The following is a 1,114,541-nucleotide window of genomic DNA, read 5'->3' as shown; positions in this document are numbered from 1 at the left end:
GGTGTGGAGATGTGGTTTGGGGGAGAAGTGGATTGAAGAGGCTGCAGAGGGGAGGGAGCCCTGTTCATGGAGAGAGGTGGGAGAGAGAGAGAGAGAGAGAGAGAGAGAGAGAGAGAGGGAGAGAGGGGAGCGCACAGGAGATTGCACAAGGAAAACACTTCCCCAAAGCCATTGACTGGGAAAATGAGAGGGGCTGATTTTTGTGAGATTCTACAACCAGCAGGGCTCAAAGACTAGAGTTTTAGAGGTCTGTGGTGTGGCCGGCATGGAGCCTGGAGGGCACTGCAGTGCTCCTGTGGAGAAGGAGGGCAGATAGCCTCATAGTGGACAGCCCGATCTGAGGGTTCCCTGGGATGCACTGGGAGAGATGGTCCCCTCTTCTGAGAGTGCATCTGGGAGAGGAAGCATCGGCTCTCCGGGAACAAAAGAGCCAGTGGGCACCATTTCGCTCCCCCACCCCTCAGGATAGGTGCAGAGACACCTGCTGAGGACAGCTAACCTGGACACTGGCTCTTTGCTGCACTTTACTACAAACTCCATGCCCCTGTGCTTTGGTGGAAACTGCCCTTCTGGGATAAGCCTGCACCAGCCTCAGAGTGGTGAGATCCTCCCGCAGAGGACCAGCATAGGTCCGCACCACATCGGGTCCCTAAAACTTGGAGTTTTAAAACTCAGCCAGCCTGCCTGGGATAGAACACAGGTGCACTGCATTACTGTGTGGGCAGAGGGCCCAGACACAGACAGGGTGGAAACAGGGATGTGAGGGACACCTGAGACACACAAATGGAGGTTGTTCCCTCTTCTGGAAGGGCCTCCCAGGCAGTGATGGTCACAAACTCCCCTTTCTGGGGAGTGGAAGGGGGCTGGTGCCATTTCTCTCCCCCACCCTTCAGCATAAACTAACTTCAGTAAGCAGCACAATTGCCAATACTGGCGGCCTAAACTGCTTACATCAAACCCTGTCCCCTTGCATTCTTGCAGGTGCTGCTTTTCTCTGGTAAGTGTGCCTGAGAACCAGTGCAACAGGCCCCTGCCTCAGAAGACCAGCACAAACACCTCCACATGCACCACATCTACTGACCATAGAGTTCTGCAAAGCTTCAGCTTTAGTGGAAACAGCATCAGGTTTCTTTTAACAAGCAGACCAGAGCACACCTAGTTGAAACTTGCCACACTCTGGCCAAGGTCCTAAAACACTCCCCACTTCAGGCAAGGAGAAGCTCTGCGGAGGACTGACCTGAGGGAAAGAGCAGCCAAAACACAGCAGCAGAGTGCACACAGCATACACCAGAGACACTTCCTGGAGTGCCAGGCCCCGGGGAATATATGACCTCTTCTTTATAAATCCATTACTCTCAGGAACAGGAAACATAAACAGGCTTTCCTAACACAAAGAAGAAGACAGAGACCTAGACAAAATGCCAAGATGGAGAAATTCATCCCAGACAAGAAAAGGCCACATCCAGGGATCTAATTGAAACAGATATAAGTATATGCCTGATCCAGAATTAAAAGCAGTAATCATAAGGATACTAGCTGGGCTTGAGAAAAGCAAAGAAGACATTAGGGAGTCCCTTACTGCAGACTTCTGAGATGTAAAAACTAGGCAGGCCAAGATGAAAAACGCAACAACCAAGATTTGAAACTGACTGGTGTAATGACCACAAGGATGGAAATAACAGAGGAATGAATAAGTGATGTAAAAGATAAAATTATGGAAAATAATGAAGCTGAAAAGAACAGGGAAAGAAAAATATTAGATCATGAATGTAGACCCAGGGTACTCAGTAACTCCATACATTCATACCATAGGAGCCCCAGAAGAGGAAGAGATGGAAAAGGGGGCAGAAGGTTTACTTGAGGAAATTATAGCTGAAAACTTCTCTAATCTGGGAAAGGAAACAGACATGCAAATCCCGTAGGCACAGAGAACTCCCATCAAAATCAACGAAAGTGGGCCAACACTAAGACATATTGTAGTTAAATTTGCAAAATATAAAAATAAAGAAAAATCCTAAAGAACCAAGACAAAAGTAGTCCTTAACTTACAAGGGAAGACAAATACGGTTAGTAGCAGATATCTCCACAGAAACTTGGCAGGCAAGAAGGGAGTGGCATGATATGTTTAATGTGCTGAATCAGAAAAATATACAGCCAAGCATACACTATCCAGTAAATCTATTCTTCAGAAAGAGAGATAAAGGGTTTCCCAGACAAACAAAAACTAAAGGAGTCCATGACCACTAAACCAGCCCTGCAAGAAATATTAAAGGGGACTCTTTGAGTGGGAAAGGAAGACCAAAAGTTACAAAGACTAGAAAGGAATAGAGAATATCTGCAGAAACAATGACAAACCAAGTAATAAAATGGCACCAAATACATATCTATCAATAATTACTCTGAATGTAAATGGACTAAATACTCCAATCAAAAGCCATAGGGTGCCAGAATGGATTAAAAAAAAAAATCTATATGCTGCCTATAGGACACTCAGTTTAGACCTAAAGACACCTGCAGATTGAAAGTGAGGGGATGGAGAACAATCTTTCATGCAAATGGATGTCAAAAGAAAACCAGAGTAGCCATACTTATATCACACAAACTAGATTTTAAACCAAAGACTATACGAAGAGATGAAGAAAGGAACTATATCATAATAAAAGGGTCTATCCAACAAAAAGATCTAACAACTGTAAATATTTATGCCCTCACCGTGGAAGCCCCCAAATATATAAAACAATTAAGAACAAACATAAAGGAACTCATTGATAATACAACAATAGTAGAGGACTTTAACACCCACTTACATCAGTGGACAGATCATCTAAGCAGAAAATCAACAAGGAAACAATGGCTTTGAATGGCATACTGGAACAGATGTACTTAACAGATATATTCAGAACATTTCGTCCTCAAGCAGCAGAGTACACATTCTTTTTGAACGCACATGGGACATTCTCCAGAACAGATCACATACCAGGTCACAACTCAGGCCTCAACAAGTACAAAAAGACTGAGATCCTGCCATGCATATTTTCTGATGACAACACTATGAAATATGAAGTCAACCACAAGAAAAAATTTGGAAAGACCAGAAATACATGGAGGTTAAAGAACATCCTACTAAAGAACGAATGGGTCAATGAGGAAATTAAAGAAGAAATTAAAAAAACACAGGGAAACAAAAGGAAATGAAAACACAACAGTCCAAAACCTTTGTGATGCAGCAAAAGCAATCATAATAGGGAAGTATGTAGCAATACAGGCCTACATCAAGAAGCAATAAAAGTCTTGGGGGTGCCTGAGTGACTCAGTCAGTTAAGTGTTCAACTCACGATTTTGACTCAGGTCATGATCTCACCGTTCATGAGTTCGAGCCCCAAATTGAGCTCTACACTGACAGTGTAGAGTCTGATTCAGATTCTCTCTCTTCCTCTCTCTCTCTGCCCCTCTCCTGCTCTCTCTCTCTCTCTGAAAAAATAAATCAAAAAAAAAGAAAAATCTTAAATATACACCCTAACCTTTCACCTAATGAAGCTAGAAAAAGAACAACAAACGAATCCTAAAGCCAGCAGAAGAAGGGAAATAATAAAGATTAGAGCAGAAATAAATGATATGGAAACAACAACAGCAAGAAAAAAACAGCAGAACAGATCAATGAAATAAGGAGCTGGTTCTTGGAAAGAATAAATTGATAAACCCTTAGCCAGACTTATCAAAAGAAAAGAGAAAAAAACGCAAATAAATAAAATCATGAATGAGAAAGGAGAGATCACAGTCACCACTGCAGAAATACAAACACTTATAAGGAGACTATTATGAAAAATTATATGCCAACAATTGGGCAATCTAGAAGACATGGATAAATTCCTAGAAATATATAAGCTACCAGAACTGGAACAGGAAGAAATAGAACACTTGAATAGACAGATAACAAGCAAAGAAATTGAATCAGTAATCAAAAATATCCCAACAAACAAAAGTCCAGGGCCAGATGGCTTCACAGAGGAATTCTACCAAACATTTAAAGAAGAGTTAATACCTATTCTTCTCCAACTGTTCCAAAATATATATATAGAAGGGAAACTTTCAAATTCATCCTACAAGGCCAGCATTACCTTGATTGCAAAACGAAAGACCCAACCAAAAATGAGAATTACAGGTTAATATCCCTGATGAACATGGGTGCAAAAATTTTCAACAAAATACTAGCAAATTGAATCCAACACTACATTAAAAGAATTACTCACCACAATAAAGTGGGATTCATTCCTGGGATTTAAAGTGGTTCAATATTTGCAAATCAATCAACGTGTATATGATATTAATAAAAGAAAGGATAAGAACCATACAATCCTCTCAACAGATGCAGATAAAGCATTTGACAAAGTACAGCATCCATTCATAATAAAAATCCTCAACAAATTAAGGATAGAGGGAACACACCTCAACTTCATAAAGGCCATATATGAAAGACCCACAGCTAATATCATCTTCAATGAGAAAAAACTGAGAGCTTTTCCTCTATGGTCAGGAACAAGACAGGGATGTCTACTCTCACCACTGTTTTTTAACATAGTAGTGGAAGTCCTAGCCTCAGCAATCAGACAACAAAAAGAAATAAAAGGCATCCATAGTGGCAAGGAAGAAGTTAAACTTTCACTATTTGCAGACTACTATGTAGAAAACCCAAAAGACTCCACCAAAAAAATTGCTGTAACTGATACACGAATTCAGTAAAGTCACAGGATACAAAATCAACATACAGAAATGGTTGCATTTCCAAACATCAATAATCAAGCAGCAGAAAGAGAAATCAAGGAATAGATCCCATTTACAATTGCACCCCCCCCCCAAGAAAAAGATAGGTAGGAATAAACCTACCAAAGAGGTAAAAGATATGAACTCTGAAAACTATAGAACACTTCTGAAAGAAATAGAAGAGGACAAAAAGAAATGGAAAAGCATTCCAGGCTCATGGATTGAAAGAACAAATATGATTAAAATGTCTATAATACCCAAGGCAATCTGCACATTTAATGCAATCCCTGTCAAAGTACCACCAGAATTTTTCACAGATCCAGAATAAGCTATCCTAAAATTTGTATGGAACCACAAAGACCCTGGATAGCCAAAACAAACTTGAAAAAGAAAAGCAAAGCTGGAGGCTTCCCAATTCTAGACTTCAAGTTATATTACAAAGTCATAGTTATCAAGACACTATGGTACTGTCACAAAAGGATACACAGAGCAATGGAACAGGATAGAAAACCCAGAAATGGTCAACTAATATTCGACAAAGCAGGAAAGGATATACAATGGAAAAATGACAGTCTCTTCAATAAGTGGTGTTGGAAAAAATGGACAGCAACATGGAAAAGAATGAAACTGGACTACTTTCCTATACCACACACAAAATAAACTCAAAATGGATGAAAGATCTAAATGTGAGACAGGAAACCATCAAAATCCTAGAGAGTACAGGCAGCAACCTCTCTGACTTTGGTTGTACCAATTTTGTACTAGGCACGTCTCCAGAGGCAAGGGAAACAAAAGCAAATATGAATTAGTGGGACTTCATCAAGATAAAAAGCTTTTGCACAGCAAAAGAAACAATCAGCAAAACTAAAAGACAACCTTTGGAATGGGAGAAAATATTTACAAATGACATTTCGGATAAAGGGTTAGTATCCAAAGCTAATCAAACACAACACCCAAAAAATAAATAATCCAGTTAAGAAATGGGCAAAAGACACAGACAGACATTTTTCCAGAGAAGACAGACATACAGACGTCTAACAGACACAGAAAAAGATGCCCAACATCACTCATTATCAGGGAAATACAAATCAAAACTACAATGAGATATCACCTCACACCTGTGAGAATTGCTAAAATTAACAACACAGAAAACAGCAGGTGTTGGCAAGGATATGGAAAAAGGGGAGCCCTCTTGCACTGTTGGTGAAAATACAAACTGATGCAGCCACTCTGGAAAATAGCATGGAGGTGCCTCAGAAAGTTAAAAATAGAACTACCCTTTGATCCAGCAATTGCACTACTAGGTATTTACCCAAAGGATACAAAGATACTGATTCAAAGGGATACATGCACCATGATGTTTATAGCATCATTATGAACAATAGCCAAATTATGGAAATATCCCAAATGTCCATCCACTGATGAATGGATAAAGAAGATGTGGTATGTGTATATACAATGGAATATTACTCAGCCATAAAAAAAATGAAATGTTGACAGTTGCAGTGTGTGGATGGAGCTAGAGAATATTATGCTAAGCAAAATAAGTCAGGACAGAGAAAGACAAATACCATATGGTTTCACTCATTTGTGGAATTTAAGAACAGATAAACATAGGGGGAAAGAGAGAGGCAAACCATAAAACACACTCTTAATTACAGTGCACAAACGGAGCGTTGCTGAAGAGGAAGCGGATGGGAGATGATCTAATGGGTGATGCTCATTAAGGAGGGCACTTGTTATGAATACTGGGTGTTAAGTGCAAGTTATGAATCACTAAATTCTATTTCCGAAACTAATACTACAATATATGTTAGCTAACTGGAATTTAAATAAAAACTTGAAACAAAAAATATGTGTAAACAATATAAAACCTTAGTGGTCATTGTAAGGCTTTGGCTTTAGTTATGAGACAGATGGGAAGCCTCTGGAAGGTTTGGAGAAGGTGTTTACATTTCAACAGGGTCTAGTTGGTTGCTGAATTGTTCAAGTAGCAAAGAGGTGGAAGTAAAGGTGGAAACAAGAGACCATTTAGTAGACTCTTTCTGTAATCCAGACAGAGTTGATAGGCGTGGGGGGTGGGGGTTCCGACCAGTCTGGCAGAAGTATGAGCAGTGGTTGGATTTTGTATATGTTTGCAAATAGAGTCAACAGCATTGGCCGATTGTTTGGTGTGAGAAAATGAATAATCAGACTTGACTCCACGTTCATTGACCTGTGCCACTGTTGAAATGGAGCGGCTGGGACACGGGGAACGGTCCAGCGTGGAGGGAGTCATTGGGTGAGGCAGGGACTGAAAGTCACTCACCACCCACCACCAGCTTGTTAGCGAGCAACCCCCGCCCCAGTCACCCGGAAGCGGCTGGAAAACTCCCGCTCCCGGCGTGCCCTACGCGCCCGCCCGCGCGCCCGGGGGGCGGGGTCTGCGCGCGCGCGCGCCGATGCGAAACGGGCTGGCGGGTGCGGCGAGGCGGTCGCTACGAGCGTGGTAGTTTGTTCCGTGAAGGGAGTGCGGACGGCTAGGCGGTCTCGGCCACCTTCCCGGGCCCGGTAAGTGCGGCGGCGGCGGTTGGCGTCGCTGGGTGGGGGACGGCCTCCAGAGGAAGGTGCTGGCGCGCCTGGCGGCCCCGTCTGAAACATTAGGGCTCGCGGCCGGCGCCCCTCGACGGCTGCTGGTCGCCTCCGTGAGGCGTTGGGTGTAAGTGCGGTGCCCGCGGGCCCGACCGCCGGGGTTTCGCCCTCCTGGCCGCTGGGGAGGCCGCAGTGAGGGGACGGCTCGGGCGGGGAGAGCCGAAGCGGCCGGAGCTGTGAGGGGGTCGCGCCGGGCCCCGGGGGCGGGGGGCGGCCACCGCGCACACCGCGCACGCGCGCCAGTTGAGTGCACGAGAGGGTTCTCACAGGTGCCTTGGAACCCTAAATTCTTGGCGGGGAGGTGGGGGGTCGCTCCGAATTTCTGCCCTGGTCCCGCGTGCTGTCTGGTGTGCACCCACCCGGCCAGGTCATCGGCCTCCGGAAGACTTGAACTCTTCACGTGTTTGCTCGCCCGTGACCTCCAGCGCACCGCTGTGGACACACTGGACGATGCCCGCGCAGTTTTTCGGTTGGAAGTTGGGGTGGTCGTGGCGTGTCGGTCCTTGAGCACGAGACGTGATCGCCTCTTGCGCCCCCGGTATTCGTGGTCGTCGTACAAGTCCCTTCGGAATGCTCGCGAAGTACGGAGACTGCAGATTCGTCCTCAGGGTATCCCTGTGGCTCTCCTTTTACAGTTGAAGACCTTGGGGCAGAGCCAGACTGCTGCCCTGCCCTGCCCTGCCCTGTCCGAATGCGAAACCAGAGGTCGTAACCCAGACTGCGGAGACCGGGTTGCACCATATCCCGAAACAGTTTCGTTGGTAACCGAAGTAGCCGGTGGAGAAAAAGGGCACCAGCTGTGAGGAGTGGACTGTTCATCCGGAAACCTGGCAGGCCGTAGAGTTTCTCCGAAAGAACCCAAACATCCAGGTGGTTTCGGGAGAGTAGAGCATTCTAGGCCAAGAAAGTGGATTGAATACTGGCTCCTGGAATCTCACTAAAATTACGGTAAAGGGTTTTTTTTTTTTAGAAGACTTAAATTCAAATGATGGAGAGAATGGGAAAGGAAACGATAGCAGTAAAGTAGTGGGGTCCGGAGGGCAAAGGTTCTTAGCAAACAGCGTAATTTTAAACCTGCAGCAAGGAACAGTGTGGAACAATTGAATACAAAACACACAAACTGGCAGCTTCCAGCGAAGGAAGTGGTGTTGGGGGTGCACCTAGGTGAAATCTGTTGCAGAGGTAATTAGATGTGCGCATCTCCTTCCCGGTTTCACAGTGTTGGGTGACTGCCTTCTCCCACTAGAAGGCGGGAGGCTCTTGGGAGAACAGAGGACGGAGCTTTGAACCAGGGGACCTCAGGCACAGTCAACTAGGGGGCTGTGTTTTTGAAGGCAGGGACGCTGAAGCGTGAAGTCCTTTATTCTCCTCCTCCCCCCACCGAAACCCCAGGATTTTTGTAGCCAGACCGAGTCCCCTCAGGCTCAAGTCAGAAAACTTTTCTGCACACATAACACACACGTGTGGAAAGATAGTTAAGCGGGTCACAGTGGGGGCGCCTGGGAGGCTCAGTCAGTTAAGCACCTGACTCTTGATTTCCCCGCAGGTCCTGACCTCATGGGGTCAGGGGGTGATCGAGCCCTCCCATCAGGCTGTATGCTGAGCATGGAGCCTGCTTGCGATTCTCTCCTCCTCTCTCTGCCCCCTTCCCCCCACCCCTGCAAACAAAACTTAAAAAAAAATAAGTTGGTCACAGTGGTTACTTCTGGGAAAGGAAACTCCATGGTTGGAGGAAAAGAATCTGAGGAGGGTTAACTATTTACATGTTTGTCCTTTAAAAATTTTGTAACATATGCAAATATTACCTATTCAGAAATCGAATGTATTCCTTAAAAAATATAATTGCAAGTGAATATACCCTTTGATACAGCAGTTCCTCTCCCACAAAGTTATTACAATTGGTCTACACACGTGAGAAAATAAGGTGCATACCATTCATTGCAGTATTTTAGCAAAAGGTTAGAATCAGTGTCAGTGATGGTTGGTGAAATATATCATGCACAACCTTCCCTTGGGATATTCTGCAGCCATAAAACACAATGAAAGAAGCTCATTGTATAGAGAAAAGAGTAAATAAAAGATGTATGTTAGGTGGTGGGGGATTCAGAAAAATATGAGTTTATTAAAAAAAGGGGTGTGTGTGTGTATATATGTATAAAATATCTGGAAAGATACAGAAGAAGCAGGCAATATTGGTTGACTTTGGAGAAGGGATCTGGGTAGCAAGGCAAAAATGGAATGAGGGACACTTCACTGTATATTTTTGGTACCTTTTGAACTTTGAACTCTGTTATTATCTCTATTCCATGAATGAATGAATGAATGAATAAATGTTAACAGGAAAAAATAGATGGATAATGGAGATCTTGGTGTTGGTTATACCTTGAATAATAAGAGATCTCTTCCATAGGAAGGAATGCTGTGTAACAGTCCCCAGATCTCAGTGGCCTAACATTTCATGCTCTTGGGTTCTTCAGGCCAGCATTTTTGGTTCTTCAGTGGCTTAGATCTTGGCTGGATGAGGCTGGACTCCAGACTTTACTTTCGGGTTCATATCTGCTGCAGCGTGTTATCTTTGTTCTGGGACCCAGGCTGAAAAAGCAAAAATACCTGGAACATGCTTTTCTCATGACTGGGGATGGGAGTTCAAGGGGGCTTCTGGGAATTGGCTATGTGCCAGCTCAGAAGTGGCACATTACAACTTTCGCATATATTTCATTAGTTAATGTAGTGTCTCATAGTCAAGGCCCAAATCAGTAGGGTGGAGATGTATGTACAGTACATATTGGGACGCTCTGCAAAGTCACCTGACAAAAGGTGTGGATACATACTTCTCTTGCAGGGTAGGAAGAAGAACTGAATGATGATAAGGAAATAAGTTAATGGAAAGATACTGTGAAATTAAGTTAAAGATAGTTGGTTGAAAATAAAGATGCTTAGGGAAAAAATATGCATATATGCCAAGATACAACATTCTACTTTGGTATGAATTTTGTTAAGATTTCCATGTCAAGGTATCATACTGGCTTTTCTTATATAACATCTGCCATTCCCACACCTGGCCCTGTAACCAATTCTGGGTGCCCATGGTTTTAGGAACCTTGGAAGTAATTGAGTAATGCATATGTAAAGGCACCAGTTCTTAGAGAAGTAGTTCTAAATGTGTTTATTTCAGCTGCTGAATGTGTTCATTCATACTACTTATGTCATGTCCACGTCTGCCAACCCACCGTTCACAACAGAATCTTCTTTTCAGGGAGATGTCCTTTGCTTCTCAGATGTAATGCACTTTAAGTTTGTTACTCAACAGTGAAAATGAATCATACAGAGGTAATACATATTTTCATATGTTCTGCATCTTCAGGGTTCCTTTTTTTTTTTTTTTTTTTTTTTTAAGTCATGTGGCTCCAGAGTAATTTTCTTATTTTCAATTTGTACTGTGGTAGACAGTAACATTAGTGGTTAAGAGTAAGGACTTTTGGAGCAAACTACCTGAGTTTGAATCCTAGCTAGTAGCTACGTAACCTGGGCAAATTACTTAACCTGCTGTGCCTCCGTTTTCTCATCTATAAAATGGAGGTGATAATAGTACCTTATAGAATTATTAGGAAGGTTAAATAAGTTAATACATATAAAGCACTTACAGTACTTGACAATAAGTACTTAAATATTAGCTATTGTTAATAGTGCTTTTTATTTAGAGGCCATGTGAATCATGGGTCTCACAAAACAAACATATAGTTGTTCAGTTGTCTGAATAGGCAAGGAAGTAATTTTTGATCCCTTTATTCTCTTGAATTCCAGGTTAAATTAAAAATACCTTTTGGAAATAAATTACTAGATGCTGTTTGTTTGGTACCTAACAAGAGCTTAACATATGGAATAATTCTTACACATGGAGCGTCAGGAGATATGAATCTTCCTCATTTGATGTCACTGGCATCCCATCTTGCATCTCATGGGTTTTTTTGCCTGAGATTTACCTGTAAAGGCCTTAATATTGTACATAGAATTAAGGCATATAAATCAGTTTTGGTAAGAAAATTTCTTTATATTTACTTGTAACAATTCTGTTGTAAAATTCTTAATACATTTAAGACAAATTCTATTTATTTTAAAAAACTTTTAATGAATATTCTTAGAAACTCAACAGTACCTGAAAGCTGTATAATGGATTTCTCTTTTTTGCTGTCAGTTTCCATGGAGATGAATGCTCACATCATAAATATCCTATGGTACTGCCAAGGGAAGCTATTTGTGATATAATAATTTTCTTACTGGAATGACATAACTTCAGATATATAGTTCTGAATATTTGCCTACCATACTATGAATGTACAAATAAATATAGCACAGTTTGAAACTAAAATCCCTGGATAAAACAAAGTTGAAATTTTTTTAATCCAGATTATTTCAAACTTGATAGATTTTTCAGGGCTTTAAATTAGACGTTAGTGTTATTAAATTCTGTATCAGTTGGAAGCTTTTACTGGCTTCTTTTTTTAATGTAATTCTTAAAAATATTTAAGTACCTGAATCTTGAATTTTTTAGACTGGTGAAGAGATTTTTTTTTTTTCCCTCACTTACTTGCCTGTATTACCCAGGATATGATTTGATAGTGACAGCATGATTGGAAATGCAAAGAACTGGTTACCTCTTTCAAGAAGACTCCCTTAAGATTTTATGGTTGTCTTTACAAAGATTTTCATACATTTCAGTAATGATGGGAAATATATGTTGGTTTTCCAGTCGAATATTTTATAGGAGAAGAATTGATAATTTTTTGGTTGGTTTTTCTAGAATTACCTAAAGACCTTAGGAGAATACAAATTGACAGGTGTTTTCCTTGGCGGTAAGTTATAATACTTGCTTTTAAATTTACTAATATTAATATAGGAACAGGTAATCAAGAGTTAAAATTAATTGATGACAGGAAGCTAATTTAAGGATTTTTTGTTTTGTTTTGGGAAGTCACTTTCTTGTATAATATCAAGGTACTTTATATGTTTAAAGTAGATTTAAACCTCATAGATATGTATTGTAACCCAAAGATCTCTCCTTTTATTTATATCTCTGAGTCACCCTCTGTAAAATGATTCCTTCACAAGGATCTTTAAGTATTCTTCAGAAAAATAATTCCTTTTTTTTTTTTTTTTTGACTTAGGATCATTTTTAGCTCTATGTAAGGAAGCTATAGATGTCCATTATGGGTATCGCAGCTTGTTAATTGCCACCTTTTGGAGTTAAGTGATGCAGTTATGATGGATGAACAGTAAATGAAATCTGATTTGCCATATTATCACCACTTCTTTATATGAATGTTTATATATCAAACTGAACTTAATTTTAATTGATTTTAGGTCGTTCAATGGGCTCAAGAGCAGCTGCTTCTGTAATGTGCCATATTGAGCCAGATGATGCTGATGCTTTTGTTCGAGGTCTCATTTGTATTTCTTACCCACTGCACCATCCAAAGCAGCAACATAAACTTAGAGATGAAGATCTCTATCGTATAAAAGATCCTGTATTGTTTGTGTCAGGTTCAGCAGATGAAATGTGTGAAAAGGTGATTTACAACTTGATGTTTGTGTAAATGAGAGAGGGAATGAAAGACAATTATCTTGGGAACAAGATCTTACCTGCAGCTTTCAGTCTCTTTAAAAGGTGCTGATTGGACTAATGCTAGTTTTGTGACTTAGTTACCTGTTGCTTTGGAGAACCGAGAAATATAAGCATACTGACAGAATTCATCTGCCTGGAAAGAGTTGCTAAATGGTTTGACTCTTATTTGGGAATGAAAGATTAATATCTGAATCTTGTGTTTTGGGGATTACTAGACTATACATTTGTTTTTATCATTTCAACATTCAAGCAGCCTCTTCAATTATAAAATTGACTCTTGAGAAAAAGTTAATAACTTGTACATGTTACTATATATTGCCAATAATGAGTACTTGATCTGTTTGTGGTATTGCTGTAACTGAGACGTAGACTGCCACTTCTGTGGACATTTCTTTGCATATTCCATTGCCTCGAAAGTTGTCTGTAGAGTAAGTATTTAATAAATATTTAGTGAACGGATGCCAGTATAGGCGGTGCAGGAAAGAGAGAGAGAATCCTTATTAAACACTAAAAGAGCATTATTAGTCTAGTATCTTCTTCTTTTTTTCCTTTAGAACTTGTTGGAGAAAGTGGCACAGAAAATGCAAGCTCCCAATAAAATCCACTGGATTGAGAAGGCAAACCATTCCATGGCAGTGAAAGGACGTTCAACAAATGATGTTTTCAAAGAAATAAATACACAGATTTTGTTTTGGATCCAGGAAATCACTGAAATGGACAAGAAATAATTGTATTTAGCTAAAAGCCATGTTATTTTGGATACAAATAGAGTTCATTTGATAAAGAACAGCATACCTCTTGCATTATGAGATATTTCAGATGAATTTAATGTTCCCCCATTTTTAAAACATGTTTTAATTGTGAAATTAATGTTCTCTACAAAATATCTTTTGAAAGCACTGTTATAGTTGTATAAAGATGATGTACAAATACTGAAGGTGGTCTACATATAATTTATTTTCATTAATATAGTTAAGTTTTGAAAAAAATTAAACATTTGAATTTTGTTACACTAGAACTTTTGTCTTATTTTCTGTGCAACTGAGAAAGTAGTCTAATTTTGCAGAGCAGTGTCTTTAAAAAAGGAAAATAAGCATTACATTACTGTGCTGAGTGTGGTAAGTTTTATAGAATGTATACACTCATTCACCTAATCTTTTAAATCTCAGTTAAGGGATAGGAGGGAAGATACATTTTCAAATATGGGGACCCTGAACATTGTTTTTGGAAAGAAGTAACAACTTTCATTCAAGAAAGGTTTACCGGGAGCACCTGGGTGGTTTAGTCGGTTAAGAGTCTGATTTCAGCTCGGGTCATGATCTTGTAGTTTGTGAGTTTGAGCCCTGCATCGGGCTCTGTGCTGGCAGCTCAGAGCCAGGAGCCTGCTTCAGAGTCTGTGTCTCCCTCTCTACCCCTCCTCCACCCACGCTCTCTCTCCCCCTCAAAAATAAACAAACATTAAAAAAGTAAATGTTTACTGAAGGCCTGTTACAGGCAAAGCTTGATTGGGTTTGCAAAGATGAGTAAATACTTAGAGCTTAACTATAACAGAGGAACTTGATGTCTCGACGTTTCCGAATAAGAGGAGAATGAAATAAGGACTAACGTCTGTACTGAAATCTAGGCAGACTTAGGGCACTTCATTTTGTCTTAGGAAGTTCAGTCAATACCTGGACTGGACTTGGAATGGTGTTGAGTTATATATTAAAAACACAGTGTCCGTGTTTCCTACGACGGGCACAAAATGTGATGGGGCTGATGATGTGTAAGTTTGTAGTGAAGGGTGTTTTTCTATAGTAAGATACTCTTTTTTTCCTGGCCTCTCTACTGCTCTAATGTTAGGCCCTTCAGACAGCCTCAAGGTGGATTGGACAGCTTGCTGACTTCTGAGGTCCCTCATTCTCTGGTGGGGTCCATGGATTTTAATTATTTGTTAATTTTTCTCAATAGTGCATAAAGAACAGAAACCTGGGTAACAGTGTCCAAATCGTTTATATTACAGAGTGAAATTACGTACCACTATGAAATCAAAATGTCAGTGTCACTCAGGATATAATAGTTACTTTTTGACTAAATTTCTTAAACGAGACTTAAAAAAAATTTTTTTTTAACATTTATTATTGAAAGAGAGCGAGAGAGCATGAGGATGGGAGGAGGGGCAGAGAGAGGAGGAGACACAGAATCCAAAGCAGGCTCCAGGCTCTGAGCTGTCAGCACAGAGCCCGACGCGGGGCTTGAACTCACAAACTGCAAGATCATGACCTGAGCCAAAGTCAAACACTCAACCAACCAACTGAACCACCTAAGCACCCCTGACAAGGCTTAAATTTTAAAAAATAGTACATAGTACATAATCATTGCTTAACATTTGAAACTTTAAAACACTACTGATATCAAGGTATTATAAACACATAAAACACATCCAGAGCTGACAAATATAATTATGGTCTACAAACAAATACAAATCAATTGGGAAATATTAATATTAAAAGTCAGAAATAAAACTAATGGGAAAATAAAAAGGAAAACTTACTATAGAGCAGACCATAACATAAAAAGGACAGTGAAGAAGGTTAAAAGGTTACTAACCAGGCTATGTAGTCACATTTGTTGGCAAATTAAACTATAGGGATAATATAGGTGACCAAAGATACTACATCAAATATAGAGATAACGTAGATGGTCTTTTAAAGTTGATTTTTCCGAGAGTTACTTGTAAGAAACTTCCTGATTGGTGAAATAGCTTGTCATTTGAGAGCTGTGTACCAGGGCAGGGCTGGGGAGTGTACAGCTCCCAGAGAGATGAATGGTATGTCTAGGGCTGGAATGAACATTTGTGAAAAGGGCCCAGCTGCTCCTCACAGATTTGCCATGTCTTGCAGGGAAAAGTTTGAGATTATGGTTAAAGAGCTGTCCTGGCACCGCCTCTGGTGGGCACCCTCAATAGCACGACCACTACCTAGACCAGTAGTTCTCCACCAGGAGTGATCTGGCCCCCTAAGGGACGTTGGCAACGTCAGGGAACTTTTGGTGGTTATGGCTGGGGTGGCAGTACTACTGGCATCCGATAGGCGGAGGAAAGGGATGCGGCCAGCAGTCTAATGTGCATGGCAGCCAGCCGTAACAAAGCAGGATCTGATCCACAATGTCCGTGGTTTCCAGGTGGAGAACCTGGGGGTTATCTTGAAATCCTTTCTCCCTCACCATTAGCTTTTCTACCCCCTTCCAAATCCATTTGTTCCTTATAAATACGTTGCCAGATCATGAGTTTTCAGTGTCTGATTCTGTCATCTCTCTTGTTTATGCTGCCATTACTCTTAATCCAGGCCTTCAGCAGTTCTCATCCGTATAACAGCAGTCACCTGATTTTCCTATTTTGTGGTCTCCTTGCTTCAACAAACCAATTGACACCCTCAAGTCAAAAACTATGTTGATGGACCTCCAAAAGTGACTACTAAGGTTGAAGTCCTTGGTTCAAAGCTCTTCACAATAGGCCCTATCAACATTGTAGCCTGATTTCCCCCATACTATGAACCTGGACAACACTGCACAGCCCTGCACAGCGCTCCGGTTAATCTGGACAACACAAAGTTTTGGAACAAGGCTTTCTGCCTCGTCTTCCTGAAACTTTCTTGTTGGTCCTCACCTGTTATCAAATCCTCCTCATCCTTTAACATGCTTATATTCTCTTTCCCCCTTCACAGCTTTTTTTTGAATTACTCCAACCAAGTAGCCCTCCTTGGAACTCAAGTAGTATCTTCCTCTCTGTTCACATGCTGCCTTTTCAGTAAATTATTGGCATATTTGCACATCACAAATACCCCATGTCAGGGAATGATTTTCACTGATCTTTGTATCCATAGAGCCCTTTTTAGTTGTTCAGTGCCTTACATATTCATGATTGAATATTTGTTGTAATTGAACTAAGATATCTATAAAGGGAGAATTTCTAACCTCTATGAGCAGTCCCTGGTTTTATATTGCTGTTTTATACACCTGTTATTGGGATTTTTTCCTGATACATAAAAAAGGAAAAGCCTAGGGGCACCTGGGTGGCTCAGTCGATTAAGTGTCCACTTCGGCTCAGGTCATGATCTCACGGTTTGTGGGTTCAAGCCCCGCGTCAGGCTCTGTGCTGGCAGCTTGGAGCCTGGAGCCTGCTTCAGATTCTGTGTCTCCCTCTCTCTCTCTGCTCCTCCCCTGCTCATGCTCTGTCTCTCTCTCTCTCGAAAATAGATAATGTAAAAAAAATTTTTTTTTAAAAAGGAAAAGCTTAGTTTCACAATGCCCAAATAGTGTGAAGAATGTGACCTTGGTACATATAATAGATATTTTAAAACTTAAACAGAATTTTTTGGAGTGTTCTCTTGTGTCTATATTTCTATTAGTGATGGAATTTCTCTGGTGTTCATTATTTTATTTTTTTATTGTCTTCATAATTTTAAGAAATAAATCCAGTTTAGCACTTTACTTTTTATGCAGTTTACTTGAGATTAACACAGGAAGAGGTTTCTGGTGTAAAGGACATCAGTGTCTACACTCAGAATTAGGTGACTTTTTTTTTTTTTTAAGTTTATTTTTGAGAGCAAGTGTGTGAGTAGGGGAAGGGGCAGAGAGAGAGGGAGAGAGAGAATCCCAAGCAGGTTCTGTGCCATCAGTGCAGAGCCCGACACAGGGCTCGAATTCACGAACCCTGAGATCATGACCTGAGCTGAAACCAAGAGTCGGACGCTTAACTGACTGAACCACCCAGGCGCCCCTAGTAGGCAAGCCCATAGGAACAAACATGACAGAGCTCTAAAGGAGGATATTCTTTACCTCTTGCACATTCCCCATCAGCATGAGCGGTTCCTTGTCAGTTCTTACAGAGCTAGTCTGAGGCATACTAATCAGGGATTCAGTGCCATAAAGCTCTGCAAGGTCTCAGAAACTATAAAGTGTTAAGACATGGAGTACTGTTTACAGTAGTTCACATTAAATGAGTTAGAGAATGCCTGCTGTCAGGCAAGAGAAATTGAGTCTGCCTTCTAGACTTTGAGAGAAAGTGAGCAGTACTTAAACCTGGCTCTTAAATACATGCGAATTCTGACATCAGGAAGCCTCACAAGGAGCCGTTCTTTGGAATCACTAGAGATAGGGCAAAAAGGGAATTCACCACCAGACGATTCCAGAATGTACCTTTGGTTTTCAGCATGTAACAGTAGATTGTTGAGGAACATTGCTAACAGGCCCCTCTGGCAAAAAGAAGTATAAAATGAGATGTTCTATCTTAAGAAAACAAAATCAGGCAGGCCCATAAGAGACAGACAATAATATCTCACCCAGTGACAGTGAGACATACTAAAAAATGATTTGGTATCTGTCTGAAACTCAAACTGCAGCATTTCCTTTAGTTTTTTTGTTCTGTTTTTTACTAACTCAACAGTACATTCATATTTTCCTAACCACAAGCACAAAATGCAGTATTCCTGGTGGTACTAGAAAATGGCTATGTCTAATTCAAGTTTGTTCTGCATTTTTTGAATTACAGGGTAGTAATCAAATGTACGAAGGGATTGTTTATAGAATTATATTTTCTTTTTGTGAAATTAATAAAGGATTATTTACAATTTTTAAATTTAAAAAACTACTAAAGCACCAAACATGTCTCACTAGTGAGCTTTCATTATTGCTAAGGTAAGTTGATATGAGCTCAGTTGAATACCCACTATGACACGTGCTGTGCGTAGGCCCAGACCCATCACTGCTGCTGCACTTGATCAAGACACTGAGCAGCACTGGACATTTTTTTCTGGCAGAGCATTGCATGGGGTTATGAGATGGGCATACCACCTTTTTGTGTTTTGGAGCATCCAAAATCGAAGACTTCAGAATGAGACCTCAACCTATTTCACATTTTACATAAAAATGTCAACGGAATTTTATTTCTTTAAAAGAGCAGAGCGGAATAGACTGGAAGATTATACATTTTTGCCATTGTGGGAACTTGTAGAGTCCTGGACTCAAAATGACTGGATGGCAATCTTTTTTATAATTTTCCTAGGAATTATTTTTGAGATAATACTCATAAAGATTTATACATCCTTTCATAAGAAACCTGTACTTCCAGAAAAAGGTAGTTTAGGGGCCCAGGAGGTAAGAACAAATGGTTGATTTCTTTCTCCCCTGTTCTTCAAAATCACACATGAGAATAAATTATAAATTTAACTTTGATATTTGGGTTACTCCTTTAACATTTATCTTATTGTCTCCCTTGAAATAGAAGGAAGACTGTTGCCTGAAAAGCATGAAATTTGGTAAATATTATATCATTTCATATTTTAATATAAAACTTGTTCAACCGGAGTTGCTTCTATTGGTGTCCTGACTTTTTTTTTTTTACTTCCCACTTATCTCTAGATAACTGGTCAATTCGTTCATCTTCACCTTCGGAAGAAAGGTAAGTGATACATTGTGAAATTAAATGAAACAGGTTGGGTTTGTTCTATTCAAAATTGCATTTACATCTGAATTACAGAAAAGCGTTTTCCCATACGTAAAAAAGACCACAGCTCTTCGAAGTCATAGTTCAGTCAAACATTGATTTTAATGGTTGCTCTGTTCCAAGCTGTGTTAATGACTTTTCATGTGCTATTAAAATTAACCTTCCAAGGAGGTGTATTATTACTGCTTATACAAATGAGGAAAAAGAACGTTTACAGAGGTTTAGTAACTTGCTTCCCTATCCAATCTCTTTCCCCCCACACACAAAGAAGCAGTAACACCAGTTCTGATCATTCAATTGAAAAAAATATCATTTAGCACCTACCGCAAGCCAAGAAACCCTAAGCTGGGTTCTGCAAAAGTGACACTCTGTTTATACAATCCCAAAGCATCCCAAAGGATGCTAGGGATTAAATATGACAGCACTAGTCTTAATTGCTATTAATATTTGAATTGCTCTTATCAAAACCCATTCAACAATTATTAGATATATCGTCTACAATGAACATTGTGTTTGATACTGGGTTACAAACAATGAGACAGTGTCTGTTCTCCACAAGCTCACTTTTTTTCCTTTTAATGTTTTTTAATGTTTATTTTTGAGGGAGAGAGACAGAGCATGAGTGGGGGAAGGGCAGAGAGAGGGAGGCAGAGAATCTGAAGCAGGATCCAGGCTCTGAGCTGTCAGCACAGAGCCCAACACGGGGCTCAAACTCATGAACCTCAAGATCATGACCTAAGCCTAAGTCGGACGCTTAACTGACTGAGCCACCCATGCACCCCAAGAAGCTTACTTTCTTGTGGAGGAGACATATACATAAAGGATAATTGCATTGCAGTATGGTAGCATGATGATAGATACATTAAGAGAATACTGAGGAGATACTTAAGCCAGCAGGTGTGTTGGGGATGGCTTCATGAAGAAGGTTATGCTGGAGCTGAATTTTATTTATTTATTTTTGTAAAGTTTATTTATTTATGTTGAGAGAGAGAGAGAGAGAGAGAGAGAGAGAGAGAGAGGCAGGGGCAGAGAGAGGGAGAGAGAATCCCAAGCAGGCTCTGCATTGTTAGTGCAGAGCCTGATGCGGGGCTTGAAGTCACAAACCACAAGATCATGACCTGAGCTGAAGCTGGTACTTTAGCCAACTCAGCCATCGAGGCACCCCTGGAGCTGAATTTTAAAGAATAAATAAAAATCAATCAAAAAAAGGCAGCAGGGTGTGCCTGGGTGATTTCTGCTCAGGTTATGATCTCACAGTTCATGGGATCAAGCCCTGTGTTGGGCTCTGTGCTGACAGCATGGAGCCTGTTTGGGATTCTCTCTCTCTCTCTCTCTCTCTCTCTTTCTCTCTCTCTCTCTCTGCATCTCTCTCTCTCCTTTGGAATAAATAAATTAATTTAAAAAAAGACAGCCATTTAGGAGGGTAAGGAGGGTATTCCAGGACATGAGTAGACGGAAGGTAATAAGAAACAGCAGGGCTTGTGCAATCAATTATGATTATGACAGGGAAAAGATATGGCTCCTATGGTGGTATGCAGCATATTGTAGTGAAAAAACACACATTTTGAATTTTAAAAAGTCTGGGTTTAGATCATAGTTCCTCCTCTTAATGATACTATGATCTTGGTTTAAACTCACTGATACTCCATTTCCTTACTTTTCAAATAGCAGTTAGAAGAATTGCCTCTTAGAATGATATGTGTAACAAAGCAAAAATACTTTGCCCTGGTACCAGAATTATTTTGGGGGGACAGAGCTATGTTTAGGAGAGCATCTTTAATTATTCTGAAGGGAAACTGCTTGAATATTGGTAGAAGCCCATGCATAACACTGGTCAAAGTGCATCGCATCAGAGACTGAGTGAATTCTGTCTTGCTTATGAGATGGGAGAGAAGAGAAGGGTGGAGGGGTGAGCATAGAGGAAGGAGGAGCAGGGGGAAAGAGGTGAGGCTCAGGACTGAATGGCATAATGGACATTGAAGGACGAGACCAGCACTCAGTATCTGAGATCAGGGAGAGCCCTGCTGGCCCAGCATAGTCTCGCTTATCTTACATTGATCAGGTTTTGGGGGATGGTTTGTTTCGAGATTGACCACAGCCTCAGAAGTGTGTTCCTGGGAGAGTTTGCCACCATTATATGACTTTCAAAGCTAGGAGCTGTCACCGACAGGTTATTTTAGAAGTGTATCTCCTAAAGGGAATTATGATTGATAAAAGGATTTAAAAACAGATTTCGTATTTATTTGTTACTATGACTAGAGGACTGTCCTAGGACTACAGTCCATTGAATGACTTAATGGATTTACAACTATGGATATTTACTTGTTATCATGGCTATAGACCTGTTAGTCTTTTCCTAGGAGTGTGGGGATTTCTTTTTAAAACTTTGAAGGCCAATTGAGATTGCTGGGGAGAGGCCAAAGGGCATTTCAAAAGTGGAGAGACATTTCTAATGTTTAAGTGGGTGCTATTTGTGTTGCTGTAACCAACTTCCCTCCATTTCTGCCTTCAATTTATGGGTGGTTTGTGTATGTGGATTTCCGTCCCCCACCCCCACTTACTAAACTAAAAGAAAGGGTTCGATTGTATGTCTGGGTCAGCTTGTTGTGGATGAGGGTTAATAATCAGAAACCTACAGGCTGTGAGTGGTCACTTAGCAAATGTTTACCGAGTTCCAACTATGTGCCAGACATTGCTGTTGGCCCCTGAGATCTATTACTGAATACAAAAGCAATGATTCTTGCCTTACATTTTATTTTTTAGAGTTTATTTTATTTTATTTTTTAAAGTTTACTTATTTTTGAGAGAGAGAGTGAGCACACACAGGAGGGGCAGAGAGAGAGAGGGAGAGAGAAGGAGAGAGAGAGAATCCCAAGTAGGCTCCACATGCAGGTCTTCAACTAAGGAACCGTGAGATCAGGACCTGAGCAGAAATCATAAATCGGATGCTTAACTGACTTAGCCACCCAGGCGCCCCTGTTCTGTCTTACATGTTAAAAAAAAAAATTTTTTTTTTTAAAGTTTATTCACTTATCTTGAGGGAGACAGAGACAGCATGAATAGGGGAGGGGCAGAGAGAGAGAGAGAGAGAGAGAGAGAGAGAGAGAATCCCAACCAGCATCTGCACCACCAGCACAGAGCCCAATGTGGGGCTCAAACTCAGGATACAATGAGGTCATCACTTGAGCCGAAACTGAGCGTCGGACGCCCAACTGGCTGAGCCACCCAGGCACCTCTGTCTATCTTTTATTTTTAAAGGATTATTCTGCCAGTTGAGAGTAGACTATATTTAGTCAAGGGTCTAAGCAGATGGGCGGGCTATTGAAAATAATCCAAGTGAGAGATAAAGGTGACTGATACCAGGGTGGCAGCAGTGGGACGTGGTGCAAAGTGGTTGGTTTCAGGATGTGCTTAGAAAAGTAGAGTCAACAGGGTGTGGGTGTGAGAGAGAGAGGGGACAAAAATGAGTCCTGATAGTTTTGGCCTGAGCATGTAGAAAGATGCAGTGGTCAAAAACCCAGATGAAGAAAACTGAGGGGAGCAGGTTTTGATGGGGAGATCAGGAATTTTGTTTTGCATTTGTTGAATTAGAGATATTGAGTTGATATCCAATGGAGATAGTGGATAAGTGTTTTGGAAAAGATGTTTGGTAGAGATACTAAGTCTGGTGGTTGTTGTCATATGGGCAATATTAAAAGTTACAAGAGAGGATGAGATTTCAGAGGGACTGTGTGAAGAGAAAAGGAACAAGGACTGAGCCCTGAGACACTTCAAGGTGATCGGGAAGAAGAGGAGGAGCCATCAAAGGACACTGAGAAGGAGACACCAGGGAGTTAATAGGAAACCAGGAGAATACGATGGCCTGGGAGGTCATCAAATGGACAGTACGTAGAGCTGGTGTGCAAGATAGGTATCAGACCCATATCCCTTATAAATATAGAAGCAAAATCCTCAAAAACATACTAGCGACCCAAATCCAGCGGCATATTAAAGGGATTATACACTGTGACCAAGTGAGATTGTTTCTAGGAATGCATGGTTGGCTCAACATATGAGAATTATCTACTATTGTCTTATTATGTTTAAAAACACAGTATTTTTGCTGAAATACATGTCTTGCATTTAAGCTTTCCTCTTTTTCCTGAAACATGCAGACATCAATTTTCTGTATTTCTTATATTCTCACTATTTGTTCAACCTTAAGTGAATAATCACATTCTTGTCCTGATGAAATTTTATCCTAATTATGTCTCGACACTGGTGTAACTTATTGGAGTCACTTAATTCCCCAGAATGCTTATGTATCCTTCCTGTATCTGTTAGGATATTTTCATTCCCAGGGAACAGAAAACCATGATGCACACTGTCATACTAAGAGAATTTATGATATTATATAATGGGAATCCTGAGGCAGAATAGGCTGCAGAATGGATTGATGCAGTAGACCAATAAGTTCATTAAGGTCCTGTATCTCTCCCTTTGCCTTTCTCAGTGTTAGTTTTATCTTGGGGCGGGGGGGGGGGGGGCGGGGAGGGAGAAAGGTGGCTATCAGAGTTTCAAAATCAGAGCAGCAATGTCCAGACGAAGTAAAAGGCCATTTTTCTCTGTGTATTTCTTAGGAACAAGGCAGCTTTCTCCATAAGTCCTTACAAATCTTTGTCTTATTCTAGGATCAGTTCATGTCCGCACCTAACCTAATCACGTGGAAGTGGAAACGAGATTACTATGTTAGACTTAGTCTAATCATTTGATGTAGAATAGATGTTAGAGAGTCCACTTCCATGATCATTATTCCAATCCAAAATTGTGCTGAGAAGCACTGACCTAACATGTAGGCTTTTCTCTCAATCAGAAATAAACAGCTGTTAAAATAATCTGGGTTTATGTATAGAAAGCTACAGTTAGTTTATGGTATTGGACATTCTTCTGTTGCATCTAATAAATTTCCACAAGAATATTTAAAAAAATTTTTTTAATATGTATTTATTTTTGAGAGGGGGGGGTAGGGGCAGAGGGGGACGGAGACACAGAATCCAAAGCAGGCTCCAGGCTCTGAGCTGTCAGCACAGAGCCTGACGTGGGGCTTGAACTCACAAACTGTGAGATCATGACCTGAGCCGAAGTCAGATGCTTAACTGACTGAGCCACCCAGGCGCCCATCCATAAGAATATTTTTAAACTTTGGGTGCCTGGGTGGCTCAGTTGGTTAAATCCAACTCTTGATTTCAGCTCAGGTCATGATCTCACAGTTCGAGAGATCGAGCCCCACATCAGGCACCTCACTGACAGTGTGGAGCCTGCTTGGGATTCTCTCTCTCCCTCACTCTCTGCCCTTCCCCTGCTGTCATGCACACATACTTTCTGTCTGTTACTCTCTCTCAACATAAATAAATAAACTTAAAAAAAAGAATATTTTTATTCTTGTCAAATTTGCATGCAGAGAACAGAAACAAACTGATATTTCTTGTAAAAGGATATGCAATAAAACCTTGGATTGTGAATAACTTGGTCTGCAAGTGTTCTACAAGATAAGCAAACATTTGATACGTTTTAACTTGATAAATGAGTGATGTTTTGCATTGTGGGTAGTACATGACACCGAATGTCACATGATCACAATGGTTCTTCTCCCTCTCTCTCTCTCTCTCTTTTTCTCTGTGAGATTGTGGGTGATCATCTCCCATGCTCGGATGCTTGGTCTCAGGCTACAGTGTTTGGCAGAAAGCAGTGATTTTTCAGAACTTTGGAAGGTGCCCACAACTGGCACTAGTGTATTTTTTGTCACTTCAAAGTATCTATGGACAGTCCTTTGTTTTTCCACACAACAGTAAGCTTAGGAATACTTTGCTTCATTCTAGGTCAGGCTGCCTGCAGATACAGACCCTTTCCTCTGCTGTCTTATTTCTAGTTACATTAAATACAGTGTATGGCAAGAGTTTATTAATACTGTACTGTAGTCAACATCCATGCGAGTATATAAAATGGTCCCCATGCAGAAAAAGAGTCCATTGAGCCAATAGATAGCAGTGAGACAGTCAGTGATAGTGAAAGTTGTTCTACACAATAACCCTTCTCTTGTCTCCCTCATACCAGCCACAAGGGTTTTCAAAGGTAAGTGCAGGTTAATTTATTTTTTTTTATATTTTGTATTTCCTTTATTATTTTCTATTATATTACAGTATTGTAATCATTTTATATGAATATTTTTGGGTTGAAGAATGAATCACTTGAGTTTCCATTATTTCTTAGGGGAAAATTTGCTTTGATATACAAGTGCTTTGGATTACAAGCATGTTTCCAGAACAAATTATGCTCACAAACCAAAGTTTTACTGTAACTTTAACTTGCAACTTTGACTCTTGGCTGTCAAAAGTTGACTTTGAGGGGCACCTGGGTGGCTCAGTTCGTCCAGCTTCCAACTCTTTGTTTCAGCTCAGGTCATGATCTCACAGTTGATGGGATCGAGCCCCGAGTTGGGCTCTGTGTTGACAGTGGAAAGCCCACTTGGGATTCTCTGTCTCTCTCTCTCTCTGCCCCTCCCTCACTTGTTCTCTCTCTCTCTCTCAAAATAAGTAAATAAATTTTTAAAATAGACTTTGGGATAGGTTTTTGAGGTAAAAATCCCTCATTCTCTGAGAAATGAGAATAATTTACTTCACTTTGTCAGTGGATTGATTTATTCAATGAGTGGAACTAGGTTATGAGTTATTCTGTAATGTGAATAATGACTTTTCAATTCATCTTTATATTGAGCTGTGTTCTTATACTCTATTGAGTTACCTTAAATCTAGAAGAGAGTTCTTGTTTGAAATATGTCTTAAATGACAACTCATTTACAAACTGTTTTCTTATATTCAGAGTTGATGAGTTTTCAGTAAGAACAATTACTTCATCACTTAAAACTGAAGACAAGGAAGGTAACTTTGAAGATAGAGTTTCACCAACAGATGAAGTAATATGGTCAGGTACTAGTGAAAGTAAATATCAAGTAAGTTACTCTAGTGAAAGTCGTATGCCATCTTCACATGGGACTAGCTCATCTTTGTCACTGTTTCATTCAGAAGTAAAGGAATTTTTTCTTAGCCATAGAGGATATGAAAATGAACATGAAACAGCACAATTTTCATCAAGGAAATTATTTGCAATATTGAAAGCCAACAAAAATAAAAATCCAGCATTTTCTTCTGACTTTAACTTTTCAAGACGCTCTAGCATCTCTAGAGAAAGTGAAGGTCTAGATATGGCACCATGTCCTCCTGCCCACTTATTTCTTTCCAGAGACCAAGTCAGACTTCTGGAAGAAACTGTGAGAAATCAAATTCCTTTAAAACCCAAAACTATATTAGAGAGTAAAACTACTTATCCATACTCAAGACCTCAAGAGTCCTTGATTCAAAATCAACATTCTTTTGGAATGCATATTCCTACCCAAGCACAAGATTCTTTTCCAGTACAAAATGCTATTCAGAATCAAGGTTTTCATGAAGCCAGATTTACTAGTCAAGCCCAACAATTTGTTAACAACCAAGAATCAGTCAACAGCCAGCCTGATATCATGGCCAGGTATTTTGCTCTGCCCCAAGATTTGATTAGGAAGCCGTTTTCCAGCAGCACACAAGACTCCTTCCAGACCCAAGTTATGGGCAGAAGCCAACATTTGGTTAATGTCCCACATTCTGTTGAGACTCAACATTCAATCAAGGGCTTAGAGTCTGATAATAAACACTTACATGAGACCCAATATTCTCCTGTTTGGTTTGAAGATTCAAACCAGATTAAACATTTAACGCAGGGGCAAAATGCTATTTTTAAGAATGCCAGATTTCTAGTTTTAACTGTAAGTCCAAATTCATTTGCAGAAGGGATGCTCCAAATAAGGAGTGTAAAGCCAGAGGGCCAGAAACAAATTGCTTCTTCAGAATTAAACCAGTATTCTGTATATAGCTCAGTGCCTCTTTCACTTACCTTTAAAAGGCAGAAAAACTGGAGAAAAGCATTACACGGTAAAAGTAAACTTAGTCGCAAAGTTTCATCTCAAAAGTCAAAGAAACCGCCAACTCCATGGGTATTTCAAATGACAGTATGCCACACTTCAAAACCTGGCAAGTTAGGATGCAAGTATAATGCTAAGAAGAAAGAATTACATCCAAGGAAAGGTGTATCAGATATAGCTTTGCATCTTCTTTACTTTTCCAAGCTTGTTCCTCCTTATATCAAGAGGTATTCCAGAAAAAAACTAGTAGAAGTCATGCCAGGTGTAACAGGACGTAGACATTCTCTGCTGAAGCAAAACAAGTCACTAGATGCGGAGAATGTCAGTTGTGTGGGGTCTGTTGAGAAAAGAGGAACCTCAGGCAATGCTAAAAATGTAAAGCAGCATGGCAGAGAAAATGAAGGACAAAAAAACATCTCAGCAAAACTTCCATCCTGGCTAGAAGAGTCTTTCATGGTCAATACTTTTCCATTAAAAGCACCTTGTTCTTTATTAATAGAAAAAAACTGGAAGAATAAACAGTCTCTTAAAGACCCAATTACACAAGAAAAAGAAATTGGTATTGCAGAGTTCCATGCCCCCAATAGTAAAAAAACATCTGACCTGCATATTCCAAAGCATGAGGCACCTTTAGAAGAAGCTATATCAGAACCTTGGCAAAAATTTGCTTCCTCTCCTGAAATGGAATCAAACAGAAGAATGAAAACACAGGAAGACCCAAAAAGTACAGAGAATTCCCATCTTCCACTTTCAAATGGAGAGGAGTTACCAACTAATTCGCCAGAATCACAAAGGTGCTTTCCAAACAGAAATATACAAAAGGAAAGAGATTTTCTGGAAATTGTTCTGGAGACTTCAGAGGTCAATTTGCTCATTTCACTAGGAACTAAAGAGCATGAAAGCAGTGAGCAAGTAGCAAGTGTAAAAACTCAAGAGAGTACAGAAGATACAGTTATGAAGGAAAAGAAACCATTAATCCTTCATGTGACAGAATGTGATGACCCAAGTGAAAGTGAGAGACTGCAATGTAACACGAGAAGCAACATAAATATGCAAGATAAAAGAATATTTGCAACGTTTCACAATGCCACTGACACTACCATTTCTGGGCCGCCTGTTATGGAAATGCAGAGCAGATTAAAAGCCAAGACAGATACATCAACAACAGGGTTTAGTTATTCAGTGGTAGAGCAAGAGAAATTACCAGATGAAAAGAAAGCATCGGATGCAAAATACATTGAGGAGAGATGTATTAAAAAGCCACAAGAACATGACAGAGAGGAAGAGGAACCAACTTTACAAGAAGCAGTTCCACAGCTGAAACAAGATTTCAGGGTCAGCCTGCAACTAAAGCAGAAGCCTAAATATGTCAGATTTGAAATTAAACAGAGCAGTTCAGGTAGTAGAAAAAACCCAAATAAAGAGCAAGAGGTACAACCACAAACTCTTTCTACAGAAACAATTGTGGGGACTGGTTCATGCCCCACAGTGGATCCATTTCAAGTTCAGGTAAAGCAAATCACAGACAGACCTACAGGCAGAGAGACTGCAGATGCGAGGAATCCTCTTACAGTGCTAGAGAACTCACCAGTGGGTGGTGTTTTAACTGATACAACAGAACGTGATGTCCCATTTGGTGGAAGCCCCGGGAAGATACCAGATGATCATATTGCGGAGGAAAAGGAAGACTTAAAACGAGTTTTCCCTGCAGCTGCCCTGGGGTTGTTCATCATCCGCACACTTCCTTTATCATCTTTCAAAAGGCAGAAAATCAGAAGAAAATGGTCAGGAGCAAAAACGGTACTCGGTCCCAAACTTGTCATTATGAAAGTAAAGAAGCCAGCAAATTTACTGATGCCTAATATCAGTAGGAATGGTATACCAAGTCTTAGGAGAAGATTGAGAGGCAATTTTAAGATCATAACTAAACAGCTACCGCAAGATAAAATTGTGTCTGATGTGCTTGTGAATGTTACTTACCCCCACATGTCTACTGTGCCTCGTATTAGAATGCACAGCAGACTCAGTGCAGAGAATCCCGGCCATACCAAGCCAAACCAAGAGGAATCAGAGGATGAAAGGGAAGAAAAGCATTCCAATTTTATTAATAAAGGAAATGACTCTGGAAACACACTAGAAGAAGCTAAATTGCAAGATGAAGTGAGAGGGGACGAAGCAGCTCGACCAGAAGCAGTCCTTCATGGTCCCTGGCACCTCAGATTGAATGCAAATCCCGAGAAGGAGTTCAAAACAGAGGAAGAAATGCCTCAACCAGTTACATCCGGAGAAAGTCTTGTGGAGTCTGTTGACACCCCAATAATGGATCTATTTCATGTTGAGAATATGAAGAAAAGCCTAGCAACACAAGCAGACTTAAAACGCACTGCAGATGCGGAGATACCTCTTCCGACATCAGGAAAATCAGTGATTGGAGACCCTATAAACCAAACAAGAGAAAGTGATGTTTTAGATTATGGAAATGATACAAGGGAAATGGGTTACTTTTTTGCAGACACAAAGGCAGAACTACCAAAAGATTTACCAGCAATGTATTCAGAGACTTTTAATTGCCACATGCCTGTTTTAACTCACTCAAAAGTGAATAAAAACAGAGTACGATTCTCACACACAGAATGTCCAGTGAAGCCCAAGTCTGTACCAACGAATACAGTGAAGCAGTCAGTTTCACAAGTATTTAATAGCACAGATCATAGAAAGAAATTGGACTCCAAGGCAAAGGCCAAGTTGGAGAAGATCAACCAAGCTAATGGATTGGTATATGACTTTATAAGTAGCCTTTTTTCTCCTATGCATAGCAGATTACAAGGAGAGACAAACAGCTTCTGTCACGCTCAGTTAAAGCAAGGGCAATTAGCAGAGGAAGTGAGACCACGGTATGTTGATTTCTTTGATAAGTGTAGTGCATTCCATGACCAAGAAGAAAAAGTGAAAGATGGAGAGGAAGTGGAGCAGAAAACATTGCTAGAGGCAGCTTCGCAGCATACCCAGCATCTCTGGCCCGATGCATGTCAAGGGAAGGAGACCCACCTTGACGAACAGTACACAGCACTGAGCAGTTTAACACAGGAGCAAGATGCTCAGCACCAAACATGGTTTGCACAAACTGCCTTGCAGACTAGCCTCCAGATGGCTCCTAGAGAAGGCGAGGAACTCGAGAAACCCAGCCAAACAGAACATGCCATAACAGCCCCTATGGGTGCCGAGAGTCCACCTCCCAAAGCAGAGAACTCATCATTTGATAACATTTTCAACACCATGACAGAGTGTGACTTACCATCTGGTGGAAACCCGAAAAGGGTAGTAGATTCTCACTTTGTGGAAAACAATTCAGAGTTACCAAAAGATTTGCAAGTGACATGCCTGCATTCTTCTGGTTCTGTTGAGCCCTTTGTTTCTAAATCTGAAAGAAAGGAAAACACATTAGAATTAGCAAGGAAGCAAATAACAGCAAATCACAGATATAGAACTATTAGGGGAAAAAAGCCATCAGCTTCACATATGCTTAATGGCACGCAGAGCAAGGGACTGCAGTGCAATTTTAAAACAAAAATGAAAAAGCCACAACAAAATAAAAACGCAGCAGATGCATTTCTCAATATCATTCAGTCCCGGGTGCCTATTTTGCCCAACACCAAAATGAGTAGCGGATTAAATGTAGAGACAGATATGCAGAGGGTAACAGGACTTGATTATATGCAGCTAATGCAAGAGAAATTGCTAAATGGAGGAAAAGTATGTTGCCCGGATCATATCGTGAGTACCTTATCTAACAGTATGAAAGATGGGAAAGACGAGGAAGGAAAACATGAAGTGTCACCAGCTCCAGAGAATAGCCAAAGCTTCATATTCAATGCGTGTCAGAAGGAGAATTTTGACCTTGTCCAATCAGATGAGGAGCTGAAACAACCACGAAGTCGAAATCTTCAGGTACAACCACAAATGCATGGTACACAAACTGTTTTAAGTTATGCTTCATGCCCCATACTGGATCAGCTTCAATTTGGAGAGCTAGAGAGTTACGCTGGGTTTTCACCTCCTAAGTCAGAGGAAGTGAAGAATGATGAGATCATTTTTTCTGCAAGAGAACATGGTGTCCCATCTGACGCAAATCACCAAAAGGAACAGGCTGGTGGTGTTGAAAAGAAAGACACAGTGACTTTTGATTCCTGCCTACCTGCTTTATCTACACCCCAGAGAAACTTCAAATATTCAGACAAGAAAACCTCAGTGAATACCAAATATGGACTTTTAAAGGCAAAGAAACTGTCAGTTTCAAACATATTCAATATCAAGAGTGCTGTTAGCCCAAACCATAGAAAAGAATTGGGATGTAACCCTACAACCAAAATGAAAGAGGTGCATCACGGAGAAAAAATGGCGGCTAAAATGTATTCTTTCATGACTATTACACCTGACATTAATACGTATAACAAGATAGAAAGAGAAAAAGATATGTTAGGAGAAAGAAGTCTCAGGGCTAAACAAGTAAAGCAAGCAACATCACCACTGGAAGGGAATATTACTTCAGATGACACCAAAGAAAACAGTGTTCAAGATGAGGAGGAAGAAACCGGTGACCAGGAGATATTAAAAGTAATTTCACAGCACAGCACACATTTCAAATTCTGTTCAGGCCAGAGGGAGGAGCTTGACCTTCATCAATCAGAAAACCAAGGAAGTGGGAAAATTCTCTTTGTTATAGAACAAGACATCCCACAACAAATGCAGCCTACAGATTCCATGCTGGGAGAGAAGCCAAAGAAAAGCCACCATCCACAAAATGGTGCAATATATATAGCAAGTTCAAAGTTTCCTCCTCTAAAGTCAAAGGACTCACTAATTGGTCAAGTTTTAGTGGATACAGTGAAGGGTGGTGTCCCAAGTGTTGGGAGCCATATGGGGGAACTGTACCATCATGGTAAAGAGGAAAATGCAGAGTTTAAAAAAAATCTAGAAGCAACTGTCCTGGAGTATTCGGAGGTCTCCACGCCTGATCTGTCTGAATCGAAAAGGCAGAGAAAGACATTTACATGTAGAGCCTTAAAAAATCAAATGAGTCCCAAATGTGTAATTATGAAGGCAAGGAAAATGCCAATTTCAACAATATTTAGTATCTCAGGGAATGGTTGTCTAAAAAACTTACCTCCAAAGACCCTGAAATCACAGAACATTGACTTTTTAATTCATACAAAGTGCTCTGGGGTACCGGAAGATCTTATTGCAGAGAAAAAAGAAGGATTAGCACAAGAATTTCCAGCAACGATTCTGGAGTCTTTGGATTTATCCACACTTGCTTTACCTGCATTGAAAAGAAGGAGAAACCATTTAAAATATATAGAGAAGAGAAAGAAAATGAGTCTCAAATGGGTAACTTTGAAGACAAAAAAGCCACCAATTTCCCAGACACTTCACATCACAAAACGTGGTATTCCAAGCCATAGAAGGCAATTCAAATGCAACTTCAGTATCATGATGAAACAAGGTAAACCCGTGGCAGACAAAACCCTAAATGCCGTCTCCTCTCCCATGCCTGTTTCACTTGACGTGAAAATGCATAACAGAATAAAAGCAGAGTCAGATGTGTTGTGGACAATGAAATTTAGTCACGAACGGCAACAGCAAGAGCTGTCACCAGATGGAGAGAGAGCCAGCGGGGCCTTTTCCAGTGACAAGAGGGGCCGTGCCTCCAGGGGCATGAGGGAGGTCAAAGGCCAACGTGAAGAAGCAGCCCCACGGAGTTCTCAGCACTTCAGTTCCATCACTGGTAAAATGGAGGAGCCTCGCTGTGTGAGATCAGAACTAGAACTGGAGAATTCAGCAAGGAAAAAAATCCCAGAACCACTTAACACAGCTCAGGAGCAGCAGCAACAAACACTTTTCACACAAAGCGTGTTGCATTGTGTTTCCTGCACTATCTTGAATTCACTTCCAGTTGAGAAGCTACCAAAAAGAACGAAAGCACAGAAAGGCTTGCAATATGCAAAGAGCCCAAAGCTTTTATCTCCGGAGCTAGGGAAATCTGTTCGTGAATCTTTAATTATTACAACACAGGATGACATCCCATCTGAAAGAGGCCCTAGAAAGGAACTTGCTAGATCTACTCCAGAAGGGAAGAGAAGATTGCAAAAGGATTTACAAGGGAGAACCTTGAAGTTTTTGGATTTCTCCACTCCAGCTTCATCTGATTTTAGAGGGTGGAGAAAGACACCACAAATCCCCAAATCTAGAACGGGGAGAGCACAGATGGCATCAATTTTAAAGACGATCCACATCGCTAGGTCTACAGCTCTTAGCCATGGAAAGGAACAGGACTGCGTCTTGGAAAACATGGCCCCAGAAATATCTCAAGGTATGTCAGATATATTTACGAATACCTACCTTTCACATACACCCGTTTCACCTGCCATCAAAACGCATCAAAAAATAAAAGCAAAGAAAGACCCATTAAGGAATAAAAGCAGTATTTCACAGCTAGAACAACATGAAGGGGAAAAACTGTGTCCATATTCCTCTAATAATGGGAGCAACTCAAGCAGCACATCAGAATCAAGATGGCAAAGTGGGAAAGAAAGAGAGGGTGTTGGAGTTTTATTCGAGACAGGTCTACATTTCCTGTGTAGTGCAGGAAGGAGAAAAGATCAAAATATGTTTATTAGAGAGCAGGAAGTACAGCGACAGACAGTGGTTTCAGAAAATAAATTGGAGTCTACTTGTCCTCCTCTGATTCCGCTTCACATTCAAGAGCTGAGGAAGAACATCCCACCACAAAAAGACATACCACATAGACTCGGTCAAAAGATTCCATGTCCAAAATCAGGGACAGCACTGTTGGACTACTTTTCAACTGATGGAGCAGAGTGTAGTGCCAAATCTGATGCGAGCTCTGCAAGGAAGCTGGATGTTCACATGGCAGTTTCCCTACGACCTGAAGACAAGGGGGAAGGCATAAAAACTCACAAAGTAGTGAAGCACAGAGTTGATCAAAATATTCCGCCTACCAAATCGGGAAACTCAGTGCTTGGAGATCCTGGTGATGGAAGCTCTAGGAGGAAAATGAGTGGTTGCATTGCCAGAAAACATAGAGAGTTGCAAAGAGATTTACTAACAACATCCACAACATCCGTTTTCTCTGACTCTATAAGGCAGGAAAAGGTATTAAAGTCTCCAGGAAGGAAAAATCTCACGGGTCCCAAATGTGTAACCATGAAGGCAAAGAAGCCGCTTTGTTCACAGATGCTTCATATCACTGAGCATGATAATCTCTACTGTAGAAAGGAACAGGACGGCAACTTAAAATCTTCAATAAAAGACAAGCAACAAAATAAAAGTATAGCTAATGCATTTTTGTCTCCCGCACCTGTTTCAGCTGATAACAAAATAGATATTGAAATGAAGAGCACATCAAAAGCAGAGACAGATCAACTAAGAGTAAATCTGCACAGCCATATCCCTGCAAAGCGAAGGAAATCACCATGTGATAGGGAAGCATGGAACCAGGCCAGCTCAACTGATATGCAAAACAGATCAAGCAAGACAATGAAAATGAATGTGCAACATGAAAAGGAAGAGGAAAATATCCAAAGAATGTTATTGGATTCAGTTCCACACTGTGGGCAACACCACCGCTTCAGCGCCGATCAAATGAAAAATCCTGGTTCTTCCCAATCAACATCTGAACTGAATAATTCAGAAGTCAGAAGGACTTGGAATTTGCCTTGGACAGAACAAAAGATGAGACAAGAAGAATGCTTTAGAGAAACCGTTTCGGAGCCTGTTTCTGGACACATGATGACTTTTCTTCAAGTTGAAACAGAGAAAAAAGGTCTTTCTACTCAAGAAGGAATAAAATGTATGGAACGTGTAAAGACTCCATTGCCAAAAGCAAGGAAATCAGAGACCGCTTCAATACAATGTGGCACTCTATGGGATGGAAATCCTAGGAGACATTGGGATAGTCCTATCTCAGGGAAGAAGGCATGGAATCAAAATGACTTAGTGAGAACAGTCTTAAAACCTTCAGATTTTTCCAGCCTTGATTCATCTGTACCCAAAAGCCAGAGCTATGCATTGGAGTTTGTAAGCAAGAGAAGTATAGTAAGTTCCAAGCATGTAACTTTGAAGGCAAAGAAACGACCAAGTTCACAATTGCTTAATACCACAAGGTGTATTACAGGAAGCCATAGAAAGAAAAAGGGGAGCACATTTCAGTACAAGATGAAAGGGAGACAGTGGATTGAAAGTGTTGTACAGGCGTCACTCCCTGCTGCTGAGGGAACTGAGATTCCACCATCCAAGATAGTGACTGATAAACACTCATCCAATACAATAGCAAGGAGCACCATATATAACAGAACACTTCACAAAAATCTGCATGGTCATACTACAGAAGAAAAGGCAGAGTTAGGGGAAAACCCTGCCACAACTTTCTTGGGGCCATTAGATTTCTTCACACCTATTTTATCTGACCCTGAAAGCCAGAAAAACACAGTACAGTTATTAGAAGAGAAAATCACCTTGAATATCAACTGTTCAATTATGAAGAAAAAGGAGCCGGCAATTTCACAAATACTTAAGATCAGAAGGCAGTTTACCACAAAATACAGGAATAAACCTGGATCCAATTTAAAAACGAAAATGAAACAGATGAGGCAGGATAAAAATGTGGCTAATACATTTCCAAATACCATTGACTTCACACCGGATACCCCTGACCTTAGAAGGCAGAGCAGATTGAAAACAGGGATTGACAGAGGATCACAGTTCCGTCACACACAGCCAACACATAGAGAGCTGCCAACCGAAGGGCTAGTGATTTCACAACCGCTTCATGCTACCAGTCGTGCTGCTTTAAGCAATAATGAGCGACAGGAAAAGAAGATAGGCACGAAGAGAGAGAAAACTGTATTACGTGTGGACCTCAAATCCGTATATGATTCCATGCCTATTTTTTCACACATAAAAATGGAGCCATCACCTAGTACCTGGGGTATCTCTGAAGAGTCTTCTGAAAAGGGAAATGCCCTAAACAAAGCAAATGCTAGCTCTGCTTATGCCTGCACACCTGTGTATCTTCAAATCGTAAAACATAAAGCTATGGCAAAAACAGCAGATGTGAAGAACAGTATGCATACCAAATGGGTAAAATTGAAAGCAAAGAAGCTCCCTGTTTCCCAGCTGTGTCATACTATAGGATGTAGGACCAGAAGAAACAAAAAGGAACAGACATGTAACATGAAGAAGCAGAAGAGGGAGTTCTGGCAAGATAAAACTGTAACAGATTTACTTCTGAGCACTATTTGTGATTCTGGATCTGGTCCATCTCAAATTAAACAGTTTACAGAAGTAAAAAGGGAGAAAGACAGGCCAAGAAAGCCCCTTTACACTCCTCCCCAGCGAAAGCTAGAGAAATCACTAAGCCAAAGAAAAATGTCATCTTCAGAGTCCACTGATATTAAGAATACTATATCAAGAAATATCAAAACACTGAAACAATGCATTAGAGCACAAAAAGAAAATCACCAAACTCTTTTACTAGACATTCTCCCTCAATGTAGAGATCAGTTAGTGATTGGCCAACAAGTGAAGAAGGAGCTTGACCCCATGAAAATAGGAGTAACGTTGGAAAGAGAAGTATACCCTGGTCTATCTTCCCAGAAGAGGGATATCGATTACCCTAGGTTCGATGCCCCAAGAGTTAAAAAACTTACAGGATGTGAATTCCTTGTTGCACAAAGAGTGAAGGAAGAAGACATAGACATGGTTGAACGTTCGGTTTCAATTCCATCGGGGAGACAAGTATCAGAGAAAACCGATGCTTCATTAAGTTCAAAAGGACAGAATATATTTCTTACAGAGTTGAATGCTTCTCAACAGAAGACTTGCAAGGAGCAAGAATTGCCAAAACAAGGAAGTGTTTCAATGACAAATCTGGGGTCTGTTGCCTACCCCATTATGGAACCTTCTCGTTTGGAAAACACAGGAAAGGTAGCTGAGGAAGAGATGTACACCAGCAAAAAAAATATTTCACATCTATTGGGAAGAGAAGATATAGAAGAAACTGATATCTTCCAAGGCTCAAAAGGACAGAAGTTTCTTTACACCAATCTGGTGGCCCAGCAAAATATATCTGCAGTGCAGAAAGGAGAGATGGAGCCAGATGACATTCCTGAAAGTACTGTGGATTCTGTATCTTGCCCAAATAGGGATAATCATTTCCAGATAACACAGGTGGTAAATACAAGGAAGGAAGATGTAAGCATTCCTATAAATTTATATGTAAATCCATGGAGAAAAGAGCAATCACAGGTAACTGATAGTCCATTGAGATTAAATGAAAAGAAAATGATTTTTTCTGAAAAACTGAAGGCGAAGCAACTACATAGGTCTAACCAGAATAAAGAAAATATTCTGGAATCCATTTCTTCATGCATAGTGCATCGACTCCATAATAATAAGCTAAAGAAAAATGTCTCAGTGAAAGGAAGGAGTTCAAAAGTTTTGAGTTCAGTGGTAGATGAAGCATCAAATAAAGCAGATACTCCAGTAGACCAACCTCCATGCTCAGAAGGAGTTGACTTGCACAACAGGAGAAGAAAAGAACCTCAAAAAGAAAGTACATGCAAGGCTCTTCCAACATCTGTTTCTTATTCCTTGACAGATGTCCTTCAGATGAAATTGCCATGTGTAAAGGAAGCATTAAAGGCTCCAATGTACCACACTTCAAATACAGAAGGAACTGGCTTGCCCATTGAGGGAAAAGAAGAAAAGCAACCAGAATGTATACACCAGATTTATCCAAAACCTGCTTCTCACTCTTTGAGGGACATATTTCAGAGCAAGATGCCATGTAAAGAGAAGGCATCAAAAGAAGTAGTTAGCACCATGGATTACATTCCAAGTACAGAACAAATTGGCTCGTTCATTACAAGACAAGACAGCAAGGTGCGGATGGGTAAAGGTAAACCATGTATGAAACTGACAAGCTTGTGTGCTTCCTTACCATCTCTACCACATACTGATGTGAATTCAAGAATAAAAGTAGGGCAAGGGAAGTCTGGAATACTAAAGAGCTGCCTTCTACCGTTAAAGTCCCAGGTATCATCAAGTGTCAGGAAAACACTATTTGCAAAGTCAATTAATAGAGATAGTTTAAGCCGTGTAATAGAATCAAAACATTTGCCACAGGGTAAAAAGGAAGATGGAGAAAATATAGTATATGTGAAAGACATCATGGGCCTCAAATGTGTCACTTTTAAAGGAAAGAAAACACCATTTAAATATATACTGCATGGAAAAGAGCCACAGTGGAATAACAAAGAACAAGAGGAAACGATGCAGAAAGATAAAAGTGATCTAGACATGGTTCAGAATAAACACCATGCTTCCTTTCCTTCTTCACCGCACCTGGAACAGATGCCTGGAATAAAGGAGGTCCTCATGCGAGGAATCGCAGGATTTTGTCTTCCATCACTGACACTCAAGGAATTATCTGATGCAATGGGAGTACGTGAGGAGCCAACTGATGATATTTTAAGCAGTATAAAAAAAGCAAAATATATGCCACGGAGAGATAGAGTAGAAATGGCTTTGGAAGAAATAATGCAACCCAAAAGAATAGCTTTGAAAGTGAAACAGTCTCCAATCACACAGGAATTACAGTTGAACATCAAAGAAAATGAGAAAAACATGCAGGAACATAAAGATAATCAAGTTGGGATTCGGAACACATCTTGTATTTCCGTCTCTTTTCCATCTTACTCAGAAGTGGACATAAGAATAACAGGGGAAGAAACCAGGCTAATAAAAAGAAGGTCCTCTTTTCTACAACCAGAACTCCAGGAGTCATCAGATATAGAAAAAATAGCATACAAAGAGTCTGTTTATGGTGATATCTCAAGCAGCATAAATAAAGCCAAAGAACATATAATGCAGGAAGAAGAGGAGAGAGTAAAAAAGGAAGAAGTCATACCTTTCAGGGAAAAGAAATCACCAATTTCACAGGAAACCCAGCTGGATATTGAAGAGCAAGAGACAAAGGTACAAAAAATTAAAGATGAGCCAAATGTCCTTGTGAGCAATACCAGCCCTTGCATAATTGCTCCTTCTCATTTAAAGTTGGGTACAAGAATTAAAACAGCAGACTCTCTAACTGAAGTTGCAAGATACTGTATTCCAGAACTATCACACCAGAAATCATCAGATGCAGTGAAAAAAGCAAATAAAGAGTCCATTGATGACCATGCCGCAAGTGATGTACAAGAAGCAAAAGACTATGTGCCACAGAAAGAAGAGGGTGATGTAGAGATATCAGCTGAGAGAGATGTGATGCATCCAAAAGATAAAGATTTAAAAAGAAAGCAAGCACTTTCACAGGACATACCACCGGATCTTAAAGAGCAGGTGAACGTGGATCTGGAAAGTGAAGAGCAGGGGAGAATGGAGGGAGGAGGTAAAGGTGAACGGGAAGTGGTTCTGCCCACACACGGGGCTTCTGAATCTTCTCTAAGTCACCATGAATTGGACACAAGAATAGAAGGAGAGGAAGACAGCCAAGGAATAACAAGACCTGCTGTTTCACAACTACAGTTACAGAAATCATTTGAGGCAGGGAAAACAGCATATACAAAGTCAACTGGGGATGATATCTCAAAGGATCTAAGAGTAGTGCAAGAGTATGAGCCAGAGAAAGGAGAAAATGGAAGAAAAATAGTAAATATGAAATATCTAATGTATCCCAAAGGCACAACTTCCAAGGAAAAGGTATTACCACTCCCACATGTACTCTATACCCCTGGGAGCTGTGGCTCCCAAATTGTAGAAGTACAGACAAACATGAAGGAAAAATTAGGAAACCTACAGGAAAGAAGCAAACTAGATAAGCTTCTGACAAGAACTTCTCTACTTCCATTTAAGTTAAACAAAGGTATAGGAGGCAAGGAAGAGAAAGAAGGATTAACAAGACCCTCTCTTCCACCCTCATGGCACAAGGAATCATCACATGCCGAGGAATTAAAATATACAGTACCACCTTTGAATGGCATCGCAAGCAGTTCAAAAAGAACAGAATACATGACACAGACAGAAGAGGAGAAAGCAAATACTTTTGAGGAAGACATAATGCACCCCAGGTACATAGCTTTGAGGGCAAAGAAATCACCCCTTTTCCTTATACTCAAAACAAAGAAACTGCAAGTCAACATCAAAGAACAAGGGGAAGTGGGGCAAGAAGATAACGAGGACACTGTTGTGCTTCTGAGCAGAATTCATCCTTTCATCACTTCTTCAACTCATCTTAAGTGGGACACAATAAAAGATGAGGAGGGTGAGCCAGGAATAATAAGAAATGATGTGCCACATCTTGAGCTCCAAGAATCATTGCCTTCAGGGCGAATGGCACCTACAGAGTCATCTGATAGCCATGTGATAAAAGAAGAACAACACCCACGACAGGAAGAAAGGAACAGAGGACAAACAGAAGCCACAGATGGCTCAATGCGGCCCAGTGGCACAGAGTGTAAGGCAAAGATATCACCACCTCCTCCTGTGTTCAGGGTTACTGAGCACAGTGCTTTGAACAACAGAAAGGAACCACAGTGGAGCATGATGGAGAAAGTAGAACAAGAGCAGCAAAGAACAGGTGACCCTGATGTGGCTTGGACAAAAACTCCTCCTTCCACACCTTCCCCACCTCACCACAATTTGGACACAAGAACCAAAGAAAACAAGGACTCGCTTGCAATGATAGGATGCTCTCCTTCACAATTGCTGTGCCCTGAGTCATCAGATGCAGGAAAAACCAGACATGCAGATTCCAATGAGGGCATTGGCTCATTCGATGTAACAATAAAAATTAATCAGCCTATGCCATATACAAAGGCAAAGAACAGAGTAAAAATAAAAGATGGGGAAGGTAGAAGATTCCCCAAAATAATCACTTTGAGAGCAGAGATATCCTCACCTCTACATCTATCCAGTAGAAAGAGACTACCTTTGTATATTAAAGAGCAAGGGAAAGAAGTGCAAGAAGGCAAAAGTGAACCAGAAATGGTTCTGAAGGAAGCCTGTGCCTCCTTGCCTTCTCCATCTTGCCTGAAATGGGACGGGCAAATGAATGAAAAGGAAGACACATTAGAAAAAACACACTTCACTTTTCCACCATCAAAGATTCAGGATCCATCCAATTCAGGCAAAGAAGCATATACTAAGTCATTTTATGGTGAGTTAAAAGAGAAGGATAGACTCAAAATAGATATTGAAGACAAAATGGTCCCAAGATGTATGGCTCTGACGGCAAAGGAAGTACCCCTTTCACATATACTAGATACCAAAAAATTGCAGTGGAAAATGAAAGAGCAAGAGAGAAAGATGCAGAAAAAGAAAAATGACCTCGTTGAAAATCTGGGAAACATCTGTACTTCTTTACTGACTCTACCATATCTTAACTTTGGCAAAACAGGAGAGGGGTACATGATAAGAATTACAAATGTGCCTCTCCCACAACTACAGTCCAAGGAATCACTAGATGCAGTGAAAACAGCATATGCAGAAACAACTGATGGAGAACTTTCAAATGATGTAAAAGAATTAAAAGAACACACGTTACAGAAAGAAGTGAGAGATGGAGAGAAAAACGTGGAGATGAATAGTACAGTGGCTCCCAGTGATAGGCATTTAAAAGAAAAGAGATCACCTATTTTACTTAGATACAATCTAAGTGACCATCCGTGGAAAACTAAAGACCAAGAGGGAATGTCTCAGGAAGGTCAGCGTGAGCCAGGTGGTACAATACCAACTAAGACTTGTACTTGTACTTGTAGATCTTCCCTACTTCACCTTTACAAGAATCCCAGATGTGAGAAAAAGAGAATGGCCATATTAACAAGATCCTCTCTTTCCCCAGTCAACTTCCAGGAATCATCAGATTCTGAAGATGTGGAAAGTGTAGAGCCAACTGCTAGAGATATTTTAATCAGTCCACAAAAAGGAAAAGATCAGATGCCCCAGAACAAGGAGGGGGGTGAAGTAGAAACAGTAAACCTTGTGTTCCCCAAACATCAAGAAAAGAAGATACAAGGAAGTAAAGATGAACCAGGTGTGGTTCTGGCCAACACTTCCTCTCCATCTTCGTCTCTCCCTCTCCTCCAATTGGATAAAGAAATACAGGTAGATGATGAAATGTTAGTAGCTACAAGGTCTGTTGTGCAGAGAGTATCAAATGCCAGAGAAATAATACATACAGAAGCAATCGGTGGTGATGTCTTGCAAGATAGTCAAAATGCGAAACAATGTATGCCTCAGGAAGAGGAGCAGGACAGAGAAAAAACAAATATGAAAAGTATGGCGCATATCACAGATATAATCTTGAAGTCAAAGAAATCACCTCCTTCACATATGCTCCATAGAACAGAATTGCATCTAATCATTGGAGGGCAAGAACCAAAGAAACATGACGGTCAAGGTAAACCACCCTGTACAGTGCTCAGAAAAATTTATGTTTCCAAACATTCAGCTAACCCTACATTAGATAAAGGTACACAAGTAAATGAAAAAATGCTTGGAATTAGAAGGCCCTCTCTACTTCCATGCATGCTTTCAGCATTATCAGGTGCAGGGGCAATTCGTGATGTAAGAGAAAGAAAACAACATATGTCACAGAAAGAAAAAAAGTATGAAGTGAAAACAGTTGATATGAGGATTAGGATGCATCGCAAAGAGGCCAGGATTTCATCAATTTCCCATATCTTTAACACAAAGGAATTTGTGTTGAATATTAAAGAACAAAAGGAAAATATGTGCAAAGGTGAAGATGAGCTACCTATAGTTCTGACAAGGACTTTTCTTTCCATCCCATCAGCACCTGCCCTTTATCTAGACTCAGGGAACAAAATAGACAAAGATGTACCAGGAGCTACAGGATCCTCTCCTCTCCAGCAAAATCTCCAGGAATCATCAGATACCCAGAAAACAGCAATTACAGAGCTAGTTGCTGGTGATAGTGAAATCGTTGTGAAGAAAGTCAAACACTCTGTGCCACAAGAAGAGACAGTGCAACAGTGGACATCCAACTTCATGGTCAGTGTACAGCGAAGGAATGAACCTCCACAAGTCAAATCTGAAGGAGACTTGAGTCTGTTAGTTTTAAATTCACAGCATGAGGACATTTATTTAACAGGATTTGGTACCATAAGTGGGAAAAGGCTGGAATATTTCTTTACAGGGCAAGAGGCTCGACCAGAAAAATACAAAACAGAAACTTTTACTACGTTTCTTTCCTACCCCACAATGGATCCAGCTAAGATGGCCAACCTGAAGAAAGAAACTGAAATAATGGATGATTTAAACCATAAAAGGAGTCCTAAGAGTTTAGTTTCACCACCAAGGAAAATATCCAAGGAAATATATGTCACATTTGGTACCCCTGTACGTGCAAAAGGATTTTCTGTTTCAGAGCAAGATGCCCCCCAACAAAAAACGTTATCCAAGGCATCTCCAGGATCTGGAAATTCATACACATCTGATAAGCCAGAGAAAGAGGTACAAAATCATGATAAAATGAGCAAAATGCCCTCTTCCAAAGCATTAGCCCTACAGACAAAGGGATCGCTTGAGAAAATGAATATCACAGAGTCAGATACTCTCCCAATTATAGAAGAACAAGAGATTGTTGTGAAAAAGCAAGTGGTGTTACAGTCTGAAAGGGGACATGAGACCTGCCTGGATTCCAGCCTTTCTCTTAAACTCCTATTTAAAGATGGAAGGCAGAAGACGCAATTGGAAACAGATGTATGCAAGCAAACTGTGGTGTACCCCAGAATACAAATACTACCAGGAACACATGTGGATATTACAGTGTTTGATACCCTCGGAGGGAAAAAAGAGCAGGCATTGCTGGTGCCAGAACAAAAGGAACGCATTCTAGAATCATGTCAGAAGCCTCTTCCCTCCCACTGGACTTTTCCAGCTCAATCTGAAGATCTGGAAGGAAAAAATAAAATGGACACCAGTACTATCATAAATCTGGAGCAAAAAACATTAGAACTGGAAGAAGGGGAACTAAAAATAGACACAAACATAGCTATCTGTCTGGAAAAGGACAAAACAGAAATGCACAAACACATCATTGTCAGTCTAGAGGAGAACTTAAAAAGGGACACAAATAATGTTGTAAATGGGAACACTCCATCTCCAAAGGCAGAGGAGTCTCAAATTAACACTCAGGTGATCACTCGTATAGGAAACAGCTGCCCAATCAAGCAAAAACATAAAAAGGACCTAGAAGTCCCTGGTGCAAAACAAAATATTCAGCCACGAAAAATGTTTCAAGAACATATTCTGGATTCATTTTATGCCTACATTCCTCTTTCTCTCAAGTTTGAAGGCCAGAAAGGCAGATTAACAATAGCAGATTTGAAGAGAGAACTGAGCCCCAAATATTTAACTATGAAAATCCAAAATCACCCAATTTCACAGATTCTTAATAACACAGGACGTGGTATTCCAAGCAATAGAAAGAAATTAGAGTATGACTTCAGCGGACCAAAGAAAACAGTTTTGTGGCGTGAAGATACTTCAGGAATATGTATCAGAAGTCTTTCTATTTCCACGGTGAATTCATCTCAGACTGAAGAAACAGCAGAATCTGAGACAAACCTAGAAAGAGAAAAGATACTCTGTCTTTCTGAATTCCAACAGAAATCACCAAGCACTAGTGACATTAAGAGGAATAGCTCAAGCATTGTAAAAGAAGGGTGTCCTCCCTTCCCCCCACTGTCAAAATCAGAAACAAACCTCAGCCGTGAAGCAAAGGAAAACATTTTGATTCCACAAACAAAAGAAGAAAACGTTGTTCCAGGGCCTGATAGCTCAAGGATCATAAAGGAACCCTACTTGCTTATGACTGAGGAAGAAGAAAAGGCACCAAAACCCATTCTGACGCCCACAGAGTGTCCACTCATGTCTGATGATCCAACGGACAGTGTAGAAACCCACATGGAAAGTACCCTAAGCATGAATATTTCCCCCCCAGGAGTAGAAGAAACACAACATGGGGCTGAGCTACTCGATATCATGGGGTGTGCCTCGCCACCAAAACAGGGGGATCAGAGTGAACCTATCCAGGACACGACGACACCAAAGGTCCAGCAACAAAAAACTTTTCCAGGAAGTGGGCCTGTACCATCCCAAGTTAAAAGTAATGAAATAAAAGTAGTGGCAGAAAGGACAAGTGCTGAAAGTTTACTTCCTCTTTATGAAGCAGTTAAAAATATCTTGGAATCCCAGATAAAAAACATGATTCAGGACAAAATTTGTGAGGATATACTGGAAAAAATAAAAGCTCATAAGCCTGATGCTTGGAAGTCACCATCTTTTGCAGGAAGTTCAGATACAACATCCACAACAAAACCTCCCAAATTGCAGCCAAAACTCATTTTGGAACGTCTTCTTCCCAAAGAAAACAATAAGCTCACTAATCATTTAGAGTCAAAAGCGTTTGAAATAAAACTGAATCTGATACCAGAGATAGCAAAAAAATCTTTCCACAACTTCAACTTTTATCTAAAACAGTCTATTTCAGAACATAACAGTTGGAGGCTATATCCAAGACATAAAAAAATGTGCTTTTTGTCTCTAGAAGGGATTGATGCTACAGAACCTAATTTAAATCAGAAATACCCCAAGGATTCACCTCCTGTCCGCTGTATGAAGACATTGATTGTCAATGTTTCAAGTGACGGCAAAGAGATCATTGCAAACCGAAAGAGTATTAGAAAGCTAGAAAGTGGAGCATCTTCAGCGACTTCTGCTAATGAGATGCCATTGACTCCTATTCTTCCAAACTACTCAGCAGAAGAAAAAGACAAACTTTTCGTACACTTTTCTATAAAAACATTAGAGATTCAAATGACAGCCTTTCCCAGAATTGTAAGAGAATCCTACACAATGGCCAATGCTCAGAATACAAAGAAACCTTTATCTAAATTTGTTAATTCTGGTACCAAAGTACCAAAACGAAAAAACAAAATTTTGTTACTTTTTGAGGAAAAATCTCTTCATCAAATAGATCTTGATTTGCAATACAAATACCTTCATTTTCTCCTGGGGCTTCCAGTCAAAAGTATGTTCCCTAAACCAAATGCACTTCCCAAACATATCCTGAAGTTAAACACAGTTGCAATTTGTAAAAATAGAGATTACAGGGGAGAAAGCGGTGGTGGTCTTTGCATTGACACAGAACCGTTAGTACAGCACATCTCTTCCAAAAAGCAAAGTCCCCATGAAAACTCATCATTGATGAAAAAATTCCTCAAGCCAACCCATGTGTGCGCTTCTAACGCTGATCAACAGGCCACAGCTCAGAAAGATAGTACAGTTCTTTCAGAGTTAAAGTCTCATGTGACTCCAGAAAAAGATAAACAATGTCATGGGTGGTTTCAAGAAACAAATATGTATAAATATTTTGATCCAAAGACTCAGGAAAGTGCTCCCCATTTAGTTGATTCCCCTTCAATTCCGATTTCTGAAGATTCTGCTGAGAGTCAGACAAATATTGAGAGTCTAGCCAACTTGGAGGCATGCTCAGCTCTTGAAGTATATGGGAGCAAAGAATGTATGTTCTTAGAAGCAAACCCATATTTAAGTCAGGAATCCCAAAACATTCTGTTTGAATTACAGAAAGGCATTCCTTTGGAAAATCTCTACAAGATGAGAAAAAGCAAAACTAATTTGAAACCATTTTACAGGGAATATTCAGGTTCCCATCATGGTGTCAGAGGCTGTAGAAAACATTCCTCAATTGTGACACCTTCTTATGAATCCCACAAAAGCAGGAAATACGGGTCATCTGACACAACGCCATTTCCTGACTGGTTGTGCTATGGTTCATTAAATACTGTAGACGTTCCATCTAGCTCATCTTCTGTTCCATTCAGTGAAGGGAAGTCTTCATGGTCTGCAGGGCACAGAACCACCTACTCTTTAGCTCCCTTAACGGAATCAAATATCAAATTACATCTTGCAAAAAGCCAAGGCAAACCTTACAGTCATCTTGAAAGCAAAGAAAGAAAGAAGGCAAAGTTGGATTTATTTCGAAAGAACAACCTTCATTGGGACTGTGATTACAGTTATACACAGAATAAAGAGAAATGCACAAGAAAGAAAAAAGTTTGTAATTATGAGTCAGAAAGATTGAATCATTACGCAAGCAAACCTAAGTTACCATCAAAGCCTCATCAAGAGGATGTCTACTTCCATTCTGAAAGCAAACAAAACCAGCCGTTTTTTTATGCCTGTATACCAGCAGATTCGCTGGAGATTATGCCTCAAACCATTCGCTGGACTATTCCAAGAACTTTAAAGAAGACAAACTTCAGAGTTCCTCTGGTGGCAAAGATTTCAAGTTCGTGCAATATATGGACTTCATCCAAAAAGCTCTTGGGGTCTCTCTTGGAGTCCTTCAGTCCGGTTCATCCAAATGGATATAACCATATCTAGATTCATCTGAAGTGGAAAGCTGGTTGTTATTGTGGTGTTCTGTGAAAAATAAAATCAGATAAAGTCAAACGGTCTTTTCATGAAGTGTCTTCTAAACCGATAATGTTTTATTTCTTTGGTAGATTTGCACAACTGTTCTGGACGGATGGGGTGGAAAAGCAGATGACTTTGGGCTTGATCCCACCATGCAGTGGGGTCTCCTTTTAGTTTATGCTGCCTTCCTCATAATCGCACAGGAGAGGACGCTCTCTTCCTATCCCACACCAGTGACTGGGGATGAGTTGAAGGACATGGAGCCTATAAATGAGATTGGGAGAGAATGACCAGAAAGTTGGGACTGCACAGAGGGAGAGAGTTTTTTAAATAGCAGTGAGGGTTCAGTAATGTCAGATGTCCTGAAATACGGGAGTAAATGCTGATTTTGCGAAGCCAGATTCCTGTGATGACTTTGTCCTCCTTCTGGACCTCAGCAGCAGCTCATTGACCTACATGTGATCACCATCTGCCATCACGAGGGGGGCGGGCATCAAATCATACTGGGCGCTCGCTCCGGAGCATTGCCACTGTGCAGGAACATCCTCCGGGAGGGGCAGGAAGCGATTCTGCAGCACTACCAGGGGAAGGGAGACTACCTCCCAGTGTACCTGTACTACCCGCCTTCCTACCACTGCCTGCACACACACTTCACCGCCCTGGGCTTCAGGTCCCCTGGCTCAGGGGCACAGCAGGCTCACCTGATGGTGGAGGTGACTGAGAACCTGGACTGTAATGCCAACAGCAGACCTTACCTTTGCCCTTGGGGCTGATGACCCCTGCTTGAACTCTTGCAGGAGGTCCAGAAAACCCAGGTCAACCCAGGGGCTGGGGGGAGAACACTACAGATCGGTGGCATTGGGGTGGGGGTGGGGCAGCAAGAATTTTAGCAACAAGTGAATATTTTAAAAATGTATTTTGTACTGGCTTATTCCTAGTATGTGAATAAAGTACGGGTCTCATTCAGAAAATAAATTTGGGGGGGGGGGCTCATAAATATTCCGTAATGCCAATCATTTTATTATTAAATGACAAGACAGATGACAGTTTTTCATATCACCATTACATTAATGCCAGGAATAGCAATGCCTCCTTTATTATAAATGCTACTTGATCTTTTTAAAACATATATTTACTATACTTGGAATATTTGGGCATGATTAATAGAATAAACAATTAGAAAGCATTCCATTTTTTTTTACTAAGCAAAGTACATAGTTTTATACAATTTACACACAAGTTTTAATGTTAGCAATAGAAATAATGAAATTATTTCACTTGTTGATATTTAACAATAAAAAGGACTTTAACTCTGAAGACAGGCCCTACAACCATACAGTAGATTTTGTCATCAATATGAGAGTATTGGTATCTGATATGAGTTATGTCCGTGGGGTTTGACAATCAGATGGAATATATCAGTACTTATTATAGAAAATTTTGAGCACGCACACACACACACACAAGAAAACAAAATAGTATGATGTACTTCTAGGTACCCTTCACCTAGCCCTCAAACTTTAACCTGGAGCCAAACCTGCCTTATCTACTTCTCGTCCACTTCTCCATGAGTATTTTGACACAAATCACAGACATATAATTTTATCTATGAATATTTTCTATATCTCTACAAGGTAACTATTTTGTAACAGAACCATCTCATATCTTAAAAGCTAACACTGATGTCTTCATATCAAATATTCAGTTAGAAGATTTTCAATTATTTCATGATGTCATTTCCTAAGTTGGTTTGAATTGGGATATAAAGAAAGTCACACTTTGTGCTTGGTCTTTTAAGTCTTTTTTTTTTTCTTTAAAGCTTATTTATTTATTTTGAGAGAGAGGGAGAGAGAGAGAGAGAGAGCACACAAGCAGGGGAGGGGAAGAGAGACAGGAAGAGACAGAATCCCAAGCAGGCTCTGTGCAACGCAGGGCTTGATCTCATGAATCGTGAGATCATGACCTGGGGTCGAAATCAAGGGTCAGACGCTTAACCAACTGAGCCTACCCAGGTGATTCTCTTTTGTTTTTATTTATTTTTTAATTTAATTTTTAAATTTCTTAAAATTTATGTCCAAATTAGTTAGCATATATGCAACAATGATTTCAGGAGTAGATTCCTTAGTGCCTTAGGTTTTTGCTTGCTTTCTCCTCTAGGATTTTGATGGCTTCCTGTCTTACATTGAGGTCTTTCATCCATTTTGAGTTTATTTTTGTGTATGGTGTAAGAAAGTGGTCCAGGTTCATTCTTCTGCATGTCACTGTCCAGTTTTCCCAACACCACTTGCTGAAGAGACTGTATTCCATTGGATATTCTTTCCTGCTTTGTCCAAGATTAGTTGGCCATACGTTTGTGGGCCCATTTCTGGGTTCTCTATTCTGTTCCATTGATCTGAGTGTCTGTTCTTGTGCCAGTACCATATTGTCTTGATGATTATAGCTTTGTAATCTGGGAATTGAAGTCTGGGATTGTGATACCTCCTGCTTTGGTTTTCTTTTTCAACATTGCTTTGGCTATTCAGGGTCTTTTCTGGTTCCATACAAATTTAGCATTATTTGTTCTAGCTCTGTGAAGAATACTGGTGTAACTTTGATAGGAATTCCATTGAATATATAGATTGCTTTGGGTAGTATCAACATTTTAACAATATTTGTTCTTCTATCCAGGAGCATGGAATCTTTTTCCATTTTTTTGTGTCTTCTTCAATTTCTTTCCTAAGCTTTCTATAGTTTTCAGTGTATAAATTTTTCACCTCTTTGGTTAGATTTATTCCTAGGTATTTTATGGTTTTTGGTGCAACTGTAAATGGGATCGATTCCTTGATTTCTCTGTCACTTCATTGTTGGTGTATAGGAATGCAACCGATTTCTGTGCATTGATTTTATATCCTGCAACTTTGCTGAATTCATGAATCAGTTCTAGCAGTTTTTTGGTGGAATCTTTAGGGTTTTCCATATAAAGTATCATGTCATCTGCGAAAAGTGAAAGTTTGACCTCCTCCTGGCTGATCTGGATGTCTTTTATTTCCTTGTATTGTCTGATTGCAGAGGTTAAGACTTCCAATACTGTGTTAAATAACAGTGGTGAGAGTAGACATCCCCGTCTTGTTCCTGACCTTAGGGGGAAAGCTCTCAGTTTTTCCCCATTGAGGAGGATATTAGCGTGGGTTGTTATATACGGCTTTTATGATCTCAAGGTATGCTCCTTCTATCCTTACTTTCTTGAGGGTTTTTATCAAGAAAAGATGCTGTATTTTGTCAAATGCTTTCTCTGCATCTATTGAGAGGATCATACGGTTCTTGTCCTTTCTTTTATTGATGTGATGAATCACGTTGTTTTGTGGATACTGAACCAGCCCTGCATCCCAGGTATAAATGCCACTTGGTCATGGTGAATAATTTTTTTAATGTATTGTTGGATCCAGTTGGCTAATATCTTTTTGAGGATCTTTGCATCCATGTTCATCTGGGAAATTGGTCTATAGTTCTCCTTTCTAGTGGGGTCTCTGTCTGGTTTTGAAATCAAGGTAATGCTGGCTTCATAGAAAGAGTTTGGAAGTTTTCCTTCCTTTTCTATTTTTTGGAACAGTTTCAAGAGAATAGGTGTTAACTCTTCCTTAAATGTTTGGTAGAATTCCCCTGGAAAGCCATCTGGCCCTGCACTCTTGTTTTTTGGGAGGTTTTTGATTACTAATTCAATTTCCTTACTGGTTATGGGTCTGTTCAAATTTTTTATTTCTTCCTGTTTCAGTTTTGATAGTGTATATGTTTCTAGGAATTTGTCCATTTCTTCCAGATTACCCATTTTATTGGCATATAATTGCTCATAATATTCTCTTATTATTATTTTTATATCTGTTGTATTGGTTGTGATCTCTCCTCTTTCATTCTTGATTTTATTTATTTGGGTCCTTTCCTTTTTCTTTTTGATCAAATTGGCTAGTGGTTTATCAATTTTGTTAATTCTTTCAAAGAACCAGCTTCTGGTTTCATTGATCTGTTCTACTGTTTTTTTGGTTTCAATAGCATTAATTTCTGCTCTAATCTTTTTAATTTCCTGTATTCTTCTGGTTTTGGGTTTTATTTGCTGTTGTTTTTCCAGCTCCTTAATGCATAAGGTTAGGTTGTATATCTGAGATCTTTCTCCCTTCTTTAGGAAGGCCTGGATTGCTATATACTTTCCTCTTATGACTGCCTTTGCTGTGTCCCAGAGGTTTTGGGTTGTGGTGTTATCATGTTCATTGACTTCCATATACTTTTTAATTTCCTCTTTAACTGCTTGGTTAGCCCATTCATTCTTAAATAGGATGTTCTTCAGTCTCCAAGTATTTGTTACTTTTCCAAATTTTTTCTTGTGGTTGATTTCAAGTTTCATAGTGTTGTGGTCTGAAAATATGCACGGTATGATCTCGATCGTTTTGTACTTACTTAGGGCTGATTTGTGTCCTAGTATGTGGTATATTCTGGAGAACGTTCCATGTGCACTGGAGAAGAATGTATATTCTGCTGCTTTAGGATGAAATGTTCTGAATATATCTGTTAAGTCCATTTGATCCAGTGTGTCATTCAAAGCCATTGTTTCCTTGTTGATTTTTTGATTAGATGATCTGTCCATTGTTGTGAGTGGGGTGTTAAAGTCTCCTACTATTATGGTATTACTATCGATGAGTTTCTTTATGTTTGTGATTAATTGATTTATATATTTGGGTGTCCCACATTTGGTGCATAAATGTTTACAGTTATTAGGTTTTCTTGGTGGGTAGACCCCTTGATTATGATATAATGCCCTTCTGCATCTCTTGATACAGTCTTTATTTTAAAGTCTAGATTGTCTGATATAAGTATAGCTATTCCGGCTTTCTTTTGTTGACCATTAGCATGATAGATGGTTCTCCATCCCCTTATTTTCAATCTGAAGATGTCTTTAGGTCTAAAGTGGGTCTCTTGTAAACAGCATATAGATGGATCTTGTTTTCTTATCCATTCTGTTACCCTCTGTCTTTTGATTGGAGCATTGAGTCCATTGACATTTAGAGTGAGTACTGAAAAATATGAATTTATTGCCATTATGATGCTTGTAGAGTTGGAGTTTCTGTTGGTGGTCTCTGGTACTTTCTAATCCTTGTTACTTTTGATATATATATATATATATATATATATATATATATATATATATTACATATAATATATATATCCTTGTATTTTGAATGACAGCCTTGCTGGATAAAGAATTCTTGGCTGCATATTTTTCTGATTCAGCACATTGAATATATCATGTCACTCCTTTCTGGCCTGCCAAGTTTCTATGGATAGGTCTGTTGCAAAGCTGATCTGTCTTCTCTTGTAGGTTAGGGACTTTTTTTCCCTTGCTGCTTTCATGATTCTCTCCTTGTCTGAGTATTTTGTGAATTTGACTATGATATGCCTTGCTGATGGTCGGTTTTTGTTGAATCTAATGGGGGTCCTCTGTGCTTCCTGGATTTTGATGTCTGTGTCTTTCCTCAGGTTAGGAAAGTTTTCCACTATGATTTGCTCACATAACCCTCTACCCCTATTTCTCTCTCTTCCTTTTCTGGGACCCCTATGATTCTGATGTTGTTCCTTTTTAATGAGTCACTGATTTCTCTAATTCTTAAATCATGCTTTTGTGCCTCAATCTCCCTCTTTTTTTCTGCTTCATTATTCTCTATAAGTTTGTCCTCTTTGTTGCTGGTTCTCTGTTCTGCCTCATCCATCCTTGCCGCCGCTGCATCCATCCGTGATTGCAGCTCAGTTATATTTTTAATTTCATTCTGGCTATTTTTTACTTCTTTTATCTCTGAAGAAAGGGATTCTAATCTGTTTTCAACTCCAGCTAGTATTATTATTATCGTGATTCTAAATTCTGGTTGAGACATCTCGCTTGTATCTCTGTTGGTTAACTCCCTGGCTGTCGTTTGCTCGTGCTCTTTCTTTTTGGGTGAATTCCTTTGTTTTGTCATTTTGAAGGGAGAAAAGGAATTAGTGAGGTAGAAAAATTGAAATTAAAAAAATAAAATTAAAAATTAAACACACACACAAATCAAATAGATGATGCTAGATCCTAGGTGTGTTTGGTCTGGGTGTTGAAAGTGGTTTGACAGATTAGAGAAAAAAAAGGGGGGCAGAAAAAATAAAAGGGAATCGTTTGAGAATTTGAAAAAATGAATACACCTAAGTAGACTAAAATGAGATGATGGGGGTAAAATAGAATTTGAAAAAAATACAGAAAAGTAAAGAATATAGTAGAAAAAATGAAAGAAAAATATTTTTAATAAAAATTAAAAATAAATATGAATATTTTCTTTTTCTGTATTCAAGAAAAAACAAAAGCAATGAAAAAGAGAAAAAAATATTAAAAAAAGAAAGAAAAAAGAAAAAAAGGAAATCATTTGAAAATTTGAAAAAGTGAATACACTGTAGTAGACTAAAATAAAATGATGGAAGTAAAATAGAATTTGAAAAAAATTACACAAAAGTAAAAAATATAGTAATAAAAATTAAAGAAAATATTTTTAATAAAAATTGAAAATAAAAATGAATTTTTTTCTCTTTCTGTATTCAAGAAAAAGAAAAGTGTAAAAGAGAAAAAAAAGAAAGAAAATTGAATAGATGAACCTGCTAACAGATTGAAGTAGGACTGAAGTCACTTCGTTTTCCCCTAGAAGTCAGTCTATGTAGCGCTTTATAGTCCATAAACTGAGCCAGTAGTGAGACTTGTTCTTGAAGATCGAAGTTGGCCCAGTTGGGCGGGGCTCAGTGTAACGGTTCCGCTCTCCACTAGATGGCGCTGCTAGCCTCCTGGGGTGGATTATTGCGGTGCTCATAGGTGCGTATGCGCATGGGCGGGAGTGGTGAAAAATGGTGCCACCCAGACACGCAACTGTTCTCCCAGGTCAGCAATCTCACGCCCGTCCTCTGTCTTCAGCTCTCATCCACTCCCCGTTTTTTCACTCTCTGTGACCAAGCCCCAGGCAGTACCTCTCTCCTGAATTGTCTCAGATGCAGCTGTTTTCCCCGGCCCCTTACTTCTGAAGGACTGCGGCTTTGGCCCGTTCTGCCCCTCTGCGGGAGGGTCTCACCGAGCAATGGCCGAATGAGCAATGGCTGAGTGTCGGCTGCACCCAGGAACACCCGCTGGACCCTGCTGTTGCCATTGCCCTGAGACTGCGGCCAGGTGCCAGCCAGCCCCAGAAAAAGTTCACGAGATAGTGTAGCAGCAGCATTTTGGGGATTATGGAAAATCGCAACACACATCTGGCACCAGGCTTCCCCCTCAACGACCTTGCCCCAGCACCAGCAAATGTGGCCGCCTTCCGGGGTCTGCTGGGACCAGGTGGCTTCAACAGTCTCTACCAAACGTCCTTCCAGCAGTGGAACCGCTTTTCTCCACGTGGCCCGAGAACCTCCCGGATCCCACTCTCCTCCTGGGGATTCGCCCATCCCAGCAGAACACTGCCAGGTATCGAGCTGTGGAGTTGCAGTCTTTGTGCTCCCCTTGTTTACAGTCTTAATGGAATTTAAACCCTCTCCTTTCTCCCTTTTTAGTTTAGTCCCTGAGGCTGTTTCCAATTTTCCACTTTCCCTCCAGCTGCTTTTGGGGAGGGATGCTTTCCCGTATGCTCCCCCCTCCCCAGTCTTGGTCCTCTCTCCGCCCACAAAAGCGGTTCCCTACCTTCTGTGGCTTCTTGCTCCCCAAATTCACCTCTCTGCGCCGTGTACCTGCTGAATTCTGTAGTTCAGGTTGTGCAGATTGTTGTGTTAATCCTCTAATCAGTTTTCTAGATGTGTACGATGGTTTAGTGTTAGTCTGGCTGTATTTCATGGATGCGAGACACACAAAAAACTTCCATGGTATTCCACCATCTTGTCTCCTCCCCCAGGTGTTTCTCTTTTAAATCTTTATTAATCCATAGGCTTTTCCTTCCATTGTTTTTTTTCCTTACAGTTTCTCAGATTGAAGAAACCAGGTTGTTTTTTAGTTTCCCATGATCTGTGTTTTGCAGATAGTGTCCCCATTGGCAGATTGAAATGATTAGCTGGATTCCTAATTGTTCCTTAAAAAGGTCTTCAAATAAGACATCCAGATGGCCAACAGACACATGAAAACATGCTGAACGTCATTTCTCATCAGGGAAATACAAATCAAAACCACACTGAGATACCACCTCACGCCAGTCAGAGTGGCTAAAATGAACAAATCAGGAGACTATAGACTCTGGAGAGGATGTGGAGAAACAGGAACCCTCTTGCACTGTTGGTGGGAATGCAAACTGGTGCAGCCACTCTGGAAAACAGTGTGGAGGTTCCTCAAAAAATGAAAAATAGACCTACCTTATGACCCAGCAGTAGCACTGCTAGGAATTTACCCAAGGGATACAGGAGTACTGATGCATAGGGGCATTTGTACCCCAATGTTTATAGCAGCACTCTCAACAATAGCCAAATTATGGAAAGAGCCTAAATGTCCATCAACTGATGAATGGGTAAAGAAGATGTGGTTTATATATACAATGGAATACTACTTGGCAATGAGAAAGAATGAAATCTGGCCATTTGTAGCAATGTGGATGAAACTGGAGAGTGTTACGCTGAGTGAAATAAATCAGGCAGAGAAAGACAGATACCATGTTTTCACTCATATGTGGATCCTGAGAAACTTAACAGAAGACCAGGGGGGAGGGGAAGGGAAAAAAAAAGTTACAGAGAGGGAATGAGGCAAACCATAAGAGACTCTTAAATATTGAGAACAAACTCAGGATTGATAGGGGCTGGAGGAGAGGGGAAAGTGGGTGATGAGCATTGAGGAGGGCACCTGTTGGGAGGAGCATTGGGTGTTGTATGGAAACCAATTTGACAATAAATTATATATATATATATATATATATATATATATATATATATATATGTAAAATAATAGAATTATAAATTTTAAAAAAAGGTCTTCAAATAGATTACACAGTGTGCAACATTTTATTTTTTAATTATTTTTTTGATGTTTATTCATTTTTTGAAAGAGAGCACAAGCAGGAAAGGGGCAGAGAGAGAGGGGGACACAGAATCTGAAGCAGGGTCCAGGCTCTGAGCTGTCAGCACAGAGCCCAACGTGGGGCTTGAACTCATGAACTGAGAGATCAGGACCTGAGCCGAAGTTGGACGCTTAACCAACTGAGCCACCCAGGCGCCCCCATGTGCAGCATTTTTAAATAAAGCATATCATTTCAGAAGACTGGCTGTCACTTGTGGCAATTCAAATTTGAAGCTGTTAGAGCTAGCTACAGAGCTCTCTATAGTTAAATGTTACATAGACCCGTTATATAGTTAGAGCTATTAGAGCTGAAATGGTGAAATTTCCTACCATAAATGATAGGGACAGATTGAGTGGCTAGTTCTTACATCGTGAAAACATTTTGCATCCTGAGACATCAAATGTCTAATTGTTAATAGAGAAATATTGTAAGTTTCTGAATGTAAAGGTAGGTAGAAAAGGGCGTATTTAGAGTAGGAGAAAAATCAGCACAAAGTTCAAATTTTGGAAAGCTGATCAAACCTAAACCATCATGAATCCCAAAAAGTGACCTTTTTGTTAACTGCCTAATATTTTCTTCCAATATTTTTTTTGGCTGCACACTGTTTGATCACGTCTTCAAAAAAACCCCAATTTTGTAATAATTTTTCATATAGAGATCAAAAGTAAACCAATCTTCTAGTGGTTGATGAAGATTTATTATTTATTACTGACAATTAAAAAATGCCAGCACTTTTGCTGACTGAATGGCCATTTTGCATACCATTTCACCTGGAACCACAAGACTTCATTAGAACATGATACATCAAATCAGTAAGATGCAGGCCAACAAGCTAAGATGCACAAAATCTGTTACTTTACACACACATGACCTTGCTGTCTGCTGGACTGGTATAGGTTTGTAACACAGCAACAAGCGGGTAAGCTCTGTCATGTGATCGCCATCAAAAAAGTAAGTATACTAAATATATCCTGTGTGATCTGCTTTTTGAGTATATTCTTGCCAGAAAAGACTATCCTTTCTGATGAGGTGTTGTAGAGAAGGATTTATCAGCTTAGACTTGACACAGCTGATGGATGGAAAACTTTCTCCAGACCAGTTTTCTATACCTCCCTCCCAGGTCCTGTTTGTCCTCTGTCATGGACGTTCCTCCTGCCTTGGGTGCTGTAGGAAGTTTTCACATGATCTAGCCCTGGACCTTACCCCTGACCTCATGTCCCAACCTGGGATGTGTCCTCCACAGTGGGCAGAAGGATCCCTGGAACCAGTGGCAGGGTGCCTGGGTGGCTCCCGTTGGTTAAGCATTCGACTCCTGGTTTCTGTTCAGGTCGTGATCTCACGGTTTGTGAGTTCAAGCCCCGAATCAGGCTCTGTATTAGTGGCCTGAAGCCTGTTTGGGATTCTCTCTCTCCCTCTCTGCCCCTCTTCCCCAAATAAATAAATTAATTAAAAAAAAAAGTGAATGCCAATCACAAACATTTAGCCCACTGAACCCAAACTACAGGTAACCTAACTCCACTTCCCCTGAGATAGATCCCAAAAAATGTTTGCAGCCTCTTTGATCTCACCAAATATGAAGTCAAATATGACAGATGGTAAGTCAAACTAGAAAGATAATATTTCTAACTAATTACAATTAAAATATCTCATTTATGAATCCTTGGGGGCCCTCCAGCTTAAACTTCTTTAGCTTTTATGGTACCTCTGCTTATGCAAATCAGACAACATTAATTTATTAATTTCCATATTCTAGCATCAAACATTTATTCAGTGTCTGCCGTGAGCCAGGCCCTGTCCTGGGTACTGAAACCTGGACTTTGGAAGGTCCCCGTTACAGATCGAGAAGAGACGTCTTTGCAGAGCCCTGTAACAGGCTCCCACATGCACACATACAGCTTAGTGGTGTCTCATTTTTCCAAGACACATGCATATGTTCCTGTATCTTTGCTGGAGAAAACCAAAGCAGTTCTGATGTCACAGTTATTTGGCCTGAGCCATCTATCAAGAATTACCCATTTGGAGTGGATGTTGGCAAAACGATGAACACCCAATCCAAGTCTTCTGGTGACCCACATGGCCTGGTTTCTTTTAGATACACAAGACTCTGGGGGAGCTGAGACTCGTGTATTTCCTTTTGGCTTTAAATACCCGAGTTATAACAGATGCTGATGGTGCATTGACATGCCACTACAACTGGGGGGAAAAACTTAAGCTCAAGTTTTAAAGGGAATGAGGGATCTTGAGAGGACAGGGTGGAAGAAGGGTTTTTCATAAGCTATCCTGTGCAAGATTTAGACTTAGTTCTGAGAAGTTCCTAGTCCTACTGCACACCTACATCCCTCAAGGGCCTTGGCCCATTACTCGGAAGAACTAGAGGAAACAACAGGAATTCATCCTTAAGTCAGAGGTTCCCAGACTTTCTCAGTGCCCTCAGTGTCTCTGATTGTAAACCTAGACCAAAACAAATAGCCAATAATTCTTCATATTAAGTAGCTTAGGTTCAAACAACTTAATTATTATTCATATCTTAAAAACTTAGCAGTTGTTTGAAAAAACAATATAAGTTTACATTTTTTTAATATTTATTTTTTGAGAGAGAGAGAGAGAGTGCACACAAGTGGGGGAGAGAGAGAGAGAGGGAGAGAGAGAGAGAGAGAGAGAACACCAAGCAGGTTCTGTGATGTTGGTGCAGAGCCTGATGCAGGGGCTCAAACCCGCTAACCGTGAGATCCCAACTTGAGCCAAAATCAAGAGTCGGACACTTAACCAACTCAGGCAGCCATGTGCCCCAAAACAATATAAGTTTAAAAATGTTTTATTTTAGAGGTGCCTGGGTGGCTCAGGCTTCAGTTAAGTGTCCGGCTTCAGTTCAGGTCATGATCTCATGGTTCCTGGGTTGCAGCCCCACATCAGACTCTGTGCTGACAGTACAGAGCCTGCTTGGGATTCCCTCTCTTCCTCTCTCTGCTCCTCTCCTACTCACGTTTGCTTGCTCTCTCTCTCTCTCTCTCTCTCTCTCCAAATAAATAAATAAACTTTAAAAAATGTTTTATTTTATTTTTAAATAACCACAATTACTTGCCAAGGGGATGTGTGCCTATTGGGCGCTGAACAACTTTTCAATCTTTAGAATCAGATTGGAAATGCCACACTGATTTTTGTGCAGTGTTTTCTTTTAATTCAGCAAGAGCTAGAAAATCAGCTTCACAATACATCGAGGAACGGAGAGGAATGTAGCACCATCTGATAATGTAACTGTGCACCACCTTGAGCTAGTAGTTCACACAGTGTCCAACAGGTGTCGCCATGTTTCCCTCACAACAAAAATATTTCATGCAGCCACAGGGCACATGGTTGGAACTGCCACCTCAAGTTTGTTGCAAGGCTCTATTTTTCTAGTTTGTTCAAAAGCAGGTCTCCAAGAATAATAGGACAATGAGGGCAGTGTGAGTGGGGCGAAGGAACAGAGTCATGAGACACTAAAGCTGGATGGATTCATTTCTTTCTCCAAGCAGATAACTGTACATGCACATAGTGGCTCCAATTTGTGTCATCTTACTTTTTCGGCAAGAAAACTCTGGTGGGCCTTAGAACATTCCATAATCCATTCACTCCCACCTCTCCTAGCTATTTCATACCTTTACTTCTCTCCTCAAACCTCTAATACCTCCTACTCCATCCTCACAAGCAGATGACCTTGCTTCATACTTCACTGAGAAGAGAGGAGAGACCTTTCACTGACTCTCTTCCCATCTGTACCTGCCATGGATGGACGGTCCTCGCTGCCATTTCAAGCCAGTGCCTCTGCACATTAGATCCCAGTCCTCATCTACTCAAGGAATCATTTTAACATTCTCCCCTCTCTGTACTACATCATCACTTTTTCTCTCTCTACTGGATCATTCCCAATAGCATATATGCTATTATTTCTTCATCTAAAAACAAAATACTAACAGATAAAAGTCCCCAAGTTATCCTTTAACCTCTCTTCTGCTGCCAGCTACTTCCCCATCTAGTTTTTTCTCCTTGTAAGAAAAATCCTCAAAGAATTCTTCACTCGCTTTCCCATTCCTCTTTTCCATTGTCTTATAAATCCACACCAATCCTTTTCCCCACCACCCCCAACACCTAAACTTTTCTTACAAAAGCCACGAGTAACCTCTACACAGTGAAATGTAATATTTTAAATCTGAATCAAAAAAACATCTTCAATTAGCAATATCTGACCCAGGTGAGCTCTCCCTGTTTCTTCAAGCAGTTTTCTTCTCTTGGCTTCCATGATACCACAGACTTTTGGTTTTCTCCTTGCCTCACTGGCTTCTACTTCTCAGTTGCATCTGCTGGTTCTTCCTCATTTCCCTGATCTCTTAATGTACTTGGTTTCCTTCCCACTCCCACCATGTCTTGGAAGAACATCTACATGTTTGATTACTCCAAACTTACATCACCAACTCAAATATCTCTCCTAAACTCTAGGCGTAGATCTCCAGTTGCCCTCTTAGTTTCTCCACTTGTTTGAGTAGTAGATGTTTCAAACTCAATATAACCAAAACCGAAGTACTGATCTTCATGCACAAACTTGTTCTGTCCATAGCCTTCCCCATCTCAGTTGATGTCACTCTATTCTTCTAGTTGTTCAGATAAAAACCTAGGGTTCATGTCTCTGGTTCCAGATAAGATGCTATAACACCTGCCACGCCGTTTCTTCCTTTGGCTGTAGATAAAAACTCTGGGCAAAACATATAAAATAAATATGAGAAGGCTCTGAAAGGTAGACAAAATAATGCAAATTAGCCAAGGACTTCAGGACACAAAAAAGGGGGGGAGGTGAGTTCCCTGTTTTATATTTCTGCTTATATATCCTCTTCTGGGGACTAGAGAATGTCAGAACCCAGAAACAAGGAGCAGACAAATAGAGACCTTAAGAAGAGACTTCTTCCTGTAACCAAAGGACCAGGAGAGGGGAAGCTGAGCAGGACAGAACCCTTTGGATAGTACCCATCCTACTCCTCACAAATACCACAAAAACCCTATACCCACTCCACTCTCTGTTGAGTACGATGGTCAGCACTGGTGCTGTGAGCCCCGACTTCCTTCCTGTCCTCTGGTAATGGGGTGTCACACCTTCCCCTTCCTATCAGTTAGGGGTAAGTTTTCCATGGAGACTGGGTGGCATCTTGGCTTTCATTGCCACCTTGCAATAATGAGGTGGTGCTTCTCTCAAGCAGAAAGTGGGGAAATGATTACTTAGAGAAAGGAGCAAGAGAAAAGAATTCCTTACCTTTGCATATGAAGTACTGGGGAGACTCTCAAGCAACCTAGGCATGAAACAGACCAGAATCAAACAGCAAAGGTTTTAGAAGTGAACTACAGTGTGAAATGCTAACTAGGATGCAGATTGGCCTCTAAATAGCACAAAAATGGGGCAGACCAGTATAATGCAGCAAAAGCTTTGAAGACTAAGTTGACATTTCCACAAAAATGTAAGGGGGTGGGGGGAAGCAAAAATGGGCCAGGATATATGTTCTAAAGCCAAATAGGGTAACTACCTGCCAACATAGAAGAGTTAAAGAACTGGGTTCTCACAATATCCAAAAAGTCCAGAGCGCAATCAAATACTATTCACCACATCAAGAACCAGAAACATCTCATCTCAGTGAAAAAAGAATCTGCCCAAGACTTTAAAGTATTCATCCCCAAAATGCTTCAATAAGCAATTAGAAACAAATGGAAAAAATGAAGTCTCAGAAAAGAAATAGAAGATATAAAGAGCCAATTGAAATTTTCTAAGATGGAAAATTAAATGAAATTAGCAAATGCATTGAATGCCCTCAATAGCAGAATGGAAATGATATACAGAACAATCAGTGAACTTGAAGGTAGGTCAGAAATCTGAGAATTCCCAAAGGAATTCATGCCAAGATACATCACCATAAAAATTTTGAAAACGAAAGACAAAAACATTGAAAGCATTCAATTCAGAGAGAGATGAAACATTTCCTTTGGGGAAGAACAATTAGAATAGCAGTGTATTTCTCATCAGAAACCGTGGAGCCTGAAGGTAATGGCACCACATTGCCTAAGAAGTGAAGAAAAAAAGAGCTTTTAATAGAGAAGTCTATATTTAACAATGTTTTTTTTTTTAGAAGTGAAGGTGAAATACATTCTCAGGTAAAGGAAAATGAAAATAATTTGTCACCAGTAAACCTTCCCTAAAATAATTGCCAAAGGAAATTCTCCAAACAGAAAGGAAATGATAACAGAAGAGAACTTGGAACATTGGAATGAACAAAGAACAACAGAAGAGATGAGTGTATGAGAAATCTAAGAGACTAGCCTTTGATGGTTGAAAGCAAGATGTGATTCTTACAAGTGGATTTTAAAAGGGGGATTTGTAAAGGGACCTAAATGGCAAGCATTCTATATTCCACTGTTAACTACTATTTAAATATGTTTGTGAAGTTCCAGGAAGACTCCGGAATGACCAATGCATGAAACCAACCAGCATGAACACCAAAAATGTTTTAGAAGTGAACTGTGATGTTGCAAACACCCAGAATCAGATCCTGAAGTCTGTGTGTGTGTGTGTTTAAAAATTATATATACAATAGTATATTTTTAAATTATATATGTGTCTATGCATACACAAACACACACATATATGATATATTCAAAGTCATCTTCAGAGAAATCAAAATTGATTACCAAATACCTTGCAGGCAATTCCCCAGGGGAATGCAGGAAACGGGAAACCGGAACAAAACACAGAGGGAATAAACATTTAAAAAATATAATAAGATGGTAGACTTCCATCCTAACATATTATTTCAGCCATAAAAAAGAATGAAATCTTATCATTTGTTACAACACAAATGGATCTTGAGGGCATCATGCTAAGGAAATTAAGTCCAACAGAAAAGGACATTGAATGGTCTTACTTATATGTGGAATCTTTTTTTTAAGTGTTTTCATTTATTTTGAGAAAGACAGAGACAGAGCGAGTGGGTGGGCGGTGGGGAGAAGAGAGAGAGAGAGGCGGGGGAGGGGGGAGAGAGAGACCCCCAAGCAGGCTCTGAGCCTCATGCGGGGCTTGAACTCATGAGATCATGACCTGACCTGAAACCAAGGGTCAGATGCTTAACCGACTGAGCCACCCAGGTGCCCCTATATGTAGAATCTAAAAACAAACCCCCATCCCCCACAAAAGGAGCTCACATTGGTGGTCGTCTGAGGCATGAGGCGGACATGGGCAACATGGGAGGAGGGAGTCAAATGAAATCCCACGGGGGGAGGGAGATGCCAGGACACGAACTGTGTCCTGCAACACCCAGTAATACCTCTATGCGATTTGCCATGCCATTTCTTCTAGAATTCACTACCACCAAAGGTACATCCCTATATTTTCCCTAATTTCATTTTAAGATGTGTATAAATTTCATAGTTAAGATATTTGCTGGTTTTCTTAAAACACTATCAAATATCTATTCCCAATCCCTCCTGCACAACATATAAACAATTCCATGGCTTTTCTAGCAACTCAGATACGCTCCCAAAACACCCAGAAAAGCATAACACCACATCTCAGCCGGTTCATTAGTAGATTTAGAACAAGCACATCATCATAGGATTACAAGGATTATTACAAAATAAGCCATATCACCTCTCCCTGCTGACAAAAATAGACTGGAACTCTGGAAAGGAAAGCTTGCCCTTCGTCCAAGAGTCTCAACTGATTGTGAACTACCGCATGGTGCATTTACCGGGCCTCAGCATTCCTCTGTGTTCATTCTAAGGTAACATGTCATGAATTCTTCAAAACTCAGCTGTTGCTGGCATATCGCTTTCCAAAGGGAGTAAATAAGTTGCAACATAGATTCTAAACACCAAATAATACTGCCCTGATGGACAAAGCAAAGCCATGGACCATATCGTGAGTGGCCATTTCATTAGGGAAGTTGTGTTCACACACAAGCCAGGGAGAGCTCAGCAGCCAACACTTACGAAGCACCAGGGACACTTGATACACATCGGATCATGTACTTTTCACACAGACCTCGTAGTACGACTCTTCCCATTGTACAGATGTGGAAACTGAGGCCCAAAGTATCAATAACGTGCCCAAAGTTACCAAGGAAGGGACGGAGAATATACAATTCACAACATTTTTAAAGATCAGGTATGAGATTTCAAAGGTGGCTACTTCAGGCTGGGGAGGCATTCATTTGCCTCTGGTTAGAAAAGTTCGGGGAGCTCTGGCCTTCTCTCTGCCTCTCCCTGAACCCCATCCTCCGACCTCTACACTCGTGTTTTTCCAAAGCTGCTGTTCCTCCCAGGCCAGCTGGAGCGAACAGGAAAGTGGAGAAGCATGGAGTTGACAGCCAGGAGACGTGGGGTTGGGCCCAGTTCTGTTACTATCTGCAGAACCCCCATGGGCTTTCCTTTATAAAATAAGCCAGATATGTGATCTTCCCTGTCTCTGTCCAAGAGCCCTCTCCAACCCAAAAAAAAGATACTTGACTTTTTAGTTAGCATAATGTCAGCTGTCTCCTTTCGGTCTAATATTCCATGATTTGCCGTGAATTCTCACGAAGCTTTGCTTGGCAGCTCATACCATCCCAAGTGATTTCTCTCTTCTCTGAATGCAGGGGTCATCATTTGCCAGATAGAGTGCTGTCCTGACATTATTCTTGCCCCAGGACCTGAGAAGAATTCAAAAGGAGACCCAAATACCATTTGTCTAAATATATAAAAGTTATAAATCAAACTAACAAGCTGTTATAAAAAATATGTTCTATCCTTCTGCTGTGACAAATAAATCTTCATAATACCCTGGAAGCCCCGGCTCAAATTTAGAATTCTCAGACTTCTTGGAGATCTGCTCTGGAAAGTGACAGTGCAGGGAGGGTGACGCTTGGTCTAGGACGCTGGCCCCCAGCCCACCCCCCTTCCTTCTCAACCTGGCTCCATGCCCACAAAGAGCATCATGCTTGTGGGTGTGGACACATCAACACACATATACAAGCTTCATCAACCATTCCCAACACACACACACACACACACACACACACACACACACACACACACACCTGTCCCTTGCCCCACCACTGAGTCCTGCCTTCTGTGATCATTCCCTATGGAACAGACTTGGAAAAAAACATGTTCAGACCCCAGGAGTTGGCTCAGGTCTGTTTGGACGAGATATTGTACAGTCCCAGGAACCCAGGGCACAGTCCAGAAGGAAGTGGGTGGGCATGACCCTTACTCCCCACCCTCCTCCTCCTCCCAGTACACACACTGGGCACTCCTTGCCTGGAAGGTGGGCTCTGCATGGAACAAAGTTGGGGGCTCTAAGACCTGGATGCAGAGCACGGGACCCTCCCATGGGCATCTAAGGGTGGTACTAACTTTGTGACATTGCTTTTATCTGTTCTTTTATCTCCCTTATTGTCTTCTTGTTAGATAAGATTTTCAGACAGCTTTGCTTCCTGTGGGTCCCAGACTTTTCCTATCATTTAGGTAAGGTAATTGGATCTCTTACTTCCAGCCTATTGACAGGGTTTTCTTTGCACAATACTTTTTCTGTTCCGAGATTCTTTATTGGGCATTTATGCAGAATTCTAGAAATCTAAACAATCAACCATTTGGAGTTAACCACATATCTCTAGAGTCCTAGCTCAAAAGCATTTCTTCTGCACTTCATGTTTCTCCATCTTAAAGTCAGGTTTTTTTTTTTTTATGTTTATTTATTTTTGAGAGAGAGAGACAGACAGACAGAGCATGAGCAGGGAAGGGGCAGAGAGAGAGGGAGACACAGAATCAGAAGCAGCCTCCAGGCTCCAAGCTGTCAGCACAGAGCCCGACGTGAGGCTCAAACTCATGGACTGTGAGACCATGACTGAGCCGAAGTCAGACGCTCAACGGCAGAGCCACCCAGGTGCCCCATAAAGTCAATTTTCTAATTTATTTGTCATTTATGGTAACTAGCTTTCTCTAGTATATTCATCACATGGACTATGACTGTCATGGCCTCGAAACCATGCGTGTCCCCATATGTGTTTCTGTTGCCACCTGGTTAAATGCTACTTTGGCTGGATATGGATTCTTGGGTTGCAACCTTTTTTTAGCCGCAATTCATAAGCACTATCTGTTTCCTAGCCTGAAGTGATGACAGAGGAGACATTCAGTACTATTCTAAGTCTTTTTCTTCAGTAGGTTTATTTTTTAGTTTGGAAGCTTTTCAGTTTTGTCGTTAGCCTTGGAGTTCAGAGATTTTCCAGGATATGGCTGTGTCTAGATCCTCAGTCTTCTCTGGAGTAGCACGGCCCTCTCGATTCACAATCTGGGTCTGTCTCTCATTTAAGGGTATCAATGTATAGTCTATTGTTTTTTTTTTTTAATTTTGTAATGTTAATTTATTTTTGAGACAGACAGAGACAGAGTATGAGTGGTGGTGGGGGGGTGGGTGTGGCAGAGAGAGAGGGAGACACAGAATCCAAAGCAGGATCCAGGCCCTGAGCTGTCAGCACAGAGCCCCAGGTGGGGCTCAAACTCACGGACCATGAGATCATGACCTGAGCAAAAGTCAGACACTCAACCAACTGAGTCACCCAGGAGCCCCAATGTATAGTCTATTATTGCCCTGCTATTTGTTTTTTGTCTCTTCTGGGGCACCTGTTATCTGCACAGAAGGGTTTTGAGATGTGTTCTTCCACATTTCTCATCCTTACCTTCATGCTTTATATTTGTTTTTGAGATTATCTTCCACTTGATCTCCTGGGCCACAAATTTGTGTCTTAGCAATGAATAACCTCTCCTTCAATGCATCCATTGATATATATATTTTTTTGTAAAGGAATGGTTATTTTTATTTGGACTTTATAACATTTTAATTAAAGGATCACACATAAACATGCACAGATTATAAGTGTCCGACTGAAACATTTTTGCAAGAACACTTTCATTTAACCATCATCCAAATCAAGATAAAGGAAGCTGCCAGCACCTCATCGAGATATAGAAAGGGGTCTTCATGACCCCTTCCAGAAATTACCACCCCTACATAGAATCAGTCTTCTGACTTTCATCACTATAGATTTGTTTTGGCTTCTTTTGAACTTTATACAAATGGAGTCATAGAATATGTACTTTTTTAAAAAAAGCAATCTCTACACACAATGTGGGACTTGAACTCACTACTCCAAGAGCAAGAGCTGCGTGGTCTACCTACTGAGCCAGCCAGGACCCCCATAGAATATGTACTTTTTGTGGGAGCCTTCTCTTGTTCAACATGTTGTTGTGACCTTCATCCATTTAGAACTGGGTGGTTTACTCTCATTGTTGTATAATATTCCATTGTCTGAAGGCACTCTGATTTATTTATCCATTCTACTACTGATAGACAAACAGGTTGTTTGCATTTGTTGGCTATTTCACTCCTGTGAAATATGCTGTTATATGCATTTGTGGAGGGGTACATATTTGTGCACGTCTGTAGCGCATACTCAGGAATGGAGCTGTGGGCGCAAAGGGTACACGTAGGCTCAGCTTCCCTAGATACTGCTAAGCGATTGTTCAAAGTAGTTGTACCAGTTCATCCTCCCACAACAGTTATGAGAAATCCAGTTGCTTCACAGCACTGCTAGCCTTTATATGATCATGTTTGTCCCATTTTACCCTCCCGATGGTTTATGCGAGATATTATGACTTTAACTTGCATTTCCACAATTGTTGTTTGCTTAATAAACTGGTCTATCCAGTAAACTTACTAAATTCAGTTATTAATTCTAATACTCTGCCTGTAAATTCTTTTGTTCCCCGCCCCCCACATACACAACCATATCTGAAAATAATGGTAGTTTTATTTCCTCCTTTCAACGCTATATATTTTTTATTTATTCTTGCTAGAACTCCTAGTGCAATGATGATAGGAGTGGTGATAGCTGGTCTCATTGCCTCATTTTCAATAGCAGAAGGAAAGCCTTCAGTATTTTACTGGGAAGTATGATGGGTGCTGGAGGCTTTTTGTAGACTCTTTCATTGGGATGAAGAAGCGTCATTCTATTCCTAGTTTCCAATAGTGTGTTTAAATCACGAACAGGTGTTACGTGTTATCAAATGTGCTTTTCTGCATCTATGAGATGATCATACAACTTTTCTCCTCCCCACCCCCGCTCTGTTACTGTAATTTTGAGTATTAAACCACCCTTACATTCCTGGAATAAAACCCATTCGACATAATGTACGCTCTTGTCATGCATACCTTGATATGTTATCATTTCGTTTCCTTCAATACACTACTGATTTTTTTAAATTTGAAAACAGCATTTTTTTGGTTTTGTTTCTTAGTTCTGCCATGAATCTGTATGCTATATTCGAATCTCTCTGAATGTTCTTTTTATGCACTTATGTCAGCATTACCATCTGTGCCCTTTTAGAAATAGCTCTCCGTCACTAGGCGCTGCGGACTCAGTGTATTCTGCTGGTTCTTCCCATCTTCGGCTGCTGCACCCATAGCATTTTCTTTTGCTCCCCTGTGGCTCTGGTCATCCCTGGGGACTTCAATCCAGCGCCCGATGTGCCCTGAGCAACAGTTCTGTACATAGTGGGAAGTGGAGTAGCTTCGTCCCCGGTGGCAACTTGGCCATTCCCTGCTGAGATGGAGAAGTCTATTGTCTCCTACTCTTCTCAGCTACAAGACTAAGGCTCTCCAGCCTGGGAATTTGGGAGGGTTCAGCCCAGCTCTGCTCTTCCTCTGCAGGTCCCCAGCGGCAGAAGCATGAGCAGGTAATCCTACGAAAAGTCATCTTCCCCTCTCAGATCTGTAGATCTGCACCAGCCACGCTTTTTCCATGAGCCCATTTATCTAGACCATCTCGCACTCTCCCTGCTAGTCCTCAGGCTCTCTTGTAGACCAGTGAGGGGGGAAGCTAGCAAGGTCCCTCCCCCTCTGCACCCTGGCAGGTCCCAAGTCCTCTTCAGCATATCAAGGCAAACCATGGAGTCTGGATGCCCAGCAGCTACTTTGCTCAAAAGACGTAGTTGGTGGGGCACCTGGGTGGCTGAGTAAGTTAGGCGTCAGACTCTCGGTTTTGGCTCAGGTCGTGATCTCACAGTTCGTGAGTTCAAGTCCCTCATCAGGCTCCATGCTGTCAGTGCAGAGTCTGCTTGGGATTCTCTCTCTCTTCCTCTCTTGCTGGTCCTCCCCCACTTCTCTCTCTCTCTCTCTTTCTCTGTCAAAATAAATGGACTTAAAAAAAAGAAGTGGTTGGAAGAGGAAGGTGGCAGGGCTGCATGTAGGTCACCACCTTCCCAGAAAGCCTCCTACCAGCACTTTTTTAACGAACCTACTAAATCTTGAAGTGATTTGCATGAATCACTCCCCCAAATACCGTTCTCTATTCATGTACCATAAACAATATATGGTAGTGTTTTCTTTCACACCCTCGCAATTATCACATACCCATCAAATCTCTTAAAATTTTTCCATATTTAAAAAAAAATTTTTAAACATTAAAAAAATGTTTATTTATTTTTGAGAGAGAATGAGGGGGGTAGGGCGGTGCAGAGAGAGAGGGAGACAGTTTCCGAAGCAGGCTCTGAGCTGCCAGCAGAGAACCCATGTGGGGCTTGAACACACAAACTGTGAGATCATGACCTGAGCTGAAGTCGGACACTCAACCGACTGAGCCACTCAGGCACCCCTTAAATTTTTTCTATCTAATGAATGTTAAATGGTATCTCATTGTTGTTCCTTAAATAGCTTTACTGAGGTATCGTTGAAGACACTAAACTACATAAAGTGTAACATTTTCTAAGTTTGACCTATTTATGCACCACAGGCCATCCTCACAAGCAAGGTAATGAATATATGCGTCACTACCTAAGTTCCCTTGTGCTCCCGTCTAGAACCCCACCGTGCCCTCCTCAGCCACCCGCCCCCATTCTGCAGGGAACCAGTGATCTGCTCCCTGGCACTATAGATTAGTCTGGGTTTTGTAGAATTTTATGTAAATGGCATAATTATTCATCCATGATGTGGCAGGTATCAATCACTCACTCCTGCTTATTGCTAAGCTGTACTCTGTTGTATGGCTATACCATAATTTGTTTATCCATACCTATTTCTAGATACGAAGTTATGTTCATTTTTTGGTTACCATGAATAAAATTGAGCATTCATGTACAAATCTTTGTATTGACACATTTTTTTTAATTTCACTTATAGAAACACCTGAGAGAATGGCTGGGTCTTATGTCAGCCCTATTTTAACTTTTTAAGAAACTACCAAATTATTCTCTAAAGTCATTGTACCCTTTACATTCACACCAGCAATGTATGAGAATTCCAGTTCTCCCACAGCCTCAGCAACACGTGATAGTATCAATCTTTTCCATTTCAGCCATTATAATACATGCTTAGTGGTATTCCTTGGTTTGAGTTTATAGTTAATTAGTGACCAATGATTTTGAGCAAATTCTCATGTGCTTATTTGCTATGGGTATATCTTCTTTGGTAAACTGTATTCAAATCTTTTGTGCATTTTTTACTTTGTTTTCTTATTATTGAGTTTTGAGAGTTGCATTTTTTAGAATATTTTATAGAAGTGGATATAAGTCTTTTATCAGATGTTTGCTTTGCTCGTATATTCTTTCATCCAAGGCTTGTATTTAATTATTTTACAGTGTCTTACAAAGAAGTGAATACCACTAGTCCCACCACTTAGAATTGTAACTTAACGTTTTATCATAATTGTTCCCAGGTTTTATTCAAGATAGAAATACAGCTAAAGGTTTTTTTCTTTAAAAAAAAGAGTTTATTTATGTATTTTAGAGACAGAGAGAGAGAATCCCAAGCAGCCTCCTCTGCACTGTCAACACAGAGCCCAATGAGGGGCTCGAACCCGCAAACTGTGAGATCATGACCTGAGCCAAAATCAAGGGTCTAGCGCTTAACCGACTGAGCCACCCAAGAGCCCCAGTTAAGGTCTCTTTGCACAGATATAGTATGGCAGTCTCGGGCTTTCTGCCTCTGAGCTCCAAATCAATCCTTTCTTGAGTGCTGTGAAAATATATGTGGGTCCTTTATAAATCTTTCCTTCTGTAGCTGGAACGGTACTGAGCTTTGTCAGTAGAGAAGGCAGGAGGAAAGAGTTGTGCCTCTGAGTTCGGACATGCCCAGCAGCTGTGTGGACCTCCCTGGGGCCCAGCCTGCCGCTTCCCCAGGGCTCTGCATACAGTGCACACACTGGAGCTCACAGCGAACACTCGGGTGGTTTCGTAGCTCGGCCCTTCCCTGCAAACAGCTTTCTGTGGCACCACCCGGGGCAGATGTCCAACAATATGCCCAGCACAACAACACCGGGGCCACTTTCCTGCCATCTAGCCACAGCCACCTGTGTCTTCTCATGAAAAGCTCGACCTCAGTGCCATCGGTGCGTGTGGGCGAGCAGCTTGGGAGGGAGTTTTATCTCAGCCCTCGGTGTCTGGGCAGCTCCTTCCCTTTGCCATTTCTACGTTGTTCAGAGTTGTCTTCTTCCTAGCCAATGCCTATTGTCCCACTCCCCTGTTACAGTTCTTAATTCCACACGTTTAGCTTCCCTGTTAAAGTGTTGTGTGGTTTTTTTCTCTTTATTGCACCCAAGCCCAACTAGGTACCAGCAAATGTCCTTTTCAACAAGAATCTTAAATTTTTCTTTTTCTTTTCTGTTTTTAATATTTATTTATTTTTGACAGAGAGAGAGCATGAGCAGGGGAGGGGCAGAGAGAGAGAGAGAGAGAGAGGGAGACACAGAACTCGAACCGGGTTCCAGACTCTACACTGTCAGCACAAAGCCCAACACGGGGCTCAAACTCACAAACTGTGAGAACACGACCTGAGCTGAAGTCGGACGCTCAACCGACTGAGCCACTCAGAAGCCCCTGTATTTTTCTAATAAGGTATCAAGTTAATTAATATTGCTGGTGTAGCTGCTTTTACATCTGGATATCTGGTAGGAATTTATATGTTCTATGCTTGTATTTCCCATTCCGTCGGTGCCAAGGGGGATGATTCTGACCAGGAAGAGCTGACATGGAGAAGTGACGGTACTCTTGGGGACTCGGCCTCCCAACTCCTCTGAGTTGTGTGTCACTGTGGCCAATGGTGATGCCCAGTGGGCAAAGGGACACAGTCCCACTTCAATGCCCAACCTAGTGGTGTTGGACTTGTGGTTTCCCTGGTGTGACCACCAAGCACACCCCCTTTGAAAACCACTGATGACGTGCTCTGGGGCTCTGACTGAAGCTGCTCACCCGACTCATGGAGACCTTATGGCTCTCCAGCTTGAAATTCCCATCAGGGCGTGTGTAAACTCAGACTCTGTGACTAACAGGGTGGGAAAGACCCAACAAGCCTTACTCGAGCAGCGGCATCCAGCCACCCTGGCTCCAGCAGCATCTTAACCTTGTCTTGATGGCTGCCAGCCCTCCGAGGGAAATGTTATCCCCCACTTCTGGAAGCAGGCCTCTGGCTCCATGGGGCTCTCAACTCACAAAGGGGCACAATTGTGGAACAGGCAACATATTCCTTCAATTCATTTAATGAATGAATATATGGGGGAGAGAGAGAGAGACCCAGCTCATTGGATATCTCTGGAAGTGCCAGGGTACCAGTTTCTTCCTCTGGAAATTGGCAGTTAAAAGGAAAGAATTGGGGCACCTGGGTAGCTCAGCTGGTTAAGCGCCTAACTCTTGATCTTAGCTCAGGTCTTGATCTCATAGTTCCTGGGATCAAGCCCCACATCAGGCTGTGTGCTGACAGTGCAGAGCCTGCTTGGGGTTCCCCCCCACTCCCCCTCTCTCTGCCTCTCTCCCCTCCACAAGATAAATAAATAAACTTTAAAAAAAAAAAGGAAAAGAATTAAGCACCCACTTTGCCTTTTAGGATAATCCCTAGTTGAAGAGAGAAAGTTCTTATTTACAGAGGAGTTCCAGCTAATAATTATGTAAGGAATGACAGAAGGAGAAAAACATCACTCTGTCACCCCTAACGAACTAATTGAGTCATGCAACAATCATCAAAGGATAATAACACTTGACCAATAGTTGGTGGAAAGATATAATGGAGGGATCAGGCTGTCACCACCCAAACTCTTTGATCAATCTTAGCATCACTAAAAATAGAAACCAGGTGCCTCCTGATGTAATTCAATATGAAGAACACAGCACCAACTGTAACATATTCTTGCTGGGAAAAAAAAATGGTTAAACCTGAATCTAGTCAAGTCTCTAGGGTGAGCTAGAAGAAATACAGGGGATAGATAATAAAGTTAAGTAAAATCACAAGGAAGCAGAGAAACAAATCAGAATGTGGGACATTCTATGGGACGACTGATAGAGCTTATTGAACAAGCCAGTGGCAGGACAAAGCGTGGAGAGGAGCTCTGTTTGATTAAAAGAGACTTAAGAAAGCACAACAACCAAGCATAATGAGTGGACCTTGATTCAATCCTAGTTTGAATACACCACCTGTACAAATATTTTTGAGACAACCGGGAGAACCTGACCATGGTCTGATTAGATGATGATTCTGAAGAATTATTGCTAATTCTGTCAAATGTGGTAATGACATTATGGTTAAGGAAAGTAAGGTTCTTATATTTATGTGTTTGTTTGTTTGTTTATTTAATCCAAGTTAGCATATAGTGCAACAATGACTTCAAGAGTAGATTCCTTAATGCTCCTTACCTATTTAGCCCACCCCTCTCCCCACACCCCCTCCAGCAACTCTTTTGTTTTCTATATTTAAGAGTCTCTTATATTTTGTCTCCCCCTCCCTGTTTTTATATTATTTTTGCTTCCCTGCCTTTATGTTCATCTGTTTTGTATCTTAAATTTCTCATATGAATGAAGTCATATGATTTTTGTCTTTCTCTGACTAATTTCACTTAGCATAATACCCTCCAGTTCCATCCATATAGTTGCAAGTGGCAAGATTTCATTCTTTTTGATGGCCAAGTAACACTCCATTGTATGTATGTATGTATATATATATATATATATATATATATATATATATATATATATACACACACACCACATCTTCTTTATCCATTCATCCATTGATGGACATTTGGGCTCTTTCCATACTTTGGCTATTGTTGATAGTGCTGCTATAAACATGGGGTGCATGTGTCCCTTTGAAACAGCACACCTGTATCCTGTGGATAAATGCCTAGTAGTGCAATTGCTGGGTCATAGGGTAGTTTTCTTTTTAATTTTTTGAGGAACCTTCATACTGTTTTCCAGAGTGGCTGCACCAGTTTGCATTCCCGTCATCAGTGCAAAAGAGATCCTCTTTCTCCGCATCCTTGCCAACATCTGTTGTTGCCTGAGTTGTTAGTGTTAGCCATTCTGACAGGTGTGAGGTGGTATCTCAGTGTAGTTTTAATTTGTATTTCCCTGATGATGAGTGATGTGGAGCACTTTTTCATGTGTCCATTGGCCATCTGGATGTCTTCTTTGGAGAAGTGTCTATTCATGTCTTTTGCCCATTTCTTCACTGGATTATTTGTTTTTCGGGTGTTGAGTTTGATAAGTTCTCTATAGATTTTGGATCCTAACCCTTTGTCTGATATGTCATTTGCAAGTATCTTCTCCCATTCCATTGGTTGCCTTTTAGTTTTGCTGATTGTTTCCTTCGCTGTGCAGAAGATTTTATCTTGATGAGGTCCCATTAGTTCATTTTTGCTTTTGTTTCCCTTGCTTCCAGAGCTGTGTTGAGTATGAAGTTGCTGCGATTGAGGTCAAAGAGGTTTTTGCCTGCTTTCTCCTGGAGGATTTTTTTTTTAATAATTTTTTTTCAACTTTTTTTATTTATTTTTGGGACAGAGAGAGACAGAGCATGAACGGGGGAGGGGCAGAGAGAGAGGGAGACACAGAATCGGAAACAGGCTCCAGGCTCTGAGCCATCAGCCCAGAGCCTGACGCGGGGCTCGAACTCACGGACCGCGAGATCGTGACCTGGCTGAAGTCGGACGCTTAACCGACTGCGCCACCCAGGCGCCCCTCTCCTGGAGGATTTTGATGGCTTCCTGTCTTATGCTTAGGTCTTTCATCCACTTTGAGTTTATTTTTGTGTATGGTATAAGAAAGTGGTCCAGGTTCATTCTTCATGTTGCTGTCAGTTTTCCCAGCACCATTTGTTGAAGAGACTGTCTCTATTCCATTGGATATCCTTTCCTGCTTTGTCAAAGATTATTTGGCCATACGTTTGTGGGTCCATTTCTGGGTTCTCCATTCTGTCCCATTGATCTGTGTGTCTGTTTTTGTACCAGTACCATACTGTCTTGATGATTATAGCTTTGTAATACATCTGGAGGTCTGGGATTCTGTTGCCTCCACCTTTGGTTTTCTTTTTCAGGATTACTTTGGCTATTCGCGTCTTTTCTGCCTCCATACAAATTTTAGGATTGTTTGTTCCAGCTCTGTGAAGAATGCTGGTGTTATTTTGATAGGGATTGCAAGGAAGGTAAGGTTCATATATGTTCTGATATATCTGGGAGGGAAATGACACAATCTCTAGGATTTTCTTGAAAATAACAAAGAAAAATAAAATAGAAATGAAACGGTGAAACAAATGTGGGAAAATCTTGATAACTTGAATCTGGAGGAACAGTATATAGGGATTCATTGCACTAGTCTCTGCAATTTTGTGCATATTTTATAATACAATGATTCAAAGCCTTTTAGGCAATCGATTAAGCAATATAACAGAATAGAAATTAGAAACTTTGAAAATAAATAACAAGGGAACCAAATATCAAAATTGGGGGGGAGGTGTGGAAAAAATCTTCACAGGAAAACTTGTAGCCTTAAATGTTTATATCAGGAAAAAAATAAAGAGTGAGAAAAGTACATAAGCATTTCAATTAAAAACTTAGGAAAAGGCATTCTTCTGCATCTCGCCCAGATGGAGTAATGGGAGCTGGACTTACCCTTCTGCCTGAAACAACAGACACTGGACAGCATACAGGACAGAGCGACTCCCCAAATACTGAGCATCAGGCCACAAGAGAAGTAATCCCGGATAGACAGCAAACAAGGAGGTGCTCAGTATGCTTAGCCCAGCTCACTTCCCGCATCAAACTGCCAGGCCTTAGGGAAGAGAGGGGAAACCAGGTGGAACACTACCTGCGCCCCCCACCGGTCTCCATGAGGTGAAGAGATGGGAGTCACCAGAGGAGACAAGGCAGCTAAAGCTCAAAGAACAGAGTCACAGAGAGAAGAGAGAGCTGCATGGAGCTGGCAGGGGACAAATAGACAAAGGGCCCACATCCATCCTCACAGAGCAAGTAAAGAGGGGTGAATTTGGAGCCGAGGGTCAGAAAGTCCATGATCTGCACAAGGTATCTGTTGAAAGGGACCTTTATTTGCATCTCTCTCTTGAACAGTGACTAGAAACAAATAGGATAAAAGGTAAAGTTAAAACTCTAAGTGGTGGGACTTTGGGTATGTGTTATTTCAGCTTTGTAACTTTCTGTATATTTCAAGTGAAGCAAAGAAGTCTTTGAAAAAGGGATTGATCTATTAAGCTTGAGAAAAGCTGAGCTGGTAGTTCAATCCCCCTACATCTAAAGAAACTGATCTCCATCAACTTTTTACATTTGTATGACCTGATATCTGTTGGAGAAGTAAGATGTTGTTCCCATGGTTCATTCACCAATCATTTATTCATTAAACATTTAATGAACATCTCCATTCCTGTAACCGTACCAGGTACAGGCTCTCTACCCTCAAGTTCCTCACAGCCCAGTCTTTGTGCAAGATGCAAACCTCAGACAGTTAAACTGGACCATAAGGGAAGAGAATGTAAGTGCGGTATTTGCTGGGAAGGCGTTCTGGAAGTCTTCCCAGCACAGGGACGTCTGAACTGTGCTGAAAGAGATAATATGAATTATCCAGGTAAAGAGAGGCTGGAATGATTTTTCAGAGGCAGCAGTTGTTTGAAAAAAATAGAAAGTCTAGCTCAATTTTCACCTATAAAATAATTAAACCAAGAGAGTGGAAAAAAATTGATCCTACATAAGAAATGTCTGGAAGAAAGAGCTAAATAAAATAATTTTGATGGAGTTAAGGCATTTATTAACGATCTCTGGTCCTACAGCTCTCATAATGCCAAGAGAACTTTACAAAAGGTTGTATTTGGGGCACAGTCCATTTCTGGCTATCTGCGATGTTAACGGTTTGAAGTGGTTCAGGTAACTCAGCATGCATTTCAGACTAGAAGCAAAGTATTCTGGGACAGGGGACACGGATCTCTTTCATGAAATATGCACTTTATCACATTCATCTCCTCAGTGAAAGTAATATGGCATTTGGCTGTTCTCCCCTGTTTATCCTGGGTTTTTCCAAGAGATACTGCAAGGGAAGATTGCTGTTTTCCATGGATGTGTAATTGAATATTTCTGATCTTATTGTCTATTTGTTAAGTCATGCTGCAAACCTTTCCCTTGGGAGAAGGCACTGTGTTGTTGTTCCAATACCTGAAGTGATTCATATGTCTGGAACGAAAAGATGATCCCATACTGGTGCCACTGATAATGCCATCGTTATTGCTGTGCTGGGCAGAGAACCAAGGCTGTAACTAAATCAGCTGATCTTTGACACATGTGTAAAGCACTTAAGCTACCGTGCAATTCAGGGTTTCAGCTTGCACTGACTTGACGATTGAATTCTGATTTCCACTCAGGGTTTTCTATTAACATTGTGAGACGGGATTGGAAAAGATTGACTTGTGACATGCTTTCCACAAAACAGAGATGAACCCCACCCTAGTTGTGGCAGTTACAGTCCCTTAACTAATGTTAAATCTTGAGGACTTTTGTTGCCATTTACTTTTTTAAATTAGTAATTGAATTTTTTAGGGTAGTTTTAGGTTCATAGCAGAATTAAGGGGCAAGGACATGGATTCTCACATACCCCCTGTCTCCATACATGCGCTGACTCCCCTACATCAACATCCCCATGGAGTGGTACATTTGTTACAACTAATGAACCCACATCAACACATCACTGTCACCCAAAGTCCATAGTTTACGTTAGGGTTCACTCTTGGTGTTGTACATCCTGTGGGTCTCGACCAATGTAGCCATCATTAGAGTATCATACAGAATAGTCTCACTGTCCTAAAAATCCTCTGTACTCAGCCTTTTCATCTCTACCTCTCCTGCAAACCCTCAAAACCATTGATTTTTATTTTTACTGTCTCCATAGGTTTGCCTTTTCGATAATGTCATATAGTTGGAATCATACAGTAGATAGTCTTTTCCGATGGGCTTCTTTTACTTAGTAATATACATTCAAGCTTCCTCCGTGCTTTTTCATGGCTTGAGTATATAGTTCATTTCTTTTTGTTGCCGAACAATATTTCATTGCCTGGATGTGCCGCAGTTTATTTGTCCGTTCACTTACTTAGGGGCATTTTGGTTGCTTCCAAGTTTCAGCAATTATGAGTTTATGTGTAAAGCCGCACTATGCGTGTGCAGGTTTTGTGTGACATGTTTTCAGCTCCTTTGGGTAAATACCAGGGTGTACAACTGATGGATCCCATGGTAAGAAGATGTTTTGTAAGAGATGCCAAACTGTCTTCCAAAGTGGCTGGACCATCTTGTGTCCCGAGTTCCTGCTGCTCTACGGTCTCCCCAGTGTGTGGTGTTACCACCGTCCTAGATCTGGGCCATTCTCATAGACGTGTAGTAATGTCTCATGTGTAGCGATACCCATAGTTGTTCTACTCATCATTTCCCTGTTGACAGATAGTGTGGAGCATCTTTTCATATGCTTGCTTGCTATCTATAGATCTTTGGTGAGGTGGCTGTTTAAGGTCTGTGGCTCATTCTTAATCAGGTTGTATTTTGGTTGTTAAGAGTTTTTTTAAAAACATTTTGAATACCAGTCCTTTATCGATATGTCTTTTGCAAATATTTACTTCTAATCTATGGCCTGTTTTATTTTTTGACCTATATTTGTCTTTTGCAGAGCAGATGTGTTTAATTTTAGGGAAGTCCAGTTACCAATTATTTCCTTCATGTTTGAAATTTGTTTTTTTGATTCATTGTTTTCCATTTCACTCTGCTAAAGATTGCTGTCCCCTAAGCATCCTGCTGCCTGGAAGAGGCGACTAATTGGAACTTCCCTCCTGTTCTTTCCCCTGACATCGATGCCAATGCCTTTTCTATAGATCCCACCGAATTGCTATTAGCATTAAACAAGGTAATGTTTTTGAACAGATTTTGGAAACTGAAAGCAGCTGTACACGTCAGGTGGCATTACCGGTCTCTTGATAGCACACGCACAGTCTCTTGCACATGCAAACACTTGCATGTTAAAAAGAGACTAATTTCTCATTACAGGTGATGCTAGTTAATTTCAGCATACTAGTTAAAAAGAGACAAATTTCTCATTACAATGGACAGTATTCTTTGGAATCTAAGAGATAAGAAGCAGCAAACATCATTTTTAATTCCAGAGGTTGTCAACCTTCACTATCTTAGGGAGAGTGTGGGTCTATTTCAGTGCCTTTGTCTCTGCAAGCACCAAGAATTATTTTGTGATTTTGCACGATTTCCCCAATTTATGTTGATCTCGTGCTCCAGGTTTTTCTCTCCATTTACTTTGATATAACTAAATAACACTGCAGTGTACTTGGAATAATTGAAAGCAACAAAAGAAAACAGAGAGAAATGGAGTGGGGGGGGAGAGGAAGAGGGGGGAAGGGGAGAGAAGAAGGAGGGGGAGAGAGGGAAAGGGGAGGAAGAGGGGAGGAGGGAGGGAGGGGAGGAGAGGGAGAGAGGAGGAGGGACTTTTCTTGCTGCAGATGTAGTCAACAACTATAGAAAGGAAGGTATCATTATTGGCAACTGTCATAACCAGGTGGTTTGTGATATGTCACCTCTATCCCGTCATCATGGGAGTTTTGTTGAAGGTCAGAGCCAGTATTTCGGGGAAGTTGGGACAGTTTGAATCTTGTTTAAGTGACTATGAGTGTTTGGGAACTGTGGCCCCCCGTGTGTTTTTCCTTTAACAACATCTCCATTTCCAATATTTATACTCCTCATATACACGAGTATGTGTGCGTGTTCCCTGTGTCCATTCTCCCTTTGTCACACATGTCCCCTTAAGTGCATTAATGCTTTCTCTGCTTTCCAGAGTCCAAATCCACAAATACCTGGGGTTCAAGTCCTTAGACATAATGCTCCTACCAGTCAACAAAAAGGAATAGACAAAGTGAACACATTGGGGGAAAAGATTAAACTTCTTTCTGTTTCATACGAAATACTGACGCTGAAGAAGGACAAAAGTAAAACTTACAGCACACTACAGAGACAAGGGCATTAATGACATCCAGCAGGTGATGGTCATCCATTCGAACAATATTTATGGCTCGTCTCAATAAGAAAAATTTAATGCCCTGTGACCTTACAACTCATAAGTGAAAAAAGCAACTTTTACAACAGTGCTGAAAACTCACATGGCATTGCCAGATATGGGTTGTAAACATAAAAGAAACTTTATCGAAGTATCACTAATTAAAATACACTTAAATAAACCATGACAGGAGAAAAAAAAATTCTTTAATGGCTTATCTTTCCCATAGAAATAGGATGATATGGGGCGCCTGGGTGGCGCAGTCAGTTAAGCGTCCGACTTTAGCCAGGTCACGATCTCGCGGTCCGGGAGTTCGAGCCCCGCATCAGGCTCTGGGCTGATGGCTCAGAGCCTGGAGCCTGTTTCCGATTCTGTGTCTCCCTCTCTCTCTGCCCCTCCCCCGTTCATGTTCTGTCTCTCTCTGTCCCAAAAATAAATAAACGTTGGAAAAAAAAATTAATAAAAAAAGAAATAGGATGATATAGGGTCGCCTGGGTGGCTCAGTCGGTCAAGCATTTGTCTCTTGACTTTGGCTCAGGTCATGATCCCACGGTGGTGAGGTCGAGCCCTGCGTAGGGCTCCAAACTGAGCATGGCTCCTGCGTAAGATTCTGTCCCTCTCTCTGCCTTTTCCCCACAAGCACGTGTGCACTCTCTCTGTCTTCTCAAAAAAAAAAAAAAAAAAAAAGGATTATAAATTATTATCAAATAAAGTAATCAAAAGTAGGGAGTCAGAATTTTAGGAAATAATATTTTTAAAGTGTTGCAGAAAGTTAATTGATATAATGTTTAAAATACTATTAAGTAATAATTATATTGTCATAATAATTATGTTATATAGTTATACTGTTTATTTGGTAATATATTGTTAATATATTATTTTAAAACTACTTTGTTATTTTTCAGCTTTTAAAATTTTATTTTTGATGGCTTCTCATTTTAAATAAATATTAACTTTTGTATCAAATTCTGTGTTTGCAATTTTAATTTTTTTTCTTAAAGAGGACACTCCCTATAGGTTTGAATAAACTTCAGGTTCCCAAAACCAGGATTTACTCCGCACCCATATCTCATGTCCCATCAGCCCAAGGACATATCTTTTGTCCGTCGTATGCATCAAAACCCCAAAGCCTTTGGATTCTGGGGCTTACACCCAAATCTGATATACCCCAGGCTTGTGGTGGCATGAATTCATTCACTTACTAATGTGGCTTTAATTCCCTCTGTGATGGTATCTAGGGCCTTCCTTCCCATCAAGGTTGGGCATGCATTTTTAACGCATATTTGAAAACAGCCTTTCTTCTTGGGGCACCTGGGTGGCTTGGTCGGTTGAGTGTCCGACTTCGGCTCAGGTCATGATCTTGTGGTCCGTGAGTTCGAGCCCTGCGTCGGGCTCTGTGCCGACAGCTTAGAGCCTGGAACCTGCTTCGGATTCTGTGTCTCCCTCTCTGCCTGCTCTTCCCTCACTTGTGCTCTGTCTCTCTCAAAAACAAAAATAAACATAAAAAATATTTTAAAAAAATAAAGCATATTTGAAAACACTTGATCCAGTGTCTTATGTGTTCAGAACAGGAAGGAATGTCTTGTATCAGCTTTGTCAGCTGCGTGGCTGGAAGTGAACACTTATTTTCTTCTGTAACTTAATTGATGCTCACATATCATAGGGTCCAAATTCCTCTTGAATAAACTAATGACAACGCCTACACGGGTCCTGTAATTTCCAATATGCTTTGTCTCACTTGACCTGTACAAGAACCTGGGGCATGTTAGAGGTGCCATCGTCCCAAACAGACGAAGGAAGCAGAGCCTGGAGATGTGGCTTTTCTGAGATGACGCAGCTGGAGCCTGGGAGGGCGAGGTTCCCAGGCAGCTGCCCATTCCTCTCTGGCCGCTTTCCACCTGGATCGCTACTGAAATAACTTGGTCTAATTCCCCCAATCCATGACCGCGCAGCCGCAGACCAAAACACGTGTTTCTCAAGCTGAGTCTGCCCTGGAATGGGGGGAAGGAATGAAAGGAATTCCCCCAGCATGGCACATCCCAGAATAGTCCCACCAGGTAAACATTCTTTCCTAATAGAAATCCGCTGGGGTGAAAAATTAGTACCTTCCCCAACGCGAGTCAACTGCTGTTGCTAAAATCAGAGCATGATGCGTTACCACTAAGCCCCTCTAAAAAGTGCCATTTCCAAGCAGCTGATGGCTTGTGGAAAGGACAGATGGCACCGGAGGCATCCGCCTCTGGGGGAGGGCTCGAGGGCTGGTCGCGGTCACGGCCGCTTCATGGGTCTGGCCGGAGCCTTGGAACCCAGGGATCATCTCTCACCCTGAGTCTGGAAGCTGAGTAACTGAAGGGAGGTTTTTCTATACTGACAGTTTCGCTTGGTTCCATAAGCCATCATTTATTACATTTTGAATTAGGAGGAATGTCAGAATCTCTTATCAAACCTGTTTCCCAAGCACAACGTGTCTCCCTGTAATTAATATCACAGGCTTCTTGCTCGGCTCCGCGGCCTTCTCGGCTGTGTTGCTGACATGAAGCCTGGCAATTACAGTTGTGATTTATACGCGGCTGCAGTTGAAGAGGCTTCTAAAATAAATACAATTTCTTTGAGGGGAAATCTGTTTTAGGAACTGGCTTTGGGGGGCGCCTGGGTGGCTCAGTCGATTAAGCATTCGACCCCTGATTTCGGCTCAGGTCATGATCTCACAGTTTTGTGGGTTCAAGCCTGGTGCTGGGCTCTGTGCACTGACCTCGAGGAGCCTGCTTGGAATTCTCTCTCTCTGCCCCTCCCTCACACTGTCTGTCTCTCTCTCAAAAAAAAAAAAAAAAAAAAAAGGAACTGGCTTGGGGAAAACAGAGGGGTGCCTGGGAGAGGTTCAGCTGGTTAAGTATTCGACTTCCACTCAGGTCATGATCTCATGGCTTGTGGGTTCGAGCCCCGCATCCGGCTCTGGGCTGACAGCTCAGAGCTTGGAACCTGCTTCAGATTCTGTGTCTCCCTCTCTCTCTGCCCCTCCCCCCACTCAAGCTCTCTCTTTCTCGCTCAAAAATAAACATTAAAAAGTATATTAAAAATAATTAAACATTTAAAAAATTAAAAGAAAATACAAAGAAATAAAAAATAGAAACAAACAACTATGTACCTCTCTTCTCCGAAATGCACGTAAGGCCATCGAGGCCACTCATGGGTTTGCAGTCAGAGTGACTCCACAAGGCAGATACTTTAGCAGAGCTGTGCCTTCAAATGTGGTTGAGAACAGCCTCAGGTGCTGGGGAGCAGGTATGCACTTTTTTAAGATGAAATGACTATCGCATCACTTGCCGTTTCCAAATGTATTGGATTCTTTCACTCATCCTCTTTCCCCTTCACTGGTAATGTTTGTCATTACTTAAAAGGCATTTAAAATGAAACAGAAGTAAATTCTTCCACATCCACAAGCCCGGCAAAACAAGTGTTGCTGGAATGGATTTTGAACACCTGCTTCAAAATTTCTGACGGTGGTCTCGCTTTGGCACAAGGAAGCCACTGTCTTCGTGTCCCAGCCAAACCACAAGAAGAGTCCTGTTAATGTCCTGCCACACAGGCTTTCTGCGTCTGATGCTTCCGCACTGCTGCGTGGTCTAAATCCTTCCATCCCCCGGCAGCCTCGGTGGACCTTTTCCCCTGGCCTCTCAGGGCAGCTCTGAATCACTCCACAGAGAGGGTTATGGACTCAGAGCCACTGTGCTACCAGACAAAACGAGGGGGCAGAAATTATAGAATTACATTTCCCTTTGACCAGACATTTTCTGCGTTGCACACTGAACATCCCACACATTCTTGGGTGTTGGTTAGCAGTGTGTTCAGGGAACATCTAGTTCTGCAATGAAACCCCATCTCTCTGGAAGGGAGTCTCGCCGCCATCTCCCCTGTAAGTATGGTGGGCATATCTTATATTTGTCTGGTCAGCAACCCTTCCTCTGCAGAATGTTGGCGAAGGGCATGTGCAAAGCAGCTGTGCCTGGTGCCTAGAAGGTCATCAATAAATAAATGTCTTGTATTAAATTGTATGCCATTGCAGCAGCCCACGGCAGGCAGTGATGAAATCGCCGATCAGGGTATTTTCTGGGAGCGCATGCCCGCTGAAGGAGAGGCATGGGACTAGTGAAGAAATGCACGTCATCTGGAGGTTTCCAGTTGGAGGGGAATGACTCTGTTCCCTCTGGACGCAATAGCCAGTGAGACTTAGGCCGTCCTCTGTTGTAGAGAAAAGGTGTCCAATTTGAAACTGTATTTCTGGAAATAAGAAAGTATGTACATGCAGGGTGGCCAGGAAGGGGAAGAGGGCCATCCATAACTCTTGTTTGTTACAGGGCCAGCATCCATGATTTTGTGAGACGCTTCTCACATCATCCATCCCTAACTATAGGGAGAGCTTATGAGCAGGTTAGATCAATCAGAACTTTCCCCCAGATCCCGAAGCTCAGCCACAGCAAAGGCTGGGATGTGACTGCCGTTGGAAGCCCCCAACAGCACTATTTGTGGAGAAGGCCCCCGAATCCCTGCTGCTGAAATCTCTGGGGCCAAAGCAGCCCTGGGTCCTTATTTCTCAAGCCCCAAACTCAGTATTTGCATTTGATTCAGTGAGTGAATCCTTCCAAGGAACCCTGCTCATTCAACCCTCTGCTGCAATGGCATGTAATTAACACAAGACATTTATTTATTGATGACCTTCTAGGCACCAGGCCCTGCGCCAGGTTCTTCACATAGAAAATCCATCACCTTCTGCAGTTGTGGGAGGCGTCTCTCAGACACACCTGCAGCTGCTGGTTCCTGCATCCGGGCTGAGGTGCTGGTGTGGGAAGAGCCCAGAAGCCCTCTGAACCGGGAATGGAATCATTCTGAGCTGTGTGTTCTACATCATCTCCCAGCCTTTCCCCTCGGGCCAAAGCTTTGATTGCCCACCGCAGCAGCCGGTTTCATGGAACACCTTTTGCTGGCTGCCACCCTTTCCCTGAGTTATTCTTCCTCCCCCGCCAACCCCCGCACCCCCCCCCCCCCCCCGTCCCAAATCCTTTCTCTCAAATCCTTGTCTTTAGGTCTGCTCCTGGGAGAAACCCGAGGAAGCCAGAGGGTGTGATGTTAGATCTATTAGACAGTCTGCAAATGCTAATTGACCCCATTTTATAGGCGAGGACACTGGGGCTGAGGAGGCAGGGATCACTGGCCTGGTAGATGGGTGTGTGGAGGATGGAAATTAGAATCTGCCCTGTGGCTCCTGGCTGGCTCAGTCAAGAGTGTGACTCTTGATCTCGGGGTCATGAGTTCGAGCCCCACATTGGGGGTAGAGTTTCCTTAGAACAAAAAAACGTGCCTTGAGAATTTACCCTGCAACTCCAGCCCCCCACCGAGGCAAGGGGTTCTCAGCCTTGGCACTGGTGACATTTTGGGCAGGATTGCTCCTTGCTGTGAAGGGCTGTCCTGCGTGACACACAATGTTTGGCACCACCCGTGGCCTCTACGCACGCCAGGAGCACCTGCCCTAGTTGTGACAAGCAAAAAGTCTCCAAATTGCCACACATCCCTGGGGGAGGGGGGGTTCCTCCGTGGTGAGGACCACTTGGCTGAGAGAGTCAGCTTCAGCTGGAGAAACGCTGTGAGAGATCTGGGGTCTACACCGTTGGAGAAAAGCGAGTGACAGCACACTCATGGCCTGTTTATTGACCCTGCGTAAACCTTTGGTCCAATCGCGCGCATTCTGACTCCAGATCTGGCCCACTTTCCATCATGCTGGCTCCCTGAGATCAATTGTTCCACTGCTCTGCTTGTTAGAAAGTTCTTTCCTATTGAGACCAAATGCATTTGCCCGGCTCTTACTTCATCTGTGTGTCCTGCAGAGCCACGCCCAAAGCCTAATCCTCCGTCACGGGCTGACATCTCAGCTCTGTGAAAATCACTCATGTGTCCTCTGCCCTATAGATCGGCACTGACCGTGTGCCAGGGGACAGCTGTGGACTCGGGCTTCAAACCTCTAGGCTCTTTCTCAACCTTAGAGCAGGAATTTCCAGGGGCCTAGAGTCTCTGTGTTTCAAAGCTTCCAGGTAATTCTGATGTAGACAGTATTTAGGGATAGTCCAGTATTTACAAACCTTGGACCTAACTCATTCCAGCTCTGGGCAATAGAATTCTGATTTGTTTCTTTAAAAAATTTTTTTTTCATGTTTACCTATTATTATTTTTTTGAGAGAGAGAGAGAGAGACAGAGAAAGAGAGCATGAACAGGAAGGGAGAGAGAGAGAGAGAGAGCAGAGAGAGAGAGAGAAGGAATCCTAAACAGGCTCCACACTGTCAGCATGGAGCCTGACACAGGGCTCGATCCCATGAACTGTGAGATCATGACCTGAGCCTAGATCAAGAGTCAGAAACCCAAGAGTCAGAAACTCAACCAACTAAACTGCTCAGGTGCCCCCTGATTTGTTTCTTTTTAAATTTTTTGTTAATGTTTATTTTATTTTTGAGAGAGAGAGACAGAGTGTGAGTGGGGGAGGGGCAGAGAGAGAGAGAGAGAGAGAGAGAGAATGTGAAGCAGGCTTCAGGCTCTGAGCTGTCAGCACGAAGCCTGATGGGGAGCTTGAATCCATGAACCGTGAGATCATGACCTGAGCTGAAGTTGGATGCTTAACTGACTGAGCTAGGCAGGCATCCCCTCTCCTGTGATTTTTTTTAATGTTTTTATTTATTTTTGAGAGAGAGAGACAGCATGAGTGGGGGAAAGGCAGAGAGAGAGGGAGACACAGAATCCAAAGCAGGCTCCAGGCTCTGAGCTGTCAGCACAGAGCCTGATGTGGGCCTCGAACTCACAAACCATGAGATCATGACCAGAGCTGAAGTCAGATGCTCAACCGACTGAGCCACCCAGGTGCCCCTGCAATTTGTTTTTTAAAGCAGTGATGCAGTCGATGGTTTTTGAAAAAAGTATGAAAAGAAACTCTTAAAATAATAGGTTATTCCATACAAGGTCAAAGACGTACCTGTTTCTGTCCAGTTTCATTGTCAGTAAAATAGCTTTTATAAAGTTTATACAAAAAGAGCCTAGAAGTTGATATAAAAATTGTTATATCAGGCTTACTTCTCCAAATAGTGGGATTAAAAGAGATTTCAAAATATTTCTTCTTTGCCCTTTTCGTCATGTTAAAGCTTATCAAACGAGTATCTGTGTGCATACATATATATACATACACGTACATGTATTCATATGTATTCCAATCAGTTTTTAAATGTTACTCACATAATTGTAAAGATGACCACCGTTTTGCTATTTGTCATACACAGGGGTGCTGACTCTTGGTGGAAACAAGTTACAGAAGGACCGGGCACAGAGACCTGGACCACTCCAGGAATACGAAAGCATTGGAATGACCGATCTGGGCTAGACTCCAGGTCACCTCCCTCGTTTCAGGGAGTGGGGAAGCACACCTAGCGGTCATGGGACCACAGCACATCCAGATGAAGACCTGAGTTAAAGAAAAAGTGATAGCAGGGAAGAGAGTACCAAGCCTGGGTGAAAAAATAAACATAGGCTATTGTGTCCACTCAAGCCAAACCACCGTTCGTTCAGCTCGCCGGCTAAACGTAACCCCTCATAAATTGCGAGTGCTTGTTTGATTCCCATTTGCCCAAGGGTTTGATTTACATGCCCTATATTCTATTTTAAGGGTTTGAGGCTTCCCAAATGAGCACACGATTTTCCTCTTTCCTTTGTAACTGCCCCCTTCTTTTTCAACGCAATAAATTGCAATGGTTTGCATTCTTCTTGGAAGAGTTTTTCCTGGTTTCCCCTGGGGCCCCAACTAAATACCCCAAATGCAATGTTAAGGCATTTAACTCACCTCCCTTCTAGTTAGATGTTCTGTCTTCTCTTGGTAGAGTCCTGTGTTGTTTCCGGCTGCTGGAAGCAGGGTCCGGGACAGTTCACTCCTCAGCCACAGACAGGACTTTGGCTAATGAGCACAAAGAAAGTTTGCAAGTCTGTACAAAACCCCACCTACCCAATCCTCACTTCTTTTTAAAGTGAAATACGTCTACATTTCAAACTACATCACAGCAACTGGATACCATAGAGGACAGCCTTTGTTCTGCTGGAAGCATTTTCTGGATCTTTTGAGGGTGATTCCATTTCATGTTGCAAGGAGTGTGCGTGCGTGCGTGCGTGTGTGTGTGTGTGTGTAGCACAGAGGGGGAGAGAGAGAGAGAGATTCAGAGATAGAGATGTGTCTGCGTGCTGGTGGGTCATGCTACCCTAAATAACTTGGGCTTCCACTGGCTGGCTTTTGTTCATAAAATGCTAATCCTTTCAGGTGCACATCTATATAAAACATTGGGGATTAAAGGGTGCACAGAAATCTCAAATCTCTTCTGCTACATAAGGTAATGTTTAAACTAACAGTTTGAAATGATTCTGAGGGTACTAAAAAGAAGTCATTTTAAAAACTTCCCAAATCTTTATTAGATAACTAACACACGATATATACCACATGCTACGTCTGATTGATAACACTAGGTAGATTCCTGTAGTTATTTTCTAGAATAACTACAATGCACGGTGCGTTACTTTCAGTGCAGAGATGTCTGGGAAAAAATTAAATTCGCATGCGAACTACAATGATGGGGAGGGAGCCATTTCCTTCCAAAAGGAAAAGTACAGCTGTCATTTGGAAATAATTCTCCCTCGCTTGCATGCAAAATGGGGAGATGTCTTAAATTTAATGCACAGAGTCCCATGGTGCTGGGTGAGGGTGGTTTGCGTGGAGTGTTGGATTTATCGCACGACCACGCTCTGGCTTCGGACAAAACGGCTGCTGTTGTACGTGAGACGCTCTGCATGGCTTACCTCTGTTAATTACCACAGCCTCCAGAAGAGGTAGGTACCCCCATCATGCACAGGGCAGAGCCAAGATTCAGATGCGGGCACCTCCCCACGGTGCCAGGCTTCCTCCCTGAAGACGCTGTGTGTACTGATAAACAACCGGGCAGTATCTTTTAGGGGTAGGTTGAAAGGAATGAACAAGTAAGCACCCACAAGAGAAAGAACTTCTGCTTTGACGCACAGCCCGGTAGAGCACTGTGGCTGGCGTGGGGAGTTGGGAGAATTGGGGCAAATATTTGGTTATTCGATTGCAGAGCCAAGGAGCATGTTAAATTACTTTCGCAGGAATCTCATTTGTCTGAAGCCCTGTGGCACACTGATGCGAGGCACACACAGCCCGTCCCGGGTGTGCGATGCAATGCCATTTGCTTCGGGGGCTGTGCTTTCTTGCATTTTGTCTGCTCACTGGAGTAAGCCGGTGCCCCCAGCTGGGACGACAGGACAGGGTAGCTCGGGTGTGCAGAGAGGAACTCAGGATGGTCAACGCAGATGAGGCAGACCGTTCACGTTTTGTGCAAAGGACTCCAAAGTGTCACTGTGACAGCTGAGCGTTATGAGTGATTTCAGGGCAGAGGGGGCAGGGAAACCCGAGCCGAGCCCGCCTGGTGGGGAAGCCGGTAGAGATAGATTCTGCTGCACGACGGCCTGGGTTTGACTCTCGGATCTGCCCCTGCTCTCGGGCTGCCTCTCAATCCGGCTGTGCCTGGCCTGCTCGCATCTGAGAAGAGGCATAATAATAGCATCTACTTCACAGAGACTATTGCCAGGACTGGAAGAATCAATGCACTGCACCAGAGCGGGGCTTGGAACCAGTACACGTCCTGCAGTTACTATTTTGATGCCCATCAGTGATCGCAACAGCCCGCTCTCCTTTTCTAAACCTGGTAGTTTTCCTCTCCGGGCTCATCACTTTCACCCTCCTGCTTCTCACCTCGGCCCTAGGAAGCAGGCAGATACTATCATTGCTGATGAGGAACCGGCAGGCAGGGGGGTAGGTGGGCTGCCAAGCGCCCCAGCGGGGAGCCAGGTCAGGCGCCTGGCTCGGGCCCCCAGCGCTTTCTAGATCTGGCGATAAAGCCTCCGCTAAGGGAGCAGCCCTGGGTTTGGTTCAAATCCTGCCTTCTCATCCGTGATGTCATTGAGCCCTCAACCCACACGGTACCCGTGACGGTACGATGCGCTGCTAGATCAGATTTTCTTCATGAAGATTCGGTTCCAAAAGCTATTAGAGATGTGGTTTAGAACCCAGCCACGTCGTGCCTGTCCGGCTACGCTCGCTCTGTTTGCGTTTCTTGATGCACGGAACAGGTGCGGGGTGATGTTTGAACGGTCCCCCTCTCCTTTGCTCTGCGAAACCAGGATGGCAGCGCCTTGGAGCAGCCGCTTTGCCGACGGGGGGAGCTAAAGCTGAAAAGCAGGGGTTCTTTGCGGCTCAGCAGATGCTAAGGCGATAAGCTGCACCTTTTAGAGCCTCTGGGAGGCTCAGCCAGCCTGGGCTGAGCGCGCGGGGGGCCTGTCCGCTTCTCTGGTCTCCAGCAGCTGCGGTCATGGACGCGTGTCTGAGCTCCGAGCAGCGGTCCCAGCACCTGCAGGAAGGACCATGCACCCCGGATGGCTGCTCCGCGCCGGAGGGGGCTCCCCGGGAGGAAGACACCGGTGGCCCTCCAGGAGGTAACCTCCTTCCAGACCGCAGCACCTTCTCAGCTGTCTCCCTGGCCACGGCATTTTCCAGCTAACTTCCGTGACAAGAGTTCCCGTTTCCTATTAACTCTAGATGGTTCCTATAGTGAAGCGTGGTAGAAAAGTGCCTTAACGCGAGCAGAGGCATAGCATTAAAAGCAATCCTTGTTTTTGTTTATTACGCACTTATCAAAGTCCACAAATTTGTTTTGGCGTTTCTGTAAATCTCAAATGGTTATATTTTTTGGTAATAAGAACTTTTATTTATTTATTAATAGTTTTAAATGTTTATTTATTTTTGAGACAGAGAGAGACTGAGCATGAGTGAGGGAGGGGCAGAGAGAGAGGGAGACACAGAACCCGAAGCAGGCTCCAGGCTCTGAGCTGTCAGCCCAGAGCCCGACGCAGGGGCTCGAACCCATCAACTGTGAGATCATGACCTGAGCCAAAGTCGGACGCTCCACCGACTGAGCCACCCAGGAGCCCCTAGAACTTTTAAAAAGAAACAAAATCTTGATTCGCTTCGGCTTTTCGCCAGAATGTTCTCCCCGGCAACTGTATCATACGTGGGTTGCATTTCTGCACAGAGGGACTCAGTAGTAATAAATGGTAGACGTAATGATGAATGTCAGAAAAGCCAAGATACAGCATTTCAAACCTTTATAACCATTTAACATGGTAAAATTATGTTCCAGCTCAACTAAATCAAGACTGTTTATTTTTGCTAAACTAGTTTACAGAGAAAGGCATTTGTATCTCTAAATCCTGATCTAACACTCTCAGACTAGCATCGATACAATAAGTGAAAATGTTTAATGTGCAACAAACACAAAGTATCTTTGTAGGACGTGGAAGGGTCTTATGGGACAATATTTGTATGCTCACGTTACTGTCCAAGGTTGATTGGGAAAACAGGACTTATCAGCTCATTAGCCTATGAACTGGTGAGCCGTTCCCAATCAGCCCATTGACTTTTCCTGCGGTCAGTGAAAAGTAAGTCCCCAGCTGGTGAGACGCAGGAGGAAGGGAAGGAGCCATCTGAGCCACAGTGACGGAGGGAAGCCTGCAGGAGCTGGCATGAGTCCCTGCTGGTCTGGCTGCTCCGAGTCACCTACTCCAGTGACGAAACCTCAGAGGAAAAAGGAGTTGCCCTGGACTGACTCCTTGTACCGACTGGCCTGTACCAGCTCCTGAATTTCAGGGATTTTTTTGAGGGTGGTTGTTAAACATGGCCATTACTGAAATGTAAGTTATGAAAACTTACCACTCAATAGATCAGATAAAAGCCAAGGGTATATTTAAAGGCTAAGGTAATAAATACAACTCATCATGACCTATTTTGTTACATTATAAGATGATGGTTAAGATTATCTATGCGCTTGAGGTTATTGGTGTCCATCGCTCTGCGTGGTGGAAATACCCCGCCATGGTCAGCAGGTGCACAGTTTTCCCCAGGGCGTCTGCTGAAGGCTGGAAATGGCCATGGTGGGAGCATCGACACCATGGTAATCATCAGACCCTAAAGTCGGTGCTTCCTCCCCTCACCCCACACCGACTGTTAAGCATTTACCGGCAAACCACGGTCTAGTCCTCTGCCTCTTCATCTTCTCTGCAAAGCCCAGTCAGCCTCCGGTTCCCTGGGAGAAGCTAGGGCCTCTTTGGTCATTCACAGATAATGGGTTGGTGGTGTTAGATGTCAGGAGCTTCCCATAACAAGAGGCGGGTGAAGGCCATAAGTCTCCTTCCCCCACTACCAGGGTGCGGGACAGGAAAGGATGACGTCTCACAACTGACTTGGCCAGTATGTATTAGCAGGTTCTTGCTCGGTGAAGCCCCAGGTCTCTGGAAAGCTCACCTTTAGGTCAGGGCGCAGAATTCTCCCCCGGGGGCTGGAGCCCACGCTCCATCAGAACCGGGGGCCAAGAGCAGTGCTCCCGGAAGGGCTGTGGTCGCCCGTCATGCTAGTCTACAAACCAGTCCCTGTGCTCCGCTGGGCTCTGAGACCATTTCTCAGTCCGCTGCATGCTGACCCTTTTTGGTAAAATACCACAAAAATTAATTGCTAGAAAACCAAAATGAAAACACATGCGAAGACAAAACTCCAGCCCTGTTTTGGGGGGTTTTGTCAGTTTGCTTACAATTGGATTCAACAGGCGTGGTCACACGGTTGTAAACATTTGGAAGAGCTGACTCCAAATGTCTGTGGTCTTCTGTGAGCCTGTTCCAGTGAGCAGACCAGCAGCACAGATCTGGCCCGGTGCACGCGCTAATCAGGGACACCCCAAATCGCTTCCGTCCCCACCTGCCTCGGAGGGTGCGCTCCTCACTGGGTTTCTCCAAAGACCCTTGACCCTTCACCTTGTATTCGCGCCCTGCCCCCACCTCCTCCTGTTTTGCGAGTGCAGATTTCTGATGAGAGCAGCTCAAATGTGAACCGACTGCCCCTGTCAGCTCCTTTCCAAAGCCCATCTTCCACCTGTGGTGACAAATGTCCCAGGCGAGCCTCAGGGAGCAAAGGCAGGTTTCGTGGGGGTCTCCCCCCCGGCTCCTTGCTGCTAACTCCTGCCCACCACTGGCACCAGCAGCTTCCGTTCTGCTGTGCGTGTGCTTGGCATCCCCACTCCTGACATTTTCGCGCGCTGCTCTTTTTATTCTGGAACTCTGCAAAATCTGCACGACCTGTGCTTCCATGACATCAGCCCCGATCAGGTGCTCTTTTCCGCTCATTTTATGTGATATTCGAGAGCTGCTCATGAGTTTAATGGGTATTTAAAGCAATAGTAACTTAATAGCCAGGGTTCATCTGACAACCACCCCAGGACCGTGAAGCTGGCTCGTCTTCGGGTGACCCGTACCTTTTGCAGAGGAGTCGTAGGAAGGATTTAAGGAACACACTCCAGCCAACACGCGGGAATGTTACTTCACTTCGAGACCTAAAAATAGTCGGGTCCGTGTTTGCCTAGGTCCTCATGCAGACAGCTCGTCCGTGCCATCCTGCTGGTTGGCTACAGAGGGCCTCAGAACAGAGGGGTGGAGGGGAGCCACGCCTCTCTGTCTTCCGCTCCATGGAGGAGAGGAACCAGGGCATCCTCTGGCATCTCGTCGTGTCACAAACATGTCACGTCCGAACTCGGTGTCCCTATCACCCCAGATCATTCGGGTTTGTGCCAGTTTAAAGCCATGGTCATTGCCAGCATCAACCCCCCTGTCTGTGGGAAAACTGCCCAATCTGTTCCTGACTTACCAGCTCTGCTTAGTGTGTACTTGTGCTCGATCCACAAATCACGGAACCTATTTTATTTTCTGCCCCACAGGCTCTAACAGGATAGAACCATCCCTTCACAGCCTCCAGCAGTTCATTCCTACAGACTATGAGAGCTACACTCAGGAGCACTATCTGTTTGCAGGCACGAAGATTGTCATCCAGGAGTCGATAGAGAGCTACGGCGCGGTGGTGTGGCCGGGGGTGAGACAGCTGTCACCTTCGGGATGGCGGGGTTTCTGGGGGCGACAATGACAATCCCATACGTCAGGGTTGCCTGGGACAATGTGCTAAGTGCTTTTGCATTCTGTGCTTCCCCAGTGGAGGGTCGCTTTGGGCCCCCAGGGGCGCGGGGGTGCACCGGGACTCCGCAAAGGCACAGCATCTCCTGCAGGAGTCATCACTTCCCTCCAAGCCGTGTTTCTTGAAACAGTATTTTCTACATGAAGATAGGCTTGAACATGTCAGGAAGATGAAAAATTCATATGAACGTTGAGGGAAAAAACCCAAAACAATCAGAGCCCAGTGCTGGCTTCCCTTCCAGGCCGTGGGTGTTCCAGGGGAAGCGTGTGGAGGCCGGGCTCCCTGTCCTTTCTGCAGCAGCCTGCGAGGGCGGCATGGAAATGGGGCAGATGCTGTGCATTTCGAGTCAGGAGCCCCGCTAGTTCCTGCTGTGTGGTTGTGGATGCCCACTTCCTTCCCTGATCTTCCTTCTGCACTGGGCACGCTGGGAGGAGTAAGGGGCACACTGGGCGGTGTACTGGGCATGCTGGGAGGTGCACTGGGCATGCTGGGCGGAGTATGGGGCACACTGGGCGGAGTAAGGGGCACACTGGGCGGTGTACTGGGCATGCTGGGAGGTGCACTGGGCATGCTGGGCGGAGTATGGGGCACACTGGGCAGTGCATTGGGCATGCTGGGAGGTGCACTGGGCACAATGGGTGGTGCACGGTCACTCTGGGAGGGTCCTGAGTACTCACTGAAGTAATTGCTAAGGCGACATTGTTTTACCTGACAGCCGGGGAGCTGAGGGCTCAGAAATGTTGACCCGCTGGGGGAAGCTGTGCCACCGGGGCTTGGGACAGCGGCCCTCCAATGCCAGCTGGTTGTGCTCCGAGAGGCTCCGGATCCAAGCTGCTCTGTAGTTACTGGGGGATGGCACGGGGGTCTGGGTTCAAAGGCAGACCCGCATGCTGAGCTTTGTGGGTGGAGGCGCCATGGGGCTCCCTGGGGAGGGCGTCCTGGGTCCTGGGGGGGCAGGTGAGGGGGGCCCAGGAGGGTGGTCCTGGAGCTGCTCTCCCCCCAGATAAGGAAGCTCGGTGTTCGTCCCCTGTGCATGGGAGCCCGATGTGCTTCCCGGGAAGCTTTGGCTTCATAACACGTTTGAAAACCGCCAACTCCCCGCAGCTTCCTGGTGTAATGGATGCGGCGAATGGACAGCTTGGAGAGGGGGGGGGGGGACAGGGGGGCAGGGGGTTCGGGAGATCGGGGCTGGAGGAACATCGGCCCCCGGGGACTGTTTCATTCTCAGTAAGGCCCCTACCTTTCACACACGAGCCTGGCCTCTCTTGGCACCTGGGTTTCCTGAAAGCTGGGAAAGCAGGCTTTATGGGAGGTGGGAGACGTCTTGTGTGACGCCTAGTGCAGCTCTCTGCCCAAGAGTCCACATTTCGGAGTTTGCTAGCAGGGCTGGGAAGGGGGTGTTCACCACACAGGGGTTCATCAAGCTGGGTCTCCGGATGGCACCCACAAGGGTCAGCTCCCAGGGCAGGGCACAGAGGGAAGCCTGCAGCTGCCTCTTCAGAGAACCCCTCCACAGCACGCCCTTGTGATGGCTCTGGGTGACACGTCCTCACATCCTCCCTGCACCACAAATCATTATCTGTCTTCAGCCGGAGAGCTCCCTTCCCGAGTCCAGAACTCTGTGCCGTGTACCTGCGATGGTGCTGGTACATCACCTGCTGCTCCTCGCTGGATGCCCCCCCGCCCCGTCCGTGCTCCCTCATCCTTCAGCACTGAGGTCACCGCTCACTGGACCCCTGGGTCCCTGGAGGGGGCCTCCTTTACACCCCTCACCTGTCTTAGGATCCATTTACATGCCCCTCCCCCAGCCCCGCCGAGTCCTTAGAGAGGAGACACGGAGAGTCACATCTGTCTGTGCGTGTGACTATTCACTATGAACAGATGGCGGATGAGAGGGAGCAGCCTGTGGGGTAGGTTTCTGGGGCCCCTGCCCTGGCCACGGTGAGGGGCGCGTCTCACACGGTCCGGCTGCCCCCACTCCAGCCGGGCCCCAAGCAAAAGTAGCGTCATAATGAGCCCAGAGCAGCCACAGGAAGAAGAGAGCTAACACTGCACAAACTGGAGTTCAACTTGCTTCTTCATCCCAGGATTCACGTTTCTAACTCGGAGTCCGTGGTGTTGCTAACTGAGACCCCTCAGAGTAAACACCTCACCCGTCCATGCAGACCCAATACCCTTTATCTCTTCGTAGAAAGGTGGGGAGAAGGTGGAGGCAGAAGAGAATGAAGGAAGAGGGAAAGGACGTCTGAGCTGCCGTGTAAAAAGTCACATGCTTTCTAGCGTCTCATTGCTGCGACTCGAGGTGTGGCCGTGGACCCGTGGACCCGCAGGGCCGCCAGGGCCCCGAGGCTCGCAGACATGCAGTCTGGACGTGGGCACCCTGGCCGGGCCCCAGGTGGCTGTGGCGCACACCGCAGCCGGACAAGCCCTGTTCTGGTGTCTGTCTCTTAGACGCCCGCTTATGGAATGAACACCTGCCCCGCCGTCCAGAGCAGCGGACGAAGCCCCGAGCAGCCTGAACTCGCTGAGCCTGAGGCCGCTCACTATACAGCAGTTGTTCCTGAGTGGACGGCCCGGCCGGACCCGAGCGGTTCTGGAGGCTTCGTCTCCTGGACTTGAGAGCTGAGCTGATCTGCCCATTGCTGGACACGGACTGATCCAGGGTCTTCTGAGAGAGGCAATCGAGAAAGTCTGTTTCCAGTTCCTGTGACGCCTGTTGTACCTTTCAGGTTCCGGAGGTCCAGATACGGCATCGAATGTAGATTTCAATCCTTACGAACCCCTTCATAAACTAAAACTATTAATAACATCTCTTTGGGTATTTCGCAGGGGTAGGGAGGGGAGGGGGGTTGCTACTGGTTTTCAACGCTCTGATGTTCAGGTGACAACTGTATTCTTTTAGGCTACGGCTTTGTGTCAGTACTTGGAAGAACATTCAGAGGAACTGAATCTCCAAGACGCTAAAATTCTTGAAATTGGTGCTGGACCAGGCCTTGTTTCCATTGTGGCCAGTATTTTAGGTTTGTCTGTTTATTGCTCACTTTGTTGCAGAAAGACCCTCACTTTGGCAGCAGAGATAGTGAGGGCCCCTGTCCGGTCAGCTGCGATTCAGATGCCGGGTCACGATTTCACTCACTGAGTCCCCCAAAATGTCACGAGCGAGGAGTGACAGCTGTTAGCCCAGAGAAAAGATAACTGCATCCGAGAGAGGTTCATTACCTCGCCCAGTCCACCGATTACCAGGTGATGAAGTTCAGATCCTGGAGGTATGACTCTCCAGCCCCTGTTGGGGACATGTCTCCTGTTTCTCGCCGGAAATGTTGTAACTAACCCTTTGAAGAGACACAAGCGAGTTAATCCAAGGCGAAGACAGACTTATACCCCAAATGCGGGTTGTGAGTTCCCGAGCACTGAGCAGGGGGTGGGCACAAGTGCGGCATAATTCTGCCGACGCCTTTACAGTTCTCCTGTTCAAGCCAACCTGGGAAACGTGGTGGTCCGTTGTGGGGACTCCCGTCACTAGCTTGAAGATGCCTAACAGTTAACAAGTTTAGGTTGGGGAGAGTCATACAAAACAGAAAGAAAACTGGGTGCTGAATACTTCATATAAAAGAAAACACAAATCTTCAGATAAAGAGAATTGTAGAAGGAAAAGCACTATGAATTCTTCTGTTAAGCAGCTCATTATCCTGAAATCTCCCAACACCGCACCGCTGTTTCTTAAAACATGCTAACATTGTTCTATTTCAGTGGTGATTTTGCCCCACAAACGTCTAGGGATGTTTCTGATCGCCACGAGTCGGGCTTAGAGACCCGGGTGCTGCCAAAGGTCGCACGGTGCTCAGCGCAGACCCCCCCACAGGCAAGAGTTACCTGCGGGACTGGGTCAACTACGTCCAGCCCGCATGTCAATGGGGACAAAGCTGAGAAGCCCGGTTACATTTCTTGTGTTCTCCCTGAGTGTACGTGTCGGCTGTGGCTGCCTGAACGTTTCTAGGTGATTCCTACAATTTTTTTCTTTGTCTCTTAGGAGCGCAAGTCACAGCAACGGATCTGCCCGACGTCCTAGGAAACCTTCAGTACAATCTCTTGAAGAACACGTTAAAACGTACAGCGCATCTGCCCGAAGTGAGAGAACTGGTTTGGGGGGAAAGTCTGGAGCAACGCTTCCCCAGGTCATCGTTTCATTACGACTACGTCCTGGCCTCGGACGTGGTTTATCACCACTACTTCCTGGACAAGCTGCTCGCCACCATGGCGCACCTCTGCCAGCCGGGGACGGTGCTGCTTTGGGCGAACAAATTCAGGTTCAGCACCGACTACGAATTTTTAGATAAATTCAAGCAAGTTTTTGATACAACGCTCTTGGCTGAATTTCCAGAGGCATCGGTCAAAATTTTCCAAGGAATACTAAAATGGGATTAGACAGAATGCCTTTCAAAACGTTAGTGTGTCTGTTGAGTGGTGTTAGAAATTGGACTGTCAGTAAAAGAGCTTTTATAAGACTGAGAAGCTAGTGCATAAAAACGACCTGTATGCTTAGAATAATGGTGTAGCAGCTTTCTAAAAGAACCTATTTAAGATGAACTGGTTAATCTAAATATCTACAAAGGATAATATGAAAACGTAAAAGTACCTTTGTTGGCTTCCAAAAGGGCTCAATTGTTTAATACACTTCATACGAATACATTAGTTAAGGAGTGGATTTCCCCCTTGTTATTTCTCCTGTGAATCTGTCAATGCACTTTGGTCATGTGCCTTTTGAAACTGAGCTTGACAGGGTCCTTCTAACAATTTTGAAGAATCTACCTATACAATTTCAGCTGCAGTGAAGGGAGAGGATCTTGAGTGACAGTGAACTTAGGCTTACCATTAATTAAAAGTGAAAAATACTGGATTGTGGAAAGGGATATTATCTTAGGAACTTCATAAGATAATTTACTTTACAAATATCCTGCTCCTGTGCCAATTAATTGCCTGCAACCATTTCAAGTTAGATTTCTGGATTGTCTGCTTTTTTCCCCCCTCAACTTTGATTTATGATTAAAATTCCTAGAAGGGGCGCCTGGGTGGCTCAGCCGGTTAAGCGTCCGACTTCTGCTCAGGTCATGATCTCACCATCCATGAGCTCGAGCCCCACGTTGGGCCCTGTGCTGACAGCTCGGGGCCTGGAGCCTGCTTCGGATTCTGTGTCTCCCTCTCTCTCTGCCCTTCCCCCGCTCCTGCTCTGTCTCTGTCTCTCAGTCTCAAAAATGAATGTTAAAAAAAAATTAAAAAAATAAAATTCCTAGCAAAGTAGGAAAGAATGGGATTTTTGTTTGTTCTGATAAAGGAAGGCTATGAAAAATCTAAAACAAACATCACTACTATAAAATGTTAAAAGCTTCTTCTCTGAGATGGGGGAAAATGAAAAATTCAGCTACCACCATTTCTCAGCATTATCCTGGAGGTTTTAGCCAATGTAATAAAGGAGAGGAATAAAACACACACATTTAGAATGGAAGAAAGAAAAGGGACCCTATTCGTGGGTGATATGATTGTTGATAGAGGCCAGGGGCAGCAAACATTTCTCTGTAAAGGCCAGCTAATAAATATCTTCAAGCTACATACCATGTCTACGGAATATACACATATATATTTTACAACCATTTATAAAAATTCAAGACTCACTCCTGGCTTGTGGAACCTGTGAAAAACAGGCTATGGATTAAACTTGTGTAGGACATGGTTTGCTGGCCCTGGAACGACAGATAATCTACAGTGGAACAATTGGAATTCATAAGAGTTTAGGAGGGGCACCTGGGTGGCTCAGTCGGTTAAACATCTGACTTTGGCTCAGGTCATGATCTCACAGTTCCTGAGTTCCAGCCCCACGGACAGCTCAGAGCCTGGAGCCTGATTTGGATTCTGTATCTCCCACTCTCTCTGCCCCTTCCCCTGCTTGTGCTGTCTCTCTCTCTCTCTCTCAAATTAAAAAAAAAAAAAAAAAAGTTCAGCAAGGTTGCCAAATGCTAACATATAAAAGCCCTATGGTATTATAGCGATGGGACCTGACCCCTGTGTCTCTTCTTAGACTTATAAGTGGATTTCTTTCACATTTCCAGGACAAAGGGATATGATGATCATATCCCTTATTTTATTATTTTCTAAATGCTCATTTTATTAAAATATGCTTATTATTATTAAAATATGCTTATTTTATTATTTTCTAAATGGATACAAGTCTGCCTTTTCAGAAAAGCCAGATTGATTACAATTATAAAGACTCTTTGTCTTCAAACTCTCCTAGGAAAATTTAAATATACTGAAGGTAGACGAACCATACACTTTAATCACGTGCAGCTCATTGTACAACGACTACAGCTCAGTAATGTTCTTCACTCAGTAGATGAAAGAATCATGGGGGCACCTGGGTGGCTCAGTCGGTAAGCGTCCGACTTCAGCTCAGGTCATGATGTCACGGTTTGTGAGTTGCATCACAGGCTCTGTGCTCTGAGCTGCATCAGGCTCTGTGCTGACAGCTCAGAGCCTGGGGCCTGCTTTAGATTCTGTGTCTCCCTCTCTCTCTGCTCCTCCCCCACTCACACTCTGTCTCTCTCTCAAAAGTAAATAAACATTAAAAAAAAATTAAAAAAAAAAAAAAGAAAGAATCATGAACCTGCATCCCCATGTGGATTTCAACTCCTGGCAAACCTTGTTCATCTTCACTTCTGTGTTAATTTGAAGCAAATAGCAGATCTCCTTTCTTCTATATATTTGGTTCATACATATATATATATATATATATATATATATATACACACACACACACACACGTATATATACATATGCATGTACTTCTATATATACATGAATATATATACACGTATATACGACACACAACCACAGGACTTTATCACATCCAAAAATATATTCGATGTAATATAAAATTTTATACTAAATAATTTAGTACTGTATATTCACATGTTGAAAAATCCAGTGTTCCAATTTCCAGTTGTTTGCTAAATGCCATGACCTCTACTTTTAGAGTTTGTTTGAAGCGGGACCCAGCCAAGGTCCACAAATTTGATTCACTGACTGGCATGTACCTGAAGTCTCTTTCAACCTGTGGCTTGAACCTCTTGCTTTTTCCTCGTGCCACGTATCTGCTGAGGAATCTGAGCTGTGTGTCCCGTAGCATCTCTACCCACCCCCCCCCCCCCCCCCCCGCATGATGCTGACAGCACCACCAAGGTATCCCTTCCATATGTCCCTCTATCTGGTTCTTCGTGTAAATTGTGCATTTAAATGGCTCCGGTGTGGAACCATCTGGGCCAAGCGCGGCTTGGATCGAACTCCAGCCGAGTCCTACTCATGAGTGAAAAGAGAGGATCGCTGCCTGGATGCTACTGAGTTTTGAGGTAGCTCAGTACACGGAATCATTGAGATACAGGCGAGGGACTTTAAAAATTACATGTAAAAGGAGAACTGTGGAAGACAGGTCCAGTCACTTGATATTCTAGTCACATCTTGGATAGGGCTTGGCATGGTCAAGATTCTAGAATCACTTCCCTTTCAGGACTGGAAATGCAGGTGGTCCTAACTGCATAGTGGAAACTGACATCTGTCCTTCCTTGCTTCTGGAACTGAAATTCTTCACGTGTGACCCTCGAGCGGACACAGCTTGTGTAAATTATACATTTGCTGGTTAATTCTTTGGAATCCTCTCAGAAAAGCAGGGGTTCTAAAGGAAACTAAAACGATACCTTTGCAGGAGCGTGCAGGGGGTTCGTGCCGCATGGCGCAGGGGACCGTGTCTGCTCCTGCCTGCTGTCTGTGGGCTCTCGGGAAGGCTGCTCCTGCCTGTGACACCCTCCACCCCCCGGCCCTTTACCTTGGAGCTGTACGCCCACCGCCCTCTTCGTTCCTGGCTCCCTCGTTCACTTATCACTAATGTGGTTTTCTCCTCCGGTTAATTATGTTCAGACCAATGAAGGCCAGCGCTTATTCTTTACTTTCTTATTCCTTAAGACATTCTCTCTGTTCAAGAGGATTTTTGAAGATTGGGGAAATGAAAAGGATTTCATTTCCTTCCTCTCCATCTCTCTATGCATGCTTCTCTTAGATCCTGCGGAGAAAGACAAAAACGCATCTTTTAATCCTGGACCATTGAGAGTATGAAACGCTACAGAGGAAGAATCGAGTTAATTCAGATTCAATGGATTTTGAGTTGAAACAGACACACTGAATACACCATCTGAATTTTCTAGATGAGACCCATGGGGGTCAAGTGATGTGGCTTGTCAGTGCCTGAGCCAGGACAAGAGAGCAGAGACCCAGGCTGGGATTCCAGCCATTACGTTTGGATGTCTCACTGTCACAGGGGAGAAGGAGAGGGACCAGGAGGGAGGGAGAGCACCGGGCCATGCTCTTCCAGGGCAAAGAGAAGTTATCTGTGGAAGCCGCTACTACAGGAGGGGTGAGAAACCCCATGATGGCAAAGCTCCTGCCAGTGACAACTGGGAACAGTCCCTTAGCATTGGGAAGGGGCCACAGACCTAGTACTGAGCACGTGCTCTGTATTTTTGAGACAGCGCGAGTGGGGGAGGTGCAGCAAGGGGGACAGAGGATCTGAAGTGGGCTCTGTGCTAACAGCAGAGAACCCAGTGTGGGGCTTGAACTCACAACCATGAGATCATGATCTGAGCTGAAGTCGGAGGCTCAATTGACTGAGTAAACCACCCCCCCTCCCAGGCGCCTCCTTCTCTGTTTCTTTAGAAAGTACCTTTCAGTTGCCTTCGGTGGCTGTGGAGCAAAAATTGGCCACCATTATCAGAAAGGGGAAACAGAAATAGTGTACCTGGCTTTGTTTTTTTTATTTACTTTGATAGAGAAAGAAAGAGAGATTGCGGAGGGGCAGAGAGAGAGAGGGAGAGCGAGAATCCCAATCTTCACTGTCAGCGCAGAGCCCGACCCCATAAACCGTGAGGTCATCAAGAGTCAGATGCTCAACCCACTGAGCCACCCAGGCGCCCCCTATCCCTGGCTTTTTTAAGTACTATTTTCCTCCTGTATTAACCAAATCACAAAGAAACAAGAATGACTTTACTGAGGACACTTTCTTCTAGAGCTTATGTGGGTGCAGCTGTCACCATGGAGACAGTGTGATTGGGACAGAAAGCAGAGGCTGACAGGACAGCTTTGTAGGGCTGCCCCCCCCCCCCCCCCATCATGGTCATGGCCTCTCACCCAGGTTTCACCCTCAGAGCTGGTCTATGAATCACACAGTTCAAAGCAGATCCTGCCAGTCTGTGGATGTCTAACTTCCACAGCAAACTAACCAATCTTCGTTGCAAAATTCTATCATCTGTGGAAGACGTTAGCTCCAACAGAAGACATACGTTGTAATTAGATATAGAAGTTTTTGTTCCAACTGAGAACTAGTAGGGCTTATTGAGCCTTATAAAAAAAAAAACCCCAAAAACAAAACTTCCCCGAAAATATTCATGCTTTACTGCCTACTATTAAAAAACTCTTGTTATTTTGCTACCTCCCCCTGAAAACACATAACTCGTTTGCTTTTCAGTTCCAAAGGGAGGCCAGCAACTCACAGCCTCACACGTGCACACACACACAGCCAGTAACCAGCCTGTTGGGAGGGCCCGGCCGCCTCCTGTACCTGGAGCTCCACATTGTGTTTGAAGATTAGGATAGCGAAAATCCACCGTGGGCTGAATTCTTCTTCCACATTAAAAAATATAGCAAAAAGACCCAAACCTGAGGGATCAAGTGAGAAATCCAAAAGCTCTGGAACGATGGCATTTTATGTAAAAATAAGTCACATTTGAAGGATCCTAGAATTGTATCTTCACATAACTCAGCAGGTAGTACTTCAACATACCACCCGGGGTGTCTGGGTGGCTCAGTCGGTTAAGCAGTTAAGCATTCAACTTCTGCTCAGGTCAGGATCTCGCGATTGGTGGGTTCGAGCCCTTGCGTCGGGCTCGGTGCTGACAGCTCTGAGCCTGGAGCCTGCTTCAGATTCTGTCTCCCTCGCTCTCTCTCAAAAAGAAATGAACATTAAATTAAAAAAATCAAAACGTACCACCAGAAAGTTTCTCACCTTAAATTTATGTTAAAATTGGATTCTAAAAAAAAGTGTGAGGTCCTTGAAAATGGGGGACCATTTTGTCAGTGAAAAAGCACTTGAAGATTTTCTAATGTTACTAATGAGAAAACTGGCAAAAATTGAGGCAACTTTTTTCAGAACTGTGGAATTGACCACATGCATGTCGCGACCTGAGGCGTGTTTGCTCAGAGGTGGCCGGACGTCAGTCAGAACAGCATACCCTGTGACGTGTCCAACTGCCCCGTTCCCATCGCGTCTCCAGCTGCATGGTCGCCTTGAACACCAGCAGCCTGGCAGTCACCTGAGGGGGCCGAATAGGGTTGGGAGCTCCTTCAAAGCTTGTAACGCTTATTCCCCAGAGAACCCCGTGTGCAAGCCTATCTGAATGTAACGGGGCTCCGATCTCAGGCCCAGAAGCCTTTTCCCAAGAAGGGGCCGTCTGGATAATTACAGGCAACTGTGTGATTTTTGTGGCTGCCTGAGATGGCGAACAGCTGGGGCTAATCAAAAGGCTTAGGAGGAAAACCTGGGAAAGGAGATGTCACACGGGCCTTGAGACCTGGGTATGTAGAGGACCCCGCGCATTCTAGGGCTGTGCACATCCTCACGAAAGACCTGAGAAAGACCCAAGCTTCCACCTGTGTCTGCCCCGCCCCCCCGGCTCTGCGCATGCAGGCAGCACTTACTAGGAACGGCAAAACCTGGGTTTGAAAACGGATTCTCTAATAACCAGTCAGTCAGTCAGTCACCCTACCCTTTCCGAGCCTCTCCGTTTCCTCACGGACTGTATGGACACATGGGAACCCGCAGGAGTGAGCATGAAAGCACGTGTGTTGGCGAGAATATGCATGTGGCTGTTCACTGATGGGACTTTGAATTCTAGATGGCGCAGAAATCGTGTGGAAAATGTTTGTAAGCATAATTGTACTTTTCCTAAAGTCTCTGTTTTTATCAGATAAAGGGGTCAACTGCCCCAAACCAGTTATGAGTGACCAGACAGGATGAACTCGGAGGCCTTTTGTAGTAGTAAATTCTAAAGGAACAAGATTTAAACCATAACCACAAACACAAACACGTTTGCTTAAGTGAGTAGAGGCTTTTCAATATCATCTACGTGTGTCTTTTTATTTTATGGAGAGAGGATGGATGAGAGAAGCAAGTATGGTAGCCAGAAAGATAAAAAGCCAAAAATCATACACAAAAATTAGTCACATAATAAGAACTGGCAATATATTCAAATAATTGCAAGCCTATAGGAAATATAAATTACCTCACGCTGAATTTTTCTGTCTATTGATCTAATATATTGTTTTAACCCCAAATTTTATTTATGAAAAATTAAGACCAACTTTAAGAAGCTTCAATATTCACCTTTATTATTTATAAAAAAAAAATCAAGGTATCAGAATGCATATGGTATATACTGTGATCTTGGTTTTGCACATGTATTCACGTGTTTACATTATTTCAACTTTAACAAACATACCATATGTGTATCTTTACAATACCTGATAAAGATTTAGCAGTCTGGCACTTATACATGTATTATTAGTTCATTCTGATGCTCTCTGCACGTCAAAAGGATGTTAAAAATGACTGACCCGAAATAACTCCAAGATGAAGACTGATTTAGTGAGAAGCAGTTATGCTCCAGCAATTGCCACACACTCATTTGTGCCGGTTTTTTCCCCCTTAATCAAATGTAAACCTTTACCAAAAGAAAAAAAAAAAAAAAAGAAAAAAAAAAAATCTGGAAATGAAGTTCTGCTATTTTTTTAGTCCAATAAATAATTTTAGCTACGCTTAATGTAGCTTTTTAAGGCCTTCATACAATTGAAAAAAATTAAAGTTGAGCATGTTAAAACCCTGTTCGTTTATAAAATAAAAAATAGAATTTTACAGGTTTGCAGTTAAAAGTCACTGTTCAAAACCTATCATGCAAGTGATATCTGCAACCCAACCGAAAGTCCTTGGTGCTGGCAGTCAGGGCACAGCCCGGTGCCAGCCATGTGAGGCATTAAAAAAACACCATGATGTCAGAGGTCTAGATTTACATGTATTAAGCCACACGCCAGCAAATTCTCTGATAAATACACATCATTTTAATAATCAGTATTTGATAGCGGATGAAAACATGCATTAGACTAAAAATGCCACAAATTTGTTTTTATATCCATTCACTAAAAAACTTTCTTTTTTAAAATTTAAAGTCTTGGTTCCTATTTTAGAATACACAATAATCAGGAGGATACATGATGGGAAGCCAGTTTTCGGTAAAAGATGCACAATGGGTCCATCCAAGTAACTTCATCAGCTAGAACAGAACACAAAAATTTATTATTAAAGAACAGATTTTTCAAGCTCAATATACAGGGTAAATTCTGCATTAAATATTTAATGATAATAAAGTAGCACATAGAACTTTCCTTCCATCCCAACCCAACCACCCACCACCCTTCCTACCAATTGTTCTTCCTTACCATCAACTAACCTACTCATTTTACTACCAACCAACTTAAACGGGTGATTATGACCATCCCGCCCAACCTTCCTTCTTTCCTGTCTTTCTTTCTTCAATTCTGACATACTTGTTCCCTTCCTTCCTACCAACCTAGCTGCCTTTCATTCTCTGTCTGACTGGAAGTCAAACACTGTTCTAGACCTCGGGAAAACAGCACTGAACAAACTCACTTCTCACTTTCAGGAAAGTTCTGTTCTGTTCAGGAAAACCAAAGAGTGCCAAAGCAAATCCATGAGCAGATGAATAACCGAGTCCATAATTAAGAGGTACATGTCAGGTATACAATGGTGACATAACAGAGGGGCTGGGAAGTGAGATGGTCACGAGTGGGATCTCCGGGGAGATGACATTTAAGAGGAAACCTGACGAAGAGACCTACTCTGCCAGTCGGGGAAAGAGCTCTCCACACAGCTGGACGAGCTGGGTCCCACGGTGGGAAGGGCCGAGGCTGCTTCGGCCAGGCAGAGGCGGCTCTCGAGATGGGAGCAGAGCCATTCCAGGGAAGTGTGATGAGATGTGGCTGGGGAGGAAGGCAGGAGCCACATCACATGGGCCTTATGGGCCACGGGGAGGAGTCTGGATTTTATCCTACATGCGCCGGGGCTTCACCAGGAGGTGTCAAAAGCCATCTTTCCCAGCAGCAGTGTGGAGGGCGGGCAGTACAGGAACAGAGTGGAGGGGACACAAGTTATGAAACACCCCCTGGTGTCAATGTCTGGGTGAGTCACGGGCTTTACGGATGTGAGAGCTCACAAATTATAGCTGATGTGATAAGAATCACACTACACACCTTATGGTGAGTTGCAGAAAGACTTCTCTTAACCTATTCAAACATCTGAAGAACTGAGTTAAAATGTCTTACAATTTGGACTGGTGAAGGTATGCCAGAAAAAGGTCTAAGAGTAAAGATAACCTATAGTTTCCTCTAATTATAAAAAATTTCCCTAGGAACCTACTGATTAGTTTTACATTCAAAGAATACCTCGGGTACGGAGACCAGAGCCTTGGCCACATTTGCATGACCAAGTTGCCCAACCCCATATATCCTTCAGGAACAAACCAGGCCCAGAGACAGGATGAGGCTACAGTAATTTCTCTGGAATTCGGTAAACTTTATACTGGACAATTAACTTGTACAGAAAGAACAGCATTTCTTACCTCCTGTTTCTAATATCAACCACATAATTTCTCTGCATATAATACAGAATGTGGTAAAATCATAAAATGGCCTATCACTTCAAATGAAGAATATTCAAATATAAACTCTAAAAATTCAACCATTTTAGAACTGAGCCAACATCTATTGAAAAGCAATTCTGTTTGTTTTCTTCATAAAGAAAACTGTCTTCTGACTATACATCTAAAATTCATAATGCGCTTTGCCTATGTTGTAAACATCTGAGGCTAAGTACAGCCCTTCTGTCCTTTCTGGACAGGAGTTTTAAAAATTTAATAATAATGGGGCCCCTGGGTGGCTCAGTCAGGTAAGCATTCAACTTCAGCTCAGGTCATGATCTCGAGGTCTGGGAGTTCGAGCCCCCCATCAGGCTCTGTGCTGACAACTCAGAGCCTGGAGCCTGCTTCAGATTCTATGTCTCCCTCTCTCTCTGCCCGTCCCCTGCTCACGTTCTGTCTCTCAAAAATGAATAAACATTTAAAAAAAATTAAAATTTAATAAGAAAAGTTTAAAAAACTTAAATAGCTTATTGGCGGTCTCTCATGCTTTCATTTTATAGTTCGCATTACATTAATTGGACTAGCAATCTGTCATGATAAAGTCAGTATCGCTAAATCACTACCATAAGGCTCTATCTTGTCACTATGCAATATGGAGGGGACACTTAACAGTGACGATTTTATATCACTTACTTGAATACAATTTTTCCAGTTTTCTTTTGTTGGTTTTTCTTCCACAAGTTTAGTTGCAAATTTAAGGCCTCTCCCATACATTTTATTTACTAATGCATGCTTGTATGCAAATGTTAAAACCTATAAGGTAAAACAAGATAAAGCTTATCTATGAAATATTTACACTCTATGGCTTATAGCTTCAATAAGGAAAAGATGAGGGCCTTAACAGAAGTGTAACTTTTAAAATGAACATTTTCCATCAAGCAAATTTCAAAAATGTTTCGAAAGAATAAAAGTTAAATATGCCACAAAACAGGTAACTTGTGTTGGGGAAAAAAATGAAGCTCTGATGAATCACTAGTTCTTGGCATCCATACCAAAACACCTCTTTATGCAAAGGGGAGCTGACAGAAGTGATCACAAAAACGCGAGTAAGGAGGGAAGTACAGAACTATGAAATCTCGTTATAAATTACCAAAACTGCAAAAGGGGATAAAAGTAAAAAAAAAAAAAAAAAAAAAAAAAGTGTTCTATTATACAAACACATTCTTACGCTGTCAATTCCTTGTGTATACGTTGGTGCCTTTAATTACTGCATCTGTCAAATATACCTGTAACCATTTATTTACGTTTTTGGTGTCCACCTTCAGAATATGGAGAATGACCTCAAAGAAAGCAATCCTATCACATTTATTTGTGTTCTAGAGCCAAGCAAGGTGTTCAACCTTTACAAAGGTGCTAAACCGACAGGTAATACAGTGCCTGGCCCCTGATACAGCAGTACCGCGGCAGATACGGAGATACGAGATTATTCGTAATGGTTTTATTACGAGGCTCGTCAAGTTTTTATCCACCAGGCTCTTATCTTTTTCCAGCACCAAGCACAGCACTGGGTGGGGAGCAGACGTGCAACAGGTGTGTGTTCGGAATAAGAGCAAGTATCACAGAGGCCCTTCCGTGTACTGAGTACTCATTCAGCAGGTTTCAGAAACTTGCCGAGGGTCACACAGATAAAAATGGAAGAAGTGGGATTTGCACTCCAGGGCCTGATTTCAGATCCAAATTCTCAAGCTCTGCTGTGACACTGGCTCCTGCAGTTTCCTGCCTAGGACTCCGTTTCCGTGGCAGGAGCACGACTGTGCTGTGGTGAAAACTTTTCTCCTATCTCAGAGGTCTGTACTACACATGATCACAGTGCATCTAGAAAACAAGCATCTGTCTAGTAAAACACAAACAAGGGCTTGTGCTGGGTCAGGAGATTTCCACTGATTTCATTTAGTTTATTTTTATCTCCAGAAGAAAGGAAGACTGACAGCAACTTGGGAGTTACATAATCCCTACTGTGAGAACTCTAGTAGAGGGCTAAAAGAGATTTAAAATGTTTTTATAACCCACATCCAAAAAGTTCATCAATGTGACTTTTTCTGAACTGGATTTTAAAGTTGATGAGCTATAAATCCAGGTGATAATTATTTAAAAGTCAAAGAGGTTTTGAGAAAAATGACATGTAAAGTAACCAGCAACCCCCCTCCACCCCCGACAAATCAGCACATAGACAGATGCAGGAAGGCACAAACACGACCTCGAGATGCTCTTAATTCTAGCTTCGTAAGTAACTGCCTCCACCAAAAGGCTGCTATGCAGACAGAGAAGAGATTGGTAGAATGGTTTAAAACAGGCAAGACAAATGAGGTCTCACTAAACACAGAGTCTTCTTCAGAGCCCAGCTTAGCCACATTCCATGTACTGTCTTCCTCTTCTGGCCAGGCAGCTGGGGAACAGCAAAGAGGAGGCAATGGGGCCCAAGAAAGGTTTGTGAAGCAACCCCCAAGAACTGCGCCCAAACAAGAGGCAGACAGGTTACCTTATTGTCAAAAAGATCAGTCCATTTTGTAGTTTCCCAAAAAGTTTCCGTCAAAGAATCCAGAGTGCTCTCTCCTTCCTCCTCTCTTCCTTCCGTATCACCTGAAACGGCCCCATCTTGATCTTGTGCGTGAAGCAGGTGGTCAGCTAGGGCACATCCTTTTCTACAAAGGGCATCCACGAGGGTAGATTTTTGTTTGTCCATATCACTGTGTTCCAAACCAAAAAATAACTCACATATCAGTAAATCATTTTTTAAAAGTACAGACTTATCTGAAACTGAATTCATGCGTTCTCTGCCTCAGATTTACAACGCGGAGATATTGTACAGCCGTGTATTTACATCTGCATTATCCATCAAATAAAAGTCCTTATTTCTAACAAACATCAAATGAGCCACTGCATTACACATACAGATTGAGTCACGACAGCTGTATCTGGCTGAAACAGAGGCCATAAACCAATAGAAATGAAGGACAGTTCAGTTCTAAGTTCTGTCAGCTAAGGAACTCTTCTATAGATTTCTTATAAATAGCAATCATTACAGATTTCTGTACAGACACACACAAGTTCTTTCAGAAGTAGACTTTCATTTATAAACAGAGCAAACACTATATGACGCTTACCCTGGACGTGCACTTTTATATACAGAACTCATCTGCAGTCAGAATAATTCTATGAGTAAGATACTAGTTAGTAATCATCCCCATTTTGCCAAGGAGGAAGCTGAGGCACAGAGATCTGTTCAAGGTCCTGCAGTTAGGCAGTAACAGACGCAGAACCTGAAGCTACTTCTGGACAGCCTGCTCTTAGTCGCGATGGTAACATGGTCCTGCTGCAGGGCAGGAGCCGTGTCCTTCTGATGTATTTCAAGTGCCCAGACAATGCTTGGCAGAGACCAGAAACTCAATAAATCATCGCTGAATGAAATACAGTAACAACCTACACTCCAGGGGACAGTGTGAGTCTTTAGGATACTTGCTGATCTGGGCATTTTGTCCAACTCATGTCCCGCACGTGTGAGGGCAATGAGGATTACAAGCGCTGGGCGCGTGTCCCCGAGGCACTCAGACACCGGTGAACAAACTGTGTAAGAGTGAGAATGATTCTGAAGGACCCGGAGTGGAATGTGAAACATATGAAATCTGCAGGCACTCTAAAATCAACAGGAATTATAGCGTGAAAGACAATTAAGATAAGAAGCCAAAACAACCTGTTAACAACCCAACAAAATCACCCTCCTTAATACATCTGCAAAGTAGATAAAACTTTGCCAAAAAAGGTGCCTAAGACTTTCAGCCAAGAGTTGCAAAGCTTAAAAGAACCAACTTTCACTCTCTCTGTGGAAACGCGCCTGGGAACTGCTTGGTTACTCCGGACTCAGGAACAAAAAGATCTAGGAGCTGTAGGGCACGGACGCAGCTTCTCCTCTACCGGGTGCCCGGCCAGCCGCCGTCTGAAATGTCTTGCCGCCAGCACCGCATTTATGCTTTTACAGCAGCTGAGGAGTGGGACACAATCACCGTCCCCGTCTTGTGCCGGAGAAAGGGGGCCTTGGAACAGAAGTGGATCGGCAAGGCAGGTTTGACCATTCACGGCAGACCTGGCTGGACCCAGCTGCCCCGGGAAGGGCTGGAAGGAGGCAGAATTTCAGGGGTGGCACAGGTGTGCTGTACTTGCCAGGCCTGGATTAAGTTACCCACAAGACCCCTATTTCAGTGTTCTCTGATCCAGTAACCTGAATCCCACATACCTAGAATATTCATTCCCCACCCTCATCTAATTTAGAACTGACTACGTACTTTCAACCACGAGGCTTTCTCCACTCAAAAGGAAGTCAGCCCTGCTTCCCATGGGCTTTCACACTTTAAAGTATTCATTGTAACTGTCAATCTTACCCCACCTAGCAACTGCATCTTCTGTATCAGAGCGCACGCTTTCTAAGAGCGTCCTGTTCATTTTTTCACGTTCCTCTCAGTGGTGCTTTACTGCAGTGTCTGCTCCACAAACATCTTTGAATCAAATCTAGTTAGGTACCGATCAAAGTGGCGATAGCCATATTTTAGGAAGAGCTTCAATCAGATACTTTAATGGCCTAAATAAATTAAGTTTAACTGAAACTTGATACCAGATCACCTGCGAAAAGCTCGTATCATTTTTAAGATCACAAAATGGCTATCGCAATTTCTGACACATGAGTGACCACAGTAAAAACAGTTTTGCGTGGAAATGAGAAATGAATGCTGGGCTGCTGCTCCTGCTCGCCGGCTGCTGCTCCAAGAAATGGAAGAAATGCGGCCCGCTCCTGAGGCCCTCGCCCCAGAACAAGGAGCCCCAGGCCTGGACGAGGCCCTCTGCTCAGCGTGGCGTGTCTGAGCCCATCGTGGTTTGGCCAAAGCAAGGGCCACGGCAAATACCTTAATTATAAGCGTGGACAAACCGATCTAAGGTTGCCAAAGACTAACCAGCTTCTCTTAATTTTCACGTCTGACGCCTCCTTTCTAGTTTTATCCCAGCAGGTATGAAAGTCACTACAGCTACAATCTTTAAAGCCAGGATCCTATCAGACTGTTACTTTTTGACAGTTACTGGAGTCAGCACCAGAGATAAAAACTGTGAGAAAAAAGGGACTAACAAGATTGAAAACACAACTACTCTGGGTCTTGTGAGCTCACTTTAACCGCGAATTAAGAGCTTCCTCCATGGACAGTAAGATTTAGGAAAGACAGGCCAAAGTATGAGCAGGGATAAACAGACCTTTAATATTTACTGAAATTTCAAAATGAGCCCACGCATGTTATTTCCTACACACACAAATCTGAAGAGATACTATTTTCCCAAACTAAGAAACAACAGATGCTAGGAAGGATGGGGGCAGCTGATAACAGATACTGCAGTGAGGTCAAGGCGGCCTCAAAGGGGCCACTGTCTCTGGCAATGAGCTTCTCACAGGTGATCAAGCCCAGACGACTCCTGAAAGAGGGTTAACATGGAGTGGAATTCAGGTAGTAGGGTGCAGTGTAGACTACTCCAGCGAGAAGCCAGGGGCCCCATGGGGGACAGAAGACATTGGGATATGGCTGTGGGCTGAGATGTGGATGCCTGAGGACCAGGACAAGGGGCTTGTCAGCAGACGGCAGTTATGAAGGAGATGGAGGGGAGGGGTCGGGCCGAGAGACAAAGGTCAGTGGCGTGGGAATCTTCTCACGACGAGTGGGAATGCAAGGGGCTGCTTATCAAGACATGAAGGGGCCCAGGCCAGGGCAGAGCAGGTGTGATCGGCTCTCCCACTTCCGGCTCCGGCACCCGAGGCTGGCCACGCATCTGCTCTTCTACAGATGAGGGGTAAAAACACTCCTACTTGGTATGTCTTTTAGAAGATTAAGTTTAAATAAGGTCACGTATTTAACATACCCCAAAGATTTCCCTGTACATACCCGGCACTTCAGAAATGGACAAAACAGCACCCTTTGAGACTGTTCCCTTAGAAGGTGGGAAAGGGTGCGCACAATGCCAACAACCTAACCTGAATAAATCTTATTCTGCTTAAAAACTGTAACATTCGTAAGAGCTACAGCATTAGTACTGCCAACAGTTCTAGCAATTTAGAACGTAGCGTAATGCCAAGAGTTCCGGCAGTTCAGAATCAGGAACTTCATGTAGAAAGAAGGATTCTGCCCAGCAGACGGAATCCTGAAGAAGAATCGCAGCACTTCCTGGGCGGACTCAACACTTGTGGTTCATTCGTTACAACAGCTGTAAGAGGAGGCGGTGTTTCTCCCCTTGCAGGTAATGACCCTCGGGTGAACATGAACCAAAGTGACAGAGAGGAAAGTGGTACAAGAGAGTTCAGGGAAGGCAGAGGTGAGGCTGAGGGAACCTCACACAACACATGGGGGCCACATGCTCACCCACCACAGAGCGGTGCCTCGCACTGGGTTTTATTAAAGCTAAACCTCCCTTTCCCTTTACCGCACAGAATACTCTAAAGCCGGTTCCTAACTCAAGTGGCTATGATGGTTTCAATCTAACTTTATTTCTATTTGGGTTACCAGGCATTACATGCTAAACCTGGGCTTTTCACACTATTGGTCAATAAGCAGTTTAGAAACTGATTTTGCAGGGTGTTAGGTGTTTGCCTCTGCACATGTCACATTCACACCGATTCCCAAATGGGAGGACCGCTAGGTCACAGCTACTCAAATCTCTCCAGACCAGCAGCACCAAACGGTACAGAAGGCAAAGTCCTTTTCTTTTGCTTAAATCTCCAACAACTGGAAAGAATTCTTACAAACTATCTACGGGTGGATATTCAAATACTGATAATTCTAGGGACACAACAATTCTCAGAAAAGAATATTCTCCATAATTTTAAAAAGTAACTAAGAAATGAGATGCAAGAAAGATTATTTACTGGTTAGGTACTTTTTTATAGTAGCTGCATCGGGCCTGGGGTCAGTCTTCATCGCAATATAAACTGCGAGGGCCGTCTGGTCTATGTGAGAAATGACAGCATTTGCAGCCTCAACAATTTCATTAAGTCTTTTCATTCGTTCCTAGGGAGGAAGAAAAAGAAGAAATCAGAAAAGAAATGGTGTCAGTGAGTCCATCCAAGTCCCTTCACTTCCGTCTCAAATGCAAGGGTGGCGGCTCCAGAGTCAGGGGCCGAGCCCTCTGCTGGCAGCAGGGGGTGTGTGCTGCCTCATAGTGTGGGGGCTGCAGTGTCAGCATCTCTAGAAAAGACCTTATTCACATTCCTCACTGATGTTAAATGGTGCAAATAAGGGAGGTAAAAGGTGGTCATAGAAATGTAAACAGCTTTCTACCCAGGCAACTCCTTTTCTGGGCCTCTTAGAAACATGACCTGCTATGTTACTCTAGCCGCACACCACAGGGAAAGAGAAGTAAAACAAAACAAAACAAAACAAACCCAAAAAGACCCCCCAAAAAACAAACGGGCTGATGTACAAATTCTTCCTAACTTATTACTAAAATCATGAAGGTGAGAATAAACGAGAATGTACCCAACAGTCTAACTATACGGTCGCCATGGTGCTCCAGGTGCTCTCAGGGGTCTTCTCTTTTGCTAGTCTCAGAGGTCTCCCTTCAACACCTTCAAGTTCACTCTGCACCCTTGACAATTTCTGATTGGCCACGAGCACCTTCCTACCGGCCATCATTACCAGTGAGAGCTGGTCCGTGTTAAGATAGCTTGGAACTATGGCCAATTTTAAAAATGAGCAAAGTTCATGAAAAGCAGGAATTCTTTTGCTGACAGTGTTTAGATCTGCAGCAGGCTAGGACCACTGCTCCTGAGGTGAATGTCAGAAAAGTGATCCTTAGGATATCTTTATCTATTCCTCCTCCCGCTGATGAAAACTGTGAGCGGGAGTCTTAGGCTGACCTCACAGGAATGAGTACGTTCTGTAATTACCTTCAAGAAAATAGTCAATACAACATTCAATTTGAGGAAACATGTTTTCATTTGGCAGAAGCACAAAACAAATAGAAAACTGCATTTTCACTAAACATACAAACTGTATCTCATGTTACAAATAAAATAAAATACTCCTATTAAGATTGAACTTGTCCAACCTTTTCAGCATCCAACTGATGAAGTCTTGCAACGTACAGAGGAAGATAATTAGGATATGTTTCTTTCAATTCATTATAAATGTCACTAGAATCCAGCCTATGTATATAAGAGAGAGAGAAACATTTCTTTTAAAAAGAAAACAATTTGTCTTCTCTATTATTTAACATTATTTTGAAGTCCCAATCCATAACATAAGGAAGGCATCAATCTGAAATGTAATCACTGACAAGGATTATCATTATTTGCCGGGAGTATAAATAAAAAACAAAAATAAATAAAAAACAAATATAAAAAACCCCAGAGAAGCAAATCAAATTGAAAATTATTTCAATTAAGAGTTCAATAAGAGGGGCGCCTGGGTGGCTCAGTTAATTAAGCGTCCGATTCTTGATTCTGGCTCAGGTCATGATCTTGCAGTTTGTGAGTCAGAGCTCCACATCACAATTGCGCTGACAGAGGAGACACTTTGGGGAATATGGCTCTGCACCTATGACCTATGACCTTTAAGAATGATCCAGGGTCACCTGGGTGGCTCAGTGGGTTAAGCGTCTGACTCTTGATTTCGGGGAAGGGCAGAGAGGGAGAGAGAGACGGTGAGAGAGTAATCCTAAGCAGGCTCCATGCTGTCAGCGCATAGCCCAACCTGGGGCTCAATCCCATGAACTATGAGATCATGACCTGAGCTGAAGTTGGACGCTTAACTGACTGAGACACCCAGATGCTCTTAATGGATTATTTTAAAACACTGTATGTATAAAAATGTCCGGCACAGCATTATGGAGAAAAACTATAAATGTATATGCCAAAGTATATGCCAAATAGAGTACTTAAGTAGGTTACATTTCATCAACAGGACCACCTCCTACGTGGTCATCAAAAATGGTATTTTAAAGGACTATCAAATGACCCAAGAAATGCTCATCATCAAACAGTCACTGGAAAACTAGGACACAACATCATTCATACTGCTACATGTGTAAATACAGAGAAAATAATGATAGGACAACCACCATCCCTGGAGAGTAGGCAAAAAAGTGGTTTTTATTTTCTTCACACATCCTAATAAAATTCTCTTCTGAGAGCAAATCAAAATTAAGTGATTAAAATAAAAGCACGTTTAACCCTTCCACCCACTGTTAACATTCCTGAATATGGCCTATGAACCTGTACGTGACACTGTCGTAACCGGAAAAATAAGTAAACAGAGGATCAAAATCCATTAAAAACTTACTTTGTCATCCACTGAATTTTAAGATCTCGTAATGCTTCAGTAAACTCTTCTTTCAAGTCTTTCTCTTTTTCTGACTCTTTTTCTTTATCTTTGCCGCCATTCTTAGTCTTTGTTGGCGGAGATATTAGGTAGTAATGAACAGGGATCACATCCTATGAATGTGGAAAGAGTCTCAGATTAACATGCTTCATTTTACATAATTACAATCATCTTCAGTACCTGAATATCACATAACACAGGCTGCACTGAGTTGTACTACATTATATTCCAGACCCTAAGGGCCACAATACATAAACATTTCCAATCTGTGGGGCTCCTGGGTGGCTCAGTTGGTTAAGCATCATGACTCTTGGTTTCGGCTTAGGTCATGATCTCACGGTTCGTGGGACTGCACCCCATGTTGGGCTCTGTGCTCAGTGTGGAGCCTGCTTGGGATTCTCTCCCTCCCTCAAAAAAACTCAAAAACAAAATCCAATCTGTGACCAAAGGAATTTTCTCTCAAACTTTAAAGTACTGTTGCTTCTAAATCTCCTCTAAAATAAAGGAGGTAAAGGACACTTGGCTGGTTCAGTCTGTGGAGCGTGCAACTGTTGATCTTGGGGTTGTGAGTTCGAGTCCCATGCTGGGTGCATAGATTACTTAAAAATCTTTAAGAAAATAAAGGAGGTAAGAACAAACTTTCCTCCATTTGAGTGTTTTTGTATTCTTAGTTTTACCTAACAGACTAATTACAAAAAGTACTAATTATGAAAGTCTACTGACCTTTCACATCTTATACCTGAGAAGGGAAGGAAATAACTTAGAATTTTAAAAAAGACCCTCTTTTCTAAGAAAATTTAAAGAAAAATTTTCTTTTTTCATTCAATCGACAGGACTTATTGAGGCCCTGTGAGGCTCTACAAGGTGAAGAAAAAGCAGACAAGGCCCTTCCTTGCCCTTGGGGAACACATCCCAGAGGGGCAAGACAGACAACATACAAGTAATGAATAGTTTCGGCTAATCCCACATGATAGGAAGAAAATGGAACAGAATGCAGGGACAGAGAGCAGCTGCTCAGTACCGTGGGGGAACAGCACAGACACAGTTGTGCTGGAACAGGGACTACCCCGTCTAAGTCAACCCACATGACCTAAATGGAAGAGCCTCAATGAACCTAACCGACCCAAACGAGGAGAAGGAGAAGAGTCTGAAGACAGAAGAGGAGGATGTATAAAAACCCGAGCTTGTGGACACAGCAAGAGCAAATGGGCAGCAACCATAGTAAGTGGGGCTGATGGAATATGGCACAAAAATACAGATTTTATTCTAAATGCAAGAGGAAGCCTACAGGACAGCTGTAGGCAAGGCAGTGGCATGATTAAAGACTTCTTTCTGCTCTTTGTTTAATGACTTTGGATCCGACACAGATGAAAAATGTTGGTTTGTTTTTAATAGCTCTTCATACTATTTGGAGAATGGATGATAGATGGCCGAAGTCAAGAAGGAGGGAGACAAGTTAGGGAGCAAAGCTAGAATTCCCAGCACCGCCCTGATGTGAAGAAGAGGCTGTAGAAGAGGAAGAAGCGGATGGATTAGAAATCCATGATGCAGAATTGACAGTGGTGTTGATGGGGTTGCAAGTTGGGGACAAATAAGACTGAGCAGGGCTGAGGGAGGGGAAGAGGAAGCCCAGGCCTTGATCCAAAGCATTCTACGGTTTCAAAGATGCTTGGGAGTGAGGGAGACGGGCCCCAGAGGGGCTGTGAGGACAAGCGGGCAGAGAGGAGTGGTCAACCAGGGCCTGTAGCTGGGGCGGGGCCTGCCACAGAACCCCGAAGCACCAAACGGCAGCAGTGGCTGCTACCACGGCAAGAGATGACAAGAGAGTAGCTGTTTCCATGGACAGCGGGGGATAAGGGCTGCCTGGGAGAGATGCAGACAGAGTGGGAAGTAAACAGGCACAGATGGTTCGAGAAGCTTCGCTTGGAAGAGAGCAATGTAATTCTAATTACAGCTATTTCCCTCTATTCTATGAAAGCACAGAAGTCTTTACTGATGGAAACTAATGCATTATCTGGGAAATCAAACCCCATATTACACCGGCTGATCTGTTTCTGGCACAATAACCAGGTGCCCTTAATTAAGTCATTATTTATTAGGTCAACTTCTCCAACTCTATCTTCAGGTTTATATTAAAAACGCTGCTAAATTCAAACCTTTTATTTGTTTTAATTAACAAAGTTTCTAAAACTGAAAAAATTATGTTATCAAGAAGACTTTTACTCCCCTAATCACAGTAATCTCAGAAAAAAACTTTACACGGGTTAAGTCAAAGAAAATAGTATTGCAAGCCCCCACGGTCCCCCAAATAGGATTTTCAGGTGTAAATACAACACGGATATCCCCACGTTAGCAATTCTCACAATTAAATTTTATAAGCAACTACTGCTGCAGTTCTGACAGCATTCCGACGTCAAACGGGAGCCACACTTCGACAGGACCTGTCTGAAGCCCGCTAGGACCACTGGGAGGACGGAACCACACACATCCACCTGCAGCCATCTCAGGGCCCCGCTCGGAGGCTGGGAGCCAGCACTGGCGAGCCAAGGTCGCGTGTGCAGAGTGAGACGGGGGAAAAGAAGCAGGGGTTCTGCTTGGGCCAGCTCCTCAGGACCCTGCTACCCATCCTTCCCCCCTCCTCCTGAGGTCGCCTTCCTAAGTGGGCACTGCCCGGGCAAAGCCGAGTTCAAGCATCTGCAAAATCTGAGTTGCTAATTAACCATCAGGTTCTTCTGGGAAAGGATCACTCACTCAGTGTCATCCGCGCAGCACAGACAATCCACTGAAGAGTTAAGGGGCAGAGACAGCCTCAAATGCTGACCCTCTGACTACAGTCCTATCCTCTTTGGAACCCACTGCACTAGAATGTGGACACTTGCCTGCAGGAGGCAACCTTGTTGGCCGTGTTGACTCTACTCTAATGTGAGCCTCCCTTAGATCCCCTCCTCCTTGCCTGATTAGGGACAGGGGCAACTGTCAGGATGGAAAGGAGTCTCTGCTGTGAGGCAATTCCTCCTCTGAAGCTCAAAGGTAAGGCATTTGCTATTACATTTTAGTACAGAAGAGAGAAAACAGAATTGAATTTAAAATGAGCAACCCATTAACTTAATGTACAATTAAACAACAAACTCTAACAAAGATCTATAAATAGGAAGAAATGGGGTACCATGGCAACCATAAACTATCAGTAAAAGCACGAGACGGAGAATTTATGATGAATGACCTTGAAGTGGGGGGAAATCAAGCTTTTGTGATCAGCATTTTAATTATTAAATATTAAATATGTCAAATTAGATATTTTAAGTGTTAGTAAAATCCTATAAAATACTTTGGGGCAGTAATTTTTTATTACTAAAAATTATGAACATGGTAGTTTTAATTCCTAATCAACAGAAAAATTGAGTTATTTTTTGTTTTATCATGTTCACTTGTTCTTTTTGTCAATATTTTTTTAACTCACTTCTCAAGGACTTAGTACAGGGTCAGTTTAATAGAAATCATTTTGTGCCATTAAATCTTGAGAAATCTTGATTATGATTTAAAAAGGTAGGCAAGATGAATCTTCAGAGCAGAAATGCTAAAGTTCTCTATAGTTGATACTTAACAATTTTTTAAAAAAAAAACATCCATTTCAGCTATTCACCAAGTACTCTGACAGTGTCTGAAATGAACCATTTCCTTTAGAAAGTCCAATCGACCTGCAAAACCGATAATTATTCTTTGGGCAACATAACTGCCATTTAAATTTTGGTTCAAAAATTATAATTTTCTTCTTAGATTATTAATGGCTAAACTCAAAACTTTAATGCCTTCACACAAACTAGCTATTTTAAAATTAGTATCATATTTGAATGTTATTTATCATCTGTTGAAAGTAACCATATTCTTTCATACGACAATGAACTTAAAAAAGGTAACCTAGATTTTCAAATCAAAAGTCACTGAAATACAGAGGAACTATACACTGAGGGCTATGCATCAAAAGCTAGCTGGTATTTTGTTCAGGCAATAAATTAACATATACATCTTTTTGGTAATGGGACTATAAAACTATAATAATGATTATTTTTAAAATAAGAGCTTCACACGTATTTGCCCTGAAGACAGGGAGAAATGGGAAGAGGCAACTCTAGCTACCACATCCTTTATATAAAGCTTTCCTAACCAAGTAATAATAACCTTCTTACTCATTTAATGGTTTCCTTACACAACCGAATCCAAACAAAATCCACCAAAACTCCCAGAAGAGCAACCAAAATATACAATAGAAAAAAATCCCAGCTATGCCTCTGTGATAAGCACCTTCTATTTTTAATGGGCTTCTAGAAGACCTTTTTCTCATTTTTTGAAGTAGTGGCTCTCAAGCCATTTTCAGGACGACCCAAAGATAAACAATCTATAGATAAAAAGAAACTCATTTTAGGAGTCTAATGAACGGCACTTCTTACTTTATTCTGTTTTCATTTTGAAGCTGGCTACGTCATTAAATGAATGTACATGGCCCACACATGGGTCAAGATCTCAGCTAGAAATACTGGTCTACAGTGAAGTAGACAGTCCTCTATCCGGAAAGATGATTCCCAGTGGGGCGTTTCGTTTGGACAAAGTGTTTACCATTGCATAATAACATATACATTTCATAAGTCTTTTTAAATGAAAGAATTGTACCTGTTCTAAAATGGTGATTCCGTTTCACATCACTATGAATTAAGAAACAGTGTTATCTTTTGTTTATATCTTAAAATACAAATTCTCCGTGCAATGCTTCCTGCCTGAACATGAGAAATCATGAAAATGCTGACTGAGGCCAGTAGGTCTTCATCAGAGAGCTCACTGAATACCTACATCCCTTTCTCTAAGTATACCCCAAGTTGAATTCTGCCTTTTTTGAGTTCAATTTGGCTCCAGCAGTCAATCAGACATTGTCTAATAAGTTGCAGGGAAGTCGATCAGTCACACACAAGTTATGGTCTTAAACCTGCTCGTGCTCTTAGCATAAGTTTTAATTTTGGGTTGATGGTCCGTATTTCCATTCCTCCTGCCCACTGCTCTGTGTCTGTTCTTCCAGAACTAAGACGACACCAGAGCAGGGAATACACTTTTTTTTTTTTTTCAAATACCTTAATATTTTAATGATCAAATCTAATTTAAGAATGTTTTTAGACTTTAAAAATAATTGTTTTGGCTTATATAACTACAAAAAACAATTACATTCATTTCTCTGTAGGATTTTAGATATGCAAATTTCAAATATGACCATTTGGTATCATATCTGTAGTTAAGAAATGAATAGCACTAATTTTTTTTCTACACACATATAAAACAGGGGTCTTCCAGCAACTGGTGGCAGGAAAGAAAACTTCAGGAAAGTAGTATGTCAACACTGATAAGCTAAAAGCACTACGTCGCAGAACTTAAAGAAAGGAAACTAAGGGACAGATTTGTTTTAAAAAAGATTACAGTAGTGACAGAAAAAAAGTTTAATTAATACGCAAATAAGGCTTTAAGACATCTTTTTTAAGAACTGACAATCAGTACCTTTTTAAATTTTCCTTGTCGTTTTGCTGCAGACTGCCCCTGGGAGTTAGAACGACATTCTGTAAGAAAACATGCACAGTCTACACAGGATGGAGACACCACCTCGGTCTAATTGTCTTCCGGTTTACGTCTCACCTGCATGTGTCACAGTGCTTAGAAGGGTCAGGTCTACGATCACAAAGGCAGGCTTTTCAAGAAAGCAGCACTGCCACTCTCATTTTAATAAAAACGCACTCCAATACGTTACTCCTAAGGGCAAATGTTTTTCAACTCTGTATTCAAAAAATTGAGGACAGCAAAATCCATTAGTTATCAAAACACTCTTGAAAAACATTAAATTTAGTGGAAGGTCCAGAGTCTGATTTCAAGGACATCACAATCACACACGCCCAGGCATCCTCATTCAAGGTGACCATGAAAGGCAGAAGTGTAACAGCAGTCACCTTCCCAACTACCACACCGGCGAGCAACGCGACTAGGGAGGTAAGAGTATAAATAATGTGCTACGAGTATATGAACTCTGCACCTTTAGGTTTTTGCTCTCTTTCAGAACCATCGACCCCTCAAGTAATTACCTCGTAAGTAGTAAATACAGTTAATCCCACACTTTTATCATTTAATTTCACAACTGCCTCTGAAAGGATGTAGCCAGGAAGTACTATATCTCTCTGAACTGCTAAAAGTGCATTTTTAATAACAATGGTTTTCCAAGGAAGCAGATGTCTGAGAAGAGTTATCTGGGTGAGCATCCCAGTCTCCCCATCTGGGGAGCCCCACAGTGGAAACAGCCCTGCTGTCCAGGAAGCGAGGCCCACAAGAAAAGACTGCGCTAGGACTTCTTAAATCTGCATCTATGAATTCCAATGTCAGTGACTACTGATTCTCTTCAAATGACACTCAAGTGTATACATAAAAAAGTACAGTTGACCCTTGAACGACAGGGGGCTGGGGGCACCAACCCCCCACCAGTCAAAAACCCTTGTATAACTTCTGACTCCCCCCAGAACTTAACTACGAACAGCCTCCTGTTGACTGGAAGCCTTAATGATAACAGAAACAAGTAACATATCATTTTGTGTATATTCTTACATTAACGTAAGCTAGAGAAAAGAAAATGTTACTGGGAAAATCATAAGGAAGAGAAAATACAGGATTGAACTGTATTTAGTAACGTAACAAAACAAAACACCCACAGAGAATTTGACCCGTGCAGTTCAAACCTGTGTTGTTCATGGGTCAACTGCAGTATCCACTGAAATGAGACTCAAGAAATATCAGGGCAAATGAGTTTTTCAAAGCACAAAATTCCTGAATTATGCTTCTGTGACAGTGATAAGTGACCTTTGGTTCAACAGTGGCAAGAAGTTTAAGTATACTTGTTAAGATGCATGAGATCTATTCATTTTGGTAACGGCATTTATAGACTCCAGTGTCAGGTGGTAGGGGCTACTATTAAAGAACTAATGCTAGGGAGAAAAGCAAAACTGTAAGAATGACAACTTTCACTGGCACTGAGCTAACATAATGACAGAAGGTGACAGACCCATATAGATAATAAATTTGTAATGAAAACAGATGGAAAAGTTAAAACAGGTACCTATCAAATTGTAACATTTATCTCTAAAATGTAACAACCAGAAGTATGTCTTTAATAACATAATTTTGAAACTATAAAGGCAATGCCAAAAGAAGTATCTTGTAATTATCTACACAATTATGCAAAATTCCAAGAAAGAAAGGTGTGTACTAGTGAAAAAAAAATACTGTTCATTAGAAATAATCATTCTGTTTTCTCAAAGTAACCCTAGAAGATCTGACTTATTTCTAGATCCACAATATTATGTCAGTTAAGATCATATAAAATGTTCTAATTTTAAACGTCCCATTCACTTAAGCCAAGTTTAACCTACATGAGTCACAGGAAATTCAAGTGTATTAGCCATGCAACGTAGGGTCAGTTCTGAACCCGAGCACTTAGGCTTAGGAAAAAGAATACTAAGTATTTTAAAATATAATCAAGTATTAATTGACTTTTCCAGTAATTTGGGAAAAAAACTACCAATTCCCCTCCCCCCCCCAAGGAGATCTTCTCTTTTTTCTCTTTTACCCATTCTAAAGTGTGGGATTAATTCCCATCTTTCAAAGAAATGGAAATTTTGGAATGGGTAATTTCAGTATTAAAAAAAATGGATACTTACAGCTTTCTTTCCAAGTTCAGTCTTTGATAATGTTAAGGATCCTGCAAGGTAGCATCCAGGTCCTGCCCCTTTAGGTATTCTAATACAAAAGTTTAAAAGAGAAAAAAAAGGAACTAAAGAAAAAGTCTCACAAAGGTAATCGGAGTAAACCATCAAAACAACTGTAATCTGAAATAATTCCCATAGCTCAGATTTCAAAAATCAAAGGGAGAAATCATCTTAGTCTAAAACAGTATGTGACAATATACTGTAAATTTAGCCCAATGTAATGAACTCACATAAAAACAGTACAGTATTTAGGACAGACATTAACTGTAAGCAACGCTGCCACTTACTTGTCATCGGGTAAGGAAGTAACAAAGAATGGTTGATTATATTTGGGTGGTAATGTCAAATTACTTGATTTCTTCTTTCCTAGAAGTGCAAGGCTATGATTTTCATGAATATCTAAGCTCAAGGTATTAGACAACCTATGAGAAACAATAAATGGAAGATCTTTAAGACGTTCCAAATCACTGATCTGCTCATGACGGATCTGTAGTCGAATTGTATAATCTCCTTTTTCCAGTTTCAAAGAATACTAAAAAAAGACAAAGAACATTGGGAAAAGTATGGGTTAGCCAAGTAAATGGAACTCAGAGTAAGAGAATAAGCAGGAACAATCAGCACACACAGAGCATGCACACACTTGGCCTGCACACCAGGGCTGAGAGCACCATGTGACCCGTCCACGGCCACGTGCAGACTAAAGGGTAAGGGAGCTGCGGGCGGGAATGCCTCCCAAGCCCTCACTTTGCCATGACAACAGGCTATGCCCATTCTCTCAGCTACACCAGTGTCTGCTCAAGACTGACGAGAGCCATGATTTTCTAGTTTGTGAGTCTTTAGAACATGGATAAAACGCCACCAAACCTAGCAAAACTGAGGTGCTGTATAATATCTAAGACCAATAACGTGCACGTGTGTGCGTACACAGCGGGTCGTCTTTATCTTGCAGCCAGAACACCGCACCTCTTTATCCCAAGCAGGGAGAACAGGGAGCCAGCAGAGATCGAGGAGTACAAATCCACTACGTTTCACCCAGTCAGCCTGTTCAGGAGCGTGGAACGCCATATCCTGCATTGGCACTTTCTCTCGAGGAGATTGTAAACAATAAAGTAATGGCACCGTGTAACCCAGTCTGTACTGAGGAGGTGGGGGGGGGCGGCGCTGGGATTGCTTTGAGAAAAAGGAAATCATTTCCTGACTAGTGAATTGAAAAAAACCTGCGCAAATTATTTTCATTATCTGGCATAAGATTATAGATGTTACAGGAAATACCTCATTTCTTGGTAACGATATTTTAATCGGATGAAATTTCTACAAACTGTTTGAATAAAAGATTTTTTCCCCTTGAGACAATCGTACCAAGCACAGTGCTTGGCATACAGTAAGTGCTGAGTAAATAGCCATGTCAGGAAGAAATGAATGTCAAAGTTCTAGTAAACTGAAGACACTGCTGTAGTGCTTTTCACCAAGTTCAGACCTGGGATCATTTCAAGATGCTCATATGACCTTAGATGATCCACTTTCAGCCTTCAGATGGGTGGAAGCAGTGGGAAGGAAGGAGAAATACTTAAAATAAAAAGCTATGCCGGCCAGCGTCTGCAGGCATCACCCGTGCCCTCCTCTACCCCAAAACTTGAATCAGCTGACTTTACATGGCTGAGAGGTTGTCACAGTCTATTTTATACAAGACAACTAACTGAGCTTCGACTGGTATGTCAAAGAAGTAAATACAAAACTATATGATTAAAAAAACAAAACAGAAAAACAAAAATTACCATAAACAAGAAATCAGAAATTCATTATCTCAGGAAACAGCCTCTGTTAATTCTAAAAATCACTACTGATTTCATACCTGATGTGGATAGGCATCTCCCGAACCCATTTGTCTTTTGTTCTGGTCAAATACAATCCACAGTTGGCTGTCAAATTCTGATTCATACAATAGTTCACAAAGTAGTGGGCAGCTTGGAGTTACTTCCCCACTCTTGGGCTACAAAAAAAATACGAATGATTACTTGACATGATTTACGTGATTTCTGATGTAGATCGGCAAAACTGTTATTGATGAGATTTTTACATTAAAAGTATTAAAAACAGGGCGCCTGGGTGGCTCAGTCGGTTAAGCGTCCGACTTCGGCTCAGGTCATGATCTCAGTTTGTGAGCTCGAGCCCCGCGTTGGGCTCTGTGCTGACAGCTCGGAGCCTGGAGCCTGGAGCCTGCTTCGGATTCTGTGTCTCCCTCTCTCTCTGCCCCTCTTCTGTGCTCTCTCTCTCAAAAATAAATAGACAATAAAAAAAAAAAAGTAAAAAAAAAAAGTATTAAAAACATTTCCTTTTGGTAACCGATTTTTAAAATGCAGAACATCCAATATTTTGGCAGTAATAAAAAATATTTCTCCTTTACGAGCTTTTAAAAATACAAACCCAGCTATTTGTATGCATTAATGGAATATACTATGTATCCTTCAGGACCTCTAATTACTTGATAAAACTGAAATTTGACAATTCACCGAAATCAATCATCTCCTAAACACTAAAACCAAATTCATATTATGTTCCAATAAGCATTCTGCTGAAATCTTACTGGTACTACATAAATTCTCAGATCCCACATTTACACTAGTCTCAACTACCTTTTACTACTCATTCAACCCAAGAATTATTCCGACTTCTCATGGTTTTAATGTATGCTTCAGAGAAAGCAGTCAGGCCATCTGCCATAATCAGAAGGCATCTGGCATTGATGAGACGTCTAACCACTGAACAGTTATCAGTGATTACAAACACTAAGGTTCAAAGGCAAAGTTACCACTAAATTAGAGTTTATGACTTCAGACCCAAATGGGACTTAGATCGTTACAAATCATTACTTTCCAAAGAATAATTCCAAATTAACCACAGTTAATTACTTGACTCTTTGATACACACACGCACACACACACAATCCCTTGTCCTTCCATTTTTGACTTTATGATTCATGAACAAAACCCAGAAGTTCATTTTAAGGTTATACTTCATTATATAAACACTTACTTGATGAAAGTTATAGGTCAGGATCATCTCATAAAGCTGACGATTATTTGGCAAAACATCTCTTGATCCTAAAGGTTTTGTTTTTGCACTCAGTGGTCTGTAATTAGACAAATGTGTAACTGATTTAAGAGTTCATTCACTGAGACCAATGAAACTATAATCAACAAAATCTATGACGTGTCACAATAAGTGACAATGAACATTCCTAAACTCTGTATATCTTATTATATTTTCAGTATATTTTATAGTATTTTAATATAGTATTCACGTAGAGAATTCTCTACTGACTGAACCACAGCAATACATACTTTAAATCTTGTGAGGTTACAAAAACATTTTCAAATGTCAACACATAGTCAACACGTAACCAGATCCCAATATTGGGGCAACTGCTAACACTGTCGAAGTAGAGACAGGTTTTGACTCGCACCCTCCTGTCCAAACTGCAGATGGCAACGCACACATCACAGGCTGGGTCCTGTAGGGGCCACACCCAGAGCTTTACTTCCATGTTATTTAAGGCTGGAAGCTACTGCTGGGGCTGCCTCCTTGAGGGCTGCCAGGATTCCTAGGCTGGAAAGTCAGAAAGTGCATTTGTATTTCCAGCACTCAGATGATTTAAGAAGATGACTCCTTTCAAAGAGTGTAAGAGATGTCCCCACTCCCCACCACACCGATGCTCAACATCTGTAGCCCTAAAACATTTAAAGATACCGCAGTGTCTGGACCCAGCTCTTCAAGGTTATGCAGGGAGCCAGATCTTCATACTTCAAGGAGGACTGAACATCAAAACGATTGATTCCTTCCGACGCATGCTACAAAGGATATTTATCAAGTTAGATTCTCAAACTTTGTTGATAATAAACCATATTTTTAAACATTTGGACCTAAAATAGACATGTCTAACGCAGTTCGTAAACACCTATGAATAAAGACTACCGTTATTTCCAGAACCATAGGTAATCTGCACGTTAACATTTAAACCCAACCAGTGAGATTATTTTTCCCTAACGCAAATAAGTGACGTTAAAAATGATGGAAACATGGAACTTACAATGTTTAACTGAGGAGCAGTACACACTATTCCATGGAAAGAAACGGTGTAATCGATATTGACATCACTGAGACTTGCCCACCAACGAGCAATGCAAAACTCAATTGCTTTCCCACCCTGTGAAGAAAGATGAAAATCAGAGATGTATAATTCCCTTCTCTCACTTTCCTTCAAAGTACACAATATAAATAGTAGGTGTTTTAAAGCAATTCTAGCTTTCAAACTTTTCCTATTTGTACAGCTATGTGTGGAGTTAGACGATTATGGTTGCAGAGATAGAGTATAGGTATTTAAATACACATTTATTTACTCAGAATCCTACAGTGCTTGTCATAAAAGATCTGAGGCAGCTTTTCAGAGTACATGAAATAAAACAATGATGAAAACAAACTGGAATAAAAACTTAGGGCCAAAGGAAAAGTTATAAGAACAATGATAAGAGGGGTATTTCAGCTTTGCAAGGCCTATTCAATATCCACAGTTGAGTTGCAGGCTCAGAGCCGCCTGGCAATCAAAGCAAAATGAAACTACGGTCATTTACATCTTTCTCTTAGAAAAATTAAAAGCAAAAACTATTTGAAGCACTGAGTTTTAAATTAGGTTTTCTAGTACTCGGTGCGTTAGAAAGTTTAAAGATGGGTCACAGGACACTAACACATACAAGAAAAAGTAATCAGAAACATAAGATCCAGGAAAGATGATACAACTAACTGAAAACACTACGGAAACAGGTCTGAGAAAGACCACCGGCTCCTGCAGAGGACAAACGACACCACGCAGGAGGGGCTCTGCCACGCGGCAGCCCTGCGGGTGGGAAGCGGCAACAGCTTCACCTCTACAGCAAAACAGCCTCATGGATTCTTAACTACGGGGCATTAATAATGCAACAAGTAGAAAACATGAAGAAAAACGTAAATGAGGAAATGATCTGTGTGACGAGGAAAACAATCCACTTCGGGGTCCATGTTGCAAGGCATCAGAACCTAGCAGACCAGCACTTTTCTTCACTAAGTTATTAAAGAGTTCAAACAATATTTACCTCCTGCTTGGTCTCCACTAACCCACCAAGACTACCCACCTTCCTACTTTACTTATTCAGCATCAATAAAATATGCAGTCCCAATATGCTCTATACAAACTATAAAATCAAATTCAAATACTTAGGTTTGGCCCACAACAAAAATAAAAAAAGACATCATTTTAGGATTTCAAACTATTAATTGAAACTTACTAAGACAGGAAAAGCTTCAGTCAATGTCCCTTTTTCCGGAAGGGAACAGAACTTATAGAATTCATGACTTCGATATGCCCTCTGCTTCACCAGCTGCACTGCGTGGAGAACAAACTTGGCCGACACCTCAGAAGAGCACGAACACACAGTCACCTCTAGAGTCAGATGGGGGGGAAGCAAAGCTTTAAACTGATAGGATTTAAAAAAAGACATACGAGTATTTTAATAATGCCAACTTTTTAGAAAACGACATATTGCCAATAAAATAATATACTCAAAGGAAATGCGCGGATTTTCTCAAAAACAAAGAATCAACAGAATGAATAAAGATAAAAGGGTAGAAAACTCGACTACGGAAAAGAAACAGAACAGCATTAAAATGACCAGCCGCCATGCTGCAAACTCCAAACACCATGGAACAGCAAGCTGTCCACAGATGGACACGATTACACAAAACCCTGCTCCCCTCTGTTGCTATGAGGAAACTTGCTTTAGCTGAGGACCAATCAATTCCTGATAAAGGATTTTAATTTTGGAAACCTCTACTTGTTACCATACCTAAAGTCCATTAGTATCTATTTCTTCAACTTCACTGACAACTTTTCCTAGTCTCTCCCTCCCGTCTGCTTCTAGAAAGTATGACTGTCAGAACTGCATGTGCTTAGCTTTATTCTGAGGCTGAGCTGGAGGCAAAGCCACAATCCCTGTGAGGCAGAATCAGCATCTTATCTAATGAACACCCACTCTAATACAGGAAACTTAGAGCAAGGCTTAGTCTCTGGTTCCCAAGGTCAAGTGGGCACAGAGCTCTGTGAACCTAATCAATTGCTAAGAATACAAAACCTAGTGTTAGGACAATATTTCTAATTATTTAAAATAGGAATCATCTGTTGTACATTTCTGGGTTTTGTTGTTTTTTGCCCCCCCCCCCCCACCACATTTTACCGAGATACAGTGTATTTGTTATTGACAAATGACATTGTGTGTAAGTTTAGGGTGTACACTGTGGGGATTTGATACACACACATATATTGTAAAATGGCTATCACAATAAGGCTAGTTAACACACCCATCACTTCACACACTTACCAATTTGTTTTGTGGTTGTGAAAATATTTCAAACCTGACTTTTAGCAAATTTCAAATACATAATAAAGAACAGTTCACCACAGTTACTGTGTTAGACATTAGATTCCTTGAACTTATTCACCTTGTAAGTGCAAGTCTGTACCCTTGACCGCCATCTTCCCGTTTCCTTGCCCTCCCCCAGCAAACTGCTGATCTAAGACTGCTATATGCTCTAAGCTACTTCCATTCTGGATCATCCAATAAATTCCTATAAAAATAACCCTGTTTTCAATAGCAACCTGAACAAATCATAATTAGAGCATTATAATTACTGGCATTAACCATTAAAAAGATATCAGATTCGATACTAATCAACCATAGATTTTCCTTTAGTATTATTAGTGTACATTTTATCAGAGCTCAAGACAATTCCATGGGCCCTATAAGGGCGGTAGCCCAGAGTTCTCAACCATACAGCTCTGACTCTAATCATTAATAGACAAAGTATTATTCTAAACTAAGTTAAAAAGGGGCCCCTGGGTGGCTCAGTCAGTTGAGTGTCTGACTTCAGCTCAGGTCATGATCCCACAGTTCGCGGGTTCAAGCCCCGCGTTGGGCTCTGTGCTGACAGCTCAGAGCCTGGAGACTCCTTCCGATTGTGTCTCTCTCTCTCTCTGCCCCTCCCCTGCTCGTGCTCTGTCCCTGTCTCTTCAAAGAATAAAAAATGTTCAACTAAGCTAAAAATTTGAATATTAAAACATCTTAAAATAGCCTAGATGATTTGATGTATGAATCAATGCAAAATAGTACAAGATCTTATTAATGTTTTAAATCTAACAGCAAATCTAGAGTGTCAGAGGTAGTACTGTCAGGAGAAAGGCCCATATTAGAGAGATACACAAACTTTCTGTGGTCCAATCCCAGAAAGGATGGAACGTACATAAAGGTAAATGGTCAGGACGGACTCAAATGTTACTTACCAGCCCATGTTGCACCCTCAGGAACCTCAATAAAATGCCTTCGAATTTGGCCAGGTTTAAAATGTATATCTGTCAAGGCTAGATCATAATGTGATGATTCGTTTACTCTGGAAATAAAAATAAACAGCTAAATGTGACACTGTCACAAAAATGTCTTTATATTATAAGCCCACCGGTACTCTAGATTTTAACATTAGAAATAAGCACAGTTCATTGGAAATAAACACAGGGATTTAAAAGCTGGTTACAAAACAGTTCGCACAGTATTCTCATTTTTGCAACATGTTAGTAGTGATAAGCTCTGGATAGCCCAGGACAGTGATTTTTCTATTTACTTGTCTGCTACAATCTGTCTGGAAGACACACATACATGGATCCTTCATTCACAGGATTTCCCAATTACTAGAATCTAAACTATCGTGAGTCCTAAATATTAAAATCAAACGTAATGTTTTGTGTCACTGATATGATCTTTTTTTTTTTTTAAGTTTATTTATTTATTTTTGAAAGAGTGTGTGAGCGGGGGAGGGGCAGAGAGGGAAAAAGAATCCCAAGCAGGTTCTAGGCTGTCAGCGCAGAGCCTGATGAAGGGTTAGATCTCACAAACCATGATATCATGACCTGAGTGGAAATCAAGAGTCGGATGCTTAACTGACTAAGCCACTCAGGTGCCTCATCACCGATACTGTCTTATAGCTCTGAGACTGGTATTAAACCTCTTTATATAGCTTCAAAATACGCCATGCTATAATGACACAGTAAAGAAGAAAAGTACTTTCATAGCATTTTTGTAAGAAATCAATGACACATAAAAGTCAAATATGTAATTACCCACTATGGAAACCTAAAGAGTATGCTAAGGATAAATTGTAGTCAGTGTGACAAACATTTAATGAGTGCCTACTATACCTATGGGGTCCTGTTGTTAGGAGCTTCAAATACAACACTGAATAAAATATTTTCCTTTGCCCTAGTCAGTCTGGAGGAGACAGAAAAACTACCAAAAACGTTTAACATAATATACTTGGGATAGATAGGAAGTGTTAGCAGTAAAGAAAGAAAAGGTACTTGGTTCGTGGAAAAGCTTCCTGAAGGAGATGATGTCTCAGCAAATTCCTGAATCTTCTATATTATTTTGTCTAACTTCCTACTGGACTTCCAGGGAAAATCTGAGAATTTAAGCGTTCTGTAATTTCTCCATGTGTATGTCACTTTTTATCTCCAGAATCTCATCCTAGGTTTCTTACAGGCCGAGACCTAGGGCATATTTAATATTTACCAGTGTAACTAACTCAGTAGAAACCATTAAGTGAGAACTTCCCGTTGTTTCCAGAATTCCCATCTCGATCTCGTACTTCATCTACTAAACAATTTGTTTTGTTCCGAATATACTATGTAATGGGCTCCACACAGGAACTCGTAGGATACAGTCCCTGTGTCTTCAGCGGGCTCACAGTCCAATGGGGTAAACTAACATTGACCATAATGGCTAAAGCCTGTACTGCAGGCAAGTAAAAAGTGCCATGAGGCAGCCAGAAGGGACTGCCTTCGCCTGGGGATGACCAGGAACATGCCAGTCTGAGGAAACCTGGGCGACGGCACCAGTGAGTGGAAACGTGCAGCTGGGTGGATGGGGTGATAGGAAATGCTGGTTTTGAAGGATCAGTGTTTGCTGTTTTAAAGAGCATTGATCCTTGGGAATGCCACCAATGTATCTTAAACAGGAAGCGGTACGATCAGATCAGAGTTCCTCGGTTCTGGGGTGAAAGACAAGATGGGAAGGGAAGAGTCTGGAAACAGCAGGTGAAGGGACGAAACAATACCACCAACTGCAGATGGATCAGACCGGGCACAGTGCTGGGGCAGGGCACGTGAGACGTCCCCAGGTATTCTCACAGTCAACAAGCGATACAAAGACTATGTGCCACCCTGAACTTCGAGCAAGAAGCAGAACTAAAGCCCAGTTACCTGATTCTGGTCTATCAATCCTTTAAAAGTTCACACTATTTCCATAAATAGCCACAAAAAAGTTCCATGTAACAACAGCTGCAGTAACTCGTTACTTACTTGGCCGCTACCACTGCAGTGATTGGAACTCGGAACAGAGGACCTGCGTTAGGGGAGGCTATGTCATAGCCACACACCTAGAAAAAAAGAGGAAGTTTCAGTATCCATAAACCTTTACAAGAGAAAAAAAGGTAAAATCTATTCACAGAGTAAAGTAATCTAATATTAAAATTTAAAAGCCTTAAGCACGAGCGGACACCACTTTTCTGATGTCGGGTCACATAATTAATGGCAAAATAACAAATGCATGCATACCCACCCTTAACTAATTCAGACCAATGGGAACAGACTGCCACATAAGGTACTTTTACACATTTTAAAGAGTATTTAGAAAGTAAAATGGAGATGCACCAATACCTCTGTATAATGCAATCCTTCTCTTAAGCCCCTGGGATCCACACGTATGTTTATGTGTCTACACTGATTCATGAGTTCCAAATGGCTGGGACACTGAACCCAAGATGAATTTGAAGTTAAAGCTAAATGAAGCTGAAGGGATATTTTTTCAGAGTTTTCTAGCATTAAAAAGACCAAAAATTAAAGATTAGTACTTTTTTCCTTTTCTTCCATTTTCAAAAGTTCTACCTTCTCTTAAAACCTAACAAATGAGTTTAGTCAATTGTAAAAATGCACTAGGACATGGGCTTCTAAAACACAGCTTAAATAACAGCCACCGGACCTTCCTAGGCTGTAGTGCACCTGTGATCCGTTCATGTTTTACCCGCGTGGCCACAGTCTCACGACAGGGTGTTTTCATGACTATGTGCCATCTGACCCAAAGGAAGATGCCAAGGATACAGTGGTGACCATTCTGTTCCTACCTCCAAGAGCTGTGGTTCTGGCTAGCTGCTTCTGCCACCCACTCTCTGACCGAACCTCTCTGTCTTACACCCAAGCAGTCAAAGTGGCAAAGAAAAGGAACCTGATGCTTTATTGCCCACAATTTAATAAAACTCTGGGTCACTGAAGGCCTAGGCTACTGTTTTCCTCTGTAGTCACCAGACTCACTGAATTGCCATGATATCAGGACCCTACCTGCAATCGCATCCCCCTAAACTATGTAAGATTTAAGATAATAATATTGGCAATTCATGTTTTCTCTTTAGAACGTTAACCCAAATGGCCTTTCTCTTGTACGATACTATTCATTCAAACCACAAATGTGAGCACCTCAGCTTACTGTCCATTTATTACTTACCGGTATTTTCTGGAAATACAGGTTCAATGCCAACGCCATGATCTGAAGGTGCGGCCACCTGAACGGGATCTCGGAGGTAGATGCCTCGGTTATTTCCAACAGTAACAGTGAAACCTAATTTATTAGCAAATGACGTATTCTGAATGAGGTAGTCATAGGCTTTATCAACCTAATTAAAAAAAAAAAAAGTAAAATATCAATGGTTGGGTCAAGAAAATATTAACAAATCACCAACTTGATTTCGGTTGTAGCAAAGTACAGGCAAAAGTTAGTCTGTACATTCGCCTAAGAGGACAAGTCTACCTTTTCAGACACAACACCAGTTTAACCACCCCCGCAACCCCACTCCACTCTCTGGACTCACATCACTATTCCCAAGTGACCAAAGTTAGGGACTCCTCCATACGCCGTTATAGTGACAGCTTCTGCCCTCGACCTCTCCGCTTTGAATTTCTACCCTGTGTGTCCTACATCTACTGTATTTCTCTTACTGCAACAAATCTGTCTTAGCTACAAAATCTGCTTCATACCCTGTTTGCTTACCAGTTCGGAAACTATTATGATCACGTAATGTAGAATTAGATCAACTCAATCACTGTTATTATATGAAATATTATCCAGTAATAGCTAAGACTGCATCTTGATTAGCAATCCATTTTTCACACACACAACACTACCTGAATAATACCATGTCCTTGGGCAAATACTTCTATATTGTCAGCCTTCACGGCAGTGTTTTCTAGAGCCCTTCTGACTGAATGAACCGTGTAGTTAACATTATTAGCTTTCAGACCTGAAATGACAAAGCAAAAGCAAGAAAAGGAGTATTAGAGAGTCTGCTACTTGAAATCTCTTTCCCTCACCAGCAGCAATAACACACACATTTCTCGGCTTTAACGTGCCCATTTCTTAATCTTTTTTAAAAACCTGAACTACAACAGTCTGACTCAAGCTGCTGGCATCACGCACAGATGTCATTCAACAAAGATCACTTGATGCCCATTATGCTGTGGCATTAGTGCCGTCTCTGCAGAGGAGATGCCAAAGGCATTCAGGTGACACTTTCATTAAAACACTGCTGGTCCAATGCTCGCCAGCAGTACCAACACTCACCAGCCTCCCTGTGTGTTACAAACACCAAGGGAGCTTAAAACAAACAAGTGAGAAAAGATGCTGAGGCCTCACTACAGCTCAATTACTTCAGCATCTTTGAGACTGGATCCCAGGCACTGATACTAACAGCCTCCCGGGTGATACCAGGAGTAGCCAGCTGGGAAGGACTGTTCTGTGAGAAGGACACGGAGGTCACCAATTTGTCAGCCTTGTGTTGAAGATTGTTGTTAGAGATAAAAGGTGAGTAATATAGCATTCCTTTTTTTTTTTCCCCTAATGTTTATTTATTTTGCAGAGAGAGAGAGAGAGAGAGAGAGAGAGAGAGAGAGAGAGAGAGAGAGAGAGATACAGACAGAGCATGAGCAGCGGAGAGGCAGAGACAGAAAGATAGCAGAATCTGAAGCAGGCTCCAGGCTCTGAGCTGTCAGCACAGAGCCGGACACAGGACTCACACTCACAAACCACAAGAGCATGACCTGAGCCGGAGTTGGACGCTTAACCAAGCCACCTAGGAACCCCAAGTAATACAGCAATCCTGCCAACCGCAGAGCTCATCAAGCATGTATGCGCTTATCATACTGTAGGAGATGAGAACGTGGAAAGATGCTGCTGCCAGAGCAAATCAAGAAAGTGGCCAATTTTGTCAGTGAGAATCCAAGAGAAGGTGAAGGTCTATCAGGCGAAGGAAGATGTGAGTCGAATCTTACCAGAACGCACATAAGTCTGTAAGGCCAAAACATGCACAAAGGAGTTCTGGGCAGAGAGAATAATACGTGCAAGGACCGGAAGCATGGAGCAAACTTAAATACCTGATGTGGTTGAAAGGGGCTAGAAATGAGGGCAGAGGGTCCTTGGACTTCATGAGAGGAGCACTCCTGAAGTGGAATCTTTGCAACAACCCGATGACCACAACTGAGTCCCAGTCAATGCCAATGCCACCCAATTAATCCTGTGAGCCTCTGAACACCACCCCAGGGACTCCTACCACCCTTCCCACTTTACTTATCTCCACGGCAATATTCATTACCTTTTAACACATAAGATAAACTACTGGTAATTCTGTTTATAGTCTGTCTCCCACAGCTGTAATATAAACTCCACAGGGGCAAGTACTTTTGAGCCATAATAATGCTCAATGGTCATTAACAGCCAATAAATATATTTGTTGAATGAACAAACGCACATTTAAATAATTATAATCACATAATTTTTCTCCACCTTAAACTTTACTTTGGGCCAGAACATTACCAATTCTACACAATTTCTCACCACGAGAACTTCAGAAAACACAAACATCTGTCTGCAAAAAGGTAAATTTGTTCAATTATTTTTTATGGCTAATACCTGACTTCATATTATGCTATAGACTTAAGATCACCATCACTTTACTGGAATTTAGAAACAGTACCAAGTCAGACCGAGCAGAGCACTAAGCAACGTCCTTACCAGAAAGTATCAGGGCGATGCCTCCACACGCATTAGGAGAAGACATGGATGTCCCATTCATTAGCTGAGTTCCTCTCAATGTCCAGTTAGGGACAGAAGCAATGGCTCCTCCTGGTGCACTGATACTCACTCCTAGGGCCCCATCGGCACTGAATGAAAAGCCATTAAAGTTTGCTTATGATGGTTGAGGACTCGATAAACATGGGCATTCATAAAAATGCCAGTGGTCAAATAAATCTAGAGTACAATACCACGGATAATTTGTAGTATCAGAATCAATCGGAAAAAAATAACCAGCACAGCTGTTTCTCCATTATATAGCAATTATTTTCCCTATAAATGAACAAAATCTGTGTGTGTGTCCGTGTGTATCTGGGGTTATGTGTAAAAGATATCAGGTATATTTACAGAGGGAAAATAAATGTCATTGCTCAGATTCCTTAATGAATGTATTTTATTGTATGCAATAAGTGGAAGCTTTGCCTTTGTCTAAAATTTAATACATCATTGTCCAAAAGAAATATGTGGGACACATGGGGCATTTAAAACTTTCCAAAAGCCCCACTTAAAAAAAGCTAATGTGGGGCACCTGGGAGGCTTAGTTGGTTGAGTGTCTGACTTCAGCTCAGGTCACGATCTCATGGTTCAGAAGTTCGAACCCTGTGTCGGGCTCTGTGCTGACAGCTCAGAGCCTGCTTTGGATTCTGTGTCTCCCTCTCTCTTTGCTCTTCCCCCACTCACATCCGTCTCTCAAAAATAAACAAACATTAAAAAAAATTTTTTTAAAAGCTAACAAGAAAACTGGTAAAATTCCTTTTAATAATGTATTTTATTTAAACCAATGTATCCAAAATATAATTTCAGTATGTAATTGGTAGAAAAAAATGACTTAATTTATATTCTTTTTTGAACTAAGTCTTGAATATCTGACACACACCCTTCCAGCACAACTCAATTCAGACTAACCTCGTGGGACTCGTGGCTGTCACCCTGGACAGCTCAAGTCAACACGGCCACCTTGTTTAGGGCTTTGACTGCACAAGATCTAATGAGATAAAGTCCACAGAGCTCATCGCACAGTCGGCAAACACAAGCTTTGCCCTGTGCCCCAAGCAAAGGAATAACATGACACACTCCTGTGGCCTCCCTGGAAGAGTGGCCATAAATTCCCCATAAATTGTTGGCCTCTCCCTCCTACCACCCTTCCTCCCACTGACTGAACTATTTTTATTCCTGGCTAGGAATACTGGTGCAATTTGGTTTCAAATTTATACAGAGCTGAAAGCAATGCAAATAAGAGCCTCCTCCTGAAATAGGCCAGTGCTCCCCGCCCCCCCACCCCCCCCTTTAGTGAATACCTTAAAACAAATACCGCCAGGTAAATAAATATCTGTTGACCTGGAAAGATTTTCGTATGGTATTACTGAGTAACAAAGGTTATGGAGGTGCCTGAATCATGTGATCTCGCATTTATGTACAGGAGGAGAGTAACTAAAAGAATGTCCTTGAAAATGTCCCCATGTGATCTGCACCATCTATATTGTCTATCGATACTCACAACGAGCATGTAGCATTTCACAACTGGAAAAAAGAACTAGGAAAAGTCATGAATTCTAACTACTTCCTGCTTCTCTGTAGTCATTTCCCACTACTCTGTTAAAGTGGCTAATCATAAAACATTTAGTAAGTATTCCAAAAAGGGTTCCATGATATGTAAATACAGTTTTCATTAAAAAAAAATAAAATTTTGGGGCTCCTGGCTGACTTACTGGGTATAGAGCGTGCAACTCAATCTCAGGGCTGTGAGTTCAAGCCTCGTGTTGGGTATGGAGTCTACTTTAAAAACAAACATTCTTTTTTTTTTTAATTAAAAACAATTTTTCAACATTTGTTAATTTTTGAGAGATGAAGAGAGACAGAGCATGAGTGGGGGAGGGGCAAGAGAGAGGAGAAGCAGAATCCAAAGCAGGCTCCAGGCTCTGTGCTGTTAGCACAGAGCCTGATGCAGGGCTTGAACCCACGGACCGCAAGATCATGACCCAAGCCAAAGTCGGGCACTTAACTGACTGAGCCACCTAGGCGCCCATATAAATATTCTTTATATAAACCTTACATATTCCTTACCAAAAAAAAAACTTTACATAAACATTATGTAAGTATCCTTAAATAGTGATGATGTTCTTCTAAAATACAATAGGCAATACAAATTCAAAACATGCTTATGTAGACTTTGTTTGGTAATGTGTCTTTTAATAAATATGCCATATTTGGGGCACTGGGGTGGCTCAGTCAGTTAAGCGTCTAAATCTTGATCTCAGTTCAGGTCATGATCTCACAGTTCATGGGATAGAGCTCTGCGGCAGGGCTCTGTGCTGACAGCATGGAGTCTGCTTGGGATTCTTGGTACCTGCCCCGCCCCCCCCAAACTTGCACACATGCTCTAAAAATAAACTTAAAAAAATTTGTTAAGAAAAACCAAATGTGCCATACTTGCAAATACCAGGAAGTCAAGTAAATTCTGTATGTCTAACAACCTTTCCTGACAAAGAAGATTTTTCAAATAGTACACAGAATGTGCTTCATTCAGTGATGATGAGTCAATGTTTTAGACTTCATATCCTAATAATTAAATCTAATAGTTAAACCATGTATTTGAAGTACGATTCCATGTTTACAGCACAGTAAAAACATGAAACAAATTATTTAAATTCCTAGAATAACTGGGTTTGTGAACCAGTATCTCCCTAATCCAAGTTTCCCCCATAATTGACTAACTCATTTTCTTAAAATAATTCTTTAATTATTCTATAGTTCTATGGGCAAATAAGACTAACAACAAAGTCTGTTTAAACATTTTCTAATACTTTGTGTGTTATACTGACTATAAAACATTTCAAAATCACCTTTAGAAGAGAGTTAGTAAATTTAATAACACTTTTGTTAACTGAATGTAAAACACATAAACCTTTGCCAACTGTATCCCCAGTTGCTCTTGTGCAGTGATGCAGCGTTTAGGCCAGTTAGGTGGGCTGATGTGGGCAGTCTACAGTGATGGCACAGGCAAAGCTTGCTGATCCCCATGGAGATCTACAGCCCGACTGCTTTCAATGACCGTTACAGTCAACCACTGAAATAAGCTTATTTTTTAAGAAGAAATTATTGAGAAAAGACTACAAAGATTCCTGAACTCAGAGGATTTGAATCTAGCATTACGGCATTTGACCAGGTTCCAACCAATTTTTCTAATCTTACACTCAGAACAGGTATGTCATACAGCTAACAATGAAATAATTTGTTCCTTGAATGATGTTTCCCTGAAATGAGACTGTTAATCAAAATGATAATCTTGAAAAAGTAAAAACCCAGAGAACTGGTAAAGTTATCAAAACTCTGTTCCTCCCCACCATGTAGTTCAACAAAATATATGTAACAGACCATGTACCACTCTCAACCCACCTGGGGCCTCTAGAAGACCACGTGTACTGATTGGCCGGTAATTTCTCTCTCAGGGAATACTCAGCAACCATCATGTCGGGAGAAACATAAGCACCAACACCTACGGGATGAATTTCATCGTTAACAAAAGGACACAAAATTAGATCTTCATTCCAAATCCACTGTTCACTCACTTATGTGTCACTTATGTGTTCACTCGCTTCATTCCAAATCACTGTTACTCACTTGGGTAAATCCCTTAGTCACCCTGTACCTAGTGTTTGCTCATAAATGGAAAGAAAGAAAATCTGATAAGCAAGGAAAGTTTACTATGTACCAGGTGTTAAACGAGGTGCTTTGGTTTTGACTATAAAAATATCTACCAGGGTTATTATGTGAATCAAATATAATAATGTACCTAAAACTGTGTGTATGTATAAGATAGAAAAATAAATGTGTTATAAACTATAACTTTAGAAAAGTAAGGGAATTAGTTGGTCTTCATTTTTAAATGACCACTGCATCCAATATTCTTACCCATAAAGTTCGCAGTACCCCCTCCCCCGAAACGGCTGTAAAAACAAGCAAACAGCAGAGACATTAACATGCTTCGGTGTTTCAGATAAATGTGTAAAGGCAGACTAGTCACAAAGACTCTAAATTCATAGACCTATAGGGATCAAACTCAGTTTCCTCATTCTAGAAATCTGGAAACAGGGCCTCGAGAGGGCTGAAAAAAATTTACTAAGCTCACAGGGACTGGTGGAGAAAGACTTACAATCCAGGTCCACCAGCTCCTAATTCTTCTTTATAGCAAACACAGACACAGAGTAGAAGACTGGATAAAATAGGTGAGTTAACAGGATTTAGGTTAACAATGCAGACACACAACACTGTAATCACTTTGTAAAATTTAGTTTACAAATTTCTAGTGAATCTGGGGATAGATAAGAACATGACAAAATACTGAGTATTGTGGGAGAATAGTGTATTTTGATCTGTAGGTACCTTTCAGACCTATTTGGTTTCATTTTATTTAAAATATCTCGAGAACTAAAATACAAAGGACAGATCACTGGTAGGTACTGTTGTCTCAACACAGGATTTAACAGAATTACTGAACCAAGAAGTTTTAAATCATACAAAATAAGCTATACCTTGCTTGAGATTTAAAAAAAAAAAATTTTAAAGGACTAGTTTCTAAACTTTGATACCCAGATGTTACTATGTATCGATAACATCTACAGTAACTGTATGCCTTTAGTAACAACTATAATATGTATCTATTCAAGCAGTTATTGATGTATATACCAGAAAAATTATTTGGGACCAAACAGTTTCTACTGTCATGCATCCAATTACAAATGCTAAGAGGTATAAGCCTTATAGTGCTCTCAATGTGAAAGTAAAGAAAATAATTCCAGATATCACTTACTACCTATTTGTTCTCTCGTTTCATCCTCCTCATTCATGCCTCACATTAAAAAAAACAAAACAAAACAGGGGGAGGGTGTTATGTTCTGTGGGTGTTTTCACACAGGTTGGCAGCTACAGCTAATTTTACCACTTTAATATTATGAGCACAACTCATTTTGATTTCCCTTAATTCTTCTTGTTGACAGGCATTTTTTCCCCTCCAAGGACAGCGAAACAAACAACTGAGTGCATCACATCCGACAGACCAAGTAGCGGGAAGGAAGTCACATTCATGGAATAAATGTGTTTCAACTGCTCTTATTAATAAAGCTCCCTTTCTCAACATCTGACTATTCCTGTATGTCCCACAAGAAATGAAAAGGAGGAAACTACACTAAAATTAGCCGCCACACACCGTAAATAAGAAGTGAAGCAAGCATCTGTGTTTACGTTGTTCACTCAGTCTGGAAAACCCTTCCCTTGCTCATTTCTGCTCACTGAAATCCTCGCTGCCACACTTCAGAAAGCCTCACCTAAATTCTCAAATCAGAAGCAACTGCACTTCTGTGAGCCCCGGCTGTGCCTGTACTTTCCATAAGCCACTCACTGCAGTCGCCTTCGAACCAGCGGGTCTGGCTACACCTGTGCTTCCTGAGGGCACACGCGGGAGGTTCCTGGTGTCTTGCATGCAGTAGAGATGCAATTAACATCACATTCACTGAGGGGTTTGCTGGCTTGTTCTTAAGCCCAGCTCTGAAACGGGAAACTAACCTATTACACTCGATGTAGTTCCACCGGGACAACCGACGGTAGAAAGGCACGGACCGTTATTTCCAGCACTGGAAACATAAATTATGTTATGCTTCCACACTGCTTCACTGATGACTTCACAAATTCTCCTGAGAGAGAGAGAGAGAGAGAGAGAGAGAGAGAATTCCTTTGGACATAGAAAACTGTCCCACTTTTCAAAAAAATGTCTTAGTATACTGTGAAGATGTTTTCAAATATGGCGTACATAGAAACCAAACTAGAATATGGGTTCCAAGTAGTAGAACTCAAACAGTGGCTACAAGAAGGCGTGCATGAAAATCACTCGGGGGACGTTCTCAAACTATACGTGCTTAGCCTTATTCCACACTGTTCGAATGCAGGGCAAGTAACCCGTGGCACACCCAGCCCCACAACGCCGGAACATGACATGGCCAGTCCAAGCGGCACACCCCAGCTGGGTCTCAGCGTAAGGAAGGAGTCGTGAGACCGCGGTAAACGGGGAAGAGTGCTAGACACGACGGTGAATAGATGGAGGGACAATGAACCCAAAGGACCAAAAGCAAACACTGAAATACAGGCAGGGATTGGATCAGACAGTGGGGCAACAGGCAGCTGGACTCCCACCTCCCCTTAAAATGATCTGGTCAGAAGTGACTCCTCAGGGGATTCCTATGCAGATCTATGAGCAGTGGCAAAGATGAAAGGGAACCGGGCAAGAGGAAGAACTTAAGAGTAAGATTTAAAATAAAGAATCTGGCGAGAACTTGACAGCAAACAAGAAGCAAACTGGTATTAAATAAAAGAAACGAAGTTAGACAGTTGGGGAAATGCAGGAAATGGAAAAAAGGCGTAGGGCCAAGACGCAATAATCACGGGGTACGAGGGGAAGAGTATCAGGGAAAGGTGGCTTTAATAGGATGAAGGTCAAACAAAGGAAGAGAGAAAGAAACACACTTAGGTGAAAACGGTACTGAAGCAAGACAAGAAGGCAAGATTACATTCAGGAAAGAAATGAGCACGACAGGGTGACTGTTACGGCGGTGGGGTGGGGAGGGACGTGTCGCAAGAAATCTAATACTGGTTATCTGAGAAAATTACGTTGCTTGAGGACAGTAAACCAGGCTCGGTAAAATTTTCCTTTTGGTAGGGCTTTATGAAAGAGCTTCAGACACTGGGTGACATGCAGATATGGATGGGCTGGTGATGGGAATGGGGGAGAGGTGATGACTAGGTAAGTAAACACTTTAAATAATTTCAAAGTTATTACCCTGGGGGGAAAAAAAGGTGAGGTAACAGACCAAGGCTGAGCCACTGGATTTGGCAGCAGGAAGACACCAATGCACAGAAAGGCAGGAAGACCCGGGACACGTGTCAAAATGTGCTGAGGAGCCTCAGAACTGGTGAATACACACCATTAACCAAGTTTTGCTGGAGGAGTGAGGGAAAGCAGTGTGAAATGAAGAGATCCGTCTGTTTCAAAGGCAGCAGATTCTAGAGCGTGCCTGTGGAGTGGTATTAATCCAGGAAAGGAGAGGGATGTTACGGGAGTTTTTAAGGAGAGGGGAAATGGGAACCACACAGCAAGTGCTTGAGGGACTTCTGACCCCGGGCACTTCATTTACTACAAGAAGGGAAGGCAGAGGGGCTGGGGTCAGGGTAGGCTGCAGGAAGGACAGGAGTCCCCTCTCAGGGCTTTTATCGTCTCTGGGAAAGGAAGAGGTGAGAACATCAGCTGAGGGAAGAAAGGAAGGGTCGCTGAAGGTCTCTGAAGAGAATAGACGGTGTCAACGGCCATGCAGGCCATGTAAGAGTACATGCAGATGATCAAAGGTGACGCCGAGCGACTGAGATGCACGGTCTACGTTCCGTCAGGTAAGCACACTGTTTGGGAACGCGGAACTGCAGCAGTGGACGGGTGGGCCGGCGGGTCTCGGCAGCTGGGAGGGAATGACCACATCACACACAGGACCACGGGAACGGGGGCCGGGAGCCCACGAGACCCGCCCTTATTACCGAGCCAGGGGACTGCCCGGTTTCATCTGTGGCGTGCCACCCAGGCACAGAAACATCTAATGCTCTTTGTCGGCTCGAGCCTGTGGCTCATGAGCGCCTGAGAACACTCACCCAGAATTTGGCCAGTGAGTAGCTTCTCCATAGCTGTAGTTGACAAGATCACACTTATGATTGATGACTTCTATCATCTATTAAAAAGATGAAGAGTCTAGTTGAGGCAGCAATTTATAGAAAGACTGACCAGTAAAATAGAGGCATGGACTCCCAGTTTCTTAACCAATCATATTCTACTTCCACTTCCGTTCTACTTTGAAGCTGAAAAACTTAAAGGGTAGGTGGAGACACGTATAGTAAGTAGTCAATAAAAACACAACTAGCAGGTGCAGAATGGAATGGTTCTGACCGAATTCTAAAATCACTGAAGTTCAAGTAAAATCTAATCCATACGTTAAAATGAAACGCAGACTATGAGTTCAATTCTTCCTAGACCAATGGAGCAAGCTGGTGAAAAGGTCTGTTTGGGGTTTTTAAAGTATCTCAAAATAGTGTGTCAGGGGGCTTAATGGAAATGAAAAGTAAAACATAAATAATATTTCGTATTTTCCAAAAAATTTTATCGAGTAATTTTTAATAAAAATAATTTAAAACTGAAAATAAGCATTTTTGCTTCTTAAAACCAAGTCCTAAATACCAAATACAGTCTAAGGTATTCCTAGTGAATTGAAGAACACTTCATAAGACTAAAAATATCCAAGACTATCCATCGTTAATCTTCTAAATCAACACCTCACAAACACTCACAGCTCTTATGAGGCCCGTGCCTGTTTCCATTGTGCTTAGTCTTGTATCGCCAATCTTGATTGAAAGAATTTGAGCACCGGGAGCTACACCACTCCGTTCAGGTTCTTCAGGAAAATGCCCAGCAGCTATACTAGCTACGTGTGTCCCATGAGCTCCTACAGGCAGCAAGAGGGGAAGATGACAAAATATTTTCATGGGTTCCAAGTTTTAAGCATTCAATTTATGTATTAAGCATAAAATAAAATAATCTAATAAAAATACTCTCACTTTAACATCTAATTGTATACTATCATCTTAAGTCTCTTCTCAATAATTTATAAAAAAGTGAAACCTTGAATTACTCTGCTACCCTGGATTCTATCCTGTCCATTGAGAACAAGATCCAAGTCTCAAAGGTGAGAAAGTATCTGCAATACATACAGCTGACAAGGAGCTTAAATCCATATTATCTTTCAGATCCGAGAGAAAAATGGGTAAAACACTTGAAAAGCATTTCACAAAAAAGATGATAACCAAATGTCAAATAAATATACGAAAAGATGTTCAACTTCATGAGTCATCTGGAAAGTGCAGTTCAAAGCCACAATGAGAGGGCACGTGGGTGGCTCAGTCAGTTGAGGGTCCAACTTCGGCTCAGGTCATGATCTCGTGGTTCGTGAGGTAGAGCCCCACATCAGGCTTGCTGCTGTTAGCAAAGAGCCCACTTTGGATCCTCTGCTCCTCTCCCTTCTCTTTCAACTCTTCCCCCACTCACACCCTTTTTCTCAAAAATTAAAAAAAATAAACCTTTAAAAAAAAAAAAAGCCACAATGAGATATACCTCGGCATACCTTTCAGAATGGCTAAAACTTTATGGCTGACAACAGCCACACACTACTGGCAGGATACAGACCACCATTACAGAAAGCTGAACACAGGAATACCCTACAATCCAGGAATTCTACTTCCAGCTATACACCCAACACAAATGCGTGCACATGTACACTAAAAGATACGTGCAAAAACATTCACGGTGGCATTGCTTGCAAAATTCAAAACCTGAAATAACCCCAAGATCCATCAATGGTAAATGGACACAGTATATTAATGAATTGAATATCACACAGCAATAAATATTAAACTATTTTTAAAGTTTATTTATTAATTTTGAGAGAGACAGTGCAAGCAGGGGGGTGGGGAAGAGAAAGGGGGACAATCTCAAGCAGTTCTGCACTGCCAGTGCAGAGTTTGACGTGGCTCAAATCCATGGAACTGTCAGATCATGACCTGAACCAAAATCAAGAGTCAGATGCTCAACCGACTGAGCTACCAGGTGCCCCATTATCAACTACTTCTAAACACTATGAGATGAAGCACACAAAAATAAGGTTGCTCTAAAGAAACCACATACGAAAGGATATATACTGAATAATCTCATTTATATAAATGGAAACACATTATGTTAGACTGAACTACGTGAAAGTGCCACTATTTAATCATTTCTGACCTATAAAAACAGCAATAATGGATGGTTCAATCTAATGCGGTGATTAAAAAAAAAAAAATCAGGACCATGGTTAACTCTAAGAGGATGCGTGTTTAGGAACAGACATGATGGGCTTCGACAATGTTTTATTTCTTGATGTGTTTACGCAGAAGTGTCCCCTTTGTGGACCCAATATTACCCATTCTTCCTTTCTCATTTTTCCCAATTAAAAATAGGGAAGCTTGGGGCATCTGGGTGGCTCAGTCGGTTAAGCATCCTATATTTGATTTTGGCTCATGATCTCACAGTTGTGAGACTCAATCCTGCGTTGGGCTCTGTGCTGGGATGGAGCCTGCTTGAGATTTTCTCTCTCTCCCTCTCTCTCTCCCTCCATTCCCCTCCCCCACTCTCACATGTACTCTCTCGCTCAAAAAAAGGGGAAGCTAGATTTTAATGTAATCCCCCCCGCCCCTGCTCCCCCCAAAAACACCTGACATCACCACTTACAAGTCAGAGCATCTAAATGTCACAGGAGGCTGACTACACCACATGTGCACAAGAATGTGGAGCTGTTGAGCCCTCGCACCCCGCTGGTGGAGTATAAAAGGGCACAGCTACTGTTTCTTAAAAGGTTAAACATATTTACCATACCCAACTGGTTTGTCTAGATACCAGTTCAAATTAAACAAAAACATATTTGCACAGAGACCTACACACCAGTGTTGGAAAAATCTGAGTGTCCACCAGCAGGTGAGTGGGTAAGTAAGTCCTGGTGTATCCACACAATGAGCCACTACTCAGTGATAAGGAATTAGCTATTTATAACCATAATATGGGTGGATTTCATACCGGAACTATTCTACTTCTATAAAATTCCAGAAAACACAAAGTATCTGCACTGACAGAAAGCAGTCCAGTGGCTATATGGGGCGGGTGCATGAGGGTGGATTATGAAGGAAGACAAGTAGACTGGGAGGGGTGATAGATATGTCCATTACCTTGACAGTGGCGATGGCTTCCTAGGTGTACATGTCTATCAAAACTTATCAAATTGTGTATGTATGTGCAGTTTATTGTACTTCAACTATAATTCGATAATACTGTGAGAGGGGGGTAAGAAAGGGTTAAAGCTATCCTGGCTCCCTTCCTAGAAGTAACCACTATGTAGAAGCTGGTGTAGATTCTTCCCATCTGTATTTTTATCATACAAACACATACACCCATGAACACTGTGTGGTATTATTTGGCATGTTTTACAATTTCACACAAATGTTTTATCAATATATTTTTATTTAAAATTTATGTATTTGAGATTTATGAATACTGGTATATGTAGATTTATTCATTTTGCTATATAATAGTCCCCAACAATACAGTTTTAAACAAACTTTTTTGTCCATGGGTATATGGATAGTTTCCCACTTCTTTGAAATTACACAGAGTGCCACATGAGGATCTTTTTGCCTGACTCTGTACTTGGTGAACTGCTCAAGAGTCAGCAACACAGAAGTAAAATTCCTTCCAAAAGAATTTTCATAAGATGAATTATGTTGGGTGTTTTTTTTTGTGGCTGGACTACACCTGTATTCTTGGAATAGATCCTACATGGTTACAACTTTAAAAAAAACAACACCTTGCCAGGGAATCAAATCCCATTTATTATCATACACCTAGTTCTTTAGGTGGAATCTCTAAGTTAAATTCTCTATAAGGCTTCTAGGCTTCTTCTTGGCTACAGAAATTTATCACCTTACCACGTTACAAGTTTATCTCTAGTTACCAAATCGGAAACAAAATACCTCCACTGGTCACAATGGACAGCAGGTTTCCATCGTCATATATGTTAACAGAGTAATTTAACATCTCAGCTGTGCCAAAAGAACCATATTCTTGGGCTTCTTTGTAGTTTCTCAACACGGTAGATTTACTCAAGTCCCCATCTTCATTCGAATCAATGCAGGCTCTGTAAATTGAGAATAGTGAAACTCATCTATTTTCTCGGCTTTCCAAAAATAATGTGGTATGGTCTATTAGGTACCTTCTTACTGCCCTGTTTTATGACAACAAACACAGTAAGTGCCAGGTTTAGAGTCCTCTGTCTCAGAGTCATCAGTAACGATTAAGTAAGAAGCTTAAAGGAACCAGCCCTTAAATGAAGCCATGGATAAAAGGCTTTAGGAACACTGTCCATCACAAAAGTCCAGGGAGAAAACCATTTAACTACTTAAGAAACTTCACCAAAGCTTGGCCTAGAGTTTCAGACTAATTCAGGATGATCACGACTTACAGCCTCGGCCTTACTCCCTTCTTTTAGAATTGGCTTAACGAATCCAATGGCGTATGCAGGTTTCTTGACACTAGATGAACGACAAACTGCCTCATCCCCTCCCCACAGTTGTAACAGCTTCAGGCAAACATTTACTTTTTACAAACAGCATTTTCTACATAGTTTTATGGTTGTCCTGTCTGCTCTTTCCCCATTTTATTACCTCTGTAGTTTTTACAATATGTATTCCAAATACTACAAAATAGTCTGATTAAAACTAAATAAATCTAAAATAAAAGTCATAAGTGGAATGCACATCATTTAAGGTCAATATTATGTTTTTAGCTATTAGGCCTTTGTGTGCATTTTCTAGATAAGAAGAATTGTGTTTTAACAAGCTAGAGTCAATCACAATTGCTACAATGAATTAATGGAAGCCCACTAGTACAGACAGGACATTTATTATAAATATTAAGGCATATATTTCATTAACAAACTTTGACAATTTAGACAGAAGGATCTCTGAAACTGTTTGTTTTTATGTATACCCAATCAGTGTGCGGCTAAAATGATTTATGGCATTTCAAAAAAAGACATACAGTAGAGCAAGACAGAGGAGACTGAACACTAATGGAAATGAGCAAGCAGGAAACAAGTAGCATGTCAAATGGAATCTGGACTGAGGTCTACAGGTAAAACGTATGCCACCAAATCCTATTTGCCAAAACAGTAACACCTGGGGTTCTTAAAAGTTACAGATGTAACTGGCCAGTTCTCCATCCCGGCAATCATCTCGGAAGTCCTGCCCCATTTTCATCCGGCCCATGAAACATTCTACATCCCTGGAAGTCTCTCCATCTCCTCTGGACCTTTTCCTGGACCTTTAACCCCTGCCCCTTCCCTGTCTGCTAACTTGAGCTGATCCTTCAATAAAATCTTTCTTGATGCTTCCTGGACGGGCTCAGATGTTCTCACACTGGCTTTCACAGAGTCTAGAGTCCACGGAATAGCTTCTTTAGAGTCTACCTGGCACGAAGAAAAGTACTCATATATTTGCCCAATGATGAAAGAATGAATGAATCAACATCTTTGACAACATTCTCATAGCAAATACAGTGACACATTCCAAAAATCAGTTTCTTGTAACCACCGTCAACATGCAGTGACTCAACACTTCAAGCACCATATCAAAATATCAACATAAAACTGAGTGACTCCCCTAAGTAATTCCACAGAGGCCAAGTATGCATATTGGTGCAGGGTATAACTTTCTGAAGGTGGTTGGCTCAGTTCAAGGAACAGGTGTTAGCATACCAGAAAGGGAACATGGAGATGAGGTTCACGGATAGGATTAGAGTACTTGTGGAAGGTGGGGGGCAGGAAAGGGGGCATGGGTTATAAATTCCTGGACATTTTTAATACATTTCTTCATCCTATCCTCTATGAAAAAAGTCCACAGCTTTCTTCCCACTCAAAGGAAACCTGAGAAAACAAGGTCAAAAACCACTGAAAAGAAACCAACTAACAGTTCTTTCCTTCAAGTAATCTTCTGTAAACAGTTTTCTCAACAGAGAGTGACTGAGTTTGACCCTGTACATCCTGACGAATACTTAAGAGTATGGTTCTATTGGGTTCCTTGCTACGGGTAGTGATATGGGTTCAACAGTGGAAGCGTGGCAGGAGGAGGGCAGATTTGACAGTCTGTAGAAACAAAAACCAAGGCACTTAAGGTCATTTTACCTCCCCTCAGAAGCGGCTGGCATTTTTGAAATGACAGTGCCAAGATTCGCCTTAGGTAATTTGGGGTCTCTAAGATTCTCCTCAAAAAATTCTGTGTCTAACCCTGAGATGGGGCAGGGAATCGAAGCCCTACACGGTATACAGTACGAGGCAATCAGAAAAATTATTTCCAGTAGCACCTGAAACCACAATTCTGCTGCATTTTTCATTAATTATAACATTTTCTAAAGTGTTACTCCAGTGACTTCAGATTTTATTTCCTCTAAGTTTCATTTCCAACGCAAAAATTCTAAAAGCTGTCTTAGAATAATGTCGACAAACCGTTGCATGGATCCCTTCCTTTATCAACTGCCTTAAGGACCTTGGAAACATATTTTCCTCAGGACAAAGTTGGCAGTGTTTTCAGTACATGCAGGAAACACTGGAACTGAACCACCTATTGTCCCACTACCCCATCCCTGCTAATATTAGAATATTTCCTTAAGTCCCTGTCCAATATTTCCCACATACGCTCAGTTCTGTATCTAGTATTCTCTTGCAGTTACTTTCCAAACTGCCTAGCTCTGGTCAGGAACATTTCTATGTCTACCAATGATTAACCTGCTATTATGTGGTTAAGTTACTGTCTGGTTAATGAAACAAGCTTCTTTAAAACACACAAGGGACAGGTTTAGCACCTAAAATACCAAGAAGTTCAAAGAGCTTATCCAAAACTACCCGAAATTCGGCTCTCCAACAGTTTTGCTTAGGGATATTAATGTCATTTAAACCAATTTCTCTGGACGGTTCTGAGAATTTAATGTTCTTCAGAGTAGATAAAAACAGCTTTAAGTGAAGATCTATATAATACATGACGTTTACCTCCAGGCTTCACCATCATGCCACACCAAGCAGTCATACACAGGGCCAGGATCACTGTATTTTTTCTCAAAAGAATTTAGCAATTCCACTTGACTTTGAAGTTCCTCCTTGATTAGTTTATTTGCCTAATCAATAAGAACATATATTAATATTAGTACATTTTGTGCTCTTGAAACACACAACATATTAACATGTAACCAAAGACACCGTGTGACCAACAGGAAAGCCATTTTACTCTGGAAAAATGTAAGAAATTTTTTTTATATCTATGCAACTTGTAGTTCAATTTAATGATGCAGATATTAATTAATATACTGAATACTTTAAAAATAATACTTCTTTTAGTCAATCTCTCATTTATTTATTCTATCCGCTTTGGGAAAGACACAGTGTTCCATGTTGATGGTATCATTTGACCAAGACCTATGTTAGTCACGTATCTATAATCTGCACAACTAATTTCCAAAATTAACTCTAAAATTGCTATAAAATAGGTTATCTATTGACCTTTAGATTTTTTTTTTTTAATCAGGATTGTTTCCATTGAAATCTGTTTAAGAATCCAAATAAATAAGAGAAACCACAAATTACCTTCTGTCTTTTAGAACATGCTAAACACATACTATATTCCTGACCTTGTACAGATAAGCTATTTAACCATTCTGATCCATCACCATGAGAACTGTCACACGCCAACTATTTTTGTTTAAACTACGTACTACATTAGACTGCTCTACATTCACCTGAACAGTCCTACTGAATTAAAATGTAATTTCCATATGTTCCAAAAATCTGGTTACGCTTCATTTTTAGTTATTCAACATATTCAACATTTACTCCTCCTTAAAGGAAAAAAAACAATTATACAGACATTGTTGGTAAACAAAATCAAATGGATAATTAAATCTAGATCCCTCCTTTTATAAAGTTGACTTGATATGTGTACTGCCTGAAGTACAACACTTAATGTGACTAGTAAGAGGCTGAAGGACAAACAGTGACCTAACAGAAAATAATGCAGCTAAAGAGGGTGAATTACCCAATTAAAGGGGATGCTGTACACAGATTAAGTAAATGCAAGTTAAATGTGTACGTAGATCTATTGAGGCCAGTAGTCCTCGCCCCTAACTGCACATTAATTAAAGCTCCAGGGAGCTTTAAAAAATGCCAGCCTTCCTCCAAGGCTTTGATTTAATTCCTCTCTAGGGCACAAAGCTCTTCATGTGATTCTAATCTGCAGCCAGGGCTGACAACCACCAATACCATTCCACTTTTGATTAAGAAAAGGTACATGTATGCATTAAAAGAAAGATTCAGAAGGATAAACATCAGGTTGTTGGTACCACCCCTGAGGAGTGGCACTTTGGAAGCTCTTGCTTATTACTTTACACACCCGTGTTATCCAAAAATTTCTGCAACTAGCACGTGTTGTTTTCCTTATAAACCAAGACATTATGTTCATTTTATTAACTGATTAAAAGAAATGTAACAGCTATTTAACGATGTGAAATAATGGGAGCTCTCATATCCTTCTTGCGGGAATATGAACTGGAACTACCCCTTTACGACCCACCAAAGACATGCATGCGGCTACTACCCCTCTATGACCCACCAAAGACATGCACGCGAGAATGTTCAAAACAGCATCTTCCACAAGAGCCAAGAACTGAAAACAAAGTATTGATCTGCAGAATGCACGCATGAATTGTGGTGCATCCATCATAAGCAAGAGAAGTGAACAAACTCCTTCCACACTCACACATGGATGAATGTCGCAAACATAACACTGACTGAAAGTAGTGACGTGTAAAAGGACACACTGTATGATTCCATTCTGCAAATTTAAAACAGGCAATGGTGGTTGCTTTTGGAGGAGGAAGGGAGCAATGATTAGGAAGAGGTATGGAAGGGAGTGTTCAATTTGTGGTAATTCATGAGAAGTTGTGAAAAATAAATGTGTAAATTGATTTCAGAATAAAAGAAAAATTACTAAAATTAAACAATTTAAAACTTGTGGAAAAAAGTCTGCCGATTCTCTGAGAACTGAAATATGGTTCTGTGGTAACATGTAAATAAAAGCCACTGGCACCAACTTGAGAAGGGCAATTGTTGGCAACATCAAATTCTTCTTGTTTTCTACAGGCTTCTGCAAGGGCCACCCTGTGAACAGGATCCCAGATTTTTTCCTTCCGTTCTTTCTGCAAGACAGAAAAGTTACCTTACAACGAGGTTGACAAATATCCAGGTAAACCTAGCCAGTCATTTATATATGGACCTAATTGTTATCAGTTGTGATGGTACACAATTTTCACACAGAGGCTAAAAAAATCATTTAGCATCAAGTTGATAAAGCAATGGGTCAATTACTAAAACTATTCACTACACGTGGGTTTTAAGAGAACACATTTACCACGGCACAACCAAATGTATTTTGATAACATCGTATGTCCCAATTTCAGCCCATCCAAGGATTAATAACAGCATGTCAGGTAAAAAAACTGAATTCCCAGGCATTTACAATAAAAGCAAATACTACACGCTGGCCCTTAGGGAACTGAGGACTGCTTTAAGCCGTGCAGGCGGAGCACAAGAGTAAGACTGGCCGCAAGAGGGACATGCAGGCTTCCTAGACTTCCTCCCTTCCTGGCTTGTTTTTTTCCTGTCTTGGATTTGACAGGGTTCTTTGTTACTGAAATTGGTCTCACCTTCATCTCTGCTGTCTTTAACCCATAGTGCCACCCAGTGGAGGTCTGCTAGTTAAAAAAAAAATCCTTCCCAGTAAAACAATCAACTCCACTGAGCTAAGGAGGGGGTTGATATTAACTTACTCTATATTTGCATGTTAATTTGCATCTTATTGATACAACTGATTAAATTTAAGATAGTGCATAATACCGTTATGTGTATTTCAGCCTGAAATTTTAAAATCAATTAGTATCCAGTAAGTTATTTGCATTTTTTGTAACTTTATTTTTTGCAGAACGATGAGAATCAAATAAGTAAAGGTTATATATGCAACATGCTGAGTAGTTCTTATGGTTCACAGACCCCCTGGAGAAGCAAATAACAAGGCTATGAGGAGATGAAACGTTCCATAGGTCTTACCCATCAGGCTCGTTTTCAAGGATCACATCTTCTTTTGCAGTTGCAACTCTGAACCTGTATCAGCTACCAGTATTATAGCAATCTAATGAAGTGGTACTGGCAAATATGGGAGCCATGTGTTGCTACTTAGATTTAAATTTTAAAATATTACATAAAATTAAATTTTCCTACTAGTCACATTTCAAGTTCTCAACAGCCACTTGTGGCCAGTGGCTGCCATGATGGACAGATACTGAACACTTCCATCATCACAGATTTACTCAGCAGCTCCGTTTTAAAGCAGACTCCTCCTTCTTCAATTTGCAATTCTTATTTCTCTAATGACAGACTTGTGTTTTCCACGCTTTAGCTGCTTTGGTCTGAGCAACCCTTTTCTTAGTACTGAATGATGACTAACTGGGATCAAGAAGCCTAGTTAAACGGTTAAGAAAAATGGGACAAATTATCATAGAAGCTACAGGACCAGGGATAAATAAGTCGGCCAGGGCTTTAAATCAACTTTAAACAGTCTTTAGCCTTTTGGAGATTAAAAAAAAAAAAAAAAAAAAAAGTCCTTCAAAACTCCAATGAAAGCTATATTCGAACTCCCAGAAAAACACAAATATACAAAAACTTGAATTTCAATGTATTCACAACATTCTCTAAACTTAGCCATGTATCCAAGATTAAGAATGGTGACTTTAAATGGGTAACATTCCACTGACCAGAACCTTTAAGCAGTCATTGTCTGAAAGGCTCCCGGTCTCCACAATAATTAAGAGTTAACAGGATCTTATGAAAAATGTTTTTCTTCAGTAGGAAAAAAATTTGAGGAAGAAGTCATTGATTCTAGACTGGACATTACCTGTATCCTTTCCTTGAGCGCCTTTGGATAGAAGTCATAGCCATTTTTAATGCCAATATGATATTTGCCTGAGGGATTTATCCAGCTCACAGGAATCTATAGAAAAAGAGCAAATTGTTGACTCACTAAATGCTTCCCAATTCCAATGATTTACTACTGGAGAGAAAGGTTATTTCACTTCTATCCTAATGGCTCAACTTGGATAAGCAAGGTTGTGTATTAGAGCAATATTTCTCATATTCTAAGATGCCACTTAATATCTCTCTGGAGTTTTTCTCATTCATAAGTAATATGTTTCACTCAGGATATCTTTCTTTTTCTTTCTAGAGAGAAAGCAGGGGCAAGGAAGAGGGGCAGAGGAAGAGAGAGAGAATCCTAAGCAGGCTCCATGCTCAGCCCAGAGCTCCACACAGGGTTCAATCCCACCACTGTGAGATCATGACCTGACCTGAAATCAAGAGTTGGGCACCTAACCCACTGAGCCACCCAGGCGCCCCAAGATACCTCTGAATTACAATGTTTCATGGTCTATAAAGTGCTTTCAACATAAGCTACCTCATTAAACTGCTACAATCTTTAGTTCTCAAGCATCAAGGAAACCTCACCTCTCCCTCCCTTCTCAGACCTACTTACTGCCCAACTAGGGGCAAAGAGAAGCAGTTAACAGACCCTCTCCATGCTTAGATTTCCTGTTAAGAACTGCATTCTCTACAATCAACAGGGATAATGCCTAGATACTTAAAACGAGCTCTTTAAGAAAAAAGTTACATAAGATTACATTAATTATATATAACATCTTATAATAGTCTTTCCAAATATCTCAAAGTATTTAAAAATAACACTTAAAGCCTCTAATTAACAGAATGATGTAAACAGCATGCCCGGTGTACAAATGGAAAAAGCAAAGAAACAAAAAGAAATCACACTGCTTGCCCAAACCACAGGAAGGCTGAAAAGAAAGCTAGAATCTAGCTCTATCATGGAGACCAAAACATCCAGTGTAAAGATAAACCTGGCTGTGAATCCAAACTCTACCACTAACCAGAGTGGACCCACAGGTTCCTACTTCCTGGTGTGTAAAAGGAAAAAAATAATCTCCACCTTATGATTTGCACAAATACACTGAGCATCAACCAACTTCAAATGTCAATCAAGAACATGTGGAATGTTCACTCTCTTTGTAATCACAGGACCCCCGGTCATCAAAAACAGCTTTCAAATGTGTGTAAAACACGAGGTTGAACTATCAACCACCCAGAGTTGGCTGACTCATGAGTTCTCACTCGGGTAGTTATCTGTAACTGGCTCACCCCTGGTCCCTCATCAAGTTAGTCCCCAGGAAAGAAACTTTTGGATGAAATTTTCTCACGACTGAATAGAGGAAAAAACCCACCATTCACAGCACTTCAAAGATCGACTTTTTAAAAGCCCGCATATGTCAGTAAACATTTCTGAATCGAATGGATGTCTGGAGTATATGATGGCATATAAACTGGTGCTTTTCATTCACAATTTACCAATCTCTTTTAGAGAACAGGAATTCTTAACTCTTAATGTTCCTGCAGCAGCAGGACATCACAACAATACAGTGTTGCAACAACAAAAAAAGTAATCCCTGGCTGGCAAATTCAAACACTATTTCATCACAGGTGTCCCACTACACAGGTCTTGTAACCCTAGGCTAGTGGCAACTTCTCACACAAGGAGATTATAAAAGGCCGTGAAATGCCGAAGGATTAAACGGAGTGACTGACTGAAATAACAGCAAGATCAACAGGTGCGAACACGTATTTAACCACAATTACTTACAATATATGTAACGCAATAAAAATAATAGACATAATTTATATTTAATCATAAATGAGACCAAAATCTGCAGTGTCCACACAACCAGATACTTTTCGAATCACTACTATGTATTTTCCTCACAGTAAAGGCAGACTGGTTATCTATTAAAAATTCAACTACAAAAATCATAAATGTTATAATCACAGTTCTGCTATCTAGAGTTAACCAAATTTGAGTAAAGCTAACTTTATCCTATGAAGCAATTATGGAGTATGTCATTTTGCCTATTTGAGTATTTTATACACATGAACTTATTTTCGGTCTCTTTTAAGAATCCAAGCTTTATATTTTGACCACTTAAGTGGTTTCTTTAAAATGGCTTTATTACATGGTAACTACTGTAGAACTAGAGACCTGCTCGCATGGAGTCAGGCGGCCAGCAGGGGGTGCTCTCATGCACTACCACTCATGGAGGGGGACCTCACGGGTGCACAGACTTTCCCATCCAGGCAGGAGGCAGTTTACTGGAAGGGGCGCTTCGTGTCCACCAGGCCTCCTGCCTTCGCCTCTTTCCTCTATATGAAATAGCAGTCCTCTCCTTTGTTCTGGGGACTTGTCTACGATTTTGCCAAAGGCTGCTCATTCCGGATTGCAGTTCTCTGCTATTCTGGAATAAACCCACTTTTGCTGGTAAATAACTGGCAGTTTTATTTTTAAGGTTAACACTGCAATGGAATAAGATCATTTTCATAAGAGAAACAGAATCTCTTTGATTACTAATTACACTTTTCCCTGACTCTTTTAAGGGGATGCCTAATGAATTGAACATTTCCTTAACAAGCCAAATGTCATCATAAGTGTTAATGTCCCATTTTTATTTTATTTTATTTTTTTAACTTCAAACTCTATGTCAGCCTTGTCAGCCTCATGGTCCTGCCAGCTATCACTGCATCTAAATATGGTGCCACATTTGGCCAAGTGATTCACTAGGCCTGGACTTTTTTACACACACACACATATATATATATATATATGTATATATGTATATATATATGTATATATAAGAATAAATATTGGTGATTTAAAGACTGACTTCAAGTTAAATGTGGTAAATTTTAAAAAGCACTGTGCTCCCTTCCAAATGGCTACTAAAGTTAGAATAAGGAAAATGAGGAAAAAAACATCCAAAGGACACAGAGAATTGGAAATGAGACTTTGAAGCTATATCACCCCACTGTGAAGGTTGCAAAGTAAAAGGCAACACTGAAAATTTGTGGGGAGATTATGGCAACTGGTCTTCAGATGGAAAAACAGATACAGCCTAAAATCAATACCAGCTGAATTCTAGAATAGGAAAAGAAACATGGCAAAAGTTTTTAGAAAATAATAGAGGAGAATACCTTCTTGATCTTGGGGCCAGGAAGGACATGCAAAGGTCATTAAGACATGAAAAACCCTAATCAAAAAGGCAAAGACTAATATCCAAATACATTAAATTTAACGACTTCTAGCTCTCAAAGGACACCGCCCAGAAAGTGAACACAGACATACAGAATGGGAGAAGACACCTGACCCACAGTCCATCACAGGACAGGTTCTCAGAATACATACGAAATTCTGCAAATTAGTAAGAAATACGACAACTCACTGGGGGAGAGAGGGCAAATGGACTCGAACACGTACTTTCCAAGAGAGGAAATCCTCATGTCTAATCAATATATAAAAAGGAGTTCAATCTTATTAGTAATTAGAGAATATGAATTAAAACCACAACATGATACACCTAGATTCCCCACATACTTGCAAAGATTTTAGCCTAAAAATACCAACTGTTACCAGTGTAGCTATCAAATTTCTTGCACACTGCTAGTAGAAATGCAGGTTAGTGCAAATACTTGGAAAATCTGTTTGACATCACCTAGTTAAGTTGTATCTCTAAGACTCAGCAATTCTAGGTATGCATCCTGGAGGTTATCTACACACATGTGCAAAAGATACATACACATGAATGTTCTCTGAAGAGCTGTTAGTGACTCCCAAACTGGAAACAACAGCTCATCCTCAGTGGAGTGGACAGAACTGGTATATACAAACCTCGGTATCTCGAACAGCAATGAAGTTAAACAACTCGTTACTACATGCAACATCCTGGCTTGAGTGGCAAGAATCTTGCAAACAACTGATATAAAATGATACACAAATGAGGTCATTCATATAAAGTCCACAAACAGGCAAAACCAACAATATATTTCACGTATCCACACAGAGGTGGTAAAACTATAAAGCACAGAAATGATCATCACAAAAGTCCAAGTAGGTTGTGATCTGGGAGAATGCAGGAAGCTTCTGAGGTATGGTCATATTCTTTGTCCCATCTGGGTAGCAGATAAAGTGGCATCCACTTCAGTATTCATCAAGCTGTACGTATGTGTTTTATGCACTTTCCTTTATGCCTGTACATTTCATCATAAAAGATTTTAAGCTTCTGTTCACTTTTTTGCTTCTACTTGCTGATAGGAGTGTCACTTTCCAAAGTAACTGACCACTAGTTTCTCAAGAAGGCCTAGGAATGGCCTCCTCAGAGAAAGAGATTATTGGAATGTTCAAAGCACTTAACCAGTAGTTCATCTCAAACAGGGAAAGCAAGACATTAACTGTCAACAGTTTATGGGTGATTTCGAAGAAGCTGAAATACAGCTATTTAATTCATCTTAAGGCATGGTCAAGTCAAAGAAACCTGAACACTTCGCTATGTTGCTAAGAACTGTGTGCTAAAGAGCTCTGAGAGATCCGAGCTAGCCAGAATACCAGCGACTGGTAACACTATTCTTTCTGATGCCCACTGCAAAGTATCTGAACGCCTGCACTTCCTTGAAAGAAAACAAGCTGAACATGTATGTGGGTATGTTCTGTGTTCAGATAAAGAGCTAACACCAAGAAGACTGGTGGAAAGCCTGTATGAGGAACAATCAGACACCTGCTGCACATCCCATGTGCTGCCCAAACCTGACCAGCCAGTCAACTGGACGTTGAACCAGAGAGACATGGAAATGTCAGCTTTCTTGAGGGATTCATACAGCAGAGCGGAGAGGTGAGACATACTTAAGAGTCTGCAAGAGATCTCTCCAGGCACCTTTCCAGGCATGAGCCCCTGAGAGGCTTCTCTCCCTCTCCCCCAAACCCCAGGCCGAACTGGCCAAGTCCTCTTGGAGGTAAATGAGTATACCTCAATGGGAAAAAGTATGCCATATACTGCCACTTTGGAGTCTGTCACAATAACATCACTGAGACCCACACCCCAAGGCCCTGTAAAGGCAGAGAGCACCTTTGTCCCCTTTAGGTGCCTTGTTAACCAAGAGACAGCCAGGGTAGCTAGACAGCTGGGGGAAGGCTCTCAGGTAGAAAGTAGAGCACAAGGAAGGGGGAGAGGTAGAGGGAGCAGGAGAAGAGGAGGAAGAGAAAGGGAAGAGGGAGGAGGGAACAGGAGGGGTGAAGAAAAAGGAAGAGAAAGGGGAAAGGAGAATGGGAGGAAGAGGAAGGTGAGTAAAGAGAGGATGAAGAAACTAGAAAAAAAATTTAGACAATATTCCCACATAAAATGTTGTATACCTGACATGAAGATATACTCTGAGTGAACATGAACAGACTTGCATTTAAAAATAATAGGCAAAAATTAACAATATTCAATGTGAGAGTTAGCAAAGAATACTAAGAAATCTCAGAAATCTCTCAGGAAGGAAAAAAACAAACACAAGCAATGAGGGTGGAAAAACATAAGAAAACTGGAAGATCAACTCAAGAGGTCCAATGTCCAATTAACAGGATTCCAGATAAAAGAACAGCAAAAACAGTGGAAGGAAGAACCCCAGAGACAATACCAGGAAACTTCTCAGACACGAACGACCTGGAAAGTGAACTCTCTTCTTCCACACTGCTAATTCCACAGATAAAAATTCAAGAATTAAGAAGGGTATGTTACTTAAAACCCTGAAGAAAATGTAACATCAAAGACTTCCCTCTCGGAGAGTGGGAATCAGTGGTGAAAGGGGAGACGCAGGGCACCGCACTCGGCTTCTCCTGTTAGAAGCTGTGGACAAGCATTTGTCCTTTTAAATTCTGAAGACACATTGAATACAAAAAAAATTAAGTTAAAACCTCCTGCTATATTGATGGGCAGAGAATACTTAACAGTAGAGCTAAAGAAGTAGGTCATCAGGTTGGGAAAAGATTTAAGTAGTAATCTGTCGATTTTCTGATCTTATTTCCTACCATATACATGGTACATCCACTTCTGCCTTTGAGCACGAGTGGTATTATCAGTCCATGTGGTTTAAAGCATGGGCTATTACAGTTATTTAAAATAAACAACTGAGTGGGTGCCTGGGTGGCTCAGTCGGTCAAGCGTCCAACTCTTGAATTCAGCTCAGGTCATGATCTCACAGTTCATGGGTTTGAGCCCCATGTCGGGCTCCACAATGTGCGGAGCCTGCTTGGGATTCTCTCTCTCTCTGCCCCTCCCCGGCTCGCTCGCTCTCTCTCTCTCGCTCTCTCTCTCATAAAATAAACTTATAAAACAACAACAACAACAATTGAGGACAAAACTTTACAGGATTCTAAATCTTTGGAACCTACTAGAAGCATTCCCTAATTTCCCAAAGAATGTAACTCACAGGAATCCCAATGTGTCTTCTCTGAAATATAGTCTAAATAACAACACAGACTTGGGGAAGGCAGGCAAAACCTCAGTATAATGCAGATGTGCAGAAATTCCTTTCCCTCTAGTTTACAATCTTCCTTCCTTCCTTCCCTCCCTCCCTCCCTCCCTCCTTTCTTTCTTTCTTTTGGCAGATGGTGTCTTACCTCAGGCACCATAAGAAAATACCATAGAATACTGGGTAGCTCAAACACCAGAAATTTATTTTCTTAGTTCTGAAGGCTGGGAGCATGGGATTAGAGTGCCAGCATGGTCAGGTTCTGGGGAGACTCTTCCTTACTTGCAGGCACAGCCTTCTCACTGTATTCTCACACGGTAGAGAGAGAGAGAGAGAACAGACTAATCCTGTCATGAGGGGCTCGCTCCCATGAGCTCATCTACCCCTAACACCATCTCCAAATACTACCAAATTGGGTGTCAGGGCTTCAACATATGACTTTTGGGGTCATACAAACAATTCAGTCCTGGATGTTAATGCCTGCTGTGTGCCTATGGTAGCAGATTCTCAAGAAGACCCATGCCCTTGTATAGTCCTCTCCCCTTGGTAAAAGCAGGGCCTGTGACTAGCACTCCTGTGACTGTATTATGGTAAGTAATATAGCAAAGGTGAAGGCATTGTGCAGATACAATTAAGGTCTGTAATCAGGTGACTGATTTAATAAAAAAGGAGACTGCCCTGGTGAGCCTACCTAATCAGGTAGGCTCCTTAAAACAGAGACAGGGGCCATCCCAATGGTCAGAGAGATTCTCCTGCTGGCCTGGAAGAAGCAAACTGTGGTGAGCTCAACAGCTGCAAGAAAAATATATTCTTCCAACAAGAAGAATGAAGTTGGAAGAGGATCCTGAGCCTCAGATGAAACCACAGTTCCAACCAATACCTGAGTATAGTCTTGTGAGACACTGACCAGAGAACCACAGAAAGCAGTGCTGACCCGTGGAAACAGTAAAATAATAAATGCAGGAATGTATGTAGCTTTAAGCAGCTGAATTTGTGTTAACTCACTACATAGCACAACAACCTTATCCAGAAGAGGATGCCTAAACATAATTCAGAGAGACGGTAAAAGATGGCCAGAGTTAAATACAGCTCTTTAAACATATAAATAAGCACAAATTCATTTTCCAAACTAATTCTGCTTATTGGTTTAAAATACCAAACCACAATCAAATTCTTGACATCTATAAGCTCATTAGCTAACATCTCATGAATTGCTTTATGTTAGCAATCTAATCATTTTTCATGTTAGCTCACCTTTCTACCAAGCACATAGAGTTAACACAAAGCCAGTCACTTAAGTCCACAATGATTAAATCCTAAATATTTCCTGTTCAAGTTCTCAGAAGGAACAGGAAACAAGGCAAACTATAACCTGGTCACTTTTCCTATCTTTCTATCCAAAACTTAAAAATTTTTAGAATTTGGCAACCACAGTGAAAAATATATCCTAATTCTAAGCCCACTGTCACACAACAAAACAAATGACTTCTTCTAAGATGACCCCTGGTCCTCATGCTCTCGTAAAATTCCCTTCCCCTTTAAGTGTGTGCTGGGTTTCATGGCTCATTTCCAATGAAAACAAAATGGCAGAAGCAATGGAATGTGAATCCCAAGATTAATATGTAAAAAGACCATGGCCTCCATCTTGGGTACTCTCCTGGACTACTCACCCAGGGGGAAGACAGCTACATGGCATATAGCAGCCCCGTGGAGAGGACCCTAAGCCTGCCAATAACCACTTGAGTGAGCTTGCAACAGACTCCCCTTCCCCACTCAGGCTGAGCCTTCAGATGAAACTGCAGCCCTGGCCAAGCTCAGGAGAGATCTTAAACAAGAGGCACCCAGCTAAGTCAAACCCAGATTACTGACAAGCAGAAATTGTGAGATGATAAATGTTTGTTGTTTTAAAGCATGAAGTTTTGGGGGTAATCTGTTAAACAGCAACAGGTAACTAGTAACCTACCAGTAAACATAAGCTAAAAACACTAAATGCTTTGAGGCAACAGTACAAAAAAAGGAAAGAAAAATTCAATTAAAAGATTAAAGCTCTAACCTTGAGCACTCTTCCTGAAAGACCAATAATCTCACCATCTTTGGGCTCTACTACTGTAGCAGTATTCACATCACCACTTCCTGTTGTATCAATGATATCGATGATTTTTGGTTTTCCATCAGTTGTGACCTGAAAATGAAGGGATAATTGAAATATGAATTATAGATTTCTTAATCATTATAAAAAGCAATGCCAACCCCCATATATGTGTGCACACATGTACACACACATAAAATACCCTATAAAATCTGCATTCATTTAAAAAATCTGCATTCATTTCTTTCTTTAAAAAAGAAAATTGAGTTGTTTTAAGCCAAAAGCTGGAGAGATACTTACAAAAAAATTACTCATGAAAAACAAAGAATCCTTCAAGTGATTTTACACAGTTAATAAATACTTACTAAGCATTTACCACAGGCCACTCGTTTAGGTGTTGGGGACACACACACAGTAATGATCAATACCTAGAAGTCCCTGGTCTCACAGATCTTCTGTTCTACTCAATTAACATGTCAGATACCTAACGCCAGATGGTGATAATTATTATGGAGAAAAATTAAGGAGAAGGAGGAGGTAGCGTGGGGTTTTCAGTAACTAGGTTGGTTAAGAAAGATCTCACTGAGAAGGTAACATCTGAGAAAAGATCTGAAGAAGGTAAGCTCTGGGCCCGACAAGCACAAACCTTCAGGGGAAAACATGTAATGACATTTCATTACAGGATGCCCACCGGCACTCAAACTTCGTTAAGTCCAAAGTTCAAAGTTCAAACTTAACATTCGAACTTCCTTCCCTCCAGGCTCTGCCATCTCAGGAATCGGCACATACCCAGTTGCTCAAACCAGAGAGTTCAACGTCCTTCTCGGATTCCTTTCTCTGGTTTGCTGCCCACATCAAATCTGTCAGGAAGTCATCTTCATTCCACCTCTAAAATACAGTTCGAGTCCATCTTCTCTGGATTTTCGCCACGGCTATCCCAACCCTCTTCCCACCACCACCTCTTGCCTTCGTGACAGTGATGCTCTGTGCAGGTCTCCAGGGTGCGTTCGTGGCCCACACCAGAAGCAAGAGGACAAGCTGTGCAATGGCAGCCGCCAGCTCCCATGCGGCCCCCTGCCATGGAGCTCCCGCACTCAGCACAAAAGCCTCTGAGCGACCCGTTCCACCGCGGCCCTGGACCACTGTAACCGCACTGGCCTTCTCTCAGTTCCTGCCACGTGCCAACCTTTCCCTGCCCCACAACTCTGTGCACACAGTCCTTCCGCTTGGGATCCTCCATCTGTCCCTTCAGCTGTTCCATAGAAATCCCCATCTCATCTTTCGGCCTTCTACTAAAATGTCACCTCTTCAGAAGGCCTCCGTGATGACCTCTTCTGTGGGCAGTCACCACCCTAAACCTGAGCCTTACTCCTCTCCTCACTGGGCCTTGTTTCCCTCACAGAATTTGTAATTCTACAGTTAGCTGATTCCTCATCTATTTCCACTATTAGAAAGTAAGTTCCCTAAGGGCAAGGACTAGGTCTATTTTATTCACCAAATTCTCCCAAACCTAGCAGTGCCTGGTTGGTGCTCAATACAGATTTAATTACTGAATGATCTGACACAAACTGCTCAGCATTAAGACTGATTTTTCTAAGGCCTGGTTTCTTGGCCAGTTCACAAATTTTCTTTGGGGCCATGCAGACTACTACAGGTGACAGCAGTCCTGTATTTCTACACTGCTTTTGTTGGAAAAATCACTTCTTGGCTTGCTTTGCAAAGGGAATCTGCAGCATTCAAGACAGAGGTACTGAGTTACCAGCAGGGAATCGTCAGGCATGGAGACACAAAAATGACCGAAAAAAGACAATCCCCCGGGGCGCCTGGGTGGCTCAGTCGGTTAAGCGGCCAACTTCGGCTCAGGTCATGATCTCGCCGTCCGTGAGTTCGAGCCCCGCATCGGGCTCTGGGCTGACAGCTCAGAGCCTGGAGCCTGTTTTGGATTCTGTGTCTCCCTCTCTCTCTGACCCTCCCCTGCTCATGCTCTGTCTCTCTCTGTCTCAAAAATAAATAAATGTTAAAAAAAAAAAAAAAAAAAGACAACCCCCTGCCTATCCTCAAGGAGGAGGGCGGAGAAAAAAGGGAACGCAAAAAAAATGCCAAGAGCATCAGAGAAGCACAAGGTCTTCCAACTCCTTTCCACCCAGAGAATTCACATTCACACTCTTTAAGATCAAGCTAAGTGTCCCTCTGTGTGTCTTTCCAGGCACTTCTCCCACTGTAGTGTCCTCAAAGCCCTGTAGGTAAGGGTTACCAAGGGAGGAGAGGGAAAGTTACCACGTAGAGGAAACAAAGGCACAAGTTTTTCTTTATGAGGCAGAAGCAAAGAGGTTCTTGGCGGGCCCCACATCTTCTTCCAACTACACTGCTATAGAACCACCTGGGGCCATAAAGGCCTCCCAGGTACAGCTGCCTTTTTAAAATTTTTTAACGGAAACTTTAAGCTGGATACTTATTTCTTGGAAATTGTCTATACTAGTAACAAAATAATATACTCAGGAGGCTCAAAATCAGTTTAAAAAAATGACTTTGGAAGTCAAACCAAATTCTGATAAGATCATGATAAAATTAACTGATTAAATCCGCTACTGGCTTTGAAGGGATTGGCTAAGCATCTTTGGAAATAAAATAAATGAAGGAAAATATAAGAAAATCAACCAAAATACAAAATGGAAATACTCCCTTATAAAATTAAAACTAGCTAAATCACGTAAGAAAATAATCAATTTCAAAATGTATTCCAAATAAGTCTGTAACTTGAAAGCTAAGCCATAGCACTAGGAACACAATCACCTATCTTTATCTTCTCAACGAGCAAACAACTTCAGTGACTTGAGATCAAGAATCACAAGAGATCGCTAACAAGCCAGACAACAGATACCTCTCATTAGAAACCTCATTATCAGTGTGTGAGCAAAGGAAGAAAACCTAATGGGATTTGGTGACTTATTTACCATCTACTATTGCCACCAGCTTTACTTATTAGTCTGTCTCTTTCATTACAACTTCTTACATATGCACTTTTCTATCCCTGTACTTCTTTCTCCATTAGGTAAAGGAAACCACACCACTGGAGACAATAAGACACAAGAGGGAATTTGGGGTTAGGGAGGAGAGGTGTTAAAAAAGGCAAACCGGCTGAGGATTTTGCAATGGAGCTTTGGGAGAAGTAGGACAGTGAACTGCTACCATCAGAATGAATTCCCTCATCTTTGCAGGGGGAGGAGGAGGATGTTATGAGCAGACCTAGGGTAGTACGCCGTGTGCACTGGGGTGGGGGACTGAGAAAGGCCTAGGGGGCTATGCTGGACAAACAAAACAGAAATTGCCCAAAGGTTTCCCCCACGTCAAGACTCTAAAGTCACTTTGTGTCTCCACTGAATTGATTATGGTGAGGAAGCTGGTGAGGGCTGGGAGCTCCCGTCATTAAACACGAGGATCAGAAGAAAGCGGGAAAGGGGAGTTGCAAATCATCCTGAACAAAACAAGGTGAATATAGAAGCATTTACTTGAAAATATTCTTTTAAGCAAGGGAAGATATTTCATAAGTACTATTAAATGACTTATTCTGAGGACGTAATGATGAATGAATCAGACAGGCTCCGCTTTCAGAAAGCTTACAATCCAATTGGAAAACAGATTAGTAAAGAGATAACTGCAACACAGGACAATAAATAAAAAAGGTAAGGACAGTGTGTACGAAAGCATGTAAGAATATAAAACCCAGCTTGGGGGAATTAGGGAAGACTAACCGCGAGAAAGGTAATAAAAATTAAAACCAACTGCATAGCATCCAACATTTGTAACCAATTATGTATCTATGATTTACTTTATTACTTCAGGAAATGTAAAAACAAAGATTTTTATAGGACCACTTGTAACCTTCCCCAAGCCATTTTTTTCTCCATGAGGAAATTATGCACGCTGTGCACACATTTTTTTTTTTTCTCATTCAACAAAAATAATGTGATAGGCACGTCTCCTACAAAATGCATTTGGACATATGCTGTCAAAGAATTTTAACTTATGCAGGAAAAAAGGTTACGTAAACAGAAATACTAAAATGAAACATTTTAAGCGCTACAGGGGGGCGGGGAGGGGGGATATGAACACATTGCTAGGAAAGCAAAAAGAAAAAAAGCACCCAAATAACTGTTGGTAAGGATGGGCCTTATTCATCCTGAAGCCTCGGGTCAAACACAATGCTGGGCACACACGTGTAGATATATGCTGGGGTCTTAATTCAGCCAGTAGAGGTCCCAAAAGCTAATAGGGTCAAGACCCAGGCGGGTCTTAAAGGATTAAGCAAGTTACAGGTGAGGGTGGAAGGCTTGCGGGCAGATTAACTCATGTGTTGAGGAAAGGCCTGAAACACGGGGGTGAGTGGAAAGGGTGGAATGTTCTGGATGGAAGCATAGGGCAAACAGTGAGAAGCAAAGCACCACAAGGAGGTCAAGCTGCACGGAGAAGCACCACACAAAATTCAAATTCCGGAATTTTTAGGCAAAGGCAACTAGAATGCCAAAATTAAGTGCTTTGTTTTGTACTACACAAGGGTGTTACAGTAGCAGTTTCTTATTTTTTCTAAGGAAAATAATCTGGCATTGTAAAGGGTGGAGCCAAGAGAAGACTGGTGGCAGGAGACCAACTGGCCACTGTGTATTCTTTCCAGGTCAGTGCAAGTCCCATCTCGGCCTCAAAGCCAGCTCTCACTGGCCCCTGATCAATCCTGGTGACGCCTGCAGGAGGACGGCTTTTAACTCACCCTTGGGGACCTGCCAGGTGCCTGGATATTCGATGAGGAAAGATGTAATCATTTATGCACTTATTACTCCTTTCATGCTGTCTGCCCTCTACTTTTTTTTTTTGAAGTTTATTTATTTTCAGAGAGAGAGAGAGAATGTGCAGGGGAGGGGCAGAGAGGGAGAGAGAATCCCAAGCAGGCTCTGCACTGTCAGCGCAGAGTCCCATGGGGGGCTCGATCCCACGAACTGTGACATCGTGACCTGAGCTGAAACCAAGAGTCAGACGCTTAACCAACTGAAGCATCCAGGTGTCCCCCACCCTCTGCTTTTCACAAGCCCAGACAGCTGTCACAAAAGACCACTGGGCCCAAATCAGTCACTGAAGAATGACACCCCATTGCCATCTCCAAAGGGTTTATTTGTATCTCTGGTCCTCCATGCAGACCCCACCTGGCATTCTAAATGTCCACTCCTTTTTTTCTTTCCTTCCTATTTCTATCCATTTATCTTAATGATGTATACACAGATCTACAAAATAAATTGGCAAAAGCAGGGGAAAAAAACCTTGAAAATTCACTCATGTGCAAGCCACTGTACTGAATTTCTTTAACTGGTCATATTTATGTCAGTATCTCAGAGTTAAAGTTGTTGGAAGACAAGAGTCACGTTTTCATTTTATTTCAATATTTTACTGCTTGAACATTTGTTATTACACGCCAATATCTAGTGTGTATTTATACTTCACACAGTGGGTGATTTAAATCCCAACCTAAACTCCTAAATAAACTTGCTTAAAAAAAAAAAATCAGTGTTTACTTAATACTCTGCTTGAGCATTTGAAAAAGTCACATGTAATTAATCTTCTCAATCAATGTCCACAGCAACACTGTGTTGAGAACTGCTGTTACTTTACAGAGAGTAACGGAACAAAGCGATAAGCAGACTGGGAAATTCTACAAAAGCATTTTTACTGAGACAGTACTCCTCCAAACTCTCCTGATCCTTTTATTATCCTGACAAAAGAACCAGTGAACCACTTACCCCAGCTGTCCTCCTCCCACTTATCCCTGTAAAAAGTAAACATACACTAGGACAGAATGGAAACCATGACCACTCTGCAATCAAGCCTCAATGAGGTGATAGCTGTCACTGTTGCAAGGCTTCAGAGTTATTAATGCAAAAACTGTATCACTAGAGCTACCAGGAGGGAACAGTATGACTCCCTATTCTGATTCACCAAAGCTTCCTGGTCCCAAAAGCCCAAGGTGTGTTGTACTCCAGAGTGCTGAAGACTTAACAGGAGAAAGCAAGATTCCTAAAGGGATCCTGTACAGTCAGACTGGTTCCCCTTCCCGCCCCCTCCCCAGCACGACATCTTAACCTCCAAAATGCTTCCTCGATTATTGGAAAGTACAATAAAGGATCCAGAGGCCAGAGGGGACTTGGGGGAGGGAGAGAATTACTAAACTTCAGAGTATAGTGAAGAAAGGAGAGTAAGATACACAGATGAAGGGGTGACCAGAGGGAGAGGATTACATCCAGATTAGATTTTTAAAAGATGGATCTTCAACAGTGATATTTTGTTTGACTGTATTTCATTAAATGCTAAGGCGAAATCTACAGAAGCCAAACTTCAAAGACTTTAGACGGAATACTTTTAATCAAGAGACACATTTTTTTAAAAAAATTACCTTTTGGTACAGTACTTTAAAGATTTCAAAGGTGCTTCTGGCAAAATTAAGCAATTTTTTAAAATCGTAATTAAAGTATGTTGTCTTATATTTGGAGATAAAAAAAATTAAAGAAGCCTAATTTAATAGAGCCTGAAGAGTTGGCCAAAAACAAACTAAATTGGGTTCTTATGTAAAACAAAGACGAAGCCATGCGCTTCAATGACCCTAAACAAGTACAGTGCAGAAGATGGTTTAAAAATAGAACACATAAAACTACCAGAGGAAACTACCAGAGGAAGTTGACCGAGTTATCTTCTCAAAACCCGGCTTTGGTGCTAAAGACCAACAATTCTCCCCAGAACCAAATCCCCCGAACGACAGCAATAAAAAGGTTCTGATAGGTCGTTCGCCACTGTTCTGTTTCCTCCCCGCCCCCACCCCCGACAACTAATAAAAATTGTAAAATCCCCGTTAAAAAACAGTAGGCACGAGCCGGTGCCCGAGACACTAGGGACCTGCGGAGGAAGGCAGCGCGGCGGGAAGCGGCCCCGGGGCCCGGGCCTGGCAGCACCTGGGCAGGAAAGGGCTTCCTGGGCGAAAGGCGGACCCAGGCACCCCGGCCGGCCGCGCCTGGCACGCCGCTTTTGTCTGGGCCGGGCTGACGGCCCAGCCCGAGCCCCCAAGCCTCCTCCCGGTGCCGGCTCCCGCTCGGCCGCAGAGCGGGCTTCGGCCTGCCGCGCTGCGAGGCTGCGTCCCCTCCACGTCCCCCGCCAGCCCGCCGGCCAGCCGGCCGCCCGCGCCCCCGCGCCCTCCGCGGCTGCCGCACCTGCATGCCAGGAGCCCCGGGGTCCACCCCCGTGTCCAGGACGGCGATGAGCACCCCCCGCCCGTCATACTCTGGGTAGCGACAGAGGAAGGAGGCGGCCCCGGTCTCTTTCTTGGGCAGGAGGCCGTGGAAGGGGAAGGGCTCCTCGGCCGCTGCGGTGGCCATGGACGCAGGTTGCAGGACGAGGAAGAGGCAAACTGCCAGGCTGCGCGTGGACGAGCGGCGCGAGGACACCGGGCGGCCGCGGGCCTGGGCGGGGGCGAGGGGCGGGGCCGGGCGCCGGCCAATCCCGGCCCGCCAGGGGGAGGCGGCCAATCACGTGCCGCTACGTAACCCAACGGCGCCGCTCTCAGGACCCGGGCCGGAGTGTTGCCCGGGCCGCAGAGAAGGAGGCGGAGTCTGGCTCCGGTGCTGGAGATTTCGGCTCTTAGACTTGGGGTCTTAAAGAGACCTGCACTTGGGATTTTTTTTTTTTTTTTTTTTTTTTTTTTTTTTTTTTAGGAGAGGGCTGCGCTCCGAGGGAAGGGTCTGTGAGTCCCGGGAGAAACCCTCTCCGAGGGACAGGGAAGGAAATGAGCCGCCGGCCTGGAGTAGCGGAAACCCTAACTTCAAGTTGTGGACGAAAGTTTTCGGTCCGCTGCTGCAGGAGTCCCAGCTGCCCCGAGGAAAGGGAGCCGACTCTCGAACGCTAAACCCCCTGGAGTCGTAGGATATCGGCGATTTGCCCCGATATACATTTTTGAAGGACAGTTTTTTGATTCTGTGGTGTAGGGTTTGTGTACCCCTTTGATCGCGGCCCAGACTGGGAGGAACAGGGTGGATTAGACCCGAGTTCTCTGTCAACAGGAAGTGGGTTTTTGGCCATTGAGTCGGCCTCTTAGGCAGTGACAACGTAGGAGGCCGAAGCGGGCCGCTCCTATCATCATTGCTAACCTTTGGCTTCCGAGATTTCTAAACAACATTCTTTTTGGCCCTTTAAATTGAAGTTCCTGGTTGTTCTTTAAGGTTCACTCAATTATCGAAACAATTTGCATTTTTTCAAGTTCACAGTGGCTGTCAATTGCTTCTTGCAGCCCGCACTACGGGTTCTTTAATGATCTATGTCTATTTACGCCTGAGTAATCTTAGACTTTTAGTTTGTGCCAAAGACTCTTTTGGCAATCTGGTGAAGTTTAGGGACTTTTCAGCAACGTTTTCAAACGCATAAAATGAAATATATAGGATTACAAAGAAAATTACGTTGAAATATAGTTATCAAAAGTATTAAAACCGGGGCGCCTGGGTGTCTCAGTGGGTTAAGCGACCGTCCCACTCTTGATTTAGGCTCAGGTCATCATCTCATCGTTGGTGACATGGAGCCTCACTGGGGCTCTGCACTGACCGTGTGGAACTTGCTTGGGATTCTCTCCTTCCCTCTCTCTGCCCTTCCCCTGCTCATGCTCTTGCTCTTTCAAAATAAATAAACATTAAATAACAGAGCTAGCACGGTATACTTGTGTTGGTGACAAAGTAACAAACAGTAACTGCTAATAACTACTCTGCGTACTGCTTACATGTGTAACCGAAGAAAACAGATTTAAGAGGCTCATGAAAATAAAGATGTATTTTTTTCCCTTTTTCTTATGCAAGTTTTTGAACCCCTTGGATTCCATCATGGACCCAAGGCTGAGAATGCCTGGTGGGAAGGGAAGCCAGCCCTGTGTATGTCGTTTTCCAATCCACAGGGTTTAGAAAATCTTCCATGCACTCCCAGAAATGACTACAATGGCTGTGTGACTGTTTTAATGATTATTTGACCATTTATTCATTTCATAAGTCTTAGAGAACTGTATTCTCTTTAGTGGTGAGGAAGAAGAGAATAGTTAACGCTTGCCTGCCTGTTCTCAACTGTGTATGCTACCTCTAGAAAAGAACTTCAAATTAACAGGAAAGAAAAGTGAAAGACAAACTCTAAGAATATAACCAATGTAGAGCATTTGGTGACAGAATGAAATAGCTCCCAGTTTAAAATGAACCATAGTCTAGTTCTGTCATTTTACAGATGAGCAAACAAAGCTGGACTGCAAAGGTTGACTGCAGTAAGTAACAAAAAGAGTGAGAAAGCTGGATTTCTGTTCTCACAGTCCTCGGTATTTTCTCTCCTATCACATTGTTCTCTACTGTACCACCCAACGACTGGATGGGGAATGAACTGTTCATTATGAGATAGCATACTTATTAGCCTCCTGTACCAGTGTTCTTTAATTTTTTTTTCTTATGAGTCCTATAAAAATGTTTTAGAAAAATTATGTATCTTGTACAGTTTTAAGATAACATTTGAAATTTGTCATAAGCTTAAGGAATTATAAAGAATGTAATATCTAGGGTGCCTGGGTGACTCAGTTAGTTGAGTGTCTGACTTTGGCTCAGCTCATGATTTCACAGTTCGTGGGTTCGAGGCCCACGTCGGGCTCTGTGCTGACAGCTCAGAGCTGGGAGCTGCCCTGTGCTGACAGCTCAGAGTCTGTGTCTCCTTCTCTCTCTACCCCTCCCTGCTCTCACTCTGTCTTTGTCTCTCTCAAAGATAAATTAACATTAAAAAAGTTAAAAAAAAAAAGAATGTAATATCTGACATGTTAACATTTTGGCATTCTTTCACGAAACTTTTTACATCACCCATTTAAATATATCCAGTTGAATGCTACTCTTTGATACTTACCAGTGTCTGTTTATAAACTATCTGGGCATATTCAAAGACATATTCAAATATACATATATATATTTTCTTAATTTTAAAAAATATTTATTTTTGAGAGAGAGAGACAAACAGAGCATGAACAGGGGAGGGGAAGAGAGAGAAGGACATACAGAATCTGATGCAGGCTTTAGGCTCCCAGCTGTCAGCACGGAGCCTGAGGTGGGGCTTGAACTCATGAACCGCGAGATCATGACCTGGGCCGAAGTTGGAAGCTTAACCCGCGAGATCATGACCTGGGCCGAAGTTGGAAGCTTAACCGACTGAGCCACCCAGGTGCCCCTCAAATGTATTTTTTTACATAAGCTCTTCACCCAAAATGGAGCTTGAACTCATGAACCTGAGATCAAGAGTTAGTTGCCACCTTTACTGACTGAGCCAGCCAGGCACCCCAAAACATATGTAAAATCAGTCATTTTACATCACTCTTTCTTGAAACTTTATTTCCATTCTGTACTGAGTTTTCTAATGAAATCTATATTTATAATGCAAAATCCTATTGATCATTTATGATCTATAACAAAAATGTGTGTTAATATTTAAATTCTTTTCCTGGACAAGAGTGTTAAAATTTTTCTTTTGGATTAAGTTACCTTTTAATTACTAGGAAGTTGATCAAAATGATATGGATACATCTTAAGCTTTGATTACAAATTACAGAACAAAAAGAAAAATGTTATTTAAAATGTAGCTTTTAAAAAGGTGCATGACATACATGTTATTGGGCTTTGGTTAAAGACGCTTTCACAGACAATATTTCAAACTGTCCCCTTATTTGATGCCCCACTATCTATTTTACCTGTGGGCGCTGCCCAATAGTAAGATGCCTTTACTACTAACAAGTGAGAGACCCAGATGTGACACAGGTGCAAAGGAGAGTAGGTAATACCTTCTACCACAGGCAGATAAGTTTTAAGCAGAGAAGTTTAGAAAAGAGTAGACATGACTTTTAAGTGTCTAGATATTGATTGTGTTGAAATTATCTGTGACTTTGCACCACGGTTGAAAACGACTATCTCATATAACCCCTGAAATCACTTTAACTCCAAACACAGTCATTTATTCTCTGTCATCACATCCTTAGTATTTGCACTCTGTGTTTACGCTCTTCTTCCTTTGATTCAATGACATTCTCAGTCAAGAGGAATCTTTCAATGCTGAGTCAGTTTGCATCACTTGACAAACAGCTTGATTCTTTGGATGTGGGAAGGAAACAAGTAGAGGACACTAGGAGGGAACAATGAAGATACAGATAAATCAAATAAGGGTTTAGGAATGGGAGGAGGAGGAGGAAGGGGTGGACAGGACACAACAGGATCAGACCAAGGCATCAATTACCCCATCTGGGGTAAAGCAACAGGCTGCACACACGAAACCCTCCCACACAACATTGTTGGGAGTAGGAAGTGCTAAGCCAGGTGTTCCTGCCGTCTACCTCCTTGCTTTCCCATCACCCGGACCATCCAGGCTGCAAGCCAATCCAAAGGGGCCGTGAGAGGCAGTAGTTTCCCATGACTCACCTTCTTTGCAACTATTGTGGCACCACACCATTTAGAGAATATTTTTTAATCAAGTTTCCAAAACTGTGTTGAGATTTTGAAAGCATCCACCTTGTCCCAGCTGCTGGGTTTTGAAATCCTGGGCAGCATTTGCAATGACACTGCTCCTCCCAGGGGCTCAGACTTGGGGTGCCAGAAAAACATGTTAGCCTTAGCATTCCAACAAAAGGCGAATCCTAGCGATGATCCTGAATATCCTGACTTGAGCAAGAAAGGCAGAAAATAGGCTGGGAAAAGCACTTAGAAGTTAAGGGAGTGTCTCTTCGAGGACTAGTTCTGCCACTAATTAGCTTCATGACATTTAACAAGACCCCAGGGTCCTCAACTACAAATCTGAGGGTTCTATCAGAACTAAATGGGAAAATGAACCCCCCACAGTGCCAATAAGTAACTGCTGTTAGTATAGTGTAGCTGGTATGCACTAGGCCTGGCTGTCTCGTTTGGCATCCTACTACCTAACGTTGGGAGTTAGAGAGTTCGATAAAGTAGACAAAGCAATTTTTCCTCCAAAGGATATGTAGTTTGCAAGAACTGTTTTTGAAAATCAAGGTAGCATATAGTAGAACCTTAAAGCCTGTTTCCTTGAGATAAGGAGGTCAGTTTGTGAATTTGTGAAACACAATACAGACACAGAGAAAGAACATGAGCAGGGGAGGGTCAGAGAGGGAGGGAGAGGGAGAGAATCCCAAGCAGGCTCCACACTGTCAGTGTAAAGCCTGACTCAGGGATTGAACTCACGAACCGTGGGATCATGACCTGAGCCATGATCAAGAGTTGGCCGCTTAACCGAGCCACCCAGGTGCCTCTGTCTCTCTCTTTTTTAATGTTTATTTATGATTTTGAAAGAGAGAGGAGCGCATGTGACCAGGGGAATTTTCTTTAACATAATATTTTTCCAATCTTATTGATCTATTCTTTTTCCTCTAATAAGAAAACACAAATGGAGAACAGTTTATAATAATCCGTGTTTGGCTGTGTGTGTGTGTGTGTGTGTGTGTGTGTGTGTGTGTGCGCGCACACGCGCATGCACCCACATATACTGGTGGTAGCATTTTGGGGTGTCAAACTGAGAATTCTTTGAAGTCTTCTGAAACTGACTAAAATCTGGGGGAAAAAAGATTCCCAATAAATCACAAAGCAATTTTAGCTTTTCTGGCTAGCTTTAGGGAATATAAAAGGCATCGAGAAGAAAATAAGGTGGAAGAAGAGACTTTAAGAAAATTAGTCTTTTGAGGCACCTGGGTGGCTCAGCTCGTTGGATGTCTGACTTTGGCTCAGGTCATGATTTCATGATTCATGCATTCGAGACCCACATGTGGCTCTGTGCTGACAGTTCAGAGCCTGGAGCCTGCTTCGGATTCTGTGTCTCCCTCTCTCTCTGTGCCTACTCATGCTCTCTCTGTGTCTCTCTCAAAAATAAATAAAAAACATTAGAAAAATTTAAAAAATTAAAGTCTTTATTGAGTTCCTAAAACTTTTAAATACATATTTGTTAGGTTGAGATAAAGATTTTAACGAAAGCACATCATATGCATAATACTTAAACACACACCACATACACATTCAAAGCCAGGAAGCAGTTATCACATGAAGACCGAAGGAAAAATTTCTTCAACCGAGGTCTCTAAACTGGTCCAATGATCCGAATCATCCAGCGCTCCTGTTAAAAATGCAGATGACCTGGTGTCTACCTCAAACTCATTGAATCAGAATGCTTGGGGGGGGGGCATTTGGGGAGGTACCCATGAGCATGTGTATTTTTAACAAAGACCCAGGCGATTCTTCTCATCACTAAAGTTTGGGAAACTCTACTTCTAGGAGATTTGCCCTATTCTGTTCTAAGATAGCTCAGCAGCACAGAGAATTAAAACTGAAAAGTTTCTTTAAGATGGTTTGTTCCACTGGGTAGGGGGCCAACTATCAATGTATTGCCTCTCAGATTCAGACCCACCCTGCTCTGCCCTGCTTTGCGATAAGGGAGCTGGGCCCCAGAAGTGTGCCTCCCCTGCCGGTTGCCACCGTTCCAAGCTTTGCTGGTTGTGTATGTTTGTGGTTTCCAAGTGAAGTCCTCCCAGCTTCTTAAGAACCCACTAGGATTAGGATATTTCCCCCACTTTAGAAAATGTACTTCAAGGACCTCCACATGGCTAACAGAAAGTAGCTTCCTTTTTCCTTGACCATCAACAACACTATTCAACACAGCCAAATGCTGTGTCCCCCTTGACAGACTTTGGTTTTCAAAACACAACCTTTGGTTTTATCTTCCTGGCCTTCCTGTTTCACTATGTCTCCTTTGCTGGTTCCTCCTTTTCTCTTGACCTCTGGATTAGAGATGCCAGCCCACTTGGTCCTCAGACTTCTCTTTTCTATTTACACCGAAGTCCCTTGATGAGGAAATCTTGTGGCATGGCTCTCTATCGTCTACTCACTGAAGATTCCCAAGTCTGAGTTGCCAGCTTGGCTCTGTCTCCTAAATTCCATCTGCCTGTTCGATACCTCCTTGGTTATCTAACAAAACATCAACACTTTACAAGCTCCAACACTCAGCTGCTGATCTTCCTCGGACCTGTTCTTCTCCCAGTGATCTTTGCAGTTATTGGAAACATCATGCTTCTAGTCGCTTAGGTAAGAAATCGTGAAATCTTCCTTGTCTCCTCACTCTTCTTCATGCATCCAAGTCGGCAGTGAAACCTGTTGGCTTTATCTTCTAGATCCACCTAGAGTCTGATCTCTTGTCATCGCCTTCACTGCCAACTCCTTCATTCGAGCCAACAGGATGTCTGTCTGGGTTACACAGTAGCCTCCTCTATCATGATAGGCTAGATTCTGCTATTGTCAAGATGACCTTCTGTCTTCGTCTGTGCAGGATGCTATGACAAGATAACAGAAAACCACAGACAGCACAGCAAAGGGATGGCTTCTGTACTGGCAATGGTTTCAAAGCTGGGGCAGAGGCATCACATGTATTGGATGCTCAGAGCTCACAGAGAGGAGAATGTGTCCCTACTGCCAGTGGGACTCTCCTCTAACCTGGCAGTCTGGCCTGTCCACAGAAAACGCTTTACCCTGAGTCAGAGGCTTCACATAAAGGAAGACAGCTGTGACTGGTACCTAGTAAGTAAGTGCTTGGCAAATAGTAGTTATTATTGATGACAAAGTTAGAACTGAAACCCAGACGCTGCTTTCTGCTATCACTCCATCTGGGGCATCCTCAGCATCTCATTTAGAACTGGTCCGAGGGCAGACCTGTCAACAGATATTTACAGAACGTCTACCATATGCAAATGTTGCATTAGGCACCGCGGGGAACACGACAGTCCCTGTCCTCAAGAAACTGCAGTTTCGTGTCGACCACCACACGATGTGAGGCATTGGGGCTGTGAATTAAATAAACTGTTCAGCGAGGCAGAGCCCTTTTCCTTCCTTTTGTCTCAGCCATTAGAAGGTTCTTTGTGAAACAGCTCTAGGAACAAACTGAAACTGCTCTAGACAAGCTCCAGAGACCGGCTCAACCATCTTCACAAGTTGTTAAGTGCGCACTACCTCGTGTTGACCAGAAGCACTATGTTGGACAGCACATCCCTGGAAAGTACTCATCTTGTGTAACTGTAACTTTATATCCATTGAATAACAGCTCTGCACATCCTCCTACCTCATCAGACAACCACCATTCTGTTGCTTACCTCCGTATCTTTGTTTTAGGTGCCTCATATAAAAGGACTCATGCACTCATGCAGTATTTGTCCTTCCGTGATTGACTTCTTTCCGTTGGCATAACATCTTCCAGGTCCATCCATGCAAATGGCAGAATTTCCTTCGTTTTTTAAGGCTGAACTGCATTCCGTTGTATGTTTATACTACATTTTCTTCATCTACTCATCTGTCAATGGACATTTTGGTTATTTCCATATCTCAGCTATTGTAAATAATGCTGCAGTGAACATGGGGTGTAGGTATCTCTTTAAGAACCTGGTGTTAGTTCTTTTGGATATATACCCAGAAGTGGGATTGCTGGTTCATATGGTAGTTCTATTTTTAATTTTTTGAGGATCTCCATACTATTCTCCTTAGTGGCTGCACCATTTATCATTCCCATCGAGAATGCACACAGGTCTCACCCCCGCACACTGTTGGTGAGAATACAAAGAGGTGCAGCCACTGTGGAAAACGGTATGGAGGTTCCTCAACAAATTAAAAATAGAATTTCCATGTGATCCAGTAATTTCACCACTGGGTACTTCCCAAAGAATACAAAAACGCTAATTTGACAAGAGGTAATGCACTCCTGTCTTTACTGCAGCGCTGTTTACAATAGCTCAAATATGGAAGCATCCAAGTGCCTATCAGCACATGAATGGTTAAAGAAGAAGTGGTGTATATATACAATGCACAGCCGTGAAAAGAATGAAATAACCTTGCCACAACATGGATAGATTCAGAGGGTATAGTGCTAAGTGAAATATGCCAGTCAGAGAAAGACAAGTACCATATGATTTCACGCATATGTGGAGTTCAAGAAAAAAAACAAAGAAAAAGAAGGGACAACCCCCCCCCCCCCCGACCTAACTATAGAGAACAAACTGATGGTTACCAGAGGGGAGGAGGGGGGATGGGTGAAATAGGTGAGAGAGGACTGAGTACACTTACCGTGAGGAACACTGAGTGATGCACAGAATTGGTGAATGCACTTGAAACTGACATACCACTGTTCGTTAATTATACTGAAATTAAAATAATAGGGGTGCCCAGGTGGCTCAGTCAGTTAAGTGTCCTGCTCTTGATTTTGGCTCAGGTCATGATCTCATGGTCCGTGGGATCAAGTTCTGGGCTCTGCACTGATAGCATGGAACCTGCTTGGGATTCTCTGTCCCCCTCTCTTGGCCCCTCCCCTGCCTCTCTCTCTCCCCCTCTCTACTCCCTCTCTACCCCCTCCCCCAGGTCACACACACGTGCTCTCTCTCTTTTCCTCAAAATAAATAAACATTAAAAAAAGAATAACAAAAATCTGAGAAACAGAAGAGTATCCACGGCTTCCAAAGTCTCAGCATCCTTGCCAACACTTACCTTTTTTTGTTTGTTTGTTTAATATCCCAACAGGTGTGAGGTGACACCTCATTGTGATTTTGATTTTAATGAAAAGCATCCTAAATCCACTCCCCTTAAATAGAGATCAATGACCAAAATTAGATTTCTTCTTAGACCAAAATTAGACTGTCTTTAGAATTTCATATACAAACTTTTCATTTAACATTATATTATTCACATTTGCAGTTTTAAAGACTTATTTATAAACATGATTTACTTATAGTTCAATAAATATGTTGAAAGTTTTAAAACCATTCCCTATTTTTGAATATTTACATTGTTTCTAAGGTTTTGCCTTTATAAGCAATGCTATAACAAACATCTTTACAAAACCGAAATCTTGATTGTATCCGTGATTATTTCCTTAGAAAAAGTACCAGAATTTTGGAATTTCTCACAGTACATACATTTTCACATTTCCTACTCAAAATTCATGAAAAGATTTTTCAGATTTGAATTCTGAAAACCTGACCTTGTGGGAAAAAAGCGTTCAAGAATCAACAAGAAATGAGTATGGAAGCATATTAGTTCTAATTAGGTGACTCTTCTCAAACAACTGTGGTGGCCAGCTTTTTGAAAGAATTTCAAGCCAAATGGACCAAGGTCATTTTCAGAAACTAGAATACAGCTCGGCAGGTAGAGTGGAGAACGTGGTAGAAAATAGCCACAGTGTGTCCTCACTGGATGCCTCCAAAAAAAAGAGTGTCCTCAGCAGTGGCCCATTAAGATTAATTGACTTTGTGTAAGGTGCTTAGAACTCTTCCCGGCACATGGTGAGAGATTTCTAGAAAAGTGTTTCCTGCTTTGCTTAAATGGTGGTCGTATTTACAACTAAAAATTGGCTACAGTGGAAAGTAGACTGCAAATCTACATATTATAGGAAAGCATGCTTTTGGGGTTGGAAACTATGTGTTCAGTTTTACAATTATAATTCCTTTATAATTAGCCTTAATGGGAGTAAAAATTCCTGTTTTCTTATCCATGTAAACTTTGATTCAGTATCTATTTGTGTGAAGTTTGTGAGTAGCTCCTAGAAAATATTATGTTTCAAAAGTAATTTGTTGGGGGGGGGGGGTGGTGTGGGAGGGTTTTCTACTCAGCATCGGTTTTGCAATAGTGCCATCTTCTGGTAAGAGTTTGCCTTTACAAGCAGGCGTCTTGTTCACGCTCGTTCCATCCTGCCTGGTAAATTGTGATTTTGTTCCAGGGGATACTTGAGTGAGCCATGGTAAATCAATCTCCGGAGACTACCCACTAAAGATGCTGCTCTGATAGGTGCTAAATTATGAAAAAAACATTCAGAATGCAGGAAACTAAGCGTATAAATAAACCAAGAATGTGTCTAAACTTGGAATGGTTCTTTGCTTCTGATTTGCCAATTCTCTTTTAGAAAGATATAATAGGGGGCGCCTGGGTGGCTCAGTCGGTTAAGTGCCCAACTTGAGCTCAGGTCATGATCTCACAGTTGGTGAGTTTGAGCCCCGTGTTGGGCTCTGTGCTGACAGTTCAGAGGCTGGTGCCTGCTTTGGATTCTGTGTCTCCCTCTCTCTCTGCCCCTCCCTCGCTCACACTCTGTCTCTGTCTCTTTCTCAAAAATAAATAAACATTAAAAAGTTTTTTAGAAGGATACAATAGAACTGAATAAGTCACAGAAATGGCCAGATGAAATGATTATATCCAAAAAACTCTGTCTTAAAACCTTGCACATGTGGAGGTCAGGAACGACCAAGATAGTTCTTTTGGGCCACTACGGTATCTACCGAGCTTTCATAAGAGCATTTGAAGATAGCCATTTGAGTCCATCTACAGTGACAGTGTTTAAACCTACCCCCTCACCTTTCCCCTTTTGAAGTATGAAGTTAAAATTTGCCGTAAGCTTACTCAGATTTTCACAAAAGCTTCTCCCACTTTTGGTAAAAATAATGCATTACAGTAATTTGTACCCAACATAACTATTCAGATTCAATAGTAAAGGTTACTTACTGCTAAATTCAGGTACAAGATATGTTTAGTCCCCCAGATTTCTCACTTTCCTTCACTTTCTCAGAGACACTTGTAGAATGAACGGGAGTCTCTTTGTTATAGGAAAACCCTTGAATTCCCTCTAATGTGAAAAGCTCAAGGACATTTTCACCGCATTTTGTTCTTGGATCCAGTCTCTGGGTAAACATAAGAAACTCCTTTCCTATCAAGCAGCCCCTGGTTACATAAAATTGGCAATTTGTTAGCGGTGACAATTTATTTGTGACAAACCTCACAAATAATCAGGACAACGCACACCGAGACTCTCAGGCTGAGAATCTCCTATCTTGATGCCTCAAATTCAATGACTATAGCTACACTATTTACTCCCATTTATTCAACCTTTCACAATGTACTGAAAGCAAATTTTCCCCATAGCTAAGGCCACCAACAGCTTACCAAACTAGTATCTAGGTGTGTGAAATCCTCTGTCGTATTGTGATACTTTTAAGCAAAAGACACATACCAATTCTCAATTACAGAAAATAATTCAGAGGTCTTTTCTGAGGTAAAAATGACACCTAAAAGACTTAACTGACCTTTCCGTTGTTGTTATTTTCTGAACTTGTCAAACAAACTTCTCAACAGAAAATAAAGCTGACTTAAAGGGCCAGCTGATCTCAGTTGAGGCACAGAAACCAAAATTGAGTCCTGAATTGATAAATGAATATTAAAAAATTGATAATTATTGTTTCCTTTTATTCCTCCTCTAAATCTAATGGCAAGCAAATCTCTTAAATCTGTCTCTCTCTGTCTTTGTCTCTCTCCCTCTCTGTCTCTCTGTCTCTGTCTCTCTCTCTCTCTCTCTCTCTCTCTCACACACACACACACACACACACACACATACTTGTGAAAATTGTTCATGTTATCTGAATCTCAGTTAGTCACCTCAGCTAAAAGTGGATTTGACAAACCAGATCTGGGAGCATGTAAATATAGGTTTCTCTCAGAGAAGTAGGACCTGAGCCATACTCCAAACACAGAAGAACCTACAGGCATCTCCGGTTCACCTGCTATATTTGGATTTGTGAGATCATTAGTCAGAGGTCTTACTTATCTCCTACACAAAAGTATTTCAAGGTCTGTGGGAGTTTTTTCCAGTGAAGGTTGATCAATCTTTATTACTTTCAATTTATAGCTTCCCAGATGCTCAAGTTGGCGAAGATTTTTTTTTTTACTTTAGAAAAGCGAGTTCCTTGATTATAGTTAATAATACTGTACTCTATACTTGAAAGTTGCTGAGAGAGTAGATCTTAAATGTTCTCACCACAAAAAAGAAATGGTAACCCTGTGATGTGATGCAGGTGTAGCTAACGCTAGGGGCGCAATCATTTTGCAATAGCGTATCAAATCAACACCTTAAAACCACACAATGTTGTATGTCAACTGAAAAAAGAAAAGGAAAGCGAGTTCCTTATCTGCCCTCCTTTAACCATTCTCAATGACTTTAACCATTCAATGATTTCATGTGGCTATTAAAATTAATAACAGAGAGACTTAAAGAGATTTTCTTTGAAAGTCTCTGAGAACATCTACTATAGCATGATAAAATAAGAGTGACAGGTGCCTGGGAAGCTCAGTTGGTGAGGTGTCTGACTCTTGATTTCTGCTAAGGTCTCGATCTCATGGTTCGTGAGCTCAAGCCCTGCATTGGGTTCTACACTGTCAGTGCGGAGCCTGCTTGGGATTCTCTCTCTTTCCCCGCCTCTTTGCCCTTCCCCTGTTTGCTCTCTCTCTCTCTCCTCTCTCTCTCTCTCTCTCTCTCTCTCTCAAAATAAATAAATAAACTTAAAATAATAAGAGTGAGAAGGCACAGGGGGAAAATACTGTATGGGGTGCCTGACTGGCTTAGTTGGTTAAGTGTTCGACTTTGGCTCAGGTCATGATCTCGAGGTCTGTGAGTTCAAGTCCCACGTGGGGCTCTGTGATGAAAGCTCAGAGCCTGGAGTCTGCTTCGGGTGATAAACATTAAAAAAATAAAATAAAGGGGCGCCTGGATGGCTCAGTTGGTTGAGCACCAACTTTGGCTCAGGTCATGATCTCAGGGCTCGTGAGTCCAAGCCCTGCATCGGGCTCTGTGCTGACAGCTCGGAGCCTGGAGCCTGCTTTGGATTCTGTGTCTCTCTCTCTCTCTCTGCCCCTCCCCTGCTCGTATTCTTTGTCTCGCTCTCTCTCTCAAAAATAAAAAAATAAAAAACAAACAAATACCGTATGTGTAGAATGTTCTTTTGCATAACTGCCAAGAAAGAAAGAATGGGTGATATTTCCGGAGAAACTAGCTCCGCCCTTCAATGGAGATTGGAGGAGAAACTTTCTTCAAATACAGTAAACAGGCTGGAAAGGTGTTATTTGTAGGGACTTTTTCTTTCCTTTTAAAAATAAGACATTCAGATGCTTGTAAAGCAGGTCCATAGGTGCCGGTTAAGGGCTAAAGCTGAGGAGAAGTAAGGAAAGTGTTTAACAAGTATGGGTGCCTGAGGGTGACTGCCTGGGTGAGGCCAGCACTGGAATGCTGTGCTGTGGTATCTGGTATCTAGCTCCCAGGGCAGAGGGCGGGGCTCAGTGTCAGAACTGGGACCAGCAGTCCTTGAACCAGAAAGGGTCCCTGTGAGATTTCCATGTACTTTCTGCACGCGGTCCTTTGTAGACTGTCATCCACAGTTCCTATGTCTTTTCTGTTGTTTACAGCCCTTCACTGCTGGATGGTTGCCTTCCTCCCTCCCAGATTTGACCATTTCACTGAATTTCCAGGGTTGTACAGGCTCCCATACTAGGTTGGGAAGTGCCTTCCATGGCAGATGGCATGCACAGTGAAGACTCTTCTTTGCTGTTAGGCAACACCACGCTCTGTAGCAAGAGGGGCTGTGTGTTGTAAGAAGTCTTTGATGTAAGGTTTTCTGAGCCAAGGGATTTGAGCACAATAGATACTTCATAAATATTTGTGATTGCTGGTTTCTAGGACTTACATTATCAATGCAAGCCCACCATTCTGGCTGGAGAAATGGAAGTTCTGACAAAACTGGCCAACTCTGTATTTCTAAGTCTGAAAATACCCAAGGAAACAATCTAATATCATAAATTTCCTACCAGACTGCAATTTCCCAATTGTTTATGCTGAATTCTGTTGAGCATACATATGTGATGATGTGACATCGTCTGACTGCTCAGACGATTCCCTGTGACACCCCCTCAAATGGGAAGGCATCTGTTTGGTCTCCGTTGGGAAAGCATGCTAAAAATGTCTCCACTTTGGCATTAAATCAGCTTATTGGAACAGGGTATACTCTAAAGTAGACATTTCTTCCTCTTCCTTTTTAGTAAGGTATTTCACATCTATAATTTATCTCTGGAGGATCCCAGGACTTAATACATGGCATGTTTTATTTTATTTTTATTAAATGTTTTTTTTTTTGAGAGAGAGAGAGAGAGAGAGAGAGAGAGAGAATCCGAAGCAAGATCCAGGCTCTGAGCTTTCAGCACAGAGCCCGATGCAGGGCTCAAACTCACAAACTGTGAGATCGTGACCTGAGTCGAAGTCGGACACTTAACTGACTGAGCCACCCAGGCGCCCTATACGTTGCATTTTTTAAATGTGAAGGTAAGGACATATTTTTGTTAGCTTAAGATAGAAATTGTGTTAATTATCAGAGATAAGAGTGTAACTAAATATTTTAAAAAATGTATTCCCGAGATCATGAAGACACATGGATGTATTAGTTTAGCAGAAAAATCAACTCCCACCCTAAGCCAAAAATATACCACTTAACAAAGTTTACCCCAAAGGAGGATTTTCATAATTTGTTTTGTAATAAACTGAAATTTTACTTCTAAGCAATAGAGAATGATTCAAGCTCTTCATGTCTTCATAAAGTAATAAATTCACTTAGAATATATGACACTCTTTGATAAGGGAGCATTAGCAGGTCACTTTCCAATGCTTTAGTGACACAAGAGAATTTACTCCAAATTGCTATCTGCAATAGTAATGTTGGAGCTTAGTGCCAGATGAGTTATTCTGTGACAAGGAGAATGTTCATAAACTAGTCACTAGTGACATCACAGGTGTACATGGTGGCTAAAATAATAGTGTTGGAGTAATGACATCTTCTTCGTGGAAGGTCTCTCTTCAAGATGGCCCTGGGAGTCTATTTTTGCTTGCTATCATGAGAAAATACTCAATGACATAGAACCGTGGCTTACATTTTATAATTTGTTGGGTGATTTCACACACTTGTGGTGTTCCTACCAGCTTTGGAGCAGTTATGATTTCTCCCATTGGGCAGATACTGCTCTTTCAATACTGGGATGAGTGTCCTATTTGCTAGAGTTGGGAGGTAGGGACCATGTGCAGCAGTAAAGGGCAGGTGCAGGGCAGGAAGCAGAATGTTATTGTAGGGGTGGGGGGTGTGTTAAGATGAGGGAAGCAATGGCTGGAGTCTGTGGGAAGAAACTTGCAGAGGGAGGCCAACTTGTCTGGTCTAGTTGTACTAGGGCACAAGCAACCCTTGTAATTTGCGGTGCCTTCAACCATTCTTGATTTCCCCAGCCACCCTGGGTGTCACAACTATGGAGAGACACCCCCGGACATGCCTCTGTTTACTGAGGTGTGCACAAGAGAACTCTGAGTTACTTAGGACGTCATTAGATTAACGAGAAAATGGCTTTCAAGTTAGTTGAGGGATGCAGGACCCAAAGGAATCTAAGGAAGTGTCAACCATATAAACCTCGGAAAAGGAAGAGATGCGGTGGGCCTGAGGACTGACCAGAACCAGGGACACAAATGCCACCAGGGCCATTTTTGCCAGCTCTGGACTCTGTTTTACTCAGTATGTTGGCTTCATTCTCCTCTCTTATTTCATATACTTCCTGCATTTGATGGGCACATGGCCATTGAGCTAAATGTCTCATGGTTCCACTGAGGAAAGATTATCCTTTAGTCTGTCCAGTATTAAGTTGAATGTCTTTGGATAATAATGCTGGGGGAATGGGAAGGTGGCAGTTAATTTGTATTTCTGAGTCAGACGGTCAAAATTCCCAAGGAAATCCCACTGGACAGCTCAACACACAAACGCATCCTTGCATGCATCAGCTGTGGTCTGATGGGAGGCGTTCCTGAGAACATGGAACCGCCACCCTGGCCAGCTCCCTGGGAAGAGGGACATGGGCTTGCCGGACACATCACGGATTTTGAGCACAGAAGTATCAAGTCATGAGGCAGGAAGTCAATTCCTTTCATTATTGTATCTGAATGCCCTCAATTTTATTTTCACTGAATTCTAAGTTTTAATTTTTTGTTTCTTTTGTCCTTACCAAAAGCCATAGTGTATAATAGATACTTAAAAAGATTTTTGCTAAGTTGACTGGGATTTGTTTTCGTGTCAATTATGACAAGCAGCTTCATTTACAATTTTCATATACATAGTTGAGAACTCCAGAAATTTGTATTCCAAATTTCCTTTCCATATCTGTCACAAAAATTTTGTTTTGTAAGGAGCCATAGTCACTACCCCTGGCTTTTGCTTTATGTACACCAGCGAAGTGCAGAGATTAAGGAGAGTATATACCTACCTTTTTTTGAAATCCACAGTAGGTGGTTGTACCAAGTGCAAAGTGGTTAACAGGGTGGTGCCCCACACTGGATGTCACTGTCATACAACAGGACTCATAATGAATTACATGATGGCTCTTCATATGGAACAGACTTTAGTAAAGGAAACAAGGCAGTGTCATCATGAAGAGAAGGCATGAGTCTCCCATTCATCTTTCTCCAATTATCCCAAGAGAGATGGACCACAGTCCACTGGACACACACCGTGGGTTTGAGGTTCAGTGCAGAGAGCATCCTAGTAGGGGTTTTATGAGGCCAGAGGAAAAGCAACCATGTCAATGAGGAACACAGCATCTGTTTGGAAGCCAAGCAGTCTGGATTTGGTTGCCAACCGGTTATAGGAGTTTTCTAGGGAAACTGGTTGCTGGTAACTCTGGGGGGCATGGAGGAACAAAGCCACCAGAATTATGGGAAGATGTGCTCAGAAACAGCTCTTCCTGCTGGAAGAAGGGGGCACTCTTGCTGCTTGTTGAAGCTGGTTCATTAACCTTAGAGTCATTTGGGGGGGGGGGGTAGGGACTTTAGGGCTCCAGAGAAGAAAGATTGCTTTTACACTGAAGGGTCAGTGTGCACTGGATATTTTCCATTTACTCTTCCAAGGCTGCTTTCTATTCTTCTTTGTCCTTCTCTGTGCTCCAGGAGACAGACCTTGTCACCCATGGGCCCCTTTCCTCTATCTTTTGGCTTCTCTCCCTGGCAGGGATGGGATGGAGAGAGGAGAGGAAGGCCAGGGTACGAACTTCCACAGCTTCTGTCTTTCTGTGAGTTGGCCTTGTCCCTCTACTGAAGGAAGAATAGAATACTCTTCTATTGTACTTATTCTCTCTGGTTTCCAGTACATGATCTCTGACCTTGCCCCTTCGACTGTGGTGATGACTACTCCTAAAATGTGACAGCATTGCTCTTGGCTAGGCCGCAGTTTCTTCACTGAAATGGGACCTTGGTGGTGCATTTGTGTGTTCACCACAACGCTTATGGCTTCCACAGCTGCATCCAATGTCCCTCCCCCGCCCTGCCCCGCCCAGTCTTCCAATGAAACGTTAATTGGTTCTGATTTTAACTTTTTATTCATACTTAATAACCTGAACTTCTACCCTAAACCTAAACAAATTTAATGTTTATTGAAGGCCAGCTATGAGTCTGATACTATATTAGACATTTTCATAAATAAACGTCTTTTACTTTTTTCACAATAACCATGCAAGGTATATTCTGAATCTCATTTTGAGGTTCCAAAAGACGGACCTTAAGACATCATGTCTATTTGGCATGGATGCCTACACCATAAGCACTATGCCACACTTCCTAAATCCTTCATGCAACAAGGCAAGAAAAACTGACTGATTAAAGTAGAAATACGAAGGTGCTCCTGGGTGGCTCAGTCAGTTGAGTGCTGACTTTGGCTCAGGTGATGATCTCATGTTCGTGAGTTCAAGCCCCATGTCGGGCTCTGTGCTGACAGCTCAGAGCCTGGAGCCTGCTTTGGATCCTGTGTCTCCCTCTCTCTCTGACTCTCCCCTGCTCTCACTCTGTCTCTGTCTGTCTCTCTCAAAAATAAACCTTAAAAATTTTTTTGAAGTAGAAGTAAGAACATAACCCACTCTATTCTTTGTCTGTTCTGTCCATGTGATAAAGATGAAGTTAGGGCCAAACAACCGTGTTAGAATCAGTCAGTTGTGAGCTACTGGTTTAAAAATGCAAATTATTTTCTTAAACTCATTTTGGGTTTTTTCCCTAGACAGTCCTCAGCTGTTGCTTCTGACTTTCTTGGCTCTATCCTTACCATCTATTCATCTGTCTTAAAATCAATTCACCATGGCTTCTGGATTTCTTGGATCCTTTTCTTCTTTCTTCATCATAACCCCCATCTGTTTGCTGTTAATTCCAACCCCTCTCCCTTCCTTGGCTTTGCTCTGCTTTTGCAGTCCTGGGTTTTCAGGTCTCACATCAGCCAGTTTGACTAGCCCCCCTTCAAGCTTTGGAGGGAAAGAAGGCACCTCACGGGGGAGATGTGTTCCCCTTGGCACTGGGCTTGGTTAGTGGATGTTGTCTTTGTGCAAATAAGGTACAGCCTTGAGCTTGAATGGCACGTAGTGTGCCTGGAGGACAGGAGCTGAACAGAGTATTGGGATATTTGGGGAAAAAGCAAAGGACTTAATGTAACCAGAGCCTACAATGTGGGATTGTGGGATTGGGGTGTCAGGGCAGGCAGAAAAAGCCATAAGTAAACCATAATTAGGGTAAAATCATTTGTAACAAAGTGCTCAAGTTGGCAAGGATATGGATCAGTAAGCGTGAATCCTAAATACATTTTGATTGTGTTGGTGAAAGTTATCTTCAGCAGCCACTGCCTGTGTTGTGGCCCCTTCCACCCACCTGTGTTTACACATGCTTTTCCCACTGCATGGAAGTTCTAGTTAATACTAGGATTTTCTGATTCCTACACAGATAACAGGTTGCTATTTTTTGAGACTTCTGCAAAATAAACTACTCAATGTGTTAAGAGGGTATATGTAAATAAGAGCAATATGCCAAGGTTCACCAGAAATGACTTGTAGTCGGTTGAATGGTGACCCCCTACAAGGTGTGTCCAAGTAGTAACCCCTGGGACCTGTGATCTTGACCTTATTTAGAAAAAGGTCTTTGCAAATGTAACTTAGTAAAGGATTTGGGGATGAGGTCATCCTACATACGAGGGGCCCTAAATCCAATGGCCCATAAAGAGAGGGAGATCTGACATGGGGACACAGGGGGAACACTATGTGTAGACAAAGAAAGGGACTGGAGTTATGTAGCTACAAGCCAGGGAACATGAAGGAATTCCAGAACCACCAGAAACTGGAAGATGCAAGGAGAGAATTTCCTCCAGTCTTCAAAGGGAGTGTTGCTTTCTGACCCTTGATTTTAGACTTCGGGTCTTCAGAAGTGAGGGAGAATGCAGTTCTGATATTTTCAGCCATCGAGTTTGTAGTAATTTGTTATAGCAGCTCCAGGGAAGCAATATATAGCTTTTAATTGAATAGAGAAAGAGTCTTACCCATAATCATATGTCTCTTTAAAATAGAGTACCATTTTCAGAAGTATACGGACTTGTCATCATCATGGCCATATTCAGAAGGTATAATCTCATGACGAAAGTCATTTTCTTGATATGGCCAACAAGTCTTTTTGTAATAGTTTAATGTTTAGCCAAGCCTGGAAGCGCATTAGACACTTTGTGTCTTTGATCTCTGCAAAGATTTCAAGGTGGTAATGACACTTTTTTTCAAACGAACTACATAGTTTTGCTCAGGTTTCATCTCAGTAATTCATACAGTCTACTCAAATTTCTAGCCAACATTGATCTCCCCTTCCTAATGGCCTGTAGCCTTGCAGTTTTCGTAGAAAATATTTTGGGGTATCAATTAAATTTGATCCCACATTATGTAGCCTGGTACAGGTGAATCCTGATTGTGTAATAATAGCTACCACTTCCTGAGAATACATTTTTTGTGTGTGCATCATATATATCATCTCTAACCCCTTCAGAAATGCTGCAAGGTAAGTATTAACCATATTTTATAAATGAGGAAGCTGCAATTCAGGGAAGGTAACTGACAACGAATACAGGGCAGAATCATAACTGGGATTTGCTCTCTTTGACTCCAAAACCTGAAGACTTTCTACTGGGTTATTCCGCTTTTTCAGAAATTTCTAAAAGTCAGTAATTTGAAATTTAAACAATTTTTTTTCATTTTTTAAAATTGAATGAACTTAGGTCCTCCTACAACCATTCACTTTCCCTACTGTATTTCTTTTTTTTAAATATAATTTATTGTCAAGTTGGCTAACATACAGTGTATACAGCGTGCTCTTGGCCTTCAGAGAAACAATATCTGCTACACAACTATTGAACCTACAGTGTATCTGTACATCAATCTACACAGCCATAAATGAATGTTCACGTATGAATTCCAATTTGATGAAGTTTGAATAGAACCTTTCCAGTTGTAAGAGCAGAGTTTAGGAAAACTTGAACTCTGAATTACTGGAAGCCATCTGAGAACTTGGTAGGATTGGCTTGGTAGGATTTCTGATGAGGCAGGGGCTTAAAAATGAGGTGAAAGAGATCCGAGGCTTTGGGGAGCAAAACGCATATTCTTTTGCTGGATTGGACACCTAGTGGACACCTAGGGGCCCAGACTTTCTTCCTTCTGCTTCCCATTTTAAGAAGAGCTTTGTGGTTCAGGCTTCTGTCTGCAGGCTTTCCTTTCCAGTGCATTCAACAGTTGATTTTGCTGGGGGTTTCCCTGCTTTGGCCTACTGCTGAGTAGAGCAAAGCTCACAGCTTTTCCCAAAAACATTGAAGCAAGCACAGAGCCCTCTAGCTATGTTTAGTGGTTGCTAGCCACTAGCATCTGTGGAGAAATATGAAGTAGAAGCAATAAAAAAGTAAAAATTTTCAAGTTAATAACCCCCACCCCCCCCCCATTGCCCCTGGTGTTCATTGGATACAATGAGCAAAAACTTTTGCTTATTTTTCCTTTGCTGTAAACACTTCTTCACTCTTAGGGGCGCCAAACTTCCCTTCCTTTTTTTTTTCTTCCAGAATAGTGAATTTGGGTCTCACTCCTGTATAAAACAAGTCTCATGCTCTGTCATTCCTTCTAAATTGCTTGGCTTTTGATGATTAAATGTCATCCTTTTAATTTTGGAGTTTTTTGATTGACCTCTAGGGGGCAGCAACTCCTTAGTACTTAATGTCATTTTCCCAGATGGGATGATGTAAGCTTCCAGTGAATCCATGCTGGCTGGTTTGCTCTGTCTTCTCTATTCAAATGTGATGTGATGTCACTGTTTTAATTCTATGCTTCCTTCCATTAACTAAAATAGTAAACATATGAATCAAAGTCAGATGTCTTTGTAAATTAAAAGAGGACAAATTTGCATGTTCAATGAAAGAAGCAGTTGATAAACTGGCTTACAGTTTAATTTAGCTCACTTCCACTTTTCTGAAAATTATGGTGAAAAATTCATTTTTTTCCACTAAATCACCCAAAAAATGGAGTGTTCTTTTTTTTTAAATAAAGTTTTTATTTAAATTCCAGTTACTTAACATACAGTGTAATATTAGTTTCAGGTGTACAATATAGTGATTCCACAATTCTGTAAATCACCCAGTGATTCATCACCCAGTGTTCATCACCCAGTGTGAATCACCCAGTGTGAATCACGTGTGCAGTCTTTAATCTCCACCCTCTATTTCACCCATCCCCCACCCCCGTAAGAGTCTGTTTCTTGGTTTGCCTCCCCTTTCCCCCCCTTTGCTCTTTTGTTTTGTTTCTTAAATTCCACATAGGAGTGAACTCATATGGTATTTATTTTTCTCTGACTTATTTCACTTAGTATAATACTCTCTAGTCCCATCCACATTGTTGCAAATGGCAAGATTTTCATTCTTTTTGATGGCAGAGTAATATTCCATTGTGCGTGCGTGTGTGTATGCATATACATATATATATATGTATATGCATACCACATCTTCTTTATCCATTAATCAGTCAATGGACATTTGGGTTGTTTCCATAATTTGGCTATTGTAGGTAATGCTACCATGAACATTGGGGTATATGTATTCCTTTGAATTAGTACTTTTGTATTCTTTGGGTATATAAAAATTGTATTGTTCTTTAACTGTTTTATGTGTTTGTTTCCACACCTGTACTGTAACCTTCATGAGGTCAAAGGCTACAGGTTACACTTTTCATGTATTATTTTTAATTTTGCCCCATGCTTATGAATGTATTTATATAGGTACTTAATAGTATGAAAGCTGTTGGCTTAAATTCAACGAAATTATTTTAAGTATAATTTAATATACTTAATAATATAAAGTATAAAAAATATATAAAATATAAAAATAAATAATAAATATAATTTAAATCTAATATTTAAGTATCTGTTTTAGAGAAGGCTTAATTCCAGATAATTAGGACACAAAGATAAATGAGACATAGTCTTTTTATTTTCAAGGACCTCACATGTCTTTTTAAAAATCTTTATATCCAAATCTTTATGTATTGTTTTAAATAGGTACTAGAGACATGTGGTTCCAAGTTAAAGCAATGTATTGAGATTTACATTGAGAAGTGTAGCTCCTACCTATGTCTCTGCTCATCCCGGCTCCAAGTCCCATTAATCCCAAGTTGGTAATCATTTTTATTAATTTAACATGTCCTTTTAATGTTGCATTATATAGATGCAAGCAAATACACATGTACACATATTTTCTTATTTTCTTTTTCATAAAAAGTTAGCACATGGGGTGCCTGGGTGGCTCAGTTGGTTAAGGATCTGACTTCAGCTCAGGTCATGATATCATGGTTCGTGAGTTTGAGCCCCATGTCAGGCTCTGTGCTAATAGCACAGAGCCTGGAGCCTGCTTCGAGTTCTGTGTCTGCCCCTCTCTCTGCCCCTCCCTCACTCATGCTCTGTCTCTCTCAAAAAAATAAATCACCTTGGTTGAGAACCTCTGGGTTAAAGTCTTCTAGTGAGGACCACTTGGGTCACTTCCAATCTTTTATTATCACAAACCATGCAGGAATGAGCCATCTTATATGTGTTATTTTGTATGTTTGCAGGATATAAATTACTAGCCATGGGATTACCGGCTGAAGTGAAAAGTACCTTTGTAAATTTGGAAATATTGCAAAATTTCCCACCATAGGGCCATGCTGTTTTAGAGATCCAGCAACAGTGGGTGAGATGATGACTATCTTTCTGTGTAACAAGCAACAACATAAAGAGACATGAAGAATCGTGACGGGGCACTCAGATTCAGGTGTGGGGGCACATAGTGCACAGACTGGGAATGGTCTTCTCTGAGAAAGAAGGTAGGATTTTATGGACTAGAACATGGAGCTCACTCCAGCTGGTTATTAGGAGAGTGGGGACAGGACAGAGTTCGGTCTGTGTTAAGACAAAGCTGGGGGCACACGGGAGACTCACTGGAGCTGCGAGGGATTTGTGTCTGGACCTTGAAACCCACCGTGTGCAGTCATCCAGAGAGAGCTGGTGGGGAATGGGTTGGCATAGGGGATGGACAAGGGCAGAGCTCACGTTGTCGGGGAGGTTCCCCTAACTCTCCATGCTCTGCCCTTGCTCCCCCTCCATCTGAGGTTGCCTCCCTTCTCTGCCTACCCACCCCCCTGCTCCCCGAGCATTCTGAGCAGACACCTAATTGCTTAGAATGGCCCACAAGGCCCTCTGTGACCTGCTAGGCTGTGACTCTGGGGAGAACTGAGGTGTTTCAGGAAATAGGGATGCACACAGGCTCGGTTTCTCATCCTCCCCTGGCTTCTCTCCTCTTCTATCCTTCATACACCAGGCCTGGCAAGCTGTGGGGCACTGGTTTCTGGGCCAGTCAGGGCAGAGGCGCACAAGGCTTGTCAGCAGGGGTGGTGTGTGGCAATTTGATGCATGTCTATAGTTCCGACCCTAACCTTTAATGTAGGTGGCATTGATGAATGTAGCAACTGGAAGCAAGCAAATTAATTCTGCTTCTGTAATTGTTGAGTTTCTTGGCATGTTATTCCAGCTAACAAAATACATTATATTTTCTTCTGCCTTTGACTGCTACTAAGTCACCAATATATATATATATATATATATATATATATATATATATATGTTTATTTGTAGAAAGCTTCTTACCCAGGTTCCTCTTATATTTGTCTTCTTTCATTGTCTATGGTTTGTGATCTCTTTTATCTTTATTGTCCTTTTGTGATACACTGAACAATGGCCTACCAAAGATGTCCACCTTATACCTGAAACATGTGAGTGTTACTTTATCATGGCAAAAGGGACTTTGTAGATGTGATTAAGGATGTTGAGATGGGGATTGTCCCGGATTATTCTCATGGGTCCCGTGGAATCACAGGGCTCCTAAGAGTTGGATGAAAGAGTCAGAGAGAAGTCAGAGTCAGAGAGAAGATGATGTGACCACGGCACCAGAGGTCTGCGTGATGCACTTTGGAGAGGAAGGGGCCACAAGCCAAGGAATACAGGCAGCTTCCAGAAGCTGGAAAAGTCAAGGAAAGGGATCCCCTGCTTAGATCTCCAGAAAAAAATCAGTCCTGCTGACACCCTGACGTTAGCCCGGTGAAACTGACTTCAGATTTCTGGCCTCCAGAATGTAAGATAACACATGTGCTGCTTTCAGTGAACATTGGTTGTAATTTGTTACAATAGCAACAGGAAACTAGTAACTACTAAAAACACCTTTCATTATCATCAATCCCAGGACCTATACTTTGGTGATCAAGAGCATAGGCTTTTGTGTTCAGAGTGAGGTTTCGTCTATTGAACAGTCGGTTCTATTGAACAAACAGTTCTATGGTTTTCAGGAACTCAAATAACCTGCAGCTGTGATATGTTTCAACCTGTTATTTCATAGTTTCTTCTTTTCTTCTTCCTTAGTCATGAAAATGGAGGTCACCTGGGTGGCTTAGTCTGTTAAGCATCTGGCTCTTCATTTCAGCTCAGGCCATGATCTCTTGGTTCATGGGTTTGGGCCTGCGTAGGGCTCTGTGCTGATAACTTGGGATTCTCTCTGCCTCTCCCCACTCGCGTGCACGTACGCATGCATGTGCACTTTCTCTCTCTCTCAAAATAAATAAACTTTAAAAAAATCTGTAAAATTTTCTCTGTGCAACTGATCAGTGACATGATAGCAAGATATGTGTGTATATATATATATATATGTATATACAATCTATACATACACACAGACATATACATTATATATGTTATATATACATACACACACACGTATATACCAGGGCACCTGGGTGGCTCAGTTGGTTAAGCATCCAACTTTGGCTCAGGTCGTGATCTCTTGGTTCAAGGGTTAAAGGGTTCGAGCCCCACAATAGCTCAGAGCCTGGAGCCTGCTTCAGATTCTGTGTCTCCCTCTGTCTCTGCCCCTCCACTGCTCACACTCTGTCTCTCAAAAATAAATATTAAAAAAATTATATATCTATACACACATATGATGTATGTATATAACATATATAATGTATATGTCTGTATGTATAGATTGTAATATGTAAATAAATGTGTGTATATGTATATAGTATATATAGTTATCTATTCATGTATATATATTTCTGTAGAGAGAGTACATATGTATTTCTGTATGTATGTTTACATCACTGTAATTCCATCAGAACATCAGTAGGACTCTATGTTCCCATGTTGATAAAATAATATTTATTCTCTCAGAAAGCTCTCGTAAAACTGGCAAGTTTAATTTTCTACTTAGTGATTTTTTTTCTGGAATTATTCCTCTCATTACTTCCGGTCTTATTTGCCTCTATCCCAATGCTTGCTCCCTTTGGACTATATCCTAAGGCTATTATGGTTTTTTAAAGAGACATAGAAAGTGGCTATAACACTCAGGAAAAATAATGTTAAAATGCCAGGAAATATTAATGGGAATTGAAAATATGTTAAAAAAACATGTTTCAGGATATTGTTTTGCTTAACTTTGCTAGCAGCCCCCAATTATTCTTCATTTTTCTATAGAGGGATTATTTAATCACAATAATTGAGATTTTCATTTCCAGGGCAATTTAAAGTGTTTTGTGAAGGTTTCACATCGACTCATTATTATTAACCTCAGGGAGCAGAGACATGAAGAGAAACCATGTGTGAAGGGAGAGAGCTTTTTAATGGCAGAGAGACTTAAATACAGGAGAATATTAGCTATTCCAAAACTAAAGTGTTTAATATAAACAGCCTTGGGAGATCCATAAACACAGAAACTTGATACATAATAAGGCTCACTTGGGCTTTAAATATTAAAAGGGTAAAATTAACATGTTTAAACACCCCTCAGGTTCAAGGATGTCTTTAAATCACCTTACATGTACTTTCCCTTCTTAAAACGAATTAGCCATGTCAATACATACATGACACCCCCTTATAGTCACTACTGTGAAAGCCTCAAGGCTAATTACAGTTTCTATATCCTGCCCTTGATCTTCAAGTTCTTTTCCCCGTTCTCTACTCAAACCTCCTTTTCCTCAACCGCCCTCCTGCGTAGAACACGTTATAGAGACCTCCAAATCTACTCCTAAAGCTCTCTGGGAATTTTTATGTATACTTGTAGTCAGCATCTTCAATGATTGGTTTTATCTTATCTACTAGAGCACTAACTGTTTGAAGGCAAAGGCTGGACCGTACTTTTGTGTCCATCATCATGGGCATCGTTTGTGACATGTTGTTTTCAATACATGTATTAACAACACAAAATAAAGGAAGTCACGATGTACTTTTCCTAGCTCAATTTTTCTTTAAACATTTCCATGGTTATCTTTGAAATATTTACAAGTTAAATAGTACCAGGATTTCCATGTCACATTAGTAAGGACTAACGATGTAGCTGGCTATTTTTTGTGGAATTTCTGTGTTGGAAGGAGACTGATGGAATGTGATGCCTTTCCCAGGTGGTCCATGGTCCCAGTAGGAAGTAGACAAGGAAGGGAATTGTGTAGATGGTGTAAGACAGAAACAATCTCCCTCAAATAATCAGACAATGGAGCCTGTGAACATTCAAGCTGTTGTGGGGAGATGTTGATTAAGCATTATTTGTTTAATTTAGGTTAAATAGGCAGCACAAATGGCTAATTCAAGATAAAATCCACCTTGGGTATTGTAACGCCCAAATTTTTTACTTTATTTTGTTATCACAAAAATCACCTAGTCTGGTTTCTTTTCCATTAGGTAATACAACTGAAGCATTTGTTTGTTTGAGTCAAACAGGTAATTGTCTTCAGATTCCCTTTCCCATTCAGTTAAGTTTCAGGGAATTACATTCACTTTCCATGGCTGATGGATAACAAGCCAAATGGTCAGTTGGTAAGGGGGTAAGGGGAGAACCCTACAGCAGACATTTTAGGAGAAAAATAAGTGGTTGAACTATTTGTGTGGAAATACTGGTGTGAGACTGGTCTTTGCACTATTATTGGGAGCCTCATAATTACAGGGTTTTAGGAGTCCCTCTGGCTCTCCAAAGTGGTCTGAGGCTCAGGTCTGTACAGATAATGGCCCAGGGAAAAAGCCAAGGAGAGCCAGGGCTGAAGTACTTCCTTTAGTGCAGACCATTGAAGACTGCCTTGAAAATGCACTTACCTTAGAGAGCTACTAACATCAGAACATATTAGTGTATCAGACCTCTCTGGTGGGTCGGCTAGCAGTAGGGTTGATGTAGTCACTTGGCATCCCTAGGCACCTGGAGATGAGCACTTGAAGGAGAAGGGAAATTGTGAAATAAGTATTGGAAATAAGTTTTGCCTGAAAAAAAAAACCCTGTTTTTTTTAAAATTTTTTTATCGTTTATTTATTTTTGAGACAGAGAGAGACAGAGCATGAACAGGGGAGGGGCAGAGAGAGAGGGAGACACAAAATCTGAAACGGGCTCCAGGCTCTGAGCTGTCAGCACAGAGCCCGACGCGGGGCTCGAACTCACGGACCGTGAGATCATGACCTGAGCCGAAGTCGGACGCTTAACCGACTGAGCCACCCAGGCGCCCCCAAAAAACCCTGTTTTTAAATCTTCAGAGCAACCTTCTTATACCCAGAATGGCACAGATAGCTCTTCTGCACAAATAAGCCATAAAAATATTTGCTTGAATTATCCATTTCCCATTTACATCCTTCTTACACTTATACAGCTAAATGGAATATGCAGTGAATTTATTTAAAACAAAAAAAATCGCAAGTTTTCCTTATTTTAGCCTTGAGTCATTTTGCTATTTTTTCATATAAAACATTCAATTAATTATAAAACATTTGTCCTGTGCCATTACCCTTTCAATCATGTAAACATACACAGACTCTAATTACATAATTACTGGTTGTTAAAATGTGATGCTTGGATTTTGAAATGTTAAATGAGATCCGAAAAGTAAGATATGCAACAGAAATGGATTTGCTGTATTTCAGTTAGCACCATCAAAGCAAAATAATTTTTAATCGCATTGCACAAACATCCCTGTTTTTTCTCTCTGAAGGTAGAACAAATAAAGCAACTGCTCCTTCTCATGATGACCTCAAGATATTTTACAGCAGTGTTACTGACCTACTGAATATCACTTTGAAAATATAGAGGAAGGAAAAAAACCCAGTGAAATAATATTTTAACAAGAAAATAAAAATTAAATGGCCAGCTTGCCTATATGAATGAATCCAGTTAACTAGCTGTTCAGACGAAATTGAACCAGAAAGTCATCTAGACTCAAATTCTGAAACAAATTTTGTCCAAAATTAAGATTGGATCTTAAGAATTCTCTTAGCTATGATATTGTCTACTTTGAATCTTAGATATAGCCTTTATATATTTTTTATTGAAAGAGTAAATATGAAAAGAAAAAGCATTTATTTACAGGCCACCCCTCAATAGCAATCATTTTGTTCCTAAAAATTCAGAGAAGTTTAATATACACAATGTGTCTTCAATGAAATGGTTTAAATCGAAGCTGAACATCTATGAGCTTCTTTGAATGGATCTGGTTTGGTTTGTAGAAGGAATTGATTTTGGCCTTTTCTGTTCTCTAAATTTCTTTCTATTTAATCACTCTATTTTGGAGAATTGTCAGCTTCATCTAGGCGATGCTTCTCAGGTTTTAATGCATGTGACTCCCTGGGAATCTTGTGAAAGTGCAGATTCTGATTTAATAGGTCTGGGTTGGGCCTGAGACTCTGAATTTCTAACAAGCTCCCAGGTGATGCTAATGCTTTGGGACTACACTTTAAGCATCAAAGACTTAGCGAAATGTTTTAACCTTTAGTTGTCTCAGTAGTCCTTGAAAACTGGCTTGCAGGGCAGAATTGAGGTCAGTCTGTAGGGACTGGCTATGAAATGCACATCATCGGGGATAATTCCCCTTGGCTGATCTTCCTATTGCTTTATTTTTATTTTTATGTTTATTTATTTAATTTAAATTTTAGTTAACATACAGTGCAATATTGGTTTCAGGAGTAGAATTCAGTGATTGATCACTTACATACCACACTCAGTGCTCATCACAAGTGCCCTCCTTAGTACTCATCACCCATCTAGCCCACCCTCCACCCACCTGTCCTTCAGCAACCCTCAGTTCTCTATTGTTAAGAGTCTCTTGTTGTTTTTTCCTTCTCTTCTCTCCCCCGTCCCCTGGTCCCATATTTTCGTCTGTTTTGTTTCTTAAATTCTACAGATAAGTGAAATCATAATGATATCTGTCTTTCTCTGATTGACTTATTTCATTAGCATAATACTTCTAGTTCCATCCTTGTCATTAGAAACGGCAAGATTTCATTCTTTTTGATGGCTGAGTAATGTTCCATGGTATGTATATACCACATCTTATTCATCCATGTATTAGTGGGTGGACATTTGGGCTTTCTATATGGTTTGACTATTGTTGATAATGCTGCTATAAACATTGGGGGTGCACATGTCCCTTCAAATTAGTATTTTTGTATCCTTTGGGTAAATACCTAGTAGTACAATTATTGGATCGTAGGGTAGTTCTATTTTTAGTTTCATGAAGAACCTCCATACTCTTTCCAGAGGGACTGCACAAATTTGCATTTCCATCAACAGTGCAAGAGGATTCCTCTTTCTCCGCATCCTCGCCAACACCCCTGTTGTTTCTTGTCTTGTTAATTTTTAGCCATTCTTTTTAAATTTTTAAAGAATTTTTATTTTCTAGAGAGTGAGAGACAGAATGCGAGTGGAGGAAGAACAGAGAGAGAGGGAGACAGAATCTGAAGCAGGCTCCAGACTCTGAGCTGTCAGCACAGATACCGATGCAGAGCTCACTCAAACTCATGAACCACGAGTTCATGACCTGAGCCGAAGTCAGACATTTAACCGACTGAGCCACACAGGTGCCCTGATTTTAGCCATTCTTACAGGTGTGAAGTGGTATCTCATCATGGTTTTGATTTGTATTTCCCTGATGATGAGTGATGTTGAGCAGTTTTTCATGTGTCTGTTGGAAAAGTGTCTATTCATATCTTCTGCCCATTTCTTAACTGGTTTATTTGGGGTTTCTTGGGTGTTGAGTTTGATAAATTCTTTACAGATTTTGGATACTAACCTTTCATCAGATATGTTGTTTGCAAATATCTTCTCCCATTCTGTAGGCTGCCTTTCAGTTTTGTTAATTGTTTCCTTTGTTGTGCAGAAGCTTTTTATCTTGATGACATCCCAATAGTTCATGTTTGCTTTTGCTTCCCTTGCCTTTAGTGATGTGTCTAGTATGAAGTTGCTGTGGCCAAAGTCAAAGAGGTTTCTGCCTGTGTTCTCCTCTAGGATTTTGATGGTTTCCTGTTTCACATGTAAGTCTTTCATCCATTTTGAATTTATTTTTGTGTATGGTGTAAGAAAGTGGTTTGGTCTCATTGTTCTGCATGTCGCTGTCCAGTTTTCCCAACACCATGTGTTGAAGAGATTCTTTTTTCCATTGGGTATTCTTTCCTGCTTTGTCAAATATTACTTGACTATATAGTTGTGGGTCCATTTCTGGGTTTTCTATCCCATTCTATTGATTTATGTGTCTGTTTTTGTGCCAGTACCACACTGTCTTGATGACTACAGCTTTGAAATACAGCTTGAAATCTGGAATTATGATGCCCCCAGTTTTTTTTTTTTTCTTTTTCAGGATTGCTTTGGCTATTCAGGGTCTTTTGTGGTTCCATACAAATTTTAGGATTGTTTTTTCTAGCTCTGTGAAAAATGCTGGTGGTATTTTGATAGGGGTTGCATTAAATGTGTAGATTGCTTTGGGTAGTATAGACATTTTAACAATATTTTCTCTTCAAATCCATGAGCATGGAATTCTTCTCCATTTCTTTGTAGCCTTTTCAATTTCTTTCAGATGTGTTCTATAGTTTTCAGAGTATAGATCTTTCACCTCTTTATTTAGGCCTATTCTTAGGTGTATTATTGTTTTTGGTGCAATTGCAAACGGGATCAATTCCATGATTTCTTTTTCTGCTGCTTCATCATTGGCATATAGAAATGCAATAGATTTCCACACGTTGATTTTATATCCTGTGACTTTGCGGGATTCACGTATTAGTTCTAGCAATTTTTTGGTGGAGTCTTTCAGATTTTCTACATAGAGTAACATGCCATCTGCAAATAGTGAAAGTTTGACTTCTTCCTAGCTTATTTGGTTGACTTTTGTTTCTTTTTGTTGTCTGATTGCTGAGGCTAAGACTTCCAGTACTATGTTAAATAGTAACGGTGAGAGTGGACATCCTTGTCTTGTTCCTGATCATAGAGGAAAGACCCTCAGTTTTTCCCCTTAAGGATGGTATTAGCTGTGGGTCTTTTGTATATGGTCTTTATGATGTTGAGGTATGTTCCACTGAACCCTACTTTGTTGAGGATTTTTATCAAGAATGGATGCTGTATTTTGTCAAAACGACTGCTTTAAAAGTGTTTACTATGGACATTTTTCTTAGCATTATAAACTTGAAAATCTTTGAATAAAAGCAAGTCATTCTTTTAATGAAAAAAGTCTTCCTTAAAAAATCTTACTTTAAAAATCAAATTTCTTTCTTTTTAAAAAAATTTTATTTTTTATTTTTTAAAATTTACATCCAAATTAGTTAGCATAGAGTGCAACAATGATTCCAGGAGTAGATTTCTTAGTGTCCCTTACCCATTTAGCCCATCCCCCCTCCCACAACCCCTCCAGTAACCCTCAGTTTGTTCTCCATATTTATGAGTCTCTTCTGTTTTGTCCTCCTCCGTGTTTTTATTATTTTTGTTTCCCTTCCCTTATGTTCATCTGTTTTGTCTCTTAACGTCCTCATATGAGTGAAGTCATATGATTTTTGTCTTTCTCTGACTAATTTCACTTAGCATAATACCCTCCATCCAGTTCCATCCACGTAGTTGCAAATGGCAAGATTTCATTCTTTTTGATTGCTGAGTAATGCTCCATTGTATATATATACCACATCTTCTTTATCTATTCATCCATCGATGGACATTTGGGCTCTTTCCATACTTTGGCTATTCTTTGCATTTTTTTTTAACGTTTTATTTATTTTTGAGACAGAGAGAGGCAGAGCATGAACAGGGGAGGGGCAGAGAGAGAGGGAGACACAGAATCCGAAACAGGTTCCAGGCTACGAGGTGTCAGCACAGAGCCCAACATGGGGCTCAAACTCACGGACCGTGAGATCATGACCTGAGCCGAAGTCGGACGCTCAACCGACTGAGCCACCCAGGCGCCCCAACTTTGGCTCTTCTTGGTAGTGCTGTTATAAACATGGGGATGCATGTGTCCCTTTGAAACAGCACACCTATATCCCGTGGATAAATGCCTAGTAGTGCAAATGCTGGGTTGTAGGGTAGTTCTATTTTTAGTTTTTTGAGGAACCTCCATACTGTTTTGTAGATTGGCTGCACCAGCTTGCATTCCCACCAACAGTGCAAAAGAGATCCTCTTTGCATCCTCGCCAACATCTGTCGTTGCCTGAGTTGTTAATATTAGCCATTCTGACAGGTGTAAGGTGGTATCTCATTGTGGTTTTGATTTGTATTTCCCTGATGATGAGTGATGTGGAGCATTTTTTCATGTGTCAGTTGGCCATCTGGATGTCTTCTTTGGAGAAGTGTCTATTCATGTCTTTTTCCCATTTCCTCACTGGATTATTTGTTTTTTGGGTGTTGAGTTTGGTAAGTTCTTTATAGATTTTGGATACTAACCCTTTATCTGATATGTTGTTTGCAAATATCTTCTCCTATTCTGTCGGTTGCCTTTTAGTTTTGCTGATTGTTTCCTTCGCTGTGCAGAAGCTTTTTATTTTGATGAGATCCCAGTAGCTCATTTTTGCTTTTGTTTCCCTTGCCTTGGGAGACGTGTTGAGTAAGAAGTTGCCGCAGCCAAGATCAAAGAGGTTTTTGCCTGCTTTCTCCTGGAGGATTTTGATGGCTTCCTGTCTTATGCTTAGGTCTTTCATCCACTTTGAGTTTATTTTTGTGTATGGTGTAAGAAAGTGGTCCAGGTTCATTCTTCTGCATGTCGCTGTCCAGTTTTCCCAACACCACTTGCTGAAGAGACTGTCTTTATTCCATTGGATATTCTTTCCTGCTTTGTCAAAGATTAGTTGGCCACACATTTGTGGGTCTATTTCTGGGTTCTCTATTCTGTTCCATTGATCTGAGTGTCTGTTCTTGTGTCATAAAATCAAATTTCTAAAAATGAATCTCAGAATTATAAAACAAAAATACTTTAAAATATTTAAAAATCTATTTCAAAAGAGATTAAGAAGGTACTATTTGTACATCTTGAATGAAACACATTAATAGTTCCTTAAAATCCAGGAAGTAACAAGATAGAATCTTTTGTCCATAGAAACGGACTTGTGTTAGCTTCTGAATATGAACAGCTATCAAAAAGTTCTATATTTCTGTCTCTCTCAGAGAGCGTTTTCAAATTCATTAAAATATATGATCCTTTCTGTAGTTGTGCGAGGGAGAGTATCGTTCATTTGAACTCTTGATCTGGTCTTCCCACTCTGGTAACTGTGGTAAGCAGAAGGAGTGAGAATGGCACCTTTCCTGTATCACCAGAGAGATTTGAAGGTCAAATAAATTTTAAAATTTCATAAAGAGATGTGGGAAGTAAAAGTATGAGGGATTTCCCCTCAGCAGCATAAGAGAGCTTTTTGTTTAAATAATATCCAAGGGCCATGTATTAATAATGGAAACTCATTTGAGCTTCCGTTTCAGCTTGGGTGTGTGGGAAGAAGGTATACGTACAGAACCACCGTGCCCTGGATTTGCTTGTTTTTATTATTCATTTATTTTGGGGACGAAATGTTTTCAATAGCAAATACACTTTTTCGGGGATATACTTTCTGATTTCACAAATGGTTTAGACAGGTGCTTCTCAAAGTGGGGTCTCCAAACCAGCAGTATTAGCATTGCCTGGGAACTTGTTTGGTTGTTTTTCCTGAATTTTTATTTAAATTATAGTTAGTTAACATATCGTGTAGTCTTGGTTTCAGGAGTGGAACTTAGTGATTCATCACTTACATATAACATCCAGTGCTCATCCCAACCAGTGCCCTCACCTGGGAGCTTGTTAAAGATGCAAATTCTCAGATGGCACCAGATCTATCAAATCAGAAACTCTGAGGGTGGGGCCCAGCCATCTGAAGTTTAAGGAGGTCTGCAGATGATGCTGTTGGAGATTTAAACTACATCAGTTCTCAACAGGGGTGGATTTGCCCTCCACTGCCTCCTGGAGACTTTTGACAATGTCTAGAGACATTGTTGGTTGTAACAACTGAGAGAAGGAAGCTACTGCCATCTAGTGGGTAGAGGGCAGGGATGCTGCTGAGCATCTTAACCGTGCGGGGGGGGGGGGGGAACCCTTTCCCTGCCCCCCCACCCCCACCCCCACCCCCACCCCCAACAAAAAAGAGCCCAGCAGTTCAAAATGTGGAGGCTGAGAAACTCTGGACTAAATCCTTAAGGAAATCAATAAAGAAAGTAGCTAAATTTAGTCAATAGAAAGGCAGAATGGATTAGAGAATGAGCAAAGGTGTAGAATTTAGGTTCTGGTTCTGCTAATTAATAGTTGTGTGATTTCATGTAAATCTCTTAATCTCTCCAATTCTGCTGTCTCATTTATAAAATGGGAATAATCCCTGCCTATTGCATGGATTACTATGAGGATAAAATGAGATAATGTGTATGAACACACCTAGTAAACTGTAATGCTAATCAAATTTAATGGAAGGATTTTTCCAGTGGGGGGTGGGGAAGGGTGGAGGGAAAGCGTGGACTAGAGGTGGGAGGAGGGTGCTGTAAAGGGTTAGAGCATCTGATTCAGCTGTCTGAAAATAACCAGATTCCGTGTACATCAGAGTTGTGCCGATTTTTTCCTTAGTGCTTCTTACATCGTTTCCTGTAACTACTTGAGTGTAGTCGTTCTTTCAGTCACTGCAAGATACAGAAATAGCATGTTCTTTCTATGCTAGAGGTTCTCAGACTTAAGCCTGTGTCAGTCACCTGGAGATTTCCATTCCATTCCATTCCATTCCATTCCATTCCACAGAACACTTAACCCTCTTCATAAATTTTCAAGAGTTTTCAATAGTATTGTTGGCTATAGGTACAATTGTCACAGCTTCTTTCTTTTGCTGAACTGAAACTTTAAGCTCATTGATTAATACTCTCAATTTCCTGGTCCCTGGCAACCTCTATGCTGTTCTCTGCTTCTATGACTTTGACCTCTTCAGAAACTTCATGTAAGTAGAATCACACAGTATTCACCTGCCTGTGACTGGCTTATATCACTCAGCACAGTGTCGTCCAGGTTCATCTTTTGTTGTCATATACTGTAACATCTCCTTCTTCCTACAGATTACATGGTATCCTGATGTGCATGTATAACACATTTGTTGTATCCATTCGTCTGATCACGGACATTTAGGTTGTTTCCACATCTTGGCTATTGTGAATACTGCAATGAATATGGGAGTTGTGGATTATCTTTTCGAGATCCCAATTTCAATATTTTTTGGACAAATACCCAGAAGTGGGATTGCTGGATCATATGGTACTCGTACTTTTCATTTTTCGAATGACCTTCCCACTGTGTTCCAGAGTGGCTGTACTGTTTTACATTCCCATCATCAGTGAACAAGGGTTCCATTTTCTCCACATCCCTACCAATGACGCACGCCCTCTACCAGGAGTTTCTTGTTAAAGCTTGTTGAAGCATAGATTGATGGGTTCCTGATCCCCAAGGTTTTTCACTCAGGAGGTCTGGTGGGGGGTGGTTGAGAAGTTACATTTCGAGGGTGTCCTGGGTGATGCTGCTGTTGGTCTGACGACCACATTTTTAAGAGCTGCTGTAGATCCCATCGCTAACCAGAGGACAGGAGAAAGTGATTAGAGCTAATTTATAATTGTCACTGACAAGCTTTGACTTCAATGGCTTTTTTTGGCCAAGACTCTTCTGACATAAGGAATAGCTCTTATTTTCTTGGCAAGTGAAACCATCTCCCTTATTAAGTCCTTGCCTGAAAAGGCCCCTTTATTTCTCTTTCCTATTTTCGATGATGTTAACAATTTTAGCAATTTAGTATTGATAATGGCTTGTTCTCAGTTAATTGAGGCCACTTTAATTTAACAATCATATTTAATGGTAGAGGATACATACTTGGCTTAAAGACAGGATGTTCTAATGTATATAAAAAATAGTTTTGTTATTCAGTGTTTATCTTGAATTCAGGAAATACTGTGATATCAAAAAAGCAAAAGCATGAACACGGTGGGACAGGTCTGAATAGAAGCCTTTGTATTTGAAATATTTTTTACCGTATGGCACAGACTATTTGTCCGAGAGTCATTTGGGATATTTGGCTAAAGTACAGTTTCCAGGGCCCCACTCCAGAAGTGAGGGTGCTTAAATATTAGTTGCTGTAGAGGGACTCTGAGGAGGGACCCTGCAGGGTTCTGCACAGAATGATGTCAGCAAAATGGCCGAATAGTTTTCTACCATCTTCCCCCCACAAAGAACACTGTGAATCTCCAATGACACATCATTATCCTCCAAAGTCTATGGTGTACATTAGAGTTCACTGTTGGTGTTGTACCTTTACGGGTCTGGACAAATGTATAATGACCTGTGTCCATCACTATAGTATCATATAGAGCATTTTCACTGCCTTCAAAACCCTCTGTGTTGGTTTCATTCCTAGGTCCCCACTGTGCTGTGTAGAGTGTGACATAATACATATTTGTTGAATAAGTATCTGCTGTGCGTTAAGGTACATTTTTCATACTCATGTCTCTGAAAATCATTGAGTTTTTAACACTGAAAAGATTATTTACCTTCCCTTGGTTTTGTTACAGTTGGGGACGCTGGAGTACAAAAGGTCGGTTGCTTGTTCAAGGTCCTATATCTAATTAGTGACAGAGATAGAACTAGACTGCAAACATTTTACCTCCTGTAATATTTCTTTGTCACTTCACAGACTGAACACAGGGCGGAACAAGGAGCAGTGTTATTGGTGCCTAGTTACACACTTCTGTTTTAAGTTAGACTTTTCTTTTTGTCGTGAGAAACATGAACAATTGTTGTACTAATCCATCACCTCTCCTCCTTGTTTCTAGCCTCACTGGATGCCTCACTTCCAATCCCCGAATCAAACAAATATTTTCAACCCTTCTGTACCTTTGCTTACACTGTTCCTGCTTTCTAGAATGCCTTCCTTTCTCCTCCTCAGTCTTCAAATCGCAGCTCAGCCAAGACTTCCTGACCTCACTCAATGTATTATTTACTTTTTCCTCGGAGGTCCTGTAGCATTCCAAATATAACTGGCAAACTGCAATGAGAGACACTGTCTCCCCTCAGAGCCTCCTAACTGATAATGATTGCTAAGGCTAAGTTGGGGTCTTGGAGGAGATATAGAAACGATACAGGAGTCTGACTTCTTTACTTGGAATCATTCTTATGCAGAACGAGGATCACCAAATGTACCCAGGGAACATAGATTCCCTCTTTGTATTGATATGTAGCATATTCAGCCCATGGGAGTCTTCTAGTCCTCTGGGTACAGTATTGCCTACTGAACTCTGCCCAACTAACACCTCTGGTTCAGTTCTGATTTCTAAGCTCAAAAGACCCCTTTCTCATGTTGGTGACAAACAGAATGACTTCCTGTTTCCTATGAAATTCTGCCTTTTTTGTGTTGGTGGTCTCTCTGACCACATTATAGTTCCTAAAACATAACAAAATCTCGGCAGGGCGCCTGGGTGGCTCAGTCAGTTAAGCGTCCGACTTCAGCTTAGGTCATGATCACACGGTTCATGGGTTCAAACCCCACATTGGGCTCTGTGCTGACAGCTCGGAGCCTGGAGCCCGCTTCGGATTCTGTGTCTCCCTCTCTCTCTGCCCCTCCCCACTCACACTCTGTCTCTCTGTCTCTCAAAAATAAACAAGATCTTGCCAATTCAGTACTCTCAGCACACAGCAAGAACCACACACATAGGGGGTGGTTATGAGCTTTCCTCACACCAGCTAGTAAGCACTCAGTAAACGCTGGTTCAATAAACACATCAGAAAATGAAGGAAAGTAACCTATAATTTTACATGGCAGTGAAATGCAAACAGACTTTACTCTAGGCAGCAAGGCCCACACAATATTGTTTTAATACCTTAGCTGAGGTAAAAAGTTTGCCCTTCGCAAATGAAGTATATAAAACTCACAATATTTATTTGTAATAGCAATTAGCTTTTCAATGTCTTCCCGATGAATCAGCCATGGCCTACCTCAACCCAGGTTGCCTGTGTTTCCTTAGTCTTACGTTTCCTTAAATATATACTTAACATGCTGTATGTTCCTTATTCCTGCACTTAAATGAAAGTAGACACAGGCATACGGTATATTTTTGTATCAGGAGTCAGGTTCTTATCAATTAGAGGGGATAGTGAGCCAGGGTCCAGGACTCACTGTACCTTTAGTGGGTGAGCATCTTGCGGTCCCTTAAGAACTTCTGAAGTATATGAAGTGTTCATTGATACATTTCCCACTAGGCCTTCGATCAATAGTAATTGATAGTTATACAGAGTAGGTCTTTGTATTGTTAGAAGATATGTAGCTATCAGGAACAGCGTGAGCCTTTCAATCTTGCTAGAGTGACATGTATCGCTCATAAAATCTTTTTTCTGCTGTGATATTAATATGTATAGAAAACTCTCAAGTAAACATTACTGATATTAATTAATTAACTATGGCAGGCAATTATTTAAAAAAATCCATTTACAAGGCTGAGACAACTCTCTTTTCAACCACTGCCTCGTTCTTCCAGTCAAATATTTATTGAACTCTCAAAACTTACAAAGATCTGAGCTTGATGAAGAGAATATAACCACCACAATAGCAACTGATTGAGGCCTTGCTACGGACCTACATGCACTACACTGTTTCTCTGCCCTTCTATTATAGACTTCTATATATACGTTTTAATATTTATTTGTTTTTAAGAGAGTGAGAGAGACAGAAATGGGGAGGGGGAGAGAGAGAGGGGGACAGATGATCTGAAGAGGGCTCTGCACTGATAGCAAAGAGCCCAATGAGGGGCTCAATCTCATGAACCATGAGATCGTGACCTAAGCCAAAGTTGGACACTCAACCAACTGAGCCACCAGGCACCCCAAGACTTGTATATTTTTAATTCTGCACAGCCTACTTGAGGAACTAAACAGCCCATGATCGACATGCTGTTTGTGAACTCCTTTAAAAGCAAATCACATATTTGACTTCCATTTCAACAAAAGCATCAACCTGTTCCTGAGGACCTAGTATCATGGGTTATGAAAGAAGCGTTGTGTATAATTTATGACCACAGGGTGTTATATAATCTGGTTAATTAAGCCATAAAGGTAAAAACACACAAATGTTATGAGGCACCCTCATAGCGCTGTATGTATAATTTTTGGAAGAATTCAAGGGAAGGAACTATGCATACAGGATCACGTAATGCAACTGGCTATCTTCACTGGTGTTGACTGACTCCACAGTGTGGTGCTAAGATCATAAAGCTATACCCTGGTTAAGGCTTTCTTCCAGTCAGATGAGTAAAACATGAACAAACCTCACTTTTGTTTCTAATCTGGGCTTTCGAGTGTACTTTTCATCCATGGGCCTCCCAGGCTTGTTTTAGCATTCAAACAGAAGCCGAAGACCAGAAAGAGTCCAGGTGGCAAGTGCTTGCTTCTAACTTGCAGGGGAAAAAAAAGCAACAAGAAAAGAATTTAATTTCCCTGCGAAAAACATGGAGCAGCTGTTCTTTGCAGTAAGAGTATTGGCTTCTACAGACCATTATACACAGTGTGCATTATGTGCAAGGCTGAAGTTCTGGAACCTTATAATTTGAGGTGTGTGTGTGTGTGTGTGTGTGTGTGTTTCTCCAATCAGCCTCCTTGCTGCATGACTCACCGTGGCATTGTGATGGGAGAAAGATGGAAAGATGAATCAGATGAATTAGCTCCTTTAAGAGCCAGTATTTCCACCCACTGCTCTGCCAGTTATGGCGGTCCTCCTTTCTCCAAGCTTTCCCTTCCTGGAAGGAATTCTGGCTAATTCACACCAGCAGCACATGGCACTATGGTCAAGGTAGAGTTCTGAGGAGAGCTTCTGAGCTGAGACAATCCATGTTTCCATGGAAGATAAGGGGATTTAAAAAAATCATTAAAGTTTATTTTTTAAGGGGGGCAGGGGGCAGAGAGAGAGGGAGAGGATCTGGAGTGGGCTCCACACTAATAGCAGAGAGCCCAGTGTGAGGCTCGAATTCAGAAACCACAAGATCATGACCTGAGCTGAAGTGGGACGCTTAACCAACTGAACCACCCAGGTACCCCTAGGGGATGTTTTTGACAGAATGAAAGGATAGAATGAAAAAATGGTTCCTTGCCCCTGTGATGAAACAGGTTCAAATGTCACGGTTAAGCAAAGGGTCGAAGACTAGCTAGCATCCTAAAATCATTGTTTGCTAAAATAAGCAAACTGGATTTTTCTTTTGTTTATATATTCTCTTGCTTCATAGATATTTGGTGTATTATGCTAAATGAAAGTAAGTTTTCTCAAATCCTAATATATTCTAAATTTGCTCATTACTAAAATGTTATTCTCTGTTTAGTGTTTTCTGTTATGTTATTACATTATCCACCAGAGATCAGTGAAACCCTACTAGTTAGATCATAAAGTTTAAATAGCTTCTATTTCCTGTAATCTTACTTTATAATAAGTGATAACATTGCAGTATGATTTCTTCTATAAACTAGTCTCAAACTCAAGTTGTTGCAGAGGAGATATATATATATATATAATATTATATGGTATATAATATTTAAGAAATGTACATATATTTAAAGATACGAGTAGCTCCTAGACACTCATAGAATTGTTAATCTGAAGTCTGAATCACTTGCAGTTTTGGGCACAATTTTGTGTGAATATGCATTTTTCTGAGAATTGGATCCAGAACTTTCATCATTTCCCTCAAAGGATCTGTGATTCAAAAAAGATTATGAATTACTATATGAAATAAATAATGTAACTTTTATAGTTTAGGTATTGACAAATAGCATTTAAATATCTTGAGACTTACCAGATAACACTAACAGGAATTATCACAATTGAGAAAAATATGTTTTCCTGTTAATAAAATAAAAGTATTTCTCCAAAGTCTGTGTTGCAGTAAACACTTAAATGAAAAGTATTGTGGGATATTTTCACCCTTTTACTTCTGGCAGTGAAGATACCACCATGTATTCGTGATGTGTGCTGACATTTTATAAATCAGAACTTGTCATTTTACGGCTCAATAGTTAACCTAAAATAGAGTAGGTTTGCATCCCTACATTTCAGATCTTTGAATCCACAACTACCTACTGGATTCCTTGTTGTTTAACTACATTAATGATGGACCTCTAAAAATTTAACAGGGTGTATATGCAGTTTATCTGGTTCTGTCATTAACATGGCCAAGAACAAAAGTCTCAATTTTTTTCTTCAAAGTAAATTTTATCAATACATGAACTACATGCTGCTTTTTTTAAAAAAAACTATTTTTTCCCAAGTTAGTTTCTTAGCACAGGCATTTGTAGAGTAGACTGACCAATTGTGACATTTTAAAGTGTCATAAGGAAGTAAAATTTCTCCATTTCAAAATATTGAAAGGCTCAGACATGTCGTTTTTTTTTCAAAATGTGGGTTCCTAGTGTATTGCTGGGCACTGTATTAAGCACAGTGTATCTGGCCTAGTGAAAATTAAAGGTGTCAGAGTCCAAATAACTCACTGTAGACATAAATAAACAGAGACTTTTCTGGATGGCTCTTCAGCAGGCCAAAGGAATCAGAGACCACCTGTTTGGTTCTCTTTAACCCATTCCCGTTCTCTGATAGATTTGAAGACTCACTCTCAGGCACTTCTAGAACCAGGAAACAAGACCCCAGTGCTCTGTGTCATGGATGACCATGAATTATCGGTACCACCTAGGCAATCCTATATTTTCCAATCCTTTTTTCACAAAGTAGGGCACTCATTTTCCAGCCATTCTTAAGAGTCCTAGCCATGTGGCCATGCTGGGCCTAGACCAACACCTCCCTCCACCTTCTCTCACTGGGGCTGAAGTAAAACCATAATGGAATACTTCAAAGGCTTACAACTCTGTTGTCTGTGAGTTGAGAGTATTGGTTATTAGAGTTGCTACATTCAAGCTCAATGAAGGAATGTCCAAATGTTACATGTATGCACACGTAACTAGGGATTTAAGAAGCTTGATTTGGAAAACATGTAGGCTTATTAAATTTGTGCCTCATCTCTTTCCAAACTGTGACTAAAATCACCATCTCAGGGACACGTGGGTGGCTCAATCGGTTAAGCGGCCGACTTTGGCTCAGGTCATAATCTTGCAGTTTGTGAGTTCGAGCCCCGCATCAGGCTCTGTGCTGACAGCTCAGAGCCTGGAGCCTGCTTCGGATTCTGTGTCTCCCTGCCTCCCCCCCCACCCCCCCCAGCTCGCACTCTCTCTGTCTCTCTAAAAAAATAAATAAACGTTAAAAAAAATTAAAATCACCATCTCATAAGATAAAATACAAAGTTCTCACTGTGAGAAGGACAGAAACATCTCAGACAAAACACTGCAACAAATTTGGAGTCATTCAGAAGTGGGTTGAATCTACTCGGGGATTGTTTTGTCCTTGGTCAAATTACTTAATCTACCTGAACTTCAGTTTCTTCATCTGTTAAACTAGAAACTGGGGGGGACGGATAGCATGGACATCAAATGGCTTTGTAAGTATCAAATTCTTACATGATCTATAGAAGAAATATAGCTCATGGCAGGCACTCAATGGGTAGTCATCACAGCTTACTTCGCACACCCATCTGGCCACAGATTTTCCCAGGATAAAGAAAAAACTCTTTGAAAACATTTATTTATAGGTCATAAATTATAATCAAAAGTGGAAAGGCAGAGCAAAGCACTAGACTAGTACTTTCAAAATACTTTAAAATATCTTTAAAAGTAACACGTAGACTGAACATAATTAAAAATACATCTTCCCAAAATCAACTTCGATTTTGTCTTGCTTGGAAAAGAAAAGTGATAATAACAGTAGAAAAAATCCACCTTTTTTGAGGTAACTAATATAAGTAATCTACAACTTCAGGAATGTAGTTACCTATAAACAAGTGAGTCTCTATAACCATAGCTCAACCAGTAAAGAAAAACATTTGCAGCAAATATCATTGTAAGACTTTAAAGGAAGTCCTATACATACTATGGAATTGAAATTTCATAAATATATGCCTAGAAACAAAGATAGTAGCTCCTGGTACCCCCAAAACCTAGCAAAATGCTTTTAGCATTAACTAAATTGAGTTATTTGTGGTATAATAGGAAAAGTCATAGCAAGTTAAAGTGGTTATGTAACTAATGATATAAACGTTGACATTATTCCATCTGAATTTTGTCTAGTCATGCCTCATTGACATATATTCTGATTTCTTTGATCTGTAAGAAGAAATCAGTAGGAATTGTTGGGGTTTACTGAAAATATAAGCTCTGTTTTTGTTATTATTCAAACTTACTCCTCTTCTCTCTCCTTCTCCCTCTTCCTCTTCTTCTTCCTCTTCCTTCTCATCATTAATATACTAATAATCTAATACTATTCAATAAAACTTGTCTCATGCAATTAAAAATATGTACCAAAACTCTGTCTTTCTAAAATTGACAGCAATTTTAGTTGATTTTAACATAATACCCAGTATGTACTGAGTAAATGCTAGTAAACACTAGAAGTGGAACCACAGTTGTGATAATATGTCTATTTTCCCTTTCAATTGATTTACCTCAATTGCCTCAGCTGAGCTAACAGGAATATGTCTTAGGGTCAGATTCACAGGTAAGTGACCAGTGCAGTTGCATGGGACCCCACACTCAGAGGAGCCCTGTGTTTGGGATATAATGCTCTGAAATTGATATCTTGAGATTCTTAATCATTTTATCTTTGCATTTGTGGGCACATGGGAGCATGTACCCGGGGCTGAGAGCCTGCCTCACGTGTAGTTCTGCCTCCCTTCATCCTCTGCTCCTTCCTGGGGTGGGTTCTTAGCTAACTGGTGCTTGGGCCATCCCACCCTGCACCACTGCCACTCAGTCTAGGCAGCAACTGAGTGGGTTGCATGGTTGGGAGGAACGTCCTCTTTTACCATTGCCCTCTTCCTGGGTGGGGGCCAGATGTGGACACCTGGGTGGGCTGTGTCGGGCACATGCTGGGAGTCTCAGGGTTGGACCAGCCACGCCTGGTCTCTGGTCCATCCCCTTTCAGGTACTGAGTGTATTCTGGAAGGAGGTTGTAATCCCTGAAAGTAGGTGGTCTGCTGTGGGTTCCAGCAGAAGGCCTGGTGGAAAGGGGAGACTGACTGTGGATCTAGTGGAGACTGTTTTCATTGTACATTGAACCTGGCAAATTATGTGGCTGGCCCTGGTTTTATTGTCATTATTTCACACTTACTGAGTATTCCAGTTACGCAGAGACATATCCATATTAAACCATTAAGAAACTAAGAGTATTAAAAGTATGCTTTCCAAATTTAGCTAAGCATTACATAATAGATGCTGCCTGGTTAGATATTGATTCCTAATAGTAAGAGACTAACCTGAAAAAGTTAATTTTTTTTTTTTAAGTTTGATGACTTACATTTCATCTCAGTTTCAAGTACTATCTAACTTTGACTAGCAAAGTATCTGAATATCTTTGCAAAGCATCATTGAACTGGAAAATACATGGGACCAGTGACCATACTCAGAGAAGAGAGGACGAACGAAAAAAAGACAAGGAAAAAAGAAAGAGGAGAGGGAAGTGCAAAGCTCTCGGAAACTGAGGAACGAAGGAATGACATCAGCAAGATGGCAGACTAGGAGTTTCCAGCCCTCAAGTCTGCATGGAAACAGGTAACCTGCTGGATGGTAGGGACCGTCGGAGGAGAAGCAGGTTGGAAGGTGGAGAGTGACCGGAGGTGATGGCACTAATAACAGCCAGATCTACTGAGGGTTTGCTATGTGTCTGGCACCATCTAGATGTATAACATCTGTGAACCTATTTAATGCTTACCAGACTTTGTGAGAGAGATGCCATTATTACTCTAATTTTATTGTAGAGAAAACTGGGGCTCACAGAGGTTAAATGATGTGTTCTAGGCTATACAGCGCAGAGCTGGCAGAACAAGAATCTCAGTCTAGGCAGTTGGTCTAGAGGTCATGCTCCTAATTGCTATTGCATGGATGAGTTGCATTTGGAGTCTGAATTTAGAGTTGGAGATTAAATTTGAGCTGCTGATGTGTAAATGGTGCCATTACAGAGAGCAGCTTGAGTAATAATAGCAACATTTTCATTTTTATTCCACTTATTGACAGAAAAATAACCGAAGGGGCCAGGGAAAGAGCATAGGGTGGAAATATCAGGGAACTTTTGGTCTAATAGTATCTTACATTGGTACATAACATTTTGTACTTTTCAAAGCATTTTCACCAGTACTATCTCATTTATTTTGCAAAATGACTTGGCAAGACAGGTATCATTGTCCCCAGTTTGCACAGATAAGAAAATTGAAGCTTGGAGAGATGAAGCGATCTCCGTGTCCAAATAGCTTATTAAATGAAGATTCTAGTCTTCCTGTCTTCTTCCTGACTTCTTTCCACTGAGGATTATTAGGAAGAAAATTGTGAAGAATGAAATATTTTCTAATCACAGCCGAAATCATTAATTATAGATAGTTTTCGTCTCACTGAAATCACTTCCAAATTCCGCTGTGCCTGTCTACTTTATTAATTGAAATTACAATCAGTTGAAATAATTGAAAACTGAAATATATAAGAAGGGCACTCACAGATTTTAGACATGATTGAATCCAGTGTATTAATCATAATAGCCATCTGGACATTGGTACTCATTATGTTGTTTCTTCTTGAGGCAGATATTGCTAAACCGACTTTAAACAATTGTCTCTCAGTATATTGTATTCTTGAGTCAACATTTAAGAAACACTATTTGAGAGTGGGCTTTGGCTTTGAATTACAAAGAGGGAATAAGGGGGAGGCAGAACGGCTGACTCATCTTCCAGAATTATACATGTTGAAGAGGGCAGCACGTTCAGTACTGCTTCTGACATTTATAACGGAGGCTGAAGGGAAGGATTTGTGGGCGCTTACTGGCCGTGAGGGTCTCTCTCTTTTTTTCACTGGCTAGATATTGGCTTTTTTGTTTGTTTCCGTGTTTCTGCCAAAGCTACACTTTTGTGGCCCGCAACCTCTCAATTAGCCTGGGTAACACAATATTAAGAGACTGAAATGTGGTATTTGTTTTGCTGAGAGCTCTAGGAACAACAGGATGAGGATGTTGCAAAATTGGGGATAACAGGGTGGTGGAGTTAATAATACCATGGGTTTTTTTCTTCTCTGTCAGCATGAAGTTAACACCCTAGAATCATAGATTTGAAGACTGCTTATGTGCTGTGGCTCTTAGAGAGCTGATGAAGGTAATCAATTAGCTAATTATTTAACTAATTAATGTGCCATGCCCTGTGCAGAGCTAAGGCTGCTGTGGAAAGCAAGGAGAGACACAGGTGTTTTCCACATGAAGCTTACAACTCAATAGGAGAGAAATAAGGAAGCATCTGGTTAATGTGATCAACCACTGGTTTTCCAACCTTCTCATTATCCTGTCCAGTGAGTGGACAATGCTCAACACATAAGATTGTAGTGTAAGGTCTGATATTGAGGCCGATATTATATGTGCCTTGACATTTGGGTTAAAGTAGGAGGGCACTGAATGGCCGACCTGCAAGTTTCCCCACCCACTCTGCTCCTGAGGATTGGATTCCCTGGCCCAACAAGTTCCTTACCATGGGGACCATAGGCAGCTGTGGTTCCCTGCCAGCCCACAGAATTATTCAACCAAGCCAATCACATCCTTCTCTAAGAGCCAGTGGTCACCCTCCCTCTGTTATTACGAAGTCTGCCTCTTGCAGCCTCTGGTTGTTTGCTGTGTCCCAGAATACAATTCCCATGAGACCCTGCAGGGCATAGTGTCTTCTCTTGGGCTGTGAGTGTATGTGACTCGTAAGCTGTTGTCAGTTCCATCTGTCCAGCGCTGGGTTTTGTCCTTCCCAGGGAAGGAATCTCCACTCTCACTAGTGGAGTAAAGAGAAGGTGATCAGAACTAAGGTGCTTTCGACATTGAGTTAAGATTCAGTTTCTTATTATGTCTGCTTGTTGCTGGGAGTTGAGAAGTGAATGGCATTTTGGTAACAGCTAATATAAAAGCAGACTACTCTTTGAAGTAGTTGAACACCGAACACAGAGCAATGGAAACTTCATGTACCGTCCACCTTCCCTCGAAACCTTATTTTCATGTACTCAGATATGGCTCAACAATAACAAAATTTTTTTGTCGATTAGTTTTATTAATAGGAGCTACAAACTGGAGACTTTAAAGAAGCAGAGATGGAAATTTCATATCATTTGATTCAAATGTTTGGCTTCTTTGAGAGGTTCAATTTTTCATCTGTCAGTTTTCACTCCTAACCTTGATTTAACAAGTCTTGCGGAAAATTATTCATCTTTGTGTGAGAAATCTACTGAGAATGGTTGACACGCACTTCTAATGCATGTCAGGATAAAAATGAGGAGGCTCACGCATGTAGCAATACTCTGCTTGTTTTCCTGAAGCAATCGCTCCCTAAGGACAGACACCTCACTTATCATCTTATCTTAATTAACTTATATTTTCATTTCAGTCAAAAGCAAACAAATTACAGTCTGGCACCCCTAAAGATGGGTGCTCCTCAAATCAGATGCTTGCAGTTTGTTGGGCCACGTGCCATGGCTTCTGTGATAATGGTGATCTGAAATGAACCAGGGCGATTTTTACTTAGCCAGACAAAAAGGAATTGGAATGAAAACAGGTAATTGTATCAAAAAGTAATCAAAGCGGCCATATTGTGTCACTGAATAGAGTTGGAAAGAGCGAATCATAAACTGTAACTCTACCATTTCCCTAGGACAGTAAGTGTTGGCTGAGCTTATCCTTGAGAGATACAAGGAGAACCCCTTGATCCTCAGCACGCCTCGCTCTGTGTCCATGTGGTATGAACTTCTGCTTGGAGGCAGTAATTCTCTACCCTTTCCTGGCACCTTTAATTTTAGGGGGATTCGATTGCTATTTTGTTAAGGGACTGGATGGGGAGATAAGAAAGAAAAAGAGACTCTGAGAGGAGAAAAACAGGATGATAGTGAAGGCAAGGAGGCTCTCATGTCAGATTTCCCTCATTCGAACAGTCTAGAGACACCCCAGGTCAGAGAATGGAAAGAAAGAGCTGACAAGAAGGCGTGAAATTTGACAGGACATAACGGTTATAGCCTCTGCTGACTGAAAGTCTGCTGAGGGACAGGAAGTGTACTAGATATTTATATGTATACTAGAGCAATAGAGTTCTTTAAAAAAATTTTTTTTAACGTTTATTTATTTTTGAGAGAGAGACAGAGAGTAAGTGGGAGAGGGGTAGAGAGAGAGGAGACACAGAATCCGAAGCAGCCTTCATCCAGGCTCAGAGCTGTTGGCAGAGAGCCTGATGTGGGGCTTGCACTCAGGAACTGCGAGATCATGACCGGAGCCAAAGTTGGATACTTAACCGACTGAGCCATCCAGGTGCCCTTAGAGCACTAGGATTCTTAAACTTGGCTGCATGTTGAAATCACCTGGGGAGCTTAAAAAATGCTGTTACCTATGTCTTCTCCCAGAGGTTCCCATTTAAAAGGTCCAGAGTGAGGCTTGAGCATCCATAACTTTTCAAGGCTCCCCAGGTGATGCTAATGTGCAGTAGAATTTGAAAAACACTGGATTTAATCTCTCCACAACCTGAGAAGGTAGATCACAATCCACTTTAAGAGTGGCACAAGGAAGCTTCAGGAGTTAAAGACATGATCCAAAATCATGCAGCCAGTAAGTGTCAAAGCAAGGACTGGAATGGTGGTCTGCCCAACCCCAGCGGGGTGGCGGGGGGGGGGGGGTGCTTTTCCATGAGAGGATCTGTTGCTCTGATGGGGAATACTGGAGGGCAGGGCAGGGAGGAAAGGAGACCTGCCCTGGGTAAATGATGGAAAATTGTTACTCATTATTCATCTTTTACATGCGGAAACTGCTAACATTTTACAGCCCTTTATTCCTACATTAAACTGATTTTCTCTATTTAGGGACATACAAGCTGAGGTTGGTTCTCAGAACTCCTTGACTGAGAGAAAAGCAAGGTTATATTGGAATTATGCTTCAAAGATTGAAATCAGTCCTCTTCTGTTTTATGAATGGATTGCAGTGAGTATATTTGGCATTTTATAATTTTTCTTACCACTGCCATTATCTTTTTTCTAGCTCACTTTTCAAGTGACACAGTGATTTATTGACTGTCTTTTAAAAGTTCCATTTCGCTGAACAAATGGTGAACATAAAAATCTGCCACTTGACCTAACACTGACTCAGATATTCAAAAGCTTCGTTTGATTAAAAAGAATTCACAGAAGTGGAGACCAATAAATGTCAGGTTATAAGAAAACTGAGAAAATTCCAAGATTTGTTCTTTTAAAAATCAGCAGGAGGTAATCCAAATGACATTTTCTTTCAGGGTGGCCAGAGGCTCGGTCTGATTTCTATTTGTAAATCACGCATGGCTGTCTGCCATTGACTTCAATTATCTTCACCTAATGAACCAAACTCATAGCACATTTCAAGAAACAGCCTCAATAAACATATCTTCTTACTCTTCTTGCCAAAATCCGGAGCTGGTTACGCATAGGGGGACTTGAGTGTGTAAAACAAGCATGCATTGGAAGGGGAAGCCCTAAACCCAAATTAAACTTCTATATGCTTCTGGGAATTACTTAGTCATGAAAGTCTGATGATTGCTTATAAAAGGAAAAGACTGGAAAGAACCCAAATGATCCTTCATAGAGAACTGATTGAAAAAAAAATAAAAAAACAATGAGGGGCACCTGCGTGGCTCAGTCAGTTAAGAGGCCAGCTCTTGGTTTCCGCTCAGGTCATGGTCTCATGGTTTCATGAGTCGGAGCCCTGTGCCCAGCTCTGTGCTGATGTGAGAATTATGCCTGAGCTTCTGTCTTCCTCTCTCTTTCTGCCCCTCCCCCACTCGCGCTGTCTCTGTCTCTCTCAAAAATAAATAAACTTAAGAAAAAGCAAAATCACAGTGAAAGATTACCATGCGGCCTGCATTGTGCTATTTTTTTTTTTTAGGTAGGATAATATTGTGTTATGTGAGATAATGTCCATACTATTGTAATGAATACTGAAATATGTAATGATAACATGGTATCATATCTGTGATTTCATTTAAAATTCTCTAGCTAAAACAAAAGCAACATCCCATTGCAAACAAACAACAAAACAAGACGAACAAGAAAACAGACCTCTAAAGGGGTAAACTAAGTATGGCAAAAATGTCGATAAATCTTTAATTCTGCATGGTGGGTATATGGGAGTTTATTATGCTGTTCTCTTTGTTTTTATGTATGTTGGAAAGTATTCAAAATAGAAATATTTTAATGCTGGTAGAATCTAAGAATTAACAACCTGCCTCTTGCCACTTGCTGAGGGATATATAATCAAGCACTTACATTCTTTGCTGTGCTCGGTACCCTTATGTAACAAGATAGATTGTTACAGATGTAGAACAAGGCCACCTAATATAGTCCTCAGGTTTAGCCAACTAAATGTGCATGGAAATATCCCTAGGTCAGGATAAGTAGCATGACCTCATGCAAAACTGGGCTACAGCCCCCATAAATGGAGAATGTACTAGTTCTCCTTGGTCTCCGGGAATATTACTTATAGCCTTCATTGTTTAAAACTGACAAGCGGCTGTTTAACTAACACGATGCAGTTTAGACTGGTTAGGATTCTAGCAAAACTAGGTCTTTGTATTTAAATACTGTTAATAAGATTGGAACGTTCCTTTCAAAGATCTGATAGCTGTCAGATAGGGCTTTTATCCAGGTGTGGCCCCAGGTAAATGTGAAAGAAGGTACTAGTTTACCTCTGGAACCTTCAATCCCACGCTAAGTCCTACAGAACCCTCTGCACACTTAATCCTCATACTTATTTTCTATTCTGCCTCTTTTTGTGCAGGGTTCAATGCACATCTGGGGGACCCCATCTGGGTCTGCCTCTTTTTCTTTTTTAATGTTTATTTATTTTTGAGAGAGAGACAGAATGTGAGCAGGGGAGGGGCAGAGAGGGAAAGAGACACAGAATCCGAAGCAGGCTCCAGGTTCCGAGCTGTCAGCACACAGCCTGATGCAGGGCTCAGACTCATGAACCATGAGATCATGACCTGAGCCGAAGTTGGACACTTAACCAACTGAGCCACCCAGGTGCCCCGGCGTCTACCTCTTTTTCAGGACCATGCCATAGACCCAAGGTACTCAGGACTTTGCTCCCCTCTCCTGCTTCCTTGGTCCTATAAACAGCTACTTTGAATTGGGAGCTATGTACCATCAGTGATGTAAAATAATTGGAATTTGGGGGAATTGAGTTTGAGTCCTAAATGAAACTGGGGATACTGGAAAGGAGCTTAAAGGGTTTCAGGCAGCAGTACCCCTGACTCCCGGCAGAAACAAACAAATCCTTCCTGAAGGTAATAATCCTGTTAGGGCTTTTAGCTTCCCCACAGATTAGGATCAACTGAACATGAGCTCATAAGAAAACATCATCAAACACCCATGAAAATAAATCACCATGAGTGAAGTTTAGCAGAAACAACAAAAAATTGAGCCAGGGCTCCAATATTTCAGACATTGGCATCATGAGGTACAGAATATAAAGTATCAGATAATAAAATGAAGGGCAAAATTTAAAAAAATCATTAAGAAGTTATCCAAAAGGACCAGTTATATGAAAATATGATGATACCATAGGATCCAGTTGGGGTGATCTCACAAATGCAATGTAAAATGGTACAAACCTACTATAGAAAATAGTTTGCTATTTCTTATGAAACTAAACATGCATTTAACAGTACAACCCAACAATGGTGCTCTTGGGCATCTACTCCAGAGAAATGCAAACTTCTAGGGCACCTGGGAGGCTCAGTCGGTTAAGCGTCCAACTTTAGCTTAGGTCATGATCTCGAGGTTCGTGCGTTCCAGCCCCGAGTCAGGCTTTGTGCTGACAGCTCGGAGCCTGGAGCCTGCTTCCGATTCTGTGTCTCCCTCTCTATCTGCCCCTCCCCGACTTGTGCTCTGACTCTCTCTCTCAAAAATAAATAAACATTAAAAAAAAATAAAAAAAAAAAGAAATGCACACTTCTGTTTGCACATAAATGCGTACGTGAATGCTTATTGTGACTTTATCCATAATAGCACAAGACTGGAAACAACTCAAGTGTCCTTCAGCGGGTGAATGGCCATACATAAATGTATCCACATCATGGACTACTCAGCAATAGAAAGGAAGAAATTCTTTACGCCTGCAACCGTAAGATGAAGCCCAAATAAATTATGCTAAGTCAAAAACCAATTCCTAAAGTTTATATACTGTCTGATTCTATTCAGATAACATTCTTGACATGACATCATTTTATAGAGAAAGAACACGTTAGTGGTTGCCAGGGGCTAGAGAGAGATTGAGCAGGGAGGAGAGGGGAGGTTGACGTGGCTATAAACGTAGAGCATGAGGGATTCTTGTGGTGACAGAATTTTTGTCTGTGTTCAATTTGATGGTGGCTATGTGGGTGAATCTACAGGTGATACAACTGCACAGAAATAAACACACATTCACATGCATATGAAACTGGTGAAATCTGAATAAGATGCATGAATTTCATCAAGATCAATTTCCTAGTTGTGATGTTGTACAATAGTTACGAAGATGTTACCACTAGGGGAAACAAGGTGAGGCATATACAGTGTTTCTCTGTGTTATTTCTTATAGTTGCGTGTGAATCTACAATTATCCAAAAATGAAAAGGGCAATTAAAAAACAAAGCCAAAAACTATATACTATTTTTAAAGCAACAAAAATGGAAGGTACATTGGCATAACTCTAAAAAAAATATGTGCATGATCTATATTGACAAAATTATTAAACTGTAGGGGAATCTAGGTGGCTCAGTTGGTTTAGCACCTGACTCTAGATTTCGGCTCAGGTCAAGATCCCAGGGTTGTGGGAATCAGCCCTGAGTTGGGCTCTGCGCTGAGCGTGGAGTCCTCTTGGGATTCTCTCACTCTCTTGCCCTCTCCCCTGCTCGCACTCTCTCTCTCTCTCAAAAAAAAATTATTAAACTGTATTAGCAGACAACTAGAAAAGATCTAAATAAATGCAGAGATAATACACATTTGTGGATTGAAAGACTTAATATCATAAAGATAATATTGAAGGTAGAAATCCATTAAATTCCAATAAAAATTCCAATAGAATTTGTTAAGGAAGTTGACAAGCTGATTCTAAAGTTTAGAGGCCGAGGGGCGCCTGGGTGGCTCAGTCAGTTGAGTATCTGACTTCAGCTCACGCCATGATCTCATGGGTTTGTGAGTTTGAGCCCTGCATCCAGGTCCGTGCTGAAGGTTCACAGCCTGGAGTCTGCTTCGGATTCTCTGTCTCCCTCTCTCTCTCTCTGCCCCTCCCCTGCTTGTGCTCTGTCTCTCTATGGAAAATAAATAAACATTTAAAAAATTAAAAATAAAAGAAAATAAAATTTAGAGACCCAAGAATACTTAAAATACCTCCAAGAGAAATGAGATGGAGGTACTTATGCTATCAACATTGAGTACTTCCTATAAAGCCATGGAAATCAATACTGTATGCTTATGGCCAGACAGAGACAAATTACCTAATGGAAAAAAGTCCGGTACACATGCAAATTTCTTTATAATAGTGCAAGCATTGTGGATTGTCCTAGAAGAAACTATTAATAAATTGTGTTGGACACTCTATTATCTAAGTAAAATCTGAAATTAAATTACTGTTTTATACATTTCGCGAAACTAAATACTTAAATATGAAAACTGTTAGGAGAAAATATAGGAAAATACTTTATGACATAGGTGTAAGAAAAAAATTTCTTAGACATGATGCAAAAGTTACCAACATAGCAGAAAAGATTGATAAATTCGGCAAAATTAAAATCAAGAACTTAGGAAAATACTTTATGACATAGGTGTAAGAAAAAAATTTCTTAGACATGATGCAAAAGTTACCAACATAGCAGAAAAGATTGATAAATTCGGCAAAATTAAAATCAAGAACTTTGGTTCACTAAGACCCTGTAAAGAAAATGAAAATAAGATCTCAAACTGGAAGAAAATATTTACAATGTATAAAATCAATAAAACATTAGTAATCAGAATACATAATAACTATAAACCAAACAGAATGTCAAATCAGCAGAAAAACTAGCAACATACAATAATAGGTATTATACAGAAAAGGAAATACGAATGTCCAATGAACTTATGGCAAAGTTGCTCGATCTTAGAGTAATCGGAAAATGTTAAGTAAAACAACACTGAGAACCATTTTACATCACTAGACTGAAGAAAACAAAGAAGCCTGTTAACATTTATTAGTGAGGATGTGGAGTAATGGATGATTTTTACACACTGATGGTATAAAAAAATATAAATTGCTACAATCATTTTGGCTGCGTGACAACAATTCCATTCTTAGAACATTCTTAGAGTAACTTTTGCCCCTCTGTCAGGGAGTGTGTATACAGATTCCCTTTATGACATTGTTTTCAGTATCAAAAAATGAAGTTGACATAAATGGTTAGCGATTAAAAAAAGATGAACCATTGTATATTTTATGCAGTGAAATAGTACATAGCAGAAACAATGAATGAAGTATAGCTACATTGAAAAATTTCAGCAAATCTTAAAAAAATACATTGAGTGAAAAAAGCAAGCTGTGGTAGACATGTTTAATATGTCACCATTTTTATAAACCTTAATGCAAACAAAATTAAAGATTGTGTTCATTATACATGATTACATTATTTTTAAAGCAGAAATAATTGCACAGTTCAGGGTGATGGCTGCCTTTGAGTGGGGTGTAGCACAGGTGGATGCAGGGAAATAACATGAGGAAAGACGATATACTGAAGACACAAGCTTCTTGGCAATATTCTGGATGTTAAGTTATGAGTTTAGAGTGATTCATTTTAATGTTTTGCTTCATAACTTACGTACGTTATAAATTTTTCATGTTTCGGATATTAAATAACACATTGTAAATAGGAGAAAAATGGTCTATTATAGAAAACTACAAAACAAAACTTCAAAGAGACAAGTTCAAATGTCAATGAAAATTCATGTCCCTCAAGGGAATGAAAAGGCAAGCCACAGACTGGGGGAAATATTTGCAAAAGATTTTTCTGATAAATGACTATTACCTAAAATATGCAAAGGACTCTTAAAGCTCAACAATAATAAAATAAACAACCCAGCTAATAAATCGGCCAAAGACCTTAACAGACAACTCACCAAGATGGTTTACAGAGATGGCGAATAAGCATACAAAAAGATCTTTACTTAGGGAGACACCAGTTAAAATGAGATAGCACCACACATCTGTTGGAATGGCCAAAATCCAGAATACTGACAACACCAGATGCTGGAGAGGATGTGGAACAGGAACTCTCCTACATTGCTGGTGAGAATGCAAAATGGTGCAGCCACTTTGGAAGAGAGTTTGGCAGTTTCTTATAAAGCTGTACACACTCTTACCAACGATTGCACTCTTTAGAGTTGAAAGCCCTAAAGAGTTGAAAACTTATATTTACACAAAACCCCGTACATAGATGTTTACTGTAGTTTTATTCATAATTATCCAAACTTGGAAGCAACAAAGACCCTTTAGTAGGTGAATGGATAAGTAAACTGTGGAACATCCAGACAGTGGAATATTATTCAATGTTGAAAATAAACGAGCTATCAAGCCAAGAAAAGACATGGAAGAAACTTAGATACATATCACTAAGCAAAAGAAGTTAATCCGAGAAGGTTACATATCATATAATTCCAACTATATGACAGTTTTAGAAAAGACAAAACTATGGAAACAGTAAAAAGATCAGTGGTTTCCATGGGTTGGGGGGAGGGTTGAATAGGCAGAGCACAAAGGATTTTGAGGGCAGTGAAACTATTCTGTACTATAATAGTAACTATATATCATGGTACGTTTGTCAAAGCCTATAGAATGTACAACACCAAGAGTGAATCCTAATGTAAATGATGGGCTTAGGGTGACAATGATGTGTCAGTGTAGGTTTGCAGATTGTAAGAAATGTGTTACTCTGGTGTGGGATGTTGATAGTAGGGGATGCTGTGTATCTGTGTGAGAATGGGGGTATGTTGGAACTCTAAACTTTGTACTCGAATTTGCTGTGAATCTAAAACTGCCCTAAAAAAATGAAGCAGGAATGTATCAATGTTAATTTCCTGCTTGAATTGTGGATATGTAAGAGAATGTCCTCATATATAGGAAATTCAACTTAAAGGATATAGCAGTGATAAGGCATCATGTCAGCAACCCACACTCCAATACTTGCAATACTCCAATTGCAAGTGCAATTTTTCTTTAATTCTGAGATTGTCTCAAAATTAAAAAATAATTTTTTTTTTAATGAAGCCAATCGTTATCAGTGTTCTCATGGGAAGTTTCAGTGTTGGTTTTTATTTTATTTTATTTTTTTCAGTTTTTGCCTGCTTCTCTTGTTTCCCCAAGTTAGAGGCCTGTAGACTCCTAGTCACTTTGCAAATCTGTGAGGCCCCAGGGGAGCAATTATTCTCAATCTGGTGTTCACTTCAGATGGCTACGTTTTCTTCCGGGCTGACTCAGGTTGCTGACCCACTGAGTAAGAGTCTCCCCCAGGAGACAAGTTATAAATGGCCATCTGCCCAGGTGTATTTTTTTTTAAGGTTTCCATTTCTGAGTTCTAAAATATAGGGATGTCAGATATAGGCACAAGGGCATTTCGGGCCATTCCCAGTCAGGCAACATAATGGAGAATTTCAACCTCTCCATCATGTACCTTCTCTCCCCACCACCTCCACCTTAAACAATGCAGTTTTGCTATTTCCCTACTACCCTCTCTTCCAGTAAGACTTTCCTGCCTGTGCTGCCTTCCTCCCTGCACGGGCCCCTATGCTTGACACTGATTGTCTATTTTTTGGAACTTTCTGGATTTCTTTTCTTAATCAAGATTTACCTCTGAGTATAAATTGAGTTGAAGATAAACCGAGTGAACATAAGCTGGATTTAAATCTACAAATGTGTCTAGTGTCAGACTGAGTGGCTTTCTCCCTGGTGGAAGAGCCTGCAGCATAAAGGTAGAGAAACGTTGAGTTGGGTTTGGAGCCCAGGCTGTTCCAGGTGAAGCTATTGTTTGTGGGAGTGTTGGTTCCCCTGTCTTCTCGCAAGCCTTCAGGAAAGATTGGTTTCATCTCATGCTGAAGGCTTGGATTTTGATTAGCTAAGGGGTGGAACAGTGGTCAAGAAGAACTTCTCAACCAAGGCTGATGGCAAAGTTAGGGAAAGATGGTCACGAGAAGTAAGCCGACTCTTACCTTTGTCATGCTTTTTAAATTTTCTGCAAAGGGTATGTACAAGGCTTTTATAATCAAGAAAGTAGTAATAAAAATCTGTGAGGACTATAAAGGTACATGCTCCAATAGCGGGTAGCATGGTATGTGTTTCAGGTCACAGGGAGTCCCTTGGGAAGCTATTTTGGAAGGGCATCTGCTATTCTTCTCCTTTTACAAATTTTCCATCTATTCTAAGAACACTAGATCTATAAGCATTTTTGCTCTTGAAAAATAAAATTAAACTTGCCCTTTGCATTAATGGTGCCCAGTGATGTCAGTTTTGAAAGTGTGATTGACAGTGAAAAAGTAAATTCAGTATAAATTCAGTGGTAACTTTAATTAAGAAACTATGGTATTTACTACAGATACTAGTTGTGTACCAATAATGTGGTGAAAAGCTGTCAAACTTTCCTCAAAAGCTATGCTGTGTTTGTTCCCAAGTACAGAAGAGACGCCATTTTGAATTAATTTTGCAGCATGTTGACTTCATTGTCTTTCTTTTCTTTTTTAAATTTGGTCAAAACTTAATTGTGTCATTCAATTGGAACATTAATATTGTAGGAGAAGGCAAGGCATTCTGCAAACCTGAAGATAGTTTAAATGTAACTCTTGAGTTGGTAGGAGACTTAGTATTAATTATTTAGAGGCTTTTTGAGATTTTGTATTGAGATGTTAGTCATTGTTTAAAATGTATCATTCATAGTAATTCTTCCATTACTCACTCATTATTTATTTATCAAACTTATTTTGGGTTTCTACTATGTGCAGTATACGCCTTGGTAAATAAGAATTGGTGTTTGTTTTCAGAAAGCTTACAGTTTAGAAGAGGAGATAAGACGCATACGAGAAATTACATATTAGAAAGTGAGAAGTCAACAAGAGTTAAGATAGGCTAGGTAGTGGTAGTGTAGTGAGTGTTGAGGGGAAAGAGTGAGGCTCTTCTTAGGGGAAGGAAGACCATGGCAAAGGAGAAAAGGCAAGAACCTGAGGTCTGATGTAAGAACAGTAAGGAGAGGCTAGAGCTTATATAGAAGAACTGCTATGTCTCTAACCACCGTGGTTTCTGTAAAGTGAACGATGGGTTTGTGGGCTTCAGGTTCATGCTCCCTAATAACCTCAAACCTATTACAGGGGACAGGCAGGTTTCTGTGTGGCATGGTAGACATATACTCACAAGGCAGGCCTTTCACTTCATTGGGGAGTGGGCGTTGTCTGTTCCGTTCATGAAGCTGTTTCACTCTCTTTCAGTCATGGTGGAAGTAGGGTCCTTTTTTTTTTTCTTACGATCTTCACACCTGTGATGGTCAGTTTTACCTGTCAACTTGGCTAGGCTACCTTCCCAGTTACTCAGTCAAACACATGAACTATGGTGTTGCTGTGAAGGTATAGATGTAAAGTCCATGATCAGTTGATTTTAGGTAAGGAAGATTGTCCTAGATAATCTGGGTGGGCTTGATTCAATTCATTGCAATGTCCTAAGAGCAGAATCGAGACTTCTCTGAGAGAGAAGAAATCCTGCTTGTAGTCTGAAACTTCAGCCAGGGCCCTTCCTGACACCCTGTCCTGTGGATTTCAGACTTGCCTAGCCAGCTCCCATTGGTATGGAAGCCAATTCATTTCAATAAATCTCTTAATATTTATCTCCTACTGGTTCTGCTTTGCTGGTTAAACTCTGATACAATACCCAACACAAAGATTCTTTTTTTTTTATTTTAAAAAATCTTTATTTATTTTTGAGAGAGAGAGAGAGAGAGAGAGAGAGAGAGAGAGAGAGAGAGAGCATGAGCAGGGAGGCAGAGAGAGAGGGAGACACAGAATCTGAAGCAGGCTCCAGGCTGTCAACACAGAGCCTGACACAGGGCTCGAACTCATGGACCATGAGATCATGACCTGAGCCAAAGTCGGATGCCCAACTGACTGAGCCACCCAAGTGCCCCCCATTTTTTTTAATTTTTAAAAATCTTTATTTATTTTTGAGAGAGAGAGAGAGAGAGAGAGAGAGAGAGAGAGAGAGAGAGACAAAGCATGGGCAGGAGAGTGGCAAAGAGAGAGGGAGACACAGAATCCGAAGCAGGCTCCAGGCTGTCAACACAGAGCCTGATGACCAACACAAGATTCTTTTTTGTTTGTTTGTTTGTTTCTGAACATGATGCTTTTGTTTCCAAGTTTTTTTAAAAATGAAATTTATTGTCAAATTGGTTTCCATAAAACACCCAGTGCTCATCCCAACAGGTGCCTTCCTCAATGCCCATCACCCACTTTCCCCTCTCCCCCACCCCCCCAATAACCCTCAGTTTATTCTCAGTATTTAAGAGTCTCTTATGGTTTGCCTGATTCACTCTCTGTAACTTTTTTCCCCTCCCTTCCCTTCCCCCTGGTCTTCTGTTGAGATTCTCAGGATCCACATATAAGTGAAAACATATGGTATCTGTCTTTCTCTGCCTGACTTATTTCACTTAGCATAACAGTCTCCAGTTCCATCCACGTTGCTACAAATGGCCAGATTTTATTCTTTTCCACTGCCAAGTAGTATTCCATTGTATATATAAACCACATCTTCTTTATCCATTCATCAGTTGATGGACATTTAGGCTCTTTCCATAATTTGGCTATTGTTGAAAGTGCTGCTATAAACATTGGGGTACAAGTGGCCCTATGCATCAACATTCCTGTATCCCTTGGGTAAATTCCTAGCAGTGCTATTGCTAGGTCATAGGATAGATCTATTTTTAATTTTCTGAGGAACCTCCACACTGTTTTCCAGAGCGGCTGCACCAGTTTGCATTCCCACCAACAGTGTAAGAGGGTTTCCATTTCTCCACATCCTCTCCAGCATCTATAGTCTCCTGATTTGTTCATTTTAGCCACTCTGACTGGCGTGAGGTGGTATCTCAGTGTGGTTTTGATTTGTATTTCCCTGATGAGGAGTGATGTTGAACATCTTTTCATGTGCCTGTTGGCATCTGGGTGTGTCTACTCATGTTTTCTGCCCATTTCTTCACTGGATTATTTGTTTTTCGGGTGTGGAGTTTGGTGAGTTCTTAATAGATTTTGGATACTAGCCCTTTATCTGATATGTCATTTGCAAATATCTTTTCCCATTCCATTTTTTTGCTTTTAATTCCCTTGCCTTTGGAGATGTGTCGAGTAAGAAATTCCTGAGGCTGAGGTCAGAGAGGTTTTTTCCTGCTTTCTCCTCTAGGGTTTTGATGGTTTCTTGTCTCACATTCAGGTCCTTCATCCATTTTGAGTTTATTTTTGTGAATGGTGTAAGAAAGTGGTCTAGTTTCATTCTTCTGCATGTTGCTGTCCACTTCTCCCAGCACCATTTGTTAAAGAGACTGTCTTTTTTCCATTGGATATTCTTTCCTGCTTTGTCAAAGATTAGTTGGCCATACATTTGTGGGTCCAATTCTGGAGCCTCTATTCTATTCCATTGGTCTATGTTTCTGTTTTTGTACCAATACCATGCTGTCTTGATGATTAAAGCTTTGTAGTAGAGGCTAAAGTCTGGGATTGTGATGCCTCCCACTTTGGTTTTCTTCTCCAATATTACTTTGCCTATTCGGGGTCTTGTGGTTCCATACAAATCTTAGGATTGCTTGTTCTAGCTTCCAGAAGAAAATGCTGGTGCAATTTTGATTGGGATTGTGTTGAATGCAACACAAAGATTCTTATGCTCCCTTTTCTAATTATGCTCTTTAGTTTCCTTTACTGAAAATTACTCTTTCCTACTGGTCTAAGAGATGTCAAATTCTCCAACTTTTCTTTTCCCAGGATTTATTTCTTTTTTTATACTGTGAACTCATAAACTCATGATTTGATTTTTAACAAGTTCATTTTACTCTATTTATTCTTTGCTTTCTAGTGATCATTGTTTCTAGTATGTTCTTTCTCTCTCTCTTTCATATCCATCAGTTTCTGTTTTACTCTTAGAAATTAAGTTCTTCAAGGACAGTGGTCTTTGACTGGTTCATTAATGTTTGCCAAGCACCAAGAAGGGTGCCTGGGACATAGGAGATACTAATTATGTTTCCTGAATGAATAAATTATATTTCTTTGTAAATATTCATCTTTACATTTACATGCTGCTCATACGATGATAACACCATTACATAAAACATTTATTTCTGTCTTCACTGTGGGGTATGTTGGTGAGAAGCAGCTTTTTTGGGTAAGCAAATCTGCTTTGCATACCCAACCTCTCCATTGGGTTTGTAATCTGAAGATCTAGACATGGAGTCAAATATAAGGTAGCTAATTACTGGCTGTAGGTCTGAGCAATTCCCTCTAACTCAACCTAAACACAGGTAGTTTAACCTCTATTCATCGAATGCCTGCATTTATCTCTCAATCAGTTCCAAACTCAGAGACAGTTCAAGAGGTATATTAATTATATCACCCAAACCCTTCAACATGTATTTATGGAACAAATCTATTTTTGGTCTTTTCTGGGAATAACATGTTTTTTGAGGGGAGAACCTATTGTTCTTCCTGTTTGAAAATTTTTGTTCTAGCGGGAACTGCCAATCATAGAGTATTCAGTCCTTCTGTCCTCAAAGATGAGTGTATGACCCAAGCCAAGTTCCTCCCAAGGATTTTTTTTAATTGGAACTAAGGAAAGTAAGCCTGTTCTTCTCTTGTATCAGTCTGATACATTTTATATTTTCCCTCTTTTTCATACAAGTTTAAGATAGTGATAGGCCATCTTTCTGCAAAATTAGTTACGAATTTTGGAAAGGCATATGGAGGCAATTAAAGAGCAATTTGGCTAAGCATGCCATTGGTCCTATGGTAACACCAATTGAAATGAGAAACGCTTGGTTCCAAAAGACCCCAGTGCAGATTCTTATAGAATTTTCTTTAGTAATGCCAAAAATATAAGAGTAGGGAAGGGAATTGTAGGGTGAGCTAGGATGAGGGTCCCTAGCTGGATTAACTTTCTTTTATTTCTTTATTTTTTTATGTTTATTTATTTTTGAGAGAGACAGAGACAGAGTGCAAGTGGGTTAGGGGCAGACAGAGAGGAAGACACAGAATCAGAAGCAGGCTCCAGGCTTTGAGCTGTAAGCACAGAGCCCGACACAGGGCTCGAACTCATAAACCATGAGATCATGACCTGAGCTGAAGTCAGATGGACACTTAACCGACTGAGCCACCCAGGCGACCCGGCTAGATTAACTTTCTGAGTGGTTCAGATAGTAGGTAGTAAGATGTCATTCAGTCTGGATTGTTGAAAAATGATTCAAATTAAATTATATCAGCTACTGCTTTTTGTGTTCTAGACACACCAACTCTCTCAGGTGAATAATCCTTGGTTACGATCCTTAGAAGCCTCTCTAGAATTTCCCAGTCTGGTGCTACATGGTAGTCTCTCCTCTTGGTCCTCAACTGAATCTGATACCCACTCCATGTTTCCTTAGTATCAACTTCTGCAAGCCACAAACCCTGCCGGGTACAATAATATCCAAGTTCTTGTACCAGACATAATATTACTTAGTCTCTTTAGTAGTTTAAATCTTTCAAATTGTTCTCTAGTAATAAAATAGGAACGTATTTTCATTTGGGAAAACATAAAGATTTATAGTCTTTTGAAATATTGGGCTTGTCTTACTTTCATTCAATACAATATTTATCACTTTTGGTCATTAGAACAAAATGTTCATCTCAAAGAAAGTCAATGCTTTTATATGCCTGTGAACATGAGGTGCTGTCAGATGTTAAAACTGATTCAAGTAGACAATAGAGTGACTAAGCAATGGGATTTTGCCCCTTATTTGAAAATCTCCCACGTGTAGAAATTTGTGATTTATGAGCCAAGCTGAAAAGGTTTATTAATCTCTCTGGTAATCAGATAATTGTAGCAAGTGTACCTTAGAACCTGGCAGAGGGATGTTTGAAATCAAGTGTAGACAAAATCAGTGGAAAGAAAACATTAAAACCTTTCAGACATATGTAATCAAATCCGGTTTGTTCAGAACACGAAGCATAAAAGTGTCCCTCTTATGCCCTGAGGGAGACGGGCATGTACAAAGTTTGTAAGACAGACAACATAGGTGTTTCCTCTTCCACCTTGGGTAAAGGGCCAGCCATGGTGTCTCATACTGTCGAGGAATCGGGGCCCGTCGAGGCTCATGGAAGTGGACCAGGAGAAAGGCTAAGGCTGAGTGAAAATGGCTGCAATGGGAGACAAAGCAGATCTCAGTAGGGGAGGTAAAATCAGAAGCTAAGATCTGGCAAATGCTGGACTATGATAGACATGAGCAACATGTCAGGAAGGAGACATGAATCTACACATAGGACCATAGTTAGGATTTAGGTACAGAGATTTCTTTTTTTAGTCACTGAAATTGTTTTGTTACTTTTAAATTGAAATATACATAGAGAAGAGTAAACAAATCACAAAATAAACTTCAGTGAGGTACCACACCCATGTAACCTTGGCCAAAGTCAGACAACAGAACATTACCAGCACCTCTGAAGCACCCGTCCACCATCACCCTGTACCCCCACGTCAGTCATTACTAATTTCCTCCCACCCACCATTCCCATGTTTGCCTGGTTTTGAGATGCATGTAAGTGGAAGCATTGCAGTATGTATCCTTTCATATCTGGCTCGTTTTGCTCAGCATTGTGATTTTAACATCTATCCTATTGTTGCATTTAGCAGGATTTCATTCTTTTTCGCTGATGCAAAATTTTCCATCATATGAATTTACAAAGATTTATCTATACTTTCTATTGATAGATATGTGGATTGTTTCCCATTTGGGGTATAATACAAATGTTACTACAGTAAATATTTTGCACATTTATTTACTATACCTGCATGGTTCCTGTGGGCTGAGTCATGAGGGTATGCATAGGACAACTTTAGTAGATTTTGTCAGAGTTTCCAAATAGCTTGTATCAATTATTCTCTCTCCACTAGTTGTGATTGTCTGCTCCTATTGTGCCACAACCTTGTCAACACTTGGGATTGTCAGACCTTGTATTTTTAGCCCACTGTGCGTACTATGCTATGTCCTTAAGGTTTTAATTTGTTCTTCCATAACTATGAATGAGGCTGAACATCTTTCCATACACTTATTGACAAAGGATATCCTCTTTGGTGAAATGCCTATTCAAATTTCTTCATGATTTTTCTATTGGATCGAGTTTTTTTTTCTTGTTATTTTGAAAGCATTTGCTATAGATTCTACATGTAAAACCTTTATTAGTCTTGCGTTCCACATATCTTGTTCCCTCATGTTCTTGAAGCTGCACTGTCTTGATGTCTTTTGATAAACATTTTTCTTTATTTTAACAGTGTCCAGTTTATCAGTCTTTTCTGTCTTGGTTAATATTTTCTGTGTCCCACCTAAGGAAAGTTTTTCCATCTCAAGATATTGGAGTTTTATTGCTTGCTTTTCACATTTAGACCTAAATTCATCTAGAATTTACATTTATATGTAGTTTAAGGTTGGGGACAAGTTTAATTTTTTTCCCATATAGATACCCAATTGACCCAGAATCATTATTGACAAGATTGTCTTTTCCAAAAGGGAAAAAAAAAGGTTGTCTCTTCCTACTCTTCTGCCATGTCACATGTGTTAAAAATCAAGAGTCCACATTGTCTGGATATGTTGCTGGACTCTATTCTGCCCTATAGACATATTAATCTATCCTGATGTCAATGCCACACTGTCTTAATTACTGAACTTTTATTGTATGTACTCATAGCTAGGTAAATTCTCCCACTTTATTCATACTCTTTAAGATTGCCTTAACTATTCTTGGTCCTTTGTGTTTCAATGAAAATATTAGAATTTGATGACAAATTTATGCAAGAAAACCCCCAAACCACCAAAGCTGTCAATGTTTGTATTAGGATTGCTTTGAATCTGTATATCAGCTAGGTAGAATTAACATCTTTAGTATTGTCTTTCAGTATATAACATGACATATCCTCTCATTTGTTTGGGTCCTATTTAATTTCTCTCAAAAGTGTTTTATAATTTCCTAGTTTGAAGTTTTGAACATATTTGGTCAGATTTACTCCCAAATATTTTTTCTTGAACTTTTTATTCTTATATGTATTTCTTGAACTCATACAGAAAAATACATACATTGTAAGTGTGTGCAGCTTTGTGAATTTTCACAAATCAAATACAACTGGGTAGCCAGCACTCGGATCAAGGAATGGAATATTTCTAGTACCTTAGATGCCTACATTGTGCCCCCTTTCCATGACCAAGCCCCCAGAGGGAAATACTACCCTCATTTTTAACACCATACATTAATTTTACCCTTTTAAAAAACTTGATATGAATAGAATCCTACAGGACAAATTCTTTTGCTCAATATTATGTTCATGAGTCATCAGTATTATTGCAAGTAGTTGGAATATGTTTATTCACATTGCTGAACAGTATTCCACAGTATGAATATAAAAATGTTTTCTATTCGTTCTGCTACTGGTTAGCATTTGGATAGCTTTTCAATTTTTGGCTATCATGAATAGTGCTATCATTTCTTGTACATGTCATCTTTAATTTTTCTTTAAGTTTTTAAATGTTTGTTTATATTTTGAGACAGAGAGAGAGAGAGCGAGCATGAGGAGCAGGGGAGGTGCAGAGAGAGACAGAGACTGAATCTGAAGCAGGCTCCAGGCTCTGAGCTGTCAGCAAAAAGCCTAACGTGGGGCTTGAACTCATCATCTGAGAGATCATGACCTGAGCCAAAGTCAGATGCCTAACTGGCTGAGCCACCCAGGCATGCCTTTAAATTTTTTTTAATGTTTATTTAGTTTTGAGAAAGAGAGAGACAGAGGGAGACAGAGCTTGAGCAGGGGAGGAGCACAGAGAGAGGGAGACACAGACTCTGAAGCAGGCTCCAGGCTCTGAGCTGTCAGCACAGAGCCTGACGCAGGACTGGAACTCACGAACTGCGAGATCATGACCTGAGCCGAAGTCGGACGCTTAACTGACTGAGCCACCCAGGTGCCTCTTAATTTTGATTTCTAATTCTATTTCCCTGATGTCTAATAAAGTGGGGCATTTGGGGTCACTTTCATATCTCTTATGTGAAGTACCAGTCAAGTCTTTTGCTTCCTGGACTCCTTGTTAAAAATTGGGTTTGTCTGTGTTTTTATTTATTAATTTGCATGTATTTTAAAATGTATATTTTGCATATCAGTCCTTTGCTGGATATATGCATTGCAAATTTTTTCTTCTGCTATGTGAATTGCCTTTCACTCTGTTAATTGTGTCTTGATGAACAGAAGTTCTTTACTGTCATATGGTCAAAAATTTTTAAATTTTTCCTTCTAGCTTAGTGCTTTTTGTGCCCTATTTAAGAAAACATTGCCTACACTGAGGCCATGAAGATATTCTCTGGTGTTTTTGTTTAAAACTTTATTGTTTTACCTTTCACATTTAGAGCTGTAATCCATGTAGAGGTAGATGTCAGGTTGCTCTTTTTTCTTATCTGTGTCCAATTGACCCAGCAGCATTTATTGAAACACTTATCTTTTCCCGTCTGTACTGCAGAGTTACCTATGGCATCAAGCAGGTGGTTGCATACGTGTGGTTCCTTTTCTGGATTCGGTGCAGTTCCATGCTTGTGCCAATTTGATACTTTTTACTTCCATATCTTCAAAACAGGTCTTTAACATGTGGTATGTCTAGCCTTCTCTAGCCTTGTTGTTCTTTAAAATTATCTATACTTGGGGGCACCTGGGTGGCTCAGTTGGTTAAGTGTCCAACTTTGGCTCAGGTCATGATCTCACGGTTCATGAGTTCAAGCCCCACGTCGGGCTCTGTGCTGACAGCTTGGAGCCTGGAGCCTGCTTCAGATTCTGTGTTTCCTTCTCTCTCTGCCCCACCCACTCACATTCTGTCTCTCTCTGTCTCTTAAAAATAAATAAACGTTAAAAAAATTTAAAAAAAAGGTCTGTACTTGGCACATTGCATTCCCATATAAATTTTAGAATAAAATAATAAGTTTCAGTGAAATCCTACTGGGTTTTGATTAACTCTATTGCATTAGTTATCTATTTGCTGCCTAGCAAAATATAAATTATCCCAAACTTAGTGGTTTAAAACAATAACATTTATTATCTCAGAGTTTCTGTGGATCAGAAATTTGGGCATGGCTTAGCTGGATTCTTTGGTTCAGGGTCTCTCACAGGCTGGGGCTGTAGTCATTTCAAAGCTCAACTTGGGGAGAATCTACTTTTAACCTTGCTCGTGATGGTTGGTTATGTGGGCCTCTCTGAGATGGCGGATTGTTTCATCAAAACGTGCAGCTGAGAAGGCAATAGAGAGAAAATACCAGCGAGATCGAAGTCACTGTCTTTTTTAAACGTTATGGAAGTGACATCCCATCAGTTTTCAATAGAATATTTTTATTTTACTATGGTAAAAAACATATAACATAAAATTTACCATCTTAACCATTTTTAAGTGTATGGTTCAGTAGTGTTCAGCATAGTCACATTGTTTTATAACATATTTCTGGAACTTTTTCATCCTACAACATTGAAATGCTATACCTCTTTAATAAAATTTTTTTAATGTTTATTTATTTTTGAGATTAGCTGACTGAGCCACCCAGGTACCTTGAAACTCTTAAACACTAATTCTGCAACTCTTGGTAACCACTCTTCTACTTTCTTTTTCTATAAAATTGATTGTTTTAAACATTTCATATGAATAAAATCATACAATATTCGTCCTTTTGTGACCAGTTTACATCAGTTTTGCTATATTACATTCATCAGACACAAGTCACTAGGCTAAGGTCTCCATCAGGGGGAGGTGGAAATAGTAGAAAGTAGAAATAGTAGGAGATGTGAATTATTGGGATCACTGTTGTTAAGTTTAAGCATTTTTTATATATTCTGAATTCTAGACCTTAATCAGATGTACAATTTGCAAATATTTTATCCCATTATGTGCAATGTCTTTTCACTTTCTTTTTACTATTCTTTTATGTACAAAAGTTTTTAGTTTTGATGAATTCCAATTTATCTATTTTTTCTTTTGTTGCTTGTGCTTTTGATATCACATCTAAGAGTCCATTACAAATCCAGGGTCGTGAAAATTTACCCTTATGTTTTTTTAAAAAAGTTTTCTGATTTGAGCTCTTATATTTAGGTCATTGATCCAGGTCGATTTAATTTTTTTACATGGTATGAGTAGGGGTCCGTCTTCATCCCTTTGCATGTGGCTATCCTGTTGGCCCAGCACCAACTGATGAAGAGGCTCTTCTTATCCCATTGATTAGTGTTGGTATCTGTGTTGAATATCAATTAGCCATAAATGTATGAAGTTATTTCTGAACTCATATTGCTTTATGTGCCTACCCTCATGCCAGTATCACACTGTCTTGATTATTATAGCTTTGTACGAAGTTTTGAAATTGGAAGATGTAGACCTTCCAACTTTGATCTTCTTTCATAAGATTGTTTCATTTGCTGTTAAGTACATTGTACTACCATTTCAATATGAAGGTCATATTTTCCATTTGTGCAAAAAAAAAAAAGGCCATTGGAATTTTGATAGGCATTGCATTAAATCTGTAGATTGCTTTGGGTAGTGTTGACTTTTTAACAATATTAAATCTTCCAATTCATGAACATGGGATATCTTTCCATTTATTTAGGTCTTCTCTAATTTCTTTCAATAATGTTTTGTAATTTTCTGAGTATAAGTCTTCCACCTTCTTGACTAAATTTATACCTAGGTGTTTTATTCCTTTGGGCACCACTGTAAATGAATTATTTTCTTTTGAATTGTTCATTGCTGGTGAAACTTTTGGCTTTTGAGTCTCTTGAGATTTCTGCTCAATTCTGAGACTCTCATCTACAACCTCCAGAGTTGTCAGATGCCTCTAAAGGAGCGTGGTACAAATGCTGGTCTTATCACTTTGAATTTTCCTCATCTCCTGGCTTTTGGCTTCACAATTATACACTTATATGATAGAAAAAATATGTTGTTAAGTAGAACATAGGCCTCATAGTGTTTGGTCGAGTCAACTAGAGTTCACAGTACAAGGCCAGAGAGAGATAATACATGTTTTAAAGGTGAGAAAGAGCAGATAAAACTGCAATGTCCTTGGGGCACCTGGGTGGCTCAGTGGGTTGAGGGCCTGACTTTGGCTCAGGTCATGATCTCACTGCTTGTGAGTTCAAACCCCACGTTGGGCTCTGTGTTGATAGCTGGGAGCCTGGAGCCTGGTTTGGATTCTGTGTCTCCCTCTTTCTCTGCCCCTCCCCTATTTGCATTCTCTCTCTCTCTCTCTCTCTCTCAAAAATAAATAAACATTAAAAAAAAAAGAACAGCAACCAGTCCCGACTTTGCCCCTCTCTGTGTCTCACTGACAAATTGTCAATTGTGTCAGTTTTGCTACCTGAGTGGAAATTATTAAGGCTACCCATAGTGTGCTTTTGTAGATTAATGGAGATAAACTGAGTACAGCTCTTTGTACATGGCAACTGTCATTCCTAATTGTGATACTAGAGAAAGGAATTACTGAGGATGAGGTGGTAAAACTCTCAGTAGGGTTATTAGATCTAACTTGGTATCTAGTCTTATTATTTCATAAGTATGCCTATATATCTTAAAGAATTTAGCATTTACCAGATTAACCTAACAAGATTAAAAAAAATTTTTAATCTTTATTTATTTTTGAGAGAGAGACAGAGTGTGAGCAGGGGAGGAGCAGAGACAGAGGGAGACACAGAATCTGAAGCAGGCTCCAGGCCCTGAGCTGTCAGCACAGAGCCCGACGCGGGGCTCGAACCCATGAACCGTGAGATCATGACCTGAGCTGAAGTCGGAGACTCAACCAACTGAGCCACCCAGGCACCCCTACCAAGATTTTTAAATTAAAAACGGTAATGCTTAATTAAAAATATTAAACTTTCTAGCATTCTAAAATTTTCCTATTGAACACAGATAAATATAACAAATCTTAACCGCACACTGGAATTCGTGTCAAATTAGGGACATCCATCAAAAATGCTCTATAAATAGCAACAAATATTAAAAAGAGGAAATGGGAAAAAATAAGGGGAAACATTAGCAATTGAACATATAAATGTGGGTCATGTCTTAATTATATGTGATTTTTAAATTTCTTGCAGATATGTCGCACACTGATGCATGAGAAATTAAGAAATAAAATAGGCAAACTGGAACCCTACTTTTAACCATTAGATATAGGCATATCTTTAAAAACTTTCATTTATTAAACTACATTGATGAAGACTAAAATTCAAAAAGTGATGGTTTTATTTATATCCTACTTCTGTGAGTTTTTCCTATCCCTAACTTTTGCCAGCTGTTATAGAAAAGTCTGTCACTTATCATATGAGGAAAGAGAGGGCAGATGGATTTTCTAATATACATCACTACTGGTGAAAACAACTTTCATCCGATGCTAATAGTGAGTTATTATCCCTATTTTCTTTTATGAGGGATAGCACTTCACTTTTTTCATTGCTTTAACTACCAACCTTTTGAATAACCATTGATATGATTAAATGACTTACTGACAATTTGGGCCAACAAAATAATGAAAGTGTGTGTCAGCCGCTGAATATTTTTGCTCAATAATCTGATATTAATTATTGAAAAATTGAGGAAAATTGACGTGTTTAAAATTTTTTGTGTGAATTTATTATTGAAGTTTTTAAAATATTTTAAAAGGTTAAGGCAACAATTCTCAAGTTTATTTGAGATTTTGTTATTATTACCAGGAAATAAGAAGGTGTTTCGGTGGCCAAATGAGTTTCAGAAACGTTGGGAATTCAACCAAGGTTATCTGATTTCTTTACTTCAGGACAGTGAAAAATCTTTAATGTGATCATGCCCATTGTGAATCTCCAGGAAAGTGAGTTTGGTCTAGGATTTATCAAGTATCTGTTCCCAGAACCACAGAGTTTATTTCTCACCTCGTTTCTTTGGAACACTCACGGGGCGAGAAATTTAGATTAGTAGTCATTTGCAAATGGATCCACTTCAAAACTTTTATCCTTCATGCTCCGAGAAAATGTTATTTAGAAATTGAAATGTGATTTACTTTTATCTGTAAGATACAGTTGTTTCTTGAAAACTCACCCCTCAGAATCAGTAAGAGATTTGACGTCAATCAGTAATGACATGTCTTAGCCCCTTTGGGCTGCTATAACAAAATACCATAGATGGGGTAGCTTAAACAACAGGGATTTATTCCCCAGACTTCTAGGCTGGGACGCCCAAGATCAAGGTGCTGGCAGATTCCTTTCCTGATGAGAGCTCTCTTCCTGGCTTACAGATGACTGCCTTCTTGCTGTGTCTTCACAAGGTGGGGAGCTCTCTCTGTCCCTCTGTCTCTGTCCTGATGTCTCTTTTTCTGAGGGCACTAATCCCATCACAAGGGCTTCACTGTCATGACCTGATTGCATCTTAACGGCCCTGCCCTCCAAGTGCGATCACATTGAGGTTAGGGTTTCAACATATGAACTTTAGGACACAATTCAGTCCCTAACAAAGGACCTCCTAAAAAAGTATTTTTGGTGGGTGTTAGTTATGGCTCTTTGGAGAGCAACTAACAAACAACAACTTGAGATACATTAAAGTAAAAGGGAGGGATTTATATAATAATAACACAGTTATTGTCTAGAACCCAAGGGTGAAAATGCAGCTGGTTGTCAGGAATGTCTAGAACACTGGCTGCTAATAGGAAAACATTGTGAGCTGTGAGTGTAGGGCACATAATAATTTTAATCTTTCCAGTAGCCAGATTAGCAAAGTAGAGAGAAACAGATGAATTTAATTTTAATAATATATTTTATTTAGCCGAACATATAAAAAATGTTGCTACAATGTGTAATCAGCATAATCATGCTAATGAGATATTTTATTTTACTTTTTTGGACTATGTCTTTGAAATCTAGTGTGTGTTATACACTTAACAGTACTTCTTCATTTGAACTAGTCACATGTCAAGTCTCATGAAGCCCCATGTGGCTAGAAACTGCCATATTGGACAGTGAAGATTTAGAACAAAGAGTGAGAAGGATTTAGGGAATCCTTGTAGTTCTCTCTCAGGAGATTAAAATTTCAGAGCAATTTATTTTGGTGAAGCCATTTTACGTTTATTGAAACCCTGTTGAAGAGGCAAAGAGTGTCACGCAAAATTTAAAACTAAATTTACTTAGGGGAGCATGGGTGGCTCAGTCAGTTAAGCATCTGACTCTTGATTTCAGCTCAGGTCATGATCTCACCATTGTGAGACTGAACCCCATGTCAGTGAGCACTGCACTGAGCATGGAGCCTACTTAAGATTCTCTCTCTCTTCCCCTCTGCCCCTCCCCTGCTCATGTGTGCATGCACGTGCTCTCTCCAAAAATAAAATAAAATAAAATAAATTTACTTATATGTTATTTTCAGAAATTACACTTCAAATACAAGGACAAAGTTTGAAAAATAAAAAGAGAAAAAGATGTATTAGGCCAATACTAATTAAAAACAAATAAAATGAAACAGGCGTTAAAGGGTTAAAGAGGTGCCCCATACAATGATAACATCTTCAATTCACCAAGCAAATAGAGCAGTCCCAAACTATGTCCATAATACAGCTTAAAAACATATAAGGTGGAGATTAGTGGAACCAAGAAATGCACAAAATACGTGTTTTCATGGGATATTTTTAGATCCTTTCCATGGAGATTGATAAACGAAGCAAAAAAGCTACTAGGGCTATAGAATATTTAAATAATGCAATCAATGAACAGTCTTAATTAAATGGACATATATAGAGGTTTGTGCTCAATAATTAGAGAATGCACATTTTTTCAAACACAGCACATTTTAAAAAGGAGCTACATACTATGCTGCAGACTAAGTCTCAATATAACTTAAGAAGTGTTATACAGAATATGTTTTCTTACTCCAATGCAATTCAGGAAAAAATAAGTAATAAAAAGAACTAAAAGGAAGTATGCATTTGAAAATATAAATTAGTTCCAAAACTCTTTCCGTATGCACCCAGAAGTGAGGTTGCTAGATCAAGTAATAGTTCTATTATTAGTTTCTGAGGAACAACCATATTGTTTTCCATAGTGTTAGCACCATTTTACATTCCCACCCTTGTCAACTCTTATTATTTTCTGTGTTTTCGGTAGTAGCCATCCTAATGGGTGTGAGGTGGTTAGGTAGATTTTTAAATCCATGAAATTCAATAGACCTCAGCCAATATTAAGCTTTCATTGACTTCTAAATTAAATGTCTTCTCAAAGCATCACATCATGAGAACACCTAGTCTAAGTGGCCAGTAGTCTACCAAGTCTGTGAGAGCAGGGATCACACCCTAGCATAAGCCTAGTGCAGTGCCCAGCAGAGGTCCAGCATGTGGTAGAGCCTAAGGCATATCTGTTGAGTGAAGGGTGTGTTTCTATTGACAATGAGATTGGGAATGAATGATGTGGTGCAGTTTAACATCCATGGATGCCAGTGTCAAATGTGCGATTACTGTGAGCCTAGGGCTCAAGGAATCCTCTGTCTCTCTTTAGCAGCAGGTTTTAAGTGAATGGTTGCCTTGCCTTGTTGGCTAGCATCAGTTGGTCTTAGACCTCAATGAACAGGCCCTGGGGGGCTAAGTTGGTTAAGCCTTGGACTCTTGGTTTCAGCTCAAGTCATGATCTCATGGTTCATGAGATAGAGCCCCATGTTGGGGTTCATGAGATAGAGCCCCATGTTGGGCTTCGTGCTGACTGTGCTGAGCCTGCTTGGGATTCTCTCTCTGCCCCTGCCTCTCTCATGCCCTTTTTTTCTCTCAAAATATTTTTTTATATTAAATATAATTTATTGTCAGATTGGTTCCTATACAACACCCAGTGCTCATCCCAACAGGTACCCTCCTCAATGCCCATCTAAATAAATAAATAAATAAATAATAAAATAAAACAAACAAACAAACAAAATGATCCAATCTCTCCAATGCCTTCATGTGTAAAATGAAATCATAATACTTATTCGAGGAGATTGTCAAGAATTTAAATGAGGTAATGTATGTAAAGTGCAGTGTATGTGTGTGGAGACATTATTATAAATACGTTTTAATTAATTACACTTTTTCCTTTGATGCGTGGCTTTTTTTTTCATTAGTAGGAAGGTCCCTGCATTAAAATCCATTAATAAAGTATAAAAAACTAAGATTTCTCTGAAGACTGGTTAACATTTTTCTCTTGATTACTTCATTGGAATTACTTTGAGCAGAGGAGGAAAATCTAGCACTGATGTGCTACTTTGTAATCTACATTACACCAACTAAAGAATGGGTGAGATTGCCACATTTTATCTGTGCTCAGATAAAGAGGTGAACTAAGGAGTCATTGTCTGATCTCTTTCATTATGTAAGTCCTTGATCACTGTGATGGAGTTTACAGGCACTGCCCTCAACTGTAATAAGCATATTTATGTCTGCTAACAAAGTCATTAGTGGGCATTCCTCTGAAAGGTTCTGAAGCAGTGAAGAAATCAGATTTTGCTGGTGAACATTCCAAAATTCAAAGATATTTCATGTCTCAGGGAAGCCTTTATTCTCATGGCTTATTTGATTTTTTCATGTTTATTTATTTATTTTGAGAGAGAGAGAGAGAGAGAGGGAGAGAGAGCACAGGCACATGCTGGGGGAGGGGAGCTCCACACTCAGCATGGAGCCTGGCAGGGGTCTTGATCCCATGACCCCAGGATCATGGCCTGAGTTGAAATCAAAAGTCAGATGCTCAACTGATTGAGCCACCCAGGTGCCCCTTTAACCTCATGGTTTAAATTTGGATTTCCTTGATGGTGGTTTCTTCAATACCTTTGGCACCAGATTAAATGCAGGTTAGTATGTGTTACTAAACTGTGGAATAGGTTACTGAACATGTGGAATATGTTTTTTTTTTTCACCTACAATAACACCATCCATTAGAAATTTCTGTATTGGTGGAAATGTTCTGTAATTTTATACTATCTGATAGAGTGGCCACTAGCTGCATGTAGCTATTGAACACTTGAAATGTGACTAGTGTGCCTGAGAAAGTGAATTTTTAATTTTATTTAATTACTTAGCATTTAAACTAAAATGGCCACATGTGGCTAGTGACTGTCCTCTTGGACAGCTGGACACCATAACCCAGTACAACTTTAGGAAAATGAGATGCTGTACAACCATGTGAGATATATTAGCAAATGGCTTAAGTTGGATAAACTTATTTGTACCCCTCATTCTGCCTTTTGTTTGTTTGTTTGTTTCAGTTTTAGTTTCAATATAATGAGGGAAAAATGTTATTCTACATTTTTCTTAAAGTTTATTTTTGAGAGAGAGAGAGGGAGGGAGAGGGAGGGAGAGAGAGAGAGAGAGAAATGGAGCACGAGCAGGGGAGGGGCAGAGAAAGAGGCAGACACAGAATCCAAAGCAGGCTCCAGGCTCTGAGCTGTCAGCACAGAGCCCCACGCTGGGCTTGAACTCACTAGCAGTGAGATCATGACCTGAGTGAAGCCAGAGGCTTAACTGACTGAACCACCCAGCTGTCGGGGGGAAAAAGTTATTCTAAACCAAAACTGACCAATTATAACTGCTGTTAGAGATAGGGGCGAGGAGGGATGATTCATTTCAGAGGGAAAACTCATTTCTCTGCTGTTTTTTGCCTTTTGTAGAGACAGGCAGGAAAGAGGTAGAAATAAAAGACTAAAATTTCAAAGCCCTGACCAATTCCTCTACATTGCTAGTTGGGAAAGTCCAGTTCAGAAAACCCTTTCTATAAGCAAGACCATTAATAGCATGGTGGATGTGCAAAAGTAGGCCCAGAGTTTCGTGTTGGGTGAAGAATGACTCCATTTGAATTTCCAAGTAAGAGGAGCAGATAGTACAGAAATTAGGAGAACGGGAGCAGAAAAGGAAGATTGGGGAAGCATGGGGTGAGAAGTAGAGAGAAGGGTGGGCCGCCACAGCATGATAGGAGGCTGTGCCCACTGAGAAAGGAGCTGTTGAATAACCCCCAGGCAAAGGAAGGCAACTCTGGTGACAGAGATGTTTAATTTCCAATGTGAAGTCAATTGCATTCCTGCACTGTAAGTACTTGCTTTACACTCTGATCTTTAGTCAACTCTACTCCATCTGCAAAGCATCCCGTGGATCGTTTGGGAGAAAGGAAAGAGGGGCTCAGTGTCATATGTGCATCAGCACGGGGATAAGAGAACGGCCCCAAAGGGCAAGTTCAGGTAAGATGGGAACTCCAGTAAAAGCAGCCGCAAAAATGATTATGAGAATATGACCCCCGATTCCTCTGGAGGAATGATGTGGTCAAAATCTCAAAGAGCCAAGTCACCTCCACAGACATCTGAACTGCATGGGGCACCTGGGTGGCTTAGTCAGTTAAACATCCAACTTTGGTGCAGGTCATGATTTCATGGTTTGTGAGTTTGAGCCTTGCATTGGGCTTTCCACTGTCAGTGCACAGCCCATTTCAGATCCTCTGTCACCCTGCCCTCTGCCCCTCCAGTGCCCCCCCCCTCAGAAATGAACATTTAAAAATTAATAAATAAACTGCATAAGGAATAAGATAGTGGATATGTTGTGTTAGCTGAATGCTTTCCCCCTCTTGCTGAGCAACAGAATTCTGTGCCTGGTGAAGTTTATGTCAAACAACATGTGCCATTTCATCTAAGGTTTTTAAAAGCCTCACACTATCGTTTATACCGTCAACAATTCTGATTTACATTGACAACCATCTCCTGAGTGTACTTCAGAGGCTGAGTTTATACTTTGGAAAACAAAGAAAAAAACCTTTTAATGTAGAAATGTATGCAACCAGCTGTATAGAGAAAGGTAAAACCTCCGAGCCCCCAGGTGACTTAGACATTGACAGGCATGATGGCACATTTAAGAAGAAACCAGAAAGTCTTCTCTGGAAAATTCCAGGCATAAATTACAGCAACCACCATAGTCTTTCCCGGAAGTAAGATAATATGATTAGAAATATAGGGTTTCGGGGCGTCTGGGTGGTTCAGTCCGTTAAGTGTCTGACTCTTGACTTTGGCTCAGATCATGATCTCACTGTTCATGGGTTTGAGCCCCGCATCCGGCTCTGTGCTGACAGCTCAGAGCCTAGAGCCTGCTTCGGATTCTATGTCTCCCTCTCTCTCTCTGCTCCTCCCTTGCTCTCACTCTGTCTCCCTCTCAAAAATAAATAAACATTACAAAAAAAAAAAAAGAAATGTAGGTTTCTTCTCCGGGCCCAGCCCTGAAATTCTTGGGTTTCCACAAGTCAAGCACCTTCTTTATTTGAAGCTGGCCACCCCAGTTCCCTTCTGCTTGTCTCCCTTTCTACTAAGAGACTGATCCTTACAAAGTGTTTCACTACTTTTCCTTAACTCCCTTTCATTTTAGCAAGTAACTTTCAAAGCCCAGGTTGCCACATATAAAGTTGTCAGTGAGCACACAACATTTTATTTGCCAGACCTCCACAAGTGTACTTCAAACACACGTTCAAGGGCTTTTGTGTGAGGCCATCTGTTAATTTCGAAGACTGGATTCCAATATGCTGGTGACGGGACTCACGCACATTCTGTCCTGTCTTCTACATCTCCTCCTACAGCAGAGAATCTTCCCCGGGGAAAGAAGTCCAAGTCTTTTATGTTTTATTATTTTTAAGCTGGTTCTGCGCTGGCTGAGGCTTTTTTGTTTCAGACGCTACTCTCTCCTGGGCTATCCTTGGCCATGCTGCGGCCTTTTGTGTCCTGTACCTCAGGATCTTTCTAGAGAATGAAGGGGATGAGTTCATGATGCACTTGGCTAGGAGGCAAAGGAATGCATTTTTGTCCTCGATGGGTTGCTCTTCCCTTTGAGGTTCCTTTGAACTTTTTCTTTGAGCTTCCTTTTCTCTGAAATACATGCAGAGTGACTTGTTTGGGAAAAAGCCCTCGTTTTACTCTGACACAGGGCCCTAAATCCCCGTGTATGGTTCATCTGGGGTTGCCTGGACAATGTGACAATCCTTTTGTTTAGGCAGGTCAGAGGCCTGTGGCTTATAACTACATTTCTTGTTTTTTCCCTTTTCCCGATAAAATGGCACTTGCCTCAGTTAAGGAGTAATGCTTAGGCTTGTGGATTCTGAAGCCAAGTTTGGGTTTGGATCCTGACACTTAAAAGAGCGGTGGGTATTACAATTGTTGTTGAGTGTGGGAACTTCTCATAGGAGTTTTTAAGTCACAGGAAGTCAGCAAGGGTCAGAAAACAAAACAAAACAAAACAGCATCAACTACGCCAGGAAAACAGATGCTGTTTCCTGGACAGTCTTGTGTGTACTTTGTTGGTAAAGCTCCAGTTCTAGAGACCATAGCCAATCAGTGTCTCTATTCGCCACTCCTGTGGGGTAAATCTGGGCTCATTCCTGGTGAAGACTGATGTATGGCTTGAATGGATGAACAGTGAGAAAATAAAAGTATGTGGTTTCGGCTCAAGACCTCAGTATTGACGTATAGAATGATTTGCTGAGAATGAATCAGGTTCCTTATACACATACTGATAATTCTTCTTTGTTACAGAAATGTCAGTGGCAAAGGCTTCCTCTTTGTTCCTCCATCACCATATTATGGCCGGGATTGAACTGTCATTTGATTAACTTCAGTGGAATAGGTTGGGAACTCAATAATGGATGGTGACAAGGCTTTGAGGAAAGGCAAATGTGATACTGAATTAATAAAACTACCTTCTTGTCATGGTATAAACATTTGTTTTTTGACTTCTAATGCAAGATTTCAGCATCCCCAAATAATGATTTCCACCTGGAGATTAAGAAAGGGATGGAGTGATGCCAGGCTAAAGTGACATCATTAGATGAAAAACTCAGTTATATCAGATACACTTTTTACCTTCTCTGAATGAATAGCTTTCAAACTTAAAAAAATTTTTTTTAATTCTTATTTATTTACTTTGGGAGAGAGAGAAAGAGAGAGAAAGAGACAGCAGGGAGGTGCAGAGAGAAGGAGAGAGAATCCCAAGTAGTCTCCACGATGTCATTGCAGACCGTGATGCAGGGCTCTAACCCATGAGCCACGAGATCATGACCTGAGCTGAAAGCAAGAGTCAGGCGCTTAACCAACTGAACCACCCAGGTGCCCCTCAAACGATTTTCCATAGCAGCAGAACTCTTTTGCTGATATTCAGTGAAATCTTATAAACCACATGCATTGCATGAATATATAAAGCAGATAAAAGCACAGCTTTCTTGGGGGGCACTGGCCTGGCATAGATATGGCCCACATTCTCAATGTCAAGACTCTAGAATTCTTGAGGCAGCTACAAGTACTCTGTGTGCAAGGCCGCACACAGTACAGAGGGATACCCCTTAATTAACTGAATGGTTCCCAGTATTTTTACCACCCAGGATCCCTTATTATTATTTTCCCCCCAGGTTCTAAAATGTGCTACTATGTCATCATAAATGAATTACCTATAGTTATTTCTTTTAATCTTTTCAAAAACCTTAATTAGGTAGGTACAAATGCACCCATTTAACAAGCGAAGACAAAAGTTATATAACTTGCCCAAAGTCACACAGAATTGTGGAACTGGGTTCTGAAACCAGAGCTTTCTCAGTCTAAAGCCTTGGGGCCACTCCGTTACCATATATCCTCATAATAATTTCAACTCAAAGTAAAGGAACAATTTGTCTTGCTCAGACGGAAAGTCTTAATCATGAGCATATATATGATTGACATTAGGAGTTTTTAAATACTGATAAGAGTTGATAACACCAGTTGGAATTGTTAGAGATCCCAATTTCACAATGACTTTTTCTAGAGTAGCTGTTGGTGGTCTAAACTAGTAAGGCTACTTAGCTTTCAAAGGCAGTGAGTAATACAAGAATGCTTCCAAATAAATGGTTATGAATTCATTGTTAATTCTCATTCCACTTATGAACTTAATCCTCCATTTCTGATGAATGTAGTTGGGTATACTCTTCCCTTCCTGTCCCTCCGAATGTCTTATTGTGAGGTCATCCCCACGGAAAAAGAATGTGAAGTTCAGGAGTTTGGGTACTTCTTATGCAGACTGATAGTCCTGTGCAAAGCTCTACAGAGTCCCTCATATCTCAGTGTTGACATATTGTTCTGCAACTTTCAGACACCCAGAAGCTATGATATGACCATTTACTGCTCCATTTACTTCATTCTCTTCCCCTACAAAGAGGTATTCATTAATGCCTTAGCTGTAGAAAAGCCTAGACTGCCAAGGGAGTATGAAATGTTAAGTTCAATATATTAAATAATTCTTAAGACATTTTGTTCAGTGTTGAAGTGTGTGAGTCTAACATGCCACAAACTGTACGCTTCTTGCTTATCATATTTGTAAGGCTAGTGTCACTACTTGGTGAATTCTCAAGCCATCTCTCTGTGCCTCCCAAGCATTGTTTTTGTTGTATTGTTATTGTTGTTTGTTTGCTAGTTTGCTTTTATACTTCTGTTACCTGTCTCTCTGAATTGCCAGGCCATTTACAGGGCTCTGTCCTGAGATATTGTCTTTGACTACATAGTTCTGAAATGAATCGGAATGGTGAAGCTTCAGGGGAATGTCTAGGCCAATAATACAAAATATAATCATCACTTTCACATATATATCACTCATGCTGTGCAAGGCATTGCTCAAAGTGCTACAGTCATTAAACTCGTTTAATTCTTATGATAAGCCTAGAAGTTAGCTACTATTTTTGTGGACTTAGGCACAGAGTGTTAAGTGACTTATCCCAGATCAGCCAGCTAATAACTAGTGAAACTTGGATTTGACTCCAGTAAGGGGTATCGGACTCAGAAATGTCAACCTATCCAGAAGAAAAAAAATCCAGCTGTTTACTTGTAAAATATCTATCATTTTCCTTAGTATGGTATTCATCAAGAGAGTTGAAGTTGTGCTACCCTCAAATAATTGCAAAATATCAGCAGCTTAAAAAAGATAAGGTTTATTTTTCACCTATATGTCCACCACGGGTTGGTTGGGAGCTCTGTCCTGCATAATGTCTATGCCAGGTCTTGGGCACTATATGCAACATCGTAGGTCACTGTGCCAGAGGGCAAAGAGTTGTGTCAATTATTTAAAGGTTCTGACTACAACTCATGCCCATAATTGTCTAAAGCAAGTCACATAATCAGGTGCTCAGAAAATGGGAAGAACTGGAAATGCTTTGTGAGTGGCACTGCTGACTCTCACAGGTGTCTTGATCAAATTTTCAAGTGTAAACTATTGGTGGGGTACAAGGGAAGAATGTAAATTTCCAGGCATGCATGCTTCTGGTGTAATTTGTGAAAATGTAAGCAGGATTATTCCAGGGGATCTTGAGGATGCCCTTAGTGAGATAAGGCTGAATGCATCGAGTCAGAACCAGCTTGCAAAATGAAATGCGTTTCTGGATCTCATCTCTTGGCCATTTCCATCCATTTCTCTGCAAATAGTAACCGTGTTTGTGGGTGGCAACATGGTGCTTTCCTTGGAGTCCTCCTCCTCTACATTATCCCACCTTCTCTCCCAAGTGATAGCTAAGAAAATATTAAATGAATGACTCATTCATTCATTCATTCATTCATTTATTCACTCACTCATCAGTTTGCTATGGAAACATTTTTGAGTACATGCATTGGCATTGACATCATGCTAAACTCTGGAGATAAAAAGATGTATAAAGTATGGATTATACTCTCAAAGATTTCACAGACTACAAAGGCAGACAAAGCATAACTAATTTATCCTGCATGCACAGCTTTTATGACAATAGTGTGTGTGTGTGTGTGTGTGTGTGTGTGTGTGTGTGTGTGTGTGTGTGATGGGGGTGGGTTGGTAAATCCTGTGGTGACAAAAACTATAATTTATTACTTCTTAGTGGTTATGGTCAACACTAACTCTAAATTGCTCTAGAATCTACCCTTCCTCCAGCACTTGCTGTTCCAAGTCTCAAGTCTTAGCCAGTTTCGTCCATACAGAAGATTTCTCAACAGACTATTTATCATGTGGCTTTTGTGTTATTGTGCTCCGTACACTGTATACTGAGAGGGAGGGGCAATAAAGATTTTTAGACAGTTGTTAAGATTGTGAAGACAGGATAGATTCCAAAGAAGAGGGGAACTGCCGATGCAGGAACCCTCAGGAAGCTACTGCATCCAGCCAAGTTTGGAGAGGGTGGTGGGAGCCAGGACGTTGGCTCCCTCCCACACCACTCCTCTGGGTCCCTGCCATCTTGGGGTGCAGTCCAGACATGAAAGTGGGCATCTTGAGGCCATTGCCAAAGATGTGAAAGCAACCTGAGCAAATGCTGATCTAAGTCCTCAAACGGTTGCTGGCTCTGGCCCGTGGCAGCTGGGCTGAGGCGGGATCAATGAATTCCTGGTTCCTTCTGGAAGGTCTTGTATAAAACCAGGTCTAGAGCTTGGGCAGATATAATATGGCAGGCAGGCACTGTCCACTGAGAAACAGAGGCAGAAGTTCCCCCATTTGTTGTGATGCCGTGATGCTTGGGCCGCACCAGCTGCCTCCTTCGTGTGGCCTGCCTGCTCTGCCCACAGAGGCCTGCGCCTTCCTATTTCTGATGATGTTGAAAATGTTTCCTCTGGTATTCTTCTAGGCAGCTCTATCCAGCAAGTATAAAGCAAGCCACTAAAGTGCTTATCTAGCAGCCACATTAACAAAACTAAAAAGAAATAGGTGATTTAATAATATAACTTATTTAACCTCATATATCCAAAGATATTTTCAACCTATAATTAAAAAAAGTTAAATAATATTCAATTTGTTACCTAATAAAAAATAAAATCAATAATCAGTATGATTATTGAGGGATGCCTGGGTGGCTCAGTCAGTTAAGTGTCCCACTCGTGATTTCAGCTCAGGTCATGATCTCACTTTTTGTGAGCTCGAGCCCCATGTTGCTAACAGCATGGAGTCTGCTTGGGATTCTCTCTCTCTCCCTGTCTCTCTGCCCCTCCCCCACTCGCTCTCACTCTCTCTCTCTCTCTAAATAAATAAACTTAAAAAATATGATTATTGAGATATTTTATATTCCCTCTTTGTACTATGTCCTTGAAGCCTAGTGGGTATTTCATACTTACAGACCATCCCACTTTGAATTAGCCACATTTCAAGCATACAGTAGCCACATGTGACTGGCTACTGAATTGTGTGACATAGGTCAGGGGTCTTTATTCAGATGCCTTGAAATCATTACGTTTTACATAATATTTCATGGAATGATAGTAAGACAGGTAATATGACTCAAAACTTTGTTTTTTACCATAAAAGGATAAACGCCAACACTTTTTTTTTCAGTGTTCTAACCCATTTATTTTTTTTTAAGCTTTTGTTTAAATCCCAGTTAGTTTACATACAGTGTAATGTTAGTTTCAAGTGTTCAATATAGTGACACAGTCTTCCATACATCATCCAGTGCTCATCCCAAGAAGTGCCCTCCTTAATCCCCATCACATATTTAACCCACCTCCCCTCACCTCCTATCTAGAAACTATCAGTTTGTTCTCTATGGTTAATGGTCTGTTTCTTGGTTTGCCTCTCTCTCTCTTCTTTTTTCCCCTTTGCTCATTTTAAACAGTAATGCTTCTAATCACTCCTGATGCTTACACTGGCCCATATTTATTCTTGAGTTTACGCATAGGAATGTCTGTATCTATGATTTTTATATTTTTCCACAAAAATATTTTAGAATATAGCTTCCTCAAGATATTATGAAATGACAGGATGCTTTTAATGCCAACTGATTTTCTTTTTACTGTTTTCAATAACATGATACTGATTCATTTAATTTTATATAAACCTCTCTGTTGTCAGTCTTTAATGTTTTGCCTAGCTTTGGAGGCATCATACTAAATGTAATTGTACTTCAATAAATTAAGAAATCAATACATACGATCTCCAGAATACTACTGTCAGGTTTAGTTGATGAATTATTGTGCCTGGAATTTATCAAGTTTCCTTCTGGGTTTTACAGGAAGTCATTATAAAAAGTTAAAATTTACACGTCATTATTTCTTTAAATTAGAAATGACAAAAATCCGCCTCTGAATCTCACTGAGGGACTTCATTTTGTATGAGACCATCCATTTGCAAGCTCTGAAGTGTGTTGAAATTTTCCTTTTTCCCTTAATCTAATCCCACATATCTAGGATCTGAAGTTCTGCCTCTGCAAATTGCAATAGGGTGTCTTAAAGTGCATTCCCAAACAGGGAATTACATTTTTTTTAATGTTTATTTATTTTTGAGACAGAGAGAGACAGCATGAACAGGGGAGGGTCAGAGAGAGGGAGATACAGAATCTGAAACAGGCTCCAGGCTCTGAGCTGTCAGCACAGAGCCGGACGCGGGGCTTGAACTCACGCACCGCGAGATCGTGACCTAAGCTGAAGTCGGCCGCTTAACTGACTGAGCCACCCAGGGGCCCCAGGGAATTACATTTTGTATAATTACTTATATATTATATATTTTAATATATTTCTGTTATGCCCCTTATATCCAGATAAAAGTTAAAAATGTCTTGTAAGTATTTTCGTGATGCCTGCAAGGGCCCACGTGAGTGTCAGTTACCATCCTCAGGGGACTTTTAGGGGACTCCCTCCTCTAAGATGAGTCACTGCACGTAGCTGTCCTGCACTGAGGACTCCTTCACTGACACGGGATGAAATTACTTCCCTTTTTGCTGTGAGCCATTACCCTGCCTTTACCCAAACAAAAGACTCATGACTGTAAAAGTAATAGGGTCCTGTTTTTAAAATTGCAATACTTTTCCTATTCCAAGAGTGGGGGCAGAGTTAATGTTCAGTAGAAGCTCACATTCTGGAGAGTTTGGGAATGTGGCCAGTGATTTCGTAAAATTTTTGTTATGCAGAGGAATGTCCAGAACCTGGTACAGAATGTGGAATTTGGAATCAAGAAGGGTCCAATGGTTTTGCATGACAATAGAAAGGGTTGTCTTGCTCGTGGTCAAGGTGGCATTTTGGTGAGATGACTATTGCAGATCAACTGGTTTATCTTCTGTTGGCCAGAAGCCAATAAAAGACTGAGGGAAGGCTTGCTGGAGACTGGACTTGGCAAGAGAAGACACGGAGAGGTTCTAACAGTGTGATGACAAGCAGGGAGGGGAGAATGATGATGACACCAGGGGAGATTCAAACCAGGTACTGCAAAATTAGGATCCTCATCAGGAATTTTGTGAGAAACCAGGAAAAAGGAAACAAGTAGCCAAGAAGGGAAACACTCCAGTATATAGCATTTTGTTGCTTCTGACTCCTTTTAAAAGATTTGGTGGATAAAACCTTTTACATAGGACCCCAAAGCACAAGTGACAGAAGCAAAAATGATGAAATTTTAAACTTTCTGCTGCAAAGGACACTTCCCAGAAGGTGAAAACAGAATCCATGCAGTGGAAGAAAGTATTTGCAAATCAGCTGTCTGGCAAGATGCTAGGATCCACTTCCAAACCTAGAGTGGGTATCCACTAGAGTGTGGCCTAGACCAAGTGGAAATACATTTGGAAGATGTATGAAACGTCTCCCATACATTAATCTAGAGTCGGGGCATACAAAAGAGAAGATGAAGCCCTTGTCTCTTAGGATGGTGGCTGACATTACACTGAGAAAGCTATCAAGCAGTGCTACTATTTAATTTCATTTAAAATATATTGTTAAAGTTTATTTATTTTGAGAGAGAGAGAAAGAGAGAGAGAGAGAGAGAGAGAGAGAGAGAGAGAGAGACAGAGTGAGCAGGGGAGGGGCAGAGAGAGAGGGAGGGAGAGAATCCCAGGCAGGCTCTGTGCTGTCAGCGCAGAGCCCAACACAGGGCTTGATCCCGCAAACCGTGAGATCGTGACCTGAGCTGAAATCAAGAGTCGGACGCTTTATCTACGGAGCTGCCCAGGCACCTCGAAGTTCATTTGTTTGTTTGTTTGTTTGTTTGTTTTCCTAAGTTCATTTTTAAAGTGTTTTACTTAATGAAGATAAAATCAGAATATGCCCCCCACCAAAACCACTTTAAAAACTACGAGAGATGCATTATTATGATTTTTCTGTCTCTGTTAAGCCTCTGTGAATTCTGTACTGATGCATCTATGCATATGTGAGTACTATATATGAAATGTGATCTTGGTTACATTACATATGAGGCTTTATGTACTTCCTTTCCCACTTCATATTGGTCTGTCAGCAATCTCTAATGTCATTGGAATTCACCAAAGGCTTCATTTTAATAACTGCTTAATATTTCCTAATATGAATTCGCCATACTGATTTAATCATTTCCCTCTCATACAGTTTAATATAAATTTGTCACCATTATAAACAAGTCAGAGATGTAGCCAATTCCAATCTTGGCTCGTTATTCTCATGCTGACGGCAAAAGCATCATTGCAACGTGTCCTGAGAAGCAGAGAGAGGATGTGAGATTTCACAGTGTGGAAACACCATGGCTCTAATGATCACATTGATCCTGTACCTCATCTCCATTGGTGGGCGTGGGAATCAAAGCTCAGATGGTTTGAGGAATATGTCCAAGGTCACACTGCTGATCACTGCAAGAACTGTGATTTTCACCCCCTTGGCCTCATGCCAAATCCACACTGTTTCAAAACTGTACGGGGTTCCTACTTGTTCTGACTTGTATGATTTTACTGTGTAACTCCAGACAGGTCCTGAGTATCATGAGTATTGCAAAGTAAGACCTGTCTTAGGGCTGTAGTCACTTGTTTTTCCAGTGGTACTAGGCAGTTCTGTTTCTTTCTTCAAAGTGAGTCTGGTCCTCCTCTCCCAACCTTTGAAGATCTTCCTTCCTTGCCTGAGCATTTTCCCCCTACTAACGCCCACATCCAGAGCACACAGGAGTGGTGAGTAGGTGCAGGAATCTGAGGGGCTTTGTCATCGGAGTGTCAATAGTCTTAGTCAATAGTCAGTTGTGTCAGAGAGAAAAACAGAAGTCTAATGGTCTTCTGCTGTCCCTGTAGCCGTTGCTGCCACATGGTGTCACTGTTGAAACACAGGCCGACCAGCTGCCAGGGCGCTGTCTCCTTTGTCCTGGAACTGGGTGTGGACCTCCCAACCTCAACATTCCCTCCATAACTGACCTGGTGACCTGGAAGTTTCATACAGTCAGCATCTTTGCTCAACCTCAGCATCTTTGACGCTCAGGAATAAAAGAAACTTTTTCCTCTCTCAGATCAGCTTCACCTTCAGTCTCCTGGGTGGGAGGTGTTTACTTCAGAAGAAATATACACCTGGTTATGTACGTTAATCAAGTTATATCAAGGTTGCACTATATGTGTTTGCTGTGTGCAGGTGATGGTGTTAGGGGAACATAACTGTTCCTGTGGAATAGCACACCCACCCCTGAGCTTCTACTCAATGTTTCCTTCTAATCAATGGTAGAATATTAATAATCTTGCCCTAGAAATCACTTGGATATTGTCACTGATCTGTGCTCAAGAGGGCGTGCCAGGAACTTTCCTATGCCGTCAGCTCTCAGACTTCTCCCATTCTACTCTTCCTTCCTAAACTAGTGTGAATATTTCTTTTCCCTTTCTCCTGGGCATTTTGGGGAGTTACTCTTTAATCCTCATGGAGCCATGCCTGCAGAAGTTCTTTGTAGACCAGCTGAGAAAGCTTCACTGGTCCCTTCCCCATTTGTGTTTCACTCTCTTATTTTGTAATACAACCCTGGGCTGGTCTCAGTCCTGTGTGTTAGAGACTTGCTCAGTCCATATTCCCTTTAGCTTGAACTCTGCCTCCTTTGGAGCTTAGACTTGGATATGGGATCTGTCTGGATTTACCTTGGACTTGGTATCTTATTTTCATATCTTTTAGGAAAATACCACGACTTCCCTCATTTGATTTTGTTCAACCTTCTGATCTTTTGATTTTGATCCACCTGCCTCTGTTCTCAGGGTGTAGATAGTAACTGCTTTAGCGGACCTACTGTAACCAGTGACATCCCTAGTTGATAATGCCTGAACGTGTGTGATGATGTTCTATAGGAAACATCATAGTACCATGTTTGGACTCAAAACAGTTAAGGACTCCTCCCATGACAGGACTTTTAGGATTTTAACATCCTCACAACACAGAGAATGTTTCTGCTGGACCATAAGAGGGCAGAGAAGAAATCCTTATTTTTTGACTTGAGAATTCAGATACACAGAAGACACGCAGTCTTGCGTGGCTCTACTCACAGATAAGAACCACTGGTAACATTCATAGTGGCCAAAAAGAAAGAAGCAGACATCCCAGGGCAGGTCAAACTGGAAACAAGAAATAAACTGAGAAGAATACAGACCTGTCCATCCCAGAACTTATTACCTTAATGTGTCATCATGAATTCATTGTGAGTAATTAGTGTGCAGAGTAAATTACATGCCATTCTCAACAGATCCTGTGACATCTTAGCAAAGTATTTCCTTCCCGTCAGAATGAAAGACAATCCCATCACCAACACTCGGGATCCAGTTGCCTCTGGGACTTCTCATGACTGATTGCCCTCTCTTCTCTTTCTTCGACCTCTTGCTTTCCCATCAGCTCTTAACACATCCCAGTCTCTTCCATTTTAAAAAGCTTTCTATCACTTGCAGAATAACATTTGCATCCTGAGAGTAGTGCCCTTTATCTGTAGTTAGACCACTGAACAAAGCCTATAAGAGTGACCTTGCCCTGGTGCTTGCCAAAAAAACCTGTCTATGACCTGAATGCCCAATTGCAATATAAATAATTGAAATGTTTGGGGACATAATGCAACACTAGATCCTAAAGTCCATTTGCCTCTAATCCTATTTGCTTTGATTCCCTGTTTGCTTTGATCATCCTCAGAGGTCTAACCTCTGCAGACATTCATTACCACCTGAAATTTCTTTTATGTTCTTTGTATGCCCCTAATCTGTCCCAGTCTGCAACCATCCCTTCCATTCCTGTCACTGCCCTGTGATTGGCCATCTCCCCCTCTATCTTATTCAGCTCAGGTGATATAACAAATTACCATAGACTGAGTACTTAAACAATAGGCATTTATATCTCACAGTTCTGGAGGCTGGGAAGTCCAAGATCAAGGTGCTGGTAGATTCTGTTCCTGGTAGGAACTTTCTTCCCGGCTTGTGGACAGATGCCTTGTCACTGTGTCCTCACATAGAAGAGAGAATGAGGTCCCGTCACTGAAAGGTACCAATTCCATTGTGGGGGTCCCACTCTCATAACCTCACCTAAACCTAATCACACCCCAAAGTTCACACCTCCAAATCAGGACTTCAACATGAATTTTGGAGGGAGGCAAACATTCAGCCATACCATTCTGTTCCTTGTCCTCTGTCCCCAATTCACTCCTTCTCCTATGAAAAATACATTAATTCCGTCCCACCAGCACCTGCCTTCCGATCTTAACTTATTCCAGCATCAACTATAAAGTATAAAGTCCAAATATTATCTAAATATTGTCTAAATATTATGTTATTATCTAAATATTATCTAAATCGGAACGGGTTAGACCCAAGGTATAATTCATCCTGAGGCAAATTTCTCTCCAGCTGTGAAACTGTGAAACCAGGTTAAATCATGTACTTCCAAAATACAATGGTGGGACAGGCATGGGATAGACATTCCATTTCAAAAGGAGAAACAGGTCCTAAGCACATAAATGTCGTTAGATCTTAAGGCTCAAGATACTCTTTGTTTCAGTGCTCTGCCTTCTGGACCCCCTGGGTGGAAGTCCTGCCTCTGCTGCTCTACTAGGCAAGGGTCACTGCCTCAAGGTTCCAGGTGGCTGCCACCTTGCCTGTTGAAACTGAGACAATGGCCCTCTTCTCTGAAACTGAGGAAGCAGCTCTGATGGTGTCTGAATTGCCTTCTGGGTCCTTATTCCCTTGTCTTGAAGAATAGTGTATAATGTACATTCATAGCTTAATGGTCATATATCTATAGGAGATAAGAAATCTGGCAGCCTTCCTTCATTTTGTCCCATGTTCCTCTCCACTGTCAAACATTGTCAAATCTTTTTTTTTTTTTTTTTTTTTTTGCCATTCTTTCAACTTGTGGCCTCTACCAGATGTCTGGCAGGTCACTGAGGAAATTTCTTCCCCTAGAGCCCTCCTATCTGAGGCACTGTTTTTCTCTCAGGCACTATATACTTCTGAGTCATGTGGTGGGGCAGGTGTCCTCTTAATTCTCATTACCACTTCTGGGTCATTAGGCCTTTTCTCCTTCCTTCCTTCCTTCCTTCCTTCCTTCCTTCCTTCCTTCCTCCTTCCTTTTGCTCTTTCTCTCTTTCTTCCTCTCTTCTTCTCCTTCCCTCTCTCTCCCCCTCTCTCCCTTTCTTTCTTCCCTCCCTCCCTGCCTCCTTCCTTCCTTCTCTTCTTTCTTTCTTTCTTTCTTTCTTTCTTTCTTTCTTTCTTTCTTTCTTCAAAACCCTATGCTCACACTGTTGGATTCTATCATGCTATTAGTCAGAGTCCCAGCAAAGAGACAAATGGCACACTCAAAGAAGGAAAATTCAAGAAGGGCTTTAGAAAGGAAGGGACCATTCAGAAAAATACAAATAGGGTGTACAGAAACCACACAGAATAGTGCAGGAAATTGAAGTTAAAAACAGAGGTCATCTAAAAGGAGGAAGGAGGGAGTTATTATCAAAACCCAGAATGGGAGACTCTTGGGTGACCTGAAGCCAAGGGACAGTAGGCCTGGTACAACCTGGAGAGTAGGTATTCAGGCCTCCCTGCCTCCAAGCTCCTGAGAGGCTCTCCAGTGACTGAATCAGAAACCAGAGGGTAAGGGATCCCTTTGAAGGATTGCATATGGGGGTCTCTGGGGCACAGAGCAAGTGCAGAGATGATCTGATGGGCACAAGGCCTTTAACCGGTATAATCATCCTCTTCTCTCCCTCTTTGCTATCAACCTCCTAGCCTCTCTTCTTCATTCACTGAGAGCTTCCTCATTAGAGCTTTCCCCATCTTCCCCTCTCATACCATCCCTCAGTGACTCTGACATTCTGGGATATATCCCATGTGGCATGCTGGCCCCTCAGTTCCTTGTCTAATATTTCTCCAATTACCCTTTCTTTCCCTCCCCCTCAGCCTTCCCTTCCCACAGTCCAACCTGGAACTTGTCATTGATAGAAACTGTACTGCCTTTGAAATCCTCAATTTATCCCAATTCTGCAACCACCTCCCTTCCTAACAGTGCATGGGCTCAAATAATCACAGGGTAAAAATTCTGATCAACTAATTCTCTCCAATTAATCTACCCCAATACTTTCTTACTATCTAACATCCCCCTCCTGTCTTCATGTTCTTCCTTGCACAACTCAGAGCCCACGGCTCATCATTATTATTGCTCTCTTCAATCTCCATAACCTTCTTTTTGCTCCTTCTGTCATTTCTGCCTGGTAAAACCCCACTCTGATGACTCAACCATCCAACCATGAGTTCTGTGCTTACATACAGACAGATGCACGTTGCAGGAGGAAGGAGATGCAGTTGGGCCAACTGGTTTCCCTTTAAAGAAATCATACAAAACTGCACAAGGGGACACTTCACTCTGACTGACATCTCAACTGGATTTGTCTTGTAAATTGCTTTCTCACTTCTCGAGTTAGTGTTTTGTTCCTTTTCTTTTCTCCACAAATTTCTCATTCCTCCTTCCTATAGTTTCATCCCCACCTTTAACTTTGACTCATATTTCACTTAAATATTGAAATCGCTAGGAATTTCTCCATCTTTTCACTTCTAAGTCCAGAAACACTCTGATCCTTCATTTGGGCTCTGCACCCCATCTCTTTTAGCTCTCTCATACTCTTGGATTCTTTGATTCTCATACTCAACTTCTAGCTTTGCTTGCTTCTTTCTCTTTCAGCTGGACCACCCCACAGGAATATTAGCCAACTTTGGTAGCTCCCATCTGAGGGTACACTCTTCTGACTTTCCCCTTCCTCCTACTCTCACTTATTTCCTTACCTCCCCCCCCCCCTTTTATTTTTGTCTTGGCTCCTGACATGCCACTCTATGATTCCCTTCTACCTAATTGGTAGCTTTTCCTCAAGCTCCTTTCCTGGTGTTTCCTGCAAGGAAGTGAGGCTATAAAAGCCAGGAGAGTGGTTACTTTTTGAGGAAGAGAACTGTGGTTGGTATCAGACACAATGGGGGCTTCTGGGCACTGTTAGGGTTCTTTTTCTTTCTTTTTTTTCTTTTTATTTTTTCTGATTATACGTATTTTATTTTTTTAATTTTAATTTTAATTTTTTAAAATTTACATCCAAATTAGTTAGCATATAGTGCAACAATGATTTCAGGAGTAGATTCCTTAATGCCCCTTACCCGTTTAGCCCATCCCCCCTTCCACAACCCCTCCAGTAAGCCTCAGCTTGTTCTCCATATTTATGAGTCTCTTCTGTTTTGTCCCCCTCCCTGTTTTCATGTTATTTTTGCTTCCCTTCCCTTATGTCCATCTGTTTTGTCTCCTAAAGTCCTCATATGAGTGAAGTCATATGATTTTTGTCTTTCTCTGACTAATTTCACTTAGCATAATACCCTCCAGTTCCATCCACGTAGTTGCAAATGGCAAGATTTCATTCTTTTTGATTGCCAAGTAATACTCCATTGTATATATACCACATCTTCTTTATCCATTCATCCATTGATGGACATTTGGGATCTTTCCATACTTTGGCTATTGTTGATAGTGCTGCTATAAACATGGGGATGCAGGGTTCTTTTTCTTGTTCTGTAAAGTTAGTGCAAGAATGTGTGCCTTGTAATCATTCACAAAGCTATGCCAATTAAGTAAGTAACATTAAAAACTTATTCATACACATTTGCTCATTATTTTCTCTTTGTTTCCTTTTGATGTCTGCAAAATTTGTGGTGATAGCCCCTTCTTCATTTCTAACAGTGTATGGGTGCAGGTGTGTGTGTGTGTGTGTGTGTGTGTGTGTGTGTGTGTGTGTGATTCTCCATTTATTTTGGGGGGGCATAATTTATCAGTCTTAACAGTTTTTCAGAATTTTGTTGATCTTACTTTATTTTATGTTTTTAGTTTCTTTTTATATTCCATCTTAATGATTTCATTTCTTTTTTTCCCCCCTCTCAAGTTATCTGGGCAATTTGTTATCCTTTTACTCAATTTTTGTGATTGACTCTTAGCTCATTAAAATATCAGCCTTTCTTCTTTTCCAATATAAACACTTTAGATTATAAATTTGCTTTTGTTTTTCATTATAGTTAGTTAAATATTTTAAATTTCCTTTGCAATATCTTCTTTCACATGGGTCACTTAAATGTGTATATCTGAATTCTAATATATGGGGATTATATCCACTTTTTGGTGATTTGTTTCTCAATTGATTACATTGTGATTAGAAAACATCTTGTTTCATATTTTTGATATTTGTTAAGACATTATTTGTGCCTCCACATATGACCAGATTTTATAAAAGGTTTCAAATTTGCTTGAAAAGAAGATATAGTTATTATTGTTGGGTGCAGGATTATATATTTATAGATCTGTCTGCATTAGTTAATATTAATTATGCTGTTTAAATTTTATGTATGCATATTGATATTTTGTCTGCTTGTTTTGTTGAAAGTATTAAAATCTCCCATATGATTGTGTATTTCTTGCTTTTCCTTGTATATGTGTATATTTAAAAATTTTTATGAAGCCACATTAAAATATACACACAAATGTAAAATTTGTTTTGTGTTTCTGATAAACTGTATTTTTTATCATTATGAAGGAAAACTTTTTCTTTCTTGATGTCTACATTGTACATCTTTTTTATTGTCACTACTTTTTCTATCTGATTTCTTACATTGCATGTCTCTTATAAGTAACTTATAGTTGTTATCATTGTTTTCTATCCATTCAGAATGTCTCTGTCTTTATCTGAATCTTTTCATCCATTTACACTTAATATAATTAGCAAAATATTTGGGTTAAAATCCTCCCTTATTATGTATATTCTATTTGTTGAATCTATTTTATGTCTTCTGTTGTTTCCTTTTTACCTCTTTTGTATTGATAATTTTCATGATCATATTTTCCCATTATATGAAGTGACACTATTTTTGTTACTTAATTATTACTCTGGAAGTTGTAACCTGCATACTTAACTTATTGAGGTCTAATGGCAATTGATATTTTTCCTCTCCTCTCAGGAAACATAAGGATCTGAGAAGACATTTTCTCTATGTATCCCCTACCTGCCCAAAACTATGGCCATCATGTATTTTTATTTTTCTTTGCATAGTAAATAAACCCCATAAGACATTATTGTTACTTGTTTCAGAGTATTTGCTTAGATTAAATATTTTACTTATCACTTTATTTGTTCTTCATTTCTTCCAGTATCTCTGTCTTTCCATTATGTGAGTATTTTCTTTCTTCCTGGAGGATGATATTTGTTGCTTTCTTTAACAATGGTTGTGAATGGAGAATTTACTACACTCTCAATGATTCTTAGCCACATCTTTGTCTGTGTATGTAACATGCTATATAGTTATTTTTTCCTGTTCAAAGTCTTAAGCCTGGCTTGATCTGCTCTTAAACCTGTACCTCTAGTTCTTAATTTCACTTGCATGTTTAAATTCTAGAATCCTGCATATCTACTTTTATTTCTACTTCTCATATATCATTTCATATTTTTCAGTTCCCTACTAAAATTTTCAAGTTTGGCTTTTATCTCTTTTAATAATAATATTTCTTTTCCTTGATAGATTTTAATGATAGATTCTAACACTTTCCACCAATATCTAGCTCTGCTTCCTGACATAGGATTATACTTACCTATCATGTGTGACCATGGGAACAGAAGTGATGTGTGTCACTTTTAGGTAGAAGATTTTAGAATCAGTACATGCTTCATCATTCTCTTCTTTCCTTTTGGTTTGGGTATTGGTAATGTTTCAGAGAGTGACTCTTCTTATCAGCCTGCAACCCAGAGTGAGGACAATAATGATGGGGATCAGTGCTATCATCCTACTTTTGATGGACATGTAAATGTGGCACAGAAAGAAACATTTGTTGTTTTAAGCCACTGGGATTCTAGGGTTATTTATTACTTTAGTGTAATCAGATCAATATAATTGAAAAAGAAATTGGAATCAACATTGGAATTCTATTTTAACAAACAGCTTTAAATATGTGGTTTTGGTTCATGGGCTAGGCATTCGTTTGCAAGGAAACGAATAACAGAGGTTAAAAGCATGGTAATCCATGTTATGTAGTGGCCAATTACTTAGTGAAATGGTTGCCTGTGTTAACTTAGAAGGCAAATTATATACCTAATAAATTTGTAGCTTTATGGGAAAACACACTTTTAGCAGCATGTGTTGGCTGCTGTTGACTGCGTTAGAAAGTTTATTATAGGAAAGAGACAAAATCAGAACAATATTGGCTGATTTGCAAGCAAGAATGGAAAAGAATGGAGAGAGTCAGTATAATCAGGGACTTATAGTTAAAAAGATAAATACTTCCCAAATGAAAACATCAAAAGATAAAATTGAGAAAATTCATTGAATGTCAAAGACTAATTAAGACTCCATCTTAAGGTAAGGATCAAATAAAGACTATGTTTGTCACACTGGTTGTTAAAATTTCTGGATAGATTAACATTCTCCCAGTAAATACTTTTAGTTGGACAAATGGCTCAAGAAAAAGAAACTGTGTGTGGCTCTCCCACTGATGCCTTATGAACACAAGGTAGCTGCACTTACACTGGTGAGTTGGTGTGGGACAAGAAAACTGATTGGAAGAAAATAGACAATAAGCTGCTTAAGTTTTGAAGGAATTATGCTACACAAAGAGCCACCAGCTTGGACTTAAAGAGACTACCATTGGTACTTAATAAACTACTTAGACTCTTGCCATTTATTCATATTTTGAAACCTAATCCCCAATGTGATGGTATCTAGAGGTGGGCTTTTGGAAAGTGATTATGCCATGAGAACAGAGATCTCATGAATGAGATCGATGCCCTTATGAGAGAGACCCCTGAGAGATCCCTTCCTCCTTCTGCCATGTGAAGACACGATGAGAAGACAGCTGTCTATGAATAAGGAAGAAGGCCCTCCCCAGACACTGAAACTGCCAGCACCTTGACCTTGGATTTGTAGCCTCCACAACTGTGAGAAATAAATTTATGTTAATAGGCCATCCAGTCTATGGTGTTCTGTCATAGCAGCCTGAGCAGACTGGAACAGCACCTGTATTTCCACCAGAAGGAAGCACGCTAAGAAGCTCAGTTCTCATGGAAAGTGTATTCTTCAGTGCTCTGTCAAGTAATAGTCAAGGGTGGTAATAGGAAAATAAAGAGGGGGGAGCTTCTGGGGTTCCTGGGCAGCCCAGTTAATTGAGCATTTGACTCTTGATATTGGCTCAGGTCATGATCCCACGGTCATGGGTTCGAGCCCTGCATTGGGCTCTGTGCTGACAGTGTGGAGACTGCTTGGGATTCTCTCTCTCCCTCTCTCTGTGCCCCTTCCCCACTCATTCTCTCTTTCTTTCTCTCTCTCTCTCAAAATGAATAAACACAAAAAGAAGAAAGAAAAAGGAAAAAAAGGGGACTTGTGTTGAGTTGAGCCAAGGGGCATGGAGAGTGGTGGGCTGGGAGGTACTCCCAGAGAGCAGAGCATAACCCACCCCCAGAATATGAGGCCCTCGTGGCCTCTCCTCAGCAGGATCTTGAATTTGCTATTTACTGGTGACTTTCTGTGTGTGTGTGTGTGTGTGTGTGTGTGTGTGTGTGAACGTCTCTCTCTCTTTTCCCTCTTTCAGTGTAAGAGAGTGTACCAGCATTATCCTTTCCCACTATCTTTTGCGAGTGTGAGAAACAAACCTGTGTCTCTCTAGTTCCTGAGTCTCCAGATCAAGAAAAGCCACATCTAGATCTGATGTAGAAACTATTGTATATCACTCAGACATCCTGGCTTTGAGCAGTGATTGGACAAAGGTTTTGAATATCTCCCTTGGAGAGGGATTGAAGGTACTCTGCCATGAGAAAGAAGAGGAAAACAGATATTTGGTGTCCAGTGGACAAACCTGATATGTTTGTTGTATTACTAGTGGTCAATCTCTGGTTTTCCATCTTGTGAGAGGGTTGTACTATACCACATTGTCAGACCCAGGTGTGGTCATAAGAATCACAACAGGCAATGTGAGCAGAAATGGTGTGTGTCACTTCTAAGAAGAAGATTTTTATTTCTTTTTTAAGTTCATTTATTTATTTTGAGAGAGAGAAAGAGAGAGAAAGCAAGTGGAGGAGAGGCAAAGAGAAGGAGAGAGAGAATCCCAATCAGGCTCTGCATTGTCAGTGCAGAGCCCGATGTGGGGCTTGAACCAATGAACTAGGAGATCATGACCTGAGCTGAAGTCAGATGCTTAACTGACTGAGCCACCCAGGCACCCTTAAGATGAAGCTTTTAAAGCCAGGGTGCTTTTCCAAGCTCTTTCTCTTCGTGCCACAGTTACTGGAAATATTCCAGATAGCAACTACGCTGCCATACTAGGTAAGTTTCCATGGTCAAGTAGTGCATTGGGGATTTAATGTACAGTATCCTATGTATCACTGCAGCTTGTGAGGACCAGCAATGCCATTGGTTCTGGTTTGGACAGCGGTCCTGGCAAGTGCTGCAAGGAAGTAGCCATTAGGCAGAATGAGGGAAAACAGAGAGGAGAAACAAAAATCTAAATAAAAATCGTCCCGCCCACCTTCTGAAAGCCTGAATTCCAACACACATTTGAATCATATGCTGAGAAAGACCACTAACAAAATCACCAATCAGAATGTGAATATAATCCATACAACATTTATTTCATAGGGTAATCTGACAGAGATTTCAATGTGAGTATGTTTAAGATGCTTAAATAGAGAAATAAAACCATAATTCACATTAAACACTTGCAAGAAATCGTGAACCAAGCACATAAAGTAAGAAGGGATCAATATTTTCCATGTTAGAATTTCCAGGAAAAACAGAAAGGAGAGAATGCAAAGAATAAATATCTGAAGAAGTAAATATGAAGAATTTGGGAATTGAAGAAGATCATGCACTATATAAAGAAGGCTCAATAAAAATAAATCTACCCATAAACACGTCACAGAGAAACTGCAGATCATAAGAGAAAGAGAAAATCTTAAGAGTTATCAGAGAGTAAAAAATGAACCATGTACCAGGCCATATGGAAGTTTCAACACACCATAGTCTAGAACATTACTTTTAAATGTGGATAATAATCATAAAAAGAAAATAATACAGAAACCAAGGACATAAAGATAATAAAAACAATAGGAATTTTAATAGATGGATGATTAAAATACAGAGCTTAAAAATTGTTGGGATAATTGAACAGCAAATAAATGAATAGCTTAAGATAACAATATAATTTATGATGTTTTTCCATAAGAACCTAATTTTCAACATACAAATATAACATTGTTGAGTGCAAATGGTTAACGAAGCATTGAACTCATGACTTGCTGGTTAACTTGCTCATTTTCCATAATTCCAATGTGGGTGGAGGTAGTGGAGAGGAGTATGAGAAATGTTGTGTTGGCCTTGGAAAAACTATTTAAAAACCCAACTTGATAGGATTTTACTCAGCCCCATTTTGTGGAAATGGTCCAGACCACACCACATCCTTACTTTCTTGAAGCCAGTATTTCCAAAAAACCATAAAATCCCTTTCTGCAGGCAGCACTGTGTCCCTTAGTTACTTTTTAGACATGACAAAAATGGTCATAAGGAAAAATTAAGCTCCAATAGTTTTGTGTATGTGTGTGTTCATATGCAAGTTACATGTTAGAGAGAGAGAGAGAGAGAGAGAGAGAGAATTGAGATAGTTGGAAGTTTTAAACTTTCATTGGTTAGTTTCACGTAGACACAGCCGAAATTTTCTAGGGATGCAGATTTTCTAACACACATAGAGACTGGCCTAATTTCTAATGAATTAGATGGTTACATGCTGGAGGTAAAATCAAGGCATGCATGATACAGATTTGCAAATATTTTGAAAATAAATAGAACTATTAATCCTCAAATACATTAGATACAGACCAGCGGTCTACTTTGCTTTTGGTTGACTGCCATTCAATGCTGACTTTGCATGTTTGCATGTGCAGAAATCAACATATAACAGGTTGGAGAGATGTGGTGCTTGAGAATGGACTCTGGTACAAAGATTTTAATATATCCAGTGATTAGCACTCAGGTTTTAAGAAAAGGCAAATAATTTATTTAGAATATCATCAGGCACATTATCCTCTGGGCTAACCAATTAGAACAGGGTGGAAAATGACCCATAATCTAAATTTCAAACTCCATACTGTATTCAAAACTTAACCATTCCTTCTGAATCTGATCTTCAATCAATTGTATGTGTCTCAACATTCTCTTCTCTAGAGAAGAGTCTCCTTGCTCTCGTGGGAACTTCTCATGGGTCTCCTTCGTCTTACATGTACTAGTCAGGAAGGCCAAGAGTCCAGTGCTCTGTGCAAATCAGAAAAAAAAAATCTCCTGTAGATGGACCACTTAGCAAAAAGGCACCCCCTTTAGGCTGACCAGTCAGAAAAAGCATACCCTCTGGGCTGACCAATTAGAAAAATGAACTGCCTTTGGAGGACCAATGATGAAAAGTCAGCCCCAGAATGAACCAATTAGAAGAGATGTAGGCTGATGCCTAGGACACTGGCTTGGTACATAGAATATAGCTTGCATTTTAGTAGTCTCATGCTCCCTTGTTTAGCTGCCATTTTAGTTTCAGTGTTCAAGGAACAAATGATCACATTTTCTGTAACTAGTGGTGTTTTTTCCCCATTGTGTAGGAAATAAAACTAAAATATTGTTGATGGATTTTGTTTTGAATTTTATTTTTTCTCCTAAATTCAACTTGAGATTTTGGTGCCTGCTACTGCCAATGTTCATACTGTAACCTAATAAAGATTGTATCAGTATTATGTTTAGTGACCTAAGTTTGCTATAACAGTTTATCATGTGTCTCTGTACTATGCATCAAGACTTCCCCCTTTCCACTATCTGAACATATTTTAAAATCTTATGTTAAAATATTGCTTTAATGGAATAAGATATCATACTCAATTTACTAATGGAGCTTCAAAACAAACACATCCCCAAACTTGGAAATGGTTACCTAAAGTATGTGCTTATTTAAAAAGCTAAAAAAAAAATAACCTAATGTGTATCAGAGCTTGAACAATATCCTGATCGAAGGAAAGTGGTTGATATTGAGGTTAAAATATGATTTTTGTATATTTTTATTCCAATTTTATCCAGGTTATACATTCCTTCAATATAACCTAAAATATTGGCCTGGGTATGCTTGATTAAGTACTTATGTATTGTTTATTGCTATGGTTATCTTAAAAAAAAAACACAGTTAATGCTAAGTAATAGTTATCTTGAGCCATTATACATATGTGTATATATTCTATTATTTATGTCACTCAGACAAGTAATAAAGTATAAGTGCATTATTTTCCAGATGCCAATAGTACATTAAACCAAATTAATGTTCAAACACAGTATTTTAAACATTTTTCACACCTGCATGGACAGCAATTCAATTATGTGCACTTAAATCTACAAAATTGTAAATGTTCATGAGAATGTCTATTGACGTGGACAAAGAAATGGTATATTTTTCTCATAGTGTAATCTTCAGAATCTAAATTTTTGTGGAAATCACATATTCAGGACATAAATAATTAAACATGTATACATCGAGATTATTAGGGTGCTGTATTAAGCAAGTTAAGTAGCTTCGATTTTTGACCTCTAGAAATTTATAGCCCAACAAACTTGTGTTATTTATTTGTTGGAGTGTAAATTCTCTGAGTTGGCACTTTTCTTCATTTACTTTGTTATCTAAATGTTTGTATATATGACACATTTTTTTGAATTGCAATTTTTACATTAATTTTGATAAATTGCTTTACAAAAGACACATTGGAAGTTAATGACAGGAAATTTTGGTTTACAAGTAAAATAATCCCATGAATTTTCTTATATAAGAATTGAATTTGATTTTATGAACATCTTTTTTGAGGAAATATAAGAAATAAGCCCAACTAAGTGGTTTTTATCAATTCAAAGTGCCTGTCGGAAGTCCGTTTTGGGTAGGTTGCTCAGCGAATACTTATAGGAAGAAATAATCTCTGTTCATATAGTTTATATTTTTATTTATTTTAAAAAATATTTATTTTGAGAGAGAGAGAGTGTGTGAGCAGGGGAGGGACAAAGAGAGAGAGATAGAGAGAGAGAGAGAGAGAGAGAATCCCAAGCAGGCTCTGTGCTGTCAGTGCAGAGCCCAACACGGGCCTGGATCCCATGAACCAAGAGACTGTGACCTGAGCCAAAATCAAGAGTCAGAGTCTCAATCAACTGAGACACCCAGGTGCCCCGAGTTTATATTCCACAGTGTGTAATAAAACATGTGGATCCTGGATTGAAGGTCTCATTGTCATACTAGATATTTAGATATCAAATAAACCATCACAAACTCAATGAAAATTCTTTATCAACAGATACCAATTACCTGTAAAGGCTTAGATCCTAGGCAGAGAAAATAAATCAGGAAAACTGAAGCCATTCGATGCATTCTGATTTCAAAGTGATTTAAAGGTTTATTTATTTTTGAGAGAATGAGCAGGGGAGGGACAGACAGAGGGGGAGACAGGATCTGAAGTGGGCTCCCTGATGATAGCAGTGAGTGAATCCTGAGATCATAACCTGAATTGAAGTTGGACACTCAACTGACTGAGACACCCAGGTGCCCCAGATTTCAAAGTGTTTTAGGGCTCAGTAGGTTGAACACTTGACTCTTGGTTTTCGTTTAGGTCATGATCTCACGGTTTGTGAATTCGAGCTCCTGCCTCTGATGCTCTGTCTCCCTCTCTCTCTGCCCCTCTGTCACACTCTCTCTATCAAAAATAAATAAATAAATAATAATAATAATAATAATAATAATAATAATAATAAAAAGCCTGAAAAACAAAAACCAAGTGTCTTAAAATGGGAATTGGGGATTTAGGGCTGTTGGAAAAGCTGGAACTCAAAGTCAGGTAAACTCTTACCCATTATCTTAGCCTGAAGCACTGAAGTGGGCACTCTCAAGAGTTGACTAGGATTCTTAGTAGAGGCATGGTTCTCACAGAGGCACCAAGAAACCACCGTGAATCTTGCACTGGCCAGCAATTGCCTTCAGAGAATTGGCCTTTCCTCTTCTGCTTCCAAATTCATTTGAGGGCCTCTCATTAGAGAGAACTAACCTGAAGCCACACAGAGAAGGTGTTTTGGGAAGTGGGTTCCTGGCTTCTCCAGGTAAGTTTGGAATGGGGCATTGGCGGTTGCTGAACTGACCATACACAACTCATTGTGCAGAGGGATGCACCTCTTCTCACTAGGCATGTATTTGATCATGTTAATTCTTATTCCCCATTTATACAAATTTTAGAAAGTGAACTGTTGTCTGGGATAAATAATATTCTGAATTTTTGACTATAGAAGTCTCTTCCTAAGTTGAGAAAGTTCAGTGACAAATTTCTCCTGGTAAATTAAAAAATGGTATATCCAGTGTTGTCATATTTAAGAGTTCTAGGGATTAAGGAACAGGATCCTATTTACAGAAAAGACAGTTTCCCTTGAGAACACTTCAAACCATAGACAGCAATGGTTTTCAACTGGGGTACACTTCCTCAGGGTAAAGCATAAGAGAATTTTGGGTTAATGGGGAGAAAGCGGAGTGTAGTTTGAAGTAGTCTAAAAAAGGTGCCATTGCTTTGATTTGGTTTTAGTCAATATATTTAACTCATATTAATGTAAATCATGCTAAAGAAGGTTTGGTATGTTCTTAAATAGGGGGGATGGTTGTAAGGGTCTAGAGACATTGATATGATAGACCATCTGTAGAGCCCTTCCAATTATTCAAGGCCAATCCTGCTTGTTTAAGGTCAACTTCCACCTGCCTCGGAGGATGCAGAGAAGGGTCTCCTGTTTCCTTACTGAGGTTGTGGAGGAAATTGGGGTTTTACTGCAAGGCATATTTAATCCATATGGGCTGAGATAAAGTTCCTTTAGGTGAGAAATGAAGCTTTGTGGCATTTTGCCAAGAGAAGCTCATATTTCTGAGAACTTAGGGGAATTCATCTGCTTTTCCTGTATCTCTTGGCAGGTTCTTCACTGTTTTATGATTATACTCTCTGAACATGATAGGAACAAAGATGGGGATTTTTCTCATATATTATTTTCTAGTATTTGGGGGTCCTACAAGGTAGGAATTAATCCTGCCTCTTTTCTCCACTTCTGAGTTCAGATTCAATCAGGGAATATGGTCACACAAACTAGAAAGATAGAAAGAAATATTAGTTTCATTACTGATGAGGTTGTTTTGGGGAGCAAAACATAACCTGTGGACAATAATTGGTCTCACTGAATATTACCTTCACATCTGGAAACTTCAATGAGCGCTCAAGAAAGAGTTTGATTCTGTAAGTGAGGCACATGTATCCAGAACCCCTGTTTTCTCTCTTCAACCTGTATAGAGTTGAGTTTTTACAGAGGTTGTAGTAGAAGTAGTTTATTGGGGAAAGAATATAGCAGATGAATGAGGAATGGATACAGGGAAGGGGAGAGGGCCAATAGTATGTTGATAAGCCAACAATCTCAGTGGGAGACTGTCTTAATCCCACAGGGAAGCTCTGGGAAAGGATGGAAAACACATGCCTCATCATTAACCCTCCTAAGAGGTAAGAGAGCTGGGGTGTTTCATCATGGAGAACACAGAGAAATTCTCCTAGGGAGCGTTAATGCCCAAGCTTTTCTATGAGTACCTGGACAGAGGGGACTTCCATGTGGACAAAAATTCCTCAGGGTCAGAGATGGAGATACCGGATGCTGGAAATCAAACAGAACACACTGATATGGCAGGATGAAAGGGATCTATATGGGGCACTGATGATGTCTGCTCCAAGCCCCCTAAGGAGTACAGAGAGAGTCCGAGCTCCAGACCTGCTTCTAGAAGACAATGCTTTCCACAGAGAGGAGCTGAAGGACAGGAGTCTGAAAAAATTTTTAAAAAAATGTTTAATCATTTTAGAGAGAGAGAGAGAGCAAAAGAGAGAGAGAGAGAGAAAGTGGGTGCGCATGGGGGAGGGGCAGAGAGAGGAGGAAAGAGGATCTGAAGTGGGTTCTGCACTGACAGCAGCCAGCCTGATGTAGAGCTCCAACTCAGGAACTGCAAGGTCATGACCTGAGCTGAAGTTGGAAGCTCAACCGACTGAGCCACCCAGGGGCCCCAGGAGTCTGCAAACCTTTTGCAGGCAGGCAGATCCAAATAAAAAGAGAGAAGGGGCTGGGCCACTTAGGTCATTCTTTTCTTCATTAAGAAATTGGGAGGGGGCAGAGAGAAGGACTGGGGTTACCTTTCCAGACTGTTCCCTCCAGGGGAGGGGAGCAGAGGTTTTCTGTGCCACCAGCCAGTGTGGGAACATGGGGAGAGGAAGAAAATGGTACTAATGTGTAGTACCATCGTGTGAAATTTAGAATTATTCCTTAAAAAGTGATAATAATTGTTAACAGGAAAATAGAGGAGGAGTAAGTGTGCAAACGACAAAAGGCACCATCTTTCTGAAAAAAGTTTACAAGGTAAATATAGACACGGAGGTCCCGGTGTACACATTGGTCTTCTTTTCCTCTTTCTGACCTACTCTTTCTTCCCAACACTTTGCACTCTGTCTTTCTTCTCCTTTCAGTGATCAAAGCTTTATTGTCATGGTCCTAAGCTCTAAACTGTCATGGGTTACATCTGATGGGCAGGGAGCAGGACAGAGAAGGAGACAAAGGGAGTAAGATCTGACAATGAGATAAGCAAGAGAGTTTATAAAAAGCAGCTAAGAGATCAGTAGCCGCTTCAGTGAATGGAAAGGAGAATCAAATCACAGGCTGTGAATAAAGTGATAGGTTATAAGTGATGTACTTGTGCTCTTTATCCTTTTAACGTAAGTACCTCAAATATAAATGTGTTGTTATTAATTGTAGACCAGTCCATAAGCTAGTAGAGAGACTAAGCTGTGAGGAATTCACAGTAAGTACAGTGGCTCAAACAAAGGTTTCTTTCTCTGTCATCCAAAGTGCAGCAGTCAAGGACAGGTTGGCTGTTCTGACCAAGTTACTTCTATCTCGGTACTTTATTCCTGGGGTGTGTTCCTGTCTGTGCCGCCAAAGCTGCTCACACCATTACTTTCAGCTCACAGGGAAGACAAGACGGAGAAGTGAAGATAGGCAACTTCCTCTGAAGAGTGTGACCAGGAAGTTGAACCCGTCACTTCTGCTCACATCTCGTTGGTCAGAATCCAGTCACATGACCATAACTTCTCTGGAACTGAGGCTGGGAATTCCCTTCTCCACCTGGGTATCAGTGTGCCCTTCTCAAACTGTGGTGGCGAGTGGGGTTTTATTACTGAAAGAAAGAATGATTAGAAAAGTAACTAGTGGGAACAATTAGAAAAAGCATGCTAAGACCGTTACAAAGACATTTGATGACTAATTTCATGAACGTTCACATGTTCTGTATTATAATAAAACGTGTACTTTATTGTGTTCTGAAATTCTAGTCATTAGACTTACCTTTAGGTTAGTTAACTATGATATGCTGAAGGTAAGTTTAATCTTTAAATGTACTTGGTTATGAGTAATGGGTTTATTTGACCTCAGTCTAATGAAAAACGCAGTCTTTTCTGCCTAAATACACTACGGCTTTTGCTGTTAATTCTTATAGTTATGATGAGGCTTTTCTCATTTTATCTTTACTCACATGTGTTCCAAAGCTTGCATTCATTTTCTAACACTTTTAGTTTTTGTCAACTAATATTGATTTGTAGCATGGCAAAGGGTAACTAACAATTTTGATGTCTTCCAAAATGGAACTTAAATAAGAGTCTGAACTCAAGCCAGTGTAAGGATCTTCGGATCATCCCTAAACTGAAGGCCCCCAGAAACCTCTGTTGCCTCTTGGTCTTCTTTATTGTGTAACTGGAGAGCTGGTTTAATTTTATGAGTTAGCATGCAACATGGACTCCTGTACAGTTACTTTCATAGGGTCAATGCTCAATAAATATTGGTTGAGTAATTGAATTGGATGACTTCGAGGTCATCAGAAATTGCAAGTCCTTTGGACCGAAAGTAACCTGAATCAGGTAGGCCATCTTTTCCAGATAAAAATATTTGGCATTTTTCATTTGTTTGTTTGCTTAGTCATGTTAATAAAAGCCTATGCAATGTAAGTAAATAATGTATCAATAAATATAGAAAACATTGTACTAAAAGATTTGCACATACATTGTGCTAAAAGATTTCTCTTTCCTTTAAGTAGCATAAAAGATGAAAAGCGACTAACACGGTGCCTGGCATAATAGATTCTCAATAAATAGTAGTCACAGTTAATTACCTTTTATGTTGTTCCTTAGGTTATAGGACAAAGATGCAATAAGTTTTCCACCAGCATCTAGCAAAACACACCATAGCTTTCTCGCAGTAATTCTTTATTTTAGGAGGGATCAAATTCACTGTCGTAATGTAAAGAAGAGCGTCCCATTTGGAAATGCACGGAGAACCAGTATGAGAAATGTTCTCTTTACACAAACTGAGCATGTGAAAAGTTCCAATAATTACAGAACATCTCCCCAGACTTTACTCTGCTTGTGAAAGACCTCGGGGAACTCGGCAAGCTTTTACAGAACCTTAGAGCTATGTGAGTTCAGAAGAACTCTTTGGAGAATATTTTTTATTCAACTGTTTCTCTGGGGCCTGTCCAGGGTTAGTATATTGGGATGTTCTGGAACCCATGACAGGACACCAGAATGTGATAGTAGCAGCATGAGGTGTTTGTCTCTGATAATATCAAAAATGCTTTCCTAATTACTTGGCTGTGCTATCTCATTTTTCCTCTTTCAAAAAAGAATTCTGCTCTTCATTGCTTTTTTCAGCCTGCTTCTCCTAAGTCATTTGGCACTAAATTCATGGACTCTTGGTATTCCCTCTTTCTTTACTTCCCAAACTTTATTTAGACTGCAGTTTAATCTTGGTAATTTCTTTGAGCTTTATGACATGATGCTTTTGGCACATTGAGGGCATCGCTATTTAACTTTCCAGTTTCTTAGCTTTAATAGAATTTACTTGTTTTACATTCTTTTTCTATCTTAACTAAAATGGACTAATGTTTCCCCAAAAGGTTCTGGATATTGGATGCAAATTTTGACATCTGAAAATGCCTCCTAGATATTAGAAAACTGTAGCAGTGGGAAAGTTATTCTATTTTTTAATTTTTTGATAACTAATAATCAAGGAGTTAATTTTCTTTAAAGTCAGTTCATCTCTCATTCCCCAACAACATAAATCTATAGCTCTTTGTTTATAAGATAGTTTGATATCCCACACAGTAAAGGCAGTTTTAATTTTTTGGAATTGAAATGGCGCTTCTAAAATATATTTTTAAATTAGTTAAACTTTTTATGTCAATTTTCCATAAGCTGGAAATAAGTGGCCATAATTTCTTAACAAGAGTGAGAGTGGTCAATTTTACTTTTTAATGCTCACATCACAAGTATGTTGAAATGCTAACATTTATTAATTTGAGTAGTGAGCACATTGGAGCTTGTGATACTATTCTTTGTAATAGTTTGTATTATTTTATGCATTGTATTTTTTCCCCAAATAAGACAAAATCTTTAGTTGCACCCTAAGTCTTGATTTTCTGAGAAAGTAGGAAGCGGGTTATATGGTGGTGAAATAGAAAATCTGTCCGTTTTTTTTAGGTTAGATGGTGATGGCGGGTGACAAGGTTGTATATTAGTGTGGATGAGAATGGAATGAGGGTGAATTTAATGTTTGCTCAATTAATGGGTGCAGAAACAAGCAATGAATTAGTGTGTAATGTAAGCAGAGTGCTTTCTGTTCAAAAACATTATTTGAAGATAATGGATTGTCTATCTAGAAAAGGCATAACTTTTCTCATGTACATATGACCCTCTCCACCAAAATATATTCTGCCACCTAGATTTTAGTGGTTGTTCCTTTAACAGGCTATTTCTGCAAGTACATATTTGGCATACACCTAGACTATATTTTTTCAAACGGCAGTCTAAGTAGAATTCAAATAATAAGAGCTGAAGGAGCCTGAGTTTTCCTTAATGTTTTAGATGCTTCAGGTGCTGTTTTTGCGAATGTTAAGTAAGGTGGAGCTCATTCTGGCTGTGAGGAGTGGTACCAAACTACGGTTTGTCTTTAAACCCCTTCCCTCTGTTGTATTTTCTGAGGTTTGCTAATTATAATTGTTAATTTTCCTTTTCAGAATTCACTTTTAACCGAAGGCTCTGTTAGATGGCTCCTGGAGCGAGCTGCCAGCCGACTCATGCTGGGCAGAGGAGGGAAAGGGTCCAGGGCTGGGGCTGGGGCTGGGTGCCGGCGGTGGGGGACTTCGAAGGGGGAAAGTAGCGGAGGACTGCAGTGACACTGCCCTCCCCGGGCGGGTTGAAGCATCTCACTGGTGACGGGTCTGAAAGCACGTGGCTACGTCATGGAAAGCCAGTCTTTTCAATGCAAACTTCAACTCCTCCTCCTCCTCCCTCTAATGCCTGTAACTCACATCCGAGGCTGGGCGAGGAATCCGGAGGGGAGATTTTCCTCATGCTCACCGTTGTTGGAAACTGGGAGAGTGACAGGAAGGAGGAAGGGGATCCGTGGCGCTCTCTACCTACTACAAGCCTGACAAGGGGAGGGGGCACCTGGATTTGCATCTTTTCTTCGTGGTGATTGAGAACGGCAGGTTCAATCCGATCCCACTGAGCACTGGCGATTGATTATTAAAAAAAAAACAAAAAACAAAAAAAACCAAAACAAAAAAAACCAAAAAAAAAAAAAAAAAACCCGACACCGGGAGAAGGGAGGCTCTGTCTTCGGCTGTCAGACTCGATCTCGGAGGTGGTATTTGGTGTGTGTGCGTGTGCTGGTTTTTTTTTTTTTTCTTTTTTTTTTCTTCTTTCTTTCTTTCTTTCCTTTTTTTTTTTTTTTTTTTCCTTCTCTCCTAGGGGCTACACAATGGCAGTCTTCTCTCAGTGAGATGAATCCTGCTTTGCCTTCTGCAGACCCACCCATCCTCATAGCGATCAAGTAAAAGGCTATGGTTTTCTCTTTGGGGATCTTTTGTGCATTACTGTTCTCTCTGATTAGTTCTGGTCTCTGTTGGGATTTCTTTGCTTTTTTGTTTGGCTTCATGCTGAAAAAGGATTTTTTTTCCAACCCTTCGGTAATAATCCAGTGGTGATCGAGGGGGATAAATCATTCACCCTGGCCGAAAAAAAACAATCACTGAGAAGTCTCAAAGAAATATACCACGTGAGGGGAAAAAACTGGGAGAAGATCCGGAATATTATCGTTTTTCCTATGGTAAAACCGGTGCCCCTCTTCAGGAGAACTGATTTCAAATTATTATTATGCAACCACAAGGATCTCTTCTTTCTCAGGGTGTCTAAGCTGCTGGATTGCTTTTCGCCCAAATCAATGTGGTTTCTTTGGAACATTTTCAGCAAAGGAACGCATATGCTGCAGTGTCTTTGTGGCAAGAGTCTTAAGAAAAACAAGAACCCAACTGGTAAGCAAAACATGCATCATGTTATGTTTTTCCTCATAATAACCTGTCTGTTGCTCATTGAGCTAGATATGCAGTCCTGCTATGCAGGAAGGCAGGGGAACAGAGAAGGAACCAGGACAGTGTTGCATATAGAGGTGTTGCATGAATAAACAAGTAACAGCTGGATCGGCGTCTCTGAGCCCGAAAACCACGGTCAGCATCTCTTGGCTGTGACACATCCATCACTAGGAGGGAGGAGGAAACTTTTTTTTTTTTTTTAATGTATTTGGTTGCCTATGTTTGGTGGAATATTTGAAGGGCTGTGGTTTAAGGTTTTGCCCGAGGCGGCTGAAGCTTCGGTAGTTGCCAGGAGAAGGAACCGCGAGCTCTTCGTACTTGGGCTGCAGGTTCAGGGACGTAGCTCGGTGCCGAGAGCCTGCTCTAGACTTTCTGATTAGCTTGCACAATGTTCGCCACCCCATCACCTTTACCGAAGTAAAAGAGGCCCTCTCCCTCGCGGCCCCGCTCCTCCGTCAGCCCCCGCCTCCCTCCCCCGTCTAGCTCTCCGTGCACGAGTATTAACTCATTCCCCCGTCTGCCTCTGACACCTCCTGCTGCTGGGGATGCTTGAGCTGGGCTTATGCCTGGGGGAACCCCAGACCGAAGAGACAAACTCAGCCCCTCTAATATATGTAATTTAACGCTCCCCCCCCCTCCCCAAACAGTATCAAAACCCTGCGCCTGAGTCCCACGAGTGCGGATGAACCGGACCGTGGGTCCCAGCTTCAGGCTCTGGTGATCATGCGCCCCTATTCCAAAGGCTCCAAGCGGGCAACTTGCAGTGCATTACATAAGAAATGCAAATGCAGGTGATTCGGGGAGTCGAGTCCCCGGGGTTCACTTCCCGGTATCCCCATCTGAGGCGTTTGGGGGCGGCCGGGAAGCTGTGGGCGAGTCCGCCAGGGAGGCCGGGCCGGAGGGCTGCGTGGTGGCGGCGGCGCGCCGACGAGGAGGTTGGGCGCAGCCAGTCTGGGAGCCGCGCGCGTAGGCAGCGGGGGTGTGTGGCGTCCCCGGGTTCAGTTCAGGTTGGGGAGGGCCCGGGGGCCCTGTGTTTGTGTCTGGGGCTGCGCTGGGGGGCGGGGACGGGGCACCGGCCGTCCTGCAGTGGTAGCCGGGGCGCTGGAGGCTCCTGACGCTGGCACTGCGGTGTAGTCGATCATGGCTCCCCGCGGCCGCCCTGACACCCCAAGCTCCGCCGGGGTCGGGCAGCAAGTGGCTGCTGCCTCCCTGCCTCCGAACCTTGCAAATGCAGCGTAGCTGGGGCGGCTCGCTCCGAGGGGGCTGCCGTCTGCGGGTGCCTGGAGTGAGAGCAGGAGGAGGAGGAGGAGGGGGAGGAGGAGGAGCGGGAGGAGGGCGAACAGGAGGAGGAGGAGGGGAAGGAGGGAGTGGAGGGGGAGGTGGGGGTGGGCGGGGATGGAGGCGGTGGGTGTGGAGGCTGAGCACCCTGTGAGGCCCCCACCGCTGCAGGAGAAGGGACACCGCGAGTTGTTAGACCGTCCGGAAGGGCAGATGCCCTCCTGCGGGCGGAGGACACCTGGGCAGTTGCCCCAGCTGGGACGTTTGGGTGGCTGTGGAGGCTCTGGGGGAAGTCTCTGGCTGCCCGCGGGCGCCGTGCTGCAGTGGGCTCTGTGCCTCTGCCCTGGAATTCTCATCCCTGTGCTGTGGCTCTGCCCCTTACTCACCGGCCCCTTCTGTGGCGTCCTCCCCCTCCTTCCCCCTCCTCCCGCTCCCTCAGTCCCCTGTCCTTTTACCCTTCCTCCCCCAACTCCTCAGCGTTTAGCAACTCTGAGCTGATACCACCATCCTGAGCATTGCCCAAGGAGAAAGCCGTGTTGTCACCTTACCACCCGCATTTCTAATTCAGCTGTGAGGTGTACCCCAAGCCCGCGTCCGGCCCAACACTCGCTGATGTTTCGGTGATGCCTAGATCCGCACCACTACTGTATCACAAGTTAATGTGAAGACCTTTTTTGCGAGACTTACCCAAGTGGGACAAGTCAAGGGCTGCCGTTGGGAGAGAGGGATTGTTCCTTCACGCAGTGAAAATAGTTGGTTTTGAAGCCTTTTCCTGTCCTGTGAAAAGATTTAGCCCCCTTTTGAGAAAGGAATACTGTAAAAGCATTTTTTTTTTTTTTTTTTGGATTCGGCCATTAGTCTAGGGACCATAAAGTCACTCCCTCCATAGTACTGGAGGGTGGACTGGGGACACTAAGTTTCCTTACTGGCCTTTATAATTTTTTTTTTGTAAACAATTTTACTGGAAACACTAATTCCCCTCCCCCCATACACGATTCAAGATATTTTTATTACACCTCCCCCACCCCACCCACTTTCCTCTCTCTGAATAAAGAAGATTTTTTTTTTCTTTCCAAGACATTTTGGAAGGTGTCAAATGACACATTATTTTTAGAGTAATTTATTTTGCAGCTTATGAATGCTAAAGTACTTGGGTGTGAATTGATAGGTTAATTCAAAGAGTGTCTAACGACATCACCAACTATTCTGATAGGATAGTGTAGTCTTACATTGCTAGAAGTTAGAGTTCCAACCTGGGAACTGGAGCATTTTGTAAGCTGTTTTAAAAATGTGACATTAATGTGTCACACTATCTCATCTTCTAAAAGTTTTGCTTTTTGAACTTGACTCAAATCCATGCTTAACCATTCCCTTTCAGGATTGTAACTGGTAGATTCCATTCTCCTTCTGCTATTAACATGAAGCCTAAAATCGTTTGCAGGTTTTCGATCCCAAGATAGCAGTATAACCAAGAAGTTAATTGGGTAATTAAAATAAAACAAAGACTAACATCCTCTTAACTGTTAAAACCAAAGAGAACAGATTGACTACTACCTATTATGTTATCTTAAAACTAAAATAAGGACAATTAACAGGTTTCAAACTAAGAAGTTTGGCAGAATCCCTCCAAGTACCAGTACTAGGATCAGGAATTCAGTGTGAAGACTGTGTAGATTAATATTTCTTCCCAACTTTTGCAAATTATAGAACAAATTACTGATTATTCCCAATTTTTAAATTGTCAAGAAGTATAGGTAGTTTGGTCAAGGCTCGTTGGAGGACTTTTAAAACTCTGCTATATACTCATGTTGATGTGAAAATAGAGTCATGCACTTAAGGACAAAGTTATTTATCTATCCCAAAGTTATTAGCTTTTAAATAAGAGGTGTTAATTTAAAAGGCTTTTTGTAGTTGCTTTTATGTAAGTTAAATTTAACTGGAAAAGAACATGAAGATTATACTTACACAATATATGCTTGTTAAAATAAATTGTAATAGCTTGGAAATCCTGCATATAATGTAAATCTACCGTCTTCATAGAAACGTCCAGTGTCTCACAATACAACTATTAACAGAGAGCACACACACATGCACACTCACACTTAAATGTCCTACTGTCCCCTATTCTCCAAGTTGAGCAATGGCTGTATGTTTAGAATAAATGTTACCTGCTTCAACTTTCACTGTGAGTCATGCAAGGTGATTGTGTTTTAGGCAAATCATTAAATAGGGAATACTAAGTCCAAGGCACTTAGTTAGCCTGGAGGAGGGCTTGATATGTTTCGTTAAACCAGCAATGATAGATTGGACTGACCAATGTGTATCACAGGCCAGTTGGGTACTAATCTAGGTCGCTAGACTTTGAGTGACAGCTGCTAAGGATAGTGGTTGGAAAAAAAAAATCCACAACAAAGGTAAATACTAAGGTCATGTCATGGATATCTCTTCAAGACACATAATGTACAACAAGCAGAGGAAGCCCAGATCCTTAAATAGATACACTTATTGAACCACACTCATGAGATGCCCAAACTTCCATGGCTTGATAGGGTTTTTGGAAAGCATAGAATTTAAGATAAGTTGTAATCAAAGATAATTTTATTAAGTACCAGTGACAGTGGCAAGGAGGGTATGAAGCAGATGTCCTGGACCTAGTTCCGCAGAGCACATTTAGATCTCACAGACTTATGACCCCGAGCATCTCCTTTCCTGAACGCAGTCTTTCTCTCTGCCAGGTAACTTGGAGATCATACAAGCAAGGCTTGGTAGAACGCATTGTCACTTGCTATTTCCTACTTGTTCTGGTGTCTTTCAGCTCTGCTTTTGCCTTTCGCTAAAGCTGTTTTAGGTGCCAAAAACATCTGGTACGCCTCTGTTACTCATTTAAATATATGTTATTCTTTTAAAACGACTTGCTTTACATGTAGGGCTGTCATGGCATTTAGAAGTGGGAAAATAGGGAGAGATGGGAGAAAAAAGAAAGTAAGCATTTTTTTACTCCTTCCCCTTCTCAGCCTGCCGACTCATCCTGGGTGCCTGTAGAGCTGGGTAAGCCACAAATTGGCCATAACCTCTGCATTTCTAAACACTGAGCATGTACCAAATGGAGACATCAAATTCAGACTGCATGGCTGCAACACCAAACAGGTGTGAGGCCCTTCTCTTTCTGACATGCTTGCCTTTAGAGTGGGATTCCGTGTAATCGGAGTTGGCCTTGGACTCCATCCAAGAAGCTTTAGTTACTGAAGTAGCAAAATGAGTTTGCAGAGCAGGGGCACTTCAGGAACCAAAGGACAGTATTTTAGACTGGCTTCCAAGTATTGACTTTCTGGGAGAGTGGATTTTTCTTTTTTGACATGAAATCCAAGTTAACAAGTGTGAAATCCGATGCATGATAATCTAAACTCGATTTTAACCACAAGGATGACGGGGTGTACTCCTATCCAGCCTAGTCTCATCTTCCACAGCGTCTAAAACTGAGAATATTTTTTCAAACGATGCATCGCTTTCAGAAGGTGCCAAAGGTAATTCTAGACTGTATTTAACATTTCCCACGTGAAACCATTTCTTTAACGTTCAAACCCAGTCTTCCATGTTTTAGCAACACAAACACTGGGGACTTCTCTGGTTTTTTAAAATACATATGGCAACAAGGACAACAATCAAAATTTTCGCTTCTTTGTACATTTTGGCATCATAACTCAGTCAATTGACTCATAATCTTCCTATAAATACCATGTAGATGTCTCAAAATGGAAGTATTTATTCAAAATAGTTTTTTATGCCTTAAGGCGAGACAGTTGGGATTTAACAGTATATTTGAAGCTCCTCTATTTTTTCCCCCTCTATTAAATTTTAAACCAGACATTACATCGTGGTGTCTATATTTGTAATAAAACCTTTGAGTGTAGCCTTAGGATCATCTCCAGGAGGGACTGTGGGTCAGGGAAATACAACGGACACTTCTTCCTGCCCAGTGCCATAGTCTGTGTTGTTTAGGGTTTCATTTTGTGTACCACACTCCATATTTCCTTATAAGACTTGAACCTGAGCACTGAAGGGTAGAGAATTTTCTGAGGGAGACTTCTGAGTTCCTCCATATTCCTCTAGAGATGCACTAATGTCTTTGCTCTTCTGCTCTTTAAGGACCAAGTATTTCCTGATGTTTTCCCCTGTGTATTTCTCTAGTTGCTACAAACTGACTTTCTGCTTTGTTCAGAATGAAAAAGGCAGGGTGACAAAAGGAAGGGAGGTTCAGAGAAGGAATAAACATGAAGGCAAAGGGAGGCATGATGCAGACATGTTTTGCAGGGAAACTGAGGTTTTTGTTTATTTAACCTACTAACACTATCTAAGAAAATCACCCAACAATTGTTGGGCACTGTTGCCTTAATTATTGTTCCCTGACATAAACTCTACTTATGATACGGAGCAGGTTTTCAATGCATTTTTAGTCAATGAATTAATAGTGAAAACAGGATTCTCTGAGAAAGTTAACTGTGGGAATGTAACAGCGGGTATCATAAATTAGCTTGGTTAAGGTCACTTAATGCTTACTCCTTCTCAACAGTGCCAACCAAGAATTTGGTTTCTTAATGATAAAACAGAGAAGAAAAGTCCTTAGTAGACTTCTCAGCGCTTCATCCCGCCATGATAAAGCATCCTGAAACACCACTTGCAAACATTCCCTAGGCCCACATTTTATAATACCCTCTTCCTAAATCTCAAAACTTGAGGCCTTACTCAAGGATACAAGCTCACGGAACCAATCACAGTCTCCCCATCTGGCACTCTCAGCCTTTAAATAGCGAATGGTAGGGTGCCATCAGGTGCCCTCTGCAAGAGCCCCGTTCATTTTCTTTTCTAATCTTCAATTTGCCTCTCTTTAAAAAGGAAGACGTTCCGCAAAAACAGCTCAATGAATTGTTCCTGTTTTCTTTATCGAACTTCTTTATCTGAAGGTGGTAACTGGGACCCTCCCTGGTGGCATATTTTTGCTCTTGAGGGGCAGCACCTAAACAGCCTCTAGTTCAGTTGCTTGGAAAGGAGGTGCCCCCCTCCCTTAATATTTTGTTCTTTCCAGTTTTAAAGCAGTCATCTTCAAACTCGCTAGCTCCCTGCACATCCCACAACCACGCTGATCCAGGTAGCTTCTCCTTTCTGGAGCTACTGTCAAGGCGGAGGGCGCTGGGCCACTGGCCGCGGGCTGGCAGGCGCTAAGTGTGTCAGGGACGAGGTCTGGCCGGCCGCACGGGCGGGGGCAGAGTCCCTGCTTTCCGGAGCGGCGTGTCACTGTTCCCTGCAAGCCGGGGCCGGCCACTCTGCGGCTCCGATCCGCTTCCAGGAGTCGGGCCCCTGGGTGACCTGGCCGAAGTCGGGTTGTGAGTCTGCCTAATTGAGTCCGAAGAGACGGGGCACTCGGGCCAGACACGGTCCTCCTCCGGGTGTGATCCGCCGCCCGAGGCTCCGGGACCCGCCACCGCGCGCTCCCTTCCTAGGAGCGCCCGGCGCGCCGCAGCGCAATGCGGCGGAAGCGGCCCGCCCGAGCCGCCGTAGCGCGGAAAGCTTCCGTTGTCACAGAGATGACCTCTGACCCTGGGGGCGCCTCTGGGGAACTCGTGCATCTGTTGCTATGGAAACCAGGGCGGCCTGTGGCTGGTGCTCACGCGACCCGGAATGGGGGCAGGGCCAGGCCCCTGAGGCGGCAGGTTTGTGGGCCAGTCTGCCGGCGTCCGCGCAGCGGCGCCCCGGAGCGCCGGCCCAAGGGCCGCGAAGGAGTGAGTTCTGCGCCCACAGGTGGCCGCCTGCACCCGCGGTCCCCTCAACGCGCTGCCGGGCCCAGAGGCAAAGGGACTGGGCTCGCACCCTGGCTCAGGACGAGGAGCAGATGAGGGGAGCCGGGCTCTCAGCTTCCACACTAGCTACTGGAAGGACCCGGGCTGGCTCCTGAAGTTCCCTCAGCTGTAATGTGAGAATGATCTCAGGTCAGCTCTCCGGTTCTAGGATTCCGTAATCCTCCACCCGACCCGGGCTCCAAGTGAACTCTCCCCTCTCCCCTGTGTCTCTCCGGGACTCTGTGGAGTGTATTTAAATTGCATTCTAAAATCGGAGACTGTCAGAGAGGGAAGGGCCCCGTCTGGATCCTCAGTGACCCGCCCCTCTTAGAGGTGTGGCGACTCCTTCCCAGTGCAGGAAGAGACTGTGTGCCCAGAGCCGGGTTTGAATTGTAGAGGCACCGCCGCTCTGAGCCTTGGAAGGAGAAACACGTCGTATTTGACCGGTGACACCACCAAGAGCTCTTCATGCATTGCACAGATTTGTGTGGTTGGTGCTGGAACAGATAGATGGCCTTCCATTATAACCATTATATTCTCCAGATGCCTTTCCTGCAGTCTCTAAACGTTTTGGGGGAGGGAGGAGGCTCTCTCTATTGGCTTCTATTATTTTTGGGCTATTGGGGGAGAATCACAGGTGACAGGCATTTTGGATTAAAAAAAAAAAAGAAAAAACTTCACTGTAAATTTAGAAATCGAAAAAGATGATTTCCAGGGTACAGTAATGCAAAACTTGCTAGATTATAAAAGAACGGCTGGATCCAAATTGATGGAATAAGTTAAGGTTACTTGTTCAGACGGCTTGACACGTTTTAAAGATTTTTCATTGGCCTAGTTTCCAGATAGCCTCCCGTCCCTTTCTATCTTTTCTTCCTTCTTTCTGATAAGAATTACCTCCCTGAAGTTAGCTTTTCAAAGAGGTGGCCTTCAGGTCCCAGAGAAGAGTGGGTAGAACATTTACATTGCAAAGGCACAAGGAAAGAATGCCAGCTCCTCCAACAAGGACATGTTTCCTAAATCCAAAAAAATTTTTTTAATGTTTATTTATTTTTGAGAGAGACAGAGACAGAGCGTGAGTGGGGGAGGGGAAGAGAGGGAGACACAATCTGAAACAGGGTCCAGGCTCCACGCTGTCAGCACAGAGCCTGACATGGGGCTCGAAATCACGGACTGTGAGATCATGACCTGAGCTGAAGTTGGTCACCTAACCGACTGAACCACCCAAGTGCCCCCTAAATCAAAATTTCACAATACCTACAAACTTTAATAGATTAGCCAGGGCAGGGGGGTGGGGGAGAGTTGGGGATTGATTAAAAATGATAGATGGGTCCTGAATTGCTTCTAGAGCTGCAACTCTGTTCTTGTAAAGACTGAATTTACAAGATAAGGACAGTTTTTTGTAATTCCTCAAACAATTGGTATTGCAACCTGTATGATCTCAAAGGGCTGACCACCCATCCAACTATATATCTTCTCTTTGCTTCTTCAGGTCAGGGAGAAGCTCTCCAACTAAGGTGGAAATCAAAAGATTCCTGTGTTCTAGATTTAGAGCTATTTGTCTTTGGAATGTTTTTATTTCCTTTTGGGTACATAGTTTCATTTGACTTAGGACAGAAGGCCTAAAAAATTTCCTATGAGGTTCTGAATATCAGCCTCCAATATCGGCAAAGCTCTAACCATAGAACTAGTTAAAAAAAAAAAAAATCATCCTTTTAAATATCTTGTTAGGTTTAGGCCAGGACAAGCAGTAAATATTCCTGGCAGTATTGAACAATCTATTGAACGCAAGAGGCATTCCCAAAGAAGGTGCAAAAGATACCTCTCTCCCAAGATCCAGAGCCACTCCCAAAGATAGCTGAAACAAAGACCCACTTCCCTTGAAAGCTGGCAATAATCTGTAGGGCACTAGCCACAAATGTAATGCAACTTCTGTTTCTGTCTGGCTATCTTTTGAGGGCCCCCAACCTGATGGTTGCCAAGCCCAGTTCTCAGAACACAAAATGAGATAAGTAAGAAGGCAATAGTTGTCCTTGGGAGAGAAAGGATCAATAACCAATGCATCTTGAAAAGGAAGAGATAACATGAAATTTTACCTTCCTCTCTTGACCAGGCACTACAGACAGAGATCCAGGAGAGCTGATTCTGGTAAGAATTTCCACCCTTTGCTGGCTTCTCTCAGGTTTCCCTGATCAGTTTTCTCCAAGTCTCCAGAGTGAGTGGGGTTTAAAGTAGAGAGTGAAGTTGGGCATCTACCAGAATTTGGCAAAGTTTTTAAAATTAATTTTATTTTACTCTCCCCTTGGTTGTTTAAGGGAATACTGGTGGAGATTTACTGGAGAATCCCTTGGAGTCCCATCAACCCCGAGAGGGGCCCATGTGGCGACCTTCCTTTGGGGATAGATATAAGGGCCTCTGGACATAGGCCATTAATTTGGAAGGTTTTTGTTTACGGTCTTGCAGTGTGTTTAGAGTGGAAAGGCAGTGCAGACAGAGGATTAGTAGACTGAGTACTGAGGTAAAGGAGGGTAGAAGGGAGTAGTAGGAGGCATTTCTTTCTTCTTTTTTTAATGTTTATTTATTTTTGAGAGAAGAGAGACAGAGAGAATCCAAAGCAGGCTCCAGGCTCTGAGCTGTCAGCACAGAGCCTGCTGTGGGGCTTGAACCACGAACTGTGAGATCATGACCGGAGCTGAAATTGGATGCTTAACCACTGAGCCACCCAGGCACCCCTAGATCTGTTATTTCTTTGTAGTGGTGGATAGTCTAATGGCTTTTAATGGTACAACTTGTGCCTACTTAGATTTTGATGTGCCATTCATCAGAAAAGTCTGAATTTCTTGTGTTAATTTATTTCCCCAACCTGCCTAGCACTTTGTGCTGTGGACTTGCCTTGAGTTTTGTGAGTCCTGCACCCCCAATGGCTGCCAACTTGCTTTCCTTAGATTGAAGGGTAACCATTATTTTCCCTTGAAATAAGCCATCATAATTCAGCCAGACTTACTGTTTCTGACTGCCTGTGTGCACTGTTCCTGAGACTTGAAAGCCCCCACCCCCCACAACGTGCTTAATCATAGATGAGTTTGGCTACAAACCTAAATATGTGGCCTACTAAGTCTCACCATGAAAATCTGGAGTCTCTCACACCCCAGTTTTCCACCTTGTGAAGAAAAACCCCTGGAGTCTCACACCCCAGTTTTCCACCTGGAAGGATTAAGATGAACAAACTTGAGGAGTTCAGAATGCAAAATAAGCAGAGCTTGATCAGAGAGAAGCTTACCAGAGCAGCTGGAGAGGCAGCAAATAAAATGGCTCTGTGGGTACAATCACCTGCTTCTAGAAGCCATCCCCAGAATCTTTAGCAGCTGTCTTCAGGGCCCATCTCATTGCCAAGCTGTCAATTTACAAAACTGAAACAATTTAGTAATCAGTTTGATGTCCTTTCTTCAAGGGAGAACAATCCTCGACTGGGGGAGTACAGTGCCTCACAAGTAGTTGGATCATTCTTCCCAAGGGATTTTGGGCAAGTGTGAGTTTTAAGAGGTGTTGGAAGAGGCAACAAGGAAACAAGCATGATTGACTGGGAGGCTAGGGATTCCCTTACAAGGCTAGGAGGTCCCATTTTCTAAGGTAAAGTAAGCTAGCTAAAGCCCAGCTGCAGGATTGTGATTAGTGAATGTTAGATTTCCTTGACAGGTGTTTCCCATTACGTGCAGGATGCCTTAAGTTTTGGATTTGTGATATGGACCAGGTGGCTGGGCCTGCCTCCATTTTGTGGGTCCTGATATACAAATAAACTTTATCAGTAGTCAGGAACAGATCATGTGTTATGTGACATGGTCAGATTTATTCTTTAGGCAATTGCTATGGTGACAGCGTGGAAAATAGCTTTGAGTGGGGCAAGACTGAAGGTTGAAAGGCCACAAAGGAAGCAACTGAAGTGGAAGTGGTAAGGTCCAAAATAACACAGTGACAGGGGCTGGAGAGAAAGGGCAGTCTGTCAACTTCAGTGGCCAATGTGAACTGGGGAAGGCAGGAGAGGGAGGGGTCTAGAATGTTTTGACCACAGGTTTTTGATTTGGACAACGCCTGTGGATCCGGATCCACTGATCATTGACCAGATAGAATGCTTCCATCTCCTTGAAACATGGGGTAAAAACTTGGCTCTCTCCAGACTGTCCACGTTAGGAGGGCTGTGGTAGCGGTGATTAGCAGGTAGAAAACTGACAAGTTTCTCTTTTTAGATCAAAACGTAAATAGGCAGTTGTAGGAGGGTCACTCTATGATAAAAAGTTCATTTTCTTCACTTCAAAGCTGGAAGTCCTCAGGGATGGAAAAAAGCTCTTTACAATGAAGAAAAGCCAAGAAGTTTTTTTTTTTTTATGATTATGTACAATTCTTTGTCGAGAGTAGATGTTTTTGTACACAATACTTTGTTCGGTTTGAGGAGTCAAGGAGTGCAATTAAATGCCACTTTTTCAGATGAACTCTTCAGGTCTGGCAAGAAAAGGAAGTGTGAACTTTATGGACTTCACATACGTTAAGTGTGTGCACCTGCTTTTTAGATAGAAATGAATGTAGTCATAATTAAAATGCCTTTCCCCCTGTAACATTTTGCTGTCTGCATGATCACAGTGGATCACTGAAGTATGTGGTAACCTCTTCTGTAATGCTGCCTCTTAGAAAAATCGTGGTTGGGGAGGGATTGTAATTTCTATTCTTTCCACTTCCTGGGTGAAGCTCATGGCACGCTACTGTTGTACTTTAAAAAAAGAAGAAACATGTAATAAGGCTTAAAGATGAAAATAATCGTAGGTTTTTATTTTTTTTTAGTAGCTACCTATTTCAAAGTCTGAAACTCATCTTCAGTTGTGTTACTGCTGTACCCCAGGTATTGTAATTCTTAAGCAGAGAAATGATTCTGTTTGCCAGGAGGCCTGAGTCAGTTCCATAATTAAATACTCAGTAATCACCATTCTGCCTCAACATTTTCCTGGCGGGGCAGGTTGAAAACACTAACCCAATATGCTCATTCCTCCTTTATTATCCAAAGATTTGACTTGTTTCCTAGGAGTTTGCATTTTTCATTAACTTCATTATATTTTCTTTCACACTGCAATTTTCTACTCATATGCCAATTCAGTGACATAAAATTCCTCACATGTCATACATATAATAATGGATATGAAATATTGGAAAGACTTTTAATGGAGTAGATACTAAATGTTAGAACTATTTTAATGATGCAGTAACAAGCAATGTAAAAAATGAATTTTAAAAGGATAGAAATTTTACATCAGTATTGCTTATTGTTTACTTTCTCTTTTCTAATTATACGTCCTTTTAAAAGCTTGGGAATAATCTTAAAGAGCACAAGTGCTGAGGTGATTCTGTGACACACGTGCCTTTTGATGGGGACATTAACCAGTGGCATATATACTAAAGATAGAATGTGGCCTGATCTGCAGAGCCATGAAGTTTGATCCCTATTTGCTTTGTCCTTTACCAAAGTGCTTTCCCATCGCTGCGAATTCACCCCTTTGTCCCACTCTCCCTGTCTTTGTACGATGATACCCAGGATTTGATCCTTTCATATATTTCCTTTAGGCCTGTTTTTCACAAGTTTTGTCCTCAATTTACTCTTTAGGCAAGGTTTGGATTAGGATTCAACTGGATCTTCTACTTTTACATGTATTGCGTTAGGGGAAAAAAGGCTAACAATACAGCTGTCAGAAAGCAAATGAGACACCTCTATCTGGACTTGAGATATTTGCTAGAAGTGAAATTTATTTGGCTTAATTTCTTCTTTCTGTGCTTTCAGTAGCATGTAAAAAAATGATTTGGATCTATTGCTTTATTAGATTATATAATAAAAATGACTTTTGGATGGTGTTATTAGTAAATATTCTACCTCATACTCCCACCAGTGAATGTACATTAAACTTACCAGATTTTTAAAAGCATATTGCTCCTCTGCTTTAACATAAATATCCTGAATTCCTTTTCTGAATTACTTTGAAACTTGTGTTATCATGATCTTTAAATAAATAATAATTACAACCAATTTTTTAGTAAATGCTTTCTACATACAAGGCAATTTATCTATATTACCTAGTTAGTTCTCATAACCACAGGTAGGAACTTTTTTTTATACAGCTGACCCTTGAACAACATGGGCTTGAACTGTGTGGGTCTACTCTTACGTGGACTTTTTTCAATAAATCTATTGGAAATTTTTTTGAGGTTTGTGACAATTGGAAAAAAAAACCTGGCAGACAAACTGTGTAGCTTAGAAATACTGAAAAATTTTAAGAAAAAGTTAGGTATTATTATAAGAATACAGTATAACATACAAAATATGTGTTAATCAACTGTTTACCTTCTTGGTAAGACTTCCAGTCAACAGCAGGCTATTGGTAGGTAGGTTTTTGGGGAGTCGAAAGTTGAACGTGGAGTTCTGGCTGTGCAGGGGGTCTGTGCCTGCAAGCCAGGTGTTGTGCCAAGGTCAAACTGTATTTAACAGGAGAGAACTCAGGCATGAGGAGGCTAAGGAAGATGCCTGACAGTACTTGGCTAACAAAAAACCTAAGCAGTATGACTCCAGAGTGCAGACTGTTAAATCCCTGTGTTGTAACTGCCTCTCTAAAGACAATGTTCAAAGAATGTGACCAGTATTGTCTTAGTGGGTCTGTGAATCATTATATCCTGAAACTAAAACAGACTTCAATGTATTCAGTGTTTGGATATTTAGAACTTGTAATGCTTTTTTATTGAGCATGATTTCCATGCATTAAAGCACACAGTTCTTAACTGTAGTGTTTGATGTCTTTTGACTATTGTATCCTTGTAACCACCACCCCAGTCAAAACATAGAACATTCCCATCACCCTAGAAAACTCCTTCCCTGTTCTATCCACAAGTGACTCCCCTAAGAAGCAACACATTCTGATGTCTCCCGCTTTACGTTAGCCTGCTGTAGACCCTCATATCATTACATCATGGTGTCTTCACACTTTTGAGTTTGCTTCTTTCGCTCAGCATGTTGTTTTGGAGATTCACCCATGTCATTGTGTGTTAGATGTGTAGACTGATGTGGTAGCTTCTGTTTTCTTTTGTAAACTAGAAACTCCTAATTGAACAGACTTGCTTTTGGCTAACAGCCAGAAGTTGTCAAAAACTACAAAGGGTTTGAGAGTTGACCCAGTTTGCAGGCTACCAAGTTAGTCTGCCCCAGTTATATAGATGCTGGCTGAAGACAGGAGACTCCTGGGTCAGAGATAAAGGACTTTATTACTTAGGGCACAGCAGGCAGCATGAGCTTCATGTTCTAATCGATTCCCCTTGGCCCCAGATTCTCCAGGGGCAATGCTGAGTGACCCAGGTGGATGCTTGCACACAGGGTTTGTGTCACAGCTTAGGAGCTGCAAGGTTAGGCAATCCCCTGTCTTTTAAGAAGTGCTTTGCAAAGCTGCCCAACCTTTGCCCCGTGGGGAGGCATTATCTTCATTTTCCTGGTCAGGAAATAAATCTGTCTTGTAACCTGGAAGGAGGCGCTATCCCTGGATTCCAAGGCTGTAACATCCTTGCAAAGAGTCTGAAACAAAAGCTGTTATGAGACGTGCAGAAATCTCATGGATAAGTTGTCATTTAAATCTGTGTCTGAAAAGCAACACTTTCTTTCCCTCTCTTTCTCTCAGGACTGCTATTTTTTTTGTTCCAAAGATGCAGTTAGTCTATAGAAGGATATCTGTTATTTGGAAATTCAAAAGTGATCCTGAGGTTTTGAGAAGATAGACAATGTATCATCCTATACAATGAACTTACCCGTATTTACTAAATAGCGTGTGGTAAGTTCTATGTTAGTTACTGGGAGAGATTTAAAGCATCTTGTAAGGATTTGGTCTTTGGCCGATGAGTACTTAAGCTAAATGTAGGGAGAATACCAGAAATGAGAGAGTCCTAAACAACCAAAGGCTACCTGGGATGCTATAGGAGACCCATATGGGATGTAAGGCGAGGAAAGGGAAATCTTTTAGAGAAGTGTGACCTGAGCTGACTCTTGAATGCACGTTTCAGTTGGCAGGAGAGAGAAAGAAGTGTATTCCTGGCAGGGGGAGTAATGTGAGTGAAAGTCAAAGGCTGGGGGAAAGGTACATGTCTGGGAATTTATGGGAATGTTAATAAAACCATATTTTCAAGGATTAGAGGATTCATAGTTTGGAGTCCAAAAGCCTGGCAGAGGAGTTTAGATTGGATGTGGTAAAAATGCGTGAACTAGAGAATGTCTCTGCAGGGGGAGTGACGTGCTTGAGAATTGTTCCAGTACAGCTGGAAAGTGTGACTGGTGGAGCTGGCTGTGGGAGGGTAGCACTAGGAAGAGGGAGGCCTTTCATAGTAAAAAGCAGTCAAGTGAAATGTCCTTTCTTACTTGGATATGGGAAACAAAGCTCGGATTAAGGTGTGGTTCTGAGTATGACTGCATGTGGGCTGCTGAAATAGGTCTCTGCTTGTATATGTGCTGCCGCAGTGAGCACTAGGTCTCAGTGCTTGGGAAGGGATAAACCAAAGGCACATCTAGACACTCTGGAACAGGAAGGCCACCGCGTTCTCTGAGCTTTGAAGCATGGCTGAAAGGGGCAGCTCAGTCGGTTAAGTGCCCGATTCTCAATTTTGGCTCAAGTCATGATCTCACAGTTTGTGGGATCGAGCCCCGTGTTGGGCTCTGTGATGACAGCAAGCACAGCGCCTGCTTGGGATTCTCTCTCTGTCCCTCTTGCTCCACCCCAACCCTCTTTCTCTCTCTTTCTCTCCAAGTAAATAAACATAAACAAATTAAAAAAAAATGAGGGATGGCTGAAATAAAAGGCGTGAATGGGCCAAAGAGATGTCATTGGGGAGGCTCTAGGCGGCTTCAATGTACTCCCTGAAGTCGATGATTTGCTGAGAATGTGAGACAGGAAATGTAGCTAATATACCTTTGAAGGTTGCATGTTGCTGACATATAGACAAACACATGTCTTACGTAATTTAAGGCCAACTCCCAGTTTAAATTCTCTAGCTCTGGTAGCTTTATTGCCTCTCCAAATAAGGTGAGAATGACCTTCAGTTCTTTCAAGGTGAGTGCCGAACAACTTGGTAGTACTTAAGTATTCATCACAGCAGTTTATTTCTCTGCATGATGATGTTTTCCAGTGAAACACCATGCTGGGAAGGACTACAGATGTCATGGGCTATTTGGATATAAGGCTATTTGGATGTTTCAACAACTAGGACCACGTTTTTTTCTATAAGAGTCCTGATACAGTGTGCTGTTCAAGCTCTGGTAGTGGACATGTGTCTTGGCAATCCTTAGTGACCATTAGTGGATCAAGGGTTATTGGGGACGTGCATTAAGGAATAGTTTTTAAAAGCACAACTGCTAGAAATAAATTTTATTTTTCCACTTTATGTTGTGAAATTTGAATTGTGTTTTCGGGGTCAATATCTCTTTCTTGCATGTCTTTATAAACTGATGTTTTAAGGAAGATAACTTTTGTTAAAATAAGAGTATTAATTAAATTATTAATGGCTATTCAAACTTTATAAAAACATACCTAATAATGCCTTAAAAGCAGCAGGTTCAGCTTCTTTGATTTAGAGCTGGGATCCTTATTAAAGGTCACGGTTTGTAAGCGTGGTGCTTACAGGATCACAAGCATAATTCATACAAGAATGGGAATGGTTTCATTTTAGGTGGTGATAGTAGTAGTAAATGCCCTGCACTGGGAGCAAATTGGAAGCATAAACCTGAATTCTGTCATTTCTCTGGATTCGCACATAATTGAATTAATCAAACCTTTAGCAAATTAGGGTAAACGTAATGGTTGTACCACGCGAAAGGTCAGAATACTGCAGAGTTAAGTAAAGGGCCTGAATGTTGTATTAGCATAGCTCTGAATAAAAAATTAAAATGTACACCCTTTGCATATAAAGATGCTACTCCAGAATCTACACTGCGTCCTATGGATTAGCACAGATATGTGCACACTTTCTTATCCAGTCTTCCTGGTGCCCAATAACATGTGTTTGTGAGAGCCTTGAGAAAGGTCATTAGAGCCACTGAACGCACTCTGTGAATCATAACCTTCCTCTCTTATTTGTATTATCCCAAACAGAAGGAGGTGTTATCTCTGTGACAGTTGGTAATGGTTTTTGCCTGTCCATGCTTTTCCTTTTGCAGTAACAGTTTAAATGTAAGGCAGATCCTTGACCCTTTCTTTCTTGTATTCTTTTAAATTTATAATTGCTAGAAATACTTTTTAATATCATATATTTCATTATGAGCTCTTCTTTTTTTTTTATGAGAGAGACAGAGAGAGTAAGCAAGGGAGAGGGGCGGGGGGGTGAGAGAGAGAGAGTGAGAGTGAGAGTGAGAGTGAGAGTGAGAGAGAGAGAGAGAGAGAGAGAGAGTCTTAAGCAGGCTCCACACTCAGTATGGAGCCTGATGTGGGGCTCGATTCCACAACCCTGGGATCACGATCTGAGCCAAAACCAAGAGTCGGATGCTCAACTGACTGAGCCACCTAGGTGGCCCTCGTTAGGAGTTCTTATCTACACTTCAGAATTATAAGAAAATTAAGGAAAATGATAGAAGTTGGTACTGCTAATAAATATGGCAATACTGGTACAAGGAATTTCAAAAAATTGCATGAAAGTAATTTTCGGGTAATACACATTATATTTATTTCCTAATTGCTATCTTACATTATGGCAAAATATCCATATTTTGAGCTGCTGAATAGTGATACACTATTTTAACTAAATTGTGGTTTGACTTTTTTAAGTTTGAAGGGTAAACACTAAGTGTGTTGAATGTATTTATGGAAGGTACGCTAGGTATTTTAGTTTATCACTAAATCCTGGATGTTTTTACACTTACCCAATCTGTAGGCTGATACAGTCTTTCACCCAAGAGAGCCATTAGAGAAGGGTTCATTTTAAAAGCAATTTGAAAGCAGGAAAAAAAATAGCTAGGAGGTAGGATACAAAATGCGAATACGAAACTCAAATATAAAAATAATAGATTATATATTTTGTGTTTTTAAACTTGTGATTTTGAAATTAAAAAACAAAATGTTTCATATTTTCACCAGTTCATTTCATGGCTTTCAAGTAGCTGTTGTTGAGATGATTTGCAATTAAAATTAGATACCAAGATCTGCAGCATAGGATGTAATGATTGAACAAGACATTTTAAAGCATATCTGCTTCCTAAATCAGGCTGGCTAGTCAGTCATCTTGGTATTGGGTAGTTAAGGATTGATACACTTTAAACTGCTTTCCGATAAGTAGACCATGTAGGTAGAGTTGCTACCTCCAAATATATGGTATATTAAATTACCACTGTAGGTTTTTTATAGGTTTCAGTGTTGTTTTCTATCATGATTTCCCTGTGTATGGACAGGTATTAGATGAAAAGCAGAAAATAAGACATGAAAGAAAAAAGTATATATAATGAATAGGACTTTAGGCTATTTAAAAACTTACTAATAGGAAATGAAAAACACTCTGACTTCTGTGGCTGTTGTCTTCATATGGCTAATGCAGGAGTTTTAAGATATCCATCATCGCTGATTCACATTGTCCATGGTGAGCCGGTCAGTAGTCCCTGAGTATCCCTGGTTTTACTTCCCAAGGTTTCAGCTGTGGACCGGAAGCAGATGATCCTCCTTCTGACCAATTGTAAGAAGGTCAGTAGTAGCCTAACACTGTGTTACAGCACCTGTGTTTTTCACCTCACTTAATCTCCTCACGTAGGCATTTTTTCTTCTCACATCATCACAAGAAGGGTGAGTACAGTACAGGTAGATGCTTTGAGAGAGAGAGAGACCACATTTCTACAACTTTGATTATAGTACATTATTATAATTGCTCTATTTTATTATTGTTAATTTCTCACTGTACCTAGTTTATAATTACGTCTGTGTGTATAAGAAGAATCACCTGTAGAGGGTTTGGTAGGGTCCACTCTGTCAGGCATCCACTGGAGGTGTAGCAACAACTTATACCCTACATGTAAGCTGGGGGGGGGGGCTACTGTGTTTGCCAGTAGTTGCCAATACTTTTTTACTTTATAATCTCCTAAAGGCTGCTATAACTCTTCCATATCGCCTTATTAAACATCCATCTAAAGAAATAAAATGGGGAAACTGGTTATTTTAGATGCTCTCACACATTATTTTTTTGTTTATTGTGTTTGTTTGTTGTTTTGTTTTCCTTTGACTACTTCATTTGATAAGGAAGGAGGAGATAATAGCCCTGATTCTAAGACTTCCTTTAAATTAATTACCTGTGTTCACTTTGGGACTGACCCCCATTTGGATTCAAAGTTATAGTTTAATAAAACAAATAAAATATGTAGGCTTCTAGTATGTATCTATAGGGTATAACATCTAAGTAATTTATTTTGATTAATATTGTAGGGTGTAGTCATATGACAGTGTGATCTTTCATTTCTCTGGCTCTGATGCTATGGGGCTAATAAGAGGGCACGGAGGGCTTTCTGGAAAGAATCAAACTCTGTCTGAGTCACCATAGATAATATCCTCATGTCTAATACACTTCTCTGAATAATTATCTCTGCCCACTAGTTGTCATTTACTCCTTTCTCTATTTAAGAAATGATATTAGAATTAATATAACAGGGACATTATTAGAACAATAACTTTGAATATATTTTAATTATATAAAAATGTCAGGGCACCTGGCTGGCTCAGTCAGAGGAGCCTGTGACACAATCTGGGGGTCATGAGTTTGACCCCTGCGTAGGGTGTAAAGATTACTTAATAAAACATAAAAAAAGTCAGTCATTGACAAATATTGTTACTTTATTGTTAGTAACAAATTACTTGAACAACACTGTACAGCTGATCATGGTATATGAGTGATTCAGACACCATGATTGAGAACTGATATTTTAGATTTTAATGTCTGAGGATTGGTTTCCTTTTTCAAAAGAAGCTATCGCAATTTTTGGTAACATTTTCAAAGCATGAAGTCCCATTTCAGGCAGCCAATTCAACATCTAAGACGTACTGAATTCCTTCTATATGAAGAATGGTGTGCTTGGCCCAGAGGATGATTCATGAAGATGGGGTCTTAGTGTTTCTAGGGGGATAGAGGGGATTGAAAGGTTGGGTAAAGAGAAAGGATGCTGGGTATGGTCAGTCCTGGAGCTAAAGGAGCAATATTGCTAGAGGTGGAGGAATGAACTGATCATCCTCCTTCCCCTCTTCTCCTGTTTCCTTTTCCCTTTGCCACTGCCAGTTGTGTCATGAGATTCTGTATATTGGACCAAATGAGGGATAGATTTGGGCTACAGTATTCCAGACAGAATGCAGAGTCCATGGCTGTTCTTACATAGCATTTCGTGTTAGGCAGGGTACATTTTTAAGTTGAAAAATACAATGAAAAATTGTAACAACTGTAAAATATGTTATGACTGGAAATTGTTTTCTGCCCACAAGGCCCGCCAGAAATGCCGTTGGGGGTCTTTGTGCATTTTTCCTCTTCTTAATATGTTTACTTGGCTATCAGTAGGCATACTTGTCTAATGACTAATAAGAAAACTGAAGAACATTTTCTGTAGTTTGTGATACAACTATAATATAGTTGTGAATGTATTTCTCCTATCTCATTTTTATGAGAGCTTTATTGAGATATAGTTCATACACTTTAAAATTTACTCTTTTAAAGTGTACATTTCAATAACTGTTAGGTATATTCAGGTATCGTGCAACTGCAACCATTGCCACTATCTAACTTAAGAACATTTTCATTGACTTACAGAGAAGCTCCATACAGCAGTCACTCCCTGTTTCTGCCTCCCCTCATACGCTGTTTCTGTGGGGTTTGCTCGTTCTGGATATTTCATATGAACGTAATCATACAATATATGAGTTCATTTGATTAACATAATGTTTTCGAGGTTCATCTATGTTGTGGAACATATCAGTTCTTCATTCTGTTTTATTATCCAGTAGCGTTCCATTGTGTAGTAGATATGCCACATTTTGTTTATTCATTCTTCACATGATGCACATTTGGGTTGTTTCCATTTTTTTTTTTGTTACTAGATACAGTGTTGCTATAGCATTTGTGTATAAGTTTTACCCAAAAATTTCAGTTCTCTTGGGTATATACCAAGCAGAATTGCTGGTCAGATGATAATTGTATGTTAATACTTTTAGAGGCCACCAAATTGTTTCTTAAAGCAGCTGCACAATTTTACATTTCCTCCTGCAACAGCTGAGGGTTTCAGCTTCTCCACATTCTTGCCAACTTTTGTTATTGTCAGTTGTTTTGATTACAGTTATCCCAGTGAGTGTGAAGTAGTATGTCATTGCGGTTTTGATTTGCATTTCTCTAATGACTAATGACATTGAACTTCTTTTCATGTGCTTATTGGCTATTTATATATCTTCCTTGGAGAAATGTGTTTTCAAGCTTTTTTCCCCATTTTTAACTGGATTATTCGTTTTTTAATTTTTGATTTGTAAGAGTTCTTTATATATTCTGGATATGTTTCTTATTAAGTATATGATTTACAAATTACAAATGATTTTCTTTTACGAACTGTTTCTTCACTTTCTTGATGGTGTCCTCTGATGTACAAAATTTTAAATTTTGATGAAGTTCAATTTATCTATTTTTTTTTTTTTTTTGTCATTTGTGTATTTGGTGTCATCTCTAAGAAACCATTTCCTAACTAAATATTTATTCCTAAGTTTTCTTCTGAGAGTTTTAACCCTTTTACATTTGAGTCTTTGGTCCATTTTGAGTTAATTTTCATATTTTGTGTAAGGTAGGGGCCCAGCTTCATTCCTTTGCTTGTGGACATTCAACTGTCCAAGTAGTATTTGTTGAAAATCTCATGAGACTTATAAATCTTATTTTAAATTAATATATAACCAAAAGAACTTTTTACTCTGCTTAATTTGTTTTACTAAAAAACAAACTAAAATGTCTTGATATTTCAAAGAATTGAATTTTGTTGTATATTACATGAAACTATAATAGGGGTACTGTGAAAATTTTTAGTAGCAATACATGCCTACTTTTACTGTAGTTTAGCTTATAAACACTTAAAAAATTAATATCCTGTGAAACATAAACTTTTTTTAATGTTTATTATTTGAGAGAGAGAGAGAGACAGACAGACAGAGTACGTGACAGGGAGGGGCAGAGAGAGAGGGAGACACAGAACTCTAAGCAGGCTTCAGGCTCTGAGCTGTCAGCACAGAGCCCAACATGGGACTTGAACTCACGAACTGCGAGATTATGTCCTGAGCTGAAGTTGGATGCTTAACTGACTGAGCCACCCAGGCGTCCCTATAAACACTTTTAAGATATTCATGTCCTTGTGAAAATAGAACACAGACTAGCTATAGATATATAGAGTGAACAACTTTTATATATTTATCTTTGATTGAAATATTTCTCTGACTATTCTCATCTGTTTATTTTCAAAGCATGGGCATTTCATTAATATATTGACAATATGATACTATATTTACATTTAATTTGTCTATTTAGCTTACTTAATGCAATGAAGGTGAGAAGTCACTGTGAGATATAAATTATACTTCTTTTATTTAAACATATTCTGGTTCACTTCTTAAATATCTCATGCAAAACCTAAACATTCCTTGATATGAATGTCATCTAGAGTTGTAACAGAACAATCCTGCTGCTACAGCTTACTGTGGCTTTGCATTAAAAAAAATCACCCTATTTTCTAGTAAAGTAAAGCAAAGCCCTGTCATCATGTGTGAGTAGAGCTTCTCCCATAGCAGGTGGATGTTCTCAGGTCCAATGATCTGAGGAAAGGTTCTGGCATGAACCTGAGCCTTGAGAGTGGGAGTAAACTACATAGGAAAAGAAACTTCATAGTCTCCCTAATGCTTCTCTTGGGTTTGGTTATTAGGTTACTAGTAATGAGGCATTTGGGGCAGGTTGGAAGCTTAGTAGGGAGGTGTTCGTGTATTGAACTCTAAACTGAAAACAGGTAAACTATATGCTAGATTATCTGGTTCCATGACATTCTAGGTTGATTCTCTTTGTGTTATGTCCAAGTATTTAATAAACTTATATTTAAGTATTATGGCCTTGCCTTGACTGTGTGCTAGGAAATTAGGAGAAGGGCCGTTTACTTTTGCTTCAACCAGAGTATGAAACTCAGAGAAATTTCAGTATTCTCTCCCTTGAGGCCATCATTAGTGAGGTACCCGAAGGGGAGATGAATCTCAGGAGGCACGACTGAGGCTATAAAAGGCCTGGCTGGCTTTCCAGTGAAAGCTTTGGAAGTTCCTGGTGTTATTTTCTAAGGAACATAATAGTTTTTCTCTCCAAAGCTAATTTTTTTGTTTGATGATATCAAAAAAATATTTTATTTTCAAGTGCATTGCCAGAGAAGAGTGCAGTTACGTGAGATGATTTTGTTTCACCTTTCTAGCTAGAGTACGGTCCCCAGACTTGAGAACAGGGTAGGATTGTTAACGTCAGTATATGAGCATGCTGATGTTCTTTTGCCTAATCTATATGCATATTTAACATCTAGAAACATATAATAAATGGTGTGTGTGTGTGTGTGTGTGTGTGTGTGTGTGTGTATGCACATTACCTATGTGTACGGGTGATATACAAATGAATATCACAGTGATATCGCTGCTATTTCTTCATCTCCAGTGTCAGACATACTGCTTCACCTAGTAGGTTTGCTGTATGGATGCAGGTTAGAATAAGTTTGATTTCCTTGAAAGTAATGGTGATATTTTTCTTAAGGTTCTTAATTAAGATATCTCTAACCTAAATTTGGGAGTGAAGCTCTAGGTACAAATAACCGCTTTAGTAGTGGTTTTTGATGGTGTTATTATAATATTTAAAAAAGGAAATACTTGGGGCGCCTGGGTGGCTCAGTTGGTTAAACATCTGACTTTGCTCAGGTCATGATCTCGTGGTTCCTGAGTTTGAGCCCTGCGTGGGCTCAGTGCTGACAGTTCAGAGCCTGGAGCCTGCTTTGGATTCTGTGACTCCCTCGCTCTCTGCCCCTCCCTGGCTCATGCTCCATCACTCTCTGTCTCTCAAAAATTAAAGTAAATGTTAAAAAAAATTAAAGAAAATAAAAATAAAAAAGGAAATACTTAAAAATCTGGATTTTTATTTGCCTGGGCATTTTACTTAAAGGAAGCATAGAAAACTTCAGTCCTTTATGCCTTCCTCCATGTTAGAGAAGGATCTTCTGACACAAGCAAGTCCAAACCAGCTGATTTTCTCTTCTTCTGGCTCGTGCTAGCCAGGATGTCCCCAGTCCTATCAGTCTGGTGGGCTGGTTTTGGGTTACTCTGTCTAAAGGCCACTCAGTTCTTCTGTGTGGTTATTGTTTTCCTTTGACAATGACCGCTAGATAGTTGTATATTCAAAAAAAATTTTTTTGTTGCCTTTTTTTTTCCTGATAAAGACCGCAGTAAAAGTGTGTGAACTTTGGATTTAGATAAAGATTGATATCCTAGCTGTGATTTCTCTGGACCTCAGAGCTGTTTTTATTTGTTAGGTTTGTTTTGTGTTTGGTCGTGGAGGGAGAATATCTCCTTTACATATTGGTGCTGACTACAAGAGAATAAATAAGTAAAGTACCTGACCCAATACCCAGCACACACACACTTACCTATTTGTTCCTTGCCCCTCATGTCTCAGTCAGAAAGTTTCTTTCCTAGATTTTCCAGTGGGTGACCTATGCTAAAATAACTATTATTTTTTAATTAATATAATGTTATCAAGCTTTTACCCGTAGCTAATGCTATAGGGTTCATAAATAAATTTTTTATAAGTGTCCAAATAAAGGTTGAAGGAAGACAGACTTAGAGGCTCTAGTAGAAGGTGTTTACTCACTAAGCCTCCTTTGTACAAAGGGCCCAACCAGATCTTTGCTCCTAAGCCTCCAGGGCCTAAAGGAGCCTAGAACATTTTGTATTTTGCCCAGAGTGGGACTGACTGCAAACAGTTCCGAATGAAGTCCTTATATTGTTCTTGAGGTAAAGAATGTTGTCCAATATCTGTGCTAGAATTTTACAGTACCTGCTTTTTCCTGTCTGTATTGTAGAGATGAGCCTTCATCATCTCTATAGAGTGAAATGAATATTTTAAAATATTTTTAAACTTCTGTATATTTTACTTCATTCTTCTTATTATCTTCCTTAACTGCTTATATCTAACAATAATTAGCTCAAAAACTTTGAAGTGAATTTTATGGGTTGTTCTCATTCTCTAATGCTTTTTACCCTGGTTCTGAATGAATAAAGCACATTTTAAAATGAACTTTGTGTGCCTTTGTTTTGCTATCTAAGAGATTTGCCTCCCGACTATTCTTTACTTTTACTTCTTCCATTGTAAAAGTCTCATTTGTAGCTTTGAACTTCTCATTTTTGCTACTGGGCTTTTGTTATTTTTTTTTCAACACTTCCCCTTCTATTGTGTATTTAATTCTTTGTTTTGCTGTTGGTGATGCTGCTCACACCCAAACACTATAAATAGCTGTGTTGTCAATTTTGTATTATTCATGAAAATCATAGCCCTTTCCTTTGTTCCTACCTAACGACTTTGGGCTCTGTCGTTCCATTTTTTTCCTTAGGAAAAAAAAATAACCTAGAGATTTAAAGTCTAGTTTGATTTTGCCTCTTTCAAGGGCTTTTAGGAAATGCCCTGCCTCATGAGAATCCTGTGTTGGGTGGGAGAAGAGTTTGGACCCAGCGAACACACCTGCCACTGCAGAAATCAGTGACTGAGGCTGTTTCTAAGTCCTTGCACCACTGGGCTTGTGATGGCTACTTATCATTCCGGAGCTGCAAGGAATACCAGACTTTTCTTTTTGTTGAGAATGCCATGGGAAAACACACTTCAATGTGCTGAGAAAGTATACTTGGGAACCTAGCAAGTGAAGGTGAATGGCCTGATTCAAAATGTCAGTCAACTAACTACAGTAAGTGATTTTCTGTTGAATATTTTACATAACACCAAGATGATGAAGTTTCTTTTAAAGTTATTTTGTACTTCCTTTGCTATTTATTTAGAACTTGATAGTAGTGGGAGTTCTTTCTAAGGCTGTGGGTGAGGAAAAACATGTTTTGAGAGCATTACAGACTAAGCAATTGTATCTGCTAGTCAGAACAGAGGCCTGGGCTACATAAAGACATGGTGACATCACCCGTGTGTGGCCAATAACAGAAAGCTTAGGAATGAAGAGGGCATAGAGGAGAGACAGTGAGAAGACATCTTAGAACAGAGCCCCTTACAGACTCCAGTGTTTAAGCCATAGAAATGAGTCAGGTATTTTTTATTGACAAGAGAAGTCACTGACTTATTCATTTTTAAAAACATTTTCAATGTTTATTTACTTTTGAGAGAGAGAGAGCGTGCGAGAGAGTGCACAAGTTGGGGGAAGGGGCAGAGAGAATCTGAAGCAGCCTCCAGGCTCTGAGCTGTAGGCACCGAGCCCCACACGGGGCTCAGACTCACAAACTGCAAGATCATGAACTGAGCCAAAGTTGGATGCTTAAACAACTGAGCTGCCCAAGGCGTCCCTGACTTATTCCTTAAAATCTGAATATCAACGTGAGAAATGGACTCTAGATACTACAGCTTCAGAATTAACAGACTTTTTAAATTTCAGTTAGGTTTGAACTCAATAAAGAGAGAAGATACATTTTAAAAAAGGAGGTACATTAGGCTACCCTATTCTTTTGGTTATGATTTGTGCCTTTATGCATGTAGTTTTTAATCTATTGTTGATCATTTTTTTTAATGTTTATTTATTTTTGAGAGACAGAGCATGAACAGGGGAGGGGTAGAGGGGCAAGGAGACACAGAATCCAAAGCAGGCTCCAGGCTCTGAGCTGTCAGCACAGAGCCCGATGTGGGGTTGAACCCACAAACCATGAGATCATAACCTGAGCCCAAGTCAGACGTCCAACCAACTAAGCCACCCAGGTGCCCCTGTTGTTGATCTTTTTAAGGAGCAGATTTGAAAAATAAAAAAGAAGGCAGTGTATTTTTTATTGACATTTTATTTGAGGTTGGGTTTTCTTAAGACTAAGGATTGGTTATCTTGTGTGGAAAGAAACTCATGTGAATGTTTTTCATTAATGGAATTTGGAGGACACAGCTCTAAATTACAGACTCAATTTTATACTTCAGAATGTTGCTTCTCATATACACAGTCTTATCTTCTGAATGTCAGGTCTTTAATTTACTTCACTTAGAAGGTAGATTTATATGATAGATTTAATTTGATTTTTTAAGTGAAAAAACCTTTCTCAGTCTTCTGCATCATTATCATTATAGAATTATAATTTGTGTCAAAGACTTGACTTACTGGTCATTAGTACACTCCAACATCTTATACCTTCAGCCAAAACATTTTATTTGAATCACACTCTCTGCTGGCTGTGGTTTGATCACTGCTGTGATTTGCACACCTTGCTGCTATTAGAGCAGGAGGAATACAACGTACTTCTGGTTCCCGCTGAGCACCTGCCCCTTGATTGATCCTAACTAGTAATGAGGATTAAGATTATGTATGGATGTGGATTTTGTGTGTGGGGTGTAATTATGGCTGCAGAGGTATTACTTTTTATCTGAGTGGATGACTTTTCCTATCACTCTCCAAATTTCCAGTTCTATTGGGGTAGAGTAGGCTGAAATGCCTGGCCAGATGTTATAGGCTATTTTGTCCAAGTCTTCCTTAAACTCTAGATCTGATGTATTGCTTTGCCTTCCTAAACTCTGGTTTGTGTAAGGTTAGTTGTCTGAAATGGAGGTTTGCAAACATCTGTTTATTAACTGACATTTTTTCATTTCTCAAGTGTTCTTTCTACTGTGGTATCAGCATAATTCACCAACAAGCTTGTATTTTTACGAAATTGCTTCAAGGTATTGGGAATTTGGTTAGATTGCACAGATTGCCAATATATCTTGGGTCACTTTAGAAAAGTTCACTTTAGCCTTTGATTGAAAGAATCTCAAGAAGGGATTGGTTTGATTTGGGGTGACAAAATTCCTGTCAGCAAATGTTTGGTGCCGTTAGAGAGGAGCCTGACCCCTCTGTTTATGGATATTCATGAAATCTGATCTACAACTTTAGATGTTACTTTACTATTTATTTTCCTTCAATCAAATGTATAAGGTATGGACTTTTATACTCTTAAAAACATAATCCTCCCTGCATTCCCCCTTCTTCACAGCTGGATGTAATCTCTTAAATTGAACCATCCTGGGCTTAGATGTCAAACACATTTACCTTACCTTTGTATTACAGCCATATGTGCCTATTAAATTGTAAGTTCCAACCCAATCTGAGCTAGCTCTGGCTAGCTCATTATGGAATGTCTGATACCTAGAAGAGTGTTTTGTAGGTAGTAGATGTTCAATAGATATTTAAAAATTTAATTCATTGAATAACTTTGTTTTAATATTTCTTCAATGTGCAATTCTTCAGAACCTGGAGAAGATAGGATACCTTTGAGAAGGAGGTGTAAATAATGTAGCATCCTATTTGTACTTTGAAAGTACCTGTGGCAAAAAAATATTACTGCAACAATTTATTCCTGCTTTACACAAACTTCAGGTCTAGTCTAGTGCAATATTATAGCATAGGTCATAACAATCAGGCTTACTTCAGGGTTGGAAGGGTCCTGAAATGTGCATCCCAACTTGCCACCCAATGCTTGGGTTCCTGCTGAACCATTGGCTGTCAGCCTTGGCCATGTACTAGAATGATTTGAGAAGCTTTAAAAATCCCAGTGCTTGGGCCCACTTCAGTCCAATTGTATAAGAATCTCCACAGGTGACTCCACAGGTGACCAAGGCATCAGTGTTTTTTAAATCTCCTTTGGTGATTCTAATGTGCACTCAAGGTTAAAAGCCATTGTTTTTATAAAATCCCTCCCAAATAGTTTTCGAGTCTGATTTTGTGTTTATTACATTTATTCAAATATTGACTTAATTATAAGAATGTTTGAATTATATACTGGTTGAATTACATAACAAATCAAGCTCACCAATTTAATGCTTAACTGTTGGTAAACAACACCAAGGAGAGAGTGGCATTTAAATTTGAATTATCTACTTTGAAGTAGTTTTGCAACACTATTGAATGACTTCCAAAAGGCTGATCGTAAAAATCACTTCAATCATTTTCAAATTTTACTTTAGCAGTAATCAGGTTACTTGGTGTGACTCAGATGAACATTCTGCTCTTAGAGTATTATGTTCATTTCATTTTCTGGTACCTGAGCAGATTGTTTTTGTATTTATCTGCCTGTGCTTTACTGTTGTACAACGTTTCTAGTGAAAAGTTGGGTAGGCCCTTTTGGAAGTGTGCTCGCTTCTTAGGACAGTAATGTGCCATTCAGGAAACTTCAAACATAATGAAAGAACTTAGGGGAATAGTGATAGTCGGCTTTGTAAAACACCTTTAGAGAAGAATTTTTAGAGAAAGCTGTATTTGACCACACACACACACACACACACACGTATATTCTTGCTTAGAAGCTTGCCTATATGGAGACCATTTACCTCTGTGTCAACTTATTTAAACACTTTTGCATTTCTTTTAGTTTTTAGTAGAATCGGGGCACTAAAGGTCAGTATATGATATCATTATCAAATATTCAAGTGGTTGTAGAGCCAGACAAACCTGGATTTCAGTCTCATTTCCATCCCTCCTCACTATCTGGCCTATAGCAGATTATTACTTCACCTCAGCCTCGGTCTCTCTATAAAGTAGAGATACTGGCACATGTCTTATAGGGATGTTGTGAGGATTAATAGTAATAATGCATAGAAAAAGCCTCAAAGTAGTGAGTCTCCCCTTGGTTATAGGAAGTGCTTGTTAACTTCAATTATTTTTGTACGACTTTATTGAGGTGTGATTGAAATGTAAAAGGCTGTAAATATTATACACAACTGGATGAATCTGGGGATAAATAACACGATTGTTATCACCATCACTGAGGCCAGAGACATATCTATCACCTCCTAAAGTTTCCTTTGCCCCCATTATTATTATTAGTAGTAGCAGTAAGAATACTTAACCTAAAACCTGTCCTCTTAGAAAAATTTAAGTATACAATTGAGCATTGTTAGCTATAGGCACTGTGCTATGCAGTTGATCCCCAGAAATTACTTATTTTGCATAAGTGAAACTTTGTACCCTTTGACCATCACCTCTCCATTTCCCCCTCTCCCCAGCCCCTGAAAATCACCATTCTATTCTCTGCTTCTATGGTTATGACTTTTTAAGATTCCGTATATAAATGAGATTGTACAGCGTTTGCCTTTCTGTGTCTGGTTTACTTTATTTAGCTAATGCCCTCCAGGTCTATCCATATTGTCACAAATGGCAGAATTTCCTTCTTTTCTAAGGCTGGATGATACTCCATTGTGTATGTACAGACCACATTTTCTTTATCCATTCATCCACTAATGGATATTTAGGTTGTTTTCATACCTTGGTTATTGTGAATAATAATACTGCCATATCCTGTGGGAACTTAGATTTCTCTTTGAAATCTTGATTTCAGTTCCTTTGGACAAATACCCAGAAATGAGATTGCTGGATCATATGGCAGTTCTATTTTTAATTTTCTGAGGAACCTCCACACTGTTTTCCATAATGTTCACATTAATTTATATTCCCACCAACATTATTTCCAGGGTTCCCCTTTCTTCATATCCTCATCAACAGTTGTTAGCTTTTGTTTTTTATTAATAGCCATCCTAACAGGTGTGAGGTGATATTTCATTGTGGTTTCCTTTCTTTTCTTTTTAATGTTTATTTATTTTTGAGAGAGAGCAGAGGAGGGGCAGAGAGAGACGAGGACAGAAGAACTGAAGCGGGCCCTCACGCTGACAGCAGCGAGACTGACCCTGAGATCACGACCTAAGCCAAAGTCAGATGCTCAACTAACTGAGCCACCCAGACACCCCTCGTTGTGGTTTCATTTGCATTTCCTTGGTTAGTGATGCTGGGTACCTTTTCATATACCTGTTGGCTTTTTGTATGTAATCACTATTACTGGGTAGATTACAATGGTTGTAAAATATGATCTTTTAAGACAATAATAGAAAAAATCCTGAGACTAGTTCTGTTGAGAACATCACCTTTGCACTTCTTTATAAAAAAAAAAACTACCCTCAGACATGATCTTGGATTACGCCTCCACCAAACTGAATTTTTTATTGAGAGCCCTCATGAGAGCCCCATGAGAGGCTCATGGTAGGGATGGGTTTCTTTAAGGTCACAGAGCATAGGTGATGGTTGAGGTCCTTAGGTTTTCCTAGGGATACCAGGAAAGCTAGCCTTACAGGTAGCACTCTTTGGTCAACTAAGACCCTCCCAGCATCTATTTATTGCTAGTCTTCTTGTATGTTACATGTAGAGTTGTCAGATAAAATAAAGGGCATCCACTTAAATTTTACTTGCAGATAAATAACTAATTTTATTTTTAGTATAAGTATGTCTTAAATTTTTCATGGGATATATTTGTGGTAAAAGGAGTATTCATTATTTATCTGAAATTCAAACTTAACTGGGCATTCTGTAGTTTTCTTATTTTTGTTTTCCTTTTTAAATCTGGCAATGCTACCTACATGCTATAAGAATACTTTGGGTTAGATGTTTGGTAGCTTTTTAAAGTAAAATGGGAGTATTTCTGAATGAAATAGAAATACTGTTTACATAAGTGAAAAGGGTAAAGTATAGCATTAAAATGGCTTAATTTGTTGAAATACTATAAATATAATTATTACAGTTTAATAATAATAAATAAAATTAGACAATGATGGTGCAGGTAGAACATCTTCTTACTTCTCTAATCTCAAGGATTTAAGTGAATCCAAAACCTAACACTCTTTTGACCATATACTTCTAGCACATTACAGAGCATGTATCGTAGCAGAAGTATAACCTATTTTGAGAAAGTCTGAAGTTAAAAAGTGTTAAAGTATGATTATTCATGCTCTGAATAATTTATTAGTGTATTTAAAACATGCTATGGACATTTTATTTACATCTATTTTAATGTAGCAATTCCTGAACACTGCAGAACATACTGAATTCTCACTTCTGTAAGCATTTATTTATTTTTAATGTTTAAACTTTTTAAACTTTTATTTTTTTACCTTTCTGTAAACCTTTGAAGTCCTTACTTTGATATTCATTTATTTATTCATTCATTTAACATGACTAAGCATCTTCCCTATGCCAAGAACTGTGCTTAGTGCTGGGGATATAAAAATAAGTAAGACAGAATTATTGTCTACATGGAACTCATAGTATAGCTCTAGAAAGAGAGAGGTGAAGTTGACATTATAATAACATGTGGCAACTGTTATAACAAATGGCATGAATTGCTTCCAGATCCACAAAAAGTAGCTTGATGGAGGCTTCACTAAATATGTGATGTCTAAACTTGGTTTTCAAGGATGAATAAAAGTTTGATGGACAAGAAGATAATTAAAGCCATTTGGGGGGAGTGGGGAGGGGAGAAAGAGAGAGAGAGAGAGATAGAGTTAAAAAAATAACCCAACAACCCAGGCTATGAAAGAACCTGGTGTAACTGGTTAATAGTCAGAAGATGGGGAGGAGGAGGGAGCATTCTAGAAACAGCATAGAATGTGGAGTTAATAGTAGGTTTAAAGACAGGTAAGATGAGCCCACAGAGACATTTTATATCAGGTTCTAAGTTTTGATGATTTTATTGTGTAGTCAATGGGGAATTACGCTGTTTTAAGTCAGCAAGACCTAATTGCTTATGTTTCAGGAACATACCTGGAATATAGAAAGACAGGTGGCCAGTTGTTGCAATAGTTTACAGGCAATGATATGAAGACATAGGAATAGAGCAGTTGTAGTAAGAGTTGAGGGATTTTGGGTAGGAAACATTTCTAAGAATTATTAGGATTTGAACAATTTTTTGGTTATTTTTTTTGGGGGGGCATAGGGATAGAAGTTTTGAGGACAAAAGGTAGAGATAAGTTGTGTGTGTGTGTGTGTGTGTGTGTGTGTGTGTGTGTCTGTGTGTGTGTGCATTATTTCTCCAAGCCCTTAACATCATTAGAGATAGGAACCCTTTCCTAACACTTTGTTTCCCCACAACACATTAAACAATGCCCAGTAAATTCTTGTTAAATTTAAACAAGAAACACAAAATGCCTAAGATAGGGCATATTTGTATATCAGTACTTTATTATTATTTTGATAAATCTATTGAGTATTACAGGAATAACCTAGGATGCATGATGGGAAATTCATTCTTCACCCCATTTGATGTTAAATAGAATAATCCAGGTGTCTGATAATATAATGATTTCATTAAAATTAATCTTTGTGTTTAATAATGTTTCATGCTTTGTAATTATTACCATTTACCTTAAAATGTGATTGTCTACAGTCCTTTTAATTATTTGATGGGCCAATACAATTGTTCTTTCCATTTTGCAATGAAAAGAATTCAGTGCTAGGGAAGTTTGAGACAGACCAAATTGTGGACTTTGAGTTCATGGTTCAATGCTTAAATCGTAAAACCTGAGACAAAGAAGCAACAAACAGTGATGCTAATAGAAAGCCTTTCATGTTCCAAGAAGTGTATTACTTTATACACAGACAATGCACTATTTAAATACCATTACACATGCATTCTTATACTCAATTTTTCTGTACAAGTTTTTTCACTGAGATGCCTCCTAATGCTTTTTGATTGTAAGTTTCATTTGACATTGGTGATTAAGGTAAGCACACCAGTGGAGAAGGTGTTGAATAGGGCCTCAAACACCCAGGCCCTCAGGCGGGAATGCTTAACCTTGAACAGGTAAAGAGCCACATGGCCACGGAGTAGGGCGAGAGCACGACCTTGTAACATCCCATTTGATGATGTCTGCAGTAAGATGCTGTCACCATGACTCAGCACCACTTGCACACTGAATTCACAGCACAAGGAACACACAGAAAAGAGCAATGCTGGTCTGTCAGATCACCGAGAGTTTGAGATGCTGCACCTGCATTCTCAACAGTCACCTCTCATTTCCCTTGATCTTGGGCTACCACAGGGGAAAGCAGAAGGGACTGGGCAATTTATCTTTTCACTTGAGCTGAGGAGAGTCTGTCTCTGTGCTGCAGTGGGCATGTTGGCTATGGCCTGCAGCTTTCCGTGAAGCACCGTGACAAAAGAACACCGAAGCGTCCTGAGCCTCCATGTGGCTGAGAAGCCACACCCCACTGACACCAATGCTCCATTGGTAGGCTGTGTGGTCTGGGCACATGACAGATGGGCTCACCATCCCATGGCTTATATCGCAAAGATACGTGTGACTGGTGTTTCAGTGAGGAAGCAGATGAGTTGTACTAGTGTGTTGCCTGAGAGCTCACAATACATTCTCGGTGAAATTTCTCCGCAACAAATCCTGTGAAATGGTGTAATGACTGTTGGCATACAAATGGCTGGATTCTCTTAAAGAAAACAACTCTCATTATTGTCTTATATTCATTTAGGTCCCGAGGATCCAATTACACTTCACCTTTTTATGTTATTGAGTTTAGAAGTGCCATAGGTCAAGTCACTTTCTACGTAGTTCTCCTGGGACAAAAGCCCTGAAGGGTGGCACTTACCAACATTAGAAAGAGAGTGAATGACGTTTTCTTTATATGGAAGGAAATAATGACTAATTTAGAGCCATTCTGAAATGAAGCCTTTGCATTATTGTCAACATTGGTAAAATCTTTGAAACTATGATCATTTCTCTCATGCGTTTTTTGTTCTAATAGAAAACATGATATTTTGCTGCAACTATCAAATAAGCGTGGTATGTTAGCTTTCCAGGAACTCTGAAGCTTTGAATGTAGAGCAAAAAGACCTTGTGAATCCCCTCTGATCACAAGTGAGAAGAAAGAAGGAAAAAAAACCTCCCTAAAGTTTATTACCTCATTTGTGGTAAACATTTTCAGGTATTTTTATTATATTATAAGCTTATTATATTATTACTATATAGTGTAGTATAAGTTATTATATTTTAAACTATTATTACATTACCTCATTTGTGGTAAAATTTTTCAGGTATTTTTCAGTTATTTTATTTCTTTTAATCTTGTGAGGTAAATATTACTTCTTTTTTTTTTTTGGAATTGACATGGTAAAATGCCTATCATGTGTTAGATACTGTGTTAGGAGTTTATGTATTTTCTCATTTAATTCTCAAAATTAATGTCATTATTTTAGGTATACGAATTAGGTATGTATGGTATCAAACAGATCCAAAATCTCAGTGGCCAGATAATATAAAGGTTTGTTTTTCACTCAGACCAAATTTACTATGGTGCCAGGTTGGCTTTCCAAGATGGTCTCTCCTTGTGGTTGTTACCAGTCAGGGTCAAGGGAAAACACCACCATGTTGCAGTTCTGCTGTCTGCAGTTAGCGGTTGTTGAGGTGGGGAAAAGTCACAGGAGACTCAGGCATGGGTTATAAGGCCTCAGCCTGGAAGTGACACATATCACTCTACGTCAAAACCCATTGGCAGGAGCTAGTCACATGGTTCCACCTCGTAGTCAGGAGGATGGGAATGTAAGAAAGCACATAGGCAGTGGTGAACGGTACTGGGTCTGCTACAATCTTATGACCTCATTGTAAAACAGAGAAGACTGATGTTCAAAGGAGTTAGATCATGTTCCCCAATTGCTCACTTAGTAATTGGCGTAACTCACTTATTTCCTGAAATGAGGTCTCTTCCAGCCCAAAGAACATTTCTATACCCTCTATCTCCACCCTCCCACACGTACTGCATATTTTGGTGGTTTGGAGGTACGTGTGGATCTGTGGTAGCCAACCTCCAAGCTGAGGTGTGCCGAGCTGGTATTCATACCCTTACACATTTTCCTTCCTCAGTCAACAGAGCTAACCTGTGTAACAAATAACAGTCTTGCGGAAATGACAAAGTATGACTTTGGAGACTAGGTCATAAAAGACCTAGTGATTCCTTCTTGTTCTCTTGGATCACCTGCTCTGGGGAAAGCCAGCTGCCATAATGTAAGGACATTAAAGCAGCTCTACGGAGTTTCCATAGAGTCAGGAGCTGAAGCCTCCTGCCTACACCTAGAACTTGCCATCCATGAGTGTGAGCCATCTTTAAAGAAGAGTCAGTCCACCAGCCTTGGGATGACTGAGGCCAGCCAGACCAACAGCTTGGCAGCAACCCTGTGAGAGACCGTGATCTAGAACCACTGGGCTAAAGATACTCCGACATAATTCTTGACCCACAGAAACTGTGTAAGACCATCAATGTTTACTGCTAGTGTAAGCTGCCGAGCTTTGGGGTGGTCTGTCATGCAGAAACAGACACTACAGGCCTTTTTGGATTGCTTCCTTTCATTATATTTTTCTTTCAACTCTGGGATTCTTCCTATTTCTGACAGTGAGTTTTAAAATTGGCCGAATTATAAAGGAGTACATTTCACAGTGATGGTCACATAATAGTATCTTAAGGAAATGTAATTGAATAAGCCTCATTATTCAGTCTAGTAGGTTTCAAGGAGCTTCAATGTAAAGGTCTGTACTAAAAAATGATAACCCCATGCTAAGTTCAGAAGAGACAAGTTCTGTAATTTACTTTCCAACGCATGTATTTTTCTGCTTTAAGGTATTACCTGCTTGAGATTATGTTTTAAGTCACATGTTGAAGTTCTGAGGAGGAACAAGCCAGGATGTTTTTATTAACAGTTTATTGTAGGATAGAGAGAGAGGTGCTGGCTTCTTGGCGAGGACAAGTTTTCAGTACTTTCAGTGTTTCAGTCAGTGCGGCATTGCTGGGCAGAAGAAAGGCGGGGTTTGTAAAAAGGGTAATGTTGCAGGGGATGGCAGGCAGCCACGTGTCAGCTCTATTATTCCGGCGCCACTGATGCAACAAAATATTCGCCAAATCTATGCGTGGGTCACAGATTAAATTATGTCCTAGATGCCATGCCTTGGCATTTTTATGTGATTGTATATTGTTGTTTGTTGATGGTTAGATTATTAATCAACGAAGATGGCATATTTATAAGTGTATTTCAGAAATATCGCAATTCAGAATTCTGAACGCTGGTATGGGATGTATAATATTATTTTGCCTTTAAGTCTTTTAACTGCTCATATTTTACTCTTGAATGTTTCACAGTCTTTTAGAAGTGGGCTTGAAGCTGGGGATCCCCGTGTTTCCCAAGGTACTGCGAAGAAGACAGTTGGGTTGTGGGTCAGCTCTTGCCAGAGTCAGTAGTCTGTGAACCCTTGTTAAAGGCAACAGGGTACTATTCTGTTTAACGTTTCCTTAATATCTTTGTTTTAAAATCTTAGTTCTGTTGGATGAGAGGAGATTTTCCTAACAAAAGCCTCTTCATTGTTTATTCATGCCCATTTCCCCCCTCCACCTATTAGCATATGTTCTCTTTATATACATGCTCTGAATTTTCTCTCTTGGCTTACTTTGTGCCATTTGGGCAAATGATAAGAGAGAGAACATCGTTTAGATCAAACAATGCATTATTGTTGGAAACAAGGTTATCTACCAGAAACATAGCCAAGTCAGGGGGATATATGAATATAAGTTCACATATACTTATTCACATATGTTTACATACAGAGGCATAGAGACTTTGTATGTGTGCATTTATGTTTATTTTTTCATATATAACATTGCATAGCTGGGAAGCAGAGAATGAGGTTCAGAGATAAGGACTGGAGCAAGATGGGTAAGTCAAAGTTAGATGCGTTGAAGGAGCATAAACAGATTTGGGGACATAAATGAAAATGACTCAAAGATAACTCCAAGGTTTCTAAATAAAAGACATACTTTATGCTACGTAGGTATACATAATTATAAAATTTTGATGTATGTAACAATTTTTGTTGTTAGAACCCAGGGAGGTGGTGATAGCAAGAATTTTGTAAATGAGAAAACCGCAAAGGTTTTTAACTGATTGCTTAGAGCCTTATAGTTTGTAAGGGACAAAACTGGACTTTGAGTCTGGGGGTTCTGTCTCCAGATAAACTTACGGATCTTTCCATTTCCAAGGCCTCAGCTCGGGGTCCTTGGATGGCCTTCTGGGTATCCCTGGAGTACTAAGATGGCAAGGAGTCATGACTGAACAGAGCTTAAGAAATCTGTTTTTTCCGAGTGAATGTCTAGCCGGTGTGAGTAGAGGATGACGTAGTACGAGGGCCAGTCCTGCTTAATAATTAGATCATGGAAACATGGGTTCCCAGAGTGGAGGCACCGGCGGTGTGAAGGAAGGAAGAAAACAGAGCAAGAGTGTGGGAATTGAGTGAATTTTTAACATAGAACTTTTCCTTGGGGCTGGACTAGCTCACACCCCAGTTGGGAAAACAGGTCAGACCTAAAAACTTAGGCCACGTGGATTTTGTGACTAAACATAAGGCTTGCAGCTTGCTCATAGCATGGGGTTTCTGGTCCCTTCTGGCTGTTCTCCCATAGACACTGGGGTCTGCATCTGCTGTGTGCTGCTGACCAACGGTGGGGGAGCTGAACAGGGGCGTTCTGGAGACTGGTTTCCGGGCCACTGTCAGTGTGGGGCTAGGGATGGTTTCAGTGAGGGCTGGGTGCCTCTTATTGAAAGCAAGCTTAGAGTTTGTTATCAAGGGCCCAATTGTGCCATTTATAATCCAAAATCCAAAGATTCATTTTCACAAAAGTGAAATATTATTAGGTTTAAGTGGCAAATACAGAAATGCCTATTAAGTCCTTCATTTGCCACAATTCCTTTTTTCTCAGCAGTAGTAAATAGTAGACATACTGAAGCATGAAACATTGAAGAACTAAAGAGGGGCTACGATCTGAAACTGCTGAACCGATGGAGCCTACAGAAGAATCCTTCAGTCGGAGTTACTGTGAATGTGCTAGCAACTTTCTAAGGTTAAATGGAGTCTGCTGTGAGGTTTTGGCCTGCTAGAAAATTTTTGAAACCATAAGAACAAATCAGTATGAAAGTAGTGTCAGGGCAAAGCCTCTCTGATTGCCCTTAACCTCAAGCATGGTCCCCTGAAATGTATTTTGCAACAACAATTGTTCTTGACCATTTGAGTGTTTCCTAAGGAAATCAGTGCTATCACATCAATATGGATGGGCACATTCGTGCTTTCGGCAACTAGTTTCAAAAGCTGAGAACAAAATCCAGGGGCGCTTAAGCAACTGCTCTGTAATAAAAAAGTAACAATGACATTCTTTCCCTCAGATTCACTACCAGGAACCAGGGTCTCCAAAGGATCTAAAATCACTTGTTTGGTGCTACCTCCATCTCAGCTGAGAGTGTATTTTGGGGCTAAGACATTCAGATGCAGTTAAATCACAGTAAGACCTTCCTTCAAAGCAAATACACTGAGAGACTCTTGTCAGAATGCTGCAGGGCACTGAGTTCCATTCCCCTGAAAAATGGAATTATCTCCTTGTTTAATGTTAAATATGAGGATAAGGAATCTTGGCTATCAGCTTGTGGGGGTGGATGGAAAGGAAATCAATCAAACCATTCAAAATGGCAATAGGACAAATAAAGAGCTTCCAGCAGCTGTCACAAGTGGATGATAGAAACATCACATTAAAAAAAAAATCACGTATTTTCTTCAGTTCAAGGGAATGCCTTTTGCTTTTCCTTTTGGGGTAACTATACACAGTCATCTTAATGGCAGTATCATGCTATGGGAAAAGGAGTCTCTTGTAATAATTTAGTTGAAGTATATTTGAACACATGGTATTCTAATCGAGCTTGTACAGAACCCACATTTTTATAGATCTTTATAGTTTACAAAGCTCTTTGAACATTTATTGTCTCGTGGAATAAGCTGGAGTCCTATTTCTGATTTCCCAGTTGACCTACCATACGAAATGCAGAAAACTGCTGAACCTCTCCCAGAGTCACTTTCTTTTTCTTACAAAATGAGGAAATTAATGCCAACCTAACTGAGTGTTTTTTTTCCCAAATAAATGAATAAGAGTATGTTTCCTCTAGAAATAAATTAGCAACAACAATAATGGAAGTCCACAATCTACTCATCTAAATGCTAAGTCAGTTAACTATTTATTTGAGTGTTGGATTACATTAGTTTTGCATATGATTAGAAGAGCTTGAATTACATCTCAATCTCTCTGATTTTTATTATTATTTTTTATTTATGTAAAAAAATTTTTAACGTTTATTTATTATTGAGACAGAGAGAGAGCATGAGCTTGGGAGGGGCACAGAGAGGAGGAGACACGGAATCTGAAGCAGGCTCCAGGCTCTGAATTGTTAGTACAGAGCCCTCCGCAGGGCTCGAACTCACAAACCTTGAGATCATGATGTGAGCCGAACTCGGACGCTTACCTGACTGAGCCACCCAGGCAGCCCATAAATATCTCTGATTTTTAAATGTTTTTCTTTAACATGTATATATTTCTTCAAGCAACCAATTTGTATTGTGTTTCATGTGATGATAAAGTCAAATCAATCTATAGTAGCTTGAAAAGCATTGTGTGTAAAGGTTTAGTTTTCCTAACATGTTCATTATTTTTAACTATTTTTCCTATGGAAGGTAAATTCTTTTTCTCTTTCAATACCTCAGAAAAGAAATCTTTTCCACTTGTATTTAATTAACTGGTAATTTTTTTTTTCCCTTCATGATGTGACTAAAGATAACTCAGTATTATTTTAATCTGGTTTTAAAATTTTTACATTACAGTATGGTTAAAGTTTGAAACTTTTCCCTGTAATTGTACAGAGTTTATAAGTGAGTGTCAAAATGAAATCCATTTTATTTATTTTGGCAACTAATACAATAATGGTGTGGGTAGCATTGTTTCTGTTTTCAACAAAGTCGTAATTCGGCAGGGAAGAGAGATCCAAACATGTTTATTGAACATACAAGTACTAAGTGAACAAAGTGCTATTGTACATAGAACAGTTGATTTTGCCTGTGGGCAAGATTAAGTGCGCCCACATTATTCCATTCATATTGCAGCTATCCTGTTGATAATGTTTTATTATGATGAGTAAAGTTTCCATCTCATCTGCTAAATATTTAACCTCTAGGGCGGAAGCACTGTTTTTTATCTCAGGATCTCTCAGCCTTACATTACTTTATGCTCATTAAATATTTATTGAATTCAGTTTTGGTGGGCGGAAGTCAGAAGTGCTCATAGAGGAGATAACATTTAGCAAATGAGATAACATTCAGCATGTGCCTTGAAGAACGAGGGAGCAGAAGAAGGACAGAATAGAGGTGAAGAGGGAAGTTCCCATTTAGCAAAATGAGGAAGGAGCAAAAGTTTGTGAAGTGTTTGGAAAATGGTGATACTTCCAGTGGGAGAGAATGGCTGGAAATGGAGAAGAAATGGTGAACTCAGGCCATCATTTTGAAGGGCTTTCACTCTCCTGGTAATGAATTTAGACTCTTCTGGAAATAATCAGATTAGACCAGTTTCTGGAAGTAGTAAGGAAGCTGCCATGAAGCAATGATCCCAGAAAAAAAGGCCATGACAATAGTCCAAATAAGAGAAGATGAAGTCCTGAACTAAGACAGTAGTCATGGGAATAGAGGAGAGAACATGAATTCAAAGGACAAAGAAGCCCAAGGGGCCTGGGTTCCTGACACTATGAAATTGCCATGTCAACCCTGGATGGCTTACGCTTGGACTGTTACTTGAGAGAAAAAAAATCCATCATGTTTAAGCTTATGCTCCTCCTGGGTCACAGATAATTGCAGGACAAGAATGCTGAGTATTTGACATGCTGTTGACAAATTTATTTTTCTTTGGGAATTGCTCTGACCTGTCTATCATGAAATAGGATGTTCTGAAAAGAGCGAATGAACTACTGCTGTAGTATGTTAGAAGTTATCCCTTAATTTATTAAGACACTGAGATATGATTTTTCTGCAATTTTGAATGGAGGTCTTCACCCACTCTCCTTTTATTTCCATTATAAATTCTATAAATTAGACTAATGATACAATTTGACTAGGAGACATTTTAGAATCACCTTCAAATGTAGAAGAAATCCAATATCTCCTTTGCTTTGCAGTTTATGACCCAGGTGTGGAGACCATAGCTTACGTCTTGGTGTTCATGGTCTATTTCATCACTTATACGACAGATGGGCTTTGTGCACATCAGAAGGAACATGTCTGCAGCTGGTGCAGTTGTGTATGTGTGTGTAGACTGTGCAACATTTAGGATGGAGTATGGGGGGAACTGGGTTGGCTAAGCATGAGAACAGAATCATATTTCAAGGGAGAACACTGTCCGTCTCTGGAGGTCTTCTCATACAGATATGAATGGTTAGCCAAGGCGAGTGACCATTTTCCTCCTTGACATTGACTTCCAGAGATGTTTGCACTTTTATCATTTACAATTGAGTATTTATATTTTCATCTGGGGGTTCTACCTCCTGGGGCAGTAAGTTCACTAAGTAACTGGCACTTCATGGAATACCAGTTTATCTTAAAATTATCTCCCTACTCTTTAAAGGCTGTAGACAAGCTCTATTATTCCTTTTTAACCCACTCCACCTCTTCCACGACATTAAAAATTTTGAATCAAGATATTTACATCTAGGCCAAAATGCTTGGGTTTATTTGCCTTCAAGTAGTACAAGCAGTGCCCATTTGGGGGTCAATACTTTAATTATTTTATAGATTAGTTTTTAAATCTGTAGAATGTTCCTAAGAAAGTCTTCTTGTAATTGTATCTACATGTAGTCTATAATTTCATATAAAGAACATGATATGTCGTGGCTTTAATTCCCCTTCACACCAGGTTTTTAAACACAACACTTCCCTTTTTCACGTATGCTAAGTTATTGCGTTATGTAGTAGTAATTATTGCTGCATAGAAGCGGAGTTCGGATGGCTGAAGTTGAAAGTGGCTTATAAATCCGTTCTTTTGTGTGTTACAGCTGTTTCTAGGATTCATAGCTTTTTAGCTTTGTTTTAGAAAACATCATTGTGTTTTGGGTTGAAATGACATTTTTATTCAAAATCCAGTTTGTGTATTCTGAAGACTAGCAAGGTATATAGGAACACAGGTTTCTATGGTATTTTGAGTAAATCATCAAATGTGGAAAGAACTTTATGTCTTAAAAATGATAAGACTGGGGCACCTGGGTGGCTCCGTTGGTTAGGCAACCGACTTCGGCTCAGGTCATGATCTTGCAGTTTGTGAGTTCGAGCCCTGTGTCGGGCTCTGTGCTGACAGCTCAGAGCCTGGAGCCTGCTTCAGATTCTGTGTCTCCTCCTCTCTCTACCCCTCCCCTGCTCGCACTCTGTGTCTCTCTGTCTCTCAATAATAAATAAGTGTTAAAAAAAATGATAAGACTATGGGGCACCTGGTGGCTCAGTTGGTTGAGTGTCCCACTTCGGCTCAGGTCATGATCTCGTTTGTGAGTTCAAGCTCCAAGTCGGGCTCTGTGCTGACAGCTCAGAGCCTGGAGCCTGCTTCGGGTTCTGTTCTCTCTCTCTCTCTCTCTCTGCCCCTCTTCTTTTCATGATCTGTCTATCTCTCTCTCAAAAATAAATAAACATTAAAAATTTTTGAAAAAAAATGATAAGACTATGGAGAGGAATATTAAGGTGTAACTGTAGTTTATATGCTTTTCTGCAGTGCGTACAAGTATATTTTTTGCATTATGCCTGGCACATATTAGGTGGTTATAAATCTTATCTGAATCTGATTAACAGATGTTTTTCTAGGGTTTAACTAGTTTTCAGTGTTGTGTACAGATAAGCATTTATAGAATTTGAATAAGGAAACTTTGTCATCTGAGTCCTTATTTTCAATGCCTTCATTATAGAGCTCTAATTTGGGTTAAGGAATCTATTTTGGGGGCACCTGGGTGGCTCAGTCGGTTAAGCATCTGACTTCAGCTTAGGCCATGATTTCACTGTTTGTGGGTTTGAACTCCGTGTTGGGCTCTGTGCCTGCAGCTCAGAGCTCGGAGGCTATTTCGGATTCTCTGTCACCCTCTCTCTCTTCCCCTCCCTGGTGAGGCTCATGCTCTGTCTCTCCCTGCCTTTAAAAAAGTAAACATTAACAAAAAAAATTTTTTTTTCAAGAAAGGAATCTATTTTTGTGTTGTGGCCCATGTGGAGAATGCCATGTCATGGAAGTAGAAGCAAATGTGTACCAAAACACACCTACTGTGTTTTCACGTGGACAGGTAAGAACACACACGTGTGCACACATACCTGCACATGTACACACACACACACATAGACACACACTGTATGTTAACCTTCATGAAGGTGCTCGAATCATAGGCTGAACTGAGCCCTGACAGCTTGTGCACTCTCTCCACTGCACCCCTTGAATCTTTGTTAACATTAGCTTATAATCAAGCCTCCTAGCAAGACAGTATATGGTAAAGAGCCTATACGTAAGGAAATCCACTAAGTTCGCCAGAGAATAATATATTTTAGAAAATTCTTATAATTTTGGCCTACTAAGTATCAAAAACTAACTTTTTTAAGTTTTTAAATTTTTCATTCTGAGAGACAGAGGACATGAGCACATGGGGAGAGGCAGGGAGAGAGGGAGAGAGAGAATCCCAAGCAGGCTCTGCACTGTGAGCACAGAGCCTGATGTGGGGCTTCATCTCTCCACCTGTGAGATCATGACCCGAGCTGAAATCAATAGTTGGGTGCTCAACTGGCTGTGCCACCCAGGCACCCCACTATCAAAAACTTATTTAAATTGAGCCTTAGTGAAGTTCATAGACAGTCATGATGGAGGAATTCTTTGTTTCGTATAATTGATGTATTACTGAAAATATATTCACAGGTCAGATTTTTGTTAATGATTCGTATGTCAACTGTTTTATGGGCAATCACTATGTAGAAGAAACCAAAGGTATTTACAGTTAATTTAAATGATCATTTTCAAAAGCAAATGCCACTCTCTAATTTTCTTTGTACCAAGTTCAGCCTTTGCCCATTAGAAATAAGATTTTCCTGATGTGAGATATTCCTATCAAAATAGAAATGATCAGGGTGCTGTTGATGAAAAGCCTTTCCATTCCGACATCTCTGATCATACAATTCTTTGGCATGTCATTGCTGATATATTTAATATATGCCTACAGATATACACATCTAGCTCTAGAGAATGATAAGCCAGATCTTGTGGGCTCATGTGAATGTTTCTTTCTGAAGTTGGCTAGTCTGAGACATTTATAAAGTAGCTGCACTCGGGGAGCCCCATTTTAAACCCCTTCCCCCCATCTATTGACATAGAGACAAGAACACTATCAAAAAATGATGTTTATTGAACACTTAATATGTTCTGGGACCTGTTCTAAGCACTTTCTCTGCACTAACTCACTTCCGCCTCACAATGTCCTCGTTAATGTCCTCAGCTTACAGGCTGTGAAAGAAGGCACAGGGAAGCAGTTTGCTCAGCCCCCAGGTTCAGGATTCAAACAGGCTGTTTTAACTGCTACACTGACTTGCTTTCTTTACAGCAAGAATAAGAATTCCAGAAGTAAACAGTGTATTCTTTTATGTCTGGACCTTTGGCTGTTCTATTGGTGGGTTTTCTCTGTATCATGGGATCAGTGACCTCGTACAGCATAATGGCCCTCTCAGTAGACCTCTGTGTCCCCACTCCAGAAATCTCTGGAGTGTGTGTGCAGGTGCCTCTCCTGTCTTCCTGGAAGGGATCTTACATGGTACACTGTGAATGACATGGACATAAATACAATGCACGTGGTGAGCTGTGCTCTGGAGGAACGCAACCTGCTGGCTTTGATGGTGTGTGAGGAATTTACCTTGCTCAGGAGTTAGGACACTTTTATTAGAAAAACACTATAATAAAAGTAGTCCAAGTTTGTTAAAATGGAATAGTTGAGATTTACAATGTAGAACATACATTGGTCCCTGTTCCTCTGCAACTGGTAGAGACAGTTTGAAATGCAATTTTGCAGATATTTATAAGTATCTACACAAATGAATCTCCCTCTCTTTCTATATACTTTATAATGAATATACAAACATATATATTAGTATTTTATAGAATCAAATCATACTTTATAAATTATGAAATTTTCTTTTTTCAATTAGTAAGTTATAATTGTATTTCAATTTCAGAAATCCATATCAGTATATTGAGAATTGGATCATTTTTTAAAATAGCTGCCAATTTTCCACTGTAGGAATCTACTTAGAAGAGATGAAATAAATATAAAAATAAATAGTATTTAAAGTAATAGGATAATTTATTTAACCAGTCCCCTACTAATGGAAATGGAGTTGCGTTTCAGTTGTGTGATTCAGTGAGACAGTGGACAGTGGGATATGTGACATTTAGGGTAAAGGGGCATAATCTTACTTTCAAGTGTTGAGGCTGGTATATTTTTGTCCTTTGGACTGCTAGATCTTTATCCACATGGAAAAATTTTTAAGGTTTCTCGTTATTAATGATAGATTCTATGTAACACACAACTTAGGGGAGTCTCCATGTTAGACTCATTAATTCTCACTTTTCTTTTGTCAGGTGAGAGGTGGATAGGAGCTTTTTGAATACTGTGTTTGGTAAAGATCAGACAAATAAAAGGATTTCAAACCTGAAGTCCCAAGTTTATGTCTAATTGCTTCAGTTATTCTTGGAAGGAACTTGGCAATCTTGTTGAACATTGCATCATTGTTGCAAGTAGCATCACCTGTTGCAAGTAGCAGAAAGTTGTGTTAAGGAAGAGGTGATGCTTTCTGGGTCTGCCTTTACCTTCAGCTGAGATGGCTGTGACATTTCAATTGCTTCCCAGCAAGGATTCATAAAAGTCTCCATCCTTTGTTGAAATATTCATCACTTTCTTTTTTTTCCAATTATCTACTTAAAAGTCTGCTTTGACCTCACTTCAGGTAGTAACACCATTTTGTGAAAAGCTCTATAAATTATATCCTGAGCAAGTGACTTCTAAGGGGCAATAAAATGGATGTCCAGGAGGGATGGGGACGTGGCCCTGTTACGTGCTCTCTCTGCAAAGTGGCATGAGATGGAACGAAAATCTTAGGACTGAATTAGTCGTAAGGTAATTTATTATTGCATTTTGTCAAATTGCTATGAGCTTTTCCTGTGATTTTTTTAAAAAATTAATTTTAAGGAAGAATTCTTACAAATAATTCTATAAATACATTGTATTCAAAGTGTATTACATTCTGAAGACAAGTCACACACTGGGGAATATACTGTAAATAAATAATAATTTTGTAACACTAGAGAGTAGAACTCCTTAAAATTCTACTCCTTCTGTAGAATATTCATGTTTGTCTAAATTGGGGAGGATGTGCAGACTGCGTTAATTCACGTAGCAGTTCCACACATCCTGTCTCATACGAGAGGGGGCTTTTAAATTGGCCGTAAGCAAACATTCCCACTGTATCAGCACTCTCAACTTCCAGCCAATGGTGTATACTTTGCAGGACTCACCATCTGGTGGAGGCAATAGCAGCACAGCAACATCCTGTTACACAGCAAACCCTATTATTACATTTGCACTCACCCCACTGACTTATCCTTTGGAACATGTCACCAGAACCCAAGCAAACTTGTACAGAAGACTTCAGTGTTGTAATACCTGTGAAATATAGTTGTCATGCAAATTTCATTGCAAATTATGCTAATGGGACTTTAAAAGCCAAATACGTTTGTTCCTTTCCCACCATCTATTTAAGTCCATGTTTTGTCAGCATCTCTGTTAGAGAACATGCTAGTCTGTTGCTCTGTTCTTATTGGTTTTGCTACTTCCTTCCTTCAACCCCAGATTTACTGGGGATCTTGTAAGTAATAGGTTTTGATACTGGGATACTGCTGAAAAAGACATGCTTCTTTTCTTCAAGGCTGGCAAAGTGGCAAAAAAGTTACATTACAGTGAGAAAAAGGTGAGAATATGTTTAGGGGTATGGGTCAATGATGAAATGGAGAAGGGCATGGTCAGTTGTGCTGGGTTGTGAGGAGAGGTCAAGGACGTTTTTACAAAGAAGGTAACTCTTCAGTCTCAAAGGGGGAGCAGATTGTACCAAATGAATGAGAGGGAAAAGGCTTCATCTCCAAAGGGGGAATGCACACAGAGGTGTGTATTTAATTCTTTGAACAATATTGATTTGAGTGTGTCTACCAATTGTGACACCCGTGGAGAGGTAAGGGCAGGAAGCTGCTGGAAGGGAACATAGAGGAGAAATTAGAATGAGGCCAAACCAAGCCTTGTACAACTAGGAAAACGAATTTGGACTCTGTCTGATGGTTGAAGTGTGTCTTAGTCAGTTTGGGCTGCTATGACAAAATACCATAGACTGAATGGCTTAGCCAATGAACATTTATTTCTCACAGTTTTGGAGGCTGGGATGTTCAAGAATCAAGGTCCTGGCAGGTCTGATGTCTGGTCAGAGCCTGCTTCCAGACTTGTAGGCAGCTGCTTTTTGCTGTATCCTCACATGGCTGAGGGTGGGGGGGGGCACGGAGGGAGAGAGACACGGAGATCTTTTCCCTTTTGTCTCTTCTTATAAGGGCGTTAATGCCACTCGAGGGCTCTACCCTCATGACCCAATTAGCTCCCAAAGTCTCACCTCCAAATACCATCACTTTGGAGAGTAGGTCTTAAACATATGAATTTTTTTGAGGGGGATGCAAGCAGTCAGTCTATAGCAATGTGGAAGCCACAGAGGATTTTAAGTAGACAACTAGTAAAATTAGGAAAAGCACTCTAGCTGCAATGTGAAGAATGGATTTGAGGAGTCAAGACTGTAAGAAGGGACCGTTAGTTAAAAGGCTACTGTAATATGCAGTCCAAGTGGAGGGTGATGGGGGTCCTGAAGATGGGAGTAGATTGAAAAGATCCATCTGATCTATCTACTTGGACAGAAAGTAGAGTGAGGAAGTATTGGTGATTGATTGAATAGGGGGAGCGTGGAGGTGTGAGAGGGAAGCTTGAATCAAGGGTAATTGTACCAGTTGGTACCTGAGGAAGAGTTTTTGTGGAGAAGATAACATTCAGGTTAGGATATTTTGAGTTTGAAGGACCTCTGGGGCTTCTAAGTGAAGCTTTTCAATAGGCAGTTGGATATCTGTGTCAGAAGCTTAGAGGAGGGACTGAAGCTGGGGTTCAGCATTGGGAATGGTCACATTTAGCTGAGATTGAAGCCATGGGAGTTGACAAGATACCAAGGAAAGCATTTTAAATAAGAAGAGAAGGGACCATACACAGAACCCTAAGTAACACCAACAGTGAAGACCTGGATGGTGAAAAAAAGCCCCCAAAAGAGATTGAGAGAGAATATATGGAAAGACAGAAAAAATTTATTAGCACCCTAAATGTTCATGCTTTCATGGGCTTTGTATGATATTTTTTAATAAGTAAAATATACCTTCTTACCAGGTATATTGCTTTTATTTTTAGATAGAATAGTTTTTGATTCATTGTGAGCAGGACACTGGACTCCAATTGTTTTAGGCAAGACATTTTAGAATTCAGACCAGACTTTCATGTGGTATTTTTAGAGGAGGAAAGTAAATCCAAGCTCTTCTGTTTCAAGGCACCTTCTTTCCCTCCAGGACAGAAAAGATAGAAAAAGAGAATGGGAAGGAAGTGGGCATTAGAACAATATATTGTAAGAGAGGATATGTTGAGAGGAAAACTTTAATCTCCAAGAGTCACATTATTTTATTCACTTGTATCTTAAAAGAAGCCCCTGATTATGTGATTATGTGATCACTGATGGCTAATGATGGACTTGTCCTAGAGTAAATGTAGACAAGGTTTATGAACTATTAAAACAACTTGTCTCCTTGGTACTTAAAATTTCCCCTTATTTTTACCCACAAGTCATCTGATCGTTATTTTCTCTAGAACCCAACTGGTGTTCTATAGTTATTTTAATTTTCAAATTAACTTGTTGAATTAAAGTGTTAGATATAAATATTGATTATTTTGTAATGTGAAAGCTATAAACTTGTAGCTTTCAAGGTTAAAAGTCTCAATACCACATTGTAATATTTGGCAACTTCCTAGCCATATTTGCCATTATGGGGTGTATCCCCCTTGCGGAAAAGTTGAGTTTTAAACATATACTTGTAGGTAGAGTACAGTATATGTTTTTCCCCTGGGAAAATAATATCAGAAGTGGGACTTGGATTCAAGCCTTGCCCACTGAGGTGGTTTGAAATACATCCAGAGATTCTTTGACACTTCTTTTGAATGGTGGAGCCTAATTCCTCTCCCTTCAGTGCTGGCTGGATTTGGTGACTTCTAAGGAATGGGAAAAAAAGCAGAAGTGACTGAATGTGACTTCAGAGACTAGGTTATAAAAGGCAACCTGACTCCCTTTTCTCCTTTGGTCCTGGTTTCCTCATACTGAGGGAAGCCTGCTGCCTGTGGACACTTAGGTGGCCTGTGGAGGGGCCCACATGATGGAGAAGGGAGGCCTCTTGCAAATAGCTTCTGAGTGCGCCATCTTGGAAGTGGACTATTCCGTTCCCATCAAGTCATATGCTGGTTGATATCCTGACTGCAACCTCACGAGAGACTGAGCCAGAACCACCTGGATAAGCTGCTCCTGAACTCCTGCCCAACAGAACATGTCACATAATAAAGGTTTGTTATTTTAAGCCACTAAATTTTGTAGTAATTTTATTAAGTTTTTAATTTTAATTCCAGTGTGGTGAACATACAGTGTTATATTAGTTTCAATGTATTACTACTACTCATCATGATAAGTGTATTCCTTAATCGCCATCACCTATTTTACCCATCCCCCACTTCTGGTAACCATCAGTTTGTTCTCTATAGTGAAAGAATCTGTTTCTTGTGAAACCACTAAATTTTGTAGTAATTTATTACCCATAACTAATATACCCCCCCAAAACCCTGTTTAATCAGCTGGAATACTCTCTGAAAATTTCTCATGAAACACTATTTAAAAATATGATTTTAAGCAAAGTAGACATTGTAGAATTGTGTAAAGAATGATTTGAACATATTTTTAAGGAGAAAAAAGCACATCTAACTAGAGAAAGACTAGGAAGAAGATGGGACTTTTATTTTGCTTTGTTTTGTTTTAATATTCCAAAGGGGAATTTGGGGGATTTTCAGTGACTTTTTCCAATTTTTAAAATTGTGTATACTTGTACTTACGACTGTATTTTTACAACATTTTACCAAAATCCTGGTCTTTATCTTTGACTCACATAATGAAGAATCATAGCAAGATATTGAGAAGTGGGAGAGGAAGAACACTTTTCCTGAGGCGATGGTTGGAAGAGGGGTAGGAAGGAAGAAGGGGCTGAAGAGAAGTATAAGGAAGGAGTGGAAGCCATATGGCTGCAGGAGGACAAACAGAAGAAAGAACAGCGTGAATGCAAGTCCATTTGAAAAAGGACAAAGGTGATGTTGATGCTGAAACTATGGGAAGAATCATTGCTCCCTGAGGCAAGTTAGGTTGGAATGACCTTGAGTTTAAGTTGGTGAGAGAGAGGCAGTGGTCATGACCATACATGTGTAGAAAACTAACTTATGAAATATGGCTGAATGTTATACCACTCTTTACTTTGTTATTCCCACCTAGCTTCCTTTAAATTCTCATGTCATTGTTGTATACCTAAATACATGGAGTGTTAGAAAATGGTTGTCAACGGACTGATTTGCCCCTTTGTGTGTTCTGTATAAAGCCCAGCTTGACTTTTCTAGTATATGTGCTGCCGAAGCGAGCACTTGGCTTTTCTAAATACAAAGAGGAACTTCTTGTCCTAGTAAGTTCTACCATTTGCCAGGGAAGATGTAGAAGTTATACTATATGATATAGGAATGCAGAGTTGGTTAAAAATGAGAGGCATCAGAAATTTCTACCCAGGCTGGCATGTAGAGAGATGAATCTGTCTTGCTCCAAATGGGCTCAAGGGATAATTTCTGTAATGCTCTGATAGCTTCTTTCTTTAAGCCCTTTGAAGAGGTAAATTTTTGCAGATGGTTCTGGTAGCATTTGGGGGCAGCCTCTATGCTCAGATGAAAATGATTACTGACAAGTTAAATTTCCTGCTGCGTGCTATCACAAGGGGCTTTGGTAAATATGGTATTAATTCACTGCTAATGAATATTTTCACAAGCATGTGGTTTTAATAGGTCACCCATAGTCTATATTCACTCTTGCCTCCATTCCCTTCTCAGGCTTCTATCTGAAAATAGCAGGTCATAATTTAGATATATATATCTAATTTAGATGTATATATATATATATATATATATCTATATATATATCTATATCTAGTTTAGATATATACATATATAATTTAGACATATATACATAATTTATATATATATTTATATATATATATAAATATATATATATATATCTCCTTAGTATCACTTAGTATTCACTCTGAAGGAGAAAAATAGGGTTTATTATTTCTATGGGACTGCTGATTAGTGGAAGTACTATTTTTAAGATACTTCACAGGTTTGTTGCACCCAAATTCCCATAGAGTACTCAGAGTGTATCCCACTTTAACCCAAATCTGTGGGTTCATATTATGTTATGTTTAGGTAAAACCAAGGAACCAGATGTGTTCAGGGTTTTTAACCTTATTCCTGGAAAAGTTCAACTCTCAGCTTTCTGGCTTTGAAATTTCTGTTGATGAAAAGGAAAAAAAAATTCTGTGGAAGTATACATTTTGTATTATCTCTGTGGAGTGGAAATTTGCAGAGTTTTACAACTCCCTACCAAGTGGCATTATTATGGAAACTATCTTTCTATGTTGATAGAACATGTTCAAGTCAGAAAAGATGAAGTGCTAATAACATGACATCAATTCTCTTTCGGGATCTTTAAATGACAGAATGAATGTTGACATGGAAGGTTGTATCACCTGAGAAAAGCCATATATAATTAAGGTGAATAGATGGAGGGCAGATATGGAGAAGTCTGAGTATAAAAGTGGGGTTTGACTATATCAATGGAACCAGGAGCTCACAAATTGTAGTGAAACCAATTTATGTTGGAGGAATGGAGGAGAAAATAGATGAGTTTTGGTGTGAATTTGGTTCCCAGGGCAATTGATCTACATCAGAGTTTCTCAGTTGCAGAACTACTGACATTTTGGGCTGAATAGCTCCTTATTGTGGGGGGCTTTCCTGTGTATTGTAGAATGTTTAGCAGCATCCTTGGTCTTTACCCAGTACATGCCAGTAGCACCGCTCCATTCCCCAGTTTTGACAACTAAAAATATCTCTCATTATGTGATACATTTCCTGAGAGGCAAAATGGCCCAAGTTCAGAACCACTGGTCTAGACATAGCCTGTGGGAAACATTGTGTTAGGATAGAAACTTGTATTTAAGGTTGCAGTAAGAAGAGATTGATGAGGAAGAAGTATCTTTTTGCTAAAGTAATATCAAAGGCCCTTTGACTGATGAGGATGCCTATAAACCCAACTTCCTTGGTTATTACCCGGACCTGGGAGGTGGGGGTGCTCTTCTTAAGTTTCATGGTGTCTTCATAGCTGTTGGTTTCTAGAGTAGTGGTTCCCAAATTTGAGTGTGCATCAGAATCATCCAGAGGGCTTACTAAATCACAGGTTATTGGGCTGCAGAGTTTCTGATTCAGTAGATCTCATGCAATATATGTGAGGCTTTGAGAGAGGTTTTGCATTTCTAAAAGTTCCTAGATGATGTTGTTACATCACAAAGAGACCATATTTTGAGAACCAATTTTCTAGAATAAACTATCTTTGGCATTATCTGGTGGTAGATCTTTCTTGATTACCTCTGTAATTTTTTTCATGCTCAGGCTTGCTTCCTTTAGATATTCTTTTTTTGTTTGTTTGCATTTGCTCTTTCTATTTAATTTTTGCATTGTTTACTTCTCATGGTCCTACCTTGTCTTCCTTAACTCACATTCTGCACTGATAGATGAAGGGAAAATACCTCCTCTTTCTTTTACTTCTCTTCCTGGGCATTTTTTTCTTTGTTTCAAACCACGTGAGACTTGGTTTCCCTCATGCTTCATCTCATGCCATCTCTCAAGGTTCCCTTCTTTCAGGACATCTGTGCCTTAAGCATAGGTTACTTACATATGCCACAGCTGTCAAAAATCCAGGGTCACTTAGCATTTGATATGCTCTTTGGATTGTAGTAACGCATTTTTAGAGAATATCTGACTTTTAGATCCTTTTCTGAGCTCTAACTGATTTCTTGGAACTCATCTTTCTACAAGGGACATTTGAATTATTTTGCATAAATGTATAATTTTATAGTTGCCCACATCAGAGCTGATCTGTGAATTTCCTGCTCATTCACATATCCTCTTGAGATGTCCCTATCAGATTGCATTTTTTTACCGAGTAAAGATTACTTAGGGTTATCTGCATTCTTAGAGATACTACTGTATCCTATCCTTTCTCGATCACTAAAATGTTTTGCAGTTTTAAATAGATATAGGTTAGGCTTCAGGAGATCATAACTGTTTATGTTTTTAAGTATCCATTCCCTTTGCTTATGTTGATAATGGACTCCCTATCTATGACAAATCAGAATCACATGATCCAATAGGAGAAGAAAAATTTTCCCTGTACTCTTCAGAGTTGTTAGCTGAGACCCCTGTAATAAAAGACAGATTAACGAGAGAAAAACAATCAAGTTTATTAATAGGTGTAACTCACGTGTACATGGGAGACAGGGAGAAATGAGTAACTCCCAGAAGTGGACCTGAATTTAGACTTCAATACCATCTTAATAGGGAAAGGGGGTGAGGATGTAGGTATCTTAGGAGACACTAAATGATTTTTAGGAAAGATGAATGGCCCTCAGAAGAATAGATGGGAGGTATGATGGTTTGTGACAAAGTTTGCCTGGCTGTAATGTTGAGGTTAGTCTCCATTCCATGGTAAGAATCAATCCTCTCTAGTTGGTAAAACTGCAGGGAAGGGGATTTGTGACAATTGAGTTCCTTTTGGAAAATCTCTCTTCAAGGAGATAAGAGGAATTTGGAGAAAACTTCTCCCTGCATTTGTTATTTTTCAAGTGTCTATAGCTACAAATAATCATTATACCAAAGTGGCATATTTTGGGATGGCATATTCTGCTACCCTTCAATCTCATTCCAATTTTGGGTCAAAAGTAGACTATTTCCTCTTGAGCTCCACCTGATTTTCATAGACCAGATTTCACCTCTGTAGCTGACCCAGTGAATCACCACAAACTGACAGTTCTGTCACTCTGGATCTTGCAGCATGTTTGTTCAGGTGTGTTTCATTGCTAGGGCAACTTGGATTGCCCCCTTCTACCAAGCCAACTTCTGGTCATCCTTCAAGTGTCAGCTTGTACATGACCACCTTTTCACCACAGAGAGACCCTCCATGACACCCAGGCCAAGCTGCTCTGCCATTTGCTCCTGGAGCACCTGTACTTCTCTTTCAGGACACTTTGCACACTGTACTTATGTAACTATTTGTAGTAATATGATGAATAACTCACTCACCTGTGAATTCTCTAGGGGCAGTGTCTGTTTTTTGGGTCACTGTAAGTGTCTGGTGTCAATCATAGGGCCTGGTGTCTAGAGGGACTTCCATGTTTAATGACTGGTGAGTCTGTTCATCCTGTGTGCTCTCTGGAATAACACTTTAAAAAAATAGAATTTTGCTTCTAAACTTTCCCATTTGACTGTCCGTGATCACTTTTGCTCTGCGTTTTCTCCTTTGTTTTCATTTCCTAACTCTGCTCAGTTCCTTAGCTTTTCTTCATAAGATATGGTCTCTAGACTTCCTACTGTCCTGACTACCCACTTTGGATGTTCAGTTAACAGAGTTCTGGGTATCAGCACAAAACACATGGAAGTTCTCTCTTCTTCTATTTGAGCACGGTCTTTCTGTAATACACATCAGAACTGCTTTAATGATTTTACCATGTGAGTCACACTGCTGACTAATACTAAAACTCTGATCACTGCAGTGCCTTAGCTATTTGCATGATGTATTTTAACAATACAAGCAATATATGATCATTATACAAAACTAGAAAGTTCAGATGAAAAAAGATAATTTAAAATCACCAAATAATGCCATCATACAGAAATATCCAGTATTAAAATTTTATAACCTTAAAGACTTTTCCCAGGAGCTGTTGTGTGTGTGTGTATGTGTGTGTGTGTGTGTGTGTGTGTGTATGTGTTTGTATGTGTGTGTCATGAGTTCATGTGTTCATTTTATATATATACGTCTGTACTCTGTTATCTATTTCAAAGTCTCTTCATGTTAGTAAATATAATTCAGTTCTGCCTTGGGAAGCAATGTGTATAGCCATTACGAATCTAGGATTTGAATCCAGATGGGCCTGGGCCCTATGTTCCACTATGACTTACTAAGGTATATGACCCTGGGTAGGTTACTTATCTTTTCTGAATTTGTTATGTAGTTATATCATGTAATAAATTTTAATAGCTATATAGTTTATAGAGCATATAGCATTTCATTTTATGGCTATGTCAACTTATGGCATCTTTAGATTGTCTCCCCATCCTACAATTTAGCTTTTGAACTCTAAAGCTGGATTTCATCTTTTTATATTTGTTAAATTTTATCTTGTTGATATCGATCCAATATTTCAGGCTTTGGGATAATTTAAAAATACTTTTCAATATTTATCTCTTGAGTCTATGTGTCATATACAAATTTAATAATTAGACATTTAATCCAATTTACAGATAAAAGCGTTGAACATAGTAAATGTAATAGAGATCTACATGCTTTATCATTGTTATCATTGCAGTAGCACACCCTCACTGCATTGTCCTGGGGATGTTTTCTTTAAAAAAATTTTTTTTTGAAAGTTTACCAGTTTTGAGAGACAGAGCAGAGCACGAGTGGGGGAGGGCAGTGAGAGAGGGAGACACAGAATCCGAAGCAGGCTCCAGGCTGTGAGCTGTCAGCAAAGCGTCTGAAGTGGGGCTCAAACCCACACACTGAGATCATGACCTGAGCTGAAGTTGTATGCTTAACCAACTGAGCCACTCAGGTGCTTCTGTCTTGGGGATGTTAATCCACTAACCAACAGATTTGGTTAAGGTTACTGAATGTTGAATCAATCCAACTGACTGATATATTTTTATTTATTTTTTTAAGTTTATTTATTTTGAGAGAGAGAGAGAGGGAGAGAGAGAGCGAGCAGGGGAGGGGCAGAGAGAGAGGGAGAGAGAGAAACCCATGCAGGCTCCACACTGTCAGCACAGAGCCCAACATGGGGCTCAATTCCACGAACTGCAAGATCAGGACCTGAGCCAAAACCAAGAGCAGGAGGCTCAACCAACTGAGCCACTCAGGCACCTCTGGTATATTCTTGATCAGTCTCTTTTCTCTGGTTCCAAGCAAGGGCAAGAGAAATCCTGCCAGAAGCCCTGATGGAATAAGAAAACAGTTGACCCTTGAACAGTGCAGATGTTAGGGGCACCAACCACTGCCCCATCCAAAATCTGAGCATAGCTTTTGACTTCCCCAAAAGTTAACTACGAATAGCCTACTGTTGACTGGAAGGAAGCCTTACTGATAAGGGAAACAGCCAATTACCACATATTTTGTATGTTATATGTATTATATTCTTATAAGAAAGTGAGCTGGAGAAAGGAAAATGTAACTAAGGAAATCATAAGAGAAAATACATTGTATAGTACTGTTCTGTATTTATTGAAAAAAACACCTGCATGTAGGTGGACCTACACAGTTCAAACCCGTGTTGTTCAAGGGTCAGCTATATATTATCTTTGTGGCTTTCTCAGCATGTCCAGTAAGAGTTTCATAAAAGTAGATAAAGTTAGATTAGTCTGATGAATTTCCAGTGGCCTCATACTGGCTCCTTGAAATTTTGACATTTTTATTAATAATATAGAAGTTATGGCTCTGTGATTAAAAACATGAATTTCCTCTGGAAAAGGAAAATCTATAGCAAAAATCCATACCAACATAAAAATATGAGAGATCCATTGCAGCCTTTTTGTTTAGAAAGGGATGGGGGGTTGAGGGAAGGTACGCTTTGGAAGGAGAAATGAAAGAAAGGAGAAAAAAGATAGGTTGGAGGATGGGGAGAGTTTTTATTTGCTTCATTATTTTTCCCTGGGGACAGCACTGTATCTCAAAAACTGTAGGAAAGGACATGCCATGGTAGTGCCATGTTTGATAAAGTCATTATGGAACTAGATGCACATAATGAATGCTGCCCACACATCTTATAAATTGTATGTGTTTACTATTTCATGTTTACCTGGGGTGGTTCACTCTATGCATAATAATTATTATTAGAATAACATAAGACTTTTAAATAATATTGTGGTTATGCTCTCCAAAGCACTCACTCATTATCATTTTTAGTTCTTTAATAGACCTCAGTGAGTTCGTAGGGTACCTCTCAAAAGGGAAAAGAGGCATAGGCTGATTTTTCCCCAGAGGTTCAGAGCGTGTTATTAGTGGAATTAAGACCATAAACCAGAGGTTATATTAGCAGGATCCTCACCTGGAATTTAGTAGAAGTTCCTCACCTTCTATTCTGGGAGAGTGAGCCAGGCCCAAGTAGCTGGTTCTAGAACATCCAGGATCCAGTTCCCACCTACTTCCATAGCCTCCTTTTCCCACTACTCTCCGTACTTTAGCTCATGTTCAGGAACACTAAGCTGCCAGTAGTTTTCCCCATGCCAATGCTGCTCCATGCCTGTATGTATGTGTCCATCCAAGTAAATGTCTGTGTATGTCCATCCAAGTAAAGAGACCTTCACACCTTTCTTTACCTGGAAGATTCTTACCTGTATCAAACTCTTCCAGGAAGCCCTCTTTGAACCTCTCTAGAGGTTCTAGGGCTTATACATGGTTGTCCTAGCACTTTGGCATTGCAAGGCACTTGATGTTCCAGTTCTCTCTTTCTGTGCCTCTCCCCTGCTATAAATTCTCTGTACATCCAGAATGTTACCTAGAGTGAGGGCTCCCATATTGTTTAAGTGGGCTAAACTGACAGGTTGTCTGTACCAAACAGGAGGTGAGGGTCGGTCTAAATCAACGGACAAATATATTCTCTTTAGAAAGAAATTTGGTTTGATTTTTGAAAATACAATTTTCCAAAGATTACTTTAGCAATAGCCACTGTTTGTGCTGTTATACATCTAATGAGCACTTTGCCCAGGTGGGCAAACATGAGTATTTTTTATCCAGAAGCAACATGGGTTACAATTTCAATGGCTAATGGGTTTAGTAAGGTTCTTTGAGGAAGCAGTTCTGTTTGAATTCAGAAAACTTAAGAGGTTGGAGGAATCTACCAGAAATCGTAGCATTTTGACAATATCTATCTTTTAAAACATTCTGACATCCAAGTGATTTGATTAATTTAGATTTTAGTAGGTATGAGGGAATTTAAAAATATTATACCCACAGGATAATTTATTCATGGAAGATCATTTTATGAGTGATGAATTTCATTCCTTCTTTTCTGGTAGAAATAGAAAAAAATGTGGATTGCAGCTGCTAACTTAATAATTTTACTGATAACTAAGAATGGAACAGATCTTGCTGTGAATTATATAATCAGCTTAAAAAGCACTCCATATTCTTTCTGTGACAGAGTATGAAAAACACAAGGCAGAGAATATGGTTATTTGAATTTTTCCCTGCAAAAGCTTAACCACGTTGTATTCAGTAGTATAGTCAGAGAAAGATTGGGTTAGAATGATCAAAACAGCTGCTCACAGAATGTATCTTAATGTCAGTCTTGCGTGGCTTTTCTTTTTCCAGCTAAGGAAATCTAACAGGATATTAAAAAACATATTAACCTACCCAATATGTTTAGATTTTGCTACGCTTCTAAAAGAGGCAATATGAGAATATGAGAGCTATGTTTAGCCGAAGGTTTGACCCATAGAATGTGTAGAAAGGGGTCACTTAAATTTGGTTTGAAAGCCACCACTTTTGCATTTGACTGTCTCTAATATCACACTCTTCCCGTCCATTCACCATACAGCTGGTACAGTCATCTTTCTAAAGGCAAATCTGATTATGTGATACATCATTTAAAGCCCATTAGTAGTGAAATCTAGACATCTTAGCCTGGCAGAATATGTCCTCCCTAAAAAGATCTTGTAATAACTGCCCTTAAAATCCATGCTTGAGCTCTAAGGAGCCCTTCCCAGTGCCCAGAACCCCTCAACCATTGGCTACTTATTATTATTATGCAACCATCCCTGCAGCCTGGAAGGCCTGGTCTCCGTGCAGCCCCCAGGGGAATTGACCAGTGCCTCCTTTGCAACCGTAATCTACCTCTACAGCACTGTTCCTCCAAGCTACTCCTAATCTTTTTGTGTGTGCAATAACCCTTCCTCCTTAGACTCTAAGCGCTTATTATCTCTGCATGGCACCTGGTTGAATAGATTTATTAATGGATTCGCTGATACCTGAGAGACAAATTGAACATACCTACTCTTAAAAACAGTATCCTTCATGGAAGTTTCGCCAACAATTGTGACGTAAATGTCCTCCAGCTTGGGATGTTTTCCTGAGCTTTTATTTATTACACTTACTGATTTTGTTTTAATGTTGTAGCTGAAAACACTGGAGAGCTGTAGCTTTGGTTTCTAATTTCAGTTCTTACTCAAATACTTACATTCTTTCAGAAGAAAATACTTTAGGCTAAGAAAACCAAGGTGGTCAGCAAAATTCTCAATTTTGACCTTATTTTCCCCCATGGAATGTGTCCTCTGTTAACCTTAAAAAAAACCCTGCTAGTTATTTTACCAGCAAAAATGGGTTTATTCAGGAATAAAAGAGAAGTGCAATCCAGAACAAATAAGCTGTGGCAAATGGTAGGTGAGAAGGCTGTTAGAAATTAAAAGCCTATTGGAGTAAACTGGGAGTTTGAAATACAGTGGCCTGTCATTGGCTGAGCTATGGCGGGGTGGGGATAAGGAAAGCATTTCTTCCTTCCACTGGGATAGTATAGTAGTATCCACATGCAAGGTCAAGTTTCTGTAAGATCAAATCCATTTCTTCCTGGTGGGTCTGCAATTGACTAAGAGTGGTGGGGGGTACGAGGGGGGGGGATCTCCCCCTGCTCTAGCCTCTGACTCCATTTTAATGAGGTTTCCCCTTATTAATTTTCACACTTCCAAAATGTGCCCATTCACCCATTTTGCCCTCCACTGGTGTTTTGGGATGGGTTTAGGATTTGGGGAAGATGAAATATGATAGGAAAGGTATCACCATTTTTAGCTAACGATTTACAGTGCTTCAGTGTTATTTTGTTCCTTGAGCTGTCACTAATCTTGATTACGGGATGATTGTTGTATCTGAGTTACTTCAATGACAAAGTCATAGATTAGCATGTTAGGTATCATGTATAGTTATAGAATCAGTCATTGCTATTGTCTACAGGCTTAAGAATGGATACCATCCCTGGGCATAAATAGAATCTTAAAGGGTTGAGTTAATTTTGCTTATCTTCCTTTTATTTATTCATTATTATTATTATTTTTATTTTTTAATGTTTATTTTTGAGAGAGAATGAGCTGGGGAGGAGCAGAGGGGGGTTGGGGGGGGTGGACAGAAGATCCAAAGTGGACTCTGGGCTGACAGCAGAGAACCTGATGCGGGGCTCAGACTCACAAACCGAGATCATGACCTGAGCTGAAGTCAAGATGCTTAACTGACGGAGCCATGCAGGTGCCCCATCTCACCTTTATTTTTAAAGTTGAGAAAGCTGAAGTCCAGAATCTTAAGTCACTTATCTAGGATTTCATGGCAAATCCAGAGAAACACTGAGTCCCATGCAAAGCGTTTCCAAATGACTCCCCTTCCTTTTGTATTTGAAGATCTTCCCTTGGCACCACAGGGCAGGGACTATTCAGGAGGTTCCAGCTTGGAGCTGGGAGTTACACTGCAGCTTGCTCTCCGTTGATTTTTTTATTGTCCCCTGTACAACAGTGCCACATGAGTAATTAGGCCTCAATCAACTAAGAGATTGAAGCACAAAACTGCTTTATTAAGTTCTGGCTTTGGGGCACCTCGGTGGCTCAGTCAGTTAAGCATCCGACTTTAGTTTAGGCTCAGGTCATGATCTCATGATTTGTGGGTTCAAGCCCTGTGTTGGGCTCTGTGCTGACAGCATGGAGTCTGCTTGAGATTCTCTCTCTCTCCTCGTTTCTCTCCGCTCCTCCCCCATGTGCTCATGCGCGCTCTCTCTCTCTAAATAAATACATAAAATATGTAAAAAATAAAATATATAAAAAAATAAACTTAAAAAAAGTTCTAGCTTTATCAAAGTGTCTATACACTTTAAGGGGATGACTTAAAAGTGTCCCAAACGCTGTTTTCCTACATGAATTACCAGAAACTTTCGTGAGTGAGTGAAATCTGTAATTACTTCTGTTGGCAGGTGCGCCTGTTGTGTCCCCCTATGGCTTTTGAGACTCCATATTGAGCAGGGTCAGCGTGGGTAGCAACATGGAGCTACAGATAGGTTCACAACAGACCAGGGAGGGAAAACAACCTCAGAGAGAGATGCAAATAGTCCTGGGAGTCCTTTCCAAATATATCTCCACACGAATCTCTGCCTGGCACCTAGCTGGCATTCTTCTTCAATAGGTCAACTATTGTTGCTAGGTGGCTTTAATCATTTTGCAATTTCAAGTAAAAAAAAAAAAGTAATACAGTAGCTTTGTGTCAGCTTCCTGCCTTTTATTCATAGCTGGAAGGACATAAAACGTTCTTGAAAAATGCCCAGCCTTGGAAAACCTTGCAGGAAGGTAGTCCTTTCAATCATGAAAGTATTTCAAATAGCAGCTTTGTCAGCCTTCTTGCTATGAGCGGACAATGGATAGGGTTGGGGGAGGGGAAAAGAACAGCCTTTAATTATACATCCAGAACACTTCAAGGGAAGGAACTATACATTTTTGTTTTATCTATCTATCTATCTATCTATCTATCTATCTATCTATCCATCCATCCATCCATCCATCCATCCATCCATCCATCCTTGAGAGACACAGAGTATGAGTGGGGGAAGGTCAGAGAGCAAGGGAGACACAGAATCCCAAGCAGGCTCCAGGCTCTGAGCTGTCAGCACAGAGCACCACGTGGGGCTGGAACCTACAAACTGCGAGATCATGACCTGAGCTGAAGCGTGAGGCTTAACTGACTGAACCACCCAGGCACCCCCTTTTTGTATCCTTTTAACGATAGTGCTAAACTAAACACCCAATCTGCACTTTGTTTGCTAAATGAGGAAGGGGTGGATTGGATAGCTGATGGATGGATATTTTGTATCTATCTACTTTTTGTCATTTTGAGTGGCACAGGGTTTCTAAAATAAATTTGTCTCCTAATAATGGGACACTTTTCTTTTTTTATTTTCACCAATAAAAGAATTATCCTCTTTATTTAAAAAAATTTTTTTTAATATTTATTTATTATTGAGAGACAGAGAGACACAGAGTGTGAGCAGAGGAGGGGCAGACACAGAATCTGTAGCAGGCTCCAGGCTCTGAGCTGTCAGCACGGAGCCTGACACGGACAAACTACGAGATCATGACCTGACTGAAGTCGGACGCTTAACCGACTGAGCCACCCAGGCACCCCAAGAATTATCTTCTTTGTTCTTCTCTAGTCTCATATAAAAAATTCTCTGTAAAGCTATCTACTTTTTTGGGGGGGGTTACTTTCCATCCTACTTCTGTGCGACCCAACCCTTCAAGTACCTCTCTAGCTGTCCTAATATTGGCCCCTTCAGGGCACCCCAGACCCCCTGACAGGCCAGACCCCCTGACATACCATTTCTCCTTGTTCAGTACTCAGCTCCTTAAAAGTGTGGTACACGCCTGCCACCATCCCTCCCAGTGACCTGTTAATTCTGCTAAGTTTGGCTGAAACTCATTGAGGATGAATATCTGAGCTCTTTCAAAGGGAAAAAGAATACTCCCTGGCAAGGGGGTTTCTAATATTTGCTTATTGTAGGGATATAACTGAGAAGTGGTTTCTCTAATTATGATGATTTGGATTTGACAATTGTCACAGACAAAAGTCTTCTTTCTCTCCAGGCTTGAGGAACCCTTCTCTTCCCCTTCACTTTTCTTAATTTTGCCTCTTACATTCAGCCCCCACAGCACCTCCTCCATGAAGGTTATTCTACTTTACTCCTGTTTCTCTTGATGCTTGTTTAATTTTCTTACTACAATTACAGGAGGCAACTTGGTAGCACATGTTTTACTTTAAAAAAAATCTCAGCATCTATGCGGCGCCTGGGTGGCTCAGTCGGTTAAGTGTCAGACTCTTGATTTTGGCCCAGGTCACCATCTCAAGGTTTGTGAGATGAATCCCCGAGCTGGGCTATGTGCTGACAGTGTGGGGCCTGCCTGGGATTCTCTCTCTGCCCTTCCCCCTCTGGTGCTCTCCCTCAAAATAAATAAACATTAAAAAAATACTTAGCATCTAATTCATGGCTGGGCACACAGTAGTTAATTAATAAATACTCAATTGACTAAACTATTACAGACATATGAGGGACTCTAACTCTTTTGACTAAGTCTGATTGTCATTTTATTAAGGACTCTGAATGCCCACAATAGGACATTCATCATGCTAATTTACTTGACTACCTTTTCTTCCCACAGGAGATTTAGCTATTACAATAAGAGGCCCTTTGCATCTTTATGACTGCCTTTTTGATCCATATATTGATTTTAAGGTTTGTTTGTTGGACACATCACTATATTCCTTACCGTATAAAGAAGACCATCCTCATTGTGAGTTACTGTTTCAGAATCAGGAAACATGATGGATAGACAAAAGGACTGACTAGGTAACAGAGCGTCTCTGAAAGATATTGTGGGAAGCATACCAAAAATTCAGGGTAAAAGGCTTGCATATTTTGTCGACCTTTTAGAACTCATTAACATTCATCTTTGGAGTGTGTGTGTGTGTGTGTGTGTGTGTGTGTGTGTTTGCACTGAGGCCAGGCTTGCTAATAATCCTACATGTAACTAGAAGCAGAAGCAATGTTAAAACTATTACCATGATGCTTTCCTCTTTGGTTTCTTTCTTTCTCTCAAAAATTTTTTTTCATATGAAGTACAATTGCTTTTAATTCCAAATTACGTGACTCCCTCAAGGGATTTGTCAAAATGACAACGATAACAACAAAAGGTTGGGCTGGGGACAATTTGAATATAAAAACAGTAAAAATCTGAAAGCAATTCAGAGCCATGCCTCTGTGGGTAGAATTGCAACCAAACTGAATTTGGTTGAATTTTTGCGTGATTACCAGGATCTAAAGATGCTCACTCTTGTTTTGTCACATGTTTTCTTAAAGTAAACTGGTCAACGTGCCTGTGAAATTCTATTAAGCTTTTATCCAAATCTAAGTAGACAACCTCCTTGTTCAGTGAGCCTTTTACCTCAAATTTGAGGTTGCCTTCTACCAAACTAGTAAAAATGGAACACGGCTCGTGCTAGACACTCAACACCCTTCACGTGGTGTGTCCTTTTTTTTTATTCTTTTTTACTATGAGTTATGTAGTCCATGTTATCATGCCAGAAGCTTCCTTAACCTTTTTTTATGTTATGATAGGGACCCTCTATCTCTGGGATCTCATACCACCCTTTACAATGGTGACTCCTTGAGAAATGAAAAATGTGTGACCGTGTGTGTCTTTATTCTACCCTTATGCTGGGCTGATAATTTTGCCATCATGAATTACCAGGTCCAGACTTTTAGGATGAAAATTATTTTTCATTAGAAATTTGAAGGCATCACTCCATTATCTTCTAGCTTCCAAAGTTAATGTTGAGAATGTGATGTCAGTTTTCCTAATTCTTTGTATGGGGACTTCTTTCTTGTTCTACCTCCTGGAATTTTTAAGTATATGGTGTGGATCTTCATTGGTTTTTTGACACATTTTCAAGGACTTTTCAATTTGGAGACTCACATCATTCAGTTCTGAGAACTGTTTTTTAAAATAGTATTTCTTTGATAATTTCCAGATAGACTGCTATTTGGTCTTTTTTACTAAAACTCCTGTTAGTGTTTTTAAGTTTATTTATTTATTTTGTGAAAAAGAGAGGGAGAGTGAGAGCACTGGGGAGGGGCAGGGAGAGAAAGGGAGAGAAAGAATCCCAAGCAGGCTCTGTGCTGTCAGTGCAGAGCTCTACATGGGCTCCACCCCACAAACCGTGAGATCATGACCTGAGCAGAAAGAAAGTCTGTCGCTTAACTGACTGAGCCACCCAGGTACCCCCCTATTAGTCAGGTTTTGGACCATGGATTTTCTAAATTACCCATCTCTTTTTTTGTTTGTTTATAAGCCCTTTCTTTGTCTTTTTGTACCTTTTTGGGACAAATTTCCTTGTTTTTAATCTTCTTATTCCCTTATTTGATTAAAAAATTTACTTTCATATTTTTGATTGTAAAGAACTCTGTTTTATTCTTTTATGATTTTTCTTTTATGACACTTTGTTCTTAATTCATGGATCAATAATGTCTTATATGTACAATGATATCAATGATCGATTGTTTGAAATGTTCATTTTTGTTACCTTTTTTTAACCCTCAATTTTATTCTTTCTCAGTTGGAGACTTCTCAAATGCTTGGTAATTCTTGCTTGTCCCCTCATGTTCGTGCTTCAACACTGATGAGAAGCTTTGTGGGAAAAGTGGGTTTGTTGATTGCCCAGCTTTTCTGTGACCAGCCACATTATTCTTGGCTGGGAACCAAGTCACTACGTGCACATCTTTTCCTCATTTCTTTAGAGCAGGATCCTCCAGTCTCCCCTCAAGGAAGCATAAACCTGGCTGTTGACATCACAGAGCTGGCAGGAGGAAGGCATGGATGTCTCAGTGTTTTCTCACTCCCACCTTCTGTGGTCCCCGATGTCCTGGAGTCTTGAGATTCTCAGACTACATTTTTCCATAGAATGTTTCTCAACACTCCTGTGGGAATGAGGGATGGGTAATCATGAATAGGTTGGTTTGGAGGTTGGGATGCAGAAGAATAAATATTCCTTATAGAGACTTTCAAAATATCCCCCTGTTTTCAACCTTCTTACTCCAGTATATAGTTTCCTTACATTCTATCTGGTGCTTCCAACTGCTGAGCTTTTTCTAGGCTCTGCAGGGGAAACTGGAGCCCATAGGTGCCCTCCTTTAGTAGTATTTGGGTTTCGCTTTCCTCTTCTATGAAGATTTTTAGCTGCATCTCATTTCTTTTTGGGAATAAGGTTTGGGGTATGTCTACTGAAACTATTTGACCTTAAAAAAAGATTGTTCTTACTGAGAAGCCTTATGGTTATATATGGAATAGATCAGTGTATAGATATGTAGATACCTCAACTAGAAGTAATTTAGAAAATACATGAGGTTCAAGGTGTCTGGTTGGCTCAGTTGGTTGAGTATCTGACTGTTGATTTTAGCTCAGGTCATGATCCCAGGGTTGTGGGATCAAGCCCCATGTTGGGCTTCACACTGAGCATGGAGGCTGTGTGGGATTCTTTCTCTCCTGCACATTCTCTCCCTCCCTCCCTCTCTCTCTCTCTCCCTCCCTCCCTCCCTCCCTCCCTCTCTCTCTCTCCAAAACAAAACAGAACAAAATCCATGAGGTTCAAAATCCGACCAATTGGAGTTTCAGCAGGGAGGATTAAACAAAAAAGTCTGTATGGAAATTATCACAGGATAATGAAATGAAGGTTAGCATTATGGTGCTTTAGTGTATTTATGATGGAGTTGTTCTCTGTGTCTCCTGTATCTTCAGAGATAGGGCTATGTAAACAGGCAACCTAACTGGAAACACAGATATATACACTGAGAGATGTACACTATTCACATGTCATGATGAATTCTTTTTTCTGTAGTGAGTTATGTAGGAAGACCCCTGAAGGAATGGGATCATGATGGGCATAGATGGGAAAGTAGGTGGCGGTGGGGGGGGGGGGATGTGATGATGGCTGTAACACTGTGGTTTCTAGCTAGACAGGGTGCTGCCTGGTGGCTCCAGGTGTCAGTGTGAGTGAAAAATGGTGCTTTCTTGGGGATGGAGGGGTGCCACCAACACGATTCCTAAAATGGCCCCAGATCCCAGAAGTGTGCTTGTTGTCATAGTGGGCTATTGTGAAAAATCTAGGACATCCTTCCCATGATCAGCCCAAAGATAATTTAAAAAGCAAGACACATTTTAGGGTACAAAAAAGCAAACTTCAAAATATGTTTGAAAGATAAATTATTTCCAGTAGAGTTTACAAATACTGTGCATGACATATGAAGTTAGAATTCTGATCACAAAAACCTTACAGAAATGCATTCTTTCATCCCAACTTAATCCGTAGTGATTGGCAGTTCTTCGTAACAGATCATGAATCTTCATGCAACAGGGTGATGTTAGAGGCGAGAGAGAACATCCTGTTTGGTTTTATTTCACTGAGTAGAGCTACGTGACGTTGCTATTTCCAAAGAGTGGCCATCTTCTGCGTGCTTTGTTGCAGACAGCCTTTCTGGCTGCAGTGATTTAGGGGCATCTGAGAGCTGAGTTTGAAAGTGCACTAATACACCGTCAGGCAAGCGCCGAACATGACGTCTTCTGAGGCTGGTTTCATTTTGTAGGTTGTGTGCAAGGTGAATTTCAATTGATTCGCCGGATCTACCTGCCTATGTATGTATCTAGGAGATAGGACTAAGCCAGAAATGTTTGAATCAACTTAATACTTGTTCAGGCAAATCAACTTAAAGATAATTGTGCCAGTTCAAATCTGTGACTTGATTGGACTGGACTGCTGAGGGAGAAGCTGAGTGGGTGCACTGCACAGGCTGGGTCTTCTGGTTTACCTCAGGTGGCTCATTAGCAGGGCTGGAGCACACCCCTTTCGACATCATCTTTCTGTGTGTGTTTGGAGAGGCTGGGACCTGAACAGATGGCCTCGATGTGGGCTCCCATGACTACCAGGCATGCCAAGCAGGCAGATGAGTGATCTGGCTTGTTCCTTCTCTTTTAAATTGCTGTCAGCCAGGGAAAAGTGGTGAAAATAAATCAATGGCTCCCTCCTCCAGACCCAGCGTGTACCTTTCAGTCATCAAAATAAGAAACATCCTGTGGTGGCTGTTGGGTGATTTCTCTGATAGGAAGAGCCCTTCACACACTGGAGATTAACATAACAAATGGCCAAATTGTGTCTCAGAAAGGACATTTTTTTTTTTGTCAGGGACCAAATGTTGGCACTGAATGGACAACAGCAGGTTTGGAGGGAGCATTGTTTATTCACTCCCAGACTCTTTGTGTCCTTTGTGACTGGGTTCAGTATTTTTGGTAACTGGTTGGTAACTGTTTACATCTCCCATCATTAGAACACAGGAAATCATCAACAGGAATCATGCTGAATATCTCTGGCAGTGCCTTTGTGTTCCTACTGTACTGAGGCCTTTTCTTGTGTAACTTCCATCTTTCTGATTCTCATTGAGTTCAAAGGAAACTGTATAGCAAGGGACTCAGTTTAAGGCCAACGATGTAAACTTCAGCTCCTGTGTAATCTTCAAATATTAACAAATTGACCCTGAGCCTGGCAACTTTTTAGAATCACACATCAAAAAGTTGGTCCTGGATCAGGAGAGTGTGGGATCTTTCATTTTTTAAACTTTGAGAATCATTGCATGATTAAATGCTAATCATTGATATATTAACAAGTTGACCCTGAACTAGACAGTTTCTAAGGCTTAGTTTCCCTTCATTTGGAATAAAGACCCACCTACCTTGTTTACGAATCTATGCCTCATATTCTCACAGATGCAAATTGATTTTCTAGCTATAAATCATGGACCTTGATGTGTTTTCAAACAATAAACATTTCACATATGTGAGAGCCATGTTGGGTTAAGGTAGAAGGGAAGTTTAACTTTTTGGAATGAATCTGATATATATATGGCTTCTCAAATTTGAAAGCTTCATATGGCCCGTGGGTGGCATGTTGGATATCCCAAGACTTACTTAGTGCAGTATGATAATCTAGTTCCTAAATTTTACATAGCTTGACACATAGAACTGGTAATGTTTCTAGAAATACCATAAAAAGAAATATCTTCATAAGACCTTTGTGTTGTAATCTGCTTTAAGTTGTCTCACTATTTAGCTAGAAGCATTATGGGACAGTCAGGTCAGAGATTTCAAAGTGGGTCTTCTGGCCTCATTTCTGATTTGGTTATAACTGAGTTGTTTCTTGAGAAATATCACTTATAACATCTCTTCACTAATGCTTAAAATATATATGCAAAGTAAAACTGTCTAACTTGGGAGGCTTTGGGGGGGTTCTTTATAAAAGGTAAGGAGCTTATGTGTAAAAATTATTATTAATGACTGAAATACTTAGAACTGTCAAGTAGGATGGCAACATTTCTACCAGTGCTCGAGAAGAGACAGGTCTGCTGTGAGTTAGTCATCATCTGTGGATGATGTATTTGAGGACATGATGCACAGCAGTTGAATTTATAAAAAAAAATGTTGGTAAAGCTCTTTTGGAGAAGTCGTGGATTGCAGCCTTAAATTCTGGGAAAATGGAATTTTCCCTTAGCTTTACAAATGTGGCAGAAGGGATCCTCACTGTTTTGCATTTTTGGACTCTCATTAATGCCACATACACACACGCACGCACGCACACACATACACAAGTGAATAAAATCTGTGATAATTAAAAATGTTACCTCAGATTTAAGACACATTTAAAAAATATTAGCATACAATGGCATCTCAGAATAATGGTTGTTTCACTTCTGCTTCACATATGCATTTTCTTTGGGGTACTGGGCTCTTTTTTCAAATATTTATTTTTTTCTTTTCCTTTTTGTTTTTAAGTATTGTATTTTTAAGTAATCTCTACACCCAATGTGGGGCTTGAACTTACAATCCTGATATCCAGAGTCACATGCTCTTCCAAATGAGCCAGCCAGGTGTCCCTATTTATTTTCTATTTATGGAAATAGAATGTGCCCTTTAGGCTTTGATATCTCAGAACATCCCTGTGAGTCTTAGTGCAAAAAACTTAGAAAATCTCTCTTCTATTTTTTCCTACCCTCCAAATGACAGTCAGCCACCTCACATGCCTGTAAGTTGGTGGAGCCTCCCGATTGTGATGTAAGTACAAAGATGAGGAAAATGAGACTAAAGAGGTGAAGGAGCTCATTCAAGGAGTATTTGGGCAGAACCGTGACCAGAATTCAGGTCACTTAGTTCAGTTCTCGCACAAATATTTATTATACCGGATGCTGTGCTCGTTGCTATTTCTGTGACCTTTCTATTCCATTATGCTGCCTGCCTGTCTCCTCTGGGGGATTTGATCTGTGGAAGTTACTCTTCTTTCCACAGGGAAGCATTTTCTTAGTGCCCCTTCTCCTCACATAAGCTCAGCGGACCTCCTCGGTTTCCTCGTTCATAAATCGAGGATGTTGTGCTACCAGCTCCAGACTTTCTTGATGCTCTCCATCACCCTTTAATCAATTATACATGAAAAACACATTTCAACCCTGAAAATCCTTCATTGTGCATTTCATGTAGCTATGTTCATCACACTGTGTTTTGCTTATTTCTGCTTCACCTTGTTCTTGAAGATGGCATGAGAAATAATGCTGCAACGTCCCTCTCTGATGCAGTGATCAAAGGAAGGGTTCAGTTATTTTAAACAGTTGAGTGCATTTTGCTTTGGGTCCCATGTTGCGAACAAGCCAGGCTTCGTATCACTGTCCTGATTTTCTGTGCCATTTCGGGTGTGTGTGCAGGCACACATCAACAGCATCATGAGCCATTGTCCTCAGGGCCTAGTGAAATGTGAATGTATAATAATGAGGCAAAAGTTTAGCTAATAAATACAAGCTGATGAGGCACATATGTGATGGAGTAGAATGACATTTGTATTCAGGGCCCAAGGTACTGGGATTATGCCAACATCTCTGTTAAATTGCATAAACTGGAACTATGTCTTTTTGGGGCCTTGGGATATTAAAGTATTAGAAAACAGACCAGTTCAGAATATAATCATTCGAACTGCTTTGTATCTTCTGATCGGGGATAATGTTCAAAGGTGGCCGTTTGTCTGTAGGTTGTTTGCTGTGTTCCAAGGATTTTGCTGACTGTTTTACATAGAACATTTTGTTTACTCGTTTTAATGATGCTGTGGCACAGTTGATTATCCACATTTTACAGAAAATAACACCGAGCTGCAGCAAGGTGAAACGACATGTCCAAGCACTCGATGCTGCTGTTTTAAATTGAGGACTGTGTGCTTCCAAATCCTCACTCTTAATCACTTTGCTGTAATTCTCCCCAACCCACTCATTTATTCACCACATGTTTATTGGCACATTACTGCTTGGGATGCCAGGAAAGCAGAGAATAAAGTAGACAATCCTGATCTTATGGGACTGTTGTTCTTACAGGTGAGAAGGTGAGTGAAGAAGTGGGTGGAATGTTGAGGATGCCACATGAGAAGGCATGGTGACAGGAGCTCAGAGAACAGAGAAGCAGAGGAGGGAGTCAGAAGTGATGGGCCTGCACATGGGCCAGGTACTTTTGAGTAAGGCAGTTGGGAAGGCCTTGCTGAGAAGGTCACACTGGAGCAGAGGCATGAGAAACCAGGGAGAGACCGGAACCAGAGGGAGCAGCAGTAGAGACAACTACTTGGAGTCACGGGCCAACAAATTGGTCTTGGGTCAGGAAGGGTGTGAGATCTTTTATTTGTGAAGATTTTATTTTTTATCAGTGTGTGATCAGTTGCTAAATGTGGCAGTGTAGTAGAGAAGGGAAGTTGGTTGCTGATGCAGGAGTGAGATGTGAGAATTGATCCCCCCAGTGTTCCAGAGCAGAGGAGATGGGATGGGGCCTAGTCCGGAAGGGGGCATCTTGATCTCAGACCAGAACGTGGAAAATAGGAGGGAAGCATGGTGCTGGCCGACCGAGGGATGAACATGTAGGGGTCGAGGGCCTTCTCTTCTGATTGCTCCTGTTTCCTCATGGAAATGGCAAAGTCAGATCTTGAGCTGAGGGTGCGGACGGGGAGGCTATGTTGGAAGCCCAAGGAGGGAACAGCGAGAGCTGTCCTCTGGAAGAGTGGGAGAGTGACCAGAGCACATCTCCACAGTTTCATTGCCTGCCAGCTTTAAGGGTCCCCTTGGGGTTTGCGGTCGTGCATTTAGAGTGTTATTTCTGGGGGGCAAGCATGCATCTCACCGGATCAGGATGCACAGAGCAGATGGGAAGTTGGGTTTAAATGTGGTCAGGGTTTTGCTGGAAGAGTGTAATAAAGAGGTCTACAATGTGGCCGAGAACTCTGATGGTAAATTGGTCTTCTTCTTCTTTTTTTTTTTTTTTTAGCAGTCATTCTGAATGTTCTGAGATGCATTATTACAGGAAATCCCTTGCCTTCCCCAAAGCAGCCATTTCTCCCTGAGGAGAAGGACCAGTCTTTGCCTAAGTCCACATAGGGAAGGGCTGTTTTTGTATAAATTATGTAGTCCAAACTTTTTTAAATCTTCACTTGAATACTTGTTCTTTTTGTTTTATTTTGAATGGTCTGCCATCGTGGTCCTTCTTTTAGTTTCCCCAACTTGAAATGTAGAAGGCTTTTGGGAGTTGGTCACCTTAACTCCCTGGGAGTGGGGTTGAGGTGTAGAGGCAGTCAGGGCTCACCTGTACACTGACTTGAGACCAGTTCAATAAAGTATACAGTTAAAGAAAAAAAAAGAGGTAATAATTATGAAATTGAAGCTGGAAAGGTAGGAAGTGAGGATGTGGAGGGTGGATGATGAGATCCATGGAATGTAAGCCCTGGGAGGGCCTGAGGGTGAGGGACTGAGGTGGGAAAAAGGAGCTGGCAGTGGGATGCTTGATGGTGAAGTCTTCCTGGCTAGAAACATAGGTCTGAGCAACTGAGGTGGGGTGGGGAGCAGAGTCATTGGGGGAAAAGGTGCAAGGGCCTGAAAGACCACAGTTACCTGGAAAGGGAAGTCACCAATAATTATTTCAAATTTTCTTTTTTTAAAAATATTTTTTTAAGTTTATTTATTCTGAGAGAGACAGAGAGAGAGAGAGAGAGAGAGAGAGAGAGAGAGTAGGGGAGGGGCAGAGTGAGAGGGAGAGAGAGAATCCCAAGCAGGGTCCTCACCGTCAGCACAGAGTGATTGGGGGCTTGATCTCACAAACTGTGAGATCATGAGCTGAGCCAAGATCAAGAGTTGGATGCTTAAAGCACTGATGCTTAAATCTCTAAATCAGCCACCTGAAAAGGTGCCCCGATTTCAGGTTTTCTTGAGATTGATGGCAAGTTAAAAAGTTAAAGAACTCCAACAACAGAGGAGTCATGGCCACGGGTCAGCAATGATTATAAGGAGCAGGTTGTCAATACATTTTAAGGGAGAACAGTCTGCTTACACTGAGTCTTGCTCACAAGCCATCCTGAGGAACTGTGGGTCTTTTGGGAAGGGAGGGAAGGTAGAATCATCTGGCAGAGAGGAGAACACCATCCTTGCTTTTGCACCTTCCTTTGGATGGTGCGTAAAAGGAAGCAGCCTTCACTCCCAGGGCTAAGAAGGAGTGGAGCCCTCAGAGGAGAGCCAGCTCTCAGTCTGGAGCAAAAAGCTAAGTGGGAAGAGTCAGAGAAGGGTTTGAGCAAGAAGGGGTTGTGCTCATCAGCACGGATACTGAGCTAGGGTGGACACAGTGGAAGGGTTTCTGGAGTTGGGGCATGGTGGGTAGGGCCACCAGGTGGAGAGCCGGGTGGGACGGCAGTCCCAGAGACGGAATGAACTGGAAGTCCTGGGCTTCCTAAACGTGGAAAATCAAATTAGGTGCCATGGCTCCAGGCAGATGGCAGTGGTGAGGCTGGGTGTGATGAGAGGAGGGAGGGAGGTCTGTCAAGAGCATATAGGCTTTGGGTTTTTCTGTTACTGCAAGCAAGGGTGTTAAGGCTTGTTGAAAATCAGTTTCACTTGGAGCACCAGGATATCTGGAATGCTCTTCTAACTCGTAGAACATGAGCAGTGTTAGCACTCTTAATTTATACTAGGCATTTATACCAAGGACCTTGTTTTCTTCATTTGTGAGGACGCCCAGCTGTGCAACTGCAGATCTCTCCCCTGTAGCAGTCTGTGCTCACAAAGGAAGAAAATCACAAAGGATAACAAACGTACGACAATTAACTGCAAACCTATTATCTATAAGGGGAGGGGGGCATGGGGGAGGGGAGAGATAACAACATATTTAGAGGTCAGTTTACTTAGAAATATGGAAGACAGAACATTCAATCTGGGGGACAGATTTCACCCAGTTTTGTCAGACCATTAACAGAATTTTACAGCCACCTGCAAAGAATGATTTTGGGGAAGCTCTGTAGCACTTTTCACAATGTTCACATATGGTACATGTTCAAAACACTTGTTATTGTTTTCATTTTTTGTTCTTTCTTTCTTTCTTTCTTTCTTTCTTTCTTTCTTTCTTTCGAGAGAGGGTGCAAGTGAGCGAGGGGCAGAGAGAGAGGGAGAGAGAGAGAGAGGCTCTGCACTGTCAGCGTGGAGCCCAAAGGGGCACTCGATCTCATCCAGTGTGGGGCTTGAACTCAAGAACTGTGAGATCATGACCTAAGCTGGTCTGATGCTTAACTGACTGAGCCACCCAGGTGCCCCCAAAGTATCAAAATACTTTTGATCAATAAATGAATAGATGAATGGATTGATAAAGTCCTTGTGAAAGTCTTCAACTTTTAAGATTATTAACTTGAATGAATGGCAAACATTTCTTGATGTTACAATTCAAGTATAGAATGAAGCAGTTGAACTTCATTGCCTTCAACTCTAGAAGGGGGAATGGAAAACAGGAGACAGGAGACTCTCTGATTGGTGAAAATAGGGAGGAAGCTCATGAAATGTTCTCTTAACTTTTTACCCATGTTGGTGAAGAGAGGCTCTTCCTGGGTCATAGATCCTTGGATCACATCCTGGTGGCTGTTCTAGATTTTTTTGTTGATCCTTCCAGTTGCCTTTATGCTGCCTTTTGCTTATAATTTATTTATTTATTTATTTGGAAATCAGCCCAATCTCTGTTCTCAGGGTAAGTACCGTTGTACTATCAGATAAAAGACCATATAAAAGACATTCATAGAAGTGACTTGGCTACCTGGACATATTTATTTAAATTAAGAGAATCATTTTCGTTGGAGACATCTCTTAGTAATTTCACGGACACTTTGCCATACATCATAGATTGATACAAGAGCGTCTATGAGATAACCATAATTACTAGTGTTGATTTTGAAGTGCCTTCATGTTGTTCTCAGCAGCTCCCCTCCTTACCCCTCTCCTCCCAAATAGTCTGAACCTTTGGATTGGAACAGACATATCACAAAGCAGCCAAATGTGAGGGGTTGTGTGCACAATTTTGTATTAACATCAATGTTACTGAAGGCAAAGAAATAATTTATGTGATTTTGGAGGACCCGGAAGCCTTCCTAAGCTGACATGCGGATTGCCTGGCATTCTTCGACTTTATTTTGTTGAAGATTCCTTGAAATGTGAGCACAGATGCTGGGAGGCTAATTATCTACTTAACTTTCTTTAGTTGGAGCCTTTAGATTTTGCTGTGTTTATCCTAGGCTAGGTTGACCTCTTATTATGGTTTAACAGAAACTTGAGGTCCACCGTGTGTGGAGGAATGATTGGGATTATTACCCTGACTTTTTGTTCCATTCACCTTCTACGGGTGTGTAGTTTATCTTTTTAGTCTTACTAAAGTCTTTACTTTAGACTTCTTTTCTTGTCACAATCTCTAGGCCCCAGGACCATTCATTCCCTTAGTGTTTTCTCCCTTCCCGTTTTTATTTAAAATGTACGATTTATGTAGCATATCGAATTTAAAATACTTTATAGTCACTTTGAGTGGTTTTCTTGTGTGCCTGTCCCTCCTGTTACCCAACCCTGCTTCATAACCAATGTGATGAGAGTTGAGTACTTTTGCCTCCTGTCGGCGATGAGAAGACGGTGCTAGGTATGCCTATTCCCCACCTGTTGGCTAATCATTAACTTGTCCCTGGACAATAACTTACAAGTCTAAAGAAATCATTAGAAGGGGGTCAATATTCTTCTTTAAGTTTTTATTTATTTCCCTGTAACTTAGACTATGCAGTAATTCTCTCCTAAGTTTGGCCTGATTATACTGAGTTTTTGTTTTGTTTTGTTTTGTTTTGTTTTGTTTTTGTTTTTGCTTTGGCATTGTGAAGTTTGTAGCTCTAGCATCTTAAATGACATTAAAAAATATTTTCATTGCCCTAATTTCAGTGAAGTTTCTATTCTTCAATCATTTGCATTTGATATGTTGATTATTTGCTCCAAGCCTCTGGGCTTATTCTTTACGTTTTGCATTTGTTATTTGAGATTATGCTCTAAAACTTGAATTAAACAATACTCTGAGTGGCTGCGGATCATTTCACATTTCAATCCCATTAACAACAGTGAGTATAAGTTTCCTTTTCTCTCAAGAAAGCCCAGCCAAAAGTACAAGGACTATTTTTTTATTTTGTTTTATTTTGTTTTTGCTTTGAAGCATCACCTGTGGCCGTTGGAGCAAGTATGAAAAAAAATTGGCATTTTAGATTTATTGAATACTCTTTGTTTGTTTACACTAAGTACTGTTTATATACACTCAGCGTGCACCAATGAACAGGTGGACAAAAGCAAAAAAAAAAAAATCTGCTCCATTGAGCCTATATTCAATTTGGAGTAGGCATCTGGTGGGGGGAGGTGGGGATAGGCAAAATGAAAAGCAAACATAGTAAAGTATAGTATCTGGTGTGATAAAGGATGGCAGAGTTATGAAACAAAGGAAAGCAGGGTAGGTAGGATTAGGAGTGCTGAGTGAGGATGAGGTTGTAAATTTTTAATTTTTTAAAAAGTTCATTTATTTGCTTAAATTTTAATGCTTGTTTATTTTTGAGAGAGTTCGAGTGAGAACAGGAGATGGGCAGAGAGAGAGGGAGAGAGAATCTCAAGCAGGCTCCACACTGTCAGCCCAGAGCCTGACGCAGACCTGAACTCATGAACTGCGAGATCGTGACCTGAGCCAAAGTTTACGCTTAACCAACTGCGCCCCACAAAGTTTGTTTATTTTGAGAGACAGAGAGAGAAAGAGAGCAGGTGAGAGGCAGAGAGAGAGAGAGAGAGAGAGAGAGAGAGAGAGAGAGAATCCCAAGCAGGCTCCATGCTCTCAGAGCAGAGCCCAATGCATGGCTCTATCTCATGAACCATGAGATCGTGACCTGAGCTGAAATCAAGAGTCAGGACACTCAACCAACTGAGCCACCCAGGCACTCCGCAGATTTTAGATTTTAAATGGTAATGTTGGGGTATGTCTCTCCAAGAAGGTAAGGGCATTCACCAGGACAGGATCTGGAAAACAGATTCCGGGTGGGGGTAACAGCCAGAGAGCAGCTGGCTGCACATTCAGGTAAGTACCAGGGCTGCCAGGATAGCTGAGGGGCAGAATGGAAGAGAGTATGATGGAGACAACCTCAGAAGGAAGATCTTATCCAAGCGAGGCATCTGTCTGGGAATGGCCCAAAGTGGTCCTGTGTGGACTGTCAATAGCGTTTCTTGTCAACAAGAGATAAAAATTATTTCCTTGTAATATTTTTCTTAAAAAAACATGTATATACGTGTATACATGTATACATATACATATATATGTGTATACGTATGTATGTATGTATGTACGTATGTATGCACGTATATACATACGTATATACATATACATATATGTATATACGTACATACATACGTACACATATATACGTATATACATACACACACACACACACACACACACACATATATACACACTTTCTTCTGTTGGTAATCTTGATCTGATTGGACACTTTTTGCTCCTTTTCAAAATTCTTTGGAAAAAAATAATTCCAGGTATGATTAAAAACCAGTATAACCTGGGGCACCTGGGTGGCTCAGTCGGTTAAGTGTCTGACTTCGGCTCAGGTCATGATCTCGCAGTTCGGGAGTTCGAGCCCTGCCTGTTTCAGGTTCTGTGTCTCCCTCTCCCTCTCTGCCCCTCCCTTGCTTGTGCTCTCTCTCTGTCTCAAAAATAAATAAACATTAAAAAAAAAAAAACCAGTATAACCCTTTCATCTTTCTCTGGCGTCCTTTGTTCCTTGTTTATGCTGGTGATATTTGAGAGCTGTTTGTGGAAATCTGGCCCTGTTTCCTTTTTTCAGGTTCCTTCCATTTCCTTTAAGCATTTTCTCTTTGATGTACTTTGATTTCAAAGATGTTTCCTGTTTTTTTTCTTTGTTATTATTTTTTTTTAATTTATGACTGTGCTGGGTGTCTGTGTATTTATGATATTGGGTTGAGAATCAGTAAAGTTTTAAAAAATTTACCTTTACTATTTCTAAAATTATCAGCAGAAATAACACATATGACAATTATATATATCAAATTAGAAATTGGTAAATATCAATTAATGATTACCAAATAATGTGGTAGAGTGAAAAAATGGTGGATTTTAATGAGCTATTATTGAAATGTGTTAATATTTGTAATGTTCTTAGAACACACAGGGTTTCTCATATAGAAGAGTAGTATCTGTCTTTTACGGAGAAAAAAGAAAGAGCTGGAATGGGCAAACGCCACACCTCATTTAACCTCAGTTTCCTCACACATGAAACTGGGTTAATTTTGCAGACTGGAGATCATGTGCGCGAGTGTCTTGCATGGTATCTGGTACCTGGCCAAATAATAATCCTATTAAGTGACGTTTATCGAGGGCCTGCTCTGTTCCAGCCACTGTGCTAAAGACTTTGCATCCATGGTCTGCTCCCATCCTCATGAAAGCTTCTTGAGAGAAGAAATAGCATCTGTATGGTTCACTGGACTACACCCAGCATGGAGAATAGTGCTTGGCACATATAAATCACTGAATACGTATTTTTTGAATGAGTGAAAAGAAAGCCCGTTTTACAGATGAAGAAACTGGGGTTTGGTGAGATTTTTATAAATGTCATATAAGTGACTCAAGGGGACACACTGAATAAATGGTGGAGCCCAATTTTGAACTCAGACAGACTGGCCCCAGAGCCCAAGTTCCTAATGATGACACCAGCAGGCTCTTATAAGTGTTGTATGTGGGGCAATAGAGACACGGCTCTCAACCTCCATTCTCTTAGGTATACCGCTCCTTTCCACCTTTATCTCAGAGTGAGATATAGCATTGGGCACAGTGAATTTAATAGCTATGTGTATAGTCCTTGGGTGTAAAAATATTATCATGTCTCTGTTTGGCCCATAACATCAGCTGATGGTAAATATGGTAATGCCTTTGAACATATGCATATGCTCCCGTACAGCAACACACACACATAGCACACATGCACGGGCTGCGCATTGGGATCCTTTGAAGATTCTTATACTGTGTAACTCACTTAAGGTCCTGCTGAGTGGTAGTTTGAAGGCTCTGTGAAGTAATCACTGATCTGGACTAAATTTGTTTCCTTCAGTTGTATGTAACACGTGAAAGAGTGGCAAATTAACATCAGAACCTGAATTTAAATCCCCCATAGGTAAAACATTTTGTTGCTACTAGGAGGTTAGTTTTATTCCAGTATTTTTTCCCTTGATTATTGATAAAATATCGGTTATGGTAGGCCATGTATCTTTTTTAATGCTCGAAGTTAAAAAAAAAATAGATGTCTGGTAAGGACTTACTGCTTATATTGATAGAATTTTTTAAAAAGAAAAGACTCGTGGTAAATTTAATCTAGATTACGGTACAAATAATATGATATCAACTTGACTCAAAGATAAGGTTTTTGTCCTTACCAATGTCATATCAATACTTTATGAATATTAAACCAGCTTTTAATGTATTTTTTAATTAGATAATTCATATGTAAATTATGAAACAGACCCTTTAAGTGTACTCAGTTAGCTTATTCATCAGCAATAAAGACAGGAAACAAAATAAAAAGGAGCAGGTTAATGAAGTATAGAAAACACGATTTTATAACTCCTTTGTAACTACCTGTGATCCTGTTCTCGTTTGAAGACTCAGAATTCCAGGTATTCTTAGGGAAATCTGTGACTAATGCAGCTCAAAAGGTCTCAGACTGGCGTTGTAGCAGTTTTCTCAGTATTTCTCATATAGTGGAATATGTCAAAAGCTGACGTGGTATTAACAATAATTCATAAATTGACATTGCAGCAACTTTTTTAACCCTATACTTGGGAAAAAAATAGAAAAAATCAATGCAGTCAATGCGAACCAAATTGATGTTATGGGCAGAGACCACAGGGGTCGTATTTCACATCTGTGCTGCCTACCTGGTTAAGAAATGCTGGCATAAGGATCCATCTGTGAGAAAAGCAAGGACTGAAGAGGTCAAAGTAAAACATTTCCCCAGCTTTTATTTTGTTTTGTTTTTAATATCCCATATTGAGGGCTTTGTTTGTTTGTTTTGTTTGTTTGCTTGAAGATGAATTGGGAAGAGTTAGAGACTGAACAGAAAGAGAATGGATGTGTATTCATTTCTTTAATAGCTATCTGGGGTTAGAACCCATGTTTTCCTGTCTGTTTTAGGAATGATTCATGCACGTTTTAGTATGACACAACAAGTGCATTAATCTTCTGAAACTCTGGAAATTCCATGTGGCCTTCTGTTTTATATTATTTTTGCAAAGTTAATGATGATAATTGCACCTAAGGGAAATCATGCAGGGGGCAGGGAAGGAGATGTTAAATCAAACCTTTATTTATAAATAGGAGTAGACTTAAAATGTTAGGCAAAGTGGATAATTTTTTAAAGAGTGTGTGTGTCCTGGGGGACCTGGGTGGCTTAGTGGGTTAAGCATCCAACTTTGGCTCAGGTCATGATCTTGTGGTTTGTAAGTTCAAGCCCCACATTAGACTCTGTGCTGACATCTTGGAGCCTGGAGCCTGCTTCAGATTCTATGTCTCTCTCTCTCTCTCTCTGCTCCTCCCCCACTCACACTCTGTCTCTGTCTCTCTCAAAATTAAAAAAAAAAAGTTACAGAGTGTGTGCATCTCAAGGGTCCAGTCATAGTCCCTGAAGTATTACATCTTCATAAATGCCCATGACTCACCACCATTAAAATCGTGGCAGTTATGGGATCCCCAAAGTCGCAGGGATACATTATATATTGGCAGTGTGACAGACAGGCCTGATAGGTCTTTCCTATTTGTAATAAATGTGTTCCTGTACTCCATGCCCGGGCGTATTTTATTGATTTCCTCCATTACTGTGGTGAGGACTCAGTCTTGGAGGTAAAGCATATTATAAGCAATTACAGTTTAAAGTTGCTAAATTATGAGTATGAAGCCACTGAGTTAACTGCTCAAGGAGTTTCATGGCAATACTCTGTGCGTGTTGGCACGACATTTAGAAAGCAGTATGTAGGTGTGTTTAGAAAAGTTACACTCAAGCTCTTCCTAGAAGGCATAACTCCAGCCCATTAGCTTTTCATCCCAGTGAATGCTGGAAGGGAAAGTGTTTGGTGAGCCACCTAGTGTCCTAGGTGCTTCTTTTGGAACCCAACGTTCCTGGGCTCCATCTTACCCTGCCTGGATCAGACAACTCTGGCCCGGATCTGCCTTAGGAAATTTGGTCTGTTCCTGGTATGGTTTGGGTTGAAAAAAGTTTTAGAAATTTCAGGTCAGTTTGAACCTTTGGGTTTGAATACAATTAAAATGTGAGATGAGGAGGGGGTATAAATTATTCTGAACCAATTAATAAGGATGAACCATGATTTTTTTATTAGTTACAGAATCACAAACTACTGGAATGTTCCTGGTTATGAATCAGATGTGGAATATAATTTTGTATTTAGTATGTCCTGCCCAGCTTTAGGAAACACATTGAGGCCTAATCAAAATTAGTGAAATGTAAGCACACTTTGACAGTAGTCCAAATGACCTTTACCTGTCATAATCTCATATGCACATGTACATGAAATTATCAAAAATTGTCCACTAACTTCAAGATTCACCAGTAAATGAAAACCTATACTTATAATGACCCTGGAGGCTATTAAACTTCAAATTCATTAAAAATTATATGTTGATGTAGTTGCATTGTTAAAAACATTATTTTTTTGTATTATAATTCCTTGAAAATTGATCATTATTATATGGTAACTCCAAGTTAATTAAAATACCTTACCATCTTATTTATCTATGCTAGGGAAATTAAAATAGTCTATATAACTTAATTTTCTAGCAATCAACAGGAATTTGCTTTATCTGATTAATACTGAATCAAAGAATATGAGAATGATAGATTTCAATTCAGTGATTTAATTGAAGACAGATGCAATTCATAGCATGGGTAGGTTTTCCCAAGGTCATCCAGCTGTTTGCAGACAAGGAGAGAAGGGCACTCTGCCCTTCTGGCTTGCACATTGGTGCCCTTTCTATCTATAGTGTGGCAAGCAGAAAATAAAAAATTAAATTAAAAAAATAAAATTGAAAAAAATTAAAATAAAAAATTTTAACACTTTTGAATGGCCCCAAATTTCTGTATGTTTGAACTGTATAAACCACCCAGGTTATGAATTGAGCCCATATTTGATAAAAGCTTTTTAGAATACAACCCTACTCATTTTCATGGGGAGTCTCTTATGTAGAGTTCGGTAAGAATTTGGTAGAGGGAACAAAGGGAATAGGAAATGATGTCTTACTACCTAAAGGGTTCATAATCAACATGCATAATCAACATGGCCTCATCAAATCTTGCATTGCTCTTTTCCAGATTTTAGCCCCATTCAAGGATTACGTAGGTGTGGGGGTTACACGGGTGTGGGGCATGAAGGTGAGTCACTAAATGCTGGTAAGCGTGACTCCTGTGCTCCCTGGCTTGCCCTGGCAGACACCCATTCAAAGAACACGTGCTCTGAATAGGGATGCCATCTTGCCTGCAGCCTCTTACAGTAGCCCCCCACCCCACTTATCCACCATTTTGCTTTCCACAGTTTTACTTATGTGCAGTCAACTGCTATCAGGAAGTGGATGATCCTCCCGTAGCCTAATGCTAGGTCACAACGCCTACCTCACTCACCTCACACCATCTCATCACGTGGTCACTTTATCATCTCACACCACCACAAGAAGAATGAGTTCAGTACAATTAGATATTTTGAAAGAGAGAGAGAGAGAGAGAGAGAGAGAGAGACCAGTCACGTAACTTTTATCGCAGTATATTGTTATATAACGATATTATTGTATCTAACAATTATTTCTATGTTGTATATTACAGTGTGTCGTTCTATTTTATTATTAGTTGTTTTTAATCTCTTACTGTGCCTTCTTTATAAATTAATGTTATCATAGGTATGTGTGTGCAGGGAGAACAGTATGTATAGGGTTCGGTGCTAGCTGCAGTTTCAGGCGTCCCCTGAGGGTCTTGGGAGGTATCCCTTGCCAGTAGGTGGGGGATACATTTGTGTCCCTCTCTTCTCTGGTTGCATGACAGAATGAGCCTCCAAAAAAAGAGGGAAGGGGCATGAAAAGGCAAGGTGTAAAACATTGAAAAGAAACTTGGCCTCTTCACCATTTTCTCTAGGATAACTCCAGTCCCACAGCAAAGTCTCAGGATAGGATAATCCAGTGTGGCACCAACTGGGTGCAAGCTGGGGATGTGCTCAAAGTGTCTGCAGGGTCCGGAAGGGTCAATCATGTCACCACCTGGAAGAGCACAAAATGTCCTGAAACTTTCACATGATTCTTACCTTACCTGTGAGACTCAGGAGTGTCATTTTGTTTTTTGCAATTTATCACAGGCTCTCACGCGATCTCTTTCATTTCACGCTCACAGTTGGGGTGGTAGAAATCATTCTTTCCATTTTTCATTAGTGACAGGACTGGGACTCAAATCAGGACTCCTGATTAACTCCCCAACTATTATTCTTTGCAGTACCTTACAGCTGTTTTGGGAGAACACACACACACACACACACGCACACGCACACGGGCACATGCATACATTTTGAATGTGGAAACCATACAGGTGTGTATCTGTTCACAGATACACTTTGGTAGGTACCCTCAGAAAAATCGCCAACAATTTGGTTTGTAAACTTGGAAGCTATAGCACAATGATTTGGGGATATCAGCAAAGTGGCTTTCATCAGCCTCTCTCTCTCTCTCTCTCTCTCTCTCTCTGTGTATGTGCACCCACACACACAGTGCTTAGCACATACATATTTATATCTGTGTATCAATCACTATTTTTAGCAATTGTCCTCCACAGACTGCACTGTGGCCATCAGCATAATCCCACAGAGCTAATTGTTTCAGAGTTGGGGGAAGGACACAAGGCCACCTGCTATATGACTTGAGTACACGGAAAACTCTCTTTCTTGGATCCAGAAGGTCTTTCCTGACATTTCTTGCACTTAAGTAGCAGTTGCACACAATCACAGCTGTTTGGCCAGTAGCAGTGATAACAAAGTTGTTATCTCCCCTCGTTTCCCGGTGGCTGCGGTCGGGGGTAAGTCCTCACTGCAGAACTGCCACGCTGTGCAATATTTGCACGTGTGCTGGGGCGGGTGAGTCGCGGAGAGACCAAGTGACGTCACCATGGCAGGAGGGCGGGCGCTTCCGGAACTACCTTCCCAGGTTTTCCCCTTAGCATCCAGAGCCAGAGTGGTCTTCAGCGAGGCGACTGATGGTGTCTGAGCACCTGAGCGGAGCAGGAGGCACGCTTCTTAGTCCAAACGTGCGATTTCCAGCCTTTGCCAGCTGTGATTAGACATGTAATTGTGCATCTAAATTTAGTCTGCCATTTGCATGTGTAATTAATTATAATATAGTTTGTTCTCTCTGGCCTTCTTTTCCTATAAATCGAATTACTCAGAGACTCTTCTATGACACTAAGATCTTTTTTATAAGTATATATGACATTTTGAAGGATAAGATTAACTGCTATTTATAGCACTGGAACTTCAAATTCAGGGCCTTCTGCTGTGATCAGATAGCAAGGAGTGCCTCTAGTTTTCAGGAAACAGTCTTAGCAACTTTTCCACTGAAGTACTTCTCTCTTCAGTAGGAATCAGCGATCAGTAGTGATCAAGAAAACCACATCGCCCCAAACCAGATAATCAGCTCTTGCTGAGTGAGTTCTTGCAGTAAGGGTTATGTGTTCATGTCTTCATTTATTCCGGGTGTAGTGGACACCGCCTGCAGTATGCCAGGCCCTGTCTCAGGTAATCCACAGGTGTTGGTTAATGTCATCCGTGGTGTCATAAGTTGAATTGTATTCTTCCCAAATTCATATGTTGATGTCCAATCACCCAGCACCTCAGAATATGACCGTAGATGGAAATAGGGTCATTGCAGATGCAATTAGTTCAGATGAAGTCATATTGGAGTAGGGTGGGTCCTCAATCCAAAATGACTGGAGTCCTTATACAAAGAGGACATTTAGGCACAGAGACACATGTGAAGATGAAGGCAGAGATTGGGGTGATGCTTTCATAAGCCAAGGAGCACTAGAAATTGCTAGCAAACCACCAGAAGAAGCTGGAGAGGGAGTCATGAAACATTCTCCCTCATAACCCAAGAAGGAACTGGCAGTGCTGATGCCTTGACCTTGGCTTCTGGCCTCCAAAACTGTGAGGCAATATATTTCTGGTGGTTAAATTCTTCAGTTTATAGTACTTTGTTATGAGAACCCTCGAAGATGAATACAGCTGGAGGCCTAATTTGGGCTGGGAAGGGCACTTGAAGTTTCAGGATTTACCCTCAGGCCTGGCAGCTAATATAGTGTCCAGGGGGCTTCTTCTGTAGATACAGTCCAAGCTGAACTCTGGCTTCTTCTAGCAATTTAGATCTTCCCACCTCTGTGCCTTGAATGGCCCATAGGACTGTGAGGTATTTATCCCTTCAAGGTGACTGGGAGGGACCACAGAACTCCTGGAGCCTCCTGCTTCTTCCATTTACAGAGAATGCCAAATACTATAATCAATTTTTATGTGATGCCTGATGGTGAAAGAATGGAGAAACACCAGTCTAAGAAGCCAAACATAAAAAAAAATCAAGTATGATTGGGGCCAATTTTGATTTTAAAGGATCCAGAGTGAAAGGCAGGGCTCAGTTACAGCATTAGACTTCCTTGTTGCAGGAGTTTGCAATCTTGCAAAAAAATTGTAGGAGGCTAGATTGGGCAGGGGAGGGTTTACCTGAGTTGAGGAAAGACACTTGTAAATAGAGGGATTTACTGAAAGGACCTGGCAGGAATGAAACAAGGGTTTCTCATGGACAAACTGGACTTTGGAGCCTGGGTGGCAGCCAAGGGGTGTGGGTGTGAGATGAGAAATCAGGTGCTGGGAAGAGGCTGTTCAGGTAAGCGAGGCTCTTCAGGTAAGTCCAGGCACGAAATAGAAGTCAGATGGGTGGGATGCACCTTCCTCAATAGACAGTGGGAGTGGGTCCTGCCTGGGAGGCAAGTGGTCAGCAGCTCTCATTCTCTTCTTCCTGTGCTTGTCCAAGCCTCCCAAGCATGTTGAGAATTTGTTCCTACATTTTGGGGACTTTGTAGAAGAAATCAAGAAGGTTTAATTTTTTAAATTAAGTTTATGTATTTCGAGAGAGACGAGACATCATGAGTGGGGGAGGGGCAGAGAGAGAGAGAGAGAGAGAGAGAGAGAGAGAAAATCCCAAACAGGCTCCATGCTGCCAGCTCAGAGCCCATGCGAGATGAACTCATGAAACCGCGAGATCATGATCTGAGCTGAAACCAAGAGCGAGACACTTAACTGACTGAGCTACCCAGGCACTCCAGGAGGTTTAGAAATCACATCTCCAAGCTACAGAGAAAGTAAGAATGCATCCATATTGAGGAAGAATGAATTTTCTATGACTGGAGGCATGTATACCGACAGCAAGCTGCTCTCTTTATGTCACGTGTCTGAAAAATGATTGCATGAATTGAATTAATGAATGTGGAATGACCCACAAAAACAATGAGAAGCAGCCATAAAACCGAAAGAAGTACAATGTTCTGGACTCACTTCATACAGATGAACTGCCTTCCACATCTCAGCAATTCCAGAAGAAGTCAGTGTTTAAAACTGATGATCATTATGTTTGCTTTGAGAGAGGGCTACACTGTTTTTACTGTAATTTTTCAGTGTCTCAGAGGTTATAGGATCAGCCTTAGAAAAAAAGTAATTAAAATTCTAACAAATTATGATTCTTTAAGGGGTCTGCCTCAGATATCTGAACACAAAACATATAAAAATATTATAAATGCTAACACCCTGTTTTTCAGCCATGTTTACACACACACACACACAGTCCAAGAGAATTACTTCAGACAATCTGTAAGTATATTTTGTTTAATTTTTCTAAGTGTTTCTCAATGTTTTAATGTATTTAATTTCACAGTGAACTTCCATGATGCATGGCAACCATATGTGCAAGAATTCTCTTATTTTTATTTTTTAATATATTTTTTTTCTAAATATAGTTTATTGTCAAGTTGGCTAACATACAGTTTATACAGTGTGCTCTTGGTTTTGGGGGTAGATTCCCGTGGTTCATCACTTACATACAACACCCAGTGTGCATCCCAACAAGTGCCCTCCTCAGTGCCCATCACCCATTTCCCCTCTCCCCTGCCTCCCCGCCCCCCAATCAACCCTCAGTTTATTCTCTGTATTTGAGTCTCCTATGGTTTGCCTCCCTCTCTGTTTATAACAATTTTTCCCCTTCCCTTCTCCCATAGTCTTCTGTTAAGTTTCTCAAATTCCACATATACATGAAAACATATGATATCTGTCTTTCTCTGACTGATTTATTTCACTTAGCATAATACCCTCCAGTTCCATCCACGTTGTTGCAAATGGCAGGATTTCATTCTTTCTCATTGCCGAGTAGTAGAAACAGGAACCCTCTTGCAAGAATTCTCTTTTGCATGGTCCATCCTTGATGTGCTTATAACTCTTCTCTCTTCTCTGCACTCAAGAAAACTTATTGGGATGCAAGTGGCAGTAACGATGTTGAAGAGATAATTTTGAACCTGCCATAATTTATCAAAAATACATTATTAATGACTTTTAATATTTTAAGTATTATTGGTAGCTTTGTTTTCGACACCCTCCCCCCACCTATAGTAGCATGTCCATGGTAGTGTGTCATGAAAACTTGGTTGGGTACCATGGCTGAAGCATCAGGAATTTAGGATTTAAGAAAGTTAAATTTTTTCCCCAGGTACAAGGCTAACCTTTGTGCCAATTTCCACTATGTTGTAACCCCTGGGGTTTGATATGGAACTTCAGGGGGACTTCTGGTTTGGAACCCTGTGTCTGGAAGGGCATATTTCCACTTAATTAGATTGCACTGGGCAAATGTTTTATTCTTCCCTGAACCTTGTAGCTGTGGGATCGCACAGTACTTACTATGTATCAAACTAGTTATGTCCTAGTTTCTGCTCTTTCACAGTACTGGTATATTCATGAAAGAGTGTAATGTAATATATAACAGTTTTTTTTCTTAATATCCTGGGATATTGTAAAGGGGAGTAATTTGCTAGGAAGGTAAGAGAAGGGAATTAAGGCTTTAATAAATCTGTGTTAGGCTCATTGCCTTGCTGTATTTGAGGTCTTACTAGTTTATTTCAGGCCTGGGATTCTCCCTAAGGTACATAGGAACAAGCTAATATATTTTAGAAGCATGATATTTGGGACAGAAATTTCCAACTCTCGTATTGTGATATGCTAGGGGATCCTCAGCTATTTCAAGGGGGATTACAAAATATCTCCAAAGAAAATGCCTTTTAAATTTAATTTAATACACAAAAACTCATCACTGAGTCTCCTTTCCTGCACTGGTGGGGTCTGACCTGGACTATGCTGAGTAGCAAGCATTTAAAGATGAGTGGTTCATAGTACCAGCCCTCAGGGACTTTAGTCAAGTTAAAAGACCATCAAAGAATGCAGCGAAATGTTAAAAGTTCTGCCTATAGGAGAGGGATTGTGCAAATGACAGTTCTTGAACTTGCAGTAGGATTTTAAAGGATCACCGTGGCCTTCTCTGCTTAGACCAGGGTGCAGTCTGGGAGGCACCTTGAAAGAGGTCTCTTATGTCCATGTAAGTGTGACTGACTTTTAGAGCAATGTGTGTTTTCTTTAGCAAAGATCCTGAAAGTTTGTAATAAGGGGGAAGAGCAGGTTTCATATTTTCTTTTTACCACTACCATTGATTTCTTTGACCTCTTTATTAGGAAAGGTATGTGTATGTATGCATATATATGTTTGTATATGTATGCATATATGTGCCTTATTTGGATACTATATATTATATATAGTAATATATACATTACATATACGAGTAATTTTGTAGCTAACGCTAATAGAAGTGAGATCAATGAAACATTATACTCACTCCTGAAACCACAAACACCAAACCCTCCTAGCAGGGCATGAGCAAGTGCTTGATCAGAGCTTGGTGGGAAATTCCCAAGAGTCAATACACATGAGATGATTTTTTTTTTCTGATAATGGAAATGAACTTTCAAAATAAAAGCAGCAACTCTGTTGTTCTAAACATTTTTGAAATAGCAGTTGGCATTTATTTACTTACATGTATATTCACCCATTTATTCAGCCAGTATTTCTTGGTGCTAACTATGAATAATTGCTTTGTGAGTAACTGTTATAATAAAACGAGGCTGCCAGCTCTCTCAGGCAGAAATGGTTTCTGATGAATTGCTGGATCCTCGTACCTTGTACAGTATTTGGAAAAACATAGACATTCAAGATGTGTTTGGTTGGTTGAAGTGACCTGTGCTGTGAAGACGTGTGGACATGGCCCCTTCACTTCGGGAAATGGATATGGCATCCATTGAGGTCATATTCAGAAGGAAGTAATAAATTGTTAGAATAAGATGTGTGCTGCTTGATTTTGCATATAATAAACCTCTTGGAAAATCCATGGGAAGAAGGACTATTTCATTTGATTAAATCGTGATCATACATGTTGATTGGTTGTAGAGATACTGGTAACTTTATCAATAATTTCAATTGTAGTATCACCGTGTCAGGCAAACCATATGCTGCTAATTGAGTTTAACTCAAGATACATTTTCCATTGTTGTATAAGCAGCAAAAAAGACATTTCACTCTTTTTTTTCCCAATTGACCTCTTGTAAAATGAGCCATTTCTCTTCAATGCCTAGTGCTTCGTGACTATGGCTTGCATGGCACATGGAGTGTTTTCTTAAATGGAATAAACATCTTGGTATTTGCATGGCACCTGTGTCTTTCTGCCTCAGTCTGGCAAAGCTGTTGTTTAATTGCTGCATTTCCTGCCTGAGTGATGAGAGAAACCAGATTTGGTAGTTTCAGACATAAGAACTGATATTCGGTAAATCCATGTTTAATTATTTCCTTTTAAAGCATATTTTTTCCCTGTCTTGAATAGCCATGCATTATTTTGTGGGGCGATTTAGGAAGTGTTTGTGTTATATTTTCACTCTTTAATTTGAATAGTTGAAGAAATCATAAGGATTGATGACTATGGATGATTTTTCACAGGATTTAATCTGAAGCTTTTAGTGAATATCTCCTTTCATTAAAAGAAAAGAATATATTTGAGTTGGAGATAGAAATAGACATTTTAGGGGCGCTTGGGTGGCTCAGTAGGTTGAGCATCCAACTTCGGCTCAGGTCATGATCTCACAGTTCCTGGGTTTGAGCCCCGCGTTGGGCTCTGTGCTGACAGTTCAGAGCCTGGAGCCTGCTTCGGGTTCTGTGTCTCCCTCTCTCTCTGCCCCTCCCCTGCTCATGCTCTATCTCTCTCTCTCTCTCTGTCAAAAATAAATAAAACATTAAAAAAATTAAAAAAAAAAAGAAATAGACATTTTAAATGTCATTATGTGATTAATTTAAAAATCACCTAAAACCAGGGTACCTGGGTGGCTCAGTCAGTTAAGGGTCCGACTTCAGCTCAGGTCATGGTCTCACGGTTCGTGGGTTCAAGCCCCATGTCAGGCTCTGTGCTGACAGTTCAGAGCCTGGAGCCTTCTTCAGATTCTGTGTCTCCCTCTCTCTCTGCCCCTCCTCTTCTCTCTCTCTTTCTCTCTGTCTCTCAAAAATAAATAAACATTAAAAAAATCAGCTAAAACCAAAAATTATAAGTGTTTTCACCCCCCACCCTGACCCAACAATGTAGCCAGTGCATTGCTGAAAGAACCCCTGAAGAATCTCTCCTTTGGATCACTCTGCAATTCCCACACTAAACCTCTCACCATTTCCTACAAAATCTAGGCTCTTTCCTAAATGCTGATATTCATTCTTATATGCCTTTCCCTGTAGGTACAATGCTTTTGTCACAGATCAGATGATAGACTCCCACTCATCTTTCAAGATGAAGCTCAAATGTTACCTTCCAGGTCTCAGACAGTTTCTGAGCTGTTGCTGTTGTAATTTACAAAGAAACCAAGCACATGCTTGTAATTTGACTACTTGCTGGCCTTCCCTGCCTGTGAGTTCTTTCTGGTGCCGATTGTGTTTTATGGTGGGTTGTACCTTCAAGGCAAAGTGCCCTTCACAGCTGAGCTTTAATACGCTGTTGAACTTACTGTTGGCTAGATTAGTGAGAAGCTTGCTATAGAGCCTTGCTTGCTACTTCTTTTCTCCTTGGAGAAACCTAAAGCTATCAATGTTTTGCAGATTCTCCTTTGTCCTTGAACTAAATCTAAATTTGCTCCTGTGGCTGTGGCCCAGGAAGGGAAGGGCTGATCTGCATGCAGTCGTATGGCCAAGGAGAGGACCCCCTCGTTTTTCTCAGGTTTTGCGTCTCTACTCACCTACCTTCTTTCCGCACAGCCCAGGGATGCCATGCATGGGGACAGGAACAGTGCTTTGGTGTAAGATCTAGTTTCTTTATTCTCTATATGTTTCTGGGGACATTGTTGGTACCAAAAATAATCAGCAATAGCTTCCTGCTGTAGGCAGCTCTCAAACCTGTGTGCCCTGAAAAGAAAAATAAACTCTTCCAAGTATATATAACCACTGTTATATTTTTCCTAAGGCTAGCACTGAGTGTCTTTAGTTTTAAACTATCCAGGATGTAGTTGGAATACCTAACAGTACTGGATTGATAGTGAACTGACTTAGTGCTAGCAATCAGTGTCTGTGGGAAATACAATTTCTGGTGGATTTGATTTGTTAAAGAATATACAGACATTTCAAACCATCCGCCCAAGTTTCAGTCTTATTTATTTATTTTTTATAAAAGATTTTTGTTTTTGCTGACCTTTGGTAATTGCTGAATTCCCTGCCTCCTCCTCCCCCCCCCCCCCGCCCCAGAAACATTGATGACCTTTAGGCTCCAGAATCTCTTGTAAGAATCGAATGACATTATGTCAGTGAAGACTCTGAAAACAAAATATTAGTATTGTCCAGATGTATACTGTTCTAGATTCTCTCCCACTTAAGGTATCCTTTTCTTGCTTGCATGTGCTTTAAGAAGCCAGGCTTACCTTTCTTTGTCTAGGTCTAGTGCATGGTTCATTATGTAATCTGGTGGAGATGTGGTGAGTACTAAAAGGAGGACAATGATGTTTCTGTAAATGATGGGGGGACCTCACCCAGACTGGAGTCCTTACTCAGCAGATGGCGAACTGAAACTTATAAAAAGCCAAGCAGTCCTTTGCAGCATAACTAAACTAAAAGTCGAATTGCTTGTTTCTTTTTTTTTATTAAAAAAATTTTTTTTAACATTTATTTATTTTTGAGACAGAGAGCATGAATGGGGGAGGGTCAGAGAGAGGGAGACACAGAATCCAAAACAGGCTCCAGGCTCCGAGCTGTCAGCACAGAACCTGACGCAGGGCTCAAACCCATGAATCGTGAGATCATGACCTGAGCCGAAGTCGGCCGCTTAACCAACTGAGCCACCCAGGCGCCCCTCGAATTGCTTGTTTCCTAAATGCAACTTTTATGAACCCATAAACGTGAAAGAGGGAAATGTAGTTAATACCTTGGAAAATAGGAATGAGGATCTCCATCCCCCACTTTTTTTGGGTGTAAGCTCTCTTGTGTGAGTTATATTAAATAAATGTTGGAAAGTATGAGACCCTGATAATACTCAAATACTTGTTTCTGTTTGGCTTGCTTCATTAGACAAAAGAAACTTTTAAGCACATTGGTAGGTTTTCTACTTATTCTTATGTTTTATTTGGTAAATGTTGTGATCCATCATCTGTATTTCTAAGAAATAGGAAGAGAAAGGCCATAACTTTCTCTCATCTTTGCTCCCAGATGTTCCAGAAGAGTGTGTGTTTGTTGTGTTTTAGAATAGCTCAGTGCTGTGTTCATTTAAAACACCCTGTTTTATACACAGGTTTTTTTTTTTTTAATGCTCTGCTTTGCCAGTCCCTTGATCTCTTCTGCCTACCTCCCTTCTCCTCTCCTTTCTACAGCTTTATTTTTGGTTATTGGTAGTATGACAGTACTTCTGAATTGCAATGGTGGTGTTTTTCCATACCTCCAACCTGTCCTGTCCCCAGTTCATGAGGTGACTTTTAAATCGGCCAGAAGCAGCTATGGGAAAGTATGGATGTTTGCCAGCAGAGGCTCAAATGAATGATACCGGACTTTTCTGGGGAGAATCATTGACGAAACTTAGTTTTGCTTTAAGAGCTCGTAGAAAAGATGTTTTCTTCAGTACTAATCAGATAACTGTACCTTGTAGTTCATAAAGCTCAGCTCTCCAGGGTCCAGAAACCAGGGCAAGAGAAACTCCTAATGCAACGTGATCTGTTTATGACCTTCTTAGAAAAGAACATCTCCGTTCTCCCTAAGGAATGCATTTTCAGATGCATCTGTCCTCATACCCTTAAGAACTAACCTCTTGCCTTGGACCACACAGAACAGAATGAATAGAGATGCAGCTAGTCTATTCAGATGGCTGACCAAATCTTTTCTGAAGTGTGTGTGTGTGTGTGTGTGTGTGTGTGTGTGTGTATAAACGAACGGAAGTGGGCCATATGGGACACAGCTGGTAATATCAACAGAGGTAATGCTGGCATAGTAGAAGGACATAGGCTTGAATTAGGTCATGCCCTGGATGCAGTTCTCAGCTCCTGAAGATGAAACCCTGGCAGTCACTTCCCACCCCCAAGGGGGAACAATCTGGTCTCGCATCTGGACCCAAATGATTGGTTAACTCCTAAAAGAAGGAACCTCAGGCCTGATGGAGACCAGCCTTCCTTCACCAGGACTTGGGGGCTTGTAACCTCAAAGGCAGAGGAAGCAGGTATTTCTTGGCAGTTGAAGAGAACAACAGAGAAAGACAGGAGGTTTTATTCCTTGCCTCCCTCTATCTCCTGGCCCAGAAAGACACTCTCCTATGCCTCATGTGCACACACTCTGAGGACAGCGGCAACAAAGACACATAGGGAAGCATGGCTCAGACTCAAAGGGGAAAGACTCGGTTCTAATTTTAAAAAGTAAATTCTCTGCTCTAATATTTATCAGCTCAATTCATTTCTTGCACTCTTCAAGGTTACTCCTGATGTTCAAATTCTAGGATTCTGTCTGTTAGGATTCTTAACTTTCAATAGCTGACAATCCAAATAAAGAATAGAAAACAAAAAGACTCTAAGTAAGGAAAGGGAAAAGGGTGTATATTTGTATGTGTGTGTGTGTGTGTTTCACTTTAGCCAGGACTAAATCAGGCAAGAATAAAACTATGCTCTCATTTCCCCTTCTTTTCATCTTCTGGACTCATTAGATTTGAACCTTCCATGGTTTCCCCACTTAAAAGCCATGCCATTTAAATATAATCATCATAGAACTTGAAGGAAACAAACTTTTCATTTTATCGGTAAGAAAATGAGTTCTAAATTGGGGAAGTGAAAACTTAGGGTCGCACAGAGATGTTGCAGGCAGAGAGCACCCTGTATATTTAGTGAGAGAGATCTATGTGTGGGTGAAAAAATTGAAGGTTGTCAAGACCTTATTGATGGTTTCCATTGAATGCTGGATTCACATTTAACCGGTTCAACAGTAACTGAGATTCAAAGACTAAGCCAAATGCATGATGAAGGTTCAGAGAGGCCTCTGGCATCATTTAGTGGGGAATGAACTGAGATCTGTGCTTTAAGAAGCTTATGATTATTTAATTCTGTAGAATTTTCATTCATATCATCCCTTTAATGGGCAAATATACAGTTTTATTGCAACTTCTGCAATTTTGCAATAGAAACACTGGTTTCAGCATTCTGTTTGCTAAACATTCACTGCTCTTCCCCATTTCTGCCATTTACTATTGAATTTACCTTCTTGTGATTCATGTTTTGTCCCCAAACTGCACGATACTTTGATGTAAAGAAATATCACTTATGGGCAGTAAAATTCAACTTTCTCCATCATTGGATTGCTAGCAGGATCCAGGCAGAATCCCCCTTTGCTCTCCCGTACTGCAGAGTGGGCTGAAAAGCTGCCTTTCCCTGAGCTGCTGAGTCCCAGCCGGTAGTCCTGTCATTTCAACCGGTTAAATAAATGTCTTTACCTAGCTGACGACAGCATCGGGTTTGGAAGAGTTCCAGGGCCTCCTTTGTGCTCGTAGGAAAACGTGGTGGCATTTCTAGGCGTGCTGTGTGTTCAGGGAGTTTGGTGCAGTGCAGCACGCTTGTGTAATAGCTCTGTGGCCATGCTCGGATCTGCTCATGGCTCCACTCGAGAGAGTGGGAAGCACTCACTCATTTATGTGCGAGGGGATGTGTGTGTATTATATGCATGCATACATTTGTGTGGGTGCCTGTTTACTTTTCTTTAAATCCCATTAACCAAATGTCAAGTACATCTGAGGTTACTTACTTAGCAGGGTTACTATTTCTGGTGTCCCATTTTTATTCAGGTCTTGGAAAATTCACTACATTTTTGCTGATACTTTGGAGTGCTCTTTTTCCAGGGTCTTTTTTTTTTAAATATATACATAGGAAACCCTCCTAGTTTGTATGTGAGTGGCTCTGGCACCAGGTACAAGGTCTGCTCCTGTCCTGCTGTCCAGCACCTTGCCTGAATCTAGACGTTCTCCTGGTGCCAGAATAGAAGTCAGAATGAAGAAGATATTCGATATTTCATAGACCAGTCCTCTTATTTTACAGTTGGAGGTGGATAAGAGAAATGACTTGTTCAAGGTCATTCATTTAAGACCTGGCTCGGCTGACTTTCAGTCCGATTCTTTTTCTGGCATAACTGCATTGGCCTTTTCTAGAAGATTATGAGAAGTTGGTTGAATTCCCCTGATATATCCTGTAAGTTTCTTTGGGGCCCCGGCTGTCACCCAACAGATCACTGAAGCTCCTTTAACTTCTCTTCAAAATTATAAGGTTGAATCAATACACTCAGATAAATTATACCTGTTCAGGTGTTTCTTAATGCTCATCATACTGATTTTCACATAGTAGGTACTCAATAAATGTTTATTGAATCAGTTTTGTAATCAGGATTGAATGACAAGTGGGAAAATGACTGGAGCTTTTTGTTATTGTTGTTAAATACAAATATTCCCAATAGTTGACTTGGCATACATGAAGCCCACCATCTGCCATCGGAGAGGATCTCGAGTGTCCTTCGGGAGAGATCTGGCTTGATTCAAGTGTTTGGAAAGGCTTTAACTAAAACACTCTTCTGAAGATTGTTCAGAAAAGGACATCCTTGAGCAGCCAGCCGTACATTTATGCTGCTGGCCCAGACTTACTGGGCTTCTCTAGCACACACTGGATGGTTAAGAGGCTCTGTTCCGGGGTCAGTTCCAACCTCAGCTGTTTGTTCATTGTAAGATGCCTAGTGGGTTATTGAGCCTTTGTTAAGTTGCGGGTTACTCATCTGCCAAACAGGGTGCTGTTGGGGCAGCCGTGTGCAAATGAATGGGAGCTGCATGGCCTGGTGCCTGAACCCAGCATGCTCCTGATAAATGCTCACTGATATTAGAGAGCTGCTCTGGGGATTAAGTGATGACCATCTGCATGAATTTAGCATATTACTCACATCCTTTGTGTCTCAATTCCCTCATCTGTAAAATGGGGATGATAATGGAATTTGCCTCATTGAAGATTAAACGAATCAATACATGTACAATGCTTAGGACAATGCTTATCACCTACTGACATACATACACACATATTAAAAAATATCAGTGATTATTCTTGCTATATAGAGCATTTTGTACAATAATTAGTGCCTGATATTAACTCAATAAATAGTAGCTCTTCTTATTTTTTTTAATCTGTTCTTTCCTTTTAGAAGAACTGGTCCATAAAACTAAGTGGTATCACTGTATGAACATTTCTGTATCTTGAACAGTATTTGTTTTTAGTGGGACAGGTTATAGGTCTGTATTTGTTACTCCCTCTTTAAGACAAAAAGAGAATGTGTTGGTGTATTAGCTTTCTATTATTGCTGTAACACATTACCACAAGCTTAGTTGTATAAAACAATGTAAGTTTAATATCTTACAAGTCAGTAGGTTGGAAGTCCTACTGACTAAGGTCTCATCTAGCTAAAATCAAGGAGGTGGTGGTCTGCATTCCTTCCCAGAGGTCACTCACGTGTTGGCAGGATTCAGTTCCATGTGGTTGTGGGAGCTGGGTCTTCGCTTGCTTGTTGGCTCTTAGTCATGATGTTGGAGATTCTTATAGATGGTGTTGTCTAAAGGCTCAGTGCATGTGGTGGCTTGTGTGGGTTTTGTTTTTGTTTTTGTTTTTAAATTTTGTGGACTTGGGTTCTTGCAAAGTGAGGGCCTCTCTCCCTCCTTGCGTGGAGCTGGTTATATCTCACATCTAGAGGCAGAGTACCAGATGCCATTTTGTGCCGCCATTTCTCTGACCACAGCCAGGTTACGTTCTCCACCTTATTTATTTATTTATTTATTTATTTTAAATATTTATTTATTACTGAGAGACAGAGAGACGCAGAGCATGAGCAGGGGAGGGGCCAAGAGATGGAGAGACACAGAATCCAAAGCAGGCTCCAGGCTCCGAGCTGTCAGCACAGAGCCCGAAGCGGGCTTGAACTCACAAACCGCGAGATCATGACCTGAGCCGAAGTCAGATGTTAACTGACTGAGCCACCCAGGCGCTCCACATTCTCCACTTTAAAGGACACACGTAATTAGATTGTGCCCACCTGGATCATACAGGCTATTCTCCTTTCCTCAAGGTCCTTAACCTTGATCCCATCTTCAAAGTCTTTTTTTGCAAAGTATGATAACATATGCATAAATTCCAAGGATTAGGATGTAGGCATCTTTGGGGTGGGGAGGCATTATTCTGGATACTACAGTTAAAACACATAAAAAAAAAAGAAGACCTCATTAATTGTGCAGAGTTCAAAGTAAGTATAGCATGAGCTCCAAATTTCATTGTTTAGTAACTTGCCAGAAAACATGCTAATTTCTTTCTTCATTCTTTTGGTCTCATGGGCCCTTAGAGACACATTTATCTGATGCTTACTCTTTTAGAGACATTTCTAGCACATAGTCTAATTTCATAGAAGCTTCAGGTTTGTGGCATACTGTCTACTCTTGCCTTGTCAAAAGTCAACTATCCATCAGGAGCCCTTCTGCTTAAAGGTCAAGATCAAAGGTCATTGTTCCATCATGTCCTTTTTTGCAGTGCTCTGTTCAGCCTGTCTATTCCTTATTTCTCTTGAGCATTTAGGATTCTTCTCTGTCTTAGCTTCCATCATCTGTGTTGCCTCAGTTGTGACATGTTTTCCCTGGCAGTGGTCTATGTACACGTCTGGGTCTCCTGCTGCACTCTGAGCACCTTCATCCCCAGGATGGTTCCTTAAACTCCTTTGTGTCCTTGGTGCCAAATATGGTGGCTGGCAGAAAGTAAGTAGGGAAAATGTGTGGGTCATATTCTGTGAGCTGGTTAGAAGAGTAGGATTTCTCTAATCTGTCACATAACCATTATCTATTGACTAAACACAGGATGTAAAACTTGGGACCAGAGGCAGAGACATTAATAGACACAGTTCTGGCACCCCAGGGGTCTGCAGCCTAATTTCTAAGGAAGCATCAAGTGATACATCTAACAAAATGAGTGGTATATTCCCATGAAGAGATGAATGCTAAGTGCTTTATTTGAGGGCAAGAGAAGCCATTGAAATGATTTAACTCTTACCTATGAAATGCTTTTCCAGAACTTCAAAATGGAAGCCAAATATTGTTTCAGGTCTTCTGTCTTCAATTTCAGAGTTATAACAGGTTTTTTTCCTGTAATGTGTGATGTATCATGGTCAGAGTAAATACTGGCAATATTAGGTGCCTCTATATGTACATCATTTCATCTGTTTATTTGAATATCATTTTTTTTAAATTTTTAAACATTTATTTATTTTTGAGAAACAGAGAGAGCATGAGCAGGAAGGGGCAGAGAGAGGGAGGGAGACACAGAATACAAAGTAGGCTCCAGGCTCTGAGCTGTTAGCACAGAGCCGGATGCGGGGCTTGAACCCATGAGCCATGAGATCATGACCTGAGCCAAAGTTGAACATTCAACTGACTGAGCCACCCAGGCACCCCGCTTACTTGAATATCTTAATATTGTCTGCAGTTGGCAATTTGAGTTCACCTGGTTGAGGTCACTCTTTTTAACATTAGTCCAAGGAGCATCAGTCTTGTAACTCAGGCAACAGAAGGGTTAGTTGAGAATGACTGATATCATATACAGAATGACTTATGTTTAGATTTCTAATTAGTTTCCCAAAACAAATATATTTATATAAAAAGTATAAGTAAGCCATTACAATTAATTAATTACAATGCAATTCTGGTATTAACACCAAATTTTCAGCCTTAGGGTGCATGTTTCTCTCTTGGTCCTGATATTGGTATTTTCTTCATAGTTATGGCCTGGCATTGTCTTTAATCTTCTGTTTCTGTCCTAGACCATCTAAATTCGGTTGATTATTATTATATTTTTAAAAAGAGTCATTGCATTAATATCAGAAAATAATGGTTCTTCATGTTTCTCAGAGTTCAAAGTTCAAAGTCTTTAGAGCTCTATTTTCTATAGTTGAAGATATTTGTGTTATTACGCACATTTATTGAAATTCTGACATTTAAGACTATACTAAAGGTCAGGAAAAGTCAGCTAATAGCTTTTTTTTTGTAAAAAAAAATAACCCATAATCAAAACTCTAAGCTTTGTAAAAAGACATTATATCTGTCTGATATACCACATATATTTGAATGGTGGGTTGAATTTATACACAGTTTTTCTTTGTATACAGCTCATGACTTTCTAGGCTTACTTTTCTTACAAATAGATTTTGCATGCATGTTGTTTCAGTCATAGTTTCTTGTATAACAAATTACCTACAACTCCGCGACTTGAAAGAAGAATGAACATTTGTCATTTCACACAGGTTCTGTGGGTCAAGAGCTCAGGAGTGTCTTGGCTGGGTAGTAGTCGCTCAGGGTCTTTCGAGGGGTTACAGTGGAGATATTGGCTGCAGATGCCGTGATCTGAAAGCTGACTGGGTCTGAAGAATCCTCTTTCAAGATGGCTCATGCATGTGGATGACAAGCTGGTGCTGGCCGTTGATAAGCCCTTCCTACCTTGACTTCTCAGGGCTGCCTTAGTGTCTTCCTGACACGATTGCTGGGTGTCCTCCAGAAAGAATGATCTACGAGTATAAGGCAGACCCTATAATTTCCTTCAGGACCTAGCCCCAGCCACACAGGTCTGCCCTATTAAAAATGGGAAGGAGCTTTAAAAAAATGAATATGCAGAGGCGAGATCACTGGGGTCCTCGTGGAGGCCAGCTCTCACACACTTATTCTTCTTTCTCATTCCCTAAGCCTATCTGGATGTGTAACTGCTGATTCTGCATCCTTAGAAAAAATAGTTTCTGTTTATTTAGGCTTGAATTGAGAACCCAGCTAAGGTAAACATCAAGAGTTAAGAGAACGTAGGTTTAATGGTACTGGAGATAGTAGGACTGGATTCAGAATCAGAGTAGCAGCAGGAATCTGGGTCATGGAGATAAGTCCAGAAAAGAGTAGGTGTTGAACCAAGCACATCTCAGGGCAACTGCCTCCTTTGAGCAAGAGGATTTGTGGGGTTAGGTGAGAAGACAGGTCCTGGGGGGAATGGGTCCTGGAGAGGAGGGCAAGAGGTACCCTTTGCTCTTTATCCCAGCGAAGGTATTTAATCTAATTGTTTTCCCTGGTTTGTGCATGTGATGCTAGAGAATTGGGTTCAGTAGCACCTTGGCAAATAGAGTTTAACAACTTAAATGTTAGCATCAACAAAAAGCAAGTAGCTTTTGGGAGCTAAAGCGAAGCTATGCTAATTCCAGTTACAGTGGTGGCGTCTCTCCATTTAACAAGGCAGTGAAGTTATACTAAATGTCTAAAATCTCTGTTGGAAAACGTGGTGCAATCTACATAGCTATTTGAATCTGGTAAGTTATCATTTAGTGTTTTACCTACTGTGTAGTGTTTGATTTTTTGGTGACACTAAGTGCTGACATTTATTGTGTTTATAGCACACTCAGGTCATTATTGAGATTCATCCCAGCAACACAGCTATGAGACATGTGGAGTCAATTTAGAAACGCAATGGGCTGTGGAGTCAATCAGGCTCAAGAAACAGTCTCGAGTCTACCACGTAGTGGCTCTGGGAGTTTGAGTGAGTTATTTGACCTCTCTAAGCCTCTATTTCCTCATCTGTAAAATTGGAATTGGGGATTTAAAGAATCTGCCTCAAAGACTGTTGTGAGGATTTAGTAAGGCCGTACATGTAAAGCACTCAGTATGCCTGCTAGGAGACACTTACTAAATGTTAGCTCCTATTATTCATATAAATATCCTTCTTAAAATTCAATTCATGCACTTATTCAATAACTATTTATTGACTTTTATCTGCCAGGTATGTTTTTGGATTCTGGGGAACACAAGTGAATTAAATGGCTGAGATCCCTATCCTTACGGTGTGGTGCTTAGAGCTATAAAGTAAGCACAAAAATATAAATATGAAGTATGTAAGATTGTGAAAAACTCTATAATGAAGACCGGAGAAGGATGAAAGCAAGTGCTATGTGTGGGGGGCGGGGGTTGGGGAATTCTATTTTATACAGGATCATCACAGACATCCTCAACGACATTTACCCAGAGAGCTGAAAGAGTGAACAAAAGAGTTTGTGCAGGTATCTGGGAAGACATTCTAAGCAGAGAGAAGCAAGTGCAAAGGTCCTGAGGCAGAAACATGCTTGGCACATTGGTAAACATAGGGGTCCGCTTCAGATGAAGCAGAGTAGGTAAATCAGTGGTGAGGATGATGTCAGAGAGGCAGCTGGTGATCAACTCATTTAGGGTTCTGTAGGTCATAGTGAAGAGTTTGCCTTTAAATCCTAGGGGGAAAGGAAGAAATTGGAGGATTTTAAATAAAGGAGTAACATGATCTGATCTACATTTTATAAGGATCACTCTAGCTGCTGTGTTGGAATAGACTGGGGGCCAGTGTTTAAATGTGATGTGTATTAATAAGATGGCTTAGGTACAAAATAATGGTTGCTTGAATGAGGGAGGTTTTGGTGGAAGGTGTAGAAAAGAGAGCAGATTCTGGAAGTGTATCGAAAGTAGAGTTGACAGGAGTTGGGGAGAACTCAAGTTTTTTGTACTAAGCAACTGGAGGGATGGGGCTATTTACTGGGATGGGGAAGTTTGTGGAAGGATTGCCTGGCGGCTGGGATCACCAGTGTGGTTTCAGACCTGCATAGTTTGAAAAGCTTTTGGGAGACACTTAAGGGGAGGTGGTGAGTAGAATTGCATCTCTGAGTCTGGAATTCAGGGGGCAGTGTTGGCGGGGGGGGGGGGGCTTCTGTTTGGGGGTTGTAAGTAGCTGATTGAATTCACAGCTGGGGAATCTGTGTAGAAGGGGAAGAGGAAGGCAGTGAGGATGAGCCTATGTTTGTAAAACACACATTTGAGGAAGAGCCTCTGATAGGAAGGAGAACTAAGAAAGCTGGATTCCTGAGGCCACATGGAGGAAAAGACAGAGATCAATTATATTGAGGGCTGTTACATCAGGTGAGATGATGACTGAGAATTAACCATTAATATATCTGCAACATGGTGAGCCAGGCACTCCCTTAGATCTTCTGCAGAAAACAATGAAAAGTGCTAGATATCATATTTTCAAAGTTTTTTTTAATTCTCTATGAGCTGGCAAGGAAGTAGAGGGTACTCCAGGAGAAAACTTGCAACGGCAATGCTCTTGAACAGGCACTATGAGAAAGGGTCTGGGATGTCGGTGGCAGCGTTTGTGTCAAAGGTTGGACATTTCAACAAAAGTAGCAGGAAGGAGGACAGGCTGTCTGGGCACATGTGCAGAAGAAAAGAAGTATGAAAGAATCTCCTGGGACTATTGTAAGATTGCACTAGCAACCCACTCGAGGTCAGCAGTCATGGGCTATAACGGGAGTGTGTCGGGGTAAGTGCATGTGTCTCTCCATTATGTGCAGCTCCACGGGCACAGGTGTGGAGTGGGTTTTGGCTCAAAAGTCAAAGCAAGAGTGGGTAAGGTAGGGAAGGGAAACTCTGACAACCCACTATGGAATCGAAGTGGGAAAGGCAAGGTGTCGGGCAGGAGGACGGAAGAGGGAAGCTTAGAAATCAGAGCCTTCCCTGTTTCCATTTGCCATTGACTCTAACCTACCTTCCCTATGAATTTCTATTTATCGCTGCCTCCCCCGTTTCCTTGTGAGCCCCTGTCTCATTCTTTGATGTTTTCAATCTACTCTGTAGCAGTTTTCTTGTCCAAGGTAGGAAATCCATAACTGTCAATTGGACTGTGTTTGCATATTTTTCCTAGTCATTATATATCAGTTACATTATGTGACATTTTATTGAGAATTCTTTTTGAAAAGCCAGCTCCATATAAATATGTATAAGGAACTATTCTGCTCCAAAGTGCTACTTTAGATTATAGATGTGTCAGCATGGCTGAGGTAAATTAAACTTTTGACAACATGGTTATTTTGTCAATTAAGTAGATGGAAGAGACGAAATATTTCAATAAGGTATTTGGCTAGAACTGTTTGATTTGACCTGTGTACATTTAGTCAAAGTGACCTAATGCTTGCCAGTTTTCTATTTTATTTTGAGGAAAGCCTAGAAGATAAAAAAGGAAAGGCAGTCACCTTTTTCTTTTGAAAATAATATATTGACAATGGTTATCAATTTGAAATTTTGTTACAGTTACATTATGTGTTTGTTACAGTTATGTGTTTGTTACAGTTATGTGTTTATGTGTTTGCATGTGTGTGCACGTTGGTAGGGGATTGGTGGAGTCAGGAGGAGAATATAGAATATACAAGCTGTTACGTCAGAGTGATTGGCAAAGGATCTCTTAAAAAATATCCTGTATGTGACTATGGCCAGCATAAAAGACTAAAACTGAACTAAAAGTATTGTCTTGAGGTCTAGTACTATATAACTTTAGTTAACAAATATATAACGTGTATCTTCAGGTATGTGGTGCTGTACTAGGTGCTGGGGCTATGGCAATGGAAAACAGATAAAAAATAAAACTTTTATTTTCATGAGGTTCAAAATCAAATGGGGCTGTGAGCTAGAATTGGTGTGGAGACAGAGTGGGCAGATTTTTGTGGCTGACCACGTGTGGGAGATCAGGGCGGGAGGGTGATGGAAGATCATATGGAAGTTTTGATCCTGAGCAGATGATGCTGACTTCCCTCATTTAGGGAAAACAAGAGGACTACAGAATCTGGGGAAAGATGCTGGTTTAGATGATGCATGCCATGCAGACACCTGTATGGAAGCATCCAGTGGCAATTAGGTGAGAAGGCAGAGAATATACATGCTGCTGCTGTAAGTTTAGGTGCAGGGAAGAAGGATGTGAGGAACCAACAAAGAAGCTTGGGGGGAGAGTTGAGTTTTGAGCCAGGCTGTGAAGCGAAGGCTGCTCTTCGTTGCTGCATTTATAAAACAGCGCGGTCTCCTTTACGTGTATGATTCTGCTTTTGATTAAAAGTTTGTGTTTTCCTCACATGGCAGATTTGAAATTCTATGAGAATGTAGCAGGAGATAGACGTATGTTCTAAAGGTAGAATAGGTAACCTTAACAATATCCGTTAATAAATTTTAATTTCAGGCACTTGAAAGATGGAATACCTAGGCAAACAGCAGTTTGTTTGGGGATCAGATTCGCGAGCTTTTAAAGTTTATTGGATTTTTGTGTTTGGCTTATGGATTCGTTTTCCCTCTGGTGTTCTACAATGTTATTGGGGGGTGCTCACATTGTATGTTACTCTAGCACATGAGTTCTCAAAATCTGACCTCCCTAGGTCTTTGGGAGCTTCTGTTATGTTGCCCAGCTCATCTCATTGGCTTCTTTCCCTTTTGTGTTGTGCTTTGAGTCTCAAGGTTAATTCTTGTGGGAGGCAAAGAAGAGGAAAGAATTGAGGAACCTTGGCCTTCCTGCCGCTCTGCTTCCTGGAGAACCCCCTCCCCCACCCAGCGTCTTTACCACTGAGTTTCTGCTCCCCTGTCCATCCCCTCCTCTAAACTGGGAGAGACAGGAGGTCATGGGTTGAAGTCCAGAAAACCTCAATAGTCCTTTTCCTGTTTGATTTTCCTCTTGATCTCTTGTCTACTTGCCTGCAGGTATTTATGGCAACAGTGCTCATAATGGAAATATAAAAAGTCCAACCGAACCTATGTGCGTGCTGAAAATCCTAACCTTTAAACTTGCACAATTCTTAATCCCAAGAAGCATTGATTTCTGGATGTTCGGCACTGCTTTATATTCCTAAGGGATAGTTCGCATCCATCTCAACTCCTCAATTTCTTTCTCAACTGTATTCTTACAAACGTCCTATTTTTAAAATTACTCCTCTGAAGCATATTCCAGACAGGACCACACTAATTTTTAATATATACTTGGTGAATAGCTGAATTTGAAAATAACCATTTAATTCCATTCTTTGTGTCCTTAGGGCATCTTGCTGTTCTTTTACTTAGAAAATTCTAACCCCTTGGTACTATTCAACTTTGATCAGAATGAGTTTTCTACTGACGTAGGAAGAAACAGCTTTGTCACCATCGTTGAAAAGATGGATTCTGTTGGGAAAGGTAAAGTATGTCTTAGTGATCTTGTTCTCAGCACGATATGAGAAACAGATTCACATCCAGTGTCATCATCTGGTGCAGAATTTATCATCTAGAAGCCAAGAGAGAAGCATGTCACATTTAATCAGTACTCTGCTTGACTCTTACTTACAGTTCTTTGAAAACAGACTCACTTAGAGGAAATGATATTGTTTTCCCAGACACTGAATTTATATAAAAAAAATAAGCTTCTTTTTTCTTGGGGATTTTGTCTTTAGTTTTCCCTTGGCACTTTTACATCACTCCCCTAAGAAGGCGCTTTAACGACTGTGCTTCTTAGAGCAGCACAGCATAATTAGGCAATTGCCCTTGTGTCTGGAGTCCACGGGTGGGAGGGGGGGAAGGTGACAGAATTGTGCAATGGGCTCATTATAAAACAGTGCAAAATAAAAACCTGAACTTACCAGTTAAAGGAAAGCTGAAAATGTGCTGTAAAATATTAAGGCATAAAAGATGAAAGTAAAAATCATCTTCAGTAGAATGGCTTGGATAGTCAGTTGGGATCAGTAGTAATTGGTTAATTGAAAAGATAAGTTAATGAAAAAAGCAATAAAACAGGGCAATTATTAAAAATGATACACATGTGCCTTAAACATTTCACTTTATGTTAATGCTCATTCACCAGTACTTTGACCCCCATGGGGTTTCTTTGATTGTGGTTTGAACTGATTTGAGTTCTTGTAGAAATCACACCCATGATCTCTGATTTCTAATTTTGGTGTCTTTAAGTGGAGCAGAACTTGAAGGATGTAAGCAATCTGAGTGCAGAATCTTTCTTGATTTTCATGACATTTTCTTCCAATCTTTTATGGTACAAGAACACCCATATTCAAAGGAGTATTTTTAGCCATTTGCCTTTATCAAGTTTTTTCAAATCATTCAATCTATTTTTTTTTCACAGAAATAGCAACTCTCTCTTTTGCAATTATGCTTGTGATTTCAAAAATAATTAAATTACATAATTAGAATAACAAGGCCAACTTGCATAAATAAAACGGGGGGCCTGTATGGGGGGGAGCAGATATCCATTGCATGGGCAGTCTGCGAGGGCATCCCGGCTGCACGGGCAGTTTCCCATGGCTCCCATCACATTCCTCTGTAAAGCAGAAGAAATACAAAAATAGTTGCTTACTTGAATTATTCCGATCCACAGATATCAGTTGAATTGAAGGAGAGACTTTTTTATTTTTAAGAAAACTTTTATTTCAGAATAGTTTTAGATTTACAGAAGAGTCACAAAGATAATACAGGGGGTTCCCCATACCCTCGTTTTCCCTATTAGAATCTTATCAGTGTGGTACCTTTGTGACAATTAATTAATATTGATACATTATTATTAATACAAGTCTGTATTTTATTAGGATATTATTAGTTTTTACCTATGGCTCTTTTTCTGTAATTGGATCCCATCCAGGATACCACATCACATTTGCTAATCATGTCCCCTCAGACTTGTCTACACTGGGGCAGTTTGGGAAACTTTCCTCATTTTTGATAGCCTTGACAGTTTTGAGGGACACTGGTCAAATGTTTTGTAGCGTGTTCCTTAATTTGGGTTTATCTGACATTTTCCTCATGTTTAGCCTAGGATTATGGGTTTTGGGGAGGAAGGTTTCAGATGTAAGGTGTCATTTTCATCACATCGTATGCAGGGTACCTATCAATACTTACCAATATGAAGTAATGCTGTCAATGTTGACCTTCATCACCTGGCTCAGGTAGTAGTCAGACTTCTCCCCATTGCCTCTGGTGATTGTTATACTCAGATGGTTTACCATATTGAAATGGGAATATGTGCAGTAGTTAAGTTCTTTCATCCATGTTCTCCTCATGATAGAATTAGACAGTTTGGCCTCTTGATGAGGATTTTGTGACTAGCCAAAGAAATACACTTAATGTCAGCACTCCTGACATCTCAGCACTCCTACTGAATTCCCATTTTGCTGTCTTGTTTTACATTTCTTGAGCTTTAGTATTAGTATCTGACTGAAGGAAACACAGGCTCCAAGGCTGTTTTTGGCAGTGGTTTGGAAGGAAAATGGCGTGCCACGGTCACACACTTGTGCTTCTGCAGTTGTATGCTTCAGGGTTCTAAGCTCGAGACTAAATTTACCATTCCTTTGTTCAGTTTTGTTTCATCCTGCGGTTAGAATTTATGGCAGTTAAACATTTTTCTGCTCTTGACTCCTTTTAGCAAAAATGTACTTGATAATCACCTTGCAGCATATCAGTGGATGACCAGGCCAACTAATCATTGACCTGGCAACTAATCACTGCCCTATTTGCAGACCAAATAATTCCAATATGGTGTAGGGAGATGGAAAGTAATTCCGGTATGGTGTAGGGAAAAGGTTTGTGCCATCAACCTAAGCCACAAACCACAATGGCTCATATCTCATACTTCATAGAAGTCATACAAAACCTGAGAATAAATCTTTTAATAAGGAATCAGACTCTTACACTACGTCAATCTTTTGGAAACATTTTAATATAGAACACAAAGAGATCTCTAAAACCCAGAGACCATCTGTTGCCTTTGTGGGCCTGGAGATATCATGAGGATATTACACAGACTTCCTTTTACTGAAATTTTTGTGATAAGAATGTGAAAACATTTCATTTTAGAAATGACACTCATTTACCTTATTTACGCAATAATCGTTTCCTAACCCTCAGTAAAGAACAAAAAGCATAGTCCCAACAGTTTAAACTTAACACCTACGTTGTCTATAGGCAGATGAGGTCGAGGCCAATTCTTTGTAGGTTTTCTCTTCTATAACCCCAAAGGACTTTCTTTTTCAATCGCATCTTGACTGAATATGGAACTCAATCATCTGTTGCCCCAATATCTACATCGTATAGACAGCCCCAGTGTGAACTTAACCTTAAACTGCTGAATGAGTGAATGGCTTACTGCCCAATCAGGCATTATTTTTCCGTTTCTACGTTGTTTTGGTTCTCTGCCCCTCACTAGGATATTTGCTTCTGCTGACGTGGTAGTGACACATCTGGGGAGAAATAGCATGCACTGTAAAAACATGTTACGAAGGGAAATCCTAAGGCCTGGGTTTTACAGATCCCTGTGGCACATCTAATTCTCTGCCCCTGGGCATGATCCTAACCTTTGACTCCCAGTTTCCTGCGAGAGGAGGAAAAGGCGGTTATAGCTGCTTTGCCCCTACCTTCAGAAAGGTGGTTTCAGGATCCAGTGCATGGTAATTGTGCGAATGGGTTATAAGCCACGCTGGGCTGGACAGTCAAAGGAAAAGAATGAATGAAGTCTGCATAGGGGTGAGGAAAGCCTACAGGAATCCTTCCTACCTATACCATGACTAGTTATCCCAGTGCAGTATGTGGTGAAGATTTATGCTATGAAAACAATGAATCAGAAGGACAGATTGAATTAGTCGATACTCTCAAGGACATCTCCAGGCCCAAAGCTTAGATGACAAATGCACTTTAGTGGCATCAGAGTCCCTGAGTAGTGTAATTAGTTGTTTAACAAAAGCCTGATGACAATAATCATGATGACTAGGAACCTACTATAGTAAACGAAAGTTGGAAAACATGATTTTTAGGATTCTTCCTTGTTTTAAAATTCTACAGATGGCCAACTTAAAATAATCGAACCAATGACCTAAACGAAAGTAATCTGTAGACCCATGGGGGAGAAACAAATAAAAAATGATATATTAAAATACTTTTAATAATATGTATTCACATTAAAAAAATTCCACTTTCAAGATGGGAATAGGAGCACAGAGCTCCCTATGCACGAGATGCAGTCCTAAGAGCCCCCCTAACTCATCAGTCCTCATCGAAGCCTTACGAGGACAAGGGGACTGAGGCACAGAGGGAGGAAGTAACTACACTGAATAAAACAACTGGTTTGGGGAGCCAGCACTTGGACAAAGGTAGTCGATATAATAAATATGAAACAAAAATTAATTTGGGAAGATGTCACTAATTGACGCAAGGAACAGAAGTAGCCGAACAATTAGAAAAACACTGGAAATAAAGAGAGGAACGGCTAACATGGTAACTATCCAAATGTCCAAACACAAATGAGAAAGTACAAGACAAGGGGACACCATGGTGTTCAAGGGATGTCTTTGAAATTAATATTTGGAATGTACTTGTTTTTAAAGTTGCTATTAGATAATTCATAGCCAATATTTAGGCATTTTTTAGATAAGGCAGTTCTAATAGTTACCCAAATTGTATTCGGGAATAGGTAGGGTTTTTTGCTGTTTTTGTTTGTTTTTTAAATCTGCCTCTGAAGAAAGACCAGTTGAAAACAAAAATTAAGCAGTGGAGAAAAGGGCTGCTATTTTAAGAAAATCAGTTATTAAAAATTAATAGGAAATGTATTTGATTATATTAAGTAGATATGCTTTCTCATTGACTTCAGTAATTTTTTTTAAGTTTATTGTGTGTGTGTGTGTGTGTGTGTGTGTGAGAGAGAGAGAGAGAGAGAGAGACAGAGAGAGAGAGAGACAGACAGAGAGAGAGGAGAATGAGCAGTGGAGTGTCAGAGAGGGAAGAAGAGGATCCCAAACAGGGGCTTGAACCCACAAACCGTGAGATCATGACCTGAGCCAAAATCAAGAGTCAGATGCCTAACTGACTGAGCCACCCAGGCGCCCCTGACTTTAGCACTTGAATTGTACCAGATCATTCATAAATGAATTCTACGGTTTTGACTAAAGAAACCACTGGTATTACAATTACGCAAAAATTGCTATGTTCCATTTGTTAACAATGTTTTTCTAGCATTTGTGGATGTTGACTGTTTATTTTTTTCAGATTTCAAGTTTATACTTCTACCTCTGTCTCCTTGAATACTCACGAGAAATTGCTGTACCTATGACAGGTTGCATGATGTTTTTCCCCCCTCTGTGCACTCAATTTGTGTATTATTGTATCATATGACATTTTGAATCAAGTGCTGCTAGTACCAAGCTGCTCTCAGCAGCTGATGCCAAAAATATTCATTATAACCCTTCTCAGCATGCAAGTGAGGGCACTTCAAATCCCAGGGACGGAACTTCCAGCGATTGTGCTTTTCTTTCTTTTGCATATTATACAGCAAAAAGGATGCAAAACAAAATGAGGCTTGTTAGAAAAGAATGCCTTGGTAAAATATTGTAAAGCATGCAGTTCGTGGTTCATGAAAGTCACGTGAAATTCAGCAGCACATTATAGATACCACCTCAGAGGCCTTGTGCCCCTTCTCTTCTCTTGCCTCAAGTGGCATTTTTCTTCAGTGTTTGATTTCGTTCAGGTGCCAGCCATCTACACCCCTGGAAGTAAGCAGCCCCGGAGAATCATGATATGACACGGGAGTAAGATTCCCGGAGAATCATAATATGATACGCGCACGTACATTTGCTTCTGCTCTGGCCCTTTATGGGAAGCCAGTCGGGATGAATTTAGTCCTTGCGGTAGTAACAAGCCGCATGGAAGGCAAGGAAGGTTCCCTTCTCCAAAGGAGGACAATTAAAAAAAACAAATTCAATAAGTAAGTTTTGTCATTTTCTAATATTAAGAGTGCTGAGCCTGCAAACATCAGCAAGTTTCTTATACATTAATTCATTGTACAAAGTGAACGCCGAAGACTCAGTAGCCAGCTGACAGGATGCCAGAAAATGTCACAGCAGAGAAAAGGGAGCCTTCTGAAGTGGTTTTGAACACCTGACCTCCCACCTGCAGCATCTTCTGGAGGAAGAAACATGGAGCCTGTTGACAGGGGTTTGTGGATGGAAAAGTGGGGTTGGCAGGGGACAGCAATGTGTGGATTCTTTTCCTATTGCCTGAAAAACTGCCTCTCTTATTTGCTGACCCCGGAAAGACCATGAGCAAAGGGCTGGCCCTGGGCAAAGGTCATTTTCATCTCAGCCTGATGAGTACATTCCATGTGCCGCTGATGTGTGTGACTCCTGCTCAAAGCACTGTGAGCTCAATCTCCCAGAGAGGGCCAAAGTCACACGTGTCCTCCAAAGAAACCAGATCCGTTGCTGTGGCCTGCTGTGTTCCTAAGAGATGCCAGAACCACACTGGGTTTTCACTGTGGTCTTGCACTCTACCTGCCCTGCCATTCATTGTATTGGTTGACGCTATGCTTTAAAAAATGTGTTCTTATAGAGATGTTTCTTATCCTGCTGAGTCTCAAGCCACTGCTGTAGCTACAGTGATCTCTTCTATCTGGTGTATGTTTTGCTAACTTTTTTTTAATGTTTATTTATTTTTGAGAGGGAGAGACAGAGTGTGAGTTGAGGAGGGACAGAGAAAGAGAAGGAGACCCAGAATGTGAAACAGGATCCAGGCTCCGAGCCGTCAGCACAGAGCCTGATGCAGGGCTCGAGCTCAGGAACAGCAAGATCATGACCTAGGCCGAAGTCTCAACCAGCTGAGCCACCCAGGAGCCCCTGTTTTGCTAACTTTTGTCTTGGAAATCACAAAGTCTTACCCACGCCTTAAAGGAAAAGCTCAGAATTCTTGTCTATTGAGTACTTAGCATGTAGTTGACACTGTAGTGAATACTCTATATATGAAAACCCAGAACAAGCTGACGTGCTAATCCTTTAAAAAAAATAGTAATATGATCTTACCTGTGGAAGTGGTTTAGGATACTGATCTCACATTTTCCTGTTACATTTGAAATTCTGGAAGATAATAGGGTGAAAGATTTACCCTCGAGAAGAATAATATGTTTGAATCTTCTGCTTTGAAAACACATAGAAATTTCCATATTTATTTTGCTCTGGAGCATATAGTAGGAAATGTTTGGCAGGTAAAATTTGACTTCTTTTAAACTCCCTTAGTTGTTGTCAGTTAATTTGAACTCATGGAAAACAGACCTTTTTTTAACAACAGCACAGCCCCACAAAATGTAGAGCCATTAGTGGAATATCATCAAGCCATTTTCAAAACCTATCCATGAATCTCTGGTGTGACAAAAGGCTTAAAAAAACCAGGAAGACTAGTTTAGTATTGAGCACTGATTCATGTGAACTCATGAGACGCAAGCCCAAAGAACAAGTTTTACTCCAGGTATGGCCAGCTGGTCAGTCTGCAGTGGGTGGGATTGGGTGACCCGGGGTCACAAGCCAGGCTGGCTCCAAATCAGATAACCGTAGAGTCAGCATTAATGTGCTGAGTCATTGCAGCGACTCTGAAGCATTTCTCTCCTCTTTCAAGTGCTTCCAGGTTGTGGCCAGAAAAGCCCAAGTGGGCAGCAGGAGGGGTGGCCGATCATGGTGGTCAGAACCAGAGTGAGAGGGCAGACACCTGCTTGGGAACGTGAATCCTTCCAGGCGCATTGTAGCCATCAGCTTCTGAGTGCTGTCTTTTTTTGCAGCCTCATTCTTAGGATCCCACTATATTCACATTAGGTTCTTGAAATTTTGGCCTCAGTTTCTCCAGCGTAGCTTAATGTCATGTGCAGCCCCTTAGCTTGTGGTTGATAATTACCTTGTGTTAGAAAGTTTTATTTATCAATCCATCTATTTTAATTTATATTTATATATTTTGGTGAACAGATAACAGATTCTTGAGACAGGGAAGTAATAAACTCCACTAGGTTTCTCTTAGCAACACCATGCAAACTTCCCCACTTTTCTTCTCCCAGACCTTCTGTATTTAGGGCTCTCAGTGGAACACAGAAGAACTTGCTAGCATATTCAGAAGGTTCAGAAGGTTTCTCTGCTATGAAGAAAAGATCAAGCCCAGTGTATAAAATGCCCTGAAATTTATAAATTTCAAAAGAAGAAAAATGCCTAGTTTACCTTTTAAATGATAGTTCACATAAGAATGTAGGGAATTCATAAGGCTATTTTGAGTTAGTGAGTCGGTAAGTACTTTCCCATAGTTTGTAGCCAAAAAGTTAGAGAATCTGTATCAATCACCTTTTTTAGCAAGAGCATATGTTTTTTCTGCTTTTAGAATCAGACCCAAGAAAACATGCAGCTTACTAAAAAATAATACTGTTCAATTTCAACCCTCTCTTTGTTTTGATTTTTAAAAATGTTTATGTAAGGGGTGCCTGGGTGGCTTGGTCGGTTGAGCGTCTGACTTCAGCTCAGGTCCTAGTCTCGCGGTCCATGAGTTTGAACCCCATGTCGGGCTCTGTGCTGACAGCTCAGAGCCTGGAGCCTGCTTCAGATTCTGTGTCTCCCTCTCTCTCTGCCCCTCCTCTGCTCATGCTCCACATCTCTCTCTCTCTCTCAAAAAAAAAAAAAGTTAAAAATTTTTTTCCTGTGAGCACTTGCTTCTGCAGCACATTTACTAAAATTGTAACAATTTGAGAAGATTAGCATGGCCCAAGGATGACAGGCAAAATTTTTATGTGAAAGCGATACAGAGTAGAAAAGAATGATGTTGTTTTCTAGAATGTTATTGGTTAGATGACTTCTATTTGATTTCTGCAACAGTATACGTTCCACTAAAGGACAATTACCAACTATATAGGTCTGGATTGGCCCACCGAGCAGTACTCACTGGCAGGGTGGCTTTCTGCCACTGCTAGGTTGTCTCTAGGGCTGGTGACAACTGTGTAGGGTAGAGCAATGATGTGATTTAAAGGGAGGATGGGGAGGGACAAGGCAGTGAAACTGCTAGGGAAGGGTAATGTGGCCTTGGACCTAGCTCAAGGTTGTCCCCTATCACTCACTCCAGACGTAAGTTCACGACCACAGCCAAGACTTGCGTATGCAGAGAAACACGGTGCTGTGTTCGGGTTGGATTCAGGGACAGCACTAGAATTTAATGGGAAAGTTGGTAGCTGGCACAAAACCAAAGTTGATTGGGTCCAGAGAGCCAAAGATGAGCTGTTGCTCTGGACCTCAGGGTTGGGGACTCCTGCGTCCAGAGGCTGGGCTGGTAGGGGAGCAGGTGTGGTGGTGTTAGTACCATGCCATGGGGATGACCTTGGCACTTACGGGCACTGCAACGGGAAAAGAGAACTGCCAAATTCAGACCATAGGGAAAAATGTCCAAGGGGACACACTTATAAAAATGAGAAGACACCACCCATTCACATATATGAAATGAAAGAAATATATTTTACTCCATCAGTAAGCAAAAAGTGGTCGCTACAGTGTGAGGAGGTGACTATTTACAAGTTAGATAATACTTTTCTTCTGAGGGTTTTGAAGTACTTTTGATTCTCTAAATGTTATTGTGGGGGGGGGGGCGGGGTGCCTGGGTGGCTCAATCAGTTAACTGCTGACTCTTGATTTCAGCTTAGGTCATGATCTCTTAGTTTGTGAGCTCAAGCCCCGTGTTGGGCTGACAGTGCAGGGCGTGCTTGGGATTCTCTCTCTCCCTCTTTCTGCTCCTCCCTCACTCTGTCTCTCTCTCAAAATAAATAAGTAAACTTTAAAAAATGTTATTATGGTGTAGTAAAAAAAAAGGAAGTAGGGGTGTCTGGGTGGCTCAGTCGGTTAAGCCACCGACTTCGGCTCAGGTCATGATCTCACAGTCTGTGAGTTCGAGCCCCACATCAGGCTCTGTGCTGACATCTCAGAGCCTGGAGCCTGCTTCGGATTCTGTGTCTCCCTCTCTTTCTGCCCCTCCCCTGCTCATGCTCTGTCTCTCTCTCTGTCAAAAATAAATAAAAAAAAAACATTTTAAAAAATCCTATATAAAAAAGGAAGTAAATATCTTCGTCTGCATTTAGAATTAATACAAAACTGAATCGTGTGAATTCAGCTTTGGACTTCGAATCGGTTTTCCTCTTAATTACTGAGAATATGAAGATACGTGAGACTATCACTGTCCTATTTATGGCAGGTTGTTTTCGTGAGTTTGCAACACGCTATATTTTGCAGGCTAACATGAACACAGACTACTTTCTCAGTTTTTCATGATTGTGATTGAAGGAAATTAAAAAGCTAGATAAAACAAAATTATTGTTTCAAAGTGGTATGGAAAAAAAATAAAATGCCGAGGTAATGTACTAGAGCCTTTGAATTTTTAGATTCGTAGACAGATTTAACTTGAAAGAGTACTTTATCCTTTGAGGCAAATGTTTTTTTATCATCCATCCTCAAAAGAAAGATTTTGGTTCATTTGTGTAACTTCAAAAGATTCTCCCTTATTCACTGATCAAACAATTACTGAGTGCTACAGTGTGCCAAGCACTGTGCCTGATGCTTGGCATAGAGGATGATTAAAGACAGTTTCAAGCATGCTTGAGCAGTGGAAAGACAGAGGGGAAAAAAGTGGAACTTCTAGCAACCAAAGAATTATTCTCTCAGAGATAAAATTTTTTGAGGAGGGCGAGTGGTCTAATGGGGGAAGTAAAAAGACTAATATTTTATGCATAGTAACAATAATTTTAGAAGTGTCTCATTTTTAAAATCCTATTTGGTGTATTTTTGTGTCATCTTGTCCGTTTGTATTAAAAAGTAAGAGCATTCTTAAAATTAAGCGTTCAATATTAGACATGTGATCAACTGAGATCTTTTCTCATTATAGAGATATAAATTGTTATGTGACCTGCCCTATAGTTCTGGTCTGAAATTTAAATAAATAAAGTAAAAAAGTATTTGAGGGGGAGAAGAATAAAAAGGACATGGCATCAGTAGAGATGTTTTCACAAAGAATTACCAAAAAAGGTACATGTCTACCTTTTAAACAGTTCCTATGGAACAGATTTGCTCATTGTGATTATATCCCAAATAATGTCATATGATAAGGTGGCTTGGATATCTAGGCTGCAATGACATTTAACTTCACAGTCTCAGTGTAATGCCAGAAAGAATACATGCAAACATGCAGCACACATATGGAACGTTTTCAAAAAGGTCAAAGCAAACTCAGAATATATTGATGCAAAGGGACTTGGTAGCCTTGAGTTACAAGCCTTCTTTCTAATTGCTATCACCATGAAAACTCAAATTTATGAACTGTTGTCAGCCATGTGTCAGAGACAGAGAAGACCAACTAGGACCAAAACATATGCCGTGTGTCCTCCCTGGCGTGAAAGAAGGAAGAAAGTGTTTGCCTTCTTTAGAAATGAATCCCTGGGGTAGTGTTTGTAGCATGGGTTCTGTGCAATTAAACAAAGCAGTTGAGGCACTTCATATTGTTAACTGTTATTCACTTAAAATAACAAATACTAGATTGTAATAATAGTATTTGTTGTTAATTCCACAATTTCTGACTCAACAGCGAAGGAATTAATCAATCAAGATTTATTGGGCACTTTTTGTGGACCACACATGAATGGGTTTATGGAAAAAGCAGGGTGACACATAAATTATGCTTTCCATTGATATGTTCATTTAACAAATGCCCATTAGGCATTTTGTACAAGCTATCCACACTAATGAGCATTATGAGTCAGTCATAGAGGTAAGTAATCCTAAATGGTCTTTGGCCACAGAGATTTGCCAGGCGAGATGCTCATGCAGAAAAACAAAACATTTCAATGAAATACATGACTGTGTGCAATATGCAGATAATAAATATTGTGGCTATTTCCTCCTTTAAAAGGAAAAGAGGGATTTTATGGAAGAAGAGTAACTTGATCAGATTCTGTGTGATGGGGATCCTTTGAGGAGCAGGGAATTTCTTTCAAGGTGGACAGATGAGCAATAGTGGAGAAAATGGAACAGCTCATTCTTAAAATTGAGGGGAGGAAATGCTCATCATGCAGTCAGAAGAGAGGATATAGACATGTTTGGTTAGGAGATACACAGTGATTGTCTAGGATCCTTAGCCCCTTAAAGTAAAACATCCCCAAGTGAGTTTACTAAATACCATCTATAAGGTTGGAGCCTGCCCTAAACAATGAGACCAATTTTGCCCTCAGTCAGAGAATGTTCTAAGAATCTTTAAGCCATGGCTCAGAGACATACAGTCTAGTTTTTTTTTTTTTGTTTGTTTGTTTGTTTTGTTTGTTTGCTGCTGCTTTGCTGTTGAACCCTGAAGCATTCCCTCTCCTTGATCCTTCAACCGACTCCCTACCTTGGATCATGGTTCTGCAACTACCATTGTTTGCTTTGAAGCCTCTACCTTGGCTTCATGCCCTGAGTTACTGGCTGTTGTAACTCTGGGCAAATTACTTATCCTCTCTGTGCTTCCATTTTATCGTTTGTAAATGGGAATAACAATAGTTCCTACCTCACTGGGAGTTGTAAGTGTTAAGAACATATAGAACAGTGCCTGGAACTTACTAAGCACTATGAAAGTACAAAAAATTATCAAAGTATTATTTTGGCTTATGTATGTATGTACGTATGTTTATTTTATTTAGAGAGAGAGAGAGAGAGACAGAGAGAGGGGGCCAGAGAGAGAGGGAGAGAAAGAATCCCAAGCAGCTTCCATGTTGTCAGTACAGAGCCTGCTACGGGGCTGAAACTCATGAACCATGAGATTATGACCTGAGCAGAAACCAAGAGTTGATGCTTAACTGATTGAGCCACCCAGGCGCCCCTTGGCTGGTCTATAAGGTTCTGGCTTATCTATTCCCTGACTAAACACAGGCCTAAAAGAGTGGAGAGTTTATGAAGAAGATCCTTAGAAATGTTGGAATATAGTGTACTCTCAGTCTAATAACAAAATAGAGAAAAATTCCGTGCAAAGATGGTGCGATATTAATTCTTAGTGTAACTTTCCAAGTTATTCAGAAACCAAGCTTATTATTGATCTGATAAAAATATGAACAAGCATTTATCACACCAATCATTAGCTCACCCTGCTTCTGGAAATACACATGTGTAAAGAATTCCAACAAAAGTTACTTTTCTAGATTTTTTATCATCTCTAGAAAAACAGCTACCATGAATGTATTTCATATAACACACACATGCACAATCTGGAAATTCTTCTTAATGAAGTAGTGAAATAGCCCTTGAAGCAACATTCACAACCAAAAGAATGGTTTTATTCTGTGTACCAAGAACATTCATCAAATCACTAAAGAGACTATTACAGGGCTATGAATATTATTCTTTGCTCTATGAAAAATGTTATCTGACATCAGGAGGATACAAGTTTGTAGCTGTCATTTCTTCTTTTTTTAATATTAAAAATTTTTTAGTGTTTATTTATTTTTGAGAGAGAGACACACAGAGTGTGAGCGGGGGGAGGGACAGGAAGAAGCGAGACACATATTCCGAAGCAGGCTCCAGGCTCTGAGCTGACAGCAGAGAGCCTGATGCAGGGCTCGAGCTCACTGACTGTAAGATCATGACCTGAGCTGCAGTCGGACGCTCAACCAGGTGAACCACCCAGGTGCCCCTGTAGCTGTCATTTCTAAATGGATAAACAAGTCCAATTATATGGTCATCCAGGATTTATTCTTTCTTTTTTCTTTCTTTTATGCCTTTGGTGACTCTCCTTTGCCTTGTTAAAATTTATTTATTTTTGAGAGAGACAGAGAGAGAGAGAGAGAGCACACAAACAGGGGAGAAGTAGAGACAGGGAGACAGAGAATCCCAAGCACGCTCTGTGTGGTCAGTACTCATCCCAACAAGTGCCCTGTTTAATGCCCATCACCCATTTAGCCCATCCCCCCACCTACATCCCCTCCAGCAACCCTCAGTTTGTTCTCTGTATTTAAGAGTCTCTTTGGTTTGCCTCCCTCTCTGTTTTTATCTTATTTTTCCTTCCCTTCCCCTATGTTCATCTGTTTTTTTTTATTATGAATATCATTTTAAAAATGGAGCACCTTATGAGGACTTGTGTATGTAGAATGCATTTTGAGAACTGCAATTTTAGGAACCACAACTTTGGGAAGCTCTTAGTGGCTGATCTTAAGATAAATGTTGAGGGTAGTACATTGAGAGTAGAGTGGGTATGAGGAAGTTTTGGTCTACAGAGCCATTCTATTAAACATATTGTTAGGAAGCACCAAATGTAGTGGAGATAAAGATATATTTTTCTAGAAGGAAAGGGAAATCAATTATTGTTACAGTTGCTCAGTTAATTATGATATTATAATTAAGATAGATGAAATAATTTCTAAATAAGACATGGTCCTACAATCCAGAAATTGCACTACTAGGTATTTACTCAAAGAATACAAAAATACTAATTCAAAGGTACGCTTGCACCCCCATGTTTGTAAGAGCATTATCTACAATAGCTGAACTATGGAAACAGCCCAAATGTCCATCAACTGATGAATGGATAAAGAAGATGTGGTATATATACACAATGGAATGTTACTCAGCCATAAAAAAAGAATAAAATCTTGCCATTTGCAAAGACATGGATGGAGCTAGAGTATAGTATGCTAAGCAAAATAAGTCAGTCAGAAAAAGACATATACTATATGATTTCACTCATATGTGAAATTTAAGAAACAAAACAAATGAGAAAAAGGGGGGAGAGGGAAGGAGAGAAACCAAGAAACAGACTCCTAACTATAAAAAAGGAACTGGACTTGGCTAGCCAGCTCCCATAACTGCATAAGTTACCAGAAGGGAGGGGGTGAGGGGAGGGGTTACATGGGTGATAAGGATTACGGAGAGCACTTGTGATGAGTGCCAGGGGGTGTTGCCATGCTGAATCACTATATTGTACACCTGAAACTAATATTACATTGTACGTTAACTAAATGGAATTTAAATGCAAATTTAAAAAACAGAGGTGGCTCAGATGGTTGCTTAAGTGATGACTTATAATGAGATAGGGACAAGTGGGGCAGCAAGATTGGAATCTCTGGCATCTTCTTAATTCACATATGGGTGGAATTTATCCATTATTATATGGCTAGTGGAAGATACTGTTTTTGCCTTGCAAATATCTGATTTTGTTTCCTTGGTATAGCTGTGAGATGCACCTGGTTGGAGGAAGGCTAAATCCTGGCAGGGTGTCTCTTGTTGTCTCCATTGGTCCAGACATGGAGATACTGAGTTATCTGATGAGATACCTAGAGGGACCTGTGCAACATGCTTTTGGGAAGTAGAGATTGGAAGTAGAGGTTAGGATCTGGGAGAGATGAGATATCTGGAGAGGTATTCAGTGACAGGTGAAGCATGGCATGCATATGGAGTAAGCAAACAGAATGCAGGACCGGATCTGGAAACACAAAGCATTTCAGATACTTGTGGAGGAAGAAGAACTACATAATGACGGAGAAGTTAGGATCAGAGTAATAATGGGATGCATAGCGAAAACAAAGTCAAGGATTCCCAGCTGGGGTGACTAGTTTAATGACAGGGCTACTGTTAATATTCTGGGACTAAGGGAACAAGGAAAGGGATGGGGACAAAGGACAGATTGTAAGTGCATAATTAGGAGGTTGTTGGTGAGCATGGTGGAGTAGGTCAGAGGAATGGCGGAGGGGGTGAGGATTTGGTTGCTTTGCTTTGAAGGATGGATAACTGTGAAGAGAGAGATGAGGTGAGGCCAGAAATGCTATACTGTGTGTGTGACACATGCATACTTCGCTGGGCTGTTGAGTCGGGTTTTCAGAGAGGGAGCCACCCTTCAGTGGCCATTTCTAATTCCATACAAGTGTTCAAGAAACAGTGGAGGCACCATCGGCCACACTTACTGCCTTCTGAGCACACTCAGAGCCTGCATCCAGGAAATTCAGTTTTGACACCACTCTGTTCGTAGCTTATAGAAGGAATGCCTTACTTTTCACCAAAACAGTGACTTAAGTTCATTTAGAATGCATATAAAATGATTTTATAATAAGTCATACTCTTGAAAGCTCAAGCATCTGGAAAAAAATACAAGGCTGCAACAGAAATAGATGAAGTCTAAATTCATTTCCCCAAGTCCCTTGGAAAGTGCCTCTTTGTCCTGTTCTTTTTATGCTTGTCAACTGGAGAGTGCTTCTTCTCATTCATGTAGACTTTATGTTAGGTCCCTTTGAAGTTTACAGAAAGTTGACTTAAACTCCCAACTCCCCCGTGTCTCTTATTTCCTAGGGGCTCATGTTCTCATGTTCACCCTAGATGTGTTTTCATATTTCCGCTGAGTTCTCCATCTGATTTTTATCTCAGTCACTGGAGCTTCTTCCTTTTCTGTCACTCGCATGCTCAGAAGTGAAACCAAAACCACCATTCAAACGAGACATTGGTGTGTATGACAGCTTTACTGAAGGTTCGCAGTGATGAAGGCGGTTTATGTTGCAGAACCAAACTCTGACTTAGTGAATAACTCAATGCCCTGACTTCCTTGTCACTTGGAGTTTTGTTTTGTTTTTTTACCCACTTTTTTCTGCATGATCAAACCTTTCTGTCCTGCTGCTGTCCACCGTCCCCTCCACTCTTCCAGATGCCTTGCCCACTCTCCTCCCTAGATGCCTCCTTCACCCCCCCAGATTCTGTTAACGTCTCATGGAGCAGTCTTGGATTTGCTGTCTTCACATAGAGCATTCCCTCAGGTCATTCCTCCCTGCTTAAAGCAGTCTATCCAGGTATTTTCTTAAAGACAGTTCTCTCCCTTAGGGGAGCTCTGGTGCCGGCTGTTAAAAATGACATTTTTTTCAACCTGCTACATAATTTTTTAAAGATAAATATGTTATTTATTCTTCAGAGGCTGACATGCCTGGAGACTGCTGAAATCATTGCCTATTTTTCCTGCAGCATGTGGCCTAAGGAGGGACTATTATTTGAACAGACTGAATGAAGGAAATAACAATTATTTAATACATATACAGCTGCAGCCACAATAGACTCAGATGATGCTTGTAATGGGTATTTACCATGTAGAGAGCTTCCTCCCTGATATATTAGGTCACGCACCCAATACAGTTTTAGGCCTGGTCCCTGAGCATCACGTCCTGAGTCCATCTGTTTCCAGTAAGATGTAAACTCTGTAAACAGTGTAACATTTGGGAGCAGACTCTGAAGGCATACTGTGTATTCACTGGGAGAAGGAGAAGGGGTGCTTGCATATTCTTCGGGGGCGGGGCTAGGGACATTTCAAATGGAGTTCCTGAAGGTTTTATTCTCAAGGAGACAGTACTTGTTATGTTATAAAAGCTTAGACTTTAAACTGTATTGTTTAAAACTGGGTTTTATTTTTTTTTCCCTGTTTCAGGGAACAAGGCAGAAGATGAAAAAAAATATCATTTAGTATACATTAGCCACTGTGCCAGTGGTTTTATCTGTGGTGTTTGATTTCATCTTCACCATAGCACCAAGGGAGAGGTTAACGGCCCTATTTTCAGATTAGAAATGTGGCATGTAGAGAGATAAGCATCTCCTCTATGGTTGTGTCTAGAAAAGGGTCAAGTTAGAATTCATCTCAGCTGCAACTTGCCAGGATAGTCCCAAATAAGGGAATCATAATGCTCCATTATTCACTTCTTGAACTTAAAACTTTATATTATAAACTGAAAACTTCTTGAACTATACTTTATAGTCTTTCTCTCATAAAAATATGAGACATTGTGGATTGTGATTCTGCAAGAGGAGAAGTAAGACAAATGTCAATTGTACTGAGAAAGAAGCTATTTTATTTTTATTTTATTTATTTTATTTTATTTCATTTTATTTATTTTATTTTATTTTATTTTATTTTTATTTTTTATATGAAATTTATTGTCAAATTGGTTTCCATGCAACACCCCATGTTCATCCCAATAGGTGCCCTCCTCAATGCTCATCACCCACTTTCCCCTCCCCACCAACCCCCATGAACCCTCAGTTCTCAGTATTTAAGAGTCTCTTATGGTTTGCCTCCTTCCCTCTGTAACTTTTCCCCCCCCCTTCCCCTCCCTGCTGGTCTTCTGTTGAGTTTCTCAGGATCCACATATAAGTGAAAACACACGGTATCGTCTTTCTCTGCCTGACTTATTTCACTTAGCATAATACTCTCCAGTTCCATCCATGTTGCTGCAAATGGCCAGATTTCATTTTTTCTCATTGCCAAGTAGTATTCCATTGTATATATAAATCACAACTTCTTTATCCATTCATCAGTTGATGGACATTTAGGTTCAGAAAGAAGCTGTTTTAATGAAGCAGGTTGAGTCACTAGGACAATTTCCTTCCTATGCTTTATTTTCTTCAAAAATTAGTTGTTATCCCAACACATGAATATTCCTGTTCTTACATGGTACTTTTAAAAATGGAAAATATATTAAAAGAGCATGCTTAATAAACACGCAATCTTATCCTTTAGAGACATGGTACGGTTTCACAATTCCAAGCAGGGCCTGGGACCCAGACTCGTGGGTTCGAATACCCGATCATCCTGTGTTAACCATGTGACCTTAGGGAAGTTACAGAGGGCTCTCTTTGTGGTTTAGTTTCTTCTTCTCTTTAAAGATGATAAAAGATAATACTAGTTCTGTCTCATAAAGTTATTGCGAAGATTAAAATGTACAAATGTATGAAAAGTGCTTAGAACAGTGTTTGGCATAGAGTAAGAGATCAATAAGTTTATTAGTGTTATAAGTTGATGAGGGACAATAGACAATAGTAATAAAGACAGTCATATAACACAGAACTCTCAGTTGGAATAGGAAAAACGCCTTGGCAGGGTGACTGGGTGGCTCAGCTGGTTCAGCATTCGACTCTTGATTTCAGCTCAGGTCACGCTCTCCTGGTTCATGAGTTTGAACCCCACATCATGCTCTGCGCTGGTAAGGCAGAGCCTGCTTGGGATTCTCTCTCTCTCATTCTTTCTCTGTGCCTCCCCTACTTATGTTCTCTCTCTCTCAAAATGAATAAACTTCAAAAAAAAAAAAAAAAGAACACTCTAGCAAATGAATTGGTTAAATATAACATGTAAATTTTGTTGGAATATTGCTAATGGTAGTGTTCTTTTAATAGCCAAAAAGTGGAAATAAGCCAAACCTCTAACAAGAAAGAAATACATAAGCTTATATATGACAGTAGCTAGTAAAATAAATGTATTGTGTGGAAAAGGATTAAAACATTGTATAAACCATAATAAATCTTATCTATCCATCTATCTGTCTTTATTTATGTGTCTGTCTATACATACACAAATAAAATACTTGGAGGAAATATAGCTGTATGTTAACAATGGTCATTTCTTAAGCGATTCCAGGTAATTTTTTTTCTAATGTTTTTCATAAGTTCTGAATACTTTTAAAGTTATGAAAAACCCCCGAATTAAAAGAGAATAAAAAATAAGCCCAGTTGGTGTATAAGTCATAAAGTCTGTAACATAGATTGTCACTCCATCTTCCTTCCTTGGACACGCTGTGCAGACCACTTGCAGAAGGGGCTTCAGACACACTCAGTTTCCAGGTGGGTTCACGGTGCACTTCATCTTTAAACCCTAGAGCAGATGGATTTGGTGGCATGTGATTCCCTCTTTCTCAATTGCTGTTTGCTTTCAATCATTTATCTTGAAAATTAACAAAGGCACATTATGATAGCAGCAGAGAGGAATTTTGCAGACTAACACATACCCTGGAGTTTAATGAAATATATTCTTTTTGCACACAAAGTACATGCAGAGTGAAGCTTACTTTTGGGGGTTGAAAACTCTACATTTTAGAGCATCTTGGTTTTTATTTTTTGAAGGAACAATGCATTTTAAATCCATTCCCAGCCACTCAGTTAACTACCCAGCAATGCTGATTAAATGCTTTAGCTCATAAAAGAGTAACTTTAGGGATGGCTAGGAGCTGATGTCAGTATATATTGTTGTTTTGTTCTCTCTTATCTTAGAAGTTACCTTTCTAGAATTTTTAACTTGTCCACTGTTTATTCTCTGGTGGGCAAACCCTTGAGCCTCAGGAGACAGTCACCAATTAGCTTTGCAATTCCGCACAAACCAGTTTACCTCCGGGGCCTCTGTTTCTTCTTCTGTGAACAAAGGGACACTTCAGAAATCTTAGCCTGTGACCAGGAAGCCTCTTTTTAATGGGCTGCAGGCATTAGTGGGGTTGCCGACAGGACTTGAGTTGCTCGTGTGCGATTTCATCAGAATTCAGTTATGGAACCTGGTAGCACAGACACTTAAGCTCAGTGATGAGTGGCCCCCACCTGGAAAGCATTTCTCGAAGGGGGTGTTCAAAAACCACTGTCAGCCCGACAGAAGCATTTTACTCTAAGGGTCACATCTGGTTCTGGGCCAATCATTTTGTAAAGTGAACTGAACAGATAGGATCCCGGCCGTGTTATCATTTCCAGTCTAACTCAGATAATAATGACCCGGACAGGGACAGGAAGGATGCAATTTTAAAAATACATGCCTTAAATTAGATCGGTTACATAAGCAAGCTAAGAAGTCACCGAGTGCAGGAGCACCTCCGTGGGCTCACTTTAGCAGATGAGAACTCGCATCAAGGAAGAGTTTGAACAGTTGTAAAATTCACAAAAAAGGGTATTTAGCATTCGACTTTATTCCCTTTTTCCCTCGGTGACATTTGGTAAATGACTGAGGCTATGGAAGGTCCTTTCTCTCCTGGGATCCTCCTAGCATGGGATGCTTTCCAGAGGGATAATAGAGAGCAACAGAGCAGAGCCTGGGGCTGGCCTCCTGATCCTGCCTGGAGCCCTTCCCAGTCCCTCCTCTGGGAAATGGAAGAGTGAGTCTGCAGGGCACAAGCTGACTGGTGAGTTAAGCTGATTAGAAAGCTTCTAAGTGACCCCCATAGGCACGGTATGGGCCCCAGTGCTGTTCCCACGTGTATCTGGAGGGATCAAGTGCATGGCATGCTCCCCAGGGGAGGGAGGGGAGTCTGACACAGAAAGTAGATTGATACAGTCTTTCCTATATGACAGCGAGTGGTGGCTCGTCCAAGTTTTGCATTAACTTTCAGCTTAAACACAACTTTAGAATTAAACAAGGATATATGAATTTAAGGCAAAGTCACATTGCGGTTGTTTAAAATAGGGATATAAAGTCAATAATGATTTCAAAAATAGATTTTCTTGACAGGCATTCCAAAATAAACTTTCATCAAGCACAATCTCTCTGTTGTCTAGCATCTGTTTAAAAATAAGGTTGGTAAAATTGGCCATATTCTACTAATGTGGCAGTTGATAAAATGAATCTGCAAATAAAATAGTTGAAATTAAAACTGAAAAAAAAGTCAGGTGAAGTGTTAACCCTTGTGTCATTTCTGATGTACCTTTAGCAAGCATCCCTGACTTCACAATGTATACATCTTGGCCTCCATTAATTTTATAAGGGTGACTATCAGCACAGATACCACAGACACACTACCAAATTAGTCAAAGTCACATTCTCCTGTTATTAATGGCAACACTAAGACCTTGCAGCCTCTGATTTTTTGCATCATTTACTGTCAAGTTGAAAATGTCATGTTAGTAACTAAACACATCATTCATGTGTTTCTAGTTGCTTATATAAGATACTGCTTAAATAAAAAATTCTCCAGAAATATGAAGGGCCAAACACGTACATCTTTCTTCAGTGTTCCAGAAAGAAGACTGTGTGTGCTATGACAGTTATGTGTTTTTCAGGCAACTTGAATAATGCACCAAAGTCTTCAAAACTCTTAAAAGGATAAAGAATTCTTTGAACTGACAGTGAACAGTCTTTTCAGAGCTGCAGAATTTTTGTTTGATGGCCTGCAGTAAATGTAATCTATAAGAAAGGCTCCATTCTAAATATGTCAGTAGTTTAGAGAAGATTCTGAGATCTTCGCTGCAGTGCTTTTGATTTAGTGATCATGAATTAACAATATGTATAATATTATATATGTTATATATGTGTATATATACTGTTAGAAATATATAGGTATTGTTTAATATAATTTACAAATTCATAATTCTGTGAATTTATAATTTTACAAATTTATAATTTATATATTTTTTCTTTTGCTGATAATTTTATTTTTGTTTTTGAATTTTTTTAATGTTTATTTTTGAGAGGCAGAGAGACAGAACATGAGCAGGGAAGGGGCAAACACACACACACACACACACACACACACACACACACACAAACGCGCGTGCGCAAAATCTGAAGCAGGCTTCAGGCTCTGAGCTGTCAGCACAGAGCCCTACATGGGGCTTGAACTCATGAGCTGTGATATCATGACCTGGTCCGAAGTCAGATGCTTAACCAACCGTGCCACCCAGGTGCCCCATTAATAATTTTATTTAAATAAGACGCTAGCACTTCTATGCTAAAAAAATAAAATAACAAAAGGCACACTTTTCCTTGTGTAAACCTGTATTGCATAGTAATTTGAATACTGTTTGGTACAGTGGCTAGAATTAAACACAATATAATAATGATATGTTTTACATGTATGTATCAATTTCCAAGGTAGGCAGCCAGAAATTCCCAGAAAGCCCTAGTTAGTATAACTCAGTGGTTAAGGGAAAAGCACAGTTAATGAGCCCTCACTGTGCATTGGTGTTCACTTCTATCGTCTGGTGCAAGCCTGAAGACAACCTGGACTCTCCAAGTTAGTAACAAAAACTCAATCTCAGATTGAGTAATTTGTTGCAAACCAGTCTGAGTCTGACTTGGAAGTTCCTAGTTGTTTCATATCCCCTCCATCTGCCCAGTAGCACAATGGTAGCTCAAGAAGTGGGTGCTGCAAGATTTTTGTTTGTTTTTACTGTTTTATTGCTCTTCAATTTGAGAATGTGTTGTTTTTACTCATGACCATTCAGTGGTGTCCTTATGTCATCCTTACTGTGTCCATCCTGGTCATTATCATCTGGGTTGATATTGCAAATGATACACACCTAGGATCATATCTGTTCATTTCACTTTGCAAAGTGAATGTAGAACACCTGAAATGTAATATGCTAAAAATCACTTAAAATATCCCTGCCTTTTTACTAGTTTTGAGAAGATTGTGAGGGAGTTCAACTGAAGGCACACTTTATTGGGCTAAGCAGAGGTGACCATTGGGAAGGGAATTTCCTTTGAGGATTTCTAGTCTTTGGACTCACGTCACAGGGCAGTGAGTACCATTTCTGTTCTAAACCTAGGAGTTCATCAATCACAAAAGTCTGAGACCCAAATTCTGTATCCGTAAACCATTGGGATTATCAACAAGGTGTTTCTCAATGGAGTGACTTCATGTTTGAATCCTTAGCTCATTGCTCTCAAATTCATTTTTACCTTTTTTACTTTTCAAATATTTCAAAAGCTGTTTTTACTTTAAGGATTAGGAGAGAGATTCCTCATATTTTAAATGAAAATGCAAGAATTTTTTCAGAGATTATAAAAAAAAGAATGCTTCTAGTCCAGACATCATGACTTAAATTCATTAGAGAGTATATTTTTGCATATCTTTTAATTTATACAAAAGACCAAGGATGAACCGTTTGTAATTTTTGAGTGCAAACAAGAGATGTCTCAAGAAGCAGATGAATGGTTTCTGCAGGATATTACAGAAAGTATTACCCATGAAGAGAAGTAGTTAATCTTTGTCATTTGATACAAAGATACAAGGACATAACAAAAATCATTCTGGAGGAAATACTCAAATGTATGCTAAGATTCTGTTATAGGTGACATATAATCTTGATGTGCTTATGGAAAATCAATATGCATTTAATTATTGTGGATTTCACAGTTATTTATGAGTTGAAAGCTATTATTACCATTATCAAAATAATTTATTAAATTATGATGAGTAATAACAAAACAAAAAACTCCACATAGGGTACAAAGTGTATAGGCATCATTCTCTGTAGCTGAGAATTAAAGATATAGTGTGTCAAGTCAGATATAACTAGAGTATGGGTTAAATGGGTTAAGTGGTTTTCAATACTTCTTCTACTAAGTGGTCCTTTTAGTGTGTGTGTGTGTGTGTGTGTATGTGTGTGTGTTTGCATCCTTTGTCTGATAGATTTTTAACCTCTAAACAAGTTGCATTCTTAAAATAATGTATTCTATACAGGTGTTAATCAGAGCTTCTGAGCAACATTAGAAAATTGGCATTTTTATTCTTTTTACTTATTGATCACCTACATTTTACTAGAGCATCCTTGCTTCAATGAATATTATAGTTGGTGTGTGTGTGTGTGTGTGTGTGTGTGTGTGTGTGTGTGTGTGTGTCAAATAAATGTTCAACTGATAAAATTCTAGACTTACTAGGAAGGAACCTTGAGATTTTAGTTGGCTTCCGCAAGGTTTCACAAATATATGTAACTTTTTTTTTAGAACTAAAACAAATATTTCTACCTCTCAGAGGAACAGGTACCCCAATATGAGATTCACTGTGTTAAAACCATTATAGATTTGGAGGTGTTATTGTAACAACTACCCAAAAAGAATGTTTAGGTAGACTATATGATAACGAAGATTATAACATGAAGTGGAATGCCCACCATGTAGACAGGTGCGGTCAGTGGCAGCAGGGACAGATACAGTACTGAGCATTCACTGTGTGCCAGATGCTTTTTACAAAGTATGTGCTAGTCTTAACAAAACCCCATGGAGTAAGTATAATTTTCACTATTGTTCATATGAGAAAATGAAGCCTGAGGAATTGGGCAATTTGCTTATGGTTATGTGGTTAGAAGTGGTGATGACTGGATTTGGATCTGATTTACATTGCCCCTTGACTGGATTCAGTTTCATGCAGAGTAGACAGTTATTAGGAATACATGAGAGAACCAAGAGGGAGGAAAATAGGAGAGAAGAAACATTTAGTTGAAGGAGGAATTAACATTGGACCTGTACAAAAAGAAAGGAAAGCTGAAAAATTTTAAGATGAGTGTTCGCCATGAATTGGGAATACAGCTTGGTCATAACAAATGCATTCGAAGTCACTACTTTTTGTGTGTTAAATTTCAGGTGTTCTAAATTAGTACACATAAAATATCTGTTACTAAAATTAGGAGATTGAGGGTTGAGAATGTTGCTATTTTTCACTTCATTCTCTCTTAGACCACAAAACTTACCTTGCAGTGAACACCGTGTTTATTTTTATTATGTGGTATAAATGAATGCCTTTAGTCATTTTGGCGGGAGCCCATTCTAAATCTTAGAAAAGGCACATCTGAACAGGTGGTGAATCTTCAGATTTCCTCTTGGTGAAGGCTATGCACAGAGAAGGAAATTACATGTTGTGGATTAATTGTCTCATGCTGCTATTTCTTTTTCTCGTGAATTCTATTTCCTATAAACACCATTAGTTGACGGATCAGTGGTTTGCTATTATTAACCAGGCTAGGTATATTCTTCAGTGTCCCTGTCCAAAAGTTACTCAGCACGGGTTTGAGCCACACCATATGTCCAGGTTGCTACATTTTTGTCAAGATAATGCAGTGCAGCGGAGTCCCATGCATTCCCTGCAGCTTTCTTTCGGGGAAAGAAAGTCTGCCTTTTTTCTAGGGACAGACATTGGATTTAGCTCTTATGTCACTGGTTTTTATTTCATCTCATGGCAGGTCCTAAGACATGATTTCAGCAGTGATAACCTAATCTGCTTTATTTTTTAAAATGTTCTTCTTTGAACTCATCAGATACATATTAAAAATTTTTTTTAATGTTTTTTTTTTTGGCGGGGGCAGAGAGAGAGACACCCGAGTGTGATTGGGGGAGGGGCAGAGAGAGAGGGAGACACAGAATCCAAAACAGGCTCCAGGCTCTGAGCTGTCAATATAGACCCCGAGGTGGGACTAGAACCTGTGAATTGCTAGATCACGACCCAAGCCAAAGTCAGACGGTCAACCGACTGAGCCACCCAGGCATCCCAACAGATAACATATTTTAATTAAATCAAGATAGATTTAAAACTAGGATATAAAAATCTTTCTAATGAGTTTGCCACTTTTGTTTTTTAAAATGATATGTATATAATAGTGCAGTGGTTGAGAGAGTAGGTTCCCTGTCAGTGTGACATAATTCAAATTCTGGCTATGTCCTTCGGTAATAGCTGTGTGACTTTGGGTTAGTTTCTTAACAGTTCTGTTTTTCAGTTTTCACATCTCTAAAATGGGGTGAGGACAATGACTGCCTTTCCTAGTGCGTAGTTTCGTGGGTGTATGTGTTTGTGTGCGAAATAAATGGGTTAGCATGTATGAAGCATTTAGCATTTAGCATTAGTTACACACAACTTTGTGTGTAACCATTTAATAAGTATTATCTGTTATTACTACTGCCACCACTATTCCTATGTACTCATTGAGGCCTATCTACTATGTACCTAGTTTGTGTCAAGCACTGGGCTTACAGTGATGAAAAACACATAGACAAGGTCTCTGCTCTCCTAGGGCTTATATTCTACTGGTAGGAGACAAGTAATAAGCGAGAATATATAAGCAAAAAAAAAACCAAATAAACAATGAGAAATGCATAAATTAACATAAAGTATTAAGACTGAAAAAATGGGGATACTTTAGTTTCTGAGCCTGTGACATTTAAACTCAAATCTTTATAGGAATAAAAAGCCAACCCAAGAAAATGTCAGAGGGAAGAGCATTACAGGGGGAGGGAATGGCTTGAAGGAGTGGGCAAAAGGTAGAGAGTCAAAAAGTTGGCCAGGATCAGCTTGTTGAGAGACATGGCACCGGGATAAGAAATTGGATTTTACTTAAATGTAGCTGGAAGCCATTGAGGAGAAAAGACTGACCATGTTTCTATTTTAAAATGATTCTTCTGAGTTTTGAGTGGAGAGGACTATTTGGCTGGAGCAAACAAGGAAGCAGAGACTGGTAGGATGCTACCAACGTGTGCTAGGTGAGAAATGATGGCGGCCACGTCTTAGGAGTTCCGAGTAGAGATAGAAAGAAAAAGAAAGATTACAATGATAGTTTTGGATTATTTTTATGCCATGCCCTCTACTCGGCCACCTATCAGACAGGCACCAAAAAGTACTTGCTGAAAGCACTTACAATCCATCACATGTTTATGGAACACCCAGACACTGTAGTCATTATTTGAGATTTAAAGTTTTAGTCTGGTAGGGAAAATAGACACATTAAAATTAATATGATACAATGTGATAATGTTTTTAGTGTGTATGAATAAAAGGCACTAGTACTCACAGTAACTCACTTGTCTGGGGCTATCCACAGGAATTCACTGAAGGGATGATATTTGATTATAGCTCAAATGATAGCTTGGGGTTTGCTATGTTGAGGAATGAAGAAATGCACAGTAGGTAGAGAATGGAGGAAGAGCATGACCCAGAATTGTGAACATTTATGGTGTATTTGGGGAGAAGGACATCAACTGATAGGACTAAAATGTACCAGATGGACAAAAGAGAGAATTATGAAGAGAAGGTTGTCTGTGATAGGGTTTTATTTTGCAGGAAAGAAAGTGTTGAGGAATTGGCAAACAAATATTATATTTATCATTTATATATATGTATATGTAACTATATTCTAAATCTTGTATATATAGTTACACATATATAGTTATATATATAACTGTGACAAAGATTTAGAATTTTATCGAGAAAAAAAGTTCACCAAATACCGAGTCAATAGCTATTATCTTCATTTTAATTCTTACCAGAATTGACCAAATCACTCCTCTATGGAACAGGGTAAAACCAATAGTATCTCTTTGTAGGGCATGCAGAGTTTATGAGTACATAAAATTTGTCCATGATAGTTATGCTGACTACTTGTACAAAAGTTTATTTACTCATTTTTAAAAAAAAATAGATTAAGCATGGAAGTAATACTTTTGTGTATTCATTCAATGATAACAGCAATGATACTGACATTATATGAAATTTATTGAACATGAAAAATATTTGAAAGCTTTTTATACAAAGTATATATGCAAACATTATATATTGCTACAAATATGACTAATATATTTATTGTATCATGAATTCACAACAATACATGATCAAAACCATTAAGACACAAAAAAATGAACAAAGAATTTGAGCAGACAATTTAGAAAGAAGGGAAAATAAAAGGCTAAAACCTATAATGCAATGTAATATATTACATATATGATATATAATATTTACATATAGGTCTATACTTCTATATGCCTATATATCTAACTTTTAGTTGAAAGTGTGTAAAGTAAAATTCAACTTGTATTATTTATCAAATTAACTTCTTAGAAAACAATTTGATGATATGTATAAAGATCCTTAAAAGTTTTTATGTATTTGCTAAGTAATTCTGTTTCTGGGATGTATTCTAAGTTAACAAACCTAGTAAACTGTAAAGAATTGGGAAGAACTTAAACTTCCAACTATAAGAAAACGTTTTGGGAATCAATGGTAAAGTCACTTCATGTATTATGATACAGATTTTCAAATAAGATTTGTGGAAAGAATGTAATAACATGGGAAATGTTTCTGATATAAAATCAGGTACAAATTATGTTTAGGCTTAAAATATATGAAATATGTTAGGCAGAGAGACTAAAATGAAAGATTTATATTGGTTGTTTTAAGGTGAGGAGATATGGATCATTTTTTCCCCTCTGAGTGTTCCATGTTTTCTTTGAATAAGAAATAATTTTATAACATATAGTTTTATCTGGTATTTACATCTCTCTTGTCAGATGATTAATAGGATTTTAAATCCTATTAATATTTAATTAATATTTAAATGATTTATTTAAATCATAATTATCGATAATTACAATAATCCTGTTATTGTAGGAATTTAACACCAGAGGCTTGTTTCTGTACTTGTTCAGGCACAGTACTAGGTGCCGGTGGCCGATGATGGAAAAAAACCTGGTCCTTGTCCTTGAGGAGCTCCCAGGTTCTGGTGTGGCCAGGTACAAAGCCCCTGGTCAGGCGTCTAGCTCATGGACATCATTATAACCTAGGAGCGCTAAACAGATGATATTCATCCATTTTTCAAAGATTGCCAGGATGATCATTTGACTTATCCAAGAAACTCAGCACCTCCCTATTTATATCTGAATAAAATCCTCTACTCCATAGTTCAAACACATTGTTCCTGATACTATCTTCATAAGAGATGATGAAAAGTTGATTACCATTCTTTATATAGTAACCTACCTGCTGTAAAGAGTAGGATTACATTCTCCACATAACCTGCCCATCCCATGCTATCCATATTGAGAGACATTTTTGGAGCTAACAAGAAGGACTTAGTTTTACCTTTGCAGTCAATTGCTGATCCATGCAGTTTGTGATGTATTTATGGAAATTGTCCCATTCTCGACTTCACGTACGTCCAGCTGGACTTCATCTCGTACCATAGGGCTTTTGCTTTTCTTGAATTCTTTTTGATTTTTATGCATATTTGTGCCTGAAAAATCTTTTATTGCCTGTTTCAGTCCACTTTTTCTGTATGAACCAAACATTAGGCTCTGATTATATTCTTTTCAGAATATAGAATGAGTATGAGAATATGTATAGAATATGAGTATGAGTTGGACACTTAGGTTATGTTTCTCCAGATTGTTCTATTAGGTAATATGGTTTAAAATCTAGAGCTTATCTCACCAGCATAAATGACATCTCTATCTTCTCAGGGACCAAAGAACCATCTTCTTGTTATGGAAGTAGATGAAATTGGTTGCCATAGTGGGTTTATCAATAGACTTATCATTAGGCTTTGGATGTAAATATTTTTCTTAATTTGTCTCTATTTAAATAATGCAGTGTGTTTTTCCCCATATGTTTTATGATCTAAGGATTAGTGATAGACATTTCCAGATGACATTGTCATTTTTATTTATTTTTAATCTAAATGATTGAAATTATAAAATTAATATGTTCATTGTAAATAGTTAAAACATAACAGACTAGTCAGAAATGAAACATGAAATTCTGCTTCTCTCCTCCTATTATCCCATCAGCACCTCTGTTGAGATTTTCAGATATATTTTTATATTCTAGACATTTTCCTGTATAAACATTCTATGTATGCATAATGTATTATTACTTATATAACTTTTACATAATATCTATATATCTTGTTTTAATAAAAAGGAGATCATAGTGTAATATTGTTTTGCAGTATTCTCTTTCCACTTACTACAACATCACGCAAAACTTTTCACATCAGTCACTTTTAGACCTTCCTTAGTTCTTTAGAGCGTTTTCACAGCTACACATTATTCTTTTGTATGGTTTATTATGAAATCAGTACATTAGTTGATGATGTTGGTTTCCTGTGATGTGTCTGGATGTATGCTAGGTGCTAGGGATGCAATAATTAATAAGACAGGCAAAATCTCTGTTCCCAGTGTTCACATTTTTGTGCCCTTAAGGATGAGCATTATATTGCTCTCACTTTTTCACTATTACAATGTTTTTTAAAAGAATTGATTTTATTCCATTTACACTTATTGACTTCACAAGTGTATTTGGTCTTTTGATGTCTTAGAATGCTGTATTTCATAATTTATTGCTTCCTTTCTTACGTAGTTTTAGCTAAATTGCCTATATTTTTCTTTGCACTTCTGGGGGCAAAAAAAGTATCAGCTGAACTAACCTATTTCTTTTAGTGGTTTTTAAAATATTCTTAAATAATAAATTTGAATAACTCTTTCTTGATTATTAACTTTATACAATTTCTGCCTGCCTTGAAAAATGAGAGAATTGCTATGTTTACATTTTCCTTTACTTCCTAAGTGTTATACATTATTATTTTTGCATTTCAAGGTTTAAAACATTCACATTCTGTTCTATAACCATAATTACCATATGCATTTAGATCTAGTTTTTAATTTATATTGATCTAGCACTGATCCTTCATATAGTACACATTATTTTGATTTATCACTTGGATGTAATACACACACACACACACACACACACATAGTATTTATATAAATTTAAAGAATCACCAATTGATTACTCATGCCCATGAATGCTTAAAAATTAATTTCTCTTATCTATATATTTGACTCAAAGACATGGCTGAGTATAAAGTTTGGGAGTCATATATTTTTTTCTGTTAGAATTTTGAAGGTATTTCTCCACTGAGTTAGTCATTGATAGTTGAAGTGGAAATATCTAAGACTTGTCTGAAATGCTAATTTTTTTCCTACATTACACTGTGCCAAGGACATATTAGGTGCTGGAGGATAGAAAAATATCTCAGACTGTTTCGTTGCAAAGCTCCTAGAATAGGAGTGGTCAAGTTCCAAATCAATTGTCTGGCTTATGGACATCATTCTAACCATTAGTTTTGAATAGAAATTTCACCTTTTGCTTTGAGGTCAAGAAATTTCACCAGAATATTCAATCTTAGTATTTCTGAATAATTTCTTTGTAAATATAGTATGACTATTTAATTTTAAGTTATCCTTTATTTAAGAAAGATTTTTCGCACTAAATCTCTGAATTTTTCTGTTCCATTATTTTTCTTCAGGAATATCAGTTTTGCACATTTAAACTTGTTTTTTCTTGTCTATTATTTTCTCTACAATGAATTTGTACCTTCACTATTTTATTTTTGTTTTACGTAATTTGCTTTTGAAGATTGCCCTTTGTGTTTCTTAATGGTTTCAATAGTATATATTCTACTCTTTGCTGTTTCAAATATAAATTTCATATGAAAATTGCCTGTGCTGTTTTCCATTTCTTTCCTGAAATTGGTCATTTCCCTTCTTATCTTTGTTTGTTACCTTTTATCTTCTTTTATCTCTTTCATATCTTTCTTAAATTCTTTGCCCAGAATCCACATTCCCTTTAGATTCTTGAAGAGTATCATTTGATTTAAATTTGCTTTTGTTTATTGGGGGCAATTCTTTCCTGAAATGTAGTATTTACTTTGATCTTTGCCTCTGTCTGTCTCTTTCTCCGTCTCTCTTTCTCTCTTTTATGTCCTATATTTTCTCTTTGGGGTGAGCAGATCACCCACTCAAAAGATTAGGCTTGTTGTTATTGAACATATAAATCACATTTTTTAAAAATTTTGTAATTTAGTGTTTATAATTCATCTGATGTGTCTGGGCAATGCCTTCAGAGGGGAAGATCCTCTCCCTTCTGCCCTTCCAATTCCCTTTTGGGACGTTTCTTGGCATTAAGAGTCTTAGTGGGAAAAATCTAAATGGCCAACGTGTACCTTTAGTCCAGCCTCCTGTGCTGTTCAGGGAAGCAGAAGTTGACCCCAGTCTTTCTCACTGTAATTAAAGGATCACTAATTAGATCTCCATTTTGGTCAAGATCTAGAGAAATATAAATTGCCCATGAGTTCTCTCATTTTGTTCCAATTCTATTGTATTTTGCACTAGTCTTCTTAGTCTTTCTAACGGAGTTCTCATAGCTTCCTGATATTGTTGTCATTGCAATTTTATTTTATTTTTAAATTACTTCTGCTAATGTTTGTGAGTGGCAATGCAGGAAGGAAACAAATATTTTGTTCTTATATTTCCCAGAAATCTCCATTTGTATGCTCTAAAACAGGTGAAATGAGAATTTATATTGATTGAAAACTATATATGTTGGGTGCCGGGGTGGCTCAGTTGGTTGAGCATCTGACTTTGGCTCAGGTCATGACCTCACAGTGTGTGGGTTCTAGCCCCACATTGGGCTCTGTGCTGATAGCCTCGATCCTGCTTCAGATTCTGTGTTTCCTTCTCTCTCTGCCTCTCCCCCACTTGCTCTCTCTCTCTCTCTCTCTCTCTCTCTCTCTCAAAAATGAGTCAATATTAAAAAAAATTGCATATGTGTTTTAACTCAAATTATTTTGATTGATTATTTAATAAATCAAAATAATTTGAATTAAAACTATATATATGTTTTAAATCAATATATGTATATGTTTTAAATAAAAATAAAGCAAAATAAAAATAAACGTTTTCATATATATGTATATATGTATGAGAGTTTTCAATTCTTAGAGACAAATATATATATATGTATATGTATATATATATAAAACCTTTTTTGAGGTACCTGGGTGGTGTAGCTCAGTCCATTGAGTGTCATGGGATCGAGCCCTGCATTGAGCTCCATGCTAAGCATGGACCCTGGTTAAAATTCCTCTTTCCTTCTGCCCCTCTCCCCAACTCATGCTCTGTCTCTCTCTAAAAAACAAACAAAAACATGGTAAGCACCCTAAACCCTTTTTTTTAACTGAATTCTGTCTAGCATTTTCCCTTTCACACTTTTCACTGTGATTCTTCTATCTAGTAATTTAGCATTCCTCAGTCTTAAGGGAATAAAAACTCCTACTTACCTCACAGGACTATTTTGTGACAATCAAGGAGAATACAACCCGTGAAAATATTGAATGGTGCTGGTTCCAGTGCAAGTACCAGATATAGTTGATAGTTATATTACCACGAGTTACTTGGGAAGAACGGCCAGGAGTGGCTCACAGAGACGACCTTGCCAGATTTGCTTTTTGCTGTGTTGTCCACAGAAGAGCTCCTATTTTTTTCTAAGCCCGAGATAAACAAAGTACGAGCCAACGTGTCCCTGCTTGCAGTTCCCCTCCCTTTAAGCTCACCTTCCTCTGTGCTTGCTGAAAGAGATAATGAGCCTGCCAGTTCTGTTTCTGCACGTTTGCAAAGCAGAGCTGGGGATGGAGGGAACCGAAGTGGGGTTGGGGAGTTTGTACCAGAAGGAGCCAGTTTTACTTACAGGAAAAAGTAATCCACACATAAAGGGCGGTGAGGGCGGCATTCTGGAGGGAGATTTTGAGGAAGGTGTGAATGGCAGAGGAAGAGAGAAAAGGCATTTTAATTTGTGTTTTTGGTTATGAATTGGATTTCTTTTAATGCTTTCAAAAGCTACAAGTAAATATTAGAACTATTTTTAATTACTTGGGGTGAGAGAACGTGTTTCGTTGTGATACTGAATGAATGACTTAGGATTTACGTGGGATGAATTCCCTTTTCTGCTCAAGTCCACTCTTAACTCTTCTTCACCCCATCCCTAGGAGGCTGGTCCTGACTTCTGTCCTTTGGGGAGCATTACCAAGCAGCTAAGAGGAGGGAGAAGAGTGAGGCCAGGGACCTATGCCTCATACTATCATCCTGAAGCGTCACTGTGGGCCAGCCGTGTCCCTTGATTCAGGTTCCTGTGGGGCAACTGTGACTCCAGGTCTGAACAACCATGCCCTGCCTCACCCCTTTGGCTTAGGTGTGGTTGTAGCCCTTTGACCCCCATCTTTAGTTCCAGGGTACTGTCACTGTCCCTTGTGGTTTCTGTGTACTTTGCCCAGACTCTTGTAAACGGTTCTTTTATAAACCCCCTTGTCTCAAGTTACCCAGTTTAGGTGTATCGTGTTCTGCTGGAACGCTGAATGATACTGGGCCATGTGAGAGGCCCTTGGATTTTAGTTTGTGTAAGTATTTTTATAGTGTCTGGAATTTGCCTACAGCAAACACATATGGCCTGGTGGCCATATAACTCAACCCACGGAAATGGGCAAAGCATTCGTTTCTGGTCGAGTTCCATGCTTTAAATGGGAGTCTATACAATATTACTTCACAGGTTATAGAACAGGAAGTATGCCTCAATGTCAATAGTAGATGCCAATTTTAAGGAAAAAGAGGGAAGGACATAAACCTCTTTTGAGCATCAATTTTATGTTGGTATCAGTGCTCAACATTACATTATTCTATGTAATCCTAGTAAGACCTTTGCAAGGATAGTATTTTTTCCTTCATTTTATAGATGAGTATCATGAAGGTTAGACAGTCTTAAGTTGCCTGTCCCAATGTTTCAGAACTGGTAAATGGCAAAGCTATGACTCGAACTCTTCTGATCTCAGTCTACCAAAAGCTGGTTCCCCAGACCGGCTGTACCTAAGAAGGACGTAGGGAGCTCTAAAAATCCAGATGGCCAGGACCACCTCAGATCTGATGAAAAAAATCTCTGGATGTGTAGCCTGTGGGTATGTTTTTATTAGCCCTCTTCCCCACATGCCAAGCATTTCTGACATGCAGCCAATTTGGAAAACCTGAGCAAAAGCTTCCTATTGGTTCAGCTCTTAAATGACAGTACACTTTTCTTTTCCAGTCTTTTAGCTTAACATTCTGCTATAACTTTAAACAGAGACATATACCAGGGAGTAAATTATTTCACTCTGTGGGAGTGTTAATTGTGATTTTCCCTCTAGGCTACTTTTTTTAAAAACTCGGAGTTTTAGTGATAGTTCATGAATTCAAGGCAATATTATGTTCTGAAGCACTGTACTAGGAATATTTTTATCTCTACTAATATTTGTTGTCTAAAAATAGAAAATCATTTCAGAGTCCATGAAAATACACTGAGTTTAAATTATCAATACTGATAAAGTAAAAAAAAGCTGTTAGTTGTATGTTTGAATAAAAATTGGCATAAAATGAGAATATTGACATTCATTAATCTTATAATCTCTCTCTAATCTTCATGCACAAAAATATTATTGCTATTGTGAGTGCCTCATGATTTTTGAAGAGTGAGGAAGAGAATATGGTATTACAGAAGCACTTGGGACTGAATCTTAGTTATGCACATCAAATCATAATACCATGTAATCCCTCACTGCTCATGCTCCATCTCTCCATCTTTAAAATGAAGATAAGTCTACCCCACCCAATCTCACAGGAGTATCTATCAAATCTCCTGTTAAAAAATAAATCACTGATTCCTAAGATTGTATGGAATGAAAACATCAATACAATATAGGGAAAAATGAGCCATCAAGCGTTTTTAAAAAGTCCCAATACCGATGAAAATGTGTTATTTCTGAGTACCCAGTGCCTAACGTATGGTAGATGCTAATTTTTTAGCTATACTTGGCTATATTGGGTCATTATTACATGCTTTAATAAAAGAGCACATGAAGCTTTCTTAGTGCTACATTTGCATAAAAAAATCCATTGCAAGTAATCACTCCTGTTGGGAGTTTCAGGAAGACTATCTAAAACAATTGCCCATGCAGAAACAATAAGACTGGAAGGTTCTCAGAGATAGGGATCATGGCACCATTTCCTTTTATATAGCTCCTTACAGGGACAGAAGGAACATGGGATACAAAGTAAGACTTTTTTAAATTTTATTTTTATTTTTAATCCCTTGTAGAAAGGGTGACCATTTGTCTTGGTCTGCTTGGGACGGCTCCAGTTTACATCTCGCCCCAGTATCATAGAACTACCTTTTCCTTCCTTCCTTCCTTCCTTCCTTCCTTCCTTCCTTCCTTCCTTCCTTCCTTCCTTCCTGTCCTCCCTCCCTCCCTCCCTCCCTCCCTCCCTCCCTCCCTCCCTCCCTCCCTGCCTCCCTCCCTCCCTCCCTCCCTTCCCTCTCTCTTTCACTTTCTTTCTTTTTAAATTTATTAATTTTTTTACATTTACATCCAAATTAGTTAACATATAGTGTAATAATGATTTCGGGAATAGAATTTAATGATTCACCACTTACATATAACACCCAGAGATCATTCCAACAAGTGCCCTTCTTAATGCCCCTCACCCCTTTAGCCCATCCCCCCACCCAAAACCCCTCCAGCAACCCCCAGTTTGTTCTCTGTATTTAAGAGTCTCTTTTCGTTTGTCTCCCTGTCTGTTTTTATATTATTTTTGCCTCCCTTCCTTTATGTTCATCTGTTTTGTATGTTAAATTCTACATATGAGTGAAGTCATATGATATTTCTCTTTCTCTGACTAGTTTTGCTTAGCATAATACCCTCCAGTTCTATCCATGTTGTTGCAAATGGCAAGATTTCATTGTTTTTGATCGCTGAGTAATACTCCATTATGTGTGTGTGTGTGTGTGTGTGTGTGTGTGTGTGTGTGTGTATATATATATATATATATATATACCACATCTTCTTTATCCATTCATTAGTAGATGGGCATTTGGGCTCTTTCCATACACTTTGGCTATTGTCAGTAGGGCTGCCATAAACATTGGGGTTCATGTATCCCTTTGAAACAGCACACCTGTATCCTTTGGATAAATACCTAGTAGTGCAATTGCTGGGTCATCGGGTAATTCTATTTTTAATTTTTTGAGGAACCTCCATGCTGTTTTCCAGAGTGGCTGCACCAGCTTGCATTCCCACCAGCAGTGCGAAAGAGATCATCTTTCTCTGCATCCTCACCAACATCTGTTGTTGCCTGAGTTGTTAATTTTAGCCATTTTGACACGTGTAAGGTGGTACCTCATCATGGTTTTGATTTGTATTTCCCTGATGATGAATGATGTGTAGCATTTTTTCATGTGTCTGTTAGGCCATCTGGGTGTCTTTGGAACAAAGTAAGATTTTTTTTTTGAGTTTCATCATTTGAGAGAGAGAGAGAGATCCAAGCAATAATAAATAGAAAATAATGATTTTGGATTTTTGTTTCCATTTTAGCTGGTAAATGTATACTTCTGAAAAGTTTTAGCATGTGTAACATAAATATTTCATCCTAAGCATTTACAATTTTCATTTTTTAAATGTAAAAACCTTAAAATGTTTTTTTCCTAAGCATTTAAAATACTAAAAACAGTGCAATATTCCTTGTACTATCCATGATGAGCAGTGTTTCCCAACTATCTGATACTGAAGATCAGCATCTGCTTTATAACATTTTGCTCTGTTTGTCCACTGGAATTTACCAAGGACTCCACCACAGCTGCCACTGAGTGAACTCATGAGCCCACTGCTTCTAGGGATAATCAGGCTGTCAAACACCAGGGAACTGAAGTGGACATCAACTCTCTATGGTTCCTGGTATTGCTTGCTAATGAAGCCATTCATTTTGGATAATCTGAGAATCACTTTGGATAATCACATCAAAGAGGTGACAGGCAGAAAGACTCCTCCGTATCCCCAACTCCTGTTAGTTACCCTCTATTTTTAGGGTAATAACCTCTTCCTTTATTTGAAATTCAACAGGAAAAATCATTTTGTCTCTAAAGCATTATGAAAATCCTTGAAAATCATCGAAGGGTAATTTGAATTCTAGGAATATGCTTTCAGATTTCTTTGCGTGTGATGTATTTATAGAAAATATTGGACATTCAAAGTTGATAGCCTCCCTTGTTAGTAAGAAACCATTTAGTTATTATTTTTGAGGCCTGCTGTCACCTTCCCTTCCCCAATTGGGGAGAAAAGAGGGTAGTGTAACGGGTTATTTTGGAATATGCAAGACATACGCTGATGAGCTATAATTACATAGTGACATCTTGGGAACTGCTATTTGGACGCTGTTCCCAGCTAATTTATTATTCTTTAAAGATGCTACATTCATATCAGTTTTCATTTACTTTCATTTTTTTTCCTATTTCTTTATAACTGGGAGCACTGCTATGAGTTTAAATATCTCAAGGATTTTTCTCTACAACCTGCAGTCAGCTGAATTAAAACTTGTTAAACCAGCAAAGAAGCTAAAGGTAAAGCTCCTTAAATACTTCTCAAAATCTTCTAATTGGCCCCTTGAAGAATGTTTGCTTTGATTTTGGTGCTTAGTTGTGTCCACTTGTAAGATAGTCCTGACTGATATTACTAGGATATCTCTGCCCTTTTCCTGAGAGGGGATGCCATTTACCTAGATACTCATCCAGAATAAAATAGCGTGAATTTTATTGGTCAAACAGTTTAAATGATCTACTTTTCAGATGTTTCTGAAAGTCTCCTGTGAACATAGTCTCTGCTCCCGAGTAGCTGACAATGTATTGGGAGGGAAGCTTGGGAAGGGGCAAGTGCTATAGGCGGCATTATGGAAGCACCCAGCTTGGGGTGGGGGTGGGGGTCTCTAGCTCTCCTGAGGAGTTAGAAGAGCCTTCCTGGGGAAGTAACTTCTCTGTGGAGACATGAGGTCAAATCAGTGTTATTCAGAGAAGGGACATGGGGCAGCGAAGAGCACTGGAGGCAGAGGGATCTGTGCATCGAACCACACGGGGGTTGAGAAAGGACAGGCTGCCTTGGGGACACTCTAAATTCTGACTAAGATTCAGTGCACTCATGGAATGTCTTCAAATCTGGCCAGTTATATTCCTCTCGATGCTGGTGTCCATTCTACTTCTTGGCATCTTGTAGTGCAATGAACCATAGTCAGACTAACATGACAGAGAGAGAAGATGCATTTCGATCTTTACTTGTCCGATTTGTATGTTGTAGTGAATTGGAGAAGAGAAGCAACTGAAGGTTTGCAGAGGGAATGAAAACATAGCAGGATTGGTGATACTCCCCTTGGAACTGCCATTAAAGCTCAGTGCAGAGTAGCCCAGGACAGCCCAGCACACTGGCATATGGCCATCACGGTGTCTGTAGGGTATCGCTTTGCTCTACACTTGCTCAATCTTCATTTGATACTGAAACACTGTTCTTCAGAAAGTATGGTTGGATTACCATGATCAATGGTGACCCAACTTACTTTGTACTTGAGATAACTTGAGATTTGTTTTTGACTTGAGATATAAATAACTGAGGATTTGCCTATAAATTTCCATATAAAAGGTAATTAGGCTTCAACTGGTATCTTAAGAAAATTTGCCTAAAATTATTCTCTCCTCTTCTTTCCTTTCTTCTTTTGTTTCCTCTCCTCTTCCCTTTTTCTTCTCTCCTCCTCCTCCTTCTTCTTCCTCCCTTTCCTCCCTCCCCTTTCCTTCCCCTTCTCCTGCTCCCCCAACTCCTTCTCCTCCTCCTCCTCCTCTGCTTCTTCTTCTTCCTCCTCTGCTGCTTCTTCCTCTGCCTCTTCTTCTTCCTTCCCCCCTCCCCTTCTCCTCCTCCTCCTCCTTCTTCCTTTTTCCTTCCTTTCTTCTTCTTCTTCTTCTTCTTCTTCTTCTTCTTCTTCTTCTTCTTCTCCTGTCTTCTTCCTCTGCTTCTCCTTCCTCTGCTTCCCCTTCCTTTCCTCCTCCTCCTCCTCCTCCTTTTCCCTCTCTTTCTTTCTCCACTGAAGATCAAGGGCTTTTCTACTGATGTGCTCACTCTTAACCAATTTTCAAATTAGAGATCCCATGAAAAGGGGTCAGGCAGGGAGTAAGCCTTGTAGAGAAGGTGAGAAGGTGAGAAAGAGCTGTCAATGTCTGGTGAGGTCTGCAGAGGCAGCAGTTACATTTTATGTTTTTAAAAGATGCAGAAAAAATGCTCCTGATGTTTTCTTCAGAATAAAGGCATAAAGCACCAGGACACCAAAGAGGAATATCACTGGACTCAGAAGTAGGTTCCTTGTTCTGGCTCTGTCTAGCTACATTGCATCTTGGGTGAACTGGTTTATTTGTAAGATACAATATTTGGACTGTATAAAATATTCAGTGCTCTATCTTTAATATCCTATCATTCAATTTTTATTCATTTGTTTGTTTATTTGTTTAATAAAAATTTGTGAAGAACCTAGAAGGTTCCAGGAGCTGTGTTAGGTCTGGGGAATGTGAAAGCACAAAACTTCTACCTTCAAAGAGCTGGGTGGGGATGAGGGCTTCCACAGGAGTGATAAATCCAGAGTTAAGAAAATACATGTTAATAGTGGGATAAGATACGTGCTATGAGAGAGGTATTCACAGGCTGAAAACAAGGAGAGAGTTACCTAATGGACACTGGAGCTTCGAGGCCATAGGAAGGTTTTACAAAGGAAAGGATGCTTGGTGAGCCTACAGGGACCCGTTGAAGTCATGTAGGAGAAGGGGGAAGCTGCTCACAAAGAGGTTGAACTGTGAATATTCAGTCTGTCTGCAAAAGGCAGGCATGTTGGTGAATGGTTGGTGTGAATGTGGAGGGGTGTCTGAGGCCAGATCCCCACACAGGCCAAGTGTGTCATGCTTTGGATTTTATCTGGAGAGTGTAGGGACCTACTGAAATCTTTTCAATAGGGAGTGGGATAATTATATTTTCATTTTGGGACAATCTCTTTGTGCACTGGAGGCAACATTTATAAAATGAGAAGATAGATGAATGAAGAGAATGACTTCCAACTTTTTCAGATCATGTTGTCTTCTGAGAATACTAAAATTTTAAATATTAAAATTATCTCCATAAAAAGTGCATCTACAGGTAAAATTATACCTGAATACAGTTGCGGGGTTCACAGAGAGCCCCTGAAGCCCATCCATTGATCACAGTAGATGAACTCTCAGTGCTAACATTCTATATTTAGTTTCCTTATTAGTTTTACTTCAGCGGGGTTTGTCCTGAACCTACTTAATGGATCCTGAAATTTTCTGTTATCTTTCATATTCTCTATTCAGTTAATGAAACCAAGAGCACATCTCTCACAAGTTCATGTGTAGTCCCTCTGACATTATCCACAGCATAAAATAGGTGGAATAAATAATTCATTGAGACAGCCGTCACTCTAGGGGCTCAGGCTCAGGGCTTGCTGGAGTCATCAATCTACTGCCATATGCTGCCATATTCCTTCCATATGCTCCCACTCCCTAGACTGAAGGAAGGTACAAGGCGGCTGGAGATGTGTCCACTAAAGTAAGGGTTTGGCAAGCAGTAGGCAAGCTTTTAGCATCCTAGGCAAGCAGACCAGTGTTTAGGGTAAGGGTGCCGTCATACAAAGGAGTAATATGGAGTGAGCTGAGAGCATCATTAAAGGAAGCAGCACACTGGGCAAACAGGGGTGGGGTATGAGATGGGGTGGTAGATAGATGGTGGGGTGTGAAAAGCAAGCAGGGTTCATGGCTTCCCTGCTTCCTGGCTCTACCTCTGGGGAGGGTACAGAAGTAATGTATTACTACCCCTGGTGTGTACGTGGGCCGAAGTTGTGTCTGTGCTCTTAGTTATAAGGATAACTGGTTGAGGGATTGGAGCAGGAGTGGGGAGACATCAGTTAACTCCCCTTGAAGAACAGGGAGGAAGAAAAGAAATGGGAAGACTGAAAGGGGTCCGTCTAGAAACACTGCAGACTGGTGGTGTTGGCAAAATCCTGTATTTCTTGCAGCAAGCTCTACCCTTTCCTTGTGGCCTAGAGGAAGCAGTTATGAGAAATGGAAGTACAGATGGAAAGAGTACTCATTCAGCCCAAGATAGGTACTTGGGGACTCTATTGATTCGAAATGCACATGCCTAAGAAAAGGAAAAAAGAAAAAAAAACAGACAATGTTTACTCACTCATCAGTAAGTAAACTATTAAAAGAATCTACTTCTAGTAACTATTGAAAGAATCTACTTGTAGAAAAATGGTTTTATTCTGAAGATTCAGTTTCTGTTGATGGGTATTTTTTTTTTTTTGGTAGTGATTAAACTGCATATATCCACCATCGTTTAGTCTGATGCTATTGTCTTGAAAAATATGTCAATTTTAAGCCAGCCAATGCTTAATTGTACAATAATCTTACTGTCTTTATTATGCCAATTAGTATGCAAGCCAGTCTTTCTTTTTTTATATACCAGAAAACAAGTTCAAAACAAACCATTAAATTTAGATAGAAATGTATTAATTCCATTTAAAAAATGAAGGCAACTAAATGTTATTTCACTGGGAAAAAATACCATTTATCTTTCCAAGAAATTTTCAGTTCATGTTCTATTTTATTTCAGACTACCTAAATTTAATTTAAAACCTTGATACTGCATGAACATAACTTAAAGTCAAACTATATTCTATAACAACTAATATTATTCTATTATCAGTGTCAGCTCTTTATTTTAAATCAAACAGTACCACCTATTTATTAAGCTTCTCTTATGCTCTAGTATGAGCAATTGCTAGTAATTTATATAGTCATTTATACCAGATCATGGGGAGGCCATAAGTTCTGCTTAAGACGTGGGAAATTCCAGGAGATGTGATAACTCTTTAGAGCGTCCAGTGCAGTGGTTCCCAAGAGAAGTTTGGATACCATTCCAATAAAATGTGATGAGTTGCACCTCTGTTTTGGCTTCTACTTCAGTTACTCTTTAAAGACTCCTTGGATGTGTGTGACTAGGTTCGCAGTCTTTTCATTTCTACCTCTCTTCCATCAACTTGTACCATCCTGTGATGTTCTCAAATCAAAATACCACTCAGTAATAACTTGGAGTTTGAGTGAATGCCATGCCCAACCTGAGTTTTCATCTCAGGTGGCAGAACAATTGGTCTTGGATACTTTTCTAATCAATGAATATATTTTCTTTTCATTGTCAAATTCCATTTTTTTTTTCTAAAACCTACCTACTCTGCCAGAATGTGTTGCACAACAAATATGCTTCGTAAAGGCGTCCTGATGTGGGAAAATTTAGAGGAGGTATGCATTGATGGACCAAGAGTTACCATCCCAGATGAACATGCTGAGTCACAAGATAAGCCCTTTAGAGATTGGGTGATGGTGGGTGGTGTTTTTTCTCTCTGCAGTCATCTGGTTTTAACCTAAGTAGACACACGGTGTATCAGGTGGTAGACTTTGGGCTCCCAGTAGAAGTTTTGAGACAGAGAAAAGGCTGTATTTCTTCATCTAATTGCCCTCCAGGAACAGAATTCCTTGATGAGATAATTGCTTACAACTTATCTAGGAAATTACATTACTTTGTAATCTTGCCTCATTTACAGGCAACGGTAAATCAGCTCCCATCAGAGCATCTTTCTCATGATGTCCTTACCTGCGGGTTAGTAAGACAACTGACTGTACACATCAGAGCATCTTTCTGATGATGTCCTTACCTGCGGGTTAGTAAGACAACTGACTGTACATAGTAGTCTGTTTTCCTTTCTGTTTTATAATTCTAATTTACTTCCTTAAAAGGATTGATTCTTTGTTGACTCTGCTTTATTTCTTTTGTCTCTGTTGTGTGTGTGTGTTTCTGTGTGTGTGTGTGTGTGTGTGTGTGTGTGTGTGTGCATGTATGTATTTAATTGCCTGAAAATAGCTCAGTAGAGTTTTCCTATCATTGTATTTATTAATGCAAGATGGCTGAACATTTGTATTTGCTCTTGGTCTTGGTTTTTCATTCAGTCCATTTCAAGTTCAAATTTTGCTCAAACTTAATCAGAATAAATGGCTAAAAGAGTTGCAGATTATAGGACAATCATTTGCTGTTTCAGGAAGGCAACACTGAAAGAGGGAAATTCTGGGTGGCCTACACTGTATTTCTGATTGACAAGAACAAAATGATTCTGTTCTAATTGATGGAAACAGAGCACAGAGAACAATGGCCAGAATAAAAGGGGTTAGAATTTGAACTCTTGTTCCAAAGCTAGAGCTATTTTGGTCAATTTAAATGGAACTATCTCAGATGATCAGTGGTTTAGAGGTGTCACTCAGCCGTTTCCTGAAATGGCCTATTAACAATGAATTACAAAATACAGCAGGTTGGTCAGTGGCATGGACTCTTTACTGTGTTTTCTCTAGGACTTCAGCTACACTGATGGTTCTCAACTGGAGTCATTACGCTCCTTTGGGGACATATGGCAATGTCTGGAGACATTTTTAGTTCTCATAATTGGAGGATGCTGCTACAGGCATCTAGTAGTTAGAGGCCAGAGATGCTGCTAAACATCCTACTGTGCACAGGAGAGCCCCCCACCAGAGAGAATTATCTGGCCCCGGATATCAATAGTGCTGCTCTTGAGAAGCCCTGAGTGGTATCAACAGCTCTGAAAAGATGTTGGGTCTCTCTTGGCTCAGATAGAGATCTTCTGGAGAGTTGTGGCCATCACTGCTTTTTAGGAATCTTAATAAGATAGAAAACTGCTTCTGGGGTTTGGAGTTTGGGGAGTGATTTGTTATTTGGGGTTCCCACATTCCCCTGGAATCTCCTGTAAACCCAGTGCTGAGGAGTTTTAGGATCCTTGTTCAGTCCCTGAGACTACCTGTGACTGATGTTCCAGTTACCTCAGAACTGATTCAGAACCCTGGCAGATCCCCCCCACCCCCAAATGACTTTGCCTTTCTCCTGAATTTGGAGCAATTTCGAGACCCTTTCACACACCTTGGATTCTGGGTTTGTGCCATGGGCACTCACCATCAGATTAACTAACAACAGTATTAATTGAATTAGCTTTATAAAGTCATAATATATTTTTGAAAGTTTTTGGGTTATTTGGGGGCCATTAACATAATAATAATTTTTTCCAAATAATGGAGAAATTCACCATCACCAACATGATCACCCTTGGCCTCTATTGCTGGGGGTAGAAATCTTTCTTGCTCTCAGGTGGTATCAACACTTGCTGTGTTTCATCTACCCTTGCCTGACCTTCATTATGTCAAAACATGAGGTGGGAGAAAAGAATCTGCATCATATTTACCTGTGGGGATAGAGATCTGTCACAATGAATGGAAGCCCTTCTAGTCCAGGTTACTTCTTTTTTCAGAAAAATTTTTAATGATTATTTATTTTTGAGAAAGAGAGAGTGAGCAAGTATGAGTCGGGGAGGGGCAGAGAGAGAGGGAGACACAGAATCGAAGCAGGCTCCAGGCTCTGAGCTCTCAGCACAAGAGCCCGAGTAGAGCTCAAACTCACAAACTGTGAGATCATGACCTGAGCCAAAGTCAGATACTTAACTGACTGAGCCACCTAGTCACCCCTGGTCCAGGTTACTTCTAATTACCAAGGTTCCAGGCTTAAGAGTCTTACTGTATTTATTATACAGTTTACAAAGCTTTCACCTCTGGTATTTCAAGTAATCTTCACCTTAGGAAACAGGTATCACTATCATCCCCAATTTATTGAGGAGGGAACTAAAACTCAGCAAAGTTATACAGTAGTTGAGTGGCAGAATGAGAACCTAATCACTGGTTTCTTTTCCTTCTGAAACCAGAGAATTTCCTACTATAGCAGAGTTAGACCTCACCTCAGTGGATCCTCCATAGAAGTGCATGTCAACCCTTAGGATCTGTCCTGCTTCAGTGCCTCAATGCAACCTGCATTTGGCAAGTGCTTCATCTTTTCTATTTGGTTGCAACTGTGCATAATGCCAGCTCCTTTCTTTTTTAACATGGTCCAGGCAGATTAGATTAGCCTCGTAGATATTCAGGTGTCTGGATCAGTATGAAGTTGTGACTGGGTCAGTCTAGCATTATGTTGACTTAATTTTATCCATTTGTTGGTCATAACCTGCGTAGGCTGGTACAGAAGAACAAGGAAAATGAGTTTTGTGGATGGGTATATTTCAGCTGTAGTTTATCAGCAGTACTTAGATAATGGTGTACTTCTGCCAATAAAGGGGATATTGTTTGAGGATTAAATGAGGTTTGGCAGAAGGAAATTTTGGCAACCTCATTTGGGGGAATTTGGAAGACAAGTCTAAAAACACTCATGTAAAGGGAGTGGCAGCTAATATGGACTGAAACCCCAGCACTTCTGGGTTTTTTTCCCCAATCCACTCTGTGTGCCTGCCTCCAGTCTGTGGACTGCTTCTGGGTGAATTGGACAAAATACCCCTTTGCGAGTGCAGTCCTGTGAGTGCAGGGCTCAATCCGGAAAAAAGAAGTCCCACAAGCTCAGGACTCCGTGGCTGGCCCCCTGGTAGATATTCGTCTCACTCACTTCCTGGCCTCAGTCCTTTACACAGTGCACGAACTGTGTATTGTATGCAGTAGCCTGAGGGCTAAAGAAAGAGTTTCATCATGAGATTCTATATCCCAACATTTTAAAAAGATTGAATCTTGAAGTGAGTAAAAGCAAAAACCAACAAGCCAACAGAAAAGGTTCTTGGATAACCAACAAAGCTTTCACAAAGGCCAGGCTCTTAGAGGGCCATAAATGCCAACAGTCCCATTCAGGACCTACTGACTGCAAGTAACAGCTGACCGATTGATTGCAAGAGAGGAGGCAAAAGAAAATTTATGACAGATACTCAAGTCTTCAAAAGTCAGCAGCCTGAGGGAGCCTTTTACCTTTATTTTACCTCCACAGTCATGGGGCACAGATACTACACCAACAAATAATGACTGTATACAACATTCATATTTATAATGACTACCCCAAGTATATGAAAGCACTGAACTATTTTCAGAGGTTTTATTTTTTAATGGTTGGCATTTAAAAATATTAACACGTATAGGAGTAAGTTCTGGTTATCTTGAACATTCTCTTACTTAGGATGTTTAGTTTCTTGATGAGATTAGATACACAAAGAATTTCAGGGTAAAGTAGTATAATTATCATTTTGTTATAACATTTGTAAGTAAAGGAATAGCATTGTATAGCTCATCCTTCAGAATGAACCATTAAATAATTAAATATTCCAAACTACATTTTGGAGATAGAGATGTAGTAACACACTACATGTCCCAAACAATGTTTCTCAAAATCTGTTCAGTGACATATTAGATTATGAGGACATTAATCAGAGTTCTCTGAAAAAACATATTCCTTGGATAAATGAATTTGGAAGATACTAAGATCAACAAAGTAAACACACTTCTTTGTTGTAGGACTTTTTAGGGCTTGTAATATGTTAACATGCATCGTGGCTCCCTGGGAGAGAATGTAATATGAACATCCGCCACATGTAAAAACTCACGATTAAAACTCATCTCTACTTTGCCTACTCATCCCTTTCCAAATTTAGTGGGGGTGATCTCCTCCTCCTCTGGGTGGAGATCCAGATGGTACTGGATGCCGTGATGTTTGATCACTCTTAGGTGACAAAATTCTGGTTGCATTGAAAACAGACTTATTTCAGAAAGCATATGTGCAACATACTTCAAAACAAGTACAGTAACTCAGTCCCGGACTTCGCTCAGGGCAGGTGTGGTTCAGGTTGGATGCCTCGGTCCCAGGAAAGTGGTGGCTGTCCTTATTGCTCAGCAGCTCCCTTTGGCAGCTGCCACTGAACTTCCTGACAGGGTGAGGTGTAGGTGAGGGGGTAGGTAAGGCAGGTGTGGCCTGGCTCTTTGCTTTGCTCTCTCTCATCTTGGCCTATATTAAAGCTCATCTTCTTCCCTGATGGTACTTTCATAGGCTTCCTCTCCCTCTGTTCCACTGACACGGAACACACTCTTCTTTCTGCCTGGAGGTGATTTCTTCCCAAATTTTGGGCAAACTTCAATCAGGAGGCCTATGTGGATGGGACCAAGGCCTGCTTGCTCTCCTGCCTGGCTCATATCTGGTCTGGAGGTAGCACCCATGCCTCCCTTCCCCAATGAGTCTGGGAGCTTGGGTCACCCTGGGTATGCCTTCATAGGAGATGGTGAGCCATTCTCCCAGCCCACAATGACCATTTCTAGGTCCCATTTCAGGTGTTTCATGGGGAAGAAGAGGGAAATGCTACTACATTCTAACTCTGAAAAGATCCTTTTTGTATCTTTACTCTCACCAAGCAGTTTAAGAGATGTGGACGAGCATTCTAGGATGGTTCTCTTCCTAAATTCTGCTTAGGGATTGGGGGACAGGGAGAGGGCACCCTCTCCCTCTCGCTCACTTGGTTATCTGAGCACTGCCAGGTTGATGACACAGGTGAGGTCCTATTCCAACATCCAGTGTCATGTATCTCCCCACAGAAGATACCTCCTGAAAGACACACGCATGCATGCTGTTCTTAGTACCATACTGGAATTTTCTGAATAGATTGTGATTTCCACACATAGCCTCCATTTCTCTCCATCTATTTTGTCCTCAGTCCTCAACGACTTCTACCATTGTTCTGCAAAACTGCTATTTGCAAGATCACCAGTTTCTTTCTGGTCTGTGTATTTATCTTCAGTACTTACCTCAAAATTTTCCCTTTCAATTGTGACATTGTATACTGTCAAGTTTTCTCTCTACTTTTCTAACCACTTCACTTTGTCTTCTCTTTTTTGTTCTCCAGTAAGGGAATAATACAAGCATAATCTCTCAGTCCTTTGCTAGTCTTTTTGCTTTTCCTGGAAATCTCACCTGTTGTAATAGATGCTCTTAATTCTCACCTCAGGGCTTGAAGGCCCTTCTGGTTTCCACTTACAAGGCCCTAGATAAATATGTCCCATGGACAATACATGTTTCTGAATAGATGCCCTGCTGTTCCTAGAACTCCATATATCCTAGACCAAGTTATTTCCTTCCCAGGACATTCCTTCCAGGGCTACTTAGTCTGTCCGTGGCACTGTTTCTCTCTTGCTCATCTCGGCTTGAGATGTTAGTGTTTGGACTTCTTTTGTTTCTTTGCTTGATATATGATCAATCATGAAGTCTCAACAGTTCTTGGCTTTTTTCTTTCTTTCCATATCTTGTTGAGTCATTTTTTGATATCCCGAGGGACTGGTCTGCACATTTTTCTCTGCTTCCAGTTTTCTTCCTGCACCTAAGATGTTTTGCATTGTTTTACTTGAAATCAACCTAAAACATAACTTTGATTCTGTTCATCCTTGGTTCAAAACATATCTCACAATTTCCTTTCAAATTAAGTCGAAACCTAGCCTGGAAAGCAAAACTCTGTAATCTGGCCCCACCTTCCTCTCCTTTCCAAAGCTCCGCTCACTTATTCTTTAATGCAGACACTGTGCTGGAGTCACACGGGCCTCCACATTTTCATACAGAACACATGAAGTCTGTTTCCCAGCACTCTCCTCTTGAGTATTGAATCTTGAATATCTTAAAGAGTGTACAAGAACTCTAAACTTCTATAACTGTGACTGTCTATAGCATTTCCTCATTTTGTCTGTTTCCTCATTTTATTTTCGTTGGTAAAGAAGTGCACATTAGTAACTTCTAAGAGTCTAGAAGACAGGAAAATGTTTTCTATTTCTCTGTATACATCCCATAATGCTGAATGCAGTTCCCTGCAAATGGAGTATATGCTTATTTAATGTTGATTGATTGAAACGTAATAGAGCTGATCATAATTGGTCTAACAAACCTGGGTGGGAAGTGTCCTCACTTTTCCCCAAGGGTAACTGGGGTTCATGTTTCTCTGTCTCCATTTTTGCTCTGCCTTCTCTACCAGAGCCACCTCCACGTCTTTCAAGTGCTTCTGCACACGTGTGGAGTAACATGAGTGTTTCCCAACTCATTTTGATTTAAAAAGTTGACACATACATTTGTGAAGTACTGTTTGCTTTCCTTTGTCAGTTCAACATTTGAGGACCAATTGATATTTGGAAATCTCAACAACATTATCTTCACTGCAACTTTACAACATGGATAAACATTGGCTTTTTCAGTGCTCATTTTTATTATGATTGTTGTTAACTTTTTTGAGAGGTCATGCAACGAAAGCAGTAGTTTAGAAATTAAGGAGAGATGGATTCTGGGAATAAATCTCCCATCAGCCTGCTGGATATCTTGGCAAGATACCTTGACCTTTCTGTGTCCCACTTCTTTTCTAAGATGAAGTAAAATGATAATGTTCACCTATTACATAATCTGTTTTAAAAAGAAAGGAAGAAAACAAAACATTTGTAATGTTTTATATACTACTACTATATTCAGTTGCAGGTATTTTTCAAGTAGTAAGTAGGAAAAAATGAAGGTATGAAATTTTAATTGATTTTAAGCTGCTAAGTTAATGTTTTCCTTATTACACTTTTGAATTGGGTGCAGTGGATCTCTCCTGCACATGGCTCTGACCTTGAATATTGAACAAAGATGAGATTTGGGGCATCAATGACACCTTAAATCCATATATCAATTCCATTTTTTTTGAGGATAAAAGAAGGCTCTAACACGTGCAGTTTATTAAACACATGTTTATAAAATGAGATAATGCTGTCAGCTGTTGATTTACTCTAGTGGATAATGTGTGTTCAGTAAGTGTTATTATTGTTATCATATTCTGTATTTTTTTTTCATAAGGGCCCTATAGTAATAGAAGCTAGAAGAAATGATACAAAAATGTTAAGAATAGTTGAATTAGACATTATGAGTAATTTTTTTCTATTTGCAAGTTCATGACTTATTTAATCAATTCATTCCTTCAGTTAGGAACCATTCTATGAAATCCTGCTCTATATCAGGCCCTTTGCTAAGCCCTAGTCATCCAAATGTAGATAAGACCAATATGGTCCCTTCCCTAGTGAAAGAGTCTACATTTTGTGAAGACTCACTAGAAATACTTTAAAGAAAAGTTTCAATAATTGTTCTCTGTGCTTTCTAACTAAAGATTGTCTTTTATTATTATTATTATTTTTGTTGTGTTAAGAATACTTAATGTGCCTTAAGTTTGCCAAGACATACCTCTGTTGACTCTTCTGGAGTAATTCCTATAGTAACCTTTGGGAGAGGTGGTTCAAGTCGGATCATGTCTGTTTTTTAGTTATGACTAAATAACTCACCTAAGTTCAGGCAGGCAGGGGAAAGCACTATGATCAATTAAAGAAGGGGAACATGCAAGCTTGATTTGCCTACTGGTTGGGGTTTCTGAAGAAAAGATGAAATAAATATCTCTGTGCCATTCCTTAAGTGGGGAGCAACTGCTTTTCTTTTCTTTCCTTTTGACGTTGATTAGACGTAGTTGGTAGTTTCCACATTTCATGTAATAAGAATAAATTGGTGGTTTTTCTGCCATGTGTTTGAAGGGCTATTACTGTGAAGTTATTTCATTCCCTGATTCAGATGCATTTAACCATTTTTTTCCCTTGTGCACTTACGTGTGTTCATATAGACACATATATGTTTTTTCCTCAGAAAGGGTATTTTTCTGTCCTAGGATATTCACAGGAAGGGACTTGTCCACACAGCTTCTGCCAGGACTGGGCATAGTTTTCTTCACTGCATGGGATCAGGCACATTTCACTGTTATTTTCAATATCTTTTATTTTACAAGAAGATATATTTGCTTCCCAAAGCCATGGGTAGTCAAGTAACCAATGAATGATCAAATGACACCCCTAATTTGTACGTAATTAAAAGAGTCATCTTCTTGTGTGCCATAGTATGAAAAGCCTGAAGGACTCAAGGTAATTCATAGATTCCCCTAATGTATTTACATTCAGCTCTTTCATCTGTTGTTTCTGCAAAAAGCTTCAAAACTTTTTAATTTGATAATATAATTTTAAGATCAGCTTTTTTCTTTTTTACTTTAAAATGCTGAGCTTTTTTTTTAACATCATGTAATTGTGTGTGTGTGAATTGGCCAAAGAGTAAAGTTCTGAGAAACCAGATATGGGAGCTTCCTTGAAGGGGCCATTGCCTCCCGATTCCTGCGCACGGTGGATGAGATTTTTATTTCACACCCAACCTGCATGTTACACTTTTCATATGGAGGAAGAACTCGGGACCAAATACAAAATCCAAAATGCAGCAGAATTCAGACCCAGTGCAGATCTTCAGTGCTCTACAAATTCTGAGAAAATATGGCCCCAGAGTAACAAGTACCAGTTTAGATTTCACAGGACACATGGAAGATGTAAGTGTCCTTTAGCAGAACTCTCACTAAACACCCAGAACATAGGGGAAACTTTGAGGCCATTGCAGATAAAGAATTGGCACTTTCTAAATATAATGGCGAGGGGCTTCTACGGGGAAGAAAACATCCCAGTGCAGATGGTGTGGAGGTATGGATGAGAGTAAGAAAAGCACTCAGTAGCGTCAGTGGAGTCTAGATGACTCAAAAGTAGGAGCCACAGTGGGATTTGAAATGAAGGATTTCTCATCAACATAGTTGTCAAAGGATTGTACTAGTGTTATAGTGAGAAGGACTGTTGTTTGTTTAAAGCTGTTGTATGTGAATGTGTTCATTAAGGTTAATGAACTAACTAGTAGCTTCTAGTAACTCCACCCTTGCTGAATGCCTAGTATCCACTGGTTTCCAGACTAAACACTTATGGCAGCATCCTCTGCTGGGTGGTCTCATCCTTGTGTTACATGCATGACAGCGAAATTAAGTAGCATGCCTAGTATTTGTGAGAGCTTGAATTTAAACCTAGCCTGCCTCCTTACCATTTTACCACACTTTGGGTTAAGGTAAAGAAGAAGCTGCTATGGCAGAAAGACTCCAAACAACAGTCACTTGACCACAGAATTTTACTTCTTCTTCTGTAATAAATAGTCCAACCAATTTCCTGTGATTGTGTAGCTCTGCTTGGGGAGGTTATCCATAGGCCCAGGTTCTTTCCATATTGTTACTCTATCTCTTCTGGGGTTTGTCGTGATATTCATGGTTATAGTTGGGTCATTGTTATATCCCTGTTCTAGTTTGTGGGAAATGGGAAAGAAAGAATGGTGGATTGCATGCCCATGGTCTTATGGCCAAGATGTGGAAGTGGCATGCATTGCCACTCCCTTCCACTGATAGGAAATTAGTCATAATGTGCCCAACAGCAAAGGAGCCTAGGAAATACAATCTAGCCGTGCAGCCATGTGCCCAGGGCAAGAGCAAAGAATTGATTCCGATGCAAAGCTAGCAATCTGCCACACAATGGAAGGAATGTTACTCTAAAAAGATATGGTTGGTGTAACAAATATGTTTCCAAGCAAAGAGAAAGGGAGAAAGGGCAAAGGCTAAATATGCAAAGTGGATATGACCAGAGGAAACACCATCATGTCACTTTGTGGCATGGCCAGGGCTTGGCTCTTCCTGCTTATCAGGTTCTTTTTGTCAATGTCACAGATTTAAGCACCTTTCAATATTAAATGTTAAATATATTTAACATACAAATAAACATTTAAATATGACATTTAAATGTAATATTTCCACTATTGCCTGAAGAGTGAGGAGGAAAAAGAGAAAGAGGAGGTAGTGGATGTGGTGCTGGCTAAGACCTCTGTGAGCTCAAAACTTACTTATTCAGTTTACAGATCTTTTACATGTATTTCATTTTAGTTTAGGCTCTCAAATTAGGTTATTCTGATAATGCTCATTATACAAATGCTTTAGACTTGGAATTAAGGCCAATGAATGGAAGGAGGAAGGGCTTGGTTTCCTGTCATCAAAAGCTACCAATACCACTTTGGGGTCTCAGGGCCTGAAGAGAGCATTTAGTTTATTTTCCATTTTCAGATTGCTAGGAATAAAGATTCTTTAAATCTTAAATACGAAGCAAGCAAAACTTGCACGGCTTGTAGAAAATTATTTCCTACCTAAAAATAAGACTCCCTGGCAGGAGCTATTTGCTGGATCAGAGCTTTAGGGCTTCTCATTGGCAAAGGCTTGTCTCCAGTGGTTTGTCTATCCTCATTGTACTCCAAACAAATACTTTCCTTCTTCATTAAGTGGATTGTTCTGTAGGTAATGGGAGGACAGGTTGGCTGCTACTCATGGAAAGAACTTTTTTAATAATTGAAAAAAATAGACTATCTCCATGTTGAAGTTCTTGAGCTCAAATTAGCAAAGCAGGTGGACAGATATTTTCTCTCTAGCCTAACTCCAGGGAGATTCTGAGCTGTCTTTGTTGCTTGTCCCAGTTCCTTTTGACTGATACTCAACAAAGAAATCTGCATCTTTTAACTTTATTGTTGTTTCTTCTAAAGAGGACTTTTATGATGAGGAAAGAAGAGGGTTGCCATATTTGGCTGCATGGATCATATAGGGTGCAATTCCAGGACAATCCTGGGAAAGTGAAGGTATCAAGCGACCCCTAGAATTCCTTATTTGTAGGGTAAAGGGATATGGAGTTTGGAACTGTGCTCCCTTTATTGCAGGGTGGTTCACACACATGTGTAGGCTGTTCTTTCTATGCAAAGAGTAAAATGGGCATTGTGTTGCCTGAGAGAGACAGTCCTGTAGCCAGGATGTGTGAGAATGCCTCTTTCTCTAGAACCATCCAACATAGGTTATTGTCAATCTGGTGGGAAATACGGCCTTCAATTCTTTTAATTCATATTTTCCACATTTGTGGTAATGAAAATCTTACTTCTTTATACTGGACCTTTTCATTTCTTTTTTTTTTTCTGGGAATTATCTTTTCAGAAATTTTGCCCATTTTTATGTTGCGTTGTTTACCATTCTCTTAATGATTTGTGGAGAAGTGAGTGCTTTTCCTGTTGTAGACCTTAAACATTTGACTTCTATATATTTTGATAACACTTTCCCCAGTAAGAGGGTAAAAATTATTCTAATATATTATTTCTCCTAATTTTATTGATGTTAGGATCTTCAGGCCTTCTGGAATTTACATGTGTTATCCTGTGGTAGGGGTTTACTTGCCTTCCTCATCTTCCTTCCCTGTAGCCATTCACCCAGAAGCACCTAAAGAATGGTCTCTAGCTGGGGAGACCTGGGGCTGCCATCACTGGACTTAAAGGCTGTGCATGTCCTATGATGCTACTTTGTGACAGAAGAGACTGGGACTGGATGTAGTGGGAAACACACAACAGTGGTCTATTGTTTCTAAAAGATGCAAATATCCACTCTCAGATTTGCTGAATATGTTTATTTTAGCTGGGCAATGTTATATAGGACAGGTAGGAAGGGAAGACGTGTTTTTCAGAGTGAAGACAAGCCTCTATTATATAACGTGTGAGCCAAGGAAAGCATGATTTTATGGAGCAGGGAGTAGCAACGATAACAGAATGACTGCATTTGGTTGGCCATATGCTTTATATTCTGTCTTGAGTTAAGATTGCTATACATAGAGATATTTTATCTGTAACCTCTGAGCTCCTGTTCACAATCTTGCTGAAAGTTATGTATGTTATCTGTAAGAAGGATTTTCTCCCCAGGAGGCTGATAAAAACATGATAACGCAGGTACAAGAAAGACACCAGCATTTCTGGTAATATCCTTGAGATGGGCTGGCTGATGCTGTTGAAGTGGTAGATGCATTGTGTTAAAGTTTCCATTGTAAAATAGCACATTTTGGGAGTGTTCTTTTGAAAGAAAGGGTCTTTTTTCTAATCAGAGTAAAATACTAATATATCCTTTGTGTTTTCCCTGTGATTTTTTTTTTTAATTTTCAAAGTTTATTCATTTTTGAGAGAGAGAAAGAGACAGAGAGAGAGCACAAGCAGGGGAGGGGCAGAGAGGGGGCCACAGAATCCAAAGCAGGCTCCAAGCTCTGAGCTGTCAGCACAGAGCCTGACGCAGGGCTGGAATCCACGAACCACGAGATCATGGCCTGGATCATGACATGAGCCAAAGTCGGATGCTCAACCAACTGAGCCACCCAGGCGCCCCTCCCTGTGAAATTATATTCTAGATTATTCAGTCCTAATGATGTGTTTTGGGAAGACTTTCCTGCTTCCACTGACATTTTTTCAAAGGTGTATTTTCTTAAAATTTTTGTTGGAGGAGAGGAGTTTCTTTTTCCCCTTTTGGAAGGTGGCCTAATGGAGTGGGTGAAGAATAAAAAATAATTAAGAAAATGTTGGAGGGATTGCAGTAAGAAAAGTAAATAATGCGTCTTAGACGCCAGTAAAACCGTGTCCAGATTTTCTTGGCCATTTAGCAGCTCCATTTGTTTGGAGTAGTTCTGGAAGCCAAAGGAAGCTCTCTTAGATAAGAGCCTTATTTCATTAACTCCATCTCTTTTTCAGCTTGTAGGTGGTCACTGTGTTGGATGTGCAGCTAATGCTACAAGTGCATACACCCAGTTTAGCAATTAAAGTCAACCTCATTCAAATCCCAAAGCGGAAAATTGGTTGTAGTCTTCCATAGCTTTGCTGCTCTGTGTGGCTCTTGGACCAGCAGCGTCAGCATCACCTGCGAGCTTGCTAGGAAGGCTCCTCCCTAGACCTAGTGGATCAACATTCTAGATCATTTAAACAGGATTAAGGTTTGAGAAACACTGTTCTGCCACACGAGTAGACCAGACATAACTTGAATCTTAATGTCTATTGTCTTTAGCTCATTTGAAAAATAACACATCAAATATGTATCGATGTATTAAAAGAAAAAAAAAGCCCTGCTTCCCAGAATATGATGAATGGGAAGAATCTACAGTAACCAGTTAATAGAAATTTATTCATTGCAATTGCTGACTCAGGGCTTTGCACCCTGGCAAACCTGGGCTGGAATCTTGGTGTTATGACTTACCAGTTTCATTACCAGCAAGTGATTTATCCTTTTCCCCGGCTTCAGCTGAAATGAAGTGTTCTCTCAGCTCCATAGTCTTTTGACCCCACCCTGTCTTCCATGATGCCACGCTGATGAGCAAAATAGTTCATGTGTGTACAAATTATATTCAGTCAGCTATTCTTTTCAATAGCTTACTTATGTTTTATTCTCTGTGTACTCCCTTTCTAAGTACAGACATAAACCAGCCACACAGACATGTATCTGAGCTAAGGGAAAATCCGTGTAAAAGCATTCGTAAGCTCTTTTCATAGTTTAAATTATATTAACAAGTTTCCAAAGAAATATTTTGCCAATTTTCTCTAAAAATGGATCAATGACCCCGGCTGTTGGCTGGATCACCTGTGTCTATTTCTAACCTCACTTCTGGCTATAACAACAATATGGGGAAACTTCTGGTGAAGGTATGAGTATGACACATTCTAAGTATTTACATTATTATAAACTATGTCCATAAATATGTCTTCAAGAAAGGCAAAGGGAATTTTAGCTTTTTTCTGAAATATCAGAAAGATACCTGATTTAGATAGGAGATATGTAAATGAATTTTCACTGGAAAATATCTCTTGCCAGGCATGTCGATGAAATGTGCATCTTTTGTAATTTAGAATAACATCCCAGAAAGAAAATATCTCTGTACCTTACATGGACGGAGAAAGACAGGATACACAAGATAGTACAGATGATGGAAACATTCTTTATATTAAACACATTTTTAATTGTCTCTAGAAAAGTGCCTGCAACCTGTTTTAGCTTGAAGTTTGGTATTTGTTAATCATTGGTTTAACCTTTATTTCATTCTCTTAAAGCTGTCATATTGTCTTTTTTTTTTAACATTTATTTATTTTTGAGAGCACAAGCAGGGAAGGGACAGAGAGAGAGGGAGACACAGAATCTGAAGCAGGCTCCGGGCTCTGAGCTGTCAGCACAGAGCCCGATGTTGGGGTGGAACCCATGAGCCGTGAATCCGACACTTAACTGACTAAACCACTCAGGTGCCCCAAAGCAGTCATATTTTCTTGTTAAATAATCTCTTTAGTATAATTCACAGTATTTTGACCTGGTGCAGTTTTACAATATGAATTTCTTATGTCCCAATTATTTCATTTAGTAAAGCATGTCAATTTAGTTAAGAGACAATTTAATGATGATAAAGAAAGTGTCGCCCATTAATACACAAGCTGGGCACATAAGTGGTGATTAACTAGATCTGGGAGGAGTATAAATAGCTGCATAATTAAAATTTAAGTAGATCTTGGAAACATGATTATTCAGGTAATATGTGTCCCTAATACTAGTTCAGAGTGGATGCCAACACACTGATTTCTCATTATATGTGATCCAAATCACAATCTCTAATTGTAAATCAAATCACTTTGCTCTTGAATTCAACACTTTACTTTTAAGAGATGTTTTATATTTGTAATTGTTGCTTGTGAATTTGTAGAAGATTAGAGTTTTTGGGTGTTAATTCTACACTGTGAAATTTTTACCTTGAAAGACTGAAAGCAATTTAAAAATATATTTCATTTATGGCTTAGATGACTTAAATATTGTTGGTAATATTACCTTTTTAAAAAATTTTCTTGCTTGATTTGAATCAGATTTGGAATTCTTTCCTTCTAAAAGGGAAAAATCCCAGATGGTTTAGAAATAGGTGCAAATACTGGTTCTGTTGAAATACAGTTAGCACAAGAAAGAAAGAAAGAAAGAAAGAAAGAAAGAAAGAAAGAAAGAAAGAAAAAGAAAGGGAGGAAGGAAGGAAGGAAGGAAGGAAGGAAGGAAGGAAGGAAGGAAGAAATACAGTTAGCTCCAGCTGGTTGTCCCTCCCTTTCAAAATAAGTTAGAGTGTGACACTCACCACTTCTCAAAGGGGTGGTAGTGCCCTGCTTGCACTGATGAGGAATGGCCACTATGCCATTGGACTTACTCCCTTGCAGAATCTCTCCAGGACTTTCCCTGGCACTGGAGAAAGGCACTGGGGGCCCAATGCCCTCTGCAGGAAACTCGTGCCCACAAACCCATGGCTTGTATGGAGTAATTTTTTCGTATGTGCTCAGAGAAAGAACATGAGTGTCTAGGGTCCCTAATTATGGGTAAACGTGTGCAGGAAGGTCTCTGAGGAGCTACCAAGTGTGAGAAAAGTCTTCCTCATGGGAGGCTGAGCACCGACAGGCAACAAGAGTGCAGCCTGCAGCACTTCCTCCTCTAGGTCTTATTTGGGAACTGCCAAATGAGGACACACAGGAGAACTGGAGTCATGGGAGCAACACAGGAGACGGAAGATGGGCCACTGCCCCAAGCTTCTGCAGCCCTGCGCACCTGTACTCCTCCATTGCCCCTCCCATGTCCCTCCAGTAGGGAGGCATAGCGAGTGGGGGCCCTCTGAGTTCACAGTGTCCACCAGCCCAGTTTTCTCTGGTGTCTGATGAACTCAGTTGAGCACGAGTGAACTAAGTGTCCCCATTGCCTGCTGCAGACTGGGCAGCACACGGAGAGTTCTGGAACTCTCTCCATGCTGACATGCTACACAGCCATTGATACCAGCAGAAAGAAAATGCTCTTGCCCTCTTTCTTTTTATTCAGTCTGTCCTGGGCACAGGCACACTTCTAACTCTATCTCACAGGATTTTTTTCCTAGAGGGGGATGGTCCTGGGGTAAGCCTGTGATGTGGTCACTGTGGATGCCATGGTCCATGCTGGGGAAGGGGTGGCAAACAGTCCAGAATTGAGGCTCTTCTTCCCACTCCTTAGGAGAGCTCTACTTACTTTAAAGCCCTCAGAGTACTGTCCGGTTTCCCAGGGCAATGCACTTTGACCTATTCCTGCCAGGATTTTTACTCTTTGAATCGATTTGTATGCTTACAACAAGGATAGGAAAAGAAAATGGTCAGTAAGTATTGATGGGTTAATTGCTATATGCAGAATTCTTCCTGAGTCTCTTGAAGCATTTTCTTTCTGGAGAAAACTTTATTTTAGGCCCTTCCTAATTACTTCTCCCTATTCTCATCTCCAACCTGACTATCCCAAAGTTCAAGGACAAGGATCCTACGTCGAAATATCCAGTTGTGCTAAACAGACACACTTTTCTCCAGAAAGTTTGTTTTACTAGCTAAGAAATAAGGGATCAAGATATCAAAAAAATAAACAAATGTCCTTTTTTGATTCATATCCCCTATGGCCATAAATTTGGTAAGAAAACCACTTAAAAAATAAAAATTTCATTATATATCTTTATATATCCCTGGGGTGGTCCTTCTGAAACTTTAGAGTCACACAAATCTCATGGGGACTCTTGCTAAATGAGGTCTGGGGGATCCTGAGATTCTCTACATCTAACAAATATTCCACATCACCTGGGTGTTGCTGACCCCCAGACCAAGCTTTGAGTAACAATGGTGATCAGTGAATAATTTTATTTGGTTAAATTCCTAGCTCATTGGAGATTAGATGTATGAATTATTCATGATTTTTAATTTATTCATTTGTAAAACTTTAATGACATGTTGGAATTTTAATATTATCTTACATGATTAATAAATGTTATTATTTGGCATGATTAAATATTACAAGAAATATAAATAAATCCAAAAATATAATTTCCAAATGAATAAATGCTGCCAAATGTTTTTTTGACTTCTGTTTCAGAAATTTGCTGTGTATATATGCAATAGAATTTGTGAATAAACGAAATTTATGGATCAGATAATTATCAAATTACATGGTTACATGATACATGGTTTTGAGTAGACAGGAGAGATCTCCCTCTTTGGGACTCTCTCAGTATGAATGTGGACAGTATCTTGTATGTTTAAATTGTTGACATAGATACACATGAAAAATGAGAATAAAAAATTTTGATATTTTTTATTTCATTTTGGTCAGAATCACAAAAGATTTTGATTTCTCTCACTCAACAATGTTTTAAATCTTCACTGACTCTCAGGGTATTTTGTATACACTCTTTAGCTACAGAAAATTAAGTGTGATTCCAAATTTAAATATATTATAACTCATGTACTCCACTGGGGAGATACCAAGCCATTGACTTTTGTAATCCCAGATATAATTTATGGGTAATATGCATTTAATATGTCTGACATACATATATATGACACATATATGTGTATGTATAAATATAATATATATAGAACTTGAGAGAATAATTCTGAACTCTTTAATACCTAGCCATTTAAAAAGTGCTGAAAATGACCTTCAATTTTTTTTGTTTACTTTTAATTGTGTTAAAACACACGTAACATAAAATTTACCATCTTAATAATTTTTACATGTACAGTCACATTGTTGTGCAGCCATTACTACCATCTCTCTCCAGAACTCTTTCCAAATCTTGCAGACTGAAAGTCTGTCCCTACTAAACAACAAATGCCTATCCCTCCCCACCCCCCGGCCCCTGAAAACCACCATACTACTTTTTTGTCTTTATGAATTTGACTCTTCTAGGTATCTCATACAAGTGGAAAATTTGTCTACTACTTTTGTAGTCAAGAATGGAAATACATAGTTTATTTAATGGTTGGAGTATAAATGTTGAAAAACTTGACAGGAAACCAATTAAAAAACAGATTAAAAGTCAGCATGATGCAAGACAAAGGTCCAAGAACCCAGTTTATCAAGGACTTTATTCTTTTGCATGTCAACAACGATAAGTGTTGTGTTGAAGTTTCTAGGCTTTCTGTGAAATCATGGAAGCAGAATGACACGGGAGACTCTCACATCTGACTTTGTTTTCAAGTAGGAGGATCAGATATATCATCTACAAAACTAGGGGGTTGAACCAGAGATGATCTTCTAAGTTTATTCATTTGTCCAGCAATTTAATTTGAGCTCTTCATTTGGCCAGGCTTTGTTATAGGTGCCGGCGAGACAGCTGTGAAAAGAACAAATAAAGATCCTTGTCCTCAGGGAACTTTCATTCTAGAGTCTGGAAGCTAGACAAAATTCAGCCAAATTAAAAAAAAAATGATATCATGTATTAGACAGTGAGGAATGCTTCAGTAAACAAAGAAGGAAAGGGAAAGGGGATGGTGTGAGGTGGGATAAGGGAAGGTGAGAGAGGTAAGAATTCACGGAGAGGAGGACAGAGGCTGTGTGGGATGTCTCCCATGGAGGAAAGAGCAGGTTCAAAAACTCTGAGGTGGGGGAGCCTGGCACATGCCCAGACCAGCAAAGACAATGCTGGAGCCATAGTCAAGAGAGAGGGGAGAGGAGAAGGTGGTGAGGTTGGAGAAGTAACAGAAGGCTAGAGCAGGTAGCACCTTGTAGTCAATTTTATGGAACTTTGGCCACTACTTGAAATGAGACAGGAGCCTCTGAAGGGTTCTTAGCAGAGTAGTGACTCCATCTGGCTTAAGTTTCAGAAGAGTCAGTCTGCTGCTGAAGGAGGCAAGAGTGGAGGTCAGGAGACTGCTTCAGAGATTCAGTTGATCTATGTTCAGTGGCTTGGATCAGGCTGGTAGTGATAAAGGGGGTGAACCATAGTTTGAAGGTAAAGACCTACAGAATTTGCCTAAATCTTAGAAAGCTGAGTCTGCAGTTTTGGCCTGAGCCACTGGAAGGGTGGAACTTTCGCATACTAAAATGGGGAAAACTGTGGAAGAACAGGTATGAGAGGGAATATCCAAAGTTTTGTTAAGATTGTGCCCCCAAAATACCTTTATTAGAACTCGATTATTAGACTCTTTCTGTTTTGATTTATACTTATATGTTTACTTGATAGACTGTGAGTTATTTATTTATTTAATTAATTTATTTAAATGTTTATTTATTTTTGAGACAGAGAGAGACAGAGACAGAGTGTGAGTGGGGGAGGGGCAGAGAGAGAGAGACACACACACACAGAATCTGAAGCAGGCTCTAGGCTGTGATCTGTCAGCACAGAGCTTGACATGGGGCTCAAACTCACGAACCATGAGATCATGACCTGAACAAAAGTTGGACACCTAACCTACTGAGCCACCCAGGAACCCCTATTGATTTTTTAAATATTTATTTTTGAGAGATAGAGAGAGAGTGCAAGTTGGGGGAGAGGCAGAGAAAGAGGGAGAGAGAGGGAGAGAGAGAGAATCCCAAGCAGGCTCCACACTGACAGCAGTGAGCCCGGTCTGGGACTCGAACTCATGAACCACGAGATCATGTCCTGAACCAAAGTCTGATGCTCAATAGACTGAGCCACCCAGGTACCCCAAGACTTTGAGTGTTTTAAAGACAAAAGTTATATCTCAATAATCTTGGTTTATTGGTAATTAGTACTGATCACGATCAGTACAATGTCTAGAACAAATAAGTAAATACTCTTTGAATAACTGAGGGCTACTCAGCACTTTTCTCACATGATTGAGCCATTCACAGTATATACAGACATTCACCCAAGTTTACATCTCATCTATCTACTGTCAAAACACACAGTTCATCTGGCCATTTGGGAATTAGGCTCCTATTCTTTATTTGGCCCCGAGTCTCCCATCAGGGCCATTAGGTGTGGGAAGTGCAGAGCTTGTGATGTTAGGGGACCTGAGGTTGCAAAAAGGAAGAGAATACAGAAGAGGAGGTTGAAAAGGTGCGACTGGGAAGAGAGGAAGACAGCTGGGGGAGTGGGGTCTCCAGCACCAAGAGAGCAGCATGTTTTCAGGAAAAGACCCATGGCTTGTCAGTAAATCCTGATTAATCACAACTTCAGAATCTTTTGTACCTATCATTAGTGGAAGGAATACTGGGCAGGGACCACAGAGTACGAGCGTATGTCCTCGATAGACATGTCTTCTGTCAGCCTCACTTCATGTGTGAAACAGAGTTAATAGTCATTCCTAAGCCATTAGCTTGTCATGGGGATGAAAGTAGAGAAGTCCTGTGAAATTTCCTGCATGGGGCCCTCCACATTGTCAGTGTGAAATCAGCACTAGTTACTAATGCTGTTCTTGATTTTGTTTTTGTTTTTTTACCTCCAAAGAGAAGAAGGGTAGAAAATAAAGAGATACGGGGAGGAAGTCAGTGAAGATCAAATTCAATATCAAATTCTTGAGAATAGCATTTTTAAATGAACCCAAAATATTTTTGAGACTGTTCTTAAAAATACACTTAATGATGGAGGAGGAGGTTTTGTATTTTAATATTCAGCATGCACAGGACAGAGGTGTGCTATGTTTAGAAGGCAGTAGAACAGAGCTGTTCAGAGCACATTTTTAGAGTCAGTAAAACCTGAGATAAAAAATCCCTGTGCTCGCACATATTGACTGTGTGATCATGGGAGGTTTCTTAACTTAGCCAAGCCTCAGTTTTCTTATGTGTAAAGTGAGAGTTATGGTAGGTAACTTACTGGGCTACTATAACAATGAAATCAAATAATATTAGCAGAAAACTTAACAGAGGGTCCTGGTGCATAAGAAAGGATTAATCAGTATTGATATTGTTAAGATAATAGAATATGATAGATGGATAGATAGTCCAATAGTTAGATAGACAGAGATTGTTTTCCATCCCAGGAAAATAGACATTAAGTGTTAACTAGGCAATTCTAGTCTTAACCTTTCTTAATCACATACATCTGATTAAATTAACCATTCTGAGTAAATTAACCGTTCGCAGTGTCAGAATAGAAAGGAAGGGACTAGGACTTTGAATGACTTAGAACTCTGTTGGTTTCACCATCTCTGTTGGTTTCGCCACTTTGCCATCTCCTAAGTGGCAGCTCTGCCACGTGGTAATGAATCTTAATTTTTTTAAAGCTCCTGTTGAACAACTAGAAAACATATTTGTGTTGGTAAAGAAGTAAAATCACCTAACTTACCTGAGGATAACTACAGTAGGATACAGTTAGCATTACTTATTTTTGATGAAAACACACCTTTGAAATAGGAAAAACTGCCATGAGGAAGCAACAAAAAAAGTATGTTTCCATTTTTTTTCATTTTACAGTTAGTAAACATGAACGAGAATATTGGTCAACATAAACACTCAGTAAAAGTTGGCTGTTACTCAATTAGCAATGGAGAGTGTCATATGCAAAGTTTCCCTTTGTGAGCATATTTCAAATAAAGAAATCTGCAAGTGTCTAGGAGTCAAAATTGCGGTGCATGCAATATATGATGTAAAACAAGGGCGGGTGGTTTACGTAGCTCAGCAGACAAGACGCCAGATAGTATGTGTGCTTGATTGAATGGCACCCAAGATGAGACAGCACCCACCTGTTACTCTGGGAACACAATGGGCAGAATCCTAGATTTTCACATCCCCTTCATTGGTTACTCTTATTTTTAATACTTAATGTTTCTATATTACCTGTATCATTCTATGTTGCAACAAGTCCTTTTGGGAAGGCAGAAGATAAAGAATACAATTTTATAAATAGACATGGATCAGTAAAACTTTCTGGTTGGAAGCAGATGAATGACTGACATGGATAGATTTGTGTGATATAGACCAGTAATTGTGGTGACATGAATTTGTGATTCTGTTTGCCAAACATGGATACCGACTACCTGTCAGACATTGTGATGATATCCGGGAGGGGAATAGCTGGGGGGGGGGGGAGACAAAAACATACAAGGTATGTATATTTTTGCCCTCAAAGAGATTGCAAGGTAGTGGAAGAAGACACCATATTAAAAATACAAAATCTTGCAAACACCTCAAATCTGTGTCATTAATTTTGCTGGAAACTAGACATTTGACCTGTGCATTGAGAAATGAATAGGCAGGTCTCCCTTCACAGATGGACAGAGCAGAACATGCCAAGCTAACAACAACAACAACAAAAAAAGCAAAATTCCACGAGGCAAGAGAGTGTGTGATAATCTTGAAGGAGTAGCCTAGAGGGGCCCCCATGTGGGTTGCATGGTGGATGCAACAGGGGATAAAAGGTGATAGTGGTGGGCCTCGAAAGGCATTATAATTATGTAGACTTTATTTTGAGGGAAATGGGAATCTGTTCAATGTTATTAAACTGAAGTGTAGAAAATGACCAGGGCTCACTTATAGGAAGACACAGACTGTAAGGCTGGGAAGCAACCCCCAGGAGCTTGAAATGGTAGAATTTGGGAATGTAGAGAGAGCATTGGCTGTGAAGGGCATACTGGGGATGTGAACATCAGTGACAGTATGGAGTCAAATAGGACCCTCTTGTCCCTGGCTTAGACATGTAGGACAAACTCGGTGCCATTAACCAAGACAGGTAATTCAGAAGGAGGGAAGGTTTGAGCAGGGGCTAGAGGATTGAAGGTCAAACATTTGGTTAAAAGTATAAATTTAATTCTGGTAGCCATTTATGAGGAAATGTGCTCCAAGTGTTAGAAATAAAGACTTGGTTTAAGTGGGCTGGCAGACATAGGTTTGAGAATTATCTGAATCCCAGCAGTAATTATAGGCCTGAGAGTAGATGATTTTGCCTAAAGGGATCAGCTCAGGTACAAATAGAAGAAAAAGGCCAAGAACAAAAACTTAAGGAATAAGTACATTTCAGGGATGAAGATAGAGCTTACCAAAGGAGAAAAACCAGGAGGAAGTATTATTGATGAAGTATTGAAGCTGAAATGTCAAAGAACATTTCAAAAATACCACTTTCCAAAATACCACATGTTATAAAACAAATTGAATAGGAAAAATAAGAAATAAGAGAATACTGGATTGGTCATCCCACAGACAATAATAATAATAGTTTTCACAGATAAGCAGGATAATGAATTTAAAAGTAACATAACTATTCATTGAGCCCTTCCTTGGCATCTGGGGTATTGACTTGAATCCTTATAAGGTCCCAAAGAAATAGGATTCCTTATGTACCCATTTTTTTCTCAGTTGAGCCAATTGAAACATGGAGAAGTTGAACAGCTTCATCAAATCATAAAGCTAATAAATGACTAAGTTATAATGAAAACCCATGCTGTCTGGCTGCAGAGCCCAACTTTTACCGACTGACTGTGGCAAGTTAGGATGTGACGCCGTGTGTGATGGTGTGGCAAAGGATGGGCCAATTTGGGGGAAATTGATGTGCACGTGAACTGTTGTGTAATTGACACAAGGCCAATTGGACAGAATCTGTCCACAGGGGTTTCAAGTGGCTGTATGACAACACTCTTCTGGGGCTGCTACCCCAAGCAGAAAGGTGTAAATATGGGGCCCTAGCTCCAACTCAGGGACTGTCCCAGTTGGGACAGTTGGTGTGAGCTGTTGGTCACAATTCTGTAACCCAACAAATGCATGGCAGAATGTTGTTTGCAAGGAAAGCATGATATACTTTATTATCTGAATGTTAATTTCTTTAGTATGCCTCCAAGAAGTAGTCTGGTTTGTTAAAAGAAGAGAAAAACAAAGGAAGGACATATTTTGCTAACCTCAAAGTTAAAAAAAAAGAAGAAATTTTAGACTTTTTTTGAATCAGTCTTTTAATCAGTAATTTACCTCTATCCTTAGTGTGTATTCTAAGAGACTCATATTAATTAGAGGTGATTGAGAAAGTGCCAGATGAAAGGCGATTCTAAATCAGTTAACAGTTGCGTAAGTTGAGTGTGTGAAATAAATCTCCTATTTTGAACTGACAGAGAGGCATGCAGCTTGCATGAATGGAATTTGTCTCCTCTGGAAATTATGAACTAAAGGGCATTGAAATTGTTAGCTGGTCCGGGGTGCTCACACCAGGAGTGTGCAGTGAAAAACGGAGGTGATAGTTACTGTGTCTAGAAATTGAAGAGGTCTCCACATTGTCTCCACATTGAAGAGGTGGATGGTGAAGTGTCTTGTCCGTGGGCTGAGGAAGGCTTCTCGAGGCGAGAGGAAAGTCAACAGATGTTGGGCAGTGCATGCTAGAGGATGCTGCCGCTGTTACCCTCAGAAGGGCTTCTTTCTTCCCAGGGAGGAAAGAACTGACTCTTCTGCTGGGAATTGGGGCCAAATTTGGACTGGGAAGCAGAAAGAGATTGAGAAAATTTCTGTGAATAAAGGGAATCAATTAGACAGTGAAATGTTTTCTGTTCAGCATTAAGGACCAAGTTGTAGATCTAAAACATCAACTTAGATGGGAATGGGTTAAAGAGAATGTTACTTTTCTCTACGGACATTGGGGAGTGGGAAACAATGGAAACTATAAATGTTCACTTATTAGTAACAAAACACATAGAACATAGTATAAAAAGTCGTCACTGGGAGATGGAGAACAGGCCAAAACACTTCCTCTCCAAAGCATCTTTTAAGATAGCCATAATTATTGATCGTCAAAGTATTTACTCAAAGGGATGAAACTGTAGTTAATTTTTGAGTAGTTGTATTATGTCTTATATTTGATGGAAATATATTGCGTAGTACCATTTGGCTCGACTCTGAGGTGTGAGTACATAAAGCCGCTTACCTACTAGCTTCAAGTTTATTTGGTAGACATAACACAAGTTACCATCTAGAAATACTCCCTTCTGCAATTCTTGGTGCTTTTAAAAGTTATCATTTTTGTCTCCATTTCAGTTGGAAAGGACCCTGAATGTTGCTTTCTCTTTGTCCTAGGACAACCTGTGGAAATGATAAATGGAATCTATTAACTCACCATAGCAACAATCGAGTATCCTATAATGGTGCAATACCCCAAGACCCCGTAACACAGTACAATTAAAGGAATTTCTTATTTAGAAAATAAGTTTTCCTATAAAGATACCATTGAAGAAGTGTTTCTGAAATCATATTTCCATAATACGAAAAGGCTTTAATCTGGAATTTCCTTGCAAGCTTGTCTAGAGCCCATTAGTATGACCCAGGAGAGAGCCTCTTTCAATTTGAAGTCTATTTGAATGCACACTAATGCATGAAAACATTTTTGGAGATATATTTTATATCTTTTAGTTTTTTTTTTCTGTTAATAATAATGGGGTGAAGTTCAGGATAAAAAATAATTTTCATAACATTTTGCAAACAAATGTTTTTATTCTTTCAATATAATTTCAATGTGTTTATGTATGAAAAGAGAAGCCAGATGATAAAATTAAAGTGTCCTTTCAAGACTGGACCTCACCTGTCACAATCCTGATTAACCTGCAACTCAGTGCAAGTTCTCATTACCATTATATTATTCTGTCTTTACAACATAATGAAAAATAAAAAAAAATTGTAACATATTCAAAAGTAGAACATTTTATATGTTATGCTGGGAAACCACAAAAGCAAAATGTGGGATAGATGTTGATAGAGACTGAAACAGTATAAATGTTAATTATGACAGTATGTTAAAGAGATAGGGCAAGACCTGGATGATTTAAAAGTATTTTAAAAATAGGGGAAAACTCTTTAGAAAGCCATCACCATTATAGACGAGTGCCACAGTACAGAGGAAGAAAGCAGAGTAAAATGATCATATCCTATTTAGATGAGGGGTCCTAACAAATGCTAGTCCTTCTTAAAAGTATTTAAACCACAAAACTGTCAAGAGAACTTACTATAGTCTGAGGGTCAGCACTGAAAGCAGATTAAATTTGGAAGCTATAAAAACTGTTGATGATTCTGGTTCCTTCTGCATCTCCAGGAACTGTGACAGTTGTCATTCTTGCACTGACAAGCCCCTGTCTCCAGGCACTGCCCTCTGCCCCCAGCCAAATACCCATCTCTGTGGCTAATCACTGATGTTGCTTGCACTCAGTCAGTCACCTTTTAGTAAAGTGGTCTTACATATACCCTAACTCTCACCTGTGCCAAATTTTGGTAAAGGTGTCATGTGTGGCTTTAGCATTTTTCTAGGGTGGTTTTTCTCTAGATAATTTGAAACCTATATTTAGAACTGTAGAAAATGAGATTTTAAACAAAGTGAAAGCTAGCGTATTCCAGGATAGTTTAACTGACCCAGATAGCATCCCAATAGATGATGAAAGACATCTATTGAAAGCCAATTTCCAAATAGCCTCCTCAAATATGGTTTAAACTGATGTCTTCTCTTTCTCTTAAGTGCAGTCTTGGGCTGTGTTAATGAAGGACTTATGTCTGGGTTTTGGTATGTAATCAGTACCTAGAAGAGGACCGTGTCCCTTTCTGATGTTGCATTTCAGGGAGGATATTCGTTCGAGGAGTGTTTGGAGAAATGACTGGGTTGGCCGTTGATCTAGAGACTATATAGCACAAGGACTACTCAAGGAAAATGAGCACTTACTCTGGGGGAAGAAATGTCTTGCTGACCTATATTTCAACAGAACATCCTCTAGAAGTAGTAGAAGAAGCTATTCAGCCTTTCTCTTAACAAAGAGAGCCAGTAGGGCACGCAGTACAAGGAGAACGATTTCAGCTCAGAAGAGAATTCTGCAATGACCAGGGCTGTCTCAGGGGGTTATGGCTGCTGGAGGTGCTTAAATTGGGGCTGGCAAACTATTGGCCCGAGTTTCTTAATTGGGTAGCAGGGGGCAATGCATGTCTTTTAAACAATACTTTCCCCTTTTCAAAACTGTGTAATTTGCTGAACACCTATTTGCTGACCTGGGGATGCCAGACCCTGTACTAGTGCTATAAAATAAAGTGCTGAATAAAAAATGGACCTGGCAAAAGGTTTAGAAATCTAACTGGAGGAAATGACATATATAAGACTAAGTATGAAATGGTAGAAGTGGTGTAATAACAGTATAAACGAAGTCCCAGGGGGACCCAGGGAATGGCAGTTAGTGAAGTCATCAAGTATTTATTACACACCTATCGTGTTAGTGACAGGGATTTTCACTATGTCCTGTGCTCAGAGTGTAATTGAGCCTTTTGGTCCCAGTGACTGTTGGTGTGGGGTGGGAGGGCTTTGGAAATCCACAATCAACTCCATAATTTTCCTGCTTGTGATTGAACGTGCAAAAGCATTATTGCTGAAGAGAAAAGCAAGGCGTTTCTGCCTCCTAATCATCTCTGAACCCGTGATAAAAATTCCTACTGCCTGCACAACCAAGTGATTAGGATAGACAGTCAGCCAACCATTACTTATTAGATGCCAAATATTTTCTAGTTGGTAGTGGGGATACAAAACACAAGGGACAAACATGTACCTTCAAGAAACTTATGGTCTTAGTTGGCAAAGTCAGTAATTATAGGAGATAAATAATCACTGAAAAGCTTAACAATCATTTATTGCACCACAATTGTACATTTGAACTTCCATTCTGACTTCCATCCCACATCTTTACAAATTATGTGTTAATTCAAAGAATGTGTGGTCACATTTTCATTGATGATCCATTTTTCTCCACGCGGTATCTCCACAAGATATCATCCCCATTACCCCAGAACTGAAGTATATAGATTCGGAAAGGCTGAAATGGTCATGCATAAGTTTCTGGGATGTACAGTCTTCTTTTTACTCATTGATGGATTTTGTGCCTCCTGTTTAGATTCTCAGCTTCTTGAGGATGGGGCTCTAGCTTGTTTCTTTGGGATCGTTGCTCAGAGCAGTGGCAGGCAATGGGTTTAGAGTTAGCCTCTCAACAAACTTACTTGTTCTTTTACCAGTAAGAACTATATTTTAAAAAGTTTAACATTCCTCTGTTATTGGTGGGTTGGGTTCATTAGGTGATGGGCAGTTTGGATTTATTTTATAAAATTTCCATCTGGAAAACATCATTTTTACCTCCAAGCCTAGTTCTCTTCTGATAATAATTGCCTCTGTGATGCAATTTTGCTTAAAGTCATATGGATGTGTTTGTAGAAATCCATTCTTTACTTACTTGCACTGCTGGATTATCTAGAGTTAGGTGGTCATGAAAAACTAAGGATGCATAGGAAAACATCTTCCACAGGATCCGCAGCATGTATGCTATCTTTCTAGCATGGTGAATGTTAATGCTACCGTAACCCATTTACAGAGAGTTCTTAAACTGCCTTCACTTTTACTGCTGTTTCTCAATACCCACATGCCTGTGCATTTCCTGATTTTACAGAAGGGGTAGAAATGTCAGAGAGATAAAGTGATTTGTCTGAGATTCTATGGCTAACTAGGGGTTGAGCTGAAAGACCAGCAAGCGGGGTTCAGCTCTGAGCTCCCTCTAATGCCATCCATAAATAGTGATGTTAGTGTGTATACCCTCATGCTGTGGGATGTGCTCATGCCATGAATTTGGTAAGGAAGCACATTAGTAAATGGTAGCTGAGAACATTGTGGGAAGTGCCTCTTGATGCCAAGTTACAGCAACCTACAAAATGTGTTTTTGAAAAATGTATCTAATACCTTGAAAAATTCTGCTGTGTTTTACAACAAGAACATGACCCGATGTTTTACTTTTGTGCGTTAGGCTGGGAAGCCTACGGAGGAGAATATAGCAAGCAATATGTTAACCATCTCTAGCGACTTGAACTGTATTTTGACAAATATCATAAGTAAAAATACATTTAATGTCTTGAAACTTCTAGATATTTACTCTCTTCCTTATATTTCTGCATCTGTGTTTTTAGTAAAGACTACATGAAATATCCAATGTTAGATTTCACGTGTAGATCTAGAGTTTATCCTGCTGATGACTGAAAGTGAGTTTTTTCTTTGAACTCTATCTGGATTCTGAATTGTTTGAATAATACTTTATTTATCTTCTTAAATGACAATGGTAGCCACATATTTTTGTTAGGAGAAGTACTACAATTACCCCTCAGATAAAAGTATCTTTCTCTGTACAGTGCTGGGTCATAGGATATTAGAAATTTAGAATTCAAAAAGGCAAAATACGAAGAAATTTTAGAAAGTTGATTCTCATCCAACTTTTAGATTTTATGGAAGGGAAAAATTAAAACCTATAATGTAAGGTCACTTGCCAGAAGTTATGCATTTGTAGTTTTCATATGATTATTATTTATAGTAATACAACTGTTAAATAAATTAAGCTATATCCAAGCTATAAAGTACAAGTAATGTCCCAGGATTAGGTTCGATGAATAAATATATTTTTAAATTAATTAATTAATTAAATTTTTAAAAATGTTTACTTATTTTTGAGAGAGAGAGAGAACAGAGGAAAGGCAGAGGGAGAGGGAGACACAGAATCAGAAGCAGGCTCCAGGCTCTGAGTTGTCAACACAGAGCCTGATGCGGGGCTCAAACTCATGAACTGTGAGATCGATCGTGACCTGAGCCGAAGTCAGATGCTTAACCGACCGAGCCACCCAGGCACCCCATTTTTTAAAATTTAAATCCAAATTGTTAACATATAGTGTAATAATTGCTTCAGGAATAGAATTGAGTGATTCATCACTTACATATAACGCCCAGTGCTCATCCCAACACGAATAAATATTTCTTGAGAACCTCTGAATATGGCTCAGGTTTAACTAAAAGGAAATCTTCTTTTTTTTAATTGCCATTTTTGACTCTGTTCTGAGCACTGTGCTGGAGGTATTTTATCAAATCCTCCAATTTGTGAATTGGGGCCTGAGATTTATACAGTGAATGCATTTTAATATCAATTGCAACAGCTGAGTAGCACCCACCTAAATGGCAATCCAGACTTCTAGTTCTAGGAAGAAGTTAAAAGGTAAACATTATAAATTCTTACCTGAAGTAAATTACTTTTTCTTTCATGATTAAGGACATCATGCATCCAAGTTCTAAATCAACCTCACAACAAATTCAGAGGGTTCAAGTCAACAACCAATTGTAACAAGACTTGGCACGGAGCAATCTCACTTGATGGTGGCAACCTAGGAGAACATGATTAGCATCTGGACCTAAGAATTCCTCTTTTTTGTCTCTGGGCCATTGGTTGCATGGAGGGAACGATGCCAGGAATCACTATGAAGGAATCTGTCTCCATGTCTCGAGGCAGTGGGCAGACTCTTGAGGTGCTGGGCATGGACTATCTATAAAGCAACACTTAACGACAAGGACAATGGACAATGGCGAGATATATATATATATATATATATATATATATATATATATATATATTTTTTATATGTGTATATATACACGTGTGTATGTATATGTTGTACATGTATATTATATACGTATATATAATTTATTTGCTTATAAACTTTATTTGTTTATTTTGAGAGAGAGAGGGAGCACAAGTAGGTGAGGGGCAGAAAGGAGGAGAGACAGAATCCCAAGCAGGCTTTGCACCATCAGCGCAGAGCCTGATGTGGGGCTTCAGCTCATGAACCACACGATAATATTCGGTTCCTCTGAGGTAAGGTTCAGTACAGTTCCTCTGAAGTAAGAGAGACTTTTGAAAAAAGAAGAGTGACTGGAATATTAGGTGGGAATGAAATAATGAGTTACTCACAAATGTGCTCTTGATTGACAAGATCTATTTATAACCTCAGGTTTGTAAAGAGAAAAAACATTCTACATGTGTGTATTTGTACACACTCATATGCCAGCATATTATTTTATGAGCAAGTGTAAAGGTGTGGATGAGAGCATACAAGATGGTAATGTGGGACGGGAGGAGAGCAGGTACTGGCAGCTACGGGTGCGAGGGGAAAGAAAAGATAAAGAAGGCTGAGTGTCATTAGCTCTCCCCCTTAACCTGATGCCTTTTTAACACAAACTAAACATAAGCTCTGAGTTTTTTCCCCTTAATATATAATATTTTCTTTCTTTTAAATTTTCTTGCACTATCCAGAACATTCTGAGCTCTCTGAAATTCAGCTAGGAATTCTACACATCCCAGTTAGAATTTCCAAACCAAAAATTCCTCTCTAACTTGCAATCCCAATTTCATGTGCCCAAACAGGCTCTACCACATGCTGCACATCAGGTGTGGGTGTGCTGGCCCCCTGTCCCTTGGCCAAGGGCCATTCTGATGCGGTCAGAGCTTAAGCTCTCAGTCATATCTGCTGAGAAAATCAGATGGAATGAAATCCTGCTTTGTGGCCCCTGATTTTCATTCAAGTAGGGCTGTAGCATGAAGGAGAAAAATGGGGATCTGATGAGAGATCTTACTTCAAGCTGCAATTGATTTCCTCCAGAATCGATGCCGCATTTGCAGAGTTGGGTAAAGCTGGGGTTGATAAGGGCCCCAAAGCTGATAGAGCTACTGAAAACTGGAACACATGAATGTTATAACGGGCTCTCATGACAAAGGATCAGAATTTTGTTTCTGAGGAGAATTTGCTAAGCTGTTTTAAGTGCTATTTTTTTAATGTTTATTTATTTTGAGACAGAGAGAGAGGGAGAGAACAAGCAGGGAAGGGGCAGAGAGAGAGGGAGGGAGAGAATCATAAGCAGGCTCCACCCTGTCAGCCTAGAACCTGATGGAGGGCTTGAACTCATGAACCGTGAGACCATGACCCGAGCTGAAATCCGAGTCAGACGCTCAACCGACTGAGCCACCCAGGTGCCTCTAAGTGCTAATTTTTAAACATTATTTTTGACTCTGCAATATTGACTTGCTCTTCCATGATTGGGTTGAGCTGGTTCTGAACCTTATCTTCAGTCCTTCAGGCTTTCGCTCCCTCCTCCAGTGGGTGTGGTTCTCTATCCCTGCCAACCGCAGGCGGCTAATTGTGGCACTTCATCAGGGTTTGTCCAAACTTGTAAGGCTTTGACAGTAGGGCCTTGAATCTGCTGGGGCTGGCTGCAGGTTGCTTTGTCCGTGGAGCTGTGTTGGTGGTGGTGGGGCGGGGTGACTTTTGTTTATGAATTATCTTTATTTTTGTGAGTCAATATTTTCTTTCCCTGAGTTTCATGTTTGCCATTATTCTGGGAACTTAAATTCTAATGTCAACAACAGAGTAGGTGGGGCACCTGGGTGGCTCAGTTGGTTGAGTGTCCTACTTCAACTCAGGTCATGATCTTGCCATTCGTGGGTTTGAACTCGCATCAGGCTTGCTGCTGTCAGTGCAGAACCCACTTCAGATCCTCTGCCCTCTCTCTCTGCCCTTCCCCTGCTTGTGCTCTCTCAAAAATAAATAAAACATTTAAAAAACCCCACACAGAGTAGGCTTTTATTTGATACTCATTGATAGAATGAAATATTATTTCCTGAGGTTTGAAATGTGTACTCATCTCATTTTTAACACATGATTTCTTAAGATACACAAATAATTCTGTGGCTAGTAATAAATTGAAGTATTCTCTGCACAGTGGATATAGCACTGATGTTGGGCTTGGAGATTTCTGTAAAGGACTTCTGTTCTCTTTAAAACAGAAATGTCCTGCTATGATGGTTTTAAGAGTGCCTTGTTTTTCATTCCTGGAAGGAAATAGCAGGAAAACAGTTTTTCTCATATATCTATGTAATAGAAATATTATTTATACATAACTATTATTTACATATATATAATAGTAGTGCTTTAAAGTCTTCAGAAAATGTTTTCTCCTTTGGGACTTAGGGGTTAGCCCATGAAGTTTTAAATTGCCATTGGATTAAGAATGTTTATAATCCAAATTTTTCCTTTGCTGTCACTAATATGTTTTGGTTTAGGTACTTAGAGAACTGTGTGCTGTGATGATAAAATATTTCACAGAACATTTGCTAATGCACCCAATCGCTTACACATGTCACCTCAGCCCTGTTATGTAATCATGATTGTCCCAATTTTAAAGATGAGGAAATGGTGTTTGGGGAGATTTGAGTGGCTTGTTTGACGTTACCCAGCTCGCAGGTGGTGCAGCCATTGGCATCTGTTCTCCCTGGTTCAGTGGTTATCATTTTCTTCAACTTTATTCTGCTTTATCTCCAAGCTATACTGAGAGTGCCTAGAATGGGGCACATTGTAGATCTGGGGTCTGTCTGGAGAGATTGACATGACACCTGAGAATACTGGGTATCTCCAAGCCATGCAAATACCTCTTTTCTCTCCGGCCAACTTGTGTAGGTTTTATGGTTTCTGTTCTTCCCACCCCTTAACTTTATGCACTATCTAGTGTCTTGGCTCTTTTCTGTGAATATTCTACTGCTCAGCCCAGCTTCTCTTGCGCTCTCAGTTCACATGTCTGGATTGATCTGGAACCCACACCACCCTCTCTGACTTTTACTTTTCTTTCCAGTTATACCAAGCGGTTGCATATTACCATATCAACTCAGACCCAGTCCTGAATAAGAACAGTGCTTTACGAGGAGGAGGCATGTGGCTAAAGTAATGTACACAGCATCCCTATTGCCTTTCCACTCAGAAATAAAAATGATCAACCGACTTGTGTTGAGTATTGTATACATAACCCTGTGCTTGCAAAAGGAAGGTTTGAGATGATTCAAAAACTCAGTTTTCTTTTGAAAAGCTCATCACTTCAAGAAGTATACAAAATGTTCTAATCAGAATTATATAAATAGCCTAAACATACATGGCAGCATGGATGATAAAGATGTTGATTGTTGGCTATGAGGGAGGGACTAGGGACTAAGATAAATGTGTGATGGTTTAATCTTGATATTGAGACCAAGTATTGTGTAACTAGAAAGGCTCAATGCAGGCATGGGGACTGGATATGATTTTTATTTGAGAGCACTGGCTGTCTGGGAGAGTTCTTTTTACCTTTTTTGGAGTTCTGAGCCAATTTGCCTGAAACATATGTTGCATTTATATTTTATCTTTAAGAATCACAGGGAAAAAATAAAGGAGTAAAAGCAGCACCAGCTTCTTAAAAGACCATTTTAAAGAGCTGGAATCAAACCGGTGAAGGTTAAGTACGTGTCTTATGTTACCAGTCATTCTAACTCAGCACTCCAGGTGCCACTGATGCACCAAGCACGCTGACCCTCTCAGATGCCCTTTTCCTGCTCTGTGATTCCTCTGTGCAGCTGGACCAGAGGAGTGGGAGCAATTAACCTGTCAGTGCCTCCCGTCTTTCGCACATTATAATTTGCATGTGAACTGAAAAGAAGGAAATTGTGAAATTTTAAACTTAATTTTCCTAGAAGAGTGAATAGTGAAATGCCTCTCCTTCAGAGAATGTGGGTGGTGACATTCAGTTCCCACCAAAGAGTGTATCTTTTTCCCACTCCTTTATTTATAAGTGAGTCATTCTTTCAGGATTTATGGGAACTCTTCAGGCTGATGAGTAAAATAGTCTTTTCACAACAAATATGAACAAGGCAGGCAAGACATAATATCTACAATAGGCTTTCTTAAGCTTGATGCTATTGACATTTTGGGCTGGAGAATTCTTTGTTTGGGAGCCATCTTGTTCACTGTAGGATATTGAGTGGCATTGCTGGCTTCTACTCACTAGATGCCAGGAGCAGTCCCCAAGTTGTGACCATCCAAAGTGTCTTCAGCAGTAGCCAAACGTTCCCTGGGGTAAAAGGAACAAAGACACACCCAGTTGAGAATTCCTGATCTGGAAATAATACATTATAAATAACGAACTTAGTAACAACTTAGTGGGGGGAGGCCATTCCAGATGGTTACCTGACTTCCCCAGGGAGTGATGAGGACTCAGACTAAAGGATAGTAAGAGAGTATGACGGATGAACTCAATGAACAGAATGGGTGTTTTTTCATGGTTACTGTGTAATGACCAACTTGTTCTCCTAATTTCATGGAAGATTGTGGACCCTTCTTGGGGCTACCCAATGACTTAACTATAGGAAAAGAAAGCTAACTTTTTAAAACTTCTGAATCATTTTTTTTCAATGTTTATTTTGAGAGAGAGAAAGAGAGCATGAGCAGGGGAGGGGCAGAGAGAGAGGAAGACACAGAATCCGAAGCAGGTTCCAGGCTCTGAGTTGTCAGCACAGAGGCCGACACAGAGCCCGACACAGGGCTTGAACTCAAGAACCATGAGATCGTGACCTGAGCTGAAGTTGGATGCTTAACCCGCTGAGCCACCCAGGCGCCCCAAGCTTCTGAATCTTGAATGGTAGATCAGATCCTCAAATTAAGAATAAAAAGAGACAATGAAATGACTCTTAATCATGACTTCAGAATAAACCCAACCTTTTCTAATGAAAATACTTCTTCATTAGATTATAACTAATTAATGGCAAAAGAAGGGAACTAATGAGCAAGTGTAGAAAGTGGAAGGGTCTGTCCAAGGAGACAACAATAGGGCAACATTGGTAATCTTGCCAAGTGCAACTAAATAAAAATGTAGAAGTTACCCAATGCAATTCAAGACAGTGAAGGCAAAGGCTAGGTCAAGTCTAAAGACCATTCTGCCATTATGGACTCCATGCTTATTTCCCAGTTTGTCAGTCATTTCAGGAAAGGGGCATCTTATCTACAGGACCTGACTCTGAGTAATAAATTCTTACCTGCAGGCTTTCTTAGGTGAAAGACTTCCCTCCTTTCTGAGGCTGGGACATTCTAAACAAAGCCTATTGATTGGTTCCATAGACTGAAATGCTTTCTAATTCAAGGAGATGGGAAGACTATTGGCTGTTCTTCATTAGTACAGTCTAAAGAAGCTCAACTACCTGCGAATTTATTTAGAGACAGCAGCGTTCTCGGAGCTGGCTTGGTTGTCTGACAGGCAGAAGCAGATGCTGCTGAGGTTGCTTATTTGGGAAGGTGAATAGAATGATTCCATTTAAATTGTTGAGTGTATTCTCACTCATTAATGCTGTCCTTTATGCTTTTTTCATTAACATTGATGACAATAATGATTATTAGATATGAACAGTATTTCAGGGTTTCCAAAGGCCTTTCTCCTTTGGTCCCTGATTTATTGGTGGTTACTCCAGCAGATTCTTAACTTTAAAGTCACTGAATGAATCTATTCACAGACACCTAAAAATCAACTTGACATGTATGCTCCATGACATTTCTTTCCCCTAGCATGTAAATGCTACTTTGATCCTATTCCCAGCCCTACCAGTAGCTGGGGAACGCAAAGTGCTTTAAGATCCACAAGTGAAAGGAACGTTCTAGAAGGAATGATGTTATTTTCTAAGCACAAGTTTCTAAACATTTCCGTGCATATTTTCCCCGGTGTGATTTCTGTATTAACATGCAGTACTCTTGAATGGAAATGAAGTAAAGCTCTGTTAATATTTATGCTGTTTGTGAAAAACGGTAATGGCTGAATTCCCCAGGCACTTCACTCCATTTAATGTATACTGATCCTTAAATTGCAAAGCAGGCTGGGTGAACGCTGGCTCTCAGGCCTGTACCTCCTGCTTAGCGGACTGCTTCAGAGATCTTTTCCAAGAAATCTCCCATCTTTGTCTCTATTTCCTTCAAGGTGTTAAATAATTTTGGAAGTGGCAGTTGCAATAATATGTAAAAAAAAAAAAAAAAAAGCTGACGGCTGGCAGTATTCAGCTTGCTTTTTTGTCCCTTTCATGGAAAGCTAAGAGTGGTTTGCACTGTGGGGGGAAGTGGAGGTTCAGACTTTATTTGGATTTAGTTGTGGCGTACTACCTGCTTAGAACAAAGACTTCTACCTGGGCAGAGCTTTTTGGAAGCCTTGCCCCGCAGTACTGGCGAAAGTCCGTCTGGCTTCAACTACACTAACACGTATTGCAATTCCTAAACTTTTCAGAGTACCTGTTCATTCTGAAGAGGAAGACAGGGTTTCTTTCTCTCCGAATGGTCAGTCCTGTAATTCATTCTTGTTCATCTGATAATAATGTCAGAATCATAATTTGCTGTTTTCTTCATTCAATGTATATTTCAAAGCTGTGTGCAGAGTATTTCATGTGTAGCTACAAAGTAGTCAAGAGAAGGACGGAAGATATAGTGTCACTTCAAGAAGGTTAAAGGTCTGGTGATAGAGAAAGTCTTATGCTGATGTAAGCCCAATGTCAGGTGGAGAGCACCACTGAGGGAGGGCAGCACCATCCAGCTCTGAGCGGGGGATCCAGGCTGAGGGATGCTTTGAGCTCCTTTTGGCAAATTTCAGAGCTATTGCATTTTAGACTTGACAGTGTGCAAGAAATATGTGTCATCCAGAGACTCTCTTTCCGTTTGCCTCTGGCTTGGGAAACAGATTGAACTCCACTAGCGGTGTCAGGAAAGCACGTGATAATAAATAAACAACCACAGTTTTGGAGGTGGCCTGGAAGTGCAGAGAAGAAAGTCATTGGGAACTGGTGTGGAATAAAATTCACAAAGGCTGATCTTTGGGAAGGCGCATTACAGAACCAGTTAGGGAATTAGAGTTGTGCCATCTGTTCACCCCTGATGTCCTCTAATAAGAGAAAACCTGTAAATCAAGGGGCCCTAAATGCTCACTCAGAAAACATCCAAGCAATGGTGAAAAGGAAATCTAAGCAAAATCAGAGTGTTTGACTTAACAGAACAGGAATTTAGGACTGAAATAGGAAAATAGGACAAAACTGCATGCACACCAAATTGAACTAAGAAGCATTCATAACAAAAGTAAGTCTCAAAATCAAAGGCCTGTTTATGAAAGCTAGTCTGAAACACACCCTCAGCTGGTGACCACCTGAGATGCTTCTCTTCCAGCTTGGCTTCATCTGGTAAATTGTTCTGGGTTAAGAACAGAGTCCTGTAACATCAATAATCTTGAACTCTTTGGGCATTAAAGTTTAAAAGAGGAAACAAATTTCATTGAAAAATTATTAAACAAAATTAAATTTTAGAGTAGATTTGCAAGCCATGCTTCCTCTGGGCTAGCAGGTGCCTGGCACATGGGAAATCAGGATGGGCTTGCTGCATCCAAGTAGCAAAAGAGGTACTAACCCAGGCAAATCTGCCGACATTGTGGGTTTTCCCCTAATTCTAATTTCAAAAAATTTTAGAAGTCATTGCATTACAAATCTGATCAGTTTCAAGCTAAAATGGCAGGCACCAAAATAATCTTAGAAAATAAAGGAGTGACATCAACATATAAATTCTGATCAGAATGAGAGGAACACACAGATATGCAATAAGGCAAGACATTTTTAAATGTTTTGTTAGATAAGGCTGGGGGTAAATCACATACATATTGTTTATATGGAATTAGTGCTTTGAGGAATCGGTATGTGTGAGGATCTAAGAGACGTATCAAGGTCGGTGGTTAATATATCCTTTCTTCCCGTAAAATTATGTTGGCCAATCTGTCTCTCGCATTGGCAAAATAATGAGTGATTTTTATTTGCTCATTTTACATTATAATCATAACCTTTTCTTTTTTTAAAGAGATCAGGGTCTTGAGAGAGCACAAGAGAAGGAAGAGGAAGAGGAGGAGGAAATAGGATAATTAGAAAGAAAAGGAGAAAATTAAGGGAAGAAGGACAACAAGAGAAGTAAATAAACAAGGTAGCTGTGATAGGAGGTTGCATTTACCCACGGCAAAGTCACTCGGGGGTTCCACCCTTTTCCCCCCGAGAGGTCCTTCAGCTTCTAAAGCAAGACTTGCCTGATTACAATAAAAAACACCGAATTGGGCTTCCAACATGGTTGGGAAGCTGAGGATGATTCTTTTCACTCAGTACAGTGCACCATTTGGCTTTCTTGTTTTAGACCAGTGGGATTTTTGTCTACCTTCAAAGCCTTTAGTTTTCAGTGACCATCTCTCCTCCATTGTTTCTGATGTGATCAATTTTCACTCCTTTACTGTTCTGAGTAGGATTCTTAAAATGCTTCCTCGACATTTAGTGAAACATGTTTCTGTTTGGTAGTTCTGAGGTGCTACCTAAGTAGGATTTCCAGGTCTGTGGGGACATAATTACGAGCGGCCAAAAGTGGGGAGAGACTCTTTAAATTCTTTTGCTTCCATACCACTCACCCCAAAAGTTTTGAAAATCTGTCCATTCCTTGCCCATTTTACAATGAGGCCTAAATTCTATAACATAGTTGTAAAGTATATGATTTTTGGCATATTTTAAATATTTTCATTTTAAGATAAAAGTATAACCACACTCCTTTTAGAGTAACAATCATACCTGGAAACTACAGCAATTTGTTAATCACCAGTTTCCATTTAAAAAATATCTGCTTTGACATATAGAGACTTTCCATAGCTTTTTTTTCCCTCCATGAACTCCTATTTCTATTTAACTTTTTGCACAGAACTTCAAGCCACATATCCATGCTTGAAACTCTTCTATTCTTTAGCCTTTCATAACTTTCTGTAATGACAATCTTTATATCACTTAAAAATATTTTTTTCTAAATTGGGTTCTCATTAGAATTATTGATCAAAACAACATAATTTATGTATTCAATGATTAATGAACATGAAAACTAAAGTTATATTAAAATGCATGTCTTAATGAAATGGATGGGGCTTTAAAAAATCTCAGTCAGAGGCACCTGGGTGGCTCAGTCTGTTGAGCATCTGACTTCTGATTTTGGCTCAGGTCATGATCTCCCAATTCATGAGTTGGAGCCCCATGTCGGGCTCTGTGCTCATAGCACGGAGCCTTCTGGGGGATTCTCTCTTCCTGTCTCTCTGCTCCTCCCCAGCTTGTGCACACTCTCTCTTTCTCTCTCCTTCTCTCTCAAAATAAATAAACACAATTAAAAAATCTCAATCATTTCATGTGTCTGGGGTGAATATTACTTATTGCTACAACAAGAAAAGTTTCAGTGTCAGTTCTAATTTTTATAGTTTTAGGTGCTGAGGAACACTTGTTAATAAATAAAAGTTTATTTATCCTCCCTTTCTGCCTTGTATTTAGTTAAAAAATTGTTATTGTTTCCTGTTTAGTAGACTCGTGTGCATTGGCTAGGCATCCTTAAAAAGCATCGTAGGTCTTCCAAGTTTGAATCAAGATTGCCATAAGTTTGAATTCTGATGTGGTGGTTCTTATTACAATGAAAAACCCCCTTTGTAGGTGATACTGTCCTGTTCTTTGTAGATCACTCCTTCATGTCAGAAGGACCATTCTCAGCTGCTGGCAACATGGGCCACTGATGGCTCGTGGCCGTACCCTTTGGTGGGAATTGTCCTCAGCTACTGGGACCTGGCTGGCCCCAGGTTAAGCATGCAGAGCTGCAGCCAATATCTGGCTGGTGCAGAGGTACAAAGTCTTGCTTCACTTGGGGACAGATCTGCAGGGTCATCCCAGCTCCAGAGCTCCCTGTGGAAGTGACCTGAGGCATTCGGAGTTACTGTACGGAGGGCTTACTTTCTGTTCTGCTGGATCCTGCCTCCCTCACTTTGCAGGTGCATTCCTGGGAACAACTCTCCTACTCCACTTGTCTCTCTCCATCTCCAAATCCATCCCCAGGAAACCCACCCTACAACATGCGTTCGTTAACTTGCACTTCAGGAGTGTGATTCTGCAGAAGGAAGTAAAAAAAAAAATCACTCTATTTTGGGTGGAAATAATACAGTGGGCTTCTTTCACTTATTGTGGTTATTTCTGGTAGCATCTTTTTTTGTGGTATTGGTGGTATGAAATATCTATATTTAACAGGAGGAAAACTGTTGAAAAAATGACCCATCCTTAACAAATACGCTCCTTGATATTTTCCTAATGACCGAAAATATTTTGGTTATGTTTCGGATTATCTGTTTTCATTCTGATGTGAGAGGTAGGTTGAACTGGAGTGTGTTGTATACTCAAAATTAATAATTTAATAAACCTCAAATGTTAATTGCTCCAATAAAAGCTTTGTTGTTGTTGAAGACTTGGTTCCTAACAGGGAACATATATACAAGTACACGTATTCCTCAGTAGCATGGAGTCTAGAGAAAAGCTAACTATAGTTCATGAATAATGCAGAATTTTGCTGTTTATGCCATTTCCATCTGTTGTGTGCATGATATTTATGATATTCACAAGATAAACTGATAGGAGTGTGTGATCTGCTAATATGTATATTTTTAAGAGCTTTAATGACTGTTTCTATGGAAGAATGATGTCATGTACTGACTCCAGGGATGGGGAAGATTAGAAAAGAAAATAGCAACACAAAAAATAAAGACACTTGTGCGCATCCAGGCATTTTATTTTTAAGTGAGCGATAACTTGATTCGTGCCTTACCAGTTCCAGGATCTCAGACTGCTTGCCAGCATTGGTTTCTGATGGCAAACAACGAGAATGGATTGGAGTACTGTGATTCTTTCTCCTGCTCACTGCTGACCAGCACTGCTTCTCAGTGACTATGTGTTGACTCAGCTGAATGAGGAGGGATTGCTTTTCACTTTTTTAATGTTTATTTATCTTTGAGAGAGAGAGAGAGCATGAGCAGGGGAGGGGCAGAGAGAGAGGGAGACACAGAATCCAAAGCAGGTTGCAGGCTGTAAGCTGTCAGCACAGAGCCCGATGCGGGGCTCGAACTCACGAACTGTGAGATCATGATCTGAGCCAAAGTAGGACACTTCACCGACTGAGCCACCTAGGTGCCCCAGGAGGGATTGCTTTTATGTTGTTCAAATGATGTACTAACCTTGGAACTTACCTTAGAAATTAAAGTCTTAGTGAAGTGAGTGTCCTTCGTGGAAACAACATGCAAACACATTTTTCTTTTCCATAAAGTAAAGGCAGTATCCTACCAAAGAGAATTGTGTTCTAGATGAACATTATTTAATTAAAAAAAAAACTAGACTCTCTTTTCTTTCTTTTTAAAGTTTATTTATTTATTTTGAGAGAGAAAGAGGGGGAGAGAGAGAGAGAGAGAGAGAGAGAGAGAGAGAGAGAGAGAGAATCCCAAGCAGGCTCTGCACTGTTAGCACAGAGCCCAATGTGGGGCTTGAACTCACAAACCGTGAGATCCTGACCTGAGCCAAAACCAAGAGTCAGATGCTTAACCGACTGAGCCACCCAGGTGCCCCTCTTTTCTTTCTTAAGGAAGAATATTGTCCAAATTGTTGTCCCTGTTATTTTTTTCCAGCCCAGATGTTTTTTGGTTATTTTGGTTCTCTGTTTCTTTTGGAGAAGGTTACTAAAATAATTTGAAGCCTGCCTTCCCTCATCTTTTGGATAATCACAGCAGTCTGGAAAGAGGTCAGTTTGCTTGTTTTCTTTGATGATTGTCTTCTGACAATTTTCCTGGGTTTAGAGGTTTAAGAGGTATAAGAGGGCTTCTTAGGAGTCTGAATTTGGAAAACGTGAATCCAAAATTGTGGTGAAGGTTTGTTTCTGAACATTTTGTCGAGTACAGCTTTAATAAATTATTGGCATTTAGGTAGCTGGTGGGGCAATTTAGGATGACACAATGCCCCACATAATTCTTCTATACTGCCTTGAAATGACAGAAAATACTAATTCTTTTGGTCTAGCAACTTCCTCTTGGAAAAAGTAAACACCCGAACGTGTGTGTGTGTGTGTGTGTGTGTGTGTGTGTGTGTGTGTGTGTGTATCTTGAATTTTTACTGGTGTGAGTCAGTTAAACGCCTTATAATTGTATGTGTGTGTGTGTTATTTTGAATTTTTACTACTGTGAATTAAACAACTTGTTTTCATCTTAACAACTAAGTGGGTTTGTGCTGTAACCTTTGTAGCAGCCACAGCAAAGTCTAAGGGCGCTGTTCATGGATCTCCAGCAAGTTAGCCCCGTGGGGTGGGGTGGGGGGGGGGTGGTAATCCTCACTGCCTCCAACAGGAGTGTGGCAGTCTCAGCTTGCCAGATACTCACTTTCCACTTTAAACATTTTTATAGACTCACTGGATCACGGAAGAACTTTAGGTGGATTTTTTCTGAAGGCTTCTTGGGGAAGAGATGGCAATATGCTGTCCTGTTTCTCTTTCTTTCTGAAGATCATTTTCTAATCCAGTATCACCCATGTGGGGAGGACACTTTCTATATGGAAAATTTAGTTCAGATCATCAGTTTCTTCCTAGGTCTTATAAATTCCTCCCTTTTTGAAGGCAAATTGAGGTCACAGACCGTGTATTATACTTTGTCTCTCTCACAAATAATATAGTATACAAATATAATGTCTAATGTCTTTGTATAATATCTCTAGGCACTTTTTATTAACTATGATAATAGTAACAGGTACTATTGAGAATTTTTATTTTTTGTACCTTGTTTTCTGCCAGGCATTTCACATGCATCATCTCATGTAGTCATTCCATCAGTTCTGTAAGGTCGCTAATAGAAATTATCCCCATTTGGCCTGGGTGGCTCAGTCAGTTAAGCATCTGACTCTTGATCTTGGCTCAGGTCATGATCTCCTGGTTTGTGAGTTTGAGCACCATGTCAGGCTCTGTGCTGACAGCGTGGAGTCTGCTTGAGATTCTCTGTCTCCCTCTCTCTCTCTGCCCTTCCCCTCCTCTCTCACACTCACTAAAAAATAAATAAATAAACATTAAAAAAAAGAAATAACCCCCACTTTATAGATGGAGGTTAAATAACTCCAGTTAGCACACATGCACTTGTGCACACACACGTACACATAGACCAATACTGCAAGCCAAAGACCTTCTCTCGGTTTCTGCCGGCTCCATAAGCAGAAGGCAAGAAAGCTATTCTGTTACTGTCTTCACAATGGAGCTGGAGTGAGTGTATGCAGAGAAGGTGAATACTTCCAATCTGATTTGTATCAGTTTATCCTGAAGTGCAAAATCAACCTATCTTGCACTTAGACATTTGATTTTTTTTCTGTAGGACATGCTTATATTACCTAATTTATTGCCTCATGTTAATGTGACTTTAACTTTACACCTTGTGATACAACCAGTGGCTTTGTTGTGCTAAAAACAAATTTGTTCCTTCCTGCCCTCAGTTTTATTAGAAAGACACCTGTCCCCCAGATGAATAAAAACAATACTTGAGTCTACACCAACCAAATGGATGGTGTCATGCCCAACTTGTTCTCTTCCTGTTCTATATCCCTATGCTTTCCTGGCCACTAAAATGAGGCATGGCCCAGGGAGGTGGTAGTTTTGCTGGGTGGAAAGTAAGGATGTTCCGTTCATCCAGGCCAAATCTTAACTGAGATATCTGAGATGGAAGGGTTGGGGGGGGGGAGCTGTGTGTTTCCCCAGAAAATAGAACTATGTTGGCCAAGAAAAAGCTCTTTGGGGACGATCATAGTGTGACAAGATTGGCTCAAGTGAGTCAGGGGGCAGAGTGCTAAGAACAGAAAGTACCTACCTCCCCACTTTATGTTGGTCCTATGGCACCTGAATTTGAAAGCTGAGTCCAATCACATTTGTGGTTCTTGTTGCCATTGATTCAATTTGCCTTGTTCTAATTGAAAAGTTTTAATTGGAGCACACAATCGAAACCCTGCAAGACTCACTCATCTGTAGTACCTGACTATATGGCCTTTCCCACTGAGCACAGTTAAGCTGGTTGTTCTGACAGAAGCCACCTATCTAATTAAGTGAAAAGTGCACTGGAGGTAACAATTAAGCTTTAAATTAGCAGTTATTTCCAATTGCACAAAATTTAATGGGGGAGGGGCAAAAGGTCGCATTGAGTTAACTTGTATTTGCAAATTGGTGTCAAAACTGTGTTAATGGGGAGGAAAAAAATAAGAAATTGTAACCCAATTCCACAAGGAAAAAAAAATTAGCCTCCATGAAATGTACTTAAAAGCAAAGTGGAAGAATATTTAAAATCCATTATTTCAATAGAATTGTATGTCTTAATATAAGCATCTCAGATTTGAGAAATATAATAAATATGATTTAACTCCACTAATGTTCTCTCATTGGGCTCATTCTTCATGCAAATAAGTGAATTATGTCATATCTTTTCAGAGGTAATAGATGCATGCCACTAAATTAAAACTTGAGTATGTGAGAAGAAAGAGTCACCCAGTGCCTTTTTCCAGAGGTGAGGACTCCATAGTTGCTTTGATACCTTCCCAAAGTTATTTTTATTTTTTCTTATGAAAATTATACCAAAAATTTGCATATACATCATTCAATTTTGGATTTATAGATATGTACGCAAAAAGCAGATATTTTTTGGTCACCATACAGACCTTTTGGGGGCTGCCTCGTTTCATTCGTAGTTGACACATTCTTGGGCAACGCAAACCAATTTTTTACAGTGCTCACTTACACAAAACAGAATCGAGAAGGCAAATATACTGCTATTAAAGGAAAGGAAAACGTGAATTATTTCACAGTGTCAAACCAAAGTAGAATTTGCTCTGTGCTTTGGATTATTTTAGCTGCAGCTCTTCAGAAGCATGCTGGACTGGGGCCTCCTATCTTACCTGCTCTGTCTCAGCCTGGATACACATAGGGAAATCCTTGTCTGGTTATGAGATAGCTATACTGAGATTGAAGGGATTTCAGGGAGGCTTGAGGCAATGTCTGGGTGAGTACTACCTCCGATGCTCTGACAAAGAGGCCCACTGGCTCTTTTCCTCATTCTCCACCTCTCAGATAATTTTGGACAGAGCAAGGAAAAAAAAATATCAGCATTGCAGTATTTTGGCTCAAGAGTCCTTTTGTTGCCAGTGGTCAGAGTAATGCCATGAATTTGGAAATGGAGATTCTGCCAAATTGTCTATTGCTTAAGGATAGCATTGGCATTATAAGCAAAAAACAAGAACTCTAAAACCACTGGGATCAGACCTTTTCCAAGATGAGTTTGCCCTTACCAGGAAGGTTGTGAAGTCAGCAACAGTCATACCGCTGGGATGATAGAGTTTCATTCTGGGAAAACAGCTAATAAAGATTTTTTTCCCTAATACAGCAAAATATAATGTGTCATAAAAAAGATTATTTTTATGTAATTATAACAACAGGTTAGTGATGATTCTAGAAGTCTTGTGATTCCTCCTGTCACCTGGCCATCACCCTCACACACCACATTCCCAGAACCTCTATGGAATATCATAACCTTGCTTCTTGCTAATGAGACTCCTTTCCCCGTAGGTGAGTGAGAACAAGTCTTATCACCATCCGCAGGCCCCTGCTAGTCAATATCGGCAGACTTGTAGGCTCCTTGGCCCGGCTGAGTACAACAGGGACTGTGATAGCTTTTTCTGGTGCACTGGCTTAGAGGAGGCACAGCTGTTACTATGTCACCAGTGACCAAAATAGAGAGGTGCTACTTTTGAGTGTACAGTCCTTACCTCTTTCTGGGTACTTGTCCCCCATGTCTTCAGCTTCAGGATCACAGCCATGTCAGTTTAATGTTTTTAAAAATACTTTCCCCCACTATCTTCTCTACTTTTTCTTACTTTTTCTTATGAATATACTCAATCACTCATCATTCAACCTCTGGACCATCCATGCAGAGTCCTCTAAACTCTTGCAAAACAATTAGATACATGTGTTCAAAAGAGATTTCATGGTCTGACCTGGAAGGGATGTTCGATGATACAACAGAAGATTTGAGATCGTGGAATTAACACCTCAGAGACCCTTCTGGAAGGATATGAAAAAGACGGTAGCTGTTTTTCTTTTTTTGTACAATTAGACCATTTCCTCTGCTTTTCCCGTGAGCTGTATGTTTGCCAACATAATTTACTAACCCATTAGGTCTGGCTATTATTCTCTTTCCAACCCTCTCCATATTCTCTCTGTTTGTCAGTTTGGAAGACTTAAAATAGACACAGGTTCAAAGGTTCCTAAGTAATATTTATTAGCATGGAGAGATTGTCTGCTAGATCTGAAATTTCAGTGTTCACACTTTAAACACTTTTGAGGAGACTCAATGAAGAAGACATTAGTCTTTTTTTTTTTTTGATGTTTGGTCTTCTCAATGCCGTTGTTTATATCTGCCCACATCTTCAAGTTGTCAGGATTGTTTTGAATTGCAGTGACACTCTCCAAATGTGGTTGACAGTCCACCCACTTGGTGCTATCCACAAACAGTGAGTACACACTCTGAATGTCATTAGTAAACATGAAGTCCGATTCATCAAGGAAAAAGCTGACAGAAGAGCCTGGTTGAAAAAAAAATCTCAAGTGAGAATTCAAAGATTTATGTTTGCCACCGACTAGTTGGCTGGTCGCTCATGTGTTTGTCTAGCCTTGCAATATTTCTAATGTATAATACAGGAATAGTGATTTCTCCCTAGAGTCTTAGAAAAATTCCTATTCAAGCCTTTCTTCTGAGTATTCTTTATTACATAGAGCATTATGCTAGAAACTGAGAAGGATATCAACAAAAAAGTTTGCTACCCTCTAGGACTCTAAGATTGATCTATCTCTTTCTACCTCTATATACCAGTTAAAACACAGTAATGCTTCTTTACTTCTTTAGAGGATTTCATAGCTTTCAAAGCTATTATTTGTATGTGCACAAAAGCATATGTACATATATTCATGTATATGTCATTTATATATATATATGCTGACACACATATACATGTGTGTATTTATAATTTCATTTAATCCTCATAGCAACCTTGTGACACAGAGAGTAATGACTCCACATCAGAAATGCAAACCCTGAGGCTACAAGGATATTAAATAAAATCACAAAAACTAGGATTTCAGCACAGGTCTCTGCATTCCAAGCCCCATGCTCTTTCTGTTGAAGCAGAAATTATTGTCCTAAGCCAGTGTAAAGATGAGTCCCCAAAGTGCCATATAACTACTAAGTTATGTGGAAAGCTTCTTGGAGGAAGTGTGGCTTGAGGATTTGGCCAGTGTAGAAGGAAGGGGATCTCAGGCAAGGAGAAGAGCATGCAATAGGGTTTGAATGTGATTTACGGAAAGAAGAAAGACACTTACTCAATGTTTTTACATGGAACTAGTAAGATCTAGTGTTTTGGTACTTGGGGTGTGAATGCGAAGAGTGTGTGAGTTTGGATCTTTTCTAAAGGATTGGGTTACATGAGCTAGTGTAATATGGTGCAGGATGAAATTGGCACTTTAGGAGGATTGGGGGAGATTGTGGAATAGGTTACAGCATGGAGCCTGAGAGATGAGTTCTAGGACTTCTGCATCCTCCAGGCATGAAATGCCAATGGGCAAAGGTGGATAAATACATTACCTCCCTTTTGAAGGACTTGGTAATCCATCAGCTAGTCTGGTGTTAAGGATTGGGATTCTAGGGACGCCTGGGTGGCTCAGTCAGTTGAATGTCTGACTTCGGCTCAGGTCATGATCTCCTGTTTTGTGAGTTCAAGCCCCACATCAGGCTCTGTGCTCACAGCTCAGAGCCTGGAGCCTGCTTTGGATTCTGTGTCTCCCTCTCTCTCTGCCCCTCCCCCACTCAAAGTTTTTTTCTCTCTCTTTCAAAAATAAATAAACATTAAAAAAATATTGGGATTCTACCTCTACCTAACTAGTATTGTGACCTGGACAACTTGTTTTATCTTCACCAAGTCATAATAGTTCTTGCTTTATCAGGCTCTTTTGAAGATAAATGAAATAATACACACAAAGCTAATCTTAACTCAGACCTAGCATTTAGAAAACCCTCATTAACTGTTAGATATGTATTTGTAACTATTATTAAAGGTAAAATTGCAGAGGTGAGATTTAAAAAAATGACACATGATTATGAGTGTTTTAATTTTTTGAAGGAACAATGCTCTTAATAACGATGGTGCTAGACTGTTCTAATAAGCAACCAATACCTGCCATCTCTGTGGATAATGTTTATTTCAATTTGAATGGGTGCCAAGGTAATAAAGTAAACAACTGCCTACACATGTTTACAAATCTTAAGAGATAGGTAATAGTGGAATAATAGTGTTTGTGTTCTTGAGCCGGTTCCTTGTATATCACAAGACCTTTGTCACTCTTGCGACATTTAGACAGAAGAGGGTAATTTGGGGCTTCAATGAGGTAACTTTAGATTTAGAGTTTGGCAAAGAGTGAAGAGTAAGTGCTCTCCATTTGCACTGTGAGTTCAAACATGTGATCCCCATGGACAGGCTGAGGATGTCTGTTAGCTCTGTCAAAGACTGCAGGAGGAAGGCCTCAAGTAAGGGTAGGGAGGCTCCTCTCATCTCACAGGATCAGTGTTTTAGTGATTCTTTAAAGCGTTTCAATAAACACATCACTCTGGCAGATTTTCCTCTCAATATATAAATAACAGTCTGTTCCAGGAGCAATATTTAAAAAGTCCAAAAGGAGATGGAATTTACCAGGTGGAATGGAAATAGTCTCTGGTCTTTGGAAGGAGGAACTGAACTTACCCCCCTGCCCTCTGGCCCCACTCAGAAGAAGTTCAATTTCAGCATGAATAGCCTGGCTGCCTACTGCAGTTCAGTCTCCTATGGCTTCCTAAAGGCAATCGGAGGAATAGGCTGCTGCCAACAGAATATAATGTTAGTGGAAGCAGAGAAGCCCACGCGCCCTAAATATCCACTCCTCGAATTATTAACAGTGGCTGGGTAATATTCTCTAGAAGGCTCCAACTAAAATTTATGTGTGTTCTATTTTGGCGTCGGTGTGGACTGAGTTTTTCTGGAATTATATAGTTGGAAGAGAACTTACCTACCATAGTAGTGTCACTTCCTCCTCCAGCTGGGATAACAGACCCTCAGGCTCAGAAGATTGTTAATTCCTTTGATTCTCGTCTAGCATGTGCCTTGGCTCCTGTTGGTGTCTCATGGAAGCATGGTGGTTTGCTGCGGCGGTGGCTGCCGCCATAGTCGACTGCAAAGGGTGAGGGAGAGGAAGGGAGTGTGACTGAGAAACAGAAGATGGCAATTCCCAGTCAGGGCATGTGGGTGGTGAGGAAAGCCGGGGAAGCAGGAAGGAGCTGGTGCCCAATAAAGAGAGGGCTAAAGTGGATAAGTGGGAAAAAACGTGGTCTATCTCACCGCCATGTTTGAGACCATTCCTACTGGGACAGCATGTTTCAAACATTGGTTCCTGCTCAGCTAGAGGTTTCCCATGGCTAACTACCAGCTTGAGGCAGGAGCGGGCTACTGTGTGCTGTGAGGCTTTTCCGTCTTATGATTTCTGAGCAACGGAAAATAATTTTGTACTGACCTAAAACTATTTTGTATGGGCTAGAGACTGAAAACACCCTTATGATAATATATTTTGTGTATATGGTATATGTGTGTGTGTTCTGCTCTGTAATATAATTACATATAAATTGGTATTATTTTATTGTATGTAAACTTAACTATTACATCATATATTTATAAGTAAGTATACACATCTATAAATACATATTTATATTTTATTTATTTATTTAAAAGGAATTGAAGAATTTATTTCATATGGAATGGGCATCTAAAGCTGCAGAATTTTGAAGGTATAAGTTCACCTTCCTCCTTTTACAGATAAAGAAACTGAGGGCCAGCAGAGTCTTAGGAGAAGGCACGACCCTATCGAAACCTCACATTGCTCTTTCCAGGCCAGGACGCCCCCCACTCTACCCCTGAGTCTGGCACAGTAGAGGGGTGAGGCTGTGGTGGATCTTGATAGCACACCCTAAGGGTGATTCCGAAATGTTCCACCTCTAACTCTGACCTGATACTCGCTGTAGAAGGCCCAAGAGAGAAATGTTAAGAATTTCTCTAATTGCCTTTAGAGAGTGCCATAGAACTTCAACTGGAGGCCTACGTGACAGTAACTTGCTATCAAATGCAAATGAATACCAGGTCTAACAATCACATACCTGTAACCGTGATCCTATGGAACTGTCCTACCAGATCCCACTCACAGTAATGGGTCTTTCCCTTCTATTTTCTCTCCTATTCATGGAGATCACTGCCATCCACTTTGCTTTAAGGTTAAGTTGTAAGGGCAGGAGAAACAGAGGCTGTGCCCAGCTATGGACTCTTTTCAAAGAGAAACACCTACCCTTCTCTTTACCGGAGGCTGTTTATGGGATGTCCTCCACCACCAGACAATCTGAAAACCCTGCTGTTTGGATAACACTGCTGTGCAGGAAGAATTTTTCTTCTTCCCTGAGTCTTTTTTCTTCAATCCAGATATCTTTACAATTGACTCATTTCTTTCTCCTGTCTCTGCCCAGTCCTGTTAGCAGTTCTGGGAAAAACAGCAAATGAGTTTAACATTTGCAACCAGTGGCTGGAGGCCACAAGATCAGGACACTTAATACGATATGGTTAGCTTTGTTTCAAATTAAAATTGGAACCAGTAACGTCTTAATTTTCTTGTCTAGACAATTGTCATGGCTGTAAATTACCATCATAATAGCCATTGAATGGTTTATAATGACCTTACCAAAACATTATTTGCCAATCCTATAAACTTTCTGAACACGCTGTTTAGTTTATCTTAATTAATCTATTAAGAGAGGATGTATACATCCTGCTTCCTCTCTCCAAAGTGATATTTGTGGATTCAATTCCTTTCTCATTGTTAATGCTACCCTCTAAACTCACCACTGATCTAATTCTGTCTTCTGTCTGTCTACAACAAATTTAATCAGAAAAATCATTATCCAAATGTGATGTTCTTTCTGTGTTTGAGACAGTGACTATTGTCTCTGTAGACTTTTGGTGCTATTCTTTTTATGTGGTTAATAGCTGTTTACATACATTTTGTTCAGGGTAGGGATGGTAGTTTATTGCACAGGCTACTAATAATTGTGTGAAAAAATGAGTTTCAATTAACTCTTCAAACAAGAACTTGAAAGAGTTCCAAATGTTCAGGAGATAGGCCTCTGTACCTAAAGGCTTGTCTACAAAGTATGTGAGCACAGCCTTTAAACCAAGCTAAGAAACCAATTCACCTTATAATGCGTGTGTCAGCTAACTATATAGTTATAGGCTCAGCTAATATCTAAACTGCCTATGCCATGCTCCTGTGTGTGTGTGTGTGTGTGTGTGTGTGTGTGTGTGGTGTAGGGGGAGTGCAGTGGGTTAAGGCAGTAGGGAGGGAGAACAGATGCCAAAATTCATCAAGAAAATGTCTGAAATCCTTGTTGTAGGACTTTAGCTTCTCCGGTTTCTGCCAGGAATGTTCTTGACCTTTCTGCCTGAGAAGCTTGGGCTCATCCTTTGTGTTGTCCCCATTTATTTTTTTCTCCATTACAAATTTCTTTTCATTTGTCTATTATTATTTGTCTACTTGTCTCTTTCTACCAGTAAAATGTGATCTCAAGAGTAGGGACATCATCATTGCTAGTGGCTAATGATCTGGGATTGAATTTCATTTTCGCTACATTTTTCCCTAGCTGGATGACTTTAGCAGGCTTCCTTGCTAGATTTTCTTAATTTAAAAAATGGGAGTAGGGGCGCCTGGGTGGCTCAGTTGTTTAAGCGTCCGACTTCAGCTCAGGTCACGATCTCACGGTCCGTGAGTTCGAGCCCCGCGTCGGGCTCTGGGCTGATGGCTCAGAGCCTGGAGCCTGCTTCCGGTTCTGTGTCTCCCTCTCTCTCTGCCCCTCCCTCATTCGTGCTCTGTCTCTCTCTGTCTCAAAATAAAAATAAACATAGAAAAAAAATTGGGAGTAAAAAAATATCTGCTGCATAAAATTTTTGTATAGGTTAATTAATCTTAGCTATCATCACCATCATCATCATCATCATCATATTCATGTCCTTTTTGCCATTATAAAACACACAGTTTGTTTTTCAATAAATTACTTCAATGTTTTCTTTTATCAACCAACCTTTCAGTTCCCCCCATATATTTTTTAATTGAGATATAATTTTCATACCATAAAATTCACCCTTTCAAAAGTCTGTAATTCAGAAGCATTTACTATTTTCATGAAGCCATGTGAACATCCTAATTCCAGAAAGTGTTCATCTTTGCAAAAAGAAATGTTTTCCACATCAGCAGTCACTATTCTCCTACTCATTTTCCCAGTCCTGGCAAATCACAAATCTACTTTCTGTCTGGATTTGCCTGCAGTAGCCATTGAATATAAATGAAAGCATGCAGTATGTGGTCTTTTTCTGTCTGACTTCTTCCATTTAGCATAACGTTTTTAAGGTTCACCCATGTTGTAGCACGTATATATTTCATTCCTTTTTATGGTTGAGTAGTTGTCCACATATGGATGTACTACATGTATGGCCTAATACTACATTATGGTCATATACTGCATATGTGAGCTAATATGTGACCTATACTGGGGAATATTCTATGTGCACTTAAGAAAATTTTGTACTTTGATGTTTTTAAAAGGACTGCTCTATGTATGTCTGTTGGATCTAGCTGTTTTATGGTGTTATTCAAGTCTTTTATTTCCTTGTTGCTCTTTTGCCAAATTGTTCTATTATGTAAGTGTGCAACTATTATTACTGAATTGTCTATTCCTCCCTTCAATTCTGTAAGGTTTTGCTTCATTTTTTTTTTCAGGCTCTATTATTAGGTGCATATGTACCTATTATTTTTATGTCTTCTTGATGGATTGAAAGTTTTATTCTTATAAAATGTTCTTTGTCTCTAATAGCAATTTTTGCCTTAAAGTATATTTTTTCTGATAGTAATATAGTCAACTTAGCTGTCTTTTTGTTATAGTTTACATGATATATCTTTTTAAGTCTTTTTATTTTTAAACGATGTGTGACTTAAATATAAAATGTATCTCTACTACAGTATATAATTGGGTGATATTTGTTTTTTCTGTCAATCTCTGCCTTTGATTGGAGTGTTTATTCTATTTACATTTAATAAAATTAATAAGGTAGATTTTATATCTGCCATTTTTCTACTTGTATTCTATATGTTTTATCTTTCACTTTATTTCTCCATTACTGTCTTCTTTTGTGTTAATGTTTCCTAGCATATCATTTTAACTCCTCTATTGTTTTTTAATTATATTTTAGAGTTATTTTCTTAATGTTTACTCTGAGGATTACAACTAACATCTTGACTTAAAGATCTACTTTGGGTCAGTAATATAAAAACTTTGCTGCTACACAGCTCCATTCCTCCCCCTTCTTTGTCCTCTGGTGCATTTTAAGTACAAATATTTATTTAAGTCCAGCAACACAGTTTTATAATTGTTTGTTTATGCAGTTATCTTTCAGTTAGAAAAGAGTTGCAAACCAAAAGTACATTTATATTATCTTTTATATTTACCTATATTGTTGCCTTTACTGGTACTTTTAATATTTCTACATGTGGATTCTATTTGTTGTATAGCATCCTTTTATCTTCGTCTGGAGGACTTCTTAGTATTTCTTACAGGACACATACATCTTTTGAGCTTCTTGGATGTAAGTTTTTGGCCATTATTTCTTCAAATATTTTTTCTGTCCCTTTCTTTCATAGCTCTATGAACAATGAATTATCTGTTTATCTGGCAATAATATATCCTTCATTTTCAATGAATAGTTTTGCTAGATATAGAATTCTTTTTTTTCCTCCAAGATTTTATTTAAATTCCAGTTAGTTAACATACCATGTATTAGTTTCAAGTTTAGAATTTAGCGATTCATCCCTTAACGACCTTGTGTTCATTACAAGTGTCCTCCTTAATACTCATCACTCATTTAATCCATTACCCCACCCGCCTCCTCTCCAACAACCCTCAGTTTTTTATCTGTAGTTAAGAGTCTGTTTCCTGGTTTGCCCTCCCCACCCCATGTTCATCTGTTTTGTTTCTTAAATTCCTCATATAAGTGAAATTGCAAGTAGATATAGAATTATTGATGGACAGTATTTTTTCATTCAGTATTTTGATTATGTTATCTGCTTGTCTTTTGTCCTCCATTATTTCTGATGAGAAATCAGCTATTAATCTGATCAAAAATCTCCTTTATATGATGAGCCACTTCTGTATTGCTGCTTTCAAGATTGTCTCTTTACCATTGACTTTTGACAATTTGATTATGATGTGTCTAGATGTGGATCTTTTTTAAGTTTATCCAACATACATCTTTTGAGCTTCTTGGATGTAAGTTTTTGGCCATTATTTCTTCAAATATTTTTTCTGTCCCTTTCTTTCACCTCTCCTCTAGGACTCTCATGATGTGTGTGCTGTTATGCTTGATGATGTCACAGAGACCTCTTAGGTTCTGTTTGTTATTCTTCATTCTTTCTATTCCTTAGGCTAGACAGTCTCAATTACTTACCTTCAAGCTCACTAATTCTTTATTTTTTGAAGTCAAATCTATTGTTAAACCCCTCTAATGGATTTTTGTTTTAGTTATTATACTGTTTAACTATAGAATCTCTATTTTTTAAAATAGATATGCTTTTATTGATACTGTTTGCTGAGACATCATGCTCATATTTTCTTTAGATCTTTATTCATGGCTTCCTTTTGTTCTTTGCACATAATTATATTAGCTGATTTAAAATCTTCCATCTAAGCATTCCAATGTGTGCTTTCTCAGGGAATTTCTATTGGCTATTCCTCCTCTTACTATTTTGGGGCCATACTTTCCTATTTCTTTGCATGTCCCATGATCTTTGTTGAAAACTGGATATGTTAAATAAAATAATGTGGCAACCCTGGAAATCAGATTGCCCTACACCCACAGTTCGATTTGTCTATGTTTGCTGTTCTTATTTGTTGCTGTTGCTGTTTGTTTTGTGACTTTCCTGTAGTAAAGGCATAATGATTTCTATGTGTTGTAATGTGTGGCAGCTTAGCTTATAGTCAGCTAATGGTTGGCAAGATATTTCCTTTGATATTTGAGTGTTTCCTGAGTGTTTCTGGTTGGAGAATGCCTTCAATTCCTTCAATAGCTTTCACTTCCTGCTTGCTCAGAGCTTCCAGTTCAGAAAGAATTGAGAGACTAGGGTCTTCTCAGATCCTCTGGTCGTTCTGCTTCCTACACATGTGTGGCCTTCTAGATTCCCAGAAATATGTTGGAACTTTTCAAAGACCTCTCTATGCTATTTTTCAATGGCGGTTATACACAGACTAAGACAGACCCAGTGGATGACTCATTCACCAAATTTTCTTTTTAGTTTTTTTGGTCAGCTTCTTGTTTGCTCCACTTTCTGAGGCAGCTCTGATGTTAAACAGTTACCCTTGATTGTTTTTGAAAAAGCCCTGGAGAAAGATTGTTTACAGTGAGTGATATGTGAGTCGGGTCAACTGAAAGCAAGCCCTGCTAATGGATGTTTTCAGGAAACTGCCACAGGTCAAATTATAACAATACCTGGTAGTGATGCTTTTGGGAGCTTCAAACCTGTTCTGCCCTCTCCAGTAGCTGGTAGGCTGCTCATTTTCATGGTTATCATATTTGCAAAGCTATTGTTTTCAATGGCAGCTGTGGATCTGGGGAGAGAGAATGGGAATAGGGCAAGTTAAAAAACCACAAAACTCACAATTCCAGTTGAGATTCAATTTATTCTCTTAAATAAACATTACTTGGGTTCCTCTTGTGGCATATTTCCAAAGTTCTTAAAAAGTTGATTTTGCCAACATTGCTTGTTGTCTCATTATCATTGCCTTTACAAAGGTGCATAGTTTTGGAAGTCTTTATTTAATATTCTTGCAGTGCTCTCCCATCCAATTAATTTTTGATTAGTATATGAATTTAATGGACTTAATGGTTGTCTTTCTAACATTGACTTTACCCTTCTCTATGAATGTGAAGTTGGATTTGAAGTCAATCCCATGATCAGATCCGGAGGTAATCCCTGATTCCCCTAATCTGGCATTCCAACCTTGACACTATTGATATTTTGGGTCCAATAATTGTATTGTGGGGTTGTCCTGTGCTTTGTAGGATCTTTAACATCATTCTTGTACTCTTCCCAGTAGATACCAGTAACACCTTCCCAGTTAGTATTTGTTTGACAACAGACATTGTCTAATGTCCATTGCAGGGCAAACTTGCCCCTGGTTGAAAACCACCATTATCACCACAATAACATAGTCTCATTCTTTTAGACAAAACAGTTGATTCAGGCAAACAGGACTTATCTCAAAGAACATGGTGATCCCATGATCACAGTTAGTGGTTCAGGAATGGAGATATAACCAATTCAAGCCAAGGAGGTATGAGGGAAGATTGCTGGAAACAACCAGAGGAAAAGTTTCCTTTTTTCCTTCTATGTTGGATTGTGTGAGCATGTGAAATCCATTGGGTATCCAGCCTTAGCATGAAGCTAAAATGGTACCTAATGTGTGTTCCTGGCACACAGTTGACATACAGCCGATATTTAGAGTTTTTATTACAACATCAATTGGGTCAATGCTATGACCTTTGGTTTTCATTTAAGAACTGTTTAGGTTAAACTTTCTTAACTTAAAGACATCACTAAAAGCTGGAAGAGATTCTACCTTCATAATGGCTCTCCCACATCCAATCTCTCCTTTTCATCACTTCAAATCTTTAGTTACTTGTAAGTTTTAATTGGTTAATTGAAATACTTTTTATGAAATGTTCTCTCTCTTTTTCTCTCTTTCTCACCTCTCTCCACTTCAGCTCACTTACCAGCTTCTTCCCAAAGCACCCCTCTTATTATATTACTACTCTGCTGAAGAAGTTTCAAAGTCTCTGTACTATCTACACATTAAATCCAACTTCTCAGCCTTTTTTTCAGTGTGACCAGAATTAACTTTTCAAATCTATCAGCCTCTGCTTTTCTTCTAAGTTCTAAACTTTAACCAAAGGAGAATGTTCATCATTTCCACAGCAGGTTCTACATTTTCTGGCTCTGTGAAGTTTGTTATGCTATTTTTGACACCAGAATATTTAAAATAATAATTATAATGCAAAAAGGTAGCCTTAATTGAGCACTAATCCTGTGCCAGATATTGTACTTAATCTCATTTAATTCTTCAAAACAAAAACAAAATGAAATGTCAACAAAATGAATTTGTTAAGTCCTTCTGTTTCACCTTCTGGCACATAAAGGACATTATGACTTGAAGAGGTTAAATAATTTCTCCAGCTTATACAGATAGTAATTGAAAACACTGGAACATGAACTTGGATCTTTGCAGTTGACCATATTCTTGTTCTTAACCACAATACTACATTGTTTTCTCTTTGCTCCCCTTTATTTTCCCTCTTCATTTCTCTCTGCTGCAGTTCTGATGTTTTCTAGTTTAAAGTTATATGCCAGTTCATCTATAACAAGTGTCCCAGTCCTTCAGTTGAGAAATGATCTCTCCCCTCTTTAATCTCTTGCTGAATCCAACACAATGCCTAGTACATCATGATAAATGATCAATATATGTTTTAAATAAAGGAGATGGATGAATAAAACTTGGAGCCTAGGTATCTTGTTCTTTTATTTCATCATTGATATAAAGAGAAAACTCAAAGCTGCATAGTATTTTTCAGATAACAGGCACCTAACAATTTGTTAAATTGAATGAATTGCTGAAAATTCAGTAGATCAGCTTGTTGGGTGTCTATTTCTCTTTGTGCTTCTCTTATGAGACCATAGCTATGTGAGTAAGGGCAGGCTATGTAAGCATCTACTTATGAGGAATGTCCATTACTTTTTGTGTTAACTTAATGCAGCTGAGCAGGCCTGGAAGTCTATTGTTTTGTGGTTAACAGAGAAAAGGCCTCAGTCTTAAATATTTACAGAAGAATTTGGAATCTCTAGGTATGCAACTGACTGTAACAGTGGCTTTTCTTCCACAGAGGAGTTATTTTATGGGCTGTCAGTAAGAAAACAAATCTGTTTCAATGGTGTGTCTGTTTTGCTTGTCCCAAATGAGTGTTATTTACAAAGAGCAAGGATAGGACACTAAGGTGGCAAAGAGAGAAACTAAGAAAGAAGATAGTTGGCAAGGATGGAGACTAGACTCAATTAGCTCCCAACCCAGGGATGCTGTTGCTGATGTCGTTGGTCTGAGTTAGCAACAAAAATCAATGTCAGATCTGGCAGATTTTGGCACCTCGGCAATTCTATTCAAGTCAGTAATTCTGTGATTCTATTTAATAAAAAACTTTTCAAAATATTTAGATTTAAGTTATGATATAGATACTAGAGTTCCTCAAACAGGAATGTATAAACGTTTTCCCAGTGCTTGCGTGTTTCTCAAGAAAATGACTAATTTTATACTTTCATGTGGATTATAGTCTAAAAAAAATAGTATGAACATGTGTCAGATTACTCCTAATGGAGTTTAGTCATGCAATTTTATTACCCATATTTTCAGTTGGGTTGATCATATGACTATAGCTTGAGGAGTGCTACTTATTTATCCTAGGTTAATGGGGAAAGACTGGAGTTGTCCTCCACGTGTAGCTCAGTCATGTGTCTGCACATGCTTCTTATGTATACTGCATGTTTGATTCAAGTATGTGCCTCTATGTGCTTCCCATGCACCTCACATGAGCAACCCAGGTGTGTGCCCATCTGGACACTGCATGTGTAACTCAGGCATGTACTGTCCCAGTGGAGATGTCATAGAAGTTTGAACAGAGAAAAATGTTAGGAACATTGCATACAGAGACATGTCAGACTTTAAATGTGTGTGTGAATGTGTGTGTGTGTGTGTGTGTGTGTGTGTGTGTATTATTATACTCACATTGAGAATGGTTGTTTAGTTTTAGCAAACAATATAGTATTTCACATTAATGCTATTGCTTTTCATACTGTTTTTTGTAGTTTTGTTTGCTTTCCATTTATCAATTTTTAGTTTTATAGTTGTAAACAAGTCATATGGATAGGGCAGACAGATTATACCAAGTTTTATATATTAATATTGTTATGAACATGATTTGTCAACATTTGCAGTTAGTGAGAAGATCTTTTCCTTTAAAGATCTTTTCATTACTTAAGTATGAAAAACACTGTACCATTCTATTGCATAACTTTTCAATCAAAATAAGTATGGAAAATGGAAATGAAAAATGCCACATTACATAGCATATATTTTGAAGAGAGGTTTAGAAAATTTGCTCTCTTAGGAGCAGCTCCCTCTTTAAGAATTTATGTGGCCACCTGTTCACTTCTCTTCTTACTGTCTCATGGCCTTTCTGAAGCCAATAAATAAAATTCTTTTCCCGATAGTCATTTTCTTATTTTCCAATGGACACAAGACCTCAGAACTATGAAAGAAAACAGACAAGAACAGTTTCCTTTGATCTTTTTTCTTATTATGGTAATTATTTTAGCTTTATGTCCTTCCTGAACTTAAGGATAACGACATGTGCTTTTAGAAAATTTGAAAAACAGTATGAGGAATCAGGAAATGTGTGTTTATAATTCTAGCAATATTAATTTCTTGGTGTATTTTTCTCAATACATTTTAGCTTATGTGAGAACATATGCTTTCTTTACTTGACATTTTTAATGTTATTAAATTTCCCTGTGTTATTGAAAAGCCTTTATTTTTAATAGCTACAGAGTATCCCAGCATATGGATATGCTCTGGCTTTTTAAAGCATCCTGTTAGTATTGAACACTTTGGGGGATTTCCAATTTTCTCGGTTGTATGGCACTTCTGTACAGAACTTTTGGTGAGCATTTTGGTGTATCTTCTTATAACTATGTTATGATTGTTTCTAAGAAGAATTAATAAGTCAAAGGTATGAACATTCCAAATTATTTTGGTAAATATCACCAAATTACTTTTCAAACTCTTAACATCAATTTACATTTCCTCCAGCAATGTCTCAATGCCTCTGTTTCACTCTGCCCTCATCTGCTTTTTAATTCTTGGTTCATTTGATAGGTGAACATTGCATCATACTGACTGAATTTGCATTATTAAAAACATATGGATCATTTGTTTTGCTCACATTTACTAGCCATTTATCTTATTTTGAAAACTGTCTAAATTGCCTTCTTACCTCTCCATCATCATTTATCACTTCTCTAGTTCCAAAGAATAGAATCTTCTCAATCACAGAGCTTCAGAGGCAGAGTGAGTGTGGTCGCCCACTCCCCAAACATGTGACTGTTGCCCATTCACTATACACGTGAGTGCAGATGGATGGAGGTATCGTACCGTGTGCTCTACATAATTAGAGATGTGTACCTGCCTGCCTCCTGTGTCCCTGTGTGGCCCTTTCACCCTGTTGCTTTTCTCTCCCTTCCTTCCATGCATCTTTCACTATTTTGGTTTCTTCTCAATTTAAAGTTGTTGACATGCTTGTATTGTACTGGGATTGGTAGGCTTATGTGTGTCTCTGGAGATAATGGTCAACACATTGCCTTTGTTCTGAGTTGTCTAATGTGCCATTCTGCCCTTTCTTGGCACATTTTCACTGTCCCAGGATGTTTCTGTCATGTCTATGTGGGAGGTGCCTATGCATATATCAGGGGCTCCTTTACTGAGTCGCCTTTGAGACAGAAACCTAGTTAGTAAACAAGAGTCCTACGGAACTATTCAAAGAAGTCTAAGTGTTCTTTACATTTACTTTATCTCTTTCAAAATCATTCATGGTGGCTAAATTTTACTGATGACCTTCTATGGTAGCCAGCTGGGTGAACTTCTGTGTTTTCATAGCTCACCATGAAAGACATGCTATTCTCTTTCTTTTATGTGTGAGTTCTGAAAACTGCTGCCTACCCGTTAGACTATTTTCCCACTGTCACCTTGCCAATAGAGAGAGTGGATTTGAACTGAAGTCTGACTCTGAAGAACATGTATGGCCTCTCTGTTGGATTTATTGAGCTCTCTGGCCATGGGTGGAGATATTTCTGCTTGTGTCTGTTGTCTGCTAATGTGGCACACAGACTGATGCATGTGAGGAGGGGTCAGGTGTGGTGGGGTGTGAGGGAAGCAAATGTTAAACACATCCTCTGTTCTGACAGCAGAAGACGGAGTTCACTGAGGAGCAGGGGCAAGTCTGGCTTTCCTGTTCCCAGCACATGGTAGACACTAAACAGCTATTTGTTATTACTGAATAAAAGATGCTTTTCATTAAGCTACCGTCTTCTCTCAAACAAGAACAGGGTTAACTGGTCTGTGGGGCAGAGACAATCTGGCAATGCTAATCACTTTTCTTAATGAATGACCCAGTCTGTCTTCAGCAATCCATTTACACCTTCTTAAATTCCAGTTCTTCCAAATGAGGCTACCAAACTCCAAATGGTGTGATTAAGATGAATAAGTTTTGAACTCTTTGAACAGATGATTAATAAGTGAGAACAGTGTTGTATTTAACTTACTTATTATCTCATTTGGAATTTCTGAGTTCTGAAGAATCCTTAGGGGAATGAACTCTGAACATATTATAGGTAGATCTCATTTTTCAAGTTGGAAAGTTTTTATTATTTCCTCAGTCTTGCACACTCTTATCAAATACTTGGCTTTTATATAGAGCTAGCCTACGCCCAGTGCTACAAAGCCACCTGTGGGTAGAAATGGCATCTTCTCCATCTGTCTGGCATGAGTGGGCTTGCACGGGTCTCTGGAAATAGAAGTCCGTCCTCATCTTCATTGCATGTTGTCTAGAACCTTCTTCTGACTCTTGACTCACATGTTTGCCATTCCAAGGGCACCGTGGTGGCACATCACAAACAGCCCCAGTGGCTTTAAAAAATGAATAAATATAGTTATAGTAAGAGTGAATACATTTGTTTTGATTTTTCCGGAAGCTATAATTATACAGCTCTTTACAATAAATCTGCTTCTCAAATCTGAACTTCAGGAAACTATTCAGCAAGAAATATTGAGAAATGAAAAATTTATGTTTTTTAAGTATTTTCCTTTTAACTAACCTGAAATTTGCTAACAATCAAAAATGGGGGGTCATCAAACTTTGTGTGTAAAGAGCCAGCTGGAGAACATTTTAGGCTTTGTGGGCCAAGATGGAAAATTGAGGCCATTAAATAGGTACTTACATAACAAGAGAGAAGACAGATTTCCACAAAACGTGATGAAATTCAAATAATAACGATAATAATGATCACTGAGTACACTGTTTTGTAATATAGGCCATTGTATTAGTTTTCTGTCACCAAACATAAAAACTATCACACACTTGGTGGCTTCAACAATGCAAATGTATTATCTTACTGTTCTGGAGAGCAGAAGTCCAACATGGATCTCTTTAGGGCTAAGACTGAGGTGCTGGCAGGGCCACGTTCCTCCTGGAGACCCTGGTATAGAGTGTGCCTCCTTGCCTTTCCCAGTTGGGAAGCCTCCTGTGTTCCTCGCTCATGGCCACCTTCTTCCATCTCCAAGGCCAGCAATGTGTCGTCTCTCTAATTCTGCTTTCACCATCACATTTCTCCTTCTTACCATGGCCTGGAAAGGTTCTCCACCTTTAAGGGGTCCATGTGATTATGTTGGGCCCACTTAGATGATCCAGGACAATCTTCCCATCTGAAGCCCAGTGACTTAGTTTCCTAGGGCTGACCTAACAAAGTGCCACAAGGTGGGTGGCTTTAAACAACAAAAATTTACTCTTTCAGCTCTTGAAACTGTAAATGCAAAATGAAGATGTTAGCAGGCCATGCTCCCTCTAAGACTTTAGGTAGAATCCTCCCTGGCCTCTTACTAGCTTCTGGTGGGGGCTGTCAATCCATGGAGTTTCTTGGCTTGCAGGTGCATCACTACACTCTCTACTTCTGTCATCACATGGCCTTCTCCCCTCATGTGTCTCTGTCTCTTCGGGCTTCGTATAAGGATATTAGTCATCTTGGATTAAAAGCCCATCTTAAAGGCCTCATCTTAACTTGATTACACCTGCAAAGACTCTATGTCCAAGTAATGTCACATTGACAGATAATGGGGATGAGGACTTCAATGTCTCTTTTTGGAGACATGATTCAACCCCATAACAGTCCGTAACCTTAATCACATCAAGTGGTTGCTAGGACCGTTATGGGGACCAGAAACATTCTGGATGGTGGAGGAGGCAGACATTGGGCCATCCTCTGCAGTTACACGGACGGCACTGATTATTGGGTTAAACTGGCTATTTCTCCATGGCATCTCCATTTCTTCACCACATGCTGTAGGACACTCAAGAGAGAGAGGACGTCATGTTATAGACACACTTTTATCCTATTTGATATGTGGTTACACTATTGCCATAGGCTGCCCTACTGAATTCCATCCTGCAGGTAACCCTTGGGTTTCTTTCAGCTTTAATTCCTCCTCTTTTTTCTTTTTTCTGTCCTTCCATAATTAAAGTTAAATAACAAATGCATGAGTATTCATAGTTATATTGGAGAACTGGGGAATTTGAGTAAAATTGGTGACTTAAATCAACAGCTGATTTTTAGCAGCTGTCGGGTCCTTGTTTTACACAATGGGAGGATTATGATTCAGTTTGCAGAGTTTTCATTTTCCAACCTTATCGGCCATAATGGTGTTTCTTCAACCCCCAATGGCAATTTCTTAGCTTTCCACAGTCCTTACTTTATCTTTTGTCAAGCTACTGAAGCAGAGCAGGGGCACTGGACTTTAGGCATTCTGGAAGTCAAGACTCTGGACAAGGAAAGGGGATAGGTCAGTCAAGGTGCTGGGGAAGATGGTCAAGGAGGCTTTGGCCCTATATTTGTGCTGGGGATGAGGGTGTGATGTTTGGAGATTGCTGGTTTAGGATGCTCATGTGAGGTGCTATGTTTCACCTCAGGGGAGGCATGGGGCATGAGCTGAGAGACACAGGTGCTATGTGTTGGAAGTGATGAGCCAATACCATGGCTTGTGTTATTGTCATTTATGCTAATTGGGGATATGATTTAAAATTTGTCTGTTTTCTTTAATAATAGATTTAAAGGAGTGTGGTGGTATCAGGCATTATGAAATTATGAAATGAAGGGCACTTTTGTTCTAAGATGGGAGTTCATTTTCTTTATACATTCTTCAGTGTCACACTTGCCTTTGAATAGCTCTTAGTAATAGACTCCCCTTTGCATGAATATAGGATTTCAATGAGCCATAGGTTCCTGAGAAATCACTCAAATACCCTTTGAGAGTTTTGCAATTTTTTTTTCTGGAAATAACTTGCTGACAAAACAGTTTAGGATAGATTCAGTACACAGACATCAGCAGATGCAAAATCGGGAAGAAGAGGCAATGCAGAAAAGGATGGTATTTCTGAAAAGTAATAGTCACCGTGTCCCATATTGACTAAAAAAGCTAATGATTTTCCTTGAAAAAAGGAAAGGAGCACTGACCATTATTCTTTCAGTAAAACAAGGAGCCTGCACTCTGGAGAATGTCAGACACATCATGAACCAGTAGAAAGGACACTAGGATCGTAACCATTGGGCATCATTTGAATTTAGCTTGATTCCAATCAGATTTCTTGAGGGATCCAGCTGTAGACTCAAGGTCTGGCTATCTTCTGTACCCTATAAATGAATAAAAAAAGAATATCAATTTTCTAGAAAGTTTTAATCTTTCAAACCAGTTTGTTTTTACTGTTGAACTCTAAGCTCCAGAAGGACAGAGTTCCCACTGGACCAGTCCCTTGCTAAGAATCAATGGTGTGCTTTGGATTTGAGCTAAGTAGCTCCAAGTACTTGTGCATGCTTTGCCACATAGTCATTCATCCATCAATTCAGTGCTGTTCTGATGCAGCAGTGAACACTTTGCTCACAGATGACTTTTCCTTTTTTAAAACTGACACAGCAACAGCACATGGTGAGCATGCAAAATGTGGGGACAACGAATACATTTAGATTTGTGGAAGTATTTTAAAAAATATTCACGTCCACAATGCCTCAAATATGATACATTTTTTTTATTCCAGTTTATGCTTGTTTTTAAGCTATAGGATGCTTTGGAATAGGGAAATCCAAGTAGAGAAAGTATTGTCCAATGTTGGTCTGTAGCTGATATGCCCCAGTTTGGCCACTCACAGCAGCAAAAACTGACTGGTTTCTGTGTCTATGTGCTGGTGAGCGTATTGAGTGTCCCTTGTGCTTGGTAACTGACATAACAAAGGCCAAGGGTACTTTAAACCATTTTTTTAATGTTGGTTGATATATTTATTTTTGAGACAGAGAGAGAGAGAGAGAGAAAGAGAGAGAGAGAGAGAGAGAGAGAGAGAGAGAGAGAGAGAGAGAGAGAGAGAAAACAAGTGAGGGAAAGGCAGAGAGAGAGGGAGACACAGAATCCAAAGCAGGCTCCAGGCTCTGAGCTGTCAGCACAGAGCCCTATGCAGGGCTCCAACTCATGGATCATGAGATCATGACCTGAGCCAAAGTTGGACACTTAACCGACTGAGCCACACAAGTGCCCCACCAGTGATACTTGATGATGCTTGCTGAATCGTACTCCCAGATTACCTGCTAGGTACCCGGGCGTGCACCTGGGTTTCAGAGCCTCTCTAACTTTGCCTCCTGTTAGCAAGATGATCTTCAGGCAAAAATTACAAGTGGTATTGATGGAGAAAATGTCTATCTTATGTGAACAAACAAGGGCCTTTCAGACTCACACTCTTTAATTGTAGGCTGAACAATTTGCAGAGAACTGTGACAAGTGGGCAGGGCAGCAGCTACAGGCCATCCCGAAAGGATGAGTTCATTCAGGGGGACAAGTGTCCAAAAGACTAAGCAAAGTCATATTAGGAGACTTTGGAACATTTTTCCAGAATGACTGACCAAATTTCTCTAGCTGATTCCAATTCAGGTACCAGGGCAGTCTAAAAATACAGTAGTAAAGGAAGATCATTCCAAACTAGTGTAGGGGAGAGGCTGGGTTATTTGAGTAGAAATGCTTATTTTAAATAACTGGTAGGAATTGATTTAAAATTAACATGTTCTTCTTCCTAAAGTTAAATAGAAATATTTTATGATAATGACTTAGAAACACATACATTTAACTTTAAAAGGTAAATGCACTTATACATTTTTTCAAAATTTATTTTTAAATCTCTTAAAATATACAGTGTAGCAACAAAACAGAAAACTGAAAGATTTTTAAAATTTTATTTACTGAAGAATAATTTGAGGGTGGGCATGTCCAGTCATCAATACATGGGGGCTATCTTGATGTGCTTCTTAAGAGAATAGTAAATCTTATTTAAAAAGTGGTATTAAAAATGTTTTATTGATGGGCAATGTAAGCCTTTTCCAATATGGATTTCTTTAAATTCAGTAACACATATAATTATTTTTTGAATTAAAGAAAAGAAACTTTCTTTTGAAGAACTATTTGCCACTTGCAATGATTTTATTCATTCTTTTTTATACAAATTAAATATTTTAAGCAAGATTAAAATGAGAAATAAGAGACATTAAGACTTGCAATTTTTATTTTGTTTATTCATATACTTAAAAAGGATAGACTCTTTGTCTCTTCCTGAAAAGATTTTCCAATCAAGGAAACATTAAGTCAAAGGAAGAAACTTCCTTCTGCACTCTGATGAAGAGTCTGATGTTAAAAGCAATGTTACCACTTGTCATTTCTGAATAATTTTAGTGCTTTAAGCTCAACAGTCCATACCCTTTGCCATGACAAAGGTTTACCTTTGTTTGGTTTGTATAGTCTGAGAGAATATAATGCTGGGTAGCAGAATTTCACTGAAGCCTTCTTGCTTTGTTTTGTTTTAAAAACAAACAATTGCCAAGGAACATTCTGACTTACCCATATCGTTTTATGATAACAAAATCTGCTTTGTTAGTCTTGGTCGTCAGAGGTCTTTCACCGAAATGCAACAATGAACCGGTTGTAGAATAGATGCTATTGTGGCAGAAGATGTGTTCAGAGATACCATATCTTGCATCTTCTGCCGAATTTGTGTCTATAAACGGCTCTCTCCGTAAGTTAGGCCAGGACAGCCATCTGCTTGGGCTGAGGACAGTAGTATCTTTGCTCTAAAAGTGGGAGGAGCAGGAAAGGAGCATGGGGAAGGAGAGGGAAGGGAGGAGAAAGAGATGGAGGAGGGGAGAGTGGTAGATACGTGGGAGTCAATAGTATTGTGTGCATATTTAAAAATTGCTGGGAGTAATCTTAAAAGTTTCCTCAAAAGAAAAAAAAAAAAACCCTGTAACTTCATATGGTAATGGATGGTAACTAGACTTGCTATAATGATCACTTCACAGTGTGTACAAATATCGAATCACTATGTTGTACACTTGAAACTAATGTGTTGGGGCGCCTGGGTGGCTCAGTCAGTTAAGCATCCGACTTCGGCTCAGGCTGTGATCTCGTGGTCCCTGAGTTCGAGCCCCGCGTCGGGTTCTGTGCTGACAGCTCAGAGCCTGGAGCCTGTTTCAGATCCTGTGTCTCCCTCTCTCTGACCCTTCCCCGTTCATGCTCTGTCTCTCTCTGTCTCAAAGATAAATAAACGTTAAAAAAAAAGAAACTAATGTGTTAAATGTTAATTAGGCCTCAATAAAAAAAATAAGAGAGATTAAAAGAAGAGCTGATATCCTATAATAGGAGTTTTGTGTTCTTGTCAAGATAACAGACATGATAGACAAAAAAGAAAAGTATAATCTAGGGGCGCCTGGGTGACTCAGTCAGTTAAGCATCCAACTTCGGCTCAGGTCATGATCTCATGGTTCGTGGGTTCGAGCCCCATGTCGGGGTCTGTGCTGACACCTCAGAGCCTGGAGCCTGCTTCGGATTCTGTGTGTCGCTCTCTCTCTGCCCCTCCCCCACCACACTCTGTCTCTCTCTCTCAAACATAAATAAACATTAAAAAAAAAAGTATGATCTCAATTACTTTACCTCTTCCTGTAACCATACCTCCTGTGTGATATAGACAACTCTATCATACAGTTTTACCCAATTCTCAGTGAGACAGGATATGCTAAAGGAGGGATGGAAGGCCCTAGCTGCCTGCTCTGGTCCAGCCCACTGTTCTAGGACAAGGCTCCATGACATTGTGTCAGCCACACACCCATAGCACCGCATTTATGTTCTACAGCCATGTTGGTCATTTGGCAGCCGGTAGCCACACATGGCTATATTAATTAATTCATTGATTTTTGTTTTCCTGAACAAATGCTCCATTATTGTGGTGTCAGATCAACAGGATAGTGAAGGGGTCTCTCAAAGCACCTAACTTTTCACAGAACCCCTTGACTAAATCAAACCTGTGGGTTTTTCTTCATTGTTTTAATATCGTCTATATCCTGATGACTCTAAAATGTGTATCCCTGTCCCATGTGGCTCTAAAAATTTAAATTAATTTTAGGAATTCAGTCTCACTAGCCACTTCTCAAGTGATCAGTAGCCATGTGTGGCTGGTGGTTTCTCTGTTGGACGCTGCAGATCTATCATCACATTTCCTTCATCACAGAAGGTCTATTGGACTCTGCTGGTCTCAAGCTTTCATGGGGAAGCTGAGTTCCTGAAAGGTCATCCAATTAGATTACTTTCGGTTGAGGCTTTTAAGCAGGGTTAGATCCATAATAAGAAACAGGAAAACTATTTTTTTAATTTGCACATCTTTAAGCAGCAGTGTGAATTTGCAAATATGGTCATATAAACTGAGAGAACTGGGTGATTTCTTTTCCCTGCAGAGAGGCCTTTGTCATTAGTTTTGCTTTCTGGGATATCTTATGGGGATGATGCTTAATAATGATTGCCTCTCCTTTTAATAACTTCCCATTTGGGGCTTAATTCCTTTGCACTCGGTTCAGTTAAGAAACACGCAAAACTTGGTCTGATGATTGGATCTGCATCCCGTCCTCAGGGGCCTCAGTGACACTGGCATCGGCGCTAAGGACAAGTGTCTCAGGGAGGCTGGGAGGGACGACAGGTGTTGGGTGGGAGATTGGAGGCAGCAGGAAGCGAGAGCTCTTGGACTGAGGATGTCAGGAAAATGTGGTGAAGCAAAACTGAGGGCAAAATAGCTCCATCAGCGAGTCTGTGAAAGAGCCGAGGCTGTGAGCGAGAGCAGACTTGCTGGCTTAAAGGCAGAGACCCCTTGGCATAATCTTGTTGTCTAAAGATTGCACATTACAGACTAAACCCAAAGGGAGGAACCAGGATGAATGACAGAGCAGTATCTCTGTCTCAGAGAAGGGAAGGAGTAGGCTGTGGGCGTGTATTTTTCTTCACTCTCTGCATTGTTCCAGATGCAGTTGAGCATCTGCCTCTAATTCTGTTATTTTCTTCACTATAATGTGGTATCTTAAGCTAAAAATCAGCAGCTTATACTTAGCACAGGCCTGATCTTGAAGTGTGTGTTTGTTGACTGAAGCAGTTCAGAAAGGGAGTAGACATCGGTCCAGGGGTTATTCTCTCCTAGGAATCACCACAATTCCCACCGCCCCCCCACCCCCCACCCCTGAGAATCTCTGCAGCATATTCACTGGGTTTGGTCAGCCTCCCTCTGCTCATCCAGAAGCCCTGATACCCTGGCTCAGCTGTGGGTAGCAAGGGCCTGCCTTCAGCAAATGTGCGTCTTGTTGATGCCATCAGCCACAGTGAGAAGTCAAGAGAGCATATCCTGAAAGCTTCAGGTCCCTGGGAAAAAGAGCTCAAGATCCTCTGTAAGAAATCCAAAACGATTACCACGCTCTGCACACTGGATTCGCACAAAGCTTTCTTAAAGTGTTTTCCAGTTCGTACAGACTGTTTCACCACATTAACCAAAGGGGAGCTCTGCTTCGTAGTCTGTACTGATGCAGCCCCACGGAAAGAATTAATGGTATTGATGCCATGTTACCCACCCCCCCCCCCCCACTTCACAGGACTTATCACAACTGTGCTCATTACTTCTAAAAATAATAAAATGAAAGCAGCGTCTGGCTCCCTTTCCACAATTTTTGTTTCTCTTTTCTTTCTTTTTTTTTAGCATGATAAAGAAGGCAGCTGCTTTTTCTCATGAAACAAAATATATCTCATTTTCCTTTGTTTCTGTCACTCATCTGGCCTATCTTAGTTCAGCAGTGGGGCAATAACTGTTTATTATTCAGGTTGATTTTCGGTTATGAATGTTTCCGCTGCCACATTAAACACACAGATTTTCAGAGTCCTTTTTGCACAAGTTCCTCTGGGTGCACAGTCCTTCGTTGGCAGCGCTATTCACGAAGGAGAGAACAATATTGATTAGCAGAGCTGAAGCCTCTAATTCAACATTTAAAGGCACAGTTCCACAAAAGGAAAAATAGTAGGCTGTGGAAATTTGGGTCACATTAAAAAGAGAGAGAGAGAGCAAGAGAAAAGCCTTATCTCTCCTCCCAGCATATCCAAACTGTGTCAGAATGAGCAAAAATGTCAAAGGTAAGGACATACGAACGGCAATTCCTTGAGAATTTCAATGGAGGAAGAAAAGGACGAGCATAATCCTCATTGTGCGTGCTAATAGCTGAGTAAGAGGTCAATGCTATTTATATCTCAAATTATCTGGTCCCGTGCACTTGGAAATGTGGCATGTGTCGTTAAATTCACAAGACCATTTCTAGAATAAGTGACAGATAATTTTCCTTTTAAGATGATGTGTAGAGGGGTGTCTGGGTTGCTCTGGCAGTTGAGCATCCAACTCTGGATTTTGGCTCAGGTCATGATCCCAGAGTTGTGGGATTAGCCCCACATCAGGCTCTTTGTTGAGTGTGGAGCCTGCTTAAAATTCTCTCTCTCTTTCTTTGCCCCCCTCCTGCTAGCACTGTTTCTCTCTCTCAAAAAAAAAATACGATGTATAGAAGACTGTTGGCATTTGAGGAATTAAATGTGTGGCTGCTGTGCATTTTGAGTGTGACCTCATGATCTATGTTGACTTTTCTCTGTTGAGACCCAAACGCCAACCTTGAGTACTTCCAGCCTGACAGAGGAACAAGCCTCTTAGCTCTAAGTGACTACAATGCATCATTTTCCCAATTTTGCTTGACTCTTTTGCCACATTAGTTAGCTTCATGCTCCCGAGTAATTAAAAACCATATTTTCTTTTCAGGGGAAAAGAGGGAAGGGGCACCTGGGTGGCTCAGTCGGTTAAGCATCCTACTCTTGCTTTCAGGTCAAGTCATTATCTCATGGTTCATGGGTTCGAGCCCTTCGTTGGGCTCCATGCTGACAGTGTGGAGCCTGCTTGGGATTCACTCCTCTCTCTCTGCCCCTCCCTTGCTCACTATCTCTCTTTCAAAATAAATAAATAAACATTAAAAAAAAGCAAGCTTCAACTAAAAAGTCTATTCTTGGGTGTGAGGGATGGAAGCCAAGCTCAGAAAGTTAGGGCAGTTTTGAATATGCGTGTTCATCAGAGTTCCAGGAAACAACTATTATACATAAGAATGTCTGCACCATTTACTGAGATCTGAGCACTTAGCTCCGAGTTGGGCAGAAGAGGTCACACAAAGCAAGCATACATTTCAACCCTGCTTTTTTGTAAGGCTGATCGTATGAGGCATGGTCTTTCCTTTTGTGTTATTTTGTTTCCCATATGAGAGCCTACGGGAGGAGCAGAGATTACATAAAGAGTACAGAGATTCACTGATTCATGGACTCATTCATTCACTGAACAAAATTTCCTTGAGCAAGCACCTACTGTGTGCATATATTCAGCTCAATGCTGAGAACGCAGTGGTGAGCAAAACAGCTCTCCTGGGAGTCTACTGGGGACAGAATCACTAATTACACAGGTGCAAACTGTAAAATTTCAAGTAGTCATGAGAATCTTGAAGGGTGATCCCAGGGAGCTATGAATGACATTGTGATGGGCCAGTTGACAAGGTGTTGGGACTCACACAGATATTGAAGAATGATTGGAGTTTGATGAGACACTGGGGATTTGTAACCTCTGTCCCTCTGTACCCCATGCTTTTTTTTCTTCATTCTCCAGGAATTGTTTACACTGTAGAAGCATATATTTCTATTGATATGCAAATTAGCAACACTATGCAAACATAAACTTTCATCTTTAATGAAAAGCAGTGGGGATGTTTAAGGGTAGGCAGTGATTTGCTTCATATTTTTACTCACGGTCTGCAAAGAAACTTAAATTTTGGTTCAGGGTTTTTGAAACTATAATTTTATTGAAAGGGATTCAGTGGCCATATACACTAACAAGCTATGGAATAAAGGCAAGAAAATTGAATTACAGATTATTTTTGGTGCAGAATAACCCAGCTCTTAACATTTATTTAATTTTATTGATTTCATCACCTGAAGGATTACAATTTATGGCCTTTGTTTCTCTTACAAATTGATTCCTCCTTAAATATGTTCAGCATTTTCCAAACCATATTTTGAAAAAAAAAGATCTGGTATTTCAGATATTTTCTAATATTTTAATGAGGATTCTCTTATAGATTTTTCAAAGCTTTTTGGAACTAAAGTCCCACATGTATATTCTTGTTAGCTCAGTGGGTTCAATGTTTCATTTACTTTTCGAACTTTTTATTTGCTAACTACTCAGATAGAGAAATAGTGTAAAAATTAAGACAGGTTGAATGATTCACACAGAGACTTAGAAAAGTCCCCAATCCAATTTTTATTTAAGTTTAAAAGGTGAACTATTAAAAGTATTGTTTGCATTGTCAGTAGTAGTAAATTTAAAGAATAGTCTGAGTATGCATACCAAAAAAGTCGGTCATGAGTGGCTTCTTTCCAGTGAGTGTGAGAATATCTTACACTTTACTTGAAAGAAAATTCTGGTCTGGACATGGTGCCATGTTGCTTCAATGGGTACAACCTGAGGTGTCCATTCATTTGCTCTTTGTCAGCCTCCTAGTGCCCAGCTTCTGTCACAACCCCTTCCACACAGTTCCCAGTATTCACAGTGTCTACAGAGTCACTGTGAACATGGAATTCATGAACATGGAACCATTGTTTCTAGGGGAAATACAAGCGTAGGTTCCTGTGAGCCTCTGGTCTCAACATTTTCATCAACCGATCAATATATAACCTGGTGTTACTTGTATTTCTGTTCAAAGATGCCTCATTTCCAATATGTAGGTTAATTAACATTGAACTCATGACCAACAGCCTGGCTGGAGCTTATCCAACACATGTATTTTCTTTATAAGGGACATCACAGCCTTCTTGTGCTTAGGGACCCCCGACAGCACTGCAGCACCATACTTGGGAGCCATTTTGAACAGTGAAATCACCATCAAAAAGCACAAAAATGCAGAAAATATGCCACTAAATAGGCCACAAAAAGGACACTTGTTTACAGTATGAGCTGAAACGAGAAGGCAGAACTTCACTTTGTTCAACCTCAGCTGGAAATGTGCACAGCCACCGAGCGATTTAATTTTTCTCCACTCTGCACCAGTTGGTGTATGCTTGCCATGCAAGTATAGCAAGTATTGATTTGCTGGTTACAAATAAATTTCAGTCAAGTATTGATTTGGTGGTTACACATAAATTTCAGTCACTGGGTAAATCTGCAAACACAAGATCTTCAAATAATGAGAATCGACTCTATTCCTTTTTTTTTTTTTTCCTATTCTTACCATCACCATTCTGATTTAGATCCCTGTCACTCAGTTCCAGTTTCACTGCAAAAAAAAGTCTCATTCTTCTCCCTCAACAGCCTTGTCTCTTGTTTATTCCCCCTTCTCACTATCACTAATCTTTTCAATTACTTTTATTTATGTATTTTTTCTGTTTTTTTTCTTTTTCTTTTATTTATTTATTTATTTATTTATTTATTTATTTATTTATTTATTTTTAATATGAAATTTATTGTCAAATTGGTTTCCATACAACACCCAGTGCTCATCCCAACAGGTGCCCTCCTCAATGCCCATCACCCACTTTCCCCTCCCTGCCACCCCCCATCAACCCTCAGTTTATTCTCAGTTTTTAAGAGTCTCTTATGGTTTGGCTCCCTCCCTCTCTAACTGGTTTTTTTCCTTCCTTCCCCTTCCCCATGGTCTTCTGTTAAGTTTTTCAGGATCCACACAAGAGTGAAAACATATGGTATCTGTCTTTCTCTGTATGACTTATTTCAAGATCCTGAATAGCCAAAGTAATATTGAAGAAGAAGACCAAAGCAGGAGGCATCACAATCCCAGACTTTAGCCTCTACTACAAAGCTGTAATCCTCAAGACAGCATGGTATTGGCACAAAACCAGACACATAGACCAATGGAATAGGCTAGAGACTTCAGAATTGGACCCACAAAAGTATGGCCAACTAATCTTTGACAAAGCAGGAAAGAATATCCAATAGCTCTATTCTCCTACAGACCAGTGCTGTCCACTAGAACTTTTTGTGATGACGGAAATGTTCTGTATCTGCCTGCACTAGCTACCTCAGACTGTTGAGCACTTGAACCATGCTAGTGTGACTGAGGAATCACTAAGTTGGACTCTGGCACCAGCCAACATATTGTTTGCCACAGACATTAACTGCTTACTAAGAATGGACTGTCCGTTCTATCCGAAAGGTGACTCACACATTTCTTCTTTCTTGCCTTTACCTCTATAACTTCATTGTCTCTCTGTTCCCCATCTTGGTCTTTATTGCCTACCATTTTTATTTCTCCCTGTTCACATTCCACCATGAGGGAAACCACCCATGGCCCACCCCATCCAGATGGAAGGGATTTGTATGCTTTCGGATTCCCACAGATACTGGTTTATTTAATGTCGTCTCTTCCTAACATGACTGCAAAGTCTCTAAAGGTGAAAAATGGTCAGCAGTAAAAATGTTGTCTAATACCAAGTAGATATCCAACAGATATTTACTGAATGATTGTCAGCAATGCTTTGCAGCACAAGAAAATAAAAATAAAATGTATGCTATTTGGGGTTTGTGGAAGTCAGGGTAGGCTAGGAACATAAACACCCCCAGATCTCAGCAGTGTGCAAAGATTCATTTCTTGCTAATGCCCTACCCTCATTATGACCTGGCTATAACTCTATCCAGTGTCTTTGCTGATTGATCAGCCTCATAAAAGCTGTGCCTGTAAGTGACATTCCACTGCTGGGTTAACAGAGAGGGAATGTATGACCCTCCTGCATGGAGAACATTAGAAGAGTTGGTGAAAAATAACATAATCTACAACAAAAATCAGATTTTTAAATTAAGCTTTCACTATTTCCCCTTTAATTCTGGAATAGCTTCATTAATCCATCTCTCTTAATCTCTCCCTGCTCCAGACTCTTCTTTAAGTAGCCTCCAGAATGTTTTGCAGGGATGCAAATCTGATCATTTCATCACCCTGCATAAAAGCCTTGGAAGGTTCCCCATTTCCTCTATGAAAACTCTAAACTCCTAAGCATAGTACTTGTGAATCTTCATAATCCAGCTTCCCCTTGGTCATGTTTGCACCTGTATACCCCATGGTTTTATGTCCCTGGATCGCCTGACTTTGGAATGGGCCAGATCACCTACTAGAATACCAATGCCCAATAACCATCCTGCAGAGACCTATCCCAAAATGACTTCTTGGGAATTACTGCCAGCATCCCTGCAGAGAGAATTGAACCCTCACTGCTGTTTCTGTAAGACACAGTATCTACCTCTTGTTACAGCATTTCTGAAACGATAGCATTTCTTCATGTGTTTACATAGCTGTTCTTCCAATTGCTCTAAAGCCCCTTAACCACATAGCCTTGATACTAATTTACTCATATTGTAAGCTTAGCGCCTAGTATGGTGTGTGTCACAGCAGATGCTTCATATATACTTCCTCTCTGGAAGATGGATGGCAAAAATTTCTTATCTGGTAAAACATGACATATTATGCAAGATTATGCACCTGGTGTATAACATCTCTTTGCAAGAGGATAATTTATAAAATTAAAGCAAAATTGGTATGATACCCATAAACTATCCAGCATGCCTTTATTTGTCACCACAGATATAACTTAGCTGTGAAAGGTCATTAATAGAACTGGGGGGAAAGTTTTTCAAAGTATTTACATTTACTGGAAGTCCAGGCTATGCACTTTGGCAACATGATGAGCTTTTTTGAAAAGGGAAATCAAATGTTTCACATATTCCAGGAAATTTTTATGAATCCCTCCATAAGAAATATGTGGATGTATGTTTACAGCATAGTTATTTACTTAGAGACATTTTCAAAGCAAGTGTGTTTCTCTAAGAACTGGAAATGTCACGGGGCACCTGGGTGGCTCAGTCGGTTGAGCGTCTGACTTCAGATCAGGTCATGGTCTCGCAGTTTGTGAATTTGAGCCCCTCATCAAGCTCTGTGCTGACAAACAGCTCAGAGCCTGGAGCCTGCTTCAGATTCTGATCTGTCTCTGTCTCCCCCTCCCCTGCTCATGCTCTGCCTCTCTCTGTCTCTCAAAAATAAAAAAGTGTTAAAAAAATTAAGAATTGTAAATGCCACTCACATTATCCTTTATTGTCTTTACCACCAACCTACATACAAATGAGAGAGACACCACTAGCCACTGTGACTGACCAGAGATAGAGTTACAGACTTAAAACATCTCCCCAGAAAAGTCTTTACTGAACTTACAATAGAAAGAAGCTGGACACCTTCTCACGCACAAAGCTGGAGCACAAACATAGTTCATATGGGGGCACATTTTTGACAGCCTTCTCTCTCTCATAAGAGAGACCCAGGGAACCATATCTGGCTCCCCGGATAATTTACTGTCTCTATTATTTCCATCTTTAAATCAAAGTTCACTCTCAATTAACACATAATAGAGTCTCATGTTACATTGGGAAATGCCAGAAACTTTACTGGTTATTTTTGAAAATTAGGGCATCTGTCCAGTAATGCTTGCAGTATTACTAATATTATAAACTTGATTGGCTCCTTTGGTTCAAATCTTTGTGATACTTTTAATGATGCAAAGTGCTCATTTGTAAGTCTAGATTATAGGCTCTATATCCTTGGATTTCATATAAAAGCATTGATTTCTTAAAATGTAATGTTCACTTATATTAATTACTTTGGAAATTTGCTCTATGGGCTTCATAATGCCAAAGACCAGAATAGCTCATGGCTGCTTTTGCCAAAAATCTGTTTTTCTAAAAGCTTTCTCTTCAATTGCTTTCCAGTAAATTTATTCATGTGATCCATTCTTATAATTTATCACAAAATGCCTAAAATAGAAGCCTTGTTCCTCCTCTCACCCAGAGATTCTGTGTTCGCTGAAACTTTAGTTGCCATTTAAAACAGCATTGTTTGAAAGCTACTAACTAGCTTTCACTTAGTTCCACGTGAAGAAACCTGCAACTCATTCTAATTCCTTCTCTTAGTATCTCTTAAAAAAACAAGAAATAAGCATACTTAAAAATGCTTATAATGAAGATGTCTTCCTTGTGTTGGGTTTTTGTTGTTCCATTTAGTTTTTACATTTAGATTACGTTGTAGAGGCATAGAAAGCAGAAATGCTCATAGAGGCATGCTTTGAACCACCAAAATTTACCTTCAGGATGAAGGAAAATGCAAAATTATGATTTGTCTAATAAGAAGATTAAAGTCAATGTCTAGAGTGAGCAATATCATTCATCAATTCATTAACTCTCCAAACATATATTTTTTAGTATCTCCTAGGTGCACCATGCTAGTAGTATAGGGGTTAATTAAACAGTCCCTGCTATCACGGAGCTTACAGCTTTGCTGAGGAATTCTTAAACAATTTTCTATTATCCGTATTCTTTTCCTTGGGATGATATGACTAACAGAAAGTTGGTTGCATACATATTGATATTTACAGCTAAAATATTATTAAATATAAAGGACTTCCTGAAAAGCTTCCCCCTGATGGTTTTCCTTCATTCGTGAAGACACGACGATATTGACTGTGTCACTGTAGCATTTCTCCCCGGAAGGGTGTATTTGCTGCTCTCCCATCTGTTTAGCTAGATGGACACCAGGGATACAGTGGTGACAAGACAGTCAGTTACACGAGTGGAAACAGGCTCAATTTTCCCCTGAGAATGGTAGTACTTCCTCGTTTAGAGTGAGGAGAATCTTCCGTGGAAAACTAGATGTGGAATTCTGGCAATGGCTCTTCTTATCCTCCCTTCTTTCATCCTTTCTATGTTTATTTTTATTTTACTCATGCATTTATTTCTTCAAAACATTTACCTAATGCCTAGTAAGTTGTAGAAGACATTCTTGTATTAATTATGCACTTGAATTTTGAGGAACAGTTTCTCCTTTACATTCTGCTTTCCTCTCTCTCTCTCTCTCTCTCTCTCTCTCTCTCTCTCTCGGGAATACCCTCTGTTTATCTTCCTCTCTTAATTTTTCAATGATAATTGTAATTATCAGTATTACTTTTAATGTCCTTTGAGCAGAATGCATACATGATCCAATGTGGTTTTGAAGATCGTCCAGCTGAAGCACTGAAGCTTAGTTTTAAGTTCCTCTGTTGAGTCATAATTTAACAACGCACTTTGAGCTACAGCTGGATGTAAAGGTTGGAAGAGGCTCTTCACCAGCTGTTTTACCACCTTATAACCACTTTTTTTGACACCAAAAATAGATACGCACTGTGGCGTTCGTGTGCTCTAAATCACATCCTCGCCATGCCTGACAGTGAGCCTTAGGATTCTTCTCCAATCCCTGTGCTCTCTAGAATTCTCCTTTCTTCTATTCTAGTGACTTTGGGGTTGTTGATCTTGAGGGGATTGTTTGTGTTTCTAAAGAAAGGGAAGTAACTCCCATCCTTGGAGGGGCATGTTTTCATCTTCCCAAAGCTAGGTAAGAGGGGTTCCAAGAGAAGCCCTTGTGAAGTATAGGACATCTGCCAGAAAGGAGAGATATCTCTTTCCCTAGTTGGACATCAGCTCAAGCAGAGACCAGTTCATGTAGCCCTATATCTCCCTGAAGTAGGGAGTGGTGGGAAGAAAGCTTGATGGGAGGAGCACAGGCATAGGCTGTATGGTGAAGCCAGCTCTCTCCTGCTACATGTGGCATGGCAAGGATGCTGAGTCTCCTGGGCGTGAGCTGGATGGTGTGGACTGTAGCTGGGCTAGAACAATCTCACTATGAGACTATCTAGAGAACTCTCCCTGGGAGGAGAGACTTTAATATCAAGAAACAGTGGGTGGACCCTACATGGTGGAGGCTTCAGAGTGGGGATACACCACACCTCCCACATCCAGGAACTGTACAGGGGGGCCTCTCAGAAGAGCTTGCACATGCATTGCCTTCCCTTGCCTGCAAGGACCAACAAAAAAAGGACCCAATGTGTGCCATTCTTCCTTCCCTTTTTGGAGTCTCAGCAGTGAAGCCTAGAAAACTGAAGAGGAAGTAGGTATGCCAAGAGCACAGTGGTCCTGCTCAAGGGGAGGGAAAACTTTGAATCAAGGACACTGAAGTTTTAAACTTACCTGGATGAAGTTTTAATAACTGAATACTCTGCCCAGCACAGAAGGAGGGTTGACACTGCATTTCTAGTAATATTAATTAGGAAAATACAAAACTCAAGGGTATGCCTCATTGAGATGAGGCACTTCAGTAAACTGGTGGCAGATGCTAATTTTCTTGGTATCTGACAGAGAAAGCTTTTAATTGTAAGATGTTTTACAGTAAAAATTCAAAAGAGAAAGTAAAGCCTGAAGAGAAATTCAGCCAATATTGACTGTAGATTGCAATTGGCACTTAATTAATCAAATGTATGTTAAATTCCACTGTGGGCCAGGTACCATGCAGGGTGCTTGGCATACAAATATAAATAGGACAGGATCTCATAAAGCAGTAAGCACATAATTATGCTCCAGTTTGATGGGTGCTATAACAAGTGAACAATGAGATGTATCCCTGATTTTATTGCTGATAGAAGATCTAAGATTCCATTGTAGACATGATTTCCTGCAAACCCACTGAAGAATAATGGAGAATAGCTGTTATCTTCTTTGGGGAACAATTTAAGCTATAATTAATAAGGAATTATGCCATCCATCTCTTAGTTCTGTACTCTGAACTGATGTTAATTTCTTGCTACTGTACCCTTTCCCCATTTGGAGAAGACCTATTTCTCCTTTGAGGGCCTCAAAATGCCACTACTATGAATTTTTTCTTGACAGTGTCAGATTCAATTAATGCCTTCTCTTTGCCTTTATAATATTTTGTTCATATCACTAATTATTAAATTTGCCACATTCTATTGTGGCTAGTGTTTTACATGTCATATGGAAACAAATGTGAGTTTGAATTTTGTTAATAATGGGAAAAATACAATTTTGATTGGTATTAAATAATTTATTGTAGTTTCCATTTGTATTCACTCTGACTCAGAATATAAAGTTATAAATCAATTTGTAGATCCTCACATCCATATTGGAATCCTTAAAATAGAGTCACTGTTTGATTTCAAAGGTTTAACTATGTTTACATTCTCAAAGGTGTCATTCTTCATGGACATCTACTTTTAGTAGGATCTAAAAGCAGGGGCAGGGATGCTGAGGTCGACAGATCCTGTGTTTGTTACCTCTTTAAACATCAGTTTAGTTTCCTCAGAGCTAGAAAAGAAGAGCAATGCCTACCTCAAAAGATTTTTGTGAGGATTAGATAAGACAATGTTTATAAATTGCTTAATACAGTGCTTGGACATAGTAAGAAGTTATTAAGTATCAGTTGTTATAATCTCTTTTAAGAGTATATATAATTCCTTCTTTTCTCTCATTCTTTGAGATTTTATGGATTTCCAACTAGAGGAAGAAGAAGTAAGTTCATTGATGTGCTTGGTGTGCAACCTTGTGTTAATGCCCTTCCCCCTCTGCCACACTCCCAGTACCCGCAGTTGAAAAGAAAAATGGAAGCCATTGCAAGATTGAAAACCCTAATCTCTGTAGTGGTAAATTTGTTCCTTAAAAGAGCACCAAATATTCCTACCATTCTATTTTGAAAACACAAGCTTCATTTAAACTCTACCCTACATTTGGGGTTGAGCTTATGCTTAAAATCTTACGGTTTATGTTTAGCTACTTAAGACAGAATTTGTCTTCAAGAAAATGAGAAAAAGCTGTAGAAAATGAATTTACTCTTTCCAGAAATACATTGCTAACTAACATTCTTAAAGTGGTGATAGTTTGCATTAGCATTTCACATACTGTACCTCATTTGATCCATATGAAACCAATAAAATAGGCAGTACTGAGACTATTACCCACTCAATTGTATATGAAAAAGCAAACCTCAAAGAGGGATAGTAATTTGCCCAAGGGCATGAAAGAAACAAATGGCAGATTTGGGGATATAATTCAGACTTTATGATCCACAAATTAAGTTCCTTCTATTTCTACAATTACTGTTATTCTATGCTGTTATTCTACAGTTATTCTATAGATCAATTACCATCTTTAGTTCATAGAAACATTCATGTGTATATCAGGAGATATATACATATAAAATTCTAGTTCTTTTTCATTCTCCATCACCAGAGCAGCCCTAACCTCAGCTGTACCCTTTTCTGTGATGTTCTTTCTCTCTCCTCCAGCCTCTCAAAATTTGGGAAAATGTCAGGTGTGTTTAGAAAAGCTTTGTTTTATTTGAGATAATTCTGAATTATGTAGGAGAACCTCAGTTAATGTACCTAGAAGAAAGGAGAGCAGGAACCTCTCTGCTTCCAGCAGCTCCCACTGAAGCTATGCACTGCCTGACTTTAGCAAGGACCCAGGGCTGCCACGGTGTAGATAGATGTAGTAGGGAGAGAGAAGTCACATAGAAAGTCAAAAGTGGTTTCCCACCAGCCAAAAACAGACCTCTTGAACAACCCCTCACATCTTTTAAAATTAAATGTTCAGCAGAACTTGAAACATTAGTAGATTAACATGTCAATACATTTTCTACATCACTGCACAAAGCTAAGCTCTAAGAATAAAATGCACTGTTTAGGTATTTTTTAACAGATTAAAAAAATTATAGGTGAAAGCAGAACATGGCATAATTCTAAAAAGATCTTTCTATTTTGGAATTGAGGTTTTAGCTATTCATGCATGGGACCCAGATCTGAGCTCTAAAAAATCTTCTGACACCAGTGTTACAGGAAGATTTGTGTCCCTGGCACATTCATATGTTGAAGTCCTAACCCCCAGTGACTCAGAGTGTGACTGTATTGGAGAGAGAATTTTTAAAAAGATAATTGAGTTAAAATGAGGTCATTGGCTTCAACCCTAATCCAATATGATTGGTGTCCTTCTAAGAAGAGAAGAAGACACAGGCACACACAGAGGGAAGATGATGTAAAGACATAGGAAGAATACGGCCATTTACAAGCCAAGGAGGGAGGTCTTAGGAGAAACCAAATCTGCCAACACTTTGATCTTGGACTTCCAGACTCGGGAACTGTGAGAAATAAATTTCTGTTCTTTAAGGCCCCTAGTTGTGATACTTTGTTATGGGAGTCCCAGCAAACTAAGGCAGCTAATGACCAGAAGCCTTGGTCATGGTGTTTAGGAGTTTTTCTAGGTCTTAAATTTCAGTGACGTGAGATGAAAGCTTGTTAGCAGTAGCACTCACCTAGCTTTGGTGAAGAAAACCACCATTTTCATTTTCAAGGGTAGAAAATCAGAATTCTACCCATTTTCCAGGGTAGAAAACCAATTTGTGTCCCTGAGTGTGGAGTTTGATAGAATATCATATGTATCAGCCCGTCTGTGCTTTATGTTGGGCAGTGTGAAAAAGTAGCCACTTCCTTGGGAATCAGGATTTGCTTAAAGACCCAGTGAGCTGTGTGAGCTTGAACTTCCTAGATGTTTTCTCCTTAGGAATATGGGCTAATAATGTATTGTAAGGCTGTTGTGAGAAATAAGTGAGCTAATGGCTATGAAAACTGCACCATGTAAATGATAAAGTTATATAAATGTAAATGTTATATAAGTGTTATATAATAATGTGAGTCATTATTTCACGTGGACCCTTTGCTTTACAGTGAAAGTAGAACTGGAGGCATCTGAAACTCAGCTTATCTTCAGCATATGATTTAACGTTAGTATGGATGTTACATTCTCTCATCTTTTTTTTTTCAACTTTTTAAGAAAGGCTTAAGATGGTGGGAAGGTCCCAGCAAATGTGAGAGAACATGGGGTTCACAACCTCGCTCCAGATGTGCTGGGCTTCCCCCCTCCACATCACATAATCAACATGGCCTGCAGCTACCACTTCCATTTGGATTTAGAGGTTATTCCATGGATTATAGCTCATTACAGTGGAAAAGAATGAAAGAGTTTGAAAATCAGTGTCTGGTGATCTGTCTCCTGGTGCTCAAACATAAAAATCACAAAAGGCATGAAACTTTTGAACAGTATTTCTTTCTCTGCTCCACCATATAGGAGGGGAAAAAATTAAAATGAGCTCATGAAAAAACTTTTTAAAGTGTAAAAGAGCTAAGTAGGATAAAAAAGGTATCCTCCTCACAAGTCTGCTACCTACTGCTAGTGTTTCCGTTTCCTTTACATCCTCAACACAGTCTTTGCTTTGCTGAACTCACTTCAACTAGGCAGAATTTCTCAGCTTTGGCTTTGCTGCTTTTGGGGCTGGACAGTTCCTTTTTTGTTTTTGTTTTTTAAAGTTTATTTATTTATTCTTTGAGAGAGAGAGAGAGAGAGAGAGCGCGAGAGAGAGCATGTGAGGGGGAGGGGCAGAGAGAGAGGGAGAGAGGAGAGAAAAACGGGAAGAGAGAGAATCCTAAGCAGGCTCTGTGCTGTCAGCACAGAGCCCAACATGGGGCTCAAACTCATGACCTGTGAGATCATGACCTGAGCTGAAACCAAGGGTTGGATGCTTAACTTACTGAGCCACCCAGGTGCCCAGGTGTGGGGGTGGTTCTGTGTTTTGCAGGGTTTTTAGCAGCATCCCTTGTCTCCACCCACAAGGTACTAGAACACCCGCCCCCCCCCCCCCCCATGCTGTGACAACCAAAAATGTCTGCAGACATTGCCGAATGTCCCCTGGAGGGAAAAAAATCACCCACAATTGAGAAACATTGGGCTCGATCAAGGAAATGATGCTTTGAGGAATCCTAGAGAAGAACAGGCTAATTCCAAGATGAGAAACACTCTGTATTTGCCCCTTTAGTTGTCCTCTCCATCCAGTGCTGTCTCTCTTCCCTAATTCCTTATTCCTCAACTTGTCATGTTTAAAGGAGGCAAGAGGAATGGGGACAGATGGGGTAGGTGTGACCCCAGGGCATGGAGGGAGAGTTGTGACTTGGAAGTCTGTAAGTGGCTTGTGGCAGGTACATGGAAAAGCCAAAGCAAAAGTTGACTGCCTTAAAGAAATAATGGAGCAAATTACATGATGGTTTTCATCTTCTACATTAAATAGCACTTGTAGCACTTCTTCCAGGTAGGTATTATCTTTCTCATTTCATATCATAACACTGCTGCTATTTAAAAAATAAACAAAACAAGCTCTAGGAAGCATAGATTATTTGGACACCATCAAACTGTAGACCATCCAGCCACAATCTCTGCCTTTTTTGGTGAGGCCTGTGAGGTTCAGTGATGAAGGGACTTGCTGGGGGGTCACCCAGATGATTGAACCAGGACCACAGCAAATTTCTCCATTCCTGGTCGATGCTCTTTCTGCCGTCTTATACTGTTTAAACTAAGTTAGCCTTTCCCTTCAATTCCCATTCTAAGGTAATGGCAGCACCTGCAATTCAACAACACTGGTTCTTCTGTAAGTGTATAAATCAATGGTGATTTTTGTCTCTGAGTTGGTTTATAAACTTTCGATTAAAAGTCCTGTGCTTTTTATCACAACTGAATAGAGACCGCTGAACAGGGTCCTGTAATTTTCTGTTGTCTCCAGTAAAGGAAAGGAGATGGTTTGAAGGAGTGTATAAGAATAGGATTTCTTTATTACTTCACTCCTTAATTTGATTTATAAGGTCTTGCTGGATCTGACCTGGTCTGCTTTTGCTGTCTTACCTCCATTTATCTGCCTTGTCCTGCCCGCCATTGTGCCTTTGTCCTTGTCATTCCCCTTTCCTTCCATCAATCAGACTGAACGTCTCCTTTCAAACAGATTGCATATTTAATCTCCTTCCTGAACATGCCCTGCCCACTGGACACTGACACGATATTACATTTTGAGTTTGTGTATTAATGTTTCCCAAAAGTGTGCTCTGTGGCACTAGGTTGGAGATATGCTCTGGGATGGAGTGTGTACCTTGGCGTGAGTGTGCACATCAGAGTGTGCAGTCCCTCTCCCCCATAGAATTCCATATGCAGTTGTATAATAAAGGCTTTAAGAAGTGCTATGGTACAGAGCAGTCTCTGACTTGCTTTACCTTATTTTTTTGTCAAACTTATTTGCCATCTGTATTAGCCAGAGTTCTTCAGAGGAATGGAACCATTAGGATATCTCTCTATATCTATAGATATAGATATGAAGATATACAATATATATACTATATATATGTATATATATAATAGGTATATCTGTAAATATATAGATATATAGGGGACCAGACTTTTTATGGGAATTGGCCCATGTGATTATGGACGCTGAGAGATTTTACCATATGCTATCTACAAGCTGAAGAACCAGGAAAGCTGGTGGTGTAATTTAATCTGAGTCAGAAGACTTGAGAACCAGGGGTGTGGATGGTGTGGCATGGGGAGGGAGGTGACCCCTGGTTTAAGTCCTGGAGTCCAAAGATCTGGGAACTAGGAAATCTGATGTCCAAAAACGTGAGAAGAAGCAAGGCCCAACCCAAGAAAGAGAGAGAGAGAGAATTCATCCTTCTGTTTATTTCTTCTATTTGGGCCCTCAATGGATTTTGGATAATGCTTGCTCACATTGGTGAGGGTGGATCTTCTTTATTCAATCTACTGATTTGAATGCTAATCTCTTCCAGAAACACCCTCACAGACACCCCCAGAAATAATGTTTTACCAGCTATGTGGGCTTCTCTTAGCCCAGTCAAGTTGACACATAAAATTAACCATCACAACATTTTTTTTAAGTCACATTTAGTAGTAGTCAAAGAAACTAGTGTTTCACAGGATCTAGCCGAGGAGACATCACTTTATGTCAATAAATGTTTCAAACATCCATTTGGAAATAAATTATTTTTATTAGTGACATGTGGCCTTAGAACTTTTATTTTGACCAAATTACATTCTTATAAGGAATGAGGTAATCCAGGACAAGAACTTAGCACCCAACCTGACATGGAGTTGGTACTTGAAGAATGTGAAATATTACTTATAATACTGCAGCTTTCTCTATTTCCATGATCAATTTATCACATCCTAATGTGTGTGTGTGTGTGTGTATGTGCATGCGTGCGCACGCTCACTTTGCTTGTGATTGTGCAATACCAACCACATATTCAAGGTATATGCTGGTTAGTGCCACAAAGAACATCGCCATCTAGATTTCGATTTAGAATCTAGTCCAGATAACCAGTATATATTTATTTGTTCAAAATATTATCATGAAAATGGAATGGAGGGCATACAAAGCAAATTGTGTCTTGTGACACTTTTCTTAAAAACTCTATTCCTAACACATACTTGAGTCCCCACTCTACATGTCATTATAATTTTTTCATTATTTTTTATAAAGAGCAATATTGGCCCAAATTATAATCAAATTAAAAACACATAAAGTATAATTGAAAAAATCAGATTCAAAAATTCTTGTGTGCAAGTCAATAAGAGAACTAATGTGATTATATATATGTGTGTGTATGTGTGTATATATATATATGTATATATATGTATGTATTTTTTTTTAAATAATTATGATCATTCAACCAAATTCTCATTTGGAAGTTCTGAAATGACTTGCTCTTCTCCAGAAATTATGTTGAATCTTAACATAAGATTTTAGAAAGTAACTGAATGGAAGATAAATGAACATTTTTATGTACGGTGAAACTTACATTTTCGATGCAGGGACCATTTACATATTATCCATCATAGCCTTGGAGGTGCTACGTTTGGCAAAACATTTTATTTCCAATTTATTAGATAAAGATTTTGCTAACAATCACACACCTTCCAGTCTGTGAGAATTGTTATGTTTTGGGCATTTGCCAAATTTTGAAGAGTGATTATTACTTACATTGTGTGTGAGCACAGCAATTCTTGAAAAGCATGGTGTGGCATACAAAATAGACTAAAACCCACATGTTTTTTCCCTCTAAAATTAAACAAGAGAGCCAGTTTTGACATGTACAGCTTTTCCACAGGGAAAGTGTGAGATCAGACAGAAAGGTGAATTAAGTGACCTTTGACTCCCTTATTCCTTTCTGCCTTTTCCTGACTCCTGCCTTTCCAGGGAGCCAGGCAGACCAGCTACCCTCAGCCCCAAAGACTCTGGGCTCTATGCAGGACTATTTACATTTTATTTTATTTTGTATTGTTTTTATTTTATTTTATTTTATTTTATTTTATTTTATTTTATTTTATTTTTACTGTTTAGTTATTTTTGAGAGAGAGAGAGAGAATCCGTGACAAAGGGAGGGGCAGAGGAAGAGGGGGACAAAGGATCTGAAGCAGGCTCTGTGCTGACAGCAGAGAGCCCAAAGCGGGGCTCGAACTCATGAGAATTGTAAGATCCTGACCTGAGTGAAGTTAGAGGCTTAACTGACTAAGCCACCCAGATGCCCCAGGACTATTTGCATTTTAAAGGCCTCAATGTGTATGCCAATGATTAGTACAAAAGAGTGATATTTTTGATGATAATATTTCTGACATGTGCAGGACAGGTGGCTTTTAAAAGTTGTCCTTTCGATAATCTTTTAGCTCCACTGTTGTAATGTTTATCACATGATAATGAAGTGCCTGTTTATATGTCTCTTTTCCTTTCTGTCACATAAGCTCCTTGAAAGTAGACTGGGCTTTATTCCTCCTTATATCACACGCCCTGAGGAGTGAATGTCTGGCACATGGAAATGCAGGATAAATGGTTTGCGCTGTAAATGTACATCCCTGCATATTTTGATAAGGCCTGGCCTGCCTTTGCAATAAGCCCATGAATCTTACCTGTTCAAACACAGGACAGAAGGAAATGTGAACTTGGAATTCAGAAAACCCAAACTGGAATTCTATAGTCTACTTCTTGGCTCACTTTGGGTCAGTTGCTTCACTCTGATTCTCATTTTCTCCATCTGCTAATAAAGAGTCTTGACTAGACGTGAGGAAGATGCTTTACAATAAATATTTGTCTAAATGTGATCTAAAATAATTCAACAAAATACTTTATAGCTTAGGTAATTCGTTCTTGGGGGTCGTGATGGATGCTATTTATTCATCACTCGGCTTTGGTCAATGAGCATCATTGGTAACTCTTGTGGTGTCAGAGATTAAGCCACAACCCACTGGCAGAAGTGAAAATGGAAGTAAGGAGTGAGAATTAAGTTTCCATCAGCACTTTGGATATTGCTCTTTTCCCTTCCGGCCACTGTTATTTTATGCGATGGTCTTCTCTGTGCCTTCTACAATTCATTTTCATTAACATTCTTAATGAATGAGTCAGGTCATTAGGACCAGTTTGAAAAAAAATATTTTATTCTTTTTCTTCGAAGCTCATGTTTTTCTTCATTGTAGTTGAGCATAGACCACCATTTGAAGGATTTTTATTATTGATTAAGCAGCATGGTGTGGTTGAAAGAACAGTGGCCTGGGAGGTAAGAGATCTAGAATCCAGTCCTGATGCTGCCACTAAATAGCTGTATTGATGTTACTGATGTAAATTACTTCACCTCATTGGGCCTCCATTTTCCCACTTATAATGGACTTGGAAAAGAGTATTTTCTAACTATCATATTTTTTCCCTCTATAGTCCTGTCATAGAGGCAATTTCAAAATATTCATTGAATGAATTAGGGAATTAATGAAACATTTCTGTATTTGGGTTCTCTAGCACATGTCAAACAGAGACAAAGGGTCACCTTTTAAAATGTGCTAGTGGGAAAATAGTGCTCTCATGCCCTATTCATGCTTCTGTTAGAACTAATATGACTTTGGTGGCCATCCCACAAAATGCCTTGTTAACCACCAAAATCCCCTTCATTAGCTAGTTAATGCTTCAAGGCCCCATCAAGAGCTACTAGAATCAATCTAAACTACCATGTGCTGCATATAAATTACATGTTGCACTATAAAGGATAAAATAGAACAGAACCCACTTTCCCCCATTGACATTGATAGTCAACATGAAGTGACTTTGGATATGCAACCAGGAAGACTTTTATGACTCACAAGAACAAGGCTTGCAGAATATAAAAGCTCTGGTGTAATTGAATTCAGTAATTTGCTTTGCTTCTGGAAGTGTTAGGTTGGACTTGGTCTTTTATGACATACTTGCTGTTTTTCCCTGATGCACAATCTTTGGAGCCTAAGTAGAACATTTCTGAAAAATAAATAGGAATGATTTTGCAAGGATGTTTTCTGGTGTGTTTCTTTTGCAATAAATGGATTTCATATCTCTTGTACTCAAATAAAATAATGTTTATATACTTCTCTAAATACTCTTTCTCCCTTTTGGCAGGATTTTCTGTTCCAAAAATGTATTAGGGTAAAAGCATAATGGTTAATTTTATTAATGTGGCAGTAATTCCTGAGGTGATTTTGGGGCCTATGTAGCTCTGGGGAGAAGTTTATCACATCTGCTATTCATGAGTACCATACACACTACAGTAACTTAGGAGCAAAGACTGTTAGTAGCCATTTTAACTGTCCATTGAAGGGAGTACATATGTACAATAGATATGGGTCATATGACTTAATGTATTTTCAAAATGAAAAATTAGAAAACCCAATTAAAATTTGCTTAAATATAAATAAGAAGTCAGGAGGTAGGGAAGTTCTGGAATTAGTTAATTCAGCAGCAAAATGACATTCACTAGGATCTATTTTTTCCATCTTGCTACTCGGTTACATGGGTGGGTTGGCTTCTCCCCTCATGACTGCAGGATGGATGCAGCATCTCCTGATGTCATCACCTAACACCCTCCATCCCCAGTAGAGCTTCTCACATAGCTCATTCATCAGAAGTGGGTCCTAAGCCAATTCCTAAATCAGTCATTGCCTTAACTTAGTCATAATTCACATAATAGCACTAAAAAGGGGTTCAGTCTCCTCTGAGTGGCACAATTCATATCCTTATTCACAATATCTGGAACAAAATTGAGGTTCTGTTAGAACTGAAAAAAGGTCACAGTAGCTCTTGGCAATCAAGATCATCTGTCTCACTGGTCAAATAGCATAACAAAATCCAGAAATGTTTATTTTGGAATTTTTGTATAAGATATTACTGGAAAATTACTTTGTAGTCATGTATTCATTTGAATAGACAGGTAGATGATAGATATTCATTGCTCAAATGATTTAACTTTTTCTGATTTAGGTCATAATTTTAGAATCCTTTTTCCTTCTTTGTTTGCATGATGCTCATTCAGATGAAAAGTGTTTAAAGCACCTGTATCTTTGGTATTGGTGACTTAAGCTTTGAGTTGCATAAGATCGAGAGTAGAGGACAAAGTACCGTGGATTGGGTAAGGCACTTAAGTTAGAAAGTGTTATTGGGACTTACTGATGAATACTGTACTTATGAATACATGTGGTTCACCTAGGGGGCCTGTGTGGACAGAGAATAATGGAAATAGAAATTGGTATCATTCCATGTTGACCATCCGATGGCCATGAAAGGCCACACTTATCATCTCACTGAGGGGTTTTCAAATTGTACTTCAAAAAATAATACAATTCTGAAGAAATGCTTCAGAGATTCTGCTAACACTGTATTTGAACTTATTTTGAAGCACATCTTAAAATGTATTTAAAACCATAATAAATGCCACACAGTAATGTATAATATATCAAATGGTAACATGCTGGAGACCATCAGCTCATGCTGCTGGTTAAATTATTTTGGTGAGCAAACCTATTAATACATGACTTCAGACATAACTGCATATAATTGATTTTCTTGTACTGGTATTAATTGCAAAAGTTGTGAGTTTACACTGGTCTCACTTTTCTTCATTTGGGCTTCCCCTTGTCATGTGTGTAAAATGGTACAGTTTGCTAGTACAATTTATGCATACCTTGCTTAATCGGATGCCAGGCAAGCCTTAGGCACTCTGTGTCATAGCCCATGCACATACCCATGCATACATCATGGAACTGTTGTAATTTTGGTGGCTATGTGCTTATTTAAGGTGTTGAGTACTAGTAGTCTTTTGTGTTAATGGTGATGTAGTAGTCTCCTGGGGCTTCTATGACAAAATACCATAGACTGAGTGGCTTCAACACCAGAAACTTATTTTCTCACACTTTTGGAGGCTGGAAGTCTGATGTCAGGGAACCAGTGTGGTTGGGTTCTGGTGAGGGCTCTTTTCCTGCTTGTACATGGCCGACTTCTTGCTGTGTGCTCACATGGTGAGGAGAGAGAAAGAGGAAGAGAGGGAGAAAGAGAGAGTGAGCATGGGAGCAAGAGCTTCTGGTGCCTCTTCTTATAAGGTCACTAATCCCATCATGAGAGCCTCACCCTCATGACTTCACCTAATCCTAATTGCTTCCCCAAAGCCTTGAAATACCATTGTGTCAGAGGTTAGGGCTTCAACATAAGTTTTGTGGTGACACAAACATTCACGCCATAGCAGATGATACAGAATTACACTAGATGATAGACACTGTAATGATTCAATTTTTAGACAGAACATTTCTCAATATTCTTCTGAGAGGCCCCTGGATCAGTATAATTGAAGAATTTTCCAATTATAAGGCAAACTGCTAAAAAAAAAAAACTATTGCCATTTACAAGCACTTACTTGAATAATTCAGGGTTTTTTTCTGACTCTCTACGACTAAGGTACAATCCAGAAATAAACTAGAGGAATAGACATAAGGAAAACTGTAGGTATTTAAAATTTTCTTGTAAATATGGATCCTGTTTTAATTTACTTATTCTGTAAAGAGCCATCATAAGTATATATACACAAAATTAATTTATATTAATCAAACACCACTTTAATAATTTTATTTCCTGGAACTCTACTTATGTTTTCCTTTGAATAAACACTATATATATGTGTGTGTGTGTGTATGTGTGTGTGTATACACACACATATATACATATGTATACATACATATACATATATATATACATATATATATACACACACATATATAGTGATTTTATATATATAGTGATTGTATATTTATATTTATATTTATACTTATACTTACACTTATATTTATATATAGTGATTTAACCAAGTGTGTTTTAGTAACAAAATCATGGGTAATGATGGATACAATAGACCCTATCAGAAACTAAATTGTAACATATGATTATTTTGTTCCTTAATCATAAAATGCATGATGCATAATGTCTTGGTTTTAAGACTTGAGGGCATTTTCCTGATAATCTGACCCACTACTACTTTGTAGGAAACTATTTAATAATAATTATAGTTATCTTGTAAGACCTAGGTAATCCTATGGGATACATAAACTTAGATACTCCAGGTTTGACAATAAAGACAGGAAGTAAAAACATCCTTCAGGCTAGATACTTAAGGGTCTAGAGGAAACCATGCTGCCCCACTGCCTTTGTACGTGTATATATATACATATATATACACACACCTACTTATATATAACTTACTAATATATGCTAACATATATGTCATGTGTATATAACACATTATTATTAACATTATTGTGTGTGTGTGTGTGTGTGTGTGTGTGTGTGTGTGTGTATATATATATATATATATATATATATAATGTGTCTTCTAGTGTGTATGTATACGTGTGTGTGTGTGTGTGTGTGTGTGTGTGTATTTAGTTTGTGTCCTCCTATAGGAAAGGAAGCAGGGTTTGAGCAGAGGAAAACATTTGAAGAAGGTATTGGATTTGTTGCTTGTGGAATGGGACCTTTAAAAAATAATTAAAAGTGTGTTTTTTAAAAAGGACATTGGGAGAGACTAAGCTGAGCAATTTCATGAAAATCAATAAGTCATTGTTTATAATGTTTAAAATTTTGTGTTTTAGAGAAATTTCAATCAAGCGAAGGTAACCTGTATTTTGATACATTCTTGATGCTATCTGAAAATTAGTGATTTGAAATGTATCAGGTGGAAATTCAAGATGTAAAAGGCATAGAAACTGCCCACCCATCACTTTTATCCAAAACACTGGAGCATTTTCACTTTTGTCACTAAGGTCAAATCATTGTGCCATTCACCTCACCACCCTCTCTCCACCTAAAGGCATCTCAGCAAACTTTCCTTTGCTTTTATTTCCAGTAGAATCACTGGTTCTAGAAAGATTTTCTTCAAAATACCTGAAAACAAATCAAGAGAGACATCATATCTAACCATAGTGATTAGTACTTGTCAAACATCTAGGGTGACAAGATTAGGGAGTGTTTGCTTTTTTTCTGGTGAGGCTGGGTTTTGTTTTTTGTTTGTTTTTTTTCCTCCTTTTTTTTAAAGAAGTAAAACAGCTGTTGAAGATGGAGGTATTCTACAAGCATGACTCAAGCACATTATTGTGTGAAGACAGCAGGCAAATCATACCCTATTTTTACCACCGTATCATGTTTGCTAAGAAGACATGCAATGTATACCTGATATTTATAAGGTTTAGAATCAGTTTTGTGAACTGTATTGTGCTTGATGATTTTAGGAGAGAATTACCCCAAAGGTTCAAAGTGTGATTTAGACAAATATGAGTACTTTTGTCAACTTGTGGCATTTTGCCATATTGCTGTAGCAGTAATTTTATATCTTAGTCTATTTTTTGATAGCCATTTCAATTCAATAATTTTATGGATGTCTATATTTTTGTGAGCCATTGATATTTCTTACTCTCCTCACATATAAATACTTTTTTTTTTGAGAGAGAGAGAAAACAGAACTAAATGGTCTATGTTTAAATGTGAGTATGTTTTGAAAATTCTTCTCAGATTTAAAGAAAACATGCAATATCTTTATATCTTACTCAGTCACTGTTCCAAATTTGGAATTTTGTCATTTTCAAAACCTTTTTTTCCCCAGAAAGCAGCCTTATTTGTGCCCTCTAGTGGTGGATACACAAATTTATGCAAGAAGTTAGAGAAAGCTTTTTTTTCTTCCTTTCGGTGCATAATGATTCAGCATCCAAACAGCTAAATAATAATGTTAACCCATACACATACTTAGAGAAAAATCTTATGTGACTGAGCTTGATATGTTTTTAAAATGTATCAAAAGTACATATTTAAAAAATAAACCCACCACTCATCTGGCCAGAGGAAGTTCTTAGATCACAAAAGTCTATTTCCTTATGATTTTTTATGATCCATTTGTCCAGCAAAATGCTGTGATTCTTTGAAAAAAAAGCAAGCACATTTTTCACAAATGCATTTTCTTGTTTTAAAATCCACTTTATGAAAACTCTTTAAATTGATGCATTAGGCCATAAATTGTTTCTTATTTTTGTATTGATGAGTACCCTTAAAGAACTAGATGAAAAAAGAAACGGTCTTGTTTAACATAGCAAGAATTGACTCTGATAGAAAATACCCAGAGTACCCTTAAAGAACTAGATGAAAAAAGAAATGGTCTTGTTTAACATAGCAAGAATTGACTCTGATAGAAAATACCCAGATAGCAGTAGATCCTGGCCTCATGGCTCTCGTAGACGTCTACTGGATTAATGCCCAGTTCTTTTTTCTCTTCCTGAAATTCCACTGCCTTCATTGGAGATGTCCATTTTCTTACATGGCCAAAGTTGACTGGTGCATAAATGGGCTTTTTATCTAAACCAAGCCAAACCAACTGGAATCCTCCCCTGGAGTTTCTGAAAGTAGAACTGATTAAGGGAGCAAGAGACTTGGATTTATTGCTAGAAATTAGCTGCCTTTGAAGTGTGCCTGCCACTGTATTCAGGAACTAATGTCTGGCATCCTTCTCCTGTGTCCTGCCACTGGAGGGCTGCCTCAGTTAATGAGCTGCTGGAGGCATTGATGTACCCAGAATTGGTGACCATTCCCACCGTTGCTGCTCTAGCCGTGCGTGGCAGGCATCCACCTTAACATGGTTTTCCACGTAAATATCTAGGCTCTTTTCCTGAATTCCCACATTGAAACCAACAATGAGAAATTATGGAAGAGTCTCTTGATAATAGGGACAGAAGGATCACCAAAGGAATAATGCACAGCTTTTGTCTTGCCATGCCTCCATTCTCAACTTGGGACTTTTCCACATGGTAGTCCACTTTCTACCATAAGAGGTTCCCAGTACTTTGGTGTCCAGCCAGGCTGAAGTCTCAATTCTAGGTCTGGTACTTTTCTCCCTTGTCACCCTAGCCTAAGGCCCACCTCCTGTGCCACCCCATCTTATCCCAGGACTCACACCTTTCATTGATGGACAATGAGACCGTCCATTCCTTTCAGACAGTCTCACTCCATCTGATGGATGGGACCTGACCTCTGGCTTTACTAAGACAAAAAACAATAGTACAACATCTGTACAATTGTCAAAGTTTGGTTATCAGATCTGTAGGGTACTGATGTATGATGACTACACAATTTATCCCCCAAATCAAGACGTTTAAGAGTGAAATGAGGGATATTACTAGCTATGCCAGGACAGCAAACAAAAACTGGAATGTATGCATCAGCCTACAGATTTGGGGTGCCAGTCCAGAAAACTGGGTTACACCAAGCCTAAAGCAGTTCCTTCCAAAAAACTCCTCATCCAGTGTTAAAAAATACTGGAGTCCAGTCTTATCCAGGACACATCAAACATATGAACAAATATTTTGGCTGCATATTATTTTATTATGATGGAATAATCCAAAGTCTAATTGCAGCCTCCAGATTCTCTTGCTCAAATAATTTTAGTTATGCAGACTATATTTTCAGAGGATAAAGTTTAGTTAATTTGTGAGGATAGTAAGCATTACTTGGTTGTAAAATTTGGCTTTTAACCTTTGTCAATTATTTTGATTTGGTTGTTAAGAGAAATAGATGTCTGAGATGAGTTGCCTTCAACACAAATACATGGCAACCACTGGAAAAACAATTAAAAATTAAGTTTATTAAAAAGTGGCAGACAGAGAGCAGATACTGAAGGAATGATTGTATGGCTGTATAAACCACACAGTGAAGCAAGGGCACCATATTAGCATCCAAAACCTAGCAGAGTTTAGAAGTGACCTCATTGCTGTTTCTAAAATATAATGGGGAGAGTGGCCTAGTTTCAGATTCTTCTCATTGTCACAAATTTTATAAATATTGTCTACATAGGTATAGTACTTCCTCTTATCTGTGGTTTCACTTTTCATGGTCTGGAATCAGATGATCCTCCTTCTGACCTATCAGAAAGTCAATAGTAAGCTAACGCTATGTCACAATGTCTACATTATTCACTTTACTTCATCTCCTCACATAGGCATTTGATCATCTCACCTCATCACAAGAAGATGGAGAGTACAGTGCAGTAAGGTATTTCGAGAGTGGGAGATCACATTCACATAACTTTTATTATGGTATATTGTTATAATTGCCCTATTTTATTATTAGTTATTAATCTCTTTAAAAGAAACTTTAGCAGCCGTGTGTGTGTACAGGAACAAAGAGCATATGTAGGGTGCGGTACTGGTTGCAGTTTTGGGCATCCCCTGGGGGTCTTGGAACATATCCCCATTGGTGAGGGAGTGGGGGGGCACCACTGGAATCTAATGTCCATGCATTTATCCTTGCCTTGATAAAGACTCCACAGCCGCCGGTCTATTTGCCAAGTATGGGAGATAAGAAGAGAATGTCATTGGATCATTACTTTATTTTTATCTAGAATAAATCAAATATATATGAGCTAGTTAAGATAACAATCATGGAGAAAACTAAGTTACTTTTTGGGTATTTTTTATGTATGGGGGAGTCGCTCACTGGACACAGTAAATTTTCATATTAATATCAGTCATCCTTGGGATTATTTCATGTGTTCAAGCCTGTGAACTCACTTTATGAATCTCAACTTATTTTCTTAGAATTTATTTATTTAATCTGTGGGCTGCCTTAGAGTTAGACTTGCTGACTATATTGATCCTGGGAGAACTAATTCTTCCTGCGGGACCACTCTGGTTGCTATAGTGCTTTTAGCAATTAAAGCTTTTTGAATAAGGGATCTGTTTTCCAAGCAATGCTGTGGGTGTATTGGAACTGATTATTTTTGTGAATTTTTGTCATTGTGATTAATATGTAACAGTCACGAGCTCAAACTTGTAATGAGACTACCTGAATTCAGCCTTCAGTCCTGCCACATAATGACCGCGGACATGTTACTTGAACTTTCTGTTTCTCAGTTTCCTCATCTAAAAAATAGACATCATGATAGTGATGGTAATACCTACTTCATAGGATTGCTGTGAGGATTGCATGTTTTGAAAGACATATAATGGTTAATGCAATGTTTCAAGTCTAATCAATACATGATAAATATCAGTTACCAGTGTTTGCATTCCAGATGAGTAATATTTGTTGTTAAGATGTAAAATGATATGGGATGGAGTGTTGAATTAAAAAAAAAAAGACTATCATTGACTAAAGAGTTCTTGGTTAAGATCTATTTCACTTTTGGAGATCCTATTTTTTGGGAGGAACACAGCTCTGCAATGCAAATGCATTGAGACATGTGAAATAAGAGAAAAGAATTATAGCTAGTCTTATTTAAAACTCCACTGAAATTGAGCTTCAAATCCCACATGTAGAAAAGTACTGTTTACAGGCAGTTTTCCAAATATCCTAGACTCCATTATAGAGCTGCCATCCAAAGTCCTAGTATCTTACTCATTTTTATTTCTCTTTATGCTACTTGTAATAAAAACAGCCAGTTAAAGGGGTTTTTTAAGAGAATTCAGAATATAGCTCAGATAAAGTGTTCTTGTAATCACTTCCCTTCAAATGTGATCTGTGTCCATGTGACATGTAGAAACTAAATGTTGTTGAGCTTTTTCGTGGTGCAAGTGGACTTAGTTTTAAATGAGTGACTTAATACCAGATCTCACTTGGGTCAGATGGGAACGAGGAATCTAAGAGGAGACAACTATCGTTTTGTTGTTGTTGTTGTTGTTGTTGTTGTTTTTAGCATATGTTCAGTTTCTAGGAATTTTCTTCTGTGATTTGTTAGTTCAGAGAAACTGGCCTAAGGATACATTGAAGAGGTTTGAGTTTAAGGATTTAGATCTGTCCAGGAAACATTTGTACCAACAGAGACATTTGTTTTACTTATGTTAAAAATACTTTTTTAAAAAGTTTATTCTGAGAGAAAGAGAGAGACATGGGAAGGGCAGAGAGAGAGAGAGGGAGAGAGAGAGAGAGAGAGAGAGAGAGAGAATTCCAAGCAGGCTCCGCTCTGTTAGGGCTCGATCAATGCAGGGCTCAATCTCACAAACCATGAGATCATGACTGGAACCGAAATCAAGAGTCGGACACTTAACTGACTGGGCCACTCAGGTGCCTCTAATGTTAAAAATTCTTAATTGAAGCAACTTCGTAAAGGCTAACCACAAATTGTTGATTTTGAGTTACTCCATTTCAGATGCCATTTCAATCATTATTAAGGAACATTCATGACTTTATATTGTTGAGTTTCAGCATGGTGCTCCAAACAGCCACCACCAATTAGCCTACTTGTCCCTGGAGGAGAGACCTCTTTGCCAGCTTATACTGTTAGTGGGTTCTCACAATTTCTACTCTAAAGTGATTATTAACTATGCTCTGTGCAAAGGCATAAGTCCTAAACAGGCTAAATAATATCTGATGCCCATAATTACTTTAATCACTGAGTACTATGGAGCATAGATGTGTGCCTTATGGAGATGCCAGTCATAAGTACTGTTTTCCACCCATTAGACTTGATTTTCTTGAAGTGGCAGATGTATGCCTGTGCCATTGAGCACATTCAGGAAACGCTTACAGATCTGGTCAGATGATGCTGGTTGGGGATCTTCTTTCCTAAGCACTGGAAAGACTAAGGAGGCATGCAAGACAAGACTGAAACAATCCAGAGCTTGACTTAACGCCCTTCCTGTATACAGCCTCCTCTCTGCATGGCACTCTCTGGAATGCATCAGATTTGCATTTTTCTGATGAGATTTTAATCTTCCCCAGGCAGGGCTGTATCTTATTTGTGTTTGATACACAATGTCTAGCCCAGTGCCTTGTTCAAGAGCACAGACAATGGAGTGTTTTAATGTAATCAACACTGCATTGGGAGAAAAAAGTTGACAAAAGAAACTGAAATTTATTGTTCGTGGCTTTTGTTTTTTGAAGCTTCAGACATTTGCTCAATTTGTGCTTTTTTTCAGAAAGAAATCAAGGAAAGTGAAGTGTGTCCGATTTCTCATACTAGTTAAGAAACATGTACACAGCTTATTCCCCATGCACATGATGTGGATATAACCCCCACATGCAGAAATCAGGGAGTTCCAAACAAGGCAGCCCCTGGCCAACACTGCTGTGTGACAAACAGAACTAAAAATGTACTTTCAGTGAAACCAAGTCAAACTTTTAACTAGTTAACCCTGCCTCCTGTTTACATCAGTTGTCAGTTAACTCCTCAAAAAATGTCAGGACTGTTGTCATGAGATTTTCAAATCAGTGAATCATGATTGGTAGATTAGAATGAATTTTCCTTGGGAAATGCTGCCTTCTCAATTTCCATTTCTTGTGTTTCTTTTAATTTATATATTATTCTATAGAGAAGTCTTCTAACATATACATAGTCTTCTATAGTAAATGTAGGCATATAGATATATAGTGCTATATATATATATATTTTAGGAGTATAATATATAATATATATAAATAGTATATATATTAATGTAATCAACACTGCATTGGGAGAAAAAATATATATAATACATATAAATATTATAGAGAACTGAGATAGATAGATAGATAGATATAGATATATAGATATATATATCTATATAGATATATATATCAGAGAACTGATTTGGCCTGGCCTAAATTATAGTCCATTTTGATAAGACTTTTGTAAGTCCGTGATTCTTTTTTATTAAAGTATAAGCAGACCTTCCTATGCTCCTTTTCTCTGCACACTTGTTTAATTAAGAGAAGCAATTCCATACTGGTCATGTTACTCTAAATTTTGCATAATAACTATGAACAAGGAGCTATTTGTAACAGTTTGTTGGATTAAAAGCAGTGCAGACATAGAATTGCAGTTAAAAATAATTATTTTAAAATAACACTTCCATTAAAATATTATAGCGTTATACTTGCGGGAGACTATTGATGAAACTTAAATGTGTTGAGGGTAGGAAATAATGGTCAGGAATTCATTTCAATGTAATTGTAGGAGATAGAAGAGAAAGGCCTTCTGTTCTGATGGTTTTGATAGCAGATGCTTCAAAGCTCCCTGCTGGCTATGTTTTCAGAAGTTAATGCAGCTGCTCAAATGGAAATATATTTAGGTCAACAAAACACCTGAAAGCCTTTTTTTAACAGTTCTACAAAATGTTTCATTGGTCACTTTTAGATTTATATGAAGGGTAAATAATGGTACCTTTGGCCAAAAATAAACCCTCTAAAAGACAGAAAACCGCTTGTAACTTTTAAATAAAGGATTTCTGGAGTCTGTGTATCTGCACCTGTCTGTGTCTCATCTGCTTTTTTAGTTCTGACCTCAGATTTAGTTAATCATGCCCGAGCTTGATAGCTGTATATTAAAAATTGTCTTTGCAAGGTCACTCATCTATCTTATTTATCTGATCCAGCACCATCTATCTGCTTACTTATTATTTTCTCCTGATGCACACATTCATTGTCTTTAAATATACCAATATGTAATGTTTTGGTGTGTATATGTTTTTTTTCTGATTTTTAAAAAACTATTTATTTAAATTTAAGTTAGTTAACATACAGTGTAGTATTGGTTTCAAGAGTAGAACCCAGTGATCCATCACTTACATACAACACCCAGTGCTCATCACAAGTGCCCTCCTTAATGCCACTCACCCATCTAACCCATCCCCCCACCTACCTCCCCTCCAGCAACCCTCGGTTAGTTCTCTGTATTTAAGAGTCTCTTATGGTTTGCCTCCCTCTCTGTTTTTATCTTATGTTTCCTTCCCTTCATCTACGTTCGTTTTGTTTCTTCAATTCTACATATGAGTGAAATCATATGATATTTGTCTTTCTCTAACTTATTTTGCCTAGCATAAGTGTGTATGTTTTAAATTTAAAGGAGTAATGTTATTATAGCAGGATTCTCGCACAGGAGACAGGACACTGAAGCTCTTCTATCCAGGAAGCAGCTCTATTCATGCTCACACGGGCTCAGCAGGCTATGATCCCAAAAGGCTGAGCCCCGAGTGCAGCGGGGTGTAGCCCTTTATGCAATTTCTACTTCTTTGTCTCCCACATATGTGACACATATAGTCTGATTGGACACGGTCCAAGTTACAGAGTTGTGTCACAGTTACTATACATACGTGTATAGGAGTTGATTGGGCCACGTTGCTCGTTGCCTTCCTTTGTTCTGAGAAGGCCTCCACCATATTCATTAGGGAGGGGCTCTACCACATTATGCTGTAAGGTTTTGCCACCCCCTCTGCCACAACGTTATGTGTTTACTATCTTGCCATATTGCTTCTCTATGCTACATACTATTATAAAGTATGTTTTCAGTACAGCCTACTGTTCAGCCCCCTCACGATGGACCTCAGGGCCACCTGCAGCTCCCCATTCCCACTTTAAAGTCCATGGCAAATATTTTCATCTGTGTCCCTGATGACATTTGTGGGATCTCTGGAATACACACCCAGGAGTAAGATTGATGTACCTTAAAGCAAACAAATTCTTAATTTCATACATCCTGCCAATTTGGTTGCCCAAATGGCTGTGCAACTTTATATCCACACAGGCATAAGCGTTCTAGACTCTTCATATCTATAGTTGATACTATCAACTTTTCTAACTTCTATTATTTTGATGAATCTAATGTGTCATTATTTTTCACTGTTGTAATTTGTGGTTCTGTGACTAGTAATGAGTTAGAGCATTTAGTTCTGTCTTAAGTACTGGGAGAAATATAAAACAAGATGTGGGATGTAATGTAATTAAACCTAGGACATGCTTGAAGATCAGCGAAAATACATAGAAACAAATTAGGAATCTCGATGTCTTTAACTACTTTGGGTTTCAGAATATGAGATTAATCTGTGTTGTATTATTTGATTAAAGTAATTGGAGTCTGGATGTTGCAATGGTTTTGAGAAAAGGAACCAATTACAGGCCAGATAACATGAGCGAGGTCAAGGAGGTGAGGATGAGGTGAGTGTGTGTGGAAGGGTGAGCGGACAGACCAGGGAGAGAAAAGGACTAGGGTAGAAGGCAGCAGGAGAGAACCTGAAGCAGGAAGGAAGAAGCCATGTGATTGAGGGAACTGAAAGCTTTGTTTTCAACTACGTTTGTTAAATGGTGGAAGCTATCGTGGTTTCTTCACGTGAGGGCATTGATTTAATAAAAATTAGCTTTTCCTCCACGGTTTGCAAAGACAAAGGGGGATGTTTTACAAGTGGCAAGGACACCAGAAACATCTACCAATTTGTCAACTGCTCACTTGCAGAGAGGACTTAGCCTTCTAGGCAGAAACATAAGAGGGCAAAGGAAGGAATGCATGTCTAAATGAGGCCATCAGAAACACATCAGTTAGAGATTTTTGCTTTTAATTTAAATTATTTCTAAATTGCTCTCTTTGAATGTGTTGACTCTCCACAATGCAAGAATGCACCTACTATTGTTATGCATGTATTCATTTTGTGTAAATTCTATCTAAGCAAGCAGGAAGCAGGGCAAACATGTTTCATTGTTCTGGGACAACATTGACCTTTTCCACAACCTTTCCGAGTAAAGTCCCTAAGCATTTGCTCTGTAATTATAGTTTGCAGGTATAGTGGATTTCATCCTTGAGGCTAACCAGAGCCTGACCTTCCCTTAAGAAGTTTAGGAGCATATCATGCACTCAGCTTTTTGTGTGCTTTAACAGTTTAGATCAAGACAGGTGGATGGGATGTTTGCAAGTGTCATTTAAGGGCATTTGATTTTCCCCTGTATTCACTTCCAATTTCCTTTATATTGGTAGTACATAGAGTAATGTTTCCAAATATGTCCTCATCCTAATTCCCCCAAACCTATAACTATGTAATACTACCTGGCAAAAGGGGGATTAAATATGCAGATAGAATTAACCTGCTGACGTTAAAATAGGGAAATTATTCTGGGTTATCTAGGTGGGCCTGAAGTAATCACAAGTGTCCTGAAAGTGGGAGACAGAGGCAGAGGAGGAGGTCAGAGTGATGTGATGTATACACAATTCAGCTCATCATTTCTGATTAAGATAGAGGAGGGGCTAAAAGCCAAAGAATTCAGGCAGCTTCTAGAAGCTTGAAAAGCCAAGGACACCCATTCTTTTCTAGAGCACCAAAATGAACACAGCTCTACTGATACCTTGACAATATTCAATGAGACCTATTTTGTATTTCTTCCCTCCAGAACTATAAGGTAATAAATTTGTGTGGTTTCAAGCTGCTGTGTTTGTGGTAATTTGGTACAGGAGGAACAGAAAACTAATATAATACTTTATTGCTTTTGGGAAGGTCAAAGAAATCATGTGTTATAACCCAATAGAATAGATCTGAAATGGGAAACTTCAGTTTGCCAGTTTGTCCTTTAATCCTTTGTTAGTAAGAACTCATAGTAAGAGTAATGTGTTACTATACTCATTGTGCTGTTGTCTTCCCAAAAAGAACGGTTAGCATGTATATATTATAAGGAATTGGGGAATGGAAATATTCATGTAATATTACAATTCTTGATTGGTAACAAATAGAAACCTATTCTACTTGTGATGGGATTCCTCCATGTTTTGGTAAAATTAGACGAATTTACACCTGGTCAATAGTTTCCCAACTCTGTGGAGTTCTTCTAAGTAGTTACAAAACTATATCACAATGACATTATTAATGAACCTCAGTATTCAGAAATTGGTTCAATACAGATTGAACAGATTCCTTAAAGGAGAGTTGTAATTTTCAAATTGTAAGAGAACTCAGCATTAATAAAAGCCTGCCTATGGCCGGGGAGAATGCCATTAATATCTCCCACCCTAAGCCACTTCTCTGTAGAAATAAGCACCTACTGACCACACATTGACCAGTGATCCTGAGAATGAGATTCAAATTTTCTGTTTTTGCCTTCAGCTCTGTGACATGGAGGTGTTAACAAATGTTTATGGGAGGGTGAGAATGGGCTTTTACCAAATCAACAGTCACATTAGAGTGAGCCATCTGGCCCATCTTTGTTAATACATCTAGTAAGTTTGATTTACTAGAAATAATTCAAACTTCCTTTCTGTGGAACTTATGTTCAGAGTCAAATGGGGATTATAGAATTCCTGCTTAGTTTTCTGTTAACAGCAAGCTCTGGGGACTAAGGGGCCTTCTGCCTCCTACTTGGCCAACCTTCTTGTCAGACGTGGTCATATTTGGCCAGCTTCTCACAGAAGCCAGAGTTCAGGAAAGACTGATTTTTCTCTGTAAGGTAGTAAGGGATAATAGTAATAGTAATAATAATAATAATAATAATAATAGTAATAATAGCTTACAACTATTGAGCTCCTAGTATAGGCTACTCTTTCAAGGATCTCCCTCTTTATTTTTAATGTTTGTTTGTTTATTTATTTATTTATTTATTTATTTAATTTATGCGATATAGAGAGAGAAAGAGCACGAGCAAGGGAGGGACAGAGAGAGACAGAGACAGAGACAGAGACAGAGACAGAGAATCCCAAGCTGGTTCTCTGCTGTCAGCACAGAGCCCAATGCTGGGCCCAAACTCATGAACTGTGAGATCATGACCTGAGCTAAAGTCAGACACTAAACAGAGTGGGCCACCGAGGCATCCCCCCAAAGATCTCCCTCTTAACAACTAGATGAGCTAACCAATCCTATAATTATCCTTTTTACAGATGAGAAAACCAAGGCACAGAGAAGTCAAGCAACTTGTCTAGTTTCACTTGTTAGTAAGCAATGGAGCCAGGATTTGATATTGGGCGGTGTGAAGTAACAACCACATTATTGATCACTACATGGCCTCTCTAGGACAGCTAAGATGGGCAGTGTTCCCAAAACGGTCCTTCTGTCTTGGTGAGGGAAGCAAGTTCATTGCAAAAGGGGGGATAGAAGAATAAAGCACTAGAACAGCTAACAGCTTAGCCATGCTTGTTTGTTCTGTCACTTACAGTGAGAGACACATGACAGCTGAAAACAGAGACCATTTAATATAACAGGACAGGAAAATAGTTATTACTATTTACCTGTAGCTCTCTTAACAATCTTATTGTAAACCTCATTCGTTTCTTTCTTTAGTCTGTCCTTCATGCAAGTCATTGGCACTGCTCAGTGATGTGGAAATTTCTCCCATTTTGCCTTGCCCAGAAGGAATCCAGGATCAACCAACATTCCACGAATTTGACAATTGTAACAAAAAGAGTAGAACTTTAAGAAATCAAGTGATTTTTAATAATAAAGCCATAAGCATTGGTGGTTCTCATTCATGGTTTCTTGTTCTGAATGTAAAGATTTATACTCATGATGCTTGACCTGATTTTCTTTATGATGGAGAGGTATTACAGAATAAGAGTTAACATAATGGACTTCGAATTTAAGCAAACCAGGGGTCAAAGTCTTGCTTTACAGTTTAGTAGCTGTGTGACCTTGGGCAAGTTCTTTGACTTTTCTGAGACTTAGTTTACACGTTACCTGAAAAGTAAGAATTGATGATACATCGCTCATAGGTTTGTTGTGAAGTTAAAATGAGATAATAGGTGTGAAAAACTTGGTCTAATGCTTAGTACAAAGACATTGCTCAATAAATAGGTATTTGTTATTTTATTAAATTTGGTCCTTATTTTCTCCTGATGAGATACACAGAGCTTCATTTAAAAGAGAATATAAATTTATAGATATAAAAGGATGATAATGTTATACATTTGAGGAGTTTGGGGCAGGCAGCCAGGTGCAATGAAAAGCACTGGACAGGTCATCGATCGGTGAGTCATAGTGTAGACCCTGCAGTACTCAGCTTGTGACCTTGAGCAGGTTGTTCTAGTCACTGGGGCTCTGAGTCTACCCACACGATATCAATGGTCAGATCTTCTTTAGGGGTTTCATAGAGAAGGAGATTTCATTCCATCTTCAGCACCATGTAAACAAATGGCTTCATTTGTTAACCCTGTTCCCTCTTTGGTAAAATGGGCTTAATCCTAATAACTATGGTAAAATGGGGTTATTCCTAATAACTATAATACAGAGTTGTTGAAAAAATTAGATGCAATGGTGGCATAGAGGAGGTGCTCTATAAAAGTTTGGCATTTTTAGTAACATGATTTGTGTTGCTACTACTATTATTAAATTTGTTATCACATAAAATTGGAATATGGTTGTGAATATGCTTGATAACAGTTTGACAGTTCCTCAAGAAATTAAGTATAGAATTACCATATGATCTGCAATTCCACTCTGAGGTGTATACCCAAAGACTTGAGCAGATACTGGTATGCCAGAGTTCACTGCAGAATTGTTCACAACAGCCAAAAGATGGAAACAAGTGTCCACCAGCAGATGAGTGGACAAAGAAAATATGTTATGTATGTACAATGGAATTTTATCCAAGTTGTAAAAAAGTGAGGTAAAGTAAAAATATATGAAGTAAAAATACACAGGCTACAATATGCATAAACCTTAGCCAGACACAAAAGGGCGAATATTTTATGATTCCATACATAGATGAGGTCACTAGCATAGGAGAGTCATAGAGACCTCAAGCAGATGAGAGGTTAGTTACCAGGGCCAGACAGGAGAGAGGGATTGGGAGTTTAATGGGTACAGAGTTTATATTTGAGATGATGAAAACATTTTGAAAATAGATAGTGGTGATAATTGCATAATATTTAGATGTAATTAATACCACTGAATTGTACACTTAAAAATGGTTTAAGTGGCAACTTTTATATTCTATGTATCTTACTACAATAAAATAAGAGTGATAATATATTAAAAATGGATTATATTAAGATATATGAATATTCTAAGACATTTATCTTTGATTTAAATGAAATCATGACAATATATCATGAAATATACAATATGTGAAATATAAAGGTATATAACACAAGTTATTCCTATACCACTACCTAGCATGTACTAGAACTTTCAATACCTATTTTATTTAAATTGATACAAATATAAAATATATTAATCCAGCTGCTTGTTTATTCTATTTTAATCTCTGAAAAATATTAGTGCATGAAGGGCACAGAAACTACACTTAACATGATAGGACAGAGACTTCAACTGTATGTTTGACCTAACAGGCTCAGTGTTGGTGGTTTTATTTTCAATCTCATCAACGGAAAGGAAGAATTGTTACCATTTCATTTTTCGGTTTAAAAAAAAACCTATTTATTTTATTTATTGAAAACTTCAAATATACAGAAAACTATAGAAAGTAGAATAATAAACACCAACCATCTAACACTCAGAAGCAACAGATTCTTGGGGGTATAGCCCAGGGGTAGAGCATTTGACTGAAGAAATGGCAGATTTTCATCCCATGGATGCACATGACTGGGGTGGGGGTGGGGGTGGGGGTGGGGGTGCTGTGGACAATATAGTTTGTGTCTAAATAATAATCCAGACCAGAAGTGGGGGCTCTACTTCACTGTCTGATTTGCCAGCTGGTCCTATGAGGTAGGTATTAGTTTCCTCCATTTTACAGAAAGTGCAATTTGGAGAGGTTGAGTAATGAGCCATTAATCACTCAGCATGGTGATGGAAGAGCTGTGTTTTTGACCACAAAACCCATCTCTTTTGCATCCCCCTGAAATGACTGCTGGTTGATACGAATCAGGATATGGGATTGTGATCCTGATTAATAATGAAAATGGTATTGGATTGAAATGCAATAATTTTAATTAACTTATTTATACGTATTAAGCTCTTACTATTAGCACAACATCGTGCTGGGTGAAAAGACACAGGGAGGTAACATTTCTCTCTGTGTTTCCAGGGAGCTCCTTCTGGGAGGAGATGGTCAGGTAAATAGCAGTAGGGACAGAGTCAGGGGACTATGAGGGCACAGGTCTCCAGGTTACAGTGGTGGTGGTGGTGGTGGGGAATCAGAGCAGCCTTCCCAGAGGAATGATGTCTAAATACAGAGCTTGAGGTTGATACTGAATTAGCAAAGCAAAGCAAAGCAGGACACACACGGAGAGAGGGGGGCCATGAAGAAAGGCGAAGTGCTTAAGGCAGAGGCAACATCATGAACAAAAGCCTGCATTCCAAGGACCCAAGCTTGTTTAGTAGGGCTGGAGCATGACAGGCAAGGCTAGAGGGTAGAAGGAGAAAAACGTGGGGGGTGAACAGAGGTCACATATTAAAAGGCCCAGGGTGTCTTGCTAAGGAGTTGGGAATTTATCTTGAACAGAGCAAAGAATGAGGAATCAGTGACAAGCATTAAGCCACAGTGACATGATCAGAGTGGGTGCAGATCATAAAATCTGTTTCTGGATACTTCTTTGGAGAAAGAACAGAGTGAGACAGAGAGGCAGCAGTGAGGACTTTTGGGTGAGAGATGATTGTCACTCAAACACAGTGCCCAGACATTGTAAGAGAGAAGTGGATATGATCTAAAGATGTGAAGCAAGTGCATGAGACAGATGTCAGAATGAGGGAGAAGAAAATGTCAAGACCTCTCTGGCTTGGGTCACCATCTGAATGGTGGTGCTAACAATCCAGGTGGGAATTGAGGGAGAAGAGCAAGTTTGGGTGAGAAACCAACAGCCTAATCCCCACACAAGCTTTCCCCAGAGAGCTGAGAACAGTAATGAAATCTCATAACTTCTAAGCTCTTGATAATAAGGTAAAACTTTTATATTAACCCATTTCATAGCCACATCAACAGTTGCCCAAAGGAAAGTTAGACAATAAATAGCTGTTGAAATACTTTTGGGTGTATTATACCATGTTATATTATGCAAAATCTATTCTAAAAAGAAATAATTCCAATCCATTGCGATCTATAATAAAAACTAAGAGCAAACAAGCAAATAGTTTTTCTTTTTTTTTTAAATTTTTCTTAAATGTTTATCTATTTTCGAGAGAAGGAGAGAGAGACACACACAGGCAGGAGAGGGGTAGAGAGAGAGGGAGACACAGAATCCGAAGCAGACTCTAGACTCTGAGCTGTCAACACAGGCCCTGACACAGGGCTCGAACCCATGAACCATGAGATCATGACCTGCGCTGAAGTCGGACACTTAACCGACTGAGCCACCCAGGCGCCCCACAAATAGTTTTTCAAGTGTTTATTGCTTTATTGGTCAAAACAGCCAACTGCAAAATGGCTTTCTCATCTTGCCATCTTCCTGAGGGAAGATCTCCCAAGCCAGAGTGGCTAGTATCCAATGGCTGGTCAAGATACACTTGCATCAACAGTTATCATGAACCAACATCTTCCTAATTCATGGACTGGTCTTCGTATATCAGCAAGTGTTTTGTTTATTAGTCTTTGTGAAGTAACGCTATGATTCTACGTGATGCCCAGCAGAATGTCAACACTGACTATCTATAGGTTAAGGCACTATAAGTGACTTTTTAATACTTTTATATCTATGAGTATGTTTTGTTTTATAACATAAACACATACATAATAAGAAAAGTTGATAAAACTTTCCAATTTGGCAACAACAAAGAATTCTAATTGACTAGTGAATTAGAGAACTAGCTTGACAAACTTAGGAAAAAAAAAGTTATCGATGAGATGCAATAATATGGGGCAAATTTGATCAAGTTTACATGTTAAACAGTAATATCTGAAGGTTTTATTTAGTAAAAGAAGTAGGCAGTGTTTTATAATTCCAATAAAGAGATAAACTAAAAACAATAACAACATCTATGGAACTATGTGGTTATTACATTTTACATTGAATTATTGGAATTTCATATGGTTTGCTGACCTTCAGAAACAATGTGGAGAAATTGAGACATGTTCTCGACATTAAAGTAGTAAAGTACTATTTCTAAGTGTAAAGGGTAAAGGAATTATTATTTTTAAATATAGAGAAAAGGAAGCTAAAGATAACATTATTATTTACCAGCATAAGCTTTTCATTCCTAAAAAGGACTTTTTGATGAACAGACATAAACATAGAAAATGGAGCAAAAGGAAGTAGACTCAACAGAAAGCTAGTCGTGGTAGAAAAAACAAAAAGAAATACTGGAACATCAGATTAGTATAAGTAAGGAAGGTACCAGCCCTCCTGCTCTTGGGTGAGAAGAAGCAAAATCTGCCCAGCATATTAGCGGTTTGAGCAGATGAGCAGTACAGAGTATCTCTAGATCTGATTCCATGTGTAAGTGTAAGAGGAGCCTGATTTCCCTTTTGCTTTAAATCTCTTTAATTTCATTAAATATCAAATAAATCTGTTGGTAAAGAAAATGGGCCTTTCTCCCCTAATTTAACTGCTGAATATTCCATTGTCTTCTACTTTTGCTGTGACAGAACCCCAACATGGCTATACCTCAGCATTTCTCTCTTTTTGAGAGCATAAATATCTCCATCATGGTGGTCAAACTGAATGTTCTTTTTAAAAAATCCCATCTAACTTTCCACTCTATAAATTGCATTTTCCTATACTCTCTGTTGTCCCAGATCCACACTTCACAGCCCACAGTAATTTTTCCAGGTTTCTTTTAGTAACCCAGTTAATACTTTCAAATGGGGCAGCTTTTTAATTTTTAGTCGCTGTTAATTAATACTACTTTCTATTCTTCTCTCCTTTTATAGCACAGACCTTGTTCCCCAGAATTTACCTGGCCATGAACAGTTTTCATTCTTGCTTTTTACCTTCAAATCCTTTTTTGGTCACCATTCTTTCTTATCCCTGCCCTACTGTTACTCCCTGGGTTTTAGAGAATAGGCTGGAGAGTATCCTTTATCCTTATGTAAAGCTGTGTCTCATTGGTACTATCTGTGTCTAAAATGTACTTTGCATTCTAGAGAAATGATGAATGATCTGAAGCATGGCAGTGTTTCCATGAACTAAGGTCACTTATTTCTAGGTCCAAACACTTCCACTTTAAAATATTAAATTCATACAAAGGACTGTTGCCCTTCTTGTTTCTTGCCTATTTGGTGCAGAGCCTTGCAGTAGGTCTTTGAAAATGAATCCAAACCGAGTCTCAGCATGTAAAGAGCTTAAAATCTGGTTGGGGGTGGGGGTAGGAGAATGAGATTCAACAAAGATCATTCACCTTTAAAACAGTTAGTGACATCAGCCACATGATGCAAAAGCTGCTTTAAAGATGTAGAGTAATATGAAAGAAAAGTAATGGGGACCATGTGAAAATGGAAGGACCTTGCGTAGGGACTTTGAAACCTGCCCATTGTTTGAATTTGGAAAATTGAGCAAAACTTTGATCATCTGGTTTTAAAAAAATTATTACCATTTCTTTGTTGTGTACCCCCTCGATGTTCTGTCTGTGAAGAAAAATCTATTTTTACTTAATCCTCCTCTCTGAGCTAAATTCCTATAGCAGCAACATTATATGCATTTTAATTAATTGCCCTAATGCTTTTCTCAAGCATCTTATTTTTAAGCAAAAGTTCATTTTCTAACTTAATCAAATTATTAACTTTTCATTTTTCCTTCTACCATCTTTGTAATTTTACTTAGCAACGTGCTTAAAAGAAAATGTTGGTTCTTCTCAATCTAGGTAGCAGGCATGGTCGGCTGCATATGACCTAGAAAACTCTGTTGCAGACTTAATTTTATGACCTTGAACAAATTCTTTATTCTTTCTGTGCTTTGGTTTTGCTCTACTTACTGGAAGCTACCTGACATGGAGGTGCTTCTTTATTAGCTCATTGTTACCAAGCTTGCTTCCTTCCTTCCTTCCTTCCTTCCTTCCTTCCTTCCTTCCTTCCTCCCTTCTCTCTTTTTCCTCCTCTCCTCCTCCTCCTCCTTTCTCTTCATCATCGTCTTTATGTCAGTTTTTTAGATGCTATACCTTATAACCAAATCCCAATTAATGTGCTTTCTTGGGCATGAGGCATCTGGTCAAGGGAATTTTATTGGTTACAACATCATTTGGTGGGTGGGAGAGCAGGTTCTGGAGTCAGGCAGTTTGAGTTCATATACATGCCACTTCTATGGCCTTGAGCAATTTAATTAAGATTTCTCTTTAGCTCCTGTGAAATGGAGAAAATATGAGGACCTATCTCATAGAGTTATTCTGGGATCAAATGCATTATTAAATATGAAGCATTTAAAATAGGCCTTGAGGGGCACCTGGGTGGCTCAATTGGTTAAGTGTCTGACTCTTGATTTCTGCTCAGGTCATAATCTCACCATCGTGAGATCGAGCCCTGCATCAGGTTCTGTGCCGACAACATGGAGCCTGCTTGGGATTCTCTCTCTCCCTGCCCCTCCCCTACTCTCTCTTTCTCTCCAAATAAATACATAAATATTTTTAAAAAATGTGCCTTGGGACATTTAAGTCCTTAATATTTGTTATTATTATTATTATTATTATTATTATTATTATTATTATTTTGTTGAAAATATTTATTGCAAAATTATTTTCAATAATCTTTCAAAAACCAAATTGTTCACTTTCCTGCCAGAATAGATACAATCTAGGGGAAATAACTAAACCTTTCCATAATGATCAGAATGCTTATAAGAAGTTGCATTTTTATTTTTAGCAGTATGAGATGCTACCAAATAATCAGGGTTCATAAAGACTGAGAAATATCCACTGGATTTCACACTAAGGTAAAGACTGCAAACCTTGGAGGGGTGGTCTCTTAAGAGGTTAAAAGGGGTTTTCCCAGGAAACCTAGGAAAAGAATCACCGTTTATAGTGAGGGGCTTGTGCTATCATTGTATCTGTAGATGAGGAAGTGGTAGATGTGGACAAATGAATTCTGGGGGCTTAATATCAGGAAGTCATGAGGTAGAAGGTGAAGGTGCCTGTTGAGAGTCTGAAGGTCCGGGTGGTGAGGGGAGGAAAGGTGGAAGAGGCATAAAGGATAATAAGAGTGATGCCAGCAAAGATCAGAAATCCTAGGGTCACGTGGCTGGCTCAGTCGGTTAAGCATCTGACTCTTGATTTTGGCTCAGGTCATAATCTCACCCTTTGTGAGTTCGAACTCCACATCAGGCTCTGCACTGACAGCCCAGAACCTGCTTGGGATCTCTGTCTCCCTCTCTCTCTGTCCCTCCCCTACTTGTGCTCTCTCACTCTCTGTCTCTCTCTCTCTCTCAAAAATAAATAAATAAACATAAAAAAAAAAAAAAGAAATCCTACTACACATGTCAGTGTGAGCTGATACAGAAATAGCAGGCTGATAGAATACTGGAAAACTAAAAAAATTCCAGAATATTTAGACATCCTCACCGTGTTGGATGACATTTTGCTCTGGTAAGCTTGTGAATAAAATAAGTTGCTTTTTAATCTGTTGTTTTTAAATGCAAAAAAAACAGCCCAGCAGAACAAAACCGGTGACTCTAATACAGCCTGCGGATTTGTTGTGACTACGAACAATATTTCAGTCATTAGTGACTTCTCATTCTGTCCTGGTCAATTTACATTTCACTTCTCCCAATTGAAACATAACTCTAAAATGCCAAAATAAGTTTCCCTTGGCAGAGAACAATTTTCTTTGCCCCCCCACATCCCCCTCCCCCCCCGCCCCCGCCAAGCAAGCTGTACTGATAGTTTTGCTTACATTAGATGTCTCCAATTTGATATTTAGTTGTCTTTAAGCCAGACAAGACAGACCTTTGATTAGGACCTCAATGATACTGACACCCCATTAGCTATGTTCTCAATACGCTTTATAAAGCAAAAGTGGTCCCATTACATTCCCACTGTCAAATCAAAGGCATTTCTGAATCTAACAAATTCTGAGGAGTATTTGGGTATGCACAATTTATACACTTAATTAAGAATATTTTCAGGGTAAAATACAAGGGTGTATAGATTAATGTAAGCAAACATTCCCACCCAAATACTTAACAGCCTATAGCATACAGTTCTGAGCAACAAAATATGATTACGAATGACAACTGAATTTAAACATTTTCTTGGGAAATAAGGTTCCACAGATTAAATCATCTGTACTGAGTTCCCATTACAATTATTAATAATAAATAATGACTCAAAATTGGGTCTTTTTTTTAATTTTAAAAATTGGTAATTACTAAATAGAAAACCTGAAAGTTTTAGGTATGCGGATCTTCCTACGATGGAGGGTGTGGACATGGTGAAAGAAACTTGGAGGATACCACTATGTTGAATTGCACCTTGACCAGAGTTTTACCTCTAGGTGATGTGCCACAGAAGGCTCCTGGTCAGGGAAAGATGTGCTTCTCCTCTGTGCAGTGGGGGAAGCCCATTCGTGGGAGGGGGCAGTGGGCAAGCAGTTGAAGAATAGTGTGAGACCTCCAAGGCAGGTGCTGTCTCAGGCAGAGAATTTTAGAAAAGCGTTCCTGTGGTGGCTAAGGATTTAGAATCTGATTTCCTTACACCATCCATACCCGGAGTAACTTAAGAAGTGTTTGTGTATGCCCCGGGGTACACATCCCATAATTTAAAGATCACTTCTCTATGGTACATAAGCCATAAGGCAACACCATGTTGCACTGTCCAATCTTTTATGGGTTTTGAGCTATTAACCAATTATTTGAGAAGCCTCATTTCACCAGGGTTCTGGACGAAGCCTTTGTGGGATGTGGTTGAGGCAGAAGATTATCTGGAAACACACACCATGCATCTGTGCTACTTCCAAAATTATTTTTTCTTCTGGTGAAAGCACTGTTATTGGACTAAGTATATCCACTTTTTCTCTCCGTTCCCCTGAATTCCAGCTCCTGAATTCCTCTGATAGATCTCCTCCCCATAAAACTACTCATGATACGGACATGTTTAAATCCTAATCATCTAGGCCCGTTTAGTTGTCAGGTTAGAAAACTTTATTTTTAAATAAATAGTTGATACTTTAATACTACAAGTTTTTTTCTTAACTTTCTCTCTTTTTAATATTTATAATCTTAGTTCCTAATAACAAGATACTTACATAATTATTCCATATATAAATATATATACATTCTTTATATAAGTATAAATACTGTAATTTCAAAATTGCAATTTCAGTGTTACTACTAACAATAAAAACGTTAAAATTTCACACTAGGTTTTCTTTTGTCTTGAATATATGTTCAGACTTCTGTGTTAAAAAGTCACTTGAAATAATTATTTTCTCTTGTGATTAGTTACCAATTGGGTTATTGTCATTTATTACAATTTATATCTTGAAGATGTATAATACCTCTACATGACTTAAAGTCAAAATTCTCCATTTTTACAAAACATGGCGTATACTGTTCTTCACATTGCTTTTAGAACTATATCTGCGAAGTAGATTTCTACCCTTAGTATCAGTATGTTTAAAAGCTCCCCAAGGATTCTATTGCAAAGCTGGATTGAACATTCCTGGTATCAAATTTAGGCGCTTGGAACCATGAGGTGTTGCCTGGGGGCTGAGGTGATGATTCCAAGGGAAATGGTCCAAGCCATTGTTTGGGGTAAGGCAGGGCTCTGTAGACCTGGGAGATGAAGTAGATGATAAAATGCATAATACATTGTGATTTTACACATTTTGGTTTATGCAGAGGTAAGGTTTTGGTAAGGACACACTGACTGATGCAATTAGTGGTTGACCATTCCTTCTTGATATGGGGGTTCATTGGAATCCACCCTCCCCTTTTTACTAAGGATGTTTTCATTTAATTTCTCCCCAATCCATGTTGCTCACCCTTTTTGCTTTTTCCACAGAAATCTGTGCTGACTAAATTCATCTCACTCTGATCGCTCATTCTTTCTTCTCAAAACATGAAGTCCAAAGCATTTTGAGCCTGTTGATATATTTCTTCATACTGGTTTCAATTTAATTTATGGTTACTTTTATGTTCCCAACTGACTGACGATAAGCTTCTGGAGATTTGGGTCTTTTTCTGTTTGTTTGGTTTTGTTTTAATTGTTTTTTTGTTGAGCCTATGAAATCCATTCTCTATTATACAGTCTTGGTGTATAGTTAAGTATTCAATAATTGCTATTATTATTGTTAATATTCACCACAAGTAAAATATATATTTCCCACTTAACTCTGCCCAAAGCACTGTGCTAAGATTTGAGGATGTGAAGTGGCATACGATGCAATTTCTGCTCTGAGAAACTTAAACATGGTGGACGAGAGAACAGAATAGACATGTATGTGCTGAGCTGATATGGTGTCTTAGCATGGTTCAGCCAATCTGATCCCAGATTTGGCTTTTTGAACACAATTCTCTTCTTAGCAAATATTTCCTATCTGGCAAATATTTCTAATCTTTTGCTCTTTTGGCCAGGATCTACTACTACAAAGGTCTGTGTCTTCCAGATACAGTATTAAGAATACAAATATGTGTGAGACACAGTTTTCTGGGGCAAACTACTCAGAAGCAAACAGATGACAACTTAATAGTAGACAAACCACATCTCCTGTTGTATGAAAGTAGGAACATTTGGGTGGTTCATAAAGAAGGAAATTACATGCGTAACACAAAGTTTAGGGTATGGAAAGAAAATAGGGAAAAGCATATTGGCTTTCCCCCAAATTGATGCGATAGGTAAAATTAAAAAGAAAATCAATTTAGAGCACAAAAACCATTTTGATCATTTTCAGAGATCATCACATAATTCATATTTAATGAATTCATTTTGAATAATGCATTGCTATTAATGTAATTCAACTTTTTATCATTATTTAGTCTAAATAACTTATAAATGTCCCAAAGAAATGCTATAAAAATATATTCACTTAATCTATTAAAGTCATTGGGAATATTTTATATATACTGAATTCCCAAATGAGATATCTTTTTGTTTAGTACACACCATAACTCTATGGTGGTAAGGAAGGCAAAAATTCTCTCTTTGCCCCATATGCCAAACACACAGTCAAACCAGAAGACTATTTCCTAAGTATGTTCTGTAATTTTTGCTGTGTATATGCCTTTACTCATGTACTTTTAGTCTCCTGGAATGCCATCCTTTTCTCTACTTCTGAAATCACACCTCATCTTTAAAGTAAGTCTAAATATTAGCTACTTCGTAAGACATCAGTGTTCCTTTCCTCTTGCACCAACTATATACAAACATTCGTCAACAGTTACTTCTCTCTTTTTTAAAGTTTGTTTATTTATTTTGGGGGGATGGAGAAAGAGAGGGAGAGAGAGAACAAGGAAGGAAGGAGCAGAGAGAGAGGGAGGGAGAGCGAGAATCCCAAGCAGGTTCTGCACTGTCAGCACAGATCCTGACTTGGTGCTTGATCCCACAAACCGTGAGATCATGATGTGAGCCATGATCAGGAGTCAGACACTTAACTCCCTGAGCCACCCAGGCACTCATTACATCTCTCTTTATACATTAAATCAGAACAAGTGCTTGGAAGTGTCTAAGGCATAGTAAGTGTTCAATAAATATAGCATTTTCCTTAGCTTCATTCTCTTATTCTCTTTCTTAGAGATCATTGTGCTTTCCTCATCTTTGAATACCCCACAGTGCTTAAAATGTGTATTGAATTGAATTTGCTCACTATTAAAAATGTTCCTGTCAAGATGCAATTGCGTAAATCAAACCAAAAGAGAGTTGGCAAATTTCCAGCTATTTTTCCATAGAATTCAAGCCTACTTTTTCATCATGATTTTATCAGTTTTGGCCTGAAACTTAAATATTGTGCCATTTACGTAAATTTTACGACAACTTTTCAACAATACCAGGGAACCAGATTTCAAAAGGGTCAGCACCTAGGACTTTACAAAGTTCTATATCCAACTTTGTTTCAGACCAATTTTTATGAATGTTGTCCCTAAATTGTGTCTCTTATGCAAAATACAACTAGTAGTTATCAAAATGAAGTTCAAGAGAGGGTAAAATCTGCCAAAGTTTCAAATTATTTGTTACAAGGCCTAATCAAGAGAGAAAGGAACAGAATATTGTGTCTTCCTTATATTCTTTTGTTGTTGTTGTCTTGCTTATATTCTGGAACAGTCCACACCATGGATGCATTTTTAAAAAATGGTTCTACAAGCTATTCAGATCATCTTCAGTATAGGCATGGACCACCTGAATTATTTTTCTGACTCACAACTAATATGTACTTTAATGGTATATGATTTTTGTATAAATAAAGATAAACTGAACATGCAAGTAACTATTTTATTTATTAACCAAAAGCATAATGTATTTCTCCTATGTTTTTAGAAAGCATGTAAGCATATTTTCTCTTAAGCCAGCCCTGTTGGAAATATGTAAGGCTTCTATTTATAAACACAAATAGAAATGTTTGCACACAGCTATTTACCTTGTGATCATTTTCTTTAGGGGTAAAGCTTTTTCAGTTATTAAGAGTGACTTAACATTAGATCTTTTTTTTTAATTCTTAGCTGTTTGTGTATCTTGGCATCAATCACTCTGTACTACATGGGTTCACTGAATAAAAATATTCAGGTTAAGTGTTTTTATGTAAAGGAGGTTTTTATTTCTCTAGAAAAGTTTTTTGAAGTGGAACCATTTTTTAAAGTGCTTCTCAGCAGTAGTTCTGTGATCCAATGCAAAAAGCCACTGATCTGTTTGAATGTAACATGATATCGGCATAGGCCCTGTAATGAATGTATTTACTACAATCTGGGATTCATCACCATCTTCAGGGAATGTTCATTGAATATGCAAAATATTAATTATCATATATGGCAATATATGTTGGCACTTGAGCATTCTTAATAAATGATGACATTGATCATTTCAAATTAAACACATTCTGTGTTTAATCCAATAGCCCATGATATTCTGACCACCTAACACATCTGGTTGAGTGCACTGAAATGCTCTGAAAATTGAGTTTGCAAAATGATGAGCACTTCCCATTTAATTTTTTCCACTTAAAAAACTACTGGTTCTGGATCGCCGTGTGTGCTGTAAGAACAATGTGTCAGCCAAGCCCTGTTGGAAAAACAAAATAAGTGTCCCAGTTAGCTATATTTAACATTGTAATATTTCATGCTTTTAGAAACCTACTCTAATAATACAGAAAACTCTCCATCGAAGCTAGTGATTATCAATGATAAAAATGCCTAGAGATGTATTAGAATTTCTAGCAATTAAAGATTAATAAACATTTAGAAACAAATCAGACTTTTTCACCATCTTGTCAAATATTGGGATACATGAAAATGGGATAAAATAGGTCAGTGGTTCCTCATGAAAGAAATTTAATTGGCTCCAATAGAGGTCAACCATGGTCAATTAAATGATCAGGGGAAATACCTAATTATTCCTCTAGACCTACTTAAAACTGGCAGCAATTTTCTTCTTTTCTCTTGGAAAAAGAATAAAGACTGCCTGAAACAATGGAAAAATACTCCTTTCTCAGTCAAAATGTAGAATTCTCACTTCTAGCAGCAGGTCATCATACACGGACTGCCTTCAGGACATAATCATTAGTTTACTGACAATGAGAAATGAGCCACTTGCCTTGTTTTTTCTGAGCTCCTTAGCAAATGTCCTCTCAAGCAAAGCCACGTGGCAATGGTGTTGTGGTAGAGCAGTACCTCCTTAGATTGGAAAATTGATATTTTCCCTGCATACGTTCTCTCTTGCCATACACCCTGGAGGTGGGTTTTGGACACAATCCTTGCTGGGAAATGGGTTTTATTCTTGATTTATTCCCTTTGTGTTTGTACTTCAGGCCCTGTTGTAGGGCTTGTGACCTCAGTGGTAAAAGAAGGCCCTCATGCTGGTAGCTGCTGGAGTCTCAACATTTCTGTTAAGGTTTTTAATGTTCAAATGCAAATGCCTTTGGGAGAGAGCACCTAAATTACCAGTCACTTCCAGCTAGGGATAAATGAATAAATGTCACTGATTGTGTGACCTAGTGCAAGTGACTTTAGTTTTTTACCTTCAGTTTTCCCACCTATAAAATATAATGAGATAATTAACTGTTATTGTGAGCACTCATTAATGGAGATATCATGAGGATTAAGTCAGGAAGGAGCTTAACTCAGTGAGTGCCAGGAGGAACACTGTGTTTACTAGATGATGGTTGCTCTTACTTTCATTCTTACTGGAACTTCTTCACAGCTTGATAGAATCTTGTTGGTGAGCAGGATCGTGACAATGGCGCTGATGACTGGTTTAGGGAAAGAATGGTACCAGAAGGATCCTTAGCCCTTGAGTATATTGAAAATAAATGTACTGTTTTACAGTTTGGGCTATGAAACAGTAGTGGGGGGATGGGTATTACAGAAAGGGCAAACAATGAAGTGATAAATGGGAAGATCCCTGAATTAGGGAGCTAGAGAACTAAGAGTGAACTTCCGCCTCTATCACTAACTTTCTGTACGGTCAGGGTAAATGTCCCTGGACCCTGAAAATGCAGAAGGACTTTTGCATAGCTAGTAATCCTTGATTCCTAGATGGGTGGTGACTTCTGCATTATTCCATGACTGACAATGGGGAAGTCTCCATCAAGGCAGGTGAGGACCTGCCTACCCAGGTAAAGGATCTCTGAAACAGTGTGTTTCCAATGTAAGGTGCATCCAGACCACCTGAAGATGTTTAACATGCAAATTCTCATTGAGCAGGTCTGGGTGGGGGCATTTCTAGCCAGTTCCTAGGTGATGCTGATGAGGACCACACTCTGAGTGGCAGCCACCCCTAAAACACTGATGATTTGTTAACAGAAGCCAATCAAATCTGGGAGGGTACAGAAACATGTTTTTACTCGTAAATGGAGGCTCTTGAGTCAAAAAGAGTATGGATTCAGTTCGTAACAAATAAAACCTTACAAATGTCCTCACAGAGCATTAGAGTGCCAGCATGTTGGTCTCATGTAAATAGTCAAAATACTTATGAGTCTGTCATCGGGTAAGCTTTTCCCTTCTACCCTGTGAGGCTTGTGATCTAAGACGATGCGGTTATTTGCATTACGCCGTGAGAAAGTTGACGTTTCTTTGCTTCAAGAACTTTCATTTTCTTTCAGAGAAGAGATATTTTTAGCAGTTCTTGAACTGTGAGCCCATGATTCACCATCGCTGTTCAGTCTCTCGCATGGATCCTTTACAGAGAGTGGAATCGGGGACTCTTTAACTGCCACCGCCTCACTGTTCCTTCCCCCCCTCAGCAAAGTGCACCTGATTTTTAAAGATGGCAAATAGACCTTCAGTATCATCTCTGAAAAATGGACTTTTTGCAGAAATGACAGTTTGCCTGGCAAGACTTCAAAGCGAGTCCCCTGTGATTTAGCTCTTTTCCTGCATCTCTTTCCTCCTGCCAGTGCACTAGAATGAGGACTTGCAAGGTTGCAAGCTGGCCTCTGTCCCCAACCTCTGAGAAAAAAGCTCCCCCTAACCGTGCTTCTTCACGCAAATAAGCACAACGTTTCCCTACCTTGAGGACCAAGCTGATCTGGCTCCTGACAAAGAGCACCTCCATTACCAGTGCTTATCAGATACCGTGGGTAGTTTGTCAGGCGTCAGCCCGGCAGCCATCCAGAAGGTAAGGAGGACACTTCTAACTCCATTAAATGTCTTGAAGGCTTTGGGCAAGAAGACACTTTCATGCCATTTCTTCTTACTTGTTCTGCTACTATTGGTCTAGAGTTCCCTTAAAATGGTTTAACTGGGAGCACTTAGGAAATAGCTGAAACATATGTTATCGTTTGTGCAAAATCAATCACTCCCGCCCAGTTTATGAGCTCAGTTTTCAGTAGAGTTTGTCTTTTGTCCTTTGAAAGGATGCTCTCTGTACAATAAGTATTTGACAACTTAATTCTGTTGGCGGTTGTCTTTCACAAAGGAAACTGGAAGAATGTCATAGTTACTGTTCCTAATGAATGTGTTTTGTACACCTGATTCTTATTCATCTACAATTTTCATACTGTCTGGAAGTGCACTTTTCTTTAAAAATTTTTTAATGTTTATTTATCTTGGAGAGAGACAGAGACAGAATGTGAGTGGGTTAGAGACAGAGGGAGGGAGACACAGAATCCGAAGCAGGCTGTAGGCTCTGAGCTGTCAGCACAGAGCCGGACGTGGAGCTTGAACTCACAAACCGTGAGATCATGACCTGAGCCGAAGTCAGACGCTCAACCAACTGAGCCACCCGGGTGCCCCTGGAAGTGCACTTTTCTTTGGAAAAAACACAAAGCTTGTCTGAGATTAAGAGTGAGCATGCCCTATTGTCTTTCTAAAACTCTACCGTAATCCTGTTTTTGAAAAATTTTTTTGAGTGCCTGGGTGGCTCAGTCATTAAAACATCCAACTTCAGCTCAGGTCATGATCTCAGGGTTCATGTGTCCCAGTCCCATGTTGGGCTCTGTGCTGACAGCTCAGAGCCTGGAGCCTGCTTCGAATTCTGTGTCTCCCTCGCTTTCTGTCCCTCCCCAACTCGTGCTGTCTCTCTGTCTCTCAAAGATGATTTTTAAAAAAATGTTTAAAAACCTTAAAAAAATTATTAAAAAAATTTTTAAGTTTACTTATTTATTTTGAGAGAAACAGAGACAGGGTGAGTAGGGGAGGGGCATAGAGAGAGAGGGAGAGACTCGGGGTTTGAACCCACAAAACTGTGAGATCATGACCTGAGCCAAAAGCAAGAGTCAGGCACTTAACCAACTGAGCCATCCAGGCGCCCGAAAACTATGCCACCATTCTCATATTTGGCAGTTAAAAAGGATGTAAATAGTGAGTTTGTGCTCCATTCCCTTTTGTCAGTGTATCCATGATGTGTCTGTTTGCTCATCTTGACCTTTGGTTTTCTATTTACCATATTATATTATATTGGTTTCAAATATAATTATAGGGAAAGGACATGATCCCAAATAATCGTTTTCTGTATAAAAGGTTATTGCTAGAAGGTCAGGGTCTAAGTGGAAGGGTCATGGGAGGTCATATGATACAACAATAAGAGGACAAGCTGTGTGAATTTAGGCAAGTCAATTTATCTTCTTCAGCTGCAGCTTACTCAAGATATGGATGATCTGATGTCATTAAAATATTGTTGCATAATTTAATGAGCTAATGTACGTACATAATCCAGTGTAGCACCTCCTGTGAGGTATAGAGGAAGACTCTCTAAACTGGAAGCTAAATTGTTGGGGCTCCAAGACCCAATTTGTCTCTTGTTGAGTCCAAAATATTGGACTTCCTGAGTAGTGAGCTCCTTGTGCTCAGACACTTAGGGCTCGTCTTGGGTCTCTGATATCATTGCAACCACTGATAAGCTGTCTCTCTCCACTTGACAATGTTAGCTGGATGGTAAGTTTGGAAGCATCACCTTCAGCTCTACAAAGCCAGAGATCTGCTGTGGCCTAGAGCAATCAAGCATCTTTTCTACAACATGGTGGGCAAAGGGGGTGGCTTGGCAGTGTGTTGAAGGTTGGGAAAGAAATGGCTCTACCCTTGTATTACCCTGTTGAAGGGAGGGTCCCACAGCAGCATTGCTTGTGACCCAATATGCAGATTTTAGAAAGACAGGCTTTTAGTTTGCACATAGAATCCTTTGTCTCCTGGGATACACAACTTGCCTTCATGACTTGGTCATGGGTGGTGCATGGCATCTGCCATTTTCTACCTGACTCACCACTTCCTTTGATTCTTAGGCTCTGGTGTTGCATCTGACTTATCACACCACGCTTTTCTCTTAGGATGAATTATTTTCCCCAGGATATGTAAAACCTTGCTCATCTCAATACATCAAGCATGTCTATGTACACCTAAGCTTCAATTAAAGATATGAGTTACAGTTTTTCTTTCTTCAAAAGGCTCCTCAGCTTCCATATAAATCTGTGGATATGAATAAATATTCTAGGCAGAGGAATTTACCTGCACATATCTGAATATCAAATCTCACACCAGTAGGATCCTATGACAAATAATTACATGTATTGTCATCATCGTCATTATCATCATCATCATCATTATTTTGTTGGTACTTTTATAAACAAATATTATTTATTAAACAACTTATCAGCAAATGAAATACTAATAAACACATGCATTTATTAACAAATAATTTTTTAAATCTTTTTTTAAACTTTTTATTTTAATTCCAGTTAATATACAGTGTTATATTAGTTTCAGGTGTACAATGTAGTGATTCAACACATCCACACAACACCTGGTGCTGATCATGGCAAGTGCCCTCCTGAGTCCCCATCACCTATTTCGCCCATTCCCGCCACCCTCCCCCCCCACCCTGCCCACCCTTCCCTCTGGTAACCATCAGTTTGTTCTCTGTAGTTGAGTCTGTTTCTTGATTTGACTCCCTCTCTCTTTTCCCCTTTACTGGTTTGTTCTGTTTCTTAAATTCCACACATGAGTGAAATCATAAGTGTATGATTCATCCACATCATTGCAAATGGCAAGATTTCATTCTTTTTGATGGCTGAGTAATATCCCACTGTATTTAACAAATGATTTAATAGCAAATAGGACATTTTATTAACAAATAAGAGATTGGATCATGGAAGTATGTATGACAGATGGGAAAGAACTTTGGCTTTGGAGCTAGAGAAAGGTGAGTTTGAATCCCTTACTCCTTGGCTAAACTCTGAGGTGGCTGCTTCTCTGCTCTGAGGAGTCTTGCCCCTTAGGGTAGTGTTCTTATCTTTTTCTAGAGGTCCCCTTTCTACCAGGTTTATAGTCGGTAGCTTATACTTCCCACCCCAATTCAATCAAAACTGAGGGAGAAGATGGGGCACCCGGGTGGCTCAGTGAGTTAAGCAACAGATTCTTTGCTTTGGCTCAGGTCATGATCTCACGGGTTTCTGAGATCAAGCCCCACATCAGGCTCTGTGCTGATGGTGGTGTGGAGCCTGCTTAGGATTCTCTCTCTCCCTCTGTCTCTGTTCCTCTGTCTCAAAAAAAAAATTCATAAACTTTAAAAAATATTAAAAAGAACTGAAGGAAACGATTTTTGTTTTTTGCCCTTTACATCTTAATGTGGAGTCAAGTCAGTATGTTTCTTCTTCTCAGGTTATTTATATTTTGAAGTCGAGTTTAATTTGGTATAAAAGGCCTTGCCCTTGGTGAAATAATTTTAGGCACATCTGGTCCATTGGAGGTCACCTGGGCATCAAGGTAGTCTTTTCTGTCCTAAAAGCATGCTAATTGATGTCCAATGATAGGTCAGCTCGAATGCAGGGGCGAAGGGCCTGCCTTGAGCACTCAGACCACAGCATTCAGCTCATATGCTGCTTCTGACCTCTACCAGTTTGAATCATTTTTAATAACAGCAACATTTTTAACATCTCCTGCTTTCTGAATACATTCTTGCTTGTTTCACAGTTCAATATCTAAACCTAATCAAAATAATTATGCACAATGTATTTGTATAAATATTGCAATAAATGTAGCAAGGGTAAATTATTAATTACTATAAATAGAACATATTTCTAAACTGTCACATACCTCCTCAGCATAAGAACATGAAAGTTATATGTAAATTGCTGAAAAAGTCCACACATAATTCTGCAATTTGCTCAGAGAAAAACCCAGTATCTCCTTTGTGAGAAACAAATCTTAGAAGATTATCCAGGTTTTACCTAGATATCAACCATATTTTCATGCTAAGTATGAATGTCCAAGGACATGCCTTTTTGGAAATAGGATATTAAATAAAAAAAAGCAAACTGGTGACAGACTGCCTGCTTGTTTTCTGCATACTCAAGGTGTGTGAGGCAGAAAGAAGGAAGTTCTTACTTGTTCCTGATGATGGTACACCGAGCTAGCTAGTTAGGTTTCAAGGCACTTTCATTAAATGTGCAGAGTCAGGGGGGCACCTGGGTGGCTCAGTTGGCTAAGCGTCGCACTTCGGTTCAGGTCACGATCTCATGGTTCATGAGCGTGAGCCCCACATCAGGCTCTGCGCTGACAGCTCCGAGCCTAGAGCCCACTTCAGATTCTGTGTCTCCCTCTCTCTCTCTGTCTCTCCCCTGCTTGTGTTCTCTCTTTCTCAAAAATAAAAGTAATAAGCATTTTTTAAAAATGTGCAGAAAAGCCCAGGTCATGCTGGGGATGGGACTCAGTCCTCACCTGAAAAGGGAGAGAGCAACACATGACTCTAAAGATGCAGCTTGGGCTGCGTTGGGAACCGTAAAACTTTCCAGTAAGCGGCTGGTGTCCCAGACTTGGGCTTTCTTTCGGTTGGTTGCTCATGGTGACGAGTGGAGGCAGGGCTCTTAGCTCACGGTTTGGACACTGACTTCAGTCAGTAGTGAGCTTTACACACCAGCAGTCCATCTTTTCCACTGGCTTCTGCTCATCTCACACCGAGTGGCTTCAAACATTCCGTGGGGAAATGTTTGACAGATGTGCTCTGGGACAGAAAAGTTCTCCTGTGAAGGAAAGGGGAAGGTGGCCAGCTCTTTCAATCATTTTATATCCCAGGGAGTTTTTGATGTCAACAGTTTGGCCCTAGGCTCCAAAGTTGCTTCTGTGCATCTGAGTGCTATTGGTTTGGTCTAAGATATTGGGCTTGGAGTAACTTGTATCATAAAGAATATGGCCCAGTGTCAGCCACGTCTGTTTTGCTGCTTCCTAAAAGGAGACATGGTAAATATATCTGATTTGTCACTTTGATCAAGTTGACAAAAGCATTCATTAAATTCACCATAAATTTGTCCAGAAGCTTATTGGAAAACTATTTCTCCTAAACAGATTCACCAAATGATAGTAGGTTTCCAACACTTGTCTGTTACTATATGGAGATTTGGGAAAATGCTTGATTCTGAATCTTTCTGCTCGAAAAGCATTGTCCATTTTAGAACAGGCAATGCATGACTGTATTTTGAAAGGAACATGCCGACCACCTATGAGTTTGACAGAGTCAAAACTGCAAAGCAATGGAAGTTTGTCATAGGCATTTTGCTGCAACTTTCTGGGATTTTGGAGTTCTACCTGGGAAGAACATTCAAGAACATAGCTTTTTTTGTTTTTTATGACCCAATCCCATGAAGGTGAAAACATTATGCTCTCTGGTTGTTTGCCTGAGGCAGACAGAAGCCGTTTTACTACAAGTATGTACTCTAGGTACTCCTGTACTCATATGCAGTTGCCTGTAGTGGAGTCCCCCTCCCTGGTTCCCCTTTCTGGGGTTCAGTTGCCTGCCCTCAGCAGGGGTCAGAAGCAGATGATCCTCCTGGCCAATCTTGGAATGTGAATTGTAGCCGGAAGGTGGGTCACAGTGCTGACATCATTCCCCCACTTCAGCTCCTCGCATAGGCATTTTATCATCTCACATCATCACAGGGAGAAGGGTGAGTATCCTACAATTAGATATTTTGAGAGAGAGAAAGAGACCGCATTCCCAGAACTTTTATTACAGTATGTTGTTATAATTATTCTATTTTATTGTTATTGTTAATCTCCTACTGTACCTAATTTATAAATTAAGTGTTATCATAGGTATGTATGTATAGGAAAATGTCTGTATAGGGTTTGGTACTATCTGGGGTTTCAGGCATTCACTGGGTCTTGGAATGTATCTTCCACGGATGAGGGGGAGCTATGAATATAAATAGGGGATTACGGGTGCTGGCAGTGGCATAAAGTAGCCTGGCTTAAAATGTATCTCATGGATGATTTCCTAATTTTTTTTTTTTAATTTGTCATTATTCAAACAAGGTCTTGGTTTTTCTCTTTATGTTCTCAAATCATAACTACCTTTCTGGTGTCCTATGGTAAGCCCTGCAAGACAACTAGATTAATAAGCACATTCACTCTTGAGGTTCAGTTTCTTGCCTTTCTGCCCACCTAAAAGTCTGCATTTCTTAGTCAGTTGTCTTTGGCACCCACCCTTTGTGCAGAAAGAATAATCCAGGCACATCAAGTGGCAGCTTGGAGTCCAATGGCTGTGGGTTGGAACCCTGCCTCTCATAGTTGGAAACTACTCCTTGGAAAAGTCGGCTACCCTCTCTGAGTCTCTCGGGGTCCTGAGATGTAAAACAGGGTAAAACACCCCTCCTGGCTTGGTTGTGCCAATGAGTAAATAAGATCACAGGTGAAAACCTGAAAGTATAGTCCCTGGCTCATCTTAGGTTTTCAGTGAATGTTACTTGTTTGTGTTAAACTTAAGTTTTCAAGCAAGGGAGACCATCTTTCAGGGTTTTTTTGGTTTTGTATTGTTTTGTTTTAGAAAAAAAATAATAGATATCAGGAGGACAGGCATAAATCAGCATTGTCCTTGGCATACCAGAAGATTAGTCACCATTCTTCATGGAGTCTAAACTCCAATTCTAGTGTCTAAGTGAGATTAGCGCTTCACCATTAACTATCTCTTGCTGATCATCTGGGCAGCAGTTTGACTCGAACCTCAGCATTCACAATTTTGTTTCTTTTCATTTCACTACCATTCATCTATAACTTGTCATTTATTCCTGATTTTACAAATATTTCATGATCTGGGCTTTGCTAAAACCCATCTTTATTTCTATTCTGCCCTAATAACTCCTCTTTCATGTATTTAATATACTGGATATACAAAGTGTTATATCCCAACTCTGACAATTTTGAATAAGATACAAAAACTGAAATCCTGTGTATGCCAGAGAAGTAAAGGTATGTGTGCAATTTGTATTCGACATGTATATATCTGTGTCCGTATTAGATTTCCAGAGTTAAACTACACACATATATTGATATACACACGCATGTATGTGTTCTCACTCAACTCGACCTTCATTTTTAGGGCCCCCTAACCCAACTGTATGCTTCCATGTTGCCTCCTATGCATAACACTTTGGCTGTGTAATCATAGTTTTTGCCATGGTTGTAAAGTATTATTATTTGTCTTTTTCCTTTCCCTTCTCAAACCATCAGTACCGTTCTGGTGTCCTGTGACCTGCCCTCCAGGACAGCTACATTGATCCACATATTCACTCTCAGGATCGGATGTAGTTGTGCCGAAGTATTTGCATATTATACTATTATTATGCATTAACACAAATATTCATTCATATTACCAATACTACATTCATAATAATATTAGCGCGATATTATTAATATTGTATTTTGGTAGTAGTTTCATTTCTCTCCTATTGAAATTAACACGTGAGAAATGATTTTTAAATTGTTTATAGATAGCTAATGATTTATTTTAGTATGTTATCCCTCCTAGAAAAACAACTTCATTTTAAGTCACACTTTCAGACTCTTGTCACATGGAAAGAAACATAAGAGGGCATCTGTCCTTGTGGAGGGACTTTGGGGTGAGTTGCCCCGCAAGTCAGTTCATAAAGGGGATTTTCTCACCTGCCTCTTATTGCCATTTGGATTCTCAGCAGATGTGGTCTTACTCCTAGGGGTGTTTCCAGAGGTTGTGGGGACCACGATGGTTGCTCACGGCTGGGAGTACTCCGGCGCTCAGTGTCCCGGAGTCAGAATCGTTACAGATGCAGAGCAGTTCATGACTGTCCCGCACAATAAATTTGCCCGTATCTCACATGACTGTGTTTTACATATAAATACAAAGCATTTTTTCACTGTTTTAATAAATGTGCTCAATTTCCCCGGAATGAAAGTTCACTGTGATCGGGGAGATTGGTTCAGTACATTGTCAAGAGCCCTTTGTCACCTTTGAAAGAGGCAGTGTCAATGCCAGTGCTGCCAGTGGCTTATCAATCGCCAGCGTGTCACCCCCGTATCAGTCCACGTGGGTTGCACTTGGTACTTACGATCATTTTATGTGTACGTATAAACATACTTGTTGGTGTTTATTTCAAATGTTCAAGTAGAAAGAAATAATCTTGACAGTCTTCAGTAGATGTGGCAGTCACGGTCTGGCCAGGAGAGAGAAATGACACCAGTTATTTGAACAGATGAAATGTAATACAAAGAATTCTTAATTGCTAAAAAGCTGTCAGCTGGTAATTTAAAAGGTAAAAAAGAAACTCGAAGGTATCATGCAAGTAGCAGTTTCAGGAAGCAGCTACCACTACTAAAGTTGAGGGGGAAAGGGAAAAACTTAGAAACTTGGAAGCATGACCTCCTGAATCTTAAACACAGACCCCTCGGGGGTAGGGCTGCTGGGCTGGTGCTGGTGTGTCTGAGCTCAAAGGAGGGGCCTCAGAGCTGGGATCCAGATGGCTGAGCAAAGGCGCCCTGGTGTCTGAAGGAGGCGGGGCCGATGAAGCTGCTTCTCCAAGTGTCGCACAAAACCCGGAACTGTGCTCAGGAGCTGCCACGAGAAGGATCCGCTGCTTCTGGGGTGATGAAGCATCCTGGGGTGATGCTCACAGGAGCCGCGAGAGGCCAAGAGGCTCCGGAGGTAGATGGGAAGGAGCCGGCTGCTTCGTCCTCCGGCAGCGCCTCTAGTGGCAGATCCTGGCAGGGAAACACTGGGCAAAGGCAGAAATGTGGTTTGCAGGGTTCCAGGCTGTGCCTCGGGAAGCAGAGGACGGGAGAGGAACATCCGAGCTGAGAGACGAGTGAACAATTGGCACGTATGGCTATTGGCATACATTTCCTAAATCCAGACTTACTCATAACCCCATCACCTAGTATCATTGTAGCTAGGCATTTGCATATTACATATATACTAAACTTTCATGTGTTAGTTTCTTTTTTTTTAAATGTTTATTTATTCTTGAGAGAGAGAGACAGAGAGACAGAGAGAGAGCAGGGGAGGGTCAGAGAGAGAGGGAGACACAGAATCTGAAGTAGGTTCCAGTCTCTGAGCTGTCAGCACAGAGCCCGATGTGGGGCTCAAACCGTCAGATCATGACCCGAGCCGAAGCCGAATGCTTAACTGACCGAGCCATCTAGGCGCCCCAGTTTCTTATTCTTTTATATTACAATAAGCCCATTAACTTGATTTAAATTTATGTTTAGAGTGAGTTAATAATTTCATTTCAGGTAACAAAGGAGACATTATAACTATTTGTTGGAAAAAATGGCTATTGACTCTGGCAGTATTGACACCCCCTCATCTTGGTTCAGATGGTATAATACACATTTAGAGTTTAGACTGTTGGCTCCTCACCAACTCAGAGTGATGGTGCCATCTGATCTCAGCTACAAGGCTTGGATATGAGAAGGACTTCACATGCTTTTAGATTCTCATCACACTGAACACACTAGCTCCCAGTTCCCATACACTGATCTTTTTCTTTTTCTTTTTCTTTTGTTTTTTGGAGTGGGCATGTGTTAACGGGAATGGGAATCCTAGCCATCATCCTGGTTGTCCTTAGCTTTTCAGTGCTACTTTTCAATGCTATGAGGGCACGTAGGGGAAGTGACATTCTCCACTGCTCCCACCTCTGCTATTTCAGTGACAGTATTCTGAGTGCTCATTGAAGTCAGGGCCTGGGCTTCTTAGGAAAACTGTATCTAATAACAATAGCTAACAATTGTTGAGCTTCGACAGCGGTTAATACTATGGTAGGGGTCACACACACAGCATGTTTACCCACAACAATTTCTAAGAAAGAAATATCATGTCCATCTTATAGATGTGGTAATTGACTGCAGAGGCCTTGGGGCTTGCCTAAGACTGCACAGCTAGTAAGTGAGAGAACCCAGCTCCACTCTGATTGTTTCCTAGAACTTATAACCCCTTTCCACTCTGCCTCCCGAGTCTAACACAAGACACAAACTAGCTATATGCGAGGGGTTATTTTTGCAAACAGTATAATTACTTGACAGATTAGTTGACACTATTCAACTGAAAGATGCAGTAAACCCATAATATAAATGCCTGGTACATATAAGAATCTCAGTAGATATACAGTAAAACCTTAGTTTGCGAGCATAATTCATTCTGGAAACACACTTATAATCCAAAGCACTTATATATCAAAGTGAATTTCCCCATAAGAAATAATGGAAACTCCGATAATTCATTCCACAACCCCAAAAAATTCATATAAAAATGATTACAATACTGTCATATAATATAAAGTAATAAAGAAAATACAAAATATAAAGAAAAATAAACAAATTAACCTGCACTTACCTTTGAAATCCTTCGTGGCTGTCGTGAGGGAGACAGGAGAGAAGAGGGTTATTGTATAGGACAACTTTCACTATCACTAATGGAATCACTGCTGTCTCTTGGCTCAGTGGAATCTTCCCTGCATGAGGGCCATTGTTTACACTGAAGTGGATGTTGTCTACAGTATTAATAAACTCTAGTCATAGACTGTATTGAATGTAACTGACAATAAGGCAGAAGAAAGGGTCTGTATCTGCAGGCAGCCTGACCTAGAATGAAGCAAAGCATTCCTAAGCCCACTCTTGTACTGAAAAGCAAAGGACTGTCCATAGGTGCTTTGAAGGGACAAAAAATACACTATGTGGGCCAGTTGTGGGCACCTTCCAACGTTCTGAAAAATCACTGCTTTCTGCCAAACACTGCAGCCTGAGACCAAGCATCCGAGCATGGGAGGTGATCACCCACAATCCCTCAGAGAAAAAGAGAGAGAGAGAGAGGGAGAAGAACCATTGGCTCAGTTGTGATCATGTGACATTTGGCATCACATACTACTGACATTGCAAGACCTCACTCGTTTATCAAGTGTTCTGCTTGTCTTGCAGAACACTCACAGAACAAGTTACTTGCAATCCAAGGTTTTATTTTATGTTGAATATATATTAATATATATTTTATGTTGAATATATATTAATATATTGATAAATTATGTTGAATATATATTAATATATATTAATATATTGATAAAAATGTTTGTCATGATGATAGTTTTCAAGTTGATCCATTTTGACCTTCAGTGAATTAGCTCTCTAACTTTTCTAAAAGGCCAGACATACCTAGTAAAGCTAACCACCCAACACTAGAAGACACTTCTAATATGGTCTCCCCTCATATGAACCTCACATATGGCAAGTGGAATTTTGCAGTGCAAGAGAAAAAGAGACAAGGCCCTAAAAATGACAGTTATTCCCAGAGAGTTTCTAAGTATAAACCTTGGACATAAAATAATGAGTTCTTTCATCTCTATACAGCACAGAAAAGAATTACTTAGAAGACAAAGGCATTAATTAAAATGAACTGAGGCAATTATGTGATTGATAAATCACTTGTCTCAGCCACTCAGGAAATCAGACCTATGAAAACTACCATTGTTTTCTGTTTCTGTGTCTTCTAAGCTTTGATGAAGCAGAATCATTTCTGAAGCCTTGATATCATGATGAACATTTTATTATAGCTACCTTACATAATACTGTGTTGTTATGAATAGAAAGGACTTTTGTAACTGAATGCTAAATGTAAACTTCCTGGAAAGTAAAGCTTGGGGAAAATGTGGAACCCTTAGGCACTAACACTGGCTAGAATCACACTGTTTTGCTGGCTGTTAAAATTAACTTGCCGCTAAAAATACTAGCGTCGGTTTTCAAAACATCATTTTACCCAGATGTATTAATGTTCCTTACAGTCGCATTGCAGGGCATAAAAGTATGCACATCTTGCTGAAATAGGCACTTACTTTATTTGAGCTTTGCTTTCCTCTCTCTGAAATATCAGATATTGGGTTGAATGTCTGCCAGTGCCCTCTTCTGGATAGAATATAATACATTTACAGAAATTACCTGCTGTTTTTACATATGGACTAAACAATTTCTTCTTCACCTCTGAAAGTGGAAATACTTGATAAGAGAATATAATTTGGTTTTGTTGTGAGCATACAAGGTACACTCTACCCATTATGCTCAAACAAATGTGAACAAATGTTTCAAATATACATAGCCAGCGTTGAATCAAAAGAGGTTTGACCATTGGCTTTTTATGGAAGCACAACCTTTCACATCATACTGACTTGGATCCAAATTCTGGTTTAGGATCTTAGTTTCTTAGGCTGGAAATATAAATAAAAAACCTTATCTACTTTAAATGGTAATTATGAGGATTAAATGAATATATGCATGAAGTGTTTATCTTTGTACTTGACCTATGGTAAGCATTTTTCTACCATGTCTGCTATAAGAGTTTTATGACATAAACAAATTTGTCTTTTAATATTAAGGGTTCAAATATGAAAACAATCATTTTAATTAAGATATGTGTGTTTCTAAATGTTAGGCTTCAGGATTTCAAATCTTTAGATGTGTCCGATTAAGCCATATTTATATTTTCCAATTTGTATATATAAACTATCTTATGGGCTGACTGATTTCTCAAGAAGGAGATATTACAGTAGAGCATCTTTATCATAAAGCTTGACAATATACAACACTTACAAGTGTCGCTTTGTACTTTGAGGAATAAAAGAACACTCCATTGGTGACTTAATTTCATTAAACTTCTTAGTATTGTACGTTGTACATTTTACCACCAACTTTTTTTTAATTCATGGTACATATATATGCTACACTTGACATCCATTTTTATTAATACTAAATAAAGGAATCTCTCTGATTATTAAATTTACCATGTGTGTTTAATGTTTACCATTAAATCTCCCCACTCAGAGGTGATTGTTCTTAAAGGAGCTTTTATTAAAATATAGCATTTCTAAAACTTGACAAAATATGAGGAGAAACTTGGTGTCTGGCTCATTTCAGGTTGACAGTTTGATACCTGTGTTAGCTGAATGTTACGGAGAAATGAACCCAAACAAGAATGGAAAACTAACCCACTCACTAAAGTGTGACTTTGGGCATGTGACCCAGCCTCTGCACACCTTAGTTTCTCCTATGTAAAATGGAAATAATAGTTTCAAAGTTATCAGTTAGAGGTGTTAGAGAGATCTAAGGCAAAGTAAGTGCATAGTGTAAGTTAATTCTCAATACTATTTGTACACACATATGGAGAAGTAGTAAAGCCATGGGGTTTTGAATCAGGCAAACATCTGTATAAATATTGTCTTCTATACTTGTTTCTGAAATTTACATTTCCATCTGTAAGATGGTTGTTGTCGTAAATGAGTTGTGTGCAAAATGCTTAGTGTTGTGTCTGGAGCAGAGAAGGTGCAAAAACCCGACACCTTCTAATGTGGTTTTCACAACCTGCCTGCTTTGTGCCAGGCCCTGTGCTCAGAGTTACAACCTTTACAATCTTTAATTCTCACTACATTTGGGCAAGGTCAACATGTGGAGACTCGCCCCAGTTCACGCTGCTGGGAAGCCCTCCTTGTTTGAGTTCTTTTCTTCCTTTGGAGTGTCACCTTCTCAGCACTGCATCTACTTTGGGTTGCATCTATCCTTTTTTTTAAAATTAGTTTTGAGAGAGAGAGAAGGAGAGAGAGAGAGTGGGGAAGGGGCAGAGAGAGAGGGAAACACACAGAATTTTAAGCAGGCTCCAGGTTCTGAGCTGTCAGCACAGAGCCCAATGCAGAGCTCAAACTTGTGAACCGGGGATCATGACATGAGCCGAAGTCGGAGGCTTAACTGACTGAGCCACCCAGGTGCCCCTGGGTTGCACCCATCTTTACACTTCAGGACCCACCCAGTAAATCATTGCTAGAAATGCACCCTGACCTTCTGTAATTCCAATCCTGTTAACTTTTGCTGGTCCTGTGTCCTATTTCCTGATCCAGCTACTCCCATGAACTAAATTATGGCAGGGCTATTTATGAATGCATGTGCTCCTGACAAATGACACATCTGTTTCCTAAAGACTGGTTCCTTCTGCCTTAGATGTTATAAGTCTGGCTTGTAGAGGAGTTTCCAGGTAATGCAGAAGGTCAGCAGCAGTAACCTCTGGGGTTGCTCTGGCTGACAACTCACCCCACATCATTAGACTACCTCCTGTCTAGGCCTTTGTTCAGCCTACATAACTCTGGAAAGTCTTAAAAACTTAATGCACAGAGGGCTGCTTGGGTGGTTCAGTTGGTTGAGTGTCTGACTTCGACTGAGGTCATGATCTTATGGTTCACGAGTTTGAGCCCTGCATCAGGCTCTGTGCTGATAGCTCAGAGTCTGGAACCTTTTTCAAATTCTGTGTCTCCCTCTCTCTCTTCTCTTCCCCTGCTCATGTTCTCTCTCTCTCTCTCTCTCTCTCTCTCTCTCTCTCTCTCAAAAATAAAAACTAAAAAACAATAAAAAATTAAAAAAAAAACATAATGCACAGAATTATGTATGTCAACCCATCTTCGAAGATGGTTACAGTTGTACTTGTTGAATTTCAACCAAATTGGGTAGATTATTTGACCTGGAACCAGAAAAGGAAGAAATAAAGGAACCAATTCTTTATCTAATATCCAAAAATCCTAGCATTTGTGATCTTCCAAGTCTGATTTTGAAAAATACATATTTGCTTATTTTTTGTTGTTGTTTTGTAATTTTCTTTAAAAAATTATTTACATCCTCATTGTAAAATAAAGAGATTTGATAAAATAAGGCCTGAGGTACCTCTCAACTCCTAAGACATTATATTTAATTTGAGTTGAAATTAACTAGCAAATTGCATTTAAAGTTAAGATCAACCACAGCCCATGAAAATTAAGTTTAAGAAAAGCATTTTCTTTAACTTTTAATCAAGACTTATCATTCAGCACAGCTCAGTAGTCAGAGCCCTTCTGACTATTGATTAATCTCTATGTGGGGTTTCCAAACAGTAGCCTGTCCTAACTGCTCGAGGGACCTTGGATAGTAAACGCATATGAAACTACCATTTGTTTTTAGCTTTGAGTTAACAGAGCTGTGAAAATATCAGAGGCTCAATTATGGAGACAGGTCCTAAAATAGAATTCCGGGACTAGAAATTAAAAGTGCTTTCTTATCTCTGTTTTTACCGTGTCTTTGGCTTCTCCCCTCTATATGAGGTAGAGTGATTTTTCATTCAAAAATTTCAACCTACAACTATCTTAAGGTTCAGTTGAAAAAAGTCTATTGTAGCACCTCTGGTCTTCCAATGGCCAAAGAAGATAGGTTGTTGGTTTCATTACACACTGGATGCCCAAGCTGTTCTACCCACCTGATGACATTTACTCTCACCTTAATAAATATAAGTTAGCTCCCTAGGAATATACATTGTCAAGGAAACTAGTGAACTCACTTTTATTGTCCTGGAGATCAATTATTCTGCCTATGTTTTCCATCCCTACATATTGTCATAGTCACTGTTTATTCCCTCAGAGTTCTCTTCTTAATAATTAACAAGCAAATAGACTCGTATCACCCCTTTTGTTTTAAACAAAACAGTAAGGTGGTTTAGAAAAATCACATAAAATTGTAAATTGGAAAACAGACCAAACAACTTCTCCAGCACTTATCAGTTGAAGGATTATGGCCAAAGGAACCTCTGTTTTAGGATTATTTTCAGATGAAGTAAACGTGGATTAAGTATGATTCCTATACATACAAAGAGGTTGACAAATGGTAGCTCAGGTCTACCTTGCTAGATCACATACACTAAACACACAAACACACACACACACACACACACACACACACACACACAGACTCACACACACAAGCATACACAAACACGTGTGTGGGGTGGGGAGGATGGGGGGGGAAGAGAGAGAGAAACTTAGCTTTAATTCAAATAGAATGCATTTACCTGATTAAAAAATGTATAGAGAGTGCATGACGAAGTGTGCTGAGGAAAAGGCAGGGGAGGTTAAACAAGGCCAATCACACTTCTTCTTATGTTTAACTTTGTTTTTGTCTCATATTCGGTCAGTGGTATTTCCTGTAAGAATTTCAAATGCAGTTAAAGGATAAATGTTGGGAGATTTGTGGGAACTTCCCACTTAAAGAATTAAGGCCAGAAATTGTTATAGTAGGAGGCATCGGGAATCAATGTGAATGAATGTTTTGGGAAGCCATTTCTGAAAGCCCAGCTCTTTGTATGTAGTAAGGACTGTCATAATCATTTCACTTAAAAAGCAATCCAACTAACATGCTAATGAGAGAATTCACACCTGGGCAAGGAGGCTCTCCTTCAGAATGCATTTCTCTTGTGCTGATTTTGATTGTAGGCTATCTGGGGAATACATCTTCAAAGCCCTTCCTGTGCCATTTTTCTTTCTGTGATTGCCTCAAAAACTTCCTGCTTCTTTTGACTATATATAACTCACACCATTATTATGATGATATTTTCCACTCCGTGTTTGAGCCAGCCTTAATTTCATGCCCTCTCTTGAAATAATCAGCAGGTAACACAAGTCATTTTAATTACTAGTCTATAATTTTTTTCTTCCTGAATGCCTATTAGAACATGAAAGTATGAAACTAAAAATGCTTGTTAGTAGGAAAGTTAAATGGAAAAAAGAAAGAAAAACGATATTCCTTCACTTACTAATTTTTTTTGTCAGCAAACACTTCCTGACAAATAATTCTTGGTGCTAAAGATATATCTGTGAACCCAAGTAGACCAAAAAATCCTATCAACATGGAGTTTATAGTCTAATGGGGCAAGAACACTCACAATAAATAAGAAAAGTATAGAATATATTTGAAGATGATGAGTGGAAAGGGAAAAGAATGGAATAGAGCAAGCAGTTGGGGAATGTGTGGGAAAGTTACGGTTTTCAATATGGTAAGCCTCACTGGGAAGATGATATTTGAGTGAACGTTTGAAAGTCATGAAGGAGTTCACCTTGTGGGTAAGTGGAAGGAACAGTCTTGAATGAGAGAATGTTCTGAGCAATGGCTTCAAGATGTGATATGAGTTATATAAACAATGAGTACCGTTACTGGAGAAAAGAGAGGTAGAAAAGTAGGATTTGAACTATGAGAGTAGGACACACTGATCTTAAGAAGCCTTTAAGGCCATTATAGGAACTGGCTTTTACACTGAGTGAAATAGAAAACTATTTTGTCCATTTCATGGTTTCCAACAAAAGACTCGCAATCTTCTCAGCTGTTGAAAGGCTGCAGGGTGGAAAAAAGACTAAAGGAGAATAAGGTGAAAATAGGAACCTTCTTTAGCAATCCAGATCAAAGACGGTGGAAGGTAGGACCAGAGGGGTAGCCACGAGGGTGATGATTAAGTAGTTCTGATATATTCGAGGGTAGAGTAGACAAAATTGTTGATGCATTAGGTGTAAGCGTTGAGAGATAAGAAGTCATCAAGGTTGAATCCAGGTTTCTTGGCTTCCATCATGGAAGGTTATTGAAACCGGATAAAGGAACTGATGCATCCAGTGAATTTATAGGAAAATGCGTTCACTTAAATTATTACCTAAATTGCTGGGGAGTATTCCAAGAAATTAACTAATAATTTGAGTTTAGAATATTTTACTTATCAAGACACAAGAATTTACACATAAGTTTTTGTGTTTAATGTTTCCCCATCTCTCAGTTTTGGATTGAACAGGGTTCGGAGCCCATCATTTAAGTAGCTGTTTATTGAGTTTTGATTCTGTTGTTGATATTCTGGTTGTGATTCCGTTCCTCAAATGAACGGGAACTGTTCTTTGGGAAGATGGATAACAGTCATTTGGCAAATTCCAGTTCTATTTTGTCTCTTATCACAGCTTTCTCTTCTGCAATGAACACAAGCCAACAAGAGAAGATGTGGGTTCTGGGTTTTGTGTGTGTGGTTTTTGTTTTGTTTTGTTGTTTTTAATAACACTAAGGGTTAGCTTTGTATCAGGACTTGCTGAATCCCAACTGAACTGAAGTATACTTTATTAGTGTTTTTTTTTAAGTCCCTGCTATCAGACAATAGCATTTCACAATAATTTTTCACATTTATCTATCATGATCTCTTTAGAATGCTGTTGACAAGATGTGATGGTCTTAATTTTGTTTCTTCCTTTTTCCATTTTAGATTCATACCATAATTTTAATTGTGGTCCCTGTATAGTAATAACAGAATGAGTAAATTCAAACCTTTTCAATGGAATATCTGGTTTCCTTGTTTGTTTTGTTTGCCTGAACAATTATAGCTAATTTAAAAAGCAATTGTTATTTTAGAGATTTCAGTTGAAACACAACATTGCTATAGGATTACATTTATAGATACTAAGTCCAAAACATTATAATTTTACACTTGGAGACTCATTCTAGTTTTTGCTTTTGCAATTTTTACCATTCCTGTTTGCAATTAATATGTAGATCTATATAACACTACCTCAGTTTTGACACATATTAGCAATCAGATATTGTCCCTACATATAAAAAATTGGTGGCTTCACAAGGAAGTCAAGGACTCTATTCATAGTAATTTAAGTAAGAAAAAATTTGTATGATACTTAAATGATAACTGTGTGACGCTGCTATAATCTTAAATGTTGGAACATGAGCATCTATTCAAATTAATAATTAGGTTGTAATGGACAAGGATTAAAAGAATGCAAGGTTGCATTTGATCAAAGGTTGTGAAAGGTGGTAGGAAATATCAATGGGAATATTTCAGCAAATGTTAGTGGGGTCACTGGGATGAGCAGTTGCACAGAGCTGAATAATGTTGTTGATCTGAGTAAAACATTGCAATCTGAGTGAAAGCAAAGTAAAATGTAAAATGTCTTGGACATTCCTTGGGACCCCCTAGAAATCTCCCATATTGGTTGATGACTAAATTCTGTAATCAGAGTTTCATTGCTTTCTCTGAAGCCTTTGATACATATTTAAAGCATATAAGGCCTCTACTAAGAGCTTCAAGGAATCTGTAGACCTCTAAAGGTACCAAAAATCAATTCTCTTTTTTGCCTAGTTGAAGGGTTATGTTTGGCTGAATGATGGGAGAGAAAGACCACCTGAATTTTGGCTAAATAGCATGAGGGATCTTTCTCATCCTCATGTACATTAATTCAGGGTTTTGTTTCAATGGTTTGTTTTTTACCATTTTCCCTCCTGCTACTTTAGTCTGCTCTTTAAAATGTTTTTAATGGTCCTGGAGAGAAGAAGGTTTCAGGCAGAACAAATTCATCAGAGCATCCTCATCCAAAGGAATGGGTCATTGCCTCTGAGATGGAAGGACAACCAGGTCCTCTCTGACTTTGATTGCTTAGTGCGTTCCCTCAGGTGGTCTTCTGATGCTTTCTGCTTTCCTAGATTTTTGCTGGGAGGCAAGTTTGATTTGATCTGGTCTTTGATTTGATGGCACAATATGATGTATCTAATAAATGAACTTTTAAAAAAATGTGGGTAAATTAGATCCTTACCTTTAGAACATGATAAACTCCTCTGGAGCCAAGCTATTCCCTATTCTGTTGTCTCTACAGTGAGAATTAGTTCTGGAGGGAGGAAACATTTCAGATGTTTGTTCAGATGACGTTTCAGATGAAGCATCAACTTTTATCCTTTTAGGTCTTATTCAATTATAATACTTTAAAAAAAAATTTTTTTTCAACGTTTATTTATTTTTTTGGGACAGAGAGAGACAGAGCACGAACGGGGGAGGGGCAGAGAGAGAGGGAGACACAGAATCGGAAACAGGCTCCAGGGTCTGAGCCATCAGCCCAGAGCCTGACGCGGGGCTCGAACTCACGGACCGCGAGATCGTGACCTGGCTGAAGTCGGACGCTTAACCGACTGTGCCACCCAGGCGCCCCGTCAATTATAATACTTTTAAAGATAGCTTAGCCTTCCCAAACATTGTATGCATTTGGAATGGTAGACATTGATTTTTGGAAGAAGATGGGATAGATAATTGAGAGAATGGTGTTCAAATTTGCTAGTCTTAAAAGAGGGGGAAAAATGGTGAGTAGGGGACCAGCAGTCACAGGATGAGAAAGCAGGTTTGGAGGACATGAGGAAGGCCCTAGCATACTTGTATAAAGACTTATGTGAGATGACTACAGCACCAAGCTTTGGTATCATCCCTGACTCCCCTCTCTTATATCCCACCTTGGCTTTTTCAGCAACATCCGTGAACACTTCAGAACATATTCAGATTGTGACAATTTCTGACTGCCACCATCATGAGAACTCTTGCTCAAGCCACCATCTTCCCCTGGATTATTGCAAAAGCTTCGCAGCTGGTCTTTCTGCCTCCACCCTTGTCTTTCCATAATCTATTCTCTGTCCAGAAAGCAGATGGAGCCTGTTAAAACCCAATTCAGATGGCATCACGTCTCTGTTCAAAACATTCCAATGGCTTCCCAAGTCCATAAGAACAAGAGCCAAAGTCCTTATGATCAACTCTCTCTCCACAACCCTATCCACCACCTTGCTAAATTCATCTCCTGGCCTTGTCCCTCTTGCTCACTCAGCTCCAGCTGTAATGATCCTCTGGTCATTTTTCACACATGCCAGGCAGGCTACCTTTTATTGATCCTGCTTCTAGACTATTTTTCTCCCAGATATCTGTGTGTTTCTGCTGTCACTCCCTTCAGGTCTCTGTTCAAAGGTCACCTTCACAGTCAGGTTTTCTCTGGCTCTCTATAGCAACACCTCCTGTCTTATCACCACCTGGCACATTATATATTGGCATATTACATATACACAATTATACATGTATACATATTACATATGCACACATATTTATATTGTCTGTTTCTCCTCTAGAGAATGGAAGCTCCATGGGAGCAAATTCTTTCTGTTTTGTTCACTGCTGTGCTCCAGCACTGAGAACAGAGCCTGGCATACGATAGACTCTTAATAATTATTTATTGAATGGATCAATAAATAACTTACTTTCATCTTTAATATGATTCTCTCTGGGAATGAAAACATGTTAATTCCCTCTTTCTATTGATCCTTGAAAGTTTCAGACTGAATTGTATTTTATTCTGCCAAAAAAACATAAATGATAAACAGTGACTTTTGAGAGACCATAAGTGCTGATGAAGGGAAATTTTAACAGAAAAGGGAGCATGACAGACAAGAGCCAGTGGTGGAGTCCCTGTCTGTCTTTGGGGAAAGAACACTGAGATGAGCTACCCAAGAGCACTCCCGGCAACTGTCAGCAAATGCCTCAGATCAGGAGAAGGGCAGGGACAGCTCTGACCACCACTCAGATCCAGTGATGTCATGAGAAGCTCTGAGTCTGTCAGGTTTACTTCTCTGTGGCCTTTCTCATTTTTTTTTTTTGTCCTCCCTGTTACTTCTCATTGTCCATGAGATCTCTTGTCTAGGTTCTCACCACCAGATTTCCAAAATTTCAAATTTGCTTCACTTCCTTGTTACCAGGGCTGAAGAACTCTTCCTAAAATGTGAATGTGATGAGATCATGTCCTTGGTTACAACTCAGAGCTCCCCCTGTAACCTGAGAATAAAGTTCAAGTTCTTAATACATTTTGCAGGGGTTTCTAATTTCATGGCTCACTGTCCTTCGAGCCTTTCACATTCTTCAGGTGAGCCATATTCTCTCAGAACATTGATCTGAAGTTATCAGACACCTTCCATAATACAAATTCAGCTGAGGTGGATGTCTTTATGAGTCCATTAGCATCATACATTACAATGCAGAGGGCACAGATCACCCGGTATTATAATTGCATGTTTACATTTTGGTGTTTCCTCTGTACTCTGTTTCTTGAAGGTGTGGACTCAATTTGCCTTATTTACAGTTGTTTCCAGTGCTTAATACAATGCTTGCCACATATTAAGTGTTCAAGACTTGAATGAATGATTTTGTTTCCCCACGTGTCAATATCTGCAATTCACAGTCTAGGAGAATATCACCAGGTAGGGAGATGGGTAGAAAAAATAAGACTTCCCCCTGTTGGAAACAAATTTGTAGACTTGGGGCCAATAAAGAATGACTCTTCTCTGGGGAAATTTTGTCCTGAATCTTGTTGGGGGAACAGAAAGGAGGATAAATGAAACAGGGATACAAATATTCATCCTTCCTTGGAGACAGTTCTCCCCAGGGTCTTTCCTTGACTCTGGAAGACCTTCCATCCCCTTCAGATCAAGGCTTCAACCAGGATGGTGTATCGCTCATGCCCCGAACAGGGAACAGAAGCCCACTCAGCTGGGACTTCAAAGTTCACTGATGAAGATCCTGTCTGCAGAGGTGTGGAGGTGCTGAGGGAACTTCCATGCAGGGGATGACCAACACCCTGGAATCAGCAAAGTAAAGAGCCTCTGTCTCTGAGTTCAGCCCCATGACCAGGGGCTGGTGAGAGCCTGAGCTGTGCAGAGGGCCCATTTGTAGAACCAAAGGCCTTGGAGGAAAGCATCCTCTACCAAGACCATGGCCAGGAGAAAGCAGAGCAGGAAATAGCCTAGTCTTCCCTCCTGTTGTACTCTGGTCTTCTTCAACTGCCTGCCAATGGCCAAGCCAAGCTAGAAGTCAGAGGCCAAGGAAGCCCAGGTGCTGCAATCCACAGGGATCTCTGCATATATTATGTGGGCAGAGGGAAGAGCAGGAAGAACAGAGATGGACAGTGGATGAGGTTGAGGGTGGGCAAGTGGAGAGTCACTTGGCTTTTTATTCAAAACTCTTAGCTCCCTGCTCTGCAGCCCACAGGGAAAATTCACAGGCTTGAATGGACACCAAGAGAACAACTTGATTATCATTTTCTGAGTTTCCCATTCCCAACGTCTTTGCCTCTCCTTGCTAACTGCCCTGAATATTGCCCCATTCCTGTTCAGAGCCACAGCATCGTCCCAATTTCTTCAGTGTGTCAGCATCTAGCTCTACTGGCAAGGTACGGCTGATTCATGTGCAAAGGGGTTGGTCCTGTGCCCCACTGACCAATGGCAGTGTTCAGAGAGGCTGGGTCCTCTGCCTATCCTCTGGGCCATTTATATTTTTACAGGGGCTGGAGGTGAGCAAGGAGTTGGTATAGTCCTGGATCCACTACCCACGGCGGCTTCCTGCAATACCAAGCACTCCATCTACATTCTACCTGGTAGAATTCAGACGTGGGCTTCTTCCTGCAGATCTGAGGACCAGTGATTCTTCTCACCAGCAAGAGAAGTCTTGGTGATGCCTCTACAGTCTTGATGATGCCACTTGATAGGGTTACCAGGACACCATTTGAGATATACTGACACTGAGAATGATTCATTGTTTATCTGTTATCCAAATCTTCCCCGGCATCCTGTATTTTATCTAGCCATCTTACTGGGGTAGACACAACTTACAATGTGAGTGCATACAGGCACTGGCCTGGAGCAGTCAAGAGAGACCCAAAAGATGAAGTCACACCAGTCCCTTGGGTGACGCTGTGTAAGGCTTCAAAGTTCCTGACTCACATGTAGGCCACACACCCACAAGAATGAGGGGTGCACAAGAAGGACCTCGTGTCTTCCTTCTGCTGCACTGCTGATACTTCACCAAAACTCCCTAATACGCAACTTCCAGTAAGAAGGTTGTAGTTGTCAGAGTTGTGACTGACTTGTCAAAATTACATAAAATCAGCTGCCTAAATTTTGAAATATGTTGCAATTTTGATATTCTCTAATAAGGTAAAACATTGTAATTTGGGGTGCCTGGGTGGCTCAGTCCTTTAAGCATCTGACTCTTGATATCAGTTCAGGTCATGATCTCCTGATTCGTGAGTTCAAGCCCTGCATTGGGCTCTGCTCTGACATTGGGGGGCCCACTTGGGGTTCTCTCTCCCTCTCTCTGCCCTTGACCACCCCCCCCTTTCTTTCTCTTACTCTCTTTCTATCAAAAAAAGAAATAAATTTCAAGAGAGATTTAAAAAAATGGTAATTTTTTCAAGGAGGAAAATAAATCCATTGAAACACTCTTAAGTGCTAAGTGCTACCATGTCTAATAAATTGGTGCCCACTCCCAAAAGCAGTCTTAGTCATGCTACATTTGTGTGCCACATTGTTGAACCCTAGCAGGCAGACCTTTTGTTTCCAGAAAGCCAAGTATCAAGGAGAAGGGAAATTGGTTGTGCCTGGGAAGATCTCTAACCTTATCATTTGGCAGTCTCTAAACTGCCACTGGCAAAGGCTGTTGGTTAAAGTGCTTCCATGTGACACACACACAGCACATTAACATGCATGTGTGTGTGCGCGCACACACACACACACAAAGTCTGAGACCACCTGCACACATACAAAGTCTGAGACCTGCAGCTGGCTTGGGCACCAGAGCCAACCCCATGTAGCTTCCCCAGAGTGACCCTGTACCCCATTCAGAACATCACATTGTGGTGGGTAAGGCTTTGGGTTCCCTCATATCATAGATGACACCTTCTTGCGGAGGGTATGATTCATACCTTTTCCTCTGCAAAGGTCCCCAGTGGCTGATGCAAAGGAAAGAAATGTTTGTTCATTTTTTCAGGATCAGGATAGAGGGTCCAAGTGGTACCTGAAAACTTATATTCTATTCTAATAACATGCATGGATTTTGAATTATACTTTATAATATATCCATTTTGGTATGACTCTAAAATACCCTAAAATTATTTATATCTGAGTAAAATTCTCACTCTGGGAAGTAGACCCAAAGTTTCTCCTGTGGCTTCCCATATGCCCACCACTGTTTACTTTCTAAGCCCTGATCTGGGCCAGCACATCTGGACGAAGAGCAGGGCAAGGGCCTAAGGCATTGCTTCCCCGTGTCCTGAAGGTTCACCAAGGCAAAGCCAGCAAATCTGCATTTGGAAAAGATGTTCTCACCTCTCTGCAGTATTTCATGTATTTTACGATAGTTTATCTAATGGAAGAAAAGACTAGGAGGAGAGCTATGTGATTCATCTATTTCCAGATCCTCTGGAACTGTTTTCCTGGTCATTTTTATGAGCCCTGGGATTCTGTTAGTAAGCATCTTCCATGGCTAAGCACAAATTTTAAAATTTAAAACTACTAAAACTTAAAGTTCCTGTAATCCATTATTTTTTAACAATCAGCTCATTCCAAATATGTTTTTCTCATGGTGTTAATATTACTGTCAGGACAATTTTGATTGAAATAAATATTAAAAATGCACAGAGCTAGGGGCACCTGGGTGGCTCAGTTGGTTGGGTGACTGACTTCGGCTGAGGTCATGATCTTACAGTTTGTGAGTTCAAGCTCCACGTCGGGCTCTGTGCTGACAGCTCAGAGCCTGGAGCCTGCTTCAGATTCTGTGTCTCCCCCTCTCTCTACCCCTCCCCTGCTCACATTCTGTGTCTCTCTGTCTCTCAATAATAAATAAACGTTTAAAAAATTTTTTTAAAAAATGCACAGAGCTAGATTCATGCATGTTGTTGCACGTTCCAGTGGTGTGCTCTCTCACCTTTATCATTGAGTGGTATTCGATTATATGAGTGGATCATAATAACAAAGGTTTGATGCTTTTAAATTTGGACTAATTCTGTCATAGTTGAGTTTGCTTTTAGTGATGTTTAATTTAGAGACACAGAATAATGAACTTTATAACCTGGAACTTGGTGTTAAATTCTACCCAGCATTCAGACACTATTTATAAAGTGAATGAATGAATGAATGAATGAATGAATGAAAGATCTACCCTACACACACACACACACACAAAGCCTACAATTATAGAAGTTGGGGATGCTCATCATAGAATATTTAAGGATATAAAAAAAACAATAAAAACTTCCTAGCAAATCATTCCCTAGAGATAACCATGATGGAAATTTTGGTGTATTTGCTTATGTAATTAAAAACATGCACCTTTTTTCTTAACATTTTATTATGAAGATTTTCCCATGATCATTAGTCAATTATTTTGAAAACATTTGGATGCCTATATACTGTTTTAAAATATCAAAATGAAAAGCTGCAATAAACATTCTTTCATAGAGAGAGAGATAGAGATAGCAATAGAGGTACAGATCTGACTGTATCCTTAGTATGAGTTCCCTGATATAGAATTACTCGTCCAAAGCTATAAAGAGAATCTGAGACTCTTCACACCAGGTTGCTTTCATAAAATAACAATTTACTCTGTATCAGTAGAATAGACACTGATCAAACTCCCTGTGTACTTACCAGAATAAAATATTAAGATTTTAAAATTCTTTTGCCAATATTCTAGGCAAAACAATGTTTAAAAGGGCATTGTATTGATGTTTAATTTGAATCTTGAGCTGGTGCCTATCTGAATTTGTTTTTATGTCTTTTGTATGCTTTCCTATTGTGATATGTATCTTAAGGATCTTTAAAGACTTTTATCTAACAATGATAGCAAAATTTGTCACATCTGATGTTGATATTTCACTCTCTGTCTTTTTCCTTTGGTTTACACTTAGAATGTGTAATGTGGTCACATACATATATTTACCAATTCACCTTTTCTTACATACATTAATTTATTTTAACACTTAACTTTTTCACAATTAAGAATTTATTTTCACAAAAGGCTTGAGGCAATGCCTCACCATTTCTTTTCCACTGGTGGTGTTTCAGAAAATAATTTTGAGGGGTGTCTAGGTGGCTCAGTTGAAGCACCGACTCTTGATTTTGGCTCAGGTCATGATCTCACGTTTTGTGGGTTTTGGCCCCGCATCGGGCTCTGTGCTGGAAATCTGGAGCCTGATTGGGATTCTCTCTTCCCCTCTCTTTGCCCCTACCCTGCTCATTCTCTTTCATTCTCAAAAATAAATAATTGTTAAAAAAAAAAAAAAGAATTTTGAACAGTCACACGTTGACTGTTAATTAAGATTAACTTAAAAATGTTAATTTGTCTTATACATAAAACACATATGTGGGAAATTTTGAACACAGAAATACTAATATAGAAAATAACCCATAATCTTATAAAATAGATAGTTTGCTATATTTTCTTAGTCTTTCTTTTTCCATTAATTTTTACATAGCTCGAGTTTAATTGTTAATATAGGTTTTTAAACATGATTAATGCAGGTACAGTCAGGCCTTTGGTATAAGATATTATACAACCAGAGAGATCTTCTGCTTGGTCATTACTGCTTGTCCCAATTAGCATAAAAGAATTAACCAATCAATATCAGCTTTAAGGAACCAATGAATCACCGATTTTAAATGTATTGCAAAAATTTTCTGCAGTTATTGGCAATAGTGTCTCTCTATGCAGCTTTAAAAGGGGGCAATATGTTTTGTCAGGTATCTTTAAATTTCCTGACCGAGTGTCCCAATCATGTATAAATGGTGGGCTTTATTAGCTAGTACTGGAATAGAGCAAAACCTGTGATTATTTTAACCATCATCAAAGGTGGTACTAAAGTCTTCTTCAACTGCACACCAGATGGTGAGTGAGGGGTGGATGGTGAACTGGGGCAAACAGGAAATGCTTCAGGGCCAAAGGTTGCTGGTGACCTTAAACATCCTCCAGATGATCCAGGCTGACCGCTGCATTCAGTAATGGGACCCACAGAGGGAAAACTCCATTGTGTCTTCATACCAGAGATCAAACAATGATGCCCTTCTGACTAGAAAAACGCAGTGGGTGTATTTTCAGCATTAGCATTTCATGACTTTAGGTGGGGCATGAGATTTCCAGTGTGCCCAAATATCACTACTTCTTCGGCTTTGCAACAGCCAATTTGCACATTTATATTACTGGCCCTCTTCCAGTAAGACATTTGCTTTTGAAACCTCAATTTACAACTTTATTTCCCTATTCCATAAGTGTCTTGTTTCTATATTTCTATCATCAGAGTGAGGTTTCAGGTAATCTTTTCCAGAAGTGTAAATGAGTGATATTCTGTCCAGTTCTTGCTTATCTAAAAATGTCTTTCTGTTTTCCTCACACAGTAAAGCAACTCAACTGTGTGTAAGATTACCAAGTTGTAAAAGCTTTGCCTCGAAGCTCCATTGTTCCATATTAGTTGGTTGACAATGCTGGAAGGATTTGGGGAGGGGAGTGTTATTAATTCTGTTCAGAACTCATAGAATCCTGTATACAAAGGACTTCTATCAGTTAGGAAACACTTCTTTCATTAGGCTTTCACTTATTGCTTCTGTTCTTGATGATACTGAGTAATCCTAAAATCCTGAAGGTGAGATTCTGCTCTCCATCCTTTATTTTTTCAACCCCTTCTGCTGTATTGTTCACAAATCAATTTCTCTTTTCTGTAACTTCTAGGAATAGTTCTGTGGGTTGTCCTCTATATCAGTGATTCAATTTGCCCCAAGGGTTAATGCTACTCTTTTCCGAGGATGGCAATTCTGTGTCATGAAATTCAACCCTCTCTTCACCACTGATCTCTGCTTCTTATTATAATGCCTTTATTGTACACCTTTGCCTGCTTTATGGATTTCTGTTCTTCTTTCCAAAAGACTATATTTACTTGCATCCTTATGAGAGGGCTGTATCACAGCAGTGGGCTCTGTCTCTCAGTTTTCAGGATTTTCTCCTAGCTTGCATGGTGACCATTGTATTTATATTTTCTATTTCCATTGTGTATGTAGAGGGGAGTAGATTTAGCCCCATTATGTTTTTCCAATAGTAAGTCTGTTACAAGCATGCCATTCCCACACCTCCTTCATTTATTGTTATTTTTCAGGACTAACTTGGACTTCTTTCTCTCCCTATTGTTCCTATCTCTTGAATTCCAGTTGTTCTTCAATGATAAAAAATGGAAACTATCGCCACTGTATTATACTAGTAGGCACTGTCTAAGGAGGGATAAAGAATAGGGGTGGATAGGGTGGATCTGTAACTAGTGACCTACCATTGGTATGCAAAGATGGGATGCAGAGAGGGGGAAAATAAATTGATCCTTTTTTATTACATCTGAGAAAACTGTGCATACAGATGGACACAAGGAAGACAATGATGAATCTCAGTTTACTGTTGCTTTTGAGAGAGTGCTTTGCAGTTGACTCTTGACATGATGCTTCTACAAAATATTACAAAGACAGAGGAAAAGTGGGATGCATAGTAAGCGGAGGGAGACCAGGAGAAAGTAGAAAGGAGGCAAGTCATATATCAGATAAATTACTGCCATTAATTTAAAACTGAGTATCTCCTGAAGATAACTGGAGCACCAGATCATCAACCCCAAACTTCCCTGAAACACATTTTACTATGATTTATGTGAGTCATGGAAGAATTGCTTTGGTAGTTTTTCTTCACTTATCTACAAAGACACTATATTTAAACCTACCCCTACCATTTTGATCCTATTCTCTCTCTTATTTTATTTTGTTTTGTTTTGTTTCCTTGCTGTTGTTTTGCTGTTATTTTGCCACTTAGTGTCTACACACAAAAGCTTCCAAGGGCAGGAAATAACTCCTGCCTTTTGATTTCTTTTTCTCCTCCTGTGATTGTTTCCCTATGACTTAGATAGGAATGAGGCTGACTGTTTTTGTTGTTAGTGTGATCTCTTACTAATTTTGGCATTACAGTTGGAAGTTATTTGATCCATGTGCTTTTCTCCTCAGATTTGCTGAAAGAATTTTCCATTGATCTCCAACCACCCCCCGCCCGCCCCAAGGCTAACAAGTTTGCAGTTCTTAGAGAATCAGTTACCAACTGTAGTTAACATTTGTATGAGGTTTTGACTTTATAGCATTATTCATGAAGACAGGGTATGAAAATAGGTCTTTGTATCATGCACCACAGAGCAAAAATTAAATCCTGTTTAAAAAACATGTTGTGTTTAAATTTATACCTTATAGTTGTCTTATATTCCATGAAAACTCACTGGTATAATACAATTCCTCTGTCAAAATATTGTTCCTACAGTGTAAGTGGAAACATTTTCTGTGTAATAGCTCAAATATAGTGATTGAGAGTTGAGATAAGAATGTCTTAACAACTTTCCTATGGGCAGTGAAAGCATGTCATTACGTCTTAACCATCACCATTAGCAATGTTTCTAAATCTTTCGCATGATATGTAATAACCAAAAAAGGTAGTTATCTGGAAGGCAGAATTCTGAGTCTGATTTATCAATATCTGGCTGGGTGTCCATATACAAGTTACTTCATATCTTACACTGCAGTTCAGTCTTCATATTTATAAAATGAGAGAATTGAACCAGACAATTTCATATGGGCTTTTCAAGGTGGAAATGTGATGATCCTATGACTTGGAATAAAACCAAACTTCACATACATATTGAGCAAATTTCTGTTAGAGGCCCGAAGAAGCCTGTGGCTTCAGAAGAAGCCAAGATAGGTTCTGGAGGCATGGCTCCAAAGATTGAAGAGGGAGTCAGTAGGAGATATGGTCAGAAGGCAAGTATGTGTCAAACCACGGACAGCGTTGAGTGTACATATTCTCCCTGAAAGCCATGGGGATCCATGCAGAGTTTGAGCAGGTGTATTTCATGATCCAGGCATGAACCAAGGGATGGTGTGGTTGAGGAGGAACAAGACAGGAGCAGGGGTCTGGAGGTTCCTGCAATAGCCTAGGTACAAAGTAATAGGAGCTTGGACCAAGTGCTTTCTGCAAGGTTTTCTGCAGATTCAAGAGAGATTTTAATGGCAGCACAGTTAGGATTCAATAATAATTAGACTATAATTAGAGAAAGACACTGAGACTTAGGACTCATAGAATATGGAGAAAAATGTGTGTGAAGAGAAATATTTCCCTCTGGAAACTCTGGAAACACAGTTTGAATGTTTCTTCTTCTTGAAATTCAGAAGCATATTGGAGGGAATAAGCATTTTTTGTTTGTTTGTTTGTTTGGGTTTTGTTTTTTTGGCTCCATAAGCTTTTTGGTGGGAGATTTGTAAACACAAACTTATAAGAGTAAAGTGTATTTGATGGTGGAAAACTCATGCCTATTGGTGTCTACTGCTTACTGTCTTTGGTAAAATAGCATCATTGCTGATAATTTCACTGGTTCTTCTGTTTTTGAGTGCCTAATTGGTTTCCAGTTGAATATTAAGAACCTGATGCAAATTAGATGTCAGAATAAGCAGTAGCTTCTTAAGATGTTCTCAAATCATGTGCTACAGTAACAATGATAATGAACATTAAGTACATGGTGAGGTACTTATTAGACATTGAACTAAGCTTAATTTTTAAAAAAATAAAAATTACTATTATGAATTGGCCTCCTATTTAAAATTCTAGGCATTCTACCATGATAATTAGTATGGATTCATAATACATTAATAATCCCCTGCTTAAAATTAGAGTATATTTTAAGCCAAATGTTATTATTAATGTATTATTTAAGTGGATTCTTGTGCACTGGCTTTCCTAACTAGCTACATCTAATATATAGTTAGATAGAGCCAAGAGCTACATTCCTCTACTCAAAATCTTCATCAGGAAAATGATTTTTAATGTGTTGAACACAGAACCACCTGAGTACTCTTTTATTAGATTAGATATCCATACATAAGTATTTAAGATGATTGATAGTTTGTTATTAAGTTACTTGATGATTTGGTAAATTCCTGGTCAAATCAGAGTGGCCCTTTTATTATGTATATTTATTTTTATCCAGGAATGTGTTATTTATTGCTCTTTCATGTGTTTTAAAATAAGCTATGTTATCTTTGTAATGAATTTTTATAATTGTAGAGAAGCTAATGTAGAAGAAATCTTTTGGAGGAGTGTTTTAAGCTATGCTGCTACATATTCAGAACTCCCTGTTGATTGAAATAAGTTATGGGGGCACCTGGATGGCTCAGTCTGTTAAGTGACTGGCTCTTGATTCCAGCTCAGGTCATGATCTCAGGATTCTTGGGGCCAAGCCCCCTCATCAGGTTCTGCCTAGACAATATGGAGCCTGCTTGGGATTCTCTCCCTCCCTCTCTCTCTCTGTTCCTTCCCCGCTTGCTCTCTCTCTCTCTCTCAAAATAAATAAACATTTATAAAAAAAAAAAAGAAATAGGTTACGATAGGAGGAGCCAAGGGTACTGGGCTGCATTTGACTTCAGTTTCTAGTGACAGAACATTATCTGTTAAATACCAATGATTTCCCTTGACCTGTGGGTTGGACACTGTAAACCTTCACAGTGACAGATAGATAGATAGATAGATAGATAGATAGATAGATAGATAGAAGAAAGGGTATTTCTATGCCAGAAACATCTAGAAATCCAATCTTCTTTCTCCTTCACATGAAATCTGTCCAGGCCTAATAGGTGATGATGAATCTGTAGACTGAGCTGAAACTGATTAATTGTTTCAATAATAATGATATTTGTTTCTTGAAATTTGCATAATAGAGGTAATAGATTTTTTTCTTTTGACCTGCTTAAAAACTGTCTGGAAGAGGGTCCTCAATATGTATTAAATGTGATACAAGCAAAGGCAATATAAGATGAATATTTTCTGATATCAGAATCCAAGTGTTCATGTATAATCGTCTTGAAATCAGCCTAAGCAATAAATCTCCTTTGAGATTTCAAGGGATATTTAAGCCCCTTCTCAGTCTTTGCATGGAGCACATGGTCTTCAGACCTCTGAAAGAAAAGGTGAGGCTTAGGATGTCTTCAGGTCACTCTCAGCAGGAGCTTACTTTGCACTGTGTTTCAAGAGCATAAGGAGTAATTTTTCAGTGATGTTGGTGATTGGCTTAATATACTCTAAGTAGCAACTCATCTGAACCCAATCATCTCTGCTTTTAGATACCGCAAATTAAAGATGCTTTATCTTCATGCCTCACTTCAGTTTTTACTTTGGCCTCTGATGAGGTGTAGCATTTTTTTTTCATGAGCAAATCATGTCCCACTTTTATACCTGGTGCTACCTTAGTCATTTTTTCAGATCTGTCATTTCTTCTCTAAAGCCATCTTTCATTCAGATAATATAGTGATTTCCCAACATCCTTTTGCTAGCCTGGGTGTCTAGGTAAACTAAATGTCCTTTGCTGAAATAGTTAACTTTAGAAAAGAAGAATGGCTTCTAGAAGAAAAATTATTTCAATTTTGGACATACATTATTTTTATATCCACATTAACTAAGTGAAGATGTTTGAAAAGTAGTTAAGTATATTTGGATGTAGATCATCAGTAGATAGGGGTAGTTGAAGTTATGGATTTGAAAAAGGCCACCTAATACATACAGTGAGATAAATAGAACATCAAGAAAAGATCCATAGATGACACTACACGTAAGGGGTTACTGGATATAATAAAGGGCCAAATTAAAATATTTATTTTAATAAAAATTAAGAAATGGATTATACTAGTAGTGTATTCTTTAGAAAATATGAAAAATACAGAAAAGTATAAATAATAAAATTAAAATCACCTATAACTTCATGAACTTGGCATCACTATTTTATTTTCCTTGATTTTTTAATTTGTCTTTGAAAAAGAAACAAAAGAAACTTGTAATTAAGCAACTATAGTTTCCTAATCTTTTTTTCCCACTTAAATGAGAATGTCAAAAACATTATTTCTAGTGGCTGCATAGTAGCCTGTCACATGGATATGCCAACTTCATCATTGGCACGATATCGTTACCCTATTTTTCAGTTGATTTTCTTGCTTTGGGGGAAGTATATAGATGTATCACCTGCAAATTCTGTTCAGTTTATCCCTCTTTTCTAATAATCTACTAATCTTACATTACCTTGATCTCTAGATCAAAATAAAATGTTAGTGATAATAGACATCCTTATTTTGTTTATGATTTTAATGGTATTGTGTGTAATGTTTTAGCACTAAGAGTGATGTTGCCAGTTTATAAGAGAAGTATCTATTTCTGGTATAATTTTTAGATGTTATGAATAGGGATGTATCAACAATAAATTTTTTTTAATTTATTTATTTATTTTGAGAGAGAGCAAGTAGGGGAGGGTCAGAGAGAGAGAGGAAGAGAGAGAATCCCAAGCAGGCTCCACACCGTCAGTGCAGAGCCCAAGGCGGGGCTCGAACCCAGGAACCACGAGATCATGACCTGAGCCGAAGTTGGTCACTTAACTGATTGAGCCACCCAGGCGGCCCTTAATGTTAACTTCTTGAATTTGACATATTTTGTATCTAAGTTCAAAGTATATAAATCAAAGTAAAATTGGTTTATAGTAGTATTTTCTAAACTGTGCCCTACGGTCCTTCATTCCACTGTTTTATAACACATTGATGATATTCTGCGAGCAAAGCATTTTATAGTAAGTTTTGGAAGACACAGGTTTCTATACATTCATAATGTACATTATTTTAGTATAGACTCAGAAGCTCTTCAGTTCGATAACAAAAGCCCAAATTATTTCTTCTTGAGTTTAATACATATTTTAGTAGTAGTAGTAGTAGTAGTAGTAGTAGTAGTAGTAGTATTTTAAGTAAATTCTACCCTCAACATGGGGCTTGAATTCATGACTGAGATCAAGATTTGCATGCTCTACTGACTGAGCCAGCCAAATGCCCTTATATTATTATTTTTATCTTTTTGTAATTTAGGGGAGGCAGGTTAACAGCATCTGGTAAGTGGATTTCCTGTTTTAACTCAGTCTGAGTATCTTTTCTGATTGATAAGAATATTTATACTATTTGCATTTATTGCAAAAACTGTATTTAGTTGGGTCTTGGCTTATAGTTTTTATGCTTTCTGTACTTTAGATTCTCTGTTGCTTCTTATCCATTTTATTTTATACACAGACTCTTTGTTAGCTGTTATACAATTATTTATTGCCACATAACAAACCACTACAAACAGAGTGGAATGAAACAAACCAGTTGCTGATTATCGTTATGCCTCATGATCCTAGGGGCTGACTCTCTCAGCCAGGTGGCTATTGTTCTGGGTATTCAGGAGGCTGCAGTCAGATAGTGGCTGAGGCTAGAGAGTTCTCAAGTGTTTCTTCTCTCATTCTCTGGCAGTTGATACTGGATGTTAGCTGGGCCACATCAGGGCTTTCAGCCCAGACACCTGCCTGACCTCTCTTTGTGCCCTGGGCTTTTTCACAGAACGGTGCCTGGGTCCAAGAACAAGTGCAGGACGAACGAGGGAGTGTTGCCTTTTGTGACCTAGCATTGGAAGTCACTTAGGGTCACTTTCATCTTATTCTTTTAGCTGAGGCAATCAAAAAGGCCCACCAGGTTCTAGAAGCGCATGTGGGATAGGAAATATATTGTTGTGACCATTTTTGGAAAATGTTATCTGCCACGATAGGCATTAGATAATAACTAATGGTTAAAGAAAAGTTCTTAAACATATATTACCCATCTATAAAAGTGACTAAAACCCACTAAATTTTTTGTCTCCTGTTTGGAAGATTAGGGGTTTTCCCTGATTTTTTTGCTCATTTCTCATTTTGCATTAATTTAATATAGAGTGATAGAAACTTTTTTAAAAATAATGATCTCTGTCAAAACATTGTGAAACATTAATTTTGTAACACCATTTAGGACATTTGTTAGGATTTGTTTCTGTACACTAAACTGTTTCATGCTCCCTATGACTCCTCAATAGCTTTATTTCTTCTTTCTTCCTTTACTGACTTGACTTTATTTCTTATTATTCTGGCATGGATCATCACTTGGATTATTTAGGAAGCATTCCTAGGTGGTGCATTTTCTAAGTGTTGCATGAGTGTTTATTGTTGCTCTCTGCATTGCTCTACAATAACTGAGTTTTGGGGTAGCTTTTGAGCCATGGTATTTTCCTTTCAGAGATTCATGCCTTGTCCTCTGCCTGATGTGGGCAGTCACAGCAGAAGTGAGTCCTCTGTTCTCCAGTGGGACGAGTGTACTCTACAGGCTACTGGTCTACAGAGACAAAAGAGATGCCAAACAGGGAGCCCTACTATACTGAGGACTGTTCCTGTGTCTAGCTCCAAAGGGTTATGGGGCCACAGTATCTTATGTTTACCTCCTAGACATACTAGACTTTTGCCAGGCATGCCTTCTTTTGATCCCATTCAATCCACATTATGTCTAGAAGACCTTCTTTATTGGTTCTTGCATGGAACGTAGCATTCATCATTAAGTTTTCAGAACAGATAGAGCCCTCATCTCCATTTTGGGAAATCCTGTTGATTGTTTCATCAGGAATTTGATGGGATGGAGTTATCTGCTTGTGGTCAAATAGTTATCTATCTTAATAATCCCCTACTTTCTTCTGAGTTAAGAGAGGAAAAATTTCTGGTCTCCTTAGCAATTCAATAGCATAAGAAATGTGACTATTGTAGATTTAAAAGCACTTAACAGACATGACAACTAGAAAGGAAGCGTGTTCCTGCATTGGATCCTGATTCAAACAAATGAGCACTAGCAGAAATTTAGGAGTAAATTGAAAGTTTAAAAAAGGCTCAGTATTAGATGATGTGAGAATTTATGAAAAGGAGATATCAACTTCCTTAATTGAAAAAAAATTACAAAATCTATGTACTGTATTATCTTATTTTGAAAAAAAAAAGCAAACTACATACACCCTTGTGTGTTAATGGGGAATCGTACCCTGAGGCGTGATAGTGGCAATCTCCAAATGGAGAGAAGGTATTAATTTCAGTTTGTACGTTTTCCATATCTGTCCATCTTCTATATTGCACATATACTACTTTTTAAATAATAAGCTATTGATGTTATTTTTTAAAAGAAAGAATTTATTTTCTTAGCTTTGTGGGATTATGTGAAACCTCTTGATGCAAAGTTAAGTAGCTAATTTTCCTCTAAGAAGGATGAAGGATGTGTAAACCTTTGGTCTATTATCTGATAGAAAAGGAGTCAGAGTTACTGAGAAAATCAGTACCAATGAACTCTAAGTGTGTCTAGATTTTATTTTCATGTTATACAATTTCCAGATGCATGGCAAGGAAGTTCTTAGAAAGCCAAGAAATTGTTCATAGAATAGTCCTTATTTTTCTGCACTCAACTAAACTCTCTGCTTGTGAGAGTAGCAACCAAAGTCAGGCAGGGGGTTGGTGTGGCTGCGTCTGTCAGGGAGCCACAGCCTCTCTGTAGCAATGTTTGATTACAGCGGCTCGTGTCCTTTATAACAAGTGTGAATAAAAATAATAGAAGCTTCACAGATTTCACGTCCATCTGCTTTGAACATGTTCTTGGCAAATGACATGTTCTGAGCTGGTGGCTGAGACACAACAATAATAAAGTTATATGATTATCAGTGGAGGAGTTTCATGGGCTTGCACAAGTGAAGTTAAAAACATGTTTGGTGATTGGAGAGAATGATTCCGAGATTCAGCACATGGAGAAACTATGGTGCTGAAAGAATTAAGTCTAAATGCTCCTTTAAGTCTAAAATGCTCCTTTAATTGAATTGGGAATATACTCCTTCAAATTCATGAATCCATTCAATAATTAGTCCATTTATTTACTCCTTTATTCATTCAAGACATATTTCTGAGTCATCACTGCATTATGCTGAGTTGTTGTCAGTGACAGAAGTTGGTGTCGATCAAGAGAAATTCATGGACGCAGATAATTATGTTTTCATGCTATAAATAGGTATTTACTCAACAAATATTTATTACATGCTTTGTATATTTCAAATACTGCATTGGTTACTGTGAATACAGTTTGGCAAGACAGATAAGATCCCTGTTCTCATACCTGTTGTGTTCTATCTGGAGGAGGCAGACTTTAAGTTAACAAATTAATAAGGAACTATCAGATTGCCATGGGTGCTGCGAGGAAAATAAGACAGACATATGATATGGAGTCTAGGGAACTCCCTTTTGTTCCAGAAAACTGAGGCTGACTCTTAACCTGGAGTCTGAATATCAAACAAGGCCAGCCTCCTGAATATCTACCCCTCCAGTAGAGGGGACAGTGGTGCAAATGCTCCAAGGTGGAAACTGCTAAGAGTGTGACAGGAACCTAGGAAGAAGGGTGAAAGGTGATCGGGGGCCACACTGAGCCCCAGAGGCAGGCCAGTCCCATCTAACTATGGGGTTCAGGACAGGAGCATAAATGGAGACCCACATGCTGTAGGTCTGAAGAGCCAATGTTACAGGTCAGACTCACAAACTGTTGACTGAACTGTTCTCCTCTTCTACCTTGGCATATATGCCTTCACAAAGACAAATTTTAAAATATTCCTAAAACTATAAGATTCATAAGACTAAGTATTAGCAAAAGATTCAAGATGATGAAATTTCATTACTATTAATTATTTTTGGATGTTCTGTAAATGAGTCAGTGATCTTGTTTTCATAAGATAATAAAAACATTCCTAATTTCTAACCAATTATATTGTTGTTCCTTAGATTTTATCTTTCTTGCTTTCATTTTAGCAGAATCACTAATTAAGCAAGCTTAGACAAAAAACAGTCACATAACATATTTTATTGGCAGCAATCATCTGAAGAATTAAAAATAAAATATAATTGTATTCAAACTGTACAAAATTTAAATATGTCACCAAAAATACAAGTCGAGGCAAATTTAAAAAGTTGAAAAATGTTTATATATATTTTCAAAAATGTTTTTCTAAAATATTCAGAATTACCTATTATAAGAAAAGGGAAAATACTAATTATAATGATACATGTGTAGCAAAATTATTTATTTAAAATGTAATTATATTTTATACAAATATAAATCATGTTCATTTTAGTTTTATAATATGTTTATAATTTTTTATAATTATAATACAATGCTGGTATGCACTGTTGAAAGGCTGTGAGAGTAAGAATCAGGATCATGTTTCATGCATGTTACATCTGAGCCAACTTATATATAAATTTAAGACAAAAATGAATGCTTCAATATTACAAAATGTTTCTTGGCTGCCATGTATGACTGCTGCATATGATGTGCCAAATCGTGAGTGTCTCTGGAATCACAAATGAGAACATGAAGAGAAGTTAGGTAAATGGACACTTAGCACTCTGGGGAAATAATATAATAGTATCTATTGTATCTGTATTCTCTTAGAGGAAGGATCTGATAGGATAATGAATGAGGCTTCTCTCCAAAGCACTCAAATCCTCTCTGGTCCCCAAAGAAGTGTTCATCGTTGATGATGGTGGTCGCATAGCCTACAGCTCTTTGCACCACTTGGACAAAAAGTAGCCTTCGTTTGAGGGCAAAGGTAAACAGAAGCTGAGAAGTGTTTCTGTGGGCCTGCAGGTTGGTAGTCACAGGGTTACAGACCGCACCAGGTGGTGACAAATTTTTCTGTAAAGTGCCAAATATTTTTGGCTTTTTGAGCCATACAATTTGTACCAGTTAGTTACTGCTGTGGTTGTAGTACAAAAGCAGCTTTGACAATATGTAAATGAATGGATTGGCTGCTATGCCATCACTGACTCCAGATCCAAGTGACAGAGGCACCCATGTGTCCCTTGATAAATGAACCACGGGCATGTTTTTGATGTGCTGAATGGTGGAGCCAGGGCAGAGGCCCCACTGCCTAGTTCTAAGGGAGGCTCTCCAGTAGGGCAAGGAAAGGAGTTTAGATTTGATTCTAGGTAGGCTAAAGAGCCATTGCAGAGTGTCAACAGGAATGTGTTATAATCTTAGTTATGTTTCAGAGTGGTCCCACTGACTGCTGTTCAGGGAATAAATGAAGTCCTGTGAAAGCACAGAACGAAAAAAAAAAAAGAATAGAGATTAGCTCTTCCAGGGGAAATCAATAAGCTTTTCAGAGTAGATGACACGTGATCTGGGTCACAAAGGATATGTTGGATTTTGCCAGACATTGACGCAGGGAGAGGTGTTGCAGGCACAGGGAAAAGTATGTGCAAAGGCCTAGCAAATATTAGAGATGATTAAAAAAATTCAAAATGGCTAGAAAAACCTTCCATGTGTGCAAGGGAGGAGATCAGATGAGAAAACCCTCTGGTCTATGCTACGTCTGGGGCACTGGACTGTGAGAAGCAAATCGGGACTGGCAGTGCCTTTCAGTGGTTAAGGCCAGGTCTCATTTTTCAGTTTATTATTTGGCTGGTTTCATGCTGGGCATGTGTTAAAAGGAGGCATGGCTCCGATAACTATGTAGGGAATGTAGAAGGAGCGACACCTTGTTCCGTGGTGGGAAGTGGAGAGAAATATGGCAGCTAATGGTTTGGATACCGGACGTGGCATCTGGTGATAGTGGTGGCTGTCTTGCAGGTGCAGTGTCCTGAAGGATACTGAAGATAAGGATGTAGAAATCTGGGGGAATCATCAGAAGTGATAGCAGCTAATGTCGTCAAAGAGGCTGAGAAAATCCAGGCAAAGATAGAAGACGAAGAAGAGGACAAAGAACAGATATCTGGTTAAAACCAACCAATGAGGGATGATCTGAGGGGAGGAGATTAAGCAACTGAACACTTTCTAATCCTGGGAGTAATTTTGCAGCTCACTTTGTCTCATCCTTTATGTGACAGGGGAGTCAGTCAAGCACAGATACATCAGCCTCTCCCGCACATTACAAAATGGTTGGTGTTTAGTTAAGTGTAGTTTAAATGTATAGTCTACAAACGATGCCCATTATAAACGGGATGCTAAAATCCCAGGAAGGGAAAATCTCTAAGTATACCAATCTTTAAAACTTTATTTTTGTAAGAATAAGCATTATTCTTACTAGTATGATGGCTCATACCATGAACGTGTGGTCAAGGTTGGCAGACCTCTAATACAGTTAACTGTTATTTCTCAAAATCTTACACTTCAAGTTAACATTTTAAAAAAGTAACTCAGTATTCTCTTGCATAAGTGACAACAGATTGGCTTTTTCTGCTTTAAATTTAGTTCATTTTGTCTTGCCTTGTTCCCAAGGATGCTGCAAAAAGCATGAGTAAATGTCCATAGCTGTGGATACATAGGCATCAGCCACTAAGTTCATGTTGTCCACATGTCTGTGGTCCTGAGCTCTGAAACCTCCTTCATTCCTTCATTCATTTAAAACTTGCTGAATGAGTACTGTGTGCCAGGCACTGTGTTCAGTGTTGGGGAGCCTCTGTTCTCATGTGATTTGCAATCTAGTAAAAACAAAGGAAATAGAATGCACCAAAAAACAGAACTGAAATTCTATTCACTTATGTAGGTAAAGATACAACTATTGAGTAAAGTCACAGTAGGGGAGATGTTGTAAAGTGGGGTAAATTTAAGATCTGAGTTTCAAAGTATAATTATGTAAAGTGGACCTTTTCCATCTTTTTCCCTGTAATACACTTTGACTGTTATCTATGGAGGAAATTGGCAGAGAGAGTATAAACTTCTCAGCCAGATGTATCAATCCATTTCCAAATCCCAACTCTACAGATAACAAGTTGTAGGCCATTTGCATGCGATGTTTAATTTCTCTGAAATTTATCCTCTGGGAAATGAATATAATTTATACCTATGATTAAAATGATATAACATTTATAAAGCACTGATCAAGTATCTGGCACTTAGAAAATGTTAGAATAAATATTGCTTCACGGGGAGAGAGGCAGGGTGGGGGAAGCTTGTGCTGAGCACTATAGGACCTTTATGGGTCTTGGTTAAACTTAGGTCAGCCTAATACATTTATTGTGTTTTGAATTGATAACCTTATTTTCTACATTTATTTGTCTAAGGGTGACAGATAGGTTCTTCTTATGTGCAAAGTGAGATTGCCTAGTTTAGGAGTATTTTCTGGCAATTCTCTCTCAGAGGGAAGAATGATGGCTGCCAGGGACAAGGAACAGAAAAACAGATTTTACATCTCTGGTTTGGTAGTTAGTCGAGGACAATCTATGACATTTGTTATAGCATAGCTTTTCTTTTAGTGGTTTTATGTCTTATTACCTCAATTACATTGTAAACTGTTAATAAATTAAGACTGTCTTATTTGAAGAATCTAGTACAAAATAGATACCCAATAAGAATTGATTATTTTATTGGGGGGAGGAGGACAGTGTTAAAAGAATATGAAATTCATAGTCTCTTATGCAAAAACCTTGGGGCAGAAAGATATGTTTTAAAATTAAGATTAAAAAAAATGATGTACCTGTCATGTCATATCTAAATATTGCCATATACTACAGATAGTGTACCATAGACTGTATATAACTAGTGGGATCTGGTCAGCGCCCCAAAACCCAACACTTTAATATATGTGCAGGAAAACTATAATTGCTCGTGCTAAGTGGAATAAGTAAGATCTGTAAAGAGCAACACATCTGTTCAGGTCAGATTTTGCCACCAGACAGAGAGGGAGGCAAACCATAAGAGGATCTTAAATACAGAGAACAAACTGAGGGTTGTTGGAGGTGGGGGTATGTGGGGAATGGGCAAAATGGGTGACGGGCATTAAGGAGGGCACTTTTCTGGATGAGCACTGGATGTCATATGTAAGAGATGAATCACTGAGTTCTATTCCTGAGGCCAAGACTACACTGTATGTTAACTAACTGGAATATAAGTTTAAAAAAATAAAAAACTTTTGGTTTTCAGATATTTTAGGATTTTGATTGTAGATATAGGATTGTGAAACTTTTAGAAAGATGTAGGGTGATCCTGACAAGTACTATCCTGGCAGTTACATATTTATGTACCACAAATAACCCTTCCAAACAAATGAATTTTGAAAGCTGTTTTTTGTTTGTTTAGTCTTATGTTGTACAAAAGCAAATGGAGGTTAAAATTTCTAATATGAGACTGGAGTCCTACCATTCATAGTTTAATAGAAAGTAAAAAAGGAAGCATCAAGGTGCTAAGTTTCCTTGAAAGCATTGTCAATCAAAATAAGGGCTGCAGGGCGCCTGGGTAGCTCAGTCGATCAAGCTTCTGACTCTTGATTTTGGCTCAGGTTCTGATCTTACAGTTGGTAGGATCGAGCCCTGCATCAGGCTCTGTGCTGACAGCACTGAACCTGCTTGGGAGTCTCTCTCTCCCTCTCTCTGTCCCTCACCTGCTCATGTGCTCTCTCTCTCTCTCTCCAAATAAACTTAAAAAAAAAATAAGGGTTGATTGGAAAATAGTTAATGTCACAGGTTGTGGGATGATCTGTCATCTAAACTATCACAACATATGGCTTCATCTTTGAGTATACTTGATTTTTAAATAATCATTCACTAAATTTCATTTTTAAATAATTATTCACTTTTAAGAGAACCAGATACCTATTGATAAAATATTTGAACCAAGTTTTGACTAGAAAATTTTTAAAATACTCTATAATTAACCTTTAAAAGAAGCATTTCATATGATACCTTTTTGAAAAAATATGATATGTTGCTTACAGATTAATTCATTTTCATTTAATTTCATGATCTGTATAATATATTGCCTCTTAAGATACAGACTAAGTGGATTTATCAACCAGTTTTATTTTCCAATCCCCATTATCAGTAAAAATATCAATCTATTTCTAAAATAGATATAGGTACACTAATGGATATCAGTTTGTTGAGTGTCTATAGTGTGCTAGGTGTGGGTGCATTTTTACAAGGTTTACAGTGATCTGTAAAAGTCAGTGGTTATATGATTGCAGTATAATCAAGTGAAGTATGGTTCTCAAATTACATTGTTTTGTTTCTTTGCTATGAGAGCTTCCCTCAACTTGCAAGATGGTTTGATGCATATGATCCAGAAAGTGTTTAGTATATGAGTTTATTAATCTATTGACTTATACTGGCTCCTGATACAGAGGAAGAATAAATACATCCCAGGAATTTCCCATTGATTTTCCTCTTAACACGTTTGTCTCATCTACGTAGACCTGAAAGGAAATAAACTACATTGGACTTTGTCTTGGTTTTCCATGTATATCCTAAGTTTTTTAAACTGGAAAACAGAACACCAAGTCCCAACAGCCTGTGACCAAGACAACTTTTCATGTATTAGTTTACAAGGAGGGCTGTCATATACAAAGTACCATAGATTGGGGTTTTAAACAACAGAAACCTGTTGTCTCATAGTGCTGGAGGCTGGAAGTCCAAGACCAATGCATCAGAGGGGTTGTCTCTGTCTGAGGCTGTGAAGGAGAATATGTTTTATGCTTTTCCCCAAGCTTCTGGTGGATTTCTGTCAATTTTCCATGTCCTTTGACTTACAGATGCCTCTCCAAGATCTCTGAATGCATGTTCACATGGTATTCCTTCTTTCTACCTGTGTATGTGCATCCAAATTTCTCCCTTCTACAAGGACACCAGTCATGCCGGATGAGGGGTCTACCAGCCTCCAATATCCATGTGCAGCACTCCAGTTTCCAATTAAGGTCACATTCTGGAGTTGCAGATTAGGACTTCCATACATGCATGAATCTTGGTGGGGACACAATTCCAACCCCAACACGCAGGCAGTCAGTTGTTTATGAGGATTGGACTATTTAAAAACTGATTTATGTCTCTAAATAGCCTTTTGTTTGGAACTGAACAAATTGTTAGAAGACTCAAAATTATGAAGCCCATCCAAAGAAATAAGAAGGGCTCACAGTGACAGCAAAGTTCCATGACAATGTGTCTAGTCTGGGTGCTCTGTCCTGGAACAGTGATTTTAGAGTAAAAAGGAATTGGATTTTGTGATTTATTTAGATGGAGAAAGAACACATTTATTGATTCATTAAACTCAAGAATGTGGAGGTAAAGGAAAGAGCATTGGATTGTGCAAGTCAATGTTTGTGCCTTTTGTTATAAATTATTTATGGCCTATAACGATTTTCTGGCAATTTCAAGATTAATATTTTCTCAGATTTGTATGGATTGCGTTTGTCTCCTAAAATATTCTTGTGTGATTGACTGGAGTTGCTCTTCATGTTGTTTCCTCAGGAGACACAGGTTTATTTTTTAAATTTTGTATCATAATTTTTTTTTTGCCTTTCCTTCGAATCCAAGTTTTTTCTCTCATTATCAGCAGAGAGACAAAAATGCCAAACACTGCTGTTTTAGGGCAGCAAGTTATTCAGATTTAAATGATTAGTGTGACAGCATCTGAGGAATAAAAGTTGGAATCCAGAGTAATGAACCTGCTTTTCCTCCATAGCTAGTAAAGCAAAGACCACTTAATATTATAAATGTGCCTAGCAAGGACAACCTAGGTCTGTAGTTGGACTTCAGCTCTGGCTACTGTGGGTTCCCAATGGCCAATGCCTCATTGGTGTCTTTCCATGAAATTAGTTGCCAAATAACATGGGCCAGCTTCTTTGTCACACAGAGGCACATCATTGTCCCTGGCTAACACATACCTGGTATAAGGCATAGTCCATGCGGGATGAGTCAGGGAAAATAGATTCTGGATTTAGAATCCAAAGACTTGCAGAGGAATTTTATGAGACAATAGGAAAGTCACTGAACCTCTAAGTTCTGAGTTTTAAAATGGAGATTATAATCAATCTCCTAGTGATGCTGTGAGCATAAAACATGGGAAACCATACTGGGATAAAACAGCGGTAGTTACTGTTAGGGTCAGGCGTAAGGCAGGGTAAAGATAGGAGTCAGAGGCTAAAAAACTTTAGCAGTCAAAGGCTTTATTTGGGAACTAAGGTCTCCGGCGAGGTTCGTGACTCCGGGAGAGAGAGAGAGAGGAGTCAGGGAAGTCCCCCAGGTGTGGTGGGGTGGGGTTTTTAAGCTGCAGCTGTTCCAGGTTTAGGTCCGGGTGGGCCTTTTTTGCGTCAGGTCGTGCTGTCGCTCGGTGATTGGTTGACCTCCAATTCGTTCTGGCAGCTACTAGGGGCTTTTCATTGGGTTGAGCTGGCAAGAGGGCCGTCCCCTCTACTGTGGTTCCAAGGACGTCCTAACAGTTACCATATAGTAATCTACAATATATCAGGCATTCTGATACTTATTTTACACATACTCATTATCCCATAAGATTTCACAGTGACCATGCAGTGTAGATATTTATTATTACCCCATTTTTCAGAAGAGAAAAATGAGACTGAATAGTTTTCCTAAGGTCACAACAGCTTATAAGTGGCATGCCCAGAGTTTGTTATTAAAGCCTTGTTTTTTTTCCCCACTATTACATATCATTAAACAGCGTGTTCTAGGACATTCTGGGGAAAAAAAAATCTGTTTATATGAGCCTAGAGTAAGTCATTTCATAGACTAGAAGCTTTCCTAATCTCTTTAAGGTAAACTTTGGTTAAAAAGAAAAACTTTAGGGGAGTCTGGGTGGCTTAGTTGGTTAAGTGTCCAACTCGAAGTTTTGGCCCAGGTCATGATCTCATAGTTCATACGTTCTTGCCCCAGATCTGACTCTGTGCAGACAGCATGAAGCCTGCTTGGGATTCTCTCTCTCCCTCTCTCTGCCCCTTCCCCACTCACTGTCTCTCTGTCTCTCTCAAAATAAACAAATAAACATTTAAAAAACACTTAAAGAAGAAAAACTATTTCTTAAATTCCACATAGGAATGCAATCATATGACATTTGCCTTTCTCTCACTGACTTATTTCGCTTAGCCTCCTATAGTCTAGTTCCGTCCATGTTGTTGCAAATGGCAAGATTTCCTTTTTGTTGATCGCCATCTTTTTTTATCCATCAGTCAAAATGTGGAATTCAAGAAACAAAACAGATGAACATAGGGGAAGGGAAGGAAAAAATAGAATAAAAACAGAGAGGGAGGCAAACCATAAGAGATTCTTAAATACAGAGAATAAACTGAGGACTGCTGGAGGGGAGGTGGGTGTGGGGTGTGTACTTATTGGGAGGAGCACTGGGTGTTGTGTGTAAGTGATGAAGCACTAGGCTCTACTCCTGGAACCAATACTCCACAGTATGTTAACTGACTTGAATTTAGATAGATAGATTGATAGATAGATAGATAGATAGATAGATAGATAGATAGATAAAATTAAAAAAAAGAAAAACTTTATATCAGTTACCACTTCTTTTAACTGACAAAATAATAAACCGGCCTTAAGAAAATCTCATCTCAAAGGAATGTCATCATACAAACTACAGACATCCATTCTCTTTTCTTTTTTTCTTCTTAATTTTTTAAATGTTTATTTATTCTTTGGAGAGAAAGACAGAGTGTGAGCAGGGGAGGGGCAGGGAGAGAGGGAGACATAGAATCGGAATCAGGCTCCAGGTTCTGAGCTGTTCCCACAGAGCCCCACACGGGGCTCAAAGCCACGAACCATGAGACCACGACCTGAGTTGAAGTCAGATGCTCAACCAACTGAGCCACGCAGGTGCCCCCATTCTCTTTTCTTATGAAAATATTTTTTCACTTCTAAATAGAAGGCATAAAGAGAATAGGTTTATCTTTCTTTATAATGTTAACAAAAACATACTTGTAAAGATGCAGATGTTTAAAACATTCCAATCCTTATTCTTCTTGCCCTCAAGAAGGCAGTGATAAAAAGTGGGTATCTTGACAAATCTCTCAAGAGAAGAAATGATTACAATGAAAAGCTTTCAGGCTTGCACTGTCACCTAAAATATTCCTAAAATAAACCACAAGTTAAAAACTGGCAAGACACGTGTGTGTGTGTGTGTGTGTGTGTGTGTGTGTGTGTGTGTGTGTCAGAGAGAGAGAGAGAGAGAGGAGTGGAGGGGCGTGAACTGGCTAATTTTGTTTAATAAAAGCGAAAATAGCCTTTGGATGGTCTTTCGTGCTATCCGGATGCATTTCACTTTTAAATTTCTCCTTTAAATGTCTTAGCATTAACTTCTTATGGAGACTACAAACAAAAGAATAACATATGTAATATTTATCTATTTTGATATGCAAATTTTGCATTCTGAATACAGTTCTCTAATTCATCTCTACAGTTGCATGGGTTTGGTTCTTTGGATGCTATAAAGTAACATACTCTTAATAGTTTAATGCTAAAATGTAACACTAACCTGATACCTACCCAAAAAGATCCATCTGATAAGATGGTTTGGTGGCCCAATTGATTTTTTTTTCCAAATTAAATATGGCAGGCAGTGGTGGTCATGGAGAGAACTGAATTAGTGGGATAGCAACATTTATTCTGAACTAATTTATCAATGTGAAAATCATGCTTCCATTCAAGCAAATCCGTGCATTTATGTTTATTTTTTTTATTTCTTGCTTTCTGATGGTAGAAAATAAATTAAGTCTTTCAATCTAACAACGCTGTCTTGTGCTTTGCAACTCTCTTTGGTTATCAAAGAGAGTACTCACAATTTCTTCACTGTGCCATTTGAGTGAAATGGTAGTTGGACACAACAATGAGTTAAACTGTCAAATAAAGCTTGATGACTAAGTCCCTAAATTTAGGCCTGAGCATCTATGCTTACTTTTCATATCTGCTGTATTATCATACTACTACCCTTGTAGTTCTTCATATTTAATTCATTTTCCTATATAATACTAATAACTGTGAAAGCTGTTATATTGGTGTTCTTTGTATTAATGAAACTCAAATATATTTCCTGGATATATGCATTAACTTTTCCTAGTCATTGTGGACAAATTTTAACATTAATAAAGTTTGTTTGTGGATACAGCTAAACACAATCCATTTGTGTTTGTAATTATATTATATGGATGTATCTTTTTTATGATAATTTTATTCTGAATATCATTCTAGCAATCAGCTAGAGACCATAGACAGGCTTTGGAAGAAGGGGTCAGGGGGTGGATGGCTGGACAATCAGGGTGTCTTGATCGGTTCAAGGGTAGAAGGCACCTTTTTCATTCTTGTAGGTTGAGTGGAGGTTACAGAGGTGATGTAGACATATCAACAGAGTCCCTCAGTGGGAAGGGAGAAGACAGTAATTACTTAGTGATCATTAAGCGATCACACTTGTGAGTTACCCTTATTCCACGTGATTGTCAGACTCTGGACCCCTCTGCCTGAATGACTGTCTTCATGCTCCAGTAGCCTCCATGTGGCTACCAGCGAGGTTATCTAGAGTTCAAGGAGCAAGATTTTTCAGACTGCATTAAGATACTTGAATCATGCGATTTATTTGTCCAATTTAAAACATACAACCAGATTCAAGGGGAAAAAGATGTACATACACATTGTACTTCTCTGAATTATATCAGGGATCAGTGTGCTTGCTAATCAGATACATGAAATGTGTGGTTCTTCCTTTTAGGAGTTCCCTATGAACAATATACAGTATTGTGTGCTAAGCCCCATTATCCTGCACCTGCATGCTCCTTTCTATTATTTTCCAACTTGTTAAGAAATTTGCGTGATGGGTAACATGATAGATACTACAGTGCTGCATAGTAATCAGGAAAATGAGTTATGCTAAAGGTCTCTTTTTATCTTAATGGAGTCCTCCTATCTCAGCCTTGTACCACTTTGCATATTTCCATCACTGTGAAGTTCTAAAAACTTGATGTTTGTGGAAGAGATCAAACATTCCTGTTACAGGAGTTCTGCGAGATTAAAACTTCTGTGTGTATTGACATGTATTCTGGTCTGGGTTACAGCTTTCCTTTATCTGCACAGGAATTTCCCTGTAAATCATTCCTGAAGGATGCATATTTAGCTGATGTTGTGATGTTCTTAGTCTACCTATGTCCTCACCTGGGTGCTTTGAAGCATCTGAGACAGTTCTTGGAGCTTCACCACCACCCCCCCCCCCCGCCCCCCGGAGGACATTTCAACTACTCAAATGGAACAGAACAATGATCAGATGAGCAAAAGCCATTGATAACCTCAGACTCTGAAGACAGCTTCTTCACTGACACGGATGTGGAATGTCAGTGAGGTACCGCCACATGTTTTCGTCACCATTGCTATTCTGTTCTTGTGAAGCATGATGATAAGAAAATATCCCGATTTGCAGGCCACTGTGGGGAGTCAGAGTGCATCAGTTGTGTGTCTCCAATAAATCTGGAACGTTTTGCTTGGCACATTTTATCCATATTTTCATTAAACTAAAAGTGATCTGCATGTATCTGGTCAGATAGTGTGTTTGCGATTTGATGTGGGAGAGTTGTAGAGGACTAACAATATATTTGTCTGCTCCTGAACAGTGGAGAGTAGTCTGAGGTGACTTGTGCAACAGTGAAACAGCTTTGAGGGAGCGTGAGTTTAGAAATAATGAACATTGTAGTCACTTCAAGACAGCACTTCTCCTTTTGTTTCTATTTATTTACTTATATTGAAGTATAATTGACATACAATATCCTATTAGTTTCAGGTGTACATCATACTGATTTGATATTTTTATACCCTATAAAATGATCCCCATGGTAAGTCCTGTTACCATCACCATACAAGGTTATTACAATGTTATTGGCTATAGTCCCCATGCTATACATTACATCTCCATGATTTATTTATTTCATAACTGGCAATGTTTACTTCCTAATACCCATAAAATATTTTGCCTGCCCCCCTCACAATCCCTCCCACTCTGGTAACCAACAGTTTGTTTTCTTTATCTAGGAGTCAGTTTCTATTTTGTTTGTCCATTTGCTTTATTTTTTAGTTTCCAAAAAACTGTATAATCATATGGTATTTCTCTTTCTCTGTCTCACTTATTTCACTTACCGTAATACCCTCAAGGTCCATCCATGTTGTCATAAATGGCAAGATCTAATAATTTTTCATGGCTATGTGTCCACATAGTATATATATATAGGATATACAATGTGACATTTACATATATTACAATGTATGTATATAGTATATATAATGAAATAGTATATATACTATAGTATATATACCATAGTATATATGGTATATATATATATATATATATATATATATATATATATATATATACATACATACCTTATATCCCAAGTGTCCATGGACACTTGAATTGCTCCCATATCTTGGCAGCATTCTTTACAATAGCCAAGGCAGCACTTTCAAAACTGGATTAAATCAAAGTTTCAGAGTATAGCTATATCACCTAGAAGTAACACATAGTGATGCATATGCCTTTTTTGGGTGGGGAGGGAAGAGGTGTCTTTGTTTTATCCATTTCTCAACAGGATCAATGATCTAAAAAATAATTTCCATTCTGCAATAAATACATAGAGTATGTTTTTATGGACATATTAGTTTATTTACATATTTCCTTCTTCCCCAAAATAGAACATTCATGTAATTAATAAAAGCAGCTTTCAGTGTTTCAATCTCTTTTTGCGGTTGGGATGGGGAGGCAGCAAAAAGAAGGAAATCTTCTCTTGGATGATTGGCAATTAAGGCAGAGCCTGCCAGGAAGAGGAGAGTGGCTGTGTAAGTGGAGAATCCAATTAGAAAATACTCCCTGTAGAGTCACAAGGACATCAGTTGGCCATCCTGATCTTGACCCCAGGTGAGACTCAGTCAGGGAAGCACAATTGTTCTGGAGGTGTAGCCTGTGCAAATAGGTTTCAAGATCAATTAGCACAGCTGGCTGGAGCCACTCAGTGTTGAATGTCGGCTTTCACATTACAGTGTCATTTCTGTGCAACCCATTTCTAACATCCCCGAGTCAAAACTAAACAGAACTTGAAACTGTGAGCTTGGAGTTCCTTCCAGTTGCCTCACTGGACAAGGACAATGCAGCAGCAGTGACAACAGCCCAGCAGCCAGGTAGCATGTGGAAATTGCACTGAAATGACAATCCCATGTCAGTTGAACTGCCTGAGAGGTAAGGGTCTAGATAATCTGGAATGACACCTGAAAAGGACAAATGACTTGCTTAAGATCAACAACTTAGACAGTGAAGCAGCTGGAGGAGAAGCCAGGTTTCTGGGTCCCTCATCAAGCCCCCCATCTCTTACATGGGTCATTCTTGGTCAGGTACTTGTTTCTATCCTGCTTTGCACTCTCTGGCCAGATTTGAGAAGTAGCTCAGTTTTCATGTGCCAGACTACATTTCTTCTCTTTTTTATTTCTCCTCCAAACCTGATTTTAGAGTTGTAAGACCTTCCTCTTTTGGGTCACAATTTTTTTAAGCATAGTTGACATAACAATGTTACGGTAGTTTCAGGCATACAATATAGTGATTCCATAAGTCTGTGTGTAGATGCCATGCTTCACCACAGGTGTAGCTATGGTCTGCCACCTTGCAACAATACTACGATAACATTGACTATATTCCCTATGCTGTGTCCTTGCGGGGAAAATGCCCCCATTTTCAACACAACATCAAAGATTTGCCATTCTAACAGGAACCTAGTGCTCAGAGTTTTAGCTGCAGCATGTAGCAAAGTGTCTGGCATAGAGTCAACATGTGGGATAGAAGCAGTCTATTGGTTGAAGTTATTAAACAATTGTGATTTAACGCAGACAGACACAGCCTGGAAGAATAAGTAATCTGAGTGGTCAGTGTGGCTCAAAATGCAATAAATATTGAAGGAAAATTTTGAAAAGGACAAAGACCACTAAAATCTAAGACTGACCTTGGGTGCCTCATTTGACTTATCTGGACTGTGTTTTCATTTTATAAAGAAAGAAAGATCCACCCTGTTTTCTTACCAGGTTGTTTGTAAGAATCACATGAACATGAATGGAGTTCACATACTATAAAAGCAATATAAGTACAAGGCATTTATTATTTCTTTGTATTATCAACCCAAAGCTATTTGGAAGAAGGCAAAGATACATACAGTGCAGGCCTTGTCATCCAGAAGCTCATGATTTTTCTCCTCTTCCTTTTCTCTGTGAGGTAAACTCATACTCTTTAAAGCAGTGTTTCTTCTCTGGTTTCCGGATATTTTGGGGGACCCACTACTGGCGTCTGCTGGGTAGAGGCAAGAGATGACACAAAACATTCTTTAGTCCACAAAATAGCCTCCTGCAACAAAGATTATCCAGCCCCAAATATAAATCATGCTGAGCATAAGATAGCCTGCTTTAGTATAGATAAATTTTTGTTAGTTGTCTCTTGACCCATAGGAAGTATCAGTTCTCTGTTCTTGATATTATCCTAGGAATATACACAATACATATCAGCATGTACATCACTAGTATTAGCATCTATCTCCCCAGGTGACAGGTGGTTCCATGAGGGCAGAGACTTTTTGTTGTGTTTTTGTACTTTATCGCAGTACCTCACACATGCTAGTCACAATATCCACTTCTTCATTCATCATTCATCCAAAACAATTTTTTGAGCATCTATCATATGTCAGATTCCTTCTAGATTCTGGAACATAATGAAATGACCAAAAACTTTGTCCTATTGGAATTTATTCCAGTGGATGGAGTGTTTTTACTATGCCTCTTGGAGTGAATACCAAGGGGTGAGAATAGACAAGGTCACAAACAATAATTTTGATGTTCTCAATTCACTGAGCTAGATAGACCACAGTGACTAACGAGTAAGAGAAAAATAGTACATTGCACTAATTCATTGGTAGTGAGATTAATTACCACACATTTAGTAGTTTTGCATCACACATGGATGCACCTGTCTTACTGATATCATATTTTTATTTGCATACCATAAAACAGCTGTCATGCAAATGTGAACAAACTCACTGTCATCCTTTATTTTACATATGGGTCCTACCATGTGCTAGATAGTGTGTGAGCCAGCTCTCATATGTGAAAATTGATTCCGTGGTTTGGAAAATTATTTTATGCAAAAGGAAATGACTCAAGAAGAGAAGTTTTCTCTTCTTAAGTATGTCCAATTTTTGGTCATAAATTTTCTTGTGTTGGATATCAAGATAAGTTTCCTTGTTGAGCTTTGGTTGGCCTGTGAGGGTGTTAGGATATGTATCCTCAAGTAATAGGACTTTGGAAGAAATGGGAAGGAAATAAGTCATTTGCACTTGGATAGGGATGAAAAGCTGGGAAATCATGCAGAGAGCAAGTGTCAGAAGGAACTTGGCCAGTGATTCTCTATGGGGGCACTACCGTCCCAGGGGAGGGCTGGACACTTGAGAGGAAGCATGAGAAGGACTTCTGACAATGTTAAGAGCTTCCCCACCAAACTGTCTTTAAAGTGGAGGACAATCCTACACACTGAAGAATTAATTGCTCTGCATATTCTGACTGTCAAGTTTCCTATTGTACTTCAAATGGGGGAAAACACTTGTTAATAGTAATAAACCCAACTCTTTTTAAAAATATACTTTATTTTTTAATTTTTTTTTTACATTTTTTTAAATGTTTATTCATTTTTGAGAGACAAAGAGAGAACATGAGCGGGGAAGGGGCAGAGAGAGGGAGACACAGAATCTGAAGCAGGCTCCAGGCTCCAGGCTCCAAGCTGTCAGCACAGAGCCCGACGCGGGGCTCAAACTCACGAACTGTGAGATCGTGACCTGAGCTGAAGTCGGACGCTCAACCAACTGAGCCACCCAGGTGCCCCTATACTCTGCTTTTTTAGAGCAGTTTTAGGTTCACAGGAAAAATAAGAGGGAGGTCCAGAGATTTCCCAAATATCCCCTGTCCCCATGCATGGCTAGCCTCCACCACTATGAGCATCACCACCAAAGTAGTATATTTGTCACAATGTATGAACCTCCATTGACATGTCATAACCTTCAAAAATCCATAGTTTAAATTGGGGTTCACTCTTGGTGTTGTACATTCTATGAATTTAAACAAATGTATTCACCATTGTGGTCTCATGCAGAGTAGCTTCACTGCCCTCAACACCCTTTGCGCTCATCCTGTTCACCCTTTTCTCCTCCCTCACCTCTGGAAACCACTGCTCTTTCTACTGTCTCTATAGCTTTACCTTTTCCAGATATGCAGTTAGGGTTCCTCCCTGTCTTTTCATGTCTTGATAACTTGTTTCTTTTTATTGATGAATGATACTCCATTGTCTGGATGTACCACAGTTATTGATCCATTCACCTACTAAAGAATATCTTAGTTGCTTCCAAGTTTTGGCAATTATGAAGAAAGCTTTTATAAACATCTTTGGGCAGGTTTTTGTATACATGTAAATTTTTAACCCCTTTGGGTAAATACCAAGGAACAAGATTGCTGGATCATGGTAAGATGATTTTGGTTTTATAAGAACTTGCCTGTCTTCCAAAGTGCATGTACTATTTGGCATTCCCACCTGCAGTGAAAGAGGGTTGCTGTTGCCCCATATCCTCACCAGCACTTGGTGTTGTTGGTGTTCTGGATTTTTGTCATTCTAGTAAGTGGTTGGTGGTATCTTATTGTTGTTTTAGTTGGCATTACCCCGATGGCATATGAGATAGAGCATCTTTTCATGTGCTGATTTGCCATCCACACATCTCCTTGGGTGAGGTATTTGTTAAGGTCTTCAGCCCACTTTTAAAATCGGGTTGTCTGTGCCTAACTCTTTTTTTTTAAACAAACTATAAACACTAAATAATTTTTTGATGGTTTTAACAGTAGCTGAAATTTTCAGGAACACCCTGCCATGTACATCAGAAGATCATACCTATTTTATTTTATTTTATTTTATTTTATTTTATTTTATTTTATTTTATTTTATTTTATTTTATTAAGACAGAGATCGTAAGCAGGGGAGAGGGAGAGGGGGAGGGAGAGAGAATCCCAAGCAGGCTCCATGCCCAGTGCAGAGCCCAATGCGGAGCTCAATCTCATGACCTTGAGATCATGACCTGAGCTGAAATCAGGAATCAGACACTTAACTGACTGAGCCACCCAGGCACCCCAAAGATCATTATCTTTTTGTTGAGAACTTTATGAAGAGTTGTTCACCATTTTGGAAAATCATACTATGAATGGCAGCACTCATTAAAGATAAGTGTAGCAGCTTGAATTCATGACTGTCACCATCACAGGGATTCTCCACATAGATCTGAGGCCTCCAATGTGACTCCCTCCCCCGCAAGTTTCTAAATTCAATTCTGTGACTTCAGAACGTGTAGTTTAAGACGTATCAGATTCTTTATTATTTCTTCTAGAATAGTCATACTTAATCATTTATATACTGAGATACATCTGGCTTCATTTAAAGTAATTATCCTTCTCTTGCTCCTTTATATTCTATTTATAGCATTATATTGCATTAGAAAAATTGTGTGTGAGGGAAAGTTCTATGAATTTTACTTCAGGTCAGCAAATAGATACAATATAAAATATTTGGTTTTTCATTAAAATTTTTTTTAATCTTTACTTTTATTTTTGAGAGAGAGAGACAGAGCGCAAGCAGGGGAGGAGCAGAGAGAGAGAGAGGGAGACACAGAATCCGAAGCAGGCTCCAGGCTCTGAGCTGTCAGCACAGAGCCCGATGCTCCTTTCGAATTCAGGAACCATGAGATCATGACCTGAGTTGAAGTCGGAGGCTTAACCGACCGAGCCACCCAGGTGCCCCAAATTTTTTTTAAACATTTATTTATTTTTGAGACAGAGAGAGACAGAGCATGAGCAGGGGAGGGGCAGAGAGAGAGGGAGACACAGAATCCGAAGCAGGCTCCAGGCTCCGAGCTGTCAGCACAGAGCCCGACGCGGGGGCTCGAACTCACCGACCGCGAGATCATGACCTGAGCCGAAGTCGGCTGCTCAACCGACTGAGCCACCCAGGTGCCCCAATATTTGTTTTTTAAAACAAGGTACTGGGGCTGCTAGAGAGGAACCACAGATTCAGTTCCGTCCATCACTTACTGAGTGTCTGCTGGGTGCAGTAGTATGGCTAAATAAACACTACCTCTGCCCTCAGCAAGCAACCTGGTCTGGCATGGGAAGTTATATTACCTCCTAATAGGAGATAAAGGGTGGTGGCTGGCCTTAAATCTCAATGGGTAGCCAGCCACCTCACAGACTTTATGAAATGAATCAGATAGTAAACCTAACCTCTGGTGCCTATGAAAGTGACTTTATCTGGATATCAGGGATAATAAAATGAAAAGCCATTTAATCCTACAGAAACAATGGGCAAGAATTATGATTTTTTTTTCTAAGTCCAACTGGCCTGATTGCCTAGAAAGAAGATAAAGTAGTCACAATGCATTCTGTACCTTTTCATTGATATGCCTCTGTCAAGACTCAAGAATTTTCAGAGCTTGGGGTGCCTGGATGGCTCAGTCAGTTAGGTGTCTGACTTTGGCTCAGGTCATGATCTCACGGTTGGTGGGTTCGACCCCTGCGTCAGGCTCTGTGCTGGCAGCTGAGAGCATGGAGCCTGCTTCGGGTTCTGTGTCTCCCTCTCTCTGTCCCTCCCCCACTCATCATTCTCTGTTTCTTTCCCTCTCTCAAATATAAATAAACATTAAAAAATTTTTTTAAAGAATTTTCAGGGCTTTAATAAACTGTAACAGAATCAGGAACCAACACATTGACAGCTAACGAATATTTGTTCAATACCTACCACGTGCAATGTATTCTAGGAGGAAATTTTACTGGTATTTCACTTGATATTTGTCACCTCAGTATGGAGTAGATTTTGTTATCTATATTTTAAGGATTTGAAAGTCAGGGTTCAAAGCCATACTGTGACATTAGATTCTTCATTATTGTCTCAATAGCAACTATCTTTGTGGAAATGGAAAATTTTCTGAAATTCTTGACAGTATATCTGTCAACTTGTCCAACAGTTAATCAGCACCCACTACGGGAAAGGTATTGTGCGTTAGGAATTGTAAAAGATACAAAGACAGATGTGAATGCTCATCTCTGTTATGAGTTTAAGAAAAACATGCTGATAAGGAAGAAAGACTTGATCACAGAAATTGTAGGGCAGAACAGAAAAAGCTCAACCTCCCAGAGAAAACAATACACCAGGAAGTGGAGAGGCAAGAGAGAAAATTTTAGGATAAGAAAAGATCACAATTTTAAAAGAGCTGTAAACATGCACAGGATTTTGACAAGACTGAGGAAACAAATCACACATGAAACTTTCAGAGAGGGCAGTAGTTTGGTTTGACTTTGGAAATCCTAGAATAAGAGATTTTCCAGAAACGGAAAAGATCACGGATGAAGGCTTTGAACGGCAGAGTGACGTCTAGAATTCTAGAGTCTATGCAAAGGATGCTTTTCTGTGGCTGGTGAAGCCACCAAAAGTAGTAAAACCGAATAGAACTTCATTCTCTTTCCAGGGAGTAAGAAAATGTTATGGGTTGAATTTTGTCCCTTCAAAAGATGTGTTGACATCCTAACCTTTGGTGCCTATGAAAGTGACCTTAGGATATCAGGTCTTTGCAGATGTCGTCAGGCTAAGATGAAGTTGTACTGGTGGGCCCTAAAGCAATATGACCAGTGTCCTTAAAAGAAGAGGGGAAATTGTACACAGACACTGAGCACACCATGGGGGCAGAGGCAGAGACTGGAGTGAGGTTCCACACACTGAGGAAGTACCTGAAGCCAGGAGAGAGGGATGGGGCTGATCTTCCCTCAGAGCCTCTAGAAGGAACCAGCCTGGCTGAGGCCCTGATTTCAAGCTTCCAACTGCCAGAACCATGGGCTAAGTTTCGTTTGTTCTAAGCCACGCAGTCCGTGACACTTCCTTACAGCAGTCCTAGGAGACCAAAATGGTACTCATGGGCATCTTCTCTTCCCAGGTTAAACTACTGGGTTTGGTCCCAAACTTCCATGAGTTTGGTCTTTTTTTCTGCCTTGTGAAAGGAAAAGCACATTTCTTTGAAACAGGAGAACTGGAGGAAGAATCAGAGTGACTCAGAAAGCTTTGCTTCCTTAATGAGAGCACCCAAAACAGTGAAAGTATCATAGTGTGAGGGTCAGAGGATGGACTTTGAAATCGGATGGACTTGAATTCAAGTTCCAGCTTTGCTACCGTACCATGTAAGAGACACATCTGTGTTCTTTACCCTGTCTCGGGTCCCTTCCCTGTTGAATAGTAAAGATAATTGGCCCTGTCTCAGTTGCCGCTGTGCGCACAAAAGCAGGTGGTCCACGTAAATAGAAGCACAGCACCTGATGTGGGGTACACAACAGTTGTGACCCAGCAGTGCTTATGGTAGCATTTCTTGAGCAGAAGCACTACTTATAAGACAAGAAAGGATCTCCTAGAAGCCCCCGTGAAAGGTACAGGGCCTTGAAAGACTAGCTAGGAGACAGACATACAAATTCTGGCAGGTTTGATTTAAAGTCTGGGGGCGCCTGGGTGGCCCAGGCAGCTAAACAGTAGACTTCGGCTCAGGTCATGATCTCACAGGTCAAGAGTTCGAACCCCAGGTAGGGCTCTGGGCTGACAGCTCAGAGCCTGGAGCCGGCTTCAGATTCTGTCTCCCTGTCTCTGCCCCTCCCCTGCTTGTTCTGTCTCTGTCAAAAATAGATAAACATTAAAATATATATATGAAGTCTGAACACCAGGGTGAGGCATCGCCTCTTACTAGGAACTGCTCTAGTTCTCTGTCTCCTTATGTTTCCTTTTCTACCTGGTCACAGTCCATTGTGGTTCTGGCAGTGGCAAGGGCAGGTGATGAGTTTCCGTTGTTGACGGAATTCTGTCTTTCACCCCCTTATGAGGGTTCCCATCTGTTGCCAGTCACTCCTCCTGGTCCACACCCACCATTGGTAATGCATAAATAAAAGTATGCTATTAGAGGAGATACACTCTTTATAGTGAGCAGGATTTGTGCACGGTTAGGTCCTGGGTTAGGCCTCCCCTTCTCCACTGTACCTGGAACTCAGGAGCCCAAATCTGAGCTCAGCCTCCTCAGTCCTGTGGCTTTGTGTGTGAAATGATTCCTAATTGGATGTGTTTCTTCAAGTGTAGATGGGCAGTTTGGGGATGAGTAAGTAATTCTTTATAGATGGGGCAGTTTGGAGACGAGAAATTCTTTATATGGAAGTGTTCATCAGAGGCTCCAAACAGTTTTGGTAAACCTGTTCTTTGGGGAAAAATAACTACTTTTGGTTCTGTCCCTCTGCCCGTAGTATGATCCTCCTCAATCATGCTGGCTGTGCTTGAGTTTGTCCTGGTGTGCACACACTTTTTGATTTTTTGAGTTGCATGGGTCACTTCTGTGAAACTTACTTCACATCTAGCTACATTCTGGGAGTTTGAGCCACATTGTAAGGAAGTTTTCTCTGCCTTTAATCATTTCCATCTACAGAAAGGCGTAGAAAAGCGTAGTGACTTCAGATTCTCTATGGTTTCTGCCTTTAGGCTAAAAAACCCTGCAGGCACATACAGCCAAACAGGGTACCAGGTCCAAGCTGCAGGAGAAGCTTCTAAAGCAACTTCTAAGACCACAGTGATAAGACAGTAATAGTAATGTCATGATGGTTTGGGATCCCGCAGTGAGAAGAAGAGGGGGAAGGATCTAGAAGAGGGGACCTGTCACTTACTACACACACAGAACCTACTTGACCCAGAGCTCCCTGCCTAATCCGGAAGGAACTCTGGAGGTTGGCCCCACACTCTGTGTCTGCACAAAACCACCTGGTGACTCTGATGTTACCATAGGTTCACGGATCACTGACACACACACTATCAGATAAAGATAAGTTAAGGGTACCTGGGTGGCTCAGTTGGCTGAGTGTCCGACTTCGGCTCAGGCATGATCTTGCAGTTTGTGGGTTCAAGCCCCACATTGGGGTCACTGCTGTCAGCCTGTGAGTGCAGAGCTCGCTTTGGATCTTCTGTCCGCCTCTCTGTCCCCCTCTCTGCCCCTTCCCTGCTTGCACTCTCCCAAAAATAAATAAATATTAAAAAAAGATAAGTTAGTCCCAAAAGTATGAATAAAATAATGAAGCGCTAGGAGTTGGCCTTAGTGACTGATCACTGATTTAATAGAGATGCCTCAAGGACTGGAAGTTTACATTCTCACATCTCCCAGGAGATCTTGCTTCTGGTCTGGTGATCACTCTTTGAGAAAGATAACTATTTAGTCTATCCTTGCTGGTTTGTTTGTTTTAATGCTGTAAATACCAGGGGGAAAGGGTTTACATGAACATGAATTAGTTCATTTGAATGTTCTGTGTAAGATACATTATACTGACAGAAAGAGAAATGACTTTAAAATTTAAAGCAATGTTTATAAAGACATTATAATCAGGCTTCTGCTAATGTAATAATTTTTTTTAAGGCTTATTTATTTATTTTGAGAGACAGAGAGAGAGAGAGGGTGGGAAGGGGCAGAGAGTGAGGGAAACACAGAGAATCCCAAGCAGGATCCACACTGAGCACAGAGCCCAACATGGGACTCGAACTCACCAACTGTGAGATCATGACCTGAACTGAAATCAAGAGTTGGATGCTTAACCAACTGAGCCACCCAGGCTCCCCTAAGGTAATATTTTTAAAAAGCACTTCGTTTCCTAAGAAAAAGTATTAATAGATAAAATTGTAATAAAGTGTACATCTCTCTTAATCATTTTGAGATATAATATTGGAAATTTCATACTGTGTTAACAGATAGTGCCTTTATTCTCTGTATAACACAGGAAGGCCTGTGGATCTGCCTGTCTTTCAGTCACTCCTATGCAGGGGTAAAAAACTAGTGCACATATCAAACATAATCAGCTAAAGATTAGTAGGATAAAGAATAAAGCAAAAATAAGAAGAAATCACTTGCATTCCTGGGAACACAAGTCCCAACTCAATAAATTTGTTGAACACATGTTATCTGTGATGAATGAAATGGAAATTTATGGTTCCCATTGTAATAATTGGGAACTTAAAGCATTAAGAAAACTAAAGAGCTAATATAACTGTTCATGTTTCAACTGCTCGTGAAAAATGCCCTTTATGTTGATTTTTCCAGGTTTTCATGAGCTAGGAATGGAGCTTCCATCAAGATGCTCTAGTTTTGATTGCATGATTCTAGTGTAGAGCAATGTAATGATTTCTTGAAATGGCTGTGCTTACTAATCCCATGTATTCTGAAACAAACTTTACAACATCGAGTAGTATTATTCCTTTTCCATTTTGGAATCAAAGAAGTTGGGATACTTTCAATGGTGACCAACCCAAAACCATTGGTATTTGGCTTTCATATGAATTTGTGAGCATGCAGTTCAATAGGGGCATTCCTGAACTTGAATATTGCAACATTTCATGCAAAATGATGACAGTGTGCTGTGGGTCCCCAGCCTAGAAAGCTTCAGGTGGCTTCTCAGTCATCTCTGATTCTGGATTATGTCCCTCTACCCCTCACTTGTCTTTGACTGGTGCAGGAAATCAGGTTTACTCATGTTTCTGCCTCATTTGCATTATCTCTCCTTTGTTGCTTACTTGTTCATATTGGAGGTAAAACATGGAGGAACAGTAAGTGTTTGATATAAGAGATCCTTCTCTTAGTCATGGAGTTACTCACTCTGTGGGGATGACCATGAATGCAAATCAAGCACTGATTCAAGGACATGAATTCATTGGGAAGCACAATTCATTGGATGCTGGTTTACAACATGCCACTGATCTTTAGTAGGTTTTTATGTAACCAGTTTAGAACATGTCTTTTTTCTAAATCACTGACTGAATCAAAACACTGACTTTTGACTCACAGACAATCTAGCATACACTAACTACTTATTCAGCGTTGGTAGTTGTAGTTAATTATGATCATTTCCCCATTCTCTTATTTTCTCCTACCGCTTGATGAATGTTCTGTCTTCAATCTTCCAATATTTTATTTCAGGGTAGAATTATTTAGGAACTCATAATTTTAAGCATTGGAGATAGGGTTTTAAAACATTATACTCATTAGAAATAGTAGTTAACTAAATATGTCATCTATTACAAATAAAAGCAGGCCTATGTGGTCAGCTGAATAATGTGCTTCTTCCTCCCTGCCCCATCTGCAAAGATATCCATGTCCTAATACCTGGGACCCAATAACCTCTGAATATGATACTTCTCAAGGCAAAGAGGATCTTACAGATGTAATTAAGTTGAGAACTTTGATATAAAGAGATTATCCTGGATTATTCAGGTGGCTCAGTCTAATCATATGGGTCCTTACAAGTGGATGACCTTTCCCAAGAAGGGTCAGAGAGGGAGGTGTGACTTTGGAAGAAAGGCACAGAAAGATGCAATGTATCTGTCTTTGAAGATAGAGGAAGCAGACATGAGTCAAAGAATGTGGGTGGACGTAAGAAGCTGAAAAGCACAAGGAAACAGAATCTCCTGTTAAGCTTCCAGAAAGTAGCATAGACCTTCCCACATCTTGATTTAAGCTCAGTGAGACCTCCATCAGGATTTGGACATACAGAACTATGAGCTAAAAAAATTCATGTTGTTTCAAGACACTAAGTTTGTGGTAATTTCTTACAGCAACAACAGGAAATGAATGCAATAGAGTAAGGCTGCAGAACATAGTTTAATAATGAAAACTAGTAGAAAGTTATAGTTTTTGTTTTGATCCATAATAATAATAAATTACTAATAAACTCTCACGGACTCAAGAGATGGTTTTTCCAAAATGCCTACCTGATCAACATAGTTACTCATTAGAATGAAGAGTGTATAGAATTCAGACCAGAAGCTCTTCTGGAAAATTGCTTCTCTGTGTATTTTCATGTGGCCGCTCTCAGATTTTCTGATTAGTAAGAGGGAAGGGTGTCTCCTTTCTTTCTCAATCTCATCTTCCCAAGATTATTAAAAAATAAGAGCAAACATTGGCATTCTTTTTCCTTTTTTTCAAATTAACATTCTTCATTGCTTTCAAACGTGTTTGCGACATGGCATTTTGTGTTTCTCAGAAGCTGAATGTAGAAGTTCATAACTTTGATTCAAGGCATGATATGCTTTTATACTTGTTCAGTAGGGAATCAGGAGAACATAGTTTACTTCTCATTTTCTTTCTTTTATTTAATCCAAACTTTTAATTTGTTATTGTTTCTTCATCTCTTCAGGAATTTAAGATAAATTCATAAGTTACAACAAATACATCAGTCGGTGCCAGTGGTAGCACTGGACGATGTTGTTTTCAAAATTGCTTTTCCTCATCACAGCCAACCTAGACTGAGCCTGAGCTGCTTTCCTTCCTCTGGCTTTTAGAGATGCCTCTAGGCAGTGAGAGGTCAACTTTATCCTTTCTATTGGTTACAGAGTCACCATCTTGGGACAGATCAGTAGTTGCTCATCTAACCTCAAGATGGTGGGAGGAGTATCATGCTTACCACATTCCTAGAGATATCTGTGAAATGGGTATGCAGACCAGCTGTCACATCCCCATTTGCCAAGAACTCTAACCATACTCTTACCTTTTCATAGAGCCCCATGACTTCCCTGATAACCACTTTGATATTGGCACATATACTTTTATGGAAATGTCTTCTAAGAAGGCATGGGCTCTATGCTTTAGCCCAGTGTTTTTCAAACTTCAGCAGGCATGATACTCATCTGAAGGGCTTGTTAAAACATGTTCCTTGTGTCTGTAATATCTAAAATAGTCTCTCTCCTTCATCTACCTAACTGCCACCACCCCCACCCCAGCCCAGGTTACAGGGCAGCTGGCTATTCTTCTCCTGTTAAAAATTAATCCTTCTTCCCTTAATTTATGACATAGGGAGTGATTTCTCCCTCCCCCCCCCCAGGTTGTTATTTCTGATTCATTTCCCCTTTATGTGCTCCAGTTTTTGCTTCTGCTGTCTTTGTCCTCTGTATATCTTCCTAGATATATAGATACAGAACTTCAGAGCTAGAAAGACCATTGGTGACTCTCAGGTCAGACGTCACAAATTTCCACGTGTAGAGCAACTGTCTTTTCACCTAGGACACAGATGGGGTGAGGAATATTCATTCTCTGACTCAACAGAAAGATAGTGGACTGAAAGAATTTAAATGATTATAAAGTGCTAAAAAATGTTAAAATGTTATCGCAAAAAACCTAGCTTCTTTCTCCGTGAGACTAGGAGAGGCTAAGAATAGTTCTGGCAGTGAGAAATGAAAGCTAGCAATGCCATGCATATGAAAATGTTAGGCACAGATCCAGGGTCAGCTTTCTGATTTACTGACTGCCCTGAGTCAGCTGCAGGACCTAGCACAGTGGCCCTCAGAACACTGGCAATAAGACTGGCCACCTCTTGGGTAGCAGTGCTCACAGATGTTACACAGCCACGGGGGCCTCTTTACCCACATGTAGTCTAAAACCCAAAGCTAGCCCAGTGGAGAACTAGATCAGAAATTGCTGAATGTATTAGAAAGCATTTCAGGACAGGACAGATGGGGCAAGGGATGAGAGCGCCTTCCTGGAAGATTCACATTTACATAAATTCTACCTTCTTTCTTTGTACCAATCTTCATCCAGACACATTGTTGCAAAAGAAAAAAATATAAGTAAACAAACATGAAAAAGGAGCCCCATGTTCTTTTCTACCTTCTTTACCTGTACCCAAATCAGATTTCACCCTTAAGTCTCCTTGGAGTCTTATTTCTGACCAGGATTTTGCTGACAGGCTCATTTAATGGCACACGGACTCTTTTGGAGGGAGGTGGAGAGCACTCAATTGTTTAACTATCAGCTCATGTATCAGAGAACTCCCACCTGGCCTCTCTGGAATATTTCAAGGATTTAGAATGCATCAAATAAGTTTCAATACAAGTTTCATTATTGGTGGATAATGCATGATGGGTGGAAAGAGCACAGGAGATGGAGTTTGACACCCAGGGTGAAGCGCTCGCTCAGATACTTGACTTATGAGAACCTTATTATCACCACCTGTCAAATGGAAAAATAAAGGTGACTTCAAAAGTTTACAAGGATGAAATGGGATACTTTTTTATAAAGAGCCTAGTAGTCTCCTGCACAGACCTTAATAAGTGCTCAAGGGTAATAGTAATCTTTCCTACAGAACTTTCTGGCATACCCTTCGTTTAATACTCCCAACATCCCTCCGAAGAACACAACCAGGTCGATGGTGGGCCAGGTGAGCTGAAGGGTACACAAACAGAGTTGTAGCCTGTTTTTTTTTTAATGTTTATTTATTTTTGAGAGAGAGATAGACAGAGTTAAGCAGGGGAGGGACAGAGGGAGACACAGAATCTGAAACAGGCTCTAGGCTCTGAGCTGTCAGCACAGAGCCTGGTGCGGGGCTCAAACCCACAAACCATGAGATCATGACCTGAGCTGAAGTCAGACACAACCAACTGAGCCACCCAGGTGCTCCTATTCCTCCTTCTCTCCTCCTTGCCCTCCTCTCCCTCCTCCCCCTCCTCCCCCTCCTCCCCCCTCTCCTTCTCCTCCTCCTTCTCTTCCTCCTCCTCCTCCTCCTCCTTCTTCTTTGGTTGTAGCCTGTTTTTAATTAAAGTTGTCATATTTTGTTCATCATGGATATTTCTGCATTAATTTACATTTAAAACATTGTACTGGAATATTACCTTGATCCTGAGTGTTCTGGTTACCCTTAAATGTTGTGCCCAAGCCTAATACCTCACTTGCCTCAGCCTCATCCTGCCCTGGTCAGAGGGATAGACAAGAGAAAGGGTGTTTTCCTTATTTCAGACGGAAAGTTCCGATGCAGTGACTAATGCTGCTGCCGTCGCCCTTTGATTGCCTCAACAGCCAGCATTATGAAGGAGTTGTCTGTACAAATCACCGGCCTCATAGCTACACTTCTAACTCTGAAGAGCTTTCTCATTCACTGTCCTCTCCCTAGCAACCAGAAAATACTGTCACTCCATTAGGGGCTCCAGCTGACTTGTAATGCAATGACTTGTCATGCTTGATTGAGCCAGCTCTATCTCATTCTGTCGGATGCTGGAGTCCTGGGCTCCTGGAAGGTACAGTCTCTAGGGGAGTTGAGTTGTAGCCTTGCATTAACATTCTCTTTTTTTGTATCAGCTGCCATGTTACACGATCGTCTCCTTTCCTGCTGTTAGATAAAAGAGTGCATCGATCCCAGAATGAAGGGAGGAGCAGCTGTTGAAATCAAGGCAAAAACAAAGCTTGCATTTTCCTCTGATGTGGGGCCTCATTGTCATAGACTCACTCTCCAGAGATGCAACATCTTGCTTTCCAGGCAGACAGCGTACTGATAGTCTGCAATATATGGGCCCCACATCTCCATAAGGTACATCTCCACATGGGTGAACAGTCAATAGGATGTGTTGGTTTCAAGTGCATTGAATTGCAATTGTGAGATTGTTTCAGTCTGTGTTTTTGCTGAAACCAAATGATTATTTGCATATAAACCTTAACACTGGTATAAATGCCTTAAAACCAGTGAAGATTCTTGTTGAATAGACACTGCATCTTAATACAGCCCACGTACCTCCTCCCCTTTCTTGAGCATGTATTTCAGCATGGGTAGCTCAGATCTTGTTTTGAAAGGGGCTTTGCTAAGAGGGAGTAATGGCAATGTGACAAGCCTAAGTGCATAAGCCTTTTCAGTCCCCTTTGAATGGTATGGTGGCTTTGTGCATGTGTGTGTGTGTGTGTGTGTGTGTGTGTGTGTGTGTAGATAGGCTGAAACATTGATTTGGATGAGTCTGTTAAACTGAGTATTCTGTTAAAATATATAAAGCAACCTTTTCTCCCAGGATTTGGTCCAACCTAAACCTTTTCTTGTTAAGTGCTCCACCAACCAGTCACTTCTTCTTGATGATCCTATTATAGAACTATTTTATTTCACTTGTGTTCTGTTATGTGACCTTGCTACTCTTGCTTCTGTTATGTGACCTTGCACACCTTATGGTTTTATATGGTTAGCTATCATCACACATGATTCAAATGTACCATAAATCAGAGAATGTTTGACATGCAATGAAAATGTAACATTGATCATGAACATGCCATGAGACTAATAGTGTGTGTTTTCATGGAAAGAGAGTCTAAATTTTAAAGTCTGTGAGTAGAGTAATCAAGGATTTTTTTTATTGCAAGGCATTTTTAATGGTAGGAGGAAATTCCAGAAAGTAAATCCATAGTTTGGGTCAAGTGAGGTCTTGAATGTTGTCCCTAGGTTTATTCTTCTGAAGAGTCTTGGACCAAAGTTGCCGGCTAAGCAATTAGTCACTGTTCCTTCTCAGGGAGATTTCATAAAGGACACTCTCAGGAAATTAACCCTGTCTGGTGGGAGTGGAATGTGCAGGAGGGGCATGAATAGGGCACATCCGGAGTGCTGATGCCTTCCCTTGGGACTTTCCTAGTCGATGATGGCTCACTATGATGTCGTCATGATATGGCTGTGACAAAGCAACTCTGAGGGGCAGTGCCGCTCCTGGAGAGAAGCAGAACATCATACAGTGTCTGTCCCCACTCCTGGTTCCCCACAGCTCAACCTGCACAACACATGTACCAGCGACTCATGTAGTGCAGCTTTAGGGGGGTATAAGCATTAAAGAATACAGCAGATGCAAACAAAACATATTCCAAAATGACTCAAGATCTATACTGGAATCTCTCAAATACTATAAAGGGAATGAATGCATAGTTTCTCAAAATATCTTAAGGTCTATTCCCTTTTCTCTCCCATCAACTGCCTTCATGCACTGTGGCTGCTCTCTTTTTTTTTTCCCAGGTTTTTTTTTCTTTTTCTGTAAAATTCCACCAGCCGCATCCTTTTACCCATCCTGTTCTCCATTTTCTTTCTGTTTCTTTGTGATTCAGTCACAGAGCACAGCAACCAGGCACACGAGCCAGGACCCTTCTTGAAAGGGAAGAGAAGGAAGAAACTGAATAGAGCTACACAGAAATCTTATCTAGTGGGCAGGGGACAGGAAAGGCTGATGGCATTTTTATTCCATTTTAATATGAGCTCCCGGTGGGCAGGAAAATTGTGTTGCGAGCTACTTGGCGTGAAGGGAATGTGGAGGGAGCTGTGGAGTCCCGTGCTCATTGTCTTTGTATAGATTATCAAAAGTAGCAGATATATAATACGTTTATACTGATGTTATGAATTCAAGCTCCCATCCCGCATCATTTTCATGATTCTGTTCTTAGGAAGCTAATTAACAGATTTGTAATTTTAGAAACATACAGCAAACTATGTTAATTTTATTGTTACCCTTAAAAAACCTTGATGAATAAATGGAAACCTCACCATCATGATTCTTTAAATTAATGTTTCATTTCATTATAAAATGTTTTATTAAATATTTATGTGAATAGATTTTAGCCATAGATATTTGTTATGGGCTCTACACACTCTTTTAGGCTTAAGGAATTCTTAAGGTCTTTTGGTACTCATTTATGGACTCAAAGCCGTTCAAAGGTCCCAAATGGAGAATGTTGATATTGTTGTACTTTTCTTTGGCTGTTTTATGCTTTCTTGTGTCTCTATTGGAATTTTAGCCATAATCCAATAAAATAAGACAATACAGATTTTTTTTTCCAGTCTTTCATCTGGAGGAGTATTTACATTTCTAATTTCATAACAAGAGATGAACACGCCAAACTTGGAAAACTATTAATAAATTAGGAATAAGAACTAACTTTTAGTGAAGAGGTTTCATGGTGACTCAGATCTGAGTTCTAATCCCAGAACTAGTTATACAAATGTGGGCTAATTATTTAGCATTTCTGAGCCTCAAGTATCATCAGTGAATAATACCTATCTCATTGTGAGCAGTAAAGGGTGTGCAATGCATTGTTAACTGTAAGTCAAAATCTACCTCATTCCAACAAAGCACAGCTTAAATTTCATTTTTCACTACAGAAAATATTCTATGCTTGGTTCTTTATCACAATCCGGTCCCAGTTATAAAAGATGCAAAGGAGTATATAGAAGGGGAGAAAATTAACCAGTTTATATATTCTTTGTGGGTGGTTACGTAACAAGACAATGCACAAAGGCTTGGTAAGCCATAAATGTAAAGCATGAACATTTTTGCTACTTATGATTTTTATGTAACTATATGGGAGGCATGGAAACCAATTTTATTTTGACTTCTGTTATAAAGCTGTTGCCAAACACCCTGAGCTTAAGTCATGCTTCACATGGAGATAGTAATGTCTAGTGCATTTCTGTGCAATGAGGATCTTAATTTTCCCCTGTAAGAACAGAATTGTGATGTGATCCCATTGAAATTCACACTGGGTATTCATTTAAAACATATTTTCAACTGAGAATCACTTCAGGAGCCTGGATTGTTATGGGAGCAGGGGCAAGACCGTTACTGGGACAGGAGGGAAATGGGTAGGGGAGCTGTGGGGACTTTTGTATCTGCTTCCACCTGGTCACTTTTCCTCCAGGCTGCTCCAGAGTCCTGACGCAGTACTCAGGCTGACCTGTGACATTGGCAAGACAGAGAATGAGCTCTTCTTGAAATGGATTCTTACAGTTCAAAATTTTACATAGAAAAGGGTCAGAAACTACCCCAAAGACGCTTTCTGGTCTGGAACCACAACGTTTATATTAACCTTTCCCCTGAATACCTTTACTTCAGCCCTCTCTCGCTGCCTGGTGACCTTCCCTAGCTAACCTCTCTCCCTGGGTCTTGGCAGCCCTTTCTGTTGAAGATTGGTTGCTTGGTTACAGCTGTTTCTCAACAATGTTGTGTCTGCACAAACCATCCCCTGTTCTCCTTGCTTCATCTTTGAAGAGATGCGGTGGTATGTCCTGCTTGGAACATTGATCTTTGGAAACTGGGCGGATCAATTAAATTAGCACATTAACTTTTACCATCGAGTAGACTTTACAAAGTCAGGGTATACCTTTTGTTTTCACTTCTAATAAGTTTGTCTGAAAACAAATTACCTGTAGACAAAGATATATTCCTTTTATTAAAGTGTATTATTTATTCTTATTCTTCTTTGGGGCCTTGATAATTAATGGTAATATGAATGGAAATCTCTAACATAGTTGATATAGTGTTTTAAACAATTATACTGTGGGGATGCCTGGGTGGCTCAGTGGTTAAGTGTCCGACTTTGGCTCAGGCCATGATCTCATGGTTCATGGGTTTGAGCCCCGCATTGCGCTCTGTGCTGACAGCTCAGAGCCTGGAGCTTGCTTCAGATTCTGTGTCTCCTTCTGTCTCTGCCCCTCCTCCCCTGTGTTCTGTCTCACTCTGTCTCTCAAAAATAAATAAATGTAAAAAATATTTAAACAATTGTACTGTGTACTTAGCACATAATAACCTCTTTATGCCTTCTAACAGGAAGAGAGTTCATGATGAATATATATGTTAGTTACCTTGTTTATTGACTCTCCCACACAAGATCTTATATAAGCTCTATGGGAACCAAAAAAACCATCATTTTTCTTTTGTTTACTCCTATATTCCTAGAATATATCATCGAGCCTAGGACATAGTGGAGGCTTAATATATGGTAAATAATCTAATGAACTAAACAATCTAGAGCCTTTTCCCATCATTACTATTAAATAGTTGTGCTATTTCCATTTTGGCCATTGTTCTATGTGGATAATTGATGAGAGTGGAAAGAGAAATAGAGTGACTGACTCATCACACTATTTGAAAGATTTATATAGATGCAGCCTTGTTATTAGTTTACAAGAAAAGTCACTACTCATATACCAGATGTTGTTTGGAAAAGGAGTGCACTTGTGATGAACATTGGGTGTTGTATGGAAGCGTTGAGTCACTAAATTGTACACCTAAAATTAATATTACATTGTAGGTTAACTGGAGTTTAAATAAAAACTTTAAAAAATAAAAAAAAATTAAAAAAAGATTTATAATTCTTTTCCTCTTATAAAATCTCAAAGTCAAATGTTTCTGTAGGTTTCTACTCTGGACTAGGTTTTTTATATCATAGAATGAAGTGCTTCAACGGGCATTAGAGATGACTAATGTTGCTGAGCTCAGAGTTATTTGTAATGACACAATTTGTGTCAGTCTATATACATGATGTTATAATGACTCTGGTTGCTTCATTTATCAAATGTAATTATTTTGAAATAGTTTGTTCATTTGATTAGATCAAACTACACACACACACACACGCACACACACAATGTTCTTGTTAGAGGCAAGAAAGAGATATTGTGTCAAGTACACTAGATTTTATCTAGTGTAAAATAAAATATTTATGACATAACTATTTGATCAATAGATGAGGTCTTCTTTCTGTGTTGCTTCTTTACTCAGTTTTTCAAGATAAATTTTAAAATAGACAATATTTCTTTTTCATTTCCAGAAATTTATAATGATCATAAGATTGGATGAAGTTAATGTTTTAAACTGATTACCTTCCTCCTATGCCCCAGAGCTTTTCAGAATACATAGCAACCAAACTCTATATCTGCTGGATCCAAATGTTTCAAAAATCAATTGGGCTCTACAAGACCTCATAATGAATGTTTGTGTCATTTTACAGATTTATTCTGCAACATATTGACCATGGACAGAGGGAACTAGATAGAGGATCTAGTTAATGAGGATGAGATTAAGGGAATTTTGTATCCTAAATTATACTATTATAAAAAGAAGTATATCTGATGTGCATAATAGCACTGAATTAAGCAAATATACCTTTTTATACATAAGAACATCTGTTCTGATTAGATCTAGCTACTTGACTTTGAAGAAAGACACTAATGGCAGACAACAAAAGAATCGTACTCTGCCCCTCTCTTTGAAGTGCTTGTTAGTTGATTTTTGGATAATTTCCCAAGCCAGTGAAGTCACCATGTGTGCTGTGACAATCATGTCACCATTGTTTGTATATAAATCAGACATGTTTGATTTCTGCACTGATGAGCTGTGGATTTCTAGCATGTTCAGGGAGTGCATTCTGCTGAGGCTTGTCTCCAGCTGAGTGCTCCTTCTTCTGTGGGAAGAGAAAGCTCCTTCTTGTCTCATAGAACCTAGATCCAACAAAGCAAGAGACTCACAAAGCCTGGGAGACCTGGATGCTGTGCACAGGATTAACAGTCTGAGAGGGTTTTAGGTAAAATGGTTCATTAAATGAGATTTGTTTACATCTTCATATTTCTCCTCATTCAATCTGCAATTATTCTAAAATAAGGACTTCTGTTTTATTTAAAGCTTAAAAAAGAGAAAACCCTACTGTCAAGACTCAATGGTCAGGGAAATGGCTATTTTTCTCATGCTTTCCTCAATGCACGGAGCATTTACTTTTACATAGTAAGCATCTGATAAATACTTGAGGGAGAAAAGAAGGAAGGAAGGAAGGAAGGAAGGAAGGAAGGGAGAAAAAGCATTGACATAGCTGTTTTGAAAGATACACTTCACTTTCCTTCCTCCCTTATCCTTCCTCTTCTGGGAATGACCAACTAGTAACAGTTGACAGAATTGTCTTGTAAGTAGTGTATTGTAGTGAGTTGTGAGTTGTGAATAAGTAGGAGAGAAATGTAGGTATGCCTAGGATCAAGTGATACTAAATAAAAACCCAGAACTTTTTTTCCAAATGAAGAGTGATAAATAATCAGAAAACATAACTGCTTCTATTGGTTTCTCTACCTAAGATTGTCACCTTCTTTGGTGACACAAAATATGATAACCATCGAAAGATATTACTATAGAAATATCTATAGCTTGGCCTATGATAAATAAATGTGAGTTTTGAAGGAGTGACCCAATACCCTAACTCAAACACATGTGCACACACACACCTGAATTCTATGTGTATCTAAACTCTTCTCTAAAAAGCTGTAACTGGTAAATCAGGTTATACTAAGTCAAGCAAGCATGGATAATTTATTTTTATTTATTTTTATTTGTTTAATGTTTATTTTTGAGGGGGGGGTGGGGAGCAGGGGAGGGGCAGAGAGAGAGGGAGACACAGAATCTGAAGCAGGCTCCAGGCTCTGAGCTGTCAGCACAGGTGCTCAGGCCCATGGACCATGAGATCATGACCTGAGCCAAAGTTGGATGCTTAATCGACTGAGTCACCCAGGTGCCCCAAGGATGGATAGTTCAAAACATGAGATAGCTGTATGCTAAAGAGTATCTAAGCTTCTAATATAGATTTGACATTTCTCATAGATTTAGGACATTTCACCTGCCATTTTTACTTTTCATGTATAGAATAGGAAAATTGGGGACATTCAAGATCCTTGTAGCCTTTGGAAGATGGTGAATGTGCAAAGTATCATTAGAATGATCTTTCCTGCTAGCTACTTAGGATATTAGCAAAGACATAGATTAGAGGAAATTTGCTTACATATCTCCTTTTCTCCTCATTTACTCTCCATTTATTCTAAAAGAAAAAGAGTGTTTGTGGTTTAAGCTTAAAAAGGAAAACATATTCCCCTGCTGGACTCTAATAGCTATATGTATGTCATAATTTATCCTATTTTATAAGCATGTATGTGTATGTATGTAATATACGTATGTCGTAAGTGTATCTGTGTGAGTATTCATTTTATTTCTTATATTAATAAGAATGAATTAACATGAATTACAGAGTTGATTTACTGGGTTACTCTTATTTGAAAGTGTGACTTTAGACCCAATCTTGATTTTGGAATTGACAAGAGAAGCAGACCAAAGATACAACCTTCTTTGAATACCATGCATATTAGTTTATTGGCAAATTCATAGAGAAAGGAGGTGGATGAGTGCCTCTCAGGGACTAAGGAAAGCATGGTGTAGGGAGTGACTGCTAATGAGTATGAGGTTTCTTTTTGTAGTGATGCAAATTATGTAAAATCAGAGAGTGGTCATGGTTTCACAGCTCTGAATATACTCAAGGTCACTGAATTGTACTTTAAAAAGGCAATTTTTAAAAATGTGAGTTATATATCAAAAAACTATTATAAAAATTATAATATTTTATTAAGAACCCTATATCCTAATACTAATATATATATTAGTAATGAAAAGCAAGTCCTTTTCATTGTACAAAGTTAGGTTGGAAACACAGTACAGTGAAAAGAAGATCAAATTTGACTTTAAGTTCAAATATTGGTTTGCTTCTTACCAAGTATACAACCTGGAGAATTAATTTACTTATTCAATCAAATGAGTTTTGGAAGGCTAATATTTAGAGTAAATTAGAATTCATCTATATATCAACCTGCCTGTCTATTATCTATCTATCTATCTATCTATCTATCTATCTATCTATTATCTATTATCTATTTTAGTTCTTGGTACATAGTGGCTACTAAATAAAAAAGGTAATTGGTTAATTTGTATAATTATTTCAAATCTTTCTCTGAGACCTTTTCACACCAATTTGCTCTATCCCATCTCTGAAATATCACTATTGCTTTCTTTACTAGCCATCCGGCAATCAGTTAAGCACTACCTGGCAACCTGTTACTTGATTTTGCATGGGCATGTGTATGTGTGCATGTTTGAAAACATTTTACTACATATGCACAGTTTTCTTACTGGAGTGTAAATTACTTTAGATCAGAAGCCCTACCTTGTGCTCTTTCCTATTCTCTAGGGGGACCAGCACAGGGTTTCACATAAGATGGTTGCTCTGATTTGTCAACAGATGAGAAATTTGCTTAAAATCCTGTGATGGAAACAAGGACATTTTGAATGTACATTGTAAAAAGTGATATTTAAAGCACTTATATAGAATCCAGAGTTAATATCCAAATTTTTATCCAAAGATTTTTTTCTATTTTAAAATGGAGTTTAGAATATATTTTATTTTAATACTATTTTACTATGATATACTTTTCAAAAAATGTTTTATTTTTATTTTTGAGAGAAAAGGAGAGCACAAGTGGGGAGGGGCAGAGAGAGGAGGACAGAGGATCCGAAGCAAGCTTTGCGCTATCAGCACTGAGCCTGATGCAGGGCTCAAACTCACAAACTGCGAGATCATGACCTGAGTGAAGTCAGATGCTCAACCAAATGAGCCACGCAGGCACCCCTACTATGTTATACTTCTTAGCATTCTGTGGCATTTCAGACATATTAAATGAAAGACTTCTTTGCCTTCCCTTTGGGGGTTACATTGAGTAAAGGCAAAATTATTGGCTATCCTAGACCATGTTGTTCACCTATTTATCTCCCCTGAATTCCCTCCCATTTATTTTTAATTATTTAGCATCTCCATGCCAATCCAAGAGGAAGATATGGTTCCTCTGAGCAGATGGAGTCAGGGGGGAAAAACAGCAACAAAAAGATATTGATATTATTAACAACCTATTTGAGAGAGTTTAGCTCCTCTTCTTGGTTTGGGGGGCCTACTTGCTCTTATGATCTGAAAAGACCACCTATTTTTGTGGGATTTTTAAGGCCTACTGGGAAATCTCCCAACTGCTTGACTTTTCTCCCTTCTCCTCTTCTTTTTATTTGAGGAGATTATTTCTGACACTAGAAATGTGTGTTGCACGTTTGTCAATTTTTAGAGTGCCATGAGCAGTAGCCTGCTTTGTCCTCTAAATAATAGAGGGGTTTCCCTAGCCCATAACACAAAGGCAGGCTCTACTGGACTGTGCAGAAAGACCACTAAGTGAGGACGGCCCCAGCCAATGGGACTCTGAATGTTTGTGGGAAGGGAACTGTGGACGGGGGTAGAAGTCAGCCAGGGTAGTTGCCAAAGTGGAAGTCAAGTACATGTGGCTGGTCAATCTTGGGATTCCCAGTGAATCATGAATGGTGTCATTGGTTCTGAGAACTCGAAAGGTAATTAGTGATTATCTAGTCAATTATCACTCATTTTGTAGGTGGGGAGCCAGGGGTTCAGGAAATCTAAGTGCTCAAGATCTATTAGTAGAAGAACCAATGATGGGAGTCACAGCTCCTGGTCCCTCCCTCTGTAGAATCTAAGAAAACACACTGCCTTGTATATCAGATGATTGCATTGGACTCTGAGGACGGTAGACTCAGGGAAACACTTCAGCATTTTGGGAAGTGGATATGAATTGTCCCATCTGCAGATTCTTTGCCAGGGTAATTTTTTGGTAAATATCTGTTGAATTTGATTGATCAACAGTTTCCCCTGCTTGGTCTAGAGCACACCAGTTTTCTACCTTTTCTATGGATTGTCCCTCCCTTGGCTTCAATTATGCCAGGGTGTCTGGTGTCTGTGTTCTGTGACTCAGGGTTGCTGTTGAGTGAAACACAGTGTAGAGCTATTCACAAAAGGACTGAATCACAGAAGGATGAGATTTAGAAAAGCTGAGTTCCTCTGCAGATCTCTCAAGGGCTCTTTCTCTCCCCATCACATTCTTTCCAAATCAGGAGGTGAATTGATATCCACTTTGAACGTCCTGTCACGAGACCATTACCACTTCATTCTCTTTTAAAACCCTCTTCTCCTTCAAGATCGTTGCAGTATAAACATGTCATTGTTCTCCTCCTCTTTCCCCAGACCTACAGACTATCCATTTTCTGCTTTTCAATTACCCAATACTTTGGCATCAGACTCATGGTCTTCTTAATTCAAAGTTCTTCTTCATCTTTAATGGTAAATAATATATAATACTCTTGGCCTTCAGTTCTTCAAATCCCTCATTCCTAGTATCTTTTTCATTCCACTTAAACTACACACACCCAGTGGTCATAACCAAGCATTATGATCATTAAGACTACCCACTTCCAAAACCACTACTTCAAATATCATGGGTTCTGACCACAATACTCTCCCTCCAGTTTTTGTTTATATTCTCCCCTGAGACCATTCTTCCACCTTATTAGAATTTCCATGTTCATTGACACCTCATCTTCTTATACTTCTCCTATATACCATTTCAATGATTCTGGTGCAATGCCCTAAACACACTTGCTACTGAATACTTGTTGTCCTTCTCAGGCAACACTCGCAACAGTGGAACACCCCAATGGTCCATTTTCAGTGTTGCTGCATTCCAGGAACTAAATGCCAAATGCTAGTAGAGAAAGTCATGAACACTGGAAAATATAAATTCATTATGACCAACCTTGACTGCACCTCATCAATACCCAAAATCCTGCTTCATTTATCTAGTTATTATAATTTTCTACTATTTAAATGTCTGACATTTCCACTATTCTCTGTTAAACTCTCCTGGTTCCTAGAGAAAACTCAAAAAATAAGTGCTCTCAACTTTTTACCACTGAATATATTCCTTCCAACAAGGCCATTCCCTCTATACATCCTCCAAATTCCATCCTTTTCTCAAAAAACTTACACTACTGTGTATTTTATATTGTTCATCATCACTAGCATTATGATCATCAGAGACACTTTCTATAAATTAATAAGATTAAAATATATGTCTTCTCTAAATATTTTTTACATAGTATAGTCTTTCATGCTTTTATTTGTTTTGCTGTAAGCAAGTACCTGGCAAAAATAAAATTATTCTTCCTTTTTAAGCTAAATATCATCTTTAACTGAAGATATCTGCAATATCAAGACCTGTGCTAAAATGAGATGACCCTTATTCTGGGGAAGAATACAAATCCAGGTCTTATCATCTTATAACAGAAGGACAATTCTGCCTCTCCCAGCTCTGGCATTTAAAGTGTGCAGTTCTTACATAAACAAACAAAAAAGCATACCTGAAATAGAAGCACAACACAGAGAAAATTTAATTATAAATGTCCTAAGATTCACCACCTGTCAAAGGCTTTATTAAAACATCTCATTTTTGAGATAAATATCTAATCAGAATGGTATAAAAGTTAAAAGAGTACGACCTTGAGAATCAGAGACCTGAGTTTGCATACCTGCTCTATAATTTATTCCTTACAAGACTTTAAGCATGTTAGAACTTCTCCAGTGGAGAGGCAGGACCATCAGGGAAAGATGGAAAGCTTATCTCTCATGGGAATCAGGGAGACGGGCACAAGGCTGGCATGAAGGACTCTATGAAAAGGAACCCAGGATCCTGAAAGACTTGAACATCAGAAGAAGGCAGATGGTTAGGCACATGGAATGCAGTGGTCATGCCTGGAAGTAGTATGGGCAGGACCATATTTTTCAAGATTATGGAGCAACAGAAATGATTCATAAACCCTACTGGGTGATAGGGCAAGAATTACTGATGTTCTCTCCTGAGGAAAGTTGGGTTGCCTCTAATTCGCTTGAAGCTCAAGATGAAGACCTGGGAGGGGTTAGAATATGAGGAGAGAGCTTGACCCCACTAATTATATTCTTGAAGTCATGGCTGTGTCAGGTTGGCTCACCCCAGAGCTAAGCATATTGTTACAATGCCCTGCAAAATGTCTTCATTGAGCCAGAACCTAGTGCTATTCTCTTAGCATCTTGCATTTATAGAGGATTGGTACATAAGGAAGCACTGGAATGTGGCAATTATAATGATACATGTTCTCTGCTTTGAAGATAAAGGTCATTTTGGATATTTGTAAAATGTACATGCTTAAGTCCCATACTTGGCAGTTCTGATTCAGTACATCTAGAATAGTAACTTGGGAGTCTGTAATTCTGTGTATTCTACAACTGATTCAGATGTACCACCTTTACAAAGAGCTGCCATATTTGCCATATTTTATCTGGTTCTAGAACCTGTGCACTACAGATCATGCTGTTATTTAGGCCTATGTATTTGTACAGATGTTGAGAACAATGAAACTCCTAGGAAAACCAGCTGTGGCAATAACTAATCTCAGTTCTCTGACATGGTTCTCTGTTTTTTGGTGGCCTTGTTCAATTTATCAGTTTTAAAGTGTTTATTCTGCATTATGTTCAAAATTTCAAAGCCTTTTCAAATTATCCTAAGAGTAGGTTAGTTAAAATTTCTGAGTAGGTGTTGTCATACATATTACAATGTGGGAGGAAAAAATACAGAGTTTTTCTTATCCTCCCTATACCTCACTTTTGTCACCTGTAAACTGGGAACCATGGAGATTAAAACTGAACTACTTCATAGTGTCATTTTTATGATTAAATGAGCTCACCCATTTAAATACTTAAAATGCTGCCTTGACTATCTAGGCCACTCAAATGCTAGTTGTTATTCATGACAGTAATGGATTTCATTTTTTTTATTGAGAAAAGATATTATTTATGCCAAAATCCTTAAACCTGTCTTCCAGAGGGAGCTTTGGAATGATGGACTATATGCTAACAGCTCAGTGTTGAGCACTAATGAAGTATCAAATTTGAAAGAATATTTCTATTTGTTTTGGTGGATTTTTTGAAAATATAGTACATTTCTTGCTGAGATTTCTATTGAAGCTGAAAAAAATGAACTAAGACTATTTTCAGAGTCTTTGTGGGGAGAAATGCAAATTCTGTTTCTTAGCCAAATTTGTTTTCATTCGGATAACAGCATGCAGTGAGCTTTAATTTTATTAAGAATGCTGTTTCACATTCTTTGGAAAATAGCACAGAAGTAGGTGGTGGTATTCCTATCACATCATCCTCCATGCCCTGACCTCACAGGATGTTTACAGTCTGGACGTAGATTGCTTCCATGTTTGATGTGCATGAAGAAATTTGTGATAACCAGCCTATATGCCATATCCAGGGACAAAACACTTAGAAACAGCCTATCACAAATCCCCTTCAAAATAATGTATTTTGAAGACTTTCTATGCATGAGAACCATGACAAAGAAGACCTATTCATATATAATTGATAGAACATATTTTTATTGCTAGGCTTGAAGATAATTTTTTAAACTTATTTCTATTCCACTGTGAGTCTTCTAGAATCCAAGTGTTTGTAATTATGGGGCCTGTGATGATTGATGTAAATTTATGCGTTACAAAAATTCTTATAATAATACCAAGGAAGAAATCCTTACTGTTTAGCACAATGTAGGGAATGAATAAATATTTGATGAATAAAAGTGGTTTGAAATGTAAACAAAGACCAAATTTTGCTGGTGTTCCTCACTGTGAAGTTTAGTATGAAAAAAGTAGTTATTATTATTTTTTTTAGTGGATCTACACTTCAGCCATATTTTACACATGATGACTTTTCTTAATTCTGACTTGTTTCCATATTTTGCTACAAAGAATCATGGCAATTGCAATAAAAACCCCAAGATTGTGATATTTTATTTATTGTGTTCTTTGCCTGTTCTTTATTATGATATAATCATAACCTTGTAAAATGAATTATCATACAAGAGAAAATGAAGGCTTACATTTTTGAATCATCAATAGGCATTGTATGTATTTTTTAAATTCAAATTACTAATTTATGGACTGAGCAAAGAGATGAAGAATGTAGCTTTTGGTTTAACTATATACAAATTACTGTATGACCAGCCCCTCTGAATTGTTCATTATTTTTGTTTGGTTTTGATGACCAGCCCCTCTGAATTGTTCATTATTTTTGTTTGGTTTAGTTGACCTGGGATTCAGGTCAATGCATTTGCCATGATATCTATCTGTCAAGCTCTCTCTCTCTCTCTCTCTCTCTCTCTCTCTCTGTAAGTGTGTGTAGATAGATAGATATAGATATAGATATAGATATAGATATAGATATAGATACAGATATATAGATATAGATATAGATATAGATATAGATATAGATATAGATATAGATATAGATATAGATATAGATATATAGACACATTCTTCATGACTTTTTGGTTACTTTTTATACTTAGCCACTTAGATATAATGCTCCTTCAGAATGTTCATTGCTAATGAAGGGACGTGGTTTTTTGAGGGACCATGATGTTAAAGTTTGGGAAAATCTGTACACCTTATCAGTTTCTCTTATCTTGCCACCCCACTCCTTTTCTCTTCTCCTCCTCCTCTCATTCCTTCTTTCTCTTCTCACTCCATTCTGACTAACAATGCATATTCACATACTAAAGAGTTTGAAAACTCTTGTAATTTATAGAGGTTGACCTATTTTTGTTTAAAGCATTATCTGATCACATTTTCAGTGATTAAGTGTTACATATTTTTTGTATAAATTATACATTTTTCTGTTCATACATTTTCTCCTTAATCCATTATTTATTTAGAGTTTAGTACCTGGAATAGACAATGTAACCATATTTACAACGTCTAATCTGAATTTCTGGTCTAACAGAACAACTTTGATGGAGAGAATAGTTATATTTTGAGCTCCTCTGTTAGGGCTGGTGAGAATACTGAAGATATTTTAGGAGAACACCTTAATGTATATAGCAACGCTTCATATTTTTGTTGTATACAACAGTTTTTGAAGTGCATTTGAGTGTATGTTCTCATTTTGTTCTCTGAACAGTCTTATGAAATTATTATTCCCACTTTGTAGACTGTAACATGCATGCTTAGAGAAGAACATAGGGTTTATAAAGGCATCCAGCTTACAGGCCCTTGTACTGGAACACAGCACTTTCCAGCTCACAAGACATATTTACGAAGAGCATGTCTTGCCACTGAATTGGACAACTCCTCTCCTCTTGATTCCTTGCAGTGCTAGAAAGGACTCTTTCCTAGGAGTTTCAAATTTTTTACATGCATTATTTGGATTATCAATGTATACCTAAGTAAGATTACAGTACAGTTTATAAAGTTGTTAAACTCGTGAAAATAAATGTTTCATTTGAAAAATTAAAAGTTGCCTTTTGCATTCTACTTATGTCAGTCAACAACACCCCCCACCCCCCAAAAAAAGTTAGAGAAGAAAAGATAACGAGAAAGCTTTGAAATCAGCACAGTTTATTTAAATGTTTGCTATTGACTTGTGGTTTTTTTTTCTCCATTCATGTGTTCGGACAACATGTGTAGTATGTGTGGTGATTCTGGAGTCACACTGCCACAGTTCAAATCCAGTCTCCACCATCTAGCTCTTTGACCTTAGATACATTCTTAACTACTCTGTGCCACATTTATTCACATTTACAATGGAACTTTAAAAACTTTTTTTAATGTTTATTTATTATTAAGAGACAGAGAGACACAGAGCATGAGCAGGGGAGGGGCCGAGAGATGGAGAGACACTGAATCTGAAGCAGGCTCCAGGCTCTGAGCTGTCAGCACAGAGCCCAATGTGGGGCTCAAATCCACAAACCGCGAGATCATGACCTGAGCTGAAGTCGGACACTCAACCGACGGAGCCACCCAGGCGCCCCTACAATGGAACTTTTATAGAGCTTAATAAAATTGTTGTGAAGATTAAAATTATTATTACATTAAAAGTACTTGACATATAGAAGACACTCAATAAATATTAGCTATTGATCTTCCTTTTTGTTCTTTTTGTTGGGAGACATTTTCTGTAAACCTGATTAAGCTATTAGACTCTAAGCAAGTCTTGTCACATTTTGACCAGATACAATTGTTTTAAGGACAAAATAAAATGGAATATACAATAGTGCTTGGTATGTAGTAGGGAATAAAAGGTGAAGAAATGTATGAAACAAAAAAATGTCAAAAATAAATCCTTCCAAGCAAATTTGCATTTCTCCTGTAGGATTAAGAGGGAAGATGGCTAAATCTAAGCTCATTGCATTTAAGTTGTCAAACTATGTAGTTGGTGGAATCTGTAATTCAAGAATTGCACAATTCCTTTGGGTTTAAGAATCTGTTTATTTATAAATTCATGTTTCAATGGAAAATTTCAAACAGCTCCATAGCAGAATAGCAGAGAATTTGTGAGCAAGTCAAAATTTATGATAGAAACTTAAAGTACCATTTGAGAACATTTCTTTCCAAGAAGATGATCCTTAGAAAAACATCAATAGGTCCAATTAGCAATCGTTATTGAAGTATCTGTATTTTTGAATTTTTTCCAATAGTTTTCTCAGAAAAGCTTATGATTAGCCAATCTGTAAAGATTAAAGTTTAGCACAGCTAAGTTGGAAATTCTAGGAATGTAGGGCTAATAAAACTTTCAATATTTTCTTCTTCTTGCTCTTCTTTCCTTGTCCTCCTCCTCCTTCTTCTCCATGCTTATGATTCTGTTTTTATTTTTAAGTTTTTATTAAGATTTTTTCTTTTTTTGGAGCAGTTTTAGGTTCACAGCAAAATTGAGCAGAACGTGCAAAGATTTCTCATACATCCTCTGCCCCCATATATGTATCGCTTCCTTCATTATCAGCATCACTCACTGTAATAGTACATTTGTTACAATTGATGAGCCCACATTGACACATATAATCATCCAAAGTCCATAATTTGCATTAGGGTTCACTCTTGGTGTTGCATATCCTGTGAATTTGAATGAATGTTTAATGACATGTATTCATCATTATGGTATTGTACGGAGTATTTTCACTACCCTAAAAATCCTCTGCTCCATCGATTCTTCTTCCCTCCCTGGGAATCCCTGGAAACCACTGATCTTTTTACTATATCCATAATTTTGTCTTTCATATTTTCGTATAGTTGGAATTGTATAGTATGTAGGCTTTTATAATTGGCTTCTTTCACTTAGTAATCTGCATTTAAGGTTCCTTCCACAATAGCTCATTTAATCTTAACATTGAATAATATCCCATTGTCTGAATGTACCATAGTTTATCCATTTGCCTACTGAAGGACATCTTAGTTGCTTCCAGGTTATGGCAGTTGTGAATAAAGTTGCTACAGATCCACATGCAGGTTTTGGGGTGGATGTGTTTTCAAGTGATTTTGTTTTAATATCTGTATTCTTCCTCTGAAGGGGATGATAAGATACTTTGAAAGAGTGATTCATCACACCATTGGCACGTCAACTTCTATGACATCAGTAGTTAATCACTTGGCATCACCCTGAGAGAATAAGCAGAGAGGGGTTACTGCGTGGGATGGGGCACCCAGAAGAGGCAGGTTTCATGCAGGAGACAGAACAGGGGCCCTGGATGGAGAGGCTGGAAATTGAAAGGGAGATGGTGGCACAGATAAGCTTCTCTTCGTCTTCACAAACCCCTTCCTCTTTTTTCTCTTACCATCTTAACTTTGTTCAGTTCTGCAAGCCCAGGCTATTATGTTACCACATGACTTTGTTTTTAATCTATTTAACTTGTTTTATTTTCTTTGCTCTTAAGACAATTTTATTTCACTGCGAATACCGATATACTGTGAAACAATGTGATATTATGTCTTGTCTGTCTTTAATCAACTATTTCCTATTTGTCTTATTATATCCTGATGACCACAGCTGCTTCTCTGGATCACTAGCTTTGGCAGAAGGGTGTGTATGAACCTTCCATGTGCAGATAAAATAATCTAGAAAAAAGTTTCCCAGCATCCCAGAAATAGTAATGCCCTACAAAGAGATCTAAATTATTATGAGGGTAGCTACTTGTCTCATTAACATCAAAGACCTCAGTTTCTCTTTCCACACTCAAATACAAAGAGTGAGAAATAATATGATTATAGTAACATTTTAATTTTGATAATATTCATGGCACTGTGTAGCTGAGGCCATGGTCTTTTCTTTATCTTTCCATCCCTGTCTTTTATCTAGTTCCATAGGGCATTGTCAGATCACTAGATAGGCAAACTGATGAGTTTGATTTACATTAAATGGTTAGAAATTGTTCAAGGCTTAATGTAATATTTCTTATAGTGGCAGTGTTGTGGAGGAGAATTTTTTGTTTTCCCTTTAAGGTTCTTGTGACTCATTGAAGAATTAAACTGACATGAGATAGATTAACAACAGAAAATCACATTTAATTACATATGTGTAAGGAGTCCAGATAAAGAAGAGAGATTCCAAAGACAGGCATAATGAGGTATATATGCCCTTCTGGACTAAGGAGAAGGGGGTAGGGGTCTGGGGCTACAATGGGAAGGACGGCAATTTATAGGAAGAATGGGAAAAGTAAATGTTTGGTAAACGAATGTTTTCTGGGCCATCCAAAACCAACAGGACATAGACGGGAATTTTAACACAGAGACTTTGCTAAATTCCTCCCTGTCTACCACACCTCATTCATGTTATGCTATAGTTATCTATGGTTATAACTCCCTTCCTGAAACAGGTCTAAATCTAAATTCTTTTAGGCAGTTGTGGGGGAGTCAAAAAGAAAAAGTTTTGATTAAAAATAATTAGCTTAAAATAATCCACATGCCAAAAAGACGTGTTATGGGGTGACAAATTTTGCTCCCCTATAGCAGCATAAGCTATCATTACTATTTTACCTCTGTTCCTGATTTCATCTCCAAGTTAAACCCAGAAAAATCTCAACAAACAATATTTATTTTTGGTGGCAAAAAAGAAGTAAATACATTGCCATGAATTACCATTCATTGGAACAAAGTTGTGAGTGACAGCTGAAGATAGATGATTTGCTCCATCCATTTTTTAGGGAGCCTGTTCTCCATTTAACCCAGGTGCAGGAAATATATACTTCCTTAGCAGATGGTGGACTGGAGGTGATTACTTATAGGATCAGTGTGCCCCACCATATCACCTCAGAAAATGCTCTGTAAGCTGGGAAATTGAAGACTTTGCACTCCTATGGTCTTTCCAGAAACATTGTTTTATGATTCCCACTATCTGGAGAGCGAAACATCTTTTAAGCATTCTGCAGAATTCTTGCCCGTGTTTGGGCTGTTCCTTAAGTTCTGTGTCTAAGCTAATATAGTATAGCCATATAGTATTTAGAGAATATAATGAACAATTAAGCAATTAATAAAATATTTTTATAATAATGCCATTCTAAGTGATTTCCAAAAGAATGCACTGTAATTAAGATGATGTCTTCAAGTTTTTAAACTGTGTTCCCATGGAGATGGGACTTTCAGCTTCTTGTAAAGGGCACATCACCAAAATAATACACGAAAATGAAGAATGACATTATTAAAATAGAAAACCTAGTCTAAGTATATTCATTTCTTAAATTTAGCATATTCTGATTTATATATGCAATGTTAAGAGAACAAAAACCCACTTTGATTTTCTTAAGTGTGCTTTTCTCCACATTTTCTTATCCTTCCTCCCTGCCCACAGATGATGGAAATTCAGCAAATGGTTGTCACTCTGATACACCATCTCATTATTTCCTTTCACTATTGTACCCTGTGTTGGATGCATTATTTTTAATACAGTGACTCTGCAAGGAAAGCAATGTTATTATCATCTTTATTTTGCAAAAGAGAAAGCTGAAATTGAGAGAAGTTAACATATGCAAGCACTGGTTGGTAAGTGGTAGAACCAAGTTTGGGACTTAAGTCTCTTAATTTTAAAACCCAGCTTCTTCCACATACTGAGATGTGTTGCTTCCTCAGGATCTCCTTCTTCACTGCAAACATTAAAAAGTGTTTAGTAAATGCTTATTGCATACATAAATAAATGAATTAACCCCCTTTTTTTTTTGTAAAAGATAAGCACAAGCTTCTTTTCTTCTCTGAATTTACACCTGAGAAGAAGTAAATTCTGGACAGAACACTTGTTGATTAGACCCAGCTGTGTTCTCTCTGCGGCAATAGGTACATCTGTGTGTGCTGAAATGTAGACCTTACCAGGCTGAAGTTGTCTTTGAAACTCCTTCTCTCTTTGGAGAAATGGCCCCTGCCTTCATGCCTGGTGCCATCTGCTGCCATTTTCACTGTTTGGTTTAATGGCTTCACATCAATTTTATTTTGTTTCAAACCTGTTATATAATATAAACCCACTGTGAGAGAATGTTCTGTTTCTAAACTGAAGTGAGGAGTTATGCTATTTCAACAATGTATTTAGTAAAGAGAGATGGTTCGTTTAAAGTGTGAAAGTAACTAAATAGGGCCCTGAGGTAGCAGCCACACCGTTTTCTTTTTCTCTACTCTAATGCCGCTTAATTTTAGAATGACTTGACTCTTTCCTCCGCTTCAATCCAGGTATATTTTTTAATCACTCAAAATTTGAGAGCTTTTAGATTATGAAATTTTGTGCTCAACTTTGGCAGCATTTCTATACAGAATTGGAAAGGACCGTGTTCTTTGTATCTTCTCTGTCTAGCTTTGGAAAACTTAACTCATAAGCTTTATCTTACTGTAGTGTATGTATTCAGGGAAGGAGGGGAAAAGAGAAGACAAGGTACTTATTTGTTTAGATCACTCCCCTTAGGAATCTGATTATCAGTCTACAGTACACTTAATTATAAATAAGTTGAATCTTTTATTAAAATTATTAATGTATCAGAATGTTAAAGCAAGATATAACTCATTTTTAAAGCTCTTATCCTAATAATATATGTGTAAAATTGGTGGAAAATTTTGAAGGTCTCTATAAAAATATTTAAAAGAACATCTATTTTGACCAAAGTATATTTCTAAATCATATCCTAAAGAAATAACTTGAAACATGTATACAGTTATAAGTACAAATGTTTACTGCAATGCCCAATGAAACCACAAACTCATGAACATTAAACTCAAAGAATAAACTTCAATTGACAAAAGGAAATTGGTTAGAAAATTAACCAATAGAATAGTATGCTATTTAGCCAACAAAAAATGATGTTGTATCTATCTATCTATCTATCTATCTATTTATCTATCTATCTATCTATCTATCTATCATCTATCTATCTATTTAGCTAGCTAACTAGCTAGCTAGCTGAGTCTTTTACATGGAAAGATACTTACAATATATTATTAAAGGGGAGTTAGCATATAATATTCAATATGATCTTATTTATACAAACGCAACTATATGTGGTAAGGGTATGAAAGAATATATCAGGTGTTAAAAATGTAATATATGTGGAACTATGGTTTCTTTCTCATTAAACTTTCCTTTCCATTTTTTTTCCTTTCCATTTTTATTTCAAAGAACACATATGGCATTTGTATTAAGGGAGGGTTTTTTTTTTATTAAGGGAGGACTTTTTTTTGTAGTTTTACCCTCCGAACCAATAAATATTCAAATTTGTCTAAATTTTCAATTACTTTTCTGTAAATCAGGGTGGATATATCTGATACTCATTGATGATATAATATAGATCTAGAATTTATAAAATTAAGTCCTAGACCAGAGATAACTGACAAATGACTCTCAATCTTTTCCACCTAATTCCATAAATGAATTAGGTTGTGATGTTGCATATCAGTTTCACTGGTCTCAAATCTCCCTACTGAACACGTGTTTAAATTATATTATATAGGTGAGTTCCCATAACAAGTTCAAGAGAACATTTGTCCACATTCTACCAAACACTAACATTTACATCCAGATACATACTTACTATGTATGTAGGCAGTCTGTTGTCCTAGTACGTGACCTAAAGGCAATAGGACATTTACATGATTAAGCGTCAGCATTGTTGTATTTTCCCAGTGCAATATGGCAGGTCTTTCTATTACCCCTTTCCTAAAATATGTATTGATTAATGGTAAGACTTCTTTAATGGCAAAATAAAATTAAAAAATACCTTAGGAAGTGCATAAATAGCACCATTAAGCACTGAAGTCTGTTCATTAAATGGACATTCACAGAAATGATTTTAATAATGATAGAATGATTTAGAGAGCCCTACCCTAACTTGAGAAATAAGAAGTTCAGAAACTGTGGGCAGTGAAGAATGGATCAACATGTTTTCAAGAGAAATAGATCAGAAGACCATTCCATAGCTTTACCTGACTTTCACTAGAGTCCCCAGGAGCTGGTATATACCCAGCACGAACCAATTACTACTACCAATTAGATGATAATTGGTAATACAATTTTCTTGTAATTTTCTATTGGTGATCATGAAAATATTGTCTCATAAGACAGAATTAGAGGATGTCTAAACTTCTATACAATTGATTTCTTTATTTTTGTGGTAATTTTCACATAAATTACAAGCACAGATGCAGTGAGATAGGATGACTCACTTGTGGTCTATAGTCTGGTCTCCTCTCTAACTTGACCCTCAGTGGGGTCCAAGGCTCATCATCACTTTATATCCTGCTTCTCTCACTTCTTTCTTCTTCTGCCCCAGTTTATTCTAACAGATAACAAGATGTCTTAGAAGTACAATAGGATCTCATTATAGCTCTCTCAGTATTACATTAACTTAGGTACATCACCAGGAGGATCACGTCCTTGGAATATAACAATACAGAGTAAAAGATCAATAACCACCTGTTGTTATTATGAAAAGAATCACAAAATCATAGGCATTTTCCAACGTCCTATCTCTGTAGGGTGTGCCCCCCACACCCTCACAGAGGTGAACTCTTTGGCATTTCACTGCTGCACAGCTTGATTGATGGGAAGAGTTTGATCAACCCTGTTTGACAGATAAAGAAATAGATTCACTGAGTCATTGAATGTCCCTATCTGTTGGATAGCATTAGAGTAGTGATGGGACTCACCTCTCCCCATCCAGCTGTGATAGGTGCCTTATTGTTCACTCACTACCAGTTCAGAAACATGCTCACAGTTTTGCAGTTGGCCCGCCCTTATCTTTATCCCATTTCTTACATCTATACTGTGTTATAAACACATTCATGACTCTTGGATCAGTGGGCACATTTGCCTCAGAGGTACTTGAACACATACACTGGACCCTGTGCATTTTAACCAGTTTTCGCCATTTTGGGATTCAGAGAGAGTGAAACCTGAGTTCATCATTATTCATGAGAGCCCTTCTTCCTTTTCTGTTTTTTATTTCCTCTAAAACAAATTCACACAGTTTTGCTAGCTGAAATAACTGCACTGGGGATATCAGTTAAAAACTCTGTAAGTGTCATATCCTAAGTTTTTTAGGAATTTAATTTCTATTTAACCTAATGGTATTTGTCCACCTCTCAGAAGTACGATTTTGTGACTCATATTTCAGACCTTGGTATTTTCCAAGGTTTTTGGTTGTTTATTTGGCCTGATATCAGATATCAAAAGGCCTATAAATTGCAAAATTCAACTTGGTTACTTTTGGTTGGTTTGTTTCTGCACTTAGGTAGGATAAGGGGGAACCACCTTTTATAAAAGGTGGAGAATTTCCTATCAGATTTTTATAACAACTTGTGGTATTTATAAAATCGTTTTTCTATCAGAGTTTCACGGCGTAATTATAATGGATTAAAAATAGATGCCCTCACGTGGTGAAGTTTTGAAACTTTTCTGTAAACCTGAACTTATTGTTAAATAAAAAGTTATCATTAAAATCTAGCAATAAAATAATCTAATCTAACAATACAAATCACTCACTGCTGATGTTCTTGATTAATCAGTGAAATACAGCCACCTTCTATTTACTTCCTCATCGGTCTTTATATCCTAACTCGTTATAACTGCATGTAATAATTTTCTTTTCGAAAGTTCACATTAGGCCACTTTGCTTTTATGAAAGACCTACACTGGTACTGGTCTTGGTTAACCAGAAGAAATCCAAAGAGGATTTTTGCTTTTCCAAAATGGTAATTGCTTCTTCGCTTCACACGACTTTGGCTTACAAAAGGTTTCATAGGAATGCTCTACTTTCAGGGAGTGGTAAAATCAGTATTTTATTTGACCAATTAGGTTTTTTTAAAGTTTATTTACTTATTTTGAAAGAGAGGGAAAGCAGGGGAGAGGTAGAGAGAGAGAGAAAGAGAGAGAGAGAGAGAGAAAGAGAGAGAGAGAGACTCCCAAGCAGGCTCCACACTCTCAGTGTGAAGCCTGATGTGGGACTCGAACCCATGAAACGTGAGATCATGACCTGAGCCAAAACCAAAGATCAGACGCTCAACCAACTGAGCCACCCAGGTGCCCCTCCCCAGTAAGATGTTTTTTAATAAACTTCTTATTTAAGAATAAGTTCAGTTTTACCCAAAAGTTGCAGAGACAGTGCAGAGAGCTCATGTGTGCCTGTTCTTTAGCATTTCTCATTGCATTGTCCCCAGTTCTGTCGATAGAATATGCCTCATTCATTTCTCAAACCCCTCTTAGCACTAAGTACTTGTACCTTTTACTTACTCATTGGATTTCAGTAATGGAGGGTAGATGGACAATCGGAGAAGCACATTTTAGCTGATTCGTATTTTATAAATAAACAAGAGTGGTTGTTGTAATTATTACAAATACAACACAGCACCTACTTAATAGAATGGCAAGTCCAGGAACACGCTATCGTTTATTTTCTAGGTGATTATAATGGTGGCTTTAGTATGCAAAGGTTTTACCTAAAACTTTGAGAGAGCTAGAAGTTGGTTCATTTCTCCAAATTGATTACATACAAGTTATAGCAGGAATAATCTGTCAGGAAAGATTGACATTTATCTCGTATGTGATATCTGCATAACACATTTTACAAGTTAGTTTTTAAGATTAATTCACATCATAAAATTTTTTCAAGTTTGGTTAGTAATGAGAAGCCATTGAATGTGTGCCACCTAATGTCTTTTTTCAGCAGGCTTTAGAACTCTTATTTAGGAATCATCTTTGTAAATATTGTCATTAGCCACGTCACCAGGATAGAGCATATGCTGATGTGCACTGCCCTTCAAAAACCAATCAGAAAAAACACACATAGCATATTGGAAGGATCAGCAGGCTGATATTGTTCCTGTTGTGTGTAAAGAAAAGATGAAAAGAAAGAAATCTTGAAGCCGAGGCCACATTAAGGTATTTTGTATGGTGTCAGCATTGATCAGAGAAAGCTCTGTGTGAGTTTAAATGCTACTATTTGCATAGAGAACGCTGTAATTCAAAAGCAAAATCATCATTTCTTAGGCTTATTTGCATTTGATTATGTATCTATGTGGAGATTTTTATAACAGAGTCCCTAAATGGATATAAGAACTAAAAAGAAGTCCTCTCCGTGGAAAATAGATTGTAAAGCAAAACGAGCACCATTTGCATTTAATTTTGGATTGCTTCCTTAGAATAAATCCCAGGAATAAATGAAATCAAATGTCCAAAATACCAAAACATCATTCATTGCCTGACGTTCTAATGCAGTATCTTCTCTGGAAAGGAATTGATGCTTCTACATAAATGCTTGTTTCTCCAAAGGCAGATCAATGCCTGGAAGGGCCATGAACACAGATAGATACTTTGTCAAGGAGGGAGAACACTGCTGTAGTTGACAGGCCTTCAGATAGAGATTAGGGTGTGCTTTGACCAAAGGCTCACTGCTTCCAAAAGGAGGTTCCAGGTCAAACATCTGTTTATGCCCGGACTTAGTCTATACATTAGCAAACTTGATGTATTCACATCTCACCTGATGAAGCAACTTTTTTTTACTCCTGTGTTGAATCACATAAACATAACATTCTAAAGTGACTCATCTCTTTTCTTTCCCCAAACATAACCAGACTCATAGGAAATGTCTGGGATAGATGTAGTTCCTTTTCAAGTATAAGCCTATACGGAATTCCTTTTCCCCTTGCTGAAGGCACTGGATGCCTTACCCCCCAACCTAATGAGCAAATATGTTACATATACACCTTTGCTTGAATAATGCCAGTCAATGCAGAAGTAGGGGCTCCAAATCCCCTGATGAGATCTGAGACTCACGCTGCTTGATTCAACTTGGTGGTTTTCTGTCAGTGGGGTAACACACAGTTTACCTCTCTAGGGAGAGGACAGTGAAGCAGAGGGGACAACAAAAACACCAGACAGTGAATTGAAGGACTGAGCTCTGTACTCCACTATGATCATTAACAGGATGGTGACTTCAGTTTCTTTGTTGAGTTTAACGTCTATTTTGCCCCTACAGGTGGGCATTAGAAACGTTTGACAAATCCATTGGTCTCAGCTAGAGGTTACCATTTTTGAAATCAGAAGAAAGAGAGCTGGCACAGGAAAGGTCATGCATTTCTCCTTCAGGTGTTTCTTAGTGCTAGAGTGTTTTCCAGGTTCTAATAGTAACCATGCTTCCAATTGTTCCTATGCCCACATTAACAACAACAACAACAAGCCAACTTTTTTTGCACCGAAAAGCAGCCACTTGGTTATGACATCTTTGATGTCATTGTGGTCCATGATCTCAAAATATGAATGTTTTTAGCTTAGCATTGTATTTCCATAGTCTCCTATTACCCTTAATACTCTCCTTTACAATGAAATGTTTGTCAGTAGAATCTCCAAGCCTAATGCTTGCTGGTTTTCCTGTCATAAGGCTTCCTTGATGAGCACCCATGACAGACAGAATTTCTTTCCTGGATTTTATCCCTTTTCTGGTTTCTGGAATCAGGTATTATGTTTAGGGTAATGTTCCTCATTTCTAATCATAAAAGACAACATAAAGAATTTTTTCAGTGTTTTATTTTCTTTGGAGTTTTTTTTTTCTATGTTCTTAAATGATCAAAACAATGTTTGGGCCATCATTCCTTTTAAATGTTTTCAAATTAATTTTTAATTGTCCCTATTCTGCCACTATATGTAAATAAACAGTTTTCAGTACTGTTCATCTTTCTTCTTGGTTTCCATAAGAACACTTTTTACTGTTTTTCTCTTTGTTTCCTGATTTAATTCTTCATCTCAACCCCAATGGTGTCTCTCTCCCTAAAGTCCAGCCTTGAATATCTGTTCTAGTCTCTTAGCCTTCTAAGGAATTCCTTGGCTTTTCTCTCTTGACTTCTTCTTCTCTGCATATAGGTGACCTTCCAGTCTTCATCTTCAGCCCTAGCTTCTCACTCATAGTTTCACTTTATTCCGGGACATTTCCATTGAAATGTCCTAGCATAGTCAGATTATAAGAATACATAATGGAGCGCTGTGCTCCTCTGAGATTACAAGTGTAGTATATAGCTAAACTGAAGGTTGGTATAAGCATTTGTATTCAGAAATATGGAAAGCAGTTATAAGAGGTCTCAGGGATGAAAATCTGGGGAGAGATCAGGGTCATGGAAAAAGGGAGAAAGCCAATAACAAAGGATCAATAAAGCCTCAGAATATTTACTTGAAGATGTATTTACTTGCCATCCAGTTGTTATTTCCTCCCTTATAGTTACAAAAATAATACATACTTTTGAAAAACATATGGAAATCATAGCAAACTACAAATTTACCTGCAATATGAACATCTAGAATTAATGGTTGTTAGTATTTTGTGTGTAACCTATCATACTTCCTCTCTTATGTTTACAAATATTTGAATCATAACATAACTAACTGCCTTTTGTAACGTTCTTAAACAATATATCATAAATGTCTTCACATGCTGTGAAATAGTGTAGAATATAATTTTTTGTGTGTAAACTGGTTCAGCATATAGGTTTACATGATTTAGTTAGCACATTTCTTATTGTTGGAAGTCTAGGTCATTTAAGAGAGACTTTCATGAAATCCAAGGACCCATTTGAGTGACCCACGGAGAGAGCCCTTTTGAGTTGGTCTTTAATGGCTAAGGTAGAGAGGGAGTGTGAGCCACTGAAAAGAACCAGATACGGGCTTCCAAGCCTGGCACTTTACTCATCATCTATATGACTTTGGATAAGGGACTGTACATCTCTGGACTGGTTTTCTTTATTTATAAAATTAGAATCTTGGGTTAGTTTACCTGTTAGATGCTTTCAGTTCTGGCCTTTTAAAATTCTATGTGACTGAGGATAATGCATAAAGAATATTTGGAATTCTTATGGAAGCCCAGAGATATGAAACTTGAGGCGAAGGTCCTGGAATGAGGATAAAAATTACAAAACCCCACCCATTAATGAATTCTGTGTCCTCCCAACCCCCATCTTTGGCAGGCAGGTGTTTCTACCAAAAGAATCCACTTTGAACATTAGTTTGGTGATTTTAGAGAATGGCAAGATGATAATGGAATAGAGAAGATATAAAAATCAGAACCAGCTTATGTTACATGATACTGTAGGTGACCTGCTTATCACACTGTGGCTCCTTGGCCTCTAAATGACTCTGTACACATTTGTAGATTCTCTTCATCTTTTATGAAACATATCCAGAAACTCAATTGTTGCATACCTGAAACTAATATAATATTGTATGCTAATTATACTTCAATAAAAAATGGGTTTTGATTTTTAAAAACTTATATTCTCCATTAATAAAATCTCAAATTAGAAAATAAATACTGCAGATGATTAGATAACAAAGTTGAGGTTTTCTCATTTGCTACTTTCTAAATTATGCCTCTCTCTACCTCACCCCGTCCTATCCCTTGTGCTCAGATATCCTCAGATGCACAGTTGAAATGTCACCCTGGAGTTAAGAAATTATATGCATCTCTTAGGATAGTAAGATTAAATTTTGCCTTATGTACATCTTGGGGAAAAAAAAGAAATGAATGTTTGCTAAGCATGATGTATAAACAGCCACGAATCTAGGTGATTCATGCTTGTTGACATAAGTAATTCTGTGGGGTAGGTATCATTGTCCATCACTTAAACCCTGGTGGAGAGAGGTTCAAGGCCATACGGCAGAGCTGGGATGTAAACTATGTTTTACTTTACTCCAAAGTTCTTTCTGTTGCACCATGATCATATGCATATGGCAATGGGATGGTCCAACTTTTATGCATGTCTGAAGATTTGCAGTGTGTGAGGGTGGAGGAGAAGAGTTTCTGAAAGTCTTACACAGCAGTTGTAAACGAATTTCAAAAATCCTTCAGAATGATAAAACAAAAACCAACCAGTAAACAACAAATGAATTTTTATGATCCAATTTTCCTCTAGTATAATTTCCTTTTGTATTTAGGATGATTGTATCCCCTGCCATAGTCCTGTTTGATAGCTATGAACCCAGTGAAATTAATAGCTCACTATTTTCTCCAAAGTGCCCTGGTTTCTGTGATAAATAATGTGATTTTTCTATTTATACTGGTCATCAATTATGAAAATCTGTATGGTCCTAGGTCAGAAATCAACAAGGGCCCAAGAGATGACATTAAATCCCAAGGCATAATTGCATCAGGACTTCTGACAGTCTTTGATGTTGTCCTTCTTGTCTTGATAGTAACTAGAAGTCATATGGGGCATTCTCCGTCTAACAATGACTTTCATTAGTTTCTGCTACACCCTCAGTGCTTTTTAATGTGAATTTAGTTCTTTTGAGCAGTGTAATACAATTGAATGAAATGGAGTGTAACATTTTAATCCAGTTAGGAAAACCAAAAGGCTTTCGAGGTATTTTTAAAGTAGGTTAGAAAGCTGCAAGCCTTGCAAACAGGGGAGCAGTGATCTCTTCCCCTTTGTGACCCACTCTTCCATTCCCAAAATACTGAAACATCTCAACACCCAGACTTTGCTTCTGCTGAAATTATGTTACAGTTGGTAATGGCAGTGGTTGTTAAAGAGTGGTCCCCCAGCCAGCAACATCAACATCCCTTGGGAGCTTGTTGGACCCATCCCAGACCCACTTAATCACAATCTCTAGGACTGGGACCATGAAGCACGCTCAGGTCTGAAAGCCACTGCTGTAATGCCAAGAAACTGTCAAATTGGCAGTCTCTGGGAGAAAAATAGTATTATGCATGCAACATAATTGTATTTAAATTGAGTAAATAAAAAAGAACATAGCTGCCTTATGATATGTGCAGGTGACTGAGACTTGCACAAGTGGTAATTAATCATCTTGAGGACTCTTGATACTAGGAGGTCTGATAGCTCCAAGACCATAATAAAAGCAACATTTCTTCAATTAATTTGTATTTGGGACCTACTGCATAGCGGGCCCCATTCTAGAAGATGATACAGTTGTGGGCCAAACCAAAGGCCCTACACTCATAGAGCAGGGGTGTTTTTTTCTTCTTATTTTTTTTTCCTATTGGGGGAAAACAGGCAACAAACGCAGATCAAATACATCCATGTTTAGTAGCATATAGTGTCAAGACCAGTGCTGTGAGGTCCTATCAGGCTCTGTGAAGCTGGGTCAGAGGATGCAGAGTGGCTGGGGTGGGGGATGACTGCTGATTCAGCTGGCTTACAGATGCCCCATGTCAACCCTTCAGTCCTGCTGGTGTCCCTGGCAGAGGGCACTGCAGATACAAAGGCCTGGAAGCATCAGGCTCTTCCTGCATTGTTTTGCAATTAGATGCTGGTGGGTTCTGTAGGTAGGTCTGTGTTTGCAAGGTGGAAAAGATAGACCCATGCAACAGTTATTTTGTAAAAACAGCTTTTTTTTAGGGGGGGGGGACACTCATAATTTTGGAAATAAGAACAAAAGAAACCCAGGAGGAGACAGTGTAGAGCATCAGGAGTGCCTTTTATTTACTAGCGGCTGATCCCTAAGGTATTTGCAAACTGGATTTGGGGGGTGGCTGCTGGCTGTAGCATGAATTCATAAAGCCCAGTTCTCTATTCTCAGATCTCTGTGTTCCATTTCAGGGCAAGAGTTCCATCACACCAAAACCCTGAGTTATCTTTGATCTTGTTTCTTTCTCTTTTCCCCTCCAGTCTGACACCCAAGTTCATCAGCTGTATCCCCTGGATGTTTCTGTGACTATGTCCTCTCTTTTTTCTCTCATCATTTTCACCTGTGTTGTTCTAATAGCCCCCTAACTCATGTCCCTGCCTCCAGTCTCTGTCCACTCCAGCTCATCACCCACTACAGTTGGAGTCCAAAAACATAGGTGTTAGTCACAATCCTCTTCAGAAAGTTTCTCCATTGACACAATGCTGAGGTCCAATCTTTTCACCCCCAAAGTCAAGACCTTCTATAATTGGCCTCAAACTAATTTTCACTCTCATTTCCCATCTGTTCTACAACTTATACCAGTTCAAAACCCAAATAGGCCATCCTTTTCTCACCCAGTTTTCAAAATTCCTTTTTAAATTCAGGGTATGTTTCAAATGCCAGCTCCTCCATGCAGGATTCCCCGATTTCCCAACTAAAAGAGGGTATTCTCTGTTCTACTGAGGCAAGTTGGTTTTTCTTCTATTTAGTATTTAGTTTTGTAGTACAGTTCGGTGTTGATTTATATGTTATCCTAATTACATTATGACTTATTTTAGAGTGAACAACTAGTTTTAGTCATTTTTCTATCACTCCAAATCTTAGCACAGTGTTACACATGTAAGTACTTGTTAACTTGAATTTAATTAAGTATTAGAAGTTGGTGTGCTATATGTTATAAAATAAAAACATGATTTACCTCTTCCTGTAGCAGAATATTTGATGTACTGCCACACTTTTATTCCACTGAGGCTGGAAAACAATTTTCTTTTTCCTGAACATTACGTTCATATTTCTGAAGTTCTATTTACCAAGAACTTTTTTCTTTCTCTTAAAATATGATTCTTCTTGGTTTAGGGTCATGCTGCTTAGAGAAATTCCTCACATATCCATTTTATATTGAATAGCATATACACAAAACATGCATGCAATGAATTTCTTTCAAAAATGATGGAAAAGCAAAAAACTAAATGAAGCTTTCAATGCATTTTTTAGAAAATTACCGCCCTTCAGATTTTTTGACCACTTATACATGACAGTTGATAACAGATATTATGTTCCTTTAACTAGCAGATGTTCTCTTCAAATTGCTATGATTATTTTTCATCTTGTGGTTAAGATACTAGTACAAAGAATTTAAAGGAGAAAGATAGTTGTTTATAATGGTCTTGTAGTTGTATTAGCCATATATTAATGTGTCATGCCTAATTACATAACAATTCATAATGGTGCTGTTACTGGTCTTTTAATCATGGTGAGAATGTACTATAGAATTGCAAAGCATCTTTCAAATAACTAGGCAATTGACTCAGGAGGCACTAAGTTTTTCCATGAGGAGTAGCATGATATAATTGTAAATTTAGCAAAATATGTTTATTAGCTCATTTTTAATTTCACATGCTACTAATTTTATTTCCTGCAGTTCCTATAAACCTCAGATTACTTCTCATTATACAATTATATTATATTACTTAGGAAGTAAAATAAAAATTGCACAACTTGTGATTTATGGGCTTAAGTGACCTGTAGCTAATGATTTGATAATCTCTTGTGGCCCAAACCAATTTCTCTGGAAATTAAGAGTAAAAATGAGCCACAGCATCACACACAAAAGATCTTGTTATTTGTAAATTTAAAGAACAGAATTCATCAAGCTCACTAACAATAAATTCTCTCTGCCTTAGATTCTTCAAGGATATCATAAAAGTTAAAATGTAGATTTTTATCAAGATCTTTGCTGTACAGCCAACCCTAGAACAAAAACAAGAGGTATATATTGGTATTATTTCCTTCATTCATTTTTTAATTTATTAAATGATTTTTAGTCATTTTGAATACAAAGGAAAGTTGAAGGAACTACTACCTAACCATTACCTATATTCAATAATTATCAGAATTTTCTCTTTTTCTTTATCTCTTTCTTTGTGTATAAACACACACACACACTTGTGAGTCATTTGAGAGTGAGTTTCAGACATCATGATGGCATTTCATTTCTAAATACATCACTGTGCATCTTCTCAGAATAAGACCTCATTCCCATGTAACCACAATACCATATCACATGTAAGAAATGGCATAAAACAATACCCAGCCCATACTCATATTTCCCCAACTGTTCCAAACATTTCTTTCAGAGATTTTCTTTTCTTTATATTTTTTCTTCTTTGACTCTTACTGCCTTCTCAGGTTTTAACTGAGCATTGTATATGATCCCAGCTTCTCTCTTCTCTTTGATTATCAATTAGACTTTTGTTTTACAAATGTTTGTGGTTGCCCACAGTTTGTAATATACATTTATACTTAATGCATTTTTTTTTAATTTTTTGATGTTTATTTATTTATTTTGAGAGAGAGAGAGAGAGAGTGCACAAGGAAGACAGGGGCAGAGAGAAGGAGAGACAGAATCTCAAGCAGGCTCCATGCCATCATCACAGAGCCCAATATGGGGCTTGGACTCACAAATCGTTAGACAATGACCTGAGCTGAGATCAAGAATCAGGTGCTTAACTGACTGAGCCACCCAGATGCCCTGCATATTAATCAGATATTTTAAATTTCTCTTCTGGTCATTCTATTTTATGTATTTATTTATTTTGAGAGAGAAAGAGAGAGCATGAGTGGGGATAGGGGCAGAGGGAGAGAGAGAGTCTTCAGCAGGTTCCATGGTGAGTCTGCAGCTTAATACAGGGCTCAATCCTACCACCCTGGGACTGTGACCTCAGCCAAAATCAAGGGTCAGGGGGCGCCTGGGTGGCTCAGTCAGTTAAGCGGCCAACTTCGGCTCAGGTCATGATCTCGCAGTCCGTGAGTTCGAGCCCCTTGTCGGGCTCTGTGCTGACACCTCAGAGCCTGGAGCCTGTTTCAGATTCTGTGTCTCCCTCTCTCTGACCCTCCCCCATTCATGCTATGTCTCTCTCTGTCTCAAAAATAAATAAACGTTAAAAAAATTAAAAAAAATCAAAATCAAGGGTCAGATGCTCAACCAACTGAGCCACCCAGGTGTGCCATCTGGTCATTTAAAATTCTCTGCCACATCTGAGTCTTATTCTGATGCTTTGTCTCTTCAGACTGACTTTTAGCATGCTTTGTAATTTTTTGTTGAAACTAGACATGATGCATCACGTGGAAGGAACTTAATTAGAGGGCCCTTTGGTGTGGGTTTTTCTATTTATCTGCCTAGGATTTAGGCTGTGTGTCCTTTTTGCTATAGCTATGGTGTCAGGGATTAACTTTTCTTCTTTTCTTCTACTGTCCTCTCTCCCCTGATGTCATTGCACTTCCCTAGAGACTTCTTCTTATGTAGGTTGTGGTTCTTTCAGCTTTAATCCCTTCTTTCTATGTAGGAGCCCTATTAATGTGGTGGTAAGGTATAGAGGGAGGAGAAGCATTCTATACAGTCTTATGGTTAGAACTTGTGTTTAGTGAACCTGTTCCCCTGGCTTATCATCTTTATAAGTACTTTTCAACTTCCCTTCCCACATAGGTGACACGGGAAGGGTTGAAGGGACAGGAGTTGGGTATTTCCCTTTCTCCACTTGGGTTATTTGGTAAAACCAAAATTGGTTAGCCTCTGGTAAAATAATTTACTTTGAGGGCAGACATTGTAAAGGAGCACAGAGAGTTCTGGATATATTTCAGAATTGTTACTTCCCCTGTAACTCCTTAAAGTCCAAGTGAATTTTTTTTCTCTGAGAACCAGGTGCAACTTCTGGAGGTAAAACTCAGGAAATTATGTCCCCTACTTCCTAGAGTGTTTAAGTCTTACACTAGTCCACACAGAGCCTCCAACAATTCACCAACTACAGTTTAAGTGTTCCTATCCATACTGGCCCCATCTATGGACTTCTGGTCCTGGGCTTCTGCTTCTCAAAATATATGATTCTCTGTACACACCTGTTTTTTCCAGTTCTCAGGGAAGCAGTTTGCCTTGTGATCTCAATTCTTGGATGAATCTGTGAAGGGTTGTTGATTATCAGTTTCTTCAACTTTTTCTTATTGTGAGGGTGGGAATGACATTTTTTTTAAGTATATTGTATGTCAGATTAGAAACTTTTCTATGTGTGACCCAGGAACCAATCAGTGTTATTATGCCCATGTAGCCACCTTAATCTAGAAACTATTCAATTGAACTCAAAGTTCTTTAAAAATGTCATCGCCAATTGCATTGTACAAGTTTTACATTATGATTTTCTCAGATTGTTTCCTCATGGTAAGGACATCCTTTAGTGATATTGCAAAGGAAATTCAAGAATATATTGCATTTTGGGTAGCGATGGTTATACAAGTCTGTGACTTGCTAATAGCCATTGATTTGTACACTTTGGGTGAATTTTATGGTGAGTAGATTGTGTCTCAATAAAGTTCTTTCATAAAGTATGTATTGGAGGGCTGCCTGGGTGGCTCAGTTGGTTGAGTGTCCGATATAAGCTCAGGTCATGATCTCACAGTTTGTGAGTTTGAGCCCTGCATCGGGCTCTGTGCTGAGAGCTCAGAGCCTGGAGCCTGCCTCAGATTCTGTGTTCTCCTGTTCTGTCTGGCCCTCGCCCACTCATACTCTGTCTCTCTCTCTCTCTCTGAAAAATAAACATAAATAATTTTTAGAAAGGTATGTATTGATGGTATGTGATTAATCTTGATAAATTAACCTTCTATGAAAGATACAAAACAAAGTATTGTGATTGCATAAAGAAGTGCATTAGCATTAATATACGTGCATTACTATCACTTCTTTTCCCTCAAATTTAGATTCACTTGTGCTAGGATCTCTGCTGATTTTACTTAAGCTATCTTTCTTGATTATTATAACTACTTTGTGAAGTGTTTTATTATCTTAATGCTACAATGGAAAAACTGAGATGCTAAAAATAGTATAATTAAGATCGTGTGTCTCCTGATAAGCTGGGATTGATTTTAACCATTTTCTCAGATTATAATGTTATTTGTTGTTAATTTATGGTGCTGTCTCTCTCCCACTGCTGCAATCCTACTTGTCTAAGTCAGCATCCCCTGAGACCTATGCACAGCCAGTCCAGTAGAGGCACCCACAGCCCCACACTAAGGCAGTGCCAAGGACTGGCGCCTTTTGGACTCATAATCATGTCATATCTGAACTACAATCACTCCTAAGTACAAAATGGCTTTGAGGTGGGCAATAAACTGAGACATAAGTACAGAATTTGGCGTAAATCTGAACAGACATTTAATTAGAACAAAATCTAGAGTACACATATAAAAGAGTTTTGATACCCACCTATCCTAAATTATTGTTGAAAAGCATGTCTTCTCTTAACCACATAGGGTAATATCACTAAGCTCTGAATCAAGGTGCTAGCTCAGGGAGAGCGAGAGGGAGTCACCTCGTGTGCAAATCCATCCAATCAATCTCTAACAGCTGCCGGTGGTTCTGTGTGAAGAAGGAATGTGAGGCCAGAAGAGGTTTACCGTTCATGGACCATGTCTGCTGATTAGGAAGAGGCAGCACTCAAACCCTATATGTGCCAGCCCTAACTCTGAGCGAGGCCACCAATTGTGAAATGTAGACATAGATTCAACTGGAGTGTTTCTTGTTTGTGTTCTGAGCTTGGGCTCATAATATTTTATGGGCACTACAGCTCATGTGATTTTGAAAAGTTACTCTCAAATAAAAAAATCGACAAAAAATACTTGGGAGAAACTGTGAGACAGAGCTTTCTTAGAGCTAATTTATTAATCTTCTGATAAATCTGGCTTATGTTTAGAATGAGTAATAGAGAGAAGTTGGCAAGAGATTATAGTTAGAATTTCTTAGTGAAAGAACTTCTGGATGATGTCCAAAAGGATGAAAAACAATAGGTGCAGTGAGATATCTGATTACCTTTTACAGGAAGCTCCATGCTAGAAAACCCATTTAAAACTCATAAATGGTTGTAGGGGGAAATTTTTATGCTTGTTTACCAAACAGTTTAAAACTAAAACATATCTATTAATTAAAAAATATCACTGAACCTATGAAAAATGATCCAAAGTGACGTGTCTGTAAGTCAAACCAATAATTATATATTTACATACACAAAAATACATATGCAAGCATATATTGCATGGTCTATGCAAGCTTCATTTATTGAAGGATTAGCTGTAGAAGATCACCAATCAGTTAATTATTCCTGCCTAGTGGCTTTAGAAAATAGCCATTATGAAATTGACTAAGAATCATCCAGTATTGATGAAGTAGAAGGAAACATGTTGTGATGTAGGAAGCCAAAAGTACAACACCCTTCTTTATAATCTGTAGGGAATTTCCTATAGTCTTTCAGAAAAGCAAAAACTCATGGGTAATTGTTTTGTAGGTAGGAGGTGAAGATGAAAGGCACAAAAATCCACCTGACAGATTTTATTTGTGAGTTGGAGCTTTTAATAATTATAAACTAAAATTTTCAACTTCGCATACATTTAACACAGTGAAATTTACAAACAACCAGAGATAATACTAAATTTCCTGATTACTGTAAAGCCTGTTAACTCTGTAAACATATATAGCTGTTTTGGAAAAAGTACATTTGAAGTGAAGTAAGCGATTATCAAAAGATTCTTTTTAAATCAGTGTAGCATCAGAAGACTTGTAGGACTGAGGAAGACTGGTAAGTGTGATCTACAAGGCATTTCTCAAGCAATCAGTGAAATTCAGGCTTTTCCTGACATTGGGGAGTCAGACTCAATGTGACACACTCAGATGCTTTGAAAGCAATGAAACTTTATCTCAGGGGATAGTCTTCAGGTACACGCTGTCTCTCTGCTGATAAAAAGCATTTATTTGTGTGGGATTGAACATATTGGATAAGTTCGGTTTGTTTAGCACTATCCATGACATTAGTTAGTTACCCTGTCTTCATTTCTTCTTTCTGGGCTATTTTTACTGCCCAGCCTCTAGCTTGTGTTCCCACTGGCCAGCTTCTACACAAGTCTCCTGGGCTGTGGTCACCATCTCTGCAGTTAAACTGTCCTCTTGTTTTGTTATTCAACACCAGGTTAACTTTTGCTGATCTGATCACCATTTGTTTCCATTTCTGCTACAACCGTCTAAGACCCTGATTCATCCTCTTTCTTTGCTAATGACTCAGGATTTGTCTCATCTTCCCAAATCTGAATTATTGTCGTTTCCCATTTAAATGGAAGCATCTCTGAGAGATTTACTTATGGCTTTTTTTGCAAAAAAATATTGTTTTGTAAGCATTTCATTGATGACTCTAGGATAAGAATGAAAATAAATCACAGCTATTCACTCAACATTTAACAAAGTGCCACAATCAGTTGTAGTCACTGGTGATATATCAACAAGCAGGATAAAATCTATTCCCGTCCTTGTGGATCTTGTACTCTAATGGAGAGAGATGATCATTTAATCAGTGACTCAGGTAATGTTTACTGTGACTTTGCCTTTAAAAATCCTGATGAAACAGATTTAAAAGACTCCCTAGATACTTCTTTACAAAAATATGTTAAATATTGCATTCACAGTGGGTAATTCAGCATCCACATGCTAAGTGTTGTTCTACGTACTGAGGATAACTGAAAAAGAAAAAGGAGATGAAATCATGCATTCATGGATCTAACGTTTTTATAGAGGAAAAATGAAAATAATAACTAATAAAAAGATAAATCTGTAAAATTAAGGGCTAAATGTTGCCGTGAATGAAAATTAAAGCAGGGAAGGAGGAAGAGAGTGAAGAGATAAAGACTTTTAAAATATATGGCTCTTGATTTTGGCTCAGGTCATGATCTCGCGGTTTGTGAAATCGAATCCCGTGACAGGCTCTGCGCTGACAGTGCGGAGCCTGCTTGGGATTCTCTCTCTGTCTCTGTCTCTCTCTTTCTCTGCCTCTCCCTCACGTGTGCACACACTCTCTAAATACATACATACATACATACATACATACATACATACGTACATACACTTTAAAAATAAGAAGAAATAAAATATATAGTGGTCAGCCATACTGTCTCTGACAAGGTGACGTTTGAGTCGGATCCTCCGGGGAGTTGAAGGAAAAGAGGTGACAAGCTGTAACTAGAAGGCAGGTAGGAGACAGGGTCAAAATGGTACTCAGGGCAAGAATGTAGGATTTTACCCTGAGTGGAATGGGTGAATATGAAAGGATCTTTCATAGAGGAGTGTGCCATCTGAATTATGTTCTTAAAGATAGTATGTGGAGATCAGGTTGCAGCCTGTAGGTGACAAGAGTGGAATTAGGGTCACCAGTTAGGGGTCTTTCAGAATCATCCAAACCAGACGTGGTAAGGTCTTGGAGTACGGTGGTAGCAGTTGAAGTAATGGGAAATTCTTAAATCCTAGATATATTACGAAGGTAGAGCTCACAGAATTTCCTGACAGATTGGAGTCAGGGAAGGGAGGGGGATGCAAAATTAATTTCTTAACCTTGAAATTGGATTTTCTCTGCTTCATCAGTCTTCTGTGTGCATAAGAATCATGGATGTAACCCCAGGCTTGGGTGGAAGTTGAAGGTCTTCTGAAACCTTGCAGATGTGGCAGGAATGTTGAACATTACAGATCTTAAGAAGTAGCTATTTGGACAAAATTTGGGAGGAAATGGGAACTTGGCATACCATTTTATTCTAATTTAAAATATTTAAGCTGCATCAAAGTCTCTGTGCTTATTCAGCTTATACTCTGAGTAATTTTTATTGTGAACTGAATAGTAATAACTTCAAAAATCTATGCATAGCATTTTACAGAATGCCATTTGGAGCTACAAAAAGAGCCAGAGATAAAGATGAAAAACACATATTTTCAGGTTCCTTCATTTGAACCATAGATTTTTTTTTTCAAAAAGAAAAAGCTATTTCCATGGAAGATGTTCTCACACCATGAAGGACAGCACTAATGCATTAGGAATGTGTCATCTATGATTAATGCTGATGATTCAGGAAACAGCAAGATACTGAAATAATGGGATTTTTCTGCATTTTAGAAATGCAATCATCTTAACACATGGTCCATGGGATATTTTTATGGGTGTGTTAATTTTTTTTATTTCTAGAAGTTATTTAACATGAGAATGAATTCTATTAAAATAATAAAACACAAAGAAATTTAACTCCTCTTTTTCTAAACAGAAACCACACACACATATGGGAATTCAACCATTTTACTTAAGCTAACTTAAAAATTGCTAGTATATTGGGAACTCCCTCCATAGGCTAGGCATCCATTCATGGGTAAGTCCTTTTAGAGGTGATGGTCTGCTTATATAGAAACTAGAAAAACTGTTTACTAAAACATATTTCTGAGATAATTTTGTTGTGCTGAAAATCTTGAATTCATGATTAGTTCTTAGACACACAGAACTATTGAAAAGGCTGATTGATATAGTTATATTTTATAACATTTATTTTTATAAACATTTTAAATGTTTATCTTTCCTAATAGTAAAGTGACAGAGTCTGATCCAGCGCTCAAATGATTTTTATAAAACTTCATATTTTTAAAAATATGTTTATGCTTTTCTTATTATAGATTTTCCAGAGTCTATGATGCTGTCTGCATATGTTTAATTATAATATTTAATTTAATTTAATTTAATTTAATTATAATATTTAATTATAACAACTCAGGCCTGTTTCCCCAAAATGCTATTTTTCTTAGATTTTTATGAACACATGTTTTTAATGTAATGTAGTTGTCATGAGCTGTTTTTCAATTTCTGTGTGTCTTTGGGGAATAGAGATTCTGATTGTCCCTAAAGCGAGGCTCCCGCCTATGACAGTACTACATTTTAGAGGAGTTGGTGATTTTTGATAGCCTAAAAATATAACTTTGGTTAGCATTAGTTGAATAACGTAGATTTGAATGAATCTCTTTTTCAAGTATTCTTAAAACTTACAGTTGAAAATGACTTCAACTGTATCCATTTTATTCATTTACATTTGAATATATACATTTGAGTATATATGTTTATATGTATTTCAAAGAATATAATTCCATGAGCTTGCCCCTAACTGATTGAGGATACTATATAAAGCAGGTACTAGATAGATAAAGAGAAGGAGTTTTTTAACTTGATTTATCTATAGTTTTTCAAGTTCATGGTGACAGATGATAGATTGTATTCAGCTCGGTTCTTAGAAAATGTATGACTGCAAAAATGGCTTTTAGATGCAATATTTTCCCCCACCCTTTGGGTGTGAAATGCTTACGGGAAAAATACAAAACTGAAAAGCATCACAATGCCAATCTTGGGATTTATTTACTGGGACTTTTGTGAAATCAGTATAAAAGACAGTCATATTTTTGAGGGCCTGTTACTTTACATGCATTATCTTGTTTGATTCCCACACAATGCCTTCAGGAAGAAGATATTATCTCCATTATTTGGATGGATAAACAGGCTAAAAGAGAAGCTAAGTAATTTATGTGAGTTCGCAAGAATAAGACGTAATAATAATAAATGAATTCAGATGTCACTGACTCCAAAGTATAGACGGACAGTCATGAACAAGCAGTGGACCCAGATCATGGGGAAACACCATCACCTGTATGGCCACTTGCTGTCAAACTATCCTCTTATGGACAACTCAGCCTGTGAGTTGCTTCACAAGAGTGTGTGACAGGTGGACAATGGAGGGCCCAATTCTTATCCAAGTCCGTAATTGATGTCTACCCAGAAATGGCTTAGTACCCCTCTGGGTTCAAGTTTTTTGAAATATTTCTTCTGTCAATGCTTCCTCATGGCCACTTGGGGAAAATATGGGGGTTAACTCCTGGGGTCACAGAAATAATGTGTTCTAACCAATGAGGAATCTAAGGCCAGGAAAACTATAAATTGCCCACAGAAAATGCAGTTAATGGGGTCCGAATTTCTACCTTATTGAGTGGATCCAGGGCTAATAGTCAAAGACATGAAAATATTTTTCTTTTTTTTTTGGTTTGAATTTATTACTGATTATTTTATCCTATTCCTAATAAGGATACCATATTTACTTTTTATTGATATTAGCTTTCAACTAGTTTTTGAAAACTAGCCCGAGTCTTGAATTACAATGACACAGCATGGAAATATTTTAATGGTAAAAGAATGTAATGAATCCCACAGATAGTTCAATATTTAGTGGAATCTTTTATAATTCTGGTATAGAGATATAGAAGTAGGAAATGTAGAAGGAATTACAGAAAAGGAATTATCCTATATATGTTAATTCCTTTGTCGAGAATACTGGAATAATAGTGCTGGTTTTGGGGGAAATGGGACTATGAATGATTCTGTGTAATAAGTAGCTGTACAAAGTTTATTTGCATCCTAACAAGTTAGATCTGAAAGGCTTTTTATCAATTCATTTATTTATAACTCTGAAGAGACACTGTAATACAAACAATAACTATCACTAGTTGATGGTAATCAATTGGTATGCTTTTGCGTGGGCATCTGGCTTGATTATGCCCATAACTTTTAGGTAGAACGTTCATAGAGGGGCTACTCCACAGTATTACTGCATCTGAACAGCTCAGGTATCTCATGTCTCTTAAGTAACATGGGTTTAAACAGGAAAATATTCTTTCCAGCTTTTCCATCTGCGTACCGGGGATTGGCTTGGGTAAAATAACTTAAGAGAAATGTCTGCAGACTTACAAAGATAGGAAATTAGATCAGACAATAAATAGGTTTCATTTTGTCATTTTTCTTTCTGTTTTCCAGGACAGGGAAGGTCACCTATATTCACAGAGTATCTCAAATAACATGAATAATAGGGTGTTTTGTCTCTATAACATATTCCTTACGTTTCTGTGAGATTCAGCATGTCTAGCTCCCATATTTAAAATGAAAATTTGCACTTTAGATAATATATGAATTGTTGTGATCTACTTTTTTAGAGAGTATTCTACAAGGTAGACATCCATATAAAAGATATTGTCTCTTAACCCATCACTTTGCAATAGCAGTATGTGTACACAATTATTCCAGAGTATTCCAGTATTCAAAGCCTCGTTGGAGATATCTTTTGTGATTGTGTCTTAGGTTATAGCACATTTTTAAAGAGATCATGGTGCCAAACCTTGATATTTTTAGGATGAATTTAATTTTGAGAACAAATACTTTTACATCAAAACCTGCTGTGTAAAAGGGAAAGACATAATTGAAAACTACTTGTCAATTAGAAATATGTATTTATGTGTTCTGTAACTACAATGGAGCAAACTGGATCAAATAAGCTTTGGAATTAGAAGTGAGTCCAATTTGTTTAATACCCCTGATTCCCACCATAAGTGTATCAGCAACACTTCTCAAAAGGGTTCTCTCTGAATGTCAAGTTTGACGATCATCCTACTAACTGGTAAAATTAGAGGAATTCACTGGTTGCCACCCATATGTTATCCAATGACTACATCGGGCAATGAGGAAGCTTGTCCATTTCTGAAGCCCCTCTGCCTCTTTCCTGACCATTTTTCTTCCCTGAGATCCCACAAATGGGACTTAACCATGGTCACTAAGTCTGTGGAACTCAAGATGGGCTCCTGCAAAGGTTGACCTTGCTAACTTGGCCTGATGCATTTCACCAGCATCCCTCTCCCTACTATGGCAGGTGGAGGGGCTGATTTGTTCAATGTCTTATCCATTTGGCTGAGGGTCTGAGGAGTCTGTGTTTCTTTTTGAGGAGTCTTCCTAATCTTCAGTGGACCCCTGAAGACCTTAACTTGAATTAAACTTGAGAATCAGTGGTTTATGTTTCCTCTCCCCACCCTAACAGAATTTTGAGTTTATCTTTTTCATTACTTTTTTTCCTGTGGCTTTTATCCTCTCATCTTTTATAAACTAAAGTCCTTGCAGTGTTTGCTTTACTAGGCTGTTGGTTAGACTTCACCTGCATTTTCTGTATCTGTCCCATGTCCTGAATAAATTTGTTCCCAAAGCATCTTTGTCTTGATTCCCATTCATTCTGAGTCCTGCCTGGTGCTGTGGAACTTAGGTGTGACATTAGGGCTTACACATGAGTGTGGTAATGCTCCCTGGTGGTATGGTGGCATTTGATAGGGGAGGGATGTTTTTTGTAGATACTGATGTGATCCACTGCCACAAATGTATTTGAATATTTTAGAGTCTGGAAGAGAGATATATTTGAGAAGATAGCCTTTTCTTCTAAGACCCTGAAATTTTTTAAACAAATCAAATATAGATCCACACTTGGAAGTTATTCCCTTACCAACGCTTTCTAATGGCAAAGTTTATCAAAAATCATTAGGATGCTCTAGTTTCAATATTATCATTTCCCACTTTTGGTAGACTTTACATTCTCATATATGCAGAGACTTTCAAATCATTCCCATAGTAGAAAACCTTAAAATATCTTGCTTCTCTTTGTCATTTTTGTTCTAACGAGTAATATTATAAAACTAACTCCTAAACCCCCATAAGTCAGAATGAATATCCTACCTTTTATTTTATCTATACTTTTTGTTTAGGTAACTGAAATTATTGGAAATAGCTATCTGTCCTTTTGCAATTTTCCTTAATTAAATCAGACTTTATTGCACATTTATCTGTTTATGAAACATCAAGGTGTTTTTTCCCCTTACAGGATGCCAGAAGTAATAAGCTGGCATTACTTGTAGATAATTAATCCTTTTATTCTTTATAAATAGTAGCAATAACACCTTGAGTCTTGGCACTTCTCTGTAGTGTGAAGTCCTTTAAAATGGCATTGACTTACTATTGATGGTGGTCAGCTGCTTTCTCTTCAGTCAACAATTCAATGTTGACTGACAGTTAGATGAGAATCTGAAGGTCTCTGTACTTCTGATGTTTCACTGGTTCTACTTTGCCTTTTGCTTGTAGCACATGGTTCTGCACTGTCTTTAACGTGAATTCCCATATTGTTCTTGCCTCGATTTCTTTTTGGCATCTTCTTTTCATCATTAAGCCATTCTACAAAAAGGTGTTTTCTTCGTTCTTCCATGGGGCATGCTAGTGTGGATCGTGGCAATAGAATCGACAGACCATCCTCTTTTGTCTTCAGCCTATTTAGTATTTGTCTTAATCTGCTTCACTTTGTTTATCCTTTTTTTGTATTTCAGTTTCAGGCCTTCCCCATGCTACCCTAGCTTCCAGAATTAAGGTTCTGCAGTGGAAAACAACACGTCAGGTTTTAGAGCCATGGAGTCTTGGATGGAAATCATACTGTGCTGGAGAGAGTTGCTTAAACTCTCTATTCCTCATTTTTCTCTTCTGTAAAATAAGAATACTAATACCTATTTTGAAATGTGTTAAGAGGAATTTAATCAGACAGAGGAAGTAAAATATGTTTTACTGAATAAATTCAACACATATTCATTCTTTCCCCTTTGTGGGGGCAATTAAAAGGGTAAAGCTGCCATAAAAAGCCACAGAAGGGGCGCCGGGGTGGCTCAGTCGGTTGAGCGGCCGACTTCGGCTCAGGTCATGATCTCGCGGTCCGTGAGTTCCAGCCCCGCGTCCGGCTCTGTGCTGACACCTCAGAGCCTGGAGCCTATTTCAGATTCTGTGTCTCCCTCTCTCTGACCCTCCCCCGTTCATGCTCTGTCTCAAAAATAAATAAACGTTAAAAAGAGCCACAGAAATGTTAGTCCTACTTCCCAATTTATGTATTTACCAAACACATATATAAAACTTAATTGTGTTAGAAGTACTTTCTAAATATTAGCTTATTCAATTCTTATAGCTCCTTTAAGAAATAGGTTCTGTCAATTTTCCTATTTTTATGCTTGAGAAAACTGAACCACACAGCAGTTAAACATCATGTTGAAGCTAGTGATGACCCCAAGTGGGATTTGGGGTAGAAGATCCTGGCCTCCAAGGTCATAGTCCCAATCACATCATGACCCCCTCCTTGAGGCTCATGCCTTTTCTTTATTCCCTGCTCAAGAGAACTGGGTTTAAGGTGACATGTTTTCTTGTATGTATTTCTTCCCATGGCCACTTACTTGACCAGTAGTCCTGTCCTGCATCATTTGGCTCTGTTTCTTCCGTTTAGAATTCTATCACATATTGACCATTTCTCCCAGGAAGTCTTTGCATAATTTTGTGGCAGGTGTGCTGTGAAGTCTAGCAACAGCTGGCCTTTGGAGAGTGAAAGGAAATGAATTGTCCTCCTCAAGGGAGGGCTCGTCCATTAGAGGTATCGTTTTGGTTAGGATCATAGTATTTCTTAGTGGCCTGACAGAAGTTATCTATTCAACAGAGATATTCTTAAAGTAGATCTGGCATTTACTAGAATTATCATTGTTGTCACAAATACCTAATGAATTCAGATGATGTTACCAGCCCCATAATTTAAGAGATGCATCCTAGCCTGTTTTGACAGGTACCTATTTTAATGCTTAGCAAGCCTATATGGTATTTAATTTAAGAGCCATTATTCTTTTGCCACATATGCAAATGGCATATTTTTTTTTAGAAAATTATAGTTTGCTTTGACCTTGTAAAGCACTGGGAAAATGTCCTTGATAACAGTGGTTTCTGAATGTTATTGGTGACAGTTCTGGCTCCATGGAGTTATGATTAAAATCAGAAACTAGGATGAGGTGTCATTTCTACTATGCAGACGAGGCAGACACAATTAAAGAGTGTGATTGCAATAGGATAGGAATGTCAAGAAAATGCCACATCAAATATCCCCATTCTATACAGATTATAGGTAAATGGAAAACTTCATTAGCAAGATAAATACAGCGAGGGGTTTTTGCTCTGAAAATGTAACTCTGGTAAAAGAGGAGATTTGTTTATTGCAGCCAGAAGGTTGTCCTAAACAGAATAATTAAACCCATCAAAAAGTACCCTAATTTTTGTGGACCATTTTAAATCTCCCTCCTTTGCAAGAGGGATGAGGGTTAATCACTGAGCCCTAGAAAGATAAAGTAATTATAGCAAAAACCTCCTAAGCTGATTTTTGTCTCAAATGAGAATTTTAGTTCACTAACATTTTTTTTCCTGTTGAAAAAAATTATATTCTAAGTTGTCTACATTGGGAACTGGGTTGTTTTAACATTAATGAAATTTCCAATTAGCTGATATCTAGCTGATGTTATGATTTGTTAAGCATGTAAGTTAAAGAAAACGCAAACTCAAATGGACTTATACAACATGAGAATCTATTGGCTCACATACATGTAAAGTCCAGTTGTGATCCACTGACTCTAAAATCATACCAGGGAAGGTGTTTTGTTTTTGTGGGTTTGTTTGTTTGTTTCTCCAATCTGCCTTCTGTGATTTTGACTCTGTTTAAAGGCAAGCTTGGTTTCCAATCGTAAGATTTCTGTTAAAATTTCCTGAGGTCACCTACTTTCTTGTTCAGCTTAACAGAGAAAGTGTCATATTAAAGAAAAAAAAGAAAGAAAAGGAAAGGAAGGAAGAAGAAGGGAGGGAAATTCTGGGACCTTTCTTTGATTGGGTCATCTTAGACCACTTGCTCACCTTGGTCAGCCACCCAGTGAGATTAGGTCATTGGTTTTGGTTTAGATAAAAAGTCTATTCCTGAGCCATTAGACTAATTTGGGATTAATCTTCATAGCTGCTTTGCCATGGGGAAAGGGTGGGGAAAACTATTGAGAAGTAACCGTATTCTTGGCTGAGATTCAAAAATGGCTATATTTCAAAAAAGTACTTTGTATTCATAAATAGGCAAATCTCAGTTACATTGTTACAAGTCAGGATAGTGATAACCTTTAGGGAGAAGGGGCAGGATATGGGCATGAGGGACTCTCATGGAGTGTTGTTAATCCTATCCCTTCCTCTGAGCAGAGGTTACATGGATATACTCATTTTTGAAAGTTCATTTAGGTGTATGTTTATGATTTTTATACCTTGCTGTATTAACTAGGTTTTTGTAAATAGATTAAATAGAAACATTAACTTGGAATAGAACATATTGTAAAGTTACTTATATAAAATAACTTACATAAAATACAATGACTATACCAAAGTTCTAAATGCACTGAGACACCCCAGTATGCCACAGCAAATCCATAGTGATGCCATGGACTATTTTATTTTGTTTTGTTTGTTTGTTTGTTTGTTTGTTGCCTTGGGAAATTTTAAAATTTTGAATGATACCCAGAAAATGCCACATCTACTGAACACTGTAAACTATCAACTTGGAGTAGTCTAGAACTTTTGCAGTAGAACATGCTATCTTCATTGTGATGATATGCTGTCTTTGAAAGTCTGGTTTGTTGAAAGTTGCTTTGATAAAAAGCAAACACTGCATGAAAAATCAATGAGATATAGGAAATGGAGGGGACATGGTGTACAGTCTGATTCCAAGGTTTATGAAGTCGTGCAGTGCCTAATAGGAGACATATATCCTGTTAGTAGTTATGACTATCAAAGAATAAAATAAAAATATGATTGTATTATTATTTTTTTACTTTGATATGAAATTATTAGGACGTCAATGCTAATTAAGATGTTTGGACCTAATTATGTGCTGTTAATAAACGTGACTGTTAGGTTTTTCTTTAGGCCTAGAGGATAGTGAAAAGGCTACCGAGATACCTACCTAAGACATTTGGGAGTTTGGGAATCACTGGATTATGCTATTTTTGGATTGGGAGGCTGGCTTCCACTGTTTGACTGCTGTCCAATCCGGTCAAGAAATTAATGAACTAAGATCTGTGATATAAAATTCCCAGCCTTGTAAAGTAGAGCATATTTAACAGATGAAATATTTTTTATACTAACCCAAGTTCATCATTCTAATACCAAACCTTACTTCTGACTTTAGCACAAGTTGCAGATGCTTCACCATGGAACCAGGCTAGACATTGTAGCTCTAAGGACCCCAAAATGGCTTTGGGGGGCTGTTGACATGTATATATTTTAGGCTGATATTAAGCTTTTGTTTCCCTTTGTCAGAAAAACAGGATAAAGGAATGGGAGGGTCATGGGCTTTTGATAGGCTTATACTAGGATTCCAGTTCTAGCACTCACCTTTTGGTTTTACTAAGTTACCTCTCTGAAACTCAGCATCTTTATGGTAGAAGGAGGCCAAGAAGGCCCATGTTTCAATGTGACTTTGCAAGAAGCCTGGCATGGGACAGACACTTAAGACACTGTCAGTGCAAGTATTTATAATATAGCTACCCTGTGTCTGATCTATGCTCAATCCTCTGGAAGCTAAAACCATGACTCAAATGGTTTGAATCTGTCTTTAAGATGCTAAAAAGATGCAATAAAGGGAGCTGGGGCCTCGTTAAATAATTAAGGCTGTAAGTGGAGGGTGGTTGTATGCAGATTTTAAGTGTGATGAGAACAGAGAGAAAAAGGATGACTGACCCCAACAGAGAACCCTCCTTGGGATAGATGGTGCCCATGGTGGGGTTTGAGGTGGGAGTGGACCTCACCAGGCAAAGGTGGAGTTGAAGCCTCTTGAGGGGAAGGGAAGAGACTTAGCAAGGGCTCACAGCTGAGGAAGGGCAGATATGACAGGCAAGCCAGGCCCACATGGAGGAAGCAGCCCAGGTGTGCATCGTTGATGCTGGAAGGTGGTGGGAAGGCGGAACAGAGTAACTTGACCTGAGGCTGTTAATACGACCAGAGCCAGATGGGGTAGATGTTAATTATTATTTTCTGGAGGTTGGGTTTAATTTTGTAGTTGAGGATTTTCAACAGAGCTGGGGAGGTTTCAGTCTTGTGGAGGGAATACCCAGAAAAGGCATACAGGAAACCGGGGACATATTAAAGAACTCGTCACTTTGTCCTCTCTCAAACTTTATGCTTTTCATTATGCCCATTTCCTTTCCTGCCTGCTCTTGCTCTCGCTTTTTCTGCACCTGGGCTTGTGTCCCTGACACCTTCTCTTACATTTCACTGCTTTTACTGCAAGAAATTTGGCCTATTTATCCATCACCTTCAGTGAGAAATCTCTTATTTCTGGTCAGAGCCTGGACATACACATTCATTCAACAGGAATTTATTGAACATCTGTAAAATACATTGTTTGGGTCTTTGACTTAAGAATTATCAAAAATAAATGATTTTTGTGGTACTATTTGTTATTCTCTTTTTTCCCCTGATGCTCATGGGACTATTTTTTAACCAGTTAGTCAGGAAGACTTTATCATCAGGATGGTCATGGGGGTTATGCAGGGTCTAGAGTCCATGACTCCAAGAGGGGTCATTCCTATGGAATATGATGTAAATGATGCCCCAGAATTGTGCAGTGTGGCGGCTCTATTTCAGATACCTGAGCTATATTGTTTTAGGGTAATTGATACTTACAAATATTGTATGCAGCATTTCATTTTCTTCTTCTCTCTCTCTTTTTTTTTAATGTTTATGTATTTGTTTTGAGAGAGACAGAGTGTGAGCAGGAGAGGGGTAGAGAGAGAGAGGGAGAGAGAAAATCCCAAGCAGGTTCTGCATTGTCAGGGCAGAGCCTGATGCGGACTCAAACTCACAAACCATGAGATCATGACCTGAGCTGAAATCAATAGTCAGTCACTTAACTGACTGAGCCACCCAGGCACCCCAGCATTGTATTTTCTTATGTGAATTCCCCAGTCACTGAAGCTAGTTTATACTAATACACTTTAAATGCTTGGTGTATTTGATTGCAATCTACTATGAGAAACATGCTGCATAGTAAACCTTGGAGTCAGTCCTGGGTAGTTCTGCTCTGCCACTTGCTAGCTGTGTGACCTTGAACAAGTTACTTAACCTTTCTGAGCCCCAACATCCTCTTCTGAAAAATGGAGAAAGTAATACATAATTCTGAAAGTTCTTATGAAGATTAGAAACCATATCTGAGTCCTGAGAGTATTCCTATAGAGTCCTGGGATAGCCACATTCTCTCCCAACTAGACCATGGATGCTATAACATATCAAAATGGGCAAATAAGACACATATCATTTATAAACTATACTTCAGGGTCATCTAGAGTACAGCATTCAGTGGTTATAATGAATGATATTGAATGCGATTTTTTATTCTGATAATAAAAATTCAGACCTTGAAAGGAATATCTAAGGAAGCAACTAGAAGAGTAATTAGCCAAACTGAACAACGACCACCACCAAAATGAGACTCCTTTACCAAGTTTACAATGGAAGGCAAAATAGTTACTGTGACAAAGAATATCTTCAAGCCAACCTGCATTATTTCAAAAAGTATTTATCTTTGTAAATGATGTTAAAGTTTTCCTTTCAAAGAATGGCTGTATTTTATTTAAAGGTATTACAAGGTTTCTATGACAATGACCTCCAGAGGACGGGTATACCTTTTTTTAAACATGCATGTGTATCATTCAGTTCACACTAGGTACCAAACCAGCTGGTTAAATGCTTTCTCAAGAACTTTCAAAACAGAAATAAAGTAAAATGAAGTGTGCTTTCTGAAGTGTTCTGTCAGCCAGGAAAAGTGTGTATGAGGAAGGTGGAGAAAGTTTTCCCTTTTTACAGGGAGAAAAACTGCAATGCTAAAGGGTTATTTGTCCCACCCACCGAGCACATCACCGGTATTTCTGAATATAAATCCCAGATTTCCTCTTTGTTATTTTCTTGGCCAAAGCTTATCCGACACATCTACTCTTTCTCATCACAACTGAACCTCTCCTCCGGCAAAGGAATTCTTACGCCATTATTCTTGGGCTTGGCTTACCCCTCCCTCCAAAAAACAACCCCAAAATACCTTGAAAGAAAGACTCTGTCAAGAAGATTGCAATGAGTGATAAGGGTGAAAGAACAATCTCTCTTTTTTTTTTTTCTTTTGGGATTGTGAAAAGAGAAAGCTGGATTTTGTGACCTCTCAGGGCATTTTCACTCTGAAACATCCTGAAATTAAAATTTTGAAGGGAGTCAATCCTAGAGGTGAGGCAGTTACATCCTGGCTTCCAAGTTCTGCCTTCTTTATGTCAAAATATTTCAGCCCCAGGCAAAAACAACGGCGTGAAATTGGTTGCCAATCCTCACATAACTAGATAACGAGACCTTTGAGTTTGCTTTAATGTTTCCAGTTGGTGGCTTTGAAACAGCCTGAGTCAGGTAGGTGTTCATGGGGCCCCATGCGTAGCTGCTACTGTGCCATCAACTTGCCTTGATGTTTGGAGTGTGAGTGAGACCAGATGGAGGAAATCTATGCACTGCACCCATGAAAGAACAGAGCACTACTGAAACACACTTGCTTATATTTGAAGTGAGTAATCATACTCACCTGTTATGTATTGAGTCTGATTGATTCATCAGGGAATTTGCCGATTAACGTTGCTGGGAGAATAGCACTCGCTTCCCAACCCCTTAGGTTCCTCAGCTCAAACTCCCATATAGGATCCCCATCTCCACGGAAAATGCAAAGGTAAGAAATGTGGCCCTTGCCCCTGCTGTATAGAATACACATGTTTATCTATTTGCTTGCACTATAAAATTTCAAAGGCTATGTATTTGCTGCAATATATTATCACTTACATGCTTTCACTAGAGAAGCCACTATAATTGAACTACGATTTTGTGTTAGAATTACTTGATAAAACATTTCCTCCCAGCCTAAAAGTGCTATGCAGTTAAAAAAAACACTTAACTGAACTAAACTTTAATTTTGCATAGACAATTTCTGTGTGCCCCATTGAATAAGTGGAGACATTGCCACAGAAAGCTATAAAATCAATGTTTTGCAATTCTCTCATCCAGGATTCCAGTATCTGCATATTTGATTACTCTGAAGTCCTTAAATGTCACTCAGATCCTCTAAGCAGGCAAATTACAAGAGAATATAAAAGTGTTTTTGTACAAGGGGCCATATGCAAAGAGTAAAGTATATGGTGTGTAGGGAGATGTACTTTCAAACACATACTGAGAATAAATTGAGTTCAAGAAATGTTTCCTGGCTGTACTGAACATAGAAACAAGAAAGAAAGGATGTGATTTCAAGGTCTAGGTCTCCCATATATTGTCTTCATAAGCATTGACAAATAAGTATCTTCTGTGAACCTCAGTGCCCTCATCTTCAACATATGAGACCCAAATGTGGTCCCCCATAACTGACAGCCAATGCAACCAATTAGAAAGCTCTATGGTATTCATTTTGAGTAGAATAAAAGAGAGTCAAGAGCGAGTAAGAGATTGTTATGAAGCAAACTAATGATAAAACCAGACAAAAAGCATCCAAATGTCCTGACCCATAAACAATAAATGTTTGTTGCATGCATGAATAATGGGAAAAAAAGAACACTCCATTGTGGCCCTTTGAGGTGAGGCTTTGTTGGGATGTAGTATGTTTTGTGCACTAGAACAAAGAACAAACTCTGCCCAACTCCTACTCATTGCCAGTCACCACACCCAGTGCCCTATCAAGTAAGGAATCCTTTTTTTTTTTCCTGTGTGCCAAATTGGATACTGCTTTTCTACTTTAGGCAGCAAATCTTTCATATAAAAATTAACATAAGCCAAAATTTTAAATAGGTGGAAATATGCCAGTTTTGAGTTTAATCTGGAGTGAAAAATCATAATAAAACAGTCATGTGGGCTTTGTGCAGATAGTGATGTAAGGAATAAAGGGGGCTAACCGAAGCCTGTTGCATTCCACACATAATTGATTTGAACTCTCATCCTTTGGCTGCCTTGAAACAGAATGTGTACAAGGAACCAGGGAACTTCAATGGCAGGAGATTTACCTAGGACTGTCCCAATGAGGGCAGCCAGAAGCAGTAGGCTATTCTATGTCTTCCCCTTCAGCCAGAGTCATGAGACCAGAAGAATTTTTGTATGTCATCCAGCTTAATTTAGCAACTTACCAACATAGTATAAGTGTCAGCTATACACTAGGTATTTGGAAAGGTAGCTAAGAAGACCTGGGAAGTCTATCCCTTTGCAAAGGAAGCTCCATGAATGTCTCCAAACATGTAGCCCATGAGCCAAATGTTGCCCACCCTTTCTTCCCTGAGCAGTTTTTGTATCTGTCAACTGATAAGTTCTTTGATAGCTTCACTCCAGGCATGTCCTTCTCTTCTTAGGGGCTCCTAAGTTGAAATTTTGGATGGAAAGCAACACCTAGTTATAGAAATCCATTTCACTGAAAGTACCCCTTGACTTTCAAACTCCCAGCTCTGTTCAACTCAAGAAATGCCCAGATTAAAAAAAAAAAAGTCTGTTGATGGAATGAATGAATGGTTCAAGAATGAATGAAGAGAGAAGCAAAGGAGCAGTAAGGAAAACTTAGGTTAACAGCTATGTGCTCTGACTCTTCTGCCAATGGGGTATTCTGAAATAGTAAATATTAGAAATCTTGAGAAGTGGGGTCTTCCAATCTTGCTAAATGTTTTCTTTATTTTTTTAATCTTAAAAATAAAATGTGTCCAATAGCTGTTATAAGAAAACAGGATTTTCTACAGCCAACAGTCGGAATGATATGTTACCTTTTGGTAATATTTTTCAGACTTCTTGTTGGATTTATGACAATTCTCTTAATAAATGAGACATCACCATTACATCACAATTTCACCTTCATTCATTTCTATTCACTTATCTTCATTTCTGAGATAATATTTATCTACTTATTGCTGCACTTTCACTTGATTGAGTAACAGAGGTTGGCTGTGGTATGTCATCAGTTATAGTTTCCCTTTTAAGTCATCAATCTGAGCTAATAAAATGCAGAAGATTGTTGTACAAATCATCTGGAAATGTTGGCAGAGAGCTAAAAATTCACAATATAACCATTGACCCAGTGACTCACCTTCGCTACAGTCATAGGTGAGCTTTAAATTCGGAAAACAATAGTGTCATCTTCTGTCACCAGTGTGTCTGAGCCATCACCCCACTTTTCCCCAATAGTATTAGTTTATCAGATTTCCTCCTGCCAGTTAGGCAGCAGGTATTTATTGGGCTCTTAATGTGTGTGTCTAAGGCATGTGATAGATTTTGTGAAGGATTCAAAAGTGACGTGAAGGCATCACAAGCCAAGACATGGTCCCCACTCATGAAGACAGTATCCTAGAGAAGGGAAAACACAGGTGCATGTGCAGAGTCTTTGAAGAAGAAAAGCTACGATTTAGAAGAAGCTATGAAAGAAGAATGTATTTAAAGAATGTATTTGCTTGCTTATAATTTCTAGTGTTTCCATTGTTTTTCTTGCAGTTTGAGTTATTTGTGAGAAAGAATAGGAGGTTCCTCCCACACAACATAAAATTTCCCATCTTATGACCTTGAAATGATCATGCTTTGCCTGTTCTTCAGAAACTGATACTGGCACACAATTAAGCTTTAGTGTTGTAAGAAGGGAAACATAGAAACAGTCAAGAAAAATATAGAAAAGTGGTTCTCAAACTTAACTTGCACAATGATTACCTAAGAGTAATTAAACATATCTTCAGACGTTCTGATTCAATAGAATACCCCACCCCATAAAGTTTTATTCAATAGAAGAGGACACCCCACTCTCAGGTTTTCTTTATGATTCAGTAGGTCTTGGAATCACTTTGGAAATATGAATGTTAAGCTTCATTCCATGTGACTTTGATGCAGGAAGCCAACTGGCCACAGGCAGAGATGTTCTGCTATAGAAAAACCTAATGAATGTCATGGAAATGCTAGCTTGGTGCTATTTTTTGAATAACTAAACATTATAGTATTTTGTTGATGCTTGGTTCTTATTATGACTGGGTTAATTAACTATTGATGTGAGTTTAAACTGATTGGGCAAACTTACATTTCTAGAATAATTTTCTTTTTTTAATTTTTTTTTAACATTTATTTATTTTTGAGACAGAGAGAGACAGAGCATGAATGGGGGAGGGTCAGAGAGTGAGGGAGACACAGAATCTGAAACAGGCTCCAGGCTCTGAGCTGTCAGCACAGAGCCCAACGCAGGGCTCGAACTCATGGACTGTGAGATCATGACCTGAGCCAAAGTCGGACGCTTAACCGACCAAGCCACCGAGGCGCCCCTAGAATAATTTTCTTAAGCATCCCTTCGAGCCTCTTTTCCTTTTTAAAATTTTATTGTATTCTTTTTTCTGGCTTCATTATTGGCATATGACATATGTAAGCTTAAGGTGTACAATATGATGATTGGGTACATGTATGTGTTGCTAAGTGATTACCACAGTAAGGTTAGTTAACACCTCCAGCCCTTCATATAATTACCATTGTGGGGAGAGGTGGTGATATAATCTCTTGAATAATCAATTCCACTTCTGGGTGTACATCCAAAGAAAATGAAACCATTGTCTCAAAGAGATTATCTGTATTCTTACGTTCATTGAAGTATTATTCACAATAGCCAACATATAGTAACAGCCTAAGTGCCCACTGATAAATGTGATATATATAATGGAATAGTATTCAGCCTTTTAAAAAGAAAGAAATCCTGCCATTTGCAATAGCACAGATGGATCTGGAGGGCACTATGCTAAGTGAAATAAGCCAGACACAGAAATACAAATACTGCGTGATATCACTTGTATAGAGAATCTAAAAAAAAAAAAAATCAAACTCATAGAAACAGAGTAAACAAGTGACTGTCAGGGTTTAGAAGGTGGGGGGGGGGGAATATAAAGAGGTTGGTAAAAGGGTATAAATTTTCAATTATATGAAAAATAAGGTCTGAGGATCTAATGTAAAACATGGTGATTATAGTTGATAAAAACTGTATTGTGTAATTGAAATTTGCTAAGAGAATAAAGCTTAAATGTTCTCACCAAAAACACACATAAAAAGGTAAATATGTGAGGTGATGAATGTCTAATTAACTCCATGGAGAGAATCCTTTCACAATGTATATGTGCATCCGTGTTGTACACATTGCATATCTTACAACTTTGTCAATCATACCTCAGTAAAGCTGGAGGAAAGAAGAGATCTAGTCTCTACACAACCTCAGTATAAAATACAATATTATTTATTATAGTCACCAAGATATGCATTAGATCCGCAGAACTTATTCACCTTATAGCTAGAAGTTTGTACCCAGTATCTCCCCATTTCTCCTACCCCTGAGCCCCTGGCAACCACCATTCTTCTCTGTATTTCTTTGAGTTCTTAAGTCCCTTATCTGACCAGGATTCCTGATGCAATTTGCAAATAATAACCAACTGTCTCATAATCTTTGTGTATGCATTTTCTAGGGCTTCCCTAACAAAGTATCACAGATTGGTGGTTTAAACAACAAAAACTTATTCTCTCACAGTTCAAGAGGCCAGAAATCCCAAATCAAGGCATTTGTAGGTCTATTCTCCCTCCTGAATGGAAGAACCCCTTCCTCTTCGGGAGGTAGTTTCTTAAGGTAACAGTTGATCACTGGAAACCTTTGGCATCCCTTGTCTTGTAAATCACCACCCAATCTCTGCCTTCATCTACATATAATGTTCTGCTTGAGTGCACATCTGTCTCTGTGCTCCAATTTCCCTTTCTTATAAGGATAGCAGCTGAGAATCTTACATGAATTCATATCTATCTTTCAGAATTCTCAACTTTAACTCAGATATCTAAAACTTCAATTACAAATCCAGTTCAGCAAATACTTATTATGATTGTATTATACACCAGGTGGAGAGATGGGAAATCCCTAGGGAAAAGAGAGATGGATAAGGCATGATTGGAATTCTCCAGGAGCTTCCAAACCTAGTGAAGGAGAAAAAAAGTAGATAAATAACTAAAGTGCAAGATAGAGTAAATGTCAAAAATGAAATATGCACGAAACACTGAGGAGAAAGTGATAGGTTTTGACTGGAAACGTAGAGAAACTTGCTTGTAGAGTTTAACCTGAGCTTTGACAACTAAACAAGGTTTTGATAGTTAGGAGTTAGGGAAAGGAAACTCCAAGTTGAAATAAGAGCTCAGCACAAAGAGAGATGCAAAAATATAGCGCATGTTGAGGGAAACACAAGTAGTCTAATAAGATGGATGTGAGACCGAAGAGCACTGTAAAACTAAGCCAGGGAATCATTCATCATCGATGTCCTTCAGCCAAAGATGCCCAGAAACACACCTATAGATGAAAAAGTTGTATTATTGCATGTGGCATTGAGGAAGGACATACTCCATGCGGGACTATGGGAGCACCTCCATAGGAAGGAAACCATTATAGGATTTGGGCTTTGGTTGGGTGACGTGAGGCAAAGTGTAAGCCATTGAGGATGTGATGTGGGTTGGATGCTGTCAGGAAGTGGGGGCAGGTCTATGGCTGGCTGCTCACTAAGTCTTATCAATTAGGGAGGGGAATCTTGAATGGAGATGGGAATGCAACTGGGAAAGCAGCAGCAGGTGCTCATTTTGACCACAACAGGTGCTGTTTGGTATTTTTTTGGGCAGAACAGTGGCCTTGTTTTTGTCAGTTCTTAGACAAAACTATGAAGTACACTTGCTTTGTCTCACTGTATTATGGTCCCAGAGTAACCTTTATCTGAGGTGGTTTTTCTGTAAGATTCCTTATGCACAAGGGACTGCCATGGCCTTGCTCTAAGTGCCAGGCTAGCTTCTCAGTGTTGGTGATCCTCTTTTTTCCTTTGTCCATACTTAAAACAACATTCTGCAGGTAGAGAGGATGATGGAAAACTTGAGAGCTAAGGATTAGTACCTCCTGACTGCATTTTGCCTTGGAGAGCTCCCAGTGAGGTATGGAGAGAATGTAGCAATAGTCCACCTAGGAAATAAGGCCAAGTCAGACCGAATGTACAAGCCCATTGGAGTCTAGGAAGATCCACAGGGCCTTGGACTCTGAAGCAGGACAGGAAGAAGGAGAGGCAAAGAGTGTGATGGAATAATTCACAATTGGGCCAGTGACTTACAGCACTCCTACACACTTGGCATCCTAAAATCCCCACAAACACTAGGAGCTGCTGATCCTGACTCACTTTTGGTTAACCCCTCTCTTCGAAGTTCATTCTGAACATTGATTCTGAAGCGATAGAAACACCTTATTTAAAAGACTGCCAAGCTTCACAGATGAAGAACTTGTTTTAGAGAAGTTTTAATTTCCCTAAAACTGGTAGGAAGAAGGCAACGCTCCCAATTAATACGTAGTCAGGTGAGAGTTGTTTGCGGATGTTAACAGGTTTGCCACAGGCATGGTTTTACTTATTATGTTTTAACTCATTGGGCCATTGGATTTTGGAGAAGTTGGAACTTCCAGTCTATGTCCAGTCTATGTTCTTGACAATTTTTTTTTTCTTGTCATGGTCAGATGGGTGGAGGAAATGACCCTCTGTGAACATAAAAGTACTCATAGATGATATGGATCAAGGAGTGAAAATAATTTCCTTAAGCCATGCCACACATCCTACTTTAGAATGGAGCCTCATATGCACTTGCATATAAACAATCATAGGCCTGTGTAAATGCATAAAGATTGTCTATGGGGAATGATTATCTGGTTATGAAACAATGGGAAAGAGGGAAAGGTTGGGTTCTAAATCATAACAGGCAAAAAAGATGCTCTGATCTAGAGCTTCTCGAATGTGAACCTGCATATGAGTCCTCTGGAGATCTCAAAATGTGAATTCTGATTAGATACATTTTATAAGGTGAGCTGCTGTGTTTCTAACTTGTTAGTGATGGGACACTGCCAGTCTGGAGACCACACTAAGAGTGGCAAGGCTCAGTTTGTCTTTGCACTTACTTAATTTGTTGACTGTCAAATACCTTATTAGCTCTCATTCAGTTTTTCCTAAGGTTCTATATTTTGTTTTTTGTTTCCCCTGCTTGTGTAACACATGTGGTCTCTCTTTTCTCCCTTCTTCCACTCTCACCTCTGCTTTCTTTGCTCACAAAGGATAACCTTAGTGAACCCAGTGACTTTTGTATTTCATCTAAAAAGCAGACCTAAGTTTTAAAATTAGACAAGACAAATACAGCCTTCAAGGTATATCGATTCATATCTCTTTTCTTTATATTTTGTTTTGTATTCCAATTCTCACATCTAAATGCAAATTTGAATACCTGGAAAGAAACACTGGGCATATAGGTGCTTCTTGGGGTTCATATCTTCTTTGTAGCTTGGAACCCATCTGCATTCATGAAGCAGATTGTTTATTATATTCCTACATATTATCTTGCTTCTCTTGAATATTGATTACATTTAGCTATGGTCTCATTAGTCTCACAATCAAGTATGCCATTGTAGCAAGACTTTAATTTTTCTATGTCTAAAATGAAATAATGAAATCTATAACACAGAGAGAGAAAGAATAAGAACAGAGGAAGAATATTTTATCTCTTTTTCTTCTTTTGTGAGAGCCTCTCAGCTGCCTATTTCTTTATAGTCTTGAAGATTGGCGTTAAAAATACTTGGCCTTTCCTTTCTCTCTCTCTCTCTCTCTCTCTCTCTCTCTCTCTCTCTCTCTCTCTCTTCATTCTTACAAACTGAATAATTAGTGAAGTGTATCAGGGATCTTTTCATTTAAAGACCACCCACTGTCGCTCCATTTGCAAATCAAATAATAGTCACAATTGTTACTCTACAGGAGTAGAGATTTCACTACAGGAGATTTCACTATTTCAGTAGCATGTGGTTGTTATGTTTTTTATCTCATCAACTCTAGGAGATATATAGGTTGGACCTCATTGTTGTTTATGTTTTATAGAGAACTGAAGCTCAAAACTAAGGTAAATTCCTTGAGATAATCTAGCTGGTGAGTGGGGAAACCAGCAATAAACTGCTAGTCTCCCAATAAATCTCAAGCCTCATACATTCTGCCACATGGCGTGATTGCTTGCTAATAAAACTATTGGACAAATTCAAATTTCCTCTATTTGCTTTAAAAAGTATTCACTACTCTAAAACAACATTACTACTATAATATAATTTTATAATCTAAACTTGGAGAGGAGCTACATAATATTTTTTAAATGTTTATTCATTTATTGAGAGAGACAGAGATAGCATGAGCAGGGAAGGGGAAGAAAGAGAGGGAGAGAGACAATCCCAAGCAGGCTCCATGCTGTCAATGCAAAGCCAGATGTAGGGCTCGATTTCATGATGGTGAGATCATGATCTCAGCTGAAATCAAGAGTTGGATGCTTAACCAGCTGAACCCCCAGGTGCCCCAGGAGTTACACAATATTATGAAATGCCATAGAAATGTGTGTGTGTGTGTGTGTGTGTGTGTGTGTGTGTGTGTGTGTATAAAGAGAGATGTTAAGAGATAATAAGATCTGTATCTATCGGAGATTCAATATCCATGTTAACAATATAATATATCATGTGAATTTGTGAACCAATGGACCACTTGCTTTACCTGGGTAGAGACTTTTCATGCCATAGTTCTTTTTTGTGTGGGAGACTAGTAAAATTGACTTGTTTTCTTAGGGAGTTGCAGGGGTTACAAAGGACAGATGAGGTGGTTTGAGGTGATGAAGTTATAATATTATTACAGGCTATACTTAATTTCTTCCATATATTTTCCCTGTATCTTCACCAATGAATCTATTTGCCAGGTATCTGAATGAAAAATAAAAATAAAAATATGAGAGTTGCTTCTTTACTTTATGCTTTGTATGAGTCGTGCTAGGCAGTAGCTAGCTTTGGTTTAAATGTGTTAATGTGAGGTTTAATTTTGTGTAAAAATTCAGTTTTTGGATAGAAGTTAACTTTGATGGCAAATAGCTCTATCAAATATCCATACAAGTGTTTATAAATCAAATGTGGCTTCCTATTATTTTGGAGCAAAAAAAAATCTTGATTTTGAAGAAATCATATCAGAAATGCCTATGCCATTGTAAGAATTTTTACTATAGAAAATACCATAAAATGGGTTGTCCACATAATTTCTGCTCAATATTGGCCACTATGTCTCATCCTTCTTTTCAAGGGTCTTGAATTTGAGGGTGGTGTGTAATGCACTTTCAACACTGTCCATCATTAAAGCCCATACAACTTTGACATCTAAATACATATGCATTTTATGCTATTTTAAGTCCTTTCCCATTTTATTGACCTGAAGCAGTAGAATGAATCCTTTTGAAAGCTAATTCCTATGTCTGAATGGATTTGTTTCCTTGCCTCGAGATTTGTATCCCTTTGTAGTTTCACAAAGAGCCAGCTATCTATGGCTGAGACAGCAAGCCATCGAGCCTAGCCACAGCCTTGAAGGCTGTGGACCCAGTGGCTATGAGGATCACTGAAGCCATGTTAGGTTCTCCTTTTAGAAGCCAAACCATCTGCAGTGTAGACTAATTTCTTGGCGGTTTCTTACTGGCTCAAGAATTTCCCCAAAAAAGTGAGTTCCATGAGGAGAACAACTTTAGAGTGTTGCTGCAATTTCAGATATCTAAAACAAGAGTGATAGGACGCCATCATATCTGAGATTGCTAATTCTGGCTTCCCACTGGGGTTGCCTCAACCAACACTATTCAAGAACTCAGTTTTGTTCAAAGGAAGGAAATGAGGAATGTTAGCCAACAGTTGGTAAAAGCCACAGCAAGATTGTCTGTAATATGTTTATTTTGGAAACAGTCCTCATTTCACATTTAATTTGGGGAGTTGGGTGATTAGTCAATAGAGACCAAAGTATCTAACTCTGTTCCTCCTACCTAAAACACTCTCCTCCAAAGCTAAATCTATTCAAATCCTGAATGAATTTCCAGACTCAGGCCAAATGTTATGAAGCTGAGAAGCCTGATAGTCACTTTCTTTTCTTTTATTTTTTTTTAATGTTACATTTATTTTTGAGAGAGAGAGAGACGGACAGACAGACAGAGAGTACGAGTGGGGAAAGGACAGAGAGAAAGAGGGAAACACAGAATCTGAAGTAGACTCCAGGCTCTGAGCTGTCAGCACAGAGCCCTATGCAGGGCTTGAATTCATGAGCCATGAGATCCTAACCTGAGGCAAAGTCCAATGCTTAACCAATTGAGTCACCTGGGTGTCCCTAGTTGCTTTCAATACAATAATTTTTCTTTATCCTCTGAGCTTCTACAGCCATTAGCATTTGTACCACTGTTTTGTTACATGTAATATGTGCTTATCTTATGGACTATGCATGTACAAATATACCCGTGCATATGTACATGCACACTTGCAGTGAATTCTAAACTGTTCTGCTTAGTCCCCTAGAGGGGCCATGGGAACATAGCTCAGTTTATCTCTGTTTATATATTGGGAGCTCCCCTAACCTTTTATTGAAGAAAGTGGTCTATAGATAAGTATTGATACCATTAACGTGTTTCATATCCTCATTTACAATTTCTTGAAAGCATAAATTATAACTTGAAATTGTTCCTACTTCCAATAAATATTTATAGAGCAACTAATTTTACTGAGCTGAACAACTCAAGGTCAAGCCAGGTCAGGTTTTCCTTGATATGAGTAGATTGTATCTGACACTATCTGCTTTTCTAATGATTAGATGACACATTCAGTTCTATAGGAAGGCTCTCCACTCTAAATACTTAGCAGTAAAACCTAATCCAGTATTGCTTTTACCTGCTTATTCAAGAAGTTAGAGGATGTCTGTCAAAACTATCAGAGAAATCTTTAGTTATTCACCCAAATTCAATTAGTCTTTTCTGGTTGAGACACAGATGGAGGATGATGGATGTCGTGAACTGAAATGCATAGTAATATATAGATGAAATCTATCAAGATAGCAGTTGGCCAAGCAACATCTCATGGCATCTAGAGTAGTGAGTGGAGCCTTTAGACAAGGGGGGATCCAGAAGTGAATGTGACATTACCTAGTTGAAATTCAAGAGTGGGGTCACTGTCACTTTGCTATCAAGTTCATTCATCTCTGCTGGATCATGACAACCCTGGAGACACTCAGGACGCTGAGTTCACCATCCTGCTTGAATAGAGAGATGTGTAAGTAGTGGAACGAATCAAAAAGTAAAAAGTCAAGAGAATATAAAACTGTGCACATATGAATCTGAAGAATGATAATTTTCCATCTACAGAAACATAACAGATAAAGATAAGAAAAGGAAGTCTGAGATGATGACAAACTTCTCAAAATGATATAGAAAGCTATTGACACTGTCCAAGTCATACCAGAAGATTACAAATGGATTATCTGCACAAGTTTCCAAGATATTTTTTAAAATTTTATTTTGCCCCATTCATCAGAAATCGGTTCATGAATAGTCTAGGTACAGTTTATTTCAGTGCCAGGTTTCCTTGGTGGTAGTCATTTGCCATCATTTAATAAGATTGGATTATGGAGAGGTGCTTATTCCCTTTGATGACAGTGATGCAGGGGGCCATTCCCTGGTGAACACTAATCTCTGGGTGAGCCGGGAAGGCTTACTGTTTAGTCACACTACTCCAGGCTTGGCGGCTGAGAGGGAATATACACACTCCATACACAGTCATGGGTGATGTATATAGAACTATGCTTTTTTCTTTTTAAAAAGGATAGATTTTTAAATATGGACATGTTATAGGGTCAATGTTATAGAATATACAAATAATGAGGTAAATAAAAATGGTGGCTGTTTTGTTGAATTCTAAACCATGATCAAATACCTTTACAATGACTTTCCTTTACATGACTTTCCTGCATGTGTTAATTAAGTTATTCTACCTACTCCTTATATTATACGAAGTACAGGGACTAAAAATCTAGGGGAGGCTGTGTACTTCCGACTGCTCCCAGGAACTGGAGTGTTCTATCACATGTCAGAAAATAAAAGACAGCCAGAGCTACGTGGAGGCAGGTTCTCAGTATAATGCCCTTAACTATCTGTAGAAAGAACCATGGGAATTATTTTTGGCAATTATGTCACTTCATCCTTCAAATTTATTGTTCTCATACCATAGATTAAATGAATCTAGAATGTAGTTTATTTTTTGCTTGGCACTTTTTCTTTTCAGACAATGGAGGCAGAGAAGAATTGAAAATGATAAAGGAGAAGTTATGAGGACAGGGGGAAAAATGCATTAGAGATGGATGTAGAGAAGCCCTGTCATTCAAAGCTGGCTTCATGGGGTAACACAAAGGGAAACATTTGATGACCATGTAGTATGGCAAATAAACTAACATTGAATTTGCAGTGAAATGACTAGGAAGCCAGCTCTTGATTATTATAAGATTATGGATAAGTTATTGTAATTTTCTTATCTATGAAGTAGAGTAATAATACAGAGTTTGTATGCTTATTTTAAGGAAAAGAAAAAATATACACAAAATATCATCCATTGTTTAACATTGTAGGCATCTCATAAATGTTGGCTGGATTTAAATAAATAAGTTGTACCTACTTTATGAAACACAAGTTATATCAAACAAAGTTAGAGCAGTTTTATTGATATAATCGGAAAACTCATAGTAGATCTGATATATTGGCCATTGTCAAATATTAAATAGATGATTTAAAAAATTTAATACAATATATTATTCTCCTTCAAATATTAAAGACTTTAAGAATAATTGAAAGCATTAAAATAGTCTGGGTTATTAATGTTATTAGTAACAACAATAATGATAAATGAATAATGATGATGACTCACCAAACTGCTGTGAGAACAAGGTCACATAGTTATCAGCTAAATTCCAAATCAGAAAGTTCTTATTAAAATCCTGATTTTTTTGAGGATGATGTCAAATTGTATATTGGTGAAATCTGAAGGCTCAGAATTGGCTAGTTTGAAAACCACCAAGTGTGAGCATTCTTAAGAGGATCTTTAAATGTTGAAATTCATCTCTTTTAAAGAAACAGGATATTCATTTTCTTGGGAAATATATGTTGGGTCTAATTCTGCTATTCGATTCCTTAATGTTTCCAAGCTCTGAGACTCCATTTAACACACAAACAATGATTTGTTTATTAAAATGATTTCTGAAATTGTTCAATTTATAGATTACAATTAGGTACTGAGAAAACTGAGCAAAGGAGCTTAAATTTTCTCTCTTTCTATATCCACTGCTATGGTCTATGCTTGGACTTTCATTGTCTCTCCTCAAACTGGTAAAGCCTCTTAACTTGCGCTCCATATGGGTAACAATACCTCTTTACTAGTGTTAACTATGTTCTACAACATGCATCTAAAAATGAATTGGGTCCCATAGCTGCTCACTTCTCCAAAGAAAGAAGTGGGCTGGCCATAGCTGGCTTAGAGCCACTCTGTTTCATTCTTTGGGGCTGAGCATATTGTACAGTGAATAAAATCAGGATTCTTTTAACAAAAATGGGTGGGATACTCTTGGGTGAAAACTTTGTGTCTCCCACACCAAGCAATTCAAAACCTTTTGAAATTAACATCTTTCTGGGGGAAAATTGAGGCGTTTGGGGAAGTGCATGAATTAAATCCCCATGGTACAATAACAAAAGGGCATGCATTTCTAAGCACCAATGTGACTTTATTGGATTTGTTTTCTGTTTACTTTTCAGCACTTACCAAATTAATAGTATCTGTAAATGGCATTCATTTGCTAAATAGTACCCCAGGGGCCCCATAGAGCTATGAGCAAGGTCCCTCAGGTTTCTGCTGGCCTACAGTTGAGCACTGGGGAAGAATATTAAAGAAACTGTAGATACGTAAGATTGCCAACTCATCAGACCATAACATCATGGACATACACACTGTGCAGTGATTGCATTCAGGATTAGGACAGAAGTTTCCTGGCAGAGAGAAATGTTGGCCTATGTTCTCAATTGATGGCCAAAATTCAATCTCCTCCACAGAAAGCCCATGGATCATTTCAAAGAAGAGAAACTGAGGCACTGAAATCTTAATTTAAATGTAAGCTAATAAAATCACTGATGAGGTAGGAACAGTGTTCTTATTTTCTATTCCATCACATAATTCTTGTAACTTCCCCCCCACTACCCTCCCCCACACACAATGAAAAGAGAAAGGAAATCAATTTTAATCTTTTTTACATGTCTTCAAATTCTTGCAAATGAGATCATCATAGTCACTTGAATTGGATTTAATGCATGGAACACTGAGTCAAAAAACAAAAAACGTGTTGCAAAGTTGAAGAAAGATGATGGATGTTTGTATCTTAAAATTTCAGGGAAAATTAGAGCTGGTATGTGTCCTATTCTATGAGTGTTTCGTGATTGTATTAATTATAAAAACTTATGCAAATGTGAAATGTGTGTCAAACTCCTTTAATTTCTTCTTTTTTTAAAAAAGAAAATCTCTGTAACTCTTGCTTCTTTGTCATTAACAAGGCTTGTTTGTTGGGGACTTAGTTAATATCATTGCTAAAGAAGTCATTTTAATATCAGATTTGTAATTAAGCTGACATCATTAGAAGAATCTAGAAGTCTGCCCCTTTGACAGTGCAGCTTTCTCTCTCTCCTTTTTTTCTCTCTCAATCATCCCTATATACTTGTTTGACAACACTAATTCTCAATGTGCATTTGTTATGCTATACCTTGGGCAATGTAGTCATTTTGATGACTAATAAATTAACTACTCCAACACTGTTTCATAATATGCCTTCTCCATATATGACCATATGTCTTTGCTTCATCTTGACTTTTACTATAAGTCATTGCTCAATTTTAGCAAAGTTGGAAGGAACTCTTGAATACAACTCTCAGAGTTGACAAAACTCAAAATTGTATTGGAAATGCATGCAAATGGCCTACTTAGACATAAATGCTTCTCAACAAATTTTCCTTTCCTTAAAAGTGAAGATTGATGATTGATTGATTGATTGATTGATAGCACATAAGAGGAGAGGGGCAGAAAGAGAGGGAGAGAGAGAATTCCAAGCAGACTCCACACTGTCAGTGCAGAGCCTGACACAGGGCTTGAACCCACAAACTGTGAGATCATGACCTGAGCCAAAATCAAGAGTCAGATGCTTAACCAATTGAGCCCCCCAGACACTCCAAAAGTTTTAAAGTTTTATTTGAATTAATACTCTTTAATTGCCCTGAAAGAACTGTCCTATTTTAAACTGTCTTTTTTTCCCACCATTAAATTGTTGGATTATTGCTTTTTTTTTTTTTTTTTTTAATTTAGAAAGAGAGAGAGAGAAGGGGCAAGAGGCAGAGGGAGGAAGAGAATTCCAAGCAGGCTCCATGCTCAGTGTAAAGCCCAATGTGGGACTTGATCCCACAACCCTGGGATTATGACCTGAGTTGAAATCAAGAGTTGGACACTCAACTGACTGAGCCACCCAGGCGCCCTTGGATTATTCCTAGGTTCAACATAAAAAAATATTTGTCAGGCACCGGGGTGGCTTAGTCAGTTAAGCATTGGACTTTGGCTCAGGTCATGATCTGAGTTCAACCCCCGCATTGGGCTCTCTGCTGTCAGCACAGAATTTGCTTCAGATCCTCTGTCCCTCCCTCTCTCTCATCCCTTCCCCATGTTCTCTCTCTTTCAAAAATAATAAATAAATGTTAAAAACTTGTAAAAGTTAACTCTCTGGGGGCACCTGGGTGGCTCATTCGGTTAAGCTTCTGACTTTGGCTCAGGGCATGATCTCACGGTTCATGAGTTTGAGCCATGCGTCGGGCTCTGGGCTGACAGCTCAGAGCCTGGAGCCTGCTTCGGATTCTGTGTCTCCCTCTCTCTCTGCCCCTCCCCTGCTTGTGCTTTCTCTCTCTCTCTCAAAAATAGAAACATTAAAAAAAAATTTTTAAAAAGTTAACTCTCTGGAAAATATAATAGTATTTTAACAGCCATAAATAACAAACAATATGTTATAGTTTGAAGTGATGCACAACATAGATTTTTATCAGGTGCATTTCATGGGTGTGCAGCTATGTTGACATGATATGGTATTAAATCCTAATATTATGCAGCAGTTTGCGTTTCAGGGCAAAGAATGGAATTCAAAGTAGAACAAACACTTGAGTAATACTTATTACTTGTATTGAGAAAATATAATTTTAAAACACAAACATTTATTTTTTAAATTTTTTTTAATGTTCATTTATTCTTGAGAGAAAGAGAGACACAGAGCGTGAGTGGGGGAGGGTCAGAGAGAGAGAGGGAAACACAGAATATGAAGTAGGCTCCAGGCTCTGGGTTGTCAGCACAGAGGCAGATGTGGGGCTCGAACTCACGAACCATGAGATAATGGCCTGAGCCAAAATCGGATGCTTAACCGACTGAGCCACCCAGGCGCCCCTAAAACACAAACATTTAAATGTAAGGTAATTATCAAACATATATCATCCAACCATCTCTGAAAGATTCATTCTAAGTGACCACTCTGATTTTTAAGGACCTTAAGGATGATGAAGCCCATTAGCAGTGCCCCTGGTCTTTTTCGTGCACTTTCTGTTTGGCATGTTCAGCAGGCTTGGACAATCATTCAAACCCCAAAGTAAGGGGAGCCTGGGTGGCTCAGTCGGGTAAGCGTCCGACTTCTGATCAGTCATGGCTTGTGAGTTTGAGCCCTGCAATGGACTCTGTGCTGACAGCATGGAGCCTGCCTGGGATTGTCTCTCTCCATCTCTCTGCCCTTCCCCAACTTGCATGCACTCGCTTTCTCTCTCTCTCTCTCTCTCTCTCTCTGTCAGAATAAATAAACTTAAAAAATACCAAAGTAATAAAAAGGTAAAAACAAAACACCAGCCTCTCCAAGAATCAGCTATCTTATGGTAAAAATTATGAATCCACTCGTTTATTCAATAAACATTGCCTGCACAAAAACTTTGTGCAAGGCGAGGTTCTTGAGGAGTAAGGAAAATCTTTTTTAGAGGGAATGATACACTCGAGATGGAGTTAAGTCGCACTGACGCAGAGAGAAGTGGCTAGGGTGGGCTCATGGGCGTTACAGATGGTGTCCCAAGGAGCTGTGGCTCCAGCTTTGCCAATGGCTGGACCCGAGTGAAGTTCTTAAAGCAGAATTTGCATTTTAGAAAACTTACTCTGATAGTCTTAGAGGTGGAGAACTGGGGGCAGGAGGGATAGGTGAGCAATACGGGAGGCAGAGGATCAGCTAGAAGTCTGGTTCATCAAATACCATTTAGACCAGGGGTCAGCAAAGTTTTGTGTAAAAGTGCTCATAGTAAATATGTTAGACTTCACGGTCCATGCAGTCTCTGTCATAACTATTCCATGTTGTGCTGTAAGGGGGAAAGCTACCTTAGATGATATGTAAACAAATGGGCTTGATTGTGTTCCAATAAAACTTTATTTATAAAAACAATTATCAGGCCAGATTTCATTTAAGGGTCATGGTTTGACAACCCCAGATTTAGACTGTTAACTATGCATTAAAGATTAAAAATTGATTGCCATATCAAAACTTGCTGTTTGTACCTACGGGTATAGCAGCGGTACTCACAATAACCAAAGAGTGGAAACAACTCAAGTGTCCATCAGTGGATGCACAAAAGTAGTGTATACATACGATGGAATATTATTCAGTCTTAAAAAGGAAGGAGACTGTGACATCCTACACCATGAATGAACCTTGACAACATTATGCTAAGTGAGAAAAGCCAGTCACGAAAGGATAATACTGTATAATTCCACTTAAACGAGGTGCCTAGGGTGGTCAGATTCACAGAGACCGAAAGCAGACAGGTGGTTGCCAGGGGCTGGGGGAGGAGGAATATGGAGGTAATGCTTAATAGGCACAGAGTTTCAGTCTTGCTAGTAGAAAAAATTCTAGAGATGGATTGTAGTGATGTTTGGACTGTGTGAATGTACTGAATGCCCTTGAACTGTACACTTAAAAATGGTTAAGTGGTAAATTTTATCTTATGTATATTTTACCATAATTTTTAAAATATTGAATAAAAGGGTAAAAGGCCCCTCACTACTGCTCTATTTGTTTTATTATGACTCTATTCCAATTCTGTTTTATTATGACTGTTAGGCTAGTTGGGCGTACACATTTGTCGCAGGAAATGGAGGGAAACCTATTCCCCAAGAGTAATGCAGGTGACTTGGACAGAGGTGAGGTCCTAGGCTCCCCCTGTACCAGTTTGGATGTTTTCGACTTCGGCTAACAAAAACTCTAAATCAAATTGGCTTCAACGACAAGGACATTTATTCTTAAACATTGCAGCAAGTCCAAAGGGAACCCAGTTTATGTGGCTGGCACGTACTTCGACTCTACTCTCAAAGTGCATTGGGCAGATCTGCCCATTTCCCTTTCCTGCCATCGGTGGGCTTGGTTTCCTCCTCAGCCTGGTAGCAGAGTGACTACAGCAGTTCTTGGCACCGTAAAGAGAAGTAACATCTAGGGGGAAAGTGAGGTTGTCTCTTTCCGGGCCTACTTCCTAGGAATGAAAACCACTTTCTCTAGTCCCCTGAGTTCATTGGCCAGAACTAGGTCACATGACTGATACTGATTCTGTCACTTAAGAACTGCACTGGATTGATATTGCATCAGTTCAATGGAGGTTGATTTCTGAATTTTAGGGGTGGTTTTTTTTTTTTTCCTGAGGCACTTGGTTGCCTGAGCTAAGGTCGATACCTAAACAAAACTGGATTGGGTTTGGGAAGGAAGGCCTGCGGTCTGTGGAGAGTAGAGTTAAACTATGAAGGCTCTTTGCATCAGCTCATTTAATGCTGAGAAAACTGTCAGGAGAAATCCACCTTTTTTTTTTTTTTTTTTTAGCAGATGAAGGAAACTGGCTTGGAAGGTTTGAGAACTCATGCCTCTTTGACCCCAAAACCTCTGCTCTTCAGACTCTGTGGCACTATCTTTGAAAAAATCATATAAATAACTTCATAGTTAAGAAGCACTCAGTCCAGGGCACCTGAGTGGCTCAGTTGGGTAAGCGTCCAGACTCTTGATTTTGGCTCAGGTCATGATCTCACAGTTTGTGAGACTGAGCCCCTCATCGGGGGCTCTGTGCTAACAGTGCGGGGCCTGCTTAGGATTCTCTCTCTCTCTCCCTCTCCCTCTGCCCCTTACCCACGCTCTCTCTCAAAATAAGTAAACATTTAAAAAAAAGCGATCAGTCCTTCCCACAACAATAGTTGTCAGACAGATAATATAGATATAGATTTATTTTATTGTTTATTTTATTTTGTTTTGTTTTATATCCATTTTTAAGGGAAGAGACTGAGAGGTTCAGGGATCAAGTTCATAAAGAGCACAAGTTCACTCAACTGGTAAGTGACAGAGCCAGGATTCAAACCCAGCTTCTCTTACAAAGCAGTGTTTCCCAAGCTCAGTATCCTTGACAATTTGACTGGGCAATTCTTGTTGCGGGGGCTGTCCTGAACATTATACAATGTGTAGCAGCATCCCTAACTCCTACCCACTGGATGCCAGTAACACTTCTCCCTGCATTGCAACAACCAAAAATGGCTCCAGATATCACCAATGTCCCTTGAGGGGAGGGTGATGTCACACAGAGTTGAGAACCCCTGGTCTGTGTCTTTCCACCGTGCTGCTCTCTTTCCTATCCTCAAGCGATTCCCAATATAGCACGCGGCAGAAGACGTATGTATTGTGCCAAGAGTCAGTATGGAACTTAAAAAGAGCACAACGCAGTGGTTTTAGAAGCATAGGTTTTACAACTAGATTGTCTAGATTCAAAATTCAGAACCAGCACTTATTAGCTATTCTCCATGGACTAGATATTAATTTTCTGTGCCTCAGTTTCCTCACCTATAAAATGGGCATACTAATAATACCTGTTTGGCACAAGGTAAATTCGCTGATCATGGCAAATTATACTCTTCTGCCGTGCAAGGTAGAAAGTGGCTTCTATTTTGAGCCCATTGCTTGATTTTCATTAGCTCTGCAGTTTGATTTTCATTATACTTGCCCTGAGGGCTGGAGTTTATGTTTCTAGGCTCACTGCAGAAGGAATAGCTGCTCTATAAGAATATTGTGGGGGGGGGGGGATGGGAATTAAATACATAACACCTTACCCAATTGCACAATTGTAGCAAAAGCTTTTTGCTCCAGTCTGTCCTGAGACTCACAGAAACATAGACGTTGGGGTAGGAGTTTTTGGTGATTTCCTAGTTTAGGCACTTCCTTTATAGACAGGAGATGACCGGGATCAGAGAGCCTGACGATCTGTTTAGGGTTTCAAAACTAGTTTGCGGGAGCCCAGAACTGAAGCTTTGGCTGGAGCCAGTTAAGTGTGTTTCTTCCCTATCGTCAACATTTTCTTGGATGGAAATCTTTTCTAGATGCATGAGGCATACTTGGGAATGATAATTACTGGGTTATCGGCAGCTAATAGATATATCCTATAAATTAAAAGACAAAATCAAATGAGAACTTTATTTTTAAATGTAAATATTTATTTCTTAATAGTCTTCAGGTGTCCAAGAACAACACTGACATCTTTTTCTCAAATTTATTTTATTATTTTTTCAGAATAGTCACCGATGTTACAGACTCTGATCTATTTAAAGAAATAGAGTAGGCACTTTCTGAGATTTTAGCAGGGTTTTCCCTAGTCACTCTGTGGTGATAACTAGAGTAACACTGCCCACTACTGGCAAATCAGATAATTGCACCACACTTTGTACACTGCACTTTGTACAGTTCCTATATGTAAGGAATATTTTACCTTTACCAGGATGCAATTTCACATAAGAGCTTCAAGGCATATATTCTGAAAGGATACCTCTGTGGTGTTTTTTTTGGTTAGCATTATATTAGTTCAATAATCAATTAATGACTTGACTCTATAAATCTAAGAATACGACAGAGTAACCATTATTTTAAGATAATTGAAGTTTAATGTACTAAGAAAGTAGAAAATATAATTTTATCCAAGAAAGATTACACATAGTGTTGTTCAATAAGCAGAGTCAACTAAAATTTTATGGTGGATTTTTTTTGATCATTTCAAACAATAATTCACCAAAAATGTACCTGGATTTATCCTTTTTAGTACATTCATCATAGATTTGGAAGAGGAGGAGGAGAAGACTACTGAAATGAGATTTTTTCCCATTAATTTGTTCAAAATATTAAAGGACAATTTAGCTTGTTAAATCTCTGAAGCACATTTTGTAATCTAAGAATATAATCTATTTAACTGGGCAGTTGGATAAAAGCCTAACTAGAGATGGCTTCTCTTCCAAGATTTCTAGTTTTAGAGAGGCTTCATGGGTTTCAATGCCAAAAACAGGCAGCAGAGGGCCCAGCAAATTTTACCTATCAGGAGACTTGCTGAAACTGAGGACAGACATTTGCTCTTCTTTTAAATTTCTTCTTAAAATGTGTACTTGTATATAGTGAAAGCTAGAGGTGGGTTTTTGTTTTTGTTTTGTTTTTGTTTTTGCTTTTATTTTGCTGTAGGAAGAAAAAGCATTGGGATGCACGGATAAACAGTCTTATGCTGGTATAGTTTATGGAAATCAACAAATAGCCGTTTATTCTAGTGAAAGAAATCTCATTTAGCTAGTTAACAGCTACTGTAGAATTTCAGTATTTATCAGCTTTAAGATTGGGTAGCTACAGCTATAAAAGGGACCATAAAGCCTTAGGTGAAGACGATGCACATTGATGAAGATTGTTAAATTACATGGAAATGTTGCAACTCAATCCCTGTTCCTCTGTTCAAAAGCTGTGGTACCAAAACTGTGTACCAAAAACTGTGGTAAATCTCAGTTTTTGAGATTTGAAGCTGTTGGCCTGTAGGCACCAGAACTGAGCAGGCTAATAATATCAATCTCTGCACGATTTTGCTGCTTTCAATTCATGAGGCTCTTCTTTCTTGACTCTTCAGGTGTCACTTGACCAGCAAAATCAAACTTCATCCCCTTTCTACATCCTACAGGCATCACCCACTGGGAGTATTATCTCCCTAGGAACTTTATCTATTCTTACCATATTCTGTTTCCCTTTTCTATCTTCCAGATCTTCCCACAAGCACATTTTATTTGCAGCATCTCTGAAGCATTTATTCATTCAACAAATATTTATTGAAATTTTCTCTGTGCCAGGGCCTGGGAACAGAGCAACGAACAAGACCTACAAGGCCTCTGTTCTCATGGAGGGAGAAAAATCACGAGTGCATAAAGACAAAAATTTGAGACAAGCTATCACTCTGAGAAAAGATCTCTGCAGACAAGGAAAGTAAGATGACATCTAAAGAGGGCAGACAGTTACTTAGATTGGCTGGGCAGGGAAGATCTCTGTGAGGAGGCAATACCGGAGTGGAAGCCTAAATGACAGGAAAAGATGGGTTCTACCAAGTATTTCAGAAAGAAAAGAGAAATTTGTGCCAAAGCCTCAAGCTTTGTGTGTTGAAAGAATAGAAAGTAGGCCACTCTATCTTCCTGTACTGTTTTCCTTTTCACCTTGAAGGGACAGGTGAGTGCAGGGAGCACTGTTCTCATTTATCTCCCAGTGGAGAATCATGGCTTCCCTAAATGCCTGTGCCTCCCTTCCTCTCTCCTTAAACATGGCTTCCCTCCTTACTGCCAGAGGGACAGGTGACCTCGTCTCGCCTCCCAACCATGCTTTTCAACTAGTCTTCTGCACTCCATCCTAGATGTGTAAGGCTGAAGGTAGCAAGTATAGTCAAAGAATAAGTTTAACTTTGAGATTCCAAGGACACACATTTAGAAGGGAAACAAGTTATGTAATTCGTATTGACTGATAACAGAGAAAACTATGCTAGTTTTATTTTGGTGAGGTTTTCTTTTCTGCCTGGGTTAAATCAGGAGAAACATGCCATGGTGTCATTTTTAGTAGCAATTTTTATTAGGGACTAAATAAATGTTCTTCCTCTGTTTATATCTAGTATCAACCCAAGAGATAAGAGCAGAAGGAATCATGGTAAACATTAATTTCATAAAGACATTCTTCATCAGATGTTCATCATAATTAGCTGTCGCAGTGCTTGATTAAGAAAAATCATTTCTGGTAAATACACTGTATGCCAATGAAATTCATTATTGCGCATTCAGCAAATAGCTGAAAGTGGTCTCTGGATGCATGGGGGTGGTGCTTTATAGCCACAAACAGATTTATATTCCAAGACCGAACTGTGACGTCACAAATTAAAACTTGATGAGTTAGTTGCATGTTCTTGCAGCCATGGATATTGGCACAGCAGTGCATTGCTAGGCCCCGTGCGGGGCCCAGCCTCAGGGGCACCTTGGAGGAGAGCCTGTAAAAAGCAATCACGGATCTAAGCAGTGAAGGCTGGCCTTCCTGACTTCAGAGTTTTCCTTTGCCAAGAGTGAGTTTGTTTTCACATAGTATATTAGTTTGCTAGGGCTTCCTTAACACAGCACCACAGACTGGGTGGCTGCAATCACAGAAAGTAGTTTTCTTACAGTTCTGGATGTGGGGAGTCCAATGCCAAGATGTCTGCCAGGTTGATTTCTTTGGAGCTTTCTCCCCTCGGCTTGCAGATGGCCACCTTCTCCCTGTGTCCTCAAGTGGCCTTACTTCCGTGTGTGCATTTGGTGTCTCTCTTTGTGTCTAAATATCCAGTCAAATTGGATTAAAGTCCACACTAAGGGCCTTATTTTAACTTAATCACCTCTTTAAAAGTCCTAGCTCCAAATATAGCCTCATTTGGGAGTAGTGGGGGTGAGGACTTCAACATATAAATTCCAGCTGTAACAAACAGCTTGCATGTTAATGTCGTATAAATGGGAAGTTATTCTAATATATTCATAATCTCTAATTAGTTCCATTAACCCATACAAGGAGATAGATGCAGAGAGAGAATCTTATCCACAGTGACAGCAGATTTAAAATATTCTCAAACCACATTATTCAGGGCTGAGGCAGGCTTGGAGCTGCTGTGTTTATGTGTGTTTCACAGAGATATGAGTTGTATAAAAACAGCCTTCATTCTGCTGGTTCCAGTAACCCTTATCCAACCCCTTTTATCTAACTTTGCTGAGCTGATTTACCCCTGTATACTCACTAATTGTCATGTCTAGAGAAAGAACATGCATTTGCAAACATCTCATGGAGCGTAGATTAAGGCTTTGGAGCAACTGATTAGATCAGGGTTATGGGTGTGTTCTCTCATTCATTCAATCTTTCATTTATTCTTCCAACAAATACTATGGACACTCTGTATGTACTGGGCATTGGGGAGACAGTGGCAGACAACATGACTCATTCTGCTCTGAAAAACAGGAGAAATGGAACTATAGGAAGAGAGCAGCTAAGCTCCTGAGGATAGATTTCTGATGCTGATTTCTGGGCATATGGCCCTAGATTCTAGATCTTTTGTGTCAGACACTAAAATAATCTACCCCATGGTTTCCACAAACAGTTAACATGCCCCTGAGATGCCAATGTTTGGCTATCCACAGTGATCTGCCCCTCATATTTAGAAGGATGAGGTGGGTGATTTGTGTCCCTGACCTGGGTGACAGCTGTGTCTGGGAACAGATATGGCCTCAAACATGACTTTAGGAACCCCTGGGGGCAAGTGGCAGATTAGTGCATCCCTCAAAACTCAGTTCTTCTCAATAATCCCTACTAGAAGTATCCTTCCAAGCAAATATACTGTGAAGTTCTTTTTATTCCTTTGCCACATAAATGCCCATAACCTTCATGGTTTGGGCATTACAAAGCAGTTTTGATCTGGCCTCAAGAAAGTACAGATGCTGTGACCTTGCAGTATCCTTTCTTCCCCATTTAGGGAGTGGAAGGGAGGATCATTCCTTTTAAGGTTGTCTCAAGGATTAAAAGAGATGATATACGTTAAGGGTCCGCTCCTGTTGGTGCCTGGCACTCAATAAATATTAGTTTGTGCAGGATACTTGGGATCATGGCAGGACTCTTTCAATCCTCACCCTCCAGCCTTCAAAATCTTTTCCTTCATTGACTACCAATATGTTACTCTTTTGAGATTTTATGCACCATTTAAAGATCTTTTTTAAAAAATTAAAACACGTTACCTGAGCAGGAAAAGGGAATGCATTTTATACATTCTCAGATGAACCAACCACAATAACTAGATGATAACTAAGAAGCCCTTTGGGGAAACGGAACAATTTGCTGGATCAACATCGGTGTTCATTTTGGGTTTTGTGTAAATGTGTGCATGCTGGGGTTGTGATTGGAGGCAGTTCGGGCATGAAGACCAGAAAGCACCTGGCCAGTCCCTTAGTGGGATGTGAGGGGTCAACTTTGCCTGGACAGTAGGCACTCAAAAGTGGATGTCGGGAGACCAAGGAGCTGCTGGAGGCAGCCCTGAAGGGGTTGGAAGGAGCATAATTGTCTTATATCAACTCAGTCACAATTTGCCTAAACCCACTTATAGAAAGTGATGAGCTTCCTGCTTTCAACTTCAGCAGGAAATGTTTTATTAAAATGTATTCTTGGGAATAATTGCCTTTTCTTTCCTTCTCTTTGATTTCAATGTCCTGGATCTACAGTTCTATAATGTGCTTTTGTAGCTTCATGAGTCTAATACAAAAGCTAGATTTGGGCTTCCTCTGTAACTGTTTGGACTATGGAATTACCCAACCACCTGGGGTCTGTCTGTGGCAGGGGGGCATTGCACCTTCCCCGCCCCCCATCTCTGCCCACAGTCAGAGGATCTTGAATGGAGATAATGGTGTAGAATGAGGCAATGTGGACTTTCAGACAGACTCCATGTGCTGTAATTGTGCTCAGAGCTACCAGTTCCTTTGAGTGGTTGCTTTTGCTGCTTTTTTTAAATTTTCTTCTAATAAGACTTTATAGAAGTATTACATACACAAATAAAAATGCTAATATTTTAGGTATACAGCTGAATGAATTTTGGCAAATGTATGCATCCCTATAACCATTACCCAAATTAAGAGAGAGTATTTCTAGTGGCCCAGAAAGCCCCCTACCCCTTTCCAGCCAATCCCTACCTCAAAGACTCTTAAATTTTTTTTAATGTTTTATTTATTTTTGAGAGAGACAGAGACAGAATGCAAGTGGGTTAGGGGCAGAGAGAGAGGCAGACACAGAATATGAAGCAGGTTCCAGGCTCTGAGCTATCAGCACAGAGCCCGACGTGGGGCTCGAACCCACGAGCTGTGTGATCATGACCTGAGCTGAAGTGGGATGCTCAACCGACTGAGCCCCCTAGGGGCCCCCCTACCTCAGAGACTCTTAATGTCTACAGATAGCAGGTGCACTTTTTCAATGGAGTCACAATTTTACTTGTTTCTGTCTACCTTCTTTAACCTCTCAAAATAATGTGGTGTTTTTTTTTTTTGGAGACTTATTCTGTTATTGTGTACTGCAGTGATTTGGTATTTTTTTAAATGTACTATATTCTATGAATATATCACAGTTTCTTTTCCATTTTCCTATTGATGGACATTTGTGTTGTTTCCTTCTGTTGTGTTTTGAAGAACCAATTAGGAGAGAGAGAGATGGATGGACTGAAAAATTAAGGTTAAAAAAAACATTGTTTTAAGAAAGGAAAAATAAACACATGACAGAAAACAGTACTTCAGGTTGTCACTTATAGCTGGTTAGCTGGTCCTGTTTCACCCTTGGATTTTAACATCCACTTCACCAAATTTGACCACAAAAATCATCTGTTTGGAGTCTTATCTTCCCTCTAAATTTGTCCCTTGTGTTAAAAACTGAGACAAAAATGTCTAGGCCTAGAATTTTAGAACCTGCTTCTTGCCCTTAGAAATTTTCCTAAGTGCTTTATTTTTTTTAATTTAACTTCCTGTAAATAAAAAAAAAATGGAGAGACTTAGCAAAAGTTGGTGAGGACAACTGACTGACAAAAACTTTATTATTTAAAAAAAAAAGCTTTATTCTAGGAAGTTTGCCCATAGCTTGAATTAATTCAACTCAGCCACTCATTACATGAGACCCAAGAATCAAAGTTTCCCCAGAACTATTCTGATGAAATTATGTTTGATATTTTTTATTTTACATTATGATCTCCTATATAAAAAATGATGAAAAGAACAGCGTGCACATTTCCAGTGGGTTCAAAATAAGTGTCAGACTGTCTTCCATTAAAGAACTTTGTTTTCCATATGCTAAGAGAAAAAATTACAGAGCAAGGTTACAGGTCAGCACATGAAAGAAATATGTTTTCACAAAACCTTCAAAAAAAATGTGCCCTTAATTTGAATGAAATGTTCTGATCATTTACATAATATCATAGAATTTAATATTGATCTCAGAGAGCTTTTAGAGAAGGTTTTTATGCTTGGGGACCACCCATCCCCAGAGGTTAGTTTGATGAGTTTCTTATGTTGTTCTCACAAACAGCAGCTGTAAGCTCTATTGGACTAAAATAATAAATGTGTAACAGGAAGTGATATGAAAAAGACTATGGATGCATTGGGAAGGTTCAGGGTGGATCAACCATTTCCTTCAGCCACTGGACACAGTGATGGGTGCATACCCGCTGCAGTCTTTACCCCACTTGTCTCTGACCTGAGGGTTTACTGTGGCCATCAGCACCCTGTCCAGCTCACCCAGAGGAAATAAATGTTCCAAAATTATGCAACAACCGGTCACTGAGTCATTGTGAGCCAAGCATGATGCCAGGCTCTGGCGGCACATTGTATGAGCAGTGAACAAAACAGACAAGACTGAGGGAAGCTAAGAATCTCCCTCATCTTTCAAACATAATGGAGGAGGAGAGAGGTGAACAGCCAGTTCAGTGTTTTTAAGAAAATTAAGATGTATGCAGCTTCATTTTGAGGTCTCAGTGTTTGCAACTAAAGAGAAAATCCAAATGTATATTCTGAAGTGCCAAGGAAAGTGACTGTATACTACTAACTAAAATGTCCCTGAAAGGCCTAGAGAAAAAAATGCGTGTTAAGTCTTGAAACTGAGACAATGTGGGGGGAGGTATAAGGACTTAGGAAGCCAAACACAAGGAAGAAGAGAAGGCAAGAGTGAAAGGGTTTGTTTGAACTCTAGAGACCAGCAGAAAAACATCTGTAGGTTTGTGTGACCTTGGCGATAGCTCTCATGGGTGGGTCAGTGTTATTTCAATGTATGCACTAAAACCAGAGGGACAGAAATACAGACGGTTTGTGTTGTGATAAAATGCTTAAAGACGGTCATGTAGAAGAAGGAATCGTATTTCATTCCAATGGGCAATACAAAATCGGGCTTTGGGCTCAATCCTGAGAGGAGCTTTCTAAAATTCAAGTCATGTGAAAAAGGAGAGGATTCTTGAACTGTTGGATCCTAAGTCATTGGAGAGTTCAAATGGAAATCAGATGACCTCTTAAAAGGATTGTGAGAACAAAATAGGACTAGATGATTATAAGGTTTCTTCCTAGGAAATTCTGAGCAGAAGAGTAAATATGAATTTAACAATCCAGTCTCTGGAACTCTATGTGAAGAAGTTATTTTTATTTTTCTTGACAGACCCAGAATGTTTAACAATATTTATTTACGTGTGTGTGTGTGTGTGTGTGTGTGTGTGTGCGCGCACGCGCACGCACGTGAATCTAAACTGAATGTGCAAGGACTGTCACAGTATAGAATATTTTACTTCTGTAAAGAAAATAAAATTGAACTGTTGATACCAACTAACCAGGAAAGTTGGCAGAGAAAAGTTTGCAAGTGACTACATCCCTCTTACGTAAAATAAAAAGAACCTGTGTGATTGTATAACCACACAGAAGGCATCATGAGAACCGAGTGTCCCAGTGACAGAGATTATATTTGTGTTTATCAGTATATGTTAACACTGGAATACGGGGACATGAGTGTGCTATAAATAAAATCAGGTCTGTTTATCAAGGAGCCAAGGTGTGGCCCTAAAGAGAGCAATACTTTATTACAGGAAATTAAATTTGCTGTTTATGACACCAGACCTTGTAAATACTCTCAACCCATAAATAATGTTACTCAGATTCTAAAAAGCCATATTGAAGGCTGTCTTACAGATTCCAATCTTGATTTTTCAAGGAAAAATATGTTATTGTTTTTCTTGGTTTTTTATTTGTTTCAAAAAATCTTATGGGAACAATAATATTTTACATCTTTGAAAGCAGGAAAGGAAAGGGAAGAATGTTGACGTTTAAGAATTCTAAATGCAAGGCTTTAGATACCACAAAAATAGAAGATGCTTTCACGTTGAAAGGATTTATAAGTTTGTATGAAATTTAGAAGAATAATCTAATCATATGATGGCTGTCCACAGCTAGTTCCTCAGCTCAATGTAAAGGTTTTCTTCTTTATGTATGTGTTGTCCTCCTATTTATTCTAAACAAACATCTCTGTTAAAAATGTTAACCTTTTATGATTATGAAAGTAGCACAGGCTCCTTGTGAAAAGCTGGGGAGGAAGTACAAAGAATAAAAATCAATAAATAGTGCTAACCCACCACACATTGATAAACATTTCAGTCTATTTTTATGTGTGTTTATATATGTGTTGAGCGACACATATCACACATATATCCCATGTTGTGCACATTTTAACTCCAACGACCCTGCCGCTCAGATTAACAGGAAAGTATGGGGAAAGCACAGGGTGAATATAGCAAGATGACATGAAAATACACAGGTAAATTCATGGGTCATGTTACAAATCCATATGGAAGAGCATTTCTCTGTGACTCAGTCTATAGTATTTATTTGTTCAGCTGGTTCTACAGCTGGTGGAAATTTCTCCAAATGACGGATGACTCCCAATTTGGCCACCAGCTGAGGTTCTTTGTACCCCTCTCCCAACACAGACTAGATGGTTAGGGTGCACAGAGCTTTTCCACCTGCCTTCACACATTAAGGTGTCTTAACTTGACATTTCCTTCATTTGACATCTTTCTGGAATCCCTATGTGCCCTTCATCCATCTGGTGAATAACTCCCATATTTTAATGTTTGTTTACTTTTGAGATTGAGAGAGACAGAGACAGACAGAGAAAGACAGAGAGATATGGAGACACAGAATCTGAAGTAGGCTCCAGGCTCTGAGCTGTCAGCACAGATCCCAACATAGGGCTTGAACTCATCACCTGCGAGATCATGACCTGAGCTGAAGCCACTCAACCCACTGAACCACCCAGGAGCCCCTCCCATATTTTAAAACTCAGCTTGAAGTGTTACTGTTTTCAGGAGACCCTTCCTGGCCCACACAGGTAGAATTGACTTTTCTCTCCACTCTTCTTGCAAAGACCTTACACACAGCGTCTATAACACTTGGTCTCACACACATATGCAGCCATCTTCCCCTATATTCTGAGCTGCTTGAGTGTAGATGCACTTTTTACTAATATCTAGAATACAGGGTCAAGCATAGTGGTGGAAAATTAGTACTCAATAGATTTGTTAATTGAGTGAATTAATGAATGGATGCACAAATGTAGATTGATCGTGTAAACAAATATATATTTTTACAAAAATTATCTCTTTTAAGAATATATTGACCTACAGGAGCTTATGTGCAAATGTCAAATAACAGTGCATTGACCCTTGAACGACATGAGTTCGAAGTACATGGGTCCACCTATAAGTAGATTTTTTTTGATACATACAATGCAGAACTGTAAATGTATTTCTTCTTTACGATGTTACTAATAACATTTTCTTTCCTCCAGCTTATGCTATTATAAGAATACAGTATATAATACATATGACATACAAAGTGTGTGTTAATTGACTGTGTTATCGGTAAGGCTTCCCATCAATAATAGGCTATTAGTAAGGTTTGGGGAGAGTCAAAAGTTAAACACAGATTTTTGTCTGTGTGCGGAGTTAACAGCCATAACCCCCATGCTGTGCAAGGATCAACTGTAATTCATAGACAACTCAGGTTATTTAAGAATCACATGAGGATCTAGACAGAAAAAAATAATGGCCTGTTTCTTAGCAAGAAGGGAGGGAAGGTGGTTGTGTTCCAGAAATGCAAGGGAGACAGTGTGGTGGGTACTTTTCTCCAGTGAAGCCAAGCTCTTGGAAGAAGTAGCAGGGTGCAAAGAAAGGCCCTTGCACAAGACATCAGGAGCTATGGCGTCCAGGCCAGTTAGCTTCCTAATTAACTCTTATTTAACTTACTACATTAATTAATTTCCTTTGGCCTGAGTTTATTGATTAGTAAAATGGGGTTATTAAATTCAATCATCTCTAGTGTTACTCCTTATTCTAACTTTTAAAGATGGAAAAGAGGGATATAACATAACAAATTAAGATTTTAGTTCAAATCCATAAATAATTAGCACTGAGAAACAGGATGTAATTCTGATGCACATATAGTGATTTTCCATGTCTGTTGAGATTAGCAAAAATTCAGAGATCTGAGGACGTCTCCATGCCTCATTCTTCTTTTCGTGCTCCAAGAGTAAGAGTAGCTTCCTTTAGAGAAGATATTGTTTTTAGAAAGTTTCCATGTCACCTGCCATGAGATGGTGGGAGTGGGGAAATGAGAGCAAAAGCCTAGAACCCAAGGCTATTCCTTTCTTATTCTCTTCCTCCCTTTGACTAACACTGATCCAGTACCTATGTTGTGTGGGCATGTTCGAGGCTCTGAAGTCAGGAACTCTGCATTGGGATGGCTGGGAGTGCTAAGGATCCAAGAGATCATCCCTGGAGGTTGAGAAGCTTGGAGTCGGTGGGCAGAAACTTTTGTTTTTCCTATTGAAGTATATTTGACACACAGTGTTATGGTAGTTTCAAGTGCAGAGCACAGTAATTTGACAAGTTTAAATGCTATGCTGTGCCCACAAGTGTAGCCACCATCTGTCTCCAGACAACGCTATCACAGTACCCTTCACTAGATTCTCTACCTTTTATCCCCATGACCAGGGGGCATGAATTCACTGAGGGAAGGTCAAATGCCCCTTTCAAAGGGGCATGTCAAGGGACACTTTACAGTCATGAAACAGAAGCTACAACAAATGTCAGAGAATGAGGATACCTGGTTTATTTCTGCCAAAGCATACCTAAAAAGCAGAAAGCAGCATTTGAATATCTGTCTGACTCTTTCAGTAAGGCACCAAGGGCTAAAATGGAAATTTTGTAGTATAAACATTGTTAAATTGCTGTCTCCTGTCTATAGTCCAAGATGTCTGGCACGAACTAAGCTGTGACTTTTTCTGCTAGAACAAAATCTCTTGAGAGGATCTCTAAGCCTATTTTATGGAGGGATGAGCACTGGCCTGTGAGTGTGGCCTGAGCTGTCTTCTCCTTAGCCCAGCTGACTGCATCCAGGGAAAAAATAATTGTTTGAACGGTTCATCCCTGCCCATCGGGGAGAGATCAATTTGCTGATATGTCTTGGTGTTGCCAATTAGGCATAAAAATATGAAACCTGCAAAGCAGTGTATCTACTGGTTTTGACTCACAGCCAAAAACTTCTTGCAACCATTGCGCACCTCATCTCTGGAAACCAGTTTCAAAGCTCAGAGAGACTCACAGAAAGGGCAACAGGGATGAAGGAGCAGGCAGAGAGAAATTTAGAGACCAGGGCCCAAAACTTTGCTTATGCAAAATTCTCCATTGTGTTCTGCCTGAGTTCTTTTTCTGAGATTCCTTTTTCCCTGTCCACATCAAGCTCAGGGAAATATTTGATTCCTTTAAAAATCTTTGACTTGAAGGATACCTTTCATTTGTAGTTAGTGTCAAATCTACAGTTAAAGCAAATTCTTACCTAAGGAGCCAGTCTAAATTTCTACAAGGAAACAGCAATTATCTATTACCCCTACAGCCACATAAAAATGAAAATGGAATAGGGAAAAAAAAAGGCTTTCAGAATCTATTTCCTTCATTTGGTGATAGCCTTAGGCTCCAAACCTCATCCTGAAGAGCATCACATGTCTGGCCTTAGTTTTATTCAGCTCAATTCCATGGCCCTAAATCTCATGAAAGGCATGATTTAAACTCAAGAAATTAAATTTTTCATGGATTTATGTGGGACTCAGAAAATGCATCCTCATAACCCATGGGGGAGCACAGTGGCTCTGTTTCAACAACATTTTTTTTTTCCCTGAGAGATGCAATAATTAAAGTCATAAGAAATTCAGGTAAGCAGGTGGTATCAGAGAGGCGTGGCCAATGACAAGACATCATCCTGAGCAGGGAATAAAGCAACTGAGATACAGAAGCAGACGGTAGTCAGAGATTCAATCAAGCAAACAGTTGATATTAAGTGTATATATATACATATATATTCATATATATATGAAATATATATGAATATATATGAAATATATATATGAATATATATGAAATATATATGTGTATATATATATATATGAAATATATATATGTATATATATATATATATGTCTTTACAGGACTGTAATTTAAAATCTGTCATTCTGGAGCAGTTATCCTGTCTGTGGTACTGGGGCTGGGTGGGTGATTGTCAAGTGGTAGGCAGGGCTCTATTTCCATGTGCTTTAGATACAGGGTAGGTTTGGTAGACTGAATAATAGCCCCCAAATGTGTCTAAGTCCTAATTTATGTAACTGGTGGTTATGCTAATTTATATAGTAAAAGGGACTTTGCAATGTTGTTAAACTAAAGATTTTGAGACAGATTATCCCAAATCACCTGGGTGGGCCCAATGTCATCTTCGTGAGAGGGAGGCAGGGGGATCAGAATCAATAGTAGGAGATGTGACAGCAGAAACAAGGAAGGACTGTGAACAGTGGAATGAAGTTGACCTCTAGAAAACAAAACCAAAAAAAAGCCAGCAGTCAGACTCTTTTCTCAGAGCTTCCATAAGGAACCAGTTCTGTAGACATCTTAAACCCAATGAGACTGATTAAAGACTTCCTAACTCTAGACCTGGGAGAGAATAAATGTGTGTTGTTTTGAGTAACTGACTTTATGGTAATCTGTTACGGAAACAATAGGAAATGTATAGGTTATTGAGGAAGATTCAAGGGAATAATTTAAGGATCTAAATTTTTAGTTCTTACATACTAAATAGGACGAGGCTCAAGAATATGGCATCGATTTATAACATTTTGTAGGTGCATTGTACTTTGGAAATTATTTTCACATGTGTCATCTTAGGAGGTAGATTATAAGATCAGAAGAGGATTCATGTAAACTTTTCCAGAAACCTAAGGTTTAAGATATTTAGCTAGACTTTCTAAAATTCTGAACACTAAGATGAGAACTGGTCCCAGAGTTCAGAACATGTACAGCAAAACTTAGAAGAAAGTGATTTCTGAGTTGTAAGAGGTTTTTGCCGGTGTTTAGAGTATGGTAGTTTCTGATGGACTTCCAGGTCATATGATTAAAGTGTATGCTTTGAGGGGCGCCTGGGTGGCTCAGTCGATTAAGTGGCCGACTTCAGCTCAGGTCATGATCTCATAGTTCATGTTTGCGCCCCTTCAGGCTCTGTGCTGAAAGCTCAGAGCCTGGAGCCTTATTTGAATTCTGTGTCTTCCTCTCTCTCTGCCCCTCCCCTGCTTGTGCTCTGTCTCTCTCTCTCTCAAAAATAAAATAAAAACATTTTTTTAAAAAGTTAAAATGTATGCTTTGATACACTGGCTTTTACTCAATTATGTCTTCTCAGTCACTAAACTGTGCCAAAAATAGGGTAGCAAATTTTCATGTAATGATTTAAAAAAAAAAAACAAACAGAAAAAAATACACTTAAAAGTTTTCATGTTGGGATCAGAGTTGGTTTTTATTTATCATTTGTTTTTATGTTGCAATTATTTCTCAATGAGCATGTATAACTTTTATAGTCAGAAAACCTATTAATGGTTATTATGTGCCAATTCTGTTATATTATTATTACTATTATTATTGCCTCCTTCTACACTTGTGGTTCTTATTCTTGCTTTAGATGAGGTCTCCTTAAGAACTGGATGAACACTGGGGCTCCTGGGTGGCTCAGTCGGTTAAGTGTCCAACTACAGCTCAGGTCATGATCTCGCCATTCGTGGATTCGAGCCCTGCATCAGGTTCTGTGCTGACAGCTCAGAGCCTGGAGCCTGCTTCAGATTCTGTGTCTCCCTCTATCTCTGCCCCTACCCGCCCCCCTCTCTTTCTCTCAAAAATAAATAAACATTAAAAATATTTTTAAAAAAGAATTGGATGAACACTGTGAGCCAGTGGGCATAAAGTCCACTTGCATACCATCATTTTCCTTTTAGTATAAATTCAGGGGAATCACAGATAATACAAAATCCATGCATGAAACTGCTGAAAGTCCTCAGATCCCATATGAGTCCCCATTACTAGACTTGGTGCTGTGACAGAGACCTACGCTGTCAACAGCTGAGTGCTGGGTGGACATAGTGTGGTAGGAAAAGCAGGAGCTTAAGATCTGACTCCTCCACTTCCTACCAGTGTAAACACAGGACTCATTTAACACGTCAGGGCTTACCTTCCTCTTCTACTAAATGGAGATCAGGATACCTACTTCAATACATGGTAAAGCTCTTCACAGACTATACTGCAAATATTATTTTGGTGTTTTAAGAATTGAGAGAGATGTAGTCTTAATTTACATTTAAAGGATTATGACTAAAATCTATAAATATATCCTTAATTTCCACTCAACCATTATCGAAAATAATTCAAAAGTAAATTTAGAGAGATATTGCCCACTCTTAACATGGTAATGAAACTAGTTTTCTAAGAGTCTTGAAGTTGATTCTTAGAGTTTGCAAGTCATTTTCCTTTGGAAAATAATTGCTTCATAATTCTTTTTGCCAGAGTGAGGAATCGAGTTATGTGTTTTTGAACACATGCTTGTGTGCATGTGTGTGTACATGTATACATGTGTGTGCAGACACACATGCTTATGTATGTGTTTAGCCTGTATATACTAAATACAAAGAACAAAATCAGTCTAGAGCAATTAATTGCTGTCAAAGTGGCCATTCTAAGAATCATTGCACAGATATTGTTTACCATGTCAACTATAGGTAAGATTATATATATGTGCACACAGAATCTTTGCACTGAGATTATAAATTCATGTTTATTTCTCAATTTTTTGGACATAGTTTTTTCTTTTAAGATATTTGTCTTTTAAAAAAACTAATTGGGGCCCCTGGGTGGTGCAGTCGGTTAAGCGTCCGACTTCAGCCAGGTCACGATCTCGCGGTCCGTGAGTTCGAGCCCCGTGTCGGGCTCTGGGCTGATGGCTCAGAGCCTGGAGCCTGTTTCTGATTCTGTGTCTCCCTCTCTCTCTGCCCCTCCCCCGTTCATGCTCTGTCTCTCTCTGTCCCAAAAATAAAAAATAAAAAAAAAACTAATTAACCGATATATTACTAAAATTAGTGTTATTATCATCTCCCACTACTTATTTAGAGTAAGGAAAGATATGTCCATATTCACAACTCTGAAATGAATGCTATGCACATTTTGGGTTTAATTTAATATAGAAGGCTGGAAACCACTGAGAACATTTTTCCAATGTATTAGTCAGATTTAAAAAAATACGCTAGATTTGTAAAGTTAAACCATCTGCTAGTATCAATCTGGTATTGCTTCTATAGGAAAGAATGTTCACAAGTTTTTGGTACCAATAGTTTTCACTTTTTCTTTATTGAATCAAAATATTAAGTGACAATAAAATTCCTTCCAGGTTTTTTTAGAAGATGAAAATCTGTTGCTTACTAGAAATAAATGTATCCAGCAAAATGCATCAGTAAGATTGTTCTAACATTAATGCAATCAGTTATTTCTTGAAAATTAATTTAAGATACTTTAATAACCACTTAGATTATTCTTTGAATCTAAAATAAAAGTCAATAATACTGTCACAGAAAAAAATATGATTTTGAATTTGAACTTTAATTAGTGGGTAGGTATTCAATCTTAATTAACTAGCTGGAAATGTGTCCCAAGTGCATCTTAACATTACTTTTTGATGTTCTGACAAATGAGTAAAAAAGGAAGAGGGACATTAGTATTGACTATATTATCAGAATTATCTTATACATTTTCAAATAGAACCCATTTATCCAGAAAAAAAGGATAAAAACATAGATGCCAATATATCCTTTTTAACTCCACTTTAGCTCATCTCAAATTATTTTGCAATAATTTATTTGTGAAAAAATGTTGGGTCCTCATATTTTAATCCTTAATTTAGGAGATATTTAAAATGTCCACAAGTGATTGACTCACAAGGGAAACCATATGACAAAATGGAATGTGTCACTCACTGTATACAGATGATCAAATAAGTAAACAGGAAATATTTGGAGAATATTTTTCCACCTTATCTATCCCTCCAATTCAGACACACTGAGAAAAAAAGAAATTACAAGAAGAACAACAACAATAAAACCAAAGATGTTTTAGACTACAGGTGCTCTGAAGCACAGTCTGTTTTAAACAGAAGATGTGTGATGTCTAAGCAAAATATGGAATACAACAGGGTTATAAGAGTACAATTCTCATTTATAGAGTTATATGGTGCCATTATACCATACGTCATTGATTATAAAATGCAAATATACTATATGTATAAACATCTCTGAAACTGGTATACATCTTATCATGTATGGCATGGTATATTTCAATAAAGCTTTGTCTTTTACTGTCATATTTAAAATAATAATGCATCCTAAAATCAATGGTTTTGCAGATTTGATGGATTTGGTTAAGTTGGAACAGTGGCTGTAGCAATGGCAGAAACAAAAGTAAAACAAAAATTTTACTTCGCGAAAAATAGCATCTAATATAGATATCAAGGTCACAAAATATATTCTTTGGCCTTTTCTGTTTATTTAAAGTTGAAACAAACTCAAAAATTATGTACCGTTTTTTAAGTAAACCATTGGAACATAAGCAGCCTATGCAACAAAGTCACCTAGAGTTTAGCAAAAACTCGGAAGTCAGGAGGAAAAAGCACGATTGCTAATGAAATTAATATTAATAAGACTAATTTTCTTGTTTATTTTCTTGTTTATATACTTTCCTCCATTAAAATTCATTTACTTTTATATTTACAGATACTTCTGATAAATACATCCATAAATGTTTCTAATTTACAATGGATTACATGTATCAAGTTTGAAAAGGTGCATATTGTCAACTGGCAATGTGAAAGTGAGGAAGAAAATTGGGTATGGGAGGATGAGTCACAAAGATCAGTAGCACATTCTTATTTATGGCTGAGTAATATTCCATTGTGTATATATACCACATCTTCTTTATGTATTCCTCTCTGGATGGGCACTTGGGTTGCTTCCATATATTAGCTATTGTAAATAATGCTGAAATAAAAACAGGAGTGCATGTAGTTTTTCAAATTAGTGTGTTTGTCATTTGGGGTAACATAGCTGGATCTAGAGGGTAATATGCCAACTGAAATAAGTCAGTCAGAGAAAGACAAATGCCATATGATTTCACTCATATGTGGAATTTAAGAAAAAAAACAAAGAAAAAAGAAAGACACACAAAAAAACAGACTCTTAAACATAGGGAACAAAATGGTGGCTGCCAGAAAGGAGGTGGGTGGAAGGATAAGTGAAATCGATGAAGGGGATGAAGAGTATACTTACTGTGATTTACAGAATTGTTAAATCACTATATTGTACGCCTGAAAGATAACACTCTATGTTAATAATACTGGATTAAAAAAAAAGATCACTAGAACAGTTCTCTCCAGTTCAAGTAGAATCAGTCTCATATCTTTCAGTAAAGCACAAGGGTATCCCTGTTAGAATTCAGAATTCAAACTACATGTCATCATAGATTGAGTCTAAGTCATCAAGCAAAAGCTAAAGTACTCACTGTGTATCCTTTTTATGGTGTTGAGATTATGTGTAATCCAGATAGAATTTTAGATACTTTGGTGCTTAAAGAGATCAAGTACCGCAGAGTAATTCATCCCTGACAGCCTAGGATAAGCATGATTCCTATTCCTCTTATTTGGTAATACCTATCTATGTATCCAACTCCTTAATTCTTTCAATAAACAAATATTTACTGAGTGCCTACTCTGGTACCATCTTAAGCGCTAGATAATGTGACAGTAGACAAAAGAAACAAAATATGTTCCCTCATATATTTCAAAGTAGCAAGACAGTCCAAATTAACAAGGAAATATATAGAATTTTAAAAAGGTATAAATGCTGTGTAGGCCATAACACGGAGAAAGGAAGAGATGGACTGTGTTATTTTACATAGATTTGTAAGAGAAGAGTTCATGTGAAAAGATACTATGTGAGCAAAGAATTGAGGGAGTTGAAAAAGTCAGATGGAAGAAAAAGTATAAAAGTCCTGCTATAGGATAGGAGCATGCCAGGTGGTGTGAGGAACAGGAACTGGTGAATGAAGAAAGTGAAGAAGAAATTATGTCAGAGAACAAGTGAAGGCAGATGTGGAAACAAATCATATGGGATATTGTAGGCACCATGAGGTCTTTGGTTTCTGTTGAGGTGTAAGATTTTGAACAACGATGTGATAAAATCTTACTTATATTTTCAACACTTTGGCCACAGTGTTGAGGGCATATCAAAGAAGAGCAAAAGTGGATCCTAGGAGACCAGTTAGGTTGCTTTTATAATAATCCAAAAGATGATGGTGGTAGGTAGTAGTGGAGACAGTGGTAGGAAAGGAGGTGACGATATTTTGAATGTATTTTGAAAATAGACTGAGTAGATTTTTCTGAGCAATTACATATGGCATATGAAAGAAAGAAATTATATTGGTATGATGCCAACATTTTGACTTGTGGAACAAGAAGAATGGAGTTGTCATTCCACAGATAGGGAAGATTGGAGAAGAACACGTTTGAGAAGGAAGACTAAGAGTTTAATCTTGGCCTCATTAAGCATGAGATGCCTGTGAGACCTCTTATGAAAGATGGAAAAAGTGAAGAAGGGAGTGATGAAGAGTTATTACCAATAGCTACTATATGTTGACTTTCCTGTGTGACAGGCACACTCTAAGTGTCTTACATAATGTTGCCATTGAATTCTCATAATAACCTTATTGTGTTATTATGACAGAAGAGGGAAGTGACACTTAGAGAGGCTTAAATGAGTTGCTCAAGGACACACAGTCAAGCCTATGATTGCCTTATTCCAACTGTGATTTTACCAACTGTTTCATATTATATTCTAGGTAGAGGGAACAATGTATGCAATGTAGAGAGGTCAAAGGGAGCATGAGATCTTCAGGAGACCTCCAATCACAGGGAAGATATTTGAATAATTACCTTCTCATGAATGACTGCTTCATAATTCTTTACAGCTTTGGAATTGTGTTCTCATAGCCACACATTAATCTCTATGAGGACGGGAAATGATTTTATTATCAGTATTCATTGGGTGGGGAAATGGCTTTATAGGGCCAAGCTCACAAATTTAGTCAATTACACACTAAGATTTGAACTCACACTTCTCTCTCCAAAACTTATATATATATATATATATATATATATATATATATATATATACATACATACACTGAATACTTTAAATCTTATTATGAACCCATTTAGGACATGAAGAAATACAATCGAAAATACATATAATTTTATATTGAAAAAAGCATGGAAATTGGAAAATAATTTACAAGATAGGAATGAGTAATCTGGAAAATAATAATGATAAAAAGAGCTATCATTTTTGAGCACCTTAACAGTGTCAGACACTGTACTAGGATCTTTACATTCATTTACTAACTTTGATCTCACAAGAGTTTAAAAGGAGATTCTATTATCATTTCAATTTTCGAGATGAAGAAACTGAGGCTGAGACAGACTAAGGCAACATACTAGAGGTCATTATACAGCCGGGAAGTAGCAGAGTTAGGAAATGAACCAAGACTGTGAAATCAGACTTTAGACTACTGACAGCCTGGTCAGAAGCCACTCTACCTAGAAGGTACTTTTGTTTGTTTTTACAAAGTCAAAGGTGAAATTAATAACTCGGGGGGGGGGAGGGTGGTTCTCATGAATGAGAAATCATTTCCTGAATTAGAGCAAGATATGAATTTGTATTCACCCTCCCAGAAAGGGTTTTCACCCTAGCTTTGCACACACTTTTATCACAGCTTAAAACAGCAGATGGCTCTCTTGCGTTTTCTTTCCCTTACCTCCTTGATCTGTAAACAACTAAACAGCGTTTTGGGGAGGTAAAAGAAAAACACAGGGATTAAGCTAAGGGACCTTGATTATCCCAATGTTGCCTCCACCCCAAGCTCCCTTAAAACAGGAAACCACACACACACACACACACACACACACACACACACACACACAGGCTTGTGAAATTCACAGTCTGCATAGACGCCCTGAGTCTGAGAACCCTGCGGTCCCCCACGCTGTGCCCGGGCGGAAAGCATCAGGAAAGAAAGAGTATTTCTCGTTATCAAAGAGCTGAAAGGCTTGATGCTACGAGGAGTGTTATTAATGTTAGTGGAAGCTGTGAGGATTAATTTCCTTTCCACCTTGAAAAAAAAAAAAAAAGGTGGAAAGCTGCTTTTAAGAGAGGAGAGTATCAGAGACTCTCCTAGCCAGCCAGCGCTCCTCACTCAGGGGAACCTGCTTTTGCTAAGAGAGCTACCCCAAGGCCGGGTCAGGATCTCTGTCCGCGGTGCTGAATCGCAGCCTTATCCGGAGGGTACTGAACAGTGAAAGGAGGGGTCTGAAGGAGCCAAAAAACCGACCTCCCAATTAATTACCCAATCCAAAGAGCTGGGGAAAAGACTGCATTATAAGAAAATGCCTGGAAAGGAAATCATTAACACAGATATAATAAGAAGAAGCTTAATCTTAATCTGTCCAAATTAATATAGCAGACACATATGTCATAGGGTAAAAAAACCTTTCAAGGCAAACTAGATTATGTTGTACTAGATGTAAGAGGTCATTGTACTTAACGTTTTGCTTCTTTGAAAAACTCACCACTTGCTTTAGATAAATATGTTTATTTTAATTGTAAAGTCATTTGGAAATTCCAATCTATAAAGTCTGAAATGTCCAAATGACCTTTCTTCAATAATGTAAGGCAGGAGTACCTACTCTTTATGTTGATTGGTATTTATTTCAGTGAATTTTTAAAAAGACACACTTAAATAGCCATTCTTTGCAGAATGACCCTTCCTTTTTTAGCAGGAACGTGGCAAAACAACATAAATACACACTTAGTGAAAATATAAGAACGCAGACACTAAAACAGAAAACAAAGTGGTAGAGACAGAGCAAAATAGTTAAAACACCTCTTTACTTTTACTATCTCATGGGTTATTACGGTTTACAAATTTCTGGCAAAATTACTTCTGCTTATTCCTTTTAATAATTGTGGTTGTTTTGTAGATATAACACAGCAAGGTTTTGAAAATGAGCTTACAGAGTATGTTCTTAAATGTTAAATATAATATACATCATCCTAAAGCCAATGATAATTGCATTGGACCCAAATCTACACACTTCCTTTAAATTTTCTTCCACCAAAGAAACTTACTAGTTAATGTGGAGTAAATGCAATGAGTAACAGATGAGAACTAATTGCTTACATGGAGAGGCTGTGGATAAGTTCTATAGAGCAGAAGGTGTCTAGTCTGTAATCAACCCTCGGATGAGCTTCTCCCACTTGCCTGGTTGCAAGTCTTTGTGGGACTTAACTGCCTATTCCTGAGACAAAGAGAACGTGTGTGTTGGTCAAGAACTGTTCCTAGGACTGCTTCCAGAGTGTGCCTCTCCTCTCTCCAGCTCTAAACAGTCACCACCGAAGTGATTGTTAAAAATCTCTTGATTACCAGATGAATCTTCTTTCTTCCATCCTTCCTAACACTGGATTGTGAGAAGTCTAGTTTTTGCATTTCTTTTCTTTACCTTCCTGTAATGACAAAGCCAAACAGCTTAAAGGGAAGAGGAAAAGGTACTAAACCACAGGAGCAAATTCTACACTTGGCTCTGTCACTCCGAGTGTATCCTAGAAACCACAGATCTGTACTCATCCAAGCATGAAGTGTTTCTCTCTCAACCTTCCTTCCTAGGGTGCCCTCCACTTGCTCCCTTCCTCTTGGACCTTTATATTTTCAGTTATCCAAGACAGAACACTGCCAGGACACAGACAGGAAGTCAAGGGGAGGAGGCAGCAGCTGTTGTATTTGAATTTCAGACACAGTTCATATGGCTTCGCTCCCTGACAGAGCTTCTCTACCCGGGGACGCCAAAGACAACAGCTCAAATTGGAGTGTTCCTCAGTCTGGCTGCTTTTTGTTGTCCCTGGAATACTGTGACACCGTCCCCCACCCTTAATATTTCTGCGGTGACTTCTTCAGTGTGCTATCGGGCAATTATCCTCTCCAGCTGCTGCTTTGTAGCAGCTACAGCGGCTGGCATCTCTGAGTGCTAGAGAGCAAATTTGGGAAAGGGGTCTTTCCATACGTACAACCTTAGCATAGCTTCTCACCTTCCCCACCCCCCTCCTTTTTGCTCGGTGTTATGGTCTCAAAATGACAGCAAGAGGGAGAGTCCAGCAAGTTTGGGTAGACTGGATAAGGAGTGGAGGCGCCTCCCTCCTCGGGACACACTCTCCTCCCTGCTTCCTCCTCCTCCTTCCTGGGGTGGAGGGGTTTCGGCGCTGAAGGGATTAGCAGGGAGGGCGGAAACCACCTCGCCCTCCAACCGCAGCCCAGAGTTTCTGGGGACCAGGAGACACGTTAAGATTCAGAAGCCCTGGCCAAGCCGCGGAAGCCTCGGAAACCTGCGAGTTTCATCTAAGAAAAAGCGCACCGATATTCCTTCAACCCCACCTGCTCTGGCTCAGCCTCTTAGCACCCCACCCCCCTGGAATCCATTTTAGCTTTCTATTATTATTATTATTATTATTATTATTATTTTAAATCATTACTATATATATATATATATATATATATATATATATATATATATTCTTTCTGAAGAAAGACATAGGAGGGGAACGGGAGGGAGGTGTAGTGGGGTGGGAACGAAGCGCTTTGATTAGAGATCTCCGGGGAGAAGATTGCTCTCCCCAGATGCTGATTTCCAAAGCACTTGACAATCACCGGCAGAACCCGAGAGCGGGCGGCGGCGGCGGCACCGGCGGCACCGGCCGGGGGGCAGCGCAAGCCCGGCGCTGAGTCCTGCCTAGCCTGCCCTAGACGGACGCACGCGCCGAGACCCGGCCGGGACCTGCCCTCCATCCAGTGCCCTGGAAGAAGGCAGCGGGCTCTACCTCCAGCCCGGGAGGGGGGCGAGGCAAGAAGGCAGTGCGAGTGGCAGTGGCGGCCCCCGAGAGGGCTCCGGCGGCGCGCGGTGAGAGGCGGTGCCCGCAGCCCCGGCCCCACTCCCGGCTCCGACGCGGCCGGGAGGCGGCCGACACGACCTCGTCTCCCGGGGCTCGCCCCGCCGCGTCCCGGGAGCACCTGCGCGCCCGGCCCGGCACTCCGCGGAGAGGGCGATGGGTCCGAGTCGGGACTGAGCGCCCCTACCCCTCTCCCCAGCCCCTCGGGCCTCTTCCCCCCGCCTCGTCCAGGGCGAGCCGCCGTCTGCGCCGCCCTTTCCCTCTCCCGTGTCCCCAGCTCCCCTACCCTCGGTCCCCTCCCTCCCCGGACCCATTCCCGGGGCCACCATGGCCGCGGCCATCGCCAGCGGCTTGATCCGCCAGAAGCGGCAGGCGCGGGAGCAGCACTGGGACCGGCCGTCTGCCAGCAGGAGGCGGAGCAGCCCCAGCAAGAACCGCGGGCTCTGCAACGGCAACCTGGTGGATATCTTCTCCAAAGTGCGCATCTTCGGCCTCAAGAAGCGCAGGTTGCGGCGCCAAGGTCTGTGTGGGTCACTGTTGGGAGGTGCGCCCCCGGATCTCTCCCATCTCCCCACCTGCCTGGTGCCTCTTCGGGCTCCCCCTTACCTCCCTCCGTCTCTCAGTGCCCCACACCCCCTAAGTCCCCTTCCGAGCGCTCCGAGCGCCTTCCGCCTGCCCGTGGGAGCTGGGAACCTGCTCTCAGGCAACCTGTAGCCACTGAAAACCCCGCCAGGAGCCGGCAAGTTGGCCCGCTCTTCGCCGGCTGCCTCTTGCTCCCCGAGTCTCATGTGGGCTGGCTTCCAGGGAAAATCTTTCTACTCTGGGGGGTCTTGGCTTCCCCCGGGGATATAGCGTCTGAGTCTAGAATGCTAGGGAAAGATCCCCGCAGCACCTCGGGGTCTCGCTGGCTGCTTCCAGTCTGATCCGAGGGGTCATGAATTTGTGTGTCTGGCCTCACTTGGCCTCCCAGCTCTCCTGGAAACATCCTAGGGTCCCAGACCTTGGCGAAATGTGGCGATCTCCACCGCGCCCTCCGCAGGGGCCGGTGTCTGAGAAGTGAGTAGAGGGTGTGTGTGAACTAAGGGCTGGTTCAATTGAGATTTACCCAAACGCTGCTAAGCCGGCAGCACTGAGCGCGCTGAAGCCTGAGGTCACATCTTGGGATGCGGAGAGGGGCGCAGCGTGAGGAAGCATGAGCCCGAATTGGGGAGGGGGGTTGGCGAGGTACATACATCCCTAACATGTTTCAGTTTAAATTCAAGGACTCACGAATTACATGAGGCAAAACAAGCAGTTACTACATACAGATGACTAGAATAGTTGCCTTACTATACATCTTTTTTTTTTTTTTTTTTTTTTCGAGAAACAACTAGTGCCCAGCATGACCTGCTTTTGCTGCTGTAAAATGTCAGGGTCTGAGAAGGCAACTTAGGAGCCGGAGCCCCGCGGCTTTTGTTCATCTCTGCTTGCTTCCACATCCAGTTGCTAAGGGCGATTGTTTTGAGACTATGTGGGGTGTTCTGTGGGAGAAATGGGGCTTGCTTGCTTTTCATAATTAAGGAGGCTTGGCAGGAAACATCGAAGAATATATTTACATTAATAGGAGTATATGTTTGCCCAGCACGTTATATTCTTGGTGCCCAGCTGTATTTGTTTTAAATACCCTGTTGTTCCAAACACAGGGGACAGAAGCATATGTTTTACATGTGTATCCATGTGAGTGTGTGTGTTCTACACATTTGCAAATTTATGACCAAAAGTTTTAATGCTTGTTTGTTTTTCTTTTTTTTTTTTAAGGCCATAGCTATATGGTTTTAAAGGACAAGAGCTTATCATGACATTGGAAATTGGAGATTATTTGCTCTTAGAATCAAACTTAAAAGGCAAACATTGGAGGAAAATTAGAATGGCAGTTCTAAGGGAGATAAAATTATACAGATATAATACCTAATTGCATAAATATAATATGACTTAATGAAGTATTTGGGGACAATATTTTCAAATGAGTGTAAAAGCTATTAAGAAAAATGGGTTTTAATTTTCCACTTTAGCCTAGAGCCTTATCCAGCAAACCTTTGTATTATAAGAGCAACTCAGTTGTTCTAAACATTGTTGATCCATGAAGGGTCACATTATCATGACTTAGAGTGTTTGCTTTGCCCCCCTTTTTAAATCAGATTATGTTTTAGAACACAGTTTTCACCAGGTAGAGCTCCAAATATGCCATCTACTTGAAGTAAATAAACCTATTCTCTTCTAAATAAGATTACTCTGATATAAACAATGATTAAAACTTACTGTGTCTTCTTTAAATATACAACCAGCAGATAATTTTATAAATATGGACAATACATGTTTTGTCATAGTATGAAGGAGGGTGTGCTTTACGCTTCTGTATTATAAGATGGGGATATACTTTTTTTCCAGGTATGGGAAGATATCTGAGTTTCCTAATGGTCTGTTATACCATTTCAACCCTGACTGCTCTCTTGGTATTCATGAGTTCAAAATGATATGCGTGCATCAATGATCTGTAAGAAAAACATATTTGAGGTCACTTTTGCTCTCTTATTTTCCATGGGAAAATGGAACAGAAGATAGGCTAAAAAGAAATGTGATCAAGACCTTTCCTTTTATTGTCTTTATATTTCTCATATATAAAGAAATATATTCTCTTGTGAAGAAAAATATAGATATATCCCTGGAACATCAAACATTAATTTGTTATTACTAATTGAAGCAAAATCAATATTAAAACTTTATATTATATAAATTATATATTGATATATAATTATATGATTTTATATTACATATAACCATAACTATATATGTGTATGTGTGTGTATATATATATATATATATATATACATATATATATTTGTTTCAGTATTTAATTAAATGATCTTTAAGAAAATATTTTTAAGCAAAGTTACCTTTACCTCCAAACTCACTCTTTGAGTAAGAATTGCCCTCAGGAAATTTTAAAAATCTGATTTGTTCATTTAAAGATACCACTTTTAGGTACAACAATTTCATATATCTTCATACTGAAATGTCATTGATCTGACAAAGAGTTATTGAATCTTCTTAATATGTCAGGTTCTGTTCTAGGTGTTCTGTATAGAGCAATGAGTAAAACAAATGAAGTCCCTTCCGTCATGGAGGTTACAAATATGGGGTAGAAAGTCATTGCATATGGAAAGGAACAAATTAATAAGAAATTAGGAAACTGAATGTCCTATAAAGAACAAAGAGGGCTGAGGTGGAGGCTTCAGGGGCAAGGGAGGTGGAGAGAAACTTGATTAGATCAAGCATGCAGGGTGGGCCACACTGAGAACTCCAGGTTGAGAGCTGACATCTGAGAAGAACAATGGAAGCCACTGAGTTGGGGCTTCGAGAGAAGCAGAGGAGGTATAGACACTAAGTACACTGTCATCCTGTATTGTAGGCCATTTTGGCTGAAGTTTACATTTCAACAGGTAAATTCAAATACATTTGACATGTTGGCAAACAAAAAATTGCTCCACATTTTGTGTTTTGAGAAGAGTAATAGACATATATATCTTAAATGTAGGGCCTTTTTTTCCCTTTTCATGCTTTTTAAATTAGGAATTTATTTAATATAATGATATGGCTTATATTTACTTATGTGTTTTTATTTTAGCTCTATCCCCCACTCTGATCATCTCCCCCCCCCCGCCGGCCCCCCCACCATGGAAGGGTCATTTTTGTACCAATTGAGTACCTGTTGTACCATTTTGTCCTCTTGTAAATGACAGGAATTTACAAGATGGCTTTGGTGATTGTGTGGGAACCCTGAGTACCCCACCTTTCCAAATTTATCTCTCTACCTTCCTTACCTCCACAGACTCCAAACACCTTTCAAAGTTCCCAAAATTAGCCACATGCTTTCAAATCCCTGTTCTTTTGTTTGTGCTTTACTCTGTGTATAGAATCGTCTGTCTTCTATTTTCACCTGTTGAAATTGTCTCCATTTCTTAAAGCTTAGAGAAAATGCCATCACCTCTAAGAAGTCTTCCCTCATTGTGGTGAAGTAAGAATACTCCTCTTGTGGCATTTTATACCTCACTGCCATTGTTTATGCCTGAAAATAATTAATTGTGCCACATCCCAAGATGTGATTGATTGTCTTTCAGAGCAAAGTCTGTGTTTTCTGCACTTTCATAGACTCTCAAATCTTGATCGAGTGTCTGCCATGTCCTAGGTACTTGGCATTGCCCTTGAATTGAAGTGAAATAAGGAAGGTACCAGATCCAAAGATAAAAGAATGTCACTGAACCACAGTGCTCTAAATAGACCATTTTAAAAGTATATATTTTCAAGTATATATTTCACTTTCTCTCTCCCTCTCTTCTCTCTCTCTCTCTCTCTCTCTCTCTCTATATATATATATATATACATATACACATGTATATATGTATATACACGTATACACACACACACACACACACACAGAACTTATCTCCTTTTTTAAGGGACTAGGGTGATTACATATTTGTGAGTTATTCTCAAAAATCCAAGAATATGACCAACCTCACTTTAAGGCTTAACTAATTTATGAAAATAGATATTTATGATATCTATTAATTTAGCTAAAGAAAGAAGAGGACACAAGGAAACCAATAATTTGTAAATAGCTTTTTTTAGAATCTTAACTTTTTTTTATTGAAAGTGAAAATTCAAATAGAAACTACAAGCAATGATATATAATGAACACTTTATCCTAAAAGTTCTATATTTTTGTTTTTAATTTTTAAACCAAAACAAGAAACTTTATTCTTGTAAGGCAATACCCTCTCAAATTTTTTAGTGTGGCTAATACAATTGTTTCTTGAAATCTACTTTTTTTTTGGCTACCGTCATAGGAGCCATGGTATCATGTGTCATGTATGTTTTAATCAGTAGTTGTGTGGGTTTCTTACTAACACATTTTACCTAAAATAAATTACAGGATGTCTTAAGAAACAAGAAGTGAAAAGGAGCTACTTAAAATTTGTTTTCAAGTTATTCTGTAATGTAAAAAGCAGAGATATTTGTACACCTACATCAACAAACCTGCTTTGCTCTAGTGGGATAGTGAAACCCATCAGTTATAAAAGTGGTCTTCTTGCCAAATGTTATGTAAGGGAAGGTGTGACCACCTTCTCAGGAAATAATCAATAGCAAAGAGTAATCAATCAAAAGACCATTGTTCTTTGTGCTACTGCTTCAGAGCCATTACCCCGTGAAAGTACAGACTACCTGCTTACGTGGGCTGTTTAGGTCAAAATAAAACAAGAGAATATTTTCCCCCCTACGTATCATCCTTCTTTTCTTTGGGAAGTGTATTTTTTTAGTTTTCTAAGGTCATGTACATGGGAGTCTTCCTACTTGTCTTTTGATAATACCTGTTGCTAACTTGTTGACAATCAGAATTTTATTATTTGTTAGCTGCATTAAGGTAAGACAAAATCATAGATTTTTTTCTAAATTGAGACGTCTAATTTTTTAACAAGGATATTTTGTCAAATGTAGAGTTTTCTCTACATTTCCTAAATGAGAGACCTTATGGGAATGTTGCTGAATTGATAAACAAAACAATGTTTGAGATTTTTTAAAAAGTTGACCTTGCTTGCTTATGCATTTCTTCTTAATTATTGTAATTTCAACCTTGCACATTTTCACTAGGTGTCTGAAAATGGTCAATACCATAGTGGTGCAATAAATTAAGAAATGATGCAGTGAATGAAGTGTAAGATAGCATAGTAGCTTAAGTAAGATGTGAGTAAGTTTAGGTAAGATGATTTGCTTTGGGTTGAGTTAGATTCATAGATTGAGTTTACGTGTATTGAGAAAATAATACTGTTTAGTAGTGAAGAAATCCTTTGACATTTTGTCATAAAAGATTTCAGGAGCGCCAGTCCCCCTAAATTCCCCACCAGGTTACCATTATTAATTACCGGTTTCACTTTACATTTCAAATTACTAGAATTATTAGTGTAGTTCTACGTTTAGCCCACAAATTTAATTATTTTCATAATGATTTTAATCTATATAATGTTACCATAAGAAAATTGTTTTCAGGTAGACATGAACCTCTCCTCCCCTCTCTTCAGTGTAAAATGATGTCTTTTAGATTTTATTTGCTTAGCTTCAAAATAATGGCAGGAATTCAAAGGAAAAGGTAGATGACATTTTTCAGTCTGATTAATCTACTTAGTTTTGTGAATCTAGGTTTGTTTCTAGGTATATTTTGTATTAATTTCTCCCCCAATAGTGAGAAGCTTTAGCCAAAACAGACTATGATATTTCAATAAGAAAAATTTGTATATGATGTTTTAAATGTTGTCACTAGCATTCAAGTGGAAAAACACAAAAACAAAAGCATAATGGTAAACTCAAACATATAAAAGACAATTTTAGCAAGATTGATGCAATTTAAAGTCAATCACAGTGTGTTAGCATGACTAGAAACAACTAATTTAGAAATTTTACCTATAAAGATTCCAATGTTCATTTTAAGAAACTCAGATTATGTGGCTATGTTACTATTTAGTGTTTACTGGAAGGATAGCAGTAGGGAGTGGTAGTAGGAATCTAGACACCTTATAAAAACATTTTATGATAGTTATTACTTTGTCATTCAGACAAAAGACTCTTTTCATAAAGCTGTATTGTGTGAAATATTTTTGTGTGTGTTTCAACCTTCACTCTCATGGTTCCTGGCTATCAAGTTTAATGGGGACCCTGATGGTATGACAGGATCATATGTATGATGGGGTATAGCCACTTAAAAGTCAGTGTCTTACCAGTGCCTGGCATATAAATAACATTGCACAAGAATTCATTGAATGAATGAAAAATTGTATTATTTCTCAAGATATACATGTAACATAGAGTGACTGTTGAAATCACTGCCACATAGCAATGGTTATCATTGACTGGACATTTATTAATATATTTATCACCTGCCTGTATGGCACTCTGTGTCAGGCACTCTCACACTGAGTACTATCTCATCCTTACAACAAATCTATATGGTAGGTACATTACATTATCTATCCATTGATACCCTAAATTACCTATTAATGGATGATACACTAATACTATCTACCCATCCATTTTATAAATGAGGAATCTGAAACAAACAAAAAATGTTTGAGTAAATTGCCCAAGTTCATATATCTTCAAAGAGTGGAGCTGAGATTGAAACCCAGGTTGCCAGGCCGACACCAGAGTCCCTGCTCCTAACAAATCCCAGTTCTCAATTGTCACATACTTTATTTCTTATCTCAATTAGGTGAGATACTTCACCATTTTGCAGCACAAAGGAAACTGAGGCTCAAGGAATTTGCATTTTGCCAAAAGACTTAACACCGAGCAAATAACACAAACAGATTTCAAAAACAAATCTGCCTGTCCCTAAATCCTCTATTCTCCCCCTACTTTACCCTTCCCATTCTTCATAATGTTGTGAACTCATAATTAATGAAAGACACCTAACTTTAAGGCATGTAGTAGACATTCAATGTATATATCTGTTGATTGGATTCAAGGAATAGTGTATTATTAACTTTTTAAAATTGAGGATGTAAGAAAGCTTGCCTGGAAGTGGAGACATTTGTGGGTTTTGGCAATTTTGCCATGATGTTTTTCACATAGAGATGTAGCTTTGATTTCCCAACAAGTGTTTGGATGAGACATGAATTTCATGTTAAGTCTTTCATTAATTTTTTATTAATTTTCCTAGATTATATATTTTAGACATTTCTCATTTCTAATGAGATGTTTATTGGTTACATTCCTTATTGCCTCATTGTACATGATAAACTAAAGCAAACCACTAAGATTACAGAGTCATAAATTAATCATGAAAATTTCAGACTGTTAGAAACCTAGAGACCGTGTGTTGTATGCTGCTTTTGAATTAACACAGTGGTTCATATGTATTTTCTAATGAGTTCTCAGATCTTGTTCTTAATACTGATGCCAGAAGAACATAAGGTAGTCAAGTCTAATTTGGGTGTAAATTGTATTATTCGCTTTATAAAAATTGCACATGGGTGAATATTTATCTCTGAAACAAACTTACAAATCTAGTCATATGTTATTTGGATATTTTATTGACTTATATGGCTTTTATTTTCTTGTTTACCTTACTTAATAGTGAAATGAATTGGTTAATCCAACTGTCAACCTACTTTGTGTCTGCACATACACAGATGGTTTCAGCTGAAGAGAAAACATGCATACACATGGGTTGTTCCTACTTTAAGTTCGTAGTCAATTACATCAAGTGGGCCCTTGGTACATTTAACAAAAAATCACTTTCTACTTAACCAGATGATTTTCATACCTTCTCTCTTCCCTGTCTCTTGTACTTCCTCCCCCATACCCCTCTCAACTATGCTCTTACTTCTATATTTCTCTGAGAAAATAGAAATAATGAAAAATAATGAAAAATAAATTTTCACACACTTCACTACTGCCTATCTGCGTATCTAACCATTTACTCCTTTTTCTTCCTGAACTTAGAGATGAATTCTTAATACTCCTATTTAAAATTAAGACCTCGTCAAATTGAGGGATAGATCCTTTCTCCTTCTCAGGGACACCAGTGCAATAGTGCCCCTCTCTCTTCTGCATCATATAATCTTCATATCTTACAGTATAATTCTCATCAAAATATAAATATGCTGTGACCTATCCCATCTTAAAAAGTAATCTCCTCATGATTATGCATTCTTCTCTAGCTATTAAACCAATTGTCTTTTGTCAGCAAAACTCCTTGAAAAATAGATCTCCAATTTCTCTTCTCCTGTAATCTCTTGAACCCTTTCTAAATCAGGTTTTTGCTCCCACCGATAAGCTGTTCTTCTTAAGGTCTCCAACAACCTACAAGTGGTCAGACCCAAAGGTTTAATCTTTTAGCCCTTAATCCTATTTGTACAGCACTTGAAATTCAACTTTTCATAATAAACTTGTAGTTTTTACTACAATTAGGTAAAGTCAGCATCAAAATACTTTTAACATATCTTTACCCCATGAAAACCATTCGTGCTGATCATCTCTTCCCAGTTATGATAGGTCTGTATTTACAATTATGATAACATGTTAACTATTGCGATCATACAACATGACACCCTGCCAAACCCTATTAGTACTCAGTTGGCACTCAGGTACATTCATTAGAAGGCAATGCTTAATGTTTCCTTACTTGGGAAGAACATTATTTTCATCACATATATTTGTATTGGGTCCGAGCGACCTGTCTTCATAAAACAGAGAATTTGAATCGTCTAAGAGTTAGTCTTTCCTTTTTTGTCTTTGCATTCAAATATAATAGATTTGTGATTAAGTAACCACTGTTTTACAAAATCTTGAATTACTAGCATAGCCAGTAGTGATTGGAAAATTAAAATATTTGGTTAATTTGCTTAATGATAAACATCACTCATATTCAAGCATTATACAGAAAGAAATAGTTATAAATGTAAGAAGGGCCATTTAACAGTTCATTTTCTGTATATGAAATGCTTTCACTGATATATTCAGTTTTAAGTAATGTTAATGGGTTCTCTTACGTATCTACCTATTGTATGTAGATACACAGTTATGTGATCTGGTGACAAAGTTAAGGTTACTTTGTTACATTTGCATTTTTGATTAAAAAAAACCCCTGTTGGAATGACAAACAGCTTTTGAGATAGGAGAAGAGCAAAGTGCTGGCAATTAGAACCAGGGAGTAAATTCATAGAGTTCTATTATTTCCTCTTGTTGGATTATCCAAGGCAAGATGTACCACCGAGTTCAGTAACTACGATGTGAATATAGTGTCTTTTCTCAGGAAACTCTTGAATGTCTGATGGGCAATTGTTCATTTTCTTCAGAATCCAGTGATTTTCTCCTTTTTGAAAACATCTTTAAAATAGTCAGAATTTCATCGCTTGATGTCTTTTTATTCCTTCACATGCCTCATTTTATCTCTTTAAATTTATGTAAATAATTTCTGCCTAGCCCTAGCTACATTATGCCCTTTAAATATTTGTTCATGGCTTTTTATCCTCCTTAGCATTTGGCCAACTTACAATTGTTTAACTCTATTAATCTCTCTGCATAAGTAAATGCCACGAGCACCTTAATCATTTCTGTGGCTTACATTGTTCAATAATTACCTCATCCTTATGCCAGCAAATGACATGGAAGCTGTTTTCATGAAGAGAATTTCATGCTGAGGCCAGCCTTGGTGAGGAGAAGATGGCATCTTCCGTTTCCCTTCTCTCTGGGGCCGGGTTCTGCCTTGAATGGAGGGATGAGGAAATTGGACAAGTCTACACAAGACAGAAGTATTTGTCTTGGCTTCATGCCTGACCAATTAAAGAAAAAAGCAGGGAAAGTAATCAAACATCTTTCCTGCATCTGCTAGGATTAGAAGCATTATATCCCACATCTCTTACTTCTCCCAGTGATAGGAAATAGGTGGTATTATTTTCATGTTCATGGATGAGAGGAAATGAAGTAATTTTTCCAGAGACTTGTATTTGGCAGAAGTAGTATTTGAATGCAGTTCAGGTCTAACTGATATAGGGTGTATATTTTTAGAATTGACCCAGCGGATCTTAGATGATAATAGTTTTCAGCATTATATCCCAGTGTCTTCCTAGATTTATCCCCCGGATGGGCTAGAATGTCAACCACAAGGTTTTCCTCTGTTCGTTCTTACAGGTTCCAGATGGGGGAACATGGGTGCTCCAGTGGCTGCGAGGGCCAGTGTTGTCACACCCATGATAACCACCTCCCACAGAAGTGTGTCTTTGGCTCTGCCTCTACTTTTCATTTCCATATGATGCTTGGGACACCAGGTCAACACATTGTAGAGAACAGCAGAGCTCAGACACATTCATTCCGTAGTCTGTAGTCTCTTAGATTTTCTTTTTGGAGTGAGCCACCACAGACTGCGTGGCAATGCTGAAGTTTTCCTATAAGGTTTGGAATATTTTATGTTTGTCAATTTTGATATTCTTCATCCCCAGGCCTTTGCATTTTGGAAAATTGTGAAAGTAATAAAAGCTGCTGAAGTTTCAAGAATATGGAATTAATAAGCAAAGTTTTCCTCTTCCTCTGCTACTGCTGCTGAGCTAACACAATTTTTAATCATTAGAAATGTCCCTGGTATCCAAATGCTCCCATGACTGTTTTCATTTTACTTTCTGGATGCTTTATTGTTGTGTGGTCAAGTGAAACAGACTCAAGGTACAATATTAAGCACTTTTTTGCAAGGTCTATGCCACTAAATCAGCCTAAAGGTAAAATTTTCATATCTGTGTGGGTTTTTCTTTTGCCCCATGACAGTAGCAAGAGATTACTTTAGCACCATCTCCCTACATTCATTAGTTTAGAGCATAAATATTCCTATTTGTTCACTTTTTGAAAAAGGAAACACAGCACTTTGTGACATCACAGCTGTTTAACATGAACTGAAATGTTATCGTTCTTGTCTGGCTTCATCCTGTTTGTTCTTCCTCGTTTTCTCCCCCTACACGATGCCTGTCATTGTCTTCTGAGGTAGGCTCGTTGATTTTTTTCTTAAAAAGTGAATGCAACGAAATATACCCCAATCTCACCTGCACTGCCTCTAGCCACTATCATTTCCCACGATCCCTGTACAGCCCAGCCCTCCCTACACACAGTGGCTCTGTGATGCCCTGGTCTTAATGGGAAGAGGGTGGACTCTGGCACCAGACAGAAGGCCTCCCTCTGCCTTCTACTGGCTGAGCAACTCAGAGGAGTCTGTGAATGTACAGGGACTTCTATGCAACCAGCAGGTCAGACAAGATGATTTGGGAGATATCATTTAGCTTTAAATTCTTTTTCTCACTTGTTTAGAAGCCCACATGGGCTGAGCCTTAAAAAATCAAGGCAGAGACAGGTTCCTTTGCACGGGTTTGTGCTTACATTAAAAGGCATCTATGGAACAGAACCAATCTTCTCAATGGTCTGTTCTCAGTGTCTGCTGCCCTATTCCCCTGCCCCAGAATCCCATCTCCTCAGTTCTTCTTCAGCCCTGTGCCTTCTGATTTACTTTGGTTCCATGCTTCCTCTTGGCTGTTTACTAATTACAGCCTGAAAACAGTTGGCTAATTATTTCTGTATACTATATTTATTCTGCCTCTTAAGATTTACAATCCAACAATCTTGTCTGTTGTTAAGTTTGAAACAATTGCATTTAAGAATCCTCTCTCACTGTGTGTGTGTGTTTGCGAGTGAAAAAGTATGTTGTACATGTGTGTAAATAAGAAAATTAGCGTGAAAAATGCTGTGTGATACAGATACAACCTGAAGCATAAAAACAAAGAACTAAGTATGTTTAATTCCAAATATATATATTTTTAAAAATTGGTGGCTCAGCTTCCCATCCCCCACCCCTGTAATTATTCCACTCTGTCCTTTGGCAGATAAAAGCTACTATTCTCCTAGATGCACTGGTGTGAATACTAAGACAGGAAATAAAAAAAAAAAGAAGACTGCTCAGGTCTCTAGTAAATGTCAGTTTAATGCCTCCCAGTACATCTAGAACTCAGTTCTTTCAGATAACTTGATCTGTTTTATCTTAACAAACCTCATTAACTTTTCTGGAGTTGGCATCTGCACAGAATTTTTTTTTTTTACAGCTTTAACACATAAGACCCAGTCGTACTAACAAGTAATCTAAAACCCATTTGAAAGGAATTAAAGCTTCAATGAGGAAATATAGAAACAGTGACAAGTCTAGAAAGAAAGGCATAACAAAATGAACACACACACACACACACACACACACACACACAAATATATATATACTTGCCACAATCATCATCTCCACAAGCATGATCTGCGACACGAACAAATGTTAAGGTGTGCATAGGAATTTCAATCTTCCATTTTAAGTTCTGTTAAGTAATATTGAACATATTCTTAAAGAACAGCATCTCATGCCCCTAAATAGCAATCAGCATGTATTTAAAGAGAGCAATAAAGGAAAGGAAATCAAACAAAAAAATAGGAAGTAATCTAGGTGGCAGCATTGGATGGACAAGAAAAATAAAACTGTTGGATATTAACCAATTAGAATTGACAGCAACAGCAAGTTCGCTTTGGAAGAGAAAGAAAAGCACTAAAGAAATGAGGTTCTCAATTTTAAGAGGTTGAATTTATCAAACATAGGAATAAAGCAATCGGATGTGTATCAAAAGTGCTGGTTTTGAAAGTAGGCCAGGCTGAGGTGCTTCTTCTAATTAGTGACGAGCTAATGAAACTTCAGAGCCTCAAAAACTATGACAAAGTTTGGAACAGGAAAAACATTCGTTTGTTAAAATCTCAGCAAATAGTAATTTTCCTAGTGAAGGAAATAATTATAAGCCAAGAGGATTCCTTTATGCTTCAGGGAGTTGGTTATTCTGTGGTTATTGGTACTGTATCCAAGGTGATTCCATTTAAAGAGTGCATTACACACAAGTGATTTGATTAAACATCCTGGTTTCATGGCTGTGGTATCAATATTGGCGGCAAGCATCTTGTTTCATGAGGGAAAATGTGGATGAACCATATACTGCGTATCCTGATGTGGGATTTCAAACTGCATTTAAGAAACTATATAACACAAAAAGGAATTTTTGATACTTGTATGTTGGGTTTATTCTTTTTTTTTTAAATGTTTTATTTCTGAGAGAGTGAGTGAGAGAGAAAGAGACAGAGCGAGACAGAGCGCAAGTAGGGGATGGGGCAGAGGGAGAGGGAGACACAGACTCTGAAGCAGGCTCCAGGCTCTGAGCTGTCAGCACAGAGCCCGATGTGGAGCTTGAACCCATGAACCATGAGATCATGACCTGAGCCAAAGCCGGACACTTAACTGACTGAGCCATGCAGGTGCCCAACAAGCAGAAGTCTTAATGCTGAGATTTTGTAGGTATTCCCCTGGCAAAGTGGTTGTATGTATCTGCTTCTGTTTAAGTATCTGTTACCTTGAATAATCTAAAGGGGTTGCTAAACTGATAAACCTGAGATATTCCTATTGTTGCGAGTAAATATAAGGCAACACATTTCTTAGCTCATCAAACTTGACCGTCGTCATCCACATTGAGCTTCACAAAAACTCTTTAACATAGGCAACATTATGCCTATTTTATAAATAAAAGAATGGAAACTTACAGATATTAGTAATTTTTCCTGGGTCTTATAGTCTGTATAATCAGGGTATGTAATAAGATTACAACCCTATATTTTTGGATATCTAGCATGAGGGCTGTTCCTTTATGATACAACTACCATCTTCCTTGAAGTCTTCTTGATAATGAATAAGAAAAATGTGTAGAGAACACTCTTTCCAGGTAGGGAACAAGCTGCAAGTTTTGAGAACATTCTTTCCAATCAGGGTTGGAAGTCACCCTGGGAAGTGGGAGGGAGATGCTAAGAATTACAGTTTTAGTTTATCTGGTCCCACGTCCTCTTTCCTATACATGCTTCAATTTAATTACAAACAATTTCACTCCATTTTTTTAAAAGGACTTTGTTCATGTTTATTGTTCATAAAATTTGCAAGACTATAAAATCCAGGAGACAATCTAACAGATTAAGTGTTCTTCCCCAGCTTTTGGGAGACGTTATCATTCTTCTTTTTGTCCGTCCCTAGCTTTCCTTTTTTAAGACACTGTTTTTCTGTTGATCAGAAAATCATCTAGTGTTTCTCATGCAAGACTACAGCTGAAGGAGTAAAACATTCCTGGCACGAACACTCAGCAGGTTTATCAGTGACCCATATCTTGAAGATGACGTGTGTCTATTTCATAAACTTTATATTAGTTTTATTAAGTTCACAACACAATCTCTATTTTAAAATAGGTACTTCATTGAACTATAACACACACATTGAAAAGTGCACACATTACATACAACTTAATGAATTTTCACAAGCAGAATACACTGACATAGAGACTACCTGGAACAGGAGCAGAACAGTGCCCCGGAAATCCCACTCCCAGGGCTTTCCAAACAATGAACCTTACAGGTGGCTGCTGTTTTGACTACTAACACAATATATTAGTTTTGTTCGTTTCAGAACTTCGTATATGATACCATTTAGCATGTGCTTTTTGAGTCCGGCTTCTTTAACTTAACAGTGTTTGGAGATTCGTGACTGTTATCTCTGGGAATTTTTCATCACATCTATAGTGATATCCTCCCTTTTTCCTGATATTGATAATTTTTTCCTTTTTCCTTTTTTTTCTCGAACAGTTTCGTTAACATGTATTAAATTTTATTCACCTTTCTTTAAGAAGCCGCTTTTGGCTCAGTTTTTTTTTCTATTTTCTGTTTTTGTGTTTTATTAATTCAATTCCTTTTTTTTTTTTAATTTAAATTCAAGTTAGTTAACATACAGTATAGTCTTGGCTTCAGGAGTAGAACCCAGTGATTCATCACTTACATAAAACACCCAGTGCTCATCCTGAAAATGCCATCCTTGATGGCCATCCCCTTTTAACCCCCTGTCCCCGCCGCCTAGAAAACCTCAGTTTGTTCTCTGTATTTAAGAGTCTCTTATGGTTTGCCTCCCTCTCTGTTTTTATCTTATTTTTCCTTCCCTTCCCTATGTTATCTGTTGAGTTTCTCAAATTCCACATGAGTGAAATCATATGAAATCTGTCTTTCTCTGACTTATTTCACTTAGCATAATACCCTCTAGTTCCATTCACATTGTTGTAAATGGCAAGATTTCATTCTTTTTCATCACTGAGTATTTCACATCTTCTCTATCCAAGAAGCCACTAAAAAGGAGAATTACAGGCCAGTATCCCTGAATTTGCATGCAAGAATTCTCAACAAGATGCTAGAAAATCGAATTCAACAGTACATTAAAAGAATTATTCACCATGTTCAAGTGGAGTTCATTCCTGGGCTCCAGAACTGGTTCAATATTCACAAATCAATCAATGTGATACACCACATTATTAATTCTGTTCTTAACTATTATTTCATTCTATTTAATTTAGATTAAATTTACTGATTTGTTTTAACTTCTTGAGTGTACAAATTGCAAGCTTATTAATTGTAGACCATTAAGCATACATTTGATTTTATGCTGTAAATTTATCTGTAATCATGACACCCCAAGCATTTCCCTTTAGCTGTATTGCATGAGTTGTGTTGTGTTATGTTTTAATTTGTATTTGATAAATATTTTCTAATCCCCATTGTGACTTATTCTTTTACTCATGATTACTTAGAAGCTCTCACTTAATTTTCAAATATTTAGGAATTGTCTAGTTATCTTTTTTCATAAAAATAAATTACTAGATCTGTAGGCTAAACCCACCATAATCTGAAAACAAGTGACATATGAAGATTGAAAATAAATTTTTTTCAGTAGCCAGATGAAACAATTTATGCACACCCAACTATATTAAATTTGTTAACAGTGTAGTTCAAATTTTCTTTTAAAAATTGATTTTCATGTATGTCTCCACTTTTGTCAGTTACTGAGACAGCTATGTTAAAAATCTCCCATTATGAATATGAATTTTTCTGTATCTACTTTAGATATGTCAGTTTTTGCCTTCTTTATAGGCTAATAGGAAATGATTATATCTCACTGGTGGACATTCCCTTTTATCATAACATCTTGCTTTTTGCTCTAATATTTACTTCGTTTGCTATTAGTATAACTACATCAGCTTTATCTAGTTTAGTGTTTGTGTAGGGGCTATTTTTCATACCTTTAACTTGTCTATATCCTTATAATTAAGGTGAGCACCTTGTAAGCATGACTTTATTTTTATTTTGATTTAATTTTTGCTTTAGTTACACTCTGACAATCTCTGCCTTTTAATTAGAATATCCAGTCTATTTACATTTAATAAAATTAATGGTATACCAGTTTTACCATTTGTTTTCTATTTGATCTATTCTATTTTTAATTTTTTTATTTTTATTTTTTTATTTTAATTTTTTTAATATGAAATTTATTGTCAAATTGGTTTCCATACAACACCCAGTGCTCTTCCCAACAGGTGCCCTCCTCAATGCCCATCACCCACTTTCCCCTCCCTCCCACCACCCATCAACCCTCAGTTTGTTCTCAGTTTTTAAGAATCTCTTGTGGTTTGCCTCCCTCCCTCTCTAACATTTTCTTTTCCTTCCCCTCCCCCATGGTCTTCTGTTAAGTTTCTCAGGATCCACATAAGAGTGAAAACATATGGTATCTGGTATCTGTCTTTCTCTGTATGACTTATTTCACTTAGCATCACACTTTCCAGTTCCATCCACGTTGCTACAAAAGGCCATATTTCATTCTTTCTCATTGCCACATAGTATTCCATTGTGTATATAAACCACAATTTCTTTATCCATTCATCAGTCGATGGACATTTAGGCTCTTTCCACAATTTGGCTATTGTTGAAAGTGCTGCTGTAAACATTGGGGTACAAGTGCCCCTATGCATCCGCACTCCTCTATCCCTTGGGTAAATTCCTAGCAGTGCTATGCTGGGTCATAGGGTAGGTCTATTTTTAACTTTTTGAGGAACCTCCACACTGTTTTCCAGAGCAGCTGCACCAGTTTGCATTCACACCAACAGTGCAAGAAGGTTCCCGTTTCTCCACATCTTCTCTAGCATCCAGTCTATTCTATTTACCTGTTTCTTCATTTTCTTACATTCTTTTAATATGTCAGGAATATTATTTATTGTTGAATTTTCCACCATTATTAGTCTGAGGCTTATAAATCCATTACAATATATTTTAGTGATTACCTTGGATATTACCACATTTAATGTTGACTTAATAGAGTATGATACACATTTGAATACCTACCACATTTAATATAATGGTTTATCACTTAGTCTCTCTAGTTTTTGTTGTTTATTTATTTCTTATTGTCATGCTTTTATTTCCATGTGTATATAAAACATAATAAAATTATTTCTATTATGTAATAGACTCAGTATGTATTATAGTATTGGTCCTTGCTCTTTATTCTTTTCTACATTTTTAGGGTTCTACCTGGGAAACACTTTTCTTTGCAACCTAAACATCTCTTTTATTATTATAATGGTTATTATTTTAGTGCAGTCCACTATTTATGAATCTGTCAGTTTTGTTTGAGTGAACATTTCGTAGTTCGTCTTTGAGTGGCATACTTACTGGGTGTGGAATTCTAGATTGGAGGGTTTCCCCCCCCCCCCCATCATTCTATTGTCTCTTGGCTTCCATTATTTCCTATTGAAAATTCCATGGTAATCTTATCATTTCTCATTTGAAAGGCATATGTACTCATTTCCCTCTGGCTGCTTCTAAGATTTTTCTCTTGTTTTTTAGGTCAGTAATTTTATCATGATTTGCCAAGGTGTTGCTTTGTTTGTATTTATCTTTCAAGAGGTTTGCAGCATGTTCTGAGTCTGGGATGTGGGATTTTATGGCAGCTTCAGAATCTTTTTATTATATTAACATATTTCAAATATTTCCTCACCATTATCATTTGTCTTTCTGGGACTTCAATTACATTTATGTCAGTAATTTTCATTATGTCTCCCATATTCTTACTCTATTTTCTAGATTTTATGTATTTGTGCTTTAGTCTAGATATTTTCAAATGATATATTTTCCAGTTATTTAGTCCTCTCTCCTTTTGCTGTTAACTCATCTGCTGATTTTTTTCCTTTTTATTATATATTTTTTTAATCTTGAAAGTTACATTTGATTATTTTAGTTCCCTGTTTAGATCTCCATCATGTCTTCTATTTTCTTAAACATATTAATGCTTTTTAATGTCTATCTGGATGACTTAAGCATCTGTTTCTATTTTCTGTTTTTCTCTTGGATCTTTTTGTATTTCTTTTTGTAATTTTGGCATGTAAAAAAATTTTGACAACTTTTGAGTATTGAACATTTTAGGTAGAAATCCATAGAGATTGTCTATGATTGATTATCTTCCTTGGAGAGGAGATGTGTGTGTGTGTGTGTGTGTGTGTGTGTGTGTGTAGGTAATTACAGTAGAGACAGAAAATCCCAATTTATCCTAGCATGAAATATATTTGAAGTTGTTTTTCCTGTGTGTGTGTGTGTGTGTGTGTGTGTGTGTGTGTGTGTTAGCGTGTCTATTTCTAGCTTGCTTTTTGGCTAAGGGATAGCTTTCTAGGGGTTCCAATTGAAATCCTGGATGTTTACCAAGGGCACTACTCATTGGCACACTAGAGTTCCAATTTAATCTCCAATTTTGTCTCCAATTTTTATCTTCAGCATTGTGGACTGCCAAAAGCTTTGCTCTGATTTTCAGCCTTTTGCCTTTCTCTACTTCTGAAACAGCAAATTCTTAAGAGGATGAATGATATATAATAATGTGCTCACCTCCATGTGTTTTCCTTTTCTTTGAGATGTTGACCCCTCAAGTCCTAATTGTGTAGGAACCTTTATAGTACTTTTAATCAAATTCATTTCTTTTCTTTTTTAAAGTACCTAGCTTTCATATTTGGTAAGAGAGTTGATTTTATACTGGTTAGTTGGTCATAACTAGCAGTGAAATTGCTTTCCAAATTTTAAATCCTAGTTCTCAGAGAAACTGGCAATTAGAAAATATTATATTCTTTTTAAATCAACATATCCTGAATATAGAGAAAGAAATCAGTATCTTGACCAAATTTGAGAGAACTTTTATGATTTATAAGTATGATCAAATCATCAGTTCCAACCATTTTTTCCCAACTTTTTTGTCTTTTGGAAGAAATTATTTGAAAAAAATTCTTTTTTTTTAATTTTTAAATTTTATGTACTTATTATGAGAGAGAAGACAACAGGAGCAGTGGAGGGGCAGAGAGAGAAGGAGAGAGAGAATCCCAAGCAGGCTCTGCATTGTCAACACATGGAGCCCGATGCCGGGCTTGATTTCATGAACCCTGAGATCATGACCTGGGACCAAATCAAGAGCCAGATGCTTAACTCAGGTGCCCCTGGAACCACCCTGGTACCCCTGTTAAGAGAAAATTCTTGACCAGTTTTGATTTGATTTGATCTGATTTGATTTTTTGAAACATTACTGACTAAAACTCATTTTAAGTTCCAATTTCTAATAAAATCTGGGACAAAGATGGATATTTTTGTCAATAGTTGTTTCTAGATATACATCTTTGTATATTATATGTGCCATGGTATTATACTGCTAATACTGACAGCTGGGATTATTTTAAGCCTTTTGTATTCTATTGTAAAAATTGGGTTATTCTTTCATTCTCCATATTCATTCCCTGACAGTTGCTAACAGCAACAAATTGTAGATTATCAAAACACCTGCTATAATATTAAAAACATGAAGGTTTACCTCACAAAGAGTAATAAATATTTGTATGTGTCCTATTTTTGGCTTAGCTCTAAAAGTCTATGAGAAAGATGAAATGGAGAATCCCATGCTCCATGCTGCTATAAATACTCTGCAACAGGTTTATTCTTATTAACAAATACTCTGGAGAGGCTAGGATAGTCTTGACAAGAAATCAGAGTACTCCTAATGAATTCTATGGCACATTTTGATGCCAGCATTAACAGAGGCCCCATCCAAACTGCCTTAGTCTTGCAGAGCTCCTTTGGCTTAGAGTTGTGTACTTCTGAATCAATGACTTGGTCATTCTAATCTTTAGTCCTTATTGGTCATATAAATTAATGTCACTATGTCTATTTTGCTGGCCTCAAATGAGATAATGCATATGACAATGCTTTGTAAATTACCACACTCCATGCACACAATGAGGGGCAAACCCTGGACCTGGGTAAAAACGTTCAGCATATCTATTTGATTAGAGCCCTTCTCTTCTACACACATAACAACACATCTCCCAGCATACCATGTTTCTAATTTTATTTTTAGAAATATCAACAGAAGTCAGTTTGAACATCTAGAGTGGGAGGAAAAGGTAAAGAAAGGTTTTTGGTTATTTACTTCATTATTTCTTATCTTTATTTGTGCTTTAGTGTATTTTTCTGTCTTGCCTAGAAGAAATTTTAAAAGTCATCCAGTTCAGTCATCTTATTTTATAGCTAAACCACAAATACCTCAGCATATGAATTCTCCTATTATGGTCTCATTGTTCGTCATGACCAGAGCCATAGGAGAAAGGATTCTCCTAATTCATAGTGTTGATGTGCTATGAATATGGCACAACATCGTACCATTTTGGATAAAACATGCAGAGATACACACATATGTCTGCCTGTGTGCACCCACATACACACATGAAAAAAAATAACTTTCCTCAAGCTGTGTTAAAAGATCTGACTTCATTTCTCATCCCTTTCTCTACTTCAATGTGGATTTCTTTTGCATTCATATGTCTCTCTGGTGAGGCATTAGTATCTTCTTGTTGGAATTTTTTGTTGCCTCTCAGCTAACCTATTTTTCTCTATGGTGGAGTCACATTATGAGAAAAATCTGACAGAACCCAAAATTTGTGAATAGGGTCTGTACAGATTTAAGGAATGATGTAATGCCTGGAGAGTGATGCTAGATAAGCAGAGGCGAAATGCATAGGACATTGAAAATGAAAAGGGAACTCTACAATGTAGGTAAGTATGAAAAGAAAAGATTCAACACCTTAGTGTGAGTGATAGGTTTAAATTTTGCATTGGGTGTGGAGGGAGGATTGATTTAGAAAATAGAAGGCAAAATATGTAGATGAGACTGACCTGGTGACATGAACTCAAAATGATAAAAATGTTCAGAGGACATTATTTTTCTGTCTCAATAGCAGACAAGTGTTTTCTGGAGGCAAGCATCCTTTGCAAATGTGTATGGATACCCTTGGAAACAGAGCAGTATATGGGGGTATGAGAAACCATAAGTATATCTTTGTGCAATATCAATTTTAGCTGTGGTAAGTATTTTAAAATATTTTATATCAAATTAAAATTTAGAATAAAAATTTCAAAATTCAAATTTTAACGAATTTGTGTAGAATCAAGATTCCAAAGGAACTCCTACTAATGAGGTGCTATTTGAGACGGTATCCCGCAGACTCACCAGTAAACATGATTACTTACTTTCCTCTACCACTGAAAGTACTTAATATTTGAGAATCACTGGAGAATTTGTGGTGTAAAATATGCCTAGGCACTTTAGATAATTCTCACAAATCCCCCCCTTTACTTTTTGGCCTTTTGACTATCAAACATCAGATGTTGCCCTTTCTAATTCCCAATACAAAGTATAGAAAGTTGCTTCTTTGCATATTGATGCATTCTTACCTTCTACATTTTAATTTGCTGAAGTTACTTCTCTTGGACAACTGTGTTTGTACCTCAGTGCCCCTTCAAATGAGCATAATTATTTTTCATCTGCCTTTAAAAGGTTTCATATGTTTGAATGGTTCTTTGCCTAATGTGAAAGAATGCATGATATTCATATCCAGGATAAGAACAAGCATTTGTACTATGAAAAACTAACTTTGAATGAATAAACAGGGGGAGAAAATAAAGGGGGAAGTAGAGAAGTGTATGAAGCCCTTCACCTGATGGAATTATGTACTGAAATCGATGACCTTCACTTTGTATTTATAAAGGATTCAAGGCACTGGAAAGGAAAGGAAATTATCAGACCTCAAAAATCATTGAAAATCCAATGGCTTCTTTAAAAATATGACTTAATATACACTGGAAAAAATAAAATTATCCTTCAAAAGCAGTCATTAGAAGATTAATGGTGTGTAAAATCTCTGAAGTGTATACCCACATCAAATCTCTGACAAAAGGAAGTATGCATAGACCTTAATCTAAGGAAATCCAGAGATGGATATTAATATTAACTGAGTCTCTAACGTCGAAATATCAAAAGTGTATTTTAAAATATAATTCATTTTAAAAGTCTCAGATTTAGTGATTTGGAAAAAAATTATATGGTGGATAAATGAATATTCTTTATGAGGCCCTTAAATGGGAAAAAAATGTTTTGTCATCTCTTTTACTTTGTTGTCTTAGGTTACATTAGAAATTATATGTTTTTTATTTTTCCAGAAGGGGGTCTTAATGACGCAAATGTGAATTGTGCCAAAAGGCAAGATTAAAAATGTAAATGTATTTGAGTCTTTGTGACTGCCGCCATTGTTACTGAGTAGAATCCCTCCTCGTCTTCCTTTTTTTTTTTTTTATCTTAAAGTGAAGGGAGAACTTACTAAATATCCAAAACCATTATAGGAAGTTTGAGAAGCTCAATTTCCCAACCAATACCCACTCTAAGTTAACTAATGGCAGCATCTGTCAACAGGTATATGGCAGGCCGTATAAAGTTATAAACAGCATCTTGGCACAGGCAGTAAATGAGAGTTGACATTTCCTACTTGTAGCTTCAGACCACTAGCCTTGGGTGTGAGGCAGGACTTTCTGATCCTGCTTTCTTTTACTGCAGACAAAGATGGGTCTCAGTTCCTCTTAAAGTTGGGGGGTTCACTGCAGTAGTAGATAACCCCTAAGATACTGTCCACTGCAAGTGTTTTATAAACCAAGGGCCCATGAAGGTGGTGTTCCTTCAGCAGCAGTACTGGCTACAAGACAAAGTATTGTTACAATAACCACACAAAAGCAAATTTATTTTTTTTAATGTTTATTTATTTATTTTGAGAGAGAGGGAGAGAAAGAATCCTAAGCAGGCTCCACACAGTCAGCACAGAGCCCTACTCAGGGCTCAGTCTCACGACCAGTGGTACCATGACCTGAGCGGAAATCAGGAGTTGGATGCTCAACCAATGAGCCACCCAGGTGGCCCCCACACAAAAACAAATTTAAAGCTTTACTTTCTCATGCAACACAACTGTTTTCATTTTTTACATTCTCTGCCCTATTTGTACATTATTATTTTTATTTATTTATTTATTTTTGGGAGAGCACAAGCAGGGGAGGAGCAGAAAGAGGGGGACAGAGGATCTGAAGCAGGCTCTGTGCTGACAGACTGACAGCAGCAAGCCCAAACTCAAGAATCAGGAGAGAATGACCTGAGCCAAAATCAGATGCTGAGTCACCCAGGTGCCCCTATTTGTGCATTATTTTAATCATAATGTGGATAAAGTCCACTCTTAGCTGGAGATAGTAAATCTCCATTGAGGATTTAATTAATTAATTAATCTTCCATTGAGGATTTAAAGGTGAAAGCACCTTTAAAATGCTGCAAGGCCATTCCAAATGCAAAGGAAACCAAAGACTGTGTTTATCAACACACTTCCTTAATTATTTTTCCATATCTCCACAAGGGAGAAAATGATTTTTAAAAGGGCAGGAAAGGTAGGGGGAGGCTGTGGTATTCAATGAAAGTGATATCACAAACACAAAGAGCCTATGTATGGGATGCTTCAGGAGATCAAAGACGTAGTCCTTCCCCTTGAGATGCTAACGGTCTGGTGCAAGTATCATCACTTAGTATTACCACCGTAACAAATTAGCACAAATTCTGTGGCTTAAAACAACACAAAAGTATTACATGATGATTCTGTAGGTTAGAATTCTGACCTGGGTCTCACAGGGCTAACATCCAGGTGTCGGTAGAGCTACATTCCTTTCTGGATGTTCTAGAGAAGGATCCATTTCTTTGCCTTTTCCAACATCTAGAGGCTATCTGGGTTCCTTGGCATATGGCCATTCCTCTAGCCTCAAAGTCCTCAACACTACATCTGTCTGATGATTATTCCATAGTCATATCGCCCTTTTACTTTTCTTACAAACACCCTTGTAATTACACTGGACCCACCTATATTATCCAGGGTAATCTCACTATGGTAAGGTTTTTAACTTAACCCTTCATGCAAAGGGCCTTCTGCCATATAAGGTAACATGTTCACAAGTTTCAGGGAATAGAATGTGGACATCTTTGGGGAACTGTTACGCTGTCAGAGCAAGACAATCCCACGGACAGGTAGGCAAAATGCAACACTGTCAATGCAACACTGTTAATGCAACAATGTAATGTAACACTGGCCAATGCAGCACTTGGCCAAAAGGTATTGTGAGAGCATAAGGCGAGCTGACGTCATGCGGCTCTGGGTGCAGGGGCCAGGAAACACCTGTGAAAGGACGTTCTGGATGGAGAGGTGATGACGGTGAACAGGAAACAGACATTGGAAAAGATGCAGAGGCCAGCTTTAAGCCGCAGGCAGCCAGTGCAGAAAGTAAGCCACTGTTAGAATTCATCCTATCATTTCTTCCTCCTCCACAGTTCTCACATCTGTGCATTTGTCACCGTCCTGTTGCTGCCATTTCAGAAAAAGGCCCTGCCACCTATGGCATGGTCCACAAGGATGGTATTTTAACTGCATGCCTCACATCTGACAGTCTAGTGACCAGAGCAATACTTTAAGCATCTCCATAGGATCTTGTCACTTGCCTGCTTTAATTTATTGAACTACATATTCTCAGAACAAAACTCATTTTTGGCATAATTAGCTACACCTCTCAGGATTTGGACACTTACCCACCATTTCAGCCTCAGTTCGTGATTTTGCTTCTTACTTCTTTAAAATAATGTGTGAGATTCATATAGCATCCTGTGACGTTGGTTGGCCAAGTACTTTTATGTCCACTTCACAGAGAGATTTGGGAGTCTCTGACTTATGACTTCACCAGACAGGCAACAAATGGCTGAGCCCCCAGAGTTCTTCCCACTGCACTGTGGTCAGGCCAGTGCACTGTCAAACTGCAGATTTTGTTGTTGAAGATCTCAGGGATTCGAGGACAAAGTACCTCTTTGTTTTCTGCAAATTCATTTTCCCTTAAACCAGATAACACTGGGATTGGGGTAATTTGGGGGCATGTTCATGAGTCATAACAAGTTTAATCCCTTTTACTTCATGTGTTCAATGGCCCACGTAATTGCAAAGCATAGCACTTCCTCTCTGCTGTTAAGGGAATTATCAAGTTAAGAATGTCTTGATCTTAATTAGCTTTTACTAAGCCTATTCTGATGCCCAAATAATATATGTGGGTAAATGGTAAACAATTAGGGTGAGGACCACTTTCCTTTGTTTCTAAAACACTTTTTAAAGAATATACGAAGAGAACTGATATGGAAATCTTCATATCAAAAGTATTTCTGTAATACATGGTGCTTTTCCTTAGGGGTAAGTGATGAGTTTGAATAAGGATACATTTTTTTAAAAAGCAAATAAATCTAAAACAGAAGCTGTTTCTTTTGCATCTTTGTATTGACAGTTGAGATGTCCGTTTCCTTCTTTTCTTTGGCCTGCTCTGTAAACTCTAGATATCTTAAACCTTAGCCATTGATACAATTAACAACATTATAACTTCTATCAAATGATTGGATGACTTTTCTTTGTCTATGGCTCAGTCTCTACCTATGACATACACATTCTCGTGCTCTTTGCTTACATGTAAAGCTCTCATCTGCATCTTCTCCCTCATCTCTCCTTTGCCTCCACCGGAAGTCTAGATCATAAGATTGCTCTGTGACTGGCATGGAATACATGAAAACTCTATAATTATTTACTACTACATCCAATAGCTTTGCAAACAGGGATCAAAACCTAGATTTACAAAGTACTATATGAACATTGTCAAATACCTTATCTGCTTAAGTCTCACGTTATACATATGTATTTAAGTAAATAAAATTTGAGTGATAATAATTGATTTGTATGGTTTTCTAAGGATCATGTTAAGTAGTTAAGTAATGTTTATCCAATTCTGAGTATTGCGCTTGGCACATACTGAGTAATGACTAAATGATGGTTATCATTATTATAGTTACTACCATTACCATCACCACTACTATTCCCTGTCGGCAGATATGGAGCAGAACATGAGATTTGCCCTCTGTATGGAAACACAGAGAGTGGGGAGGGACAAGGGTGCATCCTGGTATCTCTAAGCAGGAGGGAGCTTTCTGGAAAGAGGAAGCTCTGAAAAGTTCCTCTGGGATGATCTTATCTGAATGCAGAGACAGGGCACCATTTGGGGAGCATCTAGAATCACGTGACTTTCCATACTGCGGAGCAGAGGGATGGACAAGGGTATTGTGAGGGTCCAGGCATCAAGAGTATGGTGACTGGGGGGTAGGAGTCCTGTGGGGGGAAAAGGAGCAGAGGAGATGGTAGATGGTCTCTCTACGAACTACCTATCTTGCTGTATTATTGTTTCCAATTTCACCAAAGACTTGGATATTAGGTATTCCAATTTAAATTCCTATAACAGGAGCAATGACAATAAATGGTAGAAGATGGGGGAAATTTTACCCCATTTAATCTCTCCTAAATGCCAGCTATAGTTCTCAAATCTATATATACCTGATCTCATTAGTGGTCCTACTGTGATAGGTAGATGTGATCTCACTCATGTCCATGCAGGTGAGAAAATGGGCTTTGAAAGGTTAGGCACTTATCCAACTCACCAATCTGGAGAGAGGGTAACTGGCTCAACCTTTGCCCCAAATCCAGGCTTTACCCTCCACCCCAAATCCCATACTATCTGGAGTCAGTCCTGCAGACGTCTGAGCAGAGGGCTGTTGGCAGCACATGCGCCTTTCTGGCTGGATGTTTTGCTGTGTGTGGCATCACCAGGGTGGTTACAGGGTTCCCATTGATCTTGTCTGCTTTCATGAATGTACAGAGGCATAAATCCTCTTCTCCGCCTGGGAAACATTTTGTTCCGGCACGTAGGCTGTGTGGGAGTAGAGCATTGTTACAACCCATATTGTTATAAACCTATTTTATTCTGTCCTCTCTGAGATTTGAGGGTTCTTTTTTTAGTTCCAATTTTATTTAAAGCTTTGTCTTTCTGGGATGACCTTATGAACTACAGATCTCATTTTAATGGAGGGATTTAAATGAACAGCAGTCACCAAATGGCTCTCCCTGGTACACTGCAGAGCAAAGCAGACATAAAGCTTTCATAAAGGAGTCTGGAGAAATTGGAATTAGTCTGTTTCACAAGATCAATGTTTTCTCAGGTGAGCAGGAAGTGATCTTTGCAAATGGAACTTCTTGGTATTCTACAGATGTGAGCTGGTGAGGACAGAAACGAGAACACCAAAACTTCCTCCCAAGGAAGGCTTGGATCTGCACATAAACACTTCTTACCTTGTTCAGGCTTTGGCATAAGTCAAGATTTATATCAGAAGTTAACTGGGAAAATAAGTAAATAATAAAAAAAAGAACTTAACTGTAACACTTTCACTATAGAGAAACTATGTTTTGTCTTGTATAAATAAATTGAGTTTTAAAACTCAACAAGGATGGTTTCATAAAATATCCAAACCAAGGAAGGAAAGACTGTTTCTCACCTTGGAGGAAAAGAGACCATTTCATAATGGGATGTCCAGACAAGACCTTAATACAGGGCAGTATTTTGACAGGTGCAGAGGCACTGGAGCTAGTTTGAATATATATGTGTATAATGAACATTTGGATGTGTAAGCATAACAGCCCCACAAAGCAAAGGCACTTTCAAAGCCCAACACATGTCAGATTTAGAACCAATGCCATCTTGGGGCACCTGGGTGGCTCAGTCAGTCGAGCATCTGACTTTTGATTTGGCTCAGGTCATTTTCCAGGGTCATGGGATCGAACCCCATCTTGGGCTCTGTGCTGAGCATGGAGCCTGCTTGGAATTCTCTCTCTCTCTCTCTCTCTCTCTCTCTCTCTCTCTCTCTCTCTGAAAATAAGTAAATAAAACTTAAAAAAAAGAACCAATGCCATCTCTTACTAACTGAACAATAATAGGCAAATGATGTATGTTCTCAGATCCAAGTTTTCTTCATATATAACGTGGGTAATACATGTTATACACTGTACCCCAAAAACTATGGGCTAAAGATTGAAATAGATAATGTGCATTCAAATTTCTAGGTCAGATAAGCATATAGTAAAGCTCTATTACCCTTTTATCTGATGAAACATCATTTTGACATTTTGCTTTTGATCAGTGTTTATGGTTTGTTTCCCAGCATGGAAATGGAGGAATTTCTCCAAGTGTGGTTTTGTAAACGTATTCAGTTTTGTGTCTTGTCTCTTTATTTCTACATCCCATGATTAGATTTGGTCACATAGAATAATCTTATAATTTCTTTAAATATTAAGCTCTAGAAGATATATTACAGTCCTGATGTTGTGGCACAAAATTTACAGCAAATTCATTTCTTCAAATATTTTAGTACATGAATAAAGACAACAGCTATCCAGGGAGGTGAAAATTGCAGCTCAGATTTTTCTCATCTGTATTTACACTAAATCAATTATCATGATACTTAAACTTTGTTTTTAATTGATATTCCCTTTGAAGCTTTCTCACGATTGTACATAAGTAGAAATATATCTTTTTAGAAGTATTTTGTTGTTGTCTTTCATCAGAAGGTTATCTCAAAAAGAATATGTGGCCTTTTAAAGTTGTCTGCTTTTGAGTTGATTAGGGAGATACTACAGCAATTTGTTTAGCTACAAGTATTTCAGAGAAATACTGACAAGAATTTAAGGCTTTTTTGTTGTTGCTTTTCTATTAATGATCTTATTACATAGCCTGTCTTCATGAAGCAAGAGCATTCTTGCTTAAAGTATTATTTAAATTAATCCCCTGCGGAAATGTCATTGGGAACAATCTTAAATGACCTAAAGACCCAAAGTCATAGCATTTAACAAAACCAGTCTTTAAATTTTATTACATGTGCGCACACGCACGCGCATGCGCACACACACACACGCGCACACACACACACACACACACACACACACACACAACACACACACTGCTAACATTCTCTACAGCAAAGCTTAGAATTTTGAATTTGGAAATTTAGAACCAAACCAAATGCACTTCTCACATTACATTTTTAAAATTTATTTTACTGAGGATTCATTGTGTGTAGAGTAGTAGTCTGTAGTTGAATATGTTCTCTAAAATGTCACAACATAGATCATTTCTCAATTAAGCAAAACCAGACACAACACCTTCTTATCTCTGCACTGTTTAATGTGCCAACTGTTCAGGTTGTGTTTCATATGTCCCAGAGCTGCCTGCAGACTGTGGTCACCCTGGTGTGCCATTATCCCAAAGTCCTCTAACCCCATCCTGTCCAACAACATGTCTTCAGAAATAATTTTCCCCAAGAGGATATTCCCATTACCTGGAAAACCCTTTTCTCAATCCACCTTCCACACCCTGGCCATCTGTGACTCTGTTCACACCTCACACTCTCTCCAAGGCCTTCCACTAACCACCTAGGCTAGAATAACCAGCCCTTAGTAGTTATGTCTATACCACACGTTTCAGTTCATTACAAAAGATGTCCCTCTTCTTTGGTTGGTGGTATTCTCTGAATGAACACTTAAGTCTTTTATTATTGTTGATCTGTTTTCTATCCTATCCAACTTGAAGACCACATAAAGTTGTAAATTCCTTAAAAAATAAAACACCTTCAAACCAAAATCCACTAGGATTTCAGGCTTTTGTATGGAGTTAGAATTGAAGGAGGAGTTTTAAATCTGCTTCCATACATCTGTGTTCAAGGACCGAACCAGGATTTAAAAATTAGTAAAAATGTTGGGATTTCTGTTCCCTAAGAAGTTATATTGTCAAAGAAAAGAGCAAATAACAGACATGAGCATGGACGTGGTTAAGTGGTGTTTCTGACTGTAGTGTTTTAAAGTTTTGCTTTTCCTTTTTTTTTGCTCGTGCTATTTGTCATCTGAAACTAGCCTCATTGAGGCGTGACTGCAAACCTTCCAGATCTCGTTCTCCTTTGAGGCTTCAGCTACGCCAGCCTCTCTGGCTCTTCTCTAGGACACTGTGACTTTTTTCAGGGGCCCATTCTGGCTCAGTTACAGGTCAGAAAGGCTTTTGGGCAAAGAGGAACTTCACAAACTGAAAGGAGCAGGGCTCCCTGATGGTGCCTTTCTCAGCATTGTTTTTCTCTTTTAGATGTTAAACATATGGATCTGATGCCAAAGCTACAAACCATAAATCCAATTTAAGCAAAAGACTTAAAATTGAGGCTTAGGACTTCAGTGTACATTCAGGAGTGGAGGGGTAAGGAGGGCAGGAGGATCAGATCCTCACCCAGCTGCCACTTCTCTTCCTCCTGCCTACACTGCACCCTGAAAATGTATCCAAATCATGGGACTGGTTATTGAGTAAACATGCTGTAACCATGAAACTATATTTGTGAACTAAAGTAAAAGTTAAAGAAACTTGAAATACTAAAAAAAAAAAAAAAGTTAAATTGAATACAAAATCTCCTGCAAATTTCCTCCCACACTTGAGAAGGTCTCACGCCTGTAGAAATATGCCTGGCTCGCCTACAGCTCAGCACCCCATGGTTCACCTTATGACATATCAACATATTCTCAATCTTTCACCTGCTATAGATTTCCATCTTCTAAACTTTGCTCTAATAAGCAAGATCTGTCTGTTTTCCTTTAAGAGCTTAGTAAGAAATTGCCCCCCAGCCCCCCTCACTCCAGTCTCCTCACTGGTGTCCACTCTGCCTCACTTCCTAATTGTGAGCAGTCCAACCCCCTAGGAGAGGAAAGGGGTGAAGCTTGCCATTCTTGTGCCTGTGTGCGAGGGGAGGGACCATGGTCCTAAAGTGGTCCTTTGCCCATGATGATGGCTTCCACATTTTAAAATAAAGTTGTCCTTTTCTCATATTTGTCTTGTATCTTCAGATAAATGTTTTTTTTTTTAAAGCAGGCCTGAAATTAGGGCATGTGAAGTAGCAATGCTTTCCCCAGTTCCCTGGATAGATAACCATCTAATCACTTTTTGAACGCTTCAGTGCAGAGGAAGCCGTGACCTCGTGGGAGAGTTCACTCTTTCTTTCACTGGACAGCTGCATTTCTCCCCCCTTATTAATTCATTTATTCAGTTAGTCATTATTTATTGAGCGCCTAGTATATGACAGACACCCTTCTAGGTCCCTGGAACATAGTAGTTATCACAGAGATAACACCACCACCTTCACATAAATTCAATCTTGACATCACTCTACTTATGTCTTATTTCTGTCATCCAGGGCAAGACTAAATAATCCACTGTCTCCGTGACAACCCCATAAATTTTGGAAAACAATGAAATTCCACCTTCTTCAGATTAAATGTTCTCTAATACAGTTTTGCCAGGGCCCACCATGTCAGTCATTGTCCTCTAATCTGTCAGTGCTCTCATTGTGTGCTTTCAGTGAATCACTGTGACCTCTGGGTGCTCTGAATACACTAGGGTCCTCAGCCAAAGCCCGGCTCAATGGAATGCGGATAGGCAGGAGGCCAGACCCCAGAGGCTCTGATGCCAGCTCCATCATTCCCTTCTTGTGTTATCTTGGGCAAGGCACATACCCCTCTTAGCCTCAGTCTGCTTATGTGTAACGTGAGGATAATAATGCCACCTACTTCAAAAGTTTGCTGTAGGATTCATGACTCAATATGGAAGAAGCACTTAGAGTAGTTTCCAGCCCAGAGTATGGGCTCAGGAGATGACAGCTGTCATTCTTCCTACTGTTACATTTAGCGTTGAAACTTTCTGTTTGCCCAGCCTCATTATTTCAGGACCCACATCATATGTTGGCTTGCTGATGCTGGGAATAATGGACAGCAATCTGCTTTGACTGTAAATTCCTCTCAGCTTCTAACAGAGAGCCTGGAACAGAGTAGTTGTTTGAGTGAGCCAGTTAAATATCTTGGCTTTTTGCAATGCACTTAAACAGAACATGGTGAGGATTTCTTCTCTTGTTTTCCAAGATGAATCGATCTATTCCTGGAGCTATACTATATGGAGTTTCAGTGATGGATGCACCATTAAGGATTCTTTGAAGAAATTGTTATGAAATGTCATTTAAGTGTAATAAATAAAAATGATAAGAGGCACCACTTCCTGATAAATTATGCAGAAGTTTTTGGCTTTCAACATACACATACCTCATCACAATTGAACTCTAAAACCAAGACTAAATTCTGCATCATCCTTTATGAAACTTCCACATTGATTTCCAGTTTTGTTTTGTTTTGTTTTGTTTTCATGACCTTTGGTTTAAATGTTTTACCTCTCTAGTTGGAAGTGTCCATGTCAATTGTGATGAATAGGTACCTTTCAATACCTTCTCCTTCCTCCTCCCTCCCCTGCTGCTTTAGAGGTTCTAGAGGGAGTAGCCTTGGTTCACAAAAGAGTTTATGACTCTCATCTCCTCTTAGAAGCAGCTGGAAGACAAATGTCTGAAGCAGACACTTTTTTTTAAAAAAATTTATGTTTATTTATTTTTGAGACAGAGACAGAGAGAGAGAGCATGAGCAGAAGGGAAGAAAGAGAGAGACACAGATTCTGAAGCAGGCTCCAGGCTCTGAGCTGTCAGCACAGAGCCTGACACGGGGCTCAACCCACAAACCATGAGATCAGGACCTGAGCTGAAGTTGGACGCTCAACTGATTGAGCCACCCAGAGGCTCCTGAAGCAGAAACTTTGAAGGGAAGAGAGCTCAGATGTCTGTACCTTCCCTAAACGGAAGCAGCCTTATGGGATTATCAGTACCACTTTCAACAAGTTCATTACAGCCAGCTCTGATCATTGGGTGGAGATCTCTCTGTAGCCCTAGAAGTGAACAGGCAAAATGAGATTATACCTGCTTTGAAATACTATTTCTCAAATGTGTGAGCCTCAGCTCTGGAGAAGGCATTGATCAGCCCTTGTTATGTGGTTATTTTCTTAAATTCACCTATGGTCCTGATTATTTTCTTGGCATAGTACACTTAGGAAAGTGCGTCCAGACCCTGAAGCAAATGTGTGCTCAAAAGACAAAAACACTTTTTTTCATGTAAAGTTCCCAGTTTCTTCCTCCACAATTTCTCTTAAGAAAGCTAAGAAAATTATGCATCTAACGTGAATCTTGTTTACATGGTTAATGCAACACTTTATATTGTTTGCAACATAACACTGGAAGCCTTTAGATACTTTAATTTTGACAGATGCTCTTGATTCTTAAACACCATACTTTTTGTCCTGCTAATCCTCAATTTTAGATAATGTGATCACAGCTGGGAAGCAAATTCATACAACCTGCTATAGGTCTGACTGGCTGTGAAAATTCTATGAATGAATCAAATACTAGTTTTCAGGTTTCTTACATTTAGGAAATCCCATTTCTAGTTTCTCAGAGAAGTGGATCATACCTTGTAGTGATTTAACAGAGTATATTAAATTTCACAGATAACACTCTAAGCCTTAGGCTTTTTTCCTCTATATCCTTACTGATTTTCTGTGTATTTGTTGCATAATTTTTTGAGAACAGAGTTGAAATTTCTGACTATAATTTTATACTTTTTTGTTTCTCCTTGAAGTTACATTGATTTTTGCTTCATGTAGTTGAAACTGTCAGTACGTGCATAAACATTCAGGATTTTTAATGTATTCTTAATGAACTGACTCCTTAATCATTATGAAATAATCCCTCTTTATCCACTGTAAGATTCTTTACCCTGAGATCTCTTTCATCCTTATTAATATATATTTTTATCTTTTTGTTTTTTGTTTTAATCGCTCTACTAAGGTGTAATTGTAAAATAATCTCTCCGTATTTAAAGTGTACAATTCTATGAGTTTGACATAAGAAACTATAATCATGGGGCACCTGGGTGGCTCAGTCAGTTGAGTGTCTGACTCTTAGTTTTGGCTCAGGTTATGACCTCACCGTTTGTGAGTTCGAGTCCCAGGTCAGGCTTTGAACTGACAGTGCTGAACCTGCTTGAGATTCCCTCTCTTCCTCTCTCCCTCTCTCTCAGCCCCTCCCCTGCTCATGCTCTGTCTCTCTCAAAATAAATAAATAAACTTAAAAGAAAAAAAAAAGAAACCACAATCACACTCAACATTATGAATATGTCCATCACCCCAAAATTTCCTTATGCCTCTTTGTGCTCCTAATTTTTTTTTTCAGAGAAAGAGAGATAGCACAGGCGGGAGAGGGGCAGAGGGAGAGAGACTGAGAATCTTAAGCAGGCTCCATGCCCAGCTCGCAGCCCGTGGTGACCCCATGAGCCTGGAATCATAACCTGAGCCAAAATCAACAGTTGGGCACTCAACCAACTGAGCCACCCAGGTGCCCCCATTTTTTTTATTATTATTATATGACTTTTATTCAACACAATTATTTTGGCATCCATCCATTTTGTTGCATTTATCAATAGCTCATTCCTTTTTTTTTTTTTTTTTTTTTTTGCTGAGTGGTATTCCATTGTATGGCTATTCCACAGGGTTTTTTTTTGTTTGTTTTTTGGTGTTTTTTTTTTTTTAATCCATTCATCTGTTAAATAGACATTTGGGTTGTTTCCAGTTTGGGGCTATTACAAATAATTACAAATAACTATTCACATACATGGTTTGAATGGACATAAGCTTTTATTGCTATTGAGTGAATATTTACAAGTGCAATGACTGAATTATGTAGGCAGGTTTATGTTGAACATTTTAAGAATCTGCAAACAGCTTTCTAAAGTCAGTGGAGTAATTTCTATTCCTCCCATTAGTGTAGGTGAGTTCCAGCTTATCCACATCCTTGCCAACAATTTGTCTGGTACTCTTTTTAATTTTAATCTTGTAATATGTGTAACTGTAACCCGCTATGGCTTTAATTTTCATTTCCCCAATGACTACTGATGTTGTGCATCTTTTCATGAACTTTGTTTTCATCTACAAATATTCTGATAAAATTCTCTATAGTTTTGTGCATTTGATTTATTGGAATCTTGTTTTCTTATTATTGAGTTTTAAGTCTTTATGTATTAGTGGATACAAGCCTTTATTGAGGTACAAACCATGTAAATATTTTCACCCAGTCTGTGACTTGTCCTAAAGTCTTTTAGCAATTTATTTTGGAGTGGAAGTTTTTGAATTTTTATACAGTTCAGCTTATCAATATTTTCTTCAGTGGATCATGCTTTTGGTGTTGTATCTAAGGCCAGGACAGGGTATATCATTCAAGGAGCTCAGGGCGAAATGAAAATGCAAGGCCTACTGTTAAAAAAAAAAACTATTAATAATTTCAAGATGGTATCAGCAGAACATTAAACCAAATGTGGGGCCTTTCTAATAGCATATATGGTATATATTTAAGTGTGTGTAGCATATTTCCATTTCTCCTTTCCTGGTATTTATACTATTGCCATCTTATGTTTCACTTTTACACGTTATAAACCCCACATTGCATTATGATTTTTGCCTAAATGGTCAATTATCATTTAAAGAGATATAAATAACAAAAAATGTATGTCTTGACCTGTGTTATTTACTATCACCAGTGCTCATTATCCTAGATTAGATACATATTGCTCTCTGATATCATTTTCTTTGTCTCTGAGTACCTTCCCTCAACATTTCTCATAATGGAATCCTTCTGATGGTATACTCTTTCTTTTCTGTGTGTCTAAAAATTTCTTTATTTTACCTTTGTTTTTTAAAGATATGTTCACTATTTTAGAGTTTTAAAATATTTCTCTCAGTGCATTAAAGATGTTGCTACATTGTTTTCTTGCTTGAATTTTTACAAACAAAATATCCTCTGTCTTTCTTGTCTTTATTTCTCTATGTAATGTGTTTTTCCTTACGGGGGAGGGGGGAAGAGATTGTTTCTCTATCACTGGTTTTGAGTACTGCCAGTAAGATGTGTCTTGATGTAGTTTTTGTCATATTTCCTGTCTTTAGAATTTGTTAAGCTATTTGGATATTGGATACATTTTACCAATTTGGAAGTTTTTCAGCCATTATTTCTTCAAATCTTTTTCCTTCTTGTCCTGTTGATAATCTCTTCTGGAGACTTCAGTTAGACATGCCTCTTGTCGCTTCAAGTTATCACACAACTAAGGCTCTGTTTATTTGTTTAATTATTTTTTCTCTGTGGGTTTCATTTGGAACCATTTTTATTGTTATGTCTTCAAGTTTACCCTTTTATTTCTGCAATTCCAAATCCACAATTAAACACAACCAATGTTTTTGTTTTTGTTTTTCATTTCACAACTTGTGCCTTTCATCTATAGAAGTTCATTTGGGGCCCTTTTTGTGTCTTCTGTGTCTCTACTTAATTTTTGAATTGTGCAATACAGTTATAATGACCTCATGTCCTTTTCTAATATTCTAACATCTGAGGATGTTCTAGTTCAGTTTGATATATTGATTTTTCCCCTTGTTACAGGTGAAATCTCTGTTTCTTTGCATGCTTGGTAATTTTTTATTGGATTCCAAATATTTTTAATTTTACTTTATTGAGTGCTCAAAATTTTTGTATTCCTATAAATATTCTTGAGCTTATTCTGGGATGCAGTTAATTTCCTTTGAAATGGTATACTCTTTCGTACTTGTTTTTAGGATTTTTTAGGTGAGACTAATGCAGGACTCAGACTACGGTTAATTTTTCTCCCTATTGAAGTAAGACCCTATTTACACTCTGCTCAATCCCCATGAATTATGAATTTTTCCGGTCTGACTAGTGGGAACAGGTAGTGTTTACAGTCCTGTGTGTTTTTGAGGCAGTGTTACCTCTAATCCTCTCAGATGGTTTTCCCCAATTAGGGATGGTTTCCCCACATAAACTGTAGATCAGTGCAAAGCTGAATACTCACAGGAACCCTCTGCAGATCTTAGATGTTCTCTCTTTCAGCAGCTCTCTCTTTCCCAATCTACTGTATGCCATCTACTTTGGTCTCTCTGGACTTTAAGTTCAATTTCCTCAATTTAGGAAGTCCACTGGGCTCCCTGCCCTTCTCTATGCCCTGGAATCTCTCTCAGGAAATAGTAGGACTCACCTTATTTCTTTACCATCACTCAGGGACTACTGTTTTTCATTTCCTGATGTCCAGAGTCTTGCAAAATTCAATTTGTGATTTTTTTATTGTTTCCTGTGAAAGAGTACTTCTGGTCCCTGTTACTCTATCTTGGTTAGATGTAGAAATCACTTTTTAAAGAAAGTCTGCATAATTATGAAACTCTCTCAGATTATGCCATATAGTTCATGTAACATTCACATTCTTTTTCACTCATATTTCCAGCACCAAAATTTGTTTATTATAATAGTATTTGAATATAAAATATTAGCAAGTGTTAATACTACTCTTGTTACTCAAGCCATTCAGTTATATTTGATTAACCTCAAACTTTATGAAGGACATAAATAGAGGCATGATTAATATTTATAATATGCGATTATGTTTTATCTTATAATAAGTATAAAAAGGCTTTTTGGATGAGCTGCAAGAAGTGAAAAGATTATCAAAGTCAAAGAATGTCGTTTTGATCACTTAAGTGGCAAAGTGGTCCCACACTTTGCTACTTGTGTGTGTGTGTGTGTGTGTGTGTGCGTGCCACACTGTGAAAAAAAAGTATCACAAGTTTAATTTCCAAATTGTGAGTATTTCAAGATGGCACAGCTTCCTTTCAGAATTTCAAAGAGGTTTGTAGTAGTTATTGCCAATAGTGGTTTTCTTAATTTAAAAAATCCTGTAATGAAGAAATGGAAAGAAGAGTTATCATTGAACATTTAGAGGCTGGTTGAATAAGCATGGAATATTCTAGTAATTTAACTAGAAATACATACTATTGTGTGCTTATTGAAAATATATTGCTAAGATTTTGAACACTCCTTTGAGATACTTGTCTGAAAGCAGCAGTAAGAACACAAATACCAAAATGTATAGAGTTAAAAAAATAAATATTATTTAGGTAGCAACTAACCTTAAATATCTCAGATTCCACTCTTCCTATGACAATAGCATTTGAAATTTTAAGTAAAATGCTTAGTTATTTGCTTGGCGATCTAGGAAATATTATCTCCTCAGTAAGCCAGCAGCATGGTCATTTCTGATACCTAGGCTAATGTAAGGAAATTGCTATAAAATATCGTCAAAATATTGTTAAGTTTCTTTTAGTATTTGATGTCATTGATGAGGAATTTGAACATGAATGATGTGTTCATATTTGTAAGTGTTTCAGACTCCACACAGAGTGACACATCAACACTGAACGAGACAGAGCATACCACTTCTTTGCGTTTGCGTGTATGTTTTCTGGCCAGGAGGAAATGAAATAATTGATAAATTAGGAATCCTTGACAGAATATATTATCAGCAAAGCTTTCTTTACATGTAACAATAATAATGATTGACTTGAACCCTAATTGTTGTCACTGAAGGACACACATTTTTCGTTCTTAAATATGTACAAGAATTTTTTATATTATCTTTTGCAATTACATAATTAACATTTGTAATTTATTTTTAAATATATAATTAAAATTTATAAGGAATATGTTAGCAAACCAAAACACACGTATTTTATCATTATTTATCTTTGTAAGTGATGAATAAATAAAGGGAAACAGTAGATTCAATGTTTGGCCATTTTATTGTTCAAGTCCAAATTATGTTGGGGTCATAGGACCTCCAGTGTGTTTCTAATATGTTAGAATCTTGTAATTAGAGAACCTCAATGGAAAATAGTATTGGAAGAGGATACTTTTAACTGAGATCCAGAGGTGTTCCCTTTTGGAGCTTGTAGACACTGGATATTCACAAAGCTAGTGATAGTTCAACCCTGCATTAGGAATCCCAAGAATTACTCTTATTTCTGTATGCTCCTTGGAGTTGAGGGTCACATATTAAGCAAGATATTATGGCCTGCCTTCCCTTTAGTCATCTTCTCAAGTGTCTTCCCCAAGAAGATGCTCTACCCACTGTTGTTTCCTTAATGTACACTACTAAGAGGGATTTTTTTTTTTTGGCTCAAATTGTTTTGGAATTTTTTTTTAATTATTAGAATTTCCATTTCAAAACCCACATTTATCTCAAGCATGCTCTGCTCCTTCAATTCTTAACTAAGATATAAAAAATGCATCTTGCCTCGAATGCCATTTAGGGTTTATATATAGATTCTTTTTAAAGACGAATGAAATAAATTCAGTCATTAAATATTTGTTGAACAGCTACTCTGTGCAAAGAATAGTGATAGGCTACTTTGAATAACAGATGATACAAATTATCAAGGGGTTTATAATGTACTTGCAGGACAGGAAGACATATAAACCCAATAATTTCACACATGACTAATTGGCATGGAACCATATTATACATTTCCCTTACCCCCCTCAGTAGACAGCAAGCTCTTTGAGGGCAAGAACTATTCTTTTTTTATGCAAGGTTCTATCTCTAGCGCCTGCAGGCATAAGATTCTGGTAGGCAGAGGTGGAGAGCCTGTTATAGGCTGTAGAATCAGCAGTTAAAATTGAACAGGCATAGTAATGCATTGAATTGGGGTGGTGATCAGGCAACCATTCGGAAGTAGCTGACACAGGATTCTTAGAGGCTGGGCCCCGGGGGTAGCATGGGGGCAATTTCCAGAGGAAATTGATTGAATGCCATCCTAAGGAATTATCAAAAGCATAGCAGGTTTTCACATACCTTTAGTTTATTTATCACTTTCCTAATGTCCCTACCGCACCTTTTTCCCTCAGCCCTTTGGAAAAGCTCTTGAACATGGTTTATTTTTATGGCTGAATTATATGATAATTTATGGCTTTGGGTAAATTATTCACAATGCTATTTTCTGCTACTAAGAGTGCCAAAATCTAATTAGATCTGCCACAAAAATGTCTATTCCAAAAGTTGCTTTTTACCCTATAAAAAACATGTGATTTTTCCATAGCTAATAGAGAAGTGACATTTAAGAACCTGCACTGATAACCAACTAGTACTGAAATTTATGTGTAAACAAACATGGTATGTGTGATGATATATACATTTTTACATTTTCTATGTAAAAACACATGCCATATTGTGCATTTTTCAATTTAAATAATAATTACAAATATATCCATCATTCTAAGGATTATCCTGATTTCTCTTTTGTCAGTCTGCACATTGCGTGAAAACAATTTTTGTGACAGTGATTGATTTAAATGAACTCACTTCTGAGAGAGTGATTGTTTTCATTTAAAATGTTGGGTATTTTTTTTTTCCTGTATCTGAAGGCATTTGAACTGCTTTGCATTTCTCTCAGTTCTGAGTATTGAGGCTAATATATTATGAAACATTTTTTTGAAATATATGCACATTAGCTTTCATTATTTCTACTTTAATTAATGTCAGAGAGCATAGTTAGTACAGAGTTTCAAACAAGGAGTATCCTGAAAACATTTTTAGTAAGATGTGCAAGCACAGTCAGTATTTAAAAAAGAAAACAGAAGGTAAAAGGATAATTAAAACAAAGTTTTCATATTTTCCTAAGCAGAGTAAATATTCTGAATGTGTATCTTAGAAGACAATAAAGAACTCTAACAGTCTTATGAATTGAAAACTATTTTTGCATTTTTTACATGGCTAGCTAAAATGTAAGTGTGGGATTTCAGATATTTATTTTCCTTCAATTATTACTTGAGAGTCGAGTTTGTAGGGGTTTCAGATATATCAGTACTGAAAACAAAATCCTCATTCTTGTAGGGATTATTTTTAACATTCACTAGAAGAATGTCACCAAACCTTCTTATCCTATTATTTTTATGAAAAACAAATGAGAATGTTCATCAATATAGGCTTGTTTAACACATGTAATATTTTCACTGTTTTATATTCAAGCATACTAATAATTTGGGGTGATGTTCTGTTTTTATCATAGTAGATGTATTCTTAACGTTTTCAAATACTTTTGACTGACTTCATGTTAGATATGAATAGGTAGGTCATCATTGCTCCGTTACTCATTTGTGGACTTGTTTTCAACCACATAATCCTTGTGAAGGAATTGTCATCTTTGCTGTTTTCTTGACATTAGATTTTTTCTCTTTGAGTATCACTATTAATCCATATTATCTCTGTCAGATTTTTTCCCTAAAATATCTTAACTTTAGTTAAACTAGATAATAGAACTTATAAGTCTACTTAACCAAGAAGACATAAACTTCTGCATTTTGCAGAGCACTTATTGGGAACAATGACTGACAGCCAGGACACTGTGCCAGTCTCTCAGAACTAGAGAATGCCCTGAACCTGCCTCGGGTACTTCAAGGACCTCCTATGACATGTGAACCTGAAGACTCCAAAGTCAATCCATGTAAACTATTAGCAAAGCTTAATTTCTTTCTCAGTTTTGGGGATGACAATCAAACAGGAAGTTCTAATACTGGGTCTTCACATGCTACATTGCATTGCCTTTCCTTTCTTTTTGGGAGGGAGGCAGCCCGTGATGGATGCTCTTTTTTAGAGACTTGTACTCCTGTTGCAGCTGCCCAGACTGGTTCTTGGCCATTCTGGAAGTCATGTGAGATACTTTTGGTCTTTCCTGTCAATGTTTCCCTCACAGAATCATGAAATAATACGTATAAGTGAGCTGTCCAGCACGTATTAGGCTGAAGTTGAGTCTTGCTATAGAGACTCAACTGCTATAGTCTTGCTATAGAGACTCATATGGAGGGTTATGTTGTCCTCTACATGGTAGATCGAGAAATTTAGTCATGCTGTTGCCGGACCACATATAGCTGCTGTGATTTGCTTTCTCAGGAAAATTGTTTTGTTTTCTTTTGTGTTTGTCATGGATATTTGGCTTCATACTTTTGGCCTTTGAGGAAAGAGCTTGTTTCCTTCTGTTTTAATTATTTGAAAGAATGACCTCATGCTATAAATGGTGATATTGCACTATGGCTAGTTTTATTAGTGAGGATCATAGTGAGTGTTTTATGGACATGTGGCTAAGCACAAAGAGAAACTAATAAGTGGACTCCAGAAATTTTGGGGCAACCAGTTAATCTACAACAGTAATATGCATTTAGGTTATTTGCATGCATGTATTTCAGTATTATTTGCAAGCATGTATGAAAAGTTATTGTTACACATCCTTTGTCAAAAGGCATTAATATGTTTTATTAAAAAATCTCCATTTTCATTATAAAATTATAGGAGATTTTTTAAATAATAAAGTGTTGAAAAACATATAGGAACCAGCAAAATATATTTATATTTCACATTTTTGTGTGTTGTTTCCCATGTATTTTCCCTATGGATAGTATTTCATATGTGGTCATGCTCATATTATATACACATATGTCATTACACAAAAGTTTATAATACTGGGGATTTAGTTTTAAGTTAGAAGTCTGGAAAATACAATTGCCTGGTCAAAACTTTTAGTCATTTTTTAGGCTTTACTGCCATCTTGGATTTCATGTTATTACAATTTTCACTCTTATTAGCAATATATGAAATGACTAGATAATTACCCAGTCAGCATTCATTTAAGAAATCTATATTGCCCAGTTCCTATTTGTCTAGACCCTAGAAATGTAACAGTGAGCATATCATACATCTCAGTTTTCTTCGTGAAACTTAGAGTACAGTTTGGAGATAGACATCAATCACATAATTGCACAAATAAATGTGAAATTCAAATAACGAATTATAAAGCAAAATAGTAACATTTATTAACCTCCATGGTTAACACAGATTTAGGTTGTATTATTTCCTGTACCTTTTAATATATTAAAAACATTTCAAAATGAAGTAGTTTTGATGTTTGGCTAATGTGAATAATGCTGTAGTTTTTTTAAAAATAAGTAATGCCCATGAAGAATGCTGCCATGAAAGTGTTTAAAGAAGGAATCTGAACTCACTTGAGGTATCAGGAAAGTGCCCCAGAAGAAGAATTGATGGAGCTGAACTTCAGAAGGAGAAAAAGAAGTTAAATACTCAAAAACGTGTGCATGTGGGTATGTGCACACAGATGTGCAAGGGGGCATCTTTATGTAGAGACAGGGAAGGTTAAGGGGACAGGATAAATGTGGAACATTATGGGATATTTGTAGGCAGCCCACAGTGACCTGGGCTGAGCTATACAGGGGATGGAGTGGAGTAGTAGAAGACAATGCAGGGCATGTGAGTAGTTCAGTGAGTGGCCAGAGCCCCTGCATGTTTATTGATCTGCTGGATGGAATGGGCCCACTGCAGGTGCAAAGACCACCCAGGAAGGCAATGAGGGACCTGAAGAACTGCTGGCAGTGCAAATAGAACAAGGAGCAAGTGAGGGAGATCTTGAAGACAGCATCTGCAAAAACCGAGCAATTCTTTAGCCGGAATGACAAAGGCAGGCACAGTGTTGAGACCTTTCACATGAGTTGATGAGTCAGCGATACAAGTACCTTCCAACTGGAGTTGGTGGAGGAGGGAGAATGACACAGATGAGTTTAAACCTACAGTGTTAAATCTGCAACTTTGGTGAGGGTTTCATGAGTGGAAATTTATTGGGAATGTGGCCAATGGCAAAGTGGGGTGGATCATAGAAGAGATTTTCAAGCACTTTGATTCTTTCTAACTTCATGTGATTGTTCTAATCACTGATTTGGCCCTAGGTATGCAGGGTTTGGGTTTATATACAGCTGTGGTTAATCTTTAAAATCTAGTTTAAAAAAAAGAAAACAAGATTGGTTTGCATTTTAGTTTAGATTCTTAAGATGGTTCGGGCCAATTGTTCAACTTCCAGAGGCCACACAGTTTAGTGGTTAAAATGTAGATCATGTTCAAACCCCAGTGGAGCACTTGTCAGTTTTGTGTTCTTTGTCAATTACTCCATCATTCTGACTCCACCTTCTCATCTTCAAAGTGGGCTTTCTAATAAGTAAGTTGTGGTTTGTTCAATGAGTTAATCCTGTAATGTACTTACCACAGTGCCTGGCGCCTGGGAAGAGCACAGTCAGTGTTATTATGGTTCCTCAAAAAGAGAACATCAAATAATGTGAGACTAGATGCATAGAAATCAATTTTGTTTCGTTTCTTTGAAATTGAGTGAGAACTCAAAACTATGGTTTCGTTCTTTGCTCACACTTTGCTCAGACTTATGTCCTCCAGTCCCATCCATGTTGTCACAAATGGCACAATTTCCTTCTTTTTAAAGGCTGAATAATAATCTGTTGTGCACATATACCACATTTTCTTTATCCATTCACTTGCTGATGCACACTTAGGTTGTTTCCATATCTTGGCTATTGTGAATAATGCTGTAGTGGACATGGAGCTGTAGATCTCTTTGAGACCCCGATTTCATTTCCTGTGGCTGTGTACCCAGAAGTGGGATTGCGGTATCAAGCGGATTGGTTGTTTAATTTTTAATTTTTTAAGGAACCTCCATACTGTATTCCACAGTGGCTGCATCAGTTTGTATTCCCACCAACAGTACACAAGGATTCCACTTTCTCCACATTCTCACCAATACTTGTTATCTCTTGTCTTTTTGATAATAGGAAAAGCAACAAAAAAAGAAGAGGAAGAAGTGTTCTCTTTAAGTGTGAGGGAGCTTGTGGGGGTTATGTGTCTTTTACTGCCTTGCCTGACCTACTTAATTCAAGTAGTAGCTAAAATGTAGAATTATTAACACTAAGTGATTCAAAACATAAAGCTTTTACAGAGGATTATCAATCTCTGAAATTCCTTGTATGTCCTCATGGCAATTAAAAACCTGACTTTTTACCTTTGTTCTCTTATTTTCCATGCCATTTATTTGCAGTGATGAGCATAAATACAATGCAGCATAAATAAGAAAAGAAGTCCTCAATATGTAGAGAGTCAATAACCCAGTCAAATTTTACTGAGCGAATGGCAGACTAAGGTGCAAGAGTAATTTTTCCCACTAATGCACTTCTTAGAATTGTGTGATTTTTAAAGGTATATACTACAGAATAAGGAACATATGTCACACAATCCCAATAATCACTTAGATTGTTTTTTAATCCTAGTCTTCTAGAAGCATCTATTATATTTAGTTACACTGATGTGACGCTGTGGTGTTCATGCAGTATTCCCCCCAGATTTTATTCACTATCATATGATCTTTGAAGAAAATCTAAGTACCAAAAAGTCATTTCTCAAATTATTAGTTATATTATGTGTCCATAATAATATATATTGACATTGTCTTTAGTTTCTTGAGGACTAAACAAAAGACTAAGGGTACTCAGGTTTGGAAGAGACTTTTTTTTTTTTGACATGTGTGTTTTTTTGTTTGTGTTCACCTGTTGGAAAATCCACAAATTTTCTGTCAATTACAAGATGGTAGCCTTCATTGTTCTGTGCCATTCTACTGTTTGATAGCATGATCGGATTTGCATGTCCCATTCAGCGATTGTGGAGAGTTGCCAGTTGCCATGGTGATGAATATGATGTCCAACATCATATCTAGTCATAAAACAAGGATGGCCTTTGAAAAGCCACATGTAAATATTTATTTTCAAAGGTACAGCTGGCTCTTTGTGAAGCCTGGGTCACTTGAATGGTTTTCTTTTCAATGAATCATCAAATGAGAAGTCTGTTACCATATGATTTCCCGTTTTGCTTTAATAAACTTCCACTGTCCTCTATCCTTGGCCCTTTTGGCTAAGAATCAAAATCCACGTTATATAATTTCACTCTATTTTTTAGTTATAAGTGTGTGTAAACTGTCTAATTCGTCCAGATTATGGCCACAGAGCTGACCTGACAGCATAGGTTTGTTATGGTGCCTCACCCTGAGCTCAGAAATCGACTCTCCCATTTTTCTATGGGTCATGCATGAGTACTAGATGCTTCCATGCCAGTCAGGCTGACCCTTTAGACATCAAACAGGCATTCTCCATAATGGGGCTTTTTCTAAGAATGCATATCAAAATGTTAGTATGATTTTTTTTATTATAGGTTTTTCACCTTTTGGGATTACTTGTCAAATTAATTAAAAAGAAAAATCCATTAAAAAGCCTTTAATAAGGTTTCTTAGAAGCAGAAGTTTGCACAACTCTTGTACTACCATCCTGAATGATATTAGACTATTAGACTAATTAGTTTAGGACTTAGCTAATAATTAAACGAATAGATTATTAAGTAGCTCAACTGTGTTAATTAATAATTTAAATCCACACATTAGTTTCATAAAAGGACCTATTTTCTGCTGCTGACACATGCAACGTATGACTGCTTTTTCCTCACCTTTACTGATCAATATGCTCTAAGTTTGATTCAGACAGAGGAATCTGGGAGATAGAGAGTGAAAGGTGCTACTTCTATCCAATGCCCTCTTCTGAAAAAGAAAGAAAGAATCAGAAAAAGAAAAAAAGAAACTCTATTCTGACACATTGTGAGGCTTATGATAACTATGTTTGCCTTTCAGATCCCCAGCTCAAGGGTATAGTGACCAGGTTATATTGCAGGCAAGGCTACTACTTGCAAATGCATCCCGATGGAGCTCTCGATGGAACCAAGGATGACAGCACTAATTCTAGTAAGTGACAACCTCAGGCCACCCATTAACACAGTTGGTAGAAGCTACGCTGCTGCTTAAATGACTTCTTAAAATACATTTACAAATACTTGTTGTGTTGGTTCATTTTTACAAATGTTACACACTAGAATGCCATTTACCATTGTACTTGGACCACATGGATGAAAACATTAACAGCAACAAAAGAAAGCTATCATTTTAAGATAATTAGAGGTTATTTTCTCTCTTTCTCTTTTTTTCAAAATGATTGTTACATCCAGCATTATTGTTACTTTTAATCTTCATTATCCTAAAAGTGAAATAAGGACACCAGTGCATCCAGATGAAAGTCGAATCCATGTTTACTTTGGAAATACTGTTTTTATCAGGCTTGTAGCTTTTTAATGATAATTGTGGAAATTCAAGAGCTGTAAGGATTAGTTGTTTCAAATAATGGAAATGGAATTTTTCAAATTCTTTGCATTCAACCAGAAAAGATAGTATCTTTTTTGTAGAGAGGATGCGAAAGTTCTGTACCTTTAAATACATTGTACAAAATGGTTACATTATATATTTGGGTCTGTGATGATTTTTCTTTAGTTGAAAAGCCATTGACCCTCCATTGTATTAGTATCTGCCTTCACTTTACTATTTTTTAATATATAATTCTTCTTTGTGTTTTCATTCTGGTGTCTCTTCTTACTCAATTGTCTGTGTTTTCCCTTCCCATTTTCTGTTTATTCTGGCATAGAAGTCCTTTTAATTTGGCACATCAGTTTTAAAATAGACCCTTTCCAATGCTCGGGAGAATGAATGAAAAGCAAAAACTGATTTTATTGGAAATATTTATTCACATATTAACAGTGGATCAGGAGTGCATATGAATCTTTACCTCCATTTAACATTAGCCCTTCATTTATAGAACATCATTCCATGAGAAGAAGGGAGGATTTGAATACATATAACCAAATTATAGGCACTTTCTGTTTTAAGTTCTAGTAATCCAATTTTTAGTAGCCCCAAGATCATCTAATAATATAAAGCAGATTGTTTTTGCATTTGATGTCACTATGTGAAGTGTCAATATTTTTCTAGCCATTGTGTTTACCTTTTAGAATTTGGACCTTGCATCATTTAAATTTTTTTTCAACCTAAAAATGTTCTGTTTATCTGCATTTTCTTCCTTTTCAATCTCTAATCTTTTTCTCTCTTTGTGTCTATTATGTTGTCCTTTTGTCCTTTTAAACTTTTCCCTATTGTATTTGTTCATTGATTTTTTTTGTCAAGTGGTTTATTTCCTTCTTTGATTTAGAGAAAAAAGAAGGTAAAGCAATTCAAACACAAGGAAGAAAGAGAAAACATTTTTATTCTTAAGACTGATGTCAACCATTTTTACTTGTTGGGATTTTGATATTGGATTGAACTTTTTAAAATGGTAAGGACTTGACCATCTTTGACCTATGAAAGATGCCAGTTTCTTCTGGTTCAAACTAATAAATGTGTGTCTGTTCATTTTCTTCTCCTTATCTTTATCTCCTTACCCATTCTTTGACAAAAGGCATTCTCTTTTTCTTATGTCTTATACTTGTGGGAGTCATGGACTCTCAAGATTTGTTAAGTTCTGATGTCTTCAATGTTTTCTGATTTCCTTTGACCAAAATCCAGTGGAGCATGAGGAATAGTTTTCCATAACTCTGATTACTGCAAAAACTATGACATTCTGACTTAGAGTTTGAGGCCATCCCTTATGCCAAAGTTTTTAAGAAAGGAAATAAACCATAGCTATATGAAAATGCTGCTTAGTTTCTCAGAAAAATAATTCTCTTCACAGGTTTTATGCATTTTTCCCCTACCTTCTTCTTTGGTTTTTGTAATGCCAAACAAGTTGGTTATTTTTAACGATGGGAATCAATATCAAATTAAGGTGTGTTAGGTAGACACTATCTTTTAAAAGCATATTGCTTCAGAATTGAATAAGGAGCACAATATTTTCTAAACTGTGAAAGTGCAGATTTATACATTATCTGCACACACACACACACACACACACACAATTGTATCTGGTTACGCAAACAGTATTAAACACCAAACTGGAAATCTGAGACTAGACACCAAAAGACACACAACCTTCTGTTCTCTAAATGTGTGGGGCTTGTTTTCTCCTACTGTGTAACCACACTTGAAGGAACAAGAGTCTGGCAGCACTTGCAGTCCTCTCTAACCCCCCTAATACTGTCGAGGAACAATTTAAACAATAAAGAGGGGACAGGATCTCCTGTAGAGAAGCCACAGAACCAAGTTCTAGTGCCCACACTCAAGGGGCTTGCATTCCTGTGCAAAGAGCTGTCCCACACCTTCTGTTCCATTTTATGTGCCCTTTTCGCCAGTTGGGTTAGTTTTGTTACCATTTCAACATTTTCCAAAACATAGCAGAATAGAGAGAAACAGGGTGAGATACAGGTTCTCTCCTCAAAAGGCCATTAAAAATTATACGACCATAAAACTTAATAAAACATGGCAGGACTGCGGTAGTTTTATAAAAGCCGTGGGAATTACTGATTCACTCTACTTTTGTGTGTCATCACTTTTGTAGTTGAAAAGCACATTTTTTTAGATGGAATTTTAAGATTATTTTCTTTTCTCTGGTTCATTACAGTAGTCTTATGAATCTTCAGAAAATCATAAGCCATGAAAAGTATTCTATAAACATGAGGGTGAGCACTAGAGATGCTGGCAGGCGGGTCCTGGCAGCACTGCCGTTTTGGTTTGACGAAGGGTGTGATGTAAGAATTCACAAATGCATTCCAGATTTTTGATAATCCTCTGAATCCAAACCAAAGACTAGTAATCTGTAAGTAGGAAAAATAAGGAGAAATAATCTAAAGGTCACCATGCTGCCACCTTGAAAGTTACTATATGACAAAACTGAGGCTTGAGCCTTCAAATCTTCATGATTTGAGTTGGACACATATCCCCACAACTGAACATGAGCTTATTTAGAACTAGGTACAGTCAGAACGACCCTACTAAGCTGCCTCTGTCAAGATTTTTAGGTGAGTTGAGAAGAGAGAGAAAGGCCAGCAGACAGGTGAGCCTGATCCTAACATCCTCCCCGGGTTTTCCAGCCCGAGATCTAGAAATCTCCGGGAAGGAAAGTGGCATGACAGTGATTGATGATGGGTGATTGGTCCTAATAGAGAAGATACTGTAGCAACTTGACTGCTTACTATTGGCATCTATGTGCCCTGGAGAGATCTTTCACAGAAAGAAATGAGTACACAGGTTACTTCATCACACACTCATTTTCAGGGTATATTCATTTAAAATTCTTAGAGCTGCCCATCTATCTACTAAACATTAGCCTTACCATGAACTATGGCATTTGATTAGGGTGTAGTTTTCTTTTCCCCTAGTTTGCTTTTGGGGATGTCCTGAGGTTTTCCTGTGCTCTTAAACTTAATTGCTCCCATCACCAGATTTAATAAATGCTACAAGCACCCCTCTCATCTTAGAAATTCCCGACCTGATAATTTGATGTGTAAAAATTGCCCATCACTCACAGCTACCACCATGCTACAGGCCTTGGGATGGCTGTTCCCATCTTGGCTGTACTTTAGCGTCATTTGAGGAGCTTTTTAAAAAATTTCCTTATGCCCTAAACCCTAAACCCACTTCCAGAGATTCTTATTTAATTTAATTAGTCTGTGGTTGGGCATGGATATCCTGCTTTATGAATACAGCTAATTTTAAAGTATAGCCGGAGTTGAAAATCACTACTGTACGGAAAACTAGAGTGTTCCACAGAATAAATAGGGTAGCATGAACATCTTATTATTCTGAACTCCCCTAGGCTTTGTGACATTGCTTTATAATTATATAAAATACAAAAGGAATGGAAAATATAATGATGTCTCAATTAACATGGGTATCTGTAGTTTTAATTAGTACCATGGATTCATCATGATCAGCTCTGAATGGGCTTCCACATGACAGTGGTTACATGGATTAACTTTGATTTGTCTTTCTGTAAATGATAATAACTGACATTTTGGAATTCAGGTCCCAACCAAAATCCTAGGGAAATACCTATTTTTTGGTAAGGTCATTTTAGGCTATCATCTATAATTTTTCTCTTTCCTATACCATATTATTTTGATGAGTTCATGATGTACTTACTTTCTAGAATTATACCATCTGGCCTCTATCAAATATATGGCACCTACAAATACCATTAGGAGTGTATAAAGATTAGAATGATTAAGTTTGAATGGGTTAAGTTAGAATAGTTTTCAAGGACAGGCATCCGACTATGTTTTTTTTCTTCAGAACTTTTACACCTAAATCAGGAATTGTTCTATGGTACCCATCCTTTCAAAATATAAGGGAAATAGGAGAGGTTAGGTGTTCTGGCTAAGAGTGAAATTAGCCAATAGTCCTGTCCCACAAAGAAGAAATACTGAGTTACAATGACACAAGTACCATGTACTGTTCAATGACTCCCACTCATGTTTACTATTAAGTAATAGAAGTGAGCAAGCATAAGCCTCATTCTTTTATAACATAAGCCTCTAGAATCCTATGGAAAAGAGTCCAAAGATAGCTTGAATCATGAAAGCTAGTATCCACTTAATCATTTTGCCCCTGAGTATTCCTTTAGGGATGATTATCTATGACCATGGCCTGCTATGTTCCTTTCATCACAGGCATCTTGACATCTTGGGATCAGTAACATGTAATACTTGGAAAAGAAGGTATAAATTTCCCCCACCCTTCAGAGAAAAAATGTGATGCCTCAGAATTAAATAGAAATTGATTTATAAAGTACATTTTTAATTATATACTGAGTAGACCCATAGATTGAAGCCAAAATTACCCACACTTTTCAAATTATTTGTCTTTTGTGGAATATATTTGAGAACCTAAGCCTCAGGTATTTTGTTTACATGTTTACTTCAACATTTCAGGGTTGCCGTTGCCTGTTCTGGCCTGATCCAGTTAGTTGGAACTACTCTTGAATTAAGACCTTGAGTGGGAGCAGATAACCGCACTGTGGATAATTAATAGCTCTCTTAAAAATGTATTTACGTTAAGGTCCCCCAAATCATGAAGCAGTTAATACTGAGGATGATGCTAGAATACCCACAAAAGAGTCAACCTGTAACCCCAGGATGACAATGTGTTAAAGGAATGTTAAGACTTTTTTTTAAAACTCAGTGATAACATTGCTATCTGTACTATGTAAAATAATAGAAAAATACTTTACTGGTCAATAAGGGAAGAAATGATACATGGAAACATAAATGAGTTTTTATCTCACAGATGGGTAAAATTGAACACTTTCCCCTCTTTTATTTTAGTTATCACTCACAGTTTTATGAGATATTAGTAAAAAAAAAATGTCTCTCTTTAAAATGTGCATGCCGTTCAGTATGATTCGTTCTTTCTAAATTGAGCACATTGACAGGTACACACCTTTTCTGGGCTCTGCTGGCATCTCATGTTGGTTCAGCAAGACTAATTTAGTTTTGAAATTACCTTTTAAACTTCTAGCCTGTCCTACACTGCAGTGATAAAACATGCTTTCCGCTTGAAAGACCAGACTAAGCATTCAACTTGGACTTTTTGATTCCACTCTTTGAGAATCTTCACAGCTGATTTCTTTTGGCATCAAACTATGTCAGAGACTGTGATACTGGAATCATGATTACAGGCTTGAGTCTGTGTATTGGTCCACCAATTCTTTGCAATGCTATAGGTGGACTGCTGATATCTATACGTTGAAGCTCAAGGGCTGATTTTATACATTGAAGATACGTCTTCATTAGAAAGAGAAATAAATTTAATTAATTGGAACTTCTCAGAAGGTTGTAACATAGATTATTTTTTTTTCAATAAAAGAAATGAAAGACAGGAAAGTGATGGCAAAGCTTTGCTTCCCCTGCCCATTTGTGACAGGCCATGTTTATCTTTACAGCACTGTTCAACCTCATACCAGTGGGACTGCGCGTTGTTGCCATCCAGGGAGTGAAGACAGGATTGTATATAGCCATGAATGGAGAAGGTTACCTCTACCCATCAGTAAGTAACATGCCAAAGGTGTTGGCCATTCATTCAATGTTTGCAAAAAAAAAACCAAAACGGTAGTAGCAACAACAAAAATGAGAAGGATCTGTGTCTATTGACTCTGCCATCTTTGCTTTAATATTTGATCTTTACTACAGTGCTGTAAGGGCTGTTTCTTTATTATTCATCACTGTCTGATAATATCAGTATATATGTCAAGTGGAAGAGTAATATTACCTCTTAAAATTGTGCGTTTGCGTATTTAAAAAATGAGCTAGTTTGTAGAAAATTGAATAATTTTGAAAGGGTTGAGGTTAATATAATCTTTTATTTCTATTTAGAAATGTACTTGTCTTAGAGAGTTTCCTGTAAAAGATTATTTTATAAAGAGAAACAGAATTATTATGAATTCTAAAAAATAAAATTTAAAAAGAGTAGACTTTTGAAACCAGGAATTCAAATTGTGTCAATGTTTTGCAGGCAAAAATACTTATAAAACATGTATCGAATTTAAATCTAAGCAAGTCTTTCTGTTTTGTGTTAACGTATCCTAGAAGTTGAGCACCTTTTTAGCCATATGACTTCTTCTGCAATATTTATTATTTACACATAAGTCTCATTCAGATGTACTGTATCCATACATTATAGTGGAGTCAGAATTAATTTCTGCCATAGGACCAAACAATAGAGACTTAGATGAAAGTATTTCTTTTCTCCTTTGAGCAAAAGTTGACAGGTTAAATTCATGGTACCTCAAAGAAAAATGCTCTTATTTGGGTTTGCATGTCATGTTCATTTAAATTCTTTAAAACTCTGTTATTGCTAAATATTATCATCAAAAAACTACATGTAAACATGTATACAGACATTACCCACGCACACGCCCGCACGCGCACACACACACACACACACACACACACGCACGTAAAACTTAAGCAGAATCATTCTCTGGGGCATTTTCTTGAGCAAATCTGGAAAAACCTGTCAAAGAAAATGAAATTCGAGCTGCGGATTCCCTCTGCGGTGAACTGGAAAATGTTCTTGTTATTTTAGAAGCTTCATCTGAGTTCCCTAAAGGGTGTTCCTGCACACAGACCTGGGCCTCACATGATGTAAATTGCGTTCTGTTGCCCAAAATGAATATTCAACAGACTGAGAGCAAGATCAAGCTAGAATTCCCTATCCTCCCCTTTCAGAGAAGTATGATTCAGATAAAGATCACTTTCTGGAGATGCCTTCTTTCAGATACAAGTCAATTTTATGAATTTGACATGTGTTCTGTTATTTTTGTTTCTTTCTTTCCCCCCAGGTAATCTTTGACATACCTAAAAATTATTAGTTGCAGTATCTGCCATAACTTATAGGTCTCTGTTTCTGTTGATGATTTTATCATGTTGTTTGTTGTGCTCTGATACATGTGTTGATGTCAGAGGGACACGTGAATGTTTATTTTATTTTTTTGCTACTGAGGGAGGTGCTTTCTATTTCTTTTGTGATGAAGTTGCACACGAATACCATTTTTTAAGGTAACGAATATCATCTTGAGTGTGTGTCTTTGCCGAAAATGCAAGTTCAGGTTGTGTTTGGTGGAAAGCAGTGCAGCAGTAATAGAAGTGATGAAGGGACTAATGGCTGGTCCATACGGCCTCCTGCCCAGGAATCAGGTCTCATAAGGCTAGCTATGGGTGACAGCATCTGCCCCAATCTGTTTCAGTGACAACTTCAGGTTTATTGTTGACCCGTTATTTTCTGTTCTCAATGTCCCTGGTTCTCCAGTTCCTTGGCATCTGTGCCTTCCTTTTGGTGCCTTGATTCTTGACTTACAGATGTTGCCTTTCTTCTCTTCCTATCTTGACTCTTTGCTTTGAATCCAGGATCTGGTAAAAGATATTCTATCTGTCCATCCCCCACCTGTGAGATCCCCACTGCATAGGCCAGGCCCTTATAATCCTCAGCCGTCTTTCAGGAAAAGGACTCCAATGCAAATCAAATGCAACTTCCAATCTTTACTATTACTCCATAGTTAAAGTGCTATTTATTTCAATGTAATGAAATGTGAACTTAAAATATTTCAGTAAAAAGAATATATTTCCAGGGCACATGGGTGGCTCAGTCAGTGGGCGGCTGGCTTTGACTCAGGTCGTTATCTCATGGTTTGTGAGTTCGAGCCCTGCGTCGGGCCCTGTGCTGACAGCTCGGAGCCTGGAGCCTGCTTTGGATTCTGTATATCCCTCTCTTTCTGTCCCTCCCCTGCTCGCACTCTGTCTCTCTCTTTCTCAAAAATAAATATTCAAAAATATTAAAAGAATATATTTCCATAGTCATCTATTTCATAAGTAGTGAGTAATCACTAGGTTAATAATATAGCACAACACAATATAACAATTGCTATACTATATAATAACAATAGATCTACTTCTATAGTAATAATAATGGCTAGTATTTATATAGTAAACTCTGCCCAACACTGTTCTAAGCACTGGCCAGTATTACCTCATCTAATCCTATTGAGCAAATGCTTTTAAAATGGTGATACTGATGCACAGAGAGTTTAAGAATCTGTGCAGTCACCCAGGTAGTAAATAGAGAAGACAGGATTTGAGCATTAATAGTCTGACTCATTAGCTTACATTTTAACTGTTTCACTATAATGCTTCTATGTGCCAGACATTTTTCATCATATGGTCTGGCACCTATTCTATCTAACAAGAAGTTATAAACACATGATGATGTAAGGAAAACCTTTAGGGATTTGCTACCTAGGGAACAGATTTCATTTCAATTATTAAGAAGTGTAATTTGAAACATGATCCTTTTCCTTTGGAGATTCTCAAACTTAAAAAAGAAATCATAGAAAATTGCATCTCTCTGGGAAAAAGTTGATATTATGTACTAAGCATTTAATATTCTTAAAATTTATTACATGTAACTTTTGAAATTTAAATTAAAAAAAAAAAACTATACCAGGGGCGCCTGGTTGGCTCAGTCAGGTAAGCCTCCAACTTCAGCCCCAGTTGGTCATGATCTCATGGTCCATGGGTTCGAGCCCCGAATCCAGTTCTGTGCTGACAGCTTGGAGTCTGGAGCCTGCTTCAGATTCTGTGTCTCCCTCTCTCTCTGACCCTCCCCCACTCACACTCTGTCTCTGTCTCTCTTTCAAAAATAAACATTAAAAAAAGTTTTTTAAAAAGCCATGCCACACATGGCTAACTCAGCTAAGAGGTTTTGAAGTTAAGTTGAGTAAATGCTTTAAAAGGAAAACTCCAGTCAACCTCAGGTTTAAAGAAAAAAGTAATAAAGATTAAAGTCTTGGAAATGAAAGAATCTGTTTTAAACTTGTGCCCACTTTAAAAAGATCAACTTAATGTTTGCACAGTGAAAACTAGTGCCCAATATGGGACCAATTTTACTGAGGATCCATAGATTTAGAAGCTAGGCAATAAAACACACAGATCATTCAAAATAAATTCTGTTGAATGAAAATCACATTAGAGTTTTGATTTGAGATGCATATTTCTCTATTTGCATTTCAGGAAGTAACTCTCATAAGCCCCCGCCATCCAAATAAAGATATTCAATTTGTCAGATAATTTCACCTCCGGTGGGGGAGGTGGGACAAAAAAAAAGTACTAAATGAAAATAAACACATTTCTGATGCTGAAGGCACATGTTCCCTGTGGAATCTTTCCTTTTATATGACAATAGTCGTCTCTTTTGTGGTCATGATGATTATAATATGTTGTATATCAAGAGATGTATATCAAGAGATTTAATGTCAGATGTGAACAATTTTCTCAAAGGTAGAAGACAAGCTGCAAAATGGTAGAACAGAAACTGACAAGGGAATATTTACATTAAAGAATTAGTTTAATATGATTTTGGGAAATACATGTATTTTGAACAACTATAAACTGTCTATAGCACCATGAGGAACAATTTTTTTTCAAGCAATCTGTAGCTTTAAAAGACTAAGAAAATCCTCTGTAGAGAGACATGGTTTGAAGGTAAATTCTGAATACTGAAGAACTCAGAATGAAGGAAAGGATTGTTCATCATTGGGGCACAGATAGAGAAGAGTGGAAGTCAGAATGTGTTTCTGATATGAGAAGAGGAAAAAGGGGAGGGGGGAGGAAGGAAAAGACACTGATGGTGAGTAGAACCATGGGCTTTCTCAGGACACCTGGACCCCGGATCCAGCCAAGGCCCATGTTGTCATTCATGCCCCAGTCTTTGCCTCTCAGTCTTCTCATCTATACAATTAAAATGTTTCCCTGGATACCTAAGTTAATTTGGGGGTTTTAAAATTCTGGTTTTAGTCTGTTTGATTTTTCTGAATGATGACATAAGTAACATACATAAAATGTATAAAGACTCATTATTGCTATCTTATCACAGGCTGACATTTATGAGAATATCATATTCCAAAGGGTGATATAAATATTTCTGTTACCCAAATGCAGGCATCTGGGGAGGCAGTAAGCCCTGGGGCTCTCCTGAGATTAATATTTGCTCTGAGTTTCTTAACCAAGTGATACAACTGGAGAGGAAGACAATCCTTTTTCATGTAGATTTGTTAAATGAATCAAAAAAAGTAACACTGCTACTGTGATTTGTAAATATTTGGGCTCATAAGAATCACCTGGAAAGAGGGAGAAAAGGTAGATTCTTTGGGTCAGACTCCCAATGTTTCAATTCAGTGGGTTTAGTAGGAGTCCCAGGAATCTATATTAATAAGGATCCCCCGTCCACCCACTAGTGGGTGAGTCAAAAGCTGGTAGCTCAACCATCAACAACCATATAGCAGTTATTTTTGAAATGGCTGGTGGGGGAGATGATGGTAGATTTAGGTTAAGGTAGTAAGAGTAGAGTTGGTAGGCAGGTACCTAGGTGCAGAGCCCGACACTGAGTACAATAAAATATTTGGTTTTCCTAACTTCCTTTGCCTCTAATTTGAAGTTTGCAGAAATGTGAAGCAGTTCTGTCCTCTTCTTCACTAAATTAGCAACCCAACTATCGATAGACAATGAATGTGGAAGAAGGGGGTATGAAATGGTCCTTAATTCAGGAAAATAAGGTAAACGCCATATATTCTGCAAAAACATGTTTTAAGGACCTCAAAATCTTATCTATTATACATGAGGTAGTTTTCTAATATTGTACTCCCATCCTTCAGAAAGATTTTCATGAGCCTCTTCTGAGAAGATGGTTTTGCTTCCCTACCTCTGTGCCAGCAGGCGTCTCTTACATATGGTGATTTGTGTTGCTTCAATGTCCCAAAGCATCCCAGACAGGAAAGCCTCAGAGTCCCTGCCTCATTTCCCATCAATCATACATCTTCCTGCAGAGTCCATCGCTCTCATAAAATTGGATGGAACAACGTTATTTTCCTCTTGACATTGTTCTTCTGTTCATCACTCAGGTTTGGGGTTTAGAAATGGAACTGACTTGTTTTTTCACAGTGTGGTGCCCAGTTTCCCTCCAGCTTCTCTATTCTTTCCTGAGAGTTACTCATATACGGTACACACAATCATTCACCCATATTTCTATGCTTTGGGGTGTTGTGTGAGTTTTTTGGCCATCCTTGATACCCATCCTGTCTCTAGCATCTATGGACATCTGTTCTCAGAAAATGGCTCACTACATATCCCAGTGTTGCTAAGGTACTTTGTCCCTGCCTCCTGGCTTTTTTTTTTTTTTAATTTAGGCTCTAGGCAGGGGGTTAATCAAGTAGTCTGAGCTACATCTACCATCAATGGCCATCAATATCCTTTGTCCGTAAACCAAGGGCCTCAGTAGCATCTGAAAACTGCTCACCTTGGGGACCAGCCTTTCATACTCTGCCCCCTGGGAGTAGGGAGGCAAAACTAAACCAAGCAGGAGTCTAAGTTCATCAGGATACACAGAGATGCCCTTTTCAGAATGGAAGTGTTTCCACCTTTCATCCTTCAGTGTTGATCTCTCTGAATGGGCCAGTTTCTTTATTTTAAAAAGTGTATTAAATTTGAAATGATTATTAATATCTCTGATTTTCAAACAATCGCTGACTTGATATGCATGTTCTTCTGCACAAACAATATCTAACACCTTTTGAGACTATACATAAATATATATATATGTATATATAAATATATATATACATATATATTTGTGTGTTTCATTGGAATTAGGTATTGTGCTTAAATTATGCACACATTTATTCACATGATTATACTTTTGGTCAGAGTGTTTTTATTTCTTTTTATGAAATGTTAAATAATAGTTTTCAAATTTGCACATATTTTAAAGCTTTACTTGCTATGCTTAAAAAATATTTCTTTTTTCATTAAGTTTCCCTATGGTTCCTGTTGCATTATGACTCAGTTGGATATATTGCCCAATTTGAAAATGGCTATTATCCTTTCTTGGTATTTTGGCTAAGATAATTTATAGTAACAAGGAAGCAAGTATGGCACATTAGTTAATTTCACTCCAGTGCTCATGTAATTCCCACGACACTGAACACTGATGCACAGAGTAATTGATTATGACAAAGGCAAGGATGCTGTCATTCTACTTAGGGTCACTTGCCAGAAGGAAAAAGCAATTGAGGAGCAAATGCAAATGGTAACTACATGTAACTAATTTTAAGCAGCCTTTTGGGCAAAAGAAAGATACGAAACACCCTATGTTAGGTTGATAGTAGGCTATACAAAGAATTAAATGTATTTTTAGGCTATCCAAGTTCCAGTGCCATTTTAAGGAGTGTGAAGGCAGGAGCTGGGGTTGAGGAAGAGAAGACACTGTAGCTTAAGAGGAAGAAGAGGGGGAAAAGGAAAATGGAAAGGAGATCACAAGCCAGCAGTGGGGAGATACACTAGGCAGCGTTAGGGAAAGAGTGGAGAAAAGAAAGAGGAGCAGATAGCAAAGGGAAGGAAGCAGGGAAGTCATGTTACAAGGAAAGGAGAGAGGGAGGACCATGTCTTGTGCTCACTCCATCACCTTTCTGGGACTCCCTGACTCCCACCACTCTGGGGTGGAGAAAACAAGACCCTCCCTGGTGAAGCCTAGTCTAGGCTTTCAGACCACACCCAAAATACCTTGTCTGCTCCAGCCCCATGACCACTTTTACCTATTTCCCTTCCCTTAGCCCCCTTTCCAGAATGCTGGCTGTGCTTGGTTATTCTCTAGGCAAGGAAACAGTGTGGCCATACTTGGCTTCCACACGATTATGCCTGTGATGGTGAGGATTAGTGGAAAGAGGCTAGTGATGGTGTGACAAGCACTGCAACAGGCCAGGTGAGGGATGCTGAGGACATACAGAGGGATAATACTCAGCCTTAAGAAGGGAGATCCTGTCATTTGCAACAACACGGAGAAGTAAAATATGCCAGACACATAAAGAAAACGCTTGCATGATGTTACTTGTGGAATCTAAATAAGACTTGAGCAGTGGTTACCAGGGTCAGGGAGGTGGGGGAACAGGGGGGGAAAGAGATAAAAAAAAGATAGAAACCAAATAGAGCTTGCAAACTACAAATGTTTGTTCTGTTTGGACAGCATTAAGTGCACACACGATCTGGGGCGGGGAATGCATTCTTCAGTCTACTATTTAGCCACAGTGACAACTTCTCCTTAATTTTATAAAGGAAGATGCTGCACATGTTGACTTTGTTTCTGGACCTGGAGATGGTGGTGTTGGCAACCTCTGGATTAAGGAATTGGAACGGATGAGAGATATTTGGAGTGTTTTCTGAGGAGATATGGAAAGAAGTCTGTGGTGGTCTGGGTATCGGGGTGGGCTCGCTCTGGGAGGACTGGCTTAGAACCTGGTGCTCGGTGGTATTCCTCATTGCGGACAAAACCAGAAGGAGGGGGATACTTGGGTGGCGAACCTGCTGCATTCAGTTTGGGATGTGTTCGGTTTGTCCCTGGAATATGCAGGTGGGTTATAATCTTATTGGTTGACTACTGGATGATGACAAAGCTTCTTTATTCTGGAATAATCATGTCTCAGGTCTGTCTTTAAGAATGCCGTGCAGATAGAGAAAGAATGTTCTATGATGGATGGTGATAATTTTCCTTTTCCTCCCAAATGTGAGACAGAAAATGAAGAGATGAGGTGAATGACATCAGCATAAGTGAAGTTAGATGTTAGAAAGAACTTTATAAAATAACACACTTCTTGTGAAAGCTTACTAATGTATTTTAATTAATTCCCAAGTATACAGCATCTGTACAGGCAATTTTGGACAGTGGATAGTAAAGCAGAGGACTAACTGAGTTAAATTCCTAACCTGTACAAAAATGATGCTAAAGATATGGGAGGGAAATATCAGGCCTTCAGATATTCTCACAGTGGTTCACAACCCTCAACATAAGATACCTAAGACTTACTCAGAGAGCAGTACAGATAACCAGATCCCAGAACATTAGCCTGAAAGATTCCAATTCAGTGAATCCAGTGCGTCTCCAGAATCAGAATTTTGAATATGTATCCCAGGCATTTCTAGTGCAGATGTCTGAAGGAGCACACTTTGATAAACATGGGTCTACATCAGTGTCTCAGGAACCAGGGCATTGAGATGAAATGATTTTATATTTACCATTGATGATGATGATGATGATGATGATGATGATGATGATGTTTACAAGTTCATGGCCTGGTTCAGGCCCCTGCAGTAAGCAGAAACACATGGCCATAAGTAGTGCTCACCTTTCCTGTTGACCAGGTGAGCTGGCCTGTGAGGATACACAAAGAGAAAAGCCTTGTCTGTGATTGCTCCACTCAATCTGGGGAAGAATAGGACAAGAAATGTGTCCTTGAGCATCAAGATAATATGTGGAAGGACAGGTGTTATTTTGCTGAGACTTGAGAAAATAGAAACAAAGACACTGAATTTCAAACCAATGGCAGCTGGTTTATAGTCCTGAAAAGGAGAAGTGGTCTTCATCACCTAAAGCTCAGGGGAGAAATCAGCCTGAGACAGTCAGCTGGGGGCCACAGGGCACCTGTTGAATTGGAGGGCCAATTCAGGCCAAGGGCATCCTGTCAGAGCAGGCTGCTAAAGACAACAAACCTAGGTTCCTTCAGAAATGAACTCTTTTAAGATTAAAAAAATTTACTAATGAAGTAAATATTTTTATTTAATAAATTGTTTATTTTTCCTAAACCCCTATTTCCTCCGAGACATTTTTTTTCCCTCTAAGCAGGGTCTTTCCACACAAGTCTCATTTCTGGACTAGAGAGACTTCCTCCTCCCTCTTAGGTGAGCGGCAGGTCCCTGTGCTTGATCTACCTTTGAACTCCTTTTCCAGGTCCAGTACAGAGAGCGAGTTAATCCCGTGTGGACCCATCATTATACAGATTTCTTAACTACACAAAGCCCATAATACCTACCTCACAAAAATTAAACACATATGTCTAATTACAAAAGGGTCTGCAAGAAATATATGGAAAACTACTTCTACTCAATATAATTACTTAGCACTTAAATATGGGCTGAAGAATCAAGCACTTGGTGGGGATGTCTATAATCATGAATTTATTTATTCACTCATTCAAGAAACACTTTCGGATGCCTTCCACTGACAGCTAATGCACTGTATGTGCTGGAGCTTCAGAGATAATCAGATGGGGCTGAATTAGAAACAACAAAAACCCCCTGAGCATCCAATGGATAGGATATACATCTTGATGAGGTGAATTTTAAGGCTCCTATCTTTTTTCAGACTCTATGATTCCATGATTGTATCTGTACATTTCTTATCACTCTTTCAATAGTGATAGATATGTAGGAGGTCTTTAATTTGTATCTTTTGACTGATTATTGCTAAGGTGGAATAAATGTCACTGGTAGATTTTATTAATTTATTCCTCAAGTGCCTTCCTATTCATGATATTTATTATGAATGTCATTTATCTTTTTCCCCACTGGAAAACATTAAGCATCAGCAAAGAATATAGGAGCCTGTTTATTTCTCAAGCTAGAATTGCAGAAAAACACTATTTACCCATTCTTTTCCTGAAAGAGCATGACAGACCCACAGAGACAGAACTGGATATGCTATGTCTGCACTCTAACATGGTTATATTTGCATTAATAAAGTGAATGGTAATGTCTTCACCTTATGAGAGAATCTTGGAGCAAGAAAATAAAACCTGACTCCTGGTAAATCTTGCTAGCACTTGAACTTGAACATTTTAAAGCAAGCACATGGGGGGCACCTAGGTGGCTCAATCGGTTAGGCGTCTGACTTCAGCTCAGGTCATGATCTGACAGTTTGTGAGTTCGAGCCCCACGTCAGGCTCTGTGCTGACAGCTCAGAGCCTGGAGCCTGCTTTGGATTCTATGTCTCCCTTTCTCTCTGCTACTCCCCTGCTCACGTTCTGCCTCTCTCTCCAAAAATAAACAAACATTAAAAAAAATTCTAAAGCAAGCACAGGAATAATCATAATTAGAGAAAGGATTTTATTATTTACAGATGTCCATGAAATGACATCAAATACTTTGGTTTTTTATTTCCTTTTAGTGTCAAAGAAAAAAAATACCATTGAAGTTTGCCATTTTATCTTGATTCTTCTCTAGAGCAAAATGAAATACTGTAAAGAGTAACAAAATTTATGTTTGATTGAAATGTTTTACTTTTTCAAAATTTGTATTTGTAGAGGGTAGATGGTAGGTGGGAGATAATGAAAGAAATATTTGCATGTAAGGAGTTTTAAAGACTACCTGAAAATGATAGATAAACAATACCTACCTAAAATGATAGATAAACAATATTTGAGAATGAACTATCTCTTTGCTTTCATTTTCCACATCATGAAAAAAAAATTACACAAAAACTATACACACACCAAGGCCAATATACCATACAGTGAATGGCAAACCAGCTCTAATAGTAAAGCAATAGTTAATAGCTATTAAAATTTGGGGCCAAATTCTGCTTCCTTAAAAATTGTTTGCAAAAAAAAAATTGTTTGCATATGTGGGAGACTCGTGATTGAAATTGATACACATCACCCATCCAAGTTGAGTGGATGAGTTTTCTTTCTGATTTTTTTACCTTTGGAGGATTCTTACTCTTCCTACTTCTTGCGTGTGAGCTACCTGCCGGGGACTCTGAGAATTCATGACCATGAGTTGGGTGTTTCTTTCAGTTTCCTCAATGCAGCTCCAATCATTTACATCCAAGTTTTTATTCACTTGGGAATAAAAATGAAAAATAATTTATGAAATAATTCACAACAATATGAAAACTACTCTCTTTTTCTTTTCTATTGAGAAAGAACTAAAGCAACTTTTTTTGAAAAGCCTAACTGGCTGTTCCTCCCCACATGTTATATGCAAACAACTGATAAGAATCACTCCTTTGGTGATAATTTTCCTTGTTACCTCTTCTTTATGTCTTTTGTTTCCACTGGTTTTAGACTTATAGTTTTATTGAAAGATTGATGAGCAGTTATTTGACTGAAAATATGGGCCATATTTCCATTCTGATATTACCTGTTGACCAATATTGATGCAACACATTCCTGAACCTAATGAAAAAGGCAGACACAACCCCTGGCCTCATGGAACTTACAGTCTCTATAAATGTAAGGTCCATACACAGTCCATTTTCACTTTGAATGATTTGTTTAGATTCTGGAAGTGTGTTACGTGCTCTGAGCTACTTAGGGTTTCACTGAACATTGTCTGTTTGTCCTAAAGTAATGCATTCAGTTTGGAATGCAAGTTTATGGAAAGGTACATGATGCACTTCTTGAGCAAGGACTTAGTAGATCTTAAGAGTTTTGCTTGGAGTTAGATATTTATTGCTTTTAAGGTCTAATGACTATATGAAATGAAGAGACATAAGTCACTTTTATTGACATGTCCTAGCCATGCAAAAGCATCATGATTGGGTGCTGTTTGCTGTCCCTATAGAGGTAGAGACTGAATGGGAACAAGATATTTTTGGAAGTGCTGCATGTTTAACAAGGTGGAAATATTTTATTTGGTTATTAATCCTAGATCTAGGCCACTGTTTAGCAGAAATGGTTATGTGGGTAAGCAGGAAACATTCTACTTTTAAGCTGGTACAAATAATACATAACGGTACTAATCAGACAAATGATGAATATTGATTTATGTCATGAGAGAAGCGTTTACTCATGCTATTTAATAAATTAACTCTGAATGCCCTTCACCAGGTGATAAGGAAAAGGGGTTGATTCTCAATGACTCCCCATTAACGTAAACTTCTCCAATTAACTCATCTGTCTCTCAGTCATGAGCCCTTTAAAGCTTTGTTTCTACTATATAAACCTTAGACTCAGTACCCGAGATCCTTGTCATGGCAACTTATTTTCTATGGTGAGCAATCCTCTGCTATGGTTCAAGAGTTTTGGTTTCCTGGGCTGTACGCAGACACAGCTTTGAAAAAAACCAATTTTCTTTCTTACTCGTAGGTAATAAAGAGTAAAATTATGACATGAAGATATGTTACTTTGAGAGTTGCCTATTTATTGAGGTATGGGAAACATTGTTTTTTCTTAAAAATGACATTAAATGCCCACAAGGCAATGATGCAAATTAATTTACAAGCACCTCCTCTATAATCAAGACGTATTACTCATATTATTTTTGCTATTGTGTTAAATGGTAAAATGATGATTAAAAAGTTAAGTAACTTTGGAAGAAATCAGAGCATCTACTGCATTATTTTTTAAATATTTTCATGTAACATTTTGCTTTCTATCCTCTAACCATCAGTTAAGGTTATCAACAGAAACAATAGGAAATTATTTTTTTATCAAGAATTTGCAACTTGGATAACTTTACATACCATTGAATGGTGGCCAGTATACCTAACTCCTACATTGTTTTTATTCCAATATCAGTTAGAATTCTATATTACTAGCAATATCAGTAACAGAAGACTCAACTTTTAAACTGTTCAGAAGTTCTCTAGACAACTTTTACTTAGAGACAAGGTAAGAGGCATTCTCTTAATGTCCATGGAGAAATAAACTCAAATGTGCAATATCATATTAAAATAAAGGAGGAAAGTAGGAAGAAATTGGTCCACAGGTACCATCAATGGGTTAGCTATTTTCCTAATGCAGTGTGAGGCTTTTGAAAGACTGTTTTATAGACGAAGCAAAGCCAAATATATACCCAGGAAAAATAGCAGTGAACCTTTATTTAATTTAAAATTACATTACATGAGAAGGCTCGCACATTGAAATGGGAAGAATGGCCTTGGGCAATAGTTCCCTTGTGTTTATGTAAAAAAAATCAAATAACACCTTGTAGGAATTTGAATGCAGACAAAATTCTTATTAATTTTTATGCATCATTCATGGAAAAACAATAACCAAAAAAAGAAGGAAAGAAAGAAACCGTGTCAGCAATAGCTCATTGTTTAAGAAGCACAGGATGTTCAATAATACTTTCATTTTCTGAGTCACAAAATCCAGCCTCAGCTTTATTTTATTCCTGATGGTCAGTCTTTGGGACCAGTTGGAAATTCCTCAGACTCATTACACCATTAACTAGCAGGACCTAACTATCATTTATTTAAATTTTTTATGAATAACAACTTCATTATACATTGTGTCTCTAATATGACTGGAGAAAACTATGAAATGTGGCACGTTGCAGTAGTTAATTTCACTATGAAATGTGGCACGTTGCAGTAGTTAATTTCAATTATCTAATATCCCAATCATTTTCTTAACAAGAGACTTGCCTTAGGGTCTGCTAAAGCTCTGCATATCTTGGAAATTACTGGCTACTAATTGATCCAATAGTAGCATGTTAAAATTACCTTAACCATTCTGTTCAATACCTAATTGCATTTTCTATTGATGTCAGTGTTCTACCAAGAAGCAATTGGTGCTTGAAAATAACTTTTTACTGTGGAAAAAGTGGTAAATTGTGAAATCGGCTACTTGTGATTTTACATTTAAGAGACAGTGGTGATAATAGCAATACAATGGCGAAGAAACATAATGCCGAAGTTTGTGAATGTAGGGTATGCAAAGCTGAGTCATTTTAAGGTACTAATGAGTTATTCTTGGGCATTCCCACTTCCAAGTGAGTTTGTTGAGGGTAATTGAGTAATCTGAATTATGTTACCACTGGGAAAAAATAGTTATTTTACTAGGTGCTCTGTGTGGTGTGTGTATTCATGTATGATTATTCTATAATCATAACTACTATGACGTACTCTTTCCCACCCAATGAAAATGGCACAGAGATAGAAACTAGTATCCTGATATGTACATGCACCTGTTTTTCTCTTCATTATCGCCTAGGCATTTTTTTTCTGCCTATTCATTTGTGAAGTACTATGAAAATAAAATCCACCTTTAGGGACATTGTATAAGATCTATAATTCCCAGCTCCTGTTATTTTTAATTCTCCAAAGGAAAATGCTTTATACAGTCTGTTTCTTAGATGGACAAGAGTGGGATTGAGAAGTGCGAGGGGAAAATAGCCAGCTCAGAAGACTAGATGAAGTCTGGCAATGCCACCAGCACTAATTTAAGCATTTGGACACTTGGAGTGACCTTGAGGATTCTGAATGACTTTTTATAACGTGATGATGACATTTGAAATGCTTTCCAAGGAATAGATGAAACACTCAATTATGTTTTCTTTAATCTTCTGATATCATGATTATGTTCTGGCAGAATGATGGCAATTAATTACATTAGGTCATCAAACATCGCCATGCCTATCATATACACATTAAGAACAAGTCAGAATTTTCCCAGCTGTGCAGTTGGCCTGGAGGGCACAGTGCCAGTGGCGGTAATCTCTCTGACACTTCTTCTGCCACAGAGCAAGCCCAGAGTTGAAACACTGGGGCAGCAGGAAATGAGTGGATTCTATTTGTCCACTATTTGTCTATCCTAAGATCCCTCCTCAGAATTTAGGAAGTCTAAAATTATGATAATTGCAAAGCGTATTTATATTTATCTGTGAGCATATATACATACTTGTTATAGTCTCCAACAGAGTAAAGATTACGTTCAGATACGTGGTCCTTCACATGAATGATCACATAGGTTTGAATACTTGTAAGAGAGCTGCAGATGTAATGGTTTTCTACATTTTCTAAGTTTCATAAAAGTCTAATGAGTTTTCAAGAGAAATGAAATAGCCTTGCTTGTGTAGTATTCCCATCGTTAAAGCAATTAGCCCATAAGAAAGAAATTCGGGAGCTTTGGGGTCAAAATCTTTATTTTTTTTTCTTTTTTTTTTGGTAAGATTTACAACTCAGTTCCCTTCACTAGTAGACCTCAGGGTTTCTTTATCTCGTGCCTGCAACTGTTATTACTACCTTTCTGTGAATGTCAGATGGCTTTCCCTCTGTCACTGAAGTGACCTAGAAAAATTCCTGTGAAAGTAGATCCCATAAAATAACATTCCTTGCCATGAATTTATGTCCTGAAGCCAGATAAAATGTCAAGATAGTAGAAATAAATACATGAAAAAGCTAAAAAGCGTGTTCATGATTCTAAAGGGAACTTGTTATTGCTTTTTAAGTTTCTTGACTTTAAAACCAATTAAATCCATTTATTCTGTGGCTTTTAATATTTTAAAGATAGACTTTGACTTCATTTTGATGGTAATTTCAGTAAAACTTTTATTTCAACTTGTGGCAATAGGTATCTTATGTCATTTGGAAACAACCAATTTATCTTAGAGAGATAAATGTATTTTTATGACATTGATTTTGAAAATATGATTCTTAATTATGATACATCTCTGGGTCTCCCTGACAGTGATCATCTACTAAAAAGCTTACCACATTTCTATTTATATTTGCATAAAAGAAATAATGATGTTGCGAAGAATATACTAGTATTCAAGTCACTGATGTATATGTATTATGAGAAAAGTACTTTATCCATATTTAGCTGTGCTCAGGGTTTCAGTATATTTCCCATTTAAAACTTGTAATTCAGTCATAATGAAGGAGTGTATAATTACTTTCAGCCTATTCAACATATGAAATAATCAGGAAATTTTCTGGATATTCAGAATGTCGGAATCAATGAAGTGTTAGTTTTTTGTGTGTGTGTAAAAGACATGGAAAAATATTAAGGGGAAAATTTCCTAGTTAGTTCAGCTAAACTTCCTACAAGTTAAAAGGGGATGGAACCCAGATAATAACATTTTAGTCCATTTCCATTTTCCTTCCTTCCAAGACCCTTCATGAGGTTAGTACTTGGTATGCACTTAATCTTTGTGCAGATTTTTACTTACAATCTTCTATTAGTGATTTTTCACTTGCTGATACATGGTCAACATAATATGGTATTCACAGGGGAAATGAGGCACTACTTCAGATTGTATAGTTTTATATCATTCTTCTTGGACCACCTAGTTTGTTTCTAGTATTCTTTTTTTAAGCTTGTACGTCTATCTTAGATATCATGATAGCATTGCTAATGAATTGTGTACACTTGGCAAATAAGTTAGACACAAGTCCTATTAGGTAAAGCTACTGTCCACAGGATTTCAAAGGAGTGGCACAGAGCAGTAGGAGGACATGTCGGAATTATGCACATAGTTGCATGCTGACCAGATTGTTGGCGCGTTGACCAGATATATTCACTAGTCATACTATTATAATTATACTCAGATCTCTGCCACACTCAGGATTCCTTCCCAAGAACACAAAGCTTTCTGCCAACATACCCTGTGAAGTCTTTCCTGATCTATTGCCCTTATCCCTACCACATCCCAGAGGAAGCATCCCAGAGGTATGTGACTCATACCTCATTAATAGTTCTGATGCCATTCTTCCTTTGCTTGTAGACATTTGTTTATAAGCCTCAGATTCTTCCTTGTTACCCTTTTCCATAATCACCTCTTTCTTTCTTATCCTTGATTTGTCCCTGTCTCTCTCAGGATGCCTGCACTGTAGTTCCTGTCTCCCTGTCTCTACAGTGTGACCTTCACCACTACCTTCAAGTTATAATTAGTTTCTGCCATTGGATATTTTCAAGTTAACCATCCCCCTTTACATGTATCTTTATAAATGGTCACATTAGAAGTCTATTCTCTTCCACACCAGGAACAATTCACCCTACCCAGCTATTATAATTTGAGGAATGGCTCCCCAAGTTAAAAAAAAATTATTTATTATTTTGGTGAGAGTGAGCAGGGGACAAGCAGAGAGAGTGAGAGAGAGAGGATCCGAAGGAGGCTCTGTGCTGACAGCAGAGAGCCTGATGTGAGGCTCAAACTCATGAATCATGAGATCATGACCTGGGCCAAACTGGACGCTTATCCAACTGAGCCAACCAGGTGCCCCTGGTTCCCCAAGTTTTTATATCACATTAGAGCCATTATTTGTTGTTTTGCAAGTTGTATGCGCATAACTATTTATTCAGCAAACATTTAAGGTCTTGGATTAAAAATGCTTCCTACATGCAAAAAGCCAGAAAAGATGATTATTGAAAAATCTCACACACGTCTAAGTTTTGACCAACATTACATTTTTAAAGATACTTTGCTTTCACCAGTTAAGGTTGTGTTAGTTCCAAGTGCCAGAGTGAATTTTCATATCCCAGATATTTAAAAATATCACTAAACTCTAAAATATCATATTTGTTATTGCATAAGGATTTTCTTTGTAAATGCACTTCTTCGTTTGCTGACTGTTTTCTGCATTGCTGTCCTTACATGGCATTTACAAAGTACTAGATGATGTATGGTGATAAGTACCTCATCTGACAAGTCCTTCCAGGCTAGAAGTTCGCATTTTAAGTAGATCATGGGGATTTGCCATTATTGTACCAAATGCAGAGAGAACCAACCCAAATGAAAGATCTTCTGGATCTAAATCCATTCCCGTTAATTTCTGCAGTGTCAGTGGAGTTGGAGAATTGGTCTCCTGGCACTTACAGCACAATCTTGCAGATTTCCAACATCATAACTCCATGCTCAGAGTTCATTGTTGGACTTGCCAAGGTGTGTTCAAGTACACTTGTACAACTCCGTGGAAATATCTCCCAAGCAAATAGCTGCATGCGATTTAGGGAAACTACATTCTTCCTAGAGCAAAAGTCAATGAGAATGTACATTGAGAATGTATGCAGTGATTGCATTTTATCACTGAATGTTTGGAAATTATAAAAGAGGAGACTCCTAATGGCGCTACCTATGCTAAGTCTAGAGTACCATACATTTTTAAATGGGCAATTCTGTTCTGTCAAAGGCAAAGATTCAAAAACAAAAGTAACTTAACCATATGGTAAGAGAACTGTGAAATGTGTTGAACAAAAGGCTTAGAGCCTGTGAATATGTGGCTACAATGATAAAATGGGCTTTAAATATATGTCCTTTATTCACTAGGCTTCTAAAGCAAAAAAGGTTCTTAGAGAAGACAGTGTTCTCATGCATATTCTTCAAGCCAGTTTCAAGGAATGATGTCTTTTAGTGAGAATGAGAATGCAGAGGACACTATTTTGGAGACAGTGAGTCTATGTAGATGTAACGTCAAAATCACTGATGACATCAGTCTTTCTATGTATCTGGTCTTGCTGGTTTTAGCAAATATCTATAATCATCAGCCATGCAAGAATCTTCTTTCTATCGCTTATTTGTCATGATTTTAAGAATGTTTTATTTTAGGGGCGCCTGGGTGGCTCAGTTGGTAGGACTTCTGACTCTTGATTTTGGCTGAGGTTGTGACCTCACAGTTGTGAGATCGAGCCCTGTGTCGGGCTCCGCCCTGAGCATAAAGCCTGCTTAAGATTCTTTCTCTTCCTCTGCCTCTCCTCTGCACATGTGCCGACTTCTCTCTCTCTCTCTAAAAAAACAGAAAGAAAGAAAGAAAGAAAGAGAAAGAAGAAAGAAAGAAAAGAAAAGGAAAAAAAAAGTTTTATTTTAATGGCTTCAATTTGTAGTGGATAGACTTAAAGTCCACTACCAATGGTAGTGGATAGACTTAAAGGGACATACAGAGTGTTTTTCATAATTGAAATGGCTATACCTCTGAAATTCACTGTCCCTATACACTCATTTATTTTAAATTATTTTCCTATCTCATCCATTACAGGCTTTTACAATAGGACACTATACGTTAATTTTTTAAGTTTCATATGAAGGCTCTTTCTCACAATTTTAAAATTATGTTGACAACTGACATTGTTTCATTTTTATGTCCCATGCTTTTATTTTAAGTCTCACAGAGTTTGAGAGATCTCCTTTTTATATAAATTTACTCTTTCAGTATCACCCCTTCCCCTCCCCAAGCTGCCATTCATTCTCTCTGTCAGGAAGACTTCCATTCGTTGGTCATGGACTAGGACAAAGGGCCTCTTCCCTGAACTTGCAGAAGCAAGTAATTAGTTTTTCCCTATATTGAGACACATAATCCTTTTGTTCCTTATTATATTTTATCATGAAGATTTGTTTAACCGTGCTATCTCCTCCTAAAACTAGAGCTGCACTACTCAAGTGTATGTTATTCAACTTTGTGAGTAGTACCACGTTAGACATAACTTAAGCAAAGGCCACCTACATGTGGACTTGGAATCCTAACAAGTGGCGTGGGGACATTTGAGCATGTGCCCAGACTGAATGTAGATGGGAGACGTTTGTCTGCTTTCCTTTTGTCAGATTCAGCTCTGTGAGCACTCATATTGTGAGTATCTGTCCAGTGACTCTAATTCCCTGTACAATATATGTAACAATGGGAAACTTTAATATACTTTGGCCCCCAAATGCAAGCCTCCTGAGGCCCAATGAGGAGGTAAAACCAGAGTGACTGGCTTTATTTTATTTTTTTAATGTTTATTTATTTCAGAGACAGAGAGAGTGAGAGAGAGATTGAAAATGAGCAGGGGAGGGGCAAAGAGAGAGGGAGGAGAGAATCCCAAGCAGGCTCCATGCTGTCAGTGCAGAGCCCGATGCAGGGCTCAATATCATGAACTGTGTGATCATGACCTGAGCCGAAATCAAGAGTTGGCCTCTTAACCGACTGAGCCACCCAGGTGCCCTAGAGTGACTGGTTCTATATATAGAAATGCTATATCAATCTCCAAAATTGGGATAGCCCTAAAAAGTGCTTAAGAATAATTTTGATTAAATTTAAGTTCTGCCTTACTTGCTAATTTTAAAACCTGAACACTTCTCATTTTAGGTTCAACTCTGTTGCACATCCAGCATATGAGAGGTACGGAATACAGATGTGTTATTAAAGGCCTCAATTGTACGCATCCATAGTGAAGAATAGTAATTAGGAGAGCCATTTGTCTTAGTCTGAGTGGGACAGCTCTGGTTCGCACAAGTGGTTTTGGTGTAAACATGAATAGCACCACTTTCATTCTTAAAGGTGTCCCAGTTTAGAGGATATTATGCAGCCACCCTCAGTATGATTATATTTCAAATTGTTTCTGTAATTAACTTGAGTATTGGCACACACGATGCAATAGGGATAAGTGAAACTTTGGTCAAAAGATGTGGTAGGACCTGCCTAGTGAAGCTCATTGCACTTCAAGCCACATCGGTCAAGACGTGCCCACTTGCCTGCCATCCTCTCCCTCTTGTCAGCTCCCTCCTTTTCCTTACATGGTGTAGAGATGAGCACCATTACTGTTCCTGCTGAGATAACACTCCTTTACAGCACTTTTCTTTCCACTTTAAGCACTTTGGACATCTCCTACCCAGTCATCCAGTAGCACTTACCCTGGGGCTTCCTGGATGTGTTCTGACATTTATTCGCCCACCATCAATTCTGGGCCTGCATGACCTACTGGGGCTATCGGTATTCCTTCCCTGCGGGGTTCTGTGTCCAGAAGCATCTTTATAGCTCCATTTGCCATTTGCAAAACGAATATTTCACAGGTAATAACATTGGCAAGTGAAGCTTAACCTTATAAAAGGATCCCTTATAAAAGAATAGGTAATAATGCACTGATAAGCAAGAAGGGAGACGAAGTCCCGGATATGTTATTAAGATGGAGAGTAGAAAGAGGATACACAAAGATGAGAGGAGAATGGTGGGATAATCACGGAGGCCTGTTTGCTGAGGGCAGAGAGGAATATGGGAAGGGAGGGCAGGGGAAATTTGGCGCCCTACAGAGCTTGCTTGCTTTTTTCCCCTTTGCATCTGAGGTTCCTAGGGAAGTTTAGATATAAACCTAAACTACACGACATAAGCAATAAACTGTAGCTGTGTTGCCACAGGCACATCCTAACGTCATGTAAGAAAACTTGAAATATTTAAAAATTGGTATATATTTAGTTATATGCACACTTGGCTATATCCTAGCTAGTAATCAGGTGGTTCACATAAATGGCTACAGTGAATATTCTTTCCCCCTGCAAAAAGTACATTTCTGGAGTCTGTTGTAGGAGAGGCAGAGTTGTTCCGGAAGGAGCAGGAATTCTTGCATTTGTGATTCAGGGGCCCTCAGATGATCAAAATATTCACTGGTCCAAGAGAAGGTATGAGGCATGATTCAGAGAATTGGCAGAAATGGCAGTTTGTGTGTCCTACAGGAGCAGGAGTCCTGAGAAGCTGGCCCCCCTGTGGTTTCTACAGGGTCACTATTGATTTTCCACCTACTAATTCTAGGAACATAGTTTACCATTCCAAGGCTCAATGAACACTGGACCCAGCTTTTCCTCTCTGAATACTCATCTTGCTACTAGTCCTAGGTTTCATAACTTCGTGGGAAGACACTCTTATTTGTTTGAGTTTAACGTGATGGGATTTTGCATTGTGTATGCTTAAAAGTAAATAGTATGTACATTTAATAGTAAGTCACATTGGAAAACAAATCTACCAGCTAAAAATGTAACTTAACGTGGGCTTACTTATAATCTCTTTGAGTTGGGAAGCACCTTAGATTCTGAAAACAAAATCCACACAGAGCTTTGATTATTTGAAAGTAGTATAAGAATATATGAGATTATCTTATTCAGTTCAATCAATAGCCTGTTGGGGTATTTCCTGGTAAACCACTATCCCCGTGGCCCATGCTCCCATTGTATTTTGAGTGAATGACATCATGCAAAGGGACAAAAATAAAATAAAATAACATAAAGGTTATTTTGTTAACAGTGCTTATTGTATATGCCATATAAGACTTTTGTTTTGTTTTAATGTTTACTTATTTATTTTGAGAGAGAGAGAGAGAGTGCACGTGCATGCATGCAAGAGCAGAGGAGGGGCAGAGAGAGAGAAAGAGAGAGAGGGAGAGAGAGAGAGAGAGAGAGAGAGAGAGAGTATCCTAAGCAGGCTCCACACTGTGAGTGTGGAACCCAATTCAGGGCATGACCTGAGCCAAAATCAAGAGTCAGACACTTAACCAACTGAGCCACCCAGGTGCCCCTGTTCTGTTTTGTTTTAAATCAAAGGATAACTATTACTAAGGCAGAAATAGCAAACACCAATGGGATGCATTGTGTCCATACTGGAAAATGTAGTTAATTCATTATATTTACCCAGGAGGACTTTTCTGTTTGAGCCCCACACTTGAAATTGTAAGCAGTTCCACACTTGCAAGCATAAACTCCTTATTACAAGGAGATCCAGGTGACAGTTGCCCTGTTAATGATATCTTTGTGTCAGTCCATCTTTTATCTAGAGATAAAAAACTTTAAACTACTAAACTATGGTTAGAATGTGTATTAAAGCATAAAAGCACACATTCTTGATTGTTTCAGGATATAGATAGGTTTGAATAGTTAAGGTTACAACAACAACAACAAAAATGTAGAAGACACTTTAGAAAAAGAAATGCTCTATTGGGGCACCTGGGTTGCTTAGTCGGTTAAGTGTCTGACTCTTGGTTTCACTCAGGTCATGGTCTCATGGTTTGTGAGTTCAAGCCCCACGTTGGGCCCTTGCACTGACAGCTCAGAGCCTGCTTGGGAATTCTCTGTTTTCCTCTCTCTCTGCTCCTTCCCCGCTCGTTATCTATTTCTCTCTCTCAAAATAAATAAATAAACATTTTTTAAAAAAAGAAAAAAATTATCTGTTGTATGTATGTTATTACCTGTGTGTTTTATCTATTTGGTTGCTACACATGTATAAAACACTGAGTTTGCTACTTTGCATGAAATATTTAAATATAAGTGTCAAATTCTTTGACTTAAACCCGTGATTTCTTTCAGTATTACTTCAGTAATATCCTTCTGTGCATCTTTTAACTACAAATTTATGAATGTACATCTTTATTTACATCAGGGATCTGGTCACCTTACTAGGAGTTACGTCATTGTATCAGTGGATAGGGGTTATTGCACATCACTGAACAGACACTCACAAATACTTGTACAATGTGACAGAAATTAAATAATTGACACTTAGGATACCTCTTTTAAGTAACTAAGAAATAAGGAAAAGTTGCCTTCAAGTACAAAAATAAGATATCAGAAACTAGGAATTGCTTCTCCATATGTATTTTTTTTATTTTTTTTAAATATAATTTATTGTCAAATCGGTAACATACAGTGTGGAAAATGTGCTCTTGGTTTTTGGGGTAGATTCCTGTGGTTCATCACTTACATACAACACCCAGTGCTCATCCCAACAAATGCCATCCTCAATGCCCATCACCCATTTTCCCCTCTCCCCCACCCCTGCCCCGTCCACCCTCAATTTGCTCTCTGTATTTAAGAGTCTCTTATGGTTTGCCTCCCTCCCTCTCTGTTTGTATCTATTTCCCCCCTCCCTTCCCCCATGGTCTTCTGTTAAGTTTCTCAAGATCCATATGTGAGTGAAAACATATGATATCTGTCCTTCTCTGACTTCTTTCACTCAGCATAATACCTTCCATATGTCTTTTAAAAGACATATATAAAATGACCACATTAAGTTTTATGAATTGAAGAATAAGCTAGAGGAACTGTAAATTACTCCACAATTTAAAATAAATTTAGCATATTTTAAAAAAAGATATAGTAATTATTTCTTCTATAAAAGCAGATTTGCAATAGCAGGTACCCACTTTACACGGGTGTTAATTCATCTGGTATTTACATTTCCAAACATTTATTTCTCATTAGCCAGAGAGACTGAGGTGTGGGCTTTGTTCAAAAATGTCTTTACTGAATCACAAGTACTTATTAAACTACTAGTGTTAAGGGGATAGAAAAGCATTATCAGCCGTTGTTCCTGAGTAGAATTGACTTCTCCCGGCCCTGTCCAGGAAAACAGGTTCTTGTCTTACTCCTCTATGTAAACGCATCCCTACAGTGAATATATACATTTCTTCATTTTGAGTTTGTACACAGGGAGTGATATTCTAAATGATGTGTCATTTACTTAGGGCTTTCTTTAATACTGCAGGATCTAGAATTCAGTTTAAACAAGAAGAGAGCCAATGGGAAGACACAGTAGACAAAACCTCTGATGAAGCTTTGAATTCAAATTTTCTTTCTCGAGACTATCCTGAACTCACCTTTCAGTTTGCGGTGGCCTTTATCCAGCTGGTAGCTAGCACTGATAGTTGCATTTTACTTTAATCTTACCTTTTTATGAGAGTCTTAATTTGATCTTTCTCTTTGTTTCTAAATATCCTCTCCATATACTGAAGCTTTTGATTTTTTTTTAAGTTTATTCATATATTTTGAGAGAGAGAGAGAGAGAGCGCGCAAGCAGGGGAGCAGCTGAGAGAAGGAGAGACAGAATCCCAAGCAGGTTCTGCACCATCAGCACAGACCCTGATGTGGAGCTCGTATCCATGAACTGTGAAATCATGACCTGAGCAGAGATCAAGAGTTGGGTGCTTAAGTGACTAAGCCACCCAGGTGCCCCTGAAATTTTTCCTTTAAATTGAAAACCCTAAGCTTTTCTCAGGATCACATTTGTATATAGGATACAAATTAAATTTCACATAGTATTTCAAAGGGCATTATTGCTAGAATGAACCAAAGGGAACCTAACTTTGCATTCAATTTAAAGTTCGTAAAAAGCTTTTGAAATACTGTTTTAAAATTGTATATTTCCTCAGACAATGCACAGGACAGATAAACAGATAAGTGTTAACATCTTCTGGATATATACCATTATTAGTATTATATCTTTCAGGTTAATCTAAAACTGAATTTCAGCCTTGGTGTCCCTCGGGTAACTTTAAAAATATATCATTGTCTGGTTGCATCACCTGAGAATATGATATAACTGGTCTGAGAAGGGGTATGAACATCTGTGCTGATCATTTCAAAAGCTCCGTAGGTATCCTAATAGTGTCTGCCTCTGGCTCTAAGAGTAGACAAGTTAAAACACAAAACAAAACCCAAAACACTTCTTTGAGAACAGTTGGAAAACAGAAGTTTGTGACCCATCAATCATACATGTCCGTTGGAACTTTTGCCTGCACATTCTTCATCAACTTCTTCATTTTGGGGGGGAATGCTGTGGGGGTGCTAACGAGGCAGAAATCATTTGCAACCTGCTGCTACTTCTCCTTCTGAGTAACTGTGTTGTCCTTGAGTTGCTTGCTTCATTAAAGCTCATGTTGAAAGTGCTGCTATACACATTGGAGTACATGTGCCCCTATGCATTAGCACTCCTGTATCCCTTGGGTAAATTCCTAGTGGTGCTATTGCTGGGTTTATATATACAATGGAATACTACTCGGCGATGAGAAAGAATGAAATCCTGCCATTTGCAGCAACGTGGATGGAACTGGAAGGTATTAGGCTGAGTGAAATAAGTCAGTCAGAGAAGGACAGATATCATATGTTTTCACTCATATGTGGATCTTGAGAAACTTAACAGAAGACCATGGGGGAAGGGAGGGGGAAAAATAAATACAAACAGAGAGAGAGGGCAGCAAACCCCAAAAGACTCTTAAATACAGAGAGCAAACTGAGGGTGGTTGGGGGAGTGGGGGAGAGGCAAAAATGGGTGGTGGGCATTGAGGAGGGCACTTGTTGGGATGAGCACTGGATGCTGTGTGTAAGCCAATTTGACAATAAATTATATTTTAAAAAAAAAGGAAGCACATGTTGTACCAAAGTGTATTTATGACAGGACTTTATTTTGGGTCTGCTTTGCATAGCACCACAACCTTTTGTTTGTTTACTTTAGATCCTTACAAGAGCAAAGGGTAAAAAGTTCTTTGACCTCTGAAGGGTTCTTTTGAAGGTGCTGTGATTGCCAAGCAACCAAAATTCTTTGCATAAGCCCTCGTCATTTCTACCGCCATTTCTCTTTCAAATATGAATTTTAATCTTCGGAAAGTGATATCCATGCACATTTTGGCTTCAGGCTTCAGGATGAATCACTGTGCCTGGAGCAGAATCTTTGTCAAGGATGGAACAGAGCAATGAGAGGAGTGACAGGAATCACTGGGGAGCCCTCCGGCTCCAGGTCTCTTCAGAGAAGTAGAACATAATCGAACAAAACTCCCGAGCATTGAGAAAAGCTGTGATGTCACAAAGATGCCTCATGCGGGGGAATGTGAACAACAGGGTTAGGGTGAAATTCCCGTTGAGGACAATTAGAATATATTTTGGAATAAAGTTTTCCCATTTTTGTTCAAATTGAAACATTTAAATACTAACGCTCAGTTAACCCCTGAGAAAAATACTTTCAAAATACCGATGTGTGGTTCCTACCCCTTGACATTCTGATTTAGTCACCCTGGAGTACAGTCTGGGCATTGGATCTTTAAAAGCAACCAGGTACTTCTTGGGGTGCCTGGGTGGTTCAGTCAGTTAAGCATCTGACTTCGGCTCAGGTCATGATCTCGCAGTTTGTGAGTTCGAGCCCCGTGTCAGGCTCTGTGCTGACAGCTCAGAGCCTGGAGCCTGCTTCGGATTCTGTGTCTCCTTCTCTCTCTGACCCTCCCCGACTCACACTCTGTCTCTCTCTCAAAAATAAATACACATTAAAAAAATTTTTTTTAAAAAGAAAGCAACCAAGTAATTCTCACATACAACAAAACTTGGGGACCACTGAGTTATGTCTTACCCAATTTATTAAATCAGATTTCCCAGATGAGTGTGTAATCCTGTAGATTGTATTTTTTTAATGTTTATTTATTTTTGAGAGAGTGATGAGAGCATGAGTGGGGGAAGTGCAAACAGAGTGAAACAGAGAATCCAAACCAGGCTGTTGCCCTGACAGCAGAGAGCCTGATGCAGGGCTTGAACCCACTAACCACGACATCATGACCTGAGGCGAAGTTGGGGGCTCAACCAGCTGAGCCACCCAGGCGCCCCTGTAGTTTGCATTTTAGGAAGCATGTCAGATACAAATACACACAAAAAGTTGGTAACCACTGGTTTTCCTGTGAAAAATTTGACTCTAGGTTTAGACTATTTTGTCCTTGCTTCCATGATTCCTATATTTTGGGTATAAATACTTATGGTGCTATTTTTTTTCTTATTTAACCACCATCTGTGTTTATTCAGTATGTGTAGGTTCAGGCATATAGCAGGCATTATTTTTGCTACTTACCTTTCAATTTGGCTTAAGGTAATATGATAGAGCATACGTGTTTTGAAATTTTACATATGCCACTAAATAGCTTGGCAGTATTTAATCAACTTCTGTGATGTAGAGGTAGTTTCCTTAAACGATCTCAGAAAGTCCAAGTCAAACAACTACTGTCTAGCCTTGGGTAGGCTTCTCACCTGAGCTTTCTTCATATGTGAAATGGTGGTTTTTAATATCTGTCTCTTAGAGTTGTGATTTGAGTAAGACAATAAATACATGCTAGTACTGTGTACTTTGTAAAGTACTATGCAAAGTTTAGGTATGGTTGTATGCTTACAAAATTAAGAACTTTCACTTACAAGGTCATTTCCATTTCAGAATCTGTGGTTTTTCACTTAGGTATGTCCAACACGTTATTTGTGTCCCAACACAGAATTTATATGTAGAAGGCACCCAAAGTGTGTTCCTTGATTCTCTAGTTTACAGTAATTAAATAATTCAGGAAAATGAAGAAATTTGGCAGTTGAGAGAATTTAGTATGAATCCTTGATCCAGCATTAGGAATTTTGCATTTCTTTCCATGTTTCCTTTTTTTTTTTTTTTTTTAAGTAGTGAGTGTGTGTGTGTGTGTGTGTGTGTGTGTGTGTGTGTGTGGTTCTTTGAGTAAGAGGAAATTTTTTTTATTCCTTCTTCATCTACCTTTCTGCAATTGGTTATTGTTATAGTTGAGAAAACGGTTAGAAGAATATTTTGGAAGCACCTGGTGTTTTAAAACAATTCCTATTAAAATACATATTATGCGGGAGGGGGAGGAAGGATGGTTAAGTGCAATAGTTTGTGTTAGGTTTTATATAGTTTTACTGTTTGTTTTGAATCATGTAATGATGAAATAATCTCTTTTTCTTTTAAGATATGGTAAAGAGCAAAAGTGCTTTATTTTCACAAAGAATTCTGGCAGACTATAGCTTAACATTTTGCTGCAATTTTTTCCGAAATGTAAGGCTGTTACATGTTTGGAACCTAAAAGATGTTTTTGGTCCCAGCTGGCAATAACTGGGGAATATTCCTTAGATCACTAATTACTGTGGTGGTTTATAGTATGCTCATCGAGGCCTGGATTGACTTTCACTGCATGTTTTTTTCATATGTGGTGTGATTTTTTTATTGATAAAGAATGTAAGCTCAGATGTTTTATCTTAGCTTAAAGAACTTGATGAACCAACAATAGAAGGTTTGTTGGAGCTTTACGGGGTCTTCCTGTTCAAGAAGATTCCTCTGTTATGAAACATGTAAAAGTTCATATAGTCCCCATGAGTGCAATCTTTCAGTATTTTACATAAGACGTATCTGATATACTTGATCTATTCAATCAGAACAAACATATAGATATATAGACATAGAATAAATAGAGTAAGAACTTGGTTACCTGCTGTAGAAATTTTAACTTAGTTGATAATTAAGACTGAGTTCAGTTTGTGAATAACCTGTATTTGACTAACCATAAGTATTCATACGATTTCCACAATACATTTTATTTTGGTAATGCTTATATTTAGAATGCAGTAGCTTAGCACTACTTTCTCCCATAAGCAGTGAGAATGTGGAATGGAAGTTCAGACAGAGGACAGGACTGGGTGAGTATCTTCAGAATTGCCTGCATTAAGATGACAGACAGAGAAAGCCAGAGAGGGAGAAAGAGGAACGGAGGGAGGGAGAGAGGGAGAGAAGGACAGAAAGAGAAGAGGGAGAAACAGATTTTAAATATCTTGCCTAATGGCTGCATGATTAGGATTAATCCATTATGTTCATAAATGGCTATTTAGACAGTCAACATTCACTTGAATACAGTTTTTAAAAAGTCAAACGTATACCATTAATTGTATACCAAAGGGAAAAAAAAGAAAAATATAAAAACTTTCAGGATTCTCCTATGTCACAGGGAGTTAAACAAGTCCAGATAAGTTATTGCCTCTTTTATGGAGTCAACACAAATGAAACCTTTATCTCTAACAATCAACATGTGTAATTTGCATGTTCAAATTTATGACTTTATACAGAGAAATGTATTCCCTCATTTATTCACCAAATACTTATATTTTATATACTTATATAATTACTATGTGTCAGACACTTTTCCTAGTTTTTCCTAGTTTCCTAGGACACTTTTCCTAGTTCCAGTGGTGACCAGAATAGGGATACATCATTATCCTCATGACCCCATAGGTATGTGTAGTGTTGTGTGTGCATACAGGGAGGGGGAGAGATACCAATCCAAAGGAAGGTTGGAATTGAAGCTGTACAGTTTATCACCAATGCAGCTGATTTATGACATGCTGGAATAATGTTCTACATTTTTTTAGTCCTTTTATAGTTTAATTCTATCTTTTTTTTTTTTAAACAAATTTGGAAAACTTTATATGGTCTCTATGAAGTCATATTTGGTTTCACAATGCTTTATGATTCTCTTGGAGCCAAAAACTTTGTTATCTAAACTGATCTGACTGGGTTAATTTAGAAGTAGTTTGTTTAAACACTGAGGATATTGAAAAAGAAAAAATCAAATCACGCGTGCACTCGCCCGCGCACGCACGCACACACACACACCCAGGAAAGCTGAGTAGATTCAATGTTCTCCATTAATCTTCAGAAAAGTTTATTGCTCATCCCTGTGCATCCACTTGAAAAACAGATTTGAGGCTTTCTTATTTTGAAATAAGTAAGAGAAACTGAATGTAGATTTATCATGATTTCAAGTGTAATTCTTTGTTACAATTAACGAAATGCTTTCTCTATGCCTATTCTTTCTCTATTCAAATGTCTATATGCATTGTAGTTCAACTTTGAATCTCCCTGTGGAGGCAGCAACAAATATTTTTTTCTCTATAGTCCATGTATGGCTTATAAATATGAGAACTAGTTATGGAAATGTTACATATTTACTTGGGCTTGATCAAGATTAGCAAGAAAGTTATGGTGCCATGATATCTTAACCAATATATTTAGGTGCCTAACGCAGTCTTCATATATGACTCTTGTGCTTTGTAAAAATATATAATCATTTTGGGGCTTACCATCATTGACCTCTAGGATGTTGTCAGTGACTGACTGCCTTCTACAATGTTTCCTGTTTTGTCTTGAATTGTCTGTAATGAAACGAAAGAACTATATCCCATGTGTTCTGTTGAGAATAGAGAATGAAAAGTACTCAGTTCTTTTCTTGGATCTTTCTTTGAAGTCCTACTTTAACATGAAGGATAGTCAGTATTATTATGTGAGTGCTGAAAATAACAATGCATACTACTTGCCACTTAGTACATATAAATGGGTGTTTGGAAAACTTTTGACTTCATTTAATGAAGCAATCCTGAATTAATGAAAAGCGTGGATCTTTTTTCAGGTAGTGCCTATGTATAGCCATGGACCACCACATATTTGCCATTTCTTTGCTTACTGATTTGGAATGTCTCACTTTCTGTGAAAGGAGACATCTTCCGGGTACCCACAATCCCAAATGCCTAGACTATAACAATGCTTTCATGAGAATGTGGCAAGTACCTGGAGATTAAACGCTATGATATGTTAACAGACCATTGCTAAATAGGATGAATGAATTTTGTAAAATCAGAGAGATTGGGTATCAAGTAAAGATATGCTACCCACAAATCAAAATTTTCTAGGAACACTCTAGCGTTTCAGCTCAACTTCTAATGTTTTACATCTTTCTACCTATTCCATACTCTCACTTGGAAGCAATTGTTTGATCACTAGGGGAATATATTATTGGTTTAAGAAATAAAGTAGCTATGGTGTTCTCTTTTGAATAGCACTATGTATGAATTAGGACTATGATCTTGTTTGGGTAGAACAATCCTTTGATTTCTTGGATATATGTCAGGCTATAACAAAGTGCATTTATCAGCTTAGGAGGTTTGCTAACTTCTGCCTTCAGCATTAAGTTTAGTTAGCCGAGGTCTACAATTAAGCAACAAGACACAACAACAGGCTTTGAATTTTAATGGCAATTGGCAGGGTGCTGAATTGTAATTAAACCAGCAGAGTTGATGAATTACTTACAGAGTTAAATTGTGTGCGGACTAACCAACATAAAGCAAATAGTCTATGGTTTTCTCTACTGAGATATCTCTCCCTGTATAGATACATAGCTATAATTTCTATATAGTCCTTCTAAAAATGCAAGTACTTTTAAAAATGCAACAACTTGCAACTTGAGCAACTTGCAAGAGACTGTCTTCCAGTCTTCAAGTTATAAATTAATTAAATTTACATTTCTGTAATTTTTTTTTCTTTCAGGAGAGTAAGAACCCTAACCTCCTCATCTCTATATCCCCAAAGCATTGGGTAGTTTATGCCCATAGTAACTATACAGTCAATACAGTTGAAAATGTTTCTTAAGTGGGAATCCTGCTTCATTTCCCTCACAAGTTAAAAGGAAAACTGGATATAAAAGAGCAATGTACTTACTAAATATCTGTCTTTTATAGCCACTTATCACACAAAAGCTTGCAGTTCTGAAAAGTATTTTCATATAAAAGTAGTTTAGAATCATGATTGCCTTTATACTTTAAAAGCAAATAAGCTTTTAATGCCATGCCTCTTTGGAAAGATGTAAAAGGGGTTTGTATACTACGTGTAAGCGTTCTACCTCTTCCCCAAACTGGCCTGACACAGCCATCCTCAGTGATAGCAAGGATTGGAAAACAACCTCAGCTCTGGGTTACCAAGCTAGACCCCTACTACCAGGACAGTGAGGCCAGGTTACCGGGCTAGACCCCTATTCCCAGGAGAGTGAACCCAGGTTTCCAGGCTAAACCTCTACTTCCAGGACAGTGAACGACTGCTTTTCTGGTGCTTTCTGGCAGTGGTGTCAATGAGATCAGGCAAAGTGATAATTCATTTACTTACATATAACTGACCAGAATTTGTGAGAAAACCTCAGGATAACAGCAACATTGAGAAGTTTTCATATAAATTCCAAACCCTTTCATGGTCACAGCCTTTCCTCATCTTAATTTTTGTGATATAAACTCATCCCACTACTTTTACAATCTTCCCTCGGGAACAATTGTGGCTCTCTACTGATACCAACTCTTTAGGGTTCTTGCACCCTAAATTGCACTCTTGTGAGGGTTCCCCCCACACACCCACCACAAGGCCAAGCAATTCTGATACTAGGCACCTGGAGATGGCGTTAGATTCCTTAGGTTAAGGGCCCAATCCTTCAAGACTGCCCCTCCACCCTCCAATTCAGACCCCAGACACATGTCCCAGACTGTTACCTGTGCTTCTGACTCACCAGCTACAGATTTCAATGACCTCCTCCTTAGGTTCCTTTAATTTGCTAGAGCGGCTCACAGAACTCAGGGGAACACTTGCTAGTTTACTAAGGGAGATGGTAAAGGATCCAAACCAACAACCAAATGAAGAATAACATACGGTGAAGCATGAGGAAAGGGCCCAGGCTTCCAGGACTTCTCTGGGCCACTGCTGTCATGGCACCTCCACGTGTTCACCAACCCATGAGTTCTCTGAACTCAATCCTTTTGGATTTTTATGGAGGCTTATTGACACAGTTATGATTAAATCACCAGGTGATTCAGCCTCCAGCCCTCTCTTCTCCCTGGAGTTGGGTGTTGGGAGGAGGTGGGACTAAACGTTCCAAACCTCTACAAGTACAGTTGGGTTTTCTGGCCACTGGCACCCACCCTTGTGTGGAACCTGACAATCACCTTCATTAATACAGCAAAAGACCCGTTATCACTCTCAGCACTTAGGAAATCCCAAGAGTTTTAGAAGCTGTGAGCCAGGAAAGATTGAGGCACACCACAGACCTTGACCTCCCAGGGAACCTGGCAAATGATAGGGCATCTACCTCTAGCTGGTGATTCTGACATAAAATCTCTGCTCCTCTTCCCCTTCTATCCTTCACCATGGTGGTTTCATTCTTACTGCTTGCTTCTCCCTACTCCCTAAATACCTATAAGAGCCTCTTCCAAAATTATTGTAATGATGTGGAAGAAAAATTAAATGGTAAGACTATATTTCTTAGAAGCTCATTTTTGCTTTCTCAAGTTTCAACTATAGCCAGTATTTTATTTCAGGCACCATGACTCTATGCAGTAGGCAGAGATGGTCCTTAATTTATAGACTACATGGGAGAGAACTGAGGCTCAGGGAGACTCAGTAGCTTGCCTCAGATCCTCCAGGAGTGTGAGGCGGTCACAGGGACACCTGTTTTCCTCATCCAGCGCCTTGGGATACAATAAAAATGACAAAGGTTTTGAAGTCTGTAGGCTGGTTTGATTCTAAGTCATAGTACTTATTAGCAAAAGATCATGGAAACATCACATCATCTTTTTAAAGCCTCATTTAAAGACAGACTGGAAATAAAGATCCCACCTCACATGTTTGTTATAAGAATTATATAGGATAATGTGCTAAAAAATCTTGCCTCATATTAGAAGTTCACTGGATGTTAATAACTTTTGAAATCTTATCCTCTAGAGGATGAGTCTACTGTGGGTTAGTGATGGGGTCGTTCAGTTATTTATGAAATTCTCCCAACCAAAAGCAATCCTGGTGTTTGCTTCAGCCTTGTGTCATCAGTTCCTGTAATGAACCATGGATTTTTTTTTTAATGATGCTGGAAATGGGTTTAAATAAGACAGATGTTCATTTGGTCCTAATACCTCCAGAACAATTGAAGAATAGAACAGTTTGACAACTGTTTGGCAATGCTGACTGGTTAATGTCCTCTGAATTGGTCCAAGGAATGTGATTCACTACCTCTTAAACCACTATATATAAACCTTTGTTTTCAGGCTTTTGTTATTTGTAATTATATAATTTCTATTCTTTCCTTTATTGTGGCTGACATTTCATTATAAATTGAACACAGGAGAACCGTGTGATGACAGCTTACAGCATTGTGTAGAAGTGATTTCACACAGATTCAGTCAAAGTTGATATCTCTCTGCTCTGTAATACCTCACCTGCATTTTACACGTGCTTCCCTCACAGGGATGTTTAAAGACCAGGCTGGCTATGAGCTAGCTGTTTTTGTTGTTGTCGTTGTTGTTTGTTTGTTGGTTGGTTTGTTTTGCAACTTACTTCATTTGAACTTTCTGTGAAGACTTTGTATGGGAATAATATTATTCCTTGATTCTCCTTCTTTTCCCTGGTTGTCAATGCTCACCTGCGATTAGATCTGTCTCAGCCCAGGGATAAATAGCAAAGGTTTGAATGTGGAAACACCAGGAACACAGCATTGTAGACCCTGATGGGCAGAGACCACCAACGGGTTTCCTTCCCCTTGACTTAGTTTGTCATCAGGAGTTTCCACTGGCCAGTGTGACACTGGTTTCTAGTGGGAGGGCAGGAAAGGTGTGAGAGAACCAGCGTGAGATCCCACACTGCTTTCCCTTTCTGAGTGTGTATATAAAAATAAACACATCAAAAGCCAATCAGTAGCAATTTCTTTAAAATGTGTTCCTCCTTTTTTGAAATCAGAGATATTTTTATTTCAACCCAGCAAGCATAATTGGAATAAAATTAGAGCATGTAAGGAATTGAATTAATCCATGGATTAAACCCATCCATTTGGGATAGCCGGTTATTATGGATCCAATCTAAACATCAGTGTTGGCCATGTGGAACTCAGCGTGCTGTGCTGAATACTAAAGATATGAGCCATCCTCTTAGCCCTCCATGTGGAAACTTCATGATAACACTGATCACCAGGTGAACTCAGGAATGGTTATTACGAAGAGTGCTTTCCCTCAGATCCTCGCCGCCCCCAAAACCGTCTGTTTTATTTTTAAAAATCTTTGAATTAGCTCTAGGAATTGTTCCACAGTTAATGAGCGTGTGGTGACAGAAGCAGCTATCAGCGATGAGTATGTTCGTGTTAAACGGCTTGGAGGGTCCAGTGAGGATATCGCATTCTCAGTGAACCACTTTCAAGTCAGTCTGATGGACATTATTTACTGTGTGGGAGTCAGCCACGTAGAAGCGAAACTATTGGCATTTTGGACACATTGAGGTTTGCAAATGGGCATGTAGTAGGGAATGCATCTACTGCATTAAAACAACCGCATATCATCTCATCGCAGCTTTTATCCTTGTAAACGTAGTCAGGATAAATATACACATATGGGATCTACGTGCACATGCTGATGTATATCTGTGTATGGCTTTAATTTTTAATGTATAAATAATTTATTTGAATGAGTTATACTTGGGATAGGAAAATAAAAGAGTTGACTGCATAATAATTCAGACATGACACTAAAATATGTAACTCGACATTCCTAGAGTCAGCATGCCACAGTGCCACGTGTTTGTTTGTTTGTTTCTTTGTTTTTAGTAATTACCCTGAGTAGCAGTAGAATGACTTAAGTTTACCTACAATGCTTCAAGTCATGTCTCTAAGCAGTTGAAGGTGCTTATAGTAGTAAAGATCTATATTGGCTTGATTCAGGCAATGAAAATAAAGTGAAACATTGTACCTTGGTTTTACTACCAGTAAGTGAGCAGTGATCGTTTTTTGTATTTCATAATTATGGTTACTATGAATAGTCTTAAACTGATAGGCAATCTGGATTATAAAACAGCCTAGGCTAAATTATACTGTTTTCAGTGTCCAACCTGTTTTTATAAATAAACTACACAAACATAATTGGAATCATGGATTTCATATATATATATACATATATATATATATGTATATATATATATATGTCTTATAAAGATCTTTACTCTTTCTGGAGATGAATAAAAGTATAGAAAGCACTTGTAAGAGACTTTATAGAAAGCAGGTCTTAGATGGCTATTAATAAGAATTATACAATATATTTTAAAATGTAAAAATGTTTAAGTTGGAATGCCAAATTACTGGCACAGTTGGAGGTTGATATAACTTTTTATTATTCTTCATTAATTAAGAGTTGAATTTTTGTTGTTCGTATTACCTCTGGTGACTGTTTTGTCATCAATACCAAACCATGTGCATTTTAAATGTAAAGAAGGACATTTTCTAGTGCTATACAAAACCTCTCTTTAAAAGATGCCATCTTTTACTTAAAAATGGGCAAATGAAACGAAGAGCATTTCATGAAAGAGGGTATCGAAATAGCCAAAAAGTTTATGAATAGGCTCTCAGCATCATTGCTCATCAGAACAATGTAAATTAAAATGACAAAGAGGCGCCTCTAGGTTCTGATCAGAATGGATAAAATGAACATTATTGAGAATATCCAGTGTTGGCAACTATGTAGAACAGAACAAAACAAACTTTTGTATATTGCTTCTGGTGTGCCAATTGGTACAACCAGTTAGGAAAACTTTTTGAGAAGGTCTACTCATGTTAAATAAATATGTATAAATATATCTTAAAGAATAGCATTGACACTTCTGGCTATATAGCAAGAAAAATGTATGTTTATTTCTAGTAAAAAAATCATGTATGAGAATGTTAATAGCATTATTAATAATAGCCTCAATCTGGTACAACCAAAACATCCATTGATAGTAGAATGGATAAAGTGCCATATATTTATGTCATAGAATACCACACAGCAATGAAACTCAACACACTAAAATATGTGTGATTTTATAGATGTAAAAGGAGAAAAAGAAGCTGGGTACTCAAGGGTACATGCTGAATGATTTAATATATATGAAATTCAAAAACAGGCAAATCCAGTCTGATGATAGAGGTCAGCATGGTGGTTACCTTTGAGGAGAGATTATTAATTAGGAGGAGTACAAGTGAGGTGCTATAAGTGCCTTATATCTTGATCGGACACCTGTGTGTGTGTGTGTGTTGCATGTGTGTATGTGTATAACATAGCTGTAGATGCAAATTTCATATTTGGATGCTCTAATACATGCAGGCATACCTCAATAGAACAGAGAAAAGAGAGCATAAGTGTGGCTTCCAAATCATCTTCAGTGCTTCTTTTCACAATCATTCTTGCATTGCCATAAATTATTTTCCCAGTTACATGGAAAAAAAATGGCATGACTGTGTTTTGATAAGCTTTTGGTATGGGATACAGTTTATTTTTTCAAAATTCAGCTTTAAGCTTTCTTCTTATGTGTTAACTGGGACTTTGTTGTAATAGGCCAACTCAGAAGCACCAACTAAACCTGAAGTCTTAACCTTCCCCTTGGACATATTAATTTTGCTTATGTTTTATAATCTTAACTTTGTTATTATTCAATGCTTTTTAAATTTTAATCTATTTTCCCTCATTTCTAATAGCAAAAATATTAAAATTATATAGGACTCATCTATTCACCATTGTCCTATCCATGAAGAAACCTTTTTGTCTTAAATAGTATATCTGTTAAAAAAGTGGTGCTGGTTTCTTTTCTTATACAATCTCATTACAGAACACACATCTTTTATTGATATAATGTGTTTGTCAAGCATCAGAAACATCCGTTTGCTGATATATTGCCACTGCTGTTTCTCTGACATTGATATCCTTTGGGGCCAATGAGCATCTCTCATTGGCATGTCCCTCGGTAGCTTTGCATCAGTGTAATTAATTCTCATTGTAAATCTTTTCACCTGCTGTCAGCCAAGAACTAGCTAGGAAAAGCTGATTTCTCCAAAGCTTGTGGCTCTTTGATGACAAAAATGATGAGTGTACACTTGAGACTCAAGTAGTGTCCTTTTTTTCTAATTATACAGCCCGTGCCCTGCCCGGCATCACTGTCAGTCACTCACATCAATGAGGGCCTCCGCATCAGAGGGAGAGGGGAATGTTACCAAAGTGAGGGGTTCACGTCCCAAAATAGAAGACGTAAAGGCATGTTTTCTTTTAAATTTTTTTAATGCTTATTTATTTTTGACAGAGAGAGAGAGAGAGACAGAGCATGAGTGGGGAAGGGGCAGAGAGAGAGGGAGACACAGAATCCAAAGCAGGCTCCAGGCCATGATCTGTCAGCGCAGAGCCCGACGCGGGGCTCAAACTCACAGACCGCGAGATCATGACCTGAGTTAAAGTCCGTCGCTCAACCCACAGAGCCACCCAGGCGCCCGGCATGTTTTCTGTCTAGTCATAAGACCTGTGGTTGATCTATCATGTATCTTCATGAAAATTCTAAAAATTCATTATTATGATGATTTGGGGGAATGAGTGGGGGGCAATACTAGAAAAGATACAGATGCCAGCATCGTTTTTGGTGCGAGAATTTAAATTCAGCTGATCATGGGTGGTGCAGTTATTACTTGAAAGATTCAATTTCACATTCTTATTTTGAGCATCAGAATTATACCATAATATTCTTTTCCTATTTACCTGCAATTTAGATCACCTTTCAAGTTATTGGTAGGTAGAATATAATGATAGGAAGATAGTTATTTCCTTACGAAACATGGATTTCTCTCCTCTTCACCTATAATCTTTGAACCCAGTTTTGGTGTGAGCCTTCCCACTGCTGTACATGGCTTTCATAGCAGACTTCTGCATTAGTTTATGCCACTTCTGGGTCTTTTGATTAAGTTTATTTTATTTTTCATAAGAAAACTAACTGACTATAAATGAAGGGTCTTGGCTGTCTCTCTCTCCATTATTTCCCTCCACCTTTTTCTTGTTCTTCTCTAAATTTTAATTTGTCTCCCATTAATTTAAGACCTCAATTAATGTAAGGGCTCTGTAGTACTAGAAGAGTTTCTTAAGCTATCTGAGCTTTGGTTTTCTCTCCTCTCAATTTGGGATAAATACTTTCAACCTTATAGGCTTATTAGGAGGAATAAATGGGTACAAAATACTTGGCATGAGGTAAGTGCTCAATAAATGACTATATCATATTTTTTTAATTGATAGCTGCTCAAGATGACTTGGGGTAAGCCTCACAGGAAGGGAGCTGGAGAAATGAATAAAGAAGTTATTTTTGGAGTAATAGAAGGGTAGTGCCCAGACAAGCCAGGGCTAGGAAAGATAGGTAGATTGGAAATCCTATTAAATAAGAACAAATTGGTAGGCTTAGCTCTTCATAGGCATCCTTATATTTTAAAGGTTCATGTTGTGCTTCCTCTGATAAAATAGACCTTTGTTTTTCTTAAATTGATTAAGTTGTGTTATTCTCTCAAAGTTTATAAACTGTTCTGGAATGGTTAGCAATATAATTTATTGGGAAATGCTATTGGTGGATTATAATTCTGCCTAAGACACTCATTAGTAAGTATTGATTAAACTCTCCAAACCAAGCATTCAAGAATATAGTTATAATACCCTCCAAAAATCCAAGAGAATTCTAAATTTATGTTATGGTTGTAGCAGGGATTCCACATTGGTTTCCTTTTTACTTGAGTTGACAGTAGCACACACACATACATTTTTTTCAATGAACTTACCATTATAAGAAAGCTGGAGGATTAATAGAATCTAGAATGTAGTGCATTATCCAAAATATCCTGTAAAACAGAGGGAGGATCTGCCTTGGCAGGCTTCTAAGCTCAAGTCCTTTGAAGGAGCCAAAGCTGATGGAGAAATGAATAGTTTGGTTGAGAATGATTTCTTTATCAGAATTGCTGAGTTTGGGTTTGGTCCAAGAATCTTTAAATCTAAAGAAGTTTTTTTTTTTTAAATAACAAAAGAAGAAAAAAACTAAGATTTCACTCCTGATAGACTGACAGTATTCTTAGTGGATTCAGGCTTCATTGAGTTTTTGAAGGTTTCATGTGTCAGCAAGTATGTTCCCCAAGACAAAAGGCTTTTGCTTGAAGCTAAAAGCAAGAGCATCTTCAATTCATGGTTCATGTCTTGGTAACCTTGACTTTCCAAGAGCTTTGCATATGGTTCCTAATGTATAACAAGCACTTAGTAAATGCATCTTGACTGGGTGAATGAATGAGCAAGTGAGTGAAGAGTGAGGAGGATGACTACATTTAGGTCATCTACATTTTGTACGCTTGTGTGTGGGGACTAATATCTTTACAATGTCTGGTTGTCTGTCTTGTTGCTTTCATCACCAAAACCATAGCTGACAGTACTCTATTAGATCAGAGAGAAAAGATGTTTCTCAGACTATTAGGTTTGCGAGGCAAATTTTACTCATTTTCTCTATTTTATATAAACTCCTGCTCACGCAGCAGCTGGATCCTGATAGCATCCAGGATGCTGGTGATGTTTCCAGGAAGAAAGGCAGGCAGTGGAACTTCATAGAATACCCTTACCCAGAACTTCAGAGGTTGGACTGAACCACTTATTTCTCCAATTCCCTGCCAGTAAAAGGGGAAAAAATGAATTAAAATGAAAAATAAAATATTAATTTCAGGGCCTCTTCAAAGAAGATACTGCCAAACCAAGTAGTAGCATTTGTAATGATGAAATTGTGTACTCAAAAGATACAATGGACAGAAGGTGTGAGCACAGACTGACTGACTGTGACTTGCTCTTCTGATAACATGTCATTTGTCTTTTTATGTTTCAAGGAAACCCAAATAAATAGCCAAGACTTATATTTGAGAGAACATTTTGTATTTAAAGTTTATTTAGTGTTTTTTCTTTCTTTATGTTTCAAGCACTTTATTCTTTTGTTAATTAATTAATTGGCAGACAAACTTCACATCCATTTATTAAAGGCAAGAAACTAGAAAGATAGGCTGGTGGAGGCAGAGGAACTTCATCATTACATGAAGTGAATGTGGCCTGAATGTTGTTGGTATTCCAGATGTTCACAGAATCCAGGCCCTGTGATCCTGAGAGAAGATTACTACCACAGGCTAACCCACGTACATTTTTGGAAATAGCCATTTATTTAAGTTCTCCAAAAAATCTAACAAGAAAGTTCTGTTCATCCTCTTACAAAATTCTTTAGAGATGAGAGGAAGAGACAGGTGAGGTGTGGCCTTAAACATGTTTCTTTTGAAAGAAGATAAAATGACCTTACACTGTTTCTAAAACTGGCCCATTTAGTCAAAATTGATAGAGAAGTTAAGTTTAGCAAAGTAACAATTATGCTTAACATCACAGTGGAGGAATTTTACCACTTGTTAAAAGTGGTTATCTTTATGTTGTAGGAATAAGTATCATTTAAAAATATGCTTTCTAGGGGTGCCTGGATGGCTCAGTCAGTTGAGAGTCTGACTTCAGCTCAGGTCATGATCTCGTGGTTCATGGGTTTGAGCTCTGCTTGGGTTTGAGCTCTGTACTGACAGCTCAGAGCTGGAGCCTGCTTCAGATTCTGTGTCTCCTTCTCTCTGCCCCTTCCCTGCTCTCTCTCTCTCTCTCTCTCTCTCTCTCTCTCAAAAAAATAAACATTAAAAAATTTATATATATGTGTGTGTGTGTGTGTGTGTGTGTGTGTGTGTGTGTGTTTGAATAGGTATGACTTATTTTCTAACACCACGTTGGTTTCCCCTATGTTCTAACCCAGAGTTTTGTAATGAGACATCTATACAATAGAATGACACTTATGCATGAGGGTATAAGAAGGTTAATGAAGAACAAAAATAGCATATTTTTCCTTATTAAAATATGCAAAAATCATGCTGAGATAAACTGATTTTTTCAATCCAGTCAAACTAAAGTACTGTGTATGCTCTGTAATTTTTTGCAGATCTCTGTAGCTGTAGGGCTTTTACATAATTTTGTTTTAGTACATGGCTTAGATCAAAACGGTGACCCAGATAATTATATCTCAGGGAACAAATTGATATTATGTTATTTGCTGGTCAATTATGTTATTTCTCTCTTATGTGGATTTTTAATGCCTCTCTTTCACCATGTCAGGAAGGGAAGGGAGAGCAAGAAGTTCTAAAAGTCAAAGAGGCAAATGTCAAACAAAACTTGTAAACTCTAAACCTCCTATTATGTTTCAGGTAAGCCAACTTTTTAATAGTCTTCACATTCGTGACAGAATAATCAGGATTTGAATTCACCTGTGTAAAATTTGAAGCAATTGTTTTTGTTTGTGGCTGAGAGAGTTTATCCCTTCTCCAGGCTGATAACCCACCACCCGCCTGTTAGCACTACACTAGTTTCTCATGTCTTCCTTGACTTTAACACGCAGGCACCAGCAACCTTCTCATCCCAGCTAACACCTAGTTTTTCTTGGAAAAGTGCTTAGGGGAAAGCTATATAAAGGAGTACTACCCCAATGACTCCATTATCCTCTTCCTCAAGCTGCAACTGGTTAGCATCTTGGGTGAGCTGCCTAACAGACACATCCTTTTTAAGTCAGTAGGGGAGGGAACTAACAATGTGATGTCCTTCATTGGCTTCATCATCTGCTTCTGCCATTATCTCCAATTGGTTCTTCCCCTGTGTCCAGTGCTTCTGAAAATATTAACGGAAGCCTCGAGTACCTTGAGTCACATCCCTGGTAGCTGCAGTGTCCCAAAAGAATCCCAGGTGAGCATCAGTGAACCAATGGAGGTTCTCCATGATTAGCTTCTTGGGGGTGCGATATTGTTCACTCAATGAGCATTCTTTAAAGACACAGGGCTTGGACACTCTTAGTAAACCTACCTTTCATCTCACAATGACCTCCTGAAACCTTTCTTTTGCTGCCTTTCACAAATATCTGTCATTTGTTTCCCAGACTTGTGATCACTTCACCCGTTCACCTCCTTAACACATCAATCCAATTATGGACTTTCCCACAAATATGGCTTCTTAATATAGACTATTTTTGCCTCCTTTACACCAGCCCAAATATTAGTTTCCATATCTGGTAGTAAAGGCAACCTTTCTCTAATCCTTTTCTAGAATTACACAACATGACATTATTCTTTTCTTCACTTGACATCATCGGCTCTCTCTATATTAGGAGATGTCCACTTTGCTGCCCAAATGGGTATTGTAAGAATAACTGTCAAAGAGACTAACAAGTCTGGATATCTATCTATCTATCTATCTATCTATCTATCTATCATCTTTTTTACTTGCTCATCACTTGTATATTGGATTGCTCATTGATAGTTATAAAAAACACTGTGGAGACGTAAAGACTCACGTGCAAATGTTCATTGCATTATTATTATTCATAGCAAGCCCTGAACTGAAAACAACCACCAACTGGTGAATGGATGTGGTATATTCATGCAAGGATATACAATAAAAAGGAACATATTACTGATTCCTAGGTGAACCGTGACAATATCATGCTAGGTGAAAGAAGTCAGACAAAAAACTTCTAAGTAATATATGATTCCACTTATATGAAATTTCTACAAAAGACAAATTGATAGCCACTGAAAGCAGATCAGAAGTTATCCAGAGGCAGAGAGGATTAATTGCAAAGAGGTATGAGGAACTTATGGGGATGATGGAAGGTATTCTAAAACTAAATTGTGGTTATCATTGCATGATTGTTTAAATTTACTAACATTCATTGAATTGCACTCTTAAAGGGTAAACTCTATCCTATCAATTCTGCTTCAATAAAGCAGTTAAAATTGTGGAGATACATTCTTTGAAGTCCTTCAAAACTATGCTTCTGCATAGTTGCATTTTATTTTTTTTTTCACTTAAATATCACCCCCCACCTTTTTTTCCCCCTCAGTCCAGTGTTCCTTGAACAATCTTTCTGAACTTTCATGTGCACACAACTCACCTGAGGATCTTGCTAAAATGCAAATCCGGTTCAGGGTTCTGGGGTGGAAGCTGAGATTCTGCCTTTCTACAAGCTCCCAGGAGATGGCCATGCTTGTGGTCTGGGGACCACATTTTTAGAGGGAGCGTTTAGTTGTTTCTCCACTTGCTTGGCCTGTAGGGGTTACTCGATTTCCATGATAGCAGAATGACAACTTACCAGATGGGAAGAACCTATCTGATGACTAAGTTCTTTAGCTATATTAGTACTAGGTCCTTTGACCTTTAAAATATTTGTTGCAGCCTTGTACTGCTTTCCTTGGCCATTGAAATTAAACTGAAGATCATTTTAGTTCCTCCGATTCCTCATCAAAAACCTGTTGTTAAGACTTTTAGGAACAAGTGTCTCTGAGAACACAGTTCTGAAGGAGAAGTTCACCTACTACACTTTTCCATTAGAGGTAATATAATTCAAATACCTGAAACCTTGATTTTTAACTTTAAACACATCTGCTTCTAGGAACTTTATACAGAGTCAATTTGAAATTCTTTTTTTCTTGACCAAATAGCATTTAGGGTTCATAGACCCAGGGCATTGTAATGGGGACTTAGAGGAAAGGCTTGGCATGGCACAAAGAGCACCACTCTGATTCAGGAGATCTGGGTGCAGGTAGAGGTTATGCTGTTTTCTGTATGTGCTACGGTGAGGATGGCATCACATCTGTCTTTACCTGTACACTAGAAATGTTTCTGCCCTGGACCTCTCCCCTTTGGCACTCTGCCGAAGTCTTTAAGCCCCTCCTAAGAAAAGCATTTTTAAATGCACAAAATAAAAGTCAATAGGATTGGTAAGGAAAACAATTAAATTGAAATACAGTTTTCAAAGTATAAAAAAATGATGTAGCAATATGTGTGATTTTTCAAAATAACATATTAAATAAGATCTATTAGGAAGCCTAAGTAGTGATGAACATACATACTTTGAAATCTCTGCAACTAAATATAAAAATAAAACACCTGTAATTTCTATTAATAACAAAATGTTAGGTATTGACAATACCACTGTGGTTTACTGCTTGTGTTTACAGTGGAAGAAAATGCTAAAACTCAGTAAAAAGCTAATGGAAACAAAGATGCATTATTTTGCACTTTGGTTTGTGAATCCTCTGAATTCTGCTTGCTCACTGCTTGGGAGTCTGTGGTCCTGGATTAAGAACATTTTCCCTGGAAGCTCTCCAGCATCTAAAATGTAGCAATTGACTGATGATGATTTGAGTAATAATTTAAAGAGTTTCCAACCATGTAACATGGTTAAATAATTTAGAATGCTTTCACATATTTTCCAGAGAACAAGCCTACTGGGAAAATAGAATGTCTTTTCATCTCTTTTACTGTAGATGAGGGAATTTAGATAAACCTGAAGCAGTGTAGCAGAAGTCCTATAGCTGGTTAGTGATAAATCCTTTGGAACTAGACCTGAACATCTCTGGAACTCTTTTTTATATCATTTTTCATTTAGGAAATTAAATAACTGGAATTTGTTATCTTTCTCTGTATTATTCAAATATTAAAAAAATTACTTGTTAGAGACCTTCAAACTGTAGACCCGAAAGATAAGCAGAAATATTTAGGCCACGCCTTTCATTTTGTGGCTGAAAAAGTGAGGTTTATAAAGTGTCATGCCCAAGGTCACATAGTTAGAAGATGGCCCAGGCTCTTCTGATTTTGTCCATCATCATCTCATCACAGAAAGGACAAGATTCAGAGATGTCTCTATAAACAGAAATATTTGAGAACTGGACAGTTTGGCAACTATAAAATAAGCCCAATGTCTGTAGGAACAGATTGTGAACTAACCTAAAGAAAGAGCCCCCTTGAGGGTTGGTTAGTGATGTACATGAAGTCTGAGCAGGTTTGGAATGGGAGGGAGGAATCTGTAAGGCAGAGCCTGAATCAAGTCAGGATGAGAGAGCTGCAGTGGTGTGGACACCTGGTAAGAAGAGAGTGACCCTGCCTGGCAGAGCGGAGGTTCCTAAGCCACAGGATAGGGTAGGAACAGTGCACGCCTCTGTGTCCTTAGATTGCTCAGCATGTAATGCGAATGACGGTGTCATGCACCTGAAATAAATTTGGGGAGGGATGAAGCTGTGACTGTCATAATATGGACATTTGGGAGGCAGTGACAAAGTGGTATTTTTGAAGTTGTATCTTATTACAATTGCCAATGTATATACAATGACCAGGGGCCTAATAATTTGTAAATACTATAGAAATAAAAAAATGAATCGCATATGGATTCTGTTTTCAAGAAACTTACAATCTAAACTAGTTAAGAGGTCAAACTCTTGATTCAAATACAGACTCTGCCAATTCACTAGATGATAAACTAGTGTGTGGCCCTAGGGAGTCTCTTCCTCTACAAAATATGGATTATAATGGAAACAGCCTATAAGGCTTTGATAAGGCCGACATGAGTTATTGGACAGCAAGCCCCATTTGTTGGATTGCAGCTCTTGATGGACACCATGACCCATTTAGCCAAGAGTTAGTCTGCATTTAAGGAACTGCAAAGCTTAGAGTCCTAGAACGCTGAATGAACTTTTCACGCTCTTGTATTAAAATCCCTTAGGGGCGCCTGGGTGGCTCAGTCGGTTAAGCCTCCGACTTCAGCTCAGGTCACGATCTCGCGGTCCGTGGGTTCAAGCCCCGTGTTGGGCTCTGGGCTGATGATGGCCCAGAGCCTGGAGCCTGCTTCCGATTCTGTGTCTCCCTCTCTCTCTGACCCTCCCCCGTTCATGCTCTGTCTCTCTCTGTCTCAAAAATAAATAAAAGTTAAAAAAATTAAAAAAAAATCCCTTAGTCTATCATGCACCTTAGATGAATCTTTTACCCTAGATCCAGAGTGTGAAATTGTCATGTGTTGTTGCTGCTTTGCTATAAGTCCCTTTAACCTGTTTAATTTTACCAGTTTGGGTCATTCCAACTGAGGACAGCCTTCTGTGTTCATTTGTAAGATAATATAACTGTGAATTAGAGAAGGCAAATGAAATCCTGTTTCACTGTTGTGGGTTTTATTGTGCTCTTAGATTTTATGAGAAGCCCTTGAGAGCCTGGACCTGGGACAGCTAGGTGTCTGTGTGACAGGGCCATTGACTGCTGTGATGGTTATTGGCCATCAGTCAAAAAGTACATGGTTAAGGATTTTTAATCATATTTTCTGAAAATAAAAATAAAATCCTGAAATCTACACTAAGCTCTATTTTCTACATGAAGTGTTTTTCTAATTGTGTATACTATCATCAATTCATCTTAACATATAATTTCACTATAACATGAAATGGGTGAAAATTTTTACCTAAATTGTGAAAATATAGGTGTCACTGTCATACTTTTAATATAAGACAAGTACGCAAGTGAAATAGCACTGGACCAGTTCCCCAATTTACCAAAGTCAAGAATTCCAGAGGGTTGTAAAACTTGCACTCAAATGTTGTGTCCATTCTCGTAATTACTAAGAGTAGAAGAGAGTAAGATGAATTGATAGCAGACTATCCAAGATTGTATGCAAGGACCCAAAATGTAATTTTCACATGATATCGGAAAAGAAGAAATTGTGAATTATATCATAGACTAAATTACTCTATCTTATCAGTGTGGTTTCCCCATATTAATAATGGAGTAATAAGGGGCCCCTGGGAGGCTCATTCTGTTGAACATCCAGCTCTTGATTTTGGCTCAGCTCATGATTCCAGGGTCATGGGATTGAGCCCTTTGTGGGACTCTGCACAGAGCATGGAGCTTGCTTCAGATTCTCTCTCTCCCTCCCTCTGCCTCTCTCCCCTGCTCATGTGGGACAGTAGTGAAGATAATACTTTTTATAATATATTAAGGAATCTCAAATGAATTTTCACTGTAATTTTAAAGATATAGGAAACATTAAATTAATAGTTTTGTAAAATTAAGTGTGAGTTTGCAAAGTTTTTATTAGATTAAAAATAGTTAATGAACCACCTTGTTTCCAAATAATGATTAATTAAAGTGGAAGTGTTATAAGTAAAGAAGCACATAAAAAGAAAAATACAGAAGAAAAGGAAAAGAGAACAACGGAAGGACTAGAGATGAGAGGTAAAGAAAGATAGACAGAAATATATTTAGAGATTCACACATACCTGCAAGTTACAATAAATGGTGTTCTCTTATTTAATTACTTATAATACATCGCAAATCATTTGAGCTATGAGTTGCTATTTTGAAAACCTTATTCGTTAATTTATTTCACTTATTCCATTAATACATATTGTACCTGCTAGATGGAAAGCACAGCAGTAAACTCTGTGGAGAACAATACAAAGCATATTTCTTGCTCATTATCCATTATTTGCAGCTTTTTATTATTTTTTTAACATTTATTTTTTTGAGAAATTTCAAATAGTATTTTATTTATTTATTTATTTATTTATTTATTTATTTATTTATTTATTTTTAAATATGAAATTTATTAGTCAAATTGGTTTCCATACAACACCCAGTGCTAATCCCAAAAGGTGCTCTCCTCAATACCCATCACCCACCCACCCCCACCCTCCATCAACCCTGTTTGTTCTCAGTTTTTAAGCATAAGGGACTATTTGCAGCTTTTTAATTGCTCCCACCTTTAAACCATTATATTCCCCACTAAGAATAGATTACCAGACATATATTTTTCTTGGGCTCTACCAGCATTGTGCAGAATAATATTATTACTGTACCAGATAACACCCAGCTCAGGGCCTAGGAGTCTACCATTTTTCTTACTTCCATGATATATTACTGTGAAAGTTACAAAAGACAAAATGGTGAGCTCAAAATAATTGAAATATCCCTTTACTTGGCAACAAGTAACAATCTCTCCAAGTCCCCCACCACACACACACACACACACACACACACACACACACACACACACACATTTAAATCTGTGATCCCAACTACTACCTTTCTGCTCTTTTGTTTGCAGGTGATGTAAAATAAGTATACTTTTCCAGTTTCAAAGATTATGGGTTTTCAGCAATTATTTTCTCTAGCCCATTAGTCTTATGTGCCTACTCACAGCACATTCTTTTTCTTGTATTTTGTTCCAAATTATAAAATACTAGAGGAAATATACGATGCTTTAGTTCAAAGCCCACACAGAAAAATGCTAGAACCAAAAAGAAAAAAAAAGAAGCCTACTTATTAGAAGGTAGTACGTGAGTATGTGAATTCTATTGCTTTGACACCTGTTAGCTTTCAGAGAGAACATTTAAAGCGAGTAATCGTCATCTAATTCTAAGAAAAATCGGAATGTTACGAAGCCATGGAGCCTACTAACTTTCTTTACTAACATAGAAAGTGATTCTGCTCAGCAGGGTTCACAGCTGGGGGGCATTTATCAGTTTATGGGTTTGCTCAAGAAATAAGGTAAAATGCATTGCTAGTTTCCTCAATAATTGCAATGGGAATGAGTAGTGGTTATGTCCCAGGGACTGATGAAAAATATAATTGTATGTTCAGCATTAGAGGCCACTCCACTAAAAGTGATGTGCTGTCTGGAGTGAACTTAGAGTAAGGCCCTTCCTCAACTCTTTTCCTTGTGCCATTCCTCCTATTATTCTTTTCTTTGTAATCTTCTCTGCCTCTTGCTCCTTCTGAATTTAGGAGGCTATGTTAGGCTGGATAGAAGCTCTCATGGAAGCTATAACTGGTATTTTATTCTAGAAAAAGGAAAATAAATCACTCTGAAGAGGTGAATATGTGTGAGTATGTGTGTGTGAAATGGAGCTGTGATTTATAGACAGGTATTTATAAATAGGTTTTCATCTGCACGGATGTCCTGTAAGACATTGAACGGTTGTGTAGGATGCAGACTAATCCCTCTTGTCGTGTGGAACCACCTCACCCACTGTGGGGCACAGCATTCGTGACTCCTACATGCTAAATGCAAGTAGCACTTAACCTCTGTGCACCAATAAATTTCCAAAATGCCTCTGGGATGCATTGCACTCCTCCTGAATTACCGCTGTCATGAATGTTTCTTCCTCTACTTAATTTTATCACCTTCTATCTACTCCACCACCCACTTGAATCTGACTTCCACTGTCTACTCGCCTACCCAGCTTGAATGCAAAGAGCAGTTTGGAAACTATTCTCACAAAGCTTCCTGCAGACAGCAAGTTGCTGAGTGAGTGTTCATCATCTTTGACTTTTCAACTGCCTGAGACACAAGATCATTCATTCTCCACCTGAGCCACTTTGATGACCCCCACAGCATCATACCTCTCTATGCTCCTCCCTCATTTCTGACTTTTTTGCTGGCTCATCTTCCAGTTAAACTTCAGCTATTGTGGTTCCTTAGGGCTTAATCTTAGGCTCCTTCCAATATTATTCATCTACCTCCATAGTTGAAATTTCCATCTCAATGTCATTGGCTTCTATACTTACATTTATAGTTTAGACCTCTCTTCTGAGCTCCAAACTTGTATATTAATTCAACTGCCTACTCTAAAGTTCCACACCAATGCCTCATCTGCATCTGAAATGCAGTATGCTTTAGACCGAATTCATGTTCTTCTGCCCCAAACCTGGCTTCTTCCAGTGTTTCCTGGCTCAGTAAATGCAGCAACATCTGCCCAATTCCTCGTGCCAGAAGCCTGGGTGCCATCCAGAACACCTCTCCCAGATCATATAGTCTACTGGTAACCAAGTTCTGTATATTTTACCACCTACAAAGCTCTTAAATCTATCAACTCTTCTCCATTTCCACCATCAACAAGGTAGCCTGTCCAAATCAGCCTCTGCCCTTGATGGAGTCTCTACTGCAAATTAGTCCTTAACTGTTTTCTCAGGTGCTCTAAACAGGTTAGTCAGAGCAAGCTTGCAAGACATCCAAATCTCATAATATTGTCCTTCCTATTTCTTTGATACATTAGAGCAAGGTCTGTAAGATACGACCCTTGGACCAAATTTAGAAAGTCCCCAAGTTTTATAAATAAAGAAATAATAGAAAACAACCTCACTCATTTGTTTATGTATTATCCATGGCTGCTTTCATGTTACAGCATCAGAATTGAGCAGTTGTAAAAGAGACTATATGTCCTGCAAAGCCTAAAATATTTACCATCTCTTTAGTAAAAAAATAGCTTGCTGACCTCTACATTCAGTAAATATTAAATATACAATAAATATTTAATGAATTATTGTGTGTTCTGTGCTCTGAAGACAACATAGGCCTCCCTGCTGCCTGGACTCTACATGGTCTTTATAATTTTTCTTAGACAAAGACCTCGTGTTCAGTTCAGACTTTGTGTTCTGTTCAAAACTCAATCATGCAAGGAAAACTATTATGCATTTAGCATCAGTGATAACAGAGCCCCCAAAAGAGTTATTTGAAGTAGCTTTCAGATGTGTGCTATTTTGGGGACAACTTCTGTTTGCTGTAGACTGAATGTTTACATTCCCCCAACCCCCACAAAAGAAATTCATGTTACATCCTAATGCACAATGTGATGATATTTAGAGTTATGGTCTTTGGGAGGTGATTAGGTCATTAGGTGGAGAGCTTATGAATAAGGATCAGTGCCCTTATAGAAAAGACACCAGAGAGTCCCCTCACCCCTCTGCTATGTGAGGACACAGCAAGAAGGTGGCCATCTGTGAACCAGGGAGCAGGCACTCAGTAGAGACCAAATATGCCAGTGCCTTCACCTTGGACTTCCCAGCCTCCAAAAGTGAGAGAAATAAATGTCTGTTGTTAATAAGCCACCCAGGCTATGGGATTCTGTTACAGCAACCCTAAAGGACTGAGACACAGTCCCTCACTCAGAAGTACATTGACACCCAGTTTTGATGTTCCTTTTAAGGGAATTAAGCCAGGGTATTATGTCAGATTTTCTAAAGCAGTTTAATGGACCATCCTCCAGGCAGTTTTGTCATTAAGTAAATATTTGTAAAGATCCAACATGTTCTATCTTTTGATTAAAGTTGTAAGAGATGTTCTACTAAGATGCTAATTCTGAATAAAGCTCTCTAGAAGGAGGTAGAAGCTTACACATGATACAGCTAAGCTGTACTTTGTCAAATTATCTTGCCAGCTACTTCACCAAAATATGCCAGTTGGAAGTGCACAGGCACACAGAATATAAAAATTGCCAATAAATTTTATTTCATTTTGGTGAAGCAGGCATCTATTTTATAGATGGAAACACTTTTTATAATTTCAGGGACAACTGAGGACCAGATTTTTACACTAGTATTTACACTGTTTTAACCAACAGTTGAATAAGTGTCTTTAGGTTTGGATATACTTTATGATTATTATAATATATGCTGATGTATATTATATATATAAATTTATGATTATTATATTAAGCAGTTAAATTTGAAGAATAGGTAGCATTGTCATTAGTGTTTACATTTCATACTTCTGAATCACTTTGGGGGAGTTGAAATAATCTTTGAGTTATAAATCATTTTGAAAACCATGTAATAGTAAAAGAGAAGGCCATCTTATAGGAAAGTAAAAGACATTTGTAGCTGACATGCAGCTAATGGTGATTTTTGAGATACTCAATTTTTATTCAAGACACCTTTGTGTCTGAAAATTCTAAAGTACTACCTCATTAAAGTAAAAGCTTATTATGTCATGGCACTGTTTCAAAGTCTTTGTGGAGGACTAGGCAGAGAATGTCCTAAAAAATAGAAATTCTATTTAAAGTTTACTTAAAGGCAATTTCCTTGTCCCCACTAGCTGCTAAGGCTGATAGTGCCCATATGCATGCTTCCTATATATGCTATCTTATAATCCCCATGTAGCTTCTATGAAATGATTACTGTTGACAATTCTGAAAACAATGTTTAGCTGTCTTCTCCTTGAATTACTCTCTTTAAGCATTTTCATAAAGGCCTTATTTTTAATGCTTTATTATACTACTGTTCTCTCACTGTTCTTACATAGTCTTTCTATTAGCTTAAGAATATGGGGTACCTGGGTGGCTCAATTGGTTAAGCATCTGACTCTTGATTTCGGCTCAGGTCATGATCTCACCATTTGTGCACTCAAACCCCATGTCAGGCTGAGCTGTGACAATGCAGAGCCTGCTTGCAATTCTCTCCCTCTTCTCTCTCTGGCCCTCCCCCTGCTCACTCTCTCTCTCTCTCTCTCTCTCTCTCTCTCTCTCTCTCTTTCTCTCTTTCTCTCTCCCAAAATAAATAAATAAACTTAAAAAAAAAGAATAACTCACTTTGGGAAGGGAGTGGGAAATGAGTGTCTCCCAGGTAGAACAGAATCAAAATTCTGAAATAAACATGGTGAGAAACAGTAATGACAATTACAAAATAATACATACACACCATATATGTATTAATTTCCCCCACAAACATTTGACTGCTTAGTGTGTCTGGCAGTGCCACATATTATTCAGATTGACCTTAAGCCATGTTTCTCTGCTCTAAATCTTTTTTTTCCCCAGCACTAACTATGAAAAGAGATCTTTGCTATAGCAAATTGCCTCAGCAGTGCATTTTCCTTCACTGCTTGCAGGCACTCCCTTGCTTATCAAGAGAACACTGAGTCTGGAAAGGAGAGAAGAAAGGCTTATAAGACATCACGTCAATGTCACACCAAGGCATTGACGTGACTTCTCTATCCTTTGGGCTTATATATTCTAAGAAACTTCAGATTTGAAAGACAAAAGGGATATCAGAGGGAACAGCTTGAATGTGAAATGAGAAGGATCAGACAGGGAAAAAATGTCTCCAACTTTCCATCCCCAAATGGACTTGAGTTCAGTAAAAAGCCAAATAACATTGAGATTTGAGTAGATGCGTACCAATTCTGCACACTCACGTTGCATTTAAAATTGACTGGTGTCTTTCATATGCAGAAAATAGTTATTTTGTGTTTACCCTATCCATACAAGATGATCTTTACCTCAGATCAACTCATTGCCAAGTGATTAATGTTCTAATTAACCATACCTCTATCTAATAGCAGAATACTGTAACTAGTTTTAGGAAACAATACTTTGAAAGTGAAGTTAACTCAAAATTTTACAAATGTCATGCCAGTGTCATTGCTTATGCTGACTTTCTCTCCATCCACTCCAAACCACACAATCATAAATGTAATGCACACACACACACCTCTATCTAATCCCATATTTTAGTTATTTATATTAGATACATAGCTGAACTGCCTTCCCTTAGATACAGAGGAACAGAACCTATGTTCCCACACAGCACTTAAAATGACAACTTGCAGGATGTGTATGACTTAAAATTTGTATTAGCCTATTCATAGCAAGATTGTTCATTGGTCTATAGGCATATTAAATTTTTAAAAATTTGTATTTGTTTTGAGAGAGAGGGTACGCACAAGCAGGGGAGGGGCAGAGAGAGTGAGAGGCAGACAGAGAAACCCAAGCAGGCTCTGCACTGCCGGTATGGAGCATGATGTGGGGCTCAATGCGGGGCTCAATGCGGGGCTCAATGGGGGGCTCAAACTCATGGACCACAAGACCATGACCTGAGCCGAAACCAAAAGCTGAACGTTTAACCAACTGAGCCACCCATATGCCCTGCATCGGCATTTTCAATTTTGACCACCATTTCCTCCCCAGAGACCAGTTAGACACCTGAGATGTGGAATAGTGTTATTCAAACTTCAGCTTAGATTATTTGTCACCTATTATTTTCTGAACAAGTTGTCATATGACTTACAATGTCAATAAAATCAGTCATTTATGAATCAACATAATTGTGTTCTTTTTAAAAAAAGAGTTTTATTAAGTAATCTCTACAACCAGCACGGGGGCTCAAACTCATGACCCCAAGATCAAGATTTGCACACTCTACTAACAGCCAGCCAGGTGCCCCAATTGAGTTCTTTTTATGTCAAATGATTTTATCATGGGATATTTTTTTCAGATAAAAACCAAAAAATTTACCAGAGCTGTTCTAGAGCATACATCATTAAACTTATCTTATTCCCCTATTCCCCTATTTGTTGATTTTACAACACAAGAAAACATCTGTGTGGAATTAAACTGTGTGCTTCATTTTCTTAGTATGTTTTTTTTGGAAAAATAGCTATTCAAGTCAAGGCTTCCTTTTCATGACAGTCTAGAGATCCTTAACAACCAAATCGTCCTCACCAAGTAACTAACCAAAGAAAGAAAGAAAGAAAGAAAAAAAGAAAGAAAGAAAGAAAAGAAAGAAGGGAGGGAGGAAGGAAGGAAAACTTTCCAAAGCACTGAGAGGAAATAGAAGTGAAGAAATTTCACACCAGAGATTATCTAAGGATAGGAAATGCCGTTAGCACACACTTTCATAGTTTTAGAAAATCTTACCATCTACTGATAACCATTATGAATTTTCTTAATTCAGCCTTTCCTTATAGTTATTTTGTCTTTGAAGAAAAGACTACTTTTTGAAACAACTTCAAGACAATGAAAAGATTACTTTGTGTTTTTTTTGAGACATCATTTCCAAGATATTTTTTCCTTACTGACTTTAAACATTTGTATTTCTACTGAGTGTGAACACACACACACACACACACACACCCCAACTCATAACAATTACTTCAGCTTATCCCTGAGGTTGATAATCATCATTGTGTTTGGTCAGATAACAAAGTTTTACAGTGAAGAAGTGGAGTGTAATTTATTCTCAAAGCAGGTGCACAACGTTAAAAAGCAAAGACTGAAATGCAAGCTTGGTCAGCCTGCAGATGTGATGGGCTCCATCTTCATGAGTCATCGATCAATAAATATTTGTGCAATCAGCTTTTGTTGCATCCATTTCCCACTCCCCAGCCTCACAGTATATTTTGTAGAGATTGTACTAGAAACCTGCCCTTTGTTTATGTTTGTTATTCCAATTCCCAGGAAACACTTCCACACCATTTGCTGAGGAGTGAAATAACAAACATTAATCAAGAGGTGGAAACAACCTAAATGTCCGTGGATAAAGGAATGGATAAAGAATATGTGGTATATACATACAATGGAGCTTTATTCAGCCATGAAAAACAAGGAAATCCTGCCATTTGTGACAACATGATGGACCTTGAGGGCATTATGCTGAGTGAGATAAGGCAGAGAGAGAAAAGGCAAAACCACTTTATGGTATCACTTATATGTGATATCTTGAAAAAATTAACAGAGTAGAAAAGTGGCTGCCAGGGGCTTGGGGGGTGCAGAAAATATGGAAAGGTTGGTAAAAGGGTACAAATTTTCATAAATAAGATGAATAAGGTCTGAGGATCTAATGTAAAACTTGGTGACTATAGTTGATGATGTTGTATTATATCACTGAAATTTATGAAAATAGAAATAAAATGTCCTCACCAAGTAACTAACTAAATAACTAACTAAATAAATAGATAAGAGGGGTAATAGATTGTGAATTAACCAGATGGGAAAGAATCCTTTCAGTGTAGACGTATATCACATCACCAATGTGCACTTTAAATTATTGTGCAATTTTATTTGTCCATTATACCTCAGTAAAGCTGAAATTAAAAAAAAAACCAGAATATCCAGTTAAATGAATCATAGTTTTGTTTTACTTTTTACTCTCCTGCTGCTAGGAAGTTCCCAGGGGCTCAAACATGGTAACAATAAAAGAAATTTGAAGCTTTGAGCTGCTGATAAAACAGAGAAACATTATCCATATATTAAATGGACATGTGTCAAAATGCTTGCTACTTGGAATAAGGAGAAAGGAGCCACAGGCAGTTCCTTGTGCCTAAATTTGCATGCTTTGCACTGTGTGGCCATCTATCTTAGTCACTTCTGATTGGGACCAGGAATTGGTAGCTAAACTACTTAATAGCGTCTCAGGCTCCCCAGCAGCATCTATGAAAACTCTGCCCATGGGAGCATTCTACACTGCATCCCATCTGACTGCTGGCCAAAGCAGTAATTCCCCTGGAGAGTTGAAAGCTAGAGGGAAAAAGGACAGACTACAAAGTGTCAGGAATGACCAGAGACTTATAGAGAGTCCTGGGTGTTGTTAGCAGAAAAGGGAAATACAGGGTGGGGTGGGGGAGAGCTGGATAAAGGATGAGAAGGAAGAGCAAATAAAGTAGAAACAGTAAAGCAAAGAAAGAGGTTAAGTCACAAGAATGATGGTAAAGGTGGCCAGAGGCAGACTACACACATTTCCAATTGCTGATACAACATTGGAGGGGTGTGTGTCTGTGTGTGTGTGTGTGTGTGTGTGTGTGTGTAACAGAGGGAGTCATATGGTTCTCAGTGTGTTTACCTATCCTGTATCTCCATGTGTCCTTGCAATAAGCTTGATTACCTGAAATCAACAGAGCTGCTAACATTAGAGTTCCACTAATAAGTATAGCTAATTGATCATTTTCATAATAAAATGTAGAGGCCATTAATCACAAAACATCCCTATTTAGGGTTTAGCAAAGGATCTCACACTCAAGTGTCTAAGAGCTCAGGCAGGCAAATGAGAAAATCAGTCTTGGAGGAGGAAGCAATAGGCATTGGTGGCAAGAGAGAGACGCAGCTTCCTGTTCAGCTTCTTCTGATTGTGTGTCAAAGGTGCATATGTATAGGGCTTGTGTTGCTAAATCAGATTTTTCAAAGTTAGTTAGAAAACTCAATTTTATGTGAGTTCTGCTTTTCAAACATGAGTCTATTGGTTAAAAAAACAATATGGGGCAAAGAAAATATTTGTGCATGAGCTTTGTTTTAGGATGTTGGATTTACAACTAACAACAAGCCTGAATTTTGATGGCCCTTTTATGATGGCAGTCTGAGCCATAAATCAATAACTATTTTCTATAATTTTTTTCCTTCACTAAAATCACCTTGGTCTGAGCTCATCTCATGAAATAGGATTTCACTGTGTTGTTCAGAGTTTTCATTTTTTGCTGGAAACTTCCAAGGCCCATATCTGCATGATAAGCAATGATGAGTTTTGACATGTGTCCTGTGTAACAATTGTCAACCCAGATGACACTAAAATGAAAAGCTGTCATTTTTTAGCAGAAACCTCTTTCCTTTATTTCCTGTTGTTTCAGAGATCCAAAGTGATGGTGGTATCTATGTGTGAATCAGGGCTCTTTACATCTGATGTAAAGATTTCCTCTGACAACAGGAAAGTAGTTTACGTTCACTCTAATTGTTCATCTTTAGATAACCCTTGCCGATTCTCTTTTCTGTTTTTCTTTCTTTTTACTTATTCTACCTGAATTCTTCTTAAACTCTGCATTGTTAGTAAGATGGCTTTTGGTTTCAATACTATTCCCTGTGACAATTCCAGATCTTTTTCAGTAACCATTTCAATTGACTGTTTATTTTCTCATTTATTATAAAGGCCAGATAAGAAAAAACCAAGTGAAGCTTAAAAAATATTTTCTATTTACCTTTATTGGGTGCTGTAATGAATTACACTCATTCCTCAGGAAGAGTTAATATTGTGTTAATTTTATTTCTAAATGCCAATTTATAAACATATCCAGCTTGTTCTTGGACATCCAGGGAACTTTACTTTCCAAATGGCTGAGTTATATTCAGTTGAATATTTCCTTAAAGCAAGTAAATCCTAAATTTTGGACACCTTTTTACGCTGTGGGTTTCAGTGCACATTTATTAACTTTCACATGAAACTGGCCATGAAAATGTTAAAATTTTACATAAATGGGTATAATGTAGGATAGCAACATCAAGGCTTTTGACTGGAGCCTAGGCTTCTAGAAATCTGCCATCTTATTGTGTCTGAGCTATTGCAAGAGGTTGTGATAGACTCATTAAAAAGAATCCCCCTTCTGGTAAGGAGATATTGGATAAAGGAGTTGAATATAACATTACCATTAGCAAATGATATTTACTGAAGAGTAGGTATGCTTGTAAAATTACTCACTTGAAACATTTATACTCTACAGACTTCTATTTTTCGGAGAGCTCCTGAGGAGTAAGATGAGTTTTCTGAACTTACAAAAAATATATAATTTAAAGGGGGAGAGGAATTGTATGAAGACGAGGGTAAAATCGTCAGTTTCAGAAAGCCAGAGCATCTCATACTATATTGCATCTTCCGATGCTTCACACCTGACATATTAACGCTCCCCAAGGCTTGTTTTCTGTTCACAGCACCTCATAGCACATTCTCATTTAATCCTTAAAACAACACTTTGAAGTAAATGGTGACATTCCCATATTACACTCATAGGGGAAGCAAGTTTTGACAGATTCTATGTTTATCAAAGGTCACCCAACTAGGAAGAAGGCCAGGAAAGAGGACAGGATTTCTTTGCTACCTGAGGTTCCTTCACAGCCACCCTCTGGAATAGCTAACCTGTGTGTTAGTCACAGAAAATATTTTCCATCAACACGACTAACCCTCACTTCATTTGGCTTATTGACTGAGCAAGTGCTCTCAGATGCAAAGAACTTGGGAATTTGGGGTACAAAACATCCATACCAAAATGCACAATATAGCTGTGTAATGAAATGATATATAAATATAATGATACAAGTATGACAGGTTGCCAATACTCTTAAGATGTACAACTAGTTGTTCTTTTCTGTCCTCCATTGGTGTTCATCGTAATATGATCCAAAGTCAAATTGCGTCAAAATCACTTTGGATCCTTATTTAATATATTTATTCACGAGCATAAGCCCAAAACTATTTAACCACCATCCATGTGGTGGGTCCAATTATCCAAAAGGTACAATGAAACACACTGAGGCCTGAGAAATACAGCTAGCTTCTGGCGTTTAGGTGTTTCATGGGTTAGGAGGAATTTGTACTGGAATAAATTCTGGAACAAATGTAGATATTTACAAGAGAACAAATAAAGTCAGCCGATAACACTACCCATGTTCTGGTCCACCTCACCCAAATGCAATTGACTGTCCTATCTAGACATGAGGAGATTAGTGCTTACACATTTATTGCTGGAACTTCTGCAGGATATAATGAGAAAAAGGAGGGGACTCCTGAATTACAAAGAAAACAAGAGAGGTAGAGCAGACAGCAGAGTTTATTGTGAAAAGAGGTTATTGTGAAAAATAAAACAAAGCTCTGTAAAAATGAGAGGTAAACCTAAAAAGGGAAATGATTGGGAAAATGTTAGAATTAGACCTTCATCCATGGAAGCTGAAATACTTTAGATGAAGAAATGGGGCCAGGAGGCAAAATGTAAGGGTCATGGCATCAGAATGACATTTAACATCTGCTTGAAGGCTAAAAGCAGGGAAGGTGAGCCCCTAGAAGTGTGTTATTTGCAATAGAGCAAAAAAAAAATCATTGAAACATTAAAGACAGGAATCAAAGAATGGTGAGTGCCTTTTAATACAGAGCAATTGCATTGTTAAGTTGAAGTGTATAAAATGTCACATATTATTTTAATTTAATGTACTCTTTATTGTTCCATCCTATGAAACTAATAATATCTAAAAGGGCTTTTATATGTTTATTCCGAAAAAGTATTCTTTTCACTCCAGTTTTCCATAGTATCTTGGGCTCCTATGATCCTCAGAATTTTACTGGAATCTTCTAAAATTGGAGAACACAAGAATCTCAAATGAATAGGAGTCGATGCTTAAATTTTGTAGTTATCCAAATGACTAGAGAAGAGTTCAGAATACATATATGAAGAGATTTCATGATGTCCAGGAAATCTGTGGAAGATTTGAAGAACAGATCCGATTGGATGGAGAGTAAAGGATGTGATGTTCTAAGTGGGTCGCAAGTTACAATTTGAGGTGGGAAGTGAAGACAGTCTTTACAAAACCAACACAGAGATCAGAAACTGGGGCATGAAGGCACTTGCAAAACTCTAAAAAGCTTATAATGTTGGAAATTGAAAGAAAATAATATTTGGTAGTTGGTGCCTGCTGAGGGTCAAGAGTAAGCCAGGGAGAAAGAATTCCCAGTGGATTCCAGAAGTCTAAGCTTGGGGACATAAAAGAACAATGTGAGGGATGGGAAGCATAAAAAATAGGAGAAGTGATATCTTAAAGGAGAGAATTCCACTCCAGAAACAATCCTGGCCACTGAAACACTGAAATGGAAAAAGTTCTGGATATGTTCAGCACAGGGAAGGAGAGGTAGGAAGGTCTGAAATCAGAGATAATTTGTGAGTCATGTGACTGGAAAGGTGCTAGTGAATAAACCCCTAAAGCAGTGTATGTATACTGGAGAGAGCAAACCAAATCATGGGTCCTTCTATGGGGGAAAGAAGATCCTACAATGAATATGTAGATTTTAAAAATGTATAGACAGGGGCCTTGGGTGGCTCAGTTGGTTAAGGGTCCAAGCTCAGCTCAGGTCATGATCTTACGGTTTGTGAGTTGAGCCCCGTGTCGGGCTCTGTGCTGACAACTCAGAGCCTGGAGCCTGCTTTGAATTCCATGTCTCCCTCTCTCTTTGCCCCTCCCCTGGTCACTCTATGTCTCTCTCTCTCTCTCTCTCTCTGTCTGTCTCTCAAAAATAAACAAACATTATTTTTTTTCATTAAAAATGTATAGACAAAAAAGGCACAAAGAATAATGAAAGGGTAGGATTTCCCTTAAATTAGGGAGCATCCTGGAGGTCAAAAAAAGGTGAAGAAATATCCAAAACCTTAGACAGGTGAGGCTATTGATACTTATAGAACTGAAAAGCAAATCCTTCTGGTTGATATTACTAACCCCAAAATGGGGAATTACTTGGAAAACACACTCTGAAAAATCCAATTAAATGTCGGCATCTTCTCCTTCTTGCATTTGGTTTTGAACTTGATCACACTCAAAGTGAGCAAAGAAGGCAAGCATGTAATGTCCAAGTCACATTAAAAGAATCGATTAGGTCTCTCTGATAATTACAGGCTTTGGATTCATGATAAATTCATTAACCAAGTATTCTGTCTCAAGGCTACTGCTTTTCATTACACTGACAAATATTTCAGAATTTTTTTCAGTGCGTACACACACGTGTAGATTTCCTGGAGGGAGGACGGTGATTACAGTCCCCCAAATTAATTTTCCTGTTCAGAATCGTAATTACCAGTTAATTGCTCTAAATTGACAGTGGCAGCCTGGATAGGGAAATCAGAAGGCAGACATCTCAGCAACCTCAAATTAGCTGTGTGGTTTTCCCAAATCATTGAGGCAATAACGCTAGTGCGCCTGCATTCTGCATGTTCTGCATACCAGCAGAACTGCCCTGGTGATTTTAGAAAAAAGAAAAACAAAGGCAATTGGAAACAGCCAGGCATTTATGTGTGATTTAATCTTCTCAGTGGGCAGAGGTGAGCACGGGGTGAAAACAAACACCAAGCCCAATTACAATCCTACACGCTTTGAGGTGACAGTATAAGAGGGTTGGAAGTGTGCCTAGACAGCCACTGCTCATGGATGGAGGCTGTGAGCTGTCTGAGGAGGAGGATGGAAAGAGGACAGGATGTTTGCCACCCAGAATGAAAATCCAGCTGACGTGCTCTGAGGAGATGCAGTCAGTAACCAGAAAACACAGCGAGTTTCTACTGGAAACCATGTATGCATTGAGGAAGCAGAACTTAACATACACATGATCCTTTTCCTCAAGGGTTTATAATCCAGTGGGAAAAAAGATGAGTGAATTCACAATTAAAACATAATATAATGAGGGGCTTCTGGGTGTCTCAATCAGTTGAGCATCAGATTCTTGATCTCAGTTCAAGTCTTGATCTTGGGGTCATGAGTTCAAGCCCCACATTTGGTTCCATACTGGGCATGCAGCCTACTTAAAACAAAACAAAACAAAACAAAAAACCCATAGGATAATGAAAATTATAATAAAGTTAAGGGAGAGTGTTATGGAAATACATGGGGGGGCGGGAAATGACTGAGTTTGATGCATAAAAATAGTGGGTCATCCATTCACTCACAGTAAGAATCACAAAAAGGGATAATAATAGCTATCCAGTATGTTATGGCTTTTAAGAGACTTTCCTATAGATTCTAATTTTCTTTTTTAAAACTGTATTAGAAAGCTAAGGAAAGTACTATTGGCTTAGTTTTGCAATATACTCTTTTTAAAAATTAATTAATTTTTTGACACAGAGAGAGCTGGTTTAGGAAAGGAACAGAGGGAGAGAGAGAATCTGACGGGGGATGCATGGGAGGAGAGAGAATCTTAAGTAGGCTCCCCATTGAGCCCCCAACATGGGACTTGATTCCACGATCCTGGAATCATGACCTGAGTGGAAACAAGGAGTCAACAGACCCTCAGCTGACTGAGCTACTAAGGCACCCCTGCAGTATACTCTTGAACAATATGTTGAAGGATACACCATTAATTAGTAATGTGGATGATGTCACATTTTCTGAATTATAGTTCAGTGTTTATTCTATGTTTGGAATATCCACTTAGAGGATAAAATCCAGAATTAGTCTTGGATTCTGGCTTTTAGATAGCACATAGCATAGTATAATTGGAAAGATAAAACAGATTGCACATTGGCAGTCAGTGGGTCAGGATTAAATGGCAACGTGACTTGAGTTATCAGTGTTGTCCTCCCTGGCAGGTATGTCATAAAATCCATGATGGAGACAGTTGATGTTTTTTAAGTTTCTTAAAAGGCATACCATTAACCTTCTAACAACGTATATAAATGCTATTTGGCTTAATAGTTAGCAACCATAGTAGGAAACCCAAGAATCAGATAAACTGGAAAAAGAAAAGTGTTATGCTGAATTTTGTCTTCACTTAAATTCATATGTTGAAACCCTAACCCCCACTACCTCAGAATGTGACTATATCTCAAGACATGGCCTTTAAAGAAGTATTTAAGTTAAAATGAGGTCACTGAGAAAAGCCCTAATCCAATACAATAGGTATCTTTATAAAAAGAGAAGATTAAGACATAGGAACACAAGAGGGAAGATTATAGGAAGACATAGGGGGAAGAGAGCCAAGGACAGAAGTTTCAAACAAAATCAACCTCATCTACCCTTCAAGCTTCCAGGACTGTGGGTAAATAAATTTCTGTTGGTTAAGCCACCTACTCTGTGGTACTGTGTTAAGGTAGCTCTACCAAACTAATACAGGAAGTATTTTCTCTTCATAGTTAGAATCAATGGAACCCTTCATATTCAAATAGTCAATGACTAAGTAAAATCCCTATTCTTGTAGATAAATGGATAAACCAAACATGGATAGACAGTTCATGAGACTTAGTGAATAATAGTGCTTTCATAATTCTGTGAATTGGGGTAAAATGCATATTTGGGCCAGGAGCCAAGGCCTTGGTACTGGAATATCAGGACAGTGATGGGCATGTAACATCAGTCAGTCCTGTCTAGTGGGTGTAATCCAGCAGCTGGTTGTATCAGCTAGGCTCCTGGAAACTGGCTCATGGAGTCTGCCAGATGGTACAAACAGCCAGGGTCTTTGGAAGCACTGATTAATTTTATGTCCATTAGAGTTCTATGGTCGGTAATAGTGAACCTTCAGCAAAGCGTTGTGAATGGTCTATATTCTCAAGCATGGGCAGTAGAATTCTCATGGTGTTACTATTTAGAACATTAGGAATATGTTGATAGCCAAAAAACCCCCAAAAAACACTATAAATTAACTTAATCTTTAATACCACTTATACTTGATTGTTTCTACCACCAGAAAAGACCCAGAAACAATTTAAGAAAAAAAGGAAGAAGGAATTCTACATATATATTGCTATCAAGCCAGGTGCCTTGGTAATGGGATAAGGTTGTAGTATACAATACATTTTAGTTTAAAGATAGATGTGTCTAATCACAGTGCCTAATTACTAAGCTAATGCTAAGAATGGCTTAAAATGACATTTAAAGCCACAAAAACCTATAAGTCAAGTTGCTCACCACTCAGAAATAGTATTGTTTTACTTTACATTTTTGACTGACTTATTTTTCTCTCTTTTAGCCTGCAAGGGAAGCTGGCCTTTGAAACTTTGGATATTTAAACAGAGGCTGTCCCCATCAGCTGGGGTTGCTGACCCCCATTGCAAATGTGTCTTCCAAAGCAGAACGAAGTTATGTTCCTTGCCTTTCATTAGTTTACAGATCTATATATAATTCAAAAAATTGAAAACTAAGGATATGTCAAGGTTACATCCATGTGCACATTCCATTTGTATATTGGAGAGAGGTGTAATTTTATGTGGAGGGTGTAATGATTGTACTTCTTATCTGCTCAAATAGAAAGAGAATCTAGGGGGCAATTAGGGAAAATGGATATGTTTTGCAAATGTGTAGTTTACTGTTCCCTCTTTACAGGGAACAGTATGAAGAAAGCCAGAGGTGATCCTGAGAGCTATTCCTGAAATAGATGGCTAAAACCCAGCCTAAAGCTTTCATGACCCTGTCAGCTTACTGCTCAGCTTCTCTAGCTTTGGGCACTTCTCCCTCTCGGCACCTGGTCCTGTAGACTGCTAATGAATAGTGTACTAATGAATAATGATATGAGTGATGCTTTTTTTTCACTTCAAAGCAACGATCAGTCTGATTTGTTCAATGCTGTATATCCATTGCCTTAAACAATCCAAGGTAAGCAGCAGGTGTTTAATAAATATGTACCCATCCCAAAAGTGAGGGCAGGAATTGACAAATAGAAGAAGAGAAAGATTGGATAGACTGAACAAAGGGATGGGGACTGGGGAGATCTGTTCAGGATGTGGTATAATAAAAACACTGAAATGATTTAAGAATTGTCAGAATGACATCAGTGAAGCATTCCATAAGATTAAAGGCTAAAAGGAAGAGGTGCTAATATCCAACAGTGAAAAAGAAATGAGCATCCTAGGACACATATATGTTAATGTATCTCCCGGAGTCAAGTCATATGGCAACCCAATCAGAAAAGTCTTCATGATGATGGGTCATAGGTGCTCCTGAGGGAGCTGAATAAATGGAGAGAAGAAGGGACTCTACTCCTAGAAGTGGCCAGAGTGTGGGAAAATTCTGGACAACAAATATGAACAGACAATATTTGTAAGACCTTTTTAACTGGGAAGATATTAAGAAATAGTAAGAAATAGGGAGAAAAGGCATATTGCGACCACTGTCATAGACTCTAAGTCTAAAGTTCTTTTTTGGCCAGCAAAAGAGTAGACACAGGATTAAAGTGAGAGATGGCTAATGTCCAGGAAAATGCAAGAGTCCCAAATAAGGGTCCTTGCCCCATATTTATTCAGATCAGAAGGCTTACAAAGGTGATAGGCATGTATAAAGAGACAAAGAAACTGTGAACATTAACTTGGGGACATGAGTGAGAAAGGGGGTTTTGAAGATATAGAGTGTTTGGGGTTTGGGTCAATATAAAACAAAATCCTGGCCCCGGGCAGATGGGTAGATGGTTGTTAAAGGCAGACATGAGGCAGCACCTCTGTTTATCTTACCTAGGGGATAAGGCAGATAGAGGAAATAATCTCACAGTTAACAAGGCACCTTTTCTTTTGTTGACCATCTCCACTCTGGGCTGCTTTGCCTGCAGCGTAGTGGTCCAAAGTCCAATTCACCAATTTACCTAACCTGGCCCTATCCTCCTGTGAAAGCAGCTTTTCTGCTATAGTACTAAATTGGAGGTGCTTCCACTCTAAATATCTAATCTTGTTTATTTCATATATCTATGTATTGGGCATCTTTGCGCTAATCCTATTTTAGGCCTTTGCCTCTCCCTCTCTATTCTGGGAGCTCTGCACCCCCTCTCTATTTTGGGGTGCTTTTGCACCTCCCTATTCCTGGCACCATTGTGCCTCCCTATTCTCTGGGTGCCTTTGCACCCCCTATTCTTAGGGTGCCAATCTGGTGTACCCAAACTCGAATGTGAGCATTTTATGTCTCTGTATTTCTTTATGCCTTGTTAACCCACTGGTGTAAACCTGGGGGATTCCTAAGCTTATCCCCCACAGACCACATAGTTGATGGCTACTTCTAAGCCACACAATACAAACTTTGAACTGAAAGCAATGACTTTTTGAGAAAACTTTAAGGGATATAATTTGGCAGTGATGTACAAGATAAACTCTAATAAGGAGACACAGGAAACAGAGATCAATTAAGAAACTAATAATCCCAATGAATACACGTGACTTTGAAATATGATATCATCAGTGAGAATAGTAAAGATGAGATGAACACAAGGTATAGACATGATTTAAATAAGAATTGATAAAGTATGACCACTTTTTGGTTAAATAGTTAAATAAGGCTAATCCTTAGTGACTAGACTATGATACCATTGGTAGATAAAATTCAGAGCATTGAGCCAGCTGGGGACATGTAGAAATACTGGCTTTGGGGACATGATGGTAGAACCACAAGTGAAAATGTTCACTAGATATTAGGAGACAGAGCTGGAGTTTAAATGGAAGGTCAGTCTTAGAAATGCAGAATTAAGGTTATGAAGCCATAAAAAGGATGAGTTCTCTAAGGGAAGACTATAGATGTAAAAGAACACATGTTAAATTTTAAAAGATACAGATATTCAAGGGAAATTGGAAACGAGACCCAGAGAAGAATGAAAAATACTAGGTTTTATTAATTCCCTTGCTGCTTGTTTTTTTGCTTATATAAACATTCATTTACTTCTTTCTTTCTCATCCCAGCTTCCAAATCAGAGTTTCCTTGTAATACTAACCATTAAACTAAAAATTAATGAATTCTATCAAGCTCTTTAAGCATCTTTAGAACTTATTTTTACATCTGTGTCACATATAGACCAAATTATCTGGAATAATTCCAAAATTGTTTGGAATCTATAAACTAAGATTCAAATCATGACAGTCATTTGCTAAGTATATGTACTTGGGCAAGTTTTGTAAATTCTAAAATATGAGGCTTCAGCTATAAAATGAGGACAAAAGATACTCCACAATGTTTTCTTTTTAATACAAGAAATTAAATGTGGTAATGCAGTGTTACTTTCTGATTCTTTACTACTTTCTTAGGAAATGCAGCATTACAAGGCCAGTGGTTGATATTTGTGTATAACACCCATCCATGCATTTATTCAGTTAGTCTTTGAGTTCTTATCTTGATCAGGCATGGTCCAGATGTGGAGGATCCATCAGAGAAAGAAACAGAGTGTAGTCTTCTTGAGGTTCATAGACTAGTGGAAGAAAGAAAAAATAAACAAGTAAACTGGAAAAAAATGTATACTGTAACTTCAGGCAGTGATAAACTCTCTGAAGTAAAATGAGACAGCCTAAGAGAATGATGAGATTTGCGTGGGGTGTCTGTATTTTTGATGCGATGCTTAAGGGACACAAGATTGAAATGAGAGAGAACACCGTCTATGGCAAGATGACTGGGGAGAGAAGCGTGGTCCATGAGGTTGTGCTGGGTGGCAGGTGTGAGAAATAGCAAGAGTGCAGGTCCTTGTGGCTGGGATGGCATGGCCAAGGGGTGGAGGTCAGACCTGTCAGCAGGGGAAGATCATGTAGGCTCTCTGAGCCCGAAGGAGTTTGCATTTTTGCTAAGAGTGATAGGAAGCCATTAGGGATTTTAGGGCAAGGGAATAACACCATCTGCCTTGGAGGGAAGTTAGAGTTTCTAAATTCAGTTAAAGAAATACTTAATAAACCTCTATGATGTGCTTCTCTAAACCTCTTATTTCTTTCCCTACCCTGGAGCCTGTGTATCAGTGCTATGCTGTGAGTTCTGTTCTTGCTGAACTGCAGCCAAGATCCTTCCAAGTCTGAAGGGAGGGGGAAAAAACGCTATTTTAAAGGCTTTAGGAAGGCTTGTTTTTTTCTATAAAAAAAAAAAACAAACAAATTTCCAGGGTGCCACACCTTTTCCTTACCCTACTTCAAATATACAATTATAACAGAAAAAAAAGCCCACTCTACATCACTACACACAGCTTTACTATTTAGACGAAGACACCAGTCATTAGAATTAATTTAATGATGAATAAAAAGAATTTGGCTTCATGTTTAAGAACAAAAGTAGCAAAGACTTTAAGTTGTAGATTGGTGTTCACATAACAAATCTATTTTTTTTTTAATGTTGCAGGAAATTCTTAGAAAAAATTAGAGCATATGTTGCTTCACAAGTGCCTGCTGGAAAACCACAAAATCAGCAGCAATATTTCTGGCTGCTGAGATACTGTGACAACAACTTTTAAAAGATACAGTATAACAAAGGAAACGAGGATGCCTTTATAGCAGCACACAGTTGGGGGAATTTGGCAGTGGTATCCCTTTAGCTACTAATGGTAATTCTATACATCAATTGACTAGGACAGCTTCTTAGTGATCACTTATCTTAGGTTTATCTTAACTTTAAATAGTAAGTCTGGAAACACTGCCACCTTATTTATTCCAGATATGAAAACAGATGCTCTGGGATATTAAGTGAATTGTCCAATGCCAATCAGTTAGTAAGGAGCTGAACCAAAACTTGAATTCAAGCTCATCCAGAGTCCGTTTCCTTGATATTTCACACAGAATAGTAGGTGGGGAGGTTTTCCAGGGGATTATACTTATTTATTTATTTATCTTTTAGAGAGAGAGAGAGAGCGCAAGTAAAGGAGAGGGGCAGAGGGAAAGAGAGAGACAGTCTCAAGCAGGCTCCACGCTCTGGTTGGAGCCTGACACGGGGCTCAATCCCACAACCGTGGGATCATGACCTGAGCAGAAATTAAGAGTTGGATGCTCAACCATCTGAGCCAACCAGGCACCCCATCCAGGGTAATATACTTATTGAAAATAAAGAGATGTTACTTTAAATTCCCCCCTCCAAATATTTTATTGGGAAGCACATGGCCCATATAGTTTATCTCATTTCTCCTCCATAGCATTATTATTTCCTAGAGAAGAAGGTGCTAGTTTTTCTTTCTGTAAATATAGTAGTCAAATCAAACTACCATTAAAGCATATTAAATAAGCTGAACACCATATTAAAATAAATATTAAATTAGCATATTAAACCAATAATGACAGGAGTTTTTTCCATAGAATATTCAGATCAAAGTTTAAACCCAAATATTTAATAACTTTGTATTAGACACATGCAAATTCTCTGATTTGCATGCCTTTTATGTTCAGGGTTTTTTACATTATATAAGAAACACTTGGAGAATATTTAAAAATGGAATTAATATTAATTTAAGCACAGTTTGCTGTCTAAGGATATTGCAAGGCACAGTTTCCCCTCAATTGTTATTTCTTTGAAAGTTGTATTAGTCCCTGAAACAGATTAAAACACTGACAGTTTGAAACTTTTTTTCAGTTAGTTTTATTATTTTTTTTTTATTGTAGTGAGCCCATGTTCTGGCTTCTAAATTGGGAAGGAAGCTCTGTACAAATGATACTGTTGTCTACCTGACATTTTGGCCCCATCTTCCATCACTGGATTTATGAAAGGATCCTTTACTATCATATAAAGGGGTAAGGAAACTAAGGCAGGCGGCAGGAATAGGAGGCCAGGGGAAGAAGGGATGGTGCTTTGACTTCTTCTATGATCTTTGTAGTCATTTATTTCTGCTAATTCATAGTAGAATATAACCCATGGTTGTCAGGCTTATTTTATGAAGACAGAGGAGTTCACACATTGGTTCTAGATATTCAGGAAGAAACAAAAGAAGTTGCGTCCTTTCAGAAATGACAAGCTGTGTCTCTATAAATATGCATATGTTTACACATGTTCACAAACATGTACAACCACACTTAAACCCTACGTTAAGTCTGTAAACACTTTACAGAGAAGGGGAGAGTTTGTGTGAATCAAAAAAGCCTGGGATCATCAATGGAGTAGAGCATGAAGGAGGCTTTGAGAAGGACGAGCATCGGATAATGGGGACCCGGGGAGAACAAGAAGGGCATGGTGGTCGGTGAGCTGGGGCGTAGGTAAGGTGCAGAGACACGAGTCAATGAGTTTATTGCATGTCAGCGTCAAGGGGTCAGCAGGAGGGCTGGCTGCCTGCACGGTGGTGTGAAGGAGCGTTGGCTGCAGGATGAGGCTGGTTGAGTAAGGTCTAAGCTTGCTCTGATAGGTGGACCGTTTACTTAAGAAGGGACTACTGGAAGTGGTACCATGAGAGTCACATGGTGTGGGAGGTATTGGCAAAAGGTGGGCAAGAGGTTGGCTTGGCTGATGGCAATGGACATCGTTTGCTCAAAAAAATTTCAAAAAAAAAGGCAGCAGAATTGAACTGTATTGGAGCACAAGGCCAGGGTAGACAAACAATTGCTATAGGGTTGAATGACATATTATAACCGCCTCTTAAGTAAATAATTTGGCAGCCTAGACTGTCCTTTGACTGATTTATGGAAACCGGAGTCACAGCCATTTGATTTATCAGCTACTGTCACGGAGAAGCTCGAGGATACGCTTCCCTTCACAGGGCCTAATCACAGTTTCATTACAGGAGTGCATGTAGATGTTTCCCCTCTGGGGCTTCAAAGGGCATTTGGGGCTTAGAAGAAGTTTAAAATCTCTCCCTCTAACCTTGAGATTGAATTAATGTTGTTTTAGACTCAAAACTTTCTCCTGCACATAGTAGATCATTAATGTAATTGAAAGAGATTTGAATCCCAGATGTTTACGCATTTGTGATCCCAAAGGTTTCTCCCAGGGAGCCGTTGTCATCTGCAGCCACAGACACAATGGGAAGGCAGCCTCAGAGCCAGCAAACGGTGTCAGTTAAATTCAGATGTCAACCTGGTTCTTGGGTGACAGCCCTGGAGTGTAACATGGTTACACTAGGTCTCACATCAATTTCTGAGTTTTGCCGATTACGATATTACAAAGAACGCGTAACAAAGACCAGCAGCTTAACAAATGACCAGCCTTCACGACCATTCCTCCTTGGTTCACGAGGACAGAACAAATCCTTTTGGTAACAAAGCACGTTTCCACTGACTCTCTTTTAGAGACATCTCAGTGGAAGAGGGGCCACAGGACAGGGAGGCTCGGCTCCAGGAAGTTAGACATTAGATGAGGAGATAAGACAAATACCAGGAAAAAGAGAGTTTATGGTGTAAGTGTGACATCTAAAGAGCTCACCACATCAGGACTCTCCTTTCAGAAATAAAGCTGTTTGCTTTATTCTGCTGTAGATCATCAGAATCACCTTTCTAACTTGTTGTTTTATTTTTTTTTTTAATTTTATTAATGTTTACTTAATTTTTGAGAGAGAGAGAGAGAGACAGTGTGAGGGGGGAAGGGGCAGAAAGAAAGGGAGACCCAGAATCCGAAGCAGGCTCCAGGCTCTGAGCTGTCAGCACAGAACCCGACGCTGTGAGCCCAAGGGCTCAAACCCGAGAATGGTGAGATCGTGACCTGAGCCAAAATCAGACGCTTAGCCGACTGAGCCACCCAGGTGCCCCCTGCTTGTTTTAAATAAACTGTGGAGTATAGGAACTCATGAACCAAAGCATGCTTTTCTCATTCTTTCCGTCACTTTTTTTCCATGTGTAGCTAACCTCACATGTCCGTCTGTAGATAGGAAAAGCTGCGTTTGCTCTCACACCTCCTCTGGGCAGCAGTTGGACTCATGGAAATGTTGTTTAAAGTCTGCAATGGCCTGGACATTGAGCTGGCCGGGAAAGAAATTGGAGCCTGCTGTTTTGTCGGTAGCCAATAGCCCTTGTTCTTTGGCCTCTAATTACGGAAGTTTCAATAGGAGGAGTGTTGCAGGTTTCAAGGCTTTCTATAGCACAGGAAGTATTGGGGGGACCCAGAAGCATCGCTTTAGAACACGTCGAGGGTGAGCAGAACTCAGCATGGGCTTGTGCTTTGAAGTGTGCGTTTTGTTCCGTGGCTAGGATTTCCTTCAGCGCTTCTCAGCTTTCAGTGACTGTGTCTGGAGCGGTGGCCTTCTGCATTTTGAAGAGGTCAGCTTGAAAGCCGCCTTTTGCCAGTTGAGATCTGACACTGATCTGTAGAAATTGGGAGGGGATTTAGTGTAATATCCCTGAACTGAAATCGGAGTCCCTGAACGGCAAGTTTCAGGAGAAAATCAACTCTCATTATTATCTATGCGCTCTCTGGACACTGCCCTTGAGAAACGCGTCCTGATAATTATGGTTTCAAGTTAAGATGGCCGTAATTACACCAGGCAAATTTCATTTTGGTGTTTCACGGAACAGCTACCTTTCTGGAGCCCAGGCCTGAATGTTAATATCTTCACGTTCTGACTGACTGACTGACAGATACAGTTAAATAACAAGCTTTCACTCAGGAAGAGAAATAATGCAGAGGGAAAACTGCCCTCGACACTCCCATTGATAATCACGGGAAGCGCTGAGGGCTGAGACATCCTTTCCTCCGATACCTGTGTGTAATTTCCATCTATGTTAATGTGCCTACTGAATGTGTCGTGTGAATATGAGAATGGAACTTCAGCAAGCAGTCCCTGTTGACTGGGCTGGTTTTTTAAACTGGGAGAGTTGTATAATGCTTTCATGAATTTCTTTGTCCTGGAAAAATGTTGTCATGTGACATATTCTAGAATTACTCTTAGAAATAACAGTGTTTCAGGGGCACCTGGGTGGCTCAGTCGGCTGAGTGTCCGACTTCAGCGCTGGTCATGATCTCATGGTTCATGGGTTCAGCGTCGCGTCGGGCTCTGTGCTGACAGCTCAGAGCCTGGAGCCTGCTTCAGATTCTGTGTCTCCCTCTCTCTCTGCCCCTCCCCCACTTGTGTTCTCCCTCTCTCTCTCTGTCTCTCTGTCTCTCTCAAAAATAAATACAACATTTAAAAAAAATTTTTTTAAAGGAAATAACAGTGTTTCCAATGGAGATGTGTGTGTATGTGGCTTGACCATTCTAGCTGGTGCCTACCATTGGTAGCAATTAATAATTGTAAAGGGTAAAGATGCTTTTCCTCCCTGGCTCAGTGACTATTAATATCAAAGGAAAGCGTATGCTGGCATCGAGGGGAATGACCTTTTCAATTTCATTTCACATTACTGGCCAACTTTGGTGAGACCCTTCAGGCACTTTCCCCAGTATCCCCTTCCTCCCTTAAGACTTCACTCTTTGCTACACTAATCTACACAGGGACAAGGAAATAAGTCCAAGTGCCTCTCTTTTCCCCTAAGATACGTTGCTGAAACGTAAGAGAAAACTCCTTGGCAACTCTAACACCCCCTCTCCCCACATCTCAGAATTTCTCAGCTCTTCATAAGAATGTGTTTTTTCCTTATGGAGAAGTTGATTTGGTTCCATTTATAAAAATAGCAGCTATTTAAATGGGAAAAAGCTTCCCCTTATATTATCTTTGGGCCAAATGATTTTCTAAAAACATACACTCTTTTTTTTTACTTTTTTTTTTGAGAAGACAGATTCTCAGTGGATTCAAGGTTCATCAAATTGCTCAAGAGTTTTCTGTGTGTTAATATACTTGACAACTAAGTTCACATAAATGCCAAAAGTAAATATGTGAATTAGAGAACCGTCTATGTTATTGAGTTATATGTGTTTGGTTTTACATGTTTATGTATTATATGTACAAAGAATCATGTTTATATATTAATACAAAATTACATTATTTCTTATATAGAATTTTATACAGTGATTTTTTTGCAGGAAGGTGGGAGGTGTAACCAATATAAATTGTTGCTTAAACACTGTTTTCTCTATTACAAGGAAGCAAAAAAAGGAGTTTATATCTCTTATTTTCCAGTTCTTTTAAGACTCTTTTATTCCTACCAAATACAAATTTTTTAGGTTCTCTGGCTTGTATCCAGAGACTTACAGTTGGACGTGAGCTTGAAGTTCAAAGGTCTATGCTTGTCCCATGCAAGATTCACTCTGTCATCCATATTGGCCTCTGTTTAACCATTTTCACCCATAATGATGTCAAAGTGAGGCCAGAGACAGGAGTGGAAGCAGTGGGTAGGCAGGACTTCAGAACCAACATAATTTCCTTCAGCCCCTCTGGCCATGATAAATACATACAAAGCTAAGTAAAAGATTGTACTTATGACATGATGTACTGGGCTTGCTTCCAGATGGATCTCTCACCCCCTACTCCACCCTACCATCAGGTTGCTCTACCTTTAAGTCCCTATATTGAGAAACTCTGGAGTCTCAACTGATTTTTGCTGACACAGAATTATAGACTGCATTCTAATTACAGATTGCCCTTACATTAAGACATATCTGCCTGGCCAGTTGACCGCTGGCCTGCCCCTCTGGAGCAGTACACAAAGTGGGTCCAATCAATGGTTAGTAAAATACTTCTGCAAATTATTAGAGACAACTATAATATTTCACTAATCTTAGGTTTTTAAAATTGTTTGTTTACTTATGCCTCACTGGTAGTATTTATTGACAATAGTAGTCATTTCTTTGGAGTTTCCAAAGCCCTTCCACATACTTTCTTATTTTACACTCACAGAAGCAGCTATAGGTTCTTAAATTTACATGAGAAGCCCAGGCACAGAGTGGGTAAGTCACATACCTTACTAATTGACTCAGCAGAGACTGATTGAGTGTCTACTATGTGCCAGGCACAGTGCAAAATTCTGGAATGCTGGAGGGAATAAAACAAATACGATGTTGCCCCTGTGGCTCTTATAATCTAGTGGATATAGCAAATGATTAAAAAATCATTAGAGATGATGCTCAGATAATAGTCATAAGTGTGACAGAGAACTTTAGCACAAGTCTTCTGCCTTCAAAACAAATGTGTTAGGAACCACTCCTGTCACCAAGTAGACATTCACTTGTATTGATGTCCAATTAAACTAGTCTTTCTGGAAATCAGTTTTTCTGGCATGAGCTTTTCTTAAGCTTGACCTTCTCCATTCTGCAGCTGTAGAACGGTGCATAGTCCACATGTGTACAGTCAACTTAGAGGAAAATGGCACATCTGAGTTCCTCAATTTTTTTTTTTTACCATTTTCTCCCGTTGCTCCAACCTGCCAACATTCCCTCAAACTCTTATTTGATCATCTCTAACATATTTGTTCTTCCTCTCATTCATCTGCAAGTTTTATGAAATTTGTTCACCTATATCACTGGCAAAGGATGTCCACAAGTGTTTGGCGTGAACAGAAGAGCATACGTTTGTCACTGGTTGTGAATTTGTTTTCCAATATCTTAGCTAAGTGACCATGGGCGGATATCATCCTCTTCCAGAGCATCTGACTGCATATCTGTGAAATGAAGAAACAGGGCTAGAGAATTTCAAAGGGATTTCCATACATTGAAAGTTTTATGATCCAATATGTTTTAAAGGATTATGCTGAGTTTGAAAATCCTTTTCTTCGGGATGTGGAGAGAAGGAAATGCAGGACATACACTGGTATAAACCAATGGGCATCACCTCCCCCTACACTAATGGAAAGAAGCGAATCAATAAATACTGGTCCAAAAGCCATACAAAATGGCCAGTTAAAGTGGAACAGTTGTCAGAATGTGCCTTAATCTAAGACAAGGACTTCATGATGCGCCAGTAGACCCTTCTGCTATGTATTTTTTTTTAATGTTTAGACACCAACAATGACTAGACTGGTTATAAAGAACTAAGCCAAATTCTTTATTTAGGAATAGTCTGTCACTTGGGTCTTTAGTGAGTCTCCTTTTCTTCTTCTATACAAGAAAATTATCTTTGATTCTACAAGCGGCACCCTTGCCAAGCTCCTTTCAAAAATGTGCCCAATAAAAGGGAATTCTTGTTTTCTAACTTATCTAATGCTACAGTTTATTTATGCTTTTAACTTGAGTAATTTGTGGATTCTCTTTTCTTAATATTGCTTCATTAAGTCACATAATGTATCTGTTCTACATCAACCTTGTTTTGATTGCAATATGTGGTACAATTTATTCCTGTCATTGTCTTAAACTTGCCAATTTGAGAGAATTCAAATTTAATTAATAGGCAATTTCACCCACTTTCAACTAAGGATAAATGGGAAGTAATTATAGCAACCAAAGCCTTTCTATCCTGAGAGAAGAGAAAAGAAAACACTCACCCCACTCTTCTCTGCATGGAAAGTTCTGTCCTGATACAGTGGTTTAAAGACAGCCTGTTCAGAAGGCACATCTGTGAGAACAGTATTGGAAAACTTCTATATCTCCATTCAAAGATGAGTTCGTGTTAATTATATGAAACTGTGGTGGATTAATTAACAAATAACAGTGAATCAGCTTTTAGATTTTGCGGTTAAAACCTTCTGTCACTCTACAGTTCTTAGTTCTATGAAGGTTTCCCATGATGCAGTCAACTGTCTGGTCTGGGGAGCAACCCATGTCCTCATCGACACAATAATCCTTCCCTCTTTCAACAACACCTCTTTTCCTGTGAATGTAGATGCTGCCATATTTTAATATGTTATCTCTTTATTTATTCTATTGAAATCGATCAAAGGCAGGCATCAAATAACATCTTTTTGATAGCATTATTTTTTAATGTATATGCAAATCAAAATGGTACAAATACATAACAATTTAAGAATTTCTTAAAAGTTGGTTACCTTTAAGTTATTTTATATGTATTTTAAAATTATTTATTTATTTGTTTTGAGAGAGAGAGAGAGAGAGCAGGGGAGGAACAGAGAAGTAGAGAGAATCCCAAGCTGCTAGCTTGGAGCCTGCTGCCAGCACGGAGCCCGATGTAGGGCCCAAACTCACAATCCATGAGATCATGACCTGAGCCAAAGCCAAGACTCAGACACTTAACCAACTGAGCCACCCAGCACCCTAATTTTTTATATTTTTATCTTGAAAGTCATAACAATATGTTTTAAAAAAAGAAGTAAAGACCAAATATGTGCAAAACCTAGAGTTTACAAAACTCAAGATGAAAACTTGAGAGTTTTACCTGAAAAAGTTGGTCAAGCCATGCCTTAACTTCATAGATCAGAGAACATGACTATATGTTATATATGGGGTACCAAGTAAATATTCAGTATTGCAACATCCCCGATTGAGTAAAAAGATGTGAGTCTGATGTCCACAATTCAGAGTGAATATAATTTCACTGAAGTTCTCTATGTCGTGTTCAAAGTTTTCATTTGGCTCCCGTGAACGGACTTCTTGTTTAGTAACATTGCTCTACATAAACAGTAATTATCTACTAATGCTCTTGTGTTGATTTTTAGCCTAGCCATAATGAGAAGAAATCTTTTCTCTCCGGTCAATACTTGAAAAAAATAAAGGGCTATTTATCATATTAAATAATTAAAACTTTGCAGCACATGGCATTAACCTTTCGTCGTGTGTCTTACTACACTCAATGTATTTGCTGAGGCTTCCTTAAACCCTCTTTGTGAAATGTGCATGTGGCAATAGAATGCTAACATGATACTAATGACATACCAACTGAAGATGAGCCTATTGTGAAAACTCTTTCAACCTGTTGGGGAAATATGTAGATCCACAACGATGGCACCAAAACATCTTTCAGCACTACAGCCATGTTAAGATGTTTATGCACTTCTAAGCATCCTCTAAAATTCCTTAGACCCAACATGTATTGTAATATCCCCCACTTTTCAAAAGTTCTTGTTACACAGCTTCACTTTTATGGAAGACTTAACTTAGTACATGTTCTTTCTAACTGAAACAAATACGAGGAGAATTTTCACTTTCATGATAAAACGGCAAAAAATGGAAATAGCATTCAGCGTTGGTTTCGCAGCAAGCCATTGTAGAGGCAGCGGGCATCCCAAGCAGCAAGAGTAGCCCCGCCAAGTTTCTTCTCCAAGAACCACACTCCGCATCTCAAGATCAGACCACCAGAGCTTTTACTGTGTCTGTGAGCATCTGGGCTTTATGTCGATTTATTTTGTGCATCTGTTAGCAAGATGTATTCTAAGGTATCAGAAAACCTAAGAGAGGTGACATTTTGGGTCTGGGAATGCTCAAAAAATTTTCCGTATACGTTAATGGTAATTGTTTCTTCACTTTACACCATGTCAACATACAAAAGTTTTCATAAAAACGCTCTACTTTCAGATACTAGGGGAAACCTGTATATTGGCAGTTTAAAAATGCTTTTGGTGCATTGCTTTTATTTTCATTTGGTTTCAGATATGTTTCTATTTCTTATTGTTTGTTGTGTATTTCCCCAGTAAGTTCCTTGATAGTCAGTTCTATGTCAGTATCTGATTTCAAATAATGTTCCTGGCATAGTGCAATATTTGAGTACTATCAAATGGGTTGTTTAGAAATGCAGTGTATTCTATCCACGTTTTTCAAATCAACAAAAAAGATTTTAAAGTATCATGGTTGATATCTAATCATCACATTAAGTCATTGTAGGTTTTTTAAGCTTCTTACTTGGTATTTTAGACTATGCAATTTAATAGTAATTACTTACCAGTATAGAATATACATGCTTTCTTGTAGTTACAGAAACTTCATGCAAGAAAATAATTAGAGGGGAATGTTTTGTCTAATTAATAATTTAACTCTTCTCAACTCTGAGGTTAGACAGTAGTACTAACACAAATATTTCAGGCTATTTCTTTTCACAGTGTAGTATGTAACTTTTTAATGATCGAATACAATTTAACTTGTCACATACTATTCAAATGTTTGTTTCAATAAGACCCACTTATAAGATAATACTTAATATTCCAGTTAAAATACTTGAATACCTTTAAGTTTTACTAATATGCACTGTGATGAGATGGATATGCAAACATATGGCTGGGGCACCTGGATGGCTCCGTTGGTTGAGCATCCAACTTCAGCTAAGGTCATGACCTCATGGTTGTGAGTTCGAGCCCCACATCGGGCTTGCTGCTGTCAGCTCAGAGCCTGCTTCGGTCCTGTCCCTCTCTCTTTGCCCTGCTCTCTCTCTCTCTCTCTCTCTTTCTCTCAAAAATAAACATTAAAAAAGAAGAAATTAAACAAATAAATGGCAAAGATGACAAAATTACTGATATCACGTATTCTGAATATATCAACACACATAGGCCAACTAGTGAATAGTTTGGACAAAAGTTCTGGTCAGATTCAACCATTCATAAAGGATTCTACCATCTTGAATGTAGGAAAATTCACAGGAATAAAAACCTCAATACAAATGTACTCTTAGAGGCGCCTGAGTGACTCAGTTGGTTAAGCATCCAGCTCTTGATTTCAGCTCAGGTCATGTTCTCATGGTTCACGGGTTTGGGCCCTCAGTTGGGCGCAAAGCCTATTTGGGATTCTGTGTCTCCCTCTCTCTCTGACCTTCCCTCACTCACATTCTCTCTCTCTGTCCCCCCACCCTCTATCTCTCTCAATAAATAAATAATCTTTAAAAATGTACTTTAAAAAAACATTTTCTTTCTATGTGGATATTTGTCACATTTTTAAATATTCGATGCACTCTATTTGGAGTAAAATGTTTTTTAAGGATGCATGGTTCTAAAAATAACAGATATTTTATCTTATGTGCAGTTAGAGACCTCCCTGCTCACACCAAAATGTCTACATATTGTTGACTTTTATGGTTTCCTTTTATGTTCATTTTAGAAACAACAGTGTTTTTCTTCTAAATTGCAAAAGCAATAAAATATAAATGTGGGCATCAAAGAGGAAATGAGAAAGATATATTAGACCATGAGGATATATTCTCAATTTTGTATGTAAAAGTACCTCATTTGTATAACAAGATACTTAAATTTAAATCCACACTTAAAAACGTAAAAAAGGCAATATAATCTTTTCTAGAAGAATGCATTTGGTAACAAAAGTGACTATTTTCCTTTTCTGTTTGGTTGGCTAATCTGGAGAGGCTTGTCCTCAAAGGGTCTCCAAAGGGTAGCATGATGATAGTGATTTTATTATTGTCTTTAAACCCTCACCCCCTTATTTCCACTAGTCTGGAAGGACAAGTCTCTCTACCCCCAACTGTGGCCCCAAATCAATGATATTGCTAACTTTGATCCAGATCTCATTCCATGATCTTCTATTTCCCCCCATTTGGATTGAAGTCATTGGGGTAAAACAATGCAATCATACTGCATGAGTTTGTAACAGAGATTCAGTGAATTTAGAGCTTATTCTTGGATATGACTTGTATTTTCAATTTAGTGCCTTCAGACAATCATTTAACAATCTTTGCTTCAGCCTATCTGCTTCTAGTATAGAAAGCCTTGCTTTATATTGGTAGTTCTTAACTGGGGGCTGCACTTCAGAAACGCTGGGGAGCCTTAAAAAAAAAAAAGAAAAAAAGTATGACCTAGTATCACACCAGACCAATTAAATCGGAGTCTCCAGGTGCCAGCATTCTGGTCTCAGTATTTAAAACAGTTCTCCGGGTGATTCTCAAATGCAGTGATGGTGGCCAACCGTGGCACCATACAATAGAACAGGCGGCTTCCTTACAAGTATTAATCATAGTCTCTATTAATTCATCATCACATAGGTGTCCAGAAAAAAATTTAGAACAACAGGAGAGAGATGTAAAGCCTGCAATGATTTAGGGCACTTGGGAAGAGCTCTCGTTTTATCCCTTGTCGATGTAAATGGAGAGGATAAACAGACAAAAATTCCAGCAGAGTGATAAATTGCATTTCTAGCTCAGTAAAGTAAGGACTGTCATGTTGGAGATAGGAAAATTCTCCTTTTTTATTGAGGATATGCCTAACATAGGCTACTAGAGAGCATGCTCCCCTCAGTCCTGGTGTTGGTTTCTTTAGGCTGCTGTAAAATAATACCACATACATGGAAGAGCTTAAAGCACCCGGAATTTATTTCCTCACAGTTCTGGTGGCCAGATATCTGAAATCCACGTGTCTGTGTGCTTGGTTCTTTCTGGAGGCTTTAGGAAGAATCGGCCTCATGCCTTTCTCCTGGCTTCTAGTGATTGCTGGCCATCCTGGGCATTCGTTGGCTTGTGGATCCAGCTTCCCAATCTCTGTTTCCATCTTCACATGGCTTCCCCTCTGTGTGTGTCTATGTCTTCATGTGTCCTTCCCTTATAAGGATGTCAGTTGTATTGGGGGCCCACCCTAATCCAGTGTGACCTGAATTCAACTTAATTAATTACATCTGCAAAGACCCTGCATCCAAATCACGTCCCATTGTGAAATTCCAAGTGGACATGAATTTTGGGAGGACGCTGTTGAGCCCTCATATTACTTGCCTTCTCTGTAGCTTTTGATGTTGTTCAACACTTTTCCTAATTCTCCCACACATGTCTTCTGTGTATATTTTGCATCTTTTGCTTACTTCTGTCATAATGCCGCTAACAACACACCTCAAAAGTCCGTTATATACCTTTTTCTCCCATGGTTTGTGAAATCCTTGAGAGCAGGTGGGGATGGCTTATTCAGGTTTGTCTGTGAACATCTAGCACCTGTGCTGGTTCATGCAAGTTTTTGGTAAGCACTGGAAGAAAGGGAGAGGGAGAGAGAAAGAGAGAGAGAGAAGAATGCGTGGTCACTCACTTGAATACAGCACAAGGTATAAGCCTGCCCCACAGGGAACATCATCAGGAAACATCAGCGTACCTTCCCTTGGTGAGCCTCTTGCAAATATTTTTTTTGATATTGGTATTTGTTACCCATGTCAAATATCTTATACTTGAGATATAGTGTGCTATCTAGTAGAGTATCTAGTTATACAAATGTAGATTCAAGTCAATGGCTAGTGATACCTGTTTTTCAAATTACTGAACCTCATGACTTTTGGAAACATATTCTCCATAGATTTATTTAAGAAGTAAAAGGCTTCTATGTGTGTTCAGTAAGCTTTGTTTTATATGCTGATCCATCTATGTGATTGTCCATTCCATAACTTAGGAATCTGTAGGGTAAAACATTGACTTGGCAGATAGAGATTCTATCAGGGGAAGAGTGGGAACATATAGCAGGTAATAGAAGCTTCCCTTATCTTCTAAAACATTTTGAGGGTTGAGAGCAAAGCATCATTTTACTACTATTATCCTAATCTATGGCAATGGTATAAGTGACTAACATCTTCAGTTGTTGGATCATGCCATTTAGAGGCTTCATGGATTTACAGCTTTTGGCCAAGTAGGATTTTGCACATAATTGCCATATACAGGAGGTTTTCAAGCTATTTTTCTGGATTTTTTCTTTTGTCTGAGTTTTCTGGTAGCCACTGCTTTCATATATATTGTAAAATGTATGAACCAAACCAAAATGGAACAATGAGAGCTGTTGACTCACAAAATGCCAATTATATATTGTGTGGACGAAGCATCACTTTATGGCAGATACAGGGAGAATCTAGATGGGGGAAATTACTGTCTAGGAGTGCTTATATTGAACCCTGGGGTATGGCTATCACTTTGGCATATTAAAATGCTAATTCTCACTCAAGGTCAAATTACACTCCACATAAGCAGTTTAAAAATTTGGAATTATTCACCTAAAAAAAGTACATTTGAGGTTATTTGGAAATAAATACTTTGAAAATTTTCCAGATTCTCTTAGTTCAATTTTGTCCATCTTGTTTCTAAACAGTGACATTACTTTAGAGCAGTTATTAACCTGGGATGATTTTGCAACCCCTGCCCTGCCGGAGTCCAGCTCTAGCAGGTCCAGGGGTTCCCGAAGGATGAACGGTGTCAGTGAAAAAGTGGAAAAATAAATAAATAAATAAATAAATAAATAAATAAATAAATATGGATACAGACAACAGCAGTGTGTTGAACTGGCCGCTTTATTGTGGCAAACGTGGCATTATATTTGTTAGCAATTATCTTGAAGTGTACGTCATCTATGTTTTCTGGCATTACCTAATTCTAAAAATGTTCCTATGTGTAAACACCCTTTAAGGAATAACATGGTTATTTTCTCATAACGTTCCCTCCTGCCTTTTGCTTATTGATTAATTTCTTCATATTATTTTCATTATTTGCATTATGTTTCTACATTTATCTATAATCTATAAAGCATTTGCTTTGCTGTTTTCATGAAAGGTCACCTATCCCTCAACACCTCAAGTGGAACAGTTACAGGGACATGACCTCTTAGTTGTTTCCCTGAACCACTTGTGGCTTGAGGACCAAAAGTGTTCGCCTCGGCCCGAGGTGCTAGAAGGGAGCCAAGAGGGCTTTAGGAGCCCACGCCTTATACATTCTCAGAGAGACAATGCATCTAGGAACTAATGAACCACTCTGTACTTTAACCAACTAGGTTCAATCATCATCTGGAATGCCTCCTGGGGGCCAAGTGGGCCTAGGGGTTGGAGTAACTTGTGCCCATAGATACACTCCTTTGTTGTCGGAGTGGGGCTTTTAAATCCATTTATTCCTCCTTTGCTGGCAAATGTATGAGGCTATCCTTCCTTTAGGTAGAGGAGTCTTAATAAGGGGTGGCAAGGGCTAAATGTAGGGCCGCACAATTTCCTTGCAGAACCTTATTTTCTTTCCCCAATAGTTCTTTTCCCAGGGGGCCTGTCGAGGGCAATTCCCCAACAGACAACTCCCCAGGTACTTTTATTAAGGCCAAATTACACAAAAGCAGGAGTACAAGAAGCTTCACTGTCGGTTGGCCGCCCTGTAGTCCCGATCCGTCCACCACCCGGGCCCTGCCATCAGGCTGGTTGGATAGGTAGGCTTCTGGCACGGCCCCCGGGGGACGTTAGGCAATACTTGGAGACACCTTTGATTAACACAACTCAGGACGAGATACAGATGGCATCTCATGGGTAGAGGCCAGGAATGCTGCTAAACATCTTTCAGTGCAGAGGACAAGCCCCACAGCAAAGAATTATCTGGTCCAAAATGTCAGTGGTGCCAAGGCTGAGATCCTCCGCTTTAGAATAAGCACAGAGAATGAGGAAGCTGGCCCCCAGGCTTGTCAATCTCATGCATTGTTACTCACGGTTTGGGGAATTCTTCTAAACCAGGGGCAAAGATAGGGTTGGGACCTCACTGGTGAGCTACCATTTTCCTTCTCTTTCACTCTGCTCCACACCTCGAGATAATCAAGAGCTTAACTGCTCCAATTTGCTTGACAATTAACAAACACTTTCTCGCCATTATACATTCATCTTCACGATTCTGGGAGGTTGTGGGGACAGGTACTAAAATTGCCACATGCAAATTGGAACACTGAAGCTTGGAACAGCTTTGAGACCCGCTAAAGGGAGGAAGCAGGTCAGTGGAAGTAGTCCCTGGGCTCTGGCAACAGCAGAGAGCCTTGTCTGTAGAAATGTAAGAAATAATAATAAAACCAACTAAAATTTTCTCTGCTTTTTATTACCATTCTAAACAATGTCAGGAAGGAAACACTTTTTCCAATGAGACAGACCTCTTACCAGCCCTCCTACCTTGGTCCATCACTGCTTTAGGAGGGTAAGTATGTCAACCCTAAATGAAACTGGAGAGGCATTAGGAATGCATTGATGTAGGACCAAATCTCACATCTCAAGTCTCTACACACAAGCTCCTGCACTATTCCAGTCTAAAGCTTATAACTGAAGTATTATGCTATTTTAGGGAAAGAAGTAGGTCCTTAAAATCCAATAGGTTGGGCAGATTACATATTAATAGTGGTACATCGGGTCCAATTGAGTCAACCAATCTTTTTTACTCCAATCAGTGATACCGAAATCTCTTCCTGACTTTCTGTTGGCTTTGCCACAGCTGGGGACGACTGGCTGGGAAACATTACAGGTCTTCTGTTTTGTCACAGGTAAAATAGTGTGTTATAACTATGATCACAGGTCCCTGTGCTGTGCCTTTCATGTCCCTGATCATTGCTTTTTCACATTCCACATTTCACCAAGCTCTCTAGGCCAAGTGTTCTCACTTCTGTGCATTTTACAAACTTCCACCAGACCCCATTGTCCTATGTTGACTCCCCTTGTGATGAGAAGGAGAAATGGCAGTTGGTAGTCTCAGAGACAACCTCTGACCTTTTCACGAAGGGACAGAAGGCTAGCGGCTGGATTCAGGCTGTGCGTTTGGTGCAGCTCTAAGAGATATTCCCCATGGCTGTGTCAGCAGCCTGCCAAAGTACAACTCGTTGACTAGCATGAAAATATTCCTCAGGGAAAGAGGAAAAATATGACAAGGCAGGAGGATTGATGTGATAGGATTTGATGTGATACAGATTTGGGAAAATGAAATGTGACAATTGCTAATGCTGTGCAGTTCAATGGAAACTGGCACATTGCAGACTCCCAACAGGTATTGAAGTGTAAAAAAAGTGTTCAGTTGTGTTGATTACACTATGATTAACTCCATCTAACTAGGAGAGCATTTACAACAGTGTCTTATGGGTCAAGTTGTTTAGATCTTGCCATTTCCAGAATGTCTTCAGGGGCACCTGGGTGGCTCAGTTGGTTAAGCACTGAACTCAGTTGTTCAAGCACAAGTTGACTCTTGAACACGGCTCAGGTTATGATCTCACGGTTCATGGGATCGGGATTTGTCAGGCTCTGTGCTGACAGCCTAGAGCCTGCTTGGGATTTTCTCTCTTTCTCTGAAACGTGTGTGTGTGTGTGTGTGTGTGTGTGTGTGTGTGTGCGCCTCCCCGACCCTCCCTTTCTCCCCCCTCACTCAAAACAAACAAACAAACAAACATGAATAAAATGTCTTCAGCCATGTTACCCGTAACCACACAGATGAACACCAGCTGACTCAGTTGGCATTCTATTTATACGTGTTACCTAAAGTTGTATTTCTTGTTAGTCTTTGAATGGTTAGATTAAAACGTGTGGAGTGAAAAGCACAATGATGCCTGCCTTATACTTTACTTGAGTATAATGCTTCTACCAAAAGCTATTTTGTTATGACACATTAGTGAATTTATTGTTTGCAATCTCAAACTCACTCAGAAAGTCTAGACTTTACACAATGGGATTTGAAGAGTTCATTGAAGATTTTACCCAGCTGAAGGCAAATATCACTAATTTCCTATTTAAGGCATGCTATTTCAAAACATTGTTATTACTGGGTGAGATTTAATGCAGTACTCTGTAACTTGACCCTCTCAAGGTAAACACACATCTCTAAGCTTTTTCAAAACCTTTTTAAGAGTGCTATTAGGAATCAGACAAAATGACCCTACCATTTGGGTTTCAGCTTCCTTGAGTTTATTCAAGTCTCGTAGCTATGGAACAACCTAGAATGCTTTATCTACAGTACGATACGGTATGTCATATTGCTTCCTACACAGATCAAGAATACATACCATTTTGTGCTCATTGTCACCTGCAATCAGCAGAGTCAAAATGACAAGAGTTAGTAGATTTCTCCCCAATGCTAACTCTTTGTCAGTTTGTCTCAGTGACTCTTCTGTTGGGGTATTTCCCCAGAGATGGGAGATTTTAACTGTGATTTCAAGCCATTGGGTTGTGAATTAAATATTTGCAGAGAAATGCAGAGAAATAGAATTCTATTCATTAGAATAGAAAGACTCTTCATTGCTGTGTACTTGACCAAGAAACCTAAATAAGCATGTGTCTGCCATTGGCTTTCCTGTAGCACTCAGAACACTGAACAGCTCTTGATAGAAGGAACACATGGTCAGGTAGGTTCCAAACCTTGATCTTTTCCTTGGCTGGCCAAGTGACAGACAGTAGTCACTTGGGTCTTTAAAATATGCCAAAGTACAACAGAGATTGTGGTATGAATATCTCTTTATCTTTTTTCAGCTAGCTAGAAAATTTCTGTATATGTCATTATCTTGTGTTGTTTTTTTCCCCCTCATTTTTAAACATTATATAAACTAGAATGGAGAGTTTGGTTTATGTTTTCCCCCTACAAGTTCTGTGATTTATTTGGAGATTCACAAAATGTATTTATTTCAGTTAAACGTTATTTTTGATAGTGCCTGAGTGGCTCAGTCAGTTGGGCATCTGACTTCGGCTCAGGTCATGATCTTACGGTTTGTGAGTTTGAGCCCCACCTTGGGCTCTGTGCTGACAGCTCAGAGCCTGGAGCCTGCCTCAGATTCTGTGTCTCCCTCTGTCTGCCCCTCCCCCATTCATATTCTGTCTCTCTCTCTGAAAAACAAATAAAACATTACAAAAAAAATTAATTTATTTTTAGTACAAATTAAACACACAAATATACAGCATTATTTTGTTGTTTTTATATAACAAATGCCACTGATTTAAGGCCTCCGGCTTTAAAAGTCTTTGTTAATGAATAATATTAGAAAAGGAATGTACCTAATTTATATTTTGGTCTGAGAGGTAAGATTACTATATTAGAATTGTAAGGCATAGATTCTCAATAGAGGGTTGAGTGAAGTAATGCAATTTTTTCTCTTTCAAGACAATAATTAATTCTACAAAGTACCAAATGTGCTGACTTTGAATTTTTTGTAACGCCTTTTAATTTATTCAACAAATGCTCTTCAAATACTAGTTAAAGACCATTGTAGATGCGTAGGATACCAGTGAATAAATAAAATCACTGCTATCCTAAAGTTGAAATTCTAGTGAAAAGAAGCAAACAACAAACAAGTTGAAAGAAACACACACAGTGAGGATTGACAAGAGAAAAAGAAAGCAATGTAAACAAGATAGGGCATGTGAGGGATGACAGGAGGGGTATATTTTATAAAGGGTGATTCTGAAAGACTAAGCAGGAGATATTTGAGCAGAGACATGAAGAACATGGAGTAGGGTGGGTCTTGTGGGTATGAGTGGAAGAGCATTCAGAGTAATGCTATATATAAAGGAAATAGCAAATACAAAGGCCCATAGAGAAGTATTAAAATGATACAATAGTCAGAAGAGAGCCACCCATCTTAGCTCAGGCTACTATAATAAAACATCACAGACTATGTGGTTTAAACTACAGATATTTATTTCTCAGAGTTCTTGAGGCTGGAATTCCAAAACCAGGGTGCCAGCATGGTCAGTTTCTGGTGAGACCTCTCTTCCTGGCTGGCAGATGGCTACCTTTTCATGGTGTTCTCCCATGACCTTTCCTCAGTACGAGTGCATGGAGCATGTTCTCAGGTCTCTTCCTCCTCTTTGAAGGACACCAATCCCATCCTGAGGGGATGTGCTCACCTAAACCCCATTACCTTCCAAAGGCTTCATCTCCAAGTCACATAACACTGGAAATTAGGGCTTCAACATATTAACTGGAGGAGGCATGAACATCCAGTCCATATACCACCTACAATGACCATTCATCAAATGCTTGACCTCTCTTTCCTACCACATTAATGACACATGGTTTTCTCCCTTCTGATCATGAACTTCTATGTTACATCTCAGACAGCTGACAGAAAATACTTTCTTATGTAAGTTTTATTTGCTGGTCCTTGCTGTTGAAGCTGTATGGAACTATATAAACTGAGAATGTTATCTTCTCTCTAATACCTGTGTTATTTTCACATCAGCTAACATCTCAGAGTGAGGAACCAAGACCTGAGGTTTAAGGATAGATGTAGACTGGATTGATTTGTGAAGAATAAATGGAGTTATCCTTTTCACATAGGCTGAAAGGCAGGTAAGATACATGGAGATTAAATTATCCATTAGGACACAAAGAGTCTTAATTACAAATACATGTTTCATTCTTGTCATTGACCTGTGTCATATCCTTATGAAGTCATGAGTTGAGTTAAAAACAACTTTAGGTGTTATTTAGAAGAAATTTCTCAGATAGGCAGGCTCAGTAAACATTACAACTGCCAACCTACTTCCCAAGTAGGCCATCTAGTTAGTGAGTGCTCAGAGAAGTGCTGTCTTAACAGTAGTTGTTACAAGTAGAGCCTAACTAAGGTTGTATATTCTAGGCTGGGCAGTTGTATATCCCTCTGTTGAGTCACTGAGCCTACCATCACCTACACACCTCTGATGTGTTTCAGATTCTCTTCTCTATGAGTATCCCAACAGGTACTTGTGAAGAGTGAACTTGGACCCAGGGCCAGGACTTCATTTTTATTCTCTGTGAATCTCATTGTATCTAACCTATCACTCCAACTTCTTAGAATCTTTTTAGATCTAGATTCTATCATTCAATATACTTACCAAGACTCTTAGCCTCATGATATCTTCAATTTGCTTAATTTCTCATGTTCACTAGGAAAAGTGTTAAAGTGGATTGGATACAAGATGGAAATTTATGTCTGGCTACTATCAGCCCTGCTCACGTTGATACAGATTCAAGATCTTTAGATGAGATCATGCAAGCTATTGTTCACTTCCAGCAAGTAAATTCCCTAGTCACAGGTCTCATGTGCTGTACTTCATATGCCTCATGGATGCCTTCATATGCCACAGTCTGGCAATCCTCTTGAAAGAAATTAGGAGCGCCTGAAGTAATTTCTTCTGTTGTACATTTCTAGGTTTTATGGATATTGACAGTTTTCATTTATTCACAAACCATACCTTTCGATAATCAATTCTAGATTTTTTGCTCAGACCATACAATGACATAACTAGCATATAGTTAAAGGATCCATTTTTTCTTATTTTGAAATGTAGAACTGTCTTGATTTTCCAGTGTTACTATTGATTTCCACAGATCTACAAAGACCAGGGATGGTGTGTGAGTTGTTTTTCCGATAAAACAGAAAACTATTAATAGTTAAACACTAGTATTTGTTGGAATTCATTTTGTTCCCCAGGTGACCTTCAAAATTTAACAATAGGAAACTAGAAATCTTGTCATTAAAATAGTAAATGAAACTTAACATAATATTGTCACTTGCCATTTAATGGTATTAGAATTTTTCAGGGAAGTCCTAGAGTTTGTTCAAGCAATTGTTTTAAGAAAAAATTAAAGTAGTAGGGCCTTGGCTTTCTATGGCCCTGATTTTTTTAGACTTCCTTTTGAACAGTGAGTGTGATTGGTCATTTTCTAGAGGGCAGTCATAACTTTTTAACATAAATTTTTTGGAATTGGGACTATAATTCAACACCCTCTTTATTATTTTTTAATGTTTATTTATTTATTTTGAGAGAGAGAGAGTGAGCAGGGGAGGGGCAGAGAGAGGGAGAGAGAGAATCCCAAGCGAGCTCCATGCTGTCAGTGCAGAGTCCAATGCGGGGCTCAAAACCACGAACCCTGAGATCATGACCTGAGCTGAAACCAAGAGTTGGATGCTTAACTGACTTAGTCACCCAGAGGCTCCATCCCTTCATTTTAATAGAAGATGAAAAATCAGAAGATAAGGCTTTATTGTACACATCGAGGAAATTAAGATAGAGAAATATTATAAAATTGGTTATAGGGCTACAATTTACGTAATTCCTACCTTAGCCTCAATAAAATGATTTTTCAAGACACCCAGCAGTGAAATTGATTTTGCAAACTACCATTTACAGGTACTAGATATTCTTTTTGTAAACCAAGAGTGTGTAATTCAGGTTTAGAGATAAAACATATGTAGTAATAAATATGACAGAACTCAGAACATGGCCATTATTATTATAATACAATTATAAGACCATTATCAGGAAAACTCAGAGAATTTTTCAATATAGTTGGGACATTGTAGAGGGATTTGTGGAGCAGGTGGCATGATGTGAGGCTTGAAACATTGTGGTTGTTGAAGGTAAGAACTTTTTGGTGGAAGGAAACATGGTAATGAGAAAGTGCCATGTCCTGGCAGGGGTGAGGTAGAAGAAATCAAAGAAAAATAATCTTAGCAGGCAATTAGCATACAATAGATGCTCCATAAGTACCTGTTAGCATTTTAATGACTACACGGATGGATGAGATGGTTGGTTAAGGCAGTTTCTGTGTATTGTATGTCAAAAGAAATTTAGAGTTTGTGCTTTAAGGTGCGGGAACCGCTGATGGCTTTTGATCAAGGGAACAGCAGGAACAGTGCTTTGAGCACCCAAAGCATTGGAAAGCCATTTTAAAGATACACTTTATGCTTACTTCTCATAGATTTTCTTAGCACTTTAAATCTTCCTGTGATACTGTTTATGAAAATTATTATGTGAATAGGCAACCTTTGACAATAGGTGTTGATAGAGAGCATATTAAGTCACCAGACAATCCGAAGTCTTAGACAAAAGCCTTTTTAAGCAAAGGTAGAAGAGAGACGAGCAGTGAACATAGAATAAGCCCCAAAGAGATGTATTTTATTTTCCAGACTCCAGGGACTGAAATGGTTCCAAAGAATTTAATTGGCATAGTCTTGCCTTTCATTCTAGGTACTGGTTCATATTTCACTCAGATTTATCTCTGTCAAAAATAGTTTCATCCAAGGACACTTTGTCACCCTACCTTGACTAAAGAAGTAGATTTTCCCCTGAGCTGCTGGTGCCATAGTCTGTGCAAAAAGAACCATTCACATCACCCCTATTTTGGTATTAGGTGAAGAGACATGAGATTTCCCTGGCAGTTGGGAAATCCTTTTCCCCATTAGGATTTTATTAGGTTATTTAGCAGCCACTAAGTTTAGCCCAAAAGAAGAGGTGGAAGCAGCCTCTGAAAGTTCTAGGCTGATCCTTCCACTTATCTAAATTCCATTTCTGCTTCTACAGAAAAGAGCCAGATAATAAATCTGATCCTCTCTCCTCCACGGTGATAGCTCCCACCCAAGGGAATTTATTCTAAGACCAAATAGGATGGGATCTTGAGGATTGGGAAGTGTCTTAGACATCATCGAGTCCTTCCTCTCAAGTTTACAGCCGAGTAAAAGATTAAATTATTTCCCTGAAAGTAACGCACGTAGAAAGGTCTCTTGTAAAATTAAAATAAGTCAGACAAATTTTTCACTAAATGAAGAACACCTGCCTCACAGCCTAGGGATCAGAGGTTTGGCAGGGTGTCGAACACCTTGAGATAAACAAGCCGAGTCCAACCAGGAGCAGTCTGCATATAAGGATGTGCCATTGATGCCATTTCCACTGACCATTGACTGTGCACTGATGCCATGATGGTCCTTAGCCACCGCGATCACTCTCTGACTCACCACCACGGTCTCTACTCCACCCTGCCTCCCAGTATACTGGGCCTGTGCTTCATTCCCTCCGTATTCAGAATTCTATGTGAGAGTATCCAACTGGCCACCATAGCTCATATGCGATGACTTAGTGGCGAGGGCAGGGAGAAGGGGACAGGGAGGTGGGTGGAGTGGTGAGAAGGTGAGTCCCTTCCCCTCACCTATCTTGAGATTCTCTTCAAATTTGGAGTAGTTACAACAACAAGGACACAGTGAAGCTCTGTAGACTTCTGCAAGTACCTCTGTTTTGCACTAGACATGGAAAGTAGTCACGGGGCGTGGGAAGGGCGTGCCCGGGCAGCCTGAACCAAGACTGGCTCAGAAGTGCAGCCCTGACAGGAACGGTGCTTTCGTGACTATTGTCACTGTTATTGTTTTTCTCATTCAGAAGCAACCAGACACCTGTTAAGCCTATAAGCTAGAGTTTCTCAAAGCGTGTTAGAAGATACTGCCTGCATAAGAATCATCTGCATACTTATTAAAGCAAATACCTTATCCCAACCTAGAACTATAGAATAAAAATCTGTGGGGTCTAAATACTGAATTTTGAGAACCATTGATTTACTCAGGGCCCAATATCTATTTGTTGGTAAGGTGTTACATCCTTTCACTAACTCCTCTGACTTGTCAATCACATAGAGAACTAGAAAGTTCTGTAACTAGTTCCAGAAATGGGGGAAAGTTTTAGCTTTGGATTCCTGGGTGCCAAGTCCCTGTGATTAGTTACTGTCTTTGTAATTACTATCTCCTTATAGCAACTATGTCTTTCTGCTTTGCAAGGACAGAAAAACTTAAAATATAAAGTATATTAAGTTCTCACTATGCACTCATCATACATCTGTGCAGAAGAAATTTCTATGCCAAAAGTCACACGTGCATGCCAACTTGGCTCTTAAGAGTTTATTATGTTATTTAGCTGTCACGACTTTAGATTTGCAAAGTATGGTCCCCAGGCAAGCATCAGCAGCATCCCCTGATGTGATGTAAATTCTCCCCAGACTTCTATTTCAGCTAGCTTTCTAAGTGATTCTGACGCACACCAAAGTTTGAGAGTGGCTCCTCTAAGCTTCCTTATCCATGCTATAAAAATAATAATTTATATGTCATTGTTATCCTTTAATAATAATATCCTACATTATTTTCTATTGTTGTAAAACTAAGCTAATGTGCAAAAAATCACTTTGCCTAAAGAAAGGATTTGATACACAAGAAAAGTATCCAAGAGTCTATATTTAATTTTTTGATGTTGCTCCAAGGTTCTAATCGCTTGATTTTCAGTGAATCCATAGGTGGCCTATATAAGCAGTCACGTTAGAAGTCACATGTAAAGGTTATGAAGGGATCCGGATGTTGTAAAGCTGTAGCACTTGACAAGAAAAATGAGGTTTTTTTTTTTATTTCCCATTTTTAAAATGAGGACCAGCCTGTCCATTTTTCTACTGTCATTTAAAGCCATTTCAAGACTTCTTCACAGATGACTTCAACATGGCATTGACAAGGCTTAGTGGGTCTTTCAATTTCTTAATCCCAGGGTTTCTTAGGGCTAAATACCATAATCTCTACCTCTTTATCTATTTCACCCAGATAAAAATCCCTGATTCTGGACTTGCATTCGATTTTCAAAATGCCTCATTTTGTGACTCAAATTCATGGCAAGTGACATTTCCAAGAGTGAGGACTGAGATTGAAATACGTGTCAACCCCACTAGAGGGTGACCTTTATCTAAGGCAGGGCGCAGATAAATGCAGGGTGTCCTCAGCAGCTTCCTCAGCATTAGATTTGTGCTGCTGTTTATTCAAAGTGAGAGAGAGGCCCAAGGCACCACTTCAGGCTGACTCAGACCTGAATAGCTGCCCATTTCTAAACAACCCAGTAGTTTGCTGGGAACATTTAGAACTGAGCCATTGCTTACATTCGGTTTGGATCGCAGGGCAAATTCTTTACTCATAAATGCATGCCTCAATTTTAAAATTCTTATCTGTTTTAATTCTGCTTCTCAAATACCCTCTCTTCCCCACCCTCAGAAAAAAACAAAAACAAAAACATAAATGAACATATGAGAAAAGACAACCATGTCTTTGTTTTTTAGAAACAAAATAGAACAAAAGAGGCCGGAGGATTTTGTTAAGTTCCATGTAGCAATTTAAAAATGAGACCAGTATTTTCTCTAGCTACCAAAGAACAAGGAAAGGCACAATCAGAATGTTCAGGCCATGATCAAGGAGTGCAGTTCAGATCCAACCCTCAGAGGTTAATATTGAACACCAGATTTAGGTTCCCTTCCACAGTTTAGATTTAGGAAGTAATATATTTGCAAATGTTATACTAGTAACTCTGCTAAAAAATCTCTCAATTAGACACCAGAGTTCAATGTGATTTTAAAAACCATCTTAATAAATATCTCTTTGTAGCATGTAAAATTAACTCAAAACTTTCAACACTGTGAATTCAAATGATATTTATGTATTCTGGATGCTTGATTTACTAACGTGATTTTTTTCTACCTTGATTTTTAATAATTTTAACAGGAAAAAAAAGCTTGGCATGGGATAGTGCCAACTGAATTAAAACACGTCGGTTGTACTCTTTTCCTCTTTTTTCAGATTATTGTAAAGAATGTTTCTAGAACACTGGATAGCTGTTTTACCAACAAGAAAATCAATTAACCTCATGTAAAAGAAGACCACAGTAATTAGCCAGGGCTTTTAGATACAAATGGTTTTCATTTTTATCCACCTCTATAAACCAGAAAAAACACTGTCGTATGAAATGCATAACTACTAAAATACGAAGAAAGTTTTTCTGTGGCATGAGTTAGTCTCAATTAATTCTTAACTTTCATCTAAGGTCACAAGGAGTGATTGCCTTTGGAAAGAAGGTAGTCTTTCTTTGAAGGATGGGTGGTTTTATCATTATTATATTCTTCAGGGAACAGATCACAGCCTGAATTGAAACCTTTATTCCAGAAAAATAAGCCTGCTGTACTTTCATACTAAAATAGTATCCAGGTACAATTGCGTGTGTTTTCATACAGAATGGGTGTGAACTATTCCAATAACTTTTACAATTCTCTCCAGTTAATGCATTCTTTAACCTGTGAACATTTACTGCTATTTCTAAGATCAGGTATTTTTCCATTAATTAAACAACTTCCATTTTCAAACAATAGAAAACACTCCTGACAGCTTTGTGGGGTTATGCATAAGTGTACAGTCTTGCAACTGCGCCAGCTTACGGATGATGGGGAGTTAAACTCTCCTTTGCAAATTAGAATTGGAAAAGGAACATGTCATTGAATCACTTCATGTTGGTCGCCTCAAACATTCTTTCCAATGGTGAACTGTGGCTGAACTGTATGACTAACACACACCCCTGTCTGTTGTCCCCTGCTAAGATCTGACGTTTCCTGTGCACACGGAGAGCAACCAATCAGAGAGGGTCTTCAATTCTCTCCCCACTTGAAGATGAGATTGCCCCAACTTTTTCTGAACTCCTGGAAAGTTTAGGGGTTCATTTATTTATTTTCAGCCAACTGTTTGGACTCTTCCTTTTTAAGGTGAAGTTTAAGGGGCTGGCAGGCATACAGAAAGCTACTGGAAGAGACTATGTGAGGGTAAGCAGGGTGGATGGATAGTGTAGGTGATTATCTCGTTTAGTTTTTGCCTCATTCATCATTGTGAGAAAATGTAGAAATGACAGCTTTTCTTTTTTTTAAATTTTTTAACATTTATTCATTTTTGAAAGGCAGAGAGAGACAGAGCGTGAATGGGGGAGGGGCAGAGAGAGAGGGAGACACAGAAACAGAAGTAGGCTCCAGGCTCCGAGCTGTCAGCACAGAGCCCGACTCGGGGCTCCAACTCAGGGACCGCGAGACCATGACCTGAGCCGGAGTCGGCTGCCCAACCGACTGAGCCACCCAGGCGCCCCAGAAATGACAGCTTTTCCAAATATTTACTGAAATGTCTCCTCTGCATTCTTTTTTTAAAATTTTTTTTTAAGTTTTATTTATTTATTTTTGAGAGAGAGACAGAGAGAGTGAGTGGGGGAGGGGCAGAGAGAGAGGGAGAGAGAGAGAATCCCAAGCAGGCTCTGCGCTGTCAGCACAGAGCCCGCTGCGGGGCTCAAACTCACACACCGTGAGATCACCACCTGAGCGGAAACCCAGAGTCGGACTTTTAACCGACTGAGCCACCCAGGCACCCCTCCTCTGCATTCTTTATGGACAAAACTCAGAAATAATTTCAACCATTTCTGCTTCCAGGCATTTTTATGATTTCTGTAAGTAGTGATGTTTCTGTGGTATTTGTGTAGGTTTATATGTATATACTTAGACATTCATTTTTCCAGGTTTTCTTCCAACAGTGCTGATGTGGCGTATCCATCTTCCTGTCTATATACTTTACCTTCACGTCCATTTGTCTGGGCAAGTGCATCCCACTGCATATCTTAAGTCTACTTTATAGTTCAGTGAGGAGAACTAGTTACTGATTTTTCACCAGGTGCAAGAGCTATCATCTTCCTCTTTATCATTATTAGTGGCATTTGGGATTGTCAGTTTCTCCATTTATAAAGTGGAAATCATGGGCAATGTCAGATTTTTTTTAAGGCAACTTAATTTTAATCTTTATTAAAGGTGTACTCTATGTGGCTCCAAAGCATTAAAAATGCTAATAATTAGAGGGCAGCAAGAAAGGATACCCTCTGGACAGAACTCTGTTAGAATGCTTGGCAACAAGAAGCCAAGCTTCTTTGACACATGGCTACCATGAGGCAGGGGAGGCGCACATATGTGGTTCTCCTCGGTGTCTCCAGCCATCTGCACTGAAACACTGGCCTCTAGAGAGGTATTTTGTTTTGCAGGTTCAGTGACTTCTCCAAGATCATTCTTAATTAAGAGGCCAGAGTAAGTACAAAGATCTATTTAGTTTCCAAATATTCAAACTTAACCCCTGCACTGTGCTTGGGAATGGGGAGATACACAATGATCACTGGACTGTCATCTGTACTTTTCTCTCCTGATGACTTCAATGCGTCTCATTCAAATTTATTGATCTGTTTCGAACCACTTCTCGACCTCTCAACTGATTGAGTTGTCTTTCTTTGCATGTTTATATTGTCCTTAAAAGTGTACTGACTCTGAGAGCACACTGTCCCTCAGGGACAGGCTCGTGAGAGCTTTGTAACAAGGTGTAGTGATACTTGTTAATTTATTTTCAATTTGCCTCCTCAGAGGGCCTACTGTTTGCTCACCCTTTTTAGTTGTGACAGCAAATTGGACTGAGAGAGCGAATGGAAGAACTGATCTATGAAATGAGACCTAAAAGCTTACGCAGTTCAATCTGGAAAGATAAACGTGGCAAGTGTAGGCTCAAGTGTATAGATTAATGGAGGCAGAGGGATGTACTGATGGAATTTGTGTTGTTGTTTTACTGTATTACCACATAAAAATGAAAATCATTTTTAAAAGAGTTAGGTGAGTTCATGAGTAATGATAAATAACAACTATTAAAGAAACAAGTATCTTGGAGCCTACTGCTAACCTCTTGCCCTGACATTAGTAAGAATAATTGTGTTTTGTAGTATTCTGAAAAAGTCACAAATGTAACTTCCTTTGGCAATTTTGGGGTCATTCTTATGTATTTAACTAATTCACAGACTGGGAATAGAATAGTTTCCTGCCATAGTAAACTTATGAGGCAAACCTTTCACAAACGTTTCTGCCCTCAACCCAGAAGTCTATAATGGCCGTCATGCTTTTATGTTTTAGTGGTGATTTGGGAGTCATTTTGCTTGTTGACTGAGACTTCTTTTAAAAGAAGTACAACTATAAGAAATTAAAGGAACCGCCCCCCACTAAATTCCAGTCCTTTCTCTTCCAATTCCATTTGCTCTGCAACTATTAATAGTTCCTCAACTGCGATTTGTCTTTGTTTTAGGAATGCATTCAGTTTTATCAAGTAATTGGGAATTGAAAACACACACACACACACACACACACAACTTAAGAAAAAAATGAAAAAACACAACATTGTGGAAATGTACTCTATAGATATTAGAATTAATAGTCTATAAAAGGACAGAAAGTACTATGTAAACTTCTGTTACACACGTAAACTTAATTTTGCTCAAGAATACAAAACTGGGATGTCTGACCTTTCGGAAACAGCAAGGAACACACGCCAAATGTCAGCCATTTCCACAAGCAAGAAGCATGCACATTGTGTTTGACACTCCCTCACCCTTCATTACCATGTAGGATCACAGAGTACGGGCTATTTGACCTCCTAAAAACTTCTCAAGCCTGACCTTTTCTGTCTAGCCACTGCCAATAGTCTGTTCTGGCACTGCAGTAGACAAATCAGCATTCTTGTATCCAAAGCGACTCACTTCTTTCCCAGTCTTCACACTTCAGCCAGAGTGGTCTTTTCAAATACCTAACCGACTGCGGCATGCTCTTGCATTAAACTCGTTTGGGGGGAAATCTTCCCCTTGTTTGGGGGAAAGACTAAAACCTTGAACATGACCACCTGCTTCGGCTCATGTCTAGCCTCCACATCATAACTTTCCCTGCTGCCTCCTTCACTATTTTCATTTTATCCCTCAAATGATCTGTCTCTGCTCCTGCCCCAGGGCTGTGCACATGATATTGCCCTTCCCAGGAATATTCTTCACCTCGTTCTAAACCTAGTTAACTCCTGATGATGTTTCAGATTTCAGCTCAGAGTTTAATGTTTTTCCTTACCAACCCAGTCTAGATCAGATTTGTTTGTTGTATGTTCTCAGACAAATCATTCCTTTTCTTGTAAGAACTTATTTTATGATGATATAATCATTAGTGTAAATATCTGTTGTCCACTAGACTGTATACTCCAAAAGAGGGCAGCCTGTATCAATTTTTGCTCACTGTAATGTCTCAAGAGCTAAAAGGTGATTGGCAGGTACTAGAAACTCACTGATTTTTTTTTTTTTATGGATCAATGAATGCATGACTTTTACATATCATTAAGTATAGAATTTTGCAAATTTGTTTCCATGTGGTCAAAGTACTCAGATTTTCAAATGTATTATATCATATCTGAAACAGGAAACTTAGAATTTGTCATGGTAGACTTCTTTCTTTCTTTCTTTCTTTCTTTCTTTCTTTCTTTCTTTCTTTCTTTCTTTCTTTCCATATATAATTCTTTCCATTTCGTAGTGTCATATTCTCAACCAACAACCTGGAAAGTAAGATAATGCAACTCATTAATGCCTATAAAATTTCATGATATTATATGAAAATAATTCAGTGCAAATTTAGACAGAATCGAATCCATAGGAGGCCAGCTTCAGTGGCCTTGGCTTCACCTAGTTAAGAGTTAGCCATAGGTTGACATTTTTCTCTCCTTGGTTGTTCTGCTTCCCTGGAAGGTATTATCTCTCTTCATACTTGTCTGGACTCTGTCCTTGTGTGTTAACCTTTGGAATCATCAAACAAGTTGTTTCAGAATCTGGGAAATCATGCCCAATGTCTTACTAGCTAATAAAGCAAAATCAAGAGAAGATAATCCTCAGGTTTTCATCTTAGTGTGATGTGGGCTTCCTCTGTATTTCACACATTCACTGTTGGTCATTCTTATCAGACCCTGACTTCTTAGTCCAGCAAGGTGATTTATTGGATACTCTGGGAAAAAATTAAGCCCCTTCAAATTACTCCATACTTTTAACATTGTTATTACGAACAAATATTTGCTAAGTAGCAGTATGATATATGTAAAATGTCAAATGGATAGAAATAAGAACATCTTTTCCATTTGTTTGGTTCAAACAAAATATGTGTGAATAATCTTTGAAAGTCCTAGGGCTCAATATAAATTAATGTTATTCAGTAAATACAGCATTTTAGAAGTATTGTAGAACCTGCTTATAGTTCATTCATTTTTCTATGGAAGCTTGCATTTTAAAGGTTGGATAAACTGGTACTTTTGATTGTTTGCTTTCGTTTGATTTTTATTTATACAGGTAAGTGGTTCTGACTAGGTATGTATTACTAGGAAACATCGACAACACATGCACTTAATACCAAATAGAAGTTTAATGGAAAGGTCTAATTTAGAGTTTAGGGGCACCTGGGTGGCTTAGTGGGTTAAGCATCTGACTTCAGCTCTGGTCATGATCTCATGGTTCATGAGTTCAAGCCCCGCATGGGGCTCTCTGCTGACAGCTCAGAGCCTGGAGCCTGTTTTGGATTCTCTCTCTCTCTCTCTCTCTCTCTCTCTCTCACCCTCCCCTGCTAGCACTCTGTCTCTCTCTCTCAAAAATAAATAAACATTTTTAAAAATTAATAAAAAAAGTTTAAATGGGGTTTAAAGAAAGGAAAGTAGAAAAAGAAAAAAGGAAAAAGAAAAAGCTTGCAGGGAGTGTTGAAATTAGTCTAAAGAAAGAAACATGAACAGTCATAGAAATAGTATTAAAATGCAGTTCAAGGAGGTAAGTGGAAGAAAACAAGGACATACTCACTCATAGAATTCGGCAGAATAACAGTCACGGCTAAGTATTTGACGTTTTATACTCAGTCAAGACAGAATGGGCTAGCAAGTACATTCAAAAGTACCTTTTGAAAGAACACAATAAAGAAAGAATAAGCAACTGGACTGGGTTTGCTAGGGCATGACGAGATACTGAATACCTCTATTCTAACTATGTTAACTTAAAAATTAATTATTATTTTTTTTATTGTTTATTTTTTGCAAAGCAAATTTTGCTTGTTTTGGCTAACAAAAATTCTAGTGCAATGATTTGAAAATGTTTGCTACCGTCAGTGGTAATGCCTTTGTCTTGTTGGGTGTAAAAGAGGTGATTATCTTCCGCAGCAGCCTTTGTCCCATTCAGGAATGTCTCTGCTGTACCCCTCCCCCACCCACACCCTCACCATGGCCAGAGGCACCAGACTCTGGGAACACAGGCTTTTGTTGTTGTTTTCCCCTCCAGTTATTTTGGAAGCCCTTAATTGTGTCATCTTATTTCTTAAATGCTAACTCCCTGTATTTCTTTATTCTCTCTCAGGTAAATATGACACCTGACAGGCCCAGAGCAGATACAAGTTCCTTTCCAAACCCAGCACTCCTGAGACATTAGGGACGAGTAATAAATTAAGAATAAAACAAGTGCTAAGGGTGATAATTTTTTTAAATTAATTAATTAATTAATTAATGTACTTTTGAGAGAGAGAAAGAGAGTGCATGTGTTCACAATCTTGGGAGGGGCAGAGGGAGAGAGAGAGAGAGAGAGAGACAGAATCCCAAGCAGGCTTCACATTCAGCGCAAAGCCCCAAGTGGGGCTCAATCCCACAAACCATGAGATCATGACCTGAGCCGAAATCAAGAGTCTGATGATGTTTAACTGACTGAGCCACCCAGGTACCCCAAGGCTGATAATTTTTAAATACTTTATCCAAATTTACTTAATAATCTTTTCCAGTCCTTTCCTGAGGGTCATTCAATTGAAGGAGAACATTTGTTCTGGAACTCTCTTAACTTGGGTTGTGGTCGCCCTAGTTGTTATCAAGTCACATTCCTCTCTTAGATTCCCTTTTAGAACTACACTGGGTTGACCAATGATATAACTAGTGATTTAGAGCCCAGATTATAGAGAGTCAGACAGCTGAGGATCAAACCCTGCTCTGCAGAAACTCTTACCCAGATGCTTAACTTTAATGCCATAGTTTGCTAAAAGGAATAAAATGAGATCATACATGTAAAGCATTTAGCTTTGTGACCAACTTATACTGATAAATTAAAATGTGTTAATTATTACTAAGATGCGTTTTAGTTCTCCTTTAATTATAGATTTACACTCACATTTAACCCAGTCTACAATAGAGCAGTGTTCCCTAGACATCTGTGGTAGACAGCAGTATTTATCTTTTTAATTTTTAATCTTTTGCAGAGAGGTATTTCCATAAAATATAAGAACTTTAAATCACTAAAAAATTATTTTTAAAAATACAAATAAAAGGGCAGGATTTTTAATTTTACATTCAACAAATACTCTTAAATTGCTACAGAAGTTTATAAATGCTTTTGCTCAATTTCTGTACTTGTTTCATTGCAGACAGGGAATAAATAATTTGTAGCCGGGCACAGGTCCCTGAACCAAACTTTAAGTAGTCCTATGATGGAGACTATGTAATATATTCTGTCATTTACCTTTTGAATGAGATGACCCTATTTCTAAAATGTTCTAAAATATTCCCTGACGTTGTCATGATTGGTTTATCTACAACTTCGACTTCACTTGATATTTCTGCTGTAACAAAAGTACCAATCACTAACTGAATCTGTAAAATCCTTAAAATGGAGGATGAGGCAATGCTGATAATCTGACATTGAGACGCCACGAATCTCTGCTTTGATGAAGCCTGTATTTGTCAGACCAAGAAGCTTGCATATCACTGTGTGCATATGTTATCTGTTGACATCATTCACTTAGTTCGTCCAGAAAAGATTTTAAAACTCGTAGCAGCACTTTTTCTGGATTTGCTTACATATATTCAGTGTGATTCCCTTCACATAATGCACTGTCGGTTTTACATTTCTCTTTTAGCAAAGTTCAGTACAGTTAGCATATGACCCTACATATGTTGGAGAAGTATACCGTTGGGAAGCTGATGTGTGATAAAACACCAGAACACATTTGATCTGAGAGCTCAGTTTTTACTCACAACATCATCCACTATGACACCCTCATCCAATTCCAGCCCTTTCCTCGGGAATTTATGACAGCCATGGACTGTTTTTCTGGGGGGATGGTTGGCAACAGATGACAGCCAACCCAATTTCTGTTTTGTTCAATGTTTCTTTAACTGATCAATGGGGAGAAATGTTGTATACAGGTTGGGTGAAGGGGAGAAGGGATTCATTTTGAGTACCCGTATGTTTTCTTGTTTCTTTTTTTTTTTTTTACACTCTCTTAAGAATTTGCTTTCTTTCCCTCTGTACAATAACATAGAGAGATGAGTCACCTCTGTCAGTATAATAGCATGTATCACTCATTACTGTTTTTCATCTATATTTTCTTTTGCATGCAGGTATAGATATAAAGATCAGCAGATAAGATACATATTTTCTGTGTTTTAGCTAAAGGATAAAGTAATTATCTGTATCAGTTATCAATCGCCTTTATGACACCACGTACAACCACAAGAGCTGATGTGGCACGTAATTGTTAAGTGCATACAGCTTGTACACGTGGGGGTCAGGTGGAGCTTGGCTAAGCAACTCTGTAGATCTCGGGCAGGACTTGACTGTGTGTCTGGGAATGGGCCAGCCTAGGTTGGAACAGCTGGCTCTACTCCACCGGTGTCTCTCCTCAAGCAGGCTAGCCAGGCATGCTATCATGACTGTGCAGGAGGAGGAGAGACTGTGCAGGAGGTCATCAGACCTCTACTTTCTTCACCTTGACTCACGGTGGGAGGACGTGTCAAATTACGTGCTAAGAGCATTGTTCAGGGGAGGGTGAAGCATTTGGGCCATTTTGGCAATTGATTGCATACCTAAAAGAAGAGACATTTTCAGCTAAATGCTATGATAAATGAGTAGGAATAGTTAGATGTATTTATCTTGATGAAAATAAATGTATTTGGGCAAGTTACTAAACTCTCCATGATCAATATCTTCCATTCTAAAATGGAGATAATAGCACCAATCCTGTAGAATGATAGTGAAGATTAAAATCATTGATTATGTAAAGTGCTTAACACAGTGCCTGATGCAGAGTATACATAATTTAAGTAAGAGTAAAAGTTGTTAACATTAGTATTATTATCATCATTATTGTGGTAAAGATTTCACTGTTGAGCACTGAAAAATGTGTGAGGATGGTGTACAGTTGGATCTGCAGTTTCTTAAGCATATTTATTTTGTAATTTTTTTTGCTAATATTTATAGCACTGATACCATCTGTTCATGTTACAAGCATTATTATTTTAGGGATTTATCCATGTCTATATTCTAGAGAAAACAGATTTAACATTCTAGAACCAGTTGGCATATATTTTTATTTAATCTTAAACTTTACTTTCTTATTTGTTTCCATTTTCTTGCTTCAATAAATGTTATACTAATGTTAAGAAATGGTAGTAAGCTTATGAATAATACCAGTTTGATATTTCCTAAAATTTTCTGATCATTTATTAATTTACTAATGGTAATAGGAACATATTCCAATATTTACCAAGCTCTAATAGTCATACAGATCATCTGGAGTCTTGTTAAAATGCAAATTCTGACTTGGTAGATCTGCAGTGGAGCCCAGGATTTGGCATCTCTGACAAGTTCCCAGGTGAAGAAGTTGCTATTTTGTCCCTGAATAGCAAGCAGATATATATATTCTCCTATGGATAGTTAAAGATTTTATATATGTATATATATAACATGCGTGAACATACATAAAAGTACATAGTTGTATAAATAAATAAATTAACTAAATCAATTATTTAGTATAATAAATTACATTCTTGCCACAGTTCCAAACAAATATATCAATAAGTCATAAAAAGAAAATATTTATTCAATATAATAAGTTAAAAATATATGTAATAAATAAATCAATATGTCTAAAGATAAATCTGTGTTTATATAATAACATCTCTAAATGTCAAATAGTGTCTTTCCTGGCAAAAGAAAGAAGAAAGACAGAAAGAAAGAAAGGGTCTTCATTTGCAATTTTTTTCTCTAGAAACTACTTCAGGAAGAGCTTTTGGATGTATAAATATGAGTACCGGAGAGCCTGCTTTGTTGGGAACAATATACTTCAAACCCCTGGGTCTTACAATCAAATAAAAGCTGTCTCCTAAACACAAATGTAATTATGCTTTATTCTGAAGTACATGCACAAACAATTGAATATTTTTTTTTCTTCCTGTGGGTATTAGTCATGGTCTAATATTATGAATATTTGATTATGTAGAGTTTCAGATAACTACATTAGTCACCTCAGTTGTCTGTTTTTGAGTGTTAACTACAAGTTCTGTCTTGTCCCCAGATTCACAACTGTAAACTCTTCTAAAAGGTCAGAATATTCTTTCCTTAAATGTAGTCTTCAGGGTACCCACAATTTCTTTTTAAAGAGCTGAGTAGCATCAGAACAGTATCATTAATGCAAACCATGGATTTTGAAACCATAGAAGGTGAAGGAGAACAGGTAGATCTCTACTGATCTCAGGATAAATTCTAGTATGTGATATCTCTGAGGAGTAGAAAAGGAAGAAAAAAACCCCTGAGAATTCAGGTCATGTGGATCTTTGGGATTCCTGTATGTAGAAATGTCTATTGTACTGAAAGCTGTGAAGAATAATTAAGTCACTACTTCCCTGGCCATAGTAACAGTGAACATTGGAGTTCTATATATTATATAATTACCCATATAAATATAAATATGCCTATAGTTTACAGCTCAATGTACACTTTACCAATTATTTTGCACTTCTATTATCTTATTTGAGGTTTGCAAGAAACCTTTATGATTTGTTACTGTTCTCCGAGGAAGAACTTGGAGTCTGGCTCCCTCCTTCTCTGTTTAAGTCTGGGGAGAAACACTCCAAAGTTCAGGGTCAGGGTCATTACTGAGATATTGATGAGAGAAGACTGGGCTTTTTGATGACTCTGAAAATATAGAAGTTAACATAATATTAACAGGTATTATTTATTGTGCATTGATCATGTGCTATTTGCTAGTGTCTATCTAATATCATTTCTCTACCCTCTCTTTTTAATCTATTTTAGATTTGCCTTATCTTGTAATAGATGCTGTACATTTATCTGGAATGCCTGTTTATATATTTTCCTTTGAAACAGCAGAGGTGATGGTGATGCTGGTGGTAGGCAAACCTGTAGATATTAACCGAATGCAAATTTGCGTTTCTCCTAGTTAATGCAGCGACTGAAGGAATTTGTGAGCTAACTACTTGCGTCTCCTAACCAGAAACCCAAGCTCACAACACACCGTATGGGCTTTTCCAGGGACAAACTCATGAAACTGATGGAAATTGTTTACACTTGTATATGTGAAAATAGGTAGAATCCAAGTTCAATTTGGTTAGCTCCTTAGTAATTTGAATTTTAATGAACAACCCCTCCATATTTATCTAGGTTGGGAAGTCCTTAGATCAGAGTTGGTAAAACTTTTTGGCAAATCACCATACAGTAAACATTGTAGGCTTCGCGGTCTATACAATCTGTCTCAACAATTGACTCCTGAACTTCGGAATGTGGGCTACAAGAAGAGATGGTAGCTGCATTTGTCCCTTGGGCTATAGCTTGCTGGACCACTGACTTAGAGCCTCATGGTCACTTTCAGCACTTTGGTTATGGTTTTCCTTAATTATCTGGGTTCGTAGCTCTTCATTAGTTATGAAATACAGAACATGGGCCTTCCCTTCCCTCCACCCTCTTCTTTCATCCAGAACCCAGAAGCCTCCCTTAGTATATGCAAATGGCTTATCAGGGTATTTTCCTAAACAAAGGCATTTCCCTGAGAAGAGGGATTCTGCCCCTACTGTTAAGATAATAAGTGCACCACAGATGGTGCTTTCAATTCAGAACAACCACAGCATAAAAGGAGATAGGAAGTTTTTGTCTAATTGTTCTGTTTTTCTATTCTATGAGTTGACGATTTAGTTTGGCAATGATACAAATTAATATTTAAGCCTCTGCTGGAACTCAACCATTGTTGATGTTGTTATGGTATTGGTGGTTCTAAATATAGGCAAGCAAGATGAGAAAAAGACACATCAAACTCCTTATCTGTTTCATTTTGGCAGTTTCGGAGAGTTCCTATTTAAGCTTACATCTAAATAAGCATTCTCATTTTATCACTGCCGGTTTTAGAGCAGTTAGTTCACTGGCACAATCATCGTATTACTCAAACGTATAAAAACCATACGATAGGTTAGGGCTGTGCTGCTAAGCCACCTGGGCTCCCTTCTTCATTTAGTGTTTCTGCTCCTCTACATTGGAGGTCTCAAACTACAGGCTCATGGGCCCATCTCTGACCCTGGGTCTATCTGATACTGAAAAACAAAAACAAGAATTAAGAAATAGTTGCTACTATTAAAAGGAAATTGTATCTAGAAACCTGATGTCTTATTTGCTTTGGAAAACTGGGCTTACTAAAGCTCTAAGGTTTCTATTTTCACATGAGAACCGTGTGAGGAACAGCTGTTCTTTTTTATCATTCTTTCCACCACTGTGTCTCTTCAGCACTGAGCCTGATTTGGGGAACATTTAGCCTCATAATGGTGCCAGGGTTCCAACAGCCAGCTTCACTCTTGTGTCTACCTGGTCAGTAGAGGCACTGAGTTTGTGACCCCTGCTGGCTACATGTCCCCTAGGGATCTCATCAGCAGCAATGTCCACCTGTGGGACTATTCACTCCATCTGTCCTCCTAAAGCATGTTGTGGGACTCAGACACAACACTGTGGCCATGTTAATTGCATAGTTGTTATCAAGAGCAGGTATGTTTATGGGTTATGTTTTATTCATTTGGTCAATGCCAGTTTTCCCTTGCAAGGAAATACCTTTTAGAAGGTAGGACCAAGAAAAAGAAAAGGGTTTCTGTCTTCAATAATTTTTAGAACATAGAGTCTTTCTCTGTTTGTCTGGGCTGCAAGGAAGTTCATAACTCAATTTAACAATGTGTCACAATTCCGGTGCTATTTCTCTTCTTACTTGTGTGTCTCTGATAATGATATCAACACTGATTACTAAGGTGAACGCACATATATGCATGTACAATCTTCAAGTCCATTTTGCAAGAGACTGGGCTTCAACACATCAGAGTAAAAGTGTTACTAATGTCTCAGAACCATCCTCCACACTGACAACAGATATGTGTCTGCAAAATACCAGACTAAATCATTATTCCCTTGCTTATTCAGGAAGGGCTGTCTGCATATCTACCTCTTGCTCATAAGGAATCGAAGTAATTATCAAAGTGTCCAAAACCCCTCACATTTCCATAACCTACCTTCCTATCCACATATCTGTGAAGTCACTGGCCCACCTCACAGAAGGGGGATGTGGAATGACTTCCTCAGAGTCGCCAGAGGCAAACATTTTATCTAAAAAACTTAGTGTCAGGGGCACCCGGGTGGCTCAGTTGGTTAAGCAGCCAACTCTTGATTTCAGCTCAGGTTATGATCTCACAGTTCCTGGGTTCGAGTCCCACACTGGGCTCTGTGATTACAGAGCAGAGCCTGATTTGGATCCTCTGTCTCCCTCTCTCTGCCCTCCCCCACTTGTTCTCTCTCTCTCAAAATGAATAAATGTTAAAAATAATTAATTAATTAATTTTTTTAAAGTAAAAAAAGAAGAAGACCTAGTGTCCGAGGTCCTGAAGTATACTCTAAGAACAAATGATTTCTTCCACATCTAGGATCTTCATTCTCTTTCATATATAATTTAGGGTAGAGACCATGTGACACGTTCCTAATTTGCTATTGGTAATGTCCTCTGAGCAGTGGGGATCAGATGGGGATAGGGGTTGACTACTCTGTGTAACTGCTTTTCCAACACTGGAGGCCCCGGTGTCTCTAGGGAAAGGCCAGTCAGTAATCCTGTCAATAAGGTGAGCCAGGCTCTGGGCAGAGACTGGCTATCCCAGATGGCAGGTGCCAGTTCCTGTGACCCCGGAGTGGCCTCCTGGGTCAGCTCTTCTCCACCCCCCTCCCAGCTGGTTTTGAGACAGGTTTTAACAGGTAAAACCGGATGCCTTGGCCTGTCTCAATAAAAGGCCAGCGACACACAGAGTCTAATTTGTTTGTCATAGAAGGTGCACATTCAAATAGTATGTTGTATTCATTAGTCTTTTGAGGGCAAGCCAGATTTACAGCATTCCACTTTATTTTTCCCCACCACAAATGTGTGAGCATGCATCCTTTAGTCAGTCTCCCTCTACAGCATGGCCTGATTAACTCAGAGACTGTCATTTATTAGCAAGAGAACTAATGGGAGGATATTTGGAAAAATAAGATATTGTAGAAGGCCAGAATATTTATTTGGGTGGGATCTCATTCAAACCTGAGCTGGCATCATATAGAAGAAATGAAGACCTACCGAAATTCCTTTGGGAGGGGCCAAGCCCACATTTTGGCTACTTTCATCTCATCAAATTAATCACCTTTTGGATCTGTTATCTTTGTCATGAAAAACGTCTGCCATTAACAAAACCTGTTCCCCTTGGAAAACTATTAGCTTTCAGCGAATTAAAGTTATGGGGCACTCTGAATTAATTGTATCCTGCAAGGGACACCATTTGATAATTCACACTCTCATGGGAAATATTGAAAGAACCTTTCCACAGGCAGTAATGTCACATTCCTTATTATAGCTGGCATAACTTTAACTCTTACAGGTTTAATTTTTGGTCCCTAAAGGACGTGTTTTTCAGAATGCATAAAGAAAACAATGTATAAAAAAAGAAACAAGTTATTTTCTGCAGTCATAAAAATCTATTCAGGTGAAAATTTTTTCAAGTACAGTGATTTTTTTAAAAGGTCAATGACAAGAAACCTCTATTTTGCATCTATATTTCATATATATATATAGAATAGCACAGTGTTGAACTATTTAAAATAGCCACAAAGACTAGTTAAGTCATTTCTGTGTGTATAACTAGGAAGCTTGAAGTTTTAAATTACTTTTAATAGAAGTCTGTCAGAAATGCCTTTCTTGATTAAAGTTTAGAAGTGTGTATGGGGCCCCTGGGTGGCTCAGTTGGTTAAACATCCGACTTCGGCTCAGGTCATGATCTCAGAGTCCTTGGGTTCAAGCCCTGCGTTGGGCTCTGTGCTGACAGCTCAGAGCCTGGAGCCTGTTTTGGATTCTGTGTCTCCCTCTCTCTCTGCCCCTCTTCAGCTCACACACACACACTCTCTCTCTCTCTCAAAAATAAACTTTTTTAAAAAATCTAAAAAAAAGAAATGTGTAAAAGTCATCTATGATTATTTATGTCATTAATGATAATCATATAGTAGGGAGCTTTGGGCTGGTCATTGGTGGAGATCATGGCAGTGAGACTCAGGGCACTTGATTCACTTTACCCTTTCCAGAAAAGCCAGGTGGATTGCAGTCAGGGCAGCTTTTAATGTTGCTCTTCAAAAATTCTAGCTGGTGTGCAGCGCCTGGTCGGCTCATTTGGTTGAGCGTCTGACTTTGGCTCATGTTGTGATCTTACAGTTCACAAGTTTGAGCCCCGCATCGGGCTGTGTGCTGACAGCTCAGAGCCTGGAGCCTGCTTCGGATTCTGTGTCTCCCTCTCTCTCTGCCCCTCCCTGACTCGTGCTCTGTCTCTTTCTCTCAAAAATAAATAAACATTTTTAAAAATTTTTTTTAAAAATAATAAATCCAGTGGGGCTCCAAAGCATGGAATTAGGTCATTATTTCCAGCTCCCATCTCTATGAGCAGCTGACACAACACCCATCCTCAACTCCCGTGGCTGGCTTGTGTGCCAGCTGATTGTCATGGTTTTCCTTTGAGTTTTGGATCTCTTTGTAGGTAAAACATAACACCCTATCATATTAATGCATGGCTAGCAGCTACTAGGGGAGCATATAATTATTCCTATGGAAATAGTGAAAATAGATGAACAAATTCCATAAGTATAAATCTTATTTTTAATTAGCATATTGTGAGTATTGTGCTTTTTCTGGTTGTACTCTGGCTGAATTGTACACTGTTTCACTGAGACTGTTCTGAGTTTGTGCGTGTCTCCTATTTTCTCGCAAAAGGACATCCATACTCTTGCCTCTGCATATGTTCCCAATAGTAGCAGATTCTTCTCTATTCATTGCATATTTAAAAAGTGTGCAAATAGTACGTGAGGACAAGGTGAAGCTGGTCATCTCTGCCCAAGGGTTGGCTCATTCATCCCGGGCACACAAATTTCTGGAGGAATAAAGACAAATTTTGGGGAGGCTTCCATTCCTGCCTCTAACTGTCTTTTCTTCCTCTTGTCTCAACAGGAACTGTTTACCCCTGAATGCAAGTTTAAAGAATCTGTTTTTGAAAACTATTATGTCATCTACTCATCTATGCTGTATAGACAACAGGAATCTGGTAGAGCCTGGTTTTTGGGATTGAATAAGGAAGGGCAAGTCATGAAAGGAAACAGAGTAAAGAAAACCAAACCAGCAGCTCATTTTCTACCCAAGCCATTGGAAGGTGAGTGTTCTGTGTACATTATCCTTCTCAGTTTACCACACATTTATTTTCCCCATTGCTAACTCTACATTGGCCGCAAGGAACTTCATGGAATGCTGGAGATTTTCTGTACCTGGATCTGGGTGGTAATCACACAGATATCTACTTTAGCCATGAATCTAAGGTTTGTACACTTTACTGTACATATGTGCGTGTATGATGTATATATATACACATACACATAGATCATAAACATAGATATAAATATTTATGGGGTTTATAAAAATATATGCATATAGGGGCGCCTGGGTGGCGCAGTCGGTTAAGCGTCCGACTTCAGCCAGGTCACGATCTCGCGGTCCATGAGTTCGAGCCCCGCGTCGGGCTCTGGGCTGATGGCTCAGAGCCTGGAGCCTGTTTCCGATTCTGTGTCTCCCTCTCTCTCTCTGCCCCTCCCCCGTTCATGCTCTGTCTCTCTCTGTCCCAAAAATAAATAAACGTTGAAAAAAAAATTTAAAAAAAATATGTGCATATATATGTACATATATACATACACAGTTAAGTTTTGAAAATTATGGAATACAAGTATTTGCCCATTTTGATGGTATTTAGCTGAAAGTAATCACATACTTGTGAATTATTGTAATTACAGAAAATGAAGGGTTAATCACTTGGCCTTGAGAGAGTGTCGATATCACAGATCTCCCTTCCAACTATGAAATTGTTTAGTAAACTTTGGTACCACCTTCTTATATATTCACTTGAAAACAATGAAGCCTTGGCATTTACTTTGATTCGATTCACAGAGAGCAGACCACGAAGTGTTGATAATTAATCAGAAGCATCTGTGCCTTTCTTATTAAGGATTCTGCCAAAAGTTCCATTTACCTTATCTACATAATTTTTGAGAACTACAAAAAAAATTGACATGGAGGCATTTCAAAAGTGTTGTCCATTCAAATACTTTTGCTTACCTTTGACAAAAAAGAAGATCTACAGTAACTAAATAAACACTTTCATCTAACTTAGTTTGATTTTCCTTTGTTTTTTTGTTCCCAGAAGAAAGGTTTAGCCATCAAGAGAAAATGTACACTGGTTTTTTATAATCCATATTCCTTATATAGGAATGAGATAATTTGGAATATTAAAGGTTAATTATTAATTATCTGTGAATGCATAATTCAGCTTTCAGTTCACCTAAGTTTGGAAAACCACTCTTACTGGTTAATACCATCTGTAAGATTTCATCAATAATGACTTACTGTCCCCTTAACTCAATTTGCCTACAGAACAAGCCATTGAAACCTAACTGGTTAGCCACCATGGCCCATCTAGGAAAGGAAGAATTATGCCAGAATCTGAAATATGAGTGAATTATTCTCATTATATGATAGCTCATAAGGCAATTAGAGTAGAAATAAGAAATGAGAGAGTTTGGCTATTCTTCCAGAGTAACACCTCTATGATTTGGCCTTATGTTTCTTGATGAATTTTGAGACCATCAGACTCACCAATATTCAAATGCAAGTGAAAAATTAAAAAACTAAGTCTGTAGCCGTTCTAGAAAAATCTTGGTTTATTTGCCACCTCGCTTTGTCTCTTTATATTAACTTTCGTGTTGAATATGAACAGATGAGAATTAACCAAATTTCTAAAATCTTATCTTTTAGCTACATAAATGTAATGAAAATCAAAAGGGACTTTATGTCTCTTAACTGAAGCAAAATCTGGAGACCTGCTATTTTTGTATATCTAGCAGGAAATATCGGAGACTGAGATGAGGTGTAATAATATCACTTGGTATTTGAATCATACACTGAAGACTTGAGTGTGTGTGTGTGTGTGTGTGTGCGCATGTGTGTGTGTTGTGCATTTATGTATTTTTCAGGCAAAGAGGAACAGTATTTTCAAATAATTAGCAGACAGAGGTACTCTAAGAACAATTAAGGGGTTATTAATTATAATGACAGCGGTTATCACGTAGTGTAAGTTATAGAGGAGAATTAATTTCAAAACCCCTACAGGATGTAAATTATATGATTGGAAATGTTTATGGCAAATTAGGTACTTGATTAATTATTGATGCTCTGGGGCATTCCTATCTCTTACACAACTTCACCACATAGACAATCAAGGTTAATGCTCTGCCGTTATTGTCTCCTAATTGAATTAGTAGTGAGAGAGGAGAAATCGGACAGTGCTTCAAGGATATGGATTAATCCCTTTTACTACCTTGCCAAGTCATTTCAGGCAGGTCTGAAATGTGTGTGCTGCTGAAAATCCACATGCTGCATTGATGCAAAAGAGGTTGTACCACCTTGAGCATGGAGAACGCATATGGTGGTCCATCCTGACCAAACATAGAGTCTCTTCATAAAATATCAGACCCTTTCCAAAGCCTAAAAAGCAGGTTAGACAGCTCTAATTCCTGAGTATTTCTGATGGCAGATGATTTTAACTCAGCTAATTTCCCCCAAGCATCAGTCCCCCTGAAATGTCCTTCTGCAGGATTCCCTAGAACTATTTTCCAAAAACCCACATGAACTGCTGTGATTAACTGAGCCACTGGACACTATTCAAGCAATTGCTCAGGACTTACTCGGGCATCCATCCCACATGCACTCTTGCCATTCTGTGCTTCTGCCTTATATGACATCAATTATTAGGTTTTTAATAACATACCAGAATGAGACATAAAAATACAAAATGCCCCACACATGCCTTCAGATTTTTAAGGGTCTCTTTCCATGATGGTGGGAGAGGAAATCTAAAGAATGATCTCCCACAGTCCCTGGCATAAGGAAAGTGAGTTATTATTGCTTTGGATAGCTTTTGAAGTTGACGCGAGTGTGATTATGTTGCTTTTGAACCACTTGAGTGGAAAATAATGTGATGATCTAGAGGGTAAATACCAGGACTCGAAAAGATGAATGGGAGTGAGGGGTTTCAGTGTTGACATCAGGGTGCAGTGGAAGGGAAGTGTGAGTCTTCCTGACTGGACAAAGAGAACCAGGTTTGTGCCCCCCCTAAAGGAGATATGCAGATATGTTATCTAAGTGCTTGCCATTGGTGTGTGTGTGTGTGTGTACTTTATATCTGAGCCCCACAAAGAGGCCACTGCTCCTATTTAAACCCTCTCTCCTAGACAAAAACCCACACTCACTCAAGTGCACATATTAGTTACACAAGCTGGAGAATGTGGAGGAAGTACTGTCTTCCGTTCTGGGGCAGGAAATTACTGCTTTAACACAGGGAGTCTACGAGGGGTTGCATTACTTCCGGTGTGTCAGGCCTGGCCACTCTTGAACCTAACCGCCCTAATGTCTCCTTTCCTCCCTTCTTCACGCCCCGCCGCCCATCCCCAGTTGCCATGTACCGAGAACCATCTTTGCACGACGTGGGAGAAACGGTCCCGAAGGCCGGGGTGACGCCAAGTAAAAGCACAAGTGCGTCGGCAATAATGAATGGAGGCAAACCAGTCAACAAAAGTAAGACAACATAGCCAGATCCTCACAGGTGTTGTGACTTATTCGTCCTGAGCACAGTTGAGTGATTTATCCTTGCCAGACATTCCTGCTCCCGCGGCTGAGGAGCGGCCGGAAGTAAGCCAATGCTTGCTCTTTGCTGTCTCGAACTTCTTGATTGCAAGTGGATAAATCTTCAACCTGTTGCACCCCCAGAACAAGAAGACACCTGGACAACCAGCTCAACTCAGACCATGGAATGCCCTACCAGATATGGAATGCCTTTTTAATATCTTTTCTGTGACTGTGACACTTCATGTGAATGACATACTTCACAAGTACACTCGATACCTTGCCTGCTGACAGCTACCCATAATCCTTTTTGAGTCCTGTTTCAGCGAAATCCATGTGTTTAAGTTCAATTTTGTAGCACACAAATACTATTGAGTAATTTCTAGTTAGACGCTGTAAACCTGTGCTATTATGGATTTCTCTTCCCCCCGTTTTTACAGGGCTGCCCGCTCCACTGTCCGTGACCTTTTGCGGGGATTGTATTCCTCTAAATCTTAAATGTTGCAGTTGGCTTAGTTCGGAGAGCGATCAGGGAATCAGGAAGCCTTCTCAACCTATTAGTACAAATTGCATCTATAAAGATTAAGAGTGTTGTCTCCGGCTCCCACTCTCAATTAAACACACATATATGCTCTGTCCAGTAGCAGATACTGTGCTCCTCTGGTTGGCGTGGCCGGGGTGAGAAATGGGTCAAACACAGTCCAGGGGAAGCTCTCTAAAGATATGTGTTTGACACCCCCCTATAGTTCCTTTGTGTGTGTGTGTGTTTTATACATATCACAAGCTTACTGGTTAATGGTAACATTTGCCTTGCCCAGCGAGCAAGACCCACTGGTTTTTGAGAAAGTGGGTCCAAAGAACTCTGTAGGCCTTGTAGGCCTGATTAAGGTTCATTTTTTCATCTACTAATCCTCATTATTTGGGAAAAAAAAAGAAAAAAAAAAGAAAATTCAATAATTACAACCTACAAGAATTGCGCTACCTAAATCCATTTCAGATATAATCCTACCTGTTTTTAATGAACCGAACTGAATGCCATCCCCAGTTTTGGCTGCGTTCCACTCATACTCAGCAGAGCATGGGCAAGGCGGCTGTTGTGTTCTTTTTCTGCAGCAGCAATGCAAACGTTAGTTATAAATTAGACTTTAATATTTTTGGTGTTTAATGACAAGTTTTTAAAACTGGACATATTATTAGGAAAAAATATTTTTTTTAGCTCAGCATGCTGAGTCAGGTACTGTGTATTTCGCCACTCCAAACCTGTAACTCAGCTTCTTGGGGCCCCAGTTGCCCAGTGGCTGGGGTAGAGGTGCCTTGCCATGATCTCAGAATGCAGTCTGTTGAACTATTCTGGATAAAATTCAAGGCAAACCAACACGTTCACACATCAGGTTTTCGCTCCGTTCAGTTGATTTGCATTTGTTTTATCTTGCTTTCTTAATTTCCTTTTGCATCATTCTGAGCTTAGGGAAGACAACTGCTAAGAAAGGCCATGAATATAGTTGACGGCACAAGGAAGAAACCAAGCAAAACGTTCGGTATTGGATATAAAGAGTTTCAAAATGTCTGATACGAAACTGTTTGGAAATATATTTGTTAGCTCTGTGTATACTTAATAAAATTCAATGTTTTCTCCTCCGAAGAGTTAACTGAGACCAAACTGAACCTCATTTATAGAAAACTCTATGTGGGATTATGTACTGGCCTCTTGTTATTATTTCCACGTGGAAGGCTGACCCAGTCGCCATTTCCCCCCATCTGCACTGTATTTTCTTGGAAATTATTTTGTCACTGCTTTCCTAAGTCTCCATGACAGCCCTTGCCCGGCATTTAAAAATTTTGGCCTGCTTAGCTGATTAAAGATTTAGTATAAATTTAACTGTTTATGCTTACTTCATTTTCATATTGGATTTCATTTTAATAAATAAAAAGTTAGCATAACGTTTGGGTAGATTTATTGTCAATAATGCTAAAGTACGAACATAACAAAATCATTCCTTTGACCATTCTTGATTTCCTGTTACACCATCTTAAGGCCTATCGTTTTCAACAGGATGAGTTAAAATATGTTACATGAGTTTCATGAACCAACTATTTAGGGAAGACATATATTCTATAATATGTGGCAAACTATGAATTATTTAACTTGACATTCCAATTAGATGAGCTTATACACACCGCTCGCCCCAACTCACACACACACACACACACACACACACACCAAACAACCCCACCTATTTGTTTTTGGTAATCAGCCCTACTTGCTGGTTTTTTCCCACTGCAAGCCTGTTAATTGGTTAAAATTAAGACAAGATTTATTTTTGTAAATGACTGAGACTTATGTAAATGTGCATCTCTGTTTTGTTTTTTATATGAGTTGTCTCTAAGGGCATTTATCCCTATGAATGGATGTCAAATACTTTCTTCTAATATATGTTTAGACATATTGCAGACGGGTCCTTGTTATTTGTAAATCAGACCGTTTCCTCTGTGTCTGGTCTCACCTGTTGCATGGGACAAGGACAGCACTGGTGAACTGCATGTAGTAGGACCTACGTATCAAGAACTGTGGTATGTATTATTCAATTTACATACAAAGAGTTTGTCTGCATTGTACAGTTTCTGTGTTTAATACCATTTGTTGTATTCACACATACAACATACTGAATAAAATATTGATATGAAGGCATATTACAAAACATCAAACAACTTTATGTAACAAAATGGCATCACTTCACCCACAAATATAGAGAAATATCATGTAAATAAGTTGGTACACTCAATTTCCCCCTTTACCATGCCAAAGAAAATTTTAGCTCTTTGATGATACCTCTCTTGCTATTTTTCTGGGATAAGACTCCACCAGTTTTCCCCTCAAAAATTAAGTTTGCTGTTATTAAGTAAGTGCAGTCTGTCATTATCAATGTTCTGTATAGTAAATCCGATGGAATTCATTTGTATCTACAGACTGTGTGTTTTGTACCTCCATGTACATATGTCAATTGCATCGAGTCTCTCTAATGTCACATTCCTTTTGCATGCATATCTGGTAGGGGAGGGTTATTTCTACTGATCTGTTATGGTAGCTGATGGCTTCACCCATCCCTCAGCAATGCTCGGGAATGTTAATTGTTTTGATATTCCAGGCGACACCGGTTTTAAGTTTGCTTTCTACAATGTTTTGCTACCACCTTACTTGGAAAAACTGCAGAAGTGATCAGGTGGTGCACCCTATGTAAAGAGTAAAATGGTACCGAGCACCATGTCCTTACAAATCCTGCAGACGTTAGAGATCCTTGCTCTAAATGTGTGCTCGCCCGGAGGGTTTTGGGGGAGGAGGTGGCGTTAGGAGCTCCACACGGGGCCTGCAAGACTCCTGCTGCAGTCCTTCTCATTATTTACCTCCTGGTGAATCCTTCTCGTTATTTACCTCCTGGAGAGTGAGCAGAGTAGTTTTAGCACACCTGCCCAGTTGCTCAATTAATGCCTAAAGCATTAAAACAGTCAGATGTGTTCGAGATGACCAATGTTAGATTTGGTTTTCTTTTACAAACCAAACCAAAACAAACAACGAAAACTTCTTGTTCCTGAAGTTAGAACGTGCGTATCGCTTCACTTAAGGTTTTAGTCCTATTACAGAGAGAACTAATGCTTCAGGGAGAGACCAGATTGACTAAGAGTTCCGTTTTAGAAAGAAAGAAAATAATTGAAAACTATTTCCAATTTTATTTCAGAACAAGACTATTTCCAGGGAAAGCAATTGGCTAAATGCCGATATACCAACATCCAGATGAGAACTGTATCGCTTTGGAGAAAAATACAATTCCCAGCTTAAGTTTCTTAGCTTACAAGGGGATTACACAGGGCCCGTGGACCCTTGGATACTGAGTAGGGCTTCAAAGTTTTGACAGGGAGTCTGCAAACAAAGGCTGAGTTGTGATTTGTTTTGATTTGTTCTCAGTTTTCTGTATCATTCGGTCTAATCCCAATGTTTGCTGGAAGAGATTGTGTTTGTATTTGACGTGGTGGAGGCCATTCCTTTCAAGGTGCTGCAGGCATTTGGATTAGCTGAAGGGTGCAGGGAGAAAATGGGGTAAAATGTCCTCTTGGGTCTTAGGACCCAATTCGAATTATATTGAAAAGTCCTTGGGGAAGAATTCCTCGGTGATGGTTTGCCAACAAGCATGGCACGTGCCAACAGCAGCAGCAAACGTGTCCTGTCACATCCCTTCCCAACTGACGTTAATCTCCCTGTCACAGGAACTCGAACAAGCCGAAGAGATTCGCACATTTCCCCTTTCACCTGTTACAAGTTGGTTCCTGCCCTGCCTTTGTTTGAAAGAGGGAGTTTTTATCTTAGTAACGGGATTGAAAGTCAAAATACAAAATCACATTGAAGAAGGGTAGGATTTACGTCTTTACATGTAACTATATTTTATTTTTTCCAATTTAAACATGGAAATTAAATAACTTCTTATCTATTGATGTTTGCATTGCTAGAGTCAAAATCACATACACACATATGAAATATAGCAGACAGAAAGAAGTAAAAAGAAAATATTTCTGTTTTAAAAGAAAAATATTCCTTAGAGATTAGGTACCATGTGACTTAGGCTATCACTCAGTTTTGGTTCAATAATTTGTAGCTAAATGAACCCGGAATATAGCTGACTGTATTTTCAGCCTTGTCAAAAAATTTGGACAAATCACATTTCAATCTTCATAGTATAATAATTTCTCCATACTGAAACCTTTTCTCAAAAAAAAAAAAAAAAACCCATACATGCTGAGGACATTTTCCTTATATGAAAACATAAAAATTGAAGCCCTTTCATTTTAGTTAATACAAAGGGATAACAAACAGAGGGAGTTAGGAGAAAACTAAGACGCACCCAGGAATACAGGATAAGACAAAGGGAATGAATTAAGGGCATCTCCAGTAGAACATGGCTGGCAAACTACTTACTGCTCAGCTGGGAGCCACATCCAACATGCGGTCTGTTTTTGTATGGCCCAGGAGCTCAGAATGAGTGTTCTGTTTTTCCTTTTACAGTTCTAAAGTGTTAAAAACAAACAAACAGAGAAGAACACGCAACAGAGAGGTCAGTGGCCCACAGAATCTAAAGTATTGACTGGTCCTTTATGGAAAGCAGAGTTCTGCAGTGTGGGAAGCTGCATGATGTAGTGAATTCTGATGATTGCACATCGTCCGGTCATCAAAACTGCTACTGAATAATTACAATATGTTTGTTTGAGGCTAAAAATGATTAGATAGAGAGGAGGAAAGAATATCATCTATATGATTTCTGAACTGCTTATATTTCCCTCGTTTTACAAAACTGATATATCAATGGACATACTCAATAATAGAGATACAACTAATATGGTTGCACTTCCATCATCTCAGGATAGAGATAACAATTTTATAAATCTATTAAAGTATGAGAACACTATTAGTACTATCAAAGTCAGCATCAGATAAATTTTCTCTTAAATAACTTTCAATATTAAATTTTTAAGTAACTCGGCAAATGCATATTTTCCTTATTTTTTGGTGATTTGACTTAATAAAGTCCAAGCCATGACTCTAGGATATTTACATCATCAAGTAAAATTTCCAAGTAAAAATTTTCATCTTAAACAATGCGGAAATGATTTTGTTACATTACTCTAGGATTTTACAAAATATAATTCACATTTAGAAAAAAAAGTGGGTTTTTTTAGCTCCAAATAATTAAAGGTTGCCTAAACTAATGTGTGTAAGTAGATTTAACTGTAAATATGTAAGGGAAGTCCTAATTATTGTACATTTTCATAATTCAATGTGAATTTCATACAGAGCAAAATTTCACCATTAAGAAAATAAACATTTTGTTCCTATCGCTGAGTGAATATTTGTAATTTCTACTTAAGACATTTCTAGATTTTTTTTTTTATCTTCTGAGCTTTGAGACTGGTCCCATTTGATCACAGTATCTCTTCTTGACTTCTTTGCATGATGCTTTTTCAGTAAATAATGTATGCTTAGAAATAAGAATATTTTAAGGGAAATGAATGCATATTTCAGGCCCATCCTATGTCCAATTAAATATTCTTTCCAAAAGGCAAGTTACCATGGCACAATTTACAATAGTGAGAAATCAAATTCCTTTTACACCTAACCCCTCCCTGCCCAGTTTACAAAATGATCTAGTAACAGAAGGTGCCCCTGAATACCAATTCATTTTGTTGTTGTTGTTGTTAATCATCAGTAGGTAAATATATATTGACACAGATTGTAAGCAACTTAACGTCACTATTTATTAAAAATGTTAAATTGTACATTTTTCATACTTCCTTCATAAGGGAATCTTCTTTTGTGAATTTAAAGTGAGATCAGATGCATGACTTACTGGCTCAACCTGACCAGTCTTTTTCTTTAAAAAGCACTGGTGATCCAGCCTTTAGCCCCCCCCCCCCCCCCCCGACACTAGCCCTTGTGCCCGTTTGTCTTTACTGACTCCAAATGGAAATGCTGAGTGATAAGGAATCTGAAAAAATATGATGGATGGATTTATGTGAGGATATATCTTTTCCTTAGATTCAAATGTGGTTTTTTTTGTGACCACTTTTTTTGTGGCCTTTGTAACAACCATGTAATTCAGTGTTTCTCAACTCCGGCACTATTGACATTTGGAGTCAGAGAACTTTTTGTCATGGGGCTGTCCTGTGCCCCGTGGGATGTTCGTAGAAGCATCTGTGTCCTCCATGCACTAGAGGCCGGTAGCATGCCCTGCCAGCCCACCCAGTGTGACAATCGAAATTATCTGCAGACGTCACCAAATGTTTTCTGGGGTGGCAGAGTCACCCTTGTTGAGAACCACAGGTGTAAATTCTGGAGGAAAAATTCTTTCTGGCCTTATTTACATCAGATTTTTGCCTAACTTGTTTTTTAATGGGTGCCCAGACTTCACTCAGGCATTCAGAAATAGAAAAACATGCAATAGTCTATTTGACCTGTCCTAGTGGTGATTATACATGGTTTCCTTTGCGTTTATGTGTCCTAATGGTCTACAAACATAAGAATGCAGTCCTGTCCCACGGGGTCGTTAAGGATAGTCTGTGCCGAGCCAGATCTCACACGCATTTCCATTCCATCCGCGCCAGCATTCACAATTTCCACAGCTACATATTCCATTCCCTGCAATAAAATACACGGGGCGGGGGGTCATCATCATGACCGAAAGGCACCAAGTTCGAGTGTGTTACTATAAACCATGCACCAAGTTCAAGTATGTTACTATAAACCATAACCGTTCCTAACCAAAACAATTTCATTCATCCTCTGCAGATTTTACTGCATGGCCATGTTGCTATTAACTTATTAAACAGCTATGGGACCTCTGATCCTTCAAACGATTAACAGCACCTACTTGGTAGCACCAACTATGCAGTATCCATTCAGCAGTGACCATCTTGTATCACTCCAGCTGAACTGTCTCTACGTCCCCACTTCGCTTTTAACTTATCTAGCACACGTATCTAACCATCTATCAGGACTTGGTAATTGGGACAGCAGTATCTACCACACACACAGCCACGGGCGGCACCATGGGGTGGGGGGCCATTTGTCTTTCTCACAAACCGGGAATGTGGAGCAAACCAAGCAGGTCACACTGCACCTGTGCAAATGAGGCCGTCGTGCTTGTCACAGTCCCTGTCGTCACAGTCACAGAGCTCTCCAGAAATGTACCACTCTTCAGCAGAGCAGATGCACTTCCCACAGTGGCAAGAACCTGAAATCACAAAGGGCATCATCACTAAGGGTTTCTGACTAGAATAGAACATCGGCAACACACGGACAACGGGCTTCTAATAACCCACCTTCCAAAGGTAAAAGTTTATCGAAGAGCCTGTTGCTCAGAGGGGAGCTTTACTTACCGTCATTCATAAAGGTCATCCGGGAAAGGCTTCATTATGGATCTAGACAGTTGCAATTAGCCTTGAGCAAATGTTCCATGGCCCGGGCTGGTTGAAATGTCAATAAGAGCAGAATGTGCTGATTCTTAGAGATGGCCTTCCGTAAAGGTGTTCAAAAATAGATGATTTTTTCCCTCTTTTCTTCTTTTTTTCCCCCCTTAATTGAATCATGTTTTAAAAGTGTCTGCTCTTCAAAGGAACTGAATGCTAAGGATGCATTTTATAATTAAAAGTACCACTAAATTATTGTGCTGTTCCTTTTGGATTTTTGCCTGCATGCTTTTCTTAGGGTGGCTCGTAAAAGTGCTGCACAGGGTGGCTCATAAAAGTGCTCAAAACGTACACACGCTCACTTGTGTTCATGTGACTTATCGGATCTCACCCTCGGGGCCTCCCGCCATGATCGAGGAGACATATGATCCTCCCAGAATGTTCATCTCCTCCGAGGCTCTGGGTCTAACCAACTTTCTCATTACTTCACCCATTTCCCCTTTGTCCTTCCTCCCTAATGAAAAACATACTCTTCTGTTATTAAAACTATTTTGACCTACTGGAAAACAATTTTATGAACGGTTATTTAAAAGAAAAGAATATACATGAATTAAATGATGTCACAAAGAGAAGAAAGCTCTCTTGGTCTGCACGTCTTTACACGACAGGCTAAAAAACCCTCACACGGCAAAATTACTTCCATAGCAGCAGTAAAGAACTTTAAAATTAAAACAGAAGCACATACAAAAAGGACCTCCCCTTTTCTTCTCTTTCCTTGGATTGGTTTTTCTTTCCCAGTGTGATTTCCTTTTACTAAATGAAGGGTATCACTAAATTTTTCAGATCAAAAATCAACTTAGGAAAATGTGAAGGAGAAGAAGTATTTTGACATATTTAACAAAATTCCATATTGCTGAGTTCAAAATGTACTGGGACCAATCACGAATTAGTGCCTCCGTGAAACATTAGTGATTGCAAAATGAGTTAGCAAGCTGGAGGATAAAGCGGTTACAGAAAAGAATTTGCATTTGTCACAGATATCTCAAAGGATTTGTATAAACGTGTCCCAGGCCTTAGGCACTTTGTGATATTTCACGTGGAAACTGGCATATGCATTTAGCTACAAGAATCCCCAATGGCCAAATTAAATGTGTGACATTCCCTGTCACACTTCTCAAGGTAAGGGAGTAGTCAGAATTAGTGATACGCTGACAACTGTGTTTACACTGATTAACTTCTTGCCTAACCACAGCATGATTTCATTTAGTCTAGACTGTTTTCCTGAGGGTCTGGGTTGATCTACACAGTCTTCAGCACAATCCAGACAACTGTCACTTCTGATGAGTGACTGGCAGACTGCTGCCAGTCACTGAGCCTGCTGGTCTGTCTGTGAGGGAGGGTGGCTCCTTCCTGGTCATGTCAAGGTACAGTGTTTCCTTACTTTAGAAATCTATTTATCTTCATTTTAAAGACTTTTTTTCAATTTTCTTAGGCACGGAAATGTTCAACATTCGACTGCTCATTTAGCACATGGTTAGCGATCTATCTGCAACAAAGAAAACTTGGGGCATGCCATTGACTTTTCATTGAAATTTCTTCAGAAAGGCACCATATTTAGTGCCTTACTTCCACGAGTAGAGGAAGCTCAATTATTTGAAGAATTTGACTGTTTTTAGTTGTTTCTAAAATAGTGCCTCCTTTACATTGCAAAATTATTTCTACAAAGCAGCAGAAGCAAATGACTTTGTATGTCCATGATATTCATGTATCACACCTAGTATATCTTTTTTTTTTTTTTTGGTCACAATTCATGAGAAGATCTCACATTTCATTTTCAAACTTTTCCCTTGATTCTGGAACTCTTCTAATTACTGCTATAGCTGCTGAAATACTTAGCTTCCAGCGATATCAAAGTATTTTCCTAACTGGAAAGCTCAGCTAAAGTCAATATAGTAGACATTGATAGATTGTTTGACAAATAAATTTCAGTTCCCAACGTCTACTAGTTACTGAAATACTTAGAATGAAAAATGGGCATTGATTTCTGTGTTCTCTGAAAACTAGCTTTTCTCAGTCAGCATCATCCCCAGCTGTGCTGTTCCTTCCCGTTTATCAATTCTCAGTGCAACTTAGAGGCTGGAAATTTCTTCTACGGCTGGTGAGACTAGGCATAACCTAGCATGTAATAATACGCAGTGGGATAGTTATCAGGACCTCTTATAGCCTTTGCTGTGGAGTGCTCTGGCTGGTTTCACCAATAGCTAGAGGTCAAATTGCCTGTCTTTGCAAAGGGAAAAACTTAGGGAGAAGATTCTGTCAGATGGACATAGGCCACCTGACTGCCAAGAGGTGATCAAGTGTTGAGCTCAGCTGGCCAGCACCCACTCACACCCATGAGACCAGTCCAGCCACAGGGTGCAGCCGGCCCATTTTGGTAGGACTCTCAGGTAGTTACCTCAGGACCACAACATCACTAACCCATTTATTTTCCTTCTCCGTGTAAGGCCCCCAAGAAAGCTCCAATCTCCCTTCTGTGCTTCTTACTGGCTTCCATTCCTGGGTAACCAGCCACATTTTCTCATTTGTTTTCATAACATCCTTAGGACTTAAGAAGGAGAAGGAAATCAAATTCTTCTGCCTTCTTCAAAGATGAGAAAATGGAAGTACAGGAAGGAGAAAAGGATTTCTCATGACCACATGGCCCAGAAACAATAGTTATCCCAAGATTTCAATCTGATTTGGTCTTTTTTTGTACCCATCTACCTATCTATCCGTAATGCCTCTCACAGGAAAAACTTTCATGTCATTTCATGAAAACAAGTTGTGTGTTCTCGGCTCTGACGAGACAGCCACATTGGGTGAGGCAACCAGCCCAAGGTGGGTTTTGAAGCGCCACTGGTACCCTTTCCCTTTCCTGGTGGTGGAGGATGAGCAGGGGTGGGGTAGATGGTGGGACAGGTGGGTGGGCGTGAGCACCGTGGACTTCCAGGGCTGATGTGGGACTCAGCATGTACCCCTGGAGAGCTGGGGGAGACAGTCGATGATCTGCAATTACACTCATTGTCACACAACAGCATCTTTAAGGGTACTACAGGCGACAGCCTGTATCTAGCTTGAAGTTATGAACATAAAAAGGTTACTGTGTACTCCTGGATCCAAATAAATAAATCCCCAAAGAGCCTATGAATTATGTCACATATTCTGCAAAGGTGGCTAAACTCAGGGGAGACCTGGCTCTAAGCTCATCCCTCGGTCATTCACAGAAACAACTTGAGTCTAAGGGCAAGGCACCTTTGTTAGCTGCCCCATTAATAAAGTTGGATTTTCTTTTCCGTTCATCAAGCCTGACAAAATGCTGCAACCAGACATCCCCGCAGGCAGTTTTCACTACTGTACTAACTACTCCATCTGTTATGAAGGTCACAACAATGTATCTTGTTTTAAATTTTTCTATGGAGTGATTTATTGTCTTGGCTATCAATTTGTAAAGAAATAAACGCTATTTCTTCATCGTCTCCGGGGGTGACAACTTTGTTCACAGCTCACGGGAAGTGCACGTTCTGGACTTGTCTTTCTGGTGGACACACCCGGCTGGCTCTGGGCTGTGAGCTGGCAGCCTTGTGACCTTAGGCTTACCCTGTGCCTCTGTCCCATCATAAGCGGACAAAAAGAAGGGCTCCAATTTCCTCTGTGATAATCAGGGTGAGGGGGTTTCATTTACAAATTTGAGAAAAAGTACACACATTTCTGGTAAGTCCATGAGATTGAGAAATACATGGCCCTAGTCAAGTACCTTGGAACAGCCTTCTCATTTTCGCCACCATGTTAGAAGGCTGTTATGTTAGTCTATCTCCTACACTACTTCTCCTGTGGTTGTTGGGGTGGAGATGGGATGGCATCCTTTGTGGGGACAGGAAAAACTCCTGTAGCCCCACTCTCCTCTGTGCCTACGGTTTCATGATCTTGGTTTCGACCCCTCTTCCTCCATAACCCTTCCTCTATAATCTGATGGTTCCAGAACAGGAGGAGAGAAAGAAGCCCACAGTCAGCTGCTGCTACAGTACGCATGTCCGCCATCAACACTAACACCAGCCTCAAAAAGTACACCCTCCAGGCAGCTTGTACATTCCCCTTCGAGTTTAATGACTCTAAACCTCTCCACTCACTGAAGGATAAACAGTTTAGACAAATATACTTTCAACCCTTCATTGATCTCTGGATATATTTCCATCACCCAAAGCAAACAATTTGAAAAGGCATCCAGCACAGAGAGATTTCCTTGTATTGTTTTGTTGTGTTTTGTTTCGAGGAGATGCCTTTGGGTCAATATTTAGTCAACGTTTTTTGTTTGTTTGTTTGTTTGTTTTGCACTTTCTACATTTACGATATTGGAAAGTAAGACCCTGCTCAGAAAGTAATGGCTTTAAAAAGGATGTTCATTTCTTCAAAAGAAACTACTCCTCTTTGTATGAAATGCAGTTTAGGAATGACAGACTGCTACTGATGTTTGGCTTTGTGTTTTCTTCCTGTACCTGTAGCTGGATATGACTTAGCCAAGGCCTGCTCGTGGACAATGTTGATGATTCAATAGCGTATCTAGTAAAACACACACAGACACACACAGACACACACAAAGTCGCTGATTTTTGAAGTCAACAAATATAAACAAGCATACTAATGTTTTCTTTTTTAATTTTTTAATGTTTATTTTTGCGAGAGAGAGCGTGTGTGGGGGAGGGGCAGAGAGACAGGGAGACACAGAATCTGAAGCAGGCTCCAGGCTCTGAGCTGTCAGCACACAGCCTGACGCGGGGCTCGAACTCACAAACCATGAGATTATGACCTGAGCTGAAGTCAGACACTGAACTGACTGAGCCCCCCAGTTGCCCCAAGCATATGAATGTTTCAATGCAGATGGGCATCCTCATTCTGTACAATTTCTATAAAAAATTAATATCTGTATTCCAATGATAATGCCATTATGGAAGACCACCTAAAAAATTCTAAGCTTTAGGGCTCTGTGTTTGGAGCTGTACTCAGAAAGAAGAAATTTAGGGGAGCCTGGATGGCTCAGTTGGTTAAGCATCCAATTTCGGCTCAGGTCCTGATCTCACTGTCTGTGAATTTGAGCCCCGTGTCCGGCTCTGTGCTGACAGCTCAGAGCTTGGAGCCTAGAGCTTGCTTCAGAGTCTCTGTCTTCTTCTCTCCCTGCCCCTCCCCCACTCACACTGTGTGTGTGTGTGTTTCTCTCTCTCAAAAAAAAAAAATGAATAAACATTAAAAAAAAAGAAAGAAGAACTCTAACTCAGGTTAATCATTCTCACTGCTTTGTTATATGCAGGACACTACCTTCTGATCTGGTAACATTTCTTTTCTTCCCTCCTGCTTCCAACCTCGAAGGCTAATTCCATCCCACCTCCTTTCCTGTTTTCTTTGTCAATCTCCTTCTCCACCATTCCTTCCCTCACTTTTGCTTTTCCCAACAGAGCTCGAACCTAAAGCAAGTGTTTCCAGGAGCTGAAAACCCCTCCTCCCCCGAGAGCCAAACTGGTGCTAGATTCCTCAGGGAGTTGGAATGAGAATGAATTTGTTAAGAGAATAACCGGGGAACAAAGAGGTTGCTTTAAACCCATTGGGTTGTCACCTGACGGCTGTCACTGCATTAGGTTGAAGGCATGGCCTCCTTGGCAGACCACGGCAAGCACAAGGTCTCAAACACAGCGTTCCTGGGAACCAAGGGCAAGCACGGCTGTCTATTAAAATTGAGCCTGTTCCAATTTTCAGCCTTCCTCCAGGAACATGTGGTCACAGCATTCCATCTGATTTTATCTCTGGAGTTATGCCAAAAAGCCTCTTTGCACCCGATAGCGTTGGCCTTTGGCGATGGGTAAAGGAACAGCCACTGTCCAGGGGCACAGCCCCACAGCACCTCCTGCTTCAGAAACCCCTACCTCTTATTCAGCCATTCTCTTTGCTTGACTCTGTCTCCTTCAGAAAGATATTTACGTGCTAATCCAGACCCAGGGTAGGCGTTTCATGTCCAGTAGCGCCTTGTCTGAAAAGGAGAGGGAGGGGACTGTGTCTTCTGCGAGGAGGCCACTGCATTGAAGAAGCTGGTCCGCTCCATGCCATCTAGTTCCACGGAGGGCAGCTCCGGAACATTACTGAGAATCAGGCAAGCTTCCAGAGCCTTCCTGGTGTTTTTCTAGGCACTGGCAGGGAGGAACGTGACAGCCTCCTAGACGGGCCCATATGCACCATGAGAGGAGGATTTTTAAAGTCCTTTCCAGAATTTATACAGAAACATCAACATCAAGGTATCTGAAATGTAATTTATTCATATTCTGTCTCAGAAAAAAAATCTGTTCTGCTTTTCTCAGGCAGTGGGGTGGGTGGGGTGGGGGCAATGGGTGAGACTCTTCTTCTCGAATTTGTTTCTCTGATAAATGTTTGAGCTGGTGGCTCCTTTTCAATTGACTTGCAAATTACAACTTCCATGCAAGCTTAATTTGATATATACATATATATATACACACACACACATATATAAATATATATATACATACTATACATATATACATATATATATACATATGTGTATATACATATATACACGTATATATTATAATATATACTATACATATAAATATACTATACATATATATATATACTATACATATATATATATGTATACACACACACACACACACACACACACACATACATGTTTGCATGTTTGGTTGGAATATTAATGATTTTTAGGCCAAAGAAAATGACACCAGAATTTGGGGATACATATACGCTTCTTTTCCTTTTTTTCATGAAACAAAATATTTATTTCTCTTTTTGTCTTTCTCCCACCCTCAAGCGTCCCCTCCTCCATACATCCATCTACCTAATCTAGCTTCTGAAGTTCCCAAAGTCGTGCTTGTTGGCAGTTCAGATACTTGTGATCCCTTTTCAGAGTTCTGGGCTGTGCTACTTCGCAGGTGAACTCAACAATTACCCTTTTGCCTTTTTTTCACTCCATTCATTGCTCATTGTATCTTGTTGCCTTTTCTTCTTTATGCAATTATTAGTTCTGTGTCACTCAGCAATGAGGATATATATAAGCGGCTGAGGCCCTTTTTGCAGGAAAACCTTCCCACGCGTTTCATTTTCTTAGATCCCAAACTTCCTGCGGTTACCTTTCAAGTCTGAAGTCTGGTACAAGCAAGAGTGGTTTTCATTCCTGCAAAACGCAGGCGTGTAAAAGGTTGTACGTGCCGCTGTACAGACCATGTGTCAGAACAGGGACCCAGTCCAAGCTCCGGCAGGAGATACTCACCCTTCCCCGAGCACAATATGCCATCCGCTGATTCACACAAACTCTTGCTTTGTTCCTCCGTCATGTTACACTTCCGCGGGTGCTGGCAGAGCGTCCCGAACCAGCCTCTGTCACACACGCAGCGACCACAGGAACACGTGCCGTGGCCTGCGAAGCAATCGCGGGGTGGGGGAGGGGCGGCGAGAGGGGGAGGTGGGTAAATATCCAGCTGAATCACAGTTTTTAAGAAATATGCAAACCATAGGACCTCATTTCCTGTCAAGCGAACGTGCTTTCCTATATACAGACTCAATTTGGCATGTCATTGTTGAAAAGAACTCCACAACGGAGTTCCGGATTAACATACTACATTTGAATGCAGCATAGGAAATGGACCAAGAAAGAAAGAAACCTTGAGACAATTTAAAATGGAGTTTCATCAACCTTTCTTGGTACCAAATGCTTCCTCATTTGCATTTTTGTCAGTACAACGTCTCGGTGCGTTTCCTAATTGTACACACCAGGGATGTCCAGACCAGTTTGCAAGGCTGGTCACGTCACCATCGCTTGCTGCATTTATTGACTGCTCTCCTATTGTTTACTAATAAAAAACAAAAGGTTAACTTCCAGGGGAATGGCTTATGGCCATCATATTACTTTGTGTACCTCTCCCCTTACTAAGAAGAACAGATGTTAGTGTAAGTAGATTTACGGTACAGATGTTAAAAACAGCCTGAGGCTTTGACTCCTGTCTGGGAATTTTTTTCCACTTGTTTTTGTCATTGGCTCCCAGTTCTGGGGATGTTTGTCTTTGGCTGTGTATACAACACCGTATTTATGACAGTCATACACCGGCATAGAAGTCTGTCTAATGGCCGCCAACACCCCCATTACACTGTCACATCGTCCCCTTTTAATTTCTTATTTCCAACCAATGCTTTATTCTTTTACCTATATGCACAGCACCTTACAGCCAGATCTCCAAACAGAACCACCAAAAAACTATCTGGCAAATTTTACTGATTATGAACAGAGCATTTTGCTAGGTACCAGGGCATACCAAATCAAGCACGGCAGTGATGACAGGTAGTTTGAACTGCTACACAGTTTAAGGTATACACTTGGCATTCATGGGCACTTTCTTCTTAAAAAGTCTCTCCTAGAGCGGTTTTCATGACATTGGACGCCCCCTTCTCCTTCCAACACTTCTCTTTTGCCCATTTTCCCACATTTTTTCCCCTAATCCCATTGATGTGGGTGTTCCCTGATTGTCTCTTCTATTTATTTTAATTTTATTAACTTAAATTAAATTAAATTAAATTTTTATTTTCATTTATTTACTTTTTGAGACACAGAGACAAAGTGAGTGGAGGAGGGCAGAGAAAGAGGGAGACAGAGTATCCCAAGCAGGCTCCACGCTACCTGTGTAGAGCCCGACATGGGGCTTGAACTGACGAATTGTGAGATCACGACTGGAGCCAAAACCAAGAGTCGGATGCTTAACCAAGCCACCCAGGCACCCCGACTGTCTATTCTTAACCTTCTTTTCTCTCTCTCTGATCTCTCTTTTGAAAAAGTCATAAATCACAGGCTGTCAGATAACTGCGATAATTACTGGGCTATATCTCCAGCCTCTAAATTCCTCCTAAAGGCCACTCCCGTGATTCTTACTCTGTATTTCACTAGTATCCAAACTGATACTTCTAGACTTGCATATGGAATTTTCTTTCCCACACCTGCTCTTCTGTTTTGCGTATTTCTTTCAGCGGCACAACCCTGCTTCCAGTTACCCAGTTCGAAACGTTTTGAATCACATTTGAATCTCTCTTACTTCCCTCTTCTAAAGAGTTGCCAGAACCTGTTGAAACTACCTTCCAAAATGTCCACCATGTCACCATCATCAACCTTTGAGAGTACCTTCTATCAGGTCACTCTCCAACATTTGTGCTCCCCGCTCCCCACAGCACGACTCTACTCACATACAGCCTTGAGAACCAGCCCCATGCAGCTTCCTAATGCTTGTGGGATGAAGGTCACCTACTTTAGCCTTGCTTATGTTTGAGGTTCCTGAAACACACCCAACTTTTCCAACCTCACTCTCTCTTTCCTCTTCTCCCCTTTCATGCACTTCACCATTTGAACTGGTCTGCTCATTGTCCCTGTACATTTCCCGGGCTTTTCTGACTTCTTGCATTTGTCGAGATGGGAATCCATTCTTCCAACCTGACACAGCCTGCTCCTGATAAATTTCAAAGCTCAGGGAAGGTGACTACACCTTTGTGAAGATTTTTCTAATGTCACCAGGTAAAGTTCATCTTCTCCTCTGAATTTCTATACTACTTTATTTTTCGCTTCTATTGTGGAACAGTGTCTTCCACTTTGCGATATCCAGTTATGTATCAAATAAACTCATTACTTGACTGTGAATTCTTTGAGAATAGGAATCACTTCTGATTCATCACTGCAATCCTTCAGAGTCCAAGCACACTGCCTTAGACATAGTGGATCCTCAACAAACAAACAAACAAACAAACAAACAAACAAAAAGACCTTCTAGATTGAAATAATTTGGTTTTTTTTAAATCTCCTTCTCATTCCCTCACCTCCACCCCCAAATCCCAACTTAGAACTATAAACTGAATCCAGGACATGATTATAGGCCACTGAAGGACAATGGACAGTTTTTGGATGGCTGTTCTACTTTTGTGTTCAGTAGGGTGGAGTGAAGTTAGAGAATTGGTGCCCCTTAGGAGCTACATACGCAAAAAATAGTTACTAAATTGATTATATCTTGACTTCACCAATAAAACAAAAGTCCGCTTAAAGTGAGATCTATTTAAGATGTTCAAAAAAACTGTCCATCTTTGGAGGCAGATAACCTGGGATACAAAAAATTGAGAAAGAGCTTCTGTGGACCACGGACATCAAGCTATGGACTTTCCAAATGCTCTTGTTTCTTACTGTCCCTGGGCTAGTAGGAATTACCATCAATTGGACATAATTGGAATCATTTAATCCCTATTGCAGAGAAAGCCATTTTCCCTTTAACTTAGGATATCACTGAGAATAACTAAATGGCTCCTCACAGCAAGTAATTTAATGTAAAATTTATATTCAAGGAAATAGGAGATTGTTTTTCATTTATTAGCCCATTCATCACATCCTTCTGCAAAATTAAGTTGGCATCTAGCCCAGACAATGGTCAGAATGCATTGGTATTCAAATGTTTTGCTTTGCCATTTACATGGTTTCTCTTTACTTAAAAATTTTAAAAACCTTTCAATAAAAAAATTTTTAATAAGCTTTAATAACATAGGCATCCATTCAAGAAAGTACTGGGTACCAGGCATCATACTAGCTCCACTCTCATGGTTCCTATAGTCCACAAGGGTAGAAAACAAGGACCAACAAACAAATGCATTGGAGCTATGGGACAACTAAAAAGGACACTACTGTATTCAATAGTGAGAACACTGTTAACTGGAGTAGTCAGAGAAGAGCTCTGTGACACCCAAGGGATGACACAAAGCCAGAGAGGAAAGCTAATGTTCTAGGAAAGCTAATGGAAAGTTCTTGGAATAAGAAAGAGCTTGGCATGTTATAGGCAGTGAAAAAAAGGTCAACGTGTTCAAAGAAAATTGAGTAAGAAAAAATGGAATAAATAGCAAAGCTGGAGAAATGTTCAGGAATGAGAGCATAGGAAATTATTTGTTCTTGGTAAAAAGTTTCAATTCTAAGAGGGATGAGAAATCATAGAAGGGTGCTGTGCGAGAGAGTGATATGATATAACTCACAATCTGCAAATTCAATTTGGCAGCTGTGTGGGAGAGATTAAGGTGTGTTGGGAGGCACGGAGTGTGGGGAAAGTGAGAGGATGTTGCAGTGGTCCAAGTGAAAGGTGACAGAGGTGGTGTCAGTACTAATGGAGAGAGGTAGACAGAGATTCACTTCGGTGGCAGGTGCCTATTGGATTGGATGTGGCAGGTGAGAAAAAAAGAACTAGTTTTCTAGCTAGAGAAATATTATAAACAATGATGCTATTTGTTAGAAATGGAAACTGCAGGACGGAGAGGTTGGGAGCAGAAAATCCGTTCTGTTTTGAATCTTGTGTGTCTGAGATACTCTGAAGACAACCATGTAGAGAGGTCAAGTAATCAGATGACGCAAATCTGGTACTCAGAGGACAGGTTAGGGCTAAGCTTATACATTCTGGACCTGCCAAACGTAGATGGCACTTAAAGCTCTGAAAGTTCATGAACCCATCTAGGAAGAAATAAATCTTGAGAAACTCCCATATTTAGGGCTAGGGTAGAGGAGGTGAAGTCAGACAAGTAGGAACATCTAGGAAAGAAGGAGGAAAACGAGATGATTTTATAAAATGACAAAGGAAAGTATTCCATAAAGGAGGCCTACTGAGTGCAATGTTCCTGAAAACTGAGAGTTAAAAAAAAAAGACCGTAATAGTAGTTTCAGTCAGATTTTGCCGGACCAACTGTACCACGCTGTCGCTTAGGCCTGTGGATGAAACACCTAGCGGTGGCAGATGTACTGGAGTATCGTGCATTCCTTTCAGTAAGAACATGCCTGCCGGGTGGCAGAATCGATAGTGGTAAGTTATCTTCGTATAATAAATGTATTGTGGGTCATTCTAGAATGAACCTTAGAAAGATCCAGCCTAATAAACCATATGAAGTACACTAAATTGGCCTCCACTTGACTTCTCAAGTCTTCACATAGGTGAGTAATTTTCCATTGGACTTTCACTTTGAGAGCCATTCACCTCTCCCAGATGCTTACCTCCTTGCATCTGGTATCCTCATCCTTGCTTCTTCTTCCTATTCTCTTCCCTTCTCTCACCAAGGATGCTCTAGACCTGTGTCGCCCAGTATAGTAGTCACTAGTCACACATGACTGAGTTTATTAGAGTAAAATTTAAAATTCAGTTTCACAGGTGCATAAGTCACATTTCAAGTGCTTGGTAGCCACATGTGGCCAGTGGCTCCTGTGTTGAATGACACAGATACAGAACATTCCCATTAGCTTTGAAAATTCTATCGGACAGTGCTGCTCTAGACAAATACCGTTCTCAGTGAAATTCATTGGCTCTGAGATACATTTCCTTAAACCACGGCAATGATGTTTCTCAATTAGGAAATGGACCCAGGAGTGGATCTCTTTGCATCAAATACTACATATTGCCTGCCCCATATTCTTTTCCCCTTGTTAATATTAGGAGGACACTCATTTTTTTTTCAGGGAGCTGATAATATGCCCATCTGAAAATGTTTGATTACCCAGGCTCCTTTTGACCTAGGACCTACCTCTAATAAGTGAGATACAAGAGAAAATCTCTTCCTAGTTTCTAGGATAGCTGCTGTCCTCCAAAGAAAACCAGATGGGACACAGCCAGCATGTATGTGTCCTTTGCTCTTTGCCCTTTTCTCTCTCCCCTTTTTCTTTCCCTAGTTGATAGACACACCGGAGGCTTTCTCTGAGAATGACAATAAAAGTCACACTGGAAGGGCAGAAGTGAATACAGAAGGTGTGTGGGACATTGATGGCTTTTGGGTAGTCACCTCCTTATCTATCTCTGCAGTAACTTAAGATGCAAACTGGAGGCAATCGCACTGCGACCCTAGCTACGAAAGGCTTGGCTTGAGTCAGTGGGTGGAGGCCTTTAACAATGTGAGCAACCCAGCAGTGCCTGGGGGTTGCCACGTTCATATTCTCGGCGGTATGCTCTCTAATTTGCAGCTCTGAACTAAACAACTCCCAGGAGAAATGTGAACTGATTGTGTAATTAAGAGGTGGCTCTTCATTACCCCTTCTTGTTCTTCAACTGGACTCATGGGCAGCATTTATTCCAGGAGCACAGAGCAAAGAAGGAAAGCAATAAGCAGTCCATTTCTTATTCTCATCCTGGGTAAATGGAGGACAGGAGGGAGGTCTCTGATTAAGCTTATGCTCGGTTAAGACAATTAGACACACCTGAGCCAACGCGTGGATATATTTTGTTTATGAAATCCTAAAATCATAATCCACTAAAAAGTGAGCAATACTTAGGGACTATCACCCTGGACTCAGCATCTTTGTTTTTGTTTTCAGTAGTGACTTATTTGATTAAAAAAAATCCATGCATTTACAGATCACACACAATTTTTATTGTTAATAAAGATGTTTTGAGAAGGTCCACATGTGGTCTATGATCATTGAACATGACTAACCAATAATTTAGTTAAATGAACAATGGTCTTACTTCATACTGATTTTCTGCTTGCCAGTCATTTTCAGGTCGTGATTTTGGTGTAATCAAAACGGAACCGCTTAAAATTATGTAATTACTTACATTCACCTTCAGGTACAATTGCTAATTTACCCCAGCCTACCAGAACTGGTTTAATCATCTCCAGCGTTATTGTTAGGAGGGGATAAACAGTGTTAGTTATTATTTCTCAGGTGCATGCTGATTAGGAAGGTTTACGGATGTGTTTGATTTTACTTATTCCTTGTTTGCTAAAATACTCAGGCAGTCCTTGCTTTGCTCTCTGGCCACACACTGGCTACACAGGGTTCTAGTTCATTCCTCCCCGTGAAAGACTGTGTCTGTGTCTGGTAGTGCACTGAGAAAATGACCTGAATTAGTGATTCTGCTTCATTCTCCTCTGAGGCCACACCAGAGGGATGATGTTAAGGAGTTTCACGTACTCATGGTAGTAATATTTGTCAACCACTGGCTGCCACAGCATGGGGAAGTTAAAGTTTTGAACACATAGCCTTCACTCCTCTGAGGCACAGGACTGCTGATTCATATGATGCGAACTTCCTTCCAAAACCTCCGTAGCTAATGCTTTACGATAGCCAAGACAGACATATTGTTTTCTCCTGTTCTGAAGATGGACGTTTCAATCTTTCACTCTCCACCTAGTACCCAGGGCGTGCATTGATGCCTTCCTGGCATGTAATACCAGTCACGTTTCATTCTTTATGTCCCCTTCTCATCATAAAGCCAATAGGTGGGCATTATAATCCTTACCATACACATGAGTGTACCAAGACAGAGAGACCAAATAACCTGTCCAAGTTACTACAACTAGTAGGAAATGGAGCCAGAATCCAATTCCTGGTCGGTCGAGTATGAAGTTCACATTCAGCTTGCTGTGTGGCACTGCTCACTTAGCTTCCAAGAAAATAGTGACCTCTTTCACTTAAATTTTCCTTGAAAAAATGCAGCTGAGTGCATGCACACACACCATAGATTGTGGACTTTCTCCAGACAAAATATCAAAATACCCACAGAAGATTCATAAACCAAGATTTTTTTTAAAGTTCTATTCCTCCAAAAAAATGTAGAAATACAACAAAAGATTCCCAGATATCATTTTCGAAGGATGGATTTATGAGTGATTTTTATTTTGTCCTTTATATTTTATTATTTTTTAAAGGTTGAAAAATAAAAAAAGCAAAGTGAAATATTTAATAATGTCTTAACATCTAAAGATGAGCAAAATAAAATAAACAAAGTGAAGTAATTTATACCATAAATGATAAATGAGTAGTTTGAAAAAAATCCTTCCCAAGGATGGATTAAAGAGCAGTGGAGAAAGAGTTCTGATGTAAGAAAATGAAACAGTATATTTCTTCCACATGTCAAATATTTTTCCATCTCTGTGCCTTCACTTAGCTTTCCCAGACCCAAAGTGTTCTTCACACCCAAGCTTCATACATCTAAATATTTGCTGTTCAAGGCCCCAGTCAGATGTTCATTCCAACTTGAAGAATTCTCTGATTTCAAACTGAGATCTCTCTGTCTCTCTCTGTCTTTCTCTCTCTCTCTCTCCCTGCCCTCTGCTCCCTCCCTTATTTGTGGTTCTCTTAATTTCTAATTTATTCAAAGAAAAAAAACTTTTTGAGATGTTAATCCTAAGCTTGAGGGTACAATAATTAGAGACAGAGAGAGAGAGAGAGAGAGAGAGAGAGACACTTTCATTACACCCATGGGAAGTGTACACATTTGAAGAAAAGACACATAAGCACACTTACAATGACATGTCACGATGTTATAATAATGAAGGTATTGCAGTATGGAGGAAGTCTAGAATAATTTCAGAAAGGTTCTCTAAAGGAGATAATTTGGAAGACTGATGGAAGAATAGAACAATGACGAGGAGTTGTTCCAGAAGAAGCAAAGATAAGGAATATGATGTCAGGTAAAAGGGACAAAGTCATAACACATCCAAATTTCTCCATCTCCATGGACCTCCATGAAGAAATCATTGTTTTAAAACAAGATGGAGACAATTGGTGCCACAAAAGCGTTGTCTCCTTCCCCCCACCCAATTACTCGAATCAGAAACTTGGGATTCGTACTTGGGATTCATCCTTGAACCTACCCCGCTCTCACTCACATCCTTTAATCATGGGTTTCTGTAAATGCTGCTCAGACTCCTGGGGCAGTGGAGGTCCATCTAAGCATTTGGCTGACACTCAGCACCAATCTCCCGGGAAGGAAACAGGTCAGGAACCCCATCCTGGCAGCAGGACAGTACCAGGCTTTCCTCTCCATGCCAGTCCTTGAGCAATTCATGAGGGTGACAGCTCAATATAGTGGTGTGGGGATTTCCTTCTCTTCGGATAACACAGCCCAGACGCCCAGAGACGAGATCCATACTGCACAGGTGTTGAAGCTTCCCTGACTTAGAGGAAGCCTTATGTCCCAGAGGAGCCAAAACCTCTCCTAATGATTCCTTGGGCATAAGCTCCCAGAAATCCCACGAAGGCACGACATCCCCATCAGACATTCATAGTTGAGTCATAATCCCTCCCAAATTGGTTGAAATTTATTAATCGTAGGTCACTATTGCCATGAGAAGTGTTTTCTGGTAACCCTGGCACACACCATTTTCATCTGTTTCCAGGGAACCCAAGACAGGAGCTTGAGGGTCAGCGTCTCTTGTAGCAAAGTAAGGGTTTCGGCAGCCTGCTGTCCACATCTAATACTGTCGCCAGTACTAGCAAGTTTTTCCATCTGTACTGTCCCCTGCCTGGCTGAACCGCCTTCACCTCTCTCCAGGTCTCCTCTCAGAAACATCTACACCCACCAGCATTTGCGAACAAACTCCTCCCAGCGATCCACACTTCTTCACCCCGCAGCTAGAGGTACTTTTTCACTGAAGGAGTCCTGTTACTGCCTTGTTTAAACCTCTTCGATGGCTTCCTATCATCCTTTCACGGAAGCCTCAAATCATTAATATGGTTTTCAAAACATGTCGCACCCTTCCCGCCTTTGCATTCCAATCTCCAACTACCCAGGGTTTCTGTCTGGTTCTCAAATGTTCCTGGAATACGTCACTCTCGCTTTATCCACAGATGCCCGCATGTGCTGTTCTCTGTGACTGTTTGTGTCACATCTGCCGCCAGCACCTGGCTAAGTTGTATGCAGCCTATTATAAGTATGGTGGTTGTCACATTCAGCTGATTAATACATGTGAAGCACATACTGTGCACCATATAGTGTTACCCAGATATGGAGGCATTAGAGTCTATGTTACACCCCCCGATTATGTATATTCCCACTGAACCCATGGCTCTCCTTTCAGCAGGACCCAATTCATTGTCATTCCTTTGTCAATGTCTGCCCTTCAAATTTAATTGTAAGCCCCAGCAGACTCACCACCGAATCTCCAGTGCTGGCAAATAGTGGAGGCTCAATAAATATTTGATGAATTAATGAAGAAATAAATGATAACTTCAGCTTCAACCAGGCAGAGGTTGGAAGAATTTCCATATGAAAACATTTCATTAGAATTTGAAAAGAAGAGTCTGAAGCTGAGGAGAATGGAGCTAAGAAATCGCCTGGAGAGACTGTCCTGAACATGAACGTGGGAGATGCTGAGATCGCTCAAGGGCAACACACAGCAAGTAGAAAGACATCCAGGAGCCATTTCAAGGGAAATATAAGATTTATTGGTAGGCTCTGGGAGAAGAACAAGGGAAAGAAATAAAGTGGTTATAAGAGAAGTGGGAGAAGAAATGGGTAGGACAGGGGTCTCCAAGGCTCAGAGGGGAGACCACTTCATAGGGGCTTTAGAGTACCCACAACTCTGTGTTTAAACTTGGTCACATGCTGGGAGAACTGAAAATCACCAAGGATGTGCGTGACTAGGACTTATCATAACCTTAGGGAGAGTCGGTTATGTGGAATCGTTGAGGATAGACCAAGTTTACATGGCTTTAACACTGAACCAAGAGGAATGCTGTAAGTTTAGAGGCCAGAGGGAATGGTATCAAGGAGATAAAATTATTTAAGGGCATGTGTGGGTTTGAAGGGCAGAGCGGGGCTTTACAGGGAATAAGCATGCAATGAGTATTTGCTGACTCAATTACTGTGATGTGCTATATACATGATAAGAGGGGTTTCACTAGGATAATGGATATTTTTAGATAGACTGAGAAATACAGAAACTTTGGTAATGCATACTGTGACCCGAGGAACCCCAATGGCCAGTGTCTTGTTAATTATGCTCTTCCATGCTTGGGAAAATCTATGAGAAGCTCCCCCACAGAAGCTGCACTGCTGAGTGAGAGCCACTAAAAATATGGCGGCCACTTTGATTTGGTAGCTCAGTGTCAAGTATGAGGAGAAAGACGGCTTTATGCAAAAAGTAAACAGGAGAAAACATTCATTCTGTCTAAAACGGAACACCAGAAAGTCACAGTTCTGAATAGTAAACTGTTCTTACAAAAGGCATTAATAAGCAAACATGGAGCCCTGTTACACATCCCTTAGGGTTAACTGTAGTCCACAGCAGAAACTTCTGCCTGAGTTTGTTATGTGTGCCATTCTCTTTATATGTATCTAACCAGTAATAATAATACATGATGTGTGCATATGTAAGTGTATGCCATACATAGATACACTTATATGCTGGCTACTTTATCTGCATTAACTCTACTAATCTTATCGTAACTACAAAAGAGGTATATTATGATGATCACTTTATAGGTGAGAAGTAGAGGTTATGTAAACCATCTCAAGTAATATTGTTTGTAAGTGGCAGAGCCAGGGCTGGGGAAAAAATGCTCCCATCTGTAGTCTTGACTGCTTCACCGTATTGCCATTTATATTTCTTAATATTCAAGTACATTTGCATTTGCATGAAAAACACAGGAACTTGTGATCGCCTCATCAACTGGTTTAGTATGCTGTATACTTTAGTACCAAAGTTACCATAGGTTCAAACATGTCAATTAATGTCTTGTCTCTTGTATTTTCTTTCCAGAGAAGAGCGGAGACAGAGATGAAATTCAAGACTATGATAACCAAGGCTCAAGTAATTCCTCCCCTAAAGCAGTGCTCTGAAAATAAAAGAATTAAAATCACAGTACCTTTATTAGCTGTCCTAAAGAAATCCCACTTTGAGCCCACGCGCAAAGCTGCGGTGGGAGGTAATATTCCCAGTGAGAACATGAATTACAGCTGATTCTCATTATTTGAAAATTCTGCATTTGAGAATTTGCTTACTCACTGAAATGTATTTGTATCCCTGAAATCAATACTCATTAAAGTTTTCCAGGTCATTTGAGCACACAGGCAGAATGGTTCACGTTCTCAGCTAAGGCCAAAGAAGATCACGCTCTGCCTCTTGTGTTAACTCTTACACTGTAAAGAAGTGTCCTTTCTGCAGTGTATTTAGGGCTATGCTTTTCACATTTTCATGCTTTTTGTTGATAATTTTGATGTTTGAGATGGCCCCTAAGTATAGTGCTGAAATGCCTCGTGTACCTAAGGGCAAAAAGGCTGTAATGTGCCTTATGGAGAAAACACCTGTCACATAATCTCCACTCAGACGTGAGTCATAGGGCTGTTGGCCATGAGTTCCATATTAACAAATCAAGTATGCATTATACAAGGTCTTTAAACAGAAATAAACATAATACAACGGTATGTATTGATCTGTTGATGAAAAATCCTCTGACCAGAGGCAGGAAGTTGGCCCCGTATTTTTCTTAGGAGCAATGATTCAGTATTTGCTAATTCAGTGTTCACGGAAACTTGATAGACTATAGCTACCATGAATGAGAAGACCAGACAGTGCCTTGTTGGGGAATACTAAACAGAGTGTGTGTGTGGGCTGTGAGTTATATGTAGCTTTTCTAGCTGTATGTTACTTAGGATAAACATGAGTAGGCCATTGATGGGGAAATCTTTCCCTCTCTGTCCTGGAACTATCCCTCTCTGAACAATAGGATTGACCATCCAGAGTAAAGACTCAAGTAAATGACAAGAAAAGCAGAAAACACACTGACTTGTATGTATAAAGATGCATGCAGAAGTCCTAGTGAAGAAATGGTGGCAGAATTTAATGTCCCACACTGTCACCTGGGCTGGTCAGCTCAAGGAGCTTTGATGAAGCAGAAGAAGGAAGGAAAAACAAGTCATTGTTACCTAAAGACCATATTTTAAAATACCAGTATTACCCAACCCTAAATCTCTCAAGGACATTATTCACCTATGAAAGTGAAATTATGAATAACATACAATATTTTCAAGGAAAATGTCCAAGAATTGTTTTACTTTACATACTTGAAAGGTATTTGGAAATCTTTGGTCAATAAAGTGTCTTTAATAAGATTTAAAATATGAAATTAAATGCATAGGTGATTTTTTTTAGATCTGGTTTTTACAATTTAAGAAAAAAGCACTGAGACGATGCATCCAATTATAGATTATAGTGATCAAAGATACTATGCATATCTGGCTGCTACGTGCCTGCTGCTGGCTGGGCTGTGCTCTTCTTTTGAGCACACAGGAGCAGCAGCAAAGTTCTGTCCAAACTCAAAAATGCCTTTGTCCTCTGATAATTAAGTTCCATGATACCATCTCTATTCGGTGAGATCAACCACCTAAGAATTAATTTCTCACTGTGTGAGTAAGGATCTTCCAAGTTGTAACCAGGGCTATAGCAGGAAGATAAGGGGTGTTAGCATGTCTACAGCTATTGTCTAATCTACTGCGTTACATCCTGTATCAAGAAAGGCTGGATCGGATGGTTGGCAGAATCTAACCAGTACTGAAGAATAAGACTGTGCTGGTTTGTCTGCTGCACTATCCAGAGAAAACACTCAGGCCACCCGGCATGAGTGGTCTGTTCCTTTGGCAGATATATTTTGGCAGCCGCAGCTGGGCCCACCAATATCATCCTTACTGTTCTGGGGACTTCCACCCAGTGCCACCTAGGGTTCTCGGCCCCAAGGGTGTCTCTAGCTAGAGAAGACTGCTCTGAGATCATGCGTGTACCTTTGAGGCATGCTGGATGTGGCAGGCGAGCTCATGGCTCCTAGAAGCAGTCCTCGACCAATGACTGATGGAAAAATCAGAGTTGTGTGCTTCACTTGGGCTCCCAGAGGTTCATCTCCTGTCCTTGGATGAAGCTACAGTTGACTGCCGTGGATTGATAACACCATCGTAACTGACTGCCTTCCCTTACCCACTCTCCTACAATGTATCCTTCACCTTTTCAATACATCCCTTGCATTCAAATCCTTATCTCTGAATCTTACTTCCCACATAGTTCCCCTACAAAGTGTTCTAGTCTCCAGCACAATTATATTTCTCGTTGGATGTCAAGTAACTGGTATCCTGGTTTATACATTGGTGTTTTACTAGTTTAGCTAGTGAAAATCAGTTTTCCCAGGGGCACAGATAACTCTGGGTAGATGGACAAAATACAGAGAGTACAGACAAGCAGAGTCAAGTATTAGTGTAAAAAATTACTTTGTGAGATGTTCTCTCACTTACCTAACACATGTTTGATTTCATCTAGCAGGGAGTTATACAGATTTGTTGCCATCTTTGATTTCCTCCCCAAAGTTGTAGAGAGAGATGCACTGGGGGGAGGGGCCTATAATTTATGGGTATGTAGATGTAATAGGTTTCTACAATATCAACCATTTCAACCAAGTTACTGAGGCAGATGGGCAGGGAGACCCATGTGAGATAGACGCTCCATGTCAGAGATAATGACAATGCTAATAATAAGAGCAAAGATGTGTATGTGGTTCTTTGTAGGGGCTTTAGATACCATTGTAAGAACTACATGAGTTAGGGAGCATTTGGGTGGCTCAATCGGTTAAGTGTCCAACTCCCGATTTCGGTTCAGGTCATGACCTCACAGTTCATGAGTTCAAGCCCCATGTCGGGCCCTTCTCTGACAGCTCAGAGCCTGGTTGGAATCCTGTCTCCCTCTCTCTCAAAAATAAAGATTCTTAAAAAAAATAATTAAATGAGTTAGTAAACATAGAGCACTTACCAGAAAAATAAAAAGACTATAATCAATTTAGATATTTCTGGTAACTGATACCAATGAAGAAAAAAAAATCTAAACTAAAAATAATATTGCCAAAAAGTCCAAACAGTTTGATGTCACCCTGGGGAAAACTGTGGTATCAAGAAAGATCTGTGAACTGAACGTCAGAGCCCACATCCTGGGTTCTGCCACTTTTTAGTTTTGGGACACTGACACCTCTAACCTCACTCCCTGTCGCATCTGTGAATTGCAGAAAGCAGGAGCAATCTCTTGGGGCTGTGCAAGGGCCTCTTCCCTTGGCTCACAGAGAAAGGAAAGAACAAAGGATGTTTGTTCAAATCGCCAGTGTGTTATAGTTGGTCAGCAAGAGAACAGAGAGAAAGACACACAGGGATGCCAGGTAGATGGCGTCCCCGCCTTCAGTGAGCTGTCTGTGCATTTTGGTTTTTCCCTGATAATAGCACCCAATCACATTACAATCATTATCTGCTGGTTCTGGACACCTGCACGGAGCTGCAGTCTGCAGGCATCATCTCTACAACATGAAGTTTTGCAAGACTGAAACAGGACATTGAGGGTTGGCCCCATCCCCTTGGCTGCATGAAGCTTGGGTAGACACTGTCACGTTCGCCCTCAAGGACCTCATTTGTGCTGCACTCCCTCTGCTGCCTGGCCTCTCCCTAGGTCCCCCTTGCTCTGAAGACTATTACCTTTGGTGAGCTCCTGTTGGGTCTCCCAGCCATCATGGAAATGGAATGTCTATCTTCTGTGCTTTTGTAAGTAGAGTGTGATTTTACCCCCAAGTTTGCAGGTAATACATGCTTCCCTTACCAGTTTTTATTGGCAGAGCAAGAAATGTCATTTCTAACTGAGCAGGTGCAGCAAAACCTGTCACTATCTTCACAAGATTTAGCATAATCTCAACGACCTTTTGTGACCAGCGGGCTTCGTATTTTCACATATCCCTAAGTCAAGAGTCCAAGAAAATAAAGATCATTACAAACTGAATTGTGTAATGCTTTTAGGTCTACTTGTATATTGCCTTCAGGTTATCTTATCTTCTTTTTTAACAGAGTTTCCTTTTGTTAAAAAAAAAAAAAAGAAGAAGAAGAAGAAGTAGGGTAAGAAAGGCAGGCAAAGCTGGCCGCGAAGCTGTGAGAAGCGCTTACCCCCACAGACCGTGCCGTCCAGGCCTTCACAGCGGCGGCCGTCGCATTCACACGTCTTGCCGTACACCCTGGGGTCTCCCGGAGGGTAGCAGGTGCACTTGCCACATTCGCATTTACCTGCAAAATGCACAGGGAGGGCACACTTGTTAGGAGGGTCACGGAATCGGCCAGGATTCCAAAGGATACAAACAACTAACACACCATGAAGCCTGTTCCTGCTGCGCCTGGAAATAGTTCCACAGATAATTTTCTTACCCGCCTCGGGCAAGACCAAGACCAAGTGCCAAGGAGGCCGGGAGCTGGAGTGACGCTTTTGTTTCGTTCGGTTTTCAAGACGAATTCTCTTATTAAACCCTCTGGGCGTTTCATCTTCCACTTAGTCCAATGATACCAAATCATACATATTTTGACATAACTTAGGATAACGTTGTCATTTAAAAAAATATTTTATATATTGTTACTGGGGCTCTATCAGCCACATAAGCAAACGATGTTCATAGGTACATTTCAAGGTGATGTTTTTTGACAATTGGGCATCAATTTTGTAATTCATAGAACTCATTTTAACAGGGACCACGTATCAAAGTGCACGACCTTAATACCAGTATTATTCTTGACTTGAAATGTTAAAGTATAAGCGGTCTTTGCAATGAGTTGGATTCAAAGTTTGGGAATTCCTTAACTACTATCGTTATGGCTTTCATCATTATTTCTTGAGCTGTAACTACGTGTCAAACACTGCAATTCTTTGAATTCCATCATTTTGTTTTCACCATACCACACACTGACCAGCATTATTACTATCATTTTACTAAACAGGAAACAGACACTTACTGACGCCAAGTTCCCTTCCCCGGTGAACCAGCTCATAAGGAAGAGATTCAAAATTTATATCAATTCTTATTAACCTTAAAATTTGCGCACTTAGCCATGAAGCCAGACTGCATTTTAATATACTCAATGCAGCACCGGGAGGCTATACGAGAAAGAAAATTTCCCTTTGTCTGAGGAATCGGTGCTGGTTTGGCAGAAATTCAGCTGGGTGACTACTCCAAGACATCTGTTCCTCTCTGTCATTAGCCCAACCATCATAATTACACACCCACTGAAATGATCATAAGATGCTTCGGGGCTGACCCTGCAATGTTGTTAGTCATTCTGTTGCTGCGTTTGTATCTTGTTAAAGAAATTCTGAGTTGGTAGATGATGGAAGAAAGGAAAATTAGTATTTCGAATCATATAATTTCAGAGCTGTAATTAAAGATAATCTAATGCAGTGATTCATAATCTTTTCTGGCAGCAGAGGTGGGGGTCACCGTCCCTTTGAGAATCTGGTGGAAGATATTGCAAGAGATAGTGTTGTTCTGGCTGCCCTTCAACCTGTCTCTCTTCCTACTTAGAGATGGGTCCAGGTTCAGCAGGAGGCAGAGCTCTTCCCCTTCCCCAGGGATACTCCCTCTTCCTACGCACTGGTGGACAGAAGAGGGACACACCAGACAGTCTTGGCCAGGGCTTTGGTTCTTGAGGGTGGAAGAAAAGGCACAGGGTCTGTGGCAGAGTTTGCAAGAGCAACAGCACAGAAATGAGTGTCCACAAGTGGAGGAACTCGGCACCCAGTTCCAAAGTGATGGCAGCAGGGGCTAGTTCTTGGCAGGGCCTTGATTCCCTGGGCTGTTGCATGAACTGGTTGTCCAAGCTTGCACTCTGCACCTAAACCCTTCTAATAAAATCCTTTTCCATCCCACTTAATGAGGTTGGTTCCTGTTGTCCACAGACAAGAACTCTTAACTGGTAGACCCCAGATCTCTCCTTGGAAAAATACACCAGCACTCATTTATTTTTTTATAAAATGTCAAGAGGATCCATGACTTTCTGCAGTGTACTTAATAGATGAGGAAGCCCATGCAAGCAGAGGCTAAATGATTTATGTAAGGCCAGCAAAGTAGACATTAGCAACGTTGGTACCGGAACCCAGATTTCCTGAGCCCCAGTTACCTTCTGGTGTACATAAACACATCTGCCCTCATCATGGGTGTGTGTGTGTGTGTGTGTGTGTATGTGTGTGTGGGTGTGTGTGTGAATGACAAAAAATTCCATTTTTTTGACTGTGGAGACAAAGAGACTAACCATAGAACCATCAGCAGCACAACCACATACTGTTAACTAGTCCTGCATGGACAGATATGGGAACCTTCCACCACATTATTCCTGAGAGGGAATGCAGTCCAGTTATCACATCAACATCAATTTTTAAGTTTGAGGGCATATGTATTTGTGGTGATAATTTATTAACATTTTAAGGCATTCGGGAAGTTTCCCGGATATGCATTATTGGCTTCTGTGCCTCTCTGGAAAGGATGATAGAAATGCTGGCATATGGATTCGGATATCAACGTTTCATTTATTTCATTATGGACAGTTTCTGTCTTGTATTTCTTCTATAAAGTTACACTGAAAAGTGTTCATACTCAGCCCTAGGTTCATTTTTTCCCTAGCAGATTATAATTCAGGTATCCTTTTTCAAATATTGGAGAATAATTAGCCACTCTGCATTTCTTGGTGTGTTTTTTTGTTTTTTGGGGTTTTTTTTGGGTCATGAATCTGTTGGGGTTTTAAAAAGCTATATTAAGCCAACTGTTAGCTGACTTACTTTATAGCTACAGCTGTAATACAGTTCACAGGCTATAGAAACTTCATATGGAAAGGCAAAAAATCATAAATCAAGACAGGCTAATTTATTACAGAAAATTAATGAAGAGTCAGTCGTTCATACAGTCCACATATTAAAGTGCCTTATTTTGCTGTCTTAGTTCACAGCTTCAGTCCAGTCCCAACCAAGACATATACTTGCCAGTTAAATTTCTGCTCATCTTCCAATATCCAATGTCACCAAATCCACGATACTTGCACCCTGCTACTCATGTACCTTCACAAATACAGCAGAATCAACTGCCTTCTTGTGTGTCCTTATGATGTTTGAATCGATACTTATTGAACAGATGCACTAAACAATCACTGCATGTAAATAGTTTAGTAATATTCCCACAACACATGAGCTTTAATGATAGAACTTAAATTTAGAATGTCTCCTCCAGAATAAATATGCCTTTCCAATTGGCCAGAAAAACTTCATTTGTGCTTCCCACAGTTACATCAATGAAATATGTCCCACAGCAAGCCCATCACCTTTATTCACAAACCTACTTCTCTTCCTGTATCCTGTTATCAGGAGAAGGTCACCATCATTTGATCTGTCACCAAATCTTATATATTTGATATATATATGTATATATATATCAAATATATATATCAAATATATATATATATCAAATATATATATCAAATATATATATATATATTTGATATATTTGATTCCTTTTTTCTTTTAATAAACTATTCTTCTCCTTCCAGTTTGAAATTTCATAAGATCCACTTTTTTTTATGTTCATTTGTTTATTGTGAGAGAGAGCAAGAGCAAGGGAATGGAAGAAAGAGTATGAGCAGGGAAGGGGCAAAGAGAGAGGGAGAGAGAGATTCCCAAGTAGGCTCCATGCTGTCAGTGTGGAGCCCGATGTGGGACTTGATCTCATGGATCATGAGATCATGACCTGAGCCCAAATCAAGGATCAACCTACTGAGCCACCCAGGCGCCCCAGATCCACTTTCTTAAAACATGTCTATGATTATGTAACCCTTTTTCAATTAATGGTCCCACGGGACCTTCAGGGCAGAGATCAAATTCCTCAACAGAGCTCTCCACCCCTGGTCCAACTCACCTTTCCCAGTACACATCCAGTGTTCACAGTACACTCATGTTCAGAGACTGATTTTTGCTCCAGTTATTCTCTCTGTTGTGCACTCTACCACTTTCTCTATACCTTCCAATCCAATGTTCAACAGCCAACTCAGATCTCCTCTCCTCTATGAAACTTTCCTCGCCATCCCTGTTGGGTTACCTCAATGAGTTGTTCTTTCTCTCTGATCCCACAGTAATTTGTACACACCCCTTACTAGGGGTGTACACATCCCTTACTAGGGATCACTGAATGTAAACTTTATACTAGATAAGCGCATGCTTGAATCGACCACAAATACTGAACTCTCTGAGGTCCAGGCTGACAGTGAGATTAATAACCTATTGGCAGCCAGCAAAGTTCTCTGTTGATGGAGTACGAAACACTGACAGATTTATTGTCTTTCACTTTTTCAATAAGAGACTGAATCCAATCTCCTTCCTTTATTTGCTAAATGATATTATTATTTCAATGGCTGTTTTAGTGTTGTGGAGATATAAATGTAGCTTCTCAAATGACTATCAGTATTCACATAAGTAAGAATGAAGGATAGTGGAAGTTTGTACGTCTAGCACTAATAAGTGCCATTTTGTATAACAAATTGGGATGAGAATCTAAAGAAAGATACACTCAAAGAAATACAAATAAGCCGAGTAATTTTTGAAAAGATAATTCAAGAACAGATGGAAAGGACAGAAATAACCATCTGAGAAGAAACTAATTCAGCCAACATCATCAATATCATCCAACCAAAACTTACGTGAACTTTACACTGAGTCTGTCCATTCCTATTACATTTTAAAAAAGCAGATAACCTTTAAGAGCACACAAAAAGTCAGTCCAATGATACATGGTATGGCAATCCTTATGTACTGTATTTTAAGGCTTACACATTAGCATAGAGTAATGACCTAATGCAGGTATCTAGAAGTTCTGATTTAAAAAGACTTTACTTAAACATTTCTAATTTGACACTTCCATGCAATAAAGAAACACTCCAAGACTGACAAAATGCAGTTCATACTGCTATGCACAACTAGTCATTTTAAGAAATAAAATACACCTCACTTTAATATCATCTTTAAGTTTTCTTACACTCACTAAGAGAGCTAAACACGTGCATATGTTGGCCTTGGAGTATACTTTTCTGTAAGTACCATGTTAAAATTTAAAACCCTCATGCACTTATTCCAAACTGACAGATTCCAAACTGTTTCACATCTGAAATTCAGCAAATATGAAGGATCTGTTTTGTGTGAAGCACCTAATCAGATATGGGAGTATAATTCTAAACAAGGGATATGTAAGTCTGTAATTTCTGCTATCCTTCTATATCCTGTTTCATTTCACAAGGCATTAACTCCAAATAACAGTGTTGGAGAATGATATTTCCAAATATTACACACTTGTTTTGAGTATTATTGACAAAATTTACTATTATAATTACAAAACTGAATGGGCAACATTTTTAATATTTGTTTTAATAGAAAATTCACACGGTCTGTAGACATTTGAAAAGATACTCCCTTCTAAATCATATGGGAAATGCAAAGTAAAACCATATTGAAATTCTATCCCAAGCCAACCACATGAGTAAACATTTAAGAACTGACTGTAACAAGTTTTGAAAATGGCGTGGAAACACAGGGCATATTTTTTACTTCTGGTACAGTTATACATTGGCAGAATATTCTGGAATACTGCTTAGCATTATCTAGTAAAGTCAATATGCATAATCTATGAACCAGCAACTCAATTCTTGGTCATATTCACTGGAGAAAATTATACTCATTTGTACCAGGAGATGTTCCAGAACAATCATAGCAACACTATTCCTAATAGTCTCAAAGGAGACTCAAATATCCATCAGTGACAGAATATATAAGTGTCAGTTATATTCCTAAGGGGATCACTGTACAATTAGAGTGAAGGAGACACTGCTACTTGCCACATCATGCTTGAATCTTCAACACATAATGTAGAGTGCAAGAAGTCAGCCACGAAATGACATATATTGTTTGAAATATTTCACAACACAACAACACTAAACTTCATAGTGTTTGGGGATATATATTTAGGAGGCAAACTTTAAAGAAAGGCATAGAGGGTCTCCTGGGGGCTCAGTCAGTTGAGTGTCTGATTCTTGATTTCAGCTCAAGTCATGATCCCAGGGTCCTGGGATCAAGCCCCATGTCAGGCTCCACGTGGAGCTTGCTTAAGATTCTCTGTCTCTCTGTCTCTCTGTTTCTCTCTCTCTCCCTCTGCCTCTCTCCCCAACTCTCTCTAAAATATTTTTTTAAAGAAAGGCAAGAACACCTTAAAAGTGAGAATAATGGTCATCTTTGCAGAGGAGGGTGTTGATAGTAATTGAGGAGGGGTGGGTGGGAGCTCTTGGGATCCCGGAATTATTCTATTTTTGCACCCAGGTCAAGGTTTTGTATGTTACTACTTTGTAACGATTCATAATGTTATAAGTTAATATGCTATATATTTTCTTGGGCATCATGGATTATTTACCAAACAAGTCTCCTACAACCAGTGAGCTATGTTGCAAAAAGATCAGACCCTTTACTTAACTCATTCATTGCAACTAAATAAATTCCCAACGTATTCAACATTTAAATGTAGAAATTTAACACATAAAATCCTGGACAGGAATATAGGTGGGAGTTTTCATAACCCTCGGGTGGGAAAGACTATCCAAAACATGACAACAAACCAGAAACACTAAAAAACTGACAAGTTTTACCATAAACAATATTTAAAACAACAATAACATAAGACTGACACATAAACAATAAACAGAGACAAAATATTTGCACAAATAAAACATAAAAAATAACTATATGGGGCACCTGGGTGGCTCAGTTGGTTAAGCGTCCAACTCTTGGTTTCAGTTCAGGTCATGATCTCATGGTTTGTGGGTTTGAGTCCTGTGTTGGGCTCTGTGGTGGCAGTGTGGAGCCTGCTTGGGATTTCTCTTTCTACCTTTCTCTCTCTGCTCCTCCCCCAAGCGTATGCTCTCTCTATCTCTCTCAAAAAAAATGACCATACATATGAGCTCATATATAAATTACCAATAATGCACACCCATGAGAAAAATAGACTAAGGACAAAATGGATCATTCAAAATAGAAATACTACATGATGATCAGTATGAACATAAATTATTTATATCTCTTAGTGAATCTCATGGAAATAAACTGCAAATTTAAAATAATTATACTTTGAAGGGAAGTCACCTGGTTCATTAAAATATTTGAAAGCTCCAAAAGTTCCAAGTTAATAAGATTTTACCTGATATAGCCTGGAGAAACCCTAATTTACAGTGTTTTAGATTTTACCCACAAGATGCTTCAAGGAATAGACAAATAAAATACCTTTATTTTAATACCAAAGTAGAAAGAGAAAATAGGACTTTCTTTCTACCTATAGGATAACTACGTACCATTAAATTATAAGATGAAATAAAAGAGCAGCTTGATACCTTTATAAAAGGTAGATTGCCTCATTTACATTTTTAGAAATTAAAAGATTAAAACTTTATTTATTTATAAATATGTTTATAGCAGCATTATCAACAATAGCCAAATTATGGAAAGAGTCCAAGTGTCCATCTACCAAAGAATGGATAAAGAAGAATTGGTGTGAGTACACACTCACACACACACACACACACACACACACACACACACAATGGATGTTACTCAGCCAGCAAAAAGAATGAAATCTTGCCATATGCGATGATGTGGATGGAGCTCGAGTGTATTATGCTAAACGAAATAAGTCAGTCAGAGAAAGATACCTTATGATTTCACTCCTATGGAGAATTTAAGAAACAAAACAAATGAACATGGGGAAAAAAAGAGAGAGACAAGTCAAGAAATAGACTCTTATCTATAGAGAACAAACTGATGGTTACCAGGGAGGAGGTGGGCGGGAGATGGGCTAAATGGGTGATGGGTATTAAGGAGGGCACTTGTTGTGATGAGCACTGGGTGTTGTATGTAAGTGATGAATCCCTAAATTCTATACCTGAAACTAATATTATACTATATGTTAACTAACAAGAATTTAAATAAAAATTTAAAACTAAAAAATACTCCTTATTTATTAATCTCACTAGTTTTCATCCTTATTAACTACCAGAGCACAGCTATGGGAGAAATATTCGTTTAATTATTTCATAAAATTGGAGATTGTTAGAGATAGAAAATCATGGAGGATGATCAAGTCCAACTAGCCCTACAATTTACAGATAAGGAAAATGAGTCTCTGAGAATGAGATAATACGTTACTTTCTCAAGGACACAGGGTGAAAAGGTTATCTCTCAAGGTCACAGAGTGTGTGAAGGATGGAAAGGTCAACTCTTATTCCTCAATTGTTTATAGAACTATTGTTGGTTGTCCTTTTTAATAGTTAGGGATGTTTGGGTGACTCTTTCTAAATGAGAATGGAGAGAGATCTACAAGCATTGTCTGAAGAAAAGGTGTTTATCTCTGCTAGAAGCTGATTTCCCAAAACTGATATAAAGCTAACAATGTGAAACTGTGAAGGTGACATTTATTTTTTAGACTATATATCTCTTCTTCCTTTACCTCCTATTCCTCCTCTTCATCCATTCCCTTCTTTGTCCCCCAACGAACCTCTTCCATCTCTCTCTCTCTCTCTCTCTCTCCACACACACACACACACACACACACACGTTTGTCCCCTCCCTCTTTCTTCCGGGAATTTCTTTTCTTCTTGGATTCCTCTTCTTATACAATCTTAACCATGACAAATCTCTAAATCTTTAGACTCTGCCTTCTCCTAACCTTCACTCTTTTCAAACTTCTCTTTTTAAGGCCTCATCTCCACAGGGCACAGCTTTCAAACCATCAGTGACTAGTTACTATATGCTAGATGAGGAGATACAAAGATAAACAAGATAGACACTAATCCCTCATCTCACGTATTAACAGTTAAGGAAGAGTCCCTTCATAAACTAATTGGGTAAACCCACACTGCTTTAGATGCTAATGACCAACTGAATCTTCTCCATTACTGCCAATAATATGCTTGTGCATTTGTGCAGGATTATAATCTGGAATTTTCAGACACCGCATGTTAGATATATGGACCTGAATAACAAAGACTGAAAACATCTGCAGAGACCATAACTGAAAACACAACACACAACCAAACACACAAATCACTTCTACCTTATATGCTGACATTTGAGGTGTTTAGGTGGAGAATGATTCTCACTTCCTTCAAACTATACCGCATAGAAAACATGTTCATGCTCAAGAATAGATTCAACTGGGCTCATCAACCTTGAATATCTGTACCAATTTGATCACTCCCTCATTCATTCATTCAACAAACACATTTTGGATATCAACTATGGGTTAAGTATTATGCTAGATACGGAAGATACAAAATAAAGGAGAACATTTAAAAACTTTCATTAGTGGAGGGACTAAAGGTGAAATATACAAGCACACACACCTGACAAGGTTAGAAAAAGTTTCTGATAAAGGTGACCTGGATGTGGCAATAAGTCTCAAAGTGTTTGTTAAATGTCAGTAAGGTAAAGAGAAAGGGAGATACATTTTGTGGCCCAGATACAACTAAAAGCATGGGATCCGACATTAAATAAATTTAGATTCTAATCTTGGCATGTCCACCATTAAATGTAATTCCTTGGAAGAATCAGTTAAACCTAATTTATTGTGGTCCTGTGATGGGAATAATAATAAAACTGATAAAAATGTTATTGTAAATGCTAAACGTTGTAGTGCATATAAAGTACATAAAACAAGGCCTGACACAAGGTAAGTGCTCAATAAACAATAGATGTTACTTACATTTTTACAATAGAAAACATGTTGGGAAGCTTGCATCTCAATTACTCACATAAAATCCATTCCTTTCCTATTCCATTTCTCTAAACAAACAAACAAACACCTGTAGTTCCTGATCCAGAATGAGATTAACTAGGAAGAGCACTATATTCTCAAATGCACCTGTTAGTGCAGTAACAGCAGGCACACTCTCTATGACCTTATTTTCTTTCACTTTTTAAAATGGTAAAAACCACACTTGCAGTACACGCTCAATAGCTAGATAGTAATTAGAGGCTCACATAAAACAGAAAAGAGATTAGCACTTTACTAACACAGTCCTCCTTTGCCTAAAATAATAGGTTTACCATAGCAACCTGATTGCACTACAAAAACTCCTGCCAAATGCATCCTAAGTTCTCCTGAAATTTCTATGAGATGGAATTAAACACTTGAGAACTATAATATTCTGTACCATTTCATCTGAGTACAAATATTTTGTGTGTGAGAATGAAGTAATCTCCCATCAGACATTTGAAAGGGAAGAAGAACGTTTCACCTCCCAAAATGGGAGGTGAGACTTCTTCTCATAATTCAAGTCACATTGACATCACAATTATCAGCCAAGGAAGAGTTGCTCATGACTTTTAAAAATATGGATAAATGTCAATTCTTCTGTTTGTACTGTCTTAGTACACGAGGATTAGAATAATCAATCATGGAATATGTGAGGAAATGAGACATTTAAGCAAATGTAGAACTAATAGAATTTTCTGTTGCCTGCCCTAAAGTGCCTAAAACTGAAAATGGGAAATTGGTGTACCAGGTCTCACTTTCCCCTAAATATTTTCCAATGTATCAAACAAAGCATCACTGAGGACATCCATTAGGCTTCTAAATTAGATTATGGCACTATTTCAACCTTAAGATAGTTTCTAAAATAACCATTACTCAAGATTCATTTTTTTTTCTAACAAAGACATTTATAAATTAGGGAGAAATATCACACTCATTTGTCAACGTAAGTCAGAAACCTTCTGCAGCAGGTCGAAGGTTTGAAAAGTCAGTGAATGACTGAGGTTAAAAAATATGGAGCTTAAGTAATTGATGAGTGTGGCCCATCATGAAGTGCCCAGTATCAGTTAAAATAAGAATCTCCTTCTTCCTAGTGGGTGAACCCATTAGCTGGACAATGAATAGTACCTTGTTTCAGAAACAAGATCTGGAGATTCTGCAAACATAAATCCTATCATATCTGGGCCTTTTCTTGGTATTGACTTTAATTATCCCATTCTAGGTCATAAATAAACACATACAACTGTAATTCACCATGAAAGACTCTATGGGACAAATGCCATAGGGTAGTCATAGGCAACAACTGCCATTCACCAGTGAGAGTGCTGTGTTTGATAGAATCAAAGAAATGTTTTTACAGAAAGTTTCTTGAAAATAAACTTTATTTGGGCAATGGAAGGGTAGTGTGGAATCAGGCCCTAGTCACTATTAAATCCTTGGGTTTTGTCATTTAAAAAAAATTCCAAAGTGTGAGTGAATATATCACTTCCTTAATACACATTTCAGTGGTAATTAAATTGATTTGAAATAATTGTGAACTTTCTCCCCACATCAGAGATAATTAGGAAATTTATTTAACAAATTTAACAATGAAATCTATGTCACAATAAATAATACATTTTCCATGAATGACAAGGTAGGCTTTTAAAATTAGAAAAAATTAACCAAAAAGCAATATTTCCTAATGATAGCCTTTTTTGTACTATTTTTGGTTCCTAATACTGATTTCACCAAATCATAAAACATTAGAAAAAACATTGTGTATATATATATATATAAGTGTATACATAATATGAGAATGTATATATACAAGTACATTTAAATTTGAAGGTGACAGAACCCCATGTGAGCAATTTATCCTCAAATGGTTCATGTAAAAAAGCTCTTTACACTATTCTTAGGTCTTCTAAGTTTGAAATTGTTTAAAAATAAAAATATTTTAAAATTTAAACATATGTAAGTAAAACTCTAGACATAATGTATCTAAGTAACTAAATTTTCTTAAAAAATAAAGTCTTATCAATAATTATGCATATACCGACCCACGCATTTTACATTCAGTTTTGGGAAATATTCTTTAACATCATATTCAGGATTTAGGCCAATTTTTTCAATAATGCAGTGTCAAACATATGCAGAGCCTGGGAATTGCACAGCCAAAAATGTTAGAAATTCAATAAACTTAAAATTTATAAATATAAAAAACTTATTGAACTTCGGTATTTTACAGCACAGTTAGCATATTCAGAATTAATAAGTTAGAGTAATAAGGAAGCAGAGCTTAGTATACTGTAATAAATAACTTGTCAGAATACTACTTGTCAGAGTATTCCCTAATGGAAGGCACTGCCATGACAGGGGTTAGCTCCCTAAGAAGGGAATCTTTGATAAGAGTTAAGAGTTTGTGTTCTTAACTCAGGAAGACCCAAGACAGAATTTAATACTGACTACTTATATGCTTAATAACCTAGGGAATAACTTAACCTATCAATTTAAAAATTTTCAAAATTGGGAATACCTACTTAATAAGTACCTCTAAAAATACCGAAATAAAAATCTATTTTTAAGTATTCATTTGGGTTTCTTAAGTACCACTATGATGTTGGTTTGTGGCACAGTATTTAACATTTCAAAATTAAATAAACATGTAACTTAAAGAGTAAAAAGCTTCCCTAAATAGATCCACATATATAATAATTTTTTATATTTCTTATATAATTGGAAGTAGTATTCCATTTTTCAGAGCCTAATATGCTTCTACCTCTATATGAACTTCCAATTTCTTTTTTTTTTCCTCTGCCAACAATATCTTTCAGATAACTCATGGTCTCTATATTAAATAATGCTATTTCTTTAAAAGGGATTTTATAATGGCATTACTTTTCAACAAAATCCTATTGCACCTGAAATTCCTGTCTCCATTTTGTCTCTAGCTTCAATAATCATTTTTGGCTAGCAAAAATCCAGCTATAAGATTAAGTCAAAGGCTCCCAAGGCAGCCTGGATTTAAGTGGCCAACAACCTAAAGAAAAAGAAACCAGAGGGATGTAAGTTCCACCTTCTCTGCAAATAATCCTCTTCCTGTATTGTGAAATCTGAAACTTTTTAGGGCAAGGAAAAAGCAATATCTAACAGGTGAATAAACTAAACAGAGTTTTGACTTCATCTAACTAGAAAAATAGCAATTGGAATTCAGGAAACTTTGAAAAAGAGGGCATTGACAGACATCATATAAACATCCCAGGTTTTCACTGTAGAAATCATTTCAAATCCTAATTGGATTAATATTATCTATCTTCTTTCGCACATGTCTTCTAGAAAAAAAAATCTCTTCAAGAAAGATAGCATAACTTACAAAATTCTATAAATTTTATTAAACCGTATTTATGCTTAATAAAAAAACCCCCACATATGTCAAAAGATAGGATAGAGTGACCAAAAATGAAAAAGAAAAAATAGACAATAAAAAGAGATCCAAAAATGATACAGATGACTAAACTGGAATTATCAGTAATGGATTTTAGAATAACTATGATTAATATATTCAAGAAACTATGTTACTAAATGGAGAAATTCACCAGAGAATTATATGTAAAAAAATTAAATGGAAATTCTGAGTTAAAAAATACAGTAAATGAAATTAAAACTGAATAAGAGATACAATGGTAGATTAGACATAGAAGAGACGATCAGTAAAGTGGAAGTAGGTTGGTAGAAAATACCTAGAATGAAGCATAGAAAACAAAAAGAATGAGGGGAAGAGAGCATAAAAGACCTACTGGACATGAAATAATATGTCATGCATTGTTCCGAGAAATAAAAGATAGAATGAGGCAGAAGTAATATTTTAAGAGATAATGGAGAAAACATTTCTAATATGGGCTGAATTGTGCCCTCCCCCCCAAAAAAATCATCTGTTGAATTCCTAATCCCCAGTACCTCAGAATGTGACTATATCTGGAGATAGGATCTCTAAAGAGGTAATTAAGGTTAAAATAGGCCATTCAAGGGAGACTCAAACCTGGTGATTTTATAAAAGAGAAGATTAAAACATAGACACATTAAGGGAAGATCATGTGAAGACACAGAGAGAATATGGTCATGTACAAACCAAGGAGAGAGACCCTCAGAAAAAATCAACCTTGATCACATTTAATCTTGGACTTACAGCCTCTAGGACTGTGAGGAAATAAATTTCTATTATTTAAGCCACGCACTTGGTAGTAGTTTAGTATGGCAGCCCTAGTAAACTAAAACAAGTGCCAAAAAATTTGAACTATAGATTCGAGAAGTTTCATGAAGCTTAAGGAGAATAAATATATAGAAAACCACAAATCTTAGGTGAGACACAGCATAGTCAATTGCTGAAAGACAAAGAGAAAGCCTTAAAAGTAGTCAGAGATAAAAAGATGCATTACCTTCAAAGAAAAAAATCAAGAACACTGACAACTGAATAATCAAAAAAATGCTTATGCCAGACAGCAATGGAATGACATTTAAAATTCTGAAAGAAACTGTCAAATTACAGTTCTATACCTAACAAAAATATCCTTCCAATTTGATTACAAAATGAAAACACCCCCAGACAAACAAAAACTAAAAGAAGTGATGACCAGAAGAGCCTTATCAGAAAAAATACTAAAGAAAAGTTTCTCACACACTATGAAAATGATCCAAAATATAAACACTAAAATAATGAAAAATAAAACCCAAAATATAGGGGAAAATATAAATGAAAAATGTCTATAGAATCAAAATAATTTCTTATAAAAGTCAAAGGCTAGAATTTAAATTTCATGATGGTATAATAACCTTGACAACAAAATCACACAAGGACATCATAGAAAACAAATGTTCCAAATCAATCTCTCACAGACTTTGAATCCAGCCATTTTCTTTTACTTATTTATTTATTTAAAAAAATAAATCCAAGTTAGTTAATATATGGTGTAATAATGATTTCACGAGTGGAACCCAATGATTCATCACTTACTCATGCCAACAAGTGTCCTCCTTAATGCCCCTTGTCCATTTAGCCCATCCCCCCACCAAACACCCCTCTAGCAACCTTCAGTTTGTTCTCTGTATTTAAGAGTCTCTTATGGTTTCCCTCTCTCTCTCTCTGTCTGTTTTTATATTATTTTTGCTTCCCTTCCCTTATGTTTATCTGTTTTGTATCTTAAATTCCACATATGAGTGAAATCATATGAAATTTGTCTTTCTCTGACTTATTTTGCTTAGCATAATACACTCTAACTCTATCCACATTGTGGCAAATGGCAAGATTTCATTATTTTTGATCACTGTGTAATATTCCATTGTGTGTGTGTGTGTGTGTGTGTGTGTGTGTGCATGTGTATAAATCTACCACATCTTCTTTATCCTTTCATCAGTCAATGGACATTGGGCTCTTTTCATACTTTGACTATTGTTGATAGTGTGACTATTAACATTGGGGTGCATGTGCCCCTTTGAATCAGCACTCCGTATCCTTTGGATACATACCTAGTATTGCAATTGCTGGGTCTTAGAATAGCTCTATTTTTAATTTTTTGAGGGATCTCCATACTGTTTTCCAGAGTGGCTGCACTAGTTTGCATTCCTACCAGCAGTGCAGAAGGGTTCCTCTTTCTCTGCATCCTCACCAACATCTATTGTTTCCTGAGTTGTTAATTTCAGCCATTCTGACAGGTGTGAGCTGGTATCTCACTGTGGTTTTGATTTATATTTCCCTGATCATGAGTGATGTTGAACATTTTTTCATGTGCCTGTTAGCCATCTGGATGTCTTCTTTGGAAAAGTGTCTGTTCATGTCTTTTGCTCATTTCTTCATTGGATTATTTGTTTTGGGGTGTTGAGTTTGATAAGTTCTTTATAGATTTTGCATACTAACTCTTTATCTGATATGTCATTTGCAAATATTTTCTCCTATTCTGTCAGTTGCCTTTTAGTTTTGCTGATTGTTTCTTCATTGTGCAGAAGATTTTTATCTTGATGAGGTCCCAACAGTTCATTTTTGCTTTTGTTTCCCTTGCCTCTGGAGACATGTCAATTAAGAAGTTGCTGTGGCTGAGGTCAAAGAGGTTGTTGCTTGTTTTCTCCTCCAGGATTTTGGTGACTTTTTGTTGTACGTTTAGGTCTTTCATCCATTTTGAGTTTATTTTTGTGTATGGTGTAAACAAGTGGTCCAGGTTCATTCTTCTGCATGTCGCTGTCCAGTTTTCCCAGCACCATTTGCTGAAGAGACTGTCTTTATTCCATTGGATATTCCTTCCTGCTTTGTCAAAGATTAGTTGGCCATATATTTGTGGGTCCATTTCTGGTTTCTCTATTCTGTTCCGTTGATCTGAGTGTCTATTTTTGTGCCAGTACCATACTGTCTTAATGATTACAGCTTTGTAGTATAGTTTGAAGTCTAGGATTGTGATGTCTCCAGCTTTGGTTTCCTTTTTCAAGACTGCTTTGGCTGTTCGGGGTCTTTTTCAGTTCCATACAAATTTTAGGATTGTTCATTCTAGCTCTGTGAAGAATGGAATCCAGCCATTTTTAAAAAGATTCATATCCAAAAGGGTTTAGTCCAGGATTAAAGAGCTGGTTTAGCATTAAAAAATCAATCAAAATATTTCATCACATTAACAGAAAAAATACCATCATCTAAATAGGTGCATATTATATATTTGACAATATTCAAAGCTCCTTCATGCAAAAAAATTAAAGAATAAAAGATAACTTTCTTATCTTCCTTATTTTGATTATGGTCTAAAATAAATCTATAGCAAACATCATAGTTAGAAGCAAAATACTGAAAACATTTTACCAAAGATTGGGAGAAAGACAAGAATGTCCACTATCTCTATTTCTAATCAATATCATACAGATGTCTTATAGAGTATTCTAAGGCAAGAAAAAGAACTAAAAAGCATAAAAAAGGACAAAATAATACTGTCATTATTCACCTATGGAGTGACTATACTAGTAGGAAAAAAAACTACATATAAACCATTAAAATTAAGAAGTAAATTTCGCAAGGTCATAAGACACAAGTGGTTAATATTTTAAAATTTAGTTGCATTTTAACATAGCATAAACATGAAATTTCTTTAAAAGTTTAATTTTTAATAGCATAAAAAACATAAAATGGGAATACTTGTGAAAGATGTTAAGTCTTCTATGTAGAAAGCTATAAACTACTAAGTGAAATTAAAGAACATATAAATAGGAGCAAGGGTATGCTATGTTAATTAATTAGGACCTTAATAGTGTTAATTCTCCAACAATTGTTGTATAGATTTAATGCATCCCTAAGTATTCAGTTATTAATAGTATGTAAATGCAAAGGGATGAAAATAGCCAGAGTATTGTTACGGAAGACAAATGGGTGAAGAGATTACAATACTAGACTTCCTATAAAGCTACAGTATTTAAGAATATATTACTGATAAAATACCAGACAAATAGACAAATGGAACAAAATGAAAACACTGGAAGAAGACCTATACAGTATAAGGCCAGCTGACTTATGACAGAGGTGACATCACATTACAGTTGAGAAAGGTTTATTTTTCAATAAATGGTTTTATCTAGCCTGGACTAGTCACTTTCGCTTTTCACAGATTCAGTTTCTTGTTCTCTATGCAAAGACTAAATGATCTCTAGTCTAGTCTAATTTAGTCATTAGTCTAATGACTAATGACCTCTGGTCATTAGACTAAATGATCTCTAAAGTGTCTCAAGTGTAGTTATAGCATTTCATTCACAAACCTGCATCAGTTATAGCTACCAGTTCTGTTTTCTAGTTAAATGTTCCAAATATGTCTGACCAGGTTGGATAATTTGTTAGACTCTAATGGCAGCTACTATGGTATTACTTGCAATATTCTCCTCTAAGAATATTACTATGTAATGCACATATAAAAATCATATGAATTTATTCAACCTATATTTAGATATTAAAATTGTTGCCTTTCATTACAAATAGAAAGCTAACTGCTTGTGATTCCCAATTTCTTTTGTAGATAAACTAAGATAGAGAAAGACTTACTGCCATTGGCTATGAAGTAAAAGTAGTTAAACAGAAATACAATTCCAAACGATGGAACTTACTGGGGCCATAAGTGATCCACATTTATGGAAATATACAAATTCTCAAATTATGTCCTAATGATTATTGCCTGTAATGGCAAAAAAAACCAAACAAACAAAAAAAAAAAAACCGTGGCTAAAACTCATGGAAACAGTTCAGAGACTGTGGGAAGACATGAGAACAAAACTGCTTGGCGTTTTTTTCACTTTCAAGATAATTAAATACTTAGAGGAGAGACCACAAAGACGTCCACGGCTAAACTTGGCTGCCTAGAAAACCTGCATGATGACCAGATAAATCAGGGTGTTCTACATTCCTGGGATTCTACCAAATAAGTGGAAACATTCAGTTTTGATAAGAATATCAAAAGGGTACTTTACAGATAGGAGTGGAGGGAGAGAGGGAAATATTCTTTCAATTAAGAGAAGAGGAAGAGAAGGAGAGTGTTGGGAAAAAAAAGAACACTCAAATTACATGGGACTACATGTCTATATTGGCAATGGAAAAAATGTCAGGAAATAAAGGCATTTGCAATGCTGGTCCTTCATGCAAGCCTTCACATCCCCCTGACTATAGAAAATGTAGGATAAATATCATTTGTTTGAAATAGAAACTAAGCTTACTTTGAGTCCCTTTATATTATGAGTTAAACTGTGCTTATAAGTGTCTCTCATCCAAATCTTCAATAAAATCAAAGAAGTGAATACGGGATAATAAAAACAAAACAAAACAAAATTACATGTAATTGCTAATTGTCAAAAACATTCATGCCATTGTTTGAAAGCAACGTCTTCTTTGAAGTAACAGGAAATTGCAGTATCAGCTCCACAGTGAAATGACTTTTGCTTTCACCTGATGTATCAAAAGAAAGAGACTATTCAATCAGTCCCAGCAATAATAGTTAACATCACTACTGCTAAAGCTATTCAGGGAATGAAATGAGGTAATAAAAGAAAACAAATAAAGGCTAAGCGATTAGATGTTTTAAACAATAATACATCACACAAAGAGCAGTGTTGGAGGAACCCTGATTACTTTTATCTTGAATCATCTTTGGCTTAAATATATCTGATTGCCTGAGAGTCCAAGGGATTGATTGCGTGCTCATGATGTGTTATGTAAAGAGATATTGCATTAATTCCACTGGCAATTTTAATTTGCACATTCCCTTTTTTTTTCGGCAAGAAAATGACAACTGCTTTGTGGGAAGTATAGTTAATAAACATTCTAAACTAAAACTTGGGGTGCCTGGGTGGCACAGTCTGTTAAGCATTCAACTCTTGATTTCAGCTCAGGTCCTGCTCTCACGGTTTGTAAGCCCATGTTGGCTCTGTGCTGACAGTGTGTAGCCTGCTTGGGAATTTCTCTCTCCCACTCTCTCTCAAAATAAATAAATAAACTCTCTCTGAGCCCCCCCCAAATAAATAAACTTAAAAAACAAAACATTCTAAACTAAATTTTTTCCAAATCTAGTTTCTTCTTTTTGCTCCACTAATTTTCAACTTTATTTATTGTTTTGGTGGGGACATGTGATTTTAAATGTGATTTTTTAAAATTAATTTTCACTTTTTGAAATAGCATTACAAAGGATATATTACAATGAAGTACACAAGATATATAATTCTCTAAGAAACCCCAAAGCAAGTATGAGCACTTTAAGCAGTAAAAGTAGAAAAGTTGAACCTGAGATTCCTCGAGTTATCTGGGGACCATGAAAAGAGGGATAAAGAGGAATAAAGAGACCCAAGATCAGTTGTATCCTGTGAGAAACAAACACAAATCTTTGCAGAAGAAAGGTGTCCTGAAATTAGGCTTCAAGATTTTCCAGAAACTAAGATTAAGTATGTATAAACACATGACTGAAATACAAGCATGCACAAGGAAACAAACCACCATGAGTGAAAGTAAATAAAAACTAACCTTTTTTAGCTCTCTGCTACAAACTGGATATTGTCAACTACTCATCTTGACATATTCTTTGTGAATATATTTGTTATAGTTATTCCAATATCTGTATCTGATAATCCCAATAACTAGGAGACATTTATGCATCCGTTTCTGTTGCCTGTTGTTCATTTCCTTAGTCCTGTTTCCTATTTCTTCGGTTGAATGTCATAAACTATATATGAAAAGATTACAGAGTCTCTGGGTGATAGTCTTTTCCTAGAAATAGTTAACCTCTGATAATCAGAGCACAGCCTCTCATCCCAGGCAACAAGCGTCTGGAGACATTTTTTGGGTATGACAACGGGTTGGAGGTGCCACTGGCATCTTAGTGGGTAGAGGCCAGGGATGCTGTTAAACATCCTACAAAGCACAGGACAGCCCCCATAACAAAGAACTGTCCAGTTCAAAATGTTCGCTGGGCTGCTACAAAAAGTGAGGACACATCTCCTTAATTTAGTTAGCAACAGAGCACACCTAAGGCTGGGTTCATTATCCCTTGTTTACTGCTCCCCTCCAAGAAGTGCAAACACACTGGCATCATGCACACACATACATATGACAGATATGTCATATCTCACCTGAAAATTACTTCACCCAAGTCTACACTTATCCTTTATGACCAATGGTTTTTACCTCCTCTAAGAAGCACTGCCTGCCATTCCCTCAACACTGCATTTGATCACTACTTTAGGCTTGACTTAGGTATCACTAAAATGTTTAAAATAGAACCTTGGCAGGGCTCTAGTCTAACAGATATGGTTCTAAAATGTGCTGCATGGTGTTAAAGTCTGTTTTATAATTTTTAATCTCAGCTGCTTATTTGCATCTTGAATGCAGGGCTTTTGCAAGTCATTATCACTTCTATGCCCCTAATAAGACTCCCATTCATTATGTTATTTAATGTATACTCCCCTTATCCATCTATTAAAAAAAATCTCTTCCCTAGTTTCAAATCAAGATTTTGAAAATATTATATATACACACATATAAATGCACTAGAATACTGAGTGCCTTTTATTTTATAAGTTAGAATTCAAATGATATAAAACATATTATTATCAAAACAATACATAATCATAAGTCAATACAGGGTCAATGTAAATGAAGAGAAAATACCTACATAGAAGGCAGTAAAATTCCCTTTAAACTTGGGGGTGATTACAGTTAATGCTGCAATGAATTTCCTTCCAGTCTCTTGTCTACACCTCTTTTTACATATGTGAGTAAACAATGCAACATAATTTTATCTTAAATTATAACATAAATATTTTAGTTAGGAACACTTTGAAAGTTACTCATTTTAATTAAGCTCATTCTTCCAGGAGCCGTTTCACGACCTAAGCTGTGCTTGGACTTAATCCCAAAATATGGTTTTATTTTTTTTAAAGGAGCAGACATACCTAGTACCAGCCAAAGCTTCTGCTGCACACATTTGAATTCCCCCTGACAGAATTTCAAGTGTAGATTAATTTACTTAAAGCTTAACTAATTGGGCATTTACTCCCAGTGGAGAGATACCACTGATTTAGTCGCTTAAATCAGTAAGTAGGCCATCTCTAAGAAAAAAGAAAATCATCTTTCTACATTACTTTTTTAAAATTGTCCATGGACTCTCATAAATGAGCTTTGTCTTGGTGCTACCCAAGGGATAAGAAGAGATGTAGGGATCTGGAGGAACTCTACACTCCCTTCACTCAGGACTGTTCTAATGTAGATTAGTTAATAGAGAACTCTGCTTTATTATCTGTAAAGGCAATCATTAATATTCAAACATGTGGAAAGCATTCTAGGTACCATACAGAACATGGGGAGAAAATGTCCAAATTCTAAATCAAACCAACGAGTCTACAAAGACTGATGGCCTCAAGGAGGCGAAAGAGACACTCCGGTATGAATTCCAATTTTTGCAGAAACTAAATGGACCTGAAAATATTATTAACTGTAAAGGAAACCACTACTATAGTTTGGGTAAACTTAGCGAATGTGTAAGGGGAGTTCCATATGATAAAATACATCAAAGTCAAAGAAAGGGACCCATAGTAACATGCAGAATGGGGATAAGAATGTATCATAAGATGCTTTTTTACAATGTTTATTTTTTGTGTGAAGAGCAGTTCAGAACAAAGGTAGAATCATACTCTTGGTGTATGTGTTAGACTTTGTTTGTAGACTTGGTATATGTGTTCAACTAGACTGTTTACCCAGGGTCAGTATATCATCAGATCAGCAGACAGGGGTCACACTTGATAATGGCCTAAAACAATGAATTAAATGAAATGTTAATAATAATTTTATTAAGAGACAAAATGATAAATTTTCATGCAATTTGAATTAAAAACTGAAGACAAACCAGGCTAAGCATAATTTAAAAAAATTTTTAACATTTATTCATTTTTGAGAGTGAGAGAGACAGAGCATGAGCGGGGGAGGGGCACAGAGAAAGGGAGACACAGAATCAAAAGCAGGCTCCAGGCTCTGAGCTATCAGCACAGAGCCCGATGCGGGGCTCAAACTCACAGACTGCGAGATCACGACCTGAGCCAAAGTCGGACGCCCAACCGACTGAGCCACCCAGGCGCCCCCATAATTTTAAAAGCTCACTGGTTTCAAACAATAAAAATACAGCAATTATATTCATATGCAAAGTTCAAATTCAATGGGCACTATATCAGCTTCGTTATGTGTACGGCCAGGACAAGGTGCTTTCCTTTCTGCATTTGGGGTGGTTTTCTATCAGTGGTGATACTAGAAACATATTTTAATAAACATAACACTATTTGAGCTAAAAAGTAGCTCGAATATATGTTTAAGATGTATTTTAGTGACAAAAAGGGGGGAGTAAAAGAGGAGGATGTGAAAATATATTACATAGACTTGGAACTGCAATAAAAATATTTTACTACTCAAAGAGTAGTATAAGGTCGAGTATAAGGTCAGTAAGGTCGAGGGCTAGTTCTCCATAAAGGAGAGGAAAATAATGTCAACTATTGCAGCAAATTAGAATATGAGTACCTTTTAAAAAGTGGAGTATTGGAACAACTGGTTGGCTCAGTCAGTTAAGCGTCCTACTCTTGATTTCAGCTCAGGTCATGATCTAATGGTTTGTGAGATTGAGCCCTGCACTGGGTTCTGTACCGACAGTGTGGAGCCTGCTTGGGAGTCTCTCTCTGCCCTTCCCCACCCCCTCAAAATAAATAAACATTTTTTTTAAGTAAGGTGATCCTTAAGCTCCTCTATGAAGATGCGTCACATTTTCTGGATAATAAGGTTTCCAATTGCTTATTTTAAGGGCATTACCAATTACCACTTGTGGCAATCAATGGGGAAAGGCGTGGCCATGGTAACAAAACTGCCACTAAACCAGTCAGCTCATGCATCACATTGTGGCCCATCTGTTGTAAGATGTGACCATCTGATTTGACAAAGGAGAAGCAAATGAATTTAGAAGTAATACTGGATGTTTTAAATGTAGGGACAGAGATAAGATCTACTGATTCATTTCACATAAAGGGAAAGTGAAAATTGGGTCTACAGATAAAGAGATATTAATTAAGAAACAGAGAAGAGAGGAACTTAAAATTGTCAATGCTTCTTTCTCTTATACATCAGATTTCTCTCAATTCCAGTTCTGTGACTTTTCTGCTTTATCAATGCTTTAATCACATTTGTAGAGCAGGAGGAGAACTATAAAGAGGATTTGCATTTTCTGAGGATAAATTATTAGTGCATTAATTTGACTAAATTTATCTCGTCTACCACCTCGCTTTTTATTACATTTAAATATGCATGTCTAACAACTGCTTTTTGCAATATGTCCATTCCTCCCACATAAGAAAACAGATTAGATAAACCAAACACCTATCTATGTTATCAAAGTGGCAATTTTGGAAAGCCCATTTCCTTCTTATACATTTTGTGTTTCCGAGGGAACACTTCCTGAATCTTCTCTCACTTTTTTTCCATTCTAGAAGCCAATATGTTTAAATAACTATAACAAAGCACTTGTAAGGGAGTGGACATTCACTGAGACCTTCACTGATGTTAAACAAATGGTTTATTTTTTTCCACATGTTTTCCACATATCAGTGGCTGGGACTGAAATTGCTGAAAATGTCCTGAAGTTAACTGTCTGCAAGAAAATAGTTCTACACTGAGGGAGTGATGTGACTATGCCCATTTGACCAGTTTCCTGGCGTTGAACTAAATACTCTATGCCACTGTTTCTCTTCCACCAAGACCTCATGGAATAAGGCCTTGATTTTGTCCCTTTTTTGCAGATGAGACACATGACTTATAAAGTTTAGGTAATTTACTCAGTCATTCAGTCAGTAAATAGTGGAGCCAGGATTCAATCAACTATCTGGCTTAATGTACATTTTATATATGTATATTTTAAAATGTATATTTTAAAGAACTAGATTACACCTATTCTTTATTTTGGACAAATGCCCCAAATAAGTAATTTTTTAAGTTTATTTTTTATATTAAATATAATTTATTGTCAAATTGGTTTCCATACAACACCCAGTGCTCATCCCAACAGGTGCCCTCCTCAATGCCCATCACCCACTTTCCTCTCTCCCCACCCCCCATCAACCCTCAGTTTGTTCTCAGTATTTAAGAGTCTCTTATGGTTTGTCTCCCTCCTTCTTTGTAACTTTTTTTTCCCCTTTTCCCTCCCCCATGGTCTTCTGTTAAGTTTCTCAGGATCCACATATGAGTGAAAACATATGGTATCTGTCTTTCTCTGTATGACTTATTTCACTTAGCATAACACTCTCCAGTTCCATCCACGTTGCTACAAAGGCCATATTTCATTCTTTCTTATTGCCAAGTAGTATTCCATTGTGTATATAAACCACAATTTCTTTATCCATTCATCAGTTGATGGACATTTAGTCTCTTTCCATAATTTGGCTATTTTTGAAAGTGCTGCTGTAAACATTGGGGTACAAGTGCCCCTATGCATCAACACTCCTGTATCCCTTGGGTAAATTCCTGGCAGTGCTATTGCTGGGTCATAGGGTAGATCTATTTTTAATTTTTTGAGGAATCTCCACACTGTTTTCCAGAGCGGCTACACCAGTTTGCATTCCCACTAATAGTGCAAGAGGGTTCCCGCCTCTCCACATCCTCGCCAGCATCTACAGTCTCCTGATTTGTTCATTTTAGCCACTCTGACTGGCATGAGGTGGTATCTCAGTGTGGTTTTGATTTGTATTTCCCTGATGATGAGTGATGTTGAGCATTGTTTCATGTGTCTGTTGGCCATCTGGATGTCTTCTTTAGAGAAGTGTCTATTCATGTCTTCTGCCCATTTCTTCACTGGATTATTTGTTTTTCAGGTGTGGAGTTTGGTGAGATCTTTATAGATTTTGGATACTAGCCCTTTATCTGATGTGTCATTTGTAAATATCTTTTCCCATTCTGTCGGTTGCCTTTTAGTTTTGTTGATTGTTTCCTTTGCAGTGCAGAAGCTTTTTATCTTGATGAGGTCCCAATAGTTCATTTTTGCTTTTAATTCCCTTGTCTTTGGAGATGTGTCGAGTATGAAATTGCTGTGGCTGAGGTCAGAGAGGTTTTTTCCTGCTTTCTCCTCTAGGGTTTTGATGGTTTCCTGTCTCACATTAAGTCCTTCATCCACCAAATAAGTAATTAATAGTAACAGCATAAAATGTATTTCTTGCTTTTCAAAATGAAATAAGGGTCATGCTATAAAAGTCACTCTCAATGCAAAGGGAGGGACTGGGGAAATATCTAATGAAACATCCAAGTATCTACTATCAAGTATAGGAGAAATAAACTTTATTCCATTGTCCTTACAAACATATTCACAAACCAGTTTGCTAATTTTACACACAAACTAACCTATTGCCCCTACACTTTTATTATTATTATTATTATTATTATTGAAGTCTAAGAGCATGAGATGTGGTATTAGTTTCAGGTATACAACACACTGACTCGACAATTCTTTGCACGATTTACTGCTCAGCACATTAAGTGCAGTCACCATCTGTCACTACACAATGTTATTACATTATTCGTGACTATATTCTCTACACTGTATTTATCTCCAAGACTTATTTATTTTATAACCGGAAGTTTGTGCCTCTTAATTCCCTTTACCTATTTCACCCATCCTTCTACCAACACTATTGCTTCTTCTTAAAGGAAGGAAAATAAGGCACACCTCTAATGTTATGAGTATATATCTGACAAAATATAAAACCATGGCATGGGGTATCAATTGTATTTACCTTAGTCATAAATCTCCTGGGCATTTGAGGATCTGATGACAAAACTGAGTTCCACTAGCACTGTGAACCCAAGAGAGTCATGCATTTTTCGGAAAACTGCCAACTGTGTCTCCCAGTCTCTCTCTTTCCCATTCTCCTCTCTCTACTTCTCAGGCATCTCCCACTTTATTGGGCTAAGCAAACAAAGAAGCCTACTTGTTACAGCAAAATATGGTAAGAATGTGGCAAAAGCAGCTGGGGGAACAGGGATCTGGCCAGTTTCTTGGAAAAGGTGGCACCTGTAGTGAGTCCTGGAGCCCACCTAAGTGGGTGTGGGAGAGGAAAGGAGTCTAGACTTTTCCTGAAGGCTTAATTCACTTTGAGCTGGAAAATTCGAAAATTAAACTTGGATTCTGGCAAGAATGCCTTGACAGCAGTATGGAGAACACATAAATCAAAGTGCACAAGACAAGTAACAGAGGAACCAGGTGACAGGTTCTTTTTCTTTTTTTTATTTGTTTTTAATGTGTATTTAGTCTTGGAGAAACAAACAGAGTATGAGTAGGGGAGGGGAAGGAAACAGAGACAGACACAGACAGAGACACAGAGACAGAGACAGAATCTGAAGCAGGATCCAGGCTCTGAGCTGTCAGCACAGAGCCCAACGTGGGGCTCGAACTCATGAACTGTGAGATCACAACCTGAGCCGAAGTTGGACAGCACTTAACCTACTGAGCCACCCAGGTGCCCCCCGGGGTGACAGGTTCTTAGAGCAACACACTGAGAGATGATGTTAAGGTTATGTTAAGGTCCACGTTAAGGTTATGACAGCAGTGTGCAGGGGATCGGACATTTCTTCATTTGACTCGAAAGGAGAATGTACAAAGAAGTATAAAATTCCCACAAGCAATATTATCATCCACAAGGCCAATACATTACACTATTAAAAAATCTACTTCTAATTCAAAAGATAACCCAGCTCTTGATGCTTCCTTTTTTTTTCACTTTTATTTAGGGACCCTACTTACATTGGTCTTATACTCTAAATGAAAAATAAATATGTGAGTAGAAAAGTACATATTTAATATAAATTCTCATGTAAACAAGCCAACATACAAGTTGCTGATTTCAGGACTTTATCGTACACTTCTTTCCCATAAATAATATGAAGACATGTACTTGTGTTTTGAATGGTTTCTTGGTTCACAACAATTGCCTCATTTCAGAATTCACCATAAAAATATGAATCAGAGAAACAGATGTGTTTTCACATTTGAATTTCAATAAACATTAAAAACCTGTGAACGACAAAAGTGAGCAGATGTTCAAAAGCCAATAAGATTCTAAAACTAAAATTATCCTTTTTTTGATTCTAATGGATACTCCTTTTTATTAAGAGGGGAAAATGTGTTAAGCATAATTTTAATTATGGCTCTTCTTTTCAAACTTTAAGATTTCATGTAGGTGTCTCATATTTGTGGCATATTAATCCCAGAATCATTATAATACACATAAAGGGAGGTGCACAAATCATCAATGTGTGACCCAATAAATGAGGTGAACATATCCATGTCATACCCAAATGAAGCAATAAAACATCACCTATGCTTCCAGACATCCCTCTTCTGCCTCCCTCCTTGGCCCCCAAACACATCCACTAATCTAGCATCCATTACTATCGATCAATTTTTTGAGATTTGTGTAAATGGATCATATGGGATATATTCTTTTGTGTCTAGCACTGTGGCTGGAATAAACTTATACACTTGATGTTTTTTCTAATATTCTTGTTTTCTCAGAACTTTCCAAATTTAATAGTTTTAATGGTTTGCCTGAAATTCCTTTGGATATATACAGATACAGCCACATACATTCATATTCATTTCATGGTGAACAATGATGGCTTTATTTTTTTTTTCCATCCCTTATGCTTTTTTATAAAAAAAAAAAAACAGCAATGATGAATAGCAGTAGTATGATCAGGCATCTTTGTCTTGTTCCTAATCTTGGGGGGTAAGCTTTCAACATTTCACCATTAAATACATGTTTTTCATTCTTTTTGACCAATTCTCTCTCTTTATGCCCAATTTGCTGTTAAGTCCATTTGAGCTCTTGCTGTCAGTAACTATATTCCCATACTGATTCTAAATATATGTTGAAATTCTACATCTTGTCCTTTCTTTTTGCAAACACAGATCACATATACCTTATATTCCAGTGTCCCCTATGGGTCTGTTTCTATTGTCTATGTTCCCAAATGTTCCCAGCTGGTTGTTGTTTGTCTGTGTTGTTTGTGTGGACACATTTTTACTGAGTGTGCAGGATGCTAAAGAGGCTCTGAACAGTGTAATATTTCTCCTGAGATAAATTATCTTATTCTCTAGCAGGTATCAATGTTAGAGATAGATCCCACCCAATTCACCAACTCAGCTGAGTCCAATTAATTGCAATCTTCGCAAGTTCGATTTGTTGATCTGTCTCTGATTCACAAACAGTTCTCCGGGTCTTTCTTTCTTTCTTTCTTTCCTTCTTTCTTTCTTTCTACTTATTTATTTTGAGAGAAAGAGAGAGAGAAAGCACAAGTCAGGGAGGACCAGAGAGAGAAGGAGAGAGAGACAGAATCCCAAGTAAGCTCTACACTGTCAGCACAGAGCCTGACGTGGGGCTCAAAGCCACGAACTGCAAGATCATGACCCGAGCCAAAGTCAGATGCTTAACCAACTGAGCCACCCAGGCGCTCCCCTTCTCCAGGTTTCTATGAGGATGTGGGATCCATGTTCCCATTGGGTCCTGAAATTTCAATGTTTGTCTCCTAAGCACCATGATTCCCTAAAGCTGTCAGTCAGCTTGTTAGTCACTTTCTTCTTGGCTTCTTAGTCTCTAATCTTTTACTGCCCATAAACTGGCAAGTGCCTTGGAAAGAAAACTAGGGTGGAGTACTTGGCTCACTTCTCTGCACCTTCCTTATCTCCAAGATTTGACCCCTCAGGTCCTGGTGGTCTCAGCAGCTTCAACATTAAGTATTGTGTATCCACGCTTTTAAGATTCCAGGAAGTTCTGTGTTTTTATACAGTCTGCTGGCTTCTCACCCTCCTTCCCTGTACAAGACAAAAATCAGCAAAAAAGAATACCAGGTTCACATCTAAATTAGCTTTTCTTCTCTTTGAGATCTCAACTCCTTGAACCCTGGTTGTCTCAATAGCATCCCAATTCCTGCAGACAGATTTATCCAGCTTTTCCTGTTATCTTTGGCCATGGCATTGGTCTATTAAAATGATTCCATCACAGTGAGAAATAAAACTATTAATTTTTAAAATATTTATAGTGAATTTTTGCCGCATGAAATCTTATACTTCATTACAAGTTAATTGTAGGCAAACATGACTTTGTTTCATCACAGAAGATTTTGAAAATGGAAAATATTAAAAGAGGTAACAATTTCTATTGCTACTGAAACACAAGCTTGGCATTCATTGATTTCCATAACTTTGGCAAATAGAGGTTTAAAACCCCTCCTAGTTCTCATAATCGTGTGATATTTTTGCTATCAAAAATCGTGTGATATTTTTGCTATCAATTCTAGAAATTGCCTTGTAATATTTCAATGAATAATAAACATCATGCTAACCAAGATATTTCATCATATTCTAATTACTAAATGAATATAAATTTGAAAAATAAAAATAGTAATAACGGGGGTGCCTGCATGGCTCAGTCTGTTAAGCATCTGTCTCTTGATTTTGGCTCAGGTCATGATCCCAGGGTTGTGAGATAGAGCCCCAAATCAGACTGTGCGCTAAACACAGAACTTGCTTAATATTCTTTCTCTCTCTCTCTCTCTCTCTCTCTCTCCCTCCCCCACCAAAAATAATAACTTATAAGTCTACCACTCAGAATGGATCCCTTTGAAATTTTTGGTCTATTTGTTTCTATTCTTTTATTTGTTTCTATTCTTTTAAACAGATTATATTTAATATATATTATAAAACTTAAGAATGTATTTTAAATCTTGCTTATTTTATTTATACCATGACCATTGTTCATGTCTTTCAAGTATTCTTTGAAAACTAATTTTTTACTGTGGCTCTGAATTCTACTGCATTTGACCATTTAATTCTATTATTCGATATTTAGGTTTTCTTTTTTCCACCATTGAAATAAAACTCTAAAGAGTATTTTCACATATATGCATCTTTGCATTTGGGGGTATTTGCGTAGGTAAATACTTTGAAATAAAACTAGGGTCAAAGGTAAATACTTTGAATAAAACTAGGTATAGATTTTTAAGGCTCTTTAATGCACATTGGCAAATTACCCTAAGAGCCTTTAAGCCAAGGCATGTTCTCATAGTGAAGCCTTAGCAACACTGGATATCATGAAAAAACACTCCTAATTTACATGTCAAAAAGTTCAAATTACCAATTCAAAAGAACTTTGACTCATACACTTTTAATTAAGTTTACGTTTTCCTTTAGGTAAGTTGTTTAAGCTCTTTGACCACACTTTTTCATGTAATTTGTATTTTTCACAGAAAATTTAGGTTTTTTTTCATATTAAGAATAACATTTTTTTTCTACTCAACTCCCACCAGGAAAGTAATTATACCAATTACCCCAAGAGTGTTTTGTTCATCGAAAAACTCAGTGGAGTGGTAGAATACATGTTACTTGGTGCCTTCCAACAAAAGGCAAGTTATTGTCAATACAGTGTTTAAAGTTTACACTGCTGTGGACGTAAGGAAGTGGAGGGTTAAAGCCAATGGAGGGGCGCCTGGGTGGCGCAGTGGGTTAAGCGTCCGACTTCAACCAGGTCACGATCTCGCGGTCCGTGAGTTCGAGCCCCACGTCAGGCTCTGGGCTGATGGCTCAGAGCCTGGAGCCTGTTTCTGATTCTGTGTCTCCCTCTCTCTCTGCCGCTCCCCCGTTCATGCTCTGTCTCTCTCTGTCCCAAAAATAAATAAACGTTGAAAAAAAAAATAAAGCCAATGGAAACACATCAATCTAATGGACAGCTGAGGACAGTATCCAGCAGTTCTGTTCTTCCCACTGAGCACACACTCACAGGCATTAATCATGATTACCTGCTTTCATTAGGAGAGAACAGCATTATGTTGCTCCTACAGCAAAATGAGATTCTGCCCCTGGAGTCAGGTGGAAGAGAGGTTCAGTCGGAGGAAAAGAGAAAACCTTACCATCAAAAGCTACGTAATAAACTTTTCTCCCATGTAAATTTCAAAAAAAAAAGAAACTCTTCCAGCAAACAAAATATGAAAAATGAAAGATCCACTAGCAAAACTCACTTTTCAAAATTCAACATCCTTACACAAGTGTCAGAAAAGATCATGTGTCCCTCCTGTGTGAGGCAGTCCCAGGGTCTGTATCATGTGGTGGCCATGCTACAGCCCATTCCTGAGCTTTCTCTTTAAAGGGCCTGTGTCTCAATGTTCTGAGTCATTCCCACGGCTCCCACCAGGCTCAAACCGGATAAAGTTCTTGCAAAGAGCCTGCCGACTCGACCTATGCATCAAGGTACTATATAATCACCCTGAGAGAAATGTGACATGATGCCCTAAACATTTCTTATTGACAAAACTCCTATTTTATTCATGTTTGCAAGATGTCTAAATAAAAAGCTCTATTCCAAGGCTCACCCATGGCTAGGCAAGGCTAACATCCTTTCTAAAGAGATACAAGCCAATGAGATATAACAGAATGATACACAAGCAAAACAAGCTGGGTAGGCTCCTGAGATAGCTCCTTTACAGAAGTTAAGTTGGCAAGCAACTTTGTTTCCCTTGGCATTTAGACTCCATCCTGAGACACAGACATGATTTCTGGAGTTTCAATAGATACCCTAAGAGCACAAGGGCAAGGGTGGTCCTACCCTAAGAATCTCAGAACCAAAGCAAGCCTGGGGCCTCTGATGACATTGTAGAGTTGTCATACTATCCCAAACTGCCTACCTTCGGACTCCTTCATTTTTTTAATTTATTTTTTAATATTTTTATATTTTTGAGAGAGAGAAACAGAACACAGGTGGGGGAGGGGCAGAAACATAGGGAGACACAGAATTCAAAGCAGGCTCCAGGCTCTGAGCTGTCAGCACAGAGCCCAACATGGGGCTCCAGCTCACGAACGGCAAGATCGTGACCTGAGCCGAAGATGGACACTTAACCAACTGAGCCATCCAGGTGTTCCCAGACTTCTTTAAAATGAGACCTCTCCCACATCTGGTTAAACTACCACTTGATTGGGAGGAAGGACATTGTTAATCACAGCCAAACGTTATTCCTGACCGATGCAATTTTCCAAATACTCACTTAACAACCTCATCTCTGTTTTTCTCTGCATCTTCTCCATCTTGATTATGTTTTTGTTCTATTTAATATTCAAATATTCTCTCCTAGAATCTAGTGCTTAAGGTATCACATAATTCAGAAATCCTTCTTACTTGTGCTGTCTAATATTTTCATCAGGTACTTTATTTCACCTAATTTGTTCCTTTATTGTCAATTGCTTATTTACATAAACGAGTAAATACTGACTACTCATCTGAAAATGGTTACTGGATTTTTATTAAACAGAAAATCTGAGGCATGGTTATTTCAGGAATGGGGAAAAAACATGGAGAATAAATTGGTGTTATAATCGGGAAGATATCCAGAAGATATAATAGTAACTGAGTCCTTCATAAACTATAAGGTTGTATTTCCCCACTATGACCGATTTACATACAAACATGGCTTTGATTTCTAAGTGACTGCTGAATCCCTAAAAGACAAATTTGAATCTTTGTATGTCAGATTTGAGGTTAAAATGGTCTTTTCAGTGCAAGCTGGTAAATTTTATTTTTCAGATGTAATCTCATTATAGTATAGGGTAGTTAGAAATCTGAGAATATTTTACTTAATACTTTAATGCTACATCAGTATCTATATATATCACAAGTGTTTGCTATTACTATTGTCTGTAGTAATTATTAGACACTACTTCTATTATTTAATCTCCTTGTTCTCTCCATGAACATCATTCAGCCTCCAAATGCTACAAAATGAATAGAATTAAACCTAACCATCTCCCTCTAGTTTACACATAAAATTCCACTATTTTGCACCGTGGTGGGGAAAGGACAAACTCAGATATCTACAATGACCAAGCTTATGAATTAAGTGAATATGCACAGTAAATATTTTACTCTTTTTTTTTTTTAACTTATTAAATGTGTGTGTGTTTTATTCTGAGAGCAGACAGCCCGATGTGGGGCTTGAACTCACCGACATGTGAGACCGTGACCTGAACTGAAGTCAGACGCTTAGCCGACTGAGCCGCCCCGGAGCTCCTCATCCTCTCAACAGTAAGCAAGTATGAGGACAAAGGGCAGCTGCCATCAAGGTGAGGAAGCAGCATGGACGATCAGGGCCAGAGGGGAAGGCACGTAACCTTCCATACAGCCATTCTTAGCTGAAGTGATGTGGCCAGTCAGGGATCTGAGCCAACTGTGCCACATCTGCTTTTTCGAGAGTTCCCAGAAGTCTAGATGATGATCCCAATTTTGAAATCAAGCTTACATTGCATGGGCCTATCTGGATGATCACTGGATTACAACCTCAGGAAGAGGAGACAAAAAAAGTTGGTGTTTACCAAGAAATTACACCCTTTCACTGCCACACTTTTCACTGATTCCTGAGGGAGAACACAAGGGTCACTAACATCCCACACACAGGGAAGAGTGCGGCTCTTAGGAACCATTGGCCAGACTCTGAAGGCAGGAGCAGCCGATCAAGTCCAAAGTCCACAAGACAACTGAAGCCCTGGGCTCAGATGTCCTGAACAGAGTGTGTGAAGCCGTGGAATTTGCTCGGCTCCGACAGAAGTTGTTGTTCACTACACTACAAGAGCAAAGCTCTCCGGGATTTTAACAGATTTCAAATTACTTACTTATGTTATTGACACTTCATATTCCTTAGTTTGGATTTATTTTTATTATATTTGTTTGTTCTATTTTATTCATTACACACTAGTATAGAGTTGAAAGTTTTGGTTTTATTTCTTTATACTTATCACTTATTTTGTAATTATGCTCTTTTAAGACTTTGTCTAGGTTTGCTTAATTTAAACTATATTATTTATATTTATTTCCATTTTATGTTATTTTAACATGAAAAAGAGACACTTGGGTATTATTGGTTGTTTTTGTAGTATCATATTATATCAGCCATTTATTTTATATGCATTTTTAAATATATAATATATAATTATATAACTTTGTTTAATACAGGATATGAATACAGAAATAGAAAACAGAAAGAAATGGTTCAATGAGAAAGGTTAAGACTAGCCATCATCCTAAGAAAGGAAATTTGAATACTGTTTCTCTGCAATTCCTTCAATAATAAACAATAGGAAATAATCAGCCCTTTGCAAAACTCTAAGTGCCTAACTGAATTGTAGAAGACTGCTGTCTTCCCACATTGAAAGCTTTCCAAATCATTGAGGAAAGTATTATATATAGTCCATGATTATTATTTTACACAACTATTAGTCATTGAATTACTGAATATTCTATAGAAATACACAAATCTATACATTTTAGGAAATGAAGAGGGAAATAAGTGAAAAGAGAATTCATTGCTAATGAAATATTATTCTAAATACTTTGTAATATAATATTATTAAAATTCATTAAAATTAATCTTTAAAACACCCTGCCAAAGGACAGACTGCATAATTTGCAGGCCCTGGTGCAAAATGGAAATATGAAGCCCAATGAAATACTTCAAAAAGTATAAGAATTTCAAGACAGTGGGGAACGTGGGTGGCTCAGTGAGTTAAGTGTCCTACTTCAGGTCATGATCTCAAGGTTTGTGGGTTCAAGCCCCACGTTGGGCTCTGTGCTGACAGCTCAGAGCCTGGAGCCTGCTTAGGATTCTGTGTCTCCCTCTTTCTCTGCCCCTCCCCTGGTCATGTTCTGTCTGTCTCTCTCTAAAATAAATAAACATTAAAAAAATTATACACACACAGACACACACACACACACACACACACACACACACCAGGGTAGAGAATAAACAGTGAGAGGGCCTGGTGCAAGTTAGGTTGAGTGGGCGGGGATTTTTTATTCTTCTCCTAATGTGGAAATAATGTCTGCTACCAAATAGACTCCCAAATGTTTGACTCAGCTTTAATCTTAGAACATTTACACATAAGTTAAGCAAGCGTTATCAGAGATAATTAGATTTCATATATTTTGTTCTTTAAATTATAACAAACAAGTAATAAACTTAATTCCTAAATCCTGAATGCTTTGTTCTCCACGATTAAGAACTTTCCCCAAAGCAGTAGAGAGCACTGATCTTTATAGGGCGGTTGCTTTTCTGAAAGTTGATTCAGAAATTAATGTGTAAAGTTCCTGCTTTTAAGTATAATCATTTTCACTTGTGAATATGAACAAGGAAGATTACAAGCTGTCAAGAATTTCTAGAGCTTCTGCCCATGACAGAATGATGGGTCCAAATGCTGCATTTAAAATCCAGCTGAATGGATAAAAATAGTATGTAACTTTCATAGTCATTATGAGCCGAAGCAATTTATTGAGCCCCTCAATCAGGAAAGGAAACAAAAGACAGGAAATGGGTGAATGACTCATTTCTTCATGTGTTGTCTACATAGTGCTATTCTGATAATTGGATGATCTGAAGTTTAAGTGAAATTGCATTAATGCATTTTAGAGGAGAGGCAACCACAACATATTTCAAACACAAACACAAAAACAAAATGCTGTAAAAGACTGAAAGAATCCAACAAAATGATGTCTCATAATCAGAAATGCACAAAGACTGTGCATGAAATGCAGACGAATATTCTAAGATATACTATATAGAACTTAAAAATCCAGGGAGAAAAAACCCTCCTCACACCTAAAAATCCAAATTGAAATCTTGCATGTCTTCAATGTAGTAAAATTTTGTTTTAGAATAAATATTAAAAGTAAAGATTTAATTCCTGTTAAAACATAGGATAGAAATTTCAGGAACGTCTGTAGGCTGTAGTTGAAGTAACTGATTTGACCATATTTCATATTAAATAATGTGAAGATGACTCATCCAATTCCCAGTGACAATGAAATACGTGCATTTTTGCTTCTTGTGAAACATTAATCAGTACCTTCAAATTAGCACTTGTTCAAGCAATTTTACCCCATGAATCGCAGAACAAAAGAAAATTTTGTCTTAGGGAGACACACTGGCCATCAGTGGAAAACGTGGTATAAAAATTTATGAGATGTCTGAACTTAAAAAAAAAGTTGCTTTTTTTTCATTTCAGGATCAGGTGTAACAGATACTTAGAAGACTATCTTCCAAGTGTGAACAGCTATTTTAGGTATTGACTTAGGGAAGGAGGGCTTGATCTTGAGATGTGGGCTCCCAGTGGTGGGTCTCCTAGATGGGACACAGGCTGGACCCTCAGAGTGAGAGCCATACGCTGTGAATCGAATCATCTACTTGCATATAGTACCGCGTTCACTTCCCTTCTCTCTTTTCCTAGTCGGTTAGTCTTCATAATGCTTCAAAAACTGTTAATGTGTGCAAACAATTAAGTAAAACACGCCATACAAGGACTGTTCATTATTAAAAAACAAAATTACTTTTTTACTCCAAAAGAAATTATTGTGAAAGATTTTCAGTTTGGCTCATTTTGCATTTCATGATAATTATTCCAAACCATGGCGGACTTTTTAGAGAAAATATTATTTTGCAATTGCAGATATTGAAAACTAAATGCACGCAAGCTGTGTGCTAGTTCACTGAATCCTCACATCACACTAAGATGTAACACAGTGTTCTCTTCCCTTTGTAATTCAAATGCTTTCCTTTACGGGCAGCAGCAGCTGTAATATACACACTATGGAGTAATTGCAAATATTATGCTTTTGCTTTTATGTGGCTTTAAATTATATTTCATTCCTATCAAATAACCTATAAAATAATGCCACTGACTTTCTTTGAAGAGAGGGAGTTGAGCTTCCAAAGATGAGCAATACACTTTCATCAGAACCTCTCAAAACACCCTGAAATTGTGTACAATGACAGGTGAAAACCTTTTCTGATATATTGTTTCATTATAGATCTTTCCTTTCTTCTAAATCTACATTAGTATTTGGTAATATATTTTGTTATACTGGGAATATCCTATTTATTTATTTATAAATATTTATTTTGAAAGAGAGAGAGAGAGCAGGGGAGCGGCAGAGAGAGAGAGAGCAGAGGAGGGGCAGAGAGAGAGAGAGAGTGGGTGCGTGCATCCCAAGCAGGCTCCACATTGTCAGCAGAGCCTGATGCAGGGCTCGATCTCACAAACTGTGAGATAATGACGGGGGCCACAATCAAGAGTCGGACACTTAACCAACTGAGCCACCCAGGCACCCAAGAAACATTCCTTTTAATGGGATTTATTTAAATAAATTATTTAAATAGCAATTTAAATAAGTTTTCACTCAATAATAATTAAATGGGACAAGTAATCGAAGATTTGTTGTTGTTATGGAACTAAGCTTTACTGAACAAAATCAACTCAGCTCAGCCACGAACTGCTAAATGGTATCAGATTAATTTAAGTGCTAGTGGTGTTGGACAATGGGAAAGTGTACTACCAGTTCCTAGGAAATGTATTTCTGCATACTTAGATATGGGATTTCCGTGTAAATTAAGGATAAGAGAAGTACTTGGCATATACTACTGGGAGTATTTCTGTTTGCATGATGCAGCCCCTATAACAATAATTGATGGTCTTAAAACTGTCCCAGTCATTTTGACTTTGCTTCCCCCATCACTGAGTTGACTTCAAAGCCAAATGTATGCCCCCACACATATATATACATATATACATATATTTATGTATGCATACAATACATATTGAATTGAAGGTCTAAATTGATTTTACTTGAAAACATCATCGGTAAGTCACTGATAATGCCAGCGTGTACTGAGAAGCCAGGTTTAGTAAAGGCTGCTCTGAACCACTTCTGGTGCATTTTCTCGTGTTGTTATTTTTAGTAATCAATAGAAAAAAACTCTTTATGACTGTGAAAAGGAAATCTTCTCATTAGTGCCCATGGAATTGTCTAAATTTTAGCAGATTCAAACCTTAGCCTCAGTAAGGAGTTAATTTCAGAATTACGTTGGATATGATTATTTAATCACATCACATATAAAATTACTCCAATTAAATTTCCTCATAAAACATATTTGATGTAATGAGCTAGGACAAAATTTAGCAAAGCAGTAGACTGAACCTTTGGCATCCAAACAAATACTATGGCATGATATTTCCAGTACCTTCTGAAGTCCTAGAGCACTCTGAGGTATTAAAAACCATCATGACCATTTATTACACACTGAAAGGGAGGAATAATGATCTGCTATAGCCTCTCCTTCCCACCTCTGCAGAGCACAAGCTGAAGTTATTTTTAAGTAGCTCAATGCACTTAAAAATATTCTGTTAATCTAGGATTAGAACTCAGTGTCTCCAAAGAAAGTCAATGAAAAGGTTCCAATTAATTTTTAAAGAGTTTCTTGTTATAAAAAATACTGAGGAGATATAAGTAATATATTTACAAGCCTGTGCTCTATAAATGTTTGAAGAGGCTTCTAATCAAATATAGAAAATCTATTTATGGAGGGTACTATGGTTTCTCTGGTTAGTCCTTCATTAAACAACAGGTCACACAAGTTTCTGACGCATTCAGCTTGAAAATGAGTCATAAGATCAGATGATAATAAACCCAAGATAACTTTCCCACTAAACATATATGTCAGATGATAGAAGAGCAGGTGAACTTGCCACTGGCTAATTAGAAAATAGCCTTTCTTCCCAAAAAGCATCTGCAAAAGGTTCTGATGCCCAAACTATGTCTAGATTTAAATGTTCTTCTGTTTTGAATTGCTATTGAGAATCTCTTGGCTAACACTGGGGGCAAACTGAAGAGGAAACACAGTTTGAAAGTTTTAAATGTATTACAGAAAAGAATAAAATGGAAGGAAAAGCATCAAAAATGCACTCTCTTAACCATTGGGAAAAAATGTTCAATCTCATCATTGAGTAAATAAATTTTTAGAGTTCTATATACTCTATATTTTCTAATAGTTCATTGGAAAATATGTCACTTAATATCTTCATGGTTTTTTCTTTTTGGTGTTGGCGGTTAGATCAACAATAATTATTTCCTCAATTTTTTTTGATACTGACTGAATTATGCCAAAATTAAGCTATGATAAATAAAAATAGTGAAGCATTTTATAGTCTGGATTGTCTTCAGTTCATATCCTCATATCAAAATGGAAAATTAACCCAGGGACTATTTAAAGTTTTTGGAAAACCTTAATATGCTCATCTTCATTCATATACAATCACTATATTCTATATAGTTCAGGTTTACATTAGTTATTGGAGCTAATCCAAATACACAAAGAGCTGCACATTTAATTTTCTCTACCTGAGTGCATTTCGATTAAGGAATGTGTCTTCTGTCCATACCACAGGCACTAGCAAAGTATTTATACAACGGCACTAATTGAAATGGGGCCAGGTTTTATGTATTTCTAACCCTTTAAACATATAACACAATTACACTTCATTTAATAAGCTTTGAGACAGATTTTTTTTTCTGCATACAACTATATGACATGGAATAATATTGTTGTGACTAATATAATTTGCTTAGGACTAAATTGGACTTTATTTCAAAGAGACAATATTCATATTCAGTCTATTGAAACAGACATTAATTTTGGTTCTTTTATTGGCTTATTTATATAGATATTTAACATGTGTTTTATTTTCTTTGGTTTAGGGAGGTTTTTTGTTTTGTTTTTTGGGGAAGTTTGGTTTTTTTTTAAGGGGATCAGGGGTAGAAATAGCACAGTGACTAAATCTTTTGCTCCATAGAATATTTTGTGCCATAAAAGCTTGAGAAACTCTTATTTGCAGAGGCAGCACAGATAATTTAGGCAACTAAAATTATTTTTCAAAAGTTTATATGAGTGATATGAAACTTCCCAGATAATTGTACATTCTCATTTTCTTTTTGACTATATAATATACTATTTAACATGTTCCCAATATAGCTGTAAGAGTGAAGACATGCCCATGAAGCTAAAAAAGAAAAAGAAAAAAAGGAAATTAAAATAGAAATTGAGCATACTTGCTTATAAAACTAGTTATTTTAAAGGAGCCCAACAACAGATACACACACATCCTTGTATTCAAAACAATCTATGGGGCGCCTGGGAGGCTCAGTCGGTTGGGCGGCCGACTTCGGCTCAGGTCATGATTTCGCGGTCTGTGAGTTCGAGCCCCGTGTCGGGCTCTGTGCTGATTCAGATTCTGATTCAGATTCTTCAGGTTCTGTGTCTCCCTCTGTCTGACCCTCCCCCGTTCGTGCTCTGTCTCTCCCTGTCTCAAAAACAAAATTAAAACGTTAAAAAATTAAAAAAAAAACAATCTATATCTATATAGAGATTCTATATCTATATATATAGATACTGCATCTATATATGCTTTTCAATGTAGAAAACATTGGCCTTCGTGCTATAGAAACTGAGGACCTGGTTGCTGCCTTTAGGCATGTCCCTTCTGGTACCACCCAGGATCACTCTTCCCCTAGACCTTTGTCTAGCGGAACTTCAAGCATCAGGTTCTCATCAAAGTCCTTTTCTCCTCACCCCAACTGCCTCTCTTCCTCCTGCAAATATTCACACTCAGTCTTCTCTTCCTTTATCATTTTCCCCACTGAATTTATGATTTCCAAAAGATTAGTCCTTCTGTTTCTTTGTTTCCTTTACTGGAATGTAAGAGATCTGTGAGAGCAGGTTTATTTCCTGTTTACTGTGTACAATCCACACCTAGCACATTTGGTAAAGAGCAGGTGCACCATAAACACTATTTAAAGAATGAATAAATGAAACATTTGAGAAAGCTAGTCCCATATGACTATCTAGTCGATTCTTTAATCTTTCCTCATAAAACATCTTTACTGCAGTCTTTCCCATCTTAGGGGGAAATACCTTGCCTTGTATATCTTTAAGCTTAGACTCTTTGTTTACACAGACCTACTAAGCACAAACTTGGATTTTTCCAGGGTCTTTATCATCTCTCCTTTGCATTTCTCATTTATTACCTCACTAACAATCAACCTTTCAATGGTCTATCAAGTTACATTTATTTATTCAAATAAATGTGTCTTTAATAGGCTAATGTCTCTCCATTCATTCACCTTTTTGGGGTCTACCTTCCATTTTCAAACATCAAAATCTTAGCTGCTCTACTTTCCCCCCCAAAAACAATTAAATTATAGTCAGAGTTTTGAAGAGTGAATATTTTTAACTGGAGGTTTCGATTTGAGGGGTTAAAAACATATTTCAACAACTTTGAATGGAAAAACCAATTCCAATGGATGAGGTTCTGTCATTTTATTTTTTTTAATTTTTTTTTAACGTTTTATTTATTTTTGAGACAGGGAGAGACAGAGCATGAACAGGGGAGGGTCAGAGAGAGGGCGACACAGAATCCAAAACAGGCTCCAGGCTCTGAGCTGTCAGCACAGAGCCCGACGCGGGGCTCGAACTCACGGACCGCAAGATCATGACCTGAGCCGAAGTCGGCTGCTTAACCGACTGAGCAACCCAGGTGCCCCAGTTCTGTTATTTTATGTAGCTGCATTAATGCTGCCCATTGACTAAGATATTGGGATGAGAAAGGTTAAATAATATTTCTTAATACTCTCTAAACTTTACTGTCTTTGTACATCATCTTATTTACTTCTATTTCACCATTTTACGCATTACCACACCATGGTATAACTGAAAGAAATCTCTTACCAGAATTAGAATAGTCTCTGTAAACTTTAATTTCTTCCCTACAATTTGAGGAAGAACATCTAACTAATAGGATTATTGTGGTAACTAAAACTAAAATAACATACTTGATGACAACACCTGACATCAAGTATGAGGTATGGAGTATTCAATGATTTTCTCTAGATTTTGCTATAATAATAGCTCCCAAATCTCACTTACATACACTAACAGATATTTATCTCTTGCTCCTATCTATTTCTTGCTCAGGTTCCATGTTGGCTGCAACTCTCCTGCGTGTATTTTTCTCACTCTGGCCAAAGGAGCAGACACTATCTGTGATGATATGCCATTCTTTTGGCAGGTGTGGGGGGACAGTTGAAAGATCACAGGAGGATTCTCAAATATACTCAGGACTGGACATTCCACTCGCTTTTCGTTGGCCAAGACAACTCACATGACTAAGCTTTTCAGGTGAGAAAATTTCCTTTCCCAGGTACCTCCCCCTCATCCAGCAATGTGTAAGTCACAAAGCAGCAAGCATGGAAGGAAGACTTGGATACAGTAATGAAATTTACCACACCATCCCACCCCCTTCAATAAATCAATGACATGGCTTAATAACATTTCACAATTGCTTCTTCTCAGATCAAGTAGAGATGAAAAAAGTAAATTTTGACCAAAAGCAGATACATTCATTATGAGTGTGCCTTAAGCAGTTTATAAGAACTGACTCAGTAGTCAGATCAGTGATACATCTTAAAGGCCAGGACTCAGCAGATGCCCCCACCATACTCTGGTATTTGTGTCTTCTTTGAAATACAAAGTTGAAAGTTAACGATTCTGAGTTCTTCACCCATTATCCCCAGAGCCCGTTATCCAGCAGTTCTGAGACCAGCAGTATCAGCCTCATCTGGGAACTTGTTAGAAATTAAAATTCTTGGGGCACATGGGTGGCTCAGTTGGTTGTGACCGGCTCTTGGTTTCTGCCTAGGTCATGATCTCATGGTTTGTGAGATCGAGCCCCATGTCATGCTCTGTGCTGAGAGCACAGAGCCTGCTTGGGATTCTCTTTCTCCCTGTCTCTCCACCCCTCCCCAATTCAGGCTCTCTCTCAAAATAAATAAATAAACTTAAAAAAAGAAAAAATTCTCAGGCCCCTCCTCAGACCTGCTGAATCTGAAACTCTAGGTGATTCTGAGGTACAGTATAATTTGAGAACCACTGGTTTGTCATTAACAGCAATTATCAGATAAAAACACTATACTACCAGGTGAAATTAAACTAAAGGCTGAACTTTGTGATTCAGGAATTCCCCTCTTCTGAATCAATGATTTTCCAACAGCAGCATTCTTACCTCCAAACTTGAAAGCCTGATAGTGTCTATTAAGAAAATCTCAGATAAAGAAAAAAAATATCTCTTCCTCCCAAAATTATTTTTGATGAGGAGAGATGAAATAAAAGCTGTGTACATGGATGCATATTACTTGTGTTCATCTTCCACAGGATCCATGTTTTGGGGTGTATTGTGTATTCCCCTTTACTGCTTAGTTACATTTCATTTTATACATTACCATCATTTATGTACCTATTAGTATTTTTTTGCAGACATTTCTCTTGAGATAACACCTGAGTGTCATTGCTGGGTCATAGAATAGAGCATCCCTTTTCCAATGGACTGGATCTCAAGATGAAGCTAAGACCCATTTACCATGATCCACGGAAAGACCACTTAAAAAAGATTCACATAATGGAAGAATTTAAATATATAGATGGGAAATAAATGAAGATCACCTACAAAGGATCAGGTATTTTACAACTAATACATGAAAATAAAATAATATATTTAGAGATGAAATATTATCATTCAAGATATTGATTAACAAAGGTAAACTAATCTTCAGGTTTGGGGCAACAGAAAAAATAATCTTAGATTGGCAATGAAATTGAATCAGTAATCAAAAAAACACCCAACAAACAAAAGTCCAGGACCAGATGGCTTCACAGGTGAATTCTACCACACATTTAAAGAATATTTAGTACCTATTCTCATCAAACTATTCCCAAAAATAGATGAGGAAGGAAACCTAATTCATTCCAAGAGGCCAGCATTACCCTGATATCAAAAACCAGATAGACAAATACAAAAAAAAAAAAAGAAGAAGAAGAAGGAACTACAGGCCAATATCTGATGAACACAGATGCAAAAATCCTCATCAAAATATTAGCAAACAAATCAAGTGGGATTTATTCCTGGGATGCAAAGGTGGTTCAACATTCGCAAATTAATCAACATGATACATCACATCAACAAGAGAAAGGATAAAAACCATGTGGTCATTTCAATAGATGCAGAGAAAGCATTTAACAAAGTACAACATCCATTCATGATAAAAATCCTCAACAAAGTAGGTTGAGAGGCAACATACTTGAATATAATAAAGGCCATATATGAAAAACCCATAGCTAACATCATACTCAGTCATGAAAAATTGGAAGCTTTCCCCCTAAGATCAGGAACAAGACAAGGTTGTCCCTTCTCATCACTTTTATTCAACATCGTACTGGAAGTCCTAGCCACAGCAATCAGACAAAGGAAGGAAGGAAAGAAGGAAGGGTATCCAAATTGATAAGGAAGAAGTAAAACTTTCACTATTTGCAGATGACCTGATACTATATATAGAAAACCCTAAAGACTCTACCGAGAAACTACTAGAACTGCTAAATGAACTCAGTAGTCATAGGGTACAAAATCAGTATGGAGAAATCAGTTGCATTTCTATATGCTAATAATTTAATTTTATTTACCTAGTTCTAAAATCCAAAGGTACATTAATAATTTCTAGAGAGTAAAGACAAGAGGAAAATAAAAAGATTCTAAATTTTCCATTTTAAATAGATGGACAAATGATGCCATTTAATTTGAGACCCTTATCAGAATTAACACTGACAATGTTTCTAAATTAATAGAAAATAACCATTAGGAGAAATAAAAACAAATCTAGTTACTTGCAAAGCATTGAAACTGAAACCTATAAAGTGTGTTTCATACAGGAATGGAAACAAAACACAGAAACTAAAAACTGACATGAAGAAAAGATAAAACAAGTTGACAGGATTCAAATCAAATGTACCAGTGAGGATAATTAATTCAGCTTAATTCCACCCTCCTATTGAGGAGACTTACATATTAGATTTAAAAAAACAAAATAATTAATCCAAGAGTGTGATGCTCGCAAGGGGCAAATCTGACTCAAAAGAATGAAGAATATAAGGAAAAGCATTGGCAAACATTTACCAAGTACATAGGAAAAATGGCAGATGGTAAAATATAATTCAGACCCAGTAGAATTTAATACAAAACAACTAAACAAGAAGACCATGATTTTCTTCTTTTAACGTTTCAACGTTCATGATTACTGTAAAGCCATGAATTTTTGGTCCATGTCATTCATTACCAATACATGTGACATAAAAGCTGCTAGAAACAAAACGAGAAATTGATTATTGGTATGGGAACTTTTAGTATTTTTATTTCCATGTTGGGTAGATTAAATAGGATCAAATAAGATCTGGACAAAATAATCAATAGGGCTAATTTATTAAATATCTTACTTTTCTTTAAAGTATCCATAGGGGGTGCCTGGGTGGCTCAACCACCTGAGTGTCTGACTTAGGCTCAGGTCATGATCTCATGATCCATGGGTTTGAGCCCCGCGTCAGGCTCTGTGCTGACAGCTCAGAGCCTGGAGCCTGTTTCAGATTCTGGTCCTCCCTCTCTCTCTGCCCCTCCCCTGCTTGTGCTCTGTCTCTGCCTCTCTCTCAAAAATAAATAAACATTAAATAGAATTTAAACTATCCATAGAATGTTTACCCAAACTGGTTATATATATCTCATTATACTACATCACATAAAAATCAGTGGAATATTCCCAAACAGGGTTTCTATAAGCTCTATTCTGTGATCATAATACCATAAAGCTAGAAGAAATGAACAAAGCCAAATGGAAATGAAAGAGAATTCCTACAATTCAGACTAGACTTTGAGAAGCTCGAGAAAGTAAAACATACAACCTGTCAGAGAGATTAGTGAAACAGAAGAGAAAACTCCACCACTTCAGCCTCATTTAATCCTAGTAAGACTTTTATCCTTATTTGGAGACAAGATAAAGGAGATTCAGAAAGGTTCAGTGACCTCTGCAAAGTCACACAGCCTAAACATGGCCGAAGCAGGGCCTCAACCCAGATCTTGTCTCCTATTCCAGGATGATTTTCAAGATACTCCATGTGATTTCTATCGAATAACTGAGATGATAATTGGAAAGCATTTAAGTAGCCAAGCCCTACTTGATTCTAAAAAATTTTTTTTCATATTTTAAGGTTTCTGAAATTAGGATGTAGGATGAGTCTTAAAATGGTTTCTTAAAAGAAAAATGATGTATTTTCATTGCTGGAGAATCGGCAAAAGGACATCAATGGAACATGCCTACTGATTAAGATCTTCCTAACTGAATTAGTAACTTTATTAAGAATGTGTGCAGTTGGATTTTAATTTAAATTCAAATCCTTCATTTGTGTTTAAAATGTCTTTACGAAGCAATGAAACACAAGAAAGTTATGGTACCTGCAAAAGACTATCAGGCGAAGCAAAAATCAATGCAGTCAAAGTCAGGAGAAAAGTTCCAAGTTTCCTGGAGTAGATGGTACTTTTTAAGCTGGGTGAGAGATGTGACTGATTCTTCAAAAGGACTGTGACGCAGGTACTAACACCAATCAATGTGAATTAACTTTTATGGTAAGCTGCTTATTTTGGAGAAAATTGTTATTCATTTATAATTACATTTTTTTTTATTGAAATGCCCCCAGAACTCTGCTAATCTTTTCTTGGGCCATGAAATTATAGTGCCATTTTCCAAATGCTTAATAGATTAAGGATTATGGGAAAGGTCATAAAATTGTATGGGTCATAGTGAGGCATATTTTAAAATAGCAAAAAAAAAGTTTCTGAACAATTTGTGGACACTGTTTATGAAGAAGGTTTAGATGAAATTTATTTTTTTGCATATAATAAATTGATAGATATTTGCTATTTTGAATTTTTTTTAATGTGGACATTTTATATAGTGTTTTTACCTGGAACCTGTCATTCAACTACTGCCAATCATCACTGAATGTCTCAATTCTAGGAAACTGCTTATGCCAGGCATGGGGGCACGCTATGACCTCCACACTCCCTTTCTAGACAACTGTCATCAGAAATTGATATCCATTCATTTCTACCTGTTTTCAAAGTTTCAGTTTGTGGTTATTTCACTGAATACTCCAGCTCAGATTTACTTTGTTAGGATAGTGATATTCAAGTTGACAAGCGTCATAGAGCCTGATAGATCAGTTTCATTTCTACCGAGTGTTCAAATAATTAAAGTTAACAATAAAAGTAATATTAAGAAATACAAAAATAATTAGGCTTATTTTACAGGCTTTGCACTCGCTGCTTTCAGTGTATGATATCTGAAACCATGCAATATTATGTTTCTTCAAGGTCTGTTCAAAAGGATGAGTTGAAATACTATCCCCGCAATGGAAAACGGATTCCCCTGAGTTCTAATTTCTTCCTGGGTAAATCGAGAATAATTACTGCGTGTTTTGGGGGTTTCTTGTTTTTTCAGTTAATTACAACTCCATTTTCCATTTGCTTAAGGCCTTAGATTGAAATATTGATCCATTTGTGATCTCTTTCTTTATTTCATATTCCCTATATGTTCTGTCAGGAAATCCTATTATTTTCAGAAGAAAAATCTAGAACCCGACACACTCTCTTCACCCAAAATGCCACAAACTTAGTTCAGGCCACAGTCATCTGTGGCCTGGAATACTGCATGATTCCTAATTTACAACTTTCTCCTCCCTTGACCACTTTTGTGTTTTGTCTACACAATCGCCAGAACCGTCTGCTAGAACTAATTATTCACAGCACTTACGCTCTCAACCTTTAAATGACTTCTCAGGTAACTCAAAGTAAAAGCGCAAAATCCTTAACAAGACCTAGCAGCACCTACTTCCTATCCCATCTCTGACCACATCACCAACCTTCTCCTATGTCTGACCTGAATAAAATACAGCACAGATTTGGGGGTGCTTGGGTGGCTTGGCTGGTTAAGCATATGACTGTTGGTTTGGGCTCAGGTCATGATCTCATGGTTTGTGGGCTCGAGCCCCATGTCAGCTCTGAACTGACAACACAGAGCCTGCTTGGGATTCTCTCTTTCTCCCTCTCTCCACCCCCCCTGCTCATGTGCTCACACAGGCGCTCTCTCTCTCTCAAAATAAACAAACTTAAAAAAAATACTTCACAGATTTGTAAATGTTACAGGAGTAATGTAAAAATTATGTGAAATTCCTAGGATAGTGTCTAACATAGTTGAACCGCTCAATAAAAACTGGCTATTACTATCACTGGATATAAAATACACAGTTGAACCAGATGAACATTACGGGGCAGTTTTAGAACTATCTAGCCACTACATGGAACCTTCAACCTACAGGTGAAACAAAGTCATTCCCTAAAATCAAATTAAAACGATCATCTTGTATGTTACAGGCTAGCTGACTTTTCATTGACAAAGGAAAACATATTAAGTCTTAACTGGCAGGAATATAACTAATAATCAGGAATCTACCCATTTATAACAAAGTAGCTCTTCGGCAGCTAAAGTCTGTGCCAAGAGTGTTTACCAAGTCAATCTGCACACAGCAGGTTATTGTCACTGGGCTCACCACTGTCACTTTGTGACACCAGCCCTCCGTGAAGCATGATGATTAAACCCTACAACTATTCATTTGGTAAAACAGGAAAGGTAATCACAAGGGCTGCAATTGTGTCACCGAAAAAATGTCTCTTGCTTTAAAAAATAAGTACACTGCCTTTGCCTCTACATTTATCTATCAGCAGGGGACCATTATGCGGTGACAATATTCTGTTGCAGAAGCGTTATCTCTGAATAATTACCTGCTTCTTCTCTCCCCGGACTGCTGTACCGGCAGAAGCTCTTTTAATTTGGTACATGGCAGGATTCACAGATTGCACTTTATTACTAGAAAAAATACCTTTTCCACCCCCTGCAAAAGCGAGGGTAAATGTTAGACACATTGTAAACGGGGCTGCAGTTCCGTTCATTTGCAGCCTACTGATGGGGAGGGTTTCCCTTACCTTCCTGAACCACTTATCAACAAAGGAATCTGTGGGTGGTTCCAGCTCTTAGTAGCAACCAGGATCTGAGGCGAGAGGAAATCCTTGATGCTCAGCTCTCCCGCCTAGTTCTCAGTGAAGTCAATGATGTAACAGGAATAAAATGCAGAGTGTCTGTGAGCCAGGTGTCAGCACTGGACAAAGAGAAGGTATAACTGCTGATTCTTCTCCCTTTGGTGTTATTCTACCTCGGCTTTTCTGTTGTTCTCCATCTATGACCAACCACAGGTAAACCTGGGATCCTGAACCCTGCCTGAACCCACCTCCCTGCCTCGGACACTTACTTCCTTTTGGAGTGACAGGCTATTTTTAAATGCTTTCAGGTGGACGCTTAAAGTCTCAGAGCAGGGAAAATTAAAAGTGTTGTAGTTATTGGAGCATAGAATATAAATGTTTGCTCAGAGGGAAGATGTGACTCTGGAAGCAATGGTGCTTGCTTTTCACGAAAGCAAAGGTTTTCACATTTGAACCACAATAACAACAAGCAACCAGCAGAAACATTGTATTCCAAATGAAATCATGAAAAGATCCTTGCTAAATAAAACATAAATAAGTAAAACGTGGGGGCACCTGGGTGGCTCAGTCGGTTGAGCGTCCGACTTCGGCTCAGGTCATGATCTCGCGGTCTGCGAGTTCAAGCCCCGCGTCAGGCTCTGTGCTGACAGCTCAGAGCCTGGAGCCTGCTTCAGATTCTGTGTCTCCCCCTCTCTCTCTACCCTCCCCTGCTCACACTCTGTGTGTCTCAGTCTCTCAATAATAAATAAACGTTAAATTTTTTTTTTAAAAAGTGAAATCTGTCTGGCAGAAGCAAGGGGTAGCAGTGAGCAAAGTGCAACAGACCCGGATTTTTCTCTCTCCAAAGTGACCTAAGAACCCTGGGGTCCCAGGACACCCTGCACAAATCACTACTCTGAATGAAAGCAAGGGCCTGTATACATTGCTCTTCTAAACAGACTGCAGAGGGTCATGTTTAACCAGTCTAATGGAATAGTTATAAATTTGTTCCTTTATTTTATGGGGTATTTTGAAATGAGATTTAAAGCAGGCTCAAAAGGCTAAAGTGTATATTCAGAAAACACTATTTCATTCTTTTAAAATGCTCTATCAAAAGACTATTAGCCAGACTGCCCTGATGATCTCATCCAAGGTGAAAGAGAAGGTTCTTCTGTTAACTGTCCATTTTTAAATCTTGCATTTCCCCTTAAGTCCATACTATATGAAGGTTACATGTGATTGCAAGAGATTTCTTTACATCTTTGGAACTACGGTGACTGATGGATGAACTTCATTATCTGTCCTCAGATGAAAGTCAGCTGGAGACCTGGGTTTTATAATTTTGTCAGGAATTTATACAGAACCATACACGTAGGAGTAACTAAATGTATTTATATGCCTCTTCTTAAGATAATGACATAGTGTTTCTCTATGTGGAATGAGAAATAAAAAAGAATTACATATTAGGGATTTGCATTGAAATAAGAAAATCATTTCAGAATAAGAAAATATGAGACTTGATTCATTTAACAAACTTTTTGCCTTATAGAGAAAAGTTATCTCCCTAGAAAAACAGAAGATGTAACCTCTAAAAATTTCTTACAGGTTGCTGATCATATACTAAATATTGGATCACTCTATCACAGGATCAAGCTAAAGTAATAAATAATAGGTTGCATTACTGTTTTCATATTTAAAGTTTTCTTCAAATTTGTGGTGAATTATTTTTAACAGAAAAGATTAAAACGCACAATTTAAATGGAGAATAAAATCCCATCTTCATTAATGTTATCAAATGTCAGTGATTTATGGAAATTACATATTATTAATGAATTAAAATTTTGTTCATCTCTCTGTAAAAATATGATCTCCCAATTAGAGAATAAAAAGCATAAGTAGTGGAAAATTCCCATATTATCACTAACTGATTCCCGTATGATCACCAACTGATCACCAGTACAGGAAAATACACACACATATACACACACCCCAACCTCATTCTGGACTCAGTTTTCCTTTTCCCTTCCAGCTCACTGTGACAGAATTCAGAACTAGACCCACGGGAATGAGGTTCTCTATCCACTGAAATAAAGGTTTTCCCCTCCTAGGTCTATAGGTACCTAGGAACCATGCTAAGAATCAGTTCTTTAATTGGTTGCACATGATCATTTACTTAGAAGAAACAGTGGATTCATCTGGGGCACTCATTTAGTCGTGTCCTGCTCAGTTAATCACTGCTCTTTATGCTCAGTCAGGTACTTGATTGATGCTAGATTCTAGAAATACAAAGAAAAACACCACTACTCCTGGAGCCAACAACAGAAGAGAACATAAACAAAAAATTATATTACGGTAGTGTAAATGCAGAAATGAATGTGTACACAGGTGTAGATGTGACACGAAAAATGTAACTACATTTACATGTGAGGTTTGATTTACCCTAGCTTACAATGTGTCGGTGGATGTCCTCTGCAGAGAGGACACACCCAAGAACTTGGACTAGAATAGTATCCATGCGAACAGAAACAAGAGAATTTATATAGACAGAGAAAGAGAGACAGATGCTGTTTAGTGGTGTAGGGATAATCATAATACCACCATTACACACGAGGTCATGAGAATATTAAATGAGATATATCACTTAGCACAGTACCTCACACATAGAAAATATTTATTAAATGTTAACTACTAACGCCCACTAAATCTCCAATCTAGTGTTAGAAGCACTGCATAAGAACCAAAGCTTAATGATACAGATTTTCTCATATGGGGAAAGGTTAATTCACTCAACACATAAGCCTCTAGTACATTCCTGGGCTCTGTGCCGGCAAAAGAAATAAAAAGCATATCCTCAGCTTGCAAAAGCCCTGCATATATATACACACCACTGTCTTCTATCTATTAAAGCATTTCCTCTCATTTCTTTTTGTTCTATGTCTTTGCTCCCAACCGGCGTAGGCGCTTGACCTGAGAGCGCACATCTTCACTTAAATCTGTGCTGTCTCTGCTTTATTTCCTTGTCTGATTCTAGCTTTAGGGATAGTCCACCCAACTTTCCCACTTCCTTGTTTCAATTATCCCCTGAAAACTTAATTTGTCATTGCCAACAGGCTTATTCCCTTTTGACTAAACTAAAGGTCTGCTTTTTCCCAGAGAGATGTCGCAGAGGGTAAAAAAAGTTCTGAGAAAGCTTTCTTTTTGTTCATCTTCATATCATCATTAAGACTCTGAAAATCCCCCGTCTCCAAAGTCTTGTGAAGAGATGTACAAGCGCATTTAAAAGGATGGAATAAAGACTGTACAGTGTGGGAACACTTTTCAATGAGTATGCAAAGCTCATTTTAGGCTTAGCATCAATCTGGGGTGGATTGGCTTCCTTATCTCTTTTTAAGTGAGGAAAAAATAGTCAGGAGGGCTCTGACTCTGAATTTCTATCACACAAAATCTAGCTCTTTATGGAGTATGAAACTAGGACTCAAGGTCATGATTAAATTATTACATTTTGCATTTGATGTGTGCAAGGGGTTCAGGTGAGAAGTGACGTATTCTGGATGACAAACAGAAATAGAAACACTGAGGCCCCAGGCTATCCACTTCCAGGTTTTTGTTTTTTGTTTTTTTGTTGTTTTTTTTTTTAATGTATTTGGAAGCTGATAATGTGACAAATACTTCTAATTCCACACATGCCCAGGGAATGGAAAGATGCCTGGGCTGGAGGCACTCACATACACAGAACTGTCTATCTAAGCAGATACTTCCCTGCTGATAGTTCAGAAGAATGTTCGTATCAACATCATGAAACGGACAGCTGCCAGGCCACAAAGTGCCAAGCATCCTTGGGGGGAGCATCATAAATAGTTATGACAGACTTTGCCTTGATAGTGATCTGGAGAAAGGCTGAAGCCACAGCCAGTGTGCCACCTTAGCAAATGATCTGCTTATCATTATTTTGGAGAGGAAAGCACACAAAATCAATGAGAGGATGTAGAAACTCAATGTTTGTTTTCTACTTTGGCTACAACCCCAAGTACAGTTCTTCAGTGTCGACCATCAAGAGTCAGAGGCACATTGGCCATGGAGTTGAGTGGCAATTAATCCACAATTTTTTTTATTTGTGGGGGTCCCTTCCACAGTGCTAGGGAGCACCCTGGCAATAGGTGATAGATATTTTGGAAAATTTCCCAAAATAAGAAATTTTAACTTAATGAAGACGACACTCTCTGTTCCAACCTCCACTTAGCCATACTTCTGCTCATGTCAAGTGACACTGGAATAGCTCTGGGCATCTTGGGGATCTGGCCAGACAGAAGTTGAATTGAGGATACATTTACTTTTGGATTAGTGGGGTATATCCACTTTTATGGCTTTTTGGCCGTATAGGAATGGCTTCTAGGAATACTCCTGAAGTAAATACTGGCTCATGACAATGTGAGACCGGAAACCAAGTCATAATATTGAATGTTTTCTATGAAGCCCATCCCACACTTGGGAAGTTGAAAAGAAACAGGTTTTGAAATACACAGAGCCATTTACAACAGACACATAAAATTCTAATTACATAATATTCTGGATTTCATAATGTTTGTGGTATTTATCTGCTTTTAAAAGTGTATGTTGAGGGCACCTGGGTGGCTCAGTAGGTTAAGCATTGGACACATGATCTCACTATTGTGAGATCAAGCCCTGAGATGGTCTCTGTACTGGGTGTAGACACTGTTTAAGATTCTCCCTCTCCCTCTCCCTCCACCCCCCCTTACTCTCCTGCATGAGCGAACAGACTCTCTCTCTCTCTCTCTCTCTCTCTCTTAAAAAAAAGTGTATATTGATTTCCTTTTCATCCTAAATAAATACTCACCTTAACTAATTTTGTACTTGTAAGTTTGCATTCATTTTATTATGAAAGGCTCCCAAAATTTAGGCCCTGCAAAATTTGGATCTACTTATTTATTCTGGATAATGATGTACATCCAGAATTACAACGTTGAATTACAATGCAGAAATAGAAAAAAATTTCAGGCCATAATATTAAAATCTTATAATTGTGTTCATGGGCCATTTAAGTAGAATAATGGATTAAATAAGGGAATAAAGATGTATATTATGCTTGCTCAAAATACCTTAACACAGTATACAGCAATTAGAACAATGTATCCACATTATATTACAACAAGGAGTAATCTGTAAGCTCTCATCAAGTGCAGAAAAGTTGTATTTAATTTCCATTATTTTAAAACTAATTTCCATTACTTTAAAACTAATTTCCATTATTTTAAAATAATGCAAGAGAAAATTCAACAAGGAAATTATATCTTAGCTAATCTTTTTATGTTTATGCTGACAGATGAAGTACTAGCAGTAAAAGAAATAATATTTTTAATATTATTCTTTCTCGGATTGTCTATAAAAAGTTTAAAACAATTCACAGGAATACTTCACTCAGAAAAGATTCTGATGTATATTCTATTAACTAGGGCAAAGAATATTTCCACAGATCACTGTATTATTTCCACTGCTGCTATAACAAATTACCACAAACTTTGTGGCTCAAAATGACACCAAGTTGTTATCTGATAGCTCTGGAGATTGGAAGTCTAAATGGATTTCACTAAGCTGAAATCAAGGAATTGCATTCCTTCTGAAGGCTCTAGGGGCAAATATTCCCCTGTGTTTTCACTCCTAGAGGCTGACCACAGTCCCTGGCTCTTGGCCCCATTCTCCTATCTTCCAAGTCAGCAATAGAAGGTTAGGTCCTTCTCAGGTTGAATCACTCTGACTGAGTCTTTTTCTGTCTGCTTTGCCACGTGTAAGGACCCTTGTTATTATCCTGGGCCCACCCAGATAATCCACTACAATCTCCAGATTAGCAATCTTAGTTCCAAATGCAGCTTTCTTCCTCAGCCGTGTAATATAACATATACACAGGTCCCACAGACCAGGACATGAATGTCTCTGTGGACCCTTCTTCGGTGTACCACAACCATTAATGAATTGCCTCGTAATGTGGTGCTGTCCTTTGAAATCTGAAAACATGCTATATATCATCCTTGCTACACCAAGAAGGTTCCACATGTAATCACAGATTCTCAAGGCCAATAGCAATCTCAGATGCAGTTGTAGCCAGTAAAAATTATTTTTGTCTGCTCAGAAGGGCTCTTTGAAGTCTTAAAATCTTCCATATCACCACCTCGGATTTGCTCCAAGGAGGGCCAAGTTTAATATTCCATCATCCTTCTGTTTGGACGTGGGTATCGGTTCACAATTGATTGTGGTTCCAACCTAAGCCAATCGGGAGTTTTTCCCTGAGATTTTTTCCCCATCCCTTGGATTTCCAGGGAAGAGCCTCTCATCTTCCTTGATCAGGCCACAGTCAAAACATAACCTTAGGTGAGGTTAAAATCCATGTCCTCCTACACAGAGAAAATCTATCTGCAGTAGGCAAGATTAAAACCAAACACCTGGCAGAAGCAGAAATGTATGGACTGGTGGGTGAGGGGGCAGAAAGAGAGAGAAAGAGAGGCCGATGTGAGGTTGTCTGAGTCCCATTTCCATCCATCCTGAGGGTCATCTTTATCCCTGTCCTTCGGGGTTATGTGAGCACATAACTCATTTGTTTGTTGCTGACGGAATTAAGATTCTGTCCTTTGTACGCAAAAGACTCTTAATCAAAATAGGTGCTGTGTAATTTTGTTGTATCTTCAGCGCTGTAATTAATGACAAAGGAATTAAAAACATAATCAGGAAATCTAGACCTCTTTTAGGATGCAAAACCCAAACAACTCTTAAGATATTTAAAACTGGCACTTGGTCTGGAGGCAACAATGCTATACACCTTTGTGTTACTGACAATCTTTGATCTACGGTATCAGCTACAGTTTCTTGAACACCTTCCACATTTATCGCTTACATTAAACAAACAGCAAATATTCTCATTAAACATCTTTTCCCTAGTGTAGCCAGTTTATAACATAAAAATAAAGCCTTCGGATTCAACCAGAAGCTAAAAGCAACATTAGAAGTAAAATGACAGCTACCCAAATTATGTCATCAAGGTAAATATTAGGGAAACCTTCCTTGTCATTTTATATTGCCACTGTAATTAAGCGCATTGAATGAATAAATGAATATATGAATGGATATAAGATGAATAGTTATAAGCCCAGGAAGTAAGCCCTGGATCATTCAATATTAACAACCAATGGTTCTTGCTGTTTTATGACCTATCCATCTGTCTGCTCCACTCTTTCCTCAGGTTATATGCTCTGTCACACTGCTTGGAATTTTCTCTGATAATTTAGCTCTATCCTGCACGTTCCCAAGATTCACAGACATTCATACACATTAACTAGCCGAAGTTAAAGCAATAATAATATGGCTGAATGTTAACTGGAAATAAGTTTATAGGCTCATTAAGTCTTCCTTTGGAGTCATGTGGGAAAACACCAATTATATTTCTTTATTAAATTTTTATATTTGTTAATAAAAGACTTTATTTTTACATAATGAGATGGTCTCCATAAAACAATTCCTAATGAAACTGATTAGCATATAAATTAAATTTCCTTCTGTTCTTATTCACATACTCCTGTTATTCCTAGAATGCCAGGTTGTACTCTTATAAGCATCCAATACTTAAAACATTTACTAATCAGAATGGGCATCTCTCATGGGTAGAGATTAAAATCTAAAGCATTATCGAAGCAATGACATTCTGTTCTGAGAGAAAAACAGCAATGGAAGTTTTTTTTCTCTGCTTGAACTTCTGGCTGTGTTCCCAGTTATCCTAATGAGAAGCTTCAGTGGATAAATGCTCATGACGTAGAATAAAATGGTTTTGGGTTTGGTCCACTTTTTATTCCAAATTTAAATCTTATGAACACATTTTTTTAAATAAGCCAAATCATAAGTTCCATATACAACTAGATACCACAAAGCATTTCTATATTTGATTGCTAGAAATATAATTTACTGATTTAATTATTAAGCTATAAGTGTATAGCTAAGGCACAGCCAGCTCAAAATATGTTCCTCAATAATCTGTGATCTCTTTCTAAAAGGGTTTGTTTGGTTGTACCCAGTGGTTTCTAAATCACTGCCACCCTTACTGACAGTAGGCAGTCCGTCTAGAATCTGGTAAAAGAAACTGTGGACCCTCTCTTCATAAAAATATAAAAAGGTACACACAACATATTTGTGTTATTTTAAGAGGTTCGTATTGCCCTGATACTCAGCCATAAACTTCCAGAGTTGCATGAATCCCAGCTTAAGAATCCCTTGATAGAGAATTGCAAAAATCCTTCATCACAATACAAATTATTCAGGTCAGGGAAGCACCACAGATTAGTTCTCAGAAAACAATCTATGAAGTTTGAAAGCAGCTCTAAGGGTTCTGAGTAATTGAGGACCACAGAAGGACATTTTTGTGAAAAAGATATAACCCAGCATTCATACCCAAGTGCTTCAAAATTACACTGGAGATCTATTTAAAAATGCAGATATTCAAAATCTGGGATGGAGCAAGTCCTTGAACAAACATACCATATTCTTTCATCTTTCTGTGCCTCCTGAGGTGATTTCCAGTATTTTCCCCCCTTCTCCGAGAGCATACCCCTCTACCTCTGCCTCATTGCCTTCCCACCTATTCAACAGAAATCAGGAAAAGACCCCACATGACAGTAATTTTTCTGCAATTTTTAGCACTCCCTGAAGCCCTGTTGCTCTGTGGGAAGTAGGGCAAAAGCAAAAGAGCCCATCCTTTGCTGCAGGACTGTCCATTATACACTCTGCAGAACTGCGATTCTTAATGTGACTGCATAGTAGAATCACCAGGGAGCTTTTAAAATCCCTGATGTCTGGGGTACATCACGAACAAATTAAATTAGGTAGGAGCTCGCAGTGGCATTTTAAAAATTCTTCTTCAACAAGCTCTCAGTCTCTTCTGTGGATTCTTTAAGGACAAAGCCCACCTGACTTGGATCTCTTCCAGGAGACCATCATCTGCGTCTGAAATGTTGTATAAACCATTGTTTTCCTGTTTTCCGGCCACCTTCCCTCTGTTCTCATTTGGCTCCCTTTCAATACTCAGATCTGGCCACACAGGACCCCCTCAGAGAAGGTCCCTGACCACCTTATCCCAAACTCTACATCAGATACTCAATGTATTATCTTGACTTCCTTCTTCTGGCTCTAATGGAAATTGTTTTCTTATTTAACTTCTCCAGCCAAACTCACTGGAAATGCTGAGGGCCCTGACATTAATTGTCTTATTTATTATTCTTTCCTCAGCACCTAGACTGGTTCTAGGCACATAACAGGATGCCAATAAGTATATGTTGAATGCGTGAATGAATTAATGAATGAATGAGTGAGTAAATATTGATCTTGTTTTCTCTATTAAATTCTGTGTCCTTGAGTTCATCTACTATGTCTAGTTAAACCCTTGTAATCCCTTACAATGGCATATTAAAGTTAACAAAACAATCTCATATGCACTATCTTAATTGCTCCTCGCAACAACATTTTAGAGGAAACAGAGAAGTTATAACACTAATTTTATAGCTAACATAACTGAGCGTCCATAAAGCTATAAAAAAATGTTCCAGGGGCACACAAACAACAAATGGCACGAACACATCTTCACTGTGAAGGTGTCATGAGCCAGAAGGCCATCTCCCTAATTGTTGCCCCTACAGAGGCACATGTCCTCACAAGGAAGGTGGCCAGCTGCGTAAGGTTATAGATACAGAGAGGAAGCACAACGGTGGCAGTGTGTGTGAGCCTCTCTACCCAAACAAGTAGAAACCGATGCCTGTTCCTAGTAACGTTTGGGAACAGGGTGGAACAATGTCAGCTTGTAGCAACCCTCTTCCCACCCTTGTGTAGTCACAAGACCTCAGGCTTCCCAGCAAAACTAAGATCTCATTTACCAGCGATCCCTCTGGATTTTTCTCTTTATGTAGTAGGAGCATCCAGAAGAGTGCATCTAGACTCAAACATGAATTATGCCACTTGGGTTTTGCTACTGACTCTTTCATAATTAAACCACACTCAAGAGCATAAAGTTATGCAAGTCTGTCTCACCACTGTGACTATAATTGAATAGTAACATTAATCATACCCAGACTTCTGGCAAATTAATCAAATGAAGCAGTATAAGAGACTTTCCAGTCACCATATACTTCATATCTGCTTGCATTTTTTAAGCTAAGAGTCTGTTATATATACATATTACATATACATATATGTAATATGTATATATATGACTCATATATATATGACTCATACATATATATATATATATATATATATATATGTATATATATAACTCATATTTCTTTTAAACTCCTTCGGTTAACTATTGTACAATATAGGGCCTTAGGAAGAAATCCAGAGAAAGACATCCTAGCAAAGAATTTCATGTACCTTATAAAGTACTTTACATATGACCTCAAATATTTGCTATTTCATCCTTGAGACCATTCAAACCTTAAATGGCTCACAACTGTACTATGCCAGACCATTTGGTACTATTCACAAGCATCCACATGGCATGGATATTTTCAGCAGCACAGAGGCCAGAATTATTTAGAAACTTAAATAAGAAGCCAAAGAATCCCGCCTTTCCTCCTTTATCCAAATAAAAGGCATCACATGAGAAAAAAATATTTATGGAGAACCAATATCTCATCCATCTTAACTGTTATATTCCAAATGAAAGGATGCCATAAGTGAAGAATACATTACTTTGTACCCCAAACAGTCACTCTGCAGAAAGCAGAGCCTAGAAGAATACTTGGCTAGTCACCTGATTCTCGTGAGGAATATTCAGCTCTGTCTATCCAGTTAGCTATGCAAAACCAGAGAGTCTGTTGTGAAGGTGATTCAGAAAATAAAGGCATGGAGCCCATGAGAACAGACAGAAAATGTAAGCATCCAAATGAGTCAGAAGACAGTCAAGTTCACTTACTGTGGACAGAAAAGAAAGGAGAGGGAAAGTAGCCTAAAGAAGTTAAGTCCACAGTCACCATCAGGGTTTTGCTGCCACTTTAGCCTGTGACTTGCTAGCTCAGATACCTAGCTGGTGGCAGGGCCCACACTTAGAGTCACCTACCTCCATACCAATAACCTACTATCTTGCTTCATGACATGATGACCCTTTGCCATTTAAAACACATGGGTGTGACGAATGGATAAAGAAGATGTGACATATCTAGATAGATGATAGATAGATAGATAGATATCTCCTATATATAGCTATCTCCAATGGAATATTACTTAGCAATAAAAAAGAATGATATATCACCATTTGCAACAACATGGATGGAACTAGAAGGTATTATGCTAAGCAAAATAAGTCAGTCAGAGAAAGACAAATACCATATGATTTCACTCATACGTGGAATTTAAGAAACAAAATAAACAAGCATGGGGGAAAAAAACAAAGACGCCGAGAGACAACAGACTCAGAGAGAACTATAGAGAACACACTGATGGTTATCAGAGGGGAGAGGAAGGGAAGATGGGTGGAATATGTGATGGGGATTAAGGAGTGAACTTGTCCTGATGAGCACTGGGTGTTGCATGCAAGTGTGGAATCACTAAGCTCTACACCTGAAACTAATATTATACTTACTGTATGTTAACTAACTGGAATTTAAATAAAAACTCAAGAAAAAAATATTTTAAAAATAAAACACATGGGTATGTGTATAAATATCCAGTACAGGTAATGTGTCCCTCAAGATACTAATCTGGTCGCTAAAATCCTATCATGTTACTACTTTGCTATCATGAATGACTTTTAATAAAACATCCACTTTTGATTTGTGCTTGTGTTTTCCTATTCTGTCAGTAAATAAGTAAACCTGATTTGAGAGGCAGGAAGGAGAGAGAAAGATACATGAGAGACACTAACATATTTGTCTCATTCACGGAAAGATCCGAATCTTGGTAACTAGTTATGTTAAACTTGGCATTTCAGCAATGACACGGTGGAGTGGGCACTAAGCAAGGTTAACCTGGCATTTCTATGACATCATTTTAGCATATTTACAATCTGTGTTTACAATGTGTGTCTTTCTTACTAACAGTTAACCTCCTAAGAAAATTATGAGAACAAGAGCTCTGCAAAGAAGTTGATTTTTCTGTCTCAAACTTATCACAACATGGGGAGAAGTGGGGGAGGGAGGATGACATTTGCCCCAAGGCTGTCACCCACTATTTTCTTTTTCTTTATTTATCATCAAAAGTGAATTTTCTTCTTGTTCCCTGCAAAATTTACTCTCTTGTTAACTCAGTGTTTCAGTGTTTCTCTTCATGTGGTTCCCTCTACCTGGGACACACTTTTTTCAAAATCATTATCTGTCTAAGGCTACTCATCCCTACAGACTCAATTCCAGCTTCACTCACTTCATGAACCATATCTGCACCCAAATTTATTTAGAAAAGAGTATCTTCCTCCTCTTACTCTCAAGATACTCAATCCCCTTTCCCACCACATTTTGTCACATTTACCACAAATACTTGGTGTAGGGAGCAGCAAACTTTTTCTACAAAGGGCTAAATAGTGAACATTTTAGGCTATGTGTGCCATACATTCTCTGTGGCAGCTATTTAACTCTGCCATTATAACAAGAAAGCAGCCATATGCATACAAATGAGCTTGTCTGTGTTCTAATAAAACTTTATCTGTAAACACAGAATGCAGGCCTCCTGGTCCTAGTTTCCTGACCTCTGGGTTAGAAATACAATGTAGGGTGGTCAGTAAAAATCAGGCTGATTAAATCTTGTAAACAACATCACTAATGAAAATAGGATGCATGGGTTAGCTATGTGCTATCATATGATTATATATTGAATACATCCATTATGCAAATATTGCACAAGGGCCAGTCCTATCAATTTTTAATAATATCTTATGTGTCCAAGAGGAAAATCATAGGGTTCTGATCAGCTATATGATCTTAAAGCCTAGACAAAATGATGAAATTCTGGCTCATTGGCTTTCTATTAAAAAGAAAATCTAGGGGCACCTGGGTGGCTCACTTGGCTAAGCATCCGACTTCGGCTCAGGTCATGATATCGCAGTTCGTGAGTTCGAGCCCCACGTCGGACTCTGTGCTGACAGCTTAGAGCCTTGAGCTTGTTTCAGATTCTGTGTCTCTCTCACTCTCTGCCCCTCCCCCGCTCATGCTCTGTCTCTCTCTCTCTCTCTCTCTCAAAAATAAACATTAAAAAAAACATTTAAAAAGAAAATCTGTAGAGTATATGGTTCCGTGAAGATTATGGCTGATAGCCAGACCAGATTGTTTCTTATTAAAACTATCTGGTTTGCATTTTTATATTGAATAAAATTAAGTAAATAATTGCTAGAGCACCACACTACCTCTTTCACTATGTGTTTAGTGTTTTGATAGAAACAAATAAATAACTGTAGTAACAAAATAGTCATAGTTGTCACACATTTCAAGCTCACTTAAAGAAATTGGGATTGAATTCATGTTCAATTTTCTATTTTCATTTCAAATAGATTTTGACAATATTTGTTGCAGGCCTTATGAGGAAGTTTTCTTTGCCAAAGAATTTCACTGGTTTTCAATTTATCACATAAAAATTATGCAAAATGTAATGAAAATTGTCTATTTATTTGGATCGATTCCTATCTTTGACACAATATGCTCTGTTGCCATAGATAAAACATTTAAACAAGATCGTTGACTGGAACACACAAAAAATATTCATTCTATCTTGGAAGTGATACAGTATTCTGGACTACAGATTAGAAAAATCTCAGGTAAGTAAAAAAATACTATGTAATTTTCCATTGAAATATCTTCTACCATCTTTTAAAAACTCAAGATTATTAACTTCAACTTCTGAATTTCTTCCTCTCCTCTAGGTTCTGTTGAATATAAAAATAGCAAGAAGAAAGGCAAGATAAAATAAAGAAGGGGGAATAAGGAACAAGGATAATTATTTACCCACTGGAAAAAGGAGTCCTTAAACAATCACCTTGTATGAGATTGTCATTTCTATGCAATTTGGTTCTTTTAAATTCTTTTTAGCAATTCACTTCAATATATGCAAATTATGCCTTTAGTGAACACTGCTTTTTCATATAAATGAGAGATTTAACACTGGATTTAATCAGGGCCTTCCAGGAAGCCACCAGTTCTGGTCACCTGCATCTTTGGCCTCCTTGAGGATAGAAAATGACCCAACACACAGAAGTCACAGCACCTCATGGGAACACAGAGAAAGAATGCTGGAAGCATCATTGTTACTTCTCTCTGTATCCCAAACTTTCTGTCTCTGCACTATCTTATAAAAAGTCATATAAATAACATTTACATTCCTGAGGTTTTGTGAAATATAGGATGCCTATACAATTTCAGACATTCCAGTAAGTGTGCCTAAGTACAAAAAAAGCAAATAATAAACATGCTTTTCTCCTCCTAGGTACCATCCTACTATTATGGGTCATTCCATGACAATAGAACTAAAAGCCATAGTAGACAGCACAACGTGCTCAGAGATCCACGGAAGACTGCCTGAGGATCCACAGAATGATTTGTCATCATTTAATATGACAAAATACAGCCTTGTTTCTGGCATGATTTACCAATTCCCTGATATTTTCCCCATTTGGTACATCTCTAAAAGCAGCTCCTTTCCTTCTGGATAAGAAAGAGTAAGACGTTAATGTTACAGGGTTATTTCTTCTTCTCCTTTGGCTGCGGTCCTTAACAACTATGTTTGAAATGCTATAATTTACCATGACTATTCCTCGAGCACCAGATGATGTAGTGATCAATCCATCTAAACACTTAGAACAGAGTAAATCTGAATCCTGAATGCTGTCTTGAAATACTGCGGGAAGAACACACTGGGTTCCCTTGTCTCTTGAAAACCGGGCATTTCTCACTGCAGCTAACTTATAATAAGGTACTTAATTACGCCACTGAGAATTTTTAAAATAGAATCAAAAATCACAATAGGTGGTGTGGTGCTTAATTTAAATGTTTGGAGGTCTACTCTCTTAACAAATTTGTAAGTCCATAATACTGTATTGTTTGCTATAGGCACTATGCAGTACAGCAAATCTCTAGAACTTACTCGTCTTGTGTTGCTGTAATTTTATACCCATTAAACAAGTCCCCATTTCCCCCTCTGGCAACAACCACTCTATTTTCTGCTCCTATAAGTTTGACTATTGTAGACATCTCTCTCATGTTAAGTGTCCCGAATGTACACACACACACACACACACACACATACACACACGCATGTACCCACAATACAAATACACAAATACAAAGGGACACAAGGACATAATCTTGGATTGTGAGCAATTTAATCTGTGAGTATTCCACAAGATGAACAAACATTTCTCATAAATTTTAACTTGACCAACGAGTGATGACTCACAAATACCAGTAGTATGTGATGCCCAACATCACATGATCACAACTGAGCCAATAGTTCTTGGAATTCATTTTGATATATGAGTGATTTGGATTAAAAGCATGTTTCCAGAATGAATTACGCTCACAAACCAAGGTTTTACTGTATTTGGAGGCATAGATATATTTATGACCTTGATTGTGGTGATGACATCATGGGTGTATACATACGTCCAAACACAATAAATTGTTTACATTAAATATGTGCTATCTTTTGGTTTATCATTTATACTTCAATAAATCTACAAAATAATTTAGTAAAAATTACAAAGATCCACCCTCCCAAACAAAGTCTTTAAAATACGTTCGTTGGAGGACTTTCCTTGTCTGTTCCAAAAAACATCTCTGCGCACATGAATGAGAAAAATTATGATTCAGTTGTCAAAAAATCAGAGTAAAAATCACATAGGTTAAAAAAAATACATGCCTAAAGGGAAACTTCTCTGAAAAAATAAAAAGAAAATTTAAAGATGTCTTTTGCCAGTAAAAGAGATAAATTATCTCTCAAATTGAAAAATCTCCAGATGGTGGGAATTTGGCATGCTATTATTCTTTGAAAGTATGTTTCCAGCTAAGGGAATTGAACCAACTTGCTTAATTCATTAATTAAAATGTACTAATTGATAAAAATGAGGACATAGTTTCTATTTTCTAAAAGCTACAATATTAAATAATTAGCTTTAATTTATCATTCTTCCTCCACTTCCCACTTTCCCTTGTGGGAGTAAATGCTTATGTGTGTTTAAGGACTAAAACATATGCAAAACCTCTTAGAACAAGTCTGATGAAAGAAAACCAAAGGGCAGAGAGGACAAGTAAAAACATGTGAGAACAGACCAAACAAAAAGATGACTTAGACACAAGGACAAATGATGATCCAAAAAGGCAAATACAGCAAACACAAGCTTCTGAATAATAATGTCTGTAGATACATCATTTGTTTGATGATTACAGAAGTCAATGAAAGGAGTTTAATAAATGGTGAGCTCATAAAACTAAGAGCAAAATGTATCAAGAACAGCTTAGTATTGCAGTTGTCACCATTGGTGAGTGAAGGGAACCTTTGCTATGTTCCTGGTAGGAGGGTATACTAGTCCACTTTTTCTAGAGAAAATTATTTGTTTGGGTAATTTTTTATTGAAAATATTTATTATATTGGTATACATTTAGATGTACATTCTACATCTAAGAAAAAATTGTGCAAATTTTCTGCTACAAGAATGTAAATTGCAGCATTTAGAACTTGAACAAAGTAAGAGATGATTTAGATTATCTAATAGAGGAGGAATGATTAGATTTGTTTGCTACAACTATACTAGGCAATCTATACTATAGATACTATACCATACCATACCATACCAGACCATACCAGACCAGATCATACCTTACTATACCATAGATACTATACTACAACTATACTAGGGAACTATACTAGGTAATCTATACTATAAATACTACACTATACTATATTATACTGCTATACTATTCTATACCATACTATGCTATAGGTACTATACTACAACTATACTAGGGAATCTATACTATAGATAGTATACTATACTATACTATGCTATGCTATACTGTACTATACTATATCTTACTATGCTATAGATACTATACTACAACTATACAAGGGAATCTATATTATACTATATTATATTTTACTATGCTGTAGATACTATACTTGTACTATACTAGGGAATCTATAGATAGCATACGATACTATACTATACTGTAGATACCATAGTATAATATGCTATAGCTACTATACTGCAACTATACTAAGGAATTGATTATACTATACGATACTATATATACTATATACTATATATATATACTATATATACCACAACTATACTAGGGTATCTATACTGTAGATACTATACTACAGATACTACACTAAACTATATTAGGGAATCTATAGTATAAATCCATAGTATAAATGCTATACTATATTACTACTATATACTATCCTATCTTATACTATGCTATAGATACTATACTACAACTATGCTAGGGAATACGATGCAGCAACATCAACGATTTTGCATAAAAATGTTTTCAACAAGGAAATGTAGTCATTAAATATTGCTCAACCAATTGGCATGTTAAAAGAACGAATACATGATCTAAAACAACAGTTCTGGAGTTGGACGGCTTGTAATAAAAGTTTGTATAAAAACTTGCAATTCTGGCACTTACTATGTAAGATGGCAAACTATTCAAATTTCCAGTTTCTTTTTCTGTAAAAAGAAGAATAATTATACATCCTACTTCATTGTGTTTGGGGGATATTAACAAATGACAATATATTCAATGTTCTTACCATTTTCCCTGTTGAAGAAGTACACATAAATGCTGTTCACAGAATAGCATAAATACATCATTTGTAAAATATATACATGAATATTGATAGTGATAAGGTATGCATATGGTTATAAACCTCAACTGTTTTTTCTCCTGATCTCTTGGAGTTTAAGCATGATTTTTTGTGTTTGCTTGTTTGTTTTAACTTCATTCGCTAAATTTTGGATGTGCAAGAGTATGAGTCAGGAGTTCTGTTGCAGTAACAAAAAACTGTAATATCTCAGCTGCTTAAGACAGCATTTGTGGTACAGTTCTTCAGAGGTCAGCAGAGGTCTCTTCAATCCTCATTCAGAGACCCCACCTCCTGGATTAGCGACCATCTCAAACACTGCAAGTCCCCACACGGGGACAGGAGGGATGGCAAATCTCTCACTGCCTCTCAAATTTCTGCTCTGGAGTGACACACATCAATTTTGCTCACGCGTTTTGGCCAAAGCCAGACACCTACTCAGAAGGAGAACCTCAATAAAAATAAAAATTTATTCTTAGGTCAAGGAGAATTTAAAAGTAATGTGTAGCCTATCAGAAGCCATTTCAAGTTTTTGAGCAGAACACTGGTAGAAGACTAGAGAAAGTTATCTCCTAGCTCCAGTCCCTGGGAGCAGAAATTAGGATGAGTAACTGTGTATCCAAATCGACTAGATGAGAGTCCTCTAAACAAAGATATATATAGGCAATAAAGAATCGAAATCAAGGAGTAATAAGGGTGCCTGGGTGGCTCAGTCAGTTGAGTGTCTGACTCTTCATTTCAGCTCAGGTCATGATCTCACATCTGGCTCTGCAGAGTCTGCTTGGGATTGTCTCTTTCCCTCCCTCTCTGCCCCTCCCCCGCTTGCACTCTGTCTCTCTCAAAAATAAACACACTTAAAAAAAAGCAATCAAGGAGTAACAGGATTAATAGAGAGTTTAAGAGATTATCTAAATTATTCCCCTATTTTCAAGATGTAATGATCACACTTAGTCATCCCCAGCAGAAGCAAGTGATCTAATTTAATTTCTGGTGCACAAATGCCTTCACCTAGCCCCTGAGGTGGACTACACTGAGGAGCATCAATACATTCTGCTGGGAGAATTTTTTTTTCCTTGGCCCCAGCAAGCAAGCTGCTGAGGCTCTCTGTCTTGAGAACTGCTGGGCCCTGTAATTGCTTTCTTCACTCATGTAACCACAGCTGCAGTTGTCATTCATAAATGGCAAAACTAATCCTTTAAAAGTTTTCAGATTGGCCATTTGCTTTACAGCATCCAATGCCAATGAGTTTGCAGATGCAGCTGTGAGAAAAGAAGGGTCTCTGATCACTGGTCTGAGCATTGGACTGGCTCTCCTAAATCCTTGGTCTTCATTCTCAGAATCCTCATATTTTGTGATGGTTCCCTGGGAAATCACTCCACTCATCAATACCTTCTTTTCCCTGCAAGGACACTAGGGAAGCTTATTATTGATCTCTAAAGTACTCTAAAAAGCTTAAATGAAATAAAAAGTATCATAATTCTATACATTTATTCAACTCCTTTTTAATAAAATAAACTTTAAATATGTGCTATAAATATGTAACTGATACATTAGTGACTGTCTAGGAAGGTAAGAGACAAATACATGTTTGTCAGAGTTATCGAAGACTGACATCCACAATAATTAAAATCCACAAGACTTTTCTTGCACTAACACTGCATTAAAAAATTTAGAGACAAATGAAAAACAAGTGATGTTCTATGTTTGAGATATACCTTATATGCTTTTCTTATTTTTCTATCATATAATTTGTTACTTTTAACAATGAATGAATGGATGACAGTAGTGTGAGGGACATTAATTTTTAATCGTTTTTCCTTTAAAAGCATGACAGGCTTCCTCAAGCTTTCTAATGACAATATTTTAAAGTGTTTTGTTGTTGTTGTTGTTGTTGTTGTTGTTGTTGTTGTTGTTGTTTTGTGAGAAAGAGAGAGAGTGTGGGGGAGGGCAGAGAGAGAGGGAAAGAGAGAGAATCCCAAGCAGGCTCTGCACTGTCAGCACAGAGCCCAATGTAGGGCTTGAACCCGTGAACTGTTAGATCATGACCCAAGCTGATATCAAGAGTCTGGATGCTCAATCAACTGAGTCACTCGGGCACCCTGATGATGTTTTATTAATGCAGACAGAACAGTAGTTCCCCTCTGGGGTTACTGGTGAAAATGGGGCAAGTCAGAAATAAAATCTCTGAAATGAAAATTTCCTTCTACCCATGCCCTAACCTTCTACTTATAACCATTAGGGATACATATCAGAGTATGGGAAAATACCTACAGAGCAAATAATCTTAAGGACTTTGTCTTCTACATAAAGAAAACTCTAAGTAGTCAAAAAGACAAACGATTATAAAGAATGGGAAGGATGTAAGGAAACTGCAACCCTCAGGCACTGCTGGTGGAAATGTAAAATGGTGTCACCACTTGAAAGACAGTTTAGCTGTACCTCAAAAAGTTAAACAGAGCTACCATATGACTCAGCAATTCCACTTTGACCTGTATGTCCAAGAGAAATTTAAACACATACCCGCACAAAAATTTATTTGTGAATGTTCATAGAACAGTATTCGTGGTGGTCAAAAAGTAGAAATGACCCAAATGTCCACTAAGAGATGGATGGATAAATAAACGTGGAAATCCACACAAATGAATATTATCCAGCCAGCAAAAGAAATGATGTACATGGATAAAGTCCCATTTATGCTAAGTCAAAGAAAACCAAAGACAAACAGATCACATATTTTGAAATACCCAGATTAGGCAAATCCCTCGGGACAGGAAGTAGATCCCTGGTTTCTAGGGATTGAACAGAAAGGAGAATGGGGAGTGACTGGTGAGGAGGCACAGGACGGGATTTCTTTTAGTGGTGATGAAAATGCTCTGGAATGAGGTAGTGGTGAGGATTGCATAATTTTATAAATATACTGAAAACAGGGGTACCTGGGGGGCTCAGTTGGTTAAGCGGCCAACCCTTGGTTTCTGCTCAGGATTACTGGCTCTCTCTCTCTCTCTCTCTCTCTCTCTCTCTCAAAATAAACAAACTTAAAATAAATAAACAAATATACTAAAACCCACTAAGTTGTATGCTTTAAAAGAGTGGATTTTATGGTATTTGAATTATATCTCAATAAAAAAATTCATTTCTCCAAAAACAAAACTGCAAAACAAAATGAAATTTCTGGTCTAGCGTTCAGGTAAAAGAAAGTATTTCTCATTTTCCTCTTTCATGAACAAAATCTGTAATAATCTCAATGACTAGTTCTTCCAAAGGCATATTGCATATTAACTTTGCTATGTTCATGTGAGAGGTGAAATTGTTATTTCTTATTTTGATAAATGAAAATAATGGAACCAGCTTTCCTCTAGCTGCTTTTCTCCTCTTCCAGTGTGCCCCGATCTGGAACCAAGACCACACCTGAGGCTACGTGCCTTCTAAAACAGCATCAGCTTATTCAGCCATCTATTTACACAATGCTTTCTCAAAAGTCAACAACTTCCTCAGTGTAATGTTAATGAGTTTCAGAAATGTCAGTGGACAATTAAATGTCTCATTCAGAAAGTTTTGAGCAAATATCCAAACTTTTTTTTTTAGGAAGTGTACTCTTAATCTCGTTTATCTATTTTGCTCATCCCTGACCCCACCCCTCTGGCAATCATCAGTTTATTCTCTGTAAGAGTTAGTATTTCTCTCTCTCTCTTTTTTAATTTGCTCATTTGTTTTGTTTCTTAAATTCCACATGAGTGAAATCATATGCTATTTGTCTTTATCTGTCTGCCTCATTTCATTTAGTATAATACCCTATAGGTCCATCCCTGTTGTTGCAAATGGCAAGATCTCATTCTTTTTTATGGCTGAGTAAAATTCCATTATATACATACATACATACATACATACATACATACATACCATTTCTTTATCCATTCATCCATTGATAGGTTGCTTCCATATCTTGGCTGTTGTAAATAATGCCACAATAAACACGGTGGTGCATATATCTTTTTGAATTAGTGTTTTCATTTCCTTTGGGTAAATATACAGTAGTGGAAATACTGTATCATATGATAATTTCATTTTTAATTTTTTACATTTTTAATTAAATTTCTATTTTCCACAGTGGCTGTACCAATCTGCATTTCCATCAACAGTGCACAAAGGTTCCCTTTTTTTCCCACATCCTCGCCTACACTTGTTATTTCTTGTCTTTTTTATTGTAGCCATTCAGCTAGGTGTGAGATGATATCTCATTGTGGTTTTGATTTGTATTCCCCTCATGACGAGGTATGTTGAACATCTTTTCATGTGTCTGTTGGCCATCTGTTTGTCTTTTTGGAAAAATGTCTGTTCAGATACTCTGGCCATTTTCAAGTCAAATTATTTGTTTGGGGTTTTTTTGGTGTTGAGAGTGCAAGTTCTTTATATACTTTGGATACTAACCCCTCATGGATAGATCATTTGCAAATATCTTCTTCCTCTTCCTTTCAGTAGGTTACTTTTCTGTTTTGCTTGTTTTGTTTCCTGGGAAAAACTGGGTTTTTTTTTGTTATTGTTGTTGTTGTTTTTAATGTAGCACTGAACTAAACTGAACTGAAATTGAACAGACCTCAAAGCTAAACTGATCATGTAAGAGCATGTAGCTGTGGGCATGTGTGTGCACCTGCACGCATACAATAGAGAGGGAAAAAGAGAGAGATTATATTTCTCTATGTACTTTCAGTCATGCAAACTGGATGTATTATTAGTTCTGAAAAGACTAACCTTTCCATATTCAGGGATCTCAGCTATCTGTTAAATAAGATATTTATGAATTGAGTGCATTTGACTCATAGGAGGTGGTAACAGGCCTGAGAGCCCTCACTTACCCCTTCCAGAGCAAGGTAGATCCGAGCTTCCTTGGCACCTTCTGATGCTCTCCTCTGCTGACAGTGGGCAGGAACGTGGGTGCTCACACTTTTTCCCATACCAGCCTACTTTGCAGTCACATCTTCCACAATTACACTGTCCATGACCTTCACAATGAGAGTATAAAAAATACGAAAAAATAGACAATGAAGTCAGAAGTCAGAAATGAATGTTTTCTTTTCAACAGTGAATATCACAAATAGCCAGGATCTTCGTTAACACCATATTAAACATTAAAGCAAAGGCACATTTTTCTCAAGTTCTTTAATATCTGGTTTACATTGATTGATCATGAGGAGTAAAGAAAAGCAACAATTCCCTATAAGATAGATGGGTTTGTAGGGCTATAAACTTGAATCCATCAAAATCCAGGTGCTTGCGATTGCATTGGTCTGCTGGGGCCTAAATGGAGTATGTGATGGATTTGGTAATTAATTCATGTGGAGGAGAGCCATAGGAAATTGAAAACAATTTGCTTTTGAAACAGGTCTTATCTTGTAGAGGCCCCCACACTTTATTTTCATTACCATTTTTCTACACACGACATGCTTAGCCTAGAGACGCTTAGTCTAAAACAAGTAACGTCTGTGGAGTTCACATTCCTTGAAGATCAATGTAGTATACACAAAAGAGGTCAGGAAAGATATTAAAGTTCTTTACACATGGTCACAGAGCCTGTAAAGAATTGTGATGAGCAGTGGCGTGGTAAAGCAAAAAAACAAACAAACAAAAAATGGCCTACGTTATCAATCAAATAAATCTGGTCCTGCTATCTATAGAGTAGGGCTGGTCAAATGTCAACTTCTCTGAGATTTAGCTTCTTCATATTTTTTTGAAGTTTATTTATGTTGAGAGACTGCGCATGAGCAGAGGAAAGGCAAAGAGAGAATTCTAGGCAGGCTCTGCACTGCAGGGATCAAACTCATGAACCGTGTGTGAGATCATAACCTGAGCCGAAACTGGACTCTTAACCAATGGAGCTGCCGAGGCGACCCTAGTTTCTTCATTTTTAAAGAAGATAATAATACATTATCCACATTTATCAGGAAGTACAAAGTATATCTTAAAATGCTACATAAAAATGAGCTATTGTTATTTTTATTCATTTGAGTCCACATACGTAAACAAGTAGGAATAGAAAGGAAAGCAACAGAGGTGAGCTTTCCTTAACTCCGAATCAGCATTCAGATATTCATTATTACAGATGCAGAACACTGTGGATTTCTATAATTGCTGCAAAAAATGCATGAAAGATTTTAAAGGAAGTGGAATAGTACTTTTTTTTAAGTAAATCAAAGATAATACTAATGAATGAAATTCCATGTTCTTTTGTTTTTGGCATCTGATATTAATATAAACCATACAATAAGGAAACTGCCCTTCAGTGAAGACTAGTGTGTTTTCTTAATAGTCTGTGAGGTGTGTGGGCAGATATCTATCATTTGAGTTGGAAGAATTGGACAATCCACATATCTGGAAGCTTTTCACCACCTATTAACCTGGTTCATCATGGAACGAATCATAAAACCATAGGTCAAAGTGGAATGAGATCTTAGGGATCACTGAATCCAAATTTTGCATTCAATGCTACATCCAATTCAACATACATTTATTGATCACTCACTACGTAACAGACTCTAAACAACAAATTGCTGTTGTCCTTAGTACTCTGCCTTTGAGATCATCATTTTAAAGGAAACGAAAATTAAGATTGCTAATAAATATGTATCACATGTCAAGGGGATCACTTAAACCTTCAAATATCAGAGTTTCTATTGTACTAGTTTAACTTATTGGCAGTTATATTCCAGAGGTTGTTGGACTTTGTGGCTCTTTGTTATTATCCTAGAAGTCCTTACCCTTCTTCTCAACCCTCATGTAATTTAAAGCCAAATTTCTAAACAGAGCCACATTGCAAAAACATAGATAAATAACAATGCTAAAACAGATTTCAACATTTGAAGTACCACGAATCCTGCTTTTTATAGAAGCCAAATTCTTGGAGACAAGAGGTCTCATTTTGAGGACAGTCAGATCTGTCATGAGGATATTGAACAAAGAACAGAACACGCTGCCATTTGTGAGAGACGAGCTGACACTTTAACAATAACAGTGAACAACAGGGTTATGGTGAAAGGGGAGAAAAGCTTTACTCTTAAAAGTCTGAAGTAGCGGGGAATGTTAGAAAAAAACACCCAGTAGGCAAGGATGCCAGGCAATCCCTAACTACCCAGGAGAATGCCCTCACACACCTGGTGGGCAGGCCTGGTCCCCAGGCGTGGAACGAAGCAGGAGCCTGTGTGGAGGGAAAGCAGTGACCGAGGACAGACCCTTCTCAAGTTCTGTAGCTGGAATACAGCCTTCAGAGCAGCCACTGTTTTCTATCTCAGGTTTGTTCACATGTCAACATTTCAAACAAAATTGGTGGCGGAATAAAAAATTCATGAAGACGGTCAGAAGTTATGAATAAGAGGTTTTTAGAGTTAAGATCTGGTCCAATGAAGATCAAAAGAAGTCAGATGAACTATGAATGCAGTGACACAGTTTGGAAAAAAAAAAAAAACAAACAACACGGCTGCTGTAGACCTAGAAGACGAAATCTCTGAAACTCTTTCACCTTTATGCTCCAAATTCACTTTTGTTCTCTTGTTCTCTTATTGTTTTCCTCACTCAGTGTTTAATCTCTACACTTTCCTCCCTAATGTTATGCGATTTTTCTATCCCTTTGCTATCTCTGTGCTCTAATACAATCACTGGGGGTGGGGGTGGGTGGGTGAGCAGCCTATGTGGTCCTATATCTCTATTTCCTGTGCATTTAAAGCAGCATCATGAACATTCTCAAGAATGAGTCCTATAAATTTATGCATCACCCCCAGGCATCACCAACTCCAAGCAAAACTGGGAAGAACACATACAATGTGTCCTCACTTTTGCCACTTGTGTGATGAGCCCTACCTAACTTCTGGAGGCTTCCCCAGCCTCAGCCTTCACCCAGTCATCGAGTGCTATTGAGGGTTATTGACCCTCAGGAACCCCGCTGTAGTCTATTGCTTATGCACTGGAATGAATTAATGAGACAGTATCACTACTGTGATTGGTTGCAGACGGAAAGCTTTTGCCTTTAAATAGGAAAGTATCACAGTGGGGAATATTATCCAGTTCAGGATGGCCATAGCTCCTCCCCAAATCACCCACTTATGAGTCTTCTCTACACTATGCCATCTGAAGTCAATATCAATTGAACAAGTTTGGGCTGAGGAAATAAGAGTTATTAAAATATGAATCATATTTCATATTTAAATATTTTTCATATTTCAACCATCCATAATGAATGAAATTACTGAGAGTCAGAAAATGTACGGCAATGGCTCTAAATGGTGATAGCAGGGATATAGACCGTTTCTTAAAGTTTCCATTGTTTGGGGAAAGTAGAAACACCTAAATCAAATATCCCAGTGAGGATCACAGAGAAGCAAATGTGGAAGTAATAAAGCAAGGTTTAAATAAGTCTAGTCTAATATGATGAAAAATAGTATTGACAGCAGTATCTAAATGTTTATTAGTGATGAAGTTAAAGCATCAACCTAACTTTTATTTTCACAGTAATGAAGATTATGTCCTACATCTTTCAACAATTCCAAATCATGTGCTGTCCAAATATATTTCAGAATATTATGGATCTCACTTTAAATGAAATTGTACCTTTTCTATAAAATCCTTTATGATATTTCATCAGTGGAATTAGGAAATCACTTAAAAATGCATGGTATTGATATCAGATTCTGAAGCCGGTATTGAGCCTTTCAGAGGAGACAGGAAATCGTAAAATGAAATAGTAATTTCTCTCCTGGAGTTACTAGTTTCTCAAGTGCAGTATAAAACTTATGCCAAAGATGGAGAGAATGAATTATTTTATAGGATAAAATGAAAAAGATGAAAATGCTTGGTTTTGACATATAAAAAAGAGTTTAGAAATGATTATTTGTTTAGCATGAAAATCCTTTAGACTGCCATAATATACTACAACAAATCTTTTCTAAATAAATAGTGAAAGATGCATAAAAGAAAAAAGTATATCGGTGTTTTTAATCTAAATATGTCACTAGTCCACCTCCTGGCCCTTATCTCCTTTTATCTTTCAAATGAAAAAATTAGAAGTGAATTTTACCAAACTGAAATTTCATACTTCTGTGTTAGTTTTTTAAATATATAGGTTGATTGATCGATCGATAGGTAGATAGATATGGCTTCCAGGAGTTAATTTCGTGGCTTCTAAACAGTATTCCTCTAAACTCTGAAACTCTGTAAACAGAGGATCAACAAATACAGAATGTTGTTGTTTATCCTTGATACAAAACATGTGAAGAATTCACATTAGGGAATAGCTCTCAGAAGACCTATGACCTGCATTAAACACACACACACACACACACACACACACACACACACACACACACACAGCAATGGAAGAACAACACGGTGCCTAGCATTGGTAAATGGGATGGTAGCCCCATCTGTACCACATGGTCAGGCAGTGGGCAGCATGGCTAGACACTACGTGGCACCATGGCCACGTTGAGCGTGTAGGAGCTGGAAAGGCTCTCAGGCCATTACAGGAGAGGGTGTTGACACTGAAACTTGTTTTTTCCTTTGTAATCACTGTGCTCTTTTCAGTGAAGCCATTTCAGAAATATCAATCCACGGCAAATGTAGTTGCATCCATTCCAGACAAATGTTCTTTTGCTGTACAGGACATTTCTTTCTTTTATAATGATCAAGACTGCTCATGAACTGGAATCTGACTTTTTCAAGTAGCTTCTTAAAAGCAATATGAGGACCATCAATCGGAAAAGTTTGGGGGAATAAATTAGATCTAACTAGTACTTGCTACATTTGATATATTTGATTTTTCTTTCAAGATAATGCAAACTGAATATACTTAATCATTTCCTTCAGTTTCTTTCCATAATGCTTTGGTAATCCACAATGATAAATTTCCTCACATAATACAGTTCTTTCAAATGATTCCACTTTCCAAATTAATGGAACTCTAAGCCAGCACTTTTTCGGGCAGAGAAGACAAGTTGAAAGATCAAGTTTAAGGTCACACAGCAACATATTTTAACAATTATGGGATTTGGGGAAATAGACCAGAGTGTAAACAGCTATTGGGAATAAAAGTTATTTCAGAATCAGGAAGTAAATTCTGGGGGGCAGCAGCTTATATAACTAACAAAACAAACCGTTGGCACACTTCAGGATGGCTGGTCATGCCCTGGTCATTTTAGTGACACTCAAATCCTGTTAACAGTAACATCTTTGAGTTGTTGTGGATGTGTGTGTACACGAGTGTGTGCATGAATTATATCTGTGTATGAAGGAATTGGTACACACACACACACGTACACACACACACACACACACACACACACACACACTATGTAGATGATGAGCAACAAATAGAAATGAAAGAAGAGGGGCGCCTGGTGGCTCAGTGGGTTAAGCGTCCAACTTTGACTCAGGTCATGATCTTGCAGTTCATGGGTTTGAGCCCTGCATCAGGCTCTGTGCTGACAGCTCAGAGCCTGGAGCCTGCCTTGGATTCTGTCCCACCCCATAACCGTCAAGAATAAATACGCATTAAAAAAGAAAGACAGAAAGAAGAAATAAATAAAACTGATTTATTTGGAGCAGGGAGCAGGTTTTAAAATACTATCTTCTGTATCCATGATGTAGCAGATGTAGTAGGCACAAAATATTCACATTTCATTGTATTACTGAATAGATGAATGGACAGGTGGAAATGAATGAATACAATGAGAATGTCAATTAAAAGAGCAACCCACCAGGAGAATCCCTGGGACTTAAATAAGACGAACACTGTCAGGATGGTAACAATGGGAGCTAAAAATAAAGCTGCATTTCAGCTGAGCCTTATTACCTTCCAGCCTTACATAAATCACTAGAGAACATTGACATAGTTGGGTTACTTCTGTCTCCTAACACAGAGGCACCAACGTGGCACACTTCCTGTGGTGCAACTCAGATGGGCAATTAGGAAAATTGTGGAGACTAATAATTCGCTAAACAGAATGTACAGAATTCAACAGATTTAATGAGAATGAAAAAATACTGGGGGTGGATACCTGCCTCACATCATAATGACATGCAGAGAAGCTTAGTTTTATAAGAATTTGAGCATCCGGAGTAAAATTGAAGAATTTTGTTTGCATCACTTGGAGATTAAATTACACGAATACTTGGGCTCTGAATGTGTTTCCCGATGACACTTAATGGCCACGTGAACTCTGTCAAGTTAATCTTTCTGAACCTGTTTCCTCTCCTGTTAAAATGCAGATAACAATGTCTCCCCCTCTGAATTAGGGTGAAGGTAAAATGGAATAAGGTGTGTGAAACGTACTAAAAGTGTGGAGTCTCAAAGCAAATTTCTTCTTCCCTAAATTCCTTTTTTACAAAAACGTTTATTTATTTATTTTGAGAGAGAGGGAGAGTGAGCAAGAATGGGGGAGGGGCAGGGGGAGGTGTGGAGAGTGAGAATCCCAAGAAGACTCCACGCTATCAGCGCTGAGCCAGACTCGGGGCTCCACCTCACCAACCGAGAGCAAGAGTCAGATGCTCAACCCACTGAGTCATCCAGGAGCCCCAAATTCCTCCTTTGTTTTTTAAAATGTTTTAAAGTTTTTTTTTTTGTTTTTGTTTGTTTTTTTTTTTTTTTTTTTATATTTGAGAGAGAGAGAGACAGAGCGCCAGCAGGGGAAGGGCAGAGAGATGGAGACAGAATGTGAAGCAGGCTCCAGGCTCTGAGCTGTCAGCACAGAGCCCAACGCAGAGCTCGAAGTCAACCGACTTCAGACACCCAACTGACTGAGCCACCCAGGCACCACATCCAAATTCCTCCTTTTAAATGTGGGAGGCTGGCTGTAGGCATTGGCCATGCTCAGTTCACTTCAACAAAAGAATGATAAAGTCACGATTGCAGACTGATGTCTGAACCAGCCCCCCTTCCCACACCCAGGGGTCTACCCCTGCAGCATGGAGACCCCGTGTAAAGTGTAAAGGGCTAAGCACTCCTCCTCAGCTCCTCCCATGACAAACCTGACCAACCACAGCCATCACTGCCCAACTGCTTCACTGTCCCTGAAATCTCCACGGATAGAGAGGATTGGAAAATGTGAGAAAGAGGAAAATTGGGCAGAATAAGGAGGGAAGGAAGAAACGAAGGGGAAAATTTCAGGTTCCAAGGAGGCCTCTTGATGACCTTCACCTGCCCAACCTACTGGGGTAACTGAGCCCAAATGACACGCAGTAGGGAATCGTGCTTTTATAAAAGGACTGAAGTGTCCACTGAAGTGTCATTGTCCATCTTCACCTTGTGAGCCCCCTCCCTCACAGTGAAACAGAACAGCACATGGGACCCTGAGCAGTCACTATAATGTAGCAATTCTGAATTTTTCAACCCCACTCCAAAAGCAAGCTCATGGGTTGATCAAGGATGAACGTCCCCTATGCAAAAACAAAAACAAAAACATTCTATCAGAAAGTCCCAAACTTCCTTTGGAATAGGGTCCAGTTCCACAGCAAGGTAAAAAGACCACCAGTTCTGTGTCTCGCCAGCTTTCCCTTCTGTCACTTGGGCATTCTGGGAGTAAATAAAATGATTCTAGTCCCCTGCACAGATCACACACCTCTACTCTCTTTGCCTAGGACATGTTTCTCTCATTTCTTTTTACCTGCAAGCCTACCTTTGAGGTAGGGTAGGGGTAGACATGTGCATGGGGATACAAAAATGTCAGCAATGCATGAGTCATATGTCACCACCTCTGCGAAGAGCCTCATCACCCTAAGTAAAGTGTCAAATAAGCCCACGCCCAACTTTCTCTACATATCTCACTTATTCAGTTTATTTGTTGCATCTCCAGCCCACTGGGATGTAAATTCCATGAGAGGGGGGATTTTATCTGTTGTGTTTGTTGCTATATCCCCAGCATTATGGCCAAATGAGTAACAAATGCATGCCTAAGCAAATCTCCCATAACACCATGTATTAAAATTACATGTTTATGTGCCAGTTTTGTCACTATTATTTTTAAAAAAAATTTTAATGTTTATTTTTGAGAGAGAGACAGAGCGTGAGTGGGGGAGAGACAGAGAGAGGGGGAGACACAGAATCCGAAGCAGGCTCCAGGCTCTGAGCTGTCGGCACAGAGCCTGACATGGGGCTTGAACCCATGAACCATGAGATCATGACCTGAGCCGAAGTTGGATCCTTAACCAACTGCGCCACCCAGGCACCCCGTGTCATTATTGGTTTTTTTTTGCTTTGTATTTTGCTAAACAGTAAATTTCTTGAAGGTAGAAGCTACGATTTTTTGTGTTTGCATTTTTGTACCATAATATCTCACATAGTGCCTCCAGCATAGTTGGCTCTCCATAAATGTTTGTCATATTAAATTCAAGTTTAAACGAAGACTTTTTTCAGTAAGGAAAGAACCTTTACATTTCTTCAGATTCACAGACCTCTTTAACATTTTGATTCTGTCTCTTAACTGTGAGGCCTTCCGCAAGTTATGGAACTTCCTCGAACCTCCATAACCCCAATAGTAAAATGAGAAAATATCCCCACCTCATCGACTTTTAAGAAAAATAAGTGCAACGACCTGGAAAGTGCTTAGCACAGTGTCTGGTATAGAGACCTACCCAAGAGATGCCAGCTGTCTCATTTCCATTGTGCAGATGATGGGGATAATAACACTCGTATACAATGAATAACAGAAAAATCTGAAAAGGGCATTTGCCCCAAAGAATAGTGTTGACAAAATGTTCAGGAGACTCTCCCGAGCATCAGGGATCATCAGAACAGGGAAACCCTTCTGGGAGCACAGTGTTAGCAGCAGGCTCCCCTCAGCCAGGCCAGACAAGCCTCTGAGGCTGTGGAATCGTGATTAAATAGGGCAGCTCTTTCATTTCCCTTTTGCTGGCAAACTTTCAGGAGACAGTGGAGTTTCCTATCTACTTACACACCAATCAAGCAGTCAGGCTTAAAAAGATGTATGTATATATGTCTCTGTCTTCTGGATTGTCAAATATGACCGGACTGAAAATCCATAACTCCCATTTTTGCTCAGTGACACTTTTTCAAACAAATCCAACCGCTTTCTTTTTTTCCTTTGCACTGTTAGAAGTTCTGGCAGAGTGTGTTTTGGCCTTTGCACTCAGGCTGCAAGCTCTGTAAAGTCAGAGGTCATGTTTGTCTCCTTCACTGCCAGAGCCAGGAGCCCAGATGCAGTCCAGACCCTGGTAAACGGTGTCTGCTCTATAAATGTTTATAGAATAAAATTTTGGAATCCAATTATTGATATTTAATCCTACACTAATCTGCGGAATAATTTTAATATATAAATTATACTAAGGAATTAATTCATTAAAATATCCTTGAGAGGGGCGCCTGGGTGGCTCCATTGGTGGAGCGTCCGACTTCGGCTCAGGTCATGATCTCATGGTTCATGGGTTCAAGCCCTGCATCGGGCTCTGTGCTGACAGCTCAGAGCCTGGAGCCTGCTTCAGATTTTGTGTCTCCCTCTCTCTCTGCCCTCCCGCACTCACACTCTGTCTGTCTCTCTCTCAAAAATAAATAAACATTAAAAAATAAAATACCCATGAGAACCATATTATCTGAAGTTTTGTAATATATGACTGTAGCTGTTCTCATGGTCTCCATCCTGGACACTGTCACCTGGACTGCTGGTTTCGTAGGCCTAGAGATGAGCAACCCATATCTGTGGCAGATGGCTCTCCTTGGGGGGAGGAGTTAAACTAATTTTAGGAAAGTGACCCCTTTCATCCCTTGTCTTGGCCCAATGTGTAAATTCTCTGAAGACTTTCCAAGGCACCAATAGGAGCACTGTGAATATCAAACGCTCTCCATGCACAGATTCAGTTCTCTTACAGTTTCTGTGAGAATCAGAAAGAAGCTTGAAAATAGGGAAATGAATTTTTTTTAATTTAAAAAAGGGAGCGAGGAGAGCACATACCTGAACAGAAGTCATCAGAGTATCTGTCATAGACGGCCCTACAGTCCCTTTCGTCACACTCACAGGTGTCCCCGTGAATATCTCCCCAGTCTCCAGTTGGGTCAACATCGTGGCAAGAACATTCACCACACACACAAGTCCCTAGATGAGAAAACAATTGTATACGGTTTTAGCGAAGAAACACCATGAAAGAAAGCATCTTGCATGTTGCTTTTTAAAATCTTTTGCTTACTGTGTATTTGGAAAATACATACATTGGATAAAAACATTCTACAAAGGAAAAACACCATCTAATGTGGACAGCAGAGATTCTTTAATAGAAGTTATTTTCTGTGTCTATTATTGAGTGGGTTGTGGGATGTGCCCTTAGCACAGTAGTGGTTTCTTTCCAAAACAGCATCAAAACAATGAATACGAGTTAGAATCCCAGCCCTCAAGAAATCTGCAACCTATCTGACAAAAGAAAGCTACTGGATGACTGTAGGGTCATGTACCAAAATGTAAAAGGTGGTTGTGCCTGGATTTTTAAAGTATCTGTATCTGGGGGCACCTGGGTGGCTCAGTTGGTGGAACGTCTGACTTCGGCTCAGGTCGCAATCTCACAGTTCATGAGCTTGAGCCCTGCATCGGGCTCTCTGCTGTCAGTGCAAAGCCTGCTTCAGACCCTTTGTCTCCCTCTCTCTGCTCCTCCCATGCTCAAATACTCTCTCTTTCTCTCAAAAATAAAATAAACATTTAAAAAAATAAAAATAAATAAATACCTGTATCTATGTTTTAAAAAATGAATATCCTTGGCTTTCATAATAGTATAGCTGATGTGGGTGCAGGGGATAAGGATAGGTATATGCTAAGGTGAGTCCAACCTGACACTGAATAAACGATTTAGGCGATACAGGACACTTGTTCTATCCCTGATTAGCTGTGTCTACAACAAAGGTTTTCTGGTCCTTGGAGATGGGCTAACAAGGAAAAGGAGGTAAGCCTGTGCAGGGATTGGTGTCTCTCTCCCGCCCCCCACCTTCCCCCCACCCCGGAAACAATAATGAGGAAGAGTGCCAGGGGAGACACGGATGGTTCCTTCTGAGAAAAAAAAAAAGACATATTGCTGTGCCTCCTCCCGACTTGCCTTCAGGAACCCCCGAAATCTCACTGCTACCCAGCCTCATTTGAGCATGCTGCCTCCCAGTCTGCTCTGCCAGATCTCCAAATCAGACAGCTCCAAGTGCAGGAAAGGACAGGCAGAAGGTGAGACCTCAGGGGTTGGCGAGTAGTGTGTGTCTCTCTCAGAGCCCACACATCCCTGCTGCAGAACCGGCCCTGATCCACAGCCCAACCATTGGCATTTTTCTCCTCTTTCCTTTCAACATCTCACGGGAACACAGCCCAAGATTCCTATACTGACATCATGACAGTGATGACTGGACCTACTGAATAAGAAGGACGCGGACAGAAACATGTCCTTATATAGAAAAGGAAAACATAACATGAATTAGTGAGCTATAGAGTCAGACCTATTCTGCATACATTAAAAAGAGGACTTTTCTTTATAATTTTTCTTCCAACTTCAGGCCTTTTGCTTTCCTTTCCCTATGTATAGAAATTTGGCCCATTTTACTCTTCTGCATTAATTTCTTACGCCATTTTTTGAAAAGGGAAAATTGGTTGTATGTTAAGGTTTCCCACATAAGCATTACCTGATAAAAAGCACCATTCATCTACAGAAATTAAAAAGTATAATTTTCCAACTTTCCAGACTTCTATAATATTAAAAGAAGGAAATATGGGGGCGCCTGGGTGGCTCAGTCAGTTGAGCATCCGGCTTCGGCTCAGATCATGATCTTACAGTTTGTGAGTTCGAGCCCTGCGTCGGGCTCTGTGCTGACAGCTCAGAGCCTGGAGCCTGCTTCCAATTCTGTGTCTCCCTCTCTCTGCTCCTCCCCTGCTCATGCTCACTCTCTCTCTCTCTCTCTCTCTCTCTCCTTCAAAAATAAATAAAAACACTAAAAAAAATTAAAAAAAAAGAAGAAGGAAATATGGTCACTTATATATACCTTCAGGCAGGCAACAAATGGTCCAGCATAGTTCTCTTTTATCTGCCAGTACAGCTAATAAGGGGAAAATGACAAGTAATTTCAAGGATTTCTAAAAAAAAAAATGTTTATTTATTTATTTTTGAAAGAGAGAGCAGAGGAGGGGCAGAGAGAGACAGGGAGAGAAAGACTCCCAAGAAGGCTTCATGCTGTCAGTGCAGAGCCCGACGTGGGGCTCAAACCCATGAACTGTGAGCTCATGACCTGAGCCAAAATCAAGAGTCAGATGCTTAACTAACTGAGTCACCCAGACCCCATGTGTTTTCAAGGAGTTTTAAAAAGCATTTAAATAAAAGTAATTTGATTTGATATCAACAGTTAGTTAACTCACTTTAAGGGACATTTTAGCAATACCAACATATTCTTAAAATTCATATCGAAAGTCAATCTAAATTTTATCTGGTTGTCTGACACATAGTTTCTATACCTGTTCTATGTCATTTTTATTATTGCAGATAAAAGTGACTCCAGATCAATTCAGTATTACAACCAAGCCTTCGATTTACTCATAATTAAGACAAAAGGGTTTCTTGAATGTTCTCTAGATAATTAGATGCTCATGCTGTAGATGGTTCTGTTAGTCAAGAGACATTTAACAGAAGTATCTACAAGAATTGCCTTTTAGCTGTACTATGCTATTTCTGGATGGCCGCCAAAGAAATTACAGTCCCTATGTTAACTATTTGTTCAGTGAAGCTTAAATAACTACAGCAACTTTCTTATCTTTCTGCTTTGTTACTCAATAAAAAATAAGAAAGAGAAGACTGTTGGCATTGTAAATGTTGACTTACATCGAAGTCAAACACTATAAAAGATGACCTCCCCCACACCCAAGGAAATACAAGGAAAAGGAGGGTTAATGATGAAGAGCTTTGTTTTCCTCCCAATTCATAGTAACGTGGATGAATGACCCACCTCTGTTACTGCAGATTTGGCCATCTGGAGATGTGCATCTTCGCTTGCTCTCCCAGGGGGTGATATCACACTGGAATTCACATTTATCGCCATGCCAACCAGCCTCGCAGTAACAGTTTCCACAGTAACACTTTCCATGGCCTTTACCCAAAATGAATTTTATAGAGTGAGGAGGGGGAGCAACTTTTAAAAGCAAAATTAACTTTCTACCTCTTTGTGATCATTTTTGCCTTTTGAAATAATATACCAGCTCTACAATCCTTGCTTAAAACAATCAAGTTATAGATCTGTCCCCCGCACACCATGGTTGTGCATGTACCTCCATAATCGTACACAAAAAGCAAGAGCAAGTGTCTTGTAACTTGTCCTAGCCAGGCAGCTGGTGAAAATGAAAGAAATTTGAAGAAATGACATGAAAGAACGAGACAGGCTGGTCTACTACCCTCCAATCTCAAATGCACGCATCAGAGTCAAATGTATGTAAGCATTCATGCTAAGGGCATTTCTTGAATTAGTCATCCAAGGATTTCATTTGAAATCAACCATTGAGAAACCAGTGGTACATATTTACTTGGAAGCACATCATTAATGACTGAACGCTTCCTAAACCAGAGGAGATATTTCACCTTTTCGTTCAACTGTGTCCCACAAGCTGTTGTGTTCCACCATGTAGAAAAGAGGTTTTCAGTTAAACCAGTGTTTATTACTCCTTTAGGCCAATAAAATAGCATGGACCCCTGGCCTCACAATCAAAGCCCCTCCTATTCGTCAAGGGGACAGGATGACCCATCATTTTGTGTTCTGATGCCACCACATCCCTTCAACTCCTGCCTCGTTTTAAATTTTACCTGGCTTGTTTGTCCTTACATCCAAGCAACCCCTATTGAACTGTCACATCTTCACTTTCTGCATCCATATCTAGCAATCCTACAAGTTCCCAAAAGATGGTAATTCTATTTACCTCAAGTTACTTCTTAGATCCTCCCTTTTTGTGGTTATATAAATTCCTAGGAGTATAGTTATGTATTCACCCAACCATGAATGTGTGTTTGTTCTCGTAAATATGATGAAAACGAGGGTCACGCTGGATTTTGCTTAGTCTATTTTTTCCATTTCATAGAATTATGTTTTATCAGAGTCTGTAGCTAAAGTCATTGTTCTTCCCTCTCTCTTCTCCTGCAGCCATAATTCCACAGGGCCCATGGGAAACTGAACGTGAGGCTATTTTTTCTTCCTAAACACTATGGCATTTCTGGCTCATGGCAAAAGTGTCAGTAGGGCCTGCAGAACTCACATAAGAAAGGGGAATGTACAATAGAATATTCTTGTCTCTTACCCTATTCTTGTCGATGAAAAAAAGCAGACACACATCAGAGAGACAAAGGGAGAGAGCGAGAGAAAGAGTGCCACAGTGAGATATAAGAAAGACACGGGGAACCAAGCACACGATGCCATGTTTTCTACCTAAGTGAGCTGTAATTTGGATGTCCATGGAAAACCTCTTATTAACTGAATAGTCAATGATCATTTCTACAACAAATTTTAATTTGTTCACTTAAGCAAATGTAAAGGATATTAAATTATTTCATCAGTGATAAAATATAAAAGCTATACCTTTTATTTATGAACTCAACAGTATCTATCTCTCAGGTACCCACACAAAATATCACATCCCAGTGCTATGTCTTCAGGAACTTGAAGATTACACTGGAAAACAGCAAGACAACTGTGTGCTAAAAGCTTTTCTATAAGTTGGTTTTTTCAAGACTTGATTAACTCTTAAACTAGAATTTATTTCCTCTGTAATTTCAGGAAATTTATATAAGGTGCCACATATGTAAGGATTACCATGACATTAACAAATAATCCCAAATCTATGTTCTTTACATCCAAATTATTTGTATATTTATAAAATTCATAATTGAATCAGGGTCTTGCTAAAAAATCATTGAGATATAGGTGAATAAGGAGAGAAGAATCATGTGAAATTACACTTGGATGTAGGTCAGAAAAATTAAGCAGATATCCTCACAACCCAAATGAAAATACTGTTAACAGGACACATTTGGATAATGGAGATAAAATACAAGCTTTGGGCAACACACATTCCTGACAATAAATATCATTCTTTGCTTTCTGTAAACTGATGGAGCAAGAAAATCTCCTTTTAAATTGTTTTACCGATGGGCTGTAGAATCACCTCTTAACAGATTGGTTTCATGAGAATGAATGACATGTGGAAAGATCTACAATCCCAGTCAAAGTCACTCCCAGAGGATATTTACCGCAGTGCTGGTGTCTATGGTCTGAAACTTTGCGCCATGAAATTGCTTAAGCTTCAAACAAATGGAAATAGTAAATGGCAAGGTTGGGAGTTAAACATTTCCTGTTGCGTGACTTCATGTTAAATGTTTATATTTACACATGCAAATAGACTTTGCTCTGGTGATGTGTATCAGAACACAATGGCCCCAAGCATGTTCCCTTCCTCTTTGTTTTTCGTCCATAATAATTGGAAATGAAACATCAGGAGGAGGATAAATGCATAATATTTGTGGGTGGATTTACCTAATTGTTCTAATTATTTTGGATTGAGTCCATTAGCAGAATTGTCTGAGCAGCACCTAGCTTAGGTCACTGCCTTGAAAAATGTAAATTTTTGTGTTTGTCTGTTTTATTTTGGTGGGTTGTACAGCAAGGAAGCCAGAGAGAGCCAAACAGACCTAAAATAAGAATATCTGAATGATCACAAGAATTGAAGCTGCATTTTTTTTTTTACACACAGAGGGACCGCTTGTCCTAAGTCAGTGACACTTTCCCTATGGCTCTCTCGTTCCCCCTGCCCCACTGGCCCCTGATCCTTCCACAGAAAATGCTCTTCTGAAATCACTCATTCTGTAGGCAGAATAGGATTCCATGGATTGGAATCTTGCCAGAGATAAATGAAATAAGTAATTGCTTATTAATGAAGAGATGAGACCAGGGGTAACCAGGCTAAAACTTTTAACAAACAACAGAGATGAGTTTATGTAAACTGAAGGGATGCTCATTGCTCTCTCCTCTCCTCTCCTGTGCTACCCATACTTGCAAATGTAAACTCTGGGAACAGGCTGGCAGACAGGTAAGCAGAAGAAGACACTTTGGGTGATAAGGAGGGGCTCTTCTCATGGAGCTCCAAACTCCAGGGCCCTGATGCAATTCTGCATGGGGAGGGGTCAAGAGCACAGTCTTCGGTATCAGACACATAAGAGTCTATACAATTGCTGGAATGACCCTAGGTACATTACCTAGTGAATGGGAAGAACTTATTACAGTGCTGGGCACCAGCAAGCGTGGCACATATAATAACTGGTACAACAGAAAACTGGATTGAGTGCTGTTTGTAGAAATGCCATAGGAACATAGAAAAGATCATGAAAAATATTATCTCGGTATGTGGTGGGGAGGGAGAGATTCTAGGCTAATAATTCTATTGGCCTCCAATGTCTCCAATAGGACATGAGACTACTCAAAGGCTGATGATTTAGAAAGGGAAATGGAATGAAGTTAAAACACGCAATTGAGAGACTGGGAGAGCAGAGACAGAATAAAAGTGGCCGTGGTAAGCAGAGAAGATAAAGTACCAGTAGGACCACTTCAGGACCACACAGTTGCCTATTGTCATAATGATCTGGCTCTCCCCTGGAAGCAGTCTGATTTTGCATTTATGAAGTACTAGTCTACCCTAAATGCCTCATATGAAGTGTTTTCCAAATAAACACAAATTCAGATTAAATGAGTAAACTTAGTGCAGAACCTTTATAGAGAGATAAAAGTATAAGAAAACAGATCAAAAATCAAGTTACTTTTACTAATTTCTGCATAGTGTACCTACCTCCACATATTTCTTCCGTTTCATCATCTATGCATTCTCTATCATCACACTCACAAAATTTACCATAAACAAGGCCATTTCCATCTGGATTATCACACTTACACCTGCCACAGTGACATGTACCTAAACCATGAAAACAAAACAAAAATTATTTGTTAGGTGCATATAAATGATAATGAATTTTTTTTAAGTAGGCTTCACGCCGAGTGCCGAGCCCAACACGGGGCTTGAACTCATGATCCTGGGATCAAGACCTGAGCTGAGATCAGGAGTCGTATGTTCAACACACTAAGCCACCCAGGCACCCTGATAACCAATGGTTTTTTTTTAATCTATCTCTTTCAAAGACAGAGACAATTCAAATCAATTTAATTTTCAATTGTGTATTACTGTGGTTATGATGAGATAGATAACAAAGTTCTTTCTTGGTGATTATAGTACAGCAATTATATTTTATGACACATAACTATTATGATTGACCTCTAATAGTTTCATTAATGTATGATGTATTTATTCATTAATGTAAATATGACCTTCCCAAGTGCAGAGCTACTTTATACATGGCCATCCAATCAATGCATGAATGACTATCTTCTGATTACACCTGGGTCTGAAGTGAACTAAAGCAGAAAATTCTAAGCATTGTAAGGGAAGTAGCATCGCTTATCTTCCTCACCAGTATTTATTCAATGCTTTGCACAATATTTCAGCATAACATTTATTAATAAATATTTGTGGAATTCATTAACAAATGCATAAATTAAAAACTTAGAATCTCCTAGTAATTTCACTTGCACAGTGTTAAAACTGATACATACATCCTTATGACAATAGGACCAGGGCAAGTTTTCGTAGGTATAGAGTTCTGGAACCTCACCAAAACCTCAGGGCAGCTCAGGATGACACAGAGGCTCTGGAATCATCTGGTCTACTGCTTATCATATATATATATATATATATATATATGCCATATATATGTGCGTGTGTGTGTGTGTGTGTGTGTGTGTGGTGTGTGTGTGTATGTGGATTTGACTACAACCCTCGAGAGTGATTTCACTGACAGTAAAACAGCATTAAAATGATATTGAAAAATAGAATTTCCATTTAAGGAACTTCCTTTTTAATACTTATTTTTCCATCTGTAATTTATAATCATAGCCATCAACATACATGCATTGAGACCTGACCACTCACCAGATAGCCTCCTAGACTTTGGAAATGCAATGGGAGACCAACTCAGTCATAATCCTCCTCTCAGACTTTTATATGAGTAAACCAATATGATAAAATAAATGGAAAAGTGCAAAATGTTGCAGAAGAGCTTAGCAGGGGATTTGACTGTGACATGGTGGTCAGACAGAGTCCCTGGGGAAGTAGCTCCTAAATAAGGAACTGAGAGCAAAGTTCTCAGTAGGCAAGAGAAGTGAGATGGTGGAGAGGCCCACTTCCCACAAGAGACTACAGCAAAGGCTCTGTGATAAAAGAGGAAATAAGAAGAAAAAGTCAAAGATGGCTGGAACATAGAAAATGATGTGGAAAGAAGCATAAAATGAATAAGGTGACTAAAGGTGCCATTTATGGAAGTCTTATTATAAGGTCATGTTAAAGATTTCCAACCTTAATCCAGGAAGAATGAGAAGCCACAGAAATATTCTCTACCAGGGGGTCATGTGATCAGGCATGCATTTTTACCAGATTACTCTAGTTAATGCATGAGGAATGAACTGAAATGAGGCACAGTGGACATGAGGACATGTTATTACATTTGTCTGCAGGAAAGAAGACAGAGGCAGAAGAGGGTGACAGCAGTGAGTTAGAAAGAGGCAAATACTCTTGCAGGTATCTTCAGGGGAAAGAACAGATGACTCAGTGATTGAGTGTACGTGGTGAAGAATCAGGAGGAACCAAAGATGATACTGATATTTGAACTGAGCTACTGGGTATTCGCAAGTCTGTATGTGGTGTGACCCAAAACACATGGATAAGGGGGATTTGTATCCAAATCCAGGTTTTAGTAATCAATAGCTATACATTTCTGAGGCTGTTATGTTCATCTCTAACTCTCAAATTCCTTATCTGCAAATAACATCTGCTCCATAGAGCAGTTATGAGAACCCAGTGGTAAGTGTATCACCCAGCCATCTTTCTGAAAACAATATTGTGTCCAGTTATGCCATAGGCTTCCAGAAAACTTTGAGATCTTCATCTTCTTCCATGAAGATACTGAGTATAAGAGTCGTGTTCCCAAACATTTCCTCCAGACTCACTTTATATTGATGGGCCCCACAACGTCCTGTCTCCATATGCTCCGCATGATTCTGTTACCTGGGTCACTTGCAATTAGATATTATATTTAAGAGATTTTTCTCTCACAGCTACATAGAAACAGTGATTTTGCAGAATTTGAGCTAATTATTTTTCTTCCCTGAGAATACTCATATGAATTTTACATTTATTAAATTTCACTTTCTTTGGTTTTTTTCCCTGAAAACTAATTTATAAGAGTTCATTTCAAATCAAATTCTGTAATGCATGATATTGTCTCATCGCATTTTCTCTCTAATTATCACCCTTCCTTTTCATTTTCACGTTTATTCATCCTATCTTTCAACCATCCACATATCCATTCATTAAATTTTCTTGCTGCCGATTATATTGTTAGCAAAGTACCAGGTGCTATAGGAGGTATTAAGATGCATAAAGTTGAAACTAAGTAAATCATAGAGCAGGAAGATAGAGTTAGAAGACCAATGATTTTTACACATACATATGGGACCAGATGACACAAGGGCCTTTGCAACAGATTTGTGACAGATGCTATATAGAAAGTATAAACCTCAGTCTGGCTCTGCAAAGGAGGAAAGGCACAGTAAAGGAGCAAGTTCTTGAGTTGACACTTGATGTATGGATAGAATTTCAACACGTGGAGATGGAGAAAAGGCTTGTGATATTGAGGAAGGAGGCTCGGCTAAGGAAAAAGGATGTGGAATTTAAGAACAGGGCAGAGTCTGGCTTGAGTTTGGAGAAGAGGGTCAGTTTAAGGCAGAGAGTAGAGGATCAAGAATATTGGCTAAGGATTTTAGAATTTCTCTGTCGGAATACCAGGAGCCCCTCATGGTTTGGGAGCAAGGTGTGACCTTGTCAGGGCAGCGTACACAGTAAGCTGTTTTCAGGAAAGACAGGAAGGAACAGCCTCTACCTCTGAATTCTATATCTCACTGACACCCCAACAGGCAGGCTCCCTCCCATCCACACATCTGAACCATTCCTGGCTAATGTGGGACGTTTACAACAGCTCAGAGACTTCCTCTCTCACCCACCAAGTAGAATTCACAACTGAGGCTCCAAGATATGGCATATGGAAGCCCAGGCAAAAGTGACAGACTCCTGTGTTCATGTTATGTCATACTGCTTCTTTTTCTTGGTTGCCAGTGAGCTCGGGCTCTGGGATTGGTCTTCTGATTTATGCTAGATTATTTTCGCTCTGATTTTTCATTCTGACTAATACAGCTGAACTCTCTCTAGGAGGACTTCCCTCTCTTGACCACCATCTATACTCCTGTGCGATGGTGCTGGAGCCCCACTTTGCAGACTGTGCCTTGCCTTCCACACCCCTATAGAGTCAGCTTCTGGAATGCCTTTAGACCCAGTTCCATTTCATCCTGCCCTGCAGTCTTCCAGCCAGTCAGGTGCCTCCTCTTCCCCTTCTGCTCCAAGCTGCTTCCAGAAACCACATCATAATATAAGGGAAAATATTAGTAGAGAGAACTCAGAGCCTAATGCAGTGGTAGGGGAGTGGTCCAGAACTAGGCTGGTAGAAATAGACATTAAAAAAAGAAGCCATGTACGACACAGCCTGCTAAAGTCAACTTGAAAGGCTTCTATACTGAACAGACAGTAAGAGAGAAAAGATTAAATGTAACACTGAATATGAATAACCTTTTGGTGTAGAATCTCACATCTAGTTGTTTATCCTGAAGGTATGCCTCTAAAAATATGAAAACACACACATACCAATTTATTCTCTGCATTAATATTTGTAATTTCAATATATTGGAAAGTGTCTAAATGCCCAACCATAGGAGATTGAGTGAATAAATTATGTCACCTGTATAGAGCTGAGTCCTATACATCCAAAAAAAGAATGAGGAAGATTTCTGTGTACTGATGTGGAGTGAATTCTAGGAGATGCTGAGTGGCAAAGCCAGAGTGCAAAAGAACATATATGGCATGCTATTTTTTTGTGTAGGGAATGAATGAAAACTAAAAATATAATAACAAATACATCTATTTATCTTTAGAAAAAATAAACACATACACAGATAAAGCAGAATGCAGTAAAGCTGGTTACCTATCAGGTACGAAAATAAGCAGGAGGGAAGGTTTAGCAAGAGAGTGATGATTAATTAAGAAGGCTTTTTTAATATAGTTTTAACTTTTGGAAGCATGTTCATCTTCTACATATCGCAAAACAAAATCAGTGAGGATGGAAGGGAGGGGAAAAACTCTAAAACTGAAAGCCATCTGAAGTAAACAAGCTCAATGTATTTCAAACGAGTACAATCACTACACTAAAGGGAGAGAAAAAGAAAGAAATCCAAGTACCTTATGAACACAGCAATTAACTAAGTATCCCAATCTGGAGCATGACTGGCGTGGGGTGGAGGTGTGAGAGGAGATCAATTGCCAACAAATCCTAAAATTTTTTGGTAGATTTGCTTTGTACAGTGGTATGCATGAAGCAATTTTAAAAACAATTTTAGGTGTAGCATAAGACTGAACAAATGACCAAATATAGCCATGATGTTGGAAGCCAGAGTCCTCTCACCATGAAAAATGAGACATGCAAATATGGAAGGGGAAAAAATAGGAAGTAACCCTGTTGGGGGGTGGACTGAAGTTGGATGTATTGGTGTGAATTCATGATTTCTAAAATATGTATGTGTATGTATATGCATATACATGCGCATGTACATATGAATGTGTACATATATATATGTTCATGCATGTTTACTAGCCTGTTTGCAGAAAGGGCCAACAAGTAAATTCACCCCAGTAGAAATAAACACCCTAGTGCTCACAATTTTTATTCTAATACCATTCTTAACCTAAAGAAACCAAGGTTCTTTAGAGAAATGGTTGATTCCAAAGCTGTGGCAAGCCAGATACAATATGATTCTGGAATATCTTGTTATGTCAGAAAGGAAAGATTTGCTGAAACAAAATAAAACACAACAACAGAGGCACATCACAAAGACTGAGAAGCTATCTTGAAGGGGTTCCAATTGCCTAATCTGAGACAATCTGAGCACCAGAATAATTGAGTGCAATAATGAATAATAAACCATTGAAATACTGGGAATTATGATACTGGAGTGATAATAAATCACTAAGTAAATGAAATACCAAATAACTGGTTGATGAGAGAAGACTCTTAATTGTGGTAGAATGTTCAGTACCAACTGGTAAATATGGAAGGAATGTTGGAGTTTGGCAATCATCATATTTCAATCACCAGTGTAAATACTGGGTTAGGTGAAAGTCATCAATGGATGGTAAATCAGGGGTAATTTTGACAAGGATGTGATATCTTATAATTTCTAAGTGTTTCCCCACAGACTGCTCATTTGTTACAAAGGCAAAATCAGTAATTACAGAGCTGAGACATCAGACAACACCTTGACCGGGTGATCAAAATTAACCTCACCACTGAGAGCAGATGGGTAACATAGATTTTCAGATGACACATCCTGAGAACACAAAATAATCTATCTTTCAATTCAGCTAAGAATGTATGACATGAATCTAATCATGAGGACACATCAGACAAAGCCAAAATGAGTAACATTCTTTAAAAAAAAAAAAAAAAAGGATGGAGACAATTTTCTTCAAAATTTTCAATGCTATAATACCATCGTCTGTGGAAATGGTCCAGATTAAAGGAGGCTAACAAGAGATAACAGCTAAAGATAACTCTGCCCTAGACTGGATCCTACAGAGGCAGGGAAATGCTGTAAAGGACATTGTTGGGCCAATAAACGAAACTGGAATATGGACGGTAGATTACATAAAAGAATTTCATCACTTTTACAAAAAAAAAAAAGATAGAGACTCAGATATCTTAAAACCGCATTCTATATCTTACCAAATATGTTTGATCATCTACTGAAACAATTCTGTAAATTTTCTCCTGTAAGGTATGCTAATGTAGCAAATCACATGTTTTTTCCCATAATGTTGAAACACTGGATTCCTAGTCTAACCCCTATTCAGTTATAATGTATTATTACAAAGAAAAAAACCTAGATTTTATTTGAAAAATAAACAATAAAAAATAAATAAATCCAAAAATAAAGGACAAACAAACAAAACAGAATTCAAGTCTTAACTACTGAAAGAAGTTTGGAAAGCTGGACGTTTTCAAAATGAAGAGGTTCCGTGGTAAGTGGTAAGTGTGTGTGTGTGTTGGGAGGGGTGGATGTTAGGAACTGGAGGTAGAAAAATCCTCCTGAGAAGACAGAAAAGACTGATGTGCTGGAGAGAAGGAGAATATCAGTGAACACAAAAAGTGACCTGACTGTTAAGGACATTTATCATGGTCCTTGACCGATCCACTCACACTTTGCTTTGGGTATGGCCTTGATTTCTACTAGCAAAACCCTCTTACTGCATTTAATCTACACAGAGCAATTCACTGCAATCTAAGACTGTAGAAAGATTCTAGCTCTGAATATAGAAGGACTCTACCAACAAAGGGAGGAACTTCAGGAGGGAAGATTCTCTAGTCAAATACTTGTCTTTAGCACACAAAACAATGGCTCATGCCCATTGATCTCCATAAGAATTACCTGGAGAGCTTTAAAAACCCACCTCAGGCCAGACCATACCCACCAAAACAACTGAAATAAAGCCTCTAGCATTGTAAGGGAGCATTCTCAAGTTCAGCCAGCTTTGAGAAAAGCTGACTTTTGAGGCTCCATGCGCCCAAGTATGAAAAGAGTATTATAGTAATACCATCCTAGTATTCTTGAAACCAAAACCAGTTGTTTTGTTTTATATGGTTTTGGTAATTAATTTTAACAGCTTCACTATTACTTTCTAAAAACTGTTTTTAAATGACTTCTGTGAGATGCAAAAATATTTTAGCCAAATGTAAAATCATGATGTCACTCTATCCTTCTATGTGCATCTAAAGCTTCTATCAAATTAAAAAGATTTGCTTCTATTTGATACTAAGGTATAAATTCAAAGCACCCTTGACCTGTAATAGAAAATAATTAAATCTGTTTATATAAATCCTTTTAAAAAGATTTAATCCAGCATTCAAAATCGTAGCTCACAATTTACATAAAATGTTGTTGGGGTGTTGTTTCCTGTGAATATCCTGCTTGAAGAAGGCATTTGGAACAGCTGGAGAGCATCAAACTTGCCAGTCTCAGCAAGATGACATTTTTCCCTATTGATTTATCTGAATTTCATTTCAAAAATATATACTCAAAAGCATTCTCTCTCAGAGGTTCCACATTTCTTGACGCCTACATATTTCCATTAAAACCCAAATTTGATTATTTAAGGATTTTCGTAGATTTCTTACCTGCGTTAGAGCAGATGACATCTTGAGAATTCTTGCACATTTGGTTACTCTTTTTCTTTGTCAGGTCACAGTGAGCTGGGTATTGGCAGGCATCCCCAAACCATCCTTCGTCACATTTGCACTTGCCACAGTCACACTTACCATGGCCTGAGGATTTAACAACATCCAGTCAGACTCAAATTGTTTTTCAGAGAAACCCATTATTGTAACTGAAAGTCTTAAGGGTGATGTTGGTTCAGGACTGAGTTACAATGAATTCAAAAACATGTACATTATGGAGGCCGAGGGGTAATGCTAATGCATACAGTATAATGGAATATGTGGATTTTATTTCAATAACCAAAGTTGATAAATCACTCTTAAACCATTAATTAATTTGTAGAGACACTAGATCATAAACTAGAAGTTTAATTATACACTTCTAGTGTATAATTTCTGTCAGAAAATTTAACACTAAAAAACAAAGATACATCTAGTACCTCCACATTTAAGACAAAAAAGCCCAATAAAAATTATTTCCATTTAACTGCATTTTATAACACTTAAAGCCACCACTCTGAGTAACAAGTCTTATATGACACTCCACTAAACTAAACACTGGCCTTTGATTTATTGGCATTTAGCATGTAATAAAGTTTAATGGACATATTAAATACCACCTTGGGATAAGACTGACATGAAAAAGAAGCACATACTTTGTTTCTTAATAAGAAAATATGGTTCAAGAATCAAAAGGGTTAAGAGCCATAGTCATCTACCTCCACAGAAGTTTCTCAACTTTTCATGTTCTTGAGTCAACATTGTGCTATTTTTATTCTTATGATAATTAACTTTATTAAGTCTTGGTTAATGAATCCTACCAATGTTTATATTGACTACACACTAGTCAGATCCAAGTGTAATACATGTACAATACGTGGCTCTTGTCCTCAAGTAACTTAAAAAGTAACTTAAAAAAAAAAACAACAAAGATGGGGTTATCTTCAGCCAGAAATATTCGTCAGACCTCGTGTTAAGTTGAGCAATATAGTCTCCTATAGAAATAACAGGAGAGAGATTCTGTGAACTCCCTTGACCTTTAAATGAGCCTTGAAAGGTGAGCAGAGTTTGAATGGGCTGCAGGGAGAATATTCTTACATTACTCAAAATAATAATGCTATGTCCCAATGCCTGAAATTCATAGACCAGAGTGGAATGGAATCATTGATCTAGTGCCAGCAGTCATTCAGTGTGGCAGCCAAAATCCACATGATGAGGTCCAGATGGCCAGTCAGAATGAATGACTCGGAGGTGTCCCATTTGGGCATGTTCAGCAGAGCCTGAATCTATGATTGGTTGTGACTTTAAAACTCCTCTGAATGTTGCCCAGTCCATGTAAATGTTTCTATTCCTGTTGCATTTTTCAAATTAATTATTCTATTTTGCAAACAAAACCTTGCATGCACTCTAATTGTAATTCATTTTATCCAGTGCACATTACTGTCAAATTGATTGTATCATTTTGCATTCCTGTCTGGCCCTACACGATATTGTCAATCTCGGCCAACTTGGTATCATTTACAAGCATAAGTGATCTCTCCTGCCAACCATCCAGTCTATTTATAAAAGTATTAAGCCAAATTCTTGAAGTGGCTAAGTCTCTTTTTGCAAAGAAGTATCTCGGTAACTGTAATTACTCTTTTATAATATTAGCGTATTAGGTTGAACCACATGAGATCACCACTATTATTAGTTTAATACCAGCTATTTCTAATGGTTCATCTCAATAAAACGGCTTTATCTAAACAGCAAAGAAAATAGAAATGATTTAGAAGATAATGAAATGCAGTAGCAATGATTTGCTGAATCTGGAATAAAAGAATACTCAATGTTTCTTTGGGATGGGACATTTCGGATCCTAACCAACGGTATATACAACAGAGATGGGTGGTGGTGGGTAGGCCAAAGGTTACAGATTTTTTAAAGGTGGGAGATTTTAAAAATATAGGGAAACTAAGGAAAATGTACAGATGATAGGAAAGGACCCTCCATCTCAAACTGACCCAAAGAAGCATTAGGGGGAGGAATATTCTAGGGTGCTTACACCCCAAAGTTAGCTCATGGAAGCCCAGGTTCAGAAATTTCTTCCATAAAAGGTTCTGTGATAAAATAAACATGGGAAAGAGTCCCACTATATATTTAGTGTGTCATGATATAAATCAGCACACTGAAGCTTCTTAATGTCCTGTCATAAAAAAGCTATTTAACTTTCACTCAGAGTACATAATATTTTTTTACTAAGATGCCTCTTTTTCTCATAAAGCACATAAATTTCCTAGACCACACTTAGAGCAACACTCTATTAGATAATGTGCTTTCAACTTTTCATTTAGCATCTGATCAGAGGTGAAGAAGATAGTCAATGTAGGACAGGATCATATGCCTTTATATTGTTTCTAAACTTTATACCCAGTAAAGGTGTCCTTGATTCACTTTTTCCCTTTTAGGAAAGTGAGTAGAAATCAATTTTTTTCACTGTCGAGAATTATCAAGTAATACCCTGCATGACCTAATTTGGAGGTAAATATATAATTTCTTTAAGACAGAAAATCTTCAGACCATTTTTACTCTTTCTCTCTGGTTAATAATTTCTTGAGCAGACCCCAGGGAATAGGGTTGCTATCTTATTGTACTTATATTATAGGTCATCTCCATTACAGCATCAACAATATGGCTTCAAAAACATTCCATTTTTCAAAATAATTTATCCGCTGGGAATGATGGCCCAGGAGAACCAAAGAAAAACCCCTGTATCTTAAGGCCCAGAAGAGGGCTCCTATTGTCCAAGGTTGAAGAGTGGTCTTTGCCAGCCATCTGAAATCCTAACCACCAGAGCATTCACCGTTCTGGCTGTGTAGGCCTCTCCAGGTCTATTTCTTCTCCAGAGAACCCTTAGAAAATGTGGTCTTAAAATGAACAATCCAAGATGCTTGGCAGTATGTCTGTTGCCCTTCAAATAAGTTCCCAAGGAGTCAAGAGAAAACACACACACAAAACAAGTATGTCACAGAAATGCCAAAACAGCTCCTGCCAAAGTAACAAGGAAGAAAAAGTAAAAGGCCATTCTTGCTGTTTCCGGGTTGGCAGTCGAGTAGCCAGTTGCTGGAAAGGACAGACAAGCCATAGTGGAGGGTAAAATCCAGTAGTTTAGCATCGTATTCAGGTAAGAATGTGGAGGCCTGGCCTGCTTTCTCCAGTGCTTCCCTGAGGTGAGCCTTGCCTTGATCTCCACTGATAAAGGAAACCACCCCAGCAAAGACAGAATAAAGTTGTTTTTGTGATTCTCTAACACGCATCAGCAGCTCCACCATTACTTCTGGATCACTTTTACCTTGGGAAGCCTAACTTGTGCCAGGGGCAGTGGTGATGAATTGGTTACATTAGTGAGCAATGCAGAAGTGGTTGCTTTTGATTTTTAAATTAAAACAAACTGCAAATGGAAATAAAGACTTTGCCAGGATTGAAGAACTTAAAAAAAAATCTATTAGCCATTTGTATATACCAATGAAAAATAATTGTACCTACCTTTTCCAAATTAAAAAATAATAATAGAGACAAAGAAGATAGCAATGAACTCTCTTCCAAGTCTACTGATATTTTGGGTAAAAATAAACTGCTGAAACTAATGTGCCTATCAGATTAGCCATATATCTGTGGTTTCAAGTCTCAAAAGGGGAAAAATAGATAGATAGATAGATAGATAGATAGATAGATAGATAGATGATACATACATACATAGATGTACATATAGGTAGGTATAGGTATAAGATGAATGGATAAAAATACATACATGAAATGTTACTCAGTCATGGGAAAAAGGACATCCTATTGTTTAGGACAACAAGCATGGTTCTTGAGGGCATTATGCTAAATCCAAAAGAGAAAGACAATCACTGTATGATCTCACTTATATGGAGAAATCTAAAAAAAGCAAAAAACAAAAAACAAAAACCCAACCAACCAACCAACAAGCAAGAAAACCCAAGCACATGGAAAAAAGAGATCTGGTTTGTGGTTTCCAGAGGCAGGGGGTCAGGGAGGAAAGTTGGAGGAAGGTGGTCAAAAGGTACCAATTTAGTTAGAAGGAGTACTCGGTATACAATGTACAACACGAGGACTAGGATACAAGGAAGCATTGTCTGTGTACCTGTATGAGACGATGGATGTTAATTACACTTGCTGTGGTCATCATTTCCCAACCTGCGTAAGTCATGTCATCATGCACCTGAAACTTGCACAGTGTCACCTATCAATTACATTGCAACAAAACTGGGAAAATCCTGATTATTAATTATTATCTCATGAATACTACTAACAAAAACTTTATCATTTAGATTTTAACATTTAGATGTTAAAAACTGACTCTCTCTGGGGGTCAAATAAGCTAGGTATACCACTCTAGAACCTCATGGTAACCTCAAAAGAGATTATCTTAATTTAGGCACTCAGTTGGCCCTGCAAATCTATTTGTGTTGGTCAAATAGGCAAATTCCCATGACCTGCACTGTGTCCTACTTTCCAGAATATTCAAACAAGCTCACTTAATAGGCTCAAATTTTCTTCTATTCTTTCGGAGGCACTATACGTTCCCCAGCCTTCTCTAGGTATAAGAAACAAAAGAACTTACTATGCCACACCTAGAATTTAACAAAAGATTGTGAAAGGATCCCTTATCGAATATTATAATTATTTCATGGTTTGCGATAGAATCTTGACCCTTTTCAGGACAGGGGCACCAGTCCCTGACTTGCTTCTCAGGCCAACAAAACATGACTTCTTAGATACTTCTGCTTCCCATTCCAGAGAACAATGGAAAAATTCTGTGTAACAGAGAGCTTTGCCCTAGAAAATAAAAGGCCTGGGCTCTAGTCCTGCCTTGACATTAATCAGACACGTGACCCTGATCAGGAAATTAGAAGAGAGGAAAAGAACAACAGTAATTATTAGCTTCCAGGTACCATAAGTACTTTATACAGGCTAGTCTGCTTTATTTTCATAAGGAGCCAGTGAGATTTTGTTTCCCAGTTTTACAAAGAAGAGGACTAAAGTATAATTGGCTTGCTGAAGGTCACATAGTTTACAAGCTGAAAAGCTGTGTTTTTTCCATTACAGCCAACATTATCTGTTTAGTTTCATCGCAACAGACTTGAAAGGACCCTTTTTGTTCCAGCAAAGGTGGTGTCCATAAAAGCCATGGATTGGTGGCTTGACAGCACTGGTCTACTTATTGCCGTTTCCTTTTGGAACTCACAGGCCCCGAACTGGATTACTGATAATCCTTGGTGAAAGAACTCCTAACAGTAAGGTTATCAGACTTTACTCTTTAAAATTAGATAATGCTAAAGTTGGTAGATAAAAGAATGCAGGCCCTAGTCACCTAACTTCTCTAGACCTCAGTGCTCACCACAAACCACCAGAAGCCCAGGAAAGAGACATAAAACAAAATTTCCTTCATAACATAACCCTGCTGATACCTTGATCTGAGACTTTTAGCCCCCAGAAATGAGGGACAAAAATGTCTGTAATTTAAACCATCTGGTTTTGGTACTTGGTTATAGCAGTCCTAACAGAGTAATATAGGAGAGCTCAAGGAATGATTTCAAAGAATTACAGAAAAATAAAGGCTTATCATTTTACACGTCTGAGTTTGTGGCTTAGAAAAGTAATTTTAATCCATATGCTTCAGAGATGACTCCATAAATAATGGCTGAGGCCAAGGCCATCTCTGAACCTTCCAGGCAAAAATCTCTGAACAACAGTATATATTGCTCTCCATTAACTTGTGTCCAAAGGAGATAGGAAAACAATTTAGTAGAAATCCCCCTTCTAATGAAACACACTCCCTAGGCAATCACTGAGAAACAGGCCAAATGATTCTTTATGGTGTATATCTCTGTTCATTCTACTTAAAATTCCTCTATTCCCCAAATCATGTTTCCTAGAAAATAAAACCACTTCCTTCACGTGAAAAGAATACCACACCTCTCCTTCTGGCCCAACTGCATTACTAAATTCCTGTGGGCTGTGCAAACTCTCCCCCATATAAAGGTTCCAAGCTATGCCCAAGAAGTAGACTTTTTATAAAAAGTCTGAACTTTTATAAAGAGTTTTTGTAAAGTCTACTTTTTATAAAATCTATTTTTTAATAAAGAACTCTTTTATTGCTCCTTAAATAAGTCAGTGCCAGGGCTAAAATCACAGATTATCTATGATCACCTCATAATCCTCAAATGTTATGATCAAGCAATTCTCTGGAATGTTATTTTTTCCTCATACAACTAAAAAGGAGCAGATGGCAACAATTTATTTTTTTATTTCCTTCTCAGTTCAAAAATTAACAAACATTGTATGTTCAGTTAACTTTATTATAAATCTGCTAATTGCAATGATTTCCTTTTCTATTAACTCAGTAACTCCCTAGGGTACAATACCTCTGCTCTAAGCTGTTATAAAGTAGGTAGTTAATAAAAGTTGTTGACAATTTGGTTGACTTGATTGGGAAAAAAAACGAAAACTTTCTCTTCAAGCAGGTAAAGGACATTAAATCATGCATTTTCTACAATATAAAGATCAGTCACCAGAAAAATATTTATCAGTAGCTGGCATGGAGACTAAATTGAGCTCATTACTATTCATTTTTAAAACTCTTCAGTAACTCAAGAAGTATTTTATAAAATTTAAAAAGCAACTGATGGACAAGGTACGAATACTTAAAAATGAGTTGTCATTTTACATTTCCTTTAAAAATTTTTTTTAAAAATCTAGATCAGTAGACAAAAAAATTAAATTGTGAATAAAGCCATTGGGTAAGAATTTTTTTTTTATTTTTTAGGATATTATACTCTGTTGCTCTGTTGGGATACCCCTACCTCATTTCCTTAGGAGTAAAAACTAGACACAGCTCATCTGACAAGTAGAACTCTTCTAGAAATCATGTATCCTGGAGGAGGAAAGGCAGATTGTACTGAGGTGTGCATTTTGGTGATGAAAAGGAAAGGCAAGGTAGCTATAACAGCCAGTTCACTCAGTTTATTTTGAAACCTTTAAAGCCAAACCATCTGGAGAAGTAGAAAAACAGTGTGACAACAGTGGTGGCCATGGCTCCAAACAAAGGGAATATCTTCATGTGAAAATATGATCAGTTCAAAACTGACCCACTCCAGTCCAGAATGCCCTCTCTGTTCTTGACTCATGAGCTATGTCATTCCCCATTCTGAAAGTCTACAGCTATCATAATGTATGATAGATAAACTTCACCTATCATTAAATTTACAAAGTGTCTCCTTTTTAATCATTCTAGATAATGTGTCTCGTCTTCCTTTTGGGACTGGCAAACAGATATTTATTTACTTTGGAAAATAGCTTTACCAAAGTATACTATGACACATAAAATAACAAATATATACTAAACTCCTGAGTGACATATCACTTTACTTCATATTATTTTATTTGATTATCAAAATGGCATGAAAAAATAGAAAACAAGTATTACCAACCTCACTTACAGAAGAGGAAATCTTTGGTTCATGTCTGTAAATGATTCCTCCAAATTTTTAATGAGCATTCAAGTCTCCCACTCAGCTCAGGTACCCTGAGACTCAGGAGCAAGAGTGAAATCCCCAGACTTCCTGTCCTCCCTCCTCCCACCTGCCTCATCCACTTTGTCTCCTTCTCTCCAGCCCCGGAGGCCACATTGAGGTCTGTCCATTCCTTTCAAGAAGTCTTGACTGCTTTGCCTTCTGGTTCTTTGGAGGCATAGTTCCTCTCTCTCCTTTATTTCAGCCTCAGCTTCATTAATTAGCGCCTTCCCTTTATACCATAAAACTGAGCAAGTGTGCCCTATTCTTTCTTTACAAAATGTAATCAAGACTGCCTCTATTAAACGTGTGTCTCTAATTTTAATCTCTATTCCTGTTCATTTTTCCTTTCTGATTCCAATCTCCAAAAAGGTAGTTTTCTCTCCCAGTCTCACTTTTTCTCCACAATCAGATTTCAATCCCGCCATCACACTGACATTTGTCTAAGATGACTACTAAGCTTTTTATTCCTTAAATCAAATGACATTTAAGTCTTTATCTTATCTGTTCCTTCTCTATTCTTTGATGTATTCTTTGCCATGTCCTTCTCTGCCTCCTTGTCCCCCTCCATCATGCCTAAAGATATAGCATCAGTAAAATCCATATTCCCCAATGCATCTGAGAAAAGATAAGGTAAATAAGAGGAATAAAAAACTCTGGCACATTTATTCTGAAGAGACTTCATTAAACCTGATAGTCTTTACATTTCTGAATCATACTAGGTTTTAAGCAAGCTTGAACTATGTTTTATTTTTTTCCCCTGTCATTCAGGGAGCAGTTGGAAAATAGGAGGAAGGCTCATAAGGAATAACAGAGAAAATTAAAAAGGAATTACAAGCAATATTTCTTTTGCATATCCATATACCCAAGGTGCAAGATAAATAATGTAAAGTTAAATCTGCCACATATACACACTTATCAGTTTTCTTAAAATTAGCAATAAAACATTTACATTGTTCTAAGTCTTAATTCTTTTTAAGTCTAAAACACATCTTGGAGAATTTCTGTCAAGAAATTTGAAGTGGGGCTAGATTCAATTTTACCCTATTTGAAACTAACAAATTAACCTCCTAGAGTTTCATAGTTTCTGGCAGAAGACATGAGACTCTTGGGTCAGAGTCAAAGGACTTTATTACTCACATCAATAGCAGTAACTTAAATATCAGTTTGAGTCACTTATCAAATGCCAGTTCCCACAGGACAACACAGTGAGGGTCATATGATGCTTGCACATTCAGTGGGTTCTGTTACAGGAGGCGAACAATGGAAGAGACAGGGACCATGACTCTTTTATAATGGGCCATAAGTACACCTGAACTTGCCCCAGAAGGAGACATTATTTTATTATACTAAGCTACAAAGTTTTCTTTGCTCCAGAGGGAGACACTAAGTCTATCTTCCAAGCCTGCTCTCTGTACAAATATCCATGAAAAGACACTTTATAATAAAAATAATCCGTGCCTCTGTTGCTAAAAAGTACAGAAATAGAAGAGATCCATGGAGAATTACCTCCCAACAGCTATTGATATTAGTTATCTTAGCCCATATAAATCTACTTTACTCTTTCTAACTCTTTACTCTTTGCATAATGTTCGATTGTATGTAGCCACAATAATTTAGCTATCCTTTATTGGTGTGCATTCAGCTAGTTTTGATCATTTGGCACTATAAACAAAGTCATCATAAGCATTTTTCCTTACGCACGTATCTTTGTGCAGAAGTATGAATATATCATAGGATAAATCATTATAGATGAAATAGTATTGCATACCATTAAAATTTTAATAGATATGGAAAGATTTGTTTCCAAACTATATTAAATACATTATCACTAACAATGTGTGAGGATACACTTGCCAACACATAACACAGAATATTATCAAATAACCTGTATCAATCTGAGCATTAAAAATTATAATGGACATTTTTGTTAGTATGTGTTAACTGTGGATGAAGTTCAACCTTTTTGTTGGTTTATAAATTATTTTTTTTTATAAACAAAATTATTTTTTTGGAGAGAGGAGCTAATTACACTTAAGGTCAACTTAAGTTGTAATTTTATTGCATTGTATACATGCATAAACAATGGTTTAACTTCAAATATTTTCTGATTTTTATAAAAGAATACTGTATCAATTTTGTCACTTAATGTTATATTTAATTTTATAACATAATTTTTACTCAATATTATGTTTGTAAGAGTCATCCATGTTGTCATATGTGACTGTGTTTCACTCTTTTCATTTAATATACTTCATTACATGATTATTTTTTAAATTATGCTTTCATATGCTTTTGGACTTTGGGTTTGTTTCCAGTGGTTGTCAATCCCAATAATGTGACTAAAACAGGTGAAATATTTGAAATTTTTAACCACTAGAATAACCCATCAGAACACAGGCCAACCCAAAAGCTCCCTGCTAGCTTCTGCCTTAACACCTCAGTTGTTGGAGCACAGACAGATCTGAGATCATAGAGAAATTCCAGGGGAAAGCCTGCAGTGGACAAAAAGGCAGAGGATTTTAGGAAACTCGGGGCCACATCTTTTTATCAACTGCTAGAGAAGTATTTCAATATTAACAATTGTTATAACCTCATCAGCACGGATTAGTTGAATATCACCCTGACTACAAACATTCTTGAATATACTGTAGAATTCCTCTTCTTTGATTATTTTTCTCTATACCATCATATACTAAAATGGTGGCTCAATGAAAACCAAGAAAGTTTTATCGTGTTCACTGCTGTATCTACAGTGCTGAGGAAAGGTGTTTCTTAAAGATTCTTGTCTACTCCTTGACAGAATTTTTCTCTCTGATGGTTTCTTCAAAAAATGCTATGAGCGTATATTCTCTCATTTCTTACGTGTTTGAAAATATCTGTCTTTTGTATACATATCTGAACAATTTTGATTACATAAATGTCCCTGAACAAGTTGATTTTTGTTTGCTTATTTGTATTTAGCCTGGTTCTCCCCCAGGATTCTTTATCTTTCAACTCAGCAACTTCACCAATATTATATTTTGCTGCTGGTTGATCTGTATTTCTTTCTAGGATATGTTGTTCTCTTACCTCAGATTAACGTGCACACCCATAGTCTCAACAAAGTAATCCTGAATTATATTATTGAAAATCATTCAATTTCATGTTTTTTCTCTTCTATAGGTACATCAATTATGCTGGATCCCCTTTCACCCTTTTAATATGCTATTTCCTCTCTGATCATTGGTATAATACTTGGTTATTTTTCATTTTTTTCTTAATTTTCTTTGTTCCTGATTGGCCTGAGAAGCGTCTCTTCTTTTTTCTCTGTATTCCTTCCTGTGTTGTTTCTTCTTCCTGTATCCTCCCACATACACACACCATCAGCTCCTTTTACTTTTTCAGAGGCAGCAGGGCAGAAAACTTAAAGTCACAAACTCTGTAAGTATTGCTGGTGTACAAGTAACTACTGTGTGAACTTGAACCAGTTACTAAATCTTTCCATGTATCTCAGAATATTCAGCTGTAAAATGGGAACAATAACAATAATTGCCACATAGGGTTATTATACAGAATAACTCGGTAGACAATTGTAAAGTGCTAAAGACAGTGCCTGTCACATAATAAAACACTATATGAGTATTTGTTAAATCCTTACAATTCTCTGTTTTATTGTAATTTTATCCTTGAATACTTGCATCTTCCCTCTGAGCTCCTGTTGCCTAGAAGCAATATAGACATTAGCTACTTTTATACAGAACTCTTTCTTTTTAATTTCATAACATGAAAATTGTTCATATTTTTTATCAGCTCCATAGTATGATCATCTTTCAGGTATTGACTATCTGTTTTGTTTGTTATATTCATGTTCTGTATTTCTTTCTTGCATTATCTTTTTCACAATTCTCATGCTCATTTCTCAATTATTATTCATCACTGAGAGAGATTTTTTCTGGAACATTCATTTTTGGAAGGATAATGTGGAAAGGAACCAGATAAAGTGAACTTTTTCTATGAATATTTCTTTGCACCTGTGTGTAAATATTTGATTATTAATTTCTAAAGATAAATTTGATGAACTAGATGTTACATGAATATGTAAGTTGAATAGATATGGCCATAATGTTTTCTAAAATGGTGTACGTGACTTTTGTTTCTGCCAACAGTTCTAACTCAGTGTTTCTTCTTGCCCTGCATTGTGCATGGTTTCCTTCTGCTGGAAAAGATCTGTGAATCTCAAGTGGAAGAGGAACCTGTTCCAGGCTCCCATTATACCAACTACATATCTATTACTTCACTAACCCATAATTATCTCTTTACGTGGCTCTCTCCCCGCTAAACTATTATCTTCTTTAGAACTGGGACTCTGTCATCTTAATTTTATATCCTTGGTTCCCACCCAATTTTCTGGAATATAGTAATTGCCCCTACAAAATACTTGATAAATACATAAATGGCAAAGGTTGCATAAAATTACTGTCCAGGTTCACACCGCTTGTAAACAGTAAAAGTAGAATCTGAATCCAGTTTTTCCCATACAAATCATGTTCTTTTTCACTATAAATTTCCTATGTTATATCAATAGAAATTAAAGGATGCAAGTCTAGGTCAAAATCTGTTTTACATACTTGAAAGCATAATTATCTTTCACATGACTCTTGCAAATGACCCTTATTCATCCAAACACTGATAAAATTATGGTATATGGTTTGCATAGATATTAATAATAAGCTTTAATTTATGAGATTTTACAGCTTGGTTCAAATATAGTTTCTACCTGTGTAACCAAAGTTTGACATGGAATTAATAAACCCTCGAGAAAGTACTGCATAATTCTTTTTTGATTAAGCTGCAACTAGCCAACTCTAGATAATTTTGAGTAAAATTCAATTGCTCCTCATGCAAACAATCTTATAGAACCTCTTATTTCTTCTTCAAATGAAGATACAGACTACATTTAGAGTCAATTCTATGATAAAATGCCTGGGATTGGTTATACTAAATTAATAGTTGGTGATCCATAGGACAACTTTAATTCTCTCAGAAAGCAGAGGAATGTTACTGCTTTATATGAAAAGTTATGAGTATTTTAAAATCAATAGTTTTATCTAGCCAACTAGGCAACTATAGATAAATATGAGTAAAATTTAATTTTACTATCTAATTAGTATCATTGAATCAACCTTGAATCCAGGAAATTCAGTGAGATTATCATATTACTGCATGTTGAATGAAGTAAACTGCCCAGTTGTCAAAATTTATACTTCCATTTCAACATAATTTTTGCCAAAGTCACACCATGGGCAACAACACCCCAAACTGCCATATATTGTTAGTCCTAATGGTTGAACTCAAAGCTTTTCTTTGAAATGTTATAGATCTCCAAAGACTAAGTTGTATACAAAATTATTTTAATCCAATATAGTTCTATTCCTGGTTTTAAATATTTTAAATATTAGCTAAGTTACTTTGCCAAAATTTTAATTCTTATTGTTTTCAAATAGAATATCCCAGATAGCAAGTCTTTGACTTCCAAAATGTGCTTTCCAATGGTCAGAGCTGATACAATTTTTCTATAGTCAGGGCTGTTTGTAGTCAAGTTTATTAGAATATTACAAATGTCACATGTTTCAGGAAACTGATCATGGAATGCAACAAGGAGGTACCACTTTAACATTGTCACCTCTATATACACACCACCCTAGTAATATGTATGATCACAGTTAGGGAGAGAAACACTGGATACTAGAATAGGTTTAGGAAATAATTTATTGAAAATGCAGATTATGTGAATCATAGATAACAATATCCACTTATGTTCATAGGTGGTAGCAATAAATAAAGAAAGGCTTATATATTACAAGTTTATTAAGTGTCATTCGTTTCTTGACTATGCACAAATATCATCTGTCCTAAACGTTTTTCAGGGAACAATGATTAACAAGAGATTAAAATAAGTTAATTTGACCAGAAGTCACCCTCTGTGTTTAAGATGATATTAGCTAGTGAATGACCATATAGGAAAATAATACAGGGCTTCCATCAATTTATTTAGAAATTTTCATGAGGCAGATAAGGTAAAAAAAACAAGGGTAAGAAAGGAAGAAAGGAGGAAGCTAACTTTCACTGAGTACCTATTATATGCCAGGGGCTATACTAGATCCTACCCATTGGTCAGCACAATGAATTATTTACAACCTTATGAGTTGAGAAAGAGAACGCCAACATGCAGGCTCAGGGAGAGCAAATGGCTTGTCTCAAGTCATAAAATTTGATTCAAACCCAATATCCATTATCTTGTCTTTCCTACCACACTTCCTTCAACAATCACTATCAATTTTGCCTCTTTCCAACATAACTTTCAGGAATGCACACACTGCCATGGCTGGGTACTTAAAATTATGTCTGTTGAGAAATTGTTTTATTTAATCTTACCTTGATTGCTTTGTTAGAGAAAATGGACATCATTTTATGTATTTATTTTTCTGGAAACTGCATGGTTCTAGATATTTTAAAAAAATGCAACCTTGTTCTAGTAGTAATCCTGACTTTGGGAAAAGAAGGGCAGTTAACATTGAACTTAGAGGAAAAAATTATAGCTTTATCTTCCAATTATTTGCTAAGGCAGAATCTTTATAAATTTAGGATCACCAACCTTCCCCAGGTATCCACATTTAACTACAAGGGAATAAACTGAAGGCCAAATGCAAAATCTATGTCAAGAAGCTAAAACACAGAACTCACCAGGAAAAACATACTCCAGAAACTCTGTCCCAACACAAATTATGCCTACTGTCGATATTTGATTTATAGCTCCTAAGACTCATATAAAACGATTCAGCTTGAACTTTTAGTAGCATGATTGTGAAGAAGGGCTTTGAATTGAGAAATGTTGCAAGGAAAATGTTTTTGTAATTCTCTCTACTTAAGTTTTGAGAAACCAAATTGTCTCCAAAGAGATTAAGGACATCTTGAGACATATTTTGTTTTTATTGTTGTTGTAGTTGCTGTTGTTTGTGAAGATTATGGCAATGTGTGTCAACTTGTTTTAGTTCTGGATAGATCTCATGTACTCAGGAGAACTGTCATATCCTTAAGGAATGAGTCTAGACCCAGACAGAGTGTAAATGGTTTCCACAGAGACACACACTGAGTTAGCCTAGATTCTGGCAGTCAAAGAAGTAGAGAAAACTTTCTCCAGTCATGATTTTCATAGGGGTTCAAGGATGTTTGGAAAGGGGCTAAAAGTTCAAACTAAACTAATGTGAACAGGATGTCTTTTCAAACTTGACCACTAAAACTTTTAATAATTAAAATTAATATCATTTTGATTTTAATTAGTCAATTTTCAGATTGATTCTTGTCATTCTAGAAGCTTGTTCAGTGATGACGGTATTCAACTTTGGGTTAAACTCAGCTGAATGTTGACAGTAACACATATCCATTGAATATGGTACCTCAATTTTGTATTGTTAATACTGCTTTTAAGAGGAGTTTTTTTTATTATTTTCTGTTCCAAATTATTGTAGGTTATTTTAATTATATGTCTTCAAATAACCATGCAATAAAAATTGGACCTAATGCTAGGAGTTAGGACCTAATATTTCTAGATTCCCACCGATAACTATAATCATCTTTATGATAACACTATTATTTAGATTCATTACTTTGATCAATCTTTCCACCTTATTAAAACAGTGTGATAGAAAACAAAGCATTTTGCAAGGTAACAGTTTAAAATTGTTCTGCATCAATACATTCTCACTTTATAACTTCATATTCAGGGAAGAATTTCATACATTCAACAACTTTCTTTTCCTCTTTCCAATCTTAAGTGCCAGGGAGTGAAGAGGACTTTCTAAGGAGAACACTAGTTAGAAAATCTGCAACAGGAATGCTGTCTGTAATCTATGGAGCTGACAATTTAGAAAGAAAGGAAGGTTAATATGCAATTAGCATAAAATATACTGACAGAGAATTCCAAAAATGTACATTAACCTATATTTGGAATCTGTTAAAATATACTTAAGTATCTATTAAGCAGAACAATTGTGAACTTGATGATTTTTAATTTGCCATGAATAAACACACCACTTGTCAAATAACACATGGAATATTTACTCTGTATGTTCTTAAAATAGAAATTAGCTTCTTAGATAAGTAGAGAATTATTGCAAGTGATTTTTTTGTACTTATTTACCTTTGGTTTTTAAAACTGTACTTAACGGTACTCAAATCCTTTTTTAAAAATTAACATCTCTTCAAATAAACAGCTTACTTCCAGGGGATAATTTGAAAAGATTAGTTCTTTAAATAGAGGTGTATACCTTATTTTCAGATGTACACTTTACATGTCTTGAATCTTTGAGAGCAAATTAAAAAGTATAAAACTTTCAAGAAAAGTCCAAATCACTAATGAAGTGCCTAAATTACTTAATAGATTAAGGTACATTCTCAACAAAACTATGAAGTAAATTGCAGACACCAACAATCCCTGTTTTCAGTACACATTACCCTTCCAATTCCGTGAAAACCCACCCAAGGAGCTTGCCTTCCCAAGATAATGTTGATGGTTAATGTTTATCCCTTTCAATATACTTTAAAACAGCACAGTATCTGTTAACTAAACTGATTATGGACATCATTTTTCAATATATACATATACTGAATCACGTTTCACATCTGAAACTGATAATCACATTATATGTCAATTATAGCTCAATAAAATGAAAAAAGAAACATGGTATCTACCCCCCCAAAAATAGGAAGACCTGGATACATACTTGGCAACTGAATAAGTGAATGAACAGTAATGACTGTGGAAAGCTAACACTGAAAGTAAGATACAAGAAGGAATTTCAGTCCAGTAGTGGCCTAGTAGAAATAGCAAGCCCTGAAGTCTTACCATGTAAACAATTATTTGTTTTCTAAACTCTTTTAGTCACTTTTTAATTTCATGAAGTGATACTGAGGTTTTTAGTCAATTTTTAATGATATGAAGTAATATTGAAGAGCTCTGATTTAAACAAACTACTATAAGATTTTTTTTAATTAACAATTGAAGCTAAGTGTATAATTTAGATATTTCAGTTGAATTTCATGAACTTGGCTATCATTTATATTTTATCTCATATACATCCAAAAGTTTTGAAAATCAACATAATTTTCCTATAATATATCTTTATAGAATGAATTGGAACTCCTCTAGCAGTTTCAATACTGAAAAAAAAATGAGACAAAGAAAGAGTGAGAGAGAGGGAAGGGAAAAAACAATCTTCAGGATGCTTTCAAACATGCGATTTGACTTTTCTTAGTCATTATTTTGACATGAGCCCAGGCCCAACCAAACACCACCATATGTGTGGTTTGCCCTATAAGAACTTGGAACAGATGGTCAGCCCAAAACCAGCTCACTGGAAACTATTGTTACTCACATACAACATGTCCCAGAAATGTGTTTTTAGATCAATAACCACCATAATGGGTCAAAATCTCATCAGTATATTCCACAGATCCATGCCTAACTTTCTGAAGAACTGCTCAACAGCATTAGTGAAATCATGCAGTTTGTCATGAATATCCATCATATATGCTGAGTTACAGATTATATGAAATTTAGAAAGTAAATTAGATTCCATTCTTGTGTTAACTTTTTGGAAACTGAGAGCTATATATGAAATTACCAAACATATACAAACAATGTTAAATAAAATATTAAAAATATCAGCATGTGAAACAAAAATAATATTAATTTCTATTACAATGAAAAGGCCCTGGGAATACACACTAGTATAAACAAATTTTACTTTCAGCCTGGTTTTGGAGGTCCACCATCAAAAGGGAAGGTTCTGGGAGCTAGGAAATAATGGCAAAAACAATCTTAGGGGAGAAACTATCTAAATGAAAACCTGTGCAGAAATAGGGGTGTGGAAAGAAAGATCACCCTGATACCTGGAATTCCTTTATGCTTGGAAGGTAATTCCAAAAAGCAAAAGCAAGAATATAATTACCAGTATCGTTGAAATTGCTCTTTAAGAAGTATAAGATCTACTTGTAGTCATTACTATATAATATTACACACACACACACACACACACACACACACACACACAAACACATACACAAAAGGAATTACAAATGTCATTTGATTCTCTAGTAATGCACTGTATAAATATATAGCCATTACACACCATACCCTTTTCCTTCAAACCTCATTTATTCATACTTCTATACTAGGGCTCATTCTAATCTAGTCTTAGTATGGCAATAAGACTTATTCAACATAGGTAACAATAAATTTAAAGCTTACCACCTATCAATTTTCTTTCTTGTCATTTTGGTTGTCTGAGATTCATTCTTTATTAGATTACTCAAGAAGTATTCATGAGAACATTATTCTCTGTGTTCTCGCATATACAGAACAATTTGTGTCTTTGATATTTGAAAGTCAGTTTTGCTAAGTATAAAATTCTTGGTTGACATGTTCTCTTTTTGATTATCTTAATATATTACCTTATTCTCTTCTAGAATAAGACACAGCTGTCAAAATCCTGATGATAATCATATTTTCATTTCCTTATGTCACTGTTTTTCCTAGACACCCAAAGAAGTTTCTTTTACTTCAGCAGTTCAGTAATTATATTAAAACATATCTTGGTCTTGGTTCATTTGGTTCAATAATCTCAGATACTTGGTATGTTCTTTCAATATGTATTTTAAATCTTTTCTTTCTTTTTTTCAATGCAGGAACTTCTCCTCAAATTATACTTTTTACAATCTGTTCTGTCCCTTGCTTTCATTTTCTTCTTTAGGGATTCCTGTTACCCATATTTCAGAACTTATTTACCTTTCTTCAGTACATATTACTTTCTCTCAAATTCTTCTATCTCTCTTCATTTATTTCTCATTTTCAAAATTTTCCTAATTTTCACCTTCAGTTTCTCTTAAGGCAATGTCTAAGTTTTTATTTGCTCCTGTGGTACTACTAACTTAGTCTTCATTTCTGAAATATATTTTTTCATTTCTATTTTTCCATGTCCTAGTACCTAATTTCTTGGTTTCCTAATTGTTTTATGATGTCATTCCATGTCTTGCATTATTTTCTTAATGTCTTAACCTTGAAATACAAAGTTACAATTTTTGTCTGGTCCAACTGACCTGTTCTTAATTACATCTAAGGATGTTATTTTTCTCTTTATTCTCCTTTGTCCTACAATATCTTATGAGGAAATTTGGTCTCAATTTTAATAGAAAATTACTCTTTACATAACTTTTAAGTTCAGAATATCTTTGCTACCTTCACAGAGATCCCTCTTCTGTGGTTTTCATTTTAAAAACTACTTAATGATATCAGAAAATGTTCATGATATAAATTTAATATCTAGAAAATAAGCATTCTAAAGAAACCAAATTAGAAATATATGAAGTAAAATAATAATAACAAAACAGAATAAGAAAATTCTAAAATCAATGATATAATAGATGTTTCCCTTAGGAAGCTAGGAAGAGTGCAAAGTAGCACAGAGAAATTAATAAATATAAGAGCTAAAATAAATGAAATAAAAAACTATAGGGAAAATTAATGAAACTAAAAGCGAGTTTTTTGGAAAGATCAATGAAGTTAAGTAACAATGTACACTGTTAAAAACTTGAAGAAGAGGTACCTGGTGTCTCAGATGGTTAAGCTTGGTCATGGTTTTGGTTTCAGCTTTGGTCATGATCTCACAGTTCATGGGTTCGAGCCCCACATCGGGGCCGACAGCTCAGAGCCTGGACACTGCTTCAGATCCTCTGTCATCCTCTCTCTCTCTGCCCCTCCCCACTCACTTTCTCTCTCTTTCTCTCTCTCTCTCTCAAAAATAAATAAACATTAAGAAAAAAAACACAAAGAATACCCAAATTAGAATCTCAGGAATTAGAGTGGGCACAATTAGAGATTCTTTGAATGCCAAAAAGGAAAATAAGACAATATTATGAACAGCTTGATGTCAATAAATTAAAAAGCAGATGAAATGGATAAATTCATTGAAAGATAGAAACAATAAAATCTGACAAAAGAGGAAAAATCTTAATAGCCCTGGTAAAAACACAAATTTATAATGAAGTATTTTGCATGAAGAAAACACCAGACCAAATGGCTTCACTGGTGAATTCTATCAAAAGTTTAAGAAATATGACTCCTATGTAAACTCTCTGATTTATAGAGAAGGAAGATATACTTACCAACTGATTTCATGAGGCCAGCAACACTGATAAAAATACCAAAGATACAAGAACAAAAAACTGCAGACTGATTTTTCATGAAAAAAGATTACCAGATTGAATCCATACATATTTTTAAAGAATAATACATCATGATAAACTGAGGTTTATCCCAGGAATTCAACTGGCCTTAAAATTCAAAAATAAAACTAGATAATTTACCAAGTTGTCAGAATAAAGAAGCCACATACCAACACAAAACATGCAGAAAGATCATTTGACAAAAATTCAACACTTAATCATGACAAAAACTCTCAAGGTCACAGTAACAGAAGGGAACTTCCTAAACCTGATAAAGGTCACCTACAAAAACCTGAAGCTAACATTATGCATCATGGTGAAGAGTTCCTAAGATAGAGAACAAGGCAAGGATATCTATTCACCACTTCAGTTCAACATTATGCTGGGGTCCTAGCCAATGTAATGAGGCAAGAAAAAGGATTAAAAAGCATCCAGATAAGAAAGTAAAAATGAAAACTGTTTTTCTGCAAACAACGTGATTGTTTACGTTGTCACAGCCTAAGGAATCTTCAATTCAAAAAAAAAAAAAAAAGCTCCTAAAACTAAGTGAATGTAGCACATATGCAGGATAATGGCCAATGCACAGAAATTGAATATATTTCCATATACTACCAACAATGTACTGAAAAATGAAATCAATAATACAATCCATTTAGAATAGTATCCAAATACTAAATGCATGTACAGTAAAAATTGCAAAATACCACCAGGAGAAATTACATAATATAATTTCAGTGTTTACTATAAAGTTACCTTAACCAAAACAGTGTGGGGTTGGCAAAAAGAAAGAAACACAGATCAGTGGAAGAGAATAAAGTCCTGAAATAAACCCACAAATACATGGTCAATTGATTTCTGACAAATAAGCAAGAAAAATTCATTCTTATCTCTACACTAAAGCCAGAGTGATAAATTTAAAGCAAATCAGATCCTGTAACAACACACTCTTGCTTAAAATCCTTTAATAGCCTCCCATTACTCTTGTGACAAAAATTTCCTGTCTAGATGGACTCTGATGGATTCTCTGATTTCCTATCCTAACTCTCCTTTGCTCCTGCCCTACTGTCCTTTCTATGCCTTCAACATTCCAAGTTATGCGTGCATCAGGGTCTCCTATTTTGCTGTTCTTTTTGCCTGAACTACTCCTTCCACAGACATTAGCAGGCCCAGCTCATTGTCACAATTTACTTCCCAATAAAAATAGTGTCACTTCAGAGAAACCTGCCCTGATCAGCCACTCAGAAGTAGCTCTTCTTGCCACGGTCACATCTCTGTCGTGAAATTTCTCATAGGCATCACTCTCTGAAGAGTCATTCTCTGAAATTACTTTATTTGCTTATGTCTTTGCCCTCCTAATCTAAAATATAAGCTTGATGAGAGCAGGCACTTGATTCATTGCCATATTCTTGTCCCTACAACAGTGCCTAGTACATGATATGCCTGAATAAATTTAGTTGATTAGTGAATTTTGTTAGAAAGAGTTGGTTTCTGGGGCACCTGAGTGGCTCAGTCAGTTAAGTGTCCAACTTTGGCTCAGGTCATGATCTCACAGTTCATGAGTTTGAGCCCCGCATCAGGCTCTGTGATGACAGCCTGAAGCCTGCTTCAGATTCTGTGTCTCCCTCACTCTCTATTCCTCCCCCGCTCATACTCTGTCTCTCCCTCTCCATCTCTCAAAAATAAAAAGATTTTAAAAAAATTAAAAGAAAACAAGAGTTGGTTTCTATTGCTTACAAGTAGGTGTGCGTGTGTTTGTGTGTATATATGTACATATGTATATGTGTGGGCATGTATGCATGTGAAATATATATATAATATAAAATAATCCATAAATCAATTATATAGTATATATATTTTATATACTATATTTATATAATTTATATATCATTTATAATTTATATATAACATCTTTAATTTCTATAAATTATATACTTAAATTATATATAAATAACTGGAAGACTAAACAGGAAATTGATACTAGTTTATTTCTGGGATGGAAAACAGAATGAGGTATTACTGTTTAAAGAGGTCTTTAGCTTTATCTGTAAAGTTTTAATGTCAGATAGTGAGAATGTTTTCATATGTGCACATATCACCTGTCTTAATAAACAGCAAACAGAAATAATAAAATTGCAGCCATTTCTGCCTTCTAAAGAACTGACATATATTCTTCAGAATACTTAATGCTTTGAAAATAAAACAGAACTTAAATACACTTGGAATGATGGAAGAGTAAGAGACCTAATTTTTTCCCAGATATTAAAATTTCCCACTGTATTGGCAGAGTAGCCTATGGACAAAATAAGGTGGCCAGGAAAACAGGTAGGAAAAAGAGCTTAAGAAAACGTAGCTTTGAGCCAATTTCATTTTAATTACGAATGACTTTTATATAGTACCCATATTTTTTCCCCAACAAAATCCTTTCTTAAAACAGTTTTAGCTGGGTTGTCTGGATGGCTCAGTCGGTTGAGCGTCCGGCTCGGGTCATGATTTCAAGGTTTGTGAGTTCAAGTCCCACGTTGGGCTCTGTGCTGACAGCTCAGGCCTGGAGCCTGCTTCAGATTCTGTGTCTCTGTCTCTCTCTGCCCCTCCCCCACTTGTCCTCTGTCTCTCTGTGTATCAAAAATAAATAAAATGTAAAAAAAAATTAAAAAAACAGTTTTAGCTAATTGTAATTAATAACTAAACGAGCTTTGTGAACAGTGCTTAAATGACGTGAAGGAATAACAAACAGTAAAAGCAAATGGATCTGGACATAAATGACATAAAGAAGATGGTCTCTGATGACTACTCATGCTACTCTACACAATATCAGATTCTATTTTTAAATAGTAAAGTCTATACATGAATATATTTCAGTTTAACCAAAGAAAAAAACTTTCTAACGGCCAAAACTGTTTAAAATGCATTGGGTCCCCTTGTGAACAAAGGTCTTCTCTGTTGCTAGAGGTGTTCAAAAATGTTTAGACAAGCATTTTTAAAAGAAACTCTGTAAAACTCTAATCATAGGTATTAGGTTCATTCATTCATTCTTTTAATTCAACAGACATTAAAGCAGAGTGCCAACTCTATACCAGGGGCTGTGTTCAATGCTCTGAAAGAGGTGATGAGCCCATACATCTATGAGTCCTGTCTTCATAGACCTCATACTTTAGTAGAGAAGACAGTTAGCAATCAGGTAATTACACAAACACATGTAAAATTACATCAATGGTGATAACTATACAAATAATCAGTTTGTCTAATGACCATCAATATCTTTCCCAGACATGAGATGGCTTCATTTTTTTGACATTCCCTACTCTGGGTATCAAGCTCTAGTGTCATATTTTAAGTTTTGATTGAACAATAATTACAAAAGGAATGAGTGAGAAAACACTGACTCTTACAATCTATCTCAATCTCTCACCAATAAAAAAATGGAATTATTTCCTCTTTAAAAAAGTAAATCATGATGAGGCAATGTGAAATGATCATATTTATATATGATTTAAAGCATATCATCAATAGTATTGTTGTTGTTGTTGTTGTTTAAGATAGTCTATGCTTAATTGGGAGAATTTCCATCAAGGGAGCAATTGTTCCCTGCCATATAACTTCTGCTGAATGCATTAAATTAACTCCCAGAGTAGAGGAGAGCTGGCAGAAAAAAAAAAAAAAAAAAGAAAGAAAGAAAAAAAGATTTTCCCCCCTTAATCTCATTAGAAAGGCATCGATTAATCACACTTAACTGCAGTAAAAATGGTTCTGTCACCTTCTCCCCGCTCTCGCCCACATTGGACGAGGGAGTGACAACTCATTTGGCCACAGTCTGTAATTCTCAGCCCTCGAGTTTTGCCTCCACCATGCAGACCAGTCTGAGAAGCAGTGAGGAAAGCTCTGGGGAAAGCCATCATAGTCTGCAGCAATTGCTCACAGCAGTGTGGAATGGCTGTCCCTCCCACAAGCTGGTCCTGAATCACTGCGAGTGACGCAGACGGGTGCAGGGACAAAACTGAGGATCTCTATAATGGAGCAACCCAGGAGCGCATGGCATTATTTTCTTTACAGCCACAGATGCTCTAAGAGCTGCCTGGTGCACGTCTGTTTTAAGTTCAAAGTGCCGTTAAGAAAATAAAAATAAGTGACCCTGAACATGAACAACGCACACTCCTTCCGTGAATAAGCAAAGCGTTTCATTTCTGACATTTGAGAAGTCACCTGCGCTAATGACAAGGCCATGGTTTTCTAATATGAAAAACAAGCAACCTTGGATTAGCATTAATCCAGAACAGGAGGTTCACTGTCAGTAAAGGTACATGGTATTTTTGTCAATACATGCTATCTAGATAGTAAAACCTCATTAATTTGACATCCAGCTAGCAAAAACACTTTCAGCTTCCAATATAGTGGGTGGCATGCCATGCGCTCCAGGCCATCTTCTGAACCAGCGTCGTGGGCCAGAGAGGCAGGGAGCCGGGCTCCTGCGAAGAGAATGGGATGGTTTGCCAAGGAGAGGAAGTCATGGGAGGAATGAAAAGACTACTTTGTTTGCCATCCAGCCCTGGCCTTCTCTTCCTATGAATAGGTAATTTAGGGTCATTCACAGATTACTGAAACAGTTCCAGCACTTAAATCAATTTCCTAAAAAATCATGGATGTAGGACCAAATATTTATTTCAAGGACAAAGGATCTAGGGTGAGCAATTGCTTTTGTTTCACAGAACAGTTATGCTCTGGGAAAGGTAGTTAAAGAGTCGATTTTCATAAAGCAGCATTATTTCCATTTAGTTTACACAAAAGTGGGGGGGGAAGCTTTGCATGAAATCTTTGGATGAGAAATGAATGTGTATCGAGATGTCTGTCCATTAGCATTATTTTGCCTGCAGCTGGACAACCAAATGCTTTCTTTTCCTTTGAAGATGTTGCTTCATTTTCCTAAGACCTTATGTTCCTGCTCCTCTTTGCTTCTGTTCTTTGCCACCTGTCTGCCTAGATCAAACAATGTCTTCCTGTGTCTGCATTTAAAGCTTCTCAAATTAGGGGTGCCTGGGTGGCGCAGTCGGTTAAGCGTCTGACTTCAGCCAGGTCACGATCTCGCGGTCCGTGAGTTCGAGCCCCGCGTCAGGCTCTGGGCTGATGGCTCGGAGCCTGGAGCCTGTTTCCGATTCTGTGTTTCCCTCTCTCTCTGCCCCTCCCCCGTTCATGCTCTGTCTCTCTCTGTCCCAAAAATAAATAAAAAACGTTGAAAAAAAAAAATTTAAAGCTTCTCAAATCTGACTTTTTTTGTTATTTTCACTAAATGTAACTATCATGAGCACAAAGACCCCCGACTTGCTCCTGAGACCCAGAACTGTGCAGACAGGATACAGTAGATACTAGCACAGAGTAGACACTCAATATTTGCTGACCGAATAAACCCCCATCAGTGAACCACCTAAGAGCCCCACCACATGAACATATTTCAGCTTAATAAAAGAAAAAAAAATTCTAATAGCTAGAGCTGTTTTAAATGCGCCGGGCACCCTTGTGAAGAAAGGTTTTCTCTGTTGCTCTGGCTTCTCAACAAATCACTTACATTCTCAGCTTAAACTTGCTTTCCTTTCCTGCATTTGCTAAATCCCTCGGTTTCAGTGAGTCAGCCTTGTGATGTCTCTCACATCCTGCTAGCATCCCCGTGGAGTCAGCAGGACATCCTGAACAGGACAGTGATTACCCTTTAAGAACACGATTAGACACTGTCTCATCCACGGAGCTATGACAATGGTGCAAGATGGAAGTGGACCCGTGACTTGGCATGTTTCCTGGCCCAAAGACTGCGTCTTTAATTTTTATCCCTGAAGAACACTGGGTTTTCTCTACCATTTGCCACTATTTTGCTCATTTCAAGGGCTTGGCCTGAAACTTTCCAATTGTAAGATCACAACAAAATAAAGCTTCCCTCTGAAAAACGCTGCTAATGGTCTGTTCAAAAAACAGAAGATGTTTCTGAAAAATCATTTCATCTGAAATTTTTGATCACACTGAAGCACTGATTCTAACAAATTATTGTCCTTCTTTCATATCAGAGAGTTTTAGTGAAGTCCCACAAACATTTCTATTTTTCAGTGAGCATTAGACTCTTCCATATTATGTGTTAAGAGGCAATATGATAGTGCAGAGAGGAAAGCAGATGAAAACAGAAGATGGAAATTTGAGAGCAGGTCCCATGTGATCTGCAGCAAATCCTTCTCTTGCTAATATGCGTAATATTTCAACTCTTACCTCAAAATGCACATGTACATGTTGATGGATGACAAACTCCTCCATGTTCACAAGCCACTGTTTACACACATGACATTATTAACAGCACGTGAGATATTCCTATATTAATGAGGAAATATACAGCGTAGCACATGAGACACAGATGACACTTTCATCCCTTTTGCTAAATGGACACACTATTAGCATCAGTACGACCATCATCATAACCAAATCATTAAGAGATGATTTACAACAGGATCACCATTAGAAACTTTACATGGATCATCCCATTAATCATAAAATAACCATATTAGTAAATGCTATTACTTACTGTGCATACTTAGGAAGGAAAGAATCAGTTATTTGCTCATATTCTTACTAGAAATTAAACTTTCATTTGTCTACTCCAAAGCTTGTATTTATTCCCTTTATTTGAAAGAAGGAAGGAAGGAAGGAAAAAAAGAAAAGAAGAGAAGAGAAGAGAAGAAAGGAAATAAAAAGAAAGAAAAGCGTGAAAGAGAGAGAGAGAGGTTAACTGGATACCATATTGGACAGTGCTAATAAATAACCATCACTGCATATATTTTTTATTAGGCAGCATTGGGTTAGGCCATGGTCCCCTGAGGACAGTACCCTCTATCTGATATGCGGGTATCAAGATACTTTTGTGGTGGCCTGGATAGCATCTATCATATTCCCTTCGAAAGGTTTACTCCCAAAATATTTCCAAGCTTCTCCTGATATTCCATCATGAATTTGAACATATTTATTTTTAGTGGATGTCACTAATTTTATTTTCTAAGTTTATTACCTTCTAGGAAAAGGAGTGTTTTATCATGTGTGCATGAGAGAGGAGACTATAATAGTCAGTTCTGGACACCAAGAACTGTCTTCATAATGTATAGAATTGCTGAATCACTATATTGTACAACTGAAACTACTATAACACTCTATGTTGACTATACTGGAATTAATACTTAAAAGCTAAAAAAAAAGAATTGTCTTCAATTTGTATGTCTAAGTATACTGGTTAAGAGGGTGGATGAAGCAAGTCATAACTACAATTAACTAGCTGAGTGAACCTGAACAAGTGGGTTGAGCAGTTTCCTAATCTGTAAAATGAAGACTGTCAAATTAGACAAGACAATTTCTATTAGGTATAAACATGGTATGGATGTTGTCGTTACAGTGATGGTAACACAAATTCTATCTATGAGTATTTGACTTGGACTTTGTAAGGGACAATCATATTTTCTTTTTTTTTTTAAGTTTATTTATTTATTTTGAGGAAGGGGAGAGACCAAGAGAGATGAAGACAGAATCCCAAGAAGGGGGATTCTGTCAGCACAGAGCCCGATGTGGGACTCTATCTCAGGAACTGCAAGATCATAAGCTGAGCCAAAAACAAGAGTCAGATACTTAACCCATTGAGCCACCCAGGCACTCCAAGAATCATATTTTCTTAGGACCAAGGTGATACACATCTGGAGGTTTCCTAAATCAGACAAACTGAGAATATGTACTCAGTCATGTACCCATCAATAACCTGTCCTTCTCCCCTTGAATTGGCTTCAAGTGTTCAGTACATTGAAGTAATTAATATAAACCAATAATTAAGGAGAGGTTCTGAATGACAAGAGAGGTAGCACTGATAGGATTAAGACAAGTTTGCCCTGTGCTAGGGCGGTGGCACCAGTTGATACAATTTTAAAGGTGATTCATACTGTGTAGACAGATGACAAAATTACCTGAGGAAGACAGAGACAAATTAGATTTATCTGGCAAAATAACTTGGAGTTGAATGTTTATGTGAATATACTTGTTAATGACAATTTTTAACCAAACAATCCATGTTTAAAAAGTTGCTTCAAGACAAGAAGCATCATTTCATGGTTCTTGATAAACTAAAAAGAAATTTATAGGCTTTTGCCTAAAGAAGAGGAGACACTGGTTTTGTCGACTAGAAGCTGCAGTTTAATACTGGTTCCTTTCTTAACATCTTCCCTCAACATCACACTCAGTCTCTTAGAAACAGCAAATGCTTAGCCTTTTCCCCAAGGGTGGGGAGATGGGGAAGGAGAAAGTGTTGATGGTGTTTTAAGGCAGACTGGAGTCAGCTCACCTCAGTGCCTCACACCAGGATGTGACACGGGAGAAGGAAAGGGTTGGAACAGGGTGGAGGGGCCATGCTGTGGAAACTCGGTGGACCACCGATCCACTGTGGGACAGTGCTGGTGTGCGTTTCAGTAGCAATGCAGAACACAGCCCTCTCCAGTCCTGCCCACAAACATTTCAGTACAATGTAAGCCACTTGCAATCCCAGGGAAAGAAAGAATCCTAAATGGGCCAATATCAATCCTCCACCACACTGGTTGAATTATAGAAGTTGGCATGCAACTCATAATCAAAATTCAATTAGGCTGTAAGAAAATAATGAGTGTTTCTGGAACATCTGAGCTTGGAGACTGAGATCCTTGTCCACTACACATGTTCAGATGTACGATTACAATATCATTTAGAGATACTGGTTTGTAAGGCAGTGATTCTCGAACTTGGCTCCATACTGTAGTCACCTGGGGAAGGTTTACAAACCTGATGCCTTGTTCTAACCACAGACATTATCATTTAGCTGGTCTGTGATGCAGCCTGAGCCTTAGGAATTAGAAGCACTCCCAGATGACTGTCATGAGCAGACAAGACTGAGCACCAGTGTCTTAAGGTAATGTTTATATATATATATATATTTTTTTGTTAAAGACATCACCAAATCTTGGGAAAATAAGTACATATATCAACATCTTGAGATTAGAAGGCCTCTAGGTATCATTAGTGGCTTTAAAAAGAGCTGCTTATGCAGGTTTTAAGAGCTGGGCAAGGCAGGTTCTCTTTCTGATCACTGTGTCCCTATGCTGGGAATTCAGTTTTCTCATCTTTTGCCTGAAATGTAAATATCAAGTATTGCTAGGGGCAGAAAGAGGCATATCGAGATTGGCATATCCACTAGTAGTTCCTTTCTTCTCACACCCAGAATGAGTGAAGAGAAAAGCCACATTCCTCCCTGGTGACCAACAAGGCTTAATGTCACCTCAGCTACAGGAATACTGGCCATAGAAACTTTTGCAAATAAATGTCAGGAGAAGCTTTTGAGCCAAAGTTCATTTTATGCCAATTCGACTTCACAAAGTCTAGATAGGAACAAACTTTCTTTCTAAAAGGTAAATACCTATAATTGGAGTAGTATCTATACATGCTGAATTTCATAATGTAAGTGGTTATTCAAGAAACCTAGGAACCAGTTGGTGTATGTGAAATAGTTTGGACATTTTAATTAAAATGTTTCCAGATATTTTTATTCCTAAAAAATAGAAACTTAGAAGCAGTATGGCAATTAGCAAAGACCTTACTGAACAAAATCTATGTATCTGACCCAGAAAAATGTCCTTGATTTTTAATTCAAAGACTTCCATGACAAACATGAAATATAGTATAATTAGCTCATGGGTTATTGTGATACCCAGTCACTATCAAAAAAAATTTCATCTTTTCTTTTGCTCATGCATAGTCTGAACTTAGCAACTGATCTTCAAGATTAGCAATGGTCTTAAAATGAAGTTAATTACCAGCTGCAATATTGTGGGTTTCCTGGAACATAAATGGAGTCAAATCCAAATCCGGTGAATCACGGAGAAGTGCTGGACTAGATTGGTTACTACGTGGTTGTAAATAACACCAACTCCACTTGAATTTCTAAAATAGACTCTACACTCTGATAATTTCATATCTATGTCTCATTTAGACATGGTAATCTAAGCCTGAGGAGTAGAGTGGTTTTTTTTAATCACCATGGTCTTATGGAGGGAAAGCAACGGATAAGAGAGGGGGATTCAGCGAAAGCTTGCTTGGAGAAATAGCATCAAAAAATCCCAGATTGAAACAGAATTCATAAAACTGCTCTAAACTATTTCAAGAAGTACAAGATAAACCAAAATTAGCTCTATTTTTTAATTCTCTTTCTCTAAAGAAAACACAAAATAATTCTTAGACCAGAAGAACATAATGGAAAATAAAGGGGGGAAAAGATTGTTTTATTTTCTTCTGCAACAATATTTCAGTCTTACAGTCAAAAAGACAGCATCTAGGTGTGGGTGTATAATTGAGCTAATCAGGCCTTCCACGTTGCTATTCTCTTTGATGCACATTTAAGTGCAGCAGTAACTAATGTATTCTAGAAAAAAAAGGAGTTGAAAGAGGTAGAATATGGCTAAACAGCATCTTCAGCTACTGATGATAAATGAATTGTGGTTTAAAAACATCACAGAGAAGACCAATCTGATGACTCATTTGAAGTGCTTCACTGGGATTCAAAGAGTTCCTAAAGATGCTGTTTTCAAAGTTTGTTCTGCTGTGGATTATAACTTTGCCATTAACTGCTCACTCTACTCTGTATTTAATGCAGCAATGCGCCTGCCTGCATAAACTCTATGGACAACACCTGGGTTGTCAGAGCCAGAAACGACCATAGCAAAAGAGACACACGACAAATGCTTCTGCTGCTTCCAGAAACCCAGAGACTTATCCTGTGGAGCTTCAGCTCCCGGGACTGGTTCTCAGCTGACACAACTCAACAAGAACTAGTGGAAGAGCCCTCAGGAGAAGCATTCTCCCTCCCCAGTGGAAATGTCCATAGTTCATGACATTATTCCTCTTACCACCAATGCCCACCCAAAAAAACCCAACCATTGGTTCTATAAAGTTTTGTGTAATGTCAAAAACTGGGCTAACAAAAAACAGGATAATCTATATAGCTAATCAAATCTATATATCAAATCTATATATCTATAATCAATCTATATAGCTGATCAAAAACTGTACTCCGGTAACTAGAATCAGCTACACTTTACATCATTCATAAACACATAATAGGTTTGTACCCAATTTTCCTATTGTCAATATTAAGTATTTTAAGTCTGCACCACGGTCTCCAGAAACAAAACCAACATCAACCACACAATTTAATCACTTTGTTCTACAGAAAGTGCTTAGTTTCTCAAGTTTGTTCATTAGCATAATTTTGCATAAGTACACAGTGGTTTGGGGACATTTCTCCTCTATAGATACTATATCACAAATTCCTGCAAGACTTTTTATTTGATGATGAACTTTATGTTAGTTGCATTTTGTATTTTTATACTTGGAAGGAATATGGGAGCCCTCTGGTGGCCAATATTAATGGGCTCCTTAGTACAACCCAGATTCCTCTAGCCTGGGGCATTTGGAGCAAAGTTGGGTGCAAGGAACTGAAGTCACCCAAGTTCAGGTAAGTAAGAGTGTGCTCACATCTTCATGTTTTGAAGACAGTATTTTCAGTGGTTGTTTCAGACTCAGAGTTAGACTTTCATATGAAAAGGATATTGGAAAAACTGAACTTCAAATATTGAATGCAGGTGATTTCGATGACAGCTACAAAGAAAAAATTGAGGATATCATAATATTAATAGTTATAATTAATTTATATTTATCATAACTTGTAAATATTTATCTCTCACTGCACAAATGACACCAAAAGAAGAAATGAGAGTCTTTAAGAAATTAACTCTTAAAAATGGCTCATAACTAAAAAGATAATACTAATGATTAGAGGTGATTCATTAAGAAGCACCTTGGTGACCTGGAAGAATTAATGCACTTCCAAAAGTGATTACTTTTTTCCAGAGGAGACGTTTATACACTGGAGCATATTAAGTCATTTCAATGATGAAACTTAGCAAGTTTTTAAGAGATGTCAACAATGTTTTGGCCACCTTCAGATGCACATATTTCCCTCTATCTTCAATCCAGAAATAAATGTATACTTAATTATTAAACTTACATAAAGCAATCAGCACGTTGCTGTATATAATGCAGAAAGATGGAGGTATGTAGGAAGGAAAATTTAGATACAGGCTATTTTGCTTCTAATTTTAGAAGGGTCCTCTTTTATATACCAGCACATGAAAACACAGGACATCTATTAAGCATTAGACATGTTTAAAATCTCATGATACAGAGCAATAAGTAATGATGCAGACAGTATTACAGTTTAGGGTATTAATTTCATTTGATTCAATTCAAACAAACAAATGAATGTTGAAAATGTACTTCTACATATGCTCAGAGCAGTACCTCATCCCCAGGCACTGCAGGAAAATAAAGGTAACTGTACATTATTCATTAGAAAGTTGTGCTTTGAGATCAGGAAGTATCGCATGTGAGACATTTTCCAAGATAATTTTAATCTAGAATATTAGTAGTCCAGAATAATTACTGCAGATGTGAATAATATATCCTGATTAAAAATTCATTACTTGTAGGGCAATTTCAGAACTTGATTTCGCAGGGTCAATGGTTCTCCATTAAGCTGAAGTATAATTGTGAAAGACCATTTTAAAAGCCTTAGGCTTACAAGTACAAGAGAATTAGAAAGACACAGGAATTCTAGCCCTCAACCAAATGTTAATTTTGGTTAATAAAAATAATTTTAAGGAGTATATGATGTCCCTTTAATTGAAATGATAATATTTTCTTAAAGACATAATAAAAAGTTGGGGGACTTTTTGGTATTTTATCTTATCATCATCAACAATGGCATTATTTGGATACCAGGTAATAAGGGTCTTACAATTTATTATACACAAGAATCACACTGGAGGCTTTTGGGGTCTCCAGACTCCATACCCAGAAGCTCTCATTTAGCGAGTCTTACAATGCACCAGCCTTCTGCCGCAGCAGATGTATACCCACCAGACATCAGTGTCACCTTCCCAATATATTTCACATTTGTTACAGCTGGCAGGAGAAAGGCAGCTCTTTTTAATCTTTATACCTTCCATAGCCCTCTGAACACTCCCTGGAATACTGTAATTACTCACTACTTGTTTGTTAAGTCAAAGAATGCAAGATTTTTAGTGAAGGAAGAAATCCCAGACAAAATGAATTCACCAGCACAAATGAAAGTATTTCCTGCCACACCAATGGGCAGAGCACCAAGCCACTGCTATATCCTGGTGCAGGAAACACCCAAGCAATTCTTATAATATATTCAGTTATAATATATTCTGAATCTTAGCTTCAGACAATGAGGCACAGATGCGGGGACTAGGAGAGACCGTGGCATGCAGATCAACTTAAGGGAAGGTCATCATAGATGAGAAGCCACATATCCAGAGCATTTGCAGCAGAGAGGTTGTCTTAGTCTATTTAGGCTGCTATAACAGAATACCACTGAGTAGCTACAGACTGAGTAGCTTATAAATAACAAAAATTAATTATTTTTTTAGTTCTAGAGGTTGGAAATTCTGAGATCAATGTGCCAGCATATTTGGTATCTAATAAGGGCCCACTTCCTGGTTCATACATGGCTGTCATTTTGCTGTGTCCTCATGTGGTAGACAGAGCAAGCTTGCCTTCTGGGATCACTTTCATGTTTTTAATTTTTTAATGTTTATTTACTTTTTGAGAGAGAGAGAGCACAAACTGGGGAGAGGCAGAGAGAGAGGGAGACACAGAATCCAAAGCAGGCTCCAGGCTCTGAGCTGTCAGCACAGAGCCCAACATGGGGCTCAAACTCACAGAACATGAGATCATGATTGAGCCGAAGTCAGATGCTTAACCAACTGAGCCACCCAGGCGCCCCTCCAGGATCTCTTTTAGGGGCACTAACCCCATCATGGGGGCTCTACCCTCATGACATAATCACCTCCCAAGGGCCCTCCCTCCATATACTATCATGTTGGGGTTTAGGCTTTCAACGTGTGAATCTGGGGGGGACACAGACATTCAGTCTATAGCAGATGTCCTCTGGTCAAAGAATAACCACCTCTCCCTGAAATGCTGGTGGCTCTTAAAAGATGGCACATCCACTAGGAATGGTCTTCCCGCTCACTCACAGCCTTTGAATAATTGTCCCACAGTTCTAGAGCTCAGGCAGGATGTTTCCAAGATCCACATCCAATAAGGAGGCAAACTTCAGTCACTCAAAGCTGTGTGCGCATTTGTTCACCTCTTCTCGAGGAAAATAAACAGGAAACCATGAATTTCACAAAGGAATGGGCCTAGCTCCACATTTATAAATTTGAAACCTGTCAAGCAGAAAATAGAAATTCTTAAATGGAGGTAAATCTTAAGGAGAAAAAGAGACAAAAATGTCTTGGATGTTGAGTGGCATAGGGAAGACACAGAGATCTGGAGTGGATCCAGAACGGGAATGGAAAGAGGAACACAGGGTAGCTGAAATGACCATGCTGACCAGGTAGAAGTGGGGAGAAGTGGGGAGATGCAGAATCACTCGTTGAGCACAAAACTGAAAACATCTTCATCCTTAAATGTAGGTCCTTGAATCTGAGGTCACAAAATCATAGAACCTCAGGGCTCAAGGGCTTAAAAGTCATCTAGTTCAAAATTAAATTAAATTAAACTGTAGGGAAACTCAAAACTCAGAGGAATAAGTGCTGGCATTAATCAGAGGGGGATTAAGTCAAGAATACTCTTTGGTGTTTTCATCAGCATCCCTTAATAAAAAAGAGTCTACAAAGAAAGAAGTAGTACCAGACCAGTTCTTCAGGCATGGACAAAATTTCAAATTAACCTGCAAACTGAGACAGGAATTGCCCATTTTTGTGTCTGAGAGAAGGAATTCTCCTTCCTTTGGCTAATGCCATCAAGGAGTCTCTTTGCCTTAATTTTCTGTTACAGCATAACAAATTTGCACAGAGAGACTTAAAACAACACCCATTTCGGGGAGCCTGGGTGGCTCCAACAGTTGAGCATCTGACTCTTGATGTCAGCTCAGGTGATGATCTCACAGTTTGTGAGTTCAACCCCTGTATCAGGCTCTGTGCTGCCAGCACAGGGCCTGCTTGGGATTCTCTTTCTCTCCCCCACTCCTTGCCCCTCCCCTGCTCTCCCTCTCAAAATAAATAAACATTAAAAAAAAAAACCCACAACACCCATTTCTCCAGTTTCTATAGATCAGAGTGGAGGCAGCTAAGCGGAATTCTCCTATTCCAATTTCAGAAGGCTGGCAAGAAGGCTGTGTTCTCATCTGGTGACTCAGATAGGGAAGAGTCCACCCTCAAGCTCCCTCAGGTTGTTGGTGAAATTTATTCTACTGTGGCTGTTGGATTTATAACAGCTGCTTCTTCAAAGCCAGCAAAGGAGGAGGAAAGTTTTGCTGCTTCAAAACTCTAACTTCCTAGAAGGCCTGGACCTTCTTTTAAAGGACTAACTTGATTAATTCAGTTCTATTTAGTACAATCTTCCTTAGTACAATCTCAAAGACAACAGAATGGGAACAAATACATCAACAGAATCTTTGCCACATATATTAACATAATCATTAAAGTGACATCACCTTTGCAATATTCTACCAGTTAAAGGCAACTCCCAGGCTCCATTCAAGGGAAATGGATTGTGCAAAGGTGTGAATCATCAGGATTCCCTCAGGGTTTGTCTGCCACACTACTTTACACTCACTTACTCTTCCTTTACACTTTCCTCCAGAGTTCTCATTTGTAATACCCAAAGATGTAAACCCATAGTTTCTGAAAATTAAAATAATCTCCCATTCATTCTATTCCTGGAGTTTTGTTTTGTTTTTTGTTTGTTGTTGTTGTTGTTGTTGTTGTTTTTCAAATTAAAGTAGAAGAGAATGACTATTAAAAAAAAAAAGGAAGGGGCAAAAAATGAGGAAGACTAAGAAATCAGAATAGGGCAGATTCAATTTCTCTAGTATTCTTTGTTCTTTCCAGGTCACTGCATCATCTATGTCTAGGCAGGCATATTGTTAAATTCAATTATTATAGTAACAAATCACAGTTACAAAACATTGGTCATTTAATTGTCACCTGAACAGGAAATTTGAGAAGAGTACTTTTCAAAGAGATTAGTCTAAGGGCTTCAGCTAAGGGATATGTTTGTATTTTGAAGGAAATACAGAACTGCATGTTACTTCTATCCACTCTGGAGTCAGACACTAAGGACGACTGGCTTCCTGCATCATGAAAATCAAATTCCCCTCCATCCCTCCTAGCCTATGGGAAGTCAAATGATCAGTTTCAAACCTACAATCAGGTCCATGTACAAACTTTACCAACCGATAATAATATTATTATTTAATAATAATTATTATTGAAAAAAAATCACAACATCGTGCTAAACAAACCAGGTTTGATGGCATCATTCCATTTAAAACAAGAGCACAATTATATATGTGAACAGAGTTAAAACAAGAGATGAGTACTTGAATGTGATTTTTGTACTTGTTTTCTACAGGTACAAAAATAGATAAATACATAAGATAAAAACCATATTTAATGGTCTTTCTTTTTGCCTATAATGTTTTCTCTTACCTACTAATATGAGTCACTTTCAAATTTGATAAAGAAGATAATTTTAAAAGCCCCCAAAATGTAGTTTGTAAAAAAAAAAAAAAAAAAAGGAAGTATCGGAAAGAATTGAAATACTGAAGACATCAATGAATTAAAAATAGAATGTTCATCCTGTCTCTGGACAAAAACTGTAACAATGGAAGAAATCACTAAAGAATCAATCAGTTCAACTACACAGACATTAAAAACCTCTAGCATAGAATACAACAATGTAAATTTTATTACAAAAAATATGACCAATAATGAATATCCAAAATATACTAAGACTTGATAAATAGTTATAAGGAAAAAAACTCTAAAATTCAGTGGTAAAAGACTAGAAAAGGTTTAAACATGAAAATACCCAGCTCCAGTGGTGATGTGATAAAATGCAAGCTCTTACACATCGTTGACCGGAAAGTGAACTGAAATAGTACTCCTATAAAGTAGTTTGGCAAATGTACAATGTTCCAGAGTTGACCATCCTATCTCTCCTTTTTATTAATTGACCCAAGGAAATTGTCAGAAAGCTAGACAAAGGTTTTGTGCAAAGACATGTATCATTGCAGTTCATATGGTAGTAAACTGGAAAGAAACTAAAGGTACAACTTTGGGTGAATCTATTACATAACAAATGTTATGTAATAGACATATAAAATGTTAACATAATAATATATATAATATATAAATTATAAGTTATATTATTATATATTGTTTTATTATATAATATATAATGTATATTATATATTATATAATTTACAGTATATATATATAATATGTTATATAATATAATAGACATATAAAATATGTTAAAGCCCTGGGGCACCTGGAGGGCTCAGTCAGTTAAGCGTCCGACTTCGGCTCAGGTCATGATCTCGCGGTCCGTGGGTTCAAGCCCCACATCGGGCTCTGCACTGACATCTCAGAGCCTGGAGCCTGCTTCGGATTTTATGTCTTGCCCCACACCTTCCCCACTCCTCTCTCCCTCCCCCTCTCTCTCTTTTTCTCAAAAATAAATAAACATTAAAAATTTTTTTTATTAAAAAAATTTTTTTAATGTTTATTTTTGAGACGGAGAGAGAGAGAGAGCATGAACAGGGGAGGGTCAGAGAAAGAGGGAGACACAGAATCTGAAACAGGCTCCAGGCTCTGAGCTGTCAGTACAGAGCCCGACGCGGGGCTTGAACCCACGGACCGCGAGATCATGACCTGAGCCGAAGTCGGACGCTTAACCGACTGAGCCACCCAGGCGCCGCCCCCCCAAAAAAATTTTTTTAATGTGTTAAAGCCCTGACAGAGTGCTAGGTACTGTGGATACAATAATGAATGAAACAAAGTCCCTGCCCTCACAGAGATTACATTCTGTTGGAGGAGAAAGCCAAGAGACACAGGTGAATAATTAGATTGTCAGAAATGCTACAAAGAAAATGAACTGGGTGGTGGGATCCCATGTGATTGATTCACTGGGCAGATGAGGTCTCTCTGTAAGGGTGATTTTGAACCAAGACTTGAAATATGTCAATATGGGTCAGTTTTGTGAATAGTAGTAGGAAGAGTGTTTTAGACAAATGAAATAGAATTACAAGGACCAATAGACAGGTAAGAGTTTGGTGTGTTAAAAACTACACTTCCCAGACTCCCTTGCAAGCAATGCCTCACACATGAACCTGTTATGAAGCAGATTAGAAAAACAATAGGATCAAGAGGAAGCTTTCTTCTGAAAGCTTAGTTGTGTCAATGCTTCTGTGAGCTTTCTATATCCATATCTGCTTAAAGCACTGGAGTTAAGTGTGAGAATGATGCTATAGTTAACATCATCTGTATAAAAACATACACAAAGATGACTAGAAAGACATAGGCCAAAGAACTAGTGGTTTCCCAAGATGTAAATTGTGCTTTCCCTGCCTCACATTTTTTTCTGTATTTTAAAAATATTAAAGGATTTTTATATTTTTTATCCTAAGCAAGGGCACAGACTTCAAATGTCTTCTTTAGCCACCGGGCTTCCTTCACTCCCTCTTCTCCAAACCAGGCAGTCCTTTCCTCTCCCAGACCTCCTCCACTGTTTTTATACTTCCTTTCCTCATAAAGAAAAGCTTCGTTCTCCCAGTTACACGTTCAAACCCATGATGTCTACCGAGCAAACCAACGACTCTCTTTAAAATCCACAGTCCTTGGTTTTTTCATGTCACACGGGTGATCAGTTCAGAGTCATGAGAGGTCTCAGGAGACAAGAATCCTACATGTCACACAAGTCAAAGGGAATCAGAAACCAAAAGCAAGTCACAGGCCAAAAAAAAGGAGACCTTGAACCCGAGGCAAACTGTGTCATAGTAAAAGAGTGTCTTGTGTTTTCTGGTTTGGAGATGTTCTGTGAAGCCTGAGACAGACAGTGGAGATGGAACAGGGACACATCAGCACTGCCTATGTGAATGTGCCCTGTTTGCCTGCTTACGCACCTGCTACTTCACTCTGAATATTTGGCACATCTTCCAAGTATAGCAATACCCTGCTGCCTGTGGTCCTTCACAGTTGCTATGGTAAAAAAGGCCTACCATGAAAATCTCATTGCTATTCGGACACATATGACTCCAGAAATTTATCCCAAAATAAGCAAAATGAAGAAAATAGGGCATTGTAGTCGACCTTTTTTAGTTTGTCTTTAACAATCAACTTTTTTTTTCTATCTTCAATGTCACAGACGTTATATAAAAGTAGAAAGACATGCCTCCTGTTATTTTGTCCTGAACCAAACTGAGGAGTAGAATGCAACACATCAGGAATGTCTTGTTTAGCTCAGCAGTGCATTATCACATTTCAGGACATCTGAAGTATTCTCAGATGTCCTTTGGTTAGTTCCACATCGAGCACATTGCAGTAGGCCCATCATCAAAAGAATATTCACTTGGTAGGAAAACCCACCTCTTCAGAAGTCACTGAGCCTTTGGCAACAGATCTCTCTCATGTTCCTGCTGTACTGTCATCCTGGGGCTGGCAGCAGCCAGGGAAGGGAACTCAGACACTGGCCCACAGAAACAACTTTGAAATCAGCAGACCGAGTCTCAGCAAGCCCAGTTTCTTCTGCCATCAATTTAATCATTTCTGAAGAACTGAACTGCTGCCTCCTGAAAGTGCCCTTGTCCACATGCTCCGCTGTGGAACAGAACAGTGGTATCCTGGCTTCTTCGAGTGTCAGCAAGCAGGGAGAGGATGGTAAAGCTAGCTAGGACAGTTCTTCAGACCTTCTGAGGTAGGCTCAGCTATGATGTCTGGTATTAAATGCATTTAATATGTAACATTGAATTCATAGTTGTGTGTGCTCAGCATCAACCTGGACTTACACTGCAACTCCCCATAAGATCTGGGGAGCAAGAGAAACTGAAATTTATGCCTGTCTGCTGTGAGGTAGGCCAGACTCAGCTATGATGTTTGGTATTAAATGAATTTTCAACTTATGATGGATTTATCAGGACGTAACTCCATCATAAGTTGAGGAAGATCTGTACAAAAATAAATTTATTTCATTCAGTACATATTTTTCAATTTATTATATCCAAAGAAACAGGCCATTTCCCTGATCACAAAAGCCTACTCATCAGGGCAAAAGGCAGGACAGAAATGCCATTCTAAGCACTCAGAGGTTTATATGTCTCTATTTGAGTACATAAATGTCTGCAAGATGTTTTATATAAACCTTGTGGCCTAATATACATGCTAACAAATCAGTATACAATGAGATCCATGTGTTAAACAATTATGAATTAAAAGAATAGAAACAACTATGCTCTAAATTTAAAAATAAAAAGATAACACAAAGGCTTAATAAAAGCAGAAGAAAATATAAATAGAAAGAAAATAAGTTGGTTAAAGTTAGTAAAATTTATCAATACGTTCAATAACATGTTATTTAAAATCTAACCAAAGGAAAAGTAAGACTCAGATATTTATGATGAAAAAACAACTAAGATCATATGAAATAAAATTATTGTTGAAAAGAAAAAAGTAAATGCAGATCAAAACATTTTTACTGGTAATAAAGAGCTATACAGTAATTCAGTGGTAATGCAATTTGAATATTTCAATGTAACAAGTAATTTTGAGATAAAGTATAAATTCATAGGATTTACTTAGGAAGCAGAATATACTGAATTCATACTTGAGCGTGCTCAGTATCAACCTGGACCCACACTGCAATTCCCCATAAGATCTGGGGAGCAAGAGGAACTTATATCAACATGGAATTTATGCCTGCCTGCTTTGACATGAGTAATAATAAAAATCCTTTGTCTCAAGCATAAGAGACTCTTAAAAACTGAGAACAGACTGAGGGTTGATGAGGGATGGGAGGGAGGGGAGGGTGGGTGATGGGTATTGAGGAGGGCACTTTTGGGGATGAGCACTGTGTGTTGTATGGAAACCAATTTGACAATAAATTTCTTATTAAAAAAAAAATCCTTTGTCTCAGACCCAGGAAACTCCTATCTTCTGTCAGCACCCATGACACTGCCAGGCTAACTTGTTAACTTTCAAGGAAGCAAAAACCTCAGGTCCTTTCCATTCTTGACACTGTTACATTTGTCACCAGTGTGTTTCCAGTACCAAATACAGTGCCTGACATATAGTAAAGCACTCAGTAAAGACTGAATAAAATAATGATATTAGAATATTTTTAATATGCATTATTTTAATCATTATTATTCCTCTAAATCCTCCAGGCAGAGTTAGCTACAACTCACATAAGGTCCCCAAGGCCCAAAGAGTATTTCTTTCTCTCAAATGTTTCATCACATTGTACCCTAAACATCTGTTCTCTTGTTTGTATCTTCTGCTAGACTATGAGCTCTTCAAAGACATACACACCTAGTACATAGTAGGCACTCAAAAATTATTCACTAAACTGATAAAAATGCCATTTATGTGCATGTTTCCACCACAGGAATCTTCATGTTCTTGACTGTCAAAGACAAATGACTGGGGAAGGAAGTATAAATACGCTTTTAGACAATTCTACCGACAGTCTATCTAACAGTAGAGACATCTCATTCAAATACATTTTCTTTGTGTGAATGCACTCACTGTTAATTGTGGCCTTTTGTGAAGGTCTCAGCTCTGAATGTTTATAATAAATAAGTAGGCAGGCTTGCGAGTTGGTAACGGCGTAAGGCACAGCATGGAAACCCAGAATGTCTCAGTATTAAACACTGCATGGAGAGGTGCCCCGCTGAACGTTCTGTTTTGCCCTCACCTTCTTCCACTTACGTGGAATTATCCCTAATTGTACAAAAATGCTGTGTGATGCTGTTTTTTCTTTGACATTTTGTGAATATGTGATTTTCTACAAGTATAGCAAAGTGCACATTAGAGCAATGTGCTGGGTATATTTTCCCCTTAAACACAGACAAGATAGGAGCAGCACGTACCAAACAAGTTAAAGCAATGAGTCAGCCAGCCAGCTCTTATTTGCCATATACCACTTGGGCTTCTTCAAATTCTCTTCCTGCAAAATAGGCAGAAGAGGCTTCTGGCAAAGGTGGAATGATCAAGCACCATTTGTGATTTCAGTGTTTTGTTAATACTCTCCTCTCACGTAAAATGTATATGCAGGACATGCTGAGATTTGCATTTCTACAACAAATTTGTGAAAATGTTGATTTGTAAACACTAGTGATTAGCAGTCTGATGTTCTGGATGAATACTTTAATATACTTTTCAAGGAAATGCACAAAACATTCACTTTATTAGTTCATGGTATTTTACTTGCATATGACATTACAATGCACTCTTGTTACCTTATTTAATCTTGAAACAACCCTGAGACTTAATATAAAAATAGTAGTTAAGAGACTGGGCTTGGGAGTCAGACTGTCACGTTCAAACCCCTCACTGAGATTTGACTTACTCTATGAGAAGCGATGATTCCTTTCCATCTGCTTTATGTCTCCAGCAGCTCACGTCAAGTACTGAAGGGATGAAAAGTTTTATAACAAAAATAGATCTTTTCATTTTTTTAATGGATCTATCCTAACCATAGTGCTTTTGACAGCTGTCCTGGGAATACATATTTATAAAGCAAAATATTTTTAAGGATTATTCCAACATTCGTCAAAGAATGTTTTCTTTTACAATAAATTTTTTTAATTGGCTGTATCTTTTAAAGATTGAAGGCATGCCCATATTTTAGCTACAATCTAAGTTTCTTCACAAAATCCTTGCTTTTCCATGTCACATGAGGCTAAGATGGCCATCAAGGTTAGAACAATAAGTTCAAGATTTACAGAGAGCCAGACTTGAATACTTCTCCCTCTTCCCAGTGACCATCCACCACGTGCTGCTTTTTAATTACTGGTTGTTCTGATACCCAAAGAACACCTTTAACAGCAAAAGTCTCAGCACTGTCATTGGTCACCTTCCCATGGTTTTAGCTATATAAGCTAAGGGAAGACTTTTCCCCACCAGGAACTAAGCACCCCAAAAGATACCAGTTCTCTGTTTCTAGTGGTTCCTCAAATTTTGGTAAATTTGAGGTGCATCCCCCTGGGGCCATGTTAGAAGTCATTTCAGAGCTGCCCAACTGTGTCACAAAGACATGCTCTCTGCTCATCATGAATAGACATGGTGCCTCCATCCAGGTAAAGGGTGGGTTCCCAACTCACTTTGAGTTTTTTCTTGGTCCCAGACCCCATGGTACGAACATGGTTTATTTCCCTTCATTATTTCAGAATATTACTTCCCATCCCTTGAGGGTAGCCTCTCAGCTCAAATTCCTGTCACCATTTTCTCACAGGTCCAAGAGCCCCTTCTAGGAAGCAGGTAGCTGGTGAATTGCTATTATATCCCAGTGTCTGAAGTGGTCATACAGATGAAAGCCTACCCCCCAACCCTCACTACAAAGTCCTAAAAATAGTGGGTTCACGTATTTAGGGGGGAAAAGTGCTCTTAGCTCCATTAAGAACACTACTTTATTTCCTCTGGTGTTCTGGATCCTTCTGCCTGTATCCTGATTTTTACTTCCCTAAATTTTACAATATAGTCAAACCCTAGAGACTTTAAAATTGACTCTCCCATATTTCTTTGACCAAATATGACATCTGGCACATTGAAAATAGCACTTGCTGCAAATTTTGTGCCAGTTTGAACAAACTACTATCAGATTAATGCTGTTTTATTGGGTACACATAAAATAAGTTCCCAGGAGCACTGCATTTAAATCAGAGGAAGGAAATTGTTAAAGAATATAATCTGTAGATGGAGAGGTATAATGGAAAAAGACTGAGGAACAATCCAATTCATTTTACCTCATTCTCTCTTCTCTCCCAGGGAATGGCTGGTGGAGAAAAGAAACATCCCAAATCATTTTTGTTTTTCCTTCTGTCTCAAATGCTATAACCATGCATATGAGAATTTGGGGGGGAAAAAAGCCTGTGACATTTTTACTAGTAACATTCCCTTTGCATTATGTCTTCTGGCCTTACAGTATAAGTACTGTGGGGAAAAAATTTTGATTTATTCATATTTGTCTCTCATAAATGCCAACACAAGGCATTGAATATTAAAAGTTACCAATAAAAATATATTTAATTAGTAAATATATTAACTAGCCTATCTATGCCAGAATAATAAGTAGCAGTTCTTAAGAAGGAGTTTCTAGGTCAGGAGAATCAAATATATTTACAACTACGTCTTGGAAACCTAAAATGCCATTCCAAATGTTTCAAATGGAAGATAAAAAGCTGATGAATGCCAGGTACCCTACAAATGCTTGCCAGATCATGAATAAATGAATGAAGGAATGGGCTACCAAGACATTGATTACTTTTGAAGCAAGAGCATGAGGTCAAATTTGGGATGGGGCACATAGCTTCTGGTGTGGCTTCAGACTTCAATTTCTTAGCCTAAGAGTTGAACCTTCTTTTTAGCTTTATACTATTTTTTTTAAATGCAAGTTTACTTATTTTGAGAGAGAGAGAGAGAGTGAATGGGGGAGGGCCAGAGAGAGAGAGCAAGAGTGAGAGAGAGCGAGAGAGAGTCCCAAGCAGGCTCCATGCTGTCAGCACAGAGCCTGACACAGGGCTTGAACTCACAAACTGTGGGATCATGACCTAAGCTGAAACCAAGAGTCAGACACTTAACCACCTGAGCCACCTGGATGCTCCAAGAGTTGAACCTTCTGATATCGCATTATGTCATACATGGTTTTGTGTGATTTTCTTAATCTTTGTTTTATTTAACAACACAATGTTTTAAATTGGAGAATAAAAATACTAATTTACATAGAAATTAAAGACTGTTAAAAGCTTTAAGTACTTATTTTACATAAGGCCATCTGTCAAAGAGCAGCGATGTTTTTTAAGTGTGTACTTATGAAATCCAATCAATCCTTACATTAAGGTGTCCTCTTGGGGCCCAGTCCACAATGTCACTTTATTTTGCCCTCATCCACTTGATTCCACTAATGGGACTAATCCAAGTAGTCCTTTCTGTTCAGGCAGATCACTGGAGCCCTTGAGAAAAGGGATATATGCAGAGTAAGCAGAATGTAACTGGTTTATATGTGATCCTAGGTCCTCAGTTTTTTCATCTTTATGATAAAGGATTTCCAAAAATTAGATCATGAGCCACTTCGGGAAGCTGATTAGGCAATATACGTCTCCTTGAGCTGCAGTCTGCTGACCACTGGCCCAAAAACTTGTCCATGGGACAGACCCTGGAGAAATCTTGATCTCATGGAGGCCCAACAGTGAACAGTACAACATATTTTATGAATGGAACAGATCCCACTGGAAGGTAGGGCCTAAGGACATACAGCACTTACAGATCTTTCAACCAGAAACTAAGTGGGGAATGACTTTCGGGGCCATTGTGGGGTGTTACGATTCTCCGTACCAATGTGGTTTTATTGCTGGGTAGTATCTGTCATTTGTCTTTGCACAAGATTTCATTTTAGTCTCCTAAGATCAATGTATTTCAAGTGAGATTGTCACTGTCAGACAGCTGGACTCCCAGTGGGAAAGCTCTTCCTTGGTTCTGCCTAGAAACTAAGTCACTAGAAGAATGGAAGGGCACTGCATGCCACAGAGTCACATCCATCAGGACCCTGAGATCCAAAGGATGAGGTGGCCAAGTATAGTTGGCAGGGCTAACAGTAGATGGCAGGGACAGCCTGACCACTCACTACACCATGGTCAACCCCTGCTGTGAGTGCTCAGTAAAGAAATGCATGAAGGAGTTTACAGAAGGCTGGGCTGCCACAAAAGACCAGGCATTCTGGAAGGACTTCCTACCATCTCCCTGTTTCACCCACTTTCCCTCCAGAAGAGTAATCGGATCCAGGCTACTTGAATCCTGCCTGGAACAGATTCCAGGACTTACCATGTAAGCGAGGCAGGACAGGCTGAAGACATCAAGCCAAATGGCAGGAGCCAAGAGGTGAACTCAAGTCAAACCAAACTCCATCTCTTCCATGAAACAGAACCAGAGGCACCTGGTAATAATCACAGTATAACCACTGAGGTATATACCACTTTGGTGTTTAAAAATAACTTACTGTCAAAAGGAAGCAGGAAGAGCAATTAAGTTAAATTGTGAGGGATTTCAACTGGGTAATGACCTGGGGTAGGATTCCAAGCTTTATTTGCTTTTATCTTAAACAATTCTAAGGCATTTCCAGGCTAGATATTGGAGTCTATTCAAATCCCTCTCTTAGACAACCTATATACATGTGCCCAAGTAGTTCTGATTATTATTTGTTTGGAAAAGGCTGTTTAAGACTGTAAAATGCTATTCCCCATCAGGACGCCTCTTCTGCATCTACAACTGATTGAAATGAAAGGTAAGTGTGGGGGAGGTTCTGTCTAACTCAACATTGGAAAGGGGACCTCCTTTTCCAGTGGGTAAATCTGCTTGAGTTCTCTCTACTTGTGAGAGATGCCGAAGGATTAATTGGTAAATGATTTGTAAATTTTATGTAATCTGGAATAATAATAACCTCACAAGAATTTCATGGCAATTAATATTCAGGGAACATTAAGGTCCCTAGAAGAAAAGATTCATACAAATATAATAATACAGCATAATGAATCTGATTGACAAAGAGCAACGTGACATTTTTAACTTGGCAATGTTTTATTTAATTGCATCCTTATAAGTGAAACTTTCATTTCCAATATTGGTCAGCAGGAAATTTGCTACATTAAACACACTGTTATAAATAAGAATCCAAAGAGCTCTGTTCATAACTATTCAAGGAAACAATTTATAAAGAGATATTTCATGATACATTTTATTGAACTTTATGCTAGTCAGTGCAAGCCTGCAGGCAATGGTGAAAAATTATGCTAACCATGACAAATCAAATAAAGGCTATTTTGAATTTACTACTGTCTTTATCCTACTGGTTATATCCTGAGAGACCACAGAGAATTTGAGTGCCTAGTGGGTCACTTCTGCTGAGTGAAATTGGGTGCTGCTGTAGCCCAGAGATGGCATCAGGGGTAGAGAGTAGTAACATGGAGGTCACTGGGATAGCCAAAGTGAGGGGAAGGAGGTCTCAGAGACAATAGCTGAAACAGCAGAAAGTGGGAGTGTGTACCAGGCACAAAGCTCCATCTGAGAAGCAAATTAAAATACAGACAACCCAAACCCTGATCCACCTCTCTTTTCCCCAATCACTCTTATGAAAAATTCCAAGCACACAGAGTTTTTTTTTTTTTTTTAGGATCATCCATTAATGATCCCTATGGGAGCATCTGATTATAAGCAGAAAAATCAACTACCAAAGACTGTTCATTTATGTATGATTCACATTAAGGGGATGGGGACAACATGAGAAATCTCCTGTCCAAGCCAGGAGTGGCAACTCTAGATGACTGCCCTTGTTCTCTCTGATTTAATTCCAAAATTTGGTCAAAGCATTCTATAATGAAAGCAAAGGGGAAAATAGGAACATAAAGAACATAAAGAGAAGAATATTTCAGTGCTAGTTGACAGTCTTCTTTCTTTCCCCAGATAAAACAAAAAACAAAACAAAACAAAACAAAACGAAACAAAAACACTGGGCAGCCTTCCACTGTAAAGCACTTATTATGGCCCCATCTATGCTGTCGGTACAATAAATTTTGCATCAGGTGCCTCTGTGTAATTGCTGATGTAAAGACATGGGAGAGGGTTAAGAAAACAGTAGGAACCAAAGGTGCCATAGCCAGCAATGGACATTTGGGAACCTAGGCGAACCCCCATCTGGGGCTCAAGGAGGTAGGACTGGTAGCTTAGAAAGCTGACTCATATATCATAGCCATGCAGACATGTACACATATGAATATTTTAGATCACCTGTATATTTCTAAAGAGGATGACGTTTCACCTCTTCTTAATTCATTCCTTTAGTTTTGTAAAATCCTAAATTCTTAGTGAACCAAATTACTTGAATCCTAAATGAATCTCACTGAATACTTCACTGCAGATCTCTAGACATAAGCCAACACAAATAGTACCACATCCCAAATGTCCTGGGGAAGCAAACCAACGTAGTAAAGCATTTCACAAGTCTTACATGATATGCAAAAGAATAGCTGTAATGTTTATCTTTATATAAAGATATACCCTATATTTCCACCCTAAGACACACTTTACATCATATTTTAACAGTTTTGGCTATGCATCCTATTTGAGACGTTTAAAAAAAGCACGCTTACATCTGCAAAGCAAATATAATGCCACCTTTATACAAGAGAATTCTCATCGGCACATGTGGAAACTAAGGCCAGCCAGTGGAATTTCAAAGGAAATTTAAGTTGAAAGTGGAGACCGTTCCCAATAGAAGTCATATGAGGTTTCAGGTAGAAAACGTTTTTCTTTTGGTACTAAATGACAAGAAGTACAACAAAAATTTTAAGCGATGGGTCCGATAAATTAAATTAGGATGTGAATATCAGCAGTACCAGATCGTATGACTAAACGGAAAACCTTACGGATGAGAAATCCTACAACAGAACCAGATGCTACTGTTGGAAAAACATTCCAATATGAGGTTGGCATCAAAATTGCCCCCATCTCTACTGAAACTGTCCAAGTATTAAACCCTACATCAGGAACCCTCATCTCTGGGGCCAATGGCGTGGAATTTTGCAGCAGCCTGAAAGGAAAATCCATCTCAGCTGAATTACTTTGAAAAAAGAGAGGAACGCTGTTTCTCTCAAGGACTCCTTAACATCAGAATCAATTTCCAGATAATTTCTCTAGAGACCACTCAGTCATCATCCGAGGGACTGCCCTTAAGGGGAGCTACATGGTCACAAGGGTAAACAGGGACATCGCGTGCTCCCAGCTCAGGAAGACAAAGGCACGGCCATGTGGCACACAGAGTACCTTTGCACAGGACTTCCATGTGGCCAATTTCACTGAAAATGCACCAAGCAGAATCAAAGCTTTTCTTTCATTTCCAGCTTCGCTCTAGGACTAGTTTTCTCAACTACACAGAACTTTCAGAGTCTCAGTGCCTTCCTGGTTTAAGGTTCTGGCCCACCTCATTAGGAAAAATTGACATGGCAGTTATACTCTTTGGGGATGGAGTAGGTAATGTGAGGAAAGCAGAAGGGGAAAGAAACTGTCTTCTCCTTGTGCCAAAAACATGCATTTCCTAAAGCTGGCTCTGTCACCTGCTACCTAGGAGCCCATAACTTAGTTTCCTAAACACTCTAGTCCTTAGATTCTTGACCTATGATTCAGGAGTTAAAAAAGACTTTACCTAAGGGACACCTGGGTGGCTCAGTTGGTTGGACATCCAACTTTGGCTCAGATCATGATCTCGTGGTTTGTGGGTTTGAACCCCAAGTCGAGCTCTGTGCTGACAGCTTAGAGCCTGGATCCTGCTTCAGATTCTGTGTCTCCCTCTCTCTCTCTGCACCTCACCTGCTTGCACTCTGTCTCTCTCTCCCTCACAAATAAATAAACATCAAAAAAATTTTTAAAAAGACTTTACCTAAAAGGAATACTGTGAGAAATAAAATAATCCTTTAACGTACTTACCTTAGTCCCCTGCATCTTTGTGGTGGCCAATTAATGTTAGTTATAATAATGAATATGATCTTGTCAGGTAAATTTACTGTTGATGGCCTCACTCCTAGATTCTTCTATCCTATAAGGCTGTTTTCCTCTCTTTTCCCACTGCATCAGAACTCCCATTGGGAAGGCAGGTTCCAGACTCTTTCCTACTGTGGCCGTTACCTTCTGTCATGCTGCTGGAGGCTGCCTCGGCTTTCTGGACCCCTGTGGCCATGTGACCCACATGCTCAAGGCTCCAACCCCCCGAGAGTGTCCACTCTCATTGCATAGATCCTGTTTCCTTAATTCTTCCATGTTCCTCTCCATTTTTTTAAGGAAACCTTTGTTCAGGACAGGGCAGGAAGCTTCCACTAAAGTATCTTCATGGGAGGGGAGTAAGGGCATAGGAGAGGACCGCCTAACATAGACTCAGAAAACGATGGAGGGAAAGAAGTTGAGGATGTAAGATGTCAAGGGAAATTGACACTGACACTGATTATTGACATTGGAAAACCCAATAAAATAAGAAAAGGAGAGACTTAAAAGTACATTTCCACTCTGTAGGTTATAACTAATCATCGCCATTCATGGTGATTATCATTCATGGCTAATTATCATGCAGCATAAGCACAATTATGTGTATTGTTCAATATTAAAATCATAGAAACACGATTTTTAAGCGTGAAGAAGCTTTTGACATCACAGACGTCACTCCTTTCCCAGACAGGGAGTTTGAAGTGTGAAGGGTTAAATGATTTGCTGGCTCCTATAGCAGTGCTCAGGCAGAAGGAACCCCAGCCTAAAATCCATCCCATGTTGGCCACCACCCTACCTTTGAAGCAAATGGGATTTGTTGAGAGTGTGTAATTTCATAACGAGTACTGTTATTTCGTAACAGAAATAGGTTTTGACCCCTGACTCCAACATGTTAATTTTCAGATATTAGTAAATCATTCCAGTAGAAATGTTCTGGGAGAAATAGTAACTCTGGAGTAATACAGACTGGGAAATAATAGATTTAGGACAAGGGTATCTGCATGTAGGTAAGTTCTGGAAACAGTCTGGTGGGAAAATTAAAGAGCATTAAGAAAAACACCATAAAAAAAAATAAAGCTTTTGAAAATGTCCTCCTCTTTTACAAAATACACACTGTAAGATAAAGTATATTAACCGTTAGCTCAATGAATTCGTTTTACCTAGAGTCACTGTCTAAAGATAAAGGAAAATTATGCCAGTTATGGAAACTATATAAGTTTTACTACCCCAATAGGAAATCTTCTTCCCAATCATGTCCCAAAAGAGACCATGAAATCCCACAATCTCTGGTAACTCCAAGTAAAGACACTTCTAAGCCTCTTCCACCTCCCTGATGTGAGAAGTACTAAAAGTCATTTGCTTGAAAAAGATCTTCCCTCTGGTACTCACCTCTCTGAGCATAGACATAGGGCATTACCTGTGTGGGGACTAGAAACAAATGTGGGCTATTCCACAGTGATGCCGATAGTTTACTCAGTCCCCACCAGGCCCATCACTTCAATATCACACACTTCTAGGGAATGGACACCAGCAGGGGGTTTTATCTCAGCCATCATTCCTGCTACTTATATATTTTGGAGTCCCTTTAAAGTCAACAGTCTTTCTAAAAACTTAATATATTTGAAATATATAGTTGAGAATTTAAAATAGTCAGAACCTTCCATGCTTCCTTGATCAATGTATGGACCCAAAGGCTCAACTGAGGGTTCAAAACCCTCCCTGACCAGCTAGGAATGTTGTCATGGATGCTAGAGAAGTACAGCACTTGTCTTCTGTCATTGTTATCCCTCTTCAACGAACGTGTTCCCATTTCCTGAGGGTACGCATCATACTGTTGTAATCGTGCTTCATTATAAACCAATATTAAGTTGCAGAAAAATTTAAAAGTAGCAAGAAGCCACTTATAATTTGACCAACCCCATCCGGTTAGTATTTCACAGAACTTTCTACGTTTGTATGTATGCATACATACCTTTCCCATAGTTGAGAGCAGAGTGGATTTACAATAGTGGTTTGAGTTTTTTAAACTTGATTTCATATGTACACATACAAAACCTTACACATATCATTTTAATGACTATAAATTATCACACTAAGGTAATTGCTATAATTTATTTTATATTATTGGATAAACAATTTGCCCACAACTTTCACTATTATAGGCATTGATTCATTAAGTGTCTTCATGTATCAGCATTTTCCCTCCTCTGGATTATTTCCTTAGGATAAATTCCCAGAAGAGAGGTGGTTTTTTGTTGTGTTTTGTTTTGTTTTGTTTTGTTTGGCTCTAAGGTTAGAACTTTGTATGTGGGACAGTATATATGAAGCATATATAATATAATAACACAAAGCAAAATACAAACATGTAAATATATTTATTTGTATAGTGGCATGTGTATATCTATATAGAGATGTGAATATGGAGAGTTATAGTTATATAGTTATATGGTTATACAGTTACATAATTACATAGTTATACATTCTGACTACAACATTATATTTTGGCCCCTCTCATATCTTTACTAAAAAATAATGTTCACAACTTTTTAAATAATCACTTATACATCAAGGAATAAAGCAAAATTTGAGGAATAAATGAATGGTCACCAACACTTCAGTGCTATAGCTGATTTAGAAATTGAAGGCAAACTTCATGTGAGACTTTGATGGGAAGCCACATAAGATCTCTGGGTTTCAATTTTCTCATTTGAAACAGAACAAGCCAAACAAAACAAAAGAGGAATCTCTAAATCCCCTGTTTTCTTTCTGGCTCTCTATTCATGTGCATTCTTATTTTATAACTACCAAATACACACAGGTTGTATGTTACATCTTCTCACCACAAATGGCACATAAACACTGCATCCCCCCTCCCAAAAGAGCTGAATGGTGATATATCTAGGTAAATGATACTGAAAAGACAAATCTAAATATGTGCTCTTGGGTTAAATAGAAAGAAACATAATTAGTTAAAACATCTATATAAATCGAGCCTGGCAAATCTCTTAAATGGATCTGAGATTAGAAACCAGCAACAGATGGCAACATGCTTCACACAAAGCCAATTTCTCTATAACCTTGAAATTTTGAAAGGTCCCCAAAGAAGTAAAATCAGATAGGCTCTGAGCCGGGATTGTCCTCAAGACAGATGACGCTAATGGACTTGTGTCAAAGGAAGAAGATGAGATCGATGTTCTACGGGTTTCTGTCCCCCAGGTGCAAGGACATTTTGCCATCAGGCATGTAGTATAAATCTTCAAGTGACTAAGAGGACAGAAGTGGAAAATATATTGGCAGGAGAAGTAGGTGATGAAGGCCCAGCTCACATATCACTCAGCAAGAGTGCTGTGCAGTTGAAGCCTGTCCTGGACAGAGGAGGGCGGCTGACATCACATCCCCACCCACGTCAGAACCACTCCACACTACATAAGTGAACGCAAAATGGAAGTTTTAGTCACTCTCCAAACACAACTGACTGCAGCGTCAGGAATCATGACAGAGCACATGACACAAGGTGTAGTCAAATGATTTAATGGGATATAGCTTAAAGTTTTGGTTTTTTTTGTTGTTTTTCCCAAAAAGGAGGTGAAACTCGGCATCTTCTTAAAGTTTCCCAGCCTTCATTAGGTTCACCACCCTTTATCAAATCATTGGACAGTGGGAAAAATATCAAATGGCAGGAGCTCCATTTTTACCCGGTAAGGAAGAGAATTCAAATGGCCCTTTATTTAAAAACCACTAGTTGTTTTCTTAGCTCACAATATCAACTCCTGTGAGCCAAATTTTGAAAATTCCAAGGACGGTCTGAAACCTGTTCATTCCACAAAATCCATCATTTCCACCTCTCCCACCACTCATTCATTCACATATTTATTTATCCACTTATTTGTGCAATAAACTTTATAGGTCACCTACCATGTGCTTAACAAAGGATTTACTCCCAGAAACCCTGGGATTTACTCCCAGCGAAGGCCTGTGTAGAGAGGCATTATTGTTTTCTTCATCATTGCATTTATCATTAGGCAGCCTAAGGCGTCTACATTTGAATTTGGAGGGTGAAAGTAAGGAATTTTAGGATTATTAGAGAAGAGAAAAGAAGGAATTAATATTTAGCTTCCGAAATTCAAAAGAAAACTACATGGTTAGACAACATACTTGAGAGCCGAGCTCTGAAGAATTTTCTACATTCTCTCGGTAGTCACTTTTTAACCTATCAACGGCTAAGGCTGGTGATTTAATCCTAGTGTTTTAGATAATGGATTTCCCAGAAGCACAGGAAGGGGAAGTAAAAGACAATCTCATCCTTTCAAGCTCTGAGGAATTCTGGGAAAAGAAAGGAACAGAAAAGGGAGACCAGAGAAGGGAAGGTAGAGGAAGTAGAACCACAGAGCAAATCCTGAGCACCCTTCTCAGGATGTTGTTCCACATAAACCTGCCAGTCTCCTCTCAGACTCAGCAGACACTGCCGAAGGAAACCTGAGCAAGAAAATTAGTATCCACTGTAAATTACAAAGAGGCCCTAAAAACTGCAGTAAAGTGTGTCAGCTCCATCAAGTCAAGTGGATTTCTAGACTTTCCAAGCAACTCCATTTATTCCATTTCCCTTTGCTCCAAAAATAGCAAAATCATCTCCTAAATGAATAACTGCTAGGCATGACCACAAATACAGTCATGCACTTGAAGCAGCTGAGCTTCAAAAAGAAGGCAATGTATACATTCCAGATTCGTCTATAAGAAAACCATTCATTCAGGTGACTCAGAATTTGTCATCTTATAAATCAGTGTAAAACAAAGTGAAATACTGAAAAGCATCAAAGGCACATGTGGCCTAAGGAAATGGCAATGGACAATGGGGGGGAAGTTAGAATGAGTGTCCAGACAGGACCCCCTACTAGTTTGTCTAAGGTTAAGATCCCTTCAAATGCAACGATCTGAACAAAACTTCACAGCTTATAATCTGCTTATATAAAACTCCTCATGATGAAAAAGCAAAAACAAAACAAAGAGTGAGTCAATTGGACGCTCTCAGCTTTATAAGGTAAGTAGTTGCTGTGACAAGGAAGGTAAAATGGTCTAAGAAGACGAGAGATGATGCTCAAGTTGGCCCCAAAGACCTCCACCATCCTGCTCTCCTGGAAGAGGAGAAGGCTGTGAAGGAGCCCAATGCGTTTTATTTACATTGTTTCATTAGAGACAGAGAATCAGATAGAGATTTATTAACGACAAAATGCAAACACATTTAACTCACAGCGATTTACACAGTTGGAAGTTGAAGATATATGAGCACATACAAATGAGCAAGAAAAGTCATTAGAACTTTAGAAAAAATCATTCCTACAGACTTTTCAGCCCCAAACCGAGAAAGATCCTACACGTGCGATATGCTACTATACCACATACGAACAATGGAGTCAGTATGAAAAGAAACTAGAAAGGTCTTTACTAAATGTCAATAAATGTCTTTGGCTTTTGGGCAATGCTGATGCTGGGAACACTAGGGGATTCCGGCTTATCAACACAAAAACATGTTATTCGATGATGATTTCTCTGATGACCAAGAAACGCTGCTCCCTTTCTCTGTAAATCTGTCAGACTAAAAGCTGAAGCAAGAAGATAATACAGAGCCAGAGCTACGGCATTTGACTTGCCCTACAGTTCTAGGTTCGTCGTGTTTTGTCAATGCATTTGTTTGTAGGGGAGCCTCTTCTCTGCACTCATTTGCAAGTTCCTACCCCTCTGAAGCTATCACATCCCAGAGATACAAATCCCTCTCATTCTTCAAGATCTACCCAAATGGTACTCTTGCACGATAATCCCAGGCAGAATCAACACATGAACAGCAAATTCCTCACACCTCTATTTACAGCATCATTTTAATCCATCTTGGTTTCACCGGCTTTAAGGTTGGACTGTTGCCTCTTGCGTAAAAGGACTCTGTGCCTAACAGCAGCTCCTTAAGTGTGTCTTAGTCAGCTTGGACTGGTATACCAAAATATGATAGCCTGGGCAGCTTAAACAAAAGAAATTTATTTCCCACAGTTCAGAGGCTGGCAAGTCCAAGATCAAGGATTTGGCAGCTTTGGCTTTTAGGGAAGGGCCTCTTCCTGGCTTGGCAATAACTCACTTCTCACCATATCCTCAGATGGTAGAGAAAGAGAGCTCTGGCATCTCTTCCCCTTCTTACAAGAACACCAATGCCATCATGGGGGATGCCCCCTCATCACCTACTCACCTTCCAAAGGCCTCACCTCCTAATACCATCATACAGGGGGTTAGGGTTTCAACATGAATTTCAAACTTTCAAGCCATAACAGAAAGCTAACTAAATTGAATGAGACACAGTTACCTCATTAAATGCTGGTATCACCTTAAATAAGGGCTTGAGACAAAAATCAAAAATGAAAACATTGGTTTTTCACCTGTTCTAAAAGCTAGCAATCCATACACCAAGATCTTTAGTCTACCTCTCACTGGTTTCTCTTTCTTCACCGAGTCAGACAAACTGAATGTTATTTTAGCAGTGTGCATCAGTATTTCAGTGTTCTTTCATGCCACTGACCTCAGTCCCAGCAGTACAGTCAGGCTTTCTTCCTTTAGTGTGAAAAAATAAAACAAAACTTCACCAGCTCCCTTGGTTCAAATTGGATCTTACCAGGGGCTCCTGGGTGGCTCAATCGGTTGAGTGTTTGACCCTTGATTTCAGCTCAGGTCATGATCTCGAGGTCATGAGGTCAAGCCCCGCATCGGACTCTGTGCTGACAATGCAGAACATGCATGTGATTCTCTGTCTCCTTCTCTCTCTGCCCCTCCCTCCCTCACGATCTCTTTCTCTTTCACTCTCAAAAATAAATAAATAAACATTTAAAAAATGGATCTTACCAAATATCACTCAAAAGCATAGTCCTCTAACATTATTTACATTCACACCTTTCAGAAAACTAATCTTCCTGCTACAGGATGTAGACTTGCATTTATAAACAATTATTCTGCACATTGTCATTCAAGTGTATTACATTTAAAATATTATCCATTATTTGTCAATCCCTGTGATAGGTGAGCTTACATTATTTCACTGAATCTTCCTAAGGACACTGTGAGATGATTTCCATTCTTCCCAAGAGAAATAGGCTTACAAGAGGTAAAAGAACCCCTCAGTGTCGCCCAGCCAATCCAAGATTGATAAGATTCTATGTACCCAGTATTCTTCTAACCCTGAAGCCCATAAATATTCAACGACACCATCTGGGTTTTCCAAGTCACACACCAAAACATTGAAAGGGGACTGAAATATACTGAGCACCTCTTATATGCCATGTGTTAATAGATGAGGAACAGTTCCATAAAAATTTAATGGGTGGAAGTTGGGGCGGGAGAAGCCCTGTCATTTCAAAGCTGTACACAGTTTATGTCAAAAAGAAGTAGAATTTGATCCCTTTTTTGGAACATGATTTTTGTTTGTTTGCGTTAGTGACATTAATGATTGCGAAAAATCCTGTAAGCAATACTGTTATTGCTGTTGTCAGGACACAAGAATGCTTCTCTCACAAGGCTGACTGGGAGTTTCATGAACAGTATATAGGATGCCCAGCATGATGTCTGGGCACACGGTATATGCTCAGTGAATAGCACTTTCAATTAAAATGTCCTATTCTTGAGGCGCCTGGGTGGCTCAGTTGGTTGAGCGTTCAACTTCAGCTCAGGTCAGGATCTCATAGTTTGTGAGTTCCAGCCCCCTCTGGGCTCGCTGCTATCAGTTAGGAGCCCGCTTCCAATCCTTTGTCCCCCTCTCTCTCTCTGCCCCTCCCCTGCTCATACTCCTCTCTCAAAAAAAAAAAAAATTTTTTTTTTTCAAAAATGCCTTATGGCGCCTGGGTGGCTCAGTTGGTTAAGTGTTGACTCCTGCTTTCGGCTCAGATCATGATCTCATGGTTTGTGGGTTCGAGCCCCACACTAGACTTTGTGGCTGAGCCTGCTTGGAATTCTCTCTTTCTTCCTCTCTCTGCCCCTTGCCCCACTCATGCTGTCTCTGTCTCTCTCAGAATAAATAAATAAATTTTAAAAATTTTAGTAAAAAAAAGTCCTACTCAGTGTGTCTGGGTGGCTCAGCTGGTTAAGTGTCTGACTTCAGCTCAGGTCATGACCTTGCAATTCGTGAGTTCGAGCCCCGTGTCAGGCTCTGGGCTAACAGCTCAGAGCCTGGACCCTGCTGCAGATTCTGTGTCTCCCTCTCTCTCTGCCCCTCACCCACACACGCTCACTTGCGCACTCTCTCTCTCTCTCTCTCTCAAAAATAAATAAACATTTTAAAAAATTTCCTACTCTTCTAAAGACAAGGACAGCCATGGGGCAGGTTCAGAAACTTTTACATCCTGACACAGCTCTTACAAGGTAGAGGTAAGAGTCAACTTAAGTCTTCCTGGTTACAAAGCCTATAACCTGGAATCTTCAGTGTCAGTTCCTGAAGGCATCTCAGTTTTACAACGGACATGGGAAAACTAAGCAGGTATATGTCCTTAACCCACTTAAAGTAAAGGGATGAACTCTGAAATGCCATCTGTTCTTTTAAATTAAGATATAGAGTCTGTTGAGTATATATCAGACTAAAACCTATACTCCTTTTAAAATTACCAAAAAAAAAAAAAAAAGAGAGAGAGAGAGAGAGAGCAGATTGCTCTGAAAAGACCATGCCTTCTAATACAGAAAGCTATTGCTAGTTTGACTTCAGCCTCATTTGGAATTACACACTCCCCTGAGTGCTAAACGCAAGGCTGGCTCCCAGGTCTGACAGACCTGGCTTGTGTCACCCAAACATCCTTTGGAAAATATCAGTATCTCCATTTACTGGGGACCCCCACCAATTTCCTCCTCGGTAAACCCTCTCCTATCCCAGCCAAACCCAAGAGGTCTATTGTCACCACCTCCTTGGCCTCCAGCTTTCTGCGTGGCTGTATGCGGCCCCTCCTACGTCAACTGCACACAGACCATAAACCGAGCTGACCACTCCTCTTTCTTCCCAGGCACCAGTTGAGTTAGGGAGGTTAACCCTTCTTTCCAAACGGAATGAACTGGAAGGAAATAAAACGTATAAGCTGAGGTTGGAAATATTTCTAAAAGTTCCCCACATTCGCTTCCTTGAAAACTATATAAATCCCATACTTTAGGACAGTGCTTTGCCGCTACATCTGAGCATGACCGTTACTTGGAACACTGGCTAGACAGACACATTTACGAAATGAACTTCTCCAGAAGAAGGCTTTAGGCACCGACAACAGAAAAACACCACAGCGAATACTTAGGGTCACCCAAGCTTGGAAAACACAACTGAAATCATTTAACTATACATCAAGTATATTTTTAAAGGAATTTCTTGCCAACATAATGATCATTGCCAACTGTATTTTCCCTGTCAACATGTCAACAATTGCAACCGTATTTTTAAATCCTTCTACTTTCCTCTTTTTTAGTGAGGTTGGTGCAAACCACCAATACGGGACTTCTGTTTTAACAAAAGTGTTGGTAATGTGGCAGGTTTGGTATTATTTTAGGTCACAGTATAAGGACAAGCTGTTATCAACAGGCTCCATATAATTTCCTATGCTCCTCAAATGTCTCCCAGCAACTGACCTGACATGGCTCAAAATTAGGTTGAGCAATCTGACAGGATCACAACACCTGCCCTCAAGCTATAACTACACATTTCTCTTTTGAAATTTAATGTGTTCAGGCAAACCTGCACATTTTTATCTATTAAAGATATAGTCGATACAGTCACAAAAAATAAGATGGGTTACCAAAATCAGTGGGAGTAACTTGAAGCAAGAAATATTATGAAAAGATATTATAAAGAGTATTTTCTTGTAAAATATTGACCTTAAGAATGCATTTAGGTAGTTCTTTATGTATTTTTACATAGTCTTCCCCTTTTGGTTGATGCAATTTAGAAAGCATTAAAAAAAACTAAAAAGCTGACCATTTTTTGTGTAAAATTCACCAAAATAAGATGTGAATACTGGCTGCGTGCGTATGTCCCTTACAGTGCTACGCATGCACTGATTAAATAAATGAACAGTAATATAGCCACAGAGAACAGCAATTAGCATGAATGATTACGATTATGATATTAAACATGATATTTAAATAGCTTATGAAGTTTTAAAGCTGCAAGGGGTCTAGATTTTTAAAATATTAAAACCCATGTTGCCGATCTATATACTATTTACCATTTTCTCTCATTTCTCACATAGTCTTTATCATCCCAGTCACCTAATCTCCTGCTTTTCTCTAATGTCTCGTCCCTTTTTGTCTGGTATTCTCTGTAGTCAAATGCTTACCCCTCTGACTATCTCTTTTAAAGAGATCTGAATAAAATAAAAATATACTACATATATTGATCCATGTAGTTACTATCCAGATTTCTATCTGGTATTAAAGACTCAGTTCGAGGTGAAACCATTTCTCTTGTCTACTGGACAAGGTGTTGTGATGATGGGTAGTTAAAGCTGTTACTGGCCACAATGTGGAGTCTGGAAATGGGTCCCAGGGGAGGCAAAGCCCACAGGTAGATCCTGGTGGTATCCTTCGAGAGTTTCTGATTCAGTAAACTGTAGGGGAGGGGGACTCAGAATTCACATTTCTAAAAAGTACCTAGTTGATGCTGTTCTCAAGAACACACCTTGAGAAACACTGTCCTAAGTATTTCATTTTAAGTGGGCTGATAAATTGTAATTTTAAAAATTAAGTTTATTTATTTATTTTGAAAGAGAAGAGACAGCACAAGCAGGAGAGGGGCAGAAAGAGAGATAGAGACCAAGAATTCCAAGAAGGCTCTGCACTGTCAGCAGGGAGCCTAATGCAGGACTTGAACTCACAAAACCGTGAGATCACGACCTGAGCTGAAACCAAGAATCGGACGCTTAACCACCTGAGCCACCTAGATACCCCTGTAACTTTTTTCTTATGCATGTTTGGGTTGGGTTTTCAATTACTTGGACCCCAAAAAGATGTCCTACCTGAAATACCTATGAGTATATGGAAGACAGCTGGCCCCCAAATAAGCCTGAATTATTCCATGTTGGAGTTCATACATGAAAAGCATATGAAGGAAACTCACGAGGCAATTGTTACACAGAATAACATACATTTCATAGTATATTTAAGGGTTTTACCTACTTCAGTTAAATTTCAGCATCTTGTAATCAAATACTAGGGGTACACACACAAAAAATTAATACTTAGACTTCTTTTCTGTATAGCAGAAAGTTTCTGATATTTTCACATGGAATTTTATTTCGATGGACTGAAATTGAAGCTATTTTTACATAATGAATGTAATTACCAACACAGATCTTGTTTTACTTTGGATATAGTAAAAAACACTATACTTAAGAGTCGCAACTAGTGTTTAACATACAACCTGTAGTTTCATTTCTCCTTCATCTTTGGCAATTCTAATGAGAAATAGTTATCTATTTCTAAAGAGTCAAAGTGCCCCAGACACCCAAAATAAAAATACGTGTTTAAGTAACTAGAAACTTATAGGGGCGCCTGGGAGGCTCAGTCCAGTTAAGCATCCAACTTTGGCTCAGGTCATGATCTTGCGGTTCGTGAGTTTGAGCCCAGCATTGGGCTCTGTGCTGACAGCTCAGAGCCTGGAGTCTGCTTCGGATCTGTGTCTCCCTCTCTCCCTGCCCCTCCCCTGCTTGTGCACTATCTCCATCTCTCAAAAATGAATAAACGTTAAAAAAAATTTTTTAGAAACTTATCTGGATGTGACATTTTGTGCAGGAGTCACTGAATTTTTAGTCGTCCCGGTTCTGGTACCCATTCATTTTGGGATGAACTGCAGTCTTTGGAAGCCAATGTGTCCCTTGGCCACCACTCACCACCCTCAGATGGCTGTTTTAGGAACAATGGATCCTGCTCCCTTTGCCCTCAAAACCATTATCTTCTCAACTTCCTGTTTACGGCCCCAAAGTCGCCCCTTCTACCCTCCCAGGTGGCATATAGGTAAGGTATCTAACCAGCAAGGAGGAAGAAGTACCACTGCTTAGCACCAAAGCCAGGCAGTCGTTCCCTAGTTGGCAGAGACTTAAGCCTTTAATTTCCAATTATGAAGAGGCCAGGTGTCCCTGGAGATTCCAGGACTTGGAGTATCTAAAAACCAGTGTGACCACAACAATTTATATTTAGCAAATAAGTCTGGCCCCTACCTCCCCAGCCCCATCCTTGATTCCTGCATATAACAATGTACCCAGCATCCTCCTTTCCCTTTTCTTTCTATGGCCACCACCACACTCAGAATAGTGTTAGTTTTCACTATTGGCTGTTAAAATAGCTTTCTCATTGTTCTGTCCATTTAAAGGCTTTTCTCTTTCCATTTATCCCAAGATCTACGTCCCGAAATTTCTATCTGGAAAATCCAATTCTCTGCTCACCATTGCCTGCCAAGGGCTGTCCACAGTCCTTTTTCCTTTCTTTTTGGTATTGAAAGGCTGCCTATGAGCTGCTCACAGTTCTCTGCAGACTTCTCCCTGAGAACCCCTCGGAAAGCACCCACTGACCTCAGAGAGCAGGACTAGTGTCCATGATGTCCCATCTCCAGATTTTGCTTATTTCCTCCCTCCGGCTAGAACCCAGTTCCTTACATACCCACTAGTTAATCTCTTACTCATTTTCAAAACAGCTCAAACTCCTCCTATGCAAGGCACTTTGCAATTAATACTGCATTGTCCTATATTTCAAACCTACCACTACATTTCCTAAGAAAAAAGAATCATATCTTTTTTATTTATTTTTGAGAGAGAGAGAGAGAGAGAGAGAGAGAGCGAGCATGTGAGTGGGGGAGGGGCAAGGAGAGAGAGAGAGACTCTTAAGCAGGCTCCACACTCAGCACGGAGCCTGAGACTGGGCTGGATCTCAGGATCCTGGGATCACGACCGGAGCCAAAGTCAGGAGTCAGACACTCAACCAACTGAGCCATTCAGGCTGCCCCAAGACTCATATCTTTTAATCTTTATAGCCCCATACAGCTACCAATGTAGAGTCTAATTCATAGTAGTTGCTTAAAAAATATCTGATAATTATATACATACAACACCAATATGTATTTCTTCTGTTTTATATCTATCTTTATATAAATTCTTGGATCTTTATATATGATAAAGCAGTCCATTTTCAGAGTTTCAACTCTTAAAGATAGTGATTAACTTATATGGGCACAGTTTTTCATAATTACATATTTTCCTCAAAAACATTTGTACTCATATGGACTTCCAATAAAACTCTAAGTAATTTGAGTTTCAAAATCAAGGTTTATGGAAAATTAGTCCCTAAGGGACCTACGGCTCCTCATTAGAAATAAGAAATACGTTCTCTATTAAGTTAATGACCTACCTAACAGTGTTGCAGTTTACAACGTCTGCCTGACCAATCAATGGTTGTGGGACAGCTCACACAATTTAAAACTGTTTAGGTTCTTGAGTCCTTTTTTTTTTCTTTAATGTTCATTTATTTTTGAGAAAGAGACAGAGCATGAGCGGGGGAAGGGCAGAGAGAGAGAGAGGGAGACACAGAATCCGAAGCAGGCTCCAGGCTCTAAGCTGCAGCACAGAGGCCAACGCAGGGCCCGAACCCACAAACTGGGAGATCATGACCTGAGCCGAAGCCAGACGCCCAACTGATGGAGCCACCCAGGTACCCCAGTTCTTGAGTCTTAAATAAATTGAATTCTGCTGTTGTTTAAAATCTGAAAATGAGAAATCTAAATACTACCAAATATGTTGACTGATTCCATGCCTTTTTGAAGTTCTCAGAAGATAAAAAAAAAAATTCCAAAAATAGCTAATTCAAGTCACCTAACACATTATCCTACATAAAATATTCTTTTGAGGTGGAAAATGTGTGAAAATTAAAACGTGTAATTTAGCAAAAAGTAGATCAATGGCGTACTAAATGTGCACATGAAAACAGACAACCATTGAATCTGCCTCATGACATATGTCAGTATTCTGGTTTTCATCAAACCACCGTATTTTATAGCATTTGGAGCATGCATTTCTGCAAAGACCCATTGAAAGATGTCAGAAAAATGACAGACTGGGTATATTTAGGTACAGTGGAAAGAAACACTTCCCCTTTGACTCACAGGACATTAAGTCTATATTTAGAGAACTCATTTTTATGAGATTGGGATGAATTCCCTCATCAAATACTAGCTTCTGTATATATTTTTGCTCTTCTCTTTTTAATTTTCTTACCCCTTCATAAAAATCAATATAATTTACTGTATAATTAATATGGTTACATTTAAAGCTGAAACATATTTACCTCCAAATTAAATTTAAATATCAGATATTTATAATCACATCAATCAACTAATTTCACTGAGGAGCCACGATATTGGAATACCTATGTTAAATCTTGTGGCTGATAGAATAATTGCTGTCAACAGCTCGGCTCTCTCCTGCCATGTCACATTGCCATGTGGAGGAGAAAGCAGAGCACAGATATGGGGCTTGACCATGTGACTCCTTTTGCCCAACAGTACGTGGACACGATGGGCAGGTGACTCAAAGCGTTAAGGACCACTGAGCATTTCCTCTTACCCTCTAGCCCTCCTGTGACCCACCATGACAAAAGCACACCCCGACAGGGAGCTCAGCCCACTCTCCGGAATCCAGTCTGGCCCAGCTGAGTCATGGCTGAACTACCCACCCAAGAGTGGGAAATAGATTTGTTTTTGGTGGTTTTTGGTAAGCCACTGAATTTTGGGGTAGTTTGTAATGCAGCGATTCTTTTGTTTTTAATGTTTATTTACTTATTTTGAGAGAGAGAGAGAGAGAGAGAGAGAGAGAGAGAGAGACAGCAGGAGCAGAGGAGGGGCAGAGAGAGAGGGAGGGAGAGAGAGAATCCCAAGCAGGCTCCATGCTGTCAGTGCAGAGCCCAATGTATGGCCCGAATTCACAAACCATGAGATCATGACCTGAGCCAAAGTCAAGAGCCAGATGCTTAACCAACTGAGCCACCCAGGCACCCCTGCAGCAATTCTTGAAGCAATAGCAATAAAGTCCTAAGAGAGAATGTTAGAGAACATTTACTCCTGCCCTGGAAATTGCATAAAAGGAATTTAAACATTCTTGGGCATCTGTTACCTGGTGGCATTATGCAAAACAGGGTAAGTCAACACAAGAGTGACTGCACAGCTTTTGGTGTCAGATGAAATATGATCTTGAACATTCCATTTAATCTTTCTCAGGCCCAGCTCTTTCTCTTTAGAATGGCAAGATGACCCACCCAGTAGGTTTACTGTGAGAATTTAACACAAGAGGCATAGAGCAAATCCTAAATAAATATTAACTATCATCATTACCTTATTTCAATTCCATAATAACACTGTAAGATACGTTATTATAATTAAACAGATGTTTTTTAAAGTATATCCCATACAGAGGTGGCTGGGTGGCTTGATCGGTTGAGCATCTGACTCTTGATTTCAGCTCAGGTCATGCATGACCTCACGGGTTCATGAGATCAAGCCCTGCATCCGGCTCTGTGCTGATAGCATGGAGCCTGCTTGGGACTCTCCTTCCCTCCCTGTCTCTCCCTCTCTAGAGTGTATCCCATAAAACGTTGCCCTTTTTGAAAGGAATTGTTTTCTATACTGTTGCTATTTCCTGCAAATAATCCCGCACACATCACTCACCGCATGTTCTTCTAACTCATGCTAGGCACTCTCCCCAGGTTGACTAGTTCTCTTTCATGTAGAGGGCAGCAGAGGCTGTTGTGGTTTTTGATGTGACTATTATGATTCTGATATGGCTTTTGATATCTATTTTGTGGGCAAATTTCAAGATGTGCACAGATATTCTTTTATTGTATTCTCATAGGCTGTGTGCTGACAGTTGGGAATTTAACAAATGCCAAGTCTACTTTATAGAATGTTAATGTCTGTAGTAGAATGCCATGCAGGTATGCCATTGGGCACTCATTAACTATTAAATTATGAGAATTCTAAAAATTCTCAGAAAGTAAAGCTTTCAAGGCAAGCTGAAGGCAATAGGCCTTCTCTCTGCAGTGGTCAACTGTCTGACATGAAAATCTTTCCACCCCTTTCCTGAACCAGCGGTCACTGGATTTCAGCACCTGCTGCTTTCTGATGGCTCCAATCTCCCACCCACCCATGTTCTGTCCTCTGCTAGTCACCTCTTTGTAGGTGTTTAATAAATGCTTGTTGAATTTAACCTAACTGAAGCTGAGAGAAAGCAAGTGACTCAAGCAAGGTCACACAGGAAGGAACAAGAGTGGAAAACGAACTGTTTGTTTTGCTTTTTAATTCCAATTTGCAGGCACTTTCCAGAGCAGTGTGCTTCTACATTTCCATCCTATCCAAACCTGCTCCCTTAGCTTTCCCAAAGGAAAGATTACTAACTTCACTAGAGACTATATTAACAACAGATTAGTGCACTGCCACTCCTAACTCTTAAAATTCTATACCTGGCATATTAGCAGGGATGAAATATAGAAGGATTAGAATTTCAAGAATCCTAGGCAGTTTGAGGAGTGACATACCCACCTCCAAAGAGTAAAGTACACCCTCATGATGACCCAGTCAAAATTGTTCACTTTTCTATAGACACTTATCTTCTCTCACTGTGCATTTCTGCTGATTCCCATTGCTTTGTTCTCAAAAAGGCTATACATATATTAAAAATGGCATGTATTTTAATATCTGGATTTCACATTATGAATAATTTTATAAGAGCAAAAGATTCTCTCGAATGTGATTTATTCTTCTTAGTCAAAATAAAACTAGTTAATGTCCATGAAAGTAACAAATATATATTCAACTCTCCTATGTTTTCTTTCAGTTTTATAGACCCTGAAAATCAAAGGTTATAGAAAAGTTTCTCTCGTTGCTGATTCTGGAGAACCTTTATTTTGATAAGAGTCGGTGCTAAACGCAATCTCTCTGAGAATATCAATTACAGCTAAGAAAATGCTCTTTGTTGGTGTGACATTTAGTCCCAATGCTTTCTGCTACCCAGACTTCTTTTGATACTAAATGAATAAGGTGTTCTTCTGCCCAGTATTGGAACTTTTACACCTGCTACTTCTGGCATAAGACAGAAATGAGAATGAAAATCTGCTCTTCCAAGAAAAAAAAAATCAACAGAAGATATATTTTTAAATACAAAAATGAGGTACTTCAAAATTATGTTATTTCAGGACTCCAAGTTCATGAAAATATTTACCCTAAATATGTGGTTTCAGAACAACTGTAGTATGTTCAAGAAGAAGCCACCTATGGATTTGGGGGGCAAATTTTTCTTAAGGTTCCTTAATATGATAGCAGGAAAACAACAATTTTGACTACCTCTTAAAAGTTATATGAGAATTGAATGAGAGTTCAAATGTATGAAAATATTTTCCAGCAAAGCATACTCAAATAGAAATAGATATTTTCCCATTACTCCTTTGTATTACTAACACAGCATTAATTTTAAGGCTCAAATCCATCCAAGCAGGCAATTGAAGTCTATCCAGGACACAGCTAGAAATCAAATATTTTTCTTCTTAAAACAAATGAATTATTTCATGTCAGGACGACTCTTGGAGCTTATATAACTAATGATGTTGACCAAGAAAGAAAAAAAAAGTCCATAACTTGCCTTTTGTATTTTGGAGAGGAAAAGGCTTAAGTGGCCAAGTCATTTTGTTTAGAAAAATAACTAGTTTCGTCTAAGTATTTTGCACAGCAGAAAATGATAGCTTTCAAAGAGCAGTAATGGCCAATTAGGAAATACATTTACCATGTTTTGATTTTCTGATTTTGCCTCCTTACTCTCTCCCATTGACTAAATCATAAATTTGCCGTTAAGGCCCTGCCATAGGAGAAGTTTCTAAGCAATACCAAAACTCATCGACCTCTTTAAAAAACAACAACAACAACAACTTTTTTTGGCCTGCTTTCATCAGAAAGTATCCAGATAAAATGGTAAAACACAAAACTAGAGTGGGTTACTATTCACTTGGAATAATTTGATGCTTGAACTAGTGACTATATACAATTAGGAGGCTAGGGCTCTTGGCAGAGAAACTTGTCTTCCGGCATAAGTCAGCAGTGAGGTGACTCAAGGTCAAGCCAATGAGCATCCTTCTAAAGGTCTTATTTTTCTTTTCCCTTTATAAAGCTATCATTCTTCCACCCAGCCTTAAGTAAGATGATTTAGAGTAGACAGAAGAATGAGTTTTATTACAAAATATAGTTTCTTATTTGCCAGGAAATGTGATCCTTGAAAAGACAAAGCACCCTTTTCCAAAGAAAATGAGATTTGCAACCACCTTGCAGCTCTCTGTCTTTACCAATTTAAGAGTTAGTGGAAAATAGCTTGAGAATGTACCCATGCAGGGGGCCTAAAAATGCCCTGGTAAATCCCCCTGGTACTCTCGGTCGCTGCTGTATGATATTTCTCCCCTTCAGATATGTCTCTTGACCTTGAATCCCACACCAGGCTTGGAATCTAAATTTCCCTCAGGACAAAGGTTTCGGATCTCCTAGTTCCACCTGATTTGAAGTTCCCCTCCGCCAAGATCAGCAATGTGTGAAGACACTTCCATTAACAGTTCTCTTGGCTGACCACTCCCTCACATGTGTCTTGGGACTCAGTCATCCTGGTGGAAATGTCTGTGTGTACATGCAAGAATAAGGGAGCTAGGGAGCTGTGCGCACGTATGCGTACATACATCAACAAATAAAACATCAACAAATAAAACATCCTCCTACCTCAACGAATAAAACAATAACAAAAACTAGAAGCAACCAGAATTTTCACTAATAGGCAAATTGTTTATTAATAAAGCAATATATCCCTACCATAGGATATTATACACCTATTAAAATTCTTTTTTTTTTTTAATTTGAGAGAGAGGCAGGGGGGAGAGGGGCAGAGAGAGAGGGAGAGAGAGAGAATCCCAAGCAAGCTCCATGCTCAGCTCAGAGTCCAACATGGGGCTTGATCCCACAAACCATGAGATTATGACCTGTGCTGAAATCAAGAGTCAGACACTTAACCCACGGAGCCACCCAGGCACGCCAGGCACTCCAATTCTCCACCACATACATTATTAAGCTAGAATCAGAGCTGTGATATATTCTTAAGGAGAAAAAAACAAGAGAGAGGGAGAGAAACAGGGCTGTGAGTGTGTGTGCACATTTATAACATGGGCGTGTATATAAGCATGGGAAAACAGGGAAGTATATGCCCTAAATTTAATACTGATTAACGCCAGAGGTTATGCTGAAGAACAGACTAAAGAGGAGTCACAACACACACATATTTAGCTTACCTGACATCAATTGTATGTGTTTCAGTGTTGAGGTAAATACTTGGCAGTAAAGGAAAGTGAAATCATAATTTAAATAGTATAGAGATTCTGTTATTCCATCCAGTGAGTGGAGGTCCCAAGTGGGGACAAGAGGGGAGTGTGAAAGAGATGGTGTTTCCCTGGGCTGATGTCCTTGGTATATGTCTCTACTGTGAGCATCCCACCCAGCTAAGGGTCCCCAAATGAACAATCCAGCTAATACTCCTCGGATATCCAGCCAGAAACCAAAAATGGAGTAAACACAGAAACAGCCATGGAGTAAACACTCATTTACTAGTGTTTACTGTGCTAGACTGAGAGACGGTGTAATCAACTCAAACACAGGGCCTTCCTTGGAGATTTGTCAGGGGAATGTTTAAACTTCAACTGTCTGATTTTGTGCTGATGTAGAATCTGTTCCCTGAATAAAATTCAACCCCACTGCACTGAGTTTTATCCATGCATTTATGTATTGTTTGACTTTTTGTAGCAGACATGTGTTGTGTTTTAATCAATTTTAAATACAGAGATAACTAAATAGATGGGAAACTTAAAAAACATTTAAATACATAAACAACGCTTGTATTCTCTCTGGTAATTTAATTTCTGGCAACCAGATTTTGAAAAATTACATCTTTGCATAGAAATAATAACCCCATAAAAATAGCTAGGCAAAAAAAGCAGTATATGTTGAATATATAAACAGGTACAGGGAATATACATTCATAACTGGCCACTCGATTACTAGTAAATACACTTAAAGCAAAGACATACTCCCTTTTACCTTAGCATAATCTCCTTAGAGATTCTAGGTTTAATAATGATAATAATAGCTCCCATTTAGAATGACAATTACATCGGCTGTTTTATTAGATGCTTCATGTGTATTTTCTCACTTAAATTTTGCAATAACTCTCCACAGAGTATTAACAATATCCCATTTCAGAGATGAGCAAACTGAGTCTTACAGAATTCACCCAAACTTCTGGAATCCACACAGCAGGTAAACTGGGGTGGAACCCAGCCCTACCATTGTCACCAGTACAAGTTCTCAACCACTATACAAATGCCCCCATGGCCCTGTTTTAACAGACTTGAGCTTTTTGAATAAAACCACTGCTTCTGATAGGATTATATTTTTTAGCTGCCAGAAAACCTCAAAATGACAGGGGCTGAAACAAAATTAATTATTTTTATATGTAAAACACAGTGCAGAGGCAGGCAGTTCAGGACTAGTGTGGCAGCTCCACATTGTCTCCAAAAGTCAGGACTCCTGTCTTGGGGGTGAGCCATCCTCATAGGTGGCCGCCATATTCATCTCTCGATGCAAGGGGGCCACTGCAACTAGGTGCATTTGAGGCAGGAAGGAGGGTATATGAGCAAAACAAACACCTCCCTGCAAGCCTGCTCCCTTTGGGAGCCCCCACAACGTCTCTGTTTACATCTCTTCGACCAGAATTCCATCACACATCCACACTTAGCTTTCAGAAAGGGGATTCGTTGAAAAAGTGGGAGTTTTAAGAACCAGAGTGATTACTATTGAATCTTAAGTTATTTATGTTCCTCGGATTCAACAAGCCCAGCTCCAGTGTCTCCAGAACATTCAGCGATGTTCACTAAACACTCAAAAACTCTGTGAAAGTAAGTTGTTTTGACTTTGTTTTGTATTGTGTTGTTTCTCCCATTTTTGTAAGATAAAGGAATGGGTTCTGGGTTCAACCCACCTGAGATCAATGCTTCAGAGGAGATGAAGGAACGGCCAGGAAACTCAGAAATCTCAGTGGAGGTGAGGGTCAGAAGCAGCAATGCACTGAGTGTAAACTCTGCAAATTTGCAGAAATCTTAGGGTTTCCAGTAAAGAAAATGACAAAAAAAAAAAAAAATTCCAGATTCAAAGACTAACCACACACTATTTAGGGCATGGCTCTAGAACCATAAATCAGGGTGAAGACTGCAGGGACAGGAAAGTTCCAGAACCATAAATCAGGGTGAAGTTTGCAGGGACAGGAACACAAAAGTCAACCTCCTGGGACAAAGATAGAAACCAGGGTCAAAAACTTAGACATCCAGTGAGCTGGAATGTTACCCAGTAAGTCTCAGGCTGGAGATGGCCAGGGCTGAGTGCTCAACCTAGCCTGGACACGATGGAGAAGGCATGCTGACTGAGCTGAGATAGTTCCAAAAACTCACTGACAGTCAAAGGAGGAAAGGTGAACATAGACTTAAATCCAGAAGAAGATACAACATGGGAGGAAAATCACTTCTTTGGGAGTCAATATCATTTGACTGAGTATCAAGCGAGGGTAGAAGAGGGACATCTGACATAAGTAAGCATCCTAACTCCATTGACTCACTAATCACTCCTGCATTTAGCTAGGCAAATAATATTATTATCCCCCATTGATAATATTATTTTCCCTGTTTCTAGATAAGGAAACAGAAGTTGCAAACGTTTGAGTAACTTGCCCACAGTTGGCAAGTGATAGTGTCAGGCATCGAATGTAGGTAATTGCTGGGCTATAAGTCACTTTTTATGATCTGGACCAGAAGCGTGGTGTTTCTTATCAGCAGTGGTGTGGGAAAGACTGGGGCCAGGGAAATTAAATCATGAAGATAAGCACTGAAAGGAAGGAAAAGATGCAGCACTGGCATCCTAGATGCAGCACAAGAACAGCCAGGTACTAATGGAGTTGGAACTTCTCTCTCTTGCCATCCACACATTACAGCATTCCTCCTCATGCACGTCCCAGGACCCCCAGAGATGCTCACATCCTTGTTCCTGGAACCCATCAATAGCTTACATGGCAAAAGGGATCTTGCCAATGTGATTAAAATTATGGATCTTGAGGATGTGACAATGGAAGAAACTCAGAAAGACAACATCACGACAAGGATCTGACACCTCGTTGCTGGTTCTGAGACGTAGAAGTGTACATGCAAAGACCCAAGAGAGGCCTCTAGGAGCTCAGAAAGACCCCCAGCTGACAGCCAGCAAAGAAACGTGACCTCAGTCCTACAACCACATAAAACTAAACTCTTTCAATGTCGAATGACCAAGAAATGGATTCTTTCTAAGAGTCTCCAGAGGGTAACAGACTTGCCACCAGCTTAGCCCTGGAGACCCTGTGGGACTTCTGACATACAAAACTATAAGAAAATACGTGTGTGTCGTTTAAGCCACAAGGTTTGTGGTAATTTGTTATAAGGGCAACAGAAAATGAATACAATGGCAGGAGATGGAATTGAGGAAAATGTCTTACTTCATAACTCCTCAAAATTCTTAGGACAGAGAACACTATCCAAAATCTCTGCTGCTATGGAATTAATCACGTGCCTCCAAACCTTGAGCATCAGGAATCACAAGGTCAGATTCGACAATCTATGTCTGAGTCCCAGAGAGCTGAGAGGCTTTGGGGATTAAGATATTAAGAGACATGGGCTGTCCATTTTAGCATCATGTCTCAAAGTATATGGGAGGCTTCTGAGAACCCTATGAAGGAGGTTTTTACTTTGAAAATTTAAATTTTGTAATATAAATAAACTCACTCCCGTATGTCCCCTTCTCTTTCTGGGGAAATTCTACTTGAAAAATAACCATGGAACTTCTCACATTGACACTACTTGATCTAAACATCATCATGTCATAAATACACTCTTCTAGATTATCAAGGTGTGGGGATGACCTGGTCCCACGACAAGGTATTTCAGTCTCTATCATTGAATTGCAGAGTACTCTACAAATAAAGCAGTACAGATGGGAGAAAGTGAAGATGAAAATCTTTCATTTTTATGTGTCCCTTGAGGCAAGACAGGATGTACTTATCCAACATGGATGAACCTAAGAGAGTAGAACTAAAAAAAACCAAGAGGCTTGCATGAAGTGAGTGAGCTAGTGGTGGGGAACTCCTGAATGTGTTCTCCAAAACTAAGGACATGTTAAGACCATGATGAAAACACAAGAAAGGAGGTGATGCGGAAAGTGGGGTCTGTCTGTTCAACACAATCGTTTACTCAATGGGGTGGTAAAGAAGAGGCGATGGTCTTACGCGCTTGGTGCCCCACGCGGGGGCACAGAGGGAATATAAAGAAGCAACCATGATGGCAAATACCAAGGTGGAGAGGCAGACACAGTCAAAGGAGTGGGCAAGGAAGACAGAATGTGGTTTGAAGAAAGGAAGAGAAGGTGGAAAATGGAAAATGACTAAGAAAGGAAAAACCAAAGAGCCTATTCCACAAAATAGGCTTGGAGGGAATTACACAACTATCCAAGAAAAACACAACTGTGAGGAAAAGCAGATCAAAGAGTCCTAAGACTGACTCTAAAGAGCCAGGAAGTCCAGTTCTCATGAATAATCATATACAATTCTCACACTATTTGGGGCACTCGGGTGGCTCAGTCGGTTGAGTGTCTGACTCTTGATTTTGGCTCAGGTCATGATCTCACAGCTCATGAGTTCGAGCCCCAGACAGTGCAAAGCCTGCCTGAGATGCTTGTTCTCTCTTTCTGTCTCTCTCCCAAAATAAATAAATCAACTAAAAAAAAAAATCTCATACTATTTATTTAGCAATGTAAAAGAAGTATCTGCGAGAAAAAAAAATGCTACTATTTATATAATAGGGGTATTTCCATGTATTTTAATTACTTTTATATTCAGTTTATATACATGAATCAATGTTTATAAGAATGTTTTATACATAGTATGAATTAGTGTATAAACGCATAATTATGTGGGTATTAAATATATTTATACATAAATATAAAAATTATTCTGAATAATACAATGCAGGATGCAAGGTTCTTTATACCCATAAAGATGTTCCAAAAAAAGAATCTAAATTTCAGAGAAATCAGATGGCTGGCTCAAGGTTAAGGATACAAACAATTTAACCTAAGTTAACAATTCAGACATGATCCATCTAGTTCTAGCTCCACCACCAATAAAGTCCAAATTCATTCGGCTAGCTATAATTCTTCATTTTTACAGCAATTTCAGATTTCAAAGAAGTGTTTTTTCTCTAATAAAGATTTTTAGCCATTGATTAGGAGTCATCTGGTTCTTTTTCCTGACCAGTTCTATCACACTTCCAGTCACTGATTTATCATTTTACTCATCCGTGGGTACTAAAGCATGTTGACTGTACCTTCAATAGTCTTTAAAATTCATCATAGTTTTGGGGCGTCTGGGTGGCTCAGTCAGTGAAGCATTCGACTTCGGCTTAGATCATGATCTCGCAGTTTGTGAGTTCAAGCCCCGCGTCGGGCTCTGTGCTGACAGCTCAGAGCCTGGAGCCTGCTTCAGATTCTGTGTCTTCCTCTCTCTTTGCCCCTCCCCTGCTCACTCTCTGTCTCTCTCTGTCTTTCAATAATAAATAAAGGTTAAAAAATTTTTTTTAATTTAATAAGAAAAATTTTTTAAAAATCATCATAGTTCTCATTCTCACTCCCTTGGGCTACAGTTTAAATAGTATCTAAATGGAGTTCCTCCCCATCAAGTGTCTACCCCAACTTGCCGTGCCCTCAGACAGCCTGTTAATTTTCACGGGTCAGAGTACTAACCATTGCTCCCATGTTCAAACCACATCATGGCTCCTATATGCAGCTTAATTAAGCACAGACTTCACATTCAGGTTCGGAGCTCTCAAACAGTATGTCCTAGTGTAACTCAAAATATCTTCCAGTAGTTTCCCCACAGCCCTAAGATCCAGCCAAAGCCAAACCTAGATACCTCACTAGTTCCCAAGCACACCCACATGCTTTTATGCCTCTAAACCACTGCTTGAATTTTTCTTCCCCAAGAATTCCAATAGTCCACCTTTTGGACTAAAAACCTCCCTGTACACAAAGATTTATGTCAAAAGCTACCTCTTTCTCAAGTGTTTTAACCACAATATTTAATTCCTGTCTCAATAGAACTCTCACAGAAATTTATAGAAAGTATATTCTGCATTGCATTACAGGTATTTGGTATTTCTTTTCACCTCCCTATTCAATGGGAAGTTGTCATATTTTCCACATCTTTTTTTTTTTTGCTACGATAAATAACGCTGTTCTAAGCATTTGTGTCAACTTTTTTTTTAATGTTTATTTATTTTTAAGAGACAGACACAGTGTGAGTGGGGGAGGGGCAGAGAGAGAGAGGGAGACACCGAATCCGAAGCAGCTCCAGCTCTGAGCTGTCAGCACAGAGCCCAATGCGGGGCTCCAACTCACAGACTGCGAGATCATGACTTGAGCCAAAGTCAGACGCTTAACCAACCGAGCCCCTCTTTTCCACATCTTTATACCCCCTTCAACAGCAGAGGATCTAGTAAATATACAGCACTCCATAAGTATTTGCTAAATTCAATTCAATTAGTTCTTCCCAGTTACTAAAACTGAAACTCATTTAAGTGATACATTTCAAAAATGATTCGAATAGATTAAAAAAAACCAACAACAATATTTTAGGTCTGTCTGGGTGGCTCAGTTGGTTAAGCTTCCAACTCCTGATTTGGGCACAGGTCATGATCTTATAGTTCCTGAGACTGAGCTCCATACAGACAGCACAGAGCCTGCTTGAGATTCTCCCTTTCCCTCTCTCTCTGCCCCTCCCCTGCTTGCTTGCTATCTCTCTCTCACTCTCTCTCTCTCTCTCTCTCTCTCTCTCTCTCAAAATAAATAAATAAACTTAAAAAAAACAATATTTTATTTAAGTGTAATCATACTTGTTCAGGGGATTATTCAGAGATGCTCTCAAATACTAGCTGAAAGTTTGTTTTTATAAAATCAAACATTTTACTCTTCTCAAAGAAATAGCCCACCCAAATTAGTTTACTTCTCATTTGACTGTGACACACACAGGAACAACTTCTGAGCCAGACCTTTACACTACAGAAGTCCAAGGAAGATTCATGGGCCACGAACAAGTGGAAACTGGAAGAAATAAACCACTTATGACAGTATACACATAATCACTTTCAAGCAGGCTCAAACTAAAATAAGTATCTTTCTTATGATTCACAGTATAAAAATCCCAAAGGACTTAACTTTCAAAGGGCATGGTGTATCTAATACAGCTGCTCTGAGGCTTGGCCAAAATAGCTATCCTTGCTCAACCTTTTGAGCTTTGGATCAATAACAGGCCCAGGCTACATGACAAAAACCAAACTGCTCTCACTGCATCAAATGTCCAACAAAGACAAAGCCAGGCTATCTAGCTACCCATCTACCTATGCATCTATCTATCCATACGAGTTCACATTTTGTGCGTCACTATAATAATATTACGTTATAGACATCCACACACATTTATATGTACTGAGCACTTTGTGCAAAACACTATTCTAAGTATTTTACATGTGTTAATGCTCACAACAATCCTGTAAAATAGGTAATGTTATCACTCTTATTTCGCAGATGAAGAAATCAAAGCTCAGAAAGTGTAAGGAATTGCCAAAGTTCACACAGCTATTAAGTGGTGGGGCTGGGATCGGCCTCCTGAACTCTTTCCCCCAGAGCCCAGAGTATTAACGACTCAGTGATACACTACCAGGAGCAGGATTTTCTTTTCTTCAAAGGGGTTGGGGGAAGTCTCTGAAAGCTACTCTATTTCTGGAAAGCACCATAGAGGTAAAGGCCCAGGTGCACATAAAAACATAAAAGGCAACTTGCTATGTTTCTATCTTACTCGCTATAATATAGGAACTTGTTCTTGAAGACGGAACTGAAAAGCTCAATTTGAAGCACAGAACAAGGGATGCAAGCTGGTGAGCACCTCGAAGGTGCTGTGTGTAAAGATCTCATTCGCCTGGGAGATGTATTCAGAGCATTTGCGGGCACAGATTCTCACCAGGCCCAGGAGAGCAGGCCTCGATGGGCATCAGTCACAAAGGTGAGAACTGCAAATGAACACAGTTATCTCATTCAGCCTTGAAATAAAGAGAAGCATTTTGCCTCCAGGGGAACACACACGTATGCAAACAAAACCACGCATGATTCAGTGCTGTTCCTATCAGGGAGGAAAGAATGCAGTGAGATGTTATAAGGAAACAACACATCACTTTCCACGGGAGATCAACAAGAACACTACATACCATAGCATTCCCTCTGCATAGTTTTGCAGAAAGGACCCAGATAAGCTTCTTCAATAGGGAACTTTTATCTGACGACACCTGTAACCAGTTTCACCTGTTCAAGACTGCATCTTTCTTCTTACGTTTCCAATGAAAAATGTGTTCAGAACCCGTGATATTGAAGAGGCCTTGCCAGAGGCAATACAAGCCAGAGAAGTCAGGTAACAGTGGAATTTGGAACGAAATATTAGACAATACTTAGCTTTCATTCCAAAGGGCTGTCCTCAGTAATACAGCAGCTTGTGGAACTGACAAAGTTAGAGTAACAACCTGTGGCATTCAGTACCTTTGACGGGCTGAGCCACAGCCTTCACAGGGTAAACAAAGCCGCATAGAAGCACCTGTTCCCCTCCAAATGACTTACATGACTACTTTTCCATTGTGCGTCTTAAGTATTCTCACTATGCACTTCGGGGCCCAGGTGCCAAGCAAAAAACCATTTTGCTATAAACTCACTCTTCATCACTGTTAGTGTTGGACACTTCACTACATTGTGGGTAAAATACGTTGTGATTCTTTTCCCCCCACAAACTTGCCAAACCCTGGTTAGAATCCATTGTGTTGTCCTTTTACTAACAGAGGAGCATCTGTATCATTCACAGCCACCCAACAGAAGTTCTGGTCCTAAGTCAATGAATGGCCCTAAGTAAATGTGAAAGTGGTATAGGCTGGGGGGGTGGGGGGGGGGTTTCTCTATGAAGAGATAGCTTGACCCATTCCAATATCACAACCTGAATCACTCCTTAAAAATGTACAAGAGCAATGAATTTATTTTGACTCCACTCCTTCCAAAATACCAAGCTTCACTGCAGCTGAAAAACCCAAGCGGCTAAAACAACACAAAAGCAATCGCTTTTAAGTAGATTTGGGTCTGCTTATTTTTTCCCTTGTTACAGTCTTCTGATATGCACTTCCCTCTAGGAACTATACCCTAAGAGGAAGAAGGCAAATCAGAGTTCAAAGACACAACCTACCGCGGCTGGATTTTAGGAAGGTAATATTCCCCCTGCGTTTCCTTGGTAAAAATAAAATACCGGTTTATGTTCTGCAAATATGATTAACATACGCGATTGGGGTAGAGGAACCCACCAGCTTAACTCCGTTGGTGAGGAAGTTTGGAGATTTAAGTGTGTAATAAGGAACTAAAATAGAGGCAAGCTAGAGTTATAATCAAGTGAGTGAATCTTACCAATATTAGTTCTACTTAAGTTTGGACCCTGAGGCGGAGGAAAGTATTGAGACACGTGATTCCAGAGTGGAGGAGCGTTAGGAGGACCCGCGCGCGCGAAGTCAGTCACCTCCTGGAGAGCTGTCTTAAGGGCCCCCTCCCGCCGGCTCTCCCCGAAAAGTGGCAGAAACCCCTGCGGGGAGTGCGCCCCCGGCGCCCGCGGTAAGCCGCCCCCCCCTTACCTGCGCAAGTGCTCCCGTCGTACGTCTCGCACACCCACTCGTGGCACTCGCACAGGGGCCCGAAGAACACGCCGGGCTCGCTCACGTGACAGATGCAGACCCCGCAGTCGCACCGGCCGCGGCCATGGCACAGAGCGCCCCCTGGGGGCTGCCCGGGCGCGCGGCACCGGCGCTCCGATTCGGCTCGGGACAGCCTGCACGCGGCACCCGGCCCAATTCTGCAAGGGCGACAAACCACAGCAGGGCCATGGTCAAGAGCAGACACAGCTCCTTCTGCTCTGAGCCCACGTTCCCCCCAACCACCCTTTTGGCGAAGTTCAACTTCACAGAAAGGAAGTCTGAGGTTCCACATTTCTCCGGGGCCAAGCGAGTGCCAGCCATGGGCCATCACAAGAGAATGACCCAAACGTTGAGGGGTAACCTGCACACCTAGGAATAGGACCGACCGCCTTCCAAGTGGACAGAGGTGGTCCAGCCTTGCCTCTTGATGGCTTGGCACAGAATCTTATATGCACATTTTGATTAAATCCAAATGAATGCAAAGCATGACATTTGGCTGACTTTTCAGTACACTTTAAAAAGTCCCATTGCTGGGATACCTGGGTGGCGCAGTGGGTTAAGTGTCAGACTTCAGCTCAGGTCATGATCTCACCGCTTGTGGGTTGGAACCCTCGCCCAGCTCTGTGCTGACAGTTCAGAGCCTGGAGCCGGCTTCAGATTCTGTGTCTCTGGCTCTCTCTGCCCCTCCCCACTTGCTCTCTCTCTCTCTCTCTCTCTCTCTCAAAAATACATAAACATTAAAAGAAATTGTAATAAATAAATAAAAGAAAAAGTCCCATTGCTATCTGATGGCCAGGAGCAGCCTTTTATGAAAAAGAAGAGAGGGATAAGTAGGAAGAGCTATAGATGTTAAGATAGTGTAGGACATAATATTTTCCTAGTTGCATTAAGCAGTGCTTATAAACTTTAAAAAAGTTTAGTTATTATCATGTGCCTCAAAGACCCTTTCAAAAGGCAATACAATAATGTAATGCAGACCCTGTGAAATAATTCTGCCTTATAGGCTATGAGCACACACAGGTAGGTACACAGGATTTCCTCAATCTCATGGCAGAAGTTCCTCCTGCTATGTATTAAACTAGGAGGAGATTATATATCTATATTTATTCACTGTATTTTTCCGAAGGAAAAGTAAAAGGACAGACGCGAAGCAACACACAGTGCAGACATATAAGGAATAAGAACAGGTTGGAAAGAGTTTACCCCGTGGCCAACTTTCTAACTGCTCTTGGCTTTGGGCAGCCATCCTGCAAACTCGAAGCCCTGCCACACAAAGCAAGGCAGGTCGGTCTCAAAGAACAACAAACCAAACTTACCTCAGAGATGGCGAGAAGCTCTGAGGAACAGCTGACAGCCCCGCGAAGAGAAGGGAGGAGGCCAGCAGCAAGAAGTTCCTGATGGCTGCAGGACGCATGCTGAGCTCCGGGGCTGTGCAGGGCGAGCTGCGCTCCTGCAGGGTGGGGCTCCCGGTGTGTGGGGGGTTGAGGGGGGGCGCTCGGGGCGGGGGGTGGGGAGAGGTGCCACCGGCGCAGACCGTCCCGCAGACGGACACACAGACACCAGACACCGGGACGCGCGGGTCGGGCCTCTACCAGGAGGGGCGAGTGTCTTGATGAGCTGCCTGCCTGTGAGGATTTGGGCAGCGGCACCGCTCTGGGCGGGGTGCTGGTACCAAACCCCTCAAGTGCGGAGTCTAGGCAGAGGAGTAATTAGAAACAGTTGTACAAGCAGATGGTTTATTTTGACATTAAAAAAAAAAAAAAAAAAAAAAAAAAACTGTCCTGTTCACAGATTTAGGAAAATCATTTCTTTCTTCAGTGCAGGCCCCAGAGATGCGGAGTATTTGGGCTGGTTGATATTCAAGGGACAGATAAAATAGTCCCTTAGATGTGAAAGGGGGGAAAGGGAGGGCTAGTGACGTCAGCGTGAGCACTTAGTAGGGAATTATTTCCCCCAAGGGCTTTTTCAGAAGGTGTGTTATTTGGGGTATGAGTTCTAGGAGGCCAGCGCAATGGACGAATATAACTTTTTCTTGTACTTTTTACTCTTTGTTTTAAATGATGGGTTTTTCATTTCTTAAGCCTTTAACAAGTATGTCATGATTCTGGGTGTTTGGGCCAGTAGCTTATCACACCACATTTTTTCTTGTCTTGGACGGTTCAGATCTTAGTCGTCCCAAATTCACCCCATTTCCCCCCCTCCCCCCCTGCACCAAGTAGGAAGAAACAAAATAAAATGTGAGATTCTGGCATCAACTGCACTGAAATATCATCAGTGTCACTTATGAAGCACCTACTATGCGCCAGTCCCTTAGTATATTTTATCTCCAATGTCAACAATAACCACTCATTGGTATACTCATTTGGCAAGCCCAGGTTCAGCATCTATCAGGTGCCGGGCTCCGTGCCAGATGGAACGGACACAACTAGAGAATTAAAGAGGCATGATCCCTGTGCTTGGAATCCAGTGGGCCAGTGGACATTAATCAAACAAAAGCAAATATAAAAGACAAAGTGCAATGAAAAAAGAGTGCAGTTCCCTCCAGAGTGGCTGGAGGTGCCTGACCTAATCAAGATGGTGGCATTTGAGCTAAAAGATGAGGGCTGAAGAGAAGAAAATTGGGTGGGAATGGGGAAGGGGTGGAAGAGGGGGAGAAGCTTTCTTATCACCATAATCAAGCTCAAGAAACCGAGAGCAAAAAATGACCTCTTGCTCAAAAGTGACTGACTTGCTCAGATTCCTGCAGGAAGTTATAGTGGGGGCTCCAGCTGAAATCTGGGAACTCAAAGCCCATACACTGTCCTCTACACTGTGTGGTCACCTGGGGAATGTAGTGGAGGGTGATGAAAGGGTAGAAAATGTTCTTTCTTAGGTCTAAGCAGAGCACTTCAGAGGCAGTGGCTCCTCACCAACTAGAACCATCCAAGCTACTGTTGTGTGGCCTCAACATCCAGATAAGCTGTAACAGGATGGGATATCTCCCTGTTATTTACATGAACAGACATAAGACTACCCCCAGCATTTGCTTTCTGAGGCAAGAAGGCAAAGAAGTTCCTCCATTGAGAGCTTACCCCTTTTCTCCTGTCTCCCCAATCTCTCTCTCACCAGGAGGGGTCTGGGCCACAACAGTAACCCACACAGCTAAGCCTTCTCCAAATGGCTGACCCTTTGTCAACCCTTAAGCCCAGGCACGTGCACACTGGTGAGGGGATCTGCCATCAGGAGGACGCACTGGGGAAGGGTGTACATGGGTCAGAAAGTGGTCTAGACAGGGAATTCTGGAGTCCTGGGTACTAAGAGTGTGGTTGAGAGGGAGTGACATAGGCTATAGGTTGGTAAGTTCCCTGGGTCACATGAACTACTCATCCTGGGGGTGGGGGGTGAAGGGTTGCATTTGGAGGAGAGACACTAAACAAGAGACACTAAAATCCTTCCTTTGGAAGGAGTCACTAAACAAGCCATTCTCAAAGTATGATCTGTGAACCAGCAGCATCGGCAGCACCTGGGAACTTGTTAGAAATGCAAGTTCTCAGGCCCAACCCCAGACCTACTGGATCACAGGGTGCCTTTAAAAATATTCTGAGAAATTTATCTGAGAAGGCTTGCAAAGCTCAGGGCCCAGGGCTGGGGCCACGGATGCCTAGATCTAAGGGTGGATTTACACTCACTCCTGGTTCCACTTCCAGAACTGTATCCCCTCTCAGCCACGTGGAACACTATGAGGATGTAGGAACAGGCTCTCCTGCCAACATCTAAAAACCTTGGTGACTCAGAGAATATGGGAAGAGTAGAAGAGAAGCATCAATTCCAAAGCCTGACTAGGAATTTGCAGGGAAAACATGGAACTTGTAACAAATGAGTCATGTGTTACTTTCTGCGTCTTTTCTGAGAGGGAAAAGAAGAATCACTGTGAAATACGGACCTGATGTTTGAACATTTCGTTCATGAATTAGGGCAATTCTTTTACCCTGTGGTATTTTCATACAGTGTGGTATGCAGTGAGGAGTATCATCGTTAAGAGTGTGCAGCCATGAAGATCGGAGGTACTAGGTGACAGAAAGCATTTAAATGTTCAGATCATTATATTACTGTGACTCAGATATAATACTCCCAGCAAGTTGAAATAGTTGCATCGTGGCTGCCTTAGTGACTCAGTAGAAAGCCTTGGGCCCACAGAAACTCTGGCGAAATAAAAAGAATAACTTTAAAATTTCTCCCTCTAGTAAACTTGTGTTTTTTTCTGCTGAAGTTATAAATGCCTTGGAAATGTCTACTTCTCCCTTCTCCCTGTTTGCAGAAACCTCAACAACATTCATCCTAATGAGGGCAGATGTATTGCCCAATTCCTGCCTTCAGCGCCTTGAGTTTCTCTCTGACCTTGCAGACCTTGGGGCAGTGCTAGGGGAAAAGCGGTGGTTTGGATGCACAGTGGAGGGTGCCTGAGTTGGATGCTGGGAGGAGAACTCCCTGCACCTGGAACCCATTTCAAAGGGACTGAAAATGTATTAGTCTTTGAACAGAGTCCTTGAGTCCTCAGGTCACAAAATCATAGAATCTCAGGGTTCAAGCATTTTTTTTAAAGACAGGATGGTTCAAAATTAATTTTTTGATGATGTACAACACGTGGCAAATGATTGGATAGACTCAGAAGAAAACAGAAGTTAAAGAGAATGCATCTCCCTCTGATTTCAGCTCTGAAGTTCTCAACCTTTGCTTTCAAATCTACTCCAAGAGGTCATTTAAAATAATATCCTGGGGGTGCCTATATGGCTCGGTCTGTTAAACGTCTGAGTTTGGCTCAGGTCATGAGCTCACGGTTTGTGGGTTTGAGCCCCAAGTTGGGCTCTGTGCTGACAGCTCAGAGCCTGGAGCCTGTTTCAGATTCTGTGTCTCCCTCTCTCTCTCTGCCAGCTCCCCCCACGCCTGCTAATGCTCTGTCTCTTTCAAAAATACATAAACATTAAAAATTTTTTTACAAAATAACATCCTGGCCATAAGCCTTGCTACAAAACAGTTTAAGATCTAATGTGTGTGTTCTGAAGTCCCACCACCTATCTACATACACCCCAAATAATTCTACCCTTCTCAAGATCAACATTCTCACTTCCATTCACCTCTTGCTCGCATGTTACAACTTCAAACCCTCCATAGCCTGATTTCCTGAATGCTTTTACTGTATCTGGTGTGGATGCTTCTGTAAAGTGTGACCATAAAGTAGGTGTAGTCTGACGTGTGCGGAACTTCTGTTTCATAAAACGGCCCCCAAACACAGAGAGCAAGGAGAGACCGAGAAAGAAGAAGGCCACTCCACGTTGGCAGGTGGCAGGTGTGATAAGCAAAAGAACTTACTTTCAAGGCTTATCTTGGGGAGCCACGGGACAAGTAGAACTCCACACCCACCTGCCACAATTTTAAGTGTTTATACAGAGGCCTTAACTGTGTTCAGTCACGTATGCCATCCAGATGGTCTCACCAACACATTGCTCTCTCGAGTCTGTGTCCTTGAAAACGATTCCTACTGTGGGAACAGTGGACAAAACGTACATTCCAAGGACAGGAGAGGGGGTGACAAGCATTTGATTTTATGCACCCGGCTTGTGGGTCTACCGGCAGTCATGTCCTCTCCATGACCTTTTCCAACAGGAACAGATTGGTGCTTTCAACATCCTTACTTCATATGCTATATTTCTACTAATGAACTGAAGATTAACTTCTTCACTATCTCATCATTCCAATCATGTGCTTGTACAAGTGTATTTTCTTCCAAATATAAGTTGATGTTTACTTTATTAAATTTTACCTGGGCTTAGCTCTTTCATGGAGATTTTATCCAAAGTCATTATGGCTGCTGTTTTCATATTTCTCTCACCCTTTTAAAAGTAAGTATGATGAGCATACTTCCCCCATCTTCATCCACATAATTACTAATGTAGTTGAAAAAAATGGGTGAAGGACCAAACATAGGTGAGACCTTTCTTGAAGACGATAGCAGTGCCCTAACTGACATATATTTGGACAGGCAATCTAACCTCTTGTTAGTGTACTGAGTTGTCTGGAATCAGCCCATGTCTTTGTTTTGTTCACAAAAATATGACAGATCCCATCATTTAGTTTACTAGGGAAAACTGGAGTTTTCCATACCTTTTCTGCCACTGAAAACTGTGCCCAAGACGTGTTATACACTCAATACCTATGGGAGGTATACACAAATTAAAAGACGCAAAACATGTGAACTAGATCTATGAGTCAGCAATGATGCTGGGGATATAGTGGACTCTGGATCAGCTGTCAGATGACATTTGTGAACTCCTGCCATCAGACAGGTACAACATGAATCTGAATAACACCAGGTCCTTTTCATATGTGCCTAGGTTTATTAATTATACCAGTTTTTACCTAATTCCTATAGCCATAGTTCAGAGAGTTACTTTGATTCCTCTCTACAATTCATGTGGATTATCCAGTAAGCCCCTGAATCGTGTTGATTCTGCTTCTTAGTAATCTAACCTCCTCCTTCAACATCTTTACCTTTATTTTTGCTTTTATCTTGTATAACGTGGCCATAGCCTCCCAGCTGGCCTCTCCAGCCTCATGCTTTTGTGTCTACCCTTAGCCAATGCCCTTAGGAGATTCTTCTAACATACAAATTTTATCACCTCTATTTCTTATTGAAAAATATTTCAATGGTTCTCCATTGTTTACAGCACAAAGCTTAAGCACTCAATAATTTCACACAAGACACTTTATGTTTGGACTCTGACTATCTCCATAGTGGATGCTCAACCCAGATGCCCTCTCCAGAGTCCATGCACCCATCCCTCGCTGATTCAGTATCCTCAGCTGATAGTTCACAGCTGCCCCCCTCACTGGGAGTTGCCGGATGCTTCCGGAACAGCCTTCACTCAGGCTGATCACTCAGATACAAGACAGTCTCCTAATTCCCACTTGCAACAATCTTGGTACCCTTACACCTGCTCTCCCTGACCAAGCACTCGGTTCTGTTTTATTTTCTTGGCAGAGTCTAACATTACGCTTTTCCATTTATTTATCCACCATGTAAAAGCTACTATACCCCCATTAAAACTTTTTTTAATGTTTATTTATTTTTGTGAGAGAGAGTGTGTGTGAGCAGGGGAGGGGCAGAGAGAGAGACATATAATCTGAAGCAAGCTCCAGGCTCTGAGCTGTCAGCAAAGAGTCCCATGTGGGGCTTGAACCCATGAACCGTGAGATCGTGACCTGATCCAAAGTCAGATGCTTAACCAACTGAGCCACCCAGGCACCCCTACTGCTCCCTGTTTAAATGCAATTTTCATAAGAATGAGGATCTTTGCTCTCTTGTCCTTTGCTATAACTCCAGTTCCTGGTACAGAGTAGAATCTTAACAAATATTTGCTTAGAAAATGATTGAATGAATGAATAAGTTTTGTTTTATTTCATTTTATTTTATTTTATATTTTATTTTATATTTTAGAGTTATTTTTTTATTTTGAGAGAGAGAGAAAGAGCACAAACTGGGGAGGGGCAGAGAGAGAGGGAGAGAGAGAATCCCAAGAAGGCTCCACAATGTCAGTGCAGAGCTCCATGTGGGGCTTGAACTCATGAACCGTGAGATCATGATCTGAGCTGAAATCAAGAATTGGACGCCTAACCGAGCCACCCAGTCACCCCATGAATTAGTGAGTTTTAAAAGTTTAATACACCTTGATTAAATTCAACAATTTGAACTAAAGGAGAGAATTTCAAGTTTAACGAAAGGAAAGAATTAATATGTTAAGAGATGAGTTTAGGCAACTAAAATATAAAAATCAGCAAGAAAATTATATGTGTCATGAAAAAAATCAAGAATGCTAATCTAGAGTCAGAAAATGAACAGCTCCTACTGAGCTCTCCATACATGTGTGGCAAGCTAATAGTTCAATCCCTTAGAGTCAAATTTGAAGTGAAAAATAATTATTTTTACTCAAAACCCACTTGGATAGTGTTTTCAGCCAAAAGGAGGCTTCCAGGTTTTCGAATGGTAAAAGGCACACCAAAGCTTTCAGGAAGGCTAAGTATTCCCGGGCAGCAATAAAAATAAGTTTAAATTTCCAAGAAAAAAGAACTTTTCAGCCAGGGCAGAGCTGTGGAACAAAAAGGTGTTTAGTTAACATCTTTTCCAGACATTAGTGCAGAACCAGAGGCATTTTTTTTTTCCTCCCAAGTAGTAAAAACACCTGGAAATATTAGGAACCTTTGGGATAAGAAATAATCTTTCAGTCTTCTGAGTATTTTTGCAGTTCTAGTTGATGCTGAAGGGAAATTTTAGGGGAAAGAAAAACATCTAGAAAGTTGTTTTCATTGACTTCAGGGGAAAAGGGATTTCTCTCCTCAATAGTATTTAATCCCAATGAATAAACTCTTAATTCTTCAAGCCATGCTTAGCTGTTAACCAATTAATAATAACTAGAAGGTTATAATCGGGAGTGGACAAGTAGAACACTGGACTATTTTGTTCAGAGAAGGGTTTCTGATGCTGACATTTTCATCCAAAGGTTCCTGATCTTGGCTGGTTTCCTTAGCCAGGTGAATTTCAGTTTCCAAAATGTCATGGTTGAAGGGAATGTTGGTTTTCTTCAATTCTAAATTTCTGTGACTGTATTTTCTTTCTATATTTGTCCAAAACCTTCCAGGTATAAAGAGGACTAGGGATATGTATATATACATATAAGCAAATATATGTTATTATATAAATTTTATATTTACATAATATAATAATATATTCTATAAATAAAATATAAATAATACAAATTCTGCATATTATTATATGAATATTTATACATTATATTTATATATCTGCTTACATATATACATATCTTAGAGATGGAAATGATGGAAATTAGTACTTAGTTTTCTGGTAAATGGGGTTTTATATAGAGCTGGTTTATACAGCATAAGTTTCCAGAAGTTAAAAGTAGTTCATTTATGTGTAGTTTTATTTGCACTCTGTACCAGAGACTTTTTGCACTCCGTGGACTGGTTTACAAAGCTGCTCAGTAGCGAGAACCACCCGGTTTCCTCCTCGCTGCAGAACTACTCAGGGGTTTTCTGCAGTGTATACCACAGGTTACCCCGTTTTAAAATTTTTATCCAGGGACGCATGGGTGGCTCAGTCGGTTAACAGTCCTACTTTGGCTCAGGTCATGATCTCTTGGTTTGTGAGTTCAAGCCCCGTGTCGGGCTCTGTGCTGACAGCTCTGAGCCTGGAACCTGTTTTGGATTTTGTGCCTCCCTCTCTCTCTGCCCCTCCCCTGCTCATGCTCTGTCTTCCTCTGTCTCTCAAAAATAAATAAATGGTTAAAAAATTTTTTTTTAATTTTATTATACTACTGCTTCCATTATTTGCACTATCATTCCAACATCAGTAAGACCCATTCTACATAAATCCGGAAAAAATAAACAGACTGAAGGGACATCATCGAGGAAATTATCTAGGTGGAGAGAGATGCCTGGCTGGTTGCATGCTGGAGGCTGGGTAGAAAGTCTTGTCCTGAGTGTATCATCTGAGAGAATGATAAGCACTGTGGCAATTATAACAGCGATACAAATCCCATACCAGAGCTGAGTATTTCCCCCCAATAACATGCAACTTATAAACTGAAATTATAGGGGTCAAAAAAGCACTATGTGGACTCGGATGTAATTTGTTTGACTAAGAAACTTGCGAACATTTTCTCATTGTGAAGACAATTGTCAGCAAAACTTTGTAGTCTCATGAACAATGAAGAATTTCAATATTATACATTTCATTTGATATAAGCCTGGTAATCAATGCAGATAAATTCCTGTAAATACCAATTAAATTGCTTCAGGAAAAAGGAGAGGGGGTAAATGAGGCCAGTAACTAAAAAGAAGAAAAACTGAGCAGCTGAGTAAGAACTAGAACGATAAAGGCAGTTTTTGAAAAGAGAGCAGCTCATTATCTTGTCTGAGTAACTCAGTTACCATTTTTCCTCCCACTTTCTGCTTTCCCCTTGTCTACAGCAACACTATAAATTACACTTGCCTTTCAAGCTCTGGCTGAAATGGTCAAGCAACTTATTCCTTTAGTTAATTCTGCCCCTACATCAGTTGCTTTGGCATTGTACAGTCAAATGAAGCTTGATATTCAACAACTGAAAACCTAGATGTCTTTAATAGTTTCTGGTGTACTGAAAGAATATTGAACACAATGGGAAAATTGAGATCATGGTTTTATAATTATCATATTATTAATTAACTCTCTTCCTAAGACTATTTACTATTGATTGGGTATAACTGTGGATAGAAAGAGAGGTAGCATAGACTTCTTTCAGTTAATGATAAAACTATAAAATGGAGCAAGAAAGTCTTAATTAAATGATTTGGCTTGTGTATTTTTCATTGTGTTGGTTCTTCCAAAGCATTATTGCAATGGCTTAAAAAACTAAGTTCTTTAAGATTGGCGACGTAACAAATAATTGAAATCTCAAGTCCGCTCACTTGCACTGAGAGCCTATGATGTATCAATCACGTTTTATGCCATCCATTTAGGATTCATCATTGTTTCATGTGCAATTCAGAAAGAAAAAAATATGGCCAACTATACTGTGACATGTGTTCTTATCAGTTAGCTGTTTTATTTTATACTTATTGAAAGAGATCTTTTAGGATTATGTAGAAGTGCATTTATTTTTATCATATCTCTGTATTCTATAAATAAAAGGGAAAACACAAGTGAAACAAATTGGTTGAGATATTTATTCCTAAAACTTCTCTGCAAAATCTAACTATTCACTATTCAACTTAGAATTTTATGACTATTTTTCATACCATATCATCCTCTGTGTCATTAAGTGTTGACTATGCAGTTCTACTTAAAACAATCTATAAAAGAAATCAAACCCCTTTGGTGCTGAGTTATTAGCATATTTGTACAGCTAGCCAAATTTTGGTTGCAACGTCTAGAATCTTGCTAAGCTCATCTGAATCCCCATGGTCTACACCTGGTCACCACACCCATCTGGTTTCCAAGATTGCTCTGCTACTATCTCTGGGATTTTATTCCAAGAGGCTGACACCACATTTGCAAACTTTGAGATTAGAGCTTTGAACATGCATGCATCATCATGATTGTCTTGGCCAACATCAATTGCAAGATTCCATCAGTTACCATTGATCTGATTTCAGATTTTCTTTTTAATGTGAAAAAAAACATTTGCCTCTGAGAATCGACAAGATTGATATTTTATCTTACTTAATTCTTACAACAACTTCATGAGGTAGAAACATGTTGCTCACATAAGTCAGGCAAATAAACCAAGATGATAATGTTAGTAAATGATGGATAAGGAATATGTGCATAAAGTCAGTTGCTTCTTTTGGAACAGAATTGGTCTTAGGTCAAATGACGAAGAAGGTGAGATTTGTCCCATAGTCCTCCATTCTCCATTTCAGCTACTCCTCTTTCCCTGCCACTTGTCCATAGGTAACTCAGTATTCTTTGATCCACCTTGAACATTAGATCATTCCATACCCTTGTTTTAGCAACATTTACTGCTTGCAATCATTCAGTTGTTCATTTAAAAAACATAAAGTGTGCATCTAATAAGTGCCAACAAGAATGAAACCAGGGTTGAGATACAAGAACATGTATCCACAAGAAGGACAGACCCAAGGAATATTTCTCACAATTTCTAATATTTTGCATGATTATAAAAGCGGTTCCTATTCCATTCCTACAGTCAAGGACATTGTGTCACAGACCTCCATAATTTCTCACACTTTGTATTTAGTCATGAGTGCAGAAATGCAGAAATGTTGCTTAGAACTCTCTTCAAGGAAGGACTAGTTAACCCACTGGGAGGAGTATGGTCAGCTGAAAGCCACCAGCTGTTGGCCTCTTCAGAGATGACCTCAGCTTTCTAGCGAAGGTCATGCTTTTGTTGGAATATCCCATCACTGACTGGATAAGGCCAGATTATGAAGCCCAGCTATTTCTGCCCCTCACAGTCTGCTCCGGGGGGCAATCACTACACAAGAGCTTCCTATGGACGAGCACGGAGCAATGTCAGGTCAACAGAGTAGTCTGATGGCTTCCTGCCTTCCCTTTTCCCAGGTGTTACTCCCCCCAAAAACTTCTGTACTTTGCCTGCCTTCTCACCATGTGCTTTCTAACCTGCAAAATTTTGCTTTTACATCCACTTGAAAAGGCCCTCTCTTCTCCTCCATGCAGTTAAATCTCCCTTTTAGGAAACCTACACTTGCGTTCAATGCCTTCTATAAACAAGTCTGTTCAGTCTCCTTCAGCCCATGTAAAAAATAGTGACAGTTATTGAACTAATTTTTACATTGTACTTTAACCGTCTTATATACATTGGTTGTATTTTCTCAACATCTTAAAGGTGGCTACCATAGGTAGCAGACCTTCCCTGCCTAGGTCCCCTCAGATTCAAAATTTCTCTTTGGGTGGATGGAGCCCATTTAGTGTACTTTCAAAGACCAGCACTTGCATATCTTCTTCTGGCCACCTTGTCAGACTGTTGGAGGCACCTTGTCAACAGGTGCAGACAGTCAGAAGGGCGTGGATGTTTAGTTTCATTCCCTGAGCATGTCCCTTGCCACAACCTTGCTTACCTTCCTGAAACCATTAAACAATCTGTTGATTGACTGTTGGGTGAAAGCCCAGCAAATTTGCCTAGATTTAGACAACAGTGAGGCAAAAGTTAAAATCCTGCATTCCTCTGCATAATCATGATAAACCTTATTCTCTGTGGGTCTTGTGTCTAAAATTACACAGTTGCCTGTATCTTCTTCCTCTCCCTGTCCTGCTTCCTCTACTTCCAAGTTAATTTCCTCTGGGAGCACTTGTTTTAAAATTAATGGCACATAAATATTCATTCCTGTGTCTGCTTCTGAGAAATTCAAACTAAAATAACATATATATTTTCTGTGCACTACATGTAGCACCTAACTTTATGTGGAATATATTAGTTTAAACCATAAACAGTTACTGTTATTCAATTGTTTATGACCAATAAGAATAGTCATTTCCAGTGATTTAAGAATTGTGGTGCCATATTGAATGATTGATCAAGAAGAAATGAATTACTTAATTTGGAGAAAAAGTAGATTAGGCTAACTTCAGCAAATGTCTCTGTACATTAAAAAAAAATCATATACACACAATAATAATAATATATAGGCCTATACACAAATGCATGGCAGAATTCATGTTAAGCAACCATTTTATATCCACTACGAGAAGAAACAGGTTTGAATCAAAGAAGATGATTTCTGATGACTTATTTGGAAAAATGGATACACTCTTGGATCACTGGATTTTGGGAAGTCTTTTGATAACCATTGCTTGAGCCCACAAATTTAGTTACAAAGATCCATTACACCCATGGCTTGGTCACTGGATTTTGGGAAGTCTTTTGATAACCATTGCTCGAGTCCACAAATTTAGTTACAAAGATCCATTACACCCATGGCTTGGTAAATATGAACACAACAGATTATTTCCATTCCACAGATGGGAAAACTGAGGCCTGGAAAAGTAAAGCCATTGGCTCTAGTGACTCATCTAGTCCCAGCTTTGTCCTGCTCTACAGCTGTACTGCCTCCTCTCCATTTTCCCTTTGGGGTTGGAGGAACCAAGAGGAATTAAATAAGTGTTGTGCTAAGACAACTTCATTGTCCTTCTTAGCAGTCACACATGTTTTCTTTTTGTTGAAGATGCTGCTGAGGCCAGCTTTATTCTCCATGACATAGCAACATTTTTACAGAACTACCTTCCCAGGGTAAGCAGATAATCAGATCACTGGTTGGCTTGTCTTTGTCTCTGTACCCAGCTCTCCCAGGTGGACTTTGTGACACCTTTTGCTCAAGATGAGCCATTTCCTCTGTGTCTTGTATGTGAAACGTAAGGCTGACCTCAGCTGCTGTTGCTTTTCAACAATTAACACAAAGCTGTGCTGCTGGAGTTCTCAGAGTCTGCCAGATTTTATTAAGTTTATTTTCTTCACCCTTCCTACAGTCACCCCACATTATCTTATCATATTGTTTGCCTCTGGAATCGCAGCATAGTGCTACAATTCAACTTGTAAGATCCTGACAGTGTAGAATTCACAAGATTGCTCCCCAGATGCTACTAAATAAGTTTTAGTTGCATCGGGATATCCTAAAGTTGCTTAAGTGATACCCAAACTACCATTCAGGATAATATTGATAATGCCAAAAAAGTGATCTATAAACACAAGACTTAAATAATCTCCCACTGATAAATTTATAAAGACTAAATCTTAGAACTTCATCGATGTTATTAGCAGCTGACTTTTAGTGAGTGCTATTACTTATAACTGTGTGCTAAGTGCTTCTCAACAAACTAATGAGGTGCGGTATATTGTTTTTCCTCTTTTTACGGTGTCTAAGTGAATGTCAAAGCAAGAATGAGAGGCACCTTGTACATTATATAGTCCAGCCACCATGTGCATTTTGTATGCTTCTAGTGATGGATGTGGATGGAGATTGCTACATTCTAAGACAGTCTATTACATGACTTCTTCCATATTCCGAACTAAAACATGTGTTTCTAAAGCTCCTAATCATCAGTTCTAGTCTTGGGGCAGCCCCAGGATGAGTTTAATTTCCTTTTCATTCAGTAGCCTATCAGGTATTTCAACATGGTTCTTCTACCACTCATGAATTCTTCAACTTTTCCTCATTACCCAGGGGTTCAAGTCTCCTCACCATCTTGGTTGGTTGCTGTTTATTACATCCCTTTAAAAGTGAACACGTCACTTAGATGTGGTCTAATACAGAATACGGTGGATTCCCAACCCCCCCCCAAAATATGAACATAATAAACAGATCATGTCCATAATTTTTATTTTGCTGTATACCATAGGGAAAACTTACAGATAAAAGTTTATAGTTTTTTTTTCCAAGAAGATTCTTATATAAGAAAGCAACAGTATTTTTGGTATAATTTAGTTATCATCCTGCCTAGATATGGATGCTGAATCCAATGGCCGCTGAAGGCTTTCTCCAGTCTCACAACGTGAGAATGCTTTGAAGACTAATGAGGACATACTTATTCAACATCATTCTCTATTTTATTTTCACACTAAAATAGGAAGCTTCAGTTCCCCGGTGGTTTAGTAATTAGACATTATCATGGCTGTGTTTTGAGATTGGTTTCTGGTCAGGGAATGGAAAATTTTCAGTTCCTAATATAAAAATATTTGACTGCCTCACTAAAAATACCTACTGCATCAAAGGGAAATTATTCACATAAAGCATTTAAATCTTAAACAATTGAATTTGTGGACGAATTGGCATTTTGTTAATTCATTAAACAAATACTGATGAGGTACCATACTAGGTAAAAAAAAAATACTAGACAAGGGGAAATAGAATGCAAAGTCTTATAAGCTTAGATTACTCTCTTTAAGGGCTATCTAAATTAGAAGGTATGTGTTCATAAATTATTATCATTTACAAATTTAGTTACAAAGACCCATTACACCCATGGCTTGGTGTAATATGAACACAACAAACAGATCATGTCCATAATTTTTATTTTGCTGTATACCATAGGGAAAACTTACAGATGAAAGTTTACAGTTTTTTTTCCAAAAAGATTCTTATATAAGAAAGCAACAGTATTTTTGGTATAATTTAGTTATCATCCTGCCTAGATGTGGATGCTGAATCCAATGGCCGCTGAAGGCTTTGCACACACACAGTATGGAAACACTGTATGGAAAGAAGAATAGGGTCAATTTTATCCATAGGAAAACATTAATGTATAATAATATAAGGTGAGTATATTTCCTCTGTCTTACAGAAATTTTCCCCAACTGCTAGTGAGGTTGAATAGCTTTGTAGATAAACCATAATGCACATTTCTTAAAGAATCTTATTTATTTGATATGGTTCCAAATGGCTTTGTCATTCCCTGCCCCCCGCTAATGATACATATTCTCATTTATCTTTCTCTCTCTGCAGATACCTTCCATGAAAAGAAGGGCTACAGAATATCAAGAAATCTGTTAGCCCAAGATTCATTGGTTTCAGAAAGTAGCATAAATCTGACTTTATCTTCTTAAATTATATGTTTTTACAATAGCCCAAACAAGTATATAATATAAGACATTATACATTCTCTGAAGGAGACAGTTATGAGCAGTTAGCACTAACCCTAACGCATCTGGGGATGGGTACCCTGGCCTGTTAGAGAGGCTTGAGTGTGGCATCAACAGTTTCCAATGCCTTCCACCCTTGCCTTCTCAGTGCTATTCAGATCTATTTGCTTCTCACATTGTGCATTGTTTATTCCATCCAGGCGCAGTTTCTCCGGGATTGTGATTGGTCCCAATTCCTGGACAATTTACAAGAGGAGAATTAGAGAGATGGGCAGCCCCTATTGCTGTAGCTGACCCCAAGTTCATAAGTGATGCCTGTCAGCTCTCTTCTCCATCACCTCTTCCAGATCTGTCATCTCTGCACTAGCACCTTTAGGTGCTTGCCTTGTGAAGTGCCCTAGCCCATCAGCCTTGAGGGGTCTGAGACCTTGGTTATGAGGAGCTTACAAGGTATTTTCTACAATAAATGAGATTTTCAGGGTTATTTTCAGAACTGACACATTTACTTCTATCTGGTAGCAGCTTTTATTATTAAATAGTCCAAACATACATCATTTTATTACTGAGTGATTCTCTTGAAACATGACCTTTGTTTTCAGAAGTCCACAAGTTTCTCTGGGCCACTGGCTCAGCTCTGGCTTGATACGATGAGACCTGTGGTCTGCTCCCAGTGCAAGTGTTTCACTGATATTATTATTTATTCCTGATTTCCCAGTCTTTCCTCTGAAAACTTAATCTAATGCAGAATAAAATGGTGATCTATGAATTATTTTTAAATTAACCTGTAAAGTAAGCACAGTGTGAGGACCACACTCACTTTGATGTCAGTCCAGGTTGTCCTCTGGAATCCCACCTCCATCATTACACAGTTTATTTTTCTGTAAGAGAAATCGATTGCCTTTCTTGCTCCAACATATTTCTTCCTATTTTAAGAGTCATAGCTTCTGTCTGAGGTTTAATACCATCTCCCTTTCTTTTATTTGCTTTTGAAAGGTGCGATAAGCCTATCTATCTAAGACTGATTTGAATGTAAAAACTTCTTGAAACATTAACTGGTCATATGACCTTGGGAAGACCTCAGATATGACTCAGCAGAGGGTCTTTGACCACCTAGTTGCACTCATATGTTTTCAGTGCTTCAGATAACACAACTACAACATAAGTTCAGGGTCTGTTGGGATTCCAGAACTGGATCAGTGTTCATACGATGTTGGAAGTGCACGGGACTTACAGGAGAGAGAAGACAGTGGGAAAGTCCACTCTGGTCTATTAGGAAAGAAATAATCATGACTAGTGCCAATTTCTGGAACGACCATGCTCACAGGAATACTTGTTTTATTAAGATAGAGTCTCCATAGTTGCATAGTTAAGTATCCAGAGATACTTAATCAGAATCTCCATGGGAATGTTTAAGATCACCCCCATGATCCTTATGATGAAGAAAGTTTAGGAAACATTGCCTTAAGGAAAAGGTAACATGTGAGGTGCCTTCCAAAACCTTGTAATATTTAAGTGGTGAATGAATGTTTCCTGGTTGTCTGGAAAGCTGATTTATGAGAAGATAAGAACACTCCAGAGACACCCAATATCATGCTTCCTGCTGGGATATCTAGGAAACAAACTGTGGTAAGCCTCCCCTGGGCTCCCCATCATCAAAATGCATCTATTCTGCATAGACTCAACTCTGAACGTACTAATCTGTGAGTAGATGCCCCCTGGTGAGCCTGTTTCTATATTTATTTTATTTTATTTTTTCATGAAATATTTTTTACTGTTATTTACTTTTGAGAGAGAGAGACAGAGAGAGAGCTCAGGAGTGGTAGACAGAGGGAGACAGAGGATCCGAAGCAGTTCTGCGCTGACAGCACAGAGTCCCATGCAGGGCTCGAACCCCACCAACTTTGAGATCATGACCTGAGCCAAAGTCGGAGGTTTAACTGACTGAGCTACCCAGGCGCAC

The 1,114,541-nt window shown here is 39.1% G+C and overlaps 7 protein-coding genes and 1 pseudogene across 21 annotated transcripts; 5 read left to right on the top strand and 3 right to left on the bottom strand.

Annotated features, from left to right (window-relative positions):
- The first annotated feature begins 7,157 nt into the window (after positions 1–7,157).
- Positions 7,158–14,033, top strand: TEX30 (testis expressed 30). Of its 3 annotated transcripts, XM_027065195.2 has the most exons (7): positions 7,158–7,311; positions 8,028–8,340; positions 10,649–10,722; positions 11,197–11,427; positions 12,194–12,245; positions 12,754–12,959; positions 13,570–14,033. In XM_027065195.2, the coding sequence occupies exons 3-7, from the start codon at positions 10,708–10,710 to the stop codon at positions 13,741–13,743; spliced, it is 678 nt and encodes a 225-aa protein (XP_026920996.1). In that variant the 5' UTR covers positions 7,158–7,311; positions 8,028–8,340; positions 10,649–10,707; the 3' UTR covers positions 13,744–14,033. The 3 variants fall into 3 exon arrangements, with proteins under 3 accessions (XP_026920996.1, XP_026920998.1, XP_053073727.1); XM_027065197.2 differs by lacking the exon at positions 8,028–8,340 and having other exon boundaries at positions 7,189–7,311; XM_053217752.1 differs by lacking the exons at positions 7,158–7,311; positions 8,028–8,340 and adding an exon at positions 8,362–8,574.
- Positions 14,034–24,524: 10,491 nt separating this feature from the next.
- On the top strand, positions 24,525–48,072 carry CCDC168 (coiled-coil domain containing 168). Its single transcript, XM_027064466.2, has one exon. It carries the CDS (start codon positions 26,512–26,514, stop codon positions 48,001–48,003), a length of 21,492 nt encoding a protein of 7,163 aa, XP_026920267.2. The 5' UTR covers positions 24,525–26,511; the 3' UTR covers positions 48,004–48,072.
- Positions 48,073–87,940: 39,868 nt separating this feature from the next.
- LOC128314604 (proline-rich protein 36-like) lies at positions 87,941–97,742 on the bottom strand. The gene is made up of 2 exons (XM_053217741.1): positions 90,361–97,742; positions 87,941–89,470 (listed from the first exon to the last, which is right to left on the bottom strand). The coding sequence occupies exon 1, from the start codon at positions 96,839–96,841 to the stop codon at positions 95,606–95,608; it is 1,236 nt and encodes a 411-aa protein (XP_053073716.1). The 5' UTR covers positions 96,842–97,742; the 3' UTR covers positions 87,941–89,470; positions 90,361–95,605.
- On the top strand, positions 90,474–101,637 carry METTL21C (methyltransferase 21C, AARS1 lysine). Its single transcript, XM_053217744.1, has 4 exons — positions 90,474–92,067; positions 95,391–95,542; positions 98,544–98,661; positions 99,672–101,637. Exons 1-4 carry the CDS (start codon positions 91,944–91,946, stop codon positions 100,064–100,066), a joined length of 789 nt encoding a protein of 262 aa, XP_053073719.1. The 5' UTR covers positions 90,474–91,943; the 3' UTR covers positions 100,067–101,637.
- A 5,495-nt stretch (positions 101,638–107,132) lies between these two features.
- Positions 107,133–174,632, bottom strand: TPP2 (tripeptidyl peptidase 2). Of its 8 annotated transcripts, none has more exons than XM_027065188.2 (31): positions 174,375–174,632; positions 167,095–167,223; positions 158,542–158,637; positions 156,686–156,790; positions 154,593–154,717; positions 151,525–151,688; positions 148,261–148,415; positions 147,571–147,647; positions 145,447–145,574; positions 143,281–143,380; positions 139,825–139,973; positions 137,943–138,058; positions 137,266–137,434; positions 136,425–136,582; positions 136,068–136,144; positions 134,001–134,107; positions 131,953–132,107; positions 130,722–130,838; positions 130,382–130,482; positions 129,668–129,764; positions 128,487–128,624; positions 126,922–127,166; positions 126,587–126,665; positions 124,389–124,427; positions 118,812–118,963; positions 117,580–117,676; positions 116,410–116,540; positions 111,986–112,193; positions 111,821–111,892; positions 110,140–110,259; positions 107,133–108,063 (listed from the first exon to the last, which is right to left on the bottom strand). In XM_027065188.2, exons 1-31 carry the CDS (start codon positions 174,537–174,539, stop codon positions 107,974–107,976), a joined length of 3,861 nt encoding a protein of 1,286 aa, XP_026920989.1. In that variant the 5' UTR covers positions 174,540–174,632; the 3' UTR covers positions 107,133–107,973. The 8 variants fall into 8 exon arrangements, with proteins under 8 accessions (XP_026920989.1, XP_026920991.1, XP_026920992.1 ...); XM_027065190.2 differs by having other exon boundaries at positions 111,986–112,148; XM_027065191.2 differs by lacking the exon at positions 111,821–111,892 and having other exon boundaries at positions 174,375–174,631.
- A 110,091-nt stretch (positions 174,633–284,723) lies between these two features.
- On the top strand, positions 284,724–897,488 carry FGF14 (fibroblast growth factor 14). 6 transcript variants are annotated; one of them, XM_053217678.1, is made up of 6 exons: positions 284,724–285,799; positions 769,254–769,364; positions 775,318–775,421; positions 887,153–887,351; positions 890,696–890,818; positions 894,601–897,488. In XM_053217678.1, exons 1-6 carry the CDS (start codon positions 285,592–285,594, stop codon positions 894,699–894,701), a joined length of 846 nt encoding a protein of 281 aa, XP_053073653.1. In that variant the 5' UTR covers positions 284,724–285,591; the 3' UTR covers positions 894,702–897,488. The 6 variants fall into 6 exon arrangements, with proteins under 6 accessions (XP_053073653.1, XP_026920984.1, XP_053073673.1 ...); XM_053217698.1 differs by lacking the exon at positions 284,724–285,799 and adding an exon at positions 293,160–295,113; XM_053217702.1 differs by lacking the exon at positions 284,724–285,799 and adding an exon at positions 639,603–645,120.
- Positions 401,515–401,610, top strand: LOC113601210 (uncharacterized; annotated as a pseudogene).
- On the bottom strand, positions 894,573–1,098,072 carry ITGBL1 (integrin subunit beta like 1). The gene is made up of 11 exons (XM_027065181.2): positions 1,097,750–1,098,072; positions 1,096,374–1,096,591; positions 1,017,911–1,018,057; positions 1,010,317–1,010,439; positions 1,006,443–1,006,583; positions 1,003,438–1,003,578; positions 993,346–993,492; positions 921,598–921,714; positions 906,144–906,290; positions 898,528–898,641; positions 894,573–898,046 (listed from the first exon to the last, which is right to left on the bottom strand). Exons 1-11 carry the CDS (start codon positions 1,097,845–1,097,847, stop codon positions 897,955–897,957), a joined length of 1,485 nt encoding a protein of 494 aa, XP_026920982.1. The 5' UTR covers positions 1,097,848–1,098,072; the 3' UTR covers positions 894,573–897,954.
- Positions 1,098,073–1,114,541: the final 16,469 nt, after the last annotated feature.

This window comes from Acinonyx jubatus, chromosome A1, assembly GCF_027475565.1.
Source record: "Acinonyx jubatus isolate Ajub_Pintada_27869175 chromosome A1, VMU_Ajub_asm_v1.0, whole genome shotgun sequence".
In the NCBI taxonomy this organism is placed as follows: domain Eukaryota; kingdom Metazoa; phylum Chordata; class Mammalia; order Carnivora; family Felidae; genus Acinonyx; species Acinonyx jubatus.
Note: the sequence above shows the minus strand (reverse complement) of the source record. Positions and strands in the feature narration are given on the sequence as shown.

What these genes read in the sequence shown, in the direction of transcription:
- FGF14 (XM_053217678.1), top strand. Translation starts at nt 285,592, where the DNA reads ATGGTAAAACCGGTGCCCCTCTTCAGGAGAACTGATTTCAAATTATTA. An exon ending in TCTACCCAAGCCATTGGAAG is followed by an intron (nt 887,352 to 890,695) that starts GTGAGTGTTCTG and finishes GCCCATCCCCAG; the next exon opens with TTGCCATGTACCGAGAACCA. An exon ending in AGGCAAACCAGTCAACAAAA is followed by an intron (nt 890,819 to 894,600) that starts GTAAGACAACAT and finishes ATTTTATTTCAG; the next exon opens with AACAAGACTATTTCCAGGGA.
- ITGBL1 (XM_027065181.2), bottom strand. Translation starts at nt 1,097,847, where the DNA reads ATGCGTCCTGCAGCCATCAGGAACTTCTTGCTGCTGGCCTCCTCCCTT. An exon ending in CCAAATCTGCAGTAACAGAG is followed by an intron (nt 1,003,579 to 1,006,442) that starts GTGGGTCATTCA and finishes TTTCTCATCTAG; the next exon opens with GGACTTGTGTGTGTGGTGAA. An exon ending in TCTACCTTGCTCTGGAAGGG is followed by an intron (nt 921,715 to 993,345) that starts GTAAGTGAGGGC and finishes TGCATTTTGCAG; the next exon opens with GTAAATGCGAATGTGGCAAG.
- TPP2 (XM_027065188.2), bottom strand. Translation starts at nt 174,539, where the DNA reads ATGGCCACCGCAGCGGCCGAGGAGCCCTTCCCCTTCCACGGCCTCCTG. An exon ending in CATCGCCCTGATACTTTCTG is followed by an intron (nt 138,059 to 139,824) that starts GTAAGGACGTTG and finishes TTGTCATTTCAG; the next exon opens with GTCTGAAAGCTAATAATGTT. An exon ending in AAGGACATGGTATTATTCAG is followed by an intron (nt 137,435 to 137,942) that starts GTAGTGTTGTGT and finishes TTTTTTAATTAG; the next exon opens with GTTGATAAAGCCTATGACTA.
- METTL21C (XM_053217744.1), top strand. Translation starts at nt 91,944, where the DNA reads ATGGACGCGTGTCTGAGCTCCGAGCAGCGGTCCCAGCACCTGCAGGAA. An exon ending in CACCGGTGGCCCTCCAGGAG is followed by an intron (nt 92,068 to 95,390) that starts GTAACCTCCTTC and finishes TCTGCCCCACAG; the next exon opens with GCTCTAACAGGATAGAACCA. An exon ending in GCGCGGTGGTGTGGCCGGGG is followed by an intron (nt 95,543 to 98,543) that starts GTGAGACAGCTG and finishes GTATTCTTTTAG; the next exon opens with GCTACGGCTTTGTGTCAGTA.
- CCDC168 (XM_027064466.2), top strand. Translation starts at nt 26,512, where the DNA reads ATGCCATCTTCACATGGGACTAGCTCATCTTTGTCACTGTTTCATTCA.
- LOC128314604 (XM_053217741.1), bottom strand. Translation starts at nt 96,841, where the DNA reads ATGTTCCTCCAGCCCCGATCTCCCGAACCCCCTGCCCCCCTGTCCCCC.
- TEX30 (XM_027065195.2), top strand. An exon ending in GACAGGTGTTTTCCTTGGCG is followed by an intron (nt 12,246 to 12,753) that starts GTAAGTTATAAT and finishes AATTGATTTTAG; the next exon opens with GTCGTTCAATGGGCTCAAGA. An exon ending in CAGATGAAATGTGTGAAAAG is followed by an intron (nt 12,960 to 13,569) that starts GTGATTTACAAC and finishes TTTTTCCTTTAG; the next exon opens with AACTTGTTGGAGAAAGTGGC.